The 1118993-nt window shown below is 43.2% G+C and overlaps 4 protein-coding genes, 4 long non-coding RNA genes and 2 other non-coding genes across 17 annotated transcripts; 7 read left to right on the top strand and 3 right to left on the bottom strand.

Moving 5' to 3' along the window:
• Window positions 1–90327: 90327 nt before the first annotated feature.
• LOC102400408 (protein HP-25 homolog 1) lies at window positions 90328–93413 on the top strand. Its single transcript, XM_006073634.3, has 3 exons — window positions 90328–90484; window positions 91428–91565; window positions 92763–93413. The coding sequence occupies exons 1-3, from the start codon at window positions 90442–90444 to the stop codon at window positions 93218–93220; spliced, it is 639 nt and encodes a 212-aa protein (XP_006073696.1). The 5' UTR covers window positions 90328–90441; the 3' UTR covers window positions 93221–93413.
• A 4443-nt stretch (window positions 93414–97856) lies between these two features.
• On the top strand, window positions 97857–103496 carry LOC102400081 (protein HP-25 homolog 2). Its single transcript, XM_006073633.3, has 3 exons — window positions 97857–98013; window positions 100970–101107; window positions 102614–103496. Exons 1-3 carry the CDS (start codon window positions 97971–97973, stop codon window positions 103078–103080), a joined length of 648 nt encoding a protein of 215 aa, XP_006073695.3. The 5' UTR covers window positions 97857–97970; the 3' UTR covers window positions 103081–103496.
• Window positions 103497–118610: 15114 nt separating this feature from the next.
• On the bottom strand, window positions 118611–123304 carry LOC102399749 (protein HP-20 homolog). Of its 2 annotated transcripts, none has more exons than XM_006073632.3 (3): window positions 123151–123304; window positions 120676–120804; window positions 118611–119132 (listed from the first exon to the last, which is right to left on the bottom strand). In XM_006073632.3, exons 1-3 carry the CDS (start codon window positions 123155–123157, stop codon window positions 118693–118695), a joined length of 576 nt encoding a protein of 191 aa, XP_006073694.2. In that variant the 5' UTR covers window positions 123158–123304; the 3' UTR covers window positions 118611–118692. The 2 variants fall into 2 exon arrangements, with proteins under 2 accessions (XP_006073694.2, XP_025139350.1); XM_025283565.2 differs by lacking the exon at window positions 123151–123304 and adding an exon at window positions 123070–123115.
• A 4934-nt stretch (window positions 123305–128238) lies between these two features.
• On the bottom strand, window positions 128239–128936 carry LOC123333073. The gene is made up of 2 exons (XR_006550246.1): window positions 128886–128936; window positions 128239–128507 (listed from the first exon to the last, which is right to left on the bottom strand). It is a non-coding gene; the product is annotated as an uncharacterized LOC123333073 (long non-coding RNA).
• Window positions 128937–135397: 6461 nt separating this feature from the next.
• LOC123333072 lies at window positions 135398–138847 on the top strand. The gene is made up of 2 exons (XR_006550245.1): window positions 135398–135823; window positions 138451–138847. It is a non-coding gene; the product is annotated as an uncharacterized LOC123333072 (long non-coding RNA).
• Window positions 138848–140409: 1562 nt separating this feature from the next.
• On the top strand, window positions 140410–178408 carry LOC123333228. The gene is made up of 3 exons (XR_006550440.1): window positions 140410–141007; window positions 174826–175048; window positions 178271–178408. It is a non-coding gene; the product is annotated as an uncharacterized LOC123333228 (long non-coding RNA).
• On the top strand, window positions 162202–162308 carry LOC112584861. Its single transcript, XR_003109246.1, has one exon. It is a non-coding gene; the product is annotated as a U6 spliceosomal RNA (small nuclear RNA).
• Window positions 178409–190529: 12121 nt separating the features above from the next.
• Window positions 190530–813484, bottom strand: LARGE1 (LARGE xylosyl- and glucuronyltransferase 1). Of its 7 annotated transcripts, none has more exons than XM_044941376.2 (15): window positions 813368–813480; window positions 649684–649871; window positions 525090–525391; window positions 510342–510424; window positions 491238–491361; window positions 447123–447294; window positions 329009–329113; window positions 286517–286629; window positions 284563–284688; window positions 254249–254404; window positions 235791–235954; window positions 225356–225634; window positions 198602–198748; window positions 193056–193251; window positions 190530–192109 (listed from the first exon to the last, which is right to left on the bottom strand). In XM_044941376.2, the coding sequence occupies exons 2-15, from the start codon at window positions 649787–649789 to the stop codon at window positions 191912–191914; spliced, it is 2271 nt and encodes a 756-aa protein (XP_044797311.1). In that variant the 5' UTR covers window positions 649790–649871; window positions 813368–813480; the 3' UTR covers window positions 190530–191911. The 7 variants fall into 7 exon arrangements, with proteins under 7 accessions (XP_044797311.1, XP_006073691.1, XP_044797312.1 ...); XM_006073629.4 differs by lacking the exon at window positions 813368–813480 and adding an exon at window positions 810800–810922; XM_044941377.2 differs by lacking the exon at window positions 813368–813480 and adding an exon at window positions 650691–650714.
• TRNAG-CCC lies at window positions 540568–540640 on the top strand. Its single transcript has one exon. It is a non-coding gene; the product is annotated as a tRNA-Gly (tRNA).
• A 28117-nt stretch (window positions 813485–841601) lies between the features above and the next one.
• On the top strand, window positions 841602–858675 carry LOC102398773. The gene is made up of 3 exons (XR_328866.3): window positions 841602–841730; window positions 856273–856373; window positions 858012–858675. It is a non-coding gene; the product is annotated as an uncharacterized LOC102398773 (long non-coding RNA).
• Window positions 858676–1118993: the final 260318 nt, after the last annotated feature.

The raw sequence follows: 1118993 nt of genomic DNA, 5'->3' as shown, positions 1-1118993 counted from the left end.
TCCCTGGAAACCAGCTTTGAGAAAGTCACCTGACCCTCCCTGGCCTTCGGGAGACTCCAGAAATCCCACAGCAGATGTCTCAGGCCCTGTGCTAGGCACTTAGAGCCAGGCGTGCATCGGGGGAACCACACAAAGTTTGTCGCCCTCACGGATTTTGCACGAGGTGGGGGTCGGGGCAGGCAGGCTATAAGCAGATAAACAAATAAAAAGGTAATGCCAGATTGTTGTGAGCATTATCGGTGGGGTGATTTAAATAAGAAAGGGGGCCGAGGACGCTATAAAAGGGACGGTCTTGAAGGCCACTTTGAACAAGGAGATGAAGGATAAAAGCCGTTCCAGGGCTGGAGGGGCAGCATTGCTGACAGGGAACAGCAGATATACCTTGGTTCTGAGGCTGGAGGTGTAGTCTAGGATGGCCCAGTGCAGTGAGCAAGGGGAGAGAGGGTTAAGTCACCCAGAGCTCACAGAAGTGTGAGGCAGGGTTAGGGGCTCCAGCTTTGCTGTAAGCACGGAAATAAACGAGAGAAGGGTTTTGAGTGGGACTGCTGCTGCTGCTAAGTCGCTTCAGTCGTGTCCGACTCTGTGCGACCCCAGAGACAGCAGCCCACCCGGCTCCGCCTTCTCCGGGACTCTCCAGGCAAGAACACCAGAGTGGGTTGCCATTTCCTTCTCCAATGCATGAAAGCAAAAAATGAAAATGAAGTCGCTCAGTCGTGTCCGACTCCTAGCGACCCCATGGACCGCAGCCCACCAGGCTCCTCTGTCCATGGGATTTTCCAGGCAAGAGGACTGGAGTGGGGTGCCATATGACCCCTTTTAAAAGACCACTCTGGCTTTTTGTGTGGAGAATGGATTTTCGAAGGGAAAGAATGGAAGCAGGAGACCAAGGAGATGTCTTAGTCTTACCCTGCTTGTGCTGTTGTAACAGTATACTGTAGACTGGGTGGCTTAAACAAAGGAATTTATTTTCTCAGTTCTGGAAGCTAGAGGTCCAAGATCAAGGTGCTCTCAGGATGGGTTTCTGGTGAGAGTTCTCTTCCTGGCTTGTAGACTGTTGCCTTCTACCTGAGTCCTCACATGGTGGGGAAAGAGAGACCAAGCATGCTGATGTCTCTGCTTCTGAGGGCACTAATCTCCCATCATCTCATCTAAACCTAAAATCTGAAACACCTCATCGCCAAATACCATCACACTGTGGGTCAGGAACACCACATATGACTGACAGGGGTGGGGAGTACATAATTTGGTACATAATAGCAGAAGGTTGTTACAGAAATCAAGGCAAGAGATGATGGGGGCTTAGACCAAGGTGGTTACAACAGAGATGGGGAGAGTGAACTGACTGAAATATATTTTGAGAATATCATGGAAAGGCTTAATGATGGATTGGATTTAGGAGATGAGAAAAACGAATGAATGAAAAATGACTCCTGGATATTTATCTGGAACTACCCACGGGGTAATGGTGCCATTGCCAACGTGGGGAAGAATACGGAGGAACAGGTTGGAAGCAGAGGGAAATAAAGGAAGGCTCCATTGTTGGCATTTGAGCAACCTATTAGATAGCCTATAACAGTGCTGGGCTCTCTTCAAATTATTCCATATGTGTTAACAATTGTCTATATAATTCCCATGATAACCATACGGTAGAAAAGTACTCTCACTGTCCTCGTATTCCAGATGAGGAAATGAAGGCACTGCCCAAGGTGGGTGACTGGATACACAAGTCTAGAGCACAAGTAAGGGTCTGAGACTGGAAATGTGCATTGGAGGATGCCCTGACCTGGGCTGTATGAGACCACCAAGAGAGAGCGTGCAGTATGAGAAGAGAGGAGAGCCAAGGGCTGAGCCCTTGCAAGGTTCTCTTCCAACATCTTCCACTTATTGTGTGACCTCTACTAAGTGACCTTAGTCAATAAGAAGAAGTGACCCAACTTTAGTAACTAAGGGGAAATAAGATTTGCTCAGGGATTGTACACTCTGATATGAACATGGACAGGCAGTAACGTAGCAAGTGAAGCTGGCAGGGGGGATGAAACAGAGAAGGGTGGTTGGTGTGTCACACTTGGGTGTGCCCACCTGTCTAAGTGAGCAATCATTATTCCACACCAGCTGATTTTTGCCATATGGAACATGGACCCTGAGTTGCCAAATGATCTGACTTTTATTAAAGGGCTAGGAATTCAGATTATGTTAAATCTCCAGATTTATTAATTTGGCAATTAATTTTAATTTAGTCACTACTGTTGGGCAAAATCAAACTTATGTATGGACAGGATTTGCTTCTTTGGCTACTACTTTCCACTTCTGGATTAGATAATATCTCAGGTCCTTTCAAGAAACTTCCTGAATAGTTTCTGTCTGGACACCAGACACAGATGTTGGTAATAGTTGGACGTAAGAGGACCAAGGAAATCTCAACTCGGAAGCACAGCATAGTCTTTGATGACATTTGGCCAGTCTCTGCCTTGACCCACCTGACATTTCATTTCTAAGCCTCAGTTTCCCCACCTGTAAAATGAGGAGCTCAGAATAGTGCTCCTCCAAGACCCCTCCCAACTCTAACATTTAGAGTTATATCATAGCAATAATGGAAAAGATGTTCTTGTCTGGGTCTGTAAATTCAAAAGGTCTTACTAAGTATCAGTTTTAAACAAAGAAGAAAAGAGGAAACAGGGAGTAAGAGGATTAGATGAGAAGCCAGGCAAATTGTGGCATAGAAAATTATTTTTTATTGAGCTATGAATAAGAAAAAAAGGCAATTAGATCAGGAGTGCTTAATGGTTTCTACTAAAAATTCAATATATTGTAGCCAATTCTCTCTATATATCACCAACGGTTTTGCAGTAATGAGATTCTCCTGTCATGTATTGGAGGTCAGCTACACTCTAGAATTATTTATTCTTATGTGCTGAGCTTATGTAATGAAAAGAGCCTAAAAGCAGATAATTGCTCCCCATAGCATTAGTCCCTTCTGTCCCCACCTGAGATATGGTTTAAAACTGAGGAAACAGCTTATAATTTTATAAATCACTGGATCTTGTGTAGCAGAGTGAACATGAGGTTGAGAGCTGGGAGACCTGGCACACAGCCATTGAATAGCCTCTCTGAACCTTCTCCATCAGTAAAATGACTGGTGCACAAAGGTGGCTTTCCTAGAAGACATTTGTATTCAGGTCTCCACATTTCTTTGGAGGGAATTTTTCATTGTGTGGGGACCTGGTAATTCCCAGGGCCAGATCTTTCCACGATTCTCCACTTCTCAGTCTCCCAAAACTCTTCAGGCAGAGGTGTCATCTCAATTGGACCAATTAGATGCTCACTCCTGGGACTTTGTCTCTCCAGAAAGTGACAAAGATGGAGAGCTAGAGATTGACCATGAGACTGAATAGAGTGATGGTAGAGGCAGCAGCCATACCTTGAAGACCAGTGCTTGCTCCTTGGTCATGAATCTTGTTGGCCAATCTCCAGAATTCCCTTGATTTCTGTCAGTTTTGCAAGCCTATTCCTTCATGCCAGCCGTGTCCTCCATCCAGATTTATTTTGTGAATCTCCTATCTCTGCTAAATTCCCTTCTTGTGTTAGCAGTTCAAATTGTTTCTCTTGCTATTAACAAGAATCCTGATGGATCCAGGAAGGAAAGAAACATTGTATTATAAGACACAATTTGGACATGTCTGGATGCACACACACTGATAGGCATACACTGTTCTCCTATCACTCATTAAGAAATCTGGCTCCATGGTGGTGGTAGTGGTGGTTAAAAAGGATATTTGTTAAGAACCCAGATCTGCTCTGCTTAATAGATCTTAAAAAATGACCAAGTCCTTATAATAACAAAAACAACTGCAGAAATAAGCCTTCCCATATGTAAATGTTGGTTTGCAAAGTCCTTTCACATAAATTCCCTCATTTTATATGTGCTCCTGTATGGTAGGCAGATTAGATAGTATTCATGGCTCAGAGATTAAATTAATAATAGCTCTCATTTATTGAACACTTTTTGTGTGCCAGGCACTATGCTAAAAGCTTTATGTACCCATATATCAACCCTGATAAGGAGATATTATCCCCATATCACAAGTGATGAAACTGAGGCTTGTGCAAGGTCATATAAATGATGTGAGAACTCAAACTCAGTTCTGTCTTTTTTAATGTCTTTGGCGGTGCCTTGGGGCATATGGGATCTTGGTTCCTTGACCAGGAATCAAACCCATGCCTCCTGTATTGGGAGTGTACAGACTCTTAACCACTAAACCACCAGGGAGGTCCTGAACTGAGAGTTCTGTTCCAAACTCAAGAGTTCTGTCTTGATGACAAAGGCTGTGTGCTTGTAACATACACATAGCTTGGTGTCATGTAATACAGCCAGTGAGAGACATTGCTATCACTGGAATCCAGGTCCTGAATCAGGAACGTTTCCATTCTGTTTGGCTATGGCTTGTTCAAACTTGTCAACAAGGGCAGAGTTGATTCAGTAGCCCATCATGGAGACATAGATGTTTAAGGTCACAGAAAATTATTTTAATATTTCCCACTCTCTACCTGTCATGGTGCCTAAAATCCTTAGTCAAAGATGAATTGCTCTGTTTGAAGATTGATCAAGGGACACAAATACACATGTGCCTGTAAGGAGTAAGATGCTGTTTTATCAGCTGGGGGTGGGGTGGGGGGTGGGGGTGAAACAGCTTTGGAGCCTATCCAGAAAGGGTTAATGTAGTCACCATTTCACTGTGTATTTGCTTATCAAATACTCATGTGCTAACAGCCTCAGGTTCTTATCTATAAAATATGAAATGGGGATAGTAACAACAACAGAAACAATAATAATACCTTCTGGAGTTCTGGTAAGGACAAAAGCTATTGAAACAGAGAAAGTTCTTAGAGAATGCCTGGTGTATATCAAGTATTTTTCAGGTGTTAAAAATAAATTAACTAAAAACCAAAACAATTTGACTTCAAAAAAAGACATAAAAGTAGAAAAACTTCTCAATTTCACCTGTTTCCTCTTTGGATTTTTTTCTTAATAATAGTTATTTTATTTGTTTCCTCTTTAGATTCTTTAAAAGATATTTATTTATTTTATTCATTTATCTGGCTGCCCAGGTCTCAGTTGCAGCACACGGGATCTTTTACTTGCGGGCATGTGGAATCTCCTAGTTACAGAATGCAGGCTCTAGTTTCCTGATGAGGCATTGAACCCAGGCCCCCTGTGTTGGAAGCATGGAGTCTTAGCTACTGAACCACCACAGAAGTCCCTCCTCTTTCTATTTAAAAATTGTTTTAGAAAGACAAGGAGGTGGGGCATAGAATAAAAGAAAATCTGAAAATATTAATTTACTCCTCCACACGAAGCAATTCATTTCATCTCTGTGCTGTACTTACTACATCTCTGTGCTTAGTTGCTCAGTTGTGTCTGACTCTTTGTGACCCTTTGGGCTGTAGCCCACCAGGCTCCTCCGTCCATGGGACTTTTCAGGCAAGAATACTGAGAGTGGGTCACCATTCCCTCCTGCAGGGGATCTTCTCCACTCAGGAACCAAACCCACATCTCCTGCTTCTCCTGCTTGGTAGGTGGATTCTTTACCCACTGAACCATCAGGGAAGCCATGAGCCTTAGTAAAATGAGAGGAGTGTTTAACATGTCCTAAAATCTGTAATCGGAGAAGGCAATGGTACCCCACTCCAGTACTCTTGCCTGGAGAATCCCATGGATTGGAGGAGCCTGGTGGGCTGCAGTCCATGGGGTCGCTAAGAGTCAGACACGACTGAGCGACTTCACTTTCACTTCTCACTTTCATGCACTGGAGAAGGAAATGGCAACCCACTCCAGTGTTCTTGCCTGGAGAATCCCAGGGACGGGGGAGCCTGGTGGGCTACCGTCTATGGGGTTGCACAGAGTCGGACACGACTGAAGCGACTTAGCAGCAGCAGCAGCAGCAACATCTGTAATTCTTGTTTTCAACCCCAAAGCAAAGGCTCAAAAGTAAAGTAGCCTGGTCTGAAGCTGAAGCAGATTGTAAACTAAAGCCTTTGAGCAGATTTTGAGATAAGGATTTCATGCTTGCTTGTGTGTAGTGCAAAGCATTTTTTGCTGACATTGCAGAAGATTGTCATGGCAACCAGGAAGCTAAGTTTCCAAGTCTTTGGAATCCCCCTTCAAGGGAGGCAGATGTCAGTGGGCGTTCCTTTGTAATTAAGGGCGCTTGAAGGTTTTAGCTGATCAAGTCAGTTTCAAGGTAATGTTCTAATACATCTGCCACCACAATTCACTAAGGAGCAGCTGCAGCAAGGCAGAAAGACCACCAGCCTCCATCCAATGAGATAGGCAATGAAAATGCATAAGCCATGGTTCTCATCACTGGTTGCATGTTAGAATCACCTCTGGATATTCTAGTGTTTGGGCCTCTGATTCCCCAAATATGTCAGGTGACAAGGAATGGGGCCTGGGTATCAGCTGGCATTTTTGTCAGTCTTTTGGATGACATCATTGTGTCATCAAGGTTGAGAACCACTGAGCTGGAGTTTGAATCCCAGATCCACATCTTCCTGTACGGCTGTGTGGTCTTGGCCCAGCCTCTTCACTTCTCCACCTTGTGGATTTCTTCACCTATAAAATAGGATAATATAAATAGCTTTACAGAGCTGTTGTGAAGCTTAAACACAAAAGTGCTGGGGCTTTCCTGGCAGTCCAGGGGTTAAGACTCTGTGCTTCCAGTGCAGGGGTTAGGGCATGTCCAGCCCCTGGTCAGCAAACTAAGATCTCACATGGGAACTAAGATCCTACAAGCTGTGCAGCACAGCTGAAAAAAAGAAAAAAAAAAAAAAAGGAATCAATCAATAAATAAAATTTAAATATGAAAGTTCCTGGGAAATACCATTATATCAACGTTAGCTTCATGAGTTAGAACAAGCCTGGGATTGCGAAACCCAGAAACAAATGTGCAAACTAGTGTGCTATATGCAAACAAACAAATTTACATATAATGTGGTTTAAGTATTGGCTCAGAGAAAAAGGAACAGAATAGATGCATTTTAAGTTGCATAACTATAGAAAAATATTTGTCCTTTCAAAGGTATTTACATATTTTATTCTGTTTGACTTTACAAAACCCTCTGAAGTTATTGTTCAGGGAAGTGAACTTGTTTGCTCAAGTTGTTACACCTCTTTGTTGGGTAAACAATTGCTGATCAATTGCTAATGCTGTTCTAAGTTGCTTCAGTCATGTCTGACTTTGTGACCCCATGGACTGTAGCCCGCTGGGCTCCTCTGTCCATGGGATTTTCCAGGCAAGACTACTGGAGTGGGTTGCCATTTCCTTCTCCAGGGGATCTTCCTGACCCAGGGATTGAACCCACATCTCTTATGTCCATTGGCAGGCAGGTTCTTTACTACTAGCACCACCTGGGAAGTCCCCAAACTGATCAGTTAACCCCTATTAATGGCTTCATGTGTCATCCTTCTAATTTAAGATACTTATATTGTCACAAGAGCTTTCTGAAGACTTAATGCTTCTGCCCAAAGGAAGTCCATTCATGAGGGAACTCTGTGGCAGGCTATGCTTCAGTCTGGGACTTTGGGCGCCTTTCCATTAGGGCACCTTTTCCTTACACATCAGCTTATCCCTTCTGTGCATTCTCTATTTTCCAGACCCATCTGTTCTGTGCATGTGGTATTATTTAGTCAGAATATTTTATCTCACTTCCTATTTGATATGGAAGGAGTAATTTGGCAGGAATACCCCTCAGGGGACCCATGTGCATCAATAAGAAGGATTTGAGGCCACATCCAAATTAAAAATGCATATATTCCACAATCTAGCTATTTCACCTCTAGGACACTTTTCTAATGGCAGGCTCACTCATGCGCAGAAGGAGTCGTGTACAGTGCAAAGATGTCCATCAAGGCGTGATGAACCCCCTAACTGTTCATCAGGGTAATGTTAAGCATAAAATAGCTTGTCCATATATATGCAATGTTATAGAGTACTAAGAAGAATGAAGTAGATCCATATTAGCTAATATGTGCTAATCATGATCAAGGGAAAGTGCTTAGTAAATAAATAAAATGTTACAGTATATGAGTGTCTATATATAGAGAGAGATAATATATCTATAATTACTTATTTTATTTTATTTGTAAAGATACACGCACTAGCTTTGTATCTACACACACTATATACACACATATATGGGTACACACACACACGTATACTATAAGAGCACAAAAAAGTTGCTACCAATGGCTATCTTTAAGACTCGCAAGAAGACCACCTCATTATATGTTGTGTGGGTAGGTTTCAAAGGAGTTTTTAGCCTTGTCCATAATATTCAAATCTGTATAAGACTATATTTGCATTACACAAGGGCAGATGGCTCAGTGGTAAAGAATCCACCTGCCAAGCAGGAGATACAGGTTTGATCCCTGGGTTGGAAATATCCCCTGGAGAAGGAAATAGCAACCGGCTCCAGTATTCTTGCCTGGGAAATCCCATGAACAGAGGAGCCTGGAGGGCTACAGTCCATAGTGTTGCAAAGAATTAGACACAGCTTAGTAACTAAACAGCACAACAATATGTTTGCATTATTATTGATATAATCAAAACATAATTTAAAGACCCAAATCCTTTCTTTTTTTTTTAAATTCATTCAGTCCATAAGATATTTTTAAATGGGAGGGTTTGGAACAGAAACCTGGGGAAAGTTTCCATATTTAGTGCTTTGCAGAAGGAAGCACGGACTTCCCAGGTATGGCTAATGGTAAAGAACCTGCCTGCCAGTGCAGGAGATTTATAAGAGGCGCAGGTTTGATTAGTGGGTCAAACCTGGAGGAGGGGATGGAAACCTACTCCAGTATTCTTGCCTGGAGAATCCCATGGGCAGAGGGGCCTGTGGGGTGTAGTCCGTAGTGTCGCAGAGTCTGACATGACTGAAGCACACAGAAGAAAGAGCCCTCTACTGGGAGTCAGGCTATCCAGCTGTGTGACTTTGGGAGAGTTACTTTCCCTCTCTGAGTCTCTGTTTTTCCTTTGTTGCTTGAGGAGAAGTTTGGATCTGATTCATGGTTTTCTAACTGTGCTTCTCAGTGCCCTACTGTTTCCAGAGGTGGCTCAGGGGCCACTGCATACTGTGTGTATGTGAGGAGGAGGGGTGTGTGACAGGGCTTGGAGAAAGAGACCTCGAGAGAGAAGGGCAGGGAGGAGACAGAGAGCGAGAGAGGGAGAGAGGGAGAGAGAAGGAGGAGGATTTCTGTGATTCCATTCAGCTCAGCTGTTCTAAGCAGAAGCAAGTAACAACAGAAAGTAGATGATTGGATTTAAATCTTAGAGTGTGTGTGTGTGTGTGTGTGTGTGTGTGTGTGTGTGTTGGGGGAGGCAGGAAAGAGGCTCCTAGCTGGATATTTCTACCTTGTCATCAGAAAGAACAGATTCAGCCCAGACTCCAGCCAGCTGGCCATACAGTGGTCTCTTCATGCTGGACTTTGAGTCCTTTATGTTGGTCAGAGCAAACAGAAGAGAGAAAGATGAGTTGCGTGACCTGGGTGCAGAGTTCCATCCCCTCTGGTTGTCTCGGTACTCTGGGGGATTGGGCTCCCTCTCCTGGCTTTCTAGCCCTTGGGAGAAGAACAGAGTTTAACTTTCAGACAATTGCTTTTCCCGAAACTACCACCATTCATCAGAGACATACCACCAGACATCAGAGACGCCACCATCATATTAAGAGAGAGAGTGCATGTGAGAGCACTACTTGGTCTATAAAATGCTGAATGGAAGTTAGGTATCATTTTCATCACCATCGCACAATGGCACATAAATATTTGTTCAAAGAATACCTTCTTAATAGCTTTTCCTTTCAGAGGAGGTATGAAGTAATGGCAAAAATTTGCCTTGATACTAATAAGATCTGGGTTCAAATCTCAGCTGTATACTAACATGATGTGCATGACCCAAAGTAATAATAATAATAATAATTGTGCATTTATACACCAGCCTCTGCTGTCTTTAACCTCCCTTATCTTACTTTTTTCAGTGACACCGTGAGATTAGTGTTAATATCCCCATTTTAAAGATGGAGAAACTGAGACTCAAAGGAGCTAAGAAAGTTATTCAAAGTTGCACACTTTATAAGTAGCAGAGTCAGGAATTGAACCCACATCTACATTGTTTGAGAATCATTGTTCTTAACCTTTCTAAAGTTTTCCCTGTCTGCTGACTTCAGTTCTACCTATTTTGCAGGGTGATCATAGTGACAAAATACAGCAGAGCACAGCATGGGGATTGACTGAGCCAGTTTATATGACCTGTCCTTTTATTCATAACCTGGGATGTACATTTACAAGCAGGAAACAGTAGAGTTTTGTATATGAAAGAGAGGAGAAGGAGACCTTTTACTGCTGCTGCTGCTGCTAAGTCGCTTCAGTCGTGTCCGACTCTGTGCGACCCCAGAGATGGCAGCCCACCAGGCTCCCCTGTCCCTGGGGTTCTCCAGGCAAGAACACTGGAGTGAGTACTAGTGATACTAAAATGCACACTTGCGATTTTTGTGATAGGGTCACCTCCTGTGGGCAGGTAAGATTGTGAGTAAGGGACTGTGCATAGGGAAGTTTGTCACTTCCGGAATGCAAATTCTTCTTCTCTCTCCTCCCCAACCAAATATTCCCCATTAGACTTCTCTCGAAGCATGATGGGAAAAGCACATTCAGGACAGGTGGAATTACAAATTCTACAGTGCTCTGCTCTGGCTATGGCCACTGCTCCCAGCATGAATATCTCTGCTCATTCATTTATTGCTCCTCTGGGAACTGGCAGTCTCCATCACTGTGTTGCCAGGCAACCAAAACAGCACCAGCATCAGAAGATGAACAAACCAATCAGGGCAGTCAGAGGAGGAGCTTTACCTGGTTGGCCTCCAAGATAGAAAGAGGACTCTCTGGGTTGACTCAGGACTGTGGCTGCTGGAATCAGCATCAGAGTTGGAGGGAACTCGGGAAATCTGAATCTCTCATTTGGAGAGGCCAGGCTGGGTGGGAGTGAAGTCTTAAGGGTCACACAATAACTCTGAGGCAGAGTCAGGAGAACAAGTCAGATGTGAAAACCAGGCTAATGTTCCATCCTTATACTTCATTGCCATCATTTCCAAACTCATGATTGGGGCACAGCCCTTGTATCAGGCCCTCTGCTTGGTGAGAGGTGCAGAAAGCATTTAGACACTGTCCCTCAATCATCTTAGAGTTCCTTTATTACTCCTCCATATTCAAGGCAGTATAGCATGGTAGTTAAGGGCACAATATCAGTTCAAACACTTACCTCTTCTGGGAGAATGCAGATTACTTAACTTTTCTGTGCTTCAGTTTACAAATTTATACATTTCCCATATGTAAAATGCTGATAAGGATGAGAATAAAAGAAGCACAATAGAGTGAAAATGTCAGTTGCTCAGTCGTGTCTGACTCTTTGTGACCCTATCGATTGTAGCCTGCCAGGCTCCTCTGTCCATGGGATTTTTCAGGCAAGAATACTGGAGTGGGTTGCCATTCCCTTCTCCAGGGGATCTTCCTGACCCAAGGATCAAACCTGGGTCTCCTACATTGCAGACAGATCCTTTACAGTCTGAGCTACCAGGGAAGCCATGCCTAGCACAAAGCAAGATTCAATCAATGAAGGCTATACATGGGGCACCAGAGCTTGGACTGAGTGGCTTGGGTTCAGTTCTTGGCTCCACCTTGTATTCACTGAATGATCACTGTCAGTTCAGTTCAGTTCAGTCGCTCAGTGGTGTCTGACTCTTTGCGACCCCATGAATCGCAGCACGCCAGACCTCCCTGTCCATCATCAACTCCTGGAGTTCACTCAGACTCATGTCCATCGAGTCAGTGATGCCATCCAGCCATCTCATCCTCTGTCATCCCCTTCTCCTCCTGCCCCCAATCCCTCCCAGCATCAGAATCTTTTCCAATGAGTCAACTCTTCGCATGAGGTGGCCAAAGTACTGGAGTTCCAGCTTTAGCATCATTCCTTCCAAAGAAATCCCAGGGCTGATCTCCTTCAGAAGTTACCTACAATTTCTGTGACTTAGTTTGCTTACCTGTAGAATGAGCACGATAACAGAGCCTCCGAGGAGCTAAAGTTATTTAATATAAAGTGTGTAGAACAATTTCTGATGCATAGTAAGTACTCTATACATTTTCATTAATACAGTATATCAACAAATTATTTAGAGAGCACTTAATATGTAACAGGCACTGTCCTGTGAGCTGCAGATATAAAAATAAGCAAAATAGGCAAGTCTGTCTCAGTTTTCATGGAATTATGACTGTTGTTACATTCTTAATAATATCTCTTTACTTCTCAGTCCCTGAAACTAGATAAACATCTTGAAGGCAGGGACATGTGATTGCTCATAATTGTATTACTTATGCCTGACACAGAGTCTGAAGTAATACATGTTCAGCAAATATTTGTTTGATAAATACCTGGCATTATGCAAAATACAGGACACTGGTTCTCAATGGGGGATGAATTTGTTCCCCAAGGAATGTCAAACAATGAGAGGAGACATCTTTGGCTTTCACACCTTGGAGGACGGGGAGAGGTGATGCTGGTGCTATAGTGGACAGAGGCAAAGAATGCTGCTAAACATCCCACAGTACTTGGGACAGCCTCCCGCAGCAAAAACTTATCCAGCCCCAAATGTTAATAGTGCTGAGGCTGAGAAATTCTGGTGTCAGAGATCAGAGAGGAACAAAGGCTTATAAAGACTCCTCCCCTCCAATAGCTCTTGGTCCAGGGGGGCCATGATAACAAGACATGTGGAATGCTGTGTGCGAGACAGGGAGAGCACTATGCGGACAAAGCCAAGAGACCCTGGACAGAAGAGGCTCCTGGGGCAGCTAGTGGCTGAGCTGGTGCTTCAAGGGCACATATGGTCTTCGGGCAAATTCTGTATGTCCTGGGAGAAGTTAAGGGCTTGGAGAATGCGAGCGGAGGGCCAACAGCACGAGCAAAGGCTTGAAAGTGGGAAGGGCTACAGTTTTTGTTAAAGTACAAGAATGAAAGTGGGGAGCAGAGGCTGTGGCAGGAGATCCTGGGGGCCCCAGGGGAGGCATACTATGGGGCTTGGGCATGATGCAGTCAGCCAGAATTTCCCAAAATTGGTTCCCTGAGAACTAATCCTTTAAGATGTACCCAGAAAGAGCTGCAGGGAAAGAAGAATGAGAAAGTGCTTAATATCACTCCCTCCCCTTTCGGAGATTTGCCAGGCTTATTTGTATCGTATGTTTTCTGAGAATTCCTCCGCTAAAGAAACTTGAATTATTTTATTGAATTTATCTCAGAGTTTTCTGAAGTTACTTGACCATGAAAACTTCTTTCCCAGACACCTGTCTGCATGGAGTCTGCAGACCTCTGTTTGGAAAGAGGAACCAGAGGAAACTACTGGAGAAATACCATGGCTGGGTTTCGTGTTTCAGGATTATCTTCCTGGCTTCTGTGTGCAGTGTATTCAGAAGGTAAGCAATGTTTATACATGTTGTGTGAGCACTTGACCTCTGGGATGTGTGTCCCATCAGACCTGGTATAGGGAATGTGTTTATTAACCATTGTGTCCCTACTTCAGCCTGGTGTGCAGTCAGCACTCACTCCATTTTTGAATGAAAGGATGTTGTTTCCAGTCTTACATTAGACCCTGAGGCTGAAGAAGAGAGAGGCAAACCCTATTCTCCTGAAGTGAACAGACTGGCAGGTCCATAGCAGCATTATGGACTGATAGAATGGTTCGCATAAATAAGACGGAAGGTAGCAAGGATCAGAAATGGTGTGGGGCCTGGGAATCTGTATTTTAAACTAGTTCCTTGACTACTTCTGATGTCCAGGGGCTAACATTTGGAAAACCTTGTTTGCCAATCAGAGACGATCCCAAGTTTGATTATCTTACTAAGATCAAGGTCTCAAACTTCTTACACTGACTATTCTTGATCCCTATCCCTTGGGGGTCTCTAAGTCCCTGGACTCACTGCCCCTGAGCAGTGAGTGACCCCAAATTCTTGATCCTGCTTGGATCCTCTGATCGACCCTGGAGCAATACAGGTCCTTCATAGCCCATGAACCCTAAGGGGAGCATCTCACCTTGACATTGAGGGAGAGGTTTGTTTCTGATATCCACCTCTCTACACTCCCCCCAACACTCTTGGCTCCCTCCTAGCTGTAGCACTGCATTCCTGAGCCTGCATGATCTCTTGAAGACACCTATGAGACAAAGTACATTTATGTTTTCATGTAAGCTGTGTACGCATTAAAGCTGTTTGGTGTTTGATGTTAAATTTAAAAAAAGAGAGAAAGAGGACTATGTTTTCTTTTAGGAGAGGCTGTGAAACTTTCCTTCATTTTGTCCTGGAGAGAGTTTCCTGTGGAAATGAAAGGGGAAAAGTCTCTGATTGACTTGTTTGTGGCATGCCTGCATACTTAGTCATTTGTCGTGTCCAACTCTTTGCAACCTTATGGACTGTAGGCCACCAGACTCCTTTGTCCATGAGATTCTCCAGGCAAAAATACTCAAGGGGGTTGCCATGCCCTCTTCCAGGGGATCTTCCCAACCCAGGAATAGAACCCACATCTCCTGCATTGCAGGTGGATTCTTTACCCACTGAACCACCTTGGAAGCAGGAGTTTGTGGCAATTAGAATCATTTTCTTAATTGGTTGATTGGAAAGAGAACAGTTGTGACTGCCTTAACAGGTAGTTCTCAAATTCCAGCTTGTAGATAAGTTTCACCAGAATCATCTAAGAATCTTATGAAAGAGTTATGCCCAGGCCTCACATGAGATCTTGTGAATCAGGGTCTCCACAGGTAAGGTACAGGAACACCTATTTTCAAAAATATTCCCTGGAGATTCTCATATCTTAATCTCATTCTCAATCTCACAGTTCAGATTGGTAGGTATAGTGGGTGATGGACCATTTCTCAACCTAGCACAGTCTCATCCTTTCATTAAGCCAGCTCTGACTCTTTCTGTCCCAACTCTAAGTCACAGCCCAGCATCACCCACCACAGCCCACAGAGCATAGCCCCAAGATCCTTTCTCATCAGTTCTTGGACCAAGCCCCTACCAGCTAAGGTTGTTCAGTCCTGGCTGTTAGATGCTGGTCTATGAACCCCCAGGGCTGGCCCCCATTGCAGCTGCACCCCACCCCTGGTGAGTCCTCAGCACAGGCGTTTCTGGGCAAGGGAGAAAATCAATTTTTCCTGTAGCTGTCTCAAGGGATATACGTTTCCTATCATTGGAGTTGGTAATTTCCCTGATGATGGGAACATCATGTCAGCGCTCATCCAGTTTAAACAGGTCGTCTCCCGACTGGATCGTCTTCCCCATAGGGAATAGGGGCAGGATGGAAGTGCCTCCTATTTCTGCTCAAGAGAAGACTGAGGGGTTAGTTTTATTCCCTTTAAACTTTATTCCCAAAGTTTAAATAGATTTTGCTGACATTTTCTTATTGGACTTCACTACAGTTCCTTAGGATAGCAAAGGAATTTGCCTTTAATTGAGTCAAGAGGTTTGTATGTGCCAATCCATGTCTTTACTGAGTGGGGCTGAAGTTCAGAGTTCAGAGTACACATACATAACCTTGATTACTGAACCTTAAATCAGTCTCTAAATAAAGTCATATTTTACAAAGTGCAAACTAATGATCAAAAGGAATTTTAAACTATGCATGACTCAAGAACGAATAAAAGGAGCCTATCTTGTAACCTAGAACAACTTTTTTTTTAATTAAATTTTACTTTTAAAAAGAGTGTTTATTTTTGGCTACATCAGATCTTAGCTGCAGCACACAGCTTCTTCAGTTGTGGCACATGGGCTCAGTAGCCCTGTGACGTGTGGGATCTTATAGGGATCGAACCCCCATCCCCTGCATTCCAAGGCATATTCTTACTCATTGGACCACCAGGGGAATCCCCTAGAACAACTTTTTAAAATCCCTTTTAGTCTTTCTTTCTCCTCTTTCTCATCCCTTTTGTGCTCCTCAACTCATCCTCATGAAATCCTTCAGACTCTTAACACCCAACCCTGGCAGCTTTTATTTTTACTTCCTTTCTCTCTCTCTCCTTTTTTTTTTTTTTTTTTTTTTGGATCTCCAGGCCTGTCTCTTCATTCATATTCTTCATATTCTGAATTTTATCACAGAACCCTGATAACTGGACTAGCATGCCAAAACTCTACTAATTGCTGTTTATTATGAACATTTATTAGCACTTACTAACATTTTTAATCACCATAACATCCTCATAAGATGGTTATTGATATTATTCCCATTTTAATGGTGACTAAATGCAGGCTCAGAGAGATTAAGAAACTGGTCCAAAGACACTCAGTTTGTGAGTGATAGAATCAGACAACTTTTGAAAAACATTTTTCAAAGGTGAGTAGAGACTTTGGAGGCCAGGAACATAGGCACACTAATAACACAGATGGGGTTAATCTGTCCTGCAGATGACAGTCCTGTGAACAGCCACCAGGACAGATTCCTGTAACCCTCCCATGCACAGGAGGGCATTCAGACCTCCTGTCTCTTCTAACTAGGAGCTTCCTTCCTGGGTCTCACTCTCCTTCTCATCTTAAATTCCTCCAGGTCCATTATCAGCTTATTCTGGTGATTCATATTGTCTTTCTGTGCCCTGATGTCAACAGGAAAGGGGGTGACCTGGCTGAATCAGCAGAGGGCCAGCATTTGTAAATGTTAGGAGGAAAGAGCATAGCCTTGTTTCATGTCTTCTTCCTCACTCTTTAAAGCCTGGTCTCTTGCTTGTTTGCCAAGACACCCTTTCATCTGTCCTTTTCTTCCATAGAATTCCCTTATGCATCATTGTAACGTAGAGTAAATTATCTTTGATGTGTGTTTCCTCCTACGATCATGATTACAGTATGAGTCACTATCTGAGCAAGAAATGGCCTTAAGAAAAATAAATAAATGAAAAACAAGGTATGGTCTCATAATAAGCAGATATACAGAGGAGACAGAGTTCTCTGTCTTTAGTCCTCTGTCCAGAAAGTATACAAGGGACTACTGCTGCTGCTGCTAAGTCGCTTCAGTTGTGTTCGACTCTGTGTGACCCCATAGACGGCCTCCTACCAGGCTCCCCTGTCCCTGGGATTCTCCAGGCAAGAACACTGGAGTGGGTTGCCATTTCCTTCTCCAATGCATGAAAGGGAAAAGTGAAAGTGAAGTCGCTCAGTCGTGCCCGACTCTTCACGACCCCATGGACTGCAGCCCACCAGGCTCCTCCGTCCATGGGATTTTCCAGGCAAGAGTACTGGAGTGGGTTGCATACAAGGGACTGGGGGTACCTATTCCAAAGGCCTGGACTACTTTATATCTGGTCTGGCATGTTTTCCATATATCTGACATTTACTGAGTTTTTTTAATTAGGTGCCAGATACTGCTCTAAGTGCTTGACACCTATTAACATTTCTAATCAGCATGTCCTCATAATATGGTTATTGATATTGTTCCCATTTTAACAATTAAGGTTCAGAGAGATTAAGAAACTGGTCCAAAAACACTCCACTTGTGAGTGGTAGAATCAGAATTTAAACTCAAATCCTTGCTAGAGCCTTCACTGTTAACCGCTCTGCAACTCTGCTTCTCTACCTTTTTAATCCAAGTAGCTGGTTAGATTCTTTACTAAAAATATAGTGATAATCATATTCCAGTAAAAGAATTATATTTTTTTAGCCTGGAGAAGTAAAAGTTTGGGAGGTAGAAGGTAGGACAGCTAATATGTGATAAGGATGGCATTTGAGGTCAGTTGTTACTCCAAATCTCGGGGGTTTTTAACATTTCGGTAGTTGAAGAATTTCATTGACAGTGACAAGGAAAATCCTTACACCAATCTTTAGGAGATTTTGTTCATTATTTTTCTGAAAGGAAAAAAAAAAAGTATTTCCGTTCCTTTAGGTGCGTTAGCCAACTGGGCCTCATTTCTGCTGTTCTGCTTGCAACTCTTACACACCAGTGGAGGCAAATTTTCTCATTATTCCTCATAATGCCCCAGTGAGGAACCATAAGTAAAACAGCCCTCGTTATTCAGAAGAGCGGACTGAGGCTTAGAGAACTTTAGTAACTTTCCGTGATTATATAGCTCAGAGGTAGTAAAAGTTGAATAATTGTTGAAAAGGTCTTGGAGGAAAAACATTTATGATGATCCTTATTTATATCTATGGAGACTTCCTTGAAGAGCTTTGCATTATATGAGTGAAGTGACGTGAAGTGAAGTCGCTCAGTCGTGTCCGACTCTTTGTGACCCCATGGACTGTAGCCTACCAGGCTCCTCCCTCCATGGGATTCTCCAGGCAAGAGTACTGAAGTGGGTTGCCATTTCCTTCTCCAGGGGATTTTCCCGACCCAGGGATCGAACCCGGGTCTCCTGCATTCCAGGGAGACGCTTTAACCTCTGAGCCACCAGGGAAGCCCTTGCCTTATATAGTCGAGTGATTACATCTGTAATTCTATATTCCTTCACAAAATCACATTCTTTTTCCCTTTCAGCCTCTTGTAGCTGCTTTAATTGGATGCGATTAGAGAAGCACAGTAAATGGAAAGTTTTCCTTTCATGAGCTCTGGGCACCATCCACCTAAAATGTATCTTCCAGACAAGGTGATGTCATTCAGATTAGACATGTCTTTAGAGACTGATAACACGCTTCCTGTGAGTGAGTCACCTTCCTCTGGGTTGTCAGAATTAGGCAGCGTCAAATCTAATAAACATTGATAGGCCGGAAAAGAATTCTAATGTACGCCATGAGGTCAAAGAAATTCAGTGTCTGAGACAATAGTAACTTAGATCTGTTTCTCCTCTGATCAACCCTGGAACTTCTTTTCACCCATGCTTTCAAATATATAAGGAAATATACGGGGATATGAAATAATAAATACTAATATTTGGAAATAAACCTTTCCAACTGACTAAATAAAGAAACCTATGGAACTTAAATCAGAGTACCTGACTTCTTCCTTGATTCTTATTTAGGCAATTGCCACCATACACCACACCATCCCACTGAACATATACACAATCCTTCTTGATGGTGACAATGTACTTTAGATGGGATAAATTATAAATAGACTAGTTCTAGGAATTTAGTTAGTTCTTGGCTTCAGCTATGGCCTTGTGGATACAAATTTCCCTCTCTGTTCGAGAGACTTGTGTTTAGTAACTTTTAGGATTCTTCATCTTTTTAAATACCTGTGTGTATATGTGTGTATATGTGTGTGTGTATGCTAAAGTACCAGATCTTCAGGAATTTGAAAGAAAAGCTTCAGATATATTCCTAGTGCTGATCAAGTTTGTCTTCTGTCCCTGGTGCTGAATTGTATAAGCCATTAGGGTTCCAAATGTGGTTACTTTTAGCTGGCAAGGAAAAGGTAAAAGAAACAAAACCAAATGTTTAGACCTCATAAAAACCTATAGACATGGAAAATAGTGTTTATCAGTATGCCTGTGAGTGAAATGAATATTTGTTGTTGTTCAGTCGCTAAGTCGTGTCCAACTCTTTGCATCCCCATGGACTGCAGCACACCAGGCTCCTCTTCACTGTCTCCCAGCATTTGCTCAGATTCATGTCCATTGAGTCAGTGATGCCATCCAACCATCTCATCCTCTGCTGCCCCTTCTCCTTTTGCCGCCAATCTTTCCCAGCATCAGGTTCTTTTCCAATGAGTTGGTGCAGTGGAAATAAACATGGACAAACTTAAAAGGAATTTAATGTGCTACTCACTACTCATTAGCTGTATGACCCTGGACAAATTATTTCTCCTCTACCCTGTAGAACTATCACAAAGGGTTTTTATAAGAATCAAAGGGGTTAGTGTACAAAAAAATGCTGAAAGCTAAATCTTTAATATTGAAAGTGCTATGTACTAATAAGAAGTTATTATTACTCTTTCCATTTTGCTAAGGATATTTATGAATAACATATTCAAGACACAGAATAATAATCAAAATATATTGAGAGCTTATCTGTATGAGATGTACTAGTTCACTATTTGCTGAACAACAGACTGGTGCCAAATAGGAAAAGGAGTACGTCAAGGCTGTATATTGTCACCCTGCTTATTTAACTTAAATGCAGAGTACATCATGAGAAACGCTGGGCTGGAAGAAGCACAAGCTGGAATCAAGATTGCCGGGAGAAATATCAATAACCTCAGATATGCAGATGACACCACCCTTATGGCAGAAAGTGAAGAGGAACTCAAAAGCCTCTTGATGAAAGTGAAAGTGGAGAGTGAAAAAGTTGGCTTAAAGCTCAACATTCAGAAAATGAAGATCATGGCATTGGGTCCCATCACTTCATGGGAAATAGACGGGGAAACAGTGGAAACAGTGTCAGACTTTATTTTTTTGGGCTCCAAAATCACTGCAGATGGTGACTGCAACCATGAAATTAAAAGACGCTTGCTCCTTGGAAGGAAAGTTATGACCAACCTAGATAGCATATTGAAAAGCAGAGACATTACTTTGCCAACAAACGTTCGTCTAGTCAAGGCTATGGTTTTTCCTGTGGTCATATATGGATGTGAGAGTTGGACTGTGAAGAAGGCTGAGTGCCGAAGAATTGATGCTTTTGAACTGTGGTGTTGGAGAAGACTCTTGAGAGTCCCTTGGACTGCAAGGAGATCCAACCAGTCCATTCTGAAGGAGATCAGCCCTGGGATTTCTTTGGAAGAAATGATGCTAAAGCTGAAACTGCAGTACTTTGGCCACCTCATGAGAAGAGTTGACTCATTGGAAAAGATTCTGATGCTGGGAGGGATTGGGGGCACGAGGAGAAGGGGACGACAGAGGATGAGATAGCTGGATGGCATCACTGACTCGATGGACGTGAGTCTGAGTGAACTCCGGGAGTTGGTGATGGACAGGGAGGCCTGGTGTGCTGCGATTCATGCGGTCGCAAAGAGTTGGACACGAATGAACAACTGATCTGATCTGATCTGACCTGATTTCTTTTGTAAGAGAGGAACTTTATAGACAGAGAGCTTAAATAACTTTCCCAGGGCCACATAGCACTTTTATAACTAAGATTTGAAACTAGGTTATCTATATCCAAAATCTGGGCCCTTAAGCACAACACTGCTGCTTCTCAATACTTTTGATTTTCCACAATTGGTGACGTAGAGGACAGGCTGGATATGGAAGTAGTATTTTCTGTAGGTGAGACAGTGGTGGCTCAAAGAGAATTTTGGGTTAAAAATTTTCTTTCAGTATTGGAATGTAACAGCCTCACATACAGCAAGATAAATTTACAGAATTTTAATCTTTTTCCTTGAGGACATAGGAAGATAAGGGATTTTTCCCTTTCCTTTTCCGATTAGCACAGTTAGCATGTAGATCCTAAATATGTGCTATGTATATTTTATCATTAATATTAACGCAGAGATTAGAATATGTTATGCCTTTTGGTTTACTGTCCTCACCTCTGATCCAATGATTAAAATAATTTCAATAATCCATTTTGTTTATTGTGCCAATAGTCTAAACTTGAATACTGAATATCCTTCACTTGAAATCCCACTTGCAGTCTGAGTATAATAAACTGTAATTCATGTCCAATCTGGATGGATGTGCTTATACACCACTGTTTTGTTTTCAGTTCTTTTCAAAACTAGGCTTCTTTTCAGAGATACCTGAAGTGTATGTACTATTTTCAATTTGCAGTAGGAGACTGGCATATAAAAGAAATAATGAAAGCTGCATTATTATGTTCCCAGAAAATAACTGGTAATGGTGTAATCAATTTTCTCAGGGCTATTTCTTTTTCCCCTATTGACTGCTCAACCTCCATCCATCTGAATGGAAAAAAAATGTTAAGCATGTGTTGATTGCTGTTGGGCATGGACTAAATTACTTAAGTACAACAGCTTTACAGGTAAATTGGTTTATACCTCTCAGTCTGCCATGTTGTCATTATTTGGCCAAGGTCTTATAAGCTCTTTTCTCATTAGTCAGTGATAGGCATAGCTACAATTCATCTTCAGTGTGAAATGTACCAGGATGGTCAGGCAGGAGGAGCTAACATTTATTATTTACTATGTGTCATGACCCTGGCTACATTCTTTGCTACATCATTTCATTTAATCCTTGCAGTGACTCATTGAGATATGTGCTGTCTCCCCACTGTATAGATTAATAAACTGAGGCACAGAAAAATAAATCAACATGCCATGGTCATACCTGTTAGTTATAAAAATTGGTGGCTGGTATTTTAAGCCAAGCAGTCTGACTTCAGAGCCCAGGTTGTTTGTTTCTATGTTCTGCTGCTTTCTATCTACTCAAGGTTTTCAAATCCTTAGATATCAACTCAATAACATTGAATTAGCTTTTATTTGTGCCAGGGACTGTGTGAGACACCAAAGATGCTAAGATTATTCCCCTGAGGTCCTCATGGCTTAGTATGAAATTCATTGTAATAAAGGCAGAGAGGGTTACAGAAGAGAAAGAAGAAGACAAAGAGGAGTAAAAGAGGAGTGGTCAGGGAGATCTCCACAAGATATGACACTGGATCTAAGTTTTTAAAATTCAGGGGACTTCCCTGGTGATCCAGTGGTTAAGACTCTATGCTCCCAATGCAGGGGGCTCTGGGTTCAATCCCTGGTCAGGGAACTAGATCCCACATGCTTACAACAGAACTGGTGCAGCCAAATACATAAATAAGTAATTTTAAAAAGTGAAAATTCAGAGGAATCAGCATGTGCCAAGGCTTGGAAATGTGACACTGAATGTCACAAAACAGATGGGAGACACTACAGCACAGAGATTTGAAGCCAGGCTTCTTGGATTTGAATCCTAGTTGTACCTGGTGGTCAGTGGCAAGTTCCTTGCCTTCTTTGTGCTGTAGTTTCTCATCTCGACAATGATGCTTTTGAACTGTGGGGCTGGAGAAGACTCTAGAGAGTCCCTTGAACAACAAGGAGATCAAACCAGTCAATCCTAAAGGAAACCAATCCTGAATGTTCATTGGAAGGACTGATGCTGAAGCTCCAGTACTTTCACCACCTGATTCAAAGAGCCGACTCATTGGAAAAGACCCTGATGCTGGGAAGGACTGAGGGCAGGAGGAGAAGTGGGTGACAGAGGATGAGATGGTTGGATGGCATCATAGACTCAATGGACATGAGTTTGAGCAAACTGCGGGAGATAGTGAAGGACAGGGAAGCCTGGCGTGCTGCAGTCCATGGGGTCACAAAGAGTTGGACACGACTGAAAACTGAATAATAAGCAACAACAACAGCTATACAGTGAGGATGGTGATATTGTTAACTCCTTGGTTGTGCAGTAAGGATTAAATGTGAGGGCTAAGATATGCACATCACTCAGAGCAGGGCATATTTATTAAAAGCACTCCATAGCAGCTAGCTATTGCTCTTACCCACTATCTTTATTATTTTTATGCTTATTACTATCTCATTGTTCTATTAGACATCATACAGACTAGACTGGATCATACACTGTAATTTTCTTTCAAGCTTTGCCATGCTTTCCGGAGATATCAGTAGAGTTAACAAACCCAGCTTCCTCACAGAATGAACTAGCAAAAATATGGCCTTCTCTTCCCTTTAAAACTTGAACTGTTGGTCCATTCTGTTGAGAAGAGCCCAGCAATTTAGGGCTGCTTGGAAATTTCCCCTCAAGGCACAGTTTTACTCCAGACCCCAAGGAAAGAAGGAAGAAAAGCAAAGCAAGGATGCTCTGCTGAAGAAGAAACCTATGAAAGTGGACCACAGTCTTTCTCCCCAGACAATGAAATCATTGGCCAAAGTGACACTGTTCTTGCATGTGTTCAGGAGCTTGTTTCAGGAGCTGTCATCCCTCCCAGTGCTGGGTTTCATAGAGCTAGAGGCAGCAGGCTTGTGAGGGTGAGGCTTCTGCTTATCCTCTCCCCTCTTTCTCTCAGGTGTTCTTTTGCAGATTTTGAAATAACAAAATACGGTGGAAATTACATCATAATGATAGCCAGAAAACCTGGATTCTTGTCCCAGCTTTGACATTAACTGGGTAATGATAATTGCTGCCATTTATATAATGCCTGCTGCGTGCCAGACCCTGTTGTTTATGTGATACTTTAACTGATTTAGTCATCACAAAGGTTCAAGGATTTGGTGTATTAGTCAGGCTAAGCAAGGTCATACTATAATAACAAATCGCTACCAAGTCTCAGTGGTTTGCTTCTCACTCGTGCTGTGTGTTCATGGTAGGTCTCTGGGTACCCCGTTCCACACTGTCTTTACCCCAGGATCCAAGCTGTTCGAGAAGCCTCCATCTGAAATGTTTTAGATTTCATGTCAGGGAAAAGGAAGAGACAAATCACACATGGTCTCTTCAGTGCTTCCACATGGAAGTGACATAGTCACAGGGCTCCCATTTAATGGCTCTGCTTAGTTTCTAGTGGGCATGGAAGAGATATCTTATTATCTACCCGAAATAGGAGAACCAGAATATTGGTCAACAGCTACCATAATATACTGTTATTGTCAGCATTTTATAGAGGAGGAAGCTGAAAACAGAGAGGTTAAGTAAGTTGCCCAAAGTTACATAGTTTGGAAAGTGGAAAAGCTAGGATTTGAACTCAAGTGGTCAGCTGCAGAGACTGCTCTTGATTCCTGTGCATAAACCTTTTTCAAGGCACTGAACTTGTTCGAGTTTCAGTTTCCCCATGTGTAAAATTAGGGGAAAATCTCTTTCTTCCGTTCCTCACAAAGGTAAACATAGACATTATCCATCCAACCATTCATCCACTCTTGGTAGTGGATGAATAGGTAGTAATTGGCATACCTATTGTGTGCCAATTATTGTTCTAATTGTTTTGAATTAGTAGTGAATAAGCCTAAGTCTCTGTGCTTGTGTGGGGTATATTCTTCCATGCCCTAGGAGACCCTGGTCTAGTAACCTTAGATATGCAGATGACACCACCCTTATGGCAGAAAGCAAAGAAGAACTAAAGAGCCTCTTGATGAAAGTGAAAGAGGAGAGTGAAAAAGTTGGCTTTAAACTCAACATTCCGAAAACTAAGATTGTGGCATCTGGTCCCATTACTAAACGGCAAATAGAAGGAAAACAATGGAAAGAGTGAGAGACTTTATTTTCTTGGACTCCAAAATCACTGCAGATGGTGACTGCAGCCATGAAATTAAAAGATGTTTGCTCCTTGGAAGAAAAGCTATGACCAACTTAGACAGCAGATTAAAAGGCAGACATTATTTTGCCAACAAAGGTCCATCTAGTCAAAGCTATGGTGTTTCCACTAGTCATGTATGGATATGAGAGTTGGACTATTAAAAAAGCTGAGTGCCAAAGAATTGATGCTTTTGAACTGTGGTGTTGGAGAAGACTCTTGAGAAGTCCCTCGAACTGCAAGGAGATCCAACCAGTCAATCCTAAAGGAAATCAATCCTAAATATTCACTGGAGGGACTGATGCTGAAGCTGAAACTCCAATACTTTGGCCACCTGTTGCAAAGAACCGACTCATTTGAAAAGACCCTGATGCTGGGAAAGAGTGAAGGCAGGGGGAGAAGGGGACAACAGAGGATGAGATGGTTGGATGGCATCACCGACTGGATGGACATGAGTTTGGGCAGACTCCAGGAGTTGGTGATGGACAGGGAGGCCTGGCGTGCTTCAGTCTGTGGGGTCGCAAAGAGTCCAACAGGACTGAGCGACTGAACTGAACTGATGAGACCCTGGATATTAATAAAATAAATAAAGGAATAAATCAGTAAGCAGATAAGGATAAATGCTCTGAGGTCAGTAAAATGTGTGGCACTACTATGGTCTGGACTGTGTCCCCCTTTAATTCATCTATTGAATGCCTAACCCAAAATGTGATAGTATTTGGAGATTAGCCCTTTGAGAGATAATCGGGTTAGATGAGGTTATGAGGGTGGGGGCTTCATGATGGGATTAGTGGTTTTATAAGAGTAGGAAGAACAAGAGATCACTATTCCTCTACCAAGTAAGTGAAGTGAAGTTGCTCAGTCGTGTCAGACTCTTTGCAACCCCATGGACTGTAGCCTATCAGGCTCCTCCTTCCATGGGATTTTCAAAGGCAGTCACCAGCAAACCAAGATTTCTCACCAGAAACTAAATTGGCTGGCACCGTGATCTTGGACTTCTCAACATCCAAGACTGAGAAGTCCATGTCTGTTGTTTAAGCCACCCCATCTATGCAGAAATCTGTAATTCAGCCTGAGTAGACTAATTGCACATATGATAGAAAGTGACCAGGGAAGGCTCTTTAGATTGGGAGATCAGTGAAAGACCATATCAGGAAGTGACATTTGATCTAAGTTTATCATGTGAAGAGCTAAAGAGCAGAGAGAATGACAAGCGAAAAGCCTCAGAGGCAGGAAGAAGCTGTGGTGTGTTTGGGAACAGAGAGAATTAGATTAGCTGTAGTGCAATGAATGAGAAGGAATCTGGCAGTTAATGAAAGTATAGAGGGAGGCAGGAACCAGACCATGAAAGAAAGATACAGATCAGTGGTTTTTACAAGATTTTGCAGCAGTAGCCTTGTTTTGAGATTTAAAAACCCCTTTGGGAATCTGCAGAAAACCATAGACATGCTTATCAGTAAAGACCCTCATGTCCATACAGATTTCAGGTTGGTAACCTCTGAAAAATGTAAAGACATTTCAGATAGTAGGGAAAGAGAAGAGAGAAAATGACATTGTTTGCAAGCTTTCTCTGTGCCAGAGGCTTTGCCAGTTACAATAAATTATTTATTTAACATGTTTTTTATAATCCCATTTGATAAATGTTGAAACTGGATATCAGAAAGGCTGAGCAATATGCTTTAGGTTCAGTGGGTAATAAATGATAATGAATTTGAATTAAAGTTGGCTTCTCTCCAGAAATATTATTTTTATTTGATATAGAGTCTGATTTCATCCTGCCAATGGTATTTTTATTATTAGGTGAAGGGTCTGTATTTTCAAACAGCTGAAGCAGTATCCATTTCCTTTTCACTGGCTCTAGCTGAATAGCAGAGCAGCTCAGATTCTAAGTTTCCATTTCTTTACTGCCACAGTGATTATAATGTCAGCCTTTATTACTCCCAGCAGAGTGGTGAAATATAATCCCTACACCACTGCCAATTAAGGCAGCATCAACTCTATTCACATTTGCTCCCTCTTTGTGAATGCTAGAAGATCTGCTCCAAGACTTTTCCAGTGGTTTAGTATTCTGCTCAAAGGAGTCATTTGCTGAGCATCATCCTTCTTAATTAGGGACCTAATGTATTGCAGTCAGTCCTTTGAACAAGGGGAGGATGGAGACCTAAAAAGGAGGCGTGACCATTCATTTCAAGGTAATCAGCTTTGAAGCTGCTTGACAATGAATATTGATTTCCTCATGCCTGGAAAACCTCTGGAGGGAGGTTTCTGATCTGAGCAGTCTGGGCAATCCATGTGTTACCTTATTTGCTCAACATACGAGGCCAGAAAATGGATTATAATTCAATGAGCAAAGAAACTAACTTCTCTGAAAACACACACACTTGAGAATAATTGTAAGGCTCTTCCTTGATCAAAATGAGGAGGAAACGTTGGAAACAGACTAGCAAACCCCATTTCTTAACTTCTTCTAACCTTACGTTGAAACTAATCCTATATAGAACAAATTCTGATTCTGTTATTTCCAATTATTTTATTGCCCCATTTTAAGGATGAAGAAATTGAGGTTCAGAGAGGTGAGTTACTTTGCACAGAGTCACAGAGCAAGTAAAAACCTGAGTGGAGAATTGAATTGTATTTTGGTCTAAGTTGCTGTTGTTGAGTGGCTCAGCCATGTCCGACTCTTTGCGACCCCAAGGACTGCAGCACACTAGGATTCCCATTCTTCACCATTTCCTGGTGTTTGCTTAAGCTCATGTCCTTTGAGTCAGTGATGCTGTCCAACCATCTCGTCCTCTGTTGTCCCCTTCTTCTCCTACTTTCAAGTATCTTTTAATTTCATGACTGCAGTCACCATCCACAGTGATTTTAGAGCCCAAGAAAATAAAGTCTCTCAATGTTTCCATTGTTTCCCCATCTATTTGCAATGAAGTAATGAGACTGGATGCCATGATCTTAGTTTTTTGAATGTTGAGTTTTAAGTTAGCTTTTTCACTCTCCTCTTTCACCTTCATCAAGAGGCTCTTTAGTTCCTCTTCACTTTCGGCCATAAGGGTGCTGTCATCTGCATACTTGAGGTTGTTGATATTTCTCCCAGCAATCTTGATTCCAGCTTGTGCTTCATCCAACCGGGCATTTTGCATGATACACTCTGCATGTAAGTTAAATAAGCAGGGTGACAATATACAGCCTTGATGTGCTCCTTTCCCAATTTTAAAATTGTTGTTCCATGTCCGGTTGTAACTGTTGCTTTTTGACCTGCATACAGGTTTCTTAGGAGGCAGATAAGATGGTCTTGTATTCCCATCTTTTGAAGATTTTTTCCATAGTTTGTTGCGATCCACACAAAGGCTTTAGCGTAGTCAATGAAGCAGAATAAGATTTTTTTTCTGGAATTCTCTTGCTTTTTCTATAATCTAATGGATGTTGGCAATTTGATCTCTGATTCCTCTGCCTTTTCTAAACCCAGCTTGTAAATCCTAAAGTTCTCAGTTCACATACTGTTGAAGCCTAGCTTGAGAGATTATGAATTCTTTTATTTTTCCACTACATTAGGCTGCCTAATTTTAATATATATGCATTTTCCTCCCTTGACTTTCCATTTGCTTTAACTTTTTTGAACCAGTTAACTCAATGTGATTCAGAGATAATTATGCCATGTTGGTGGAATTTGTCTGCCATTGGTGACTTAGCCAGGGATCTACAGACGGCAGTAGAGCTAGGTAGCAATACTGCATGTTACCAGTAGGTGTCACCATCTTCTCTAATGTGTTACTAAAAAGTATTCACTGACCGTTATATCTACTACTGCGGGCAGGAATCCCTTAGAAGAAATGGAGTATGTGCGTGGATTTATCTCTGGGCTTTCTATTTTGTTCCATTGATCTATATTTCTGTCTTTGTGCCAGTACCATACTGTCTTGATAACTGTGGCTTTGTAGTAGAGCCTGAAGTCAGGTAGGTTGATTCCTCCAGTTCCATTCTTCTTTCTCAAGATCGCTTTGGCTATTCGAGGTTTTTTGTTTTTCCATACAAATTGTGAAATTATTTGTTCTAGCTCTGTGAAGAATGCTGTTGGTAGCTTGATAGGGATTGCATTGAATCTATAGATTGCTTTGGGTAGTATACTCATTTTCACTACATTGATTCTTCCAATCCATGAACATGGTATATTTCTCCATCTGTTAGTGTCCTCTTTGATTTCTTTCACCAGTGTTTTATAGTTTTCTATATATAGGTCTTTAGATTCTTTAGGTAGATATATTCCTAAGTATTTTATTCTTTCCGTTGCAATGGTGAATGGAATTGTTTCCTTAATTTCTCTTTCTGTTTTCTCATTATTAGTGTATAGGAATGCAAGGGATTTCTGTGTGTTGATTTTATATCCTGCAACTTTACTATAGTCATTGATTAGTTCTAGTAATTTTCTGGTGGAGTCTTTAGGGTTTTCTATGTAGAGGATCATGTCATCTGCAAACAGTGAGAGCTTTACTTCTTCTTTTCCAATTTGGATTCCTTTTATTTCTTTTTCTGTTCTGATTGCTGTGGCCAAAACTTCCAAAACTATGTTGAATAGTAATGGTGAAAGTGGGCACCCTTGTCTTGTTCCTGACTTTAGAGGAGATGCTTTCAATTTTTCACCATTGAGGATAATGTTTGCTGTGGGTTTGTCATATATAGCTTTGATTATGTTGAGGTATGTTCCTTCTATTCCTGCTTTCTGGAGAGTTTTGAGGGTGGGAAGATTTGGGAGAATGGCATTGAAACATGTAAAATATCATGTATGAAATGAGTTGCCAGTCCAGGTTCGATGCACGATACTGGATGCTTGGGGCTGGTGCACTGGGACGACCCAGAGGGATGGAATGGGGAGGGAGGAGGGAGGAGGGTTCAGGATGGGGAACACATGTATACCTGTGGAGGATTCATTTTGATATTTGGCAAATCTAATACAGTTATGTTAAGTTTAAAAATAAAATAAAATTAAAAAAAAAAAAAAAGAAGAAATGGAGTAGCCATCATGGTCAACAAAAGAGTCCGAAATGCAGTACTTGGCTGCAATCTCGAAAACGACAGAATGATCTCTGTTCGTTTCCAAGGCAAACCATTCAATATCACAGTAATCCAAGTCTATGCCCCAACCAGTAATGCTGAAGAAGCTGAAGTTGAACGGTTCTATGAAGACCTCCAAGACCTTTTCGAACTAACACCAAAAAAGATGTCCTTTTCATTATAGGGGACTGGAATGCAAAAGTAGGAAGTCAAGAAACACCTGGAGTAACAGGCAAATTTGGCCTTGGAATACGGAATGAAGCAGGGCAAAGACTAATAGAGTTTTGCCAAGAAAATGCACTGGTCATAGCAAACACCCTCTTCCAACAACACAAGAGAAGACTTTATACATGGACGTCACCAGATGGTCAACACCGAAATCAGATTGATTATATTCTTTGCAGCCAAAGGTGGAGAAGCTCTATACAGTCAACAAAGACAAGACCAGGAGCTGACTGTGACTCAGATCATGAACTCCTTATTGACAAATTCAGATGCAAATTGAAGAAAGTAGGGAAAACCACTTGACCATTCAGGTATGACCTAAATCAAATCCCTTATGATTATACAGTGGAAGTGAGAAATAGATTTAAGGACCTAGATCTGATAGATAGATTGCCTGATGAACTATGGACAGAGGTTCGTGACATTGTACAGGAGACAGAGATCAAGACCATCCCCATGGAAAAGAAATTCAAGAAAGCAAAATGGCTGTCTGAGGAGGCCTTACAAATAGCTGTGAAAAGAAGAGAAGTGAAAAGCAAAGGAGAAAAGGAAAAATGTAAGCATCTGAATGCAGAGTTCCAAAGAATAGCAAGCAGAGATAAGAAAGCCTTCTTCAGCGATCATTGCAAGGAAATAGAGGAAAACAACAGAATGGGAAAGACTAGAGATCTCTTCAAGAGAATTAGAGATACCAAGGGAACATTTCCTGCAAAGATGGGCTCGATAAAGGACAGAAATGGTATAGACCTAACAGAAGCAGAAGATATTAAGAAGAGGTGGCAAGAATACACAGAAGAACTGTACAAAAAAGATCTTCACAACCAAGATAATCATGATGGTATGATCACTCACCTAGAGCCAGACATCCTGGAATACGAAGTCAGTGGGCCTTAGAAAGCATCACTATGAACAAAGCTAGTGGAGGTGATGGAATTCCAGTGGAGCTATTCCAAATCCTGAAAGATGATGCTGTGAAAGTGCTGCACTCAGTATGCCAGCAAATTTGGAAGACTCAGCAGTGGCCACAGGACTGGAAAAGGTCAGTTTTCATTCCAATCCCAAAGAAAGGCAATGCCAAAGAATGCTCAAACTACCGCACAGTTGCACTCATCTCACACACTAGTAAAGTAATGCTCAAAATTCTCCAAGCCAGGCTTCAGCAATATGTGAACCGTGAAATTCCTGATGTTCAAGCTGGTTTTAGAAAAGGCAGAGGAACCAGAGATCAAATTGCCAACATCCGCTGGATCATTGAAAAAGCAAGAGAGTTCCAGAAAAACATCTATTTTTGCTTTATTGACTATGCCAAAGCCTTTGACTGTGTGGATCACAATAAACTGTGGAAAATTCTGAAAGAGACGGGAATACCAGACCACTTGACCTGCCTCTTGAGAAACCTATATACAGGTCAGGAAGCAACAGTTAGAACTGGACATGGAACAACAGACTGGTTCCAAATAGGAAAAGGAGTACGTCAAGGCTGTATATTGTCACCCTGCATATTTAACTTATATGCAGAGTACATCATGAGAAACGCTGGACTGGAAGAAACACAAGCTGGAATCAAGATTGCCGGGAGAAATATCAATAACCTGATATGCAGATGACACCACACTTATGGCAGAAAGTGAAGAGGAACTAAAAAGCCTCTTGATGAAAGTGAAAGTGGAGAGTGAAAAAGTTGGCTTAAAGCTCAACATTCAGAAAATGAAGATCATGGCATCTGGTCCCATCACTTCATGGCAAATCGATGGGGAAAGAGTGGAAACAGTGTCAGACTTTATTTTTTTGGGCTCCATAATCACTGCAGATGGTGACTGCAACCATGAAATTAAAAGACGCCTACTCCTTGGAAGAAAAGTTATGACCAACCTAGATAGCATATTCAAAAACAGAGACATTACTTTCCCAACAAAGGTCCGTCTAGTGAAGGCTATGGTTTTTCCTGTGGTCATGTATGGATGTGAGAGTTGGACTGTGAAGAAAGCTGAGCGCTGAAGAATTGATGCTTTTGAATTGTGGTGTTGGAGAAGACTCTTGAGAGTCCCTTGGACTGCAAGGAGATCCAACCAGTCCATTCTGAAGGAGATCAGCCCTGGGATTTCTTTGGAAGCAATGATGCTAAAGCTGAAACTGCAGTACTTTGGCCACCTCATGAGAAGAGTTGACTCATTGGAAAACACTCTGATGCTGGGAGGGATTGGGGGCAGGAGGAGAAGGGGACGACAGAGGATGAGATAGCTAGATGGCATCACTGACTCGATGGATGTAAGTCTGAGTGAACTCTGGGAGTTGGTGATGGACAGGGAGGCCTGGCGTGCTGCAATTCATCGGGTCGCAAAGAGTCGGACACGACTGAGCAACTGACATGAACTGAACTGAACTGAGCATGTACTTTTATGTTAGGGCTTTATTATAAGTGCTAGGGATACCGTTGTGAACAAGGCAGAATCTCTGCTTCATGAAAATTATATTCCAGTGGGAAAATCTGAGCCACAAATGAATATATAATATTATATAAGACAATAATCAGTGCAATCAATAAATGCTGAAATTTAAGACTTCAGGCTTAGAAATCATCTATGTTTGAAACATACTATGTGGGGAACACTTAAAACTAGTGACATGAAGCCAGCTGCCATACAACATCTCTTCATATCTCAAGAAAGGTACCTGTAACTAATTTTATTTATCCAACAGAATAAATAATCCACCAGAATAAATAATAAATAGTGAAAATAATCAGTGATCCCATTCCCCCATTGAAACAGATTAGGAAAGAAAAACTTCTTGGAACTAGAGTTTATTGCCTGAGTGTCCAACTTAATTTATTTACCACCACCTTCAAAATAAGTCCCAGTGGTAGCATAGTACACCAGGCCTATATGATTCAACTATCTCTCCAGCTGATCTCTGACCACACTCTCCTCACACTTTATACCCTGGTAAACCAGATCTGCTTTCATTCCCTACATGAGGATTCAATTTTACCTCTTCAGACATTTGCTGATAATAATACTGCATTGGAAAGCCATTTTTATTTTTTCTCATTTATTAATCCCTACTCCTCTTTTAAGGCCATATTCTATTATCACCTCCTCCAAGAAGTCTTCCTTGTTTTCTCCAGTCTGAGTAAGGTGCTCTGTTTTTCCCACATCTTTTGTATTCTACCACTTGACTTCCACACTGTGTTACAGTGGGATGTCTGTGCTTAGTTTTCTTCCTGAGGGAGGAATTAGGTTTTATTCACCTCTCTATCCTCTTTGCCCAACTCAGCATTGTATAGTAGAAATATAATGCAAGCTACATGTGTAATTTTAAAATTTCTAGTAGCCTATTTAAAGAATATGAAAAAAGGAAATTCATTTTCTTTATGTGTTTTACTTAAACCAATATATACATCGTCATTTCAGCACTTAATTGGTGTGGAAAATAATCAGTGATATTAGTTTACATTCTTTTTATCAAACCAAGTTTTGAAAATTTGATAGGTATTTTGTACTTACAGCACATCTCAGAAACTTTGGTTTCTCAATTCAGAAACCAAAGCTTCATCAGAAGTGCTTGATTTACATTTAGAGTTTACAAAATTTCTTCTCAAAAAAAGGATAGTCATATGCTCATACTCTTCTAAACATACTTAAAAGTTTTCTAAAATTGGAATTAAATACCAAAAATATCATTTTCCTTTACTATTTAAATCCATATAGACAAAACTGGTCCATCATGTTGAGAACAATTAATTTGGCCTTGAAGCTAAAGCATATCCATTGCAAAACTAAGTCTATCCATATAGATTCATTGACTCTTGTGTGAACTCAGTATTGGGCTTCCCAGGTGGCCCAGTGGTAAAGAACTCACCTGCCAATTCAGGAGACTCTGGAGACATAGGTTTGATCCCTGGGTCGGTGAGAACCCCTGGAGGAGGAATGGCTACCCACTCCAGTATTCTTGCCTGGAGAATCCCATGAACAGAGGAGCCTGGTGGGGTCCCAAAGAGTCCCAAAGAGTTGCACACAACTTAGCATGCATGCATGAACTCAGTATTAGCACTGGGTGCAAAATGGTGTTGGATAAATTGAAAAGCAGCTCTAAATTTACTCCAAAAAAAGTTTTTCAAATTTTTCTTGTCAGTTTTGCAGCCAGAGTACCTACTTCTTTCAATTTCAGTAACAATGTTCTGCATATTGATTCTCACTAGAAAAATAAGCATTATTATCAACCTGTGTAATGGAATCTTTTAATTTCAGCAAATTCTTATACCAATTTTGTTGGGTCACAAGTAAGTTTCCTTTCCATGAACCCTCAAGTCTGGCTCATTCATATGTAGTGGCTCCTTCTTATGTAGTGGCTCATTCACATGGCTGCTGCTCCTGCTAAGTCGCTTTAGTCGTGTCCGACTCTGTGTGACCACATAGACGGCAGCCTACCAGGCTCTGCTGTCCCTGGGATTCTCCAGGTAAGAACACTGGAGTGGGTTGCTATTTCCTTCTCCAATGCATGAAAGTGAAAAGTGAAGGTGAAGTCGCTCAGTCGTGTCTGACTAGTAGTGACCCCATGGACTGCAGCCTACCAGGCTCCTCCGTAAGTGGGATCTTCTAGGCAAGAGTACTGGAGTGGCTTGCCATTGCCTTCTCCGATGGCTAGAAAGGTAAATTACAGTGACATGTTTCATCTTTGACTTAGGGAATTTTGTTTCAAGAAAACCTGGGAGTTAGCAATACAGTAAATTTTTACAAAACAACTTGACTGATAAGTACCGGTAAAAAAAAACAAAAAAAAAACCCCAAAGATCATTGACTTCATTGCCTTTGGTTTTGTTTAATAGGTCTGTAAACTGACAATGATTCACAGGGTTTATGTGTACATACTAAAGAATTTTAACAACTGCAAACATGACACCTTTCATAAAGAATGCTTTGGATACTTAGTCCAAATATTTTCAATATATATCATACAGTGAAATGAAACAATAGATGCCTGTTTAAAAATTTTTTTAAATCGGTTAAAAAAATTTAACATGGCTAGAGCATCATGTGTTATGACTGAAACTTGTTTTTTTCTACATGTAAGGAAATTCCTCTTTTATAAGTGCAAAAGATTAAAAATTATCTATGCCACAAGTAGTATACTTTAGGCCAGGGGTTGACAATATTTTTGAAATTTGAGAAACATGTACCCAAATATTAATTGAGGAGCATCTCTTAGATTTCCTAACTCATTAGAAGCTGAAAACAGTCCTCACAATTTTTAAAATTTTGTGTTAATTTATCTTTGATGTTAAAAAGGTCTTATAATCTATGAGCAACTGCTTACTGCCTTAGTTGAAAATCTTCTACTTTTGTAAAATATCACTTTTAGTACTTTCCTCATAATTTTCTTAATAATTTTAAAATAATTTTCATAAGTGAAATAGTAATTCATTCCATTATTTATCAAAAAATGGTTCTGTATATGTATATATGTGTAAGAATCTGGGTCATTTCATAGCTGGCCAAAATTACAAGCTCAGAGTCTCTTAAAAATCTTTAAAATTTATTGACCAATTTAGTAAATTATTTTTTGACTATTGAGAAGGAACTTTGTATCAAATTCATCATATTTGCTATAAATGTCTCTAATATTTGTCTATTATCTTTTTTTATGAGACAGAAATCTTCTTTGTCTTATTCTACAGCAAACTACAATTGCCATTCATTGTAAAGTTTAAAATATTTTTCTTCCAGTCTCTTCTTTTCTTTTCTATTCTGATCACAGCAGTAGCTTTGCCTTCACCACTCAATTCTGCATCAGTAGTGTGCTTTTGTTTTACCTTTTTAAAAATTTTTTCATACTTATTTTTATACTAAAAATTTTCACTATATTCTAATTAAAATATTAGCAAGTATTTCAATTTAATTATCAATGAAGATTTACATAGTTGATGCAGTAACTGGAGCTGTCAGAATACAGTATTCCAAGAAAACCCAGTACAATGTGTCATGTATAGAAAAAAATCATTCAAACTGAATCAATCCATCAATTCCAACTACATCAGTTATGTGTTTATGTGTATTAGTGGAAACAACAGCATGCACATACGTGCATTACTATATAGTCATGCTGTCTTATACAACACAAAAGCTAAGGTGAAATGTACTTCTACCAAAACAGTAAAGCTCTGTTAAATGACCCTATATGCTGCTGCTGCTGCTGCTAAGTCACTTCAGTCATGTCTGACTCTGTGCGACCCCATAGACGGCAGCCCACCAGACTACCCTGACCCTGGGATTCTCCAGGCAAGAACGCTGGAATGGGCTGCCATTTCCTTCACCAGGGCATAAAAGTGAAAAGTCAAAGTGAAGTTGCTCAGTCGTGTCTGACTCGTAGCGACCCCATGGACTGCAGCCTACCACGCTCCTCCATCCATGGGATTTTTCAGGCAAGAGAACTGGAGTGGGTTGCCATTGCCGTCTCCAAAATGACCCTATATGTGAGACAGCAAAAGAGACACAGATATAAAGAACAGACTTTTGGACTCTGTGGGAGGAGCGGGTGGGATGGTTTGCGAGAATAGCCTTGAAACACGTATATTATCATATTTGAAACAGATCACCAGTCCAAGTTTGATGTATGAAACAGGGCGCTCAAAGCCAGTGCACTGGGAGAACCCTGAGGGATGGGATGGGGAGGGAGGTGGGAAGGGGTTCAGGATGGGGGACACATGTGCACTCATGGCTGATTCATGTCAATGTATGGCAGAAACCACCACAATATTGTAAAGTAACTAGCCTCCAATTAAAATTAATTAATTAATTAAAAATATTTTACATGGTTTCCATTTTTAACTTTAAATATAAAGCAATAAAAAGTAATATAAAAAATTCAGTTCCTCAGTGACACTAGTTCTAAATCCACTGCTCAAAAACCACATGTGGGGGTGGGATGGGGTGGGAGATGGAAGAGACTTTCAAGGGAGGAGGGGACATATGTATACCTATGGCTGATTCATGTTGATGCGTGGCAGAAACCAACACAGTATTGTAAAGCAATTATCCTTCAACTTAAATACATTAACCTTGAAAGAAAAACCCACATGTGACTGGTGGCTACTGCATTGGACAGCACAGGTCTAACACACTGTATGCTGTCATCAAATATTCTTTGAATAAATAGACCCAGATAAACATCTTTTACCAACTTTACACTTGAGCCCTGGGAATTAAGACCTAAGCTTAGTTGCATCATACTTGAAGTGAAGTGAAATAGCTCAGTTGTGTCCGACTCTTTGCGACCCCATGGACTGTAGCCTACTAGGTTCCTCCCTCCATGGGATTCTCCAGGCAAGAATACTGGAGTGGGTTGCCATTTCCTTCTCCAGGGGATCTTCCTGACCCAGGAATCAAACCTGGGTCTCCCGCATTGCAGGCAGACGCTTTAACCTCTGAGCACCAGGGAAGTGGCTGTGCATCATACTTCAGTTCAGTTCAGTCGCTCAGTCGTGTCCGACTCTTTGCGACCCCATGAATCGCAGCACGGCAGGCCTCCCTGTTCATCACCAACTCCCGGAGTTCACTGAGACTCACGTCCATCAAGTCAGTGATGCCATCCAGCCATCTCATCCTCTGTCATTCCCTTCTCCTCCTGCCCCCAATCCCTCACAGCATCAGAGTCTTTTCCAATGAGTCAAGTCTTCACATGAGGTGGCCAAAGTACTGCAGTTTCAGCTTTAGCATCATTCCTTCCAAAGAAATCCCAGGGCTGATCTCCTTCAGAATGGACTGGCTGGATCTCCTTGCAGTCCAAGGGACCCTCAAGAGTCATCTCCAACACCACAATTCAAAAGCATCAATTCTTCAGCGCTCAGCCTTCTTCACAGTTCAACTCTCACATCCATACAGGACCACAGGAAAAACCATAGCCTTGACTAGACGGACCTTTGTTGGGAAAGTAATGTCTCTGTTTTTGAATATGCTATCTAGGTTGGTCATAACTTTCCTTCCAAGGAGTAGGCGTCTTTTAATTTCATGGCTGCAATCACCATCTGCAGTGATTTGGGAGCCCAAAAATATAAAGTCTGACACTGTTTCCACTCTTTCCCCATCGATTTGCCATGAAGTGATGGGACCAGATGCCATGATCTTTGTTTTCTGAATGTTGAACTTTAAGCCAACTTTTTCACTCTCCACTTTCACTTTCATCAAGAGGCTTTTTAGTTCCTCTTCACTTTCTGCCATAAGTGTGGTGTCATCTGCATATCTGAGGTTATTGATATTTCTCCCAGCAATCTTGATTCCAGCTTGTGTTTCTTCCAGTCCAGCGTTTCTCATGATGTACTCTACATATAAGTTAAATAAGCAGGGTGATAATGTACAGCCTTGACGTACTCCTTTTCCTATTTGGCACAAGTCTGTTGTTCCATGTCCAGTTCTAACTGTTGCGTCCTGTCCTGCATACAGATTTCTCAAGAGGCAGGTCAGGTGGTCTGGTATTCCCATCTCTTTCAGAATTTTCCAGTTTATTGTGATCTACACAGTCAAAGGCTTTGGCATAGTCAATAAAGCAGAAATAGATGTTTTTCTGGAACTCTCTTGCTTTTTCCATGATCCAGCAGATGTTGGCAATTATAGGGGACTGGAATGCAAAAGTAGGAAGTCAAGAAACACCTGGAGTAACAGGCAAATTTGGCCTTGGAATACGGAATGAAGCAGGGCAAAGACTAATAGAGTTTTGCCAAGAAAATGCACTGGTCATAGCAAACACCCTCTTCCAACAACACAAGAGAAGACTCTACACATGGACATCACCAGATGGTCAACACCAAAATCAGATTGATTATATTCTTTGCAGCCAAAGATGGAGAAGCTCTATACAGTCAGCAAAACCAAGACCAGGAGCTGACTGTGGCTCAGATCATGAACTCCTTATTGCCAAATTCAGACTTAAATTGAAGAAAGTAGGGAAAACCACTAGACCATTCAGGTATGACCTAAATCAAATCCCTTATGATTATACAGTGGAAGTGAGAAATAGATTTAAGGACCTAGATCTGATAGATAGAGTGCCAGAACTATGGACTGAGGTTCGTGACATTGTACAGGAGACAGAGATCAAGACCATCCCCATGGAAAAGAAATTCAAGAAAGCAAAATGGCTGTCTAAGGAGGCCTTACAAATAGCTGTGAAAAGAAGAGAAGCAAAAAGCAAAGGAGAAAAGGAAAGATATAAGCATCTGAATGCAGAGTTCCAAAGAATAGCAAGGAGAGATAAGGAAGCCTTCCTCAGCGATCAATGCAAAGAATAGAGGAAAACAACAGAATGGGAAAGACTAGAGATCTCTTCAAGAAAATTAGAGATACCAAGGGAACTTTTCATGCATCATACTTAGCTCCTCTCTAATCTAATATTGGTGATACATAGACAGTATCTAATGTTTAATAGTCTAGTGGGGATTCTAGAGGTTGGAGTGGTGTAGACATCCGTGTGTGGTGAAGGCAGCATGGTTGTAACGGGGAAAAGCATGGGACATTAAACCCAATGACTATGCTTGCTGTCTCTACTCCATTGCTTATTAGCTGTGTGTTAAATGTCTCTTCTTTAAAAGAGATTGCTTATAACACTTCACATGTTTGCTGTGTGGATCAAATTAAAATATTTCTATTTATAAGTTTTAAAACACTGTCCAAATGTTCGTGTTTTTGTCTCATCTGTGCCAGTGAGAAATCTGTCTCAGGCTGAATGTGACTCCATTCAGAAAGTACCCATGTCATAGAAAGCAGGACGACTTTGTTAAGTAGCCAGGGAAGCCCGTGTTGCTGGTAGGCTGTGTATAGGTACAGTTGATAGCAGAAAGATGTCTTCCTCTCAGCCAATCACAGTAACACACAAATTCAGAGATCGGAGCTTAATTGTTTATTTTTTCAGGGAGTGAATCTTAATATAGTTAAAGGGTACAGGCTCCTGAACCAGACTGCCAGGCTCTGAATCCCCAGCTGCTAGGGGATTTAAGATTTGGGATTGAGCAACTGTTTGAATATGGGCACATCAATTAATTTACCATGCTTCATTTTCTCATCTAAAAATGGGGATAATAATAGGGCCTATCTCATAGGGTTCATTCGGAGAAGGCAATGGCACCCCACTCCAGTACTCTTGCCTGGAAAATGCCATGGACGGAGGAGCCTGGTGGGCTGCAGTCCATGGGGTCGCTTAAAGTCGGACACAAATGAGCGACTTCACTTTCGCTTTTCACTTTCATGCACTGGAGAAGGAAATGGCAACCCACTCCAGTGTTCTTGCCTGGAGAATCCCAGGGACGGGGGAGCCTGGTGGGCTGCTGTCTATGGGGTCACACAGAGTCGGATACGACTGAAGTGACTTAGTGGCAGCAGCAGCATAGGGTTCATTAAGAGAGAGATAGCCATTATACAGTAAAGTGTTTCAAGGAGTGCCTGCCATATTTGAAGTTCTCAGTAAATGGGCAATGCCTTTTATCATCCATGCTGAGTGCACCATGGGTGAGCATCTAGGAATTTCCTCCTTTTCTTATTTGTCTCCATCTACTTCCTCACTAATCCTCAGTCCTCCATATAGTACCCTAGTTCCAATTTAAGAAATCACAAGTCCTTAAGACTCAGGTCATCTTTGGAAAAGACAATAAGTCTTCCTTTTTCTGCAGAATGGAATATCTGTTAAAACAACTCTTCCCGCTGACTTTGACCCCATTTCACAGTTGAATGTAGATGTGCTATCATGCTGAGCAGTTTTTGCCTCTTCACTGAGGTTTACCAAAGGTACTCCCCCGAGGCAGAAGAATGAAAATGAAAGGAAATCTCATTCATTTATTCAGTATTTCCAGAAATAGTTATTGAGTACTTATCTTGTTTCCCTGGTAGCTCAGTTGGTAAAGAACCTGCCTGCAAAGCAGGAGACCCCGGTTTGATTCCTAGGTCTGGAAGTTCCCCTGGAGAAGGGATAGGCTACCCACTCCAGTATTCTTGGGCTTCCCTGGTGGGTCAGACAGTAAAGAATCTGCCTGCAACGCTGGAGACCTTGGTTCTATCCCTGGGTTGGGAAGAGGCCCTGGAGGAGGGCATGGCAACCCACTCCAGTATTCTTGCCTGGAGAATCCCCATGGATAGAGGTGCCTGGCGGGCTACAGTCCATGTGATCGCAAAGAGTCAGACACAATTGAGTGATTAAGCACACACACCTTGTTTCAGACACTGTTTGTGTGCTTGGGAGTCAACTGTGAATAAAATGGTAAAAACAAACAAACAAAGAAAACTCCTGCCCTGGTGGAATTGCATCTTAGTGGAGAAGCAGGGCAGAGATGGGTGTTAAATAATAACATATTAAATGGGCAAATTATTCAATGTGCTAGAAAATTATAAACACTATGAAGAAATCTGAGCACACTGAAGGGGAATTGGAAGGATGGGATGTAGGGGTGGGAAATACTTAAACAATTCTTAGGAAGGCTTAGGAATACAGCACTTGGGAAACTGTAAAAGAAGAGCCAGGGAAATAATCACAGGGTTATTTGGGTGAAGAGTGTGCTTAGAGGGAACAGCCACTCAAAAAGTCCTACAGGAAGAGTGCATCTGGCCTGTTCAGAGCGTGGCAAGGAGAGACTGCTGTGTCTGGAGTAGAATATAGGGCCTTGTGGAACCCTGTAAAGACTATAGCTTTACTTCCAGTGAAGTTAATAACTCCTAAGAAATCTGTATGCAGTCAGGAAGCAACAGTTAGAACTGGACGTGGAACAACAGACTGGTTGCAAATAGGGAAAGGAGTACATCAAGGCTGTATATTGTCACCCTGCTTATTTAACTTATATGCAGAGTACATCATGAGAAACCTTGGGCTGGATGAGCACAAGCTGGAATCAAGATTGCCGGGAGAAATATCAATAACCTCAGATATGCAGATGATACCACCCTATGGCAGAAAGTGAAGAACTAAAGAGCCTCTTGATGAAAGTGAAAGAGAAGAGGGAAAAAGTTGGCTTAAAACTCAACATTCAGAAAACTAAAATCATGGCATCTGGTCCCATCACTTCATGGCTAATAGATGGGGAAACAGTGGAAACAGTGACAGACTTTATTTTTGGAGGCTCCAAAATCGCTGCAGATGGTGACTGCAGCCATGAAATTAAAAGATACTTGCTCCTTGGAAAAAAGTTATGACCAACCTACACAGCACATTTAAAAGCAGAGACATTACTTTGCCAACAAAGGTCCATCTAGTCAATGCTATGGTGTTTCCACTAGTCTTGTATGGATGTGAGAGTTGGACTATAAAGAAAGCTGAGTGCCGAAGAATTGATGCTTTTGAATTGTGGTGTTGGAGAAGACTCTTGAGAGTCCCTTGGACTGCAAGGAGATCTAACCAGTCCATCCTAAAGTAAGTCAGACCTGAATATTCATTGGAAGGTCTGATGCTGAAGCTGAAACTCCAATACTTTGACCATCTGATGCGAAGAACTGACTCACTTGAAAAGACCCTGACCTGATGCTGGGAAAGATTGAAGGCAGGAGAAGAAGGGCACGATAGAGGATGAGATGGTTGGATGGCATCACCGACTCAATGGACATGAGTTTGAGTCAACTCCAGGCGTTAGTGATGGATGGGGAGGCCTGGTGTGCTGCAGTCCATGGGGTCGCAAAGAGTCAGACACGACTGAGCGACTGAACTGAACTGAACTGAACTGAAGTTATTAAAGTGCACAGAATATAACCATGGGGCTTGAGTTACTAAGTGCATAGTTATTTCTAGTCGTGTTTGGTCACCGAGAGTATAAATAGACCACAACACTGGATTCTCAGAGCCATCAGAATCCTCTAAGAGAATTGAGTCCTTTTATTCATCAGTCCTTGGATTTCTTCCTCAGCCCTGACACCAGAGTCACCTGCCTATTCTTGGATACCCTGGTGACAGGGAGCTTTCATCTTCCCATCTTCCTAGTTCTGCCTGGTGGAAGTCTCTCATTCATTGAGCTGACATCTGACTGCCTGTCATCACCATCCATCATCTTTATTTCTACACCCTGGAGGCCTTTCAGAACAAGTCTAATCTTTCTTCCTCATGACAGCCCTTCAAATATTTGAAGACGGCTGCCACATCCCCAGAGTGCTCTCTTCCCCATTCCTCATATGACAAATAGCTCCAGCATCTCCTTTCTCTCCTCTGACTCTGCTCCAGGTCTTCTTCTTAGATGCCCAGAAGGGAGCCCAGATGTGCCTGGATGGAGAAGACCAGGCCAGAGCCATCCCATCCTTGGCCTGGGCTGGGTGCTAAGCTAGAATGGGGGAAAAGAAAGACTTTGCACCCGATAGGCCTGGATTCAAGTTCCAGCCCTGCCCCTTCAGGTGCTGTGTGACTCTGGAGAGTGGTTTAGTGTCTCTGAACCTTTGTTTCTGTGTCCCTGAAGTGAAGATAGTAGTATTGACCTTGGAGATATGTTTTAAAAATTTAGTGGTTTGATGAGTTTTTAGTTGCCTGGGACCACCTAAAGGTTCAAAGTTGATTCTTTGAAAAAATATTTATTTGGCTGAACTGGGTCTCAGTTGTGGCACAAAGGAGAGTCTGTCTTGGTCTCAGCATGTAGGATATTGTAGCTGCAGCACGTGAACTCTTAGTTGCAACTTGTGGGATCTAGTTCCCCGAGCAGGGATCAAACCTGGGCCCCCTACGCTGGGAGCACAGAGTCTTAGCCGTTAGACCACCAGGATATTACCCCCAGAGCTGATATTTTAATCTCTGATATTCCTTTGATGTTTTCCTCCCTACCATCCCATTACTATCCATTTCAGCATTTTATTCCGAGAGCCAGATCTCAGAAAATCCAGTCTCCCAAATTCCCAGCAGAAATACTTCTTATGCTCTCCTTCTAATTCTGTAAGAAAAGAGTTGTAGAGTAAGCAGTGTTTTATCTTTTCTCTTTTCTTCAATAAATAAGTAAATACAACAAAGCAGTTTCACTGGCCCAAGATCCAGCTTCTCAGGGGCTGTCGAAGTAGTTTTGGGAATCATTCCAGTGTGTCCTGAGCAAGTACTGTGGGGAAGAGTGGATGCAGGGATCCACAGACATTCTGGCTGCCTATCTCTGTAACAAATAAAGTGAGCGTTTATTCTAAATCCAGGAGATTGGGCTCTTGCGTTGTAGTATGGCATGAAGATATAACTAGAACTTTTTTTTAAGGCGAATTATACACTGCTGCTGCTGCTGCTAAGTCACTTAAATCGTGTCCAACTCTGTGCGACCCCATAGTTGGCAGCCCACCAGGCTCCCCCGTCCCTGGGATTCTCCACTATTTATTTGTTTTTGGCTGTGCTGGGTCTTCGTTGCTGTGTGCAGGCTTTCTCTAGTTGCAGCAAGCAGGAGCCACTGTTCCTTGTGGCCTGTGGGCTTCTCATTGTGGTGGCTTCTCATGTTGCAGAGCATGGGCTCTAGAGTGTGCAGGCTTCAGTAGTTGTGTGCATGGGCTTAGTTTCTCCGTGTGGCCTGTGGGATCTTCCCGGACCAGGGATCAAACCCGTGTCCCTTGTGTTGGCAGGCAGATTCTTAATCACTGGATCACTAGAGAAGTCCTAACTGAACTTTCTATCTCAGAGCATCTTCAATATAGCTCTTCAATAAAAGTGACTCTCACAGCTCATCTGAAGCTGAGGGATCAGAAAAGATGCTGTCCCTGAATAGCTGTAGCTGTTATGATGTGGGAGATGGAGAATTAGGGAGAAGGCTGCGGCTTGTCCAAATCATTATCAGACTGGCTCTTTGGTCAAATTGAGCCTTTCTCTCCACTGTCCTGGTGGTTAAACTGATTGGTGTCATTTCAGGGGGGCTCTGAAGAACTCCAGTACTGCAGTCCTTTATGTCAGCGCAGAGAAGAATTCAGTGAGCGCAAAGTGGTAGATAAGAAGTGATTTATTAGAATAGGATGCTTGTGAGATTTACCAGTGGGTGGCCTAGAAATGCCATGCCCCAAGAACTTAGTGGGCTACAGTTTTATAATCAAAGGAAAAGCGGAGAGGGGGAGAAGACCTTCTTTGTCTTTCTTGAGTAGGCGTCCTGGTTTCATCATCAGCTCCTCCTCCAAGTTGAGCAGGAGAATTTTCTTGTCCCTGTGTGGTCAAGTTAGGTCCACAAATTCCTAGGGATTGTTAACTTATTGAGCTCACTGGGCAGGATGTGAGTCTCGTGCCACAATTGATTTATTGTTTTGGAGCCTGCTTCTGTTGCACAGCTTTATTGCTAAGCAAGCCTGCTTGGTTTTGTGATTAAGTAAACTTGCTTTCCCGAGTAATCATTAACTAACAGGGGCCTCCCATATTTCTCTACTTACAATCTCCTAATGGGATTAACTATCTAATGACCTATTTTGTCCCTTCACCCTGTCTCTGTCAGTGGAGAGGCTTCTCCTGTATTGTTTGGACCCTGGCACTTGGCAGTTTCTCCTAACCAGGGTCCTGCCTCCAGTCTCCACTCCAGTTCTGTCTGATGATGCTGCTCCTCCCTGGCAGGGAGCCGGGCTGCAACAGACTTCACACTCCAATCGCAGTGAAATTCCCCACCTCACATCCAGCCCACACTTATCTTGAGTCTTTCCAAATTATTTGCCATTTCCTCCAAACACCCATGAGGCTTCCCTGGTGGCTCAGTGGTAAAGAATCTGCCTGCAAGGCAGGAGATGCAGTTTTGATCCTGGGTCAGGAAGATCCCTTGGAGAAGGAAATGGCAACCCACTCCAGTATCTTGCCTGACAGAGGAGCCTGGCGGGCTACAGTCCTTGGGATCCCAAAAGAGTCAGACATGAATGAGCGACTAAACAACAGGCAAACACCATTTGAGTCCTAGCCTCCAGTCCTTTGCATGTGCTGTCAACTCTGCCTGAAATGCTTTTGTCCACAATTTTTGATTAATGAGCTCTCATCCATTCTTCAAAATCCACTCAGATATCACTTTATGAGGACTTCCCTGTTTTTTCCAGAGAATTTATCACTCCTTCCCCTGTGCTGGGCAGCACTCTGCACATACCTCCATTGTATTATAATTGGCGTTTTGTATTACAATGATCTTTTAATGCATCTGTCTCCTTCAACTGAGGAGAAAGACTCAGAGAATTACTAGGGCTGCCGTAATAAAGTACCGCAAACTGGCCTAAAACAATAGACTTTATTCTCTAACACTCCTGGAGGCTAGAAGTCTGAAGTTAAGATATCTGTAGGGCCATGTTCCCTCTGAGGGTCCTGGAGAAGAATACTTCCTGGCTCTTCCTAGCTCCTGGTGACTGCTGGCAAGTGCATCACTGTGATCTCTTTCTGTCATCACATGGCCTTCTCCTCTGTATCTCTGTGTCCAAACCTCTCCTTTCTCATAAAGACCGGTCCTGAGATTAGCACCCAACTTACTACAATATGACCTCATTTAAGCTTGATTACATCCACAAAGACCTTATTTCCAAATTAGGTCACATTAGGTCACATGTTGGGAAAGGGTTAAAGAAAGTGTTATCTGCTCAGTCTTGTCTGACTCTTTGCAATCCCATGGGTTGTATGTAGCCCGCCAGGCTCCTCTGTCCATGGGATTCTCCAAGCAAGAATACGGGAGTGGGTGGCCATTCTCTTCACCAGGGGATCTTCCTGACCAAGGGATCGAACCCTGGTTTCCCTCATTACTGACAGATTCCTTACTGAAGAGGAAAAGTTAAAATTTTACCTCCTTCTGCCTCTGTAACTCACCTTGCCCCTGTAAAGTCTGGATCACGTAGGTCACGTAGTCTCAGAAAGTGGGGACTTGCAATACTAGGAACTGGAATTTATCTCATTCACCCTTGTCCTGCTCTTTGCAGTCACTCAGCCCCTGCAAACCTACTTAATCATGCCTGTCCAGGTCAGGCATCCCCCTCCCCATCTTGACCACTGTTACCGTGCACGCAAAACACTATAGTTTAAACCAGCCTATTAACAGCTGGTATTGCCCACTACAGTCTGTCTGTAAAAACTCTGTAATCCCTTTGTTCGGGGCTCAGAGCTTGGAGTGTTAACTCCTCTGGGCCCACCGGTGTAATAAACCTGAGTTCTCCAACTCTCTGAGTGTGGTACTTGGTTTCTCAAGTACTGCTTTCTGCAACACTTCCATCTGAGCCACCAGGGAAGCCAGAGGGAGGGTTAAGACTTCAACATGTCATACTGGGGGGCACAATTCCACCCACAACACTAGGTTTTATATATTTGTGTAGTGTCACTGCCTGGCGTCTAATGATAGCGGCTCAGCCGTGTCGGACTCTTTGTGACCCCGTGGACTGTAGCCTGCCAGACTCCTCTGGCCATGGAATTCTCCAGGCAAGAATACTGGAGTGGGCTGCCATTTTCTTCTCCAGCCTGGCATCTAAGTGATACCTCAAAATGCTCGTTCAGTGATGAAAGCACTAACAGTGAGTGAAAGGAAGAATGCGTTATCCCAGTTCACACTCATTCACCGTGTGCCTCCATTTATGCTCCTCCCTTCGTGAGATTACAGAGGAAAGCAAAATGTGGCTTCAACCATTGTTGGCTCTCCCACGAAGTGCCTGGCTTCCCAGCCGTGTTCTTTTGCAGTCCTCAGCTCACCCTGCATTCGTTAGCTTTAAATAGACCTACCGATGTGTCTGATGCCAGAGTGTTCATGACTAATTCAGGACCTTCCTGGCAGTGAGTTCAGGGGCGTGGGAGTCCAGCTGGGACCCTCCCCCCCAATCCCCTGAAGATCACTGGGGCCTGTTCCCTCTCAGCAACTGTGGGAGTTTTACTCTCTGCAAGGAGACACAAAATAAACCTGTAGGCTCTTCTGGATTGAGTCCCCACTTCTTCACTCCTGTTCTGCTCTGAGTCTTATTTCCTCCCTTGTAAAATGGGGATAGTACCCAATTTCTCAAGGTTATTGACATAATGGACATAGAAGTAAGCTTGTTGTTGTTCAGTCACTGAGTTATGTCTGACTTCTTACGACCCCATGGATTGCAGCATGCCAGGCCTTCCTGTCTGTTACCATCGCCTGGAGTTTGCCCAAGTTGAAGTTAGTTAGTGTTAGTCGCTCAGTCGTGCCCAACTCTTTGTGACCCCATGGACTGCAGTCCACCAGGCTCCTCTGTCCATGAGATTTTCCAGGCAAGGATACTGGAGTGGGTTGCCATTTCCTTCTCCAGGGGATCTTCCCAACCCAGGGATCAAACCCGGGTCTCCTGCACTGCAGGCAGATTCTTTCTGAAGTAAGTTATGACACTATTAATTAGTTATATAGTAATATTATTAGATAATTAGTTATATAGTATTCAAAATGTATTCAAACACACATTCTTTCTATCCCTATATTTTCACCCCTTTGCAACACAACCTTGCAGCTCCCCCACCAAAATCTAGAGGCAGTTCTCTTACTCCTTGGCTATAACCTTGACCATGTGATTCACATTGACCAATGAGAGAGTAGTAAATACGATGCAAATGCAGGTTGAAAAGCATCTGGATGTTGGCACTTACTCTCTGGCTCTTGGTAGTCTTTTTAAAAAACTCTTCGGGCCTCTGGAAAATGCTGGAGCTCACTTCCTTTCTACATAATCTCCAGAGTTGAAACATGCTCTTGGAGTCCAGTAACCTCAGATACTCTGAACCTCATCATTAGTGTCATATTCGTTTAATAATGGGTCTTAGTCTTAATTTTTCAGACTGTGTGATAAATAAAAACCTGACCACAGCTTCTGGGAACATGCAGTCTTAGACCAGGGACATGGCATAGGAAGTGTCCAAAGACAGACTGAAACAGTGCTGAATATGTACATTAATTTTACATATATCAGAATAAGTGTCATGTTTATATTATTGATGCCAATTTAGAAAGGGATTTTAAAACCATATTTCAACTGACCTTCGGGCAGTCCTTTAATCCAGGATAGAGATGCTATCCCCTTCTAGTTACAAGGACTCTGATGCCTAGAGAGGTAACATGACTTCCTTAAGGTCACATAGCTGATCAGTTAATGTTTGCTGCATAACAACCATTTCAATATTTAGTGATTAAAAAAAATCATTTATTAGCTCATGTGGATTGCCAGTGTGACTTGAGATCCCTTGGGTAGTTCTTTTCCTGGTCTTGCTTAGGCTCATTCATGCAGCTGCAGTCAGCTGACCGGTCAGCTCATAATGGTTTTACTCACATGTCCCGTAGTTGATGCTAGCTGTTAGCTGGGGTGATGGAGTTTTGGGGGCCATGTGTCTCCAGTAGACTGTTGTTATTGTTGTTCAGTCACTGAGTCATGTCTGACTCTTTGCAGTCCCATGAACTGCAGCACACCACGCTTCTCTGTCCATCCATCACTATCTTCCTGAGTTTCCTCAAACTTATGTCCATTGAGTCAGTGATGCCATCCAACCACCTCATCCTCTGTCGCCCCTTTCTCCTCTTGCCTTCAATGTTTCCCAGCATCAGGGTCTTTTCAAATAAGTCAGCTCTTCACATCAAGTGGCCAAAGGATTAGAGCTTCAGCATCAGCATCAGTCCTTCCAATGAATATTCAGGGTTGATTTCCTTTAGGATTGACTGGTTTGATCTCCTTGCTGTCCAAGGGACTCTCAAGAGTCTTCTCCAGCACCATAGTTTAAAAGCTTCAATTCTTGGGCACTCAGCCTACTTCACTGTTCAGCTCTCACATCTGTGCATGACTACTGGAAAAACCATAGCTTTGACTATACGGACCTTTGTCAGCAAAGTGATGTCTCTGCTTTTTAAAACATTGTCTAGGCTTAATACAGCTTTTCTTCTAAGGAGCAAATGACTTTTAATTTCATGGCTGCAGTCACAGTCTGCATTGATTTGGGAGCCCAAGAAAATGAAATCTGACACCGTTTCCACATTTTCCCCATCTATTTGCCAATAAACTAACCTGGGCTTATTCAAATGAAAGTTGTCACAGAATTTCCAAGAGCCACAAAGTCAAATACTAATGTTCAAGTACTTTTCAATCTGCATCTTCTGCGCTGTTTTTACTGCTCTTGTTTGTCAATGCAAATCACATGATCAAGGTTAGATTCAAGGAGTATGGGAATTGTCACCCCCTTTTGATGAGAGGAGCTGCAAGGTCACACTGAAAGGGGCAAGAATATAGGGATAGGAAGATTCTTGTCTGTTTTTACAGTCTACTACAGCTATATGTGTTTGTATATGAGCTCGCTCCTGTTGAGCTCAGTTGGGTCCAATTCTTTGTGACCCTTTGGACTTTAGCCCAACAGGGTCCTCTGCCCATGGAGTTTTCCAAGCAAGAATACTGGAGTGGATTGTCATTTCCTCCTCCAGGGGATCTTCCTGACCTAGGGATTGAACCCATGTCTCTTGTGTCTGCTACATTGTAGGCAAATTCTTTACCCCCTGACCCATTGGGAAATCCTATATATATATATATGTGTGTGTGTGTGTGTGTGTGTGTGTGTGTGTGTGTATGTATGTATATAGGAGCACAGAGGGTTGGGGTGGGGAGCAGTGGCCAGAGATGGAGACCAGAAAAGTTATATGGTTTTGAATGCCACAATAAAAGATTTGAAATTCATCTTGAGAGTCATGGGGTGACACAGAAACTTTTGAAGTGGCAAGTGGGATAGAGAGACATAACTTTATAACTGTAATGTAGGATGATTGCAGATTACATTTGGTAAAGAAAAATCAGAGTGGGAGACTAAATTAGAAGGCTATCACCAAGTAAAAGGTGATGGTGGACTGAGTCAAAGAATTACAAATCCTCTCCTTGGAGAGGAGAGAATGAATTCTGAAACTATTTGGGAGAAGGCTTTAATGAATCATTGGGTCTGAGAGATGATAAAGAGGGACAGAGACCCAAGTTTCCTGGTTAGGACAACTGGGTCTGCACAAGTTGGGACAATGAAGATTGACAAGTTGTTCATGGGGAGTAATGATAGAACAGGGTAAATGATAGGGGAGGATGGATGGCAGATTCAGTTCAGTTCAGTTGCTCAGTTGTGTCCGACTCTTTGCGACCCCATGGACCATGGCACGCCAGGTCTACCTGTCCATCACCAACTCCCGGAGTCTACCCAAACTCATACCCATTGAGTCAGTGATGCCACCCAACCATCTCTTCCTCTGTCTTCCCCTTCTCCTCCTGCCTTCAATCTTTCCCAGCATCAGGGTCTTTTCAAATGGTTCAGCTCTTTGCATCAGGTGGCCAAAGTATTGGACTTTCAGCTTCAACATCAGTCCTTCCAATGAACACTCAGGACTGATCTCCTTTAGGATGGACTGTTTGGATCTCCTTGCAGTCCAAGGGACTCTCAAGAGTCTTCTCCAACACCACAGTTCAAAAGCATCAATTCTTCAGCACTCAGCTTTCTTTATAGTCCAACTCTCACATCTATACAGGACTACTGGAAAAACCATAGCCTTGACTAGATGGACCTTTGTTGGCAAAGTATGTCTCTGCTTTTTAATATGCTATCTAGGTTGGTCATAACTTTCCTTCCAAGGAGTAAGCATCTTTTAATTTCATGGCTGCAAGTCACCATCTGCAGTGATTTTGGAGCCCCCCAAAATAAAGTCAGCCACTATTTCCACTGTTTGCCCATCTATTTGCCATGAAGTGATGGGACCAGATGCCATGATCTTAGTTTTCTGAAAGTTGAGTTTTAAGCCAACTTTTCCACTCTCTTTCACTTTCATCAAGAGGCTCTTTAGTTCTTAACTGGGGCCATATTCAGTTGAGGGACCTGTGAGGATCTCCAGAGAAATAGCTCATTGAGTATCTGAGTCAGAAGCTCAGGAAAGACATCTGGGTGGATGTCAAACTGCAAGGCATCTAAGTTTAGGTGGCGAAATTTGGTAGAATTCATTTAGTGCTAATTGATGGAAAGTCTAATTCAAGCTAACTTAAAGCACAGCAGTAAAAGTGGGGTTTTTAAAAATTCTATTAACACCAGTGTTTTATAGTTTTCTATATATAGGTCTTTAGTTTCTTTAGGTAGATATATTCCTAAGTATTTTATTCTTTCCGTTGCAATGGTGAATGGAATTGTTTCCTTAATTTCTCTTTCTGTTTTCTCATTATTAGTGTATAGGAATGCAAGGGATTTCTGTGTGTTGATTTTATATCCTGCAACTTTACTGTAGTCATTGATTAGTTCTAGTAATTTTCTGGTGGAGTCTTTAGGGTTTTCTATGTAGAGGATCATGTCATCTGCAAACAGTGAGAGCTTTACTTCTTCTTTTCCAATTTGGATTCCTTTTATTTCTTTTTCTGCTCTGATTGCTGTGGCCAAAACTTCCAAAACTATGTTGAATAGTAATGGTGAAAGTGGGCACCCTTGTCTTGTTCCTGACTTTAGAGGAAATGCTTTCAATTTTTCACCATTGAGGATAATGTTTGCTGTGGGTTTGTCATATATAGCTTTGATTATGTTGAGGTATGTTCCTTCTATTCCTGCTTTCTGGAGAGTTTTTATCATAAATGGATGTTGAATTTTGTCAAAGGCTTTCTCTGCATCTATTGAGATAATCATATGGTTTTTATTTTTCAATTTGTTAATGTGGTGTATTACATTGATTGATTTGCGGATATTGAAGAATCCTTGCATCCCTGGGATAAAGCCCACTTGGTCATGGTGTATGATCTTTTTAATGTGTTGTTGGATTCTGATTGCTAGAATTTTGTTAAGGATTTTTGCATCTATGTTCATCAGTGATATTGGCCTGTAGTTTTCTTTTTTTGTGGGATCTTTGTCAGGTTTTGGTATTAGGGTGATGGTGGCCTCATAGAATGAGTTTGGAAGTTTACCATCCTCTGCAATTTTCTGGAAGAGTTTGAGCAGGATAGGTGTTAGCTCTTCTCTAAATTTTTGGTAGAATTCAGCTGTGAAGCCGTCTGGACCTGGGCTTTTGTTTGCTGGAAGATTTTTTATTACAGTTTCAATTTCCGTGCTTGTGATGGGTCTGTTAAGATTTTCTATTTCTTCCTGATCGAGTTTTGGAAAGTTGTACTTTTCTAAGAATTTGTCCATTTCTTCCTCGTTGTCCATTTTATTGGCATATAATTGTTGATAGTAGTCTCTTATGATCCTTTGTATTTCTGTGTTGTCTGTTGTGATCTCTCCATTTTCATTTCTAATTTTATTGATTTGATTTTTCTCCCTTTAAACACTGGTGAAAGAAATCAAAGAGGACACTAACAGATGGAGAAATATACCATGTTCATGGATTGGAAGAATCAATGTAGTGAAAATGAGTATACTACCCAAAGCAATCTATAGATTCAATGCAATCCCTATCAAGCTACCAACAGCATTCTTCACAGAGCTAGAACAAATAATTTCACAATTTGTATGGAAAAACAAAAAACCTCGAATAGCCAAAGCGATCTTGAGAAAGAAGAATGGAACGGGAGGAATCAACCTACCTGACTTCAGGCTCTACTACAAAGCCACAGTTATCAAGACAGTATGGTACTGGCACAAAGACAGAAATATAGATCAATGGAACAAAATAGAAAGCCCAGAGATAAATCCACGCACATATGGACACCTTATCTTTGACAAAGGAGGCAAGAATATACAATGGATTAAAGACAATCTCTTTAACAAGTGGTGCTGGGAACTCTGGTCAACCACTTGTAAAAGAATGAAACTAGAACACTTTCTAACACCATACACAAAAATAAACTCAAAATGGATTAAAGATCTAAACGTAAGACCAGAAACTATAAAACTCCTAGAGGAGAACATAGGCAAAACACTCTCTGACATACATCACAGCAGGATCCTCTATGACCCACCTCCCAGAATATTGGAAATAAAAGCAAAAATAAACAAATGGGACCTAATTAACCTTAAAAGCTTCTGCACATCAAAGGAAACTATTAGCAAGGTGAAAAGACAGCCTTCAGAATGGGAGAAGATAATAGCAAATGAAGCAACTGACAAACAACTAATCTCGAGAATATACAAGCAACTCCTACAGCTCAACTCCAGAAAAATAAATGACCCAATCAAAAAATGGGCCAAAGAACTAAATAGACATTTCTCCAAAGAAGACATACAGATGGCTAACAAACACATGAAAAGATGCTCAGCATCACTCATTATCAGAGAAATGCAAATCAAAACCACTATGAGGTACCATTTCACGCCAGTCAGAATGGCTGCAATCCAAAAGTCTACAAGTAATAAATGCTGGAGAGGGTGTGGAGAAAAGGGAACCCTCTTACACTGTTGGTGGGAATGCAAACTAGTACAGCCACTATGGAGAACAGTGTGGAGATTCCTTAAAAAACTGGAAATAGACATGCCTTATGATCCAGCAATCCCACTGCTGGGCATACACACTGAGAAAACCAGAAGGGAAAGAGACACGAGTACCCCAATGTTCATCGCAGCACTGTTTATAATAGCCAGGACATGGAAGCAACCTAGATGTCCATCAGCAGATGAATGGATAAGAAAGCTGTGGTACATATACACAATGGAGTATTATTCAGCCATTAAAAAGAATACATTTGAATCAGTTCTAATGAGGTGGATGAAACTGGAGCCTATTATACAGAGTGAAGTAAGCCAGAAAGAAAAACACCAATACAGTATACTAACGCATATATATGGAATTTAGAAAGATGGTAACAATAACCCTGTGTACGAGACAGCAAAAGAGACACTGATGTATAGAACAGTCTTATGGACTCTGTGGGAGAGGGAGAGGGTGGGAAGATTTGGGAGAATGGCATTGAAACATGTAAAATATCATGTATGAAATGAGTTGCCAGTCCAGGTTCGATGCACGATACTGGATGCTTGGGGCTGGTGCACTGGGACGACCCAGAGGGATGGAATGGGGAGGGAGGAGGGAGGAGGGTTCAGGATGGGGAACACATGTAAACCTGTGGCGGATTCATTTTGATATTTGGCAAATCTAATACAGTTATGTAAAGTTTAAAAAAAAAAAAAAAAAAAAAATTCTATTAACAATATCATTGGGAAGTCCTAGAACAAAGTCTTGCTTGAAGCATGGCTAGATCCAAGGGTCCCAGTGATGTGATCAAGTCTTTAGCTTCTGTCTTTGCTCTACTTCCCTCTGTGTTCTAGGCAAGTTTCCCCACCACGCCCTCCCCTCAGATGGTAGCAGCTTGTTCTCAATCACTTACTTGTGATAGTTTATCAGTCCACTCGGGCTCAGAGGACATCATTTCAGGACTTGTGCTGAGTTTTGAAAGCATCTGGGTCCATGATATGCGTGCGTGCATGCGGAGTCACTTCAGTTGTGTCTGACTCTTTATGACCCCGTGGACTGTAGCCCACCAGGCTCCTCGGTCCATGGGATTCTCCAGGCAAGAATACTGGAGTGGGTTGGATATTTCCTTCTCCAGGGATCTTCCTGACCCAGGAATTGAACCCATGTCTTGAGTCTCCTGCACTGGCAAGCAGATTCTTTACCACTGTGCCATCTGGAAAGACCAAACAAGATTAGAGGATCCTCAAAACTCTCCTGAAGCTAATGGTACTAGAATTCCAGGATTGCCAACAAAAACAGAAAAAAATTGGGAGTATATTTTTTAATATCAGTCCTGAGTGTCCTGTATTCTTTAGACCCCTCACATGGGCCCCCTTACTTTGCCTTCTGGGACACTGGATGGATGAGATGGTCCACTGAGGGAATACAACATTAGTGGAAGGGACAGCTAAAGATAAACCTGGGGAACATCTACCTTTAAGAGGTCAGCAAAGAAATAAATAACAGTAAGAAAATGAAAGAGGTCGGCAAGTTTGGAGGAGAACCAGGAGAAAGCGACCTCATTTATCCCCCTCTGGAAGAACACCAGAATTGTCAGACATCCTATCTCTTGCTCTTCTGTTCTCTGGAGTCCTCTACACCAGACAACTAATTTCTTTAGAATGTTAAGTACTTCACAAGTTGCTGTAAACAGCCCCAAGGTGCACATCCAACACCTATCATGCAGATTAAACTATTAATATTGAGGAAGGAGCAGCAGAAGAGATAATCAAGCTTAATGTGATTTTTTTTTTTTTCCCCAAGAAAAGCATAAGTCAGTAAGGAGTGCTCTATCTAAATAGCCTCTTTGGGCACCTCTATCCAAGAGAATTAGCTCATTTTTTCTGGATCTTAGCACTAGGCTCTCCAGTACCTCCTACAAGGACATCTTTTGTTATCCCAATTATTTCTAATATGACTCTAGCTAACTCAAGAATTAAGAGTTTAGGTCAAGTAAGAGGAAGGTGAGTGCATTTATTCTGATGGTCATTTTCTTCATCATTTTAAAATAGCGAGTATGATACTATGCTCTCTTGGGGTTACTGTAAAAATTAAATGACATGATGTCTGTCAAGTGCTTCAAATAGTCCTGGCATAGTGACAAACTTAATTATATGGTAGCTATTATTAGATAGCTGGATTTATGAAACCCTTGGAATGTATTTTTCATTCTTCTATTCCTTGCACTTAACATTTGCCTTCATAAAGCTTTGATTGAAGTGAGACCATACACAAATAAGTTAAATATATAGCACGTATAGAAGATCAAAGTATCCCACTAAAAAAAATGTCACTTTGACATACATATTATTTTGTGCTGGAGGCAAATAAGAATCAATAGCTGCAAAAAGACTCCTTCCAGGAGCTTGCCTTATCTGACTAAAAGCCGAGACTTCTGAGAAATGAGGACCACCATAAATCCCCTCTCCCGGGAAAGGTTCAGTCATGAGGAAGACAGGAAGCCAGCAATGAGATGCACCTGCACAAAGAAAACCTCCTCCATTAGTTCCCCCTAGTACTTCTCTTCACAAGTTGTGCTGCCCTTGGAAACCTAAACCTTTTTCTTTGCTTTATCACTTCTCTGCACATTTATTGTTCTTTGCTAAGATGCTTTTTAAGCCCAAATTCTAGCCACTCCTTTGAGTTACTCATCAGTGGCTTTCTCCCACATGCATGCATGCTGCATGTGTTAATAAAATGTTTCTTTTTCTCTTGTTAATCTGTCTCTTGTCAGTTTCATCTGCAAGGTCTCAGCACTGGCCTCCTAGAGAACCTAGGCCTGTACAGAAAAAGGTTTTTTTCCCTTCCCTGTGTGTGTTGAATGAGAATAAATAGTATGGAGAAAAATAAGAAGCATGGAGCAGGAGGGAGGTGATTTAAAATAAGGTTGGCAATGGGTGTTTCATTGAATAGTTACTGATAACTATTTTTCTGTTACTGATAGTGAAGGCATGCTGATGGCTATAGAAGTTGCCTAATGTTTAGGCTTGGTTATTGTCTTTAGAGAGCTTGCATTTAGTGATGAATACAGTTGAGTAAACAGAAGATACTACACCTATCACAGTACAAGCGTGCACAGGCTGTTGAAGAAGTACCTGGGCACATCAGGCAGGCAGCAAGATCAGCCAGACCACAGGATGCCTTTGGTGCTACGATTCCTTGTCTTCTCTAATGCTCTAACCAAAGCAGAAAAGAGACACAAAGCCCTCCCCTGAGTTCCCTGACATGGCTGTTTTAAGACAAGACTCTCTTGTCTTGGATCATGGGGAAATAAACACAGGGGAACAATAAGTTTAGAATCTGTGCTGTCCAATAAAATAACCACTAGCCAAATGTAGCTATTTAAATCTAAATAGATCAAAATTAAGTAAAATAAAAATTCTCTTCTTCAATCATACTAACCACATGTGCTTAATCACAAGTGGCTACTCTATTGAACAGTGCAGATATAAAACATTTCTATCATTGCAGAAAGCTTTATTGGACTATGCTGGCCTAGATAATATGACTCAGGCTACCCAAATTCCAATTGTGCATATGAATCACTTAGGGATCTTGTTACAAGCAGATTCTGATTCATTAGTTCTGGAAGTGGTGACTCAGATTCTGTATTCCTAACGAGCTCCCTGGTGGTGTCAAGGCTGTTGGTTCATGAACCACTGTTCAATAACAAGGACTCAGAGCTCAGGGCATGTTCTCCAGTGCTTGTAGAAAATAGATGGTGCCCAGGGAGCTTCTACATAACCCCTTCCACACCCATCCTGAGTCTTACTTCTTTCTTCAAGGAAGAAGACATATATCAATCCCATGTCCCTTACTGAAGTTTCATAGTTTATGGACAAGCCTATAGGCTAGAGACTCAGAATGCCTATGTTAAATTATAGTATAGAAGATACTATAATAGCTGTGTAAACTTGAACAAGTCACTTAACCTCTCTGTGCCTCATTTTCTATCATCAAAACAGGAAATAAAGCAATATCTTACCTTTGAAATTTTGTGTTTTATAAATGCTAGCTATGTGTATGCCTGGTCCCTCAATTGTGTCTGACTCTTGGCAGCCCCATGGACTGTAGCCCACCAGGCTCCTCTGTCCATGGAATTTTCCAGGCAAGAATACTGGAGTGGTTGCCACTTCCTACTCCAAGGGATCTTCCTGCCAAAGATAGAGCCTGTGTCTCTTGCGTTCCCTACATCAGCAGGCAGATTCTTTACCACTGAGTCACCTGGGAAGCCCCGAAACATTAGCTAATATATTTATTAATCAAATAGGTTTAATTGCAAAGTCTATTTTCTCATATATCTACTGTGTACTAGGGACTAGAAAATATGATATGATCAAGACAATACCTGACCTTGAAGGGCTCCTAGGTAACACTGGAGATTTCTGGCATTGGTATAGGTCTTTGGGTTTGAGACGTTATTTAGTTTGATTAAAAAAATATGTCTCATGATGTTAGATGGTACATTTCTATGAAAATATATGCTTCTCCTTTACCTTGCTGCTCAATATTTCTGCTGACATTTTAGGGCAACCCTGCTTACTACTTAACTAGTTATATAAGGTCCTTTCATATGCAACAGAAAGATACGTCACCGAGTCTGCACAGAGTCGTATCCAAGGAAAGACAGTCCAATAACTAACATTAGTAAAAGCAAATTTATGTTTTTACTGGCTTCCCTTGAAGAGTGTCCCAGAGGATGCAATTTACAGCTCAAAGCAGAGCTTCTTAAAATCTTTTTTCCTTATTCCTCTCAACTCCCTTTCTCATTCTCACCTTCCTACCAAATCTTTACCTGAAACCAAGCTTGTGGAACTTCCTTGGTGGCCCAATGGGTAAGACTCCACGCTGCCAAGGCAGGGGGCCTGGAGTTGATTCCTGGTCAGCAAGCTAGACCCTACATACTGCAACTAAGACCTGACACAGTCAATATATAAATAAATAAATATCTAAAAAATAAAATCAAGCTTGTGATTTTTCCTGCCTCTTCTCCCAGTAGGCCTAAGCTTTGCATCTCTCATCTGCCCATCCCTCCACACATAAACTGTTTCCTGTGACTTCCTCTTCCTCCAGTCTTGATGACCACAGGGCCACTTCCTTCCAGAAAGCTCATGCTCCTGGCCTGCCCCACATCTTGCCACATACTGGGAGAGGGGTTGTAGCCCTAACTCTCTTTGCTTTGGGGTACGAATCTGTCCAGTTCTCAGATTACAAAGGAGGATTCACAAACTGATCCTGAATACAAATATTCTGTCTTAATAGAGAGAAGCTTGGAGGGTGTGGTAGACAGGATTCTAAGATGTCCCCTAGGATCCTTGCTCCTGGGGTACATGCCCTGCATAATACCTGGGACTGTGAGCATGCTGAATTTCACTCCTGTGATCAGATTATGTTACATGCGTGTTGACTTTAACAAAGGGAGATCGTTCCAGAGAAGCTTGACCTAGTCAAGTGAGCATTTTTAAAGCAGAAAGTTTTCACAAATATGGCATTGGCATAGCTATAGATTGACTTATTTACTAGTCGGTGGAATAGAATGTAGAATCCAAAAGTAGATCCTGGTATATTTGATAATTTCATATTTGACTGAAGTTGTGATTTTTCCAAATGTAAAAGAGTGAGCGATTTAATACATGATGGTGACACTACTAGCTATCCAAATGAGAAGCAAAGCCCTGCCTTACACCATTGAACGAAACCTGGACCCATTACACAGGTGAGCGTGCAAAGCCCTGCCTTACACCATTGAACGAAACCTGGACCCATTACACAGGTGAGCGTGCAAAGCCCTGCCTTACACCATTGAACGAAACCTGGACCCATTACACAGGTGAGCGTGCAAAGCCCTGCCTTACACCATTGAACGAAACCTGGACCCATTACACAGGTGAGCGTGCAAAGCCCTGCCTTACACCATTGAACGAAACCTGGACCCATTACACAGGTGAGTGTGCAAAGCCCTGCCTTACACCATTGAACGAAACCTGGACCCATTACACAGGTGAGTGTGCAAAGCCCTGCCTTACACCATTGAACGAAACCTGGACCCATTACACAGGTGAGTGTGATGCTGAGCATGTTTCATAGTATAATCTCAGAGACTCTGAGTACCATATCAAGGAGGGGAGATCGTAACCAAGGTTGGAAACCCAGAAGTTATTAAAAACATGTAATTATATTTGAGCCTTTAAAATCAAAACCTCATGGAAATAAAACTAAAGATAAGTTTTTTAAAAATGGTCATATAATGATACTTCTTTACAACGAAAAGTGAACTCTAAAAAGTGGACTAGAAAGATAAACAACCCAGAGGAAAATGAGTAAACGATATGAATAGACGAATGACCAAGAAACATGTGAAAATGGTAGATTTCACAGAAGTATGGAAATGCATATTAAAATAATAATACAATCACTTTTTTCCAGACTGGAAAAAATTTTAAAGCCCTCATCTTTAATTGTTAGTTTGAATATGGGGAGAAGCAGTCTCTCAAACATTGCTGATGGTAACAGGAATTGCTTAAAGTTTTTAGAAACATCATCAAATAACTATTAAAATTAAGTTATGTATAATTTCTAATTTTTAAATTGTAATCAATATAAATGTATAATATGCATTTGTTTCTATTTATAATGTGCATTATTTTAAAAAAATAAACCACATGGCAAAGCAAACAAAACAGACCACAGCAGAGGGTTTTCTCTTGGTGGTCACTAAGGAAGAGGTGAGAGAGATGTGCTCCTGGTGGCCTGGAAGAAGCAGCAAGAAGTCATGAGCCATCTGTGGGGGCCACGTGGCTAGGAATGTGGGTGACCTCTAGGAGCTCAGAGAAGCCCTTGACAAGGAAACTGTGAGCTCAGTCCCGCAACCACAGGAACTGATTCTGACCAACAACTTCAAGGAGTTTAGAAGTGGATTATTTCCTCAGAGCACCCAGAAAAGGGACACAACGTGGCTGACACCTTGATCTCAGCCTCTTGAGACCTTGACAAGAGATCCCAGCCACGCTGTGGCTGAATATCTGACCTGGAGTATCATGAGCTAGTACGTGGGTGCTGTCTTAAACCTCTAAGTTTGCGGTAAATTGTGAGTGTGCATGCTTAGTCGCTCCAGTCGTGTCTGACTCTTTGCGATGCTATGTACTATAGCTGACCAGGCCCTTCTGTCCATAGGGTTCTCCAGGGAAGAATACTGGAGTGGGTTGCCTTAGCCCCGGTCCTCCAGGGGATCTTCCCTACCCAGATATCTAACATGCGTCTCTTATGTCTCCTGCATTGGCAGGCAGGTTCTTCATCACTATCACCACCTGGGAAGCCCAAATAAATTGTTACCTGCAACTAATACAGAAAACTAACACAGAGGGAGCATGAGAACAGGTGTGATGGGAAAGCTCATAGATGAATCTTTTTTATTTTTTTACTCTTTTTTGTCCATGCCACTCAGCATATGGGATCTTAGTTCCCCAACCAGGATCAAACCCACGTCCTTTGCATAGAAAGGTAGATTCTTAGCCACTGGACCACCAGGGAAGTCCCTGTAGATGAATTGTGTTGCTATTCTAGATGAAAAACATTACTTATTACACAGTGCCAAGGCTAAAGGCTGAGTGGAGCACTGAAGGAAAGTGGTGCCAGAGGCCAGTTGAGGGGACCTGTGGCCTGGGACAGCGAGAGGTGGACCACGTGAGAGGGATGGATGATAGGGTTGGAGAGCTGGAGAGAACAGGGAAAGACTTCAGGTAAGGGGATTGGTCTAAGGAAAAGTGTGTGGACAGGAGTATGCCAGATGTGAGGTGAGGACACTGCTGGGGACCCCGCTGGCTTCCCCTTCCTTTTCTGCAGTCGTTTCGGATGACTCCCCACACTTCCATACCTCCAGAAACTGGCGCATTCCCCTTCCTCTCTCTCTAACACCCTTTCCCTTTTCCTCACTTGTCTTTCAAGACCTAGCCCCAAACTGTTCCCCCGAAGACCCCCTAGTTCCCCAATCTCAGTAAGGTTCATCCCAGACCCAAGGTTTTATAGCTTAATAACAGAAGCTGGGAATCCAACAGCTTTACTTGCTCTACTCTTCCCCGTTAACTGAAGAAAAGGAAAGAAACTCTTTGCTGGGTCAGTAATCAACTTCAAAATTTAGTCCTTTTGCCTAATTCTCACTTCTGGTGGTGGTGGTGGGGGGGGTGCGGTTCTTAAAGCCAGGCACCCTATAACTGGGTCAGACTGGCAACCCTAATTCAATAGAAGGAATTGGCTGTGAGATTCTAAAGAAGCTGGAGCTGTGAGGCACTGCCTGAGGCCCCCAATGAGAAATCCAAAGCCCCAGGCTCTTCCCACAGGATCCTTGATCTTGTTCTCATTTCCTCCTCCAGAAACGTGGGGCTAAAATAAGCCCAGAGGCTGAGGCAGGGGTGAGTCAGCTCTTCGAGTGGAGCAATCACTGCATGGCAGTTCCTTGTAAGAAACATCCCCCTTGAGTCCGAGTTGTTTATGCCAAGAGCTGCAAGCCTGAAAAATGAGTTCTCCTAAGATAGGTTGGCTCCCTCTTGGCTCAAATGGTAAAGAAAATGCCTGCAATGCAGGAGACTCAGGTTCAATCCCTGGGTTGGGAAGATCCCCTGGAAAAGGAAATGGCAACCCACTCCAGTATTCTTGCCTGGAGAATCCCATGGACAGAGGAGACTGGCAGGCTACAGTTCATGGGGTCGCTGGGAGTTGGACACAACTGAGTGGCTAACACTTTCACTCTTAATACAGGTTGGGAGCAGGCTTCCCTTCGTACAGATGGCATGGAGCTTCATAGCCTGGAAACTTTCTGTGCCAGCATTAAAAGAAGGGTACCCATCCCTCTGGACAGGCAAAGCCTGGTGACAAAGGAGGAGGTGCTGGAAGCCAGGTGATGTGAGGTTTAGTCCCAGCTTCACTGTTTACCAGGTGTGTCAGATCAGGTAACACCCTCCACCACTGTGGGTGTCCTTTCTCTCAGTTACAAAATGAAAACGTAAACCCAGATGATTTTCACATTTCTCTCTGGCTTGGGCATGCTTTTGGATTATCTGAGCAGCTCCCCAAATGCCAGGTCTCCAAGCTTACTCTTAGGCCCCAGCTCTCAGGTATGGGAAGTTGGGACGACCCAGAGGGATGGAATGGGGAGGAAGGAGGGAGGAGGGTTCAGGATGGGGAACACATGTATACCTGTGGCGGATTCATTTTGATATTTGGCAAAACTAATACAGTTATGTAAAGTTTAAAAATAAAAAAATAAAAAAATAAAAAAAAAAAAAAAAGTGGAGAAAGAAATTCTGATGTGGCCTTGGCAGTTGTTGCTCAGTTGAACCAGGCTCCATCAGCACCTCCTGGTTGGGCGCCTCTACTGTGCTGCTGCTGCTGCTAAGTCGCTTCAGTCGTGTCCGACTCTGTGCGACCCCATAGACGGCAGCCCACTAGGCTCCTCCGTTCCTGGGATTCTCCAGGCAAGAATACTGGAGTGGGTTGCCATTTCCTTCTCCAATGCATGAATGTAAAAAGTGAAAGTGAAGTCACTCAGTCGTGCCTGACTCTTAGGGACCCCATGGACTGCAGCCTACCAGGCTCCTCCATTGCTGGGATTTTCCAGGCAAGAGTACTGGAGTGGGTTGCCATGCATCTCAGAAACAGCTGGGGATACAGAAGAGAGAGAAAGAGACAGTCCCTTTAAGAACTCGTTTCTAGTAGATGAGGATGTGGACAACAGGATGACCAGCGGTATGAACTCTTACTAAGCCCCGATTGAATGATACATGCAAGGAGCTTAGAATGAGGAAGAGACTACAACATTCCCAATGGGCTTCAGTAGGAATTCAGTTCTGTTACTAGACTCTTCCCATCTCAGTCAGAAGATGCATGCACCCTAATGTTCATTGCAGTGCTTTTTACAGCAGCCAAGACATGGAAGCAACCCAAATGTCCATGCACAGGTGAATGGATAAAGATGATGTGGGACATACGTACAGTGGACTATTACTCAGCCATTAAAAAGAATGAATAATGCCATTTTCAGCAACATGGATGGACCTGGAAATTATCATATTGAGTGAAGTAAGTCAGAGAAAGACAAATATGATATCACTCATATGTGGAACCTAATTTTTTAAAACCTGATACAAAAGATAATTATTTATAAAATAGAAACAGACGTACAGATATCAAAAACCAACTTATGGTTACCAAAGGGGAAATGTGGGCAGGGAGGGGATAAATCAGGAGCTTGGGGTGAACATACACACTCTACTATATATAAGATAGCTAACCAACAAGGACCTACTGTATAGCTCAAAGAACTCTAACTCAAATATTCTGTGGTAACCAATATGAGAAAAGAATCTAAAAAATGAATATATGTATATGTATAACTGAATCACTTTGCTGCACACTTGAAACCCAATATTGTAAATCAACCATGCTCCAGCCAAATTAAAAAACAAAACAAAACAAAACTTCACTGAGAAAAAGATCAGTATGAAATGACCAGAGAAGTTAAAATTCGTTTTCTTCCAATGATTTAACATTTAAATGTCCTTGCAGTTTTCTCCAGACCTCAAGAATAGTTCAGGGCTATTTATTGTCCTGTGGAGTGGAGTGGAGTCGAGTCACTCAGTCGTCTCCAAGTCTTTGCGACCCCATGGACTGCAGCCTACCAGGCTCCTCCGTCCATGGGATTTTCCAGGCAATAGTACTGGAGTGGGCTGCCATTTCCTTCTCCATATTGTCCTGTAGTCTCTCCATAATTGAAAGAAAAATAATTCACACACAATGATGGAGGCCACTCAGCTGAGAAACTACTTCCAATACCAAGAGTAAGAAACTGAATAATTCCTAAGAGTGACAGTTCTATTCCTGTTATGCTCATCATCTGATATATTTACTGTAGTCAGCATTCCCAAAATGTCTTTCAACCATTAAAAAATATTTATTGATGGCATTGCATTTTGAACCACTTTTAAGGCAAATATTAAAATTTAATTACATATTTTAATATTCTCAGCTACCATGAGGCTTCATTCAGTTTTATGACTTTCTCCTTAATGAGGTATTTTGCCTTCAGGCTTTTGTTTTGAAGCTTTAAAAATAAAATAAGTGAAAATGAAGATCTCACATATAAAGAAGATGAATAAAACATATATATGCAGAAGACTGAAGAAAATATATATAATATATAATATTAAAATTCCCATAAAATAATACTGTGTGAGCACCAATCAGGTTATGTGGTCAGACAGAGTCTTCTCTTTTTCCATATAAGATTATCTAAACTGCACATCTGTCATTTGTAACCACAGCTGAAATATAGCACAAAAAGCACCTAGGGTGATACCTAGTACCAAGTCAGTGCTCAGTAGGTACTCATCCTAATTGTGATACAGTGATTCATTCAACAAACATCTATTGAATTTGTATCCTGCTGTATCAAGCACTGGAGGAAAGAAGATGGCTGGGAGATGATGTCCCATCCCAGGACTGAGGGGGAGACAGACATTAAACTGATGAAGCTGAAAATTTATTACAATCTACACCAAAGGAGAGCTTGACCCAGCGGCTCCTGGATGCAAAGGAAGGAGTGATTCGCTGGGCGGGGTGGGGGGGTGGGGAAAGGGCACTGTTCAGTCAGCATGGTGGGAAGATAGTGGATTGTGCCATCACAGGGAACAGCTGAGCAGAGAATGGAGGCTTATGTCAGCAGGCTTGGCACTCTGCCCTGTGGGGAGGGTGGGATGAGCCACAGGGGAGAATCGAAGAAGGAACTGTACTTTCTCCTTGGGAGATGAGAGAACCAATAGTCATGTATGCCCTTATGGGCATCAAATCAAGACTGCTCTCATAGTGGAAGTTTTGAGCTAATGTAAAAATATCTTTCATCACCACGTGTGACTAATAATAATAATAATATTTATAGAGCTTACTGAGCACCATGCATGCATTATATCATTTAATCATCACAAAAATCCTGTGAGGTATATACTGTTATAATGATAGAAGTCAATTATTATGAAAGCATACTTTCAACCTATTAGTGTTAAATATCCTTGTTCCACACTTACTGAATATAAAGTTTTAGGCAAGAACTTAGCCTTTCCAGGCAGTGGTGTGATGAAAGTGCCAAGATGAGGGGGTTGTGGAGAGGTACACTGATTAGAATGACGCCTGTGTGATGCTAGTATTTAAGAGGTGTTGCTTCTTATGGACCCATCATCTCATGGAGGCAGAAGAGGCCTGGGGAGGAAAGGCCATGATTTCACAGGCACACAGCCAGTAAGTTGTGGATTCAAAACTCAGGAAGTCTAACCACAGAGCCCATGCTTTTCATCATTAACCCAGCCAGGTTTGGTTGCTCAAGCGTGGGTAGATTTTTGACCTTAACTCTGTTTCAAGGACTTTCTGAAGTTATGTACCCTGAAATGTCCAGCCAGCAGGGAGTGACGAAATGATCCTCTATTTGGTCATCACCACCTTCAGGAAGCTGCTAAGTTAATGGATTCATCAAACATTATTAACCTGCTGAGCCCCTCCTAAGCGTCAGACACGATGTTTTGCCATTTCTCATGAATTATCTCAGGTCCTCTCCACCACAAAATGTATATGACTATTCCCATTGTATCAGTGAGAGAGTTGATGCTCAGAGGAGTGGCTAACTTTTCCAATACCACACAATTACTATCGACTTCCCAACATGCAGTCCACAACAGCTGCAAGGGCAGGACTTGATAAGCAGAACAGACCTCGGAAGTCAGATCCCTGTTTCCAGTGGGAGAACCCAGGCCTAAGCCAATCAGTGCAGAGCATTCTGTTGGCTATGGGATTAGTTCAGAAATGAACATCCATTTAAATCAAAAAAGTGCGAGGGAAAATTTTCTCTTCTGTAAATATCATCTTCACTCTTTAAAGCAGGGCTTGGCAGGAGATGATATCATCCTCTGACATTGTTGTGTATGATTTTGGGGTCTGGGTTCCACAGCCACCTCACCATCAGCCTGAGTGTGACTTGTGCAGGGGGTGGGCATGACCAGGAGAATCAGACCATTGGATTAAGTCAGTCCTGAAGCTTTCAGTTCCCTGGGCCAATGACTGTCCTTATTGTTCCTAGCAGTTTGAGCAGAGATTTCTGCACAGCCAGCAAGGCAGGGAGCTGGGCTCCAAGTCCAAGATCAAATCGTGGGCTCCCCAATCCACGCTTTCCTACAGGGCCTGGCTGCAGACATGGTTCTCCTACTCAGGTTGTTTACCATCTGGCAGGAGGCTTTTGGCATTCTGCTGTAGCGGCAGATTTGATCATCAGTCACAATGCCAAGGGTATGGTGGTTTGAGTCATTGTTTATCTGTTGGTCTCATTCTTTCATAATAAATATGCATTGCTTAGATAATAAAACAACAAAAGGGAAAATTCCATGTGAGGCAGAGATAAAAAAGCTCTGCTTAAAAAAGAAGGCTTATATAAAGGTAAAACTGTGTGATGTGTGTTTGGCATGTTTTTTAAAAGCTAAACAGGATCAAGCCAAAGACAGGAGCAAGGCATCAAACCTTTTATCACAGGCTAGATGCCAGTTCCCTTTGAGATCTGATTATTCAATTGGAGGAGCTGATTGTAGCTATTGTCAAACTTTCCTGATTTCCCCCCACCATAGAGGATCTTACATAGAAATACCTTAATCATGACAGCTTCTGAAGGCATGGGCCCAGCTAAGAGAGCTCCTGGAACTTAGAGGTCCTACAGATTCATGTAATTCTCAAGCCAGAGAAAGCCCCCAAAAATCTACTGTCCATTGGAAAGCTGGCTTAAAGCTGTGTTTTTATGTGGATTTGTTCACTTCCCTGCTTCACAGGGAGAATCTCAAGGACATAGACAGCTCTCTCTCCTTGAAAAAGAGAGCCCCTAATGATCAGGGGTAGTGAGGTTGTACCACAGAGACAGAGAATGATAGGGGAATGATGGAATCACAGAGAGGACAGCTTTCTGAGGATGTAGAGGGCCCAGCTTGGTTGTTAGCACCAGTGGCACAGAGGGGTGGAGTCCTTTTGGGAAAAGGAAAACTATGAGTGAAGGTGTGTCAAGAAGCAGATGGAATTTGTCTGTTGTGCTAGTACAGGTTGTTTTAAGGCCATCTTTAGCTTTATGCATTCTGACTTTGGTTCCTCACACAAACATATTAGAATGTCCCACATCCCGTGATAAATGGAATTTATACATGACAAATTATAAAGTTATAAGTTGTAAAAATAAAGTTATGAAAGTTTTTATGATGCATTTTGTAGACATACTGGATGAGACACATATTAATTTAGATTTTATTGCTTTCATATTTCAGGGTCAAAGATTTCATATTTGAAATCTCAAAGATTTCCCTAGGTCCTTAGAAAGCTTGTAGGTCTTAGATACTGTTACCATGCAGCCTAATAGCTAAAACAGCCCTAGTGGATGAGAAGGTCAGTTGTCCATCTGCTGGGCTGTGGGCAAGGAGCAGATGCTTTGGTCTCTGCTTTTCTCAATGTCTGGCAAATAGCAGGGAACTCAGTGACAATGAGCAGACTGATGCTTAGGTAGGACAGGAGACTGAACTCAGATAAGGGTTGGTCTTTCAGGAAATCAGGTGGGGGGTTAGGCCAAAAGCTGTAGGCAAGACTTGGGTCGTTCTACACTGGAATCTCATGCATTTTCTTAATTTCATTTTTCTAAGTATAGGGCAGTGACGACATAGATAACTGAAGAAAACCTCTCTGGGTCAGGCAACTGTGTGCGTCCCTGTTACATATCATGGTTTCAATGAAATCACAAACAAACCTGTGCAGTAGGTAGTACTTTCATTACACTTTACAAATGATGAAACTAAAGCTGGGTGGGTGAAAGGACATGGAGAAAGTCGCACAGCAGAGCAGGAACTCAGAGTCTTTTGTCAGAGATGAGGAACACGCCCTTCCCTAGAGCTTTCAAGGTAGTAGGTGAGTGCTGGGCAGAGAAGGGGTGAGGGAGAGATGTTGAGAGCTGTCTGGAGAGCATTTCTGAAAACCTGGTTTCTTGGGATCCTTGTCTCTTTGGCAGATTTCCTCTCTGTTCACCTGCACGTGTCCTGCTGAGCCTCTGGCTCTGTAGACCAGACTTCATCTGCCTCTTCATTGCTAAGGACAGATCATCTTGCTGGGCTTTGCCAAGGGCCTTAATAAAACAGATCCTGTGGTTGTAGCACACAAAGGGAGGCAAAAACATGACTCTGATTCAAAAAAACATAAAACCACTCTCGAGCTAGAGCCCAATGCCTGACCTTCCTACCCCCAAGGGCATAGGCTAAGATTCCTTTTCTCCCCATTCACTTGATTTATTTCAGCCTCTAGAGAATCCCAACCCCCAGCCATATTTGCCTACTGTTGTTTTTAACCTTGAACAACATCATAGCAACAGAACTCAGAGGAAAGATCACAGTGTCTGAAGTCAGACAGACATGCGTTCACATCCCAACTCAGCCTCTTGCTAAAACTCGGATTTTGAGTGGTTAACTTCAGTTCGGTTTCCTCTCCTACGAAGGGTTGGGGGTGAATTAAATGATGTAATAGAAACTTACAAATGTATTGAATTACCTGGATATTCATATTTTTTTTTGAAGGAAGTACAGGGCAGAGAAGCAAGAGAGATGCCTTTACTTTCTTTCAGGGCAGAGGGTAGATGACAAGGAACAGTTTTTTAAGCTGAGAGAACAGACAGTGCAAGGCCTCAGGACAGATGAAGTCCAATAGAGCTGGACTTCCAATAAACTATGGGGAAGGGATTGAGGGCAAGTAAGTTGAGGTTGGAAATCTCAGGCAAATCCAGATAGTTGAAAGCTGCATAAGGACTTAGCACATGATCGTAAAAGAAATGAGGAGCCACCCAAAGGTTTTAAGCAAAGAAGTACCATGACTTTATTTATGTTTTTATAGCTTCATTTCCCCTGGGTCACAAAAAGATTGGTAGAGAGTCAAGGCTGGAGACAAGCTGCCCAGCTGGGAGGCTGGTGACCCAGTCTAGGTGATGGAGTGGCAGCCTTAATGGGGAGATGGAGGTGGGTGTAGAGAAAAGTGGGCGATGGTTCCATGTGCTCATCCTGTGGCTTTGGATAACCTTGCTGAGCCTCAGCTTGTTTTTCAGTTGTTTATGGAGGATAATAACAGCATCCTTGTCCCCGAGTTGTTAAGGGATTAGATGAGATCATGCATGCAGCGAACGGAGCATGGCGTCTGCCGCACACTGAGCGCTGGCAGGAAGGAATTGAGTGTCCTTGTTGCTGGTGGCGGCAGCAGCGGTGCTGGAGACGGTGCAGGACGCGCTCAGGGCACGCTACAGCAGCAAAGGAAACAAACCGCATGGGCAGAGTACTAGAACAAGCCCGCCTCAAAAATGAAATCCTGGTTAAAAGGGACAAATGGTCCTGGTAAGGAAAGAAGGAGAGAGGGGAGGAGGGAAGTTGTCTGAAGAGGTTAGTGTGCCTGCTTTTGTGAGCTGAATTAATGAGAAGGTGTCCTAAAGGTGGCAAGTGGGGCGGGCGGATGGGAAAGCCTTTGAAGAGGGTGGGGAAAGAAAGCTTAAAAATCTCTAGGCGGATGGAAAGGCTATTTTTTAGTTTGGTACAAGAAGCCCACTGAAGATATACAGCCTGTATCCTGAGTGTTCCTATCCTCCATCCTGCCTGCCAGGAAAATTAATCACCGAGTCAGGAGAGTGGAAACTGAAGTTGGTTGGAGGGAATAAAGAAATAAAAATCCAAGAGAGAAGAAAAGGCAGTCTTGCTCTGTTAAATACATTCAAGTCGCGTGGCTCAGACAAATGGCATGTGAAGTTTCATTTCAAAATGGGAATGTTTTTATTGTTTTTGTGGATTTTAAAAGAATGTGTGCTCAATATAAACTTCTCAGACTGTTGAGAGGGACTATTTTGAGCACTAACTTTGTGGCAGGAACTTGGCATAGAGCTTTATATGCATTTATGCCATTTAATTATCACCCACACTTACTGTGTAGGTAACATTAACCATTTTACAGCTGAAGAAACTGAGATTGAGGAGGATAAGTGACTTGCCCGGAATCACACAACTATTTCTACAAGCTGCTAGTTTGGAAAAGTTACTTCATGTCCCTGAACCTTGTTCTGTTTCGTCAGCCACAAATTGGCACTTGCCATCTACCTCTACAAGGATTAAATCATGTGCCACTGCAGCCGCTGACCTTCTACACCCCTGAAGGAGTTCAGTGTGGGGAGCAGAAACGAGGTACTCTGTGCTCCAGGAAAACTGACTGGACAGGTCTTCAGATAGTTAGATATTCTCAGGAGCTGATTTTATGAGCCCAATTCTTATACCGCCTCATACCCAGAAAAGCACTAAACTCCTTCATGGTGACAATTGTTTCTTGTGACTAGATAAGGATACCAAGAAGATGGCACGTGAGAACTTGGAAGATACAACAGTGGTTACAAAGAAGCATCAAAGTGTTACCAAGGACAAGTCCTACTCACCTTCTTTGTTGGTTTGTTTATACATGATCTGTTGGGAGGATGACTAGAGACATGGACATGTGGATTTTAGTGTGGCATTTTCCAAAATCTCATTATGCCTTTGTGAACAAATGACCAAATATTGATGGCGTTACTGCTGAGTGGAATTGTCACTGAATAACTGTGTCCTGAGATTGCTGACTAATTGATTAATGACAACCTGGGACAAAGGTCTCTTCTGAGGAGTTCTGGCTTTGGTCTTGTCCAGTTCAACATTTTTATCAATGTTTCATGTGAGAGCATTGATAGTTCTCTAATCAAATCTGAGAATGTATCAAGGCTGAGAGGAAGAACAAATGGATTGTATTATAGAATCAGGATTCAGAAAACTGTCAATAGGCTGGCATGAAGGGAAGAAAAGAGCAAGTTGAATTATGCTAGCAGTAAATCTAAAACATAGCCTCGAAACTTTCAAACACTAGAATGAGGGTAGGTGAGTCATTGTTGTCGTTTAGGTGCTAAGTCGTATCTGACTCTGCTACACCATGGACTACAGCATGGCAGGCTCCTCTCCTCCACAATCTCCTGAAGTTTGCTCAGTTTCGTGTCCATTGAGTAGCTGATACTATCTATCGCATCCTCTGTCACCTCCTTCTCCTTTGGCCTTCAGTCTGTCCCAGCATCAGGGTCTTTTTCCAGTGAATCTCCTCTTTGCATCAGGTGGCCAAAGTATTGGAGCTTCAGCATCAGTCGTTACAATGAATATTCAAGGTGGATTTCCTTTAGGATTGACTGATTTGATCTCTTTGCAGTCCAAGGGACTCTCAAGAGTCTTCTCCAACACCATAGTTTAAAAGCATCAATTATTTGGTGCTCAGCCTTCTTTATGGCCCAATTCTCACATCCATACATGACTACTGAAAAAATCATAGCTTTGATTATATGGACCTTTGCTGGAAAGTATTGTCTCTGCTTTTTAATACAGTGTCAAGGTTTGTCATAAAGTGGTAAAGGGTAAGTGAGAGAGTTGGCTTAATAACAGACTCTGAAAAAAAGATTAAAGTCTTGACTTTATGGTAAACAACCTTAGACTGTTGGAACATATCAAATTGTCAAAATCATAAAATGACACTTTGGGTTACAATTTTGGAATCTCTTTGGACAGAATAATGCCGGGCACCTAATATATGCTCAGCAGATACTGTTTAAAATAACACATGATTTAATGATTTTCCTGGAACACTGTGTTGAGTTATGTGTGCAGTCACTCAATAAATTTTTTTTTTTTTTAGGACTAGAGCCAAGCTGCAGTTAAGTGATGGGTACATATCAGTAAACAAAATATATGTAGAAAACGGAAACATTTTTTGAACATCCTATATGTACCAGACACTGTTAAGGTTGTAAAGATGAATATAGTTCCTGCCTTCAAATCCTTGTTAAAGAAATGAAAGTATAAATCACAACCCAGAAATGTTACATGCCATTAAGTCTTTAGAAAGAGGAGGTCCTGAGAAGTGTATGATTAACTCATAAGAGGTGTCTGGAAAAGAGTTGCAGTGGGTGGGACATACATGAGGTTTTTGGTATGTGACAAATAGATATTTGCTCATTCTTGGTTCCCATCTGTGTGAATGTGTCCAGAATAAGACAAAGGGAATTGTGGATAAACCTGAAACTTGCAATATATAAGGTAATAGAGAAGAAACTTGGATTTTTGTAAAACCTGGAGAAATTCTAGGGATAGGGCCAGCTTAATGAGCATGTAAATGTGAGATATTGTTATATAAAGTAAAGAATGGTCTTGTCCTGTGTGGACTCAAACAATGCCTTTAAGATACAGCGCAAGTTTCAGGACAACAGATTTGGGTTCACACAAGGAAAATCTGACAGTAGTTTATCAGTGGAAGGATGTGTTTGCAAAGTAGGGGACTCCTTCTCATTTGAGCCATTCATCCTTCTCATTTGAGCCATTCATGAAGAAACTGCAGTGGACACTTCAACATATGATGAAGATTGACTCACATTGATTTGTGCTATGGCCTGAATGGCCTCTGAGGTCAGATTTAGCCCTGAAATTCTGTTTTATAAACTTCCATATATTGTATTTAACTATTTGTATCATGCATTGCTATTTTGCAATATGTGTGTAAATCATTGCACCTTAAGTCAATTTTGGAGAAGGCAATGGCAGTACAACTCCAGTACTCTTGCCTGGAAAATCCCATGGACAGAGGAGCCTGGTGGGCTGCAGTCCACGGGGTCACTAAGAGTTGGACACGACTGAGCGATTTCACTTTCACTTTTAACTTTCATGCATTGGAGAAGGAAATAGCAACCCACTCCAGTGTTCTTGCCTGGAGAATCCCAGGGACGGGGGAGCCTGGTGGGCAGCCATCCACGGGGTTGCACAGAGTCAGACATGACTGAAGTGACTTAGCAGCAGCAGCAGCAAGTCAATTTTGGACTTTCTGAGAGCCTGAAAAAAGGTCTGAATGATGTATGGGAGGAAACATGAATTTGAAATTTGTTACAATACCAATACACTATGTTCCTTTTGGTCAAGCTGTTCATCTTCTCTGCAACTCAATTTCCACATCTATGAAACAAATGCAATAAAATGTATCTTATTGTGTTGCTGCTAGGTTAAGCTATAGTGTGTGGGTAAAGCATTGTGAACAAAGTAACACACAAAATGGATGTACATATAATGGTAGTTATATTTATGCTATATATATATATGTATATATATTATTCATAGTATATATAATATTATTCCACAGAGGAATGCATCAGTTCACTTCAGTCACTCAGTCATGTCCAACTCTTTGCGACCCCATGAATTGCAGCACGCCAGGCCTCCTGTCCATCACCAACTCCCGGAGTTTACTCAAACTCACGTGCATCGAGTCAGTGATGCCATCCAGCCATCTCATCCTCTGTCGTCCCCTTCTCCTCTTGCCCCCAATCTCTCCCAGCATCAGAGTCTTTTCCAATGAGTCAACTTTTCGCATAAGGTGGCCAAAGTACTGGAGTTTCAGCTTTAGCATCATTCCTTCCAAAGAACACCCAGGACTGATCTCCTTTAGAATGGACTGGTTGGATCTCCTTGCAGTCCAAGGGACTCTCAAGAGTCTTCTCCAACACCACAGTCCAAAAGCATCAATTCTTCGGCACTCAGCTTTCTTCGCAGTCTAACTCTCACATCCATACATGACTACTGGAAAAACCATAGCCTTAACTAGACGGACCTTTGTTGGCAAAGTAATGTCTCTGCTTTTGAATATGCTATCTAGATTGGTCATAACTTTCCTTCCAAGGAGTAAGAGTCTTTTAATTTCATGGCATAGATTAGTTCTATCTCTCAGGATACCTGTTCAGTTCAGTTCAGTCACTCAGTTGTGTCCGACTCTTTGCGACCCCATGAACTGCAGCATGCCAGGCTTCCCTGTCCATCACCAACTCCTGGAGCTTGCTCAAATTCATGTCCATTGAGTCAGTGATGCCATCCAACCATCTCATCCTCTGTCATCCTTCTCTTGCTGCCTTTAATTGTTCCCAGCATCAGGGTTTTTTGCAGTGAATCGGCTCTTTGCATCAGGTGGCCAAAGTATTGGAACTTCAGCTTCAGCATCAGTCCTTTCAATGAATATTCAGGACTGATTTCCTTTAGGATTGACTGGTTTGATCTCCTTGCAGTCCAAGGGACTCTAAAGAGTCTTCTCTTCAAGTCTACCTGTTGGGCGAATGCTAAATGCTGAGTGATATGTTGGGGCCCAGCAAGCCAGAACTTCAGTAGTCACTGATTCTTTCCCCAAGGAGAAAAGGATTTTGCTCTATTCATTTTAGCTCTTTGCTCCTTCTTTGCATTATTCTTTCTCTGGCTCCTCAGTGTTCTTCACTGTAGGTTTGGAAGCTGCTTGCGTGTAGACTGGTGGATTCAGAGCACCCTCTAGAGACATGTATTGATGTGAGAGTTGGACTATGAAGAAGGTTGAGCACTGAAGAATTGATGTTTTCAAACTGTGGTTCTGGAGAAGACTCTTGAGAGTCCCTTGGACAGCAAGGAGATCAAACCAGTCAATCCTAAAGGAAATCAACCCTGCATATTCTTTGGAAGGACTGATGCTGAAGCTGAAGCTCCATTACTTTGGCTACCTGATTAGAAGAGCTGACTCACTGGACAAGACCCTGATGCTGGGAAAGATTGGAGGCAGGAGGAGAAGGGGGTGGCCGAGGATGAGATGGTTTGATGGCATCGTTGAGACAATGGATGTGAGTTTGAGCTCACGTTGGGAGATAGAACTCAGGAGATAGTGAAGGACAGGGAAACCTGGCATGTCTATGGGGTCACAAAGAGTCGGAAACGACTTAGTGACTGAACAACAGCTAGAGACAACAGCGGGATTTGTTTCACTTGAGAGAAGTAGACTTTTCTTATCATTCGGTTGCTGGTGCAAGTGAAATGTGCCAGGAGTGAGTGAGATGCAGAAGCAGGGAGCAAGGGAGGGAGGGTCCACCTTTTTTTCACTCACCCCTCCCTATCAATGCACTTCTCTGGCTGCTTATATACTCGGCCTCCAGATAGATCTGAAGACAACGAGCCACACAGGATTTCTCTTCCTGAGCATGGGGAGTCAACTGGAAAAATTTCCAATGGGACTGTAACTGAATCTAGTGACTCCCAAATAGGTCAATGACTCAGGGCTAAGGAACTCACTAAACATGGTGCGTGAATTATCTTCTTGGGCATCTAGGTAACATATCCTGTTCAGTTGTCAGAAGAAGGAAGAGAAGAGCTTATTCAAGCACAGTGAACCACAGAATGAAATTTTATTTTTATTTTTCAAATACTTATTATTTATTTTGACTGCACTGGGTCTTAGTTGCGGTATACAGGATCTAGTTCCCTCACCAGGAATTGAACCTGGGCCCCCTGCACTGGAAGCACAGAGTCTTACCCACTGAGACCACCAGGGTAGTCCCTGCAATTTTAATTATAAAATTTATCCTCAAATATTTAATCTCCAGTTCTTTCTCATACTCAGTTCTTTTAAAGTTCCACATCACTCCTGTCACTAAAGAAACCTGAAGAACAACACATTTCCTGAATGTAGAGGGGAAGAATGTGAGGGGCAAGAGGAGAGGGGAAGGGGGCAGGGGTACTATGGTGAATAATGATGAGGAGAGTGTGATAAGACCCAATTCAGGACCCAATTTTGCCTTGAATAATTAGCAAGAGTTATCAACTTACCAAAAATCAGAACACATATCTGTTTCTACTCTTTTTTCAAATGTGGACCATTTTTAAAATCTTTATTGAATTTGTTACAGCATTGCTTATGTTTTATGTTTGTTTGTTTGTTTTTTTTAACTCTGAGGCATGTGGGATCCTAGGTCCCCAACCAGGAATTACATTTGTGAGGTAAAGTCTTAACCACTGGACCACTGGGGAGTTTCCGAAAGAAAATGATGAAATAAATTTCTTAGAGTGAGAATGTTAAAACTGTTAAGTTTATCAAACAGAAAACATGAAGGAGTTTATTTCTAATTTAAGTTAGGCAACTGCTCTAAGCAGGACACAAACCGACTAACTTTAAAAGAAGGTAATTGAGACTTTCAATCTGTTCAAGATATACCATGAACAGAGTACGTAGGTAATCCAGAGAATTAGAATAGAAATTTAAAATTCATAGTGAAGTGAAAGTCACTCAGTTGTGTCTGACTCTTTGTGACCCCATGGACTATACAGTCCATATAATTCTCCAGGCCAGAATACTGGAGTGGGTATCCTTTCCCTTCTCCAGGGGATCTTCCAAACCCAGGGATTGAACCCAGGTCTCCCACATTGCAGGCGAATTCTTTACCAGCTGAGTCGCAAGGGGAGCCCGTAAAATTCATATGTATCTGATAAAACATGTAAGATTTCTTGCAATTAATAAAAAAAGATAACCCAGCTAAGAGTCGGACATGACTGAGCGACTTCCCTTTCACTTTTCACTTTCATGCATTGGAGAAGGAAACAGCAACCCACTCCAGTGTTCTTGCCTGGAGAATCCTAGGGACGGGGGAGTCTGATGGGCTGCCGTCTATGGGGTTGCACAGAGTCAGACACAACTGAAGTGACTTAGCAGCAGCAGCAGCAGTTTAAAAATGGACAAACAGCTCATTCTCAAAGGAAGGTATCCATGTGGCCAGGAAGCATAGTTAAAAATGTGCTCAAGTAATTACTCTTCAGACAAATGCAAAGTAAAATGACAATGATGTATCACTTCACACTTAACAAAATTGATACGTTTTAAAATATTAATGCCAAGCGATGGTGGCCATGTCGGACAACCTGGGATTCTTAACCCTTGCTGGTAGCAGTATAGAATAGTATGACCTCTTTGGAAACCAGCTTAGCAATTTCTATTGCAGCTGAATATACCCACCTTATGACCCAGTAATTCCACTCTTGGGTGTATTATACCCAGGAAAGATGAGTGCATACGAGATGAGTGCCTAGGAGCACTAATGAAAATATAAAATATGTACTTAGTAACTTTATTTACAAATAAAGAAAGTAATTAACAAAAATTTGGGGGCTCCCTCATAGCTCAATGCAGGAGACCCAGGTTCGATTTCTGGGTTGGGAAGATCCTCTGGAGAAGGAAATGGCAACCCACTCCAGTATTCTCACCTGGAGAATACTATAGACAGGCTACAGTCCATGGGATCTCAAGAGTTGGGCACTACTTGTGACTAAACCACCAACAACAACACAAATTTTAGGATAGTAGTTATTTGGATAAAGGGAAAGCAGGAGGGGATTCTAAGGGGCTTTTGGTGTATGGCAACACTACATTCGTTTGGCTTGGGTGGTGAACACATGACTCTTCACTTAATTATTACTGTAATTGCACTGATACTTTATGATTTTATGTGTAATTAATTTAAAGTATTTTTGCATTTAAAAAAGATGAATTGCAGGACTTCCCTGGCAGTCCAGTGGTTAAGACTCTATGCCTCCACTACAGTGGGCATGGGTTAAGGTTGAGGATCTAAGATCCCACATGCTGGGTGGTGTGACTAAAAAAGCTAAAAATAAAAAAGATAAATCGTTTTAAAAACTGCTACCCAAATGTGGGAACTCACTTCCTTTTCAAGCCTCAGCCTTTCCATCTATAAACTTATTGGGATGGAGTGTAATATTCAAGGTGTCTTTCTGTTCTTACACACTATTGCCCTGGAACCACTGGGAAGCTAGGCATCATGAAGATGGAAAATAGCCCTAATCAGGAAATTATGAAAGATCCATGATCATCAGTATAAGTGGTCACTAATTAGCAGAGTTGGATATCTAGGCTTGCACCCTGATACAGAAGCAAAGCCTTCTAACTTGCATGTATCATTTTGGGAGAGACTAGATGTCTGACTTCTAGTCAGTCTTGTCTGACTCTGTGACCCCATGGACTGTAGCCCGCCAGGCTTCTCCATCTATGGGATTCTCCAGCCAAGAGTACTGGAGTGGGTTGCCATGCCCTTCTTCAGGGGATCTTTACTACCAAGGGAGTGAACCCATGTCTCCTGCATTGCAGATGGATTCTTTTCTGACTGAGCCATCAGAGAAGCCTAGAAGAGACTAGACTAGCAAATAGTAATGGAAATTGGTTAATAATACGTCTCACCAAAACCTTGAAAAACAAACGAGTGAGACAAAACAGGGCATTTGAGGAATCACTCACCAGAAGAGCTTCCTTCTCAAGTTGGTTTCCTTGAGGAAGATGGAAGACCTCTTTGTATGTGAATTGCATATAAATGCTCTTGTTAATGGAAACATCTAGCCCAGATCCTCAGAAAACCCAGGCTGAGGAAGAACCTTTATGTGCAGAATATTTACTGGAGGGTGCACTCTTAGGGCACCAGTTGCATATAAAATTGGAAGTAAGGCAAAAAAAGAGAGCAAGTAGTCGTACGTTCCCATGCCCATCAAAGATTTACAGTGGATACTGCCAATGTTAGATTACACATGAGCACAAAGGAGCCTTGAAAGTACTGCAGCTCAGAACCACCCACTGGACTGTGATGTGAGGGAAAATCTATGTTCCTGATTTCCCCCTCTTTTCTCTTTCTTTTGATTAAAATCTGTAGGAGACGTAGATAGGCTGACTAATGCCCTCAACAACCTAATCATTGGTGGTTGTTGTTGTTTAGTTGCTAAGTCATGTCTGACTCTTTGTGACCCCGTGGACTGTAGCCCACTCGGCTCCTCTGTCCATAAGATTTCCCAGGTGAGAATACTGGTGGGCCACCATTTCCTTCTCCAGGCGATATTCCTGAACCAGGGATTGAACCCGCATCTCCTACATTGCCAGGCAGATTCTTTACCACTCAGTCACCAGGGAATCACTGGACACATGACAGTTTGTCATCCTGATATAACCAAAAAATGCCTCTTCAAAAAACTTGCTCTGAAGATTGCACAGGAAAATGTTCATGAAGGATTCTGCAACTTTAAAGTTCCTGTGGCAGTTCACTATCATTGAGTGGTGTTGCTGCTTAGGAAAAAAATCTGGAAAATATTAAAATAGAATAAATGATCTCCACTATCTTACCTGCTATATTCATAAAGGGCTCAAAAGTTATGGCAAAGTGATTCTTTTCCTCTTTAAATATTTCTTGCCTTTTTATGGTTCCAAAAAATATATTTATTTATACATAAATATGGAGTTTGAGTGAACTCCGGGAGTTGGTGATGGACAGGGAGGCCTGGCGTGCTGCGATTCATGGGGTCGCAAAGAGTCAGACACGACTGAGCGACTGAACTGAACTGAACTGAACAGATTGTGTTGGAGTAGGCAATGGCAACCCATTCTGGTATTCGTGCCAGGAAAATTCCATGGACAGAGGAGCCTGGCAGGCTATGGTCCATGGGGTGGCAAAGAGTCGGAAACAACCGAGAAACCGAGCATGCAGGTTGTGTAGATTTTAGACTTTTCTCATAAAGCAATTTTAAGTGTGAAAGGGACACTAGTCACAATTGCAGTGGTACAATATGAAACTGCATTGGCACACATACATAAACTGTCACATGCACAGTTGTGCAACACATAAGAGGTGGTGCAGCTGAACACCAGTGGTCAGATTAAATTGGTCTTGTTGGTTTACAGGGCTTCCTTGAAAATAATGGGCTGGAAGGGCTTTGGGAGGGGTTCACTCAACTTCATGAAAAAGGCAGATTTTGGTGGCGACAGGCACTTCTCAGAAACTCCAGGTGGCCTTCTTTGTCCCATTTTTCCTGGATGACCTTGAGGACCTATCCTCAAGATACATAGATAAAAGAGGAAATAAGTCTGAACTCATGCATTTTATGATCAGCATATTTCTGTCGCCCTCCCTCCCATCCTTTTTTAGTTATGATCTTACAGGTTCTCTTCAGGTATCTCTCTCTAGTCTATGGGAATGGCATCCAGTGCTTACTTTTGTCATAGTTTTTACCACACTGAATTATAACCCCTTCCTAAGTACTTGTGTCCTTGACTATACCTGAAGTGTCCAGATTGTAGTCAGAAGTCAAAGTATATTTTCTGAATGTATAAGTGCATGAATTGTTTGTCTTAGCACATAGGCAGAATCATATGTTTTCTTTATTATAAACCTTCTATCTAAGGACCACTTTCTGTAGGAATCAATGCAGAAAATTCCAGAAATCTTATTGTACTATATAGCTAAAAGACACAGGTCAGTGATACTGAAAGCCACATAAGCATTACAGTTGCCCATGGAGCTCAAAAGGCTCTCTGATACCCTGTCTGCACTCTCTTCTAAATCTGAGTCCCTGGTTGTGGAGCTGAGGTTAATGATGTACACTGGTCAATCTGATGGAACTCACTGTTCTAAGGTATCCAAGTGACAGAGCAGATGTTCAGAGCTGAATGGAGATTTCCTAATCCCCAGCCTATTGGTATCTTTCCATGATACCACCTTGCCCCTGACTTCGTGAGAATTGCCACTGCTTCAGTGTGAAATATGTGCTGCCACACTGCATGGAAATAACAATGATATTTGCAAAAGTACTAGCTTTTTTCAAACAATTGTCTATCAATTTTTATTATCAATTTTTCAAACAATTGTACTATCAAACAATAGTACAAGCTATTTTTTCAAACTAATTATCCTTACTGATAACCAAGCATATGGACACTATCGATGTCTTTTTTAGAATATAAAACTAACTTATTCCCTCATATACATGACCACACTTAAAAATTAACGAACGATCTGAGTATTCATGCATGTCTTGTATGGTATGCTCTCTAAATTCACCAGGTTCAGCCATTTTCTCTAATCTAGCAAAAAAAGACTTGTCTCTAAATGTTTTACAAGTGGGTTATTTTTCACATTGTGTTTGCATGTGTGTGGGTGTGTGCATGTGTTCACGTGCATGTGTTAACTGAGTGGTCTTTCTTACCACGTGAATCAAAATGTATCTCAATTTACTTACTACATTTTCCCAATTCTAGAGAAGGAACTAAACTAGTGGGAAAACACCAGGTCTCTAGCCAAGAGCTGCAGTACTGGTGGGTGAATTCTTAGTGAGCTTCCGGCCAAACATCAATATTCCATTTAGGGAGCACTTCTTGTTATGTAGTTGACTATGTGTCACCTGTCCCATTGCCAATTTATGTATATTAGATTGAAATGTTTGCAGTGTCAGTACTTCCCTGATTTTGCCCCACAAAACAGCAATTTTGAATGGTTTAGCTTACTATAAATAACAATATGCAGATGGAATCCCTTTTTTGGAGATCTTTTCGAAGTACAAACCAACTGCCTCAAACGCAGTTCACTCCTCAACAAGATGGTGAGGGGATGAGAATGAATTTGTGCTACTGATACTTTTACCCATAACAGTTCTCCCACATTTCTTTATAGATACACTAAATGAACCTAATGCATGTTTTTGTCCTTTCCACACACCATGAATAGCAACTAGAGTTACAGCCTTGGGTCTCTAGCGGTACATCAAATATCCTGAGAGCTTTCTAAACATATAGGTAATTTGCATCTATTCCCAAGTTCCTGATTCAGGATGAAATTTTGACATTCTGATGCCTAATCAGAATTAATTAATTAAGTTGACATTCTGATGCATAATCAGAATTAAAACAATTCGTAGGCACTGAAAAGAAGAAATGCCTTGCTTTAGTAATCTTATCAAGCGCATTTGGGAGTTTAACTGGGTCTGTGAACATTACAACCAGAGAAAGGAAAGACCAGTAAAAGCAAAACAAAACTATCTCTCGCCATCTTCACCAGGTATTCCCAAAGGACCTGGAGGGCCTGGGGGGCCTCAGGGTCCCAAAGGTTCACAGGTTCAGAATTTCCTTCAGCCTTGAGATCAGCTAGGGCTGATATGATGGACAGAGCCCAAATCCAGAAACCTAGAGCAGAAGAGTAACAGAAAAAGTTCTCACAGACTGGAAACTAGTGCTGCTGCTCAAAGGATCGTATTCCCGCCCCATCAAAGGGATGCAAACCCTCACAATCCCAAGAAGTATCTGTTACTACAGGTGTCCACATCAATGCTGGGACTAGGGTCAGAGAAGGTTAGGAAGGTTCCCAGGGCATTATCCCAAATGCCCTCTAGATGGGACATGGAGAAGGCAGAAGGGACCTGCTGATCTTTCCTATTGTAATCCAGTGTCACTTCTTCCAACTTATGCTTCAGCTGGCCTGAAGCCTCTGGCAGCCACACCTGCTACTTGGTCTTAGTTGTGATGGTTTGGCATCTGAAGTCCACTCATTTAAGCATTGGGGCTTCTTCCATGGAGAAATTGCCTAGTTTCATTTCTTCTTGGTTTTTCCACCTATACATGAAGGGGTAATTACGCCTATCTAAGAGGGTAGCATAGGGTTTGGGGATAATATAATGAAGTATTTAGCACAATGAAGGCACAAGGCTGACATTCTATGTAAGATTATCCTGACCATTGCTCTTCTTGTCAATATATCCAGGTGGTAGAAATTTTCCTTGATTGACATCCTTTTATTCCCATTAACAAAGCAAAGCCTGAACATGGACTTAAATTTAACAAAATAGGTCAACAATAAATATAAATTCTAGAGGAAATTGTCCCTAGTTGTCCTAATGACTGAAAGCTCTGTCTGTGCTGATAAATCAACTATTGTACCAGAGTGGTCCTAACTGTTATTACAAGTCTAAGGTCTGTGTCTTCTTAATAATCTTAACACTTGCTTTAAAAGACAACTAAGCCACCAGTCATATCCTTGGTAATAAAAACTGGCTGTAATTTCTGATTCCATTGATGACTTACAAAATGTTAAGTCAAGTAATTATGAGTGTAAATCAAGACAATTATTTATCAAAATAATCTGAGAATTTGTTTGTCAAAGTCAGACACATTTTCACACATGCTAGCTTTGACACTTCCCAATTGTGCAACCTTGAAGAAAATAACTAAACTGTTTCTCAGCCTCAGCTATAGTGGTGCTATGAATTCTGACATAAGTCACAGAATTGCTTAGAAGCAAAAGAGAATGATGTAATAAATATGCCTGCCATGATGCATGGTACATCAAACAGTCCCATGTAGTAACTCCTGGCCCCTGGCCCCTATTCTCTGCCTTCTAATGAAAAGACTGTACATATTTGAGCATCTTTATGACCAGAAATTATTGATGGTTTCTCATATGAAAGCCTTGGAGCATCTTTCAATAATTTTAAGATGGTCGTGAGAAAAATCCCAAGTGTTCAGGCTTACATAGTCCTTATTTTATTTTTGTAATTTTCTAGACCTCTCTGTGAGGTTGAGAAAGTTTCAACATTACATTCCTCATTGGAGTGAGGAAAAAATTGAAGTCCAGGAAAGGGAAGTATTTTGACTTCTTTGAGACTGTTTTACAGGATGGAACTTTTGTTCTATAATATTGTTCTGTTTACTCTTCGGTGATTGTGCTGTTATTTAGTTATGGCAGAATCTCACATGACTGGAGATGAGTGGGGAATACCTTGTATGTTCAGTCTAAACTGTACCCTACACCCCCTGCCCCCAAATAAATATACACAGACATATACCTGCTTGCCGCTCGAACACAAAGTTTTCTCTCACACACACAGTTGTTCAATACAGGTTGCCTACCTTGTACAACAAAGAGTAAATTTAATAGTTTTTTGTTGGGTGCTATAGCACTGTCCTCAGAGATATTGTAATAGTACTTCTGCTGATTAGAAAATATAACCACCACTGGAAGGTGTTATTAAATAATCAGTTGACTTATTTCATACAATGCTCCTATATGAAATCTTTGGGAATAATTTTTTCCTATCCATATTGCAAATTCCCAAATAAAATGCATATTTCCCATTATGAACAATATGAATTATATAAGGGGACTTTTTTCTGTTTTGTTTTGCCTGCAGGAAACTCAGCTTCATATTTCCAACTAAAATTTTGAAACTGGGTAGGTGCACACATCTGCACTTTAATTGACCATTAGTATGGTTTTACTTTTTGTCTTTTGTCTACTTCTAATTTTCTCCACTTTGTACTATTAATTTATGTAAGATAACTCAGATAATATTTAATGCTAACATTATTTTAGAACAGACCAGTGAGATTTCATATTATGACTTGCTTTTGTGGATGACGAAAAAATGGACCCTTATAAATGTTAAGAAGCTTGACCAGGGATGAGATATGACCCGCACTGTTTCCTTTATAAGTCAAAACTCACACTCTTAACCAAGGTAGCATGTTGATCCCCACAGGAAGGCTAATGTGACATCGACATTCTGATTGATGCATAGCTTGCTCAGATGGAAGTGAAAGAAAATCTCAGGGGAGCAAGGATGAGATAGCTAGTGGGTAACAAGCTGGAATTCCAAGCTCTGAACAAGAGTCCCGAAATACAAAACTGAAACAGTTCTGAAGTGGTCGGTACTGGCCAAGTACAGAATAGCAGTCCCTGAGACTCTCCCAGGAAAGGGTAAGCATCTGGATCCGGGAACGCCAGGCAGAAACAGAGCTAGTGTTGCTTTCAGTGGAACGCTATATTCAGGACTCTGATAGCACAAGGGGAGCTAGAACAGAAGTTGAAACTCTGATATATTGGAATCTAGACAGAACAACCCAGAGAGCAGTGCATCGAAAAGTCAGTCTGTGAAATCACACCACCACAAGTGCATTCTGGAAGGTTTCAGGCTCCTCCAAGGAATTAGTTTCTCATAGACTGGTCTGTGTTCCTCCTAGAACCTATTGGATTGAGAGGTGAGCCAGGAATCCCAAGACTGGCAAGTCAAAATGTAAAATGCCCTTGTGGAGAAAGGTCAGTCCTCACAGTGAAGCTCAATGCAGGCCTTCCTCCACCCTCCACAATTGTCGTCTTTCCAGAAGGACTTAAAGGACGTACTTGTCACCCTGCTTCTTTAACTTATATGCAGAGTACATCTTGTGAAATGCTGGGCTGGATGAAGCAGAAGCTGAAATCAAGATTTCCGGGAGAAATATCAATAACTTCAGATATGTAGATGACACCACTCTTATGGCAGAAAGTGAAGAAGACCCAAAGAGCTTCTTGATGAAAGTGAAAGAGAAAAGTGAAAAATCTGGCTTAAAACTCAACATTCAAAAAGCTAAGATCATGGTATCTAGTCCATCACTTCATGGCAAAGAGATGGGGAAACAATGACAACAGTGACAGACTTTATTTTGGGGGGCTCCAAAATCACTGTAGGTAGTGACTGTACCATGAAATTAAAAGCTCCTTGGAAGAAAAGCTATGGCCAACCTAGACAGCATATTAAAAAGCAGAGACGTTACTTTGCCAACAAAGTCCATCTAGTCAAAACTATGGGTTTTCCAGTAGTCATGTTTGGATATGAGAGTTGGACCATAAAGAAAGCTGAGTGCTGAAGAATTGATGCTTCTGAATTGTAGTGTTGGAGAAGATTCCTGAGAGTCCCTTGGACTGCAAGGAGATCCAACCAGTCCATCCTAAAGGAAATGAGTCCTGAATATTCATTGGAAGGACTGATGCTGAAGCTCCAATACTTTGGCCACCTGATGCAAAGAACTGACTCCTTGGAAAAGACCCGGGTGCTGGGAAAGATTGAAAGAAGGAGGAAAAGGGGACAACAGAGAATGAGATGGTTGGATGCCATCACTGACTTGATAGATATGAGTTTGTGTATGCTCCGGGAGTTGGTGATGAACAGGGAAGCCTGGCATGCTACAGTCCACGCCAGGTTGCAAAGAGTCAGACACAACTGAGTGACTGAACTGAACTGAACCTACAGGAGTCCTGAAAATTACTATTTCAACTTTGATGTAGAGCTTTAATATTCCAAAGTGAAGGTTTAGCTAATGATGAACCAAACTCAAATTTTGGAAAAAACATCTGATGGCCAAAGAAGAGTATGATAATATTTTTGATGCTATAATTATGTTATTGGAAAAGGGGGATAAGGTGTGGCTAGAAGCATCTGACAGTGAGGAATAAAAGCAAGCAGAAGTCACTATTTCTCAGGTTTCCTTAATTCATCCCTGAAACTCTAAGCCTCATATGAGTCTGCAACCTGGAAGGGAATAAAGCCAGGTTTCACTTTCTAAAATCTTGGATTTATTCCTCTCCCTCTTCTGAGAAAAATGGTTGCATTTTTTAAAAAAGGCATTTCTACTCTCATTAAAACTGGGGCTTGAAAGATGTTATCAGAATCAGGAAATGAACTCAATCAACCCCATCCTTAAGACTAAGGATATTCTTGTTTACACCACCCCGACTAGAGTCCACTGGACCCCAATTCATCTGTCTTGGGAAGATGTGATGAATACATTCTCCCCACTTTCCCTATTCACATCCCATCTTTTTTCAGAGTTTTTTTGTGCCTGAAGATCTTATTCTCTGTGCGTTCTTCCGTGTAAATAGTTTTCTGTAATTCACCCCATTGGCTGTCTCGGGGGCTTCCTTGGTGGCTCAGCGGTAAAGATTCCACCTGCAGTGCAGGAGATGAGGGTTCAATCCCTGGGTCGGGAAGATTCCTTGGAGAAGGAAATGACAGCCCACTCCAGTGTTCTTGCTGGGGAAAATCCCATGGGCAGAGGAGCCGAGGGGGCTACAGTCCATAGTGTTGCAAAGAGTCAGACACAACTGAGCAACTGAGCATGAACACAAGGCTCCTATTTGTACTACTGAAGCCTATTTGTACTACTGAAGGGGCTGAGGTGAAAGTGGAACTTTCCCCTGCCAATAATAGAGGGCTAACAAATGGTGTGCTCATTCCTCCTCGTGAAACATGAGGATGAATTCAAATATTGTATTAGAAACAGTGACAGTGTCTGCCGTAGCATAGTCACCTAGCTCTCATAGCTGAACAAAGTGCTCACAGAAACTCTGCAGGGCTATTTCCGAAAAAAGAGTGCATCTCTTTTTAGTAGTAAAAGAACCAGAGTCCTTCCTTGTTGTGGATGGGGATCTTCTTCAGCATGTGCTTCCAGGTTCTGCACATTCAAAGTGGCAGAGGAGAAAATAAGATGGATGGGACTACATGGGAGAAATCTGTGGGGAAGTCTTCAAAGTGACTCCCATTACTAGTGCCAATACTGGAAGCCAGTTGCATGGTCCCTACTAACTGCAAGATGAAGAGGATTTCCAGATGAAACCAAGACGAAGGAGAAGCAGTTTGGGTGAACAGCTAGCCAGTCTCTGATATAGAGATATACATCTATCCATATGTCTATATATCTATATATTCTGTAAGTATATCTATATTTGCCTTAGTAGCATGTCAAAGCTAACATATGTTAAGAAAGACATAAGGCTGAGTTTAGAGGTAAGAGAAGTAAAAAGGGAAATTAAGACACAGGAGCTGCTTTTTCCCTACAGAAGTTATTTTCCAATATGTTCATATAGGAGCCGCCACTTAATTGCTTTATGAGACAATGAAGACAGAAGTAATGTCCCAGAACTATCCAAGATGGGGAGTCTTGTGAAAAACCCTCCAGTGACTGAGCTCCCCAATGATTAGATCAGGATAAGAAAGAAACAGAACTAAAATTTCCAACTTTTTCCAACTACCGAAGAGTGTAAAGAGAATATTGCCTTGGTGGATCTATCTTATTAAAGTCCTGGTTGGCTGTTCCATTCCCCCAACAATCTTTAAAATTTCTGGCTAGTCCATTGTTTGCTCTAACTATTATCAAGATGTCAGACTAGCTGTGATGTTGGCTTTCCCTGATCTTTGGATGCTCATAACACTATTTTGACAATGTCCTGGGTGTGGGCTTTTCCACCTACTGCTCAAAATAAAGTCATCCCCTCTCCTACCAGTCCTCCTAGCCCTCCCCACTCCAGCAGAACTTCAGGCCCAGAGTTAGGAGTTAGACGGCAGCAGTCTCCAATAAAGAAGCCATAGACTACCACTGTTCTTAATGAGGTTCATTGAACTTTTTAAATAAATATTTCTTAGTTTTTTTTGTACTTTGATCATTTCCCAAAGTTGCAATTTTTTTGTGTGGCAATTTTGCCCAGTTTTATTTTTGCTTTTTAAAGAGAAGATTGTCAGGCTCTTTCCTCAGCTATTTCCAAGGTCTCATTCTCAATTAATTATATTTTTATTAACTTAGGTTCACTTTGGCAAGCACAGAGTGCCTGGTTGGCACACACAAGGATGTCAGTAGATTGGTTATTATAGAAAAGCAAAACGTTCTCAGAAAATATAGATAGTAAGGGAGACAAGCAGAAGAAAAATCTCCAGGGCTCTAAAGTAGGAGAAAAGTGTTTATTATTCTATATTTAGCTCCAATTTTATCCACTAAATCACTTCCTCCCCTGGGCTAGTATCACAGTCTATAAAATTATGGATTTAGACTAGAGGAAATGGGATAATAGTCCATCTCTCATATTTCTGTTATCCTGGAAGTCAGAGATGGGTTCATCTCTAACAAACAAAGTTCATCAGCTTAATAGTCCCAGGCTTGGCCATCACAAGAAGAGATGACTTCCAAATATGGGTGGACAGAACTATTTCACTTTGAATGTCAATTTATGAGCTTTCCTGGCATATTTGAATGTTTGACTTATCTGGTTAAAAATTAACTTTGACTTCAGCTTCAGGAGACCAGAAAATCAAATACTGAGAAAAAACCAATCTATTAAGTCATCTACCATAAACTTTCAAAAACAAGCAGGTGATCAAGTTATAGGACAGGTGAGGAGGTGGTCAACGAAAGCACTTCAATGCCTGGGGGAAGGGGAAGAGCCGGGTCCATGAACATTACAGGTAAGTTTTCTTATTAATATCTACCATAATGAAATTAACCCATTGCACTGGTAGATAGCACTTTCTAAAGCACTTTAGTCTCCCAGCATGTGATTTATATTATTTTTTAAAAATTAGAACATCTCTGGAAGGCAGCTGCCTATAATGCTGGACAAAAATAGAGACACTTTCTCAAATTTGCCAATTGGCTATTGCAAAGGGAGTATAAGGAATAGAAGCTAATGGGGGACAGGGCAAGACCTTTGCTTTCATTATGAAATCAATATCAAATCATTCAAATTAAATCAAGGTCATTATGACATAAATCAGGGATCTCCAACCCCGGGGCCATGGATCAGGGGTAGAAGGTTCAATGTGTCATAAAGGGGACAATATAACAAGCGCATTAATAGGAGCAAGTATAATGCAAGCATATTGATCTTATCAGCTTGATACTTCAAAGTGGAATGAAGGCTACTGCACTAAGTAAAAGGTTTAGGGTAGTGGGAAGTAGTAGTTGGCTGATTCAGTCTTTGGTGTTTGTCGATTCATTTACCAAAAAACAGCTACTCCTTATATATCTTCTGGTGAGATTACTCTCACCAATTGTTTAAAGATCACTGCTAACCAGATGGCAGGAGGCTCTGAGTCCATGATGAGAGGTTTGCATAAGATTGAAAAGCAGCATTGATTTCATATAGCATAAATTAGAAGATTTTTTAAAAAATTTCATTGTGTTCAACGTGAAAGTATCTCAGTTGAAAGTGCTTCCTGATATTGTCTGGATAAATCACAGCATTGGTGCATGTAGTACTTCATGGAACTAAAGATCGAAATAATATCAGTTTCTTGGAATGGTAAAACCATCCAGCCAGTTGACAAAATTTGTAGCACAATATCTTTAAGAGAGTCTGATCCATCTCCCAACCTATCTGAAACTTCATTGATTTTTCTTCTGATCCAGGTTTCTGGATTTTTGCTCAGTTTGTCCTCTTACTTGTGGCCGATGTCAAGTCTTCAGCAGACTCTGAGCTGTGTGGACCTCGTGGAGCCCGAGGACCTCCGGGACTCAGTGGTCCTCCAGGGCCACCTGGTTATACAGGTAAAAAAAATTCAATGGCTCTCTTAGCCTCCGTAGTGTCTCTTTGGTTTCAGTGTTCATAGATTCAGTGAAATCTTCCTGGTGATCTGACGAGAATATTGATCATTGAGATAAGTCATTTTTTGGTCATGAATAACTCTGGCCTCTTTTTCTCAATTTTGTAGAGTACTAAGATTCATCTACTAAGACAGCCTCCAACTCCCAAGAAATCTGTATGCTCAAACAGCTGTTCAGACACACTGGGTGTGCAGTGCAAGTTGAGACATAGGAATACAGCCCCATTTCTAGAAGTGTAGAGCACTTATGTTGGCATTACACGGGGCAGGTGTAAGCTGAGATTCGTCCAGTGATACCACAAGCATATGAAACAGCAGATACTTTGACATCCTGTTCCCTTGTCATCTGCTGAGAAGTACATTTGGTTAAGCTCCCATGGAGATCCCATTCGCTTTGAAGACTTGTATTCAACTTCTAAAGCAATGGTTTTGAAATCTGGCTGAGCATCAGAATCACTCACAGACTTGTTAAACATGTAGGTTCCTAGTCTCCATCCTCAGAGAGTCCTCTAAAAGCCTGCAGTGTAGACTAGTCCTGAGTGACTGGGGGACTCTGGTTGGATGGCATTCCACAGCTGTTCTGATAAACAGGCATGTTTGGATACCCCTGTTCAGAATTTCCATTTACTCCTGCCATAGTGTGATCCTTAGATTTATCTGGGTAACTTCCAATAATGATCCTTAATACTCAGTCTTATAGTAAAGAAAATACATGGCAGAACATGTCTAAAGATCCATTCATATACTTATTCATTCAATTACTCACGTACTGAACATATTTTGAGTGCTAATTTTATAAATGATGCTGAGTATGACATTTAGGAAGAAACTTAAGTACGACTCTTGTTCCCAGTTTGAATGAGGCCGTCGCTTAAGGGAAGGATTATAATTCTTTGTGGTAATTCTTTATAACTATGGGAACAATGAATACCAGATGTGGTACAAAGAGACAGAACTTTTCCAAATCTAGAGGAGAGAGGTGAGCCTTCTGGAAGCAGTGATGCTTGAGCTAGGCTCTGACCAGTGAGAAGAAAGTAGTTGGAAGGGCAAGAAGCATAGAAAGGAGAAGTAATTCATTTACTATGCAAAATACAAAACCTTAAATGGTATCATTCTATTTTCTGTTTATTTTGGAATCTAGGACCCATAGGTATGCCAGGACTAACAGGGAGACCTGGGCTTCCTGGACTGGTTGAGAAGTGCCCACCCCTGCCTCAGTCTGCCTTTTCCGTCAAGCTGAGTGGGCCTTTCCCAGGACCCTCCCAGCCCATTGTCTTCCAGGAAGTTCTGTACAACCATCAGGGCCACTTCGACCCCGCCACTGGTGTGTTCACCTGCAGCATCCCTGGCGTGTACCACTTTGGCTTTGACATTGAGTTGTTTCAGAGCGCTGTCAAGGTGGGTCTCATGCGGAATGGCACCCAGATCCGGGACAAGCGAGCAGAAGCTGGGGATAGCCACGAGCAGGCTTCTGGAAGTTCCATCTTGGAACTGGAGAAAGGGGACAGGGTCTGGCTGGAGTCTAAGCTGGACAGAGAAGAATCTGAAAAAGGAACTACTCACGCTGTGTTTTATGGGTTTTTGCTCAATGGAAATTAAGACAGCTAGGGGTAACTGCACGATTCTCTCCCTCAAGTAACTCTGAAATTTAAGAAAAGAAGCTTCCTACATCCCAAATATTTCATCTAGAACTGTTAAATGATGAACAAATTACTAAAACAGTAATGGCCAACTTGGACAAAATGAATGTACTACCAATTGCTGAGACCAATAAAGATGCATGGTTCATCAATTTATCAATATTTTCTTGTGATTCCCAAATTTCAAGATCCTGGGTGGCACAAAGTGGGTGAAAAAACAAAGTGAGGTAGGAGGCTGCCCAGCCAGGTTGCTGTTAAACACACCAGGAAAACCCCCATTCAGCTCGTGGTTTGCTTGCCCCCACCCCTCCTCCCTGGTGGCTCAGTGGTAGGTAAAGAACCCCCCTGCCAAGGCAGGAACTGTGGGTTTGATCGTTTGATCCCTGGGTAAGGAAGATCCCCTGGAGAAGGAAATGGCAACCCACTCCAGTATTCTTGCCTGGGAAATCCCATGGACAGAAGAGCCTGATGGGCTACAGTGCTTGGGATCACAGAATTGGATCATGACTTCACAACTCAACAACACCCCACCTCACCCCCAGGGGATGAAAACCTCACTGAAACTCTCAAATCCATTTTGGGAATTAAGGATGTAAATATACAAGTAAATATCTCTGGCAGAGATCGCAAGTTTGCTTAAAATACCAAATGAAGATGCTTCCCATCAAATGATCGCCCTAAAGATAATTCGATGAGTGATAGTACATAAGGCAGAGGGTCAAAGATGGAAGTGAAGGAATTTCTGTGGCTTCATAGTTTTCAGATTAATAATTAATTTACTCGAAACTGCTACTTGCTTACTTACCCAATATCCCTTCTACCAGTTTCTATTTTAGCTAATTTTGTTCACATTGCCTTAATGAACCCAGTTTAAAAAAAAAAAAAAAAAAGTAATTTGACCAGCCACTATTACATTCAGGGTGGCCACAAAAAACACTATCCTTCCTGGTGAGATGTAAATGCATGGTACTTACAGGAGTCTTATTTAAAAGGAATTTGACTCAACTGGCTTATGTTTTTGGCCTTTGATCTCTGCCCTTTGCTTTCTCCTTTTCTTCTATAAGGAATGAAGATGCAGTTCTTACAGCTGCAACAACCATCTTGCAGGCATTGAATCAAAGCCACATAATCCATGGTTGAGTAGGAGGATAAAAGTAACAATGTTTTTTGTACACTGACTTAAGTCATCTTTATGCTACTGATGACTAAACTTTTAAAAGAATATTGGGGACTTTCCTGGTGGTCCAGTGGCTAAGACTCTGCTCTGCACTCCCAATAAAGGGGCACTGTATTCAAATCCTGTTCAGGAAACTAGATACCACACGCTGCAACTAACCATCTCGTATGCCACAACTAAGACCCAGTGCCAAATACATAAATTAGTATTTAAAAAAATTAAAGAATATTGGTGGGTTTCTTTTTATTATTGAAGTATAACTTAAATACAGTAAAACACAAATCTAAAGTAAACTGTTTAATTTTATATGCGTACAAGCATGGACCCATCATCCAGATTGATACATAGAACATTTCTGTCATCCCAGAAGTCTCCTTGGTGCCTTTCCCATCCACAATCACATCTGCATCATTGAATCTATTTTTCTGACTGTCGGCATCATTTATCAATTATCTTTGCCTGTGCTTATGCTCAGGAGTGCAGGAGGAGAAGGGGACAACAGAGGATGAGATGGTTGGATGGCATCCTGGAGTTTGAGCAAGCTCTGGGAGTTGGTAATGGACAGGGAGGCCTGGCGTGCTGCAGCCCATGGGGTTGCAAGGAGTTGCACACAACTAAGCAACTGAACTGAACTGATGCTCCCTCTCAGTTGCTCAGACGTGTCCAGCTCTTTGCGACCCCATTGACAGTAGACTTTGAAGCTCCTCTGTCCATGGGATTGTCCTGGTAAGAATACTGGAATGGATTGCCATTTCCTCCTCCAGGGGATCTTTTCAACCCAAGGATTGAACCCACATCTCCTGCATCTCCTGTATTGGCAGATGGATTCTTTATCACTGAACCACCTGGGAAGCTGTCATCTTTGCCTATACCTGTACTTTGTATAAATGATATAATCCAATATAAAATGTTTTGTGTCTAGTCTTTTTTCACTCATCATTATGTCTGTGAAATCCATCCAAAACATTTCATTGAATGGAAATGTAGTCTTCCATTACAAATATGCCACCATTTATCTATTTGTCTACTCTTTTATCTACTCTATTTATCTAATCTACACCATTTATCTACTCTTCTGCTGATGGATATTAGGGTGACTTTGTGATTGAGACTCAGTTTAATGAACATTCAGTTCAGTCACTCAGTCGTGTCCAACTCTTTGTGACCCCATGAATCGCAGCACGCCAGGCCTCCCTGTCCATCACCAGCTACCGGAGTTCACTCAGACTCATGTCCATCGAGTCAGTGATGCCATCCAGCCATCTCATCCTCTGTCGTCCCCTTCTCCTCTTTCCCCCAATCCCTCCCAGCATCAGAGTCTTTTCCAATGAGTCAACTCTTCGCATAAGGTGGCCAAAGTACTGGAGTTTCAGCTTTAGCATCATTCCTTCCAAAGAAATCCCAGGGCTGATCTCCTTCAGAATGGACTGGTTGGATCTCCTTAATGAACATAAGATCCATTTAATAGAAGAATCACAGATCCAAAATGGTATCACTTGTGCTAAAGCTCATGATACCAAACTTAGATTTAATACCTAACCTAATTGTAGTTTTGATCTTCCTTCAAAATGTAATCTTAATCAACCAGTTTGGAATTTTCTTGTCAGCACCAATGAGGTAATATGTCACATAGGTTCTTTCCATCCTGCAAAGGAATGAGTCAATCCATATGATGAAGTTTTCACCATTTCCTTCCCTCCAAAAGACATTGTTCCCTAATATTTTTTATATTATGTACCACAGCTTGTTCATCCATTCATGAACAGTGACTCATTGGTTTGGGGCTATAACAAATAAAACTATCTGAAATATTTATGCACAGGTTTTTACAGAAATATGCATTTTCATTTCTCCAGGATAAATACCCAGGAGTGGGATTGCTGGTTGTAGCTTTTAGCATACATATCCTGTACATGTCTTATTAGACTTTTACACAAGTATTTCATTTCTTCAGAGCTATAATATATGGTATTGTGTTTTTCATTTCTATTTGCAATCAGTTCACTGATAGTAAACAGAAATATGATCGATTTTTGCATGTGTGCTGACCTTGTCTCCTTTAATCTTGTGTAACTCACCTTTAACCTTGTGTTACCTTGTGTAACTCACTAATTAGTGCTAGGAGTTTCTCTTGTAGAGTCCTTGAAATTTTAACATAGACAATTGGGGCAGGTTTATTTCTTTTGTTTCCCGAATGGCATGCCTTTTATCTCCTGTAACTGTTTATTACAATGGCTACAACATCTAGTCCTATGTTGAAAAAGAGTGAAGGCAAATGTACCTACCTTTTCCTGATCTTTGGGAAATGAAATTTCATGGATACAAATCTGAGGAGTCAGCCTATGATAAGTTGAAAATATATATGCTAAATGTTACAAAAATCATACTAAAAAAAAACCCAATAAAACCAAAGGTATAGATAATAACCCAATAGTGGAGAGAAAGAAAATGTATGTGTATATATATATATATATAAATATATATATATATATATATAATTTGTATAAGGAATACTACCCAACCATAAAAGAGAGTGAAATTTTGTCATTTGCAGCAACATGGAGTGACTTGGAGGGCATTACAGAGAAAGACAAATGCTGTATGATATCACTTTTATGTGGAATCTAAAAAATACAACAAACTAGTGGATAAAAAAGCAAACTCACAGATACAGACAACAAACTAGTGGTTACCAGTGGAGAAAGGGAAGGGGGTTAAGAAAAAGGAAAGGGTTATTATGGGATTATATGAATTCATGTGTGTGAAACTTTTGAAAAATGTAAAGCACTATAGAATCTAGGCCTGGCATGCTGCGATTCATGGGGTCTCAAAGAGTCGGACACTACTGAGCGACTGATCTGACCTGATCTGATAGAATCTAGAGAATCTTTCATTCGATTAAAAATAAATAAAAGTTTAAAGAGCCACTATAACCAGTGTACATGCTCTTCGATAGGAAATAGTTATGTTAAGCATAGGCTCTCCATGGTGGTGGTGGTGGTTTAGTTGCTAAGTTGTGTCTGACTCTTGTGACCCCATAGGCTGTAGCCCACAAGGCTCCTTTGTCCATGGGATTCTCCAGGCAAGAATATTGGAGTGGGTTGCCCTTTCCTTCTCCAACAGGATATACATATGTATATGCAATACTACATACAAACAATAGAAACTTGAAAAAAAGCAAAAATAAATAGAAAAGTTATATGCATATGTGTATGGAAAAATACAAAAGGACTAACACCTAAATAAATAAATCAATAAAATGTTTTAAATTCTCAATTATTCCAGAAGTTCATAAAAGAAAAAAGAGGGTACAAATAACACATAGAGCTTCTGTCTGAACATCAGCTGGCACAACTTCACTCTGGTTAAAAGCCAACTGAGGTCATTGGCCTCAGACAGGCAAAAAATTAAATATTAAAGAATATTGATTTATTAGAACATCTTCCTCATACCTTTGAAAGGCAAACAAGTGAAAGAGGAACAGAGCAGCTGAAGACATACCCCTTAGAACAACTTCCATCTTTGCATCAGGATGCCTGGGAGAGGAGGACAATCTCTCTCCATGGTGTGTGTAGGTAAGTGTAATCACTAGAGAATTGGATTCCATATGTTGTTACAAAGAACTATGCGAAGGACTGTCTCCTGCCAACACTTGTGATTCGTTTTATGATCATAATACTTCTGAGATACAATTTTGCCACAACACAGGACAAAAGGATAGATTTCATATCAGCATTTCCAATCAGATACAGCAAATATAAGTGGAAACTTCCATTTCCACCCCCCTTAGATTTAGACCGAAGTTTATGTTATCAATTTGTAAATAGCCCTAATTAATAGCAAATTAGCACAAGGGACTTATGATATAAAGTAAACAGAAGGAGAGAGAATGCAAAAATTTCATGTATTTGACTGTGGAATGTGTGTTTCTGTTTCCCTTCTCTACATTGATGAATACAATATCAAGCTCTTCCCCATTTCACAAGTTGTCAAGAAAAGGGGATTAGAGACGTGAAAGACACATATGTAGACACCATAGACAATTTTTGTATGTCCATCGTAGAACTGCTTTGATGAATGTTCTGGGTTGTCATATTAGTGACCACCAACACTTTGAGGGGTAACCTTCCTTGTTGGGAAATCAGCATAGTATACTCAGAGGAAGGTCAGAAGAGTGGGAGGAACATATTCAAGAACCACACCTTAGCGTTCATATATGGTGCTAGACCCTTTTCATACCTCATTTCTTTAAGCCTCACAACCACTTAACAAGGAAGGTGCTATTTATTGCACCATTCTGAATATTAAGCAGAGGGAACAGAAGGTGACCTGGGACATATTCCACGAAAGGGATGTACTTAGGCGGCTAGGATTTGAATTCCCCTCTCTCTCTGAAGGGCTTCCCTGGTGGCTCAGAGGGTAAAGCGTCTGCCTGCAATGCAGGAAACCTGGGTTCGATCCGTGGGTCGGGAAGATCCCCTGGAGAAGGAAATAGTAACCCACTCCAGTACCCTTGCCTGGAAAATCCCATGGACGGAGAAGCTTGGTAGGCTATAGTCCATGGGGGTCCCAAAGAGTTGGACGTGCCTGAGCGACTTCACTTTCACTTTCTCTCTCTGAATGACTTTGGAAAACATGTTAAAAAATGAGTGTAATTGTTGTCTTCATTGACTTTTCTTCCTTTTTACTTGAAGCTTCAAAAAAATCATAAATGAAAGTCAGCTTTGCTGCAGAAAATTGATGATGGTTTGCTTGCCTTTGGAAGGAAGTAGAGTTGCCTAGAGCTAGAAGTAGAAATGGGGGAGTGATTGCAAGTAGGCACCTGAGGTCTTTTGAGGATGATGGGGATCTTCTAAAATTGGATGGTGGTGGTGGTTACACAACTGTGGGAATTTGTTTAAAATCATTAAATTTTGCACTTAAAATGAGAGTTTCAAAAAAAAAATGAGAGTTTCATGGTATACAAACTATATCTCAACAAAGAGCTGGGTTTTTTTTGTTTTGTTTTGTTTTTTTTAGTGTATTTTACCTGTTGAAATGTTACTTCATCAGTGTTTCATTGATGAGATGAATTTCAGTTTTCTAGGATAATTTTTCTTTGTACATATGCTAACCCATAAACAGAGGCACCTATCTTAACAGATTTTCTTCTCATGTCTACGCTGTAATACCACTGCTTAATTGAGGCAGGTAAAGGGGTGTCATTCAATGAAAGTCCTACATGTTTGTATATTTTCAGTTACTGGTTGAGCATTTTCTTTACAGCCAACAGTGCATTACATGCTTTATTTGTCACTGATTCTCACCACAACACTCATTATCTCTATGTCACAGTTTGGAAAGAGATTTTCAGAGAAACTAAATTTCTCAAGATCTGATTTTTATTTTGCTATGATATACTGTCTATTTACCAATTATTTTTGTCACTTAGGCCTGGAATATATTTTACATAACCATATATACCATTATAAAATAAAATGTGATACTTTTTTACTGATAAAAAAAAAACAAAACACCCAACAACATCATTTCCAATGACCATCTTGTGTTTCAATACTTCCGGATCAAGCTAAGGTCTTTGGAAATAATTGAAAATTATTCCACTGTTTGGCATAAATTTGTTCATCACCACCTGTTCACTTGACAGCTTCTCTTTCTGTGCATTTTAAAATACAACAATTAGTTGCCTTTGAGGAAATCATGGAGGATATCCCAAGATGAGTGAATTCTGAATTTTTTAAAAAATTTATTTATTTTTAATTGGAGGATAATTGCTTTACTGTATTTTGTTGTTTTCTGTCATACATCAACCTGAATCAGCCATAAGTATACATATGTCCTCCTGTCTTGAATCCTGTTTTTTAAGGATGAAAATAAGTTTACCATGCAGATACAAGGAAAACATTTAGTAAGCAGTGTAGAATCAATAAATGAAACCCCCAGTCGACTTGTTTTTGAGGAAACACCATGCTTAATTGTTAAGGGCTGCAGGTGCCTAGCTGTCATAAGGATAATACCACAAGACTATTTACTTAAAGAGACAAGAGAGGGAAAGACACTGGATGTTTGAGTGTCCTAGAGAAAACCTCTAGGTCATCAGAAGTTCACGTTTCAGTAAGAATATTAACAGCAAATACAAGGAAACTATAGATTATCTTTGGCCCTGATTGCACCCCATTAAGTTGGAAGGCGGGCGGTGGGGGAGGATTTCCTTGGCAGTCTAGTGGTTAAAACTTCTTCCAATGCAGGGGTTGTGGTTTCAATCCCTACTTGGGGAGCTAAGATCCCACATGCCTCTCAGCCGAAAAAACCAAGACATAAAACAGAAGCAATATTGTAAATTCAATAAAGACTTTAAAAAAAAAAAGAAGGAAAGTGGGGGGAAGTCTCTCTTTATGACCGAGTTCACAGTTATTTCTTAAGATTGGGAGACCTGGCTGCCTAGACAGTGTTGGGAACATAATCTTTCAAGAGAAGCAGCACCATCTTTCAACTTATGTGAATATTTATCCGTTTGACCCCCTGTTCTAGATGTCTGGATTTTAGCTTTGTCTGTTCTATCAGTCACGGCTGATGCCACTTCTATACCAGTTACCGAGTCCTGTGATCCTCAAGGACCTCCAGGTTTTCCAGGGCCTCCCGGTCCTCCTGGCCCTCCTGGCCCTCCAGGTGAGAAAACATTTTTCTTCACATTGCATTGGTCACTTTTTTCTGACTGAAATATCTATAAGCTCAAGGAAATATCCAGATGCTTCTGATGGTCAGTAACAATAGAGATAATGGTTTTTGGAGGGAAATCACCAAGGTCTCCCACTTCCCCGCCCATCTACACACCTAGAGTCTTAAAGCAGATGATGAGGTTTTTACCCCAGAAAAACTTCAGGGGTGGGTTCTGAAGAAGCCACCATGTGAACCTAAATGACAGTTCAGACATTATATTGGTGTACTCTTTAATATGGCATAGTTACTCTGTGCTGTGCTTACTTGCTCAGTCGTGTCCAACTCTTTGCAACCTCATGGACTATAGCCCACTAGGCTCTTCTGTACATGGGGATTCTCCAGGCAAGAATACTGGAGTGGGTTGCCATGCCTTCCTCCAGGGGATCTTCCCAACCCAGGGACCAAACCCAGGTCTCCCACATGGCAGGCAGCTTCTTTACCATCTGAGCCACCAGGGAAGCCCAAGTATACTAGAGTGGGTAGCCTATCCCTTCTCCAGGGGAACTTCCCAATCCAGGAATCGAACTGGGGTCTTCTGAATTACAGGCGGATTCTTTACCAGCTGCGCTACCAGGGAAGTCCATAATTACTCTGTGTTCACCCTTGATTCACACTGGAATACTGTTGAGTTTCCTGCAAACTCAAGAGCAAAATGGCATTGTAGAAAACAACTGAGAATAAGGCATTATGCTCTTGAGTCAATTCTGAGAACTTACTTTGCCATCTCAATCTCACTGGAAATTATTCACCAGAGTGATCCAGCATCATTGATTCCTTAACCTGACTGCCTTTAAATCATCTGTGGACATTGGTTAATATTCAGGTTCCAGGTTTTATCCCCTTGAAATTCCAATTCAGATGGTCACATATTATTAACTAAGACACTACCATTCACAGGTCCACAGCTGACTGTCATGCACAGTCCAGCCGGGGAATCGTTGCTCTAATGTCCCTTTTTATCTCTGGAATGCTACAATTCCTAGAGTTCCCTGTGTCAGTGTCTTCCCTGAGTACTCCTACTACTTAGCATTTGTGATAATAAAAACATCATACCTATGAAACGAATTGAAAGGGCAATTCAAGCAATTATTTATTCAATCACTGCTTCCAAAAATATACTATGCCTATCATCTGGACCTTGGATATCATATGATCGTGTTTTAGGAACAAAATTAGGTAGGGCACTGGCTCATCATCTATTTAAGGAAATAAAATAGGTACTTAATGGGAGAGATGACTCTTCAGTGTAAGCAAATGCTACCATCAAAGTAAACGCTGGATTCTGCCACTGTAATGACAGAGAGGAGACACTTTCTGGGAAAAGGATGTGTAAGGTGATCCTTGAAGGGAGAGTGTAAGTTAGTAGGAGGGGTGGTGTGGAAAGACATTTATGGACTGTGAAATGTATGAACTTCAAATCTCCTCTATCTTCCTTCTGTTTACTTTGGTGTTTAGGGCCCCCAGGCCCTCCAGGATCGCGAGGACCAACTGGGATTCCGGGAGACATTGAGAGTTGCTTGTCTCCCCCTAAATCTGCCTTTGCAGTGAAGATGAATGATCCCCTCCCAGCCCCCTCCCAGCCCATTGTCTTCAAGGAAGCCCTGCATAATGACCAGGACCACTTCAATCTTACCACGGGAGTGTTCACCTGCACCATCCCTGGCGTGTACCGCTTTGGCTTTGACATAGAGCTATTCCAGCATGCTGTGAAGCTAGGGCTCATGAAGAATGACACTCAAATCCTGGAGAAGGAGTCCAAGGCCAAGGACGATTATAGGCATCTTTCCGGAAATGTCGTCTTGCAGCTGACATTGGGAGACAGAGTCTGGCTGGAATCCAAGCTAGACACAACAGAGACTGAGAAAGGACCAATTCAAAGTATGTTCTTTGCGTATTTGCTCTATGGAAATTATCCTGGCTAAGGAGTAATGGCACACTTGAATTCCTCAAGTGGTCCTAAACCTCCCAGCAAACTTCCCTCCCTGCCCCAGTACTTTTCAGTGATCTTTGAATAAATTACATTAAGAACTTACAATTTACCCATGGGAATGTAACCCTTAAAAGCAGTTAAGATTAATTATTCATTAACTGGTCAACAATTTCTTATGGAAAGCCCATGAAATTTCAGGCATTCTGCTATATCCTAGGAACTCTGGGAAGAGGGTAGGTCAGGAAACAAGGGCTGGTTGAGGCTGGGGAACCAGGAAAGTCATCCTGCCTTTTGATTTTTTTCTGATAGTTTTTCACCAGAGGGAAAAACATAGTCTTGATCACAGCCCTTGACACCAGTTCAATTTCACAATTTATAGTATAGCTAGGAAAGCAAATATCCCAAAGAGATGAAGAAAATTTGCTTCAAGTCACACTACAATCTACCAAGTACATATTTTGCATTTGATGCATACTGGAGAAGGCAATGGCAACCCACTCCAGTACTCTTGCCTGGAAAATCCCATGGACTGAGGAGTCTGGTAGGCTGCAGTCCATGGGATCGCGAAGAATCGGACACGATGGAATGACTTCACTTTCACTTTTCACTTTCAAGCATTGGAGAAGGAAATGGCAACCCACTCCAGTGTTCTTGCCTGGAGAATCCCAGGGACGGGGGAGCCTGGTGGGCTGCCGTCTATGGGGTCGCACAGAGTCGGACATGACTGAAGTGACTTAGCAGCAGTATATTTTGAAGATGGTTTGAGCAAGGACCAATGGTACAGATTAAAGGAATTATTTTGTTGCTTAATACTCCTCAGACACTATGCAGTACCCATTCTATCACTTGTTAAATTTATTTCTTGTGAGCTCAAACTTTGGGTTGTCAATGAACCTAGTTAAGGGCGTGATCTTCACCCTCTTTGAAACCGTGGGTCACCTGTGACACCATCTGGAGAATGAAATATACTCAGGCGGGGCTTCCTGGATGATTCTTTCAAAGACAAATCCTCAAGTGACTTGTTTCTTTGGATTTTTATCCTTTGCCCTCTACTCTTCCCTTTTCACCCATCACCGCTCCCCCACTCCCACACCTAGGAAGATGCAATGCCTGTGGCAGAAGCAGCAGTTTTGCAAACCTGAGAACAAAAGACATGTATTGCTAAGCAGACTGAAGGAGTAGGAAACAGATCAGATAATGTCCTTGCACAGACACACCAGACTTACAGATGAGAATAACAATCCCTGATTTGAGTAAGCCAATGCAGACTGGTTTCTGTTAAATGTAACCAAATGCAGCCCTGATAAACCTGTTCTTTTCCTTTACAGACTTGCTCTCCCCTAGAGACTTCACCTACCATCCACTCTCCTTACTCTTCCCCCTTTCCTTTCCATCATCTCTTAAACATCTATACTGTGCTAAGAGACAATCTCTAACCTTAACGGTCCCACTCTAGTTCACACACAGACACGAGAATGAATTACATCTCTGTAATGTTTTACCAGAGGAGATCAGAGATCACTGATGCACACAGAGGCATTCTCTGGTAAAAGTTGATGTGTCCAAAACTGAGTTCATGACTGCTTCTTCCTCCAACACCTCCTGTATTTCCATTGTTTCCTTTCCCCATGAACATCACCATCCACTGATTAGTGCCACCTACCTCCCTTCATGTCACCTCCACAGTCCAATCTGTCACCAAGCTAAATCAATTTCCATCATGACATTCCTACAAGCAACACCATCATCTTCACCTGTCACTGTGCTAACTGGTGGGCCAGTCCTCCACTCGGTGCCTCTTTGATCGGATTTATCTCGTCCCAGCAGTGAATGCTCATTGCACAAAAGACAAGGTTATCATACTAATCTCTGATCAAAATCATTTCATGGCTTCTCATTTTTCTTAGGATAAAAATCAAATTGTAATTGTATATTTGAAAATTGCTAAGAAAGTAAATCTTAAAAGTTCTTGTCATAAGAAAACAAATTCTGTAGCTAGGTATGATAACAGATGTTATGTAGACTTACTATGGTGATCATTTCACAATATATATGCAAATATTGAATCATTTTGTTGTGCATCTGGAAATAACTTCATTTTGTCAATGATACCTCAATAAAAAAATAAATTATTAATATGATTTACTTTACACCTCTCCATATTTTCTTCCTACTACAGTTTTCCTTAGTGACTGGTTTCCAGCTACGCTGAAGTTTTAGTTAATGTATGGTCATTGGACCACACTGCCACAGGGCATTTGCACTGTTCAACCCTCTGCCTAGGTCACTTATCTCCATAACCACCAACATCTTTTGTGCTCAGTCAGAATTCAGAAATAGCTTCTTGAGAAAGGAACTGATAATAAACTAACTGGCCCCTTTTATGCATTCTTACATTATGATTTTTTTACTTTGTAATAACAGCCATCACTTTATTCTTACATTTAAAAAATTCTCAGACTAATGTGTCTCTCCTCTGCTAAACTGTGAGTTTCATGATATCAAAAACTAGCTTTTATTTTGGTCTTTATTGTAATTCAAAATCCCGCATGTGTCTAGCACATTTTAGGTGCTCAGTAGTTTTTGAAACAATGAGAGCAGAGAAACAGCACAGTTGTTAGCACACGGTAAGTTTAACTTGCTATAATCAGATTTCTTATTTTGTTGTTACTAAAAATTGACTTTGTTCCAATCATAACTTGTAGTGTGATTTAGTCTACACTCACTCAAACCATTCATGCATTTATTCAGTAGACAGATATTTACAGAGTGATAGGGAGAACGATGGGGGAGCCTGGTGGGCTGCCGTCTATGGAGTCACACAGAGTCGGACACGACTGAAGCGACTTAGCAGCAGCAACAGCAGCAAAGAGAACAAGAAGAAAATTTATATATACGTATATAAATGTATATAATTTTTTATAAAAATTTTATAATTATTTATAAAATTTATATATATTTATATATAAGAAAAATTATATATATTGAGTACTTACTATGCTCCAAGCCCTTCACTCTCAATAAAATAGATTTACCTGCTTGTGTCTTAATTTACCTGGTGCTCTATAATATCCAAGAATATTTTGAAAGAAGACATATTGTTTCACCTATATTTTTTAGTTATTTCTGAAAAATTGCAAGGAAGATGGAAACAGTGTATTTTCTTTCTTTCAAACGTTTTAGTTGTTTCTGGATATGAAATCTCTACTAATGGTAAAGAACATCAGTGAGGCACTTTATCCATCTAAAACCCTTTTAATATAAATTTTTCCACTCAATTTCTCACCATTTTTAGAAGGCATTTTTATATACCGATGAAAAAACATGTAAAGCACAAAAGTGACACTTGCCACTTCTGACTTCCAGTGAGTATGTGTGTGTGTGTGTGTGTGCGTGCACACATGTCCACATACACACACGCACATGTGTAGCCAAGGCCTGAAGGTGGGTATAACTTTTCCCATGAGTGGGAAAGAAACATTCACTACTAATTTCTACTTACTAATGTCGACTTTTGAACTGTGGTGTTGGAGAAGACTCTTGAGAGTCCCTTGGACTGCAAGGAGATCCAGCCAGTCCATTCTAAAGGAGATCAGTCCTGGTGTTCTTTGGAAGGAATGATGCTAAAGCTGAAACTCCAATACTTTGGCCACCTCATGCAAAGAGCTGATTCATTTGAAAAGACCCTGATGCTGGGAAAGATCGAGGGCAGGAGGATAAGCGGATGACAGAGGATGAGATGGCTGGATGGCATCACCGACTTGATGCACGTGAGTCTGAGTGAACTTCAGGAGTTGGTGATGGACAGGGAGGCCTGGCATGCTGCGATTCATGGGGTTGCAAAGAGTCAGACACGACTGAGCGAATGAACTGAACTGAACTGAACGTCAACTTAAAAGATACACAATGTGAGAGTTGCGAGCTAAATTTTATTTGGGGCAAAAATGAGGACTGCAGCCAGGAGACAGCACCTCAGCTCCATAGAGGCGGGGTCAGGGTCGGGGAGAAGGTCAGTATATATGTGATTCTGGTAAAGAGAGGCTACATGGAATCAAGCACATGTTTTTCCAGAAAGTTTCTGCTGGTCTCATGAAGCTTTTGCTGGTCACGAACAACAGTCATCACCATGAAGGATTTTAGTGCTTTCTAGAAATGAGAAGACACAAGAATTGGGCTCAAAAAATTGACTCTGGAAAATATCTAACTATCTGAAGACCTGTTCTGCCAGTTTTTCCCTGAGCACAGAGTATCTCATTTCTGTTTTCTACCCTGAACTCCTTTCAGGGGCTGTTGAAGGTCAGCAGCTGCAGCAGCACATGATTTAATCCTTATGGCAAGTGCCAGTTTGTAGTTGACACTAACAATGGTGGGAGGGAGAAGAAGGAAAGATTAAAACATCATAGCTTCTACTATCTGGAATGAATGACCTTTTGTTTAAACACTAACATGGTTCTAGAGTATGGAAATGTTGACCAGGCCATGCGTCTCTGCTAAATGTTTACTTTCAGTGTAATAGAAAGTATACACATCATTTGTCTCACAAGAAATACGGACATGATTTCAGTAGCATGACCACTTAGACTGTCTTTCTGTTCCCTGCGGCCGATGCTCTAAGTCCCTTTCGTCCCATTTGGATGAACCGCAGGTGAACTGAGCCGTGAGGAGTTCAGAGGTTTGTCCCTAAACATAATCCTAACCCCTACTTTTAGATATGTTGCCAAAAAATAGTCCAATTTTACCCTCAACTTCCTAGCACTTACTTTTATATCATTTGTAGTTATTTATGTATATTAGAGTTAGCACCTTATACTTTTAGATTTTAATAACACAGATACAAACTAACTTATTGCAACAATCATACAGGAACACATATATGATCCTAAAACATACAGAATGTGTGTGAATATATATGTATACAAAATTTTACGTATATATAATTATATATATAAACTGAATATATAATTATATATTAATATTTATAAGCTTTCCTCTTTAGAAATCAGTCTTGAGGGGCCCTCTAATTAATTTCCAAGGACACAGACTGTTTTAAAAAAATCCTTAGATCTGAAAAGATAGCCTTCTAGCCAAAAAGTAAGTGGGTGTGTATATAACAAAATAAGAGGAGCTGAATCAGTGTAAAACTGTGAAGGAAGAGAAAGGCCCTGAAATATGGCAACAACTTTGAAGAACATGGGAGGCTCAGATTTCATTCCACTTAGCTTGTTTTCACAGCTGTGATGTAAAGCTTTTCCATCTAACATCTTATGTCAGGTCTGCTCCCGTAAGTATATCACTTAATTGACTGTCAGGATAACAATCAAAGTAAAAGGCCTGACGTTTATGCCACGGGTACTATAATAACCTGATAAAATACTGAAACGACACTGAAAGCATACAAAATAAGACAGTAGATGGCAAAGTGTATATGCTTAAAAATGTTCCCCTAGAAGCGGTAGAATTTGCAGTGTGCCTTTCTGGCCTAGCACACTCCCCAACCCTTCACATCCCCTATAGCCAAAACCAACAGGAAGTCTGTAGCCTTACCACCCACCTAAGGTGCCAGAATGAGGAGTTCAGAGCTGGAAAAATCATCTGGAAATTTAAAGGAAGGAAGTGTTGGCAGCTGAAGAGTCTCTAGACCCAAGGTGTGAGTATGAACTCTAAGCAAGTACTGGCTGAGAATTACATGCATGAGACAACAGAGGGCCTCCTGAAAAAGCAGGAAGAGGCAGAAAGAAATCTGTTCTTGAAAGACACAGCAGCCCAGGACAAGACGGGATTTTCCGCCTTTTCAACTGAACGTCTCTCACAGTAATGCAGTTTGGACAGAAGAACACTGAGGCCTTGTGGCCTCAAGGTGGTAGAGGGTGCAGCCAGCCCTGTAGTGGGAAATTAGGTCATCCCCCCAAGCAGGATACCCACAGGGTGAGCCCGATCTCTCTAAATTCTACTTGTATGTTTGGCACCAAATCACACAGGCATCGGGGAAAACCCACAGAGGGCTGGTTAAAAATAAATAAATCAAGAGTTAGAAGCCCAAGAAAGAGAGCAGAAATATTAGCAGGGTAAATATTTGCAGCTAGAGTTCAGACATGTTAACTGCCTAATAGAACAATATAGAAAATAATATAGAAATATAATATATGGAAATATATATTATTTATATATTATAAATAAGTAGAAACAATATAGAAAATAACAATCCTCAGAACAGCTTAATAAAACCCAGAGTCTCAACAACGTATTATCTATGATAACTAGTTTTCAGGCAAAAAAATTACAAGAAACAGAAACATGAGAAACATGTGCCCATCTTCAGCGGAGAAAAAAGAACAGTTGATAGAAATTGACTTCAACCAGGCCCAGATGTTGAAATTAACAAAAACTTAAAGGTAACTATCATAAATATATATATTTCTAAATAAGGGAAGTGTGTTCAAAAATAAAGGAAATACATGTTTAGAGAGGGAATTGCAATAGCAAAATAAAAATTACATTCAAAAAGTAAATTTTGAGAGCTGGAAAATAAAATACTGAAATAAAAATTAACTAGATTACGTCAAAAGCAGATTGAAGCTGGCAGGGGGAAGGATCAGTAAACTAAAGATCAAGGGAATTACCCAATCTAAAAAACAGAATGAGAAAATATTGAAGGAAAAGAAATAAACTCTCAATGACCCTTGGACAAATGTTACATGATTCTGCATAATTCATCAAGCTACTAGAAGTTTGCTTTGAAATGTAAATGGTATAATGTTAATTCTTACAAAATATTTATAATATATATTTCAACAAGTTTTGAGTTTCTATCATTCTTTCTAGGATGTTTATTTTCTGAAAGCCCAATTTAGCAAAATATACAATCATTAAATAGTTCATTTTAAATATAAATGAATATATATGCTAAACAGGAACAGACTGACAAATGTAGACAAACTCACGGTTACCAAAGAAGAGAGGGAAGGTACAAATTAGGGGTAAGGAATTAACAGATAGAAACTCCTATGAATAAAGTAGATAAGTGACAAGGATATATTGTATAGCACAGGGAATTATAGCCACTATGTTGTAACAGCTTTTAACAGGATAATCTGTAAAAATACTGAATCACTATGCTGTACACCTGAAACGAATATTGTAATTCAATTATATGTCAATTAAAAATTATTTTTTAAATAAAGAAAGGATGAATAGTTAGTTGCTCTGACATTTGATCCTCACCTTTCTCAAGGAAGTTTGTAAATGTAACCAGTCAGACATTTTCTAAACCTTAGAGCTAATGCTCTTGAGTGGTTTATTTTAATAAATATGCAACTTACTCATGTCTTGATAAAATGTGGAAGCTAGTCATGTAACCCTTATGACCAGAAGGACCAGGTGACTCTCAAAGTACAAAGCACTGCATGCGTGTCTAGTTGCTTCAGTCGTGTTGGACTCTTTGCGACCACATAGACTATAGCCTGCCAGGCTCCTCTGGCCATGGAATTCCCCAGGCAAGAATACTGGAGTGGGTTGCTATTTCCTTCTCCAGGGGATCTTCCTGACCCAGGGATCGAACCCGTGTCTCGTGCAGCTCTGGCATTGCAGGTGGATTCTTTAACGCTGAGCTACCAGGGAAGGCATAAAACCCTAGAGATCCCTGAATGAAATGTCTCTCCTGCGCCATCTTGTCCTGATCACACAGTTAGCAGCCAGCACTCTGGAACTCGATCATTTTCTGGGATGAGAAAAGAGATCCCATAATCTCTGCTTGACATATTCAGAATCTCCCAAATGTCTCTGTAGTATTTGTGATGGCTTCTCTGTTGTGTTCTTTGCCCATTTTCAGTAAAGTGTATTTCCTGTAGAATTTCCTGCCTTCATGGGACTGTGCTGACCATTCAGCATTGTCTGATATCTCAGCTGGAGTTTGACGTCCAGGAGGTTGGTCTAGAAAGAGACATTTCTGAAACTGTCAGCATCTAGAAGCTATTTAAAAGCACAACATGGGATGAAATCACATGTGGGGTGAATGGATTCTTGTTATTAAAATCTTAGCTATTAAATTGTGTCCGATTCTTTGTGACCCCATGGACTCTACCCCACCAGGCTCCTCTGTCCATGGGATTCTCCAGGCAAGGATACTGGAGTGGATTACCACTTCCTTCTCCAGGGAATCTTCCTGACCCAGGGACTGAACCCATGTCTCTTGCATCTCCTGCACTGGCAGGCAGATTCTTCACCACTGAGCCCCCAGGAAAGCCCCCGGGGTGAAAGGAGGTAAGAAGTGAAAAGAACAAATCTAAAAAACAGGACATGCCAACATATAGGGGATTGAGAGAGAAACCTCTGGGGTTGGAGGAAAATCAGGCAAGTGTGGTGACACAGGCCTCAAGGGAGAAATGTAGCAACAAGTCAGGGATCAAGTGTGTCAAGTAAAAGGTTGACTGATCATCTGGATCCAATTTCCGGGTTTTTCGTGACATTGATAACAATACTATTGGTGGGACAGTACAGAAAGCTTGAGTGAAGTATGTTGAAAAGAAAGAGAAATTAGGAACTGAAGTACAGACAACTGTTTTAGGACCACAGAACTGGGTGACTGAGCTGACATTTCTTCTCTCATTGTTCTGGAGGCTGGATATTTGAGATCAAGGTGTTGGTAGGGCTGGCTTTCTCTGAGGCCTCTCTCCTTGACTTGTAGACGGCCACCTTCTTACTGAGTCTTCACATGTTTTTTCCCTCTGCACCTTCCTGTGTCCAAATTGCCAATCCATAATAGGATTGAATTGGCAGGATTACCCCTCATGACTCAAATCACCTCCTTAAAAGTCCTGTAATATTCTGAGGTGCTAGGGCTTGGGACTTCAGCATGATAATTTCATGGATATATAACTCAGCCCATAGAAACTTTCTTGAGAAGATTTTGTGTAAAGAGGATAAACCAGGCAGTAGTTGGAGAAGCCTTCGGAGTCAAGGGAGAATTTTCTCTTTGAAGATGTGGAAACCTGGTGTGCTTACATACAGTAGGAATGATCTAGTAGAGAACAAAACTAGGTGAGAGAGGGGAGAGTTCCTAAAACTATGTCTGCAAGTAGCTCAAGAAAACAGGACCGAGTGCACAAGTGGAATTCCTACATAGCAGAGTAGGTGTCAGTCTGAGGAACAAGACAGAAGGCAGGAAATTCAGCTGAGGGGCAGAACTGTGAGTCAGTGCGATGGAAGCACTTTGAAAAGTTTGCTTCTAATTACTTATTTTTCTAGGAAAAACAGAACACAGGGTAATCAGCTGAATGTTGGTGCTGGAGATCTTTAGAGAGAATGAGGGTGTGAAATTGTAAATGGGAGTGAAGGACACAGCATGGAGTTGCTAAGCAACGCAAAGGATCTAATTGTGACCAGTGGTCCTGAATTGAGAGTGAAATCACTGTGGCTGCATACTAACGATTTCCTAATTGTGAACAAAGCCTGAATACCGAAAAGTGCAAAGCATAAATGAGCAATATGATAAACTATAAAATAACTGCCTGGGCAGAATTCTTTTGAAAGACCCCATGCTCCTTTTAGGACTTGTTGCTAATTTTTCTTCATCTTAATACATACACATCAATCATTTAAAAATGTAGTTTAGGACTCCCCTGGTGGTCCAGTGGTCAAGACTCCGCCTGCCAATGCAGGGGGCATGGGTTCCATCCTTGGTTCAGGAAGATCCTACATGCTGTTGGGCACCTAAGCCCATGCATCACAACTACTGAGCCCACACTCTAGAGCCCGAGAGCTGGAAGTACTGAAGCTGCACACCTAGAGCCTGTGCCCAGGACAAAGAGGAGACCCTGCTCAAGGCAAGTAGAGAAAGCCCACACGAAGCGATGAAGACGCCACCCAGCCAAAAATATATAAATAAACTAATTTTAAAAAGTTTTAATGTAGTCTAGGTTTGCAAGTTTTTTTTAATGTTTATTAATTTTAGTACGTGCTTTTTTGTTGTTTTTGTTTCTGTTTTTTTTTTTATGGGATCTCAGTTCCCCCAATTGGGGATTAAACCCAGAATCCTAATCAGTAGGCCACCAGGGAGCTCCCGGCTTGCATGTTTTTTAAATTTATAAACATGGGATATTACTGTAAGAATCCTTTAAATCGATAGTGCTTTCGCTTCACAGTACGTGTAACATATGTGGGCAATGCTCATTTAATTTCATTGTATAGCACTCCATGCCCTGTGTGCTCCGGGAATCCTGTTTCTACGCTACTGTCAAGGTGCATCGGAGTTGTTACTATGCTACTGCCAACACGCTTAGCTGCTGTTCAATATGCCTGCCAGTTCTTTAAGGATACACTCTAGGCATATCTGTACAAAACACTCCCCCATAACATCTTTCTTTATCTGACTAGAAATCCATCGATGAATGCTATCAGCCAGTTTGGAGGAAAAATGCATGTATGTTAAGTCTTACAATCCCTGAACAGGGTTTCTCTCTATCTTATTTAAAATCTTTCAGTAAAAATGTGTACTATTCTCCATAATCGTTTCACAACTCTGTTAGGTCTCATCCTAGATACATTTGCTTTAAAAAATAAAAGATACAGTGCCCTCCGTTACTCTGAGCCTTCCTCCCAGCTGTCAGTACCCACAGGCCTGTCGGAGGCAGAGCAGAGATGGCTGTGGGAACCGCCAAACAATGGGAGATGCAGTTGAATCAACCCCTTCTTGCTCTTTTCTGCCGGCTCACTCGGTGAGCTTGGCTCCCTCTTCCCCAGCCCAGGTTACCTATATTTGCTATTTTTGTTGCTAGTTAAATTGCATGGTTTCATTTTATATTCTCATTAATTGATTCTGCTATAGAAAGCACGATTGATTTTTTTAGTTAAATTATATCCAAAATGTTTGTTAATTTTCATTAATTTAATTACACATAAGTGGTTTTTTTTCTTCTGCTTGAATTCATACACTGGTAATATAATAAACTTTGATTCTTTTCTAACTTTATATTTTTTCCTGCTTATGCCATGGGTGAAAATCTCTGGTACAGTACTGAGTAGAAGTGATTGTGGACATATTACTTTTAGGTCTCAGTCTGCAAGCTCACATTCCAGGGCTCTGTGTATAACTTTTCAGTAGTCACTATCAGATTAAGAGAATTCTCGAGTGGGATGGGGAGGTAGATGGGAGGAAGGTTCAAGAGGGAGGGGACAAATGTACCCCTATGGCTGATTCCTATTGATGTTTGGCAGAAACCAACACTATTCTGTAAAGCAATTATCCTTCAATTAAAAATAAATAAATTTAAAATTAAAAAAGAAAATTCTCTTTTATTCTTTTTTTATTTCCTAACAGATTTTTAAATTTTTAAGAAGTTCTGATTTTTTTAAACACCAAGTGCTTTTATTGTCCTTTTAAATGGCTATGTAATTTTCTCATTTAATTTGTAACTATGATAAAGGATTCTTCCAGGCAGTGATGTGGATTTAGGGACAAGAAGAAAGATGACCTGGGTAGCTATGAGAAGAGGGAGTTTTAAAAAATGTTTATTGGAGTGTACTTGCTTTACAATGTTGTATTACCTTCTGCTGTACAGCAAAGTGAGTCAGTCGTATGTATACATAATATGTCTCCTCTTTCTTAGATATCCTTTCCATTTAGGCCACCACAGAGCACTGAACACAGTTCCCTATGCTATAGAGCAGATTCACATTCAGAGATCAGATCAGATCAGATCAGTCGCTCAGTCGTGTCCGACTCTTTTCGACCCCATGAATCGCAGCACGCCAGGCCTCCCTGTCCATCACCAGCTCCCAGAGTTCACGCAGACTCACGTCCATCGAGTCAGTGATGCCATCCAGCCATCTCATCCTCTGTCGTCCCCTTCTCCTCCTGCCCCCAATCCCTCCCAGCATCAGAGTCTTTTCCAATGAGTCAAGTCTTCACATGAGGTGGCCAAAGTACTGGAGTTTCAGCTTTAGCATCATTCCTTTCAAAAACCCCAGGGCTGATCTCCTTCAGAATGGACTGGTTGGATCTCCTTGCAGTCCAAGGGACTCTCAAGAGTCTTCTCCAACATCACACTTCAAAAGCATTAATTCTTCAGCGCTCAGCCTTCTTCACAGTCCAGCTCTCACATCCATACAGGACCACAGGAAAAACCATAGCCTTTACTAGACGAACCTTTGTTGGCAAAGTAATGTCTCTGCTTTTCAATATGCTATCTAGGTTGGTCATAACTTTCCTTTCAAGGAGTAAGCGCCTTCTAATTTCATGGCTGCAGTCACCATCTGTAGTGATTTTGGAGCCCAGAAAAATAAAGTCTGACACTGTTTCCACTGTTTCCCCATCTATTTCCCATGAAGTGATGGGACCGGGTGCCATGATCTTCGTTTTCTGAATGTTGAGCTTTAAGCCAACTTTTTCACTCTCCACTTTCACTTTCATCAAGAGGCTTTTTAGTTCCTCTTCACGTTCTGCTATAAGGGTGGTGTCATCTGCATATCTGAGGTTAGTAGTATTTCTCCTGGCAATCTTGATTCCAGCTTGTGTTTCTTCCAGTCCAGCATTTCTCATGATGTACTCTGCATATAAGTTAAATACACAGGGTGACAATATACAGCCTTGACGTACTCCTTTTCCTATTTGGAACCAGTCTATTGTTCCATGTCCAGTTCTAACTGTTGCTTCCTGACCTGCATACAAATTTCTCAAGAGGCAGATCAGGTGGTCTGGTAGTCCCATCTCTTTCAGAATTTTCCACAGTTTCTTGTGATCCACACAGTCAAAGGCTTTGGCATAGTCAATAAAGCAGAAATAGATGCATTTCTGGAACTCTCTTGCATTTTCCATGATCCAGCAGATGTTGGCAATTTGATCTCTGGTTCCTCTGCCTTTTCTAAAACCAGCTTGAACATCAGGAAGTTCACAGTTCACATATTGCTGAAGCCTGTCTTGGAGGATTTGGAGCATTACTTTACTAGCGTGTGAGATGAGTGCAATTGTGCAGTAGTTTGAGCATTCTTTGGCATTGCCTTTCTTTGGGATTGGAATGAAAACTGACCTTTTCCAGTGCTGTGGCCACTGCTGAGTTTTCCCACCTTGCTGGCATATTGAGTGCAGCACTTTCACAGCATCATCTTTCAGGATTTGGAATAGCTCAATAGGAATTCCATCACCTCCACTAGCTTTGTTCATAGTGATGCTTTCTAAGGCCCACTTGACTTCACATTCCAGGAGGTCTGGCTCTAGGTGAGTGATCACACCATCGTGATTATCTGGGTCGTGAAGATCTTTTTTGTACAGTTCTTCTGTGTATTCTTGCCATCTCTTTTTAATATCTTCTGCTTCTGTTAGGTCCATACCATTTCTGTCCTTTATCGAGCCCATCTTTGCATGAAATGTTTCTTTGGTATCTCTGATTTTCTTGAAGAGATCCCTAGTCTTTCCCATTCTGTTGTTTTCCTCTATTTCTTTGCATTGATTGCTGAAGAAGGCTTTCTTGTCTCTTCTTGCTCTTCTTTGGAACTCTGCATTCAGATGCTTATATCTTTCCTTTTCTCCTTTGCTTTTCGCTTCTCTTCTTTTCACAGCTATTTGTAAGGCCTCCCCAGACAGCCATTTTGCTTTTTTGCATTTCTTTTCCATGGAGATGGTCTTGATCCCTGTCTCCTGTACAATGTCACGAACCTCATTCCATAGTTCATCAGGCATTCTATCTATCAGATCTAGGCCCTTAAATCTATTTCTCACTTCTTCTGTATAATCATTAGGGATTTGATTTAGGTCATACCTGAATGGTCTAGTGGTTTTCCCTACTTTCTTCAATTTCAGTCTGAATTTGGCAATAAGGAGTTCATGGTCTGAGCCACTGTCAGCTCCTGGTCTTGTTTTTGCTGACTGTATAGAGCTTCTCCATCTTTGGCTGCAAAGAACATAATCAATTTGATTTCAGTGTTGACCATCTGGTGATGTCCATGTATAGAGTCTTCTCTTGTGTTGTTGGAAGAGGGTGTTTGTTATGACCAGTGCATTTTCTTGGCAAAACTCTATTAGCCTTTGCCCTGCTTCATTCTGTATTCCAAGACCAAATTTGCCTGTTACTCCAGGTGTTTCTTGACTTCCTACTTTTGCATTCCAGTCCCCTATAATGAAAAGGACATCTTTTTTGGGTGTTAGTTCTAAAAGGTCTTGTAGGTCTTCATAGAACCGTTCAACTTCAGCTTCTTCAGCATTACTGGTTGGGGCATAGACTTGGATTACTGTGATATTGAATGGTTTGCCTTGGAAATGAACAGAGATCATTCTGTCGTTTTTGAGATTGCATCCAAGTACTGCATTTCGGACTCTTTTGTTGACCATGATGGCTACTCCATTTCTTCTGAGGGATTCCTGCCCGCAGTAGTAGATATAATGGTCATCTGAGTTAAATTCACCCATTCCAGTCCATTTCAGTTCGCTGATGCCTAGAATGTTGACATTCACTCTTGCCATCTCTTGTTTGACCACTTCCAATTTGCCTTGATTCATGGACCTGACATTCCAGGTTCCTATGCAATATTGCTCTTTATAGCATCGGACCTTGCTTCTATCACATAGTAATCTATATATGTGAGTCCCACTCTCCCAATTCATTCCACCCTCTCTTCCCCCACTTTATAAGTTTGTTTTCTACATCTGTGACTTTATGAGAAGAGTGATTTTTAAGTGTTTAGGATCTATTTACCAAAATTCCACACTTCTGAAGGAGGTAAAGTTAGGGATAATCAATGACTGAATTTTTGTCAATGGCATGCAAGCAAAACTTTTGTGACCCATCCCTTGGCATTCCCCAGTTAAAAAAACATCTCCCACAGGACTCTCCAGGATCTTTCCACTTTGATTTTCTTGATGTAAGAATAATGGAAGCTTGTAAGCCACATGTCAAAGATAGCAGAGCCATAAAGGACAGAAGGAGTCTGAATCCCAGAATCACTGTTCAGGAGAGATTCACCCTCCAGCCAGGAATACCAATATTGGAATTTTAATAAGTGAGAAATAAACTTCTATTGAGTTAAGTTCTTTTCCCCGTTTCATCAATTAGTGTTAGCTTAAATCATATAAATTTCCCCAAGTTTTTGTTGTTACAGAAGGAGACTAAATCTTATCATTATCATAAGAAGGATGATGGCAGTGTGTTTTTCTTCAACCTTCTTTAACCATAAAAATGACTTGACCAGATTCATGGTGTGAGTGACAGACAGGGAAGAATTAGAGAGATGAGGAGGCGCACGTGGTGAAACTTGTCACTTAGGTGGAGAAGTAGATTGGGGAATGGGAGGCACCGTGAGCCTATTTCTCTTGGATAAGAGGGTGTCCATCCAGTAATGGGGATCTGGGGACAGGGAGGCAGCTTGGCCCTGAAAGCTATCAGAAGAGTGATTTAAGTGAAATAATGTCATGATTTCTGAAGTAGAATTCTAAGGTCCAGTTCTACTGTGACCAAACCTACCAGTTCTCTCATATGAACAGAGAATCTATTCACCAAAATTCCAAAATGCTAAGGAAAGGAAAGCACAAGAGGCCAAGATATAGTGCATATTTATTTGTTTGCTTTTGACAGCAGAATCATAAGGGATTTGCTTTTGCTACAGAAAGAGGCCAGAACTATGTCAGGAAACCAGAGAAATAAATTGTAACTTGGGCTTGCTCTGGCTTCTCGGTTTCCACTTTTGCTTCCAGCCACACCTTCTCGCCTTCGTGCAGCAGCAGGGTCAACATGCCAGAGAGACTCCTGGGCTCTTTGGTGGAGACCTGATGCTTTTCTAAGACAGAACTTTTGTCCCTCATCAGCTGAACAGTCACCTTGCAGTGATGGAGATCCACATCGAAGAGGAAATGGTAATTTCCTGGCACCCTGCATGTGAAGACCCCAGTGTCCTCCTGTAAGTCTTTCTGGGCATTGTACAGGACCTCTGTGAAGGGCACAGGCTTCGAAGGGGAAGGCAGCTGGCCACTGAGCTTCACAGTGAAGGCGGACCTTCTGTGGCACGGACATTTTACACTTGGCCCTGGAATTCCCGGTGGACCTGGGAAACCTGGTATTCCTTGGACAAACGGACAAGACACAGTAAGAAGGTCATAGAATCCAATAAAAAGATGATACCCAGTCAATGTGTGAAACCACCACTTTTTTTTTTTTTAAATAATATCATGGTTAAGAGATTGATCTTTGCTGTATGATTAAATGGTTTCAAGTCACATCTCTGAAACTGACCAGCTGTGTAATCTTACTAAAGTTAATCAATCTTTCTGGGCTGTATTTCCTCATCTGAAAATATTATTATTGACATCTCATGTGATTATTGTGAAGTTGTAAAGAGACAATGCACGTAAGGTATTTACAGTACCTATGCGTGGTGCATACGTATTATTTCCTATATATTATTTCATCCCGATTTGGGTGGGACTAATTCTTGCTAGAGCTTCCCTGGTGGCTCAGTCAGTAAAGAACCTTTTCCTATATATTATTTCATCCTGATTTGGGTGGGACTAATTCTTGCTAAGAGCTTCACTGGTGGCTCAGACAGTAAAGAATCTACCTGCAATGCAGGAGACCCGGGTTTGATCATTAGCAAGAATTTTCCTTCTCCAGAGGATCTTCCCAGCAGAAATTTTCCTTCTGCAGGGGATCGTCCCAACCTTGGGAAGGAAAATTCTTGCTAATGATTCTAATCTTACTGAAGACGATAAAAAGGCCTGGGTGTCTAAGTCTGGGGACCAGACAGCCTTTCGATTACCAAATCTAACCTTTAAGACCCATGATAATGGCTCCGTAAGAGATGACACACAACTGTGGTCTTTCCTGAGAGCCCCTCTTGGTCTGGTCTCATTGGCTACAAAGAAGTCCTGGTAACCAGGACAGAATCTGGGAAGAATCTTGCTTTGTACTCAGGTGCTCCCTGGGCATCATCCTTTTCATAAGAACTAGGTTTGGGGCTCTCAGAGAAGGCAATGGCACCCCACTCCAATACTCTTGCCTGGAAAATCCCATGGATGGAGGAGCCTGGTAGGCTGCAGTCCATGGGGTCGCTAAGAGTCGGACACGACTGAGCGACTTCACTTTCACTTTTCACTTTCATGCATTGGAGAAGGAAATGGCAACCCACTCCAATGTCCTTGCCTGGAGAATCCCAGGGACGGTGGAGCCTGCTGGGCTACCGTCTATGGGGTTGCACAGAGTTGGACATGACTGAAGCGACTTAGCAGCAGGTTTGGGGCTCTAAGTGCTCAATGAAACCCAATGTTCTGACGATACATGATGCCCCGCTACACTTATTAAACCCTTTTTTTTGCTGCTTATCAGACAGTCTGATTCATGATACTGACTCTACTTAGCACATGTTCCCACCGTGACTAAACTGCATGGATCCCAGTACCCTGGTTCTAGAACTAGGCCAGTCTCTCTTGTTCCCTGTGATTTGGGCTCTGGTTCCCCTGCCCTGGAACCCAGCCTTACAGCTGACCATTTCCTCCACATTCTTTTAATCCTCAATGCCTTGTGCTCCTGAGTTTATGAGGATTATGACATTCCTACCAAAAACATGAAACAGAAGGTGCAAATAAAAAGCAGAAGAATGTATTTCTCACCTCTTATACCTGGAGGCCCTCTTATACCTGGAAGTCCTGGGTGTCCTGGCGGCCCTGGAGGTCCGGTACACCCTCCTTTCTCCAGGACAGCATTTGCCATTAGGATGATGCTGACCAATATCCGGAGATCTTGATTAAAGAAACAAAGAGAAAGGTTTTTTCTTTTTTTCTGCTCTTTATTTTGTTTTATTTATATATGAAGGGTAGATAGGTAGAGTTGCAACCTGGCCCAGGAAAGGTATCATGTCTAGAACTAAACACATGGACTCAAATAACAACTTTGCCCTTACTAGTAAACTGAGCAAGTTACTCCCTGAAATTTCCTTATCATTCATATACAGCAATAATTACTCAGCTAAAACTGTTTCTGAATCCTGAAAGGTCAACATTTTTTCTTCATCTGTCTTCGAACTGATAGAACACAGAAAGCACTCAAACACAATTCTTAAATACAAAATCCTTTATTCTTATGAGAACCTAATGCATCTCTCTCTCTCTCGCTCTCTCTAGTCGCTAAGTTGTTTCTGACTCTTACGACCCCCTGGATTGTAGCCTGCCAGGCTCCTCTGTCCATGGGATTCTCCAGGCAAGAATACTGGAGTGAGTTGCCATTTCCTTCTCCAGGGCATCTTTCTGACCCAGGTATTGAACCCAGGTCTCCTCCATTGCAGGCAGATTCTTTACCAACTAAGAGGGAAGCCCCAACCTACTACATATTGAATGCTTATTATGGAAAAGACATTGGGCTAGAAACATCATATCAGTAAGAAGTCATCACACGCCTGCTATTTTTGCCATAAGCATCTTTGCCCCAAGCATTGTCACCACAATCATTTTTGCTACATAATTAATTTGACCTAAGGCAATTTTGCCATAAAAGAAAAAATAACTGGCTGAGATTTCAGTTTCAACTGGCTGACTGTTGTTTGGTTTTATTTCTCCATGGATGCAGTACTCCCATTTTTATGTTACATAAATCTTAGTCCTCATAATGATCCTGATAGTGATGAGTAGGCGTGGTGATCTTAAAACAGTGGATGATAACCGCTACATATAAAGACATGATAGAAAATAAGTGGATAAAACTTACTACAAGTGTAAAATAAGATAGTACAAAGTCAGACTGCATATCATCCTAGAAAATAACAACATATCAGTTTGCAAATCCTTGGGTGATTTGAAGGCAAAAAGTTGAACCAATATTTCCCATGGAACTTTGGAACATCTGTCACTGGACATGTGACACAATGTTAAGAGAGCAACAATCCTGTAGAGGATTTCACAATGCAATACAAAGCTCAGTTACAAACATGCATCCTAGTATTTGAAAACTGAAGGAGGAAGTTTTAGCAAAAAAGTGCAATGTTGAATGAAGAGAGAACTCCATAAGCAAAAGAAAAAAAAAAAAGACAAGTGCTTAAGTACAATCTATAAAGTAAAATCAGTTATTTGCATGATATTGTCATGAATCTGCACATTTTTAATGTATTCAAATAATTGTATTTCACAATTAAGTTTTAAAATTTCATTATTCATTTCTTAAATGTTTTGTTATATCCTTCTAAGTGACCCTCTTTTATCTTTCATTATTTTTATCTTTTAGAGCAAAATTGCCTTATGGCCAGTTGGTTATGAGGTGACAATGTCTGTAGTGAAAATGCGTGCGACCACGATGTTTGTGGCAAAGAAGCTGGTGGTCTAGAACTGTACCTAGCTGTTCATTACACCCCTACAAGGGAAAGTTTATATTTCATTTTACAGATTAGTGGTTTGAGATTCAAAGAGGTGATTCTACTTATTTCCCACCAGATTGCTAGTCAGTTACAACCTGAGGGTGCGTGCTCGTGCGCCCAGTGGAATCCGACTCTTTGCAACCCCATGAACTGTAGCTCGCCAGGCTCCTCTGTCCATGGCATTTTCCAGGCAAGAATACTGAAGCCAGTTGCCATTTCCTCCTCCAGGGGATCTTCCTGATCTAGGGTTCGAACCCACGTCTCCTGCATTAGCAGGTGGATTCTTTACAACTGAGCCACCTGGGAAACCCCAGTTACAGTCTGAGGCAAGATTCTTATTCAAAGCATTCTGAATTAAGAATCAGCGTTCTCAGCTATGTACTTTTAATTAGTTAATTGTTAGCTGACGGCCCTGCCCTCTCGTTTCTCCAAACCCTCTGCTCCTGGCTTTCACCTTTCTCGTTCAGCTAAGTCTTATAGCACAGCAACCCCCAAGAAGCACCTTGATTTGGATATATTCACTCTATGTTTATGTCATGTTTCTGTCTTCCAGAGACAAGAAGCACCTTGATTTGGATATATTCACTCTATGTTTATGTCATGTTTCTGTCTTCCAGAGAAATAATTTCAGAAAACCCATTTTTGGCACTAGAATATTCACCTCTATTAACAAAATGATACACTCCATCCATCCGCTTACAAATACTTGACCCCCCTCCCACAACATCCGTCCGTCTCCTACCAGCCATTCTCAGGACAGAGCCTTTCCTCTGTGGGATGGGCGTCTCTCAGATTTCTTTCTGAAATGCCTAGCTGTGTGTCTGAGGCTTGGGCTCTGGTCACTGCTCACTCCGTCAAGGCCTTAGCTAAATGATATGAAGCTGCCTGTTCAAATATTTATCCCTGGTCCAAACTGAGACAACAAAATTAATATTTAATCAGACAGTGGATTTAGGCCACCCATTCTTTCTGAATTTGGATCTTGGGCCCAGTAGGATTGTCAACTAGAAGTCCGAAATCATTTTCAGATTTCCCTTCCAGCAGGTCTATTATGGAAGCAGCTGTCAATACATATAAGACCAGGATAAGGAGGCCATTTCTCCTATTCTGACTTCTTTCTGAAGACTTATTCCTTATGTTTAACCAGATCTGGAGTCATCACAGACCATTTTCTGAACAGAAGGCCAAATGTAGAGCAGGAAGTCTAGAACTGAGGGTAATTCCCAGTAAGAATAATGTACTAGTGGAACCAACATTGTGATACATAATTAAGTGGTCAAACAAATGTAAAGTATGCAGTGCTAATTAATATTAGATACTATTTTAACATGGGCTTCCCAGGTGATGCTAGTGGTAAATAACTCACCTGCCAATGCAGGAGATGTAAGACTCAGGTTTGATCCCTGGGTTGGGAAGATCCCCTGGAGAAGGGCATGGCAACCTACTTCAGTATTCTTGCCTGGAGAATCCCATGGACAGAGGAGCCTGGAGGGCTACAGTCCATAGGAGTGAAAAGAGCTGGACGTGACTGAAGTGACTTAGCATGCACGTGTTATTTTAACATGCGTGGCACTTGCCTTTTTTGATCCCAATGACAATCTTATAAGGAAAATATCTGTAATTTATTATATTTTATACAAATCAAACTATTTATAGAACACTTCATATTCTTATTACCCTTTTTTAATTCTTTCTCCCTGGAACCTTATGGCCCTGAACTTTGATGAACTCTAAAATTTGGGTCAAATGTCTCCTTTCGTATCTATATCAAATATATAAATGTATGGGAAGAAGACATTTTTATAAAGAGAATAAATTAGAAGTTAGTTCTGAGTTAGGGTAGGGGACAGCTCAGCACTGAACACAGTGAAGTGGGTGAACTATAACTCAAAAGTGAATAACTGCTTGTTATTTTCCTGTAAACCACTACTTGCCTAAAATGCAAGGCCAACTGGCATATCAATGCTTGTCAAAGGGAATAAACTCATCTGACCTAGCTGCTGCTGCTGCTGCTGCTAAGTTGCTTCAGTCGTGTCCGACTCTGTGCGACCCCACAGATGGCAGCCCACCAAGCTCCACCGTCCCTGGGATTCTCCAGGCAAGAACACTGGAGTGGGTTGCCATTTCCTTCTCCAATGCATGAAAGTGAAAAGTGAAAGTGAAGTCGCTCAGTCGTGTCTGACTCTTAGCGACCCCATGGACTGCAGCCTTCCAGGCTCCTCCGTCCATGGGATTTTCCAGGCAAGAGTACTGGAGTGGGGTGCCATTGCCTTCTCCGTCTGACCTAGCAGGGGACTGTAAATGCCCAGTAAGCAACCCAGAACATGTAGGTGAGTGAATCCTTTGACTTCGCTTCTAGAATATTTTTTGCAAGCAAAGGGTTGAACCATTGTCATTACTTTGCTTTTGTGTAATAAAATATTGATCCTTTTTTTTTTAGTCAATGTTGTACTGAGGATATATCTAATTGATGATAATAGAGATTTCCTTCATCAAGGAAAGGTTAGAACTTGACCGTACATAGAATAAGATGGGGAAACATTTTATCTTCTCATGTGTGCCCTAAATTCTGTTTGGAGAAAGTACTTCTTGTTGGGGAGAGTCCTTGCTAAGAATTTTGATGTGGCTGCAGCTGGAGCCAAAACCACAGGGAAGAGAATTAAAGGATCATGCATGTACCAGACATAATTTTCAGACCATAAATATGATGTCAACAGTAACTGTTTTGGAAGATGTTCTTTATCAAGTTGAGGAAGTTCCCCTTTATTCCGAGTTTGCTGGGAGTTTTTATTATGAATATGTATTGAATTTTGTCAAATTATTTTTCTGCATCAATTGATATAATCATATGATTTATGATCTGCTCAATTTTAAGATTTAGTATATAATGTTAGTGATCAAGACACTGTGGTATTGGCAGAGGGATATAAACACACATCAATGGAACATAAAGAAAAGTCTACATAAATTACACACAATCAGCCTATTTTTTACAAAGATGCAAAGCTAACTCAGCAGAGAAAAGATAGTTTTCAACAAGAGGGGATATATGTATACGTGCAGCTGACGCACTTTGCTGTGTGATAAAAACTAACACAACATTATAAAGCAATAGTACTCCAATAAAAAATTTAAAAATGATGTTGAAACAACTGGTGGTTGAAAAAATTAATATTAACCTAAACCTCACTTGTTGTTTGTTTGTTCAGTCACTAAACAGTCTGACAGTTCAGTCTGACGCTTTGCGACCCCATCGACTGCATGCAGCACCCCAGGCTTCCCTGTTCTTCACCATCTCTTCGAGTTTGCTCAAACTCATGTCCATTGAGTCAGTGATGCCATCCAACCATCTCATCCTCTGTCGCCCTCTTCTCCTCATGCCCTCAATCTTTCCCAGCATCAGTGTCATTTTCGATGAGTAGGCTCTTCACATCAGGTGGTCCAAGTATTGGAGCTTCAGCTTCAGCATCAGTCCTTCCAATGAAAACCTCATGCCTCATACAAATATTGACTCTAGATGGATGATAGATCTCAATGTAAAATGCAAAACTGTAGTACTTTTAGAAGAAAACATTGGAGAAAAATATTCCTAATCTTGGGCTAGGTAGAATTCTTGAACATGACATCAAAACTTAAATCACAAAAGACAAAATTCAATAAAGGGACTTCCTGGAAAAGAAAAATTTTGCTCTTAAACACTGCTCAGAGATGGAAAAGACAAGCCACAAACTGGAGAAAGTATTTGCAGTCTCTGACAAAGAACTTGTAAAGGGAGTACACAACGAATTCTCTAAACCTAAGCCTAAGAAAACAAACGATTCTTTTAGAAAATGGAAGGCTTGAACAGACATTTCATCAAAGAGGATATACAGATGGAAAATTTAAAAACATATATTGAAGTATGTTCCAAAACCATTAGTCATTAGGGAAACCCAAATTAAAGTCAACACAGGACGTGACTACATACTTACTAGGAAAATTAAAATTTTAAAAATACTAATAATACAAAGATGTAGAGCAGAAATTATCCTCCAATTAAAATAAATTAATTAATTTTAAAGAAAGATACAGAGTAACTGAAGCTCCCCCTCAGTGTTAGAAGGAATGGAAAATGGTACAGCTGCTGTGGAAAACAGTTTGGGAGTTTTATTAAACATACGAACTGTATGATTCAGCAACTCCAATCTTGGGTGTCCATCCTGAGAGAAATTAAAACATATAGTGGCTGAGAGAGTCACTCCCCCAGGATTTCATGCCCAGCCTCCTGTGGATGTGATTTCACTTCTGTGATTGTGTTTTGTCATACGTGCAACTTGTCACCTGAAAACTAGGCTTGCCTTTTGTTGGATGTGGAGCCAATAGACACAACCAAGCCAAAGACTGAGAGAAGAAAAGGTTTATTATTACTTGCAGCAAATAAGTAGGACACCAGGGATATTTCCCAAATTAGTGTCTCTCCAGCAGCAAAACTGAGTAAGTTTTGAGCTAAGGTACATGCATATTCATGAAGGCGCTCGAGCAGAGGAGAATTCAGCATATGATTGGGGCATAGTTGACAGAGTTCCAGCTTTAGTTGATTGAAGTCAGAAGGGTCAGCATAATCATTCCATCCCGCATGCTCTGCCTTAGTTCCTGCAGAACTCAGATATATTCTTATGTATAATCCTTGAGGAGGAATTATCAATGCAATGCGTGTGTGCATGCTAAGTCGCTTCAGTCTTCTCCGACTCTTTATGACCCCATGGACTGTAGCCTACCAGGGTCCTCTGTCCATGGGATCCTCCAGGCAAGAATACTGGAGTGGGTTGTTATGCCCTCCTCCAGGGAATCTTCCCAGTCGGGGATGGTCTGCACTCAGTCTCCTGCAGCAGGTTCTTTACCACTAGCACTACCTGGGAAGCCCCATCAATACAATAGGGTTGTTCATTTGCCTTTTCTCTGTTCCTGAATTCCTTTGTTCCCTTAAGATCATTGATGACTGAGACCTGTTCAAAGGCAAGCACTGCAGCAAGGCTTAGATCGCAAAATGGCTTCTCTTAAGTCAGGAAAGCCTGCCTGGTTCTCTTTCTCCAGAGACCCCTTACCTATCAGCTTACAGACTGATCTTAAAATAAGGAGATAATCCTCGATTGTCTGGGGCAGCCCTAATGTAATCACCTGAGCCCTCATAAGCAGAAAAGGAAGGCAAAAGAGAAAGGCAGACAAATGAACAGCTGAGGGCGAAGGGCAGCCTTCAGGAGCTAAGAATCGTCCTGAACTTGAAGCCAGAAGGGAAACAGGGACCTCAGACCTACATTCTCATGGAACAGATTCTCCCAACAGCCTGAATAAGCTTGGAAGCAGAGTTTTCCTTCTGATGCCTTCAGAAAGGAAGGCATCCCTATGGGCACATTGATCTTGGCCTCCTGGGACTCTCAACAGAGAAGTCCTCTTATCTATATTATGCCCATGATGCCGAAAGCTTGGCCTCTGTGCTCCTGTGCTGAATTGAATCTCAAAGACAGAGTTTGAGATGGTCCAGTGGCTATGACTCTGCACTCCCAATGCTTGGGGCCCGAGTTCTATCCCTGGTCAGCGGACTAGACCCTGCATACTGCAGTGAAGGTGGAAGATTCCCACATGCTGCAACTGAAACTGTGTGTGTGCTTAGTCGCTCAGTCGTGTCCCACTCTTTGTGACCTCACGGACTGTAGCCCTCCAGACTCCTCTGTCCATGGGGATTCTCCAGGCAAGAATACTAGAGTTGCCCTGCCCTCCTCCAGGGGATATTCCCAACCCAGGAATCGAGCCCAGGTCTCCCGCATTGCAGGCAGATTCTTTACCATCTGAGCCACCAGGGAAGCCCAAGTATGCTAGAGTGGATAGCCCATTCCTTCTCCAAGGGATCTTCCCGACCCAAGAATTCAATACTTCAGTGCACCATTGCTGACAAGGTTTAGGTGTGCATGGTCTGAGGTGGTTGTTTTCCTAATCTTGATTAGTTTCTCTGGTACCTTCAATCTTGCCTTGGGTGGTTTCTTGGCTGTTCCTCCCTTGATTAGTAACAGTTGGACTCCACCCTTTGGAATTCAGGGAAGGTCTTGGAGGCTGGAATCTTGCCTACAAGAAACAGGGGACAAAAAAAAGGCTTCTATGCCCAGGAACCCACATGGTGCTCCCCCACTCCCACAGTTTCACCCAGACTTCTGACTCATGGAAACTATGAGATAATAAATGGATGCTGTTTTAGCTCCTAAATCTGTGGCAATTTCATGTCAGCCATCAAGACGCACATAGGACATGTAGCTTTCATGCCTTTCCCGCTGGCATCCTTTAATTCCTTAGCTTCTGCCCTTGTGAATGCCAAGGACAAAATCCAAGCTCATAAACCCAGTCCTATCCTGTAGGGAGAAGGAAAAATAAGGCAGCAGCTGGGGTCATATTCTGGGGCTCTCATGCGGCTCAAAGAGGAATAGATCAAGGGTGGAGTCCACTTACTTCAATAATCAGATTCTGGTCTCCAGCAACTCACTGCCAGAGGGGTGTAGAGGGAAGGACTCCAGTGTGAATGTCAATCGCCCTAAATTTTCTCTGGTTAAAAATTAACCAGCCTATTAGCCTTAAGAGAGATAAGAAATCAAACATTTATTGAGATCAGTTCATTTAATCAGCCTACTTAAATCTATCTAAATGAAGCTCAGGAGATAAGAACAGAAAAACCAAGAGGCTCTATAGTTGTTCAAATTTCTTTCCACAAGTCAGGATGCCTGGGGAAGGAGGAGGAATTTTCTTCATGGGAATTACAGATAAGAGTTCCTTATAATCTTGTAGCCTCGTGTTCTGGGAAACAAACTCGCTCAGAAGGACAATGTAGATAGTGGATTGCAGGTTATTACACCGGTGGGCCCAAGGCAGAGTCTCCTCTTAGTCAAGGACCCCTACCAGTTTTTGTGAAAACCTTATACACCCTAAGCGTACTTGCCCAAAGCCACTTCCCCAAAATTCCCTGAAACTAGTCTGAACAAAGGAAAAAGAAAGATACAATCAAAGCTAACCTGCAATTCATAAGCTTTAAGCCTTAAGTAGTTAACAGTAAACAATTATCAATAGGCTTGTGGTCATATCCCAATAAGCATAATAGAATGTATGATTCTATTCAGATACACAGATAATTAGGGTATTCTTTTAGGTGATGGAGAGCCCTGGGGCTCTTCCTTGGCGGCGGAGTTGGGGGGGGCAGGGGGGTGGGCCTGGTTTTCCACTTGGTATATCGTTTCCATAGATACTGGCCATATAGCTCAAAGACCACAGTCCGGCCCAAGATGGAGCCCTGCTTTCAAGACAGAGCCTGTTCTGTTTCCTCCTTCAATAAAAGCAACAATATTAAAACTGCTTACTTTGTTTCAAGCCTGATTTTGAGTTTTTAATACGCTTTTAATTATTTCATTCCTATAATATGTAGAATAACTTACGCTAGACAAAAGAAAGAAACATACAGTACTCTAGAGCTGAAACTCCAGTACTTTGGCCACCTCATGTGAAGAGTTGACTCATTGGAAAAGACTCTGATGCTGGGAGGGATTGGGGGCAAGAGGAGAAGGGGACGACAGAGGATAAGATGGCTGGATGGCATCACTGACTCGATGGACGTGAGTCTGAGTGAACTCCAGGAGTTGGTGATGGACAGGGAGGCCTGGCGTGCTGCGATTCATGGGGTTGCAAAGAGTCGGACACGACTGAGCAACTGATCTGATCTGAGAGGTGATTATTCAGAAGTTTAAGACAAAAAATGTAAATATCTCTTCCTATTATATATAACTTCATAATTTGAGAAGTCTCAATTTATTGATTTAAAAACAATAATGAAATTAAAAGACACTTGCTCCTTGGAAGGAAAGCTATGACAAACTTAGAGAGCATATTAAAAAAGCAGAGACAACAGTTTGCCAACAAAGGTCCATATAACCAAAGCTATGGTTTTTCCGGTAATCATGTATGGATGTGAGAGTTGGACCATAAAGAAGGCTGAGTGCCAAAAAATTGATGCTTTTGAATTGTGGTGCTGGACAAGACTCTTGAGAATCCCTTGGACTGGAAGGACATCAAACCAGTCAATCCTAAAGGAAATTAACCCTGAATATTCATTGGAAGGATGGATGCTGAAGCTGAAGCTCTAGTACTTTGGCTACCTGATGGGAAGAGCTGACTCATTGGAAAAGACCCTGATGCTTGGAAAGATTGAAGGCAGAAGGAGAAGGGGATGACAGAGGATGAGATTGTTGGATGCATCACTGACTCAATGGACTTGAATTTGAGCAAACTCTAGGAGACAGTGAAGGACAGGGAAGCCTGGTGTGCTGCAGTTCATGGGGTCAAAAAGTCAGACAGACTTAGCGACTGAACAACAACAACAAAACTAATAGCTAACACTGTGAATTTCTTACGTAGCAGGCTTTGCATGTTTATTTTACCTAATATGCAACGAGCTCATAATATTCGTTATATTATTATCTTCAATTTATAGAAAATGAAACGGAAGCAAAGCAATTGTTTGTAAACTTGTCCAGAATCCACCTTTGAAACAGGGACTTTGACCCTAGGGGCCACAGGTTTTAACCACTCTGCTCTATTGACCTGTTTCTATAAACCCAATAAGTGCCATGTACTCTGTTCTGTTTAATGCATTCATTGTGAAAACAGAGGCACATTTAGTGAAATGTCTGTCTAAATCTACAACTTGTAAATCTATAAATTCTTATGAATTTAAGTTAAAAATTCAATACAGACAACTCCAACTAGGCTGACAATATAACATCTGAGTCAGGCTATCTCTGCCCTAGGTTCTCTTTCCTGTTCTAACTCCCAGCCAGGTACATCCCAGCACGTTCCTTCCAGGAACTGTCCTCGTGCTCTAACAAGCCAGACCAATTTCCTAATCCTAATCCATGAACACTCTGCCAGCTCCAGGACTGTGCATATTGACAGGACCCACAATTCCAACTTCGGGGGCAGTGATGGAATTCAAGAGTGCAGTAGTTGACTTGCCTCTGTCTGAAGAACTGTCACTTCGACACTTCTGCCTAAAATTTGGTAAACCATGGGTCCCCAACCTCCAGGATGTGATAATGCCTGACGATCTGAGGTGGACCTGATGTAATAACAATAGAAATAAAGCGCATGGTAAGTGTAATGCACTTGAAGCAACCCGAAACCATTCCCCTCCCCATCCCCCGGTCCACGAAAAATTGTCTTCCTGTGGTTCCTGGTGCCAAAAAGGTTGGGGGCCACTGCTCGAAATCTAGGAGCAGCAGCTTGAGTTTTGTAGCAGTTCTGCTCATGGACCACACAGATAGGCAATAACACGTGGACTCTGTTATTGTAGAAACCAACAAACTTCACAGTATAGTCTCTTGTATTCTCCCTCCACTTTAATTATGAGGAACTAACCACGGTACCCTGACTCCATTCAGGAACATTTTGCTTCACAGAAGTAAATCTTTTGTGAACACTGACATATAATTCTTTGATAACATCAGAAAATGGAATTCCACAATATATTAAAAAGTATCTCTTGCCACAGGAAATAGTTACTTATTTGTAGATGTCCCCAGGCTTGACTAGTTGTTAATTACAACTAAGATAATGCTGCATTTAATATTCAACTTGTTGGCATTTGTTTCTCAAGGAAATCCTTTTCTTCTCCGCCTATGGAAGCCAAGTTCTGTTTTATGTACTTAGAGGTCCCCAGGGACCCTAGCTCCCTCAAATAAATCATACATGATTATATTTACATCCTCATTGAAGCAGGAATATTTGAGGTCAGAACTGTGTTAAGAGTTAACTTGCCTTCCCTGCCTAGATGGGTAAAAATTTGCTGAAACCCAGTCAGTTCTTAGAGCCAACAACAGTTAATTTATCTAATGCCCTAACTCCCACCTCTGTGACTCCTTTTGGTATAAAGAATGAAGTTCTTTTTCTCACAGTATGTATGTCTCAAATACATTTGACTACTGAAAAGGCAGGAGGTAGAGTGGGGTAAGAGCCATTGACAGTGGAAATGACTCACAAGCACCTCATTCCACCCTGTTGACCTTGGAGTTGAGGACCCTGTGGGATTCCAGGACCAAGAGGGCTGGAAGGGTTACCTGGGGATATTGTTTTGGGTTAGGCAGAATTACTCAACAGGATACTAAACCTTGAGTTCATTAAACTACTGTTTTGGCCATCTCTCACATGCCCAGAAAGGTGCCAGTCTTTATGCACATGTTTGTGTGGTAGAAAGAGAGCGGTGCTTAATTGCAATGATTCTAAAACATCCAAGTGTTCACTAATTCCCCTCCATCACTTAATTTCGGCATCTAAACACCACCCACCCCGCCCCCCTGCCCTTTCCTGTAAAAGGAAAGACCTGGGGGCAGAGTCTTTCCTTTTACAACTAAAGATAACGCTGCTGATGTAAATGTCTCTGTGCAGGGTGAACAACTGCTTAAATTACAATAAAAATAAAACGTGCTGATGACTCTTTCTCTGAGCCAACTTTGATAAGGGAATGAATGGAGAGGAGAGTAGGGCTCAGAAATATTTTCTGTTGAGTCTTTCTCCTTGCTCACGCTAAACACGTCAAGCCCTGGTAGCATATGGGAATCCACCAAATCAACATACCATGTTTACTGTTTTGTGGGTGGGAAGAACTTCTCTACTTTCCTGATGAATATTTTGCCTCTCTAAAACGCAGGTATGTCCTTCAGTATCCAACTAATAGGTTTATCTTCTAACTTGGCCATTAATAAGTTATGTGACTATGGGCACCTTGCCACATCCTTAACCATAAGAAGATCGCTTATAGGGCTTCCCTGGTGGTCCAGTGGTTAAAAATCTGCCTTGCAATGCAGGGGACATGGGTTTGATCCCTGGTCCAGTAAAAATGCATGCGCCACAACTTTTGAGCCCACGAGCCTCAGCTGCTAAACACTGTGCTCCCTAGAGCCCACACTCTGCAATAAGAGAAGCCACTGCAATTGAGTTAGGTGACAGATGGGCTCCAGGTTAGATATTTACAACTGGCTTCCTGTTTGCATTTCATGGGGAATGAAGAAGTGGGCTGGATACTCATAACTGTTGGCATTTCCTGAGACAAGAGATAGGTCGGCTCTAGTTGAGGAATTTACAGTGTCCTGTTTGCCCTCCAAATTGGAAGTAACAACAGAAACAGGGTAAATAGCCAGTGTTTGTCTCTTGTGAACAGCTTATGGTAATAGTCATGGCAAGGACAAAGAGGGGCAAAACCTCGCTTGAGTAAAGGATTAAGGGATCTCCATTCCCCCCTCTTTGGGGACAAGGGAGACACTACACATGCGCAGAAAAGCTCCTTGTGGGTCAAAAGTCAGGGGATAACGCCAGGTCATAGGAGTCTTCCTCCTCCCAGAATCCTTCACTTCGAAATCCATCTTGGCTGAGGGGTGCATGTGCATCCAGGTTAGGGTCCCAGGGTAGGTCAGGTGTGGAAAAAGAAACCAGATATTTGACCTGATGGAAGACAAAGACCCAGAAGAACTGCTTTATATAAATGACTTAACCACGTCTTTACTGGACTCCTCCTTACTAGGGGGGACACCCACACTCTTTCTTTCTCTCCGGGTGTGCATCTCTGCTTTGCTTCTGTCTCATCTAAACAAACCATTTTTCTGTGTGCTCTCCCACTTGTTGTGCTTTGCCTCTAACAATTTTGTACCTGCATTCATGGTTTTGCCTCTGTGATAAATGCATTTTTTACTAGAGGCAAAAAATCGGGGGAAAATAGCTTCTAGCCTCTAGTTCTCACTGATCTAGTGGCTAGGATTCCTGGTTTTCATCCAGGCTACCCAGGTTCCTGGGTAGGGAATTAAGATCTCGCTTCACACCACTGCTCACTTTTGCCTTGCCAAGATCACAATGAGAAGCCATAAATAAATAAATAAATAAATAAAATTTAAAAGGTGGATTATAGGAGATCCAGGCAGTGTATTTAGGAAAGAATGTTCCATTATTTGGCTGTCCTAGTGCACAGTCTGGGGGCTCTTTCTCTTTCCACTTTGGGTTATGTGGCTTGGAGCTGGCTCAGCAGAATTGATTTTGCTAATTGAAGAAACATGGGTTCTCTAATTGATAGCCACAGTGTTGGAATGGAAATTCTCCTAGCTAAGCCCTAGTCAGGTTAGTTCACCAGCCAGGTGAACTGTTTCCTCTTTCTTTCTGAAATTCCCTGTGATTTTGTACAATTATGGGAATGAGTCCTTCTATTGGAACTTTCCTTGGTGTTTCTAGGGTGGCCAAAGCTATTGACATACTTCTCAAGAGAACAAGAAGAGAAGGGGAACAGCACACCCAGCTGACCCATCTGTCTGAAGTAGTTCCACCAATAAAATTACTTTACATTTATGTTACATGACGTGTGTGTGTGTGTGTGTGTGTGCTCCTGATCCTAGCAAAACATGTTATCAACCAACCAGGGCTGGTATCATGGGTCTCAATTCTGCTTCCACTTCAAAATCAGTTTGAAAGCCAGGTTCCCTCTTTCTCTTCATCAGACATTTTTAGTTGTCCCAATTCAGAGCAGGCTGCCCAACTGCCTTACATATTCCTCAGGTGGGATGAATGGTCCTAACTCCCAAGAAAATGATTGCTGAAAATGGCTTCAAATTGTCTTTCCCGCTTAGTGGGTGGACACCGCCACCCAGTGTTCTAAGGGGGAACTGCTGAGCAATGATCTTCAAATGCCTTATTGCTCCATTTCTCCATCAATTCCCAGGTGTGCCAACAATATCTCTATTATTTGGCTATGGTTAGGAAGGCTTCCCGAAGAAGGCAATGGCATCCCACTCCAGTACTCTTGCTTGGAAAATCCCATGGATGGAGGAGCCTGGTAAGGCTGCAGTCCATGGGATCGCGAAGAGTCAGACACGACTGAACGACTTCATTTTCACTTTTCACTTTCATGCATTGGAGAAGGAAATGGCAACCCACTCCAGTGTTCTTGCCTGGAGAATCCCAGGGACGGGGGAGCCTGGTGGGCTGCCGTCTATGGGGTCGCACAGAATCGGACACGACTGAAGCGATATAGCAGCAGCAGCAGCAGGAAGGCTTCCACAGCTTTCCATGCTTTTAACTAGTGTATGGAAAGGTTGTTTATAGCCAGGGTAGAGTTTCATGAGATGAAGCTGGAAAGGCAAGCAGAAGTGATGACATGCATGCTAAGTTAAGATGCACACAGACCTGCTCATTTCTCCCCGCATCTCAAGCATTTTGGGTTTCTGTGACTCTGTCTATTCTGCTTTCTTTTCCCAGGATGCTTTCCCCACCCACTCTGCCTTGAGATGCCCACTCTTCCTGGGAGGTTCAGCTGGAACATCTATCACCTTCGCTATGAAACTCGGATCACCACCCCTTGCCTTTCCCTGGTAAAAATCAGTCATGCATTTCTTTCTGCTCCTTCATGCCCTCTTCCCTATACCATTTAAATGTGTGTTTCAATGTTTATATACTTGTTTTGCATGTAAACTCTAGGTCCTGAAATGAGACAGACCATCTTATTATTCTGTATGTCCCCAAGGTTTAACAGGGGTTTTTTGCATATTATAAGGTGCATGATTAAAATAAAGAACAAATGGGAAAATATACACATTGGTTCTGAGGAATCAGATTAAATGCTCTTAGAACAGAAAAATGAATATTATTAGGAGAGAGGGAAGAAACACTGGAAACATGAGGCTGGAAGAGCTAAGAGCTAACGGGACGTAATCATGAATTCTAAGAAAGTAACTCATTTCACTACCAGAGAAAGCACTATTTGTGTAATGCTAAAATTCATATAATGATAATCATTATCTTTATTATTTCAGAAGGACAAGAAAGCCACATAAAGGCTTATGCAGAAATTAAGGGGCTACAATTCAGAAGATCACTAAAACCATTAGAGAAGATTCTAACTTTGCATTTCACTGAAATGTCAGGTTTCTTGCTTGGAAATGTCTCTATTTATAGGCTCATCGTCCTCCCAAGGTAGAAACCATCAAGATATCTCTAATCCGCCACTATATCCCTAATTCCCAACACCCACCTAATCCAGGTCAAATGCTGTGACCCCGGAAATGTCTCATTGCTTGGCTCCTGTCGGGCTGCTAGTTAGTCTCTCATCGTTCCTCACTGAGATCATTCTGACAGTCCCCTCACCAGCTTAGCCCTAACTCCCCCCTTTCGAATCCATCATCCATCCCAAGGTCATTCTTCCTGAGCAACCTTTCTAAAACCCAGATGCTCTGCCCCTTCCCAGGTGAATATTCTCAGTCTGAAAGAGAAAGCCCAAACTCCTTGGTGTGGCGCAGCTTTCACGCTGCCTTTGTGTGCAGCCGATCTTAGACCCCACTGCTTTCTGCAGGGCTGGACCTTTGCCTCAGCTCAAGGGCCCCCAGAACCAGTCAAGCTCTTTTCAACCTTTAAACACTTTCACTTCATGCCTTTGAATGTGCTATTTCCCCTGCCAGTGAAAGGTTGTTGAATCACACGAAGACACCGGGATTCTTGGCCCCCGGAGGAGAAGAATTCAATCCAGGGCCAGAGACGAAGCTTGATTGCTCAGAGCTTTTGTGTGATAAAGTTTTATTAAAGTATAAAGGAGATAGAGAAAGCTTCTGATATAGGCATCAGAAGGGGGCAGAAAGAATACCCGCTTGCTAGTGTTAGCAATGAAGTTATATACTCTCCAATGAATCCAAAGAATGTCTGGAGGTTGTAAAGACCTCACCAGACCTACTCCCATAATTTACATTTTAAGATAACAGAATTAGCCAGAAGGTTTAATCCAGAGACTGTCCTCAGGCAGGATACATTATTGTTATATAATCCTAAGGAATGTAGAGGAAAAAAAAAAGTTTGTCCTTTCTTTCTCCTTGAGAATTCCAGACCCCTCTCTCCTTGGGGACCCCTAGACTCCTTATCAACCTGCCTAGGAAATGACTCTCTCACCAGGACTATCTTAAAATCCCTTTTCAAAGAAGGTTAAGGTAGCATTTTTCCTGGAGACCCAGCTCTGAGAAGAGACTTTCCCCACTTCACGAAGCAGAGGTGAACTCTTCTTAACTGTGTCCCCACTGTGCATTGTTGATGCCCTTATTCCTACATTTTTTAAACTTCTATTATAGAAGTTATTAAGTTCTTTTGGAAGTCTCTTGGTCTGCCCTCCACTGGCTGAAAGTAACTGAAGTGGGGTGTAAAGCTTTGGTATCTTTACGGTCTTTATTTCTAGCACAAGGATGGAAAATGGCAAGTACTGAAAGCACATTTGTGAAATGAGTGAATAAATAATTGAAAATGAATGAATGGGCAAGCATGAAGAAACTATAAATGTCCCTGCTACACACGCAGTCAATCCACACAGAAGATCTTGAGGGTGGGATTCATGCATAAAATTGTTTAAAGCTTTCCAGAAGTTTCTGGTATGCAGACAAAGTGAAGAGACACTATTGTAAAGTAATCCAGAGGAAGTGCTCCTTTCCCATTAGTCCATCAATTTCCTTTTTAAGTTGAAGTATAGTTGATTTAGGGCTTCCCAGTTGGCGCTAGTGGTAAAGAACTCACCTGCCAGTACAGGAGATGGAAGAGATGCAGGTTCTTCCCTGAGTCGGGAAGATCCTCTGGAGGAGGCCAGGGCAATCCACTCCAGTATTCTTGCCTGGAGAATCCCATGGACAGAGGAGCCTGGCGGGCTACAGTCCATGGGTCACAAAGAGTCGGACATGACTGAAGCGACTTAGCATGCACGCACCCATATAGTTGATTTACAATGTTGTGTTACTTTCAAGTGTCCATCAAAGTGATTCAGTTATATATATTTTTTCTTCAGATTGTTTTCTATTATAGGCTATTACAATATGTTGAATATAGTTCCCTGGGCTATACAGAAGGTCCTTGTTTTTTTTTTTTTAACCTATTTTGTATATAATAGTGTGCCACTTTCCTTTTAAATCCTTCTCAGCCTTGGTCCTTGATGAAGGGATCCCTGACTGCCTCTACTGTTAAACCTCCACAGGGAAGCAGTGACAGGATCATCTCTGTCCCTCTACTGAACTTGATGAAGAAGGAAGCCTGCTAGCACAAGGGTGACATCCAGTGGTGAAAAGGAATTTATTCTCCCATTGTCCCATTCCCTGAAAAATTACAAGTCCGTGGGAGAACCCAGTCTACACACCTCCTTGCACTGGTTCAGTGGTGGGTTTTTTTGTCCCAGGTAACTGATGCCACTCCAGGAAGATGCCTGGCCTGAACTGCACTCTTGGAAACTCAGCGGGGAGGTTTTGGTCTTTGTTGAACTTGGTCTTCGCCTTCCCCGTGCTCTGCCTGCCTGCTGACCACCCTCTGTGGCTCTGTTCCCAGCCCGGTGTCATTCACAGGCGTGGGTCCAGAGCCCCTGGCCTCCAGCCTCACACCACCCACGTGTCACCCACTGTTGCCACTGAGAAAGGGTCCGTGAGCTCTGTCCCCTGGCTGGGTCTCCCAGGTTGCAGGCAAGACGCATGGGAAGGGGTGCTTCTGATTCTCACTGGCTCGTAGGCTCCCCCCAGATTCTGTGCCTCCTTCTATACCTGGCACTGCTGCTGCTCCCCCAAATATGGAGGAAGCTGATGCTCATGGCATTGTTTCAGTTTGCTGGGGTAACAAACGAAGTACAAAGTACCACAGACTCTGGCTTAAAAAACGAAGATTCATTTTTTTTCTCACGTTCCTGGAGGCTGAAGTCCCAGATCAAGGTGCTACCAGCATGGTTTCTTCTGAGGCCTCTCTCCTTGGCTTGTGGGTGGCCACTTTCTCCCCATGTCTTCACCTGGTTGTCCCTCTGTCTGCGTGCTAATCTCCTTTTATAAAGACACTGATCGTATTGCAGAAGTGGGGGAAGGGGGTGATTACTGATTCAGTCTCCCTACCTGATATTGGTCTGTTCATATTTTCATGTCTTCAGTACTTAGTCTTGGTATGCTGTGTGTTTTCAGAAATGTATCCATTTTTATCTAGGCTATCCAATTTGTTGGCATACACATCTTCATAGTATTCTGTTATAATCCTTTTTATTTCTGTGGCATGGGTCATAAAGCTCACTCATTTCTGGTTTTATTATTTGAATCTTTTCTCTTTTTTTTTCTTAGTTTAGCTAAGGATTTGTCAGTTTTGTTAATCTTTTCAAAAGACCAATTCTTAGTTTGATTAAAAAAAATTTTTTTCTGTTCTCTATTTCACTGATCTCTGCTCTGATCTTTTTTATTTCCTTTTTCCTGCTAGATTTGGGTTTAGTTTGTTTGTTCTTTGTTTTCTAGTTCCTTGAAGTATAAAGTTAGGGCTTGGGTTTTTCTCTTTTTGGCTGCACTGGAGGGCTTGTGGGATCTTAGTTCCCTGACCAGGGATTGAACCTATGCCTTCAGCAGTGAAAGTACAGAGTCCTAACCCTTGGACCACCAGGGAATTCTCTAAGCAAGGTTGTTAAATTGAGGTAGTTCTTTTCTTGGCTGGCCCCTGTTCTGGTTGCCAGGCTCTGACTTGTGCAGAAGCTGCTTCTGGCTGCTGTTTTACAGGGCCTGGTCGTGAGGAGGCTGGTGTGGAATCCTAAGGGGCCCTGGGGCTCGTCCTGGCTGCCTGGTAAGTGGAGTCAGGGTCCCAAAGTCTCTGAGGCTGCTGCCCATCCACTCGCAGGTAAGGTCAGGTCCCATGGTTAGTGTAGGACTACTGGCAGGCAGAGCTGGTTCCTGGAGTCTGGCTGCAGGGCCCGGGGTCCCAAAGCTCTGTTCAGGTCATTTCAGGGGGTGGGGGAAGTGCAGTGGGTCTGGATGGAGGACTGGACAGGGACACCTACTCATACAGTCTGGTATGAGGTCTGGGGAAGCCCCAGTGGCTCAGCAGAAAAGAGCTCGCCTACAGTGCAGGAGACATAGTGGACTCAGGTTCCATCTCTGGACTGGGAAGATCCCCTAGAGGAAGGCATGGCACCGCACTCCAGTATTCTTGCCTGGAAAATTCCATGGACAGAGGAGCCAGGCAGGCTGCAGTCCATGGGGTCGCAAGGAGTCAGGTGGGCTTCAGTTCATGGGGTCACAAAGAGTGGGACACGACTGAGCACTCCAGACAGTCTGGAGTGTCCAGAAGTTTGCATTGCTCTCCTAGTGGCAGGGCCAGGGCTCAGCTGGTTCCAGAGTAGTGTCCGGCCTGTAATGCAGGATTACGGCTTTCTGCTTATAGTGTCTGCTCCTTTGGGGTTCAGAAGTTAATTAAAGCTTCTTAGAGGGAGCGGGCAGTGCAGGTGCAGGGGTGGGTAGAGCTGGGTCTCTGCCCTCAGGTGGGCTGGCCTTTCCTGGAGGCATGTCCAAAGGCAGCCGTGGCTCTTTAGTGGTTAGGCAGCCTGTGGGCTGATGGGAAGGCCTGTGTCCCATCCCAGCTAGTTGGCTTGTGGGTGTTGGCTGAAGCCAGGTCTCAGGGTTAGCGAGGCAAGATATCAGCCGTTGCAGGGCCCTGTGGCTGAACGCTCCCCAATATGTGTCTCCATCCCCATGGTGACCTGCAGCCACCCCTCGCTTCTCCAGGAGAGGCTCCAAGACCAGCAGGTAGGTCTGGCCCAGGCTTCTATCAAATTACTGCTTTTGCACTTGGACTCAGTGCGAGCAAGATTTAGTATGCCCCTTCTGAGTGAGACTCTTATTTCCCCTAGTTCTGTGGGGCTCGTCTTCCCCCACCCCTCTGCCCTCGACTGGGGAGCCTGATGTGGGGCTCGGAGCTCTCATGTCTGCAGGAGAACCTCTGTGATACTTTTCTCCTGTTTATGGGTCTCCCACCAGGGAGGATGGGATTTGATTGTATCTCGAGTCCACCCCTCCTTTTCATCTCCTTGTGTTTCCTTCTTTGTCTTTAATTGTAGAAGGCCTTTTCTGGTAGGTTCCAGTCTTTCTCATAGATGGTTGTCCCGAGGCAGTTATGATTTTGGTGTGCTCGAGAGAGAAGGTGCGCTCAGGGCCATCCTGCCGCCATCTTGACTATTCCCCTAGTCCTTTTTTTAATGTAAACATTTACAACTCTAAGTTTCCCTCTTAGCCCTGCTTTTGCATAGTTTTAAGTTATTCTGATTCTGATTAAAGGAATAATATAAAGATGTAAAGTTATCCGTAAGATCCAACGCCTACAGTTTTCATTACCGAAAGCCAGTGTCTCTCATAACGATGGCTGTCTCGTAACATTTTCTCTTCACAAGAATCACCTGAGGCTCTCCTAACATGTAGACATGGGCCCTCGCCCCAGGTTTTCTGAATTAAAATCTCTCTAGTACTTAACGACAACAATCAGCATTATTAACAACAACAATCAGCATTATTAACAACCTCCCCAGGAGAATTGAACTCATGCTGTGAGTGCGTGCTCAGTCCTGTCAGACTCTTTGGGACCTCATGGACTGTAGCCTGCCAGGCTTCTCTGTCTATGGGATTTCCCAGGCAAGAATACTGGAGTGGGTTGCCATTTCCTACTTCAGGGGATCTTCCAGACCCAGGGTTTGAACCCGTGTGTGTCTCTTACATCTCCTGCCTTGGTAGGCAGATTCTTTACCAGTGCACCACCTGGGAAGGCTCATGCTAAAAATTGAGCAACTCTTTTCCACTCTATGCTGTCTCCTTCTAATAGTTAGCATAGTGCTTGCACAGAGTAGAGACCCAGCAGCTTTGTAGACACGAGTGAACAAAAGTATGAGCCAGTAGGGCATTTATCTGGAAAGGAACCCCAGACCTTTCATGTCTTCCTGATTCCAAATCCAGTGCAGTTTCCCTAATCCCTATTGGATAACATCCTCAGGATCCCTTCTGAAGTCAGGAAGACATTAAACCATTGTCAGAAATGGCCCTCTGCTGGTTTTTGTTTTTTTTTTTTTTTGGTTTTGTTTTTTACTTTTGGTTTAATTTTTATTTTATATTAGATATAGTTGATTTACAATGTTTTAGTTTCAGGTGTACAGCAAAGTGATTCAGTTATACATATATATATCTCTCTCTCTCTCCATGCTTTTCCAGGTTTTTTTCCCCCCATATGGGCTATTACAGAATGTTGAGTAGAGTTTCCTGTGCTATGCACCAGGCCTTGTTGACTATTTGTATATAGTAGTGTCTATGGGGGAGAAGGCAATGGCACCCCACTCCAGAACTCCTGCCTGGAAAATCCCATGGACAGAGGAGCCTGGTAGGCTGCAGTCCATGGGGTCGCTAAGAGTCGGACACGACTCAGCGACTTCACTTTCACTTTTCACTTTCATGCATTGGAGGAGGAAATGGCAACCCACTCCAGTGTTCTTGCCTAGAGAATCCCAGGGACGGTGGGGCCTGGTGGGCTGCCGTCTATGGGGTCGCACAGAGTCGAACACGACTGAAGCGACTTAGCAGCAGTGTCTATGGGGTCGCACAGAGTCGGACACAACTGAAGTGACTTAGCAGCAACAGCAGTGTGTATGTTAATTCCTAATTCATTCTTTCCCACACCTTTCTCCTTTGATAACCATGAGTTTGTTTTTGAAGTCTGTGAGTCTATTTCTGTTTTATAAAAGGGTTCATTTGTATCATTTTTCAAGATTCCACATGTAAGTGGATATAAGTGATACCGTTTATTTGTCTCTCTTACTTCACTTAATATGATAATCTCTAGGCCCACCTATGTCCTGCAAAGGCATTGTTTCCTCCTTTTTATGGCTGAGTAGTATTCCATCATATATACGTCCATCTTCTTCATCCATTCCTCTGTCAATGACATTTAGCTGGCTTCCATGTTTTGGCTATTATCAATAGTGCTACAATGGGCCCTCTGCTGTTGATTCTGAAGGCTGTCTTTCAAGCTGTCACAACTCAGACGTCATGTCTGCCAGACTTACTGTCCAGCCTGCCCATGAAGCAGGTAACTTGTCTGAAGCTTGGAGCAGTGGTTAAACTCAGATTTCCCCCCACTGTCACCAGGGATAATTTATTCCCAATAGAATCTTTCATAAAGGATCCTCCCCCTCAAAAAGCCTTAGTCCTGAGGAGGAAAAAGAAATTTTGAGATTACTTTCTGATAAAAGTCCACTATAACCTTGGTGTTTGTTGTACTATTCTATAAGGACTGATAATGCTAGCCTCATCCAACTGATGGTGAATTTGATTCCATCTTGAATTCCACTACTGTGGACTGGGGGGAAACTGCTAATCTCTCTCATTGGAAGAGGACAAAGAAAGGCCATCTCTGGACTTGTGAGGTCACACACAGCTCAGGGAGCATGGAATTTATTGAGTTTGCTGCCAGCTCAAGCCATTTTCTAAAAATGGCTTTCTCTGGGGAGCGATATTATGCTAAATATTGTTACGAGCTCAGAGGATAGGTTATAAAATGATATGTGCCTGTTTTGTCAGCTTTATGTTTTGTTTTAATAGTTGTTTAAAATGTGGAAAAATCAAGGGGAAAAAAGCCCCACACCAAGTAAAAAGACTAAAGAAAGAACAGAGGGGAAGTGGAGAGTAAGCATAGAAAAAGAGAGCAAATAGATAAAAGAGCTTGCTATTCTGAAAAGGGGAAGAAATTTTAGGTCCTGCCTTCCTCCCTTTCATTTGAAGGGAGTGTGGCATAAGTTTTTCACTTTCTTGACGCCCCTACCCACCCAGACTGTCCATGACCCTGTTCTTTTTTTCCTCTTCAATTTCTCTTAGGTTTTGAAGGATAATCGTAGAAAGTTTTCAATTGCTTGAGCATGGCACTGAGGCTGTGCATAGACTCCTCTGAGTCAGATGCTGTTTAACAGAGGATACAGCTGCAGAAAGGAATCAATTTTTGCATCTTGTACATTTTAACAGCCCACACTGGCTGCCCTCCTTCCTCTCCCTCCATCTCCTGGAAACCCTTCAGCTGAATCCTGCAAGCTCGTTCTCTTAGGAAGACAGCTGCATGTAATCCCTTGCTATTTAGGGTATAGAAATTCTGCCTTGCTTGGGTAGAGCAAGACTTCTGGGCTCCAGTCTGCCTTTTTATCTCTCCTACTCCAACAAGAGAGAGACCATGAAAAATTGAAAGGGAAGGTTTCCATGGGGCCCTAGGTTTCCAGTCCCCACCACATCTTCCCCACTACACACACCAAAAGCAAAAGTATAGGATATCCTCCTACCATTAAGGAACTTATTAAATTATAAGGTATATCGCTTTTCTGCTCAATGTTTTGCACTTGTGAAAAAAGGGAGAGGGAAGAACAAAAGGGGAGCTTAGTGGTAAAGAATCCACCTGCCAATGCAGAAGGCACTTAGATCCCTGGGTCAGAAAGATTCCCTGGAGAAGGAAATGGCAACCCACCCCAGTACTCTTGCCTGGAAAATCCCACGGACAGAGGAGCCTGGTGGGTTACAGTCCATGGGGTTGCAAAGAGTCAGAGATGACTGAGCATGCATACACAAAGAACAAAAGAATTAATTTGACATACAATTCTGGTAACAAATATTATGTTGTTTACATCTCTAGCAAAGTCAACTATAAACATCCAGGGAAAGTGGCTGTGCCGTCTTTTCCTATACCCACCTCTCTCTCTCCCCTTCTCCCCCTCACCCCCTCTCCCTCCCCTCTGCTCACCTTGATACTCTTCTACAAGCGGCTACCTGCCAAATGAAGGCCAGGCCGTAGTCTTGAAGTCTGAATGTTGCTTCTGCTTTGTATTAAAAATACTAGTTATTGAAACTGAGTATAACTTGATGTAGTCCCACTTGTTTATTGTTGCTTTTGTTCCCCTGGCTTTCAGTGTCAAATCCAAAACTGCCGCACCAGTATCAAGAAGCTTATCCCTGTGTTTCTTCCAAAAGTTTTACAGTTTCCAGTTTTACATTCTATAATCCATTTTGAGTTGATTCTTGTGTGTAGTATAAGACAAGGTTCTAGTTTCATTCTTTTGTATGTGACTTTCCAGTTTCCCCAATACCGTTTATTGAAGAGACTATCTTTCCCCATTGTGTGTTCTTAGTGCATCTGTCATAAATTAATTGACCACATATGTATGCATGGGTGTATTTCTCAGCTCTCTATTCTGTTCCATTGATCATTGTGTCTGTTTTGACACCATACTGTTTTGATTATTACAGCTTTGTCATGTAGTTTGAAATCAGAACACGTAAAGACTCCAACTTTGCTTATTTCTCTGGAGATTCCTTTGGCTATTCAGGGTCTGTTGTGATTTCATACACATTTTAGGATTGTATTTTCTATTTTTGTGAAAAGAATGCCATTGGAATTTTGAAACAGATTGCATTGAACCTATAGATCATTTTGGATAGGAGGGACATTTGAGTAATCTTCCTGGCCTTTTTCTCCATAGGAAGCAAAATGACCTATTACAGAGTTTCCAGACCTTTCTATCTCCTCTCGTATGGGATCCGCTTACTTGCATGTCTTTTCGCACCTGCTCTCTGCCTTGTTGTAAAGAGCCTGCCTGCCCCTGTATGGGGAGCTCTGTGAGTGTGAGAAGTTGGGTCAGTATCAGGATGAATGAGAATGTCTTACTCAGTATTAAAATTAGCAAGACCACTTTACAAAAAATCTGATTTATTTCACTCCAGTCTTGTGTGTCATAAAGGTAACATTTTGATATCCATCTGCCTGACTTTTTTGACCATCTCTCAGGTGGAGAAGATAGGCTGTTACTTACTCCCTAAAATCTCAAAATGATCAATGCTAACGAGGCATTCCCATGAGGAGCAATTGAACTGGTTTTCTCCCTTATAGTTTATTATAAGATATTGACACAGTTCCCTGTGCTGTAGGGCCTTGTTGTTTACCTATTTTTTATCTAGTAATTTGTATCTGCTACTCCCAGACTCCACATTTATTCCTCCTCCATGCATTTCCCCTTTGGTAACCAAAAGTTTTCTATATCTGTGTGTCTGTTTCTGTTTTGTAAATAAGTTCATTTGTATCATAGTTTAGACTCCACGCATAAGTGATATCAAATGATATTTGTCTTTCTCTGACTTCACGTAGCATGCTAACTCTAGCTCTATCCATGTTGCTGCAAATAGCATTATTTCATTTTTATGGCTGAGTAATATGCCATTGTGTGTGTGTGTGTGTGTGTATGTATATATGTATACACATACCATGTCTTCTTTATACATTAATCTATTGACGGACATTTAGGTGGCTTTCATGCCTTGGCTATTGTAAATAGTGCTGCTATGAACGCTGGGGTATGTGTATCTTTTTCAAAGTAGAATTTTCTCTGGATAAAAAGTCAGTTTTCATTCCAGTCCCTAAGAAAGGCAATGCCAAAGAATGGGAATTACATTCCCACCAACAGTGTAGTGGGATTTTCTTTTCTCACACCCTCTCCAGCATTTATTATTTGTAGACTTCTTGAGGATGGCCATTCTGAATGGTGTGGGGTGATACTTTGTTGTAGATTTGATTTGCATTTCTCTAATAATTAGCAGTGTTGAGCAGCTTTTAATGTGTTGTTTACCATTTATATGTCTTCTTTGGAGAAATGACTATTTACATCTTCTGCTTGTTTTTTGACTGGGTTGTTTGTTTTTCTGTTATTGAGTTGAATGAGCTGTTTGTATATTTTGGAAATTAAGCCCTTGTTGGTTGTCTCATTTGCAAATATGTCTTCCTAGTCCATACATTTTGTTTTGTTTTGTTTATGGCTTCTTTTGCAGTGCAAAACTTATAAGTTTGATTAGGTCCTAATTATTTATTTTTGCTTTTATTTCTGTTGCCTTATGAGGCTGACCTAAGAAAACATTGCTATGATTTATGTCAGAGAATATTTTGCCTATGTTCTCTTCTAGAAATTTTAATATAAGTGTCTTATATTTAAGTCTTTAAGCCATTTTGAGTTTATGAGGGAGTGTTCTAACTTCACTGATTTACCTGTGGCTGTCCAGCTTTCCCGGTGCCACTTGCTGAAGGGACTGTCTTCTCCATTGTGCAGTTTTGCTTCTCTTGTTTAAGATTGATTGTAGGCATGTGGGTTTATTTCTGTGAGCCAAGAATATTGATGGTAGGCAAAATCAAGATTTAAAGGAACAAGATGCTCCTTGTGAATCACTTGGGAATTTGCCTACAGTGCACCTTCCGCAAAACATTTTGCTTCCATCTATGGGAAACTGGTTATAATGTGCTAATTTGGATGGAAGAAAACAGCTTACTATCATCTGCCCAGAAACTGCCACAATTCAAATGGTCTGTGCTTCAGATGGGAACGATGCCCTCCAGGGTTGCGTAGTACCCAATCTGTCCTATGGTCAATGAGTCAATGCTGTGTCCAACACCATATTAGGGGCAAAGTGGACAGACACCCATACACCAAATTCCTTCTTCCCTCATTCAGTAGAAACATCCTTCATGTAACTCAGTCCCTCAAAGGCCAACTCTCAAACTGGCCATGTGTGACTCATTTTGGACTCTTGGAACCATACTTGTTATACATAAATGAAGATATCCAAGTTCTTCATGGACCAGCCTCTAGCATTACCTGATTTTAGGTCTCTGGTGCCAGACCTTTTTCAGATCTACCAAGCTCCTGGGCCTGCAGCTTGCTGTTCTAAATGCCAGTCACCCAAGCCCAAAACAACTCACTGATGCTCATGTGGCCCAGTGTCTTTGTACAATTGCCACTCCAATTCTCACCGTCTCTGCAAAAGCCTAGCATAGTGGGTGCTCAAAAAGCTATTTAATGAATAAATAAATTAACACATTCCCCTTCTGTGAACACAGTACAGCTTCCTCCTGGTGTCAAATTTGCCTAAAATGTATTAATTTCTTTTAAAATTGAAAACATTTTATTTCTTATGAAAAAGATGAAAGTTGCATAATTTAGAAGTCTAATCACCAATAAAAGATTCATCTTAGACTGTGTATATAATTCCACAGGTCAGATAATGGATGAACTGTTTCAACAGATTTGTTGTTGTTATGAGGAGGAGAGTACTATAATCTAGGATTAATAATAGACACCAAATCAGTCACTGGTTGATTCTGCCAACTTTTTCAGCAGATGTTGCAAGGCATAGTATAACATATCATTACTTTAAAAAAATAATCGGGATATAATTGCTTTGCAGTATTGTGTTTCTGCTGTACAATGAAGTGACTCAGCTATATGTATACATATATCCCCTGCTTCTTGGATCTCCGTCCCACCCCCCTTCCAAATGTATTCATTCTTATTTTAACCTTTGTGACTTTTTCTATACCCACATTCTGCCCATACTAGTATATTTTTGATATTATTTAGATTGAATCACCTTTTTTCTCAAATGTTTGAGGAGTAGAAATCCTACTTTAAAGGGTACTTTAAATTCTAAATTGGGGCTTCTCTGATAGCTCAGTTGGTAAAGAATCCTCCTACAGTGCCGGAGACCCTGGTTCGATTCCTGGGTTGGGAAGATCCTCTGGAGAAGGGTTAGGCTACCCAATCCAGTATTCTTGGGCTTCCCTTGTAGCTCAGCTGGTAAAGAATCCTCCTGCAATGTGGGAGACCTGCGTTCGATCACTGGAGAAGGGAAGGACTACCACTCCAGTATTCTAGCCTGGAGAATTTCAAGAACTGTATAGTCCATGGGTTCACAAAGAGTTGGACACGATGGAGTGACTTTCACTTTCATATTCTAAATGATAAACAGCGTCGTATCACAGTAAACTGTTCCAACCTCACACGACCAAAAACTGTGTCCAGTGCGAACACTTCTGAGGTATCACACTTCAGAGAACACTGACCTAGGTTCTGGAGTCCACCATGTCTTGAATCGGGACCCAACAAGCTCCCTGGTGCCAGGTGAATGATGCATCTGATCCCTACCTGCAGGCCTCATCAAAGGTGGTTCAGATTATGACATGTGTCAGTAACAGGACAGGGAGAGCCAGTGTTTAGAAGAACCAGGAGAGATAGGCCACAGGCTCCCAGGCTGTCAACCCTTGTCAAAAGGAGACAGAGCAGGGCCTGAAAGCCCAAAGTAATGAATCAGAATAATTATTCAGAGTCATTTGTCTGAAGGAGAAGCAGAAAGAGACTGTCGTCTTTTGCAGGAAGTGCTTAGGTGACTGTGGACCCTGCTGGACAGACAAGCTCCTGCCAGAGACCTGGCTGGAAAGCCAGACAGTCCCATCCTCCACACTCCCCGATGAAGCCCCCTCCACGCTGGTTGTCAGGGATCTCAATGGCTCATTGAGAAAGTTTCTGCTCAGCATCTGACAGAAGACACTGCTTTTCTACGTCTGCTTGGCTGTAGATATAGGAAACAGGTGTTGCTGGGTGGTGTCAGGGACCAGCCAGGTCAGGCAGCCGAGAGTGACTTGCTGAGCAAAGCCCTGGAGGATGCTCTGAGCCAAGGAGCAGGGCTGGAGGAGCTGCCAACCTCTTGGTCTGAATGCTGGGGTGCCTTGGGAGTGCCTTAGTTCACGAAGGTTAAAAAAAAAATAAGGGGAAAAAAATGATCAACGTTTGAACATCCATAATGTGCTAGGGACCATGTTGGCTGCGCTAAAGATAGGTGCTGTATGTCTTTTACCAAACTTTAGAGTAAGTCTTTTATTCCTAAATAACTAATATCAGCATTCATCCTGCAGCTTGCTGGAAGGACAGAGCATCTCCCAAGAATTTCTGAGATTTCCCAGACTACTTTATGTTGCAAAAATCCATTTGTTGCTTGCCCACCACTCCCTTTAGGCTGCTTTATGAACTTAAGTCTTTTTGCATTGGCTGCCTCAAAATCATGTTTCCATGCTGTCACCAGCCTTGCTAGGGCCACTTTGCACATTGCCACATACTGCTCACCACCACACTGTAGGCAGGACCCTCTTTGACGTCCCAGTACACAGCTAATTCATGCTGGATGCTTCTGACCAGAGTTTAAGAATAAAACAAGGACACTGCACAGCACCTGGACATCCATAGGCACGGCTTCTAGGACACATCAGCCCTTCCCTTCTCACGAAGCTTGTCTTGTCACTGTGACCCACTCAGGCTCATTCATCTCTCCAGACAGGAATTCTCTAAGTCCTAACATTGCCATTCCAGCCCCCTTCTCTTTCCCCTCTTTCTCAGAGCCTCACAAGAGGAAAATTAAGAAGAAATAAGTAGGAACAATTCACTTGACTATACCACCCGTAATGTAGATAGCACTGTAATTATTAAACAAAAAAAGTAGCCATTCAAGTATATACACTTGAAACTTAGCATTTGCCTTTAGTTCTGAGTGACTAAGTTATAAATGAATGTAGGTAAGTAGGGTTTTTTTTTTTTTTTTTTGCCATGTGGCATGTGGGATCTTAGTGCCCCCCACCCCGATCTCCACCCTGCACCACGGCTTGAACCTGTGCCTCCTGCAGTGGGAGCACAGACTCTTAACCACTAGACCGCCAGGAGAGTCCCTGTCGGTATGTTTTTAGAAGACCTGCAGAACACTGCCTGAGTGCCAAATACTTAGCTCATGATAACAATCATATGAAGTAACATCCACTTTGATAGATGAGAGCACTGAGGCACAGAAAGCCTGAGTAATTTGCCTGATGTCACACAGCCAGCAAGTAACAGAGCAGGATTTAACCCAAGTCATTTGGCTGAGTAGCAGTGCTCTTAACTACTGGACTAGGCTTCCCTGCAGTGGTCCCCCTCTGCCCAGAGAGAGACCTAGTCCCAAAGACAATACCAAGCTTACGTGGCGGGGCCTTAGAAAAGAAGTGCTGTCAGTTGAGTCCCCTCTTTCTGCCATCAAAGTTTCAGAAATATTGTTGACTAGATCCTGGGACAGAGCCTGTAAAATATGTACTGTTTTGGAAATTTTCCTGGTGGTCCAGTGGTTAAGATTAATATTGCTTGCTTCACAATGAGGCTGTCAAGGTAAGGATGTACTACCTTGCAAATATTAGTAATATTAGTATTATCTAAGTTTCTCTTTATAACAACCCTGCTGGTTTATGTTCTCTGCATTTCACCTCTGGGAAAAAAGGAGGCGAGTAAGTAGTAGAGCTTGGATTTGACCCTACACCTGTCTGGACTTTAAAAAACATGCTCATTGCACGATACGGAGCACTGTATCTACATGGTGCTACCAAAGATAATTTTTGAATTTGCTTCATTTAAACCTTTTATCTACAGTTATAAGGCTTGAAGAGTTTAGAAGGAGAAAAGCCAGATTTCAAAGAAAAGCTGCCTGTAATGATCAGTTGCATAAGTAATGTGCTTGGGGCCATGGCGGAAGCAAAGAGCAATTTGCCACGGTTCTAAATGGAATGTAAACCTCTGGGCTGGACGCATGCCTGCATAGCTTCCTTGACACGCTTCTTACCTCCTGGTTCTCTCGCCCATCAGTCTTCCATTTGCTCACACTCAGGGAGGATCTCACTCAAATACATTCTTCTGCAAATACAATGGTGATGATAGTAGTGGTAAGGTCAGCATTTTCCTATTCATGCAATGGGTGTCTATGTAGGCACTCACTAGAGGTGCTCATCTATCGGAATGGCCCGATTGGAATACTGGTGCAGTTGCACACATGCTCAGTTGTGTCTGACACTTTGCGACCTTTGAGACCCCATGGACTGTAGCCTGCCAGGCTGCTCTGTCCATGGGAGTTCCCAGGCAAGTATACTAGAGTGGGTTCCCATGCCCTTCTCCAGCGGATCTTGCCTACCCAGGGATCAAACTCATGTCTCCTGCATTGCAGGCAGATCCTTTATTGCAGAGCCATGGGGGAAGCCCTTGAGTACTGGACCCACCACCTACTAGCTGTGTGACCATCAGCAAGTTATTTAGCTTCTCTGTACCTCAGTTCTTTGTGGTAAAGATAAAATAAAATTGTATGTGTGGAGTATGTAGAACAGTGCCTGGCACAAAAGTAGAAGCTCAATAAATGTTGTTATTTTTATCATTTGCCAACTGTAATGATAGATACCTGTGATACAAGATAAAAGATAAATGTAGTGTGACTGGAGATCAAGTTAAATCATTATAAATGAGATGGTAGTACATCCTTACCTTGACAGCCTCATTGTGAAGCAAGCATTATATGGGAGTAAATACTTACCCAGCACAATAGTTCTGTTCCTTAACTAGTTGCCTCAAAATCAGAGGGATGCTACAGAAGCAGCGTGGAAGAAAACCTTGTGTATGTTTTGAATGTTGGCTCTGTTTGAAAACTAAACACCTGTGATGCCGACTGAGGGCAACTTCTGACAGTATGTCAGACCTGATGTAGCAGGAATTCTTAGTGCTCCAAATACTAAGTTAAAACCAGAAAAAGTTTAATACAGAGCCTGTAAAATATGTACTGTTTTGGAAATTTTCCTGGTGGTCCAGTGGTTAAGATCACTTGCTTCTACTGCAGGGGGCACAGGTGCAATCCCTGGCCAGAGAACTAGGTTCCCACATGCTGGGAGGTGCGGCCAAATAAATAAATGCAGTTAAAGATTTTTTTTAATATACCTTGTCCCAAATATTGTATATTAATACATATATATGGAATCTAGAAAAACGGTACTGATGAACCTATTTGCAGGGCAGGAATAGAGAGGCAGACGTAGAGAACAGATGTGAGGGCACAATGAGGGAAGAAGAGGGTGAGACGAATTGAGAGAGTAGCATTGAAACATATACGTTACCATGTATGAAATAGACAGCTAGTGGGAAGTTACTGTATAATGCAGGGAGATCAATGAGTGCTCTGTGAGAGGTGGGATGAGATGGGAGGTGGAAGGGAGTTTCAAGAGGAAGGGGACATATACATACCTATGGCTGATTAATGTTGATGTATGACAGAAACCAACATGATATTGTAGACCAATTATTTTCCAATTAAAAATAAATAAAATAAAAAAGAAAATACACTTTTTCTGTTGTAGCAGCCATGTGCTTGCCCTTACGTTGAGCCCAAAAGGAAGAAAAAGAAATACGTAGCTGCTAGAAACAAAATAAGAAGTTGAGGAAAATATTAAGTAAGAAATGATGCTGCACAGGGTTAGTGGTCTTATAAATAGGTCATGTTAGCTATGGACTGGGATATTTATAGCCATATGAAGGCAAAGTGTCTTGGCTTTTGTAGCAAAGTAAGAGAGAGAAGGAGAGAGCTTTAACAAAGCTAGGAGCCTTGAAGTGCTGTTCCATCTGTTATAAGGAAATAAAACTTTGTTTTCCTGCTCAGGTAAGCTTTAATATAAATGGGTGAAAAAACAAAGTCACCATAAGAAATAGAAATATTGAGCCTGAAGCATCCTGGTAGGTAAGCTGAATAACATTACTACCATATTTCAGAAAACCCCAAATAGGAAATAAAGTCTTAATTTGTTGTGGAATTAGTGGGATCACAAGGATCTTAGCAGCTGGAAATTCAAAAGCACTCTGTAAGGATACCTATGAGACACATGGACCTCCCACTGGGGGAAAAAATCATATGAACATGAGTTTCCATATAAAATTATAAATGAAATAACAATTATCATGATAAAATTCAATAAGTAATAAAGAGAATTAGTACTCACAGATTGAGAAAAGAAAACAACCTGAGAAAATATTAAATGATATGTAAAATAAAGAGAAAAATTATTAAATAGAAGTAATAAAAGCAAGGAAAAACCACATATTAAAAATTATCAAAATATTGAAGAATAAAGAAATACAGTCATTAAAATTGAAAACAGTATGGTGGATTTAAATACAAGATTAGATATAGCTGGAAAAAGAATCAATAAACTGGAAGATAAACCCAAGGAAATAAATTATATTAAAGAGGAATAAAATTTATGAGATCATTTTAAATGATGACATAAGATGCAAGGAGACATCTAATAGAAATTTCAGAAAGAGAGAATATAAATACCTCTGAAGGAAGGAATAGAATAGGAAAGAGGCAATGTTTGAAGAGATATTAGTGGCAAAGTTTTCTAGAACAAAGATGGCTTGAAAAGGCACGCTGAATCTTGAGAATAATAAATAAAATCCAACCCATACGTTGACACATCATGGTGAAACTTAACATCGAAGACAAAAAAGAAAACCTTGAAAGCAACAAGAAAGGAAAAAAGACTGCCCTGTAGAAGAATTAGGATTAGATTAACAGTAGAGTTCTTATGAACAATAATGACCAGAGAACTGTAGAATAGTATCTTTGAAGTTCTTAAATACCTATTCTGGAATTAATGCCAACTCTTTCCTATTCAAGAGCCGTGGTGAAACCCTGCATTGATGAGCATCCTGGAACAATTAGTTCCAAACCTTGTCCTTGTAGAGCAATGAAAAGGCCCTTGGAAATCAGAGTGTATGCCAGTATTTATGGACCTAGAATTTCCTAAAAATAAAGCATCTTTTCCTTTCTAGAAAAAGGAAAGACACTCATGGCAGATAAGTTTGTGCTGATTTTAGGTTCTTAACTTACTCCAACCTCTGGGAGTAAATCCTTTCTCAGAGAAGGGCTGGGCAGGTAGTATGGGTAAGTGCTGTGTGCTGGTTGCTCAGTCATGTCCAGCTCTTTGCGACCCCATGGACAGCAGCCTGCGAGGATCCTCTGTTCTTTGGGATCCTCCAGGCAAGAATAATGGAGTGGGTTGCCATGCCCTCCTCCAGGGGACCTTCCCAACTCGGGGGTTGAACCCAGGTCTCCCACATTGCAGGTGGATTCTTTGCTGTCTGAGCCACCAGGGAAGTCTGTATATGGGTAGGTGGTTGAACTTACCTACTGGCCTGGGAGGTTCTAATGGAAGACACACACAGTTGTCTGGACTGACCAGGAGGACATTGAAATTGTCACAGATCTCAAAGAACTTACAAGACACTGAATGCAATTAGTTCATATTCATTATAAATAATGGGTGTGCTCTTAAGTAGAGAAATGGGATGTGGTGGCCACCCAGAGAGGAGGTGTCTGTCTCATTATGTAGTTCAGACTTAGCTTGACACCCTAGGCCTTTCACCATCAAGTCCTTTCAGATAATCTACTACTCCCCAGACTAACCCTTCCCTCAAAATGATTGGACTGCTCACCAACCCTTGAAAATGAGTCATATTTTATGATCTGTTTATTAAATAAATATCGATTGTTTATTGATTGATTAGTTGAATAGACAAAAGCAATTTATATATCTTTAAGTCTTGGCTTCTCGGCTGTACTAAACCACTCGATAGAGTGTAACACCAGATTGTACATAGAAAAAGAAATCTTCCATATGATAGAAGCCATGTGCCCTACCCTCCAAACTGTAACAACTTTCATTAATGCAGGATAGTATAGTAAACAGTTTAGACACAAGCTTTGGAGCCATGTTTCCTAGGATCTAATTCTGATTCTAGCATTAGCTCTGTGGCCTTGGGTAAGATGTTTAATTTCTTTATACCTCAACATGGAACTATAAGAATAAAAGAAGACGTAGCTCATAGAGTACTTTTAAGAATTTAATGAAGAAATATGCATAAAATTGAAATATTCTGGATACATGGCAATGCTCAATATAAGTTAGCATAAATTGCTATTATTTTTATTAACACTTAAATCACACAGAACGAGGAAGAAACATTTGCTGTTCAACTTCCATGTTATTGCAATTAGAGAAAGACATTTAAATGAAGATTTGGAGAGGACCGTAAAATCTTCCAATTTTCTAAAATTCTACACCGACTCACAAAATATTGAGGAGCTACCAAGACTTAGACATCAGGTCTCTTGATTCTTAACCTACCACTTATTCAATTATCTCTATCACTTGTACAACCTCAGTCTCCTGGCTCATGACCAGCAACTTCATCACTTTACTACTATTATTATAACTGCTATTACTAATACTTAATTTCAACTACTGCTATTATAGCTCCTATTACCACAACCATAACTAATAGTGCTGCTGTGAAATTCTGTCTTACTACCAGAAACCATGTATGTACCGATCTTACACTAGACATGTTTAAAATAAAAGCATTATCTTGAATCATTGCAGCATTTCTGCAAGGACTGTATTTACCTCTCCATTTTTACAGACAAGGAAAATGTCTAAAAAAAATTGCTCACCACTCAGACACAGTTAGCAGAAGTATCAGGATTCAAACCTAGATACCTCTGCATCCCCAAACCATGCCTCTTCCACTTCAACAATTTTCAACCTAAAATGTATTTGAACACAATGGAACAGATTTTTTTACCAGAGTTTTACAGCTGTTTTTCTCAGCCTGCAAAACAGATTGCTCCTGGTTGCTGAGCCTGACAATCGGTGCCAATTTGTCAAAATGCCAGTGACATATTAATTATTTAGAAAAAGCACACGCCGACAGCTTTCTCTACACCCAGCAGATGCCTGTGTTTTAAGAACTGTAACAGCACCAAAGTGTGGCACACCCACCGACTTGCAATGTTTCCTGCAAACGACAAGTCTGTGTACATCCTCTGGGGACCAAAGGCAAGGATGAATTCTGTCAAGCTCATCTGCAGGAAGAAAGAGAGAAAATAAACCAAGAGAAAACCACCATGGGGCCATGAATCTGGCAGTGGATGGCCTGAAGATTAAGTTCCATCTTCCTTCTGGCATTTGGAAAGCCTGAGCTTCTGCTTTCTCACTTAGGCTCCTCCCTTCCAGCTCTTGCCATGATTCTCTTGACAAAGCGCATCCTAGGTGATGGCCTTAGTGAGGTCTGTTTGACAGAAACACAAAGCAGTAAAGGGGAGAAGGAAGCTCTGTGGCATGGAAGCCACAGATAAATGGGGCTGATGGGTAAGGCAGGGTGAAGAATGGGAGAGCGATGGTAGCCATTTCACAAGGTACTTAACTTATGGACTCATAAGTCTTTCAGGACTTGGCAATCGTGCTTCAAAACAATGGAGAAAAGTGAGAAAGTGATTGCACACCAAATACAACTTAGCTTTCTGGGAGCAGAAAGCAGGATTTTACCCTCATGACTCATGAGGTATCTGAGTGCACCATTTATCATCTGGGCGGGGGAATTCATAGGCCTTGGAGACCTCTGCAGAGCTTCCAAGGTAGGCTGTGCTTTGAATTCTGTTATTACAACTTATTGAAGTTTTCATTTTTCCAAGGGTTGCTAACCATTATCAGGAACTGGTTTTCTAAGGCAGGTCCAGACACTGAGCATGCTCGGGAACGAGGAGGAATTCTGGGAGGCTCTTGGGAGAGAACACAATGAAGGTGGAGAAGTAGTGAACTTCCAGGTACAGGGAGTTGGCTAAGTTGGGTTGTTAGCAGCCTGTGTAGTGGTGGTGATGATGGAGCTGGTGGTGGTGGAGATGATGGCAGTACAATAGCAGCAGCGGCCACTTGCAGAGCACTTCTTCTATGCTGAACCTACGCTGAGAACCTCCGTATATAAAAGGTGTCATGTGTCTTCTCCTACTGTCTTCCCTCTGGCCTCCATCCTCCATCCTGTGTTTTTAGTCCCCTCCCCTCTTTACTCATTTGACCTCGGGATTGAAAGGTCTAGGTCATGGGGGACCTCAGACGATAAAGAAAGAATGCATGATCAGCTTTCCTTGGTTAGAAGTATGATTGCAGATGAGAAAAGACTTCCCAGGCTAGTGTGAAGGGACAGTATGAGAGATGACACAAAGCTTTGGTCTCTAAGAAAAAAGTCTCATAGCTGGACACCCCCAGAGATGGCTGTATTAGTTCTCTAGGGGCTGCCTTAACAAAACACCACAGAGTGGGTGGCTTCAACAACAGGAATTTATTTTCTTATGATTCTGAAGTTGAAAAGTTCAAGATCAAGATGGTAACAGTGTTGGTTTCTTCTGAGTCACCTCTCCTTGAGTTATGGGTAGTTGTCTTCCCTCCGCTGTCTTCACATGACCTTCTAAGTGACTCTGTGTCCTAATCTCCTCTTCATATAAGGACCCTAGTAATACTGGATTAGATGACCACTGCATGTGTGCTGAGTCACTTCAGTCATGTCCATCTCTTTGCGACCCCATGGACTGTAGCCTTGCAGGTTCTTCTGTCCATGGGATTCTCCAGGCAGAAATACTGGAGTGGGTTGCCATGCCCTCCTCCAGGGGATATTCCTGGTCCAAGGATTAAACCCGTGTCTCTTGTGTCTCTTGCATTGGCAGAACCACTGCCTGAACCACTGGGGAAACTCATTTGAACTCAGTTACCAGTTTAAAGAACTTATCTTCAAACACAGTCACACTCTGAGGTTCCAGGGGTTAAGACTTCAACATGGGAACTTTATAGGCACACAGTTCGGTCCATAATGATGGCCTAAGGGATCAGGAGCAGAAGGGGAAACTCAAAGGATTTGCTAGATCTTCTTTCGCAAATAAAACCCCAGATAGATAAATGCCTGTGCCACAGTGTTTGCTAAATATTCTGAATATTATTCCTGCTCTATGCCCTGGTATTAAACTGCCTCCCATGGACCAGGGTGTCCCCACCAATGCCTGCACTAGGGAACACATTGCTTCATTAAGGATAGACCGCAGTAACAGCCTCCACATCCAATGGACTCATCTACAAAATCTCACTCATGCTCCATGTCTAACGTGTCAGCAAGGGTCTCTGCTCATCATAGTTGCTCGGGGATCCAGTTCATGAAGCCTCTATCCTAATTTTTGCTTGTATAGTTACCAAGGTAGAATGAGACTATGGCATATGAGACACTCTTAATGCTTCTGCAGGAGGTGACATGTGTCTTGTCTGCCTACATTTCAGTGGGCAATGGGCATTATAAAGTCATGCCTATCCTCAAAGGGTCCAACCCTGCCACATATATCTGGAAGAAAGGAGAATTGTTTGGCCAGGTGTCCTGGTGATAGCACACATGCCCAGCACTTACAATACAAAGGAAACTGAGAAACCCAAATGTTCTGAGATTATACTTCAGACACAAGGGATTTACAAGAAAATCCAGTTTAAATAAAATTAAGTAACTGTATTTAAAGAAAAAGTGTTTCCCAGCTGAGATATGTACATGCTACAATGAATGATTTCATCAAATAACTACCAAAAATACTTTGAGATGAATAGTTTTATTCCTGTTTTATAGATGAAGAAACAGCTCAGGAAAATTAGGTAACTCACATAAGAACACTAATCAATGCTACAGCTAATATTTGAACCCCTAGACAGCTTGATTCAAGAAACTTCCAACTTTAAAACACAAGCTGTCATTTTTCCATTCATTCAACAGTTACCTATTGAGAGTCCCCTGTATGTCAGGCACTCTTGTGGACTTGGGAATAGAGCAGTAAACAAGACAGATCTCTTCAGCATGGAACTTATATTTTGGAGGAAGAAGAGGAGATCCAGAATAAAAGCCAAGTAAACAACTATGCAAGCAAGTAAATGCCAGCTAACAGCAATATTTAGGGGTTTTATGATAGAGTGGCTACTTTGAGAGGTGACATTTGAGCTCAAGCCTGAATGATAGAAAGGAGTCACCCATGTGAATGCTTGAAAGAAAAGTCATTTGGGGAGAAAAGTTCATTGCAAGACCTTAGTGTCAGGACAAACTTGGAACACTTAAGAAATGAAAGGGTCTCTCATACTGTTGTGCAACCCACTCCAGTATTCTTGCCTGGAGAATCCCATGGACAGAGGAACCTCGTGGGCTATAGTCCCTGGGGTCGCAAAGAGTTGGACATGACTGAGTGACTAAGCACACACAGAGAAAACTTCATTTTCATTCACCATCTCAGAATGTGACCTCATTTTATTGGGTCTTTGCTGATGTGATTAGTTAAGCTAAAATGAAGTCATACTGGATTAGGGTGAGCCCTACATCATGACTGGTATCCTTGTAAGAGGCGGGATACAGAGATACAGGGAAGAAACCCATGTGGTGATAGAAGCAGAGACTGGAGTGATGCAACTCTAATCCAAGGAGCACCAAGGATTTTCAGCAACTCCAGGAGCTGGAAAGAGGCAGGGACCATCCTCCTTCAGAGACCCCACAAGGAACCAACCCGGCTGACACCTTGATTTAGGATGTCTGACCTTCAGAACTCTGAGAAAATTAACTTCTGTTGTTTTAAGCCTCCCAAATTGTGGTAATTTGTTACAGCAGCCCTAGAAAACAAATGCATGAGTGAAAAAATGAACTCCACCACTTGATAAAAGTGTGTAAAGTCACATAGAAGAAGAGAAGAATAACGATAGGAGACAGTGTCAGGCCCAGGCTTCCCAGGTGGCACAGTGGTAAGGAATCCTTCTGCTAGTGCAGGAGACACAGGATATGCGGGTCCTGAGTTGAGAAGATCCCCTGCAGGAGGAAATCACAACCCACTCCAGTATTCTTGCCTGGAGAATCCCACAGACAGAGGAGCCTGGTGGACTAAGGGCCATGGAGTTGCAAAGATTCAGACACGACTGAGTGACTGACATACAAACACACATTGTCAGGCCCACCTTTGCAAAATACAATTTGCTGTTACTGTTCGTATCTCCAAACAGTAACAGCCGCAGTAAGTCAACTTGGCTTCCTCTCCCTTTAGTAATTCCTATGTTCTGTTTCTATGGGTGACCCATGATGTGTGATATGTGTGTGTATTCCTTGCTGTAAGTCTCAACATCTTCTTTGGAAAGTGTTGGGGTGTGAACACACCAACAATATTTTCCCCGGGGGTAGGTCTGTAGCTTACACGTCAACCTGTAAGTTTCACTGTTTTTTCTGCCAGACTGAATTTAAAACTTTTCTCAGCAGTATGTAGAGATTGAGCTAAAGCTTTGACAATTTCTGAGCTCCCATCTGGCTGAGATCAAGGAGCCATAATTAATCACCCAGGTGTTGTTGGAGGCTGTTGGCACTTCTCCCCATAAGGCACAAGGGCCAGTCCAGTTCAAAGCTAGGAGGCGACCACAGGAACTGGGCGTATGTGACCAGTATCCATAGATCTAGAAAGAATGGAGCATGTCCCAACCATACTTGTAGAAGAGAGAGACTTATATGAGACACCTGTGCCTCAGGAAGTCCAGCTGTTTACCAGAATCTGAGATTTACAGTTTGAGTAGGCTCCAGGAGTTGGTGATGGACAGGGAAGCCTGGCGGGCTGCAGTCCATGGGGTCACAAAGAGTCAGACACGACTGAGCGGCTTTCAGTCATGTAAGACTTAGAGATTGAACCTTAAAGACCATCAAGCTACTGACATCTCATTGTCAAGTGAGACAGTGGATATGGACTTGTTTTAAAAAATGTAACAAGTGTAAGACAGCAGAGATTACCATGGACGGTTAGACAGTGATGGTCTCTAGTCCAGTTCTTAACAAATCTTCCCACCACATTGACCACAAAATAGTCCTTAAATAAAACTTAGCAAATACCAAAGAATAAGTATTTTGCAGCGCCATAAAATTAGAAATCAGTAACAAAAATACAATCTGCTAAAACCATGCTTGGAACTGAAAATATACATCTGTATTATTCATGGTTTGAAAAAGAAATTGTAACAGTAATAATTAGAAAATATTAAGAACCATATGGAGAATTATTGGAGAAGGAAATGGCAAACCACTCCAGTTTTCTTGCCTGGAGAATCCCATGGACAGAGGAGCCTGGCAGGCTACAGTGCATGGTGTCAAAAAGAGTCAGAACACCACACTTAGCGACTAAACAGCAAACAAGAATCCTGTAACAATGAAACTAGTGCATTCAGACTTTGTGACATTGCTAAAGCAATGCCTTGTGGGAAATTTATAACTTTAAATTCATATATCGAGAAATAAGCAATACTGAAAATAATTTAGGAAGCTGTCACAATCAAGAAGATGAAAGAAAAAGAGCAGAATAATCTCCAAAGGGGAAAGAATGGAAGAGTAGGAGTCAAAATTAATGAGAGAGTGCTTGCTTTGGCAGCACATATACTAAAATTGGAACGATACAGAGAAGATTAGCATGTCCCCTGCGCAAGGATGACATGCAAATTCGTGAAGCGTTCCATATTTTTTACAATTATGTAAAGTTTAAAAATAAAATAAAATTAAAAAAAATTAATGAGAGAGAAAACAAAAGAATCAATGTTCCCTTTAAAAGACTAATAACTGAATAAAAGATCAATCAAAAAAAAAAAAAGCAAAAATTGACCTTATTAGGAATGGAAAAAGTGGGCAGAGCTATATTAAACTGTAAGTAACAAATATGACTTATTAGATAATTATGTTTGTTGCTCCTGGAAATTGATCTCCTTTTATTTAGGAACATCCCAGAAACCTATCTAAGTAGTAGGCAGAATCCAGCACTGTTAACAATTTGGTAGACTGCCTTTCATGAGTGAGTTGTATTTTCTACTTTGGAAGTCTCAACGTCATTTTTCTTGGTGATTTTAGAAACTTTTATTTTGATTCAGTGATTGATGGTGTATGGGAATAAAATTGTTATTGACAGGAAAGAAAGAGATCAATGTGTTGTACTGAAAATTCTTATTATTCTATTTATGCTGGAATTTTGGGGACGGGTATATACCTAGGAAAATTTCTGGGTCAAAGAGGATATTGTGTATTGTCAATGTATTTCCAAAATAATTATAATAATTCACATTTCTACCAGCAGTGGGTGATAGTGCTCACTTAGCCACAGGCTTGCTAACACTTAGTACCAACAGGTTGTTCTTTGGGGCTTTTTGTTACAACCATGTGAGACGGTGTATCATAGTGATTTTAATTTACACATCCTTGGTTGTCAGTAATGTAATGATATTTCTATATATTATCTTCTGTGAATTGCCCTTTCAAATTCTGTATTTTTACTATCATATTGTTTGCATTTTTCTCTTAGATTTGTAGAAACTTGTTGTAAATTCCAGACAATAATATTACGTCATTTAAATGCAGAACAAATTTCTTCTGTAGTGGAAGAAAATATATTTGCAAGTCATTTTGTGAACATACATTTTAATTTTTAGAGACTATATGCCTGAAAGTGGAAAGTCTGGATCATAATACAGAAATGCATTAAATTTTGTAAGAAACTGACAAACCATTCTCCAATATAGTTGAATCATTTTATGCTCCCAGCAGCAATGTATAAAAGTTCATGTTGCTCTGCATTCTCACCAGCATTTGATTTTGTCTGTCCTTTAAATTTTTGTCATTATAATGGGTGTGAAATATTCTTTCTTGTGGTTAGTTTTCAATGTTCTGAAGACTAGTAACATTTGCATACTGCCCATTCATAACTGTTTTTCAAGTGTCTTTAAGTCTTTGTCCATTTGGGGAAATGTTTGCCTTTGTATTATTGATTTCAAGGACTTCTTTATATTCTTTTATTTGGGGTATGAATTTTTTTTCTTTTTTCTTTTCTTTTGTGGCTGAATGGCATGCATTATCATAGTTCCCTGCTGCTGCTCCTGCTAAGTCGCTTCAGTCGTGTCCGACTCTGTGCGACCCCATAGACGGCAGCCCACTAAGCTCCTCTGTCCCTGGGATTCTCCAGGCAGGAACACTGGAGTGGGTTGCCATTTCCTTCTCCAATGCAGGAAAGTGAAAAAGTGAAAGTGAAGCCACTCAGTCGTGTCTGACTCTTCGCAACCCCATGGACTGTAGCCCACCAGGCTCCTCTGTCCATGGGATTTTCCAGGCAAAAGTACTGGAGTGGGTCGCCATTGCCTTCTCCAGTGGCCAACCTAGACAGCATATTAAAAAGCAGAGACATTACTTTGCCAACAAAGGTCCATCTAGTCAAAGCTATGGTTTTTCCAGTAGTCATGTATGGATGTGAGAGTCGGACTGTAAAGAAAGCTGAGCGTGGAAGAATTGATGCTTTTGAACTGTGGCATTGGAGAAGACGCTTGAGAGTCCCTTGGACAACAAGGATATCCAACCAGTCCATCCTAAAGGAAATCTTTCTTGAATATTCATTGGAAGGACTGATGCTGAAGCTGAAACTCCAGTGCTTTGTCCACCTGATGTGAAGAGCTGACTCATTGGAAAAGACCCTGATGCTGGGAAAGATTGAAGGTGGGAGGAGAAAGGGACAACAGAGGATGAGATGGTTGGATAGCATCACTGACTCAATGGACATGAACTTGAGCACGCTCTGGGAGTTGGTGGTGGACAGGGAAGTCTGGCATGCTGTAGTCCATGGGGTCACAAAGAGTTGGACATGACTGAGCAACTGAACTGAACTGATGGACCTAACATTCTAGGTTCCTATGCAGTATTGTTCTTTACAACATTGGACTTTACTTTCATCACCAGACAAATCCACAGCTGGGCATCGTTTCCTCTTTGGCTCAGCTTCTTCATTCCTTCTGGTGCTATTTGTCCACTCTTCTCCAGTAGCATATTGGACACCTATCAACCTGGGGGGTTCATCTTTCAGTGTCATATCTTTTTGACTTTTCATACTTTTCATGGGGTTCTCAAGGCAAGAATGCTGAAGTGGTTTGCCTTTGCCTTCTCCATGGACCACCATGGGGTTTTGTCAGAGCTCTCCACCATGACCCGTCCATCTTGGGTGGCCCTACACAGCATGGCTCATAATTTCATTGAGGCCAAACTACGCTAGGGTAATGGCGACTTCCTCTAAAAGGACTTATGCCAACACACCGTGCCTCCCAGGACTGCTGTAGTCAGTGCCCCTGACCCCACGCAGGCCACTGCCGACACATGCCTCTGCCAGAAACTCCCAAATACACACAGGCAAGTCTGACTCAGTCTCTTATGGGATCACTGCTCCTTTCTCCTGGGTCCTGGTGTGCACAAGGCTTTGTCTGTGCCCTCCAAGAGTCTCTGTGTACCCAGTCCTCTGGAAGTTCTGTAATCAAATCCCACTGACCTTCAAAGTTAGATTCCCTGGGGATTCTCAGTCCCTTTGTTGGATCCATCAGCTGGGAAGTCTGATGTAGGCCTAGAACTTTCGAAGCAGTGTGAGAACTTCTTTAGTAGAGTTGTTCTCCAGTTTATGGATCGCCTACCTGATGGCTTTAAGTGGGGCTAATGGCGACCTCCTCCAAGAGGGCTTAGCCACACACTGCACCTCCCAGTACTGCTGCTGCCAGAGGCCCTGTCCCCCATGGCAGGCCACTGCTGACCCATGCCTCTGCAGGGGACCCTCAAACACTCACAGGCAGGTCTGGTTCAGTCTGTTGTGAAGGTCACTGCTCCTTTCCCTGGGTACCGGTGCACACAGGTTTTTGTTTTTAAAATGTATTTATTTGGGGGCATGCTAGGCCTTTGTTCAGAGAAGGTGATGGCACCTCACTCCAGTACTCTTGCCTGGAAAATCCCGTGGATGGAGGAGCCTAGTAGGCTACAGTCCATGAGGTCGCTAAGAGTCAGACACGACTGAGCGACTTCACTTTCAGTTTTCACTTTCAGGCATTGGAGAAGGAAATGGCAACCCACTCCAGTGTTCTTGCCTGGAGAATCCCAGGGACGGGGGAGCCTGGTGGGCTGCCATCTATGGGGTCGCACAGAGTCGGACACGACTGAAGCAACTTAGCAGCAGCAGCAGCAGGCCTTTGTTGCTGCACATAGGCTTTCTCTAGTTGTGGGGAACAGGGGCTACTCTTCATTGGAGAGCATGGGCTTCAGTAGTTGTGGTGCATGGGCCTAGTTTCTCCTCTGCATGTGGGATCTTCCCCAATGAGGGATCGAACCCGTGTCCCCTGCCTTGGCAGCTGGATTCTTATCCAATGTGCCACCAGGGAAGTCCCTGCACAAGGTTTTGTTTACGCCCTACAAGTGTCTCTGGTGCGTATGAGGTTTGATTTTAAGTGTGATTGAGCCCCTCCTACCATCTTGTTGCAGCTTCTCCTTTGTGCTTGGACATGGGGTATGTTTTTTGGGTGGATTCCAACATTCTCCTGTCAATGACTGTTTAGCAGCTAGTTGTGATTTTGGTGTTCTCATGAAGAAGACGAACACATGTTCTCACAGAAGAAGATGAACACATGTTCATGAACACATGAACACCTGCCATCTCTTTTGGTGAACGCATACACTTTCTCTCAAATCTGGACTTTTGCACACCCTATTACTTCCACCTCAAACAATATGTTCCCCCAGATACACCCACTCCCCATCCTATTAGCTTAGAGATTGTTCCTGATTCCTCAAGGGTAGTTAAGATGTTCATCTATGAACTCTCATGACAGCGTCTTGCAATTCCTCATAGCAGCACTTAATGCTGTGTTCCTCAAAGGCAGGAGCTGGGTTTTTCTCACTGTTCAAGTTCCAGCTCTTAGTATAGTGCCTGGCACAGACAAGGCTCTCCACCAATATTTGTTAGAGGAAAGAATGAATAATAAGTAGATGGACTTCCCTGGTGGTCCAGTGGTTAAGACTCTGCACTTCCACTGCAGGGGGCATGAGTTTGATCCTGACTGGAGAACTAAGATCCCACAAGCCACTCAGTGTGGCCAAAAAAAAAAAAAAAAAAAAAAAGAAATCAATTTAAAAAAGTAATAGATACTGTCAATATGTTCATGGAACACTCTTAGGAGATGGGAACCCCGACTCACTAAAGACCTTATGGCGGTCATGTACCTGTGGTGGAGACAGGTGACCTGTTTTCCCCCAACACTTGTTAAAAAATATCCCTTGTCCAAAATCAATATATTTGCACCAACCAAGCTTCTAATCTCAATGCCCTTCCCAAGCAGATTTCTTAACTGGAATAGATATGTGTTGGCTGGGTAACACATAATAGTAGATAGATTCATGCTGTAAACAAGTGTTTTGGCCTCTACTTTTTAAAGCAGTTCTACATAATTTTGGTTGACATGGATACAATCTCAGAACTTCTTCTGGGAACCGAAAAAACTAAGTTTTTCTTCCTTTTTTTCATATATACATTCCCCAAGGAGAGCAGCTCTTATTTCTCATGTTTTTTCCCCTTATAGGATCTAAATTAATGTTGAAGATCTTGATGACATTTGATAAACATAAATTGAATTTAATGATTAACAAGGCTGAACAGCAAACTCAAGGGATGTGAATTAGTTTGCTAGGGCTGTTGTAACAAGGAACTGCAAGCTGGTCTTATAAACAGAAATGCATTTTCTCATAAGTCTATAGGCTAGAAGTCTGAGGTGGTGGCAGAATTGGTTCTTTCCATGGATTGTAAGGGAGAATCTGTCCCATGTCTCCTAGCTTCTGGTAGTGTACTGGCAGTCTTAGACAAGCATCATACTGATTTCTGCCTTTGTGTTTTTTTTTTCCTTTTTTTTTTTTTTACTACGCCAGGTCTTGTGGCATGCAGGATCTTTCCTTTTTAATACTTTATTTATGGTTGTGCTGGGTCCTCATTGCTCCATGGAATTCTCATTGTGGTGGCTTCTCCTGTTGCAAAGCACAGGCTCTAGGGTGTGTGGGCTTCAGTAGTTGCGGCTTGTAGGGCTCTGGAGCACAGGCTCAATAGTTGTGGTGTAAGGGCTTAGTTGCTCTGTGGCATGGGGGAATCTTCCCCGACTAGGGATCAAACCTGCATCTCCTTCATTGGCAGGTGGGTTCTTTACCACTGAACCACCAGGGAAGCCCCCAGTATCTTTTTTTTAGTTGCAGTATGCTAATTCTTAGTTGCAGCATGTGGGATTTAATTCCCTGACCAGGGATTGAACCCAGGCACCATGCATTGAGAGCATGGAGTCTTGGCCACTGGACCACCAGGGAAGTCCCTGCCTTCTTCTTCAGGGGATGCCCCCCTTGTGTGTATCTCTGTGTCAGAATTCCTCATTTTTATAAGGACGCTAGTCATTTTGGATTAAGGGCCATCCTACTCCAGCATGACCTGATCTAGATACATGTAATCACACCTACAATGACCCTATTTCCTAACATCACATTCTGAGGTACCTGGCATTAGGACTTCAGTATAAGTATGTAGCTCTAGACACCTCCCAGACTGAGATTTGTAGACTATGAGATTTTTAGCATCTCAAAAAACTCTGGACCCCAATTTTATTCATGCATTCATTTACCCAATCTTTACAATGCTCTATTTTTTTTTTTAAACTAATCACTGTCTAAGCTACGAAGGGTATAACATTGAACAAAACAGGCACAGTCACTACCCTCATAAAACATGTAATCCAATGAGGGAGTAAAGATAACAAAGCATCAACCAGAAATTAAGTGCCATGAGGTAGAAATTACAGAATTGAATAGGAGCATAGAACAAGATTATCTAGCCTTGTTTGGGGACTGGGGTAGAGAGTTGTGAAAACTTTCCCTGAGAAGTGACATTTACAGTAAGCCCTTAGGCTACAGCATCCAGGGGAGGAGAATGTAGAATCAAGCTTGTGGGGTTATCTGGAAGATTAAATTGGAAAAAGCCATTTATCTGAATGTTGTCTTCATGCTCCCGTTTACTTCTGTGAAGGCACCTCTCTTGGCCTTTACTGTCATTTATGGAGCTGCTTACTGTGTGTCTGGCTCTATGCTAGTTTCCTACATCTTCTCTAATTTCTCTCTAATTTCTTTTTTTTTTTTTCCTATTTTTTTTTTCTAATTTCTTAATGACAACCATGAAGACAACATTTAGAGTGCTGTCATATTTTAAAAAGTGATGACAAGAACTATTCTGCTTTGGGCTAAATTCTGCAAAGTGCAAAATACTACTGATTCAAAAGTACTTTTTTGAAACATAAAAATAATGAAAATAGTAATGGTATTACAAATGTAAATTGTGGAGAGATCTCCATACAATACATGGTGAAGAGGAGTTCAAAATAACATTATAAATATAAGTTAAGGAAAGGTCTCCATACAACACAGAGTGAATAATAAATCCTCAGCCAAAAAATATTAAATATAATAGTGAGTATCTGAAAGTGTATTTTATTGAGCTTGCATTCCATTTACTTCTGCTGCCTAGGGAACTGTCAGTTTTGAATCCTTGCAACTACTGATAGATAGCCATAGAAATGTACTATTTTGAAATAAAATAGTGACCTCTTTGGTAATCCAGTCACGTTTTCTCCCCTCAGTCCTTGCACCAAATAATGCTTAATAGTATGATATATAAGTGAATTGTATATACAAATGGAGAAAAGAGTTCCAAACTCCAGAGGCATTATTCAAACTTTATACCAATCATACCACTGCTGAAAATGTTATCAAACTAGTCAAAAAGTCAGTGAATTTTGGATTAAGGAAGGGCCAAAATAAACAAAAAAGTTGCAAAATTCTTTCACCATATAACATTTTTGGACCTTCAGTTCAGATCAGTTGCTCAGTCATGTCTGACTCTTTGTGACTCCATGGACTGCAGCATGCCAGGCCTCCCTGTCCATCACCAACTCCCGGAGTTTACTCAAACTCATTTCCATTGAGTTGGTGATGCCATCCAACCATCTTATCCTCTGTCGTCCCCTTCTCCTCCCACCTTCAGTCTTTCCCAGCATCAGGGTCTTTTCTAATGAGTCAGCTCTTCGCATCAGGTGGCTGAACTGTTGGAGTTTCAGCTTCAGCATCAGTCCTTCCAATGAATATTCAGGACCAACTTCCCTTAGGATGGACTGGTTGGATCTTGCAGTCCAAGAGATTCTCAAGAGTCATCTCCAACACCACAGTTCAAAAGCATCAATTCTTCGGTGCTCAGCTTTCTTTACAGTCTGACTCTCACATCATACATGACTACTGGAAAAACCATAGCTTTGACTAGATGGGTCTTTGTTGGCAAAGAAATGTCTCTGTGTTTTGTTTTTGTTTTTGTTTTTTTTTTTGACCTTACATCTTATCAACTGTAAAAAAAAAATGTGAAGAAGAATTACTAGGTGTACATTTCTAGTGTATGCTTTGCTTTACATGTAGCTCATCACACTCGGAGAAGGCAATGGCACCCCACTCCAGTACTCTTTCCTGGAAAATCCCCTGGACAGAGGAGCCTGGAAGGCTGCAGTCCATGGGGTCGCTGAGGGTCGGACACGACTGAGTGACCTCACTTTCACTTTTCACTTTCATTCATTGGAGAAGGAAATGGCAACCCACTCCAGTGTTCTTGCCAGGAGAATCCCAGGGATGGGGGAGCCTGGTGGGCTGCCATCTATGGGGTCGCACAGAGTCAGACACGACTGAAGTGACTTAGCAGCAGCAGCAGCAGCAGCATCACCACACTGGTTTGCAGAACATGAGTCAACTCCTTAAACATGTATAGTGCATGTGTTACCAAAACAAACTTGGGTCCACCTGCCTGCTCCTGGTAAAGCCAATCTACTGAGACCGGGTTGTGGGTGAAGGAACATGCAGTGTATTGCAAGGCTCCAAGAGAGGAGTCCAGGCAGATAGGGCTTAAAAGACCTAAACTCCTTGAATGGCTTCCAGGGGAAAGTTTATAAAGACTTGGTGAGAGAGGGAGATTTTGGCTCATCAGTTCGTGGACATTCTTCTGATTGGTTGCTGGTGAGGTAATCAGGAGTCAACATCATTAAACTGATTCCAGCGGGTTTGGGGTCTATGTGCTTGTGGGCAGTGTACAGTAAACTTCTTCCACTTGTTAGGGGTTTCAGTATCTGCAGAACAGCTCAAAATACATGGCTAAGGATGTTATCTATAGCTCTTGAGAAACTAAAGGTCCTTGAAATTATTTAATAGCTAAGCTATTATTATTTGTCTTTGTTTTTCTTTCTTTCTGAATTTTCTCACTTTTATGTTTAAGTTTATTCTTTGGAAATTGGGGAAGGCCTAGGAAGCTAACTAAGGTTTTTCTACATATAAAAGGCAGACAGAGGACATGGATGGGGATGAGAAGGGCCCATAGAGTTCTGCTCTTTTCCACATATATGACATAAAAGCATGCAGTAACCTCTGATCATTGAAAGCTTGTGTTGTAAGAAAACTTTTTTCATTTAAATTAAAGTGATTTTTTGAGCCATGAGAAGGACAGTACAGATGCAGAGGACCCATACCAATAGAGCACATATATTTTTTAGAATATTTTATTCCCAGAGGCTCATCAGTAGCCAACAATATGCCTCCCAATCTTGATCCAACGTTGAAAAAAAATGGAAATTTTTACCATGATGAATGAAAGCCTGTATGTGTGAATTTTCTGGTGCTATGTGTTGAAAAAATGGTTGATGTATACAAAACTCTATTGTTCTTTTCATGCTGATGCATAGGGGCTGATAAAAACAAAATGTTCTTTTTTTTTTAAAGTTAGGGATAAAAATGAAACATTTCTTTGTGACTTGATTACTTCAATTACTTGGAATGAATTGATATATTTCAAAATGGGAGTCAATATCTTGAATAAACTGAATCTATCATTTCAGAGATAAAAGATTATAATTTTTAATATTTAGGACAAGATAGCAGAATTTCTTAAGAAGACCAAACTGTAAAGAAATTCCAGTCATCATGATAATTATTTTCTCCCACTGTCAGATAAAGAAACTAATGATATATTATTGATAGTGTTTGAAAAATCACATCAAAATGCTGTCACAAACCATGTAGAAATATTTTCCAGAGATGCATTCAACCCGAGAATGAATTGGTATTCCTCTTTCAGGTTGAAAGATTAAAGTTAAAACTTTGCCTATGATGTGTTTTTGTCTAATGAACATGGAAAGCAATCTTGAGTGATAAATTTGTTCTTCCCGAGTCAGTGTTTTAATTGAATAGTCAGAATTCTCTAAACATCCTTACAATGATGAATTGGGATCTTCCAATTTAGAAGGTGTAAAGATTAAGGAATTTTCTACTGATTGTGGAAGCTGGACATGTGTCCAGCTGTTCATGATGGAACTGGCTATGGACAACCTAAAACTGGTGCCTTGTGTGCAACAAATACCCACGAAGTGTCTGCAAATGCTGAGAAATTGAGACGGTGCTAGAAATTCTGATTGGAGAAGGAAATGGCAACCCACTCCAGTGTTGTTGCCTGGAGAATCCCAGGGACGGGGGAGCCTGATGGGCTGCCGCCTATGGGGTCGCACAGAGTCGGACACGACTGAAGTGACTTAGCAGCAGCAGCTCCTCTAAAAGCCCCTACCTCTGGCGCAGAAAATCAGTTTGAATCACAGACCACTGATTTAGTTAACATCAATCCTCATTTTGGCCACATCTTTCCCCCGCAAGACTGGAAACCCCTCTTTGATTTTTTGACCCATGACTAAATCTGATTGCTCACTACTTGATATTTCCAGGTGGCGCTAGTGGTAAAGAACCCACCTGCCAATGAAGGAGACATAAGGGACATGGGTTCAATCCCTGGGTCAGGAAGATCCCCTGGAGAAGGAAATGGCAATCCACTGCAGTATTCTTGTCTGGAGAATACAACGGACGGAGGAGCCAGGCTGGCTTCAGCCCATGGGGTTGCAAAAAGTCAGAAACAACTGAAGTGACTTAGCATGCTTGTATGCTCACTTGGACCCTTGATATTGCACCCACTCAATTGAATGTCCTGGAGCCAAGTGCTTAAGTTTGGCGGTAAGAAGGATTACGGTGTTCCTTTGAATATGGACCACTTGTGTCCTCCTTCTGGAGCTTGTTGTTGAGAAAGACAGCTTTCTTCTTTACTCCTGATGGGTTCTTCCATGTGGAGGTAGCTCCACAAGTCAAACACACCAGGCCTTAAGTATCCTCTTTTTGTGGGATTTGTAATTAAAAAAAAAAATTATTTATTTTTGACTGTGCTGGATCTTCCTCTGTTTGTGGTGCACAGGCTTCTCACTGTGATGGCTTCTCTTGTTGCAGGGCATGGGCTCTAGGGTGCCTAGGCTTCAGGAGTCTCAGCACAGGGGCTCAGTAGTTGTGGTTCACGGGCTCCAGAGCATGGACTCAGTAGTTGTGGCATATGGGCTTATTTGCCTCGTGGCATGTGGAATCCTCCCAGACCAAGGATCGAACCCACATCTCCTGCATTGGCAGGCAGACTCTCCACCCTGGGCCACCAGGGAAGTCTGGGATTTGTGATTTTTGAAGAAGAAACTGGGCATGAGTAACCCAGAACTTTCCTCTCGTTTTCTCTCAGAACCATGTGAAACACAGAACAGGGCTGCCCTCACACAGGCAGTCTGGCCGACATCCCCCACGAGCTGCGACGAGGTAGACGAATCTCTCTATTTCAGGGCTTGACATTAGGGATTCAGCTGGCCTTTGTGGCACATTTACCAATATCACCTTTTCTTGGTAAACGAAATAGAACTTTTGTTCTCCCTTTACTTATATTTTCACCTCTCTCACCTAATTCAAAAGCTTAGAAGAGGGATGCTATTATTCAACTTTGTTAAAATTCCAAACCTGGCCTCTGTTGCCAGATCAGTTTCCTCCACTGATCTCTCACCTTGGTGCTGGGAATCAACACAGCCTTTCAGCTCACTCCTTGTCCCCATCAGCTGGGAAACAATATGCCTGGGCCTCAGAGAAGTTCACTGTGGTCAGACTGACAAGTTGTCAACGGCGTTTGTTTATGGTGATTTAACAAATACCAGTCAGTCCATATATCCTCATCTTATCTGTAAGCTATCCATTTCAAAGCCCATTTCAAAGGGCTTACTGGAATTTAAATGTAACCCTACCAAGCTAGTAAAAGTATCAAAAAATACAGTGAGGCTAGTTATGAATTTTTGCTAGGAAAATGCTACTAATTGCTCAACTGTGTCCAACTCTTTACAACCCCATGAACTACAGCAACCCAGGCCCCCTGTCCTTCGCTATATCCCTGAGTTTGCTCAAACTCATGTCCATTTAATCAGTGATGCCATCCAACCATCTTATCCTCTGTTGCCCCCTTCTCCTTGTGCCTTCAATTTTTCCCAGCATCAGGGTCTTTTCCAGTGAGTCAGCTCTTTGCATCAGGTGGCCAAAGTATTGGAGCTTGAGCTTCAGCATCAGACCTTCCAATGACAAGTCATGGTTGATTTCCTTTATGATTGACTGGTTTGATATCCTTGCAGTCCAAGGGACTCTCAAGAGTCTTCTCCAGCACCACATTTTGAAATCATCATATCTGTGTGTGTGTGTACACATACATATATATAATTAAATAATTAATTTATTTATTTGGCTAGGTCTTCTTTGCCATAGACGGGCTTTCTCTAGTTGCAGCAGGCTGGAGCTTCTCATTGCTATGGCTTCTCTTGTTGCAGAACATGGGCTCTAGAGCACTTGGGCTTCAATAGTTGTGGTAGGTGGGTTTAGTTCCCCCATGGCATGTGGAATCTTCCTGGATTAGAGATCAGACCAGTGTCCCCTGCATTGGCAGGTAGATCCTTAACCACTGGACCACCAGTTCAGTTCAGTCACACAGTCGTGTCCGACTCTTTGCGACCCCATGAACTGCAGCATGCCAGGCTTCCCTGTCCATCACCAACTCCCAGAGCTTGCTCAAACTCATGTCTATCGAGTCAGTGACACCATCCAACCATCTTATCCTCTGTCGTCCCCTTCTCCTCCTGCCTTCAATCTTTCCCAGCATCAGAATCTTTTCTAAGGAATCAGTTCTTCTCATCAGGTGGCCAAAGTATTGGAGCTTCAGCATAGTCCTTACAATGAATATTCAGGACTGATTTCCTTTAGGATTGACTGGACTGGACCACCAGGGAAGTCCAAGTTATATATTTTTATAACTTCTCTGTCTGGCACATGTGGATGAAGACTGACCCCTGCCATACCAGTAAACAAATGGTGTTGCAGCCATCAAGCCATCAGCCACTGCAGCAGCCTCTACTGTGCCCCTGAGGGGCTTCAGGATGGAGAAAAGCAGGATCCTGGCCCTATATAGTTAAGGAGCACATCAAAGGTAAGGCCCAGATTCTTGCATCTTCCTATATGTATAAAAGGATTAAATTCATTAACTTGAGGTGTCTAGTTTTCTTTAATTACCAGTACTCTTTGACTACCTGTTATTTTGTAAAAACTCCTATATATCCTGGCTCCTCCTTCACCTCTTCAGAGCTGTCCCACAGAGCTCTCTGAGAGGCTACCTTCTGGGCTTAAGTCCTCAGCGAGTTCACCAAATAAAACATAATTCTCAACTTTTAGGTTGTGTATTTTTTCAGTCAACACATGTATTATGTAGTCAATAGATGTTTGACAAATGAATAAATTAATCATGTTATTTTTTCTAGCTCCTAATAATCTTTTAAAGTTTTTAAATGCTTATAAACCATGTTTTTAATGATATTTCCTTCCGTTTTTTTTGTTCTAATTTCAAAAACATTAATAGTTATTTCTAAAAGTCCTCTTTTTTACCTTATTGGTAAAACAGAATGACCTTTACCTTCCCCCAGTCTTCCAGCCTAACTGTCCTTCTCCATCATTTCTTAAAGAGCAGAAATGTTGACTGCATCAACAAAGATACATTTTGTTAATACATTTTGTGCCCTGAGATGTAATTATTCTGGTCCTGGGAATTTAAAGTATGTTAAATGCTCTTTTATTATCATCTTTTATCTTCTAGGAAGTGTCCTTTTAAAGACAGTTTTTCTACCATTTATTGTTATAATTATTCCCCTTGGCAGTGAAGCAAAGTAGGACTTGAATCATTTACTTTCCTCTGTTTCATGTGATAACATTCTAATATCTGCCATAAAGAAGTGAGTCTATTCCTTTCTTTGTTTGCTTTGTTGTATTATTTACAATTATGTCAACCTCTGCTTTTCCTGGAAAAATTCTTTTGGGTTCAGTAATTTGTCATTGTTGTTTGGCTATGATTCCCTTTCTCTGGATTTTGTACAGATGCTTCTATTTAAGAAAACAGAACCTAGGCGATTCTTTCTGAGGTCACTCTCTCTGAGCCTACCACCAGATGTAGGGTTGATGTGAGGTCATCACCCCTCTTGACTGCAGGCTGGACAAAGGATGGACACCTAGGGAATCAAACTCTTTCTCCCAGCAATTTGGAGCTGAGAATGAGTTGGTCTTTTAGTCTGGGTTGACTGCTTGAATGGAAAGATTGGGACCTCAGAGGTTGTGCAATGCAGCATAATTGGACTGTACACAATGAATTGGTGAGAGAGGAAAATGGACAGATGTACAGAATGACATACAGACGGTGAACCAAGGAGATGAGCTCCTGATGACTTTCCAAGTCCTAGCAAATCATGGCTTCCCTGGTGGCTCAGATGGTACATAGTCTGCCTGCAATGCAGGGGACCCGGATTCAATCCCTGGGTCGGGAAGATCTCCTGGAGAAGGGAATGGCAACCCACTCCAGTATTTTGCCTGGAGAATTCAATGGACAGAGGAGCCTGGTGGACTACAGTCCATGGAGTCACAAAGAGTCGGACATGACTGAGCGAGTTTCACTTATATAGAGCAAATTATGGCAGGATTATTTTTTGAAACTTCAATTTGCATTTCTGTGTGTCCCTGCTCCCACTATGAGGTAGTTGCTGGATTACTGCTGTTCATATTATAGGGTAGAAAGCAAGAGCTGCCTAAAGATAACACAGAAGCAGTATAGGGTGGTGAATAATAGCAAATGTTCTCCAGCTGGGCCATCTGATTTGGAAGATATTGTATCACTTCCTGGCTGTGAACCTGGGCAAATAACTTAATCTACCTGTTGTCCCATCTGTAAGGTAGAGATAATGCTGCCTATCTCGTGGTGTTAGTGTGACAATTAAATTAAGTAAAAACATAACATTCTTAGAACAATCATTATCATGTCATAAAGGAACTAATAAGTGCAAGTTATTTTTATTATCATAGTTTTTTTTCCCCCTGAAGACCCAAACTAATTGAAGAACAGTACCCCAGAGGATGAGATGAGGGAGAGGAGCACCATGTAGGATACTGTGTGTGTTGGGAGGAGCAGACCATGTAGACAGTAGAGATTAGGGTGGCCTGGCAGAGCAGCAGTTTGTGCAATACTCTGAAGCGGTGTCTGAGGATGGGCCGAGCCTCAGAGGGGACCACTGCCTTCTTCATGAATCTGGGAAAACAGGACTCTGCTCCTGAGCTTCACTAGAAGTCCCTAGGCCCAGAGGACGGCAGGGATGTCAGACTGCTAGCAGCTTCCCAATCTCCAGTCTTTTTTTCTTATTCAGGAAAAGAATGCCAAATTTTAGCTGGTCATCCCTGTAAAAGTGACTGGATTTCCTTTTTTTTTTTTTTTTTTTTAATATGAGAGGGAAATAGACTTTTGGGGCAAGAGTATGGGAGTGGGTTATGTTTCCTTCTCCAGGGGATCTTCCTGACCCAGGAATCAAACCTGGGTCTCCTGCATCACAGGCGGATTCTTTACCTGCTGAGCCATCAGGGAAGCCCCTTAGACTTCTATCTTAATCCATTGCTATTTTGTTTTTAAGTTTTGTATATAGCCATATTGAATCTTATGTGATTCAGCAAGGAAGTAACAGAGTTTCAAGACCTGAAGTGCAGACTGGGATGATAGGAAAAAAATAGAACAACAGATGGAAACTGAGAACTGCTAACCAAAGACCAGAGAGACCTCCTCTCTTCTCTGGTGCTCCATGGACAAAGATGGGCAAGGATGTCCCCCAGATAACCAAGATTTTATACCCCTTCAGCCTGGCAAATGGGAGAACCACAACCAGATGTACATTGATGCAATATTTCTTGCATATCTGAGTTTACTGTTTGAAATCCAGAAGCACTAAAGGGACTTAGCTGCCTGTGGATTTTGTGATATTTCCCAGAATCCTTTTAACGTATTCTGCTTTCTTTGATTCTTCTAAAGTTTGTTCAAAGTGATTTGTTGTTTCTGCCCAAAAGGACCCTACCTAAGATATAGACCCCACCTAGGCAGCTGTATTAATTTCTTAAGATGTCTCTTTCTTTCATCTCTGACTAGGAATATTGTAAATTATATTGTCAGATTTCATTTTTAGGGTCTTCTATCTTAAATGTTTTGCTTTTTTGAAGAGTCAGTTTCTGGTATCATGTCCATTTTTTTGCCTTACTTTTGACATCTGCGTTATCAAAGTTTAGAGCCCCAGGAGGTGAGTGCTGGGGCTTCTTCCTTTTACCCCACGCTGATCTGTTTCTTTCATTTCAGTGTCATTGCCAGACAAGCAGCCAGTGTTTCCTTATTGATCTAAATCAAGTCCAGAATGGCAGTTCTTGCTGCTTCCTCTACCAGCTGAGCAGGGAACTGTCAGCAAGGCAAGCCAAGAATTTATCAGCTGTAATTCTCCCGCAGAACTAATCTACCGAGAGACATGTGGCTCCTTGAATTTTTCAAATGTGGTTTTTATACATCTGGAGGATATGAGAAGAGATTCTTAGGCATGGTGTGGATAACACCTGTGGGGACTGCCTTTATTATTTAAACCTTTCACAGATTCCAGCACTTTTGGAAATTGGTTGACTGTTCAAACAAGCTGAAGCCAAACACTGGAGAGAAGTAGCTGGAGAGAACACAGAAATGGGCACTGGAGTGTAAAGCTCAAAACCCCTGCTTCGCCATTTATTCATGCTGTGATCCCACAGAAGCCTCTCTAACTTGCTGGATTTTACTCTTTCCATCTATAAAATGGAGATGCTTTTCTCTCTTCTGGATAGCTCACAAAATTGTCTGGTACCAATGTTTAGGAACATAATTTATTTCTGGTCAAATGTATATTATTGTCATGATCTTTACACGCCCCAAGCCGCAGTCTGCCGTTCCCATATGGAGAATTGTTCAAGTCATGCAAAAAGGAGAGGAAAGGAAACTAGCATCTTCTGAGCACCAAGTATGACCCAAGTACTATTGGAAGGATACTACATGTGCACTTTTATTTAACTTTTCCATTAACCCAGTGAAGCATGTATTAAGGTCTATTTCTGTGTTCATTTTGTAGACAAGATTCCAGGAATTTAAGTGATGACTTAAGTTCAAAGTCTCATAGTTGATAACTTTCAAAGACAAAATTAAAGTCCTAGGTTTACTACAAAGCTGTTGTTTAAAATTGAAGTATGATTGCTTAATAATGTTTTGTAGTTTCTTCTGTACAATGAAGTGAATAAGCTATATGTATACATATATCCCCTCCCTCTTGTATCTCCCTCTCACCCTCTAGGTCATTACAGAGTACTGAGCTGAGCTCCCTGTGCTGTATAGCAGCTTCCCACTAGCTAGCTATTTAACACGTGGAAAATCCCATGGATGGAGGAGCCTGGAAGGCTGCAGTCCATGGGGTCGCTGAGGGTCGGACATGATTGAGCGACTTCACTTTCACTTTTCACTTTCATGCATTGGAGAAGGAAATGGCAACCCACTCCAGTGTTCTTGCCTGGAGAATCCCAGGGACGGGGGAGCCTGGTGGGCTGCTGTCTATGGGGTCACAAAAAGTCGGACACGACTGAAGTGACTTAGCAGCAGCAGTGTATATATGTCAATCCTGACCTCCCAGTTCATCCCATCCCCGCTTTCCACCCTGTGTCCACAAGTCTGTTCTTTATGTCTGTGTCTGTTTCTGCCCTGCAAATAGGTTCCTTTATACCATTTTTTTAGATTCCACATATATGCATTAATATATGATATTTACTTTTCTCTTTATGACTTCACTCTGTATGACAAACTCTAGATCCATCCAGTGCTTGTTTACACTATTGGAAAGAGAGGTGAAGGAATGAGTAGCTGGAATTCCAAGGGCACCTTTTTTAATGACATATATTGGTGTTTGTTTTCTTCAGTAATTGCAATATTTTTATGGCATGACATGAATTTATGGACATGGAACTCCAGGGAATTTGCACCTGTAGACAATATAAGCTCAATTTACAATAACTCATCTTTTCACCGTCATCCAGGAACCCAGTTAGGTCTTATGTTCGTGTCACTCCTCTGCTCAAAGCTCTCCAGTGGTTTCTCAGCCCACTCTGAGTGAAAGCCAGGCTCACAATGGCCCCACAGGCCTTGTGTGTTTGTCCTCTCCCACCCTTACTTCCTGGTCCTCCTTGCTTGTTACTCTTCCCTAGTCTGCCCTGCTCCCATGCTCCTTGCCATCTTGCCAGTCCTCTAGGCTGCCAAGGATTCTCCTGCCTCTGGGCGTTTGCATCTGCTATTGCCCAGATGTCCACACGTCTCACTCACACACTTCCTTCAAGTTTCTGAACATCTCAGTGAGACTTCCCCTGACCACCCTTCAACATTTTGAGTGCTGTCTCTCCCTACAGGCTTCCCACGTCTGAAAGAAGTCCCTTTCTCCTTACTAGGAGGAGGAAATAAAACTGCTCCTTCCAGGACACAGAAAGCCTTTCAACAGCCCTTCACAGCATCAGACCAGGAACAACTTTAGAAACCATTGCAATCAATTCTTTCATATTACAGATAAAGGAGGCCAGTAGCTGGGGGAATTACTTATTGAAGAATGAGGAGCTGTACAGGGATGGGTCTGGGAAGAGAATGCAAGATCATTCATGTGTTTACTCATCTAACAAGTATCTAGGACCTCCTGCCTGTTAGAATCTTGAATGAAAACAGTTTCAGTTCTTACCTACTTCAAGAGCCTACAGCCTCAGGTCAACCTTACTGAACAAATCATTGCATAAACAAGTGTGAAACTCAGCTGTGACAGATGTTGCAAGGGAGATGTTGGTGCTTTGAAAACATAGTTTGGGGGTTTGACTTGAGCAGGGAGCTCAATAAACACTTTGTTTTTCCTCTGTTAGTAGGATTTTTTTAATCCTTTTTTAAAATTGAAGTATAGTTGATTTACAATGTTGTGTTTCTGGTATAAGACAAAGTGATCCAGTTATATATATACATATATGTGTATTCTTTTTCATACTCTTTCCCATTATGCATTGAATGTAGTTCCCTGAGCTATACATCATGACTCTGTTTATATTTTACAAGTAGTAGTTATCTGTTAATTTCACACTCCCGACTCACCGCTCCCACAGCCTTCCCCATTGGTGAGCGCAGTCTGTTCTCTGTGTCTGTGAGCCTGTTTCTGTTTTGTAGATAAGTTCATTTGTGTCATATTCTAGTTTCCACATATATGGTATTTGTCTTTTTCTTTGTGACTTCTCAGTGAACCCTTTCTTGATGGAATAGTGCCAAAGCTGAGAATGAAAGGGTGCTAGGCAGCTGATGGAGGAGCAAGAGCATTTTAGGCAGTGGGGTAGAGTGTGGTGCGAGATGAGGTTAGAAATGGAGGTGGAGGTTGGAGCCTGCAGCACCCTATAAGCCATGAGAAACTCTTTATCCTAGAAATATTGCAAGGTTTATCTGATTCCTATTTCTATTCCTTACCTTTAATCCCACTGTCAAATAATGTTAAGGATAAGTAATAGAGGAGGCAGATTCACCTTCTATTTATATCCAGAAATCATCGAAAGGGCAAAAAATAAACTTAAAAGAACATTCCTTCAATCCCTTGCTTCATCCTACTTCCCTGCCTGCCTAGGCAATCAAATGCCCTCTCTTTATTTCCAATCTGGATTTGTGTGAACACTGTACACACACACACACACACACACACACACACACACGCTTCATATGCACTTCTTCATTTTAGCAAACAATGTCTTGACATTCCTGATAGAGATAACAGAGCTTATTTTGATTAATCTCATTTAATTACAATTAGTTTATCCTCTTGGGTCATTTGATCTGCAATCACTTGCTGTCAGAGTGCTGAAAATAATGCCCATCCTGCTTTCTCCAAATGATGGCAGTGCAACTGAGAGGTCTTTCCTGGTATTGTGAAGTTCCACTCTCTGGTTCCAGAATGAAGAGAAGACCCAGGAGCACCATTACTGGCTACTTTGAAGTTTTGTGGTGTAGCCTGTTTGCCTAGTTAAACATTGCTCTTCTGTAAGAACCATGCGTGTCCAACATCTGGGGCTTTGTTGACCCTGGAGAGATGGCCCCTCCCAGAGCTCATCTTCCATATGCAAGTCAGCCAATGCAAAGCTCACTTCTCCAGCCTCCTTTATCAAGCTCTGACACTGAGCCACTTCTCTGCACCAGTCACTGCAGGGTCAGGTACCAGACAAGAGGAGAAAGCCCTTCACCTAGAGCCTACTGAAATTTTAACTAGCCAACCCTAAGCCTGCTTAGTCTGTCTCACCTGTTCCTTCCCTGGAAACCACAGCAGGGCCTCTTTTCCACATTTTTCTCCTATTCCTTCTGCCTCTGGACCGGTCCTGCTACTTCCCCACATGGCCCTGTGTTGTGTGCCAGTCCCCCCGTCTTGGGAACTGTGAGTAACAAACTCTATTTTCAATGACAACCATCTCCTAATCTGTTGGCCTCATCATTCCTGAATAATAGCAAAACCTACATTTTAAAGGGCTTCCCAGGTGGCTCAGTGGTAAAGAATCCACCTGCCAGTGCAGGAGATGTGGGTTCAATCCCTGAGTTGGGAAGATGCCCTGGAGAAGGAAACGGCAATCCACTCCAGTATTCTTGCCTGGGAGAGCCTATGGACAGAGGAGCCTAGTGGGCTATGATCCATGGGGTTGCAAGAGTTGGACATGATTTAGTGACTGAAAGCAATATTTTAAAACCTCTTCCTCAGACTGGTTTCATTCATTCCCTTCTGCAAAATCCCATGTGACATCCCTCTGGTCTTGGGAAGTATGCTGGTGGAGTGGCAAGGATTCTGGAGCCTGGCACACCTGAGTTAATTTTTGTGATGCACCCCTTACCAGCTGCAAGACTGTGGGCTTTTGCTTCACCACCTTTTTTTTTTTTTTAATTTATTTATGTGGCTGCATTGGCTCTCAGTTGCCACACGTGGCATCTTCATTGTGGTGTAAGGGCTTCTGTCTCATTGTGGCATGTGGGCTCCTGGGTTCAGTACTTGTGATGAACTGGCTTAGGTGCCCCACAAGATGTGGGATCTTAGTTCCTTGACCAGGGATCGAACCCATGTCCCCTGCACTGGAAGGTGAATTCTCAACCAGGGAACCACCAGGAAAGTCCCCTTGCTTCCTCTCCATGACCCTTACTTCCCATGCACAGAAAAGAGGATCACAGCATCTGTGTCCCAGGGCTGGTTGAGGATGAAATGAGGTGATGAAGGTCCTGCAGCCAGCACAGGGCCAGGACATGGCGGCTGCTTACTGCCCGTGCGTTCTCTCCTCCTGTCTGTAACGCAGAGCTGCCTCTGCTGTCTGCTTTCTGCCTGCCCATTTTTGTTGTTTTTGTTCAGTCAACCAGGAATTTTGAAGAAAATCTGTGGATGACTTATTGTAAGCTCTTCAACCTTTGCTTCCTGTATTTGTTAACCTCCAGCCAACCAGAGCCTTTTATTTTCCCATTCATAAGCCCCCTGCCAACCCTGACAGGTTCTGAGAGTGGGTTTTTGATGAACTGCTTGGACCTAACATTTCCTCCAGCTGCTCCCCTCTTGATGATGGCTCATCAAAGAGTTATCTTAAAAGCAGAGGGCTTGGAGTCAGGCCTGAGTTCCAGTGCCGACTCTGTTTCTTATGTATGACCTGGGCACCCTGGTTAACCACTCTAAGCTTTAACTTCCTCATTTGCAAACTCAGGTTAAAAATGTACACACTGCCTATATCTCGGGGCTGTTTTGTGAGGCAGATGGGACAATGTATACAAGGTGTGTAGAGTGAAGGAACACTAGGAAGGACTGTAATTAAAAATACAAGAGGCGTTGGGGTTGGCCCTCTGTTTTTCCTCTTCTGTGTATCTTGTACTGCCCTCTCTACTTTCTGATATCCCCGAATCCTGCTCCCTCCCATCCCAGTCTCACTGCTCTACCCTTCTCTTCTCCCTCTCACCCCTATGCTCTTGATGGTTCTCAGAGTCCAAACTTAAAGACCTTTCTTTCCTGCAAGGATTTGTAGAGGAAACACCTGTGAAAGGGACAGGGAAACCACAGGGAAGATAAAAGGAAAAGAAAGGATCAACTCTGTGTACCTACTATGTCCCAGGTACTATTTCATATAAATTTCTTAGTCCTGGAAAGTAGGAATCCTTAGCATTGTCACTTTGCAAATGAGGACATGGAGGCTCAGAGAGGTGCAATAACTAGCTGGGAAGCAGCGAATCCTTGATTCAAAATGAGATCTGTTATTTCTTTTTGGCTGTGCTGAGTTTTCATTGCTTCATTTTCATTGCTTCATGGACTATTGTCCAGCAGCGGCAAGTGGGGGCTACCCTCTAGTTGCGGTGTGCCGGCTTCTCTTTGCAGTGGTTTCTCTTGTTACAGAGCATGGGCTCTAGGGCCTTTAGGCTTCAGTAGCTGTGACTCCTGGGCTCTAGAGCACAGGCTGAGTAGTTGTGGCACACGAGCTTAGTTGCTTTGAGGCATGTGGGATCTTCCGAGACCAGGGATCTAACCCATGTCTTCCTGCACTGGCAGGTAAATTCTGGAGCACTGAGCCACCAGGGAAGCCCCAGTTGCTGAATCTGTTAACATTGTTTTTAAGTTTAATGGTAGATTTGCTGTGTCATGTCAGGCAGGTAGGACAGGCAGGTCTCTGTAGACCAGTGGAAGTGTCTCGGTCCTCTCTGTCTTGCCCATTCCCAGGCCCTCAGACTGCTCCTTTCTCCTGCTGCCAGGAGGAAGACCATAAAGCAGTGTCCATCTCCTCTCTGTTTACTGGAGCTGCTCTTTTCCTGAGCTCATGGCCCCTCATATTCAGTGATTGGTGGAAATCATAAAGTTCCAAAAATAATATGTAGACAAAGCTCGTCTCTGAGCTTATTCCCATTACTTACCACATATGCAGGACCAACTATTAATACATAATCTGTGGTGAGTGTTGTTCAGTGGTGTTGTGTCTAACTCTTTGCAACCCCATGGACTGCAGTACACCAGGCTTCCCTGTCCTTTACTGTCTACTGGAGTTTGCTCAAACTCATGTCCATTGAGTCGATGGTGACATCAAACCATCTCATCCTCGGTTGCCCTCCTTTTCTGCCCTCAACCTTTTCCAAAATCAGGGTCTTTTCTAAGGAGTTGGCTCTTCACATCAGGTGGCCAAAGTATTGGAGCTTTGGCTTCAGCATCAGTCCTTCCAATGAATATTCAGGGTATATTTCTTTTAAGATTGACTGGTTTGTACTCCTTGCTGTCCAAGGGACACTGAGGAGTCTTCTCCAACACCACAGTTTGAAAGCATCAGTTCTTCAGCACTCAGCCTTTTTTATGGTCCAACTCTCACATCCATACATGACTACTGGAAAAACCATAGCCTTGACTAGACGGACCTTTGTTGGCAAAGTAATTTCTCTGCTTTTGAATATGCTATCTAGGTTGGTCATAACTTTCCTTCCAAGGAGTAAGCATCTTTTAATTTCATGGCTGCAATCACCATCTGCAGTGATTTTGGAGCCCCAAAAATAAAGTCTGACACTGTTTCCATTGTTTGCCCATCTATTTCCCATGAAGTGATGGGACCAGATGCCATGACCTTTGTTTTCTGAATGTTGAGCTTGAAGCCAACTTTTTCACTCGCGTCTTTCACTTTCATCAAGAGGCTTTTTAGTTCCTCTTCACTTTCTGCCATAAGGGTGGTGTCATCTGCATATCTGAGGTTATTGATATTTCTCCCAGCAATCTTGATTCCAGCTTGTGCTTCTTCCAGCCCAGTGTTTCTCATGATGTACTCTGCATATAAGTTAAATAAGCACTGTGACAATATACAGCCTTGATGTACTTTTTCCTATTTGGAACCAGTCTGTTGTTCCATGTCCAGTTCTAACTGTTGCTTCCTGACCTGCATATAGATTTCTCAAGTTCTACCTGAATGTTAAATAATCCTTGGGGAGAGTGGAAATATTAGTGGGATAGATAATGTGGGCTTATATATAATGAAGTCAGGGAAAGGCCTAGAATTGTTGTTTTACCTTTTTCTTGTAGATCTGGGAAGCTGAGAAAAATCCAAAAGGCTCACATTTATATCTGCATATAACATGCACTCATCAGAACACACACAATATTTCAATTAGTGGCTAAATCTTAGAAGTTGCTACAGAACTTTAAGCAGGTAGAACATGATCACTTCCATTGTCGGTGATAAGGCAGCAGAGTAGGGTGAAGGAAGTGTCCTGGGACAGTGTGCACTGCTCGAGGGTGCCACTCGTGACTGTCTCAGCAGTACACGTGTGTACACATTGGTGGGCAGCCTTCTGAGTTCCAGCTTCTTCAGCATCATCTGCCATAAATGTTTGTTACATCTTGTGCTATATAGTATGTTTGTTACATCTTGTGCTATATAGTATTAATGAACTCAAAAAATCACATATATATACACATCTATTTTCTGAATTTCCCTGTATATGTGTACCTACTTCTCATTCAAAACACTAAGCTAGCAAGACAACTGTCTGTGCTCTTCAAAAATGTCCTTGTCGTAAGGTGCAAAAAAAAAGAACCAGGAATTGTTTCTCATTAAAGACTATGGGCTACTAAAATGTAATATCTTGGACAGGGTCTTGGGATCAGGGGTGGAGGTAAGGGATGGACATTAAAAGTGTTACCGATATGAAACATTACTAGAACAACTGACAGACTTTAAATGTAGGCTGTGAGTTAGATGATAGTATTACATCAGTGTTAAATTGCTAAAGTTTGATCAGTGCACCGCAGTTACAGAAGGGAATGTCTTTATTTAAAAAATACATGCTAAAATATTGGGATGTAAGGGGCATGACATATGCAATTTACTCTGGAATGTTTCAGAAAAAATATTATAGACAGAGATATGAAGCATATGTGGCCAAATGTTAGCAATGGGTGAAACTAAATAGGGTATACGAAAGTCATTTGTATTATTTTTGCTACTCTTCTGCACTGTAAGTTTAAAAATAAGCTGTTTCCATGAATGTAATATGGTGAAACATCTTGGCACTGTCTGTTTACTTTTCAGTTAACTATATAATTCTACATGACACAAAAATAGATTGTGCCTGGCTTACTGTTGTATTCACATGCCCATCATGGAGCAGATACTCAGCTGTGTGCAATACAGAAGAAGTGATAAAGATGCTACCACAGCCTTGACTTCTTTCCTTTGGAACCACAGCAGCATTGCTCACCCAGGAATCTGTGAACGAGTGTCTTCTGAGCAAGCCGTCAATCATTTCAGGACAGTGTCCGGCCTCATTGACCAGAGATAGTCTTGGTACCTGAGAACCAAGTGAGAAACACTTCCCTACTGACTGACAGACACTCCTGCATTCCAGAAGATGCTATCTCTGAAGACTATTGAATGTGTTGTAATAAACCAATAATCAAATCCATCAAATATTCACAATAGAACCCCTACACCTTTGTGGTGCCCCACTGTCTCCTTTCAGATATCATCAATCATCCCTTGAAATTAGAGGACACTTACTAAGAACATTCTTGTTAAATGAATGAAAACAAAGACAGGTATATCTTTGATACTAGATTCTCAGTATCTGAAACGTCTTAGAATGCATTTGGTAGATAAGTGACTATCCTAAACTTTACTGACACTGGACTGAAAAATAAACCCTTGGGATTAAAAAAGCAAGAGGAAAAAAAAAGCATATAGTCATGAACTACATGAAGATAGAACTGTATAAGCCCATCAGCCAAGCTGATTTCAATATCTTAGGAGGAGATAGCAGCACAGAGCAGAACAACGTGGGTTTCAGATGTCAGCTAGATTTTGATTCAAATTCTAGCACCTCCTTAACAACCTCTGTGTGAATTAAGGTAAGTAACATAATTTCTTTCAGGACCAGTTCCATTAGCTAAATAATAGAGATAATAATACCTTCCTATATTATAATGTTGATGTGAAGACCTATCAGTGCCAACTCCCATAGAAGTCTTGGCTCTGTAAATGGCAGCTCTTATTATCTTCAGCAAGAGGGTGCAGGGGCCGCATCTGAGAGGGGATTTTAATCACGTTTCTTCCACTAACACAGAGCTCCCTAAAGGCCTGGTGACCACAAATGAAGCCTTAACTCAAAGACAGTAGAGTCTTTGAAAGGAATAGAATTAAAGTAGGGTCTGTCCTTTCATGATGGGGTACAAAGACGCTATTAGTCAATTCAGCAAATATGTCCTCTGTAAATCAGCTCAAGGCATTCGGAGAGATGAGTTTGAAGCGGCACGCAGATGAGGTCCAAAGGGGAGCTGAAAACTTAAGTGTTTCTACCTGGGCCACACCATCTAGGAAATAACCCAGGAGAAGTGTGCAGGGAATCAATTACTGCCCTCCTAGAGTTGATCTCAGCTGTCTATATATGGTTATAGATTTCCCAGACCTGTTTCAAATGAATTTTCAGAAAGCCCATGAGCATTGCAAGTTTTGGAGCATCTAAAGAAGGGTTGCTCTCTAGGGTGTGTGCATTATTGGAGGGATGGTGAGGGGTCAGGAATCTCATAGTACTCCATTGGTTCAAATCCTCTGTCAGTATTTAAGTATTTGTTTATGGCTGTGTCAGTAAGTTGTGGCCCATGGATTCTTCACTGTGGTGCGGGGGCTTCTCTCTAGTTGTGGCGTGTGGACTCTCTAGTTTGTGGCACTTGGACTTAGTTGCCCCATGGCATGTGGGATCTCAGTTCCCCAACCAGGGATTGAACCCACATCCCCTGCATTGGAAGGTAGATTCTTAACCCCTGGACCACCAGGGAAGGCCCTCTGGCAATATTTAGTATGTTTCTTTTTTTTTTATTGGGGAAGAGAGCATCATTGCAGGTTACATGGCTTTGGATTTAAACAGGTAGGCTTGGGTTTTAAATTTTGATTCTGCGATATACGGACTATGTGAATTTGGGAAAGTTACTTAATTTCCCAGAGCTCAAGGTCCCCATCAATAAACAGTAGTATCCACTTTGCTGTTTTGCTGCAAGGCTTCAGTGAGCTCATACATGCTAAAGGTCCTTGCACAGTGGTTACTCAATAAATCTCAGCTCTCTTGTACACTGAGTATTATGGGGGCTGAATGAGACAATCCTTTCCTTCCTCCCAGCTGAAAGCCAAGACGGTATTGGCTTATTTAAGCATGAAAACATCAGTATGCCCCATTCATAAGCTTGTTTTACCCTAGGAAACTGATATGAAGGAATCGACATCTGCAGCAATTGCTTCTGCCCAAGTGGCTGCAGCTCCCCACACAGGAGCTGGGGCTGGCAATGGCTGCTGCTCTCAACGTAAGTTCTGGGAATTCACGCCGTTGGCTCTACAGACTTCAGTCTCCACTGGGTTGGCAGTCTCTCTGTTGAACTTGGGCATCAGCCAACATCTGAGCTCTAGCCTTAAGTGAGATTGGCTTCAGAGTGTCAGGCACCTGTCTTGGGGGAAAACAGGATTTTTCTCTTATTGGTATGGAGTGTCAGATTCCGGCTTTAATAAATTCAGTGTATGTGAAGCAATACCATCCCCCAATTTATACCTACTGTGTCTAAGTAATTAGCACCTTCTTTCATTCTCAGAGGTGACCCACTTCGGATAACAAATTATGTAGACACAACCATACTCATAGAAATGCGAGTGAAAGCAAGGAATTAGAGCTACCAGCATATGAAAGTTTGAAAGAGACTGTGTGTGTGTGTGTGTGTGTGTGTGTGTGTGTGTGTGTGTATACACAGGGAAAGGAAAAGGTGGTGTGCCAGTGGATGTTTAACAACTGGCTCTCAGGGTGTTGGTGCCCTGATTTGTGGTGTTTCCTGATTTCCATGGTGTAAATACTATGATCACGGGTGATTTCATGCTACAAATGTGATGTTACTGAACACAGGAGTAAGAAAGAGATGTGCGCAGTAAGTTCTCATGAGCTGGTATGAGCTGGCTCCCACGCACTAATGGAAAATGGGGATTTAACATGAACTTTGAATACTTCTGTGATGTTTCACTTTTTACAATATTCATGTATAACTTAACAAATCCTGCATATATGTAGTATATGTACATGATATCTATATACATATACATACAAACACACACTCAGACATAAATACACACATGAACTTACATATTGGGTTGGCTAAAAAAATTTGGGTTTTTCTATAAGATCGTACCAAAAACCTGAACAATTTTTTTGGTCAACCCAACATATCTGTGTGAGAGTCTTAACAGTCTTCCTAAAGTTTTTAGTAAATTTGAGTAAATGCACTTGAGTGTGTAACACACTGAGGGGCTCTCATAAATCCGGCTGTCGCAGGGTTTCATAATTTCATAATTGTCATAAGCTGCCATGATTTGCCTTGCTAGCGCACATCTGGTACCTAAAATCCCTGGCTTCTATGTTGTGATGGAAGCTAAACGGACAGTGGGAAACTGCTCTGAGGTTGCGAGTGTGAAATGAGATCTAACCTCAGGTAGGGAGAAAAAGAAGTTCAAGTTCAAATGACGAGCGAACACACCGGGGGGACAGAAGTGTAAAGTTGCTGTTTATCGACTTTGCTTTCTACACTGAAGTGTTTCCAGCAGGTCCTTGAGAGAGTGGGAGGGGAGTGAGGAAGAAACAGTCTGTACTTGCATTTACTGATGCAGCGCCTGCTGGTCACACTGCAACTCGATACAAACAGCCCAGCAGAGAGTGGGGCCCTGACTCTTGTTCTCATCAATGTAAACACAACATTAATATTGAAGATTCAAGAAAATGGGTAAAAAGTCCAGTGTCCCCTCAGTCTGTGTGATGGTGAAGGTGCTGGCCTACCCTTGGATGGGTCCCCAAGGGAGCCTGCGGTTATGACCTTGGCCCAGCCGCAGCAGAGCAGACATGAACACAGAGGAGCCCCATATATTCTTCCCAAAGTTCTCCCAATGGGCTCATGAATCTTCAGGACTGAAAAAGTTCTTCTAAAGGCCTGAGAGGTTCATACCTTTCACGTGCACAGAAACCATCCATTTAAAGCCCTGTCCCCATGACTCAGTCACTGCCCAAAAAATACGTGACCAGCTGCACAACAGCTGGTCCTTGCACTTCCACAGTCCTCTGTAGCCCCTGGATTCTGAACAGTTGGAAATTTAAGGTCATGGGGCCTTGAGGACCATCCTGAAGAAGGCTACCCATGTTTAAATACTGGTTGAAGACTCTTATCTTCTTGGTTGAGCCACTGCTGATCAAGGGATGTTAGCTGAGGCAGCTGGTTTTCCTTCGGAGCCTTAAAAGATCAGGTTTTATATTTGGGATTCCCAGACTCAAAACAAACAAACAAAACCCCCCGGAACAAAACAAGAGTGACCTTGAGGATAGGAGCCAATCAATCCTACCTCCAGGACCTGTCAAGTACAATGTCAAGTACAATAGTTCGATCATTGGCGTGCCCTCCTTTTGGATACATGGTTAAACTGTAGGGCGAAGAAGAAAGTTTTCTCTGATAAAGAGACATTTTTGCTTTTATTTCCTGGGATGGATAACCCCCAGAACCCTGCCTTCCCTTAAAAAAAAAAAAAAAAAGGAAAAAGGAAAAAAAAAACAATGAAAACATCCCAAAGACCTGGCTGTGTGGCTTTGTGGAAGGATAATCCCTTTGCTCCCTCTCACCCTCCGTGTCCCATTCTTGGAGAGACTGTGTAGACGGGCAATTTCCCCTGCTTTGGGAATGACGGATCATTGGCCAGAGCGGGGTTGGCCGGATCCTTGCCCTGGCTCTCCATAATGAGGGCAGCTTAGTTGGGCCAAAGAGACAAATAAAAACAAACCAAAACAGTGATGCTCAATTTGAGTTTGAAGGCTGGGCCCCAAACAGCAAGTGGCTCTCCCCCCTCTGCAGAACGTCCGTCGTTTGTGGTGGGCTTCCTGGTGCTAGCTGTTGTTCTCGGCCGTGAGATATTTGAGGGCAGCAAAGCCGTAGCGGCGGGACATGTCCTGCTGAAACTCTTCCTTCAGGGTTTTGAGACAGATGCGGTATTGCTTGTTGGACCGGAACTTGGTGATGTCGAAGCTGGGGGCATGAGGCATGTGGATCATGTACGCATTGGGCAGCACGATGAATTCATACTCCTGGAAGCAGACAAGAGCAGACTGAGACCTGCAGAGTCCCCCAGTGATGTATAATGAGCACCCAAGCAAACAGCTACTTGACTAAACAAAGGAATGAAGTCGTGTATGACACCAGTACCAGGGCAGCACCACGGACAGCACCACCACGTGGATGAGGGCAGTTAGTTTAAGGTTGTCTCCATGGCCATGGGTACATTACCTGGCTTCTCTGAGCCTTAGTTTTCTCATCTATAAAGTGAAAGTAATTCTACTACCTTGAGACTACTACCACGGTCACACCTATAGTATACAGTCTATAACTGAACTACGAAGGCAGAATTGAGGAGCTCAAGAAGAAACTTACCAGCCCCACAAATCCCCCTAAATTTACTATCTGGTCCTTTGGAGAAAAGCTTTGCAGACCTCTGGTTTAATCTATTAGAATTCTGTAGTTTCTTTTGAGGCAGGTGCTCAATAAGTATTAGCTGAATGAATGAAAGGGTTTCATGATTAAACACAGCCTGAAAATCACTCCTTTAGTTACAGGATAGAATAGCTGCACCTTATCTGCATGTTTTGTGTCATTTATGTGGAATTCCTAGAATGCTTTGTGTCAGACAGGCTGAGTGATGAATGGTCATCATTTACTCATCTTCATCACTCGGTTGAATGAGGATGAGGGAGTGAACTGGTTTGTTCTAGGACACTCAGATGTGCTGGGGACCTGGCTGGGAACCCAACTCTCACCCAAGGGAGGAGAAAGAAAAATGGATTAGGAATCAACAGAGCTGAGAACAAGGTCTGTCACATTCTTACTCTAGGACCGTGAACACATATTGTTCCTTCTTGAGTCCCTGCCTTCTTATCTCCAAGGCCCTTTCAGCTCTGAGGTCCAGGCCTCCCCCACCCCCACCGCGCCCCCCCCCCCCCCCCCAGTACTGAGGCCATAACATTCTACTGTTTTCACCTGGGCATCTAATTCCATGATGTGAGCCACCTTGTTCCAGCCAAAGCCCACAAACCTCCGGTCGTACTCAGGGCAGTCCCGTCTCACAACAACATATGGCTCGAAATCAGCCTCCCACTCAACCCGGTAAGGCGTGGTGGCAGTCCGCCACTTGGCAAAGTTTGTGGGTGCGTGGCCTTTCGTCCAGACATGGTACCTGGGACACAAGCAGAAAAGCCATTGGTGGAGGGGAGGGAAGCAGAGGTTTCCAAATGCTGGTCTGGAGGATGAAGAGGTATATGCTGATATAGTCTTTGTTGTGGGTTGAATTTTTGTCCCCATTCCTCCCCTACCCCTCCACCCTGGCCCTGGCAAAAGCTGTGTTCAAGTCTTGACCCCTAGTATCCATGAATGCAACCTATTTGGAGAGAAGATCTTTGCAGATGTAATCAAGTTAAGAGGAGGTCACAGTGGTTTGTTGTGGTCTCTAATCCAAAGTCCTTATAAAATGAGGAAATTTTGGACACAGAGATATGCAGGAGGAGCTCTATGTGAAGACGTGGGCAGAGACGAAGTGAGACACCTCCAAGCCAAGGAATGCCAAGGATTGCTGGCAACCACCAGAAGCTAGAAAGAGGCAAGAAAGAAATCTGCCCTTGAGCCTTTGGAGGAAGCAAGCAACTACCACCAGCACCTTGATCTTGGACTTGTGGTTGCAGAGCGGTGAGGATAAGTTTCCGTCATTTTAAGCCACCCAGTTTGTGGTACTTTGCTCTGCCAACAAAAGTGAAAGTCGCTCCGTCGTGTCCGACTCTCTGCGACCCCATGGACTACACAGTCTATGGAATTCTCCAGGCCAGAATACTGGAGTGGGCAGCTGTTCCCTTCTCCAGGGATCTTCTCAACCCAGGGATTGAACCCAGGTCTCCTACACTGCAGGCAGATTCTTTACCAACTGAGCCACCAGGGAAGCACAAGAATACTGGAGTGGGTAGCCTATCCATTCTCCAGTGGATCTTCCTGACCCAGGAATCGAATCAGGGTCTCCTGCATCGCAGGCAGATTCTTTACCAGTTGAGCTACCAGGGAAGCCCTATAGCAACAGAGACAGCCTCTTACATTTTTTTTTTAGCATTAGAGTGGTTGAGCAGCTTGACCAAGACCAAGTAATTAATGTTGAAATTTATTTTTCCTGAATTCCTAGTTGTTTTTTTTGTTTTCTTCTACCCTTGTGCTCATGTGCTCAGTCGTGTCTGACTCTTTGAGATCCCATGGACTGTAGTCTGCCCGGCTCCCCATCCTTGGGATTTTCCAGGCAGGAATGGCGGAGTGGGTTGCTATTTCCTTTTCCAGCAAATATTCCTGACACAAGGATCAAACCTGTGTCTCCGGTGTCTCTTGCATTGCACACAGATTCTTTACTGCTGTGCCACTGGGGAAGCCCCTTGGGTTGGCCAAAAAGTGTGTTCAGGGCTTTCCATAACATCTTAAGGAAAACCCTGAATGAACTTTTTGACCAATCCAGTACATCCTTCACTAATGAAGAGGCTATCGCTATGAAAAGGTACATGACTTTCTGGATTGCTGTCTGTCATTTATATGGAACAGCAGGTTAGTCTGTAACAGGAAGTGGAAGGCAGAAGTCTGGGATGACTTTTGGTGACCCTGCCCTAGTATAATGTCCTTCCTCTTGAGGCAGGACCTATGAGCATGATATCACCCCTGCAGTTATGTTACATTATATGGCAAAAAGGATTTTTGTAGATGCAGTTATGGTTACTAATCAGTTGACTTGAGACTACTGGGGTAAGCCTGACCTAATCATATGAACCTTTAGATCTGGGTTTGGAAGAAAGCAAAAAGCCATGTGTGAGCTGCCTGTGGGGGTCATGTGGCAAAAAGCCTGTGGGTAAATGGTGACCTCAGTCCTCCAATCACAAGGAAAGGAATCCTGTCAGCAACCAGAGTGCCTGGAGGAGAACCACACCCTCTAGGGGCAACTGCAGCCTTGCCCACACTGATTTCAGCCAAATGAGAACCATAAGCAGAGAATCCAGTCATTGCATGCTTGGACCTCTGACGCTTAGAAAATGACTGTGAGATAATAAATTTGTATTGTTTTGGGCTTCTAAATTTGTGGTAATTTGTTATATAGCAATAGAAATGAATATAACTATGGGTGGTGCTAGTGGTAAAGAACCCACCTGCCAATGCAGGAGACATAAGAGATGCAGGTTCAGTCCCTAGGTCGGGAAGATCCCCTGGGGGAGGAAATGGCACCACACTCCAGTATTCTTGCCTAGAGAATCCCATGGACAGAGGAGCCTGGAAGCCTATGGTCCATAAGGTCACAAAGAGTTGGACATGGCTTAGCAACTGAACAACAATAATGATGATGATAAACTCTAGTAAGCACTTAACTCTAAACTGGTTATATTGTACTACCCTTAATTGTAAGTTCTCATGATATACCCAATATCAAGTACAAATAGCAATAGGTAGATCAGGGAGTCATACCTAGGCAGCCTGGTTCAAGGGATAGGACATTTAATCAGGTTAAGGTTTAAGTTAACTATGCTGATTACCTCTTTTTATATGTCACTGTCCCCACACTCTCTGGCCTGTATCTAGAACAAGTAGTCAATGGGGCCTATACACTAAGTTGAATGAATGAAAGAAATCTAAAAACCTGAGAGGCACCTAAGACAGAAGCCAGTTAGTGGGGCAGGAATATGTCTCTGGATGCTAAAAGAGATGGGGGCTGAGAGCTAGTGAAGCAGCAGATGGGGTTCAAGAAAAAGAAAATTCTAGAAAGAAAAGCTTCAGAAAATGCCCCAAGAAACCTATTGTCACACCAGTAGACAGTGGTCTCCAGAACCTGCTTTCCGAGAAAATCAACATTACCCTCCAAAAAACAAACAAACAAACAAACAAACAAAACAGTGATGAGAGACATTTCCTGGGTCCACCTTGTGGGATGCTGCTTAGAAGAAACTCGGGGCGCTCTGCGTTGTGCAGAGGTTCTCCAGCTGGCATGTGTATCAGAATCCCCTGGGGGACTACTTAACAGTCAGATTGCTGGATTCCACCCCCAGAGTTTCTGATCCAGTAGGGCCGGGGTGGGGCTTGAGACTTGGTGCTTCTAACAAGTTCCCGGGGGTGCTGATGCCTCTGGTCTAGGGACCACGCTCAGAACCGCTGCCCTGGAGGACGGGTAGACCTGAGCATGATTTATTAGTTCAGGTGCTGTTGGGAGTAGATTTCAGCTGCTAGGAGGTTTAAGAGCTCATCATTTGGAGGGAAGGTGACAAAGCAGTTTCTTGGAAGGAAGGTTTGTAATTCAGCACTTGGTGTGATGGCTTGCAAGCTCTTGGCCAGAGCAGCAATCTTGGACACAGCAGGCCAACCCCCAGCTCTCAAGCCCTTGGACTTGGCCTTGAAGTGAGTTCTTAAATAACCTGGGGATTTGGAAGGAAGGGTGCTTTGGAGACTTGCCAGGTGATCAGCCTTTGGGAAGATCACCTGGAGTAGGAAATGGCAACCTACTTCTGTACTCTTGCCTGAAAAATCCCATGGACAGAGGAACCTGGAGGACCACAGTCCATGGGTCTCAGAGTCAGGCACCACTGAGTGACTGAGTGCACACACAGCCAGTAGGCTACGGAGTCCAAAGTCTCCACTTTTGCCTGCATTTTCAGATGCTGGTAAGTAAATTCAGGACTTGACCAGTGGTCTCATGGTATTTTGGTTAAGAGCCTAGGCTCTGTGGTTTTTAGACCTAGGCTAAATCCAGGCTCTGTCATGTACTGGCTGTGTGGCTTGGGCTAGTTTTGTAGCCTCTTAGAACCTCAAGTTTCTTTATCTGTAAAATGGGGACAGCATATCTGCTTCATGGATTTGTTGTGAGGATTAAATGAGCTGATCCCAGTGCCCAGCTCATGGTTTGTTCAGCTGCTAAGTTGTGTCTGACTCTTTGTGACCCCCATAGACTGCAGCACACCAGGCTTCCCCATCCTTCACTCCACTCCTCAATTCCTTTATCTGTATGAGAGGTGAAAAGGGAGCACCTCTGAATTTTTGCATGAATAACCTATCTCATAAAGTTATCTTCACAAAATAATGTTTGCTTGAGAGAACCTTCTAGAAACTTCTAGTAACTTAACAGTGGTATAAAAACCTAAGTTATTATTAGGATCTTTTCAGCAAAATTCAGATTGCATAGAAATGTATGTTTTGGGGGGGGCTTCCCAGGTCATGCCAGTGGTAAAGAACCCACCTGCCAATGTGGGAGACATAAGAGGCGTGGGTTCGATCCCTGGGTTGGGAAGATCCCCTGGAGGAAAGCATGGCAAACTACTCCAGTATTTTTTTTTTCCCCACTCCAGTATTTTTTGCTGGAGAATTACCATGGACAGAGGAGCCTGGCAGGCTACAGTCCATATAGTCGCAAAGAGTCGGACACGACTGAAGTGACTGAGCACGCACGTGGGTTTTTTTTTTTGGTTCGTTTGTTTGTTTTTAGTTCAAAGGAAGTGTTTATACTGTTTAAAAGGGAGGCCTTTCTTTAAAATGGGAGCAGAAGGCGAGCACGGTTTTCTCTTACAATCAGGAGACCGAGCAGGATTCCTACTCACCCAGGGGTGCTCCCCTTAATGCTGCAGTCTGTCCCTGGGGACAGAAGCCATCTGCATCTGTGCCATCGTGCAGACTCCCTGGCCCTTTGGACAGGGGGATGGGTAGCTCCTCTGCTATGTTTCTGCAGGACTGAGGGGTCTGGGAAGTCAGGGAAATGAGGGATTTGTTCGAAATTGTCACTCGGGCAACAGGACAGACAGCTGCCACACTGCTGTATCCAATTTTGGAGTCACGTGGATGCCTTCAGCTGTTGAAGCTACTGCTGCCCATCCCAGGCCTGAGGACCTCAGAGAACAGACCGCTCAAGAAAAGAAAACGAGAGATGGACACCATGGCCCTAATGCGATGAAACCCACTGATCAAACAAGTGAATGGATGAGCAAACCAAAAGGAGAAGTCAGAGTCAGCAGACAGGGGCAGAACATCAACTGATTAAAGTGGAAAAGAAAGAAGCTGACCACCGTACCTAGCCTTCCCATCCTTTCCATCTGGGTACACAGGGCAAACTCTCTCTCTAACATTGCTAAGTTGTGTCCGACTCTTTCATGACCCTATGGACTGTAGTCTGCCAGGCTCCTCTGTCCATGGGATTTCCCAGGCAAGAATACTGGTGTGGGTTACCATTTCCTCCTCCAGGGCATCTTCCCACCCAGGGATCGAACCCGGGTCTCAGGCATTGGCAGGTGATTCTTTACCACTGAGCCACCAGGGAAGCCCTACAGGTCAGTCACACAAAAAGCACACGGCACGTGGGAAGACAAAGAATTATTCCAAGCACACAGTTTGGGCCAGCAGTGCTTCTATGGCCTTAAAATGGTCTAATGCCAATGACAACCGTCAGGGCCAGCAGCTCTTCTGGCTTCTGGTTTCCCAGGAGCGAGAAGGACTTTGGGCTCCCCCTCTCCCGGCGGGTGGCAGTGAGGGCCACTCACCTGAATGTGAAGAGGGTCCCCATGTCTAGCATCGAGAGCAGCTCTGCCTTCGACTTGGGGAAGGAGAGCCGGTAGCGCAGTGTCTCAAATGCAGGGACGATCATGGCCTTCTTGGTGTTGGTGAGGTCCAGCTGGATGACAGACTTCCTGGAGAGAGGGCAGGCAGAGAGACAGGGCCCCTGTAATGCCAGGTAGAGGCTGCCCCATGCGAGGGCGTGGAGCTGGCTGGCACAAGGAGGGGTCAGAGAGAAAGCCAGGGGAAGCCTCTCAGTTTAAACACAAGGGAATCCAAGACCTGAGGGAGACCTGGAAGCTTGTCCAGCAGCACTCAGGAGCCTGGCTGTCTCTGGGCCAGAAGGCAGAATCTTTCTGGAGAGGGAGTGGAGGGGTTGTACATTCACAATGTGTGCCCCTGTCAGAGCCAAGTGCAAAAGCCAAGAGGCCAGGATTCAAAGATGTGGAGACCAGCCTGCTTGCTGGGTCCCCTGGGCTGGCCGCACGCCTGATGCATCACTGGCCACAAGGAGAGCTGGACATAATGCTGATGAGATGATTGCCAACCTGGGCATCTGTGGTCCCATCTCTGGAACTCTTCACTCCTTGGACTCCTTCCGATGCTAAACCTTCAAACTTGCCTGACACACCCCACAGAGTCAGCACCCAACATGCCGGAGCTCTGGACCCCGCCATCCTTTCTCTCTCTCTTGCCTTCTGCATCTCCGAGACCCAGCTCCTGTCTTCTGGATTTGTCTGCCTGGGGCCAGCTCTGAGGCCATCATTTGAAAGAGAGAAAGGTCACGGCACATGAGGCTGGTAATGAACCACAGATAGGACTTAAAAAGATAGAACCACAGATAGGACTGGCTCTTCACTTTGGGTGTCTTGCTATATTTTACAAGTAATTCGGTTTCTCATGACCTCAGGTTCCTCCTCAAAATGGGGCAATAATATCTCCCTGCTGAGCTGCTGTGGAAACTGGACAAGGTACCTGAAATACTAATACTGCCAGACGTACCGGGCACATGGCAAACAGTCCCCATCATACTGCAGTGCCGGCCTATTCCCAGGCATCTCTTTGGCCATGGCTGTGATACTTCATGCTGGCTTCCTGCTCAGATTACTGACCCTCGGGTCTCAGGCCAGCCTGAGATGCTCGTTATCTCTGAGACAAAGAAAGAATTCTCCCTTGGAGTAACACATATTTTGCAAAAATGCTGTAAGGAGCAGTCATCCAGCACAATACAACTGCTTCTTACTTTAAAGTAACTTTACTCAATAGAACTCTGAGCCTGTGTGTGCAGGCCAGGTTGGTCTGCAAGGAGCAGTAACTTGTGCAAGGAAGTAACTTGTGAGCCCAGGCCAGCGTGGGACACGAACAGAGAAGCAATCCAAAACAGAATAGCAGCAGGGTTCGGTAGCCACAGATGAGGGGGAATCTGGACCAGGTCGAGATAAGGAGGGGTTTCTTGGAACCACTCTTGGTGAAGGGGTCTCACCAGCTTCCAGTGCAAGAGGGTGGTTGAGATGAACTGGAAGTTGACATGCGAGTTCTTCAGGTATCACTTGCAGTTCACTCTATAATTACGCTTCAGTTAAGTATATACCAAATGATATATGACCCTCACATCACTATTTCAAGACAGATTTGTAAAGGATGACACCAAGATAAGAGTCTGGGTGAGCTACCCTTGGCCGGTTGGAGGATCAGAGGTCTGAGTCAGCCTGTTCTGGCCTGCATTCCTTGTCTTTCTCTAAGCAATGCCTTTATACAAACACCTAAGGTTCCCTGGCCTATGGCCAGACATTCTCTTTCATATCAACCTTATGCTGGACATTGGCAGACCAGGGGCTTGTTACCTTTCCTCCAGGAAAGGTACGTTGTTGTTGTTGAATTGCTAAGTTGTGTCTGACTCTTTGTGACCCCATAGACTGCAGCACACCAGGCTCCTCTGTCCATGGGATTTCCCAAGCAAGAATACTGGAGTGGGTTGCCATTTCCTTCTCCAGGGGATCCTCCCTACCCAGGAATCGAATGCCCATCTCCTGCTTGGCAGATGGATTCTTTACCACTGAGCAACTAGGAGACCCAGGAAAGACATGCATCTTATTTATTGACATGGGTGTTAGGGATGGGACATATGGGTCTAAAGAATATCCCGGGATCAAAATAGCAAAGCCCCTGGAGAGAGGGAAGATATCCCAGCACTGATGGGTGGTCGTTATTCCTTCAACAGTCACCATGCATTTACTATGTGCCAGGCACTCTGCTTGGAAATACAGAACACCACTTCCAAAGTCTCTTCCTGCCTGATGCTGACATTCTTATCTAAAATGTTTCAGGATGCTAAAAGCCCAAGGGCAAGGACTGCTAAACTAGGACTCAAGATTGCATTTGCAGCTAATTATGTGAAGATATGATTGCTGTGGAAATGGAGTGGGAGGCTGGGAGGGCTGAACGACAAAGGGAATGGCGAAGTGTACGCACGTACACAACAGTTATAGAGATCTATGAATGTGGGTATCTCTACATAAACCTCAAATTGCTGTTACAATCAAGGTTATTATAGAAACCACTTCTTTAAAATTTTTTTAAAAACATTTTATTTATCTGACTGTGCTGGGTCTTAGTGGAGGCATGCAGGATCTTTGATCTTTGTTGCTGCATGTGAGATCTAGTTCCCTGACCAGGGATCGAACCCGGACTCTCAGCACTGGGAGCATGGAGCTTTAGCCACTGGGCCACCAGGGAAGTCTCTAGAAGCCACTTGTTGGAATAGAAGCTAATTCCCCTTCTCATGGTCCCTGTACACAGGGGCAGCCCTGAGCTGTGCTGCCCTACGTGAAGCCCTGACCAGGTGTTCAGGGAAGACACTAAGGCTTTAAATCAGTTTCTCACTTTTGGAAATCTGAACAGATGCAGAGGCTGGAGACCACAGAGCTCACCTGTGCTAACACCAGGCAGCACTCCAGAGGTTTCTGAATTTCTGCTGCACAGGGGCCCAGAGCTGCCACGGGTTACTTATGGTCTCAAGTACTAGTTTTCTGAATCCTACTTTGATTCCATAAGATAAACCACTCAGCAGTTATGCTTCCCCTTTGATTTCTTTTCATTTTAATTAAGTGTCCAGCATTGGTTTCTGTTGCTTGTGACCAAACCACCAGTACACTGCAAGGTCCAGAGTAAGCAGACCCAGTCAGCAGCATTGCGCCTAAAACTGAGTCCTAAGGAAACCTTTGGAGAAGGCAATGGCACCCCACTCCAGTACTCATGGAAAATCCCATGGACGGAGAAGCCTGGTAGGCTGCAGTCCCTGGGGTTGCTAAGAGTAGGACACAACTGAGCGACTTCACTTTCACTTTTCACTTTCATGCATTGGAGAAGGACATGGCAACTCACTCCAGTGTTCTTGCCTGGAGAATCCCAGGGACGGGGGAGCCTGGTGGGATGCCGTCTATGGGGTCGCACAGAGTTGGACACGACTGAAGCGACTTAGCAGCAGCAGCAGCAGCAACAGCAAGGAAACCTTATTTCCCTCTGCACAGAGAGCATGAGATTCTGGAGTGCTTTCTGTAAATTCCATTTAATCTTGCTGAGACACAAAGTGCCACGGAGACGGATTTGTCACTAGACAGGTTCGTTTCAACCTCAGTTCAAGGAGGCTTTGATATCGATGTCCTGAATGGTTCTTATTAAGAAGTTGTTTCAGCAACAAAGTGGTTTCAGGGCACTGACTCTGAGAACATCTGTTCCCTGAGCTGGAAACGGCAGCCTGGCCTTTCCTGCATTAGTGTGTCCAGCCAGCACCTCCCACCTTGGCTGGCCTGCTGACCACCTTGAGTGGCATGGTCTATGGCCACTTTTACTAGAAAGTGAGTCCAGGAGGGGACATAATGTCTCCAGTGCAGGTTCTTCCAGGAGCAGAGGGAGGATGGTGAAGTGGGAAGGCCGGCCCAGGGGCCAAGAGACCTGCACTCTGGAGCCAGCTCTGACAGGCTGAACAGCTCTGCAGCCTGTCATTCCTCTCTCTGAGACTAGTTAATCTAGAGTATTCACACTGAAGGTTTTTTAAAAACAATATTTTTACTTATTTGGCTTCACCGGGTCTTAGCTGTGGCACACACAAGCTCTGTGGTTTTCTTGTGGCATGTGGAATCTTTAGTTGCAGCATGTGGGATTTAGTTCCCTGACCAGGGATCAAACCTGGACCTTCTGTACTGGGAGCATGGAGTCTTAGCCACTGGACCACCGAGGGAAGCCCCTCAGCTGAAGATTTTGGAAGGCAGTCTGGTACAGTAGTAACTAGGCAACTTGGTTTCTGGCCCTGCCTCCATCAATCCTCTTGGGCAAGTCACCTGGACCCTTCTGAGTCTCAGGGTTCACGCACATGTAAAACATTCTGATGAGAAAAGCTACGCGTTGCATACAGAAATGCTTGGTGCAGTGCCTGGTATGCACTAGGCACTGACCACTTGATGGTGGCCGCTCCTGATGGTTTGTTTATGTGTCAGTTAGGCTGGGCTGTGGTGCCCAGCTGGTTGGTCAAATAATCTGCCAGATGTTGCTGTGAAGGTATCTCATGGACGTGATTAACATTTAGGATCAAGTAAAAACCCGTACCCTTGATAATGTGGGTGGGCCTCGTCCAATCAGTTGAAGGCCTTAAGAGCAAAAATTAAGCTTTACTGGGAAAGAAGGAATTCGACCCCCACACTGTACCACTGGAATCCTGCCTGTGTTTCCAGCCTGCTGGTCTGCTCTATGAATTTCAGACTTGCTACCATCACAGTTCCTTAAGGTCACTATCCAGCCATCTAATCATCCTGTGGTTCTGTTTCTCTGCAAAATCCTGACTGTCCCACTTGCCTTTGTCCACGACCCCTTCAAAAATATTCACAAGCCTACTAGAATGTTTCGGGCATGCAGAACTCTTAAAAGGCAGCTTAGTTATCTACAGCAGTAATTCAGAATCTTTGGTAACAGAGCGCCCGGCAAACACAGTGACTTGGAAGCAGCTGGCACCAGGTTCAGGTCTTCCTGTCACCCTCCTGTGACCTTGGGGACCTTGTAGTCACAGCCTTCCCGTCTGTAAAATGGACATGATCTTATCAATCGGAACTGCTATGAGGATGAAGTGAAACCATCGCTCTAGAGACATTCTAGAATAACTGAGTAACAAATGAGCTAGCTTTCTCTCTTCAGGTTCAGCTTCCTGGTGGGTCAGAGCAAGTGAGAGGGTGAGGGCAGAGGGCTCAGTAAAGGCCACCAACTGCTTAAACCAGGGTCATTTTCTGGCTTGCCAGCCTGCCTGTCTATGGAAACAGAGTTGATTTGATTTCGGTCTCGAGCCAGCTCCCTGAGCCCTCTTTCGCGTCACAAACAATTCAAGTGTTCCCGACAGGGTCCGATCACCCCATCCAGCCTGGCCCAGCTGACCTGCTAGGAGGCTGTGAGCCAGCACCGTCTTCTAAGCCCCGTCTCCTCACCTGTGCGTCTTTTCCCCTCAGCCTCTTGTGTTAGTTTACTCAGTATGCAAACTGTTCACAGACTGTTTTGCTCCCACTTGCTAAAACTGGTGACTCGTGGGGATGAGGAGGGAATGTGAGAGTAGCAAGGTTTCCTAAGCCAGTTGAGGGGGTGGAGGTGGGTAGAGAATGTAGGCTTTCATGGGGCTTAGCATTAAGTCAAATAATAGCACAAAAGGGTAGACTTTCTACTGTAGGTAGATGGGCTTCCTGGTGCTTAAAATGACCAAATTCCAAAACTGATCCTGGTGGTTGACTGCGTGTATATTCTGCCCCCCTGCCCCCCACCCCTCTGCTGCCACACCCACAGCCCTTCTCTTTATAACCCCATCCTCCATCCTAGAGGTAGGCCTCTGTCATCAGGAAACAGCTCAGGTTTCTGACACAAGGAGATGATGGGAAAGAGTCTCAGAGAAATAAAAAACAAGGATACATTGTGAGTTCTAATGCAGCAAAGATGAGGGCTCTGAGGCTGGGGGTTAGGTTTGCATCCCAGCTGATTACTTAACCTCTTTGTCCTGCGGTTTCTGTCTGTAAGATGGGGATGGTGATCCCAACGTTGATCTCAGAGGGTGCTGGTGAGGACTGAGCTGGTGAGCATCGAGTGCTCAGCCTGTGCCTGGCAGATGACAAGCTGTGGTGTGCACTGCTCATCAACATGGGCACCTGTCCCTCTTTTTATGCTGGCCCGCCCACAGCCTGGCACCCACCCTGGATCTTCCCATTTTGCTGTCATTGGTTCATTTACTGGCTCATTGCATCCTGTACCAGGCGCTGCTGAAACACTTGGACTACACTGGTAAACAGAACAGGCAGACATCCCTGCCCTCCAGGAGTTGACATTTTGTGGTCTGGGGACAGGTGAGAAGAACAAAGAGCAAACAGCATGGTATGTTGTAAAGTGAGAACTGCTGAGAGAGAAGGGCGCTGGGTGAGGCATGTTAGGAATGCCAGAGGTGGATAATGGGTTGTGACTTTAAATAAGGTGGTCCAGGCAGGCCTCACAGAGAAGGGGATATTTAAACAAAAGGCTGGAGTAGGTGAGGGAGCACGCCGCATGGTGATCTGGGGTAAGAGTTTTCTGGGTTAAGGAAACAGCCAGTGCAAAGGCCCACCTGACAAAAGCACAGTAAGGAGCAGAGAGAGGACCCAGAAAGGGGACTGGAGAGGCTCCTGCAGGTTATACAGGGTTCACAGATGAGGGTGTGGTGGGCAAATGAACCCCCTGCCCCCAAAGCCATCCACCTCCTAATCCCAGGAACCTGCAGATATGTGACCTTCCAGGGTAAAAGCAATGCTGCAAATGTGATTAAGGATACTGAGATAGGAAGGTTATCCTGGATTATTCAGGTGGGTTCATTGTAACAGTGAGGATCCTTGTAAGAGGGAGGTAAGAAAAGGAAATGGCAACCCACTCCAGTATTCTTGCCTGGAGAATCCCATGGACAGACAAGCCTGGCAGGCTACAGTCCATGGGGTCACAAAGAGTCAGACACAACTGAGCAAATAATGCACACACACACATGAGAGTCAGAAAAGGAGGCAGGATGATGGAAGCAGAGGCTGAAGTGATGCGGACACAAGTCAAAGAATGTGGGTATGCCTCCAGGGAGCAAGAAAACAGCTTTTCCTCTAGGGCCCCCAGAGAGTGTGCAGCCCTGCAGACACCCTGGCCCTTCTCAGAATCCTTACAGCAGCCATAGGAAACTAATACAAAGGTCTTGGGTTTTACTCAGTGAGATAAGCCACTGGGGAACTCTGAGCTGAGGGGTGAGAGGATCAGTTTTCTGTATTAAAAAAATCATTCTGCTGCGGAGAGTTGACTGTAGTGTCTCCCAGGAGATCAATCACAAAGCCCTTGACATAATATAGGTGGTGCCACATAGGATGGCCAGATATTCTGATGTTTCAAGAGGAGCCAACTAAAGTGATCTTCAATACATGTGAGGGCTGGGTGTCTCTCAGGGGATGCCAATTTGAAAAGAGACTTAGCAGTGAGAAAAAGCATCATCTTCTGTATCGGATGATGCAGATTCTATCTCAACATCACTAATTGTGTAATCACAGGCAATTTTATTAACTCTGGGCTTTTGTTTCCTTATCTTGATAATAATAATTACTTCACAGGCTGAGTTATTAAGAAAGCTAAGATAATATATTCATTAATTAGTATTTATGAAGCCAGGAAGAGAGAGAGAGTCCAGAACTGAGCCAACTGATGATAATCTCTGTCGTGACAGAGCCCAAAGAGCAGGGAGTGAGGGACACAGAAATGTAGGGTCTCTGGTGTGGAGTCTCTCATCACTGAGCTGGGTTCTTTTTTTTTCCTAGAGAGACAAAGTATCACTATATTAAAGATTATTAGGTACTTAAGGGAGAGGGAGTGGGGAGTTACTGTTTGGTTACAGAGTTTCAGTTCTGAAGGTACAAATAGTTCTGAAGGTACAAATAGTTCTGGAGATGGATAATGGTGATGGTTGCAGAACAATGAGACTGAATGCCACCAAACTCTACACTTAAAAGATGTACAGATGGGTTAGGATGATGCATTGTTAAAAATTGTAATTTTATTGGAGTATAGTTATTTTTTAATGTTTCAGGTGTATAGCAAAGTGATTCAATTATACATATGTTCAATATTCATTTTTTCTCACATAGAGTATCATGGAATATTGAGTTGGTTATCTGTTATTAATAATACATAGTAGTGTGTGTGTCTGTGTGTTCATTCCAAGCTCCTGATTTATCCCTCCCCACCACCTTTCCCCTTTGGTAATCACAGGTTTGTTTTCGATAATTTTAAGTCTATTTCTGTTCTGTAAGTTCATTTGTATCTCTTTTTGAAAACATTAGAGTCCACATATGACTGATAACATTTGTCTTTGACTGACTTCACTTAGTATGATAATCTCTAGGTCCATCCATGTTGCAGATGGCATTGCTGCATTCATTTTTAGAGCTGAGTACTCTTCCAATGTGTATATGCACCACATCTTAATCCAGTCATCTGCTATTGTGAATAGTGCTTCAGTGAACACTGGGGTGCACATATCTTTTTGAGTTATTGTTTTCTCAAGATATATGTCCCAGAGTGGGATTCCTGGATCATATGGTCACTCTATTTTAGATTTTAAAGGAATCTCTATACTGTTCTCTATAGTGGTTGTAACAATTTACCTTCCCACCAACAGTGTAGGAGGGTTCCCTTTTCTCCATACCCTCTCCAGCATTTATTGTTTGTAGACTTTCTGCTGATGGCCATTTTGGGTTTGAGGTGATACCTGATTGGTGTTTATAGATAATAAACTACATTTATTTCTCCAGTAATTAGTGAAGTTGAGTATCTTTTAATGTACCTGTTGGCCATCTGTATGTCTTCTTTGGAGAAATGTCGGTTTAGTTCTTCTTGTTTTTCAATTGGCTTTTTTTTTTTTTTTTTTTTGACACAGAGCTGCATGAGCTGTTTGTGTATTTTGGAGATTAATCCTTTGTAGGTTACTTTGTTTGCAAATATTTTCTGCCATTCTGTGGGTTGTCTTTTGGTTTTGTTTATGGTTTCCTTTGCTGTGCAGAAGCTTTTAAGTTTAATTAGGTCCCATTTATTTTCATTTTCATTTTTGTTACTCTAGAAAGTAGATTTAAAAAGATACTGCTAAAAGAGACAAAGATGGTCACTACATAATGATCAAAGGATCAATCCAAGAAGAAGATATAACAATTATAAATATATATGCACCCAACACGGGAGCACCGCAGTATGTAAGACAAATGCTAACAAGTATGAAAGAAGAAATTAACAATAACACAATAATAGTGGGAGACTTTAATACCCCACTCACACCTATGGATAGATCAACTAAACAGAAAATTAACAAGGAAACACAAACTTTAAATGATACAATAGACCAGTTAGACCTAATTGATATCTATAGGACATTTCATCCCAAAACAATGAATTTCACCTTCTTCTCAAGTGCACATGGAACCTTCTCCAGGATAGATCACATCCTGGGCCATAAAGCTAGCCTTGGTAAATTCAAAAAAATAGAAATCATTCCAAGCATCTTTTCTGACCACAATGCAGTAAGATTAGATCTCAATTACAGGAGAAAAACTATTAAAAAATCCAACATATGGAGGCTGAACAACACACTGCTGAATAACCAACAAATCACAGAAGAAATCAAAAAAGAAATCAAAATTTGCATAGAAACGAATGAAAATGAAAACACAACAACCCAAAACCTGTGGGACACGGTAAAAGCAGTCCTAAGGGGAAAGTTCATAGCAATACAGGCACACCTCAAGAAACAAGAAAAAAGTCAAATAAATAACCTAACTCTACACCTAAAGCAACTAGAAAAGGAAGAAATGAAGAACCCCAGGGTTAGTAGAAGGAAAGAAATCTTAAAAATTAGAGCAGAAATAAATGCAAAAGAAACAAAAGAGACCATAGCAAAAATCAACAAAACCAAAAGCTGGTTCTTTGAAAGGATAAATAAAATTGACAAACCATTAGCCAGACTCATCAAGAAACAAAGGGAGAAAAATCAAATCAATAAAATTAGAAATGAAAATGGAGAGATCACAACAGACAACACAGAAATACAAAGGATCATAAGAGACTACTATCAACAATTATATGCCAATAAAATGGACAACGAGGAAGAAATGGACAAATTCTTAGAAAAGTACAACTTTCCAAAACTCGATCAGGAAGAAATAGAAAATCTTAACAGACCCATCACAAGCACGGAAATTGAAACTGTAATCAAAAATCTTCCAGCAAACAAAAGCCCAGGTCCAGACGGCTTCACACCTGAATTCTACCAAAAATTTAGAGAAGAGCTAACACCTATCCTGCTCAAACTCTTCCAGAAAATTGCAGAGGATGGTAAACTTCCAAACTCATTCTATGAGGCCACCATCACCCTAATACCAAAACCTGACAAAGATCCCACAAAAAAAGAAAACTACAGGCCAATATCACTGATGAACATAGATGCAAAAATCCTTAACAAAATTCTAGCAATCAGAATCCAACAACACATTAAAAAGATCATACACCATGACCAAGTGGGCTTTATCCCAGGGATGCAAGGATTCTTCAATATCCGCAAATCAATCAATGTAATACACCACATCAACAAATTGAAAAATAAAAACCATATGATTATCTCAATAGATGCAGAGAAAGCCTTTGACAAAATTCAACATCCATTTATGATCAAAACTCTCCAGAAAGCAGGAATAGAAGGAACATACCTCAACATAATCAAAGCTATATATGACAAACCCACAGCAAACATTATCCTCAATGGTGAAAAATTGAAAGCATTTCCTCTAAAGTCAGGAACAAGACAAGGGTGCCCACTTTCACCATTACTATTCAACATAGTTTTGGAAGTTTTGGCCACAGCAATCAGAGCAGAAAAAGAAATAAAAGGGATCCAAATTGGAAAAGAAGAAGTAAAGCTCTCACTGTTTGCAGATGACATGATCCTCTACATAGAAAACCCTAAAGACTCCACCAGAAAATTACTAGAACTAATCAATGACTATAGTAAAGTTGCAGGATATAAAATCAACACACAGAAATCCCTTGCATTCCTATACACTAATAATGAGAAAACAGAAAGAGAAATTAAGGAAACAATTCCATTCACCATTGCAACGGAAAGAATAAAATACTTAGGAATATATCTACCTAAAGAATCTAAAGACCTATATATAGAAAACTATAAAACACTGGTGAAAGAAATCAAAGAGGACACTAACAGATGGAGAAATATACCATGTTCATGGATTGGAAGAATCAATATAGTGAAAATGAGTATACTACCCAAAGCAATCTATAGATTCAATGCAATCCCTATCAAGCTACCAACAGCATTCTTCACAGAGCTAGAACAAATAATTTCACAATTTGTATGGAAAAACAAAAAACCTCGAATAGCCAAAGCGATCTTGAGAAAGAAGAATGGAACTGGAGGAATCAACCTACCTGACTTCAGGCTCTACTACAAAGCCACAGTTATCAAGACAGTATGGTACTGGCACAAAGACAGAAATATAGATCAATGGAACAAAATAGAAAGCCCAGAGATAAATCCACGCACATATGGACACCTTATCTTCGACAAAGGAGGCAAGAATATACAATGGATTAAAGACAATCTCTTTAACAAGTGGTGCTGGGAACTCTGGTCAACCACTTGTAAAAGAATGAAACTAGAACACTTTCTAACACCATACACAAAAATACACCATACACAAAATGGATTAAAGATCTAAACGTAAGACCAGAAACTATAAAACTCCTAGAGGAGAACATAGGCAAAACACTCTCTGACATACATCACAGCAGGATCCTCTATGACCCACCTCCCAGAATATTGGAAATAAAAGCAAAAATAAACAAATGGGACCTAATTAACCTTAAAAGCTTCTGCACATCAAAGGAAACTATTAGCAAGGTGAAAAGACAGCCTTCAGAATGGGAGAAGATAATAGCAAATGAAGCAACTGACAAACAACTAATCTCGAGAATATACAAGCAACTCCTACAGCTCAACTCCAGAAAAATAAATGACCCAATCAAAAAATGGGCCAAAGAACTAAATAGACATTTCTCCAAAGAAGACATACAGATGGCTAACAAACACATGAAAAGATGCTCAACATCACTCATTATCAGAGAAATGCAAATCAAAACCACTATGAGGTACCATTTCACACCAGTCAGAATGGCTGCGATCCAAAAGTCTACAAGTAATAAATGCTGGAGAGGGTGTGGAGAAAAGGGAACCCTCTTACACTGTTGGTGGGAATGCAAACTAGTACAGCCACTATGGAGAACAGTGTGGAGATTCCTTAAAAAACTGGAAATAGACATGCCTTATGATCCAGCAATCCCACTGCTGGGCATACACACTGAGAAAACCAGAAGGGAAAGAGACACGAGTACCCCAATGTTCATCGCAGCAATGTTTATAATAGCCAGGACATGGAAGCAACCTAGATGTCCATCAGCAGATGAATGGATAAGAAAGCTGTGGTACATATACACAATGGAGTATTATTCAGCCATTAAAAAGAATACATTTGAATCAGTTCTAATGAGGTGGATGAAACTGGAGCCTATTATACAGAGTGAAGTAAGCCAGAAAGAAAAACACCAATACAGTATACTAACGCATATATATGGAATTTAGAAAGATGGTAACAATAACCCGGGTACGAGACAGCAAAAGAGACACTGATGTATAGAACAGTCTTATGGACTCTGTGGGAGAGGGAGAGGGTGGGAAGATTTGGGAGAATGGCATTGAAACATGTAAAATATCATGTATGAAATGAGATGCCAGTCCAGGTTCGATGCACGATACTGGATGCTTGGGGCTGGTGCACTGGGACGACCCAGAGGGATGGAATGGGGAGGGAGGAGGGAGGAGGGTTCAGGATGGGGAACACATGTATACCTGTGGCGGATTCATTTTGATATTTGGCAAATCTAATACAGTTATGTAAAGTTTAAAAATAAAATAAAATTAAAAAAAAAAAAAAAGATACTGCTGCAATTTATGTCAAAGTGTGTTCTGCCTATGTTTCATAGTGTCTGGCCTTACATTTAGGTCTTTGATTCATTTTGAGTTTATTTTTGTGCATGGTGTTAGAGAATGTTCTAATTTCATTCTTTTACAGGTGGCTGTCCAGTTTTCCCAGCATCACTTATTGGAGAGACTCTCTCTTCTTTATTGTGCATTCTTGCCTCCTTTGTTGCAGATTAATTGACCATAAGTGTGTGCATTTATTTCTGGGCTCTCTATCCTTTTCTTGATCTATATTTCTATTTTCTCGGTCTCTACCATACTGTCTTGATTACTGTAGCTTCATTGTATAGATTGAATCTGGGAGTCTGATTCCTCTAGCTTCATTTGTCTCTGTAAGGACTGCTTTGGCTATTTGGGGTCGTTTGTGTTTCCTTATAAATTTTAAGATATTTTTGTTCTAATTCTGTGAAAAATGCCATCAGAGAAAGCAATGGCATCCACCCCACTCCAGTACTCTTGCCTGGAAAATCCCATGGACAGAGGAGCCTAGTAGGCTGCAGTCCATGGGGTCGCTGAGAGTCAGATATGACTGAGCGACTTCACTTTCACTTTTCACTTTCATGCATTGGAGAAGGAAATGGCAACCCACTCCAGTGTTCTTGCCTGGAGAATCCCAGGGAAGGGGGAGCCTGGTGGGCTGCTGTCTATGGGGTCACACAGAGTCGGACACAACTAAAGTGACTTAGCAGCAGCAAGCTGTGTTCTAAGAAGCAGGAGTTAGCCAGTTAGGAGGATAAGGGGGTTCAAGGTATCTGCAAAGTTTGGAAATAAGGAAGGATAAAAGACCCAGGGGAACTGAATTTCTTATAATGCACCTGATATATTGTAGGTGGTGAATACACAGTAATCAGAATTACCTGTATTTCTTCAATGTATTCAGTATCAAGCCCCGTGCCAGGCACTTTATATAGACATTACTCCTTGAATCACTGCAACCTGTGACATATGTACTAGTGTTCCGAGTTTACCAAAGAGGACATTCAGTCTCAGAGAGGCTAAGTAATTTGCCTTAAAGCACAGCTAGTGGTCACCACCATCATTAACAAAGGATGAAGACACTGAAATCAGTACTGTATGAATCAAGGCTACACCAGTGTAGAAATAACCTGGAAAGATTAACAATCACAGGATCTGTATGGACCAGGTCTGTTAATGTGGTGACTTGGCAGCTAGAGCAATGAGCCTCATGGGAGTTCATGGATCAAGGCAGCTGGTGGGAGAGGTTAGGAAAGGGATGGAGGGAGATGGCAAGAGGCTGGAGCCTGCATGCTGATGCTCCTTACACAGCATCCCCACAGGGGGATCCCACCTTGTAGCAGCTAACTGAGCAGAGGCCAGGATGCAGGCAGCATTTGGAGATACAGAGGCATGCACAGACCTCCTGGCTTACTGAGCTTCCTACACTGGTGATTTTTCTTTTCTTTACCATCCATGAGTTTAACTACTACAGTCTGCTTTTGACTCCTTGGATCAGGCCAAGATCAGAAATGGCCCCTCACTGTCAAATCCAACAGATTTTGCTGTTCTCATTTTCTTGCCTTTCCTTTGCACTTGATGCTGAAGACCAATCCCTCTGCCCTTAGCTTGAGAACGCCATCTCCCACTCTCTCTCCCACTCTCGCTGCTTTGTGCATGAGCCCTCTTGATGCTCGTCATCTGGACAGCTCTTGCTGCCCCTGCTCCCTGGATAGGGGTGAAAATCCTCACTCTCTGGTCATGAAAGCTTCCATTCCATTAAAAGAAGTGGCTGTGCTGATTTCTTTGTGTTGGTGCAATGAATGGCTGAGGCTGATGCTGACAAGTGACAAACTGCTGGGAACCATGGGGCTGAAGGTATGGGGGCTGCTGTCAGGCTGCCAGGACAGAACGAGACATCAGCTCTCAGAGGTTGGATACCCACAGCATCAAATGTCAGAGAGCCTGCTTTTTAATGAAACCTGAGTTGTAAGGAATCTAAGCAATGCTTAGACAAGTTCCCAGGACTCACTCACAGGAAAGTTACATAGTAAAAGGAACAGGAGGCAGGAAAGAAATTTGTGCTGGAGTGTGCCTCTGCTTCCAAAACCAGAACAGCATCACTCTCTTAAGGCTTTGTGAGCAGCCAGTTAGAGGAACTTGCTTCCCTGTACCTCCCCTGACCACCTCTGTTGGTCTTGATGTGTCCTGCTTGATGGGGAGCTACATCTTCTATGGACTTGTTCATTCTGGACTTAAATTCATATTGCAGTATAGCTGATTTACAGTGTTGTTAGTGTCAGGTGTATGGCAGAGTGCTTCCATTATACACATATCCATTCTTTTTCAGATTCTTTTCCTATATAGATTTTCATAGAATACTGAGGTCCCTGTGCTATACTGTAGGTCCTTATGGATTATCTTATTTTCCTGCCAATGCAGAAGACTCTGGTGTGATCCCTGGGTTGGGAAGATCCCCTGGAGAAGGAAATGGCAACCCACTCCAGTATTCTTGCCTGGGAAATCCTAGGGACAGAGGAGCAATGTGGGCTATAGTCCATGGGGTCACACAAAGAGCTGGACACAATTTAGCAACTAAACAACAAGTGTGTATATGTTAATCCTAAACTCCTAATTTATCCCTCCCCACCTTTGGAATCATAAGTTTGTTTTTGAAGTCTGAGCCTATTTGTATATTGTAAATAAGTTCATTTGTAGCATTTTTAGTTTTCAGATATAAGTGATATCATATGACATTTGTCTTTGTACTTCACTTAGGATGATAAGCTCTAGGTCTATCCATGTTGCTGCAAATGGTAGTTCATTCCTTGTAATGGCTGAGTAGAATTCTACTGTATATTTGTACCACATCTTTATCCATTCCTCTGTTGGTGGACATTTAGGTTGCTTCCATGTCTTGGATATTGTAAATAGTGCCAACATGAACACTGGGGTACATGTACCTTCTCAAATTACGGTTTTCTCTGGATATATGCCCAGGACTGGGATTGAAGGATCATATGAGGATTCTATTTCTAGTTTTTCAAGGAACCCCCATACTGTTCTCCATAATGGTTGTACCAACTTACATTCCTACCAACAACTTAAGAGGGTTCCATTTTCTCTCCATCATTTCCAGCATTGTTTGTAGACTTCTGATGATGTCCATTTTGACTTGTGTGAGGTGATACCTCACTGTAGCTTTGATTTGCATTTTTCTAATAAGTAGCAATGTTGAGCATCATCCTGGACTTTTTTGCTCACCAGGGATGGTGAGTGGCGGCAGCGTTAGTCACACACAGGACTGCCTGCTCATGTACCCATCAGCTCTGCTACGTTTGAGGTCAGGGATGAGCCTTGCTCACGGTTATGTTTCTTGCTCCAGCACCGTGCCAGGCACACAGCAGGCATTAAATAAATATGCAGGGGTGAAGGAATCAATCTGCGGTTATCTAACGTGACAGAACAGATAGTAGTACTGTGAAGAAGACCCTTGGACAGGACAGGGCTGGATGGCAATTGTAGTTCTGCCACTTGGGGCTTTTGATCAAGTTTATCTTCTGCATTTAAAAAATGGTAATGTTTGTGATAAAAACAATCACATTTGTCAAGCACCTAGCACAACTCCTGGTGCATGGAGGGTGCTTGTATATCCTCCTGGGAGGCTCACGAGGAGTTGATGGGCACAGCTGGGGTGATCCCTACTTGAAGAGGAGGCTGAGACATGTGTCTGAAATGCCCCCATACTTCTCTGATTTCTGCTTATTCCTGGAACTGTGTGGGTACAGTGCAAACGAACTAGTGAGCAAGCTGGCAGATGGTGAGAAGCAGCAGGGTTAACATGGCCACAGAAAAGCGTGTGTGTAGCTCTGAGAAGCCCCCATGTCTCCAGCTGCCCCACACCCCTCACACTGCCTAGCTTCAAGAGGACCCGAAAGAAGCCTGGCCTCCACTAGAGCAACGAGAGATCATCTGAATAACACCTCTCAGGTAGGACTTAGCAGCCTACCTCTGGGCTGGGTGTGCTGCTCATCGGCGTGATAACTACGGAGGCCGACCTGGGCACAGCCCGCCCCAGGCCTTGCTTCACACCCCTGCTCGGGCAGCCAGGTAATATGGTTTTCCTCAGATTCTATTCCAGTTGCCTAGGAAATAAGTTCCCAGTAGACAGGCTTCCAGGAGGCATGTGGGGACAACAGCAAGGCCTTGCAAACGAGGGAGGCAAGACTGACTACAGGGAATGGAGCCGTAAGGCACATCAGGAACACAGGCAGAGATGGCAGAGCCCTCTGAAGGCTGGGATAGGGGGCAGCAAGACCGGGCGGTTTCTGAATTGGCAGTGTTAACATATCCAGGTGAAGTTATATCAGGGAGGGAGGGGCAGAAAAGAAAGAAAACCCAGATCTCTGCCAGGGACTCGAGTCAGCGTCTCATGTCTGGCTCAACATCCTTATTCATTCCTACCTGTTAGCAATTATGGCTGAAGGAACAAGGGTGCTTTCTGTGTGCCGTCCTGGGTTAGCTGTGAGCCAGAGGTCACTGGGGGGGCTGTCAAGAGCTTCAAAGTTTGGAGGGCAGCCTGTGCAGATTCAGGCCCTACGTGGACACTCACCTGCTCTTACTCTCCTTACATCTTTGTGCCACTGTTTTATCCTCTCTGAGCTGGGGCTAGTATCAGGACCTGGGCAGGGGAGTTCTCTACAGATTAAATGGATCATCTCATGTAGAAGCAGAGACATTTCTTCAATGCATAGAAGGCACTTGATAACTACAAGCTGGGAGGGTGATCATGGCTGTCACGATGATGGCAGAGATGGGCCCATCAGGCATTTGGACCCACAAACAGGTTAAGCACAACAGTAAAGGAAAGCAAAAGCAAAATGAAAAAACAACTATGGAGAGAAAGCATTTGTAAACAATACAACCTACAAGAGCTTAATTTCCAAAATATGCAAACAATCCAATCAAAAAGTGGACAGAAATACTCATCAGACATTTCTCCAAAGAAGACATACAGATGGCCAACAGGCACATGGAAAGATGCTCAATATTTCTAATTATTAGAGAAATGCAAATCAAAACTATAATGGGGTATCACTTCACACCAGTCAGAATGGCCATCATCAAAGTCTACAAACCATAAATGCTGGAGAAGGTGTGGAGAAAAGGGAACTCTCCTACACTGTTGGTGGGAATGTAAGTGGATGCAGCCATTATGGAAAAAGGTATAGAGGCTCCTCAAAAATACTAAAAATAGACTTGCCACATGATCTGACAATCCTACTCCTGGGCATATATCCAGACAAAACTCAAAAAGGGTACAGGCAACCCTATGTTAACTGCAGCCGAGACATGGAAACAACCTAAATGTGCACTGACAGATGAGTGGATGAAGAAGATGTGATATAGACAATGGATTAGCCATTAAAAAATGAAATAATGCCATTTACAGCAACATGGGTGGACCTAGAGATTATCATATTAAGTAAGCCAGCAAGAGAAAGACAAATACCATATGGTATCACTTACATTGGGCTTCCCTAGTGGCTCACACGGCAAGGGATCTGCCTGCAATGCAGGAGACCTGGGTTCGATCCCAGGGTCGGGAAGATTGCCCGGAGAATTCCATGCATTAGAGGAGTCTGGCAGGCTACAGTCCACGGGGTTGTAAAGAGTCAGACACGACTGAGCAGCTAACACTTTCATCACTTATATGTGGAATCTAAAATATGCCACAGATGAATTTATTGCAAGACAATCTCACAGACATAGAAAACAGAGTTGTGGTTGTCAAGGGGCTGGGGAGGGATGGAGTGGGAGTTTGGCATTAGCAGATGCAAATTATTATATTAACACACAGAATGGATAAACAACACGGTCCTATTGTAAGCACAGGGAGCTATATGCAATATCCTAAGATAAACCAAAACTGAAGAGGATACATATTGTATATATATGTATAGCCGAATCACTGCCATAGAGCAGAAATTAACACAACATTGTAAATAAACTATACTTCAATTAAAAAAAAAAAAAAAGCAGGTTAAGCACAAAATGCCTTTGGATTAACCCAGGCTAAGTGAGTTTTCTTCTTCGTAGTGCTGTGCCTGTGGGTGTGTGATTTCACCCAGGTGTCTTCATCTGTTAAATGAACTGTGATGAGGTTAAATGACCAAACACACGCAGAAGTGCTTGCCACGGTGCTTGGCCTATACTACGTGCTCAACAAATGTTCCCTGCTGCAGAAACAATGATGAACACAAGGAAATGCCACCTGGTCATGTCCCTCATCAAGTAGCCAGTTGGCCTTGTGTGGTACCACCTGTTCCTGGCCCTTGTTCACCTGTCTTCCCTCATTCAACCGGTGCTGACAGAGCAGCCATCACGGGCCAGGGGACTCGTGATGGGGGAGGATGGTGAGACACCACCCTGCAGAGGACACAATAAAAGTGGAATTTGTCACTCCTGTACAGCCAGGATATATAGTCTCGACCAATGGGGCAGGTCTGTCCCCTAGGGAGCAAGGCAACATTGGCAAAAAAGCACAGCAGAGAGGTTTAAAGCTACAAGCACTGAAAAAAGATGAGGATTCTGCAGGGTGAGGGAAAGAGGTGAGAAACCTGCCCCAGTCTTATGGACGTGGGACGTGCCAGCTGATAGAGCTGTCTGAGCTCCGGCCATTCTGCAACATTCCTCAAACATGCCAAGACATTCCATGCCTGTTTACCAACTAGTCCTTCATGCCTGAACTATTTTCAAGGCCGCCTTACCCACCCACACTGGGTCATCTTCTTGTGGGTCTCAGCGCCTGTATATATATCTCTGTACCTGTGTTGCTAGGAGTAGTGGCAGTGCCCACAGCTGGAGCGCCCTCTAGAGCGTAGCCCCTGTATGGATAGGAACCTGGCCTGTCCCATGCACTGCGACAGTCCGAGTGCCTAGAACAGGGCCTGGCCATGCGGATGCACCACCACACCTGTGCAGTATGAACATTTCAGCCATGTGCTTCCCAACTATTACTCCACTTAATCCTCCCAGAACCTTAAGTGTGAAGAAATCTTATGGTCCCCACTCACAGAAAGCTTGAGGGGTTAGGTACCTTTCGGAAGGTCCCGTGAATGTAGGGTAGAATGTGCTCAGTGTCGAAATGCAGGTCTGAGTGACTCCAGGGACAGCACAGCCACAGTGCTGCCTGCCGCCGAGTGTATAGTAGGTGCTCACTCAATAGTTTTAAGAGTGAATGGGTATGAGCACATAGTTTCTCATTTCTTAAAAAACAAGATCGTTACACTAAGTTGCCAGGCTGTACTGAAGGCAGCAGAGTTTGCAAGAGTGGGGGTTCTGGGTGGGGGCCTGGCAGAGACATTCAGTTCCGTGTGCTGAGAATGGGCCAAAACACAGACAATTAACTCCTGTTGAACGCCTACTAGAGCCCCCACAAAGCTATTATTAGCCCCTTTACTAACTGAGGAAACGGGATCGGGGAGATGAAACAAGCAGCCCCGAGGCACATCCTTGATGAGCACAGCAGAACCTGGGTTCCAAGGCAGGTCTGCGTGACTTTCACCATGCCTGCGGAATTTCACTTGACATTTCTGAAATCAGGAGTGAAAGCTACACATCTCCATGCTCGATTTTTAGAAGAAACAGGTGGAGGGGGTGGGAGAGAGATTTCAGTGAAACTCTGCAGCTATGTCTATGCATAGAGCCCATTTCATTATTTCCCAATTGATCTGTTTGTTTTTGCTGTAATGTTAGCTGGTTACTAAGCAACTGCTGGAGAGCTAGGATGCTGACCTTTTTTTGGTAATCAAATAACCCCCCTCCCCACCAAAAAAGGGGATATGGGTAAGTATTTGGGGGTCTGATCAAAAGACTGCCAATCAGACTGCTCTGGTATACTGAGTTTCAAGGGGGAATATAGCTGCTTCCATTTACCGAGCAGCCTAGTGTAGGGCTATCTACCTTTCTCCTTGGACAGTAAGAGTTAACCTCCCTGGGCATCATTTTGGTCACCTGTTATAACACTTACCTCATAAAGAAGTGTTGAAGAGTAGAGGAAATTTATACAAGGCAGCTGGCAGGGATGCTGGTAGCTGGTAAGGGTTCAGTAAGTGGCAACTATCATCATTTTTAGCAGTAATGCTTTAACAAGGCTTGGGTAGAGTATTTTGTTGGATATCCACGTTGAAGAAGTCAATCTTTGGGGGTGTTGTTGGGGCTCACAGCTGCCATGGCAAACTGTGCCCTGAACCTCATCCCAAACCAATGCTATATAATGCTGGTCACGAACATATCCACTTTTAGTGTTTGGATCAGGAACAAGTCTATCCCACTCACTGGAAAAAATTTTCCTTAAGCCTACGGCAAGTCAATATGGTTATCTTCACATGAAAAGGACTGCGTGCTGATTTGGGACTTATTCTGATACAATCATATTCCTTACCATTTCTCAAAATTTTAATTCCTAGGGATGATCAAGATCAGAGGTCACAGTGACAAGGGATTAATCACCAAAATTTACAAATAGCTCATGCAGCTCTATGTAAAAAACAAAACAAAAACCCAATGGAATAAAAAAAAAAATGGGTAGATCGAAAGACATTCTCCAAAGAAGACATAAGGATGGCCAAAAAAGAACAGGAAAAGATGCTCAACATCATTAATTACCAGAGAAATGCAAATCAAAACTACCATCAGGTATCACCTCACAATGGTCAGAACGGCCATCATCAAAAAATCTACAAACAATGAATGCTGGAGAGTGTGTGGAGAAAAGGGAGCCCTCCTACACTGCTGGTGGGAATGTAAATTGGTACAACTACTAATGGAGAACAGTATGGAGGCTCCTTAAAAACCTTAGAGTAGACTTACATATGATCCAGAATCCCACTCTGGGGCATACATCTGGAAAAAAACATAATCCTAAAGGATACATGCACCCCTATGCTCACAGCGGCACTATTAACAGCAGCCAAGATGTGGGAACAACCTAAGTGTCCATCAAGAGAGGAATGGATAAAGAAGGTGTGGTACACACATATATACAATGGAGTATTACTCAGCTATAAAAAGGATGAAATAATGCCATTTGCAGCAACATGGCTTGACCTAGAGATTACATAGTAAGTGAATCAAGTCAGAAAGAGAAAGACAAATATATATCAGTCATATGCGGAATCTAATTGTTAAAAAAGATACAGATAAACTTATTTACAAAACAGAAGCAGACTTATATTGAAAACAAACTTATGGTTACTGAAGGGGAGACATGGGTGGGGAGGTGTAAATCAGGAGCCTGGGTTGAACACATGTACACTACTATGTCTAAGATAGATGACCGGCACTCTGCCCAATATACTGTAATAACCTATATGAGAAAAGACTCTAAAAAAGAAATATAACTGAATCATTTTGCTGTATAGCAGAAACTAGCACAACAATGTAAATCAACTATGCTTCAATAAAAGTTTTTTTAAAAGGTCAGAGGTCAAAAACTGGTGGTCTTTGGGGGTAAGAAGGTTCTATTCATCCTGAAGACATGTTTGGTCTGACTCAACAGTGTTTCAGTTTTTTTTTTTTTTAAATTAGTTGTCAACGCTAGAAATTAAAACATGAAAATCCAGATTTCTCATTCCTCTTGCAAAATATAAAGACCTTATGCTTGACCTCTACCCTCACCAGTAAATTCCACATTGGAGTGCACAGATGGCAGCTGCCTGAGATGGGGACTCCTGTCTCCCTAGCAATGAATCATGCTCACCACCCTTGGTTCCTTTAGGCCAAGGTCCTGGCCCCAGAGGGCATCTGTATTTGCGACTCCTGATATGTCTGTTTCTTCATTTCACAGTGAGGAAACAGGCTGAAAAAAACTGAACTGTTGCAAGTCACATAGTTACTTATGGCACAGGGTGCAAGCTGGAGCCAGGGTCACCGCGCAGGCCTCATCCACTGTAACACTCAAATTCAATGACATCCTGCTCAGCCTAAGAAGGACATAGGCACAGCAGATCAAGAGGGGGCCAGTACGAGAAACAGGCCAAAGCAGGCAGGACTTCCAGGTACAGACTTTTGCAGAGGAAGTCTTGGGTGGCAACATTTGAAAGAGGTTCCCTGTCTTGCCTTCTAAAGCCCAGCCACCTTTGCAGACAGCTCTTGATTTCAGCTGCAGAATTGCTCTCTGGTCCATCTACCTGTCTCTGCTGCTACTTCCGATCCCTTTGCTGGCCTTCATCTCTCACCAGAATGAATGCAGTCGTCCCTTAACTTATCTTCTCTTGCCCTACTGTGATCCTTTCCTGATGCAATGAAAATGATCTTCCTTAAATGGACATCTAGTCATGCCATGCTCTCAGTGTTTTTCCATTGTCCCTCCACCCCTGCTCATAAACTCCTTAGCATATTTTCAGAAGTCCTGCAGGACCCACCCTGGCTTACATTTCTGGCCACATCAGCTCTTGCTGTTCTCCCCATCAGGGCTCTGGCCACCCTGCCTCTCCAGAATGGATCTCTCTCTCTCTCCACCTGGAACATCACCCCTCTCGTGGTGAACTCCAGCTCAGTCTTCAAGCCTTCATTTAGGTTGAACTCAGTAGGACATCCGTCCTATCCTGCCTCCACCCCAGGTCGCTGACAACCCTGGGACAGGACACACCCATCAGGGTACCTAAAGAGTCTGTCTTTAATCAACCGTCATTCCTGTTGGTCTAAAGCTATGGGATTCACAGATCCTATCTGTGTGGGTCACAAATATGGGGGCCCTAAGGTACCTTGTCATGGTTACTCACTAAATGAATGGAGACTCTGGATGGAGGAGAAGAAAAGTCAAGGAAGTCCCACTATCTTTTCACCCTAGATGGGAAGTCACTTCGCTTCTCTGGTCTCTCTTCACATGTGCATGAAAAGAGGCTGGACGAATTGACAGATGAACGGATAAAGAAGTTGTGGTACCTATATACAACAGAATATTACTCTGCCATAAAAAGGGACACATTTGAGTCAGTTCCAGTGAGGTGGATAAACCCAGAGCCTTTAGACAGAGTGAAGTAAGTCAGAAAGAGAAAAACAAATATCGTATATTAATACATATATATGGAATCTAGGAAAATGGTACTGATAAACCTATCTGCAAGGCAGGAATACAGATACAAACAGAGAACAGACATGCAGACACAGTGGGGGAAAAAGAGGGTGGGACGAATTGAGAAAGTAGCATTGAAATATATACATTATCATGTAAAACAGATAGCTGGTGGGAAGCTGCTGTATAACACAGGGAAATTAATGCTGTGCTCTGTGACAACCTAGAGTGGTGGGATGGGGTGGGGAGAAGGTTCAAGAGGGAGGAGACATGAATACTTAAGGCTGCTTCATGTTACTGTATGGCAGAAACCAACACAACATTGTAAAGCAATTATTCTCCAATTAAAAATAATTAAAAAAGCACTGGATAGGAGCAGTTATTCTCGGCTCAGGGTCTTGGCCTGTGAAGAAAGGAATGGGCTTTTAGGGGCAATCCGCAATATTTCAAAATGCACAAGGGAAACCACACATGTTCCTCTGATGTGTCTACAGGCCAACAGAAACTTCAGGTCACTCTGCAGTAAGAAAGTGCTAATTAATGGGCAATTCCAGTTATATCACATTGGGTAAGGTCATGATTAGCAATTATTGACATCTTTGATCAATAAAACACAGGTAGATAAAACACATTCTGAACAGTCTGTTCATGTGTAATGTTTTTCAAATCACGAGGACCATGAGGCAAAATAATAAAACAGTCTTTGGATGGGAGAGCAGAGATCAGACTTTTAAGATGGGGCCAGTTTACCTTTCAACTAGCTGGAAGGCAGTCTCCACAGGTGCTCCTGAACAAGAGCCTCAGAGGGTGCAGGGTGGGCTGTGGCCCAGTCCCAAAGCCTCTCTCTGGCAGGTGGAGCTCAGCTCTCCCCACCAGCACCTGTTCGCTTGCAAACCCTACCCAATGCACCCAGAGTCTGTCACCAACCTGCAAGCAGGTGAGGTCTCAGGATTCACAAGAATCAGGGGCTGAAAGCATGGTCTTGCCACGCGGGGGCGCCCTCACTCCACCCACAGAGATCCCAAGGCCCAGCGGGAACCGGAGGACAGCTCCATTCCTGAAGCCCCTGCAGGGTCGTGGGTTCATGGTGCTCAGTGCCACTGCCCACGTGTTCTGGGAAGACACCTCCCACCCTGCCTGACTGAGGGGTGTTGCCTTGAGGTCACTCATCTGTGATTCTTAACCAAGACAGGCTGGAAGGGACTCCACCTGCTCAGAGGGGAGAAACATCCCAAGATAAGCCTGGATGGAAACTCAATTCAGAAAGTGGACAGAGAACACCAGCTGCCTTACCCTGCTCTCGAGAGCAGGGTGGGGGTTGGGGGGTGGGGAACGGATGTGCTCACATCAAACACATACTCTGGCTTCAGGACCAAAGGTTTAAAGACTCTTGTGAGAGTTCTTTTAAGACTGTAAGACTGAGAGACAGACAGGTACACATGATGGAGGGAAGTAGAGAGGGCCAGAGTCCAGGCGAGAAAGAATTCTGATCCTGCTCCCTTAGGCACAGTCATAAGCCACAGAGCAGCCAGACAAGTATGAAGTGGGCAGGCTGTAGAGCTGGGGTCTGAAAGATGTTGGTTCAAATCCTGAAGCAGCCCACGTGTACCTGAGCAGGTTACCTTGACTTTCTGAGCCTCCCTGTTCACCACAATAACAGGGAGAGTGTAACCACATCTGCCTTTTAAACTTGATGTATGGATCTAGCAGGACAATATATGCAAACCACCCCTCATGGTACCTGGATCAGGAAGGCATTCAGGAACAGAGGTAACTCATGCTGACATGTGACAGGGATAAAGGGTTAAAACAAACTTTGACCAGTTATATGTTGTGACTTCAGTTTGCTTGCTTAGGGACTTTCAGGCTAGGTGGATTCTACAGTCCCTTCCACTTCAGATGGTTTGTTATTCCGTAACAAATGCCACTCCCCACACAGCCATCTATGCCTCTCACAAGCCGAGAGCTTTCTCCAGCTGCTGGACACCTGCCCTCCACGTTGGGAGGGCTGGAAGGGAGTCACAGCTACCAAGGCAGCAGCAATGATCAGTACATGACCCTGGGGTCAGGCCAGCTGCCCTCAGCTCCCACTTTCGTAGGTATGCAGCCCCACATACCATCTCAGTCCCTCAGTCTCCCACTGGGAAAACAAAGATTAATAATGGTACCTGTGGCAAGGATTGCAAGGGGAGGGAATGAAATCCCACTTGTCAGGCATTCAGAACTGTGCCAGGCACTCAGCGAGCACTTCAATACATGTTAGCCAACACTACCACTTTGATTTGTTTTACAGAATAGGCAGTGATCTTACTAGAATGCTTAGATGAAGGCTGTCTGATCCAAAATTAGAAGAGGGATGTTTTCATGAAAGCTATAGACAGAGCATTAGACTGGGAGACAAGAGATGCTTTCTAGACCAAGCTCTGCCTCGAACATTTCATGAGGTAACCTGGGATTTCAAGCCAATAGTCAGGCGGTCAGAGGCCGTATCCCTGGGGTGGATTTAGGTAGTTCCCATCCCCTTCTGTGTTCCAGCTGCCCCATTCAGAGGGGCGTTGGAGCCTGCACCCCACGCATCCTCACCTGAGGTACTCATAGAGTCCGTACATGGGCAGGAAGTCGATGTCGGACAGGAACATGTAGGGCGTGCCCACGTGCTTCATGGCCACGTTGCGCAGCAGGTTCACAGGGTAGAACTGGCCCTCCTTGTACACGATGTGGTAGGCCACGTTGTGGCGGCCCATGAGCACCTCGGAGCCCTGTGCGTAGCGGAGGAACTGCTGGGCCTCGGCGTCCGACAGGTAGAGTGCCAGGCTGACAGGCCCCTCCCAGTGCTTGCAGATGGCCTCCAGCATCTGGAGCCTGCGAGGAGAAAGGCCACCTGATGCACCTGTGCATGCGCAGGCCGCACCCGCGTAACCAACCATTATCTGTGCATCTGCGCATCTTCCGCCAGCCTGGGACTGGTGCCAAATCCAAACCCCTGCGCTAAGCCTTAATTAAACACTATGTGATGGGGGCCAATCACCAAATCTCAGTTCCTTTATCTATAAAATGGGCACAAAACACTCACCTTTTGCTTCTAGCCTTTGAATGTTTGCAATCAGACAGGTGACATGGAGTCACATTTCACTATAAGCCTTTTCAGGCTCCTCTTTTCAACAGTGGGTGGGGAAATGTACATGAAATGATGTAAAGATCCCTTTCCAGCTTAAAACTCCCCCACCTCCCCGTCTCGGTCAGGAAAGGTAGACAGCAGTGTTACTACTCTCCTGAAGCAGGGACCAGCATAGGAGGCTTAGCCAAAGGGAGGCCATGAGTTACAAGGAGCATGAAAACAAGCTGTAAAAATAAGAGTAATAATAACCACAATTATTGACTCATTACTATGCACCAGACACTTCCCAAACCCTGTGACCCCCATCTGTCATTTCCCCCATTTTCCTGATGAAGGGATTGAGGCTCCAGGCATCCAGTCAGCTTTAGTTCTTGAGCTTGGACTGTGTGGACAGGTATCTGGACAGGACTTTGAAGACAGTGAAAAGAAAACACTGGCAAAGGGAAGGAAAAAAAACAAAATACGTGAATGCTGGAAACAAAAGTGAGCCTGGGGTGATGCTGTCTTCATTTTTCAGAGCCCTTACAGCTCCAGGGCACCTTGCAATTTTGGAAGGCTACCTGGGAGACACTGGGCCATGCAGAGTGGTGGGGTGGGATGGTGGGGGGTGGGGGAATGGAGCACAGATAAAAAACAAAAGGTACTCCCAACCAAGAGGGCTCTGCAAAAATGTTTGGAGAGAGATCTAGAAAAAAAAATATTTTTTCCCCCAGAAGCATTAGAAGTGCCTACTACATAAAATCTATGGTTAAAAAAACAGCAAAAGACTATTTCAATTTTTTTTTTCCCCTACCCAGCAAGAGGTACAGAATCAGAATGCTCACTTTATTTGGACAATTACCAGGAAATAGATTCCATGCTTCTAAACAAAAGAAAATGGGCACACCTATCTTGTGTCAATGGTTTTCCTGATGGACTTTCAGTTTCCTCTCAGTAATTCTGTGAATTGGTATTGCCTGGATTTGCTTCCTCTTTCACTAAGGAGGATTAAGGTATTCATCGGGGTAAAATGCCCTCCATTTCTCATACTTTATAGCACTTGTTAATCAAATTGACCACAGCCAGTTTTGAAAGAGGCACTATATTCTCCACAATGCTTGATTTCACTGAAATTTGTGTTCGGCCTCTGCTACAAGGCCCCTGGTTTCTGCTGGGCTCTGAGAACCTGGGATTTTGAATGATCCCACTTGCATCTCAGTCTCTGTCTGCAAAATGGAAGGACTCAGCAATTGGATGAGAGAGCTGTTTATACAAAGCCTTTGAAATTTGGGGAGTAAAGAGCAAGGATAATTTCTGCATCCATGTGTATGTCAGAACTGCTAGAGGGGATGGGATGCAGGAGGCATGACTGAGTGTGAAGGGAGGACAGCTTTGGCTGTGGACTCTCCCACTGACAAGCTTTTGGACTCTGTGTCTGAGGAGTTTTCTAAGCAGGGAGCAAGCCCTGCCTAATCCAGCTCGTCTTCCCCCCTCAGCAAAGATTTTAGAGTGAGGACAGAGACACAAAATACTTAGGATTTTCGGGAGAAAGGTGCTGGTAATGTGACAAACGTCACATCCACGTGGACTCTACAGGAAACAGCGCCAGAGGTTCCAAAAAACCTCAGTGAGTGAAAACGAGTGATGCCACAACCACTTCCTGTCTCTCTGCCACCAGCTCCGATCTCTCTTGTCCCTTAAAACAAAGCTCTCTGCCAGGATCTGAGCAACAGGCAGACAGACAAACCGAGGTTCATCATAATGATAATAGAGAGAATGTGATCATGATACAATAAATCTCTACCACATACCTGTTGTTTATGGCATGCCAGCCACATTTGGGCTGGTAGCACTTTTAAGACTCACAGTAATGCTCTAAATACAGTGCAGATTCTCATCACTGTGTTACAGGGGAGGATGCTCCAGGAGGTGAAGTGACTTCTTTGAAGTCACAAGGTAGACAGGATGGATCCACACAGCCAGGTCTGACTCCAGTGCCCGGGATCCAGACCACTATTCAACATGAACTGGGTTTGGCTGAGAAAGATGTCCCCATCACCTGTCTCCCCAAACAGGAACCTGGTCTAAGCTTGGCATCAGCTTCCCTTTATTCCCTCCTCCTCCTCTTCCTCCTTGGTCTCTCTTGGGGTCAGAGGTCCCCCATCCTCTTCATTCTTCTCCTGGTTGTTTTCCCCCCAAACACACTTGTTCACTAAGGTCTATCCCTGTGTAGTTCTTGTTGAGACCGAGTTTTGTGCTGAGTCTTTCTCAGGTAGGAAGATAAGGATCTGGCATATCAAGGACCTGGACCAATGGAGAGGGTTTCGAGGGACAAAGATTAATTCTGCAGCTGCAGTATCATCCATTTAGAAAGAATCTCTGAGATTTTCAGTCTGATTACACCATCATGATGATGAAAGGGCTCAGCCTCAGGGAGGGTCTTAACTTGCTGAAGAGCACACAGTGTAGGAGAGGAAATGCTGACACCAGGAGCCATCCTGATGCTCTGTCCCCTGCTCTCCCCTCCCTGTCAGAGCCGGGAAGAGGAGGGCAAAGGCTCAGGAATGCCTAGAGATGTCTGGAAGGCCTTCCGCTTTCAGATGTCTGAAAGAGGCAGGGCTTCCCCAAGGGGGTCCTACTGAGGAAGGGAGCCCCAGATAGTCTGTGGAGGTGTCAGGGAGCAGGCAGGGAGATGGAAGAGTCCAAAATCTAGAAGACTGGGCTTGGAAGGAATTCTAGAATGTCAGTCATTCCAAGCAGCCAGGCAGGTGGCCACTCAGCCTCTGCTGGAATGGGGAACCCACTCCCTACAAGGCAGATGACTCCCATCTGGTGCCCTGAGCAAGGCAGGCTGAGGGGTCCAGGGGGTAACTGAGGGTTCTGGGCTCAGGCAGAACTAGGTCTGAACTCTGACCTGTGTCAGTATCTCTGGGCAAGTGACCATAGTTGTTCGTGCTTCCATTTCCGCACATGCATATAGGGGACAATAATACCTTAGTCAATGACAAATTGGCTGTCAACTCTTCCCCTCTATCTACATGCTTCACTATTACCCTCCCCCCTCACTGATTCTGGGCTGGGCATGGGACGTGCTTTGGTCAATGGGACATTAACAAATGACACAAACAGAGAACTTGAAAAGTGGTTGTTTGGTGGGGCTTGCCCAGAGCTGCTCCTGGAACCTTGTGCCCGCTGCCCTGTGAACAGCCTTAGTCATGACCATCAAGTGTCTGTCACAGAACTGGATATGCAGCAGGCACTCGGTACATGGGGGCTTCCCTGGTGGCTTAGTGGTAAAGAATTCGCCTGCAATGGGGGAGCTGCAGGAGATGTGGGTTCGATCCTTGGGTCGGGAAGATCTCCTGGAGGATGGCATGGCAACCCACTCCAGTCTTCTTGCCTGGAGAATTCCATGGACAGAGGAGCCTGTCGGGCTACAGTCTACAGGGTTGCCAAGAGTCGGACACGACTGAAGCCACAGCACACGTCCACACTCGGTACTTGACACCTGTGATTCCTGCCTTTCAAATACACACACCTCCAGCAAATATCTACTGAGCATCTACAACATGCAGGTATTGTGCTGGGCCCCAGAATGAATGAGAAAAACAAGGTTTTCAAATGCACTTCTGGAGAGAAGACACAATAAGCAGAGTGAACTGAGGGCTAGAGGGGCCACAGAAGAGGAAATGGGATGAAGAATAAGGGTGAGGGCAAGTGGAAAGGTCAGTGTGAGCCCTGGACAAGGAGAAAGACTGGTCTTGATCTTGAGAAAGCCTGGGAAAAAAGTTTTCCAAGAAGAGGGAGGAGCCCTTGGGATACAGAGTTTAATGTGTTCTCAAGTAAGAAGAAACAGGACCAGCATGGACGGCATATGGACAAGCAAGGGGCAGAAGGAGAGAGGTGTTCGGGGATGGTGAGGGATCAGGTCATACAGGGACATCAAGGTCTCGTGGGCAGCTCTAAGACTATTCTTAAGGCAATAAGAATGCATCAGAGAGTTCTAATGATGTGACCTACTGTATGTATAAAGATCGCCCTGGCTGTCACAAGGTGAAAGGAGTACTTTTCACTCTCTAGAATGATGCTTTCCAAGCTTCAGCAGGCTCAGGGTCACCTGGGAGGCTTATTACAACACAGATTCCTGGGCCCCACTGCAGAGATCCCTGTTGGGCAGATCTGCGGTGAGATCCATGTATCTGTGCTCTAACAAGGTCCCAAGAGATGCTGTGCTGCGATGGGACCTAAGAATGGGACCCTGTTAGCTCAGTTCATGTTCTCTTTCCCTCACTTGCAGAAAACAAAGAGCAGGCCCATCAGCCACATGAGTCCCTGGAACTGCAGATGGCACTTCAAAGGCTTCATTCAAGAAGCAGGGAACAGCAAGCGTCTCCTGGCCAGGTAGCAGGGATGCTGTAATCAGGATCCCTCCTGGCCAGCTGCCTCTGTCCTTTCGATCATCCTCCAGAGTGAGTGGCCAGGCAAGGAGCAGCCCTGCCGGGTCCACCACTGCAGCAGGCGACATTCATTCTTTCTGAATGGAATTCTAGAGGGAGCTGAGCACAGGAGCCCGCATGCCGGCTCCCCTAATTCATTGTGGCACTCACGTAGGGCCTACTTCTGACTCAAAGGTTTACAAACATACCCGAAATGTTTCTTCAATTAAAAATCAATCCAAGAGGCACCAGTCAGCCCGCTGCATCGTAATTGGATGCGTGGGATGGAGTGGAAGGAGGCATTTCCGCCGTCTTCATCAGCTTGTGTGCTACTGCTTTATAATTTCTGATTATGTCCCGCTAAGTGTCTCTTGCTTGGGTGTAGAATTCCTTGAGTTCTCTGAGGTATTGTCTGGATGGCAGTACTTGTCACAATGCGTTAGTGGGGATCACATGTCTGCCATGCTGGAGGATGCGTGTGCGTTGAAGGGAAGGCATCTGCGGTTGGTATTTGCAGCTGATGTGAGAGGTGCCTGGCCTGTCTTTAAAGGGGTGGTGAGGGTAGGTGCCAGGTCTCCTGCAGCCCAGGCCAGGAGGATGCTCAGGGCTAGCTGCAGAAGGAGGGGCTCTGTTCTGTCTGTATTTCATTGATAACAAGTATACACATAAGGATGGATTTGGGTTGTTAATAATTTAATTTTTTTCCTTTTTTTTTGGGGGGGGGCACTTAGATGTATGTAGGATCTTAGTTCCCCAACCAGGGATTGAACCAGTGCCCCCTGCAGTGGAAGTGCAGATTCTTCACCACTAGACCACCTCTGAAGTCCTTTCCTTCTAATTGTGAACCCCAGGTTGCAAATGCCATAGTCAGCATAAGGGTAAAAACCATTGAGAGAACTGTGCTAGTGTTTGTGGTACATTTGCTAATCACTGGGCACTTTCCAGTCTCTTACTTTATAAAGCATAGATGGTAACCTATGAGCTTGACGGTATTATTGTCACTTCATAGGTAAGTAGCTGCTGCTGCTGCTGCTAAGTCACTTCAGTCGTGTCTGACTCTGTGCGACCCTATAGACAGCAGCCCACCAGGCTCCCCCGTCCCTGGGATTCTCCAGGCAAGAACACTGGAGTCGGTTGCCATTTCCTTCTCCAATGCATGAAAGTGAAGTCGCTCAGTCGTGTCTGACTCTTAGTGACCCCATGGACTGCAGCCTACCAGGCTCCTCCGTCCATGGGATTTTGCAGGCAAGAGTACTGGAGTGGGGTATAGGTAAGTAGAGTGAGGCTCTAACAGCCTAAATAACTTGTCTAAATTCATATGGTTAGTTTGTAGTGCAACTTGACTTTGAACCCAAGTCTTCCTCTCCTTTATCGCCCTACTTCATTTTCCCTCTCCTAAATACCTACCCTGTGCAGATGCTGTGGTCAGAGTCTCTGGATCCAGCAAGCATTAACTGAACATCATTATGTCCCAGGGCTTTCCCAGAGAGTCTCACATTTTTCTCCTGAGTTCACAGGTGGCCACTGGCTACTGATCTTGATGGAGAATATCTTGGCGATAAACTGAATATACAAATAGAAGGTGTGAATGTGACCAAGGAAAATCAGGATGCTCTGAAAGATGGGAAACTGGAATTGCCTGGAACTCAGTCACCTGGGCAGATCATAGTATCCGAGCTTCATGTGCCTCCTCTGGGGGGACTGAGATATACTTATGCTGCCTGGAGAACAGAAAACCAAGCCTGACCATCGTTCAGCACAAGGATCAAGGATTAGGTTTTGTCTTCATTTTAAATGGCACAGAGAAGAAGGAAAAATAAAACACAAAGAGTGGACTGTTCTGGTGGGAGGCCTGCTGTTGTGCTTGGTGGGAGAGGGCGTGTGCACCCAGGCTGGTGAGGAAGGGTAGGGATGACTTGGGACATGGGTCTAGGTCAGTCCCTCATGCAGCCTCACTGGCAGCCTGGCAGGTTTGAGCTGGAAGGGCTGGCCACCTACCCTGGTTTCCCCAAGCCCTGCCTACCTGGCTGACATCATTTACTCTCTCCTTCCTCACCTTAGCATTTAAGCCCTAACTGTGCATCCCAGCAGGCCTGGTGTCCTCTCCTTCCTTGCAGGGGGCTCCTTCTCTCCCTACAAGCCTTCTATTGTCAGTCCACTCAGCCTCCAGCTCAATGTAGGCAGAACCCCTCTTGGGGGTATTCGCCATTTCTTCCATCCTCTGCCCCAGCCAGGACAGGGGCTCCTCCCATGGGTTCTCATAGCACCTGTCTGTTGTCAAACCTGTTCCCTGCCTGTGGCAGCCTGAATTCTCAGTTGGCCCCAAGACTCTTGCCCCAGCTCCTGGTGTATGGTCCTGGATCACCCCTCCCTTGAGTGTGAGCAGGACCTGGTACTATTCTATACGATAGACTAGTACGGCTGTGATTATGTCACATAACAGACTGGAGAGATTCTCCTACTGGCTTCAAAGAAGCAAGCTGCTCCACACAGCTAAGACCTAAGGGTGACCTCTAGGAGCCCAGAAGGATCCCAACTAACAGCCAGCAAGGAAATGGGGACCTTGGTCCTAGAGCTGAGTTCTGCCAAAATCTGAATGAGCTTAGAAGTGCACCCTGACTCCCAGGTAAGGCTACAGTCCAGTCAACACCTGGAGTTCAGGCCTGAGACCCCAAGCAGAGAACCTGCTAACATGTATCCAGACTTCTGATCCATGACAAGTCAGAAAAGAAAAAAAGTGTGTTTCTAAAGCTGCAAGATCTGTGGTGACTGATTAAACCACAACAGAAAACAAATACATGATCTGAGTCCTGAGTTCACTACATATTCTGTGAGGGCGGGATAGGGTCTCATATATTCCCAGCCCCACAAGAGTCGGCCACAACACAGTAATAGATGCTTACATAGTATCTGCTGAGAGGTCACGTGAATTTTGGGGATGAGAAAACTGGGGTCATGAGAAGGGAAAGACCTTTCCTGAGAGGACTCAGCAGGACAAGGACCTAGCTGGTGCCAGAACCTCTGTACTTGTCCTTTTCGTCCCATTTGGTCTTTGTTGTTACCTGTTATGAAATCACTGTGGACAGTGACAGCAACCATGAAATTAAAAGATGCCTGCTCCTTGGAAAGCCATGACAAACCCAGACAGCATACTAAAAAGCAGAGACATCACTTTGTCGACAAAGGTCTGTATAGTCAAAGCTATGATTTTTCCAGTAGTCATGTACAGATATGAGAGTTGGACCATAAAGAAGGCTGAGCACTGAAGAACTGATGCCTTCAAATTGTGGTGTTGGAGAAGACTCTTGCGAGTCCCTTGGACTGTAAGGAGATCAAACCAGTCAATCTTAAAGGAAATCAACCCTGAATATTCATTGGAAGGACTGATGCTGCAGCTCCAATACTTTGGCCACCTGATGCAAAGAGCCGATTCACTGGAAAAGACCCTGATGCTTGGAAAGACTGAAGTCAAAAGGAGAAAAAGGTGGCAGAGGGTGAAATGGTTAGAGAATACCCCCAACTCAATGGACGTGAGTTTAAGCAAACTGGGAGACAGGGAAGCCCGGTGTGCTGCAATCCATGGGATTGCAAAGAATCGGACACAACTTAGAAACTGAACGATGGCCAGCAAGTTCTGCACAGGTGTTCTGGAGTCTGTGAATCTCCAGGACGCTAGCCATGAAGCGATTTAATTCCATGAGCTGTCATTTGCTAAGAAGCAGTGGGACTCACCGCCTCCACAGCTACTGTCAACACGCATCATTCCCAGATACCTCCGGAGGCCAGGTCCCCCCTCATTCTCTGGGAATCTCAGGCTGCTTACTATCTGTGAACCATTTTGTGCCCCAGTGCTTGTTTCTTCATTTTGCTCATTCTCCAATAACTCGTGACTAATCACAAGTGACATTTATTGAACACTTACTAAGTGTGCCAGGTACTGTCCTCAGCACTTTAAAGGCATGAACTTATTTCCTCCTAAAACCACCCCATGAAATGAAATCCACAGGCATCTCCAAAGTGGCTCAAAGACAGAATGAGGCCATCAAACTCCCTTCCTAACTATGGGAGTCGAGAGGGAATGACATGGAGAAAGCTGGGGCCAGGGCAGCCACTTGCACACCATGTGTCAACTGGAGAGGAAGCTGGCTAGCAGAGGTGGGCAGGAAGCACTCAGGGTGGCCAGAAATAGAAAAACTGCATAACCCTGAAAGGCTTTGAATCCACTCACCTCCTGGCAGCCAGAGATGTTTTCAAAAACATAAACCAAAGCAAAACTCTGTGTAAATGTCTACAATAAATTCCCATCATGTTTAGAATAAAATGCAAATATTTTATGAGTTTCTAGTGTTTATAATCTTAACCTCATGTAGCTTCCATCTCAAGTCCCTCTCAAGTGATGCTTCAGCCACACAGGTCTTCTATCAGGGTATCTGAACGCACAAGGCTCTTCCAACCACAGGGCCTTTGCACTTGCTATTTTATCTGCCTGGAAAACTTTTTCTTTTTTTTGGCAACGCACATGCTTCCCTGGTGGCTCACACAGTAAAGAATCTGCCTGCAATGCAGGAAACCCAGGTTCTATCCCTGGGTTGGGAAGATATCCTGGAGAAGGGAATGGCTACCCACTTCAGTATCCTTGCCTGAAGAATTCCATGGACAGAGGAGCCTGGCAGGCTACAGTCCATGGGGTCACAAAGAGTCGGACACGACTCAGCAACTAATACTTTCACACTCCCCCACTATGCTTGACTCCTTTTCTTATCCTCAAGTCTCTGCAGAAATGTCCCCCTCTTTGAAAGACCTCCCGCTGATCATATCACCTAAAGAAGGTCCCTCACTTGACACTGTTAATATCGATCACTGTTCCTTCAAAGCACTTATCACAATGTTAGTTATTTGACTTAACTATTTACTAGCCCCATATTAGCAATACTGGATGCACATGGCAAACCTAAAATGATGCAAGGTCTTCACAAAGATGCTTACTGAACTAGTTTGCAATGGAGCCGGACCATGAATTTTCTTTTCTAAAGCTCCTTTGGTAATTTGATTTGTCCCCAGTTAAGGCTGAGAATCAGTGCAATAGACTGTAAGCCACATGAGGGTAGGGACCACATCAGTACTTCCTGATAAAGGCTCCAAGAATGATCCCTGCATCAACACATGTATAAGAAAAGAAATAGCAGTTGCTTTCCAACATCAACTGTGGGTCCAGTCCAGGTGTTTCCTTATGATACACCTCCCCTTTTCTTTGAGATAATTTGACTAGAGCTCTATTTTTTAGAATCAGTTCTTCCTCCATCCTCAAAAACAACCAGCATCATCAAAATACAGGAGCCCTTGGTTTTCAGTGCTGGAGAAGGGATAAGACTAGGCCCTATGTTAGCAGGCTTCCATGTTCCAAGCTGGTGGGGCCATTTCTGCCTTCTCCAGGTGAAGGGCAGCTGTGAGGAGACTGTGTGGGCGGCAGGGTCCATCTGCCTACCTGTCCATGGAGAGCTGAGCCACCAGGGTGACGTCTGTGTTGTCTGAAGCGGGCTCATACTCATAGTGCAGGAAGTACAGGTGGGTTCGGTGGACGGTGAACCGCTCTCTCCGGAACTCATAACACAAGTCATCCTCGTCCAGTTCTGAGAGCTGTTTCTGGAGCTGAAAGATAGGAAAGAAGGCATGGGAACAAGAAGGAAATCCCCAACGGGGTCAGCCTGTTGTGCCCTGTCCTTCCCTGAGTTTCTTATCCACTGGACCTTGTTGATCGGCCAGTCAGAGAAGGACAGGATCCTGTCTTCATTTTCTTTTGCAATATAATCTGATTTCAAAGAGGTGGTGATAGAGGGCAGCTGCCTCATCATCTGAGGAATGAGACCCTCTGAGCTGAGGATGATGCTGGCAGCACTGACAAATGGATAAGCAACCACAAACTCCTTATACAAAACAAAAAACATTTTCCGTGATGACCCAGCACAATTTCAAACAACAGGTGGTAACTGGCAAAGAACAGAGTAATGAAAACCAAATTGAACAGTACCTTTGTGTGACCTGATGCTTTTCTCTCCCTAGAGCTACAGACTTAAAACTCTATACCATGTACTGGAAAGGAAAAGCAATCCCATAAATAAAAAATCTCCTCTAATTTCATCCAAGTTCAATCAGTCTCAGTTCCTGCTCTTCTCTCTTTCTCCTATTCTGGTACTCTGAGATCCTTGACTTCATTAATCTGCCACTAGGACTCCTTCACTTAGCTCTTCTATCCTCCTTCCTAACCAACTAGTGAAAGAGTGAGCTGTCCCACTAACAGGAAAGGAGGAACTTAGCATCCAACATAAACACACGCAGATCTGCAGGTTTCCAGATCTGCTGATACACAGATGTTCGATACACAGTATCCTTCCCAGCAGAGGTGACTATACCTGTTCTACAGGTGAAGAATTGCAATGAAAAAGCTGGGGAGCTGGGGAGACTCCAGCTTTTTAATGAACTTCGATAGAAAAGTTCATATTCACTGGATATGAAAACTTCGATATCCACTAGAAATCAGACCAGTGGATATGCAGTAGCAGAATGAAAGGGCTGGGAAGAGACAGGAGAGAAGCTCTTTGGGTGATGGGGATGTTTTATGTTGCAATCAGGGTGATGGTTATATGGGAGCACACATTTGTGAAAATACATGTACACTTAGAATGGGGGGATTTAGCATATATGCAAATCGTATTTCAATAAAATTTATTGAAAGAAAACAATAATTTGCCAAAGGTCACATGGTTGCTTCCAATATTTTTTCTGTTACATGAGCCTTGTCCATTATATGATGATACATAGTTGAATATGGATGAAAGTTTACATGGCTAGAGTTATTAAGATTAATAGCTGAATACAATAGAACATTTTTCCAAGAAGGTGTATATATATAAATATTTTTTTTAAATCGCCAAACCAACAGTGTAGTAATCAATAAAAAAATACATTCACTCACTTCTCTATGACCTTCATATGACTTCTATGGCTTCATAGGACTTTCATATGAATTCTATCAGTTAAGACCATTGCCTTGATAGGTTAAACCAGGGGTCCTCAAGCCCTGGACTAGTATTGGTCTGTGGCCTGTTAGGAACCAGGCTGCACAGTGAGGGTAGAGCAGTTGGCAAGCAACCAAGATCAGATCAGTTCAGATCAGTTGCTCAGTCGTGTCCGACTCTTTGAGACCCCATGAATCGCAGCATGCCCAGGCCTCCCTGTCCATCACCAACTCCTGGAGTTCACTGAGACTCACTTCCATCGAGTCAGTGATGCCATCCAGCCATCTCATCCTCTGTCATCCCCTTCTCCTCTTGCCCCCAATCCCTACCAGCATCAGAGTCTTTTCCAATGAGTCAACTCTTTGCATGAGGTGGCCAAAGTACTGGAGTTTCAGCTTTAGCATCAGTCCTTAAAAGAAGTCCCAGGGCTGATCTCCGTCAGAATGGACTGGTTGGATCTCCTTGCAGTCCAAGGGACTCTCAAGAGTCTTCTCCAACACCACAGTTCAAAAGCATCAGTTCTTCGGTGCTCAGCCTTCTTCACAGTCCAACTCTCACATCCATACATGACCACTGGAAAAACCATAGCCTTGACTAGACGAACCTTTGTTGGCAAAGGAATGTCTCTGCTTTTGAATATGCTATCTAGGTTGGTCATAACTTTCCTTCCAAGGAGTAAGCGTCTTTTAATTTCATGGCTGCAATCACCATCTGCAGTGATTTTGGAGCCCATAAAAATAAAGTCTGACACTGTTTCCACTGTTTCCCCATCTATTTCCCATGAAGTGATGGGACCGGATGCCATGATCTTCGTTTTCTGAATGTTGAGCTTTAAGCCAACTTTTTCACTCTCCACTTTCACTTTCATCAATAGGCTTTTTAGTTCCTCTTCACTTTCTGCCATAAGGGTGGTGTCATCTGCATATCTGAGGTTATTGATATTTCTCCCGGCAATCTTAATTCCAGCTTGTGTTTATTCCAGTCCAGAGTTTCTCATGATGTACTCTGCATATAAGTTACATAAACAGGGTGACAATATACAGCCTTGACGAACTCCTTTTCCTATTTGGAACCAGTCTATTGTTCCGTGTCCAGTTCTAACTGTTGCTTCCTGCCCTGCGTACAAATTTCTCAAGAGGCAGATCAGGTGGTCTGGTATTCCCATCTCTTTCAGAATTTTCCACAGTTTATTGTGATCCACACAGTCAAAGGCTTTGGCATAGTCAATAAAGAAGAAGTAGATGTTTTTCTGGAACTCTCTTGCTTTTTCCATGATCCAGAGGATGTTGGCAATTTGATCTCTGGTTCCTCTGCCTTTTCTAAAACCAGCTGGAACATCAGGAAGTTCACGGTTCACATATTGCTGACGCCTGGCTTGGAGAATTTTGAGCATTACTTTACTAGCGTGTGAGATGAGTGCAATTGTGTGGTAGTTTGAGCATCCTTTGGCATTGCCTTTCTTTGGGATTGGAATGAAAACTGACCTTTGTCAGTCCTGTGGCCACTGCTGAGTTTTCCAAATTTGCTGGCATATTGAGTGTAGCACTTTCACAGCATCATCTTTCAGGATTTGGAATAGCTCCACTGGAATTCCATCACCTCCACTAGCTTTGTTTGTAGTGATGCTTTCTAAGGCCCACTTGACTTGACATTCCAGGATGTCTGGCTCTAGGTCAGTGATCACACCATCGTGATTATCTGGGTCGTGAAGATCTTTTTTGTACAGTTCTTCTGTGTATTCTTGCCATCTCTTTTTAATATCTTCTGCTTCTGTTAGGTCCATACCATTTCTGTCCTTTATCGAGCCCAACTTTGCATGAAATGTTCCTTTGGTATCTCTGATTTTCTTGAAGAGATCCCTAGTCTTTCCCATTCTGTTGTTTTCCTCTATTTCTTTGCTTTGATCGCTTTTCATTGATCGCTGAAGAAGGCTTTCTTATCTCTTCTTGCTATTCTTTGGAACTCTGCATTCAGATGTTTATATCTTTCCTTTGCTCCTTTGCTTTTCACTTCTCTTCTTTTCACAGCTATTTGTAAGGCCTCCCCAGACAGCCATTTTGCTTTTTTGCATTTCTTTTCCATGGGGATGGTCTTGATCCCTGTCTCCTGTACAATGTCATGAACCTCAGTCCATAGTTCATCAGGCACTCTATCTATCAGATCTAGGCCCTTAAATCTATTTCTCACTTCCACTGTATAATCATAAGGGATTTGATTTAGGTCATACCTGAATGGTCTAATGGTTTTCCCTACTTTCTTCAATTTAAGTCTGAATTTGGCAATAAGGAATTCATGGTCTGAGCCACAGTCAGCTCCTGGTCTTGGTTTTGCTGACTGTATAGAGCTTCTCCATCTTCGGCTGCAAAGAATATAATCAATCTGATTTCGGTGTTGACCATCTGGTGATGTCCATGTATAGAGTCTTCTCTTGTGTTGTTGGAAGAGGGTGTTTGTTATGACCAGTGCATTCTCTTGGCAAAACTCTATTAGTCTTTGCCCTGCTTCATTCCGTATTCCAAGGCCAAATTTGCCTGTTACTCCAGGTGTTTCTTGACTTCCTACTTTTGCATTCCAGTCCCCTATAATGAAAAGGACATCTTTTTTGGGTGTTAGTTCTAAAAGGTCTTTAGGTCTTCATAGAACCATTAAACTTCAGCTTCTTCAGCGTTACTGGTTGGGGCATAGACTTGGATTACTGTGATATTGAATGGTTTGCCTTGGAAACGAACAGAGATCATTCTGTCATTTTTGAGATTGCATCCAAGTACTGCATTTTGGACTCTTTTGTTGACCATGATGGCCACTCCATTTCTTCTGAGGGATTCCTGCCCGCAGTAGTAGATATAATGGTCATCTGAGTTAAATTCACCCATTCCAGTCCATTTCAGTTCACTGATTCCTAGAATGTCGACATTTACTCTTGCCATCTCTTGTTTGACCACTTCCAATTTGCCTTGATTCATGGACCTGGCATTCCAGGTTCCTATGCAATTTTGCTCTTTACAGCATCAGACCTTGCTTCTATCACCAGTCACATCCACAGCTGGGTATTCTTTTTGCTTTGGCTCCATCCCTTCATTCTTTCTGGAGTTATTTCTCCACTGATCATTAGTAGCATATTGGGCACCTACTGACCAAAGCTTCATTTATATTTACAGCGGCTCCCATCACTCTCCCATCACCTCCAAATGGGACTATCTAGTTGCAGGAAAACAAGCCCAAGGCTCCCACTGATGCTATGGTATGGTGAGCTGTGTAATTGTTTCATTATCTATCACAATATAATACTACTAGAAATAAAGTACACAGTGAATGTAATGTGTGAACCATCCTGAAACCATTGCCCCACCCCTGCTTGGTCCATGGGAAAATTGTCTTCCACAAAACCAGTCCCTGGTGCCAAAAAGGTTGGGAACCGCTGGGTTAAACTATGATATTATTTCTCAAGATGTGTACTCTGACAGCTGACTGCATTAAATGGTCCGATTTCTTCACTTCCCCTTCCCCATATCCTTGCCCATTGTCATGTGACTCTTGGTGCTGCCTACTACAGAGGCAAAGATTATTGCCCCAATCCTTGAACCTCCTTGGCTGGACTTGTGACTTGGTTTGGCAAACAGAATGGAGGGGAAGCAGTGATGTCCCAACCATGAGGGAACAGGTTCAAGAGGAAGTGCATGCTTCTTGGGAAAGTGCCTGGACTGGCCTGCTGGGAGGTGAGACAGATGGCACAGAGTGGAGTCTCCCCGGCTGCCCATCACGTGAGTGAGCCCGGCCAAGGTCAGCTGCCTCCACGAGCGCTTCTCACTGTTCATGCTTCTCTCTGTACACCACTGAGGTTTTACGGGTTTTGAGCACTAGGCAACAGATAGTGTCACTTTCATCACCTGAGTCTGTCCCACACAACACAGGGTTGCTAGCCTCCTGGGCCCCAGCCCAATATATGATCGTAGCATTCTCCAGATGACTGAGTATAACTCCAAATGCTCCCATACATTCCCAAAGGCCACTTGGGTAATCAGTTGTGATCCAATGATTTTTGAGATATGCTCAGCTATCTTGAACATTTTTAACCTTTAGAAAGGATGCAGTCAGGGATATTCCTCAGCTTCTCAAGACCAATTTGATGTCCTTGCCTATTTGAAAGTTCCCCCTATGCCAACAGGGTAGCTAACTGATATAAGGCTGGAAACTAGAATTCTCCCTCCGCCTAAGGCCCTAGGAGCCAGGTGACCCCTTCTGACTGTAGGATTAAGTTGAGTGTCTCCTGGCCTACAGGACTCCTCCCTGATCCTTGCATGCCCAGCAAGCCTCTAGTGGATCTACTCATAGCCACTCATAGCATGTTAAGAAAGGGAACAGTGGCCAATGAAAGTGCTTCTAGAGTCAGTTTCTAAGAGTGTCTACCAGCAGTCCTGGGGGATAAGTAGCCTCCATCTAGGAACTGCATGGAACCGATGTGGTTCAGTGGCAGCCGCTTCCCAAGGTCACCCCTAACCATCACAATGCTTAAAGGCTAGGATCTATAACATTGTTGTTTACCAGCCACACAACAGGCTGCGGAGAGACCAGCGGATATGACATCAGACATAGAGTCTGGGACTCTGTACCAACCAGTGCCTTCCCTGAGTTTTAATATTAATTATCAACACGGTGCTTTGCACCTCTGTCCTAACGTGGACTGAGCGCCTCCGGTGTGCCAGGTGCAGTGCTAAATCAGATGCACTGCTTTGTTTTCAGCACAGATCTCTGTTTTACAAAGGAGGAAACTGAAGCCCAGAAAGTGTCTGTCACCTGCCAATTACAGCTACAGAGCAGCAGTCTGGACTGTGAATCCAGCCCTCGGACCTTTCACACCAAGGACATCTCACGACACAATTACTTCTCTCCTGGGGGATGGATGTGAAGGTCAGATGTGCTGGTGGAAGATACCATGCAGTGTGAACAAAGCAGGCCACAAAAATGCATTTGCAGTATGATCACAACACAGCGAAGAGACAGACCAGGCGGAAACAGACCAAAGGGAATTCACTGCAATGTTAACCAAGCTCTTTTCTGAGTGGAGGATTCACAGATGAATTTTATTGGCCTTGTTATACTTTTTGTACTTAAGTAATTCCCTGCAATTTTCTCAAATGAGCTAATGCGTGTACAAGTGCTTTGTAAACTGTAGAGTGCTACACACACCTCAGAAATATTATGATTGCATTATGTTCCTTTTCAAATTCTAATCTAGAACTGCTCACTGCTGACTGCATGGCTGATGGGATTTCAGGCTGATCCCAAGGAGAAGACTCGAGCAGCTTGAAACCTGTCTCCTTCACATCCAGGTAATATCTCCAGGGAGATGCGGAGCTGGAGGGCAAGGGTGGTGTGGCTTTTGTTAACAGGGTTTGAATGCTACCCCCACTCCACACTCCAGTCATGCGGGGAGCAGGGGGTTTCCCAACCAGCAAGTTGCAGAAACAAAAGACAGATCCCTCCTGAGATAAAATGCATTTGCTAAATTGCTTCTTTGGGCAGCCAGCTGAGGCACAGGGAAATTTGGACTCAAAGGAAAATGGCCTTTAAGCCATTTGCATTTATTTCTTTCCATCCTTAAGGACAGTGGCCTAGACTGACCCCTGAGCTGCCAGAGATGATGGCTGCCATGCCTGCGGATTCTAGAGGGATAGGAACTGTGTCCTGGGGCTCTGGCCTCTGAACTTCTGCTCAAAGTCAGGACAAACTACAAGGAGAGATTATGGGGATCAGTGGGCAATGAGGCCTGACTTCTCTGACCCTCATTTGCTATGTGACCTGGAGCAAGTCACTTCTCTCGAGAGCAGGACAAAGACTTTGGGTTGCAAGGATCATGTGCTCACCAGGCCAGGTGAGTGCTGAGAGCGCTGCAGGCACTTGCTCATTAATACTCACATGGGTCAGAGACCACCAGCAGTCCTGTTTTACAGACGAAGATGATCATCATCTGAAAGGTTTGGCCACTTGGTCAAGGTCACAGTAAATGAACAGAGCAGCTGAGATTCACAACTAGCGGTATTTCCTCCAAGTTCTTGTACGTAATAAAGTCACTGCAACGCCTTGTTCATCAACCTCTGGGTCTAATGCTAGATGGTTCAGTGACTGTAGAGTTCTGAATCATGTGTCCCCCTTGGTGACAGAGATCTTTGGTGCTCAGGCTGAGAGAAGTGGCCAAGTTCAGGTCAGTAGAACGTGGGTAGATTCTGGCTACTACAGGCTCCATTTTTAAGACTGTCTCATGCAAAAGCAAGAGCGCCTAGTGGAAGATGTTCCATGGAGGGCAGAGCCACAGGATGGAAGTAGTCTGGACCCTGAACATGGAGAAGAGCCACCTGCCAATTAGGAACACCCACTTGGACTTCCTGTGAGTCATAAACTTCCAGCCTGCCAAGCCCATTTTATAAGTAGTTGTGTTCCCTTAACTGACATGCTTACTTGAACTCTTTGAATGAGGAAGTGATGAAGACCACAACAGACCAATTCAGAAGTCTCTCAGGCCACCCCTTCTTGTGACACGTGTCCTTCTGATGCCTTAGGCAATGGGGAGAAACATGGGGATAAAATAACACTCAGGAGTGTTGCTTTACACTTTCAGCACCTTTCGCTTTCAGCAGCCTTGATATCCATTTCTTCATCTGTCCCTCCCAGTAAGTGTATGAGACCAGGAGGGCTACCCTCTTGCCCCCAGTTGATGGATGAGGAAACTGAGGCACCAGGGATGTGCTCAGAAGAGCCGGGGCCCTAACACATCTCTTGGAACCTCATTCATGGTTCTTCCCTGTGGTTTCCATGAAGCAGTTAAATTTTATTAAACCACATGGACAGGCAGAAAAAGATTACCAGTTCACTGGTTGCCTGCTGTGTGTACTAATGATCAAAGTTCCAGGAACCCAAAACACTGTCTTCCAAGGAAACCAAACCATGGGCCACTTTCATTCTTTCATGGGAAGGGAGAGGCATGGGCTCAGGACCATTCAGTGAAGGTTCAGAGACGTCTGCCCAGCACTGATCGAGGCTCTGAGAAAATAAAGAAGAAAATGGCATGGTCTGCTACCTCCCAGGTATCAGTATTAATGTGAACATCCCACACAATTAATAGGCCCTGATTTTATGCCAAGCCCCACGCTAGGAATGCGGAATGAACCCAAGTGTCTGCATTTAAATTGTTTATACCGTCTGGTTGGGGGAATAAAGAAGCGAATTAGCAACTGTAAAAACTGTGTATTCATAATACAAATAAATGACGGGGAGCTGGGCAGGGAAGGGTGGTGGTGTGCTATGTGCTACACTGACCTAAGCTCCTGACTTATCTTTCTGTATTTAGCCCTCATCAAGCCTACCTGATTCCCATTTTACAGATAAGAAAACTGAGGCACAGAGTTTGAGTGGCCTGAAATCCCGTAGGGAGTATTCCTACCATTTTACATGAGGCAATGTTGCTTCAGAGCTTTCCTCTTATGTTTCCTGCAAAGAGCCAGTTAGGGCAAAAGTAAAAGTAGGCAGAGGACTGTGACAAAGATGTGGGAGAGTCAAGCACTTGGCAGGTTTGGACAGATGATGTTTGGATAGATCAGAGCCTAGGGGTGTGAAGGAGGGGTGTGTGCCCGTGGCCCTGTGAGTCTCTGGACCCTGAGCTCCTTCTTCATCCCCTCTCCTGGCCACCCAGGCAAACACTGGGATGCTTCAGCTCTGAGATTTAACATGCCAAGGAGGGTCACTGGAGGCCAGCCTTGAGCAACCTGTCATGGGACTCTGAGTGCCATCCACTCTGGGTTCCTCTGCCCACTGCGTGATGAAGGAGCTGGTGACACGCGGCTCGCATGTGAGAGCAATGATGCACTCCGGGGTTTCTCTGGGGTTTCTCGGGGATACAGCTGTTTCTACAGAGCCATCTGTTCCCTGGAACTGCCGTGCAGTGATGCTGTAAAGGGTTTGTAGGATCTGTTTATATGTGTCTTATTTTTAACTTCTCATTAAAACATGGTGTTGCCATTTTCTTTCCTTCTTAGTGAGCTCAGCATCTGGGTATGTGACCCTGCAGGCAGCCCATCACCCTTGTAGCACAAGGGCATTGAACTTGGAAGCCCTCATTTCAGCGATGAGGCAGAGATCTCAGAGCAGCTGGACGGGAAGGTGTCCAGAATGAGATTTCTGGTCAACACTAGTAACGAGACCTCCTGCACCCTGCAGCCCTACTCACACCTTACCCCCCTGAGCCCTCATCCCAGCCTGGGCTCGGTTTGTTTACTGACCATTTTATAAGTGAGAAAACTGAAGCTCATGGGAGGTAAGAGTTACATTTGAAGGTGCAGTTCTAGTCCTAGGGCCAGGTTTTCTCATTTTTAAGTACAGGGATCTTTCCAGAGCACCACAAATACTTTAAGACAAGGATTTGTAATAGTTAATTTGTTTGACAAAATTTATCGAGCACATACCAGGCAGTTTTTTACAGGCATAAAGATATACTGATGAATGAAAGATAAACAGCCCCACGATCCCCGAGCTTACATTCTAGTTGGAGAGATATAACCAAAAAAATAAATAAGTCCAGAATATAATCATTGATTGGTGATAAGAGCTGCAGAGAAAATGAGAAGCAAGAGCTCTGGGAGACGGGGAGCGGGGGTTGGGGAAGGTATGACAACTTTAGATTGGGGAGTGTTTTCAGTCGTTGAAAAATGACCACTCAGCTTGACACCAGTTCCAGAGCTGCTGCCAACCTATCCTCTGAATTCCATTCTCTGAGCCTCCTTTTCCTCCTCTAAAAAGTAATGCTAATAATAACCACCTTGCAGGCTCATAAAAGAGTAAGAAAAATGATACACACTAAAAGCCACTAGGAGAATCACTGAATGACTTGTAGTTCCTCTTATGTTAATTATGTATGTCTTTCTGGGGCTTCCCTGGAGGCTAGGTGGTAAAGAACCTGCCTGCCAAGCAGGAGTTGCAGGTTTGATCCCTGAGTCAGAAAGATCCCCTGGAGAAGGAAAGGGCAACCAGCCCACTACAGTATTCTTGCCTGGGAAATTTTATGAACAGAGGAGCCTGGCAGGCTACAGTCCACAGGGCTGCAAGAGTCTGATATGACTTCGTGACTAAACAACAACAATATATTTTTTTGGCCATGTCACGTGGCATGCGGAACTTCCCCAAACAGGGACTGAACCCATGTCTTCTGCAGTGGAAGCATGGAGTCTTAACCACTGGACCACCAGGGCAGTCCATCTTCTGTTAATTTTAAATAGGGATCTACATTCACTTGAGAAGCATGGCTTCAAAGTCAGGCAACCTGGTTTCCAATAATGGCCCCACCATGTAGGAGTTGCTTGACTTTGAGCACGTAACTCATCTCTGAGCTTTCTTATCTGTGAAATGTGACTTGTTAATGCCTCCCTCCCTTGATTGTGGTGAAGAAGAAAGTTGCATTTCCTCTTTACTTTCTCTGCAGGAAATCTCTAATTGTCAAAGGACAGAAGAAACAGAGAAAGCTCTTTGAGCAGCACAGAGAGCTCTTCCAAGGCAGGAGAGAACACAGTGACTAAGGCATAGGGCGTGGATGCCCCAGTAGGCTTCGGCATCTCGTGTCATCACTGGGAAACTTACTGGTTCACTGGCGTGCTGTCTTGGGGAGGATTCTGAGTCTGGGGCTGACCCCAGATGGCTGAGTGAGGTCATCAATTAGTGACGTCTGCTGTGGGCATGGGATAAGACAGTTCTAAGCTGGGGGCTTCCCTAGTGGTTCAGTAGTAAAGAATCTGCCTGCTAATGCAGGAGACACAGGTTTGATCCCCAGTCAGGGAAGATCCCACGTGCCATGGAGCAACTAAGCCTGTGTACAACTATTGAGCCCGTACTCTAGAGCCCGGGAGCCGAAACTACAGAGCCCATGTGCCACAACTACTGAAGCCCGCGTGGCCTAGAGCCTGAGCTCCACAACAAGAAAAGCCATTGCGATGGGAAGCCTGCACACCGCAACTAGAGAGTAGCCCCCGCTCAGGGCAACCAGAGGAAAGTCCAAGCAGCAGTGAACCCCCAGCAAAGCCAAAATAAAGACAGAAATGAAAGAAAACTCTGTTTGCTGCCACTGTCTATTGACTTACAATTACATATAAATGTGAAAACTCAGTGATGTCCGGTCTTGTTTTTTTCCCACGCCTTGGATGTTATGTTTCATAATTTAACTTCTAACATGACAGTGGATAATTATTTTACCATTGGACTTTGACCATTGGATTCCCGTTTTTTTTTTTTTTTGGCTGCTAGAGGAAGGATGCACAGGGTGGTGAGCCCAGAAAGGGCTATTCTGAAGCTGATGAACTGAAAGTGACAGCTGTCAGAATGAAATCTGCAGAATAAACAGCAAACAGTCCGAGGCCGTTTCCTGCCAGGATAAACAGCATCTTCCCTCCTCTGGCCAATTCCTGCCCCTTCAGCCCACTCAGTGCAACCTTAGTCACTGAAAATTGTAAATTGAGTTTGGTACACTTTGGTTACTGAGGAAGGGCATGTACTTCCCATCCAAATTGGAAAGTATAAAACATCTATAACAATATATATTTTAATGGCCTTGCATTTAAAAAGGTGAGTTTCTTTTATCTGGAAAAAAATCCCTGAGGTGGAGCAAGGCACTCTTGATGATAAAAGCAGCCTGCTATAAATACAGTGCCTGGGGGAGAGTTACATGTTTCTGGATAACACATTGTATGGAAGCGACACTATCTGCCCCGCTGTTGGGGACCACAGGGGGTGTCCTTATTTTTCACTGCTCCAAAGGACAGCACTCAGATTAATGGATTATTTCCAGAAGCGGGGATTTCAACTCAACATGAGGAAGAATGGGTTAGCATCTGGAGCCTTCTAACAGTGCAGTAAGCTGTTGGAGATGGTGGGCTCCCTGTCTTTGGGAAGATTCCAGCAGAAGCCAGATGCGAGCCTGTTAGGGATGCTGTAGAAGGATTTTTGCATGGATTAGGGGGTGGAGAATATCCATGATTATCCAGCTGTGTTCTGAGGAGTCCCAGGGTTTCTTGGCTATGCTTGAGGGGCTGGGTTGCTGAGGAAAGGGGAGAGAAATGCTAATATATAAAATTCTAGCCTCCATTGCAACTTCAGTCAAATTATAGTAACTAAGGCCAAGTGAATGCTTATTGCATTACACAGATTAATTTACTGGTTCCAGGAAGAGATGCCCAGACAAACTACGGGACAGGAGTGACTGTGTCCCATTAGCTACTGTCATTCTACACCACATGAGGAGCCCGAGCTCTTCCAAACAATATCATCTTGCTTTGTACCTCAGAGGCTGGAAGATGGGGTCTGCTGCTTACTGAAGGGTTGAATCCCCAACTTCCTGAATTTATGCTCCTTCCCTCCTACTTCTCCTTTTTCCTTTCTCTTTCCCTCTTTCTGGCACCGAGACCAACCAAATGGCCTCTTCCTTCCTACCCAAATTCTCTTAATTGCAGGGAAATCTACCTGGGATTGTTTGAACCAGAGCAAATGTGACAGTCCCCGCCCATGCTTTATACACAGAGATATAGGTTCAACTCTCTACTAGGTCTTCCTAGAAAAAAAAAATCTTAAAGATCCCAAACCCATTTGTATAACAACAGATTATGATCAGGCAGGTGGTTTGTAAAAAACCCCATCTCAATGAATATTGTGTTCTGGGTGCTAAGCCCTATTTTTGGTGATTTAACATAAATTATCTGTGAGACACTATGACAAAGGCATCACTGCCTGCAGTTACTTATCAGATGATGAACCCGAGGCTTAGAGCATCCATGTAACCTCTCCAAGGTTCCTGTGTCTATTGAATGAGCAGCCTGGAATGACCAGGAAGCTTATCATCATCACCTTCTCCATGAAGGAACAATAATGACACAAAATGAACTTGCGCAGTGCCCTGTGTGCTCATGCTGGCTTTGCTAGAGGCAGAATGCCATGCTCCTGTTCACCTCTGGTCCCTACTGACCATGCTGTTCCCTCCACACCTTCTCACTCCTCCTTATTCATCCCTTGAATCCCACCTCTTCCAGGAAGTCTTCCCTGACGCACCTTCTCTCCTCTTCTTGTGCGCTCTCAAAGCACCACACCGTCCAGGTACTTCTCACACTGATGACAACCTCCTGCCTGTCCGCACCCCTCAATAGACAAGCACTGTGAGAGTCGGGCTTCGATCTGCACTGCTGCCCCAGATCACTGGCCCTGTGGCTGGTGACTATTTGAATGACTATCTGCCGAGTGGATGAACGTGTCTTGAGACTTGATGCCTGCCACTGGAGCCCTTTCCCACCTGGGACCCGCAGTCCAATGGAGAGGTCCCTGACTTCCTCTCTTTAAGAGGACCATGATCAGTACGCTTCTCACGGCTCCAACGACCTCTTCCCAGAACTGAGAGCAGTCGGCTTTGGGCCAGATCCAAGGTCTTACCCTTTTCCTCTGGCAGTGTTTGCAGATAACACTGGGCAGGCGGCAAGGGACCAGGGGTGCAGAGATGTGTTTCCAGGCTGTATGTTACAGACTCCTGCTCTAGCCCCTCTCACTTTGGGCTGGCCGGGCCAGAGGCGGCTGACTGCAACAGGGCCCAGGGACCTGCCACCTCGGTTTATGGGTACTGGCTGCACTTGCTCCCCTGTTCTCGGTGCCCAGAAAACACTCCAGCTGTCTTTGTCCTTACTGCTGCTGCCTCTGCTCAGAGCCCCACCACCACCTTTTTTGCCTGGAATGCAGCAATGGCCTCTACCTAGGCTCCCTGCTTCTAGTCTAGACCCTTCCATTCTATTCTCCACCCAGAGAAACTTTTCTCAAATGTAAACCTGACCATGTTTGAAACCCTCTGGGGACTCTTCACGGCCAACAGGATTCAATTTAAATGCCCAAGCATAGCCAAGGCCCCGCAAGGGTCAGCTTCATTCTCTGCCCTTCTCCCGATTCGCCTCTGCTGCAGTAGAGAAACCACCAGCATGTCCTTTGTGAACTCTCTACTTGGCTCTTCAGGTCTGGTCCTTCATTCTGCTCTTTTTGTAAATATTTATTGAGTGTTCATTATGTGCTTGCTGCTCTGCTAGGGGTGAATGGTACAGGTAGAGTGTCTAACAGTCTTATACTTGGGGGAAAAATAGGGAAAAAATGACATGAATAAAGTAATTGTGGACAGCATGTATGTGCCGATGAAAAGAAAATAGGGCACCTCACAGAGAGTGAGGTAAAGGGTTACCTGAGGCTGGGACAGGCCGGGTGTGCCAGGAATTGAGAAGCAAGTGCAAAGGCCCTGAGGAGGGTGGGGGAGCCTGGGATGGTGGAAGGAACACAAAGGTGGTGGGTGTGGGCTCAGTGTCAAGGGGACAGTTTTGGGGGGGACAGGTGGGGTGAGCCTTAGAGAAAGCCGCTCTCCCCGCACCCGGGCAGACTGTCCTCTCGCCATCTCTGACACTGTCACACGGTGAGCTCCATCTCCAGGGCCTGGAGCAGCCTCTAATTTCAACCGTGGTGCCCTGCAGGCACCTGGCAGGTGGCCAGCTCTTGTAAGTGCTTATTCACCAAGTAAATGCAGCCACAGATTCCAAGAAGGACCATGGAAGATTTCTCCCCTCTGATGATCCACCAGGGGAGACTGGTGTAGGAAGGGCTGGTGAGTCACTGTTAAAGGCAGTTCCACTTCGTAAGGCATTGAGCAGCACACCACGGGAACTCACCCCTACAGAGATTAACGGATGACATCACCCTGCAAGGCTTTGTATTTGAGCTGCTTCCGTGGAGGAAAAAAAAAAGGGAGCAGGAGAACAGTTTATATTTAATGTTTGGGGGAAAAGTGCTGAATGGGCACTCAAATATTGATGATGATAACAAATTCTGACTTGAGTGAAAAGAACAGAAGGAAAACCCAGAATAACACAGTGTCTGTGGAGACCTCTAAGGGCGTCCCCGAGTCTGAGATGGAGGTCAAGAGCTTAATGGGTTTGTTTCCTCTCTGGTGAATGGAAAAGAAGGGCAGATGCTGAGGAAGGCACGGAGGGTGACTAGAGAAAGGCTGGAGATTGAGGGGATGATGCTGTGATCTGGGGGTAAGTGAGAGAGAGCAAGGGTGGCCGTGCTACTGGTCATCCTGATAAAGGGCCACGTAGGTGTATGTTGGCAGAGCTTCCCGCTCCGCCCCGCCCCCCGCCCCCACCCACACTAGAGCCTAAAAGAATCCTCCTGACATCCAAGAATACAAACAACACTTCCAGCATCCTTCCAGCCTGCCTCCTGCTTCCCTGCTGCTCGGCATCTCCTGCTCTCCACCTTTCCTATCAGCCCCTGGGCAAACGGTCCATCCTTCCGGTCCTCACAGCAAACCTGCCCAGCCTCAGGACATCTGTGCCAGCATCTTCATCCACCTGGAATACGCTTCCTTTGCTGTTCTTTTCCCCTTTCCAGCTTTACTGCAGTATGTGTATGTTTAGTCACTCAGTCATGTCCGACTCTTTGTGACCTTTGAACTATAGCCTGCCGGGCTCCTGTCCATGGGGTTTTCCAGGCAAGAATACTGAAGTGGGCTGCTCTTTCCTCATCCAGGGTATCTTTCTGACCCAGGGATCAAACCCACATCTCCTGTGTCTCCTGCATTGCAGGTGGATTCTTTACCCACTGAGCCATCAGGGAAGGCTTACTGCAGTATAGTTGGTATACAAAAAATGACACATAATTAAAACAATCTAGTGAGTTTGGCTATATTTATATACCCATGCTACTATGACCACGTTTAAGGTATTAAAGATAACCATCGTCTCCAAAACTTTCTTGGTTTTTCCTTTGTGTGTGTGTGTGGTAAGATCCCTTAACATGAAATCTACACTCTTAAATATATTTGTAGAGGGCATCTCTGGAACTAACTGCAGCTTTATAGCCCCTGAACATCAACTCCTCATGACTCCCTCTCCCCAGCTCCTGGTAGCCACCATTCTGTTGTCAGCATCAATACGTGGGGCTAGTTCAGAAGCCTCATATTGAGAACTTGTGCAGTATTTGTCCTTCTGTGACTGAGTCATTTCATTAGCGCAATGTCTTCCAGGTTCATCCATGTTGTCACAAATGATAAGACTGGCCTCATTTTTAAAGTGGAACAATATTCATTGTGTATGTACATCCTGCCTTTTCCTTATCCATTCACCTGTCAATGGATACTTAGGTTACTTCCATAGCTTGGTTATTAAGAATACTGCTACATTGAACATGGAAATGAAGATACTGCTCCAGGAACCTGATTTCAATTCACTTTAGGGCATATGCCCAGAAGTAGGACTGCTGGGTCGTACGACAGTTCTACTACTATTATTATTACTATTTTGTTTTGAGGACCCTCCATACTGTTTTCCATAGCAGCTACACCATTTTACATTCTACCGACAGTGGACAAGGTTTCAACCTCTCTGCGTCTTTGCCAACTCTTATTATCTTTTGTTACCAGCCTTCTTGACAGGTGTGAGGAGGTGCCGCCTCCTCGTGTGACTCTGACTTGTATTCCCCTGATCCTGTGCTCTTCCACAGCTGTCTCTTTCTTGAATTTGAGTCTCAGATAAAATGTCACCTCCTCAGAAGTCCTCCTTGACTTCATATGTCATTATGTAACATGTGCCACTGGCTGATAATTTTTCCTGATAGCTTATCTAGTCATTGTGTCTTCCCTACTAAAATATTAATATCAGCACTATGAGAGCAGGGATCATTGTCCTGTGAATGAATCCTCAGTGCTCAGAATAAGAAGGCCTTCAATAAATATTTGTTGACTGACTGAATGAACCAGTTACTCATGTGTTTAATACTAAGGGTCAAGCAAAGGACAGGGAGCAAATATTTATCAAGCATCTAACATAGGGCAAAGATTGAAGGCAGGAGGAGAAGGGGATGACAGAGGATGAGATGGTTGGATGGCATCAAGGACTCAATGGACATGAGTTTGAGCAAATTCCTGGAGATGGTGAAGGACAGGGAAGCCTGGCATGCTGCAGTCCATGGGGTCCAAAGAGTTGGGCACGACATAGCAACTCAACAACAACAACAGCAGCAACATAGTGCAGATGCTGACGGAGATGGATTACACATAGTCTCTCAGTCTCAGAATAGCCCTGTGACAGTTTTTCTTATCTCTATGTGACAGATGAGGAAACTGAAGCACAGAGAGATTGAGTAACTTGCCTGAGATCACAGAAGTGGAAATCAGAAGGGATTAAAGCCCAACCAGGCCAAGCTGACCCCACACACCCTGCCTTTTCCACTATAGTAAGCTGCTTCCCCACATCCTGCTCCTCAGAGCGTCAAATCAGTCTCAACTTTGCTTGTACGTGCTGTGGGACCATGAGCAAACTGTAAAACCTCTCTGTGTCTAAAATGTCTTCAACTCTAATTGGGGGAAAAAAAAAAGGTTTCTATGAGCATCAAATAAGATATACAAAGAAATTATAAACAGTGAAGAAACAGGATAATACAGTAGATGCCAGCTATGTCTGTGATCTAGCTATGAAGATATTTTGTGCCACCCCATGTACTGACCCTGAATCCTGGGTCTCCTATGTGGGTGTCTTGTCCACAAAGCCCTCAGAGTCCCCAGGTATGGAGAGACCCTTTGCTTGTTGTTTCACTGAGTTTTTTCTCACACTGATCCCTCTGCTTGGCAGCTCCCTTCTGACTTCACCTGGTCTGGGCACGCGTATCCCCTCTGCATCCACAGAGATAGCGTGGAAGTGACCTACTGATGTGTCCCCACCCCCGCTCCACCGCCCTGTTCCCCACTCCAAGGGGGGGATGGCGCCTGGTTCCTCCTGGGCGTGCCCTGAGCCTGGCACAGAGCCAAGCACTGGCAGTGCTTGGCAGACCAGCAGAGAGGCCACCCCTGCCTGTGTGGCCAAGCCCTGGGGCCACTCACGTTTTCACTGTTGACGTCAGCCTCACTGGGGCAGCCAAACAACTCCCGTCGCAGGAGGTTCCCATCATACTCCAGGAAGGTCAGGTAGAGGTTGCGGAAAAACTCCACGTGCTTGTTCTTCACCCGCAGCTTCTTGGGGGAGTTCCAGTGAATGACCTGGTGGGCAACAAAGATAGTCAGGCCAGGAGGACCTGTGCTTGTGGGAAGCATGGCTGGGCACTGGTCTAAGCACTATCTTGGGGCCTTCCCATCCATCCATCCACCCATCCATCCACCTGCCCATTCATTCATCCATCCATTCATCATTCAGCATTTATGGTCCAGGGGTTAAGAGCCAGGGTGTTGAAGCCAGACTGCCTGGAGTCAAATCCTGGCTCTGCTCTAGGTAGTGGTTTAATCTTGGGCAGATTGCTGAATCTCTCTGTGCCTCGGTTTCCTCATCTGTGAAACTGAATAGTGACAGCTCCAGCTGAGATCAGTCTTTTAAGCTTTTGCCTCTCAGCTCCAAACCTGTTCTGTGATGCTGAAGCCAGGGCTCTGCAAACCCTACTTCTGCTCTGCCAGCCACTTCCTATTCATGAGAGGGAGACAGTCAGGAGGGGGAGAAAGAAAGACTTGCCCGTTCCTTTTGCTTCCTGTCCCTATGTCCTTTCTCCATACCAGCTGTGGCACTTCCTTCCTTCAGCAGCAGCTAAACCCACTCTGCAGTTTTTCCAAAACTCAGACCCCGCTTCATGGTCCTTTGTCCCCGCCTGGTGCTGCTGGCTCAGGAGTTGCCTGCAGACCCCACCTCAGAGTGTGCCTTCCAGGCCCGAGCTGGACTAATTTCCACCTCTTCCCTCTGTTCCTTCAGCTCCAGGGGTGGGAACTGCTTTCTGCAATTTTCTATTTTTGCTTTTATAGTTACCAAGTGAACTCTTTACATCTAGTTATCATTTTTAAAGATTAAATTCTCTGTTCAAATAATTGGTATGGTTTTTGCCTCCAGCCAGGACTGACGGATGCACTGTCTCCCAGAGCTGCTGGGAAAAATCAACTCATTAATACATGTAAAGCATGGAAGTACTGCCTGGTGTAGGACGAGTGCTCGGTACATGCGGGCTCTGACTATTAGGTGCCTACAGTATACAGAGTTGGGAGATGGCAGAGGCCCCTGTTGGCAGTGCCCGTCTGTGGCCTGCTGGGGAGATGGGTCCCCAGACATCTAATAGGAGGCAATCATGGAGGGAGGATCAAGAAGAAATGGCATCTCTGGAAGCTCAGAGAAGCATCTCTTAGAAGGAGACTTAGCCCTTGCCACCAGCTGGGGCTTGAAGGGTGGAAGAGAGGAGACTCTTCTGAGATATGCCCAATCGGGGCAGGAGGTGGTCCCGGGCCAGACATTAAAATAATTGCATGCGAGCTGGTGACACTCACACCCAGTGGGGATCATGTCTTTGCTGTGAAAGATGCTGGTGCTTGCCAAGTGCTGAGCCAGCAGGAAGGCTGATGGATGTGCATCTGACTCAGGAAACCTGAGCTTCTTCATCAGGAAGAAACTTTAACTAAGGGGGAAGTCAGGGCCGGCCTGTGAGCCTCCCAACAAACAAATTGTAACTTCGCATTCACAAGCCTGCCGGAAACTCTGGAGACACCGTGTCCTTAAACGCTCTAAACGAGCCCATCTGAATCCCACTGTCTATTGTACAAAGATGGTACTTTGACCTGCCCATAGTTCACAGCAGTCAGGGTGCAGAGCTGAGACACAAACCCAGCTCTGAACCCCAGACCCCAGGTTCCTGAGTGCTATCGTGGTCTGTGTCAGTGGCTGAGAGTTCTACAGGTGTGGAGAGGGAAACCTGCAGAGGAGATGGTTCGCTCACAATCACGTGGTGAGTTTGGACCAGGCCAGGGCTGCGAAGAGGATACGGGCCTCCTGGTGCTCCCCCACTGCCTCCCATCCTCCACTTACTCCCATCCATCTCGCATCCCATTATGCCTCATTCTGCTATGTCTGCCCAGGGATCTAGATTTGTGTATCATCTGAGGCAAAATATGAGGTTATATAAAAAGCAGCAAAAGTTAAAGGGAGGTAGGGGGAGAAGATGGTGGGTCACTAGCAGGCCAAGGGGGTTTTATAAAACCCTAGGAACTTGGCTTCACTAGTGGCTCAGATGGTAAAGAATCCGCCTGCAGTGCAGGAGATCTGGGTTCAATCTCTGGGTCAGGAAGATCCCCTGGAGAAGGGAATGGCTACCCACTCCAGTATTCTTGCTTGGAGAATCCCATGGACAATGGAGCCTAGTGGGTTGTAGTCCATGGGGTCCCAAAGAGTTGGATGTGACTGAACGACTAAGCACGCATGAAGCAGGCTGCCCTGTGATAGGTAAGTGCACTCAAAGTCTATTAGTATATATTCAGATTTACCTTTGCCACCTAGGATTTAATCATCAGAACACAGAACACTCCATTCCCCTTTGCTAGGCTCTAGAGAAGTAAGTAAAATATCTATTGTTTACCTAACACTGATTATATGCTAGGCATAGGCCAGGGCTGCTGGTGTGTGTGTGTGTGTAAACTTTCACATTCAGTCCTCAAAACAACCTGGCAATTTTTTTCTGTTATCATTTGTATTTTACAGGCAATCATCCTGAGAGTCTCTCAGTAAGCAGCAAATCCTAATTCTAAATTGGGTCTTACTCCCAAATCTTTTTCTTTCTACCACATCATTCATTCATTCAAAAAAATATTAGAATGAGCAATAACTCTGTGTCAGGTACTGACAGGGTCTCTGACTGTAATGCGTGCATGCACTAAGTCGCTTCAGTCGTGTCTGACTCTTTGTGACCCCATGGACTGTGGCCCTCCGGACTCCATGGGATTCTCCAGGCAAGAATACTGGAGTGGGTTGACATGCCCTCCTCCAGGGGAATCTTCCCAACCCAGGGATAGAACTCATGTTTCTTAGGTCTCCTGCATTGGCTGCAGTGATGTACTCAAAAGATCCAAGTTCTATTTCTGGAATTTACAACTGAGGGGAAGAGGCAGATATTACATAACCATCCATTAAGTATGACGTGTGCTTTTTAAAGAGATGGTAAAGAGAGGCTGTTGGTGGTCATTTTTGGGCTGGGTCACTGCAAGTTTAGAGAAACTAAGACACAGAGGGAGAAAGGGACTTGCCCAGAGTCACAGCAGAGGGAGAAGCGGGGCCCAGCTCTGCCTCCCAGGCCGCTGCTCCTGCCACTAGTTATCAGCCTGCTTCTGAAACTCCGACTCAGGATGAGGATTTCTGATAATTCTGATCAGCACATGTCTGACTACTGAGAAATGTCATTTCCTGGTCCCTTGAGGGGCAGAATCACCTATCATTGCTGGCTCAGGGGCAGCAAGTTGGTGGTGTAGATGGTACACACCGACGAGCTTTCACCTATGATAGAAACTGACGCTGGGAATGTGCCCCAAAAACATTTTTACAAGAAGTCGGTCTGAAAACCGATCTTAACTTATTCTGCTTGCTGGGACACATTAGCACAGTAATAAAAATATTACTAATATTAGCAGCTAACATATATTGGATGCTTGCTATGTGCCAAGCACTGCTCTGGACACTTCACTTTTCATAGCTCATTGGTCCTTTACTTAATACTACAAGTGATATTCTCACGATCCCATCTTACAGGTAAGGGAAGTTCAGCAAATCTCCCCAAGCCACATAGCTAGAAAGTGGGAGATGCAGGATTCGAACCCAAAGAGGTAGAGACATTAAGAATCTCTCTATCTCTCTCTTATTTCTCCCATGCAATCATCAAATGACTGACTACAGCAATGAACATGAGATTTTCAGATTACAGGATGAGAAATGATACCTGCTCTCCCCTCCTGAATGTATAGACTGCACCCAAACCTGGAATACAAAGGCTGCAGGGTGACTTAGCGCTTCTCAGATACACAAGCTGAACCTCCAACTGAGAGGGAAGTTGAGGGGTGGCATCCACAATGCATGGCAGGTGGGCTGCAGAAGCTGCCAGGCATTGGAGGCCCCAGGGGTGTGATCTGATTGGATCTGAAAAGTCTGTAAAGGCTGAAAATATGTGCAGCCTTAGAATCAGCCTGAGATAAGCCTGAGAAGTTGATGGAAATTGACTACTGTCCAGGAAACTTAAACATTATCTGCGAAGACAGCGGAAGTCAACGTGATTAAAGGAGAAACAAACTGTCACCCATCAAGGGTGCAGGAAAAAGCATTTCAAAGACTGAAACAAGACCCTGGTACAAGGATAAGGCTACGGGAAGAGTGTAGCCAATACTTTGACTTCTGAAGTCCTTGGAACACACAAGTGAAAGAGTTAGTCACTCAGCTGTGTCTGACTCTGTGGTGCACGTGGACTACAGCCTGCCAGGCTCCTCTGTCCATGGGATTCTTCAGGCAATAATACTGGAGTGGGTTGCCATGCCCTCCTTTGAGGGATCTTCCTGACCGAGGGATCAAACCTGGGTCTCCTGCATTTCAGGTGGATCCTTTACCATCTGAGGCACCAGGGAAGCCCTCTGGAACCCACAGGGCTCATAAAAATAATAGATGGTACAAAACTGCTAAGAAATCAGAATCTGTGTCCAAATGCCAGGTAAATAAGAACACAGGGCTAATGTGTTCCAAATTACTGAGATAAAGAGTATTTGGAAAATGGGTCTCTGTCTCAAAACCTCCACTGACTTTCTTGGTTTACAGAATAACAACTATCCTCTTTAGATCGGCAGTGAAACCTGTTCCACTTAACAATTCCAACTCTAACTCCAGGAGAAAAGAACTTTCTGGTATTTCTTGAACATGTCTTCCATGACTCAGTGCCTTTGCATATGTTCCCCCTGCCCCCAGAATATCCTTATGTCTTCTCTACCATACACAAACCTGCTTATCCTTCATGGATGAGCTCATGTAATTCTCTCTTTGATGACTTTCTGTAATTCTCTCCTTGATGACTCATGTCAGAAGGTTGCCTCTGAGCAGGCTTTCTCTCTTCCCTATTTTTCATTCCTAACATTGATTTTGTTTGTAATTGCAATGTCCCTAGCCCCCGTGAGTGGCTCACAATTCATTCAAGATCCAGCTAATCATGATGATTCTACTCTGATTTCCCAGACTCCCTTGCTGCTAGGGGAGGCCATGTGGCCCAGGATTGCTCAAAATGATATGGCAAAGCATATATTTGATTTCTTAGTCATAAGGTTCAGATATCATTCTCCCACCTGCTCACCTTTCTGTTGTGAATAGAGATGTGAAGATTGGCACCATGACAGCCATTCTGTGACTGTGAGGTCAACACACTGCTAATCTACAAACCAGTTCTATAGGTGCTTACACCAGAACTCTCAGGCAAGAAATTCAAACCCCCTATTTTATTTTTAGCCACTACAAATTGGGTTTTCTGATTTTCATTGTGAGCATTCATAATATAACACCCAAGGCAGTTGTTGGGTCCTTCCTTAATGCTCTTATATTTAATTCTATTAGGGAACTCATTGCATGCTCTTGTAATTATTTATTTACATTCCTGCACCTGGCAGCATTGGCATAGGAATTTCTGAACCAGCAGGGACCATGACTTATTATTCTTTCTGAGTGCCATACAGCCTGCCAGGTAGTTAGTATTCAGTAGTTGCAATCTCATTCAAGAATGGAAATCATGATGATGACATTCTCAATAATCCTCATTTTCTGTCTGTCTAAAGCAAATCAGTTATAAAAGCCCTATTCATGTGGGCTTTAGGATGGAGAAACACAATCCCCTTTTCTTCGTCTAAGGACCAAACAGCTTGCTGTTTTCTCTTGAAGGAGTTTAAACTCCTCTGTTCTTCCCTTGTCTGGTATTTCAAGAAGGACAATGGTCTCACAAGTTCCTTTCCTTGTCATCTTGAGGATTATGATGCATGCTAGAAAAGAACAAGACACACACCTTATCCGAGTCCCAGCTCTAGCTCTTATCTGCAAGGTGGCTTGGACATGGCTGCCTAGTATCATGAAGATAGTCCCTCATCTATAAAAGGGACTAAGAGCAACTGCCTTTCAGTGTGTGGTCAAGACCAGGGCTGAGGGATTGATGGGCATGAAGGCATTTCACTTGTGTTTATTAAATTACAAAATAAACCTGGTTATAGACTTCATGAAACAGCCACCTTATCAACTAGGAAGGCTGGATGAAAACAGGAAAGCAAAGAGGAATCAGCAATAAGACTTGAGAGGATAAACTTCAGGTTGAGGGAGCCAGGGGGCAGAACGGTAGGATGCATGCAGACAACACAGCCCAGAGGAGGGTCCTCCTAGTAGAACCTCAAGAAAGGGTTACGCAGGAAGGCAGACACTCAGGTGGATTTAACTCCTTGGGCAGAGACTGGAGAGTGCTGAAAGGCAGGGGAGAGAGGCAAATGTTACCTTTGCTTTTCCCAACTCTGTCATCCAAACAACTTAACGTATCTGCACCTCTATTTTCCAATCTGTTAAAAGAATTATCAATAACAATACATGCTTCAGAGGACCAGTGAGACAAGAAATGGAAAGATGTCCGCTGTGGAGCCTGAAACAGACCGGCACTCAGTGTGCAGGAGTCTCAGGAATATATGTGATCTGTCCCCATGGGATTGTCTTTAAAGTGATGCTGACCCTCAGGCTGTACTTAAACCTAGACCGTTGGTTCTGTGAATGCGAGACCTGCGTTTGCCCGTCTCCACACACACAGTGACAGTGTTTGGTCAGTGTTTCCTGACTGCCATGGAATCCACTTCGATTTCCTGCTCCCCAACCATCAACTGCTAAAGATTCTATTCCAGTTCTCTCCCTTCTCTTTTCTCATTCCTGACAAGTGCCAGGTAGCTGCTATTAAATAAAAACGGTGTCCTTGATACTCAAGACTACAAGCCACAGATCCTCTGTGACTCTCCTCCTCCTTTTACAAAGGTTCCTGTTGCTTCTTGGTTTTCACAAGTCCCAGAAAAAAATTCTTCCCAGACAAAAATGCATCATTACTCAGGAAAGGGGAAGAAAGACCAAACTAGTGATTATTTAGCTCCCTCATCTGGAAAATGTAGACACTTAGGCCAGGGCATGCACCTGAGGCCTGTCTTACAGCTGATCATGTCTAGTCTGTCATCTGTAACATTTCTCATTTTTCCCTGCCTGAGGTGGTAGAGGTTGAGGAGAGGCTAAACAAACAAACAAAAAAAAAAACACCAAAAAAACCAGGAAAGCGGATAGCTTTGAAAATACTCAGGGCTGGGAGGCTTGTAACTCTAAGAAGATTCAGTTATGTTCTCTAACATTCATCATGTTCAATGTTTTGTTTTGTTTGCTATAAAAATGGGAATACCAATCAACTTGAACTGGATTCTGTCTGGTCTATCTGAAGAATTCCAGATGTACCTCTGAGAGCCAGAAGTGGGAAAGTGATGCACTCAGCACAAGGATCTTCTATGACGTTGCCTAACATGGCTTCTCTGCAGTGACTCATCCTGTGGATGGGGACCAGCCCTATGTGTTCCCTGCAGAGGGAATTAATTACTAAAACTTTACACTAAGTCCCCTATATCCAAACACATGAACGAGAGCATGTGCGTAAGTCCAACCAAGTTAGCCTAGGCACCCAACTAACACAACTGGCTATATAGTACTGAATAGGATTATAATACGTTCCACACAAATAATACATAAAAAACAAACACAAAAAATAAAACATTTTTCATCTTACAGTACCTTGAAAAGTATAGCAGTGCCAACGACATCACTGCTGCTGTTAATGCTTACTTCTGGACATCCTGGGCTTGAAATAAAGATACTAAACTATTGTACTCTACAGTGCTGTCAGTCAGTCAGTAGTCACTCAGTCGTGTCTGACTCTTTGCGACCCCATGAACCATAGCACGCCAGACCTCCCTGTCCATTACCAACTCCTGGAGCTCACCCAAACTCATGTCCATTGAGTTGCTGATGCCATCCAACCATTTCATCCTCTGTCGTCCCCTTCTCCTCCAGCCCTCAATCTTTCCCAGCATCAGGGTCTTTTCAGATGAGTCAGTTCTTCACATCAGGTGGCCAAAGTAATGGAGCTTCAGCTTCAACATCAGTCCTTCCAGTGAACACCTAGGACTGATCTCCTTTTGGATGGACTGGTTGGATCTCCTTGAAGTCCAAGGGACTCTCAAGAGTCTTCTCCAACATCACAGTTCAAAAGCATCAATTCTTCGGCACTCAGCTTTCCTTATAGTCCAACTCTCACATCCATACGTGACTATTGGAAAAACCATAGCCTTGACTAGACGGACCTTTGTTGACAAAGTAATGTCTCTTCTTTTTAATATGCTGTCTAGGTTGGTCATAACTTTCCTTCCAAGGAGTAAGCGTCTTTTAATTTCATGGCTGCAATCACCATCTGTAGTGATTTTGGAGCCCCCCAAAATAAAGTCAGCCACTGTTTCCACTGTTTCTCCATCTATTCGCCATGAAGTAATGGGACTGGATGCCGTGATCTTCGTTTTCTGAATGTTGAGCTTTTTAAGCCAACTTTTTCACTCTCCTCTTTCACTTTCATCAAGAGTCTTTTTAGTTCCTCTTCACTTTCTGCTATAAGGGTGGTGCCATCTGCATATCTGAGGTTATTGATATTTCTCCTGGCAATCTTGATTCCAGCTTGTGTTTCTTCCAGTCCAGCGTTTCTCATGATGTACTCTGCATAGAAGTTAAACAAGCAGGGTGATAATATACAGCCTTGACGTACTCCTTTTCCTATTTGGAACCAGTTTGTTGTTCCATGTCCAGTTCTAACTGTTGCTTCCTGACCTGCATACAGGTTTCTCAAGAGGCAGGTCAGGTGGTCTGGCATTCCCATCTCTTTCAGAATTTTCCACAGTTTATTGTGATCCACACAGTCAAAGGCTTTGGCATAGTCAATAAAGCAGAAATAGATGCTTTTCTGGAACTCTCTTGCATATTCAATGATCCAGCAGATGTTGGCAATTTGATCTCTGGTTCCTCTGCCTTTTCTAAAACCAGCTTGAACATCAGGAAGTTCACGGTTCACGTATTGCTGAAGCCTGGCTTGGAGAATTTTGAGCATTACATTACTAGCATGTGAGATGAGTGCAATTGTGCGGTAGTTTGAGCATTCTTTGGGATTGGAATGAAAACTGACCTTTTCTAGTCCTGTGGCCACTGCTGTGTTTTTCAGATTTGCTGACATATTGAGTGCAGCACTTTCAAAGCATCATCTTTTAGGATTTGAAATAGCTCAGCTGGAATGCGATCACCTCCACTAGCTTTGTGCGTAGTGATGCTTCCTAAGGCCCACTTGACTTCGTATTCCAGGATGTCTGGCTCTAGGTGAGTGATCACACCATCGTGATTATCTGGGTTGTGGAGATCTTTTTTGTACAGTTCTTCTGTGTATTGTTGCCACCTCTTCTTAATATCTTCTGCTGTACAGTACTGTATACAGTGTACTGCATACAGTGCTGTTCAGGACACAAAAGCACAGCCACTTGTAGAGGATGCACACATGTAACAATGTACACCAGACACATGAACTAACTTACAAGACTGGACATGCAAATGCATGTTCACATTGTTGAAAGTTTACAACTTGAAGGTTCGTATGTAGAGGACTTACTGTACTCACTTTCAAAGAATCCGCACAGGGCCCTCCAGGGTGTCTCTGTTGATTTGAGGACAGGAGGACAGAAGGAAGTAGGTTCCACCTCCAGAGAGAGGTATGAAGTCTTCAGGTGAGGGATGCTATCAAGGCTGGTTGAGAAGCCAGTTTGGTAGAATGTTAGTAACGCCCCCTGAGCCATTGGTTGGAGACTCCGAGAAGGCAGAGCTGGCTTCAGGATCCCAGTGGGCCTGGCTGTCGCTTTTCTGTGTGCTCTGAGCTTTCCTTCACAGAACCAGACCTTGCTTTCTTTTGATGATTATAACAGGGCTACTGGTCAGGCTTGACCTGCCAGAGCAAGGGCATGCAACTCAAAGGGCATAACCAATGAGACATTCCAGACCATTTGCGGGCATGATTCCCAGAAAGGGTCAACAGAGTTCCCCTGCAGGGGCACTGAGGGAGAGAGGGGTCTCTCTCTTCAATTTGAGATCCTGAGTACTAGTCATTTTTACATTCCCTTGCTTGGATTTCTTCACAGTGTTTTCCTGCCTGAAAGGACCAGTTTGATCATTTGTTTTCTTAGTTGATATCTGTATTCTGCACTGGAATATAAGCTTCGGAGAGCAGAGTCCCCACTGTCTGGTTAACCATGTATGATCAGTGCTCAGAACAGTGTCTGGCCCACAGCACGTGTGCGATCCGTATTTGTTGAATGACGAAGCTCTACATACTAACTGAGGAGGCTGCCGGAAGTCACCCTGCCAGGACAGAGGAGGCAGAGAGAGCAAGAAACAGAGAGAGGAGGAGAGGCAGGGAGGGCTCTGTCACTGGAGCGTCCATGTCTCACTGTGTCAATGCAGAGGGCAGGGTCCTGAACTCTCATGTTGAGATGTACTGGGGAACAAATATGCCTGGCTAAGTGTATTACCAATCATACTAATATCTCTTTCAGTGCATTTATGAATATTACTTGATAATAACAATAATATTTAGCTAAAATAACTGTCACAAAATGAACAAAGGACTTAAAAAGAGTCCTGCATTATAACCCAAAGTACAAAATAAATCTATATGAGCCCATGGGGATATGACTTCATGATCTAAGAAATAAGTATAAACGTGGGAAAGAGACAAAACTCCTTGGAGAAGAACCCCAATGATATACGTAGATTCCACCCCCTCCCCAGGAAGCGGAGATCAATTTTCTCACTTCCAGTATGGGGTAGGTATCATGACTCACTTCCAAAACAGGAAGAAGGAAAGGGAAACAGTAATTTACAGCACAGAAGCCTGGCAAGGTGGTCCAGTGGCTAAGACTGCAGGGGGCTTGGGTTCGATCCTTGGTCAAGGAACTAGATCCCATATGCTGCAATTAAAGATCTCGTATGCCACAACAAAGACCCAGCACAACAACAACAACAACAACAACAACAACAAAACCAAAACAAATAATAAAATAAAATATTCAAAAAAAAAAAAAAGGAAAAGGTGGTTATCAACCTTAGTGGTGCCACAGGTAGAGATGAGATTCCTCCAGACAGAATGTCATGAGGAGGGCATTTCACTTCTGAGACAGTCTTGCCAAAGACTTATATAACCTCAGTCTGATCACGAGAGAATACACCTTTGAGGGATATTTATAAACTACCTTATCAGTTCACACCTCCAAAGTATCAAGGTCAATCATGAAAGAAAAACAAAAAAAGACTGAGAAACTGTCCAAGACTAAAGGAGACTATGGACATAAACGGTAGAACTGGTGAAATGAAGCTAAAGCCTGATGTTTAGTAACAGCAATGCACCCATGTTGGTATGTCAGTTTTGACAAGTTGGCAGTTGTTACATAAGATGTTGGCATCCCCAGTGGCTCAGCAGGTAAAGAATCTGCCTGCAATGCAAGAGACACAGCAGATGCGGGTTCTTTCTCTGGTCAGGAAGATCCCCTGGAAAAGGAAATGGCAACCCACTCCAGTATTCTTGCCTGGGAAACTCCATGGACAGAGGAGCCTGGAGGGCTACAGCCTAAAGGTCAGCAGAGTCACACACACTGGAACACACACACACACACACACACACACACACACAAGATGTGAACATCAGGGAAAACTGGACTCTGCCTGCTACTTTCACATTTTTTCTTCAAGTCTAAAATTCTTCCAAATAAAAGTATATATTAAAAACAAAAAAAGAGCTCTACAAAGGGACGATAGATTGAGCATACTAAGAACACAAGCATGTGACCAGCAAGAAAACAGCTGAGCTGATACTTCTGTTCCCAACACAAGCTCTTTCTTAGCTACATCTTCAAGTACAGCAATGCCTATCTAATTAGATCTGACAAGAAATTGGTTAAAGAAAAATTAAATCCTCAAGACTACTTCAAAAACAATTTACAATCATGATCATTAAGGAAGAACTTCACCCCAAGTGTGTATTATGCCTTGAGATATTACTTAACATTAGTACAGAGATGCATGATTAGCAAGACATTTAAAAACAAAGCATCCAGAATATGAAGATGAGCCTCTATAAATTTTTGATGATGTTTTAAGTCTTCTGATAGCCAGTCTTGAACTTTGCAACGTTCACTAAAACTCCATGAAAAGGGTTCTGCAGTCTCTTTGGAGATTTCATACATCAAAATGAAAGATAATAAAATCCAATAAGGAAAACACTTGTTTTTCCTGCCTTGGCAAAAAGGGCTGGAAAAATACACTGAAGATAATCTGTTAACAAACGAAGTAAATTCTTTGGTCAGCAAATATTGTAGGAAGAGTCCTAGAAAACAGATGATGAAAGCGTGAAGAAACTAGTATTAGAACAAATTACATGGGAGATTCGCTATAGAGTTAAATCAAAGTACAGAGGAGTCCAATGTGCATCATCTTACGTTATTTGCAAGCTTCTGTTTAGAAAATGAAATACACAAAAAGCAACTCCCCAGTGAGTGCTACAGGAAAGATGTCCTGAGGACATTATTCTGTGCAGTGAATTCCTACTTCAATGACGATAATATTTTATGGAGAGTGCATGTGTGGAATCACCGAAGGTACAGTTGCTTTAACTGGAATAACAAAAGGAGTCTAAGAAAAGTTACAGATGGAGTGCCCCTTACTGAATTCCTATACCGCACCACTGATGGGCAAGTTTGTAACAAAACACTGGAAGCCCGTGTGCATCAGTACTTTGGTACTATTATTAATAGATGGCGTCGATTTGGGTAACTATAAAGGCTGAAGATATCACCGACTTTTTCCAATACATTCTAATGACATGTGAATGAGAATGAAACCCTCTGGCCAACATAGAGCTTCACTAGTTAACTCATGGCAAAGGAAGTATAATAGATGGCATATGTAAAGATGATTCATGCATTTCTGCTTTTATGAAAAAATGGTTGTTGGTGTTATGCTGTCTCATGCTTTTGGAAAAAAAAATACACCCCTGAATCTGACCTTCAATGTAAATGTGATGAATGTAAAAGTAACTCCTTTTATAAAGAATCTGTAACATAGATGAAGCTTTTAGAAATGAATATTTGAAATTGTTTCCCTCTTTATATAGGGATTTTTAGGTAAAAATGTTGTTCCCTATCAAACTCATCATTTCTCCATTCTTAAAAACTTCAGTGACTCATGTCCATAATTAACAAATACTGCTTAGTTGGTGCTCCACTCTCTCACAAATCCTTCTCCTTCTAAATAGAGCCCAGTGTATCTGGGGAAGTGTTTCTTATGGTGGGCTTCTCAGGAATCTGTCTGAAAGGCGTTCCACAGTCACAGTTCTGTGTGTTGACACAGAATATGTGGGGGAAAAGGGTGGGGGATCCATAAAATTGGTCAGATTTCCCTGGTGCAGGATTTTACAATATGTCATTCAGAACAGTACATAGTATACAGAAATCCCCCCTCCCCAGGTCTCCTCTGTCTTAAAGAAAACCCATTAATGGTTCTCAGAACCGTTTGGCCACATGCTCCACAAAGTGCTGTATAGCAAGGCAAACTCTCCAAGGGTCATCACCTGGCTTCTAGGGTTGATGTTTCCAGGAATAAATGCATCTGAACTTCATCAGCTTTGTGTAACCAAGCCAGCGATGGATAACTTAATAACAATCAAAGGAGTTAAGTTTTAAAAATTACCCAACGAGCCAAGAATGGGTGAGTATTGAGGAAAGACGAAAGACTAAGGCTAAAAGCACCTTAAGTCCTTTCCACTGAGTGAGCCATTCTCTAGCACAATGTCAAGACATCAGGTGATGGGCCACCCATTAGTGCTTAACCTGGGGTGAGCCTCTTCCCCTCTGTGGGTCCCTGATTCCAGTCTGTGAAATGTAAGCATTGGAATTGATGAGGAAGAAGACACCTAGTTTTGCCTACTAGTCTGACTGAATATTACCCCAAGAGAGAGTGCAAACAATACTCACAGGTTGTTAGTAATAAGAATCCTAGCTCAGCTCAGTGTTCTGTGATGACCCAGAGGGGTGGGATGGGGAAGGCATTGGGAAGGAGGCAATATATGTATACATATAGCTGATTCACAGTGTTGTACAACAGAAACTAACATGGCATTGTAAAGCAACTATACTCCAATTAAAAATAAACAAAAATTCAGATATCAAAAGAAAACTAAAACAAAGGACCTATCTTTAATGGACTGGAGTACAACTCATAATGGAAATACAACAGGCATGCACCTTTTCACGTCAAATAACAGTCCAGAAATAGACAAACAAAAAGACAAGAAAACAAAAGACCACAACTGAGATGTGCTATAGGAAAATATCTTTTTATGGGCTGGGGCTCCTTAGTGCTGCCACGTGAAAAACCATCCTTCTCTTTGAAAACAAATGGAATTAAGAAATTGGCAGTTTCTTTTTTTTAATTTTATTTTATTTTTAAACTTTACATAATTGTATTATTTTTGCCAAATATCAAAATGAATCTGCCACAGGTATACTAGGTATAAGAGATACATACTACTATATATAAAACAGATAAACAACAAGACCTACTATATAGCACAGGGAACTATATTCAGTGTCTTGTAATTACCTATAATGAAAAAGAATCTGAAAAAATACATATGTGTATATATACATAAACATATATATGTATATACGCACACATACATATATAAGTGAATCATTGTGCTATACACCTGAAACTAACACAACATTGTAAATCAACTATACTTCAATTTTAAAAAATACAAAAGGCAAAAAAGAAAGAATGCTAGGCTTACTACGTCTCATATCAATGCACCACTTCTTTTAATCTTTCCATCTCCTCTGTAGAATTATTACTTCCCTAATTTCTCAGATGAGGACAAGGTACAGCGAGGTTAAATAGCCCAATAACAGCCCTGGAGTCTGGCCCACAGTGGGTGCTCCCCAGTTTGCTGGGTGAATGGGTGATTCCCAGGTATGAGCCATGGGTGATGGTGCCAAAAGACAGGCTCCTTGGATAGGGGCCAGCTGCCTCATATTTAATCCTAGAACTCCTCGGGTTTACCAGCCACGGCAGTGCACGGAGACAATAAAACACTCGAGTCCTCGAACGTGGGTCATGCAATGAAATCAAACAGGCGCTGGCCTGAAGGAAAGAGCGGGCTGGATGGAAGGTGGTAATTCTAGATTTTAGATCTTCTCCCCCAACGCAACTGTTTTTTCTTCCTCGATCCATCCCAATCTTCCAAAATCAACCTCACCATTCATCATTCTTATTACCCTCTCTCAGGCTTCCCCTGCTTCATTTTTCACTGCAGTCTGCTTAGCTAAGGCAAGCTCAGGATGCTAATCCATGGCGGTCCCTTATCTTCCTCAAAAGATGTGAAATCTGACACCTCTCTAAGTATTATAAAATGTTTTAAAACTTGAGTTATGTGCTACTCCTCTTATGCAAATGCTACAGATTGCCTCTAGGAACATAGATCATTTCCCCATACGGATGGCATGTTTTCTCTTGGTTTTTCTTCTCTCCTTTAGGGTTTTTCTGTTTAAGTACATGCAGTTCCCAATTCAAAAATTCAGCATCTGTGCCTGCTGCTTCAAATTCAAATGTTCTTTCAAGGAGAGAATGTTATACTAAGGGTCTCTGTTCTAGGGTTAGCTCTCAAAAATCCACTTAATTTAAAAAGGGTTCACAAGAATTTGAGCTTCTCAGGTGACACTAGTGATAAATAACTTGCCTGCAGATGCAGGAGATGTTGAGAGATGTGGGTTTGATCCCTGGGTCGGGAAGATCCCCCTGGAGAAGGGAATGGCTACCCACTTCAGTATTCTCACCTGGAGAATCCCATGGACAGAGGAGCCTGGCAGGCTATGTGGGGTCGCAGAGAGTCAGACACGACTGAGTGACTAACGCTATCACTTCTTCCCTTTTCACAGCACTAAGCAGGCTGCACTGGGATTTTCTGTTTCCTTTCTGGTTAATCCTGGTCTGTGACCTTCCCAAGGGCAGGAATCATGGCTTACTCAACCTTGGGTTCTTTAGACCCGAGGACTAGACCCTCTGCTTGCCACTTCCTGGCTTTGCCCATTATTTCTGACTAGGGCTTCCTCACCTAATAAACAGTCTATTCAAGACTCAAAGACCAGACAGTTTCCTAGAATATCTTCCTATCTCCCTCCTTTAAGCCAGCCCATAGCTTCTTTGCTGGTCTCCTGAGTCTGCACTCCTGGTGAAGGAATAAAAAGTTGCTCCCCTGGGTCCTTCTCTTTTAAGACTCAGCCAGGGAAGGCTGAGTCATCAAGCTTTAGGATGGAAGAGATAAAAATGAAGGTCTTTGAAACACAAAAGGCTGAGGTAAAGTCAAGTGCATTTCAATGGAGCACTCAAGGGGCCTGGCTGAGAATGGGGCCGAGAATAATGGCCTCCAATTTATTGAGAATCTTGTAACTGAGCCTGAGAGGTGAAGTGACTTATTCAAGTCCTTCAGAGACAGAACTGGTAAGAGGCAGAACTGTCATTAGAATTTACAAGACTGCTTAGCTCCAAAACCCTATCTACTTCTGCCTCCTCAATGAAACCATTTCTCCCCTTAGACCTTCTCTTAACCAACCTATACTTAGCACAAAGTTGTCAGCTGACATCCGGGGCAGGCTAGATGCCAAGGCTGGTAAACCCTGCTCTAGCAGGAGGTGGGAGCCTGTCAGCTCCTACACTTGAGCTCCGTGCTACCAGGAGGAAGCCGCATTTGTTACCAAATGTGTTTCTATGCTACTTCTACTTCAAATGTGATTGGAAATGCAATTAACATTCTTTGAATTAAGTGAGAGTCACTATTTCCATGAAAGGCAAGTTAAACATTCTGGAACAACTCAATAAAAAGAAATGACAAAAAAAAAAAAAAAAAAAAAAAAAAGATGTCAGATGAGGTGTGGGTGAGATGAGCGTAAAAGAGTGGAGGGAATGCAAAAATCCAGGACTCTTCTTCAGTTGATTTGTGAAGGTCCTTAAGTTCTTGCTTAACTTGAAGGAACCATGAGAACCACAGAGGACCAGGAGGAGAGTCACGTGAGTGTCGTACTGCACAATCTGCCACAAAAAGACCCGGCCCTGGTTTGCCCTCAAGGACAGGCAGGTTAACATATTTTTATGATTCTTGCTTAAGCTGACATTTGCCATCAGCTGACCCTGCTCAGGAGCCTGTGGGTCCCGCAGGTGGGCTTCTCAGGTTGGCTACCCTTTTGGGGAACAGAGTGTGAGCTGATAGAGAGCAGAGCTCAGGGTACCCTGGATACTCCCCAGGAAGTGACATAATAATCAGCAAACAGGAGCTTCTTTATAGATGTTGAACACAATGAATGAATGAATGAAGAGGGTGGGAGGAAGAAGAAAGAAAACATCAAAGTTGCACCCTTAACTGGAATCTGAGACCCAGCTTGGCCTGGAAGGACCTACAGACATGCTGGGTTCTTGGACCAGCTCTTTAGGCTCCTCATCAATGTTCAAACTCTGATAAGACCCCGAAGGTGGGGCTCAGACCTTCCAATCTCTCTCCCTCATCCCTTAATTCTCTCCCCCTACTCGAGGGCAGTTCCTCTTCTTATATATGACCTGTATTTCAGGGTTCAGGAAAATCCCATGGATGGAGGAGCCTAGTGGGCTGTAGTCCATGGGGTTGCTAAGAGTCGGACACGATTGAGCGACTTCACTTTCACTTTTCCCTTTAATGCATTGGAGAAGGACATGGCAACCCACTCCAGTGTTCTTGCCTGGAGAATCCCAGGTACAGGGGAGCCTGGTGGGCTGCTGTCTATGGGGTTGCACAGAGTTGGACACGACTGAAGCGACTTAGCAGCAGCAGCAGCAGCAGCCTTTGTGAGATAAGCTATAAGTGGATAAAATGACTTCTTTTCTAGGTTTATCTAAAAAGATATGGATGAATAAACTTGGTTTAAATCCTTCTTGTGGTTTTGTCATATCATGGAAATTCCTCTACTTACATACAGAAGAGGCGGCCAAAGAGGGTTCACAAATCATTTGTCACTTTGAACCCATCAAATGAAATAATGAAGCAACCACTAAGCAAAATCAAATTTGCTGCATCATTGCCTAAGCTGGATGTGGCCAGTGGCTTTGTCTGCAGCATTATGAGGACCTGTAACAGTGCCTGGCGTATAGTACCACTCAGTAAAGACTGGAACATGAGCACACTGGTACATGCGTGGTGGGAAGACAGGAAACACACTTGGAGACCAAGCTTTGCTGGCATCTATAAAATGTCAAAACTGAAAGTTCACAACTGGCTGCCGATATAGAGCTATTCAGAAATCACGCCAAATATACTGGCTTAGGACTGGTTTCTTTAATGAAGCTCATACTAATCCTTCTAGGAACAACCAATTTCATAGGATACTTGCCAAGTTCCTTCCACCCCTATAATTTTTTTTTTTTACTGTGGTAAAATATACATAAAAGCTACCACTTTAAGTGTTTCTAAGTGGACAGTTCAGGGCCCTTCACGCATTCACATAGTGGTGCAACCACCAGCACTGTCCGTCTCCAGAACTTTCTCAGCATCCCAGACTCAAACGCTGCACCCATTAACTCCACATTCTCCCCTCATCCCAGCCCCTGGGAACCTTATTCTACTTTCTGTATCTGTGAATTTGACTATTCTAGGTATCTCACATAAGTGGACTCATACAATATTTGCCCTGTGTTTGGAGTATGTCACTGAGTACATCTTCAAAGGTCATCAATGCTAAAGCCTGTGTCATAATTTCCTTCTTTTTTAAGGTCTGCCAAGGTTTTTAGTTGCACCGATTTTAGTGGAAGTTTCATGTTTTTCTTTTTGATATGTAAATACGATTTGAGGGTTTAAGTCCACTACATCCTCTCCTACTCAAACAACGTCATTTACTATGAGGACACGGGACCTGACTTCCATCTGTCTCTGTTTCCCTTCTGCAGGAAGTCATCCACATCTCAATTTTTGACCAATTAAAGCCAAACCTTAGGTTGTAAAACAGCACAACTCCAATTTTACAAGATGGTGCCAAAGTGTTTATTCAATTGGATTGTATCCACTTACACTTCCATCAGACTTAAGCTGAAGAAAGTAGGGAAAACTACTAGACCATTCAGGTATGACCTAAGTCAAATCCCTTATGATTATACAGTGGAAGTCAGAAATAGATTTAAGGGACTAGATCTGATAGACAGAGTGCCTGAAGAACTATAGGTGGAGGTTCATGACCTTGTACAGGAGGCAGTGATCAAGACCATCACAAGAAAAAGAAATGCAAAAAGGCAAAATGGTTGTCTGAGGAGGCCTTACAAATAGCTGAAAAAGAAGAGAAGCCAAAGGCAAAGGGGAAAAGGAAAGATATACCCATCTGAATGCAGAGTTCCAAAGAAGAGCAAGGAGAGATGAGAAAGCCTTCCTCAGTGATCAATGCAAAGAAATAGAGGAAAACAATGGATGGGAAAGACTAGAGATCTCTTCAAGGAAAATTAGAGATACCAAGGGAACATTTCATGCAAAGATGGGCACAATTAAAGGACAGAAATGGTATGGATCTAACAGAAGCAGAAGATATTAAGAAGAGGTGGCAAGAATACACAGAAGAACTATACAAAAAAGATCTTCATGACCTAGATAAACATGATGGTGTGACCACTCACCTAGAGCCAGACATCCTGGAATGAGAAGTCAAGTGGGTCTTAGGGAAGCATCACCATAAACAAAGCTAGTGGAGGTGATGCAGTTCCAGCTGAGTTATTTCAAATCCTAAAAGATGCTGCTGTGAAAGTGCTGCCCTCAATATGCAAGCAAATTTGGGAAACTCAGCAGTGGCCACAGGACTGGAAAAGGTCAGTTTTCATTCCAATCCCAAAGAAAGGCAATGCCAAAGAATGTTCAAACTACTGCACAATTGCACTCATATCATACACTAGCAAAGTAATGCTCGAAGTTCTCCAAGCCAGGTTTCAACAGTACGTGAACCGTGAACTTCCAGATGTTCAAGCTGGATTTAGAAAAGGCAGAGGAACCAGAGATCAAATTGCCAACATCTGGATCATCAAAAGTTGGATCATCAAAAAAGCAAAAGAATTCCAGAAAAACATCTATTTCTGCTTTATTGACTATGCCAAAGCCTTTGACTGTGTGGATCACAAGAAACTGTGGAAAATTCTGAAAGAGTTCGGAATACCAGACCACCTGACCTGCCTCCTGAGAAACCTGTATGCAGGTCAGGAAGCAACAGTTAGAACTGGATATGGAAAACAGACTGGTTCCAAATAGGAAAAGGAGTATGTCAAGGCTGTATATTGTCACCCTGCTTATTTAACATATATGCAGAGGACATCATGTGAAATGCCAGGCTGGATAAAGCACAAGCTGGAATCAAGATTGCCAGGAGAAATATCAATAACCTCAGATATGCAGATGACACCACCCTTATGGCAGAAAGCAAAGAAGAGCTAAAGAGCCTCTTGATGAAAGTGAAAGAGGAGAATGAAAGAGTTGGCTTAAAACTCAACATTCAGACAACTAAGATCATGGCATCTGATCCAATCACTTCATGGCAAATAGATGGAGAAACAATGGAAACAGTGACAGACTTTATTTTTTGGGGCTCCAAAATCACTGCAGATGGTGGCTGTAGCCATGAAATTAAAAAACGCTTGCTCCTTGGAAGAAAAGCTATGTGAGCCTAGACAGTATATTTAAAAAGCAGAGACATTACTTTGTTAACAAAGGTCCATCTAGTCAAAGCTATGGTGTTTCCAGTAGTCATGTACGGATGTGAGAGTTGGACTAGAAAGAAAGCTGAGTGCCAAAGAATTGATGCTTTTGAATTGTGGTGTTGGAGAAGACTATTGAGAGTCCCTTGGACTGCAAGGAGATCTAATCAGTCCATCCTAAAGGAAATCAGTCTTGAATATTCATTGGAAGGACTGATGCTGAAGCTGAAACTCCAATACTTTGGCCACCTGATGTGAAGAATTGACCCACTAGAAAAGACCCTGATGCTGGGAAAGATTGAAGGTGGGAGGAGAAGGGGACGACAGAGGATGAGATGGTTGGATGGCATCACTGACTTGATGGACATGAGTTTGAGTACACTCCAGGAGTTGCTGATGGACAGGGAAGCCTGATGTGCCACAGTCCATGGGCTCGCAAAGAGTCAGACATGACTGAGTGACTGAACTTAACTGAACTGAAACTTGCATCAACACTATAGGAGAGGGACTTCCCTGGTGGTCCAGTGGTTAAGACTCCACCTTCCAATATAGACACCTGGGTTTGATCCCTGGTTGGGGAACTAAGGTCCCACGTGAAATAAATAAATAAATGTTTAAAAAAAAAAAAAGAGTACTTATTTCATTCTTCATCACCAGTGAAACTTAGGAACAGTCAAGGTAAACACTAGAAATAAGAAACTAAAATAACAAAAAATACAGTAAAGAAGTGTTCCTACTGATAAATGAGACTGTATTACTATCACTCTTCCAATTATCTGTGGTCTTAATTTCCACTTCCCTGATTAACAAAAAGGTTGTCCATCCTTCCATTTTCTTTGCAATTCTGTGAAATGATTCTATAGCTTTCACATGTTTTTCTTAAAAATTAAAACTTTTTCTATACTTTGTTTACTAGTCCTTTGTTTAATTTCTATGCAGAATACGTCATGAGAAATGCTGGGCTGGAAGAAACACAAGCTGGAATCAAGATTGCCGGGAGAAATATCAATAACCTCAGATATGCAGATGACACCACCCTTATGGCAGAAAGTGAAGAGGAACTCAAAAGCCTCTTGATGAAAGTGAAAGTGGAGAGTGAAAAAGTTGTCTTAAAACTCAACATTCAGAAAATGAAGATCATGGCATCTGGTCCCACCACTTCATGGGAAAAAGATGGGGAAACAGTGGAAACAGTGTCAGACTTTATTTTTTTTGGGTTTCAAAATCACTGCAGATGGTGACTGCAGCCATGAAATTAAAAGACGCTTACTCCTTGGAAGAAAAGTTATGACCAACCTAGATAGCATATTCAAAAGCGGAGACATTACTTTGCCAACAAAGGTCTGTCTAGTCAAGGCTATGGTTTTTTCCAGTGGTCATGTATGGATGTGAGAGTTGGACTGTGAAGAAGGCTGAGCACTGAAGAATTGATGCTTTTAAACTGTGGTGTTGGAGAAGACTCCTGAGAGTCCCTTGGACTGCAAGGAGGTCCACCCAGTCCATTCTAAAGGAGATCAACTCTGGGATTTCTTTGGAGGGAATGATGCTAAAGCTGAAGCTCCAGTACTTTGGCTACCTCATGCGAAGAGTTGACTCATTGGAAAGGACTCTGATGCTGGGAGGGATTCGGGGCAGGAGGAGAAAGGGACGACAGAGGATGAGATGGCTGGATGGTGTCACCGAATCAATGGACGTGAGTTTGAGTGAACTCCAGAAGTTGGTGATGGACAGGGAGGCCTGGCATGCTCCGTTGCAAAGAGTCGGACACGACTGAGCAACTGAATTGAACTGTTAGTGCTACATGTTGCAACTATTTGTTTTCTCTTTTTGATACCACTTGATGAGTTATTAATTTCAATGTGGTTGAACTCACTGATGTTTTCATTTTGATATATATGCTTCTGGTGTCTTGGGCTTTCTTGGTGGCTCAGACGGTAAGGAATCTGCCTGCAATGCAGGAGATCTGGATTTGATCTCTGGATTGGGAAGATCCCCTGGAGAAGGGAAAGGCTACTCACTCCAGTGGATAGTGCTAAAATATTCTCTTGCCTGGAGACTTCCATGGCAAGAGGAGCCTTGGCAGGCTACAGTTTATGGGGTCGCAGAGAGCTGGACACAACTGAGCAACTATCACTTTTGGTGTCTTACTGAGTAAATTCTTTCCTATTCTAAGGTTATAGGCTAGTTTCCTAGTTTTTTAAAAATAAATGTTTAATTTGGCCTTTCACTTTTTATTTGTTTGTTTGTGCTATTTGGCATGTGGGATCTTAGTCTCCTGGCCAGGGATTGAACCTGTGCCCCCTGCAGTGAAAGCGTGGAATCTTAACCACTGGACTGCCAGGGAAGCCCTCTGGCCTTTATCAGAATAAGTTCTGTGTATGGTGTGAGACAGGGACCGATTTTCATTTTTTCTTGATTCTCATACATAATCAAGTGTCTCAACACCATTTATGGAAGATTACACCTTCTCTCCAATGGCCAGCAGTGCCATCTCATATATCTGTCTCATATAATGTCATATATCAAATTTTCATAAACGTGTGGGTGTTTCTGGGCTTCCTATTGTTTTCTTTTCATTTTTTAGCACAGCTCTTTAGCAAAAGCTTGCTGTAGGTTTTCAGTAGATACAATTCATAAGAGGTTTTGTCACAAACAAATATTTAATTTTATCAAATAATTTTCCTGCATCTATTTAGATAACCAGACAGTGTTTCTCCTTTAACCTATTAACATGCTAAATGACTGCTGTGAATTTTTTCAGTGTTAGATCACTTTTGGATTTCCTGGAATAAACCCAACTTGGCCATGATGTATGATCTGTTTTATACATGGCTGGATATAGTCTGCTAATATTTTGCTTAAGATTTTTACATCAATATTCATGAATGAGATAGGCCTGCAATTTTCCTTTTTTTGTAATCTCCTTGACTGGTTTTGGTATCAAGGATAGCCTGGCCTCACTGGATGAATTAAAAAGTGTCCTCTTTTCCTATTCCCTGGAAAAGTTGACTTAAAACTGGAAATATCTTTTGATTAAAAAATTGGTAGAACACTTCTTTTCACTATCTAGGGCTGCTACTATCTTTGTAAGGAAGCTTAATGACTAAAAAATAATCCAGACTTTTTATTTTTCCTTAAGTCAGTTTTAGTAAATTATACATTTCTAGGAATATGTTCCTTTCACAATTTTCAAATTTATTGACATAATTTTGTTCACAGTATTCTCATATTATCCACTATAACTCTGCTTTATCTCCTAGACTGAAAGCCCCATAAGTGCGAGACTTTTGTATGCTTTAATCTTTGTTGTATTCCTAAAACTCAGAAGATTCACTGGGCTCAAAAACATTTGGAGAATGAATGAATTAATGAAATTGCATGTGTGCCTACTGATTGATTTATTGGTGAGTTCTCTAGTTTTTCCTCAATGAATCCTGCCATGGCTTTGTCTATTTTATTGGTGTCTTTCAAAGAACCAACTTTGAATTTGTTGAAGATTTTGTTGATCAATTTCTGGTCCTTTTTTAACTTGGAGTTTATCCTAATATTTTCCATATATCATCTTAAGTTGTATACTTGGCTTAATTTTCAGGCTTTTCTTTTATTATAAGCATTTAAGGCTATAAGTTTCCCTGTATGTCTATTTAATTCCACTGGTTTTGGCATGTACTATTTTTTATTTTCATTCAGTTCTAAGTACTTTTCAGTTTCAATTATGATTTCTGTTTAGAACGTATGATTTAGTATGATTCTTTGAAATGTGCTGAGATTTGTTTTATGGTCTAATATGTGGTTACTCTTTAATAAATGTCCTATGTAAGTTGGAGAAGAATATATGTCATTTTTTCATGTCTGATCTTTCAATTTGAAAAGGGTATGTTAAAATATTCTACTATGATAGCAGACTTGTCAGTTTCTCTCTGGAGTTCTATTCAGGTTTGCATACAGATATGCTACAGCATGACAGGCACACAAGTTTAGAATTCTTATATCTTCTTGATGTACTTTATGTTTTTATGTTGTGACAATCTCTGTACCTACCAATGTTTTGTCTGATGTCAAGATAGTTACCTAGTTTCCTTTGGGATAATTTCTGCTTGATAGTCTTTCCAAAATTTTTACTGTCAAACTTAATGAGTTGTTTTGTATTAGGCATATCTTTTGTAAATGGCATATGTTGGATATTGTTTCCTATTCAATATGACAACCTATCTTCTTACTGGCAAAATTAGTTTATTTGATTATCAATATATCTGGACTTATTTATATCATCTTGATTTTTTGTTTTCTACTTCTCCCTAGTTTTACTTTCACTTATTTTTTTTTTCCTTGCAATCTAATTTTTCTTTTAGATAATTGAGGTGTTTTGTTTGGTTGTTTGGTTTTTCTTATTCCTTACCATCTCACCTCCTTTTTCAATTCTATGAGAGCTTAATCTCGAAATGTTAGCATGCATAGGCTAGTGCTAAGTGCAAAGTGTGAAGTGAAAGTGCTAGTCGCTCAGTCGTGTCCAATTCTGCAACCCCGTGGACTGCAGTCTGCCAGGCTCCTCTGTCCATGGGATTCTCCAGTCAAGAATACTGGGGTGGGTAGCCATTTCCTTTTCCAGGTAGTCTTCCTGACCCAGGGATCAAACCGAGGTATCCTGCACTGCAGGCAGATTCCTTACCATCTGAGCCACCAGGGAAGCTCACACATACAGGTCTAACTTATCCCATACCCTCTTCAACAAAGCAATAATTTCAGAGTACTTTAATTCTCATCATTTCCCTCCTGATTACACACTGTCATTTTCTGATAATTTAGGTATAATGTTTTTAAACCAACATGCCATAGCATTATTATTACTATTATTGCTATCATTTAGAAACTCTATTTAGAGTTCTGATACATTTCTAACTTGCTTGTTCAACATTCCTTCTTGAATGTGGAACCATTTTCCAACAGACTCCAAAACATACCCTTTGGAAGTTGCTTTGCATATGTATGTTGATGGTAAATCCTCTTCGTTTTTACTCATCTGGATATTCCTCTCTCATGCTTGAAAGATTGTTTTCATGGGTATACAATCTGTTGTTATTGTCTCTCAGCACGTCGAAGGTATTCTTTTTACTCTTTTCGGACATCCATTGCTGTTGGAACTCTCATCCCACATGGAACTGCTGTGTAGAGAATCTGTCTTTTCACTCTGGCTATTGTTAAAACCACTTTTCTTTACCTTGGTGAAATTTCACTGTTGTAAGTCTAAACATGGCTTTCTCTTTATTTAAACTGTTTTGCAAACACAATCCTTTCTCTTTAAACTGTTAAGAAAACATATGGACACAATTTAACAGTTGAAAAATTCCTAGTCACCATCCCATCCAGTGGTGCCTCACTTCCAATTTTTCTCTTTATTTCTTTCCTATAATCTAATTAGACACATCCCAGTATCTTATCTTCCCTCTGTTCTTCTATCTTTTTTTCCCAGTGCGCTGTGTTGGGTAATTTCCTCAGATATTTCTTCCTGTTCATAAATCTCTCTTCAGCTGGCACTAATCTACTGCTTAACATATGCATTTAATTTATAATGTCAATATTTATATTTTTCACTTCTAAAAGTTCTAGTTGGTCTAAATAGGCCTATTCATCTTTGGTAACCTCTTGTTCTTCTAACCTACTTTCAATATTATTATTTTTTTTAATTTCTTATATCATACAAGGGAAAGCAAGGGAATTCTGGAAAAAACGTCTACTTCTGCTTCACTGACTACACTAAAGCCTTTGACTGTGTGGATCACAACAAACTGTGAAAAATTCTTAAAGAGATGGGAATACCAAACCACCTTACCAGCCTCCTAAGAAACCTGTATGCAGTTCAAGAAGCAACAGTTAGAACTGGACACAGAACAACAAAATTGGGAAAGGAGTATGGCAAGGCTGTGTATAGTTACCCTGCTTATTTAACTCATATGCAGACTACATCATGCAAATGCTGGGCTGGATGAATCACAAGCTGGAGTCAACTGTCAGGAAAAATATTAATAACCTCAGATATGCAGAGGATACCAGAAAGTGAAGAGGAACCAAAGAGCCTCTTGATGAAAGTGAAAGAGGACAGTGAAAAAGTTGGCTTAAAACTCAACATTCAGAAAACTAAGAGTATGGCATCCAGTCCAATCACTTCATGGCAAATAGATGGGGAAACAATGGAAACAGTCACAGACTTTATTATCTTGAGCTTCAAAATCACTGCAGATGGTGATTGCAACCATGAAATTAAAAGACGCTTGCTCCTTGGAAGAAAAGCTATGACAAACCTAGGTAACATATTAAAAAGCAGAGACATCACTGCCCACAAAGATCCGTATAGTCAAAGCTATGGTTTTCCAATAGTCATGTATGGATGTGAGAATTGGATCATAAGGAAGGCTGAGTGCTGAAGAATTGATGCTTTCAAACTGCAGTGCTGGAGAAGACTCTTGAGAGTCCAAGGGATCTCCAGCCAGGAGATCGAACCAGTCAATCCTAAAGGAAATCAGTTCTGAATATTCACTGGAAGGACTGATTCTGAAGCTAAAGCTCCAATACTTTGGCCACGTGATGCAAAGAGCCGACTCATTAGAAAAGACCCTGGTGCTGGGAGAGATTGAGGGCAAGGAAGAAGGGGCAACAGAGGATGAGATGGTTGGATGGCATCATCGACTCAATGGACATAAGTTTCAGCAAACTCTGGGAGATGGTGAAAGACAACTATTATTCCATGCAACTCATGATAGCATTCCCTTGTTTGAACAAATAATTATACAGTTATCTACCTTGACACCAGGCTCCCAGCCACCAAGAATCAGCAAATACCCAGCAAGTAGCACATGTAGCTGCTTTTTATCAGTCTGGAGTTACACGTTATCATTGTTTTCTGGACTCTGCTTACTTCATTTACCATATGAACTGATCAACTATGCCTTCAAAACATTAAAAAAATTTTATGCAGCATATTTAGGTGTTCTTTATAAGGCTGTTTTTACTTTCCTCCCCTTTGAACTTTTTGTTCATGATTTTCTTAGAAAATGTGCATTTCATCTGTTTTCCTTATGTCTATGAAGTACATGGCCTATTGAACGAATTGCATAAATGCTGATTGAAAGAATGAATAATGCAAGTACTTCTGTTTTAAATATTTTGCAATGAACTTCAACTGTGTTTAAAAAAACAGTTCTTTCTTTTTGACTCTGTGATCTTACTCCTGAGAAGGTATGAACTTTGAGCTGTTGATTTTAACATATTTATATTTGCGAAAATTTGGAAACAACTAAGGTATCAGTTATGGCGATGTAATGGAAAAGTATAAAATTCCATGTATATTGTGACCATAAATAAGACATAACATGCACACGATGCAGACATGGACTACACATAAAATGTAGACACGGGCCAAAAGTCAGTAAGAAAAGGCTGACTTATTAGAAAAGTAAGGTTTGGTCCCCTTTTCCTTTGGTAACTTGCAATTATTGTTACCACATTGTCACCTGGGTGATGGGTATAAATTTTTAATGAAATAAACTCTCTATGGATACACGTATCTTGTTCCTCTTTGTTACAGCCAGAGGGCAAACACACTTGGTGTCAGACAGGCCTAGGTTAAATCGTTAAGCAGTCATTTAATAGCTGAAATCAGCTCTTCACTCTTTCATTCTTTCACAATGATAGGTAAGGAATTCTTTTTTTAATATATAAATGTATTTATTTTAATTAGAGGCTAATTACTTTATAATATTGTATTGGTTTTGCCATACATCAGCATGAATCCACCACGGGTATACACGTGTTCCCCATCCTGAAGCCTCCTCCCACCTCCCTCCCCATACCATCCCTCTGGGTCATCCCAGTAAACCAGCCCCGAGCATCCTGTATCCTGCATCAAACCTGGACTGGTGATTTGTTTCACATATGATATTATACATGTTTCAATGCCATTCTCCCAAATCATCCCACCCTTTCCCTCTCCCACGGAGTCCAAAAGACTGTTCTATACATCTGGGTCTCTTTTGCTGTCTCGCATACAGGGTTATTGTTACCATCTTTCTAAATTCCATATATATGCGTTAGTATACTGTATTGGTGTTTTTCTTTCTGGCTTACTTCACTCTGTATAAAAGGCTCCAGTTTCATCCACCTCATTAGAACTGATTCAAATGTATTCTTTTTAATGGCTGAGTAATACTCCATTGTGTATATGTTCCACAGCAAGGAATTCTGACACACCGCTTAACTCTGGGCTCAGTCCCACAGTTCCTTTGGTACATAGGATGCCAGCAAAAAGGATTCAGGTTTCCTTATGTGCCCGAGGGCTTCCTTTTCTACCTCTGCTTTGCTGTGGGAACAAGCTAGACTGGCCAGGTGATGGAACACAGTAGGTACTAGAGAAGAAAGTTGCGCTAGCCGCCAAACTTCTGGTCTGAAGCTGACCACAGACATTTGGCTAAGCCACTGTCAGACAATCATCCAGCCAACTTTTAGACTGATCAACTAAATTGTCTACAATTAATGATTTAATTGATGATTAAATCAATGATTTAAGCCCTTATTAGAACAGCTTGTTATGCAGCATTATCTATGGCAGTAGGTAATTGATACATCCCTTCTTCTTTATCTAATGCTAGGCCCTACTGGGTGTGTTTGGAGACACTACAGTGAAGGCTTTTCTGTCACTGTTCCTTCTCCCTGGGATTGAATGAGAAATTTATGCTATCATAAATAGCTATCCATATATGTGTGTTAGTTGCTCAATCATGACCGCCTCTTTGCAACCCCATAGGGTATAGCCCACCAGGTCCCTCTGCCCATGGGATTTCCCAGGCAAGAATACTGTAGTGGGTTGTCATTTCCTTCTCCAAGACCCTTCTTCAGGGGATGTTCCTGACTCTGGGATCGAACCTGGGTCTCCTGCATTGCCGGCAGACTCTTTACCATCTGAGCTACCAGGGAAGCCCTAGCTATCCATATAACTATTCAACAGCTCACCTCATGGATAGCTATCATAGCATCTGTCAGTTTTTTTTTTTAACATTTATTTCTTTACTTGTTTCTCTGTTCCTCTCTGCCAAGACTGATTTGAAAGTAGAAAATAAATTGTTCATATCCATATCTACAGCATCTGGCTGTATAACATCTACAGAGTAGACCCTCCCTAAATGCTTTGTTTGAATTAAATGATTGGATTTGGGGAGCTGACATGAACCCAAACAGCCAGCAGCAGGTGGCAGGAAGCATAACCACACAAGCTGGTTCTTGTGCTGGGAGGCCTTATGCTTTCCAGAAAGCCCAAACAAGACGGGTGGGGAACCAAACAAAGAAGAAAAGCACATTCATTCTGCTCTCCTGCACCCTTCTCTCTTTCCCCACACTGCACACAGGCTCCGAGCCACTCATGCCCCATCCGGGTTCCCTCTGCCACTGCTGGGCACCTCACTTTACCCGGGGGGTGAGCTGATGCCCACCAGGGCTTTCCTTATCCTACCTTTAGATCAGACACGTCTCTGTAGCACTGCTCGGAGCGGGTGTGGTCTGACAGCTGCACATTCCAGAAGCAGGGCAGCTGATACACGAGGAAGGGGTTTTGTTTGATGACAGCGTTGAAAATGTCCTGGGGGATAAAAGCCAGAGACAACTGTCAGTCAAATGGGCTCAGCTTGTGATGCTGGCTCTCGAGGCATGACATCTCCTGTGCAATCTCTCATGAGCCTCCTGCTTGGAGGACAGGCTGGCTTGCCCTGCTGGGCATTTCCCGTGCCTTTTATCTCTAGAAACCAAGCAATCCTGTTTGGATAGATCCCCCTACACTGGGGGGAATGCCCCATGCTGACTTGATGTTCACGGGTCCTGCTGGTCTCAGTGATCCCCTTCCAGCAAAGGGACATGGGAGCAGACACAGAGCATCTTTTCTACTCGAGCTGGTATATAATAAATGAAGCCGCTTTTCTGGCCCGCTTCTTACCTCACAGAGGAACCCCATGTCATCCATCCTGAGCCTCCTGGAGAGGAAACTGGTTGATGACAAGTTGCTCCGCTGATTCAGGGGCTGAGACAAATGATACATCCTGCTTCAGCTGCATTTCCTGGGGCTCTGGGCAGACTTGATGATGGATGTGCCTGGGATTCCTATGGGCCAGGGTGCCTGTATCTGTGCTCCCCATCTCCAAATTCAACTCTGACTTTTCTATGGGGCTTTCCCTCTTTCCAGCTCTTCTCCAAGCTCCTGCACCACCAGGCCATGCTTATTAACTAGCTGCTGACAAGTGGAGCCGGAAGGTGAATTATGGGCCTTCACAGAAGGAGATGGCTGAATAAACTATCCTCTCTGGACATGGACATGCAATTGCTAGCTTTTGGGGACACACTCAAGTCATTGTGACCCGACTTGAAATATGATGATGGAGGACAATTTTCCCCTCAGGTTTAAAACAGCTACCTGGGTAATTTTTAACTCATTCATTATACCGTATCTCCTGTATGAAAAAGGAAATTAGTTTCTGGCTGCTTGGGAAATACTGAATAATAACAATGCTAAAAAAAAAAATAATAAAGTAACCCTACAGAGTTTCTTGTTTTCCTTCATACTAGAAAACTCTGCAAGAATTCAATGAATCAGGCAGCTGAATGATGAACAAAAACAAGGAGAGTGGGCTTGCTCTTTGGTTGAACAGGAAAGAATAACATGCAGCGAACTCAGAGATATCTTTACATTTTGAGATGGCCACATATAACATGGGGATCTCAGAATCAAGATGTGTGACCCTAGTAGATTCAAAGTCAAAGGCTCAGCAGAAATGAGAAATGGGGGTTTTAGGAATTTATGTTAGTTGCTTGCTGGAGTTCATGGACTTTTTCAGACTGCCTGGATTAAAAGCTGATTTCACCAGCCAAGGAGGTTTGTCCCTTCTATTTAAATCCATTCCCCTTGAGGATGGGGGTCACAGTACAGGAGCTAAGCAAAAGGCGTGGCTTTAAAAGTTTGATTCTATTTGCCAAAAAGACAAATGAAATCTTGTCCAGGAAATATGCCTTGGCATTTCAGAATCTCAGGGGGCAGGCACTGTGCATTCTGCATTGAGGTGAAGACCGTGACCTCCTCTTAACACACCAAACTATCACTTACTTGAGAGTCTACATCAATAAACTATGGACTTTCTGAGGCCAAGGATTCTGTCCTTTGTTTATCCCTGTAATCCTGTTTCTGAACATAGTTCCTGGCATGCACAGTGTGCAGGAAAAAGTGTGATAAACACGGATGAACAAGGGGAATGAACTAAGGAGAGGGCTGTGGTCTTCAGCTGGCAAGAATGAAGCAGATTTATCTAAGTGTGAAGTCATGCAAGAGCTGGAAAAATAATGTAGACCCAGCCCCATGCAAGTTTGAGAAGCAGCACATTAGGGGGCTGGGAATAACCGTACCTTCTAGGCTGGTGACTCACCTGGTCAGCTAAGGACGTAGAGAGCATGCCCATCAGCTCCCTCTCTGCGGTCAGCCTCCACATCTGCTCCCACTTCATCTTCCGCAGCTTATCTAGAAGCAGCAGGATCACCCCTGGACAACAGTATAGGATGAAACAGAGGAAAAAACCACAGATAAGAGAGCGAGCCAGGCACGCCTGACCATGTGTTTTGGAGACGAACATGCCTGGGTTCACCCCAGGCTCTGCCAGGTACTTGGTATGAGACGTTAAATAGCCTCTCTGAAATATCCGCACTGTATGGAGGATATTAACACAGATTTCAGAAGCCGCTGCAGGGACCAGGTGAGACGGGCAAAGGAGCCCAGCACGCCCTGGAGACAGATGGTGGTGATGGTCGTACAACACTGTGAATGTACCTAATGCCATTGAACTGTACACTTAAAGACGGTTAAAACGGCATTTTTATGTTTTGTATATTTTACCACCAGAAAAAAGAAAAAAAGAGCCTAGCACTGCACACCTGACACGTGGAACACACCCTGTAAACACAGATTCTCTCCTGTTTTTCCCCAGATAAATGACAACCTACCGAGGGTTAGCTGATAGATGGTGTTTGTACAACCTGTGTCATTTATCTTTACAGAAACAAAGCAGATCCTCTCCGACTTTATTATGGGTATGTCTTTGCCAATTTGCTTTATACCTCCTGACAAGCCATATGAGCTCATTGCAGTATTGCTGGTTTTAATAGCTTTCTTTGGCCCAATGCATTAGACACAGGTAGAAACTAAGGTGAAGGCTGTGCTGACGCTGGGTGTTCAGATGGGGCCCCAAGAGCCTTCAAGTTCATAAGAAACTAGTTGTCAGAGGTTGCTTCCTCCTCCTCCCTACACTCTTTTTAGTGTGGGGGGCGGTTTATGGGAGAGACTTGAGTGAATGGGGGATTGTATAGGAAGGGAAGGGATTTCCTGGTGGCTCAGTGGTAAAGAATCTACATGCCAGTGCAGGAGACACGGGTTTGATCCCTGGGTCAGAAAGATCCCCTGGAGAAGGAGATGGCAACCCACTCCAGTATTCTTGTCCAGGGGAAATCCCATGGACAGAGGAGCCTGGCAGGCTACAGTTCATGGGTTTGCAAAGAGTTGAACAGAGCACACTCTACCACACAGGAAGGGCAATTGTCATTTTATACACCTTTGTATTTTTAAAAATGTTAAAAACAACTAAATGTATTATTTGGGTAAAAATAAATTAGTAAAAGTCTAAAAAGAAAAGTACATTCTTGGCTTAGCTGGATAGCTTAGGAGCGAGTGTCTACTAACTGGTTGGTGAGCATATGCAGAGAACGCACACGGCACAGAACACAAACAGCGAAAAGGACGCCCCTGCAGGCTACTGCAGTTAATTTGGTGGATGGAACCGTGGCACCCATAGGCTCCCAAATCAATCCTCCTCAGGAAGCTTAGCTCAGCAGAACAGTCAGTGGAGAAAACTCCGGGCGGCTGAAAAATGATCTTACTTGATACCTAGTACATACATTTCTAAGATTGTTGGAAAGAAACTGATTCCCCAAATCACACATAAATGTCAGCACTGAGACTTTTTTAAAAAAACTTATTCCAGTGGAACATATTTGGAGAAAAAAGTATATTTACTATTTTGTGAAAGGTGTTTGGTCCATTGGGTAGGGTTGAAATTAAAAAAATACATATATATGGTTATGGCAAGAATGGGGTAATACACAGAGATCTGAACTTGTAAGTCAAAAGGGCAAATCATACCTATTGCACATCTCCCTGGTGCTTTGTTAGTTTTTTTTGGCACACGGATAACCTAGATATTGTCACCCTTATTTTGCAGGTGGGGAGGCTGAGTGGGGTGGACGCTGGGTCAGACACTTAAACAGTTTACTGTGTAAGAGCAGTTCTATGAGATCCAAAGTCAGATCTGCCTACTCCAAAGCCAGAGCTTCTTCAGCGACACCACACAGACCAGAGTCCCAGCAATGCCTCTGTGGAGTCCTGTGACTCAGACCAAGACTTGTTCTTTTTCTGACTTTTGGTTTCTACCTGGGTTGTTGTAGTTTAGTTGCTAAGTTGTGTCCAACTCTTTTTCAACCCCATGGACTGTAGCCTGTCAGGCTCCTCTGTCCATGGGATTTTCCAGGCTGGAGTGGGTTGCCATTTCCTTCTCCAGGGGACCTTCCTGACCCAGGGATTGAACTCTCATGTCTTCTGTATTGCAGGCTGATTCTTTACCATTGAGCCACCAGGGCTACTTGCCTTTGCAAACTCAGAAAACTGCCGCGTGCCCCTAGTGGTAGGCTGGTAAATTTTTAACCATGAGCATTCATTGCAAAAAATGCCAAGAAGGTTAAGTGCTTGTCTGAGGAGGTCTTACAAATAGCTGAGAAAAGGAGAGAAGGGAAAGGCAAAGGAGAAAGGGAAAGATATACCCAACAGAATGCTGCAGAGTTCCAGAAAACAGCGAGAGAGAAGAAAGCCTTCATAAGTAAACAATGCAAAGAAACAGAGGAAAACAACAGAATGGGAAAGACTAGAGATCTCTTCAGGAAAATTAGAGAACCAAGGGAAGATTTCATGCAAAGATCAGCACAATAAAGGACAGAAATCATATGGACCTAACAGAAGAGATTTAGAAAAAGTGGCAAGAATACACAGGAAAAGTATACAAAAAAGTCTTAATGACCTGGATATCCATGATGATGTGGTCACTCACCTAGAGCCAGACATCCTAGAATGTGAAGTCAAATGGGCCTTAGGAAACATTACTATGAAAAAAGCTAGAGGAGGTGATGGAATTCCAGCTGAGCTATTTCAAACCTCAAAAGATGATGCTGTGAAAGTGCTGCACTCAATATGCCAGCAAATTTGGAAAACTCAGCAGTGGCCACAGGACTGTGAAAGGTCAGTTTTTACTCCAATCCCAAAGAAGGGCAATGCCAAAGAATGTTCAAATTCCCATACAACTGTGTTCATTTCATATGCTAGCAAGGTAATGCTCAAAATCCTTCAAGCTAGGCTTCAGCAGTATGTGAACTGAGAACTTCCAGATGTACAAGTTGGGTTAGAAAAGGCATAGGAGCCAGAGATCAAATTGCCAACATCCGTTGGATCACAGCTAAAGCAAGAGAATTTCAGAAAACGACCTACTTCAGCTCCATTGACTATGCTAAAGCCTTTGACTGTGTGGATCACAACAAACTGTGGAAAATTCTTAAAGAGATGGGAATACCAGACTACCTGTCCTGCCTCCTGAGAAATCTGTATGAAGGTCAAGAAGCAACAGTTAGAACTCAGACATGGAACAACTGACTGGTTCTAAATTAGGAAAGGAGTACATCAAGACTGTATACTGTCACCCTGCTTACTTAACTTATATGCAGAGTACATCATGTGAAATGTTGGGCTGGATGAATCACAAGTGGGAATCAAGATTGCCAGGAGAAATATAAACAACCTCAGATATGTGAATGATACCACCCTAATGGCAGAAAGCGAAGAGGAACTAAAGTGCTTCTTGATGAGGGTTAAAGAGGAGGGTGAAAAAGCTGGCTTAAAACTCAACATTCAAAAAACTAAGATCATGGCATCCAGTCCCATCATTTCATGGCAAATAGATGGGAAAAAGTGGAAAAAGTGACATATTTTATTTTCTTGGGCTCCAAAATCACTGTGGATGGTGACTGCAGCCATGAAATTAAAAGACACTTGCTCTTTGGAAGAAAAGCTATGACAAACCTAGATCGAGTATTAAAAAGCAGAGGTATCACGTTGGTGACAGAAGTCCGTATAGTGAAAGCTATGGATTTTCCAGTAGTCATGTACAGATATGCGAGTTGGACCATAAAGAAGGCTGCAAGGCTGAGCACCAAATGATGCTTTCAAACTGTGGTGCTGGAGAAGACTCTCGAGAGTCTTCTGGACAAGGAGATCAAACCAGTCAATCCTATAGGAAATTTACTCTGAATATTCATGGGAAGGACTGACGCTGAAGCTCTAAAACTTTAAAAGTGTCTGGTATAAGCCATGATTTATGATTTCCTACCTTGAAATAAAGATTCCATGACATTAAAAAAGTTACTGAGTACAGTAGAAACTGTTCTCAATACTGCTGACTTGAGAAATATTGATAATAAATGTCTATATGCACTCATTTATTTATGAACCTAAATTATTTGGTCTTTCTAAAAATCCCCTTGTGCAGGTAGAATGCACTGGACACTTAAAAACTGTGAGATATTGCCAGGTCCATATTGCTTCTTAGTCTTTTGTCAATAGGTAGCTTAAGACTCTTGAGAGTCCCTTGGACTACAAGGAGGTCAAACCAGTCAATCCTAAAAGAAATCAGTCCTGAATATTCATTGGAAGGACTGATGCTGAAGTTGAAGCTCCAATACTTTGGCCACCTAATGCGAAGAACTGACTCATTGGAAAAGACCCTGATGCTGGGAGGGATTGGGGGCAGGAGGAGAATAGGATGACATGGTTGGATGGCATCGCTGACTCAATGGACATGAGTTTGAGCAAACTCCAGGAGATGGTGAAGGACAGGGAAGCCTGGTGTGCTGCAGTCCACAGGGTCACAAAGAGTCGGACTCGACTGACCTACTGAACAGTAACAGCTTAGGGGCTCATCACTTAAGCACTTTTGTGACTAGGATCTCCCTTCGGGATATTGCAAGCAGTTGCCAAGGCATACAATCCACAGAAAATGAAAAAAAGAAGATTGAAGGAAAGAAAATACACTCCAGGGCTTCGTGATGGCTCAGTGGTAAAGAATGCACCTGCCAATGCAGGAGACACGAGTTTGATTCCTGATCAGGAAAGATCCCACATGCTGCAGGGCAACTAAGCCAGTGCACCACGAGAGCCTGTGCTCTGGAGCCCGGAAGCCACAACTACAGAAGCCCGCGCACCCTAGAGCCGCAACAGAAGCCATCTCAACAATGAGCTCACATATCGCAGCTAGAGAGTAGATCCAACTTGCCACAACTAGAGAAAAGTCTGCTCAGCAGTGAAGACCCAGCGCAGTAAAAAAAACACAAAAATTAATGATTTAAGAAAAAGAAAATACACTCTAAGTATTTACAATCATGTACATAATTGTGTCTTCAAGCAGCTAAGGAGCCTGTTAGGCTGTTAAATATAATCACATGGGTATGTACTTGTAAGATAATCTTCCTGTCTTGTCAAAGGTGGGGAATTTGTACCTAGATTATACAAGAGCTGAAAAACAACATTTCCAAGGGAACCACAACTCTCAGTACTTATTGACCTCACTCCTACGGTACTGAGGCCTGATGAATGATTGTGAAGGCCTCTGGAAATATGAAGTGGTACATAAAAGCTTGTAAATAACAGTTACAGAAACTATACATTTCTTCATTAAGGTACCTAATTATCACTCATTGAACTTGCTTGATTCCCACTCGAATTAACGCAAATTAATGGGCATGCACGCAATGTGGGAGGAAGCTTTTTCAGTGAACCCTAGTTAAAAATGTTGAAAATGGCTCCTGCAATTGGACCCTTTCAAGCTGAAACAACACAGCTTTGGCTTTGGAATATGGGCCCCAGGACAGAGATTGACACTGCTTCCTGCTGTCAGGGGGACAGAGGTGCCAAAAAGCTTGACTCTGGCCTTTGCCTGGCATTTGCTGCTACGTGATCTGCCATTTCTATTCTTGCTGTTGGGGTCTGGGAGCGAAGAGCGAGCCCTTGGCCCCAGAGGCCAGAGCTCTGCACGGAGGCAGCATGCCTGGAATTTGAAAGGCCCTCCCAATGGAGCTGGCTGGTATGCGTGGGGCTTGCACAGCCTTACCTTCTGCTGCTGTGCTGGGAGCTTAAGAGACTAACACTAAATAAATAAATGAATAAATAAATGAAAAATCAAAGGCTTCTCCTGTGAACATCTGGTCCAGTGGTGGGGCGTTTCATCTCTGGATCAGAGGACAATGTTTCTTTTTCCCAAACTGAATATGTAGTAACAGCTTGGTAGCCAATATGGCAGGGAGAGGAGGCTGGATGTGAATGTGGAGACAGAATATAACGCTTTTAAAAAAAATGAGCCAGATACTGATTTTTTTTTTTTAACCACTGCAACTGCAAGAGGGAAGCAGAATAAAAATGGTGACAAGCTGATGAGTGTCACCTGTCATTTATTAAGCAACTGCTGTATCCGAAAGACAAGGTGCATGACCTAGATAACCTCTGACTCTTATGATGGGCCAGCTAGGTTCATGGAATTATTTCCATTTTTGAGACGAAGAAACTAAGGCTCTTGTCTAGCTGGTAGGTGACCAAATTCTTCTCACTCTTAGCCCTGTGGCCTTTTGAGCTCCACTAGACCACCCTGTGGTAGTGTGCGTCTGTGTACATGACCATAGTAAATTTGCTGAATCTGTGACCTGAAGCCAAAACAAGCCAGGGAGCTCCTAGAGGAACAGTTAGGGAATGTTTGGAGGATTCTGCGAAGACCACAGGCCAAAATCAGATTGCTTGTGTCAGAACCTGGAGGAAACCAAGCATACAAAGACAGGAGAGGCAGGGAGCCCTGTGTGACTGAGGCTGCTCATGTAGGTGGAGTCTGAACCTGTGTAAGGGACCAGGGGTTGCAGCCAATAATTTAAAAGTGTGCTGTTCTATAGCTAACATGTCAATTCCCCTCCCGCATGGCACAGAAATTCTCTTCTTTCTGTATCTGAGTCCACAACTAACCTCTTAGCCTGTGCTGTACCACCTCCTGCAGGTCAGGAGAATCCCTTAAAACCCTTCCAGCAAAGGGAAGACCTCAAGCTCGTATTAAAGAAAATCTGCTGTTTAAGAGGAGGTTCTGGGATTTTCCTGGTGTTTCACTGGTTAAGACTCCATGCTCCAAGGAGTCTGGGTTTGATCCTTAGCCAGGGAACTGGATCCCACATGCCACGGCTAAAGATTGCATACCACGGCTAAAAAGGTCACCGTGACTCAGTGCTAAAGAATCTTCCTGTAATGCAGGAGATGCAAGAGACACAGGTTCTATCTCTGGGTTGGGAAGACCCCCTGAAGGAGGAAATGGCAACTAACTCCAGTATTCTCATCTGGGAAATCTCAAGGACACAGGAGCCTGGCAGACTATAGTCCATAGGACCGAAAAGGGTTGGCCAACTGAGAATGCATGCTGCAACGAAGATCAAAGATCCTTTGTGCTACAACTAAGACCTGGCACAGTCAAATAAATACTTTTTTTTAAAAAAAGTAAAAAAATGAGGAGGTTTTGCCTCTGTTTTCTTTCTTTCTTTCCATCCATGCAGTCTGCTTTCACGCTTCAGCCAAGCTAAAGAATACGGCTGGGACAGACTAACTAAAGGTCAATTCCAATTACGTGCTTCCTTAAATCAGAAGAAGAAACTGAGGTACAAAGTGGCTACCTGATGCCTTCGACCAGTGGAGAACGAATTTCAGATTAAACCTTTTATTCCCAGAGGCAGTGTTTCCCACAGTATGTTCCATGGCCTGCTGCAGGATGCTAACAGACATTACGGGAAGCAGGGTCTGCTATGTTAAATAAGTTTAGGAGATAGGGGGTTAAATACAGTTAAACTGTGGTGGTTTTATCAATGTGCCTGGTGAATCTCAAAGGTGGTTACTGCATCTGACACTTTCTAGATTTATTTACCAGGACCTCTCCCCCAGGAAACTGGTAGAATATTGCTTTTTCCCTTTGCCTGAGTCCTCTCTGGCTTCTGTCTGCATTTTCTCAACTTTCTGCCTGCACTTCAAGGGCTGATATATGAAAATGGAAGTCTATCCCTTGGTCCTTCCTTTAGTCCTTCCTATAGCTTTGCTGGCTTCAATCAAAGAAACAAAACTTTAAGTGGAGATGGACTGGTTGTCTACGCAGGAGCCTCTGGGGAAGATGCAGGCTCTCATCCTAGAAATGTTTATGACAATGTCCCACATAATTCTGACTTTCCTCTCTTCTGCTTTGAAGCACTAGAGTTCTCTTCTTATGCATGATGACCCAATGGAAAGTGAATTTATTAAAATTCACTTAATTTAAAATCCCCTGCTGATTTTACCTAGGACTTACTTTTGATCATATAAATTAAAAGGTTCTGCTTTTCGCTTTTTAAGTGTTTTCCTTCTCAACAATTCTTTATCAGAGAGAGAGAATATGGAAATCCTTTCTCCTAAAGCGTTCCCTGACTTTGCTGGGGTTTCTGAAAGTGTGAATGGATGAAGTATAAAAAGCAGCTCAATCTTATAAAAGGCTGGTGGTCATTCACTCACTCACTTACTCATTCGTTCATTCAATAAATGTCTATCAAGTGACTTTTACATGCTAGGCACTAGGTATACAAAGATGAACAACACAGTAGTCCCCGCTCTCAAGAGCCTGGAGGTGTTTGGGGCACTGAAATAAGAAAGGTATGTTTAGGGCAAGCAAGGTTGGTTCAAAAAGAGGTGAGTTCAGATCTCACATCATAGGGAGTGGTCCTTTAAGAGCATACAATGTTACCATAATCTCTTCTCACTGAACAGAGCTGTGATAGGAGGAAGAACATAAAGGGTTTCAGTTCAGTTCAGTTCAGTCGCTCAGTGTGTCCGACTCTTTGCGACCCCATGAATCGCAGCACGCCAGGCCTCCCTGTCCATCACCAACTCCCGGAGTTCACTCAGACTCACGTCCATTGAGTCAGTGATGCCATCCAGCCATCTCATCCTCTGTCGTCCCCTTCTCCTCCTGCCCCCAATCCCTCCCAGCATCAGAGTCTTTTCCAATGAGTCAACTCTTCACATGAGGTGGCCAAAGTACTGGAGTTTCAGCTTTAGCATCATTCCTTCTAAAGAAATCCCAGGGCTGATCTCCTTCAGAATGGACTGGTTGGATTTCCTTGCAGTCCAAAGGACTTTCAAGAGTCTTCTCCAACATCACAGTTCAAAAGCATCAATTCTTTGGCACTCAGCCTTCTTCACAGTCCAACTCTCACATCCATACATGACCACAGGAAAAACCATAGCCTTGACTAGACGAACCTTTGTTGGCAAAGTAATGTCTCTGCTTTTGAATATGCTATCTAGGTTGGTCATTCCCATCTCTTTCAGAATTTTCCACAGTTTATTGTGATCCACACTGTCAAAGGCTTTGGCACAGTCAATAAAGCAGAAATAGATGTTTTTCTGGAACTCTCTTGCTTTTTCCATGATCCAGTGGATGTTGGCAATTTGATCTCTGGTTCCTCTGCCTTTTCTAAAACCAGCTTGAACATCAGGAAGTTCACGGTTCACGTATTGCTGAAGCCTGGCTTGGAGAATTTTGAGCATTACTTTACTAGCGTGTGAGATGAGTGCAATTGTGCAGTAGTTTGAGCATTCTTTGGCATTGCCTTTCTTTGGAATTGGAATGAAAACTGACCTTTTCCAGTCCTGTGGCCACTGCTGAGTTTTCCAAATTTGCTCACATACTGAGTGCAGCACTTACACGGCATCATCTTTCAGGATTTGAAATAGCTCAACTGGAATTCCATCAACTCCACTAGCTTTGTTCATAGTAATGCTTTCTAAGGCCCACTTGACTTGACATTCCAGGATGTCTGGCTCTAGGTCAGTGATCACATCATCGTAATTATCTGGGTTGTGAAGATCTTTTTTGTACAGTTCTTCTGTGCATTTTTGCCATCTCTTCTTAATATCTTCTGCTTCTGTTAGCTCCATACCATTTCTGTCCTTTAATTGTGCCCATCTTTGCATGAAATGTTCCCTTGGTATCTCTAATTTTCTTGAAGAGATCTCTAGTCTTTCCCATTCTGTTGTTTTCCTCTATTTCTTTGCATTGGTCACTGAGGAAGGCTTTCTTGTCTCTCCTTGCTATTCTTTGGAACTCTGCATTCAGATGCTTATATCTTTCCTTTTGTCCTTTGCTTTTCACTTCTTTTCTTTTCACAGCTATTTGTAAGGCTTCCCCAGACAGCCATTTTGCTTTTTTGCATTTCTTTTCCATGGGGATGGTGTGGCTGGCAAATACCTTTTAACCACTCCTTTTATAAGTGAACTTATATTGAAGTATTATTAATATATACACTCAAAAAAGTATATAGATCTTAAATACATAGTGTGATGAATTTTCACAAAGTGAAATTACTGTTTTAACTGGAACTTGGACTAAGAAACAGAACATCACAGACAGACCAGAATCTCTCTTACTGTGGGCTCAAAGTCACATACATACACACAGCCCTGCTGTGATCCTGAATTCTCACACGGTAGTTCAGTTTCATCAGGTTCTGCCAGCTAGCAGTGCATGCTCAGTCATGTCCAACTCTCTGCATCCCCATGGACTGAGCTCCCTCCAGACTCCTCTGTCTTTGGAATTTTCTAGGCCAGGAATACTGGGGCAGGTTGCCATTTCCTACTCCAGGGGATCTTCTGGACGCAGGGATTGAACCTGTGTTTCTTGTGTCTTCTGCATTGACAAGTGGATTCTTTACCAACTGTGCCACCTGGGATACCTCATCAGGTTCTGAATTATACATAAATTGAATCATACAGTATGGACTCCTTTTATGCCTGGCCTTTTGGCTCAATATTAAGGCTCAATATTACTTCTGTGAAACCCATTCATATTACTGCACATCATTGTAGTCTGTTCACTTAACGCTGCATTGTTACCTACACTATGAACATATCTCACCCTGCTTCTCCACTACATTGCTGACAGACATGTAGCTTGTTTTCAGTTCTGAAAGCTGATATAACATTCTGGAACGTGTCTCTGGGTGTCACAGGTATACATTTCTGTTGAGTGCAAACCTGCTGTACTTAAGGTAGTTATTAAAGACTTCAGCCTGTCTCTTTCAGTTTGAAGGAAGTGTTTTTTGGATTTGTATAGGGGAAAAATACAGAGTGTCCAAGATTTTGATCTTAAAATGACCACTGAACAAAACGGGACATGTTATGATGCTTAGAAAAGTCAGGTGTGGGTGCAAAAGCCGAGGACAGTGCCGAGCCTGCCTAGGGGTCCTAAGGCCCACAGACTTTCTATCAGGAACCGAAAAATAACTACTCTATGAAGAGAAGTCAGATCTGCTGCCCGGCTTGTCGGAATGCAGATTTTAATTTTTAACAAAGAATGAGCTTGCATCTCCCTACCAGTCTGGCTAGATGCTTCACTGCACAAGATGATGTCTCATTTGCTCACCAAGAAGGGCGATATGGCTCGGGAGGCCGAGCGGTGTGGACCAGCCAAACGTGCATGCGAGTCTGACTGAACACAGTGCTAATGGACAGCAGAAAGGCAAGGAGCATTTCTGCAACTTCCAACTTAAACAAAGTCAACCCACACGGAAGGGCACCCTATGTATCTTCATCGCTCACTTGCTCACACACTTGAAGGAAAAGTAGGCGCTGAAAGAACAGCTGGTGAAGAACGTAGAGCTCATGGCCTTCAGACGGAATCGCCTGGGATCCCTGGTGGCTGGTTTCCCACTGGAAACATTGCAACAGACCAGAGGGAGGGAGGCAGGAGGGGGCGGTCCTCTTGGCACACTCTTGGGTCTGGGCAGTGCTTCCAGCAGGGCCTGTCTCCCATCCCCTGCAGCTTCTGCCAGGCAGCTACCCTTCACAGCTCAAAGTCTCAACTGGTGTCTGACAACATCACCTCCTTCGCATCTTGTTATGGGCTGAACTATGTCCTCCCCCTAATTCATATGCTGGAGTCCTACCCCCCACCCAGGACCTCAGGATGTGATTATTTTCAGAGGGAGGGTCTTCAAACAAGTGTTAAAGTCATGAGTGCGGGCCCTAACCCAGAAGGAACAGTTATTCTTATGAGAGGAGGACATCTGGATAGACAGGCAGAGAGGGGACCACATGAACACACTAGGAGAAGACAGCCATCTTGTGAGTAAAGGCTGGAGGCCTCAGAGAGAACCAACCCCTGATCTTGGACTTTCAGCCTCCAGAACTGTAAGAAAATAAATTCTGCTAAGCCGCCCAGTCCGTGGTCCTTAGTTACAGTGGCCTCAGGAAACTAACACATATCTCTTGGCCCAGAGCTGGTAACAGTGACCACTTCTGCTGGTCTCCGGGGCCTCAGCCTGCTTGCTGACACATCAATGCTCTCTGTCCACTCCATAAACAGTTCTTTCATTAAAAGAACTGGAATTAATCTGATAAGATGATGGGCTCCTATTACACATATATTATTTTATTTAATTCCCTGGACTGCCCCCATGGAAACTGGAATGATCATGCATATTCTGGGCTTCCCTGGTGGTTCAGTGGTAAAGAATCTGCCTGCCAAAGCAGGAGATATGAGTTTGATCCCTGGGTCATGAAGATCCCCTGGAGAAGGAAATGGAAACTCAAGTATTCTTGCCTGGGAAAGCCCAGGGACAAAGGAGCCCGGCAGGCTACAACCCATGCAAAGAGTTTGCCATGGCTTACTGACTAAAGAACAACAACAATGCTTATTTTATGGATAAGGAAATTGAGGCTCAGAGAGGTCATACGGCTCATGAGTGGCAGAGCTGGTATTTCCACTGAGGTCTTCCTGACCCCAATGGCAGTGTGGCTGACTGGCTCTGCAGGCCTGCAGCATGCTGAACAAACAGGCATGAATCAAAGGCCAATAATGCTGTATTGTTACCCACGCTATGAATATATCTCACCCTAGTTATACATTACTTTGCTAATGGATATGTGGGTGGTTTCCAATTTTGAAAGCTGATATAATATTCTTGAACATGTCTTTTGGTGTCATAGGTATGCATTTTTGTTGAGTTCAAACCTACTGTAGTTAAGGTAGTTATTAAAGATTCTTCAGCCTGTCTCAGTTTGAATAAAGAAGTCCATCGAGTAGGAAGGACTCACAGACATCATCAAGGGCAATCTCTTAATTTGCCATAAATAGAGAAATCAAAACTCAGAGAAGTGAGCTCAATGTCCTAAAGCCAGGATGCTTACACAAGTGGCAGAATCAGGATTTGAGTGTAAGTCTTCTGACTCCAGTTTCAGTACTTTTTGTTGCTTTCCTGACTAGTTTGAGAAAGATGGCAAGAGGAGAGTCCCCTCTCAAGTCCCACATTTGGATCACCTGGGGGAATTGACACAAAGATTAGAGTAAGGTCCCAGCATCCATCCACATGTCAGCTCCCAGTTTACCAGCCTTATGATCTTGGATGTGAGCCTCAGTGAACTCCGGGAGTTGGTGATGGACAGGGAGGCCTGGCGTGCTGCGATTCATGGGGTCGCAAAGAGTCGGACACGACTGAGCGACTGATCTGATCTGATCTGATGTGCCCTAATTACTGCTCTATGTACTCCTCTGTAAAATAGGTATAAATAATGACTCATAGGACTGTGGCAAGGTTTAAATAAAACAGACCATTTAGCATAGTGACTAATACAAAGGCTTTGTGGTTGTTTAGTTGCTAAATCATGTTGGTCTCCTTTGCAATCCCATGGACTGTAGCTCACCAGGCTCCTGTGTCCATTGGATTTTCCAGGCAAGAATACTGGAGGGGGTTGCCATTTCCTTCTCCAGGGGATCTTACTGACCCAGGGACCAAACCCAGGTCTCCTGCATTGCAGGCAGATTCTTTGCCATCTAAGCCACCAGGGAAGCCCAATACAAAGGGTAGTCTCAATTAAATAAGAGCCACTGGTACTGCCTGGGGAAGATTTTTTTAAGACCCAAATTAAGCTCTTATTCACCTGTAGACTCCAAACGCATAGGAGTGTGGTAAGGATTAAAGAAGATAAAAGAGACCACTCAGCCCAGTGACTAATACAAAGGCTTTGTTGCTGTTCAGCTGCTAAATCATGTCCGAGTGTTTTTTGATCCCATGAACTGTGGCCCATTAGGTTCCTCTGTCCACAGGATTTCCCAAGGCAAGAATACTGGAGTGGGTTGCCATTTCCTTCTCCAGGGGATCTTTCCAACCCAGGTATTGAACCCTAGTCTTCTGCACTGGCAGGTGGATTGTTTATCACTGAGCCATCAGGGAAGCCCAACACAAAGGCTAGTCTCAATTAAATAAGAGCTATTGTTATTACCTGGGGCAGATTTTTAAAAAACTCAAAATAAGTTCCTATTCTCTTGTAGGCACCAAAGCCGCCACTCATAAGCTGACCAAAAATCAATGATGGCACTGACAGCTAACAAAGCTGGCAGCACACCACTGCTTGGTGCCCGCCAGGCCCCAGGCATCACCCCTCCTCCTCATAACCTCCCAGAAATACTCACTAAGTAAGAGGCTAATAAGGAAGAACCCAGATTCATACATCATTCCTCTGGCTCCCAAGCCCATGCATTTTCTAATACCACTCTTGATAAGATAAAATTAAAATGAAAGTGTTAGTCGCTCAATCGTGCCCAACTCTTTGCAACCCTGTGGGCTGTAGCCCACCAGGCTCATCAGTCCACGAAATTCTTCAGGCAAGAATACCAGAGTGGGTAACTATTCCCTTTTCCAGGGGTTCTTCCTGACCCAGGGATTGAACCTGGGTCTCCCACATTGTAGGCAGATTCTTTGCCATGTGAGCCACCAGGGAAGCCCATAAGATGAAGTAGGATGTGACTAGTATAGGAAACTAGAGGCAGAAAAGCACTATGTGACCAGTCTACGTGTGACATTAAAATGCACAGTGAGTGTAGATACATACAGGCAGTCATGCATCTCACTGACTTTGTACCCACAGCTTCCAACACTATCTACAGCACACAGTCAGTCTGCTTATTCAAGCGTAATGACCTGCACTGGTGTTGAATGGAACTGAATACTCTCCAGGGAGTTGGATCTCAAAAGGCAAGTGCCCAGAGCAGAGGAGGGGTTGAGATGGTTCTTCTATTAAGGTAAATCCCTAAAGCTGACTTCAATGGGACATTTCAATCGGTGAACAGGTAGTTCTGTCCCCTTGTTTCCCAGCACAACCACAGTTCTAGAGAAGGCTTTAGATTTGGCTGAATGCTGGCTCTGTAGTGTCAAAAAGACTTAAGAAGCCAGAGATGCAGGTTAATTCTGGATCCATCACTTGTTTTCCATAGAACCTGGGGACTGTGGGTGAATGTCTGTAAACTTCTCTTTGTTGTTGCTGATCAGTTGCTCAGTCGTGTCTGACTCTTGCGACTTCATGGACTGCAGCACGCCAGGCTTCCCTGTCCATCACCATCTCCTGGAGCTTGCTCAAACTCTTGTCTATTGAGTCGGTGATGCCATCCAACCATCTCGTCCTCTGTTGTCTCCTTCTCCTCCTGCCTTCAATCTTTCCCAGCATCAGGGTCTTTTTTAATGAGTCAGCTCTTTTCATTAGGTGGCCAAAGTACTGGAGTTTCAGCTTCAGCATCAGTCCTTCCAATGAATATTCAGGACTGATTTCCTTTCAGATGGACTGGTTGAATCTCCTTGCAGTCCAAGGGACTCTCGAGAGTCTTCTCCAACACCACAGTTCAAAAGCATCAATTCTTCAGTGCTCAGCTTTCCTTATAGTCCAGCTGTCACATCCACACATGACCACTGGGAAAACCATAGCTTTCACTATGCTGACCTTTGTTGGTAAAGCGATATCTCTGTTTTTCAATATGCTGTGTAGCTTTGTCATAGCTTTTCTTTCAAGGAGCAAGCCTCTTTTAATTTCATGACTATAGTCACCATCTGCAGTGATTTTGGAGCCCAGGAAAATAAAGTCTGTTACTGTTTCCATTGTTTCCCCATCTATTTGCCATGAACTAATGGGACCAGATGCCATGATTTTAGTTTTTTGAATGTTAGGTAAACTTCTCTTACCTAACCTGTAAAATGGTTATGGTGATACTGCATTTATTTTTTTTCACTCCATGGATACCTTCTGAGAGACTCAGATATATCGGAACCCATTCTTCAGATAGAAATACTTATCCTCATGGAGGCTTCAGGCAAATAGAGAACAGACATTAAACAAGGTAAGTAGGTTAAACATACAGGATGACATATGATAATGACAGAGTAGGGAAAGCCAAGGGGACTCAGGTGGGGGAACTATTGAGATTTTCAATGGGTGGTTGGCAAAGGCTTCTCTGAGAAGGGATATGATTCAAGCAAAGAACTGCAGGAGGCGAGGGAGCATGCCATACTGATACAAGGCAAGAACTCAGGCAGAATCAGTGACAAGTGCAAAGGCCCTGAGCGAACTGACTGACTGCAGCAACAACGAGGAGTGCCTGCCTCCCGGGTGCTGTGAAGGTTAAACAAGATAATAATCCATTTAAAATATCACATTCATAACAAGTGCTCAATAAATGTTAGCTAGGACTATTAATGTTACTCCTGTAGGCACATAAGGGCCCCAATTTACTGGAAAGTGACTCTGGTAGGTGAAGAGGCCATGGTCATCCTTTGGGGTCTGGACTTTCACTAATGAATGGGCTATGTGCTCTCTGCCAGCCTGATGTGGCAAACCCATGGGCTGTCCAGTTCCTGGGAGAGGATTTCCTGTAAACTGGATTAGCAGGGCATGCATTGAGTGCTGGGGAAAAAGAAGGAAGAACTAATAATAAACCCAGCTTTGTTGTGGTGTCGTGTGGTGTCAATGATTTTAAAGAATGTGCAAAATGATCCCTGGTTCAAGCTTTTGGGCAAGAGTGATCAATGTCCTTCCCTTGATAATTTTTCTAGCATTCAATAACACAGAAAGGAGGAAGAAGAGGTGGGAGATGGTGGAGCCAAGTCCTTCATCCTTTTAAGGAGCTCTTTAATGCAGGGTGAGATTTTTACCCTGAAAACTAATTTCTGCTTCTTTTAAATGGGGGAGGGGAAGCATGTGGTAAGAGCTGAACCAGTCAGCAATTGTTCAGGGGGATTCTCAGGAATGATGTAACCAAAGGGGATACCAGATGGATGAACTCTGTATTGGGAGGCTGGGGATCAGAAGATAAAGGCATTTGCTGGCCTCCTGATGTTTGCTTTTAAGGGCATGCAGTTATCCTAAGCTATGCTTACTTTCTACCCTCAACCCTCCCAGGTCTCTTATAATTGGTCTCTTCAAGAAAATGATGAATCGCTTTAAAATCACGGAACTATACTTTAAAAACCAACCAACTAACCTCATGGAAAACGAGATCATATTTGTGGTTAACAGAGGTGGCAGGTGTGGTGGGGTGAATTGGATTAAGGTGATCAGAAGGTACAAACTTCCTGTTTTAAGAAGAATAAGTACTAGTGATATAGTATGCAAGTACCACTAACACTGCTATATGTTACATGTGAACAAAATAAAATTAAACAAAATGTTAACAAAACAAATTCTAGGAATTCTCATCACAAGGAAAATGTTGTTTTTTCCTTTCTATTTTGTATCCATACGAGACAATGGATGTTCACTGAACTTACTGTGATCATTTCATGACATATGTAAGTCAAATAATTATGCTGTACACCTTAAAACTTATACAGGGCTGTATGTCAATTATATGTCAATAATACTGGAAGAAAAAACATCATGAAATTCTGAGCTCTTCTCCCTCTTGTCTTCCTTTTCCCGCTTCTCTCTCTGCTTCTTGCCCTTCCCAGCCTGCTCTTTGAATGCCTTCCTGGACCCTGCAGCACAGCTGGCTGCACACCTCTCTGCCCATAAGCTAGTCCCTTACGCTACTCACCTTACTTCTTGGGGTCCCCTATAGACGATGAGTTCTCTGAGGCAGGGAGAACCCGTCCCTATGGCAGACCCGGCAGACAGAGCCAGAGAACACTTACGACTGAGCTGATAAACAAATGAATGAGCTCAGAAATAAGATAGAGAACCTGCCCAGAGGTACCCAACAGAAGTTCAGTTAATATCTACTGAATGGTTAATGGTAAAGAGGGTTTCGAGACACGCAAATAAACTGGTTAAAGACAGAGATCTGAGAAGCCCTGTGGAGCATAGTAAGCGTGTCCTGGTAGGGTGGCCAGGACAAATCAGACCAAGAAGTCAGAAGACTGCTCCTGTATTAAATGACTGTCTATCTCTCAGTCATAGTGAAAGGTGTCACAACTTTGCATCAGAAAGCTCCTCAGGCCCTCTCCTTAGCCCACTTGCTAACTCTGGGCCAAAGCAGAGGGTTTTGGAAAGAGCTAGGGTTGGAAGTCAGACAGACCTGGGTCTGAACCTGGTCTCTGATGCTCCCTGGTTGTGTGACGCTGGGACAGTCACTTAACGTCTCTGTTCTCACCTGTGAAATGGGGACAGCAAATACAGCTCTTTTCTCCAGAGGTAAGATTCTCTCTGGGGATATTCTACCCTGTGAGCAGTTACTTCTGTGGCTCCGTCCTTCAAATACAATACTTATACTTCAGTTATACAAAGATTTTAACATACCTGTTGGTGATAATTCCAAAGAAGGGAGGCAACGGGGGAAGAGGATGGTAAGATAAAGCAGTAGAAGGTGCTGGAATGGCCATGCTCCACAGTCCAGAGCCATCTGGAGTACCTCACCTGAGTGCTGGAAGGAGCCACAGGAGGCCAGAGGTGGGGAGATGATGCAAATATCTGGCTAAGAAACACTGAAGGGCGAGTGAAGGCTACTGAGAGTGCCTTTCACCCCAGTCATTTAAGTCACAGCTGGGACCAAGAATTGGGAATGTCTCCCTCAATGTCCTACAATCGTATGAACATTTGGAGAGAGTACCAGATACGGTGGGCAAAGCAAAGCACACTGATAAACAGCTTACTGAGATGCAAGTGGGGGCATATCCTGTAAAATCAGCATTGAATGAGTAATGATAAATGGGAATTGATTTTACAATAGTCATTATTACTAATTACTAATGGACAAAAGATCACTGATGTTCTCAGCTAGAGGCTTCTTTATCACCGTGTTAGAGAATAAAATCCACACTCCAAAGCATCTCATCACAGCCCAGGAGGCTCTTGTGTGACTCCCAGCCTCACCTCCAGCTTCTCCTACCCCTCACCCTGCAGTCAATTCCAGAACAAGACAAGGGCGTACCTCCCATCAGGGCTGTCGTGCTCTTGTTTCCAGATTGGCCCATGGTCGGCTCCAGTGCTCCCTTCAGGTCTCAGCTCAAACACCATCCCCTCAAGAGAAGTCTGTCCTGATATCCTCACCCACAGAGTCCTGGTTCATTACTTCAGGGAGTAATCACAACCTATAACTCCTGTCTTTCTTCCCTCCCTCTGTCTCTTCCTTATAGGTGGGGAGTGAAGATTTCAACAGATCACATACATACATGAGTCCCATTCCTTTCCTCTTTATCTTTGGGGACATCTCTCTCCAGTCCTGAATATTCACTGGCAGGACTGATGCTGAAGCTGAAACTCCAATACTTTGGCCACCTGATGCAAAGAACTGACTCACTGGAAAAGACCCTGATGCTGGGAAAGATTGAAGGCAGGAGGAGAAGAGGGCGACAGAGGATAAGATGGTTGGATGGCATCACCAACTCAATAGACATCAGTTTGAGCAAGCTCTGAGAGTTGGTGATGGACAGGGAAGCCTGTGGTGTGCTGCAGTCCATGGGGTCGCAAAGAATTGGAAACCACTGAGTGACTGAACTGAACTGAACTCTCCAGTTAAGTGTAGGACTAAATCTCAAGCAATTCTGTCCTTCTTTCGGTGCCTAGAAATGAAATCATACCTGAACAACAATTAAGGTAGGAGGAGATAACCAATATTGATGGAGCATCTACACTAGTTATCACCTGCCTGCTAATGCAAGAGACTTGGTTCAATCCCTGGGTCAGAAAGATCTCCTGGAGAAGGGCATGGCAATCCACTTCACTATTCATGCCTGGAGAATCCCATGGACATGCCTGGTAGGCTACAACTCTTTCTTGGACATGACTGAAGCTACAAAGCAGGCATGTGTGCATGCGCGCGCGCGCGCACACACACACACACACACACACACACACACACACACACACACACTAGTTCTAGATCATTGGATTCTGTGCTATGTTTACAATGGCTTATTTAATCATCACAATAGCCTACTAAAGACATCTTCCTATTCCCATTTTCCTGATGTGGAAAACTGAGTGGCAGAGGTAACATCTTGATCCAAGCCTGAATTCCCTAAATTATGCTCTTTCTGCTAAGCTACAAGCTTTCCCTGGTCATCTTTTTCTTAAAGGGCCAGACTCTCTCTCTCTCTCTCTCTCTCTCTCTAAATATATATATATATATATATATATATTTGGCATTGTGAGCCAAAAAGTCTCTGCAGCAACAGCCCAACTTCTGCCATTTCAACCCCAAACAGCCACAGACAACACAAAAATGAACGGTGTGGCTGTGTTATCACTCAATCGTAATTACTGGACACAGAAATTTGAATTTTATGTATTTTTTTAATGTGCCACAAAACATAACTTGTCTTTTGATTTTTCCCTCAATTATTAAAAATGTGAAAACCATTCCTCGCTTGAGACAGACAAAAGCAGGTAAATCTGGCATGAACCAACCCCTGCTGTAAACAGTTAAGCATTCCTCAGGAAGATATTAAATTGACTCTGAGTAAGATTAAGAGTTACATGTTTCCTAGTATATTTGCCTGCTACTCCAACTTGATGTTAGGGTTTTTAAATTTTTTGAACCAAGAGCCATGTTTTCTACTTTTTTTCTTGTCTCCCTTGAACAAGCTTCCCTGATGGCTCACACAGTAAAGAATCTGCCTGCAATGCAGGACACCCAGGCTTGATCTCTCAGTCAGGAAGATTGCCTGGAGGAGGAAATGGAAACCCATTCCAGTATTTTTGCCTGGAGAAATCCAGAGGACAGAGGAGCCTGGCAGGCTATAGTCCATGGGGTCGAAAAGAGGTGGACATGACTGAGAGACTAACACTTTCACGTTGAACAGAGATGATAAGGAGCCTCTGCACCATGCTGGGTACACAGTCTAGCCTGAATGAACACATGTGGGTCTAGTCAGCAAAGCTTGCCTGGAAAGAGCAGCGTCAGGGGCCCAGAGATGGGCCATTTCTCTTGGATAATTGTTTGAGCTGAGATTCCCTTACTTGTGGCAGGTTCCACAAGGCTCCAGTAACCAATTCAGGATCAACCATGTCATTCTGATTCAAATACATCTGACCTGCTGGGGCAAAAAGTCACCTATGATCTAAACGGAGATTCAGTAACCGAGGGCTCGGGGGACAGGGCAGGGGTGGGGCAATGGGGATGCTCAAGTGTAAAGGTTGCTGAAAACGACCAGCAGGCTGCTCTCTCCCTTTCTACTGTCACTCACATTTTTTGCCAGGTTCCATCAGTCCCAGAGAAAGCACAGGATCGTAATCCAGACAAGAACCAGGTGCAGATCAACCCCTGGAAGGGGCATTCCTGCACCCCCTTTTCTCTACAAGTAGCCCAAGGGCTTTCTCCATCTGGGCATTTATGCATGATGATCTCTTGTAATTTCTAAGTCTTCCTTTGGTTTTCAATATTATTGAGGAATAACTGACCCATAGCTGTGTATGTTTAAAGTGTCCATCATGATGATATGGTATATACTGCAGAATGATCATCAAGATAATTAGCACATCCATCACCTCACACAGGTAACTCTCCAAAGGAACTGAAATCAGTATCTTGAAAAGATATCCACACACCATTTCACTGCAACATTATAGCCAAGATATGGAAAAACATACACGTCCCTCGAGGATGAATGGATAAAGAAAAAAAAAAACATATATGTGTGTGTGTGTGTGTGTGTGTGTGTATATATATATATATATATATATATATATATAAAGATTAAAAATGAAATGCTTCTTCAGTGTGGGTATAAACAATGTGTACACATGCACATACACACACACAAACACCGGAAAATTACTTGGCCTTAAAAAAAAAAAAAAAAGCAATCCTGCCATTTGTAATACCAGGGATGAATCCGAAGGGCATTTCATTGTCCTACATCCTTCCTGACAGTAGCCTTTCAAGGTCAGGATTCTGGTGTCACTTAAGCATCCCCATAGCCTAGTTGGGGGAATGGTATTATTCATAGCTAATACTCAAAATATCTCTCCTGAATGAATATACAGAAATTCAAACAGCTATGGAGTCCCAGGGTCTGGTGATGGTTAGGAAAACAGGACAAACAGAATAAAGAAGAGGGAAAGAAAGTTACAAAAAAATGGTACTAATGTGTTTTTCTAATGCAATATTTGCAAAGATAAGCAAGCATTTCTATCTAGTAGATAGGAATCACCTGCATGGTTTTACTTTTTTTGTTGAAGTATAATTGACTTAGAGTATTATATTAGTTATTGATGTATACCTGCATGGTTTTGGGTTTCCCACAGGCTCAGGGGTAAAGAATTCGCCTGCAATGCAGGAGATGTGGGTTTCATCCCTGGGTTGGGAAGATCCTCTAGAGAAGGAAATGGCAACCCACTCCAGTATTCTTGCCTGGAGAATCCCATGGACAGAGGAGCCTGGTGGGCTCAGCCCATGGACTCATGAAGAGTCAGATATGACTTAGAGATTAAACAACAACAACAAAAAACTGCATGGTTTTAGAAACTACTAATGGAGGGGTCCCATATCAGAGGTCCTGATGATTTAAGGAGAGCCTTGGATTCAGAGCTTTTTAAAATTTCCTCAGGTGATTTCCATGTATAGCCATGATTCTGAAGGATGTTCTAAAGAATGACTTTTGAATAAGCATGTAAACCTTGCAAAGAATATACTGAGAACTGAATGAAATAAAGCATGAAAAGCACTTAGCATAGACTTGGCACAAAGTCAATGCTCAGTGAATGTTAGTTGGTGATATGAATATGTGTGTGTGTGTATATATATATATGGGTTCTCAATTAAAGGATGGCACCAGGTTTACAAGATGGTTCTCAGCTGTCTAGTCCTATGTATTGAGGAAGGGTCTCTTCTGAGCAAATGCTCCACCAACCTGAAGTACTGAAGCACCAAGAAGACTGGAAGGTAGGCTGAGGCACTGGGCTCTGTGGTCTACTAGCTGCCAACTTGTGGAGTGGATTAGTCTCTCTGCAGCTCCCCTGGCTCCTCTGTAATGGGGATTACGTGAGCTAATGCACATGAATGTATGAGTCAAATCGAAGAGCTGGGGACTGTGAACTCAAGAGACCTCCAGGAAATCAGATGCCTTTTCTCATCATAAATATGCCTTCATGGAAACTGTGCACTGAATAAACACACAATTACTTTCTTTATGGCAGGAGGATTCAGGATCACATCTTCCCTTCTCTCCCTTGCACTGCAAACTGAATAACACAGCGTCAGGGTGGCTGGGTCACAGCTCCTGTTAGTGCTTACTATGCCAAGACCTGAGTGAGTGACACACAACCACTGACCTTGCATGGGTCAGCAGAGCAGGGCAGAAACACTTTCAGGAAATGGCAACTGTCTGTGTCCACTCACAGGCCAGAACAATTTACTGAAATACCAGAGCCAGGTAAAGTTATCCACAGCAAGGAAACATCCATCATTTATGGCTTCAAAAGCCTGGCTGACCCTTTTAGTTAAGAGACCATTGCCCATGTTGACAAAAGCTGAAATTAGGTTCTCTGTTGGGTGACTTGAGATGCTGCAGCAAAATACCATGGACTCTGTAGCTTATGCAACAGAATTTTCTCAGAGTTCTGGAGGCTGGAAGTCTCAGATCCAGGTGCTGGTACAATGAGGGTTCTCCTCATGGCTTGCAGAAGAGAACTGTTTCACTGTGTGATCAGACGACAGAGAAAGCAAGCTCTCTGGTCTCCTCTTAAAAGGGCACTAATTCCACCCTGACGGCCCCACCCTCTTGACTTTATCTGAACCTAATTACCTCCCAAAGACTCTATTTTCAAATAACTTACATTGGGGTTTAAGGCTTCAACACATAAATTTTGGGTGGGGGACACAATTCAGTCCAAAGCAGGTTCTTCTAAAGCAGCTACTCTGCAAAATACCAATTCTTCTACAACACACTGTATTCCCAGCACAGAAACCAAACAAGCAAAAGACAAACACACACACACACACACAGACACACATTTGTTTAATTTTAAAATGGTTTACTTACAAATATTACTTTTATTTTTACCTATCTGACCTCTGACACATTTGACATTTTACAAAGCATAAAGATTTAAAATATCTATACTACAGCAGTACCATTTCAGAGAATCCACTGTATCAGCAAACAAAGATGAATATAAAGGATGTTTGTGTGTGCTGCTGCTTATAACTGGGGGCATGGAGAATCTAGGAACTAAAATACCAATTAAGAGGAAATGAGATAAATTATGGTACATTCATCAAATGGAAAAACTATGCTGTTCTCAAAAAAAAAATACTTTAAGTATCAATTTAGAAAGATAACCAGCATTTTGTTTTTAAGTAAATTGAGCATTTAATTATTAAAAAGGAAATGCATATACAGAGAGAAATAGATAATTACACAAGTGGAAAGAGAAGAATATATTGCAAACTTCTAACAGTGTTTAATTCTAGAGAACATGAGGAGGAGAGGGGATTTCATATATTCATCTATTTCATTGGCAGTTGGTAAAGGTTTGACAAGAAGGGAGGAAGTGAGGAAGGAAGGGAGGGAAGGGAGGGAGGAGGGGAGGGAGGAAGAGAGGAAGGGAAGAGGAAAGGGAGGGAGGGAGGGGGGAGAGAGATAGAGAGACAGACAGACAGACAGAAAGAAAAGCCCTTATTTGTACTGTTTGCTCATTCCTATGGTGTAAATACTCCTGCCATGGCAGATTTCAGGCTACTAACCACAACTGGGAAGCTATGTGCAGTAGGACATGCAGTGTTTCTATTAATACCATATAGACAGAGCAGATGTAAATAACTTTAAGAGCCTGCTGCTAAGTCACTTCAGTCATGTCTGACTCTGTGTGACCCCATAGATAGCAGCCCACCAGGCTCCCCCGACCCTGGGATTCTCCAGGCAAGAACACTGGAGTGCGTTGCCATTTCCTTCTCCAATGCATGAAAGTGAAACGTGAAAGTGAAGTAGCTCAGTCGTGTCCGACGGTGGTGTCCAACTCTTTGCGACCCCATGGACTGCAGACTACCAGGCTCCTCCATCCATGGGATTTGCCAGGCAAGAGTACTGGAGTGGGGTGTCAGAGCCTAGGTAACAGTAAAATGATTAGAAAGTAAAGAGTTTTGAGCATTTGGACCATAAAGAAGGCTGAGTGCTGAATAATTGATGCTTTTGAATTACGGTGCTGGAGAAGACTCTTGAGTGTCCCTTGGACCGCAAGGAGATCAAACCAGTTAATCCTAAGGGAAATTAACCCTGAATATTCACTGGGAGGACTGATGCTGAAGCTCCAATACTTTGGCCACCTGATGCAAACAGCCGACTCATTGGAAAAGACCCTGATGGTGGGAAAGATTGAAGGCAGGAGGAGAAGGGGGCAACAGAGGATGAGGCATCATTTACTCAATGGACATGAGTTTGAGTGAACTCCAGGAGATGGTGAAGGACAGGGACGCCTGGTGTGCTGCTGTCCATGGGGTTGCAAAGAATCGAACAAGACTTAGCGAGTAAACAACAACAAAAGGTCATTGGGTTGGAGCCCTCAGGGATGGAATTAGTGCCCTTATGGAAGAGACCCCACAAAACTCCCTCACCCCTTCCACTAGGAAGGCAGCTGACTATGAACCAGGAAGTGAGCTCTCGCCAGTCACAGAATCTACCAGCTGCCTTGATTTTGGACCTCCAGGTCCCCAAAACCAGGAAGAATAAACATCTGTCATTTATAAGCCCCCAGCTTATGGTATTCTGCTACAGAAGCCTGAAAAGATTAAGAGAGCATCATTAGTCTCAATTCACAGAAGAGGACACTGGGGCTTGGAGACGCCTTAAGTTCAGAAGCATAAGCAGTAAGTTACAACCCCAGGAGGGAGCGCCCTATGTCCAGTTCTACAGCCTGACAGATGCAGCCCTTCTAGCTCATGTGGACAATGGCAGGTGAGGCCCAGTTTAGTGGAAAGGTTTTGGTTTCTTTTTGTTTTGTTTCTCATTATCCAGCATGCAGAAGCCTTGCGATTTACTTAGCAAAGAGGGAGGAAAACCATACCGTCAGAACCACTCAGGAAATAGAATCATTTATAAGGAAAATAGTTCAGGCGAAAAGGTTTGATAGAGGGAGAGGAGAAGTTGGGGCAGTCTTCTTGCACTTAAGGTCAGATTCTGGAAGCCTCAAATTAAATACACATTCTATCCCAGCCAAGAGGCTGTGCAGCCGGAAGTGGGAAGCAATGGCAGAGTAACTCTTCTATAACAGTGGCTTTGGCTCAGGAGGGTGGGTGATGGGAAATCTTCCCATCTTTCCAGCATGCAGCTGGGAGAACTCTTCAGCAGTTCAGCTTAATAAGAGGCCCCCCACCAAGCCCAATAAGGGTGGGGGGCGGCACTCCCACTTGGCTGCCTCCAGAGGGTACTTCAGAGGACCCAGCGCCACTGAAGGCGATGCAGTGGGTTAAGTGCCCGGGGCTTGCTGATGGGAACTTTTGCATAGTGTTTGAACAGGCTGAGCCCCTGGGTTAGGAGATGAAAACTCGGCTCAGGGATAATACATAAATGGAGACCATATAAAGAGAAGAGGATAGTGGGTGAGGGTGGTTTCTCCCTGGGGCCTGGAGTGAAACTGCGTTGTTTAACTGACGCCCTTCCTGCAGCCAGTGGATAAAGCTGAACTGCCTCTTTAGCATTCAGACCTTTGACCCACCCAGCTCCCAGTCTCCCTGCCTACCCTGCCTGCACTTCCCATCTAGCTCTATGGTGGGACTAGGAGTTTCAGTAATCCTGTTTAGAGTGCTTCCTCTTTGCTAGGTATTTCCATTCACTTCATCTTTCCCGTGGCACTTCCCTGGTGGTCCAGTGGTTTAGACTCTGTGTTTCCACTACAGGGGGCACAGGTTCAATCCCTGGTCAGGGAACTAAGATGCCAAATGCAGAGCAGTGTATTTAAATAAAACAAATAAAATAAAAATTTAAAAACACCTTTCCAGCAATCCTATGAGTCTGTACCGATACCCTTACTATACAGATGAGAAAAGTCTGACCAACAAACAAAACCCAAGACAAAAAAAGATGAAGGAATGTACCCAAGGTTGTTCTACTAATAAGGATGGAGACAGAGTTTGGGCACTTCAGCATATCCTGTGTACTGGGCAGATTACACAAGTGATTAAATAGACAAACTATGTGTTGTTCCCTAACCCTGCCAAGTATTTCCACACTTCCTCTTCTGTTGGCCTGGAACCTCTACTCCATCTTCTCCACCTACAGCCCTCCTGGCTCTGACACCCTTCTCAATGTAGTCAAGCCCACCTCCAACCTAGTTCTTTATACCATGGATGTGCTCCTCCATCACAGCACCCAACCACATGGCATTTAGCTGTCCTTAACCTGCTGACCTTTAATTATATGGTGGACCAACTGTAGGGGGCAGGGGGTCATGACGGTGCAAGCAGAGACTCTGTTATTGTTCAGTTGCTAAGTCGTATCTGACTTTGTGACTCTGCGGACTGCAGCATGCCAGGCTTCCCTGTCCTCCACTGTCTCCCAGAGTTTGCTCAATGTCATGTCCATTGAGTCGGTGATGTTATTTAACCATCTCATCCTCTGCTGCCCACTTATCCTTTTGCCTTCAATCTCTCCCAGCATCAGGGTCTTTCTCAATGAATAGGCTCTTTGCATTAGGTGACCAAAATATTAGAGCTTCAACTTCAATGTCAGTCCTTCTGATGAACATTCAGGGTTTATTTTCTTTAGGAGTGACTGGTTTGATCTTGCAGTCCAAAGGACTCCAAGAATCTTCTCTAGCACCACAATTCAAAAGCATCAATTCTTTGGCGCTCAGTCCTCTTTGTGAAGACTATTATCTTATTTCTAATTTCAACTCCTGGTGGAAGATCCAATGCCAGGTAGCCAGTACCTGCTGAGGGCTCTGCCTATTGAATGGGCAACATGGTAAGACCTGGGAATACAGAATGTTTCCCATCAATAGTTTTCCATGCTCTCTCCCATGACCAGAAAGCGATGAGTACAGAAAGCCAGAATTCGTTTCTTCATTCAACAAGTATTTATTGACAGCTTTTCATGTTCCAGATAGGGAAACAGGAGTAAACAAAACAAGATCCTTTCTCTCAAGGAACTTTCATTTTTACAAGCAAAGTCAGGGACATGAGTTTCCTCTTGCTGCCATGACAAAGAATCTTAGTGACTTCAAACATATCAGTTTGTTATTTCACAGTTGTATAGGTTAGAAATCTAGGGCCTGGGCTGGGTTCTTCCCTTGAACTCCCACAAAGTCACAATCAATGTGTTAGCCAGCTGAATCTTACCTGGAGGCTCTGGGAGAAAGTCTATTCCAAGCTAATCAGGTCGTTGGCAGAATTCAGTTTCTTATGGTTGTAGGACTGAGCTTCCCTATTGCTTGCTGACTGTGAGCTGGGACACTTTATTGGCTCCTAAAGGTTACTTATATTCCTTGTCACTTTGTCCCCTCTATCTTCAAACTAGTTAAGGCACAATGAGTCTTACTTGTGGTTCAAATCTGAATTCCCTTCTGCAACATCTGTTCTGCTTCCAGGTGGAGGAAGTTTTCTGCTTTTAAGGACTCCCATGATTAGACTGGGCCTCTCGGATAATCCAGGATAATCTCCCTATTTTAAGCTCCATAATTACAGCTGCAAAGTCTCTTTTGCCATGTAACATAACAACCACAGGTCCAGGGATTAGGGCATGGACATCTTTGGGTGGGTAGGCATTCTGCCTACCAAAGCGGCAGCAGGGGAATAATCAAAATGTTATTTGATTTTTGTAGTTGATATTTTTATTTGATTTATATATTTTATAATGTTGCTGGAAAGTGCAATGTAGAATAAATCTGAGTGAGGGCACTGGAGGTGCTATTGATACTTTGGATAAGACAGGGAGGCCCACCATGAGGAGATGACATCCAAGAGGACCGAAGGAAGTAATGGGGTGAGTGGGAGTGTGGGGGGCTGGTGGAACAACAGTCCAGGCAGAGGGCTGAGGCCTGGGATGGGAATGCATTTGGGCAACAATCAGAGGCCAGCAGAGCTCAACAGGAGTGCCCAGGGAAGAGCAGAGGCCATGTGTCTGGAGAGCTAGCCAAGACCAGCCCAGGAAGACCCTTGCCCAGATGCTGGGCTTTGACACAATTCACTCTGGGCTGCTGGTGTTCTTTACAAACTCTAAAGCTAAGGCAGGAAAACAGGATCAAATGCACAGCTCTAAAGCATATTAATCAATTCAGGGAGCTCAAAGAGCATGGACGGAAGAATTGACAGCATTCTCAGTCTGAGAACTTGCAGAATCTGATTCACTAGAGCATCACTAGAGTGTAGGCGAGGGGGACAGGAATGGCCTGGACATGGGCTACTCATCTGGAGCCTGGTGAAATCCTGCCTGCTTGATGTCTCTGACCAGGGGGTGTGAGGCATGATGATGTGAAAGAAACAGATACATCCAGGTCCACTTCCACTCAGAGGTCTCTGCCATCAAGAGAGGCCTCTGCCTAGAATATTACTATTCTAGATCTCTGCCAACTTCCCTTCCTCAGATCTTTAGCTCAAATATTACTCTCTCAGAGAACCCTTCTGTAAAAGAAGGTTCTTTCTAGAAGAATCCAATTCCTTCCCATGCTCCTAAGCCATCACACTATGTCAGGGTTTTCCAGACTCAGAACTATGACTTTTTAAGTTGGTTAACTCTTTATTGTAGGAGACCCTCCTGTTTACTGCAAGATGTGTGGCAGCCTCCTTGGCCTTTATCCACTAAACGTCATCAGCATCTCCCCAGTTGTGATAACTAGAAATGTCTCTGGACATTTTCAGTGTTCCCTAGGACATCAAATGTGCCATCAACATCCTCTGATGACCACTGTTATATGTTAAGTCTTCAAAACACCATCTTCCAAAATTATTTCATTCAACAACAAAAACTTACTCAATATGTAAGTAGTATATTATATGCCAGGTATAATTCTAGGGACAGGAGATAAAGTAGTGAAGTTAACAGACAAAATTACAACCCTTAGGAGCTTACATCCTCATAGAAAGAGACAGATAAATATGAAGAAAATTGACAAAATGATCACAGACCAGATGGCAATGAACACTATGGAGAAGAATGGGGCAGGCAAGGGTTAGAGTGAGGCTGCAGTCTGGAGGTGGATGGAGAGGCTCACAGGGTTAAATAGGGGTGTTCAAGGGACAGCAGGAAAGGCAGAAGGGCTGGAGTTGGGTGGGTGTGGGAGCCCAGGAGACGACAACATCAACGGACACCAGGGGAAGACTGCATCTCTCCCACGATGACAAGAGACCTCCTATGAATAGGGCTCCTGTTTGTCTCAGTCAGTGGCATCTCCAGGGCCTTGAAAGGTGCCTGATGAATGTTTCTAATGAATGGACACATGGATGGTCATCTCTGGGGAGGGAGAGCTAAGCCCCAGGTGTCTTCACTGGACAAAAGACAGAGCTAATATCAAAAGATACTGAAGAGTCACACTTGTATGTCCTGCCTGTGAATCTCAAATAGAAAAGGAAGGGGCAAGTAATACTAATATCTGACAATTTATTGATCCAAACATCATCCCAAGCACTTTTCAAATATGATCTCATTTCCTCCTCAAAGCAGCCTTGTTAGGTGGGAACTCTTCTTGTCCTGATATGATAACTAAAGAAAGAAACTGGTCATTGCCCCAAATTATGGAGGCAAAGACTAACTCAGGATAGTTCATCTCCAGGACATAAGCAATACTATCTTTTAATAGGAAAAATGAAATAGGAGCTCGAGAAGCATAGGGAGATCAACACGGTTAGAGGTCAGACATCCTGCAGTCTCTTTTTCTACCTTGTAACTGATGACAACATGCAACATACATTTACTGAGCCTTGACTTAATTAGCCCTGATAAGCCCATCTTGCCTTATCATCTTAAATGTACTCTGTGATCTCACTTGCCTACAACAATCCTCTGTGAGGTAGAAGGACCAGCCATGTGCATCTTACTCCGAATAAACTGGGGCTCAGAGAATCAGTACCTGCAGGGAACCAGGGGTGGTGAGTCCCCAGAAGAGGAGACTACGATGTGTTGTTCATCTTCTCTCCCCCAAATACTTATGGGGTCATCAGGTAGACGAGGGAACAGATTTATCCTGTGTGAATCCACAAGGCAGCACTAAGGCCAAAGGAGATTTTGGTTTAGGACATGCCTCAGGTAAAATCACCAAACCTTAGAAAAAAGTTAAGTGCAGAAAAGTAGCTTGGATGGAATATCTGCTGAGTAGATTTCTGGTGGATTGAACCCTCTCTGTGAGCACTCTTTTAAAAAATGTATTTTATTTAAGTATAGTTTATTTGCAATGTTGTGCTCATTTCTACTGTACAGCAAAATGATTCAGTTATACATGAAGTTAAGTTGCTCAGTCGTGTATGACTCTTTGTGACCCTATGGACTGTAGCCTACCAGGCTCCTCCGTCCATGGGATTTTCCAGGCAAGGGTACTGGAGTCGGTTGCCATTTCCTTCTCCAGGGGATCTTCCCAACCCAGGGATTTAACCCGGGTCTCCCGCATTGCAGGCTGATGCTTTACCATCTGAGCCACCAGGGAAGCCCAGTTATACATACATACTATACATATATATTCTTCATATTCTTTTCCATTATGGTTTATCACAGGATACTGAATATAGTCCCTTGTGCTGTAGAGTAGGACCTTGCTGTTCATTCATGCTGTTACCCATCTTGTTGTTGTTTAGTTGCTAAATCATGTCCAACTCTTTGTGTCCCCTTGGACTACAGCACATTGGGCTTCACTATCTCCCAGAGTTTGTTCAAACTCATGTTCATTGAGTCACTGATGCTATCCAACCATCTTATCCTCTGTCACCCCCATCTCCTCCTCAATCTTTCCCAGCATCAGGGTCCTTTCCAGTAAATTAGCGCCTGCTGCTGCCGCTAAGTCGCTTCAGTTGTGTCTGACTCTATGCGACCCCATAGACGGCAGCCCACCAGGCTCCCCTGTCCCTGGGATTCTCCAGGCAAGAACACTGGAGTGGGTTGCCATTGCCTTCTCCAAATTAGTGTCTACTAATCCCAAATTTCCAATTCATTCCCCACCACCACTCCAGGCAGGAGCTCTCTTACTCATTGACGTCAATGTCCAGGAGGATCTTGGGCGCATCACAGCTTCATGAACCAGCCTGTAAGATCTTGGATTCATGATCCTCAATGGTGACAGAGAACTCCTTTCCAAGACAGGCTGGCGCAATGAAGAGTATATCTGCATCCCACTTGGGCCCCACTGGACATTCATGTTACACTTGTGTATAATCGCTGTAACTATCTGAGCCTGAAACTGTTAATACTACTACTTACAAAACACAGTGTTTTTTTTTTTGGGGGGGGTGCGCATCATTTAATAGACACTGAACTTGGAATACAAATCAAGAAAATATGGTACTTCCTGCTCTCTGAAGAGTCATTTGATACTTTGGAAAACTTGTCACAAATGGCAAACCCCACTCAAGGAACCTGGATCACCAGTCTCCCATTAGAACCATCTTGCTTTGCAGTCATGCTGAAGACAACTCTATTCCAAATGTAGAAGCATTTAGTACTTCATTATGTACTTTGTAGCCAAGCCTGAACAATTACACGTTGCAGTCAATACTATTTTATAGTAAATTAATTTCCTTTTTGTCTTTATATCATAGCTCGGGCATTGTATTGATTTTATTGAAATTACACTTGTAGACAGTGTAATATAGGCAATCTTTGAATTTTATTCCAGGATTGTAAAAGAGGTGCTCAAAATATGTGTCACAAAAACAGGGCAAGACCATGGGCTGAATGAAAAGAAGCCATTTTCATTATTTTTTTGATGGACCCTAAGTTAAGAACTAAAATGAAGCCAAATAAAAAACACAAGGATTTAAGTTCTTATCAGTTTCTCCAGGTTAGGGCCTAAAAAGTGACACCTTAAACAGGCATGTTAAATGATTCAGAAAAGTGCGCGAAAGTGTACAGGTGGAGCTGTGAGCCTCCGATAGTCTGATAAGAGCCAGAACATGCCATCAGAATTAGAATGTCACCCTTAAGCAGAGAAATCGGGCTATGGAGAGGTGACCTACCAATCAAGATTAAAGCCCTCTCACACCCCATTCTTTCATATGGAAAGTGCTAGAGGGCTGTTGTCTGATGACTATTTCAGATATGCAACTGCACACATGTTGTTAAGAAGGTGCAATGTATACACTATTGATACTACATATAAAATAGATAACCAATGAGAACCTACTATACAGCTCAGGGAACTCTACTCAGTGTTGTGTGGTGATCTAAAAGGGGAAGCAAATTAAAAAAATAGGGGATATATGCATATGATTCACTTTGCTATGTAGTAGAAAACAGCACAACATTGTAAATCAACTATTCTTCAATAAAAATTCATAAGAAAAGGTGTAATAATGGTGTCTATGTCCTTACAGTAGGAAAATGAATGAGATCCTATAGTATGAAAGAGAATAGACATTTCTACTAAGTGTGGTATCAGATGAATGGTTCCTAGAACAGCAAGCATCTTTCATAGGGACTATTCTACACACTCCATTTAAATACTTGTATGCCAAGGACTTGGGATACAGAGCTCAAAAAGTGATAATCTCTGTCCTGAGTTCCTGTAAAGGTGGTTTTTCCCAAACCTGTTTCCATGTTTTTAGGATCAAGTAGGAGTGGGGAATGCTAGTGGGTTTAACAGCTTTACTTCTGGACTTCCCAGCATTTCTAATATGCCAGCATGTAATCTGAATGTCCAAGGGAGGGGTAGAATATGCGGATTTCTCAACCTCTCCGTCCACAGTTTCTGAGCACATATTACCGTCTCCTGCAATATCTCCCAGAATTAGTCTAGAAAATGCCAGTCCAGGGTTACTGCAGGGCTGATGTTCAAATCTGAATCTCAACCAGGCTACAGGCTCAAGTCACACTGAATTTATTTGTAGATATGCAAACTCTCTACTAGACAATCATTTTCTTGAAGGAAGGCTCTTGGTATCACATTTAAAAAATAAATTTCTGTCTCAAATAACAGGCATTCAGCATGTGCTGAATGAACAAGCTACATTTAAATCTGGTTTCTTTGGATGGAATTATTATAGACAGAAATCATCCAATCACAATATTGCTTTCCAGCATGAAGAGATCTTGGTTCCTGACCCAAGGAAGGCTCAGGGAAATGAAGACTTGCCTAGGGTTGTAGAATGCCCTGTATCAGAGGCCAGAGCAGAGGGTTGACCTACATCTCATACTGCCAGTCATCCCACTCAAAGTATCTCTTTCACGGTTATTTAGCAAGTTGTCAAATGTTGGTTTTCTTAATCACCACCATGAAATTTACCACGGTGTCCAACTTTGCCATCAATTACCTTTCCCTTACTTGTTCATGACCCAGTTTGATCCAAACTCAGAGGTGAGTCAGTCCTTGAATATCCCAATTTTGTTGTTCTGCAGATAAGGATTTCTAGAGAAATTCTTCCTCCCTCCCTAGAGAGCCAGGTCTCCATCTGCCTGTCTCTGGCCTAATTTGGAGACTGAAAGGAACAGGATGCAGTTTACTTTTAAATTGTTCCTTAAAGCACATCTTCTGGTTAATGTTATGCCCTTAATACAGAAGGACACGTCCTCTCTGTAAGCAATGTCTGGGATCCTGTGCAAACAAGCCTCCTATAAACTTGCCATCTTCTCTCAGCTGGCCTACCTTCCCCCACTCCTTCTCCAATCACCTGCTACTTTGAGTTGTCTTCCCCTTCTCTTTTTTGCTGGTGTTTGTTTTTAAGATACTTACTAACAGCATATGAACTGAAGTGGGTTGAATCTTTATGAGACTATCATCATCTTAGTTTTATTTGTTTTTAAAGTTCTGCAGACAGCTGAGTGCTGGGTGAATGACAGCTGCTTGCACAGAAGAGATGATGGATAGATAGAACAGTTGGGAGTGAAAACATCTCTGTGCAAGGATGTGGGAGTTCCCCTTTATTCCACCTGGGCAGCTGTGGCAAGGACCCTGTGCTGGTGTCTATCTAGTCATCCACAGCTGCTATGGTTTAGGGGCTCCCTTAATACAGAATTAACACATTATTGACTACAGACATTTGGTCATGACATATTGTCATCACCAGAGACATATTAATACATCTTTGTTACCTGAACGTTATTGACTGGAGACTTAGCAATACATTTTTAGAGAGTGATGCAATAAACATCACCATGGGAAGTTGTTAGAACTTAAAGTTGATCAAGAGTTCATTATACAGCTTAGGATTGTTATCATTCACATTTTGCTCCATTATGTTTTTGTTCCAATCTTGCATATATTATAAATGCAAAATTTTAAAAAATGGTCCATTGTGAAATTTCGAGTGAACAGGAAGTTTTAGGTGAATTTTATGCAGACATTTTCTCTTATTATCTGAGCAACACATATACTAGTGTCTCAGAAGATGATAGCTCTTCAGAATATAGTTCTGATTCAGAAGACGTGAATATTGGATCAACAATAAGACCAACAACTTTAGTGATTGATTCTGATACATTAAGTGAACATGAAACTCAGGGTGCTGGAGAATGCTTCTTAGCTTCTATAAAAGAGTGGGTTGAAGACATTTCACGAAAGTTAGAAGACTTTATAGGTATGTCAAGTGCAACTATTGACTATTATAACCCATTGTTGGTGAAATACCAGAATTAATTAGTTTTGGGGCAGCCAAAAGAAAAACTGCCAGCCATAGTCATTAGTGTCTACAAAAATCCCCTGGTCAGTAATGGGTTAAATCATAAATCGCTTCAATAATGAGGGAGGGGGCCAAATGGGAGAGGTAGGCAGAGCTTCCCTCCTATTTTAGGGGCCTGTGGGTTCTGTGCAGCTGACTGGGAAAGGGAAACAAAGAGGAAGGGGATCTGGCTGGCTCTTCGAAGGTGAATGTCTACCACAGAAGATAATTCTAGGAACTAACAAAGACAACACATGGTAATGGTGCTCTGTAGGATGCCTGGTGAACACAGCTGAATCTGATCAACATGGCTGAACCCTGAATTCCTTGAAAACAGGTACTCGGCTAGGCTACAGTCAAGAAGAGAAAGAAAAACAACCAAGTTTCAAAATCACTTGGATTTGCCAGCCCTGCCTGGAGCTATATCATCACCTCAGAGCCTCTCTGATGGCTCTGGGTAGGACTATCATTCTCAGATCACTGACAAGGAACTCAAGGCTTGGAGAGCCTGAAAGTGAAAGTGGAAGTCACTTAGTCCTGTCCGACTCTTTGCGACCCCATGGAATACTCCAGGCCAGAATACTGGAGTGGGTAGCCATTCCCTTCTCCAAGGGATCTTCCCAACCCAGGGATCGAACCTGAGCAGCTTTCCAAAGGCACAAAGCAACAAGGTCAAGTCTTGAAGGCCCATCTTCAAACTCTAACATTTCATGCATTTTCTGGGGATTTTCCAAGCAGAACACAGCTGATACATAAAAATTGTCATTTTCTTCTAAAATAATATGAAAAAGTTAACCTTTTCTAGGCAGTGGAGAGATTAAAACCTGCAAGGTGACTATGTCATACTTGGGGAAAGGCAAAAAAAGGACTTTTTCTGACCCAAGGGCTTAGGAGACCTTAGCAAACCCTAGGTAATCAGTTAATCCCCATTTTTAAAGCAAGTGGTGGCTTCCCTGGTGGTAAAGCAGTTAAGAATTCACCTGTTAATACAGGGGACATAGGTTTGACCATGGCATCAGGTCCCATCACTTCATGGGAAATAGATGGAGAAACAGTGGAAACAGTGTCAGACTTTATTTTTATGGGCTCCAAAATCACTGCAGATGGTGACTGCAGCCATGAAATTAAAAGACGCTTACTCCTTGGCAGGAAAGTTATGACCAACCTAGATAGCATATTCAAAAGCAGAGACATTACTCTGCCAACGAAGGTCCATCTAGTCAAGGTTATGGTTTTTCCTGTGGTCATGTATGGATGTGAGAGTTGAACTGTGAAGAAGGCTGAGCACCGAAGAATTGATGCTTTTGAACTGTGGTGTTGGAGAAGAGACTCTTGAGAGTCCCTTGGACTGCAAGGAGATCCAACCAGTCCATTCTGAAGGAGATCAGCCCTGGGATTTCTTTGGAAGGAATGATGCTAAAGCTGAAACTCCAGTACTTTGGCCACCTCATGCGAAGAGCTGACTCATTGGAAAAGACTCTGATGCTGGGAGGGATTGGGGGCAGGAGGAGAAGGGGACGACAGAGGATGAGATGGCTGGATGGCATCACTGACTCGATGGACGTGAGTCTGAGTGAACTCCGGGAGTTGGTGATGGACAGGGAGGCCTGGCGTGCTGCGGTTCATGGGGCCGCAAAGAGTCGGACACGACTGAGTGACTGAACTGAACTGGGAGGTTCCCACATGCCTCGAGGTAACTAAGCCCCCGTGCCACAACTACTGAGCCTGCACACCTCGAGCCTGTGCTTTGCAACAAGAGAAGCCACCACAGTGAGAAGCCTGCACATGGCAACTAGAAAGCAGCTCCTGTTTACCAAAACTACAGAAAGCTCACGTGCAGCAACAAACACCCAGTGCAGCCAAAAATAAGTAAATAAAATCTTTTAAAAAAAGATGTTAAAAAAAAAACAAAGCAGGTGGATCTCATTCTCTAATGGAATAAGTGGTAGAAAAATACAACAGGCCACAGACTAAAAGCTGATTAGACAACTAACTTCATTAATATTCACACACTAGGTACTGTTGTTATTTATCCTATTTTACCAGGGAGAGAACTAAGTAAACCTTAGTTTTAGGAGGCAACTTGGCTAAGTTTTAGGAGGCAACTTGGCTAAGCTCCCAGAGACTAAGCAGCTGAATTCCAGCCTAACCCGAACCTGCCTCAGTTTCCCAGCACCAAGCTGAAGGCTCAGCACGGGGCTTGGCTGAAGACACCCTGTCTGGCTGCCTGAGATGCACTTGGATTCAGGGAGACAGGTTCCCTCGAGTGGAGTCCTCACAGTTTCCAAGAGAATCTAAATGACTGGCCTGGATGACTCATCCACTGATGTGTGGCACAATCCTCAGTCTTAAAATAACAAATCCCCGTCATGAAAGTCAATGCATTTTGATGTCCCATAAATCCTTTTCTAATGATCACTTGATGTCACTGGCTGATTTAAATGGACACATCACTTCTAACAGGGTTTTTCCCCATCTGCTCTGCCCTTTCAAAAGCAGCAAGAAGGGAAGGAACTCACTGTCTTGGCATACCAAGTAGGAGCTGGAGAGGGTTTAGGTACCTGTCTGTCTCCGAGCCTCACAGGCAGAGATAGACCGGGAGGAGCAGGAGGGGACATGCCATTTTGGTCATAATAAATTCCCCAGTGTGCTACATTTTTCTTTCCCCTTGCAAACCCAGATTGATGACCGGTGGTTTTTGTTTGATGTGGATAATCACGGCCCTGATCCTGTGCCCTGGAGGCACTATAGTTTATCTCCATGTGACATTTTCTATTATTCCATGCTGTGGAAGGCAGGGACTAAACACACACCGGGGTTTACCTGCGATGCCCCTTCACCCTTCAGAGAAGCATGGGTGTCTCCAGCTTTAAGAAAGCCTGGAGTGAAGGTGTTGAAATCCAGGCACAGGAGATCAACATGAGGTGATCATTCTCTGAGCAAAAGAAGCAGGCGAAGCCCTCTCTCACTGGCCCACTGTGGGTCTCTAAAGGGTCCAGCCTCAAATGCACTGAGAAAATCGTCCCTTGGAGGGGAAGGGGAAACAAGGTATCATGTTTAATCAGCGCAGATCCTTGCACCTTCTGCTCCAGAAACATCTTGGAGACTTTGTATAAGGTAGAACCCTGGGCTCCTCCAGACCTTTCAAGGTACAGAGTCTAGATCCCACATTTTTTAAAAACAGTATTATTCTATTGTATTTTGTGATTTGTTGAATAAGATAACAAAAGCATCAAGAGTTCTTACATTATTGTTTGCCTAAAATATTGCAATGATTCCAAAGTCACAGAAAGAAGAAATTATTTTCATGCTTTCTCTTCTTGATCAGATCAAATTTCTCTCCATGCATTGCTAACTTTGTAGTTAAGGTAGAGAAATGATTTAAACAATTTTGCAGTTCTCTTTCCTCACTTTGTATAACCTGCATGGTCCAGAAATTTCACATAAAAAGGTGCTTTACAAAGACCAAAGTCACTTCGTTCAGAACTTTCTAGCAGCTAAAATGATCTAATATGCTCATAGATTTAAGTAGTCAAATCTCACCTGTCCCCAGATCTTTGACACAGAGCCAGGTGACCAGCGGACAGTCCCAACTGAAAGTGATTTACTGAGACAGGGTTACCTTTTAAAAAAGGATTCTTGATTCTGAGGCCACTAAAATTCAAGCTAGGAAGGTTAGTGGTTAACAACAGGCTCCTTACTTATCAGACTCCAACCTTTAACTCTCTAAGCTTGAGTTTCCTAGGTATAAAATAGAGATGAGAATAGTTCCTGCCCCATGAGGTTAGTGTGAGGATCAGATGAGAGTAACACCTAGAACACACTGGGCACAGCACTTGGCCAGTACTTAGCTGGGATGCAGAGACATCGCCTTGCCCATTACCATAACAGAAACACCTCCACACCAGCTAATCAGAGCTGCTGATTTGAGCCCATTTTGGGGCCCCCTCCCTGAACCTGAAGAATTGATGCTTTTGAACTATGGTGTTGGAAAAGACTCGTGAGAGTCCTTTAGACAGCAAGGAGATCAAACCAGTCAATTCTAAAAGAAATCAACCTTGAACATTCATTGGAAGGACTGATACTGAAGCTGAAGCTTCAATACTTTGGCCACCTGATGTGAAGCGCCAACTTACTAGAAAAAGACTCTGATGCTGGGAAGGATTAAAGACAGGAGGAGAAGAGGATGACAGAGGACAAGATGGCTGGATGGCATCACTGACTCAATGGACATGAGTTTGAGCAAGCTCCGGGAGATGGTGAAGGACAGGGAAGCCTGGAGTGCTGCAGTCCATGGGATTGCAAAGAGTCGGACACAACTGAGCGACCGAACAACAACCACCCTGAACCTGGCCTCTCTCGGGGATGGCCAGAATCCCCCACCATTCCGTGACTCAAGGGTTAATGCCCTGTACAGCAGGGAAGTGCTGGAGGTTAAAATTCTTCAACTGCAACCCCTGCAGGTTGTGATGCCTGGTAGGTGTTACAGAGGAAAACGACATCCTGTGAGGCACACCTGGATCTTCTGGCAAATGTCAGCTAAGGAATGTCTCCCCACTCAGGGCGGCCTTCAATACAGGCATCCCTGACCTCTGGCTGCCCAGGACATTCAGCCTGGACCTTTCTTTCCTTGTCTTATTCCAGCTTTGACCCCACTCTGACCTGATCTGTGAATGTGCACATCTGGATGCTCAACTCTCATCCTTCATCCTGTGGCCACTGGGGTCTCATATTTGCATTGACCCTCAGCACTCAAAGCTGACTGACTCTTCCCACTACAGACTCACCTGAGTCTCCAGGATCATCTACCACATATCACCTTCAGGGGGCACCACCCCCAGACCCCTGCCCTAACTCAGTAGAGCTGGTCTAGGTTCCGAGTCCCAGCCCTTCTTGGTCTGACCTATCCTACTGCTCTCCCTGAGCTCCAAGTTCTCATCCTGACCCACAACACAGGTCTTCACCCTTGAGAACTGGGTGTCAAAGCAAAGAGGATCTCCGGAGGCATTCTGAAGGTAGACAGTGGCAGGACCAGAGCCTAAAGAGGGGAGGTTACTCTAGTTTCCTTCTTAATAAGCTCCACAAGGTCATGGGCTATGTCTGGTACACTTGCACAGGGCCCAGCACACAGTAAGTGTTAGACAGACAGGAGGGGAACAAAGAATGAATGAATGAATGACACTACTAATAGAGACAAAGAAGAGACGAGACCCACGCGTGGGGTTAGCAGCAAGACAGAAAATGGATTTGATTTCTGACACAGGGTGTTTAGGGGCTATGCTCCTTTTAAGTACCAATTACCAAATATATCTGCCTTTTCTCCTTCCAGGCACACGGCTGTGTTACACTTGGCCACACCCATTGAAGGTGGGCACAACCACATGGCATCCTTTAGCCAATTTAATGTTGTTGGAAATGTCACTTCTTGGAAAAGACACATGCACCTCAGTGTTCACTGCAGCATTATTTACAATAGCCAAAACATGAAAGCAACGTGAAAGTTCCTTGTTAGATGAAAGGATAAAGAAGATGTGGTATATACACATGATGGAATATTACTCAGCCACAAAAGGATGAAATAATACCACTTGTAGCAACATGAATGCAACTAGAGATGATCATACTAAGTGAAGGAAGCCATTCAGAGAAAGACAAGCATCATATGCATCACTTATATGTGGAATCTGAAAGAAAAAGGTACAAATGAACTTATATACAAAGCAGAAATAGACACATAGACATAGAAAACAAACTGATGGTTACCAAGGTGGAAAGGGGGAGGGATAAATTAGGAGTTTGAGATTAGCATATACATACTACTATAGAAAAAAATATATAGCCAGCAAGGACCTACTGTATAGCACAGGGAACAATATTCAATATTTTGTAAAAACCTATAAGGGAAAAGAATCTGAAAAAAAAATGTATTATAGCTGAATCACTGCCATACATCTGAAACTAACACATTATAAATCAACTATATTTCGAGTTAAAAAAAATTGCAAAAAAAAATTACGTCACTTTTAATCAGAAACTTTAAGAGTCAGTAAGACATCAGGGGACTTCCCCAGGGGTACAGTGACTAAGACTCTACACTCCCAATGCAGGGTGCTTGTTTTTGATTCCTAGTCAGGGAATTAAGGCCTTCCCAGGTGGCGCTAGTGGTAAAGAACTCTCCTGCCAATTCAGGAGATGTAAGAGATGTGGGTTCGATCCCTGGGTTGGGAAGATCCCCTGGAGGAGGAAATGGCACCCCACTCCAGTATTCTTGCCTGGAAAATTCCATGGACAGAGGAGTCTGGTGGGCTACAGTCCATGGGGTTGCAAAGAGTCAGACGTGACTGAAGTGACTTAGAGCCCACACACACACAGGGAACTAGATCCTACATGCTGCAACTATGACATGGTGTAGCCAAAAAAAAAAAAAAAAAAAAAAAAAATCAGCTACTTTCATCCCCAAAGACAATGAATCCTACAGGTGACACTCATAAAGATGCCAGCTGGATCAGGGACTGGAGGTCAGGAGAGAATGCCACCGACTGCCACGGCCCAGGAGCGACACTGTCTGTGGCTGCAGCCCTAAGCAAGAACCAGAGGGCCAACTCGAGTGCAGTCCACTGCCGAACTCAGGCAACCAGGTGGCTTCTCCGTGCCTTGACTTACCTCCTCTTCCTGAGAAAGTCCTCACATCACATCGCACCCCACCCTCCAGTGCCCAGCATGCCACCCTCCTGAGTTTACCTGTGTTGTAGCCTCTTCCAAGGGCAGGCCAAGGACGGTGATTTTTCCACAGGTTTCCAAGGTACCAATCACTCTGGTTCTCTACCAGGCCCAGGACCTGCTGACCTGCAAAGTACAGAGAATGCAAAAGTCATAAAAGAAGCCGAGCCACGTGAGTACAGAACAGGGAACAGCAGCAAATCATTGTAATGCAGCTTTCGTTTATGAGGTACCGAGACCTGATGTAAGTGCTTAACTTCTATTAATGTATTTAATTCTCACACTTAGGCAGCCTAGCCATTTTCATCATCCCTATTTTATAGAAAAGAAATGGAGGTCACCCACAATAGCTAATTAACTTGCCCAAGGTCATTCATGGTTTCCCAGGTGCCACTAGCAGCAAAGAATTTGCCTGCCAATGCAGGAGATGTGGGTTTGCTCCCTGGGTCAGGAAGATCCCCTGCAGGAGTGCACAGCAACCCACTCCAGTATTCTTGCCTGGAGAATCCCATGGACAGAGGAGCCTGGCAGGGTACAGTCCATGGGGTCGAAAAGAGTCGGACAGGACTGAACTGACAGTATGCAAGGTCATTCAGTTAGTCTGTGATAAAGCCAGAATCCCCAATCATCCATCCATCCATCCATCCATCCATCCCTTAACTCATGCAACATGTATTATTTACTGCTATACTCTTCTTTAAATGTTCCAGTTCTTTCTCAAGGTATATTAATGTACTGGCTTTCAGGGCATGATTTTCTCACTCAGAAAGGAAGAAAGGACGCTTGGCTAATGAGAAAGGATATCCCAGAGAAGAGCCTCCCTCTCACAGCATTTTGACTATCACATCCAGTTTGTCTTGTGTCAGCAAGGCAGGAGTGTTTTCTAGAGGAACAACTGCTTCTCTGTCCCCAGAGCTTGGCTCTGATGTTGGCGTTGCTTGTGAGTATAATGAGAATCACATAGGATCAAAGGTGAGTCATGTCTCTCAGGCAATTTCTTAGCAGCTTTAGCACCTCAGGTGAGTCCGCCACTCACCCCAACTTCCTTGTGTGTTAATGTTTCTGGACTCAGGTCTTCTAGGTGGGGCAGGTAGGCATCAGAATCAACTGTCTTCTCTGAGACAACCCTATCCTGCCACGTGCAGAAGCCATTCCTCCATGCAACTATGATCAACAGCTTTTATAGACTAAGAAACTGTGGGCTCACATGGGATCATGATTTGCACAAGTAGCAGCGGAGCCAAGATATGCATCCATAGTCGTCTGACATCCGGATTCTTTCCACTGTCAGTGCATTCTCGCTTACCTTTAGGACAAATGTTTGAGGTAGAAATGATGAATCTACATTTTATAGGATGAGAAACTGAGACTCAGAAAGTTTAAATAACTTGCTAAAGGTCACAGGAGATGAACAGGCACTGTCTGTCACAGCTAACCAATGCCTTCTGGAGCTAAAATTCTTATATTGTTGGCCAGTCTGAGAAATAAAGCCGTTTCTGACCAAATGAAAGCCCAGCAGCATGTGAAGAAAACACAGTGGTTCTCTGAGAATACCATGCTGGGTGAAATAAAACCTCCTTGGTGTGATGACAGCTCCTTGAAATGATGGTGTGTGGGTTTGGTGTAATTTACTTGATCAATTTATCGAGCTCCCATCTAAATCATCACCCCAGCACAAATACATAAATTAGAGGCATAGGAAAAATACTACCACCCACTTTGTCATTGTATATGATCATATCCAATACGTGTAGAATCCCTCAGAAAAACAGATCACCGATTCAGCGAGTGCAAGAGCCAATCAATTTCACACGCAACAAGCTTGGGACGTTTGTGTAAAACAGAACTGAAAGGCGCGGTGCCCTCAGTTAAGCAAGCTGCGTGCCGAGTCCTGACGCTGTGACCTTGTTAGAGAGCCTACTAAATAACCTCGCTCTGAGGTCAGAATGCAAAGGGGATATGGGGTCCTTGGGGGAGCTTGTTCATCATTACTAATGACCCTAGTAGGCACCATCATGGCTTTTTTGGTACGATGAAGGAAGAGTGTCACCTGCTCAGAAATGACAAAAAGGGAATGAGGTTTCATTGAATCTAGGATGGCCATCTGAATTTCACAAAAGACAATCTTCAGCTATCTGAAAGTCCAAATTCCACTTTCTGGAATTCCATGAACTGTATTCTGCCTCAATCTACTTCTGCAGGTGAATTCTCTAATAGCCCACCTGCCAACCCCCAACAGTATTCCTTTCAGGCTCATCTCTAGCAAGAAGATGCCTGTGATGGGGGACATTTCTACCTAACACTTCTGGGTATTTCTGCCATCTGCTGACTTACGTCCTGCCAAGGACACAGTGGATGATATTCACATACACATCTCATCTGTAAATGTCCATCTCTCCATTTGACCAAGGGCAAGGACTGTGTAATAGCTAACACACTAACGCATTAATAAATGTCTGCTAAATAAATGATGTCTGATACATAAATCTCTCCTGATTGGAGACCACTTATGTTAGTATATTAGCGTCCCCACATTTCTGACACTGCAAAGCATTTCATCCTTTCTCCATTTGCCAAAATCAACACATTCTCCCACTCGGCTCTGGGAACCCTGGCGTTATCCTCAGCTGCGTGGAAAACTGCCAACATGGGGTGACAGCTCCTGAAGCATTTTTTATATGAGTTGCTCTACTGGAGTCTTCAACTGAAGGTCTTCATCTCCAGAGAAGGAGTAATTTGCATTGTTAACCTTAAAACATGTGATCTCAAAGAATAACATCCAAGTGCTCCTTCTATCGCTTTGCACCTGGGCTGCATTTCTTATCATGGTGGCATACAGCCCTTTCACGTTACGCCAGTCCTCTTCAAGGTGGAGAAAACAAAATCCTTAATTAGCAACATGATCGTTAGAATTTTAATATCCACTGGTTGGGAAGGCAAAATAATAAACAGCTACTAAGACTTCATTTTGCTTTTTTAGATGAATTCATTAGCTGCTCTGTCAATGAGTAAATTGATAGCTGGGCTTTGCCAGTGGGTTTGGGAACACCCTGGGCGGACTGCTTGGTGCCTTCACCCCTGCAGAAATCTGTGTCAGTGGATACGGAATCACCTGTAGCAGTGTAGCCAGAGGGCAAGACTGGAGCCAGGCATCCTGGTTCCAATTTCTAGCCCTGCCACGTTTCAGCTGTGCAGCTTGGAGAAAATTACTTAACCTCTCTCTGCCCTAATATCTAACTATTGTGACTTCACGGGTTTAAATGACTTCACATAGGTTAAGGGCTAACCACAGGGGCTGGGCCATGTGAAACACCATGTAAGTAATGTAACAGCTCTTTTGAAATACCATCATTCAAGCTCATCTGTCAGCTTCTGAAAGATAGCAAGCCCATCCACATGGTTTTCTTTTTGGAAGTCAGCTAGCACTTTGTCTCTAGAACAAAGTCTTTCAAGAATATTATTTTTTTAAGATTTTTTTTTTTTTGACATGGACCATTTTTCAAGTCTTTGTTGACTTTGTTACAATATTGCTTCTGTTGTTTATTTTTGACTTTTTGGCCATGAGGCATCCGGGATCTTAGCTCCCCAAAAAGGGACTGAACCCACACCCCCTGCATTGGAAGGCAAAGTCTTAGCCACTGGACTGCCAGGAAAGTCCCTAGAACTTTCTTTCTTTAAGTGTGGTCTGAGGACCAATTAGGGCTTCCCTGGTGGCTCAGATGGTAAAGAATCTGCCTGCAATGCAGGAGACCTGGGTTCAATCCCTGGGTTGGGAAGATCAAGAAACACCAGAGCTTCTTGTTAAAACAGATTTCTGGGCCTCAGCTGTGAAATTCATTGTGACTGGAAGGCTGCTTCCCATTTCTCATTAAGGGCATGTGGAAGGAATTACCTGCTCCCATGAGTTTCAGAGAGAACTGAGTTCAGGTAGCTCAGCCCCGCCCTCCCTCCTCCTAGCTCCCAGGAGCCAGCCTGCCAGCAGAGTGTAGCCTTGGATGAGTCTCACAGGGCAGGCCCCCTCTGAACCAGGCTGCAGTCGCCGCATGCTTCCTGTGACAAGCTGGGCCATTCCAGCTCTGGGGTTGGTATTCTGAATATCCACTGCTGTTGTCGTTCACTCACTCAGATATATCCGACTCTTTGTGACCCCATGGACTGCAGCACGCCAGGCTTCCCTGTCCTTCACTATCTCCCGGAGTTTGCTCAAATTCATGTCCACTGAGTTGATGATGCCATCCAACCCATCTCATCCTCTGATGGCCCTTCTGCCCTCAGTCTTTCCCAGCATCAGTGTCTTTTCCAATGAGTTGGCTCTTTGCATTAGGTGGCCAAAGTACTGGAGCTTCAACTTCAGCATTAGTCCTTCCAATGAATATTCAGGGTTGATTTCCTTTAGGAATGACTAATTTGATCTCTTTGCTGCCCAAGGGACTCTCAAGAGTCTTCTCCAGCACCACAGTTCAAAAGCATCAATTCTTTGGTTCTCAGTTTTCTTTATGGTCCAAATCTCACGTCCTTACATGACTACTGGAAAAACCATAACTTTGACTATATGGACGTTTATCTGCAAAGTGAATATCCACTGTAGATGCACATTAAGTTAAATCCTCCAAACTTACTGTTATCAGCAAAATCAGGTGACATTTTGTTCTCATTTTTCTATTTTATCTCTAAGGTCTGGGAATGTGGGTATAATATTACATATTAATTACCTTGTCACCGGACACTCATCTAAATAAGAATTCTGGCCATTGAGTCTGGTAATATGCATTCAAAAATTCCCCAGGTAATTTGGATATATATTAAAATTTGAGAATTATTCATCAAGGTCTGGGGGCTCTGTTTCTGCTTTAGTCAATGGCAAGGTTCCCCTGAAGGGCCGCTAGCATACAATCAACTCATGTGGTGCATAAATCCAGTTCATCGACCAGCAGAGTCCAGCGGCCTCCTCTAGTGCTGCACTTCCTGAGTGCAGTAAAGTGGTGATGAAAGTGAATGACAGAGCCAGACTGCCTGGGCTCCAATCCTGGCTCCTTGCCCAGCTGATAGCTGTGTGACCTTTGACAAGTTACTTAATCTCTCTGTGCCTGTTTTCTTTTTTCCCATTCATTTATAACACAGTGTGGACAAAAAGTACATACTTTAAACATTTTCTTTTCTCTAGGTACAAGTTAGGGCTTTCCAGGTGGCGCTAGTGGTAAAGAACCTGACTGCCAATGCAGCAGACTCGAGAGACGTGGGTTCGATCCCTGGGTAGGGAAGATCCCCTGGAGAAGGGAATGGCAACACGCTCCACTATTCTCATCTGGGAAATCTCATGGACAGAGGAGCCTGGTGGGCTACAGTCCTTGGGGTTGCAAAGAGTCAGACACGACTAAGTGCACACACACAGGCACAAGTTAATTTGTGAAAATGAAGCTGTGTTCTTTGCTTATTCACAGATCGCCAGTAAACAATGTCCAGAAAACAGTAAAATGTTCAGTAGGTATCTACACTTAACATTACACCCAGAGTCCCCCAGCCCTATACTCTTCCCCCTCTACCTGGATTCAGGCATCTGTGGTCTCAGCCATTTCCTCTCTTCCTTAGCTGACACCACCCTTACTCTGCCTAGGCTTTGGTTAAGTTTAATACTGACTGAGGGTTTGCTTTGTGTCAGATACCACACAAAGTACTAAGGAATCAAAGACAAATGAAATACAGTCTGCACCCTAGAGGCAGTTAGAAGGAGAAAGATAAACAATTATGACTTAGCGAGATGCTTGCAATGACAGAAATGCTGATAAGTCAGAGGAGTGGAGGGCAGGGAGTAGTGGATTCTATGGGCAGGGTGGGTGAAGTCTACTTCCCATCTCCCCTGGAGCATCTACCACAGCCCCTGCCGAACCGCAGCCATACTTGCCCCTTCCACCCAACCTCCAAGCTCCCGGGCTTCCCCCAAAGCTTTTTGGATGACATCGCTGTCCTGTCACACCCTCCTAGACATCAGGTCCCCCCAGGTCCCCAGTGACAGCACATGTGAGACAGATTATCTTTCACAGCTTCGCCAATCCCAGCCCACCAGCCAGGCGGCATCTGCAGTCAGGGTCTGGTCTCTGGAGGTCAAGGTCTAAAGCCTTAATCTTGATGATGCAAACACATCCTGGGCTTGCCATTCCATTAAGAGGAAAAATCCCAGGGAATCCTCTCGGGAAGATGACTCGGGTGGCTGGTATGCCGCCTCCCTCAGCATCCCACACCGCCTGTCTCCTCTCCTTAGGAGTTATTATCATAAAACACCATGGCAAACAGAAAAGGCTTTGTCATTGTTTTCTGTGCCGGCCCTGTGGTTATGATTAAGTGCACTGTTTCCCGTCTTCCTTACTCCAGGCACAAGTTAACTTATGAAAATGAAGCTGTCTTCTTTGCTTATTCATACATCACCATGAACAGCCGGACAAGAGCAAACAAGCTTGCTATTCTGGTGGGGCCCTGGTGTTGGTGTCGCCAGCCAGCAGACGAATGGCTCCAGACTGGGAACTCCCCTGGCTCCCTCCTTCCACAGCTTGTGGCTCCAGGCAAGGCTCCTGCCATTCAGGAGGTGAGGGCCCAAGGGAGCAGGGCACGGTGATGCTTCCAGGTGGCACACTGGATGTGGCAAGGACAGGTGGGGCATTCACCCACCAGACATAAATTAGAAAGACAAAGGGTTTTAGAACGAGGCAAAACAGAGTTCTAGTTCCAGTTCTCTATGGCCTGACTAAGGCATAATTTCTCTGAGCCTCAAGTTCCTTATCAGTAAAAGGACAAGAATAGAATTCCCCCACTTGCCTCCAAAAATAAATGTGCAGATAAATAATATGCAGAAATAAAGCACCCGGCCCTTGGCAGGTGCTCAACTAAAGGCATTTTTCGACTTCTCTTTTGTGATCGTCATTGTTCATGAAGTCTAGGTTTTCTGTTTGGAGCACTGACACTAGCTGCATAGGCAGGACTCTAGGAAATTTGGCCAACTGCTCCCCTACCTGCCGCCCTACTGGCCTCTTCCCTGCCCCACTGAAGCCTTTAACTTCTGTGACACTAGTCTCCGGGCTGTTTTCTTCCCTCTGAACACTCCTTCCCTGCCTCCTTCAGGGGCTCCCCTCCCTCTGCCTCCCCTTCAAAGCTGGGCTCCCCAACGCCCATCCTCGGCCCCTCTCTTTGCTCTACATTTTATCCCTGGGTGATGGAATCTACTCCAATGGCTTCAAATACTACCAAGAGGAAGATAGTTACCCATCTCCATCTCAGACTGCTTTCCAGAGTTTCTTACTCTTAAATCCAACTACCTGCTCATGGCTTCATTTGGCTCTTTCACAGAGACCTTCAACTCAAACTGATCAAAATCAGATCCATAATTTTCTCTTCATAAACAACAGCCTGACTCCTGCCTATTCTGTTGGTTGGTAGCATCAAGACCCAACTTGTCACCAAAGCCAGGACCTTTGAGTCAACCAAGACACCCTGCCCCCCTCACCTCTCACATCACTGCTATAACCAGCTCCTACAGGTTTTATCTTTTATTTTTCAAACTCATCCCCTTCCTGGCTCCATCCTCATCACCTCTGTTTCCCTGACACCTTAGCAGATTCATACTTGGTCGCCTTTCCCTCAGGGAAGCCCCTTGCTACTCTATTGGGTTGGCCAAAAAGTTTGTTCGGGTTTTAGTATGCTGTTATGGAAAAACTCAAACGAACTTTTGGGTCAACCAAATATTTTGCTTTACTTGGCCACAGAAATATTTAGAAGTCAAATTTAATGATTTTGCTTTCTTGACTGAAAAAGTTAATGCTCCTGGGGCCTAGTATAGTGTGGATGGACAGATGAATGGATAAATGAAAAGTAAATGCTATCTGTTACCCATAATCCTAGCCTGGAACTGGTGGGCTCTATGTGAATGGAATGGAATTAGGTGGGCACTAGTTAACCTCTCCAGGTAAACACCAGGAGCAGTAGCTCTCGTCCTGATCATGGATGCTTCCAGGGCTCTCTTTCCTCACCCCCTGGGAAGCTCCTGGGTACACAGAGGGAGTCTGCCAATCACTGCTGCACACCAAACCAGCTGTGCTTAAGGCAGCAGGTGAATATGAAAACTGTTCTGAGTATCAGCAGAGAAAGTTAACAATGCACTTCCAACCTCTTACGTATTCTACTAAGCTATTTTAAAAGAGAAAGGCTTTAATAGCACCATTCCATGCATGTCTGAGTGCAGGATGGCTGTAATAAGGAAAATACAAGAGTATCACATTGTCATTTATTAAATATCTGAAAGAATCCTTCACAGCCACAGGTGCACACCACCCCCCACCCCCCCACTACTAGAGGGTGCCGAACAATAAAACATCTCCTGAGAAGACACGACACAAAAGGGGATTTAAACAACCCTGAAAGGGTTGAAAGGACCGTTTCTGAACTTGCAGGTTTCACAGCTCCAACTTCTTCCGTTCAGCTTCAGCTAAATGCACTCTTAGATCACAGAGGTTCACAGGGGCTGAGGAGGGCTTAGTAATTCCCTTCGAATCGCCTGCTCTGACAGATGAAGCCCACAGAAAGGGAGGGAGATGTTAAGCCATCAACACAAGAGCTGGGACTCCACCACCAACTCTACACCACATGGTTTGTTTTTTCCCTATGTTTAAGCTTCTCCAACTTGGCCTCCTCTTCTTTCCTTGAATTATAATTCTCATCTGGTTCAAATTTCTAGCTCTTCTATGCCTGAATGGTAATCCTGGGCAAATTCTTAGCTTCTCAGGTTCTGCCTCTCTAAAATGGCAAAGGATTCTATTTCACGAGGGTGCACTGAGATCCTTAACCTATACCCCACGTTTATGTCCTTGAGATGGAGTCCACATGCTCTAATTAAAAAGGTCCCATCGTCCATCCTTTTGTTTCCTTTGGGCTGCTTGTTGAAGCACCCCTGGCTCCAGTTTATACTTTGGTTCAGCAAACCCTGATTTCATTTGGACAAAAATACTTCACCCTTACTGACCTCTATAGCTGAGGGATAATCCCTTCTAAGAGGAATTAGAATCAGTGTCACTCTAGAAGGTAGAATTAGGCTGCATGAGTTAAGATTGAAGGAAGATAGATTTTGCTTCTTATAGGCCAGACTGTAAGTACCACTGGAGTTCGCCCAAACAGAAGTGAGCTGCATTTTCAGGGAGAAGCTTCTGGGCACTGGGACAGTTCTAGATGAGGCTGCATGATTGAACACCTACCTTGCAGGTGTTCATCACATCCCTACTGTGCACCAGGGACCCTGCCAACTGCTGTAGACACAGTGGAACATAACCTGCTGGGTTATGTGATCTCTACAAAAAGCTTCTCAAGCCTTTTGGCTGTGGTCTGCCAGGCCCTGCCCAAATCTTACTGAAGCAGATTCTCCCAGGGTGAGGCCAAGGAGTTTCTCTGCAAAGGACAGCGGCATGAATTCTGATGCAAAGCGGGCCTGGGGACCTTTGGGAGTGGGAGGTCACCCAGCAGGCAGGAGGTGGGAGAGGGCTCACCTACATTAAGCAGAACACTAGATTTGAGGACCTCGAAGCTCCCTTCCAACCTGGCCGTGAGATCTCTTTATTCTAGGCAAGCAAAGCCTTTCTCCTCATGCTGGACTGTCCTCCGACACGTTCTTCCTGTGCGTGTATGCACAGCTGAAGGCTGTGTTCCCAGGGCAGTCCCTGCTCCATTAGCACTTCGCCCAGGCATCAGACAATGTGCTTGTCTTGCATCATTTCAGAGTGCCTTACAATAAGCCAGTGAGGTGAGCACAGAAGGGAAATTGAGACTGAGAGGGAAAGTCATGTGTCAAAGACGTGTTGACTAAGGACCAGAGAGCTGGGGCTTGTGTTCAGGTCTCCTTGTTGCAAAAAACCCATGTTTTATAGCTACACTCATGGTTGGGAACCAGCTGTAAGGTATTCCTCTTCCCAGGGGAAGGGCTGCAGCTGGCACAGCTGTGGGCAAAAAGCTCCAAAGGACCTAGAGAAGATGGGAGAAAAGGCTGGTCAAGGAATATGTGATAAGCCCACTGTTTCTGCCCATGGTACCTCCTGGGACTACAGGCAGAGGTTAGGGTTAGGGGACTCTAAAGAGTCCTTTGGTCCCCATCAGGGCACTCTGAGTCTAATCTCTTTTATCGGTAATCCCAGGGTGCTGAGCTAAGAGCACATCCTACCCAGGAGCATCTAGGGAGAATAAAAAAGGCAGGGCTGAGACACAGAGAAGAGCCTGCAATCCAATAAAGGTCCAGATGACGATTTCGTCTGCCAAGTTACAAGGACAAGTTCCCCTCCCTCGAGTCAGTCCCAAGTGAGCCCACTTTAACTTAATTTATGGTTTGAAAACTCCTGCTCGATCTCAAATAATGATCTCTCTCTTCTTCCTTCCGTGATCTCTGGTCTTTGGAAATGGGAAAAATGAAAAAGGGACGTGGAGCCAGCCACTGGGCTCTCTTCCAAGGCTGCTTTTATCACACCGACTCCCAGGACACTCGGCTGCTGTCACCTCTCAGACCGGGCCTCAGCTGGGGCACAGAGCTGGCCTGAGTCCAGCTACCACTTCCATCCGTGAACTCCTTGGGTCAGTCTCTCTTTAAAAACACAGTGGGTTGGCATCTTTCAGATCCTTCACTCACAGACACTCCTTGAATCACTAATAAAAGGGCCTAGGAGAAACCCTCTAACTTTCCCCACTGGGGTTCCATAAGAAGTACTTGCTTGCAGGATTCAAAGGGCAACATTTAAAGTTCTGGCTTTTCCAGTTACTTACTGTACACAACCTGGGCCCAAACGACTCCACTTTTGAGCTTTAATTTTTATCATTTTGTTATTATTTTCATTTTACAAAATGGATGATGATAAAATTCACCTTTATGCCTTCATAAGGTTGTTTTAAGGGTGAAATGAAAGGTTGTAAACTATAAAATACTGCTCAACTTTAAGTCTTATCATTATGACCAAGCCTTTCTGAATCTTATGTAGCTATTACCTGATTTTTTTTCCTCGATAGCAGTGTTTCTGAAATTATAACATTATTATTCACTGGTATTCTATTTCTGCAAAATACAGATACTGAGCAAACTTTATTCTTTGACACACAGCCTAGCAGGTGGGAGTTATCCAGAGAGGCCCCTGTGTGTCTGAGAAGCACTCAGGAAGCTTGAGCACAAAAATCTCTCTATATTCTTAAGGCTGGTCCTTGGGCAGATTATCAAGCTGTAGTTATGCTCCTTCTGTGAAGAAGGACAGGCAGGAAATTCAAAACAGAGAAACTGAAAGGATAAAGGAGCATTGCCCATGGACCACTCTGTACAGGGTTAATGGAATATCCATATTTCAAAGATCTCTGTCTTCACCTTGAGGTAAGTAATTCATACATTCACCAAACAGTTAATGAATACACATCAGAGTCAAGCTGAGTTGCGTGGATGCAAAGATGGGTGGACCCTGAGATGGTTCCTCCCCTTGGTGGAGCTTACATCCTTATAGTGTGTATTAGGCTGCTGTAACAAAGTACCAGAGACTGGGTAGCTTAAACAGTGGATAATTAAGGCTCAGATGGTAAAGAATCTGCCTGCAATGAGGAAGACCTGGGTTCGATCCCTGGGTCAGGAAGATCCCATGGAGAAGGGAATGGCTACCCACTTCAGTATTCTTGCCTGGAGAATACCATGAAATGAACAGCCCAGCTGGCTTCAGTCCATGGGGCCGCAAAGAGTTGGACAATACTGAGTGACTAACACCTTCACAGTTCTGGAGGCTAGAAGTTTGAGATTGAGGTTTTGACAAGTTGTTTCTTCTGAGGTCTCTCTCCTGGGCCCACAAAAGGGTCATCTTCTCCCTGGGTCCTCGTGTGGTCATTCCTCTGTGGGTCTATGTCCTCATCCCCTCTTATAAGAACACTAATCAGATTAGATCAGGACCCACCCTAATGACCTCATTTCACCTACTGACTTCTCTCAAAACCCTAAGTTCAAATACAGTCACATCCTGAGACACTGGGGGTTAGGGTTTAAACAAGTCAACTTTGAGGGACATAATTCAGCCATTCCATAGATCAACGTCCCTTAACATTCACAGCTACAAAGGCGGAACTGTGACCCTGAAAGGGATGTGAGGGAGCAGTCCAGAGTAATGTCTAGGGTCTGGAAGAGGGGATGCCAGTCAGGAAATCACCTGAAGAAATAAGGATTAAACTGAGATCTGAAGGAGGATGTTCAGAGTGTAAAGACAAGAGGAACAGTGTGCTCTAAGACCTTGCAGGAGGAAGCTTGGCCGGGATGAGGGCTGTGGTGCCCCAGAAAGATGTTTGGTGTTTGTCCTTGGCTCCTGGCACAGAGCTCCTACAATCCTTGGAATTTCCTGAGTGATAAGAACATCTTTTGTTCTAATGAAGAAACCCTCAGCAGCTTTGGAATGGGGGCTGCTTGCCAGAAAAGCCATGCCTTGATTAGAAGCTTAGAACATTCAGCTCCACTCTCCCATCTCTGGGTGAAAGGTAGGTAGGGTAGAGAATGAGTTAATCGCCAATGGCCAGGGACTTCCCCGCTGGTCCTGTGGCTCAGACTCTGCATTCCTAATGCAGGGGGCCCAGGTTCCATTCCTGCCCAGGGAACTAGATCCCCCTTGCCACAACTAAGACCAAGTGTAGCCAAATAAGTAAATTAATTAATTTTAAAAATCACTGATGGTCAATGATCATCACTCATGCTTGCTGGATAGAACCTTCATACATGCACCTAAATGACAGGCTGCAGAGAGCTTCTGAGTTGGTGATCACATGAAGGTTCTGAGAGGGTAGTGGGCCCACAGAGGGGATGCACCCTGCCCCCCATACCTTGCCTTGTGCGTGTCTTCCACGTGGCTATCTCTGAGTTGCATCCTTTATAGTTAACCAGTAACAGTAAATAATAGTAACATTGTTTCCCAGGTGCACTAGTGATAAAGAATCTGCCTGCCCAGGCAGGAGATGGGGGTTCGATCCCTGGGTCGGGAAGATCCCCTGGAGAAGGAAATGTCAACCCACTCCAGTATTCTTGTCTGAGAAATCCATGGACAGAGGAGTCTGCGGGCTATGGTCTATGGGGTCACAGAGAGTGAGATAACGGAGCACACAGGCCACAGTGTATATAAACTCTTTCCTGAGTTCTGTGAGTCATTCTAGAAAATTAGCAAACTTAACTGAGGAGAGGCAGCTTTGGACACCCCCTGACTTTGGAGCCAAATTTGACAGACATGGGGGTAACCCAGGGACTTGATACTTACGACTGGTATCTGAAGTATAGGCAGTCTTGTGGGTCTGAGCCCTAAACCCATGAGATCTGTTGCTCACACCACTACCAGAATTGAAATAAACTGTAGGACACCCACTTGAGTTTTCAGAGAACTGGAGAAAAGTTTTCAGGCAAGAACACTCAATCACGCATGCATCCTCAGGAGTCAGTGTGGGGATAGAAGTAGAATAATAATAAAATAAAATAATGTAATCAGCCATAAAAAGGAACAAAGTACTGATACATGCTGCATCTTGGACGAACCTCAGACACATTATGCTCAATGAAAGCAGCCAGACACAAAAGGCCATATAGTCTATGATTCCTCTTTTAGGATGTATCCAGAAGAGGCAGATCCATAAAGATAGCAGATCAGTGGTTAGCAGAGGACAGGGGAGAGGGGATGTGGAGTGATTATTTGATGAGTACACAGTGCTTATCTGGGGTGATGAAAAAGTCCTGAAACTAGACAGAGGAGATCACCTCATAATGCTGTAAGTAACTAAGCAACACTGAACGGCACATTTAAAAAATGGCTATTTATAGGAAATCTTGTGAATTTCAACTTAATAAAAAAAAATGAGGATGATAGAGCTAGCATGGCAGGAACAACTGCAGTAGGCCAATAGTACTTTTACACAGTTTATCCTGTTGAATCTTCACTACAAAGGCTGGTGTGCCTGGGACGCCCTCACTCCTGACCCCAACCCCCATCTCCCCAAGCTCTTCTCTTTTCCATTCCCGCCCTGCACCCTGGGTCATCTCCTCCAGGCCACTGCTTCAAATACCACCTATATGTCGATAACTTCAAAATTTATGTCTCTAGTCTGACCTCTATACTGAGTTCCAGAATCATAAATTCAACTGCCCACCTGATGCCTCTACTCTGGACAGCTAAAAGGCATCTCAGATTTAAAATCCCAAATTGAAATCTTGACTTTTCTCCTCTGCACTTGCTCTAACCAGTGTCACCCAGGTCAGGAAAGAGCTGCTCACTCTCTCCAGCTGCCCAGTTGCTTAGGCCAGAAACTATGGAGTCATTCTTTTCCCCTAAGCTTTACTGAAGTACAATAAAACTCAGTAAGTTCATCCATGTTAAGTAAGTGCAACTTTGACAAACGGTGGCAGTTGTGTACAGTTACATAACCATCATCACCATCAGGATACAGAACTATTCCAGCAGCCTAAGTTTTTTTTTATGGCCCTTTTGCAATTAATCCACTTCCCTGAAACTCAGCTCCAGGTAACCCCTGATCTCCTTCCTGTTACCACAGTTTAACCTTTCCTAGAATTGCACATAAAAAAGAATCACAAAATCACAGAGTGTGCAGTTTTGTGTGATTGACTCCCTGTACTCAGCATAATGTTTTTGAAATTCACCCAAGTTGTCACTTGTATTATTATCACATTCCTTTTCATTACTGAGTGGTCTTCCCAAGTATGGCGACAGACCATTTGGGTGGAATCAGGAGTTCTGTTTTTCCTAAGTTATGCCTGAGATCCAAACTGCAGATTTTGACCTTAAATGATATTTAAAAACATAAGCTCATGTATAGGAGAGGTTAGTGGAAAAGACGACCAAGGTGGAGGGCTACCCCTCCCCCCCAAAGCTTAGCTGCTGTTGAGCAAAAGAGGAAGAGAAGCCAGAAAAGAAGTCTTCCTAAAAGAGGTCATGCATGTCCCCCTCCTCCCCTAGTAAACAGCAGAAGGCCTCCACGCGGTGTTGTGTCAAGAGGAGCCAATGGGGATCTAAGGGTCAAGATTCTAGACAGCCCCTGTGTTAGATCTTTCTAGATCTGAAATCTGCCAACAAGCAGTCTTGACCCCAAAACTCATATTTACCACCATTTAATTATAGCTGCCCCCACCTTTCCTTCACAAGATGCTCTGTGAGATCCTGAGATCTGTAATAAGCATCAAGGTCTCTTTCTCTCTTCTGCTTCAGCTAGAAATACCTGGTACCCATGTGTCATGATGCACATTCTTCCAGGAGAGAAACCAGTGCTGGTCCTTCCCCCTAGAACAATGGGATGGCCAAGCCAGCCTACTTTTGAAGGAAAGCTGAGCCCCAAACCCATTTATCTTTGTCAACGACCTGAGGGCAGCTGCTCACGCAAGAAGTATGTGCCTCCCAAGTGCAGCGAGGCCTCTCTGTGTTGAGGGAAACTCCTGCATCCAAGAGGAGGTTTTTGTACTTTTGTTAAAACCTGATACAGCATCACAGGACAGGATATCAAAACTGCAAGGGCCTGGGGAATATTTTGATCCAAACTTTTCTTTTGAATGATGAGAACTAAAGCAGAAAGAGGGCCCGCGACCTGAGCAAGGCCACATGCTGAAGATGCTCCGCTCCTGCACCCTGTGCTGTCGCCTTTGCCATCAACATGAACTGAGCACCCGTTGTTTTCAGGACACTGGGCTATGAAAGGAGGAAACACTTCCATAGGTACCATGGTGTGCCCTGACTCTTAGCACCCTACAGTCCTTTTTCAGAAGTTAGTTCAGATGTTTCAAGACAGATAACAATAAAGGTGTCATAGATTAAGACGCCTAGAGAACAACTGCCAAGGGTTGGCTGGGAAAGCTGAGGGGAAAGGGTGTCTTGCACTAAACCCAGGAGGGAACAACTAAAATCACTGAGTACCTCTTAGGTACTGTGCTAGAGGCTACTTTGATCCTGCAACCAACCCTGCAAGGTTAGTATTATTATCCTCATTTACAATGAAGAAACCTGATGCTCAAAGACGCAAAGTAACCAGCACAGTTTCATGCAACTAGGTAGTCAATGATGGAGCTGGGGTCTGAGTGTGATCCCAAAGCCTTTGTGTTGTTTCACTGGGATGAAGTTGGAGGAGAAGGATTAGAAAGAAGTTTCCGTATCCGAGAGATGTCAGAGAGGGCATGCATGGGTGATAAGATTCTGAGAACCTATGCATGGATGATTTATGAATTCTGCACAAGTTACCTGTCTTTGGGGATGCTTCACTGCACATTTATAACTCAACCAATGAGTATGCAAATGCAGAAGGAAGAGGTGGGTTGTACTGTTCACTGAATGCACGAGTACTGGGGCACTGTGTCAGTCTCTGGGTGCCAAGTCTGTAGATAAGATGAGGTTCTCCCCCTTGAAAAGGCTGTGGGACAAAGCACACATGACCAGATAGACTGAACTATTAATATGTGTTATGGAGATATGCTAACAAAAGGCAGACTTTAAGAGGAAATTTGAAGACCATACAAATAGCAGATCTTAACATAATTAAAAACATTACACCTGGCAAAAACCTTAGTAATCATGTAGTCTAACTTTTTCCACAGTATACCAGATGAAATTGAGTTGTAGCCAGGGGAAATGATATTCTCAAGATCACACAGCTGAGTAGGGACCAGAACCCTTGTTTCTTAACAAAACTGAGCCTCTCAGCCACTCCATATCAACTTGGAAATGAAGGCTGCTGAAATGAACAGCTAGAACTGGGTGCATAGATGAAGCATAGCTTCCTTCAGGCCCTGACACAGACTATTCCCACCCAACATCCCTGAATGCTGAGCAGCAAGCATGCCACATGACCCCCTGGGGATTCAGCTAGAGAAGGGCCCCTCTATAAGCCTGCGCCTTGCTGCCCTTCTGGGAGAGAGTCCTCTTAGCAAGCCAAGGGCAACACGCCTAGAGGAGTGAGCTAATGGCCTTCCCCTGGAATGGCACCGAATCACCAACAATAACAAGGAGCAGAACCTTGCCCTTCATAGTTCTGAAATCCTTTCTGATAGAAACTAAGTGCAGGCTTCCAAGTTCAGGGTAGAACATTTTTGTCTGGTAAAGTCACAGCCATGGTTGGGCGGTGGCTGGGAGAGCAAGAGGGGAGGATGCCTGCGATGAGCACTAACAGTCACTTTGAATAAGGAGCCAGAGACTGCACTTCAATCCAAGTTCGCCTGCTCACCCACTCATCCATCCACCTATCCATCTGTCTGTCCACCCACCCATCCATCTGTCCATCCATCCATCCATCCATCCTCCATCCAAGTGCCAATTATGTGCCAGGCACTGTTCTGGGCTCTGAGTCATAAACAACAACAAAAACAAAGCCTGAACCCCAAGGTCTCTGTCTCTTGGGTATGTTCATTGCAGCAGGGAAGCTGGACAAATAGATATATGATACAACTCCGAGTGATGCTAAGAGATACTATGAAAGTAACATAGATGAAGGGATGGAGAGTGACGGGGGAGGGATATCTGCTAGAGAAGACAGAGGGCAGGGTTGAAAGCAGAGCTGAGCTGATATTTGAGGAGAAAGGACATGTTCCCTGCTCAGAGCATTGCCAGGGGAAGCAGAAAGAGCTGCAGGTGAACAGGGAGGCTCCAGTGCTGAGGCCTCCAGAAAAGGCACGCTGGGGGCAGCTCCCACGTGTCTGTCCCAGGTGAGTTGACTGCGTAAAAAGCTGTTGTCACAGGCTCGATTTGGAAAAGGTCACTGACTTCGTAGCAAGTGGCAGGTGAAAATAGGCCTGGGATGACATTTGTTCCTTATTTAGGACTCAGGAGTGTTTGACAATGAATAGGTCAGCAAGGGATCTGGCTGCATGGTGGATATGTCAGAATAACACTCCAGAGCCATCCAAGGAGGGGAAGATGCCCAACTTGGGTAAAGACTGAAAACTGCAGAAAAATGACACACTCCCTTCAGCCCACAGGTTTAGAAGTTCTAGTGTGACTCCCTTGCAGATGGTTGCAGTTTCCCCATCCTCTTTCCTAAGCCAAAATGAGGACTACTTCAATTAATTTACATTATAGTTTACAAAATGGTCTGTTTTTTTTTCTGTGCCAGAAATTAATACTGGATAATCTGCTATGTAGGTCTGCCAAAGGCCCGGCAGAGAGAAGACACAGTGGTTGACTCTCTGAAGGCCAGTAGTGGAATTGTAGAATCCTGCATGCCTGACCCACACTGCCAGGGTCTGCACAGAAGGCTAGTGCCCTTAGGGGAAAATGGGATGCTGGACACAGAACAGAAGGGCTTTATAAAACTTTCTGTTGCATTTATGGCAGGGATACTATTGAGGACACTGTCTACTATGATTCTAGGTCAGTATTCCTTTTGGGAAATCCAAGGTAAGAAATTCCTTTCAAAACTAAACAATGGGGTTAACTCAAATCCACGAAAACAAATGATATATATTCTTTTGGAGCAAGAATCCTCTAACTGACTGAGCAGACTGCCAAGAGGCTCAGAGTTCAACTTTCAAAATAGAGTCAGATATAGCCAGGTGGCGCTAGTGGTAAAGAACCCGCCTGTCTGTGCAGGAGATTTAGAGATGCGAGGTCAGTCCCTCAGTTGGAATGATCCCCTGGAGAAGGACATGGCAACCCACTCCATTATTCTTGTTTGGAGAATCCCACAGACAGAGGAGCCTGGTGGGCTACAGTCCCTAGGGTCGCAAAGAGTCAGACACAACTGAACCAACTTAGCACACACAATGATGCTTGTCCATAAATTCCTGTGTCTCTTCTTCCAAGTTGCCTAAAACCTTTTGTAAAAGAAAGCAGGCTATAAATGAGTAATAAATAAAACAGAACATTTGCACAAACACAGTGCCTGTTAGATTCCTGTTTGTTTAAACGTCTTCCATGGTCTCTGTGACTTGCTGTACGTGAGTTTTCAAAACCTGTTTCCCATTTTCCCAGTTTCTAATGGTGGGCCAGGGACGAGCTGACTTCATTGTCACCATATAAAAACTTAGGACTGTCTTAGAGCTAAGACTTTGAGATGCTGTCCTTTCGCTGGCTTCCAAACGTGGACAACTCCATACACGCAGTCTAGTATCCCACAGAGCAAGCCACTCGTCCCACCCGCAGTGGGTGGGGTTTACAAGCTACATCTTATGCACAGAGAGTCAGTTACAGTCAAGGAGAGAGAGGTTCACCCATGTCACCAAGGGACCTGGCCCTGAACACGAACCTTGACCTGGAGCACAGCCAACAGCTGCCTGGGGCCAGTTCCTCCTCATTCTGACTCCATCTGACTCTGTCTCCCTCCCTCTCCTGGATTCTGTTTTTCTTTTTTTAAAATAATTGGTTCTGGCTAAATTCACACAGTAGTAACTCTGCTCTGATCTCCAGTTCCTATGATTGTTTTACTTCCTGTGGTTTCCACTACTTGCCTGGGTTCTCTCAAAGTTTTCTCAGAAAGTGAAAAATGGGAAAACCCCTCATTTTATCCTTTACCCAGAACATTTTGAACATACATCAGAGGTGCTCTTCACTGAAGCACATTTAATCTACGTACTGGATGAAGCAACTGAAATGACATTGAGGGTCCGATCTACAATGGTCGGAGCTCCTTCCTAAAATCAAGTAATCCCGAGGCACGAGCCAGGCAGAGAGAAGCCAGGACGGCCAGTGTCCGCCCTGATTCCTCTCCTCACTGGCAAGTGCTCTGGCCCAGATGAAACATATGAATCTCTGAGCTGTGTTATGTATCCTGCCATCACTTACACCAAGGGAACATGTCAGCCATGAAACATCCCTATTTTATATTCCAACAGTTACACCGTTTATGTGCTATTGTCCATGGAGTCCTGTTCCATAAATCCACTGATTAGCTTTGTTTACCATACGCTACAGACTGAATGGGCTTCCCAGGTGGTGTCAGTGGTAAAGAATCCACCTGCCAATGCAGGAGACATGAGACGCAGGTTCAGTCCCTGGGTCGGGAAGATCCCCTGGAGGAGGGCATGGCAACCCACTCCAGTATTCTTGCCTGGAAAATTCCATAGACAGAGGAGTCTGGAGGGCTACAGTCCATGGGGTCACAAGAGTCAGACGCTACTGAGCACACATACAGACTATTTATGTACTCCAAAATTCACATGTCAAAATCTCACCCCCAATGTGCTCTGTGGAGGAAGGGCCTTTTGCAGATTATTATGTGATAAAGGTAAAGCTCTCCTAAAAGGGATAAGTTTTCTTAGAAAGGATCCCCAGAGAGATCCCCTGCCCCTTTCTCCACTTGAGGACACAGCGAGATGGCCATTTGTGAATCAGGATGGAGGTTCTCACCAGACTGTGGATCTGTTGGTGACTTGATCTTGAACTTCCCAGCCTCCAGAACCCTGAGGATGAATGTGTGTTGTTTCTAAGTCCTGTAGTCTATGGTATGCTGTTACCACAGTCCAAAGAGACTAACACACATATTAATCCTAGTACAGGCTGCTAGAAGAGACCCACAGATAAGAACTCCCTCCCAGCAACTTCCCTGGTGGCCCAGCAGCTAAGACTCCACACTCCCAATGTAGGGGGCCCAGGTTTGATCCCTGGTCAGGGAACTAGATCTGCCATGCTGCAACTAAGAGCTCATATGCTGCAGCTAGAGATTCTGTGTGCCACAAATAAGACCTGGTACAGCTACCAGAGAGGTAGAGAGATAGAGATAAAGAGACAGATAAAGAGATGATAGGTAAGAATTCCCACCCAATAAGTGCTACGAGTGAGTGATGGAAGTGCCATCATTGACATGCTGATACGTACCAAGTCACCTTTCTTTCTTTCTTTCCTAGGTCCATAAAGGGAGGGGTGGTGGTTTAATTGCCAAGTCATGTCCGATTCTTGTGACCCCATGGACTGTATGTAGCCCACCAGGCTCCTCTGTCCATGAGATTGCCCAGGCAAGAATATTGGAATGGGTTGCTATTGTCTTCTCCAATAAAGGGAGGGACTGGGTTGCAAAACACTGAGGGCCTGCTACCAGCCCTTTCCTTCTTTCCCAGGAGTATTTTTATGCGGATGGGAGCACACGGCACACAGAACAAAGCTCCCTGGGAGCAGCTCTCAGCACGTGGACCTGTCCCTGTCCCCACACCCATCGGGTTGTGTGTTTACCAACAGTGAGTTGTGGTTGTTCTCAAACCTGTTTATATCAGTTCTTATTGTTGCAATTAAGTATGCTAAGTAAATATTATGTAAATGGATTAATTACAAGTGTGAAAAGAGAGTTGTTTCTCTGAAAACTAAACTGAATTCTTGAAAAAGATTTGATAAGGATGAGTGCTTAAAAAAATACTATTGTACTAGACAACTCAGAAAGGTAGTAAGAATCTAGCTGGATTCTGGATTTCAGTGCTTGAAATATGCCTTTAAATATTAACTCTGCTTTAAATAACTGGAATTGGAAATAACATTACAGGTATAGGCTATGTAAGAAAAATGCCACAAAAGTCTAATAAATGGACTCTAACTCAAAGAAATATCTGTGGCTGTAAAATCAGCTTCACCTGGAGCAATTCTCCTATCACACGGTGATGATTTGTTTGTACATTTTCTTCCTATGTTCCCAGCTTTGTGATAGTCTGAGTCATTGCTACAGTTAGTATTAGAAAAAAGCAACAAGAGACCTTGAGTTCTAGGCCAGGCCCAACTGTTCTGAGACCTTGACCTCCACTTTTGTGAAAGATTTCCAAAAAATAACCCCAAAGGCTCTGCTGAGTTCTCATAGTCTAGGATGCTATGGCTGTCAATTATTCCATGGCTGTTTAAGATCTAGACCCAATCACTAGTCCATCTATACCAAAAAATCTCCCATATGATCTAAGAACCCCAACTTACATTATTTGCTGACTCAGTACTCCCCATTTTGGGTGTTTTGAATCTTAGAGAAAGGAAGATTTTGGAAATATCACTGTCTTAACAGTTTTCAAACAAAGTTTTCGGCTTGCCTGTGACTTTTGCATCTGTACCTAAATCAAAGTGTAGGCTAATCCTGAACGTCTTATAAAGTCCTTTTTGCCTTTGTGCTTAATGTTTTCCATTTCAATTAACTTTCCACTGAGATGTCATTGAATGAAAGACATCAGAGAAATGGAAGAACCTGTTATAAATGCAACCTCTTAGCCCTGGAGAGATTCTAATTCCACTCCATTTATGCAATTTTTGACTGATGCTGACCCAGGAACTCGGGTGTAAGGCTCGTCACGGTGAATCACTTTAGAGAGCCTGTACATGGTGGCAGCTGCAGCTCTGATCGGAGAGAACTGGACACGCTGTCCAGTCCCCTTCTGCAGGCTTGGAATACCATGCCAGGTGAGAACTGAGACGCCAAAGGGGGCCGGAGAGAAAGACGTGGACTGGGAACAGGAGATTCGATCCAGCCACCATTTCCACATCATAGGCGACTCAGGCAGAGGGAATTTCTTTTACTTGCACACTGAAGTTGGGAAATTTTGGCAGACTACAGTCAGCATGTGAAGACAGAAGGCTGGTCTCAACCTCTTTGGAGAGAAAAGTGCATATTCAATTTTCTAAATAGGAGAAGAACATGAAAATAATCCTTGTCCTATTTATCTCTCAGGGTTTTTAAGAATTGTAAGAGCAACAGCAAAAATAACAAACAGAAGCACCTAGTACCCACTATACGGGGTACTTAAGTTTTCTGACAACCTTATAAGACAGATATCATTATCTTCCATGTAACAGAAATGGAAAAAGTCTGAAGCTCAGAAAGATTGAAGTCCTCTGCCTCTGGTTATGCTGCTAGTAAGTTGTAGAGCCGGGTTTCAAAACTAGGTCTTCCTGACCCTAAATATGGAAGCCTCTTGAACTGTTCAGCATCTCCTTTCAAAGTGGATCTAGGGGTATGGTTCACTAGATCGACTAGGTGTGAAAGCCTTTACACGATAGTGAAGAGTAAGGTTAAACAAAGCTCTATTGACATCATAGGGTTTGGTACAGCTCAGGATCGTGTAAGAATGGAATCTGACCTTCTGCGAGTTGTCTTCTTGGCAGAATCCTCCTTGCCCAGGCAATATAGTTGAAATTCTTTGACTTTCATGCTCTACCTGTCAATTCAGAAAGCCCACTGCATACCCTCAGTTGGACCAGAGAGCAATGCCAGTGGGTTCCTGCTCTGTAAGCTGGACTCATGGTAGCTCTGAGCCCACGCAATGGGCAGACATGTGGATGGGCATTAGCAAGTGCTGGGAGCCTTATACCACAACGTAGATCAGGTCACGTGATCCTGATACACACACACACACACACACACACACACACAGTGAGAAGATAGCTGCCTGGGGACATCCCCCAGGGGTATTCAGATACATGGAGTGCTGCTGATGTGGGGGTGCTCACACACCATAAAGCTAACTGCAGCAGTTAAAGGATAAAAGAGAGTGTTTAGAAAAAAAGCAATTTCCTCCTCTATGAAACCTTCCCCAACTTTGTGGGCCAAATTTAGCTCTCCTGCTGCACTTCTGTTGCTTCTGGACCATGTCTTCACTAGAATAATTATCTCTTAGCAGTAGTGGGCATCAGGTTCCTCTGGGGAGACTTTTTAAAAAAATATATATGCACTTGGCTCCATCTCAGGAGATTCTAATTTGCTAAGTCTGGGTTGGGCCAGGGAATTTGTGTTTTTAAAGTGCTTTCTAGGTCCATGAGTATCCAATACCATGGAAGGCAATATATCCTGAAAAATAAAACCATGGTAGAGAACAATCTAAAAATGCTGAATCAATAAAATGTAATATATGTATGTATTAATGCACATGTGAATGTAAGAAAAAAAATGAATAGGCAAGAAAATAAGGTAATTCTTCAGATTCAGTAATGAAAATTATAAGAGAGAATAGTTCAGACAGGGAAGCGGGCTGAAGGCAGGATGTAAGCTGGAGAACCTGCCCATCCCTGACATCATGAAGCACTATTTTAAATGAGCCAAACATAGCTCTGTGTGAAAGCAGCCTGGAGAACAAGGTATAAACCCAGTCTCCCAAAAGTCAGACCCTCAGAGGGTGAAGTGGTAGAGAGCCAGCACCATGGAAGAAGAGGGGAAAAAACTTGTCTTAGTCTTGGATCTGGGTAAAAGGCAATGATAAAGGGGTCACTACTGAGAATGCTTAACTCTAGGCCCAGAGTTAGGTAGTTTGAGGGCCAGAACTCATAGCTATCTTTTTAGTCTCACGGCCATGGTGCAAACTATTGTTTGGGGGAAGTAAATATAGGTTCTCTCTAGAGGACTGTATTTTAAAACCTGGTCTCAATTTCCACAGATAAATATTCGAGGAAAATGAACTGACACACAAACACACACACAAAATCTATCAGGAAACAAACGCTGCAGACGTAACAGTGAATTTAACTCCAAAAGACTGATTGAAATTAATATATGTAGAAGACAAGGCAGATCTGTTTAGTATATTTAAAGAAGTAACAAGAAATAGGTGGTGGTTTTACAATGTATCGCCAGATTCTTTCATTCTTTTTGCATGAAAAGACAGAGCCTAAACCCCCTCCTTGGTCTTATAGAATTAAAAGATGTTTGCTCCTTGGAAGAAAAGCTATGACAAATCTAGACAGCATATTAAAAAGGAGAGACATTACCTTGCCAACAAAGTAGTTTTGAATAGTCAAAGCTATGTTTTCACCAGTAGTCGGGTATGGATGTGAGAGTTGGACCATACAGAAGGCTGAGTGCCGAAGAATGGATGCTTTTGAACTGTGGTGTTGGAAAAGACTCTTGAGAGTCCCTTGAACTGCAAGGAGATCAAATCAGTCAATCCTAAAGGAAATCAATCCTGAATATTCATTGGAAGCACTGATGCTGAAGTGCCAATACTTTGGCCACCTGATGTGAAGAACTAATTGGAAAAGACCCTGATGCTAGGAAAGATTGACGGTAGGAGGAAAAGGGGATGACAGAAGACTAGATTGGTTGGATGGCATCACTGACTCGATGGACTTGAGTTTGAGCAACCTCTGGGACATGGTGAAGGACAGGGAAACCTGGCCATAGGGTCACAAAGAGTCGGACACAACTGAGAGACTGAACAACAACAAAACCCCTTCCCATTAAATGCTTCATTTCAGTGACTCTTTTCTGATGAACAGAATGTGACAGATGTGATACTATATATGACTATATATGATACTATATATGACCCTTGAATTCAGGTGATGAAAAGGATACTGCCTCTGTTGCCTCACCCTCCTTATCTATCTGCCTGTTTATTCTTATTCTCTCTGTCCTTCTCTCTCTCGCCATTTACTCACTTTGAGAGAGGTCAGTCTCCATGTCATGGGATACTCAGGATGTACTGTGAAGAGGCTCCCAAGGAAGGAAAAGAAAGCCCCTGGCCTATAGCGGTCATCAATCTGCCAGCTATGTCAGTGTATCTTAAGTCAATTATCTAGCCTCTTCAATAAATGATATTGGAAAAGTTGGATAACCACATGTAGGAGAATGAAATTAGACCCTTATCTTATACCAGTCACAAAAATTAATTAAAAATAGATTACAAACTTAAAGATAAATGAAACTATAAAACATCTAGAAGAAAACAGCGAAAAAGCTCTTTGACACTGATCTTGACAAATATACTTTAGATATGACACAAAAAAACAGGACAACCTAGAGAGGTGGGAGGGAGGGAAATTCAAGAGGGAGGGGGCATATGTGTACTTATGGCTGATTCATGCTATTATACAGCAGAAACCAACGCAACATTGTAAAGCAATTCTTTTCCAATTAAATTAAAAGAAACGTAGGAATCAAAAGCAAAAATTAATCAGTGGGATTGTCAAGTAAAAGAGTTTCTGCACAGGGAAATAATCAACAAAATGAAAACAAAACCTATGAAATGGGAGAAATATTGCCAATAGTATATATGATAAGGGTTAATGTCCAAAAGAATTCTTAACAGTTCCATAGCAAAAAAGTCAAGCCTGATAAAAAAAAAAATGAGCAGAGGACTGAAAAGACATTTTTTCAAAGATATATAAGATACACAAAAAGTATCTTATCATCATGAATCATCAGGAAAATGCAAATGAAAACCACCCTGAGACATCACTTCCCGTCTAGTTAGAACGGGGTGGCAGTACTCCAATTTAAGAAAAAGAATGGCTATGATCAAAAAGATAAGCGATAATAAGCATCAGCAGGAATGCAGAGAAGCGGGAACACTCGTGCACTGTTAGTGGGAATGGAAATTGGTGCAGCCACTATGGAAAGCAGTATGGAGGCTCCTTAAAAACCAACAACAGACCATCACATGATCCAGTAATCCCGCCTCTTGGTGCATATCCAGAAGAACTGAAAACAGATCTCAAAGAGATCTCTGCACACTCACATTTATTGTAGCATTATTCACAATAGCCAAGAGATGAAAAGCCTCAGTGTATATCTATGGATAAATGGATAAGGAAAATGTCCCCTGCCAAAGGGTGTACTATTCAGCCATAAAAACACGGATATATTGTCATTTGGGTCAGTACAGATGGACCATGAGGGCATTATGCTAAATGAAATAAATCAGAAAAAGAAAAATATATGCTGTATGATCTCACTTATCAATGAAATATGAAAGTCAAACTCCTAGAAAACAGAGACGAAAAAGGTGGCTGCCAGTAGCTGGAAAGTGAGGGAATTTGGGAAATGTTGGTTAAAGGTATACATTTCCAGTTATGAGTTAAGTTCTGAGGAAATAATACAGAACATGGTGATTACAGTTAATAATAGCATATTATATACTTGAAAGTTGTTAAGAGACTAGATCTTAAATGTTCTTATCACCAAGAAAAGAAGTGGTAATATGACATAATGGAGATTATTACCTATCACTACGGTGGTAATCATTTTGCAGTGTTTAAGTGTATCAAATCAATGAAGTGTAGACTTTAATATATATACAATAAGCCAATCATATCTCAATAAAATCAAAAACAAAACAAACAAAGCCCAAAATACAAACACCATAACACAATATCATTTTTTAATTAAAAAAAGTCAATTATCCAGCCCAAGCTGACACATGACTATAACTGCAAGAGAGCTGCCAAAAGAGAGGCGCCTAGCTGAGACATTGCTGAATTTCTAACAGAAACCATACAACCTAATAAAGCAACTTGTTTGAACTTACTACGTTTTATTGTAACTTGTTATACATGAATAGACAACTATACAGACTATAAAAAGTACAAGAAAGAACAAGAAAACTGTCAAAAAATGACCCAGCATATTTGAAAATGAACCAAGTAAAAGATATAGAAATGAAAAATAACTGACAGCTGACTTATCAACAGCAACAATGTAAGCCCAGGAGAATGGAATAACATCTTTGGTGTGCCAAGAGGAATAACTGTCAACCAAGAATTATAGATCCAGTGAAAACATCCTTCAGGATGGCAAAATAAAGAGTTTTTTCTCAGAGAATCAAAAACAGATTTTACTCGTAGCAGACACTCACTACGGGAAATTTTAAAAGATATATTTCAGGAGGAAGAAAAATGATTCCAGAAGGAAGTCTAAAATGTGAGAAAGGAGAGTGAAAAAAGAAAACAGCCAAGTTATAGATAAAATTCTTAAAATGTACAAAGTGAAATGGCAACGCACTCCAGTATTCTTGTCTGGAGAATTCCATGGACAGAGGAGCCTGGTGGGCAACATTTTGTGGAGTTGCAAAGAGTTGGACAAAACTGAGTGAATGAGCATGCACTTAGGCACCAAGTGAAAATCAACAATACCATGTAATGAAAGAAATGGGAACAACCAGAAAATAAATAAGCATACTTTAAATAACAGGCATATAATTCAGGAGGAGGTAATTATAGACAAAGTATTCTAAAGTTCTCACATTGTTTAGAAAAGGGAAGATACTAATTTCAAACATTAAGTATTCATGTTAAGATCCCTGCTGTGTAACTTTCAACTAGTAGATGTTAAATTTTGAATGAGTAATAAAAATCCATAATCAGTTCTCAGAAGGTAAGAAAGGAGAAATGAAGAAATATGAGACAAACAGGAAGCAAAAAATCAAATGGCAGAAACAACAGCAACCATATTGGTAACAGCTACCTGGCTAAATAAACTAAACTTCCTGGGAGAAAGGTACTTACACAAAGTTTTTAAAACTGCAGCTTTATATCATTGAAAACAAAGAAACTGAACATAAAGAGATGAAAAAATATCCAAAAGGCAAATATGAAATATGGCTATTAATAATAAGACATTATTACAGGATGTGTTTACATTATAGAAAACTTGAACTCTGTTGATAAATTATTGGAATCAGCAAGAGAGTTTAGTAGGTTCTGAATAACACACATTAATTGCCTTTTCATATACTAGCAATAGGTAAAAAAATACACTAAAATATCACTGGCAATGTCAACAAACTATATTAGATATCCAGAAATACCACTACCAAGAGATGAGTGAAACTTGTATGGGGAACACTGTAAAATGTTATTGGAAGATATGAAAGAAGAACAAACCAAAAGAATAACAAATCAATTTTATAGACAGGAAGACTCATTACCATAAAGATAACAATTCTCAAAGTAATTTATGGATACAGAGTCAATAAAATTTCAATCAAAATTCCATTGTGTGTCTATATGTGTGTGTATGTATGTACATGCACAGAACTTGACACATCTATTCTAAAACATGTATATTTGAGATTAGCCAAGACTGTGATAATTCATTATGCTACATACTTATTAATATGTAAACAGTATTTTTGTTACAGTTCAATTTTTTAAAGTTTTTAAAAAGGAAGGAGAACAAGTGAGGGGACTAGAGCTACCAGATGTTAAGATTTATTATAAAGGTATAATTTATAAAGATAATATGATATTGACATAGGGATATGCAATGCAACAAAATAATGCATATGTAGGAACTTGATCTATGGCAGATAAATGAGGGAGAGGTTATCTGAAAAATTATCTTGGAACAAATGGTTACTACACAAAAAATAAACAAAAAACTTAATCCATACTTCAGATAGGAATCACTCCCACATGAATGAAAGAATTAAATGGAAAGCAAAACTCTAAGGAAAATATTTTCACAACCTCAGAATATCAGTTATTTTTTAAAACGAAATAGAAAAACATGCTATCCATAAAGGAAAACCTGATAAATTCAACTACACTACAATTAAGAACTTCAGTATATCAACTGAAATTGACCCCATAAAAAAGTGGAAAGACACACAGTAAACCCAGAGATGATAATTGCAGCGTATAAAATTGGCCAAAGGCTTGGCATCCAGAACGTATAAGGAATGGCCACAAATCAATAAGGGAAAGATGAGCAACTCAACTAAAAATGCGCAAAAGACATGGACAAATACTTCTAGAATAGAAAATTCAACCAGCCAATAAACATATTAAAAATGTACAACCTCATTAGTAATAAAAATGTGAACTAATATGCCATTAACAAATAATACTTCATCTACTAGGTTGGTAAAGATTAAAAAGGGAAAGTAATGAGCAAATACTGCTGAAGATGGGTAGCTGTGGGAACTGTTCATCACTAGGATGGGAATGTAAGTTGTAATTACCACTTTGCAAAACCATTGACAATTATGAACAAAGTTGAGCATATATACTTTATAACCCAAAGTTCCCAGGAAAACTCCAGCAGATTTTAAAATAACATTCATAGAAGTATTATTGTGAATAGTCTAAGTGATCTGTGACAAAAGAATTGATATACTGTGACTTATTCATACATGGCATGAAAATGAATGAGCTCGATTAACATGTTACAACAATGAGCCAAAAAAGGAAGTCATAGAAGTGTGTATGTAGAATGCTCCCATTTACATGCAGTTAAAACAGGCAAATACTGTTTGGGAACATGGGAATTTGACTACCAAGAAGATCATGGAATTGATAAATCCAAAATACAGAATAATGTTTAACTCTGAGTCATAGTGTACATAGGGCTTCAAAGGGTTTGATGAAGGTTGACTTGTTTGGCTTGGTGGTAGATATATGGATGTTGGAGTTCTTATTAAACAAAACGTAAACATATATTCCTATCCATGTAGAGTATGTATCATACATTTTATTTTTTGTTGAAACACTAATTGTTTTTATTCCAAAATCACAGGTTAGAAGGAAATTTTTTCCAGCTATATAGACTACAATGTCCTTATTCTTTAATCTTGAACATTTTAAGGTAATTAGCACTTTCTCACGTATTACAATGATGTTGATGTACTTATTTTTAGATGATAGTTTTTAGGCAACATTTAGGAAATGCACATAAAAACTGAAAATAAGCCCAAAGCTACAGTTACTTATATTTCCATCCTCTCCTTGGCTTCATTTTAATGCATGTAAAGCAGTCCACATGGCTCTACTGCTGCCTGGCACATTCACTGTAAACGCTGACCACCTAGGAGGAATTTTGAAACACAGCGTTTATTTCATTTTTACTGTTGCTCCTATCTGGAGGAATTTGAGTTGTTCCTAATTACTCATTATATTCATAGGCATTTGTTATAATTTTTTTTAACCTTTTTATTTTGTATTGGGGTACAGCTGATGGACAATGTTGTGATAGTTTCAGGTAAACAGTGAAGGGACTCAGCCATACCTATACATGTATCCATGCTCCCCCAATATATATTTTAAATATCTAAGCAAGACCAAAAATGACAACAATTGTTACTAAATAAATATAAACCGGAGTGGGGAGAACAAATGAACAGGGGGACTCTAACAAAACCTCCAGCTGCAAGTTTGTACCTACAGGTTCTATTACATTCTATTAAGTGTCTTTCTGTTTCAACTGTGAACCCAGAGAGGGCAGGGCCTGTAGTCCACTCGAGTCCATTTCCTTAGCCCTGGCTGGGGAGGTACAGAGCACGTTGTTAACGGGCCACCAGCATTTGTGGTGACCACATCCTCCTTCTGTTGCTTAAGCCAGAAAGCTGAAAGTCAACCCTGATTCCTCCCCCTCCCTCATCAACCACATCCTAGCATCCCAAAATAGCACATCTCAAATGCATGCAAGGTCCAATCTCCTCTCTGCAAATGCTGCTATGTACCGGTCAGCCTGCTTGCATGCTTATCTCCTCCAATTCATTATCCACTGCACACCAGCAGGGCTTTTGGAATGCAAATCACATATCACTATAGCTCTTAGCCCCCCACTACAAAACTCTATTTATAAACATAAAAAGCAAACTCACTATCATGGCCTCCGGGTCCCTTTAGGAACAAGCCCCTGTCCATCTCTGTCCCTCCCAACACTGCCTGCCACTCACTCGTCCAGCTACTGGGGACTTCCTGTTCCTCCAAGGCTATCAGCTCTTTCCTACCCCAGGCTCCACACAAGCTGGAATGCTCTCCTCCACTTTCTCCCCTCTTCAGTATCAGCAACTCTGAGGCCTTCCTTCACAACCCTATCTCCAAAGTAGCTCCTAGGCCCTTATTCTCTAATTCTCAATCTCTTACTTTCCTTCATAGCTCCCACTGATACATTTCTCTTGCCTCTCTTCCATACTTGAACGTGAGCCTCTTAGTAAAGGCTATGAGTTGTTGCTATTATATATAAATATCTAGAGCCTAGTAGGGTCTGGAATATAGTAAGTGCTCAATAATTTTTTTTTCTTAATTTTAATTTTTTGGCTGTGCTAGGTCTTCGTTGCTATGTGTGGGCTTTCTCTAGGTTTGGCAAGCAGGGCCTACTCTCTAGTTGCCGTGCAAGGGCTTCTTATTGTGGTGGCTTCTCTTGTTGCGGAGCATGGGCTTAGTTGCCCCACGGCATATGAAATCTTCCCAGAGCAGGGATGAACCCATGTCCCCCGCATTGGCAGGTGGATTCCTAACCACTGACTCACCAGGAAAGTCCACTATCTGTTGAAGGGGGAAAAAAAAGTGGTAGCCTGGATTAAAATTGAAGGTACTCCTTAGATGAGCCATTAACTGTGATCCCAGATGTTCTTCCTCTTTCCTGATCCCTCACTTAACACCTGCTTTCTTAAGGAAAGAACACTTCCTTGTAACAAAAAGGCAGCAGAACAACCAGCCCTTGCTTCACTTTTCCCTGATTTCCTGTTATCCCCACTCTGCCACATACACAGCTTAAGAGGTTGTTTTCCCACCTTAATCCTATCTTCTCATCACTTCTGAAGGAATGATATTATTGTTTCAATAGTCTCTTATACTCTCCAAGGGGCAGCGCCAACTCCAAAGAAAAGCCTAGAGAAACCCTCCCTTCCCTTGGTCATCCTTCTTTGCCCACTGACCCCATGGCTATCTCTGAATCTATACAAATCCTAATACTCAGTTCAGTGTGCTCAGTATTGAGATGATCCCTGGAAGGAAAGAACAATTCAAAAGGAAATAGTGTTCATGCACAGGGGACCTGGTGATTACCAGAAAAAGCCCTCTAATCTCATCAACCATTTTCCTAATTAACTAGTCCCTTTTTGCCTTAACTGATGAATATTCCATTTTTTTCATTATAGCTCATTCATAAAGAGGCAGAATCCAAAGAGAAGGACTTGTGAGTTTTGTTCAAAGGAGTCAAGTTTAAAAAGCAAATAAGGTGAAGGATTAACAGAAGGTTCAAGTTTCATTAAGTAGATGTGTTGATGTTTCCGGAAAGTAAAGTACAGTGGGCCAAGCCTTTCCATTCCCTGAACACAGCACCGCCCGTAATGAATTCTGCACAGCATTGCTTGCAACCCTGCAATATCTCATTCATTGATTTTATTGTCAAATGAGAAGGCTCTGGCTCCAAGTGGCATTTACTGAGACAGACGGGGAATGACCCAGACTTCATTACTTGGCACTTGCGTTCTGGATAATTTCAATGCTACACGGGAGGAAAGCAACAGAGCAGGGTGCTCTGATTCTAACATCTGGAGTGGCTTTGGTTGAGTCCCAAGCCACCTGAAGCCTTGCTCATTAGTTCACTCATCTGTGGGGATGGGCAGAGCTCAGCCTCTCCAGAATGCTACGAAGTTCCAGCTTGAGTTTCTCTCCTATCGTGATGGGGCTCTGAGGGGTGGCCCCATGAGGAATCTGACAGTAACATCTGAGAAGTATCCTGTTGAATGGAATTAAGCAGCCTGTTTTCTAAAACATGGTGATGCTACTGAACACAAAGACCCCAGTCTCTACTCTGATCCTGTCACCCTCTCAGCAGGAAGGACCTATTTGCTAAGGACTACCCACTCCAGTATTCTTGCCTGGAGAATTCTACGGAGAGAGAAGCCTGGTGGGCTACAGGCCAGGGGTCACAAAGCATTAGACATGACTGATGACTAACATTTTCACTTTTCATTCCACATCAACATTCCCAGAGCTACTCACTCTTATCAAATCTCTTCTGAGTTTCATGTCACCAACACCACACCAGACATCCACCTAGGCTCTCACTCAAATTCCATACATCAAAAACTCAAACTCCTACATTTTCTAACATGGTCAGTATTTTTTTAGGCAACACATCTGGGGCCTTGAACTCAACTGGTTATCAACTTCTGATCAATCATTCCTTTGGGAAAAAAAACAAAGACAAAAAGGCACAACATTTGTTGATTATTTCCTAGGCACAGGAACTTCACAAGTACTCTCTGCTTTATTTTTTCCCAGTAGCTTTCTGAGGCATGTATCTCATTTTTTATAGATGAGGAAACTGAGGTCGATGTCTGAAGCTTCCTGTCTGGGGCAGATGGTTAGACACTGGCAGAGCCAGGATTCAAACTCACGGTTGTGAGACCACAAAACTTTGTTCTTTCAATTACCCAGGCCTATCTCCTGGAGGGTCTCATAGCCTCTCAGCTCTTCCCATCTGGATTGCTCATGAGCCCAGACCTCTATCCGAATCTTCCTCCATTTCACACCACCAGATTACTCTTCCTATAACACCATGTCCACCATTAATCATTACCTGGGAGCTATGAGTTTCATTAGTAATTAGAAACCACAATATTATTAATGGACTGATAGGTTCTCTCTTGCTGGAGACAAGTTCTCTCTTGCTGACATCTTTAAGTCTAAACGCCTTGGTTGGGGACTTCCCTGGTGGTCCAGTGGTGAAGACTTCACCTTTCTATGTAGGCGGTGAAGATCTGATCCTTGCAGGGAACTAAGATCCCATGTGCCTTATGGTCAAAAACAAAACATAAAACAGAAGCAATATTGTAACATTTTAAATAAAGACTTCAAAAAACAGTCCACATTAAAAAATGGTATCGATGAACCTATTTGCAGGTAGCAATGGAGACGCAGACACAGAGAATGGACTTGTGGGCATGGTGGGTAAAGCCAAGGGTGGGGCGAATTGAGAGAATAGTATGAGAACATAAGCACTGCCATATGAAAGAGAGACAGAAAGTGGGCATTTGCTGTGTGACACAGGGAGTGCCACCCAGTGCTCTGTGACAACCCAGAGCCCTGGGAGGGGGAGGGAGTTGGGAGTGGGGTTCAGGAGGGAAGGGACGTATGTACACCTGTGACTGATTCATGTTGATGTGTGGTAGAAACCAATATAATATTGTAAAGCAGTTATCCTTCAATAAAAAAAATCAAATAAAAAAGTCTGTCCTAATATGTAAGAAATCTCAAAAACAAAACAAAACAAAAAAACCCCAAAAACTCCTTGGCTTGACTTCAACCTGCCCACACAACCTTCAAGTGCACATTTTTTAGGCACCTACTTCTGTTTCAGGCATCTATATTTCGTAGCCTGGGGAGATAAACATGAATAGGGAGACTTGGGCCTTAAAGACCTCAAAATCTGTTCCTTTTGTTCCACATTCCCCTCCCTATCAAAACACACACAAGCGCCTACTGGCCCAATAATCCTGGTTTCACTATGAAGCACTCTGGGCTCTCTTGCAGGCACGCCCCTCTCCCTCATCTCCCAGGAAGAGCCCCTCACTCCCTTCAGAAATCTTCCCCCCATTTCTAGACCTAGTTTGAATTTCAGTTCTTCCATTAGGGAGAGCAGGCCCTGCCATCCCTCTTGTATAGCCCACACATCTCATGCTTCATGTAAATTTGTTCCACAAACACCCATTGTGTAAAGACCAGTGTGGTGTTATGGAAACCACACCAGTGGATAGGAGCCAATTGCTTTCTGGTTGTGAGACCTTCGCCAAATCACCCATTCTCACTGAGCCTCAGGTTACACTTCTGTAAACTGGGGACAGGAAGTAGGTTCTCCTGAGCCCAGATGGCTTGCCTCTGTGGATTCAACCAATGTTGGATGGAAACTATTTGCAAAAAAATTCCAGAAAGTTCTGAAAAGCAAAATTGGAATTTTCCATGCCCAGGGAACTATTTACATAACATTTACATTGCATTTACAACTATTTACATGGCATTTATATTGTTTTAGGTATTATAAGTAATCTAGAGATGGTTTAAAGTATACAGAGGATGCGTAGGTTACATGCAAATACTGCATCATTTTATAGAAGGGAGGCGAGCATCTGCAGATTTTGGTATCTGCAGGGAGTCTTGGAACCAATCCCTATGGATACCAAGGGATGACTGTTTATATGATAATGTTTCTAAAAGTGACTTATAAATGCAGTGAGATTCAACATCTGAGTTGTTCTTCTAGCCCTGAATGTGGATTTTGGAAAAGTCCAAAAGAACCCCATGAAGTATGAAAACAATCATTATATTTTTATTGTTCTACTTATTATTGCTGTTATTACTGCTGCTTCTCTAGCAGTAGGAAACATCTGCTCACATTCTCAACGTGCTTCTCTAATTTCTTTCAGGTCTCTTTTCTCATTCATCTCTAATTTTGTATGTCTTATCCATCTTATTTCTCACCACTGAACCTCACCCCACTTGAAAAAATGCCAATATGTAATATGTTAAATAACTGGTTTAGAGCAAATACAAGACCATCCAGGATATTCTACTCTAGCAGGTATGTGTCATTGCTCCGTCCTTCCCTCCCACTGCCAAGCTAGGAGACAAAAAGAGGCTGGAGACACTGGGCTGATTTTATGATCCATAAGAGAGAAGTGGATCGGAAGTTGAAGCTCCAATACTTCAGCCACCTGATGTGAAGAGCCAACTCATTGGAATAGACCCTAATGCTGGGAAAGATTGAGGGCAAGAGGACAAGAGGGCTACAGAGGATACAATGGTTGGATGGCATCATCGACTCAATGGGCATGAATTTGAGCAAACTCTGGGAGATAGTGAAGGACAGGGAAGTCTGGCGTGCTGCAGTCCATGGGGTTGCAAAGAGTCAGATACAACTTAGCGACTGAAAACAAGAACAGAAGAGAAGTGGAGACTTGGATGAAAGTCAGGGAAGGGATGGAAAGCCCACCCTCCAGTCTACTAGCCGCAGTTGGAGGTGAGCAGATATCCCTGAGTTAGTGCTGTGCGTCATCTTACAGATGATCCAACTTTTGTTTGTTTTTATTTACTTATTTTTTTAAATGGAAATTTTGGGCTTCCCTGCTGGCTCAGACAGTAAAGAACCTGCCTGCAGTGCAGGAGACCTGGGTCGATCCCTGGGTTGGGAAGATGCCCTGGAGAAGGGCATGGCAACCCACTCCAGTATTCTTGCCTGGAGAATCCCCATGGACAGAGGAGCCTGGCGGGCTACAGTCCATGGGGTTGCAAAGAGTCAGACACAAGCACAGCACCAAGCACAGCAGAGTGCAGTTAATTTATGTCAGTTTCTGCTATATAGCAAAGTGATTCAGTTATACACATATTCTTTTCTGTTATAATTTATTATAAGATATTGAATATAGTTCCCTATGTTACACAGTAGGACCTTGCTGTTTATCTATTTTACATAGTTTGTATCTGTCTGCTAATCTCAAACTCCTAATTTATGCCTCCTCTTTCCCCTTTGGTAATGATAAATTTGTTTTCTATATGAGTCTGTTTCTGTTTTGTAAATACGTTCATCTATCATATTTTAGATCCCACATACAAGTGATATATGATAATTGCCTGTTTTACATACTTAGTATGATAATCTCTAGGTCAATCCATGGTGCTGCAAATGGCATTATTTCATACTTTTTATGATTGAGTAATCACTTCATGGGAAATAGATGGGGAAACAGTGGAAACAGTGTCAGACTTTATTTTTTTGGGCTCCAAAAATTACTGCAGATGGTGATTACAGCCATGAAATTAAAAGACACTTACTCCTTGGAAGGAAAGTTATGACCAACCTAGATAGCATATTCAAAAGCAGAGACATTACTTTGCCAACAAAGGTCCATCTAGTCAAGGCTATGGTTTTTCCAGTGGTCATGTATGGGTGTGAGAATTGGACTGTGAAGAAAGCTGAGTGCCGAAGAATTGATGCTTTTAAACTGTGGTGTTGGAGAAGACTCTTGAGAGTCCCTTGGACTGCAAGGAGATCCAACCAGTCTATTCTAAAGGAGATCAGTCCTGGGTGTTCTTTGGAAGGACTGATGCTAAAGCTGAAACTCCAGTACTTTGGCCACCTCATGCGAAGAGTTGACTCATTGGAAAAGACTCTGATGCTGGGAGGAATTGGGGGCAGGAGGAGAAGGGGACGACAGAGGATGAGATGGCTGGATGGCATCACCAACTTGATGGATGTGAGTCTGAATGAACTCCAGGAGTTGGTGATGGACAGGGAGGCCTGGTGTGTTGCAATTCATGGGGTTGCAAAGAGTCTGACACGACTGAGTGACTGAACTGAAGTGAATAGTCTCTTGTCTATAGATATCACGTCTTCTTTATTTATTCATCTGCTGATGGACATTCAGATTGCTTGTATGTCCAAGCATACTTTTAAGCCATTTGTGGACAAAGATGATACCTATCTGTAGACTTTCCAGGAAGCACTTTGCAAGATGTTGTACATAAAGAAAATTTGAACAGTTTATAGTTGATGAAGGAGGGGGAAAAAGAATAAAGAGAAAAGGACAGTTGAAGGATTCAGCTAATACTTTATCTTTTCTTAAATACTTATTTCTTCTCAAATATCTAGTAGAGTGGTTTCCAAGGAAAAAAGACTGCTGTTCAGCGGATATTTCGGAAGTCGAAGCATATGGTTTGTTGTTGCTTTGACTGAAGGATGCCATTGGCCAAATGGAGAAACAAAATCAAGGGATATCAATATTCTGCAATATATGGGACAATTCCACACAACAAAGAATTGTCCCTTGCTTCTCATGGCTTTCAAAAGATATTCATTTAAGTGAAAAAGATGTCAATAATCATCTGTGTATAAAATCTAAGTCATATTTTACACTCAAGCTTCGAGAGTTTTGTCATCGTTCAGTTACTAAGTCATGTCTGACTCTTTGTGACCCCATGGTTAGAGCATGCCTGGCTTCCCTGTCCTTCACTATTTCCTGGAGTTTGCTCAGATTCATGCCCATTGAGTTGTTGATGCTATCCCAGGGTTTATGCACCTGTTGATATATGCTGGATTTTCTAGCAATGTACAGCTGTGGAAATTGAGGGAAGCCTGACTCTGTTTTGTTTGGAATTTTACCAAGAGTTATTCATCTGTTTGTAAAATAATGGCAACAACAGCAGTGTTGGTTGGAGTCCCTGAGTCAGCAACACAGCCACCCTCGCACCTTCTGCATGTATGGCTGTCACATGCACAGGAATGCTACATGTCGATGCTTGCCTGTGACACCCCCAGCATTTCTTCTCGAGTGGTCACTCTGAGCGTTAGGGTGACTAATTGTCCTGATGGGGTTCCTGGATGTAGGACTTCTCATGCTAAATCAGGAAAGTTTCAGGCAAAGTGGGATGAGCTGGACAGCCTATTAACAGGAACATTTAAAAATACGCTGGGTGGTCCAGACTAACTGGGTGATTAAGACTCTGAACTGCCAACGCAGGGGTTGTGGGTTCAATCCCTGGTTCAGTTCAGTTCAGTCACTCAGTCGTGTCCGACTCTTCGTGACCCCATGAATCTCAGCACGAGAGGCCTACCTGTCCATCACCAACTCCTGGAGTTCACTCAGACTCACGTGCATCGAGTCAGTGATGCCATCCAGCCATCTCATCCTCTGTCATCCCCTTCTCCTCCTGCCCCCAATCCCTCCCAGCATCAGAGTCTTTTCCAATGAGCCAGCTCTTCACATGAGGTGGCCAAAGTACTGGAGTTTCAGCTTTAGCATCATTCCCTCCAAAGAAATCCCAGGACTGATCTCCTTCAAAATGGACTGGTTGGATCTCCTTGCAGTCCAAGGGACTCTCAAGACTCTTCTCCAACACCACAGTTCAAAAGCATCAATTCTTCGGTGCTCAGCTTTCTTCACAGTCCAACTCTCACATCCATACATGACCACAGGAAAAACCATAGCCTTGACTAGATGGACCTTTGTTGGCAAAGTAATGTCTCTGCTTTTGAATATGCTATCTAGGTTGGTCATCACTTTCCTCCCAAGGAGTAAGCGTCTTTTAATTTCATGGCTGCAGTCATCATCTGCAGTGATTTTGGAGCCCCCCAAAATAAAGTCTGACACTGTTCCCATTGTTTCCCCATCTATTTCCCATGAAGTGTTGGGACCGGATGCCATGATCTTCATTTTCTGAATGTTGAGCTTTAAGCTAACTTTTTCACTCTCCTCTTTCACTTTCATCAAGAGGCTTTTTAGTTCCTCTTTACGTTCTGCCATAAGGGTGGTGTCATCTGCATATCTGAGGTTATTGATATTTCTCCTGGCAATCTTGATTCCAGCTTATGTTTCTTCCAGTCCAGCATTTCTCATGATGTACTCTGCATATAAGTTAAATAAGCAGGGTGATAATATACAGCCTTGATGTACTCCTTTTCCTATTTGAAACCAGTCTGTTGTTCCATGTTCAGTTCTAACTGTTGCTTCCTGACCTGCATACAGATTTCTCAAGAGGCAGGTCAGGTGGTCTGGTATTCCCATCACTTTCAGAATTTCCCACAGTTTATTGTGATCCACACAGTCAAAGGCTTTGGCATAGTCAATAAAGCAGAAATAGATGTTTTTCTGGAACTCTATTGCTTTTTCCATGATCCAGAGGATGTTGGCAATTTGATCTCTGGTTCCTCTGCCTTTTCTAAAACCAGCTTGAACATCAGGAAGTTCACGGTTCACATATTGCTGAAGCCTGGCTTGGAGAATTTTGAGCATTACTTTACTAGCATGTGAGATGAGTGCAATTGTGCGGTGGTTTGAGCATTCTTTGGCATTGCTTTTCTTTGGGATTGGAATGAAAACTGCCCTTTTCCAGTCCTGTGGTCACTGCTGAGTTTTCCAAATTTGCTGGCATATTGAGTGCAGCACTTTCACGACATCATCTTTTAGGATTTGAAATAGCTCAACTGGAATTCCATCACCTCCACTAGCTTTGTTGGTAGTGATGTTTTCTAAGGCCTACTTGACTTCACATTCCAGGATGTCTGGCTCTAGGTCAGTGATCACACCATCGTGATTATCTGGGTCGTGAAGATCTTTTTTTGTACAGTTCTTCTGTGTATTCTTGCCACGTCTTAGTATCTTCTGCTTCTGTTAGGTCCATACCATTTCTGTCCTTTATCGAGCCCATCTTTGCATAAAATGTTCCTTTGGTATCTCTGATTTTCTTGAAGGGATCTCTAGTCTTTCCCATTCTGTTGTTTTCCTCTATTTCTTTGCATTGATTGCTGAAGAAGGCTTTCTTGTCTCTTCTTGCTCTTCTTTGGAACTCTGCATTCAGATGCTTATATCTTTCCTTTTCTCTTTTGCTTTTTGCTTCTCTTCTTTTCACAGCTATTTGTAAGGCCTCCCCAGACAGCCATTTTGCTTTTTTGCATTTCTTTTCCATGGAGATGGTCTTGATCCCTGTCTCCTGTACAGTGTCACGAACCTCATTCCATAGTTCATCAGGCACTCTATCTATCAGATCTAGGCCCTTAAATCTATTTCTCACTTCCACTGTATAATCATAAGGGATTTGATTTAGGTCATACCTGAATGGTCTAGTAGTTTTCCCTACTTTCTTCAATTTAAGTCTGAATTTGGCAATAAGGAGCTCATGATCTGAGCCACAGTCAGCTCCTGGTCTTTTTTTTTGTTGACTGTGTAGAGCTTTTCCATCTTTGGCTGCAAAGAATATAATCAATCTGATTTCGGTGTTGACCATCTGGTGATGTCCATGTGTAGAGTCTTCTCTTGTGTTGTTGGAAGAGGGTGTTTGCTATGACCAGTGCATTCTCTTGGCAAAACTCTATTAGTCTTTGCCCTGCTTCATTCCATGTTTCAAGGCCAAATTTGCCTGTTACTCCAGGTGTTTCTTGACTTCCTACTTTTGCATTCCAGTCCCCTATGAAGAAAAGGACATTTTTGGGGGGTGTTAGTTCTAAAAGGTCTTGTAGGTCTTCATAGAACCGTTCAACTTCAGCTTCTTCAGCATTACTGGTTGGGGCATAGACTTGGATTACTGTGATATTGAATAGTTTGCCTTGGAAACGAACAGAGATCATTCTGTCGTTTTTGAGATTGCATCCAAGTACTGCATTTTGGACTCTTTTGTTGACCATGATGGCTACTCCATTTCTTCTGAGGGATTCCTGCCCGCAGTAGTCGATATAATGGTCATCTGAGTTAAATTCACCCATTCTAGTCCATTTTAGTTTGCTGATTCCTAGAATGTTGACATTCACTCTTGCCATCTCTTGTTTGACCACTTCCAATTTGCCTTGATTCATGGAACTAAGAAGTCACATGCCATGTGATGTGGCCAAAGGGAAAAAAAAACCCACCAAAGAAAAACAAAGCCCCCCTCCCCCCAAAATACACTGTACTTTCAAAATCATATCACCTCTTTTCCTTTATACCCTCCATACATAGAGGATTTAACTAGATGGATCTTTGTTGGCAAAGTAATGTCTCTGCTTTTTAATATGCTGTCTAGGTTGGTCATAGCTTTTATTCCAAGGCACAAGCGTGTTTTAATTTCATGGCTGCAGTCACCATCAGCAGTGATTTTGGAGACCCCCCCCAAAAAAAAATTAAGTCTCTCTTACTGTTTCCATGTTTCCCCTAGTACCTGCACATGGAAAGTTCTGAAAAAATATTATTAAATGAATGGGAGATGAGAGAAAACAAAAAAAAAAAACAGAGAGAGGAGGGATTTTTTCAGTTACACAAATTTTACCCCCATTCATGCTCCTTTCTAGAAATGTGTGGCTTATATGAAGGCGCACCTTCTGACCACCCTGTAATGTGATGACATCTCATACACAGTCTTACAGCTGAATGCAAAGTTGCTCCCCAACACATTTTTTTCAGTGGCAAATAGGTTGACTCAACTTCCACAAAGAAATCTTATCATCACAGGATCATGGACTTTCACTAGAACCTCAAAATCATTCAAACGGAAGAATCTTTTTCACTCAAAGGGTCTCAGACATGTATTTGTGGCCCCTGTATTTAGCCTGCCCTTTAAGAGGCAATATAACTCGACAGGTGACACACTCAGTTATGATTCCTGAGACAGAATGCCTCCCAACCTGCATTTGGAAAGCTCTGTGCACTGACACGACCTCCCTTCTGCCTGCATACATATAGGTCTGAGTGCATGCTCTGTGACTTGGAAACACAAATACCTTCTATATTTTGGATATGTGATCTTGAGTCTCACCTTGAACATCTGCTTTGAGATAATGAGCATTAACTAAAAAACAGTTCTCTGTGAAATTAAGCTGTGGTCCCAAGAAGAAGCCGACCAAAGCTCTCAGGAAAATAAAGGCAGGCAGAACAGGAGCAGGGTGCTGTTGGTGGGCTGATGTCCCCAGAGGAAACTCAGCTGTCAGCAAAATGTGAAAGTGCCTATACCCAAAGCACAGCTGCTCATCTGCAATCTTGAAGCAATTTTGTTTAAGGGAGAATTGTTTGCAAAAGAAGACAGACGAATGGAAGTGAGAAGCCAAGAGCATCTGCTTCTGAAATGTCAGGATTTAACAAGACCTCATGGCTGTAGTCCATGGGGTCGCTAGGAGTCGGACATGACTGAGCAACTTCACTTTCACGCATTGGAGAAGGAAATGGCAACCCACTCCAGTGTTCTTGCCTGGAGAATCCCAGGGATGGGGGTGCCTGGTAGCCTGCCATCTCTGGGGTCGCACAGAGTTGGACATGACTGAAGCGACTTAGTAGCAGCAGCAGCATGGCCTCTTAATGGCAACCCACTCCAGTACTCTTGCCTGGAAAATCCCATGGATGGAGAAGCCTGGTGGGCTGCAGTCCATGGGGTTGCTAAGAGTCAGACACGACTGAGAGACTTCACTTTCATGCTTTGGAGAAGGAAATGGCAACCCACTCCAGTGTTCTTGCCTGGAGAATCCCAGGGACTCGGGAGCCTGGTAGGCTGCCATCTATGGGGTCGCACAGAGTCAGACACGACTGAAGTGACTTAGCAGCATGGCCTCTTAGATTGAGCCACACCTCTATACGCAACCATCTTTGGGAACCCTATAAGCAGTATGACAAGGTGCTGGGAGCCAGTGTGAGGAACTTCACCTGTGGCAAAGGTCATGAGGAAGGAGGCTCGGCATACGCAAAGGCAGGATCGAGGCTCAGGAGTCCCCCTGGAAGTTCTCGAGCATCTACCCCCAAAACCAGAGTCTGCCTACTTTCTGCTTTGTGCTCTCACCTACACCTCTGACTTTATGGGGGGCTGTCCCCCACCACCTCTCTCTGAAAAAGTGTTAACTTACAGCTCCAGTTGATAAAGTTCCTGGGTGTGACAAGAGTGTTTCAACCTACAAACTCCTTTGGAAGTCCTCTAGCTTGCCTGAATAGGTTCTTCCGGCCACACGTGATTGTTCAGAGCCTCCCAACTGTGAGAGGCATGAGATGTTCTAAACTGTCTAAATACAGATTCCTTTGAGCAGTTAAAAGATTGATTAGAAATTGTATTGGTGAAGGGTTTTTCACTTGTTGGGCCAATGTTTGCTGCTAAGTTTCCATATCCCTTACCTACTGTGTCCCTGGCAGTGTATTGATTAATATAATTGGTGTATAGGAATGTAAGTAGTAGCTTTAATGTTTGTAACCTTGGGCCCTTGAGTTAATTCTTTTCTTGTTATAGCCCACCACACCTTTGCCCTATAGGAATGCAACTTTATCTAATGCTTTTGGAGGGTGGTGCCTGACTTTAGAATAATCTCCTTTAGAGAAAAATAAGTTTTCTGAAGAAAGGATCTTAAAATGTTAACAGGCCTCTTGGCCAGAAGATGATGTAAATCACCTAAACTTTTGCATATAATAAGTTTGCAGGAAGAAAGCCTGGCTTACTGCTGACTCTACCCCTTCCCCATTATCCTCTATGCACAACTTAAGGTATAAAAACTACTTTGGAAAATAAAGTGCGGGCCTTGTTCACCGAAACTTGGTCTCCCCATGTCGTTCTTTCTCTCACCTTCTGGCTGAATTGGAGCATGGAGGCTCGTCAAGCCTACTAACTATGCCTGGGCTTCTAAGATCTGACTGGGGAGGCCTTAGTGTCTCCTCTCCTTCGGGAGAACGGGAGGACGCCTGCGGCCTATGTAGGTGATGCAAATTCCTTATTTTGGAATTTTATTAGCTTTTCACGTAAGCCAAGTTATTCAGCCTCTTTTCTCCACTGTATTTTCTCACTGAGCTATACTTATTTAACCACTCTTTTATCTTTAATTCTATCGTATCCTGATCGCCGAAGCCGTCTCCCCTTCGAATTACCTGGATCCACCGGGGCTGGACCCTGGCAACAAGGCACAGACAGAAGACCTGAATTTTGGAAAGGGGATAGGGAGTCAACTCACTGGCATAGAGCTTTGGGATGTAAAACAGTACATTTAGAATAAGTTTTTTTTTTTTTTTTTCCTCCAAAATCTTGCCTGATCCAAAATCGAATGTGGGTTCTGGAGTTGGACCACTAGGATTCAAATTCTGATTTAATCCTTTCCTTCTTCCATAACCCTATCAGTCAAAGCCAAGTTGACTAATAATGAATTGGCTGCCTTACTTGTTTGGTAAGGATGATTTGTTGTTGTTCAGTCACTCAGTCACGTCCAACTCTTTGTGACCCCATGGACTGTAGCATGCCAAGCTTCCCTGCCCTTCACTATCTCCCGGAGCTCGCTCAGACTCATGTCCATTGAGTCTGTGATGCCAACCAACCATCTTGTCCTTGGTTTTCCCCTTTTCCTCGTGCCCTCAATCTTTCCCAGCATTAGGGTCTTTTCTAATGAGTCAGCTCTTCGCATCAGGTGGCCAAAGTATTGGAGCTTCAGCATCAATCCTTCCAATGAATATTCAGGGTTGATTTCTTTAATAACAGAATTTACACCACAGAAGTTGTTCTGAAGAAAACTGAAGGAGAATATGCAGAGAAAATGTTCCGTCCAGTTCCTGCTTCATTCTGGATATTCAATATCAGTTATCCATTATTTATCTTTTATTTACAGTTTAAGATATAATTAATGCACGGAACAAGTAGGCATTCTTTTAAATCATATTACCACCACCAACACACTGGTCAGAAACCATAGCTTGAATAGGAACAATTAGAGAAGGCTGTCATTTAAACAAAGTAACATTTCATTCCTATTCTGTTCCATACCTACACCTCAGGGAATAACTGAGTATTCATTATGCAGGCCCTAAATGCATGGCAAGGTCACAAACAAAAAGGAGAAGAATCAAAGACCAGAATGGCTGCATTGGGGTGTGGATAACATAGGGTTTTTCTTTATTGATGCACAACAAAATTCAGTGACATGACAAGATATCTTGCTGTTAGGAACTGAAAGTTTACATCCTTCCAAGATTCTTTTAGTGAAGCCTGTAACTCAAAGAGATGGGATTTATAGAGGGGGACTTTGGGAGGTAATTCAGGTTAGAGGAGGTCATGATGGCAGGTCTGGGTCTGATGGGGTTAGTGCCCTTATAATAACTTTTTAAGAAGAGACATCAGAGAGCACATGCTTCCCGCCCCACACTCCACTGCTCCATGGACACAGAGAAGAGGCTGTGTGAACCCAGAGTGAGATGGCAGCCACCTATAACACCAAGGGAAGAGGCCTCCTAATGAAACCTACCTCGCTAGCACTTTGATCTTGGACTTACTAGCCTCTGTGCTTCCCAGGTAGCTCAGATTGGCAAGAATCTGCCTGCCAATGCAGAGTCCCAGGGGATACAAGAGACATAGATTCGATCCCTGGGTCAGGAAGATCCCAAAAGATCCCAGAGTAGGTAATGGCAACCCACCCCAGTATTCTTGCCTAGAGAATCCAATGGACAGAGGAGCCTGTGGGCTACAGTCCATGGGGTCGCAAAGAGTCAGACATGACTGAGCGACTGAGTATGAATGTATGTGCATTCCCAGCCTCTAGAACTCTGAGAAAATAAATGTCCAAGCCACTTGGTCTATGGTGTTGTGTGACGGCAGCCTGAGCAGATTAATACACTGGCTACTCCTCAGTCTAGCCTGCTTGAAATGAAGGGCAGTGGGGAGGCACAGCGTTGCCCAGGACACAAAGAAACTTCTTGTAGGAGGCTGCCTCACGAGCCTGTCACAAGCTCTCCTTTCTCAGGTCATGCAGAAATAACTTCCTTGGAAAAAGTTTTCAAAGAGATGAAGAAGAAGTGCTAAGAGCTTCGCTGTGACTTACAATTTTTAAAGTGCCACTGGTGACAAGCGGACTGTTAGGAATGCTCTTAGAAAAAGTCCCACCTGGGGCTGGAGAAATCCTGACACTTGAGTGTATAGATTCTCCCTTCTTATATGAATCGGGAGGAGCTCAGCAGACTGTCATTACAACACAAGCAAAAGGGAGGCATGACCAATGGGTCTCTTCTGAGAAAGAATTTACTTGTCAGTCCCTATGACTTTTTCCTAGAAGCCCACTTCTCAGTCTACAACTATTTCTATGACCTCCTTCAGGGTCAAGATCAAAGCCCATTTCACTCCTTTCCTCAGACACTAATTAAGTTCTAACCACAAGTCAGTGGGCACTGGTGAGAGGAACACAACACAGTCTCTGTTTATATTCAGAGGGAGGCAAGAGCATGGACCACAGGCCATTCTCAGAGCAGCAGCTCATCAGATGCTTGTTAAATGAACAATACTTCCCAAACTGGCTTCCACAGGACATCAGTGCCCTGAGGCACTGTTTGTTCATCTACTGCTACTGCTACTGCTAAGTCGCTTCAGTCGTGTCCGACTCTGTGCGACCCCATAGACGGCAGCCCACCAGGCTCCCCCGTCCCTGGGATTCTCCAGGCAAGAACACTGCAGTGAGTTGCCATTTCCTTCTCCAATGCATGAAAGTGAAAAGTGAAAGTGAAGTCACTCAGTCATGTCCGACTCTTCGAGACCCCATGGACTGCAGCCCACCAGGCTCCCCCGTCCATGGGATTCTCCAGGCAAGAGTCCTGGAGTGGGGTGCCATTGCCTTCTCCAGTGTTTGTCTACACCTACTGCAATTTCTCCTTGAGTTTAACAATACTTGGGGGTACACTGAAGGCATGCAAGAGTTCCCTCCTAAACTTATTTAACTCAGTATCTCCTCAATGTATTTAACCACAAACACATACTGGCATCTGGTCTTCTACAAAACAGTCTGGGACATAGCATTGCTTTAGAAAGTAGGATGAAATAATTGCTGGGAGAGAACTTCAAATAAAGTGCCAGAGGGTACACTGTCCTCCACATGGTTTTCCTAATTGCAGAAGGAGGGAGCGGTGCAACAGTTCTGTTTGGGAACTGAGTTTAGCAGTTAGATACCTGTGACCTTGGCCAAGTCAATTAACCTCTCTGAACTACTATTTCATCATCTGTGAAAACATAATGAACTGTTTGTCACAGGATTTCTGTGAAAATTGAATGAGATAGCACATGGAGGCATCCGATACAATGCCTGGGAGAAATCTAACAGGTGATGGATAGGACTTTGTTTCTTGTCCCTCTGGCTGTTCAGTAGTCAAGTCATGTCTGATTCTTTGCAACCGCATGGATTGCAGCATGCCAGGCTTCCCTGTCCTTCACTATCTCCCGGAGTTTGCTCAAACTCACGTCCATTGAGTCAGTGATATCATCCAACTACCTCATCCTCTGTTGCCCCCTTCTCCTCCTGCTCTCAGTCTTTCCCAGTATCAGAGTTTTTTCCTGAGTTGGCTCTTCACATCAGTGACTGAAAGTATTGGCGCTTCAGCATCAGTCCTTCCAGTGAATATTCAGGGTTGATTTCCTTTAGGATTGACTGGATTGATCTCCTTGCTGTCCAAAGGACTCTCAAGAGCCTCCTCTAGCACCACAATTTGAAAGTATCAATTCTTTGGCACTTGTTCCTCTTAGTTCATGGAATTCCTTTCCTAGGGACAGTCTGAGTCACTGACTTGGCATTTAAAGGTGTAGGTGAGTACTACGAGCTCTCTTCTCAGAATGCTCCTTGGGGATTAGACCTTGGGTCTCCCAAGACTTACACTTTCACTGAATCCCAAAATGCAGGAGGCAGCTCAATGCGTGGTTGACATCGAGGATTTTACCGGTTTCCTCAAGGAGCCTTATTATTTGCATTCTGTAATGCATGTGTCAGCAGCTACCTCCTCAAGAAGCTGTACTATCCACCAGTGTGATTTTGGAAAAATGGCAACATCTCTTGACTTCTTGATGCCCAGTTCCTGAGGCCCCCTCTTCTACCAGAACAGATGAACCACAGTGGCAGGAACTAGATCATGGCAGGTACCTCTGTGGTAGGAACCGAGGTGAGCTGCCACTGGTAGGGGGTGGGCCCATATGCCCACCTTGGCACCCTGGAGTTATGTCTGGCATAGGTCTTGTGGACGCTCCGGACCTCGTCTCATTTCCTCCATTAAACTCTATGACCTTCAGAATAAGGATGGGGTTTCGTTTACTGGTGTCCGCCAATGCCCAGCACAGCACCTGGCACCTGAAGAACACTCAATAAATGGTAGATGGACAAAAAGAAGGAAGGAGGATAGGAAAGAAAAGAAGGAGTAAAGAAAGGAACTAACCTCAATGCTCCTGGAATATAAACTCCCTAAAAACAACACCTTTGTCCCTTGTTAGCTCTCATGTATCCAATGGGACTAGGACATCGCCTGGCACTGGTAGAAACTATTTGTTGAATGAAGAGATGCATGACTGAAAAATAAGCCAAGCCACCACTGGGAAAACTGGCTCTGAAGGATACTTATTCACTGACAGATGAAACTGCTCTTAGATTGCTTTCTGGTCTGTTTATTCTCCCAAATTATTCAGGTATTTTAATCTTTATATAATCCAAAATGAGGGCCAGTAAGAAAAATGAGTGTCTCCTGTGCTCTAAGCCACAAACAAAATTCAGGGGATGCAAGAAGACAAGGTCACTGCCCTCCAAGAGCACGAAGATCCAGAACCCTGCCTGGACTGAACAGCAGTCCAGGGTGACAGCAGCTCAGGGAGAAGGAACACCACCCTCGGCTTCTAGGATTGCTGAGAAGGGACACCCATCCCAACTGGAGTGTGCTCTGATAGCAAGGCAGAGACTGACGGCATCAATTAATCCCTCTGTGATCCCAGTGTCAGAAATGTAAGCCTTTTATGATGCAGTAAAACAATTTTTATGGGTTTTTCCATCCGTTTCATGTCTTGACATATTTTTTAATCAAAAGGGATAAGAACAGGAAGTCAAGTGGGTATAAATCTCTTGCTCGTTTCTCTGGTTCTCTGTCCCTCCCCCCGCCCAGGGAGGAAAGGTGAGCCTCCAGTGCCCTAGAGCAGACTGTCCTGTCATCCCTGGGCATATTTTCCAGGAAGAAACCCTTATTCTAATTGTAGAGTCATGGGCTTCGCTTTCAACAATAAACACGTTCTCCAAAGGTGATTCCATAGATGGAATCCCAGTAAATCAAATCTCATGTTTCCAATAACTTTACATGTATATTACCTATATTTCTGAGGACAAAACCAAAAAGTGTTCCTTGCATGAAACGTGCAAAGCAGAAAAAGCATAGACACAAAAACAAAAACTACTTGCAATCTTACCACCTTGAGATAATATTAGACCGTAATAAGACTTTTATAACATGTTTGGATATACAGACACATGTCTTGACAAAAATAGGGTAACGGTAGAAATATTATGTAACCCACTTTTACAGCTTATCTATGAATGACTGGAAAGACTGAAGGTGGGAGAAGGGGACGGCAGGATGAGATGGTTGTATGGTATCACCAACTCAATGGACATGAGTTTGAGTAAACTCTGGGAGATAGTGAAGGACAGGGAGGTCTGGCATGCTGCAGTCCATAGGGTCTCAAAGAGTCAGAGAGGACTGAGTGGCTGAACAACAACAGCAGCAATATGTCAATTCTACATCTTATTTATTAGTTTCATGGTATTCTGTTATATGAACACACCAAAATTTAACAAGCCTTTGTTTTTAGAAGTTGGGTTCATCTGAAATTTTTTCTTATCATAAATAATGATAAGATCTCCCTGTTTTCTTCTGCTATGATTTTCTAGAAATTGAATGTGCTATGTCCTGATTCACTTTGCTGTACAGTAGAAACTATAACAATTATACTCCAAACAAATTTTTAAAAACTGCTATGTTACATACACACACACACACACATATAAATATATAAATATATATATATATATATATAGTGTTTTAAAAATTAGGTACATTTTGTCAAACTGTCCTACAAAAATGCTTTTGTAATTTATAGTATCTCCAGCAAGAAGGGTCTACATTTTTTAAATCTTTACTATCACTGAAACTGTGTATATAAATTACTGCCAGTGCTTAATCCCTGTTCTATCTTTCCTTTTTTGATTACTTGTGCCATAGAAATTTTCACATGTGTCAACTGACTTGTAGTCCATGACAGATTTAGAGGGCACCAAACTCTTCTTAGAAAAGATGGCATTTTTACTTTTAATCATTGAATTAATTATTATCAATATTAATATACTTATTTAGTATGTATTAATGGAAATGCTCTCCCATATGACCAGTAGTCCAGCAAAGTTTGGGGAGGAAAGGATGGATGGTAAGCAGGTAAGGACAGTGAAGAAGCAGGTTAGAAATTGTGAGATGGAAGCTCAGGGCACTTAAACTCAGAGGGGGGTAAGCAAGGGTGGGCAGAGGAGTAACTACAGGGAACTAAAGAGGAGGAGGCCACACCAGAATAATAGATGCTTATAACGATCGCTGATGCTCTTAATTATAACCAGAGGCACTGCGGATCCTGCCTTGTTAAGGAACAATTAAATTATCTTCAGCCAGTTAAACTGATGGAGGCAGGGCAGTGGGCCCCTGGCTTTTAGAATCCTCTTCAGAAACAGGGATGACACACCAGAGGGCTGGAGATCTCAAAGGGGTAACACACTTGGATGGGCAGGGGAGGTGCACCTGTTAGCAGGCACTTCCCATTCCTTGTGAATTTCAGTCTGCTGCCGGGCATCTCCTCATGATGGGTGCAGTCATCATGGTGGTTTGGCAAGGGGAGACCCATGCCAAGACAGTTGTGAAGTTTTTAGATTTTCTGTTAATCCTCAAGCACATCTGAGAAGACAGTTGACTGTAAGGAGCGGAAAGCAGTGATCTAGGCTGATGACCACTGCCTCCTCCCCACATATACACTTTTCTCTCCAAAGACACTCCTGAAGATGACCAAATTCTCAAAGACACTCTTCACTAAATAAACAAAGAAACTGGGATAACGGACAACTTGGGGGAGATTCTGATGTCCCTATGTTTAAAAAACTAGTTAGCTACACTTCCATGGTTCCTTTCACTTTCTCAAACACTCTTTTCAGATAAAATCAATAAATATTTATGGGGCTAGGTGCTACAGGTGATACAAAGAAAAATGAGCCACAGTCTCTAACCTTGAAGAGATTCAACTTAATGACTATCTAAGAGTCTCCCCCCCAACCAAAACTCAATGTCATCATGATTTAAATGCAGGAACAGGACTTAATAAATCTTATTATGAATCATACTTGGAAAGGGAATAATGCTTCTGGAAAACAAATGTTAAAGGATGATAAATTCCTCTTTCCCATCTTCTTGGAGTTTCTGCATCTGAAGGTGGGAGCAATGCTAATGAGCTTGAGGACTCTCATGTCTTAAATTGAGGAGGGACAGGCATGCAGGAAGGCTCTGGAGGAGCTTCAAACTGGAGAAACACAGATATTGGAGAGGCTGAGGAGGTATTCTCCTGCTGACTTTAAGGGTCAATCATAATGGCTGCTCTTTCTTTCCTTCTCCCAAATTCTTTTAGTTAAACCTGCCAACAGATGCTGAGCCAGAACTAAAGCCCTGCGCTCATCTGGTACTTCAGTTCAATCTCTCTCCCCCCCGTACCTCTCTCTCCCTCCCACACTGGCTTGCTGCCACCACACTACAGCAAAATCCCCGCATCCAACGTAATCAATGAGTCTTTGGGGGTTTTTTGTTTGCTTTTAAAATTACTTAAGGAATATGTATTCCTTGTAGAAAATTCAGAAAGTTAAAAAAAAAAAAAAAAAGACAAAACAAGGAATTCCTTGGCCATCCAGTGGTTGAGATGCCACGCTTCCAATGCGAGGGGCATGGGTTTGATCCCTGGTCAGGGAACTAAGATCCCACATACTATGTGGCAAACCCCACCCCCCCCCCCACAAATTCAAAATAATTGTAGTCCCATGAATTAGAGATTGGCACTGTGAACATTTTGGTGGATATTCAGTGACCTCATCAATTTTGCCTTAAAAAAAATCTTGAACTACTTTCTACCAAATTCTTACTTTGAATTTGGATTTTAACATGTTACTGACTAGGGGGGAGTGGTTTGAAGAAACTAATGTCTGCAGCCAACAACTTTTTATGTGAACGAATACTGAAACACCGAGGGACGGGGGAGCCTGGTGGGCTGACATCTATGGGGTCGCACAGAATTGGACATGACTGAAGTGACTTAGCAGCAGCAACAGAAGATGTACTAATATGTCTCTGGTCAATAAATTATGTTCAACCCCTGTCCAAATTCAACAATTAGTCTAAGTATCACGTTATCGGCAAGACCTTGCTGACCCACACCTGCCATTTACCACAGAGACCCCCTTTCCGGGAACCCTGGAGTTCCCAGTCCCCCTAACTCTGGCTTGCTTTACATCAAGGCAGATAATACTATCTAGTACATATATATTGACACAGTTTCCCAAGGGAGAGTATGAGCTCCATGAGGACATGGATTTTGTTTGTTTGTGGCCATATCCCCAGTGCTCAAGGGCAAAGGATGCTGAAGAATAAGCCCAGGTTATCCAGAAAACCAAGAATGCTTCTCTTTGCCAAGAGAAGCAAGAGCTGTTAGGAACAAACGATGGCCTTTGCAGGTTTGCTTGCTTCTTGGCACTTCTGCCAGCAGAGGGAAGAGAGGGAGAGACAGGAAGAGAACAGGAGACCTGTGGCCAGGGTGGGCTCCGTTGCTAATTTCTGGGTTGAATTTGAGCACATGGCTTGTCCACCCTGAGACCCAGTCTCCTGGCTAACGCAAATGAGAGGGCCTAATGCCTACAGGCTCTTCCATTGCCTTGCTCTTCAATACTATACAGACTCTTTGGAGAACAACATGAACCCAGAGAAAGCAGGGTGTGTGTCTAACCACGACCTCTCCATGCAGTCCACCTCCTTCCACTGGCACAGCAATGGACAGTTCTCTAAGTGATTTCATTTCAATTATCTCATTAATTTGTTGTTGTTTAGTTGCTAAGTCATGTCTGACTCTTTTGCAACCCCATGGACTATAGCCCACCAGGCTCCTCTGTCCATAGGATTTCCCAGGCAAGTTTACAGCAGTGGGTTGCCATTTCCTTCTCCAGGGGATCTTCCTGACCCATGGATCAAACCCATGTCTCCTGCACTGCAGGTGGATTCTTTACTGCTAAGCAACAGGGAAGCCCATCTCATGAATTCACCTACTGGCTAACCAGTTTGAGATTCTCAAACAGAAGCATGGAGGGCACCCAAGACACCCTGACTGAGCAGGACTAAACAGAAGAGACAGGGAGAGGCAGGTGAGAAAGATAGACAAACTCCATCCATCAGATTAAATGCTAACTTCAGAGAAAAGGAGAAGAAGAGCCCCCAAAAAGGCAGGGGAGCTAATTTTCACACAATACACCCAAATCTTATTTAAGTCCTCCTTATGCAATTGTCACACTGCACTAATTCCACGGGGATTACCCAAACAGGTGCCAGTCTGAACCTGGTGCCTCCTCCTCCATCCCTCAGAGGGGGAGCAGGAAACTAGGAAGGGTTGCGGCATCCTCCGAAAGCTGCTGCTAAATCTCCCATGACTCATTTAGGAGAATATATCCAGATTCCTATCAAATCTGTTTACTGCGTTATATAACTATCTTATTGTGATTCTGTGACTTTTATCAAAAGGCTAGATCTGAATTGCCGACACAAATATTCCTTTTCACATTCTCTCCAGATGAGTGATTGCAGTCCAAGTTTATTCTCCAGTCTTTCTGGATTGCTGTAAGCTTGCAAGAGCAAATACCATTTTTTTTTTTTTTTTTAAGGAAGAGTGCTTCAGGACAACAGCAAATTTATACTCATCAAGTGATTTATTTGTTCACCTATTCATCCATTCACCAAATAGTTATTGAACATCTCCTATCAACAAGTCACTGATCCAGGCAAGGGGGATAAAGAATGTCATTCAAACTTGGAGAAAAAGATACCAGTCACCAGAGCCAGCAGTTAGAAAGCAGTCTCCTGTCCTCATTGCAGGTCTGCTGAATCCCTGGACCCTGCTCCCACCTGGAGATGGAGACCTCCTGCTCTGACTTACATCAGTCTGGGGGTTTCTCTGTGGCAGCGTATGTTCTTCCTTTTTCCTTCCAAGTCCTTGTCCCCAGTACACACCTCCCTGGCAGCTTTTCTGGCTCGTGAGTTACCAGAGTCAGGACCTTTGGAAAGCACTTGGTTTTTAAAGGCCTTACCTAGCTGGGTACTCAGAGAAAGCACCTATCCATCCATCTCTCAAAGTCAGCATATGGACTGAATAAAGGAGACGGGCAAACGAGCTGCAAAAGACAGTGTATGTACTGGTGGTGTGCAGAGGTCACTGACCTCGTTTAGCAGAAGAAGGTGATAAAATGCACTGAAATCTGGAAAACAAGTTTGCTTTTTGGCCTGCTATCCAGGAAAGCACAAACAGACCTGGGTAAGGAATTTCTCTTCTGCTACTCACTGGCTTCAGGACCATCTCGGGTGCTGATTTAAAAAAGAGACGTGGATGGACCTGGAGCCTGTCATACCGAGTGAAGTATGTTAGAAAGAGAAGAACAAATATCATCTATTAACACATATTTGTGGAATCTGAAAAAAAATGGTACAGATGATCTTATTTGAAAAGCAGAAATAGAGACAGATGTAGAGAACAAACGTACGGACACCTAGGGGGAAAGAAGAGGGATGAGATGAATTGGGAGATTAGGACTGACATATACACACTAGTGACAGTGTGTATAAAATGGATAACTAATGAGAAACTACGGTATAGCACAGGGAACTCTCCTCAGTGCTCTGTGGTGACCTAAATGGGAAGGAGATCCAAAAGAGAGGAGCTGTATGTGCACATAGCTAATTCACTTTACTGTACAGTAGGAGCTAACACAACACTGTAAAACAACTATCAGTTCAGTTCAGTCGATCAGTCGTGTCTGACTCTTTGTGACCCCACAGACTGCAGCACGCCAGTCCTCCCTGTCCATCACCAACTCCTGGAATTTACTCAAACTCACGTCCATTGAGTTGGTGATGCCATCCAACCATCTCATCCTCTGACATCCCCTTCTCCTCCCACCTTCAATCTTTCCCAGCACCAGGGTCTTTTCAAATGAGTCAGTTCTTCGCATCAGGTGGCCAAAGTATTGGAATTTCAGCTTCAGCGTCGGCCCTTCCAATGAATATTCAGGACTGATCTCCTTTAGGATGGACTGGCTGGATCTCCTTGCAGTCCAAGGGACTCTCAGGAGTCTTCTCCAACACCACAGTTCAAAAGCATCAATTCTTCGGTGTTCAGCTTTCTTTATAGTCCAACTCTCACATCCATACATGACTATACCGTAATAAAAAAAATGTGTTTCAGTTTCCCTATTTGTAAAATGGAGATAAAGAGATCTCGTCTCAGGGTTACTGTGAGGATTAAGTTAATTCTACCTTTATTGAGCATTTACAATGAGTCAGGCAGCACGTGAAGCATTTTCACAAATAGAATCTTATTTAATCTCAGTTGTTCGAACTCATGCTAGCCTTGGTGAAGGATTTGCCATTTCTGTTTGCCAGGAAGAATGTTTTCCTGGAGCAACCAAGATAGTTTCAGGCTTAAATCAATGGTGCACACAAAATTTGGTGAAATCTCAGACAGAGTTGATCCAAACGTCTACAGCTGTACTGATATGATAGCTACCAGCCACATGTAGATACTCAATTTTACATTAATTGAAATTAGATCAAATTAAAATTTAACTCTCCTAGTTACAACTGCCACATCTCAAATGCTTAATGACCAATGTGGTTAGCAACTACCTTATTGAACAGTGCAGATATAAATCATTTCCATCATTGCAGAAGGTTCTGTTGGATAGACTTGGGAGATGGAAAATGAGTTATAACAGGAGAAACAGAAAAGTAAACAGGAGGGCCTGAGGGTCAATTCCACAGAGGCTCATGCAATTTTTATATGGTTTCAAACATTTGTGGGGACCAACAGTGTTCTCATTGGTGGACTGTCCTAAAAAAGTGCTTTCAGGATATTTAATGGCTTTATAGGGCTTTTCTTTACCACTACCCCCCACCCCCCGACCCCCCCAGTAAAGAATCCGCCTGCCAATGCAGGAGACACAGGAGATGCAGGTTTACCTTCTCCTGGGTCAGGAAGATCCCCTGGAAGAGGAAATGGCAACCCACTCTCAGTATTCTTGCCTGGAAAAGCCATGGACAGAGGAGCCTGGTGAGCTACAGTCCATGGGGTGGCAGAGTCGGACACGACTGAGCACGTTGGAGAAGGCAATGGAAACCCACTCCAGTGCTCTTGCCTGGAAAATCCCAGGGATGGAGGAGCCTGGTGGGCTGCTGTTTATGGGGTCGCACAGAGTCGGACACGACTGAAGCGACTTAGCAGCAGCAGAGCACGTAGAACAATGGCTCTATAAGGCAGCTTTAATAGCTATGGTTAGCAACAGTTCAGCATCATTCAAAGGTATTGCATTTTCAGATCTTTTACTAATTAGCAAAAATAAAGACATTTTTTAAAAAGGCATACAGAATCCACTCCTACCATTTGCCCTGACAATGTTAATTCTGACAATCTGTCCCTAAGGGGCCACTTCCCAAATACAAGGAGCGGTGGTAAGCCTAGTTTAACCTACCATGTACTAGTGCTCCTAGCCTGTCTCAGGTCACACCCAATGCTCCTTGTAAAATGCGAATGTGATCACATCACCCAGCTTCAAAATTCCCTTAAAGCACTCCACTTCCCAGAGTACCCATCAGAAGCCCTTGGGCTGTTACAGGATCCCCTTCACAAATGGACTATGCAATTTGTCACATCTCTCTCCATCACTCCTTCACCCCGCCCTTGCCCTCACTGCCTCTTCTCCACCCAACCCTCCAGCAGCTGCCTCATTCAGTCACTCATTCCTTCCACAATACTAATCCAGCACTGCTATGTGCCAGATACTACTCTAGGCACTAGAAATGTAGTAGTGGAGACAACAGAAAACAAGATTAGATTCCTACACTCATGGAGCTTCCATTGTAATAGGAGAGGACAGACAATAGAGAAATAAACATGTTTAAGATATATATTGATAGGATGCCAAATAGTGATGGTGCGACAGAGGCCAAAAAATTGGTGATGGTGGGGAAGTTTTTTATATTTAGACATTACATTATTTTCTTAAAGCCTTTGAAGCTGTATTTGTTCATTCATTCACTCAATGAGATTTTGCTGAACCCTTAGTATGTGCTGAGAGATGCTATGTGTGCTGGGATTAGACCAATGAACAGAAAAGACAAAAGCTCTGCCCTAAGGGAGCCTACCAGTCCTAAAGGAAATCAGTCCTGAATATTCATAGGAAGGACTGATGCTGAAGCTCCAATATGTTGGTCACCTGATGCCAAGAACTGACTCATGAGAACAGACCCTGATGCTGGGAAAGATTGAAGGCAGGAGGAGAAGGGGACAACAGAGGATGAGATGGTTGGATGGCATCACTGACTCCATGGACACGAGTTTGAGTAAACTCTGGGAGTTGGCGATGGACAGTGAACACTGGCTTGCTGCAGTCCATGGGGTGGCAACGAGTCAGATGCAACTGAGCGACTGAATTGAAGTCAACTGAGGGAGCTTACATTCTAGTGACAGGGAGAGACAGTAAACAGGATGATACTGTAAAAGCTCAGATGAAGGCAAGGCAGATAAAGCAGGTGAAGGAAGATGGGAGTACACAGATGGGGCTGGCGTAGATGGTGTTCCCACCCATAGAGAAGGTCACTACACCGGCACATGCAGATTACATACGTGCATGGCTTACAGTTGCTGGAATGTGCTTTCCCCACGGTGCACATGGGGCCACCTGCTCCTTCAAGCCCTGACTGCAATGGTGCTTCCTTGGAGCTTTTTGGATCCTCTCTCAACTGGGTCCTCCCTGTACATTGCAAATACCCTGATTTACATAGTATCACATGATATTACATTATGTTTTTGTGTTTAGGTTTCTGTTAGTTCTGCTGGGCTCAAACTCCTGAAGGACAAGGACTGTGTCTTATTCATCCTCACTTATTCACTCTAGAAACTTTCATGGAACACCCACGGCAAAGCCTGCCCAGCTTCCCTATTGTAGAGAATAAAAGAGGAAGCCCTGACATTTTGTCCCTGCTTGAAAGACTGCCTTTCTTTCTACTGCACTCATCTGTAACAAAGGACTCATGTGCTATTTAAATGATATAATAGATGGAAGGTGTCTACAACAGTACCAGAATGTGCAAACTGCTCAGGACTTATGGGCAATTTAGATTATTACTAACCTATATCAATTTTTGGAGATCCACTATAATAACATGTTCTGTTACCTAGTATACTATTGATACATTTCTGATTTTAGTCTCTGACCAGAGTAGCCCTGCAGTGGGTGCTACAGTTCCTGGGAATTCTGTACAGCTTGTCTGCTCACTAATGAGATGGTGCAATGTCTTCAAATATGAGCTGAGTCAGAGGTGACCTATGTCACTTTCAACACTCTCCATATTTAGACATGGTGGAAAGACTCTTTGTCTTCAAAGCCTACAGTGCTGACTCTTTGGTGGCCCTTTGCTCCCGAGCCTGAGCTGCAGAGCAGCCCTCGCTTCATAAACTTTCTCTACTGTTTGCCTCCTCCCACCACTGCTGCCAACTCCCAGGGGATTCTTCCCTCTTAGCCCCCTATTTCTCCTCTTTTATGTTGCCCATAGATCGTCCTTTAGAAGCCACAAACAACCTCAGCAGCTCACCCAGACAAAACTGAGTGTGGCACCTGCCTGTCCCACTTAAGTGTGTGAGACCAACTTGGGAAGATATGTCTCGGTCTCAGAATGTTCTTGTAAAGTGGGGACAACACTGGCTTTTTGTTTGCTTTTATTTTGGCTGAACTGGGTCTTAGTTGTAGCCTGTGAGATCTAGTTCCCCAACCAGGGATTAAACCCAGGCACCCTGCATTGGGAGCGCAGAGTCTTAGCCACTAAACTGCTAGGGAAGACCCAACACTGGCTTTTAAATAGTTGAATTGTTATTAGCGCCATGGCTGTTCTGTGCCTATTTCCAAGCTCAGGGACTTCCGAAAGCTTGAGGACACAAAAACATTCTCGCTGAATAGCTGGCCATCTACTTGATGTGGTTATGTAAGATGCAGCTCAAGAATTATTAATTAGGCTCAAGCAGGAACTATGTCTTTATATAGAGCTAGGAAGAGACTGAGGTCACTAGACCTGTGTCAGAGGCAGGTCAGACAGAAGTGCTGATAAAAGTAGTTAAGAAGATGAATGCATATTCTCCACTGTGCATCACAACCAGTCAGGACTCAGTAATTTAAAAGACAATGCCAGGCACTCATTTCAAGGTGAGAGGAAATTCTGAAGATGAAAGAATCTTCTCAAAACTTCCTTTTAATTAAAGTGTTGGTTGGCTGCATTTCCCCTGAGCTTATAGCTCTTTGTTTATGATGAAGAAGTCACAGAAGGCTCTGCCTAGACAATAAGCCACTTAATCTGAAGCTGGAACTCTATCACTGGCTTTACAACTCCATTCTGTGCCCAGCACTGGGTAGGTTTGAAAAGCTTTTGGATAGCATGGATCCGTCTGTCTTTTTGACTACTGCTGCCTACGTAGCTGAAACTAAGCAAAACTGTCCAACTGACACAGAAAAGAAGAGGAATCCAAGATGTAGCTGAACTACTATAAAATGCAGACACGGTCAGGGGTTAAAAAAAAAAAAAAAAAGCATTCCAGAGGCAGCCATAAAGCAAAGTTTTTGCTGAGATGGGGACCAACCCACTGAAGGGGCTGTGGGACTAGACAGATGACAAGAATTTCACCAAATATTAGAGAACCAGAAAGATGCAAAAGTTGCTGTGTTCTATCTGCACAGAGTGGGTGCCAGGAAAGTGCTGAAGTACTAATGGGGTGATGAGAGAAAAAAAGAAAAGTAGATGAATAGGTAACAGCAAGACTGATGGAGACTGGTTGTCCACTGGCAGGTACAGAGGAGACAATATGTCACCAAGGGAGATGTGAGAAAGGCATTGAGATGCTCTGGGCTCCAGATGAAGCTTCTGTAGTGGGGAGGAACAGAGGGCTAGCAGTTCGGGCTGCGGACTGTAAGGCCAGCAACAGAACCCACCTTGATTCCCCAAGGCCAAAGCGAAGCTGAAGGAGGGTGGGTGATGAACTGGGTGTCAGCCACCTGCTGGGCACTGCGCTCTATCTGGATGCGGGTCATCTCTTTTGATGCTGCCCCAAATCCACCCAAGTGGAAAGCAATATTATCTTAATTCTACAGCAGAGGAAACTGAAGCTCTGAGCAACACTGGTTGCACAGCAAGTGGGAAGCAAGTACAGACTCAGGCTGATCTGTCCAAAGGCACAGATTGTGCGCTCCCAGAGCTCTGCGTGTCCTATCACTAACATAATCCCTAAGAGTCCTTAGGGATGAATATATGCTCAAATGAGTCAGGAGGAGAAGGGGGCCACAGAGGATGAGATGGCTGGAGGGCATCACCGACTCAACAGACACGAGTTTAAACAAACTCCAGGAGACAGTGAAGGAGAGGGAAGCCTGGCATGCTGCAGTCCATGGGGTTGCAAAGAGTCAGATGTGACTGAGTGGCTGAACAATGACGACAACTATATGGAAGGGCCTATTGACCTTGTCCTGGGGTTTAGAACAGTATCAACCATGATAGTGAGTCCCCTTGGGAGGGCAATGCGGGATGATGAGCACTCTGTCTTGAAGGCAATGTATTCTACCATCCTGCCTGCTAACATTTCATTTCTAAGGCCAAATAGGAAACAGCAGCATACCCCATCAAAGTTATGTTTAATGGCTGGGTTGGTGAGGAGGGTAGTTGGGCTCAGGCAAGTAAAATGTGTGTACTCTCTTGAACTGAGAAAGAACCTATCTCTGCTACTTTCTTGGTAAAATTCATCTCTGTCCAAGTGGATGTCCCTACCAGCATGGTGTGCTTTTGTTGTTGTTTTTTTGTTTTTACATGCTTACCTCTATAAGCACCTTTTGTGGAAGTAATACAATTTTTCAGTCTAATGGAAATGACAGATTGACTCTGAGTGCTGGTCCAGTCTATTGGCCAAAGGGCTTTACATGAGATCTGCCCAATTACCTATTACATGAGATCTGCTCAACAACCCTATGAGGTGGGCAGCACAGTCATACACGTTTTGCAGATGAGAGAACTGAGGACACAGTGGTTGAGCCACTGCCCCAGGAGAGGACCCAAGCTAGGACATTCTGGGACTGGGATTCACAGCTGTGTAATTGGACTCAAGAGCATTCATTTTACCCAGTGGTCCCAGGCAGCTTATCTCCTTGGTCCACATATGCATCATACAAAGCCAGTATATATCAGCATCCATTCTCTTGACACAATTATGAAGCTCTGCTAACATATTTGTTGGATCCTCTGTCTTCTGACAGTAGCACTCATGAGGCACCTTCTTTTTGCAAAGCAGTCGTTCAATCCCTTCTATAGGTCCTCATCTCAAAGGTGTTACTTCAAGCATAGTGATGCCCATCCTAAGTTTAACATGGTACAAGGGTAAATGCCCAAGAGACATTTGCTTTTGAATCTCTTCAGCCAAAGAGCTGAGTCTGAGTATTAGGTAATTTGTAGATATCAGCAATGCTTTATGACCAACCTAGATAGCATATTCAAAAGCAGAGACATTACTTTGCCAACAAAGGTCTGTCTAGTCCAGGCTATGGTTTTTCCTGTGGTCATGTATGGATGTGAGAGTTGGACTGTGAAGAAAGCTGAGTGCCGAAGAAATGATGCTTTTGAACTGTGGTGTTGGAGAAGACCCCTGAGAGTCCCTTGGACTGCAAGGAGATCCAACCAGTCCATTCTGAAGATCAGCCCTGGGATTTCTTTGGAAGGAATGATGCTAAAGCTGAAACTCCAGTACTTTGGCCACCTCATGCGAAGAGTTGACTCATTGGAAAAGATTCTGTTGCTGGGAGGGATTGGGGGCAAGAGGAGAAGGGAACGACAGAGGATGAGATGGCTGGATGGCATCGCTGACTCGATGGACGTGAGTCTCAGTGAACTCTGGGAGTTGGTGATGGACAGGGAGGCCTGGTGTGCTGCGATTCATGGGGTCGCAAAGAGTCGGACATGACTGAGCGACTGATCTGATCTGATCTGATAGAAAACTTTGCTGAGAGGAGGCAGTACATTGTGGTCAGATGATCAGCTTTGGAGACAAACAGCCCTGAGTGTACATCTGGAATTTTTCCACTTACGGGCTGTGAGCTTCTGAGCACTGAATCTAACCAACATCTCTGTTTCCCCCACCTGTAAAATGCAGATAGCAATGCTCGTCTCTTGGTGCTCTTGTAAAAAGCGATGGAGATGAGCTTCCCTAGGTAAGTGCTACGTGATGGCTTATATAAATGACTGGAATGGCTGAGCTGCTGCTAAAATCCAACACAGATTACTGCCCATGAAAGTGTTCAGCACAGTGCCTACCACATAGTGAGCATTCAGTAAGTGGTAGCTGATGATGATAATAACTGCGTCAAAATATTAGACACTGTGTTGCCATTTATACTTTGAATTGGTCAGCTCAACATTAATGCCTTGTGAATTTGTATCTTTTCAACTGTCTCCAACTGCTTTCCCACTAGTTTTTCCAGTGGAGAATCACAACTCCCCTTGCAGGTAGGTAGCTCAACTAATATAATACTCATTTTGCAGATGAGAAATGTGAGATTAAAGAACTGACTTCAAGGTACTAGGTTAATGAATATCATGTGGCTAAGACCAGGAACTGGATTCTCCTTTTTAATCTGCCACTGCTTTTAGAAAAAACCTGCAGGTCCTGCAGAATCACAGCCAAGAGAGCTCATCGACTTCTCCAGGACCACATAGCAAGCCCATGAGAAGGCAGGAAACTGTCCTGAAGTCTCTGTCCTCTTCCTGTGCTGCCTTCAGGCAGATGGCTGCATCCTGCGGTTCAGAGCGAGAGCCAAACTCCATTCACAGATGCCATCCAAGCCCCAAGTCCAGGATGAGTTAAGGACTTCCTCTCTTCTCTCTGCCTCCTGCCTGCAGTTCATCAGGAAGTCCTTCAGGAACTAGTCTCTGACTCCTGCTCCTCCATTTGCTTCCCTTCAGTGACCCTGGTTTCCTTTCTCTTCATCAAACATCACAAACTCGCTCCTGCTTCTGCACACACTCTTGTCTGCATAGAACACTCCTCCTACTGCAGGTGATGGTATCTTCTCTCGGCTGAACCTTCTCATCTTTTGTGACTTAATTTTTTAAACTTATTGGCAGTGTTGCATGGCATGTGGGATCCTAGTTCCCCAACCAGGGATGGGACCCATGCCCCCTGTCTTGGAAGACTGGAGTCTTAACTACTGAACCGCCAGGGAAGTCCCTCATGTTTTGCGACTTTAAACAGTAGCCTCCTACAGCCTTCAACTCCCACTCCTCAATCTATTATGTTGCTCCTTCTTGCACTTCTCACAGCACTGACTCCCATCTGAGATAACTCCCTTCTTTACGGTCTGTTTCCCCTAACTAGAAATCTACAAGCCCGGTGCCTGCATTGTTCACTTCATGCAGGTCTTGGAATTTAGCAGGAAAAGAAAGATTCATGCCCTCACCAGTACCTGCCTGGGGGAGTTTGTATTTCAATAGACTGGCATCATGGCAAGCTCGGACTTGGTCCAATGTGATGTTTTCTCCTCTTTTCTAGTCAATGAACAACTTTGTGCAAACCTATGAATTTATTCCTTCCTATGCAGAACAGTCTTCAGACTCCATCTCCTAGCTGACCTTCCCCTTTTTGCACTTAAAAACTCTCAACTTTTCTCTCTTCCATCTATTCAGTAATTTTTCCCCATTGGTGTGTGTTCCCTGACCTGACAAGGAAGTAATATATTCAACTTTGTTTTGTTTCTTTTTATTGTTTGTATGTTTTTATATCTGTTGATTTTTGTTTTTTGCTTCTATCAACAAAAACTGGGCTCTTTCTTAGAGCATTCTGAGATACTTGGAGAAGGACCCAAATCCTAGGCTCAAGATCCAGACTGTCATGTTCAGACCCTATGTTTGCTATTTTTTTAATTAAGGGAATAAACAGTCTATGCTTCAGTATACTCAATAGACACTAAGGACCATAATAAAATGCCTGCCTCGTGGTGACTGGCCAAGAGGGCTATGTAAGTGCCAGCTATAGTCATTATTCTGCACAGTTTTAAAAAGAGTCCTGTACTTCAGTGGAGATGATTCATGGAAGATTATTGCCAGAAGCACAGGGCTATATTCATGTCACTTTCTCAATGTGATAAAACATACAGTGTCCAGAAACTATTGAATAAGTAAGAGCAACACTTCTAGTGCGAGGCATAAGCATCAATGTACTATATTATTAGTTACTTCTGACCTTTTTCCTAATACCCTGTTTCCATAGCATCTTATGTCATCAGGCCTTACAATAATTATTAGATATGTGAATGCAGAGTCAAAATTTTATATCATAAATATATTATGTATACATTAAAACACATATGTACATATGTATACATGAGATAATATGTAGCTCTGCTTATATGTTTCTCTTTTCTTCTTTGTGTAAGCTTCTCAAAGTAGAAAATGGGTTTAATTCACTTTTGAATCCCTGGTGCTTAGCACACAGTGAGGTGCTAAGTGGGAGAGGATTCTCTCAAAAGACCATCACATCTGTTAATGGGCATTTTGGTGGCTTTCATGTCCTGGCTATTGTAAATAGCGCTGTGATAACACTGGGGTGCATGTATCTTTTTCAATTATAGTTTTTTCAGGGTGTATGCCCAGTAGTGGGATGGCTGGATCATATGTTAGTTCTATTTTTAGTTTTTTAAGGAATCTCCATACTGTTCTTCATAGTGGCTATATCAATTTACATCCCCATCAACTGTGGTGTATATGTGTGTGTGTATATATATATATATATATATATATATATGTGTATATGTATATATATACACACACACACACACACATACACACACACACAGTGGAATATTGTTCAGTCACTAAGTCATGCTCGACTCTTTGAGACTCCATGAACTGCAGCATGCCAGGCTTATTGTAATGGAATATTACTCAGCCATAAAAAGGAATGCTACTGGGTCATTTATAGAGATGTGGATGGACGTAGAGTCTGTCATACAAAGTGAAGTAAGTCAGAAAGAGAAAAACAAATATCATACATTAAAGCATACATGTCGAATCTAGAAAAATGGTACAGAAGAACCTATCTGCAGGGCAAGAATACAGATGCAGATGTAGAGAATGGATGTGTGGATGGGAGTCGGGGAAGGGGTGGGTGGGACAAGCGGAGATTAGAATTGACATATACACTGCCATGTATAACACAGATAGCTAGTGGGAACCTGCCACATAGCACAGAGATTTCAGTTTACTGCTCTCTGATGACCTAGATGAGTGGGATGGGGGTGGGGGTAGGAGGGGCATCCAAGAGGGAGGGGATATATGTATACATATAGTTGATTCACTTCATTGTACAGCAGAAAGTAACACAACACTGTAAAGCAACTATATTCCAATTAAAAAAAAAATAAGACCATTACATTTAAGCTTTGGAACATCTTTAGGCAATGAAGGAATTAGCAAGATAGTTACTTCATCTCAATTTCCCCCAAATTCCTAATCTCACCTGTCCAATTATAGGAACAAATACCATTTGAAAACCATGATGTTGACAATTAACGCAAGGGAAAGTATTATTTAAAGTGCCGAATCTCCCAAGGGAGACTACTCAGATATACAAATTCTAGTGCGTTCTTTTTTTTTTTTTTCTTTTTCATTATTATTATTATTAATTTTACTTTACAATATTGTATTGGAAGAAAAACACGTCCCATCAACACCTTCTGGTTTATAAGGTATATTGTATTGGAAGAAAAACACCCATAAACACCTTCTGGTTTATAAGGTGCTTAGTGTATGTGCTTGCACCATTCTGTCCGATTCTAAGTGCAGAGCCTCTCTCTGTTGACTACTTAACCTCCCTAAATCTGTGTGTCCTCATCCATAAATGGTGCTTAAAAAAAAAAAAAAAAAAAGCACTTTTCTTTCGATGATTGTTGGGAGATTAAATAATGCAATATGTATGAAGCCATTAGTCTAATGATCAGCTTTATCAATAAATGGAATGTCTTATTATTACTGCTGGCATTACTAGTATTATCATTGTTATGACTTTAGTACTTGCTAACACAGAGGCCAGTCCAAGCAAATGACCTAATGGAGATTCACTGAGCAGTTAAAGGAAGAGTCGCCATCCCCAGAAGGACAGGAGGAGGATCACGCGCCCTCAGCTCAGATGTGAGTGCAGTGGAGAGGGGCAGACCTCCATCTCCGGACCAGTGAAAGGATGCAAGCTTCTGGAGGTCCTATGGGAGGCCCAGCCCAGGCCCCTCCATGGACAGGCTTGGAACATAAAGAGGAACCAAGAGAGTGACAGCGCAGTGCAGGAGGGTGGGGGGAGGTGTTGAGACACTTTAAAGGAGCTGCTGGGCTGAATGTGAGAAGTACGGGATTGGAAATGATACATTAAAGAGTTGGACTGAGAAGGCGAGTGGATTAGAGCCACTCTCCAAGTCAGGGATGGAGCTAATGAGGCTTTTCTTGTCACCATCTGTAAAAGTTTATTACTTACACTTCAAAGGCAGTGAGCAGCAGAGGGGCTGGGGAGAGGCACTGTTCCTCTGAAGAGGAGCAGGAAACAGAACATGCTGCCTTGGAGAGAGCGTGGGAGGTCGCCCCTGGGTCCCTGCTGCAAAAAGAGCCCAGCTCCAGGGGGCATGGGTCTGGATGCATGCACCTTTGGTGATCAGGAGCTGGCAGTGGTCACAGGGGTGGGGAGGACAGTGGATCAGAGGGACGATTAATGAACTTTATTGTGGGATGGGAGATGGGCTGGCTGCCCTGAAGTTGCCTTCTGACAGCCCTCAGTTCTGGTCTCATGTGCTCTGGGGTCCTTTCCTGGATCTGGTAGGAAGTGCTCCAAGTCTTTCTTAGTCTCAGCCTTGGTGAACACCTGGCTGTCCACCATCTCATGTTCTAAATAAACACAGTGGTCCAGATGGGGTGGCAGGCAGCTTGCACAACAAGGCGGCTTGTTCACTCACCCAGGCATGATGTGGATGCTGCTGCCTTCCAGCTTAAACCAAGTCACGCTGGACAGTGTGTAAAGACAGGGAGAGGAATGGGTATTCGTCCCCTCATTAGATGTTAGTTGAGCATTTACTACGGCGTGTCAGGTGCTGGGGATACATCGATGAACAATGGTAGCCCAGGTCCTGCACTCCTGGGGCTTACAGTCTAATGGGGGGACACGGACATTAATCAGCGAATCATGCAAACACAGATGAACATAAAATGACAGCCAAGATAAGTGCTACAGGGGGAAACACATGATGTTTATGTAGAGGTAAAATAGGAGGAACTGATCTGAACACAGGGAAGACAGCTCCACCATGAGGGAGTAACATGTGGAAAGACCCTGAGGAGGGAAGGAGTTTCACTCCAGAAACACAGAACACCAGTCTTTTTGGAGTCAGCTGGGAAGAGGGAGATGTGGACAGGCAGAGCTGAAAGCAGCCTGGTGTGGACTTTTGTCTGTGTTGTCCACTGCTTACCCCTCCAGCTCCTGCTATGTACTTTGATAGTGCATAGAAGGAGTTCAAGTAGAAATACCAAGTGAATGAAAGAGTACCTACTATGCGCTAGGCTCTGTGCCAAGCTTTTATATCCTGTTCCACACTGATTCTCATCAAATCAACTCATCTTACAGCGACTTGATAAACCCAGAGTTATGGAAGTGGTATATCCCAAGGGTGAGACCCCAATCCAGTATGCTTCAGAAAGTTTCCCGTTTTGTGCAGTGGAGTAAAAAATCACCAGGTGAGTTACTGAACTAGAATAATGAGGTGGGGAAAGTTTGCCCAGAATACCTTAGACACAATTCCTGCTCTCAGAAAAGCAGTCAACAACAGTGACTAGGAGATGGTGCAGTCACCATGGAAAGCGGGGTGGCAGTTGCTCAAAATGTTACATATGGACCTACTACATGACCCAGAAATTCTAAGTACACACCAAATGAAGACATACATCCATGCAAAAATCTGTACACAAATATTCATGGTAGCACTAGTCATAAAAATTAAACAGTGGAAATAACCTAAATGTCCATCAATTGATGAATGGATAAAAAAAATGTAGTATATTCATGCATCTATATTACATACAGAAACGTAACCCTGCTCCTTGCAGTAATATGAATGAATCTTGAAAACATTATGCTAAGCCAAAGAAGCCAGTCACAATAGGCCATATGTTGTATAAATCAATTGATATAAAATGTTCAGAACAGGCAAATCCATGGAGAGAGAACGTAGATTAGCAGTTACCTAGAGCTGAAAGGATGAAGGAATGAGGAATGATTGCTCATGGGGACAGGTTTCCTTTTGAAAAAGTTCTAAAATTAGATTGTGGTGATGGTCACACAACTCTGCAAGCACACTACAACCACTGAACTGTACTCTATAAACGGGTGGATTTTTACCTCTGAACTATGTCTTAAAAAAGAACAGTAAGTAAGAGTTCAAATACTAGAGTCTAATGGGATTTTGAGTCCCAGTTCTACTAATCGCTAAGCCATGTGAAATAGGGCAGGTGAATTCTTTTTCTCGCCAAGCTTTCGTTTCCACATCTGTGCAAGATGCATAAATCAACTCATGGGGCTGCTGCCGCTCCGAAATGAAATATTTCACCTGAAGTCTAAGCACCCTATTTCCCATAAGACACCCGCATCTCAAAGGGAATAGAGCAGTTAACAAAATTAAATCCCATAGCTAGATGCTGTGATTACTGAAACAACAAATGGAATTCAGGAGCACAGTAAATCACATTTTCAGGCAAGTGCTGCGTTACTCATGTGTTCACTGTCCTAGTCTGGATGTGGAGACAGGACTCAGGTGGCCAGCCCAGGTCCGAAAGGAGGCAGTGGCTGAAGGCATCAGGGGTGAGCAGTTAATGAAGGGTTGACTGCCAGACTGGCAGAAAAAGCTGCTCCATTTCTAACAGCTCAATATTCAAAGTTGAAAACGCTCAGAACATAGGGTCTTCCTGAAGAGTCTCTGCTTGTCAGTCTGGCCAAAACCGAGCAGGCACATGACTTCAAGAGCCCATGTGTAACTTACAGGAGGAGATCTGGGACTCAAGAGGAAGAATTTTCAAAGGTCAAGAGCTCTTTGGAGCAGGTGTGGTGGGCTGCAGCTAGAGGTATTGAGTTCCCTGTCATTGGGGTGTGTTTGTGTGTGTGCGCACAGGCCGATGATGATTTAGGCAAGATACGCAGGCATCCCAGGCTTTCAGGATTCCTTGTCCTGCTGAGAGTGGGTCATTTTTGGTGTTATCTCTCACTTCCTGTCATTTGGAATCAATTTCCCTTGTCTTCCCTCACTTATCAATGCTTAAGAAAAAGAAGGATCTGACGACAACTGTTCTCCAGGGCAACCTGTCCTCTGCTCGACAAAGCCCGGGCCACTTCATACTGGATATAATGATGGTGCTGTGCTGCCAGCCTGGCCAGGGGCGCCTCTAGTCCCAGATGCTCTGGGGCCCTAAGGCACAGTCAGAGCTGAAAGTCCAAGTCAGAGTGGCAGCAGCATCCACTATGCTTTACAATTACAAAATATTCTCACTCAGTTTTAAGACTCACGGCAATGCATTCTCCCCGACACCTGCCTGACTCTTCTCTGAGGTTACATCTACCCTGAAGGGAGAATGCGTCTCCTTGCAAGCCTCTGGGCCTCACAAGATGCCTTGAACACGGTGCATGCTGCATGCTATGTCGCTTCAGTCGTGTCTGACTCTGCGGCCCTATGGACTGCTGCAGCCTGCCAGGCTCCTCTGTCCATGGGATTCTCCAAGCAAGAATACTGGAGTGGGTGGCCATGCCCTCTTCCAAGGCATCTTTCCAACCCAGGGATCAAACCTACATCCCTCATGTCTCCTGCACTGGCAGGTGGGTTCCTTACCACTAGTACCACCTGGAAAACCCTTGAACATAGTATTGCTACATAAAATCTATATAATGTTTTAATCAGAGAAGGAGATATTCTTCTTACTCAGGGCTAGGGAGGCAGCTGCTACTTCTGGAACAATCTTCCATTTAAACCCAGCAGTAAGTGACAATTGTGGACCAGGCATAGAAACCACACAGCTCCAGGGGCCAGAAATTGACTCCCCTGGAGCAAGGATTCAACATGAGGGGTGTACGACTGCTGACGTGTCCTATGGGGAAGACTTCTTCTTTGCCTTGGCTGGACACCACTTGCATAATTCCACCCAGGAAGGAGGTGAGATGGTATAATAGAGCTAAAGAATCTGGTCCCGAATGGATCCCCTTCATTCGTAAAAATTCTAGTGAATTTTTGGGCTTTCTTGCTTAAGATTAGCAAGCTGCTCGGAATCATCTGAACAACGGAGGTTACGAGCACAGACTACAGGGCTTTGTGCCAGATATTTGGGAGACCTCAGGGCAAGAGTCTCTGCTTTCAGGGTCCTCACAGGCTGAAGGGACCAGGAGCGAAGCATCGTGAAGAGATAGGGAGCAATTATAATAGGGGCAGAGAATTGCCAATTATGAGAGTGTCACAGGTGTGAGCCATGTAAATAGAGGGATCTGAGTACCCAGCCCGTGGTGACACCTGAGAGAAGCCTTAAGGATGAGTTGGAACTTAGCAGGTTGATGAGATGAGCCTTGGAGCACAGATATGAGCTTTTGCTAAGGCACAAAGACCTGAGAGCTTGTGAGTCTAATGAACCACAAAGAGTTCAGTATGGCTGAAACAAAGGATCTGTGTGGACACCTGGGGCTGGAAGGGAAACCTAGAGAGGAACCCTGAACATATAGCTAAGGATGCCGATGGTCCTTAAGTACATGCCCAGAGAAATGAAACTGACACAGGCTACTGCATGGATGGACCCCGAAGGCTTTATGAAAAGAGCCAGTCACAGAAAGAACAAACACCCAATGATTCCATTCATAGGAGGTACTTAGAGCAGTCAAATTCATACAGATGAAAAGTACAACGGTAATTGCCAGGCAGGGGGATGGGAGGGATGAGAAGTCAGTGTTAAATGGATACAGAAGTTCAGTTTGGGAAGATTAGTGGATGGAGTGATGGCTGCCTGTAGTGTGAGTGTACTTAATGCCACTGTACACTTAAATGGTTAAAATGCTGATTTCTTTTATGTATATTTACCACCATAATTCTCTTTTTAAAAAAAGAATGCACCCAGGAAGGATTGTGTGCTGGTAAACACATGTTTAGGACCACCCTTGTCTAATCTGTAGAAATTCAGAAATCTCAGGCTGTTTTGCGCTGATGCAATATGGGAATCATATACTCGTGGGAACTGTCTCAGGCTCACTCTTTACAAATAATCGAGCAGTTTTAAGTAGCTGTCACCTCCTGAAAGAGGTGAAACTTCCAATCACACAAGTTTCCCCTCCTCCCCAAGTTTTTTTTTTTTTTTTTTTTAACAAATGCCCCTAATTTTATACCTTTGGGTTGAGGGAAGGAAGAAGACAGCTGAGACAGCCAGGCTTCCCTTTGATAACTTGCTCCTTCTTCTAATTAACAAGACCCTGCACAACTAAACATCTGCCAATTTCAAAAACTTTCACAGTGATGAGCTTTGATCACAGTAGAGCACACAGCATCTGCTCTGAACAGGAGAGTTTCACAAAGCCCAAATCAGACCATTCACTCCAACGCCACTTGACTTAATCCAACCTCCTGAAGACCGTTGGGAAAGTCAATCCCGGGTAAGGAACATACAGTCACTGCCAACTGGAAGGAGCACCATGGGTTCCAAGGTAGCCCTTCCCCTGTTCCAACATGCCCCATGTTCATGGACAAGTGGATTGGGGAATCACAATAATCCTATCCCTCACTATTTCTTGGAAGAATTTTCTAAAACCTGCATTTGGTAGCTCTATTTTTAGCTTCTTATAAAAATGGAGCCATCATATGATCCTGCAATCCCATTCCTGGGGTATATCTGAAGAAAACCATAAGTCAAAAAGACACATGCACCCCAATGTTTCAGTTCGGTTCAGTCGCTCAGTCGTGTCCGACTCTTTGCGACCCCATGAATTGCAGCACGCCAGGCCTCCCTGTCCATCACCAACTCCTGGAGTTTACCCAAACTCATGTCCGTTGAGTCGGTGATGCCATCCAGCCATCTCATCCTCTGTCATCCCCTTCTCCTCCTGCCCCCAATCCCTCTCAGCATCAGTCTTTTCCAGTGAGTCAACTCTTTGCATGAGGTGCCCAAAGTACTGGAGTTTCAGCTTTAGCATCATTCTTTCCAATGAATACCCAGGACTAATCTCCTTTAGAATGGACTGGTTGGATCTCCTTGCAGTCCAAGGGACTCTCAAGAGTCTTCTCCAACATCACAGTTCAAAAGCATCAATTCTTCGGTGCTCAGCTTTCTTCACAGTCCAACTCTCACATCCATACATGACCACTGGAAAAACCATAGCCTTGACTAGATGGACATTTGTTGGCAAAGTAATGTCTCTGCTTTTTAATATGCTGTCTAGGTTGGTCATAACTTTTCTTCCAAGGAGTAAGCGTCTTTTAATTTCATGGCTGCAGTCATCATCTGCAGTGATTTTGGAGCCCCCCCCCCAAAAAAAATAAAGTCTGACACTGTTTCCACTGTTTCCCCATCTATTTCCCATGAAGTGATGGGACCAGATGCCATGATCTTCATTTTCTGAATGTTGAGCTTTAAGCTAACTTTTTCACTCTCCTCTTTCACTCTCATCAAGAGGCTTTTTAGTTCCTCTTCACTTTCTGCCATAAGGGTGGTGTCATCTGCATATCTGAGATTATTGATATTTCTCCCAGCAATCTTGATTCCAGCTTGTGCTTCTTCCAGCCCAGCGTTTCTCATGATGTACTCTGCATATAAGTTAAATAAGCAGGGTGACAATATACAGCCTTGACGTACTTATTTTCCTATTTGGAACCAGTCTGTTGTTCCATGTTCAGTTCTAACTGTTGTTTCCTGACCTGCATATAGGTTTCTCAATGTTTACTGCAGCACTGTTTATAATAGCCAACATGGAAGCAATCTAAATATCCATTGATAGATGAATGGATAAAGAAGATGTGGTGTACATACACAACAGAATACTACTCAGCCATAAAAAGTTACAAAATAATGCAGTCTGAAGCAACATAGATGTAATAGAGATTATCATATTAAGTGAAGCAAGTTAGAAAGGGAAAGGCAAATATCATATATCACTTATATGTGGAATAAAAAAATATACAAATGAACTTAAAAAAAACCCCACAGACATAGAAAACAAACTTATGGTGTCCAAAGAGGAAAGTAGGGGAGATAATAAGCAAGGACCTACTGTATAGCACAGGGAACTATATTCAATATTCTACAATAACCTATAATGAAAAAGAAACTCAGAAAGAATATATATATGTATGTATATTCATAAAGAATCAGTTTTCTGTACACCTGAAACTAACACAACATTATAAATCAATGATGCATTAATTAAAAACCTGCATTTGGTAACTCTACACCAAAGTTCATATATTTGATTTCCTATTTGAAAATTATCCTTTCTTGGCTTCTCTTCCTTCCCTTTGGGTCTATTCTCACACAATTCAGAAAGAACTGTCATTTGGTGAGCTCATCCATCAACTTCTGTCATGCCGATAAATCACTTTTCGCTTCCTGGAGAAAGTTACAATGTATATCCTGACATCTCTATAGTTACTATGCAGGGTGCATCCCAAAGGTTGATTCACAACTTTGGAGCACACCCCAACTGAATCGGCTCATCCTGGCATTCATTAAAAAACACCACCATGTGTTACTGCTTCATGTGCTCTTGCCTCAAGAGAAGCATCCATCCTACTGAGATGGTGTTTGCATGTAAAAGACAAACATGGCAGGCGGATATTGAAGAAAACTCTGAGCGAATTCAAATGGTGGGGATGTCTTTGAACCACAACTGCTTTCCTCTCTAGAGTCATTAGTGCTAATTACTAACAACTACCCTGGTGACAAGTGCTGGCAGTTACTTAGCTGCTAATTGGCTTCAATTTACCGCTCTGATTGTGTGGTCACAGGTATATATTTGCTTGGGGAGTGAGGAAAAAGAACAGGTATACCAGGCCTTAGGCTGGTCTTATCAAAGGGATCACCTACCTGAAATGTTCAGCCTAACCCAGTGGCCCTCAAACTTTCCCATGTGGCAGAATCACCAGGAGGGTTATGAAAGCACAGACCACTGGGCCCCACCCCCCAGAAATTCTGATTCAGTAGGTCTGGGGTGGGAGACCAAGAATGTGAACATCTCAAATGTTCCCAAGTGGTGCTGATGCTGCCGGTCCCAGGCGGTCTGTTGAGAATCACTGGCCTCAGAGTATAAGCGTGGTCATTGTAACAACCAGTTATGAAGCCTGCTGTGTGCCCCAAGCAGTAGCAGGGTATGAGTCTCTGTCCCTGCAGCCCCCCTGAAAGAATGAGGCAGGACTGCTGATGCCAGGGAATGTGCACACAGTGCCTGCTGGGTCCCACACTCCCTCTGAGTGCTGTGCACGTATCTGCTTATTTATTTCAGCACCAGACAACTCTATGTGCTAGGAACTTCACAGATGAGGAAACTGAGCCACAGAGAAGTTAAGTCACTTGGCTAAAGCCATGCTGCTAATAAAAGGTGGAGGTAAAATGTGTGCCCACATTAACTGGCTCCAGAGGGTCCTACTGACTAAGGACTAAGCTGCTGGTGAGTGATGTTGCTCAGCTTTCAGTGGGTAAGAAAACTGCAACCTGCAAAGTTAGAAACTGACTTAGCTTTTGATTCTGAAGTCTGTGCTATATGCCCAGGGCTTTCTGATGACAGATACATAGTTCCTGTTCTTGAAAGTGGCAGGCTCATAAATGCACAGGTTTTAAGGTGGAGAGTGCCATGGTGGTGCTATAGTGTTAAGCCATCCATCACACACAAAGCGACTCTCTTCCTCTTCTACTGATGGGCTATTAAATGACTAATGACACCAATCTGGGGGAGCCAGATTTTGCTCCCATTTGGCCAGATGTTTCCACATGTGGCAGCTGCACTTGGGTATCTTCACACACAGCTTTTACTGCTGCCTCTTCCTCATGCTGCTGGTACCACCCACGTGAGTGGTACCTGTGTCTTCACTTCCTTATGCCTTTACGTGGAGAGATCTGGAAGCTAAATACTTTACGTGGTATTATTTGCGTCTCCTTTACACTGTTAAGGAGGCTTGAAGGCTTTGACACAGACAGCACGGGTGGTATTTTCCTGGCATTTAAGGAGGTTTTCTACATGTTATCCATGTTGCTACTACAGAGAGCAAAGCAGGAATCAGCTTTGCATCATAAACCCCAGAGCCTTTTCGGCTCTGTTATCATAAGTTCCCGAATATTCTAAGGATTTAGGTGAACTAAGCAGTTTCACCACTGAGATTAATCCCATAAAGACAGGATGACTCTGGACTAGAGAATGACGTTTGCAAGCCCCTATGGCAGGGATGGCATGCTTCAGGAGAACAAGAAGAAATATGTTTACACAGAGCGTGTCTTCTCACATCTAACTGCCTCCATGGCATCCTGTTTTTATCTCGAGGCCCTTTCTGCCTACTCCATCTTGGTGAGACAAATCTGAGTGATGTCAAAGTTGTTTTTTCCCCATGAAACCAAATGCCATTTTTCTACTTAGTGGCCAGCCTTTCTTCCTTCTACTCCACAGAAGAGATGCTTCTGTCTAACTGTCTACCTGTAATGGCCACCCCCAGGCAAGAAGGGACCAGGGTGTAACATCTCATCTGATCTCTTCATTTTACAGGGAGGAAAACTAAAGTCCAGAAAATGGAACAGTCTTTTTGTCAGATGGTGGGCATACAATTAAAATGATTTTTCTGAAAGCCACTAATCCCCTCCACCTTTTTTTTTTTTTAATCAAAACCATCCTCTTAAAGAAAAATCAAAGTCATGGGCATAACTGCATTAAACATTAAATTTTACCTCTGCTAGGGTTCTCTCTGACATCTTTTTTTTTTTTTTCACTATAAAGCAGCACATGCCTTTTAAGAAGAAAATCAACACTGTAGATTAAGAACCTTAGGAAAATTCAAGTCCTTTGACTCAGAAATCACATTCTGCTCATTTATACTCAGTGATGAACCGAAAGAACGAACGCTATACGCTAAAGAAATTCAACAGTCTTCATTAAATCTACAAAAATTCAGAAACATCCTAACTGGTCCCAAATAAGAGACTGTCTTAAAAGTAATAATGATGACAAGTCACTAGATGGAACATAACCCAGCCAGTGAAAGCGATTATGAAGATCAACAATGTTACGTGAAAATACAAAGCAGGAGCCAGAAGTGTGCACAGAAGGAAGACAACTATATTTAAAAATATGCAGAAAAAGAAATTGGAAGTAACTAAGCAAATAACGGCAATTTCTAGGTAGGCAATACATGATTTCTCTCTCCTCCCTCCTGATTTTCTCTAGTCTCCAACATATTCTGTGATGTAAATGCTTTATTCTATAACAAAGAAGCATATTCACTGTTATTTAGTTTTTATATCATTTTTTAAATGCCTGAGCCAGATGTGTTGCATCACTCAGACCAAAGTTTTTGCAAAAAGAAGTCCTTAGTACCCGAGGATCCCAGACGATGCAAACGCTGCATCCAGATGCCATTGTTGGCGAAACACAGGTAGAAACAGGCTGTCAGGATGTGCTCTGGTGTGACCATTAATCAAATGCTCAAATAAAAGTAAGTCATGCAAAAGAAAGGCACTGCAGGAGAGAAGGCTTTCTGCAGAAAAGGAACCATGTGCTGGCTAGGAAAAAAAAGATTTGTAACAAATGCAGCCGGTAAGTAAGATTAATGAAAGGAGAAACCATTTTGCATGGTGGTCAATCTTCAATAATTTAAGGGTAATCGAGACTAATTTCAAGGTAATAGGAAAAGCTACCCATGTCTAAATTTTGGCTGAGCCTCCTTTGTGTGCTAAATGGGCTAACTCTTGTGAAATCTGAATATTATTGAGCATGGATCCATTCAAGCACTTTTTGGTTCCAATTCCAGACTGTTATAAGGCTGGGGTCCTGAATCTTACAAATGGCAGATGGATGTGGACCAGCAGCAAGAACATGCTTCTGCCCCAGGAAATCTGAAAGTGGTAAGCAGGTTGATGGGTAGAGACCCAGGAGGGAGGAAGAGTTAACTTGCCAAAAAAAAAAAAAACAAAAAACAAGAAACAAAAAAACTAAGACATATGCAAAAGAGGAAGTGAGATCTCCCTGGATTACAAAGGAATGATAGAATTCTTGCGTTGGAAGGGTCAGGAATTCATTTTTCTGACCCTGGAGCCTACCTGCAAGTGCAAAAGCAGCAGGTCTCAGAGGCCAGAAGGCTGGTTGAAAGGTTGTGGTGCAGTGCAGAAAGCTTTGGAGGCTTGGAAACTGAGGTGTGTGTGCGTGCGCATGTGTGTGTGTGTGCGCGTGTGTATGTGCGTGCAAACACACACCAGTGATGACGCATACATACACATAGCACAGGTATATATATGCGGAGACTTTTGTACACATAGGAGAAGGAAATGGCAACCCAATCCAGTGATCTTGCCTATAGAATCCCAGGGATGGCGGAGCCTGGTGGGCTGCCGTCTATGGGGTCGCACAGAGTCGGACACGACTGAAGCGATTTAGCAGTAGCAGCAACATGTACACATATATATTTATACAGACACATTCAGTTTTATTGGACTTCACAGATACTGTGTTTTTTAAACTTTTTTTTTTTTTTTTTTTACAAAATGAAGGCTTGTGACAACTGTGTGTCTAGCAAGTCTATTAGTGTTATTTTTCCAAGACTATTTGCTCACTTCATGTCTCTGTGTCACATTTTAGTAATTCTCACAATATTTTGAACTTTCTCATTATTACTAAATTTGTTACGGTGATCTGCGATCTCTGATGTTACTACTGCAACTCAGTGAAAACTCTGATGATAGTTAGCATTTTTTACTAATATTTTTAATTAAGGCATGTACATTGGGTTTTTTGGACATAATTCTATTACACACTTAGTAGACCGCAGTGGAGCTGACTCACTGGAAAAGACCCTGATGCTGGGAAAGATTGAAGGCAGGAGTAGGGGACGACAGAGGATGAGATGGTTGGATGGCATCACTGACTCAAAGGAGATGAGTTTGAGCAAGCTCCAGGAGATGGTGAAGGATAGGGAAGCCCGATGTGCTACAGTCCATGGGTCACAAATAGTCAGACTCGACTGAGCAACTGAACAACAGCAGCAAAGCATAACTTGTACATGCACTGGGAGACCAAAAATCCAAGTGTCTTGCCTTTTTCAACCTTTACCTTACTTGCAGCGGTCTGGAACTCAACTGCCATATCTCCGAGGTATGCCTGAACCTACACAGAGATGAAGACGTCACACACAGCCACATTCCAGCCGACTGGCCTACGTGCGGAGGAGAGACAGTCATCCGAGTTCCAACACTACTCAAACTGAGTCTGAAATGCAGACTCACATGGAGCTCAGACACGCACTTCATCTTATAGGAGAAGACAGCAAGGTCAAAATAGGCTGACATGTCTAAGTATGCTGAGGGTGTGACAACAGAAAGGAACTGTGAACAGCATCACCACAGGACAGCAGGAACCAGGACCTGGACTCAGTGCCTCGTGGGCAGCGTCTCCAAGGTGATGGAAGGTGCTCCGACCCCATCCTCCAGAGGAAGACAAAAACAAACCCAAACTGATCCTCAGAAGTTATGAGCTCATGGTCTCAGCAAGCAGGAGAGCCAAGACAGGACCTGCATGGAGAGACTTGACAGCGCAAGCTCTTGATCTCAAAGTCACTCCTGATGGTGGCGAGGGCTAGACTTTAAGCTGGGTCTCTAGACTTGGGTCACAATGCTGTTTTCTTTACAGTGTGATGATGCATTTTGTCAATGCTGACTGATCCACTCAGACCTTGGCAGACAGCAAACCCTTCACCACCAGCCTGTGCATCCCGGACATCTGTGAAAACGAGCTCCAGAGGGCAGAGGTTTGGTGTGTTGATTTTCACTGCTATTTTTTGAAGGGCTAGAAGAATCCCTGGCATATGTTAAGCACTGAACACACTGTTGTTGAATAAATGAATTTTGACAGGGATCAGAGAAGCAGCAGCCAAGATTGTCTTTTCTAGAATGTTGGAGCTGGACAGGAACTCTGGGATCAACCAGAACATATTCAATAGTAAAATGCAGAAAAGTCTTCCTTTTACAGACTCAAGAACCCAGGAGAGGGGTGGTGGTGCTTTGACTTAATCTGACTAGAAGGTAGAGCTGAGGGTGGATGGGATTTAGTCTCCTGATGTGCAGGCCGCCACGCCACGGTGAATATATAACCATGTATACTTCATAGATTGGGCTCCCCCAGTGGCTCAGCGGTAAAGAATCCACCTGCAATGCAGAAGCCGCAGGAGATGCGGGTTTGATCCCTGGGTCAGGAATATCCCCTGGTGGAGGGCTTGGCAACCCACTCCAGTAGTCCTGCCTGGAGAATCCCATGATAGAGGAGTCTGGTGGGCTACAGTCCATAGGATCACAAAGAGTTGGACACGACTGAAGAGACTTAGCAGGTATGAATATACTTCAGAGATCACTGGTGCCCTGTGATGCTTGATGAATTATAGCTTCCTGTGGCCTAGTAAGTTGGTGAAAAGGAATGTGTATCAGTGAACAAAGGGCTCTGAGCATCCTGCAGTCAAGCATCAGGTGACCTTGTCTCATACTCCTTCAGAGCCCTCCTATACCACAGCCCTTAACACGCCTTGGAAAGGAGTATGTTTTAGCAGATTCTCAAAAATCAGTGACAAATTCGGCCTCTGTCACATCAAGGCAGTTTCTCTGTTTCATGGTCAGGGTCCTGAATCTTACAAATGGCACCCAGAGGGATGGAGATCAGGAGGAAGAAAGAGTTTCTACTTGAGAAGATCAGTGATAAGTGGGCCAAGAGTCAGAGGCAAACCTTCACCATTTCCTTGAACTCTTAACTCTTGGCTTGCCTTCATCAGCTGGCCCAAGCACCCCGACTTGTGCACTCCACACACACCTGTGTGCCCAGCACTGCACTAGCCCTAAAGATGATGTTGGGGAACAGTGCCAATCAAGCACCAGTCTTCCAGGAGCTCACACTTTGCTGGGGTAAGAGCACTGATAAATGATAAACAAGGAAATACATAATGAGTCATATCTTTATTGCAAAGGATGCAGGGAGACTATGAAGACAGGCTCAGGTGTCACCATTAAATGACATCTGAGCAGAAATCTAGAGGAACAGAACAGCAAGCATGAAGCTATGAGGCAGGCGTGTGATCGGCAGGATGAAGGCACAGCAGGGAGCAAGACTGACGGGCAGTGGGGCTAGGGAAGGAGCCCCACAGGCTAGCATCCCAGCCATGGCTGGTTTCGGGGTCCTGTGACCTGCACCGTCACACAGGGCCCTGTGCTGAGAAGGAGTCCGCTTGGTTTGAAGCTCTGCTGTGTCACCATTTTGGAATTTGTAACTATCACTCTAAAAGGGCCTCAAGTTTAATTTTGCACTGGACCCCACAGATTACAAAGTTGGTCCTGCTTCCTACCACTCCACTGGTGGAGGACTGACCAAGAGCACCCTAGAGAACAACGCCTGCATTAGCCAGGGTAAGCACCCCAATTTTCTCCTATTTAAGCACCTGTCTCTCATTTACTAGAGAGTGATGACAAGACTCCCACAGCAAAGCCCACAAGGACAGCATCATCATTTATATAAATGTTTACTAGAGCCTTAAAATAAATCAACAATAATGTAAACACTCTTGTGTTGGGTCCTTGGATTCCAAACTGCAGCCAACTCTTATCTACAACAATAAAGAGAGTGAGGAGTGTGAGTAATTCAGACGAGCTGATGAGAATGCCAGCTCCAGAAGGCAATTGTGCCTTTCTTTTCTGTATATACTCCTTAACTGTGAATAAGTCCTGGCTGATCATCTGGAGGCCCTACAACCTGAGCCATGGGAAAGCAAACCCTAGATGACTTCGAAAAGCAAGTGAAGAACTCCTCACTCAGCACAGTGGGGGAAAAAAAAAAAAAGAAAGTGAAAATGTTAGTTGCTCAGTCATGTCTGACTCTTTGCGACCCCATGAACTGTAGCCTGCCAGGCTCCTCTGTCCATGGGACTCTCCAGGCAAGAATACTAGAGTGGGTAGCTACTCCCTTCTCCAGGGGATCTTCCTGACCCAGGGATCAAACCTGGGTCTCCTGCATTGCAGGCAGATTCTTTACTGTCTCAGCCACCAGGGGATGCAGTGATCTCTGGAAAAACTCAAAGGCCCCTGAGCTGCCAATGTGGGGGAAGACAGAGACATCCCAGAGAGAGGTTTATCCCTTAGAAGATCTGCTAAGGCAAGGATTCCACCTCTCAGGAGAAGAAAGCTGCCAGTGGGCTCAGATTTGCACGTTATACTTTAAAACCCCATTTGCACCAGAAGGGGGCACTGTTACCTCTAAAACCCACCTTAAGATACAGGTCTTGAGGCTACTTACCTGAGCTGCTAATAATCAAGCAGACCCTTCAGAAACTGCCATTCAGGTCCCAGATCAGACACTAGGCTCCCCATCTCCTGCCCCTAAGCAGTTAATCTCCTAAATATTTTTTAAAAATTGATAGATTCCTTCTCAGATTTCATCTAAATCATTGCCCTTTCTACATCCTCTACTGAAGAAAGTCTGTTACTTAACAAAAGAAACAACTTAGTATTTTAAAAGGAGAGGGGAAAAAAAAAAAAGAAAGTAAAGGAAAGCCAATTGTTCAGAGATCTGATCTGGAGGACTACATCGCCAGCCTACAGTCTGTTTTTACATTGAGGCATAAAAGAGAAGATGACCAAGTCATGTTCTCAAGGAAAGGGGGATCAGTTATTCATTTGAGGAGCATTTTCTTCTCTTTGGGGTTAAAAAGTTTCTCCATCTGGCCTCCTCTGGTAGGCTAAGAGACTGTCGGTCTGTTCCTGTGGTTCTTAAGCTGCTGTGGGTCTGAGATACATGTGTGGGAGTTCATAAAATGTCCTTTCTTGGAGCCCACAGCTGGGCAGAAAGAACCCTCCAGGCTTCTGTTTCCAACAAGCATTGCAGGTAACAGACCTCTCTCTGCCAAACACAGAACAAGGTCCTCTGTAACACACATCTCTAGCACATGCCCTCACTACCCTTCTGGGAGTTAGGTCAGTTCTGAACCAAGGTCCGTTCCACCACTGCTTCCCAGGTCCACATCTGTATACGCAGTTCTGAGAAACCTTGTCGTGGAAGTAGGACATTGTATCAGTCAGCACTGCTGTGTAACAAATCACTCCAAATATAGTGGCTTATAGGTGCAGGTGGGCAATCTGGCCTGACTCAGTCGGGCTGGTCTGGATCTGACCCGGTATGGCTGATCTCTTGGCTGTTCTTGTTCAGCACCTGTGGACCAGGTGGCAAAGCTACTACATGCCAGTCCTGACAGCTCAGATGACCGGGGCTTCTCTCTGCATGGTCCTCCATCCTTTGACGGGCTGGCCCAGGCTTGTTCCTATCACAGCAGCAGTCTTCCAACAGCAGCAGGAGAGTGAGCTCCAATGCAAGCGCTTTCAGGTCTCTGCTCCTAGCACGTCTCTCACTGTTGCACTGGCAGTAAGCAATAAGGGCAGGCCAGATTCAGGAAGTTAAGACGGACTTCTCTTCCTGGGAGGGGCTGCCAAGTCATGACCCAGGCACAGGGAGGGGAAGAATTTTTGGCTACCTTTGCAAACAGGCACACACACATGCACAAGCATATGCACACGCTACTTTTCTACTCATATCCCACTGGAAAGAATGTGCAATGTGTCTGGGAGGGGAGCTGGAAAGTGCTTTCTATATCTGCCTAGCCACTTTCCAGTTGCATCTGTATTACTATGGAAGGGAAAAATGAATCTTGGTGAACACTTAGCCATTTCTGTTCCAGGAATTGAGTCAAGACTGCCAAGTAGGTGTCTGTAGGGGGCTGTATCCATCTGGGCTGCCACCAGTAAAGCCTGAGAGGGCCTCAGCATTACCAGCAGAATGTATTACCAAATTTTTAGATTTTTCAGTAAACTAGGAGTTTAAAAAGTGGCATCTTAGTATCTTTAAATTTGCTTTACTGTTTAAAAAATTTTTTTGATAGTGGTAAAGTTGAGTTTAAGAACCAGTCCTGGAAGACCACCAGGACTTCCCTGGTAGCCCAGTCGTTAGGACTCCATGCCTCTACTGCAGGGGTCGGAGGTTCAATCTCTGGTCAGGGAACTAAGATCCCACAAGGCTCACAGGATGACCAAAGAGATAAAAATAAAAAGTATAAAAAAATCTGTATTTCCTCCTCTATGAACTATATATTCATATTCTTTGACCATGGTTACTGGCCTTTTCCATATTCATTTCTAGAAGTTCTTTGTATGTAATTTTGAGATTAGCCCACTGTGTGTGACATGAGTCACAGGCATTTTGGGAAATCTTCATGACAGCCACTACATCAGTCACAGTGTGGCCATCTTTCTGTTTTAAATGTCACCATTTGTCAGAAGCCTAATAGAGGTCACACCTACCTAGAGGCTATGCCATTATTTTCACTGTCTATCATATCATTTACTTTTTTTGTTTGCATGACTATTTTCCTTTTTTTACCTCCAGGTTAAACATTTTTTTAAAATTTCTGAAATAATTATAAATGCACAGAAAGTTACAACACAGCGCAAAGAGGTCTCAAGTACCATCGCCTTAGACGGCTACAGCAACCAAACTGGGAAACTGACATTAGTATCATGTGTATATACCACTTTATCATAGCTGGAGATTCATTAAACCATCACAGCAGTCAAGACACAGAACTGTTTCATCACCACCAAGATCTCCCTAATTTAACCCTTTAAAAATCACAGCTATCCCCTTGCACTCTCCCCTCTCCCATCACCCCTAACTCCTGGCCACTGCTAATATTATTTCCTTTCTAATATATTGATTGTTTCTTCATACTCTCATCAACTTATAAAATCTTCTCTAGTGCTCCAGGTATAGGATTAGATATAAAACTTGTTCACTTGAGCGGAGCAGACTTCTGACTGGTCCTGGGGTCACATACCATCTCACTTGCTGTCATTTTCCTGAACTCTCCCATTCTCTATAACCACCCCTTTTCTAGAATTATCACAGGTACCAGACAACTGTCTCCCAGTCCGGAGATCTTAGGAGCAGCCCATCTCTCTTCTCATTCCAATGTGGGTGTGAGGAAAAGGGAATAAGGTGCACCTGGAGGTCTGAAAAGGCTCCTTCTCTTTTTCTGGCTAGCTCAAGTCACAGGCCTACCAAAATTCACAAGGTAGAGATTTTTAAAAAAAGATCCCTTGGTGGCACAGAGGTAAAGAATCCACCTGCCAATGCAGGAGACACGGGTTTGATCCCTGGGCTGGGGAGATCCCCCGGAGAAGAAAATGGCAATCCACTCCAGTATTCTTGCCTGGAGAATCCCATGGACAGAGGAGCCTGGTGGGCTACAGTCCATGAGTTGGACACGACTAAAGCGACTTAGCAGCAGCAGAGTGGGAGAAGGCACAGCACAGGAGCCTTTTCTTCCCCATGCATATCTACTAACTTTGTCTCAGGTTGGCACAGCAAGAAGGACTCCAGAGAATCTGCCTGAAATAGAGCAGGGTTGCTACCGCTGAGATGGATAAGCATTTATTAATTTAGTACAAAGCTCTTGTGGTTTAGGAAGCATTTACATGTTTAATTTTGGTTTTGGATCTTTCTGTCAGGCAGATATTGTCATAAACATGGAAGTTCCATCTCAGTTGAGATACATAATCAGGGCAGGGAGGATGGAGGACAAGGGTCAACCCTGACTCTGTTCAGAAAAGTCCCATTACATGCTCTGCTATCAGGATCAGAGGGATCCCTGGGCCATCTGGCAAGAATATGCTCAGCTCCATTCTTTCTCTTGGCCCAGAGAAAAGATGTCTTCAATGAAACCGTGTCCTGTGCAACTTCCACCAACATCCCAGGGCCACAATATGAGCACAATTTGCAGCTTAGAGTATGTAACCTCCAATTAGAGATTGGAGGGATTAAGAATCTTGATTGTGACTATTGTGCAAAGGAAAAAAGAGATCTAAGCAAGTGGAGAAGCTGCAAAAGAATAGATTTTCACATAATTTTGTTACATGTCACTGAAATTAAAGACAAACAAATGCAAGTGATACATGATATGTAAATAGGATATAGGCTCAGACATGGGAATCTATTAAATAGCATCATGCCTTTAGTTCATGGTTAAACAACTTCATCTGTTCCCTGGTGACCCCTATACCCAGGATCCTCTGTGTTTGAACCCAGTGCTCTGGACCGACTCATTGGGTTTGAACTAGTGCCCAGCATGGCTGCAGGGATGAGAAGATTCTGCAATTCTCCACTCTACATTCATCACCTGCTCTACCTGTCTGATTAGCTGGCGCGCAACAAAGATACAGAGCATTGGTATTCTTAGCACATGAACAGCTAAGTCCAAGATAGAGGTTTGCAAATGGTCTAGTTGTTTGGGCACAAACAATCTGGCAGTTCCTCAAAATATTAAACAGGAGTCACCTTGCTTAGGGATGACACTTAAGGGATTCCACTTCTAAGTCTATTCCCGAGAGAACTGAAAGTATATCCACACAAAAACTAAGTATGTGAATATTTATAGTGGCATTATTCATATTGGCCGAAAGTGGAAACAATGTCTATCAGTGAATGAATGCATGTAAAACCTGTGGTACATCCATACAATGGAATATGATTTGACCTTAAAAGATAAAGAAGCACAGTTACATGCTGCAACACGGATGGGCCTTGAAAACATGATACTAGGCGAAAGAAGCAAGTCACAAAAGATCACAAACGGTTTGAGACTATGTATATGAAACATCCAGAACAGGCAAATTCTAGAGACAGATTACTGGTTACCAGGGACTCGTAGAGGAAAGAATGATGGTGAATGACTGCTGACGGGAAAGAGGTATCTATTTCTGGGTGATTAAAATGTTCTGAATTAGAAAGCCGTGATGACTGCACAGCTCTTTGAATACTCAAATATACTAAAAAATTACCGAACCACATACTTTAAAAGGGTGAATTGTAAGAATTATATCTCAATAAAGCTGCTATTTAAAAAAGAAAGAATTGGGCTTACGCAATAAAATACTTGAAGACCCAGTAAATGAATGCCTGCTAAAAAATTAGTACTAGGGGAAAAAAAAATCAAAGCCAAGTTAACTAGTATCCTTATAACTTTGGAAGATGAGTTAAAGTAATTGGTCTCTATGCTACATGTTATAAAAGGATAATAAACAGCCTGTAGCCCACCTCTTAGCATCTTCCTCCATTCATAGCCTGATCCACTGCTTAATCATTCATTTTCTAAGATTCAAGAAAATCAGAAGCAGGGGGATGAAGTCAGCTAGTTCTGAAGAAGCATAACTAGCATCACTCAACCATTAACCATTAACCATGGTCACTCCATTAACCATTTATCCATTTCAGAAAGATTTATATGCCAACTATGTATACAGCACTGGCAGTTCTGACTTCAAGAGCTTCTAGTCTAATGATGGAGATACACATATGAACATATTCAATAACTACAATGCAAAGCTCTTAAACAGGTCTGTTCTAGAAACAGGCAGTGCTTATATAAAGCAGAGATGGACCTCGTCTGGCTTGGGGAGAGAAGAATCCACTTGAGAGAGGAGGTGATGCTCACACCAGACTGGGGCCTTGGGAGACAGTGATCAGGTGAATCCATCTAGTACAGGCATCTGTTTATATTTCAGTGACATTCTCTGACTGAGGGTCTGGCTTGAGATTATATTCTGCAGAGTACAAGATCCAGAGCCTGCAGTCTCACTGTATATGACTCAGGACAGCACCTGCATTGAGTGCAGCCCCGAGGAAAGCTCACAAGGAGAAGTCAAACACAAGTCCTTAAATCATAAAGGCCATTCTGGTCTTTCAGGGCAACTTTGATTAATTCTGTTTTGCTTTACTCTTAGGAAACTACAACTTTCCATTTCCTGGAATACCTTCTATTCTCTTTGTATCCTAATTAATCAAGTAACTCAATTAACTCACCATTCAATTAAAAACAATTACACCAGGCAAGGTGCTGGGAATGCAAAGACAGGGGCACAGAATTGCTCCCATGCAGCTCAAGCAGTTTTGCAAAGCATGGCCCAAAGACTGCAGTCCCACCACTGTGGGAGGGTTAAAAATACTTATCGCCAAGGATGAATCCTAGTGGGTCTGGGGAGCCAAACATGGAAATCTGCTTTCCCAAGGATGCCCCACACGCTTCTGGCCCGTGGTCCTGAGAACAACCTTGAGAAACACAGGTGCAGGGACAACGATACTGTCATGTAGCAGGGGCCCCAAAGGGCCAGGTGGGTGTGCAGTGGGTGCAAGAGCAAGGGCGGTGAGATTTATCCTCACAGTGGAGGTCAATCTTCACAAGACTCGTGGTTGGTGGTTCTGGAGTGGCGGTTCAGAAGCCCCCTCAAAAGTGAGTGCCAGTGTTAACCATCACTGACATTACAAATCAAATTCAGGGTTGATTTCCTTTAGGATTGACTGCTTTGATCTCCTTCCTGTCCAAGGGACTCTCAAGAGTCTTCTCTAGCAAACAGTTCGAAAGCATCAATTCTTTGGCACTCAGCCTTCTTTATGGTCCAACTTTCACATCCATACATGACTACTGGAAAAACCATAGCTTTGACTATCCGGACCTTTGTCAGCAAAGCAATGTCTCTGCTTTTTAACACACTGTCTAGGTTGGTCAGAGTTTTCCTTCCAAGGAGCAAGGATCTTTTAATTTCATGGCTGCAGTCATCATCTGCAGTGATTTTGGAGCTCCCCAAAATTAAGTCTCTCAGGTTCCATTGTTTCCCATCTATAATTTTGGAGCCCAATAAAATCAAATCTGCCATTGTTTCCACGTTTTCCCTTCTATTTGCCGTGAAGAGATGGGACCAGGTGCCATGATCTTAGTTTTTTTTGAATGTTGAGTTTTAAGTCAGCTTTTCCAATCTCCTCTTTCACTCTCATCAGATGAGCCACTCTGGGAGACTGGCCTGTCCTTATCATATTGCAGCTTCCTCACTGATGACCTGAGACCAGTAGCTCTGCACTTGTGGACAACTGGGACCCCCACTCCCAAGTACAACACTCGTCTGTAAAATTACATCAATTAACCTCCCATGACCCAGGGGCTGGACACCACTGTGACCTCCACTTCCTTTGAGGGGCCCTAATGCAGACTGACTGATTCACTACCTCAAAGTCACACAGCTGGAAAACGGCAGAGCGTAACAGGACACAGCTCCTACCCTGTGATTTTGCGCTGCTGTCCCAGCCAGGGGTCCTGTGAACTTGGGAGCCTTTTCCTAGGGTAATTCAGAGTATTTGGCTGGAGTAGAGAAACTCCCAGGCAGTGCGGAAACAGCCTTCAGTGACTAGAAGGACAGTCAGAAGAGGATTAACCAACCTTGGCCGTATGGTCTCAAGGACAGAACTCACACCAGAGAGAGGAAGTAACAGAGCCTTGGTTCGGGCTCATACCAAGTTTATTCCAGATGCCCAGAAACAGAGAAGACTGTCTTGCCAGATGAGCTTCCTTCCAAGGTATATATACGAGTGAGTGAGTGAGTGAAGTTGCTCAGTCGTGTCTGACTCTGCGACCCCATGGACTGTAGCCTACCAGGCTCCTCTGTCCGTGGGATTTTCCAGGCAATAGTCCTGGAGTGGATTGCCATTTCCTTCTCCAGGGGATCTTCCCAACCCAGGGATCAAACCCGGGTCTCCTGCATTGTAGACAGATGCTTTACCATCTGAGCCACTAGCTGCACACTTGCAAGGTAGGGTTTTATAAGCAAGGGCTTGACGCCTCAGGAGCACCAAGAAGATTCAGAAGCCTGTTTAAGCACAATTTTTAAATGAACTTAGATGCAATAATGGTACAACTCTATGTGTGACACATATTTGCTAAACAAGTGAACTGAATAGAACAGGGATGAAGAGGACCAGGTATTTCCCTTATTTTATCTCCATCATGTGCTAATGGTATTAAACTCTATAAATCCTTTTCTTGTACAATGAGAGCCATGGTCTTGTTAATCTTTCAATGTCCCATTTTTTCCCCCACCTATAACACCAGTAATGCTTGTTTCTGTTCCCACAGGGATGGAAGATGCGTCTGTGCCTGTAACAGGTGAATGCACAGATGTGCAAGTCCTAAAAAGAGGGAGATTATAGAGCACAGCAAGGAGATCAAGCCAGTCAATCCTAAGGGAAATCAACCCTGAATATTCATTAGAAGGACTGATGCTGAAGCTGCAATACTTTGGCCACCTGATGCGAAGAGCCAACTCATTGGAAAAGACCCTGATACTGGGAAAGATTGAGGGCAGGAGGAGAAGGGGGCGACAGAGGATGACGTGATTGGATGGCATCACTGACTCAAAGGACGTGAGTATGTGCAAGCTCCGGGAGATGGTGAAGGACAGGGAAGTCTGGCGTGCTGCAGTCCATGGAATCGCAGAGTAGGACATGACTTAGCGGCTGGACAACAGCAACGTCGAACACCTATTTATTGAGCCCTACTCCTGTGCAGGTGCCAATTTGTGCCTTTCATGTGGATTATCTCAAATAATTGAGATACTACCACTCTAATTTACAGATATAAAAACTGAAGCTAAGAGGGCATGACTGTCCTTGATTCAAGAGTAGACAACTAACAGGTGATCATAGCTCTTGTCTGCAAAGGATTGGCATCATCACCATTATTAATAGTTGCTTAAGTTATAGGCTACTTCCTCCTGGTATTTCTAAGACATAACATTCAGATTGTGCTGATGTACCAGGATGAAAGTATTCAGTCTTATGACCCCTTTCCTTTATATATACAAGTTTGTGTTCATTCCTCCCTGATTGCCAAACACAGTGTTTAAGCACAACTGGGCTGGCAATGGCTGCGAGATAATCTCCAGTTAGGATGGCATCACAGACTAGATGGACATGAGTTTGAGCACGCTCCGGGAGTTGGTGATGGACAGGGAAGCCTGGCATGCTGCAATCCATGGAGTTGCAAAGAGTCGGACACGACTGAGTGATGACGGAACTGAACTGATTCATGAGAAATGGCCACAGAGATGGTAAACTAAAGTACCAAATGCCAGCACAGAGCAAGACACATGGGAGGTATGCTTGTTGAATCTGAATTCTTGACTTCAAGGTCTTTCAGTGGGGGTCATTTAAAAGAAAAAAAGGTAAAAAATATTTAGAACAAAGAAACATCAAGCAGATGCACTTACTGTAAGGACCACTTTAGAGAAGGGGGTAAAAACCTGATGTATCAGTGAGCATCCTAGAAGGAGTGAGCCACTAAGGTTCAGCCACAAAGCGCAGATATCAGTCTTTCAGGAGCTAACAGATGTTCATTTTATGAGCAAAGGCAAGAGCTATTCGAACTCCTCAGGTATCTATACAAATTTGGATAATTTTAAGCTATTCCAATAGCTGCCTGACAATTTTATTAATGCTGTCAGCTGCCGGGTGGCCCCATCCATGCCTGAAAGAACAAGACTTCACTTGGGACTATTCCTATCAGCCGAGTCCTATTTGGAACACCTTCCTGTTTTTAAATTAACTAGACAACGAAGAGGCTGTCTGTCCATATGGCCCCTCAGAAACTTTGTGGCATGCTGTCTCTTCTCAGGCAGCTCCCCTTCTCAGAGGCACAGAGGATTTTTAACAGGAGCTGTGAATCAGGCAGTGATCTCTGAGCATCAATTTCTCAATGCAGCACAGGTAAAACTCTCAACTTTGTGGATTTTTCACCAGTAATCAATGGGATAATGAAAGGGAAGAAAAGTGAGCCCAGTGATCTGGCACTTGGTATTCAATAAATGTTAGTTTGTGTTTCTCTCATGTGCTTAAAGACATGTGAAAGAATCTTGAAGGTAAGGCTCCCCTGCTAAGCAGATATGAAGCTAAACAATCCTTATTATTTATTATTACTTATCAGTATTATTAAAATGTTTATGCAATATTGTGTCAAGAGCTTTGCTAGACCTCTGTATATTATGATATACACTCACAAGAGTTCTATGAGGGACTAAGTACTGTCATCCCCATTTTATTTACAAGAAAATAGAAGTCCAGAACTACTTAGTATCTTTCTTAAGACCAAAAGTTATTAAGTGTCAGGGTCAGAAATTCCTACCCAAGGATATGCCTTGATGTTTCTTAATTATTCACTGTGCTGAGCATTTGGTGAGCCCATTCAATCTGGAAATGCAGGCTTTAAAAAATATAAAATAAGCAACAAAGACCTATTGTATAGCACAGGGAACTATACTCTGTGTCTTGCAATAATCTATAATGGAGAATGTAAGAGAATGTAAAATACATATACACACACACACACATAACTGAACACCTGAAACTAACATAGCACTGTAAATCAACTATATTTCAATAAAAATTTAAAACAAGAAAAAAGTTTTCCTCATCTTCATCTCCTACTGATTAGATGTAGAAATCTCCCCCCACACAAATTGATCCTCTAATTATCTTCTATCTCCTCTTTTCTAGATCTGTCTCTTTGTGTTGTTTCAAGAACTGTTCAACCTTGTCTTCTAACTTTTAAACATTCTATAACTTATCAGCTCTCAGATTTCATTTTTTACAGTGACTGTGTTCTGAATAATCCTTTTTTTTGTTTGCTTAAGCATAGGATCTGCTCATATCTTATGACTGAAATAGCCGTTTTCTTCTCTCTGAGGGCACCGACCTTAGCTTTTCTTTGAAGTTTCCTGCTCCCCTCTGCCATATCTTTGTTTCTTACCTACTCCTTTTTTAATTTGTCAAAACAGACCCTTGACTTTTCCATTTCTTTTCCCTCCAGTATCTGCTGACTCTTCACAGTACAGATGGGTAAGGCCCTAGAGATGGCTTGGTAGCTTTGAGTCTGTGGGTAAGCTTCTTTCCTACCCTCAGCTTTGTTGCGATACCATCTTTGTTGCGATATGACACATACCATTCTGTAGGTTAAGGTGTACAACATACTGATTGAATACATTTACAAATTGCAAAATGATCACCACTGCAGTGTTAGGTAGCCCCTCAGTCCCATCACAGTTGCATTTCTTTTCAGTAGTAAGAACATGTACAATCTATTCTCTCCTTGTTGGTTAAGTATATAAGATGCAGCATTATTAGCCATCATCACCCTGCTGCACAGTGGGTCCCCAAATTGCTAATCTTGCAGGTGGAAGTTTGTACCTTTTGACATCTCATGGGGGTGGGCTTCTTGGTGGTTGGCCTTCACTAAAGGGTAATAAAGCAAACCATGGGCTTTTATTGGGTCCATCCATCAGGGTCCATTCAAGAAACAGGAAGCCCTCACAGAGAAATGTTAATAAAGACCTGCACACCAGGTACAATGGACCGTAAAAGCAAAAGGGGAATACAAAGACAGCCTATAAATAGCACCTAAAAGTGGCAGCTGCCATTCCTAGGGCTGGGTCAGTGACAGGAAGGAGTCAGGATTCCTAGGCTTTTGGAGCTTGGGAAGGGGACCACAGCACAAGGACGCAGCCTCGGAGAAGGGGGAATCTAAATGCAGGGCTGCAGACCAGAAGGAACTGCACAACCAGATGAGGAAGCCCCGCCGGGATGGTGCTCCCCAAGATATAAAGTGGACAAGCAGAAGCAGAACCCTTCATTCTCTCCAGCCTCAGTTTCCCTCTTTCCCCGAAGCCGACCTTCCTAGAAGCCCCTGGCAACACCGAAATATTAGCCGGGTCCCTGCCTAGAGCTCAGTCCAGAAGGCTGGGTTTGAAACTGAGACTAATAACTTAAAATTACCTTAAGTGAGCACAGTGGGGTGTGGGTATCCCAAACATTAGTACCAGATTCTTTGGCTGGGTTTTTTCCCAGAAGACATCACACAATTTCTTATCTGCAGAATACAGTACCAGCCTCTGACCTCTTAAGTTCTGAGTAGAGGAAGGGGCTAAGGGGTCTTTTCTTTCTGGATGCAGACTTTTACTCTAGCACCTTGTCCAGCTCTATCTGTGCATGGTGAGCTGTGTCCTGAGCCATGAGGGTGTGGTGTGTCCCAAGAGAAAAGCTCCAGCACCCTGGGGGACAGGGGTGAATGGCTGCCTGGCTGCATTGAGGAAGGCTGGAGTCCCAGCTGTCTTTGTACTCATTTCATGCTGCATCTAGGATACCTGCAGCCTCTCCTGGCTGAGCCTTGTCTGAGATCAGTGGAGCCAAGCACTCATCTGCTGTCCTGTGACCCAATCAGATAGATGCTCTGAGATGCCACACCCTGCCCTTCCATCTACATTCTGGCTCCCAGACTTGTCTGCTCTTCTCTTTTTCTATTATCTTTGCCCTTGTGAATTATGTCTGTTCTTTATTCTTTCTCTCCACTCTAGTGGACTTTGGGAAAGTATAACAATAAGCTTCTATGTTCAATCTGCCATCTTGTATAAACCACATTTTTTAAAAAGAATGTGTGGGTCACTTAAAACGCATGTGCAAGTCAGACTCCTCCTCTGGGACATTGCCAGGCACTGTAATACTATACCCTGCGTAAGGGAAAGCCAAAATAATTTGGGTCATTTTGCTTGGAAAGAGAAGGTGGAAGAACAAATTAACGGTATAGGAGAGACGGTTGGAGGACAGTTGGCAGCTCTTCTCTTGCTCTGAGAATGGAATGACAGGTCCTGAGCATGAAAGAGCAACAATAAAGGAATTTTAAACAGATATGAAGAAAAGGCATCTCTCCTCTGGATCCGTGTGCTGACCACACTTACCTGGGACCCCTCCCTCTATAAACAGCTTCTGTGCTGTTCATTTCTCTGCTCTGATTCAGGACCTTTAAATACAACGGTGCCTGTGTTCAGTCGTTCACCAGTTAACTGCAGAAGGTGAAACAGGCTGGGACCCGACTATATACTAGGAGACAGCGATGACTGGATAGGTGTGGTCCCTTCCCATCGTATTTCACCAGAAACAAAGACATGTCAACATGCACTCCCAATAAGATGTAAAGCCCATCTGTGATTGCTTCTCTTAGCTCATCTTTATCTGCTTCCTAGCCTTACTTGGTGCCAGATCCTCAGCCAAGCCTCACGTAAAGTTTACATATGCAATCCTCACTAGAACCCTATGAGGCTGTTCCTCCACTACGATTATTCTCATTTATCCCTGCGCTTAAGAAAAGAGGTCATTTTCAAAGGCTGTTTTGGCATCGTGTTAGTGTCTTCCTTGCTGTCACAAGATACCACAAACTCAGTGGCTTAAAATGACACACATTTATTATCTCATGGTTCTGGAGATCAATACAAACCCTATGAGGCTAGAGTCAAGGTGTCAGCAGGGCTGCGTCCCTCTGGAGGCTCTGAGGGAGACTGACTCCCGCGCCCTTTGCAGTTTCTGGTGCTGCCTGCATCTTCCGGCTCATGGTCCTTCCTCAGAGCACATCGCTCCAGCCACTGCTTTTGTTATCATGTGGCTTCTCCCTGAAGTCAAATCTCCCTCTCTCCCTTCTCTGAAGATACTCGGAACTGCTTTTACTCATAACACCTGGGACATCAAATGTATAGGCGTTTTCCTCACACCAGTCAATCCCCAACAATCTGGACACCACCTGGGTGTCTTTCAACCCAATTTATTTCTCATGCTTATAGAATTGGCACAGACCCTAGCAGTTGAAGGGCTCAGTCTTAAACGATGCCCTCACCTCAGATGCCAGGTGCCAGTGTTGGGTCTCCAGGGTACCCACACTTCTGTCCAACTTGGCTAGAAAGTCAGGTGTGCCCTCAACCCTTGCCTTTCAGGTTTGATAATTTGCTAGACTCAGAGAACTCAGGAAAGCACTTTACACGCTGTGACTCATTTACTATAAAAGATTCATTTTGGGAACATCCATATGGAAGAGATGCATGGGGCAGGTAAGGGGCGCAGAGCATCCAGGTTCTCTCTGGGTGGCCCACCCTCCTGGCTCCTCCTTGTATTCACCAACCTGGAAGGTCACTGAATCCCATCATTTAAGGGTTTCTATCAGAGGTTTCAGGCCATAGAAGGATTGATCAAATCACTGGCCAGTGGTGACTACTTCAATCTCCAGCTCCTCTCCTCTGCCTTGAGGTGGTGTGGCTAAAATTTCCTAACCTCTAATCATGCCCTGGTCTTTCCAGCAACCAGCCCCATCCTAAAGTTATTGAGGGACCAGGAGTGGCCTTAATAGAATAAAAGATGCTCCTATTTTCCTTTGGAAAATTCCAAAGAGTTTAGGAACTCTCGTGTGAGGAATCTGGGACAAAGACCAATTACATATTTTTTTATTATATCACGGACACATTTAGGGCCGACACTTACGGTCCAGGACGATCTTCCCACCTCGAGAACCTTAACTCAATCATACCTGCAAGGTCCCTTTTACCTTATATGTTAACTTTCATAGGTTCCAGCAATTCGGATGAAGATGTTCTTCTACAAGGCTTCCCTGGTGGCGCTAACGGTAAAGAATCTGCCTGCCATTGCAGGAGATGTGAGACTCGGGTTTGATCCCTGGGTCGGGAAGATCCCCTGGAGGAGAGCACAGCAACCCACTCCAGTATTCTTGCCTGGAGAATCCCATGGACAGAGGATCCTGGCAGGCTACAGTCCATGGGGTCGCACATAGTTGGACACAACTGAAGTGACTTATCACGCATGACCACAGAAAGAGGAAAGCCTGGCGTTCAGACCAGAATCTTGTGCCCAAAGACCAAATATTCAACTACCCTGCACACCCACTTCCCCCTTGAACCTTGAGCTTTAGCCACACCCATGATCACAGTGCCCCACACCTTTACAAGGCCATTCCTCCATGTCTTTTCCAAGGTGTTTCTTTTGCCTAAAAGTTCCCTTTACTTGGTGCCTCACAAACTCCTACTGAAACTTCAAGGCCCAGCTCAAGTGCTTCTCCTCAGTATCTTTTTCCTACCACTCCTGAGCAGGACTGGCTCTCCATCTTCAATGCCCCTGCAGAACTTTGGTAACTTGTCTGTACAAGCAACAGTCACATAACTTGGCAGTTATTTCTACCTTTTCTCTCCTTTTTCCTGTTTATACAGGAATCCCTTTCTACATGGATTGTTTAGTGTCTTCCATGCCCAACACTACCTGGCACCTAGCAGAGCATTCATTACATGTTCCTGAATTAAATTGAAACTAGTTTAAAAAAAAGAAAGGAACTGCATGATAAAAGGCAGACTGTGTAGCCTTCCCCAAAGACTAAGTAAAAGAGAATTGAGACTTTTTTTTTCATTTCCCCTCCGTCAATTTACTGAGCCCAGTGCTGTGCATTATACCAGCTGTTGGCAACACAGAGATGAATAAAACATGACACCTGCCTGGGAGGAAAGGAAAATGAGATACACTGAGTCCTCTGCTATGTGCCCGCCACTGTGCATGACACCCCCACACGTTAGCTCATTTAAAGGACCTCAGCGGAGGTCTGCCAGGGAAGAGGGAAGCAGCCCCAATGAGATCCCCGTGCCCCCTGCCAGCACATGGATTTTAGAAAATGAGTTCATGATCTCTTCCATGATTATAGGCGGCTCTGCTGAACTTCAGAATGCTTAACACGGAGTTAAAAGGCACCTTAAGAGACCTTCTGGTCCAATATTTTGCAACTAGAGTTTGCCACACGCTACAGGGATGTGAAAATAATTGAGTGGATTTGACAAGCATTTTAACAATTAAAACACCAAATAAGCTGAACATATAAACTTCATTGAACACAGTAAGATGAAGTATCGTTTTATGAAAGAAAAATTTAGGTTGTACATCTACATAATGTGTCTGTATATACATATGTGGGCTTCCCTGGTGGCTCAGACGGTAAACAATCTGCCTGCTAATGCAGGAGACCTGAATTTGATCCCTGGGTCGGGAAGATCCTCTGGGGAAGGGAATGGATACTCACTCCAGTCATCTTGCCTGGAGAATTCCATGGACAGAGGAGCCTGGTGGGCTACAGTCCATGGGATTGCAAAGAGTCAGACACGACTGAGTGACTGACACACACATATATGTATAGATGTGTATAACACACACACATGTATTTTTTGGATTGTGATGCGAAATGTATTTCCTACTGTGGGATACAATAAGTCAATAAGCTATGAGAAGTACAGATGGGCCAATATCTCCACCTGGTTACAAAGAAAAAGCAAAGCCTGGCAATGGACTCCACCAGCTCGTAATTTTTTTCCACCAGTAATGCATTTTATTGGGCATCTTTCCCACCAGCTCTTTTAATAAAAAGCAGGCAATCTCCCCAGGCCCACGGGTATCTGTATTTCACACCCCCTCTGTTGCCATCCCTGAGGATTGGGATGCTCTTTTATTAAAGGAGCCAGTGGCGTTCCCATCTGAGGCCCAAGGGGGAAAGGACCTGATCATTTTGTTCCATTATCTCCACTGGCTTTAAAAATGTACATGGAAAGTTCTTTTAAACAGCCTTCAATGGGATTTCCTTCTCATTGTCACAATCAAGATCTGATTATCTAGAAATGGCCTAATTAAATCCCCCTAACTATTATGATGTGTAGCCTTGAGGAGAAAAAATAAAAGGCAGGCTTTAAAGTTCTGCTGACCTGGGACAAAATCCCCATCTCTGCCACTTGGTGGCCACGTGACTGACTCGGGACCCTCAGCTGCACTGCGGGCACGGGCTGGGGTAAGGGAGAGGTCCTGTCAACCCCTGGGAAGGCAGGCACAGAATAGGAGCTCAGTAAACATTCATACCTCCGGCCTTCTGCTTCCCTTCTCTTTCTATGAATGTTTGCAGAGAAGTTACAAAATAACCACATGCCAACTTCACTAATGAGTCAAGAAGAACCACTGCTGAGAAAATGGCATTTCTCCTCCTTCAGTAAAAGCAACAGAGCCATGTGAATCCCCGTTCTTTGGCTGGGGGTGCTGTGTGCCTGGGTCTGGCTGAGTCCCCTTGCCCCCAGCTGAAAGTCTGGAGCTGACCCAGTGCCAGCCCCAGTGCGGCTGTGTGCGCCTGATCCCATAACCAGCCCAACCCTGACCTTTTATGGTATTTATGATGTCGGATCGGATTTTGATCACTGTTTGAGCTCTCGACACAAAGTAAACAGGTTGGCATACTTCCCTGGGAGGTACAAGTGCCAGGATTTTAATCCTGGTCTCCAAACACTTCTCCCAAATGCTACCCTGCCCCAGTGACAAAACGGCCAAGACACAATGTCTCTTTTGTTGAAGTCGACAGCAGATCCTGGGCCAGTAACTTTTGTGCAGTGAGCATGGACCCATCTGCACTTAAGCCTTAGACAAGGAGCCTGGAAAGTATGGCTGTTGAGGGTCCCAGACTAGACATTCTGGCTTGGTTGGCAAAGGGCAGACTTGGGCATCATTCTTCTTAAGGTGCAATCCCCACCCCCAGCCATGATTCTAACCTGCAGCCAGTGTGAAATATAACTGTGTTTAGGAGAAGTGAAGGGAACGGAGAGGTGGATGATCTGGTCCAGTACTCCGGCCAGCCTCTGTGAACTGGTGGTGAAAGTGCTCAGTTTCATACCAAGAATATACAGCAGAGAGAGGTTAACTGGCTTATCCCAAGATCACATAGCCACTTGGCACTTGGACGCAGGGCTGTCTGACTCTTTCTGTAGCCATGACTTTGCACTGTTGAGCTCAGAGCATCTATAGACATCTGTATGTGAGCAGCCTCAGGTTATAGTCTTCTAAAGTTCAAGAGAGGACTAGCATTTTGCTCTTTTTAGAAGACCCAAAGCAACTGGAAACAGACTGAGAATCCAAGGCTTGAACAGATATATAATAATCATGGAATACCAGGAAGCATAACAAATGACCTGATGCATAAGGTGGGGAAATGGTTATAATATGGAGGTAAAGAAAAAAATACTAGAATATAAACATTACTATAATATGATCCCAATTGATGTATTAGAAAAACAGAAAAGTGCCTGAAAGAAAATAACTAACAACTATGAAAGTGGAAGTTGCTCAGCTGTGTTGACTCTGCGACTCCATGAACTACACAGTTCATGGAATTCTCCAGGACAGAATACTGGAGTGGGTAGCTCTTCCCTTCTCCAGGGGATCTTACCAGCTCAGGGATAGAACCCAGGTCTCCTGCATTGCAGGTGGATTCTTTACCAGATGAGCCACAAGCGAAGCCCAAGAATACTGGAGTGGGTAGCCTATCCCTTCTCCAGTGGACCTTCCCAACCCAGGAATTGAACCGGGGTCTCCTGCATTGCAGGAGGATTCTTTACCAACTGAGCTATCAGGGAAGCCAACATAACTATAACAACACTTAAATAACAAGTAACTAACATTTTACCCTAAAACGTTAATGATACTTAACTCTAGGTAGTAGAAACACAGGAGGAATTGTATTTTCTTCATTGTGTGTTATGGAGAGGCACTGTTTTATTCATGACACACACATATCAAGGAGATCCACATACTGAACCTTAATGATGCCTGCGACAGAAGAGTCTACTTTTGAAAGGGTCCAGGAAATACTTGTTCCTGCCTCTGAAGTGAAGGCCGTTCAGTATTACCGTAATGCCTGGGGACACTTTATGCTGCAGTCAGCCTGTCCTGTCTGGAATTCTGATCTTATGGTTCTACAAAGAATACATATTTTCCTTGAAACTAATATGTATATATACACACACACATATGTGTACATATATGATATATATAATATGGACCTCCCTGGAGGTCAAGTGGTTAAGACTTCAAGCTTTCAAAGCAGGGGCATGGGTTTGATCCCTGGTCAGGGAACTAGGATACCATATGCCACATGGTATGACCAAAAAATAAGCAAAAACTATATATAATATATATTGTATAATAAATATACTCTCTCTCTCTCTCTCTCTCTCTCTATATATATATATATATATATATATGTGGGGCGAGGGGAGGGGGAGGTGATGTCATATGCCGTCAGTGCATCTCTAAAGTCCTAAGGGAAACAAGCATTTGGGGAAGAGCACCTACTTTATGCTGCTATGAACAGCTTCCAGGAGTATTCAAAACCCCACCTCCCACCATAGTGGCTTCCAAGACTGTCTCCAGAGATAGAGACTAGAACCTAGTATGGGTTTGGAAGCCAGATATCTGTTCTGAGATTCTCACTAGGCTGAGCCAACATGTCACCATTCACTCTTGGGAGATCTAACTTCTCTAGGAACTGTTTGGGGCCTGACATCATCACTCCCCTGTACTCTGTGTCTCTGTTTCTACCTTACATAGTGTTGTTGTTGTTTTTTTGCCAGTGTAGGAACTTGGTGGCGCAAGCCCCTAGGGTGACTCCAGGGCGTCTGTGGTTTGCCACTTCACAGGAGCAGAAAGGGAAAAAAAAGAATGTTGTAGAACCCAAAGAGCCACAGAAACTGAAAAGCTAATTTTTCTCATTCAAGACAGGGCTGTATATTGTCATCCTGCTTACTTAACTTATATGCAGAGTACATCATGCAGAATGCTGGGCTGGATGAATCACAAACTGGAATCAAGATGCTGGGAGAAATACCAACAACCTCAGATATGCAGATGATACTATACTAATGGCAGAAAGCAAAGAGGAGCTAAAGAGCCTCCTGAAAAGGGTGAAAGAGGAGAGTGAAAAAGTTGGCTTAAAACCCAACATTCAAAAAAAAATGAGATCATGGCATCTGGTCCCATCACTTCATGGCAAATAGAAGGGGAAAAAGTGGAAACAGTGGCAGATTTTATTTTCTTGGGCTCCAAAATCACTGTGGATGGTGACTGCAGCCATGAAATTAAAAGATTCTTGCTCCTTGAAGGGAAAGCTCTGACAAACCTAGACAGTGTATTAAAAAATCAGAGACTTGACTTTGCTGACAAAGGTCCAGATAGTCAAAGCTATGGTTTTTCCAGTAGTCATATATGGATGTGAGAGTTGGACCATAAAGAAGGCTGAGTGCCAAAGAATTGATGCTTTCAAACTGTGTGTGGTGCTAGAGAAGACTCTTGAGAGTCCCTTGGTCAGCAAGAAGATCAATGCAATCAGTCCTAAAGAAATCAATCCTGAATTTGATTTCTAATGTCTTTCATTGGAAGGACTGATGCTGAAGCTCCAATACTTTGGCTACCTGATGCAAAGAACAGACTTATTGGAAAAGACCCTGATGCTGGGAATGGTTGAGGGTAGGAGGAGAAAAGAGTAAAGAGGAAGAGATGGTTGGATGACATCATCAACTTAATGGACCTGAGTTTGAATGCACTCCAGGAGATACTGAAGGACAGGGAAGTCTGGCATGCTGCAGTCCATGGGACTTCAGAGTCAGATGCAACTTAGCGACTGAAAACAAGCCCACTAACGAGTCATTTAGTATTAATAGCTGCCTTGATTATTAGATGGGATGTTGAGGTATTGTGATGCTCATGTTCAAGGAATCCTTGTTTTACTTAACAATGGCCCAAAGCCAAGAGTACTGATGTTAACAACGTGGATACTCTCTTACTGTGCCTAATTTATAAATTAAACTTTATCCTAGGTAGGTACATATCAGTTCAGTTCAGTCACTCAGTTGTGTTTGACTCTTTGTGACCCCATGGACTGCAGCACACCAGGCTTCCCTGTCCATTAGCAACTCCTGGAGCTTGCTCAAACTCATGTCCATTGAGTTGGTGATGCCATCCAACCATTTCATGCCCTTCTCCTGCCTTCAACCTTTCCCAGCGTCAGGGTCTTTTCCAGTAAGTCAGTTCTTTGCATAAGGTGGCCGAAGTATTGGAGCTTCAGCTCTTCATCAGTCCTTCCAATGAATATTCAGGATTGATTTCCTTCAGGATTGACTGGTTGGATCTCCTTGCAGTCCAAGGTATGTATCAGTTCAGTTCAGTCACTCAGTCATGTCCGACTCTGCAACCCCATGGACCGCAGCACACCGGCCTCCCTGTCCATCACCAACTCCCAGAGTTTACCCAAACTCATGTCCATTGAGTTGGTGATGCCATCCAACCATCTCATCCTCTGTCATCCCCTTCTCCTCCTTTCCCAATCCCCCTCAATCTTTCCCAGCATCAGGGTCTTATCCAATGAGTCAGCTCTTCACATCAGGTGGCCAAAGTATTGGAGTTTCAACTTCATCATCAGTACTTCCAATGAACACTCAGGACTGATCTCCTTTAGGATGGACTGGCTGGATCTCCTTGCAGTCCAAGGGACTCTCAAGAGTCTTCTCCAACACCACAGTTCAAAAGCATCAATTCTTTGGCTCTCAGCTTTCTTTATAGTCCAACTCTCACATCCATACATGACTCCTGGAAAAACCACAGCCTTAACTAGATGGGCCTTTGTTGCCAAAGTAATATAGGAAAAGACATAGCCTATAAAACCTTTGGTCCTATCCAGTTTTAGGCATCCACTTGCAGATAAGGGAGGATTATAGGAACTAATTTTTTTAGCATCAGCCAGGCTCAGACTGGGACAGGCCTTGAAGGCTGAGCCAACAGATAAATGCAGAGCATGAGGGCAAGAAAGATATCAAAGGTACTCACACCTTATATGGTTCTGGCTCTGCTTCTGCCAGTGTGAATTTGTATAAGATTCACGGACCTGAAAGGAGCACTGAGATCCCAGTCAAACCTATTTTACAGACTCATTCATCTCTTTACCAGTCATTCAACAAATACTTATTGAACAGATATCCTTGGATCAGAAAGGGAGAGTGACTTGCCTGAGGCTAGTGACGGTAGAACACAGACCCACATCCAAGTTAAGTACTCTTGCAACTGCATCACACAAATGAAAGACCTTCTGGATCTTCCTTGCCTTTGCAACAAAAAGCGGTGCACTAGTTCCCAATCCCTAAGATTCCTTTCAATCCTGTTTTCTATTTGTGTACATGCCAGCAAAGCCACGCTACAACTTCCCTTGTTTCCTGTTGTTTCTGTACAAGACCGGAAAGAAAATTTATCTTTCAACATGTCACCTTTTCACTCTGACAAACACTGATTTATTTTGTAATTGATGTCCCAGGAAGGCACACACCTCATCTGCTTGAATGATGACACAATTAATTAGGCCAAACAAGGAAGAAAGCCCAGGACGGAGCCCCAGCTGCAGGTACTACTTACCATGAGCAGCGTACAATTTCTCAGAGCAGAGCAATTTGCAAAAGGGAAGATCAAGGAGATATTCAGGTATGTTAAACTTTCAGTTTAGGCCACATCTGTGGGCCAGTAGGTTCCAAAATCTACCTTCTCCATCTAGACATAACAGCACTCTAAAATGCTAAAGAAAAATCTCTTCATGTATCACAAATGTGCAAATGTCTATTACTTGTTATGGTCACTGAGGAGGACCCTATCTGTCTGAGACAGGAAGTGGTGATGGGGGTGTGTGGGAAGGGAATAAAAAAAGAACACTGTATGTAGAATGGGTTCTATTAGCCAGTGTGCTCCTTAAGGCTGCAAGTGACAGAAATTTAAACTGACTTTAAGAAATTAAAAAAAAGAAAGATATTTTGCTCCCGGCATGGCTGCAACTAGAGACTGCAACACAACATAACATGGAATTTGTCTCTCTTCTCAGGATATCAGAGCTGCTTTCACTCTCAGACCCAGTGGCTGTGCAGGAAAGAGGTTACACACCCAGCCTGAGGTGGCCATCCTTAGAAAGACCTGTTTGCAAAGCTGGCCCTTGGCTGGCATGTGTGAATGTGGGTTCCAGGAAGGTTGCTATTAATATTATTCCCTGGTAAGAATGGCCCAATGTGTTTAAAATTGCTTATGCAAATATTATAGTTTATGATGAACACCTGCTTTCCTTTTGGGAGTCTGGGATTTTGCTATGTGCTAGAGGATGCCTGGGGCTTCCCAGGTAGCTAGGTAATAAAGAATCTGCTTGCCAATGCAGGAGACATGGGTTCGATCCCCAGGTCAGGAAGATTCCCTAGAGGAGGAAATGGCAACCCACTCCAGTATTCTTGCCTAGGAAATCCCATGGACAGAGGAACCAGGCGGGCTACAAGAGAGTCAGAGAGACTTAATGACTAAACAACAACAAGAGAGGTGCCTACATGACCAGCCCCGAATAAAGGTCTTGGGTGCTGAGTTTCTAATGAGCTTCTCTGGTGGACCGCATTTCACAAACTGCCGGAGGAATCGAGTGTGTCCCATGTGACTCCATTGGGAGAAAATTCTGGAAGCCTCATCCTTGTTTCCCCTAGACTTCACCCCATGCACCTTTGTCTTTGCTGATTTTACTTTATGTCCTTTGCTGTAATAAGTCACAGCCATGAAATCCACTCATGTTGACTCCCATGAGTCCTCCTAACAGAACACCGAATCTAGGGGTGGTCTTGGGGATCCCTGACAAGTGGCAAAATGACCAACAAAAGTTCCGGTCTTATCTTTTCATAGTAACAGCAACTGTAATAGAAAATCTTTCCCAAAAGTTCCAATAAAAGTTCTTCGCTTATCCTCATTAGTTGCGATGGATTCAGCTTCAGGCATACCACCACTGTGGACCAGTCACCAGAGCCTGAGAGATGACTGTTGTCCCACTGCTAGGCAGGACGGGGTCATGCCCTTATCCCTGAAACCAGGGATAGGATCACCAACCGTTACACACACCAAAAACCAATCACGACAAGGAGAGACATCCTGCTGATGCTGGTGGAAGCGGGGCACGGATGCTGAGCAGCTAAGACAGAACTTTTACCACAGTGGAGCACAAATGGGGTGCATTATGAGGAAGCATTTGTTACATAAACATTCACCAGCAGCAGCAGCGCAGAATCACAGAGCCAAGAGAGCTGAACTTTCTTGCCCTAAATATATGCTTTCTCCTTGTTTCCCACCTAATCGTCTAAACGGGGAAAGTAGGGATGAATCTTTTCTCTCGTGTACCACATCTTACTGGGACACCCATCTTTAAATGATTATGTTGTTCCATCTTACCCCCACCTTAGCTCAGGCAATGATCACTGGTTTCTTGGATTACTGACACGGCCAACTGACTGGACTCTGCTTTTGGTTTTGCGCCATCCAGCCCATCCCACCCACTGTAGCCCAGTTACCTTTCTGTCCTGAGGACATACCGGCCTGATTAGGTCACTCTTTGCCTTAGAGACTGTCAATGGATTCTCACCATCTCCTAGAAAAACCCAAATTCCCTGGTGTGGCACGCCACGCCACACCTTCCGTGATCTAGCTCCCGCCTACTTGGCAATCTTCCCTCAGGTTCCCAATCCATCCGCCCATACTCAATTCTTTGCACAAAAAAAATTCCAGCAGTAGGAGTGCCCTGAAGTTCAGATAACATGCTGTCCTGTTTCACGTCATGATTTCGGTCCATTTTGTTCTCCTTGGTCCCACTTTCCCATGTGGAGATCTCCAGCCAACCCACAAGACCCATTTTTTCTTGTGTTGTGAGTGATGACTTTCCCAGCTACCAGAGTTAATCTCTCCTCCCATAATGGCCGCATTGTGCTTGGTACGTGCCTCTATCTCTCACTATAACCCTTTCTTAGTATTTATTTGCCCTTCTGAATTCTCAACTAGAGTTCACCTTCATGAAGGCTGGTGTATCATCTTACCCATCCTTACAGCTCAGCACTGACTTTGAGAAGGACAAGGAGCACTGCTTAAAAACCTAAGGACTAAATCCACAAATGAAAAAGACAGGCTGAGGGCTGAGGCTGTGGCTCTCCCACTTACCCGGCAGATGATTCGGGTGTGTTGTTTAACTTTTGTAATCATTAGCTCTCCCTCTTGTAAGACGCAGATTGGACTAGCCATCTGTCAGGACTGTTGTGAGGATGAAAGGACCTAATGTATATGGAACATCCAGGTGCATGCAGAATCTGGACTGCATCAGGCATCTCATCAAAGCAAGGTATCCCCCCAAATGTACCAAGCTCTTCAAGATATTAATAATAATAAGGGAAACTGGGTGCAAGGTATATGGGGACTCTGTACTAACGTCATATTTTTTTCTGTAAATAATAAACTGTTCCAAAGATTTTTAAAGTTCACTTAAATAAGAAAAAAGCAAGTTCCATCTCTGCCAACCAACCCTCCCCTCCCTCCCTTCTTTCCAAAAATCCTTCAAAGGATGCCTCTTTTTTTAAAATATTCTAGTATCACATCATTCTCCTCCCTGCCCCAGAAAATGGATTATTGGGTAGATTTGAGAAATTCTTTTTTAATCTTTTAAGCATTTTTGCCATCATGGGATATGATCTTTTGATATCTAAGCCATAAAGAAGAGAAGCCTCAAAATTGCCACACCTTCTCTGTCCTGAGACCCATCAAAAGGCAAACAAGAAAACAGAAACCCAAGCTTCCTGGTCAAATGGAGATGGTGGATAATGAAAAAAATGTCCTTCTGCTTCTCGGGAAGCTGGTGATTTCACTCCATCCTGTGCTGGCTGACAGTGTTCCCTTCAATGGCCCCTCCATCCATCTCAATAAGGACTCAGCACACACAACCCTGCCCACTACACTCTCCAGATGCGCAAGCCCAGTGCACCGCACGGAGAAGAGAACAGCCATTTGTCTTCCCTGACAGGCCACGTCCGTCCTTGTCACATATTAGATGCTGCTAATAATCTATGTGTACGTGTTTAGAAGAAAAAAAAAATGTGTCCTTGCGATAGTCACAGAATGACATGATTTCCTCTCTTCACAAGTATGGAGATGAGCAGCATGTTGGCTCTTCTTTTGATTTTGAGGGAAAAATCATAAACTCCAAAGGGTCCTACCCAAATTTATGGCTAAGAATGCATTTGAGTCAGGTCAATTCAATCATGCCTTCCCTTGGTATCGAGTTTCCTTCCAGGTACAAGGGAATGAAGGCATTATAAAGAAGGCTGAGCACTAAAGAATTGATGCTTTTGAACTGTGGGGCTGGAGAAGACTCTTGAGAGTCTCTTGGACAGCAAGGAGATCAAACCAGTCAATCCTAGAGAAAATCAATCCTGAATATTCACTGTAAGGACTGATGCTGAAACTCCAGTACTTCAGCCACCTGATGCAAAGCGCCAACTCATTGGAAAACATCCTGATGCTGGGAAGGATTGAAGGCAGAAGGAGAAGGGGGCAGGAGAGGACAAGACTGTTGGATAGCATCACCGATTCAATGGACATGAATTTGAGCAAACTCTGGGAGGCAGTGGAGAACAGAGGAGCCTGGTGTACTGCAGTTCATGGGGTCACAAAGAGTCAGATACGACTTAGCTACTTACAACAACAAATTCATCTTCTGAAGGACGAAATTCACTAGTGGCTATTCAACTATCTGTAGCCCTAAGAGAGGAAAAAATTCACAGATCAAGCATCTTGGAAGCTAGCATTGAGCATAAAAAAGGGGGACAGGAAGTCTGAAGTGCACACAGTAGAAGCTTGAGCATAGGGTTGACTCCGAAAGTCATTCATTAAGGGCACGTGGTAAGGGGGTCTCCAAGATGTGAACCAATAAACAAGCAGCAGAAAGTTCAGATTTCATTTCTTCTTTGCCACTGGCCATTATTAACCATGTAAAGCAGCACCACCAGCACTGGACATCCTATACCTTTTTCAAAAATCAGTAATGGAACCACTAAGGAAGTGGTTCACAACAGAGAAAGACTGTCCTTCAGGGGACACTTGCAGATGCCTGGAGATATGTTTGCTTGTCACAACTGGGGAAGGGGGTGCAACTGGCATCTAGTGAGTAGAGGCGAGGGATGACAGGACAGCCCCCCATAATGATGAATTACCCAACCCCAAATGTCAAGAGCACTGAGGTGGAGAAACCTTGCGTGAAAGCTGCTGCTGCTGCTGCTAAGGCGCTTCAGTCGTGTCCGACTCTGTGCAACCCCATAGATGGCAGCCCACCAGGCTCCCCCGTCCCTGGGATTCTCCAGGCAAGAACACTGGAGTGGGTTGCCATTTCCTTCTCCAATGCATGAAAGTGAAAAGTGAAAGTGAAGTCACTCAGTCGTGTCCAACTCTTCGCGACCCCATGGACTGCAGCCTACCAGGCTCCTCCATCAGTGGGATTTTCCAGGCAAGAGTACTGGAGTGGGGTGCCATCGCCTTCTCTGAATGCATGAAAGCAATGGTAGCCAAAGCATTGGTGCTGTCCAGACTGCTGGCAGGAGACGGGAGGGGCCTTGGAGTTGTACAGTTTGCAAAGACACCACAGGTAATTAATTCTGATACTGAAAGCCTCCACCCTGCAATTCAGAATTACTGATCAGAGAACACAATTGCAAATGACCATTAGCTGCTTGACTAGCATATGCCTGTTAATCTGATTTGGTATTTCACTAATATAGACTTGGAACAGAGCTAACCCTTAGGGAAGACCCCTTTGGCCCAGATACTTATAGAACAAAAAGAACAAAAAACCTTCTTTCCTGAGCACATGATTCTCAAGATGGATGTTGTCTCTAACTCCACAAATTTATTTTTTAAAGTTGTTTTTTTTTTTTTGATGTGGACCACTTTTAAAGTCTTTATTGAATGTTACAGTATTGCTTCTGTTCTTTGTTTGGATTATTTGGCTATGAGGCATGTGGGACCTGAGCTCCCTGACTAGGGATCAACTGGCACTCCCTGCGTTGGAAGGTGGAGTCCTAACCACTGGACTGCCAGGGAGGTCCCTTCATAAACCGATTCAGTAAGTATTTGCTTCTTGCCTCTTCCTGCTACTTGGTCTGCATCTGTCTCTCACAGTCACCCCCACTAAGTCTCTAGTACCTTTATTTGATCCTGCCCCACCTTCTCATCTCTTAATTCCCCCAGAATGACCTAGGACAGCCCACGCATCCAGGTACCCACAGGGGCTACATGCACGATCAAAATTTCCTTCACTCAAGGTAGCTGATATCAGAAAAATATTAGAAAAGCAACTGAAGTGAGTAATTCACATTAATGGCAGGTAACCCCAAAATGTTCCCCGTAAGTGTCTGATATTTTTCAAATAAGGATGAATTAGTCACATGAATTTCTACTGCATCAGGCCTTAGATTGCATAACTTGTGCAACCAGTACCAAGTAGGTGTTCAGTAAACATTTATCGAGTGTCTGAATGAGCAAGAAAATACCTTTGGGCAGAGGAACTCCCTAAAGTTTTAATCTTTAAACTTATCATTATTTCTCCCTGAAATTTAAAAAAAATCCCGTGGGCCTGTCAGGAGGTGGTAACCATTCTAACCGTGAGACTCAGGGTATTTACCAAAAATGGCAATAGCACAAGGTTCCAGGGCCCTATGGTCACACACTAAAAGGTCCTCAAGGGGACCCTAAGATCTGAGACCCTAAGATCCTTCTCTCTCACTGATTCTAATCAGCCTCCCAATTCAGTTCTTCCTTGTCTAGCCCAGAACTCAACCCACCCTCCATTTTCCCTCCAGCACTCTAAGATAAAAGGAAAACCTAGAGAAACAATACTGATAAAAATAGCAGCGGCATATTTTCTAGATTCTAAGGGGACACTGATATAGCAAAACATTTTATAGGAGAAAAAGATCAACAGTCAAGGGGCTTTGTTAAGTCACATCTCAGTTTCAGAAACTGTAAAATATGAAAAAATCTGCATCAAAACCTGAGATAATTTAACAGATCTCTGCAAAGGACTAGGTGAGTTACATATTTTGCTTCTGAAATATTATTCCTATTAAAACTGAAGTGTAAATTGCAGGGGAGAGCCAGGCCTCCACTCAGGTCCTCGAACCTCACACTCCATGGTCTCTGCTCTCCCCACTGAGACACACAGTTGGTGACTCCCATCAGGACAAAATCCTGATTCTTCTTCTTACATGACCTTCCTCCCAAGCTCCCATCCTCATTAAAAAAATTTTTTTTATCATTCAGCTTTTTAAAAAAAAAACACAACTTTTTATTTTGTATTGGAGTATAGCCGATTAACAATGTTGTGATAGTTTCAGGTGGACAGCAAGGGGACTCAGCCATTCATATACACGTACCCATTCTCCCCCAAACTCCCCTCTTACCCCGGCTGTCACATAACATTGAGCAGAGTTCCCTGTGCTCTACAGTATATCCTTGTTGGTTATCCGTTTTAAACACAGCAGTATGTGCAGACAACCAGAAGTTTGTTCTCTAAGTTTGTAAGTGTTTTTCTGTTTTCTAAGTTCAAGTGTATCATTTCATTTTAGATTTCACATATAAGGGATGTCAAACTTATTTTTGACATTCCTTCTCTGACTTACTTTCTCCTGCTCTGACTTATTTCACTCAGGATGACCATCTCTAGGTCTAACCATGTTGCTGCATATGGCATTATTTCCTTCTTTTTAATGGCTGAGCAATATTCCATTGTATAATTGTACCCCCCCCCCCCGCCCCATCCTCATCTTGATCGAGGATATCTGGGGAAATTTTCTTACTTGTAGAGGACTAACACCATCCCTCTAAGATGAAGAGTCTCCCATCTTGACTCTCTTAGGTAGGCAGACCGCTGTCTCACTGTGACGACAGTAAAATGACCCTCATATATTCGAAACAGCAGCAATGACACACTGCTGGTCCTTCCTCTGCCTCAGGCACCATTCTGCGACCTTTTTACGTCTCATTTCACATCACCCTCACCACGTCATCATCCCCACTCTGCCAGTAAGAAACAGAGGTCCAGAGACGTGAGTAGTGCCAAGGTTAGAACGACGGTGAGGGAATGGATGGGAGGCAGCCTTAGGAAAGGCCCTGGACATCTATGTCCAGCAACTCCGGGAGTGGACCCTTGAGCTGAACGAGGATGAGGTGGAAGACATACCTCACAGGACTCTAGAAACTTCTCTTTCCGTCTCTTCCCTAGGGGACTCATAGTGTCTCTCTAGCTCACTTCACAGAGAACCTGCATCCCTGTGCATGAAGGAAATTCACACAGCCGACAGAGGTCCCTTTGCCCCATCGGGGGACCCTGGGGAGCATGGGCGTGGTTGCCCTGTCCCATCCCATGAATCACGCAGACAGGGCAATCAGGACGTGGTTGGCTTGGTGACACAGTGGTAACTAGAGGCAGGAACTGACATTGCTCACTGGGTGTGAGCTGCACCGTCAGGGTCTCCTGACACAATCAGGGTGTACTCCATGACCTTTTCTCCCGAGAAGTCTGCTCCCTGTTCTTACTAATCCCAGCCTGCCAATCACACCTTGCCCAGCCTTTGGATGTGCTGACCCCTACCTGCCATCACCCAATGAACCTCCCATTGGATAAACAGCAGATCCAGCCAGCCACCCTCCCTTCAGGGCTGGGAACCACAGCATCGGCACCCCTGGATTCTATACCTGGAAATCAGAAAAGGAAACTATCATAGCCCAATGGGAACACTTTAATAAAATAGCTTTGTTTTCATTCCAAAAATGAATCACCTAAAGATACCTCCAGCCCAGACTCTTTTGTAAGATCCAGACCTATTCATTCCATCTGCACACGCCCAACACAGAACCCGTCACCTGGGGCCATCCACTCCATTCCTGCCTTCGTCTCTCTTCGACATCACCTGCTGCCCCCAAGGGCAACATCCTGTTGTAAGGCCACTGTCATATCTTGCTTGGGCCGCAGCAGTAGACAACCTCCCACCTGCTGCCAAAACTTTCTTTCAAGGCACTGGTTTCCTGGTTCATCTTATAGAACAACCCCACGCTGCAGCCAAAGGAGCCTTTTCAAATCTGAAAATCTTAGCATCCTTTTCTGTACCTAAAACTCTCAACTGGTTTTCAGTTACCTTTAGATAAAAACCAAAGCTGCACTTGACAAAACCTTTTGTGGTTCTCTTGCCTTATTTCCTACTCTGCAAACCTGGAATCACGTTTTATCTGTTCATTTATTTAAGGAGCACCTGCCAGGTATTGTTCTACGTGCTGGGAAAGTGTCAGGAAGAAGACAAAGACCCCTTCCCTCAAGGTACGTATGTATTAGCTGGAAAGACACACAATAATCAGGTAAAGCCAGCCAGGTCCTCAGTATCTGGGAGTCTGTGTGGCTGCCTGGATGGAGCAGAACAATCTTAATAAGCAATTATGGACTAGATTAGAAGATGATGGATGCAGTAAAAAATAGGAAAGAACAGTGTGAGAGGGATGGGATGGTATCCCCAGGTTGCAGGATTAAAGGGGCCAGTTGGCAGAAATCTTGAGAGAAGCTGAGCTTTGAGCAAAACCTTAAAGGGAGTTCTGGCAGCAAGACAGGGAGGGACCTGGGGGACTAGCATTCCCAGCACGGGGACATCAGAGCAAATGACCAAGGCAGGGCCCGCCTGGTCTGTTTGAGGAACAGACTGCAGTGTGTTTCAGTGTCTGCATGGCTCTCTCTCCGGACCTCTGGCCTCTGGATACTGCATCCCTTCTAAGTGGGGCCATCAGGCTAATGTTGCCATTGCTTCTTCCCTTTACAAGCCTTCCTGGCCAGGACTGCTGCTGCTGCTTTGTCGCTTCAGTCGTGTCTGACTCTTTGCGACCCTTTGGACTATAGCCCACCAGGCTCCTCTGTCCATGGAATTCTCCAGGCAAGAGTTACTGGAGTGGGTTGCCATTCCCTTCTCCAGGGGCCCTTCCTGACCCAGGGATCGAACCTGGGTCTCCTGCATTGCAGGCAGATTCTTTACTGTTTGAACCATCAGGGAAGCCCCTTGGCCAAGGCTGCTGCTGCTAAGTCACTTCAGTTGTGTCCGACTCTGTGCGACCCCATAGACGGCAGCCCACCAGGCTCCCCCATCCCTGGGATTCTCCAAGCAAGAACACTGGAGTGGATTGCCATTTCCTTCTCCAATGCATAAAAGTGAAAAGTGAAAGTGAAGTCATGTCTGACTCTTAGTGACCCCATGGATTGCAGCCCGCCAGGCTCCTCCATCCATGGGATTTTCCAGGCAAGAGTACTGGAGTGGGGTGCCATTGCCAAGGCTGCTTCCCCTCAAATGTGATTCTACTTCACCGTGAATTCTGCCTTTCAAGGTACTTTCCACACTTTAACGTAACTGTGAGTTCAGTTGGATCTAGAATCTAGTGGTTAAACACCTAGTAGGCTCTGAGGTCAGCCTGGGGTCGGCCTGGCTTCCATCCAGGCTCCACCACTGCCTCGTGCAGGCTGTAGGGTCTCAGGCAAGACACTTAGAGACTTTTGAGGGGTAAACAAGATAGTCTGGCTCCCGACACAGAAAAAAACAGCTGATAGGAATTAGCAACACGGGGGCAGGTCTGGGTCTGTGTGACTTACCCCCAGGGCCCAGGGACAGGTCCAAGGGCGCAAAAGATAATGAATTAATGAATGAGTGACCAAATAGATGTGGAAGGTGGGGTTGGAGGAACAGGGAAGCAGGGAAGAAGGGATGCGGGAAGGTCCCACACAAAGGTCCTAGAGAGTCCAAAAACCCCTTCAAGGTAAGTGATTAAAACTACAGAAGTTCTTAAACGTCTTTTTAAAAACAATACTTCCAAAGTTCTTCATATTTGGCCTTTTTACATTATTGTACACTTTACAGCTGCCCCATGGCTTTGTGGGCAAAGTTGCAAGGTAATGGAGCAGACACCCGTTAATGGTATCTGCTGTTACCCCACACCTGCTGGCAGGAGTCCTTAGAGAAAATGGAACATCGGAAGAATAATGCAAACTATCTGTGCATTTCCTGCAAGGACCCTGCTGGCATTGTTCTTGGCTCACTGAGGCCCAGAGGAGTCAAGTAGCCTGCCTGTGGCCACAGAGTCTCCAGAGGGGCTCCAGTTCTGGCTTATTCTACTGGACCGTGATGAATACATGCGGAGACTTCCTAGGGCTCACAACTACTTTAAAGAGGCTGTCCTGGAACTTCACAAGCTGGGCCAGTATTCTGCAGATGGAGGTTTTATTTCTCAAATCTGGGGAAAATCACACTTCCTTATGCCTTTGATTCTGCCCCCATGCCAGTTGGAGTAGACTTGATCAGGATGCAGAGACAGGCAAATGCCACAGAGGCGATGACCACAGCAGAGACTGAGGCTGGTCTACGTCCTTACTAAAAAGCTCTTTACTAGGTTCTCTATGTAATGAGTTTAGGCAAGGGGGATTTCACAGCATCCTTAAGGAGTCAAGTCTGTACGAGACTGAACACTAGAGTCACTCAGCCCAGATAAACCAGGTGTTCCAGACCAGAGAAAACCCAGCAAGGCCAAATGGCATCAGTGTCACCCAAAAGGTTTACAGTGAAACATACCAACTGCGATTACCGTTATGAGAGGGGAACCTTCCCTCCTGGATCAGAGTGTTCCACATTTATGGGTCTGTCCTAAGGGACTTCCTTCCTATTCCATGAACTGGCTTCTAATCATTCCGTTTAGAAAAAATAATCACACACACACCCCTATACTAAAGAGCGCCATATGGAAAAGAGAAGAGCTTGCTTACTTTCTTTTCATTTCCTTATTTCCCCAGAAAAGTTAGGGCGGGCATGGGAAAACCTCAGACGCTTGTTACACGACTTTGCTGGCGATAGGTAAACACAGACACAGTACCCCTTGTTTGTGAGCTCCTTGAAGGCAGGTGCCCTGTTCTAACAACAGCATCTAATAGATTCCTCTGCACTGTGGGGGCCTGACTAATGCTCGAAATGAACCAACGAGAGGATGAGCAAATAAAATGCAGCCCATTAATTGAACTCCTTGCAGTCAAACTTCCCCGGCCCGGACCTTGGCCCATATACTCTGCTCTGCCCCAGGAGCTGCCTTGAGTCTCTGAGCCCTCCAAATCCACGTCCTTGGGTCATCTCCAGGAGCACCAAGAGCCTTGGATGCCTTTCCATCCACAGGGATATGGGGGTGGGCGGGCTTAACACCAGATTATTACCGTGGTTGTGAGTGGTGACAGAACCCTACCAGCGCTGTGGCAGGTCCTTGCTGGGACAGAATAGATGTGATTTCCCAGTGACAGGTTACCTTTAGGGACCACCTGTCCCTAGGATCTTGCTGGGTTACACTCATCCAGGAGAGACTTGCAGCTCTGAATGCATATGGCAGGCTGAGTTTCTCGGGAAGTAGACGCGGGAATGGGAGTGAGCACGCTGGGGGTTAACTTAGGGAGAATTCTCAGGACAACATCTATGAAAGGGGCGGCGTGCCAGCAGGACTGGGCACAGGGAGAAATGGGGCTGCCAGGCAGATGCCAGTGGATCCTGCAAGATATCACATGCATTAGTCAGTCCATGGTGTGGGGTGTGGCCCCGGGCAAGGTGACTCTCTTCACCTGAGACCACTCCCCAAAGAGGGCTGAGAGCAGAGCCCACCTGCAGGCAGTCTTCCAGCAGCTGGAGGAATGAGCCTTTCCTCCCAAAGGGGAATGTGAGTGTCCACCACACACAGTCACTACTCTCATCCTGTAAGACAGACACGATCATCACCTCTACAGTCACATGGTCCCAGCTGGAGGTGGAGGTCCCTCCCTCCATGGGAGGTGGTGACTCTCTCTCCTCTTCACTTCTCATCATACAGCCAGGGCCCAGTGGATGACTCATTATAGCTGGTGACCCCCGGCGAGGATGCAACAAATGCCTGCTGCATAAATGCATCACTGAATACTGAAGGTCAGCACTAAAATAGGAGTAAAATGCCACATAACTATAGAAAAAAAAAAGTCCCTAATGAGTGCAGTGTAATCAGGAAAAAACAAAAACAAATACATGTGATGGGGGACTTGAAAAGAGATGCTCAGGGAAGACAACACACCCATGCACTGTGGTCTCAGCTCCAAGTGGAACCTTGCATCCCACCAAGCTTCTGTTCCTTTATTTGTGAACTACAACGACAGATCCAAACATTCTATGAAGAAGAGATCGGAAAGCTGAGACATGCTCTGTTTCAACAGTCTATTAGTGTCATTATTGACATGAATAAGGAAAGTTTTGATCCTGACAAGGAAAAGAGTCCAAGCCAAGGGTCAGAGTGTTTTGCCCCCATGGTGTGCTGAGGACTTTTTTCAATTATCCCAAAGCTGGGAGGCTCCCAGAAGGAAGCAGGCAGAGACTGGAGTGGGTGAGGAATTTACTCTTCTGTCAGTGAATGGAAACTAAAACCAACTGGAATAGCCTGTGATTCTTGAGAATGCTGTGATTTAAAATCACTAAGCAATATTTTACCTTCAGAGGATAAGGAGCTATAGAGAAGAGGCAGGAGGGATTTTAAACACAGAAGCCAGAGTGGAGAAGTCAGAAAAAAACAAAAACAAAAACAAAACTCACTGCTAGGCTTATCTCTCAATGTATTTGTCAAATATTGAGAATATAAAACTAATATCGTAATTTAAGGATGACACCTGGGAGAAGGGTATTAAAATAATAGTAGGGTTTGTGCCTGCCACTTCTCTCATGAATCCACACCAGTTATAAACACTGATTGTCCTCACAATTTCCCACCTGATACTCACACATACCTTGGGGCAGTGACAAGAGTTAACAATAAAAACTAAGAAGAAACTGACTAGAAAGAACCTCTTAGAAAGCCAAACTTACATACTTCTTTAAAATGATAAACCATCAACTTTTTAATGAAACAAAAAGTCATAAGAACATTTTCAAACACTCTATAATGAATACCCATCACCACCATCTCACAGGCTTTCTCAGCAATCAAAGTATCATTTGATAAAAAGGGAAAACCGATAAATGCGCGTCTCCACACAAAGAAGCCAACACTCAATTATGGGCACACAAAATACACACATTTGATATCTGTCTCTTACAAAGCAATTCAACAACCCTCAATTGGGTTCTTCCTATGAACACAGATCTTACTTTTTCAATTATTAAAGACATACAAGCCAATCCCTGTTTTCCTCTAACAAGTACCAAATGAGAGTAGAACTGATGCTCACCTCTATTTATAATTCCTTGTCTATTTAATTAGCATGACCTCATTAAGAGTTGCCCTCACATTAAAAAAAAATACAATTGCTATTCTTGTTATGTCATTTGACACCTTCAGATATCGGGGAGGGGTGGGGGAAGAGCTACAATTACCTTTGAACTTGTGGAACACAGCCCAGAGCTCGGCAATGTCTGTTGCAAAGGTGATGTCTGTGTCAAGGACGATGACCCTCTCCAGGTTGGCAGGAAGAGTCTTGGTAAGGACAAGCTTCATCAGACCATAAATCCCAGAGTAGTGTTTGTTGGGGATCCAGGAAACTTCAGACTAGACAGGGAAGTGAAGAGAAAGAGTAGGAGAAAGCAAAAAAAAAAAAAAAAATCACTACATTTAATTTTTTGTACAAGCATTATAAATAGTGCCTGGTACATAAAAAGGTTCCGATAAAAATTGTTGAGTAAATGAATGAATATTTTCTTAAAGATTTGTTCATGTAATTTACAGTTTGGCTTGTGAAGTTCTTTTGGAAGAAAATTTATCTGAATCAAGGGAGAAGGAGAGTAATGTTTTTGAAATAACTACCCCATGCAAATACTTCACTCAGATATTTTAAAATAAGATTTCTGTTATTATAGAAATTATATTATATAGGCTCACTGGAGAAAATTCACAAAAGAATAAAAGTTTCAAAAATTGAATCACTGTATATATTTTTGCAACCGATGTCTAATTGTTCCTGGATAGATATATTTCTTAAAGTCTTATTCCATTTCTGTGTCATTAAAAATGACTACTTAATGATATCATTAAGGCGTACACTTATCTATTTTTTTTAAAGCTACAATGGAGCAGGTCATTGTTGCTCCATTCTTTTTACTCTCAGATAAAGACACAGGAAGGACCTGGTAATGATTTATATGCCACTCTTCACTGGGTAGCAAGACAGGATGTACACACAGAAGGGTGACCCATGGAGGGCTACACTGAAATCCTCATCTGCTATTAAGGAATGACAGGTGGCTTAGTGGCAAAGAACCCGCCTGCCAGTGCAGGAGAGGCTGGTTCAATCCCTGGGTCAGGAATATCCCATGGAGTAGGAAAAGGCAACCCACTCCAGTATTCTTGCCTGGAAAATTCCATGGACAGAGGAGCCTGGCAAGCTACAGTCCATGGGGTCCCAAAGAGTCAGACATGACTGAGCAACTGAGAACATACAAGAGCAAACAAAGGAACCACCAATGTCCCTCAGGTGGTGGGAACATCAGTGAGTCACACACCTTAGTACCATTTGATGCTACTACTAATGATACTACTGGTACTATGACTAATGATAATGATAATGAAGGCTAACAATAATACTGAACACCAGTGTGATGAAAGCTTCCAGAAACACAGGTCATTTATGAAGACCTTATGGGCAGGGTCTCCTCTCAGCTGCCACGGGAATCTCCGTGGAAGTCAAAGTACAATTGTTTTCAAGAAATGAACATTTGGAATGGAACCCTTTAATGGAAAATGTGGTCACATCATAAAAATTCCAAAAAATATTCTTCCTTTTGGTCCTTATAATTCCATTTGAGGACACACTTTTTTTTTTAAGTCACACTTAAGAACGAGATCAAAGTTTTATTCCTGAAGTTCATCACCATGTCATAAAAGTAAATAAATAGCAACAATCCAAATGCCGAAAAATTAAACAGTTAATATAAACATAGTATTTAAAACATTTGATAAGGGACTTTCCCAGTGGTACAGTGGTTAAGACTCCACACTCCCAATGCAGGGGACCCCAGGTTCGATCCCTGGTCAGGGAACTAGAACCCATATACCCTAAGATCCCACATGCCATAGGTAAGAGCCGATATTTGTTGTTTAGTTGCTAAATCGTGTCCAACTCTTTGTGACCCCATGGACTGTAGCCCACAAGGTCCCTCTGTCCATGAGATTTTCCAGGCAAGATTACTGGAGTGGGTTGCCATTCCATTTCCTTCTCAACAAAGAGACCTCATGCTGCGGCTAAAGGAAAAAAAAAAAAAAAAAAAAAAAAAACCCTGCATGTCACAACTAAAAACTGATGCAGACAAAAAACATGGACAGCACACTGTGCAGTTGTTACAAACAATATAGACTAAGATGAAATGAAAAGAAACTGACATGTTAAAAGTAAAAAGAAAAAAGGAAGCCTAAAAATTGCTTTTGCTTATTAACCACTATATATAATCAAATAATACGAAAACATATCCACTCAGATTAATGCAGAGAAAAAAGAAATGGAAGCACAGCATCAAACCACTGGCATCAATCATTTGGGGGATGATAGGAGTACTGTCTCTCTCTATAGATACATATAGATATGAAAAAGTGTTAGTGCTCAGTCGTGTCTGACTCTTTGGGACCCCATGGACTGTAGCTTGCCAGGCTCCTCTGTCCACAGAATTCACCAGGCAAGAATACTGGAATGGGTAGCCATTCTCTTCTCCAGGGGATCTTCCCAATCCAGGGACTGAACCAGGGTCTCCTGCATTGTAGGCAGATTCTTTACTATCTGAGCCACCAGGGAAGCCCCAGATACAGATATACATACATTCATATATATATATATATATATATATTCAGGTTACATACACACATTTAATCTATACTTGCCAACTTTAAAAATTATCAACTACTAATGTTGTAAAGAAAAACTAAGCGTGACAGTCTTCATTTTAAACATATAAGGATCCAGTGATGGGAAACCGGAGTGTAGGAAGTCAGTTTAAGAAAGCTATCAGAAAGGACCTTCTCTGATAACCCATATGACCCATTCCATTTCTCACACCTTCTCCATGCTATGTTTTCATCTCCAATTTGTCTCAAAATACAATTTTAGCTATTCCTTATTCTCAGTTTTGCAATGGCTCTTTGCATTAAGTGAGTACAATTTTGAGCAGAAAAAAAGAAAACATAAACTGAACTCTTCACCATGTGTCAATTTCAAGAGAAAGAACCATTGACTGCCTGCAACCTGTCACCTTGTTTCTGGGTAGCATGGAGGAGGGAAAAAAGAAACAAAAGTTCAAATCTGGACTCTAGCCCCACAGGAAGGGTTGATCTCCCTAAGCCTTGGTTTCTTTATCTGTAAAAATGGAGCTGCTGCTACATCACAGTTCAGTTCAGTTGCTCAGCTGTGTTCGACTCTTTGCAATCCCATGAACGGCAGTATGCCAGGCCTCCCTGTCCATCACCAACTCCCGGAGTTCACCTAAACCCATGTCCATTGAGTCGGTGATGTCATCCAATCATCTCATCCTCTGTCGTCCCCTTCTCCTCCTGCCTTCAATCTTTCCCAGCATCAGGGTCTTTTCAAATGAGTCAGCTCTTCGCATCAGGTGGCCAAAGTATTGGAGTTTCAGCTTCAACATCAGTCCTACTAATGAATACCCAGGACTGATCTCTTTTAGGATGGACTGGTTGGATCTCCTTGCAGTCCAAGGGACTCTCAAGAGTCTTCTCCAACACCACAGTTCAAAAGCATCAATTCTTCAGCACTCAGCTTTCTTTATAATCCAACTCTCACATCCATACATGACCACTGGGAAAACCATAGCCTTGACTAGATGGACCTTTGTTGACAAAGTAATGTCTCTGCTTTTCAATATGCTGTCTAGGTTGGTCATAACTTTCCTTCCAAGGAGTAAGCATCTTTTAATTTCATGGCTGCAATCACCATCTGCAGTGATTTTGAAGGCCAGAAAAACAAAGTCAGTCACTGTTTCCAGTGTTTCCCCATCTATCTGCCTGGACATGTAACAACAGACTGGTTCCAAATAGGAAAAGGAGTACATCAAGGCTGTATATAGTCACCATGCTATTTAACTTATATAACTTATATGCAGAGTACATCATGAGAAATGCTGGGCTGGATGAAGCACAACCTGGAATCAAGATTTCTGGGAGAAATATCAATAACCTCAGATATGCAGATGACACCACCCTTATGGCAGAAAGCGAAGAAGAACTAAAGAGCCTCTTGATGAACGTGAAAGAGGACAGTGAATAAGCTTAAATTAAAGCTTAAAGCTCAACATTCAGAAAACTAAGATCATGGCATCCAGTCCCATCACTTAATAGCAAATAGATGGCTAATGTAAAAACTGAAGGAGTTTAAAGGACTCAACTGCTTGGTACACAAAAGATCCTCAGCAAATGTGGTCCCACCCTTCATCCTGATTCTCTCTCCCCATTTCCAGTATGTACATAGCTATGCTTGGGTTTGATCTCTGGGTGAGGAAGATCCCCTGGAGAAGGGAACAGCAACCCACTCCAGTATTCTTACCTGGAAAATTCCATGGACAGAGGAGTCCATGGGGTTGCAAAGACTTGGACGTGGCTGAACAACTAATGAAGAAATGATGCTTTTGAACCGTGGTGTTGGAGAATACTCTTGAGAGTCCCTTGGACTGCAAGGAGATCCAATCAGTCCATCCTAAAAGGAGATCAGTTCTGAGTGTTCATTGGAAGGACTGATGCTGAAGCTGAAACTCCAATACTTTGGCCACCTGACGAGAAGAACTGACTCATTTGAAAAGACTCTGATACTGGGAAAGACTGAAGGCAGGAGAAGAAGGGGATGACAGAGGATGAGATGGTTGGATGGCATCACCGACTCAATGGAGATGAGTTTGAGTAAACTCTGGGAGTTGGTTATGGACAGGGAGGCTTGGTGTGCTGCAGTCCATGGAGTCAGCGAAGAATCGGACACAACTGAGCGACTGAACTGAACTGAGCAACTAACACACACGCGCACGCATATGCCTCTTCAATACTTAATACTGAAGTCTGGGGCCATCTCTGGGATCTAGTACAGAACTGAACCTTGGGTCCTGGAGTCAGATACACCTGCGTTCATATTCTGACACTGTCAATTAATCACCACGTCAACTTGGCCAAATCTGCGAGGGGAGTCTCTGCCGTTTATAAAAGGGAGTCACTTCCAGTGTATCATTATCGGTCAGGGTGTGGATGAATGCAGAATTTAAGGGCAGAAACAAGGCACTGGGCAGACTTGGTGAGGGGAAGAGTTGGGGGCCGTTACCACTCAACGCATGAAGGGCCAATGCCAGCTGCTGCTAGTGTCCAAAGAAGGGAGTCAGATGAATAAGCCCCTTAGCAGGAGCAGTGACCTTCAGAAGAGAGACATGACCTTGCTGCAACAATCCCTCAGGATGGATCAGGGAGAGAGATCTCAGCTCCCCCTCTCGTCCTGCCCCTACAACTCCTGCCAGGGTAGCCCACTGGGCAAACCCAAACAGAATCCAGTGAGAAAGTAAGCTTGGGGATGCAGCCCTTAGGCATCAGCCCAAGGGGAAGAGTGAAGAAAGACGAGAAAGAATCCAGAGGGACAAACCTAACAGAATAGAATGGCCATTAATTTAAACAAATGATGGCAAGATCAAAGCACCAAGCCTCACACATCACAGACACAACACACATCTGCAGGATGGCTGGGGAGACGGAAGGCTGCATGGGAAGACAGATGGATAGATGGACGGACAGATGGATGGCACAGGAAGGTGACTGATTAGTCGCAAATCCTCACCAAGCAAGATGCAAAGCTATAGCCGGAATCTGTCAGGCGAAATGTTTGTGTTCCTTTCCCAAACCATAGTCTTCCTTTGAAGTCAGCTCCCAGGCCAGCCGTCACCTTAAGATCTGACGCCTGAGGACTCTGAATAATTCCCTCCCGTGGGTTTTATAAAACTCTTCCTCGTGTAAGCCTGGGCCTTTGGAACTCAGCTTGGTTTCCTCACTCCCCTGAGAATTTGCCTGAACTGAAGCTTGGCAGTCACGGGCCCATGCCGCAGAGTTGTGCTATTTAATCAGACCTTTGATTAACTTATTCATCTATTTTGGTTACCATCAAAGCAAGAGAGCTTGGCGGAGACGTTGGGTTAAGCCGTCTAATTCGACGGCTCCAACTCCCGGCTTTGTTTTTCACACGCAGGCGAGGCACTTGGATGCATCACAGAACAGTAGGACTACAGGAATAAATTAATCTCAACGTGAGCCCAGGCCTGAACGTCGCCCCAAGTCCCCGACTTAATACATAATCAATTAAGTTAGAGTGTTCAATTAGCGGTAGAGGAAGCATTCGAATGGGTTTGTATTCAGAAAGAAAATCCCAGAAAGAAAACTAAGGAATCTAGAGGGGGGAAGAACGTGTGGTGAGAAGCAGATGTATTTGTTACAAATGGCTCCTTCTCTCAGCAGCAGCATGGAACCTGTGCTCTCTGCCTCTGTCCAAATCTTGCTCTTCCTTCAAGTCCCAACTTAGAAGGCACCAGCCTCCGGCCCCCCTCCCTGCTGCCCAAGGCTGGGTGAGGGCTCCCAAATCGAGCTGTTTCCTTTCCTTCGGCACAGCAAGCCATCACACTGTCTAATTTTCCATGTCTCTTTCCAGCTCTGGACTAGAAATCCTTGAGGTAGGCATGATGTCATTCATATTATGGTAACAACACAGTCATTTGATCATGTGTATGACTTCAAACTTAACCAGGCCTCAGTTCAAATGCCACCTGTGATATTTTTGCCAATTAGGAGAAGAGGCATGTGTAATTGCTTGGGTCCAGATCGGTACCATACACTGAAAAAGGCACAGCCTGTTGAGCCCCAGAGCCTGATTTTTAGCACCAGTTCTAATAAGCTTATAAGCTATGTGACTCAAGGCAAGTCACTTAACCACCATAAGCCTCAGTTTTCTCATCTGTAAAATGGGAACTTCAAATGCTCACTTCACAGTATTGCTGTGAGGATTACAGAGCATCTATTTATTAAGAGAAGGGAAGTAAATGGGCTTCCCTGGTGGGTCTATGGTAAAGAAGCTGCCTGCCAAAGCAGGGGACATGGGTTTAATCCCTGGTCCGGGAAGATCCTCATGCCTTGGATAAACTAAGCCCGTGTGCCCCAACTACTGAGCCTGTGTTCTATTGAAACCACTAAAGCACATGTGCCCTAGAGTCTATGCTCAGCAACAAGAGAAACCAGAATGAGAGATCCAGGCACCACAACTAGAGAGTAGCCCCAACTCGCCGAAACTAGAGAAAAGCCCACACAGCAACCAAGACCCAGCACAGTCAAAATATACATATAAATAAATAAAATTATTTTTTTAAAAAAGAGGAGGGAAGTAAAGTCCATTTCCCTTCTCCAAATGAGTGTGTGTCAGCGCTACCCAGATTCAGATGATACATGATTTGGAGTTTGATAAAGACAAGACATTAAACCCAGGGACTGAACCCAGGTCTCCTGCATTGCAGGTGGATTCTTTACCAGCTGAGCCACAAGGGAAGCCCAAGAATACTGGAGTGGATAGCATATCCCTTCTTCAGCGGATCTTCCTGACCTAGGAACTGAACCAGGGTCTCCTGCTTTGCAGGTGGATCCTTTACCAACTGAGCTATCAGGAAAGCCCATGGTATTAATAACTTTGACAATAAAAAGGAAACAGGGAACAGAGATAGTTCTAACAGGGAAAATAAATCACCCATATCTTTTCCCTATATTTCTATATATAAGATTAATAAATCACAAACTGGGATCTATGGGGAAATGTGAAGCCCTCTCTAGTGAATCTCCAAATTGGACCATACTCCTGGGTTTTAGGGGCGGGGGTGGAAATGGGTGTGAGTGGTCGCCCATATAACCTTTAGGGGGAGTCTCCTTGTACAATCCACACTGCTACTGATCTCACTTCCAGCCTACATACAGTAAACTCCAGTCCAACTGAGGATATTAAATTCTTGGAATCAACAGAAAGAAAGTAAAAGTGTTAGTCGTCCGGTAGTGTCCAACTCTTTGCAACCCCATGGACTGCAGCCCGCCAGGCTCCTCTGTTCATGGAATTCTCCAGGCAAGAATACTAGAAATGGGTAGCCATTCCCTTCTCCAGGGGATTGTCCTGACCAGGAATCGAACCCAGGTATCCTGCATTGCAGCCAGATTCCTGACCATGTGAGCCACCAGGGAATCAATGTGGAGCAGACTATCTTCAGAGGCAAGTTACAGAGACCTGGAAGGTGTCATGCAGACCGACCCCCAGAGTACCCTGTAGAACCACCACCACCTAGCTGAGCAATATCCTAGCATGTTCTTCATCACTGAACACACCAAAGGGTTCATGTAATTAAAATAATAATAAGAATGAAAGCTAGGTTTATGTTAATGGACAGATTATTATCCTTGCAATGGCTGTTAATAATTCTAAGCAGACATGCTCTAAGATTTAATTAGCAAAAATGCAACTGAGCTTAAGAATACCACTGAATGCACTTACATAAAGGAGCATAAGCAATTCTTATGGGGGCACTGGGATGCCCCCATAATGATAATATTATCTAGCCTTTGCTGGGGCTTGAGCTGTTTACTAGCCATCAGGGAGCTCCCTGGGGGGCTTCCTAGGTAGCGCTAGTAGTAAAGAACCCACCTGCCAATGCAAGAGACAGATGCAACTTCGATCCCTGGATTGGGAAGATCCCCTGGAGAAGGAAATGGCAACCCATTCCAGTATTCTTGCCTGGAGAATCCCATGGACAGAGGAGCCTGGTGGGCTACAGTCCATAGGGTTGCAGAGAGTCAGACATGACTTAGTGACTGAGCACGCAAGCATGCAGGCACTGTGGGGAGAGCTTTCTATGTGCTATCTTATTTACATTACTTCCAACTAGACTAAAGGTCAGGTCTTAATATCCCAGTATATGAACTGTGCGGGGAGAGGACCGAGTCCTTTCCCCTTCCTCAAATTTCAGCCCCCCAGTCTTAGATACTCTACTCTGAAATGATGCAGTGTTTCTTTCTTCTTTACCCTTCCCATAGTTATTGGTCTATTCAGAGCTGTCCTCCACTCCTCAGGGCTAGTAACTGTAGGGTCGTAGCCACGTCCCTGCCTTCATCAGTAAAATCCATGTTCACCAAGAAGCAGCTTTTTTTAAGGCAATTAGATACAAAGGCGTTGGAGTTGGGTATTCCTGAATTGAATATCTCTGTGGAGATTAATTTTTTCATGTGAAAAAACAGGAGTAAGAGTAGTATATTTTGCTCCCTTCCTAGGGAATTGCTCTATTTCTGATCTGGAATCTTTCCTCATCATCCTAGAAATATTTTCTGCTCAAAATAAATTTCTTCAGCTAGGACATGGAAGCAAACTAAATGTCCGACAGAGAAATGGATAAAGAAGATATAGTACATATATACAATGGAAGACTCAGACAATCCTAAAGGAAATCGACCTGGAATATTCATTGGAAGGACTGATGCGGAATCGCCAATAATTTGGCCACCTGATGAGAAGAGCTGACTCACTAGAAAAGACCCTGATGCTGGGAAAGATTGAAGGCAGGAGGAGAAGAGGGTGACAGAGGATGAGATGGTTGGATGGCATCACTAAGTCAATGGACATGAGTTTGAGCAAATTCTGGGAGATAGTGAAGGACAGGGAAGCCTGGCATGCTGCAGTTCATGGGGTCACAAGGAGTCAGACACAACTTAGCAACAACAATAATTAAAAGGAATGAAATTGAGTTACTTATAGAGACATGGGTGGACTTGGAGACTGTCATACAGAGTGACCTAAGTCAAAAAGAGAAAAAAAAATATCGTCTATTAATGCATATATGTGGAATTTAGAAAAATGGTACAGATGAACCTATTTGCAAAGCAGAAACAGAGGCACAGATATAGAAAACAGATGTATGGACACCAAAGTGGGGAGGAAGGGCATCGGATGTACTGGGAGATTGGGATTGACATATATACACTATTGATACTGTGTATAAAATTGATAACTAACGGGAACCTACTGTATAGCACAGGGAACTCTACTCAGGGCTCTGTGGTGACCTAAATGGGAAGGACCTAAAAAAGAGGGGACATATGTGTACATATAGCTGATTCACTTTGCTGTACAGCAGAAACACAACACTGTAAAGCAGCTATATTCCAATACATTTTTTTTTCAAAAAGGAAAAAATAATACATTTCTTTTACCTATCCACTTTTTCCTGTGGATTACAAATCACCTTGACTCATTTTTAAAAGTTAAAGAAGAAACCATCCTGGCTGCAGAATGTCTGAAAAGTCATTTGCCTTTCATGTTGTTTCTGAGTGGTTGTCTTGGCAACCAACCTGTATGTTCAGAACATAATTGCTAAGAAATGGAGGATAAGAAACTCGGGTGGGTGGGTGGGTGGGGGACCCTGGGCCGTGCCGTGGAGGATTGTGAACTGAACATAAGCTCGGGAGTCTGAACGGCCAGATTCCCACTGGCGAGCTCACTGCTCTCATCCTCAATCTGCTCACCCATAAAAGAGGGGAAATAAATATGTATCTCATGAGGTTTGCAAAAGCAGTAAATGAGGCAAGAGAATGAAAGGGTCTGGTACAGTGTGTGCTATACTGCAAGCGCTCAACATAAGCTTTTCAATTGGCTAGCAGCTCGCACTCTGGAGTCTGACTGCCTGGCTTTGAATCCTGGATCCATCACTCACCAGGCTGGGTCACTTTGGCCAAGTAATTAAACACTGTTCCATGTACCTCTGTTTTCTCATCTGCAAAATGGGCATCCACACAGAACATACTCAACAGGCTTGTGAGAATTCTGATGCTGTATATAGGTATTGACTATTATTTTTAATTGTTAGTATTACCGATGATATTTAGAAGAATAGAAAAGATGAGATTCTTACCTACAAGATAAAGTCATCTCCATTTGTATTTACCCTTGCCAGCAAAAAAAATGCTCCAGTTTAGCTCAGTTGGAATCATTTAAATCAGCATTGACAGAACACTTAATATGGGTCAGGTACTGAGAAGGGGCTAGGGACTAGAGTCCACAATGAATAAAACATGGCTGATGCTTGAAGAGTTTATGGTCTAATGGATATTCATTATCCTTTGCTGCATAACAAGTTACCTCAAGACACAGAAGCTTAAAACCGCAATAATTGTTTATTATCTCACACAGTTTCTGTTAGGAATTTGGGAGCCCACTTTCTGGGTGGCTCTGGCTCAGGATTCCTCATAAGGTTGTAGTCAAGACCTTGGTTGACCTTATAGACATCTGAATGCAATGGGATCTGCTTCAAGACGGTTCACTCCTACTACATGCCTGGGAATTGACGCTTGCTGTTGGTTGTGTGTTAGTTGTTCAGTCGTGTCCGACTCTTTGTGACCCTATAGATTATAGCCCCACAGGCTCCTCTGTCCATGGAATTCTCCAGGCAAGAATACTGGAGTGGGACGTCACTTCCTTCTTCAGGGGATCTTCCCGATCCAGGGATGGACCCGGGTCTCCTGCATTACAGGCAGATTCTTTACCGTCTGCACCACCAGTGAAGCCCACCAGGGCTGTTGGTAGGAAACTTCAGTTCTTCACCAGATGGACCACCCCATAGGTCTGTCTGGATGCCTTTACAATGTAGCAGCTGGCTTCTCCCAGAGTAAGAGATCCAACAGAGAACAAGAAAGAAGCTAGGATGTCTTTTATGACTTGGACTCAGAAGTTGCATGGTGTCATTTTTGCAACATCTTATTGATTACACAGGTTAGCCTTGGCGACGTGGGAAGGGATCAGACGAAAGTGTGAGTACCAGGAGATGCCGTCATTGAGGGCTATTTTAGAAACTGGCTTCCACAATTCCAATACTAAGATGGTAATAAATGGAGTATGATAAACTCCAGGTGTATGCACAGCAGCAGCCTATAAGAAGGACAGTCAAAGGAGGGTGGCTGAAAAGAAGGGAGAATAATAGCAGATGTCTGGAAAAGATGAGCCTTCAATTTGATCTGGACAAAATGAGCTGAAAGTTGAGTTTTTCAAATATCGTGAGAAAAGCAGGTTGGGAGAGGTGTCTGCATCAGTGAGGCATGGAGTTATAAATAGTCATGTGTGTTTGTGTGTACAAAATAAGTATAATCTGATATATCTAGGTAAAGCTTGAAGCCGGAAGTGATGGAAAAGGCCTTGGGGAGGAGGAGACAGACAAATGTTGCTCTGGATACCACACTAAAGAATTCTGGATCATATCCTTGGGCCCAGCGGAAGAAACAAAAGGTTTTCACTAGCAAAGACACAAAATCTCAATTGTAATTTTGAAATATACTCTAGCAAACCATGGAAGAGAAAGAAAATGCAGATTGCCAGGATCATACTCAGAAGTGATGATTTATCAGGTCCAGAGTAGAGCCCAGAAATCTAAATTGTTAACCAGAGACCCATGAACCCTAAAGCAGGTGTTCCAGAATACACCTTAAGAAACACTAACTTGGAGAAATAGGAAGCATTTATTTCTTTAGGCGTTGTTGGTGGAGTCATTTACACTGGATCACCAGGTAGCTTACTGCTCAGAAACAAGATATAAGATAGCCCTGGGACTTCCCTGGTAGTAGAGTGGTTAAGACTTCACTTTCCAATGCAAAAGGTGCAGGTTTGATCCCTGGTTGGGAAACTAAGATTCCACATCCCTCCTGCCCAATAAAACAAAACATAAAGCAGAAGCAATATTGTAACACATTCAATAAAGACGGCCCACATTAAAAAAAAAAAGTCTTTAAAGATAGCCCTGAACTTGACAGGGTTGGATGTATAGGGAGAGAGGACCCTTTTCGAGGACTAACAAAAGAAAGTGTTGACGGAAGATCAGGGGTCCTTTAGATAACTCTATGTCACATGGCATGGAGGCTTCCCGGCTATTCTACTTCTAAACTCAGAAATCCCATTTCAATAAAAGCATCTCTAGGTCACCTCCTGTGAAATTCTAAGTGACTAGTACCAACAGGAGAGCTAAGTGAAACAGTTCCCATCTTCCCACAATGGGGTCTTGCAGGAAACCTTGTAAGAGCCCCCAAATTAGTCTTTATGGGTGACAGCGACCTTATGAGGTGTCAGTGAATATTTATTCAGAAAATATAACCCCAGCTCACTATGAGGCATCAATGAACATTTATTCAGAAAATATAACCCCAGCCCAAAATGAGTTATCTAGCTTTCACCTGAAATGCTCATTATTCAGAAATCGACTGAGCAGCCATCTTCCACAAGCATAATTAATTCGAGGATGATGACAAAGGCACAGTGAATCAAGAGGAATGTGATCACAGGTCTGTAAACACATTCCTCCCAGTAGCAGTGGCAACAAGACCCCTTCCTCGCTCATGCCTGGCAAGAAGCATCCTCTATTTAGCTCTGTGAAGCTTGGGGGGATTGGTCACTGGAGCATTCATGGATCGTCTGAACCTCTGAGTACTTTATGTTATGAAATGGAGTGTTTCAAAGCACTGGGAGTTCTGATTTGTGAACTGGACTGTTACAGTGGTTTAATTTCCTGAAATATTGCTGCCTTCTTAACTAATAGATTTTTCAATGCACTGAGGAGAAAATTGCATTAGCTCCTGCATAGCCTGGACTTAATATTTTTAGAAGCTGCAATTCTTCTTATTACAGTCCATGGTACATATTTATGTATGTCTACTTAGCACAGTGCCTGACACACAGAGGCAAATCAATGAATAGCTTTGAAAAACTGGAACAACACATGTAAACAAGCAATGCTTATTGAGAACCATTCCTTTGATGGGGATACATTGGTAAACCTGCTTCATTCATTCGTTCATCATTCTTTCCTTCAAAGATTAGATGAATGCTCGGAGATTACAGTACAGTTGAGGAGACACAAAAACAATTTCAAAAAGCGTTATTACAGCATTCAAATTAGAGGTTTATCTTGATTGGGGTTGGAGAAGGTAGGGTGATGGAATAGGAAGGCATCCAGGTATATCTGGTGATACTGTTCTAGTTCTAAGTTAGATAGAGTGGTGTTTTATTGGTATAGGTCATAATCTATTAGTCTGCAGTCTTCAACCATTTGTATATGCCTGTGTGTACAGAAAGACATCACAAAGGACCAAGGGGGAAGAATGTAACCTGGAGTGAACCTAGCAATTAAGGGGACCCATCTAAAAGTCACAAATGTGTACAAATATACTCATACATTCACATGCACATTCAGCTCCTGGTAAGAATGCGGACAATCACTTTGCTAGTAAATGTGAAGAAAAAAGAAAACTTCTTTCCTTACCATAAATTACTCTTTAGCATTCTTTCTTTAAAAATGCAAACATTTTGCTTCTTGCAAGAAAGCAAAAATTGCTTCTTGTGGGATGAAAAAATCTTGGATATTACTATGATATGTTATTAAAATCTACTGGGGGGGACAATTAAAAATATATTAAAAGGCTCCTGGGGAGGGGTGGGTGATAACACATTTTTCAAAAAAGTTGAAAAACTTTACTCTGTAGGATATGACACCAAACTAGCTACAAAACAGAAAAGTGTGTGAAAACAGAAAAGTAAACCCAAACCTGAATCCAGACACTTGCATGTGCTGAGCTGAGCGGTTCTTGCTGCCTTCCTGAGTTTAATCAGAAGGCAGTTTAATCACAAAACATGCCAGCGATCTGTTCTCAAGTTCACCTGGAGAGTGGAGGATACTTTATCCATTCTCATCCTCTCACCCCCATTCCTCCTCCTCCAGGCTCACCACCTCCCTCACAGGGAACCATCTAAAGGGCAGCCTCAGAGGCTGCAATTAATGAGGCCCCATGCTGCTCTGCATTAATGAGCAGCTTTTCCCCTTTCAGAGGGCTCTGTCATCCTTTGGAGGTAAAGCCTTTGCCTGTGACACTCTCTGTTCCCGGCTTCTGAGATCCGCCCTGCAGGTCAGCTTTACTCTAAACGCAGGGGAGGGCAATGCCAAGCAGGGAAGGAGGGTTAAGGAGGATGAACCAGAGGTGCCACTTAATTAATTTCTGGTTGGTTTGAAAACTGTTTTCTTTTAATGAAACATGGAAGGCAAAACTCTCCTGGTGTTGTAAAAAGATCCAAAGGAGAATCTCATCAATGACAGTCACAATGTCTCCTGGCTCACAGCCAGAGATGACCCTCTTCACTAGTCACCCCTGAAGAGATGATGCCTTTACTCAACTCTTATAATGCATCTAGGAAACATTAACCAAAGGTCTTATTATCATTTCAAATATTTTAACCTTGACCTTGAAAGCCTTGTTTCAAGATGACTTAGACCGGAGATATATTGGCATCCACCCCCCATAACGGGCCATTACTATTTATATGAAGGGTTGTCAAGGAAACCAGGTGTTGAGGATAGCTGCCTCACTTGTCTAGATTTACAATTTATCATATGTGAGAATGCAGAATGGAACAGAATGTCACCCTTAGAAAGTACTACAGATGATGGTGCATAGTACAAGATAATACCATTTAAGCCTTTGGTTCCACTTGGGGATTTGGTTACTGATCAAAGGAATTCCTAATGCGTTAAAACCCCCTTCAAAAAAAAAAATCACCTAATTCTGAAAATGACTCATTTATCTAAACATTCTTTGTGTGTGCCAGATTCTGTACTAGATGTTATGGGGAAAAAAAAAAACAAACACAAATGTGGAACATTCCGATTTCCTAGGAGATCACAGTTAAAGGAAAAGAGTATTATATTTATGATAATTACAATAACACATTTGTTGAATACTCACTTTGTAACAGACACTATAAGAAATTTACAAATATTATCTTTTACGTTACACAATAACCCTAATAAAGTAGACTTCAAGGAAGTCACATAATCCTAAAGAACTATAGGAGCTGGGGCAGAAAATCTGATTTGCTTCGTTCCAAAAGTCTTAATCATTGTGGAAACTGACTCAAAGAAGATATTCAAATGATCATTAGGCAGTGAAAGCTAAATATAAAGTCTTATTAGAATTCCTGAGATAGAGCACCAACTGCACCTGGAAGTAGGAAGTGAAATCAGAAAAGGAGAAGGTGACCACTATACTGAGCTTATACTTGCAACACAAACGAACCCTGCAACACAGAGACAGTCAACGCAACTAACAAAGAGTCACCAACCTTCTCAGCACAAATGTACAACCTCTGTAGCTTTCCAAGTGGCCAGTAACATTCTACTAGGCAATCTGTCAATAACATCAAATAAAAACGCAGAAAGAAAAGCTTGAAAAGTAAGTCTAGATTCCAAAAGCCTTGTTTCAAGATGACTTAGACTGGATATATATTGGCATTCACCCCCCATAACAGTCCCTGTGCTATACAGTAGGTCCTTGTTGGTTATCTGTTTATATATAGTAGTTGTTGTTCACTTACTCAGTCATGTCCAACTCTTCATAACCCTATGGACAGTGGCATGCCAGGCTTCCCTGTACCTCACAATCCCCCGGAGTTTGCTCAAGTTCATGTTCATTGAGTTGGTGATGCCATCAAACCATCTCATCTTCTGTCACCCACTTCTCCTCCTGCCCTCAATCTTTCCTAGCATCAGGGTCTTTTCCAATGAGTTGGCTCTTTGCATCATGTAGCCAAAGTATTGGAGCTTCAGCATCAGTCCAATGAATATTCAAGGTTGATTTCCTTTAGGCTTGATTGGTTTGATCTCCTGGCTTGCCAAGGGACTCTCAAGAGTCTTCTCCAGCACCACAGTTTGAAAGCATCAATTCTTTGGCGCTCAGCCTTCTTTATGATCCAACTGTCACATCCATTCATGACTACTAGAAAAACCTTAGCTTTGGTTATATGGACCTCTGTCGGCATGTCTCTGTGTATCTGTTAATCCTTAGCACCTCAAGAGGGAGCCAGAGAAAATCTTGGCCTCTGATGCTCAGCCTTTTATATGAGCAATGCTCATAGCAATGCTCAGAGGGCCCAGAGCAAAAGCCCTCTGGAGGCTGGGTGCCCTTCTCCAGAAAGTGGATGAAGATCAGCTGCAGTCACAACCCAGATGAGAATCACCTGGGCACACTCCCAGGCCTGTTCCAGAAAATCTAACTTGGGGTATCTAGTGATGGGGCCTGGCATCACTGCTTGTTTTGGTTTCATAAAGATCACACAGGAGTGATGCTAACATACAATTAATGGGAAGGGCTGGAATTGTTTTTTGGGTATTGTTTGGCATTAAAAAAGCTATCAAGTGATTCCTTTGTGCAATCAAGCCTTAGGTACCCAACAACTGGGGAAATGAACCAACCAATCCATGCTAACTTCCGGCTGGGACCATCAACACTCAGATTAACGGCACAGCTTTGTAAGTTCAGTGTGCCATTGTTACCTGCACAGATATCAGCAAGTCCCTAACTATAGATGTTTGTTTGTTTTTTACTCTCTGGTGTGGGAATACTTAAGCCTTCTTGATCTGAAAGCAACTTGGAATAATGAAAGGAGCCTGGACTCAGTTGGAAAGCACAAGCTGGAGTCTGGTCCATCCTTGGCTCTGTCTCTCAGATTCAACTTCTGAAAAACAGAGACAAAGCCATTGACATTGGTTCTGGGAGACTGAGGATGGGATGATGTACACAGAAGCAGCTAGCAGAGGGCCTGACAGGGTCTGCGTTCAGGAGCTGCTAGTTAATTCTGAATCCAGAATAAGGAATATTTCATTACTTGACAAGTAGAATAAAGGTCTGATCACAGGGAGGGAGTTCAGAATGCCAGTGCCTCACCACAGCTGCCAGCGCCCGTGATTCCCCTCGCTTCTTTATAATGGCTGGTTGTGGAGGGGAGGGCTTATGTATTATGTATATAAATGTAAAGGCAACAAGCACACTCAGGGACACAATGTACATTAAGTAATAGCAGCATATTAATAACAACAGGGGATGAGAAAGGGGAGTTTCAGCAGCACTATTATGCCTGTGAATAAGATGTTGATCACTGCTTGCTATTTTCTCTTCAAACATATTATTTAGCCAGTAGTGAGCATATTTAAAACCCACTGGGGTTCTTGAATTCAGCCTGACTGAGTGGTTAAATCCAATGAAAACATCCTAGTTAGATAAGTTTTTAGCCAAGGGAGTTGAGTATATAAAAGGATATTTAACAGGTCAGTTTCTAAAGATGTCCATCTTTCAAAAACAATAGGAATAATGATGGTATTCATGATAACAATCATGGATTCAGGGCATTGGCTAGGTTTGCAATGCAGTTTTATATCTCTTTCATTTGATTCTTGAAAACATTCTGTGAATTAAGCAAGGAAGGAATTTGTATGTCCATTTTACATACAGGAAACTGAAACTTCAAAACATCATCATCCACAAGGACCTACTAAACAGCACAGAGAACTCTGCTCAATGTTATGTGGCAGCCTAGACAGGAAGGGAGTTTAGGGGAGAATGGATTCATGTATGGGCTTCCCAGGTGGAACTAATGGTAAAAAACCCACCTGCCAATGCAGAAGACATGGGTTCGATCCCTGGATCAGAAACATACGCACTCCAGTATTCTTGCCTGGAGAATCCCATGGACAGAGAAGTCTGGTGGACCACAGTCCAAAGGGTCCCAAAGAGCAACCCGGTTGCACAAGACTGAAGCGACTCAGCACACACAGATCGATACATATATATGTATGGCTGAGTCACTCCTGCTATTCACCTGAAACTATCACAAAACTGTTCATCAGTTAGACTCCATATAAAATTAAAAACAAACAAAAGCATCATTGTTCAAAATCCCATAGTTAGTAAGGTTGAAATGGTAAGGTTGAAACCCGCTTCTTCTGACCTTCAGGAAAATCACTTTTACTAAGTCTAGGGCCTTCTGATGCCTCTATGTGATACTTTGATTTGATCATGGGGACCAGACAGAATTTACAGACTGTGAAGTCCTGTCTATTGTTCTTAAACAAAACTCACATTTTGGCACCTTTTGCCAAAATCCAGTTGGTGATATGGTACAACACGGTGTTAAAACTTGAAATGTTTCCAAGTTTCCTATTCAATGTTATCCTTGTTTTGCAATAATCCTGGAGTGCTTTACATATATCAATTAGGGACCAAAGAGGATCTGGCTCCTTGGCGTCCCAAATGAGGTCAGAATTATGGATGAATATCACCATGGGGTTCTCAGGTCAGGCGTCTAGTAACGAACATCTACTTACATTTGATGTGACTGGGAATAAAAAGACATAAATCCATCTGGCTGGTCTCTGACACAGGGACTTAATTTTCTATCCCATTGCCATCCGAAGTACCACAGGTTGGTCAGGGCTTGCCCAAACAGTGGAGTCACTCTTAATTTTTTCAGATTCTAATGCAGTGCTTCTCAACCAGGGGTAAATTCCCCCCCTAAAGGGCATTTGGCAATGCTTGGAGACATTTTGGCTGTTGCGACATGAGGGAAAGAATGCCATTGGTACCTAGTGGGTAGAAGCTAGAGAGACTGTCAAACAGCATCAGACAGGATGGCCCCCATGACAAAGACACATCAGGCCCAGAACATCCAGAGTTGAGGCCCCTTGATGGGAAGTTTTAGTGAAGACTCAGAAAAACGTGTGGATGAACAGCAGGTTCTTAATTTGGTCCTGGTACGAGAGTACATGTTTTGCTCAATTTTGACCTACTCGAAAATTCTACATTATCCAGAGTTAAGGAACTGCTTCTGAGAAAAGAGGTTAAGGCTTTAACCTCCTCAGCATCTTGAATTAAAGAAAAAGTGACGAGTCCACAGCCCTCCACAAGTAAGAAAGATAATTAAATGAGGCTTTACAAATGAAAGAATACAAACTTGAGACAAAGAAGAATGTCCAGGGGCAGATTCAAGAAAGAGACTTGAATTGGAGCAATGAACCCTCCACAAGAGGGATTCCATGTTTCCATGTGGCTGAATGTCTCCTCTGCCAACCAGGTAAGCCTCACCTTAAACTCAATGTCACACTGAACCAAGGATGCTGAAACTGAACCTCTAGTACTCTGGCCACCTGATGTGAAAAGCTGACTCACCGGAAAAGACCCTGAGGCTGGGGAAGATTGAGGACACGAGGAGAAGTGGGTGACGGAGGATGAGGTGGTTGGATGGTATCACTGAGTCAATGGACATGAGTTTGAGCAAGCTCTGGGAGACGGTGAAGGACAGAGGGAGCCTGGCATGTGGCAGTCCATGGGGTTGCAAAAGACATGACTTATCAACTGAACAATGTTGATAACCCTAACTCTAGCAGACAGAACCCCTGCTTCTCCCACTAAGGCCTGTCTCTTCCTCAGTTTTCCCAACCTTTGCTAATAGCACCGGGCACCCACCAGCTTGTTCCAGAATTCTAGGAGTTGAACTTGATCCCTCTCTCCCTACATCCAGCAGGTCCAAATCCTGTCACACCTGCTGTTAGCACCTACCTGCCTTTCAAGGCAGTCACCTGGAGAGGATGAAGGCAGCCTCCAGAGGCAGTTTTTAACAAAAACACTTATGAGCTTTCTTTTTGGGAAATATCATGGCATACAATGGTAGATCTGGAGCAGAGGAGTCAACTCTATTCTTTCCTGATGTTCTACTCATCTCCCATGACATCTGACCACATTGTCACCAGGTCTCTAGACCTGAGAACCTTAGGCTTGGTATCTTGGACTCACTGGTTCATTTTAGCAATGCTCCTAGGGCAAAGACCTGGCTTTCTGTTGCACATTATCTAATAAATAAGAGATAAAGAACTTCAGGCAGGAGTTTAACAATGCCTATCCCATCCAGCTGTCTCTTTTGCCCTCAAACCCACTGAACAGGTCAGGTTTTAAAATGAACTCTGAACGTAAAATGAAAGTTCAGTTCACCAGTGTAAGGCCAAATAGGTCCACGCTCATCTGCTTCTAAGCACGCTTCTCTCCACCTTATTTACTCCACAGGTAACACACGCCAGCATTCGTGTATCTATTAATTATCTCCCCATACAAGCATTCTTTTTATCCTTTGTGGAAGACTCACAATTTTTACCTTGGAAACTCCCTTAGTGCTTTCCAAGACATTTTGCAAATAAAGACATTCCATTTGTTTTTCGTTCAAATGTGGATACAATGACTACTTGGACAGTGAAGACCAGAGGTAAAATGATCCAATTTCCCCATCTACAGGCATCCTCAGCAGTGCTGGGAGATACTTTTTGTAATCTAGTTTATTAGGTGCTTCCTCTATGGAAAGTTGTAGCCTTCGTAAGTGAAAAATAGAAAGAAGTGCCAGGCACATAAAAGAAATGCATTTCTTTCTTTTCTGACAGAAAAAGTGCAATGATAAGGGTATTAAGTTTTATAGCTAAGCTCAGCAGATCATAAGCAGGCAGAGGAGTTCCGCTTGGGGAAAGCTACTCTCTTCTTCAGGCAATGAAAGCCTATCGTTAATTCATAGAGCAAGATAAAAAGCTCTCCACCTGTTCCTGGTAGTGATGCACCTAGCATGGGGAATGATTCTGTCCCTTCCAGATCTCACACTGCCCCCAGGCCCAGCTCCAAGTCCCATCTCTCCCGGAAGCCTTCCCTGACTATCCAGCCGCTAACAGAGTGGTATGGCTCTGTTTCCTATTTCTCTGTGCTGTGCTCAGTTGCTCAAGTCATGTCCAACTCCTTGTGACCCCATGGACTGTAGCCCACCATGCTCTTCCGACCATGGAATTTTCCAAGCAAGAATACTGCAGTGGGTTTCCATTTCCTACTCCAGAGGATCTTCTCGACCAGGGGTCGAACCTGTGTCTCTTGCGTCTCCTGCACTGGCAGGTGTATTCTTTACCGCTGTACCACCTGGAAAGTCCCTCCCTATTTCTCTGGTTTCCAATTAAATCCTTGGAAAAGACATTAACTTTCCTGCATCTGCATTCTCCACAGTGTACATTCAGCCCATCCTTATCTCCTGATTGATTGGCACCCAGGCACCGACCTGAGTTGTTTCCTCTTAATTAGGAGAGAATTCAGCTACCTATTAATTAGTCAGTATCAGCTTTCCCAAGCCAGCCAGCTGCCCTGCGTTGCTGAGAGAATGGCAACTGCTGGCAGTCCATTCACCTTGGTCTTACTGGGGGCGCGTGAGCACCTTCTCTTGTACAGACTAAGTGCCTCAGGAAATCCCACCAAAGCCAGACAACCCAAGCTCCAAACTAGTTAACTCAGAAGTCTCAGATGAGAGAGAGAAAGAGATGGGGATGGAAACACTTACAGTGATCATTCTTGCTTCCTAAGCACGCATTTTCTTCTCACAGTAAACCTATCGAGCATAGTGTGAGAGACTGTTTGCCCACCCTAAGCCACTCTGCTCATTCTCAACTGTAAAGACTGCAACCTTCCCCCTTCCCCCCCTCAACATACACACTTGCCCAGTCTCCTCTGTAGATATGAGTGGACAGAGGACACAATCATGGCCAATGCAGCTGAGGAGAAGTCAGTTGGGAGATTTGGGGAGAAACAGTCCTTCCTTGGTAGAGAGGAATTAAGGTTCTCTTTTTCCCTCCCCTGTCCTGCGAGGAGATGACTGCTGGATTTGCAATGACCACAGTGACCATGAGGAAGCCAAGAGAATCCCCAGGAAGACTACCAGTCTCATATAAAACTGCCAAACTTTGGGCTTCTTGCTATGTGAGAAAAAATAACTAAGTTGTTTAAGTCGTCTTTACTGGGGTCTTCCCCCACCTCCACTTGCACCAAAAGCAATCTATTTTATATAAGATCATCATGTTAAAGACTAGGAAGCAAAACACTTTTGTTTTAACTAAAACACTTTTGGAAATTCTCCTGAGAACTGTTGTAGTCCAAAATGGTTAAGTCTGGAATAGATGAACCAACAATATTCTGACCACACAGATAGAGCAGGCGTCTCTGGGGCTGACAAAAGGGTGTGAAGCAAATTCCTAATGCTCTCTGCCCACATTAGGCCCCGTTATCTATTCCACAAACACACCGCAGATATGATCTGAGTCAGGACTACCCAACTTTTTTGGCCCCAGGGATCGATTTCATAGAAAATACTATTTCCACTGACCAGGGCAGGGGGGATGGTTTCCAAATAATTCAAGTACACGACATTTGCTGTGCACTTTATTTTCTATTATTATTACATCAGCTCCACCTCAGATAATCAGGCATTAGATCCCAGAGGTTGTGGGACCCCTGATCTAAGTGAAAAGGATGGGCTCTCCAAAGGACAAAAAGCCCTGAGAAATTCTTAAGAGGCCCCTCCAGCCAGCTTCTCGCTAGCAAGCCCCTCATACATAAATAATCACACCCCTGACAGCCACGATGCGTATTCAGGCAGGTTGGACCCACAGCATGTGCAATCTGATACCCGTGAGCAAGCCGTGCTGCCCTCCACACTGGGAGAAAAGGCTCTTCTTTTGGTTACCTATATGTTTCATGTCACTATCTTCTCTTTCCTTTTCTCCCTCTTTTCCTCACTTCTTTCAGAAAGAAAATCATACTTCTTAAAAACTTTGGTACTATAGAAATTTTGTAAAATGGATCAACAAAGAGAACTAGATTTCTAGTACCCAGAGGGGACCTCCTATTCCTTTTGCAATAATTACTGAATCAATGACTTCAAGGTATAGGAGAAGTAGCACTGTCTTTTTATTAAACTTAGTATTACATTGCAAGTATTTTTCATTTATTCAAGTGACGCTCAACTTTATGTTATTAAATCCACATGTGTGTGTGTGTTAAGTCACTTCAGTCGTGTCTGACTCTCTGTGACCCCATGGACTGTAGGCCATTAGGCTCCTCTGTCCATGGGATTCTCCAGGCAAGAATACTGGAGTGGGTTGCCATGCCCTCCCTCCAGGAGATCTTCCTAACCCAGGGATTGAACTCATGTCTCCTAGGTCTCCTGTATTGGCAGTTGGGTTCTTTACCATTAAATCTTGTTAAAAAGAGCGATTTTTGAGAAGCTTCAGGTGTGTCATTGTAAGGATGTACTATAGTGTAGCTACCCTTTCACCACTGTAGAGCTGTAAACTGTGTCTAACGTTTGCTGCTGCTAAGCAAACAATACCACAATGAGACTCTGTTTGACCACACATTTTTGTATCATCTAGCTTGTATATCATTTTAAAGAATCTTGATAAGTACTTCCAAACTATTAAAAAGAAAGGTTACTCTGATATTCGTTTATAACAGACACTTTCATGAGAGTTAGTCCTGCTAGATATTCACCAATATTAGGTTATACACGCTTAAAGCTTTTGCCATTTATATTATTGTTTTTCAGTCGCTAAGTCATGCCTGACACTGTGACCCCGTGGACTGCAGCACACCAGGCTTCCCCTATACTCCCACAGTTTGCTCAGATTCATGTCCATTGAGTCATGATACTATCTAACCATCTCATCCTCTGCTGCCTTCTTATCCTTTTGCTTTAGATCTTTCCCAGCATCAGGGTCTTTTCCAGTGAGTTGACTCTTCACATCATGTGGCCACAGTACTGGAGTTTCAACTTCAGCATAGTCTTTCCAGTGAATATTCAGGGCTGATTTCCTTTAGGATTGACTGATTTGGTCTCCTTGCAGTCCAAGGGACTCTCAAGAGTCTTCTCCAGCACCACAGTTCGAAAGCATCAATTCTTCAGTGCTCAGCCTTCTTTATGGTCCAGCTCTCACCACCCATACATGACTACTGGAAAAACTATAGTTTTGACTATATGGACCTCTGATGGCAAAGTGATATCTCTGCTTTTTAATACACTGTCTAGTTTTGTCATAGTTTTGCTGGCAAGGAGCATCTTTTATTTTCATGACTGCAGTCATCACCTGCAGTGATTTTGGAGCCCAAGAAAATAAAACCTGTCACTGCTTCTACTTTTCCCCCTTTTATTTGCCATGAAGTGGTGGGACCAGATGCCATAATCGTAGTTTTCTGAATGGTGAGTTTAAGCCAGCTTTTTCACTCTCATCTTTCACCCTCAATCAAGAGGCTCTTTAGTTCCTATTCACTTTCTGCCATTAGAGTGGTATCATCTGCACATCTGAGCTTGTTGAAATTTCTCCCTGCATCTTGATTCCAGCTGGTGAGTCATCTAGCTTTGCATTTAGCATGATGTACTCTGCATATAAGATAAATAAGCAGGTTGACAATATACTCCTTCCCCAATTTTGAAATGGTCCATTGTTCTATGTAAGGTTCTAACTTCTTGATACATATACAGGTTCCCCAAGAGACAGGTAAGGTGGTCTGGTATTCCATCTCTTTAAGAATTTTCTACAGTTTGTTGTGATCCACACAAAGTCTTTTGTATAGTCAAGGAAGCAGAAGTAGATATTTTTCTGGAATTCCCTTGCTTTCTCTAGGATCCAACAAAAGGTAGCAATTGGATCTGCCATTTAGATATAAAAATCTTATTTCCTATTTCATTAAATAGTAATATTGTTATGTTTCTCTCTATATACGTATATTTTAAACCATTTGCTTATCTTATTGTGTGAATTCCTTTATTCTTATCCATTACTCATTTTTCACTGGTCTATTTATTTTTCCTATTGATTTGTAAAAGTCCTTTATATGTTATCTGCTATGTTTGTTTAAAGTATGATTTTTCCAATTTATCATTTGCCATTTAATTTGGTTCAGTTGCTGACTGACATTCAAAAATTTCCTTTTTTTTTCCATTTTAATTAATCACGTCTAAGAGACTTTTCTTTTGACAATTTTTTCTGTCTCCCTTGGCCATATGCAAATTTTACTTACCCTTGGATGAAAACGTTCGTATTTTTCTTCCAACTTTGTTTAATATGTTTAATGTTCATATTTTCTTCCAGCTATGTTTTAAACTTAACTCTTTAATCAACCCAAAATTTATCTTTTGCATCTGATGATTTTCTATTTGACTTTTTCCCCAAATCCTTAATCTTTATAATAATGCTTTTTGCTACATAATCCACTCTTTCTCTATAGGTTGCTAACTCTTCCTTAAGAAAGGGGTGTCAGATTCATGTCAATGTATGGCAAAAACACTACAATATTGTAAAGTAATTAGCCTCCAATTAAAATAAATAAATTTACATTAAAAAAAAAGAAAGGGGTGACAAATACCTAGAACATAAGGTATCTCTCTTGCTCTTTTTCATATTCACAGCTGAGAGAAATAACTGCTCCTGGGACTTTTCCTTGCTGAATGGAGGAAAAAACTTCAGCATCCTTACCAAGACTTCATTCAATTGTTTACTTAGAGTCAATTATGGGAAAGCAATATGCCAACAGGGATGGGGTGGTTAAGACCATCCAGTGGATTTTACTTTGTACTAGATGAGTCAGACTTATAACCAAGAACTTCAGACTTTGAAGATACTTAACAATTATACAAGGAAGATACTGAACAAATAATTATACAATGACAAGTGTATGACAAAGAAAGCACAGAGCGGCATGAGAATCCTTAAGAGGAGGACCCAAATAGCAATAGAATGGAGGGCCAAGAGCAGTGGCCTTGAGATTAACTGGAGGTCTAAAAAATAGATGCCTGCTTCAGGTAACATCATGAGCTAGATAACCCCAAACCACTCTCTCTGGGACATATATATATATTGTTGTTCAGTCACCCAGTCATGTCTGACTCTTTGCGACCTCGTGGACTGCAGCACGCCAGGCCTCCCTATCCCTCACCATATATACATATATATATATAATTTTATATGCATATATATTCACATATGATATATTCAATATAGGAATAATATATACATATTCTGTGCATATTATATACCTTATATATACACAGTAATATTGGACTGCTCAGATGGCTCAGTGGTAAAGAATCTGCCTGCCAATGAAGGGGATGCAGGAGATAATCAGTTTGATCCCTGGGTAAGGAAGATGCCCTGGAGGAGAAAATGGCAACCCATTCCAGTATTCTTGCCTGGAAAATCCCCTGGACAGAGGAGCCCGGTGGGCTACAGTCTTTTGCCCATTCTTTGGTGGGCCAAGAGTCAGGCACGACTGAGCACACATGCATACCATATATATTAAGATATATATTATATAATAGTTATGCATAAGTCATTATTATGTACATATAATTATATATATTTATACCATATATATTATATATATAAAACATAATTGGGAAAAACCACAAACATTAAGAGCAAAGCAAAGTTGGACAATTAGACTATAAGTAATTCCTGAAACCAAGTGTTGCCCTGAGGGAAGCAGCCCTTGAACTCTGCTTTCATTGCCGTGGCTGGGGTGCAGAAGAGAGACGGCAGGGATCATGGTCTGCCCTGATAAGGAGAGAGGGCACTGTATAAAGCTAGGACCCAAAAGACTACTCCTTGCATAAAGGTGATCTAGAAATAAACTCCACCATCTGGGAGAGAAAAGACAGGAAACACCTGGTCCTTAAACCTGGCGGGGGACTGTGGCTGGACGCAGGCAGGGAGCCTTGAGAATGAGCATCCATTCTGTAAGCTCTCCCATACTCAGGCTACCTGTTACTCCAATAAACATCAAATGGAGAATTTAATTCAAAGTAATCAGGACTGACAGTGCCTGAGGCAACTGGCAGCAATAAATGCAAACACTATTTCAGGCCAACAGAGGGTTACACCCCACTGATTTCACCAATCAGCAAGGGGTTTTACACAGTGCTATGTGTTGGTTAAAACCCAGACCGAGGGCGAGGCTGAGGGGCTTCCTTCCTGTTTCCACCCCTTTCTAACCCAGAGGTTCTGGCCAAATTGTCTCTTGTCTCAGTCTGTCATCTCAGGTTTCACATCTGCAAAATGGGATCATAATAGCACTGATTATAATGGGTTGTTGTGAGAAATAAATGAGATAATCTACATTAAATGCTTATGACTATATCTGGTATGTGATAAATACCAAATAAATTATTGGCTATTAATGTATTTGTTATCATTTTTTATGTGTATCATTGTATACTATCTTCTTTATTCTTTAGCTTAATAATTTCTCCATTGTTCATTATTAGATTGCCAGATGTCTGTCATTTTCTATACACAGAAGCAGCTTTGAAAATTTTAATAGTTTTCTGTTGTTTTTTTTTTTTTTAATTTTTCTTACTTCATGGACTTGTGCTGTTAACTTTATTTCCCTTCTGCTTTCCTCAGGTCCATACCACTGTTCTTATCTCAATTACCAATTGGAATGTGAGATTCATTGATCATCATCTTTGAGTAATGAAAGCATTGAAGGATATTAAAACATCTCCAGTGACAGCTTTGGGCACATGCCATAAACTTTATTGTGAAATGTTCTTTTGCTGTTTCCAGAATAGGCAATCATTTTAATTTTTATTTCCTTTTCGATTAAATAAGCATTTAGAAAAATTCTTCACCCTCTCCTAATTTCCAAAGTATTTTGAACCACCCATTTAAAAATTTGTTTTTCCTTTAAAATTTTTTTGAAACTGAAGTATAGTTGATTTATAAAGTTGTGCCAATCTCTGATGTATAGCAAAGTGACTCAGTTATACACATGGAGAAATACTTTTTTAATATTCTTTTCCACTATGGTTTATCAGAGGAGATTGAATATGGTTCCCTGTGCTACAGAGTAGGACCTTGTTTACCCATCCTATACATAACAGTTTACATCTGCTAATCCCCAATTCCCAGTTCTCCCCCCTCAACCCCCTCCCTTTGGCACAAATGAACCCATCTACAAACAGAAACAGACTCACAGACATAGAGATTAGACTTAAAAGTTTGTTTCTGACATGCAGTTTTACTACATTGTGGCCAAAAGTTTTTATGATTTGAATTTTAAGAAGGTTTTCTTTGGCCTTAAATTTATGTAATTTTTTCATGAACACTTGAAAATCCATTTTTATTCCATTTGAAAATCCATTTTCATTCCATGTTATGGATATGAAATTCGATACCTATTGATATGGAATAGTTTTAAAACTATGTTTTTAAGAATACAATTTGCATTCTCAGTGGCTGAAATTCTCCCAATACATCTTCTATTTCTATCAGCATTTGCTTTATATATTTGGAAGATTTCTACTTGGAAAACAGGTTGGCTATTATATCCCCTTGTGAAAACCACACTCCTTCAAATGTAATTAAATCAAGTTCATTTAATTGGATAAAATTAATAATTTTGAACGGATGAAATTATTCATTTTATCCAATTAAATATATTTAATTATATTTGTATTCATCTGCAATTAACATATCTGTGCTGTATTTGTCTTTGTAAGTCTGAAACATAATATATATTTTATTTTTAAACTTTATAATTTATATTAGGTGTACTTTCTAAGCATAGTAAGCACACAGCTAAGACACCACTATTTAATCAGGCACCAGAGTTTTGTCCAACAATAGAAGAGTTTAAAGCATTTATATTTATTAAAACAAATGTTGCTTTTATTTCTGGAATAGTACTTTTATGCTTTGAGTAAAAATTATTTTTGAGCTTTGAGAAAAAAATTTAAGTACATTACAAAGAACCCTTTAAAATGTACAATTCAATGAAAGCATAGTCTAAAACTGCCACTGCGAGCACTTTCTAGAACAATTCCATCAGGCCCCAAAGTTTCTTCATGCTCCTTTGAAGGCAATCCCTATCACACTGCCATTTGATCCCGAGTAACTTCCAACCTGCTTTCAGAAATTCCATATAAATGAAATGATGTAACAGTCAGTCTTTTGTGCCTGGCTTTTGTCACTTAGCCTACCACTTTGAGTCATTCATACTGTTACAGGCATCATATATTTCATTGCTGAGTAACATTCCACTGAATGGATATACCACAATTGTCTTCTCCAATGGAGAGACTCTAGAGTTCTATGAATAAAGTTATGTATATTCACACACAAATTTTTGTGTGCATGTACATTTTTATTTCTCTTGAATGAATAACCAGGAGTGGAATCATTGGGCCATATTGTGAGTACAGGTTTTCTTGTTTGTTTGTTTGTTTTTTTTTTGAGAAACTGAGGAATTGTTTTCCAAAGTGGCTGTACCACTTTATACTTCCACCAACAATGTACGAGAGTTCTGGCTGTTCCCCATTCCCACCAACACTCGTTACAGTCAGACTGTTTGACCTTAGTCATTGTAGTGAGTGTGAAGATGATAATCTTAATTTGCATTTCCCTGATGACTAACAATGTTGAACAGTTTTCAGGGATTTCATTTGTAGGCTATCTTTATGGCCTGTCCAGTGATACATCTCACAATATGATTGCCCATTTTCAAATTGAGTCATTTATGCTCTTGTTATAAGAGTTCTCTATACACATTCCAGATACAAATCTTTCATCAGATATATGCTTTGCAAGCATCGTCTTCCAGACTGTGGCTTGTCATTTTATTTTCTTAATGTCTTTGGAAAAACAAAATCCAGCAGTCTTAGGTGAAGTCCAATTTATCAATATCATTCTATTTTAATTTGTGTTTTTCATATCCTATTGACAAAATCTTTACCTAACTAAGATTTTCACCCCTGTTTTCTTCTACCAGTTTTACATTTGTGGCTCTTACATTGAGGTGTAAGATTCAGTTCAAGTTAATTTTTGTATATGCTATATGTGCTGTGGAGTGCTTAGTCACTCAGTCTTGCCTGACTCTTTGCAACTGTAGCCCACCAGGCTCCTCTGTTCACAGGGATTCTCCAGGCAAGAATACTGGAGTGGGTTGCTATGCCCTCCTCCGGGGGATCTTCCCAACTCAGGGACTGAACCCAGGTCTCCCTCATTGCAGGTGGATTCTTTACCATCTGAGCTCTTACACTGAGGTATAAGATTCATTTCAAGTTATTTTTTGCATATAGTATATAGTGAAGGTCAAATTCATTTTTTCTCATATGGCTATTTAATACTGCAGCATCATTATTTTTTTTCTCATTTTCTTTGCTTCCTACATATTTTATATAGTGTCTGTTTCCTTCGTAGTAATCATCTCCAATAATTTAGTTTTAAATCTATTAAACTGTGGTGCTGGAGAAGGCTCTTGAGAGTCCCTTGGATAGCAAGGAGATCAAACCAATCAATCCTAAAGGAAATCAACCCTGAATATTCTTTGGAAGGACTGATCCTTAAGCTCCAATACTTTGGCTACTTGATGCAAAGGGTTGACTCACTGAAAAAACACTTATGCTGGGAATGATTGAGGGCAAGAGGAGAAGGGGACGACAGAGGATGAGATTGTTGGATGGCATCACTGATTCAATGGACATGAGTTTGAGCAAACTCCGGGAAATAGTGAAGGACAGGGAAGCCTAGTGTGCTGCAGTCCATGCGGTTGCAAAGAGTCTGACATGACTTAGCGACTGAACAACAACATAACTTTACCAGTGGTCTCTTTTAAGCTATTCAGAAACATCTATTTTTTCCTGATAATCAGAATGAAGGGTTAAATACCATCTGAGCTACCCCACACAATGCCTGAAGCAAAGCAGGTTTCAAAGCCATAATTCCAAAGCTGCTTTAAAATGCCTGTGATCAGCTGGTTCCTTGTATGTTTACAAGAGCAACTTTTGACATCTGCATTCAGCTTAGAAACTGACTCAAAATAATTGTTTACAGATAATTCCATGTGTAACTTCTTCCAGTATATAATGCCTGTCCCTTTAAAACAAGACCTCTTCAATCATGAATATTCATTTTGATTGCTTTTTTGGTTGGCTGGCAAATAACTTTTGATACTTTCTTCAAGAACTATATACTAGCGCATATTCTGTCAGCACTTGCAGAGCATTTCTTTTTTTTTTTTCTGTTGTCTTTTACATAAGAGAACTTGACTGGTATTCTTGGGTCTCTGTCTTGCTCAAAACTCTATAGACATTGTAGTAGGGTGTTTATTATTATAGTGAAAAATTTGGTTCTTCAAACACAGGAGGGTTTTCTCCACTTGCCTTTGCCTTATGAGGTAGGCTTAGATAGCAAGCTCTACCCTTTGCCCATGGTCCCAACCATATGTGGCTACTAAGCCTGTGAAATGTAGCCTGTTGAAGTTGAGAAAATAAAATATATGCTGGACTTCAAAGACTTCATGTAGGAAAAAGGTATGCAAGATATCTCATTAGTAATTTAAAAAATACTGATCCCATGTTGACAGATGATATTTTAGATATACAGGATTAAATAAAATGTAGTATTAAAATTCACTTCAATTGTTTCAGTTTGTTGGACCATAAAGAAGGCTGACCACCGAAGAATTGATGCCTTTGAACTGTGGTGCTAGAAAAGACTCTTGATAGTCCCTTGGACTGCAAGGAGATCAAATCAGTCCATCCTAAAGGAAATCAACCCTGACTGTTCATTGGAGGGACTGATGCTGAAGCTCCAATACTTTGGCTACCTGATGCAAAGAGCCAACTCATTGGAAAAGACCCTGATGCTGGGACACAGTGAAGGCAAAAGGAGAAAGGGGGTGAAAGAGGATGAGATGGTTAGATAGCATCACCAACTCAATGGACATGAATTTGAGCAAACTCCAGGAGATAGTGGAGGACAGAGGAACGTGGTGTGCTGCAGTCCACGAGGTTGCAAAGAGTTGGACGTGACTTAGCAACTGAACAACAATGGTAACAAGGGAACTTTTGATTACGTGTGATTCACCATTACAGCTCTGCTGCTAAGTCACTTCAGTCGTGCCCGACTCTGTGCGACCCCATAGACAGCAGCCCACCAGGCTCCCCCGTCCCTGGGATTCTCCAGGCAAGAGCACTGGAGTGGGTTGCCATTTCCTTCTCCAATGCATGAAAGTGAAAAGTGAAAGTGAAGTCGAAGGCAATGTTCAAGAGACAGACTACTCAGACTCCTATTTTGGTTCCATAGTATTGAGTAATTTCCACAAGTCTCTTTTATAAGCTTCTATTCCCTCACCTGGAAATGGGTGAAAACAGTTATACTCACCTCAAGGATTATTAAGGAAATAAAATAAGATTATGCATGTGAAGCTATTAAGTTGGCACATAATCAATTTTTATTAATGAGAATTATTCTTTTTTTAATGAGAATTATTCTTAAAGGAAGAATTTTTTTCTTTATAATTTATTTTTCTAACAGACTGGGAGAAAATATTTACAAATGAGGCAACTAACAAGGGCTTTATTTCCAAACCATACAAATAGCTTATACAACTCAACAAGACAACAACAAACAACCCAAATGAAAAATGAGCAGGAAATCTAAATAGACATTTTCCCAAAGAAGACATATAGGAGGGCAGCAGGTAAATGAAAAGATGTTCAACATAGCTAATTATTACAGAAATGCAAACCAAAACTACAATGAGGTACTACCTCACACTGGTCAGAAGAGCCATCATTAAAAAGTCTACAAATAACATATGCTGGAGAGGGTGTAAAGAGAATCTTCCTACACTATCAGTGAGAAAGTAAGTTGGTATAACCACAATGGAGAATAGCATGGAGGTTCTTCAAAACATTAAAAATAGAGTAGTCATGTGATCCAACAATCCCATTCCTGGGCATGTATCCAGGCAAAACTATAATTCAAAGAGATACATGCACCCTAATGTTCACAGCAGAACTACTAATAATAGCCAAGACATGGATGCGATCTAAATGTCCATTACCAGATAAATGGGTAAAGAAGATGTGGTATATATACACAACGGAATACCTCTCAGCCACAAAAAAGAAGGAAATAATGCCCTTTGCAACAACATGGATGGATCTAGAGGTTGTCATACTGAGGGAAGCAAATCAGAAAGAGAAAGACAAATACCATATGCTATCCCTTATATGTAGAATCTAAAATATGACCCAGCTGAACTTATCTACAAAACAGAAAGAGACTCACAGGCACAGAGAACAGATTTTTGGTTGCTAATGGGGAGAGGGCATGGGGGAGGGATGAATTGGGAGTTTGGGATTAGCAGATGCAAGCTAGTATATATAGAGTGGATAAACAGCAAGGTCGTACTGTATATTCAATATCCTGTAATAAACCACATGGCAAATGAGATGAAAAAGAATTATATATACTGAATCTCTTTGTTATACAGTGAAAATTGATGCAACATTGTAAATCAACTATACTTCAATAAAATAAACTGAAAAATTTTGTTTTCAGGGTGTAGCCTGATGTAGGCAACTTACCACTGATTTAACCTAGATTGTAGGGGCCCCTTTTGATCTACCTGCATAGAATTGTTTTCTGCTCCTGAAAATTTTTCTTAGATTTCATCAAACTCTGGAAGAACCATCTAACACCTTGACTTTGAAGTGATGAGCCTACAGCCCTTAATTTTCATTAGCTTTTCACACTCAGTCACTCCATCCCAGGGTAACATGCCAAAAATGTACCTCCTCTGAAACACTGAAGCTCTAATGTTTCACTCCCCAAATCCAGCCTTTTATTCTTTCAAAGCATTTGGACAGAAACTCCTGTTCTCACTATAAAAATTTTCTAACCACATCATAATCCTGTTTGCTCTGGCTGTCACTTTTTACTATCCATGAAATAAATACCTTTGGTCTCTTTTTTGGTCTTTTTTATTTTGGGGGGTGCAGCTCATATTCCCAAAATCCTTCATTACAGCTACTCTCTTGAATCACTGAAGTTGTTTTTCAACTCAAATTCTGAGCAGGTAAGATCTGTGGTACAGGAGAACAACACTGTACTGAAGGCCAAGAGAACTAGATTCTAGCATCACTTAGACCTCTGATTAGCAGCATGATGCTAATTCCTTTGATGAATTTTTATTAACCACAGAAAACATATGATGTTTCTATAACATGGGATTCTTGAAAACACACAATGAAACCAGGTACAGGAAAGCATTTCCTTCTTTATCAAGAGGAATGGACAAGAAAACCACAGCAATGAAAATGCAAAGGGATCAGTGTTCCAGATGGGGAAAGGGTGAGTCAGGGGACGCTTAATTGCTTTAAAAATGAGTTTAAGTCTGCGCTCAGACCAATTACAGCTCCAGCTGGGGTATGTCACATACACACATCTGGAACAACTGCTGTATGCTGAAGAACCACAGAGAATGGCACACATGAAAGAGAGAGAAAAAAGTGAGCCCATTCATGGAAGATAAGAACTCAGAAACCACTTATCACGTTAACAGGTCAGAGGACACATTTAAGTGTTAACTAGGCTCCCTGCACTGCCATTCTGATCATGGGTGAGGGAACAGGGATGATGAACAGTGGACTCAGTAAATACAGTGGGTCCTCAACCCCCTGTCTGACTTACTCCAAGACAGAACTCATGCAATTTCTGGAAACCACCATAAGCCAGGTTTTATCCTAAACCCTGGGCCTAAAGATAAACGGTATAGGCCTTGTAGTCCAGCCTCTCCCAGTCTGGTGGGGAAGGCAGATGAGTGACCAGACAATGACAGATACACTGACATTTGGCCTTTCTTAATACTCAGGACCGATGTGGGGGAGGGGGGAGATAAAAAAGATGAAGATTTTAGCATAGCACAAGGTGAACATTTCTAATTGTGTTTCTAAATATGGAACAAGGTCCTCTGGGAGGTAATGATCTCTTATCTCTGGAAGGACTCAAAAAGAGAAGATTAATGACCATTTATATAGAATATTATAGAAGAAAATGGGAGGTTATGTCAGATGAATGCCAAGTTCCTGCCTAATTAAGATTCTGTGATTCTCAAAAGGGGACAGGGCCCATTCATTAAGACACTATGTTCCATAAAGAAACATCTGCCTGAGCATAAAGTGAATTGTACAACTGACACAGTTTCTTTTCCAACACAGATGAGTTTCTGTTGGTTGTCTACAAGGTTCCATGTTTCATATTTAAAAGCCAAAGATCAGTCTTCTGAATATAGAAGAGCATGTTACACATGTCACTTATCCACACTTGTTCTGTGACCTCATCCTCACTATCAGAAAAGCCTGACACAAAAGCCCGAGGTACATCGCAGGCCTTAAAGAACCAGCTCTCCCACTCACAAATCATGTGTATAATCTACGAACCATAAAACAATAAAGCAAGTGGGAAAATGCCACCTTTTCCAGACCTGGAAACCTCAGCCAGTCCTCCTGCATAATGTTTGACCTACAAGCAGAGGAAGAACAAGAGCCTACATTCATAAACTATTCTAGGAAAGCAAGCTAAAACACACACCCTCTAAGGAGCGGTCAGCGGTCACCTGTTTCTTCGATGTAGGGGAAGAGGTGTGCTGATGGGGTAGGTTTGGAAAAGAGAAGATTTAAGAGGTTAATCACAGCCATCTTCAAATGCACAAAAGAGGAAGGGAAGGAAACAATCTGCTGAAGGCCTTTGTTGTTGCTGTTCAGTCCCTAAGTCGTGTCTGAATCTTTGCAACTCCATGGTCCACAAGGAGAAGAGGGCGGCAGAGGATGAGATGAGATGGTTGAGGGCCTACTATGTGTCAAGCACCATGCTTTCCGTTGTAAGACCTCATTTGACTGCATTTCTTCACCAACAAAGGGGACCTAGAGCCACCAACTTTGAAAGATGATCATTCTCCTTGTTACCATATAATTAGTGATGCTGGACAAGGTAATTCTGAAGACCAAATATCGCTTGCTTCATCTCTCATTCTTGTGCAGGGCATCTCTGAACATATCTTACCCTCCATGAGAAAGACACGTCTGGGGGAGTTGGTCCTTCCTCTGCAGGTTAAGTCTAATCAGAACTGCTCCTGCCCATGGGGGTATTTTGTCACTGCACTGGAAGCTTGGCCACTGCCAAGTGTGTGGTCCCCCTGAGCTATAATCCAGGCCCCAAGATCATACAACCTGAATCCAATTTGAGGAAGAGGACTGATTGGAAAGAAGCCTATGTGAGATTCTGGTCAATCTGCTTAACCCTCCACCACGAGGCCTCATTTGTCAAAAATATAGCTACGAGTATTGAGCTTCTTTTTAACCCCGAGACTCTATGAGTTCATGTCATTATCAATCCCTGCCGAGTGAACATGCCCATCACTTAGGAGGCATAGCTTCCTAGGAAACAGATGAGGCAGGCAGTCGTGTCTCCACCTGCCCCAGGAAGAGGAACAATAGAAGTTTGTCTCCCAGAGCACAGCAGGTGATGAAAGACAGCGGTTATCTAAAGAGAACCTCTACAATACTCCATAGGGACCAGCACAAAGGCAATTGAATGTGAGTAGGAAGCTAATTTTTAGAGTCAACCATCAACACTTTCTGTAACCATGGTCTTGAATCCTACTTCATCATCTTTCTGATGCTGGTAACGAGCAGGCATCAGGTCTAAGAGAAAAGGAGATAAATGAGGGCTCCCAGTGAGACAGGGGCCTCATGAAACAGCCCCTGCCCCAGCCACTTCCCTTCCTGAGCTCTGGATTATCCCCCAGTGGGGGCCAGGGGTGACTTCCCGGGCCAACCAGGGGCAAGATCAAAGGCAGGGTATTCAGGGCCTCGTCTGAACACTGGCAAATATCTTGCTGATTTAAGGCAAACTGTCCAGAGTGAGGACTGCTTAGTTTAGTGATCCTTGGATGGCAGGGATGGGGCCGTCCCAGCTCTCAACAGCATCATTAGTAAGACACACTTTCGTCCACAGCAGGAAGGCCGCTCCCTGCAGGCCTTTAAATGGAGGAGTTAGGTTTAATACATTTGTTCTTCAGGAACAACCAGAAAAAGAACAGCACCAAGAGCTCAGAGGACCTTTGTCTAGACACAGTTGTGGTATCTTTGCTTAAAAATAGCCCACAGTGAAGGAACCAGAACAGAGGAGAGACAATATGGATTGTGGAGTCAGTTCTGGGTTTTATTCCTGGCTCTGCCATGTACTGGGCTTCCCAGGTGGCTCAGTGGTAAAGAATCCATCTGCCAGTGCAGGAGATGTGGGTTCTATCCCTGGGTTGGGAATATCAGCTAGAGGAGAAAATGGCAACCCACTCCAGTATTCTTGCCTCCGAAATCCCCTGGACCGAGCAGCCTGGTGGGCTACAGTCCATGGGGTCACAAAAGAGTTGGATATGACTCAGCAACTACACAACAACAACTGCCAAACGCTAGCTACGCATGTGATTGGGGGTTAGTTATTTTATCTCCTTAACCCTCAGTTTCCTCATCTGTAAAATGGGGATCATAATAGAATCAGTCCACAGAGTTATGGTGAGCATTCCATGTGAAAACCATGGAACATAAGAAAGAAATTGTTCCATATATAGCAGAGGTTTATACTGTAGCCTGGGCTTCCCTGGTGGCTCAGACAGTAAAGAATCTGCCTGCAATGCAGGAGAAGTGGGTTTAATCCCTGGGTTGAGAAGATCTCCTGGAGAAGAGAATGGCTACCTACCCACTCCAATATTCTTTCCTGGAGAATTCCATGGACAGAGAAACCTGGCAAGCTACAGTCTATGGGGTCGCAAAGCGTCGAACATCAATGAGTGACTAACACATACCATAGCATATGGGGTTCAAAGTCAATGAAAACGGAATTCTGAGTTCAAGTGCAAGTCAACAGTGGCAACCTCATCCCCCAGTCAGGTGGCAGCCCACATTCCCCTCCTTTTCTTCAGATTCATCCCACCTCCGTGTCTGCTGAGTTACATGACCCCAGATCTCACACCATTTCATTTGGAAAGGAAAAATCAAATAGCGGTCTTGGCATTTATTCACTGCCTAATCTCAGGGAAATATCCTTCACGTCTGGGCTTCAGTTTACAAATTGCCTGTGAGATGGAGGCAATGAAGCTCCTCTTTCTACTCCACAGGGCTGTCCCAAGGCGTGAGTAATGCATGCCACCACCTGCAAAGCTCCATGCAAAAAGAAGTCATGGTCCTCATCCTGCTGCTCCCTCCCCTGGTGACAGGGGCTTCGTGTCCTGAGTGGATGTGGAGGCACTCAGTCCTGGGAGCCTGTGAATCTGGGAACTAGAGAGCCGGAAATGAACCAACCACAAAAACATCAGAAAGACCAATGAGTGTTTCACAGGCCACGGGGACGAGCATGCTGAGCGATCACTGTTTGCAAATCCGCACTAACTGGTCATTACGGAGAGAAGCATACCAGTCCAGCGCAAATTTCTCACAGCTTGTTTTTAATCACACACTGATCCTTCATAATTTCCTTTCCCCTATTTGTCCATTCTCCAGCACTAAGAGACAGAATAAGGGCCCCACAGGAGTATTTCTGAAAAATGTCATTTCCAACAGCTATATAAAATGATTTCTCAGCCATATCGGGGGAGGCTGTCTTATGCGTCCGCTGTGGGTACCATCCAATATGTTTCCTGGATACAAGTGCAGAATCAGCACGATTCCACGACATCATCTGTCCCTCCTCTAACACCATCTGATAGATGGTGTTTCAATACATCCCCTTCCTGGTTTACTTGTCATGGAAAGATGTCTGCCCCATGGCTGCTCTTGGGATTAAGGTGGGTTGGTACAGATGGAGCTGTTTTCTCTACACTATTGCAGGGTCAAACAAACACCTGGCTGTCTGCCAGTGCCCTGACGTGCAATGGGCCTCAGGAATGTGGTAAAGTCCTGACGGTGCTCCAGAACTCTTTCCTCAATCTAATGTCCATTGACAGATGAATGGATAAAGATGGATAAAAATGTGGTACATATACACAATGGAATACTACCCAGCCATAAAGAGGGTGATGATTCCATTTGCAGCAACATCAAAGCAACTAGAGATTATCACACTACGTAAAGTTAGTCAGACAAATAGGCATCAAATATCACTTATATGTGGAATCTAAAATATGACACAAATGAACATATGTATGAAACAGAAATAGAATTACGGACATAGAGAACAGATTGGTTGCTAAGGGGGAATGGGTTGAGGGAGGGATGGATTGGGAGTTTGGGATCAGATACAAACTATTTTATGTATAGAGAATGGATAAATCACAGGATCCTACTGTAAACCACAGGGAACTATATTCAATATCCTATGATAAACCATAATGGAAAAGAATATAAAAAAGAATGCATATATATATTAATATATGCTCAGTTGCATCTGACTCTTTGCAAATCCAAGGTCTGTAGCCTGCCAGGCTCCTCTGTCCTGTAATTTTCCAGGCAAGAATACTGGAATGAGTTGCCATTTCCTACTTCAGTACACACACTCATACACACACACATACACACACACACATAATTGAATTACTTTGCTGTACAGCAGAAATTAACACAACATTCCAAATCAACTATACTCCAATTAAAAAACAAACAAACAAACTGAAATCCTTTCCTAATGACTTTGCGTCTGTCTCTTAGGCACCCAGCATTGAGTTTACTGTGTATCCATTTAGTAAATATTTTCATAGGCCAGGCATCATGCCAGGTGGTAGGGATAACAAGAGTAATAAAAAACAGAAGCCTAGCTCTTTTGGACCCTACACTTGAGGGAAGGTAGACATTTACCTGCTCATCACACAACGGCAGGAAAGTTTACACTCAGTGGTGAGTTTACAGAAGAAACGTATGTGATCCTCCAAGAAGATATAACAAAGAAACCCCTATGAGATGATGAAAGCAGAGAAGGCTTCCTCAAGTACATAAAGGTTCAGCAAAATAATAGGGAATTAATTAGCGATGGGGAAAGAACAGACTCCTAATACGACAGACAGAAGAAATACTTGTGCAAAGGCCCCCAGCAGAAGGGAAGGAGCAGAGTAGCCTGGAAAATTTAGCAGGTGAGCAGCGGTGCTAACAATACTAGAAGTTGGAAGGAGGCAGGAGCCAGGAACACAACTCAGTTAAGGAGTGTACTCTCCATCCTAAAAGCACCAGGAAACCATCAAAGGTCTTACACAGAGGACAGCGAGGGTGTGTTGGGCTTTCCTGTGGGAAAGTTGATTTATGTTACTGATGAAGAATAGATTCAGTAAAGGAGATATAGGCAGATAAGAAGGGAAGATACTTGTCTGGGGGAAAATCTCACGTGCTTAGACTATGATAGTGTCAGGGGAGATGGAGACAAGCTTGGACCTCGAATGGCCAGATACAGAGAGAGGGAAAGGGACCCGTTGAAGGCAGACTCTCAGTTCTGGATGAGCAGCTAAGTAGACGGTGGTGCTAGATGTGAGGAAGGCTCAGGTCGGGAGAGTGGGCAGATGATGATTTAGCTTCGTCAAGCAGAATTATGCATAAATTATTATGACCATTCTCATGAATTATGGAAAAATTACATTTTACAGAATGCCTCATACTCATTGTCCTTATCGGATTCTGACAACTTGCCTCATGGGATACAGGACTGTGGGTGATAGATGTTTAAGTGGTAGGGAAATGAAATGCAGGTGGGAGGGACTTTGCGTTGCAATCATCAGTAGAAGGCAGGGTCAAGGGCAGGACTCCGGAGACCATATCCTTCAGAATACATCACATGGCAATTTTCTTTTTCTTATTTTTTAAGCCATGCAGTCTTCAAATGGATAAAAATTCAGTGTGCAGGCTTCCCTAGTGGTCTAGTGGTTAAGAATCTGCCTCCCAATGTAGGGGACATGGGTTTGATCTCCAGGCCGGGAAGATTCCACATGCCAAGGAGCAGCTAAGCCCTTGTGCCACAACTATGGAGCCCACACTTTAGAGTCCATGCTCCATAACAAGAGAAGCCACCGCAATGAGAAGCCCACGCACCCCAACAAAGAGTCGCCCCTGCTCGCTGCAACTGGAGAAAGCAATGAAACAATGAAGACCCAGTGCGGCCAGAAGAAAAAAGTTATCCATTATTTTTACACACTTTTTTTTTCTTTTGGCCGCACTGGGTCTTCATTGTTTCATTGCTTTCTCCATTGCAGCGAGCAGGGGCGACTCTTTGTTGGGGTGCGTGGGCTTCTCATTGCGGTGGCTTCTCTTGTTATGGAGCATGGACTCTAAAGTGTGGGCTCCATAGTTGTGGCACAAGGGCTTAGCTGCTCCTTGGCATGTGGAATCTTCCAGTATCATGCATCGAACCTGGACTGGCAACTCGTTTCATACATGATATTATACATGTTTCAATGCCATTCTCCCAAATCTTCCCACCTTCTCCCTCTCCCACAGAGTCCATAAGACTGTTCTATACATCAGTGTCTCTTTTGCTGTCTCGTACACAGGGTTATTGTTACCATCTTTCTAAATTCCATATATATGCGTTAGTATACTGTATTGGTGTGGCGGATTCATTTTGATATCTGGCAAAACTAATGCCATTTTGTAAAGTTTAAAAATAAAATAAAATTAAAAAAAAATAATGGATACTTGGATTCATGTGGGCATGATGGAGTCAGAACTCCAGTCTTTCCCAATCTCACCTGTCTCCTTTCTTCCAGGACCCTAAGAAAGTCTTGGGGTTCCCAAGGGCAGGTTACAGGCCACAGTGCCTTACCTTTCAACCTCCCAAAGGCCCGGAGATTTCCCTGCAGGCCATACAATTAAGAGCATTTTAATCCTACATTGCCATGGCTACAAAGGGCAATAAGGGACTATCAAGAACCTGCTGCATCTCAGGCACGGCTGGGCCTTCTCGTGAGTTGTCTTATTTAATCCAGTATCTTCCTCTGTGTCTGGCAGTCTCCTACCCATTTGGCTCAGAGGTAAAGAATCTGCCCGTGATGTTGGAGACCAGGGTTTGATCCTTGGGTCAGCAAGATTCCTTGGATCAGGAAGGGAATGGCTGCCCACTCCAGTATTCTTGCCTGGAGAATTCCATGAACAGAGGAGCCTGGCAGGGTTATATTAGTCCACGGGGTTGCAAAGAGTCAGACACAACTGATTGACTAACACTTTTGCTTTTCACTTTCACGGCTCAAACCCAAGTCAGACAGCACTTTAGTGGCAAGATGGGATATGAAGTTGGGGTTTTTTCAACCACTCCTTGTTCTCTTAAAAAGCAGGGGGGTCCAGGCTTACACAGAGCACAGACCTGGAACCACACTAAGACAGAAGAAGCAGCCTTCTGTGCCAGACACAGCTCCTCCCCTCCCGTAGCTCTTCCCCATGGAATTGGTGCTCAGACCCTGGGAGACAGAGTGGCTTGCTTTCACCTTAATTAGTGCAGCAATTTGCTAAATTTTGTTTTTCCCTTTTTAAGAGTGTTAATCAATTTTAGCTCAGAATAGATTGGAATGGCACACAAATTGCCACGACAATCCCCAAATGCTAAATTCTCAACATCTCGATCAACCTCAGAGCCTGAAATATGGGAAAATCAGAAACTCTGGCCAGCATCTGAGTGATCTATTTAAAATGTTATGGCTCTGAAATGAAAAGATAATGGCTTTATGAGGTTTAGAACAAGCCATTTGCTAAAATCAGCCTCATGCCTAGGTGTTTAGTCCTTCCCAAGGTGACTGGAGATGGAGCAGCCACAATTTCTGCAAAGTTACGTGTTCCACTAATAACAGCAATTTGTAAAATCCACTAGCAGCACAGGGTAACAAGCAATGCACCAGAAACACAGAAAAGAACAAGATGTGTTCCCAGCCCTGTCCCCCATTAAGAAGGTTCTAAACTAAAGCAGTAGTTGGACAAGTGAACAGAAAAGATCTTCCTCTCCCCTGAGGGAGTCACAGAAAGATCTCAGAGGAGGTGGCCATGGAGCTCAGTCTTGAAGGACAAGTGGAGTGGTGCAAAAGTAGCTGGAAGGGCACGTCGGATAGAAGGAAAGGCTCAAACACAGGAAGGAGGGAAGAGAGCCCAGAGGTGGTTTCTTAAAGCTAAGTAATAAGTGAATTTGCAGCAACGGCCAGAGACGAGACTGGGAAGAAGAGTCTAGAGCCAGAATATGAAGGGCGTTTTAATCAGACTGTGAAACTCAAGCTTGACGCAGACCACGTGGTACCACGGCAGGATTTCAAGCAAGGTAATAATATGGCCAAATGATCTTCATTTGGTTGAAACCTTCTGGCCCAACATAATCCTTAATATTTATTCAGCCTAATCTTGTGGGGGTGATTTGGCCATGCCACACGGCATGAAGGATCTTAGTTCCTCAACAAGGAATCGAACCTGTGGCCCCTGCATTGGAAGTGCAGAGTCTGAACCAATGGACTGCTAAGGAAGTCTCTATTCAGCATTGTCTTTTAAAGTGCACTCAGATATATTCTCTCATTTGAGCCATTACTCCACGAGGTTGTTGTTATAATCACATTTCTACTCATGAAAAATCAGACCCAACAAAGGTATAACTTTGTGTCTTATGACCAGTAAATGACAATACACAAGTTCAAACCCAGTCCCATCACACTCTGAGTTCAGTGGTGACCTGACCAGGTAATCAAATTCTCCAGATATCAGCCACCATGGGCCTCCTTTAGATACGGACCAGGCCAGAGGCCTCCAGCCTCCACAGAAACGCTTGGTGGTCAGAATTTCATAGACCAACATGTATCCTGTGCTAAAGAGGTGGTTAACACTTCAGATAATCAAATCAATTTCAAGTGGCAAAAACCCTCAGATACACCTGGACATTTCCAGTTGGGAGTTGAGATTTCTGCCTTTGCTTCTGTCTACTAAACCATAAACAAGAAAAGCATGACCCCCTTCCCGCCAGTACCTTGAGCTCATCAGCGTTGTAGAAGTCTACACGCACCGCAGGTACCATCCAGGTCTGGAAGAGTGTTGCCAGGATCTGCTCGGCGATGGAGTCAGCGATGAGGTGGAAATGGAGGGGGTTCCGCCTGTGGGCAGTGAGAGGAGGAGTCAGGAGGGAGAACCAAGACCTTTGAATTCTAGCCACAAAACCCCATTCTTACCAACTGGTAATATTTGGGTTCCTCAGTCCTCAGTGGTAAAGAATCCTCCTGCAAAGCAGATGTGGGTTCGATCCCTGGGTTGGGAAGATCCCCTAGAGAAGGGAATGGCTACCCACTCCAGTATTCTTGCCTGGGAAATCCGGTGGACAGAGGAGCCCAGTGGGCTACAGCCCACAGGGTCATAAAGAGTTGGACACGACTGAAGCGACTGAGCACACACACACAACCAATTTGTAACAGCAACGGGGAAGGTCAACCAGGCACGTTGCCTAACCAGTGCCTGCTGGGGAGGATGTCAGAGGTGACAAGGAGAGAGGATATCTAATCCAACCTCAAGATTTCAGAGATGTGGCAACTCCAAGGACTGGAGAGGGTAAAATCATTGGTGACACTCTGCTGCTGCTGCTAAGTCACTTCAGTCGTGTCCGACTCTAGTGACCCCACGGACTGCAGCCTACCAGGCTCCTCCGTCCATGGGATTTTCCAGGCAGGAGTACTGGAGTGGGGTGCCACTGCCTTCTCCGTGGTGACACTCAATGCAAGCCAACCACCATACCTGCTATTACGGCATCTGTATCTCCAAAAATCATAGCATGTGTACAATTTGGTCAATGCTTTATCTTTACCACCTGGATGTACTGGCCTCAGTGAAGCACGTGGACAGAGGATAAGGTCTTTAGACTGGCTGTATGGAGCTGGAAAGTACTTCTCTCATAGCACAGCACTAAATCCTGTCTCCTGCTTGCTCCCCCCACCATGTCCATTCCCATCCCCCAGGGAGCCACAATGGCATCACCTGGGGCTCCCATTACTGAGTATCAGCTCACCCTCATATGTAATATTTCTAAAGTCTTTAGCATCCCATCTCAGTTGGCCGGCTGTCATACTGAGCCAGCACCCAAATTACAAACCAGCAGCACACAAGGGCAAAGCTTCTGATTCAAATGTAAATAGGTCCGAAGCCCAGACCTAGCATCTATGGAGGGGGCTTTGAACGGGTCACTTACACCTCCGCACTGCTTCTTCACTGTGCACAATGAAGAGTCCCCTCGGGGCTACTGGGTCAATTAGATGAGATAAGCAGTACAACGCTCGCTGCATCTCAACAGCAGAGGTGGGATAATAATAGACAGTGGAGATGCCTTCTTGAGGGACTGCCAGGAACAAAGCCGCAGTTGAACCCAGCAGAACTACTACCATAGATACCACAGCGCCAGTAATAATAAGAGCACGCATTGTAATGAAGGGGCACCGCTGAGAAATCTAAAGATGGGGAGGACCTCACCCCCTGCCCCAATCTCAAGGAGCTCTTACTATTTGAGGAGATAGTTAAATATAGACACAATTAAATATAAACAGAAGGTGGAATGTGGTAACAGCTACAACAGAATACAAGGCTCCAGAAGACTAAAGAAAACGAAAGGCGAATCTGGACTGGGTCAGAAGGATTGTAAGCATTGGGGATGCTTTATCCTTGGCACAGGAAGCAAAGGAAGAGGGGACATGATCCAGGGAGAATAATAAGAGACTGAATGGAGCCCAGCAGGCGTTGAGAGTGTGTTGGGACAGGAAGGTTAGCAGGGACTCGGGGGTTGGAACAGAGAAGGGGAGAGATGCAGGTACATAGTAAGCAGTGCAATGAACAGTCTGTACTTCATCAGCTCAGCAGGGGGAGTCACACGACCTGCCCCATAGCTCTCAACCCCTGTACAGTGGCTCCCCAGCACTGTTCTAAGTTCCAGACACATACATGTCTTTCAATTCTCCCTTCCCCCATGCACCCTTTCCACCTAGGCCTTTGCATATGTGGTTTACTGGGTAGGAAATCCTCATGCGTTTGCTTATTCTACACTTTCTGAACACCTGCTACCCACCAAGCGATGAGCAGGATGCTGGGGACATGGTGGTAACTCACCGTCCTTGCTCTCACGTATTCCAGTCCTGTCCTCTCCTTCCTCCTCCTCCCTCCCTTTCACAGTCGCCATTCAGCGTCTGGTTCTCTCTCACCCAGCCTTCACTTCTGAGGTCGGCCATTGGGTGCTCCTGGAATCCGTCCCTGACGACCTGTGACGAGGTCAGGGGCCCTTCCTAACACACAGTCCTCTCAGCATCTGTGCCATCCTCAGGCTGTAACTGTCTGCTTACTTGTCTGCATCCCTCCTTGACTGTGAGCTTAAAAAGACGAAGGGTAATGCCAATGATGCTGAAATGGAGAGTCCCAGGACGGAGCTCCATGCCTTGGATGCAGTAAGAGTTCGATTAAAAAAAAACGAATGTGAAATGAAAACCTGACTTCGCGTCTGGAGAAGAGCAACAAAGAACAAAGAAGTCAAATTTTGAGGGATTTCAGAAGAGATCACGGATATGAGGAAAGTAGCAGGGAAGAGGAATACAACGGGGTTTCCTGGGTTGGGGGTGATGCTTCTAGGACAGGGGATACGGGAAGAAAGGCACACTGGAGGAAGATGACGGGTTTGCTATTGGATGTAGCAAGTTGAAGGTGAGGGAAGCAAAGCCAAGTGGAGCTGGGAGGATGAGCCTAGACCTGAAGAAAGTTATTATCCAAGGTCAATCTGTCAAACACATAATAGGTGCTCAAGGGTGCTGAGCTGAATCAATGACAAAGAAGCCATCAGCACCACTGAACTTCTCCACGGTACCCACTGCCTGGACACTGCAAACTCTCTGATTAAGCCACGTATGCTCAGAAGCAAGTGGCGTGCCTGCCCTACAGCCTTCCTGGAAGCTCTATAAGAAGCTTCCCTATAAGAAGCTGCCAGCGGCCATTGCTTCCTGAGGTCCTAAGTGATGACCAGAGGCATGAGGGAGTGATGGTATGTTTGTTCACTGGCCAGTGACTTAACCTGGATGCTAAGCCAGGGGTAACTTGTCACTCCTGGGAAGACAGAGGGTCCCTTTAGCCCTCAGTATTGGCACAACCACCTCCCTCTCCCACGGGAACCACAAAGGAATCTTACGTATGAAGAACGGATAAATGTTAAGCTGTATAATTGTGAACTTGCATTTTTATCCACGGTGGAGGGATGGCATAATTTTAGACATGGGGATAACAATACCAAACAAACCAAGGTACACATATTTGCTCCCACACATCACATTTTCTACACATCTATATCTTTACCTGTGCTGTTCCTTCCCCACAGAATTCTTCCCAATGCCTGTGATTTCCTGTTCATCCCTTCCAACTGTCTGTCAGTGATCTCCTCCTCTGTGAGCGAATCCTCATCCTTCCCTTTTCCTCCTAACTGGATGCCTCCAATGAAAAGCTAATTGAGCACTCATAGCAAAGCACTGTGAGATCAAATTCAAACACCTGTATTCAAGGCACTATGGTACCAACACAAAAACAGAAATATAGACCAATGGAACAAGATAGAAAGCCCAGAAATAAACCCATGCACCTACAGGTACCTTATTTTTGACAAAGGAGGCAAGAATATACAATGGGGCAAAGACGCCTCTTCAATAAATGGTGCTGGGAAAACTGGACAGCTACATGTGAAAGAATGAAATTAGAACACTTCCTAACACCATACACAAAGATAAACTCAAAATGGATTAAAGACCTAAATGTAAGACCAGAAACTATAAAACTCTTAGAGGAAAACATGGACAGAACAAACAATGACATAAATCAAAGCAAGATCCTCTATGACCCACCTCCTAGAGTAATGGAAATAAAAACAAAAATAAACAAGTGGGACCTGATTAAACTTAAAAGCTTTTGCACATCAAAGGAAACTATAAGCAAGGTGAAAAGACAACCCTCAGAATGGGAGAAAATAATAGCAGATGAAACAACAGACAGAGGATTAATTTCCAAAATATACAAGCAGCTCATACAACTCAATACCTGAAAAACAACCTAATCAAAAAATGGGAAAAAGCCCTAAACAGACATTTCTCCAAAGAAGACATACTGATGACTAACAAACACATGGAAAGATGCTCAACATCGCTCATTATTAGAGAAATGAAAATCAAAAACTGCAATGAGATATCACCTCACACTGATCAGAATGGCCATCATCAAAAAGTCTGTAAACAATAAACGCTGGAGAGGGTGTGGAGAAAAGGGAATGCTCTTGCACTGTTGGTGGGAATGTAAATTGATACAGCCACTATGGAAGACGGCATGGAGATTCCTTAAAAAACTAGGAATAAAACCACCATATGACCCAGAAATCCCACTCCTAAGCATATACCCTGAGGAAATAAAAATTGAAAAAGAGTTCATTGCAGCACTATTTATGATAGCTAGAACATGGAAGCAACCCAGATGTCCATCGACAGACGAATGGATAAAGTTGTGGTACATATACACAATGGAATATTACTCATCCTTAAAAAGGAATGCATTTGAGTCAGTTTTAATGAAGTGGATGAACCTAGAACCTATTATACAGAGTGAAGTAAGTCAGAAAGAGAAAGATAAATATTGTATTCTAATGTATATATACAGAATCTAGAAAAATGGTACTAAAGAATTTATTTACAGGGCAGCAGTGGAGAAACAGACATAGAGACATGAGGACTTATGGACATGGGGAGAAAGGAAGAGAGCGTGAGATGTATGGAAAGAGTAACATGGAAACTTACATTACCATATGTAAAATAGATAGCCAATGGGAATTTGCTGTATGGCTCAGGAAACTCAAACAGGGGCTCTGTATCAACCTAGAGGGGTGGGGTGGGGAGAGAGATGGGAGGAGGTTTCAAAAGAGAGGGATCAGATGTATCAGACAGATCAGATCAGTCGCTCAGTCGTGTCCCACTCTTTGCGACCCCATGAATCACAGCATGCCAGGCCTCCCTGTCCATCACCAACTCCCAGAGTTCACCCAGACTCACGTCCCTCGAGTCAGTGATGCCATCCAGCCATCTCATCCTCTGTCGTCCCCTTCTCCTCCTTCCCCCAATCCCTCCCAGCATCAGAGTCTTTTCCAATGAATCAACTCTTCGCATGAGGTGGCCAGAGTACTGGAGTTTCAGCTTTAGCATCATTCCTTCCAAAGAAATCCCAGGGCTAATCTTCAGAATGGACTGGTTGGATCTCCTTGCAGTCCAAGGGACTCTCAAGAGTCTTCTCCAACACCACAGTTCAAAAGCATCAATTCTTCGGCGCTTAGCCTTCTTCACAGTCTAACTCTCACATCCATCCATACATGACCACAGGAAAAACCATAGCCTTGACTAGATGAACCTTTGTTGGCAAAGTAATGTCTCTGCTTTTGAATATGCTATCTAGGTTGGTCATAATTCTTTCCTTCTTATGGCTGATTCATGCAGAGGTTTTACAAAAAACAACAAATTCTGTAAAGCAATTATCCTTCAATAAAACAAACAAACAAAAAAAAATTCAAACACCTGGCTCCTTCCCTCCACCATGAGGCCTCCAAGGACAGCAGCCATCTTTTCATTTCCACCCCCAGCGCTGGGCAGAGAGGCTGGCAAGTAACGTGTGCTCAAGAAACACTCATACAACAGGAAAAGCAAGCCAGTGCTCTCTGCTTCCCCATCACTGTTCACATTCCCCATAAGAAGTAGAAGCAGCTGAAGACATGCTTACATCAATGGCTCAGGGCTGGCGTTTTGCTCCAGAACATTTGGGTCGGAACCCTGGCTGCATTAATGACTAAGTAAATACAAGCATGTGACTTCATCTCTAGGCCTCAATTTCATTTCAAATCAGGAATAATAATGGTAAGTAAGCAGTAGTATCAATATATTGGCTAATTGTGACATGTGATATATATAAAGTGCTTAGCAAAATGCCTGGCATGTGGGTAATATTTCGATACATGTTAATAATTGGTATGGTCTGAATGTTCATTGACTCCCACCCCAAATTCATTATGTTGAACCCTAACCCCTCGGGTGAGAGTACCAGGAGGTGGGGCCTTTGGGAGGTGAATAGGTCCCTGGGCAGAGTCCTCCTGAAAGGGGTTAGTGCCCTTACAAAAGAGGCTCCTTAGCTTTTTTAACACAAGACAACACAGAAGGAAGTCTGCAGTCTGTGATCAGGAAGCTGGCCCCCGCCAGAGCCAGGTCATGCTGGTGTCATGATCTTGGACTTCCTAGCCTCCAGAACTGAGAGGAAAAAATAAATTCCTGTTGTTTATGAGCCACCTGGTCTGCTATTTTGTTACAGCTGCCTGAATGGACCAGAACTGTTATCAACATGAACTTATGAAACCGTTATTTTCTCTACTGCTTTTACATCACTTTTCAAATAAAGTATTTTCAATTAGTTCTTCCACTCATAGACCAAAAAATGCATTGAATGGATAAACATCCAACAAAGAGCTATCAAGCATCAAATAAGGCAGAATAGGGATTTAGGCGATGAATGAGCTGAGTCCTCTCTTCAGGCAGGAATCAATGTAGCAGAGACAGAGAAAGAATACAAATAACCACATAAATGTCAGTACATAAGGGCTCTGTAACACTGGGCTGCACACACAGCTGCAAGTTTGGGAATAGCAGGCCCTCCCTGCTGCCCTGCAGCCATGTGAAGACACTGACCTGAATGGTGAGTAAAGGGATTCCTGGAGTTGGACGGTGAACAGCCTGAACAACCGTACAGAACGGCTATGCAAGGACAAACGCACATGTTCACGGAGAATAAGAACGAAAGAGACGGCTTCTCAGCAGTGGAGAATCTAGGAAGTTTCCACGGATAATGTGGCAAGTAAACCGGACCTTTGGATGAGAAAAGATGAAGGAGAGAGAAATGTATCCTGCAGTATGTAACAGAATTAGGAAAAGAACAGAGGTGGAGAAATTCATAGTATGTCTGTGAAAGAACTACAGTCTTATTAGAGCAGATCATACAATGTTTATTGAATGTCCACTGTATGCCAGGAATGGGGAGGAAAGAAAAGAAAAGAGAGAGAGTATTAACAACAGGATGGGCCAGGGTGTGTGAATTCTTAAAAACAGTATTCAATTCTCCAAGTGAAAGACAGCCAGATAAGGTTTATAGGGCTTGGCAGGCAGCAGACAGAAGCTGTAATTCAGAAGGTTAATCTGGTTACCAAGCAGAAGATGGACAGTGTGGGTAAGAAGAACAGGCTCTCAGAGGATGATGGTGCCAGCATTTCTATGGGGCTTTCCCCTCTTCTGCATTCTTCCTCAGGAATAAACCAAAGTCTCCTTCAGGAATACACTGAAATCTCACCTCCTCAAAGAGGCCCGCCATGACCACTCCATTCAAAGCCCCTCTCCCTATCCACCACGCCTCACCCGACTGCCACAACTGGTTTCTTTCCAGCAGTGACTAGCAGGGCTGTAAATCTTCCCATACATCTACAGATCTATGTCAACCCTCCAGTAGAACGCGAGCTGTCTAGGGTAAAGACTGTCTTATTTCACAAAGCACCTACTCTCTTGTCTACTCTCTCCACAACCCTGGTGCCTAGAAAGTGTCTGGCCGTGAGTCAGGTCAGGGCTTAGCCACACCTTCCCATAGGCTGTGCTGACACTGGAGTGGTGTCCACAGCTGCCTGCACGGGACCACATCTCCTGCTCCAGCCTCCGGATCTCAGTTCAGACACCACAGCTCCGAGGAAGACATTCCATGGTGTCAAGATGCCCTTTCTCAGAGGCTCCCACTGAATTCAGGGCTCAAAACTTACACTTTTGCAACTGTTCCCTGTTAGATGGAGTCTTGGCACTGGGAACTACATTTTGTAAATAATCTTTCACCCAGCTATCTCAAGAAAGAGGAGCTGAAGGAGACATGATTAAATGCAGTATCATATCCTGGATGGGATTCTGGAACAGAAAAAAGAACTTAGGCAAAAATTAAAGAAATCTGAAACAAAGGACAGGACTTCAGTTATAATAATATAATCAATGAGTAATGAGTTTTATGTGCTCAGTCATGTCCGACTCTTTGTGACCCCATGGTCTATAGCCTTCCAGGCTTCTTCCTCTATGGGATTTTCCCAGGCAAGAATACTGGAGTGGGTTGCCGTTCCCTTCCCCAGGGCATCTTCCCCACCCAGAGATCGGACCTGGGTCTCCGGCATTGCAGACAGATTCTTTACCATTTGAGCCACCAGGGAAAGGAAACTAAGTCTGTAAGTTAGCACTAATACAACTACTCAACCAGCATTGGTGGTCTGGATGCCTACCATTTATTATTATATAAGAAAGATACAATTGTTGCTGTTGTTCAGCAACTCTAACTCTTTTTAGGACCCATGGACTGTAGCCCACCAGGTTTCCCTGTCCAAGGAATTTTCCAGACAAGAATACTGGAGTGAGTTGCCACTTCCTTCTCCAGGGGATCACCCCAACCCAACGATCGAACTTGTGTCTCCTGCCTTGCAGGCAGATTATTTACCTGCTGAGCCACTAGGGACTGGCTCATTAATTATAACAAATATACCATGAGATGTCATAAGAGGGGAAATGGGCTGTAGGGTTTTGGAAAATCTGTGCTATTCCTTTTGTAATTTCTTTGTAAATCGAAAACTGTTCTATGAAATAAATTTTATTAAAAATAATCTTTTCCTCAGATTTTTAAAACAATTCCTTATAGATATACTCATCCAGTAATAATCTATCAAAACAAAAAAAAGAATAAAAGGACAAATGAATAATTACCAAAGAGATCCAAATTCCCTCATAGTGGACACAATTACTTGCCAAGTCTGGCGCAGAGGCCCTTAGAAGACAATGTGAGAGCGTTATCTTTTAATTTGGGGTTAGGTGATGGTTTCTGACATAACACATCTAAAGCTCAAAAGAAAAAGAAAAATACAAAAGATTAAAAACTTTTGTACTTCAAAAAGCACCATCAAGAAAGTGAAAAAGAGGGCCACCAAATGAGAGAAAATATCTGCAAGGCATAGATATGCCTGGTAAGGGACTTGTAACCATAGTATAAAAATATTTTACAGCTCAATACAAACACAAGTAAGCAGATTAGAAATGGAGCGAAGTATCTGAACAGTCATTTCTCAGAGAAGACATACAAAAGGCCAATGAGCAGAGGAAAAGATGCTCAACATCACTAGTCAGTAGGGAAATGCAAATCAGAACTGGGATACCACTCTGAAACCCACTAAAATGACTAAGGTAAAAATAACAGCCAATAACAAGTGTCATTAAGGATGTAGAGATACTGGAACCCTCAGCTGCTACTTGTGGGATTATACAATGACTGTAGCTGCTCTGGAACACAGTTTGGCGGCTTTTCAAAACATGAAGCATAAAGTTACCATTGCTGACTTACCCAGAAATCCCACTCCTAGCTATTGGGTTGGCCAAAAAGTTTACTGGGATTTTTCTGTAACATGTTTTGGAAACACCTAAACAATCTGTGGCCAATCCGATATCAACAAATAATATATGAAAATGTGTTCCCTCAAGAACTTTAACACAAACATCCACCCTGGCATTATTTATAACAGTCAAGAAGTGGAAACAACCCAAATGGTCACCAAGTGATGAATAAACAAAATGAGGTAAATCCATACAATGGAACATTATTAGGCAATGAAAAGGAATGAAGGACTGGCAGATGCTACAACATGGATGAACCTTGAAAAGATTATGCTACATAGGAGACACCAGTTACAAGAAGACAAAACAGCATATGGTCCCATTGATAGCAAATGTTCAGAATGAACAGTCCACATAAACAGAAAGATTAGTGGTTGCCAGGGGATGGAGGGAGAGGGAGTGGGGAGTGATTGTTCATGCGGACGGGTGTTTCTTTATGAGATGCTGAAAATGGGCCATTGATAATATTAGATGGTGGGGATAGTTGCGCAATTCTGAATGTTCCAAAAACCACTGAACTGTCCACTTATAAACAGTGAATTTCATAGTATGTGAATTACATCCCAATGCTTCTCCACTGGCCTGAGATGGAGAATGACAGTCTAACCTATGGGTCTGGGAGCAGGAATGAGGTCTGGTCTACTTAGCTGTCTTATAAGCTGTGTTGTACAAGAAAAGATCTGCCTAGGTAGGAAAAGCCAGCAATTGTCCAGGTTGGCTCAGACTATAAGTAACCCCAACTCATGAGGACAAAAAAGTGCCCTCAATTCAAAGAACATTCCACAATTCAGGACAAACAGCAATACTGGTGATAATTTCATTCCCAATGTGCAATCCCCAAGGCTGATTTTGCATTTGGTTCCTAACTCAGGATGGTAAAATCATTTTAATGCTAGAGGCTTGCAAATCCCCAAACCAGCCAAAGGCCGTGAGCCTCCATCCTATTCTCTGCTGTTTGGAGGGAGATTAGCAAGAGTTAGACAGATGTTAAGAACATATTTATGCCAAAATGAGTTTCATCAACTGAAGATAATAAGAACTCATTCAGAAGAATCACAAAAGGAATGATTTTCTTAATATGATTCAGTATCTATAAAACAACTAAAATAGCCTTTAATATCAGTCCACCAGTTACATATGCATTCTGGGAGCAATGCTTTAAGCCCATGGGAAAAGGCTTCTACCTGAATGGGCCAGCTTGAGTACACGTCTTCAAATACAATGGGTCCCACATAGCTTGATTGGGGTCGAGCAACCCAGACATTAGGTCTCTTCTAATTCAGACCAGATCATGCTTTCCTAACAAAGAAGGAAGCAAGTGCATGCTTCACCTTCAGCAGAGCCTGCAGATTTTGCTCATAATGAGCAATGCTCCTGCTGCCTCTGGTTTCCTTAACTGCTCCCCTGTTCAGGCTGGGATGCAATAAATATGGTAATACAAAGAGGCAAAGATGATTAAACTCCAGCTTTCTTCCTGCCTTTCCTTTCTTATTTCTGTCAGGAATGTGTCACAGTCCCTATAAGGCAACCCAAGGTCTGTTTTTTATTAAAATATACAAGGACAGCTGAGTTGAATAATCCTTAATTATTAAGTTTACAATGGAATTGCAATTTTAGAAAAAGAAAGAGCCTGTGACAGCAACTCGAATGCTCAGTGAATCTGTTACACTGAGAGATTTAATGGAACTCACTGCAGAAAAACACAGAAGCCCAAATGAGGGTTTTTTGGTGTGAGCTCTTGGTGTGGGGGAGGACAAGTGGCCTTGATAATGTGGAGAGAATCGAGGACACCTCAGTATCATGTCAGAAGAGCTCTCCAGCAGAGAAGAACAGAGCAAATCAAAGACCTCATGCTTTAGTAAAAGTAGCATGGACTCCAAGGTTGGCCAGAGCCAAGGGTAGAACCTCAGGAGCATCACTTATTTACTCGTGACCTTGAACACAGGATTTAACCTCTGGGCCTCAGTTTCCTCATCTATTTGTGGGTATGCACTTGTACATGGCTGGGATGAAAGTCAAATACAATGACCTATCCTTGGGACCTATAAACTATATTAACTAATTCTTTTTGGTTTTACATGCATGACTACATAGCATGCATCTTTTACCTGTTCAAAGATATTACATGTCCTTGCTATTTTCTTCCCCCAAACTTTACTGAGGTATAATTGATAAATAAAAATTTGTATATTGAAAGTGTATTATATACTTTGTTTTTCCAAAGTACATTAAATACTATGAAGCATTTAAGGTGATATTTTTATATATGTCTACATTGTGAAATTGTCATTGCAATCAAGCTAATTAATGTATCTCTTGCCTTATGAAGATTTTCTTTTCATTTCCCCATGCATTTTCTTAAGTCTTACTAGAACACTAATGTTCAGTCCAGGGACTTCCCCAGTGGTCTAGCGATTGACTCCATTTTCCAATGCAGGGTACGCAAGTTTGATCCCTTGTTGGGGAACTAACATCCCAAATGCTTCATGGGGCAGCCAAAAAAGAAACCCCACTATTTATACTTAATACCTCAAAAATACATAACCTGAAGTGAAGTCGCTCAGTCGTGTCCAAATCTTTGCGATCCCATGGACTGTAGCCTACCAGGCTCCTCTGTCCATGGAATTCTCCAGGCAAGAATACTGGAGTGGGTTGCCATTTCCATGGGGGATAAAGATGGAAATGGATCACAGGAATGGTAACAATGTCTACATGGTCACCCAAAATGATGAGTGAAAATAAGAACATCATACTCAAAACAGTAACTTTTTGAGAGTTTGGACTCTGAAGCTAGACTGTCTGGGTCCAAACCCAGCCCCGCCCTTCCTCTCTGTGACCCTGAGTCATGACTTCACATATGGATCCTCAGTTTCATCATCTGTAAAATGGGGATACCAGTAGACCCCCTCATGGAATTAGAAGAACATTCAGTGAGTTGGTATCTGAAAAACACTCAGAGCATAGCCTAACACAGAGTGAGAACTACCCTTCTATTTGTTAAATAAATAAAATACAGAAGCATTTTGCATTGACTACCTCTTTTGATATTCACAACAGGGCTCTATGAGAGACTAGGGAACAAAACAAAGCTCCAAGGAGGAGAGTGACCTCCCTGGGTCAGCACTCACAGATAGAAAGACCAGAATCAGAACCTACTTCTAGTTCTTTGTTTTATTCAATCCTAGGTTCCTCCCTGCAGAATCTGGAAACTGCTTCTATAACAAGTTTAAGCTTGAATAAGCAATAAGACAATTAGAGGCAAATACTGATCATGAAGATGCTGTTTTATCCTTTTTGCTCTTGAGGGGCACAGATTTAAAAACAAACACACAAAAAAGTTGCTTGATATGAAAAGCAAGGCAAACCACCCAGTCTCCTCCTGCCAACAGGGTGATGGAGTGAGCGAGTAAGTAGATCTTCCTAGCAAACAAATATTAACTTTTTACAAGCTGATCCACCTTTCTGACCAGGAGGTAAGCACTTAGTGACTAAGTAAGAATTTTTTCTCTGCTCACTAAAAGCTAAGTTTCCTTACAGAATAGCTATATCTCCCAGTTTATTTGCAATTAGAATTGGAGTTACAGGCATTCCCCCAATTTTTCTTTAAATAGTATCCCACCCAAGTGACAAAGACACAATACTGTCTTATTTTCAATGAGGTAAACCTTTGCTCACATATACCGTGTATTTATTTTTTCTCATCCACTTTTTTTCTTCATTACAAAGGGTGCAAAATGAGATGACCAAAAATGTATGTAAAGAGAAAACAAAACCAAGATCATTTGTACTTTTTCCATTCTGAACACAACATGCAAAAATTCCATTTTTCATGTATTTTTGGCTACTCTTTCACCCCCTGTATGTCAACTATGTAGATGTGTACGTGTATGCATGACACATATGTGTGCATGTATTTACATAGTGGAACGATGATAAGTGTGAGTTTCTGAACTGTCTTGTCACTTACTTTATATCATAAACTAACACTTAGCCATGTTATAATATACTTTTTATAACCAATTAAGAATATGGTTTACTATAAGAGGGATATTCCATTATTTAGACTTATTGTTTAAGTATTAAATTTAGACTTACTGTTTAAGTATTAATAGAATTTTTAGGATTATAAGCAGTATTTCACAAAAAATTTTCCTCTGTTGTTAGGATTATCCCTTTAAGGCAGAATTCCTTAATGTAGTCATATAGGGTAAACATCTTGGGCAACAATACTATGAACTTTCTAAAAGGTTATAGCAATTTTTAATGCCAGCATCAGTATATAAGAGAGCTCACAGGAACTTCCCTGGTGGTCTGTCCAGTGGTTAAAAATATGCCTTCCAATGCAGGGGACGGAGAAGGCAATGGCACCCCACTCTAGTACTCTTGCCTGGAAAATCCCATGGACGGAGGAGCCTGGTAGGCTGCAGTCCGTGGGGTCACTAGAGTCGGATACAACTGAGCGACTTCACTTTCACTTTTCACTTTCATGCATTGGAGAAGGAAATGGCAACTCACTCCAGTGTTCTTGCCTGGAGAATCCCAGGGACAGGGGAGCCTGGTGGGCTGCCGTCTATGGGGTCGCACAGAGTCGGACACGACTGAAGCCACTTAGCAGTAACTTAGCAGTAATGCAGGGGATACGGGTTCAATCCCTGGTCGGGGAACTAGATCCCACATGCTACAGGGCAACTAAGACGCAGGCTGCAACTGCTAAGCCTGTGCGCCACTAAGGATCCCATACGCCACAACAAAGACCTGATGCATCTAAATAAATATTAAAAAGAATTAAAAAAAAAAAAAAGAACTGTGCCCATAGCACTCCTTTCCTATCTTTTAAAATATAGTGTGTCCACTATCATTAGGCATGCTACAGAAAAATGGATTTGATGTAACAAAGCAAACCTTAAATGAAATTTTGCTAAAAATCTTGTCCGGAAAATAAATCTAATTACTGTAATTAACAGTGAAAGCCAAAAGAAGCATCCGGCACCACTATTATTATATTATTAACATTAGGAAGGTACTCCATTTGTCAAAGTATTTTATAATCATGTATTAGTTAATCCTTATAACATGCTTTGGAAGCAATGAAGCTATTTATAGCTGGACTTCCTGAATGGAATGTCTTTCAAAAGTCCTTTTGTCTTGATATCTCAAATCATTATGACCAGCATATCAATTCACAGAATCATTCTTATCCGTAGAATCCCAAGGATGGGAGGGACTTAATCGGCTGCTCAGTTCAGGGAGATAAAGCAGGCCCTGATGTGGGTGCAGAATTTTCACATCACATGTTGAGAATTTGCTTTCTTCTCAGATCTCCATGCCTCCATGAAAGTATGGCCTGCCACAGGCAGCTGATAATAAAACTACTGCTATTTCTAAATTGAACATCTTTGTGCTGCAGCTACTGTAGGAGGAAGAGTTTATACTCAATAGGATTTTTACAATTTCAACAACTGCTGGAATTATTTAGGTTTGTACATATACATGACTGTAGCTGGAATAGTACTTACACCCAATACTACCATAAGAACTTTTTATGATCTTAAAATGTGCCATAATTGAGAAAGAGCATAACTATCTGTAATCATACAATGTATATCTGCCATGCTAAGTAGTGTCCAACTCTTTGCGACCCCATGGACTAAAGCCTGCCAGGCTCCTCTATCCATGGAATTTTCCAGGCAAGAATACTGGAGCAAGTAGCCATTTCCTACTCCAGGGGATATTCCTGACCGAGGGACTGGACCCGCATCTCTTGTGTCTCCTGTACTGGCAGCTGAATTCTTTACACGGCACCACCTGGGAAGCCCAATTGTGCAAATACTCTTCTTTAGAGTGTTTTTTTTTTTTTTTTTTTTTCTCCCAACCATGAGTTCTTTAGTGCAGACAAGGAATAAATATTGAGTTGGCCAAAAAGTTTAAAAACCCAAATGAACTTTTTGGCCACCCCAATACATAAAGGCTGAAAATCACTTGTCTACTTCAATGCTTAGCCTACATGATGGCTGGTTTCAAGCAGCAGATCAAGGCTGCAGAACCACGAGTTCCCAAAACTGCACAGAAACCAGGGTTGTGGGAAAAGGCTCCTCTTTATTCCACATTCCCATTTTCTCCTTGGATGTACAACTGAAAGCACAGTGGCAACTGGACAGAGCTACCAGGAGGGCCCACGGCCCCAGCAGTAACTGACCCTGTAATGTATTTGTCATTAGTAGCTCCCACCTCCCTTCCCTGCTCCAGGAAGGCAGCCAATGCGATGTTTTGTTAACCTGCTGGCTGACTGCAGGAACAGGGCAGTCCATCAAGAACCAGCCGGGTGAGATCAGTACAAATAGCCGAGCTAGGAAATAAATGCTGTCTTTTACCAAGTAAGTTTTGGGGTGAACTGATTCCTAACTAACTGATAAAAGCTAACTGATTAAAAAAACTCCAGTCTAAAGAGTGAAATGGCCTGCTGAAAATCACTGAGCTGTATAGTGGCCTGAATGTGAAGTGAAATAAAATTAAGTCTGGGCTAATAGGTAACTGGTTGAATAAATATGTCTTTAGGTTATTTATTAACAAAGGCTCCTCAGTTCAGTTCTGTCGATCAGTTGTGTCTGACTCTCTGCAACCCCATGAACCACAGCATACCAGGCCTCCCTGTCCATCACCAACTGCCAGAGTCTACTCAAACCCATGTCCATTGAGTCAATGATGCCATCCAACCATCTCATCCTCTGCCGTCCCCTTCTCCTCCTGCCCTCAATCTCTCCCAGCATCAGGGTCTTTTCCAATGAGTCAGCTCTTCACATCAGGTGGCCAAAGTATTGGAGTTTCAGCGTCAACATCAGTCCTTCCAATGAACACCCAGGACTGATCTCCTTTAGGATGGACTGGTTGGATCTCTTTGCTGTCCATGGGACTCTCAAGAGTCTCCCAGGTTTAGTTATTAAACAAGGAAACATTTATGGAGCATATAAATAGTACTTTGCTGAGATACTGGGAAAACAGGAAAATCAAGGCATAGTGTCCTATCTCCAGAAGGCCCAGATTCTACTAGAAAATATAACATGTATAGATAAACAAAATATAATGTAATAAAGATAATAATAAATACATAGGACTTTATGGGCGGGTAGAAGGGGAGGCCTGACCCAGGCTGAGAGGTACAGGTGGGCTTCTGATTACTAGGCACATACCCTGAGAAAACCATAGTTCAAAAACATACACATGCCCCTTTGTTCACTGCAGCACTATCCACAATAGCCAGGACATGGAAACAATCTAAGTGTCCGTGGACAGGTGAATGGATAAAGATGTGATACATATATGCAATGGAGTATTACTCAGCCAGAAAAAGGAATGAAATTGTGTCATTTGTAGACATGGGAATGGACCTAGGGTCTGTCATATAGAGTGAAATAAGTCAGAAAGAGAAAAACAAATATAGTATATTAATGCATGTATGTGGAATCTAGAAGAATCGTACAGACAAACCTAGTTCGAGGGCAGGAACAGAGATGCAGATGCGGAGCATGGACATGTGGACATGGGGTATGGTAGGGGATGGGGAGCATGGGATGAATTGGGAGGGACATATATACACTACCATGAGTAAACGAGACAGCCAGTGGGAAGCTGCTATAAAGCACAGGAAGCTCAGCTCGGTGCTCTGAGATGGCCTGGGGGTGGGGTGGGGGGTTGGGAGGGAGGTCCAAGAAGGAGGGGATATATGTATACATGCAGTTGATCCACTTCATTGTATAGTAGAAACCAACATAACATTGCGAAGCAATTATGCGCCAAAAAAAAAAAAAGAAAAAAGTCAGGAAAAAAAAAATGATGCCTAGGCAAGGCTTAAAGAAGACAGGGAGTTTGCCAGCTTGGAGTGGAGGAGGATGGGAGAAAGGCACAGTAGAGCAGCAAGAGGAAACAAGAGGCAGGGTGCGCCTCGGACAGGGTGTGGAGTTGCCAGCAGGCGAGCGCTGCTGGAGACTGAGGAGCAGCATGGGAACACTGCTCAGAATGACATCAGGCCCTGCATGCTCCATGTGCCATGGCAAAAGCTTCAATGCTCTATCCTGGACAAGGAGAAGCTACTGAAAAGTTTTAGGAAATCAGATCAGCATCTCTGAAACATCAATATGGCATCACAGAGGATGGGTCAGGGAGACAGAAAGGACAGGTGAGAGTCCATGGAGACATGAACTATGCCAGTCACAGTGGGGATGAACAGGAAGAGGTGGAACTGAAAATTATTCAAGAGGGAGAAGCTGGAGGCATCGGTAATGGACAGGCTGGCTGGGGGACTGCAAGAGAGGGTAGACACAAGATGAACCCCAGTTTCCTGCAGGGTGGGTAGGTCTTGGGTGTCCACCATCTTTCCCAACTCTGTTTATGCTCTTGACAGTTAGATGTAGGTGTAAAACTTTGATCTCTGTTCAGTTAAACTCTGGGAGATTTTCATGCCTGTTCCTACTGGTAAGATCCTTCTGGATCCTGCATGGATATCCGATACATTTCCACACTGGTGGCTGTAGCTATGGATAAGCTTCATCCAAACCCTTGGTAAGAAGGTAGAGGCAGAATCAAGGACCTTAGCTGGAGTTGTAGACCCTATTCTGGATATACTCTGAATATAATTAGATACACATCAAAACAGTGAAGGGACAGAAGAAAAGTCCTATGAAAAAGGAAAAGTAAACGACAGGTGTTTAACTTGGAGAAGAGGTGACTCAGGAGAGGATGGTCACTTCCAGGTGGAAGAGGAATCCATCTTTCATAGGACTGTCTCCATGGCGATATACTAGTGCCAGAGAACATCATCACACCATCCACAGATTGGAAAAGTTCAGCTTGACATGAAGCACGACTGTCTAAGGGTCAGAGACACCTGGAGGTGGGGTGGGCCACATTGGCACAGAGTAAGCATCTGTATAAATTTGCTAGAGCTGCCCCAACAAAATGCCACAAGCTGGGTGCCTTAAATAACAGGAATTCATTTTGTCTAGTTCTGAAGGCTAGAAATTCAAAGTCGAAGTGTCAGCAGGGTTGGTTTCTTCTAAGGTTTCTCTCCTTGGCTTGCAAATGACTGTGCCTCCGTCCTGTCTCTTCTTATAAGGATCCCAGTCCCACTGGATGAGGGTCTACCCATAGGACCTCATTTTAATTGAATTACCTCTTCAAAGACCTTAACTCCAAATTCAGTTTGAGTTACTGGGGTTTAGGACTCCCAAGGATAGATTTTAAGGGATCACAATTCAGTCCACAACACAACCTGTCAACAGGGATGTGTAAACAGAGGTCTGATGACTGTCAACCAGAGGAAACCAATAAAGAAATTGAAGTAACAAATTCAGAGCGTCCTTGAAGGTCCCTTGAGGTCTCAGAGCTACGATTCTCAACGTTGCGAGAGGGCACCTCAACCCTGCTGTTAAACATTATTAACACAATAATCTCCGCAGGGCTTCAGACAATAATTACATTTTCATGGCAGCTTAAATGATGGATGAGAAATGTTGCTTTACTTTAACCCTTCTTGGAGGAAAGGCGCGGGCCTGTGGCTACACACGAGAACCTGCAGAGGACAACCCCACATTTACCTGTGAAACAGGACAGACTTCACCAAGGTGACTACGTCCCGGCTGGCGTTGTATCCGGCACAGACAATAGCAACGTGGATTGTCTGGGAAGAGAACAGAGGAGCAATTAGATGGAGGAGAAGGATTTTCCTGGTGCTTCTGACGGCATGAGAAAGTGCCCTATTTCTTGTTGGGATGGTCGGGACACAAGGAACATTGGCGACAGCTGTGAAGAATAACTCCAGACAGTTTTATTAAGGCCTTTTTAATCGGTTTATGGAGCTATCATCATTTAGAAACCATTAAGGCTCTTTTCAATTACATTTTGGGGACGAGAGAAATGGCAATTGGCTTGAATAGGCAAACAGTGCATCCCGTGCCCCCAAGCCTGGAGACAATGACAATCGGTAACAAGAGAGGAGAAAGAAATACGCCTGAATGTATGAACTGACAACCAGGATCTCAGTTGGAGACGTGGTGGCTCAGAGTTCAGGAAATGTTCTCATAGGACATCTCAGGTCAGGGGCAATCTGATAACAGGACAAAGGGAACCAAGAAACACCGAAGGGCCCAGCTGGGATACCATTCAGGGAGCTGAAGGCTGGCAGAATCAATAGGACATGGATGGATCATCTCACCAAAGCACTTGAGAGCATGGGCCCTGGCATGCCCATTAACCCCTGGTGACCCAGGAGAGCTTCAGCATCAGGGGGCTCACTGTAACATGATGGTCAGGACACACATCACGCAGGACGTCACGGAAGGGAACTATGTCAAGTACAGAGATGCGGCACACTGCAGTCTGATCACAGAAGAAAGGCCCTCGAGAACTGAGCTTTCGAAACGGGGGTGATTTGCCATCTTGGTGTGCCATGAATGAATTACAGGTGATGAAGATAACACATCTCTTCAAGTGAGAGTTCCAGGCTACCAGGCAGGGCTACCCCTCAGGCTTGGCTGCCCTCTGCTGCCTGCAATTTTTATGTTCCTCTGGGCACCCAATACTGAAATTCAAAGAAGGGGTCTTGATAGGCACTGCTTCATTTTCAGAACCATGCATGGCCCTTCCTCCTAGCGCATAGCTCCCAGACTCCCCGTTCTGCTCACCAGCCACTTCCAGCTGCAGGGCAGTTCTGATGTCCTGCTCACTTCCATACAGGCTTCCCCAGACCTATGTCAGCCCATGTCTCCTGACATCACCAAGGAAAGGGTAACCATATCCAGGATAAACCAACCGAGAGTCTAGGATGCACTTGCAAGACCTTTTCAATTCCAATGACCTTCACTCCACCCTGGCCACTCACTCTCAGTGCCAGCTACTGAACCTCAGCTTCCTCCAGATCATCACTTTTGAGAAATTATCGGTTCACCCACAGCTCTAGGATTCTCAGAGCCTCTCACCCCTGTAGCTGCCCCTCCCCCTCATGGAGACCCCTCACTTCGCCCTGTGTATCAAGCCCTACCTGGTTATCTGACCCATCTACCCTGCCCTTGGCTCCCTGAAATGTTCAGCCCCACATGCAATACACAAGCCAGCACCCACAGTCAGGGCAGCAGGATCCCTGCTCCACACTTATACAAGGGACCAAGAAGGAAGATGAGGGAAGACAGAAGAGAAGAATCACTACACTAAGAGCTAATATTTATTGAGCAAATTAGTACATACTGGGTACAGTATTTAGCACTTTATACAGATTGCCAGGTTTAAGCTGTATGAGACAAGTACAGGGTTACTGTTTCAGTATTAGAGATCAGGAAACAGGCTGAGAGAGATGGCATTTTAATTCTGCATAAGAGATTCTTCACCCTGCTGGTGGTGTGTCAGAAACACCCAAAAGATCTCAAAAATGTACCCTGTGCCCCAGCCCTGTCTCATACCAATTAACTCACACTCTCAGATGTCCAAGACCTTAACTACTCTACTAGAAGGCAGTGGTTCTCAATAGGGGGTAATCCACTCCCCTTTGCCTCCCCTATGACATGTGGTGATGTCTGAAGTCATTTTGGGTTGTCACTCCTGGGGATGCGAGGAGTGGCATTCTACGGATGGAGGCAGAGATGCTGCTCTGCATTCTACAATGCACAGGGTGGTCCCAAGAGAATCACCCTATGTGCAAAAGGTCAAGAGCACTGTCTCTAGGAAACCCTGTTTTAAGGAAGGAGAGGGGCAGTGAGAAAGGCTCAGATCCCACAGGACACCAAAGCCACCTTTTCAATCTCATTTCTGCACATCTCAACTTCCCCACCTGTAAAATGATGACAGCCCCGTTTATCTCTGGAAAATATCTCCCAAAGACTCAGAATCAAAGTCTGTAAGGCAGATGCAACTGTCACTGTTTGAATAGTGGAGGAGATGAATAGGAAAATGCCTGCCCATGGGAGGTATAACCAGGGTGGGAACAAGAATGGGTAAATGCATGCTGAATCAGGCTCTTTGGAATCGCAAATATTTAAATACCCGGCCTCCGAGATATCAAACTTTGTCTTGGCTTCAGGGTTCAGGGACTTTTTAAAATGGGCCCATTAAATGTAAGCACAAGCGCGCATGTTCTCAAACATTTTACATAATTTCCCAATCTCTTTAGCTTCATCCCGTACACCTGCCACCATGAATAAATTCATCATCTGCAGCCGCCACCGCAGAGCCCTGCTACCCAGGAAGGCAGAAAATTGGAGTGTCATGAACACATACCTGAAAGAGCTTGGGATGGTCCCAAGTTTTATGGGTGCAGAAGAGAATGGCAGGAGTGAGGCGAGGCTCAAGGCAGGAGTGGGGACAGTCTGGGTTCAGGGATGAAGGTTCCTTGAAGGACCAGGGGTGCATACATGGCCTCACTAAGAGAATTTTCCATTCTGAAGCTATGAAGTCCAGGTTTCAAGTTTCTCAATGTGGTGGCTTAAAGGTGGTCCCAGGTACCTGGATGTTCCTCCTCTCAAAAGAAAGGGTCTAGCATCAGATTCTGTGACCACTTGTCCATTCCTCCCCTATACTTGGCAGACATCATACTTGCCTCTATTGGTCAGAAAGTCTGAATATAGTGTGATCATGGACTCACTGCCATTTTCCAACTGGATTTGTGCCCCGAGAACCTTTTTTAGACCAAATTAATTGGGTTCTTGTCACCCTGTTTGTTTAACTTTTCTACAGAGTACACCATACAAAATGCTGGGCTAGATGAAGCACAAGCTGGAGTCAAGATTGTCAGGAGAAATATAAACAACCTCAGATATGCAGGTAACATCACCCTTATGGCAGAAAGCTAAGAGGAACTCTTGATGAGGGTGAAAGAGGAGAGTGAAAAATCTGGCTTAAAACTCAACATTCAAAAAACTAAGATCATGGAATCTCATCCCATCACTTCATGGTGAACAGAAGGGGGAAAAGTAGAAGCAGTGACAGATTTTATTTTTTTTGAGCTCCAAAATCACTGCAGATGGCAGCCATACAATAAAAAGATACTTGTTCCTTGGAAGGTAAGCTATGACAAACCTAGAAAGTGTATCAAAAAGCAGAGAAATCACTTTGCTGACAAAGGTCCATCTAGTCAAAACTATGGTTTTTCCAGTAGTCACATACTGATGTGAGAGTTGGATCATAAAGAATTGATGTTTTTGAACTGTGGTGTTGCAGAAGACTCTTGAGAGTCCCTTGGACTACAAGGAGATCTAACCAGTTGATCCTACAGGAAATAAGTCCTGAATATTCATTGGAAGGACTGATGCTGATGTTACAATACTTTGGCCACCTGATGCGAAGAGCTGACTCACTGGAAAAGACCCTGATGCTGGGAAAGACTGAAGGCAAAAAGAGAAGGGGACAACAGAGGATGAGATAGTTGGATGGCATCAGACTCAATGGACATGAGTTTGAGCAAAGTCTGGGAGATAGTGAAGGAAAGGGAAGCCTGGCTTGCTGTGGCCCATGGGGTGGAAAAGAGTCAGACACGACTCAGCGACTGAACAACAACAATAACAAACTGTGTTCCTCCTGCCTCTGGTTTCTGGCTGAGTTTGGTCAATGGGGGACTTCAGTGGGAGAACAAAGACCCTCTCCCTCTTTACCTCTAGTTCTGGTTCCACAAGTACTCCTCCTGCCCCCGCAGGCCCAGGGGTTGTGGTGACTCCCTCCTGCGAGCTTTACAACCCTCACTGGTTCCCCTGAACCCTGCCCATGCCTCTGGCCCTATGTTAAATCTTCTCCCCACCTTTTGTGAGTGTGCCCCCTGTTTCTTGCCAGGACCTAATTCTGGTAACTATTCCTCAGCACCCCATTTATCCTGGGGGCTAGAAGGGGACCTCTGATGACTTTGGAGCATTCATAGATGTATCACTGATCCCTAAGGCAAAGCAAGGCAGAAGGGCATCCAAATAAACCTGAGAACGGATAAATGGTAGGTATAAATTGGAAGGGACATTCTCTGGAGATCCAGTGATTAGGACGCGGTCTTTTTACTGCTGAGGGCTGGGTTCGATCCTTGGTTAGGGAACTAACATTCCACAAGCCATGCAGTGGGGCCAAAATAAAATTTTTTTTAATTAAAAAAAATATTCAAGCACTATACAAATTCTCAGACACAGGGACCACACGATTTATAAGGAAAGCGTCCTGCTTTCTCCCTATAGTCATCAATATGCTGCTGCAAGCTGCACCTGGAGACACAGGTAAGAGTGCCAGAGCTGTGAACTGGGCTTTGTTCCTGACACCACTGGGGTCAAGTAAGTGGCCTTCACTGCTGGGGCCTGCAGGAAGAATTCAGGCATGACATGAGTGCTTTTAGAGAGACTGATGTGCCAGGCGCTGTCCTGGGCTCAAAGGACAAAAAGGTCAATCGGCCTTTGTCCCCCAGGTCAAGGGAGAGGGAGAAATACAGTCAACCAGACAATCCCATCAGAGACTGAGGATGCTTCTATGTCCACAGGCTCAGTGTCCCTGCCCCCCAGAGCGGCCAGCAGCACTGAGACCAAGCGGATGCAGCATGAACTTCCAGCAGAAGACACGACAGTTACTAGACCAGGGCAACACTCACTCCAGTCTCCAGAGTCAGCACGGATTCATAGCTATGTCAGCCTCCTCATAACCTGAGAGAGAACTGCCCTTCAACAGGAGAGAGTCCAATAGGGCTGTTTGCTCATACGTGCATGCAGGAGAAGAACCGCTGTCCCAAATGAAATTTGGGCCAAACTAATAAGGGATGGCAGGCAAGCTGTGGCCCAGGAAGAAGTAAATACCACTCTGCTCACCCTGCTTCCACCACTGACACCATTAGCAGAGACCTAAAAGCTCAGGTGCTCCCCTCAGGGCATCCTGCCCGGGGGGCACAATGCAGCGAAAGCCTCTGCTCACTGGGAGCCTTTGGGAGTGGGAGTGAGAGGGAAACCTATTTAAATGCTGGCATGTGATGCAAGGGGAAAAGTCAAGGCTAGGTCTAGATCCTGGACTGCAGCTGCCGGGGACAGGGGTGGGGAGGCAGGACCTCCCAGAGGACAGATGCTGTCGCCGCAGCTGGGGAGAGGCACACAGCGGGCCACAGAGGCTGTTTCCCCAGTTAGTCGGAAAAACCCAACAAAGGTAGAAGAGACCTTGGTTTGAGCTGCAATGTCAACACAAGTCACTGTGTGATCTTGGAACAGCTGCTTTATATCCCTGGACCTCATTGACTCACCTGTAAAATGGAGATAAAAATGGATACCCCACTGGATAACTGAGGGGATCAGACACATAAGTGCATGACTGAATTGATGCTTGTTCATGTCACTGACTGCATACGCAGCACAAAGAGAAGCTGGGCATTGTCCCCTGGCTTTAACGTCCTCATCTGTAAAATGGGGACATGATTCTACTTACCCTCTAGGGGTTGTTGAGGATAAGTGGTCCTCAAACTCTAACATCCATCAGAAGCCCTGGAGAGTGTGTTAACACAGAGTGCGGGGTCCCTCCCCCCAAGTTCCTCATTCAGGAGGTTCTGCAGGAGCCCAAGGATTTCCAGCAACCAGGTGATGCTGATGCTGGCAGTCTAGGGACCCCACCTCAAGAACCACTCTAGCTAAAGCTCTCTGAGGAGTGTCTCTGGTTAAACACTCCACAGACGTCAGCTGTGATTCTGTTGGGAGAGGAGGGGTGTCCACAGAATCTGTTTCCGACTTTCTCTGAGGAGGACCACCCCCCTCACTTCTACAGAACAAGGAGAGGCAGAGCTCCGCCCACAGCTACCGCAGTCTCCCATGGCCTTGGTACTGATGCCTCCTCCAGGGTGAGGAAAAGGCAGAGGGAGGAGAACAGGGAACACAGGCTTATCCTGCACAAAAGTAAAGCCCTGGAAGTCAGAAGAGCCAGACGGTGGGCCTAGCTCTTCCTCTGGCCAGCTGGGTGATTTTGGACAAGTGACTTAACCTCTCTGGTCCTCAGTGACTCCTTTATAAAAAGAGGGATTCAGAGGCCCCCAGCCAGGCCAGTGTGCCAGCTTGGAAACAGATGCCCCAGCCCTGATCAAGCCTTCGGCTGAGGCAGCCCCAGCAGATGCTTGAACTGCAACCTCAGGAGAGACCTGAGCCATAACCCCCAGCTAAGCTGCTCCCAGATTCCCACTTTTCAGAAACTATGAGATAATAAAATGCATGTGTCATGAAACTGTTAAGTTTTGGGAATAAGTTGCCCTGAAGCAATAAATAAGATACTCAAGGGAGGCATCTGAAAGGCCACACTTAGAGCTTGCTGCTAAGTCACTTCAGTCGTGTCTGACTCTGTGCGACCCCATAGACGGCAGCCTACCAGGCTCCCCCGTCCCTGGGATTCTCCAGGCAAGAACACTGGAGTGCGTCACTTAGAGCTTGGGTCCCTGAAAATCACTACAGAAAAAAGTCCTACTAGGTCCATTCCAGTGGGCTTCCCAGGTGGTGCTAGTGATAAAGAACCTGCCTGCCAATGCAGGAGATCCACCAGACTCGGGTTCAATTCCTGAGTCAGGAAGATCCCCTAGAGGAGGAAATGGCAACCCATTCCAGTATTCTTGCCTGGTAAATCCTATGGATAGAGGAGCCTGGTGGGGTATAGTCCATGGAGTGGCAGAGATTGGGACGTGACTGAAGCGGCTTCGTATGGAGGTACCTTCTAGAACAAGTTCCCTAGTTCAAGGGTGCAACATTCAGGGGAAAATATTTTAGCAGATTTATGTCCTTGAAGGAGCCTCAAAGACAACATATGAAGCTGATGAAATGTGAATCCAAAGGCTGTACAAGTATCTTCCAATAGTGACACGGTGTATGAAAAGATGTCAGACAAACCCCTTCACTGTGGGGTAATTATAGAAAGACCCTGAAGATGAAGTAAAAACAAAAAGACAGATCAAAATTCTGTTGGGTTTGTTAGGGACCCAGAAAATGCAGGTAAGAGGTGTCAAGGTTTATAAACATAAAACCTAAAGCAAAATGCTCAACTCCTACTGAGCTGACAGATGCAATCACAATCTGGCAGGCACCGTAAAACAACCCAACTTCTTTTTAAAGAACGGTCAGGTCTTTGCTTAGACCACAGAGGAATGAGTACCCCCATAGGGCTGCGACAGCCCCCAAGCTGAAAGGTGACCCCCACATCATTCATGCCTGTCACCCAGAAGCCTTCTGAGATGAGGCACCTGCGAGGCAGAGAATAAGGACTGCAGCTCTGAGCTGATGGAGCACTGGTCCCAGCAGCTCTAACTCACAGGGTTCAGCACAGTGGTTCAAAGCACAGGCTCTAGGAAGCAAACTGCCTAGGTTTAAATGTGAGCTCCACCTCTTCCTGGCAGTATGACATTGCCATAATTATTTAACTTTTCTCAGTGGTAGCTTTCTACTCTATAAAAAGAAGAACGTATGTTATGCAGATTAAATGAGATACTTCATGTAATTTTAGCATGCTGTTTCCTACATTTGCAGGTCTCAATACATGTTCACTTTTGTTATTATTACATTGCTATTACAATTTTGAATACCATTCAAAGCATGGGATAGAAGGAAAGAGATACTTCCTCAAGGGGTGGTGTGACATCAGCCATTACCATTCACCTGACTTTCCATAATAATAATATCAATTGTTGCTGTTTCAGTTCTTTGACATTCCCTCCATTCAGAGATGGGGTGTATGACCTTCTCCCTTCAAAGTGGGTGGGATTTTGTAACTGTTTCAACCAACAGACTATACTATGGACAAAAGTGACACCATGTGACTTTTGAGATCAGGTCATTAAAGTGTTTCTGTTCTGCCTTGCTCACTGGAATACTTGTACTTAAAGCCATCAGCTGCCATGGAAGTAGCTGGCCATCCTGGAGCTGCCATGTTGGAGGAAGCTCCAACCAGCCATGGAGAGAGACCACATGGAAGGTCCCAAATCTATAACAGTGAAGAAAGACACCAGGCCAATGCCCACAGCTCCAACCCTCGCTGTTCCAGCTCCAGCCACTAATTAACTGCACGAGCCCTTCTACCCGCCAGGATCACTCAGCTAAGCCCTTCTCAAATCCCTCACCCACAGACACCATGAGAGCTAACAAAATGATTGGTGTTGTTTTAAGCCATTATGTTTTAGGTGATCTCTTAGGCAGCAATTGGCAACTGGAAGATTCATAATAAGCATATGTGACACCTATCCAGGGTTACTTTCCCACCTGCTATCTCATTTCATCCGCACAGGGAAGAATACATTATTATTCTCATTTCGTAATAATAAAATAGACTCCAAGAGAGTAACTGAACTGCCCCAGGTCACATGGCTGCTGCTGCTGCTGCTAAGTCGCTTCAGTCGCGTCAGATACTGTGCGATCCCATAGACGGCAGCCCACCAGGCTCCCCTGTCTCTGGGATTCTCAAGGCAAGAACACTGGAGTGGGTTGCCATTTCCTTCTCCAATGCATACGAGTGAAAAGTGAAAGTGAAGTCCCTCAGTCATGTCTGACTCTCAGTGACCCCATGGACTGCAGCCCACCAGGCTCTTCCATTCATGGGATTTTCCAGACAAGAGTACTGGAGTGGGGTGCCATTGCCTTCTCTGGGTCACATGGCTAGTGAGTGGCAAAGTAAAGATTTCTGGTTAGACATTCTGACTGCAGTTTACAGTTTTTGTGCTGAACCACGGCTGACTCCCAGAATGGACCAGAACTAGAAATGCAAGAAAAATGCACATATCTGTACAAACAGAGGCAGAACTGGAGATCAAAGAGGATCATTCTGTTCCAAGTCCAGAAGCACAGAGAAACCAGTCCCTCATGGAAGCAGAATTGCCCTGACAACAGAAATATGCAGGAAGAAAATGGGCAGCAGCGATTTGAAGGGGACATCATTAGGGAACGCTAAGAGGGCACAAGGCTTCGATTTCTGCCACCAGCGATCTCAGCTGACAGCCCAGGCGTCATTACAGAAGCGTTTTCAGAAATACTTGTCATAGCCCAGAGAAGTTCCAGTGCCACCAGAGATGATGACAACATCCCTAGTTATGAGGCCCTGAATGCTGACAGGGTGTCAGGACCAGCTTGAGCACTCGTAACCATAAGCGCTGCCAAAGGAGGAGGATTCTATTTTGACTCTGCTGACTGACATTTCTTGTTTGCCTCTATGGAATTTTCCCTAAAATCTTTAAAGATGCCAAGTGATGGAAACAGAGGAAGCATATTGCTAATAGGTCTAAAGCCAGCATCGCAGGGCATGTGTGCCCCTGGAGGAGACAACATTGAAATAAGATGCCAGCAGGCCAGAACTTGCTAATTCATCTATGGAACCTCTGAACAGAATCCAGGGTTCATCACAGGTGAATTCCACCAAAAAAAAAAAAAAAAATAAATAAAAAGAAGTAACATTATCAAGACACACACAGAGTATAATAAATGAACAAGGACTTCTCTAGCACTCCAATGGTTAAGACTCTGAGCAGGGATGGGTTCAGGTCGAGGAACTAAGGTCCCACATGCCATGGGGTGTACTCAATAAATAAATGTACAAAACCCTAATTCTCAGGTGCAAAAGACTAAAAAATGAGTTATGGTAGCAACAAGCCCAAGATCTTTATCTTTCAAAGAGCATAGAGATAAAGTGAACCCCACAATTTATTTTAGTTGTTCTTTAAAGCAGTAGTTTCCGAACAGTTTCTACTATCTCAGAATCATTTGGATACAAAATTTTAATACCTAAATTTTGGGCCCTATTCTCAGGGATTCTCAATCAGTAGGATGGATGGGTTCCATGAATATGGATGTTTGGTTATGTAATTCTAATGTACAACCCAGTTCGGTAACTACTCATTTGACAGAGAATGTTCACTGTAACCATAATATCGGTTCTCTAGTAGCCAAGGGCTTCCCCAATGGCTCAGACAGTAAAGAATCTGCCTGCAATGCAGGCAACCTGGATTTGTTACCTGGGTCTAGAAGATCCCATGGGGAAGGAAATGGCTACCCACTCCAGTATTCTTGTCCGGAGAATTCCATGGACAGAGGAGCCTGGCAGACTACAGTCCATGGGATCACACAGAGCTGGACATAACTGAGTGACTAACACTTTCACTTTCTAGTAGCCAAACTCCAAAATGTTAACAGAGAATGTGGCTTCCTTGAAGAAAAATCTGTTTTCTAGGCTCCCTTGCAGCCAGGTGGCAGCTAAAGGTACCAGCTAAATGAAGTTCTGCCAATGTGATCTAAAAGGGACTGACTGTGAAGTTTTTCTAAGACATGTTCTTAAAGCAAGCTGATACACTCACCCTTCCTGCTAGTTGGAATGTGACTGACAGAGCTGAAGCTCTGACAGTCATTAAAGACCATGCAATGACCTTGAGAATGCCAGTCAAGCCAGCTGGGTGACAAGATACAGGAAGCCTGCATTCCAGATATGAACATCCCTGCACCGACAGCCTCCAGACTTCTTACATGTAAACAGAAACAAGGCGCAAAGTAGCTGTTACTTGGAATTGTTTGATAAATCACAGTGAAATCAACTACTAACACAACTAATAATGCTAGGGTTTGCCTAAAGTTCTAGTACTGTTACATTGTTACCACTGAAACAGTTTGAGGCAAGAACTTGATTTTAATCCATAACATACAAATAAAGAAACCAACACTCAGAAGAGTGATGTAAAGTGCTCAGAGCCTCACCACCATCAAGGTAGGAAGGGAGCCAGATTTGGGCTCCTGTCTCCCACGTTGAAAGCCTTTTAAAAAAAAAAATGGGGGTATAACTGTTTTACAATATTGTGTTGGTTTCTGCTGTATGACAAAGTGAACCAGTTACATGTATACATATACCCCCTCCCTCTTGGATCTCCCTCCCATCCATCAAAAACTTGTGCACCCCAATGTTCATCACAGCACTGTTTATAACAGTCAGGATATGAAAGCAACCTGAATGTCCACTGACAGACAAATGGATAAAGAAGATGTGGTACATATATACATTACTGAAATATTATTCAGCCATATAAAGGAATGAAATTGGGTCATCTGTAGAGATGTGGTTGGACCTAGAGTCTGTCATACAGAGTGAAGTCAGAAAGAGAAAAACAAATATATATCAACACATGTATGTGGAATCTAGAAAGATGATACAGATGAACCTATTTGCAGGGCAGGAATAAAAAGCCAGTGGTCTTTTGCCCACACTGTTTTGTGGGACACTTGGGGCAGAAGCCCTCTTTAGAAATAGGATGTGTGTATCTCAGAAAGCTGAGCAGGAGAAGGAAGCCACTGGCCACACAGGCAACAGCAGGAAGAGGAATCCTCTGTTTTCGCCCTCTGTTACATTTGCACCCTCCCATTTTTTTTCCTTTTCCTTTTCTATTTTTCACCTCCTTAATCTTACCCAGTGGTTTAAGTCAGTCTGAGTCATAATAATGTAAACACACTCGAGGAAAAGCATTTCCTCCCCCGGGCCAGCCCACATTCTAAACTGATGTCATGACCATAACCAGAGAGTAGAGAAGCTGAAAGAAATCAAACCAGCCTTCACTCAGGCAGGGAAAGACCATTCCCAAGTTAGGGCCCAGCCCAGACCAACCTAGATCATGAGCATTTAACTGTTAAAGTTGCTAAATGCTCACTTTCAAAGATGTAAAACAGAGATCTTCCATAACAGAGGCCACTGGCAATGGTTGTGGACGATTAAATGAGACTGGGCCTGGCATACAGTCAGTACCTACTTATAGGAAGCAGATCACCAGGCAATTTAACATAATTCCTGTCTTATGCTCTCCTGAATGCATACCATGCCTTGCCTAACCCACTGATTCTTTTCCTAGATAGAAGGAAGAATGAAGAATTATGCAGTTAACAAATGACTAGCTGGCTCTCTACTCCCCAACAGCGCCCCCAAGCAACCTGGCAGGTGGACCATGCAGGCAAGATAACACTTGGAGGAGTCAGTCACACGATGGAGAAGGATGCAGAACCCAACTTCCTGCCTCGGTGACTCAATGAGACTCTCCCCTTCTCCCCTTTCCCCTTTCAAACCTGTAGGACTTCCCTGGTGGTCGAGTAGTGAAGAAACCACTTGTCAATACAGGGGACACGGGCTCTATCTCTGGTCCAGGAAGATTCCACAAACTGTGGGGCAACTAAGCCCATGTGCCACTGCTACTGAGCCCGCTCACTTAGAGCCCATGCTCCACCACAAGAGAAGCCACCACCACGAGAAGCCCATATAAACTGGAGAAGTAGTCCCTCTGGCCACAACTAGAGAAAACCTGCACGCAGCAATGAAGACCCAGCACAGCCAAAAATAAATACATAAATGAACAAATTTTCTTTTCAAAGTGAAACAAAAATGAAATTTATGAAGGAAAAAAACTATCATGGCAGAGCACAATCTTCAGAGTTTGTCTCGGATCCCAAGTCCGTCTTCTCCCCCGACTGCCAGATTTAGGATTAAAACATCTTTCCTTTCTATTAATACTTGCCTCTCAAATTATTGATTTTTGAATGGTGAACAGACAAACCTGAGTTTGGGAAAAAATGTAATTTCTCTTTTCGTCCATCATCTCTTCCTGACTTCCCACCTCAGAAGGTAAGAACCAGAAGAAAGGGAATTTTGTCTCTTTTCCCATCACTACTATTTCCTAGCACAGAAACAGTGTGAGATCCACAACAGAGACTCAACAAATACTCGTTGGATGAATGATGACGATACCGCAGCCACTTCCCTGCCTGGGTTCTCTGGGCTCACCTGACCAACCATCTCACCATGCCCTAAATCCTCTCTTGCTTGACAGAGTCTTGCTTCACGTTTTCCCTACCCACACACACAGTCCTCATAGGACATCCCCCATCTACCTTTCTCCACCTCTCCACCAGCCCATACTTCAACCAGCGTGGAGAATCCACAAGAAATGTTCCAGTCCTCAGGGGCTCTCCCTGACCACTACAGTCTACAATCCCCTCCCTGACCTTGCACAGACCTGAGTCTACAGCACTTCATAACTAAGCCCTGTATCTGCTTATGACATACTACAGTGTCTCATTGACATCACTAAAAACCTTCTTCACGTGAATAGCATCTTATAGTTCGCAAATTCTTCTCTCTTCAGGGAGTTCGAAGTTTAAACATTATGAGAATGTGGTCAGGAAATGGAATAAACAAACACCAAGTAATATATGTCTGTATCTAACTAAAAATAACAAAAATGACCCACAATTGAAAACACAGTCTGTACCAGACAGTATTTGTGGCTTTCTCTGGCCATCCCACTTCCTTTTCACAATACTGCATGAAGCAGGTGTTATTTTCTAAAGTTTATTGAGGAGGCACATCTGAAGTTCAGAGAGGTTAGGTAACTTGTTCAAGCACTCACAGCTAAAGCCAACAGGGCTGGGCAGTGAACTCAGGCTTCTTTATCTCAAAAGGTCTTGCTCTTAACAAGGAGAGGCTTCTCTGGTGGTTCAGACGGTAAAGAATCGGCCTGCAATGCAGGAGACCCGGGTTCGATCCCTGGGTCGGGAAGATCCCCTGGAGAAGGGCATGGCAACTCACTCCAGTATTCTTGGCTGGAGAATCCCAGGGACAGAGAAGCCTGGAGGGCTACAGTCCATGGGGTCTCAAAGAGTCAGCCATGACTGGGTGACTAACACTTAACAGAGATGCTCTAATTTTCCTCCACTAGGACTAGAAGAAGTATAAAATGAGTGTGTGTGTCTGTCCTCATGCACATTCAGAGCACAGAAGAGCATAGATGTATGAAGGAGAGGGCTGAGGGGCAGCAAGGAGAGGCAGTGGGTAAGTTTTTCAAATGACCAAAGAGTTGCTAAGAAAGCCAGCATACCCTAAAAGGGGGGAAATGAAGGAAAGCTATCAAAGTTCAAACAACTGCTTTAGATGAGCAAGTCTCTGGTTCTGAATTACAGAAGCTGGGTGTAAAGTGAGAATGAGGTCCAGGGGAACTGCCCAGCTGGGCCACAGGCCAGGGACAGCACAGCCACTGGAGGCTAAGAAACAGGGCCCCCAGGATGACAGCTCGACATTCTCAGCATGCCAAAATGAGCCGCAAAGAAACAAGCAGCAGTTTCCATCAACTGGCTGCTCTTAATACCTCAGTGGTGCAGGCTTTCTTATCCCCACTTTTCAGATAAGGAAAACTGAGGCTGAGGCTTAAACAATCTGCCAGGCAAAGTGAGTAACCAGGCCAGATTCACGCCCAGGCCTGGGTCAAGGATGCCAGCTCTTTCCAGGCCCTTGGCCATGCTTCCAGGAGGCATTGGCCTGGGGCCAGGATGGGCAATGGGGGGCTGGGTCCTTGGAAGGTTCCCAGGGCTCTTTACCTCGCACTTCTCCACGACTGGCTGCTGCCCGCACTCGGAGCTGTTGCCCGCCACGATGCCGGCGCGAAGATTCTCACTGTCGCCGGTGCCCTCCTCCATGGAGTAGGTCTTAGAGTGGTTGCCACGCCGGTGGGATGGGCTGCGGCCCTGGGCCAAGCTGAGCTGGCGGCGGAGGGCACGGTTCTCCTCCTCCACCTCACGCACGCGCACTTCCAGGCTCTCACGCTCCCGCTGGCTGGAGGCCGTGTACCGGGGGCTGTGCGGCTGGGCCTCCAACGGGGACAGAGACACCGGCTTCCCATCTGTGGGCATGGAGAGATGGGAACAGTTAAGGTCGAGGAAAACAACGTGAGCCCCTCCACGTGCCCGGGACATCCAGATTCCTTTCACAGTCCCACTGAGAAGGGAAAGTAGGTGGAAAGTGAGTTACACATGTATGCATCCAGAGTGAACTGGGAACAGAATGACTTGCCATGAGGGTAAAAAACTAACATGCTGCTTAACTATTTACAATCGCCAAGACCAAGAGTCCATTGACAGGATAAAGCTGTGGTATATACCCTTGGGAACATTACTCAGCCATAGAAAGAAAGAAATAATGCCATTTGCAGCAACATGGATGGACCTGGATATTATCATACTAAGTCAAAAGCAAATATCATATGATATCTGCTATATGTGAAACCTAAAATATGATACAAACGAACTTATTTATGAAACACAAAGAGATTCAAGAGGCTTAGAAAACACACTCTGGTTATGAAAAGGGATATGGAGAGTAAATTAGGAGTTTGGGATTGGAACATTCAAACTACGATATATAAAATAAACAAGGTCTTACTGTATGGCATGGGGAGCTATATACAAAATCCTGTAATAAACCATAATGGAAAAGAATATGAAAAAGAATATGTATATATGTATAATTGATTCACTTTGTTGTACAGCAGAAACACAATATTGTAAATCAACTATACTTCAGTTAAAAAAAGAAAAACTAACAGGCTGTTTAGAGAAGACAATTGTAATTTTCCTAATTAAATCCACTGTCTTCTTTTCCCTACTGGGCACATTTCCAGGTAGATATTCTCGTTAGCAATAAAATATGAATATGAAGGAGGAGGCGGTGGGAGGGAAGGAGAAGAATGGGGGTGGGTAGGAGGAAGTGGAGAAGAGCAAAAGGAAGAGAAGAAATAAAAAGGAGAAATATTAACTACTAAGTTTATTTAGTTCTTCCTATGTAAACTCCTATTCATCCTTCAAAACCCAATTTCAGAAGCATCACCTCTCAAGGGAAGCCTTCTTCAGTTTTCAGATAAAATATCTATCAGCATATTTCAACACAGCACTAAGACAAATATGTATCTATCATACCGGATTTGGTAAATTGTTTTACTAAATGCTTCCTTTGAAGATTGAGACCTTAATAAGGATAAAAACTGGATCTTACTTATCTTTGTGGTAACATTATATCTGATAAATGCTGGCATGGTGGATGCATCTGTCCATGCCAAGAGTAAAATAGTTAAGCGCAAAAACAAAGAAGGAAGTAGGAGCATAATCATGTAACTGAATGCCAGAAACAGTCTATACACTGTCAGAAACCATGCACAGAGAGGGCAGCTACATCTCTCAAAGTCACACAAAGGGAACACAGGGTGATCAGAATTTGTACCCAGGTTACTCTTGTCTCAGAGCCTGTGCACTCTCCACTTAGATGCAATTTCATAAAAGGCCACGTAAAGAGCCATGGATTTAAAAATGAATACAAAAGCCCGTTCTCTAAGGATACTTAGCATAACTTCTTGTATACAGTAGGTGCTCAATGCAATCTTACTGTTGAGGAGCCGCAGGGACACAAGACACACCCCAAACTATCCCATGCTGCAGAAATCCTGGGATCCAACTACAACACAGCTGCCTCAGAGACAACCAAGCAAAAATCACGTCTCTAGAAAATTATCCTCTCTTAGCCGCCTGCTAAAAAAAAAAAAAAAAAAAAAATGCTCTCCCCCCGACCCCCCACTTGCAGTTTTTCTCCTTCATGCCCAGACTCCACTGAGCTTGCAGACTGTCCCAGGGAGACTGTGTGACTCACAAAACTTGAGGATCAAAGACTGTGATGAATTACACCCTATGAGTTTCACCTGTGTTGCCTTGCCGTGCCGGCCTCTGCCCAGGGCCTTTTGATGTGTCTGTGGGTTTGCACAAACACAACTCCTTTTTTCCCTCTTAATCACCTCAGGGTAAAACACCTGAGCTCCGGGTCCTCTGCTATCCACACAGCAAATATGACTTGCTGAATTCCACTGCTCGGGACCGCAGATCAAAGGCCGAGGCAGAATGTGTGGGGACATGAAATCACAGGTTGATTAGGACTGCATTGTTACCAAGCTCTCTGATTACAAGCTCGACCCAGGCTTTTGAAACCTGTCTCCTTGCTTGGTAAAACCAAATTAGTTTCACTGAAAACGAAGAAGAAAAGGTAGCAACAGCAATTGTGTTTTCTCAGCCAACATCGACCCTTCCAGCAGGGGTGAGGAAGATGACCACCTAGCTCCATCAGTGGGCAGGACAGTTAGGCTTTATACCTGCTATGGCTCTGTGTGGGGCTGGGTAGTTGACACTGGTAATGTCTTGGGTTATCACAGCACAAGCAGGTGGCAATTGGTGTCCCCATTACAGATGAGGGAACTGAGCCTCTAAAAGCTTAAGCCGTGTTCCCCTCGTGGTGACAGGAAACAAGGTCTCTGTGACTGCACGTGGCCGAGCTCCTGCATTTAGGCCCTGAATTGGAGGTATAGTTGTTCTGGTGTCTAAGGGGTCTTCTATTTTCTGAAAGCACCTTAGCATATTTGGGGAGGAACCCAGGAGGCTCTGGAAGCCCACCAGGATCCCAGAAGCTCTGGAAAAAAAATATAACAAATGGAAACTCTAATAAATTTGTTCTTTAGAGGGATTAAATGCTCTCAACTTTGATTTTCCGTTCTCTGAGAGTGGAAACGCTCACCCTGCAAGGGTGATAGGAAGTGTAAGACACTGAAATACCAACCATTTGGCCTCTCATTGGAAGGCATTTGGTGTCAATTAGTTCCCGCAACCCCTGTCCAAGGGGTGCACGTGATGTTATGGCCAAAATGAGCTGATGCTGTAAATTAGGGTGCTGAGGGCTCTCCATCTACTGAATACAGGCTGTTCTCTGAGTGGTCCTTGGGAGCAAGTGGCCAGCAAACTTTCACTTACTTTGATATGTGGCATCCCTGCACCTTCTTCCCTTCAGCCTTAGGCAGGTCAAATTTCATCCAGAGGCAAAAGAGAAAGGCAAACAGGGTTCCCATGGGAATGCGGTCACTTCCTCTAGCTCCTCTCCCCAAAGCTCCGCATTTTGCGTTATTTCTAATTCTTTGATTATGTGCTTGTAAAGACACAATTATGTAATCCCGAAGCAATTCTAAATCCAGGGTAGTGAGAATGCTTTCAGTAACCTGTGTCCATTTCCTGCTTTAAATCCCAGCTGGTTTTGACCAAACAAAGCTCTCAAAGACTTGCAGGTGTTTTCTCTACCATAAAATTCCATAAATTTGTCATTGATGAAGTCACATAAAAATAATAAAGTAATAAAAGCCAGGCCTCAAGGAGGGGGGAGCTGATGTTGGAGAAAGCATCAGGCTTGGCTGTGCCCAGTGCCTGGCACCTAAGAAGGGCTCAGTAAACAGCAGGGAGGGAGAAGGGAGGGAGATTCAAATGGGAGGGGATGTATGTATACCTATGGCTGATTACTTTGCCAACAAAGGTCCGTCTAGTCAAGGCTATGGTTTTTCCTGTGGTCATGTATGGATGTGAGAGTTGGACTGTGAAGAAGGCTGAGTGCAGAAGAATTGATGCTTTTGAACTGTGGTGTTGGAGAAGACTCTTGAGAGTCCCTTGGACTGCAAGGAGATCCAACCAGTCCATTCTGAAGGAGATCAGCCCTGGGATTTCTTTGGAAGGAATGATGCTAAAGCTGAAACTCCAGTCCTTTGGCCACCTCATGCGAAGGGTTGACTCATTGGAAAAGACTCTGATGCTGGGAGGGATTGGGGGCAGGAGGAGAAGGGGACGACAGAGGATGAGATGGCTGGATGGCATCACTGACTCGATGGATGTGAGTCTGGGTGAACTCCAGGAGTTGGTGATGGACAGGGAGGCCTGGCGTGCTGCGATTCATGGGGTTGCAAAGAGTTGGACACGACTAGAGACTGAACTGATCTGAACTGAACTGATGGCTGATTCATGTTGAAGTTTGACAGAAAACAAAATTCTGGAAAGCAATTATCTTTCAATTAAAAAATAAATTAAAAAAAAGGAATTGGAATTGCTGGTTTGTGTGTTTGTCTGAACAGTGCACCACCTTGAGCAGGACCCTTCATCTTCCTCAGCTGGTTTTTCATTCTGACAGGGAGTGAGTGTCCCGGAGATGTGCTCCAATGCCCTTCTCGGCTCTAACTTCCCAGGAGCTCAAGTGCAGATGGACCCTCCGTCTCTAACCCGGGCGACCCATCCAGCACTGCATGGGCAGAAATCAAGACAGTGGGGCCCATTGCCCTGCCACTGCTCATTCCAGTTTTATTCAGCCTGACTCTGGCTTTTGTTCCTGGACTACTCTCCTCTCTGGCTCCTGCCCCTTTTGCTCCTGCTTCTCCTAGCCCTCTGGGGGTGGGGTGAGGAGAGAGTTAGGACAGTGCAAGCTCTGCTCTTTTAGAAGTGGTTTGAACATCTCTGTGATGCTTTCTGGGCCCTGGTCTCTCCCATCACATGGGACTTTTTGGCCTATGGACACTACTGTCCCCACAGCAATTATTTGTCATCCTGGCAGTGGTGAAGCTTTCCCCTCCAATCCAGCTTGGATAAAATTCCGGCCCAATACACATGCCGAGCACGTAGCCTGCCACACATGCAACTCATCACCTGAATTCAACCAAGCAGTCTATACACTAGTCACCAGGATAGGCCCACTGGTGCCTGTGGTTCCACACCTGCAGAGTCAACCAACTGAGATACATATTTGTTGAAAAAAATCTGCACGTTGAGAGTCAGTGCAGTTCAAACCTGCGTCATTCAAGGATCAACTGTATTTACAAAGTGACCTCATTATAATCTGAATTGCTGGGGGAAGTGGGAGAGATAGCCAAGACAAGCAAACAAATCACATCTATTCCTAAGAGCATAGGATTTGGAATAAGATAAGGCTGAGTCTGTATTATGGTACTGCCACCTGTTTATAATTGTGTGTTAGTCACTCAGTCATGTTTAACTCTGTGTGACGCCATGGACTGCAGTCCACCCAGCACCTCTGTCCATGGGATTTTGCCAGGCAAGAGTACTGGAGTGGGTTTCCCTTCAGGCAAAGTACTTACCTTCTGTGACTCCCTGTCCTCATATGTAAAATGGTGTGTGTGTGTGTGTGTGTGTGTGGTGTGTGTGGTGTGTGTGTGTGTGTCAAGCATATTACCCAGCATCAGGCCTATTCAGAGTAGACACTCAAGTTTCCTCTTTCCACCCACCCCACCAAATCTGGAGGCAGGACACAAAGACATGGTGAAGAGGACTCTTCATTTCTGAGCCCCCCTGACCTTTGCTTTTCTGTTACCTTTCCTTCCAGTTTTCTTTTTTTTTGATCTACACTCAATTTGCACACAGAGAGCATCTTTATCACATAATGCCTATACATTTTGCTCTACAGTTCAGCCCACTTTTAAAACGTCAAACAAGACATCATTTGAAATCTCAGTTGACAACATCTTCCTCCTCCCTCCCAAACTTCTTAAAAAACATGAATTTATCACTGGATTTGAATCTCTGAATCCACTTGAGATGAATGTTCTGAATTAAGAATCAAAACATCTAAGATTCAGAACAAAAAAGGTAAATTGAAAATCAACCTCCGTGCAGCGCGGTGACAGAGATTAGGGACTTGGCATCCAGAACCTCCTAAGTGATGATCTGAATCAATTTGTGTGTGCTGAAATCTCTCTGGAGTGCTGGCATTTCACACCGTGATATCCATCATTGAAAATGGATAGATAGAACTGGATGCTCATTAATGGAGGCAGGGCCCCCCTCAGCCCTGAGGCCATGCATGCTGGGGGCTCACACCAGCCCCTTCCAGAGGTGACACCCCTAGATCTTTTGAGGCAAGGACACCAGAGTCCCTGCACTCATCCTCAGATTTCATGAAGGCTGTCCCTGCTCACCCCACCCCCCCAACTACATCATCCTACCCATGATGAAGACACCGCATCCCTAACCTTTATACAGCAAAATCCCCCTACGTACAATCTGTTGCCAGGGCCTGCCAATTTTCTCTTCCTGATGTTTGAAGCACTTGTTTCTCATTCTATTTCAAACATTCCATCTCAAACCCAGCCTTTTAATGGTATCCTAAAACAGGGGTCAAACTTTTTCTATAAAGGCCCAGAGACTAAATATGTTTTATTCTGCAGGCCATGCAGTCTCGAATGCAAGGACTCAACTGGCATGGCAGCACAAAAGCAGACAGAGAAATTCCTAACTCATTCCTAATGAGTATGGCTGTGTTCCAACAAAACTTTATTTAAAACAACAAGTGCTGGGCCAGATTTGGCCTGCAAGCCCTAGCTTGTGGGCCATTGTTCTAGCACATTGGTCTCCTCAGTTTTTCTCCCCACTTCCAATCTCTCTCTGTTCCAGCCAGCCTTACTCACAGGTGCCAGGGATCATGTTCTTAATGAGAACTCTATTCCCATCACATTTCGCAGTTTGAAAAATGTACAGAAGCCACTCCGTCTGCTTCAACATCAAACAAACAAACACTTGGTCAGTTCCTATTGAGCACATGTCCAGTGCTTAGAGGCCATGTCATTTCATTTTAATTCATATAACACTTTAAATGAAGTAGGTGTTCTCACTGTGTTAGACAAATGGGAAAAAGAAGAAGAAACAGGCTCATGATTTAACTTGTTCGATGTCATCCCAGCAACAAACAGCAAAGGGAGCAATTTGAACCCAGGTTCATTGGCTCCAGATCAACTTCTCTATTTGCCCCAACCATAATGTTTCCTATTTGCCCCTCTCCAAACAAGTACAATCTAGTTTGTTGTTTCTTCTGCTTCATCTCTTGGTCCCTTAGGCAAGTGGTTCTCAGTCTTGGCTACCATTACAATCCCTTGAGAAACAACAACAAAAACTCCCATATTAATTAGCTCAGAATCTCTGGAGATTAAGGTCTAGATATCAGAATTTTAAGAAGCACCACTCTCCTGGTTCTCCTGTGTAGCTGAGATTGAGAAATGCTGGCTTAGGAATGTCCCCCAGTTCTCAGGCTGAGATACCACAAGCCCCAGCCACCACCGTCTGCTCCTTAAAGCAAATTTAGGAAACTGGCTTAGATACAAAGAGGTCTTTAGCAGAACTGCTGCACTTAATTCTGGTGCTGCTCTAACCCAGGGCCCAGATTCTTTGTTTGAGTCTCTACTATATTCTTAGAAGCTCCCATTATGTAACCCAGGGAAACTTAATTTCCTTTATACCCTAGGCTACCCGGTGTTCTAGCTCCTCCAAGCTTGGGGCTGTTGCTGCTATCAATCCCCCTTCCTTCCTGGATGAGAGCTCTTCCCAAAGCAGGGCCCTCTGACTGCAGCAGCCAGAACTTCCAGCTTCCCTGGTTCACCCAGACACCCATCTCTAAGACCAATAGGTCACTTCATTCCAATGACCTGTCCAACTCTTCACCTTCCACCTAAGGTTCTGCTCATTAGGGACGCATTTTGTAATTTTACAAAACACAATGCACTTCTTTCAATCAACATAAAAACTTCACGTGCGTGCATGCTAAGTCACTTCAGTTGTCTGACTCTTTGCAACCGCAAGGACTATAGCCCTCCAGGCTCCTCTGTCCATGAGATTCTCCAAGCAAGAATACTGGAGTGGGATGCCATGCCCTCCTCCAGGGGTACTTCCCAACTCAGGGATGGAATCTGCATCTCCTATGTCTTCCTAGATAGGCAGGTGGGTTCTTTACCACTAGGGTCACTTGGGAAGCTCAAAAACTTCACACTCTCCTTCAGTGCATTTGGAAATTGCAAAATAAATTAGACATTGTGGCCAAAGTCATTTTAGAAAAATTTAGAAATCTCAGTCCAACCTTGAAAGTTGCACGTTTTAGTGAAAGTCACTCAGTTGTGTCCGACTCTTTGTGACCCCACGGAATATACAGTCCATGGAATTCTCTGGGCCAGAATGCTGGAGTGGGTAGTTGTTTCCTTCTCCAGGGGATCTTCCCAACCCAGGGATAGAACCCAAGTCTCCCGCAGTGCAGGCAGATAAAACTGTTGTTAAATTTTAATCACTGGAGCCCCACATGACAGTTGATTCTACTGATATGTCCCCAAGTCCAGGTATCACTAATTCTTGGTAGTTGATAGTTTCAGAGAAAGACACAGGTCTGGGTGGAGCCATTTTCCCAAGTTCTGAAACTGTGGAATCCGACTCACCCAGAGAAGAAAAATGGGAGCAATGACATGAAAAGGCTGCTTACTTGTCAAGGGATAAATAGGGTATAGTTTTACCCCAAGATTCTCCAAAGTCATTTTCTGGAAGTCATGTTCAGCAACCAAAGCAAACTTGAGTTCCAGCAAAGACCCTGAAGATCATCTGGCAAAGATCAAACACAACAGTAAGGAAAGAGCACCCCACACGCTTCTAAAAAGAATCTGCTTGTATATTTTGGAGATTAATTAATTCTTTATCAATTGTTTCATTTGCTAATAATTTATCCTATTCTGAGGGCTGAGTTTTCACCTTGCTTATAGTTTCCTCCGTGTGCAAAAGCTTTTAAGTTTGATTAGGTCCCATTTGTTTATTTTTGTTTTTATTGCCATTATTCTAGGAAGTGGGTCATAGAGGATCTTGCCGTGGTGTATGTCAGAGAGTGTTCTGCCTATGTTTTCCTCTAAGAGTTTTATAGTTTCTGGTCTTATATTTAGGTCTTTAATCCATTTTGAGTTTATTTTTGTGTATGGTGTTAGGAGGTGTTCTAATTCCATTCTTTTACACATAGTTGGCCAGTTTTCCCATCTCCAAAATATACAAGAAGCTCATGTGGCTCAATACCAGCAAAACAAACAACCCGATCAAAAAGTGGGCAGAAGACCTAAACAGACATTTCTCCAAAGACGACAAAGAAGCCATTCTCCAAAGAAGATGGCTAATAAACACACGAAAAGATGCTCAACATTTCTCATTATTAGAGAAACGCAAATAAAAACTACAATGAGTTATCATCTCACACCAGTCAGAATGGCTATCATCAAAAAGTATACAGACAATAAATGCTAGAAAGGGTATGGAGAAAAGGGAACACTCTTAGATTGTTAGTGGAATGTAAATTGATACAGTCCCTATGGAGAGCAGTATGGAGATTTCTTAAAAACTAGGAACAAAGCTACTATATGACCTAGTCATTCCGTTACTAGGCATATACCCCAAGAAACCAGAACTGACAAAGACACATATACCCCAATGTTCACTGCAGCACTATTTACAGTAGCTAGGACATGGAAGCAACCTAGATGTTTATCGCTGGATGAATTGATAAGGAAGTTGTGGTACATATATACAATAGAACATTACTTAGCTACAAAAAGGAACACATTTGAATCAGTTTTAATGAGGTGGACGAACCTAGAGCCTGTTATTGTGAAGTAAGTCAAAAAATGCAAGACAAATATCATATTAATGTATATATATATGGAATTTAGAAAGATAGCACAGATGATTCTACTTGAAGGGCAGCCAAGGAAACACAGACATTTTGGACACATTGGGGAAGGAGAGGGTGGGATGATATGAGAGAACAGCATTGAAACATATACATTATTGTATGTAAAATAGACAGCCAGTGGGAGTTTGTTGTATGATACAAGGAACCCAAAGCCAGTGCTCTTTGACAACCTAGAGGGGTGGGATGGGGACGGATGCGGGATTGGGGTTCAAGAGGGAGGGGACATACATATAACAAATGCCAAATCATGTTGATGTACGGCAAAAACCATTACAATATTGTAAAGTAATTATCCTCTAATTAAAAAAAAAAATATATATATATATATATACTATAAAGAAAAAAAAAAAAAAAGGCAGAAAAGAACTGCAACCAGCAGGCCAGGAAAAGCGGCCTAGATGCATCTCATTGTAATCGATTTTTCCTTCATGAAATTGTTTTCCAGAACCTTGTCTTAAACAGCTTCATTAAGTCAAGAAAATGAAGACATTTTTAGCACCAATTTGCTGTCTCCCTAGCTGGGTTTTGGCTAGAAGTGCTTAAAGGTATCCTAATAAGCAACAGTGTCAGTGGTTTGCCCCTTGAAACTTCAGGATCAATGATTTCAAGGCTTCAAATTTTTCCCCCCCCAAACATCCTAAGTTCTGAAAGTCAGAGACAGTTGGTCTTTGAACCACTGTTCTTATAGAAGGGTAACTGAATCTTTCCGCTTCTAAATCTGGCCAATCTTATTTCTCTTTGATGTCCAAAGAATCTAAGTATTAACAGAAAGACTTTGTTGGTAGCATTGAAATCGTCACCAAACAAGACAAACTATAATGTATTTAGAGCTCTATTTTTTATATAATTGAATGACATGGGGAGCAGAGTTGAGTTCTTAGACCACTTAGGTAGTTTAGAAAACAACTATTGGAGGTTAACAATACGGTGCATCCCAGAAAATGTGGTCTTTATTCCAATCTCAAGAGTCAACCAGTGTGTGACAGCAAAATAAATTCACATTCCCTTCACATTTGATCACTCTCTGCCCCCATTTAGTTCATTAACTTCAATCATGTGTTTCTTGCGTAGCCTCAAAGACTCCTAGCTTTACTGGTGATCTTCAATGGCTGTTTCCTGTTCTATGGTCCCTTGAGACATAGTTCATATACTTGCAATAGTTGGAAAAAGTTCCCTTAATTAGGAGAGACTTCAAAACCAGAAGCAAAATGAGGACAATGATTTTATCCTTTGCAAAGTGTGAAATGGACATGCCACCCCAAGTTACCAACCAACATGGCCTTTGATGAAATAATCAGACTCAGAAATATTCTAGAATTCTTCCTTATAATTTCCTTCTTGGAAACACTCAAGATAAATGACTTCATATTTTTCCACTGATCTATTTTTTTTAACCTTAGCAATAAATGTGCTATTTTATATGAAATATTCATAGCCCTTATAAAATCCCACTAATATGTTCCAAGAGTAGCAAATCATATACATTGGAGAGGATCATATTTTATAGTAAACCATTCTTAATGAGGCTTACTTTTTTTTTTTTTTTGGTAACTAAAATCTTGTTCACATCAAGGAAGCTACATGGGATGAACTCTTCATCAAGGTTTTAAATTTTATATCCATCACACTAAGGATACTGAAAACTATTCTTTTCTAAAAATGTGAACTCATACTTGGCGTAAGCCTCACATTGTCATTCTTGGTGGCCATTTTTATTCATCAGAAAACATTGAAAAATAATTTTAATGAGGAGCATTGACAAGAATGTCTGGTTTGGATTATGGAGGGATAGAAGATTTCAGTGGCAGGCAGCAGCTGAGTCAGGACTCAAGACAAATCTGCAAAGCCCTCACTCATCCATGCTGCTCCCTTCTCTTCCTCAGGGCTCTTTGTTGCTGTTGATGTTTAGTTGCTAAGTCGTGTCCGACTCTTTTGCCACTCCATGGACCGTAGCCTGCCAGACTCTTCTGTCCATGGGATTTTCCAGGCAAGAATACTGGAGCAGGTTGTCATTTCCTTCTTCAGGGCTTTTTCCCCATCCAGGGATCAAACCCATGTTTCTTGCATTAGCCGGTGGATTCTTTACCACTGAGCCACCAGCGAAACCCCCCTACCCACAGGGCTCCTAGGTTATCTCATTTTAGAGGTGAAGTGTCCGAGAGGAATTCAGATCTAGGGAAAAGAGTCAAGGACTCTTGTAAAAAGGACTAAAAAGAATGATCGCCTTCTAGCATGCATGCATCTTTCACTGGACCGTGTCAGACTTGAAGGACGGTGCTCCACTCACCTAGGGAAGAAGGGGACAAACAAACAGCACAGCTAGACTTGGATATTCTCCTGCGTTTGGAGGCTGGCACATTCTCATGAATGTTCTGGGAGTGAAAAAGGAAAATTGAGTGCAAAACATGACTAGAAGTTGAGACAGTATTCTCCAAGCTCTACGTCAGTGACAGGGATCACTGTGCTTATCCGCCACGGCATCTGAAATGAGGCATATGCCAATCTGAGCAAAGGCTCTTTCTCTGGGCTGCATGTAAGTGAGGGGAAAAACCCCATCTCCCACCTCTGGTGTTTCAGGAGGTCTTGTGTCAGTGAGGACTGGCTTGATCTGCATCACGTTTTCTGGGCCCTCTGACCCACCTCATCTGCTCTACACTGAACTGGCTTTGAGACATAGCCACTGCTCTTCATGCAAACCTCATGCAGAAAGCACTGCCTCAGGAGAACCCAACTTGGCCTGCAGTGTTCATGATATAGTTAGACCTGATGAGATACCGAAAAAAAGGAGTTGGGAAGTAGATCAGCAGAAAGCTATCCAAGACAAGCAGGACTCTTGACATGCATGGTTAAAGTCTGAAATGGTTATGGAGCCCACCACCAGCACCAGTAGTTGCCATAAAGAATATTCCTACATCTCTCCAAAGAAGACATACAGATGACCAAGAGGCACATGAGAAGATGCTCAACATCACTAATTATTGCTATGCTATGCTATGCTAAGTCACTTCAGTCGTGTCCGACTCTGTGTGACCCCATAGATGGCAGCCACCAGGCTCCCCTGTCCCTGAGATTCTCCAGGCAAGAACACTGGAGTGGGTTGCCATTTCCTTCTCCAATGCATGAAATTGAAAAGTGAAAGTGAAGTCGCTCAGTCGTGTCTGACTCCTAGCGACCCCATGGACTGCGGCCCACCAGGCTCCTCCATCCATGGGACTCTCCAGGCAAGAGTACTGGAGTGAGGTGCCATTGCCTTCTCCACACTAATTATTAGAGAAATGCAAATCAAAACTGTTACTACAATTGAAGTATCACCCCCACACTGGTCAAAATGGCCATCATCAAAAAATCTATAAACAATAAATGCTGGAGAGGGTGTGGAGAAAAGGGAACCCTCTTGCACTGTTAGTGGGAATGTAAATTGATATAGCTACTATGGAGAACAACACAGAGGTTCCTTAAATAACTAAAATTAGAACTATCATAGGACCCAGGAATCCTACTTCTGGGTATATACCCTGAGAAAAACAGAATTCATAATGACACATTGTACCCCGATGTTCAGTGCAGCACTATTTACAATAGCCAGGACAAGGAAGCAACCCAAATGTCCATCAACCGATGAATGGATAAAGAAGATGCGATACATATACACAATGGAATATTAATCATAAAAAGGCACAAAACTGGCTCATTTGCAGAGTTGTGGATGGACCTAGAATCTGTCATGCAGAGTGAAGTCAGAAAGAGAAAAAAAAAAGAAAAACACAAATATTGTATATTAATATATGTGTGTGGAATTTATAAAAATGCTGCAGATGAACCTATTTCCAGGGCAGGAGTAGAGATGAAGACATAGAAAGTGGACATGTGGACATGGGGAAAGGGTGGGGCGGGATGAACTGGGAGGTTGGGGTTGACATATACACACAACCATGTGTAAAACAGCTGGTGGAAACCTGCTGTCTAGCACAGGGAGTTCAGCTTGGTATACTCTGATGACCTAGGTGGTTGGGATAGGGAGGCAGAGGGAGGCTCAAGACTGAGGGGATAGATATAAAACACACAGCTGATTCACTTCATTGTAGAGCAGAAACTGTAAAGCAATTATACTTCAATAATAAAAGAGACTATTTCTACACATTTCAAACACCAGAGGAAGCGAGTATTTTTGTGAATGCTGTTGATTCTTCCAACAGCATCCCCTTCCTGTAAACTGCCACGTCACCTAAATCAATGTTACCAGCCTCGGCTCAATTGTAAATTAAAAACAAGAGAAAGCAAGCAAAAGCCTGCCTGAGCATCCCTTTGCCTATAAATGACTGCTCTGCTTTTCCCTCTCTCCTTTTCCTTTCTTCACAGTCTCCAATGCCCTCCTTATCAGTTTGACTTAAAGTTATACTTCAATTGCCATGAGCATCTATTAATATATGGAGACAAAATTTTTAAAAAGAAGAAGAAAAACCCTTATCATCCTTTTTTCACCCTTTCCTGACAAATCCAATCTATCCCTTGGGAGGAAATAAGAAATGAAGCATGAGGTTTTATCAGCATAGATTGGGGGCAGGGATAGATAGAAGATTTTTATCAGGAGTTCAGTTTGACAGAAATAGTATTTTATCAGGATGGGCACTTGGCAAAGATAAGACATTACCAAGAGCAAGATTGATGCTTGGGTAAAATATCGTGCTAATACCTATTAAGAAAAAACTGCCATCTCTACTTTTGACAGATTGTTATTTTCTCCCAAGTCCTACTCCAGGGGTAATGGAGATTTTTCTCGAAGGTGCTTCCAACCTTATCACAGAGGCAAAAAGAAAACTCAGCTCCACTAGGAGGCAAGGCCAGGAGTTTCCTTGGCAAGTTCAAAGAAGCATGGGCTTGGGTGCAGGGAGCACCTAGAGAGGACCCAAGGGATACCTGGGTGGTGGTGCTCCAGGACCAGACTGTAATTCCTGGCCACAGATAGAAGATCCCCTGGCAGGCCAGAGGCCCACCTGAGGCTGACCTCAGAAGCCACGTCAAGATGGGATAGTTGGAGAGGATCTATCAAGAGGAAATCCTTAGTCATCGGGCTTTCTGGAACTGCTCTTGAAATCTCCTGCACTTTCTGACTCCATTTTCTGCCTGAAGTGTACCTCCAAGAACCAGGGATCTTCACTACCCAGTTATCTCCAAAGCCCTTACACGTACGTGGAAGCCCTGTGCTAAGACGCTGGCTGGCACCACTGGCAACTGGAATGAGCATTGTTTGTGCTGTTTCATATGCAGGTCTTGTCACCTGGTGAATTACCATTGCCTCTCCAGTACCTGGTTCAAAAGTCCCTTCGAGGCAGCCTTATCCAATCTGCCCAGAGTGGGCTGGCTGCTCTGTTCCTCTCCCAGTAACTAGATTTCCTGGAACCCCCTACCATGGATCTAAGGTGATGGGTCTTACTATATTTGTAGCAGCTGTCTGTGCAAACTGCTTGGCACTGGGACTCCCATCCCCTCAGCACCTGTTCAAGGCAGATGCTGTGCCAGGGAAGTCAGGGATGACATTGCGCCACTTTAGTTTCCTGAATGTCCAGCACCGTGTCTGTAAGTGATAGGCATTCTTACCTGCTCCCAACTTCGGAAAGATGACGACGACTGAGGAGTGCAGTGATGTCCCCTCATCCAAAGAGAGCCTTTCCTGGGACTTCCCTGGTGGTCCAGTGGTTAAGACTCTGTGTTCCCAATGCAGGGGGCCCAGGTTGGATCCCTGGTCAGGGAACTAGATCCTACATGCCACAACTAAAGGTCTCGTGTGCCATAACTAAGACCCGGTGCAGCCAAACGAAACAGCAAAACAGATTAGAGACCTTCCTAAATCTTCTGCCCCCGACTTCAGTCAACAGCATTACTGCTGTTCCCAGTGCAACAGGCCAAAAACCCAGGGCTCATCCCTGAATTTCTTCCCTCACTTTCCACACACACTGTGTGAGCAATGTGTCGGAATGTTGACTCTGCCTTCAAAGTACACCCCGAATCCACAATCTGACCACCACCACCACACAAGTCCCAGGCCCCACCATTTCCCACCTGGATTCATGCAACAGCCTCCTACCCGGCCACCCTGCTTCAGTCCACTCTCCACTTAGCAGCTGGAGGACACTTAGAAATGGTTCTCAGACCCTCTTAGCACCCTGCTCAAATCACCCTTCATATGGCTTCCCATCAAACCAGAGACAAAAGCCAAACACTTCACCGTGGGTTACACGGTCCCATGAAACCTTGACCGCAGTTATCTATCTGGCTTTAGAAAGTTCCTCCACTCCCTCTGCAGCCACCTCACTGGCCTTCTAGGCGTTTCCGAATGTACCAAACGCTGTCTCACCCTGGGGCTTCTGCACCCGCTGTTGGCTTTCACACTCTGAACTAGGCGGCCTGCTTCATTACCAATTCTTAGAGAAGAATCTGTGCGCCAGCTCCTGAAGCCCCACCCCTGCCCATCTGTCGGCCCCAGTCTCTCTCACTCCATCTCTAGCTCTTCTTCTCTACATATCACAGCATTCTCCCCACGTAGACATTTCTTTGTTTCCTTCTTGTTGGCTTGTCTCTACCCCTAGAATACAAGTTCAGTGGTAGAAGGGTCTTTTGTGGATCTGTCTCAGCCACTATTATACCTCCAGAGTCTATAGAACCAAGCACGTAATAGGCTTGCAATCAAGATCTTAAATGACCAAGGCAAGTAATACAAACAATTACTAGAACAGGTCAATGACAGTGATTGGGTTCCGAATGAGGATGACAATTCTGAGCACCCTTACTGACCACGCATGTTGGCTAAGTGAGTCTCAGACACTATCTTATTTAGGTCCTGAATCTCTGAAGAGGGTTTTGTTTCCATTTTAAAAAGGAAAAAGCAAGGGCTCGCTGAGCTGTAGTAACTTGCCAAGACTTTCTGCAAGCAGAGGGATGAGGTTGAATTGACACCACACCACCCTGCCACCCACCAAACCCCTGTTTTCATTCCACCTTCTGCCTCTAAATAGCTCTTTCCAGGAAATAAGGTTGCATTCCCATGTGACAAGTGGGGACACCCTGCATGGCGTATACTTAAAAGAGAGACAAGTAGCAGAACAGTTTCAATAGGGATCAAGAAAGTAAAGAACTTCCTGCAGAAAGATGGATATGAAGAAAATCCTCATAAAACCATTTCTAACAGCCCTCTGAACTCTGTTCAAACACAGCCAGAACACATGAGGCTGACAGAGCAACCCAACTACACTATCAGATGTCCTGAAGGACAAGCACATGCAGAAGAAAAAAAAGGGGAAGCAGAGAGGAAAATCCCTGGTATCTTGATCTCAGATATGCAGATGACACCACCCTTATGGCAGAAAGTGAAGAACTAAAGAACCTCTTGATGAAAGTGAAAGAGGAGAGTGAAAAGGTTGCCTTAAAACATTCAGAAAACTAAGATCATGGCATCTGGTCCCATCACTTCATGGCAAATAGATGGGGAAACAATGGAAACAGTGACAGACTTTATTTTCTTAGGCTCCAAAATCACTGCAGATGGTGACTGTAGCCATGAAATTAAAAGACGCTTGCTCCTTGGAAGAAATGCTATGACAACCTAGACAGCATATTAAAAAGCAGAGACATTACTTTGCCGACAAAGGTCCACCTAGTCAAATCTATGGTTTTTCCAGTAGTCATGTATGGATGTGAGAGTTGGACCATAAAGAAAGCTGAGCGTTGAAGAATTGATGCTTTTGAACTGTGGTGTTGAAGAAGACTCTTCAGGGTCCCTTGGCCTGCAAGGAGATCCAACTGTTAGGTAGTTAGAATAGAAGACAGGAGTCTAAAATGGCAGTGGCTAAAAGACAAGGAAGGGAAAAGCCCACGAAAATAGAACAAAGGAAGGTCAAAGGAAGGTCCGAGGACTGGAGTGAAGACCTCAGGAAGAACAAACAGCAATCCTGGCTAAGCCCAATTTACATAGGGCAGGCCCAGGGGAGGAAAAAACATAAGAGGAGGAGCCAAAGCGCTTTCTCTCTCCCCCCACCCCCCGGTGGCATGCTCCTCCACTCTCTTCTCTTCGTGTCTTTGGGTTGGCATGCCCTCACACTTCGAGGATGGATTCTCCTGCTATCTTCTAAATAAAATAGAGCTGTAACACTGATTTGTCTAAGAGCTATAACATGGTTTGTCCAAGACCCAAGAGCTATGATGCGCTGAGGGCTTTAATGTCTGTCGCTCCAAGAGAATACACTCGCCTGACACAACCATTCCATCCTAAAGGAAATCAGTCCTGAATATTCATTGGAAGGACTGATGCTGAAGCTGAAACTCCAATACTTTGGCCACCTGATGCAAAGAACTGACTCACTGGAAAAGACCCTGATGCTGGGAAAGACTGAAAGTAGGAGGAGAAGGGGAAGACAGAGGATGAGATGGTTGGATGGCATCACCGACTCAATGGACATGAGTTTTGGTAAACTCGGGAGTTGGTGATGTACAGGGAGGCCTGGTGTACTGCAGTCCATGGGGTCTCAGAGTCAGACATGACTGAGTAGCTGAACTGACTGACTGATCTTGATCTCAGCATCCTGGGTGCCCTCCTGTGAAGTCCTCTTGTGTTATTTCACCATCAAATTTTGTATTTTAAATTTAAGTACATTTGACCTTGGGGGCTTCCCTGGTGGCTCAGACAATAAACAATCTGCCTGCAATGCAGGAGACCCAGGTTTGATCCCTGGGTGGGGAAGATCCCACGGAGAAGGGAATGGTTACCCATTCCAGTATTCTTGCCTGGGAAGATAAGAGGAGGCAGGGGGGCTACAGTCCATGAGGTCACAAAGAGTCAGACATGACTGAGTGACTAACAGCTGACTTACAATGCTGTGTTAGTTTCTACTGTACAGCAAAGTGACTCACGTATACATGTATTTGCATTCTTTTATTTAAAAAAATAAACATTTATTTGACCACGCTGGATCTTAGTTGCAGCATGTGGGATCTAGTTCCCTGATCAGGGATCAAATCCAGGCCCCCTGCATTGGGAGCCTGGAGTCTTAGCCATTGGATCACCAGGGAAATTCCTCTTTTTAATGTTCTTTTCCATTATGGTTTATCCCAGGACATTGAATATAGTTCCCTGTGTTATTGAGTAGGACCTTGCTGTCCATCGGTTCTATACGTAATAGTTTGCATCTACTAACCTCAAACTCCCAGTTCATTCTTCCCAATCCCCTTCCCCATCTTGGGTCCTTTTGAAAGAATGCCAGCCTTTGGTCACCTAAGCTGGAGAGCTACTGTAGGAGTTAACATGAGACCATTATTTGTGAAGCTGTAAGCAATCCCAAGGCTGCAAATAGAGATGGACCTATTCTGCCTTCCGTAGTCTATGCAACAGAGAGGAGGTGGGGGCAGAGGAAAGATACACACACGATGATAAAAGGGGTCAGGAAGGCTCAGCTGCCAGACTCCCACCAGACAGGAGAAGGGAAGAATGGGGGGAAATCAGAAACTTTGTCTGCCATCAACAGAGTATTCAGAGGCTGGTTGGAAACAGCAGTCTCCAGGGGGACCTAGAAATGGTTAACTCACAGTTTCTCTCCTGATGAGTAGCTTCAGCTGCTCATCAATAGAATCTCCAGCTGATAATTATTAAGTGAAACTGGGGGCTTGCATTTGCATATGTAAAGCATACTTCCCTCTGAAGCCACAATGGGAGGGAGAAGCACTTCCTGATTGTGCAGCCCTGGGGAGGCTGAGGCCGGGCGGGGCTCCAGCCTGCTTTGTACGTGCTTCTCCTTACTCATCAAGCCAGATACTCAGCAGAAATAAACCCCACATCTCAAAATGCGCCTTTGTCAAAATCCCCAGCTCGGATAAGAGACCTCCCTCTCAGCTCTGGTGAGGAGGCAGTCTACTGTGATAGGTGTCTGTAAGGCCTGAGATTACCCAATCTGGTACATGTGGGCAGGCGCACACACACCTGGGTTACTGTACAGGATGATGGAGTGGTTATTAGTTTCTCCAAAAAGAAGATTTTTATCCTCCTCACGTATTTGACACTTTTCAATCTTGGCACCTGTCGATTAAGAAGCTTCAGCCCCAAAGAAGCAAGAAGGAAGCGCAAACAGTATCAAATTCCAAGTATCTGATGGCTCATCTCTGTTATGACATTTATCTTGGCTTGTGAGGAGGAAAGAAGTTACTGAGCTTGTCTCTCCTCCCACGGGAAAAGATGGCACACAGAAAAAAGTCTTCATTCCCAGGAGTATAGCGAGGACACTGTCCTTAGCATGGCTTGAAAAATCAGGGACTTCAAAAGACCAATGTCATTTGCTGGGACATGACTGTAATAAGGAAGCTGCCAGGATTGTCTAAATTGTGTAGGATATCTAAGATGATACCCATGACATTCTAAAGACAGGAATAGACAACAGGATGAAGAAACAATATAAATGATCAACTCTGGGTCTTTCCATCCTGAGCTAAAGTCCATGATCCTCTTGGCACCTCAGTTCCCCCATCTGGAAAATGGGAGTAAAGATTCTGCAGGAATTCTTATATGAGGCCAACCACATTTTAATGTAAGATCTATAAAATATATAAATATGCCTTCATTAGACAATGTTTTGATGTGAAGCTAAGACTTCTGTAAGAACATGCTCAGGTAGGAAATTCTATTAAAACATCGCCTTCCTGTTTCATGTGCTAAAACCACAAAGAAATTGCCAAATGTCTTTAAGATGTAGGGAAAATGTAAAAAGACATTTGTGAACTAATCAGAGTACAACATTCCTTTCTCATTTTTATCTTTCCCTCCATTTTTTTTTAGTTGTCTTGTTTATATTTAATTTTTATGGCAATCAAGGTTTTTCCAAAATATACAACTTAGTTGTTTATTGACATGCTTCTTCCTGTACTACGTCATTGTTATGTAATAATTAAATTCTGTTATTAATTAAATTATAATTTAGTTATATTAATTATATTATTTCATTATATGGTAAAGGTACACCCAAAAGTCTTGATGATATATTAAAATGACTTTAGCTAAGAACACAGTTCAAGCAGGGGGAATCAGCAGTGCCAAACAGCATTAGAAAACAGCCAAGAGCAAGAGACTCCACATGGCCTAGACAGTGAACAGTGCTTGAGAAGGGCCTGGAGGAATGCTAGGTTACTGGGTGTGTTCTTATGTAGAGTAAGAAATCTTCCACTGAGTATCTACCTGGTGGCACTGCTGGGATGAATACATAAGATAATGCACAAGAGGCATTTAGATTCCCATAATAGGTATGAAATCAAGACTTGGTAAAAATTTCTTAGTAGTAATTTATCTCATTACATCAGTCAAGCCACTTTTCCTGTCAACGATGGATGCTAGCGTTGAAATCACTTCCCATGTGCTTCTGATAAAAATAATACTCCTTCCCATTGGTGGAACACCCGGAGACCAATTTGGAGCATCTGTGGATGTGCTAGTCCATTGTTCCTTCACGTGAAGTGATGTAGGTGGAGAAGCGATAACTTCTCCATGAGTCAAGTGAGATCCAGGGACAACAGGCATTTGCCTAACGTCTCCGAGAATGTTAGGAGCAGGACCAGAAGGTGAAAGGAATTCTCTTCATGCTATTTCACATTTCCTGAAGTTGTTCTATTGCATATCATGCTGCTTCTTATACTCCTTCTAAAGTTATAAAGATGCTATTATTTAATGACATGAAAAGGGGAATAGAAACACATATTCCTCTGCAAAAACATCAGGAGTGAGTAGATGGAATCATCTCTGCAGACCCCTCAGCCCTCCATGGCCTCCCACATGAAACACTGGCCAGACCTTCAGTCCTGAAGCCTCAGTCTGTGTAACTAAAGTCTTCAAGGACTGCACAGTTGCAGTAGAAGGGAGCAAAATCTTTGCCTGCAGTGAGGGAGTCAACGCAGGGGAGAAAGCAGAGGGTTTCCCAGCTGTGCTGCCCTTGGGTGAGTCGCTGAACACCACTAAGCCTCAATGAACAAGGAACAAACTTTTCTGTCACTTTCCAGAGCCATTAGGAAACGTTTTTTTTTTTTTTTTTTAAAAGACAGCCTATGGAAAAGGCCTAGATTGGACAGGCAATCTTATGGGAATAGGACACAATGTTCTTCCTAAGTGAAGATACATAGGACTAAGTCCGTATTACTATTCAGATGAGCCTGTTGTTTAATTTACTAGTAAAAACAGCCCTCTGTGCTCATGAAAGCATTACCATCCTCATTTTATAAAGATAAGGCAAAACTGAAGACAATGTTCATAGAGCTCTGAAAAGCCATGTGAGTCATTCCAACCTGGTGGAGGGTACTCATCATGTCAGAAGGCTCCTGATGTTACATTAGTTCCAGGAACAGACATGAAAAATAAACAAGACAGTGAGCAGGCCCCTGACTGGCCACCATCTGCTAGTCGAGGCCTGGAGTGACCTTGCCCACCTGCTTTAGTGTAAAATTCAAGCCCTGCTCCCTCTGAGAGGAGCCGTGCCACAGTCCCCAAGTCGCCATCACCTCTCAGTTAAGTAGCTACAAGCACAGCTGTATTTTCTAGAATATTACAGGGGCCTGGGAATCCGAGCCATCAGGCAACTTAATATATTTCCTTCTCAAGGAAACAACAAACACATCTGGAACAGGTTATATCTACAGTTTCTGAGCCAAGAGATGTATGTATGGGTCAATGCCTCACAACAGGAATAAATGCAAAAGAATCAAACTGCCTTCCACTGTGGTCGGTATTATGATTTAGGAGGATGGTGTGCTTGTTCCCAGAGAGGTCTGTAGAAAGTGGCCAGAGAGAAAATGAGGCCATGGAGAGAAATAGATATGGCATGTCCTTAAGGTCAGGCCATTTCAAAAGACATCCTCATACAAATGAAAAGAGCCATGTACATGTCAACCTGTTGAGAACTATTTTATTTCCTGCAATATACAAGCTTATTCCAAACCAATAGGTTTTCACTCACTCATTCATTCATTCATTCAGTCTACACCTTTATAAAGCATATGCAATATGATAACATGAGGGCAGCTCCTCAAGGAACTGAAAACCCAGTGCAAGGAAAGAGAAGTCAAAATGACGGTGCGAAGAGATTCCGTATAGGACTAAGGACAGTGTGTGCTAGGGGAACATGTAGGAGCACCTCCAATCTTAGTCTGAGAGGTTCAGGGAACCTTCTAGGAGTCATCACATCCATGCTGAGAGCTAAAGCATGCGAGGAGACACGTTCAAGCAGAGTTAACAGCAAACACAAAGGCTCAGAACCATAGTTCCCATACTGTCTGCCCAGGTGCCCCAGCGTACCACAGTAAACCCCCAGGGGCACTGTGGACTTTGAAAAAGCTCCTGAGAAGTAAAGCAATTCTCAGTATCTCTGGGCACTTCCTGTGTGACTAGGTAGTTCGAGGTGTCCACAGTAGATTACACCACACCCTGTATTTTTTGCAAAGCTGGGTTTTCAGAATTTGCTGTGATAAAAAGCAGTAGGTGCATGAAAATTAATGTGCAATGGGTGTCCAGTCTGATGCTAAGGTCTGACAAGAAGGTCTGTGGATGTTTGCCCAACAGGTAAACAAAGAAGGGGATGACAGAGGATGAGATGATTGGATGGGATCACTGACTCAATGGACATGAGTTTGAGTAAGCTCCAGAAGCTGGTGATGGACAGGGAGGCCCGGCATGCTGCATACAGTCCATGGGGTCGCAAAGAGTCGGACACGACTGACTGACTGAACTGACTGACTAAAACATCCCACAAGTAAATGGTTGTGGTTATTTAAGAGGGAAATAAAAATGCTTTTTCCTTCAGTTTATGCATGTTCTCTTTTCAAACTACTACTAAACCGTTAGGACATAACCACTTAATGAATGGAATAGCTAAGTCTTTGATTTGGCCAATGAGTGGGGTGAAAAAATTACTGAAATTTTTACACCAAGGGTCCCAAGAAATGAGAAAATGTGGGAAACCTTTGGATTAGAGTCCAGAGAGACAATCCTTAGAGCAGATAGAAAATCCTTTCATCCAACTAAGACACCGAGGACAAGGTGAGGACTGGATTGTTGAAAGATGATGCTGGAAAGGTAGACAGGGCAGATCCCAGAAAGTCTTGCAAGCACATGTATGAACTTGGCCTTCACTCTGAGGCCAGGGGAAGCCACAAGAGAGTTTTAAACTTCATTGCTGCACAAAATACTACCCGACTTTTACTGGATTTTACTCAGTTCTTGGAAGGGCTGCATTTCAGCCATGTGGATACCGAACTGTGGAGTCCACTTGAAGAAAGATGGGTGAGAACAGGTGAGAACCAGACCAGTTCTGGCAGAAGCCCTTGTGAGGCTTCTGCAGAATGGCTTGCACCATCACCTAATTCACTGAACCTAAGAAATTTGTATGCAGGTCAGGAAGCAACAGTTAGAATTGGACATGGAACAACAGACTGGTTCCAAATAGGAAAAGGAGTATGCCAAGGCTGTATATTCTCACCCTGCTTATTTAACTTCTATGCAGAGTACATCATGAGAAACGCTGGGCTGGAGGCAGCACAAGTTGGAATCAAGATTGCCAGGAGAAATATCAATAACCTCAGATATGCAGATGACACCACCCTTATGGCAGAAAGTGAAGAGGAACTCAAAAGCCTCTTGATGAAGGTGAAAGAGGAGAGTGAAAAAGTTGGCTTAAAACTCAACATTCAGAAAACGAAGATCACGGCATCTGGTTCCATCACTTCATGGGAAATAGATGGGGAAACAGTGGAAACAGTGTCAAACTTTATTTTTTTGGGCTCCAAAACCACTGCAGATGGTGACTGCAGCCATGAAATTAAAAGATGCTTACTCCTTGGAAGAAAAGTTATGACCAATCTAGATAGAATATTGAAAAGCAGAGACATTACTGTGCCAACAAAGGTCCGTCTGATCAAGGCTATGGTTTTTCCTGTGGTCATATATGGATGTGAGAGTTGGACTATGAAGAAGGCTGAGTGCGGAAGAATTGATGCTTTTGAACTGTGGTGTTGGAGAAGACTCTTGCGAGTCCCTTGGACTGCAAGGAGATCCAACCAGTCCATTCTGAAGGAGATCAGTCCTGGGATTTCTTTGGAAGGAATGATGCTAAAGCTGAAACTCCAGTACTTTGGCCACCTCATGTGAAGAGTTGACTCATTGGAAAACACTCTGATGCTGGGAGGGATTGGGAGCAGGAGGAGAAGGGGACGACAGAGGGTGAGATGGCTGGATGACATCACCGACCCGATGGATGTGAGTCTGGGTGAACTCAGGGAGTTGGTGATGGACAGGGAGGCCTGGTGTGCTTCGATTCATGGGGTCGCAAAGAGTTGGACATGACTGAGCGACTGAACTTAACTGAACTGAAGGAAAAACAGTGTAAATTATAGAATGCTTTACAAACAAAAGTTATCACTAGCTAGCATTCCGATATGTGAGCTGCATATTCTAAAAGTAGCCAACCAACAGTGAATATCAGTCCTGCCTTGACCCCTTCTTTGGTGGGTTGCTAACATCTCCTTTCCTTACTCTGTATCACCACCAAAGCTCATGCATGGTTATTCCTCTAATCCTTAAAACAACTTTTGGAAAAACAACAAAGAGCTATATGGTGAACTCTGGACTGCTTAGCTTCAGGAGGCATTTGTTTTTATTGAAAGTGTTAGTCAGTTGTGTTTCAACAGGCTCCTCGGTCCATGGACTTCTCCAGGCAAGAATACTGGAGTGGGTAGTCATTCCCTTCTCCAGACTGCTTAACTTCAAGAGTCGTTTGTTTTTATTGAAGTATAGTTGATTTACAGCATTGTATTAGTTTCTGCTGTATAGCAAAGTGATTATATATATATATATTTATATATATATATATATTTTCTTTTTCTTTTCCACTATGGTTTATCACAGGATACTGACTATAGTTCCCTGTGCTGTGCAGTAGGACCTTATTCTTTATCCATCCTGTATGTAAGAATTTGCATCTGCTAGTCCCAAACTCCCACTCCATCCCTCCCCTAAACTCCTCCTCCTAGGCACCACAAGTTTGTTCTCTATGTCCGTGAATCTGTTTCTGTTTGGTAGATAAGTGCATTTGTGTCATATTTTAAATCCCACATATAAGTGATATCCTATGGAGATCCAACCAGTCCATCCTAAAGGAAATCAGTCCTGAATATTCATTGGAAGGACTGATGCTGAAGCTGAAACTCCAATACTTTGGCCACCTGATGCGAAGACTTGACTCATTGGAAAAGACCCTGATGCTGGGAAAGATTGAAGGCAGGAGGACAAAGTGAAAGGGAAAGTGAAGTCACTCAGTCGTGTCCGACTCTTGGCGAGCCCAGGGACTGTAGCCCACCAGGCTCCTCAGTCCATGGAATTTTCCAAGCAAGAGTACTGGAGTGGGTTGCCATTTCCTTCTCCAATGCAAAGAACTGACTCATTGGAAAAGACCCTGATGCTGGGAAAGACTGAAGGCAGGAGGACAAAGTGAAAGGGAAAGTGAAGTCACTCAGTCGTGTCCAACTCTTGGCGAGCCCAGGGACTGTAGCCCACCAGGCTCCTCAGTCCATGGAATTTTCCAAGCAAGAGTACTGGAGTGGGTTGCCATTTCCTTCTCCAATGCAAAGAACTGACTCATTGGAAAAGATCCTGATGCTGGGAAAGATTGAAGGCAGGAGGAGAAGGGGACAACAAAGGATGAGATGGTTGGATGGCATCACCAACTCGATGGACATGAGTTTGAGTAAGCTCCGGGAGTTGGTGAAGGACAGGGAAGCTTGGCATGCTGCAGTCCATGGGGTCACAAAGAGTCAGACATGACAGAGAGACTGAACTGAACTATGGTACTTGTCTTTCTCTTTCTGACTTACTTTGCTTAGTATGATAATCTCTAGGTCCAACCATGTAACCGCAAATGGCATTATTTCATTCTGTTTCATGGCTCAATAATAGCCCATTGTGAAGAAGCATTTGAAACAATGCATGTTGTCATTTCTCTCAAGTGTAATCTAAGAGTTTTAAGAATGCTGACTCTTCTTGTCTGCCTGTGTGATACGATTTACAATAAATACAGAAAACCCATCTCCTAAAACATTTTACATGAAGGTTTCTTTTATCCTTTAAAGTGTCATATTGAAGAAAAACTTCTTACCAGTCACAGAAAAGCTTTATCAGCCTAAAGCTAAACTGACTTTGTCACTCCCAAGTCCCTGGTATGTCCATAAGTTAGAAAAAAAACATTACAGTAAAAGGAAGACAAAAGTCTTCCTTGCCACCCTGGGTCTTTGAAAGATGGAAGGAGGGGATGTCTTAAAGGCTGACCAAGAGTGAGAGCCTAGCAGAGGAGCGAGGAACATGTGTGTATCACAAGCTCCTTCTCTTGTACAGGACAGAGAATGGTCAGGGGACAGAGATGTTGGCTATTCCCCAGATCTCCAGCAGAAAAACCTACTAGCTCTGAAAACTGCATCTAGAAAAGCTATCCTATGTTTACTAACCCTTCCACCTCACTGCTCAGGGTTCCAGGAAGAGTGAGCCCTGCAGAGCCACAAACAAGCTTGGGCTGTCCTCTCAGCTCTCACTCACCCCTCGCCAGGGAAGAGGAGCAACACAGCTCATCAGGAGTGTGTGTGAAGGATGTATTAGCTCTCACCTTGACCCTGCTTCTCTACTCTTTCAAGCTCCATATGCTTATAGGGAGCATGTGTCACGAGTCCCCAGGAAAAGGACCTGATGTGATTTGCTCTGCTGCTAAGATGGTCTGATTTGGGTGAGGAAATAAGTCTACCTTGTGGAGACACATTCATTCTGCAAATGATTTCATCAAAAACAGTGGTATCTTGATCTCCTTCTGCCTGGTCCTGTGTCTCTCTCAATGTGTTCTCATCTCAGATATGGAAGGGAGGGGTACTATGTACTGACCCTTAAAACCTTAACTCTATAAAGAAAGTAAAGAACCAAGTCAGCTGGTGGAAAGGTAGATTGGACAAATCACAAATCATCTGCATCTCAATGGCTCAGCAGTAAAAAATCTGCCTGTAATGCAGGAGACACAGGTTCAATGCCTGTGTCAGATAGATCCCCTGGAGAAGGGAATGGCTACCCACTCCAGTATTCTTGTCTGGAGAATTCCATGGGCAGAGGAACCTTGTGGGCTACAGTCCATGAGGTCGCAAAGAGTCGGACACGACTGAGCACAAATATAATATGGAGTCTCCATTGTATTCAAGACATTATTTAGATGATGGGGACACTTGGGGAAGAAGGCAGATATGGTTTTTCCTTGGGAGCTATTTTTAGTTCAATACGAGTATAATCAACGCCCCCACAGTTACTTATTTAGTCATATTTGTGGTAAGTGCAAAGTGCTGTGAGAGAGACCTCATCAAGAATCTCTGTCTTAGAGAAGAAATATATGACATTTCTTATATGAGGAATCTAAAAAGAAATGATACACACGAACTTACTTACAAAACAGAAAGAGAATCACAGACTTAGAGAACAAACTTATGGTTGCAGGAGGGAAGGAGAGGGGAAGTTAGGGAGTTTGGGATGGACATATACACAATGCTATATTTAAAATGGATAACCAACAAAGACCTATTGTATAGCACAGGGAACTCAGCTGAGTGTTATGTGGCAGCCTAGATGTCAGGGGGGTTTGGGGGAAAATGGATACATGTGTACATATGGCTGAATCCCTTCGCTGGTCCTGAAACTATCACAGCATCGTTAACCGGCTATACCCCAATACAAAATAAGAAGTTAAACAAAACAAAACAGAAAGAAATTCTCTATTGTGGTCAATGTCTCCACCACATGGGCAAGCCTAAGACTCAGGAACCACTCTCAACACCAACATTCCACCCTCTTTCCTGCTGCTGCTTCTAAGTCGCCTCAGTCCGATTCTGTGCGACCCCACAGACGGCAGCCCACCAGGCTCCGCTGTCCCTGGGATTCTCCAGGCAAGAAGGGTTGCCATTGCCTTCTCTGCACCGCCCCCCTTCCTGGACCAGAGCTAATCCATCATTCAATCCTAGCTACTTCATCTCCCCATCACCTTGCAGGCAAATCAGACTCTCTCCATCCCTACCAGAAACTCCACACATCAATTTCCCAGTTGGTCTCTTCCCCTGACTGCTGCAAATCATCTCCCAATTGATCTGCTTGGATCCATTGTTTTTTAAAGTTGTTTTTAATATGATAAAATAAACCTAGCATGAAATTTACCATCTTTAAATGTACAAGGAAGTGGCACTAAGCACATCCTTATTGTTCTGACGGTCACCACCATCCATTTCCAAAACCTATCAAACAAGAATTCTCCATACTACTTCCCCTCAGCTCCTGGCAAAACCATTCTACTTTCTGTCTCTCTGAATCTAACTACTCTAGGTACCTCCCATAAGAGGAATCACACAAGATCTGTCTTTGGACAGCTGGCTTCCCTCACCTAGCAGAATGTTCTTGGCTCACAAGTGCCTGATTTCCATTCTCTGCAGCACCCAGCATTAGGGAACAAATGAGCACAAGAGTAAAACCTGCCTTGCATGGGTTCAGGAAAGGCATATGCCTGAGAAAGGGAGATTTGATCCAAGAACTAAAAAATGATAAAAAATTAATTAGCAAACACAGGAGAGATAGTAGATCCAAAATAGAAGGGCAGGAAGTCAAAGTCCTCATGGGAGAAGGAGGTTGGTAGACTCGGGAAACTGGAAAACAAACTACATAACACAAAGCAAAAACCAGAGTTGGGGGAGAAGCATGAATAGGGAGGGGGTTCCAGGTGATGGACTGCCCCAAGCAACAGGACCTAAAGGCCTGAGCAAAGAGGTAATCAGACTTTCCCGATGGCTCAGGTGGCAGAGTCTGCCTGCAATGCAGGAGACTCAAGTTCAATCCCGAGGTCAGGAAGATCCTCTGGAATAGGGAATGGCTACCCACTCCAGTTTTCTTGCCTGCAGAATTCCAAGGACAGAGGAGCCTGGCGGGCTATAGTCCACAGGGCTGCTAAGAGTCAGACACAACTGAGAAACTGACGCTTTCACTTTTTCACTTTCAAATTGATCATCTCTGAAGACTTCCAATCCCAGCAAGTTCTAGTGTAAAAAGTACTATACTGTTGAGGGGCTTTTCAAAAGAACTGTCTCTAAGTAACTCTCCAAGACTACCCTTACCCCACACATAAGGATTGTAGGCAGGGCAATAACTCTAATTTCTTATATGCATTGTCTCAATTAATCCTCCCAACACCTTTTTGAAGTAAATAATCCTCTCCAATCTACAGGATAGTAAATTGAAGCAAAGACAAGTAACTAGCCCAAGGTCATTCTGCTGGTAAGTGAGAGTCTGAGATCTGGACAAGATTTGTCTTCAACATCCATGAAGTTTTCACCAAATCATGTCCTTTTGAAGCCTGGAGTTTTTTTTTTTTGTTTTTTTTTTTTTTTTTTTTTTTTTAATACTTATTTAAATTCTTCCAAAAGACAGTTCTATATTTTGAGGCATCACAGACAATACGGCAGTCTATGCAGGTTGTAGGTGATATTTTAGTAACAAAGGATATTAGGATTTTTTTTTTTTTGCAGAAAATATAAAAAAGTAGCTAATACAGATTCAGTGCTCACTGTACTTGCTGGGAGACTCATGTCACAGCTCTAAGTTTCCCCAAAGAAGCCAGGTTCTGGAAATGAAACCAGAGGAGCAAGAGCCAGTCAGTTACAGGCGGGAGAATCCTCCGAGCCATGTCAGTGGCCACGAGCGGTTCTTTGCATGTGACAGTGTGCCTGGTGGGTTCATCTGGAATATCACATGGTTACAGATACAAAGGGAAGAAAAAAACATTTGTTGTTGCCCAGTTGTGTCTGACTCTTTGCAACCCCATGGACTACAGCCCACCAGGCTCCTTGGTTAATGGGCTTTCCCAGGCAAGAATACTGGAGTGGGTTGCCACTTCCTTCTCTAGGGGATCTTCCCACAGTAGGGATGGAACATGTGTCTCCTGCATGCAGGTGGATTCTTTACCACCTATCTCAGAATGCTTTCTAAAGACAGTTAAACAAAACCAAGAATGGCATCAAGTATACTAGACAAATTTAAGTGAAAAGCCAAAATACATAAAGACCTATAGGGCTAAACAATAAAACGTGAAAGTTAAAGTCTAAGATAATATACAAAAGGAATAGTAGATGCTATTTTATTAATTCCCACGGAGACTCTGAGATCCTTGAAAAGGTGTTGGAAAACTTTTCCTATAAGGGTCCAGATACTAAATATTTTTGACTCAGCTGGGTCACCTGTAGCTCAAAGTAGCCACAGACAGTATATTTTAAAAAGCTGTGCTCCAAGAAAATGTTCTTTACAGAAACCTACGGTGAGCCTGATTTGACCTGCAGTCCATAATTTACCAACCCTCCCGCCTTCCACCCCCCCGCCACCCTCCCTATCTCTCCCTTTCTCTATCCTTCCCTTGTTCTCCCTCCCTACCTCTCCCTCAATCCCTCCCCTCCCTCACCTTCCCTTTCTCTCTCTTCTTCCCTCCCAACCTCCCTACCTTTCTGTCCAATGTCCCAGAGTCTCCCAGCGATGCTCTCCTTAGGTGTCCACAACATTCTCCCTGCTCTACCACCCAATGTTCTCTGCTAACTCTCGGGTGCCTGCCTTCACATCCCCAGCTGATGTGAGAATGGGTACACCTGCCAGAGTGGCACCAGTTCCCTGACGCCACCCTCTCCTTCTGCTCTGGACCCACAGCTTCCGCCCAGTGTCTCTCTGTCCAAATTTTTGGGATGGAGCATCCAACTGGTCACAAACTCAGGGATTAACCAGGCCTGGGTCACAGGCTCTTTCTTAGCCCAAACAGCCATGGTCAAGGATGGAGCAGACCTGTGATGCCAGACACATTTAGGGATGCCTGCTGGAGCCATGGGCAACAGCCAGTTCTTTGAGAGGGGCTGGCGTTCACCTCAAACATGCCTAACATCAGAAAGAGAGGAAGGGTAACTGGGATCTACAATCCAAGAGCAATAGCAGACAGGCTGGAGGAGCACAAAGCCAAGCTGGAATCAAAAAAGTACTTAAAAGAAGTGGGATGTGTTTACTCAGTTCGGGAAGAATCTGAAGATTCTTGGAGAGAGACCAAATGAGAGTGATAAAAATAGTCCTATGGATGAAAAAATCCAGTATGCAAAACTATAAAAATACAATTGTGGCGAAGGCTGCTCTTATCTTATGTAAAAAGGGGTACTACTGAACAGTTGCATACAGCTGCTTTTTAGCCCCATAAGGGGGAGAATACCAGAGAACAAGAACCCAGGCAGGGGCACCTATCTGACATGAAGAAGTTGATAGTAAATTCCAACAGAGGCTGTGAATGGGTACAACACAGTGTCTGAATCGACTTAAATAACTAGGTATAAGTTAACCTGAATGTGTACACAGAACATGGGAAGGGGGAGGTTAACTAGCATTGCAAACAATTCTTCACTTTGTACCAGAATTCAACATGGAGATGCTAGACTAGGAAAACTCATTAATTTCTTTGATTTCTCTGTCCAAATGGACCTTAGGCAATGAGAAAATAAATCTCTGCTCAAGTTCTGTTTTTAGCATAAGCACTGGAACCAGCTCTCTGCTTCTCCAAGCTGACCCAGATCTCTCAGCGTTCTTTAAACACATGCTGAGATCTGAGGACAGTGTGTGGTCACGAGGTGGCTGATCCTCCACAATTCTGAGCGGAGTTCCGCTACAGGACGGAACCCTTCATGACCACCATGAGGAAGAAGAGCATCTGAGGCAGTTTTGCATCTCGATGGCCAAGACATCATGGTGGGGGCACAAGTGACCCCTCCCCCCCAATTCTTTTTCTTGATGTTCTGCTAGTAAAAGAGTTGCACACTGAGGACATAGTCTCAGGGCTTTAGGCAGTGAATCTTACTGGCAGAATTATCTTTAGAGTTTTGTAATAAAAATATGTTGATATATGGCAAAACCAATACAATATTGTAAAGTTAAAAAATAAAATAAAATTAAAAAAAGGAAAAAAAAATTTGCCAGGTACCCACCCACAACACTCCAATTCAGCATGTTATCACATTATGTTTTTTAGTTTAATATGGATCTAGGAATTAATTATCCATCACCTGCCAATATGAGAGACTTAGATTCGATTTCTGGGTTAGGGAAGATCCCCTGAAGCAGGGCATGGCAACCCACTCCAGTATTCCTGCCTGGAGAATCACAAGGACAGAGGAGCCTGGTGGGCTATAGTCCATAGGGTCCCAAGGAATTGGACATGAGGAAGTGACTTAGCATATTAAAAAGCAGAGGTGTTACTTTGCCAACAAAGGTCCGTCTAGTCAAGGCTATGGTTTTTCCAGTAGTCATGTATGGATGTGAGAGTTGGACTGTGAAGAAAGCTGAACACCGAAGAACTGATGCTTTTGAACTGTAGTATTGGAGAAGACTCTTGAGAGTCCCTTGGACTGCAAGGAGATCCAATCAGTCCATCCTAAAGGAAATCAGTCCTGGGTGTTCATTGGAAAGACTGATGGTGAAGCTGAAACTCCAATACTTTGGCCACCTGATGCGAAGAGCTGACTCATTTGAAAAGACTGATGCTGGGAAAGATTGAAGGCGAGAGGAGAAGAGGACGACAGAGGATGAGATGGTTGGATGGCATCACCGACTCAATGTACATGAGTCTGAGTAAACTCTGGGAGTTGGTGATGGACAGAGAGGCCTGGTGTACTGCAGTTCATGGGGTCGCACAGAGTCGGACACGACTGAAGCAACTTAGCATAACATAAAGATCTCTATGGGCCAGCAAGTGAGGTCTGGAGCTGCTTGTGCAGGGGCTATGTACTGCAGCTGAGTTCACACTTAAGAGGTGGCTCAGGAGAGGGCTGAAGGCAGAGCCCCACTGGAGATGTCAGAAGAGGAGGCTCATCTCTGCACCAGGTGGGAGGAGGGGCTGAATGGATGTGGAGTTTCTCTGAAACTCCATGAATCCAAGATTCACACAAGGTAGGACACCCTGTGGCCTCTGGAATGGTTTTCCAGGCCAATGTTCAGATTCGATGTGACAGAAGATTCTGGGAGTTCTACCATGTATTAAACCTAAGTTGCTTTTCCCTTTTCCCCTTTCCCCTAACATGCTTACCCATTTCTTATTTATCAAAATTCACTCCCAAATACTCAAAAGGTGCTTTAAAAATAACCCCCTCACCCCAAAATACCTTCTTGAACTGACTCTACACACATATACTATTAATGAATGTACAATGAGCACTTGTCTCGAAGACACTCCTTCTCGAGATTTCTCCATGGCTTACTCCTGACTTCAGTGAAACTTGGTCCACATGTCTGCAGGTCCAAGACACCTGCCTTGAGCACTCCATCTCAAACAGCCTCCTATGCCAAGTGCCACTGGTTATCTGCCTTCCTATTTTTCCTTAGAACATACCACCATTTGCCATTATATTTTTAAAATTTAGTATTTGTCTTTCCCAGGACTTCCCCGGTGGTCGAGTTGCTGAGACTGTGCTCCCAATGCAAGGGTCCACGATTCCAGCCCTGGTCAGGGAACTAGACCCCACATGCCACAACTAAAGACCCTAAAAATAAATATATTGTTTTAGAAGTCTCTTTCCCATCATGAAGTAAACTTCCTGAGATCAAGAAGTCTGTTTCGCTGACTGGTTACCTCCAATGTCTAGACCAGCACCTGGCACAAATTTCTCAGGTCTTCACCGACTGAACAATGAATGTAGGAACCGATCCATGTACCAGCCACAGGCTGATTATAGGCTGTAATGGGTTGGCCCATGTTTCCCCCAAGTTTGTACTTTGACACACTAACCTTGGAAACAGGGTAGTTGCAGGTAACTAGCTAAGATGAGGTCACCCTGCAGCAGAGTGGGCCCCTATTCCAGTATGACTGGTGTTCTTAGAAAATGGGAAATCTGCAAAGAAGCATGCAGGCAAGAGAAGGCTGTAAAAGACCAGAGTGATGCAGCCACAAGCTGAGGAATGACCAGAGGGAGACACTAGACAGACCTTCACTAGCACCTTTGATGGAGCACGGACTTACTCATATCTGGATTTTGGACTTCTGGCCTCCAGAAATGTTAAGACAATAAATTTCGTTTGTTTGAGCCACTTGGTTTGTGGCACTTTATCATGGCAGCCCTAGCAGACTAATACACAGGGACTCCAAACCAAGGATATTCCATTCCAGCCTGGAGCTATTCACGGTTCCCAGCTGGGCCACCCAAAACCACATTCTCCAGGCCACTGTCAAAAAATGGGATTTCCATGGAGCCTCTGAACATTGAGTTTCTCTGGTGGCTCAGAAGGTAAATAATCTGCCTGCAATGCAGAAGGCTCAGGTTCAGTCCCTGGGTTGGGAAGATCCCCTGGAGAATGGAAGGGGTACCCACTCCAGTATTCTTGCCTGGAGAATTCCATGGACAGAGGAGCTCGCAGGCTATAGTCCATGGGGTCACAAAAAGTCAGACACAACTGTGCAACTAACACTTTCACAGAGCCTCTGAGCAATGATAAAGGGAAATAAGCATTGGGAGTAAGTGGACAGGTAAATGAGATAACCATTTCTGGGGCAAATACCCTCACATGAATTCAGAGGTACAGGCATGTTTACATCAAAATTAGTCAGGAGTCTCTTGTCTGAATCTTCCCAGCTTCAGAACTGAGAGGAAGTCCAAAGGAGATCTTTGATAAACAAACATGTATCCACCAGGCTTTACAGTAACGATTAGCTGGGAGCAGCTCTTGCCCCACCTGACAAGCTTTTGGGAGGCACATGAAAAACAATCTGAACAGCTGCGCCATCCTCCTGGGTCCCAAAGAACAGACTCTTGCCTTTTGGAAAGGGCGAAGCCCACCCATGAGGGTGGAAGATGCAGATTCTTCTCACATTTAGCAAAGAGAATCCTGACTTTCAGATGTCTCATTGAGACGCTACCCAGAAGGCAAGTCATTATTTCAACTCAGATGTCTTCCCAGAATACCCCCTTGTCATCTGCTTTCAAAAAAACTGAAAAGATGATGTTGTTGGAAATGTCATCTGCCTGTTACGCAGAAGCAAAATCAAAGTGCTCTTTGTGTTAAATGTGACTATCATCTCACTTGAAATCCAGAGCATAAATGTTACTAATACCCTCTGCAGTCACCCAGCCCGCTATCAGCTGGAGGAGGCTGCAAAGACAGATTCGGATTTTATAATTTTGCCACTTATTTTTTCTTGTTAATTTAAAAATAGCACAGTGTTTTAATTGCACTCAATTTAATGTATATACCTGCCAGTTCCAACACCCTTCATTATTTATATTGCTGGAAAAGCACTTGAAAATCAAATTGCATAATTTGTACTTGTACATCTTTAAGGTAGATTTATATCTGAAATTGTCAAATAGCGGTGGGCAGCATGGCTCTGAATATTAAGTTTTAACAAGTCATCAACCACTAAACACATTCAGAGAATGATGAAAACAGGTCATTAGTTATTTGGGTAGGTAGCTACTAAAAGACGAGTTGAAAGGTCAATTCATGTCTGTAATTTTTAGGCGCAAGGGATTTAGGGCCAGACTCTTGGGCAGAAGAGAGGAAAGCAAGGAAAAGCAAGCAATCACACGACACAGGGACATCCCAAATTCTGTTACCAAGCTCCCTTCCACACTCATGCTGGGAGACCAACACAGCATCACCTGATGTATTAACATCACGTTGATAATGTGAACTTCTTGTTGACTCTGCAGTTTTGTTAGAAATATTATATAAATCTGTGTATTGCGCTATCCCAATTAATTCAAACTGTCTCTTCACAGCAGTTGCAACAAAGTTGCACATGAAAGTAACACCATGAAAGTTACTTATGTCTGTGAAAATTGTGTTGCTTGGGAAGGGGACTGCAAGATACTCAAGTTGAAGAATTTAGCCTGAAGAGAGATAGATGAAAGGGTCTGTGACCTGGCCCTGGTGCGTACCCACTCCCACCCCTTATCCTTTACCAGAGCACCCCATGCTATATTCTCTATCACCCAGGCCTCTACTATTTCCTCCAAATGGAAAATTCTTAAACAACTCTCAAGTTTCCTAACACCCATCCATAGAACTCCCACAGGCAGAATTTAGTTCTTCTTCGATTGGTTCTGCCACTTTGCATGCAGTCTTCCACTTCAGTAACTATCTCTTTGTATGAAACCCTCTCTTGGTCACATCTGTGTTCTCAGAAAACAGAAGGCTGCTGCAAACCATAGAGCACGTGCCTCTGAATCACCGGATTTACCCCAACTAACGCACAATGTGCCATAGAGCAGAAGCTCGGTGAAAATCCACTTCTGAGTGCATAACCCACTGTGGGCCAGGCACTCTTCTGGGTGCTTGCCATTGTGTTATCTGAACCCAAGGGAACACCAGAGACATGTGGTTTGATTTCACTGGGACTTGGGAGGCCAATCCTTAGCCCAAAGTGACACCAAGAGCAGGAAGCGGAGCGAGAAGTTCATCCCAGGTTTCCTGGCTTCAACCTACCATGTAAGAGGAAACAGTAACGATGATGGAAATAGCAGTAGGTAACACGTTACAACCCTCCCATGTAACAAGTACTGTGCTAGGCACTTTGCATTTTAATTTTAGCCTTACAACACTGTAAGATGTATGCTGTTATTATTTCCATTTTTAGAGGAGAGGAAACTGAGGAAAAGAATGATTAGGCAAGGTACCACAAAGCCCACAGCAACTAAATGGCGGAAACGGCATTTGAACCACCTACCATACCTGCCTCTTCCCAGCAGGCTGACTGTACCCCACCAGGATACCGGGGAACCCTTTTGGCAGCCCTTGGTGGAAAGCTCAAGTGTGGGTCCAGAACTACCAGACTAGAACAGATGTCTTACTGGAGACAAATACCAACCCCCCACCCCCACCCTGACCCAGAGTCTAGGACACGCAGCATCTTCACATTACTAGCATTGGTTGTAATAGTAACAAGACAGCTCGAGCCTGAAAGCTGCCCTCTAACATGGAAGCCAGGAGGTGAGGGTGGTGTTGACACTAAATCATCCTGAGGTACTAACATAAGAGTTTTACAGTGAGAAGCTCTTTAATAAGATATGAAGCAAGATTTGGTACCAAATGTGTTTGCCCTTAAGTCAGCAGCACCAGAAATTATCTCGGGTGGTACCCACGGTGAGCACAGAATGTGGCTGGGGAAGGAGCTTCATAAGACCCTTCTCTCTGGAATCCCTTCTCTTTGGCATCTGTTCCCTTTCTCTACTCAAACACCCCACCAATGGCACCTAGACGACAACTTACAGGAAACATATGAGAGAACCGTGACACAGTGAGAGAGACCAGTAAGAGTGCAAAGACTGGCCACAGGCTATCCATGTGTTTTATAACTTCATGTCGCTGGTGCAACTAGGGTGCAATCTACCCTCAAGGAACAGGATTGATGCAAGAGACCCCTTGATGACGTTTTCCTTGAGGATTAATCTTGTGTTTCTTTGGCTTCCTAAGTAGTACTGCCTATTGGCAAGGGAGTGGCTCACTTAGGGACAGTCATGGCTGCAGAGAACTCTGTGCGGGACTGTGGAATTTCAGGACCTAATGCACTGGAGGTCACTGTGTATATCACAACATGTTTCTCATTAATCATGAGTCATGCACCCAGGGATGGAGAAAAATGTTGCCAAGCCTGCTAAAGTGTAGCTAAGAAGCAGAGAACCGGCTACAGAATGCTACCCTCTCCTCCCTGCAATCCCCTGCACATTTGGCCATGGTGGTTCTCCAGTCCCATTTGGCTTCTCACAGCCACTTCCCCTTTCTTCCCTCCAGGCCTCCTACTGTCCCAGCCGAGGTGTGAGCTTTTTACTTCCCTTCCTTAAGGTGCCCTGTGACTTCTGCTGAGGGTCCATATCATCTTGTGTCTTCATTTTGACGACTTCCTAGAGTGGAACCACCATGCTTCTCCAGACTCCTAACAGCAGAGATCTCCCTGGCAATGAGTATGTAACCAAGACAGAGTCCACTGAACTCTGTCTTTCAACTCTGCACCCAGGGAGGGGAGGAGACAGCATCTGGCTCAGGAAGGGGTGTGGGGACAGCTGTCACAGGTCCTGGAGATGGAAGAAGGACAAAAGCAGCATGATGAAGGCTGGGAAACCCTTGGTACTAGGTAAGTGCTGAGAAAACACAAGGGCATTGATACACAAAAGAAACCCAGAGTGACTCTGCCTGAAATGCTGAAAACAGATCCTCCTGGAAGCATCTATGAAGACGTGTGGAAATTCCTGAAAATATGAATATGAGGAACATGTGCTATTAAACTGCATTCAAAATTGCACTCCTAATAGCCAGACTATGGAATCGAAGCATACCTACTGGGACATCTCGGGGAGCAGAGGTTTTCTATGTTTGGCATGCTATAGAAACAATGGCATCAGAATCAACTGTAAGGTTTATCCAAATGCATGTTCTTGGGCCATAACCCCGTTCTGATCAAATCAGAATCCCAGGCAAGGATTTCAGGAATCTGCTTTTTTTTTTTTTTTTAAACAACGCCCCTCAGTGGTTTTTATTCCTACTAAAGACAGAGGACACAGCAATATAAATTTGGGGACTCAGAACTAGGTTCTAAGTCTGGTCCTGAGGATGAGGACATCTTTGGAAGATGTCCCTCATCTAAGCGATGTCCTTGCTGAGGGCTGAGTGTGGGACTGGTATTCACATGCCCACAACCCTGTAGAGAACAGAGAAATAATCCTGACATAAGTAAAGCAAAGAACATGCATGTCACGTTCTCATGGCACCTCGACTTTCTTGGATGTAAAATGTGGATGATCCCAGCTGGTTGTGCAAGACTCAGACAAGAGGAGGCAGACATGGAGAGCAATTAGCAGAGGGTCTGGCACAGCCTAAGTGCTCACAAGATGATATATTCTTCTATGACAGTATCTATCGATCCATCTATATGGTTGCATATAAATTTACCAAGTATACAAACAGATGCAGCAAAACATGGCAAATTGCCCTCCTTTTTGGACATCTGAACCTTTAACCCATCAGAGCTCAGGGATACAGCAGGCAACCTAGCCTACAGCTTACCAGGCTGAGAAACAATGCTTTCTTTTGTGAACCAGAGCTTAGGAACCAGCTTAAGACCGCCTGACTCCCTCTTTCCCTGGCATATCCAATCCATCACCAAGTCCCACAGGTATCACAATATTTGTTCTTATTGTTCAGTTCCTCAGTTGTGTCCAACTCTGCAACCCCATGACTGTAGCATGCCAGGCTTCCCTTTCCTTCACCATCTCCTAGAGCTGGCTCAAACCTATTGAGTCAGTGATGCCATCCAACCATCTCATCCTCTGTCATCCCCTTCTCCTCTTGTCCTCAATCTTTCCCAGCATCAAGGTCTTTTCCAATGAGCTGGCGCTTCAAGTCAGGTGGCCAAAGTATTGGAGCTTCAGCTTCAGCATCAGTCCTTCTAATGAATATTCAGGATTGATTTCCTTTAGGATGGACTGGTTTGATCTCCTTGCTGTCCAAGGAACTCTCAAGAGTCTTCTCAGCACCAAAGTTCGAAAGCATGTCCAACCCAAATACTTCTTAGCCCCTCCACATGGGACCACCATGGCTTGGACCAGCCCAAGCTTGTGGAAGACAATGCCTCCTTCTGGGTCCCCTGACTGCAAAATTGCTCCCAGCCGACACTCTCTCCAAACAGCAGGCCCCTGCTCCGAGCCCATCAATGCAGGGTTGCCAGCATTCAGCAAATAAAAATACAGAATGCCCAGTTATGTCCAAACTATACAATTAACCATGGTTTATCTGCAATTCAAATTTAACTGGCTGTCCTGTATTTTATCTGGCAACTTTTATCAATGGCTTTCTGCTGCACTTGGAATCAAAACCAATCTCTGGACTAGCATCTGCAAGCCTCACACCACTGGCATCGGCCTCACCCTCTGCTCTCACCTCCTGCTCTCATTGTTCCCTGAGCACATCTATCTTGCAGCCTCAGGATGGCTACACTTGTCATTCCCTCCATCTATGATGTTCTTCTCTCAGATCTTTGCTTGGTTCTAGCCCTGGCTCCATTCAGCCCTTAACAGTTAAGTATTCTACACATGAATGAGCTCTGCTCCAAGAGTGCGTTGGTAAGTCTGATTTGTTCATAAGTCAGTCCAACAAAATTAGCCTAGATACCCAACTAATACAATCAGCTGTAAAATACTACACTATAATAGGGTTTATAATACTTTTCACACAAAGAATAAACACAAAAATAAAAATTTTCTATTTATAAACTTATTTTTTGTTTTCAATAATTTTTGTTGATATATACTTATAAAATAAATTTGTATATGCATAACAATTTTGTATTCAAACACACACTATTCACTCAACAACAAATTTTTTTGAGGATCTGCTATGAAAACATTTTAAATCTTATAGTACAGTACCATGCAGCCATGGAATTAAGATGCTTGCTCCTTGGAAGAAAAGCTATGACAATCCTAGACAGTGTAATAAAAAATCGGAGACATCATTTTGCCAACAAAGTTCCACATAGTCAAAGCTATGGTTTCTCCAGTAGTCATGTAGGCATGTGAGAGTTGGACCAGAAAGAAGGCTGAACACCAAAGAACTGACACTTTTGAACTGTGGGGCTGGAGAAGACTCTTGAGAGTCCCTTGAACAGCAAGGAGATCAAACCAGTCAATCCTAAAGGAAATCAACTCTGAATATTCCTTGAAAGAACTGATGTTGAAGCTCCAATACTTTGGCAAAGAGTATACCTGATGTATACTCCAATATCTGATGCAAAGAGCCAGCTCATTGGAAAAGACTCTGATGCTGGGAAAGATTGAGGGCAGGAGGATAAGGGGGTGACAGAAAATGAGATTGTTGGATGGCATCACCCAGTCAATGGACATGTTATGCTATGCTATGCTAAGTCACTTCAGTCGTGTCTGACTCTGTGCAACCCCAGAGATGGCAGCCCACCAGGCGCCCCCGTCCCTGGGGTTCTCCAGGCAAGAACACTGGAGTGGGTTGCCATTTCCTTCTCCAATGCATGAAAGTGAAAAGTGAAAGTGAAGTCGCTCAGTCGACTCTTAGCGACCCCATGGACTGCAGCCTAACAGGCTCCCCCGTCCATGGGATTTTCCAGGCAAGAGTACTGGAGTGGGGTGCCATTGCCTTCTCCGAATGGACATGAGTTTCAGCCAACTCCAGGAGACAGTGAAGGAGAGGGAAGTGTGGCGTGCTGCAATCCATGGGGTTGCAAAGAGTCGGACACGACATAGCGACTGAAGCACCACCACACAGTAACATGAAAAGTACAGCAGTACAGGACAACAGCCGGCATACAGGGGCTGGCATCAAGTGAACAGTCAAGAAGAGTTACTGACTGGAGGAGGGAGAGGACGTGGGAGATGGCAGACCTGAAGGATCCTCAGCAATAGGAGATGGAAGGAAAGCTGCAATTTCATCACACCCAGCATTGATGGCACAGGTTCCTTGCAGGAACCAGATGCATGTTTGCATCTTTGAAACCATAACTTGAATGTTCCTATGCAGGGAATTTACTATAATCTAAGACGGCCTCTTCAAAGACATTCTCCCTCAGGGTCTAGCTCTTTATCTTATTATTTTATAATATTCCTTGCTGCTGCTGCCGCTAAGTTGCTTCAGTCGTGTTCGACTCTGTGCGACCCCATAGACGGCAGCCCACCAGGCTCTGCTGTCCCTGGGATTCTCCAGGCAAGAACACTGGAGTGGGTTGCCATTTCCTTCTCCAGTGCAGGAAAGTGAAAAGTGAAAGTGAAGTCGCTCAGTCGTGTCTAACTCTTTGCGACCCCATGGATTGCAGCCTACCAGGCTCCTCCGTCCATGCAATTTTCCAGGCAAGAGTACTGGAGTGGGGTGCCATTGCCTTCTCCAATATTCATTGCTAGTGGACAGAATTTCTTATCATTGCCCTTACTGGGAAGCAAGTTTTATGAGGACAAAGCCTCTCTTAGTTATGAATGTACTTCCAGAGCTGAGGAACATGGGTGGTGCATAGTGGGTACAAAATAAATAATCGTGGAGTGAAGGAATGTTGGAGAAGGCATTGCATTCCACTCCACTCATGAGAGCCCCACAGAAGCTGTGCGAGCCGGAAACACCTGGCAGGTGGGGGATGGGCAGGTGGCCGTTCAGGAGTGGACATGAACTCAGGTACAGTTCATGCTGAGAAAGTGTGGCAGGGCAGGAGGGGGCTGGGAGGCAGCAAGGGGACCTGTTTGTCAGGGAGGGCTGATGCCAACCGTGATGTCTACCTAAATAGCAAAGATACCTCAATGCCAATCCTTGGCCTATTCTTCCTCAAAAAGAGGGGCTCTCACATAGAAAAACTTAGGGTTACCAAAGTGGAAAGGCGTGGGGAGGGGTAAATGAGTTTGCGATTAACAGATACACACTACTATATATGAAAAAGATAATCAACAAATACCTACAATACAGCACAGGGAACTATATTCAGTATCTTGTAATAATCAACAAAAGAGAAGAATTTGAAGAAAATATATACATATGTATGTAAAACTGAATCACTTTGCCCTACACTTGAAACACAACATTATAAATTAACTATACCCCAATTTTTACAAAAAAAAAAAAAAAAGGGCCCTCAATCAGCTTCTCTACCTATGCATGGTAAACAATAAAACACCATGGCTGCAGAGAACTTCCATATGTTCGCTTTCCCCCGAGATTCCACACAACCACACGTGGTAGTTATGACTATTCTCATTTTATTGTTGTTGTTGTTCAGTAGCCAAGTTGTGTCTGACTCTGTGATCCCTGGACTGCAGCACTCCAGGCTTTCCTGTCCTTCACCATCTCCTGGAGTTTGCTCAAACTCACATCCATTGAGTTAGTGATGCCATCCAACCATCTCATCCTCTGTCACCCAGGCTCAGCAAGGTTAGGTAACATACGCAAGACCACAAAGAGAGGAAGTAACCAAGTCAGGATTTAAATGCAGTGAAACATAACATGTTCAACGTAAGAACTTGATAGCTGGGATGCGTAAGATGAAACCGAGGCCTAACACCCTCTCTACCATAACGTCCATCTATAAAGCAACTACAAGAAGAGTAGTACTTGCCTCTCAGAGACGCAACAAAAGTTAAGTGTGTGAGTCTTAACTGCTGAGAATAGCACCCAGCACACAGCAAGTAGAACCTAAGTGGTCAGCATCTCTTTAAGCTCAGGTGTTTGGAGTCCAAATTCCTCGTATTTTGCATTGTTTTGAACATATCCTCTGGGTACCCTCCTCCTTCTCCAGGCACATCACCCCTTTTCTCCGGACCTGGGTCTCATCTAAAAGTTGACAGAAGTGGCCGTGGCTGGTCATTAAGTGCCCAAGCTGATGAGCTGGGCTCTCTGGGATCTGTCTGCTTCTTCCCTCTGATTGATATAGGCACAGTACTTGGCCCCATTTCATCTTCCAAATTCTTCAACCACCACTCACTCCACAGCCTGAACCCCCTCCAGTGATTTCCCCCACAACACTGGTCTGAGTTTTGCAAGATTTTATGCCTTTCCTATCCAAATGTAAGAACACTACATTAAGCACCAGGCCCTGGTTTAGAGCCTCCAAGTCAGTAAATTAAAAATTACAGATCCCATAGTAACCATCTCTCTTCCTACTGTGTTCCTACTTAGAACCGTGTATTACTGTATGGGCTGACAACATATCTCCTTTATATATGTGAGTGCATGCACATGTGCCTGGTTAAGTTATGAGGAATGCAAAAATTCATTCTGGAACTTTTCTGACTTGGGGAGATGAAATCCTCAGCCACAGTCATGCGGCAGTGACCGCCGTCAGCATGTGGTCCATTTCCTCTAATGGGAGCAAATACAGAGTGAACCCAGATGACGCTCAAGCAGCCATGCTCCATCCTCTGCTCCTGTCCATCATGCCGTGGGAGGCCCCACAGATCCTGGGGCTCATGTCATGCTGTGCATCTGGAGGCTGACTTCAAACCCTGCTGGAATTTCAGGATTTGGTTTGGCAAATATCAAGACAGGAAAAAACCACTGAGATGAGACAGAGATGGGGGAAAGAAAGGAGAAAAAAAAAAAAAAAAAAAAAAAAACAGGCATGGAGCAGAGGGCTAGGAGGAGAGATTTAGGGAGACAAAAAGGAAGGGGAAATCTTTGGGGAAAAACAAACAAAAAGGGAAGGAGAAACATATTTGGGGGAGTCCAAAAAGTAGAAGAGACAAAGGAAAGAGGATGGAGGGCTGGACCAAGTCCCCAAGAGAAGGGATAAGCAGAAACATAAAGAGAGAGAGAGAGAGAGAAAAAAAAGGATAATTAAAATGGAGAGAAAATAAGAATAAATATTTTAAACGCATATAATGTACATCTTTCACAATGCATCTTAAAGAACTTTTGCCCATAGATGTTCAATAAATGTCACTGCCCCAAGCACTAGATGCTTCCAGGGTAATCCTGTCATGGTGTGAGGGGTGAAGCCAGGCAGGCTGGGACCAAACACAGCCTTCATCCTGTAATAGCTCTATGACTCTCAGCAAGTTGGCGGACCTCTCCAGCTCTGTTTCCTCATCTACATTGAGGATAACAGTTTTGCCCATGGGTGGTCCTGAGGATTGAATGCACACATGTAGAACCAGTAAGTGTCATATAATCATCAGAGCTACCCAAGTTTACACGACTGCTCTGATCACTTCATCCTCCCAACAACCCTAGATGGAGATACCCACATCCCCAGTTAACCCTTGAAGATGCTGGTACCCCAGTTAATACACCCAATAAGCAGCAGGAGATAGAACTCAAACACACTTCAAGCTCCTTAGACTACAGACCACAGGGGAGGGGAAGGAGGGAAGGAGAGCATGTAAAAGAGAAAAAACCAAAAACAGAGGTAGAAGCATCATTTTCTCTTTTGGTGAAATGGAAGACATTGAGAAGGCAAAGAAACCAGAGAAGAGGGAAGAGAACAAAGGGGTAGAGTGGGCAGAAAGAGCCCGACCTTGACAAAAGTAACCAAGTTGAGGGACCATCCCCATCCGGCCAACTGGGTCCCTGTAGCCAATGTGGCCAGCCCTGGGAAGGGGTCACACTGGGCTGGTCCTCCCATAGAGCATCCAACACTCTCCTGGACTCATCCAGCACCACAAAGCCACTGCTGCTGCACAGAACAGGGGCTCCCACAGACCCTGCCTCGGAACCTCTTCAAAGCATGAGGATCCCTTCCTAGTTCCAGAAGTTGCATTAGAGCTGATTAAGCATCAGGCCCCACAGCCCTCACCTGGGGAGCACCCAGCTCGACTGTGCAGCCTGGCAGTTGCACGCATCACTCTTTGGCTCGAGAGCAGAGTAAATTTGTTGTGGACGTTACCAAGAGAAAATAAATACTGAAACTCCACAAGGACTCCATGCAAAGGCTTTCCAAAGTCCAGCCACGTGCTGTAAGCAGATGTGGAGTCAGCCCTGACTGCAAAATCTGAATTCAATTGACATTTTCAGGGAGGAGGGGAGGAGATGAGGTTGCTGGTCAGGAAGAATGGTTTCATACCTTTCTAAAAGATGGGAGGAAGGGGGAATTAAAAATAGATTTGTTGTCGCTGTAACACTGCAAGCCACACACACGACATTGATCAGAGAGAATCCAAGTGGCTGAGTATTGGACATGGAGGTACCAGTGGACTCATTTCTCACCCACAAATATTGATTGTACAGTAAGAAAGCCTGCGAGTCCAAGACTGGATCATGGACCTTCATAGGCCATGAGTGGGCAAGTCAGCAAGCAAAATCCATGCCTCTCGGCTCACATCCACCCATCGCCCATACACACTCAGACACAAAAACTGAGCAAGCCCCCCAGTCACCTCTCCTAAGCTTCCCAGTGTGTCCTGGCCCACTCCTAACAAGCATGGGCAAAGGCCATGACTCCTCTCAACAGTAAGCCTGGCCCAACTCTCTGGGCCAGCCTCTTGATGGTTCTGATATGGACACAATGGGAGGCCTTTAAGGAACCAGGGAGAGAGAGGGTCTAGGAGGGACCCACCCTGTTCATCTCTAGGTAGCACCAAGAATTCTGAGGGAGCAGGCTTCTTCCTTCCTCTGCACCCACATCCCTTCTTCTGTGTCTTAAGTTTCTGTCACACATGTTTAAAGACAAGCATCTCCCTTATTCCAGTAATTCATTCCTTTAAATAAAATGTCCTGAGTCACAAAGCTAACAGGGAACCAATTTCCCATAATTTTCAATGGGAAAAGTTCTAATTAAAATTATAAATTTAGATTGTAATTGAAACTTAACAATGCATTCGATGTGACGCCAACTCTCCCCTCCCAATTTCCTAAAATGAAATAAAGACATCGTAAACATCAGACACCTGTGCAGAAGCGACAAATTCTCCTGTGAGGATGTAAAATGTTTACAACACTGCTTCCTGATCAGAACAGTCTCCGTGCTGCTGTCAACCTGCAGTTGCGCATGAGGCCGCCTGGCCATTTTCAGTGCCGGCAGCATGCACATCCCTGGCTTGTTCAGGCTTGGAGGTGTCTCAGAGTGTCTATTAGGATATGCATGCGTGCGTGCTCAGTTGTGGTCTGACTCTTGGTGACCCCATGGACTCTAGCCCACCAGGCTCCTCTGACCAGGGAATTTCCAGGCAAGAATACTGGAGAGTGTTGCCATTTCCTTCTCCAGGGGATCTTTCCAACCCAGGGATCAAATTCACATCTCCTGCGTTGGCAGGCAGATTCTTTACCACAGAGCCACCAGGGATGCTCCAGAGTGTCTGTAGACAATTCCAATTTTCTACCAACTGTATCTGGTCTAGGACTTATTTATTGTTTTATTTTATTTAAAATACATTGATTTTGCAAATAAAAATTATCTCTATATAAATATCATCCCCCAGATACACTGAGATATGTACTTTCCATTGTAAAGCAACTATTTAATGCAATAAAAATTAATTTAAAAAAAAGGAAGTGTAGACACATATTTTCATATCTAGCCACCAGGCTCATTTCTCATGTCAGTTTTTTAATAAAATTCCCTGAAGTTTAATCACCCAAATTAAAGGGTGAGAAAAACATTCATAAAAAATTTTTCCACACACACAAAAAAAGATACGTACTTTCTACAAAGTACTAAAAAAAAAAAAGAAGGGGAGCAATAATATTACCTGCAGTCCACAAAAGATAGAAGAATCCAAATATTTATCCAAAGATGAATGGATAAACTAAATGCAGTACATACATACAAGGGAGTATCACTCAGCCTTGAAAAGAAAGGAAATTCTGATATGTGCTACAATGTGGAGGAACCTTAATGATACTCTTCCAAGTAAAATAAGCCAGACTTGAAAGGACAAATAATGCATGATTTCACATATGTGAGGAACTTAGAATAGGCAAACTGATGGAACCAAAATAGAACTGAGGTTACCAGGGGCTGGGGGAGGGGAATGAGAAACTGCCGTGATGAAAGTTTTGGATATGAAACCTGGCGATGGTTACACAACACTGTGAATGTACTTAATGCCAGGGAGGTGCACACTTAATGACTGAACTGGTAAATTTTATGTTATGTATGTGTATATATATATATATATATGTTTTGGTTTTGCAACCCCAAGAGGCATGTAGGAGCTTAGTTCCCCAACCAGGGATGTAACTCATGCCCCCTGTAGTGGAAGCATGGAGTTTTAACCATTGGACTGCCAGGGAAGTCCCTATGTTTCATTTTATGACAATTAAATAAGAGGTACTCTACTTGGAAAACCTCAACCCAGAAGCATGCTATAGGTTGTATGTTATCAATATCTGTATCTAGTGAATTTGGAATGAAGTTTTCTTGGTGACAGAGCAGCTTGTTAAATGGCATTTGGACTGTTGGAAAAGAGGGCTCATTGGTGAGACAAGGTTTTCAAGAAATGTGAACTGGATAAAATATTTTAGAGGTTCTCTCCTTTTCATAAGCAGACTGAACATCTAGAGAGACTAGAGTGAGCAGTCTTAGTGAGGTCATCCCAGGGGTGATCGCTAAGCAGTCTTGTTTTCAGACTCTATTTGGAAAGACTTCTTTCTGTTTGCCTAACACGAGCTATTAATAATAATGTGAGAGTTATGGACCCTATAATAACGCCATGCCTGCCTCTTGTTAGCCTGTCTGTGAGGCGCTGGCTAGAGCATCTGAAATGATCTAAGGCAGAGAGGTTGCTAGAATCATCTGAGGACTCTTGACTAATGAATATAGTGAGGGTGTAGTGGGATGCTAACCCTCTTTCACCTCAAACCTTTTGGCCACTGGTGTTACCAAACAAAATCATTCAAGATTTTTGCATGACTGAATTGATTTAGGTAAATTCACACACACACACACACACACACACACACACAAAGAAATAGGGGGACTTCCCTGGTGGTCCAGTGGCTAAGACTCCACGCTCCCAAAGCAGGGGGCCTGGGCTGGATCCCTGGTAAGGGAACTAGATCCCATATGCTACAACTAAGATTTGGCATGCCAAAACAAAGATAGAAGATATTGTGAGCTGTAACTAAGACCCAGTAAAACAGAAATAGGATTAGGTAGTCCTTTGGTCTCTTCCAACTATAAAGTTAGTCACTCAGTCATGTCCAACTCTTTGTGACCACATAGAGGGTAGCCCACCAGGCTCCTCTATCCATGGGGTTCTCCAGCCAAGAATACTGGAGTTGGTAGCCATTCCTTTCTCCAGGAGACCTTTCCAACTCAGGTTCAGTCTCTGGGCTTACAATGCAGGGGCCCGGCCTTGCAGGCAGATTCTTTACCATCTGAGCTATTAACCTCATCTCTGAAATAGCTGGTTGTAGTCTTTGCATGGCTGGCCCTGACTCTAGGGTGCAGAGACTGGGATCAGGGGTGGGGGGGGGGGCAGAAATCAGAGTTTGGGATTATCATTCAAGAGTAAGAGAAGTAGTTAGCTTCTTACTGGCCATCATCTGTGGATGGATTTTCTATCCACGCTTGATCTTCAATTTCAACTATTTTAGTTACCTACATTTTTGAGAGTTTTTTCTTCCCCTCCGGTGGTCTCCATCCAGTTCAGTAAAAATCACTTTGTCCCATAAAGACACCACCCTTATGGCAGAAAGTGAAGAAGAACTAAAGAGCCTCTTGATGAAGGTGAAAGAAGAGAGTGAACAATCTTGTTTGAAACTAAACACTCAAAAAACTAAGATTATAGAGTCTGGTCCCATCACTTTATGGCAAATAGATGGGGAAACAATGGAAACAGTGACAGAATTTATTTTCTTGGGCTCCAAAATCCCTGCAGATGGTGACTGCAGCCATGAAATTAAAAGATGCTTGCTTCTTGGAAGAAAAGCTATGACGAACCTAGATAGCATATTCAAAAGCAGAGACATTACTTTGCCGACAAAGGTCTGTCTAGTCAAAGCTATGGTTTTTCCAGTAGTCATGTAGGGATGTGAGAGTTGGATTATAAAGAAAGTTAAGCACAGTAGAATTGATGCTTTTGAACTGTGGTATTGGAGAAGACTCTTGAGAGTCCCTTGGACTACAAGGAGATCAAACCAGTTGATCCTAAAAGAAATTAATTCTGAATATTCATTGGAAGGACTGATGCTGAAGCTGAAACTCCAATACTTTGGCCACCTGATGTAAACAGCCGAATCATTAGAAAGGACTCTGATGTTGGGAAAGATTGAAGGCAGGAGGAGAAGGAGATGACAGAGGACAAGATGGTCAGATGACATTGCCAACTTAATGGACATGAGTTTGAACAAGCTCTGGGAGATGATGAAGGACAGGGAAGCCTGGCGTGCTGCCGTCCATGGGGTCACAAAGAGTTGGACATGACTGAGAGACTGAACAACAGCTTGCCAGTTCAGCAAAAATCACTTCGTCCAATAAAGTAGTGTCAGAGAACTGGAGTGACCTTAACCAACTGCTACCTGAGGCAGGACAGGAAAGAACCAGTCATTCTGTGATTTTTTTTTTTCAGATTTTTTTCTCCTAACATTTTATGAAAGTTTTCAAACATACAGTAAAGATAAAAGAATTTTACAGTGGATATGAAAATCCCCACATGTATATTCTACCATTATTAACATCTTATCATACTTGCTATATCATACCTATCCATTCTTCTCACCATCCATCAACCTATTTTTAAAATGCATTTCAAAACAGTATGTTAGTCATCAGCTCAGTATTACTCTCTAGCCACTTTAGCATGTATTGCATTGACTAGGGTTTGATAAAATTACATACAACGAAATGCACAGGCCAACAACTGGGTGAGTTTCGACAAATGTCTATACCTATATAACCCAAGTCACTTTTAAGATACAGACCATATTGGGGTAATGATGTAATTCACTCAACCCACTTCCCACTTAGTCTCTGCCTACACTCCCCATATGCAACCATTTTTAAGTTTATTACCATTATAAATTGGTTTTTCCCATCCCAGAACTTCATTCATTAGGATTCAAAGTATATAATCTTTTGGGTATGCCTTTTTCAGAGTGTAACATTTATGCGATATAACCATGTTGTTGCATTTATTGGCTGTTTCTTTGTACTGCTCAATGAATGATACACCATTGTATTAACAAATCACTATCACTCTCTTATTGATGAGCACCTGGTCTGTTTGCAGTTCTGGCAATGATTACAATTCAAACTGAAGAGTCAGAAGGCAGGTGTCTGTTTAGTTTTATAAGAAACTGCCAGTTTTCAAAATAGATGATCCATTTTATACTCCTACCAATAAAGTATGAGAGTTACAGTTGTGCCACATCCTTACCAATATTTGATGTCAATCTTTTTAATTTTAGCCATTCCGGTGGGTTTGTGGAAGCATCTCATCACAGTTTTTCCTGCCTTTTTGTGGGGTCCTCAAACTTTTTCTTTGACTAGAATTCCATTGATTTGCTTATGGTGTTTCTCAATGTATCTCTTCATATGGCTTTTCAAGTCGTTGCTCTGAATATTGCATTATACCCACAAAACTTAGTAACACCTACTGGGGCAGACATTTTACCAGTTTGAGCAAAGTGCAGAAACCTTACCTCTCTTTGCATCCCTTTATTCTCTCCCATTTACAACTGAACTGTTTTAATATTTCCCCGACATACATCAAAAGCCACATCAGACATTTTCAAAATGCCTTTATATCTTGGACACCTACTGTGAAACTTAGTTTCCAACAAGCAGACACACCTGTGTGAGATTAGATGCAAAAATGAACAACAGGAGGTAGGGCAGCTCTTCCGTTGCCTTGAGTCTTTCCTGGCAAGGAAACCTGTTTGGTTTTTTCAGAGCCATCTGTAGTTAGATCCCCAAGTCCAGTCCTGAGCTTCACGAGAGCCAAAACACACTGCCTGAACTGCCCTCACAGATGTCTGCAAACAAGGTGCTCCTTATGGGAAGAGAGGTCCAGGGCTTAACCACAGTTTCCCCAGTGGTCTGGTTCTGGGTGGTTCCCAGAATTGCTGCTCGCAGCTCAGCTGAGAGTCAGTGCCTCCAGCCTCTCCTAGAATTCTGCAAGGCACCTAATAACGGCAGTAAATCCTTTTCTGCTTAAACTCATGCATTCTCTAGTCTGTAACTGAACTCTGATAGACAGAGTCCCATGACTAATTACTGGCAGAGCAGGGATCAAAACCTGATCTCTGTTCTTTCTTCTACTATGCGCTGCTGGAGTCTCTCTCTTGACAACGTTCTTCAAAGGAGAAAGAGTTGAAAGTCCCATACTCTATTTTGAGAACATGCGCTGGGAATAAAATGTTTGTATTACTATGCCATTTCCTTTGCCCACTTTCCCACACCCGCCGTCGTCATTAACCTGGGTTGGAACCAGACATTGTGGGTACTTCCAGATAGCACAATGGTGACAGCCACGGGGACATTTTTCTGCTGTGCCTTACTGGATCTGAATTAATCAAGACATTTGTTTCTTTGAAGATTAAACTCACTCTAGTAAACAGAGAAGGATGTAATCTAAAGTGGTTTCCCATACTCACCTGCATGTGGACAAACCCTGAACTTGGAACTCAAAGATCTGAAAATTGCAGTCCAGCTATGTCCCAACTTGGGTTACTGATCAAGCCTTTTTTTTTTTTCTGAGCTTCTACTGCTCCAGCCCCTTTGGCTTCCTTGGTGTGATAAACATACTTGGTCTCTGTGCCCAGTTCCTGACACACTGCATCTTAAACCTTTGGAGTTCTGGGATGATGAGGGTCTTACATATGCTAATGAGTTGACTGGTGGCTGGGTACCCCTAGGTAGCTTGAAGATTGGGTGTAGTCACCAAGGGGTGTGGAGAAAAAGGAACCCTCTTACACTGTTGGTGGGAATGCAAACTAGTACAGCCACTATAGAGAACAGTGTGGCGATTCCTTAAAAAACTGGAAATAGAACTGCCTTATGATCCAGCAATCCCACTGCTGGGCATACACACTGAGGAAACCAGAAGGGAAAGACACACGTGTACCCCAGTGTTCATCGCAGCACTGTTTATAATAGCCAGGACATGGAAGCAACCTAGATGTCCATCAGCAGATGAATGGATAAGAAAGCTGTGGTACATATACACAATGGAATATTACTCAGCCATTAAAAAGAATTCATTTGAATCGGTTCTAATGAGATGGATGAAATTGGAGCCTATTATACAGAATGAAGTAAGCCAGAAAGAAAAACACCAATACAGTATATTAACACATATATATGGAATTTAGAAAGATGGTAATGATAACCCTGTATATGAGACAGCAAAAGAGACGCTGATGTATAGAACAGTCTTATGGACTCTGTGGGAGAGGGAGAGGGTGGGAAGATTTGGGAGAAAGGCATTGAAGCATGTATACTATCATGTAAGAAACAAGTCGCCAGTCCAGGTTCGATGCATGATACTGGATGCTTGGGGCTGGTGCACTGGGACGACCCAGAGGGATGGTATGGGGAGGGAGGAGGGTTCAGGATGGGGAACACATGTATACCTGTGGCGGATCCATTTTGATATTTGGAAAAACCAATACAATATTGTAAAGTTTAAAAATAAAATAAAATTTAAAAAAATTAATATTCATTAAAAATCTAATAATGTGAATGTATGGTTGCATTTGAGTGCAAATTAAACAAATAAATAACCTTTAAGTTTCTTAAAAAAGAAAAAAAAAGAGTACGTTAAGATTAGAGAGTTGCAACTTTCAGCCCTATCAGGCCCCCAATGTCAGGAAGCATTGAGGGGCTAGAGGCTGAGTTAAGCACCAGGGGCCAATGATTTAATCAATCATTGCTGTACAATGAACCTCTATTATTGTATTGTATTGTTCAGTCGCTCAGTTGTCTATAACTCCCCTAAAGGACAGGGTTCAACACAGCTTCTGGGTTGACAGAGGAGGTCCTAAGAGAAGGATGCCTAGAGAGCATGTAAGAGTATGCACCCCCTGCCCCACCATACCATGTTCCTAAGTTGTATCCTTGAACAGTAAACTAGGATAGTAAGTAGAGCTCTTTCCTGAGTTCCAGGGGAGGGAGGTGTAGAAACCCCCTGAATTTATACCCAGTTGGTCAGAAGGACAGGTGCCAACCTGAGACATGTACTGAAGTGGGAACAGTCTTGTGGAATGAGGCCCTGCATCAGTAGTGCCAGAACACAGCCGGAGTGCAGGGAGTTGGAAAACTGGTGTGGGAAGTAACCCCCATGTATGTGATGTCAGAAGTGTAGATAAAAATTGTGTTGACTTGCTGTTCCTCCAATAAGACAAGCAGATTCCTGCCATGGGACCTTTGCACCTGCGATTTCCTCTAGTTGGCGCCTGCATCCTTGTGATCTGTATGGCATGTACGGCATTTCACTCTGGTGTTTACTCAAAAAGCCTTCCCTAATAACTGGCATGACTTCCCCAATGGCTCAGCAGATAGAGAATCTGCCTGCAATGCAGGTGATAGGAGATATGGCTTCCATCTTTGGGTCAGGAAGATCCCCTGGAGGAGTAAATGGCAACCCACTCCAGTATTCTTGCCTGGGAAATCCCATGGACAGAGGAGACTGGTGGGCTACAGTACAAAGGGTCACAAAGAGTTGGACACAACTGAGCATAACATAAATGAGAAAATGAATACCTGGCATATCCTGACTTACTGTTCTTCTTATAGCACATATGTGATTCAGTCTTATGACCAGTCTTCCTTTGGTATATATGGGGGATTGGTTCCAGGACTCCCCCCACACCATACCAGGAATATCAAAATGCTCAAGTCCCATATATAAAATGGTGTAGTATTTGCATATAACCTATACACATCCTTCTCTATACTTAAAATCACTTCTAGATTATATACCTTAGAATATATCACTTATTATATCTAATACAATGGAATTGCTAATTAGTTACTGGCCTATGGAAAATCCAAGTTCTAGATTTTTAGCATTTTCTGGAATTTTCTTCCCAGTATATCTTTGATCCAAGGTTGGTTGAATCCAGAGATGTGGAGTGCACAGTAACAGATGGCCAGATGTAGCTATTTTCTATGTCAGTATTCCCAGTGCTTAGAATGATGACTGGCACATAGTAGGAGCTCAATGAATCTGAGGAATGAACTCAAGCTGCCTGTCTGCATGTTTAAAGGGGACCCAAGGGTCTCACCTCTAAACCTGAGGTCACAATGCTGACTTTTAACAACCATCATAAATACTGAAATGGGTTATATGAAAAGCCATAACAGTGAAACATATGTGGCGGATAGTTTTGAAAATTTACTGATTCTAGAACAAACTGGTTTTAACATTTGAAAACACCTTTGATTTCAAGCAGCCAACAGCAATAACTGGAGACCACACAGCAGTGGTAACATAGCCACACAGCTTGCACATTCAGAAATAGGTGGACAACAGGTGTCAGGGGCCCCAGGAACATCTGGCAGTTGATGGCGAAGGGGGTTCTCTCTTGTAGCTCTGTGCACCAAATGCTTGTGGGAAGGGGCAGATGGAGGGTCAGATGTGTTTGCAACATTCCCGAAAGAGGAGCCAAGAGTAGGCTTGCTCGACTACAAAGTGGGGATAAGGGCCTTTTTTGTGGGATTCTTATAAGAAACATGATACTCACAATAATGCGGAGGACAGTATGATGCAGAAAACACAGATGGCAATGACACTAAGAAGAGGAGGAATTCCAAAGAGTGAGGCTCAACGTGAGGAAGCTGTAAGAATACGTGAACCAACATGTTTGCCCATATTTTCCTTCATACGTAGGCAGAGCAGTAAAATATGATAAAAACCCATCTGATTAGGTCTAAAAGGGCTCTTTCAATAAATATAAAAGATTCAAACAGATGAGAAAGCATTGTGTCACAGCTTAATTAAAAGCCTTTTAAAATTTCTTGGCTTAAGATAAAATGATGGTGCATGTTACAATTGGCAGTATATCTAAGATTAGGCGATATAGGAAATTTGTTTGAGAAAAAAATTGGCAACGAAATTCTAACGCACTCTTGACCCCAAGTATGTCTCTCCTGGTTTATCCATTGACTTAATTTTCTTGTATTTAATCCCTGTGTCTATTTTCAGGCCTGATTTATTTCCTCGGGGGGAAGGAGCAAATCTGAGTGTTTCTCAAGGATAATGATCTGTTGAAAGATTGTCCTAGGGCTAGCAAGATCAGTGTCGTCTGGCAATTTTTTAGAGATGCACACCCTTAGGTCCTCCCATGCACACGTGCTAAGTTGCTTCAGTCGTGTATGACTCTATGACCCCATGGACCATAGTCCACCAGGCTCCTCTGTCCATGGGGTTTCTCCAGGCAAGAATACTGGACTGGGTTGCCATGCTCTCCTCCAGGGGATCTTCCCAACCCAGGGATCGAATCCACGTCTCTTGTGTCTCCTGCATTGGCAGGTGGTTTCCTCACCACTAGCACCACCCGGGAAGCCCCAGGCCCTCCAAAGTCCTCCTAATTCAGAAATTGTCCGGAGGGGAGTTATTATAAACAGCTTTCCAGTTGATTTTGATGCAATTTAGAGATTAACAGGCCCTATTTCAGGAAAATCACCAAGCACCATATACCAGCAGCTTGATCACTCAAGTTCAACTACTCATTGACATTTAATTAGAACATTCTGAGAATGCATCCTATGCCAGGCACCATGTGAGGGCATGCAACTCAGAAGACCAAGTGGTCAGGAAGACCACTCGGAGGCAGTTTGCCTGCTGAGATGTGTGCCCATCCTCGCCTTCTCCCTGCTTCTTCTTGGCTGCTGGTCCGCAAGGACACTGATGCCCGTGAGCCACACTGGACACTGAGATGCCTCGGCTCAGAGCTGAGGATGGCCAAACTGCAAGACAGCATGCTGGGATCTGATGACACTATGGCACTACCATGCCACCCGACACTGCCAACACCCTGACTTGTTGGATGGGAGAGAGAAACCAGCTTCCCTCTGGTGAGACCACGGTTACAGGGGGCCTGCTGTCATATGCTATGGAGCCAAATTGTCACTGGTCTTTCTCTTTGTCACTGTCGCTCTCTTTCCATCGGCCTCTTTCTGGTCTGCAAAACTCCAGGTTCTTCTTGCTGAGTACCTCAGCTCCCACTTCCCATCTTCCCCTCCATCCACAGTTGTTCTTCTTGAGAACATTCTCATAGACCCACCCAACCCTTTAGGCTGACAACAAAATAAGGGCATCCCACAAACCCTGTAGCATTCCCCACTACACTGCTCAAAGTATGCCCCAGGGAGCAACTTCAACAGCATCACCTGGGAGTTCGCCGGAAAAACAGACTCTCAGGCTTACCCTAGGCTTATGACTCAGAGCCTGCATTTTGACAAAATCCCAGGAAATGCGTCTATGTCCATCACAGCTTGAGAGACGTCACTGTCACCATCATCTTCACCTACAGTTGCTCACCTCCGACCACAGACTGGGAGATGCAGGCTCTGGCTACACCCTCTCCCCTCCCCTGGGTCTCTCACTCTTCCTCAATCTTTGCCACAACCCTAAATGCCACCTAGACCACCCTGAATTGCTACTCACTCTTTCATGGACAAAATAATTACATGCCCTTCTTTTTTTCCCCCTAATTCCATCTGCCTGGGATCCCTCTGAAGCCTCTGAAAATCTGTGGATCCCCTCATTCACCTTTCAATGTGCTCTCAGTTCAGATGCCGCCTCCATGAGGGTTTTGGGGAGAGAGACCAAGTCTTCCACGTCAGCAAGGTGGTACAGCAGTGGGCTCTGGAGCCCATGCCACCTATTGGAATGTAACTTAAAACATTTGAGGCATTTTCTCTCTGCCTCAGTTTCTTTACCTGTAAGACTCGGACAACAGTGGGACTCTGTATCACGGGGTAGTTCTACGAATCCAAAGAGGTGAGAGAATTAAAGCATTTGGAACAATGTTTGATACCTAGCCAGTGTCAGTTGCTCAGTCATGTCTGCCCCTTTGCGACCCTGTGGACTGTAGCCCACCAGGCTCCTCCGTCCACAGAATTCTCCAAGCAAGAATACTGGAGTGGGTTGCCATTCCCTTTTCCAAAGGATCTTCCTGACCCAGGAATCGAACCTGGATCTCCTGCATTGCAGGCAGATTCTTTACCATAATAACCACTTAATAAATGCTAGACATTAATCCTGGACACCAAGCCCTAGCATGGAAGCAGACACACAGTGGGTTCTCAATAAACATTGACTGAATTGAACTTGCAATTTCTGCATTGACGTCTGTGCCTCAATTTTTCCTGGGCTCGTAAGTCTATCACACCAGCTCTTCTCCACAGCTGAGAAAAAAAGCCCAAATCCACCCCCTACAGGGACATTATTTAGATGAAAGAACATTTTCTGCAGCCATCCAGTCCTCAGAGCCTCGCCAAGAAATAGAAAAGCAAAGCAATATAAATGTTAATAGAAATTGTCTCTCTGCTCTAACTTAGGCTGCTCTCCCGCAGCCCAACAAAGAGGGAATCAAATGGCAGAAGGGACAGGAAAACATGGGACTTGGACGTACTGAAGCCCAAAGGACTTCAGGTCCTGGGAGGAAATGCAATTCCAGGCCAATGAGGAATAGAAATCAAGACAAGAGGCTTCTCCTTGGGAATGTCTTCAAGATGGGAGTCGTACACCTAACCCTGGTCCCCTGAACACGCATCAACCAGTGCCTAAGAAGTGCAGCTCTGAGTCTACATGGTAGGACTGAGAAAGCGATTACAGTGCAGTCCCTGTCTGCAAGGGTGACTGAGACAGACAAACTGACAACTATAGTACAGTATGAGATAATGATACTAAGAGTACAGGCGCAAGATGTTAGGTAAGCAAGTAGAGGCACACTACCCGACCAGTGAGACAGGAGAGGAAAGATGTTCAAGAAAGTCTTCTTACAAGACCGACCCTGAGGCTGGGTTCTGAAGGGTGAACAGGAGTTGGCCTGGCAAAGAAGGCAGGAAAATGCATTTGAGGCAGCAGAAAGATGAAGCACAAAGACTGGGGACACATTACGGTAGGCTGAGTCAGTCCCCAAAGATGCCCAAGTGCTAATGCCTGGAATTTGTAGATGTCAATTACATGGCAAGAGAGACTTTGTAGGTATGATTAAGATTGTGACAAGCAATTATCCCGGAGTATCTGGCTGGATCTGATATAGTCACAAAATCCTTGTACTGAGAGGCAGAAAGAGTCAGCATCAGAGAAAAAGTCACTGTACTAATGGAAGCAGGGATTGAAGAAATGTACTTCACAGATGAAGGATGGGGCCACAAGCCAAGAAATGCAGGCCATCACATGAAGCTAAGAAAGAGCGAGGCAATGGATTCTCCTCCAGAGCTTCCGTAAGAAACCAGCCCTATGGACACCTTGACATTATCCAGGAAAGACTGATGCTGGACTTCAAATCTCTAGAAGTATAAAAGAATAAATTTGTATTATTTTAAGTTGTTAAGTGTGTGGTCATTTGTTAGAGCAGCAAGAAATTAACATACATACATCGTTTAAGGTGCATCTTCACTAATGTTAAAGAAATATGTCAGAAAGATGAAACCAGCTGGGGACACAAGCCACGGGCCAAAGCATGAAAGGCTTTGTGTACCAGGCTGAATTATCTTCCACGTGAAGCTGCTGCTAACAGATATTAAGTAGGGGGATGAGAGAATAAGATTGCTAAAGCTCTGAATCCTCAAACTTGGAGACCTTACATCTTAGGAATTACCACATGTCTAATTCCCCACTTTATTGACTCGCATTTTTCTCATGGGCTGTAATGAATTTAGGAAAAGAAGGAATAACCAACTGGTGGGTGTAACTATTTCCAATCCCCTGATTCCATTCAAATGTTTCTGAAGACGCATGCATAGCTATATTTGTAGAGCTGCAGTCAAGGATGAGCGTGCATGAGCAGGCAGCTGGACTGCACCAGAATTGGGAGTTTTCCCCCAAATTCCAGCCAGATGATTACTGTATGTCTTAAAAGGCCATAAGGACTTTCCTGGTGGTCCAGTGGTTAAGAATCCACCTACCAATGCAGGGGACACAGATTTAACCCCTGGTCTCAGAAGGTCTCACATGCTGCAGAGCAACTAAGCCCGTGCATCACAACTACTGAGCCCAAGCACCCTAAAGCCCATGCTCTGCAACAAGAGAAGAACTCGAGAATGAGAAGCCATGTACCACAATGAAGAGTAGCGGCCACTTGCCGCAACAAGAGAAAGTCCGTGCAAAGCAACAAAGACTCAGTGCAGCCAAAGATAAATGAGTTAATAAATTAAAAAAATTAAAAAATAAAAAGGCCACACAAACAATCAACAGCCCCCTTCTCCACCTCTAGGAAGGGGGAAGGAACCTACATGCTGAGCGCTGACTCAGGCCCACAAGCATGTGAACACCACCTTGGTGGATTCTGAGGATGGGCGATTGTCACCCTTCTGGGCACACACCAGGTGCCAGGGGCTCTGCGAGTCTCGTGTGACTGAGCTCCATTCCCCGAGCATAAAGCCCACCAGAGAAACCAGGCACAGGAGACTATCCCTCCATCCTGTGCCCCCCAACCTCTGCCCAGGGTCTGCACACAGAACGGCCTGACACACACATGTGCAGCCACCACCAGGCTCCTTGCCCCCAAGACCCTCTCTGTGCATCACATCCTCCCCCAACACCCTCCTCTTCCAGCCATGCCCTTGGCCGAATGTCACTTGCTTCCAAATGCATTGCCAAGGTGGCATCAAAGCAGCCCTGGATCTGAACAAGTTGGCTTTGTTCTGGCATGACCACCCAACCCCTGAGGCCATGGCACAGGCCCAGTTCCAAGGCACTGCCCTGGCTATGGCCAAAGCAGGGGACCCAGGGGAGCGGCGTTCAACTAACTGAAGAACAAATTTCAAACATCACTAGCCCTCTTGGACCTCAATTAAAATAGTAAGTCACTGCCTTCAGAGCAGCGCTTGGCTCCTTCCCAAACGGATACCCCACAACATGAAGGCCACGTATGCTTCCCAGGCTCTGATGTTCCCCACAGCCCCAGAGGGCTCTGTGGTATTAAAACACCCAAGATGCCTGACACCTTTGAGCACACGTGGAGTCTCCTATTTGACCTGCTGTAAACAAAACTCACCTGCCAATGCAGGAGACATAAGAGATGTGGGTTGGATCCCTGGGTTGGGAAGATCCCCTGGAGGAGGATATGGCAATCCACTCCAGTATTCTGGCCTGGAGAATCCCATGGACAGAGGAGTCTGGCAGGCTATAGTCATAGGGTCGCAAAGAGTTGGACATGACTGAAGGGACTTAGCATGCACGCATGCAAAGAGCACTGCTACAAAAGCCCTCTGACAGGCTCTATGCTACCCAGCTCCAACTTTAAGAATCCATATGTGGAGACTACACTCTAAAAAGAGAATCACTGAGTTAAAGGGTAAGGACAATTTATAGTTCTTGGGATGAACCAGCAGTTTACTCTCTAGAAAGAACGATGCAGATGTGACCAGCAATCCAGACTGGACAACCGTCGATGGAGCCCTGGCTTTGTCACAAAACTGAGCTAAGCACCTCTCTTCTGTCTTCTTTTCAGTGGCCCACAAAGGTCAGTAATTGTTGTGTAGTCACTAAGTCGTGTTCTCATTCTTTAGTGACCCCGTGGACTATAGCCCACCAGGCTCCTCTGTCCATAGGACTCTCCAGGCAAGAATACTGGAGAGGGTTGCCATGCCCGCCTCCAGGGGATCTTCCCAATCCAGGGATCGAATGCTAGTCTCCTGTTTGGCAGGTAGATTCTTTACCACTGAGCCACCTGGCAACCACAAAGCTCAGTTAGCCCCATTCAGTTGATGTGGAAAGCGAGGTAATAAAATGATTGGCCCAGAGCAATACAGTTCTTTTGAGACAGGACTGGGAGATGAATCTAAGTCCCAGAATCCTCCAGTTGTGTTGTATCTGCTGAATGATTCGGATCTCTGAGCTTTTCCACACGATCATGACAACAGCTTTCATTTATTAATGATAACCATAGTCCAGGTTCTAGAATGGGTACTTTATTATGTACGCTCCCACATCCATCCAAGTCAATGAGGCAGTCATAACAATGATGTTGCCTCTGATAAGGCTGGCACCAACCGGCTCTGAATGCTAACATGTGTGAGGCATTGTGCAAAGCCCTTTACATTCATCGATTATTTTAACTCTCAACACCTATGAGCGAGTCTCTAACAGGACCGGTTTATAGATGAAAGAGTAAAGCTCAGAAAAGCAACTTCCCTCAAGAGCACCCACAGATTATAAATGGAAACCACATCCATTGATAAACGAATTTGAACACAAGGCTGTCTCCCAAACCTAATCATTTTGTTGCAATGCTAGACTGCCCCAACAGCCAACATCATCTCTGGTGGGTGGCGAGGAAGAGGGTTTCTAAAGAAGACGGTGAGAAAAATCAGCATTCCATTTTGGTTCCTCTTCCCCACGATGCACTCGCTGTGTGTGGTTTCATCCATGCAGCGTTTATTTCAACACCATCCGGCTGGCTGCATATAAACGCGTTCTCTCTCTTCTGAGAGCTGCTTCCCATTATAGCAAAGGAAAGCCACAAGGATTGGTACATATCCTGACACAAGCCTCCAAGGGCTAAGAGGGACCTTGTCACCAGAGCCTGGAAGAATACAGGAAGGCTCCCTCTCAGGGGCGCCCTCTGCAATGCAGAGGCAGGAGTAGAAAGCAGCTAACAGGTTTGTGTAAGGGAAACAGCATCAGGCTAGGAAAGAAGTCACAAGTTCAAGTTCCAGCCCTGCCCACAACCCAAAGTGTGACCTGGAGCAAGTCAGTCTTGGCTTCGTGGACACTAGCACAGTTATTAAACAACATGATGTAATTCTGAACTTCCCTCTGGAGGAACTGGGGCTGATTCTTAGTAAAGAATGACTTAAATTCTTAAAGAAAGGATTCAGCAAATCAAGACAAGATACCTGGGTCCTAGATCATTTGCACAAGTAACCTATCATCTTAGAAGTTCTCGTCCTCAAAATGCACAGGCAAAAACCCATGCATTGGACCCTTTCTGCCCTAAGGCAGCTACCATCACAGCATCTTCATGATCTTACACCAATTCACAGTGTAGTAATACTGCAGACTGAAAACAGTCTAAGAAATAAATCATTACCTCCATCAAATAAGAATTTGATCATCTCCAAGAGATCCAGAATCAGCACAAGGGACGCCAATGCCAGATGAATAATGCTATGACTAGTGAAGAAATAGGAGGGAGAAGGGGGAAACGTCACTCTACTTCCCTGCCTACTGCCCCAGTATGAGCAGAATGTGCCTTTATCCTTGTCATCCTCCCGCAACGGCTAAAGCCCTGCTGTCTGTCTCCAGCACCATAATGCTTTTCTTGTGTGTCTATCAGTCAAGTACACAGAATGCCCAGGTGAGAAGGAAAAGTATTCACGCCAACATAACAAAATTCATAAAGTCAAGTTTGGCTTGCCAGAGATGCTCTTTTCATCATAACTTCGGAAGTCTCCAGGTGTTAACAGCTGGAAATGGTTAGTGGGTTACTCTTGCTGGGGTTTACAGCCATATTCACAGTGTTCAACCGAGATTTTCTGAGCACACAAGACTCCGGGCATATATACATCAGCATCCCCAAACTCAATCTCTCTCCGATTGCTCTGGCTTCCCAGCCAAACTGACTCCCTGCTCCCAGTTCTTTGGAATCAAAGGAACTTGAAAAAAAAAATCAAGCTGCTTGGGGGAAAAAAGATGTCAATTTGTAAATTCCCTACTTGGCCCTGTCTACCTGTAAAAACACAGAAAAGTCCGGGGGAAGTAAAAGAAGAGGATTTTGTTTCTCTTTTTAGTTTCCAGATGGAGCTGCCTCCCACTGGCTACCCACACACCCAAGAGGCTGAAGGCACTGGTGTGATTTTAGTAGTACTGTGCAGGCCTTGGGCAAGTACCCCCATAAAAATCAACAGCAGCAAGCACATGTGAGCAAGCCAGAGAGATAAAAATGAGAGAACCAATGTGTCCTTGGCTCTGAAAATGTCTGCAGCATCGCCAAGCAGAGACCCATCAGAAGGACATTGTGCACACGTGTCAGCCAGACTGAGCCAAGGTCTTTCAGAGGTAGAAACACTCCACCAGGCCGACAAAGTCTGAGGGGCTGAGAATGATGTGGCCCCAAATGACACCTGACAGGACCCTTAGGAAAAAGGTCTTTGACCATTTCCCAGGATGGAGAGCTCAACTCATCAGCCACATGGCCTGGAGGAGAAAACATGCCTTCAACGGAGCCTGGCACTGCCATGCGACCAGCCTCCCCAGATTGAAGGGAAGCTGTTGACACGCAGAGGAGCTGCCAATAATACAGGAATCTAGTTAAAGGCTGGTACTGCCAGGCCCTGCGTCTGTCCACCAGAAGGGGCGCCACAGAAGGTGGCAGCAGTAGTGAACGTGTCCACAGAGAGGCCAGCCTGACCCTGTTTCACATGGCTTTGCCAGGATGCCTGCCATGTGCCATGCACCTTCGCCTAGACATCCGATGGCATGCCTTCTGAGTCACTGTATCTCTTCAGGTGACTCTCACAGTAGTAGGGCTGCCATAACCAAGGCCAAAAAGTGGCTTCAGTTTAGTTTAGTCACTAAGTCGTGTCCGACTCTTTGCGACCCCATGAATTGCAGCATTCCAGGCCTCCCTGTCCATCACCAACTCCCGGAGTTCACTCAGACTCACGTTCATCGAGTGACTGATGCCATCCAGCCATCTCATCCTCTGTTGTCCCCTTCTCCTGCTACCTCCAATCCCTCCCAGCATCAGAGTCTTTTCCAATGAGTCAACTCTTTGCATGAGGTGGCCAAAGGACTGGAGTTTCAGCTTTAGCATCATTCCTTCCAAAGAAATCCCAGGGCTGATCTCCTTCACAATGGACTGGTTGGATCTCCTTGCAGTCCAAGGGACTCTCAAGAGTCTTCTCCAACACCACAGTTCAAAAACATCAATTCTTCGGTGCTCAGCCTTCTTCACAGTCCAACTCTCACATCCATACATGACCACTGGAAAAACCATAGCCTTGACAAGACAGACCTTTGTTGGCAAAGTAATGTCTCTGCTTTTGAATATGCTATCTAGGTTGGTCATAACTTTTCTTCCAAGGAGTAAGCATCTTTTAATTTCATGGCTGCAGTCACCATCTGCAGTGATTTTGAAGCCCCCAAAAATAAAGTCTGACACTGTTTCCCCATCTATTTCCCAATGAAGTGATGGGACCACATGCCATGATCTTCGTTTTCTGAATGTTGAGCTTTAAGCCAACTTTTTCACTCTCCTCTTTCACCTTCATCAAGAGGCTTTTTAGTTCCTCTTCACTTTCTGCCATAAGGGTGGTGTCATCTGCATATCTGAGGTTATTGATATTTCTCCCGGCAATCTTGATTCCAGCTTGTGCTTCTTACAGACCAGCGTTCCTCATGATGTACTCTGCATATAAGTTAAATAAGCAGGGTGACAGTATACAGCCTTGACGTACTCCTTTTCCTATTTGGAATCAGTCTGTTGTTCCATGTCCAGTTCTAACTGTTGCTTCCTGACCTGCATACAAATTTCTCAAGAGGCAGGTCAGGTGGCTTAAATGGCAGAAATTCACTTTCTCATAGTTCTGGGAGTATGGAAGTCCTAGATCAAGGTGTCGGTAATGTTGGTTTCCTCCGTGGCCTCTCTCCTTGGCCTGCAGATGGCCGTGTTCTCACTGTTCCTTCACACGGTCCTTCTCTGTGTCCCAATCTCCTCTTCTTATAAAGACAACAGTCACACTGGATTAGGACAGCCACACTGTCAATACTGGACAACAGTCATCTAGACATGACCTCATTTGATCTTAATTACCTCTTTCAAGGTCCCAATTGCAAACACAGTCACGTTCTGAGATACTGAGGGTTAGGATTTGAACGTAAGAACGCTAAGGGGGACAAGTAAACCCATCAAAGTCATTACCATCTATACACCACTGAGGGACATGAGGCACACAGGAGGCAATTGACTTCTCAAAAGACACACCACGCCCACCTAAGATTCAAACCCATCTTTCCTATTCCCTAAAAACACAACACAATCCTTTTGCTCCAAAAGAGTTGCCTCCATGGACTTCCCTGGTAGTACAGTGGTTAAGAATCTGCCTGCCAATGCAGGGGACACAAGTTCTATCCCTGGGCTGGGAACTAGGATCCCACATGCCAGGGGGCAACTAAGCCCATGCACCACAACTACTGAGCCTGCACTCTAGAGCTCAGACTCTGCAACAAGAGAAGCCACCACGATGAGAAGCCTGTACACAGCAACTGGAGAAAGCCCATGCACAGCAACGAAGACCCAGTGCAGCCAAAAATAAATAAACTATTAAAAGCAAACTAATACAATTATGTAAAGTTTAAAAATAAAATAAAATTTAAAAAAAAGCAAACAAACAAACAAACAGAAGAGCTGCCTCCAACCAGTGCTCAAGAAGGTGAAGCAGCTTACCAGAGAGCCACGAATCTTAAAAGCGTGCCACTGGGACTTGCATCCAGGGTCTAGCTAATTTTATCCCCAGTAGTTAATTGCACAGAACATGCCAAGACTACTCAGATGAAAACTGCTCTTTGTTGAGCCAGTAACTGCCCATCATCCTGACTCATTCTCCTCTATTCAGGGTTGTCTAGACACCATGATATGCAGAGCTACACACTCTCCATAGCACAGCAAAAATGTTTAAAAAAAAACAAAAAAACCTTCATTGCAGGCCATTCAACTGTAGAATCATGACAACCCTCAGAAAGTCCCCATTTGATTGATGCTTGTTCTCTAAATTGGATTTCATGCTTCCTAAGAGCCTCGTGATGGTGCCCAGCAGAAAACCTTACATGTAGTAAACAGCTGATAAATATTTGCTGAATGGATGAATGTACGTAGGAATGGAAGGAGTAGTCAAGGCAACCAGTTTTAAATTCCACGATCTGATACAGGACGTGACACTTGATTGCTGCTTCATAGGTGAGGACTGTATCAGACCCAAACTAGTGCCTTTTCTTCCTACTGTGTATCTTCCTCCACCCAGTCAGCACGTCAGGGCAGCATCACCAATGGAAATGGAAGTGCCCTTGAGGATAACAGCCCTTACCCAGGTACAGCATGGAGAGTCCAGGGACCAATGAAACTTTTCCCTTAGAATTAATCCCAACACTAACTTGATGTTCTTTCTTCTCTTTCCAGACCCTTACTGAGTAGAAAGAAAGAAGGAAAATTTCACAGTCATTATCTGACTCCACTGTCCCTGTGATCTATGCTCCTTTATGGAAAATGCCATTGTCATTCAAGGAATGTGTTTGAGTAATTCTATAAGCAAAGAGTTACCATGAGCAGTTTCCAAAGAAAGCATTTACCAAAGAAGCAAAAGACGATATAACTCAAGGCATTTACAAGTAATTAAAGGAAATAAAAAATACAAGAATGCAGAATGATATAATGCAAATTATATTAACACATGTTTATTTTTTGAAGAATACTCAGTGACCAGTGGATAGCTAGGATTTTAGAGTCTTTTTGAAGAGAAGAGACCGTGAATCAGTAGATCAAAGAATTAAATGGGAAACTCAAACTGGAAACTTTGGCCTTGACCACAGGAAATAGCTAGGTCTGGGTCTGACGGATGACTGTGGGCATAGATTGACCAGGCTGGTAAACAAGTCAGAAAGAACAGCGGCTTAAATTAAAGGCCCAGAAGCTATAACACATGTCATGGGAAAAGGGACAAAAAGGAGGTGGGGTGGTCTGGAGAAGGAAGATGGAGCTGACAACCACAGGGTGTAGGAGGTTCCTGGGGGGCCATAAGTGATCCTTTCAACTGAGGCATTTAGACTGGACATAATGGGCATCAGAAAGCCATTCCATTATCCTGAGCAGAGGAACAAAATTATGTAGGAGGTTTCTGAGGTATTGACAGCATTCCAACTGCACTGCTTTGATTGGAGTCGAATGAATCAAAGAGGTGACCCTCAATGGCAGACAGGATGATTCGAGGGCAGTGAGGAGGACCCATGCATTAGAGAAAGAAAGAGCAAAGTTCCTGAAAACCAGGGACACGTTTCAACAGGAAGATATTCCTTCAATGATAGGGCACTAAAGTGGAATATAAGTGTTATATGACGTTTTTCTCAAAAGACCAGTTATAAATTTTAGAGATTTCCAAAGCAACAAATCACAGACTGGAAAAAGAGCTCTAAGAGCAAACTGTTCCAAACCCTTATTTTAGGGAGTCATTCATTCATCACTTATTGCACCCACACTGTGTATGAGGCACCATGCTAGGCACGGAGCAGGCATGAGTGTGCCAGGTATTACAAGAGCAGTAAGGGGATGAGAGGAGAAGGCAATGGCACCCCACTCCAGTACTTTTGCCTGGAAAATCCCATGGATGGAGGAGCCTGGTAGGCTGCAGTCCATGGGGTCGCTAAGAGTTGGACACGACTTCACTTTCACTTTCACTTTTCACTTTCATGCATTGGAGAAGGAAATGGCAACCCACTCCAGTGTTCTTGCCTGGAAAATCCCAGGGACGGGGGAGCCTGGGGGCTTCCGTCTATGGGGTCGCACAGAGTCAGACACGACTGAAGCGACTTAGCAGCAGCAGCAGCAAGGGGATGAGAAACACCTGAAGCAAAAAAGTCAGTGTTAGTCACTCAGTCCTGTCTGACTCTTTGCAACCCCATGGACTGTAGCCCACCAGGCCCCTCTGTCCATGCGATTTTTCAGGCAAGAATACTGGAGTAGGTAGCCATTCCCTTCTCCAAGGGATCTTTCTGACCTAGGGATCAAACCCAGGTCTCCTGCATTGCAGGCAGATTCTTTATTGTCCGAACCGCCAGGGAAGCCCGAGAAACACCCGACTCCAGCTTTATTCCTCAGAGATGTGGCAGTTTCACACGGTGAATAGTGGAACCAAGGCAGGAGAGAGAAAAGGGTCTGTGCTAAGGCAGAAGGACAAAGTGTGGCCTCAGGGCCAGCAAATTTGTCAACCGCTGGGGCCAAGGGACAGAGAGACAGAGGACGGAGAAACGAAGGACAGAGAGGAGGAGGGACGGAAGAACATAGCTTTTGCAAGAGAGGAGGAAACTGCGACTCCAAAAGCAGACTGCACTGAGCCCTGTCAAGCCTTCTAATTGTGACGTAAGACTCGGCTATACTCAGCCTCAATTCAAATTCTTCACACGTGCATTTAAATGTGTCCTAAAATACTACATGGAATAGAAGTCTGAGGAGTGCTCTGGAAACCAGGAAAAGGGTTGATGATCTCACTGTAGAGAAGGAAGGTAAGTTGCCCACAGTAGACTGATCCATATGGCACGTGCCATTCAGAAAAAAATATGCGTTGCCTCCAGCCAAACAATATGAGCAGAAATACCCGAGCCCAGACAGACAGAAAAGAGCACAGAGGTGGGGAAAGCGAGGAGAAATGTGGGGTTTAAATAAAAGTTGCTGATTCCAGATTTCACAAAATGAAGGTTAGAGTTCCTGCTAGCTGCATATTTAGTGCTGTGCCATTTTATAGATGAGGAAATTGAGACCCAGGGAAGTAGAGTAACCTGTCACAATCACCCAACCATTAGAAGCTAATGCCAAGACTCAAACCATATAGTTTGCCTCTGTTGCTGCTGCTGCTGCTAAGTCGCTTCAGTCGTGTCCGACTCTGTGCGACCCCATAGACGGCAGCCCACCAGGCTCCCCCGTCCCTGGGATTCTCCAGGCAAGAACACTGGAGTGGGTTGCCATTTCCTTCTCCAATGCATGAAAGTGAAAAGTGAAAGTGAAGTCGCTCAGTCATGTCCGACCCTCAGCGACCCCATGGACTGCAGCCTTCCAGGCTCCTCTGTCCATGGGATTTTCGAGGCCAGAGTACTGGAGTAGGGTGCCATTGCCTTCTCCGAGTTTGCCTCTAGAGAGCTTCAATCACTCCTGCTACCCAATGTAATCACCCTGTGGGGTGAAGAACAAGATGGTGGATGCCACCTTGGTAATTGGAACTACTTGGGAGGAAAGCCAGGAACTTGGATGCCAGGCCTTGTACCAGGAAGGATGTCAGTTTCAGTTGGAGAAATGGTCCTTTCCTGAGCATCTAAGCTGTCTCGAGGCAGGCAGGATCAGTTGGTTCATGGGACCTGAGGTCTTCAAGGGGAGTGTTCACTAAGGCCAGGGACTCACTGGCTATGAGACACAGCAGAATGAAAGCCCAACCACTGGACAACTAGGTAAGCCACACACTCCATTCCATCACTGATGGAAAAACATCAGGAAATCTCAATGGCTTCAGGGTAGTTAAGACACAGAAGGGAACAGTTAGAGAACTGGAGGAAGTGAAGAGGAGTTAGAGTCATAGCAACTGAGAAAGAGGACTGAGAGCTGGAAGGATGAAGGGAGAGGAGAATGGAGAGGCGAATGAAGAGATGGAGAAAGGGGAGGAGGGATGGAGACAGGGATGAAGGATGAAGGGAGAGACAATGAGTGTGTGTGTTGCATGTGTGTGCATACACATGTGGGTATCATGCATCCTAATGAGGGCAGCAACAAAACCTAGTAATATACTAGTTTTATTTTTTAAAAGGAAGTAGAGGCAACAACAGGGGGAAGAAGGACCAGTGACCTTGGCCCCCAACTTCCTTCAACAGCCTCAACCAGAATCAAGTTTAAATTATATTCCCATGGCACAGACTCTAGCGCCTTCAGGAATTTGCCATGCGTGGCAGTCCTCACAGAGGTGTGTTATAAATATTTGGCAATGGTGACAAGGACAGCTACTAATTTACAGCCACCTAAGCTGCCTATCTCCATGGCTTTGTTTTGTGTTTGTCCTCAAAAATCTCCCCTTTATGAACCTCTCCATCTTGAGAGCAAAATCACATATACTTAAGGGATCAGTGAATCTTGGAGCTTCAATCTCTTATAGTTAATCAGTTTTATTTAAAGAGGAGGAAGGCGATATATATATATATATCTACAGACCAAGGAAAATGGATACAATTTAGAGAACAATTATGCATGAGAGTCCCAGGAGGTTCTGCTGTTCAGATGATCATTAAAGAAATGGATGGAGTTGGTTTTAAAAAAAATTCCAGCTCCCCCGCCTCCCCTGAATTGGATAAAGAAAAAAGAAAGGGTTATCTCTACTTCCTTCTGGAACCACATTAAAATGTATCCCCAGACAGCCTTTTGCTAAGAACCTCCCACCTTGGCTACTCCTCAAGGATGTAAATTCAGGGCATCATCTCTGGCTTTCGGAAGCACATCAATTACAGTTCGGGGTTCACTCCTTATTGTAGTTACTGGTGGTTTATTTTTAAACACAACAGCTGGCACACACATGGCTGGACACAGAAAACCAGGTTTTGACACTCTATTTAATCTGACAGTTTCTTAATTATCTAGTTGGTGGTTTCATTTTAGGCTCCCCCAACCCCAGGTATAGATTTCTTAAGTTATAAACGATGAATCCCTGTATTTAGTCTTCTTCAATAGTCTGGGTTAAAAATCAGCCCCCACCAGTCAGTAAGGATAAACCAGGCCATCTAGCAGACTGGTCCAGGCAACTGGGGACTGCTTCCTGCCTTTCTGCTAAGTCGGCTAAGACAGCTGGAAGGATAGTGGTCACTACAGTGGTGTCATGATGTCACTGTGCTGACTGACAGGCCAGACGTGGACTTTCTACTCTGCCACTTGACCACGTAACTCCAGAGGAATGAAAAGGTTGATCTTTGCCTGGAAAGATTCAATTGTCTGCTCTGGGGTCAGATAAACCACTTTAAATCTTGACTTCTTTGTGCACTCTTGAGCACAGCACTTCCCTCATTAAGCCTGTGGCCTCACCTGTAAACCAGGGGAAGGAATTACACCTGCTTCATAGGATCAGATGGGCAAAGTCAAAATTGAGATGAAAGACACCACACTGAAGACGCAGACATAAAGAACAGACTGTGGACACAGTGGGGGAAGGAGGGTGGGACGAACTGAGAGAGCAGCATGGAAACATATACATTGCCATATGTAAAACAGATAGCCAGTGTGAACCTGCTGTATGAAGCAGGGAGCTCAACCCCACGCTCTGCAACAACCTGGGGTCGGGCGGGGTGGGGGGTGAGGTGGCAGAGAGGTTCAAGTGGGAGGGCATATATGTATACCTATGGCTGATTCATGCTGACGTATGGCAGAAACCAATACAATACTGTAAAGCAATTATCCTCCAATTAATTTTTTTTTTTAAAGACACCACATTGGAGATATAGACAGTAAGCACTGCTTTGATCATGTAAGTGCTCAATTGAGCATTGTAATACAAATGTACCTGAGTAACAAACCAATCACAAGAAAAACAAAAGGAATTAAAAAAAAAAAAAATCTGCAGTGTCCAGGTAAAATCTTGCCACCCATACTGCCTCACATGTACCCATCGCCGGCCCCTCTAAGACCAGCCAACCGAGCACAGCTCTCTGACCCATTTAAACCTCACGCTGCCAATGGGGCACCCTGAATTCCTATGTGAGCCACCTCAGGTTCTGGAAGGATTCAAGGTGGCCATCTCACGTGTCCTGAACATTGGGCTCTGAATATGCAGAGGTGATCCCAGGGAGATATCCTGAGATGATCCTATCAGAACAAGCAGAGGGGAGAAGGGGAGGGAGGGTGGAAGGGGATGGAGGGAGGGAATTAACCTCTCAATGCCTCACTCATCTCATCACCGTGCCCTGCTGAGTCTGGGCTCCTTAGCCCATTACTCAGATGGAAAAAGTGAGGCTCGATAGATTAATTTATTCATCCAACATCCTCTTGTCTGTTGCCCAGTTTAGTAAGATCAACTTAGCTCTGAAGTCCTCCAAGATCCCCCTGGCTCACCCCAGGCCATCCTCTGGAATTCAAGTACAAGCTGTCCCCAACTTACATCCTCAGGAGACACACTGCCAGAAGTGCTTGCATACAAGCAGTGGTGGGAGAAATGACGTCCACAGCACAGAGAGAAGGAGCCTGGACGGAAGCAGGGGGACCTGAAAGTCATGCTCAACTGGGGGGAACCCTTGCCTTCCACTCTCTTCGTGTTTCCCATAAGCTTGGAGCTTCCCTGGTGGCTCAGACAGTAAAGAATCTGCCTACAGTGAAGGAGACCTGGATTTGATCCCTGGGTCAGGAAGATCCCCTGGAGGAGGAAATGGCAACCCACTCTACTATTATTGCCTGGAGAGTGCCATGGACAGAGAAGCCTGGCAGTATACAGTCCATGGGGTCTCAAAGAGTCAGACACGACTGAGTGTTTAACACTTTCACTTTGGGCTAGAAAGAATTGGAAATGGGCTGTTCCTCTGAGATCCTCATTTTACACAGTCAGAAACTGGAGTCCAGGAAAAAGCAAGAACTGGGCAGCAAGTTCCTGGCCTGGTGAGGACTAGAACCCAGGGTACCTACCTATCACCCACATCTTTCCATCAACACGAGCCATTCCACCAACCACAGAGCCCTCCCCACTCCTCCTTCAGAAGTGCCACAGATCCTTTGCCATCTGTTTAAGTGAATGTTCACTTAAGGGGTATATCAATAATCACATAAAGGGTAATCAATATCAGGGAAATCACTTAAAGCATATATATCAATATCACAGTAACAGCTAGGCGATTACCTAGTCCACAAGTGGTCTCTCCAAGCCAGCTGTGTTCTGACCCCACACTGCAAGTGGCCCTTTGGTGGAATGCAAAGCTACCACTCTTCCATGGCTCCTCTACCAACTAGAGTGTAGCTCCCAAACTTCAGTGGACATCACAGTCACCTTGAGGTCTGGCTAAAATATAAGAATGCAGGGCCCCACACCACCAAGGCACCTGTTGCAGTAGGTCTGGAGTGGAGTCCAAGAATTTGCATTTCAAACAAGTTGTAGGTTCAGAAATTCCCTCTGCCAAATTCCCCCATCCGGTGACACGTGGCCAAGAATCGCAAATCAGAGCCCCCATCTGCGGCGCCAATGGCATCAGACACACCTGACTAAAGTTGTTCTGATTTCAGACACAGCTCAGACCTCTCCTGAGATCACAGACAAATGTCACTGAGCAAGGGACCCCGTACTGACATCCTATGGGTCCCAGCTGGCAGGAAACTTTCTTTTCACTGTTCTGAAACCAACACTAAAAAAAAAAAAAAAAAAAAAAAAAAAAACAAACTCTCTAAGGAGTTACAAACCATCCACAATTTATTTAATGTTGAGTTAATTCTCCATCACTAACTACTAATTCCAATTTCATGTTTCCCTCTAGATAAATTGTTCCAACCCTTTGCACAATCTGTGACCAAATTTCTACCTCATCCCATATGCTGAAGAATGATTCAGACAGGTAGCCCTCACTTTGCAAAATAGAGGTAAATCTTCAAATCTATTTCCATAAAGTCACTCCTATGCCCTTAGGTTGCCAGACTGAGAAGAAAAAAAACAGGATATCCAGTTAGACTTGAATTTCAGATGAACTATATAAGATTTAAAAAAAAATATAAGCATGTCCCATGAAACATCTGGGATGTACTTATAGTAAAAATTGTTAAACATTTATCTGAAATTCAGATTTAATAAAGATTCTTGTGCTCTGTGGGCTTCCCGGGTGGCTCCGTGGTAAAGAATCCACCTGCCAATGCAGGAGACACAGGTTTGATTCCTGGGTCGGCAAGATTCCCTGGAGAAAAAAATGTCAACCCACTCCAGTGTTCCTGCCTGGGAAATCCCATGGGCAGAGGAGCCTGGGCTACGGGGTCGCAGAGAGTCAGATACAGCTTGGTGACTGAACAGCAGCAGCAGCTTGTGCTCTGTGATAACACAGAAGGGTGTGACTGGGGGCAGAGGAGGGAATCTCAAGAAGGAGGGACAGATGTATACACAGAGCTAATTCACATTGTTGTACAGCAGGAACTAACACAACATTGTAAAGCAATTATACCCCAATTTAAAAAAAAATAAAGACCCTTGTATTTTAACTGAGACGGCTACTATACCTGTGCACTCATTCAAAAGATAAATATTAAACCTCTACTATGTGAAGCACAAGCTGGAATCAAGATTGCCGGGAGAAATATCAATAACCTCAGATATGCAGATGACACCACCCTTATGGCAGAAAGCAAAGAAGAACTAAAGAGCCTCTTGATGAAAGTGAAAGAGGAGAGTGAAAAAGTTGGCTTAAAGCTCAACATTCAGAAAACTAAGATCATGGCATCTGGTCCCATCACTTCATTGGGAGATAGATGGGGAAACAGTGGAAACTGTGTCCGACTTTATTTTGGGGGGCTCCAAAATCACTGCAGATGGTGACTGCAGCCATGAAATGACATTCCTTTGCCAACAAAGTCTGTCTAGTCAAGGCTATGGTTTTTCCAGTGGTCATGTATGGATGTGAGTTGGACTATGAAGAAAGCTGAGTGCTGAAGAATTGATGCTTTTGAACTGTGGTGTTGGAGAAGACTCTTAAGAGTCCCTTGGACTGCCAGGAGATCCAACCAATCCATTCTAAAGGAGATCAGCCCTGGGTGTTCTTTGGAAGGAATGATGCTAAAGCTGAAACTCCAGTACTTTGGCCACCTCATGCGAAGAGTTGACTCATTGGAAAATACCCTGATGCTGGGAGGGATTGGGGGCAGGAGGAGAAGGGGATGACAGAGGATGAGATGGCTGGATGGCATCACTGACTCGATGGACGTGAGTTTGAGTGAATTCCGGGAGTTGGTGATGGACAGGGAGACCTGGTGTGCTGTGATTGTTGAGGTTGAAGAGTTGAACATGACTGAGCGACTGAACTGAACTGATGTGTTACTTGCTACAAGACAAATAGGTAGGGGTGTAAGGTAAATGTTTAAAAAGTATTTGTTAGGGCGGGGATAATTTTCAGTATTTTCTGAGACTATTTCCTGCTACCAGCTTGCAAAAATATGAGGAGACCACAGGTCAGCGGAAAAGCCCACCCAGAGCAACAAGATCATTGAGCCATGCCACTGATGGCAACAACCACCTCTCTCATGATCTTATACAGCAAGACAAATACACTTCTTCTGGATAATGTACATTTTTTCCTTCATTTTTTAAAGAGGAGAGTGTGATGAACTGGGAGATTACGTTGGACATAAATGCACTGCCATGTGTAAAAGAAGTAGCTAGTGGGAACCTGCAGTGCAGCACAGGGAACTCAGCTCGGTGCTCCGTGATGACCTAGAAGCGTGGGACGGGAGTGGAGTGGGAGGGAGATATAAGAGGGAGGGATTTATGTATACAGATAGCTGATTCACTTCAGTTGTACAGCAGAAACCAACAATGCTGTAAAGCAATTACACTCCAATTAAAGAAAGAGACAAATATACCCTTACTTAAGACACTGTTAGTTGGGTTTTCTGCTACTAGTACCAAAATGATTCCCAATTGATACACAAAAGATACTCCTCTTTGCTATGTATGTTATCTTCTACCTCTCCAAGTGGACCAAAAATTGTTTCTGCTGAAGAGTCATATTGCTGGATCTCTTCTTTCCTTCCCTTTCATGACTCGTCCTCCTACCTGCCCGCCCATTACACACAGAGTGCTGTGCTGTGTCTAGTCCCTCAGTGGTGTAGTCGTGTCTGACTCTCTGTGACCCCATGGACTATACAGCCCGCCAGGCTCCTCCGTCCATGGAGATTCTCCAGGCAAGAATACTGGAGTGGGTTGCCATGCCCTCCTCCAGGGGATCTTCCCAACCCTGGGATCGAACCCAGGTCTCCTGCATTGTAGGTGGATTCTTTATCATCTGAGCCACCAGGGATACACAATGTGTATCACCCTGTCTTTTTATTCAGTTGTAACATCCAACAGAGCAATGCTCTAGGGCTGTGGGGAGACAGCCCAACAAGTGCCTCTAATGGACTCTGAGTCAATCACCAATGTTTACCATCAAAAGCCTCTCTAAAAGAGTACTTTGTAAATCTGCCCCCAGGGGCTGCCATAGAGTCCAGATTTTTTTCCTTCTAGTACAAAATTAGAGATACCAAGGGAACATTTCATGCAAAGATGGGCTTGATAAAGGACAGAAATGGTATGGGCCTAACAGAAGCAGAAGATATTAAGAAGAGGTGGCAAGAATACACAGAAGAACTGTACAAAAAAGATCTTCATGATCCAGATAATCACGATGGTGTGATCACTGACCTAGAGCCAGACCTTCTGGAATGTGAAGTCAAGTGGGCCTTAGAAAGCATCACTATGAACAAAGCTAGTGGAGGTGATGGAATTCCAGTTGAGCTATTCCAAATCCTGAAAGATGGTGGTGTGAGAGTGCTGCACTCAACTTGCCAGAAAATTTGGAAAACTCAGCAGTGGCCACAGGACTGGAAAAGGTCAGTTTTCATTCCAATCCCAAGGAAAAGCAATGCCAAAGAATGCTCAAACTACCGCACAATTGCACTCATCTCACATGCTAGTAAACTAATGCTCAAAATTCTCCAAGCCAAGCTTCAGCAATATGTGAACCATGAACTTCCTGATGTTCCAGCTGGTTTTAGAAAAGGCAGAGGAACCAGAGACCAAATTGCTAACATCTGCTGGATCATGGAAAAAAACAAGAGAGTTCCAGAAAAACATCTATTTCTGCTTTATTGACTAAGCCAAAGCCTTTGACTGTGTGGATCACAATAAACTGTGGAAAATTCTGAAAGAGATGGGAATACCAGACTACCTGACCTGCCTCTTGAGAAACCTGTATGCAGGTCAGGAAGCACCAGTTAGAACTGGACATGGAACAACAGACTGATTCCAAAGAGGAAAAGGAGTACATCAAGGCTGTATATTGTCACCCTGCTTATTTAACTTATATGCAGAGTACATCATGAGCAACGCTGGGCTGGAAGAAGCACAAGCTGGAATCAAGATTGCCGGGAGAAATATCAATAACTTCAGATATGCTGATGACACCACCCTTATGGCAGAAAGTGAAGAGGAACTCAAAAGCCTCTTGATGAAGGTGAAAGAGGAGAGTGAAAAAGTTGGCTTAAAGCTCAACATTCAGAAAACAAAGATCATGGCAACTGGTCCCATCACTTCATGGGAAATAGATGGGGAAACAGTGTCAGACTTTATTTTTTTGGGCTCCAAAATCACTGCAGATGGTGACTGCAGCCATGAAATTAAAAGATGCTTACTCCTTGGAAGAAACGTTATGACCAACCTAGGCAGCATATTGAAAAGCAGAGACATTACTTTGCCCACAAAGGTCCGTCTAGTCAAGGCTATGGTTTTTCCAGTGGTCATGTATGGAGGTGAGAGTTGGACTGTGAAGAAGGCTGAGTGCCGAAGAATTGATGCTTTTGAACTGTGGTGTTGGAGAAGACTCTTGAGAGTCCCTTGGACTGCAAGGAGATCCAACCAGTCCATTCTGAAGGAGATCAGCCCTGGGTGTTCTTTGGAAGGAATGATGCTAAAGCTGAAACTCCAGTCCTTTGGCCACCTCATGCAAAGAGTTGACTCATTGGAAAAGACTCTGATGCTGGGAGGGATTGGGGGCAAGAGGAGAAGGGGATGACAGAGGATGAGATGGCTGGATGGCATCACTGACTTGATGGATATGAGTTTGAGTGAACTCCGGGAGTTGGTGATGGACAGGGAGGCCTGGCATGCTGCGATTCATGGGGTCGCAAAGAGTCAGACACAACTGACTGACTGAACTGAACTGAACTGATTGATAATCCCTGGACTCTCTCCTCACCTACTCAGTATACTTCCTTAAGGTCAGATCACAACCCTGTAGATCCATTCCAGAACACTAATAAATCCACTCCAGGACATTCCCATACCCACAGTGGGGCAGGAGAGCTCCCAGCCACAGGTTATCTGAGAAGGCTGCTGACCCAACAGATTCTTCCTCTGTAAACAATCCCGAGCACTAATGATTGTGCTTAAGAAACCAACTGGCACTTATTTCTCTCCCTGGTGCAACAAATGGCAAAGGAAACTTCATGCATGAAGGATAAAGGTTACCACAACCATACATGAAACCACTTAGCCGACCACATCCTAAAATTTCATTTCAAATATACTCTTCTGAAGTTGCTTTGTCCCAAAGGGTCAGGCTGTCTGTCCTTGTTTCAGCCCTCCTGGGCTGGGCCTTCCCACTCGTTTCACCATTACTTTCCATCTCTGAGACATCCTTCTATTTGTCATCACTCTGCTTTTATTCCTTCCATCTCAGCTCTAAAGCTTCTGTCTTTCTAGCCTCTAGGTTCCTGTAATACTTTGAAATAAAAGCCACAAATAAAATTAAAAAATAAAATAAAAGCTCCATCACAATATTGCAGTGTAGACAACTATTTCTGTTGCACGGCTGACAACTTGAGGTACTGTCTTTACCTCTCTTTCAATCAAGCCAATGGGCTACTATTCTTTATCAGTTCACAGTTCAATCAAGCCAATGGGCTACTATTCTTTATCAGTTCACAGTCCCTTATTAGCACATTGACTGTGTCTACAGAGCAAATGTCCAAGGATGTCAATACCCTGAGGTATTGATCAAGAGGCAGACCATAACAAATCCCCACCTTTCTGCTTCAAGGATTCTAGGCTAAGTGTAGTCCATCAGAACCACAGCTGGCTCACCAAGACCATGCTGTGCAGAGCCAAACCAGATGCTGGGGGTAAATTGAAGACAGTGGATAATTTATGAAGGGAGCAAGGTGGAAAAATTGGAAGGCACAGAACGAGGCTAAGAAAACAGACAAGAGGCTCTCAAGAGGAAATCTGCTCACACTGAGGATAATTAATTAATGTGTTCCTGGGACTCCCCAAGGCAATCACGGAAGCTGCAGCCATGATTATTTTAATAGACTTAGGTTCCTATTGGATGGATGCAACGTAAGTCAATACAAGAGCTGCCTGGCCACATGGTCAATGGGCTGAGTTCTCTCCTTTCTGATCCATGATTATTCTACTGAGAAATAAAGTGGTCACCCTACCGACTCCAAGTTATCATCATTTTTAGCTTCAGACAGACTGGGATTGCACATTTAGAGGGAAACATCTTTACTTCTGAGAGGCCTGGGCAGGTCTGTCATGTTTGTGTGTCCCACCCCAACCCCACTCTCCCCTCTGCTGATCACACCAGCCAGGGATGCCCGATCCGAGATGGTGACCGGGCAGCGGGGAGGGCGGTTCAACCAGCAGTGCTGAGCCAAACATATTTATTATCATGGAAATTTTACAGAAGGCACAAAAACAAGTTCTCACGGATGCTAAGTGTCTCAGCTGACAGGCATTTACAGCTGGGGCTGGAAGACCATCCTGAGTCACGCAGAAGATGAAAGAACAGAGGGAGCTGGACAGGTGAAGGGGAAAAGAACGCAGCTGGTGGACAAAGAAACCAAGGAGAGCACATGGGGTGGAGGACTGAGAAAGAGAACAAGAGAATCAGAGGGAAAAGATGGAGAGACAGAGACAAGAGACAGAACTAGACAGTCCCTCCTACATCCTAGAAGAAAGAGCCTCGATTCCAAAATTTTCAGGTAAAAACTGAGCTGTACTTCCCGCTCCTGGGGGTTTGGGCTCATACCCAAGTGTCATAAATAAGACAGCCATCCCCCTCTTCGAGCAGATCAGTACGTCTTGCAACTAAAATATGGAAGATTAGAACTTGCATCCACACGAAATCCTCTTCCTGAACTAAGTACAAAGGTTACTGTCCTTTTAAAGTCAAAACGCGCCTCCATCGAACAAACATTTGATTGAGCATCTTTGTGTGTCTATGACCTTGTATGTAGCATTGGGTTAGAGAAATGAATCAACACACAGCTGGTACCCACCCACAGAGTGCGGAAAACAGAAGGGAGATGGCCAAGCACACACAATTATGAGCCAGTCTGGTGAGTGCTATTTATAACCGGTGTTAGCAAGGGGGCATGTAGAAACACAGAGCTTCTGCCAGGCAGGGGACAGGTGGGCGTTGGTTGAGAAAGTCACCCTGAAAGAAGCAATGTCTAAGAATCAACAAGGAGAAGAGAGAAGGGCATTCCAGGCAGCCTGGCTCCAGCTGGGTGCTAGAGCTGGCTCCTGACTGGTGGGAGAATTTACACTACAGAAATGGGCAAATGCCACCTATCAGAGCCTTTTAAAAATCCCTCTTTTCTGAGAATTGGTATACTAGTGCACATGTGAGGCCCAGGGCTGGAGAGGACAGTCTATGGTTATACAAGGTTGACATGTAAGATGTCACAGAAGGAAATGGCCAGAGACGCAAGGTGGGCAGGGGCTACTCTGAACAGATCCAGAAATTTACACTGTCTTATGCCACTGTGGGGCGGGGTGGTGGGAGATTAAGTCTGGCTGCAGAGTAGAAGATGGGTGCTAATAAAAACTGAAGTGACTGAAGCCAGAGGGCTGGCGGAAGCAGAGCTTGGTCCTCCAGGACTGCCATCCTCATGCAGAGCCCTGGCTCAGCTCTGGGAGGGCAATTTCTGGGTTCCTAGTGCCTATGGTATTCCTGAGGGCTTGGAAGGAAGCCACAAATTCAAAGCAGTAAAGGCAAGTCAGATTTTGACGATTTTGATGGAGAAACTTTCCTGGAGGTCTGGTGGTTAATACTCAGGGGGCATGAGTTTGGTCCCTGGTCAGGGAATCAAGATTTCACATGACACACAGTGTGGGCAAAAGAAAAAAAAAATTATGGAAAACAAAACCAAAGCCAGAGGCAGAAGGAAGTAGGATTCAGTGGTGCAGTGTCAACTAAACAACATAACTGGGGTTTATTATTTGCAACCACTTGCATGATTCAGATTTTTAAGTCAAACTGAGTTTGGAATCAGGTGTAGGGCAAAGAGTGCTGAACTTGGAGCACCGGCTCTAGATTGAAATCTTGGTTCTCCAGGTTTGTGGCCTTGGGCAAGCCACTGAACAACAACAAAATGTGTATTCCTTCTGAATTTCAGTTGTCTCATTCAGAGAATGTGGACAGAAATACCTGTCTTCTCAGCTTTGTTATGAAGACTACACGAGAATCTGAATAGGTGAGTCGCTTCTAAGCATTGAGTTAGCCAAAAAGTTGGTCGGGTTTCCTGTACCATCTTACACACACCCAAACAAACCTTTTGGCCAACCTAATACAATACTCGACAATTACGGGAGGTTGATCATAAACTTAGAAGTTCCTCACTTAAAGGTCCGGGTGAATTGAGACGAACAGTAAGAAAGGCTACAAAGGCATGAGCACAAAGAAGAAATGCACTCAAGCATTTTCATGAAGTGCCTTGAAGGGGCATCTTTTAAGTCAAATCTAGACTCCCAGTTGAAGGGCACTGTGAAAACTCAACAGATGAGACTAGGGCAGCCAGAGAATAAACATGAGCGGTGCCCCTGCTACACTGATTGGTCAACGCAGGCTAAGGCACGTAGTAAAACTACAAGTGGCTTAAGAACAAACATCTCTTCTCACAGAAGCCCTAGAATTCATACCGCCTCTGCACAAACAACCACTGACTTGGCCTGAGCACTTATTTTCCTTGTTGCTACCTGGGAACAGAAAAGCCTTGTGCACAACCCCAACTCCATTCCCCCCCCCTTTTTTTAAGTGATTCCAGTAGTTCAGACTGCGCTTCCACTGCAGGGGGCACAGGTTCGATTCCTGGTTGGGGAACTAACCACATGATGTGGCCAAAAAAATAAAAATTTTAAATAAAAAAATAAAAGGAGGCAGAAGGCAAGGTCAGATAAAAGGTCACAAAGGCTTATTCAAACAAGACAGTTTCTTGCTTTAGAAATGGAGTGACTCTGATATATCAGGTGAAGAAGGCTGTACATGCCAAGAGAAGAAGAGTCAAAGGAGGCTTACTGGAGAGAAAAGCGTGGACCAGGGTCAGGGTAGGGGCAGAGGGGAACAGGAGGGATAGTGAGCGAGAGCAACAGAGGGCGGCGAAGGGGACATGCACAAGGAAACAGGCTGGGGAAGCAGAGGTGTGCGGGTGATGGAGCCCACCAGGGTGATGGGCAAATTTGCACAGGATGCTGAGGGCAAGACAACCAGTTGGAGGAGTGACAACGACAAAATGCATGTTTTTATTTCCTCCTGAGAATTCCACATCCATTAGATGAAAAGGATGGCAATATCCTTCTTGCATGTTGCTGCTGCTGCTAAGTCGCTTCAGTCATGTCCGACTCTGTGCTACCCCATAGACGGCAGCCCACCAGGCTTCCCTGTCCCTGGGATTATCCAGGCAAGAACACTGGAGTGGGTTGCCATTTCCTTCTCCAATGCATCAAAGTGAAAAGTGAAAGTCAAGTCACTCAGTCATGTCCGACTCTTAGCGACCCCATGGACTGCAGCCCACCAGGCTCCTCGGTCCATGGGATTTTCCAGGCAAGAGTACTGGAGTGGGGTGCCGTTGCCTTCTCCGTCTTGCATGTTAGGGATGAGCAAAGCAGAGAACGCAGCAAAAGTCCAGGGACGAAGAACCCAAAATATGAAGACAAGACTGATGATACTGTGGGTCAGAGGTGAGACCCTGGGGCTGTCAGACACAGAGTTCTACAAGGGTTGCCCTTCATGCCCTCATCTGTACGCCCAGGTGGGCTCATTAACCAGGAGAAAATTATCTTGAGATAGAGAGGGAAGGATTGTCATAACATGGACTTGACCTTGTGAAAGTCAAACTCACTCAGTCATGTCCGACTCTTCATGACCCCTTGTACTATACAGTCCATGGAATTCTCCAGGCCACAATACTAGAGTGGGTAGTTTTTTCCTTCTCCAGGGGAATTTTCCCAAGCCAGGGATCGAACCCAGGTCTCCCACATTGCAGGCTGACTCTTAACCAGTTGAGCCACAGGGGAAGCCCAAGAATACTGGAGAGGATAGCCTATCCCTTCTCCAGTGGATCTCCCCGACCCAGGAATCCAACCAGGGTCTCCTGCACTGTAGCCAGATTCTTTACCAACTGAGCTATAAGGGAAGCCCTGGACTTGACCTTAGTGAGAGTTTTAAATAGGTACTGACTTCGCCAGCACCCAAGTCATGGTAGGAGAAGCCCATCCCTCCCAGGAAAGGGTGAACAAAGGTTCTGCACAATCTTGACAACTTTGTATTAACACAGAGTCTGTCTTTCTTTAAAGTGAAGTATAATTTACAATGTTGTGTTAGTTTCAAGTGTACAGTAAAATGATTCAGTCACACACATATACACATACACGCATGTATATATATATATATATATATATATTATTTTTCAGATTTTTTTCTATTATAGATTATCACAAGATATTGAGCATAGTTTTCTGGGCCATACAGTAGGTCCCTGCTGTTTATTTTATATATAGTAGTGTGTATCTGTTAATTCCAAACTCCTAATTTATCCCCCAACCCCACTATCCCCTCTGGTAACCCTAAGGCTGTTTACAATGTCTGTGAGTCTATTTGCTTTGTGAGTTCGCTTGTATCATCTTTTTAGATTCCACAGACAAGAGATATAATCTGATATTTGTCTTTCTTAACATAGAATCACCTTAACATCTCCTTTCTCAAGCGAGAACCCGTCCATCTGTCTGTCTATCCATCTGTTCATTCATTTATTATCCACTGGCTAATAAGATGGACAAATGGCCGGTCCTCAGGACATTCACCTTCTAGAGGAAGAAAACAGACACGCAACAGCCTCAACGATGGCAGGACACAGTGGCTGTGTTAGGTGGTGATCAGAGCTGCAAAGAACACAAGGCAAGGAGATACAGGCAGGGGGAGGAGGAGGCTTGCTATTTCATAAAGGGTCCTAAGGGAAGTGGGAGTTAAGGAATGAGCTCTGATGGATCTTGGTGGGGAGAACATTCCCAGACAGGCAGCCAGGAGAGCAACTGTGGTGGGAACAGGCGAACTGAACAGGCAGAAGGAGGAGCAGGGACAGGAGAGGAGTTGGTGGAAGTGAGTCAGGGGTGGGGGAGGAGCAGGGTGCAGCAGTTCCACAAGATTCCAGAAGGCCAGTGGTCAGGTTTGATGGAGACTGTGGAGCAGAGGTGCTGTGCAATGTGCTGTGGGTGGAAAGGACCCTTCTGCTGCTTTATGGGGTACAAACTGAGGAGGTGGCAGTGCTCTCCCCACCAGATCCTGGCAGGAATTCTGAAAGCATCAAAGAGCAGCCCCAATGGACAATGGCTGCCCTTTCAAAGAGCCACTGCTCTGGGTCAGGGTTAGCCCTTCCTAGGCCAGGTTTCATCAGGAACCAGGGGATCAACCCACAAGGGCGTTTCCTCTCCGCGTTGCCATGTTCACTGGAAATCAAAAGAGGGGATCCGTCCACCAGGAAGAAGCCTGAGAGCCAGTAAACTTGCCTCATCATCAACATTCTGCTGTAATCAAGTCAGGCCAACACACTTCAGGCAACATTGGAAGTTTCTCCTACCCCATAACCTGCTTGAGGTCAAGAACCACAGGCTGACATTATTTATTTGTCTCCATGAAAGTGGACAGTGAAAAAGCTGGCTTAAAACTCAACATTCAAAAAACCAAGATCATGGCATCTGGTCCCATCACTTCCTGGCAAATAGATGGGGAAAAAAGAAAACAGTGACAGATTTTATTTTCTTGGGCTCCAAAGTCACTGGAGTTAGTGACTGCAGCCATGAAATTAAAAGATGGTTGCTCCTGGGAAGAAAAGCTATGACAAGCCTAGACAGTGTATTAAAAAGCAGAGACATCACTTTGGCAACAAAGGTTCATATAGTCATGTATGGATGTGAGAGCTGGACCATAAAGAATGTTGAGTGCCAAAGAACTGACACTTTTGAACTGTGGTGCTGGAGAACTCTTGAGAGTCCCTCGGACTACAAGATCAAACCAGTCAATCCTAAAGGGAAATCAACCCTGAATATTCATTGGAAGGGCTGATGCTGAAGCTGAAGCTTCAATACTTTGGCCACCTGATGGGAAGAGCCAACTCCTTGGAAAAGACCCTGATTTGGGGAAGTCTGAGAACAGGAAAAGAGGGCAAACCCAACTCCTTGGAAAAGACCCTGATTTGGGGAAAGTCAGAGGATAGGAAAAGAGGGCAACGGAGGATGAGATAGTTTGATGGCATCATCGACTCAAGGGACATAAATCTGAGCAAATTCTGGGAGATAGTGAAGGACAGGGAAGCCTGGCATGCTGCAGTCTATAGGGCTGCAAAGAGTCAGACATGACTTGGCAAACTAAATAACATCAATTTATCTCTCTGAACTCATGCCATGCAATGTACTCAGTAAGCACTATATAAATACTTGGGAGATAAATTAAAGAACTACATCTCTATCACCATCATCATCATCAGAAGAATGGCGATGTTTTTAACAACACTTAATGAAGTCTTATTCTATGCCAGTACTTCTCAGCTGAGGGTACTGGACCCCTGCCTCCCACCCCGGGACATTTGGCAATGACTGGAGACATTTTTGATATCACAACTGGACATGCACGTGTCAGGAGCAGGGAGCCACTGGCATCTGGCAGGTAGAAGCTGGGTAAACTGCCAAACTTCATTCAAATACAAAGAATTTTCAGGTCCCAAATGTCTAAGTGCTGAGGCTGAGAAATTATTTAATCCCCCTAATACTCTTTGAGAAAGCTGAGCCACTGGGCCATTAACTTGCCCGAAGAGCGTGCAGCGAACACCATGCTGAACTACACAATGACAACAGTGAAAAGCAACAAACAGGCTGAACTCAACATTTCTGACATCAAATATATATGGGGTTTTTTTTCCCCTCGCACATCTGAGTGCCCTCGAATCCAATTCAATTCTGACATTACCTGGAGTCAACGCAAACATCACAAGTGAAAGGCTCAGCTCCCAAGAATGTGTCCCATTTTGGACACCAGCCACAAGTTAGGGCCTCCTGAACCAACCAGTTCTAAAGTCTGGAAGTTCCCAAGATCCCCTCCTCGGGTTCTATGATTTGCTGAACTGACTCATAAGACTCAGAAAAGCACTTTACCTACAACCACTAGTTTATTATAATGAATACAGCTCACAAAAAGTCAAATGAGGAAATAGGGGAGAGGGGCACAGCATACCCATGCCATTTGGATGCACCACCCTCCCAGCACCTCCAAGTGTTCACCCACCCGGAAGTGCTCCAAACCCTTTGCTTTCATTAAGTGGCCATGGTTGATTTTATCATAGGTGATTAAACACAATATATAAAGAACTCCAAGTGCAGATTTGGCAAGAGGAGATACGTGATGGGGTAGGGTGTTGGAAAGGAGATAATCACACACTGAGTCCCAGCAAAGGCAGTGACTACAACCAACCCTCCCATTGAAAGGGGCAGTCAGGGCAGGAAAGGCAGATGAGTTGAAGAAAGTCCTTCTCATGTGACCAGGGCAGGGGCAATAAACAATGTAATGGGGAAAGCACTAAAAGCCAGCTTTTGGGGGACATATACAAGCCTCAATGCATTGTATTAAGAGATAAGGAACCAAAGATATCCTTATTTGGACACATGAAAGAGCAATGTGCTAAGAACACAATGAATCAGAATGGAACCCTCCAGGCCCCCCACATCCACTGACTTCTGTCTCCCCCAGAGCAGCATCTTAAGAGGCGTTTCATTTACTCCAACTAAAAATCAGCGAAAAATGCCACCATCACCCCCAATGTGGCACTGCCCTTGTTTAGACATGCCTTCAGAGCTTACTCTCAAGCAACAGACAATGTTGAGAACAATGACGAAGGCCAATAGTCAGAATGCAGGATGGACACAACCCCGGCCCTGGCTCCTCCTACACATCAGATGTCAATTTCTCAGCTTCCTGCAGAAGGCTGTCAGGAGAAGCAGAAGAGACAGCTATGTGAGGACCTGCACACACGCGTGCATGCACACACACACACTGCCTACCCCTTGCATCCCTTTGGCATGTAATTACAGAGACCTATAACACGCCAGGCACAGTTCTCAGTGTTGGGGTACAACACCATTCCACAAAGAGAAAAATCCTTAGTCCCATGAAGTTTTTTTTTTTTTTTTAATTTATTTAATTGGAGGCTAATTACTTTACAATATTGTATTGGTTTTGCCATACACCAACATGAATCCACCACGGGTGCACATGTGTTCCCCATCGTGAATTCCCCTCCCACCTCCCTCCCCATCCCATCCCTCTGGGTCATCCCAGTGCACCAGCCCCAAGCTTCCTGTATCCTGCATCGAACCTGGACTGGCGATTCGTTTCACATTTGATAATATACATGTTTCAATGCCATTCTCCCAAATCATCCCACCCTCGTCCTCTCCCACAGAATCCAAAAGACTGTTCTATACATCTGTGTCTCTTTTGATGTCTCGCATACAGGGTTATCGTTACCGTCTTTCTAAATTCCATATATATGGGTTAGTATACTGTATTGGTGTTTTTCTTTCTGGGTTACTTCACTCTGTATAATAGGCTCCAGTATCATCCACCTCATTGGAACTGATCCAAATGTATTCTTTTTAATGGCTGAGTAATATTTCATTGTGTACATGTACCACAGCTTTCTTATCCATTCATCTGCTGATGGACATCTAGGGTGCTTCCATATCCTGGCTATTATAAATAGTGCTGCGATGAACATTGGGGTACACGTGTCTCTTTCAATTCTGGTTTCTTTGGTGTATATACCCAGCAGTGGGATTGCTGGGTCATATGGCAGTTCTATTTCCAGTTTTTTAAGGAATCTCCACACTGTTCTCCATAGTGGCTGTACTAGTTTGCATTCCCACCAACAGTGTAAGAGGGTTCCCTTTTCTCCACACCCTCTCCAGAACTTATTGCTTATAGAATTTTGGATAGCAGCCATTCTGATTGGCATGAAATGGTACCTCATTGTGGTTTTGATTTGCATTTCTCTGATAATGAGTGATGTTGAGCATCCCATGAAGGTTTTATTTGTGTGTATGTGTCCTGGGAAGATCCAAGTTAAACAAAACAAAACAAAACAAAACAAAAAACCACACACACACACCTTCTGCAACATACTAAAGAGTGAGAGCTTCCCTGGTAGTTCAGTCGGTAAGGAATCCACCTGCAATGTGGAAGACCTGGGTTCGATCCCTGAGCTGGGAAGATCCCCTGGAGGAGAGCATGGCAACCCACTCCAGTATTCTTGTCTGGAGAATCCCATGGACCAGAGGAGCCTGGCAGGCTACAGTCCATGGGGTCGCAAAGAGATGGACATGACTGAGCAAATAAGCACACAAAAAGTGACAAGTACTAAAGAGAAAAATCAAGTAGAAACTAGAAATAAGTCATGGGAGACAGGTTTGCATTTTTATTTGCTTTGGCCCAAAAGCTCGTTAGGGTTTTATCCTAATTAACTTTCGGCCAATCCAATAAATAGACTGAGTGATCAGAAGGAAATTATGGAGCAGGTGGTCTTTCAGCAAAAGCTGGGTATCTGGGGGGGGGGGGGGAACCCTGTATTTCAGGAAAGGGAATAGCTTGTCAAATTCCTGGCAGGAAGATGGCATACTCCAATCAGATAATGTGAGGAGACAGTAATAAAGGAGTGGAATTCAGGGAAATGATAGGCACATCAGCAGCCCAGGGTTAGTGAGAGGAGGGACCAGGCTGTCCCAAGGCCTGCAGTGGTCCTGGGAATGAGCCAGAAATGTTCAGTTCCTGCAGACAAAAGGTGTGTGCACAAGTGTACGCATTCTGCCAGTGGATGGACAGGTGAGTGGTGGGTAAGTGAAAAGTATGCAAATCATTTGCATATGAGAAAAACAATAATGTGACTGAATTTCTGAAAAGTACCCTGGAACCTCTGTACCCAAGCAACTGCAGTCACTTCCAAAGGATTCACAATCAGAGGCCACTTTCCTTACTCTCACGCTGCAGCCACTGCTGGCTGTCCCTGCAGGCCTTTCTCAGGGATCTGCCTGTGGGGCCTTGGACTGGCCACAGTGCCTTTGCATATGCTTTTCTGAGTCCAGAACACCACCCTCCCTGTTACCTGTGGCCAGGAAAATCACCTGTGACCAAGCCTTTCCTGACAACTACCTTTAGAGACTGAGTATCCTGTTCGATGCCCACAGCTCCCCTACCCTCACTGCCATCATATCACTTTTAACGAAATCAACCCTGAATATTCATTGGAAGGATTGATGCTGAAACTGAAGCTCCAATACCTTGGCCACCTGATGTGAACAGCTGACTCATTGGAAAAGATCCTGATGCTGGGAAAAATTGAGGGCAAGTGGAGAAGGGAGTGACAGAGGATGAGATGGTTGAATGGCATCACTGACTTAATGGACATGAGATTGAACAAACTCGGGGAGATAGTGATGGACAGAGAAGCCTGGCATGCTGCAGTCCATGGGATCACGAAGAGTCTGACATGACTTAGTGACTGAACAACAACAATAATTTCACTTCATTCATCTATCACACGCCATCCAGACTACAAGCCCCTAAAGGGGAACAGCTTACTGCTTTTATCTCTGTACCTCTGATATTTAGAGATCCTGGAAGAATGTTTGCATTTAAATTTTGGTTGAACACCTGAGTGGATGAACAAATAAAATCCACACAGCATTAAGCAGTAGACCTGCATTGTTTAATTCCTGGTCTAGGACTCTATAGTATGAAGCAACTCTATTTTTAATACACCCCATATTCCTGAAGATGACTCTACAGCAGAATCACAGAAATGCAGTGAATAGTTTACAACCTGCAACACACTCAGCAACTCAAATGACAACATTAATTTAATGAACTTAAACACTGGTGACCTCTTTAACACATCCAAAGTTATTTATGTTGGGATATGCATGCCCGAAGACTGCTTGCCAAAGAGAGACTCAAATAGAGGGGACACATCTATCTTTCAAATGTTAATTTGCATTTTTAGCTTTGATACAAAGAACTTAGCTCTTCTCTTTTGGAATCAAGAAAGATTAGCTGACTTTTTGATCCATCCATCCGTCCTTCCTGTATGACATATATACCATTAAGCCTTAGGAATTCAAACAGGTCATCCCTACCATCACAGTCTATTCAGAGGCACACACAGAATTAAATATAATGTAATGTGTTAAGTATAATAGCCAAATGATAAAGAGCTAGAAGTAGTGAATGGTTTGTTGGAGAAAACTATTCATGAAGATGGTACACATCCATTTCCTGGGGCCACTATAAGAAAGTGCCACAAACAGGATGGCACAGACAACAGAAATGCCTTCCCTCTCATTTCTGCAGGCTGGAAGTCCAAGATTAAGATGCCAGCAGGGTTGGTTCCTTTTGACCGCCCTGAGGGAGAATGGTCCCAGGCCTCTCTACTGGCTGCTGGTGGCCTCAGGCACTCCTTGGCTTGTGTCTAGGTCTCCTCGAGTCCTTGCTTTGTACATGTCTGCATCCACGTTTCCCCTTGTAAGGATGCCGGTCATGTTGGATTAGACCTCACCTAATGACTTCATCTTAACCTGACCCACCACAAAGGCTCTATTTCCAAGTAACGTCACATCTACAGGCACTGGGAATTGTAACTTCAATATTGTTTGTGGCAGGTGGCAGGGTAGGGAGAGTAGTCAACCCATAACATGGTGAAAAGCTGGATTTTAAAAGACAAACACAAGCTCACCGACAGGACAGAAGATCACAGGCATGGTCAAGGGAATGGAGGACCAGGAGAGAGTAGGACTGTCCAGCAAGCAGGCTGGTGACACAGGTCAGGGCATGGAAGATCAGATAAGGTCACTCAAGGCCTTGACAATGGCTCGCATCCTAATAGAATCAAGAAACCATGGAAGGGCTTGAAGCACAGAACTGCGACAACACTACAGTGCTCTGCAACATATTCGTGGCCATTTGCAACATACTTTTTACTTTGTCCCTTTGTCTGCCTTTGTCCCAAGAACTGGCAGGGGAGTCTCATTCAACCTTCACATTACAATGGGGGAGGGAAGTTGGGGTTCAAGTTTCTCTTTCCTAACAACCTTGCTTCCCCTCTGGCACAGAACTGACCTGTACTTCAAGTGCCAAGTCATCGCAGTGACCTCCTACTTCTATTTAGACTGGGAGGTTGGCGGGCACACCCCTTTCACAGCCAGGGAGTCAGAACCAAACGGAAAGGGAAACGTCTTAAGACTTCCCTGGTGGCCCAGGGGTTAAGAATCTGCCTTGCAATGCAGTGCACGTGGGTTGGATCCTTGGTCGGGAAATTAAGATCCCACATGCCATGGAGCAACTAAGTCCACACACAGCAGCTGCCAAAGCCTGAGTGCTCTAGAGCCTGCACACCACAATGGCAGAGGGTGGGCACCTCAATGAGAGATCCCGCATGATGCAAACAAGATCCTTAGTGCTGCGACTAAGACCCAAAGCAGCCGAATAAAGATAAATATTTTTTAAAAGAGAAAGGGAACCATCTCCACACCTCCTCTTGCTGCCCTGACATCCCTCACGTTAGTTTCCTAGAACCAGATGATACCCAAGCCAGAGGACACAGAGGCCCTCCAGATTCTGCCCCTTGCAAAGGTGATGGCATCTCGGGGAACACCTTGAAAGGTGAGGTCAAGACAATGAACAGCTGAGACAACCCAGGCCTCCTGGTCCTGCCTTACCCAAAACAGCTCCCTTTTTATCTATTGGTTTTCTTTTTTAAAATAACACCTTTATTGGGACATTATAATTCACAAATCATAAAATTTACCCCTTTAAAGTACATAATTCAGTGGTTTTTAGTATATCCCTAGAGTTATGCAACCATCACCACCATCCAATTCCAGAATGACTTCATGACCCAAAAAACAAACCCTCTACCCACTTCTTGTCATACCCCATTTTATCCTCCCCTGACTCTGGGAAACCCTTGCTGTCTCTATGCAATGGCTTATTTTGACATTTCATATGAATGGAATCAAAAGTACATCCTTTTGTGGCTGGCTTCTTTCACTTATATTTTCAAGGTTCAGCCATACTGTAGCAGGTATCAATACGTCATTCCTTTTTGCGGGCTGCGTGCTAAGTCGCTTCAGTTGTATCTGACTCTTTGTGACCCTGTGGACCATAGCCCGTCAGGCTCCTCTAAGGGATTCTCTAGGCAAGAATACTGGAGTGGGTTCTGAATAACATTCTGCTGTATGGCTATATCACATTTTTAAGAATCAATATATAGACATTTGGGTAGTTTCTTTTCTAATATTATGAATAAGTTGCTATGAACATTTGTGTATAAGTTTGAGTATCTGTTTTTAGTCCTCTTAGGCATTTACGTAGGAGTAGAATTGCTGGGTTGTAGACTATGTATAACCTTGAGGAACTGCCCAGCTGTTTTCCAAAGTGCCTGGGCCATTTCACGTTCCCTCCAGCAAGGTCCAAGGGTTCCGATTTTTCCACATCCTATCCAACACTTGCTCTTTTCTATCTTTTTGATAATCACCACCCTAGTGGGTGTGAAGTGGTACCCAACTGTGGGTCTGATTTGCATTCCCCAATGACTAATGATGCTGAGCATCTTTATCAAGTGCCTATTGGCTATTTGTAAATCTTCTTTGGAGAAATGTCTGTTCAAGTCCCTTGCCCTATTTAAAGTGGGTTATTTGTCTTTGTTGAACTACAAACGTTCTTCATCTATTCTGGATATGAGTCCCTTATCAGATATATGATTGCAAATATTTTCTTCTATGTTTTTGGCTGTCTTTTCACTTTCTTAATGGTATTCACACCATAGATTTAAATTCTGATGAAGTCCAATTTTTTTTTTTTTTTGGCTCATGCCTTTGGTGTCATATTTAAGTACAACTGCCTAATTCAAGGTCCCAAAGATTTACTCCTGTGTTTCCTTCCTTCCTTGCAGCTTTCATTATGTCTATGAGGTCTATGATCTATTTAGAGTTGACACTCATTTTTACCCTTTGAGGGGATGGTAATCCACATGAAATTTAACTCTCCCAACACCAAGCCACCTTATGGCAAAGCGTCTAGAAAGGAGGAGCATCTGGACACTAAAGAACAAACCTCCTGCAAGGCACCCACATCTCCAACAGTGTATGGGTCAGAAGGGTCCTCTCTCCCTCTCCACAGAGGTGGTGGCACCCCATGTAAACACATGGCACCCCATGTAAACACTACTTCAGCCCTGCAGTGACCTGAAATGACCCTGTGTGCCTGCAAGACATGCCATGTCTGTCATCTGCTTATCACAGAACCCTAATTAATCTCAGACCCTGTGTCCTGCTCTCTGCTACACACTGACCCCCAGGTATGTAGGGGGCTAAAGGATCTTTATCAAAAGGATTTTTCCCAAGTGGACTGTTACCTTGCAATAAGAATTAAATTTATTGAACACTTAGCAACACCTGTATTCAGCCCTGGGGATACAAAACTGAGCAAGATGATACAGCTCCTGCCCTGGAGGAGCTGTCACTTCAGTGAGGGGGACCTACACCAAGACCTGGCACTTTATCACCTTCCCAACGTTGAATAATCGGAGAGGCAATGGCACCCCACTCCAGTACTCTTGCCTGGAAAATCCCATGGATGGAGGAGCCTGGTAGGCTACATGGGGTTGCTAAGAGTTGGACAGGACTGAGTGACTTCATTTTCACTTCTTACTTTCATGCATTGGAGAAGGAAATGGCAACCCACTCCAGTGTTCTTGCCTGGAGAATCCCAGGGACGGGGGAACCTGGTGGGCTGCCGTCTCTGGGGTCGCGCAGAGTCGGACACGACTGACGCGACTTAGCAGCAGCAGCAACGTTGAACAACAACAACTGTATTTGTAATATTACTATATGCCTGGTTCTGTACTTTGTGCTCTACATGCATTCATAACTCTAACTTTATGACGTAGGGCTCAGTCTTCTGTTTACAGCGCATATGAAGCGCCAATCCTACACTAGGCACTCTAATAGAAGGGCGAGTAAGGACCAGGAGCACAACGTGGATGGGGACACAGCCCCATGTACAAGGGGACTTGGGGTTGCGCTCTGGTATGGGAATTTTTCTCCGGGAAGAAGAGAGAAGGGGCACAAATAAAGGCACACAAATATCTGTCAAGTTAGAGCAAAAGTGAGCAGAGGAAGGAGATGAGGCAAGCAAAGGGGAAGGGTGTGGCTTTTATCAGAATTCATACTCAGGGACCACTGCCTGGAGAGCCAGCGAGTTACATGGGGAAAAGCCACAGACAAACTCCCCTTGTGCTGGTATCACTGCAGCAGACTCTGCCTTTGAGACAATCTGCCTCGCTCCCCCAAAACACTGCCAACGAAAAGGAAAATGGTGTTAATGAAATACTGTGAGAGGATGAGATCGAGGCGTGGAGAGGCAGAGATGAGGTTGTTTGAGTCCTTACAATAAATACTTGTATTTCAGATAATCGAGTTTGGTTCTTAGCGCTAATGCCATTTTCTGTTAATTTAATGTCCCTGGAATCCCTCTGAGTAAGAAGATTGCTGGTGGAATGCAAATAGAGCCCATTCTGGGAAAAAGAATCATCTCCTCAACCCAGGTGTGCTCAAAGGCTGCAGAGAAGGCCAGTCCCTCCAGGTAGAGGGAGTTAAACAGATCCTCCAAGGTGATCTGGGCATGGAGGCTGCATGCTGAGCAGAAGGGGCAGTGGTTATTTGAGATGTTGTGGGATCAAACTCATCATGCCCTCTGGCATCAGGCATGTGGCAGGCCAGCGGGGCTCTCAGGGACCTCGGATGACTCCCGGTGAGAGGAGGGGACTGCAGAAGACAGGGGAGGGAAATGTGCATTATGCCATCTCTGCTTCCGAAAGGAGCATGAAAGCATCCCCTTGCCCCCAGGTATAGCAGAAGCGTCTTAGTTTACCCTGAGCCAATCCCCATTTAATGGACTTCCCCGATGGCTCAGTGGGTAGAGAATCCGCCTGTGAAGCAGGAGACACAGGAGACGCAGGTTCGATCCCTGGGTCTGGAAGATCCCCTGGAGGAGGGGATGGCTACCTACTGCAGTATTCTTGCCTGAAAAATCCCATGAACAGAGGAGCCTGGTGGGCTACAGTCCAAAGGGTCAGACACAACTGAGTGACTAGGCACCATCCCCATTTATGCCTGCTGTCCCAGCCTAATTATAGCATCCTTTAAAGCACTCCAGCTTGGACAATAAATTGTAACCACATTCCTAGGTCCAGTGGGCACAACATTAGTGATGAGCTGAGGGATGCTAGATGCCAGAAGGAAGGGCAGGAGGAAGGAAGACTTGAAGATCACTCAGAGAATCAGGATGCAAAGGAGCTTTCTCCCAAGGAGGAGTCAAGAAACCAAGGAGAGAATGTGGTTCCCTCTCTGCTCCCCATCTGAGCCACCAGGGAAGCCAACCACATAGCACTAGTGGTAAGGAACCGGCCTGCCAATTCAGGTTAGAGGTAAGAGACACAAGTTCAATCCCTGGGTCGGGAAGATCCCCTGGAGGAGGGCATGGCAACCCACTCCAGTATTCTTGCCTGGAGAATCCCATGGATAGAGGAGACTGGCGGGCTGCAGTCCATAGGGTCGCATACAGTCGGACATGAATAAAGGGACTTAGCATACACGCTGCTCCCCATGCCACCCCAACAGAGGTTCTGAAACTCCCAGTCTCAGTTTCTTCATCTGAAAAATGGAACAACAATACACATCTGGCAAGTCTGTGAGGATTCCACAAGACAATGTATGTAATTTCCTTGTGCCAGCACATAATAGAACCTCAAGGCATGAGAAGTTGTTATCGGCAGTAAGTTCAGATCAGAAGTGCTGGGAAACTGAGCTTTGGGGAAAAAATCCTTTCCATCCTAATTCTCTGAGTGATCCTCAAGCCTCCCTTCCTCCTGCCCTGCCCCCTGGCATCCAGTGTCCTCGGCTTACTGCTAATCACAGAAACAGAGCATAAAAAAAAGGCACCCAGGTGCCAGCATACTTCTCCAAGGGCTGAATAGGATTTCATAAACCAAAAAGAGCCTACAGCTTCCAGCTGTGGTACTGCCCTGCTCTAATTTCCCTAGCAGCAGCGGACAATGAAGCTGGGAGTTTCCATTTGAGGGAACATTTTTTCCCTTCCCTCCATCCTCCAACAGTGGTCTTCAATTACAGTGTGTGATGCTTGGATACAGGGAGGCTAAGGGAGGTGGGCAGGGAAGTGACCCCCTGAAAGGCATCTGCAGAAGCAGATTAGAGAGCTCCCCACAGACACTGGAGCAGTCTCTGAGCTCATGGAGGGAGCCCAGGGAGAGGAGGCAAGAGCAGGGGGGAAAAAAGGCAGCCCCTTCCTGGGCCTGATGAAGATTAATATCTCCTCCCTGATGAGATGAGGCGGGCTTAATCGCTTCTATTAATACGGAATCACTGAGGGCCAAGGATGGGGGCGTGGAGGGAAGTGGGGGAAGGGATGAGAATGCTTTGCTAATACTATACAAAAGCAGAAAGGGACACCCTGAATGCACAAAGACAGGATTTCCTCAAGGCTCAAAAGTTATAACAGAAACCTGCTGGCTGAGTCAGCACACGAGACCATACAGTATTAGGTGTACTTGGCGCTTTTCCTACTAAGACGACTGGATCAATTTGGTTAAACATGCTGATCTCAAAGACTGGATGGTCTCAGCAGAGACTGTCACCCCCTTGCAATCTTAAGGCCCCAGACAAGGTTATTAGCTCGGGTACGGCCTTCCAGCTCCACTCTCCATGGATGACTCCAAGCCATGTTCCAAAACAAAGCTCAAGAGGCACCTTCTTCATGAAGCTTTCCTGGACATCCATCCCCAGAGTTATGAGTCCTTCCTTCTGGACTCCCAGAGATAGGTATACATACTTCTATTACAGTAATTCCTGTGGATTGCAATTGGGAGCCATCCTCCAAAAGAGATTGCTACTCTTAGACTTGAATGTTTGCTTCCTATCATCCTGTAACTTTCCTTATCCACTAAACAATATCTCTATCACCTCATCTCCTGCTTTCCTCCAAGGATCCACTATCTTTGAGGAATAAGCACACAGAGAAAGGTCATTATCGCCCAAGACCACCAAGAGAACAATTTCTTTTTAAGGTCAAGGACTATGTCTCAAAGTTCTTTGTGTCTTTCTCAGACTGTAGTCCAGTACCAACCACACACTGGCTTTAATACTAATATTTGTCCCACCATCTAAATAACAGAACAGAGGAGTAGAAAATAGAGGCGTCAAAACTGAGAAGGATGCAGGTGAGGAAACCTCAGGATCACGATGAAATGTACAAATAATCAGGGGTAACGCAGCTCTTACCTGTTCAAAAGTATTAAGATACTCCTCAAAAGGTGGTCATTAAAAAACAAACAAACAACAGCAAAAAGGAGTATCTCCTCTACTTGTTCTTCAGTTGCTCAATCAAGTCTGACTCTTTGCGACCCCATGGCCTGTAGCATGCTTGGCCTCCCTGTCCCTCACCCTCTCCCAGAGTTTGCCCAAGTTCATGTCCATTGCATCAGTGATGTTATCCAACCATCTCATCCTCTGTCACCCTCTTCTCCTTCTGCCTTCAATCTCCTCCACACTCTTTACTAATCCGCACTCAAATGCTGGGTGAATTTTCATCTCAAATAAGCTCAGGATTCCCAGTTCCCCAAATCCCACCCCAGCGGACAACTGGTCTTAAGGACTTGGGACATGTGGGCTCAGAAGGGAAGAATCCCTGAAGGGCAGATCACCTGCAGAAGAAATTAACCTCTTATTTCAGAGTGAATTGGAATCATTGCATTAAGTGCATGAAACTTCAAATGTGAAGGGGGACTAGTCTGGGATTCACTCAAAAGGACAAGCCATCACCAAAATGTGCCTGACGAACATAGCATCTGTGTTAGGTATAGAATCATCAGCTCGTGGGAACACAAAGTACACGTGACACAGAATAAATGGGGCAGCCTGAGAAGTATGGAGGCTTCTCTGCCCCAGCTTTTCATCACAGGCATAGCCTGGAGATACCGGAGGTGGGGTTCCAGACACAACAAAGCAAATATCACAATAAGTGAGTCATATGAATTTTTTGGCTCGCCAGTGTTTACGAATGTTATGTTTATGTATACTTAGGTGTACAATAACATTACATCTAAGAAAATCATGTACATACTATAATTTAAAAACATTGATTTAAAATAATGCTTCATTGATTTAAAAATAATGCTTAAAAAATACTAACCACTATCTGAGCCTTCATGGAGTTGTAATCTTTTTGCTGATTGAGGGTCTTGCCTCAATGTGGATGGCTGTTGAGTGACTGATCAGGCTGGGGTGAAGGTTGGGATGACTTTGGCAATTTCTTAAAATAGGGCCACGGTGAAGTTTGCCACACTGATTGACTCTTCCTCTCATGGAGGATTTCTCTGTAGCATGCAATGCTGTTTTATAACATTTCACCCATGGTAGGGCCTCTTTTAAAGTCAGTCCTCTCAAAATCTTAGCTTTATCAAATAAATTTATTTAATATTCTGAATCCATTGTTGTCCTATCAACAACTGATTAATTTCTCCATCTTCAATGGGTGTGGTTAATGGTGTCCCAAAACAATTACAGTAATAACATCAAAGATCAATGATCACACAGAAATCCCATTCCTGGGCAAATATCCAGACAAAACTATAATTATAAAAGACACACGCACCCTTTGTTCATAGCAGCACTATTCACAATAGCCAAGACATGGAAACCTAAATGCCCATCAACAGAGGAATAAAGATGATGTGGTACACACACACACACACACTCACACACACACACACAGGAATACTACTCAGCCATAAAGAAGAACAAAATAATGCCATTCGTAGCAAAATGGATGCAACTAGAGATTATAATATTAAGTGAAATAAGTCAGAGAAAGACATAAATGATATCACTTACACATGAAATCTAAAATATGACACAAATAAACTTATCTACAAGATAGAAACAGACTCACAGACAGAAAACGTGGTTGCCAAGGCAGTTGGGGAGGGACAGAGCAGGAGTTTTGGATTAGCAGATGCAAACACAGAGTCTGGATAAACAACAAGGTCCTACTGTATAGCACAAGGAAGCATATTCATAGTATGCTGTGATAAACCATAATGGGAAAGAATATAAAAAAGAATGTGTGTGTATATATATATATAACTGAATCACTTTGCTGAACTGCACAAATTAACATTTTAAGTCAACTATACTTCAATTTAAAACAAGAGATCACTGATCGCAGGTCAACCTAAGAAGAATAATGAAAAAGTTCAAAATATTGCAAGAAGTACCAAAATGTGAGAGACAAAGTGAGAAACTGCTGTGAGAAAACAGTGCCAATAGATTTGACGTAGGGTTGTCACAAACCTGCAATTTGTTTTTTTTTAAAAAATGTACTCTGCAAAGCACAGTTAAAGCTAAGTGCAATAAAATGAGGTCTGCCTGTAGATTAGTCCTGACAACACTGTAGCTCACCAATACCAAAAACACAAACAAAACCAAAGTTTATACATCATGCAATGACATGGCTCTCTCAAGTAAGTTTAAAAAGAAATTTAAAAAGTGGTTGATACAGGACCTCCTCCACAACTGAATCAGTTCCAATGTGGACAACATACAGTTGTCACATCCACAGGGATTTGAAGAGCCCCAGAGCCAGTCTGCGGAGAAGGCAATGGAACCCCACTCCAGTACTCTTGCCTGGAAAATCCCACGGACTGAGGAGCCTGGTGGGCTGCAGTCCATGGGGTCGCTAAGAGTTGGGCACGACTGAGTGACTTCACTTTCACTTTTCATTTTCATGCATTGGAGAAGGAAATGGCAACCCACTCCAGTGTTCTTGCCTGGAGAATCCCAGGGACGGGGGAGCCTGGTGGGCTGCCGTCTATAGGGTCACACAGAGTGGGACATGACTGAAGCAACTTAGCAGCAGCAGCAGCAGCAGAGCTAGTCTGAACCTTCAAGGCATTTCCAGGCTGATAGGAATGTATGTATCCACAGAAAAGTCAGAAGCTGAAGATCAAATGTGATTCACCCAAGGTTGGCTATAAGCATTTCTAGGGGAATGGAGACTTTCCTAAATGTCCAAGTATGCCCGAGCCAAGCGCAGAAATGCTGAGCCAGCAATTACACCTGACCCAGCTGGGCTGTGAGTCCTCAGAGAGGCAGGATTATGGCTGAAGCACCAACAGGCCCCCAGCACTCAAGACTGTAATTTCTCACCAAGCCACAGGCAGGGGCGGGGGAGACCCAGTGGGAGGGGCTACAGGGCACCAGGATGCTGAGTGAGGCAGCTGAGTCAAGTGCCCCTGAAAGGAGAAAAGGGCAGCAGCACTGGGAAAACCTTGCAAAAAAATCCAGCCTTCCCAAGACCCAGGGCTGGAAGGAGAGAGCCAAGAGCATCTGAGCCTGGATCCATGCAGAACCTCCAGACAGAACTTCTGCTCAGGATCTAGAACTCCTGGACTCAGAGTCCCAGCAGAATCGGCTTCAGCTCTGAACATCCATCCACCAGTGAGAAATGTGCCAACTGCCACCGACCCGCTGAGTTTCTGTGTTTAATGTCTCAGTGGCTTGGTCTCCTCCCCTGTAAGATGGGGGTGACCACAGTTCCTCCCTACATGTAGAGATTGTACAGTTCAGCAATTTACAAGAATGGTCCCTGGGGGCCAGATGGCAGCCTCCCCAGTCTGAACCCAAGCTGAGTGACCTTGGACAGAATAATGTAACCTCTCTGGGCTTCGGGGTCCTTACCTGCAAGTGGGGATATAAATAGGACGACTTCAAAATGGTTGTAAGGATTGAATGAGTGAATCTACGTAAATTACACACCTGCATCCAGCAAGTGTGTTATAGTAAGTGTTCACTAAATTAGTGGTTATTATTATTACAGATGATAATTACATTCTTTCCCATCACTGCTCCCTTAAAGGAGGCGAACACTTGCAGAACAACCCCTATACACCTAGCACCACACATGCAAGGCTCACGTATTATTTCATTTAAATATCACAACCACTTCCCAAACAGTGATGAGGAGTGGGAGGGTCAGAAAGGTCAAAGGTGGTTCCTACCATGCAGCTAGCGAGTGGCAGAATCAGACTGTCCACCCTACGTGCTATCCCATGCACTACCCACCCTAACACACCTCTATCGCATGACCTGACAAAGTCACGGCTGGCACTCCAGTGCTACTTCAACCACACTTTTATGATAAAAACTGTAGTACAGTATATACATCATTTTGAAATTAAAAAAGGCATCCAAATCTTTTATTTTTTTTCCATCTTACCTTTTTTTTTTTTTTTTTCTAGGAAAGATGGTTGACCCTGGAGTCCTAGCTCACCTCCATGCTGGGCATCACCAGTTCAAGAGTCCCAACATCCAGGTGGGAGCAGGGTAGGGGTGCTGACTGTCAGATATTTATTCTGCTTTCTGTCCCAAACCAGCAAATGATCACCTGTCCCACCCCTGTTTTCCTGCCAGGCCTCTCCACCCGAAACCCACTTGCTCCCATCAAAACCTGGAGTCATCTTTGATTCATTCCATTTCTCACCTTCACAACCCAAACATCCCCCCCAGGATGCAGAGGCTTGGCCTCCAAACCCTGTCTCCTCATGTCCACTGCCACCATCCGAGTTCAGGTCACCTCACCGCTCACCTGGATGAGTATAGCAGTCAGCTGGCTGGAGGCCTGGCCTAAATTCTTATGCCCCTCAGTCATTCTCCACAGACACAAAACTGTTTGGAAACACACACCAGGCTTGTTTGGCTGGATATAACCACTAGGGTTGTCCACGTCCTAAGCTCTGAAGCTATGACTAGGTTGACTTACAGGATTTTGCAGGTGTGATTAAATTAAAGCACAGCCTGAGATGCAAAGATTACCCTAATTATCCAGGTGGGTATAACGTAATCATAAAAGTCCTTATAAGGAGGAGGCAGGAGGGTCCAAGTCAGAGAGATGGCATGATGCAAACAGGTTGGGATGATATGACTGCTGGCTCTGAAAGTGGAGGAAGGGACCAAGAGCCAAGGGATGCAGATCACCTCTATAAACTGGAAAAGGCAGGAAAGGAAACGGAGGCCCTCGAGGAAATCAACGCCGCAGACATAGTGATGTAACCCCAGTGAGACTGACTTGAGACGACTGATCTCCAAGCTCTAAGAATAAATCTGTTGTTTCAACAGAAAGAGAGTCTGGTTGTGACCATACGTTACAGCAGCCACAGAAAACTAATACACATAGCCTTGCCTTCAGCCTAGACTCAGGCAGACAACCTGTGGACTTTAAAAGTGTCCGAACTCCTCTCAGTGGCCTGTCCACAAGGTGTCTGCCGAAGTCCCCAACCTCATCTCTGACCCTGTATCCTTCTGCTCATCCAACAGACGTGGATACCTCCAGCAGGTTTTCCCATAAACATCCAGTCCCATCTAGCCTCTGAGAAACTATGGTTGCTCCCTTTGCTGGGGTGTTGTCCCCACACAGGTGGCTCGCAATCATACTTCAGGTATCAGTGCAAATCAGTTACTTCGTCCAAGTCCTTCCTCATCACAACATCCAAAATGGTGCATGCAGGTGTCGTTTTCTTGTCTATAAGTTAACTTATAAGCTCCATGGGAACTGGAGTATTTCCAAAGTACTCAAGTGTGCCTGAGTTACATTGAGCAGGTCCTCAGTGAATTTTTCTTGAGTGAATAAGTACATGAAGCTTATGAAATCAACACAAGACTGAAGACCCTGCTTCTCAGTGCCTGGAGGTGGATGGATAGCACAGGAAAGAGTGATCACTGGGGGTTGGGAAGAATAAGGCCTGCAGAAGAGCACTGGGAGGGCAGTGTGGCTTGAAGTTGGCCCTTGAAAGGTGGGCTGGAGCTGGGAAAGTGAAGGTGTGAGCTTAGGTTCCGAAGCTACTCTCCGAATGATGCAATGAGGCGTGTAATAATTTCAGAAATTCTCCTATGGCGCTAAATACCTCCACCATCTATCCCGCAGACCTCAGCTATATTCAGAGGGAGGAGGCATTTATCTTTCAACTTCTATCCTAGCTCCTCGTGTGGACCAAAAACAGTTTATTTCCAAATGCTTTCCCCATTTCTAGAAAATGAAAATGGACGCAATAGGGGAGCCCTGGGAAATTACAATCTGGCAATGAAATTCCACCTGTCCTGGGAACTCTGCTCAATGTCATGGGGCAGCCTGGATGGGAGGGGAGTTTGGGGGAGAATGGATCCATGTATACGTATGGCTGGGTCACTCAGCTGTCCACCTGAAACTATCACAACACTGTCAATTGGCTATAATCTTGTACAAAATAAAACGTTTAAATAAAAAATAAAAGAAGAAAAAAATTCTGCCCTGTGTCAGGCCAGCTCACCTTTGTATGTCATAGTTTCCTTCATGATATAGTCCATCTCATCTCCAGAACCACTCTTAGAGGAGGTCAGGGTGGACAGTATCACTCCCATCCTACAGATGAGGAAACCGAGTCCTTGTCGTGCCACATCGCCGTTTGGTGATGAAGTCCATTCTAGCAGTAATGACTTGAAAGCTTGGATGAGATGTATTCAGCTTTCCCAGATCCACATTTTCTCTAAGAGGAAGACAATGCTATCCTCGCTTGACCCAGAGCTGCTGCAGAACTAATGAGAAAGCCCTGACACTTACAAGCCGAGTGACCCAGAGCCGTCCACTTACCCACTCTGCTCTCATTTTGCTTTTTCCATTATGCGGCCATGAAACCAGTCCGACTGCATGCAGATGAACCCTCTGCTTAATATTTATTGGCCAACAACCATGTGCCAAGAGATTTTTCTTATGCTATATTTTATTTGCAATTACAGATCTGAAGTTCATCGATAAATGACCTCATCAAAAATAAATGCAATAAAAAAAAGGAGTAGGAATTTACGGAGAGTCCAATATACATCAGCTGCCTGCCTAAATCAATGATGAGACCTTCACATAAATCTGGATGGGAGATAGGGTGGTTTCCATCTGTATGTGAGAAAACGGAGGTTTAGAAAAGGGAAGAGATGCACCTGGGGTCACACAGCTGTTACATGTGTGGCACAGAAACCCAAAGCTTTCTGGCTGCAAAGCCAAGTCCTTCCCAATTCTGACCTGCTGTCCTCACTCCTGGGAGGTAATGTTCCTCTTTGACAGGCACTGGAGAAGCTCAGAACACTTGGGACACCTTTGAATTTCCCTTTCACCCAGGCTGTTTCACTCCTGTGTCTAAATCTCTAACTTCTGGTACCTAATGACTGGTATGGTGCTCAGAAGACAGAAGAACTCCATGCAGGCTACTGATCAGAACAGAAAGGAACGGGGACAAGGTGGCGGGGAGGGAAGCAGGAGGCTGAGCATCAGCAGTTAAGAGCAGGGCTCAGAGTCTGACAAGCTGGGTCTACATGAACTGGCTCTGTGACCAGGGGAGGTTCCTGCACGTGATCTACAAGAAGGGGATGATGGAGACAGGGGCTGAGAACAGTGCTCAGAGCAGACGCTGGCCAATGTTAAGATCCTCCAAAATCACTGCAGATGGTGACTGCAGCCATGAAATTAAAAGATGCTCACTCCTTGGAAGAAAAGCTATGACCAACCTAGACACCATATTAAAAAGCAGAGATGTTACTTTGCCAACAAAGGTCCATCCAGTCAAAGCTATGGTTTTTCCAGTAGTTATGTATGGACGTGAGAGTTGGACTATAAAGAAAGCTGAGCGGTGAAGAATTGATGCTTTTGAACTGTGGTGTTGGAGAAGACTCTTGAGAATCCCTTGGACAGCAAGGAGATCAAACCAGTCAATCCCAAAGGAAATCAGTCCTGAATATTCATTGGATGGACTGATGCTAAAGTTCCAATACTTTAGCCACCTGATGCAAAGAACTGACTCACTTAAAAAGACCCTGATGCTGGGAAAGATTGAAGGCAGGAGGAGAAGGGGACAACAGAGGATGAGATAGTTGGATGGCATCACCGACTTGATAGACATGAGTTTGAGCAAGCTCCAGGAGTTGGTGATGGACAGGGAAGCCTAGTGTGCTGCAGTCCATGGGGTCACAAACAGTTGGACACAACTGAGCAACTGAACTGAACAGTAAGGACAAGAGGGGAAGAACTGCCTCACAGCCAAGAAGAGACCAGCAACGTCACCTGGGAATGGAACTAGTGAGGAAATGGAGAAAATACACAAGTCCAAGGTCTCTTTCTGATTACTACATGTCCCTGAAGGATCTGGAAAGCAAGGCAGAGATTATTGGGGGCAGAGAAGTGGATCAAAGGGAAAAGCAGACTCTTTTCTGCTCAGACAGGCATCAGAGCAGGACTCTCTATGAAGAGAGACTGGTGAGAGAGAAACAGAAAAATTTCATGAATACTCACTCCCAGAGATGCTTACTGACCCGCCCCTTCTTGCCACTCACTCAGTGTTTACCTAAAACATGAGAGGAAGTCGTGCGTGAGATGCTCCTCTCTCTGCCGACCTGTATCCCTCACAGCCACCCTGGAACCAGCCCTGGGGCTGCCCTGCCTCTCCAGGCATGAAGGTGTCTGTGTTCATTTCTGGACTGCTGACTCCAGGAGTCCTGGAACCCTGATTGTCTCCAAGTCTCTCTGGAGCAAGCCAGGCAAGCATCTTGGGGACCACAAACCACAGGTACAGCTCCTAGGAAGGGAAGGCGAGGGCCCAGTTACCTTACTGCTCAGGACCGGCTGACCCTCACCTGTCCCCGAGGACTGCGTCTAACCAGCCACCCGGTCAGAGGCAAGCAAGGAAAAGGCATGCTTTGAGAAGTCAGAAAGGTGAACACAACTGAGCTCACTGAGCTTGCAGAAGTTTGAATCTAGTACCTTTTTCAAGTATATGTGAAGGTTATACTTGGAAATGACCAACTTTTCCCAATCTCCATGGAGAGCACAGCAAGAGGAAAGAATTTTACTTGGCAAAGAGGAAGATCAATAATGTCAATTTAAGGACTTCACTGGTGGACCAGTGGATAAGAATCTGCCTGCCATTTCAGGAGACACGGGTTTGATCCCTGGTCCTAGAAGATTCCACGTGCTAAGGGGCAACTAAGCCTGTGAGCCACAGCTACTAGAGACCAAGTGCTGCAAGTATGGAGCCTGCAGGCTGCAACTCCTGAAGCCCATGCACCTGGAGCCTGTGCTCTGCAACGAGAAACCTCCACAATGAGGAGCCCACGCACCACAACTGGACAGTGGCCCCTGCTTGCCACAACCAGAGAAAGCCCGCGCACAACAGTGAAGGCCAGTGCAGCCAAAAAAAAAAAAAAAAAAAAAACCCCTGTTTTTTTTTAAAAGTTATGTCAATTTATTTTTTATTTTTTTAATATTCAATCTCAACTTTTTATCAAAGAAAAGCAAGTTAAAACAATGATTCACCAATAATTAATAATAATAATGTCAGTAAGAGTGTAGTGAGATGGGTACTTTGTGAGAGGATGAAATTATTAAAGTTCTGAAAGGTAATTTGGTCATAGGGCTCACATTATGTGGTAGTTCAGTTCAGTTCAGTCACTCAGTTGTGTCCGACTCTTTGTGACCCCATGAATCACAGCACGCCAGGCCCCCCTTGTCCATCACCAACTCCTGGAGTTCACTCACACTCACGTTCATCAAGTTGGTGATGCCATCCAGCCATCTCATCCTCGGTAGTCCCCTTCTCCTCCTGCTCCCAATCCCTCCCAGCATCAGAGTCTTTTCCAATGAGTCAACTCTTCGCATGAGGTGGCCAAAGCAATCCATCCTAAAGGAGATCAGTCCTGAGTGTTCTTTGGAAGGACTGATGCTAAAACTGAAACTCCAAGTTATGTCAATTTAAGAGGTAAACAAAACCTTGGAGAGATCTCAGTGAACATGGCTGTGGGGTTAAATATTTTTCTTTTTTAATGCTTTTTTTCTATTGTGGTAAAAGTCACATAATATAAAACATACTTTTTCAACCATATTTTACTGTACAGTTCAGCGGCACTAAGTACATTCACATTGTTTGCAACTCTGACCATCATTGGATTTTTCACCTCCTAAACTGAAACTGTCCGCATTAAACACTAACTCCCCGTCCCTCTCCTCACCCTATCCCTGGGGACCCTGGCATGTACCAGTGTAATTTCTGACTCTATGAATTTGATTGTTCTAGGTATGCTCAGGTTAAATCTTATCACTTACTAGCTCTGGAAACTTGAGCTGATTATTGAACTTTCCTGTGCCTCATTTTCCTCATCTGCAAAATGGGACTAGCAGTATCTACCTTATGTAGGGCACTTCTGAAGGACACACGAGTTAATACAAGTCAAAGATTAAATGCTCCATAAAGAGCAGTTAATATTATCCTCATCTCTGGCACTTCAACGCCTATTAAGCATCTACTTTATTCCAGGTATTGTGCCAAAGACTAAGGATTCAGAGATGACTACAGAAAGGCGAGGCCTCGCCATCTGAAGGTGTAGAAATCAGAGGAAGTACTAATGACAATTTATCCAGAGTTCATTACGCACCAAGCACTTTCCTAAGTAATGCACACTATTAGGTCTATACGACCTAGGAGGTAAGTTATGTAAGTGAGGTGCAATTCAACACAAGGGATTAACAGAGGCACAAATGATAGATTGGCTGAGGATAATAATATCGTCCTCAGGAGCCTGGTGTGAGGACTAAGACTTAAATGTCGAAGGAGACAAAGCTGCTTTGTGAGACAACAGCAGGCCCTCCATCAGCGCTGTCATCTCCAGCCTGATTCCACCTTCTTAAGCCCAAGCCCTGGAGGCCGGGGCCTGAGGAGAGGAGAAAGATCACCCACCCAGGGGTTTCAGCTGATCCAGGTTAAACTTCCCAAATGGGCCAGAAGGTAAGGATCACCTGGGGTCCTTGCTAAAAATGCAGATACCGGGGCACCTCCCCTGCAGACTGGTTTAGCAGACCTAGCACAGGGCCCTGACGCTGTGTTTTTCCTAAGTACTGCCCCAGGGTGGGCTGAGTTGACTGCATGTTTGACAGATGCCTAGGTGATTCTTTAAATTTCTTTCTTTTTGGCTACGCCGGGTCTTGGCTGCTGCGTGGGCTTTCTCTATAAATGGTTGCAGCGAGCCGGGACAACTCTCCAGTTGTGGTGCTTGGGCTTCTCATCGCGGTGGCTTCTCTCGTGCAGCACGGGCTCAGTAGTTGCGGCACACGGGCTTAGTTTCCCCACGGCATGTGGGATCTTCCTGGACCAGGGTTTGAACCTGTATAACCTGCACTGGCAGGCGGATTCTTAGCCACTGCACCATCAGGAAAGTCCTGTCCAGGTGATTCTTATCTGGCAATTCTGGAACCAGAGAGCCAGGTGACCTCCTTCCAGGCTAGAGGAGGAAACACTCTCAGGTTCCTTCGAGGCAAGCAGCCAAAGGCAAGTCCAGATTGTACTGAATAAGCTTCCCAAGGAGGAGACAGGATGAGGAAAGAGAAGTCAGAACACAGGTCCTAAGACCCAGTCACAAAGCCTGTGAAGTGGGTCCTCCCACCTTTCCTGGCTTTGTCCACCCTGCCCCATCCTCTCCCTTCCCTCCAGCAACCCTGGTTGCTCCCTGCTTTTCTGCAAAGGCACCAAGCCCTCTACATATCCAGCTATCCCCTTCTGCCTGAAATGCTGTGCCTCTTTTTCTCTGCCTGCATGCATGAGTGCTAAGTCGATTGAGTCATGTTTGACTCCTATAGAACTGCAGTCCCCCAGGTTCCTTTGTCCATGAGATTCTTTTAGGAAAGAATACTGGAGTGGGTTGCCATGCCCTCCTCCAGGGTTCCCGACCCAGGGAACGAACCTGCATTTCTTACATCTCCTGCACTGGTAGGCGGGTTCTTTACCACTAGCACCTCCTGGGAAGCCCTCAATTTATGCTTGACTCTGCTTAAACATCACTTGAGAGCCCCTGTCCAGACCATCTTATCAAAAACACCTTCTTCACCAAAGCTCCCCTGCTTTCTGTGGTGCGGACCACCACTCAGCAGACTATGAATTTATGAATCATCTCTCTTTCTGCCCTAGATAGTGAGCTGCACGAGAAAAGGGGGCATACTTGTGTAATTCACAGCTCTGTACCTAACATCCTAATATAGTGTCTGATGGTGTTAGCTGAAGGAATGAACCACCTTGGAGGAGTCACCTAAGGGTTCTGAAGTTCAATCACCTCATCTCAGAAATGGAAGATCCCCATTCCCTGATGGGGTAATGGGAGGGTTATTTAAATGTATATGGGAGAGCTCTGGTTCAACACCACCCTGATCCCTACCCCAAATAGGTACTATTGGTTCAATGCAGCAACTTCCTTCTGAGGCATCAGTGCAAGCTTCAACCCCAGCACTGGCTCTGTATCAACAGGAGAATTCATGATGGACAGGAGACGGGGCACGGGGTGCCCTCTGCTGGGGCAAAAATGACAAATACCCACTGTCTGAACATCCCACTCTAGAAAGAAAAGGAATCTGGCATTGTCAGGGTTCTTCTAAATAGTGTAATCTTAACACTTAACTCTCTATTCCTTAAACAATTTGCTTCAGACACATAGTCAGCACATAGAACCTGGCTGAACACAAAGTGACTCTAAAAATCTATGCTAGGCACAACAGATTCCTTTTCATCTGCAGTAGCAGTGTTAGTCGCTCAGCCGTGTCCGACTCTTTGCAACCTCACAAACTGTAGCCCATCAGGCTTGTATCCATGAGATTTTCTAGGCAAGAATACTGGAGTAGATTTGCCGTTCCCTTCTCCAGAGGATCTTCCTGACCCAGGAATCAAACCCAGGTCTCCTGCATTGCAGATTCTTTGCCATCTGAGCTACAGGGAAGATCAGGATAGAAAACCCCTATTCAAAAGGAAGCAGTACTTCCCACTTTGGAGGAAACCATTTGAGTTCAGAGGGATTAAGTCACTCTATTAATGACACACAGCATTTAAGGGGAGGTTTGGAATTCAAAGTGTGATGATTCAGCTACAGCCCCCTCACAAAAATCTTCAGATAGAAAAGTGATTTCACTTTGCATCAGAGGATGGTCCTTTCCTCTTTGTGACTCTTTAAATGTGTGTGAAATAATTTTCTCCAAACATGGCTGCTGGGTCCACAGTGAGATGCTGGTGTTTATGACCATGGCTGAGCCTGGCAGGCTACAGTCCATAGGGTCGAAAAGAGACAGACACAACTGAAGCAACTGAGCACACACATATACTATGTCTCAAGAGTCTCCCTGTCCCCTCCCACCTAACCTGCTGCTTTCTAACTGCAAAATGCCTGGAAATATAGATGGATAGGACATAAATAAATGGACATTCACTCTTGCCTTCACTAAAAATGTTAATGAAGACATGGATATCAAGCAGTGAGATCAGGTCTTTTCATTTTATTAAGGAAAGCCAGAAATCATGATTTTTTATGAGTCATTTTCAAATTTTTTAAATGCTAATAACAAATTCCAAAATGATATAAAAGCAGTCAGCAGGCCAAATGCAACACACCTGAGTGGTGGTTCCAATTATACCACCGACCGAGGCTGTGAGTTTAGTTCATTAGATCACATGCTCTAGACCTCAGGTGCCTCAATGAGCCTTATTCATATCAGGTGGGTGATCTGCATCTTTCCCAGAATGACCTTGGGGCTTCCCAGGTGGTTCAGTGGTAAAGAATCCGCCTGCCAATGCAGGAGACACAGGTTTATCCCTGGGTCAGGAAGATCCCCTGGAGAAGGAAATGGCAACCCACTCTTGTATTCTTGCCTGGGAAATCGCACAGACAGGGGAGCCTGGAGGGCTACAGTCCATGAGGCTGCAAAGAGTTGGACAAGACTGAGCACCTGAGCATGCATGCACAATGACTTTCCAACATTCTAGGAAAATTCGAGAAGGGGAGAAAATACTCACTGCCATTCAATAGTATGTACTCAACTTAACCCTGTTAACACCTGTATGAGCTACATAGTACATTCCCCTTCTCATGGAGGAGAAACTGACCAGCAGTGATATTAAGCAACTTGTCATCACTGATTTAAGTGTCACCTGTCATTTATGGACACCTCCCCTCCACCATCAGCCCTTGCTCTAAAGTCCTTGGGCAGTTTTCAAAGGCTTGATCTGTTTGGGTTGTAAGCCTGACTAGATGATTCCTACTGTCCTTTTGTGCTCTTAATTGTATGAGCCTATGGCAGAGACAAAATGCAAATTGCACTGAAGGTCTGATTGAATTTTCTGTTTATTATTGGCTTATAATAATCTTGCCAGCCACAGAACATGGTCTGCCTTCTAGTCTAAGATGGCCCTGTTCCCTCGTCACAGGGTTTGTCTTGTCCTTGTCTAGAACTTGGGCATGTTGACTTTAAAATGTCATCTACCAGTTATTTCTGTATCTACAAGTTACTGGGAGAGCAGTGTGCAGGGCCTTTACAGGCACGGCCTGGGTTCCATTGCTGCCTCCATTACCTGCTGGCTAGGTGAACTTGGCCAAAGAACTAAACATCCCAAAGCCTGTTTCCTCATCTATAAAATGGGAAAGTGTTTGGAGAAATAAATGAGATTATGTATGTAAAATACCCAACACAGCACATGGCAGACAGTAAGCCCAAAGTCCAAAGTTAATATGAGCCAGATGCGGGTCAGTTAGTGACATTAGCAAAGACCAGGGGCTCTTTCTTCTCCGTTTGGCTCTGTGCATAGAACGACACAGGGACAACCAGGGAGGGCGGGGACCATGGCAAACTGAAGCATCGTGCACTGTGCAAAGGAGCAGCACTAAGCTCCGGTCAGCGGACGCTGTGCAATGTGGGTCCAATTTGCTAAGATCTTTCCACTTTATTACTTAAGCCAGAAATCATGATTTTTAAGTGCCATCTCCAAATTTAACTATTAGTAACAAATTCAAAAATGGTAAAAGCTCTCAGCAAGCCAAACCCAATATACCTGCAGGCCAGAGGCAGCCAATTTGTTTTAACAAGTGATAAACAGAAACAGTGTTCCTACATGGAGAATTCCATGGATAGAAGAGCTTGGCGGGCTACAGTCCATGGGGGTCACACAGAGTTGACACGACTGAGCAACTAACACACAAACAGAAACTATTGCTATTGCTTCCATTATAGTTATAGTTTAAATAGTACATAGCCTTTTCATGTTTTCTATCCCCTGTAACACAATAAAAGTCTTCTTTTCCAGGCACCAGGGCTTTATAAAGATGCATTTTTGTTGACTAAAGCAGATAGGACCATTTATCCAACGTGGTTTGGTGTCCTTGATATGAAATAATACCATTTTAATATTAATTGGAGCTATGTTATTGCCAGAATTCGGGTAGGAATAGTGGTCATGTTGCAAATGGATAAAAACACTTTCAGAATTAGGGTTTTATGAGCAAATTTCAGAACTTGAAGTTAGAGCTGTGATCAGACTCTCACAGGGAGAACATGTGTCCAAATGATGAGGTATAGCATGAAGGAAAAATGGAAATGTGGTTGCACAGAAATGTTAAACATCTATCCCCAAAGAAAAGTCCCATGCTTGAAAAGCGTTTGAATTTCAAAATTAAACAGTGATATAGATTTGTAAATCGCAAAAGTTAATAAAATCCCTCTCATCTGAAAAGAATGCAAGATCTACACCATCTCTTCAAATTCAGGTACTTATTTAACAAAGCCTGCATAGGTTTTTTATTAAAAAACACACAGGAAAATAAATCAATGAAAAATTGGATGAACTGTCAAAGTGAACACACCTGTATTATCGTATAATCAGAGGTTAAAAAGTAAATTCAATTATTGCCAGCACACAGTCTTTTAGTCCTGTCCCAGTCTCATCTCTACCCCTAAGTTGACTGTTTGTCCATATAATTGAAATCACACAGCATTTCTTCTTTTGTGTCTGGCTTCTTTTGCTCAACACCGTGAGTAGATTTTAATTGTTCTGCTATATTTCACAATATAAATATGCCACTATTGATGTGTTTATTTTTACTGTGGACAAGCATTTACACAAACCCATGTAAACCTCTTCCTACTCATCTTTTGTGCTGGTCTAGACACATCTCTCTTTGGTAGATGGCTGATTTAGGTAGGTGATAGGTTTAGGTGATGATACGAAGAGCAGCCCAAATAGTTACACAAGTGGCTGTCATTTACTCAAAATTGATGTGCTCAACCATCAACAGGTTGATGAAACCCCCCTCCTTTTGTTCAATTGGTATCTGAAACTAAAAAATAAATCATTCTCAGACAAGAATCCTCAAAGAGCAGAAGTTCTGGGCCTTTCATTTCAGAAAACCTTAACCTATCACTGGTTACTGATGAAGCACCTATTACAAACAAAGTATTAGGGTCAAAATAGAACAGGCAAACACGTCTAAATACAATGCCCTTTTTCATGAGTGCTAAGTCCTGCTAGACATTCATGTATCCAAATGACTGAAGTCAAAACTCCTGGAGCAGGATAAGATGTCTTTATGAGAAAGCAGATGGTACAACCCCCCTTTGCTTTGTCTCTAAAGATGATGATGATGGAGGGGATGCAGGAGTAGAGGACTGCACGGGACGGGTATGGAGGACCACATAATGGTTCCCCAGTTATGCGCACATCCTAATCCCCACAACCCGTGACTATGCTCTTGTACATGGCAACAAGGACTTGGTGGATGTGATTAGATTAAGGATTCTAAGATGGGACAATTTTCCTGGATTATCCAGATGGGCTCAACATAATCACAAGGGTCCTTCTAAGAGGGAGGCAGGGGGGTCACAATTAGAGAAAGAGATGTGACCATAGAAGCAGAGGTCACAGTCAGAAAGAATAATCTGAAGATGCTACCCCTCTGGCCTTGGAGACGGAGGAAGACACCACAAGCCAAAGAAAATGGCAGCCTCCGGAAGACGAATGAGGCCAGGAAACGGTTTCTCTCCGGGGGCCTCCAGAAAGAGCCAGCCCTGGCAACATCTTGGCTTCAGCCCAACGAAACTCATTTTGGATTTCTGACCTCTGAAACTTAAGACAGCAAATCTGTGTTTGAAGCCACTACATTTGTGGTAACACTACAGTAACCACAAAAAACCAATACGGGGTGCTGCTGGGGCTCGTGGAAACCAGGTTTCCTGACGCCTCACCCAAGGCTCTTGCTATGAGCTCTTCTAGGAGATGCAGCCAACTGACACGTCAGGGTCATTGCCTCCACCCCAGCAGGACCACTGATAGTGTTTTAAGGTTAAAAGCTGGGTGTAAGGAAAGTAGAGGTCGCCTTAGCAACCATCTCACAACCAGATAAAATCGTGGACCTCGATAGACTTGGGCTGCACTTTCAGATCCCAAGACCCTGAAGAGATGCTTTTTGGCCTAAGGTGAGAACCGCTGACACATACAGCCCCACTGTGCCCTGTGCCCAGGGCACCACGCGCAGCCTCTCACTTGCACATTCTCATCCTTTGCAGACTTTTGCTTAAGCTCAGCACTAATGCTATTAAGCCCTGGCTAGAAAAGCCCTTCATTTCTGATTTTTAAAAAATCAATAAAACTTTTATATCACACTTCCCATTTCATTTCACATTCAGCATCCTATGTTCTTATACCTCATAATATCCTTATTAAGTGATACATTGGGGCCATCGGCAGGAAGGCAAAATGGTTTGGCTGCCATCAAAGCTGCCACACAGCCCAGCCTTGGCGGCTAATGAAACCCTCAGCAAATTACCCACTAGCACCTTGTCTGAAATTCACAAACCTCCTGCATCAGGTCCAGGCTGAAGGATGGGGCAAGGGAATGTGGGGCTGGGCAAGCGGTTATGTTTGGACAAGCCCCCACCTCCCCTACCCCACTGTTCATGTGCCCCATGGTCCCCCATAACGAACAAACAAGGAAAACGCTTTAACTTACAACTCCTTGGTTCTCACTGCAACTCTTCAAAACGGCCACATGCAAGGACCTCATTTTCTCCTGTTGAAATTTACAGTAACGACTTGCAAACCATTCATTTCAAGAGGAGCTTGTGTTGATAAAGAGCGCATGAACAGTGAGGGGAGGCTTCAGGAATGACAAACGTGGGTGCCGGCTGAAATCAGCCAGGAATTAATATCCTGTGCCCGTTCATGGTACTGCTTTTAAATGTTCTAGATGCTACATCGCTGAAAGCATCTGCTTTTAAAGAACACCCGCAACCCTCACTGGCCCGCCTCCTGTTACCACAGGAAGTGCCTGTGCGGAGCTGGTAATAAATGCTCGGAGGGCACCATGTGTGAACCATTTTCTGAGTGGCTGAAAAGCACCCTTCTCCACCTGCTGATAACTCAATAGCAGCTGAACGCCATCTCCTTGATGGTCAGAGAAGAAAGAACCACTCCCATGCCCACGAGAAAAGGCAATTCTGGCAGAAAATAATAGGCAGGATCTAAATTCAAAGAGAGATCTGTTTAAGCAGAACCAGTCAAGTTCCAGAATTAACATCCGTACCAGAAGGCAGGTGAGGCATCCAGTGCCATATCCTGAGGTCTCAAAATCAGAGATGCTCAGAGCACCAGGAGAAGCCCTTGTCTTCACAGGCTCCTATGTGCGTGCGTACGTGCTAAGTTGATTCAGTCACGTCTGACTCTTTATGACCCTATGGACTGTAGCCTCCCAGGCTCATCTGTCCAGGGAATTTCTCCAGGCAAGAAAACTGGAGTGGGTTGCCATTTCCTTCTTGAGGGGATCTTCCCGACCCAGGGATCAAACCCATGCCTCATTATGTTTCCCGCACTGGAGGCAGGTTCTTCACCACTAGCACCAACTGGGAAGCCACATGGGCTCCTGCTGCCCTTAGTAGCAGAATCGTTTTCAGGCAACATTTACAAAGAACCGAGCAGAGTGATGCCCAGGCTTTGGGGATGTGATGATCAGTAAACAGTCTGTTGTCTCAAGAATCTCATACACAAGTGCCTAGAAAGACACCAAGCAAGCAAAATATCCCTTGATGAGTTTTGTCACAGAAGTATTAAGACAGGATCAGACATTAGGAGAAAGTGATGCTGAATATGGGCACTAAAGAGGGTTGTGGAAAAGAGAACTGTATCCTGGGCAGAAAGAACAAAGAGTGGAAATGAAGACGGGTTTTCTCAGGATGTTCAATGAGGCGTCCTCACCTGAGTGAAGACAGAAATTATAGACTGAGAGAGAAAGCCTGTGAAAGACCCCAGCGCCATGACAAGGAGTCTGCTGTTAATCAGGAGGCAACAAAGAGAGCTAGCAACACTCAAAGCCTGAAGACTGCACGTTCCTTCGCTCATTCATACATTCAGCAAACAGTTCTCCTGGCACACAGTAGGTGCTGGAGACGGAAGAATGAACAGGGTAAACCATTTGCCTCCTGATGCTTACAGTTAGTAGTTGCTGTTCAGTTGCCCAGTCGTGTCTGACTCTTTGCGACCTCATGGGCCGCAGCACGCCAGACCTCCCAGGCCCACACCATCTCCCGGAGTCTGGCCAACTTCATGTTCATTGCATCGGTGATGCCATCAACTATCTCCTTCTCTGACGCCCTCTTCTCCTTCTGCCTTCAATCTTTCCCAGCATCAGGGACTTTTTCAATGAGTAGTCTGTTCACATTAGATGACTAAAATAAATCAAAAATGTCATCAGATGACAAAATACAGTCGATAGAGAAATACAGTCAGTAGAGAAGACAGCAATTCCAAACACAAGAAAAACGAAGTGTCCTGAGTATGAGGGAGGGAAAAGGACAAGGAGTTAGGGGTGGGGGCTGGAGCAGAGGAAGCCAGAGTTAAGGTTGAGCACCCTAGTTAAGGGTGAGGAGCTCTCATGTTTACGCTGAGACAGGAGATTCTAAGTTGGCCAAGCAAAGACGGGAGGGGAAGGAACAGCATATCCAAAACCCAGAGGACACAGAGCATGGAGGGAAGTATAGCTTGGCTGGACAAGAACGCAAGGAGGGTGTGAGGACATGGGGCTGCAGGGCAGACAAGGAGCAGAGAGGTGCTGTGACTGAGGGTGGAGGAGACGGGTAGGAGAGCCAGCTGCTGCATCAGACCTGACCCCAAAGGATGAACGTGGACAGCAGAGCCAGTGCATCAGAGGTGGTGAAAGCGGGGGAAACAAAAGACACAGCTGCACGAGGCCAAGATCAGATGTGACAGGATACGGCAACCAGGGGAATGACAAAGGAAGAGAACAAAGGCTCCAAAGCTTAGAGCCTGCAGCATGGGTAGCTGGGGATGTTAACCGAGATGGTAGAGGAACACAAGGTGTGGGAAGACATGGAGTCAGTAGTGTTTAGGAATTTGGGGATTGAAGCATCAGCAGAAACATCCCCTGATGGGCATTCTTAACCAATGGTCACCTGGCTTTTGACAAATAGCTCCAGGAAGGAAGATTTCAATGCTTTCCTAAATGGTGAATTCTAACACCTGGCAAAGGAGTTAGAAGAGGTATTCTTTCTTACATTAAGAAAATGCCTGCTTCCCCATAACTTTTATGCACTGATCCTGGATCCACATGTGTGTGTGTGCTAAGTTGCTTTGGTTGTGTCTGACTCTTTGTCACCCTATGCACAGTCGTTTGCCGGGCTCCTCTGTCCACGGGATTCTCCAGGCAAGAATACTGGAGTGGGTTGCCTTGCCCTCCTCCAGGGGATCATCCCAACTCAGGAATCAAACCATGTCTCTAGATCTCTTCCACTGGCAGGCAGGTTCTGTACCACTAGCGCCACCACACTCCAGAGCAAATCACAGTAAGACTTTTTCCTCCTCCTGTCCTATTTCCCATTAACTGGAGAAGATTCTGGTCATTTCCAACTCATTCACTCACATCTGATGCTTAGAATCATAGACATGTAAAATGTTGTGCCCCAATAGGGGAGCTTCACTTTTATAACATCATTTCAAGCAGAAGGAGAAGAGTAGCATGATTATGCCCCAAATTACCAGCTACTCTGAGTTGACTTTATAGTCTGAGACCCTGACTCCCTCCCTTGCTCTCTCAATATATCATGATGTTGTGTGTGATCTGACTCCAAAATCATATTCTATCTAAAAGCATCCACATCTCAGGAAGAGTTCTAGGCTCTGCTCTCAGGAGATCATCCATCGAAATTAGACAGGGTTGAGAAATAAATAAACCCACATAAACTCCAAATTCAGGCAGCAACTCTGTCCCTTATTTATGGTTCCACTTGCCTCGAGACAGAAAACTCAAGGGTGTCAATAAATGGATTGCAAAGTTGTTATGTTTAACTACAGAGAAAAGAATGTCTCTGCAGGCCCTTTTGGAAGTTACTGATGCCTGCAGCAACTGGCAGGAACTCCAAGGAGGAAATTTTTGTTTCTGAATAAACATTCAGGCTTTTCTAGAGTCTCAGGATCTCTGGGTTAGGGCCAGGCAGGTAGTTACCTCTGTGCAACTGCCCTGATGATCACCCTTCTGTCTGCACACCTCTCATCCCTCCCTCCCAGGGCTCCCTCCCTCTCATCCCAGCACTGGACAGAATGACCCTTATTTTGATGATCTTGATATCTGGCTCCCTGCCACATCCCTCCATAGATTCAGGGGCTGTCAGAGTAAGCCCAATCTCTATTTCAGATGGTGGCCATTTGATTGTTTGCTGAAGCTGGTCATGTACACCTGGAGCCTCTGTTTCTCCAGGGTAAACAGCCCCATTCTTTCCACTATTTCGTACAAAATAAAGTTTAAAATGGCACTGTCATTCACCTAGAGTCTTCTAAATGTGCTGACTTATCTAGATTGCTCTCCAAGTGTAGCATCCAGAAATAAATGCAGTGGCCCGGCTATGGACTAACTGATACCTGGTAAAAGAAATGTGTCACCTTCAGTCTCCTAGCTAGAAAGCGAAAGTGTCAGTCGTTCAATCATGTCCGACTCTTTGCGACCCCATGAACTATAACCCGCCAGGCTCCTCTGTCCATTGAATTCTCTAGGCAAGAGTACTGGAGTGGATTGCCATTCCCTTCTCCAGGGGATATTCCCGACTCAGGGATCAAACCTAGGTCTTGCTTCTGTTAATGTATCTGGATCAGTCAGTTCAGTTGCTCAGTCATGTCCAACTCTTTGTGACCCCATGGACTGCAGCATGCCAGGCCTCCCTGTCCATCACCAACTCCCAGAGCCTACTCAAACTCATGTCCATTGAGTTGGTGATGCCATCCAACCATCTCATCCTGTGTTTTCCCCTTTTTCTCCTGCCTTCAATATTTCCCAGCATCAGGGTCTTTTCAAATGAGTCAGCTCTTCGCATCAGGTGGCCAAAGTATTGGAGTTTCAGCTTCAGCATCAGTCCTTCCAATGAATATTCAGGCCTGATTTCCTTCAGGATGTATTGGTTGGATCTCCTTGCAGTCCAAGGGACTCTCAAGAGTCTTCTCCAACACCACAGTTCAAAAGCATCAATTCTTCAGTGCTCAGCTTTCTTTATGGTCCAAATCTCACGTCCATACATGATGACTGGAAAAATCATAGCCTTGACTAGACGGACCTTTGCTGGCAAAGTAATGTCTCTGCTTTTTAATATGCTGTCTAGGTTGGTCATAACTTTCCTTCCAAGGAGTAAGCATCTTTTAATTTCATGGCTGCAGTCACCATCTGCAGTGATTTTGGGGCCCCCTCAAATAAAGTCTGACACTGTTTCCATTGTTTCCCCATCTATTTGCCATGAAGTGATGGGACCAGATGTCATGATCTTAGTTTTCTGAATGTTGAGTTTTAAGCCAGCTTTTTCACTCTCTTCTTTCACTTTCATCAAGAGGCTCTTTTATTCTTCTTCACTTTCTGCCATAAGGGTGGTATCATCTGCATATCTGAGGTTATTGATATTTCTCCCGGCAATCTTGATTCCAGCTTGTGCTTCATCCAGCCCAGTGTTTCTCATGATGTACTCTGCATATAAGTTAAATAAGCACGGTGACAATATACAGCCTTGATGTACTCCTTTTTCAATTTGAAACCAGTCTGTTGTTCCATGTCCAGTTCTAACTGTTGCTTCCTGACCTGTATACAGGTTTCTCAAGAGGCAGGTCAGGTGGTCTGGTATTCCCATCTCTTTCAGAATTTTCCACAGTTTGTTATGATCCACACAGTCAAAGGCTTTGGCATAATCAATAAAGAAGAAGTAGATGTTTTTATGGAACTCTCTTGCTTTTTTGATGATCCAGCAGATGCTGGCAATTTGATCTCTGGTTCCTCTGCCTTTTCTAAAACCAGCTTGAACATCTGGAAGTTCATGGTTCATGTATTGTTGAAGCCTGGCTTGGAGAATTTTGAGCATTACTTTACTAGCGTGTGAGATGAGTGCAATTGTGTGATAGTTTGAGCATTCTTTGGCATTGCCTTTCTTTGGGATTGGAATGAAAACTGCCCTTTTCCAGTCCTGTGGCCACTGCTGAGTTTTCCAAATTTGCTGGCATATTGAATGCAAGACTTTCACAGCATCATCTTTTAGGATTTGAAATAGTTCAACTGGAAGTCCATCATTTCCACTAGCTTTGTTTGTAGTAATGCTTTCTAAGGCCCACTTGACTTCACATTCCAGGAGGTCTGGCTCTAGGTGAGTGATCACACCATTGTGATTATCTGGGTCATGAAGATCTTTTTTGTATCTGGATCATCCAACCCCTATTTAATGCAATCTATCTGCCAGTCTAATAAAAGTCCATGGGCACAGTCACTCCATCAGCCAGAGCTGGACTAGAGAGCATGATGCTGGAAAGAGACCTTCAAGTTGATATCAACCCACCACTAAGCACAGCTAGATCTGAGTTCTCCACAACCCAGATCAACTTCTAGTTTCCCCTCTTTGGGGAACTGCACCATGTACCTTTAGGGACCACCTTTCCCCAGTCTCACTTCACATGCTTCAAGGAACTCTGGTCTGGAAATAGCCACAGAGCTCAGAGATGCCCTCTTCCGCCTCCCCCAACCACAGTAATTGCTCTCCAGACCAAGAGGGACCAGTGGTAATCTAACCAGAGGTGATGCTGGAGAATTATGGGGGAGGAATCCCCCTCTTTCTACAAGGGACTGGTGAGAATAAATTGTTGGCCAAAGTTTTCACCGGAGAGGAAAAGCTATCCTGAAAAGAACTACAGCAGAGAAAAGTAGAGCAAAACAAAGTAGGGAGACAGAGCTACAAAAATATCATTGGAGCCCCTGGATCCAACCCTACCTGAAGCTGAATTTTTCCTTTGAACTTATTAGTTTCAGTAGTCACCAAATTCCCTCTTTGCCAAAATCATCTGGAGTTGGGTTTCTACCAATGAGCAGAAATCAAAATTGTACAGCTTCCCTCACACATCTAGAAAGGTCATGTGACACCTTGCAGGTTCCTGTTTTCCCACCTAAAGTCTCCCCTCACTGAAGCCCAGTCCACAACATGGAACTGCAGTTAAAACCTCCTGCTCTTAAGTCCAATCAGCCCAGGCCCCATCTTGACTGGCTTTGGGTCCCTGGGCATATCACCACAGCTGATCTTCCTAGACCTCCTCATTGGAACCCACCACACAGGATTATTGTGAAGGAGGAGTTAACATGCGTTAAATCCTCACAACAACGCCAGGTATGTAGAAATGCTCAGAATATTACAGTGTATGTTGTTGTCTTTATCATTATTGCTGCTACACCAGTGCTATGCTCTTATACCATCTAGTCATCCTGTCAAAGTCCACGTTTCAATGTGTTAAACCTGTACCGGCACTAACGCTCTTGGCTTTCTTTCACAGGGTTTCTGCCATCATCCCTGGAGAATGCTTCCTTCTTCTTTTTTCTACTGCCAATACCAACTCACCATCCTCCCTCTGATCTCTTTACCAAAACTTAACTATCCACGGCCATGGCATAATCTATCACCCACAGCCATGGCATAATCCACTCTATCTAGATGCTTAGGTGAAAGCTCTATCTGCCACTCCAAGGAGGTCTGGGGACAGGAAAGGGACAGGGGTGTGGTATTGGGCCCTTCCCTGACCTGAAGGGAAGAGTTTCAGCTCATTGATATTCAGCCAAGCAAATTCAGGGCAAATCTCAGAAAGTGAAGTCAACTCCTAATTAAAAGGTAGCCTTGAGCGGTCAATACAATTATGCATAAAGGAAATGTTTAAAAACACTGTAGTGACTTTCTGGAGACAGATTTTCACTGGAGGTGTGTGTGTGTGTGTGTGTGTGTGTGTATATATATATTTTAAGTCAAGTTTGGGGCTAAATATAAAGAAAGTAGGCTCTTCAATACTGCCATTCCTTCCCTCCCTGAAGCTTAGAAAAGCATCTCTGATACGCAGAGCATCGCACTACATTAGAAACTCCTGGCTAGAAGGATGGTGCGTGCATCTCTTCTATGGATTTCAGGAAAGTGGCAGGGAGGAGTGTTTGTTGTTTGCTCAGGAAGGGCGTCTCCTTTGCTGAACCCCTGTACTCAGCCCATCAGCATCACCACTCATCTTCTACAATCAGCCCACCTGATAGCTCTGACCACCCTATCTCCCAGCCCTGTGAGCTTGCCTCATCTTAAGGAGTTACCAGGTACAGCAATGTATAGCAATCAGGTGTTAACCTACCTCCTCCATGACACTCTGAAGGTTCAAATCTGTTATCACCAGATTCCCAGCACCTAGTTTAGCACAGATGTTGCAAATGCTGGCTGAACAGATAAGTGAATGAATAGATGGAAGAATGCATGAAACATTTGACTCCATAAACTGAAGTAATCCCTGCAGGACCCAACCTTTTTCCCATTATCAACACAGCGATCAGCCTACAAGGCTGGTATCTGACATTTGTGTAACCTCCACTATACTGCTGCATCCAGAGGCACCTTATTTTTATCTTTGTATTTACCTTTTTGTCCTCCCATCACTGACTCCCTCCAGTTTCCCGTGTATGTGCATGCTAAGCAGCTTTAGTCGTGTCTGACTCTTTGCAACCCTATGGACTGTAGCCCACCAGGCTCCTCTGTCCATGGGATTTTCCAGGCATGGATACTAGAGTGGGTTGCCATGCCCTCCTCCAGGGGATCTTCCTAACCCAGGAAAACGAAGCCATGTCTCTTATGTCTCCTGCATTGGCAGATGTGTTCTTTACCACTAGCACCACCTGGGAAGACCCAAACCTAGACAAATCTTTCCCTGTGATGGGGCATCAATATTCCATTGTTCTACAGAATGAGAAGTTGGGATTAGAAGACTTGGAGCTTGTTCCGAGGACTCCAGGGCAGCCAGTGTTCCTTCTTCCCTCCACCCCTCTCCCTGTGGAAAAGCTTCCTTCTTACCTTCAAAGCTCCCGGCAAACAGGTAAAGCCAGGTGATGGCTGGGATGCAGAGCAGAGTTAATGAAGCAGCCAGGAATTTCCGTCTCCCTCTGCAGACCCCCAGCATCCTCTCAGAAGTGGCAGTCCCTAATCCCAGCGCCGTGTCTCTGCCCCAAGCGTGGCGTCCTCAGCCTCCCTCATAATACTTTCTGGAAGGAAGAGCAAAGAGGAAGGGCTGAGTTCTTAGCATTGTCGATGGATGCAAATTGCAGAAGAGAAACATCCTGCAGATCCTGAGAGTGGTTCAGCTTATCTACAACTTCATCCCAAGAGATGATGCTGTAGTCTTGCAGTCTACCCAAACTGCAAGAGTTCTTTTTTTTTCTTGTTGTTTTTAATTAATTTATTTTTTAATTGAAGGATAATTGCTTTACAGAATTTTTTTGTTTTCTGTCAAACCTCAAAAAGAGTTCTTTACAAAATAAACAAATGCAGGATGAAATGAACTGTAACAGACACCCCCCCACTTTGTCTCTCTCTCTCTCTCTCTCATGCATATATACACAGACAAGTACACAGGTGAGTTTTGAAGCCTGGACTAACACTTATTAAAAAGAGTACCTAGTAAACATCTTGTAAGTACCAAGCACTAAACAAGGGCTGCGTTTTCAAAATTGACCAAAACAAGGGCTGGCTCTAAAAGCATAGTCTAACAAGAAAGACCAACATCAGGAACCCCAAGAATGTGATGACTGGGATTTTTTTTTTAATTTAAATTTATTTATTTTAATTAGAGGCTAATTACTTTACAATATTGTATTGGTTTTGCCATACATCAACATGAATCCGCCACAGGTGTACACATGTTCCCAATCCTGAGCCCCCCCTCCCACCTCCCTCCCCATACCATCCCTCTGGGTCATCCCAGTGCACCAGCCCCAAGCATCCTGTATCCTGCATCAAACCTGGACTGGCGATTTGTTTCTTATATGATATTATACATGTTTCAATGCCATTCTTTCACAAACCAGTGAAGCTGATCCATCCATGTTTGGTCAAGAAGGCAGAACAGTCCCCATGTTCCAGCAGAGAGAGATGCAGAAGGCCCATCAGGCTGATGAACAACACCCTCAAGGGAAAGGAGACTGGAGAGGCCCCAAGATCATGGTCGGGAGGCTGCACCTCAATCACTGTGGAAAACCTAAAAACATTGCACAGAGGCTGTCTTTACAGTTTTACCCCTTTCACAGGGAAGATGTCCAGAAAAGCATGAAACAATTCAAACAGGAACAGACTGGAGAGGAGAAGACAGACAACCTACAACCAGCCTGCAGAGGGACAATTGTAGACCACGCAGAAGGCCGGTAGAGAGAGGACCAAAGAAGAGGCAGAAGGTCAATTCAGATAGACTAGAGGGCCCAGGATCTTTCACCCAAGTACTTGACCAGGAAGGGACATGATTTATTAAAAAAAAATGTAAAAACCAGCAGGTCATACAGTCTCATCTCCTCCCAGGTCCTAACACGGACATCACATACTGGCTGAAAGTGAAAAGTCCACATGGACACAGGGCGGACAGGTACAAAAGCCTGCAGATTCCTAAAGAAGGGATGGCCACGGAAGAGCTGATTTGAATGTTCCCTTGGATGTATCCCTTAAACCCTACGGGACAAAGGTCCGGTTGAAGTGTCTCCTTCCCCACCACCCTTGGTGCTTTCAGAAGGCATGTGCCCCCTCTGACTCACCTCATATTCACTAAGACTTAGCCTACTGCCTGTCACCTGCAGGGCTTGCTGATTGTCTGTTGAACAAATAAAATGGGATCCTAACCAAAGGCGACCCTCTCAAGCTTCAGGAGTCTGTGTTAGGCAAGTTGTTGGCAATGAACGGCTGATGGAGTCAATCTCAGCTATTAAGGACAAGCTTTCTTCTGCAACCACTCTGATGGGATTTCCTGAATGGCTCTTTCTAGAAACAGATCAAAGACCACAGGGCTAGAGGGTGTGGATGAGGAAGTAAAGCCTGAAAAAGCAAAATCTCTTTAAACAAGGAGAATGTTGACTTGAGAAGTCCCTCTTAGGGAAGTTTTACATTCTGAAGCACAGGAAACAAACCCTATATACAGACTGCTAGTCACTAAGAAGGAGGATGGCAGATATGCTGAGGATCTCTCAGGGAGAGGGAGTGTTGGCAGAGGCTGTGCAGTTAGAAAGATCTGGATGCAAATCTGGATGCCACACCTGAAGAGCTGTGACCTTAGCAAGTCCCACTTCTCTGTGCATTGTGTGCTAAGTCACTTCAGTCATGTTCGACTCTTTCTGACCCTATGAACTTTAGCCATCAGGCTCCTCTGGCCATGGGATTGATTCTCCAGGCAAGAATACTGGAGTGGGTTGCCATGCCCTCCTCCAGGGGATCTTCCCGACCCAGGGATCAAACCTGTGTCTCTAATGTCTCCTGAATTAGCAGGCGGATTCTTCACCATTAGAGCCACGGGGGAAGAGGGGAAGCCCCTCTTCTCTGGGGACACTTCATTTTTTTCGTCTATAAGATAAGTGACGTCTTCTGTCGGGGAGGGTGGTTATGAGTCTTAAATGAGAGTGCTCTAGAATAAGTGACTAGCAAAGTGATCAAGCACCTGGCAGAGGTGACCCTAACCCCCTTCCAAAATGCCAAAGAGCAGCCTTACTTATATTATTATCCCTCCACTGGCCACTCTCCCCCACCCCCAAAGAGCTTAGTTAAAAAAAAATAGATCTCAATCAGTAGGTCTTGCCTGACATTCCACAGGGGTGTTTTTTTTTTTTTTTTTAAATTTTACAATTTTGTATTGGTTCTGCCATATATTGAAATGAATCCGCCACAGGGGTGTTTTAAACCTGAAAGACCTGCCTACTCAATTCTCCTTCAGGTGGGTGTCTTGTTTAGTTGCTCAGTCATGTCCGACTCTTTTGCGACCCCCTGGACTGCAGCCTGCCAGGCTCCTCTGTCCATGGGATTTCTCTGGCAAGAATACTGGAGTGGGTTGCCATTTCCTTCTCGAGGGGATCTTCCTGACCCAGGGATCGAACCCACGTCTCCTGCATCGGCAGGCGGATTCTTTACCACTGAGCCACCAGGAAAGTCCCCTTCAGGTGATACCATTATATTCAAATCACTTTTTTCTTTTTTTTACAGTTCACTTAACGGTAAAGAAAACCAACAGTAAATAGCACTTATTATCTGTCAAACACTTTCCTATGTTTTTTACCTGTTTAACTCTCAAAATAACCTGAGGTAGGTATTAATACTATTTTTCCTCCCCATTTTATGGATGAGAATACTAAAATCCAGAAAGATGAATTAACTCGCCAAAGGTTACACACATCTGGGGCAGAGACACCTCAAGCTTTGCTCTCCTTAAATACTTCATTCTATCAACTCTGCCGGGGGGGCATTTTCTTTCTGATCAAACCTAAACCCTTCATCTTGAATCTTATGATTATTTTCTTTCCCAGGGTCAAACATATCACCATTGTTTGCTCCCACTGCACACACACACAAAAAGGTTATATAGACAAAAATATAATTGGAAAGCCATAGAAAAGTTGATACTTAGGGAAAAGATGGAACATATATGGAGCGGAACTCAAGTGGCATTAATATTTAAATAACATTTTTTAAGACTCTTTATAACACTTATTTTCGTCCTCTCCTCTCTCCATCTGCAGAAGTTAATTTCAACTGGCACAATTTGTACAAAGTTTTAAAACCAAGTCTAGGGTGGTTTGCATTTTATGATAACACTGGCATCTGAAATTAAACCCAGCAGGTAAAAAATATTCCTTCATGAATTTGACTTTTAAATGACACCTCTGTGCGCTAAAAACACATTTTAAAGAAAAATCTCAATTTATATCAGAGGTTCCTCCAGGAATTTAATACTGGAATCAACACAAGAAGAAGAAAAGAAGGAAAAAACAGAGGTGGGCTGCAAATTACATCCCAAGCATATGCAAATGTTCATGTATTAACTATAAAACCAGTCTCTAAACTGTTCTTGCCTGGGGGAAGGGAGAAGGCCTCACTTATTAACCCAGGTGTCTAAGAGTCATCTTTAAATACCCCTCTCTCAAATCCAACATCCAATCCCTTGGCCAACACTCCTCCTAAGTATCTACTCCATTTGTCTTCTCCCATCTATCTTAACCAATTAAATTCAAATCTACAAAATACACTCTATGTGCCAGAAAAATGATCATGATCTGTTACACCACAAAAGTAGGATTCAAAGTTGAACATTAAATGTGATTGCAAGTATCCTTCATCCAATGTGATAAACTGTTTATAAATGTATAAATACTATCATAGCTATACATATGAAAAAGGTAGTGTTGAAAGTTATTTCTGGGTATAGCATATGGGTAATTTCAACAAATACAAATACATATTTTTCCTAAATAGTATATAAGGAGCATGCATTGCTTTTATCATTTAAAAATATTCAAAAACTTAACTCACCATGACTTCTTGTTGTATTGCTTGTGATTCAAAATACCTCTGTGCAGAGAGTGTAGTATATATGTGTTACTCTTTCTTTGTATGCTAGGGGCAGTCAGTTAACATCTGTAGGATGCCAATTGGGACTATATCCTCCATGGTTGGCTGGTTACCACTCAAAAGACCAGTCAGAGGCTTACATTCCAAACACTGCTGTGTTCAGCCATCTCCCATCGGCACCAGAGGCTGTCCTTTAATTAGCATCAGGATGTTAGAAATAATTCTTCACGGGTGTTCAAGATGTGCAGATTTTCCAGAAACACTGCACATGAAGAGGGAATAAAAATCTAAGTAACCTTCAAAAAAAAAAAAAAAATCTAAGGAATTCAATGGTCAAAATCCAAAGGAATCACTTAGGATCCAAAAACTGATCCTACAGACATGTAGCAGATAAGAGCCACTAATTTGCCTCACTAAAAGATTGACCAAATCCTGAGAGTCAAGCATTGTCACCCCATAGTAAGTAGGCAGAGAATTGTCTTTCAGTGAGCTTATAATACAGGTCCTATAGCAGAGAGGAAGCCAGGTGGCTCAGTGGTATAGAATATATCTGCCAATGCAGGAGATGCAGGTTCAATCTCTGGGTCGGAAAGACCCCCTGGAATAGGAAATGGCAACCCATTCCAGTATTCTTGCCTGGGAAATACCACAGACAGAGGGCTACAATCCATGGATTTGCAAAGAGTTGGATGTGACTGAGCACACATACACCGCCCCCCACCCCCCACACAGACAGCCGACTGATGTTAGCTTGGCTATTACCATTATTCATACTATTGCTGGTATGACACTCTCATCTCATGTCTATACCCAAGCCATCCTCTCATACACAGCCCCAGAACCTGCAATGTCCTTCCTCCTCTGCTGAACCTCAGGAGGAATTTCAAGTCATTGCTGTTCTCTGGAACCTCTCCAGCAAGTCCAGGCTTGATGGCATTCCTTCCCTTTTTTCCTAAATCCCAATAGGTGTCAAAAGCACATTTCCTGATCACATAATTGTTTTCTAGTCACTTCCTGTGCATTAATCTCTCTGCATCAGATCAAAACCCCAAGGGCAAAGAATCCCAGTCTTCTACCAGTAACTAAGACAGAAGTTTATACTTAGCCATCTCAACTCAAAGTGTGGTTCCTGAACCAGCAGTAACAGTAGAAATGCAGAATCTCAGGCCCTATCCCAGCCCTACTAAGTCAGAATCTGCATTTTAACAAGATCCCAGGTGATTCAAGCCCACCTTACTGTTTAAGATGCCTGTACTCAAGCACTTAGTAAATAACTAGTTAATACCCAAAGCTGGCCTCCCACTGAAACCAAGCAGGACTCTGTGGGGCTCCTGGGCACAGAAGCCTTTCCGTTTCTCCCATTTCTTGCTTGTAGGGAATAGATTCCAGTCTCCATGAGCTTCCCTGAGTTTCAAAGAGCAAATCTGAACAACTGCTAATCACAGAAGGGAGACAAGAAAGAAGCAGTCAAGAAATAAGACTGCAGCCTTGGGGCAGGGTCCTGGTTCCACCTCAAGGGATACACATAACTATATCTTTGAGTTCTTTACAGAACCAAAACTCCCCCAAAAAGGTCATCATACACGTATGCTCAATAGTGCCAGCTCTTTGTGACCCCATGGTCTGCAGCACACCAGGGTCCTCTGTCCATAGAATTGTCCAGGTAAGAATACTGAAGTGGATTGGCCTTTCCTTCTCCAGGGGATCTTCCCGACCCAGAGATCAAACCCACATTTCTTGCATGGGCAGGTGGATTCTTTACCACTGCGCCAATGGTAGGTATTGGCATTCTTCATCTGTGAACCAGAGACACTCATCAGGAGACCACGTGAGGCCAGATTAAAGGAGTGCAGGCCCTGTACACACTCTGCTCCTTATTAGCAACTCTGCCTTTGAACCACTGCTGTAGAACTCCTCACCAAATCCCTCTGGCTTGGGACACACTGTTTTGATATGCATGAGCCCGCTGTGTGTCATCCTTTGGCTGGCTAAAGCAATAAAGCTATTCTTTTCCATGGGACACCAAACTCTGTCTCTGAGATTCGATTCAGCACCAGTGCACAGAGGCCAGGTTTTCAGCATCACCACCTCGCCTAACCTAGAGAAGGCAAAATAGCAACCCACTCCAGTATTGTTGCCTAGAAAAATCTCATGGACAGAGGACCCTAGCAGGTTATAGTCCATGGAGTTGCAAAGAGTCTGATGCAACTGAGCATGTACATATCTCTCTCTTACCCCCAACCTTACTCTACAGGGACAAGCCAGTGCAGAAGAGAGCACCATTCACTTCCTGGACTTTGACTGCATATTTACTACAACAGTTCTCTGGCAGTTGGAAGCAGATTTCTAGAAGGAAAAGTGTCTAACTAAACAGAAGCATCTTAAGGACTAACGGTAGCTCTGATGACCCATCCTCTGTGTGTGTGTGTGAAGTCACTTTAATTGTGTCCAACTCCTTGTGATCTTATGGACTGTAGCCCACCAGGCTCCACTGCCCATGGTATTTTCCAGGCAAGAAAATTGGAGCGGGTTGCCATTTCCTTCTCCAGGGCATCTACCTGACCCAGGGATCGAACCTGCATCTCTTGAGTTGCCGGCATTGGCAGGTAGATTCTTTACCACTAATGCCACCAGGACCCATCCTGACCTTCCATCAAAACTCTTCTTACACATTTGAATAATGACTGAACAGTGCCGACATCACCCACAGAGGCATCACTTCAGCCATCTCACAGAAGGGGAAGACTAAGAGAGGCTAAGGGTGCTGAATTAGTTACTGGAAACCCTGGAACTCAAATTCTAGTATTTTCTGGAAAAACAGAAAATCAGTTCTTTGCTACAGGACACACCAGTGATGACCAATCTGTCCCTCCCCAGTCAGAGCAGATACCTCAAAGGGGCAAGCGCCTTGTCCACTTGGTCACTCCTGTTTTCTTTGTTGCCAGCACTGTATCTGGCATATAAAAAGGTGATCAATAAATATGTATTGAGTGGGTCAAGGCGTGAATATCTCAGGCACAGCCAGCAGCCTCCCTGGATGTTCATTATCATACAAACGACTCTTGTCACACAACCTCCAACCCACTCCTTCCTCCCCAATCCAACATGGAATCCTGCGGAATTCCTATTATGTGAGCAACAAATTCAGCTTTATCCTCAACTTCCCCTTGCTTCATTCTACCTTCAGCTCTTGAGTGAAGGCAACAGCTGTCCCCTAGACCACTGCTTTCCCAGAAGAAAAGCCTTTCCCCTACTCTTTCAAGGCAAATACACATCAACTAGGGAGAAAAAACAGAAGCACAACCTAAAAGTTAAGAATTATGTTTTATTTGGTGGACTTTCTGAATATTTCAGGCCCTGGAGGCAGTCTCTCAGATGGCTCTGAGGGACTGCTCTTGAAGAGGTAAGGGAGGAGCCAGGATGTATAGAAGTTTTGCAACAGCAACAACAACAAAAAAACCAGGTAATTGGAACATCAAAAGATTGCTGTTAATTAAAGAAAACCAGACATCTCAAGTTAATGAATATAGTGCTTTTCTATGTATGGGAAGATACAAGGGTTTGGGCTCACTGAAATCATTCCTTTGATAAGCATCTTAGCTATCTGAGGCCAGGATCTTGTTCCTGCCCATCCGAGTCCCCTCAGAGTACACAGCTGGGGGCGGCTGCAGTAGCTGAGGTAGCTGAGGGTTTGATGGCCCCAACATTCTAAGTTTACTGATATGGCAGGTGGCATTCTGAGTCCACATACTTAAGGGCTAGGAATTTGGTCTTGTGAAATGAAATATTTCCTGCCATATAGGTGGGCAAAAAAAGAAAAAAAAAAGGTCACAACTATCAGCAATTTCTGGTCTCCTAATGTGAATGAGGGCTCCCAAAAGAGAACACAATGCCTGAAATCCAGCAGATGCCCCCACCCCTTTCCCCATGGAGGTTGCTGAGGAGGTGGGGGTGGGTGGGGGTGAGAAGCAAGAAGCAGCCATCCACCACACCTGTCACCCCTTACAGAGACAGGAAACAGGATTTGGCCCCAGACAGCTGAGGTGCATATGAAAGGAATGAATTCAGTGAGCCCAGCGGCTTGCATTTTCCCATACATAGAACACTAAATTCCGTGGCTTGAATCTGGTTTTCCTCACTACTTAACAAAAATCTTTGATGTTCAGACTGCCTGCCCCCTTTATGGAAACTAGTATGTAGCTTGACTCCCTGTCCTGCCTCCTTGGAGCAGTTTTCTCAGAGCTACTGAGATACTGTCTCCCGGTCCTAAAGTCCTTAACATTCCCACCAAATAAAATAACTCTCTAATTTCAGGTTGTGACTAATTTTTAGTGCACAGTCTCCACCCTCCTGGTTTCCAGCTGTCACTACAGAATCTTATTGCCCCTCCCTTGAAGGAAGATCAATGTTCCTTGGTGAACCCCATGGTTCTCTCTGTCCTTGTCGTCATTTGGCAAGTCCTAGTCATGCTTCTCTCCGTACTCTTGCCTAGAAAATCCCATGGATGGAGGAGCCTGGTAGGCTGCAGTCCATGGGGTCGCTAGAGTCGGACATGACTGAGCAACTTCACTTTCACCTTTCACTTTCATGCATTGGAGAAGGCAATGGCAATCCACTCCAGTGTTCTTGCCTGGAGAATCCCAGGGATGGCGGAGCTTGATGGGCTGCCATCTATGGGGTCGCACAGAGTCAGACACAACTGAAGCGACTTAGCAGCAGCAGCAGCAGTCATGCTTCTCCTTGGAAGAAAAGCTATGACCAACCTAGACAGCACATTAAAAAGAAGAGACATTACTTTGCCAACAAAGGTCTGTCTAGTCAAAGCTACGGTTTTTCCAGTAGTCATGTATGGATGTGAGAGCTGGACCATAAAGAAAGCTGAGCACCAAAGAATTGATGCTTTTGAACTGTGGCATTGGAGAAAACTCTTGAGAGTCCCTTGGACTGCAAGGAGATCAAGCCAGTCAATCCTAAAGGAAATCAGTTCTGAATATTAATTGGAAGGACTGATGCTAAAGCTGAAGCTCCAATACTTTGGCCACCTGATGCAAAGAACTGACTCAATGGAAAAGACTGTGATGCTGGGAAAAATTGAAGGCAGGAGGAGAAGGGGACGACAGAGGATGAGATAGTTGGATGGCATCACTGACTCGATGGACATGCATTTAAGCAAGCTCCGGGAGTTGGTGATGGACAGGGAAGCCTGGCATGCTGAAGCCCATGGGGTAGTGAAGAGTTGGACAAGACTGAGTGACTGAACTGACTGATAGCCAATTAACAATGTTGTGATAGTTTCAGGTGAACAGCAAAGGGACTCATCCATACATACCATGTATACATTCTCCCCCAAACTTCCCTCCCATCCAGGCTATATCCAGAGTTCCAGGTGCTATACAATAGGTTCCTACTGGTTATCCATTAAAAAAAATAGTAGTATGTACATGTCCATCCCAGACTCCTTAACTATCCTATCCTTTGAGATAATTAATTTATACATTCCTTTTCTCCCCAGATGTCTTCTTTTCTGAACGGTAAATTCCAGGAGGTATTCCTTGAATGAATGGTCAAAGGTGCCAGGAGAGCCTCGGCGAGCACGCACCTTGCTGTCACTCTAGTATTGTTCCCAAATCCCTTTTAAACAAAAGCCTGCCAGTCAGTGGTCTGACCATATGCCATCTGTAATATGAGAAACAAAATTCTCACAGTATCTCAATTAGGTCCTTGCGGCCATGGTGTGCCCTTCAGAAATCCTTTGTGATGTCTGTGGCTGCTTGCAAACTTCACTTTGGCAACTTTCTCTCCTTTCTCTGCCCCCGGAGGAAGAGCACACAAGAGGCACTGGGCCTAGAGCATCCCCCTCCTGAAGGTTATCAGCAGTCATTTTCCTCCTCCATCTCCTTTCTGTGTATCAGGCCCCAAAGCCTCAGTCTCCTGTAGGTGACCCTTTGGCCTACCAAACTGGCACTCTTGATCTCTTTTTTCATTTAGAAAATGACATTTGGCCTGGGAGGCACTGTGTAAAGATTGGTCATGTGAACTGCAAGAGTAACAGCCACATGCAATATGCTTTGAAACAAACGCTGACAACGTGGAGTTCACTGTGATTTAAGGTCTCAAAGGGTCCATCCCCGCCAGCTTACTCTGTCTTGATCCTGCTGTGGAGTCAATTCTCCTGCTGTGGGAAAATAGGTTCTTCTGCCCTTGGAACCACTGCGATGGCCCAGATCAAGGGTGGAGCCCTTCCTAGGGTGATGACCTCAGTATTTAACCACCCATCTTTCCAAAACTCTGCAGTTAGGACATGCTACCTACAGCCTGAGAGTTTTGACCATTTTGCTTCTAATTATGTTAAAATACAACCCCCAGGCACAGCATGATTTCATACAGACCTCATGGCATTTACAGAGGAATGGGAGTCAGGACCTGGGTTCTTCCCATTGGCTGCAGGATCTCAGAAAGTCATTCAATACCTTGAGACCATCCATCTCTTTGTCTGAAAACCCATGGCAATATCAAGTATTAAGGGTTGATGCAAGGATCAAAGGAGAGCAAGTGAATTCCAAATACATTTACACAACAACATAAGATGCTATGTATTAATAGTAGTAATAATATTAAAATGAATTAGTTGACTTTTAGCTGCTTGATCAAATTCTAAAGATAGTGCAGAGAGTACCGCCTCCTTGCTGTGACATCCACAAAGTGTGCAGAAGGGTGTCTGAGTTCATCTGGGCTGCTACAGCAAAAATATCATACATTGGGTGACTTACACAGCAAGCATTTATTTCTCACAGTTCTGGGGACGCCCAAGATTAAGGTACGAGTAGGTTCAGTGTCTGGTGAGGATGGTGTCTGGTGCATCCTGGTTTGTAGGTAGCCACTTTCTCCTTGTGCCCTCAAATGCAAAAGGTGAGGGAGTTCTCTGGGATCTCTTTTATAAGAACACTGACCCCATTCATGGGAGTTCTACCCTCATGACCTAATCACCTCCCAAAGCCATCACACTGAGGCATTAGGATTCAACACACAGATTGTATGTGTATGTGTGTGCGCGCGCGCATGTGCATGCACGTGCTCAGTAACTCAGTTGCATCAGACTCTGCAATTCCATGCACTGTAGCCTACCAGGCTCCTCTGTTCATGGGATTTCCCAGCAAGAATACTGGAGTGGGTTGCCATTTCCTTCTCCAGGTAATCTTCCTGACCCAGGGGTCAAAACCTCATCTCTTGCATCTCCTGCATTGGCAGGCAGATTCTTTACCACTGCACCACCTACAGGTTTTAGGGGGACACAAACACTCAATCCATACAAAGGAGAGAGGATGAATAAACAAGACTGTGCCATGCTCTGCCTCAAGGTGGCACATATCAGAAGAGGGAGTACCATACAAGGGAAAGAACATCCTAACGTGTGTGTGTGCCAAGTCGCTTCAGTCATGTCTGACTCTCTGTGACCCCATGGACTGTAGCCCACCAGGCTCCTCTGTCCATGGGATTCTCCAGGCAAGAATACTGGAGTGGGTTGTTAAGCCCTCCTCCAGGGGATCTTCCCGACCTCGGGATCGAATCAGCATCTCTTACATCTCCTGTGTTGGCAGGTGAGTTCTTTATCACTAGCATCACCTGAGAAGCCCATCCTAACATCCACTAGGAGGGAAGAAAATAAACTGTGCTAAATAGCCACATTATTCAATACATCACTGCTGTTTATAAAGGGACTACTTCTGTACTTTAAAAAGGGACTACCTCATGAAACAAATTCTATTTCAGTACTTAGTACCTGGAAATGATTCTCCTATGAGGAACCAATATGCTTCCTCGGACAAGACAATAGCAGCTCTTATAAAACTCATCCTATTTTCCATAGCTACTTTTTGAAAGGCAGAAGTAAATAAGATAAGTTAAGGGACTTCCCTGGTAGGTCAGTTGTTAACACGTTGCCTTCTGGCACAGGAGGTGTGGGTTCAAGTCTTGCTTGGGGAGTTAAGACCCCACATTTGTTTGGACTCAGAGGCTCAATTGTGTCCAACTTTTTGAAAACTCATGGACTGTAGCCCACCATACTCCTCTGTCCATGGGATTTTTAAACCAAGAATACTGGAGCAGGTCGCATGTCCTCCTACAGGGGATATTCCCAGCCCAGGGATCGAACCCACATATCTTACATCTCCTGCATTGGCAGGAAAATTCTTTACCACTAGTGCTACCTGGGAACCCAAAGGGGCCAAAAAACTAAAACATAAAATGGAAGCAATATTTTAACAAATTCAATAAACACCTTAAAAATGGTCCACATTAAATAAATATTTTTAAAAAGGGAAGTTAGTTTTAATAATATATTTTGTTCAATTTAGCATGTCTAAGTGAAGTGAAGTGTTAGTCGCTCAGTCGTGTCCAACTCTTTGCAACCCCATGGACTGTAGTCCGCCAGGCTTCTCTGTCCACGGGATTTTCTGGGCATGAATACTGGAGTGGATTGCTCTTCTATTCTCCATTCAGTTCAGTTCAGTTGCTCAGTCGTGTCTGACTCTTTGTGACCCCATGAATCGCAGCATGCCAGGCCTCCCTGTCCATCACCAACTCCCAGAGTTCACTCAGACTCACGTCCATCGAGTCAGTGATGCCATCCATCCATCTCATCCTCTGTCATCCCCTTCTCCTCCTGCCCCCAATCCCTCCCAGCATCAGGGTCTTTTCCAATGAGTCAACTCTTCGCAAGAGGTGGCCAAAGTACTGGAGTTTCAGCTTTAGCATCGTTCCTTCCAAAGAACACCCAGGACTGATCTCCTTTGGGATGGACTGGTTGGAACTCCTTGCAGTCCAAGGGACTCTCAAGAGTCTTCTCCAACACCACAGTTCAAAAGCATCACTTCTTCGGTGTTCAGCTTTCTTCACAGTCCAACTCTCACATCCATACATGACTACTGGAAAAACCATAGCCTTGACTAGATGGACCTTTGTTGGCAAAGTAATGTCTCTACTTTTGAATATGCTATCTAGGTTGGTCATAACTTTCCTTCCAAGGAATAAGCATCTTTTAATTTCATTGCTGCAATCACCATCTGCAGTGATTTTGGAGCCCCAAAAAATAAAGTTTGACACTGTTTCCACTGTTTCCCCATCTGTTTCCCATGAAGTGATGGGACCAGATGCCATGATCTTCATTTTCTGAATGTTGAGCTTTAAGCCAACTTTTTCACTCTCTCCTTCAAGGGCTCCTTATATTAACAGCCTATCTCCATCTGAACTATCCACACTTCAGGTGCTAGAGAGTCATGATATTAGACAGTACAAAGTTTAAATATCTTCCAGGCCTTCACACCATCCTGTTTAGGAAAGTAAGTTTGGCTGTGGGCTTAAGAATGGACTTGAGGCAGACAGCCCAGGTGAATCTGTAGTAATACAGTTCGATTAACAGTAGTCTGAGCTGGTGGTGGCAGAATTAGAGAGAACTGGATTTAACTGAGGTGGGAGTGCTTGGGAAAGAAGACAATGTTCATTGCACAACTAGGATGCCAGGTATCCCACTGACACTCCCCCACAGCCTTGGTTCACTCAGGCTTCACAATCAATCTGTGAGAGTCCCCATTACAGATAAGGGCATCAGGGCTCAGAAGGTCCAGTAAAGCAGGTCACACAGCTGGGAAGAGGGGCACTGGGTTTGCCCCAAGACTTTTGACTTCAGATTCAATGTGTCTTCCTCAGGATGACTTTAAAGGCCTCTTAGGTCTGACTCCTGCCAACTAAGTCACTCCAGGTCCACCATAATCACACCTTCCAGGACAGTCCCACCAGGTAAATGAGGGGCACCATGTCCTTCATACTTCCCTGCCTTTCCACCAGCTGCCTCCTGTTCCTATTAGACTACCTCCTGCTTATCAACATGGTAAGCCTCTAAAACAAGTAGTTCCCTACTGGGGGTGATTTTGCTCTATACATAGGGACATTTAGCAATGTCTAAGGGACACTTTGTTCGTAGTGATGCTTTCTAAGGCCCACTTGACTTCACATTCCAGGATGTCTGGCTCTAGGTTGATCACACCATGGTGATTATCTTGGTTGTGAAGATCTTTTTTTGTACAGTTCTTCAGTGTATTCTTGCCATCTCTTCTTAATATCTTCTGCTTCTGTTAGGTCCATACCACTTCTGTCTTTAATCAAGCCCATCTTTGCATGAAATGTTCCCTCGGTATCTCTAATTTTCTTGAAGAGATCTCTAGTCTTTCCCATTCTGTTGTTTTCCTCTATTTCTTTGCATTGATCGCTGAGGAAGGCTTTCTTATCTCTTCTTGCTATTCTTTGGAACTCTGCATTCAGATATTTATATCTTTCCTTTTCTCCTTTGCTTTTTATTTCTCTTCTTTTCACAGCTATTTGTAAGGCCTCCCCAGACAGCCATTTTGCTTTTTGCATTTCTTTTCCATGGGGATGGTCTTGATCCCTGTCTCCTGTACAATGTCACAAACCTCCTTCCATAGTTCATCAGGCACTCTATCTATCAGATCTAGTCCCTTAAATCTATTTCTCACTTCCACTGTATAATCATAAGGGATTTGATTTACATCATACCTGAATGGTCTAGTGGTTTTTCCTACTTTCTTTGCCAACAAAGGTCCATCTAGTCAAGGCTATGTTTTTTCCAGTAGTCATGTATGGATCTGAGAGTTGGACTGTGAAGAAAGCTGAGTGCTGAAGAATTGATGCTTTTGAACTGTGGTGATGGAGAAGACTCTTGAGAGTCCCTTGGACTGCAAGGAGATCCAACCAGTCCATTCTGAAGGAGATAAGCCCTGGGTGTTCTTTGGAAGGAATGATGCTAAAGCTGAAACTCCAGTACTTTGGCCACCTCATGCAAAGAGTTGACTCATTGGAAAAAGACCCTGATGCTGGGAGGGATTGGGGGCAGGAGGAGAAGGGGACGACAGAGGATGAGATGGCTGGATGGCATCACTGACTCAATGGACGTGAGTTTGAGTGAACTCCGGGAGTTGGTGATGGACAAGGAGGCCTGGTGTGCTGCAATTCATGGGGTCACAAAGAGCCGGACACGACTGAGCAACTGAACTGAACTGAACTGAACTGAAGGGACACTTTTGATCAAGATAGGAGAGAATGGGGTACCAATCTTCCCAGTGAATTTGAGGTTCTTTTTTCATTAGGAAAGAATTTGAATTTGGAGATGAAGTGATAGGTAAGAAGTGGATCTGTTAGAGAGAAACATACTCCATAGACAGAGTGTGGGCCATCTCAGAAGGATAGAGAGAGCCTTGAAATATGGCCTGGTTAGTTTTTACTGGCTGGGTAATTTCATAGGCTACTGAGTGGGAGGATTATTCCAATTATTTGGGGGAAGGACAGGGATTTCCAGGAATTGGGCCACCCACATTTTTACATTTTATGGCTAGTCCCAGAACTATCTTGGCACTGGTGAGTTTGTCATTTAGATGCTGCTAATGTATAACATGAGCATATAATGAGGCTCAAGATCTACTGGAAGTGAAATTTTCCACCATCTTGGACCCATTGATTCTAACCAGTCTTTGTCATGTCCTATGGCTATGCGATTCTTTTAAAGGGTGTGTCCTGCCCCCTTCCCTCCTGTTTTAGTACCATTTAGTGGGTAGAGGTCAGGGATGCTAGTAAGCATCTTACAAAGCACAGGACAGCCCCCAAACAGTTATAAAGCCCAAAATAACAAAGGGCTGAAACCCTTTGTTGCCTTTGGGAAACCCAGGTCGAAGGCACCACCTCTTCAGGGGGGACCTGTCCATCCCATATTAAAGGGCTCAGTGCATGTTTCCAGGGGGCAGTTGCCAGGAAGAACTACAAATTCACAGTGGTCATCTTCTCCTCCAGTCACCTCCTGTGGCCTGGGAAAGCAAAATACATTGATCTCCATTCCAGGTACTTTTCCTAATTCTCTCCCCTTCTATTACAACATCCAACCTGGATTCTGCTTTTTAAGGACAGGAACTCAAGTTTAATAGAGACATCCACAGGCAGGCATTGTGAATATCACTTCTAACACAGAGCTCTCTCTGGGGTGACACAGGTGGAGAAGCAGAAAGGGGGAAAAGAATTGTGAAGCAATCAAAAATTTCCACTTACAATATTAACCTCCTTGAACAATGCATTGCCAAAGAGATCTTGAATGCAAATTGATCTTTCCTGAGGATATACACTTTTCCTGGGGTCAGACTCTAGCTCCATGAAGGCTGATTTTCATGTTTTTCTTCTGAATGTTAAATCAGCTCTTAATCACATCCACGAGGCTACCCGTCAAGCCACCCATCGGAGTGTTTTGGTCTTCGTTCCTTTGATTTCCATTCTGGAAAGGGATGACTTAGGCAGGCCTGCCTCACATTTTCATTCTGCTTAAGCAAACACTCACAAGCATTTAACAAGGGCCGATACTGCAAAATGCACTCTAGTCTTCCCGACTGTTGGAGGATTACGTGTCTAACTTGCCGAGTCTATTTTTTCCTCCGCGTGCAGAGACCGATGGAGATTTTATGCAAATAACTCTTGTGGCAAATGAAAATGAAGGCAGTGATTTCTTTACTTTTCCTCTACTCTCTGCCATTCATCCATTGCACACAGGCCATGTTTACTGGGCCCATGCTCTACTCTGGGCCTGGGGCTTGGGGCTAGGGATACAGAAGTGACTCTGACAGCCACCCCCCACCCCATCCCCACCTTGAGGATCCCCTGTGAGAATGCAGCATACAGACAGACACAGTTGCCATGAACATGAACACAGACAGGGCCAGGGGAGGCAGGATTCTCAGGAGAAAACATTTGACTGGAGCCAAAGAGGATGCCACACTGTCAAAAGGCTGGTGAGAAGACAGCAGTCATCCTAGAAGATGAGGGAACCACTAGGAAAAGTGAAAGGGCATGCCTGGGGTAGGGGATGGCAGCCAATCACTCCTTTGGGTGAGCAGAACACAGAGCCATCACATGACAAGGCTGATGGGCAGAGGGAGTAAGATTGAGATGGCCTTGACTTGCAAGTGAAGAAGACATCAACTTCATTCCATGTCTCCTGGAGAGATTCCTAAGTATCTGTGCTTGAGGAAGCCAACAACTCTGCAAGTAGTGTCAGGACAGGGTTTGTGCCGAAGAAAGTGCAACCCAGAGGCTAACCTGATGGCTGGGGACCAAGCCAAGAGCCATGTCCTTGATTTGGGGACATGCTCCACATGTGGGTACAATGAACTGAATGTATCCCCTGAGGTTTAATATATTGAAATTCTAATCAGTACTGGTCCACACGGCCTGCTAAGAATTGGGCTGCACAGTAAGAGGTGAGTGCCAGGCAAGCGAGTGAAGTTTCATCTACTGCTCCCCACTGCTCACATTACTTGCCTAGAAATCCAAGCTCTTGGTGTGAGTAGGGCATGCTCTCTCTGAAGACACTTAGGGGAAGACCCATTCCAGATCTCTCTCTGAGCTTCTGGTGGTTCCTCAGCTAGGGTAGCACAGGTCTGGCCTTTACATGGATGGGGGCCCACACTCATCGAGTATGATCTCATTCCAGCTACTGACAAATACATCAATGACATCTTAACATATATGGAGGTCCTGGGGGCTGAGACTCCTGCATATAAATTTTGCAGGGACACGATTTATTCCATAACAGTTACCTTCACCATCACACAAAGGTCAAGAAAAGAAAGCAACATGAGGAAGAGTCAGGAAGAGGTAGTTTGGTTCTATATGGTCAGGGATACCCAGTCCCCAGGGGCCACAGGTCAAAGAGGAGTGGGGCTGACTCAAGACAAGTGGAGGATGGACGAGATGGCCTGAAAACTACCACGGGTCTCAACACTCTGTTGTTTCTCAGTCACTAAGTCATATCAGCCCCATGGACTGCAGCACGACAGGCTTCCCTGTCCTCCACTATCTCCTGGAGTTCATGTTCTTTGAATCAGTGATGCTATCTAATCATCTCACTTCCTGTCAGCCCCTTCTCCTCTGGCCCTCAATCTTTCTCAGCATTAGGGTCTTTTCCAGTGAGTTGGCCCTTCGCATCAGGTGGTCAATACTTTAAATGGTGTCAAAAGAACAGCATGAAGGCAAGTTCTAGAACACTGAGTTCTAGCAACTGACTTCATGACCCAACTGGACCCTCACTTTCTTGAGGCCTCAGCATCCAATTACAATAATTACAGGTTCCATAACTGATCTCTGACACCCAAAACACAACATCTGCTTATCAGTTCCAAAATCCATGGGGAGATTTAAATCCCTTCTCTGCAGGACTGCAGAACTATTCATGGTTTTCTAACAATCTTTTCCTTTTCTAGCTGTAGGTAAGAACTTTCAGCGAACATTTCTGCCACTTTCAAATTAAATCAGATTAAATCGCAGGCATCCAGCCTTCTATAAAAAAATCAAATTGTTCCGATATATCTCACTCCCACAGCACATTAGACAGATGCAGCACATAAAGTAAACAGTCTAGTTAAGAAGTGCGAGTTCATTAGTTGTGGGGCTGTCAGGAGCACCCAAGAGCTGTGATAACACAACGCGGTTCCCATCTTAGAAGTCAAGCTAAGTGCTTTCCATTTTTATCACCCAATTCATAACCTTGCTGTCTGGCTTTAAGAATCAATAGCCTGGTGGTTTTGGTATCCAATAAATTTGTCTTCATTTGGACGTTTTTCATTTCCCATGCCACTTGAAGAGAGAGGGATAAGGTAAATTGTTCCTCTCATGACATTTGTTTTTTTTTTTTTTTTCAAATCTATAATTTCACACTGACACATTCCACAAACCAGTGAAGGCAAAGAGAGGGAAAGAGAGCAGATAGCAGAGGCCCCATCCTGAGACCAAAGAAGCTTCCAATTGGGATCATCTGGGACAATTAATTTAACAAGGGCACATGGGTAAAGGTCAACTGGTCTACCCAGGGTGACCCATTATTTACCTAGCAAAGAATTTTTATCTAGTACTTACCATGTGCCAAACCCTGTGCTAAGTAATTTACATGACTTGTCTCATTAGTTCTCAGAGGAGAGGGGCCTGAAAGAAAAAAAGCCACTGTTTAATGTACACCCATACACAAATGGGAATACATAGTATATTTACTTATTTTGTATTTATTAGAACACTGAAACTGAAATAAAGAAGGTAATTTCAGCTTTGTGGATAAGAAAAAGCAGAAAGAAACATTAACAAGCATATTTAAGGCAAATCAATATATATAGGTACAGATTTAAAAATCAACACGTTTAAATCTAAAAGAAAAGTTGCAGAGGGAGCATTTCTTGAATCCAATACAAATTATGTGAATAAGGAAACGGGGACTCAGACAAGGGAATGACGTGTCCAAAGTTATCTAGAGAGCATAAGACCAGAATTAAGTCTAGATTCTGAATTTTAGTTTTCTTGAGCTGCTGTTTCAGTTTTATCATCATCATCAAATCAACACATAACTGGTCAAACCACATCTCACTCGAACAGCTTCTAGCATCCTTTCTAATTGCAGGGGTCTCCAGCCTCTGAGATCTAATGCCTGATGTTCTGATGTGGAGCTAACATAACAACAGAAATATAGTGCACAATAAGTGTAATGTGCTTGAATCATCCTGAAACCATTTCCCCCACCCCTCCTAGAAAAATTATCTTCCAAAAAACCAGCCTCTGGGGCCAGAAAGTGTGTGGACCACTGTCTAATGCACCCTACTCATTAATTCTGGAAGGGCTGCTATATTCGGGATTCACCAGGCTGACAACACAATGGTAGTAGCTAAAATATGAAGAAATTCAGTGCTTTGTTTCTCTGTAAAGTTTAAAGACAAAAGAAACCTCTAAAACCCAGGCAATCCTGATCATAGGCCCAGTTTGTTGGGCGGTGGGGGGGGGTTGGAAATGACATATCCCAATTTGTTCTTGTTTACAAATACTTTTAAGCTGTTTGTCAAACAAAATGATTCTGTCTGCCAGATGAGATCCCAATTTCCTAAGCTCATTACCAGCTGATGAACAGAAAGGGTCACCCTGATGACTTAGTAATTTGGCCCTGCTGCTAAGTCACTTCAGTTGTGTCCGACCCTGTGTGACCCATAGACAGCAGCCCACCAGGCTCCCCCATCCCTGGGATTCTCCAGGCAAGAACACTGGAGTGGGTTGTCATTTCCTTCTCCAATGCATGAAAGTGAAAAGTGAAAATGAAGTCGCTCAGTCGTGTCTGACTCTTAGCGACCCCATGGACTGCAGCCTACCAGGCTCCTCCGTCCATGGGATTTTCCAGGCAAGAGTACTGGAGTGGGGTGCCATTTGGCACTGACTCTTGTCAAAGACACTTAAAAAAAAAAAGTCCAAGCTGTCAGGAGAGAAAGGAAATGCTGCTGCTAGGTCGCTTCAGTCATGTCTGACTCTGTGCAACCCCATAGACAGCCCACCAGGGTCCTCTGTCCCTGGGATTCTCCAGGCAAGAATACTGGAGTGGGTTGCCATTTCCTTCTCCAATGCATGCACGCACACACTAAGTCGCTTCAGTCGTGTCCGACTCTGTGCGACCCTATGGACAGCAGCCCACCAGGCTCCTCTGTTTCTGGGATTCTCCAGGCAAGAATACTTGAGTGGGTTGCCATTTCCTTCTCCAAAGGAAATGCTATTTAATCCATTTTGTGCACTATTTTCGTGCAAACAAAGAGTAGATATTTACAGGCATGAGATATTAAGTCTCCACAACCAGGGCAGGATGATGAAGAAACACAAGAAAGGAGAAAGACAGAGAATGTTTAAAATGCCCCGAGTTGGAAGCCATAGTCAGTTCAGTTCAGTTCAGTCACTCAGTTGTGTCTGACTCTTTTTGACCCTATGGACTGCAGCACACCAGGCCTCCCTGTCCATCACCAACACCTGGAATCTACTCAAATTCATGTCCATTGAGTTGGTGATGCCATCCAACCATCTCATCCTCTGTCACCTGCCGGGGTCCAGCCCCAGTGGATCCAGGGAATTCGAAGCAGGGATGGCATCGGTGAACTGGATACAATAGCTTTAATTAAATATTAATTAGAGACATAAAGAGTAATAGAATAAGGATAGCTCAGTAGGAAAATTCGGCAGAGAAAAGAGGCTGAATAACTTGGTTTATGTGGAAAGCCAATAAAATTCCAGATAAGGAATTTGCATCACCCATGAAGGCCGCAGGCGTCCTCCAGTTCTCCCCAAAGATAGGAGACACTAAGGCCTCCCTGGTCAGATCTTAGAAGCCCAGGCAAAATTAGTAGGCTTGACGAGCCTCCATGCTCTAGATGGGAATTCAGCCAGAAGGTGAGAGAAAGAACGACATGGGGAGACCAAGTTTCGGTGAACAAGGCCTGCACTTTATTTTCCAAAGTAGTTTTTATACCTTAAGTTATGCATAGAGGATAATGGGGGAAGGGGTAGAGTCAGTGGTAAGCCAGGCTTTCTTCCTTCAAACTTATCATATGCAAAAGTTTAGGTGATTTACATCATCTTCTGGCCCGGAGGCCTGTCAACATTTTAAGATCCTTTTTTCAGAAAACTTATTTTTCTCTAAAGGTGATTATTCTAAAGTCAGGCGCCACCCTCCAAAAGCATTAGATAAAGTTGCATTCCTATATGGCAAAGGTGTGGTGGGCTATAACAAGAAAAGAATTAACTCAAGGGTCCAAGGTTACAAACATTAAAGCTACCATTCCTATACACCAATTATATTAATCAATACACTCCCAGGGACACAGTAGGTAATGGATATGGAAACTTAGCAGCAAACATTGGCCCAACAAGTGAAAAACCCTTCACCAATACAATTTCTAATCAATCTTTTAACTGCTCAAAGAATCTGTATTTAGACAGTTTAGAACATCTCATGCCTCTCACAGTTGGGAGGCTCTGAACAATCACATGTGGCCGGAAGAACCTATTCAGGCAGGCTAGAGGACTTCCAAAGGAGTTTGCAGGTTGAAACACTCTTGTCATGCCCAGGAACTTTATTAACTGGAGCTGTAAGTTAACTCTTTTTCAGAGAGAGAGATGGTGGCGGGGGACAGCCCCCCGTAAAGTCAGAGGTGTAGGTGAGAGCACAAAGCAGTAAAGTAGGCAGATTCTGGTTTTGGGGGTAGATGCTCGAGAATTTCCAGGGGGACTCCTGAGGCTGGATCCCGCCTTTGCATATGCTGAGCCTCCTTCCTCATGACCTTTGCCATGGGCGGAGTTCCTCACACTGGCTCCCAGCAGTCACCCCCATCTCCTCTTTCTTTCAGTCTTTCCCAGCATCAGGGTCTTTTCAAATGAATCAGTTCTGCACATCAGGTAGCCAAAGTATTGGAGTTTCAGCTTCAGCATCAGTCCTTCCAATGAATATTCAGGACTGATTTCCTTTAGGATGGACCAGTTGGATCTCCTTGCTGTCCAAGGGACTCTCAAGAGTCTTCTCCAACACCACAGTTCAAAAGCATCAATTCTTTGGCACTCAAGCCATAGGCAGCTCTAAATCACCTGGAAGCCAACTCTGCCTGCCTATTTTTTTTTAATCCTGTAAGTAGCAAAAACATGGTTTCAAATTATAAAACTTGGAATCATGAGAAAATGAGGAATTCCTTAAGAAACTTGTAGTCTAGGGCATAAGTAAGTAGGGCACACTGCTTAGATGCTGGGAAGATGGAAAGATGGCTTTCCAAATTCTAATAAGGCCCTTGATAGAGGAAACTGATGTTTTAATATGACATGCATGTTGTAATGCAAAGGAACACCAAGGTTCTTATACAAGTGTATTAATCAGAATAAGCTGAAACTCCAATACTTTGGCCATCTGATGTGAAGAACTGACTCATTTGAAAAGACCCTGATGCTGGGAAAGATCAAAGGTGGGAGGAGAAGGGGATGACAGAGGATGAGATGGTTGGATGGCATCACCAACTCAATGGACATGAGTTTGAGTAAACTCTGGGAGTTGGTGATGGACAGGGAGGCCTAGTGTGCTACAGTCCATGAGGTCACAAAGAGTCGGACATGACTGAGTGAACTGAACTGACTGAATCAGAATAATAAAGCATCCCCAATATCTGTTTCCCAATTGTGCCATCATGAGCTGGCAAGGTAAGATTCAATGTTGCTATTCCATACCCTAGGGGCACTCCTCCTTTGAGGAATTAGTTACATTCAAAGGTTCATATAGTCAAAGCCATGGTTTTTCTAGTGCTGAGTGCTGAAGAATTGACGCTTTGGAATTGTGGTGCAGGAGAAGACTCTTGAGAGTCCCTTGGACAGCAAGGGGATCAAACCAGTCAATCCTAAAGGAAATTAACCCTGAATATTCATTGGAAGGACTGATGCTGAAGCTGAAGCTCCAATACTTTGGCCACCTGATGTGAAGAGCTGACTCACTGGAAAAGACCCTAATGATGGGAAAGACTGAAGGCAAAAGGAGAAGGGGGTGACAGAGGATGAGATGGTTGTATGGTATCATTGGCTCAAGTGACACGAACTTGAGCAAATTCTCAGAGATAGTGGAAGACAGGGAAGGCTGGCATGCTGCAGAGCACGTGTCACAGTTACATCCCTTGGAATTCCATTTCAGACTCTCCAGAGCTGGCAGAGGTTGCATAGGAGAAGACAGATTCTTTTTTTCCCATTAGTTGGGAAATGGTATGAAACATCCTGACCTTATATAAAGCCACCATGGAGGGAGGTCAGAGGCACAGTTCTCTCCCTACTCCCCAGACAGTTCTCTGCCCACTCTCTCCAGAGGGTCTCTGAGCATCTTTACCTTCCAGATCCTTTTCTCCTTTATCCCCTTAACATCCCACACAAGTCTCAGTTCTCACTTGCTCAGGGAATACCACTCCTTCTAAGCATGTACCATCTTTACAAAATACACTTATTTGCAAGGTTATTTTATTTCTTTACTTTCTTCCCCTCTAGAGTATAAGTTCCCTCAGGGCTTCTTTCTAAGTAAAATAAATACAAGTAAAATTGTTCATATTATTTTTCACCCAATTTTAAACAGGAACAACAGAAAATTTCTGAAGATCTTTGAAACACCCTGACTTACAGGTTAATCCAAACTTCTGAAAAATTGCTGGAGAGTAAAGTTTCATGGCCTGAGGACCAGGAGGCAGGCTAGTGACTTTAATCCAAGAGGTGATGTTTTCATCCTTAGCAGGAAGTAAAAGCAGGTGGGGACTGACCAGGACATTTCCCCCTATGATCTTATTAAAAATAAGTCTTCATGGTAAAGTCTCAACATTCTTCATTACAGGAGAAATGTCTTTTAATTTCCACAATTTCAGACTTCTATATTTTATACCAAATATAAGGGGGCAAAAGAAGATGAGCTGGTTGGATGGTGTCACTGACTCAATGGACATGAGTTTGAGCAAACTCTGGGAGATAGTGAAGGAAAAGGAAGCTTGGTGTGCTACAGTTCATGGGGTTGCAGACAGTTGGGCACAACTTATCAACTGAACAACCACAACAAATAAAATATATTTCAAAACCAATAAAATCAATTTTGATGACCATTCTTTTGAAATATGCTTATTCCCAGTTATCTGCCAGGTCAACTCCTAATTGTCTTTCCAGACCCCACCCAACCATCTCCTCTTCCATGAAGCCTTCCCCATCAGGCAGAGCTCATCTCCATCTGAGTGAGAAAATCACTCACTCAACTCCATTTTAAAAATCTTCCTATTTCAGTTTAAAAGGACTCAGTGAGAAGGTTTCTTCCTCCCTTTTCAACCCTCAATATGGCACTAGTATATCCTTACAGCCTCCAACACTTGACAAGGGGAATTGGGAATTCTTACCGCACAGCTTCTGGCTGACAATGGCACCTGGCCAGACTTGAACACAGGATGGTTCCTTTGGTTATCTGCTGCTTATGGAGAGATTTATTCTTATTACCGTAAAAGCATTCATATAAATAATAAGGTCTTAGAAGATGTGACCAAACGCTGCACAGGAAAATGGTAATGACAGAGTTGACAAGCCCCTGTGCCTGCTTGTGCTTAGTTGCTTCAGTTGTGTCTGACCAACTCCTTGTGACCTCACGGACGGTAGCCCACCAGGTTCCTCTGTCCGTGGGATTACCCCAGCAAGAATACTGGAATGGGTTGCTATGCCCTCCTCCAGGGGATCTTCCCCACCCAGGGATCGAACCCACATCGCCTGTGTCCTCCTGCACTGCAGGCAGATTCTATACTTCTGAGCCACCTGGGACGAAGCCCTGCCCCACTATAAACTCCATGGGGCCAGGGACAGAGTGTCCAGCTAGTTCTCAGCTGTGTCTGTGCACTTGGCATAGTACCTAGAATGAACTAGCCACTCAATAACTATTTGTGGAGGGAACCTGAAACTCAGGAATGCAGCTGAATCATGCAAGGACACAGCTGGAATTTCAACCACATCTTCTTACTCTAAGACTCTTCTTACTCTAAGACCCAAACGTTTTCAACTTTGGAACTCTATACCAAGCTGCTTCAAAAGCCAATAAATATTTGTTATTTATTAAATTAAAATAGTTCTTTTCCTTTAGGTATTTGTAACCCCAAAGAAATACTTGGAATTCATACCACCCAGTAATCTCCATCTATTCTTTTGCCTTCAAAGATATGATGAAAGGCCAACTGTCCATCCATGGAAGTTGATCCAAGTTTAGGTTTATCCTGAAAAACTCCACACCCAGAGGATCTACAAGTCTCACATGCCACCTTCCTAAATTCAGCAAGATATAAGAATTGACAGGTGTTTCCAAAAGCTGACTTGAATTTTTTTCCATAATAAATATCCAGAATATTTATTTAGATGACTTCTGGAGTTTCAATCCTTATTTTTTTTTTTTTTTCTTTTTTGCTTTAAATGCCCACAGGCACACATCCTTTCAAAGTGAACTTCAGGTAAAAATTCGACCAAAAACAGCTGCGGTAACTTTTCCTTCCATGCACCATAAACAAAATTTTCTTAAAAGAACATAAAGAGCTCTGCTTCATAACTTGTATTACTTATAAAGACAAGGCTTGAAATGAAGAAAGAATCCACTTTCCTAGAAGTAAATGAGAAAAGCCCATGAGTGATGAGATAAATCATTCAAATTAAAATGTCTATGAGCTCCATACTGAAAAAGCTGTAGCCACTTTCAAATTTTTACCAAGTAATTGAGAAATGGTGAGGATGGCCTGACAGCAGCGCTAAAGAAAGACGAACAATAAAAAGTGGTCACAAGAACTACAAAAGCAGGCTAGTTTGGGGCCATTGACTGTTGGGGCAAATGGTTCTTCACACCTGGGTAATTCCCCTGGATTACAGTACAGTACAAAGGCGAAATGAGTCACAAGAAGGAAGAGTTTTAAAAGATTCAGACTTGCCTTTTTGAGAAGGGAAAAAAATACAAGTTTAGAACATCTTCCAGGAAAGCATTATGCATTTTGGGGTTTGTTTTGGAAAATTTCACTGCCAAAAAAAGGCAAACTGCTCCTTCATCTGGAAATTCAAGTGTATGGAATACTTAATTACTAATAATGCCTTATCATTAGGCTTTGGGGCATTTCATGGATAAATTTCTGTAGGAATATTACTGCTCAGTTGCATTGTTAATAATATTATTGATGATTAATATTATGTTACATTATTATGTATTAATATATGAATAATACTATCAGCAGCATGTTATATTCAGTATAATAATACAGTGGATCATTATATAGAAATCCTTATGGACTTCACTATGGAAGCTAAGCCAAAGGTTTACTGCTACCATTGGGTTGGCCAAAAAGTTTGTTTGGGTTTTTCCATACCGTGTTATGGAAAATGTCTGTGTTTCCTATAGAGGGACAGTTTGTAGAAGCTTGTGCTTTTGGTGTGTGTGCTTTTTTAATAGTTGTGATGAGAGTGGAGTTGATTTGCAATGTTGTGTTAGTTCAGGTGTACGGCACAGTGCTTCAAGTTATGGACAAACCCAAACAAACTCTTTGGCCAACCAAATATTAATACTAGCACTAGTACCGCTACTATAGCTCTACCATCACTAATAACGACTACTGCCGTCTTTCTAGTAAAATACTGTAACTCTTATTCTGTCTAAGGGAAAAGGAAGCCTTCATACGTCTTATTTGTTAGGTGCCTGCTCCGAGCATGGAGAGCCCCTGGATCATATCATCTCACTCAATCCTCCACAACAGCCCTAAGGCGTAAAGGACACTCTTATCATCTGTCCCCTCTTCTATCTGAGGAACAGAATGTCAGAGAGACCGAGTGGACATCGAGGCGCCTGCCACCAGCACAGGGCCAATGTCCATGCTCAGACACACCAAGTTCAAGGCGAGTGTTACTGCCACTCTGTGCGACAGGACACACTCGGACTGCAGACTTGATGGGATGAAACAGATCAGGAGGAGAAGAACATGACCAGGAAAACCTGACATTAGGGATCTGCACAAAGAGGGCAGGATGTAGGGGACCGGCAAGGAATGAGAAGCATCTTTTACACCCTAAGGGTGGCATTACAAACTAGACTCATCATTCCGTCTTCGAAAATGAAAAGCAGAGCACACACACACCAAGAAACAGAGTAACAGATGTAGAAAATAAACTTACAGTTACCAGGAGATATGTGGGGGAAGATAAATTGGTAGACTGGGATCAACACATACAGTAGTGTGTATGTATGCATGTATGTATGTGTGTGTGTGTGTGTGTGTGTGTGTGTGTGTATATATATATATATATATATATATATATATATATATAAAACTGATGTGAAGAGCCAACTCATTGCAAAAGACCCTGATGCTGGGAAAGAATGAGGGCAGAAAGAGAAGGGGGCAACAGAGGACGAGATGGCTGGATGATATCCATCAACTCAATGGACACGAGTCTGAGCAAACTCTGGGAGATAGGGGAGGGCAGAGAAGTTTAGTATGCTGCAGTCCATGGGGTTGCAGAGTCAGACACAACTGAGCAACTGCTGCTAAGTTGCGTCAGTCGTGTCCGACTCTCTGGGACCCCATAGATGGCAGCCCACCAGGCTCCCCCGTCCCTGGGATTCTCCAGGCAAGAACACTGGAGTGGGTTGCCATTTCCTTCTCCAATGCATGAAAATGAAAAGTGAAAGTGAAGTTACTCAGTCATGTCTGACTCTTAGTGACCCCATGGACTGCAGCCTACCAGGCTCCTCCATCCATGGGATTTTCCAGGCAAGAGTACTGGAGTGGGTTGCCATTGCCTTCTCTGGAGCAACTGAACAACAACAAAAATAAGGACCTACTGTACAGCACAGGGAACTCTGCTCAGTCTGTGATGACTTACATGGGAACAGAATCGAAAAAACAGTGGGTATGAGTTTATGTATAACTGAATCAACTGTACTGTGTACAAATAGCACAATACTGCAAATCAACTATCCTCCAATAAAAATTATAAAAAGTACACACACCAAAAATACAGGCTTCCAGACTGTCCCTCCTTAGGAAGAGCCCCTGCCCCACTGTTCACACCAGTCTCCCTCACTCCCTTTGCTACCCAACGTGACTGACTCCCAGGGGAACACAGACTTCCCTTTCTGAGGGGCCCAAGAGTTTTCCCCAAACACCACCCCTGAAAAAAACAAAGAAAAGAAAAGGAGGGCAGGGGCCACACAGGGTGAGAGGCAGAAGGAACCATATTACTGACCATCTAGTACTATTTTATTCAACATCCACGAATGATTTTTCACAAAAACAACAAAGACCCCCATGTGCATTCAGAGAAGGGAGGTCCGTGACTAGCTGGGCCATCACACAACCATGCCTTCCTGATTTCGGAGATGCCCACTGCACTGCCAAGGCATCTCCAAGACAGGTTTTGCATGGGACATCATCACTCACATTAGTGATCTGAAAAAGAGTTGGAAACATGTCCCAGAAGTTTGAAATTTCACTCTCTCACCATTCTGGATTGCTCCAGGACTGCCAATTTCCAAAACTGCAACAGCTGGGGAAGAAAGTAAACAGCCAACTGCCCTGTGTCTGGTAGGGGACACTGGCCTTCTCCAATTTTAGAGGAGGAAGAACACCAGAGATCTCAGCTCCTGCCTGGCATCCCCACAACTGAGCAGAAAGGACCCTCCCAACCAGGGAACAGCTGCTCCCAACAGCTCTCCCATCTTTTTTTGAATTAGGACTTTGGTTTCATTTTATTACAATTTCACTGTAGGAAATGAAAGCCTCCACTGCCCAGTCCCCACCTGCAAACCTGAAACCCAGCACTGGTTGTGAGCAAGGAGAGAAGAATTCCCCTTCTCTCAGGAGCAAGACTTTCCTTCCAGAATATAAATGTAGTAGTAGTAGTGTTAGTCACTCAGTTGTGTCCGACTCTTTGCGACCCCATGGACTGCAGTCCGCCAGGATCCTCTGTCCATGGGATTCTTCAGGTAATACTGGAGTAGGTTGCCGTTTCCTTCTCCAGGGGATCTTCCCAACCCAGGGATCAAACCTGGATCTCCTATGTTGCAGGCAGATTCTCTACCATCTGAGCTACAAAGATATGGACAGCAGCTGTCAATTTCCGAGTGCCCCCTGCCACCCCTCAAGAACTCAGGGAAACTTCCTCCTACAGAGAATGTTCCCTAGCTCCTCTCCTAACCCACCTGGGAGGTTTGCCTTCCTTCCTCCTCCAGGCAGGCTTCTGCTTATTTAAATAAGGCCAGCCCCCTCTTTTCCTCAAAAATCTGTCTTTTTCTTGCCTCTCTGTTATAATCATAAAAAAAGGTGAAGGAATTTCTTGCTTTCATGCAAACAGATCTGAAAATAAAGAAAAACTAACAAAAACAGAACAGATAGAGGTAGCTTTTCTTTTGTTTTCTTCTGCATTTTGGGTTTGTTCTTTTTTTTTTTTTTTTTTTTGCAAAAGAATGTGTTTAATTTCCAAGTTTTCTGTAGGGGCTCTCTCTCCTCCAATTGCAAGGAAAATAAAGAATAACCTGGGTGTGGATACTGTAAGGCCAAAGGCACGAAGATAATAGGTCTATGCTTGACGAGATGCTCACTCTCCTAAACTCCCAAATCCACAATCTTCCCAAGACCTGCATTCAAGTCCGTGAAGTAGGTGGCAGGACCCCATGCATCTGTGCATATAATTTGTGGATAATTTGCAAATGCTGAAGGACACTGTGTTTTTTACCAGATAGTGGACCACAAAAGATGGTATCTGGTGGAAAGGAAGGAAGGAGGGAGGGAAAGGAGGGTGAAAGAGGGGAGGGGGACCGAAGCCGTGGCATTTCAGGCACCAGTAGTTCCAGGGGGCCTTGGAGACTCGGGCTAGAGCATGGGGCATCTGTCCACAGACCTAACTTTTCCAGCCAATACTGCTCTCAGGAGAAGCATGGAGGCAGCGGATCTCACAGGAACCAGTGGCTATGACAGCTGATCCTCTTGGCTCTTTGGGCAGATATTTCAAAGCCAACTTGCCCTTTCACTGCTATGTAGCCATGGGCAACTCGCACAAGTTCTCTAAACTCAAGTGTCCTCATCTGTGCAGCAGACAGACTCAATCACCCAAAGTGAGACCATCTCCAGAGTGAAAAGGAGCTCCATTCACAGAAACCAAATACCAGAAGGTGGTGGACATATGATGATGTTAGGAGTGGCTTCCTCATCTCTAGCATGGACTAGGACTCAGCGAGTGGTCTTCCTAGTCCCTAGCACAGAATAGGACTCCATGAGTGGTCTTCCTCATCTCTAAGCATGGACTAGGACTCAGTGAGTGGTCATCATTGCTGCGGGTCCTGTTTGAAGAGAACTGATCCCTAAAGAGATTCTGGTTCTATTTTTATCAACTGTGTCACCCAGCAGACATGACTGAATCTCTCAGCCTCACGTATCTTCATCTAAAAAGTGGGATGACACAATAGTAGCAACCTGTAAGACTACTGAAAGCTCAGCATGGAATAATTTAAGTAAAGCAACGAGCAGAATGCCTGGCGTACAGTATATATTTGGTGAACTCTTAGCGATAACAATCACTGCTACTTACTTATATTTCTGTTTACATAGATGTTACCAATTTGATTCTGACAGATTAATGGACATATGTAAATGGAGGTATACAAATATGTGTGTGTGTGTTCATGTGTGTGTGTGTGTTCATGTGTATGTGTGTGTGTTGTAAACACAGTAGACATAATGATTAAGAGTGTAGACTCTGTAGGCACACTGCCTAGGTTCAAATCCTGCCTCTGCCACCCACAGGGTGTGTGATTTTATGCAATTCAACTGGCATCTCTGGACCTGTTTCCTCATCTGTAAAATGTGATAAAAAAATTATACCTATCTCATAGGGATTTTGTGACGTTCAAGTATACATCATATATGAAAATAGCAAAATCCTTGAAGGAAGAGGAGAGGACGTTTCTACCTTAAAAGTGACATGATAAGACTTGGGTTCTTCTAAGAGCATTTCGAAAGGTGCTCATTAAAGTGAAACCCTACAAAAAACATGAGAAACAGATGGGTTATATTCAATGGAATACTACTCAGCCACAGAAAAGAATGAAATTTTGCCACATGCAGCAACATGGACAGACCTGGGGCTTCCCAGGTGGCACAGTGATAAAGAATCTACCTGGGAGGAGGAGCCAAGATGGCGGAGGAGTAGGACGGGGAGAACACTTTCTCCCCCACAAATTCATCAAAAGAGCATTTAAATGTCGAGTAAATTCCACAAAACAACTTCTGAATGCCGGCAGAGGACATCAGGCACCCAGAAAAGCAGCCCAACTCTTCGAAAGGAGGTAGGAAAAAATATAAAAGACAAAAAAAGAGACAAAAGAGGGAGGGACGGAGTTCCGTCCCGGGAAGGGAGTCTTAAAAAGAGAGAAGTTTCCAAACACCAGGAAACCCTCTCACTGCCGAATCTGTGCCGAGCTTTGGAAGCACAGAGGGCAACATAAAAGGGAGGGGAAAAAAAAAAAAAATAAACAATTAAAAATCGCGGATTGTGAGCCCTACGGGAACTCCCCCAGCGGAGAAGCAGCGCAGACGCCTGCACACGGCATTAGCAAGCGGGGGCTGGGCAGGGAAGTGCGGCGCGGGCTGTGTCCCTTAGAGTAAGAATCGGGCCGAATGTCCTGAGCGCTATCTGAGCGAAATAATTTGGGCTAGCAAACCAGACTGTGGGATATCTACCACGCGAAAAGCCAGCCCTAACCTAAGACACCGCCAGGCCCGCGCACAGAACAAAGGACTGAACAGAGATAGCCGGCTGCAGACCTTCCCCCTCCGGTGACAGGCAGCCAGAGCCGGAAGGGGGCAATCGCAGCCCCAGAGAGACACTATCTATAAAACTGTAAGCAGGCTTCTTTGCTAACTAAAACTTCTTGGGGGTCTGGACGGTCAATATCTGCCTGAGAAGGTGCGCCGGTTTTACACCCAGATAACCGAGTGGCGGGGAGGCGATAAGTCGCAGCATTGGCGCCCGCCAAACACCTCATCACCTGAGCTGCTCGACCTGGGAAGAACACAAAACGCAGGCCCAACCGAGTCTGCGCCTCTGAGGACTACCCGAGTGCCTGAACCTGAGCGGCTTGGACCTGGGAGCTCAGTCCAGGGCCGGCCTCTGATTGTTCCCGGCGGAACAACCTAGAGCCCAAGCAGTGTGGGCAGGGAGGTTACACGCGCCGTGAGCGGGGGCAGACCCAGTGTGGCCGAGGCACTTCGAGCGCACGCCAGTGTTATCTGTTTGCAGCATCCCTTCCTCCCTCCCCACAGCGCGGCTGAACAAGTGAGCCTAAATTAAAAAAAAAAAAAAAAAAAAAATAGGGTCCTCCACCGTCCCCTTTGTGTCAGGGCGGGAACCAGACACTGAAGAGACCAGCAAACAGAAGAAGCTATAACAGAGGGAAACGCCTTGGAAGCTACAGGCCATAGATTAAAACCCTGTGGTTACTACGGATTACATAGGAAGGGGCCTATAGATCTTGAGAAATATAAGTCAGACCAAGGAACTAGCCAAAAATGAACTGAACCCACAATACTCACAACAAAACTAGAGAAAGACCTAGATATATTTTTACTATTTTTACGATCAATCTTTCTTTCTTTCTTTTTTTTTTAATTAAAAAAAAAATTTTTTTAAGTCCTCTATTGTCCTTTAATTTTCACTTTTATAACTATTACTTTGCAAAAAAAAAAAAAAAAAGACCCTATTTTTTTTTTTTTCTTCTTCTTCAGCAAACTTCATATATATATTTTATAATTTTTTGACCGTGGTTTTTTTTTTTTTTCCTTCTTTTTCTTCTTTTCTTTAACATTGCATTTTTGAAATTCCAAACTCTACTCTAGATTTTTAATTTTAGCCTTTTGATATATGTTATCAATTTTGTACCTATAGTTTTTTTCATAATTGCTGTGACTTTTTTTTTCCTCTGTTTCTTTCTCTTCTTCTTTTATATAACATCGTATATCTGCAATTCCAAACTCTACTCAAGATTTTTAATTTATGCTTTTTGGTATTTGATATCAATTTTGTACCTGTATTTTCTTTATAATTTTTGCGACATTGTTTTTGTTGGTTTGTTTGTTTTCTCTCTTATTTTTCTTCTTCTTCTTCTTCTTTTTTTTTTTTTTAACGTTGTATTTTTGAAATTCCAAACTGTACTCTAGATTTTTAATTTTTGCTGTTTGGTATTAGTTATCAATTTTGTACCTGTAGTTTCTTTATTACTTTCACGACCTTGTTTGTTTTTCTTTGTTCATTTTTTCTCTCTTTCTTTTCCTTCTCCTTTTCATTAACATCGCATTTTTGAAATTCCAAACTCTACTCTAGATTTCTAATTTTTGTTTTTATGTATTTGTTACCAATTTTGTACCTTTAAGAACCCAATCTTCAGGACCCATTTTTCACTAGTGTACGAGATTACTGGCTTGACTGCTCTCTCTCCCTTTGGACTCTCCATTTTCTCCACCAGGTCACCTGTATCTCCTCCCTAACCCCTCTCTACTCTACCCAACTCTGTGAATTTCTGTGTGTTCCAGACGGTGGAGAACACTTAAGGAACTGATTACTGGCTGGATCTGTCTCCCGCCTTTTCATTTCCCCCTTTTATCCTTCTGGCCACCTCTGTCTCCTGCCTCCTTCTTCTCTTCCCTGTATAACTCCGTGAACATCTCTGAGTGGTCCAGTTGTGGAGTGCACATAAGGAAGTGACTACTGGCTAGCCCACTCTCTCCACTATTGATTCCACCTCATCTCATTTGGGTCACCTCTAACTCCCTCCTCCCTCTTCTCTTCTCCATGTAACGCTGTGAACCTCTCTGAGTGACCCTCACAGTAGAGAAACTTTTCATCTTTAACTTAGATGTTTTATCAGTGGTGCTGTATAGAAGGAGAAGTTTTGAAACTACTGTAAAATTAAGACCGATAACTGGAAGTAGGAGGCTTAAGTCCAATCCCTGACTCCAGGGAACTCCTGACTCCAAGGAACATTAATTGACAGGAGCTCATCAAACGCCTCCATACCGACACTGAAACCAAGCACCACACAAGGGCCAACAAGTTCCAGGGAAAGACATAACAAGCAAATTCTCCAGCAACAAAGGAACACAGCCCTGAGCTTCAAGATACAGGCTGCCCAAAGTCACCCCAAAACCATAGACATCTCATAACTCATTACTGGACATTTCATTACACTCCAGAGAGAAGAAATACAGCTCCATCAACCAGAACATCAACACAAGCTTCCCTAACCAGGAAACCTTGACAAGCCACCTGTACAAACCCACACACAGCGAGGAAACGCCACAATAAAGAGAACTCCACAAACTGCCAGAATACAGAAAGGACACCCCAAACTCAGCAATTTAAACAAGATGAAGAGACAGAGGAATAGCCAGCAGATAAAGGAACAGGATAAATGCCCACCAAACCAAACAAAAGAGGAAGAGATAGGGAATCTACCTGATAAAGAATTCCGAATAATGATAGTGAAATTGATCCAAAATCTTGAAATTAAAATGGAATCACAGATAAATAGCCTGGAGGCAAGGATTGAGAAGATGCAAGAAAGGTTTAACAAGGACTTAGAAGAAATAAAAAAGAGTCAATATATAATGAATAATGCAATAAGTGAAATTAAAAACACTCTGGAGGCAACAAATAGTAGAATAACAGAGGCAGAAGATAGGATTAGTGAATTAGAAGATAGAATGGTAGAAATAAATGAATCAGAGAGGATAAAAGAAAAACGAATTAAAAGAAATGAGGACAATCTCAGAGACCTCCAGGACAATATTAAACGCTACAACATTCGAATCATAGGGGTCCCAGAAGAAGAAGACAAAAAGAAAGACCATGAGAAAATACTTGAGGAGATAATAGTTGAAAACGTCCCTAAAATGGGGAAGGAAATAATCACCCAAGTCCAAGAAACCCAGAGAGTCCCAAACAGGATAAACCCAAGGCGAAACACCCCAAGACACATAGTAATCAAATTAACAAAGATCAAACACAAAGAACAAATATTAAAAGCAGCAAGGGAAAAACAACAAATAACACACAAGGGAATTCCCATAAGGATAACAGCTGATCTTTCAATAGAAACTCTTCAAGCCAGGAGGGAATGGCAAGACATACTTAAAATGATGAAAGAAAATAACCTACAGCCCAGATTATTGTACCCAGCAAGGATCTCATTCAAGTATGAAGGAGAAATCAAAAGCTTTTCAGACAAGCAAAAGCTGAGAGAATTCTGCACCACCAAACCAGCTCTCCAACAAATACTAAAGGATATTCTCTAGACAGGAAACACAAAAATGGTGTATAAATTCGAACCCAAAACAATAAAGTAAATGGCAACGGGGTCATACTTATCAGTAATTACCTTAAACGTAAATGGGTTGAATGCCCCAACCAAAAGACAAAGACTGGCTGAATGGATACAAAAACAAGACCCCTGCATATGTTGTCTACAAGAGACCCACCTCAAAACAGGGGACACATACAGACTGAAAGTGAAGGGCTGGAAAAAGATTTTCCATGCGAATAGGGACCAAAAGAAAGCAGGAGTAGCAATACTCATATCAGATAAAATAGACTTTAAAACAAAGACTGTGAAAAGAGACAAAGATGGTCACTACATAATGATCAAAGGATCAATCCAAGAAGAAGATATAACAATTATAAATATATATGCACCCAACACGGGAGCACCGCAGTATGTAAGACAAATGCTAACAAGTATGAAAGGAGAAATTAACAATAACACAATAATAGTGGGAGACTTTAATACCCCACTCACACCTATGGATAGATCAACTAAACAGAAAATTAACAAGGAAACACAAACTTTAAACGATACAATAGACCAGTTAGACCTAATTGATATCTATAGGACATTTCATCCCAAAACAATGAATTTCACCTTTTTCTAAAGTGCACATGGAACCTTCTCCAGGATAGATCACATCCTGGGCCATAAAGCTAGCCTTGGTAAATTCAAAAAAATAGAAATCATTCCAAGCATCTTTTCTGACCACAATGCAGTAAGATTAGATCTCAAGTACAGGAGAAAAACTATTAAAAAATCCAACATATGGAGGCTGAACAACACGCTGCTGAATAACCAACAAATCACAGAAGAAATCAAAAAAGAAATAAAAATTTGCATAGAAACGGATGAAAATGAAAACACAACAACCCAAAACCTGTGGGACACCGTAAAAGCAGTCCTAAGGGGAAAGTTCATAGCAATACAGGCACACCTCAAGAAACAAGAAAAAAGTCAAATAAATAACCTAACTCTACACCTAAAGCAACTAGAAAAGGAAGAAATGAAGAACCCCAGGGTTAGTAGAAGGAAAGAAATCTTAAAAATTAGAGCAGAAATAAATGCAAAAGAAACAAAAGAGACCATAGCAAAAATCAACAAAACCAAAAGCTGGTTCTTTGAAAGGATAAATAAAATTGACAAACCATTAGCCAGACTCATCAAGAAACAAAGGGAGAAAAATCAAATCAATAAAATTAGAAATGAAAATGGAGAGATCACAACAGACAACACAGAAATACAAAGGATCATAAGAGACTACTATCAACAATTATATGCCAATAAAATGGACAACGAGGAAGAAATGGACAAATTCTTAGAAAAGTACAACTTTCCAAAACTCGATCAGGAAGAAATAGAAAATCTTAACAGACCCATCACAAGCACGGAAATTGAAACTGTAATCAAAAATCTTCCAGCAAACAAAAGCCCAGGTCCAGATGGCTTCACAGCTGAATTCTACCAAAAATTTAGAGAAGAGCTAACACCTATCCTGCTCAAACTCTTCCAGAAAATTGCAGAGGATGGTAAACTTCCAAACTCATTCTATGAGGCCACCATCACCCTAATACCAAAACCTGACAAAGATGCCACAAAAAAAGAAAACTACAGGCCAATATCACTGATGAACATAGATGCAAAAATCCTTAACAAAATTCTAGCAAACAGAATCCAACAACACATTAAAAAGATCATACACCATGACCAAGTGGGCTTTATCCCAGGGATGCAAGGATTCTTCAATATCCGCAAATCAATCAATGTAATACACCACATTAACAAATTGAAAAATAAAAACCATATGATTATCTCAATAGATGCAGAGAAAGCCTTTGACAAAATTCAACATCCATTTATGATAAAAACTCTCCAGAAAGCAGGAATAGAAGGAACATACCTCAACATAATCAAAGCTATATATGACAAACCCACAGCAAACATTATCCTCAATGGTGAAAAATTGAAAGCATTTCCTCTAAAGTCAGGAACAAGACAAGGGTGCCCACTTTCACCATTACTATTCAACATAGTTTTGGAAGTTTTGGCCACAGCAATCAGAGCAGAAAAAGAAATAAAAGGAATCCAAATTGGAAAAGAAGAAGTAAAGCTCTCACTGTTTGCAGATGACATGATCCTCTACATAGAAAACCCTAAAGACTCCACCAGAAAATTACTAGAACTAATCAATGACTATAGTAAAGTTGCAGGATATAAAATCAACACACAGAAATCCCTTGCATTCCTATACACTAATAATGAGAAAACAGAAAGAGAAATTAAGGAAACAATTCCATTCACCATTGCAACGGAAAGAATAAAATACTTAGGAATATATCTACCTAAAGAAACTAAAGACCTATATATAGAAAACTATAAAACACTGGTGAAAGAAATCAAAGAGGACACTAACAGATGGAGAAATATACCATGTTCATGGATTGGAAGAATCAATGTAGTGAAAATGAGTATACTACCCAAAGCAATCTATAGATTCAATGCAATCCCTATCAAGCTACCAACAGCATTCTTCACAGAGCTAGAACAAATAATTTCACAATTTGTATGGAAAAACAAAAAACCTCGAATAGCCAAAGCGATCTTGAGAAAGAAGAATGGAACTGGAGGAATCAACCTACCTGACTTCAGGCTCTACTACAAAGCCACAGTTATCAAGACAGTATGGTACTGGCACAAAGACAGAAATATAGATCAATGGAACAAAATAGAAAGCCCAGAGATAAATCCACGCACATATGGACACCTTATCTTCGACAAAGGAGGCAAGAATATACAATGGATTAAAGACAATCTCTTTAACAAGTGGTGCTGGGAACTCTGGTCAACCACTTGTAAAAGAATGAAACTAGAACACTTTCTAACACCATACACAAAAATAAACTCAAAATGGATTAAAGATCTAAACGTAAGACCAGAAACTATAAAACTCCTAGAGGAGAACATAGGCAAAACACTCTCTGACATACATCACAGCAGGATCCTCTATGACCCACCTCCCAGAATATTGGAAATAAAAGCAAAAATAAACAAATGGGACCTAATTAACCTTAAAAGCTTCTGCACATCAAAGGAAACTATTAGCAAGGTGAAAAGACAGCCTTCAGAATGGGAGAAGATAATAGCAAATGAAGCAACTGACAAACAACTAATCTCGAGAATATACAAGCAACTCCTACAGCTCAACTTCAGAAAAATAAATGACCCAATCAAAAAATGGGCCAAAGAACTAAATAGACATTTCTCCAAAGAAGACATACAGATGGCTAACAAACACATGAAAAGATGCTCAGCATCACTCATTATCAGAGAAATGCAAATCAAAACCACTATGAGGTACCATTTCACGCCAGTCAGAATGGCTGCAATCCAAAAGTCTACAAGTAATAAATGCTGGAGAGGGTGTGGAGAAAAGGGAACCCTCTTACACTGTTGGTGGGAATGCAAACTAGTACAGCCACTATGGAGAACAGTGTGGAGATTCCTTAAAAAACTGGAAATAGACATGCCTTATGATCCAGCAATCCCACTGCTGGGCATACACACTGAGAAAACCAGAAGGGAAAGAGACACGAGTACCCCAATGTTCATCGCAGCACTGTTTATAATAGCCAGGACATGGAAGCAACCTAGATGTCCATCAGCAGATGAATGGATAAGAAAGCTGTGGTACATATACACAATGGAGTATTATTCAGCCATTAAAAAGAATACATTTGAATCAGTTCTAATGAGGTGGATGAAACTGGAGCCTATTATACAGAGTGAAGTAAGCCAGAAAGAGAAACACCAATACAGTATACTAACGCATATATATGGAATTTAGAAAGATGGTAACAATAACCCTGTGTACGAGACAGCAAAAGAGACACTGATGTATAGAACAGTCTTATGGACTCTGTGGGAGAGGGAGAGGGTGGGAAGATTTGGGAGAATGGCATTGAAACATGTAAAATATCATGTATGAAATGAGTTGCCAGTCCAGGTTCGATGCACGATACTGGATGCTTGGGGCTGGTGCACTGGGACGACCCAGAGGGATGGAATGGGGAGGGAGGAGGGAGGAGGGTTCAGGATGGGGAACACATGTAAACCTGTGGCGGATTCATTTTGATATTTTGCAAATCTAATACAGTTATGTAAAGTTTAAAAATAAAATAAAATTAAAAAAAAAAAAAAAAAAAAAAGAATCTACCTGCCAATGCAGGAGACATGGGTTCGACCCCCAGGTCGAGAAGATCCCCTGGAGAAGAAAATGGCAACCCAATCAGTATTCTTGCCTGGAAAATTCCATGGACAGAGGAGCCTGGTAGGTAAGCTACAGTCCATGGAGTCACAAAGAGTCAGACACGACTTAGTGACTGAGCATGGGGGTAAGCACAGGAGGATGGACTTGGAGGGCACTATGCTAAGTGAGACAAGTCAGACAGAGAAGGATAAATCCTATATGATACTGCTGATATGTGGCATCTAAATACAACAGACTAGTGATGATAACAAAGCAGCAGCAGACTCACAAATATGGAGAACAGACTAGCAGTTGCCAGTGGCAGGGAGGGGGCAATCTAGGGGTGGGGAGTGAGAGGTATAAACTCCTGGGTATACGACAGGCTCAAGGATGTACTGTACAACTGGGGGAATACAGCCAACACTGTGTAACAATCATAAATGGAAGTAACCTTTAAAAATTGCAGACAAAATAAAAAATAAATTTAAAGAATACATTTTTTAGAAAAAGAAACAGATGGGGTGGGTGGGTGCATAAGTGGGTGACTGGATTTCAAGTAAATGTGGAAGTAGGTGGATGAATGGGAGGGAAGGACACCCCTCGCATCCCGGCCATCCACCTTCCCAGCTGTGCCTTCAGTCCCTCAGCTACCATCACCTTCTCAGAAGGAGCCCTCATAGCCCCACCTTGCCTTGTGCAGGTGACCTGAGGCCTCTGAAACTTGTCATCTGCCCGCTTTACCTCCCAGGCATTTGCTCCTCTCCCCCGCTCCCAAAAGGTCCCCATGACCTAGCCCTTTGGGTTTGGAGGGGGGTTCATCACCTCAGGTCTTCTGGTTGGTTGCATTCAGTGTAATTAAAGCCCCCATGCCAGTGACTGACTCAGGGTCTGCATGGGGTCTGAGTTGCTCTGATGATTGTAGAACCCACAGTGGTTGAGGGAAGAGAACACAGCCTGGAAACATGCCTGAGACAGTCTGTGCCCTGGTCAATCTTGGCCTGAAGATCAGCCAGTCAGTCAGTAGCTTATCTTGTTTTACTGTTACTGTTTTTTATTTTGGCAATGCTGGGTCTTCATTGCAGCCCAAGGGCTTCTCTAGTTGCAGCATGTGGGATCTTAGTTCCCTGAGCAGGGATCAAACCCGGGTCCCCTGCATTGGGAGCATAGAGTCTTAACCACTGAACCACCAAGGAAGTCTCTCAATATCTTTTTTTCCTCTTAACAGACTCCTCTGCCAAAACAGCATTTTAAATTTTGGTTAATCCCAACATATCCTTTTCATTTGTTTATGAGTTGTGACTTGTGTGCCCCCTCCCCCTCTTTTTTAACCCAAGATTAGTAAAGACACTTGAGTCGATCCTTAACCCTCCTATGACTCAGTTTCCTCACATGTAAAATGGGGAGAGTAATTATAGCACCTACTTAATGAGTTATTTTAAGAATTCAGAGTTGAACTATATAAAGCACTTACACAGTACCCAACACACAGTGCTTGCTGTTATTATTAGTATTATTATTAGAAAATGTGTAATACCTTCGTTTGCTCAGACCACCTTGGGAAAATCCTGACAGCAAATGCCGGATAATTAACTATGAAAAAAATGCGGGTGAACAAACATCTGTGCAAAGGAAAGACCTGGTGGAGGCAGAGATGACTAAAGAATGCTCTGAATACAGAAATCGGGCCAAGTTTCTCAAACAAAAGGTAAATCGGAAACAAAAGGAATTGTGACCCAAGGCAAAGCCAAAATAAAATCTATAATTTGGCTTCTTCCACTCACAACTGCAGACTCCATTACCACTGTTTCCACTTCAAAGAGCTCAACATTGCAAAGGAGGCACAAGAAAGGGGGGCTTTGGACCCCCGAGCATTTAGAGAAAAGTTCTTAGGCCCTGCTGAATGTTCCAAACCACTCAGTTTGAGTGTGTCCTTTGATTCCCACTGGCAGGTGAGGAAGGGTAATCTCCATTTGCCTTAGGACACAGCTGTGCCCTTAGCTGTGTACTAATGGGTGGCTCTGTGCCAGCTTAATGCCAAATGAAAAGAGTATTTTAAATTAACCTTTGGGAAACTCCCACAAGAGGAGGCTGTCTTCCCTTTACTTTGCTTAAATGACCGTGAAGGTGGGGACAGAGAACAGCCCAGCGCTGGTGCCCTTGTTTGGATAATCTCCCAGGACACATGGTAGGATGTCTGTTAATTTCCACCTGGAAGTATTTGTTTCCACATCTCCCTACCCCAGGCCATACACAGGAGGGCGGGGACCCCAGTCAACTCATTCTCGTACCTCAGTGCCCAGGACATAATCAATGCTCAGTAATGGAACAAGTTGCCTGGCAACACTGGATGGCTGGGTGAACAGACAAGTGGATGGATAGGAAGATGGGTAGATGGATGGACAGACTGATGAAAACTGAAAGAAGAGTAAGGGATGCCAGGGAAAAGCAAAGTATTCTTTCTCCAAATCATCCAACTCTACTAATGCCCTACAGTCACTTCTGTATCTCCCTTGAGACAAGAATCATACGCCTCTCTTCAATAAAAGCTACTGTTACATCACAGAAGTGGCAGAGAACTTCATTTCCCCGAAGTTCAGGGAATTCTGCTTTTACAGAACTTAAATTTTCTCCCTCAAATTGAGATTGTATTTGTCTACATCTATCACTTCTATCACTTCTATAGTTTACACGGCTCACCATATGCAGAAATGGCTCGAGAACAAGTCACCCATGGAAGCATGTTAGGATGTGAGTCAGTTTCTAAAGTTAAATTCACCTGGAGAGCTGCCCATTTTATGATGTGTTATGCATACAGTGAGAACCCAGGAGATGCTAACGGCATTAAGTGGTCTATAACGTAATATGACTGATGGTTTAATGAGGCAAACAAAAAGGAAAGGGGGTGGGGGTGTCAGAGCCCTCAGGTTCCATGACTCTCCAGCCAGACTCACACACCCAGCACAAACCCACGCATACTCATGACTATGACTTCTTACAGCCAAAGGACACAAAGTAGAATCAGCAAAGGGTAAAGGAAAGTGGGGTTAAATCTGAGGAAACCAGGCATAAGCTTTGAGGGTCCCCTCCCAGTGGAGTCACCCAGGATGCACCTAATTCACCCAGCAATGAGCTGTGACCACACATATGACGTGGTCCACAGGGAAACTCCTTGGAGACTCAGCATCCAGTGTCTCCACTGGGGACTCACAGGTAAGCATCCTTTGCCTAACATGAAGGAAAGAAGTGTTCAGCATGAAGGATACTGTCTATACAAATGGTATAGGCACAGGAAGTCACTCTTCTGAGCTTTAGGAAAGGTGGGATCCCTCCTAGGGATCCCTTGATCCCTAGCCTCAAGCCAAGGGCTTTCTACAGATAGTGGTCAGGCTCATTAAGTCAACTTCTTCTCCAGAGGGGGTACACACAAATAAATTTTGGCCAGAGTAGTCTTATTGGGAAGTCATTCACTGATTCCAACAATGCTGCCTTTGTTCATAACAGTTTCGGATTTCTCTTTGGCAGTTGCCTAAGAGTCCTATGTGCAAAATTTTTGAAACTTCAACACATGAAGATAGACCTTATCTCCAATAACCAAGGTATAGACAAGCCTCTTTGGTTCAAACCACAAATTAACAATAAAATAATAAAACTGGATCCTTCTACCTTGGTCTCCAAGCACAGAGGGCAAAGGCCATCCCTCCATTCATTCTTCAAACATGTATTTGTGTGTGTGTTCAGTCGTGTCCAACTCTTTGCAGCCTCATGGACTCCTCTGCCTTCCAGGCTTCTCTGTCCATGGAAATTTCCAGGCAATAATACTGGAGTGGGTTGCCATTTCCTACTCTAGGGATCTTCCCAACCCAGGGATCAAACCCACGTCTTTTGGATCTCCCTCATTGCCAGGCAGATTCTTTACCAGTAGTGCCACCTTGGGAGCCCTAAACATGTGTTTGGCACCTCTGACTTCAGATGATTTGTTAGTTGCTAGGGACACACGAATGAGAAAGATGGCTGTAAGAACCCCCCCCCCCCCCCCACTGCTGTTCAGTACAATAAACACTTACCATGCACATACCTGGGCACTGCTTCCCAGGGAAAGCTCTGCAGAGAGCCAGCTGTATTTGTGTGGTTTTGATACCATGAACAACCTACTTTTATTTTCCCCTGGGAGTAAGGCTGTAACTCTTTGCTTTAAAAAGAAAGAAAGAAAGAAAGAAATCTGTTTTTAAAAATAACTAAACTGGTCCCCAGTGTTCCCAGTGCAGCCCAGATTTTATTTTTCCAGGACACGAAGAGAGAGCAGTCAAGTTCAGGCTCCCCTTCTTTGCTCACACTCATTCTCTTACCAATCTCAGCCAGGCTTATGGCCTGAAATGCCACCCAAATGCCGGCAACTCCCAAACTCTACCTCCCAGCCCAAGTTTGCTCTAGAACCCCAGGCTCGTAGCCAGCCACCTGCCAGCCCAGTGTCTTCATGCAGCTATCCGCCTGAAAAGCACTGCTAATTCCATAAGACTAAAACCAAACTACTAATATCCTCTTCCAAATTGGTTATCCCTATGATGTTTCCCATTACAGAAAATGGAAGTCTCCCCCATTCCTTCTATTAATTGCTGCTCAGTGAGAAACTAGATTCACCACTGAGTCCTTGCTTTCTGTTAGTTGGCACAGCCAAAGTATTGAACCAGCCTTGAAAGCACATCCAGATTCTGATTACTTCCCACCACTATTGCTACTGCAATTCTGGTCCAAGCCAGCAGAATTACTTGCCTGAATTACTGTCCCTGTTTCCTAACTATATCGCTTCCTTGACCCTTGGAACCAGAGAAGTTCTTTTGAAAAGCAAGCGGGTCATCTCTACCCTGCTGGGAGCCCTCCAGTGGTTCTCTTTACTCCATTTCACTTGGAGTAAACACCCTACATGTGATTTTCCCTGTCTGACCTCAGCTCTTAGCAGGGCCACCACGTGACACAAGCACACCGTGCCCTGAACAAGGGGAGCGGACAGGGCAGGTGAAACCCAACCCACCCCTCTCATAGCCCTGCCCTCAGGCTGCACCTCCAAGGAGTTGTCTTTCTCATTTCTACAAAGGCACTTGGGGGACAGAGGAAGTGCTGTCTCACCCTCCTCCTCACTCAGCCTGTTTCTAGACTACAATGGCTATAATAGGGAAGAACAAATATGACTCCATACTGGAGCTGTTTCTTTAACTTTGGTATACTATTGCATTTGCTATACAGTTAAGAATGCTGTCTATACCCCAAAATATACAAGACAGCCTGTTCTCTCGGCTCTGACCTTTAGAGGTATAACACTTTTCCATTCATACAGAGACAAACACTTGCAGAACAGAGAATAACATTTGTCTTGCTGGAGGTTTATATGAACATTGTGACCAGACCTAGGTGGACAGCTTCAAGAACAAAGAATTCTGGCACCCCTTCCCCTTTCTGTATAAAAGAAGCCTGAATTCTAATTCAGATGACAGTTCTTTGGGACACCAGTCCACCACCTTCTTGGTCAACAGACTTTCTGAATAAAGTTGCTATTTCTTGTCCAGCACTTCATCTCTTGATTCACTGGTGTACTGTACAGCCAGCAGTATGAGTTTGGACTCCGTAACATGGCCACGCTCTTTTTAGCCCTTTGCCTTGCTGTGCCCTCTGCCTGGGACGTTCTTTCCCCCACCTCCCTCAGGATCCCTCAACTGTCCCCTAATACATCCCTATGTAAAAATGACAGCCCATCACCCCCACCACATGATGTCCTATTTCCCTTCCCTTTCCTTTCTTATATGCTGAAACATTCACTATCACTGTGAGCCTTGTTTAATGTCCATCTTTCCTCCATAGAATTTTTTTTCACCATTTAAATAAATTTATCAAAGTGAAATGCAACATACCACAAAATTAACTATTTTAAAGTGAACTATCCATCCACCACCATTTAGTGCACTCACAGTGCTGTGCACCCAACATCTCTATTTTCAAAGCAGTTCCATCACTCCAAGTAAACCCCTCTACACTAGGCAGTTTCTCCCCATCTGCTCTCTGCTTGCTTCCCCAACAAACCTTGATCATGATCAACTTGGATTTTTGTCTCTAGAGATTAACTATTCTGGATGGTTCACATAAATGGAATCATACAATATGGGACCTTTCTAGTGTCTGACTTCTTTCACTGTCTCTCAGTAGAATTTAAGCTTATGACAACAGTCTTTGTGTTATTCACCACTTGAATTTCCTGTGCCAAGAAGTTGTGCCTGGTAAAAAAAACAAAAACAAAAACAAAACAAAACCAGTAGGTAAATTTTAAGTGTCTGTTAAGTGAATGAACGGATGGACAAGTAGAATGAATGAATGAATGAATGAATAAAGGGTCACATCATCCAGAAGAAGAAGAAATAAGCAAAAGCAGATTGAAGCAAGGCTCCCTGAAGGAGTTGAGAGGATCAGACGTAACTGTGAAACCAAATCCAGAGATGGCGGCAGCAAACCTGGCTATAAACACACGTTCGAATGGCCCAGAGGCTGAGTCTGGCTTTCAGGACAGTTTGGAGCTGTACAAATGAACCTGGTGTTTTCTAGATGCAGTGTTTACTGGACCTTCAGCAAAAACACCTCTTTACGTAATCACATATTGGATGAAAACAAATAGCTTCTTGAATACTTTCCAAGAACGTGGCTATGTCATTACATTGAAATTATCTGTAATATGACATCTCCCCAACTATAAACTCCTTGAAAATGGGAAGTGAGCTTATTTATCTTTACATTCTGGTCCCCAGAGCAGTACTCAGGCCCCTGAAACTTCTCAGGGATGCCAGCTGCCCTGCTCAAAGGGAGTCAATGAGACGCAGAGCTGACCTCAAATCTTCTCCTTTGCACTTTCAAACTGAGCAACTCCCAAAAACCCAGTGTGATCAGTAGTTGGGCACAGCAGGTGAAACCACAGAGAGTTATAAAGAGCAAAGCCTTGGAGAGAGCTTGTCTGGATAAAAATCCCAGCTCTGCCACTTCCAAGCGTGTGACCTTGGCTAACCTTCTCAACTTTTCTGTGCTCAGTTTCATCGTCTGCAAAACCAGGATGATAGCCATCTGCTTCACAGGACTGTTGGGAAGTGAGTAAGTTAACCCATAAGAAGTGTTTACTATAGGGACCAGTGCATAGTAAGTGCTTACTTAGTAAGCTTTTGTGTTTACAACCACGTATTAAATTTTTAAGTTCCTGCATCTTTAAGTTTCTCCATCTCCTTATCCGGAATAAGAAGGGTGAAGACTTGCCAGATAGCTGGGAGAGTCAGCAAGAGAACACACGCAACCCGTCCCCACCTGTCACAAAGGTGCTTGACACAAATAAGTGCGTGTGTGAGGGGGGTGGGAATCCAGATGACAAGCCTTCTTCAGTCACATATCAATTTAATCAACTATTATTTGCTGAGTGTTTACAAAACTTTGCACAACTCTGGGATCAAATGTAAATAAGACCCAGAAGTCTCCCCATCCCAAGGATGCTTAAGATCTGACACTAGAGACAGATGCAGTCCAAATGGTGATGTGTGCATGGGGATTGTATTTCTCTGAAGATGTGAGAACAGAAGTTTCACACACCACTATACTGTGCTACAGGGACCCTCAGGCTGTGCACAATACCATCGTCAGGCTCTGAGTACGTCAGGACAGAACTGCTCTGCCCAGGCATGGCTACATGACTTACTCTGGCCAATGAAATAAGAACACAAGTGATGAAGAGGAAGCTTTAAGAACCAGTTGTGTGCCTTCCTCTCTCTGCTAAGATGACCAGCAATAGTCTTGATGGGGTGGCCTCACCATCCTGGATCCCATGGTGAAAACAGCACGGAACGGAGCCCCAGGAGACTGAACTTGGATGGACACACAGTATGGGGAAAACTCTGATTATCATCTGCCTCTGAGATGTGCTGCCCAGCATCATGTACTCTCCTGACATGTGTGTGGTTAACTTTTGAGTGGAAGTTGGGTAACTTGGGCATTCAAAATAAGTGGGGAACTTGGAGCTCTTCCTTCCTCTAACTGCCAGAATCCTATGAGCTGTTCCTCCCTGAAGTCAGCCAAAGGGCTGTTCCATCACCAGCTGTGGTGGGACTGCTTTCATTCCTCCTGGTATTACTGTATTTCTCACAAATATCTCATTAAGGCAATTATCAGCCATTAGCACAGTAGCCCGAGCATCAGTACAATCACACACATTAATAAAACACAATTTAGCAGAGCGAGTAAAGGCAAGAACAAACCAGGCTCCCTTGTGCAGCGCTGCTGGCTTGAGCTGGAGAGAATTTCCACAAAAAGAAAGCCATGCTTTTCACAGAAGCCTGCCAGTCTCAGCACCTTCTGAGTCATCATTTGCCTGCAATTCAGTTCTACCAACAAAACCTGAAGTCTTGAAGGATAAGGAGGTGTCTGACAGGCAGAAAAAGTTAATATACTTTCCAAGAGGGAAAAAGAATCTCCAAATCTTGGAAACATGGGAGAATATGTCAGATCTAGAGAGTGGGGAAGTTGAGATCTGATGTATAGAGGTAGGGCCCAAGGCCAGGAAGGACCCCGCCTGGGAACAGATTTATACATCCTATTAAGCTGTTTGGACTTTTTCTAGAGGCAATGAGGAGTGACCAAGGAGGCTTAAGCAGGGGATGCATGAGCTGCTCTGAGCTTTAGAAAAACCACTGTGGCAGCAGGAGAATGATGGATTAGAAGACAAAGGGAGGAGGAGACCAGGCTAGTACAACACTCCAGGCCAGAGAGGATGGGAACCCTGCCCAAGGCTGTGACAGATGGAGGTGAAAAGACTTGCCAGCAACACCAGGAGGGAATGGACTACCTGGTCTAAAGCTCAACCTGATGACCTAAGCAAGACAGGGGCAAGAAGAGGGAAAACTGTAGAGAGAATATGTTTCTAAGGATGACTCCGAGATGTCAACCTTGGGGACATAATGATGTCACTAAAAGAGATTTGAAAAATTTGTTTTGATAGGTTTAATCTAGTGGACCAGTGCAGAAGACAATTAACACATGTAAATATAGACCTTAAAAACTCATTTCTTTTCTTCCTCAAGAGGATTTAATATCTGATGCTCCAGAAACAGAGGCCCCAGAGAACCTGTTCATGATATCACAGCCATGCTAATAAGCTCCAGCAAGCTCTGAAGGTACTGGGAATCATGCTTGCCCTACTCTGCCTTCCTAGGATTCCAAAAGAGTAACTCACCTGCCCATAACTTGTGACAGACAGTTTCGTTTTGGACAAGGCTCTTTTGGGCATGTATTGTCTTTCCCTTGTCATTACATCCCCCAGATGTTTGCCCAAGTGATGGCTCTCTGTAACACAATGTCATTTCCATCCACTCAAGTCCCCAAGGGAAACCAGGACTCAAACCAGAGCCTTCTATTGCACACATTCCAGCCAGGGTTGGTTGTCATTGCTAAGACCTCACTCAATCACATGTTCATCTTTGATCCACATGGCCAGGGCACAGATGGTCCATCCATCTAACAGATCCTCTGAGATATCCCCTTAGGATGCTGGTCCATTGCTGAGTTTCCCTTTGTGTAGAGTAATTCATTCCATAAACACAGTCAGACCTCAACAGCTGTCCAGGCCAAGAACACAACACGGATCAGGATGTTCCTTCACAGTTTGTTCACTCATCCACAAACACAAACTCGGCCCTGACAGCACACCAGACCCCAGACAATGAAACAGAAAGATGAAAAGAAAACCAGCTGTCCTTCAAGGAGTTCATGGCTTCCTCAAGGAGACAAAGAAAGAAGACAAAGTACAGGTATGTTTGTTGTGACTGGTTCTGGTGGCTTTCTGGTTTTTCTTCCCACTAGGTGGTACCAAGTTAGCATATAAATTCAGGCTATTAGTTTAGATTTGGTTTTAGTGGTTGTCCTAAGTCACTTCAGGCAGCTATGACAAAGTACCATACACTGACTGGCTAATAAAAAAAAGAACTTATTTCTCATAAGTCTAGAGGTTGGGGAGTCTGAAATCCGGGTGTGATATGGGTATATTTCCAGAAGCTTAACATCCTTATTGGGGATAGCTTATTGCTTCTTAGAATGGCACTTCTGAATGCAGGAGATGTTTGTAACAGCACCACTGAGTGTCTGTGTCACCCCCTCGACATGTACATGTGCTAAGTAGACTGCTTCCCTCATGTCCAACTCTTTGGAGTCAGTAGTGGTAGAGCAGGTGGTGGTGACTCTTATAAGGGCACTAATTCCATTCATGGGGGTTCCATCCTTATGCTCTCATTTAATCATAACTAACTTCAAAGGTCCCACCTCCTAATACCACCACTTTAGAGACTAGATTTCAACATATGAATGACTGGGGAGGGGAGATGACACAGACATCCAGTCTATTGCAGGGGTGCAATCAGAAACGTCTAGTGCGTTAAGAAGTGCCATTCTAAGGAGCTGTCCCAGATAAGGATGTCAAGCTTGTAGAAATGTAACCAGTATCACATAGATTGTTTTGTTCAGCCCCTGACAGTCGAGTATCCCAGGATCAGAAACAGAACAGGGTGCCCATGCTGTCCCTCACCCACACACATCTTGGTAGAAAAGGTGCATCTCACAGGTAGGACCCCTTTTGCCTAAGAGACCAGGGGACACTTGAAAAAGGATGGAGAAGAGTGAGCACTCATCTTCAGAGGCAGTGATGTGCTGCTGGTCCCATGTAAACACAATCATCAAGAAACAGTCCTCCACCTCTACCTATCTCAGCTCTCCACTCAGATGACAAAACACTGCTCAGAATACTCTATATCTTCGGCTCAAAGATGTTGTGTTTGTGTATGGGGTGAGGGAGGCTTCCCTAGTGGCCTAGTGGTTAAGAACTCAGCTGCCAATGAAGGGGACACTGGTTCAATCCCCAGTCCAGGCAGATCCCACATGCTGCAGAGCAACTAAGCCCACGCACTGTAACTACTGAGCCAGAGTTCCAGGGCCCACGAGCCTCAACTACTGGGCCCATGTGCCACAACTACGGAAGCCTGCCTGCTCTAAAACCTGTGCTCTACCACAAGTGAAGCCACCGCAGGAAGAAGCCCACGCACCACAGCAAAAAGTAGCCCCCGCTCATCGCTCGTATGCTCGTTGCATAGAGAATGCCTATGCAGCAACCAAGACCCAGCCCAGCCTGTCCAACAAACAAACAAAAAGCTCATGGGGAAATGCATTTTCGCTAAGAACACAGTAAGCCCAGGCACTGCTGAGCAACATACTCTTCCCCATTTTGATGGGTATTTCCAGTTTAATTCCCCTGTATTCTGTAACGCTCCCAATTTAAAAGCCCGTACAGGAAAATCTTAAGATTGAAACAAATATCCCATGAACACTGAACAGATACACAGAGGGAAACAAAAATTTACTGAGTATTCAAATCACATCAGATATACTCCACACTCTTGCAATGAGCTTAAAAGATAACATTTTTTTTCCCATTTTACAGAACAAATTAAAAAAACTATCATTAGGATTAAGTTACTGATCATAATGTGGGGTGGGAAAGAAGATGTCTTGAGGCCAAGATTCCACGTCAGCTCTGTCTGACCTCCAAAATTAATATCCTCTTGATGACATACGTTTAACTCTCACTCAATCATCTCCAATTCCAGGATGCTCTCCTTGAAAGGCTAGTATGATGGACTGCCACCCTCCTCTAAGCGCCTCAATCACTCAAGTCATCCTCCTCAACCCAACCTCATCCACCACAATCCGTCCCTGGAGCTAAGACACCAGGTGTGTGTCAGGCCAGAAGTGACAGTTTACCAATCACCTCCAATGGGGCCAAACACAGCACCTGGTTTCTGGCTCGCCCATGACAACGACGGTGACTGTGATGGTTCATTTGATGTCAATTTGGCCTAGAGTCCCCAGGTATTCACCAAACACTAGTCTCAGCGATCCTGCGAAGGTATTTTGTAGATAGACATGGGCAACATCTACAGTCAGATAGCTTTAAGTAAAAGAGAGGACCCTCCATGATGGGAGTGGGCCTCATTCAATCAGTCAAAGGCCTCTGGGGCAAAACTTGAGGTGGAGGTTTCCCAGAGAAGAAGAAATTCTACCTTCAGACTGCAGCATTCTCTCCTGCCTGAGGTCCCAGCCTGCTGGCTGCCCCATAAACTTCAGACTTGCCAGGCTCAATAGTCATGTGAGCCGATCCCTTACACCTAAGCCTCTGGGAATATGTATATCTGTATCTGCTTATATCTACAGCTCCCATCGGTTCTATTGCTCTGAACACTGAATGAAACAGCAACCACCATATGCATAACGTCATGTCATGTAAACCGTTCACTTCCATTAGACTGACTTTCCTATGGATGAGGAAACCGCAGCACCCTGCAGCCAAATTATGTATCCGAGGAATACACAGATGTTACTAACAGAGCCTTGATTTAGGCTCAGACCTTCATACTCAATATGGTAATACTGCTTTCCCTGACATGTGGTCCCCCAAAGTTACCACAGGTCCTAATACCAAGGGAAGGAGATTTAATAGTTCGCCACTGGCTACACTTTGAGCACAGCCCGAGGGGTCCCACAACCTAGCCAAACTGGCTCCTCTCCCTCTTGGCTGGGGCGGTGCAGTCTGGAGGTTGGAGTCTAAGAGGCTTAGTTTCTCCAGGACAGTAAGGAGACCAGGGCAGCACTGAGCAAGGGGAGACCAAGGCGAGGGTTTCTCTTGGTCCTGCTCCCCTTGGCTAAGCCCAGGCCCCCCTCATCTGCTCCCTTATCAGGCTATCCAGCTGCTCAACATGAATGCCAAACTCACTGTTCTTCATCCATTCACCGGAAGCCTTCATGTAAACCTCATTAACAGGCACAGTAATTGCTATGTGAATATTGCCCATTTTCCAATTATGTTCTTTCTTCATGCCGGGCAAATCTACCATCAGAGAAAAAGCACTGTGTGGCCTTCATTTGTCCTAAGACATGTGGGTGAGTGATCAGCTTTGGACAGTGGCTTCTACAACCACCAAACAGAACTCTTTGCATCCGAGGTACAATCTTGGAAACAGAGCAGAGTACAAAGTGCAGGCACCTGTCCATCAACCCAGCCCAGGGGCCCACACACTTGGGGCTGTGACTTCAGGGAAGAGACCGGCTGGCCGTGAAAAATGAAGCCTTGACACAGGATTACAGTGAAGATTTGAGCTCCTTCTCCACCCTTCCCAGAGGGGATGGTGCTGGAAGATGTGTGTGTTTCCATCTATACCATCACCCTGCGAGTTCAGCATCTGCAGAGAATGGGGAGGGTTCATCGTGAAGGGAAAACCTCCCGGAGGTGCTTCAAAAGGAAGGCATACAGCTGCTGAACCATGGACAGATCATCATAAGCACTTCTTATGAGACTATCAACTGCTCATCACCTCCCAAAAAACAGGCAACCCTCCTGAGTCCAATTATCTCCAAACTTTTCCTCTTTTGCATTCAATTTGCTCATTAAATGAGCACACAAAGGCATGGCCTGGCTTTTGGACACTTGCACAGTTTTCACAAATAGAAAGTGTCTAACACATAGAAACTCAAGGCTTGACTCAGACAACGCCCCACTGTGGTCTGCGTGGGAAAGAAATGAGGAGTGAAAAACTATCTCAGAGCAGAGCAGGACAGCACCTGGGTTCTCCTTCCTGACTTAATCCTCAAGAGGTAGTCTGGTTTTGAGAGAGAAGGAGAGAAAGAGAGAGAGAGAACATATATAAATATAAATAGAGAGATGGATGACTAATTGATAGGTAGATAGATAGACGATATATAGATAGATAAACCATACATAATAGAGAGATGGATGACTGATAGCTAGATGGATGGATGGATAGCTAGATAAGACATGCTGTGCTGGCTTAGTTGCTCAGTCATATTCAACTCTTTGCAACCCCATGGACTGTAGCCCACCAGGCTCCTCTGTCCCTGGGGGTTCTCTAGGCAAGAATACTGGACTGGGTTGCCATGCCCTCCTCCAGGGGATCTTCCCAATGCAGGAATTGAACCCAGGTCTCCTGTATTGCAGGAGGATTCTTTACCGTCTGAGCTACCAGGGAAGCCCAAGAATACTGGAGTGGGTAGCCTATCCCTTCTCCAGGGATTCCTGACCCAGGTATCGAACTGGAGTCTCCTGCATTGCAGGCAGATTCTTTACCAGCTGAAGATTTGAGCTTATCTAGGAAGCTTTAGAGACCAAATTGCCAACATCCGCTGGATCATTGAAAAAGCAAGAGAGTTCCAGAAAAACATCTATTTCTGCTTTATTGACTATGCCAAAGCCTTTGACTGTGTGGATCACAATAAACTGTGGAAAATTCTGAAAGAGATGGGAATACCAGACCCCCTGATCTGCCTTTTGAGAAATTTGTATGCAGTTCAGGAAGCAACAGTTAGAACTCGACATGGAACAACAGACTGGTTCCAAATAGGAAAAGGAGTACGTCAAGTCTGTATATTGTCACCCTGCTTCTTTAACTTATATGCAGAGTACATCATGAGAAATGCTGGGCTGGAAGAAGCACAAGCTGGAATCAAGACTGCCAGGAGAAATATCAATAACCTCAGATATGCAGATGAAACCACCCTTATGGCAGAAAGTGAAGAGGAACTAAAAAGCCTCTCGATGAAGGTGAAAGAGGAGAGTGAAAAAGCTGGCTTAAAACTCAACATTCAGAAAACTAAGATCATGACATCTGGTCCCATCACTTCATGGCAAATAGATGGGGAAACAATGGAAACAGTGTCAGACTTTATTTGGGGGGGGCACCAAAATCACTGCAGATGGTGACTGCAGCCATGAAATTAAAAGACGCTTGCTCCTTGGAAGGAAAGTTATGACCAACATAGATAGCATATTCAAAAGCAGCAGCATTACTTTGCCAACAAAGTTCCGTCTAGTCAAGTCTATGGTTTTTCCAGTGGTCATGCATGGATGTGAGAGTTGGACTGTGAAGAAGGCTGAGCACCGAAGAATTGATGCTTTTGTGGTGGTGGTGGTGGTGGAGAAGACTCTTGGGAGTCCCTTGGACTGCAAGGAGATCCAACCAGTCCATTCTGAAGGAGATCAGCCCTGGGATTTCTTTGGAAGGAATGATGCTAAAGCTGAAACTCCAGTAATTTGGCCACCTCATGCGAAGAGTTGACTCATTGGAAAAAACTCTGATGCTGGGAGGGATTGGGGGCAGGAGGAGAAGGGGACGACAGAGGATGAGATGGCTGGATGGCATCACTGACTTGATGGACATGAGTCTGAGTGAACTCTGGGAGTTGGTGATGGACAGGGAAGCCTGGTGTGCTGCTATTCATGGGGTCGCAAAGAGTCGGACATGACTCAGCAACTGAACTGAACTGAGGAAGCTTTCTTATCTAGGAAGCCCCCTAGATAAAATATGCTGCTGCTAAGTCACTTCAGTCGTGTCCAACTCTGTGCGACCCCATAGACAGCAGCCCACCAGGCTCCCCCATCCCTGGGGTTCTCCAGGCAAGAACACTGGAGTGGGTTGCCATTTCCTTCTCCAATGCATGAAAGTGAAAAGTGAAAGTCAAGACACTCAGTCGTGTCTGACTCTTAGTGACCCCATGGACTGCAGCCCACTGGGCTCCTTCGTCCATGGGATTTTCCAGGCAAGAGTACTGGAGTGAGGTGCCATTGCCTTCTCTAGATAATATATATATAGATATAAATAGAGAGATGGATGATTGATAAGTAGGTAGATAGACAGCTATAAAACACAGAGAGATATAAGTAAACAGAGAGATAGATGACTGGTAGATAGCTAGATAGATGGATAGAGGGGGGGAGAGAGATAGATAAAACATGCATAGTTATAAATATATGGAGTGATGGATGATTAATTGAGTGGTAGCTAGATAGATGGAGTAACAGATAGATAGATATGTTGGGGACCAAGATTCTAGGTCAAGTCTCTTTAGCCCCCCAAATTAATATCCCCTCCATAACTCTCACTCAATCATCTCCAATTCCAGAATACTCTCCTGGAAAGGCGATGACGATGGATTGTCATCCTTTTCTCAGGTCATCCTCCTCCACTTGACCTCACTCACCACAACCTGTCCCTAGAGTTAAGACACTGAGTGAGTGCCACAGGTGTGTATGTACCCACAAACACACACACACATACGCACACAATGTCAAATATATACACTCGGGCCTCAGTAGGTCCCTCTTTGCCTGTCACACAGGTGTCCTGACACCTGCCTCCAGCCCCAACTCCCACCCAGCCCTGAGTAAATACATTCTCACCACCAGCCCGTGCAGGTGCTGATGCCTCTGCTGGGAACACGCAGGTCCACACACACTCATGCTTAAACTACTCAGGTATCACCTACTGTTGTAAGCCTTCTGCATGTAAAAATTCATTTAGTGCTCAAGACAGCCCTACTGTCATGCTCTGATGACAGTCTCGCCACCTCCATATTACAGCCATAGAGAGAGAGTCAATTCCCTGGTGGCTCAGACAGTAAAGAATCGGCCTGCAATGCAAAAGACCTGGGTTTGATCCCTGGGTTGGGAAGATCCCCTGGAGAAGGAAATGGCTACCCACTCCAGTATTCTTGCGTCCAGAATTCCATGGACAGAGGAGCCTGGCAGGCTGCCGTCCACGGGGTTGCAAAGAGTTGAATATAACTGAGCAACTAAGCCAGCACAGCATGTCTTATCTAGCTATCCATCCATCCATCTAGCTGTCTATGGGTCGGACACAACTGAGCAACTAACATTTTCACAACACTTTCAAGGTCTCCCAGCCAGAAAGGGGCCGGTGGGCTCCAGGGTTTAAGCTCCTGACCCCTGCAAGGGCCCTTGGCTCAGACTCTGCCAGTGCCACTCCTTGTGGAAGGCCCCCCCTGACTGCCTCTTCCCTCTCCTTCACTCAGAGGTAAGGTGTTCCACAGCACTGTGTTCAGGGCCTTTCTCCAGCTTCACCATCCCTCGCTGCTCCTGGTCACTTACTCATCTGTGCCCTCCCTCTAGACCAGGAGACCCCTGGGGCAGACCCCACAGCTTTCATGGCTGGACACCCAACACAGCATCCCCAAACCCAACTTCCAAAGTAACAATGCTGTCGAGTGGTCGCGAGGTCCCCAAATCCACATATGGAGAGATCACAGAAGGTAACAAGCAAAAATATACAGGACGGAGCTGCTAGAGCCAGATGCAGCTTCCTAATTGAACTGAGGGCAGGAAAAATCCACTAGATAAATAGCTGCCTAATAAATCTGCCCTCCCATCACTGCCGGGCTCCTCCGTGAATTAGCAAGCAGCAGCACACCTTCTATTGGCAGAAGGCTTCCCTGTCATTTTTATTAGTTATGCCTTACAACTTCCTGCTAGGTCAATATTATTGAGGGGGTCAGCAGTAAGACAGGACAAAATCATTATCCACAGCTGACAGACCGGGAAGCTGAAGGATGGAGGGAGGAAGCAAGAACAGGGTGGGTGGTCAAAGGGCCTTCGCAGGTATAGACCCCAGCTCCCTAACTAACTTGACCTTGGACGGTTTACAACTATAAAAATGGGGATATTGCTATACCTACTCAAATGGCACAAATATTCAGATCTCCCTATGACACAAGGGCCAGTTCATAATTGCTGAATACGTGGCATTTCCCCTCCTACTCAAGGTGGGGCACAAGGGAATGGGGGGGGCTGAAGATTCCAATGTGGGGCTCCTGGGCTCAGTCAATGAACAGTGCAGAGTTAGAGTGCAGTTTATAAAATTTGTTCATGTGTATGTTTAACAGTCCTTCAACAGTCAGGGCATTTCTAATGCAAAAAGTAGGAGAAAATCTTTCATTAAAAAAAAATACAGGTGGTATATTTGAGTGCACACACTCATTCACAATATTTGCTATTGTCGTTGTTTAGTTGGTAAGTTGTGTCTGACTCTTTTGTGACCCTATGAACCGTAGCCGCCAGGTTCCTTTGTCCATGGAATTCTGGAGGCAAGAATACTGGAGGGGGTAGCCATTCCCTTCTTCAGGGGATCTTCTTGACCCACGGACTGAACCTGGATCTTCCGCATTGCAGGCAGATTCTTTACCATCTGAGCCACCAGGGAAGTCTGCTGTTAAATGGATGAGACACCCAAGGACCAGCCAACCCAGTAACTTGTCAAAGGCTCACAGAACTCAGTGGATGAGAATTCAGGTCATCCCAAAATCTAGGGCTTTGTTTTCTGTGATCCCTCAACCACTCCCCAGGAGGGCATCCTCTCTACAACTGGATTCCAGCCAAGGCTGCAGACTATTCCTCATTTCTGTTCCCCATTGTCATCCTAAGAATTGGTGCTGAAAATATTTGGGCATGTGGTACATGTTCAATAAATACATGTTGATGTACTGATTTATCCCCACGTTCAAAAGCAACTTCAAAGACCACCAGTTTGAAGAGAACTAGACTCATCGATTTCACCAGCAGCCTGATTCCAGATGGCAAGCAACTTGAAAGTTCACACAGGCCCCTGTGGTCTCTGTAATCCGAAGATATTGATCACAACAGCCAATTTCTGTCAGGCCCATCATCACATCACATTTTATCTCCTCCCTGTGGTACGTGAGCTCAAAGCTCACCATCAGTTTAATATTCTATAATATTCATGGCAGAGCTAAAAAACAGTGCACATATACAAATGCTCAAGATGACTTTTTTTTTGAAGTTTAGGCTTTCTGGCCACAAGCTCTGTATCCCTCTGCTGTCCTTTAGGAAATCTCAGCTCCTCCATTTTCAAAGTATACTGCCATCCAAGGCAACTCCAGCAGGACTGTGGCTACTCACCCACACCACTGGTTTACCAAGTCATTCATTTCCTTGATGCCAACAACCTGCACCACCGCGCCTCCTTGGTACCAGCTCCCGGCCCTCCACATCCTCTAGGAGCTGACTCAACAACCCTGACTTCCAATATCCTTCCTTTATTACTTGCTTACATACATACTTTATCAAGTACTTAATCCAACCAAATCCACTTCATTTAACCCACACAGCCTCCCTAAACATCCTCCACATGTTCCGTGGGGTGTTGATGGGGGGAGACAAACTTGAAAGTGAATCTTACCATCCCTGTAAATAATCAATGTGCCCTTAAAGAAGACTGTTAGTTTTTCAAAAATTCAGTTTCTTCATCTATAAATTGGGCCTATTCTGGAGAAGGGCAACTGTCCAGCAATTGGTCAGGGTGAGACAATTCCCCAGCCTCCATGCTGTGAGAGGTGCTGTTGTTCAGTCACTAAGTCGTGTCTGACTCTTTGCGACTCCATGGACTGTGGCACACACACCTCCTCTGCCCTCCACTCTCTCCTGGAGTTCACCTATTTGACAAAGTTCTAACCAGTGGGATGTGAGCCGCAAAGATGTGGTCCCACACTCACTGCTGGCGATCTTGCTCTCTGCTGTCCAGAGCTTAGAAATCACTTGTGGATGATAGGTTTCCTGTGGCATGAGTCACTGTGTGGAGCAGAGACATCCCCTCCTTTATTCTCCCAACATACTCATTCTGAGAATGAGAAATAAACATCTTGAGTCATTAGACATTCTTGGGTCTACTCAGCTGGCTTCTACCTAAGGCACCATTTTCCTAGCTTGACAGATGGTTATGATAATTAAACAGTGAAAATTTGCAAAACACAGTGTATAGGACCAGACACAGACCCTGGCAATATAACAGATACTTGATTAATAATTTTCCTCCTCTCCTCATTTTTTCCTATAGCTTTTTGCCACAACTCGTTAAAAGGAGAATACGGATATTATTACCAGATATTAACTTCTCCACTACAGTAAGTTTATCCACATTCATCATTAGTTATTCATTATTAATTATTAATAATTACCAACAGCCAGCATTTACATGTCAAACTTTAAGTGCTTTATGTGTATGATTTCATACCATCCTTACAATAACCTTACGAGGCAGGTATAATTGGTATTTCCACAGCATAAGAATCTAAGGCTCAGGGGTTAAGAATTCTGCCCAAGGTCAAAAAGCTAATACAGAACCAGGTGTGTGCATGCTGTGTATGTGCTCAGTCATAGCCAACTCTTTGCGATCCCATGGACTGTAGCCCGCCAGGTTCCTCTGTCCACAGGATTCTCTGGGAAAGAATACTGGAGTGGGTTGCCATTTCCTCCTCCAGGGGATCTCCCCTATCCAGGCATCAACCCCACGTTTCCTGCATCTCCTACACTGGCAGGAGGATTCTTTACCACTGAGCCACCAGACAAGTCCTTAATACAGAACCTGGGCTTTGGAGGTTCTCATCCCATAGGAGGATCTTTTTGGTCAAACCTGGGCTTCCTCCTTGTCCACTATCATCCACCTATTTGCACAAGCCAGGAATGTGCAGGTCTTCCCAGATTCTTCTTGCTCCTTTATTGCCAATGCTTAACATCTCCAGTGCCACCCCTTGTAACATCATCCCACTGCTACTGTCTGGATCCAGTCCCTTCTCATTCATACTCATTCAAGGTTTTGACTGGCCTTATTACCTCCGTATTTTCCCCCTCCAGTCCTTCTCCAGGCTGCTGCTCAAGAGGCACAATGTCTAAAACCCATACATCTACTGAAAACCTTCACAGGATGCACCCTCCTCTGCACTGAGGTCCACGATACCCCCACACTGACATGATAAATGTACTTGTCAGTTTCACTGCTCTGGACTATACACTCCTTGAAGGCAGGAGACCTCGATCATCACTGAATCTGTGTCAGGCTCTTACTTAGTCCCTGGAAACACAATGGTGAAGAGATCAAACAAAAATCTCTGCTATCCTGAGAGCCTACTCTGCTTTAGGGTTCTCTAACTGCTTTGTGTTGGCTGGCAGGCAGTGCAGTAAGAGCATTGACTGGATTTAAAAGAGTATTCTAGTTTTGTTTATAAATGCTGTCACTTACTACATAGGTATGACAATGTCAGTGGTCTTCTCTGAGTTTCAATCTCTTCATCACAAAGTAGAAAAAACAGAAGCTATTGGGGACTATTATAGGTTTACATGAGATGATGTATCCAGAATAGGCTTGGAACAGTGCCTGGCACACAGCAGGTGCCTACTAGTTTATGTCCCCATCCCTAAATTGTAAACTACCAGAGAGTGGGGGTGGGTCATACCTGACACTTCTCTTTTTTTTTCCCACACCATGCCTTGGGTGTAAAAACCATGTCTGATAAATGTCTGTTTGACTGATTGGGTAGTAAAGATCTCCAGGAAACTGAGCCAAAGGTATTTAAGAAGCTTTCTTTCCAACCACCTGCACAAAGGAAGACTAAGAGCATGTGAGGAAAATAGAGTAGAGATTAACAGGCAAGATTACTCCAAAACGATGCCATGTACCTTCTCTCACCCCAACCAGTGAGCTTCTGTTTGGTAAAGCCCACATATCTCCTAGCAGGCAGGTGTGTGTGTGTGTGTGTGTGTGTGTGTGTGTTTATGTGTGTACATGTGTATGTACACATATATGCTTATATCAAAGTGGCTCAATTTCAATACATTACTAGAAATGCTCAACAGTCATAAGCATGATGAACAAGAAAGAAAATAAGAAAAAGGGAGTGAAACAGAAGACTGTCCACATGATTCAGCACTTACAAACTGTACAGGAAGGAAATGCAAAACTACGAACAGCAATGCCCCAATTCCCCAGGTACCATTTAAGAGACTTTTTTTAGGTAACAAAAGTCTTACTGTTTATATTGCTAAAACATTTAGTTTTAACTAAGCGAAAAGATGCTTCCCTGATCTTATAATCAGTATAATAAATATATTCTAAATTTTTCTTAATGATCCCAGTTAATCATGTATCCCCTACCTTGGCATGGTGCCTGGCAAAGGAACTGTGTAGCACTAAATTTTACTTAAGCTTCAATGACATTAGGTGTGCCCTCGGGAGTTACAAAGAGTCCTACACAGTAGATCTACATGACCTTATAGCTTGTGGACACAGCTTTCCTGGTACTTTTCCGAGAGGTCAGACCCACTCGTCTCTCACGTTTATGACCAGCTTCTTGAGCTCCTCTTCCAAGGACACCATTATGTTATATTCTCTAGCTTAAGAATTCAAACCTGAAGCCAGTCGGTGTAGCGTAGGGGTCCTTCAGGCTGTCAGGAATCCAGTGGTTCCTCTTCTCACCGTCACAGGTAGACTCAATCTTCCCTAGCTCCTTGAAGTGAACAGTGCCTGGGTGACTAGCTCTGGCCAGTGAACTAGGAGAAAAGGCTTCAAGAGCCAGAACATGACTCCCCAGGTTCCAACTTCCTCTGGTCACTGTGAGCTCTGACATACCAGTACTGGGACCCGCCTGGGTCCCAGAATACAACATAGGGCAGGACCTCATCTTCCACATACACACATACCCACCACAGATGAAAGTGTTAATATGAGCAAGAAATGCATCTCTGTTATTTAAACCACAGAGATTTGGGGGTTGTTAATATAAAGAGCATAACCCTATCCATCCTGATAAATATAAATGGTATATTAAAAATAAAATAACAAGATCATGAGTCATCAGCCAAGAGGCCCTCCAATGAGAAAACTGCATAAGCTTATATTCAGACCATGACACACACCTTGGCTGCCCAAGGGGTGTGTGTGTGTGTGTGTGTGCGTGTAAATATATCCACAGAACCAGAGGGCACCTGTCACTGCTGCTTCCCTGCAGTGCAAGTCTACTAGGAGCTCTAAGCTGCCTAAAGACCCAAGGATAGAGACCATGTCTTTTCCGCCTGTCTTCCCAGAACCTAATACACGGCCTGGTACAGAGTAGAGGTCAATACATATTACATATTCATCTAAGTTAACCCTCTTGCTGGATATCAAGAAGGAGAAAATCTTTATGACAACTTGCCCAAGTTTACATGAAGCTTGTCACTAAAGAAGGAATTAGGCCCAGCCATCCTTCTACAAGGACAGAGCTCCACCCACCCACTCACTGATGGGTGAGGTCCGATGACATGGCGTGTCCCCTGTCCTTGCCTTCTATCTGAGGACAGAGCCAATGACTCATGCCTAGAGACACTGTGACCATGGACAGATGCGTCTGCCCAAAGCCAACAGCACCCTCTGTCCTCTTTGGCCTTGCCCTTAGACGGGGAGGAATTTTCTGGCCAGGTCCATTGGTGGGCAGAGTTTTTTCTGCAGCCCTTTGGGTCAAGATATCCTTGTTCAAACTGAGTCATCAGTACTTCATGCTCCCTGTCCTGATTAAAGGGCAGATCTTGGTATAAGACTTTACAGTTACCCCAGGGCACCCCACGACCCATGACAATGAATTCTTTATCTGCATTAAGTACATTACCTAACAGTGAGCAAAAACTGTAGCCAATTACTGAGTGTTCATTAATTTCAAAAATGCCATTATAGTGTGTGCTGGGCTAGGTACTTCACTTACACAATTACCCCATCTAATCCTTAGAACAGTCTTATAAGGTAGATATTATTACCCTTACTTCAAAGACTAGAAAACAACAGAACCAAAAGTTCATGTCACTTGTCCCCATGAGACACACAGTCCCCTGAATCTTGCTAGCATTTTATTGACTGATGTTTCTTAGTTACATCTATTTCTCTGAGTCCATGACTTACCTGTTCATCTCTATTCTTTCACCTATAAACATGAATCGAGAGCCCAAGGTGTTCCTGTCCCCATTTTTGTGCTTCTGGTGGTTGACCAGTAAATGGGTAACTTAATGACTAAGCATCCCAGGCAGCTCTGCAAGTGCACCTTGCAGAGAACACTGGCCTTTGTTACACAAAACTATGGAGGGGCCCTAAAGGAAAAGCATCCTAAAGGAACATTCCAGAGGCCAGTTTGCTCATTTCAGAATCGGGATATTTGTCTGGTCTTCAGACACTGGGTAGGGATAGAGACAGGAGAAAGCCCACCTGGATCTTCCCACCACCGGTCCATCCCAATTCCAAAAGGGACTGGATGTTGCTAAACTCCCCCGTGGCAATCAGTGAGCACAAAAGAGCGGGTGTGGATGTGGGGGAGCACCATGATGTGGAGGGAGCGGCTGGGAATGCGAGACAGGACTGCCACTCTTGAGGGAGAAGACAGAGCAGGAGGGTTAGGAAATTGTCAGAACAGAGCTGGGCTGAGGACACAAACCCCGCCTGTCCCACACCTTGATTCCAAGGACAGACAGACCTGCCATCTGGGACATCCTTTATACACAGACATAGCCATTTCTCTCTCTCTCTCTCTTTTTTTACAGCTTCTATTTACAGCCAGTACTCTTGCCTGGAAAATCCCATGGATGGAGGAGCCTGGTAGGCTGCAGTCCATGGGGTCGCTAAGAGTCGGACACGAGTGAGCAACTTCACTTTCACTTTTCACTTTTATGCATTGGAGAAGGAAATGGCAATCCACTCCAGTATTCTTGCCTGGAGAATCCCAGGGATGGGGGAGCCTGGTGGGCTGCTGTCTATGGGGTTGCACAGAGTTGGACACGACTGAAGTGACTTAGCAGCAGCAGCAAATCCTGGTTTAAAAAGAAAAAAAAAATCCCCTTGGGCTTCCCTGGTGGCTCATCTGCCAATGCAGGAGACTTGGGTTCAGTCCTAGGGTCGGGAAGATTCCCTGGAGGAGGAAATGGTAGTTCACTCCAGTACCCTTGCCTGGGAAATCCCATGGACAGGGAAGCCTGACTGGCCGTAGTCCAAAGGGTTGTAAAAGGGTCTGACGTGACTTAGTGAAAACACTGTAACTATGAAAATCCCCTATCTGCTGTAATACAAACTCAGCGGCTTAAAAGAACAGAAACTTACTCTCTCACAGCTTGAGAGGCCGGAAATGCAAACTCAAGGTGTCACAGGGCTGTGCTAGCTCCAGGGGAGAACCTGCTCCTCGCCTCTCCCAGCTCCTAGAGACTGCCAGCAGCCCACGTCTTGGTGCCTGCACGGCTCCAATCTCTGCCTCTGGTCACCTCGCCTTCTCCTCTTTGGTGTGTGAGTATTTCCCTCTGCCACCCTCTGATAAGGACACATGGGGTTGCACTTAGGGTCCACTCTACCCCCATCAGCCAGAATTATCTCCCATGGGCTTTTCCCTATTTTTCAAATAAGGTACCATTTACAGGTTCCAGGGACTAGGACCTGATGTATTTGGGGGACTTTTTTTTCATCCTGCTACAATTCTCATCTTATCTAATCTTAAGAAAACCATATAGGTAACCTTTCAAAACAAATGAGGAAGAAGCATAAAGCTAAAACATCCATGAGAATAGCCTTGGAAATCAGCAAACTCCTGTTTCCTCCAATGAAAAAGAAGAATCTGGAAGTGAAAGTGATTTGCTTTCACTTTCAGAAGATTCACCCTACTAGCACACAAGAGCTATTTCAATTCACAGCTTCTCCCAGGGCATTTAAAAGAGTTACTTGAAAATAGTAATCTATCACCCTCTCTCCCTCCCCACCCAGAAAAATACACTGTGCATAAAATTTGGAACCCATCTACTGTATAAAAAGAGCCACATCTCTACAAAGAGATTGTTGTTGCTGTTTAGTCACTCAGTCGTGTCCGACTCTTTCTGTGACCCCAGGGACTGCAGCCTGCCAGGCTCCTCTGTCCCTGGGATTTCCCAGGCAAGAATCCTGGAGTAGGTTGCCATTTCCTTCTCCAGGGGATCTTCCTGACCTAGGGATAGAACCTGAGTCTCCTGCACTGGCAGGCGGATTCTCTACCACTAAGCCATCAGGGAAGCCCCTACAAAGGAACGCACGTGTGCTTAAGTCGCTTTAGTTGTGTCCAACTCTATGTGATCCTGTGGACCACTCCTCTGTCCATGGGGTTCTCCAGGCAAGAACACTGGAGTGGGTTGTCATGCTCTTCTCCAGGGAATCTTCCCGACCCAGGGATGAAACCTCGCATCTCTTACATCACCTGCATTGGCGGGCAGGTTCTTTACCACTAGCGCCACCTGGGATATCATTTACCAAAAAAAGCAATCTCTGAGTTAGCTCAGCAGACTGGAGATAAAAAGTTCAAGTGTTCTGGCCTGGGTTCACATCTGGACCATGTGAACTCAGACACGGCGGCTGATAAGGGGACCACAAGAGATGGCTGATGAGAGGAGGGCTGAGATGGGGGCTGCTCTTGGAGAAGGCAAGCTGGCATCATGGTGCACCATTGCCTGGAGCAGCAAGCACTGAGCCATGGCCACCATGAAGGAAGCAGCATCTCCTTCCCCAGCTCTCAGATGTCAGGGAGCATCAGCCACTTGGACAGCTGTGTTGAAACAGATTACTGGGCCCCATCCCCAGAGTTTGCACTTCTGTAGATCTCAGGTAAGGCCCAGGAATCTGCATTTTTTTCTTAGTTGAAGAATGTGGGAACTTAGTTCCCCAACCAAGGACTGAACCTGAGCAGTAGAAGTACGGTGTCCTAACCATGGGACCACCACCAGGGGAGTCCCAAGAACGTGCATTTCTAACAAGTTCCCAGATGCTGGTGAAGCTGCTAGGGGCAGTGAGGGAGGAGAAAAGCAGTAGAAATGGAACCCAAGAGATGTATGTCAGAGACCGTCCTGGGAGAATCCCTAACATTCTGAGGGATGAGAAGACACAGGATGGCAGAAAGAGACAAAGGTAAGGCTCACCGATAGAGCAGAGGAGGGAAGATGAAGGACTCTGTAACTGACATGTTGAGTATAAAGCCACCAGTGGGACAGGTGGGAAAATACATCTGTACCCCAGGGGGGGTGAGTTCGTAGATGAGAAAAGGCCACAGAACCCAGAGACAGCCTGCCTTTGAAAGGCAAGAGGGGACCGGATGGGAGCTCTCAAGAGTAAGCTGGATCTCTAGCGAGTCCTCTTCCAAAATCACAAAGAGGTCTCTGCTGAAGGAGGTGTCAATGTGATGAGATCAGCAGGCAAGCTCAGGAAAGGTAAGGACAGCAGAGATATCATTTAGATGTGACAACCAGGCCGCCAGTGGTACACAGAGCAGCGTGTGGGATAGAAGCCAGACGCTGGTGGCCGAGATGAGAAAGTCAATGCCTTCTCTGCAGGCTCTTCTTTGGTGATGAAGGTGGATGCAGAAGGAAGCAGGGCTGAGAGACAGGGTTTTATATCTTTACAATGAGGAGCCATTCTCCACAGAGACAAAAGTCATATAAAGAGAGATGGAAGAGGTAAGCAAGAGAAGTGATATGGATGGCCTGAGTGCCAGGAATCAGTGAAACAAGTGAATGGAAACTCCGCAAGCGCTGAAATGCCAGCACCCAGCATCCCAGGGGGTTCCCCAAAGGATTATATGTGTTTCTAAATCCCCAGGTGCTGAAGCAGTACTTGGTACCGATGGCAGCCTTAGTAAAGGGTCACTGAATGAAGGTAAGAATGCTAGAATGAGAGGAAGCGAAGCATTCTTTGATCAGGTAAGGGGTGTGTAATCCTCCCCATCCTGCACTCAGTGCTAATGACACGCCACACTCAGAGCCCTGTCCTTGCCCTCTCCCTGGAATGCTCTTCCCCGCTCACCTAGGTGACTTCATTCAGTGTTGCAATCACTTGTTATCTTCTCTGAGAGGCTGCTAAGAATCTCTTTTTCTAAAACAAATCCTAGCCATCACTCATGGGCTGATCACCATTTGACCCCTTGTACCGTAACCAGCTATATCTTTCCTTCCCAGCCCCGCCCCTGCACTTGACTGACTCCACACTTGTTTCTTTGTTGACTAGAATATAAGATCCACTGGAGCAAGAGCTTGGCTTTGTTCATTCTTGTACCCTCAGTGCCTGATGTAGTTGCCGGCACATAGTAGGTGCTCAGTCAATATCTATTAAATGAATTGAATCCACTATCTTACCTCTCCGGAGTTCTCTCAGCCTTGGTAGCCACTTTAAGGGCTTCTGGAGGAATGTGCTTGAACAGTGGAAGTCAGGGGGAGTGCTGAGAAATAACTCCCCCCACCCTCACACCTGCACTGCAATCAGATGAAAACTGATGAGTAGCAGAAAAATCCAGCCACCATCTGGCTGTTCAAGGACCCCTCCTGGGTGCTGACAGCATTGTCATTCAAGATAATGAAGATGAAAACCAACAGTGATCCAGGGGGACAGGTTCCCAGGAGGCAGCCGGGCTGGACTTAACTCCTTCCAAGCCAGGAGTCACTGAGCTTCCAGGCATCCTGAGAAAAAAACCATCCTTCCCTGAGAATGAAGGCAGGAGACAGGCAGGGTCGCTACTTGGGAGATTACAGATGACTTGTTCCAGGAAAAGATGAGATGGAGAAACTCTGAGCTAAAGTGCTTAGGCAAGATAATGGCCGTGGGCCATGAGGAATGACGCCACCATGACACGTAGCACACCATTTGCCCATCAGTCAACGGAGGTCTTCCGGCTGGGAGCCAACGGTGCCTTCAGCTCATTTATTAAAGCAGTGTGCACACTCCCAGTCCTTACGCCTGAGACCCATGGCCACTTTGTCTTCAAGGGACCCTCCATCTTTGAAGTACAGAAAGAGGTTGTCCAGTTTCATCAATTGCTATGGGCAAGTACCGAGCCCATTCGATGAGAACATAAAACTTTAGGGAGCTCCAGAGAGAAGAGGAAACCAACGCCATGCAGATGCCCAGGTAGGAGGAGCTGGCAGCTGCTGTCCTTCCTTCCCTCTTCCCAGCTCAGGAATAAGGAACCATCAAGGACACATTTCCCATCCTCTGTAAGAGGAAGGAATGTGCACACTATGTCAGGTGGCTCGGTTTTGAATTTTACCTCTACTGCTTATCAACGATGCGATCATGGACAGCTCACTTAACATCTCTGTGCCTCCGTTTCCTCAAAGGTTACATGAGGATCCCAACAAGTAATGGCCACTCGGGGTTGTTACGTGACTTACATGAGTTCACATATATCAAGAGGGTCATGAAAGCATTCAAGAGGCTAGAGGTGATGAGATGATGATGATGATGGTATGATGAGAATGCTGGTGGTGATAGTGACGATGACGGTGGTACTGATGATGGTGATGATGGAGGAGGAGGAGGAAGGAGGAAGAGAAAGGAAAGAAGATGAAAATGGTGACGCTGGAGATAGTGCTGGTGGAAGGGCATAGTGATGGTGGTGACGTCACCATTCACGTCAGCAGAGATTCTGGGGTACGCAGGGAAAAGGGGTGACCAAAAATTTCATGAAGAGTTTTGTAAAAATGCTGTGTTTTAGCTGGTGTGTGGGTGCATATGAGCTCCATTTCTCTGCATCTGCTTTCCTAGTCTTCCAGTAACAAACCTGAAGACAAGGGGACAGGTCTGGAGAGCTCACAAGATGCCAAGAATTGGAAGACAGTTGCAGGAGGGTAGGCAGGCAGCTCCTCAGGATCTGCCACCTTCCCCTGGTTGCACTAGGACCCCATGCCCACCCCAGGCCTTGGACGGCCCTGGCCCACAGGAGCTCTCTCGGGGCACCTCAAAACTAGCTGTTGGAAGCTGCGGCCACAGACTTGCCCCTGGGGGTTGGCCAGCAAGGCTGAGCATCCCTGAGGATGGAACCAGTACAGCTCAGCAGCTGAGAGGAACACAGAGCCAGAAGCAGATGCCCTGGGTTCAAATCCAGACTCCAGCACATGCGGTATGAATCTGGGGGAAGCTTTCTGAAACTCTACACTTGGAGCTGGGTCCAGCATATGGTAAGTGCTGCTATTAGTCCACTGTTGTTGGACCAGACAGGGACTGGCAGGCACCCTGCACTGACTGAGGTGTAGCCCTGCGCACAGGTGGGTAAAGGCAGGCCACAGGGATTCCATAAGCCCCAGGGCATACAGGTATCTTCGACTGGAAGGTCCAGTCTGGAGAATGCCCCTCTGTCACACTAGGGAGGTACAATGAAGTCTTCTCCAGAAGCCCAAAAGCACCACACTCACCAAGGAGCTAAGAATTTATAAGCCTGGACAGCAAGTTGACTTTTATGTTGTTAATGATATCATCTCAATTAGATTTTAAACTCCTCAATAACACCTAAACCCCTGAAGAGCACCTTACCGATGACGAAGTATAATCAAATCAACAATCTGTGATATGGGCAGAACTGTGTCTTTCCCACCCTCCCTCCTCTCTGCATGCAAAATCATATGTTGAATTCCTAACTCCCAGGGCCTCAGAATGTGACTGCACTCGGACATGGGGCCTTTAAAGAAGTAATGGCAGGGCTTCCCTAGTGGCTCAGTGATAAAGAATCTGCCTGCCAGTGCAGAAGACATGGGTTCCGTCCTGGGTCTCGGAAGATCCCACATGCTATGGAGCGACTAAGACTGTGCACCCAACTGTTGAGCCTGTGCTCTAGAGCCCAGGAGCCACAACCATCGAAGCCCACATGCCTAGAGCCCATGCTGTACAGCAAGAGCGGCCGCCACAATGAGAAGCCCGTACACCACAACTAGAGAGTGGCCCCGTCTCGCTGCAGCTGGAGAAAAGCCTGCCCAGCAATGAAGACCCAGCACAGTCAAAAATAAGTAAGTAAATAAAATTATTAAAAAAGAAAAGTAATGGTGTGTGGATGACATCACTGGGGCAGTCCGATCTGACTGGTGTCCTTATAAGGAAAGAAGATTAGGACACAGACACACACAGAGGGATGACCACATAAAGACAGGAAGGAGATGCCATCTACAAGCCAAGGAGAGGGGCCTCAGGAGAAACTACCCTGCAGACGCTCTGATCTATTTCCAGAACTCTATTTCTGAAGCCACTCAGTCTATGGTGCTCTGTAACAGCAGCCCTAACTAACCAATATACCCTGTAATGCACCAGTCTTGATGTGTGATTACCGTCATTTTACCGTGAGAACACTGGAATCTCAGACTTGCCCGAGCCAGTCAGACACCAAGTGATAAAGTTGAGAATCAAGAGAATTAGCCATTTCCACTACTTTCTGAGGATCTGAAAGTTATTCAATATTTACTGAATATTTTCCATGTGCTAAGATTATTCCTAAAGGAAATCAATCCTGAATATTCATTGGAAGGACTGATGCTGAAGCTGAAACTCCAATACTCTGGCCACCTGATGCAAAGAGCCAACTCATTAGAAAAGACTGTGATGCTGGAAAAGACTGAAGGCAAAAGAAGAAGAGGGCAGCAGGGGATGAGATAGTTAGATAGCATCACTGACTCAATGGACAGGAATTTGAGCAAACTCAGGGAGATGGTGAAGGACAGGGAAGCCTGGCGTGCTGCCGTCCATGAGGTCATAGAGTCGGACACGACTCAGTGACTGCACGACAACAAGATCTATTTAAGGTGCTAAGGATACTGTAGTGACCAAGAAGTCCTTCTCTCATGGAGCTTATAACTAGAGAAGGAGGTAAATAACTATCATCATATAAATATAAAATATCTACCTTTAGAAATGGAGAAGGAAATGGCAACCCACACCAGTATTCTTGCCTGAAGAATTCCATGGACAGAGGAGCCTGTTGGCTATAGTCCATGGGGTCACAAAGAGTCAAACATGACTTAGCAATGAAACAACAGCAACCTTCAGAAATAAGTGAAGCATTTTGAGAATATAAGCAATTTTTTTTTCTCATTCTAGTCTAAATTTTGATTCCAAACATTTAATACAAACAACAGTTTCCTTTCTAAAAAGGAAAGCTAAACCATAAAAGTGAATATTCAAAGGGAAATTGGGGTGGGAGGGGGTCAGAGAGTATTGCTTATTTATTTCATTCTTCTTTAAGTCAATGAAAAACAAGAGACAGGATCAAGTTATCAGCTCTGAGTAAGTTTCTATCATGTTAATAAGACTCAGCCACAAAGCTGCGGTTTTAGAAGTGATACAGTTAAGCATTTCCTATGCAGGAAAAACGTTTCCCTCTAAAGTTTGAGGCCAAAGCTATTTCAAAGAATAACCATGCTCAGGGAAATGGATTTTGTTTTTCTTCGCCCAGATGAGAATTCACACAGTGGCTAGCTAGCACTTTCCGCAAGGGAAAATTCTTGCAAAACTGGATGGAGATGAATTTCACTTTATGGCTGGTGCTTAGGCATAAATTATTATTACCTGTTTATAAGGGTTTTATGTTGGCACAATATTTTACCTGTAGAAAAGCATTTATACAATATGTGGCATCTTTAACTGTTTTTTTTCCATTTACAAGTCTGCACTTTGGGGTCTGTAATGACAGGTGAGTCTGTGTAACCCCCTGTAATTGTCAGCCCCCGCAATGGCTCAGAGCAGTGTCGGTGGGGATCAATGGCACCAATGGCAATGGATGGGCTACGAGGACTTCTCATTTCTATACCCCTACTTGAGTGGGAGATGCCTCCAGAGTCACATTAAGTCTTGCATCAGATGGGATTCAAGACCAGAACCAGAAACTCAATAGCATCCCGCAGGCTGGGGGATCTGAGCTGCCTGACAGAGGCAGGTGAGAAATGACACCTGAGGACCTAGCGGCATCTCCAGGCATGCGCTCACTTACACTAAGCACACAGCGGCACGGACAGCAGCACCCAGCTATGTGGGGAGCCAGAACGCAAGCTACGTTAGAGTCCGCAATTCGGAGCCCACCTGGTATGGATAAATCCCTCCAGTTCTAACCTTCGCTCTGTCATCTTTAAAATAAAAAGTCACAATACCCACGTCACAGAATTAAACTGACGTGGAAATGAGATCAGGCATGTGAGCTCTTGAGCCTAGGTCTGACACATGCTAGGTGCTCCAGTGATGCTATTTAGATGAACAAGGTCAGTGCTTATTAGCCAGAAAGATCTGGACAAGGGCCAAGGTTAGGAATCACTCTTCCTTCTGACTTTTATAGCTCTGTGTCCAGCCTGACTTTGTAAGGTCAGAACACCTGACACCTCTGGGGTTCTGGGCCCCCAGAGGGATTCAGCAAAGCCCTTCAATCTGCATGCAGAATTCTGTGTGCGTGTGTGTGTGTGTGAGTGTGTGTGTGTGTGTGTGTGTATGTATGTGTGTTTGTGTACAGGTGCACAAGCAAACACTTTTGGAAAAGAGGCCAAATTACAACAGCCTCTCAAAAGGAATCACCACCAGAAAGAGCTGACAGTGAGCCGTGTAGAGCCCAGCTCTCTTCTGGTTCAGCCTGCTTCCTGCAGGCAGGAGAGAGGTAGTGTGATAGAAGGAAAACAAAGGAGTCAGATGGTTCAGAAGTTCAAATCCTGGCTCTGTGCCCTCCTCACTAGGTGACCTTGGCTGGGCTCTCCACCCCTCTGAGCATTGTGGCCACCTCAGTAACACAGGGTCAAGGCTATCTCCCCACAGGGCTGCTGGGAGGGTTAAATACAATAGCAAATATTTGGCATGCAGCAGTGCCAACTGAGTGTCCATCTCTCCATTCAGTGTCTGCTGGGAAAAAAGAAGGTTCTTTCTGGCCAATAAGAGCAACTGTCCTACCTTTCTGTCCATTGACTGCTTCTCTGCACCCCATGAATACCCCCACCTTCACTATGCCCGTATCTGGCCAGGCTCAACCTCACCTGTCTATGCCTCCCTACAGCTCAACATTCTTTCTACTGCTACCAAACTCCACCCCTTGCCTAGTCCCAGCTGTGTTTTTTGGTTTCAAGAAGCAACACAGCTTCAGAAATGAGCCACCGAGGTTCAAACATCAGCCTTCCCAGTTCCTAGCTGATGGCTGAAGACCAGTAACTCAATCTCTCTGTGACTCAGGTTCCTCACCTATAAAATGGGGATGATCCTATTATCTACTTCACTGGGAAAAAAATTAGGTAACCCATGCAAAGTGCGAGGGGCTTCTGGCTCAGATGGTAAAGGGTCTGCCTACAATGCAGGAGACCCAGGTTCAATCCCTGTGTTGGGGAGATTCTTGGAAAAGGGTATGGCTACCCACTCCAGTATTCTTGCCTGCAGAATCCCAGGGACAGAGTAGCTTGGCAGGCTATAGTCCATGGGGTTGCAAAGAGTTGGACACAACTGAGCAACTAACACACACACACAAAGTGTAAGGACAAGGCCCAGTGTATTAAAAGTCCTAGCTGTGATTAGTAACCGATTGCAAAACACAGAGACTCGATGACGCCAGCTCAGATAACGGTCGTTATTCCCGGTAACACTCAGAAAGCACATGGAAGACAGGCCCTCCCATGAACTTCACAACAGCAGCTATAGTGCAAGTAAGCCATGTAGAGCTGGAAGCTACAGCCCAGGCGACATGAGGGACCTAGCTGGGCAAGTATGAGTTCGGCCATAGGCTGATTCAGCTGCTCCTTGGTCATGTCTTTTCCAAACCCACATCTGCTGCTACCTCTCAGCCACAATGGCTTTTCTCTGTCCTTTAAGCAAGCAAAGTCTATTTGTATCTCAGGACCTTTAAACCTGCTATTCCCTCTGCCTGAAATTCTCTACTGTCCTGTCTTTGCATGGCAGCTTTATCACAGCCTTCAGCTGTCCCCTCCCCAAGTGCCCTCTCTAACCATCTAACTTTCCCATTTCACCAGCCACTCTCTAGCCATAACCTGGATTACTTCTCCATAGCACTGATCATTAATTTTTTTTTTCATATTTCCTTACCCTGGAACATAACATCCAAGAAGGCAAGGACTGTCTGTTTCCTCATGTCCCTAGAATGCCTCATCTGTCACCATTTATCCCAGTGTGCTGTGCAAACATTAGCACTTTCCACTAAGCTTCAGGTTGCCAGGAGTCAGGAAGTTGTACTTTAGTACAGGGATCTTCGAACATCTTATGTAAATAGTCAGACAGTCTATATTTTAGGCTTTGGAGGTCATATGGTCTCTGCTACAACTACTTAACTCTGCCACAGTAGCAGAAAGCAGCCAGAGACAAAGGTAAATGAATAGGTGTGGTTGCATGCCAGCAAACCTTATTTATGGACATTGACATTTAAATTTCATGTAATTTTCACACGCCACAGAATGGTATTCTCTATTTTTGTTTCTTTTGGACCACTGAAAAATGTAAATGGAAATGTCCTTCTTTGCGGGGCAGGGTCAGGGCACACTTTTTTGCCAACTCCTGCTATAAACATTCCCCATTGCTGTCTGTGATCACGTGGTCAGAATGTCAAGGTCTTTCTGACAGTCTTTGCTGGAATGGAGGCTGCTGGAATCTCCTTTATTCAGTGTTCAGTGACTCATAGAACTACTAGGACCTCAGATCATCTTTGTTAGAAATTATCCTTTGGTCCTGATGAGCTGCAGCAGGTCTCAGTTGCATCCTGCAAGGTCCCATCCTGCAGGCAGACAGCTCCAGGGCTGATAGTTCCACTGGGGGTGCCTCCCCCTCTCCCCGGAGCTCCTGGGTCTCCCCAGTGGCATCTGCAGAATCTAGCCAGTCCATTTTCCCCACTAGTGTTCTCCACATTTTTATTTTTATTATCTTATTTTTTATTAATATTTTTATTTATCTGCTGCAGGAGAGGAAGAAATGAAAGGAATGGACTACTTCCATGACAGAAAAATCTATCCCAAGAGAGGGTGCCTACATGGAATTTTTGGTAGAAAACTCCATTTTTATCTCAACATCAGCTTCAGAAATAGTTTAGTTCACAGACAAACCAGGAAGTCAAGAAATGACTTAGGAAAACAAAAAGATGTTCCCTCGAGGTGACCTGGCACATAATGAATTATGTATTTGTTGATTGGATGAATAAATGAACAAATAAACATCTTTTAGTATGCCTAATCAAAAAACATTCTCTCAAAACTAGTCCAGATCACAAAAACAGAACAACTCATGAGAATAAGATTTAGTAGCCTAAAGAGTTAAAAGATGAAAGCTATAGAGACCAATCGATTCTTAATAAAATTCTTAATTTCCCTAGAGCCAGGATGACTGCCTTAAAATATCTCATTTATATGAATAAATAAAAGGATAAGAAATGTGATTACTGACTATCTACTAGGTATGAGGCACTTTCACATGCATTGCCTCTTTCGATCTTTATAACAAACATACTATACAGAACTATGGTCCTTTGGTTTTCCAGATGAGGTCACCCAGACTCAGGGTGTTGCGGGCACCAGGGTTTCAAGCCCAGATCCACACAGCCTTAAAATCTAGGCCCTTTCTGCTGCATGTGACTTAAAACTGTTCATTCCAGTCAGTTGTGGATTATAAAATCATGAAATGACGCACTGGCCAAATCATTTGAGAACAAGCCTCTAAAATGCCTCTGAATTGCAAAAGGTAAAAGATTATGCAAACCTACAGAGGAAAATGTGCAATATGAAGAACACATATCCATACTGACCAGGTTAGGGATTCTTTCCTACTTCATACTTAACACAAAGTACTCAATTTAATGACATCATAAGCAAACCAGCTAGTACGGCACCAAATAGGTACCCCTCACAATGAACAGCCCCTACTTACAAATCTAGGACAATTCGTTTGGGGGAGAATGGATGCATGTATAGGTATGGCTGAGTCCATTCCCTGTCCAGCTGAAACTATCACAACATTGTAAATCAGCTCTGCTGCTGCTGCTGCTGCTGCTAAGTCGCTTCAATCGTGTCCGACTCTGCGACCCCATAGACGGCAGCACACCAGGCTCCTCCGTCTCTGGGATTCTCCAGGCAAGAACACAAAGTAAAAAGTTCAAAGAAAAAAAAAATCAAGGAAAATGAGTTGAGGCCACACATACTAGGGGCTTTCCTAGTGGCTCATCGGTAGAGAACCTGCCTGCCCATGCAGGAGACAGAAGAGATGCGGGTTTGATCCTGGATTGGGAAGCTCCCCTGGAGAAGGAAATGGCAACCCACTTCAGTATTCCTGCCTGGAGAATCCCCATGGACAGAAGAGTGTCGTAGGCTACAGTCCATAGGGTTGCAAAGAGTCGGACACAACTGAAGCAACTCAGCATGCACATATACTAAGAAAAGGATCTAATTCAGAAAAGTGAAAGTGGTCCTAAAAATAAATACAGAATCCTTTTGCAGTTTTACTCCCAGTCCTTTAGAACTGCTTTTACGTATATTCATTTAAGATTATTTTTGGAAGTCAACTCACTTTGGGAAAATACAGAGTTATGATATAGTCTAATCTCTTCTGCTAGCTTACATCTGTGAAGTTACTGCTCGCTAACGAAGACCAAGTCAAAATCCATTTTGAAAGGTTCTAGCTCATTTTCCCTTGCAGATATCTAATATTCAATTATGGTTTTACCACTTGGAAAATGCTTTTGAATATATATTTATTTCCTTTGTCATTACAACAACCCTAGGTCATAGATAAATACTCATTGTTTATTTCCTCTTAGAAATGTGTTTAAAAAAAAAAAAAAGGCTTTTCCAGTAGCAAGTGGTAAAAAAAAAAAAACTAGTTTAAACAAAACACAGAATTCAGTGGTTTATAATCTACAAAGCCCAAGGGTAGACCTGCCTTCAGGTAAGGTTCCACCTGGGTAGATGGGAGGACCTGATCTCTCTCCATTTCTCACCTCTGCTTTTATTCATGTTTGAAACAGGCTAGGACCTGGGATCTTCTGCTGCAGAGCTGCAATGCTTGCACCTGGACAAACCTCTCCTGGAACAACAAAATACTAAGAAACTATAAGGGACTAAAAATAACTGCATGCATGCAACTGGGGCAAATTCTGGACAAAAGATACAAAAAAAACAAAAACACAACAACCACTTCTGAAGAGCCAGGAGCAAAAGCAGTGTACTGCACATGCACCCTGTATTCCACCTAGGGGCAAGCCACCCACGCCCCACTCCAGCCTGACCCTTGGACACACCCTGTGTCACCCCATATAAGGAACAAGCTTGTCCCCGCTCAGGAAGGATCAAGCAAGGAGCCTGTTGCTTGTTCTTGCTCCCCACTGCTGCAGCAGGGGTTCCATGACCTTGCTTGGATGTCTTGTCTGGCCTCTAGTCAATTTCTATTGATCGGGGAAGGCCAAGAAGCCTGGGCAGTATCATACCGATGTCATTCCCAAATGTAGACAGACAGTTGTAGGTAGGATGTAACAAGGATGTGCACAGCCTCATCCTCTCAGGCTCAAGCCCAATGGAAAAGAACACATGTACCTCTCTCAACAGTCTCTACAAAAAATCCCCAGCACGTTTTATTGGCTCTGACAAGGTTATATGCCCACTCAAATTACTGTGGTCAGGGTAATTTGAATCATCTGTCTCACCCTAAAGTCTTGCAATATCATCTAGACCAATGCTCATGGGCTGAACGGTAGATTTCCAAAGAAAAACTGAGCAGGGTGAATAAGGTTGGACAACCAAGAGGAGCCAGCCATAGACTAGATGACTTGCCCAAAGTCTCGGATACAAGCAGACAAAAATCAGGAAGGACTCAAGTACCAATCTCTGAAACCAAGTGCTCCAAAAATAGTGGCAAATTGGTTTAAAACACAGAGAGTAAATCACAAGCAGTCTCCCAAATGGAATCTCTTAGTCACAAATAACATTCTAAAATATTGATCAACTGCCTACAGAACTTCAAAGAAAGACAAGTTCATTTTACAAAATATGAATTTTGTAAAATTAAACATGGTGAGCATTATCTAAATGAAAATCCCTTTACAGCTCTAAATGGTTCCTCACCATCTGCAAAGTCAGGACATTGTACTCAAAAGGAAAAAGGGAAAGCTTTTTGACCTAGTTTTGTCCCTACACTAATGTACAGCCCCGACTCCTATTTATTAAGTGGCATCAATGCATGCTATTGCATTGGCTATTTGCAACTCTAAACTGACACCTATTATTCAGCTGGAGATTAGAATCTCAAGAAAGAGGGCCTTTTTTAATAAAAAATAAAATTAAAAATAGATTTGCCATTGCCTTTCTAATGAAACTGCTAGCTCTGCCAGCTTAGAAAGGAAATGACATATTTCTTGGGATTTTTACATATTGATCTGAGCAGTGCATTCAAAAAAAGTTACCAATATTCATATCTTGAGAAATTGCTCAATGCTTCTCCTCTAACTGCACAAACCATTGCTCCACTCCTCCACAGCAGGCCGAGGCAGCCAACACATGTTCTTCCCCCAGAGCCACCACATCCTCTAAAACCCGACACACGCTCATGGCACAGAACACCAGGTGGAGCCTGCTGGGTATGAGCCAAATGAGAAAATGATTTAGCCCAGCACTGTCCAACAGAACTTCCTGTGATGATGCAAAACTTCTATATCTGTGCTGTCCAGTATGGTAGTCACTAGTTAAACATGAGCTACTGAGACTGAGAAATTTGAGGGTTTTTTTAAAAAACTTTATTCTAATTATTTTAAAGTAGCCACATGTGGCTAGTGGGAACTGAATTGGAGGGCAGTACAGATGGCACCCTTGAAAATTTCTCTGGCATGTCATCGATTGCTCTCTCCCACTTGCATTTTCTATCCCAACAGAAAGTCACCTGCTGTTCCCCAAATAGGGTATCTGTTGGTGCCTCTGAACTCCTACACATGCTGTTCCTTTCATCGGAATTTCCACTCCTAGCCTGCTTGGTCGGCTCCTCTTCAGCCCCTGGACCTAGTCCAAATGTCACCGCTTCTCTGAAGCCTTCCCTGCTGCTTCTTCTCTCTTGCCCACTCATAAGACTGGGTCACCTCTCCTTCTCCACTGCCTCTGTGCTTGCGTATTTCTGTGACTGGACTCACCATACTCTGATGAGTCTCAAGCCTGTCCCTTCCACAATGGAAGGGGTACGACACAGTACTATGAATGAGTGCTCCACAGACAGCTGCCAAGTGTCAAATCCCCAGCTCTAGCACTTATTAGTAGCTCTATAACATCAGGCAACTTATACCACCTCTCTGAGCTCAATGCCCCATCTGTAAAATCAAGTCATCAATGATAACTCCTTATGGTTAAATGACCAAATGCAGATAAAACATTACTAGGTTGCCTGGCAAGGAGCAAAGATTGAGCTCATATGCATTTTGCTCGTTGCTCAGTCATGTCCAACTTTTTGCGACACTATGGACCATAGCCCACCAGACTCCTCTGTCCATGGAATTTTCCAAGCAAGAATACTGGAGTGGGTAGCCATTCCCTTCTTCAGGGGATCTTCCTGACCCAGGGATCTAACTCGCTTCTCTTGCATCTTCTGCATTGGCAGGCAGATTTTTTACCACCAGTGCCACCTGGGAAGCCCTCATATACATTCAGTTCAGTTCAGTTCAGTCACTCAGTCGTGTGCGACTCTTTGCGACCCCATGAATCACAGCACGCCAGGCCTCCCTGTCCATCACCAACTCCCGGAGTTCGCTCAGACTCACGTCCATCAAGTCAGTGATGCCATCCAGCCATCTCATCCTCTGTCGTCCCCTTCTCCTCCTGCCCCCAATCCCTCCCAGCATCAGAGTCTTTTCCAATGAGTCAACTCTTCGCATGAGGTGGCCAAAATACTGGAGTTCCAGCTTTAGCATCATTCCTTCCAAAGAAATCCCAGGGCTGATCTCCTTCAGAATGGACTGGTTGGATCTCCTTGCAGTCCAAGGGACTCTCAAGAATCTTCTCCAACACCACAGTTCAAAAGCATCAATTCTTCAGCGCTCAGCCTTCTTCACAGTCCAACTCTCACATCCATACATGACCACAGGAAAAACCATAGCCTTGACTAGACGAACCTTTGTTGGCAAAGGAATGTCTCTGCTTTTGAATATGCTATCTAGGTTGGTCATAACTTTCCTTCCAAGGAGTAAGCGTCTTTTAATTTCATGGCTGCAGTCACCATCTACAGTGATTTTGGAGCCCACAAAAGTAAAGTCTGACACTGTTTCCACTGTTTCCCCATTCATTTCCCATGAAGTAATGGGACCGGATGCCATGATCTTTGTTTTCTGAATGTTGAGCTTTAAGCCAACTTTTTCACTCTCCACTTTCACTTTCCTCAAGAGGCTTTTAGTTCCTCTTCACTTTCTGCCATAAGGGTGGTGTCATCTGCATATCTGAGGTTATTGATATTTCTCACGGCAATCTTGATTCCAGCTTGTGCTTCTTCCAGTCCAGCGTTTCTCATGATGTACTCTGCATATAAGTTAAAGAAGCAGGGTGACAATATACAGCCTTGACGTACTCCTTTTCCTATTTGGAACCAGTCTGTTGTTCCATGTCCAGTCCTAACTGTTGCTTCCTGACCTGCATACAAATTTCTCAAGAGGCAGATCATTACTTGTCATCAAATTATTAGACTACACACCTTTGAGAAGGTACTAGGTCTTAGCCATCTCAATATGGACTCAGAGTACACAGTATACACTCATTAAAGATGATTAATCTTAAACTCAGTTCTGAATACCTTCCATAAGGCTAGACAACCTTGTTCTAAATGTGAAAGAGACTAAAAAAGAGATGTCAATCAGATGTGGGCAAGGGCAGAAGGGTGAGATCCCAGGGAGATTAAAGATTTTTATGCATTCTTAGTCAAAGTGCATCCAAACTGACTCCCCCCACCACCTCCCCAGATGTCCTACCGGACCCTCTCCAAATCCCCAAGACATGGTCAAAATGTTTCTGATGGAGATAAGATGTATCCTGCAGATTTTGGGGGGCAGTAATCAAAGCTTACGGGCCAGTAGTCTAACATTAACATAACAGATACCTGTAAGAAACACGAAGCTTCTAGTTTGCCTGTCCTCCTATTTTCCTAGGTGGATATCTGGATTGCGGGGGGGGGGGGGGGGTGGGGTGGGGTGGGGGGGTGGGAACCTTCAATTTACCGAAACATCCTACACACCTAGACTCTAACTGCGCTCCACCTATGCATCTAACTCTGAGGCCCTCTGAGGTTCTGAGGTGTCACTGAAGGTAAATGAAGATGAGTGGCAGGTGAAACAAGCATTAAAAAAAATGGTTAAGTGTTCACGCTATAGGCTTTCTAGCCCATGTAGAGTGTCAGGGGTACTGTGTGTGTGTGCTCAGTTGCTTAGAAGTGTCCCGATTCTTTGTGACCTGCCAGGCTCCTGTGTCCATGGAATTTTCCAGGCAAGAATACTGGAGTGCTTATTCCCAGATTCAATATCTTCCTCCTGCTACAAGACTCCCCGGCACCGGCACTCAGCCAGGAGTTTAGTAAGAGACAACATCAGGGTGTGCAGAATGCAAGGCAAGTGCATCTCTAACCGGGCTTTCTCTTTGGCTATTTGCACGCAGGGAATGAGGTCAGCCCAGCATCTACTTCACGGCAAAGCAGCACCAGAATTCAGAATGCAGGTGACCAATCTTCCCTGGTGACCCTGTGCAGGAGGTGTAAAGGGTAATCTGTAGCACGACTGAGTAGTGTAACCAACATCTAACAGGAAGTCTGGGCTCTGCGATTTGCCTGCTGTGTGAACTTGGACATATGACCCTCCCTGTCTGGGCTTCAGTTTCCTTGTCTATAAAATTGAGGGAGGGGAGAGGTTCCCAACCTTTTTTTTGTTGTAAGGGAAAAAAGTGCCTTTTGTCTAAAATGAAATCTCATGGGGAAACTTCAAAATATAAAACATACAGCAGAGCAGCTATGATCACAGTGCATTTATGAAGGGGATTTATGAAGCCCCATCTACTTAAGCCTCTCTCCCTTCCCCTAGAACACCCAGAATCCTGGAAACTCAGGGAATGTGTCAGCAAACCAGATCATTTTTCTAAGATCACATCAAATTGGAATATTTCAGGATGTTCCCTACAACGGACTTTACAACACCTCTCAATGTAGAATGGATAAAAAATAGGGCTAGACTGATGATCTTACTTAATTTTATCATGAAAAATATGTCAAAAATATTTGAAAAATATTCAAAGCATATACTCTTGGCCCTGGTTTCCCTGGTGGCTCAGCAGTAAAGAATCTGCCTGCAATGCAGGAGACAGAGGAGACTAGGGTACGATCCCTGGATTGGGAAGATCCCCTGGAGGAGGGCATGGCAACCCACTCCAGTATTCTTGCCTGGAGAATCCCATGGACAGAGGAGCCTTGTGGGCTGCAGTCCATGGGGTCACAAAGAGTCGGACACGACTGAAGCAACTGAGCATACATGCACACATATACTCATGGCCCAGCATCAACAATTATCATCTTGTTTTATCTCGACTCAGCCCATTTCCATATACTTGAGATTATTTTGAAGCAAATCTCCAATATATTATCCAACTACTTAAAAACATTTCAGTGTAGTAATCTAAAAGATAGAGATTTTGAAAAACTAGACCTTGGTTTCTACACCAAGAAAAATAAGAATATGAATTATTTAACATCATCTGACATCCAAGATCACTGCTGCACTATGCTCTTTCTCATAATTAATTTGAAGAAGAACTGAGTCATTTTTCTACATCTTCCCATTGCCTGAATTTCCCTGACTGCATCTCTGTTCATCATTTAACACGAACTTTCTAGTGATCCCAGTGTCAAATCCAGGGTCTTAACTACATTCGAGTTGCATCAGGAAGCACATAACATCCGGTTGGTTCTCTTTTTTTGTGTTGCTGACAGCCATAGACGACTATTTTCTATATTAGATTATTTTTCAGCTTCTGTCTCTTCTAAAATGTTCCATACATAAACACAAAGTTGTATTTTAAAATTTTTACCCACATTGTATTAAACTCCACTCCTGTTCTAAAACTTTTTACTTTACAATGTAAGTTTATTAATTAAAAAAAAATTAAAATTCAGTAAGATACACAACACATTAACAATTATAGTTTAAATTCTGGCATGTGTATGGAACAGTGCTTTATACATAGTAAGTGACTGACAAGGACGTCCCTGGTGGTCCAGTGGTTAAGCCTCTGCACTCCCAAGGCAGGGGGCACCAGTTAGATCCCTGGTCAAGGAACTAAGATTCCACATGCTAAATGGAGTGGCCAAAAAATAAAAGTGGCTGATAAATAGTTCCTGAATAAATAAGCAATACCAGTGAATCCAGTGGATTTCCTAGAAGTACTGCTACACTATCACTTAATTCACACAAGGGCTCTACCAGCTGTACTGTATGTTATACCAAGTCTTCTAAAAATTCCCACTGTCTTCTCAGATTATAAATTAAGCAAAGCCAAGCAAGTCGTGTTCTTCACCATATTACATTTTGTCCTTTTTTTTTTTTTTTAAACAACTGCCTAAAAACCCATATGACTCCATCTTTTACTGCCTTAACTCACCCATTCATCAGTTTTCTCCTCCCCCAAATAGCCTAAGCATAAATCATAGCCCCTGATCAATAATCAAACCAGTAATTCCTGCCGCCCCCACTAAAGCTAACTGGTGGTTACAAAATTAGCAGCCTGTTTCTGTGTAGCGGAGTCTCAAGGACCCAAAACGATCAATGTCACCGTTCCACTTCATGACTGGGAACTTACTGTGGCGAGAAGCAGCCACTCCCAACAGTCAATTAATCGTCCTACAAAAGCAGCCAGAGACATGAGCAATCAAAATTAAATCAGGCAAAATAGATTTTTAAGTCCTCTGTAGGCGTTCGTTTTTTATTTATTTTTTTTTTACACTACAAGGCTACTAATACTTGTATCTGCCATGAAAGCTCAGAGCATAAACAAGTGAGTGCTTATTAGGAAAAGTCTAATGAAAAATCTCCCACCTAGGACTTCCCTGGTGGTACAGTGAACAGTAATCCGCCTGCCAATGCAGGGGACACGCGTTCAATCCCTGGGCCGGGAAGATCCCACATGCCACAAAGCAACTAAGCCTGTACACCACAAATACTGAGCCTGTGCTCCAGAGCCTGTGCTCCACAACAAAAGAAGCCGCCACAATAAGAGGCCTCCGGACAACAAGGGAGACCCACACAATCAGAAGTAAATAAATAAATAAACAAAATTATTAAAAACAATCTTCCACCTAGTCTATCTCAGCTGCGGCAATATTTTTCATTACAAACCTATTTACATCTAAAGTATGGAGTGTATATGGAGGGTAACAAGATGGTGGTTAAGTGGGTTTTAAATCCAGTTCATAGGCCCAAGGAGGCCGCAAGATAAAAAAGGGCAGGCATTAAGAGTTTTCAGCCAGCAGCTCTCTTCTTCTTACTACTCCTCAAGAGCCACTGGATCCCTCAAAGTGTGAACCATTCCCTCCTGGGTTAATGAAGAGAAGGAAAGAGGCAGACTATAACCTGTCCCCACAGCCGGAGCCCACCCCCACCATGACCCAGGTTCCGCTTCTGCCAGACAAGGGAGGGGGCTATTCCTAATGCTCAGGAATGCCCAGCCCTCTTTACAGGCTACCAGACACTGGACCTTTATCTCAGTGGTCTCACCAAAGGCATACCTACCAACTACAGATACCTTATTTTTTTTTTAACTTTTTATTTTGTACTGGAGTATAGCCAATTAATTCTTTGCGACCCCATAGACTGTAGCCCACCAGGCTCCTCTGTCATGGGATTATACCAGCAAGAATACTGGAGTGTGTTGCCATCTCCTCCTCCAAGAGATCTTCCCAGCCCAGGAGTCGAAGCTGCATCTCCTGCATCTCTTGCATTGCAGGCAGATTCTTCACCACTGAGCCACCGATCCATCCCTAACTAGCCTGTACAAATACCTCATCTAAGAAACCTCTCTTCTCTCCAAGTCAAGTCGGGGGATCCTAAGGTTTCTGTAAAGGATTAAAAAGGTGAATTCCATGAGAAAGGCTAATTCCTTTCTTTTCCATCCTATCCCTTTTCATTCTCTCTGCTTCCCTTCCGTGTTCTTCATTTGCATACCCCATCTACTTTATCTGCACCTGACCACTGAGGACAGTTCCTGGACCATTCACTCAGCAAGCACCAGCTCTGCCACAGGGGCCGTGCAGAGAAAGATGAGCAGAATATAACCCAGAAGCCCTGTGCCATTCCTGGTCTAGGGGTGATGGTGTGTCATCAGCCTGAATCACCGGGCAATGCCTCGGCCTCCCTGAGTCACCAAAGCTGGGATGCTGCATCAAAATAAACCTGTCTCCTAAACACCAGGTACAGCGGACACATATGCAAGTCCACTCCTTAGACACCCCAACCACCAGGGTGACCATGGCCAACAAATATTTTTTCATGAACCAGAAACTCTGCCCCACCATCCAGCACCTCACCACTTTCACTGTATCTTCAACAATATCTATATTTCAGGAAGGTATGGTTTCGGGCAGGGGAAGAACAGGAACCTCAGCCAACTGGAACAGACTCCACTTAGGACTACAACTTCAAACAAGCACTTCATCACCAGACAGCACTCACAGACAGAAACGGCAACATACTCCAGTATTCTTGCCTGGGAAATCCCATGGACAGAGGAGCCTGCTGGGCTACAGTCCATATGGTCAAAAAGAATCAGACATGACTGGGTGGCTGAACAACAGAGTACTCACAGACAACTCCCTACCGACCAGCCACTGGGCTAAAAGTTGTAACTATATCAGTTCCACTAGTTCCTATCACAACCCTGGCATCTCAATTTTCCACATGCAGGAACGTACAGGTATAAAGAGATTCAATGACAAGGCCCAGGTCATATGGCTGATCAGGGCTAATACAAACAGGATTGGGGGCCCTGGCTCTGTAACTGTAACTCAAAGTGGGGTCTGGCTGTTTGTCGCTCAAAAGCCAATAAAGAGGCCAAGTTGGTGAAAAAGAAAGTTTGAGTTTGCTTTATTTTGGATGCTGGTAAGGGTGCAGGGGTGTGGATGCCTGTCCAAAGACTGACTCCCTCACCCCCAGCACTGACAACCAGTAGCCAAGAGTTTTTATAGATAAAGGGATGGGGCTACACGCAGAAACAGCACAGTCAGCTCTGACACTCATCTTGAAATTGTGGTCTGACTAGAATCATCTTGACTGTTTTAGGTACAGTTAATTTTCAGCTCCAGGGCTGGTTTGTTCCAGTTTCCTTGAGGTCAGTTCTTGGAATTGTGGCAGGCTATGACATGGCTACAGTCTGGTCATTATGTAGTTAACTCCTTCCACCTGGTGGAGGTTTCCGTCTCTACAAGACAGTTCACAGGATATGGCTCAGAATATTATCTCTAGCCCTTGAGAAGGAACTACAGGTCCCTAACTATGCTTAATGTCTAAACTATTATTATTTAGTCTTGTTGGACTGTTTTACTTTGTTTCTGTGTTTTCTCACTTCTCTGATTAAACTTGCTGCTGCTGCTAAGTCGCTTCAGTCATGTCCAACTCTATGTGACCCCATAGACGGCAGTCCACCAGCCTCCCCCATCCCTGATTCTCCAGGCAAGAACACGGGAGTGGGTTGCCATTTCCTTCTCCAATGCATGAAAGTGAAAAGTGAAAGTGAAGTCGCTCAGTTGTATCTGACTCTTTGTGACCCTATGGACTGCAGCCTACCAGGCTCCTCCACCCATGGGATTTTCCAGGCAAGAGTACTGGAGTGGGGTGCCATTGCTTTCTCCATTTGATTAAACTTATTCTTTGGCTAAAGCTGTTCCACAGACAAAAGGCAGGCGAGGACATGGCAGGGGCTGGGGGTGGGGTGGGAGAGCAAGGGCCAAAGGGTCCTGCTCCATTTCATAGCCTTAGGTCTTTCCCAATTGAAAAACAAAAGGCGCGTACTTCTGCCTGAGAAACCAGAGCAGCTACAAACACACATTAAATCCATCTGGAGAAAAGACATGTAAACTCCCTGGATCGATAAGGAGATCCAGGCTCAATCACAGTCCCTGACACCAGTAATGACACAGCCTTTCAATAGGGACCTCATGTCTTCTAACCTTTCTCCCCTCTTTAAAAGATGATGGTCCTAAACAATAGGTCTTATGTTATAGGATTATCTGTAAGGACAGAGTGAGCAGTCTTAAGGCTTTGGGACATGAGGTCTGAAGAACTTAGTTCAAATCTAGGCTATAAAACCTCGTGACTGTGGGTGGTAATTTAGCCTATGCCTCAGTTTCCTCGACTTCCCTGGTGGCTCAGATGGTAAAGCGTCTGCCTACAAAGTGGGAGACCCGGGTTCAATCCCTCGGTCAGGAAGATATCCTGGAAAAGGAAAAGGCAACCCACTCTGGTATTCTTGCCTGGAGAATCCCATGGACGGAGCCTGGTAGGGTTCCATGGGGTCGCAAAGAGTCGGACACGACTGAGTGACTTTACTTCCACTTCTTTCAGTTTCCTCAACTGTGAAAGGGCAGTGTTCAGTGAGGTTATGTGGGCACATGCTGAATACAGTGTCTGGTATCCACCGCCCAAAATGTGGGAGATGGCAGTATTATTGTCATCATCACCATCATTGTGATCTGAAAGTCCACAGAAGGAGCTCCTCCTTTCTTTAATACAGGTAAGACCTTCCAAGAACCTGATTCAGAAGGATAATCTGGCTAACACACTTTCCAGTTTAAATCCTTGAACCATTAAGACTGATTCAGAATGGAGGAGATAGGATGAATGCTCTAAAGGTGACTGATGGATCCTGGGCTCCTCCCTCAACTGGTGGGAGGGCAGGGCTTCTTTTGCTCCCCTCCTTCTTCTAATCCCTCCCCATCTCCAACATGCCCCTGCCATCGCACTCCAGCTCCCAAGACCCTACCTATAACCCAAAGGGTCTTTTAGGAAGTACTCCACCCTAACAAGTCCATATCTGCTGAATGATAATGACAAGGTTCCTATGGCAACCCTTGTTTCTAAAGTTGGGGCAGCGGAAGGCACATGGATCACTTAGCACCTGGCTTAGGTTGCGTGAAATGCCTTAAAACTGCATAAGAATTTTTTTTTTTCTCCACAATTGGAGCCAGGGCATTTATAAAGTGCTCTCACAGGTGTTACCTACTATGTGAGAGGACGTGGAGAGATGACTGACTCTATTTTTACAAATTAAGAACATAACAATTAGAGTTGTTAAGAGCTCCTGTGTAGAAGGGTCAAGAGAAGACCTTGGGTCTTTCAGCATCCAAATTGGTGCTTACTTGAGTTGGGGCACTGCTCTTAGAGTGTACCTCGTCCTCTATCAGTCCACTCCACTCCCTTTCACTCATCTTCATGGCTATTGGCCTGTACACCCCAACCCCTGAATTTTTGTTATCACAGACTGGTTTGTTTCAACTACCAGTAAGTGTATGTATGACTTCGTTCTGCAATTAAACTGTTCACCCTTTAAAGCAGGATTCATGTTAAATATGGTTTGACATCTCTTAAGTAGCAACCACCTTAGTTCACTAGGGTTGTGGTTAAGAGTTTGAGCCTAGAAATCACAACATGATATGGAACTTCATATGACAAAAACCTCAGTGTGAATCACAGATCTGACACTACTGAGCCGTGTGATCTTAGGAAAGTTATTTAACTGCTATATGACTTCATTCCCTCATGGGTTTAATGAGTACTACTGCTGACCTCTTAAGGTTATGGTGAGAATCAATGAGAGCTTGATTCAGGTAACAGAGTAAGCTTTTGGAAATTTTATGCTATTATTATCATTAATATTATTATTAACCAACATCATCACAATGCTACAATTTAAAAAATTTCAGGGTTCTGTATCTAGCCCAGGGTCACACAGCAAGTAAGCACTGCAGCCAAGCAGAGAATTCTAAGATGCCACCTCCTGCTTCTCTTCTTTTTATAGTCCTTACAATGTACAACATACAGTAAGTGCTTAGTAATACTCAGAAACTACAGAATGTGAAACCTGTAAGGAGAGTCATCTGGTCAACCCTCTCATGCTGTAGATTAGAATACTCAGGCTCAGCAGACAGCACACCTGTTCAATTTGCTCACCAACGAATACATTTATCCCTCGAAATCCACTGGGGATTGGTTCCAGCATCCTTGCTCTGCCCCCTACCCAGATACCAAAATCCATGGATATTTCAGTCCCTTATATAGAATGACACAGTAAGCCTTCATATTCACAGGTTCCATGTTCTCAGATTCAACCAACCATGGACAGAAGAATGAAATCGGTCCACACTTAGTTGTATCATGGATGTGGAACCCCTGGACATAGAACCCATGGACAGGGAAGCCAGCTGTAATAACTTACACAGTTGTAGAGCGATGCCTAGTTATGAAGTTTTATTTGCCATGAGACATGATGCTGAAGCCTCCAGCAGAAGACCACCTGGAACATAGGTGAAGTCAGACACAGTTGGGTTTGCCACCATGCCACAGAGAACCTTGGTATCTCAGTAGAGGATGTTAGGGGGTGCTCACTGTACAGATGTGGCTTGTTCAGTGATTTGGGGGAAGGTTCTAGGAAGCACAGTTTTGCTCTGCTGGGTGCAGTCATAAAGCAGAACTGCGATGCTCAGGTTTCCTTGTAAACATTCACCTAGAACACGGCAGGGACACAGGGCTCTGGCTGTAATTGGTAAAGACACAGCAGTCACTCATCTGCTCTGAGACAGGCAGATGTTTGGTCAGTTTTGTGGACTGCAGTGTTCTTGTTTTCATCTGTGCTCTGTCTTGACTATGGAGTGGTCTTGTTTTTGTCTTATTCTATCACCATTGTGGAGCAACCTTGTCACATGTCAGTATGCTGTGAAATTCTTCATGTCCAGAGGAGAATACCAGGGCCCAGTATCACAGCCCACCCAGCTCCGAGCTGACAGCAGTCAGAAGTTGCTGGTTTTGTTTTTTATTTTTCCTTTTCCCAGTAATTTGTTCAACTGTTTAGAGCACCTGCTTGTGTCAGGCATAAGGGGGTCTTGGTACAAAATAAGTAAAGATCCAAACCCTAAATGAGGTGACATTCCAAGGGGGGAATGAGATAATTAAAAATAAACATTAAAAGAAAAATTTACAGTTTGTTAAAAGGTTATAAGTGTTATGCGGGGGTGGGGGGAAGGAAAGAAAAAGCAGAGCAGAGTCAGAGGGACTAGGAGCGGTAGGCTAGGGTAGCAACATAAGCAGAGTAACCAAAGAAGTCCTCCTCCACAGGAAATTTAAACAGATGAAGGAAGTGAAGGAGATAAATGTGAAAATGAGCATCACCCTTGTTCCAGTTCAGAAATGAGGAAAGTGAGACTTAGAGGGGCCGGGGAATGTGTCTGAGACTGCCCAGCAATTATATGGGGAAGCCAGGGAGCACTCGGGGCTTCGAACGCTCTGCTGCAATCTGCCTAGTGCTCAGTCGTTCAGCAGTGTCTGACTTCTTACAAACGCAAGGACTGAAGCCTGCCAGGCTCCTCTGTCCATAGGACTCTCTAGGCAAGAATATTGGAGTGGGTTGCTATTTCCTTCTCCAGGGTATCTTCCCAACCCAGGGATCGAACCTGCATCTCCTGCATTGGCAGGCAAGTTCTTCCCAACAACAAACCAGATCTCAGACTCAGGACTGCAAGCCAGAGTGACTCCAGACTCCCAGGTGGAAGCATGAGGCCTGAAACCAGGAAGAGCCTCTGCTTTCTCACTCTCCCACGGGCTGCGGCTAGAACTGCAGATCCACACTGAAGAGAATCAGAATACACCCCCCACCAAACGATGCCTCTCTGGCATAGGGCAGAACAGATGCACCGAGGAAAAGCAGACACGGAATGAGTCTTCTGCCCTCTCCGTATCTACTGGAAAACAGGGCATCAATTCCCCTGTGAAGATGCCCCCATCTTCCAAAACCAGGAACAAAGAGAGAGCATCCTTGTTATCAGAGATGAAGATGACACCAAGGAGCAGCAACATAAACAAATTCTGTTAAATAACCTTTGTCTGCCATTACTGTCCTCCATATATTTGTTGTTGTTGTTGTTGTTCAGCCGCTCAGTTGTGTCTGACTCTGCGACCCCATGAACGGCAGCATGCCAGTCCCCTCTGTCCTTCACCATCTCCTGGAGTTTGCTCAAATTCATGTCCATTGAGTCAGTGATACCACCCAACCATCTCACACTCTGTCATCCCCTTCTTCTCTTGCCCTCAATCTTTCCCAGCATCAGGGTCTTTTCCAATGAGCCGGTTTTTCACCTCAAGTGCCCAGAGTATTAGAGCTTCAGCTTCAGCATCGGTCCAGCCAATGGATACTCAGAGTTGATTTCCTTTCAAATTAACTAGTTGGATCTCCTTGCAGTCCAAGGGACTCTCAAGAGTCTTCTCAAGCACCCCAGTTTAAAAGTATCAATTCTTCAGCACTCGGCCTTCTTTAGAGTCCAACTCTCACATCCATACATGACTACTGGAAAACACTTTCCATATATTTATATTCCCACAATTTACTGCCCCTAAAAAATCCAGAAACCCTTTCATTTGTCTTGTCTCTTCTCTACAAACCTATCATCCTTTGTCAGAATAGTAGACAAGCCTTCCAGCCTAGCTGCTTTCTGTTTTTTATTATTAATAGTTATTTAGCTGTGCCAGGTCTTAGTTGTGGCACACAGGATCTCTGATCTTCATTGCAGCATGCAGGATCTTTAGTTATGACATGCCAGCATGAACTCTTAGTTGGGGCATGTGAGATCTAGTTCCCTGATCAGAGACGGAACCCAGGCCCCCCTGCATTGGGAGCAGAGTCTTAGCCACTGGACCACCAGGGAAGTCCCCTAGCTGCTTTTTTGGGTTTTTTTTTTTTTTTCTTCTTTCTATAAAACCTCCTCCATTCCCCCACCCAACCTTGCCTTAAGCCCTGGCCAGGTAAAACTCTTAACATCCAATAAAATTCATACACTTTTCTCCTGTTAATCTATCTTTGTTGGTTTATTTCATAGGCCTGGCCACTGAGTCTAACAGGGCAGAGGAAAATCTTTATTTCCTTGTTAGGGTTCCAACCTACTAAGAGCTTATCCTGTGTAGTCAGGCTATCTGCTAAGCCCTTCATGTGTTATCTCAGTGACCCCAACATGTGGGTCCAACCATTAACCTCATTCAGCAAAGGACACAAGTCTATAAACGCTGAAGTTCAATACCACATAGCTGCTAAGAGGCAGAGTCTATCTTCAAATCAGACTTCATAATTCCATAGCTAGAAATGATTTGCAAAACACCACACACCAGTATAATGTTTACAGATGTGTGTGTATGCACTAACGATATTTACTGCACAGAGTTGTGATACTAAATAAGTAGGTCTAAGGCAGCAAGGACACCTCCCTTCCCGCATAAGCTCAGTTGGAAAGAGCTTAGTGCTGAAGAATGTTCACAGGGACAGGATTTGGGGTCGTATTCTGTTTCCTCAGAACATGTTTTGGGGTAGGAACTACATAGTCATTGGATGGATGGATGGTGAATGGGTGGATGGATTGTGGATAGATGGATATATGAATGGGCGGATGGATGGATGGAGGATGGATGACAGGTGGATGGATGGATGAATGTGAGTGCATGGATGGAGGATGGATGATGGATGGATGGATGGATGAATCAATGGATGGTAGATGGACGGAATGATGAATGGGTGGATGGATTTATGGAGGATGGATGATGGATGGATGGATGGGTAGATAGATGGATGGATGAAAGCATTTCCTTCTGCTCTTTGCTCTCAACACTCCAGGGCACCCATCCCTCCACCAAGAAGGCCTCATGATTCAGCCATGGACAAGAGAAAGCAAGTATGAAAGTGAAAGTGTTCTCAGCAAATCCCCAGCTAAGTCCTGATCAGGAAGGGTGAAAGGCATCTGGTACCCAGTCTGGCCTCACTGGACACTTCTTTTAGATCCTGAACAAGAAGATTAAGTCACTTTGTAAGGGCTAAGTAGCCTACCAAGGCACTCCAGAATTGACTCTGAAATCTATCTGTATCCAAAAAAATAAAAATCACACTCAAATAGCTAACATAATGTTATAGTTGATGAATGCAATTATTAATGTGCTTTAAAAAAAAAAAAAAGAAAAGGAAATTGCCCTGAACATAAAGGTCAAGCCATGAAGAATTGGTCAGGGAGCTTCGTCAAATATAAAGCAAATTCAAAACACAAAAGTGACTATGAATTGCTTTAGCAGTCGCCAGTCAGCCAAAAAAAAAAAAGTCTTGTCCTTGGAGCATCAGTTTCAGTTTCTCATGAAGGTCTCTTCATATCCCAAGGGCTGACCTTTCACCCATCTGCTCACATCAGCTCTCTCCATCATATTCTTTATTTTTTAAAAAACACAACATAAAACACAACATAAATCCCACAGGGCTCTAATCAAGCTCCCTTACTCATCTGAAGGATAACCTTCACAGAAAAGAGGCCACTTGATAAATTCCAGGAAAGTAAAAATAAAACATAATAGAAAAGATAGTCTAATCATCAAGGCTAATTGCAAAGGAAGAGTAAATCGCTTCCCACCCCCACCCCCCAACTGTCTCTGGTTTATTAAAAAAAAAAAAAAAAAAAGACTCATCTAACAAAGATGCCCTTTGTTACTAGTCTGAACAAGTACAGAAGGAATCTCCGAGGAGACAGCTGTGATTCACACACATAAAACCAAAGAAGTTAGCTTTTGAAATCGCCTTTCATAAAATTTACTGGTGACATATTTAAATATATACGATGTCCCAATTAGATCCAAGAGGCTAGGCTTCGAAGATGCTGCAAGGAGCACCATGTTGAATCAGGGAGACTTTGTCCTCAACTCGTCTATTGGCTGATAAAGAAGACACACCTCATAAAGACACACCTGATAAAGAAGATGCCCTCAAGTGATGGGGGCGCCACAGAAGCCAAGGAGGATGACCATGGGGCATCCAGCAGAGAGGAGTGATTTAAATCTGGAAACAGGAGAGTCTTCTGGAGGTGACGTTTAAGCTGGGTTTGAAGAATAGGTAGGAGGTGGAGGAGTGGCATGAGCATTGAGAAGACCCTGACGATGTGCTGGCCATTCCATTTGTCCCCAGCATCTCCAAACACGGAATCAGGAAAGAGACCTTGAAGGCCAGGGGGCCCCTCATCCTTAACCAGGGCTGCACAGGAGAATCACCTGGCAATCTTGTTTTCAGAATGCACGTGCCAAGCCCCACACATAATGAGCCAAAACTTCAGAAGCAGGGCTTGGTCATGTGCTTATGAGGCTGTGATACAGCACAGGAAGCTCAGCTAGGCTTTCTGTGATGCCCTAAAGGGTGGGACTGGGAGGTGCGGGGGTGGAAAGGAGGCTCAAAAGGAAGGAGACATATGTATACCTACAGCTGATTCATGTTGTTGTACAGCAGAAACTAACATAGCATTGTAAAGCAGTTATCCACCAATTTTAAAACAAATTATAAAATTTGTAAAAATTTTAAAAAGCCAAAAAAGGCCCCCAAAGAATTTCTGATGAGCAAACCCCTTAAGGACCACTAATCAACACTATTACCTTATTTTCCAAAGTGGGGCAAATGAGGCAGAATGAAAGGTTTCCATATTTCTTCAATCATTCAACGAATACGTATTGAATACCTCCCTGCGATTACATCACAGAATAAAACAAAAATACCTGCCCTCATTAAACATTGTTGCTCACTAAGTCCTTGCAGCAAAACCATGGGGGTATTATTCTCACCTGTCCTTTTTTTTTTTTTTTTTGAGATAAAGAAACTGAGAAATAGAAGGCTAAGTGAACATAAAGAATATATCATAGAGTCAGGGTTCAGCCTGAGCTTTCTGAGAAGCATCTTTTACCCCAGGGCTGCTAACTGAGGGGGCCTCCTGCGGATAGCCCCTGGGTGATAAGCATAAGGAATGGCCTCTGTTTTCAGAAGCGGGATCAGAGCAAGGTGGGGGAAGCCAAGGAAGAGAGTTCCATGCCAGGCTGAAGAGATTCTAGAATGCACCACAATCATGGCTGAATCCACTCTTGGGCGCCATGCTCCTCTGGAAATGTTCTCCATTCAGAAAGTCACACACCCTCCACAGAAGGACAGAAATCATTCCTGATGAAACAGCTGTGTGAAGGGTCTAAGTAGTTATTCCCCTCTCAGAGCCTCAGTGAAGACCAAACTAAGAGGCTAAAACAATGCCTCTGAGGTCTCTGCAGCTCCTAGGAATGATGAAGAAAGACACATACCAACCATTGGCAGAGAACAGACACAAGGAGAAATGGATAAAGAACATGTGGTGTTATGTATATATGGTATGTGTATACACACACACAGCCATATAATGGAATATTACTTGGCCGTAAGAACAGATGAAATTAGGCCATTTGCAGCAACATGGATGGACCTAGAGATTATCATACTACATGTAAGTCAGACAGAGAAAGACAAATATCATATATTGACTATATGTGTAATTTTTAAAAGGATACAAATGAACTTATTTACAAAAGAGAAACAGAATCACAGGCATAGAAAATAAACTTGTAGTTACTCCTTGGAAGGAAAGTTATGACCAACCTAGATAGCATATTAAAAAGTAGAGACATTACTTTGCCAACAAAGGTCCATCTAGTCAAGGCTATGGTTTTTCCAGTGGTCATGTATGGATGTGACAGTTGGACTGTGAAGAAAGCTGAGTGCCGAAGAATTGATGCTTTTGAACTGTGGTGCTGGAGAAGACTCTTGAGAGTCCCTTGGACTGCAAGGAGATCCAATCGGTCCATCCTAAAGGAGACCAGTCCTGGGTATTCATTTGAAGGACTGATGCTGAAACTGAAACTCCAATACTTTGGCCACCTGATGGGAAGAGCTGACTCATTGGAAAAGACCCTGAGGCTGGGAGGGATTGGGGGCAGGAGGAGAAGGGGATGACAGAGGATGAGATGGCTGGATGGTATCACCGACTCGATGCACACGTGTTTGGATGAACTCCAGGAGTTGGCGATGGACAGGGAGGCCTGGCGTGCTGAGATTCATGGGATCACGAAGAGTCGGACACGACTGAGTGACTGAACTGAACTGAAAGAGGGGAAGAGATAATAAAGAGTTTGGGATTAGCAGATACACACCACCATAAATAAAGTAGATAACCAATAGGGTCCTACTGTCTAGCACAGGAAATTATATTTCAGTTCAGTTCAGTTCAGTCACTTAGTCATGTCCAACTCTTTGCAACCCCATGAACCGCAGCATGCCAGGCCTCCCTGTCCATCACCAACTCCCAGAGTCCACCCAAACCCATGTTCATTGAGTCGGTGATGCCATCCAACCATCTCATCCTCTGTCCTCCCCTTCTCCTCCTGCCTTCAATCTTTCCCAGCATCAGGGTCTTTTCAAATGAGTCAGCTCTTCGCATCAGGTGGCTAAGGTATTGGAGTTTCAGCTTCAACATCAGTCCTTCCAATGAACACCCAGGACTGATCTCCTTTAGGATGGACTATCATATAATAACCTGTAATGGAAAAAAAATCTGAAAAAGTATATATATATATAACTGAATCACTTTGCTGTACACCAGAAGTACTGTAAATCAATTATACTTCAATTTTAAAAAATAAAAAAATGCAGAGAGAGATTCCCACTGGAGCTAGGACTTAGAACCACTTCTGGGTCAACATGAAGAAGCCATTACATCTTCTGTGATGGGAGAACAATAACAGAGCCCTGAACTCAGAGGCATTTCCATGGAGATTTAATAAAACTCTGAAAATGCTTCTCATCTTACCTGGCCCACAACAGGTGCTCCACAATGGGCTGATACCTCTGAATTTGTTTCTAAATGTAGTTTCTGAAAGAGTCTAAAATCCTGTAAGTTAGCTGTCTGATGAACCTGTCATTATCTTTTTCTTTTTCTTCCCATTTTTGTTTTGCCAAGAGCAAGCAGAAAAGGCAGAAATAGCATCTTAAGGTTGGTGGGGCAGACGGAGCTTGGTGACCTCTGGGAGCTCACCTTATTTCTCACACGCCTCCTTTGCTCTAAGCTGGAAGCTAAAGAAACAGGCTCTTCTCAAAGTCAGGAGAACATCCATGATGAGCTTCTGACACTCAAATAACAAGGAAAGCCCCAAATACTGGAGTTCAAGAGATGGGAGCAAGAAACATCCCCAGTGGACACACAATTGTAAGAAAAGGGGTCAGAGGAAGGTACAGCTAAACTAAGCATTCAAGGGTAGTTAGTTTCTTCGGGAACAACCTGAATGTTAACAATTGGTAATTAACACTCTCCTATTTAAACAAAGGGGCTTCCCAGGTGGTACAGTGGTAAAGAAGCCACCTGCCAACGCAGGAAACCCAGGTTTGATCCCTGAGTCGGGAAGATCCCCTGGAGAAGGGAAAGGCAACCCACTCCAGTATTCTTGCCTGGAAAATCTCATAAACAGAGGGACAACAACAACAAAATCTAAACAAAATGCTAAACTCTTGGCACATCCCATAGAAGGCCTGGCTTGTACCACCATAAGCCCCATGACTGTGCCATCTATTGATCAGGTCTGCAGTAAAAAACTCTTAAGACTCAAGGGAGCCACCCATGAAAACTCAAACCAATATAATGACAATAGTGTTATATTACTAAACTTGCTAATTTCAGAAGAACTACTCAAGATACTCAGTTTTTAGATACAAAAAGAAAGGCAAGAGCTTTACATGAATCCAGCAAACTGGGATACAGTCAAATACCTGGAGAAAGTACACCTTGGGAAAATTATGGGCACCGACAGAATACAAACAAAAGCCTTTACTTCTAGATTATGGGGTCTTCCCTGGTGGCTCAGATGGTAAAGAATCTGCCTGGGTCAGGAAGATCCCCTGGAGAATGGAATGGCTACCCTCTCCAGTATTCTTGCCTGGAGAATTCCATGGACAGAGGAGCTTGGTGGGCTATAGTCCCTGGGGTCACAAAGAGTCAGACAGGACTGAGCGACTAACACTTTCACTTTTTCACTGGTTTCCAGTGATATAAAGTGGGTCTCTATAAAGCTTCTGGGAGAAATACTCTGAGAAGTGATTCAAAAGGGTCCAAAGTCATTCTAGGTTTAATGAGAGCCTGGTCAACATACTTTGCTGGCCAAGCAGGGCCAGACTTCAAAGGCACATGAAAGCTCCAGGTACTGGACACCATGGAGAACTGCTCTCTTCAGATGACTTACTGAGCACAGAGCAGAGGAGGTGGGTGCAGACTCATGCCGGGAGACAGCGCCAGAGAAAGAAACCAGGCGCCTTCTGCTCTCGCTGTTCCACCTCCCGGGACTCCCCAGAATCCCTTGTGCAGGCACTGCAGAAGCCTGGGTGGAAAAGCAGCAACACACAGCAGCCAGGTTGCAGGAGGGGCTAGAAGACCCACAGACACCATTTCTAGAACTTTCCCCATTGGCTCCCTTATGGAAAACATCATTCTCTCATATAGCAAAAGTCTCAACTCCTTAGCTGTAAAAAGAAGTCAAAAGTCGAACATCAAACAGAGGCCTGGGTTTAAATGCAGCCGTATGTGACCTTGATCTCAACAGATTACTTAAATCAAGAAAATGGGCAAAAGGCAGAAACAAACCCAAGTGTCCATTGACAGATGCATGGAGAAATACAGTGTGGTTTATTCATGCAAGGGAGTATCGCTCAGCCTTACATAGGAAGGCCATTCTCACACATGCAACAGCGTGAATGAATCTTGAGGAGATTGTGAAATAATGTGAAATAAGCAAGTCACAAAAGGATAAACACAGTAAGATTCCACTTACACGAGGTATCTAAAGAGTAGTCAAATTCATAGAGACAGAGAGTAGAATGCTGGTCACCAGGGCTGGAAGGAGGGAGGAAGTGGACTTGTCTAATGGGTGTGGAGACTTGGTCTTTTTTTTTTTTTTTTTTTTTTTTTTCAGTTTTTATTGGAGCTTAGTTGTTTTACCACATTGTGTTAGTTTCTGCAACACAGCAAAAGGAATCAGTCCTATGTATACGTATCAGTTCAGTTCAGTTGCTCAGTCGTGTCCGACTCTTTGTGACCCCATGAACCACAGCACACCAGGCCTCCCTGTCCATTACCAACTCCTGGAGTCCACCCAAACCCATGTCCATCGAGTCGATGATGCCATCCAACCATCTCATCTTCTGTCGTCCCCTTCTCCTGCCCTCAATCTTTCCCAGCCTCAGGGTCTTTTCCAATGAGTCAGCTCTTCACATCAGGTGGCCAAAGTACTGGAGTTTCCGCTTCAACATCAGTCCTTCCAATACATATATCCCCACTTTTTTTAGATTTCCTTCCGATTTAGGTCACCACAGAGCACCGAGTAGAGTTCCCTGTGCTATACAGTAGGTTCTCGTTAGTTATCTATGGAGACTTGGTCTTGAAAGATGAAGAATTCCGGAGACTGGTTACACAACAATGTGGATATATTTAACGTGTCTAAACTGTACCTTTAAAAGTGGTTAAGATGGTTCATTGTATGTGCATTATACCACAATTAAAAACTTTTTAAATATGTCTTTTTAAAAAATCAACAGAGTGATACACAAGCCCAGGGCTTGAAACAAGATTTAGACAATATAATGTCCATAATCTAAATATAGGACCTGGCACACAAGAGGTGTTTAAATAAATATTTGTGACTGCCATTGCCTTTATTTTCAAAATAAGAAATCAAGCTGTATTTACAACACAGAAACAGATTCACTGACATAGGAAACAAATTTATCGCTATCAAAAGGAAAAGGGGGCAGGGGAGGGATAAATTAGGAGTATGGGATTAACAGGCTTCCCAGGTAGCAGAACCTGGGTAAAAGAACCCACCTGCAGGGTCAGGAAGATGCCCTGAGGAGGGCCTGGGCACACACTCCCATGTCCTTGCCTGGAGAATCCCACGGACAGAGGAGCCTGGTGGGCTACAGTGCCTGGGGTCACACCTAGCAGGGGTGGTACAGGATTAACAGGTGCACACTATTACATATAAAATAGATAAATGACAAGGATTTACTGTACAACAAAGAGAACAATATTCAATATCTTGTAATAACTTATAATGGAAGATAATCTGAAAAGAATACATACATATAACTGAATCGCCTTGCTGGACACCTGAAACTAACACAATATTGTACATCAACTATACTTCAATTAAAAGAAAGGAAAAAAAAGAGAAAGCTGTGACCCAGACAAGTTAAGTGCCTAGAAGAGAAACCACAGCAGTCAGAAACTCTGCAGTCATAATGCCCTGAGACAAACCTGGTTTCTCCACTTAGCCTCCAGTTTGGCCTGTGGATAGTCACCCAGCCTCCATGCAGGCAGCTGAAGAGCCCAGAGCTCAGAGACCATTCTGAGAATTAATGTGTGGACAGTGCCTAGGAAAGTGCCCAGAACACACTCTGCTGCTGCTGCTAAGTCGCTTCAGTCGTGTCCAACTCTGTGCGACCCCATAGACAGCAGCCCACCAGGCTCCCTCATCCCTGGGATTCTCCAGGCAAGAACACTGGAGTGGGTTGCCATTTCCTTCTCCAATGCATGAAAGTGAAAAGTGAAAGTGAAGTCGCTCACTCATGTGCAACTCTTAGTGACCCTATGGACTGCACAAGGCTCCTCCGTCCACTGGATTTTCCAGGCAAGAATACTGGAGTGGGTTGCCATTGCCTTCTCTGATGGGGGCCTAATAACCCAAAATACAAATTCTTATTCTAAGAGCTGTATCTTCATCATTTCAACAATTCTATTAAGATAGAAGGGGCAGTCCAGCAACACAGTTGTCAACATTGTTATGAAGAGTAAAAACTATCAAAACCATAATGATCATTAATGTTACTATTATAGTTTTTTAAATACTTATTCATTTATTTGACTGTGCCAGGTCTTAGTTGTGGCACGAGGGATGTTTGAGCTTCGTTGCAGCATGCAGGATCTTTTGTTAACAGCATGTGGAATCTAGCTCCCTGACCAGGGATCGAACCCAGGCCCCTTGCGATGGGAGCATGAAGTCTTAGCCACTGGACCATCAGGGAAATGCCACTATTACAACTTTTTATTTTAGAGCTAAACTGTGCTGAGTGCTTATGATGTGCACAATCTCACTTAATCCTTACTCATCTACAAGATAAGACTATTATGTTTAACCTATTTTATAGATGAGAACACAGGCACTGATGTCAGCTGAGTAACCCGAGATGGTGTGAATATGATCCAGAAAGGGCATTCCCTCCACAAGGGGCCTCAGCAGGGTGGCAGATGGAAACACCAGAGCCAACAGATTAGGTAGAGTTCAAGTCTCAGATCTGCTGCTCAACAGCTGTTTGACCTTGGGCATGTCATCTCTTTTAGTCTTTGGGTTTTTTCCTGGTATTTTTATTTTCTTTCTTTTTTTTTTTTTTTTGGCTTAAGACAAATTTATTATCTTACTTTTGAAGGTTATAAGTCCCAAATGGGTTTCACTGGGCTTACAGAGTTTCCTCATTTCTAAAGTGAAGAAATAACCCAGCCTTCCTGGGTAACTGAGACAATTAAAATGAAGCAACATGACTCAAATACTTGACACCAAGGAAACTCCTATAATGTCACTGTATTTTCTTTTAGCAGTTTGAAGATCTCTGCCCTCTGGGCTTGCTCCCAGCCTCCTGGACACCTCACAAGGCCTGGACAATGCCATTCCAACATGCATTTGGGCCAGGCCTTGGACTTGTTCTAGGCTCAGGTTTTTATTAGAACTAGAAGGGGAGTAGGCTCGCCTTTGGAGAAGGCAATGGCACCCCACTCCAGTACTCTTGTCTGGAAAATCCCATGGATGGAGGAGCCTGGTGGGCTACAGTCCATGGGGTCGCTAGGAGACAGACACGACTGAGCGACTTCACTTTCACTTTTCACTTTCATGCATTGGAGAAGGAAATGGCAACCCACTCCAGTGTTCTTGCCTGGAGAAGCCCAGGGACGGCAGAGCCTGGTGGGCTTCCGTCTATGGGGTCGCACAGAGTCGGACACGACTGAAGCGACTTAGCAGCAGCAGCAACAGACATGCCTTTGGGGCTTCCCTGGTGGCTCAGCAGTGAAGAATCCACCTGCAAGGCAGGAGCCTCAGGAGACGTGAGTTCAATCACTGAATCAGGAAGATCCCCTGGAGGAGGGCATGGCACCCTACTCCAGTATTGTTGCCTGGAAAATTCCATAGGAACCTGTCAAGCTACAGTCCATGCCTGAAGTGACTTGGCATGCATGCACACAGACATGCCTTTATTTGCAAAAGATCATAAATTGTGGTCCCCTACTTCGAGGATACCAATATAACCTGGATTTTCTTTTTTTTTTTTTTTTTGGTAGCCAAACAAACTGGTATGTTCACATCAGGTTTACCTAAATGCAAAGTAAATGTGTGAAATCCCACATTTGTTAATCTGGCAAACAAATCCCTCCCATACCTCCAGGGGACTGTGAAGTGGGAGGAGGTGTAATTTTCAGAGAGGGGTGAGCTTCCCTTTCTTCTTCCACTGACTGCAGTGGCTTATGATTTTATCTACCCAGATGGGCCTTATCTAAGAGGCGCAGAGAGGACAAGACTGAGAGTAACCTCTCAGATCACTGATGACTGTTTAGGTCCCTTCTAGGTTTAAGGGATCTGATTTATCTCAATAATCCCCAGCTGTGCCTACTACAATTGAACTGGGCCAGGGAGGACAAGGAGGCCCATATTTTAGAAGATCACCATAAAGATTCAATAAAGTGCTATACTGAGTATAAATTAAATACCTATCCCAAAGCACAATACACATAATAAGTACATGTATGATAAAGACGAGAGGGTAAGTAGAGAAACCAAGGCTGGCTTCATGTTATTAGGGAAAGCTACACCAGCAAGATGCAGTTAGCTTTGGGATATAGAGCATCAAAGACTTCCTTTACTTGCTTCAGAAACACAGATCTCTAGACAAGACTGTGAGCTCCTTGAGGGTAGGGATGGTACCTGTTCACCACACTATCCCCAGTACTGAGGAAAGAGATAAGACATGTTAAATGAATGGATGAATGGACTGGTGGATGGATGAATAGCTGGATGGATAGATGGCTGGATTGGTGGGTAGATGGACGGATGGATGAATGAATAGATGGTGGATGAATGAATGGACAGATGGATGGATGAATGGACAGATGAACAAAGAGATGAAAGAGATGGGGATGGTTTGGGAAGCTGCATGACTGTCTTGAGACAGCAACAGGAAAAACAATATGAATTTAACTGGTTAATCAAAGTCCTCAAAACAATGTTTTCCACAGAGGTCTATCGTCACATTTCTCCTTTTCTTTTTGATCAAAACCCAAAGCACTCCTGACCTGCATTCCCAGGTTTAAAACTACTGCCTACATGTGGACTGTGCTCCTGATGTGGTCTCATCCCTCAAGCCTCTCTCTCTGTCACTCTTTCCATGTGCGTCTCCCAATCACCTTTACCCCAATTCTGCTCCTAACCTCAATTCCTGGCCCTGCCTCAAGATCAGTTCAGCTTCGGGATGAACCACAGGCATGCATGACAGATCCAGCCCAGCACACAGAACACATTCAGATGAATTTTTATCCCAAGTACGGCTGATCTCTACCGTGGAACAAAATCCAGTGACCTCTGGTTCCTCCTCTGATGCCCAGCCCTTACACAGAGCCCACGCTCACCTGCCCATCCTCGAGAAGGGAGCAGTCAAGTCTGTTACTATGCCCACAGGCTGCAGGTACCTGTTTCGCCCAGTAAGACATGGAAAATTTCAGCTGCCCTTTCTCTCCTTTCCAGTCCCACCTCAAACTATTATCACCATTACACCAAGAAGTGGGTTTCATTTGGTTGGTTTGTTTACATTAATGAACATTCTGGTAAGGAATACTGGCCCCTTGTTTTGTGTGTGTGTGTGTGTGTGTGTGTGTGTGTGTGTGTGTGTTTATATGTGTTTTCAGAGTGACACTGACCCAATGCTATTTCAAGTATATGTTTTCAGCCTAAATGAGTCATTGGGTGGGAACAGTGAGTTTGCAAGTCTGCAAATGGAATGACCCCTTTATCAAGAAGTACAGTGGGCAACATTGTGTTTGGGGCTGAAAAACACTTCAGACAATGAAATCCTGTTTTTTATGGTGATACTCATGGAAAATAGGGAAAAAAGCAGGGAGAACTTATAAACTCAGGCAGAGTTCTCCCTGGGGTAGAATTCAGCTACATCAGTTTCTTGCTGTAAAATCTTGGAGATGGGAAGAGGTGCTTAACCTCCAGTCATCTGTGGTTGTGAGGACTGATTTAAATCACTTACTACAGGGAAAGCATGTAAAAAATTTCAGCATATAGAAAGCACTCAAATGTTACGATTACTATTATTTAGAGATAGCATCATAGGGAGCTGTAATGTCCAATATAGCAGTCACTAGCTGCAGGTGGCATTTGAGTTAATTAAAATTAAATTTAAAAGCCAGATGCTGAATCTCACTAACACATTTCAGGTGCTCGGTAATCACCTGTGGCTAGTGGACAGAGTAGACACAGGGGAGTTCCATCCTGCACTAAGTTCTCTTGGACTGCAACGGTATAGAGGTGAAGAAAAATGGCTTGACTCTAGAGGGTCTGTGTGACCTTAGGCAAGTTATTTAACCTCTCTGTGCCTCATTCCCTCATCTGTTGAATGGGGATAATAGTCACTGTATTATTCAGTCATGGTGAGGATCACCTGCCTGGCAAGTGCTTATAAATGCCACCAGCTGATACCCTACAGTGAGTGACAGACAGGTACACACAGAATGAATTGTTGGGAGAATTAGAAAGACTTTTATGTAAAGCCCATCCCATGGGGCCAAAGAGATACTCAGTTCACACACTCATTTTTTTCAACAAATGTTCATGAAGCGCTTACTATGTACTCAACATTCTTCTAGGCTCTAGAGACACAGAAGCAAATAAAGGCCCTGCCCTCATGAAGCTTACAGTCTCAATAAATGGGGTGATGATGTCAATGCAACAGAAATACCAACATTTCCATTTTTAACCACCTATTAAAGATCCCCAACAATCAAAAAGGAGTGCTGTCAAATACAAAGGCAGCTACAAAGAGGGTGCCTAATAAAAGTGAATGAACACATGGAAGGAAGGAGCTGAGAGGAGACCCAATAGATGCATAAGCAGGGAGCTGGGCCCTGGGTGATTCAGCTAACTACCCTTTGATGGGTGTGGCTAGCTCAGAGAGTTGTTGCCAAGCAACACTAATAAATGATTCCCAAGCAGTCCACAAGCTGGGTTCTGTATAAAGCTAATCATCTTTAACAAGAGAATCTTGAAACCCTAATAACTGGGATAGAGAAGCCTTCACATGCGTGCCCTCGGGCTTCTATTCTGGGCTGTGCTCTGACTCAACCTGTCAACAGGGCCAGCTCCCTCCCCTCTACAGTACCCAGGGGGGAACAGAACGAGCCAGGAAGCTGGCATCCACCTCTCCCGCTGGGCAAATAGCCCTGCACTGGCTCTGGACACACAGAGTCACCCGAGAGGGAGAGTGTGCCCTGAAAACTCCTACCCTCCCTCAGACTGGCCTGCTGGCCTGGGTTCTAGGACTTAGTGGGCAGAATTCTCCCAGGAAGAGGAAGATGGCACCACAGCTCTGAATGTGCTTCTATTTCCAAACCCTGAAGCTCATGTTGGTAGGTTTGCAGCTCCCTGACACAGCTAAAAGTCGCAGGAGGGGCTATATGGAATCATTGAATCTTTGTCTTACCAGCAAGGCAGGCCATAGCATGGCATTTCAAATCTTTCAGCCTCAGCCTTGTGGTGTAGTAAGGAGAAACACTGTTTGCTTCACAACATTGTTTGTGGCATTAAATGAGATAACTTATTACTCAGTAGGAACTAGTTTATATTCTACCTCATATGTCAAGATGGTCAGACAGGAGGAGATGTGGGTCAAGGCCCCAATCCTGTCACTACCTTATCAGGGCCATCTGGTCCACCTGTGTCTCACCCACCACCTTGTCACTCAAAGGAGAGGGGAGTGGGATCTGGCCGTGCTGCCCACCCTGCAATCTCTTGCACATGACCTTCCTAAGTTTATAACCACACTGCTTTTCATCCTGCTGAAAAGAATACAAGGCATATGGAAATTCAGTACCAGAATTCACCCCAACCACCTCTCCATCCATATGCTCACATCAGGACCAGGATATATGATTACAGGTCTCACACATAAAAATAAATCACCAAGAATTAACATAAAAATGCTTGTCTTGATTATCACACTTCAAAACACACAGATGTAGATGAAATCTAGTGTTCTTCCTATGTTTGATATGTGGGTGCATGTGTAGTCAACTAAGGCGTGTCCAGCTCTTTGCAATTCCATGGACTGTAGCCTGCCAGGCTCTTCTATCTGAGGGATTCTTCAGGCAAGAATACTGATGGGGGTTGTCATTTCCTCCTCCAGGGGCTTTTCTCAACCCAGGAACTGAACCCATGTCTTCTGTATCTTCTGCATTGGCAGGAGGATCCTTTACCACTGAGCCACCTGGGAAACCTTCCTATGTTTTATATTCTATGGTGATTTCTGCTAGGGGTTGACCTGGATGGAAGGATGGGGCTGACCCAAGGAAAGTGACGCTCTCTGTCTGCATTGCTGAAATGGTCTCTATGTATGTCATCCATCACCCACAGCACTCAATGCCCACCAGATATGGCCTTGTTTTGCTGTGGCCTTCCCCAACATGTCCTGAGCAGAATTACCCGGCAACTTCTATCTCCATCCAAGTGAATTCTTTCCACTGAAAGTGCTTCTGTACACTTTGTAACAGTCACATGCTTAATGCCCCTTTTCAGTAGCTGCCCAACCCCTGGCTGGTCACCCAGAAATCACCAGTCATGTCTATTTCTACCCGTTAAGTATTTTCTGCATGTCTTCTATATGGCAAGCTCAGCACACACACAGGACAATGGCCATGGCTGACCTCGAGGGCCTCAAAAACAAATGCGGGACAGCAACGACATAGAGTTACCTGAAAACTAAGTGGACTGCCGTAAGTGCTTCAAGAGAATTCTAAAAGATGTACAAATTCAGGGCAAGAGTGGAAACAGGGGTCTCAAACCAAGCTGAAGACAAGCTGAATTCAGATAGGGATGGGGAGGGCAAGGAGATACCTCAGTTCAAAGTGCTAATTTTTATACATGCCCATCCTTCCCTTCTCTTCAGATCCATTTTCTCCTTGAAGAAAACCCCAGCCCCTCGATGGACCACTTAGATTGCCACAGCATCTTGCTTGTCAGTTGGCTACTCTGCGCCCGTTCTGACCCTTTCCGCCTGCTCATCCTCCCCATTCCCTGGGCCCTGACCCAACACTGCACTCTCAGAGTTGGCATTAAGTGCAGCAAGGCTAAAATTAGGGCTGTTTCCATAGATATAGACTTCTCTGTAGCAAATCTGCTCAGCTCCCAAGTGGAGAAAAAAAAATTTTTTTTCTGTTCTGAATGCAAAGCAACTGGGGATCTGGAGGAATCCCAGGCTTCTCAGGTCTAGACATCTCTGAGCCTTCCTGACCCCATGAAAAGGGAGAGAAGAGGCTTCTTGGACAGCACAGTGGCACCCATAGGGGCCTGACCTCACTGAGGTATAAGGCACCAGCAGGAAATAAGCAGGGGCAAACACAGGAGACCCCGTACGTCTGAGCCACCAGTACACACTTGCCCTCACTCCAGGCTGCCCGGGGGGACCTTCCCGAAGGTGGGTCTACCTCCTTCTTATTTCGGAGATGAGACAATGCAGATCTGGGAAGATGAGTACCTCGGTCACCCTGCAATGGGCCACACTATTCACACTTAGTACATAGGAAACTGGGGTTCAAAGATGGCCAGAGAACCACCCAAAGCCATCCAGCCAAGGGCGGTCCTCATGACAATGAGGACAGGGTAACAGTTAAGAACAACCGTAGTTAACGTTTACTGACACCGTTTCATTCAACGTTCTGTGCTCAGTGCCCTACTGGTTCTCCCATTTCATCCCTATTATGGGCTAAATTGTCTGCTCAAAAAAGGTAGGATGGAGTCCTAACTCCTGGTGGTGGTGCTGTTTTTCAGTCACTAAGTCATGTCCAACTCTTTGCAACCCCATGGACTGCAGCACGCGAGGCTCCTCTGTCCTTCACTGTCTCCTGGAGTTTGCTCAGACTCATGTCCATTGAGTCAGTGGTGCTATCTTGCCATCTCATCCTCTGCTGCCCCTTCTCCTTTTGCCGTCAATCTCTCAACCTAATTTGGAAACAGTGACACTGCAGATGTAATGAAGATGAGATCATACTGAAGGAGAATGGGCCCTCAAACCACTACAACTGAGGTCCTTATAAAAAGACAGCCACGTGACGACAGACACAGAGAGAAAGGCATGTGATGACAGAGGATTAGAGTGATATATCTACAAGCCAAGGAACATCAGATTGTTAGCAAGTGACTGGACATTAGGAAGAAGCGAGAATGATTACCCTACAGGTTTTAGAGGGAGTTGGGGCCTGGTGACACACCTTGATTTTTAATTTTTAGCCTCCCAAAATGTCAGACAATACATTTCTCTTCTTTGGGGCTACCTAGTTCGTCCCCTATATACAAACCTTCAAGTTGCAAACTTTCAAAGATGCAAATGTACATTCCATCAACATCAGGCATGAGTGACACTGCAGCGTGCCCTCCACTTCCTACTACTGATGATCCTTTAGCTCCACCATCTCCCGCCTCCTCTCACTCCTCCAGTCAGTAACTATTCTTGCCTATTCAGGCAATGCCAGCCCCTGTATGCCAGCTATTGTACTTTATTACTGTGCTTTTCAAGATACTGTACTGTAAGATTAAAAGTATTTCATTTTTTTGGTTTTTATATATTATTTGCATGAAAAGTATTATAAACCTATTACAGTATAGCATACTGTGCTACTTGGGTACCTAGGCTAACTTTGTTGTGTGTGTGCTAAGTTGCTTCAGTCATGTCTGACTCTGTGTGACCCTATGGACTGCAGCCCATCAGGCTCCTCTGTCCAAGGGATTCTCCAGGCAAGAGTACTGGAATAGGTTGCCATGCTCTCCTCCAGGGGATCTTCCTGATCCAGGGATTGACCCTGCATCTCTTATGTCTCTTGCACTGGCAGGTGAGTTCTTTACCACCTGGGAAGCCCAACGTTGTTGGATTTACAAACAAATTGGACTTAGGAATGTACTCTGTGAACATTTGTATGTAGAGGACTTAGTATATTTTGTTACAACAGCCACAGGAAACTAATGCAATCCTCATCACACTTTGAAGAAGACTTAGGTACTAAAAAGTCAGGTTTTACACATGAGGGCATTGAAGCTTAATTAAAAGCAAATATTACCAATAACAAATACCAACATGGTGCAAAGTGCTTTACATAGAGTAGTAACTCATTTAATCCCCACAAAAATCCTAGCCCTACACCAACCCCATGAAGCTATCCCACTTTAGTGAAGAATAAAGAAAGTAAGGCAGAGAGAGGTTAGGTAATTTGCCTGAGGTCACACAGTGTTTAAGTGGTGAAGTCAGGATTCAAACTCAAACCCAGGATCTGTCCTCCTAACCACTATAACCACCAAAAACCAGAAGAGTATTGAATCTGGACCTGAACTCAGGTGGTCTGGTTTCAACGGATGTATCCTCTTTCTACTTTGTCATCCACCTGCCAAACAGAATGATCTGTACTGAGCTGCCCCTTAAAATGCTTATCCAGTGACACAAACAAATTAATCAAATGAGCAGTGGCTTGCATACATCCCATGAGTTCAAATTAAATTTAAATTAGCTCATTTTAGCAATTGAGACTGACCCAGGTCCATATGGACAACAGAAATCAGGAAACAAGTAACTAGGTTATTGGAGCCCTAAACAGGCCAAGTGACATGAAGCTTCTCCCTTACAAAGCTTTCAGGTACTAAGCCTTTTCAGTAAACATTTAATGAGCTCCTACTATGTGCCAGTACAGTGTCAGGCAATGGCAGCATAAACGACATGACCCCAGCCCAGGAGGGACATGCCCATGATCAAATTGCCATATATCCTGAAAAGTCTTAACTCTGAAGTCAGAACAGAGGTGCTGTTGGAAGACCTAGTTCATGGTTTCAGAGCAGGTCACATCTGAAATGCATCTTTAATTTCAAGCTTATTCTTATTTTAAGGCTAATCTAACCCTACCTCTTTCCAACACATACAAACACAGCCATCTTTCTCTCCCCCTTCCTTCCTCCTTTCTAGCCTTCTTTACGCAACTTTCCCCTTAAATACTAGATTTTTTTCACTGCATGAACCATGAGCATGCATGCCAAGCTGCTTCAGTCATGTCTGATTTCTTTATGACTCTACAGACTGTAGCCCACCAGGCTCTTCTGTTCATGGGGATTCTCCAGGCAAGAATACTGGAGTGGATTGCCATACCCTCCTCCAGGGGAATCTTCCTGACCCAGGGATCAAACCCACATCTCTTAGGTCACCTGCATTGCCAGGCAGATTCTTTACCACTAGCATCTCTGGGAAGCCCACAGGTGACCAACAGGATATTCAGCAATAATCATTGTTTGTGACTTCTCATCCATAATGAAAGTAACAGAAGTAATTGGTCATCTTCAGAAAAAATACTTTTAGGGCCAGAGCCTTGAATAACTGAAGTTAATAGATAACCAGTGATGGTTAGTGTTAATTTAGCTAAACTGTTGTTTAGCTGCTCAGTCGTGTTAAGATTCTTTTGCAAACCCATGGACTAAAGCCCTCCAGGCTTCTCAGTCCATGGGATCTCCCAGGAGAGAATACTGGAGTGAGTTGCCATTTCCTACTCCAGGGGATCTTTGTGACCCAGGGATCGAACCCAAGTTTCCTACATTGGCAGGTGGGTTCTTTACAACTGAGCCACCAGGGAAGTCCTCAGCTAAACTCTCTCTCCCTCGATTAACAGATGTAGAGATAATCTATTTCTACCAACAATGGAGAACACAGCCCTGGAAAAAGGGATGGGGACACAGGCGGTGGAAGGTATGCCAGGAAGCTGGGGACATGGGTTCCTGGGGGCCAAAGAAGAAAGATCTAGAATAAAGGTGTGCCCTGCCACCCATTTTCAGCCGGCCACTCACCCACCCGCAGGGTCACATCACACTCAGCAAGCTGGCACAGCCATCACTTGGCAGGTGGATGAGCAGAAAGACTGCGGGCTCTGACTTGACCCAGACCTCTGCTATCCGCACTGTAAATGGGACACAGAGAATCTGCCTGACAGGCGTTCCCAGCACCAGTGGGATGTTACAGAGCACAGACACGCAATCCACGTTAGCCACGACAGGGCTGAATGAACACAGTCTTCACCATCAGTGAACCTCACGATCCTATTCCTTTATCCTCACCATCATCATCACCATCACTGCCACCAAAGCTGCACACAAGCTTTGGACAAATCATTTACAGCCCTGGGCCTGAATTTCCGCATTGGTTAAGCGAGTTCTCATGGACCGTGAGGACAATACGTGACACTTGGGCCCAGTGAGGCCAGGTCCCGCTCACACCAGAAGCTGCCCAACTGGAGTGGTTCTGGGGCCACAGTACAGAGCCATGGCATTGGTCTCGCCAAGTAAACAAACAAGCCCCTTCCACTAAAATCGGATCCTTTGAACAGAAAACATGCCCACTCACCTCTGCCCTGCACTGGGGAAGCTGCCCCCCAGAAGGGCTCAGAGTCAACCGCCTCTGGCAGCCTCGTTGATCTCCTGGCCCTAAAGGACGTGCAACCTCGAGCCTGAAGCAGCTGGACTCTGTGCTTGGGTTTATTATTTCTGCACTGCTCACAAAAAGCCCTTGGATCTGCATGAGTATTTCTTTTTTTAACCCCTGGCATGAGCATCGCACGACAGAGGCACGCCTCCATCAGCTCGAGCTGTCCCCTGACTAACAAAGCACCGTGAGGTTCACTGGTGTGGTCTCTGCTGAAAGAGGTCAAACAGTGCCTGCTCCGGTCCCAGGGCCTGGCATCCCCAGGAAGCTCTGATGTGGGAAGGCAATGCTGCACACATCCCGACCGAACGACCCAGCAGACCCGGCTCAGCGAGCTCGTCGCCCTCTGGCCTGAGAGGTGACAAGGCTGAGGAGCACTAGGTCAGGATTAGGAAACACGTTAGCTTTGTGGCCAACAGTGGGCCTCTGCCAGCCAGTTACAAATGAAACTATCTATGAAACAGAAACAGAATCACAGACATAGGGGGACTTCCTTGGTGGTCCAGTGGTTAAGAGTCCCTGCTTCCACTGCTGGGAGCATGGATTCAATCCCTGGTGGGGGAACTAAGATCCTACATATGGCACAGCATGGCCAAAAAATAAACAAATAAAAATAAATTTAAGTAAGCATCTTTCAAAATTAAAAATAATAATCATGGACATAAAGAATATACTGGTGGTTACCAAGGGGAGGGGGCTGGGGGAAGAATGGAGTGGGAAATTGGGGTCAGCAGATGTAAGCTTTCATAGAGAGAATGGATAAACCACCAGGTCCTACCGTACAGCACAGAGTACCATATTCAATATCCTATTATATGGGACTTCCTGGTGGTGCAGTGGATAAGAATCCTCCTGCCAATGCAGGGGACACGGGTTCGATCCCTGTTCTGGGAAGATCCCACATGCCACAAAGAAACTGGGCCCGTGTGCCCCCACTACTGAGCCCAAGTGCGGCAACCACTGAAACCCATGCGCCTGGAGCCCCTGCTCTGCAACAAGAGAAGCCACCACAATGAGAAACCCAAGCATCGCACTGAAGATCCAGCACAGCCAAAAATAATAAATAAATAAAAACTTAATAAACTAAGAAAATCTCTAACAACAAAAAATTACTATGATCAACCACAATGGAAAAGAACATTAAACATAAGTATCTATGTGTATAATCGAATCACTTTGCTGTTAACAACAACCTTGTAAATCAACTATGGTTCAATTTTTTTTTTAATTAATTAAAAAAACAAACTTGTACAGCCTTTCTCCTATCGACTCACATTCTTCACCCTCCCACGGCTGCATCTCACATTCCTCTCCCCGCTCCCACCAGGCCGAACATCTGCCTCCTGCGAGGTCTCACCCCGTCCTGCTCATGTCACAAAAATCCAAGTTCAAATCACCCACTGCACCCGCCTCCTCCTCCAACTCCACTCCTGCCCCTGCCCTCCCCTCTCACTCTCCCACCCCGAGAGTTCGTCTCCACCCCCTATTCCATCCTGTATTTTTTCTCTCTCTCTCTCCCCTCTTATGCCTCTCCTCTGGTCCTCTGTGTTCCTACCTCTGCTCAGAGAACTTAAATGAGAAAATTTTTGTACATTATTTCCGCAGACTGCACTGTGCCATCCTACCTTTGTCAAACCCCAAACCTCATCTTTCCTCGATGATTTGGGCCTTTGTGAGAGCTGATACAGACACCATGGGCAGGCCACAAGAGGGACAGCCAGCTGGGGTGACAGGCATACTTCCCATGAAGGACATGCAGCATTGACACAGATGAAAGAGCAGGATCCCCGGCTCCAAAGATGCCACCACGAAGGTGCTCACACACCAAGGCACCTTGTCTTTCAGGAGCATGGCCGACAGCCTTGCTGAGAAAAGCAGCACCTCTAACTGGATCTGATCTCAAAACTTTTGCACAGAGGACATGGCCCAAACAATAAGGCGACAGAGATGTAGAGGCTGGAATGGGGCAATGCGCTCAATGGACATTGTTTGTGTTAGTAGGTCAGTTGTGTCCGTGCCCGATTCTTTGCAACCCCATGGACTGCGTCCCGCAAGTCTCCTCTGCCCATGGAATTCTCCAGGTAAGAACACCAGAGTGGATAGCCATTCCCTTTTCCAAGGGATCTTCCCCATTGAACCTGGGTCTCCCATATTACAGGCAGATTTTTTACCATCTGAGCCACCAGGGAAGCCCTCAACAGACATAGTTATGTTTATTATTTTAAAAGAGTCATAAAATAGAACTCATCCTGTTTATACTGGAACAATTTTGGTGAGGGAGGCTGTTCTGAAATACATTCACTCTTTAGGGGATAAATCCTAAATAAGCCAATCAAGACTTTGATCACCATTCATTGGAAAGCATGCCATCAGGCAGCTCTGGGTTCAAATCCCACTTCTGCTACAGGGCCAGGAACCCACCCTGTCTGTGCCTCAGTTTCTTAGTGGGTAAACTAAGAATACTAAGCCATCTCAGTTGTTTTTGACTCTCTGCGATCCCAGGGACTGCAGCCTGCCAGGCTCCTCTGGTCCATGGGATTCTCTAGGCAAGAATACTGGAGTGGGTTGCCATTTCCTCCTCTAGGGGATCTTGCTGACCCAGTGATTGAACCAGTGTCTCCTATATCTCCTGAACTGTCAGGTGGGTTCTTTACCACTGCACCACCTGGGAAGCCCACTAAACCACCCAGAATACCTGATATTGACCCTATACACATCTTCATCATTATTTGCTGTTGTTCAGTTGCTAAGTGTCTGACTCTTTGTGACCCCATGGACTGGAGCATGAGCCAGGCTTCCCTGTCCTTCATCATCTCCCAGAGTTTGCTCAAACTCATATCCATTGAGTCAGTGATGCCATCCAGCATTTCCCTCCTACCTTCAATCTTTCCCAGCATCAGGGTCTTTTCCAATGAGTCAGCTCCTCACATCAGGTAGCCAAAGTATTGGTGCTTCATCATTGTTATGTGAACATTTACTGAGATGACAACATGTCAGACAGTAAGTGTCTAACGTGAATTAATGCATTAACACAATAACCCCCACTGGGGACTGTTATGGTCCCATTTCACAGATGGACAGAGAAGTCGAGTAACTTGCCCAAGGTCACACAGCTGAGCTGAGGATGTAGACTCCACTTCTAGACAGTCTGGCTCCAGACCTACACTGTCCAATCTCCGACGTTAGGCTCAGTGGACAGCAAAGAGTAAGTTGTTCAACAGCTCAGTCGCTAGGATTATCATAATATACTGTCTTTATTTCTATAAACACCACTGCCTTCAGGGGGGTGATTTTTTATTTTGCCTTTTTGAATTAAATTTCCATCCTAGGGGCACAAAACCTAGTGTAATTGCTTATGTTTCTGCCTGCTATCCATTCCCATCCTGTTGGAAAGAAAACTGGGCTCAGGGAACTGCCTGCCTACGCACGGCTTCATGGGTCAGGCTGCACTCTCTGAGCTGGAGAGGCTGGGGGTATCTGCACTCTAGAATTGTTGGCAAATCTCTCCGTGGCCAGGGCCAACTGCAGAATGACAGCCACCACCTGTCACTCTTGACTGGGAAGCGGTGGGGGCAGAAGGCCACTCCACGCGGAGAGGAAAGCTCCCCAGCCTGACACAGATAGGCCCACCTCCGACCATTCCCAGGGGCCTGCAAGTTGGACGGGGACTGCCCTCCCCTGGCTCCATCCTGAGCAAGCGTTGACCAGTGTTGAAATCCATCATGCTCTGGGCAGCAGCCCCAGCTGTGCCCCTAGAACCGACCAGCGCCTTCAGCTTGAACTTGGCAGCACACAGTCCTTCCACTGCGGTGGGAGGGAGCTGTTTGTTTAATTGAAAGCTTCTCCCACCAGAGCCTGAGCACATTTGTCAGCAGCAAGGGGAGATGGGAAGCATGGGGCCACAAGGAACACCCCTCCCTGCTCCATATGCTGAGGCCCCCTGCAGTCCCACCCAGGATGGGCTCCACCAGCCAAGTCATTCTGGCAGGGGAGGTGGGGCCTTTTGTCCCCATGGGCCTGGAAGCATGCCTTCAGGACAAATCCAGTACAGCACCATGGTAGCCACACCTGGATACTGTGAAATCCAGCAATCTCAACATGAGCATCCCAACCTCCGGACTGTAGGCAAAACGTCGGAGAAGAAAACCCAGGGGGTGGTCAAGAGCATGGCCTTTGGCACACCACAGCTCTGAGTCTGAATCACTGACATATTCTCAAGCCATGAGACCCAGACAAGCTGCACAGCCTCTGAATCATTCCCATCTATGCAATGGACAGGACAACCAGCCTAGAACCCCAACCCTGGAGACCATGAACCCCATAACTACAATATTCAGAATTCACTCAAAGGCGTGGGCACAAAAAGATAGTCCATTAGGTCAGAAACCAGGAGGGCAAGCACCTTTGAGAGGGGCAAGGAGGCAGAGAGGAGGGCCAGGGCAGGGGGTAGGAGGGGCAGGTGCCCAGGGGTACTGGTAAAGTCCTACTTCTTGATCTGGGAGCCAGTTATAAAGGTGGACTCCCTTTGTAAAAATATGCCAAGCTTCACACTGCATGCTTCTTGTACTTTGCTGCTTGTAGAATAAACAATATTGTAGAATATGTTCAATTTTTAGAATTTATGAGAACAAACAAACAAAGCTTTGGGAGGGATGTATAAACCAGCCTTTGACCTAAGCTCAAAGAATGAACCTGGATCTGAACATGCCAGTTACCTTGCCACGTGGGCCCCTTCCCCCAGGGCTTATCACAAGTTCAGTTCAGTTCAGTCTCTCAGTCGTGTCCACCTCTTTGCAAACCCATGGACTGCAGCATGCCAGGCTTCCCTGTCCATCACCAACTCCTGGACCTTCCTCAAATTCATGTCCATCTAGTTGGTGATGCCATCCAACCATCTCATCCTCTGTTGTCCCCTTCTTCTCCTGCCTTCAATCTTTCCCAGCATCAGAGTCTTTTCCAAAGAGTCAGTTCTTTGCATCAGGTGGACAAAGTATTGGAGTTTCAGCTTCAGCATCAGTCCTTCCGATGAATATTCAGGACTGATTTCCTTTACAACTGACTGCTTTGATTTCCTTTAGGATTGACTGGTTGGATCTCCTGGCAGTCCAAGGGACTCTCAAGAGTCTTCTCCAACACCACAGGTCAAAAGCATCAATTCTTTGGTGCTCAGCTTTCTTTAGAGTCCAATTCTCACATCCATACATGACTACTGGAAAAACCATAGCTTTGACTAAATGGACCTTTGTTGGTAAAGTAATGTCTCTGCTTTTTAATATGTTGCCTAGGTTTGTCATAGCTTTTCTTCCAAGAAGCATCTTTTAATTTCATGGCAAATTATTCTTAAAGCCATTACATAATGACCCAGTGGCATCTGTAGACCACCCCCCCACCCCCCCGCAGTGGATTTAGGGCTGTCCTAGCCAGTGATGCCAACCCATCCTCACTGGCTTGTACAAATGTTCACTGAGCAGGCATGGACCTGGAGGAGAAGAAAACTAAGAATGCTCCTTCTTTCAAAAAGGCTTCCTTTCAGGTGTCTCCAGATGATTCCTGGGGCTTTCTCAACTGCAGCCCACCTCCCCTTCCCAGGCCATGCCTATTGGAAGCCAAGAGTCTCGTTATGATTTTTTTCCCTCCAAGGTTTTCTGAGGCATCTAGCACAGCAGAGCTCTGATGCACATGTGTCATCTCTAGGTTAAGCTCTTTAACCTCTCTAAGCCTCAGTGTTCTCTTTTTGAAAATGGGAGTAATGACTCCCCCTTAGGGTTCTGAGAGAATTATATATAAGATGAGGCAGTAAAATGTTTAGAGTTGCGCTTGGCATAGAGTAGGCACTTAATGCACTCTGGCTGTTTTCATTAATTTCTGCGAATTCCCAGTGAGCTGTGTCTTTTGCTACATCTGTCCATGAAATTTACCTCTGTCTTCTTTTCCCATGAAACCCTACCAACCTAGAGCATCCACAGGTCATTTACCTTCTCAGAAAGGGGACCCAGATAAGGGAGAGAGAGACAGAGAGGAGGGATGGGGATGGGGATAGAGGGAGGATGGAAATTCACTTTCTCTGTGGAACCACTTTACCTTTGGCTTTGGTTTCTACCAACGTGGACACTGTCCAATACAGTAGCCATAACTACATGTGGCTACTGAGCACCTGAATTGCACTATACATGTAGAACATATACTGGATTTCAAAGACTTTGTATGAAATGAAGAGTTAAAATATCTCAAGAATTTTTTAAAATATACTTTGGCTATATTGACATATTACTAAAATTAACTTCACCTATTTCTTTTTACTCTTTTTTTTTAATATGACTACTGGAAAATTTAAAATCTCATATGTGACCTGATACATATTTCTATTGTGCAGCGTTGTTTCAGCTTATCAGCATGTCTTCGTACACAAAGGCAGTGTTCTCTTTCAAAGGAATTTTCATCCCAGTTCTTAAGATAAATGTCTCCTCTTGATACAGAAATATATTTTAGACCAAGTTTCATGGATGTAGAAACTGAGCCTGGGAGAGATGAAGTGAGCTGCCTAAGGGCATGAGGCTGACCAATGGAAGAGCCAGAATTCGATTCCAGGTCCAGCGAGGTACTGAGCTGAGCTCTTGACTCTATTTTCACTCCTGTCTCCAAATCTCGAGATACTGATCTCCTTGAGATGGTGGTCTCTCCACACAGTCACCCCAGGACAGAATAAACTGTCTGTTACTTGTCACCAGGACCACCAGTGGGTGGCTGTGTTTTAAAGGTTAAGACTGTTTGGTACCTTGAGGGGGGCAAGGAGGAACGTGGCTTAACCAGGGTGTGAGTGAGCATTTGCAGAGGTAAGATTAGAATGTGAGATGTTCTCACACTTTTGATACCTGGCCGTAAATGACAAGTCCAGTCTTCGCTACTTCTTACTCGGAATCACTCAAGGAACTCGAGCTGCTGCAGGGCTCTAACTGCTACCAGAGGGGTCACCTTGGATCAGCTGTGCCTTACACGAACTAAGAATGAATCCTCTCTGTACCCCCTGAGACCTGGATTCTTTATGCCCATTTTACAGATGACCAAACAAACTCCCAGGAAGGCTCGGTGATCTGCCCAGTCACCCAGCTAGGAAGTGGCAGAGCTGGAATTCCATCCCAGTGCTCGTTAACAATGATGAATCCCCACTTCACACCTCCCAGTCTTTGCTCCCATGGTCCCCTGGGTTAGAATGCCCCGTCATCCTCAGCAAGGTCTGGCTCAAACCACATTTTCTGTAAAGTCAAAAATCTCTCTCCTCTTTCATAAACCCAATCACTCCTTTCTTTGATCACCCATGAACTTTAAACTTCATCTATCCCAGGTGTCTCAGTGGTAAAGAAACTGCCTGCCAATGAAGGGACCTGGGTTCCATCTGAGTCGGGAAGATTCCCCTGGAGAAGGAAATGGTAACCCGCTCCAGTATTCTTGCCTGGAAAATTCCATGGACAGAGAAGCCTGGTGGGCTACAGTTCCCAGGTTCACAAAAGAGTCAGACACGGCTTAGCGACTAAACAACAACAACAAATCTTGCACTTACCACTAAGTGTTAGAGTTCATTGCTTACATGTCTATTATCTTCACAACAGCCTGAGCCTCTTCAGAGAAGAAGCCTTACCTTGTCCATATGTACAGTTTCAATTCCTGGCACAGTATCAGGCACACAGGAATTACTCAATAAATAATCTGTTGATTGAATGAAATAATCAACCAACCTGTCTTGACACCCTGGTTTTTGTTCTTCGTCCCTCTTGCCAACCAGCTTCCCTTTTCTGCATTCCGATGTTCTTCCCCACGGGCGGCTTCTCCGCCAATCTGTTTGCATGGAGAAAGGCCAAGTGCAACGCTTTCAACTGTAACTCAGTAACACCAATTGTCACCTCTCCACTTTTATTAATTGCAGGATTAATCAAGCACTCCAAATTTTGCCCACCCACGCTAACATGAAAGCATTCTAGATGGCCAAGAAAACAAGGCATAAGCTGAAGTAAAAGGAGTGATATCACAGTCTTTTGGATCTTGTGTGACTGCCATGTTGTCCAGAACCTTTGGGTCTGAGTCAGATTAGATGGAAGAACGGTCTTAATCAAAATCTCAGCCATGCATAGCTTCCATACAGCAGGTAGGTACCTGAGTGAACTCTGATGTACTTGTTTATCTGAGTCCTTTCACCATCCTATGAGATTGCTGTTATTATGCCAGCATTCAGATAAGGAAACTGAGGCTCAATGGAGAAATATGCTACAGACTTGCCCAGGGTCATCCAGCCGGATGAAACAGAGCTAAGATCCAGACTCACTCATCATCACTGCAGGAGTCCTGCAGAGTCCCTGCCACCCAAGACTTGATGGTCACATTCCTGCAGCCTACTTGTGGCCTGGCTCACTCCCCCAGACCTGCCAGCCACCTGCCAGTCACTTCAGTGAAGCAGGCAGCCTCATGCAATCGACGTTTTCTCTCCTGTGCTGAAGGTTTATCCACCCTTCTAGTTGTCACACCTTAAGATGTTTTCATCTGAACCTCCCTCGAGATCTTGCTTTCCAACTCTAAAACATTTTTCATCAGAACATTTTTGGCCCGTCTTAGAACACAGGTGTTGGAGGCAGGTATTTTCCCTGTCCTTCACTCCTGCCTGCTGTGTCTCGTTTGGTGGGCAGGAAACACAGAAGCACAAGGACCAAAGGAAGAGGGAGGGATTTCCTATACACGAGAATGCACTTTTCAGGCTTCTGCTTGCAAAGGATGAATGTTACTCTTTCAAACTGTCCCCTTTCACTTTATAAGTAGTGCTTTTTTTTTTTTTTTTAACATTCAATAAAGATGCCACAGAGGCCGCTGGGCCAACTCCTGATGACAGGCCCTGACAGGCTCCCATATGGAGACGCTGACATTCCAGATGCCTCCGTGTACCAGGTTTCCAGAAGCATAGTTACCAGCCCCCTGGGACCAGAAAAGCAGTGCTGTACAGGAGACGTGCCACATGGCTTACAGTCCCGCTTAATGAGCGAGCCGCTCAAAGCCTGCAGCAGCCCGGGAGCCCCCGTGCTAAGTTGCCAGGTGAAGTCACTCTGGCGCTCTCTCGAATGAGCAGGTAGAGAATTGAAAGGCAAGATGAGCATCTGCGGGGGAAGGCTGACCTAAGCCTCACCGCCTAGAGAGGGATTTGAGAAATGGAAGGTCAAACAATTAGGATTATCAAATCTTCCAAACGTGGGTAATAAACTGACCCTTTTAAAGAAGAGCAGGAAGTTGGTAAAAAAGCACAGGTCTAGTTTTATGAGACTACATTTCCATTGCAAATGAGTTCAGCCAAGAATCACAGGGAGGTTTTGTTTCATTGTTTATCCTCAAAATATAAGCCCCTAATTTAAAAAGTGCTGTTGAAATACCATCTCCCTCTCCCAGAATATACAGATTTCAGAACCCATGGATCCCATTTGGAGAAGAACTCATCTACCAAGTCGATCTCATCCTGGTTGAACCTGGAGGGTTTAGGAAACAAGTTTCATCACATTGTTACAAGGGGTTAAAGGGCTGTGGATGAAATAGAGAGCTGAAGTCGAGGATCGCTCTCCTGTGGGTGGACAGGATGCTGACCTCTGGGGCCTGTTCTCCAGGACTGATGCTGCAAAAGCCCTCAGGGTTTAACAACCAGAATGGGCACATGACATGGAACAAAGTCGACCCCAACACATTCGGAGAGCAGGTGCAAACGCTCTTTCTGCACCAGCAAGACTGCCCCTGGGACTTCCCTGGTGGTCTAGTGGGTTAAGAGTTTGCCTACCAATGAAGGGGACATTGGTTCAATCCCTGGTCCAGGAAGATTCCACATGCTTCAGGGCAACTAAACCCATGCTCCACAACTATTGAGCCTGTGTGCCGCAACTGCTGAAGCCCAGGTACCCTGGAGCCTGTGTTCCGCAACAAGAGAAGCTACTGCAGTAAGCCTGTGTACTGTAAGAAGAGGAGACCCTGCTCACTGCAACTAAAGAAAGCCTGCACAAAGTAACAGAGACCCAGAGCCACCAAAAATAAAAATATATTTTTTAAAAAAGACCGCCTCTGTTCCTCCATACTCCTTGTCCATCTGCATCATGACGAAGGCCTATGACCTCATGCAAGTGAACCTGTATTTAAAGCTGGCCCAGCTTCTCTCCAGACTGGCCAGGCCACTAGCACCCCTGAAAGGGGTCAGGGGACTTCCCAACAGGAATCATGGTTAGAGTGTAGGAAAAACACCCAGGATGAATTCTGCAAGGAAAGCATGGGGTCTCCTGTTGAACAGCAGTGTTGATCTAGTCATATAAAGTAATTAACGAAGGGTAAATAAAGCACTTTTCAAATTCCAAGTTCCACACATTCTTCAGAGCAATCAAATGCACTTAACTACCCTACTCCAGCATCTGTAGGAAATTCCTGAGATTCAGTCTTGCACCAACAGGAGTGTATTCCCTGCTTACAAACCGGAACTCAAACTTTTATTTTCTTCCACCCCTCTCCTACTTTCTTTTCTAGGATTACCTTGAACTCCAGGAACCCAAAGTTACAGGGAGTTCAACAGACAGATAGAGCACTCTTTTTAATTTATCACTCCATAATCCAATTTTCTTCACACTGGACCACAAGTCACCGGCCTCTTCGCAAATCCACAAGGGCTGTGAGATGTGACATATGGCTGGACAAATTATGTGGAAAATGGGAAAACTCATCACTTTGGGCCCCAGTTTCTGAATCAATAACACAAGAAGGTCAGGTTAGAACTTTTCTAAAGGTCTCCCCGGCCGCCAACGCTGGAGGAGCCTGCGCGGCATGAAGTTTTCATGCTTCAGCAGCCTCAGCCACATAAGAGCCTTTCCCTGTGATGTGATGGAAGCAGTGACACATGAACCTCCAGCACCAGCGACGTAAGGGCAGGGCCCCTCCAGAGCCAGGCCAGTGCTTGGCTGATACCTTGTAACCACCCTGTGCAGCAGGGTTTCTCTTTTTAAATTTATTTTTAATTGGAGGGTAATTGCTTTACAATATTGTGTTGGTTTCTGCCATACATCAACATGCATCAACCATAGGTATACACATGTCCCCTCCCTCCTGACCCCCCCTCCCACCTCCTACCCCATCCCACCCCTCTAGGCTGTCACAGAGCACCTGGTGGGTTTGCGCTTCCTGCCTCTTAACAGCAAATTCCTACTGGCTATCTATTTTACATATGGTAATGTACGTTTCCATGCTCTCTTTCAATTCGTCCCACCCTCTCTTTCCCCTACTATGCACACAAGCCCTTTCTCTGTGGCTGTCTCCACTGCTGCCCTGCAAATAGGTTCTTCCTACCATCTTTCTAGATGTCATGTATATGCATTAATGTACAATATTTGTTTTTCTCTTTCTGACTAGGCAGGTTTTATTAACTCTGCTGCAGCATAGAGAAAACGGAAAGTCAATGACACTGAGTGGCCCACGCAGGAGAGCCGAGATGTAAGCCCGAGAGACCCAGAACCAGCATTTCTCAACGCCTTCTACCACTGTCACCCTCGCCGGGTCACCCTCGGTGCTGCCTGAATTGAAGCCCCTCCTACATGGCACCCCTCCTCATCTTTGCTCCTGATGGGTGACTTTCAACATAGGAGAGGCACCAGTGCCTGTGATGAGCAACTCATGCCATTGATCCACTGACCCGGGCCCTCAAGGGCTTACACCTGTTAGTCCTGCAGTTGTGTCTGACTCTACGATCCCATGGACTGTAGCCTGCTGGGCTCCTGTCCATGGGATTCTCTAGGCAAGAACACTGGAGTGGACAATCATGCCCTCCTCCAGGGGATCCTTCCCACCCAGGATCAAACCCAAATCTCCTGCACTGCAGGTGGATTCTTAACCATCTGAGCCACAGAGAAGTCCTGAACTGAGCCCTATTCCCCTGGGACCTCATCCTCCAGGACCTGTTCCCTCCCTTGCAGCCATGTGACAGCCTTGTAGTCTCTCAGTCAGCAACTGAGAAGTGGTCTCAGGGCCTTTGCACTTACCTCAGCCTTAGCTCTTCCCCCAGATGTCTCATCTCTTCACCTTCTCAGGTGTCTGCTCAAATCACCTTCTCTGAGAATCCCTTTGTGACCAACTTAAACCTGCAAACTCTAACCACCACCACCATAAACACACACGCGTGTGCACACACACACATCCCTCCCTCAACTAGAAGATGAGCTCCCTGAGGATAGGGCCCTCTACCACTCTGTTTATTAATAGATCCATTGTGCAAGAGCAGTGACTGACACATAGGATTCAATAAATATCTGTGCGAATGAATAAAAAAATATATATATAAGATTTGAATGAAGGACCAGTGAATCCTAAAGGAAATCAACTCTGGATATTCATTGGAAGGACTGATGCTGAAGCTGAAACTTCAGTACGTTGGCCACCTGATGTGAAGAGCTGACTCATTGGAAACGAGGGCAGGAGGAGAAGCAGATGACAGAGGATGAGATGGTTGGATGGCTTCACTGACTCAACGGTCATGAGTTAGAGCAAGCTCCAGGAGACAGTGAAGGACAGGGAAGACCAGCTTCCTGCGGAGTCGGACATGACTCAGCGACTGAACAACTGCCACAGGGTGGTCTCTGCTCATCGCACCACCTCTCTCCTTAACAGCCAGAGCTTAAGACCCATGAGGGCAGGAACTGAGCCCATAGAATGGGCCTTAGTCCACATGGGTTTCCTCCCATTGACTAGTCATCACTGAGCTGCTGTCCCTCCAGCCGGGGGAACACATCACTTTAAAGAAAGCATTTGTATATTTGCAAAAGACATAGGCCTGGGTCTCCATACACGTACCCGGGACCCCTTTCCTCTGCTGGCATTAAAGAGCATGCTCGTTACACACTACATTCAGGTGAGTTCATCCAGGAGAAGCTGCCCACACATCACCCTCTATGTCTCTTCTGAGGCCCCAGCACCGTGCCAGCCATACAGCGCCCCTGATGTGGGAAGGTCCATGTCACATCTGAGTGACTGTGAGTTTGGCTGGAGTGTTACAGCAATGCGAGGGATCAACCAGTGGGAGCTGGGCAGGGCCAGATGCGTGCGTGCCTGTATGCTAAGTCGCTTCAGTCATGTCTGACTCTTTGTGACCCCCACAGGGACTGTAGCCTGCCAGGATCCTCTGTTCATGGTATTCTCCAGGCATGAATACTGTAGTGGGCAGGTTTCCATGCCCTCTTCCAGGGGACCTTCCCCACTCAGGGATCGAACCCACATATCTTATGTCTGCTGCATCAGCAGGGGGGTTCTTCACCACTAGCACCACCTGGGAAGCCCAGGACCAGATGGGGCAGGACCTCAAAGCACAGACGCCACCACCCTGCAGAGCTACCAGATGCTCCAGGTTGCTACTTACACCACTGGGGGCCACACCACAGCCTCTGATCTGCCTGCCCAGGGAAGAGAGGCCCCTACTTCCCACACGTCACCATCTTGGTGGCACCCATGCACTGACATCAAAAGCCAAGCCTCATGTCTGAGAGACAGTGACAGGAGCACCTCCAGCTTTCCCAGTGACTCAAAAACACCTCCTTCCTGGCTCTGAAGCCCAAGCTCCCTGTGCTTCTAAGGTGCTTGCCCAGCATAGACGTGGTCACCTGAGTCCGTCATCATACCAACAGCACATGCGTTGGGGAGACTATTTATTTGGAAAAAAATTTTTTAAAAAAATAAAAGAACAGGACTTCTCTGGTAGTCTAGCAGTTAAGAATCTAACTGCCAATACACAGGGCATGGTTTGGATCCTTGGTATGGGGAGATCCCACATACGGAGGGGCAGCTAACTGCGCCACAACAATAAAACCCACGCACCCTAGAGCCAGGGCTCCACAACAAGAGAAGCCACCAAAATGAGAAGCCCACTCACTGCAACTAGAGAGTAGCCTCCACTCGCCACAATCAGAGAAAAGCCTGTGCACAGCAAGTAAGACCCACCCAGCATGGCCAAAAATAAACGAGTAAATAAATAAAACTTAAAAAAATTAAATAACAGGTAAGAATCTGGGGGGACTAGGAATATTAACAGGGCTTCCCAGGTGGCACCAGTGGTAAAGAACCTGTCTGCCAATGCAGGAGACATAAGAGACATGGGTTCAACCCCTGGGTTGGGAAGATCCCCTGGAGGAGGGCATGGCAACCCACTCCCGTATTCTTGCCTGGAAGATCCCATGGGCACAGAAGCCTGGAGGGTGCAACTATAGGGTTGCAAAGAGTCAGACACAACTGAATCGACTTAACAGGCAGGAATACTGTGTTTGAGGGATGAATGGGGACGTTTTCAGATGATAACTCCTTTCACCCCAATGTCCTGATGAAACACTACTACCCCCATTTCACCAACATGGAAGCTGAGTCTGCCAGGAAGAAGCAGAGCTTGCTTCAAACCCAATATTTATGGCACAGGATGTGTACCCATCCAGCAGTATTTGGCCATTTGTGGTCATGTGAAGAACCCAGAGAGTACTTGTATCGAGATGACATCAACATGTCAATTTAAGTCATGTTGTCGATGAAAAACAAAAAGGTGGGAATAGTAGTAAAGAATCCACCTGCCGATGCAGGAGACATGGGTTTGATCCCTGGGTCTGGAAGATCTCCTGGAGTAGGAAATGGCAACCCACTCCAGTATTCTTACCTGGAAAATTCAACGGACAGAGGAGCTTGGTGGGCTACAATCCATGGGATGACAAAGAGTCAGACACGACTTGGCACAGTTTTAAAAAGGGACTCCGAGAACACCTGCAAGCCCACACTGTTGGAGAAACAAATTCCTAGTAAGTCTTCTTCTCTTCAATTTTGTCAAAATCTTTGACAGCCTCTAAAAAGCCCCTCCCTGCTTCACTTTCAATTGCCTCTCCATGGTCCTTCCAATCCAGGAAATGCTGTGCATTTGGTGGATCAATGTAAGAAGGATGTTTCTGTATCATGGATGGGGGTAGGAAAGCGGCCAACATTGGAGCCCCTCCCACCTACAGAACACCTTCAAATATATGCTCACACAATCCTCAGAAGAGTTTTGACAAATACTTAATCCTTTTTAGAGGTGCAAAAATCGGTGGTGCTCAGCAGATTTAAGTCAGATGCACATGTAGTCAAGGGTATAATTTATTTTTCCTATTTTTCCTTAATTTTCAGAAATTAAGGTTGATTTACAATGTTGTTAGTTTTTATATGTGTGTGTATATTCTTTTTTCAGAATCTTTTCCCTTATAAATCATTATAAGATATTGAGTATTATTCCCTGTGCTATAAGTAGGTCCTTGTTTATTTATTTTTATATATAATAGTATATATCAGCTAATCCCAAATTCCTAATTTATCCCTCCCCCCACCTTTGCCCTCTGGTAACTGTAAATCTGTTTTCTCTGTGAGTCTATTTGCTTTGTAAATAAGTTCATTTGTGTCATTTTTATTAACAGATTTCACATATAAAGGATATCATATGGTATTTGTCCTTGTCTGGCTTACTTTACTTAATATGACAGTCTCTACATGCAACCATGTTGCTGCAAATGGCATTACTTTTTTCTGACTGAATAATATTCTATTGTATATATACATATTTATCCATTCATTTGTCTCTGGACACTTGAGTGACTTCCACATCTTGGCTATTATAAACAATGCTGCTATGGACACTGGGGTACACATATCTTTTCAAATTATAATTTTTTTTCTCTGGATATATGCAAGGACCTGATTTAAATTGAGGTCTGACCTGACCCTAAAACTTAAGTTTTGCACAGGACATCAATTCATTCCTCCAAAGAGAATCCTATCTTCTGAAGCAGAACTGACTGCAGTGAAATTTTTGGAGCCTCTAAAACTCTCCTCAAGCTCCTTTATGAAGTACCATGGTTCTCCTTTTAATTACAGAAGCCTTTCCTCAAGCCCCTTCATTCAATATAAATGAAAATGATTCTTATTCAATCTTCTCGTCTTCCGGTTTTAATTGTCAGGTTTGCAAGTGCAGCTCTCTGATGATTCTCATGGCAAAGGTCCAGGAAGACTACTCTCTCCCGGGCTAGGCAGCCTCTTGTACATCGACCACCACTCCCCAGCATCTGTGACAGCCTTCTCAATTGGAGAAAAGAAAATGCAAGTTTTGGAATCCATCCATTCCTAAGTTTGAGATTTTGAAGCTGGAATAATACATCTTTGGAAATTCTGCAGAAGGGCTTCCATAAATAAACTTTGTTTTCTTGGTCCCTTCTGAAATTCTAGCAGAGGCAGAGGTCAGACTTTTCAAATGGGGCCTCTGTTCAATCAACTTATGTCAACACCATTGATGGAGAACATTCAATGTGGGGAGGTGGGCTCTGGGGGTCCCCAGGGGCTTACCAGTGCGGAGGAAAGGAGACCCCAACACCCACAGACACACCGACATAAAATGCCAGCATCACAGACAGGTTCTAGCTGCTAGCTTCTCCAAGAGAAGGGATGGGATCATTTGAGCCAGACTTTGAGTGAAGAATGTTCTGGAGTAACCAGAAGATCAGGTGGGTGGTGGGGAGAGAAGTGAACAAAAGTATATTTTTTCCTTGAGTATTTACTGAGTGCTCAATGTGGAAAAGGGACTAAGCTTAGGACCAGAAATACAATGTGGTCCAGGAAACCAGACACAGCCCCTGCCCCAGTAACTGTGCAATCTCACAGGATAAACACATAGGCAAACAGTAAGATCAAAACAGTCAACCTGAAAAGAAATCAACCCTGAATATTCATCAGAAGGACTGATGCTAAAGCTGGAGCTCCAATAGTTTGGCCACCTGATGAGAAGAGCTGACTCATTGGAAAAGACCCTGATGCTGGGAAAGATTCAGGACAGGAGGAGAAGAGGGTGACAGAGGATGAGATGATTAGACAGTATCACTGACTCAATGGACACGAGTTTGTGCAAACTCCAGGAGATAGTGAAGGACAGGGAAGGGTGGTGTGCTGCAGTTCATGGGTTGCCAAGAGTCAGACACGACTTAGCAACTGAACAACAATCCCTACATATGAGCCTTCATGTTTTGACTTTCAAAGATGCAAGTGTGTTCACACGTCCAACCACGTAAGTTAGTTATGTGTCTGGTGCACACTGTCATATGTATGCATTCTCTACAAGTGGTTGTGCTTTCGGGTACTTTATAGCACAGTACAGAGTACCGAGTCTTTAAGCCCAGAATGTCCAGAAATAAAAGTAAAAGCAATGGGGATGTAGCTGGTAATAATTACTGTACTGTAAGATAAAAATGATTTTTTGTGCTTTTTATGTACTATTTATGTGAAAAGTATTATAAACCAATTACAGTACAGTACTATATAGCTGACTGTGTTAGATGGTACCTAGGCTAACGCTGCTGGACTTAGGAACCAACTGGACTGACTTCTGAACATGCTCTTGGAAGGGAACACATTCATATGTAGGGGACTTACTGTATCCACCATGCTTGTGCTGAGAGACGTCCCTAGCCCAGCAGACCCACTGGGTCCTCAGGCAGGGGGAGAACAATGGTGGTCAGTCCTGCAGAGATAAGGCAGTGGGGACAAGGGGCAATGGGTACCTGTTGTGTGCCAGGTACAGAATTAGTACAGTTTAGGTGTGAAGAGCATGAATCTGGGGGTTCAAATCTTAGTTGCTCCCTTAACTAGCCCTGTAATCTGGGCAAGTTATAAACTCCATGTTGTAAAGTGAAGGTCATCATAAGGTTTTCAGTAAGAACTTAAAATGTTAAACAGATCCATTCATACAGAGGTTTAAGAGAGGGCCTGGCACATAGTTGGTGCTTAAAAAAATAAAATTGTAGCTATTTTTTTAATTAACCTATACAACTCTAGGATTTTTTTTTTAATGAAGTATAGTTGGTTCCCTGGTGGCTCAGTGGTAAAGAAACCACCTGCCAATGCAGGAGCTGTGGGTTGGATCCCTGGGTGGGGAAGAAACCCTGGAGAAGGAAATGGCAACCCACTCCAGTATTCTTGCCTGGGAAATCCCATGGAGAGAGGCGCCCGGCAGGTTTTAGTCCATGGGATTGCAAAGAGACTGACACAGCCTAGCAACTAAACAACAAAATAATTGGTTTACAATGCTGTGCTGGTTTCAGGTACAGAACAAAGTGATTCATTTATACATACATATATCTTTTTCAGATTCTTTTCCATCATCGGTTATTTACTGTAAGAATTTGAATATAGTTCCCTGTGCTATACAGTAGGTCCTTGTTATTTATTTTATATATAGTAGCGTGTATCTGTTAATCCCAAATTCCTAATTTACTCCTTCCCCTCTTTCTCATTTGATAACCCTAACTATGTTGTCTATGTCTGTGAGTCTGTTTCTATTTTGTATATAAATTCATTGTATCACTTTTAGACTCACAGGTATCATGCATTTGTCTTTCTTATCTCTAGGTCCATCCACATTGCTGCAGATGGCATTATTTCATTCTTTTTTTTATGGCTGAGTAATATTTCTAGGATGTAGATTTTATCCCTATTTCACAGATGAAAAAACTGAGGCTCAGAAAGCTATTAAGGAACTTCACCAAAATCTCACAGGAAAATGCTGAAGCCAGGATTCAGATTTGGGTCAATTTGAGTCTTCAGTAAATAGTTTTAAAAACTTCAAGGTGAGGTTACCTTGTAGTAGGCTACTTCAGGTATATCTTATACCTGCACAATTCTGAGGACTATTCATCAAGATCATTATCTCAATTATAAGCTAGTCTTATTAGGCAACAATTCCTCAAGATCTTTAGGTCAAAGTAGGTTGTAATCCCTTTGTGCTGCCTCAGTTTCCCTAATGTGACAAGTATTGGGAAATTTGGAAAGAAAGAGGTAATGAGATGACTCAATCTTTGTAGCTTTATTGGTCAGAGCAGTTCAGAAGGTTCATGGCCAGTGTCTCCCTCAGATACCAGGTCAGAACAATAAACATTTATAACAGAGCAACTACTGTGTTCCAGAAGCTATAAACTGCAACCTCACGTCTCCTCTGAACGCAAGTCACCTACACCTCCCTTGTCTAATTCGGGCTCCTTATCTGAGACTCATTCCAGAGTTTACCATTTCCAGAAGGTGTTACCTTTCTAGGTTATACCAAAGGCAGCCCCTCTGTGCTCTTTCAAATATTGATCAATATTCCCTACCTCTCCACCACTGACCTTGCCTGTTTTATAAGAATCAGCCCAGGAATCTGTCTCTCTACCAGACGATGACTTCCATTTGGATGTAGATGAAGCCATGATTCCTTTTTAAGAGATTTATTCATATTTTCCTTGAACAAATATCTCCGAAGCACCTACTCTGTGCCAAGCCTCATGCTTTGTGCTGGTGATAGAGAAATTAATGGAAAGGAAGTCAATCAAACAGGAGAGTTAGGTACAGGGAGTCAGGAATGACACTTTGACATCACGGCGTGGCTTTAGCAAGTAACCTCCCCTCTCTGGCTTGGTTTATCTGGAAAGTGGAATTAATATTAGTATCTATTACTGTCTTTTAAGAAGATGAAGAGGGTTACATGATATCATGCCTATAAAATGCTGAGCAAGCAGATCCATGGCACTCAGTATGTAAGCCAAACCCATTCGGGATAATTCTTTGTGATGAGCATGGTCAATGTTGGCTATTATCAAGGCGGGTGGGGTGTCGCTTTCTGATACCATGGAAGCTTTAAGTCTTGAGTCTTGTTTTATTTTGGTAACAGTGAAAGCAAAGTTATTGGATATTTAATGGGAAATTGTCATAGTCTATCGGCTCAGATGAGAAATCAATTTTGAAACATCACATATTTTAAATTCAGAAGCCTAGTCAATGCCTTTCTACTCTAAACTTTGATACATCATCTAAAAACACCTTTTCAAAGCCCACACCCTCATGAGGCTTTCTTTGATCCTTCACCCAGAAGACTCCCCCTCCTTTTTCTTTTTTTAATTGAAATATAGTTGATTGACAATGTTGTGTTAGTTTCTGGTGTATACAAAGTGATCCAATTATACATAATATGCATATTCTTTTTCACTACAGACTATTCCAAGATATTGAATATGGTTAGTTCTCTGTGTTATAAGTAGGACCCTGTTGCTTATCTATTGGTATTTTATAAACAATAGTCTGCATCTGCTAATTCTAAACTCCTAATTTATCCCTCCCCACTCCCTTTCCCTTTTAGGAACTACAAGTTTGTTTTCTGTGTCTGTGAGTCTGTTTGCTCTGTAAGTAAATTTGCTTTGTACCATTTTTTTAGACTCCACATATAAATGATATATGATATTTGTCTTTCTCTGACTTCACTTAATATGGTTATCTATAGGTTCATCCATAGTGCTATGAATAGTATTATTTTATTCTTTTTTATGACTAATAGGCCACGCAGTGTGTGTTTATCACATCTTCTTTATCAACGTCTGTTGATGAACATTTGGGTTGCTTCCATGTCTTGCCTATTGTAAACAGTGCTGTTATGAACACGGGGGTACATGCATCTTTTCAAATTAACGGAAGACTCTCCCTCCTTAAAGTCCCCTCATATCGAGTCCTTTCTGAGGGCACTTAGCACTTTCTCTACCCTGGAAGAGTTATTGATCTTGTCCTGGCCCTCCCACCACCGTCACTAAACTTCTTCCTGCAAACAGGATCCACATCACACAAGGGTCATATCATAGAGGGCACTTAGCATTTTCTCTACCCTGGAAGAGTTACTGATCTTGTCCTGGCCCTCCCACCACCGTCACTAAACTTCTTCCTGCAAACAGGATCCACATCACACAGGGGTCATATCATATCTTACTGTTATCGGTCATCTGCTGTATAAGCACACCACCTAACACGCCACCCCAGGAAGCAGCATCTTGAGGCCACAAGCATTCATCTTCACTCATGCATCTGCAGGTCGGCTGGAACTCCGGTGACCTCAGGTGGGCTTGGGTTCTCACTGAAGACTCTAGGCTTGGCTGGGCAGCTCTGTCCCAGGTGTCGCTCATCCTGCTGCTCCCTGGACCAACCAGGCTACTAGGGCATGCTGTTCTCAAAGCAAAGGCAGAGAAGCCAGGGAGGGCGGAGGGGTGTGGAGAAAGGAGAAACACTCAGGGTCTTCTAAGGACTAGGCTCAGATCCAGCACACCCCATCACCTCTGCCTCGTCCTTCAAAATAAGCCACAGGGTTAAGCCCAAAGTCAAAAGTTGCAGAAAACAATAGCATCTTCAGGTAGGAATTCAGAAAGGTGTAAAAGAATTGGGTCATTCATACAAACAGCAAACCACATCCACCACCCAGGTGTCTCATATAAAATAATCTTCAGACACAGAATGAATGAATGAATACTGAGTAAATTTCAGCATCTTCAAGACACAAGACAATTTACCAGCAGTCATTATGAATCCTAAATCTGGTTCATCAGTACCACTCTCATTAATATTAGTTTATGATGGGTCCCTAGACACCACTGTACTTTAGCTGGAGAGGTGGAATTTCAAAAACTTGTATGTACATATGGTTATTTTTTCATGGCTCTCTGATTATAAAATGAATCAATATATCCATTCACACTTGGGAGTCCATGAGAACACACACATCAACCTGCTCAGTAAAAGAAGGAAAATGTGACACCGTTTTGCCTACATAGGGTGGGTGGAGGGGGATGAAGAGAGAGAAGGTGAAAAGTTGACTTTAAATCAAACCCATGGTGGTTAATTTCCATTTAACTACCTAGCTGAAACTAGAGGTTCCACAGAAACACATTAAAGTCCGAGAACTTATGAAATGATGCATCATTGAAGCCACAGCAGGGGAAGAGGCACTGTTTAGAGGACATTAAAGATTGAAAACCTGCAGAGGTGTCGTTTTTCGTTACAAGGTAATTGCTAAAAAAAAATATATATATATATATGTATACATTTTAATTGAGAAAGGAGACACCTGTTCCAAAAGAAGAGGCAAAATAAAATTAACCTTCAACTCCCCAGTCCTCCTGCCCCAGAAATGCCCACAGCTCCCTCCTGGAGCTCAAGCCAAGGAATGAGTCTTAGATGAGTCTATTTCTCCCTCTGGATCCCACTGACACCAGCTACAAGCCACCGTTTGCTCATTCACTCCACAAATATTTATTGAAAGGCTTCTGTGCAAGACAGAACAGGGCAGAAATTTCTGCAGTCATCAGCGTATACTCAAGAAAATGGCACATCGTATTAACAGTGATGCTATTGGGAAAAACGGAGCAGACGGAGGAAACCAGTGGGTCGAGTTAACAGAAAGCTGCACATTTAAAGACAAGCACAACCACCAGGTGTTTCATTTCCCTCAATAACCTTAGGTTCTTCGTGCTTTCACTTTGAAAAGCTTTTAAAATCAACCACCAAATGAAATTGCAAAAAACACCCAGGACAGGTGAATCATTGTGTCATTTGCTCTGGCAGACACAAAGGTGGGGTGCCCTAGCTACAAGGTGTTTGCAATCAAGAGGAACTCAAGTAACCCAGAAGAACCACAAGGCCCAGATTTAACCACTCACTCTGAGCAATGGCAAAAGGCAGCCCATGGAGATACCAACAGCTGACTTATTAAGGCCTTTTAGGTGCATGCCCCAGGTCCTCAATCCCTTTCACTGTGTGTTGAGTAAGGAGTGAGTTCATGGCGCTAACAATGGAGGGATCTATCAAATCCATAGGAAACCACAAGCCTGCCTCCCTGGGTCCCCAAACGGGTTCCTAGAGGCCAGTCTTGTGAGACGTGACTCTACAAGTCCAAGGCTAGAAGCACACAGGGTCTGCCTCTCAATGGGGTTGGGAACTGTGGTGGTGTCAGGACCATGCCCCATCCTTAGCCTCTGTCTTTTCTTTCTCCTGCCCAACTGCCCATCATACGAAGGCCCTCCTTCCACAGCTCTGAATTGGGGCATTATGATAACCTCCTGGGGAGTTTTGGATCCCAGCACTCAAGCTGCACCCTAAACCAGCTGGATCAATATTTCCAGGGATGAGCCCAGGCATCAGCAGACATTAAAGCTTCCCAGATGATCCTAATACACAGGGGAAACCTAGAACACTCTCTCCCCCTCACCAGGCTTGCACCTCCACCCCTGACCATCTGGGCTCCTTCACTATTTCAACTTAAGGTTTCAGCTATGCTCCTCAGCTCCACATTATCCCACTGTGGTCCACTAGGAAGGATTCATCAGAACCTTCCAGGTGGCCTGTGTGTAGCAACTCTGTTATCCAAGCAAAGCTGGGACACAGGATCTGGCAAAAATACCCCCGTACTCTTTTTGCAAGGCAAGTAAGTTAGAGCCCAGTTTGGCATTCAAATCCTGGTCTGGACACATACAAGCTCCATGTGACCTTGGCCAAGAAAATGAAGCCCACGGCATCTCAGTGTGCTCCTCTGTAAATCAGACACTGTGATACCAGCCTCTCTGGGGCTGATAAGAAGACACAATGAGAATCATTAATCAAGTGTCTGACATATAGCACATGCCTCCCTCCCTCACATATCAGGGGCTTTTACTAATTTATCATAAGAGAGCCAGTCTAATAAGCATTTATATACCAACACAGAATATGTGGGACAGCTGCAAAGTTTATGGGGACAATGAACGAGGCAGAATATTTGAAATTAGATCCACCTTAGAAAAATCTGATTACCTGCATTTTGTGTAATGAGCATTGTGACCAAGAGGTAAGACATGGGTTTATGCCTGAATGGATGGACAGAAGAGCTCGCCTGCACAAAGGTGGGTGGAGGTGGTATCCTGGGTCTCAGGACTCAGTCACTGCATTAAAACCCACTGTTCTCAAAATCTTTTAATATTGGAAAAAGAATCTGAAAAAAAAATACATATATAGACATAGATAAACTGTTTATAGCACAATGATCTAAACCTGAAATTGTGCTACAAACCTGAAACTAACACAACGCTGTGAATCAAATATACTTCAATAAAAACAGCAAACAACAAAACCTACTGTTCTTCCTTAAGGGACGGGACACACCCCTTAAGGCAGAAACCACAAGGGAGGAGGTAGGAACCAGAAGGATGAAGTGGCCCCAACAATGAATGTATTTGACATACGTAGAAAAGAGAAAAACAGGCTATCCACAGACTTCCATTGGACAATAAGGGATGCGAGAGGTCTGAGCTGTCTGGGGCAGAAAGTGAGGATGGAACAGATTCAGAAAAGCCTCTGGTGAGGCTGTGTATTAGTTAGCTATTGGTGTGTAACAAATTATCACAAAGTTGGTGGCTTGAAATAGCACTTTACCTCACAGTTTTTGTGGCTCACCAGTCTGGCCATGGCTTAGCTGGGTCTGCAGCAGAAGAGAGACTCACAAGGCTGCAATCAAGGTGTCCCCAGGTGGAGGCTCTGGATGGGTGGGGAGAATCCACTTGTAAGCGCGGGTGTTGGCGGAATTCACTTCCATGTATCCATAGGACTGAGGGGGTCTTACCTTCCTGCTGGCAGCTGACTAGGAGTCGCCCTCAGCTCCTAGAAGTCACCTACAGTTCCTGGCCATGTGGGTTTCTCCAACAGCATCAAGCCAGCAAGGAGAGCCGCTACAGCAAAGTCAGCCAGTAAATGCGTCATAGGAATCACATCCCATCACCTTTACTGTATCCCACTGGTGAGGCGAGTCATTGGTCCTGTCCACTCACACCCAAGTGGATGTGATTACCCAAGGGCATGAAAGTCATGCCCTTGGGGAGACAGTGGGGATACAGTTATCACACAAGGGCATGAACATCAGGACATGGGGATACAGGGAATCGGTTTCTTTTTTTCATTATGGTAAAAAAATATATATATATATATATAAAACCATATTCACCATTTTTAAGTGCATAGTTCAGTGGCATTAAGTACATTCACACTATCATGTAACCATCACCACCATCCATCTCCAGAGTTTTCATCTTCTCAAGGGGAAACTCTGTACCCAGAAACACTAATGGCCCAGGCCCTGGAAACCTCTACTCTACCTTCCTGTCTCTACGAATCTGACTACTTGAGGTATCTAAGTAGAATCATAATTATCTGTCCTTTGTGACTGGCTTATTTCACATAGCATGATACCTTCAAGGTTCATCCAGGATGGTTCATGTGTCAGAAAATCCTTCTTTTTAAGGCTGAATAATTGGTGGCTCAGTCGGTCAAGAATCTGCCTGCAGCGCAGGAGACCAGGTTCCACCCTGGGTTGGGAAGATCCTCTGGAGGAGGGCACAGCATTCCACTTCAGTTTTCTTGCCTGGGAAATCCCATGGACAGAGAAGCCTGGTGGGCTACAGTCCACAGGGTCGCGAGAGCGTCAGGCATGACTTAGGCACGTAACCATGAACCACAATCACCAACATTCAATGTATGGCTATAACTGCACTGTATTTTTCCATTCATCTATCAGTGGACATCTGGGTTGCTTTTGGCTACTGTGAGTAACACTAGTGTGAGCCTGGGTGTTCAAACATTCATTCAAGTCCCTACTTCTGATTCTCTGGGATATGTATCCAGAAGGGGAATTGCTGGATCACATCGTGCTATGAACACTGCTGAAGCTCCACGTACCTCTACTGGAACAGAGTGGCTTGGGAACCTAAGATTTATAGGAGCAGAGAGTGAGTTAAAAAAAAGTAGCCAAGAGCAGTGTAACACAGCCACATCACCTGTCCCCCTTTGACCTCCTGGTGCTGCTGCCTTGCGATGTTGTACAAACATAACAGTGTTTGCAGGGACCCACCTACAGAGGCCCAGGGACACTGCCCACCCCCAGTACCCACCCTTGCTCCTGACTTCTGCTATTATTCTGCACTTGAAACGAGTCTTTCTGGGTTCCGCTCTCTGAGTTTTCTGTAACTAGAAACTTACTTGCTCTCTCCTGGTCTTCAGACAAGCCACAGCGAAAGCAGTAGTCTTAGCAGCAGCAGCACTCCAGGGCCCGAGTGTGGATACAACACATCAGAGCCCCTTCCCTGTCCACCAGACCCGACAGCTGAATTCCAGCAGAGGTTCTCAAGGGAGCAAACAGGGATCAGAAAAGACTTGGAGTTTCTTTTCCTGCCATCTCCCTAGACTGCTGCATCGTGGAGTTCTCTGCCCACACCTTCGCAGGTTGTGGGCAGTTCTCCAGTCCTTTGACATGCTCCCTGGAGTCGTCCAGCTCCTGTCTCCCAAAACCCAGGAAGAAGCCAAAATGAAACCTTAGGCTGACTCAGTCACCGCTGCTGAAGGGGACACCCCCATTTCTGCAAAACAGCTGGCCACCACGACCCAACTAGCTACAGCCTTCAAATCAAGCTCATTCTTTTGAAAAACCTCCCACGTCTACTCCTCCATTCTTATTTTTGCTTAGCCCCAAAGCTGTAAGCAGTAAACTCTCACTGGTGGCTCAGGAAAACAAAGTCCCGGAGATCTATGATCACAGCAGAATAAGGGGTTCCTTCCTGCTGTCCCCAAGTAGCACCAGATGAGAGAGGGAGGCAGGGGGGTCTGGACAGCTGCCGAGCCAGTCTGGCTCTGGGGCAGGAGTTGGGATGGGTGGCCTGATGGGACAACGCCAAAGGCAGCAGAGAAGCCCTTATCTCCCTCTATCCCATCTCAGCCAGTGAAGGTGAAATCGGAGAGGGAATGCCAATGAGGCTGCCGGATCCCCAGACAGCCAAAATGTGGCGCTTTATTATGGAGTCTAAGTGACTACAAACAGGCCATTATCAAATCTCTTCAGTGACAAAGCTCTATGTTGAAGGGGACAAATAAAAATAAGTACATTAAGCACAATAAATCACAGGAACCTGTCACTGAGAACCATTATCCCTGGGGGATTACGGGACTGTTTCCATCCCTGCCTTTCGGCTCTTGGATCCTGGTTTCCCCATCATTGTTTTAATATTGCAGCCATTACTCTCTGTGCCACGAAGAGCCTGCTGTTTCTCTGTAGTTCTGGGTGGCAAGGGCATAATTTGTTTTATGGTTTGCTTGGAAGGGTAGCTGTTTTATATTCATCTTTAAAAGATACATTCGATAATTATAGCAATGAGACCCCAGCTTTAAAAAAGAAAAAAAACAAGACCCAGCCCTGACATTCCTTCTAACATCAATGTGGCCATGGCTGTGGCAACTCCAAAGATACCCAACTATTTCCAGGAGGGCTGTGCTGTTTCTGTGGGCACCCACCTGCCCCCCAAACAGCCTGAGTCATGTTTAAAGAGCTACCAAATCATGTGACAGGCAGCCTGGGCTGGAAGGATACTGTAAGAGGTTGGAACCCAGGGGGCCTGGGTTTTACCATTAAGTTGGTGTGACCTTGGGCAAGTCCTTTGACCTCCTGGATGGAAGTGTTCCATCTGTCCAAACAATACAGTTTGTCCACAAGCCTCTTTGGAGCTGGAAGGTTGAATTTCTCTAAGATGCAGAGAGAGTGCAAAGAGCTTTAAGCCAGATAAAAGCTTCTATTTCCACCTTTCTCTCAATAAGATCAGTACAAGATTCATCTTAAGATAAAACCAACACATACGCAACTGTCCTAGACATCCTCCCCTATGTAAAAACCTTCTTCCCTCCTGTTCCCTTACCCCTTGAGTTGCCTTTCAAGGCAGCACAACCTAAATACTGTAAACAAGTCCTCTAGCAGACTTATCCGTCAGGAAGTGGATGGAAGGCTGGATACCCAAGGACAGAATGTGCTGAGCCAGATGCCCAAAGAGGGAGACCAGCATGCACTCTTCCCCATCAGAAGCAAGCAGGACAGCAAATCCCTTAGGGTCTTCTGGAGGATGGCTGTGGACTCGCATGTGCAGCATAGAGACACTAATAGCCCTTTCTGGCGTCTCTGTCTCAATTGTGTTTAGTTGCTCAGTCGTATTTGACTCTTTGCAACTCCATGGACTGTAGCCTGCCAGGATCCTCTGTCCATGGGATTCTCCAGGCAAGAATACTGGACTGGGTTGTCATTCCCTTCTCCAGGAGATATTCCCCATCCAGGGATCAAACCTGGGTCTCCTGCATTGCAGCTGGATTCTCTACCATCTGAGCTACCAGGGAAGCCCCATGTCAATTACCACATGGAAATCATGCCATGAAAAGACCACTTCTCATGTTGTCATGCTTCCAACTGCCGTGCTGTGGGAGGCTGTCATATAACAAAATTGATCCCAGAACTTCATCACCCATCCGAGAGGCAGCAACATAAAACCCGCCTGATGGTGCCCAACTCTCAAAATACTCTATAAAGAGCTCAAAGGCAAAAAATAAGTTACAAGCTTCCATGTTAGATTTGGAGCTGGGTTTTACGGATCATCAAAGCCTACTGAGTAGCCTTTGGGGAGCAGAATAAAGAGGATTCCTTCTAACCAGGTGATGCCTCTGGCTTTGCAAAATTTGGTGTAACAACCCAATAAATACCAAGTGAAGTTAGATATGTAGTAGCTTTTAGCTGAGAATGCAGGGGGCAGGTGGCAGAGGAGGTAGGTTTGCCTGCAAAGAGGATGGAGATTTGGGAGATAAGCAAACCTGGTCACAATGAACCAGGCCACCCAGGGTGAGAGCTCCATTCACCCAGGGCCCTTGCTCTCCTCCCCACTGCAGAGCTCAGCTCAGCGCCTGGCACATACAGATGACCGAAGACAGTGTGTTCACTGAATGAGTGAGTGAAGAAGTGAAATGAAGCCAAGTGGCCCCCAGGACCTGTAGCCCCTTCTTAAAAAAACATGGATCCAGCTAGTGGGAAGAGAGCTAAAACTAACCAATAAAGTGAGATTTCTGTGCAACTTTGAGCATTTCAAAGAAAACACCTATATGTATAGATATCAGACAGCAATACATGCCTGTGCCTTATGTAAAAGGCAATTAGAGACACCAAATCCTTTAAATATCAGTGTGAGGGCTTTAAGGGTTGCTTTTGGCCTGGTTCTTGGGTCGCTTTTTCCTTATCACTGCAAGTTACTAGCAGCAGGCAAAAGAGAAATGTATTCTGAAAACACGCTTAGCCTCTGCCCCAGTGAACCTCTTATGAATACCAAAACACAACTCTTGAAAAGAAACCAATAAAACTACGACACATTCCCATGCTCTCCATGAAGGATTCAAGAGTTGGGACAGAAATCTCAGGATTTACAGATAAACAGTCCTACGAGGAAGCAGCGAGTGGACAAGTCAGGACGAAGCAGCCGACGCAACTGCCAGAAAGTCTACACTGGGCCACAGCTCGACCCTCAGGGTGGCACTTCCCCTGCAAGTCTTACCAGCTTACAAGTTGCTCCAAGTTTACACTGAGCACACAGCCCAGGTCAAACATTCACAGCACCCCCAGAAGACTTACCATAGAAAAACTGCACAGAACAGAAGTCACGAGTCTCAGATCCAAACACTCACTAGCTACCATACAGCAGTAATAAGAGACATCTAACATTCCATGGGCATTCTGCCATCACCCAGGGGTTGTATTTCCTAGGGTGCTTTCTCTTGTGACTGTGTTTGAACCTTAGGCTGAAGGTGTACCTCGTTTCCTAGAGGAGGAAAAATAAAGCTTGTGGAGTTATGAGTTGAACTGCGTTTCCCCAAGAAAGATATGATGAAGGTCTAACCTCCAGGGCCTCAGAGAGTGACCGTATTTGGAAAGAAGGTCTTTACAGAGGATTCAAGTTAAAATGAAGTCACTGAGCTGAGCCATAATCCAGAATGATTGCATGGGTGCTCAGTAGCTCAGTCATGTCTGAGTCCTTGTGACCCTGTGGACTATAGTCCGCCAGCCTCCTCTGTCCATGGGATTTTTCCAGGTAAGAATACTGGAGTGGATGGCCATTTCTTCCTCTAGGGGACCTTCCGGATCCAGGGATAGAACCTGCATCTCCTGTGTCTCCTGCATTGCAGGCAGATCTTTACTACTGAGCCACCAAGTCTAATCTGTGTCCTTTTAAAGGGGGAGATCTGAACACAGGGACTCACACAGAGGGAAAACGATGTGAAAACACACCGTGAGAACATGGTCATGTGACCTGAGTGATGCATCTCGAAGCCAAGGATTGTCAAGGACTGTCGGCAAACACCAGAAGTTAGGAGAGGCAAGAAAGGATTGTCCCCCAGAGCCAACACAGAAACCGTGGCCCTGCTGACACCTGGGGACAGCTTGATTTTGGATTCTAGCCTTCGGAACTGTGAAACCCTGCACTTGTGTTGTTCTAAGCCCCTGAGTTTGCGGTGCTTTGTTACAGCAGCCATATGTAGTCCATACAGTGTAGGAAGGTGCCTCATCCAAGATGAGCCGTCTAATAACATTGTGCTCAGTCAAAACTTCTTGCTCCCGGGTCCTGTTCTCTCACTGGGATTTACTCTTAATAAGTCAGTCTCCAAATCAGTTACCACCATCCACACTGGCATATGAAGGGGTGATGCTATGTGGATGGGTTTTTCAAAACCTCATCCTCCTCCCAGGTAACACATGTGCACTTCAAACACATCCTGTAGCAAACTGCTTTGCAAAGCATTGAAGCTTTGGAATTTCTGGATTGTAGGCAAGCTAAATTCAGGTGGGGGATTTTTTGGTTTCTGACATGAAAAGATTTCCATTTTGACAAGCTCCTACCTACTCTCCACATCCTTTTGGCTGTGATGTTCCATTACAAACATCGACAGACCAGACAATGAACACACAAGCCATATTAAAACAATAATTAATGCTGGGAAGAGAACAGTGACAACTGCTTAGCAGAAGAGAATAATGGGCTGGTTTGTCATCTGCGGCGTTTAAAGAGGCTGAGCCCTGGATGTGAATGGAAAGCGATTTCTGATGCAATAACGGTCCTTCAGAGACCTGGGTCAAAGTGACTCATTAAGCCCCTTATGTACAAACTTTGCTCCCTAAGACATAAAAAGTAGAATGACAAGATTCTCTCTAACACACACCAGCTCTGGTACAAGGAGAGCTCCCAGCAGATCAGGGAAGTTGTTACTACAATAACAGCGGCAGCACTGAGCTTAAGGATGGGCAAGGTCCAGATTCCTACTCTCTGATCCCAAGCAACTTTGACAAACTCACAACCAGGTGTCATCTCTACTCTGTCTTCTCTCTGATCCTATTCAAAGGAAACTATACTCAAATAACAAACCGTCAAATTTAAAATTGTTAGTTTGTGTTTGCACAGGTGAACCTGTTACTAATTTGGATTTTTAAAAAGGTGTATGCATTCATATTATTTTTCAAAATATAACCCATGCACAGAGTTAAAATAACAGGTATGTTTGGACTGAAAGGAATCCCCCACAAATTCACATGCTGAAATCTTAACACCCAGGACCTCAGAAAGTGACTGTATTTTGAGAAAAGGTTAAAGAGAGGATGATGGTTAAATGAGGTCATGGGCCCTAATCCAGTATGACTATCTCTCAGATATATACATAGGGAACGCCACGTGAAGACACAGGGAGAAGATGGCTGTCTCATAACCAAGGCGAGGGGCCTCGGGACAGACAACATGGCTGACATCTTGATCTGGGGACTTATAGCCTCTTAAGGTGTGAGAAAGCAAAATTCTTTTGTTTAAGCCACCCAGTCCCTGGTACTTTGCTATGGCAGCCCTAGTGAACTAACACAGATGGAGTTCCATGATTTTTAATTTCTTTTTTTTAATTGCATAACTAATGGCTTTAAAAAAAAAAATCACAAAATACATTAAGTCAGGGATTTTTGGCACTGCCTTAAAAGTCTTGAGATTACCAACGCGGGAACAGACGGTATCACTAATGTCATTTTGTCGATGGGCAGATGGGTGTCACAACAAGTACAAGTGTTGGCTGGTAATGCGTGGAAGCGAAGACGCATGCCCAGGAGAGTGAACGAGTTTTAGAGAAGACACCTGTAGTTCATCTGATCTTCAAGGTCTTCGGGTTAATATTCCTACTGAACATGTTGGGGTTTTCTGTTTGCTCAGCTTCTCCTTCAGAACCACCTTGTCTCCTCTCTCCAAGCAATTCAAATAGGATGGATCCCGTCTCTCCCGATCAGGTTCAAGGATGTGATCTTGGCCCTTCCAGTCGGCTCACAGCCAGGACTTCCATCACATCTGTTGGGAAAAGATGCTCTCTTCTGTGATGCTGAGATGGATAGGATGTACGCCTGGGGTTCCTGAGGACCATCCCTGCCACCCTATGGGGACATTCTGCCTGAGAAGAGAGCAGAGTCAAGAGACAGAGCAAGGGCTTCAGGATGAAGGTTGAGGACATGGATCCAGCACTACCTGAAGATGCCTTTTAGAATCTAGTTACTGAAGCAGATAAAGTCTATTTCTCTTTCTTTAACATCAGTATGAATAGGGTTTCTATCACTTAGGCCTGAAACAGTCCTTGCTGAGTCACTAAGCACTCTGGTATACAAGATCACACATCTAGTTACATACTTAAAAGTTTCATCAAAATTTAAAGTATGATTGCATTTTACTGAAATTCTGTACAATTTGAAGGGTGCTTAATCAGGATGAGATGGTTAGCATCACTGACTCAGTGGGCATAAATCTGAGCAAACTTCAGGAGATAGTAAAGGACATGGGAGTCTGGAGTGCTGCAGTCCATGGGGTCGCAAAGAGTCAGACATGACTGAGTGACTGAACAACAACAACAACATAATCAGGAGTACAGTGAAGGAGCCTTGAAGACACTGTGCACTGTGCTTAGTCACCCAGTCTTGTCTGACTCTTTGCAACCTCATGGACTACAGCCCGCCAGGTTCCTCTATCCATGGGGATTCTCCAGGCAAGAATACTGGAGTGGGTTGCCATGCCCACCTCCAGGGAATCTTTCCAACCCAAGTATCGAACTCAGGTCTCTCGCATTGCAGGCCGATTCTCTACCATCTGAGCCACCAGGGAAACCCAAGAATACTGGAGTGGGTAGCCTATCCCTTCTTCAGGGGATCTTTCTGACCCAGCAATCAAACCCCAGGGTCTCCTGCATTCTAGGCAATATTCTTTACCAGCTGAGCTACCTGGGAAGACATTGATGTTGCTAAAATTCTATGGGGAACAAAACAAAACAAAACATACGCTAGTGTATAAGGGTCTGTGGCAGAAAACAACTTTAGAACTGTCCCCTCTGAACTGCAGTATCTTAGGAAGAAGTATACTACAGTGATCTTCAAGCTTTTTTTGAATTCTGAGATTTGAAAACCTCATCTATTTTTAGGCTACTGTCTAATGTTTTCATTATAAATTGAGTACCTTCTAAGAACAGAATTTTGAGCATATGGTAAACACAAACATTTTAAAATAAAACTTTCACATCATATTTTTAAATGGAATCTAAATCTGATACCTATCATTCATTTTTAAAGATTTAAAAGCAAGTTATTTTTTAAGATCTGAAATTTTTATAGCATTCCTTAGTATAAGAAAGGGACCCCAATGGCTTGTTTTTAGCACCAAGTTTAAACAGGTAAAAAAAGGAGGAAGAGGCAGTCTTGCAGAAGTGCCTTGCTTATTTAGAAGGTTCCCACACACCAATTCAAACAGTTCCTTTGTTCAGTGCCCCTTAAGGATTTTGTACTCAGAGCAATGTACGTCAATAAGATTAGTGCTGGACAAGAGATGTGGCTTTATAAAATGGAGACAAAGGACTATGAAAGGGGAGGTGGAACTGGTCATGTCAGTCCAATCAATTTCAAGAAAGCGTCCACATATGAGGTCAAAATTCTGGATGTTGACTCCCCTTTAAAACTACCTGCACCTGCCATACTCCATGAAAGGCTTCATGTATGCCCAGGGGTCTGTATAATCCAGTGTCAAGATACCTGGGCTAGTGGATCACGGACCAGCGATTACAAGGAAACTATTCTAGAGCCAGAACTGAGTTCCCATCTCTGGCTTTATCACATGGACAAATAACCTCTGGGCACCTCAGTTTCCTATCTGTAACACGAACCTGTATGGCTCGGAGGGTTACAAGATCACAAGGTCCCATGCATGTCAAGCACATCTCAGAAGTGCATAAGAAGCATCTGATAAATGGGAGCTATCATGGTGATCACCTGTTATCATGTTACTGTTATTTTAAATACTGCTCATGACAACTTACTTAAGAGTGCCTTCCTATACTCTTTATTGGCTCTCATCCACTTTACCTGTTGGAGCCCAAATCCCCAGTGAGAGTCAGCAGCAAGATGGACCAAAAGCTGCTGAAAAAAATGGCCTCGAGTGATTACTGGGTAAGTGTTTGCCTTCACCTTCCAATTTCTGCAGATTTTCTGAGACCTCCGGACAGGGCTGAACAGAGAAAGTGGCCCCTCTCCTCACCCCTGGGAACTGTTTGTTTTCCTATTTCACCAAGCACAACTACCAGAAGGGGGAGAGATGGGGGAGACACAACGGAGAGATTCTAAATAAAAACAACAATTACAACAGCTAATGTGTATAGAGTGCCTTCTGTGTACCAGTTCCTGTCCTGAGCATTACACATGCATTAACAGATTTAATGAGCTCAAAAATGCCATTTCAACAGGCGTTATGGATAAATCCGAGCAGAAGGAAAAAGAAATTGGCACAAAGAACAAGACAGAGAAAGCATCCCTGGGTATGCGTTAAATCAGACCGCTGCCGGAAAAGCAGCAGGACTTCCCGAACCACGTAACCAGAGCCCACGCCGCATGCAGGTTCGTAAACTGTGGTGGCTGGATCACACGACCCGTCTGATAAGCCCAGGGTTCATCCATCACTCCTCCGTAATTCACTGAGCAAACCTATTCAGGCAGCACCAATGCCTGGCTTACAAGGGCAGTGTAATAAAAACCCAAATGGACCTCACAAATACTAGAGGCAATAATAAATATTCCAACATAAACACGTGCTTATCCAGTGAGGAGTCTTTGGGCGCTGGGCTTCTGCACAAATTCAGCCAACCCTACCCAGCCCCTCCCCTTCACTGATAATTTCTCAGTCAATTACAATTGCAATTCTGCAACTGGTTCTCTAGGAATGTGGAATGGTATTAAGCCTAGTAAACGGAAAATGTGATCCAAGCCTCCGTGAGCATCGAGGGACTGACACTGTGGCCAGAAAAAAGGAAACACTTGAGGGTAAGGCCTTCAATCAAACACTTGAAGAAAAGGTGTGTTTTGGATTGCCTGATGATGACTCCATCAGGGCTTAAAAAGCCTAAGAGGAGAGGAATGAGGAGGCTGAAGATCTGAGAAAATGGAAAAAGCAGAAAAATGTAGCAGGGAAATAGCAGGAAAAGCAGTAAGTAGAAGAGGGATGGGGATCAGAGTGGTAGCAACACAGTCGTGGAGATTACAGAGACCAAAGGCCTTCCAGCCCATCCCCTTGGTTACTGGTATAAAGGCTGGGGTGAAGACATGTCTAACCTGGAGAAATGGTAAGGCACCTCCACCCCCTTCCCCTCCACCTCCTTCAGTCCCATCTCCTCCTCCACCTCCACCACATTCCTTCAAGGCATCAAGGGACCCCAGGGATGACCCACCACCATCTGGTCACTGGCAAGAGAGTATACCTTCTTTAGGTTTGAGAATCCCCTTGCAGGACAGCAGAATACTCAAGGTTCAGCTAGAAAGTATTCCATTATGCCTGGATAGCAAATTCAATGAAATCCAAAATCACCACCACCACCATGCACCACTCATTGGGTAGAAAACATGGTCCAGGCACACGGTACAACCAGAGCTGTGAGAAGCTGTCTGTACTGAAGGGCTCCCACACTCGGGCGGGCCAGCCAGCTGGAGGCACAGGGAACATGGTGCAGAAAGCGCAGCAGAAGCCATGCAAAGACAGATGCAATTCAGCACCCAGTATCAAGAAAAGCTTGAAGGAAAGACTGCCTGAGCTGGGTTTGAAGGAAAAATAGAAGTACCCCAAGCAGATAAAGAGGGAAAGAGCTTATCAGGCAGAAGGAGAGGGAGATGCCCAGTTGGGTAGGTTTGAGGGCAAATAAGACAGTAAGGGCTTCGCAGGTGGCACTAGGGGTTAAGAACCCGTCTGCCAATGCAGGAGACATAAAGAGATGCAGGTTTGATTCCTGAGTCAGGAAGATCCCCTGGAGAAGGGCATGGCAAGCCACTCTAGTATTCATGCCTAGAGAATCCCATGGACAGTAGAGCCTGGTGGGCTACAGCCCATAGGGTCACAGAGTCGGACAAGACTGAAGCAACTAACACACACACACACACACCAAACAGTAAGGAAGAAAAATAATAAGCTAGGGATTGGGGTGGGGGGGTGGGCAGGGATAGATGAGACTGCAGAGAAAGGCAGGGGCCAGTTCACAGCAAGCTTTGTGCTTCCTGATAAGAAAGTTGGATGTTTTCCAGTGGCTGAGAGTGAGTCAGTGAGGATAAATACATAGGACATTCTAGAAAAGCCCTCATTATTCTTAAAGATTCAAAATAAAGACTCTCTATAAGGAACTGGACTATCCTATTTGAAAAATTCTGTTAACCATAATGGCCAATTGCACAATTCTGAAAAGTGTGTACTGTGATCTCTCACAGCAGGGCCCTCCTCAGGCAGACACACCACCAGTCACACGGAGCACGATCCAGCTTCACTTTCAAGGTGGATGTGGAGCCCAGATGTCAGAGATCCAATTATTTCACACTCATCCCTCCAGAGGTGCTTTAGGAACCGCTCACAAGGAAAAGAAAATTTTTCTACATTCCCCCTCTTATCAGGAGTCATCCAAGACTAGGAAAAGGGTTATTCTATCATCAAGGGCTCATTTGAACAAGCCCCCAATAAGACAGGGTCCAAGGGTTCATTTTTACCCCAAACCCATCCTCACGCCCAGCCCAGACAAGGGAGACAGTACCACTAAGAACTGCTGCTACTGCCACAAACAGACTTCATTCCAATGAGACTACTTTCCACTGGGCAATGAAAATCATCTCGGACTTCAGTGAGTGGGACCAGAGGAAAATTCTGACACATCCCTCTGTTTCCATCCACCTGGACTGGTTCTAACCCAGTGGCCTTTAGAACTTCATATCCGATAGTACAAGAGCCTACTCGGTGACCTCCCAGCTGCCATCTCTCCCCACTCCAGTCTGGCCTCAATATTGCCAGTAGGTTCAGCTTCCTAAAACAGAGCTTTGCGTACATACACCATCTTCCCAATCAAAAGCCTTCCAAAAGCCCATAGCCTCCGTCTAGCTTGCCAATTTCATCTCCAGTTCCTCACTAATGGAAACCCAAGCTGACTGACTTCACAACCCCAAAATGTCTATGTGTGCATTCATCAGCCTAAGCCGGCCCCTCTACCTCCATTTAATCCTTCCATTCAGATTTTAATTATCCTGTGTCCAAGGACCCAAGTCAAATCCTACCTCAGTTGAGTTGAAACAGCTAAAGTAAACTCTCACTTCTGATTTCCCATCAACTTTCGGCTCCAATAATCCACCGCGTTTCACTGCACTGCCACACTGTTGCTGCTGCTGCTGCTCTGAACCATTCATTTGAATCTTCTGTTAACTTCTCACACATTTTTTTTCCCCCCAATCACTCCAACTATGTTGCCTGAGGGCAAGGACAGAAGGCTCTCAATGTAATTTAATAAATGTTTCTTGAAGGATTCCTAAGTGCTAGGAGAGGAGCGGGAGGAGTATAAGCCAGTCTCAGTGCTTCAAGGCACTGACGCAGAAGGAAGAAAATAAGAAAAGCAGACAGATTTTGACAATGCCAAGGAGAAGAGGACAAGCACATTTTGGGGTGTTTTAGGTGATGCCCCCTCTCACTCTGTCCTTCCAGCTCCTAGTCACTAAGACCCAGATCGAAACTCTCTCCTTCTCTGACTCCCTCCAGCAAAATGCTACCCAAGACCCCATGCCCACTGCCCTCCATCCATGCCTTCATCCCATCGACCTCCCTCACCAAGACAAGGCTACTAGAGGATGCAAGGTGATCTCATTTCCATGTTCCTAACATCAAACAGAGACCACACAGAGCAGGAGTTTCCTGAATGGTGGCTGATGAATGAACACAGGCTAAGTAGATGTTGACCGATGACCTCAAGGAGATAGAAAGTGTAGAGGGCCTGTGGGCAGGAGGGAGAAATTCTGATTAGAAGCCAGGTCAGTACAGAGACAGCAGACAGAGGAGTTGGGACAGCTGTGAGTTGGATCCTGGCTCCATGCTCCGTGACTGTGTGATCTGGGCAAACCTCAGCTTCCACAACCGGAAAATGGGAGAGTAAGACCATACCTCATAGGGTTATCATTAAGGTTGAAGTGACATAAAATGAACAAATGGAAGAGTGGCTGGCACAAAAGCAGCACACAAGAAACATGGGCGCGGAAAAAACTGGAGCTGAGTGTGCTGGAGGAAAGAGCAGAGGGCAGACACTCAGAAGGTAGGGGATATGAAGAGGGAGAGCCTCGGGTTGCACGAGATGGTCAGGAAGCCAGGGTCCTCTCCTGCCTCCCCTCTGGACCATTCTCTTGACCTCCCCAGCCTTAGTTTCCCAACTGTGAAATGAAGGTCAAGTGGGCTCAAGGGTCAGCTGCAGCCCCAGCGGTGTCTCAACATCGCAGCTCAGATGTCCACCAAGAAGGAATCCGTGAGTACTTACAAGGTACTGCCAAGCCTGGGCAGGAAGGAATTATGCCAACAGAGAAGGGGTAGAAGATGCCAAGATGGCAAAGAAAGTCCTTCCTACTGGACGTTGAGCACCTGAGTCCCCCCTCTGTTTACTCAGGTCCATTTCATCCTCCAAATGCGGGAGCCCTGGCCACATCCACATCTAAGTCCCTCCACATTCATCAACAGAAAGGTCATCATCCACCATCCGTCCAAAGGTGTGCAGTATTTAAGACGCTTTTCAAGGCAACCTGACATGCACATGTGAATCAGCATCAGAGCCTGTCCACTCCTCCCAGGCCAGAGAAATCACAGTCCTTAGAAACTCAGAGGAGAGGAGACACACGCCGCATTCCAGGATCCTATTTCTCCTGCCTTTTTACAAAGTCATCAATGTCTGAACCACAACAATGAACCCCTAAGAGAATTCATTTCACTGATCTGAAATGTCCCTCACATTTTTAAGATGACAGCTTTCGGCAGAGACCTCAAGAAGCCCATGTCTGTGAGTCCACCAGTATCCACTCAGCTGTCTCTCCCCATCACTCCACTCTGAAGCTGGAAACACAACTCGGCCAGCAAATCACTCTGTGTGGACACAACTGTTTATTCACTGCAGACCCACTAAGTGACAGGCGCCGTGCCTGCAGGCGAGAGAAGCCCCACCCTGTGAATCACTCAGCCTGCGCCTGTCTTGGCTCCTCAAGCAGCCACGAAATACCATTCCCTTCCCAGAGGAGAGCTGGCATCAGTCAAGGAGGCTGGTACACAAATAGTGTTGGCAGATTAAAGATCTATGCAACTGTTCTGGAAACAAAAGCCAGGAGGGGATGGTTCCCAGTTAGCCACAAAAATGTTAACCTCAATAATAACAAACATGTGTCTAATGCACCAAGGCAGTCCCTAACCACAGAGTAACAATGAAGAGTCCATGATTCGCTACTGAATATAAAACAAAAAAAAGAAGAGTAAGAATGACATCCCCACATGACTATGTTTTGCTGTAAATCCCCCTAAATTCTCATGCTACCATTTAGCATGAGAAAGATCAGCGAAAGTCCTTTCTTCCCAACTGGCCTGGGGATGTCAAAATAAAGGGCTCTGTTAAGGGCAGGCCCCATCCAGTAGCCCAGGTTCCATCTCCATCTGCGTTTGCTGCCCATCCAAAGCATGGCCCCATAATGTGACACGAGAAGCTAAAATTATGGGTGAGACTGCACATCCCATTCTCACCCCAGCCTGTGATTATCTACCACTCCAGGTTGCCCAAAATTACCTCTGGAGCCTTAAACGCCTTCCATTTTCTTTCATTCCTAGAACCAATTCTTTTTTGGAAACTTTCACAAGAGATAAAGGAAAAAAAAACACCCAAAAGCCCTAGATATTTCAGGGCAGGGAAAAAGGAGCCAGCGAGTGAGCACGACTTTGATTTTTTTGTAAATGTCTCATGCATATCGCCTCGACTGTATACTTCAGTGGAACAAAATTAATTCCATGTCTCTCCAACTAGGAAAGCTCAGAAGCCTGGAGACTCTAACTCAATTTACTTTTTAAACCACTTCTGTTCCTGGTATGTCCTAAGACATAGAACATGAGGGTGGTTGAGGAACTCATGCAGATGGATAGTTATGAAGTTATGACTGAAATCACCAGGAGGAATGGTGGTTAAATTGACAAACTGGCCCCAGTAGGTAGGCAAGCAAAGTAACACTATGCAGTCAGTGGTTACAAAGTTCATGTAACTACTTCCTTTCTGTAACACAGTTCAATATTAGGCTCCTTGGCAGGAGAAGCTGGTATTATGTGTTAGAATACTGAAGTAGGTGTTTTGTTTTGTTTTGAGTTAACTATAATCACCAAAGGTTATACCTGCACAATGCTGAGAAGTAGGGAACAAAATACAATTATTGGAGGACACTTGCTCTACAATATTGTGTTGGCCTCTGCCACACATCAGCACGAGTCAGCCACAGGTATACGTATGTCCCCTCCCTCCTGAACCCCCTCCCCATCTCCCACCCCATCCCACCCCTCTAGGTTGTTATAGATATGAGTTGAGCTCCCTGCACTGTGCTTAGGCACTCGGTCATGTCCAACTCTTTGCGACACCATGGACTGTCACGGGTCGGGCTTCTCTGTACATGGGGATTTTCCAGGCAAGAATAGTGGAGTGGGATGACATGCCCTCCTCCAGGGGATCTTCCCAACCCAGGAATCGAACCCAGGTTTCCCACATTGCAGGTGGCTTCTTCACCATCTGAGCCACCACGGAAGCCCTGAGCTCCCTGTCATACAGCAAATTCCCACTTGCTATCTATTTTACATATGGTAATGTATATGTTACCATGCTATTCTCTCAATTCATCCCATTCTCTTCTTTCCCCACTGTGCCCACAAGTCTGTTCTCTATGTCTGCATCTCCATTGCTGCCCTGCAAATGGGTTCATCAGTACCATCTTTCTAGATTTCATATGCATGCATTAATATACAATATTTGTCTTTTTGTTTTACTTTACTTGTATAATAGGCTCTAGGTTCATGTACCTCATTAGGACTGACTTGAATATGTTTTTTATAGCTGAGTAATATTTCATTGTAAATGTGTACCACAATTTCTGTATCCATTCATCTGTTGATGGACATCTAGGTTGCTTCCATGTCCTAGCTATTGTAAAAAGTGCTACAATGAACACTGAGATACATGTATCTTTTTCAATTATGGTTTTCTCAAGGTATATGCCCAGTAGTGGGATTGCTGGGTGATATGATAGTTCTATTCCTTGAAAAGTTTATATTTGAAAAATCCTTGGTTTTCCTATAATAGGCAAGGCTCTCAAAAGTGTCCATCATGATTGTGTTACTCAAATAACTTGAAATACAATAAAGGAACTATTACAAAAAGGTTTGCTATGAATCATTTTTGTAAAATAAAAATACTTTTGTACCCTAATTACTTCCTTTGGATTATTTGCTTCTAAAAATCAGATTTATAAGCCAAATTCTCCTAAAATGGCATTCCTATGCTTAGCTACAATTACAAAATAAACAGTTAAAGATTGAAAAAAATTCTCCCAATTCTCCTAAAATAGGCCACTTAGCTTCAATATTGAAATAATAATGCCACAAACTTTATATTTACAATTGAACTTACTTCTAATCTCCTCTTTCTAATAAGCACAGCCCTTTCTACCCAGGAGAGCATCAGAGCCAGAGTGGTGAGGAAACTTCTTTCTAGCAACACAAATTTGAAGGCTTAAAGTTAAGTTGGTTTGCAATTTTCCTGACTTCTACTTCGACACAATTGCTTTTCTGCATCTGTTTTTCTTCCCAAAATTCCTCCCTTCACACTCACCCCACATCTCCCCTACAAGGTAACCTCCCAGGCGAAATAAGGTTCCCCTTTCCCTGTTAGAGTCCAGGCTTTGCAAAACGCCACAGGGTCAACTCAGCTTTTATCTACTTAATTTGGAAACAATTACAATTTTCAGCATCGCTTTTATCACAAAGTGCATCGTCCTCATGTAGTTCTCAAAGAATAAATAACACTTCCAAACCCACTGGTTTCCATAATACAGAACTTAGCAAGCAAGCCCAGATGCATATCAATGGCCTAACACATCAGAGAAATTCTATTGCAATCTACAATTCTATGGAATCTACAATCAACACAGAAAAGGTTTTGTGGTTCTTTTCTTCATCACCGTATGCTTGCAGTGGTTTGATAATTCAAGGTAGAGTACACCTTTGAACTGGTCAGGTCTCTTCCCATTTTAGAGCTAGAAGACTAGAAAACCTAACTACTCTGGGCTTTGCCACTAACTTAGACAAACCCTTCCTCTGGCCTCTGCATCCCTAGTTACAAGACAAAAAACTCACTGAAGTATGGAGACAGCGCCCGAAGCCACCCGGAGATGTCAATACACAGTCTAAGGTCACACAGTAAGTCAGCATCAGTTCAGTTCAGTCACTCAGTCGTGTCCGACTCTTTGCAACCCCATGGACTGCAGCACGCCAGGCTTCCCTGGTCCATCACCAACTCCCAGAGCTTGCTCAAATTCAAGTCCATCGAGTAAGTGATGCCATCCAACCATCTTATCCTCTGTCGACCCCCTCTCCTCCTGCCGTCAATCTTTCCCAGCATCAGGGTCTTTTCCAATGAGTCAGTTCTTCACATCATGTGACCAAAGTACTGAAGTTTCAACTTCAGCATCAGTCCTTCCAATGAATATTCAGGACTGATCTCCTTTAGGATGGACTGGTTGGATCTCCTTGCAGTCCAAGGGACTCTCAAGAGTCCTCTCCAACAGCACAGTTTAGAAGCATCAATTCTTCAGTGCTCAGCTTTCTTTATAGTCCAACTGTCACATCCATACATGACCACTGGAAAAACCATAGCTTTGACTAGACGGACCTTTGTCAGCAAAGTAATGTCTCTGCTTTTTGATATGCTGTCCAGGTTGGGCACAGCCTTTCTTCCAAGGAGCAAGCATCCTTTAATTTCATGACTTCCGTCACCATCTGCAGTGATTTTAGAGCCCACGAAAATAAAGTCTCTTACTGTTTCCATTGTTTTCCCATATATTTGCCAGAAAGTGCAAATCAGCATAAGTTGAAGCAAGATGCGAACCCAGATCTCCAGATTTTACCTAAACTATGCTGCCTCCCAGTCAACTCAGTTGAACTCAGGGAAGGATGACAGAGCCAACATATACACACACACACACACACACAGAGAGAGAGAGAGAGACATCTACTTTCACTTTCATCCTGGCTACTGTTTTGGGAAAACTAAATATATTTGACCCTGGGGATCACTGCTGCAACTGTGATTTTCCATTCTCTCTAATATCCTCTGGCCAGTGTGTATGTGTGTGCCAAGTCGCTTCAGTCACGTCCAACTCTTTGCGACCCCATGGACTGTAGCTAACCAGGCTCCTCTGTCCATGGGATTTTCCAGGCAAGAATCCAGGAGTGGGTTGCCATGTCCTTCTCCAGGGGATCTTCCCAACCCAGGGATCAAACCCACATTTCTTACGTCTCCTGCATTGGCAGGAGGGTTCTTTACCACTACTGCCATCAAGGAAGACGGATGCCTCTGTTCCTCGCTTCAAGTTTTCATCCCACAAAACAGTCACGGGCACACACACGCCCATCCTCAATACTACAAAACTCTTCCTTTTCCAACAACAAAGAAAGTTGAGGCCACAACTGAGACGATCCAAACACAAGAAGCTTTTTGAGGGTTGAATGCAGCCATAACTCTACCCAGAAGCAAATCTGACAAAATGGAATTTGCTCTCATAGGGAAGAATTTTCCCCCTCACTGTATCATTTGTCAAGTAACACTGTCATTTCTCCCACTGCTGCATAATCACCTAATGAAAGGTGCAGATGTAATTCATGTACACAGGAGGACAGACTTATGGTTGATAAGGGACCTTTTCTTTATTTGTATTGCTAATAGTTTATTAAAAAAAAAAAACAAACAGGCAAAATACTATATGTAGGATAAAGAACAAAAAAAGAAAATGTCCTTTTCTGCTTTTAATAACAATGTGGGATAATCAACTGGTACTCTTGGACCTTATCCAGCAATCATTCTTGCCACAGCTTGAATACACAGAGCATGAAACTAGGAATCCTGTTAAATTATTTCCCTGCTAAGTAACACCAAGCTTTCCTCTTCCAGAACATCCTATCTTCCAGCCACACTACTGACTGTTCTCCATTCACACTACATATTTTAAGGTTTCCATGCTGTTCTTTCTGCCTGGGATTCCCTCCCATTCTACTATCCTGGCAAACTCAAGCTCATTCTTTGAACAAACCTGTACTCTAGAATACCTCATTGTAATGGTTCAATGTCTGCCTGCCCCCAGAAGACTATAAACTAATCGTGGACCCTCAAGAGCCTCCACACAGAGCATGGCATCTGTCACATGACAGATGTTCTGTTATCATCTGCTGAGTTAAAAGAAGAAAAGCCTCCTGGAATACACTCAAGAAGATCCCCTGGAGAAAGGAATGGCTACCCACTCCAGTATTCTTGCCTGGGGAATTCCATGGATAGAGGAGCCTGGCAGGCTACAGCCCATGGGGTCGCAAGAAGTTGGACACAACTTAGTGACTTTCACTTCCAAGCCTTAGCTTTACTGGCTGCTGCCTCCTGCTCTCCAAATGTCAGTAGGGTCAGGAAGGAACAGAGGACCTGAGTGCCTCTCACTGTCAAATGCTCTGGAGCAGAGGTTCAAAGCCTCATCAACACTAGCAGATCTTGTGAGTTGGCTGAATCACCAAGGGTGTCAAGGGCTGGGGGTGAGGGGGTGACCTGGAGTTCTTAGTCCCCTGAGTCTTACATCCCTGACCCTGTGTGCACCCACTCTGAGAATCCCTGGCTGCAAACACACCTTCACCTTATTCTTGGACCCTAAAGGAGGCCCAAATCATGCGTCAATTTCTTACTCAACCTCTGCCACGTGGCTTCCTTGAAAGTCACAAGACTTAATTCATATCTTAAGATCACAGGACACATCTTCCCCAAGACCAGTTTTCACTAGCTGACATTCAACGGAAAATTTAAAAGTATTTTCCTGTTCTAATCTCTTACCCCCTGGCTATACTGTGCTTAGGAGAATCAATCTACAAAGCCTTTGATAGCAGAAATACAGTTTTATGCTGACCATTTCCCGTAGGTCCCACCAGTAGCTCTCCTCAAACTACTTAAATATGCACTATACATATGGGTAAAGGATCACAAATACAGCCTACTAGACTCCAAAATTCTGGGAAATGTAATGACTCCAGCAGCTTCACAGACCCAAAGGCTGAGTCTGATTCTTGATGCTGTGCTGGGTCTTTAAGACTCCAGTAACTCCTAAATCTTGGCAACATCTGCCTCTCTTTGTGCCAGTATTGCGAGCTGGGCAGTCTCTTCTTGGACTCTTTCTCCAACCTTTCCTTTCTGCCCATCTCTGGAGTCAGTTTTGATAAGACTTGGCCACGGTGGGTAAGCCTGGGCCAGGCAGCTTTGTTCTTCAGCTGAAATAGAATTATCTTCCATTTTTGCTGCATAACACCTAGACACTAATGATTTAATACTGTTAAAAGTGCACAGAGAGCACCTGAGATGAGCGCACAGACACACTGCCAATCGCTGTTACATCTGTATAAATACAGGCATGTACTTTTAAGGGAATGGCAGTGAGAAACTTTAAGCTTAATGAAGTCAATTTAGGCACCAACTAGAATGGAGGTGGCATGTTTTTATGAAGACAGCAGGAGATGTACAGCTCAAAAAACCAAAAGGGGGTATTAAGATTACAAACCCCCAGGGAAATGAGACCATCATCTAATGCCCAAGGAGAGAGTTTGCAGGAGGTTCTGTCTCCCCAAAACTTAGATAGCCCTCACGTACTTAGGTTATCACCGAGTCTTTTCAGAGTCTCACACAGTACTTTGTAGATCACCTGTCATTGCCCAAATGACACTTTAGATGTAAGCAGGCCTACTGCTTAAGCATTCAGAATCCACTCATTAGTGCAAGCATGTACTGGGTACCAAAAACTTGGATTCCTGAGCTTTCAAAATAAACCACAGCCTTTTGTAACACAGGTCCTGGTGTTTTCTTCATCGGTGATGGAATAGAAAACTAGTCCCCCCTAGTGTCCTGCCACTGTACGGAGGGGAAGGATGGAGGCACTCCTGCGTCAACTTTCAAGCACTCAACTTTCAAGCACAACTCAGGATCCCAGAACCACAGGAAACCTTCGCTTCCTTCCCAAGAGATGGAAGCACTCCTGGGACCTGCAATTATATGGAAAAACCTTGCATTTCATTATGGAGGCCCTTCTAAGCTATGTTTTAAAAAGGCAAAGGAATCTGCATTATCCCACGCCAAAAAGTTAACCCCCAACCCAGCACACTTCATTCAGTGTTAGCCATACTTGCTAGCAACATCCACTTATCCCAGAGCGATACCGTCTTTTCTTTTAAAACCTCTCTATCCCACTAGGGAGATTTATTTCCTTTCCCTACCATTCTCAAAAACCCACTAAGAGCTAAACCTTGACGATTTTGCCTCTCTGTTCCATTTAGTTTTCTTCCCGGGATGGAATTAACAGGGCCAGGCTCGATAAATGTGTGTTCTCCGCAAGCAATTTTCACTAAAGTGTAAAGTACTCTTGAAAAATAAAGGTACACTAAGAGACGTGTGAAACCTTCAAGCCAGTTTTGTTTTGTTTTTTTAGTCCTCAGCAAGGACTCTCCATGCCCGTGAGTAATTCATTCACGTCACCCATTTGTGAGGGATGAGAGAAGAAACCTCCACGTGTTCCTTTCCCAATTTAGAATCTTCCTTTATCTTAAGTCTATCAAAGCTGACTCCTGAGGTGGGAAGGAGGCAAGAGAGGTGAGGAGGAAAATTAACCTGAAGTGACTGCCGGCAGGGAGTGAATAAGCACTTTGGGTTTTCACCTGTGTCGAAGAGGGCTGGCACCTGCCTTTAGGGAAGATGAATGCCCACCTGGTGCCCCTTCCCCAGTCCCACTCCCACCCAGGAAGGAAGCTGGCACCAGAGCCCACTCTGGGGGCACTTACATAAGATCCTGGAAAACTTCCTGTGACATTCAAACAGAGTGTAAGCTGCTATCCTGCTCCCTCCGGGGTTCATTTTAATGACTGAGTGACAAAATTCACAGATTCAGAAATGGGCAAAAACCTGCTCAACTGAGGTACATCAGCTCAGGGACCAAAAAAAAAAAAATCCATCCCCATTAACAGGGTCACCCGGGGGGACATATTCAGGGCAGGAGAGACAATCTGCTCCCTCCTAGGTGACCCATTTAAAATCTGATCGTTCCAAGGAAAGCTCAAGGGTTCAGTAAATTTCAAACAGGCAAGGGTAGGCTTGCGGGGACTGAGGTTCCTTAAGAGGAAAATTTCAAAGAAGGTGCTAAGGCAGTAAGCAAAACAACTTAAGAATGCACAAACTTTGGAGTCATTCCACCCTTCAGAAACAACGACTTTCACAAGACTGGATCGCTACCTAGAGCCCACCCCTCACAAGCAGGTTTGTCTAATAGGGGTGATACGGATGGCGTTTCCTGCCTCCAGCTTCCACTGTCACCGAAATCGCACTGTCCAATCGAGGGACTCGCAATCTGTGGCTCTCACCCCAAATTGGCCTCGACTCTGCAACATGGAGCAAAGAAAAGTTCTTCACAGCGTCACGCCTGGAAAGGCTGGTGGGGACCGCCCAAAGGGACAGCTTCAAATACAGCAGGTTCCCCTAAAGCACAGATGCTCACAGCTAACAAGCAGCATGGAAAAGGCTGAGGGGATAACACCTCCTGGTGTTAACGGGAAATTCCTCCTTGCTTCCAGTTAGCAGCCCGAGAGCCTAGGAGGAGGGCAGGCCCGGGGACGAGTCCTGCAGGACTCCAGAAACTCGGCGACTTCTCACTCCAGCCTCTCCAGGGCTCTGGGCCCAGGCGGCAGAGGGTGTTCTCTCACTCCCTCCCTCTTCCCCGGCATCCTGAGTACAGGGAGTACCAGCCACAGGTCGGGAGAACTTGTCCGGCGCCGCTCACCAGGGAGCCCCCGCGCTGGCTCTCTCGCACTCCCGGGGTTCCTACCTTGGCCGTGACTGCCGCTGGGCAGAGGGAGACCGCGGAAGAGCCGGGTGGCGCGGCGGCGCCGCCGCCTACGAGGCGCAAGGGTTCCGGGTCGGGGTCCCAGCAGGCTCTGCCGGAGTCCGAGCGGCGGTGCCAAGCGCAGACTTCGGGGCAGCCCCCGCCTTGGAAGGCGGCGGGGAGGGTCCGGGCCGCTCGAGCTGAGCACCGTTTCTTCTTCCTCTCCCTTGGGCACTGCTGCCTGGAGCTGCTCCCTGCCCCCCCCGGACTCTTCCGAGCCGGGGGCGCCCCGCATGGGATGGGGCCTGGGTCTGCCTCGGACTAGGGTCCGGGGAGGTGGCGCTGGGGAGAGACGCGGGGCGGCCGCCGGGGCCGGCTCCACCTCCCGCGCTCCCCGGAGCCGCTTCGCCCCTTCAGGGCAGGGCCTGCCCGCTCCCAGCCCGGCCGGGCGAGCGCAACCGCGCCCCCAGCTTCGGGCGCCCGGGCTCTCGCGCGGCGGCGGAGCGGCGGCAGTCCGGCCGGGCCGGGCACCGAGAGCGCAGCGGCTAGGGGGCTGCAACCGGCCGCGGCGCCCCCTCCCCCCGGGCCTGCGCCGCCCGCCCGCGGCTCCGCGGTAAGGAGACGCTGGAGAGGGCCTCGCCCCGGCCTGGGGCGCGGGGCCGGGGGCGCGGGGCCGGGGGAGGCGCCCCGGGAAGGTCACCGGAGCGGAGGCGGGGCGCAGAGCAGTGGGTGCGGGGAGCCGAGGCGGGCGGCCCCGCTGCCTCCGGGAGCGCTCGCCGGCCTCGGCCGCCGCCGCCGCCTCCGAAACGCGCCGGCTTCCCCGAGCGCCCGGCACTCGGAGCTGGGCGGTCGCTGCAGCCGCCGCAGGCAGCCGGGCGCCGCTGGCCGGAGCCGGCGCGCGATCCCCGCCTCGCGCGCCGGACCAGGCGGGGGCCGCCGCGCGGGGCCCGGCGGGGGTGCGGACGGGCGAGCGTTGGGGTCCGGGGTCCGGGCTGGCCCCGCCGCCGCGTGCCCAGGGCGCTGGGCTCGCTCAGCAGCTGCAGTGACTGTGTGTCTGTGTCATGTCTGTGCAGCTGGGGGGGACCGCGAGCCCCGGCCGGGCTCCGAGCGGGGGCGGGGCCAGTGCCCGCCTCGGCGCCCGCCTCCACCCCGTGACGGCGGGACCGGCCAATTGCAGGCGCCTCAGCCTCACGGACCTAGCGGCCGACCCCCGCCTAGGCTCCGCCCCCGGGCGAGGCTCCTCCCTTCTACTTCTTCTGCTCTCTCGCACGCAGGCGGAAGCAACACCCGGAGCCGGGATTCTGGCCCGGGCCGAGATGAAAGGGTGCAAGCTGGGAGCTCCCCGCCCGCCCTTCTCCCTCCCCAGCCGGGCCGCTCCCGGCCGCCTCGGGCTTGGCGAGCCTCGCGGAAAGAGGGGGAAGGGAAGCGGGACGGGTCCGCAGCTGCTGCCGTAGACACTCTTGTTGCAAGCTCGCAAGGCCGTGCAGCCTGTCCACGCCTGCTTGTACAAAGCAGCCGTCGTGGAAAGTAGGAAGTTTCCCCGCCTCCACTTTTACTCGGGTCGCCGCTCCTCTCGAAGGTGGGCAGGATATGGGACAGGCTGAGGCTGCGAGAAGCCACGTTGAAGGGCTTTGACAGCATCATTTGGAGCTACGTATTCAAGTATCCGGTCCAAGGCTCCCTATTCTTTCGGGGAAACTGCATTTCTTTGCGCCCCCCTCCCCACCCCACCCCCCCACGCTACACACACACGCCCCCATGCAAGCACAACACGCCCCCTCCCTATTCTGATTTCATTCTTGCGCTTTCCCTCTCTCGGCATAAGAATCCCGAGCGCAGGATACCATTGAATGGACTTCCAGCCTCCCAATCCTAAAGACCAGCGTGGGTCGCCGAGACTTCTCTATAGGAAGCAAAGGGTGAAATCGGTTGGGCCGGGGGTTGGGGGGAGGCGGACGGTGAGGGTGGCTGGAACGTGGAGGCCCGGAGAGAAAACCCAGAGACGGAGAAAGCAGAGAGACAAGGAGAAGGATGGACAACTCTGGGAGCCCGGAGCTCCGGCGCGCGATCCAGCTCCTGGGTTTTTCCTCAGCTCGGTCCCAGAGCTTCTGGGGTCCCCTTCCACCCAGAGTCCCCACCTCTCCCCCGCCGGGTGGGCAGCCGGGTCTCTGCCTCGCCTCCGCGCGGGGCTCTCTTAGCCTGGGTTTCAGAGGAGGCAGCGGAAAGCCCACCCTAGTTCTTGGAAGAGGCAAGGAAAGGAGGCAAAAAGAGAAAGTACAAGGGTGGGGAAGGGAGTGGGTGCGTAAGGAAAGGACGCCGAGCTCGGGGTGCTGCGCTGACCACATTCCCCAGAGGTCAGGCTGGGGACCCAAGGGCTCCGGACGTTTGTCCCTCGCTCCGCTCGGGAGCTGACTCCTGCCTCAATAACCCGAGTCATCGCCAGGACCCTTCCCCCCACCCGCTCCCTTCTTTCCAGCCTCTTGTAGCAACGACTCCCCAACCCACCCACCCCAACTTACACCGCGAGCAACACCACCACCCGCTCTTGTCCAGCTTCGGAGCGCAGTTTACCTAATCTCTGTGGCACACCGAGCCGAGGAGAATGCGAAAAGAAGGTAGTGGTTGCACAGCAGCGGCCCCGGCGAAGGAGTAAAAAACGTTTGCATTGGAGCTTTGGGATAAGTTAACTGTGAGGCTGGGGTCCTGCTGTCTTATCTCCGCGGGGACGAGTCTGACCCTGCACATTTGCAGAGATAGGAGATCTCTGGTTTTGATGCCATTATTGTGTCGGAGAATATTAAATGATTAAATATTATCTAATATCCTTAGAGGCCATTTAGGTGTCAAAGTTTAATGCCAACCCTTTTAGCTCGAAAGCTGCTCCTCTCTTCCTGTGACGTGCAGCTCTGTTCTAGAACTCGCTGAAAACAAGGGGATCATTTTTATTTTTTGCGGCCGACTGTCCTTGCTTCCTCCTACTCCCCGCTAGTCCAACCCTCGCCTCAGATCCGGGTCAAGTTATGGCAAGAATTTGGGCTTTCTTTTTATTCATTGCTTTGCTTCAATTCATTAGTGGTGTAAAATACATTATTATATTAGCATATGAATAAGAGTAATGTGACTGACAAAGGAGAGATCTGAAATTTACAAGCAAAGGGGAAAATAACAGAATAACATCAGAAACTAAAAGATAAGCATGTGGGAAATAAACATCTCCATTATGATTACCCCAATATAGTGCATTCTTGAGATTTGATTTTAGAAAGAAAAATATGACCATGGTAGGGAAGGGAATAATAGTCACCTTGATCAGTAAGGTACATTCATTATTCAGGGGTTTCACAAAAATTACTTGCATCAGTCAGTAAGCACCTTAAACATGTAAAAGCTTTCCTCTGTCAATTCAGTTTTGCAGTGTTTTAAAGTCAGTGGAATATCTAATACTGTAAATGATAGGAATGTTGCCAGACTGAATTATTCCACAAACTGAACCCTTCTGTTAGTTAATATCACGTCAAACCCCACATTTGAAGAATTTCTTCACCCCACCAGTGGGAGATTTTATCTATACCTGTATCTATATCTTTATCTCCAAAAGTAGGATGTACTTGCCTACGAATTATAGCCCTTTGACACAAACCAGATAAAAATGTCTTCAAAGGATTTCAGCTATGATATAGTATGAGGAATGCAGAACAGAATAGGTAAGGTGATATATCTGTTATTTCTAAGGAATCTACACTGCTTTTGTTAAGAGCTGAGAACTGAAAAAAATATTGAGCCCTCTAAACCGACTGTTATCTATTTATCTCCATACTGTTATTGCACCTGTCATAGGAGAGATTCAAGACGACCCAGAGGGATGGAATGGGGAGGGAGGAGGGAGGAGGGTTCAGGATGGGGAACACATGTAAACCTGTGGCGGATTCATTTTGATATTTGGCAAATCTAATACAGTTATGTAAAGTTTAAAAATAAAATAAAATTAAAAAAAAAAAAAAATCAGGGTCAAGGAGATCTAATCATAAGAAACCTATTTCAAAACAGCCACTAGGGGGCCCTAAAAGCATCTCAAAGAGGAAGGAGAAAAACCTGCTCTCACCTCTGTTTTTCCAGGTCTTATTTTCTGGGTACTAATGAAACTGGAATCTAAAAACAAGTTTGGAGCATGGTGCAAAGTTTGGAGGAAAGTTGAGCATTACGTCTTAAAAGACCAGAGTCTCATTTTGACTGACGAGTGAAGAATATTTGCCCCACTCTGCTTGCTCCAAAAAATACAACAGTAAAAGGAATATTGGATTCATTGAAATGAAAGTGGCCAGTCTTACCCACTTTAAGTCAACTCAGTTATTTTTACTATTCCAAATAGAACCTTCCTTCTAAGATTGTAGGGCTGTTTTCTGAATGCTTTGAATGTTCAAGTGATAGGTAGCAAGATGATTGAATCCTCACAGGAATAAATCACACGGGTGGCACGAAAAAACTTTAAGCAACCTGTACAGCAGAACATCCACCAGCCAACTTATGGAAAGCCAGCTAGCCACAGGGGCACTAGCAATAACCAAAGTCCTAGAAGTGAGGCTTGAGATAGAAGGTCCCCAGGCTGAGCAGCTGAAAACTGCCCCCTGTGGACAGACACTCCAAGATAAAGTTGATGACAGGAGTGAGGAAGAGCTGAGTCCTGCTTGAATAAAAGATAAAGAAACCATGTATTTCTCATTCTCCAGGTCAAGGAGACTTCCTTGACTATTTATGCGCAGAAAGTCTCCTTAGGGGTCAAAAGGGAGGGGTGCCACCCCATAAGGGATGTTGTCAACCTTCCCATAGGCCTCTGCACTGGAATCCTTCTTGATTAAAAGATGTGCATGCATGCCAAGGAGGGACCTAGGACAAGTCAGATGTTGTGAAAGTAATGAGATAATTGGCCAAAGGGAAACACAGGCCCAGAAGAAGTGCTCTATGTAAGTAATGGTCACCTCTCTGGGGCAGTCCTCCCCATTAGGGATGATACCCACACCCTCTTCTCTCCAGATGTGCATCTCTGCCTTGCTTCTGTCTTCAATAAACTGTTTCTCTGTGCCCTCTCCAACTTATTAGGCTATGTCTCTAATAATAAACCTTTTACTTGTTTTTACAGTTTTTGCCTCCTTGAAACATTTTTACTTTCAAATGGAACAAAAGCCAGGGAAACTTTGCCTCTAGCCTCTAACCCTTCCTGGTCTAGTGGCTAGGATTTCTGTTTTTTTCACCAGGCTACCCAAGTTCATTGCCTGGGCAGGGAACTAAGATCTCACTCCAAGCCATTGCTGCTGCTGCTGCTGCTGCTAAGTCACTTCAGTCGTGTCCGACTCTGTGCGACCCCATAGACGGCAGCCCACCAGGCTCCCCCGTCCCTGGGATTCTCCAGGCAAGAACACTGGAGTGGGTTGCCATTTCTTTCTCCAATGCATGAAAGTGAAAAGTGAAAGTGAAGTTGCTCTGTCGTGCTGGACTCTTAGCAACCCCATGGACTGCAGCCTTCCAGGCTCCTCCGTCCACGGGATTTTCCAGGCAAGAGTACTGGAGTGGGGTGCCATTGCCTTTTCCGTCCAAGCCATTGCTCACTGCTATCTCCTCGAGATCAGAAGAACCTGGAAGGCCAGGTGTTAAATCTTTAGTGGATTTAATGGTAAAATTTTAGAGGTAGGAGGAAGGTGGAGATTCCTTGGGGGGAAAACAGTGGCTGCTGGGGTGGTGAGGCAGGATATAGCAGGAATGATGTGTGTGTGGCGGGGGAGCTTACCTCTGGAAACACTTAACAGCCCATGTGGAAGTATTTCAATATTTTAACAAATAATGTTTTACTTTTCAAAACAACTGAATATCAGCCTGACCATACATAAAGTTGCCCCAAATTTTTCCTAGACTTTAATATCTAGCAATCACATTTTTAGGGCTTCCAAATCCTTAGCTGTCATATAATGTATTTCCCACATCTTCCCAGTAAATAAGATTAAGATTTCTTTTATGAGGATCAAGAATCAAACAGCACTCAGATTGCACATATATGGAGAAGCCTGATTATCCTTTAATTAACCAGTACTGTATAAATAATCTGCTGATACAACAGATGTCCTTTCCAGATACGTTTAAGGTGTAAATTTAAGCACCGTTTGTGACACTCTTCTGTCACTGAAGCCAGTATTCAAAAGACATTCCTGAGCCAAACAAAATGCCTCCATCAGGGATAAGCAGGGAACAAGCTACTTGCTAGCTGAAGAATTAAAGAGCATTGCAAAAGCCACCAAATTAACACTAATGGAAGTGTGATTTGAACATAATTTCACAAAAAGCAAAGCAAGTCTAGAACTGAAACATGAGACAGGGAATGGGCATGAAGTCTTTCTTAGTGGAATGAAAAATAGTTTGCTTTTCCATCATCATGTTCATTAAGCAGGTAAGGTACAGGTATTCTCAAAATAGCATTATTAACATCCAGAAAACTTGCCACTGAAAGCCTCAGAGCCAGCTAATGAGAACAAATTTGGTTCTAGATGGAGAATCCTATTGTCTTTAGGAGAGAGAGTTTATTCACTCACTGACTGTGAAAATCCATTAGAGGAAAACCTTGCCAGGTATATAGCACCCTGATCACCTTATGACAAAATGCTCAACTGGGAACCTAAAGCCCCTCTGAAGACAGGAAGGAAACATCAGTGCTAAAGAGACGAATTTAAAGTACAAGAGTAACAAATGGTTCTTTACTTAGGTACTAATTCATTATCCTTGAATTGTTTTAAGATGGAACGGAAAACACCCCACACTATTACTGTGGGTCATTACAAATGTGCACTTGAAATAAGAGAATAAAAGAATAAATTTTGTGAAAAATCTTAATATGCTCCTTTATCCACTGAGTTTAGATTAAATCCAGAGGCAGTTATAAACAAGACCTTCCTCAGTATTAAAGTGTTTTTCCTGAGTTTTAGACTCTAGGGAGGTTCTGACTGAATCTAACTTTTTAAAAGAAGGAATTTTTTTTAATTTTTGGAAGGGAGAAGTATAGGAAAATTTATTATCGCTTGTAATACAGATGATGACAAAGTGAAATAAAATACCAGATATTTTTGTACAATTTGCATCTTAATAAAATATACTTGGGTTTAAAAAATAAATAAAACACAGAGTGAGTTTTTTGCCTGAGATCATGGCCCCCATAAAGATAAGGGGACCTCAAGCTAATGGATCACAAGACCCTCAAAAGAAGCAAAAAAATCAAACATTGGTAAAGAAATTGAAGTCCTGAAATAAAAGATGATGGCACATGCCTTTGGGGACTTTTAGTCAGAAAAACCTCTGTTTAAAAAGCTGTCATAGTTGTGTGGGTATATTTTATCAGGTCTTGCTTTTTTTCCCTCTCTCTGTCTAAGGGACTCATAGATTAGGACATCTCAAACCTCAACGTGCCTACAGATCACTTGGGAATTTTATTAAAAGGTTAACACTGATTCAGCAGGCCTAGAGTAGGGCCCAGCATTCTGCTTTGGCATCTAGTTCCTGTCCACGGACCAAACTTTAAGTAAAAAGACTGTAGAGGACTTTTGTTGGTAGTCAACCACATCCTATGTCCCCTTTCTTATCCCAAGGGTATTATGTTAGCAGTGCTCCCCACAAAGTAAACACTGAGACAAGGGTTTAGGGGCAAGAAACTTATTTGGAAGCTTCAATGAGAGTGAGGAAATGAAATAGGAAAGGGAGGAAGACCAATAAGGGGTGAATCAATAAATTGTCAATGGTGCTCTTCTGGTAAGGACCCCCTAAGAGATTGTGTAGAATGTTGCTGTTGTTGTTTAGTCGCTAAGTTGTATCTGACTCTTTTTGACCTCATGTAGCACACCAGCACCCCATGGACAGAGGGATTTCCCAGGCAAGAATACTGGGGTGGGTTACTGTTTCCTTCTCCAGGGGATCTTCCCTATCCAGGGATGGAACCCATGTCTCCTCCTTGGCAGGAAGATTCTTTACCCCTGAGCCACCTGAGAAGCCCCTGTGTAGAATGCCATTGTCCAAAAAAAAAAAAAGAAAGAAAGAAAGAAAAAAACTTATCTGTGATGAAAATGTTATATGTTTGCCCTGTCCAATATGGCAGCCACTAGCCATCTGTGAGTACTATGCACTTGAATTGAGAATAATGTGACTTAGACACTAAATCTTTTATTTTAATATTCATCAGTTTACATTTAAATAGCCACATGAGGTTACTGCCTACTGTGTTGAACAGAATAGGTATAGAAAATAACTTGGAATTATCCCATTAAGGACCAAGAAATCTAGAGGGGTATTTACCCTCCAAATCTCTTCCTTCTTGAGGGTTATTCCTGGAAATTGGTCAGTTCCTAGTAGTTCTACCATGCTCCCCTGGTCAGAGCATACCCACAGCAGAGAGTCACAGGTGCCTAAGTAGGAAACCTTCAGTGTATATGGAAATTGTCCATCACAGATGGAGGTGATCCCCAAGGAGATGGGTCTAGGAGAGATGAGCAAGGTACTAACAGCCTTTGCTAAAAGAATCCAAATTTTTATCTGTACCTGACCTGACCTCTCCTTCATTCCAGGAGTAGACCCTGAATAGCATAAGCTCTTCCATGCATTCCATACTCCTGATGACCATCTTGGTGCAAAGCCTAGTAGATTATCTAGGCTGGTTCAATCAAGGTGACTCTTGGGACTTTGGGATGCTGGACTACTGAGAAGATTCTGTCACCTCTGGACCACGTGATCCACAGATACAAAATTGCAGTGATTTTGCTGCCACAAAGGATATGACTGACATGGAGAACAGCAGAGCACACAGAGACAGAAAACCCAGTTTGTATCGGTTAGGATTGCTTTGAGCTGCCAGTGACAGAATACCCAGCTCATAGGACCTTAAGTCAGAGAAGGCAATGGCAACCCACTCCAGTACTCTTGCCTGGGAAATCCCATGGAAGAAGGAGCCTGGTAGGCTACAGTCCATGGGGTCGTGAAGAGTCGTACACGACTGAGCGACTTCGCTTTCACTTTTCACTTTCATTCATTGGAGAAGGAAATGGCAACCCACTCCAGTGTTCTTGCCTGGAGAATCCCAGGGACAGGGGAACCTTGTGGGCTGCCGTCTATGGGGTCACACAGAGTTGGACACGACTGACGTGACTTAGCAGCAGCAGCAGGACCTTAAGTAATGATCTCACATAATGAGAAGTCTCAAGGTAGGCAAGTCCAGATTTGGTGCAACAGCTCAAGGACATAAGATTATCTTTTTAAGATTGATTCATTTATCGGTACTGGGTTTTTGTTGCAATGTGCAGGTTTCCTCTAGATGTAGCAGGCAGGGGCTACTCTTCCTTATAGTGCACAGCCTTCTCAACGCAGTGCTTCTCTTGTTGTGGAGTATGGGCTCTTAGGCTCAGTTAGTTGTGGCACTGAGGCATGTGGGATTTTCCCCACACCAGGGACTGAGCCGTGTCCCCTGCATTGGCAGGCAGACTCCCAACCACTGGACCAACAGGGAAGCCCCATAGACCCAAGATTTTTATATCCAGTCTGCTGCTCTGCTATCAGCCACGTTGGCTTTATGGGTTGCCTCATGGTCACTAGATGGCTGCAGTAGCTCCAAACATCATGTTCTCAAACCAACATCCAAAGCAGAAAGAAAAAGACAGGCAGAAAGTATTTCCTCTTTTGCTATATTTCCCTCTTAGGATTGACTTATGCTAATCATGACCCACCTTCTAGAAATAGAACACTGTGGGATTTCATTAGCAAAGAAAGAGAGGACGTGGCTCTTGGGTACATACTAATAGTGTCTGACACTTGTTGACACCACTGAGCCACTGAATAGGACCAACCCTGAAACTCGCCCTCACTCTGAATTCCTCATTGACATGAGTCAATAAATCCACCTACTGTGTAAATTTTAATTGTTTCTCTCACTTGGATCCAAGAACATCCTAACCAATATAGATAAAAGATTTCCCGTCCAAAGACTTAGATACAGCAGATCTCATCCTTCTTATTCCTGGATGCAATGACGGCTGATCCTCAAAGGGTTCAAGGTGCTCCCCCTCTTCCCAAGAGTGAAATTTGGTTTGGAAATCATTTGCTATTTTATGCTTGGCATGAACAGAGACCTACATGCCTCATGAGCATTAACCTGCAATTCTCACACATCACCTAATGCCGGTCATCCATGCTTGGTCTCCTGAACCACAACTCCGCTTTGCCTGAGGATCTATTTAACACGCCAACCCCCCACTGAGTCTGACGCTGATCCTGAGACCCAGCCTGCTTGGTTGGTCCTTTAGCCATCGTCACCCCTGCCCCAAAGTTCCTTCCAGTATTTCTGTCATGGGGGCTGGATGCTGCCTCCAGAACCTTTGCTTTGACCTTTGCAGATCTACATTCTGGCAAGAATCTGACCTGAGAACTGCTGATGACTCAAAGTGCCCGTAACAACTCTTTTCTCTACCATGTCAGTTGACCTTTGGCTTTTATTTCTGTATGTTTGGACTTGAGGATGCTACGGTCACAGAACTAGGGAATTTAAATTGATGACCTATGTATAGATGGGTCAAGTCATTGCTGTCCCAGTTAAATTCCAAACCCAAGCCTCAAATTAGTCTCCTCTCTCTTGGGAGATTAGGGTATGCACAGAAGCTACGGAAGGGCCATTTCTGACAGTGTTTTACCCACTGACAAAGATTTCTAGAAAGTCAAATATTTATCATCTTAAATGATTTTTTAAATTGCTAACTTAAGAAATCAAAACATGTAACTTGAGTGTTTAGAATGGTGTAGCCTATGGCTTATAAGTAGTTACTATTCATACATTACTACCATTCTATGCATTCTATGGGATTGGGAGTGGTGGGGAAGGTGGATGTGAGTCCTGCAACTGAGAACCTCCAATTCTCAATTCAGGAGTCAAGCATTTACTTTGAAGAGTTAAACGACTTTGCAAACATTAAGTCAATATAAAGGGGTGTCATTGAGTGTTGTCAAAAGATGCAGTAAAGATAAGCAGTGCTGTGAATCTGGAAGAGAGAGAAGCACGGTTCATCTAGTCTTTGGAAAATGTCTAAAAGCAGGAGGTTCTTGTTGGGCTGAAGATCTGGCAAGAGTGGACCGTATGTAAAAGGAAGAAGTTTCAATCTTTGAGAAGCAACAAAGATGTTAAGCAGAAGGTGTGATTGGCTAACATGACACATTTATTTAAGGGATCAGAAACTGGAAATGCAAGTTGGGTCTAGAATTATTTGACAAAGAGTATCTGAATCCCTACCGTGTGTCAGTTATTATGTTGGCCATTGAGGATTTTAATAAAAATAAACAATTCTTGTTCTTTTATAGCATATGCCAAGTTACAGAGAGGAAATATTACTAATAAAAGATGATGGGTTAAATTTTTAACTTTTCTTTGACCCATCCACTGTTTTTCCTCAGTCCCCAATTCTTGTCCATCCTACCTTCAAAATATCCTTCAAATCCGTTCCCACTTCTTCATCCAAACTGTTACTGCCTTACCTCAGATTTTTATCTGTCACCTGAAATACTGCAAACCCCACTTACTAGCTTCAGCTTCCTAACACTGGCCTTTCCCCATAACCTACATATTAACCAATTTACTTCCACCGAGTATATCTGAGTGTATTGTTTACTAACTCATGGTTCCTGCTGCTGCTGCTAAGTCACTTCTGTCGTGTCCGACTCTGTGTGACCCCATAGATGGCAGCCCACCAGGCTCCCCTGTCCCTGGGATTCTCCAGGCAAGAGTACTGGAGTGGGTTGCCATTTTCTTCTCCAATGCATCAAAGTGAAAAGTGAAAGTGAAGTTGCTCAGTCGTGTCCGACTCTTTGCGACCCCATGGACTGCAGCCTACCAGGTTCCTCCATCCATGGGATTTTCCAGGCAAGACTACTGGAGTGGATTGCCATTGCCTTCTCCAAACTCATGGTTCCTATGTCTTATTTATTCCATTTACTTTGCAAAAAAAAAAAAAAAAAAAATGTTTATAATTTTAGTCTGACTTCCCTGTGTGGGGGTCTGGGATACCAACCCCAGACAGGTTTGGGGTGATCCCAGGGCACTAAGGGCTGCAGAGTGTAGAGCCAAGGGAAAGCCTAAAGCTCAGAACTTAATTTGAAACCCTCAAGTGAAGTGTCAACCCTGAAATACCAGTCAGGTTTGAGTAGAACAGAAGAAATCAGAGACAATGCAAAAGATGTGAATAATGATTTGCCATGGATTTGCAAACCAATAGGCACTATTCAGAGGGGTTTTCCAGTGATAAAGCTTTTCTAGTGATAAAGAACCTGTCTGCCACTGCAAGAGACATAAGAGATGCGGGTTCTATCCCTGGGTAGAGAAGATCCCCTGGAGGAGGGCATAGCAATCCACTCCAGTATTCTTGCCTGGAGAATCCCATGGACCGAGGAGCCTGAGGGGCTATAGTCCATAGAGATGCAGAGTTAGACATGACTAAAGTGACTTAACAGGCCCACAGGCACTGTTGAAAACACTTTCATACAGTCATTCATTTAATTATATTAAACTGGAATTGTTGTTGTTGCTGTTGTTTAGTCATCTAGCCATGTGCAACTCTTTGGTGACCCCATGGATTGTAGCCCACCAGACTCCTCTATCCATGGGATTTCCCAGGCAAGAACACTGGAGTGGGTTGCCTTTTCCTTCCCCAGGGAATCTTCTTGATGCAGGGATGAAACCTGTGTCTTCTGTCTTGCAAGTGGATTCTTTACCATTGAGGTACATGGGAAGCAAACTGGAATATTACCCAATTGTGGGGGGGAAAAAAAAGAATGAAATAATGCCATTTGCAGCAACATGAATGGAAGCAGGCATCATAGGGCAGACACACTGAAACTATACTCACAGAAAACTAGTCAGTCTAATCACACTAGGACCACAGCCTTGTCTAACTCAATGAAACTAAGCCATGCCCTATGGGGCCACCCAAGACGGGCGGGTCATGGTGGAGAGGTCTAACAGAATGTGGTCCACTGGAGAAGGGAATGACAAATCACTTCAGTATTCTTGCCTTGAGAACCCCATGAACGGTATGAAAAGACAAAATGATAGGATACTGAAAGAGGAACTCCCCGGGTCAGTAGGTGCCCAATATGCTACTGGAGATCAGTGGAGAAATAACTCCAGAAAGAATGAAGGGATGGAGCCAAAGCAAAAACAATACCCAGTTGTGGATGTGACTAGTGGTAGAAGCAAGGTACGATGCCATAAAGAGCAATATTGCATAGGAACCTGGATGTCAGGTCCATGAATCAAGGCAAATTGTAAGTGGTCAAACAGGGGATGGCAAGAGTGAACGTCAACATTCTAGGAGTCAGTGAACTAAAATGGACTGGAATGGGTGAATTTAACTCAGATGGCCATTATATCTACTACTGTGGGCAGGAATCCCTCAGAAGAAATGGAGTAGCCATCATGGTCAACAAAAGAGTCCAAAATGCAGTACTTGGATGCAATCTCAAAAACAACAGAATGATCTCTGTTCATTTCCAAGGCAAACCATTCAATATCACAGTAATCCAAGTCTATGCCTCAACCTTCAGTAACGCTGAAGAAGCTGAAGTTGAATGGTTCTATGAAGACCTACAAGACCTTTTAGAACTAGCACACACAAAATATGTCCTTTTTATTATAGGGGACTGGAATGCAAAAGGAGGAAGTCAAGAAACACCTGGAGTAACAGGCAAATTTAGCCTTGGAATACAGAATGAAGCAGGGCAAAGGCTAATAGAGTTTTGCCAAGAGAACGCACTAGTCATAGCAAACACCCTCTTCCAACAACACAAGAGAAGACTCTACACATGGACATCACCAGATGGTCAACACCAAAATCAGATTGATTATATTCTTTGCAGCCAAAGATGGAGAAACTCTATACAGTCAGCAAAAACAAGACCAGGAGCTGACTGTGGCTCAGATCATGAGCTCCTTATTGCCAAATTCAGACTTAAATTGAAGAAAGGAGGGAAAACCACTAGACCATTCAGGTATGACCTAAATCAAATCCCTTATGATTATACAGTGGAAGACAGAAATAGATTTAAGGAACTAGATCTGATAGATAGAGTGCCTGATGAACAATGGACTGAGGTTCATGACATTGTACAGGAGACAAGGATCAAGACCATCCCCATGGAAAAGATATGCAAAAAAGCAAAATGGCTGTCTGGAGAGGCCTTACAAATAGCTGTGAAAAGAAGAGAAGTGAAAAGCAAAGGAGAAAAGGAAAGATATAAGCATCTGAATGCAGAGTTCCAAAGAATAGCAAGAAGAGATAAGAAAGCCTTCCTCAGCAATCAGTGCAAAGAAATAGAGGAAAACAACAGAATGGTAAAGACTAGAGATCTCTTCAAGAAAATTAGAGATACCAAGGGAACATTTCATGCAAATATGGGCTTGATAAAGGACAGAAATGGTATGGACCTAACAGAAACAGAAGATATTAACAAGAGGTGGCAAGAATACACAGAACTGTACAAAAAAGATCTTCATGACCAAGATAATCACGATGGTATGATCACTCACCTAGAGCCAGATATCCTGGAATGTGAAGTCAAGTGGGCCTTAGAAAGCATCACTACAAACAAAGCTAGTGGAGGTGATGGAATTCCAAGGGAGCTATTTCAAATCCTGAAAGATGATGCTGTGAAAGTGTTGCACTCAATATGCCAGCAAACCTGGAAAACTCAGCAGTGGCCACAGGACTGGAAAAGGGCAGTTTTCATTCCAATCCCAAAGAAAGGCAATGCCAAAGAATGCTCAAACTACCACACAATTGCACTCATCTCACACGCTAGTAAAGTAATGCTCAAAATTCCCCAAGCCAGGCTTCAGCAATACGTGAACCATGAACTTCCTGATGTTCAAGCTGGTTTTAGAAAAGGCAGAGGAACCAGAGATCAAATTGCCAACATCCTCTGGATCATGGAAAAAGCAAGAGAGTTCCAGAAAAACATCTATTTCTGCTTTATTGACTATGCCAAAGCCTTTGACTGTGTGGATCACAATAAACTGTGGAAAATTCTGAAAGAGATGGGAATACCAGACCACCTGATCTGCCTCTTGAGAAACCTATATGCAGGTCAGGAGGCAACAGTTAGAACTGGACATGGAACAACAGACTGGTTCCAAATAGGAAAAGGAGTACATCAAGTCTGTATATTGTCACCCTGCTTATTTAACTTATATGCAGTGTACATCATGAGAAATGCTGGGCTGGAAGAAACACAAGCTGGAATCAAGATTGCCAGGAGAAATATCAATACCTCAGATATGCAGATGATACCACCCTTATGGCAGAAAGTGAAGAGGCTAAAAAGCCTCTTGATGAAAGTGAAAGAGGAGAGTGAAAAAGTTGGCTTAAAACTCAACATTCAGAAAACGAAGATCATGGCATCTGGTCCCATCACTTCATGGGAAATAGATGGGGAAACATTGGAAACAGTGTCAGACTTTATTTTTTTGGGCTCCAAAATCACTGCAGATGGTGACTGCAGCCATGAAATTAAAAGATACTTACTCCTTGGAAGGAAAGTTATGATCAACCTAGATGGCATATTCAAAAGCAGAGACATTACTTTGCCAACAAAGGTCCGTCTAGTCAAGGCTATGGTTTTTCCTGTGGTCATGTACAGATGTGAGAGTAGGACTGTGAAGGCTGAGCACTGAAAAATTGATGCTTTTGAACTGTGGTGTTGGAGAAGACTCTTGAGAGTCCCTTTGACTGCAAGGAGATCTAACCAGTCCATTCTAAAGGAGATCAGCCCTGGGTGTTCTTTGGAAGGACTGATGCTAAAGCTAAAACTCCAATACTTTGGCCACCTCATGTGAAGAGTTGACTCATTGGAAAAGACTCTGATGCTGGGAGGGATTGGGGGCAGGAGGAGAAGGAGACGACAGAGGATGAGATGGCTGGATGGCATCACCGACTTGATGAATGTGAGTTTGAGTGAACTCCGGGAGTTGGTGATGGACAGGGAGGCCTGGCGTGCTGCAATTCATGGGGGCACAAAGAGTCAGACATGACTGAGCGACTGAACTGAACTGAACTAACCATGGTGGTGAGTAGGGATAAATTAGGAGTTTGAGACTAACATATACAAATTGCTGTTGTTGCTGCTAAATAGTTTCAGTCACGTCTGACTCTGTCTGTCCCCACAGACAGCAGCCCACCAGGCTCCTCTGTCCACAGGATTCTCTAGGCAAGAATACTGGGGTGGGTTGCTCTTTTCTTCTCCAGAACATATACAAACTAGTATATAGTGAAAGTTGCTCAGTCGTGTCCAACTCTTTGCGACCCCATGGACTATACAGTCCATGAAATTCTTCAGGCCAGAATACTGGAGTGGGTACCCTTTCCCTTCTCCAGGGGATCTTCCCAACCTAGGGATCAAAACCAGTTCTCCCACACTGAGGCAAATTCTTTACCAGTGAGCCACAAGGGAAGCCCAGACTACTATATATAAACTATCAATAGATAATCAACAAGAACGTATTGTATAGCACAGGGAACACTACTCAATATCCTGTCATAAGCTATATGGGAAAATAATCTGAAAGAGAATGGATATATGTATATGTATAACTGAATCATTTTGCTGTACACCTGAAACTAACACAACATTGTAAATCAACTATACTCCAATATAAAATAAAAAAATAATTAAAAAAAAAGAAACCAGGGACAAAGCAAAAGATATGAATAATGACTTGGCATGGATTTTGCAATCCACTAGGCAATGTTCAAAACACTTTGATGCATTGGATCATTTAATCCTACTAAATCTTATGAGAATACTATATTATAACACATTTTCAAAGTTCACTTTACACCACCTCTCTTTTATGGAAGCCCTACATTAGTACCTGTTTTTGCTAACATAAAGAAATCTAAAGAGGATTTTTGTTTCTATGAAAAAGGGCAAAAAACAAAAACAGTGTTCCGCATTTATTTTGCAGGGAGCCTGGACCCCAAGCTGTGAGAGCAGCCCTGTGAGCTCCTTCCCAGGGAGATATATTCAACATCTCTGCTTCAAGCCATCATAGCTTTGAACCATGTCTGTGAGCATCTAGGCTTCATCTCCATCTATATGTGCATCTGTTAACAAGATGTGTCTTAAGGTCAGTTTATGAAAGGTGACATAGGAATGCTCTTCTTTCATACAGCAGGGCACGTCTCTACTATCATCATCATGACCAGTTTACAGATTAGATAAATAGGACATAAAGAGGTCATATAACTTACCAAAGGTTACACAATTAGTAATAATGAACTGGAATTCAAACACACATGATTTATTTCTAGAGTCTGGGCTTCCCAGGTGGCGCTAGTGGTAAAGAATCCACTTGTAATGCAGGAGACACAAGAGACACAGGCTCAATCCCAGGATTGGGAAGATCCCCTGGAGTAGGAAATGGCAACCTGCTCTAGTATTCTTGCCTGGAAAATTCCATGAACAGAAGAGCCTGGCAGGCCCCAGTCCACAGGGTGGAAAAGAGTTGGACACGACTGAGTGAGCACAAACACATGTGCTCTTAACCACTCTGCCATATTGCTTCTGTAAAATGCAATCAAAAACAAATTAAGATCGTAACAAGACTAAGGTATGAATTTGGAGGCACATCTCTGAGCCACCAAAACAGAGCTGCAGGAGCTTTTGAAAGGTTATTCACAACTTGAATAATGGCTGGGGAAGAGGTAGATAAAGATGCAGGCTAGTTCCCTATATTTTTGTCCATGTGTGTCATCTAATATAGATGCCATTCACCATCTCATTATTTTTAGCACCCTATCATTGACATATACCTTCAGAGAGGGCTACCCTGGTTCGTCCTCCCTTGCACTGATCCACATTTCCATATGTTCACTTCTGTTTTTTACTGCTTCATTGTAAATTTTAATTTTTTTGTTTGTATTTTCTTTTTGCTGTTGTTGTTCTCCTTACAATTCTTATTTATGTCATCTGTCTCTCCTTTAACTTCATTTTCTTTGCCTTGACATCTTGGCCTTTCTGCTCCAGTTTTATGGATGTCAGGCAGGTTCTAAAGTATTACTTTATTTCCAACAGTAAATCATTTTGAGAGAACTCCTCTTTCCTTGAATCTTTAAGGTGTTCTTCCCTTTCCCTTATTCTGTGGTGCTTTTCGATGGCTTTGAGTAGTTGTGGTTTTCTGCTTATTTATCCTCAAATAAGAACATATCCACCTACACGCAGTGTTCACCAGTACACTGATGATGGATTTCCCTTAGCTCAAGCCTCAAGAGTGGTAGCTTGGAATTGTTTTCCAGATCTACAGCTGGGCAGAGATTGGAAGGCATACTTAGCTCCTCACCCAATGTCCCCTCCTTGGCCGACTTGGGTCACATGTGGCTTGCCGAGGATTGAGAATGAATCTTCTCTTTCCCTGCCACCTGGCTCTCCAAAACTCTGAACTAATTGCTTTTGTTGTTTAGTTGCTAAGTCATGTTTGACTCTTTTGTGACCCCTTGGACTGTAGCCCGCCAGGCTTCTCTGTCCATGGGATTTCCCAAGCAAGAGTATTGGAGTGGGTTGCCATTTCCTCCTCCAGGGGATATTCCTGATCCAGGGATAAAACCCATCTCCTGCATTGCATTGCATTGCATTGCAGGTGGATTCTTTACCACTGAGCCACCAGGGAAGCCACATTCTGAATAAGAGAAGCAGGCAAATGTTCTTAGCTGTTCCCTTCACTGCTCATCCCTATACTGATTGATGTACCTGCAGGGACTATATCTTTCAGATTCTCATGAGTTGAGACCTAGACTTTCTCAAACAGAGGAAGGGTCTACCTATGAATTCAAGCTCCTGATGCTTCAATTGCCTCAATAAAGCTGACCCATGACTGTTTGCCTCTTCATCTCACCAACAGCTGTGTAGTTGGTAGAAATAATAACTCAACTGTGAGGCCCACTTTTCCATGTTATTTTGTTGTAAGAAGTCACAAAAGACAATTTGTGACCAATCAAAGCTATTCCATGCTCATGAGGGAGAGGACCACAGCTTATTATTTTCTTGTGCTTGGTTATGAGGCACTTTGTTTATGAGCATCACCTGCTGAAGGATTTGTTTGATGCTATAATTTAGTGAAAAGTATATATTCCAACTTCCCAGTGGAAACAGGTTGTGAGAATTCAAATATTGCATCTTCTCTCAGAACAATCATCCACTTCAAGGGAGCATAAGAAGAATACAAAAAGACCTATTTAGTGCTCGATTATCACAGCAAAGCCAGTTAGATTAGTCCAACAATTAGCCTGGTTGTTGCTTTGGATTCATCCTTCCATTGAGACAAATGTGGTAATGAATTAACTCTTTCCTGCCCAACCTAGTATGTGCTGATTGCTGGTGGATGGTTATCTCTGCTGAAGATATTTAACATGTGTTCAACCAGGACTTTCTGTGGGGCTCATGGAGAGTATGATCAGGTTGGAGAGACAAACATTAAGTAAAAAAAAAAAAAAAAAAAAATTGTTAATTAGGGAAATACTAGAAAGGAAACCAAATCGGTACAATGGGAAAAGGACCAAAGTTAGAGTTCAGGATGATCTCTCCAAGGAAGGGTGATTTAGGTTGCAGTAGAACTAATTCAGGCAATGATGAAGACAAGCTATTCCACGTTGAAGGAAGAGCATGTACAAAGCAATGAGGCAGGAGAACACGGCAGGTTTGAGGGACCGAAAGAAGGCCAGGGCAGTTGGAGGTTAGTGAGTAGGAGGGAGAGTCTTACAGAAAGGAATAGGACATAAACAGCTGTTGAGGGCATTTGGGGGAATCAACAAAAGATGAATAAGTGCATTGCCAAGGAGCAATGTGGTCCCTTGAACTTAACACAAATTAATGCTGATCCAAGTCAACACAGTTTTGGAATTTTCTCCAGCAAAATCCTATCACTCTGTCTGTCTTTCAGTTTTGCCTGTTAAGGAGACGTGGGGAAACCCAGCTTTACTCTTGGTGATGGTCTCCCTGCTCCCTTCCCTCTGCATTTCTCTCATTTGTGCTGGAAGACCTACTTAACCCCCTTAAATCATATGCTGGGAACACACTATCCTAAGCAGAGAGATTATTGGAAAGCTGTCAATATGTCTTTGACTCTGAACTGAGCTGGCTTTGATACTGAATCCCAGCTTAACAGACCAAAAAATCAAGAGAAGCATTGTGGGGGCAGGGAACAGCAACTTTGTTCGGAAAGCCAGCAGGCTGAGAAGATGGTGGACTAATGTCCCAAAGAACCATCTTGCCTGATTAGAATCCAGGCTTCTTTTATATTGAAGGAGGAAGGAGTAAAGTCAAACATTTCTTGGTTCTAGTCTGCATCTGGAGGGGATGTATTCATTTCTTCTTATTTTCAGTCATTCACAGGTGGACCTGGTCAGGATGTTTCCTGTGAGCTAAACAAAGGTATTTCAGCTTAATGCTCATTACCTGGGAGGCAGGGTTCCCAGAGATGGTCCATATGATATGTAATTTATACTTATAGGCAACCTATCTTTAGTGATTGTATGCATGCATGCATGTTAAATTGCTTCAGCTGTGTTTGACTCTTTGCGACCCTACAGACTGCAACCCACCAAGCTCCTCTGTCCATGGGATTATACTGGAGTGGGTTGCCATGCTCTCCTCCAGAGGGTCTTCCCAACCCAGGGATTGAACATACATCTCTTATGTCTCCAGCACTGTCAGGTGGGTTTTTTACCACTAGTGCCACCTGGGAAATTCATCTTTAGTGATTAACTTGTAGCAAAAGCAATAGAATACCCATGTTAAGGTAACAGATCTGGTATGGAGTCAGATTTATTCTTCCCTATCATAGTTTCTAAAAGTGTCCCTCATCCCATCCTCAGTCATCTCCTTCCCTGTGGGAATGGGATGACCTTTCAGTAATCTGGCTTTACTGGGACCACCTCCAATATATTGCTCAACTCTGAGTTTCCATTTTGAGAAACTCATGTCCCATCTCTGCTTACCTTTAGAATAAAAACCGTGATCTTATTTTTATAAACCTTTAAATTTTGTCCAATCTTTCACCTGGGCTCCTGGTACTAGAAAGCCCCTACGGTTATACAGAGAGCATTCTCATATGACAGTTTTAATCCTTTCAATAAAATCTCTTAGAGTTAATCTAATCTCTTCCACTTGCACTTGCAACTAATTTCCTATTGTTCAGACCTTGGTAGAAACCAGATGATTTGGTCACAACCTTCCCTGCGGAGTCAATATTCGTGTTACAAAAAAATAATTAAATCACCCCGTTCAACCTTCCTTTTGCTAGACTAATTTAAATCCCTTAAACTTTTTTTTTCCCTTTTTTGGTCACATACTTGGACCTTACGTATTTAAGGGCTTTCAAGGGCAAGTCTTCTTACCGTGGTAAAAGCTTTCCAAAAGTGATAACAGCCGCAAAGACAACAATACCTTGCAACTTGATGGTGCTTAACTCTTTGCCTAGTGCTTTTTTTGCACATACATTATCTTATTTTGTCTGCTTAATGACTCTGTGAATCAGGGAGGGTGGATGTTATTATCTCCCTGGGGAAAAAATAAAACAAAACTCAGCCTTAATTTGCTCCTGTAGAGAGAGATTCAGGATCAAGTTGGACCAACGTGAGGCTTCAGCCACATCACTACAGTTTCCCTCTGAGCCTTTTGCTGACTTGCTCCTTGTGCAATGCCTTCGCCTTTTAGCAAAGGTCACCCAAGGATAAGAATAGCCAACCTTTGTTGAGACTTTAATATTATGTCAGATATTGTGCTCCCTAAGTGCTTTAAAAGCATTATCTTTCAACTCTCATGACAAAGGGGATGGTTCTATTCTTATCCCTGTTGCTCAGAAGACTAATATGAAGCTCAGAGAGGTTAAGGAATGCATCCAGGATGCCACAGCTTCAGTGACACAGGCAGGGTTCAAAGGCCAGTGTGTGTGGTTCTCCACCTGCACTCTTAGGAATGGTATGCTGGGACTTCCCTGTGGTCCAGTGGTTAAGAATCTGCCTGCCAAAGCAGTGGACACAGATTTGATTCCTGGTCTGGGAAGATCCCACCTAGCTTGGGGGAACTAAGCCCTTGTGCCACCACTACTGAAGCCCGTGTGCCCTGAGCCCGTGCTCCACAAAAGAAGACACCGCAATGAGAAGCCCAAGCACTGGAGTTAGAGAGTGCCCCTCCTCACTGCAACTAGAGAAAAGCACGCACACAGCAACAAAGGCTCAGCACAGCCAAAATAAACTAATAAATAATTTTTAAAATATAAATTTATTTTAATTGGAGGTTAATTACTGTTTTTTTTGTTTTTTTTTTTTTTTAATGCTAGATATGATGCAGTGCTGCCTCAGGAACCCACAGAACCCCACGTGTTTGCTGTGAACCTCTTGGTAAGGACATTGCTGCTGCTGCTAAGTCGTTTCAGTCGTGTCCAACTCTGTGCGACCCCATAGGCGGCAGCCCACCAGGCTCTCCCGTCCCTGGGATTCTCCGGGCAAGAATACTGGAGTGAGTTGCCATTTCCTTCTCCAATGCATGCATGCATGCTAAGTCGCTTTAGTAGTGTCCAACTCTGTGCGACCCTGTGGACAGCAGCCCACCAGGCTCCTCTGTCCACAGGATTCTCCAGGCAAGAATACTGGAGTGGGTTGCCGTTTCCTTCTCCAAGGACATTGTCACCCTATGAAATCTTCCTAGCTAAGGACTCTGGAAAACTCTAGTAGTAAAATTTCCCTGAAGGGAAGGGGTTTTTATGGATGTTGACTTTTGTGTTTGGTGCTATTACTCTCTGTTAACAAAAAGAAATGTGTTTCATGTATTATCATGAAAAAATAGTAATGGGTGTCCCAGGTGGCGCCAGTGGTAAAGAATCCACTTACCAATGCAGGAGACACAAGAGACGTGGGTTCAATCCCTGGGTTGGGAAGATCCCCTGGAATAGGAAATGGCAACCCATTCCTATTTCCAGGGAAGTATCCTTGCCTGGAAAATTCCATGGACAGAGGATCTTGGCGGGCCCTGTCCATGGTGTGGCAGGGTCAGACACGACTGAGCACGCATGCACTACACCACACAAGAATTAGAAAGAACTGGCTTTGAATGCTTTCTGGGAATCAGAACTTGACGGGCTTAGGTGCAGCTCTGCTGACTTATGTGACTTCACTGGAGTTGCTTTATCTCTTTGAGCCTTGGTTTAATTTCTGAAATGAGTATACTAATAGCAAACTTTGGCTTCCCAGGTGGTTCAGTGGTAAGGAATCCTCCTGCCAATGCAGAAGACACAGGTTTGATCCCTGGGCTGGGAAGATACCCTGGAGAAGGAAATGGGAACCCAGTCCAGTACTCTTGACTGGGAAATCCCATGGTCAGAGGAGCCTGGCGGGCTACAGTCCATGTGGTTGCAAAAGAGTAGGACATGACTAAGCAGCTAAACAACAACAGCAACAAGAAATAGAAAATTTATTAGAGACCACTGAGAGAGTTTGAGATAATGTATATGAGAGTGTAGTCCTAGTAATAATACATCTTTTTTTATATTCTGCTTCCCAGGATCAGAATCCCACTCCTCTTTGGGGGAAATCCCTGTTATTTTGGTCTTGGTAGGAGGCAAGTTCCAGACTTCAGCTGTAGAAACTGGAGAGGGATACATCATCAGGCAGGGATCCTGATTGTGATCAACACAAAGTGGGATCATTTATAGATCATTGGGAGGGTGAAAGAAATGGGCAGATGACCATGCACTAAACTGTGCTGGAGAGCTGGTCCAGTAAGGAAACTTTGGAGCTACCGTTGAGTCTTAGATTCTAGAGCTTATGCCCCTGTTAGGAACTAGACTTGTTGCTACAGTTCAGATGCCACTTCTGCATGGTTCTTAACCTTCCACAAAGTGGAAGCTCCACATAGAACCCATTTCCTTGTGTTGTCCTCTGTCAGTGGGTGGAGCTGAGGTCACAGATCTGGGCCGAGACTTGGAAGGAATCCAGAAAAATTATTTTTCAGATTTCTACCTTGAGAAGATGGGACCTGTTGGGGAGGGTGTGGATTACTCAGAGATTATAAAGTTATCAAAAGGAACTGGGCAGCCAAAACTAGGACAAATATCCAAATACCTATCACAGGGCAGATATTCCCTCCCGGCACTCTCTGGGAACTAAGGCATGAGCAGGTGACTTAGGCTGAGCCGATCAAATGTCCCCATCAAAGACTTTGACATCTGAGAGAGTAAAGCAGACACCCAGGTCAGTTGGAGATGGTTCCAGTGACCACTGAAAAGCTGGTATGGCAGCAGTGTAGGCTCAGAAATTAGAGAAAGCTAACACGTTAGGATGACAGGACCCACAGTGGCCTCCTAATCACACTCTTTCTGAGGCATGGCCTTGATAATGGTTGTACCATTTTGTCATTGTTCAGTTGGTAAGTCGTGTCTGACTCTTTGGGACCCCATGGACTGCTGCACACCAGGCTTCCCTGTCCATCACCAACTCCTGAAGCTCACTCAAACTCATGTCCATTGAGTCAATGATGAGAGCCAACCATCTCATCTTCTGTTGCCCACTTCTCCTCCTGCCCTCAATCTTTCCCAGCATCAGGGTCTTTTCCAATGAGTCAGCTCTTCATGTCAGGTGACCAAAGTATTGGAGCTTCAGCTTCAGTATCAGTCCTTCCAATGAATATTCAGAGTTAATTTCCTTTAGGATGGACTGGTTTGATCTCCTTGCTGTCCAAGGGGCTCTCAAGAGTCTTCTTCAGCACCACAACTCAAAAGCATCAATTCTTTAGCACTCTGCCTTCTTTACGGTTCAACTTTCATACCCATACATGACTACTGGAAAAACCATAGCTTTCACTATACAGACCTTTGCTGGCAAAGTGATGTCTCTGCTTTGTAATACATTTATCTAGGTTTGTCATAGCTTTAAAGAAAACTAAATCAACGGTTTCTTGTAAAAGGATACAACTCCAGAACAGCCAGATGGAATAGATACATAGGACAGGTGTGGGGGGCAGGGTACAGAGCATCCAGGCTCTCCCAGCACCTCCAGGTGCCCACCAACCTGGAAGCTCTCTGAACCCCACACTTTGGGGTTTTATGGAGGCTTTTTTTTACACAAGCACAATTGAATAAGGCACTAGTCTTTGGCTACAGATTCAACCTCTAACCCGTCTCCCCTTCCTGGAGGTCAGGGGGCTACTGAGAGTTCCAACCCTCTAATAACCCAGTTGGTTTCCTGGTAATCAGCCTCCATCCTTAGGTGCAGTCCAAAGCCATCTCATTAACATAACAAAAGATACTTCAAATCATTCAGGAAATTCTGAGGGTTTTTGGAACTTTGTGCTCTAAAGGACAAAGACTAAATACAGATTGTTTTTTATAAATCACAATCTCACACTAAATTTGTAGTGTAACTGACTCTTTCCGCTAGGGAATCTTAAGGGAAGTTTGGAGTGTCCATTGTGCACAGAAAAATTTTGGTGCATTGCCAGAAATGCACATCTAGCAGGAAATAGCCTGAGGCAATATTTCCAAGTCTGTTCCCTTATCACCCAGAGCTCAGAAGAGCAGCTCATTGTTAAATATTTGTTTATAAAACACTCCTAGGCCACTCGCTGTGTACCCTTCCACTGAAAGCAATCCTGGGAGGCCTGATTATTCTCTGAAAAGCAACCAGTATGCAAACTGTCCACAGTAATTCTGCCATCCAGATGGAGTGCCCCGCCCACTGCCAAGGCCATTCTTCCTTCATCCTTACTGGCAAAGTCCCCAGCTCCAGGCCTGAGTGGTTTGGTTGCTAAGTCGTCTCCAACTCTTGCGACCCCGTGGACTATAGCCTGCCAGGTTCCTCTGTCCATGGGATTCTCCAGGCAAGAATACTGAAGTGGGTTGCCATTTCCCTCTCAAGGGGAATCTTCCCGACCTGGGAATTGAACCCAGGTCTCCTGCACTGTAAGCAGATTCTTTACCAGCTGACCTACTCAGGTTCAAACCCTGGGTTGGGAAGATCCCCTGGAGAAGGGAATGACTACCCACTCCAGTATTCTGGCCTGGAGAATTCTGTGGACTGTATAGTCCATGGGATTGCAAGGAGTTAGACACAACTGAGTGACTTTCACTTTTTCACTTTCAGGGAACTAGATCCCACATGCAGCAACTAAGGATCCCATGTGCCAAAACTAAGACCTGGTGCGGCCAAATAAATAAATATATATTTTTCTAAATGGCACTGTCAGAAAAGAGAAGAGAGATGGATCTTTAATATATGTCCTCTCTGAACCTTGATTTAATCAGTTCTGAAGCCATCTTCAGATGCTTGCAATCCTGCATCCTCAGGATGCTCAGATAGAAACAAGGGCAATAGACTTCACAGCTTCTTTAGAAGGGAATGGCCTCCTGCCATGGCCAGGCTTTATGGGAAAGATAAATGGTAGCTTATTGTAGAGAAGGACTGCTTGTCTAGCATTCCTTTTTCTAGAGCCCCTTTCTAATGCCCAGTGATCCAAAAGAATTGGGATAGGTATTTACCCAGAGCATCCAGAGGCAAAGTAGCTGGAAATGGCTTCTAAATATCAATGAAGGTCATAATAAGAAAGGAGAGAAAGAGGGACATGGTCCAAAATGGACCATGACCATCAACAGGAAAGAGTGATGGAAACTTGGGGATTGGAGCCAGGTTGCAATGCAGTGCGTGCACTGAGTGGGCCTTGAAAGAGGGTCAGAGCCAGGTAACTCTGGGCATTCTAGATCCAGGCTGATGAATCAGGGAGACAGGCTCTTGCAGGGCTGAAGGCCAGTGGCTGTTTACTACTAAAAATGTTCCCTCTTTACATCTTACAACACTGACAAGATGCATTGACAAGATAAAGCCAACCCAATATTACCCATGAACCTTTGCAGGTTTCACTTAACTACAAAACCAGTAGAGGAAGACAGTCTGCTACTTTCTCAGTTTTCACCAGCTATGTGTCCTGCTTGCCTTTGAATAAAAACAAATTTTGTCTGATAGCCACAGTGACATTTTGTCTTTGGGAGTTTATTTTCTGTTCTAAAGGACAAATATATCCTCAAACATATTTCAGCCAATGCTTCCAATTTCCTATATTTTGTGAACACTACAATAGCTATATAATGTCTAGTCATGGATATGGATATAGCAGTCTGAAATTTAGGGTAATAAAGTAGGACATCTAAAAATCAGGCATCTTCTGAATTAATAACCTATTTTTGGTGATTTTTTTTTAGGGTGACCTCTCTAAGCTAATATACTTTTTATATTAAAGCAGAGACTTTGGGGAAAGCTGAACATTCACATTTTGTACAGACTAGGACAGCCTTTGGCCTTAGAGTTACTCTTGTCCTAGGGTAAACACAAGAGACCCCATGATAACAATGAATCAGAAATTTATGGTGAGTTTAAGGGTACTATGTGGGGATGTAGCTAGGTGTGGCTTGTAACTTAGTAAGACCAGAAATGTGAGAGGAGGGTACCTGTGTGCTAAGTCACTTCAGTCACGTCTGACTCTTCGCAATCCTATGGACTGTAGCCCGCCAGGCTCCTCTGTACATGGGATTCTCCAGGCAGGAAAGCTGGAGTAGGTTGCCATGCCCTCCTCCAGGGGATCTTCCTGACTCAGGGATCGAACCCATGTATCTTTATGTCTCCTGCATTGGCAGGCAGGTTCTTTACCACTAGTGCCATCTGTGAAACCAAGAGGAGGGTAAAGAGAGCTAAATTAATACCATTTGGGGTGGGAGGGGGGAATGTAGTAGCTCCTAGTGTTGAAGGAAAAGTGAAAGTGAAAATGTTAGTTGCTCAGTCATGTCCAACTCTTTGCGACCCCATGGACTGTAGCCCTCCAGGCTCCTCTGTCCACGGGATTCTCCAGGCAAGAATACTGGAGTGGGTAGCCATTACTTTCTCCAGGGGATCTTTCCATCCAGGGATGAACCTAAGTCTCCTGCATTGAAGGCAGATTCTTTACCATCTGAGCTACCAGGGAATCCTAATATCCAAGCTCTCCAGTTGGCAGTGTCCATCCCAGTATTCAGCCTTCCCAAGAAATGAGTAGAGGACAGTTTCTGCAATTTTAGATGTGGCAATAAACCAAAAAGTCAAGAAGGTTATTGCTTTCTAAGTTCCACAAGCAGGTAGCCAGCCCTTGGCTCAAAGAGTAGGATATTTTGCTCTCGACAAGGATTGTGGGTTTTGTTTTGGCTGTTATGGGTCTTGCTGCATGTGGGCTTTCTTTAGTTGAGGCAAGCAGGGGCTATTCTCTAGTTGGAATGCTTGGGCTTCTCATTGGGGTAGCTTCTTTTTTCTTTTTTTTTTTTTTTTTTGCTTTTTAAACATTTTTATTTTTATTTATTTTTTGAAGATCCTTGTGGTTTTATTTTTTATTTATTTATTTTAAATATTTAAATTCTTTTTACTTTACAATATTGTATTGGTTCTGCCACACATCAACATGAATCCACCACAGTCGTACACGTGTTCCCCATCCTGAACCCCCCTCCCACCTCCCTCCCTGTACCATCCCTCTGAGTCATCCCAGTGCACCAGCCCCAAGCATCCTGTATCGAACCTGGACTGGTGATTCATTTCTTATTGATAATATACATGTCTTAGTGCCATTCCCCCAAATTGTCCCACCCTCTCCCTCCCCCATAGAGTCCAAAAGACTGTTCTATACATCTGTGTCTCTTTTGCTGTCTTGCATACAGGGTTATGGGTAGCTTCTATTGTTGCAGAGCATGGGCTCTTGGCTTGAGGGCTTCAGTAATTGCAGTTCATGAGTCTCTAGAGCTCGGGTTCAGTAGTTGTAGCACATGGGCGCAGTTGCCTTGAAGCACATGGGATCTTCCAGGACCAGAGATGTCTCTTGCATTGACAGCTGGATTCTTAACCACCGGACCACCAGGTAAGTCCCAAGTATTATGTTTCAATTAATCTCAGAGGCCCCAGGGAATATTTGTGAATGGACCAGTGGATGAATTGCAGGGGAAATGGTGCCCAGCAGTCCATGTCCATGTCCTCGGTTGGGAATGAGATCCTAGGCATAGTACTGGAATGGAAGCTGGTTCCAGGGGACAAAGAGTGTCTGTAGTATCTAAATAATGGGTCACTCCATGGGGACTCTTGCTTAAAAATAGAACTGGAGCCCAGATATACAACAGGCTCATCACACCTGATTCAGGTGTGTCACAAAGGACTTGATGCCAAGACCCAGACTAGAGCTCCCAGCATGCTCCTAATGACTGGCAGGGGGGCCTCCAGAGGCAGCAGCAAGAGGGAAGGGTCTCGGAGACTGGCCGGCTGGAGGAAGCATCACCTGGGCTGAGGAGTAAGCATTTGGTCTGTGCTGGGATGTATCTGCCTTTTTTATTTTTTTATTTTTTGGTCCCCTCTATTTCTCTCTACTCAATCAAAATTTCTCATCACTAAGACTGCTCTTAGATTTCATCTGGGTTTTATTTGGATTTAAAAAACCCCAAAGGCCCATGGGCTTAAGTCTTTCAGAGTCTATATGTAGGGTTGGTATCAGAAACACATCAGCACAGCCATGCAGATTGTTCACCTACTGAAATGTTCTCTGCTGGTTGGTAAACAGCTGCTGTGCTGAGACCCATGAGTGTTCCTGCAAATATTCTGCACCCCACTAGCTTTTGGACCTCCCGTGATCCAGCAACTAAAGGGATAATTCTTGGCATAGCAGGAATTGGATCTGTCCTGAGCTGGAGAGGAGAGTGAGAAAGTTGGCTTAAAGCTCAACATTCAGAAAACGAAGATCATGGCATCCGGTCCCATCACTTCATGGCAGATAGATGGGGAAACAGTGGAAACAGTGTCAGATTTTATTTTGAGGGGCTCCAAAATCACTGCAGATGGTGATTGCAGCCATGAAATTAAAAGACGCTTACTCCTTGGAAGAAAAGTTTTGACCAACCTAGACAGCACATTAAAAAGAAGAGACATTACTTTGCCAACAAAAGTCCGTCTAGTTAATTAAGGCTATGGTTTTTCCAGTAGTCATGTATGGTTGTGAGAGTTAGACTATAAAGAAAGCTGAGTGCCGAAGAATTGATGCTTTTGAACTGTGGTGTTGGAGAAGACTCTTGAGAGTCCCTTGGACTGCAAGGAGATCCAGCCAGTCCATCCTAAAGGAAATCAGTCCTGGGTGTTCATTGAAAGGACTGATGTTGAAGCTAAAACTCCAATACTTTGGCCACCTGATGCGAAGAGCTGACTCTTTTGAAAAGACCCTGATGTTGGGAAAGATTGAAGGCAGGAGGAGAAGGGGACGACAATGGATGAGATGGTTAGATGGCATCACCGACTCAATGGACATAAGTTTGAGTAAACTCTGGGAGTTGGTGATGGACAAGGAGGCCTGGCGTGCTGCTGTTCATCGGGTTGCAAAGAGTGAGACACGACTGAGCGACTGAACTGAACTGAGCTGGGCGGGTGGGGGGCGGGGGAGCCGGTAGTCTGAGCCATGCAGTTTACTGCAGGCTTGGAATAGCATCCTTGGATGTATTTACCCTCAAGGTGAAGTTAACCACAGGATCACCAGTGGATTGAGAGTGTGAGAGCGACTTTTGAGGGCATCTAATATATAGAGATGAAGCTACACAATCGTTTTTCTTCCTAAACTCTGAATATCCAGACCAGTGCAACAAGGAGCAGGCAGTGGTCACAGCACGATCTGAACAACTTCGTGTGCTGACTCCCACCTGTCTTTCTTTCCACAGATCTGCTTGTCACCCAAGAACTCAAAGGAAAACAGATCTGTGTCTTGGGCCAGAGCATGTGTTGGAACAGGAACTAAATTCTGGAAGCCTGAGAGTTCCTTGTGTGGAGTAACAAATCAATCAGAGGGTGTAAGCTATGTATTTTTTGCTTTTGTTCTTATTTTCCCTTCCTTTGGTTATAGACTCACTCACCCCTGTGGTTGGCCACATGGGTCTCTCAAGGTCAATCAGATCTTTTCTCAAAAGAATGGGGGTGTTCAAATCAATCCCATTCAGTCCCCCTAGGAGGAACTGTGTCCTTATTGCCAACATGCCGTCTGTTTGTCCTGTTCTATTTCTGAGTTGCTGAATGAACTCATTGTCTTTCTAAACAAAGCTCCCTTTCTTCCTTTCTTTTTTTTTTTTGGTTGCTTGCATCCTGGGGATCCTGACCAATAGACCCCAGGTAGTAAGGTAAAAGAAAATCACAGCAAAAAGAGGTGTGTGTACTCTCATTAAAAACCACATAGACAGTTATTTTACATGAATGTAGATGCATAGACCTGAAACCAGCAATAGTTTTCTTTGTTGGATTTGAACTTTGTAAACTATGAAGTAAGTGTTTTTTCTGCATCCAAAATACTGTCAGCTGAACATTCCTTAAATACAGTTACACTTAGAATTAGCCTGACTTCTATGCCGTGCCACCATTGTCTTTTTGTCACTTTGGCAGAATCTTAGGAAAAGAACAAAAAGGGGATATTATTGAAGGGCTGAACATTGATAGACAGAGCCACAATGAACCAGCCTATGTCTGACATCCTTTCAAGGGAACTCTGGCGATGTAGTAATTCATTTCCTGCAGGAACAATTTACTTCGAGCTTGTCTCTTATCCTCTGAAGAATCTAGGGGTGACAAGCACTTTCTGAGCGAACTCTAGGAGCTCAAATCAGGGGGAAAAAAGCCGTGGGAATGGCTGTGAGAGAAATTAGCAGGAATGAATAACTCGAGTTTACAAAACAGTACGTGGAGAAACCAGCGATTTAGGATGCTGATCATTTATTTTGACAGGTGTAGTTTATCTCTGCTCATTTATAATAATTATACATTGTGGAGGCTCATTATCTTGGCCCCCCTTCTGTTTCAGTGCTGAGAGCAGTTAAAAGTAAATTTGGCAAGTCTGTGGTTGGGGGGTGGGGAGTGAGATAATGGGTGTTAATGACCAAATGGGAAATATGTACTTGAGCCACTTACCGTGAGGGGGGCACACAGGTCATTGAAAGGGTGCAGTCAAGCTTTGCAATAACATTTCTAAACTCTTGATATTTTTTTTTCTCCCATGAAGATTTCGTTGGGATGAAATACATTCAAAGACACACTCTCCCATTTCTAGGTACTCCCTCCTCTCCTAAGAACACAGAATCTTTTGGATTTAGTGTTCAGAATGATATTGTTTTTTAGATGGAGGTCAATATAGATGTTTAGGAAAATCCTGGAATGTTTGTTATTTGGGCTGGGAAATTTGGAGAGAGGCAATGAAATCACTTGGACCTTGAAGGCAGAGATATTCCAAGCTCTACTATTTACTAAGTCATTAATTACAACTCCGTTTTCCTACCATGCTATTAACAGGTGGAGAATAATAGTACTTACCTGAAAGGTTTGTTCAGATGATTAAATTATCTAACATAAGCAAGAGTGCTTAGAACACTGAATGGAACATATTAGATACTATATGTTATTTATTATTGTTGTTATTATTATTTATAAAAGAAGTAATAACAATATCTACCTTACAGACTATGCTGCGAGGACTAAATAATATAATTCATATAGAACTCAATAAAAATTAGTTATTCTTAGTTCCATTCTGATTTTGTAAGATTTAAATTCTGAATTCAGAATTGTCTTAGAACTGAAGCTTCACATTACAGACAACGTGATGCTCAGTTCCATTCAACAAGCATATTCTGAGTATCCATGTTTGGTCAAATCCTGGGAATATAAGAGGAATAAGACTATGACCCTAACCCTCAGAAAGGGAAGGGAAACATAGAAGTGACTATCTTAACAGAGCTAGAACAGATGTTGAGAGATCCTTCACGCCATGTAGAATGGAAGACAAAATATCATGAATTGCTTTTTTTGAAAAGATTTGCTAAAAAAAAAAGTTGTTGAACACTGCGAAGTATTTAAATAGCCAGGTCTTTTTCTCCATCTTTCACCAGAATCTTCCCATAAATGAAGTCCATGTCCTTCCACTTTATACAGATGAAGAGTACTCTGTTGCCTCTTGGACACATGCTCTGGCTTTGTTTTCAAGTTTATCCACTCAGGACTGCCATTAGCCCATATGGTGCCTTCGTTCAGATTTGAAGATAGCACTCCTTGTTCTGGGTGCCCCTGTGTAGAACTTGCACAGCTGTATGTGAGACCCTAGACCGCTCTACTTTCTCACTTAGTTTGTTGACACCTCAACTCTGGATAGCTCTGCCAATGAAGACATTCTTTGAAATCTATCTGGTGAAGAGCCACGGCTGCTCCTGTTGTTCAGTTGCTAAGTTGTGTCCAACTCTTTGTGACCCCATGGACTTCAGCACACCCAGCTTCCCTGTCCTTCACCATCTACCAGAGTTTGCACAAACTCATGGCCATTGAGTCAGTGATGCCATCCAACCATCTCATCCTCTGTCACCCTCTTCTCCATTTGCCCTCAGTCTTGCCCAGCATCAGGGTTTTTTCCAATGAGTTGGCTCTTCACATCAGGTGGCCAAAGTATTGGAGCTTCAGTCCTTCCAATGAATATTCAGGGTTGATTTCCTTTAGGATTGACTGGTTTGATCTCCTTGCTGTCCAAAGGACTCTCAAGAGTCTTCTCCAACACCATAGTTCAAAAGCATCAGTTCTTCGACACTCAGCCTTCTTTATAGTCCAACTCTCACATTCATACATGACTACTGGAAAAACTGTAGTTTTGACTATATGGACCTTTGTCGGCAAAGTGTTGTCTCTGCTTTTTAATACACTGTCTACATTTGCCTTCCAAGGAGCAGGCTCCAGGGAATGCTTTCAAAAAACACAAATTTCAATTTTTTTTTTTTTTTGAAAGAGAGGCAGCAAGAAGTGAGTTATTTGGGAAAAGTTTTGCAAGGAGACTTGATTTTAGAACAGTTGCCTGTAACTTCTATGGCCTCTGGCCTCAGCCACCCATGATTACAGAATGGAGTCACTTCACACTTACGTTCAAGTCACAGTGACTAGGAAGCTCTCCACCCCTATCCTCCCATGCAAGGATGTAGGATATTTGGGGGGAATTCTTAAAAGGATCACCTTCTTCTCCTGCTGCAGCTCCCATCATTCATCTTGACCACTCTGGAATCTGCTTAAAGCATGTCTGGGGCAGTCACTGTTCTGCATGCTCATCACGATGCTTCCTTGGTCTACGAAGGGCAGAGTGACCCAGTCCTTCCCCAACTGCCAGGACTTGGAGTATGGGCTTCTGTGCAGATGTGAGGAGAGACATCTCATGGTGTAACCATCATAGGCCCCTAGAAATCTATACACACTTGATAGACCATTACAGTTGGCCCCCACAACTGACTATCCACTTGGTCAATCCCTAAGAGGAGTCTGTAATGAAAATTGGGAACTTAACTCCCCTTACAAGACCCTGATCCCATTATGCCTCCCATCCCTTGTTACCTCAGTCACCACCATATTCCCAAACCTCTCAATTTTTTATTTTTGTTTCACTTGGCCTCCTGGGAGCAATGGACACAGTAGATCATTCCCTTTTTCTCAAAACCTTTTTTCTTTTGGCTTTTGAGTCACCCTACTCCTCCTGTTTTCCTCTTACCCCGCTGGCTGCTCCTTCTCAACCTCCTTTGCTGGCCCTCCCTCTTCTTTTTGATTCTACCTGTTTTAGAAATTCCCAGTACATGGTTCTATTTATTCTCATATCCTTTGTGAACTCACCTACTGCCGTGGAGTTAAATACCACCTGTATTCTTGAGACCTTTTTTCTCTCCCTTCTTCCCTGAGCTCCAGCACTCTATATCCAGCCATGTATGTTGAATTCACCTAAAGAGGTGAATATCCAAATTGCAAAAACCGCTCTCTTGATTCAATTTCCCAATCCTCTTCTTCTCCATCAGTTAATGGCACATCATGCATCCAGTTTCTCAGGCTCCAAACTCTAGGATTTCTCCTTGAATTCTCATTTTCCCTTGGGTCCAGATCCAACCCAACAGAAATTCCAAAAGAGATCATGTTTTACCACCTCCTGTTACCATTCTAATCCAGGATGCTAGAATCCCTGGTGGCATAATAAAACTGTTTCCTGATTAATTTCCCCATTCCACTCTTGCCACTTACATTCACTTCTCCACTTAACAGCTGGAATTATCTTTTAAGATAATAGATCACTTCATGGTGCTCTTTTGCTGAAAACCTACTAATGATTCCCCATGGTCTCAGAACAAAATCTCAAACTTCTTAAAATATCCTCCAGGGCTTTATAGTCAGCCCCTGGATATCTCTTTAAACCCTTCTTCTACGATCTGGTGCCTGGAATATTTCCTCATGCTTTTGCATAGTTTGCTCCTTCCCTTCATCTATACCTTTATTCGAATATTATATCTTCAAAAAAGACTTCCTTGTCCACTCTGTTTGAAACAGTACTTCCTATTAGTATTATTTCTTTTAACTTGTCCATTTTTCTTTATAGCATTTATTCTACAACTTTTTTATATATCTGTGTTTAAAAATTTGATATAGTTGATAATATTAACATAATAATTAAGAAAAACCATATAAATATTTCAGTAGATGTAAAGACACACTTGACAAAAGTCAATAGTGAGTCATAATAAAACACCTCTGCAAACTAGGAATAGAAGGGAACTTCCTTAATCTGTCAAAAGATATTTACTAAAAAAATTATAAATCAGAAAGAAAGAAGTAAAACTGTCTCTATTTGCAGATGTCATGATTATTTACATAGAAAAGTCTAAGGAATCTATAAAACAACTACAAGAAATAGTAAGTGAATTTAGCAAGGTCACACGGTTCATGGTTGTTATAAACCTATAAACTGTGTTGTACATGTTGCTAGGAAAAAATTGGAAAGTGAAATTTTTAAAAATCCTATTTACAGTCAAATTGAAAACATGAAATACTTATAACTAAATATACCAAAGGCCAAGATCTGTACACTAAAAATTATTAAACATTGTTGAGAGAAGTGAAATAAATAAGTAAATTGAAACATATGTTCAAGGATTAGAAAGCTAAAATGTTTTTATTTTTGTTTATGTTTATTGTCTGCATCTTCCACCAGAATGTAAGCTCTTTGAGAGCAGGAATCTTCTCCTGTTTCATTCCCTGATGTTTCTTTCGTGTCTATTAACAGCATATGGCACACAGTAGTTTCTCATTAAATATTTGCTGAATGAATGCCTGTATAAGGCGCCAGGCACCAAAGAAGTTTGGACTTTGCTCAGAGTCTCATAAAGTTTCTTAATAAAACAATCCTGTCTTACTTTTTTAGCAATAGGGACCAAAACTGATTCTAGCAGCCTGCCAGATGGGGAATATTTTCCTCATAGTCTTTGTCTTCTCTTCAATCCTCAGCCCTCAACCAGAACTCTAGTCTCTGCTATTAGATCTGAACATATGCTCCCAGAGTAAATGGAGTACAGAGATTCTTTGTAGGCCAAAATAACTTACTAGAGCAGGAACTGTCTTTCAAAAGTAGAGAGGAATAGATTCAGGCCTTGCAGATGCATTGGGTAGTGCTGAGTATTTACCTTGAAACAACATGGAGCCAGAAATATGGCCCCCAAAGAGAAGGTGAATTCTTTATTGGCTCCCAAGGGGATGGTGTAGATTAGCGTTGAGAGGCAAGACCAAAGAAAAAGTCAGAAGCCAGATGGACTCTGTAGGGAAGGAGAACATAGGACAATTGTTAAGATCATGCTTGTCCCTTTTCTGAAGGGCAGAGGATGGCACATTGATAAAGGATTAGACATCTTAACCGATTTAAAGTCAGATATCTCAGATGGTAAAGCATCTGCCTGCAATGCAGGAGACCTGGGTTTGATCCCTGGGTTGGGAAGATACCCTGGAGAAGGCAATAGAAACCCACTCCAGTATTCTTACCCATAGAATTCAATGGACAGAGGAGCCTGGTGGGCTACAGTCCATGAGGTTGCAAAGAGTCGAACACAACTGAGCGACTAAGACACACACACAGGTTTAAAACCCAGTAGTATGCATGGAGAAATCTTTTGCTTTCCCTGAGGCTTATTTTATTTCCCTATAAAATAGAAATTTTAATACCTGCCATGCTAGTAAATTAATGCTCAAAATTCTCCAAGCCAGGCTTCAGCAATATGTGAACTGTGAACTTCCAGATGTTCAAGCTGGTTTTAGAAAAGGCAGAGGAACCAGAGATCAAATTGCCAACATCTGATGGATCACTGAAAAAGCAAGAGAGTTCCAGAAAAACATCTATTTCTGCTTTATTAACTGTGCCAAAGCCTTTGACTGTGTGGATCACAATAAACTGTGGAAAATTCTGAAAGAGATGGGAATACCAGACCACCTGACCTGCCTCTTGAGAAACCTGTATGCAGGTCGGGAAGCAACAGTTAGAACTGGTCATGGAACAACAGACTGGTTCCAAATAAGAAAAGGAGTACGCCAAGGCTGTATATTGTCACCCTGCTTATTTAAACTTATATGCAGAGTACATCATGAGAACACTGGACTGGAAGAAGCACAAGATGGAATCAAGATTGCCAGGAGAAACATCAATAACCTCAGATATGCAGATGACACCACCCTTATGGCAGAAAGCAAAGAAGAACTAAAGAGCCTCTTGATGAAAGTGAAAGAGAAGAGTGAAAAAGTTGGCTTAAAGCTCAACATTCAGAAAACTAAGATGGCATCCGGTCCCATCACTTCATGGGAAATAGATGGGGAAACAGTGGAAACAGGGGCTGACTTTATTTTTCTGGGCTCCAAAATCACTGCAGACAGTGACTACAGCCATGAAATTAAAAGACGCTCACTCCTTGGAAGGAAAGTTATGACCAACCTAGACAGCATATTAAAAAGCTGAGACATTACTTTGTCAACAAAGGCCCATCTAGTCAAGGCTATGGTTTTTCCAGTGGTCACATATGGATGTGAGAGTTGGACTATAAAGAAAGCTGAGTGCAGAAGAATTAATGCTTTTGAGCTGTGGTGTTGGAGAAGACTCTTGAGGGTCCCTTGGACTGCAAGGAGATCCAACCAAAGGAGATCAGTCCTGGGTGTTCATTGGAAGGACTGATGTTGAAGCTGAAACTCCAATATTTTGGCCACCTAATGCGAAGAGCTGACTCATTTGAAAAGACCCTGATGCTGGGAAAGATTGAGGGCAGGAGAAGGGGAGGACAGAGGATGAGATGGTTGGATGGCATCACTGACTCAATGGACATGGGTTTGGGTGGACTCTGGGAGTTGGTGATGGACAGGGAGGCCTGGCGTGCTGCAATTCATGGGGTCGCAAAGAGTCGGACACGACTGAGTGACTGAACTGAACTGATGCCTACCTTATGGGATCACTATGGTGATCAAATGAGATAAGATAAGTGCCATGGGGAGAATATTATTACTTATTAGTCAAGACTTATCACTATTGAAGTTCTGAAGGATAAATTCAAGCTCATTCAACCACGTTTAAGTCTTCATGGTTCATTATTTAATTTGAAGTGAATTCCCATAATATAAGTTCTCTCAATATTCAAATATAAATATGAAATCCATTTTGCTGTCAAATATATGATGATATGGAAAGCAATTCATGCCTTTGGTTACCTTCAATGGTGTGCAGAATTGCTAGTGACTGTCATAGTCTCCTTTAGTTGAAAAACATCTCTTCCACACTCGGTCTTGTTTTTTGGCTACATAATCCCTTTCAGAGGCTTTTAAAAATAAATTATCCAGCAAGAAATGCATCTAATAAATACAAGATTCCAACAAAGAAGAATCTAATACCTGGAATAAAGACAGAGTTAATTCAGAATAATTGCATAATTCTCCCATTTAAAATCTTCAGCATCAGGTTTGCATTTAGCCACAATATTAAGTAGTCGGACCATGTTCAACTTGTTTTTGTAGTGAAATCTCCTTGGTAAATTCAATTTTTTCTAAGAGGTCCTCCTTGTTCACATGATACAAAGCACAAATATATTCAAAATGGATAACCAACAAGGACTTACTATATAGCACAGGGAACTCTGCTTAGTGTTTTGTGGCCACCTGGATGGGAGGGGAGTTTGGGGGACAATGCGTGCATGCAAAGTTGCTCCAGTGGAGTCCAACTCTTTGCAGTCCCATAGACTGTAGCCTACCAGGCTCCTCTGTCTATGGGCTTCTCCAGGCAAAAATACTGGAGTTGACATGCCTTCCACCAGTGGATCTTTCCGACCTTGCGATCGAACCCACGTCTCTTATATCTCCCTCATTGTCAGGCAGTTTCTTAAGCACTAGCACCACCTGTTTCTTGCCCATGGGGGAGACAAGTGTGAAAGTGGAAGTGTTAGCTGCTCAGCCATGTCTGACCCTTTGCAGCCCCAGGGACTGTAGTCTGTCAGGCTCCTCTGTCCATGGGAGAATGGATACATGTATATGTATGACTGAGTCCCTTTGCTGTCCACCTGAAACTATCATAGCACTATTAATCGGCTATACATCAATATAAAATAAAAAGTTAAAACAAACAAAAGAAAAAAGCACAAAATAACTAGAGGCCATTATTAAAATTAACTGTACATTGTGCAGAATTAGAATATTTAGTAGTGTTGATTCCTTTGCCATTTGTTACATGGAAGAGCAATAAGTAGGTCAAGCCAATGACAAGAAACGCCACATCAGTTCAGAGCTTCTCAAACAGGCATGTGTATTTCTCAGCATCTCTTTATCTCCTGCCTTGAACATTGCCTGTTATCATTATTTTTTCTTAGTGAATTTATCCGACTTTAGGTCAGTCTGTGCCTTTGCCTATAATTAAAAAAGACAGTTTACCAATATGATTTCCCAGGAACTGGTAAATTCTAAACCATTGTTTCTGGGGAGCTGCTAGGTAGAAAAGTGAGACTAAGACAGATGACTGAAAGAAGAACATATTTCTGACTTGTCTAGATTCTAAATGATCCTGAAACATGAGCCATATGGCTGAGGCCTCAAAGCTAGGAAGTGGTCAAACTGGGATTTTTAGCGCAAGTCTGACTCTAAACATTGTTCTTTTCTACAGAAACAGTACTGTCTCTTGTGGGGGAAAAAAAAATCACATAATGCTTATAAAGGATTCAGATGGAAAGGAGTGACAACCAGTAATGTTACCAAAAAAAAAGCCATTTCATACAATGGTTTGAAATATTCTGGCTCCATTTGATACAGGGATTTGTATGGTCTTCATGACCTATCGTGTCAGTGATAAAAATAACCATTGGCCCAATTGCTTAGAGCTTGAAATATATCAGAGAAAGGCAATCAATCAGTCAAATATTTTTCAAGTGTCTTCTGTTTGCTCAACACTATACTCGACTCTGTGGGACATGACAGCTCACACATCAAAGTTCTTTGGCAAGCAAGAAGTGAATGTGAAATAGTATTATTAGAGAAAAACTACATGCAGTTGTCCAACTTCAAAGAACTTAAAATCTTAATGTGGAAGAGGATGTTTGCATGTAGCAATAGATCTTCATCATCATAAACAGCACAGAAAATGTATTCAGTTGGTGATTAGAACAGGGATGGGCCAACTTTTTTCTGCAAAGTGTGAGACAGAAAATATTTTAGGCTTTGTGGGACATCTGGTCTCTGTTGTAGCAACTCAACTTGGTCATTGTAGTGTAAAAGCAGCCATAGATGATAAAGTAAGTGAATGAGCTTGGCTGCATTTCAATAAAACTTTATTTACAAGCACAGGTAGCCTGCTGTTTTTGATCCACTGGTTGTGCTTTGCTAACTCTGTTTAGACTGAATGTGAGAGAGGGTTGCAGAAGAATCGATCACTGTGGAACAATCAGGGAAGCTTTAGTTATAACTACTCTTTATTCAGGGTTGACCCTTCCGCCTGGCACTCTATGAATAACAGTTCATTGAATTTTGAGATTCCCAATGTAATTTGCCCAACATCACACAATTTAGTAAAAAGCTTAAATCCAGGACTGTGTGTGCTGTGTGCTCAGTAGATTCAGTCGTGTCTGACTCTTTGTGAGTCCATGAATGGTAGCCCGCCAGGCTCCTCTGTCCATTGGATTCTCCAGGCATGAATACTGGAGTGGGTTGCCCTCTTCCAGGAGATCTTCCTGACCCAGGGATTGAACACATGTCTCCTGCATCTCCTGCTTTGCAGGTGGATTCTTTACCCACTGAGCCACGTGGGAACCTGACCTCATTTCTCTACTCTCTTACCACCATAAATTATTACCATAGGCAGACCTGCCATTTTCCTCTCTCAGCAATGGTGATGAAAGAATCAGAAATCTCTTCTTGATTAGGTCAAACTTTTGTACTTCTTGAACTTTCTTTATTTCTTTCCTGGCTCTGCTTGTATTTATATACATGTTGAAAATTCTAGGCTGTCTTTTGCTAATGGAAAGCACTTCTCTCATATTTCATTATTACAGCTAACATTTCTTGAACACCTATCATCCTGTAAGGATATATGTGTGTGGTGTCACAATTCTGAGAATCATGTTTATTGTGTGTATTCCTGGTTTGCACGTAGTTAACTTTGGCCATCTCATGCGAAGAGTTGACTCATTGGAAAAGACTCTGATGCTGGGAGGGATTGGGGGCAGGATGAAAAGGGGACGACAGAGGATGAGATGGCTGGATGGCATCACCGACTCGATGCAAGTGAGTTTGAGTGAACTCTGGGAGTTGGTGATGGGCAGGGAGGCCTGGCGTGCTGCAATTCATGGGGTCGCAAAGAGTTGGACACAACTGAGCAACTGAACTGAACTGAAACATTTTTAAGGCTTTGCTGGTGGCTCAGTGGTAAAGAACCTGCCTGCCAATGCAGGAGATGTGGGTTTGATCCCTGGGTCAGGAAGATCCCTGGAGAAGGAAGTGGCAACCCATTCCAGTGTTCTTGCCTGGGAAATTTCATGGACAGAAGAGCCTTGTGGGCTACAGCCTGGGGTTGAAAAAGATTTTGACACAACTTAGAGAATAAACAACAAACAGTTTCAGTGAGTTGCCCAATATTTCTTGGTGAGTAAGGGTAAAGGTAGGGTCTAGATCCTGATCTGCTTTATTCCATCATCTGAGGGCTTAACCACTAAAAATTACTGTCTGGGTCACTTCAATGAATCTTGGCCATCTATTGGAATCATAAATGAGTAAATAAGAGAAAAACCTTTTATTTGCACCAGACCATTAATTAAGGAGGAAAAATGTTTCTCTGGGAATAATGTCAAGATGACAATGACTAATATTGAAAAAAACAAAACAAAACCCAGAATGTAAGAATGTCTTTGACTGGCAACCTCTTGCTCACTTGGAAGGTTTTGTCCCAGAATTTTTATCTATTCAAGTCCTCAATGAGCGTTTTGGATTAAGTAGCAAGACTGTTTCATTCAAGGCAGCACCTTGAAAAATGTACGAAATCAGCAGAGAAGACAGATGAATACTTTCCAGGCTTAACTGCCACTATTCCGGTGAGAAATTCCTTTTTCCCCCTAACTTTATCCAGCCATCCAAGACAGAATAAAAAGTTTTTTTCTTTTTAGAATTTAGAGCACTTCACTTCTACCCAGAGCATATGATCCTCATCATGGCTATTTAAAATTGCTATTATTATTTTTGACTTCTCAGCCTTCCTCAATCCACTGTAATCTCATTATGAGCAGATGTCATACTATATTAAGCTATATTTTCACCAGTTCATCTTCAATCTAGCGTGGGACCAGGCGCAGAACAGGTGGTCAATTAAAGTTTTCTGGGACTTCCTGCTGGTCCAGGAATTAAGGCTCTAAGTTTCTGATGTAGGGGACATGGGCTCGATCCCTGGTTGAGGAACTGAGATCCCACATGCCATGTGGCACAGCCAAAAAAAATAAATTAATTAAAAATAAATAAAATAAAAATTTAAAGTTTTCTCTCTTCCAGAGCCTATGCTCAGAACATTAGTAATAATAGCTTGAGTGTCAACTATGTGCCAGGCATTGTGATATGCACTTTCATCCTCACAACTTTCTGATATTCTGTTATAAACACCATTATTCTCATGAGGGTGTTTGCTGGTCTGGTGCCCAGTTGTCCTTTTCTGGAATAGCTCATCATGCATGGTCTGGCGGAGGGACCATCACAGTCCTGTGATGGAGGTTAAAGAGGTCTCTTGGCTCCTGCAGAGCCAGCAGCAGCATGTGAATCATGTGGCAGTCCCAAGCAAGGACTTTGAATCTTAAGCCAGTGACCTAAAGGCAGGGAGTCAATTGGAGGTCGCATTTATGCTGGTAATATTGATGGCCTCTAACAGACTACTGTGTAGCCTTTCTGTGGTTCTCTCCACCTAGTTGTCTGAGAACTTCCCAAACCTTAACCAGTTTTCCAAATTGGTCTTCCAGTCTCTCGACTCTGTAAGTGTTTCAAGTACTTTTCATGAATTGCATGTTTCGTTAAATTTGCTGAGTCCGTTTATGTTGATTGCAACCATAAGCCCTGACAGACGTACCTGTTTTGAAGATGAGATCTGTTGTTTATCCCTGGTCATACAACTAATATGGAAAAACAGAATTTGAACCTAAATCTATCTGATTCTAAACCCATGGTCTCTCCATCTGTTCCTCTGTTTTGCACAAAAAGGATGCTCAGAATATGTTTGCTGTCTATGATGTCAACCATGATATTCCAGAGTTAAAGGGTTTTTTTTCTTCCAATTAAAGCCATTTAACTCTTTATGGCTCTTGTATTTTCAAGTGTATAAATGCTTTAATCTGGTCCCTGACACTCAGAGGTACTTACATATAAGAAAGTGATTCCCACCCCCCTCCTTTTTTTTTTTCATTTATTTCTAACCTCTGTTAAATGCTTATCATGTGACCAGCATTGTGCTAGGCGTTTGACCTGTGTTACCTGATTTAGGCATCCCCAACAACCCTATGAAATACAATCTATTTTCATTCCTCCCACCTAACAAACCAATACATAGAGTCTCAAAAGATTATGTATCCTTTCTAAAGGTCATGCACTGATACACGTTGGAGTCAGGATTCAGCTGTGGACTAACTCCCTGATGGATGCTTTAACCTTTATACTTTCTTGAATTACTAAATTTAATCCAGTGAACATTCCAAAAAGAGTCAGTTTATGATATTTCCAGATTAAAAGGAAACTTAGAAGTCATGACTGTTGCAAACATTTAGCTCATGCTCATTTGTTTTTTTAATTTTTATTGGAGTATAGTTGCTATATGTTAGTTTCTAAGCTGCTACTGCTAAGTCACTTCAGTCGTGTCCGACTCTGTGAGACCCCAGAGACGGCAGCCCACCAGGCTCCCCTGTCCCTGGGATTCTCCAGGCAAGAACACTGGAGTGGGTTGCCATTTCCTTCTCCAATGCATGAAAGTGAAAAGGGAAGGTGAAGTCGCTCAGTCGTGTCCGACTCTTAGCGACCCCATGGACTGCAGCCTACCAGGCTCCTCCGTCCATGGGATTTTCTAGGCAAGAGTACTGGAGTGGGGTGCCATTGCCTTCTCCGATGTTAGTTTCTACTGTACAGCAAAATGAATCATCTGTATGCTTACATATATTCCTCCTCCTCCCTTTTTGGATTTCCTTCCCATTAAGTCACCACAGAACATTGAGCAGAGTTCCCTGTGCTGTACAGTAGGTTCTCATTAGCTATTCATTTTATACATAGTACTGTACATATGTCAATCCCAATCTTGTAATTCATCCCAACCACCCCCCAACCCTCTTTCCCCCTTGGTGTCCATACGTTCTCTATGTTTGTGTCTCTATTTCTGCTTTGCAAATAAGATCATCCATACCATTTTTCTAGATTCCACATATGTGTGTTAATATATGGTATTTGTCTTTCTCTTTCTGACTTACTTCACTGTGTGTGACAGTCTCTAGTCCATCCGCGTCTCTGCAAATGACCCAGTTTTGTTACTTTCAAAGCTCATGCCCATTTGTAACTCATCCAATGGACAAGACTGAGCCTGATAACTCTAACTTCATTTCAAAGGTTGGAAGAAGTTTCTTTGGGGACAAGTAAAGCCTTGAGTAAGTGGCTCTTTCCCCTCCTGAGTGAATCAATGAAGGGAGAGGAGAACTCTGCAATCATATTTTACATGTCATTTTATCTATGGATTAGCTTCTTGATGGTGTTTTAAATTATTTAAACATATTGAGAAAAAGTACAGAAGGGCAAGTGTTTTCTTTCTCTTGCTGGTTTCTGACTGCTTTGGGCTGTCCATTAAAGTCACTTGGGGTTGGTTACCTAGGAAATGCCTGGCTGTCTGGGGCTTATAGATTGATCACCAGATTTATGACAGGAAGGTAAGTCACATGATGTGAATTTAGTTGCTTCTAAGTGGAAAAGTTGCTGCACATTAAAAAAAGAATCACTGGAACTTTCCCCCTCTACTCCTTCATTTTAAAGATGAAACAAATTATCTCCTTTCAGGAAATCATAGAGATCTAAATTTATCCCCAGAGGAAGAAAAGTCTAATGACTCCATGACCGTATAGAACTTCGTGGTTATAAGGAGACAGCATACTCAAGGGGTAAGAGTGTGTGTGTGTGTGTGTGTGTCTCCATGATAAAAGGAAACTCAGCTAGCTCTTAATGAAAAATGATGTTTTCTATTTTCATCAAGATGAGGATTAATATCTGTGCAGTTTCTGAGTTCCTTCAAGAAGCACCATTGCTTTATCCACACAGCGTATAGTTTTAGAGAATCTCTGGGATAGAATAGAGTGAGTACACAAAACCAGGTTTGTGGCTAAAACAGTTACCTGCATGATAAACAGAGGAACTGACATGTATCAGGATGAAAAGAACTGATCAAATTTGGAGTTTCTTAATAAAAAATGCCAAGCACTAAAAAAAATCATGTGTGGATAAAGAAAACGATCATTTGCCAGCTAGCATCTGTGAGTTAGATACTTTCACTCTATATCTCATTTAATCCTAAAAAAGAAACAGGTAAATAGTATTAAAAATTTAGAATTCTGCTTTGCAAATATTTATTGAACACTTAATACATGTTTGCACCAAGGTTCAGAGAAGATAAGTAACTAATCTGGGATTAGAATCCATTTTTGTCCTACTCCAAAGGCCATGCTATTCCTGATTCACTGTATTCTTTTTCTCTAGGGTATTTTTATATCAGAAACGAGTGAAAATTAAGCAACCAATCTGGAAGTTATATTGTAAGACGTTATCTACTTTGCAAAACTCAGATGTGAATGCATGCTCACAGGCAATTTCCCTTTTTCCTAAGACTTTCTCTGGCAGGTCCAAATCACTTTGAAAACAAAACTGCCTTCTGCCTTGTGTCTGGCTACAGTGATACAGGAATGGTTTATTGATAAAAGTAGCAAACTTGGATTAACTATTTATGTGTGCTAGGCACTATACCTAATGCATTGTCTCCTTCAGTCCCAACTCAATCCTATGTGGAAGAAACTATAGCCATTCTACTTTACAAATAATAGAATTAAGCATTAGAACAGTGACTCACCCAAGGTTACACAGCAGTAAATAGCTAATTTTTGTTCATTTTTCAAACTTTGGTCTAACTCTAGAGCCCATTTGAATAACTGCTTTAATATTTTCGTCTCCTTCAAGCTAGAATTGGTTTTCCTAACCAGCAAGTGGTGCTGAATGTCGAGGTTTAAAAAATTATGGGAGGAAAATTGAAAACCCTCTTCATTAACATATTCCTCTTGCAAATGAAGAAATGACCATTATTCAATTTTTACCAGCAGAACACCTTGATTCAGAATACAGAATATAAGTGTTTCAGTGTAATATTTGAAAACCTCTGGGCTAGATGGGCTCACATTTAGTGTAGCATTCTCAGGCAGACTCATCTCCCCAGGGGACAGATTCCTTTATGTTCTCAAATATGGTGTCAGGGAAGGTACCACTCATGATGAGGTGGGAGCATAATGCATGCACAGTGCCTGGAATTACGTTCAGCACAAAATTTGAATCAACAGGTGGTAACACTCCATGTGAAATAATCACTGTGTCTAATTTGTATCATAGAACTCATTTATATCATAAGGATATACAGATGCAGTTACATCTTCAAGACTTAGGATAACCCGTCTCTGTCATCTTCTAAAATAAATAAATAAATAAATAACCACGGGCTCTAAAATTCCACCATCAAAGCTTTATTCCTTTTCCTTTAGGCTTTGATGCTGTCTAAAATACAACCACTGCTGGGGAGTTGTCAGTCATGTGTACCTCAGAGAACCTGAAGGATTTCAGACTGGGCTTTAATGGAAGAGGAGGGAGAGAAGATCACAGGAGCAGAACGTTAGAACTGAGAGAGCCTTTGGGAGCCCCATCTCACCTCCCCATCACCTGCAGGTGGGGAAACTGGGCCATGGAGAGAGTTAGTGAGTCGGTCTCTCTTTTGTAACATTTGCTCCACTTCCCACTATGGGCGAGCATGCACGAGTGTGTGTGTGCTTGTGCTTACTTGTTATCTGCACTGGGGAGTGTCCCAGTCACTGATGCCACATGACAAAACAGTCCGAACTCAGCAGGGTGAGATGGTGGCGTGTTGTCCAGCTCACAGATTGTGCGGATCAGGAATGCAGGGAGCAACGAGGACGGCTTGTCTCTGCTCCACAATGCGTGGGGCTTCACTTGGGGAGACTCAAATGACTGGTGGGGACTTAGACACCCGGGAGCTACGATCATCTGGAGGTCCGGGCTGGTCTGGTACCCGGGCTGGGGTGACTCATCCGGAGTGCACAGGTGTGCACAGCCCTCTCACTGCATAGTGCCTGGTTTCACAAAAACCAGGTGGGAGCTGCCTGGACTCTCTGACCTAGTCCTAGAAATGTCAGAGTCACTTTTTTTTTTTTTAATTAATTAATTAAAAAATTTAAAGAAAAATTATATTGGAGCTTCCCAGGTGGTGCTAGTGGTAAAGAACCCATCTGCCAATGCAGGAAACATAAGAGATGCATGTTCAGTCCCTGGGTCAGGAAAATTCCCTGGAAGAGGCAATGCCAACCCACTCCAGCATTCTTGCCTGGAAAATCCCATGGACAGAGGAGCCTGGTGGGCTACAGTTCATAGAGCTGCAAGCATCGGACACGACTGAAGGGACTTAGCACGCAAATTACTTATAGTTGATTAACAATGTGTTAGCTTCAGGTGTACAGTGGAGTGACTCAGTTATACACATACATGTATCTATGCCTTTTTTGATGCATTTTACTGGTTACAAGCAAGTCAGGAGATGAGTTCAAATTTCAAGGGAAGGAAATTAGATACCATGTGTCAATGGAGGAGAGTCAAGGTCACATTGCAGATGAGTGTGTGAGATGGGAGAGGTCGTTGCAGCCATTTTTGGCAAGCACAGTCTCACCCTGGGGAGGAGAGCAGCAATTTGCTGCTCCTCCACCAAACCTTTAAAGTATCTTTCTTTCCATTCCCAAGGCCACTCACTCCCTCTTTCGATTCCTTCAGGTCCATTTTATAGACAAGGAATCTAGGGTTCAGAGAGAGTCAGTAATGTGTTCAAGTTCAAGGCCAAGATCTATGTCCAGATCTGTTTGATTTCTACATTTGTGCTCTGTATTCCTCTGCCACTGATGCCAACTCCATTTCCAATAACACTCACTTTGGATGAACAGTAAGATAAGTTTTGGGTCCAGCTGTCCTGACCTGAGGCAGCCATCTAGGAATAAAACTCGTGCAAGGAAGTTGCTGAGCAAATCTGACATCTCCTACGCATGCTGAAAATGCAGTGTATTTGAAAGGACTGGTCCATGCTTGCTGCTCAGTCCTGTCCGACTCTATGTGACCCCACGGACAGTAGCCAGCTAGGCTCCTCTGTCCGTGGGATTTTACAGGCAAGAATACTGGAAGGGGTTGCCATGCCCTCCTTCAGGGGATCTTTCCAGCTCAGGGATCAAACCTATTTCTCTTGTATCTCCTTCATTGGCAGGCAGATTCTTTACCACTACACCACTTATTTGTCTAACATTTATACTTCCCCTTAGTTACTTTCTTGCTAGAAATAAATGGTGGTATTCTCAGGTACTGAAAGAAATGTTTTTACAATGGAAATATCAATTTATTTCCATGATGGAAAATTGACTATGTTATTGATCAATGTGTCCCATCTGCCTAAGTCTTCCTAATTATAAATTTGAAAGGTCCACCCAGTAGCATAGTAACTGTCAAATAATTATTGATGGGAAGCTGTTGTTATATGTCTTGATATGGGTTCCTCTAAAGACGGCCTAACACAGAATGAGATAGCAAATTAAATATGTTTCATTTACTAAGTAAAATGTTTTTTTTTTTTTTTGTCTGATTCTATCTCTTAAGAGCTGATTAACAAAATAATCCTGTGAATTGTTGACTTCTCAAGAGACACTGGAGGTCACCCAGGACGATTCCTGAACCATGTTTACAAAATTGATATCTCACAGCCCAGATTAATGCTCTTTTAATTTAAAGAATTGATTGGTTTATGGAGCTCTTTTTTTTGTTATCTGGTCAGAGATTCTTATAATCCCCAGTCCATTTCACTTTATGAACAATAGTTGTCTCACTTAAACATGTTAACATCTGCAATAAATACATTCCAATATTATCCAAACAGATTGTTACATGAGGTTGTTGTTGTTTTTAGCATTTTGCACACTTTATATGCAATAAAGGATCCCAGAGATTATTCCTCATCTTGATTTCCCTTCTAATTTGGCAAGGATGAAAGCTTTAGCCCATCACAGGCCAAGACTGTGTCAAATGGGGTGAACTTCTGATGAATATACACTACTGAGACTAATAAACTTAATTACACCACAGGCCTCTTCTGAAACGGACACTTCCAATTCCATACGCCACAAATATTGGCCCCAAATCAAGGATGAGGTCTGTGCCGATGTTTTTATTGAATTTCAGATAACAGAGGAGAAGTTGCATTGAAGAGAAAGGAGAACACCTCCAGATAGGCATGTGCCTAATATAAATGTCAGGGCTGAGGGTGAGGAACCGATTGCCTCTGAGAAATCTCATGAGCAAAGGAGCCAAATTTATAACATCAAAATATTGTCTTTCCCATCAAACACTCAGCATTTTAATGCCCATGGAGTCTGAAGTCTTGTGTCTTTCATAAACTCTGGAAATGTCTTCTCATTCATTTTTACTTTTATTTATTTATTTGCCACCAGGCATGTGGGATCTTAGTTCCCCAACCAGGGATCCAACACATGCCCCAGTCCCCACCCTGCCTTGGAAACATGAACCACTGGACCGTGAGAAAAGTCCTTCATTCATTTTTCAACTCCCTATGTTTCCTCTGTCGTCTTTTTCTAGAATTCCTGTTTGAAGATGTTGAGTCTTTTCAAATTATTTTCTATATCTGAACCTTCTTTCTTATTTTCTACCTTTTTATTCTTTTGCACAGCATTTTGGGAGAATTCCCAGGCTCCATCTACCACATTGTTGGCCCCCCCGCCCTCTGCCATGTGTGTACACCCTGTGCCTTATACTATCAAATCTGTTTTGTTTTAGGATGTTATCCGTGGTAGCTAATTGGTCTTATCTCTTAAGAGCCTATTTCTATTTTGTGGATATCTTCCCTTGTCGTTGAAAATGTTTACTTCTTATTCTTTGAAAATATTTTTCCTTTTTTTTTCGTCCTCTTATATTTCCTTGGGCATCAGTTCTTTCATTTTTTGAGGTTGCTGTTTCTGTCTTGCATTGGTTTTCTAGGGCTCCTGTAACAAATGGCCACAAAACAACAGTGATGTGCTCTTCCACAGTTCTGGAGATTGTTATTGTTGTTCAGTCGTGTCCAACTCTTTGTGACCCCATGAACTGCAGCACGCCAGGTTTCCCTGTCCTTCACTATCTCCCAGAGTTTGCTCAAACTCATGTCCATTGAGTCAATAATGTCATTCAACCATCTCATTCTGTCACTTCCTTCTCCTCCTGCCCTCAATCTCTTCCAGCATCAGGGTCTTTTTCAAGTTGGGTAGCTGTAATCAAGGCTTTGGCAGGACCATTCTCCTTCTGAAGGCTCTAGAGAAGAATAAATCCTTTTTTTTCTGTCTCCCTCCCTTCTCTCTCTCCCTCCCTCCTTCCCTCTTTGTCTCTCTCTCCCTTTCTGCTCCTCTCTCCCTCTCTTTCCATTGTGGTGAAACAAACAAACAAAAAAGCAACAAACATAACTTGAAATCTACCCTCTAAACAAAATTTTAGGTGTACAGCACAGTGTCATTAACTATATGTGCATTAAGCTACAGCAGATCTCGAGAACTTTTTCACCTTGCATGATGGAAACTATATGCATTGAACCATTTTCCTTTCCTCCAGCTCCTGTAAACCATCATTCTACTTTCTGCTTCTACAGGTTTGACTGTTTTAGATACCTCCTATAAGGGGAATCATGCAGTATTTGTCCTTCTGTGATTGGCTTATTTTACTTATGATAATAATGTCCTCCAGTTTCATCCGTGTTGTAGCATATGACAACATTTCCTTCTCTTCTAAGGCTGGTGGTACATACATCTCTCTGGATGTTGCTTTTCCTCAGGTTATCAGTGATTTTAGGTTTTATGCCCCTCTTTGTTTTGGAGAGGGGCTTCCCTCAGAGTTCAGTTGGTAAAGAATCCACCTGCAATGCAGGAGACCCCGGTTCGATTCTTGGGTGGGGAAGATCCGCTAGAGAAGGGATAAGATACCCAATCTAGTATTATTGGGCTTCCCATGTGGCTCAGCTGGTAAAGAATCCGCCCGCAATGTGGGAGACCTGGGTTAAATACCTGGGTTGTGAAGATCTCCTGGAGAAGGGAAAGGCTATCCACTCCAGTGTTCTGGCCTGGAGAATTCCATAGACTGTATAGTCCGTGGAGTCGCAAAAAGTTGGACATGACTGAGTGACTTTCACTCACTTGTTTTGGAGATGCCCCGCCTTCCTTCTGTGGCTTCTCTTTTTATTACCTTCTATCTCTAACAGCTATATTTGGCAAAACTAATACAATTATGTAAAGTTTAAAAATAAAATAAAATTAAAGAAAAAAAAAAAAAAGAAACGATAGGACATAATCCAAGGATGGTGTCTCAGTAATTTTTCCCTTAATATATGGGGACTCCTCAAGATCGCATCACTGCCTCAATGGACATGAATTTGAGCAAACTTTGAGAGATAGTGAAGGACAGAGGAGCCTGGCGTGCTGCAGTCCATGGGGTTGCAAAGAGTCGAACATGACTTAACGACTGAACATTCTTCCTCGGTGGTACTATTTGGGCACCCCTTAGGTTCTTTAGCCCAAACACCTACTCTCATAACTCTGTTCTGGATGGGGGAGTGGGACAGGAACCTCCCTGCCCATTGCTTGGCATAAGAAGATGTAAGACACAGAAGGGGCTCAATGCCTTGATGCTTAAAGTATAGGCTCCCTGACCAATCACCTTGATGTCTGCTTCAGAGCCCTCTCCTGCGATGCAAGGCAGGCATTGTCTCTCATCTTCGAGCATCCCCAGAATCTGGGAAGCCCCTGCTGGTGTTTTAGGTCATGTTTTCCCTCCATCAGTGGTCTGATCCAATTTGCCTTCAGCCTCTCAGATATTCCTCTGATCCACTTGTCCTTTATTGATTTTCATCCTTGCTGTAGATGTAGTCTTTCAAATATGTTCTACTAGTTACAGGATTTGGGGATGAGAGCTGGATGTAGGGCCATGTAGTTGATCTTTGCTCTTGTTCCAATTTTTTAAAACACTACCGAAATGTAAAAGCAAAGTGCCTGGTAGGCAGGCAGAAAGGGTAATGGGGAATCAAAAAAGAGTAACAGCTTCCTTGTCAGTCTCTTCCCCAGACTCTCCTCTCTGCAGGCTACACCCAGTCCTTTAATTTGAGGAGTTGGAGAGTATAGTAATTAAGAACAAGAACATGGAATCAAACGGAATGGAGTTCAAACTCAAGTTCTACTCCTTAATGATCTTGAGCAACTTACTGAAACTCTCTGGCCCTTATTTTATATTTTAAATTTCAAAATGCAGAGAATAAGAGTGCTTGCTTCTCATAATACTGTAAATGTTGAATGAGATCACCTGTGCAACTCTCTCATGCACACAGTTATGTATTTGCTCAACTGGAACATTACCTTGTACAGTTTGGCCAACCATCAGTCGTCCCTTTGACTGTATAGGTTGGCTTTGCTCTGGCTTTGAGTCAACCTTCCCATAAAATGGACCCTTCATCGATTCCTATATTGGATTCAACTGTATCGTGATTTTTGCAGATGTTGTAAATTTTTTTGTGAGGAGGGTATAAGAGTCACAGAAAACAACTTAGGAAATCTCCCACAGACTTGCCTAGGATGTATGCTGACCAGGGGTGAGCTCACAAACTGAGGGATTACAAGCACAGATGTTCATGACTACCCAGAAGCTGTGCCCCTGGTACACATGGGTTCTTGCCATTTATTTCTTGTTCATCCATCCCCTGGGGTTGGAGGTGAGTCTTGCTTGTCCTCTGCTGATAAAGGACTTTCTATGATCATATGATATGATCACATAATCACAGCATTGATTTTGAACGCCATCCCTCACTCACTGGACTGGGCCTTCTCAGCTACTGAAGTTGCTTTAATCACCCTATGGGACTGATAGATTCCTCAACATTGTGTACTGTGCTGTCCAGCTGCTTTTTAAGGGCCTCTGTTTCTCCACCTATAAAATAGGTATAATTACAGTAGCTATCCATCCGATGGGCCTGTTGAATATAAATGAAATAACATGAACTAGATTGAAAGCTCCATCCAGGCAGGGACTTCTGAGACCAGAGAAGATAAGTGGCTTGCTCAAGGTCATAACAAGTATGTAACTGAGGCAGAAAGTCTATCTGGCTTTTCCAAAGCCCAGGATTTTGGTACCAATGATCCTAAGTGCCTCTAACCCTAAACTAGGGAATGAGTCTCTGTTCCTGACTCACCAGTAAGGAAAATGAAGCTAATGAAAAAACAGCATTGTCCTAGGATCCAGAGATAACAATAAGCAGAAAGGAGACTGGAATCCAGACTCCATCGGAATCAAAGTCATTCAGAAATATTTGTGAATCACCTACCATGTTCCAGCCACTGTTTCAGATGTTTGGCAAGATTAGCAAACAGAAACAAAGATCCCTACCCTTGAGGTGTTTACCATCTGAAGAGGGATCCACAGACAGTAAACAACCTGGAGTGGGTTGGGGGTTGTATGCACTCAAATGTTTGTTGCAGTATCACTCATGATAACCAAGACATGAAAACTTCCCAAGTTTCCTTGGACAGCTGAATGGATAAAAAAAGATGTAGCACATGGCGCGCACGCACGCGCACACACACACACACACACACACACCCCCCACAGTGGGATATTATTTAGTCTTAACAAAGAAGGAAATCCTGCCATTTGCAACATCATGGATGAACATTCAAGTGTATTTCGGTGGTACTGATTTGATCCTGAAATTAGATCTGAGACTGTAACTCAAAGTCAAATGGGCCACAGTTAACTCACCCTGGGTCTAGGAACTTGGACAGGCAACAGCTCTCTGAGAGTTCATTTTCTTATCTATAAAATGAAGAGTTGGTCTAAAGGATCTCTATGCCCCCGCCAGCTTTGTCATTTTAGGACTGAAATAGATTCATAATGAGGGGGACTCAAGGTTTTCCGAACCTGGCTGTGTATCATGAACAGCTGAGGAGTTTGTTACAAATACAGATTTTCTGATCCTACTCTGGAGATTCTGATACTGTTGGTGTAAGTTAGGGCCTAGAAATATGTATTTGCAATAGACTTAGGGGATTCTGCAAAGCCCATCATCAGCCTGCCTAGTGCTTGAGAACTACTTGAAGACCTAAGGGCCCTTTGCAGCCAGCTCGGATCGGGTCATTCTTGTTTTTCCTAAAAGGTCTCATTGGAGAGCACTAACCTCTCCCTGGCACCCCTCACACCCATCTTGGATTCTGGGTCTTGAAACTAGTCCATATCTGTAGAAATCTTCCAGACTAGTTATATAAACTCATTTGGGGAGCCAGGGAGAAATCCTTGCATTTTGTATTTTCTGATTCCCTTAGAGTTAGAACATGGGTCCTTCCAGGTAGTAAAGAGTCTGCCTGCCAGTATAAGAGATACAAGAGACATGGGTTCAATCTTTGGGTGGGGAAGAGCCCCTGGAGTAGAAAATGGCAACCCACTTCAGTATTCTTGCCTGGAAACTTCCATGGACAGAGAAGCCTGGCAGGCTACAGTCCATGGAGCTGTAAAGCGTCAGACACGATTGAGCTACTGAGCACACAGAGTTAAAACATAATTAGACCCTCTTACCGGGTTAGTTTGAGCATTCTTTGGCATTGCCTTTATTTGGGATTGGAATGAAAACTGACCTTTTCCAGTCCTGTGGCCACTGCTGAGTTTTCCAAATTTACTGGCATATTGAGTGCAGCACTTTCACGGCATCATCTTTCAGGATTTGGAATAGCTCAACTGGAATTCCATCACCTCCACTAGCTTTGTTTGTAGTGATGCTTTCTAAAGCCTACTTGACTTCACATTCCAGGATGTTGGAGAAGACTCTTGAGAGTCCCTTGGACTGCAAGGAGATCCAACCAGTCCATTCTGAAGGAGATCAGCCCTGGGATTTCTTTGGAAGGAATGATGCTAAAGCTGAAACTCCAGTACTTTGGCCACCTCATGCGAAGAGTTGACTCATTGGAAAAGACTCTGATGCTGGGAGGGATTGGGGGCAGGATGAAAAGGGGATGACAGAGGATGAGATGGCTGGATGGCATCACTGACTCGATGGATGTGAGTCTGAGTGAACTCTGGGAGTTGGTGATGGACAGGGAGGCCTGGCATGCTGCGATTCATGGGGTCACAAAGAGTCGGACAGGACTGAGCAACTGATCTGATCTGATCTGACCGGGTTAGTAGGGGCTTCCCTGGTGGCTCAGATGGTAAAGAATCTGTCTGCAATCCAGGAGACCTCAGTTCGATCTCTGGGTCAGTAAGATCCCCTGGAGAAGGGAATGGCAACCCACTCCAGTACTTTTGCCTAGAGAGTCCCATGGACAGACCATGGGGTCGCAAAGAGTCGGATACGACTGAGTGACTAACACAATGCAAGGTGCTTGGAAAAGGGGCACCTTTTGAAGCTGTAGTGTTTGGATTCAGCACTGATAGGGAGCCTGCAGTGCTGTGTGTGCTGGAAAGAACACAGAACTAGAGATGATCTGATTTGATCCCAGAGGGCTGGAATGTCTGAATACAGAATCCAGGTGGGAACAGCCCTGGCGAGGAACAGGCATCTTCCCAAAACTTGAAGCATGGGACAGAGGTCCCGAGCTCAGGGTGGGGAGGGAAAGGAGCTTTTGGAGGTTTGAGGAAGGAGGGAAAGGAGAAAGTGAGAGTAACTGACAGGGAAAACACGGTAGGAAGGTCATGCAGGATTGAAGGTCCATTCGACCTTCATGGACATGAATTCCAGGAGAGTGCTGTCAGCTGGGTGTGTGTTTTTGCAGATTCCATCCAACTTTCTGGGGGAGGAGCTGACAGGCTGAGTGTTGGAGTAGACCAGGATTTGAGTTTTGCCAGGCAAGTTCAATGGAGAAAGGATAGGCAAGAGACTTGACAGGCTAGGCATGGGGGTGACCACGGGGTACCCTATAGGGAAAGACTAGCCCCTTTATAGCACACATCATGGGAAAGCAGAGTGAAATGTCTTTTCCCCAAGGAGGTGGAAGAGAAAGGGGCTAGGTCACCAACTTATGAAGTGATTAATTCACTCTCCCTTTCCCAGGAAGGATAGAGGTTGGACATATTACCAAAATAGAGAGTCCTTTACTCAAAGTAAGGTTGTGGGGAAGGGGTATCCCCATTAAAATCAACAGAGCCCCTGGAAGGCAGTGATCCAGGGCCAAAGGGATGATGTCATCTGAGTTTGTGAAAATTTGAGTGCACCCTTCATTCAGGACCATGACCATGTTTGCTTATAAACTGTATATATGTCTGTACTGGTACTCATCAACCAAAGGCATCACAGAATATACACAAATATCAGGCATTAAAATGGGAGCTTAAATATAAATAGAAGCTCTAATAATTTCTTCTTGTACCCCAGGAGATCATTGTTCTAATTCCTGTGTAATACTACTTCATGTGGAAACTAATCTTCCAGCCCAGGTTTCCATGAGAATCACTTGTGGATCTTAAATTGCATATTTTGTGTGTGTGTGTGTGTCTGCGTTGGGTCTTAGTTGCTGCACATGGGATCTTTGTCATGGCTCACAGGGTTCTCTCTAGTTGTGGTGTGCAGGCTCAGTAGTTGTGGCATGTGGGCTTAGCTGGGTCACAGCATGTGGGATCTTAGATCCTGCACCAGGGATCGAATGCGCATCCTCTACACTGGAAGGCAGATCCTTAACCACTGGACCACCAGCGTGTATGCCTGCTCAATTTCTCAGTCATGTCTGACTCTTTGTGACCCCATTGAGGAGCCTTCTAGGCTCCTCTGTGGGATTTTCCAGGCACGAATACTGGAGTGGGTCGCTGTTTTCTCCTCCAGGGGATCTTCCTGACCCAGGGCTCAAAACCCAAATCATCTACATTGGCAGGCAGATTCTTTACCACTGAGTCACCAAGGAAGTCCCTGGACCACCAGGAAAGTCCCCAGATGCATAATTCTGATTCAGTGGATCTTGGAGGTAGGAATACAAGAATCCAACAAGTTTCCCAAGGATACGAGCGCTTATGGTCCAGGAACATCCTTAGGGCAGAAAGACTCCAGTTCATCACTTGTGACAGGTGAAACAAGGATGCCTTTTTGAGGGGCAGAGAATAGCAGTGAAAAAGAAGCAGGGAAAAGGACCCTGTTTTGGCACCAATAGCTATATAACTGTCCTGAGCCATCTGTTTAACATAAAATATCTTAGTTCAATCTGATGATAATAATTATTATACCCATTTTACAGATGTAAACCTTGAACTTCAATGAGTTTAAGGCATTTACCTGCTTCATATGGCAGATAAGTGCAAAATAACAAATATGAACCGAGGTCTGTTTTCACACTAAAACAAACAAACAAACAAAAAAACCCCGCATGTTTACTGTAGAAAAAAGCTTCCCAGGTGGTGCAGTGGTAAAGAATCTGCCTGCCGATGTAGGAAATGCAAGAGACGTGGGTTTGAAAGATCTGGGTCTGAAAGATCCCCTGGAGAAGGAAATGGCAACCCACTCCAGTATTCTTGCCTGGAAAATTCCATGAACAGAGGAGCCTGGGAGGCTACAGTCCATAGTGTTCTAAAGAATTGGACATGATGGAGCACACACACAGGCACGCAAACATTGTAGAAAATTTAGAAAGGTATATAGGCAACAATTAAACTTCTTTGTATTCCCACTACCCTAAGATCGGCCACCAATATCTTGCTTTTATTTTATTTCGTTTTTACAAAATGTTGGATTTTTTTTCTTGGGTGGTCTATAGGTCTGAGAATGAATCTTGGCTGCATCCCTGAAGATCACCAATCTTTCTGGAAAGGTTGGTGCCTCAGTTTCCCCATCTGTAAAATGGAGAACAACACTAGGACCGAGATAGAGTTTTTTGGTAGCGATAAAACAAGTTCAGGTGAGGTGCCTAGATCACTCCCTGGCAGATAGAAAGTGCTCAGGAAACATTATCAATTATTATTTTTATTGGCACTAATAACACAAAGGAGGAAGACACATCTACTGCAAAACCCATACAGGTTAGATACAGAAAGATTGCAGCAATTCTCAGATTAGCTGTAGCAATTCACTGTGGGGGAGAGGAGGGGGTGGAGCTTGTTATATATGCAACTTTCAAGCTTCCCAACCACCAACCCCCACCACCCCCCCAATCTGAGTTCTTCGTAGCAAGTTTTGGTGGAGGTGGGAGTGGTGGTGGTGGAGGGATGTCAGGAATCTTCATTTTTACGTTATTTTATTTTAATTTTTCCATTTTTTTATTGAGTGAAAGTCTTAATTCTATAGTGTTTTACAATTTTCAGAAGTTCCACACACATGATTTCATATAATCCCATAATAACCCCTTTTTCCCCTACCCCAATGTTGCCCCTACCCCGTTCTCTCACTCTCACTCCACTGGTAACCATTATTTTGGTCTCTGTATCTGTGAGTCTCCTTCTTTTTCATTTAATTCACTAGTTTGTAGTATTTTTTAGATTCCACATATAAGTGATGGCCTATGATATTTGTCATTCTCTGTCTGGCTTATTTCACTTTTAGCACAATACCCTCCAAGTCCATCCATGTTGCTGCAAATGGCAGAAGTTTGTTCTTTTTTATGGTTGAGCGGTATTCTGGTGTATATATATACCACCTCTTCTTTATCCATTTGTCTGTCAAAGAACCCTTATGTTGTTTCTATGCCTCGGCTGTTGTAAATAGTGCTGCTATGAACATTGGAAGCTGAAACTCCAATACTTTGGCCACCTGATGCGAAGAACTGACTCATTGGAAAAGACTCTGATGCTGGGAAAGACTGAAGGGAGGAGGAGAAGGGGATGACAGAGGATGAAATGGTTGGATGGCATCACTGACTCGATGGACATGATTTTGAGCTAGCTCGGGGAGATGGTGATGGACAGGGAAGCCTGGCATGCTGCAGTCCATGGGGTTGCAAAAAGTCGGACATGACTGAGTGACTGAACTGAACTGATGAACACTGGGTTGCGTGTGTCTTTTCAAATTAGTGTTTTTGTTTTTAGATCAAACCAGTCAAACCTAAAGGAAACCAACCCTGAATATTCATTGCAAGGATGGACACTGAAGCTGAAGCTCCAATATTTTGGCCATCTGATGCAAAGAGCTGACTCATTTGAAAAGACCCTCATGCTGGGAAACATTGAAGGCAGGAGGAGAAGGGGATGACAGAAAATGAGATGGTAGAATGGCAACACTGACTCAATGGACATGAGTTTGAGCAAGTTCTGGGAGATGGTGAAAGACAGGGAAGCCTGGCATGCTGCAGTCCTTGGAGTCTCAAAGAGTTGGACACAACTGAGCGACTGATACCAAAATACCCAGGAGTGGAATTGCTGGGTCATATGGTGCATCTATTTTTAGTTTTCCTGACAAGCCTCCATAGTGCTTTCCACAGTGGCTGCATCGATCTACATTCCCACCAACAGAGTAGGAGGGAGGAATCTGCATTTTAAATAAGCTCCCCATGTAGTTTTGTGGCCAGTGGCCTGGGAACCACATTTAAAGAAATCCTGCTTGTTTGAGTCACAGTGTTTCCATCTAAGGGGATATGTGTGGCCTTTCCATTGTTTTAACCTTCTCCCTACACACCTGCACAGTTGATAAGAGGTCTCGATGTGTGTTAGTCACTTAGTCTTGTCTGACTCTTTGTGACCCCATGGTCTGTAGCCCTCCAGGCTCCTCTATCCATGGGATTCTCCAGGCAAGAATCCTGGAGTGGGTTGGCATTCCTTTCTCCAGGGGACCTTCCTGAACCAAAGATCAAACCTGGGGTCTGTTGCATTTCCAGCAGATTCTTTACTATCTGAGCCACAGGGAAGCCCCAAAGGTCTACATGCCAGGGTTTAAATGTCACATTATTCTTATCTTGCTATTTGTCTTATGCAGGTGTTCAGAACCTGGCCTGAGCCTCTTGCAGTGTAGAGCAGCCAAACTCTGACAGCTAAGCCTGGCCCCTGGAGCCAATCCCTCCCGGCTCCTCTTCAGCCTCTACTTGCCCAGAATGAGCAGGGAAATGTCTGCTCCTGCTGCTTCTAAAAAACTTGCCCTGTGGGCCAGCCAGGAAGGCCAGTGCGCCCAGCTCAGAGAGGTCAGCCTAGCGCTTTTTCCAGGTGGGATCCCTAGCATCTCACACATGGCTGGGAACACAGTGGAAACTCATTAAATGATTGCTGAATAAAAGAAATTGAACTGCATTAAATAACCCATGCGAAACGACTTTCTTTTCATAAAACAACTAAAGTGTGTTGAACAAAATTAACCTACCACCCATATTTTGTGTTAGAATATGGGTCAGAAACCACTGCCCTATATTTTCCAGAAGCCCAAAGACATTAGTATAGGCTTTTTGACTTGGCAAGGAGGCATATTCAGCTGAGAGGGCACAGGAGGGGAAGATCTCAGGGCTGACACCACAGGGGCTCAATCAAATGCTGGTTCCTGTTTTTTTTCTCGTCCACCCAAAGATTCAGTAGATCAGGAATCCAAGTGGTGGCGATCTCCCTGAGACAGAGGTTTCTTGACAGATGAGGAAACCAAGGCCCAGAGAGGTTAAGCTCCATGCCCAAAGTCACTCAGCAAATCAATGACCTAGTAAGGGTTTGAATCAGAGTAGATATTGCTTTCTGATTCTGCAGTTATTTCTCTTTTCATTTAATCAGAGTTTCCTGAAGTTGACTTCCTAGCCATCTGCATCAAAATCATACCTATAATTTGCAAAATGCAGAGTCAAAAATACCACCCTATTGAATCAGACTTTCCTGGAATGGGGGCTAAGATTCTGTATTTTCAGTAAAGCAAGCAGGCAAATCAAATACATGAAAGGTCAAGAGCCACAGCAAGTCAACCTTCTTTAATTAACTTAGAGGATCCCTATGCTGGGAGGGACTGCAGGCAGGAGGAAAAGGGGACAACAGAGGATGAGATGGCTGGATGGCATCACCGACTCAATGGACGTGAGTCTGAGTGAACTCCGGGAGATGGTGATGGACAGGGAGGCCTGGTGTGCTGCGATTCATGGGGTCGCAAAGAGTCGGACATGACTGAGCGACTGAACAGAACTGAACTGAACTGAAGTTCATCTCAGTAAGGATCAGATTCTGAACCCCACCCATTTGTTATTTAAAATTGTTTTCCTTTTTTTTTTTTAACTTTTAATTTTCTATTGGGGTATAGCTGATTAACAGTGTTGTGATAGTTTCAGGAGAACAACGAAGGAGCTCAGCCATACATATACATATATCCAATCTCCCCCAAACACCTCTCCCATCCAGGTTGTTACATAGCATTGAGCAGAGTTCCATGTGTCATAGAACTTGCCGGTTATCCATTTTAAATATAGCAATGTGTACATGACATCCATGGACCTGGCAACCATAAATTTTTTTTTTTTCTTTTTAAAGTTGGTGGCAGCACATGCCTCATTGAAACCCACCAGGAGTTGCTGGTAGCTCAGGAAATGCACTCTTGTCTAAAGCCTCCCCTTGGTCCAAATGTCACCATCTGGATGGCAGGCCGGCTTTCCTCTCCCTCTTACTCAAGAGCAAGGGGGTGACTTTTAAAAGGCAGCAGAAATAATAAGAATCAGCTCTTGCCAGGCCCCAGAGAGCTCTGCCAAATTTTTTAAACTCAGACCCCAGAGTTATTTGCCATCAGGACGACTTCTGGGAGGGAGCCAGGGATAGGGATTAAAGCATGCAATCTCTAAGAGGGTAAACTGGAAGCTGGAGTCCCCGGTGAGTTAACATTGGGAAGGAAGATGTGTAGCAGAGATGCTGTAGACAAGGCTCTGCTCAGGATAACAGAGGCAAGGACACGGTGCTTCCCAGGCTGCCCAGCAATATGCCTTCACCTGCAGTTCAGCTAACAGCATGTCTCTGGGGCTTCTATTGCTATCAAATTTATGCCTTATGAAATGTCAAAAGGGAAGTGTTGCTTTTCCAAGACGGCAAGAAATTTCTTTCTTTCTTTTTTCTTTTCTCTATTTTTTTCCCATGTAATGCCCTCCTGGAGGATTTTTGCAACCCTGGATAAATATTTCTCTGTCAACTCAAATGGAAAAGAGCTGATAATGTCTTAGGAAGGGCACTGTTGCCTCTTTATGAGGTTTTTCTGCAAAGCAGACAAGTTGGGCATCCTGGTACATGCCCGACACTGAGCATTTGCACCAACAGCCAAATCACAGATGCTTTCCCCATAGTCATTTACCTGGAGAAGAGAGAGAATACATTTTATTATTATTAAGCAGTAATTAAATGTATTTTGTCACCTTGCTTATTTAACTTATATGCAGAGTAAATCATGGGAAATACTGGGCTGGATGAAGCATGAGCTGGAATCAAGATTGCCTGGGGAAATATCAACAACCTTAGACATGCAGATGATACCACTCTAATGGCAGAAAGTGAAGAGGGACTAAAAAACCTCTTGATGAGGGTGAAACAGGAAGAATGAAACGCTGGCTTAAAACTCAACATTAAAAAAACAAAGATCATGGCATTTAGTCCCATTATTTCAAAGCAAATTGAAGGGGAAAATGTGGAAACAGTGACAGACTTTATTTTCTTGGGCTCCAAAATCACTGCAGATGGTGACTGCAGCCATGAAATTAAAAGATGCTTGGTATGACCAACCTACACAGCATATTAAAAAGCAGAGACATCACTTTGCCAACAAAGGTCTGTATAGTCAAAGTTACGGTTTTTCCAGTAGTCATGTATGGGTATGAAAGTTGAACCATAAAGAAGGCTGAGTGCCGAAGAGTTGATTCTTCTGAATTGTGGTGTTGGAGAAGACTCTTGAGAGTCCCTTGGAAAGCAAGGAGATCAAACCAGTCAATCCTAAAGGAAGTCAGTCCTGAATATTAATTGGAAGGACTGATGCTGAAGCTGAAGCTCCAACACTTTGGCCCCCTGATGCAAAGAGCTGACTCATTGGAAAAGACCCTGATGCTGGGAAAGATCGAAGGCAAAAGGAGAAGGAGGCAGTAGAAGATGAGATGGCTGGATAGCATCACTGACTCAGTGGACATTAATTTGGGCAAACTAGGAAATACTGAAGGACAGAGAAGCCGGGTGTGCTGCAGTCCATGTAGCTGCAAAGATTCAGACAAACTGAGCAGTTCAAATGCACACATCTTAAGGGATATCTTACCAGGTTTGCTAGCCATCACCTACTTTTCTTGCCTTAGGGAGGTATATTTGGTGTGGTTACCAAAGCATTAAAGAGCTTCATCTTTTCCAATACAGGAAGCAAAACCTTTGGGAGAGGGACAAAGGCGTAACAAAACTCTCTCTTTTTCTCTCTCTCTCCATCTTTCCATTTGCTCTCTCCCTGTTTTTCTCTTTCCATTTTTTTCTTTGGAGGGCAAAAAGGTCCTTGAGTGAAGATTGGAGGAGCATTTATTGTGAACCTGTGCTGCGAAATTCAAATACATTATCTCTTTCAAGCAGTGGAGCAGACCTGCTAGCTAGCTTGGAGTCCCTGTGTTACACATGATGGGGATGGAAGTCCATAGAAGTAATGATAAAGCTGAGCTTAGCTCTACGCAATGGCATAAGGATTTTGACTTCTCTTTTATTCCAGTGCCTGAGTTTTAACTACTCAGTGATTTTGGAAGAGTTTTTAATTATGTATTTCAATGCTGTGAAAGAAGAGGGTTTTGTTTGTGGGAATGTTAGGATTAAGTGATATAAATCATGTTGGCCCTTTAAGAAAGTATAGGAGCTGGACATATCAAAGAGATTCCACTCTGTCCCGGTCTAGTTTGTAGATTGAGATTGAGCTGAAAGGGTCAATCTGCTGAAAGGGTCTTCAGAAATCACCTACACCAAGGGTTGACAAACTATAGCTTGCAGGCCAAATCTAGCCTACCACCTGTTTTTGAAAATAAAATTTTGTTGGAACACAGCCATGCTCATTTATGTGCATACAGCTTTCATGCTATAAGAGCAGAGCTGAGTAGTTTTGACAAAGACCATATGGTCTCCAGAGCCCAAAATACTTTACTATTTGGTTTTCTACAGGAAAAGTTTACTGACCACATCAAGTCCAGAGGACTTCAAGCTATTTTGATCATGGACTCCTCTTAGTTAAAAAACCCATATCTTTTGACCTACATATGTATATTTGTTTACTTATGAAGTAGTATTTAAATGTCCTACCACGCCATTAATATGTTTTTTAACCATAAAGCATTTATGCAAAATGGACATTTAAAAATGAGTTGAAAATAAAGATCAATTCAAGTATTATTTCCAAAACCCCAAAGGGTCATTTTGAGCTTTCTTTGTTCTAGAGATTTGAAGACTGATCTAGAGGATGACTTTCAAACTTCATGCATACAGAGGAGCAATAAGGGATTCCATAAATAATGAAAGAATTATGTCTAAGAATATGATTTAAATTCAGAGGCACTCCAAATTTTTCACACTTACCCCTCTGCTCTATTGTGACCCTATGACAGGTTTCATTCAAAAAGAGAATTTTGTGGCTAAAAATAGCTTGAAAAGGGACAAGATTCCTGTTCCTAGTCAGGATGGAATAACTGGGACCAGATTTGCACTCTCCACTATAAACCAGTAAAAAACAGGATAAAGTATATGAAACTGTCTTCAGTCATTGGCTAGCAGGCAGAGTAGGACAATGACTGCTGAGAGAAGTGGAACGAGAGTGTAATTCCTGCCAGTGTCCTGGCTTTTGGCTTGGAGGCACTGTCCTAACCATGTTGCATGGTGATCTGGCTGAGATGAAGACATAGGGCTTGGCAGTCAGGGAGGTTGTGGTGGCTGGCACTTATGGGGCATAGAGTAAGAGAGGATGGGTTTCCCAGGTGGCTCAGTGGATAAAGAATCTACTGCAATGCAGAAGATGCAAAGGGCACAGGTTCATTCCCTGGGTCAGGAAGATCCCCTGGAGGAGGTCATGCCAGCCTGCTCCGGTATTCTTGCCTGGAGAATCCCATGGAAAGAGGTGCCTGGTGGGCTACAGCCCATAGGGTCCCAAAGACTCGGATACAACTGAAGCAACTGAGCATACACACAGAGAGAGTAAGAGAGGATACAGAGAGAGAGAGGGAAGTTGAAAGAGAAAACTCCAGAAATCTCCATAGGAATTCATCCAAGTCTTGCTGAGTGCTAAGCTGTGTGTGTAGGGTGAAACTCCATGAGGCTGGGCAAAGTGACTGGTAAGCTATAAGCTGAGGAATTCCCAGAGTTTACACAGGGCTGAAGACATCTGAGTTGTGACTATCCAGGGTGGAAGGGCTCTTTGAATACCCAGGGCAATTTGTGGAGGCCCAGAAGGATCATGCCTTAGTAGTGAGGCTAGACTAGACCCAGAGGGAAGGCCTGGGTCTAAAAGCAACACTAAAAAGAATGAACTCCGAATAACACATTGCTTGCCTGAAAATACCCAACATTTTTTGAAGGGAAGACAAAAATTTAATCTAATAAAAAATTTCACATACAAAGAAACAAATGTGACCAGGCAATCTAAACAGATATAGGAATAGCAGGAACAATGGTATAATCAGCCAAGGACATGAAAAAAGCTATTTTAAATATATGTATATGTGTGCTTGTTCAGTTACTCAGTAGTGTCTGACTCTTTGTGATCCTATGGTTTGTAGCCCTCCAGGCTCCTTTGTCCATGGGATTCTCCCAAGCAAGAATATCCAATCAGGTTGTTATTTCCTCCTCCAGGGGATCTTCTTGACCCAGGAACCAAACCCTTGTCTACTGAGTCTCCTGCAGACAGGCAGGCAGATTCTTTACCACTCATATCACTTGGGGAGATACCAGGATTTAAAAGAAAATATGAACATATTAAGTAGAGTAAGATATTAAAAATGAACCAAATGAAACTTTTGGAAATGAAAAATGTAACATCTGAAATGAAAAATTTGCTGGATGACTAGGGACTTCAAAAATCAAATGAAGTTGAAGATGTAGCAATAGAAATCTAATCATCTAAGCTGAATCAAAAGAAATTTTAAAATAAGAGAAGAAATGAACAAAGTTTTGGTAACGTGTCACTTTTGACGTTGTAAGATAATATCAAGTGATATAATATGGGTGTAATTGGAGTTCTAGGTAGACAGGAGCAGGGACAGAGAAGACATTTGAAGAAATAATTGAAAACTTTCCAATTTGCTGAACACTATAAATTCACAGGTCTAAAAAACTCCACAAACCTGAAAAAGGACATAGGATGTACTGGGGAGTCAAGACAAGAATGACTATAGACTTCATGACAGAAATAGAGCAAACTAGAAGACAATAAACTAAAATTAATATCACCACTGTTATGCACTGAATGAATGTGTCCCCCCTCAACCCCCAAATCTGTATTTTGAAGCCTTAACCCTTAGTACGGCAGTATTTTGAGTAAGGAAGTAGTTAAGATTAAATGTGTCATAAGGGTGGGGTTCTGATCCAACAGAATTAGTGTCCTTATAAGAAAAGACAGTAGACTCTATCTCTCTCTCCCCTTTGTGAGAACACAGCAACGAGTGTGTTGGTGCAACAAGAAGAGAGCCTTGGTGCAAACCAAGAAGAGAGCCCTCATCAGAGACTGACCTTACTAGACCTTGATCTGGAACTTCTAGCCTCCAGGACAGTGGGAAAAGAAATTTCTTTTGTTTAGGCCTCTCAGTCTATGATTTTTTTAAAATGGGATCCCAAGTAGATTAATATACTGACCAAAACTCAAATCTGTCAATATAGAATTCTGTACTTGGTTAAACTATCATTCAAATATGAAAACAAAATAGACATTTATTCTATGTGGAAGTGTACCTATTGGGAAAAAATTACTTATGGAAGAGGACTACAGAATAGACCAGCTTAATGTTTAGAATCTAATGACTATTACCTTTCTCTTGAGGGAGACACTAAAAGAGCAGGATTTGTGAAGTCTTAGGCTTTAAGTACTTTCACAATTGCTCTTCACAATAGCATCTCCAAGGATGCAAATAACCCCCAGCTTTTCAAGTTAATAATGTGTCAGGACAAAGGGTATCTGCAGGGCAGTCATGGGCATCCAGCTGAGAGAGCATTAAGTGTGATGCTCACATGAGACTGTCTCATTTGATTCTAGAAGGAAACCAACCCATGCAGCATGCAACAAAAGGGAGAATGGGTTCCTCACTTTTACTTATGACTTAGAGCTGGACCTTGAACTCTGAGAACCATTGCATGTAGAGATAAGGTTGATGTGTTTCAGAAGACAGGAAGGCCAGTGCAGTGCCTAGGTTCATTAAGGCTGGTATTGGAAGCAATATAGAAAGCATCATCTGGGTCTGGAGAAAATACTCTGTCTACTCCCAGTGCACATTTCAGGCACTGAACTGCTATAAGGAAGGAAAATGATATCAAATTACTCATCAAATGACCTGGGTTCCAGGTCACTGTGACTACAAAGGCATGAATCTCAACACCTCCTCCCTCTTATCCACATGGCTCTCTGGGTAGCTGGGCTCAGGGCTCTCTTGAGGAATCAGAGGGCCTTGGAATCAGGAGTTCTCTCTGTCTTTCTATCTGTCTGTCTTGCTGCATGCCTGTTTGAGCATGTTCACCCTCAGTGTCAGAAGGTGGAGGGATGCCTAGACCCAAGATCTGAGCCACATGCTCAGCATCGTACCTGAACTCCACAATGATGAGTTCAGCTAATGGGAAACTGGCTGAAGTGAAGTCTTGACAACCATTCTGTAATTGTCCCCTGTGTAAGCAGATGCCATGGTGGCCAAGTGAGTCTCGGAGCAATCTTGTGTGTGCCGTGTTTTACTGCTGAGAAGTATGATTAACAGGTTGAGTAGAGACCTACACTACCAGAAGAGACTAGAGCTAGAATGACATTTTGGAATCAGGAAGAAAGGAATTAAACTCCACCTAGTCTTTGAGTTACTTAGCCCGAATCTCCTTTTCTGTTTAATGGGAGTGATATGACTTGTCCTGAAGGGCAATTGTGATGTGATTGCGTGATTTTCTATATACAAACTCAGTTATAGAGTGAAGCAATGTACACCCATGCAGTGAAAAAACCATAAGAGTAACCATAACAAGGGCATCATTATTATCAAACTTTATGGTATTAACCAAAGAAGATGCGCGCATCTCCCTGGATACCCCTCTCACATATAGACACTAGCTGTGATGCACCACGATGTAGCGCATGGTGACACTTGGTATGCAACAATGTCATTAAAGAGCACTGGCAGTGGCGCTAGATTTAGAACTGCAAAGTCTGAATTGAAGTTTCAACCAGCTCTGCCGCATAACCCTGGGCAAGCAAGCTATGTCTTAAAATTCCTACATGCAAATAAAAACATTGAATATAATTCTCAAGTAAAAGCTTATAAATAAACACCTTAATACTACCACCCAGACCATCACCAACACCCATGGAGGCCCTGGGGAGTTCATCTTTCATCTCATAGTCTTCTTTCTCTGTATTCTGTGCCACGCCACCCCCTCTTACCTCCAGAATTTTATTTTATTTGTTTTTTGGTGATTTATATTTTTTATTTTGCTTCTTATTTTAGTTTTTGGCCATGCCCCGCAGCTTGTGGGATCTTAATTCCCTGACCAGGGATAGAGTCGAGCCGCTTACAGTGGAAGCACCGAGTCTTAACCACTGGATGGCCAGGAAAAGCCCCCTCCAGAATTTTCGATGGATCATTTCTTGAAACAGATTTTTAAATTTCTCATACATTTGTTAAGAAGATTGAATTAATCTTGTTTGTGGACAGTGCGATGTAAATGCTCATTATTACAATTACCTTGTTTTAAAATCTGCAATCAGTATGTGTGGCTACGGACTGGAGATTAGACACCCACTGGCTGCTTTTTGGCTGCGAGATGCCCCGGTTTCGACAGTCAAGTGCATTTTGTTTTCCTGCTCTGCGCTCATTGTCAGGGTGGCAACTTCCATAAATTCCAACTAATCTGTTCTGGATGAGGAGACCTGAGAAGTCGTATTTCTTAAAACTGTGAACTGTCTCAGTTCTGTCAAGGTGTCTTGCCTTGGAGTAGAGTGCATGAACTTCACTGCTTGCCTTTAAAGGTATTTCCTTCCACGTTTCAGAGGACTTTTCTTTATTCCTCACATTTGGGCTGTGCGCTGAGGAACAGTAGCTTCCTATGTTGAGTCATTCTTACATTTTACTCTATTTGCTCATGCAGTAAACCTTTATCGTCTGCCAAATATATTCCAGTTGGAAATAGAGAGTTTTGAAGTACATTTTTTTTTCTGTTTTTTTTTTTTTGTTTTTTTTTGTTTTTTTTTTTTTTTTTTGTGGGGCAAGGGAGTATACATGCATGTCATAGAACACTCTGTGCTGTAAGAGTGGTGCCCAAATGCTCAGGGACAAGAGGAAGTTCAAGAACAAGAAGAATGAGTAGTCAAGGGTTGCTTCTCAGAAGAGGTGGCATTGAGCTGGGTTCTGAAGGTAGAATAGGAACTGGCTCGGTAAGGATGGCTGGGAAGAGTATTTCAGACAGAGGAAATAGTAATAGAAAGGTGTAGTCCTGAAAGAGAACAGGTGGGCTTCTTGCTTATCCTTCCTCACCTTAGCATCATTTGATGCTTTCATCCAGGATGTGGAAGACCTCAAGGTCCTTCTTGGCACGGATGTTTCTTTCATGCTCTCATCAACTCACTTCAAGTCCAGTTACTCCAGCATCTGAGTTGCTCTCAGGTCTTCTTCTTTTCAAATCTATGGCAACCATTCTTCCCTGACTGGTCTCCTACCTGGGCTTTTGGAATCCTCTCCTCACTGTTCTGTTCAAGCCCATTCTTGCCCCCAGAGGATCTGTTTTCCATCAGCCAGATTGAACTTTCTAACACAGCAAATCTGAGCACCATCCTGCTTAAACCCTTCAAGGGCTTCCTAGAGTCGTACTCTGGCCTATGAGACCTTACTCAGTCAACCTCTCTCTACCCCTCTACATGTACCTCCTGTGTCTCTCCCCTTGATCACTCACAGCAGCCACACTGGCTATTTTCTCTGGCTCTTTTCAAGATTTTCTCTTGATCTTCGGTTTCCTATCCTGTGGTGGTTTCCAGGTCCTCAAATCCTTCCAGCTCCTTTTCTTGGGGCCTTAGCAAATACTATTTTCTCTGCTCTCATTTGCTGTCTGGCCAATTCACATGTATCTTTTGGGTCTTAGCTTTAATTTCAATTTCCTCAAAGAAGATTCTTCAGATTCTCCAGTATTTAAAAATTTCTTCTCTTTGTGAAATCTTGTTTTTTCCTTGTTTCGAAGATACCATAGTTTATAAATTAAGCATCTACATGGTGTTTGTTTGTGCCTTTCACCACACTCAAGGCTTCAAGAAGGTAAGTAGTATATTTCATTTACCACCATCTACTCATTGTTTATCAAAGGAAATGGCAACCCAATACAGTATTCTTGCCTGAAAAATTTTATGGACAGAGAAGCCTGGTGGGCTATAGTCTATGGGGTCACAAAGAGTCATACACAACTGAGCATGCGTGAATGCACTCATTGTCTATCACAGTGTGTAGCAGGTAGTAAGTCTTAATATGTGTAGGTTGGATGAATGGATAAAGGGGATGGGCACACCCAGGGGAAACACACATATCTGGGTTAGAATAGTCAGGGAAGACTTGTGCTTTTTTTTTTTTTTTTTCGATGTATAACAAATGGATACACATATAGCACCTTAAAAAAACATACATCTATTATCTCACAGTTCTGTGGGTCAGGAATTCAGGCACAGCTCAGATGAAACCTCTGCTCAGGCTCCATCAAGCTGTAATCAAGTGTTGACCATACTGTGGTTCTCAGTTGCAGCCTGGGATCCTCTTCCAAGCTCCTTTTGGATTTTGGCAGAATTCAGTTACTTGTGGTTATGGGACTGAGTCCCTCAGTTACTAAATACTGCCCTTCTCCAGTGCCTGGAGAATCCCAGGGACGGGGGAGCCTGATGGGCTGCCGTCTATGGGGCCGCACAGAGTCGGACACGACTGAAGCGACACAGCAGCAGCAGCAGCAGCAGCAGCAGCGGCAGCCCTTCTCCAGAGGCAGCTGTGTTTGCTTTCTTCCTTGGCACCAGCAGGATCATCTGAGCTTCATTTTCTTTTCCCTTTCCATTTAGAACAGATTCAGATTTATGAAAAAGTCACAAGATAACACAGATAATTCCCCATCTATCCCACACCTCTTTTCTCCTGTCATTAACATCTTACTTTTAGCATCATTGATGAACCAATATTGATACATTATCATGAACTGAAATCCATATTTTATTCAAATTTCCTCATGTTTTCTTCTAATATCCTCTTTTGTTTTGGGTTCCCATTCAGGATATCACATTCCATTTATTATCTGCAACACACCTTAACATATAATCTAAGTCTGGTTTCAAATAATACTACACCACTTCATAGGTCCTGCAGGTATCTCATAATAGAGTATTCCCAATTTCTCATTCTCATCCATTGTGATATTACTGTTATTTATTTCAACTATCCATATGATATAATTATGCAATACTTTGTTATCATTGTTGCTTTACAATGTTATATTTTAAATTGATTAAAAATTAGAAAAGTAAAAGATTTTATTTTACTTTCATTTGTTCCTCCTCCAATATTCTTCATTTTTAAAATGCATATCCAAGTTTTTGATCCATATAATTTTCCTTCTGCCTAAACAACTTCTTTTAATATTTATTGTAGGGCAGGTCTTTTGGGCAATGAAATTCCTCCAATTCTGTGCAAGAAGTCTTTATTTCTTCTTCACTTTTGGAGAATAATTTTGCTGGATATAAATTTCTAGGCTGATGGTATTTTTTTATTTCAACATTTAAAGATTTCACTACACTATCTTCTCTCTTGTATGGTTTCTGATGCAATGTCCCTTGTGATTCATTGTTGTTCTCCTATAGGTAAGGTGTACTTTTCTTTTGGCTTCTTTTAAGATTTTTTTTCTTTGTCTTTTTGAGGTTTGCATATGAATGCCTTAATGTTTTTCTTTTCATTTATCCTCACTGGTTTTCTCTGGACATGTGGTTTGGTGTTGTTATTAATTTTGAAAAGTTCTCAAACATTATTGCTTCACATATTTCTTTGTTTCACTCTCTCTTTCTTCTTACAGTATTTCTGTCATGTGTATGTTACACCTTTTGATGTTGTTCCACAATTCTTGGATGTTCTATTATTTTTCTTTCTTTTTTTACCTTTGTATGCATTTTATTTTAAGATGTTTCTTTTAATTGTTTTCAAGCTCACTGATTCTTTCCTTGGTTGTGTTGAGTCTACTGATGAACCCTTGGAAGAAATTTTTAATTTCTATTTCTGTGTTTGATTTTTAGCATGATTTGATTGTTTCTTAGAGTTTCTACCTGTTTATGTTAGTCTTCTATTTTTTTAATGTTGTCTACTTTTCCCATTAGATCCCTTAATATATTAACCATAGCTATTTAAAAATTCTCTGACCGATAATTCTGACATTTGTGTCATATCTGAGTTAGTTCTGATGATTGCTTTGTCTCCTTAGACATTTTTTTTCTTGCCTTTTGACCTACTTTAAAATTATTATTGAAAGCCAGATGTGTTGTATTAGGCAATAGGAGCCAGCTCCCCAGGGTAAGTAGACCTTTAGTGTAAGGGTTTATGTTAATCTGGGAAGAAGTCGGACTCTGTTTAATGGTTACTTAGCTGTGGGTGCCAGTGGCTTCAAATTCATTACTGTCATTTATGTCTCTCTTCTTGACTTGGATCCTCCTTAAGTGTTCCTTCTCAGAGTCCGTGTCTTGCAGCTCTTTCAACTGTGACCTGCTAAGTTATATTTTTTTTACCTTTTATTTTATATATTTTTTTTAGTTTTTGCTTTTTTATTTTTTATTTATTTTTAATTTTTAAAAATTTATTTATTTTAATTGGAGGCTAATTACTTTACAATATTGTATTGGTTTTGCCATACATCAACAATCCTGTTGATGCAGTGGTAAGATATGAAGAAGGAGGAACATTCTATAACCTTCCCATTAAATCTCAATCTTTTGTTGTGCTTGTGTTTTGAGGCTGTGATCCTCATAAATATTTCTCCAGGAATAGAGTTATTTGTTTGTTTTATCCTCTTTTCTCTGGCTATGGTGTTTCCTATCTATTTCCTTGAATCCCTTGTTGACTATCTGTTTCCTCCCCTTCGGTGAGATAGAAATATTGAAGGGTGTTAAAGTGAAAGAATTTGCTTCCCTCATGCTGGATGGCTCTGGCAAAGTTCTTCTGTAGACTAGCCCTTTGTAATGGAGAAAGCATTGGTATATTTCCAAGTGATTACTCTTCCCCTTACTCCTTGGAAGGAAAGTTATGACCAACCTAGATAGCATATTCAAAAGCAGAGACATTACTTTGCCAACAAAAGTCCATCTAGTCAAGGCTATGGTTTTTCCAGTGGTCATGTATGGATGTGAGAGTTGGACTGTGAAGAAAGCTGAACACTGAAGAATTGATGCTTTTGAACTGTGGTGTTGGAGAAGACTCTTGAGAGTCCCTTGGACTGCAAGGAGATCCAACCAGTCCATCCCAAAGGAGATCAGTCCTGGGTGTTCATTGGAAGGACTGATGCTGAAGCTGAAACTCCAATACTTTGGCCACCTCATGCAAAGAGTTGACTCATTGGAAAAGACTCTGATGCTGGGAGGGATTGGGGGCAGGAGGAGAAGGGGACAACAGAGGAAGAGAGGGCATCACCAACTCGATGGACATGAGTTTGGGTAAACTCCAGGAGATGGTGATGGACAGGGAGGCCTGGTGTGAGGTGATTCATGGGGTCACAAAGAGTCAGACGCGACTGACCGACTAAACTGAACTGAACTCTTCCCCTCATGCTGCTGAGCCAGGAAAGCATATTTCTTGAACCTTCACCACGTAAACCTAGTAGAATTCCTGGGGGTAAAGTTCATAAGTGTGGGAGTCTTCCTAAGCCTGCTGTCCTCAGGGGTTTCTCACTCACATGCTAGAACATGCTGAGCCCCTAGAAATTCATCAAAATTGCCCTTTGATTTTTCCTATCAGTTTATGACCCCAGATGTTTCTGCTCCAGGTAAGATGATCTCAGCTATTTCTCTTTGGACAAGACTTCTTCTTCATCTTCAGTTATCTCAAGGGTCCAAAAAATTTACTGATTTTTCAGATTGTTCAATTTTTTTGTTGGTGTGAGAATAGGTGTGATAATTTTTAAGCTCTTCATATGTCCAAGTTGAAATAGATAGCCCCATATTAACTTTTTTTGATACCTGATTAAGTCAGGCCCACTGTGGATAAATTTCTTGGTTATTGTAATTCCAGGAGATAAATTCCATCATATTCATACATGCCACCCACGACCAAGGGGAGATAACACAGGCTGTGTATACCAGAGGATGGGAGTCTTGGGGATAATCTTAAAATTCTGCCTGCTCTAGCTGGAATTTAGTTCCAAAAGACAGTGAAGTGAACTGACCTAAAAGGTGGGATGAGCAGGCAACGCAGAAGGAAAAGCACGTGCAAAGAGGAGAGAGCAAAGAAGATAGAGAAAAGGAGCGGATGCTCTTGGATCTCAAGATCCAAATGCTAGTCCAAACTCATTAAGTTGTATACATTAAATATGTGCATTTTTTGTGTATGAATTATACCTTAATAAAGCTTTAAAAATAGGCTTCTCTGGGAGCTCAGATGGTAAAGAGTCTGCCTGTAATGCAGGAGCCCTGGGTTCAATCCCTGGGTCGCAAGTTCCTCTGGAGAAGGGAATGGCTACCCATTCTAGTATTTTTGCCTGGAGAATTCCATGGACAGAGGAGCCTGGAGGGCTACAGTCTATGGGGTTTTGCAAAGAGCAGGACACAAATGAACAACTAACACATACAAAGCTTAAAAAAACCTAGACTCTGATTTCCTTCACTTTGGGATAGAATCTTAGAGTTTTGATGGGAGAGATTTTCTTAGGAACTCACTCTGAAGACACAAGTAGCTAGCTGCTGCTGCTACGTCGCTTCAGTCGTGTCCAACTCTGTGTGACCCCATAGACGGCAGCCCACCAGGCTCCCCCATCCCTGGGATTCTCCAGGCAAGAACACTGGAGTGGGTTGCCATTTCCTTCTCCAATGCATGAAAGTGAAAATTGAAAATAAAGTTGTTCAGTCGTGTCTGACTCTTCGCGACCCCATGGACCGCAGCCTCCTGGGCTCCTCCGTCCATGGGATTTTCCAGGCAAGAACACTGGAGTGGGTTGCCATTGCCTTCTCTGAGTAGCTAGCTAGCAAGAACAAAAAATAAAAAACTCTTTCTATTGACCAGGAAAATCTTGAATTATTGGTTTTGAATGTCCAGATGTCTAGATCACCTGAGGCATGCTCCCGATGAGCACTTGCCTTGCATTTGGGGTGGTTGGGCTGATGGATATGTTCCTTCTAGAAATTCTGCCACCTCAACTTCAACGAACTAAAGCTTTAATGAACAAGATCTTTTCATGGAAGTGTTGTGTCTCTTCAATTTAGTTTTGTTAAGCAAACCTTTTCTGGATTCCCCCTGCCCCCCTAAAACAAGTTAAAACACAACAGTAACAAGATCCTTCCCCTGCTTTTTTAATTTGGGGAAAGAAGTTGGTGTATTTATAGATTGTTTCCTTTTTGTAATTATATAGATCTCATCCTTTTCTTGGACTGTCATTTTAGTGGACATTTTTATCGAAGATGTTTACGTTCCTGCAACACATTGGGAACAAATGAAGCAGCCGTTCTGCAGGGAAATGGCATTGACGGTTGCCATGGGAACTGTGTGAAGTCACAGAAAGTAGATTATCTCATAATACATTATGCAGTGTCAGAAAAAGGCAGCCCGACTAGAGAACAAACTACCAATTAATGAGGGACAATGCCAGGCCAGAGACTAGGAACAAAATAGAAGGCCACTTCAGAAAGGTCTTGTCCAAGTTAATTTATTGCTTACTTTGCTCGACTCAAACCAATTATTCTGATTGCTTTCCACCCATATACATCCATTTTAACTAGTTCAAACTTCTACATGAGGAAAATCCAGAAAAATGGAATTTGACATTTTGGAAAAATGTTTAAGATTAAAAAAAAGAAAACCAACAACTTTTGCTCAGTTGGCCAGGTTTTTAAATTAAATGTTTTGATCGTTTTAGTCTGAACATCTTTGGAAGGCAATAGGCTTAACAATTAAGGGTATAGGTCCTAGCATCAAACTGCCTGGGTGTAAATTCTGGCTTTGCCTCATTAGATTTTTGGCCTCACAGGAATGACTTTGCTTCTCCAAGACTCAATTTCCTCATCTATAAAATGGGAATAATAATATATTCTGTACCTGCAATAGACATTTCTACCTCATGGGTTTGCTTTGAGGATTAAGTGAAGTAATCCATGCTAAAAAGCTCAGCACAGTGCCTGCTCATATTAAGTCTCCACTATGTGGTTAGCAGTGTTTGATGAAAATTCCTAGATTTTCTGGCAAAGAAATTCAAAAAAGTTTATCCTGTGAGAAAAAAAAATAAAAAGAAAATCAGTGCTTTTTGCAAAGTCTAACTTGAACTAGCATCAAAATCACCTGTAAATCTTCATCAAACTGTAGATTTTAGGGCCCTCCCCTGGATCTACTGAGTCAGTATCTCCTCTTATTAAGCCCAGACATGTACATTTTATATTTATTTTTTGGCTATGCAGTGCAGCATGTGGGATCTTAGTTCCCCAACCAGAGATTGAACCCATGCCCCTGCATTGGAAGAGCACTGTCTTAACCATTGGATAGAAAGGGAAGTCCTCGACATGTATATTTTAAGTGACCTTCCTAAGTGAGTCTGATTCATTTCATCAAGACTAAGAATCACTTTTGCCCATTGGAATGTATTTTTCTAAACCCCAGTTTCTGAGTTTGATTAGCACATGTGTGGGGGTGATGCAATGGAGATGGCAATGTTAACAGGCATCTCAGGAGGTTCTGATGCAGGTGGTAGAACAACCACACTTGGACAAACTCTGCCCTTCAGAGTTTCTCCAGGTCTCTCTCCAGCTCTAACCTTACCTCCCCACTTGGAAGGAGGAGCTCTTATAAAGTTGCCAATTGTCTATGAGGATGGAGTGGAGTTTTCCATGGAAGAAACAAAGAGTTTCATGCAAGACCTGCTTTCTCATGGCAAGCTGCTGTTTTCTTTGTCTCTCCTGTAACCCAACTGCTTCCTTTTGGGGGGCTCTTCTTCCCTTACATCTGGATACCTCAGAAACCAGACTAGGGTCCTGGGCTGGAAGCCTCCCACATGTGTCTTAGGCCACTTCTGCTCTGGATGAGGAAATAAAGATTGCTTTTCCATCTGTTTCCCACATTTCTCTGAGAATTTATAGGATTTAGGGAATTAGGAAGCGGTGTGATGGTTTAGGGCTTCCCAGGTAGTGCTAGTGGTAAAGAACACACCTGCCAATGCAAGTAGATACAAAGAGATGCAGGTTTGATCCCTGGGTCGGGAAGACCCCCTAGAGGAGGGCACGGCAACCTACTCCAGTATTCTTGCCTGGAGAAGCCCCATGCACAGAGGAGCCTGGTGTGTTACTGTCTATAGGGTTGCAAAGTGTCATACATGACTGAAGTGACTTAGCATGCATGCCACATACTCGACAACCATAGATTTTTACTCTAAAACTCCATCCATACATCGGTTGTTTAGAAGATGTTTTAAGTGGTTTTAGGAAAACCCACAAAGACATATTAAGTTCATGTGTAATTTCAGCTAAATTACGAGTTCCAGAGGTTCTCTCCAATCACAAGTTTCTGTGCATGCTGAGTTCTCAGGGTAGTACTTAGCTGAGTCATGAAGCTAGGATTGGATAACACGGGTGAAAACCCAAACTGCAGTAGCCAGAGAGGTTATCAATAAACTGGTTATTTCTATAAAAGCATGCTAATAAACTAGGCATTGCCTTCATGTAAGCGTCAAACTTCTTTCTGGGTCTACTTTAAAGCAGATCCTTCAATTCCCCCTCTTTGTTCAGTCACCCACCAGGTGATTGGATCCTGGAGAAGTAAAGGAGTTTTGGAGAGATGGAATAGAGAAAGGAGGGAATAGAAAAACATATGAAAGATGTGTGTATGTGTGTGTGTACCTGCATTATCAAACATTAAGGAAAGAATTTTTAATTATTTTTTGTGGGTTTTTTTTTGTATTTATTTTATTTTATTACTTTACAATATTGTATTGGATTTGCCATATATCAAAATGAATCCGCCACAGGTATACATGTGTTCCCCATCCTGAACCCTCCTTCCTCCTCCCTCTCCATATCAATCCTTTGGGTCATCCCAGTGCACCAGCCCCAAGCATCCAGTATCCTGCATCAAACCTGGACTGGCGACTCATTTCATATATGATATTATACATGCTTCAATGCCATTCTCCCAAATCATCCCACCCTCTCCCTCTTCCACAGAGTCCAAAAGACTGTTCTATACATCAGTGTCTCTTTTGCTGTCTCGTATACAGGGTTATTGTTTACCATCTTTCTAAATTCCATATATATGTGTTAGTATACTGTATTGGTGTTTTTCTTTCTGGCTTACTTCACTCTGTATAATAGGCTCAAGTTTCATCCACCTCATTAGAACTGTATCAAATGTATTCTTTTTAATGGCTGAGTAATACTCCATTGTGTATATGTACCACAGCTTTCTTATCCATTCATCTGCTGACTTCAAAGCTTCTGCACAACAAAGGAAACTATAAGCAAGGTAAAAAGACAGCCTTCAGAATGGGAGAAAATAATAGCAAATGAAGCAACTGACAAACAACTAATCTCAAAAATATACAAGCAACTCCTACAGCTCAATTCCAGAAAAATAAATGACCCAATCAAAAAATGGGCCAAAGAACTAAATAGACATTTCTCCAAAGAAGACATACAGATGGCTAACAAACACATGAAAAGATGCTCAACATCACTCATTATCAGAGAAATGCAAATCAAAACCACTATGAGGTACCATTTCACGCCAGTCAGAATGGCTACGATCCAAAAGTCTACAAGCAATAAATGCCGGAGAGGGTGTGGAGAAAAGGGAACCCTCTTACACTGTTGGTGGGAATGCAAACTAGTACAGCCACTATGGAGAACAGTGTGGAGATTCAATGGCACCCCACTCCAGTACTCCTGCCTGGAAAATCCCATGGACAGAGGAGCCTGGTGGGCTGCAGTCCATGGGGTCGCTAGGAGTCGGACACGACTGTGCGACTTCACTTTCACTTTTCACTTTCATGCATTGGAGAGGGAAATGGCAACCCACTCCAGTGGTCTTGCCTGGAGAATCCCAGGGATGGGGGAGCCTGGTGGGCTGCCGTCTATGGGGTCGCACAGAGTCGGACACGACTGAAGTGACTCAGCAGCAGCATGATCTAGCAATCCCACTGCTGGGCATACACACTGGAGAAACCAGAATTGAAAGAGACCCCAATGTTCATCGCAGCACTGTTTATAATAGCCAGGACATGGAAGCAACCTAGAATTTTTAATTTATTTTTATCTCCTCCATGTACAGATATAAAATGTGGTGGATGATGGAATCTTGTCTTACATCTCTTCCTTCTAATACCTCATGAAAAAGAGCAAATTTTAGGGTCACTTGGTCCCTGTCTAGGGATTTTTCAACTGTGTGCATGCATGCATTTAGATGCTTTGAGTATATAATTCAGGAAGACCTATGGCTCTACTCTAAAGCCTTTATTTATTTATTTGCACATGACATGTTTAATTCCAAGGTGCTTAAGGCATTTGCAAATATTAAATCAAGTGTTAATTCTCTCCATGTCTCTATAAAGCAGTGAAAAAAGTCTTTTATTATAAAACATTATGAACTAGATCTTAAAAATATACGTAACAGGAATAGGAATAGTCAAGAGGGATGAGAAAACAAAGAAGATGCAATAGGAAGAAGAGACCTCAATGAAAAATCTTCTGTAGTTCCAAACCAAGAAGGGCAGCCTGTGTCAAATTTCCCCTGCAGTTGGATCCCAAGTCAACTGTCCAGCATTCCATAAGGTGATTCTGTTTGTTGCTGCTACTGCTACTGCTACTGCTAAGTCACTTCAGTCGTGTCCGACTCTGTACAACCCCAGAGACGACAGCCCACCAGGCTCCCCCGTCCCTGGGATTCTCCAGGCAAGAACACTGGAGTGGGTTGCCATTTCCTTCTCCAATGCATGAAAGTGAAAAGTGAAAGTGAAGTCGCTCGGTCGTGTCCAACTCTTAGTGACCCCATGGACTGCAGCCTACCAGGCTCCTCCGTCCATGGGATTTTCCAGGCAAGAGTACTGGAGTGGGGTGCCATTGGGTCTAGTCGAGACCTAATAACCTCAATGTATAGAACTCACCTGGAAAAACACTGAATAAATTTCTCAGGACCAATTTTTTTTTTTAAGGCTATATCTCTGAAAGTCACAATGGAGATCTGTAGGAAAATATACACATTTTAATTGTACACAAAGCCTTTTAAGAAATTACTTCATGTAAAGCACAAACAAGATGTATTTTACTAGTTTTGTTATTTATCATCTTAGTAGATATAAAATTTTGAGTAAGGCACTTCCTTGCTTGAAAACTACGTTTCCTTATCTGTAAAATGGGGATCACAGCAGCATTTACCTAAGATATTTATGGAGGAGAACCCCTGTGATGTGTGATCTTTATAATCATCATCATTATCAACATTTTCATTATCATCAGCATCATCATTATCATCATCTGTAATCATTAAACAAATCTCTCTCTTGGTCACTGCTGGTAAGAGGGGATTTTGCCTCAGCCAAAGCTGTGTGTGGAAATTTCCCATGGTAGATTCATTGCAGAAATGCCCCCAGTTTTCTACCCCTCCCTATTCTGTGTCCCTAACAGTGTGACTTGTCAGCTCCTCCCATCTCTCTTTCCTTTCCTCGTGAATTTGGACTGGTTGTACAACTTGCTTTGGCTAACTGGGTACAGAAGAAATGATATTGTTCCACTTTTGAACTCAGACCTCATGTGGCCTCCCATGCTTCTGTTTACTCTCTTGGAAACTTGCCTTGTTACCATGAGAACCCAACCTAGCATGCTAGATGAGGACACATGGTCCAGGAGTCCTCATTGCCCAGCTGACAATTGTCCTCTCTTGGTCAGTCCTCAGCAGCTTGCCAGATGACTACAGACACATGAATGAGGTGATGCCTGGCTCAGGTCAGCAGAACCACCCATCTCACCTGTAAATTTGTGAGCAGCAAATCATCATTGTGGTTAAGTTAGTATGTTTTTAAGTTAGTATGTTTTCAGAATGGTGTGTTATATAGCAACAGGTAACTGCTACAGCTCCCTTTTCAGGTTTACCCTTTGTTGATTTTGCCCAAGTGTTTCTTTTCTAACTTGTAAGGATTAATCCATTTTGTGAATTTATTTATTAACGGCTAACTCTGACTCCAGTCAATGAGGAGAAATAAATCAATCAAAGTTCTAGTCACCAAAGGCAACAATCCAGTTGAGTAGGTAAGCCTATAATGAATGGTGAAAATTGCCAAGACTATAAGAGAATTATCAATAAAAATGGCATTCTGAGAAGAAAGAGGCAAATTCTAGTCTGAGGTTGGAGCAGAATGGGAGAATTGGGGGAAGTCACATAAAGAAATTCCTCCAGTATCTCTTCAGTCATATCTGTCCTTCCATCTGAATTCTGGACAAGTTGCAATAGGTTTCTGATTTATTTTCTTTTTTTCTAGTCTTGCCCCCACTTCAATCCATTCTTCCGTCAGATGATTTTCCCTGAAATGCAAATCTGGCTATATTATTCCCCTACTTTAAATCTTTTGGTGGACATATATATGTCATCTGGAGAGGACTCTAAGAAGGAGGAAGAAAATGGGCTGAAGTCACTGTTGGAAGAGCAGATTGGGGTGAGATGCTGACGACTCCGGAGTGAGCTGGAACCTGCATGCTAGCGCCTTCAGCATCTATTCCTGGCCAGATTATCTAAACATTGATAAGTGTCTCCACGCTGATCCTGCCAAGACCTGGGCCTTCCGGCATGGAATTTGTCAGAGGAAAGAGAAAGGGAGCAGCATACAGACGTCCTAATGGAGATTTCCTAGGGCTATGATTTAAATTGGCTTTTGTTCCCTCAGCAAACTCTGAAGGACAGAGAGGCAAGAGTGGCCAATAGTTACTGGTTGGGAAATAAGGAACGGATTTGCATGGGATAGGCCACACCCAATTAGTTGAGAGTAGGGAGCAACCAGAGCTTAAGTGCAAAAAATTTTAAATCCTATGTAAGCTGGCTTTGTAAGCTTGCTAATAGAACTTGTGCAATGCCCGAGACAGAGGGTCAGTGAAGAAAAGGAGACATGTCAAGATAATTTTTTCAACAGTTTTTTTTTTTTTTTTTTTAATCCCCCTACCTTCTTTACCTTTCTAAACACTAAACTGAGTTTTCAACCAGCCTGATTTGGGTAACAGAATAAACAGTGTTTATGGTAGAAGGGATTTAGGGGTTAAAAATACAAATTTATTTAGATATTATATGTACCCGGATTTAAGTAATTGATTCACTATTTGCTTTCCATATAACCTCAGGCAAGTTACTTAATTTCCATGACGGCTCAACCCCATCTAGTCCTTGTGGACGGCAACCATGGGGCAGGCAAAGCATAGACCTCCTGGCTGTACACGTTGCCTGGACTTTTCATCCTCTCATCTGAAAACGGGGACTATACTTTCCTCCTGGGGATCTTGGGAGAGTTAAGTAGGTTACTGTGCATAAATTGCTTAGCTTGGAAGCTGACACAAAATAGGCATGCAATAACAATTGGTTATTAATATGGCTATGTGCCAGGGATTTTAGAGGATTATTGAGTTTAAATCCCCATAACCATCCGATGAGTCAGAACTTTCCCAAGTTACCATAGCTAGTAACTAAAACATTTTACACTTAATTTAGGCAGTTTAACTCTATAGCCTGTGCTTTTAACTAGTATACTTTAAATTACATGTGCATTTTTATTCTTCTCTCTCTCCTTCACTGTCTATTATCTAGCTATCTATCTATCATCTATTTATCTATCTTCATCACCACCTTCATCATATCCATTATTTATCTGTCTACCATTCTCTGTCAATCATCTTTCTACTGTCTACATACTCTATATACATATTTGTGTACATATAGTTAGCCCAGTAATACAGAGAAGAAAACAAAAGCCTCAGAAAACTTAGCAGACCCCAGATGACAGAGCTGACTTTCTAGTCTAAACTACCTGACTCCAAAACTTGTGCTGTTTTTTTAAAAACTAATTAAGATTATGAATAAAGTAGCCAGCAAGTCTTTTTCAGTACAGTCATTTAAAATTTTCCTGTGAAGAAAGAAAAAATACAGAAGTGTCAACTATCTCCCTCAACTATTTGTGCTCCTAGCAAATAAGAAAGCAGATTTCAATAAGAGGTATTGGAGTTGACATTTTGGGGATAGAGAATATGTAGTTTTAGGAATCAGGATGGTACACTTAACACTCACACACTATCAAAGGCTTTGTAGCTGTATCAAGCGGTAGCGGTATCTGGCTGTATTGTTTGTCCAAGCACAGCCACAAGTACTTCTGTTTTCAAGGCAACAAGCTAGCATAGAGACAAGCGGCTCCCAGGAAAAGTGTGGCTTGCTCTGCACATTTGTATATAGAGACACCCTATACCATGAATACAGTTATCTCCAATAGTAGAGGAGAGTTGGCAGTGTACAGGGTCCAAAACAGCAGGCAATTCTCAAATAATAATGCTTGAGCTTGGGAATGCATGGAATTCACTGGGATAATTTTGCATCTGATTAACTTCCTAATTAGTCTTTCCACAAACCAGCACGGTTTAGCTGGTTGTTAGCACCTATGATCTTTAGCATCCATCCCAGACTATATAAATCCATTTCCAGTTATATCCAATAAATTGGAGAGATGACTGCTGGTTGGCACCCTTTCCCACCTTCATGTCAGTTGGTCCAATTCATTGCCTCCTGAAAGTCCCCTGCTTCAGTGCTACTCTCAGCAGATGACCTTATTCCAACCCCACTAAGAAAAATGGAGATGTGTTGCCCTGATGTTTCTCAGCTTCCCTCACACTCATCTCTAAAAAAGAATAACTGAGCAAACTCATGTCAGAGTTTTCCTGGAAGCTCCCCATTTCAATTATTCTGTTTTGTTTTTTTCCAGTAAACTTTAGAAATACCTGGAAATGGCAATATATTTGAATCCAAAGTAAATCTCCCTGGACCATCTCTCTTTGATCTCAAGTGACCCAAATTGCTCTGTGTTCAGATATTTGGTTAAAAAATATGAGCCCTTCTCTTTAATGGAAGAGTTTGAGTAGGATAGGTGTTGCTAAGTCACTTCAGTCGTGTCCGACTCTGTGCGACCCCATAGATGGCAGCCCACCAGGCTTCCCCATCCCTGGGATTCTCCAGGCAAGAACACTGGAGTGGGTTGCCATTTCCTTCTCCAATGCATGAAAGTGAAAAGTGAAAGTGAAGTCGCTTAGTCTTGTCCGACTCTAGCGACTCCATGGACTGCAGCCTACCAGGCTCCTCCATCCATGGGATTTTCTAGGCAAAAGTACTGGAGTGGGGTGCCATTGCCTTCTCCGAAGATAGGTGTTAGCTCTTCTCTAAATTTTTGGTAGAATTCAGCTGTGAAGCAGTCTGGACCTGGGCTTGGTGCACTGGAATGACCCAGAGGGATGGTACAGGGAGGGAGGAGGGAGGAGGGTTCAGGATGGGGAACACGTGTATACCTGTGGCGGATTCATGTTGATATATGGCAAAACCAACACAATATTGTAAAGTTAAAAAATAAAATAAAATAAATTAAAAAAAATTAAAAAAGACAGTAGCTTGCCACACATACACACACACACACAATATGAGCCCTTGCCCAAGTTTACCCCTATCCTTCCTGCATACAGAAAGACGTGCTCCTCTTTCCTTTCCAAATAAATCTTTGTCATGTGTCTTGGATCCAGTTCCCTTCTAGGAGGCAATGTTATTGCTTTCCCTGGCTCTTGACTTCCAAGCTCTTCTTTTCCATTGGCTTCTTCTGGTAACCTTCAAATGTACTTTGAGGTTTGTGCAAAATACATACAAAATTCAAACCAAAATAAAAGCCAAGACAAAACAAACTAAACATTTCCCAGAATTCAGCCTTCTCCTCAAGGTGCTCCCTGATTTATTTTTCTCTTCAATTACTATTATTATCTTTATCTTTCCCTCATTATCCATCTTGCAGCAGTCTTGTTCATGCTCTGACTCCCTTTCCATTGAAAGCACACTTTGTAAGCAGACCAAAAAACTCCATCAAAACACTTATTGTTATTTTTCGATGTCTCTCTTCTCCCACTGGCCTGTTCTTAGAAATCTAAGAGCCTTATCAATACTGTGCTCTAAAGAATTCCCTGGCTGTCCAGTGGTTAGGACTCCCCACTTCCACCATAGGGTGCCCAGGTTGGATCTCTGGTTAGAAAATTAAGATCGCACAAGCCATGTGGCAAGGCCGAAAAATAAAAAAAGATTAAAAAAATACTGTACTCTAGCATCCAACAGTGGAGAAGGAAATGGCAACCCACTCCAGTGTTCTTGCCTGGAGAATCCCAGGGATGGCGGAGCCTGGTGGGCTGCCACCTATGGGATCACACAGAGTCGGACACAACTGAAGTGACTTAGCAGCAGCAGCATCCAACAGAGGGCCTAGCACATTGTAACTTCTTAGCTAACATTTATAATAAACTGATAAGAAGAAAGACTACACTTGGTCTTAGCCAAAAGACAGAGAAGTGTCAACTAACTTGTCTATAGTGAATGAGCTCAGCTTAATCCAATGGACTGTTTCCACTGTCATTCTAAGAGTCTTCTCGGACGCCTTTGATGTTGCTGACTGGTCATCCTTCTTGAAATGCTCTCATACCTTGGATTCTAGAATGCATCTTTTCTTTTCCTAGTCTCACCTAAACCTGCTCCTGGAAGAAATGGTCAGGTGTTGTTCATTCTTGTATCCCAGTGTCTTACACAGTGTCATAGTAAACTGAACAGGCTAGAGTGGGTGACTCATACTATGTATGTAAGGATTTTCTGTACTCTGCTTTTATTTCAAGGAAGGCATTACCTAAATAGGTTTTTAATTCTCAGAAACCTCAGATCTCTCCCATATGTGATAGCTTAAACTCTGCCTTATTTATATCCATGGATCATAAGACATTTACTGCTAATAAGTATGGAATACTCTCTTTGTATTTAACCTTTAAATTTTTTTTTAATAGGTAGCATAAAGAAGTTTTAAATCTAATTTCAACCAAGAAATCTAATGGAAGGTCAAATGTGCCTGATCTCTTTGCAAGAAGAAGCAATAAATGTGGCCAACACTACCTGTAAGATGAGTGGTTAATATGAAATTAAAAGCTAGACTTATGGCTCCAAGACTATGAAATTGATTTATTATAAAAACTGCCTCAATTCTTTATTTCCTCCTATATGCTTGCCCTTTGCAGTATGATTTTTCAGGGACACCCCCCCACCCCCTTAAATCTTGACTGGATTTATGACCATCTTTATCCAATTGAATGTGGTGGCAGTGACTATACTGCAATTTCCAATTTCAGGCTAGGGCTCAAGAGGTCTGGCAAGCTTCCAGTATCCTCTTAGAACTCCACTATCTCCATGTGAACCAAACTGGGATACTCCACTGAAGAAGGACAGAGCAAGTAAGACAGACATGAATCACTACAGTGGACCACTTTAATCCACCACTCCCCAGTGACTGGCCAGCTGACTACAGACATGAGTCAGCCTAGCCAAGATCGGCCAAGTTAGGCTCAACCCAGTCCAGCATCACCACAAGGGACCCACAGGTCTACGAGCTAAATAAGTGATTGCCATTGTAAGATACTGTATTTTGGGATGGTTAGCATATCCAGACAAAGGAAAAGACTGAGTCAAAAATGTCTGATTGGTGTGTCTGACTGTCTTAATGATGCAGTGACTGCTATCTGACTAAGCTAATTGTTTATCTTAATTGATTTTTAAAAAATAGCTTTATTGAGATGTAATTTATATTCCATCTAACTCATCTAAATGTATAATTTAATTTTCTTTTTACCATATTCAGAGTTGTGTGCTGTGCTGTGCTTAGTCACTCAGTTGTGTCTGAGTGACTCTTTGCCACCCCATGGACTGTAGCCCACCAGGCTCCTTTGTCCATGGGGATTCTCCAGTTAAGAATGCTGGAGTGGGTTGCTATGCCCTCCTCCAGGGGATCTTCCTAACCTAGGGATCGATCTCAGGTCTCCCACATTGCAGGCAGATTCTTTACTGTCTGAGCCACCAGGGAAGCCCAAGAATATTGGAGTGGGTAGCCTATCCCCTCTCCAGGGGATCTTCCTGACCCAGGAATTGAACTGGAGTCTCCTATATTGCAGGAGGATTCTTTACCACCTGAGCTACCAGAGAAGCCCTCAAAGTTGTGTAATCATCACCAAATCAATTTTAGGATATTTGTATAGCCCCTTAAAGAAATCCTGTACCTACTAGCAGTCATTCTCAAATTCCCATCATTCCTTCCCTTGAGCCCTAAGCAACCATTAATCTACTTCTATTTGCATAAATTTGCCTATTATGGAAATATCATACAAATGAAACCTGCATTATGTGATCTTTGGATTCTTTCACTTAGTGTGTTTTCAAGGAAAACATGGAAAGACTTTTCCATGCTGTCAGGACTTCATTTCTTTTTATTATCAAATAATATTTCATATACGAATATACTACATTTTATTTATCCGTTCATCAGTTGATGGATATTTGGATTGTTTCTGCTATCATAATTAGTGCTGCTGTAACCATTTGCATATGAATTCTGTATGGACATATGCTTTCTTTCTTTCTTTTCTTTTTTTAGTATTTGTTTATTTAGCTGCTCTGGGTCCTAATTGCAGTGCATGGGGTCTTCAATCTTCACTGTAGCATGTGGGATCTTTAGCTGCGGCATGCGAATTTTTAGTTGTGGTATGTGGGATCTAGTTCCCTAACCAGGCATTGAACCCAGGCCCCTGCATTGGGAGCTTGAAATCTTAGCCACTGGACCACCAGAGAAGTCCCTGGATATATGCTTTCATTTCTTTCATGTATATAACTAGGAGTGGAGTTGTTTGGTCACATTTTGACCCGATGTTTAACCTTTTGAAGAACTGCCTGACTGTTTTCCACAGTAGCCGTGCCATTTTCCATCCCCACCAGTAGTGTATGAGGGCTCAAATTTCTCCGCATGTTGTCAACACTTGTTATTATCTACCTTCTTATTATAGCCATCCTAACGGGTATGAAGCGATATCTTATTGTGGTTTTAATTTGCAATTCCCTAATTGTTAATGGTGTTGAGACCTTTCCGTGTGTTTATTGTGTCTGTTTGAATACATACTCTGGAGAGATGTCTATTCAGATCCTTTGCCCACTTTCACTTGTGTTGGTCTTTTTACTATCGAGTTACACCTTAGTTAATATTTTCCAAGTGAAAAGATAAAATTCCAGTTGAAATTCAATTACCCAGCATCTTTCAGTATGCCTTGAATTAGTTTTGTGGTTCCCAGTATGACTGACCATCAGATACACTGGGGTATATTTCAAAATCAGAACATTTTGTGTCTTATCTTTGGAAATTCTAATCAAGGAGGAATAAGGAAAGTTTAAGAATTTGTATTTAAATCAAACTATGCAGGAGATACTACCAATTAGCCAAATTTAAATCATATAAAAGACATAAACATTGGTTTATGTATTCCTAGGAGAAGTAATGTTGAGAAATAAGGAGACTACTTAGATATTTCAGGTCAATATCAGGGGAAAATAAAGACTTCCATATCTCTCACTTGATATATTCTTTTCAACACATAGGAAGGCTTAATAAATGCTGTGTTTGGATAGAAACAATGGGCGAAGGGTGTACAAGGTTTAGCTGTAACATTTTATTAACTGCTTTTGAAAGGCATAGACTCTGTTTTCTGCAAAGTGTAACTCACAGGCCCCAGAAGATAAACAAGGACTCAAAGGAAAAACAAGGACTTACAGTCCCCTGCTATGTTCAATAGCAGTGGTCCAAATAGACCCCTAGCTGGGAGATGTGAAGGGGAGCAAAGGAAAGAAGGTATGGAGTAGTGTGCGGAGGAAACAGTAACACTAGATGGAAAGCAATGGAATGTTCCTGAGTATATAAAGTCAAGGCACCAACTAAACATCATCAGCTTCTACATTTCAGATTGAAATTCTGAGATGGAGGCTCTGTCAGAGTCCCTACAACCCTTGGTGGAGAGGAATTCCAACTTGTGGGCTGGGTACCATTACTTGCAAGCAATAAGCATGTTTATTATTTTCACTTTGCAAAACTTTTTTACAAAGATATTTGTAACAAAGTTAATTATGTAGCCATTTCCTTCAAAAGCAGGCTTTAAATTTGTATGTAAACTGTGGTTATAGTCTGCTTAAACAAAGTTAGAAAAAAAACAAGGAAGCCTAAAAGGAAGCAGACCAAAAGTTTAACATTCTGTACATTCTTATTTCCCTCAAATAAGAATACTTTTTTTTTAATGAGCAAATTTCTTTTTGCTTATTAAAGATAGGTAATACTTTTAGATTTAAGTGCACAGAATAAAAAACCAGGCTGCTGCTGCTGCTGCTAAGTCGCTTCAGTCGTGTTTGACTCTGTGCAACCTCATAGACGGCAGCCCACCAGGCTCCTCCATCCATGGGATTTTCCAGGCAAGAGTACTGGAGTGGGGTGCCATTGCCTTCTCCAAAAACCAGACTACCTGGGTTTAAAGTTTGACTCTGCTACTTACTATATGTGTGCAACTGGGAGAATTAGTACCTCAGAGAGGAAACCACACTGGCTGCGGAATCAGGAAAGACACTGAGCAGTTTTCATCTGATACCTAAGGACCCAAAAAAACAATATGAAAAGCAGAGGAAGGAGTTACCAGAAGAAAAGATGGCAGGTGCAAGATCCAGGGGTGAGGAGGGGCTTTTCATGACTGGCATTTTCTATGAGAAGAAGCTGCAGCGAATGGAGAAGAAGGAGCATGGGAGGGTAACAATAACTCTTTATGGGAGGCAGGTGGGCTGTAGGAAGGAGTTTGAATTTAGTCCAAGTAATCTTTTTTAAACTTTTTATTTTGTATTGGGGTATAACCAATTAACATAGTCTCCTAATCTTTAAGATAAACATAATAGAGGGACAGTCTTTGTAGAAAATGGCCTTGCTGGGAATGAATCAGAGTGGGATAAGGCTGGAAATAGAGGATTAGTTAGAAAGCCACAGTGGGGAACTGAGTGAGAGATGGTGGGATATGAGGCTGACAATGAGGATGGAGAAAATGAAAGAGTTTGGGACTCAAGGTTTTTATGAGGAACAAATTGGGGGTAAAGGAAAAAAAATTAAATGTCTCCTGGGACCTCCCTGATGGTCCAGTAGTTAGGGCTCCACACTTCCACTGCAGGGAGCACAGGTTCTATCCCTAGTTGGGGAATGGAAATCCTACAATCCCTGCTAAACACAGCCTGAGCAATATGATGGGTGCCAGGGCCACTGACTGAGATGAGGAAAGATAGTGAAAGGATGGAGAACTTCAGGGAAAATCCAGGCTTCAGTTCTGAATGTGTCAGGCATGAGATGCCTGTAGTTTTATGACATTGCATGTAAATATAATTTATCATTATTCTCCCAGGAACAGAGTCTTGATTAGAGGCACACTGGATTGAAAATTTCTTTCCATCTCTTACATTTACCCTTTTAACTAGGAGAAAGCGATTGTATTAAATAATATCAAATTATTAGACCCTAGTCAGGATTCCCAAATTCAATTAATAGAATGGGTTTTGGCAATGGAAAAGGTACTTTAGTATGGCAAATATTGGAAGAGATGTACTCTCTGGGTTGTGCCCTGAGAAAGGAAATAAAACAATGACACACACATCACAGTCCTACAGGAAAGCCCTTGGCCAAGCTCTGAACTGGGGGCTTGGTTTCTTGTTGGCTGGATACTGCTGGGTTGGGTTTCCTTACCTGTATAGTTGAGACAAGACACCATTGAGGGTTGTTATATGGATTACAGGATTTGATGTTCATCAAGTACACAGCTTGGCATATAAATGCTGGTTCCTTTTCCCCATTCTGGGCAGATTGCTTTGTTTAACAAAGCAATCTCTTGTACTTAAAAGCACTTCATATTTCCAAAGTGCTTACATGCACAGTCTTAGAGCCTAGTCTAATTTTCTCAGAAATCAGAATAAAATGAAAGCATTTTTTTCTCTTCAAAGTAAGAAGACTTGAGAAACACAGTTAATTAAATGATCTGAATTAATTTCATTTAGTACAGAATTAAGGTCTCTCAGCATGGGCTGATATTCTTGACCATCACATTAGCCTTCACTGTCTCAGAATCTGATGATTCCAATACTTCACCACCCAGGCATCTGAATGGCCTTTCTGAACTTTTGCAGTGAAATCTCCCTGTTTACATCATCATTAATTAGTGACTAATCTCCCACTGTGGGTAGAACTTGTGCAGAGGGTGTTAACATGCTCCTCACTCAGCCTGCATTTCATGGCAAGCTGGCTGCTGTCACCACCCCAAGACTCTGGCTCTATTTCACCCTCTGCTGGATCCTCTCTGCCCTTCCTCCTGAACCATCATGGCCAAAGTTGTTGGCCTCATCATTCATTCATTCACACCTTGTCTTACTCCTTAGTCCATGCTTGCTAAACTCTTCTTGCTCCAAAAACAGATTCCCCCCTTTGCCTCCTTCTCAGTCACTTGATTTTTACTTCTTAAAAAAATTATTTATTTATTTGGCTGTGCTGGGTCTTAGTTATGATGTGTGGGGGCTTCTCTCTATTTGTGGAGCATGGGCTTATTTGCCCTATGGCATGTGGGATCTTAGTTCCCTGACCAGGGATGGAACCTGTGTCCCTTGCATTGGACGGCAGATTCTTAACCACTGGGCCACCAGGGAAGCCCCAATTTTCCTCTTAATTTGAGTAACTGGAAGCCAATCTATGAGAGTTTCCTCAACCACCTGTTTCCCCATTATTTATTTATTGACTTACTATCCATTCAATCATTCATCTGGTCATTCACTTATTCTCAAATAATCATCCAGTTATTCATTAACTTGCATCACTCCCTTCATCCCTTTTTCCTGCTCATTCTCTTCCTTGATAAGGAGACCAGCAGAGTCTTTAGAGTTATGGTTATTGAAAGTGTCAGGCAGACTGTTTGTAGCTGGCATTCTGGGTTGAGTTCTGTCATGGACTGAATGTTTGTGTCCCCTCAAAAATTGTATGTTAAAACTCTGTCTCCACAGTGGGATAGTATTAGGAGGTAGAGACTTTGAGAGGTAAATAGGATTACATGAGGTTGAGGTCATGAGGGTGGAGTCCTTATGAATGCAATTGGTGCCCTTATAAGAATCACAAGAGAGTTTGTTTCTGCTCTCAGCTGTGTGAGGCTACAGCAATAAGTTGGCAGTCTGCAACCTGTAAGAGGGTTTTCACCAGAAGTCACTCATCCTGCCACCCTGATCTTGGACTTTCAACTTTCAGAGCTGTGAGAAGTAAACATTTTACTTACTAGCCAGTTGATGATCTTTGCTGTAGCAGCACAAGCTGACATAGCAACAAATCCCCAAGGGCTGAGGTTCACTCCTTCAGTGACTTCACTCCCTCCTCCCCCCACCCAACAAGTACAATCATTATGTGGAGTAGAGTTAATTAGGCCCCAATAATAGGGCCTCAGAAATCATCTTGTACACCCTGTCTCATCTCATAGATGAGAAGGTGGAGGGCAGCCCAGAAGGGTGAGCTGGCAGTGTGAGCCAGTGAAGGGTACCTAATTCATGGGGTCAGGTATACAGGTATTAAATCTTCCAGAGAAGGCAATGGCAACCCACTCCAGTACTCTTGCCTGGAAAATCCCATGGATGCAGGAGCCTGGTAGGCGTCAGTCCATGGGGTCGCTGAGTCGGACATGACTGAGTGACTTCACTTTCACTTTTCACTTTCATACATTGGAGAAGGAAATGGCAACCCACTCCAGTGTTCTTGCCTGGAGAATCCCAGGGACGGCGGACCCTGGTAGGCTGCCGTCTATGGGGTCGCACAGAGTCCGACACGACTGATGTGACTTAGCAGTAGCGTTAAATCTTCACTCTGCCAATTCCTAACTGTGTGTCCTTGGGCAAGTGATGTCTTCTCTCTGAGCCTCTTTTCTTATTTAGAAATGGGATTACAGTACTTACCTTGAAGAGTTTTTGTGAAGATTCAAAACAGTACACATGAAGAGTCTAGCTCATTCATTTACAAATAGTAGTCGCTCAATGAATGATGGCTATTATTAGCTGAGACCCAAACCCAGGAACCCCAGTTCTTAGTCCAGCCCTTTTCTATTATCCAGGGCTGACCCATCCTTCTTGTACCTCCCTTTTGGAGTTAATCTAACCTTTCTTTGTGACTCATGGAGTTTTCCTTTAGACCTATTTGGGGCAGTCCTTTCCTTCTGTCTTGTATTATAGGTATCTGTAATATATACCTATATTACAGATTATAATAGAGGTACCTTTCTATCTCCTCTCCTAGGTTGCATAGTGTAAGGGCAGAGCGGTGTCTAACGTATTTCTGTCTCTTTAGTTCAGTGATCTTCAAATTCTAAAGAGGGAGGATCACACATCACCAGGGAGTCTTGTCAAAAATGCAAATTATGCAGTCCAACCTCCAAAGGTTTGGTTTCAATCTAACTGGTCCATGAATATGGAGTTTTAACAAATAACCAATGTCGTTCTAATGCAGGTGGATCACAGTGCTCTGGGAATTATAGCTCATCAACCTATTTTAGTGTTTGCCAGGTAGTAGGTGCTCCAGAATCATTAAGTGAATTTGATGAAGATGCACCATATTAATTATCTGTTGCTACATGACAAACCACCACTAAACAGCAATGATTTGTTATTTTTTAAATCCTGTGGGTTGGCACTCTGGATTGTGCTGCTGGGCCCACCTGGGTCCCTCATGAGGCTGCATTCAGCTGGAGCATCAGCTGGGATTAAGCCAACTGGCCAGCTGGGCCTCTTTCTCCTTGGTGCTTTCCATCCTCAAAGAGGCTAAACCAAGCTTCCTCACATGGTGGCAGCAGCATTTCAAAAGAATCAGCCTCACTGCAGAAGCATTTATCAAGTCTCTGTCTGTGTTACGTTTGCTGACATATTATTGGCCAAAGCAAGTCACATGACCAGAGTCAATGTGGGAAGGGCATGCAAAGCTACGGCTGCTGGGAGCTACAATTTATTGGTAGGGTTGCCAAATGAAATACAGGACAATCAGTTGTATTTGGGTTTCAGTTAGGTAAAGAAATTATATATATATATATATATATATAGTATACATATATATATTACATATATATATATAGTATAAGTGGATTCCATGCAATATTTGGGGAACACACTAAAATTTTTTCTTTGAAATGGCAACGTACTCCAGTATTCTTGACTGGAAAATTCCATGGACAGAGCAGCCTGATGGGCTATATAGTCCATGGGATCAGAGAGTCGGACATGACTGAGTGAGCACATGTCCTATGCACTATTTGGGACATACTTATATTAAATGTTATTTTTTGTTTACCTAAAATTAAAGTGTAACCAGTCACCCAATATTTTTATTGGCCACATCTGGCATCTCTATACTGAAAACCATTAATGTAAGACTATATCACCTGGGCTATGGCTTAAAGCTCAACATTCAGAAAACGAAGATCATGGCATCTGGTCCCATCACTTCATGGGAAATAGATGGGGAAACAGTGGAATCAGTGTCAGACTTTATTTTTCTGGGCTCCAAAATCACTACAGATGGTGACTGCAGCCATGAAATTAAAAGACGCTTACTCCTTGGAAGGAAAGTTATGACCAACCTAGACAGCATATTCAAGAGCAGAGACATTACTTTGCCAACAAAGGTTCATCTAGTCAAGGCTATGGTTTTTCCTGTGGTCATGTATGGATGTGAGAGTTGGACTGTGAAGAAGGCTGAGCGCTGAAGAATTGATGCTTTTGAACTGTGATGTTGGAGAAGACTCTTGAGAGTCCCTTGGACTGCAAGGAGATCCAACCAGTCCATTCTGAAGGAGATCAGCCCTGGGATTTCTTTGGAAGGAATGATGCTAAAGCTGAAACTCCGGTACTTTGGCCACCTCATGCAAAGAGTTGACTCATTGGAAAAGACTCTGATGCTGGGAGGGATTGGGGGCAGGAGGAGAAGGGGACGACAGAGGATGAGATGGCTGGATGGCATCACTGACTCGATGGATGTGAGTCTGAGTGAACTCTGGGAGTTGGTGATGGACAGGGAGGCCTGGCATGCTGCGATTCATGGGGTCGCAAAGAGTTGGACACGACTGAGCGACTGATCTGATCTGATCTGATCTGATGGTCTTTTTTAACTTTTACGATAAAATTGCTGCTTTGGGTTTTTCTGCCTCAGATACTTCCAAAAGTGGGGGTTTATTTCTTTGCTGTTCCCAGGTACTAAGAGCTGCTTGATGTTTTTTGGATTTTCTGAGGAGCCGTTTCCACTTAGCTCTGTTCTTCTCATGTGTGGAATCTTCCCTGTTGAATACCTTCTCTTCTGGATCAGGTTTGTTTCTGGAGTCACCCATCTTCTCCATTTTTCCTGAAACAATTTTCCCCTGCTGGGCCCAGGCTTCCTTCTAGACACAGGTTCTTCATCTTTTTTGCATTGTGGATTCCTTGGTAGTCTGGTGAGGCTGATGGGCCCCCCTCAGAGTAATGCTTTTAAATGCAGAAAGTAAAACACGAGGGAGTACTAAGGAGTTACATTGAAATTCAGCTATCAAAATATTGATGAAACAAATAAGCATCATAATTTAATGATGTTATGTACTTCTTTATTAACACATTAAATTTTAAGACCTAGATGTCAGTTTCCTCCAATGTAGTAGGTGAACATCAATAATATTTCAAGATACCTGCAACAACTCTAATATGATAGAGAAATTCCTTGATTCTTTGGGTGACAGGTCAGTTCAGTTGCTCAGTCATGTCTGACTCTTTGCAACCCCATGAACTGCAGCATGCCAGGCCTCCCTGTCCATCAATTCCCAGAGTCCACCCAAACCCATGTCCATTGTGTCGGTGATGCCATCCAACCATCTTATCCTCTGTTGTCCCCTTCTCCTCCTGCCCTCAATCTTTCCCAGCATCAGGGTCTTTTCAAATGAGTCAGCTCTTCGCATGAGGTGGCCAAAGTATTGGAGTTTTAGCTTCAATATCAGTCTTTCCAATGAACATCCAGGACTGATCTCCTTTAGGATGGACTGGTTGGATCTCCTTGCAGTCCAAGGGACTCTCAAGAGTCTTCTCCAACACCACAGTTCAAAAGCATCAATTCTTTGGTGCTCAGCTGTCTTTATTGTCCAACTCTCACATCCATACATGACCACTGGAAAAACCATAACCTTGACTAGACAGACCTTTGTTGACAAAGTAATGTCTCTGCTTTTGAATATGCTATGTTGATCATAACTTTCCTTCCAAGGAGTAAGCGTCTTTTAATTTCATGGCTGCAATCACCATTTGCAGTGATTCTGGGGCCCAGAAAAACAAAGTCAGACACTGTTTCCCCATATAATTCCCATGAAGTGATGGGACCAGATGCCATGATCCTCGTTTTCTGAATGTTGAGCTTTAAGCCAACTTTTTCACTCTCCTCTTTTACTTTCATTAAGAGGTTCTTTAGTTCCTCTTCACTTTCTGCCATAAGGGTGGTGTCCTCTGCGTATCTGCAGTTATTGATATTTCTCCTGGCAATCTTGATTCCAGCTTGTGCTTCTTCCAGCCCAGTGTTTCTCATGACGTACTCTGCCTATAAGTTAAATAAGCAGAGTGACAGTATACAGCCTTGATGTACTCCTTTTCCTATTTGGAACCAGTCTGTTGTCCCATGTCCAGTTCTAACTGTTGCTTCCTGACCTTCATACAGGTTTCTCAAGAGGCAGGTCAGGTGGTCTGATATTCCCATATCTTTCAGTATTTTCCACAATTTATTGTGATCCACACAGTCAAAGGCTTTGGCATAGTCAATAAAGCAGAAATAGATGTTTTTCTGGAACTCTCTTGCTTTTTTCATGATCCAGTGGATGTTGGCAATTTGATATCTGGTTCCTCTGCCTTTTCTAAAACCAGCTTGAACATCAGGAAGTTCATGGTTCACATATTGCTGAAGCCTGGCTTGGAGAATTTTGAGCATCACTTTACTAGCGTGTGAGATGAGTGCAATTGTGTGGTAGTTTGAGCATTCTTTGGCATTGCCTTTCTTTGGGATTGGAATGAAAACTGACCTTTTCCAGTCCTGTGGCCACTGCTGAGTTTTCCAAATTTGCTGGCATATTGAGTGCAGCACTTTCACAGCATCATCTTTCAGGATTTGAAATAGCTCAACTGGAATTCCATCACCTCCACTAGCTTTGTTCGTAGTGATTCTTTCTTAAGCCCACTTGACTTCACATTCCAGGATACCTGGCTCTAAGTGAGTGATCACACCATCATGATTATCTGGGTTGTGAATATCTTTTTTGTACAGTTCTTCTGTGTATTCTTGCCACCTCTTTTTAATATCTTCTGCTTCTGTTAGGTTCCTACCATTTCTGTCCTTTATCAAGCCCATCTTTGCATGAAATGTTCTCTTGGTATCTCTAATTTTGTTGAAGAGATCTCTAGCCTTTCCCATTCTATTGTTTTCCTCTATTTCTTTGCATTGATCACTGAGGAAGACTTTCTTATCTCTCTTTGCTATTCTTTGGAACTCTGCATTCAAATGGGTATATCTTTCCTTTTCTCCTTTGCTGTTCACTTCCCTTCTTTTCACAGCTATTTGTAAGGCCTCCTCAGACGACCATTTTGCTTTTTTGCATTTCTTTTTCTTGGGGAGGGTCTTGATTCTTGTCTCCTGTACAATGGCATGAACCTCCATCCATAGTTCATCAGGCACTCTATCAGATCTAGTCCCTTAAATCTATTTCTCACTTCCACAGTATAGTCATAAGGGATTGATTTAGGTGACAAAGGCACTGAAAGAAGTGCCAAGTATCAGCGGTTAGTAAAAATAAAGATGAAAAATGTTGCCCCCTAGTTTTACAGACCCATGAGTTCTGTCCACAGCTCCTCAAGGGATCCCTGCTTCTAGAATAATTTGAAATCAATCCTCTTTTTTTCCCTGGTGCTCTTCTGTCTCCTGCAACTGATGCATCTCATTTCACTTTGAAGCTGCAAGTGATTAACTACAATTAAAAACACTGCAAAGCAATTGTAAGTTAAGCAAGTTAAATATTAAGACCTTTCTAAAAAATTAATGGCCACTATGGAGACATCATCTAAAGGATGGAGTGGAGTTTCTCATGATATTTCTTGTCTAGTTGGTCTCAACATATTCTTGGGACTGGGGTTTACCAGATTAAGCTCTCAAAATTAATTCAAACCATGATCTGTGATTTGGGCTTGTAATTACTGTTTGAACCAAATAGTTCTTCTCCCTGGTGATGGTTATTGATTATCATGTAGTTATTTACCCAACATCATTTCCTCAGTAAGTGCCTCACCTTTCTCTATGGAGATGATAGCCCTGATTGAATGTCCTTCCAGAAGGGGTGATTGATTTGGACTTTCCTAACCTCATCTACTAGAGAAGGAAATGGCAACCCACTCCAGTACTCTTGCCTGGAAAATTCCATGGATGGAGGAGCCTGGTAGGCTACAGTCCATAGGGTCGCAAAGAGTTGGACACGACTGAGCAACTTCATTTCACTCACTTCATACTTTATCACTGAAGTAGGAAATGGCAACCCACTCCAGTGTTCTTGCCTGGAGAATCCCATGGACAGGGGAGCCTGGCGGGCCATAGTCCATGGGGTCACAGAGAGTCAGACACAACTGAAGTGACTGAGCAAGAGCAAGAGCAAACCTCCTCTACTCAGGTGCTGGGCTTCTCTTGGCTTCAGGATACCACCCTCTCCTGCTTTCACTTCTACCTCACTAGCTTGGTCATTCTCCCCTGATGATTTGTTATCCTCTAAGGCCTGATGTGCTGCGTTTCATGGGGTTGCAAAGAGTAGGACATGACTGAGCGACTGAATTGAATTGCAAAAAAAAAAAAAAAAAAAAGTGCCCCTGGGCTCAGTCCAGGGTCCTTTTCTTGTGTGTGCATCTAGCCTAAGCCTTTATAATCTTTAAAAATATTTTTCCACTTGGTTTTGTTTCATTTATTTTTTAACTTTTTATTTTATACTGGAGTATAGCCAATTAACAATGTTGTAATAGTTTCAGGTGGACAGCAAAGGGAGTCAGCAATACATATATAGGAATCCATTCTCCTCTAAACTCCCCTCCCATCCAGGCTGCCCCGTAACATTCAGCAGAGTTCCCTGTACTATACAATAGGTCCTTGCGGGTTATCCATTCTAAATATAGCAATGTGTCCTATACATTCCAAACTCCTTAACTATCCCTTACTCTTGTCCTTCCTCCTGGCAACCCATAAATTCATTTTCTAAGTCTGTGAGTCTGTTTCTGTTTTGTGACTAAGTTCATTTGTATTATTTCTTTATAGATTCCACATATAAACAGTGTAAACCTTTATAAACCATGTATTTTGTGATAATGATAAAATTGTCTTCTCTGGACCTGACTTTCCTTGTCTTTACATCCCCATATCCATTATCCATTATTTCACACATCTAATTCAGCACTGTATGCACATCTCAACTGTGACTTGGGCCAAGTTTGACACTTTTAGTCTTCAACTCTTTCTTCTAGAACTTTCCATCTCAGTGATGTTGGCATGACTCACCCGCAAGCTCAAGGAAAACAACTAGAAGTCATTCTGTTTCTTTGTTCCCCTTAACCCCTTGCAATGGCAAGTCCTGTTGGCTAACTCTCCCCCTCCCCAATCTGACCACAGCTTAACCATCTCCCCTGCCGTTACCTCTGCAGAGGCTCCATCATCTTTCATGTCTCCTCCTACCTAGGTCTCAGCAATAGCTTCCTGATCGATTCGCCTCCTTCTCTCACCCCTTTATCTCCTCTTTCTGTAGCACTCAGAGTGATCTTTCAAGCTGGATTACACATGCCCATGCTTAAAACCCTCTGACTCCTCCCTATTGCTCTTAGAATAAAATCCCCTCCTTGAGTGGCCTGTTCAATTCTACGTCATCAATTCCTGCAGACATCTTGGGCCTTGACACATCCCACAGTTCACTCATTGAGTTCCAGCCACATTGACTGCCTCTCTGTCCCTGAATGTCTCAAGTTTGATCCCCTCTCAGAGTTTTTGCACTTGTTCCCCCATCTTTCTGGAACCTGATACTCTCATAATTTTGTCTCCTGATGCTTCTCACCATCGGGCACAGTTCAAGTTCATGGGCCACTTGCTTGGTGATGCCCTCTGTGGCCTGTGAGCAGCCTTCTTAGTCACTGGAATCAAGCATATTGTTTTAGTCCTTCAACCTTCCCTTGTCCTGTTTTGATTTCTTCATAGCACTTAACACTCACTAGTGTTTGTTGTTCATTTATGGGCTCAGTTCTCTATTCACTGTGTCCTCTCTAGAAGGCAAACTCAACAACAGCATAGCTTTTGTCAAATATGTTAACCTTTGAAACTCTACCACTGGGAACCATGCCTGGCTCCAAGTAATTGTCCAATAAATTTTTCTCGACCAGTCTGGAGAAATGGATGGGTTACTGCATTGGTACCATTCTCTGGATACTCCTAGTAACTGAGCATCAGGGTTGGTGTGGCATCTTCTCTGGCCAGGATGCACAGGAGTGTTATTTATACCATTTGTGAGTTGAATGCAAATTTACCAACCATCTGGCTGGTCCCTGAGTAACTATTGGATTTGTAATGGATGGATTAGGAGTTTACTGAGATCCCAGCCATTAAGCTGCTCTTGTAGGACAGATGGATTATGTCCTATAATTGGCCCCCAGCAGAGACCAGGTCCAGGGCAGGATGGGGTAGGAATGTATCAGAAGGAAGGGCGAAGTGGGAAAGAAAAAGAAGGGATCCCAGTGCAGGGGGCACAGCTGCTTCCATCAGGAGTGGGGAACAGGACAGCCTGGCAAGCATCCAGGGCACCTCCCTCACTTTAATTGCCCAAGTGTCGAGTGAATAAGCCCTTCTACCAGCTGGGCTTCCCCAGTGGCTCAGCAGTAAAGAATCTGCCTGCAGTGGAAGAGACACAGGTTTGATCCCTGGGTTGGGAAGATCCCCTGGAGGGCATGGCAACCCACTCCAGTATTCTTGCCTGGAGAATTCCATGGACAGAGGAGCCTGGCAGGCTATGGTCCATGGGGTTGCAAAGAGTTGGATCCGACTGAAGTGACTGAGCACACACGCACCAGTTGGGAAGTATACATTTGACAAAGAGACTCTGTCATGTAGGTGAGTCCTACCTGGGCATGGGAACAAGGAACTTTCATAGATTCTGTTGCTGAAAGAGGCTTTTGCCATTCACCCATGTAGACAAATCCCACTCAACTTGTTGGATAGGGAAAACACCAGGCTATGGGAGGAAAGAGGGTGGTCAAGCTCACAGAGCTGTTGAATAACAAGCTTAGACTCTGGTCTCCTTGGTGTAATTGAAAAATGTTTTTACTCTTCCTCTCTTGAAGCATGAATCACCAAGACAGTGGGAATAGGATTGGACATTAACTACATTCCAGAAATGGTTAGGATGTTTGATCTTGGCATGAGTCCTAGGCACACAGTGATGAATTTCTGGACCCTGCTCAGGTCTTTGTTCAAATCCCAGATCAGCCCAGAATCCCTATCTGAGTTGCAGTTGCATCTATTCTACTGCTTCATTATGATTTCTCTTTGGCTTTTTCATAATATATGGAATGTATATAGTGATTTGTCATGCAGAATTCATTCCAAACTCCTTCCAGAGTGACTTCCTATATTATTGAAGTTGGAAAGCTAGCAGTTACACTTCTTAGACTCGCTTGAAGTTTTGGATCAAAACCATCAACTCCATCAGTTATATGTACTTGTGTGAGATTTGAAAGGTGAGGTCATTGTTTTGCTGCAGTAGCTGGGATGTTGGATTTTTCTGCAGCAGAGTTCCAGGCTCTACTCACTGCTTTCCTGAATGTGGAAAGGCAGTTCTGCTGAAGGGATAGCTCAAGAGGCTTCTTGATCGTGGGATCATAAGACAGTGGTGTATTCTTGGAATCAGTGGTCCTGGGATAGACTTCCTGATGGTGGCAGAGGCATAAGCTCCCCTGGTGAGCAGACTCATTCTTAGAGGCTGAGCATGTTCTGCTATCATTTGAATGATTTGTTAAGTATTTATGGTAGATCGGTCACAAAAAATGGCCACAATTTCCCCTATTCCTTCTAAAATTCATGACTCTGCAATGAAACTTTGCAACCCATCCCTTGGAGAGAGTCTGTTTCCCCACTCCTAGAATTTGGGCTGCTTGTAACTTGCTTTAACCAAGAGAATGAGGCAAAGTAACATTGTGCCCATTGTCAGCCTGTGCCTTAAGAGGCAGTTTCCCTTTTGCAACTCTCTTGGCAGCTCTGTGAAAAGCTCAAGCTAGCCTGCTGAATGATCATAAATACATGGCCCCATTGTCTTCATCATGCTCAAGCAACAGATGCAGTGAGGCTTAGCTAATTTGCAACTGAGCACAGCAGAGAGTGACCCAGCCAAGACCAGAAGAATAACCCAGTTAAGCTCAACCCAAAGAACCCACAGGATCATGAGCTAAGTACATGGCTCTTGTTAGAAGCCAGAAAGTTTGGAGTGGTTTGTTACACAGCCAGAGATAGCAGAGAGAATACCTATCTGGGAAATAAATCCACTATTGCTTAAAATAGCTAGAGGGGGTTTTGTTGTCTGCAACTGAGCCTTGACTGATATATACCTAAATTCAACATTTTTAAGACCAAGTTCATCCCATCCTCTGACACATGCTGGTTCTCTTCTGGAGTTTCCACCTAGTCATGCAACTCTTTCTTCTCCTAACCATGGTATCAGCTCAATCACTGAGACTTGTTTCTATTTCCCCAAAACACTGTTGTGTCCATTGTCTACAGTCACCCAGTCCATGTCACCTTCCTTTCCAGTTTGGAGAACGATCGCCGTCCTGTTGTTTTTTCTGCTTTCACCCTGGTCCTCTTCCCTTCTCCTCTCAACAAAGCAGCTGGACTGAGAGCTCAAAAATGTGACCCTGATTGTGGGATAGGGACCCCTGCATGCTGTGCTTCTCCAGCCTGAGGATGCAGAGCTCTCTCTCACTCTCTCTCTCCAGGACATAGACTCTTTCCCTTTCCTTCAGTTTCTAGAATCCTCTTTTCACCTTTCCATCTCAGGACCTTTGCACATGTTGACCTTCATGCCTGCAACAGTTTGCCGGTATACTTGGTAATTTCCTACCCAACCTTCAGAGCTCAGTATGAGTGTTACATATAAATATATAAGGACTATGTGGTTCACTGGGCTGTTATATAATAGTGATTTATATAAATCATGTCATTGATATATAATAATTATTATATGTGTAATGATAAAGAATATATATAATTATATACAATATAATTAAATGTCATATAACATATTATTTATATACAATAATATAGTTTACATATAAATTTATTTATATGTAGATGTATTCATAAATATAAAAATACTTTTATAATACATTTATTTATATTGATACATAAATAAATAATATACTCATTATTGGAATCTTATATATAATATACAATTTTATGTGGCATAATTTGTAATATATAAATCATGTTATATATGCTGCATATTTAATTTATAGCTTATATAAATTATATCATTTATATATGTTATATGTATACACTGTTTCAATATACTGCATTTTCTTTATCCATTCATCCCATATAGTCTGATTTCCTAGGCCTGGGCTGAGATCTGGCCACTTTCAATTTTAGCAGAATTCCTGGGGAAATCTCCATAGACCACACTTGGGGAAAAGGTGTAAATGGAGGCTTTAAAGGTATGGAAAGAGTGTAGGCTTCAGTAAGTATCTACCACGCACTTGCTATGCCTCTGGGTGGATGTGTAATTCATGAACCCAGCCTCCAAGTACCTTATTTTAACTGGGGATTCATGCTTTTCCTGCATGAAGTATTTAAGTGGATGGTATATGACGAAATTTTCTAAGAGAGCCTTCTTTTACATATTAGGGACACCTGGGGGTGGAGAAGACAAAACTCTTAAGATGCTAATTTCTCACTTGAGACTTGGGAGAAAATTTAACTACTGGAGAGAGCAATGGGCTTAGAGTCTGTTTGATTTTGTACCCAATCTTTTCCTGAACTAACTGTATATATAATCTTAGGCAAGTTGTTTCACATTTTCTAAGCCTTAGTATCTTCCTTTATTAAAAAAGAGATGATGACGAAAAGAAAAGAATCCTTATCCTACTGTATCGTTATTAGAAACATTATAGGCAATGTATTTAGCCTGGAGCACGGGCTTCTAGTGGGTACTCAAATGGTGAACTGTATTACTTACATTGAACTGTCAAGCAGTACATAATTACGACTTCAGGCTTCAATGGGAGAGTTTCTGTGACCCAGGAAATGTGTCTTGGATTTAAAGGTTCACTTTACCCTTTATTAGCTGTATGACTTAGCACTTTCTCTATTTTCTGAATTCCAGTTTGTTTACCTTTAAATTGAGAGTAAGACTGTGTATCACCTGTTCTTATAACCTAAGGTAAATCAAAAAGCCTAGCTAAAAACCAAACATGATGTCTTGAATATATTTGGTGCTCAACAAATACTTAGTAGCTGGGATTAAAGAGTGAATACTCTTAAACTTAAGAAAGTACCCACCCACTGTTTAAGAATGAGGCTTAGAAATCAAAGGGACTAAGGAAAACTGTTAACTGCTGCTAAGTCACTTCAATCGTGTCCGACTCTGTGCGACCCCATCCCTAGGATTCTCCAGGCAAGAACACTGGAGTGGGTTGCCATTTCCTTTTCCAATGCATGAAAGTGAAAAGTGAAAGTGAAGTCGCTCAGTCATGTCCGACTCCTAGCGACCCCATGCAACACAAGCCCACAAGGCTCCTCCATCCATGGGATTTTCCAGGCGAGAGTACTGGAGTGGGGTGCCATTGCCTTCTCCAAGGAAAATTAATACTGACCAAATAGCATGTCCCTGTGAAATTCAGAGAGTTTTGGAACTTTGTCAGTTAAAACACAAGATTCTTTTGTTGCAAGTGATACCAAACTGAACTGAAACATGCTTGAGAAAAAAAAAATCAACAAAGAGTATTCTATACAGTGAACATCTGTGTAATTGCTAAATTCAGAGTAGGACCATCTTCAGGCATGGCTGTATCAAGTGGCCACCAGGATGAAGTCACACTGTCCCATCTCCTGTTTCTATCTGCTATCTTTCACTGTTGGCAGACTCCCTACCAGTGATGACAAAATGATTTCTAGCAGTTCCTAGCCTTTCTCCTGTTCTCTCCTCAATCCAGGCAGAAGAAACATTCCTTTTCTCTAAACTCTTGAGCATATGAATTTGAATTAATGATGATTGAATTGACCTGGGTCATTTGTCCATCTGGAGACCCATTTTCATGAACAGAAGATGGAACATCCTGATTGGCCCCAGGACTGGGCCATGTGCCTGCCCCTGAGTCTGGTATGGCTGAGTCTAGCCATAACACAAATTCCAAGGACTGAGAGTTAGGGTACAATGGATCTCCCCCAATATGTAAGTGTTATACATCAGTGTCTCTTTTGCTGTCTCGTACACAGGGTTATTGTTACCATCTTTCTAAATTCCATATATATGCGTTAGTATACATATGGAATTGTTTGCAGACAATTATATTTTCTCCACTTAATCATCCTTACAAATATCATTGTTATAAATCTCCTACGGTGTATTTTTTAGGTTCATGTTATTGTCTTAGGAGAGATGGCTATTTTTTCTTATTTTCTCAATTGCTCTCTTGAGCTGATGTACAGTATAAACCTGTTTCTCTAATGGACAATTTTTCTCTGAATGATGTGGTGATTATTCTCCAACAGTGTTTGTTAGGAGGTCCCTGTATACTTCTGTCCTCCAGTCTCCATGATCCACGGTCATGGAGCTGCTATGATGGGCACTGTAAGGCCTCCCTCACATATTCATTTAACCAGAGACTTTAGATATCAAGTAATGAGCATACTTTGATTTGAGCTTTTATATTTTTTCTATAATATTTAAAAAAAAATTTAATTAGTCATGCATTAATCTTGATTCCAATAAATTTAACACCAAGGTTACTTCATGCAGTAGTATTATGGTCATGGCACCGGTGACACCTGTGGATGGTGGAATTTGTGATCTTCTTGCCTTCCTCCCAGAAAACTCCCTAGGTCCTAAGGGATAGATCATCTGTGGAGGTCTGCTACACACACCTCCTGTTAGTGGTTCTTTTTCTCAATGAGTAGACCTTGAGTTCCTAGAGAACAGGAAACATATCTCCTTTGTCTATCACTGAATGCTCACTTTAGTGTAATATCCAGCACATGCTAATCTGTGCTTAGTCACTCAGTCATGTCTGACTTTTTGCAACTCCATGGACTGTGGCCCACCAGGCTCCTTTGTCCATGGGGAGTCTCCAGGCAAGAATACTACAGTGGGTTGCCATGCCCTCCTCCAGATAATATAATTGTCTGCAAACAGTGACCTGTTTAGCTAATGTATGGCAGATACCAACTATAGGATATTACACTACAGTTGAAATTCTCCTGCTCCAAATACCTTTATTACAGCCGAGTTGTAAGGAAAGCTTGTGTTGTCAACCTAATTTTCTAACTTGCACCAACCTTTTTTCTCTTCAGACTCCAAGGTTGCTTTTGTTGTTATTTGTTTGTTTTGTCTTATTTTTATTGTCAGTAGCATTTACCCATGCACTTTTCTTTTATCCGCTATGCCCAATATCTTTTTGTTCTAGAAGTCTCTAAATCCCTCTCGTACATATACACAATGGAGTATTACTCAGCCATTAAAAAGAATACATTTGAATCAGTTCTAATGAGGTGGATGAAACTGGAGCCTATTATACAGAGTGAAGTAAGCCAGAAAGAAAAACACCAATACAGTATACTAACGCATATATATGGAATTTAGAAAGATGGTAACAATAACCCTGTGTACGAGACAGCAAAAGAGACACTGATGTATAGAACAGTCTTATGGACTCTGTGGGAGAGGGAGAGGGTGGGAAGATTTGGGAGAATGGCATTGAAACATGTAGAATATCATGTATGAAAAGAGTTGCCAGTCCAGGTTCGATGCACGATACTGGATGCTTGCGGCTGGTGCACTGGGACGACCCAGAGGGATGGTATGGGGAGGGAGGAGGGAGGAGGGTTCAGGATGGGGAACACATGTATACCTGTGGCGGATTCATTTTGATATTTGGCAAAACTAATACAATATTGTAAAGTTTAAAAATAAAATAAAATTTTTAAAAAATGCCAGCAAAAAAAATAAATAAAAAATAAAAATCCACTTTTTTTTTCAGAAATGAAAAAAAAAAAACTAAAAAAGAAAATATGTAAGTGTTAAAATAGGAAGGGGAAATAGATGCTAGAAAAATTTTAAAACAACAGATTATACTATATTTGTTTCTCTCCTTTTTCTATTTATATGCATCCCTCTATTTCCTAGTCCTGACATCCAAGGAAGAAAAGACTGGAGGCTTGTTTTCCACAGTGAAATTTGGGAGCCAGGACTACATCCTGATTTGAAACTAGTCTTTGGTGGGAGACAAATCTGAGAAATAGAGATGGTAGGGAGGAGGGATAGGAAGCAGAATTCATCCCTGGAGGCTTTCAGAAGGGAAGAGGGACCCATGAGGAGTTGGTCTGGGAGAAATTTACTTACTTCAATAGGCTTGGTGCCTGGGTGCTGGCTGTGATGCCCCATATCTCCACTCCAAACCCCACTTTCATCAGAAGATGCAGCTTAAAGGTCATGGAAGCCTGTGTGACCTGAGTCCTTCCTCTTGGCTAATACCACGGTGCCCCATGGGTCATCTGCTGGAGGGCAAGCCTCCTTCTGGTGAGCAGAACTATAGCCATTGGATAGCACATTAAGCTGTGCCCCATGGGGTCCAGAGCTATTAAAATAGACTCCATCCCCAGGAACTGAGCAAAATACATTGACCAACCTTTACATCAAAGGCAACAGCAGTGGCCAGATTGCAGCAGTAACAGCCTCCCTGCACTCAGCATTTTCCTTGTAGAAAACAAGATCACTAAATGACTTTCCATATCCTTCCTTCATCCACGGACCCCAGAGATCACCGGCAGGCCTTGCCAGTAGGTGCATTTGCTCCATCTCTGTTCTCATTCATTTTTCTTGTTGTCATGGAGGGAGACTTAACAAAACACTCACATCAATAATTCTGATGCCCTGTAAATAGCCAAATCCCCAAGAGAGCCCCTTGGCCTCGCCATGCTCATTGCCTCCTCCTCCTGCCACTCTCATTGTCACACAACAGCATCTTTTTGCGGTGATGTCAGTCTGGACTGTGGTAATAACTTGTAGTGCTATACCTTCTGGCTTTCTTGTTATTAATTGTTCCCTACTGAAAACTCGAAAGTGATTTCTAACTTGGGACTTCTGTTTCCAAAACATGCTGATACTTCCTTTCAGGAGCCATCTCATCAACTTATTATGGAGCTGGCCCCAATGCCAAGGTCATCCTTAGGTACAACTACAATTAATCAGAAGTCCAGAGTGATTGTGGTCTTGTGCACAAACTTACTGTTATATTTTAAGCTTCAAGGGTAAATTCAAACCATGTAGCCCAGTGGTTCTCCCCGAGGAGGACATTTGGCAATATCTGGAGACACATTTTTGGCTTCCCAGGTGGCACAGTGGTGAAGAATCCACCTGCCAGTGCAGGAGACACAAGAGATGCGGGTTCGATCCCTGTATGAGAAAGATCCCCTGGAGGAGAAAATATCAACCCACTCCAGTATTCTTGCTTGGAAATTTCCATGGACAGAGGAGCTTGGTGGACACGGGAGTTCATGGGTCACAAAGAATTAGATACGATTGAGCACATACAAATCCCATGGATGGAGGAACCTGGTAGGCTTCAGTCCATGGGGTCGATAAGAGTCGGACACGACTGAGCGACTTCACTTTCACTTTTCACTTTCATGCATTGGAGAAGGAAATGGCAACCCACTCTAGTGTTCTTGCCTGGAGAGTCCCAGGGACGGGGGACCCTGCTGGGCTGCCGTCTATGGGGTTGCACAGAGTCGGACCCGACTGAAGCAACTTAGCAGCAGCAGCAGCAGAGCACATACACACAGAGACATTTTTAATTGTCAAAGTTTGGTAGTGGGTTGTTGCTACAGGTATCTGGTGTGTAGAGACCAGGGATGCTACTCAGCATCCTACAATACACAAGACAGACCCCCACAACAAAGGATTATCCAGCCCCAACTGTCAATGATGCTGGACATTTGAGATTGATGAGATCATTGAGTGATGAGAAACTCTGATGTAGAGTAAGGACAGTTAGGATTTATTCAATAGTCATTTGATTTATTCATTTAGCTGTTGACAGTGAAGCACCCAGGATGTGTCAGACATTATTCTATACATCAGGGATTTCATTGTGATCAAGACTGTCTGGGTACTTGTTTCCATGGAGCTGTTATTCTAGTGGGGCACTCTGACAAAAAGTACATAAACAAATAAGATAATTTAGAAGGTTATATATGCCATAAATAAAGGAATGAATTTGAGACAGTACTGTGGGGGTGGGGAGGCTGTTAGATATGGAGATTGTGGAATCAGCATTGGATCTGAGGCCTGAAAAGTGAAAGAAAGTCAGAGAGTCAAATCATGAAGGAAAGAGTTTCAGGCAGAGACAGTGGCAAGTGCACAGATCCTGAGTCAGGAAATCCAGGCTTGTTTGGGGAGAGAAGAAAGAATAAGGTGCCTGGAAAAGACTGAGCAGATGGAAGACAGAACATGTGAGAGAATGTGGCGCTGGACTAATCTCAAAGAGCCAGGGCAACATGTTTTATCTGTAAAGGGTTCGACAGCTAATATTTCAGCTTTGTGGCTCTAATACTTTCTGAAACAACTACTCAATTCTCGCGTCATAGTACAAAAGCAGTCATAGACGATATGCAAATGAGAGGGCATGGCCATGTCCCAGTAAAACTTTATTTACAGAGTTGGGTCATGGGCTGCAGTTAACTGGTCCCTAGTACAAGATGTTGCAGGACCTTGGGAGAGGTTTGAATTTTAAGTACACATGGACAATTTCAAGCAGGGCAATCATGATTACTTTAAAATGTGGTTCATGAGAATAGCCAAGTCACTGGCTTTGTGACTATATAGTCCTAACGCTTCACCTCTCATGGCCAGAATGTCCTTTGTAGGATGAAGTTGTCCAGGCTTCATCCTATACTGCTGTGAAGATGGAACAGCTTGGATGGGAGGAGGGAAGTGTAGATTGCAAATGAGAGTTGCTGTGGCTCTTAGGATTGTTTCCATCTGTGGCGGCCCCAAAGCCCTCACACGTATCTTTGCAGCCTTCTAGTATGAGGAATGGCTCCATTTCAGAGCTTAGAGGAGCTTCCTGAAACTCCAGGAGGCAAAATTACTCATTTGCCATCGCAGAAGGCAGAAGCAGTTGTGTTTGGGCTCCCGCCCGCCTGTCTGCATGTTTTCAGCTCAAATATAGACTTAGCGCTCAGTGCCTCGTGGGTGCTGCTTCTCCCCTAGGAAACCTATGAACTTTATTTTCTTTGCAGAGGAGTTACCTCTCTGTAAAAAAAAAAAAAAAGACTTCCTCTGCTTTGCTCACCCTTGGCAAATGCACCTTGCAGTCTGCCGACTCAGTGCCCAGGGGAGCTCAGAGCAAGTTAACAGATGGACTGGATCTGGGTCCTGGCAGCTGGACAGGTCTGCGAGGAAGAAGCTGACTCATGGGGAGTGGTGGGAGAAATTCTGCCTGCCTGGGAGGCTAGGCAGGGTCAGTGTCACTCTATTTCTTAGAATAGGACTTGATGTCCTCACCAGGACCTGTTGTAATTTGACCCCTTGCTATCTTTCTGCCTCACTTTGGTCATTTCTCCTCACCTTGTTTGCTTTGCTCTGGCCACACTGGCCTTCCTGATCATCTCCAAAACACCCAGCTTGTGCTCTGCTATGGACTTTTGCATGAGCTGCTCCCTCTGTCCAGGCTATCTTTCCTCCAGCTCTTTCTTTGTTGACTTGATCCTTTCACATAGGTCTCTGCATCCACACCACATCCTCAAAGCAGCCTTTCAGACCAATCTATTTAAAATTGCACTGATAGAAAACAACAAAATTCTGTAAAGCAATTCTGAAGCAATCCTTCAATTAAAAAAATAAATAAAAATAAAATTGCACCATATCCTGCTCATCACTTTCTATCCCTTTATTCTGCCTTATTTATTCTTTAAATAGCACATCACATTTTCCTACCTGATGTTATTATGTTTCTTTATGTGTCTATCTGTTTAGTTTCTATCTGCTCCATTAGAATATAATCTACCTGAAGGCAGGTCTTGATCACATCTATGACCACATCCCTGACTCCAGTCCAGTATACTACACATAGTAGGAGATTAATAACTCTGTGTTGAATGAATGAAAGACCTTCAGTCAGAATGGGAGAGGTCCCAGGTGCTGCCAGGTAGATGGTCTTTAGTGGGCTAGGCTGGTGGGAGTTGACTCTTTGACAGGTGGTGGGAACCTAACATTGTAAGATCTGGACACATATAAAATGCAGTCTGTATTAGAGTCACACTAGCTGCTGTAGCAAATGAACTTCCATATTTCAGTGACTTAAGACAATCTTTATTCTTGCTTGTATAACAATCCATTGTGGGTTTTCCTATTAATGGGAAATGGTGATTCAGGAACTTGAGACACTTCACTTTTGTGGTTCTGCAATCTCTGAGGACTATGAAATCCTTACTTCCAGTTGAAGATGGGGGAAAGAGTAGGGAAAGCACACCCACCGTGGCTTGAAGGCGACTTACCACTTCCACTCTACTCTGTTGGCTAAAACTGATTGATGTCCCCATCTGGATGCAAAGGAGGCTGGGAAAGGTTGCCTCTCAATGGTACCCGCTTTCCAAAAACAACTCTGTATTAAGAAATCCTCTGTACTCTATACACCAAATGTTGGTGGACATTTAACTATTGCTGTCATATGATCCTGGTTCTTTCATTTTCTTTGTTCTTTCCTTCACTGATAGCCTTGCCTGGCACAGTTTCCACAGAAGTCTTAGATATATTCTTGCTTCCCATCCTACCTGTGATTTCTCTTTACTCTAAACTCTCTCAAGCTACTGACATGGCCTCTTTCTCCCCTTCACTACTGCCAAACATCTTGGAAGGATTCTCTACTGATTTGACATTTCTTTCTTAGTTACTGAAACTGCTCCATCTTGATGTCTCCAATGATCTTATTTCTAAATCTGATATTCTCTTCTAAGCCTTAATCCTAGATGTCTTCTTTGCAAAATTTGACACCATGGAACATAGCTTCCTGCCTGGAGCTCATGCCTTTCTGATCCTCCACTCTCCCAGTTCTTATCTATCACCCAGGTTCTATCCCTGGGTCAGGAAAAATCCCTTGGAAGAGGGCACAGCACCTCACTGCAGTATTCTTGCCTGGAGAATCCCATGGACAGAGAAGTGTGGCAGGCTATGGTCCATTTGGTCTCAAAGAGTTGGACACAACTGAAGCAACTTAGCATGCATGCAGAGTAATCGAAATTTATCCTCTCAGAGTTCTGGAGGCCAAAAGTCCAAAATCAAGGTGTCATAGGTTTGGTTTTTCCAGGAAGCACTGAGGGAGCCTCTGTTTCATGCCTTTCTCCTAGGTTTTGGAGGCGCTAGCAATCTTTGGCTTGTAGATGTATCCATGTAATCTCTACCCCCATCATCAAATGTCTTTCCCTTCATGTCTCAAATCTCCTTTTCCTTTCTCTTATTTGGACAACAGTTACTGTGTTTCATTGTTGTTGTTGTTCAGTCATGAAGTCCTGTCCAATTCTTTGTATTTAGGCCCACTATAAATCCAGGATTATCTCATTTCAAGATCCTTAAATTAATTACATCCACCAAGACCCTACCTACAGATAAGTTCACATTCACTTTACCAGGGATTAAGACTTGGACATACCTTTTTGGGGAGGGATTCTATTCAAAGCACTACCCCCCACCCCACCCAAATTGGTACCTCCATCACCAGCTGCTCTCTGGGGTCCAGATCCACATTGCCAACTCCCTACCACACGTCTCCAACCCCAGGGTGCAGAAGAATCTCATAGGCACAGGTCCAAACTGACATTTATCATTTTTTCTTACTTCTAATCATTCTCAATTTTCTCTTGTGGTGGATGGCTCACCATCTGTCCAGTCTTACAAGCTAGAAGCATGAGGCTCATCTTAGATTCCTTCCTCTCTTACCTCCCACCTCCAATTAGGCTCCAAGCTGTGTTGATATGACTGGGAAATAGCCCCCAGAGCTTTCCATTTCCAGAATTTCCATCTTGCTGCAGCTGTCAGTGTTTATCACCACTGGTTTGCCCACAGCTCTTTCACCAGCTTCCTTCTCTCCTTCCTCCGGTTTATCATTAATGCTGCTGCCAAAGTTTTCCACCAAAAGATTATGAATCTGATGGTGCTAGAGATCCATAATCCTTTATCTTAAACTTGGAGTGCTGCAAAAGTCCAGAATCTTTCGGATGAAAGAAAATCAAGATGCAGGACACTGTGTAGGCCTTGTAGTGTACTCTGAGCCATCACTCTATCCTGAAACGCAAAAGAGCACTTACATGAAGAGGGACAAATAAAGATTACAAATAGCGTTCATGTAAGTTTAGTGTTCACTGACAAATGAGTTTGTGCCAAACTCATGAAAAAGTCTTCGATTGTTGGCTTTTAGAATTTTAAGATAAGGGTTAATGGATTGTGGAGTTGAACTCTTTTTCTAGAAACTTCCGTCAGCTTCTGACTCTCTTTTAGCAGCATTTGAAAACTGGTGCCTTGCAACTGGTTTATGACCTACAGACATGTTGTATTTGGCCATCATCATATTTTGGGGCATGCATTCATGCTCAGTCATGTCTGACTCTTTGTGACTCCTTGGACTGTAGCCGACAAGGCTTCTCTGTCCATGGAATTTCCCAGACAATAATATTGGGTGTGGGTTGCCATTTCCTACTCCAGGGTATCTTCCCAGCCCAGGGATCTAACGGGAATCTCTTGTGTCTTCGGCCTTGACAGGCAGATTCTTTCCCACTGTGCCACCTGGGAAGCCCCATCATATTTTTAAACATCGCTTACTGACAGCTTTCAGGAGAACATGCACCAATAGTTCATCAAGTTGTCCTGGTTTTCACCAGCACATATTGTCTTGACAACTTGCAACCTCACACATCCATAGTAGCCTGGTCTCTAAGTTAATAGTCAGCCACAGTGAAGCATGCAAGGGTCCCTGCAAATCAGATTCCCACGTTACTTCTCCAGGACCATCCCAACCCCTTCTCTTAAGTCTCCTCAGCCTCATCCTTGGCACATCACATTATCAGGTAAGTGGAAATCTTTAGACTACAGAGATAAGCCCCATGCCTCAGCGTATGCTCTTGCCTCTGTCTGAAATACTCTTTCACCACTAAATTTCTGAAATTCAAACCTCATTTATTCAACGAAAATCTATTAAACACCTACTCACCAGCCCCATAGGAGGGTTCCAGGAATATAACAGAGGATTAGCCAGACAAATCCCAACTTTCATCCAGCCTACATAATCTATGAAAGCCTGGCCCATTAATCTTACTATCACTGTACAGTTAAAGATAGTATTCATGACACATCACTTTCTCTGATCCCCAATGACTCTGTTCATGACCCTACCATGGAATTTGTTACACAGTGCATTGTGTTTCCTTGCTTACTCAGATGTGCTCTTCATAGAGCGTGAGCATCCAGAGCCAGAATTCATCTCTAGTGGTTCCTGTGAGCCCATGGTTATGCCCACAACTCTTGAGGAGCCATATTTCTTAGATTTACTGTGTTCCTACCGTCCCATGGCTTATTCTCTCTTGACTTAATTTTGGATATCCTGACTCACCCACTGTCCAACTTCTAGGTCAATGCAACGCATTTTAGATTTTTGCTATGACAGTCTCTTACTTCTAAGTATTCATTTCTGCGTTAGTCAGGATGGAGGAGCTCACCATGCTGGAATCATAACCACAAAGTCTTTGTGCTTTGACACAAGTTTATTTCTGCTGATATCTTATTTCCTCTTGGCAGATGCTCCCACAGTTGTGGTGACAGAGAGAGAGGTGGCAATTTGTACCTGGCTCTTAAAGCTTGTACTTGGATGTGACACATGCCCTGTCTGTTTACAGTTCATTGGCTAAAGCAAGTCACTGATTGCATAAAACTTTCAGGGAATGAGGAAGAACTTGGAAAAATTATGACTAGAATACTTGTGAATATTCCCAATAACTGTCTTAACAAGTCTTCACCTGTCAGCAGCTGGCACATAGGAATACCCTTCCTTCTAAGGGGTCAGAGGCAAGAATTCCTTAGGTTCAAGTTAATGAGGGCTTGGTTTGGAAAGATCTGGGATCTCAAGTTAGGTTATGGAGGCAGGGTTTAGGTACAGGTGGGCCCCTTATAGGAGTCAAGGCTAAACATAATTCAGGGAACTGAGGTTCTAGGTTCTAGGTGGGAGTTTGATCACAGGAGCAAAGTAAGATTCTAGAATTGGCACAAATGATGCACATAAAGCTAACAAAGATTGCTGTTGTTCAGTTGCTAAGTCATGTCCAAATCTTTATGACTGCATCGACTGCAGCAGGTCAGGCTTCCCTGTCCTTCAAATCTCCCAGAGTTTGCTCAAACTCATGTCTACTGAGTTGGTGATGCCATCCAACTATCTCATCCTCTGCCACTCCCTTCTCCTCCTACCCTCAGTATTTCAAAGATTATGGAATGTCATCTAATTATTTGAGTAGTAACCTTGGACTTGTGTTCAGGTCATGTCTGACTCTTTGAGACCCTATGGACTGTCACCCACCAGGCTCATCTGTCCATGGGACTTTCCAGGCAAGAATAGTGGAGTGGGTTGCCATTCCCTTCTCCAGGGGATCTTCTTGACCTAGGGATTGAACCTGGGTCTCCTGTATTGTAGGTGGATTCTTTACCATCTGAGCTACTGGGGAAGACTTGAGTAATAACCTATAGCTCCTTAAATTTCCTTTGCTAGAGCCATAATTAATTTATTGAAGACCTACTATGTGCCAGGTCTCAACGTGGACTATGAGGCCAATCACAGCCTGATCACTGTCAACCTATCATCTCTCTCCCTCCAACTTCCTGTTGCCCTAACACATGGGTGGGTGTTTCTGCTCCTGAAATAGACATGACTCAGGGCTTTGCACTTCTGTCTCCTTGTCTGGAATGTCTTCCCTTTTCATCTTTATGGGCTGGTTCTGTCTCTTTATTCAGACCTCAGCTTAAATGTCACCCTATTTCAGTCCACTCTATTCAATACTCCTCCCACCTTCCCTTAAAGAAGGGGTGGGTAAAATATAGTCCCTGGGCCTGCCACCTGTTTCTCAGAATAAAGTTTCATTCCTCATTTCTTTATATATGGTCCATGACTGCTTGCATCCTGCAACAGGTGAGCTGAGTAGTTGTGACAGAGACCCTACAGCCCACAAAGCCAAAAATATCTACTCTCTGGCTCTTGACATAAAACAGTTGCCAGGCCCAGCTCTGGAGTCACTCTATAGCAATAAGTTCTATTTTCCTTGTTACACTGTTCTGTGAAATCATCTCCTTTGTTATTTCAGTCTCTCCTTCCTCATTGGGATGTGAATTCCATGAGAGTGGGGACCTCTGCCTTGATTTTGGCTTTAACTCCGGAGTATTCAGAGGCGTTCAATGCTTGTATACTGTCTGACTGACTAAATGCTCTGAAAACCTGGGGAGGAGCTCAGCCTGACCAATGTACATCAATGAGGGGAGGAGAGAATGGGCCATCTGGAAGTAGGGTACCTTTTCAATTTCTGGATTTTTGTAGACCAACCACAGACACCCCCATTTGCTATTTAAACCATGAAAATAAAGTACAAGAAATCAATTTAATAGCCTGGCCTAGGATTCAATGGGGTCTGATCTATGACAGGCTCTTTTCTCAATGAACCTCTAAACCTCCTTAAAGAGCTCTGGCAACCATGAGCGAAAGAAGCCTGAGATCGGCTCAGGCCACTTCCCTCCATGACATGAAACCCCACAAGGAATCAGCACTTCATGAAATGTTACAGCCCCCCATCCCATCCCCACACTGTTGACTCATCCAGTGCCTTACCATGCTTGAGATGGCATGGCTTTCCATAGAAGCCATCAGCCCCCACGTAACTCTTTCCTGTGTACAAATGATGTTTAAAAAAAAGTAAACCAGCATCCCAAATTACATTTTGCTGGAGAAATCAATAGCAATGACTTGCAGGCTTAGGCCGTGCTTTTGAGAGGAAAAGATGCAGGAGGCAAGTGGAGAAGGGTTGGAAAATAGGAAGAAGGCAGCCCGGTGTGCTGGTAGATTTCATGCTCCAGCACCTTCCGCCAGATCCGTGGAGGGGCAAAACTGAGAGCGATCCTCTCTGGAAGCAAGGAATAATGGAAATGTATTAGTTTATAAATGTGTTTGTGCAAACAATCACTCCCCTCCACTCGTCTTTTTCTCACTCTTTGCACTGACTACACCAGCAAGGTCTGTAGGTCCCACCTCTGAAACATCTCCCGAATCTCACCTCTCCTCTACATCCCTACTATACATCTTGGACCAGCTGCCATCAGCTGACATTGGATTCATGCAGTGGTCTCCTAACTTGTTTTCCTGTGTTTCCTCCCGCTATAGCATCAAACCCATTCTCCTGAACCAGAGGAATTTCCCAACGACAAAAGGGAGATCAAGTCACCGTCCTTTTGCGTACCCTTTGATCCACTAGCCTGGATGATCTGATCCTTACATATGGTCTCCAAGCTCATCTCCTCCACCCTCTTCATTCCCACCTCACCAGATACCCAGATCCCTTCACTCTGCCTCCAACATGATAAACCTATTTTTCCTGAGGGCAGGTCCCTCAATGCTCACTTTGCCTGTTACAGCTTTGCTCACTCATCTTTCCCACCAGCTCCTGCTGGTTATTCAGGCCTCAGCTCCTCAGAGAGGCCATCCCGACCTCTTGTTTATAAGAAATCCCAGTGACTCTCTCTTACATCCTCCCACATGATTTCCCTCATAGCATCACGGCTATACAACTTAATCTTGTTTAATTCTCTACTTGCTTCTTATCTCTCTTACCCTGTACAACACTTTAGCTCCAGGGCATTGAACTGTCCCCAGCACAGAATAGGCACTTAAGAAATAGCTATGGAATGTCTGAATTCTATTGCCTTCTGAGAAATCTTCTATTAAAAAAACTGGACACATGCTGGTCATTCATTCACTCGTTCATTTATTCAACACATTTCCTGAGCGCCTGCTAGCTGCCAGCCTCTCTGCTGGATGCCAGAGGTAGAGACAGGAAGACTCAGTCCTTGCCCCCAGGTAATTCTTCTTATGAGGAGGAGGACATACATGACAAAGATTTCAGCCTGGCTGTTGTACGAGCAGGACTGCGAACAACAACCAAAGTTCTTTAGAATCTGGGGAGTGGGTGCTTATATTCCCTGATGGAGATGAGACGACTCTGCTGAGGAGGTACCACTTCAGTTGGGTTCTGAGTGATGACTAGAAGCTTGTTAGCTGTAGAGGGAGCATGAAAGATTTAAGACACTTAGTCAAAAGTCAATCTGCCAGAAGTAGAACTAGCATAGGAAAGTTGAGGATGAGAGATGGTTTTCAAGTTCTGTGATCTTCCTGGTAATGAAAAGACGGGAGGGAGAGAGAAAGAGAAGCCACAGGGATGGAAGGAGGAGGAGCAGATTGAATAGCCATCCCTCACCTTCATTCTCTTCCTCCAAGTGACATGTTCTGTGATGCTATTTTTCTTTCAGTTAGTCACTCAACAAAAAGGCTGGGGGCTGCTGCTTTAAGTACTTAAATGTGCCTGGCCTTAGTCACAAAGGGCTAATTCTGGTTTGAGGAAGAAAGGTGAAAACATGTCTCCTAGTTGAAGAGGTCTTTGGAGAAGGAAATAGGGCTCTTTGAGGAAGAAATTCTCCTTCCTGCCCTTTGTGGCATGCATCCAGGTTCCACTTCTGAGCACAAGGATGTGGAAACAAAAGAAGAGGTTCTTTCCTGTTGGACACACCTGGCTCTCATCTTGTGATTTACTCAAATTTCTGAGACAGTTGAACCAGCTTCAGCTTTTCTCCAGAGCTGGCATTAGTGTCTATACCAGGGTTAGGGTTAGGGATAGGGTTAGGGTTAGGAAGAGTATGGTGGGCAGATAAGAGGGAGGAGCTACAAACAGAGACCCTGAGAACAACAACTTCCTGCTCATCTTCCTAAGGCAGTGATTTCCAGCCAGTTTCTTCCTCCCAGACACCCAGTCTCCCTAACTTCTCCCAGAGTTTTCTCCTCTACTTATCTACTCATTTCCAGGCCTTGGGAGTATCTGAGAAGGGAAAACTGGAAAATATGCTGTCAAATTGGACAGTACAAGAAAGTGACAAGTGGATGAGAGCCAGGACCTTCCCAGATACCAGCCAGATGAACATAGTTATAAATAAGGCATTGAGGCCTCCGACTAAACACTCTGTCCTTGATTTTTGTACTCAGGCTCCATGTTCTTGGCAGCCAGCCAAAGGCAAGTCTACAGTTTTATTTCTTCACCTTGCCTGACATGAACTCTAGATCAGGGGTCCCCAACCTCCAGGATCTAATGCCTGATGATCTGAAACAGAGGTGATGTAATAATAACAGAAATAAAGTGCACAGTAGATGGAGTTCTTCTACAGACTTCTTTTGGGGATAGAGATGAGCTTTTAATGCAGTTTTCAAGAATGTGGATCCCAGAGATGGACTACCTAAATTAAAATTTGAGATTTCACATGTACTAGTTGTGTGTTCTTAGGAGACGTATGCAGCTTCTATATGCCTCAAGTATGTCCTTTGTAAAAGGGAGTTGAGAATAGTATCTATCTTTTAGGGTTGTAAATTGATGGCTTCATGACAAGTTTATTTAGCTTTCAATATATATATATTTTAAAATTTAGTTTCCAACATTTAAATTTTAGTATATTTTACATAAAGTTCTAGATGTTTTAGTTGTCTTTAAAAAGGACAAGCTCTAGAAACTTTGCATGGCCACAGCAAGCAAGAAGTGCCCTCTCTAGATGGCCTGTGTATATTGTTGTTTCTTCAGCATTCCCGCCACTCCCCACTCATTGCAACCTCTCACCCTCACTCATTTGTATCATCTACTGGTATTTGATTTTGGATCTTACTTCACAAATTTTTCACCTCTGTATATGTGTAATCTAGAAAAAAAATGGTAGAGATGAATTATTTGCAAAAGAGAAATGGAGACACAGATGTAGAGAACAAAATTATGGACAGACACCAACAGGGAAAGGAGGGATAGGATGAATTGAGAGATTGGGATCGACGTATATACCCTACTAGGTATAAGATAGATAACTAATGAGAATCTAGGTGTTTAGCACAGGAAACTACGCAATCCTCTGTGGTGAAGGAAATTCAAAAAAGAGGAGATATATGTTTACATATAGCTGATTCCCTTTGCTGTACAGCAGAAAATAATACACCGTTGTAAAACAACTATACTCCATAAAAAGTTTTTTTTAAAAGATTTTTCATCCCTGAGGCCTGTGTGAAAAGCTTTTGCAGCTACTTTCCCCCTAGAAATTGCTCTGGACTGTATCACCCCATCTTTAGCTGTTGGTTCTTCCTGGATTCTACGCATTGACTCTATGCAAGTCTCCAACTCTCACCTCTTTGAATTAAAGTTTGCTCACTTTTAAAAAGTCTCTCATGTCAAAACAAAATTAAGGTTTTTGGTGTGTGTGTAAGAGGATGAATGAATATGCTCACATTGTAAAGGATTCAAGAAATAAGTAATAATATAAAGTACTGAGAGTCAACCATCATCCCACCACCCACATAATCCTGTTAAATATTTGGATGTGCATGGTTGTTTGGGCACTTCCAACATGGTGGGCACTGATCTAAGTGCTCTACATGCCTTATTTCATTCAATCCTCCAAACAACCCTAAAAGATAGATACTATTCTCAACTCCCTTTTACAAAGGACATACTTGAGGCATATAGAAGCTGCATACGTCTCCTAAGAACACACAACTAGTACATGTGAAATCTCAAATTTTAATTTAGGTAGTCCATCTCTGGGATCCACATTCTTGAAAACTATATCGTACTATTAAGTATGTATGTACTAAGCTGCTTCAGTTGTGTCTGACTCTTTGACTCCCCATGGACTACAGTCTGCCAGGCTCCTCTGTCCGTGGGATTCTCCAGGCAAGAATACTGGAGTGGGTTGCTATGACCTGCTCCAGGGGATCTTTCTGACCCAGGGATCGAACCAGGGTCTCCTGTGGCTCCTGCATTGCAGGCAGATTCTTTACTGCTGAGCCACTGGGGAAGCCCATGTGCATGCATACATATTTTATAAATAGCTTGCTGGAGCTTGTATCACTCACCTCAGGAAACAGTACAATGGGAGTTCCCTTTATTGAGTTTTCAAAGAACTCACTAAAATGACCCTGAAAGTATTGGGGGAAGTCAATTCTATTACCCCATTTCAATTTCTAGCCCTTATTAGTCATCCTGGATAACCAGACTCCCTGAGTAACACTGGAGGGGTCAAGACATTGGCAAGGCATATATTTTCTAGCTTAGGTGCTTCTTATTAATAATATACAATTGATAACTTTTTATGAATATAGAAGATCATGAGAAAAAAGAAAAGGAAGCAATTTTTATTTCAGAACTCTTATGCATCTGGTACTTGACATATGATGTTTCACAATGTCCATGTAGACAAACAATTATTATTTCATTTTTTTTCAGGATTCACTTGTTCCAGGGCATACAGCTAGAGGTGTTGGACTGAAATCTGACCCATGTAAGTCCAACTTTAAAGCTGATTGTTACTCACTATTCTGCAACATGTTCTACCAGATAACATCACTAATTACAACTGAAAGGGGAACCATCACATCATTTTGCTGGAAGAATTATGAACTATCTGATGAGAAAGCTCTGTGCCCTTTCCTGTGGGCATCACTGTGAAATATATGTGTGTAATGTAAGTTGATTGATTTATGGGTACACTCATTTTACATCACAGAACTGCCCTTGAACAAGTGTAAGTTAAAGTTTTGAAAATGATAACTTTGAAATCTGTTTCAGGGGAACCAATACAAGGGATGGAGAAGGAAATGGCAACCTACTCCAGTATTCTTGCCTGGAGAATCCCATGGACAGAAGAGCCTAGCGGGCTACGGTCCATCCTGTCACAAAGAATCAGACACGACTGAAGTGGCTTAGAACACAATATAAGAAGGAACCCTACTGTATTCTTTGTAACACAAGTAGCATGGTGTTCTGTCAACTTCTCTTTTGTGAAATCAGGCTTTCTTAAAGGGGTTACCCTTACTGTGGTGATGACTGTACACAAATATAGGCCTATGATTGATGTGCTAATAATTTTTGATTGAAAAAATTCCCCCACCAAGTTCTTAGAGCACCATTATAGCGGCATTTACAGATTTTCTATTTTGTGATACTTAGTTTTAAAGGACTAAATACATGGCTTTTAAATTAGTGAATTCACCGAGTAAATACTATGTGACAGGAGTGGGCTGGGCCTGGGAAGATTCTGAGATGAATAAAAAAATCTAGTTCTTATGTTTAAGAATTTCAAGGTCTGAAGAGAAGACAAATATGTAAACAGACATAAACAATAGTGTGAGCAATGCAACCAAAAGATTTTTTTGGATTGTTTCTGTTGTCCGTTTATTCAAAAGTATTTAGTATTTAGCTCCTATTACGAGCCATGCTGTAAGCTCAGGGATGGATATACAGTGGAGGGGAAAAAAAGAGATATGAATCTTAGCTTCCTAGAGCTTATGGTTTTTCCAAATGTATTTGCATAGCAGGCAACATACTATAGTATCTAAGTGTACGAGTTCTAGCCCCATACTGCCTGGGATCAAATGCTTCCACTTGCTAGTTCATGACCTTGGGAAATTCTGTAGCATTTCTGTGCCTTAGCTCCTCTATCCTTTGGATTTAAACATAGTAGAGTATCTACTTCATAGAATTGTTCTCAAATGAATTTTTTATCAAATGAATTAATATTTGAAAACAATAAATGAGTGACCCTCTCATAGTAAGGACAAAATGGCATTCATCAATTAAGCAAATAGAATTGCAGACGATAAACTTGGCTTGTTTGAATATTTGCCAAACCCATATTCTACCTTTACTATTTTTTATCTTTAAACTGACACATATTTTAAACTTAAATGTTCATCCATGAACTACCGAAGAGCCCAAATAAGCCCACATTGTTGTCCGGGATGCGCTGGCATAGATGTAATGATTGTACAGATCATCTCCTTTGTGAAACTATGTTTGTTCCCTGGGCAAAATCAGCAGCTCCATCCTCTGTGCTCCCACAGCACTCTGTGCCAAAAATTCTATTAAGTGCTCATCAGAATGCCTAAAATTCAATCCTCATTCCTGGCTGGCTGGCCAATATGAGGCTGAGCTTTGGTTTGCACTGCCCCAAAAGCCCAGGCCTACAAAGACTGAGAGTAAAACATAATCTACTTGTTAAGACGCCAGACATACTCAGGAAAGCTCACAGCACAGACTGTCAAATATCATTATGTGTGCATCCAGGTACCTATAAGTTCATCAAGAGGATGGACACAGTTCTAACACTCACCAGGAAAGGAATGTGCCCACTTGAGCTTTGAGAGAGCTTTGGAATAAGCCTGGGCCAGAGCCAGGGAAGATGAGTGTCTGGGACGGACAAGGAGCAAAGGGTCATGTTCTGAAGCTGGTTCTGACTCTCCATTTTTTTAAAATTTTTAATAATGAAGTATAATTTATAATGTTGTGTTAGCTACAGATATACAGCAGTGATTCATATATATATAAACTTTGCCAGATCTTTTCCATTGTAAGTTATTATAAGACATTGGTTATATATTTATATACTAAAATTTTCAGATTCTTTCTCCATTACAAGTTATAAGACATTCAATCATTAAATATAGTTCCTTGTACTATACAGTAGGCCCCGTTGTATATGTATTTGATACACGACTGAAGCGACTTAGCAGCAGCAGCAGCATGTATTTATTTATTTTTTTTGGCTGTGTTGCATCTTTGTTGCTGCGAGTGGGCTTTCTCTAGTTGTGACAAGTGGGAGTTACTTTCTAGTTGCAGTGCTTGAGCTTCCCATTGTGGTGGTTTCTCTTGTTGCAGAGCACAGGCTCTAGGCACACAGGTTTCAGTAGTTGTGTTTTCTGGGCTCTAAAGACTGGGCTTAGTTGTTCCTCAGTATATGTGATCTTCCTGAATCAGGGATCGAACCTGTATCCCCTGCATTGGCAGGTGAATTCTTAACCACTGGACCACTAGGGAAGTCCCCAGCAGTGTATATATATATTAATCCCAATCTCCTAATTTATCCTCCCATCCCTTCCAGTAATCATGTTTATTTTCTATGTCTGTGAGTCTATTTCTGTGTTGTAAATAAATTAATTCATATCAGTTTTTTTAGATTCCACATATAAGTGATATATGGTATTTGTCTCTGTCTGAGTTACTTCACTTAGCATGATAATCTCTGGTCCATCCATGGTACTGCAAGTGGCATTATTTCATTCTTTTTTTTTTTTTTTTAAACTGCCATGATTCTCTATTTTTGTAAGGCAGGGAGGAGAGGGTCAGAAGCTCACCCCTACTCTCCAAGTAGCCAAGAGTAGGAACTGAACTTGTAGGTGTTGCTGCAGCAGAGAGAAAGTGAGTAAATTTATCCTGTGGATTCTGGAGGAAGTCATGTCTCTACTATTTCAAAGGATGTATACCGACAATCAACTAATCTCAAAAATACACAAGCAACTCCTACAGCTCAATTCCAGAAAAATATACGACCAAATAAAAAAATGGGCCAAAGAGCTAAACATACATTTCTCCAAAGAAGACATACAGATGGCTAACAAACACATGAAAAGATGCTCAACATCACTCATTATCAGAGAAATGCAAATCAAAACCACTATGAGGTACCATTTCATGCCAGTCAGAATGGCTACAATCCAAAAGTCTACAAGCAATAAATGCCAGAGAGGGTGTGGAGAAAAGGGAACCCTCTTACACTGTTGGTGGGGATGCGAACTAGTACAGCCACTATGGAGAACAGTGTGGAGATTCCTTAAAAAACTGGAAATAGAACTGCCTTATGACCCAGCAATCCCACTGCTGGGCATACACACTGAGGAAACCAGAAGGGAAAGAGACACGTGTACCCCAGTGTTCATTTCAACACTGTTAATAATAGCCAGGACATGGAAGCAACCTAGATGTCCATCAGCAGATGAATGGATAAGAAAGCTGTGGTACATATACACAATGGAGTATTACTCAGCCATTAAAAAGAATACATTTGATACAGTTCTAATGAGGTGGATGAAACTGGAGCCTATTATACAGAGTGAAGTAAGCCAGAAAGAAAAACACCAATACAGTATCAATTCAGTTCAGTTCAGTTCAGTCGCTCAGTCATGTCCGACTCTTTGTGGCCCCATGAATCGCAGCATGCCAGGCCTCCCTGTCCATCACCAACCCCCGGAGTTCACTCAGACTCACGTCCAACGAGTCAATGATGCCATCCAGCCATCTCATCCTCTGTCGTCCCCTTCTCCTCCTGCCCCCAATCCCTCCCAGCATCAGAATCTTTTCCAGTGAGTCAACTCTTTGCATGAGGTGGCCAAAGTACTGGAGTTTCAGCTTTAGCATCATTCCTTCCAAAGAAATCCCAGGGCTGATCTCCTTCAGAATGGACTGGTTGGATCTCCTTGCAGTCCAAGGGACTCTCAAGAGTCTTCTCCAACACCACAGTTCAAAAGCATCAATTCTTCGGCGCTCAGCTTTCTTCACAGTCCAACTCTCACAACCATACATGACCACTGGTAAAACCATAGCCTTGACTAGACAAACCTTTGTTGGCAGACTAATGTCTCTGCTCTTAAATATGCTATCTAGGTTGGTCATAACTTTTCTTCCAAAGAGTAAGCATCTTTTAATTTCATGGCTGCAGTCACCATCTGCAGTGATTTTGGAGCCCCCCAAAATAAAGTCTGACACTGTTTCCAATGTTTCCCCATCTATTTCCCATGAAGTGATGGGACCAGATGCCATGATCTTCGTTTTCTGAATATTGAGTTTTAAGCCAACTTTTTACTCTCCTCTTTCACCTTCATCAAGAGGCTTTTAAGATGGTAATGATAACCCTGTATGCGAGACAGCAAAAGAGATACAGATGTATAGAACAGTCTTTTGGACTCTATGGGAGAGGGAGAGGGTGGGACAATCTGGGGGAATGGCACTGAAACATGTATAATATCATATAAGAAACAAATCGCCAATCCAGGTTTGATACAGAATGCTTGGGGCTGGTGCACTGGGATGACTCAGAGGGATGGTACGGGGAGGGAGGTGGAAGGGGGGTTCAGGATGGGGAACACGTGTATGCCCGTGGCAGATTCATGTTGATGTGTGGCAAAACCAATACAATATTGTAAAGAAATTAGCCTCCAATTAAAATAAATAAATTTATATTTAAAAAAATTAAAAAAATAAAAGAAAGTGTTCACCAGGCAGATGGATGTGAAAGTTCTCTCTAGGCCAAGGGAACAGCACAAAAACAGAGACACCCAATAGCATGAATGTTTGTTTGATTACTGACATTTTGGCAGTATTTGAGTATAGTAGATAAACGGAAGACTTTCCAAAAACGAAATGAACCAATAGAGGTTATATCTACTACTGTGGGCAAGAATTCCTTGGAAGAAATGGACTAGCCACCATAGTCAACGAAAGAGGTCAAAATGCAGTACTTGGATGCAATCTCAAAACAACAGAATGACCTCTGTTTATTTCCAAGGCAAGCCATTCAATATCACAGTAATCCAAGTCTATGCCCCAACAAGTAATGCTTAAGAAGCTGAAGTTGAATGGTTCTATGAAGACCTAAAAGACCTTCTAGAGCTAATACCCCCCAAAAGATGTCCTTTTCATTATAGGATCCTGGAATGCAAAAGTAAGAAGTCAAGAAATACCTGGAGTAACAAGCAAATTTGATCTTGGAGTACAGAATGAAGCAGGGCAAGGCTAATAGAGTTTTGCCAAGAGAATGCACTGGTCATAGCAAACACCCTCTTCCAACAACACAAGAGAAGACTCTACACGTGAACATCACCTGATGGCCAACACCAAAATCAGATTGATTGTATTCTTTGCAGCCAAAGATGGGGAAGCTCTATACAGTCAGCAAAAACAGAACCAGGAGCTGACTGTGGCTCAGATCATGAACTCCTTATTGCCAAATTCAGACTTAAATTGAAGAAAGTAGGGAAAAAGCACTAAACCATTCAGGTATGACCTAAATCAAATCCCTTACAATTATACAGTGGAAGTGAGAAATAGATTCAAGGGATTAGATCTGATAGACAGAGTGCTTGAAGAACTAAGGATGGAGTTTGTTACATTGTACCAAAGGCAGGTATCAAGACCATCCCCAAGAAAAAGATGTGCAAAAAGGCAAAATGATTGTCTGAGGAGGCTTTACAAATAGCTGTGAAAAAAGAGAAGTGAAAGGCAAAGAAGAAAAGGAAAGATATATCCATTTGAACACAGAGTTCTAAGTAGCAAGGAGAGATTAGAAAGCCCTCCTCAGTGATCAATGCAAAGAAATAGAGGAAAACAATAGAAGGAGAAAGACTATAGATCTCTTCAAGAAAATTAGAGATACCAAGGAAACATTTCATGCAAAGATGGGCTCAATAAAGGACAGAAATGGTATGGACCTAACAGAAGCAGAAGATATTAAGAAGAGGTGGCAAGAGTACACAGAAAAACTGTACAAAAAAGATCTTCATGACCCAGACAATCACAATGGTGTGATCACTCACCTAGAGTCAAATATCCTAGAATGAGAATTCAAGTGGGCCTTAGGAAGCATCACTATGAACAAAGCTAGTGGAGGTGATAAAATTCCAGTGGAGCTATTTCAAAACCTAAAAGTGCTGTACTCACTATGCCACAAAATTTGGAAAACTCAGCAGTGGCCACAGGACTGGAAAAGTCAGTTTTCATTCCAATCCCTAAGAAAGGTAATGCCAAAGAATGCTCAAACTACCACACAATTGCACATATCTCACACGCTAGTAAAGTAATGCTCAAAATTCTCCAAGACAGGCTTCAACAATATGTGAACTGTGAACTTCCAGATGTTCAAGCTGGATTTAAAAAAGGCAGAGAAACCAGAGATCAAATTGCCAACATCTGTTGGATCATCGAAAAAGCAAGAGAGTTTCAGAAAAACATCTATTTCTGCTTTATTGACTATGTCAAAGCCTTTGACTGTGTGGATCACACAAACTCTGGAAAATTCTTCAAGAGATGGGAATACCAGACCACCTGACCTGCCTCCTGAGAAATCTGTATGCAGGTCAGGAAGCAAGAGTTAGAACTGGACATGGTACAACAGACTGGTTCCAAATAGGAAAAGGAGTATGTCAAGGCTGTATATTGTCACCCTGCTTATTTAACTTTTACGCAGAGTACATCATGTGAAATGCTGGGTTGGATGAAGCGCAAGCTGGAATCAAGATTGCCGGGAGAAATCAATAACCTCAGACATACAGATGACACCACCCTTATGGCAGAAATCGAAGAACTGAAGAGCCTCTTAATGAAAGTAAAAGAGGAGAGTGAAAAAGTTGGCCTAAAACTCAATATTCAGAAAACTACGATCATGGCATTCAGTCCCATCACTTCATGGCAAATAGATGGGGAAACAATGACAGACTTTATTTTCTTAGGCTCCAAAATCACTGCAGATGGTGACTGCAGCCATGAAATTAAAAGACACTTGCTCCTTGGAAGAAAGGCTATGACCAACCTAGACAGCATATTAAAAAGCAGAGACATTACTTTGCTAACAAAGTTTCACCTAGTCAAAGCTATGGTGTTTCTAGTAGTCATGGATAGATGTGGGAGTTGGACCATAAAGAAAGCTGAGTGCCAAAGAATTGATACTTTGAACTGTGGTATTGGAGAAGACTCTTGAAAGTCCCTTGGACTGCAAGGAGATCCAACCAGTCCATCCTAAAGGAAATGAATCCTGAATATTCATTGGAAGGACTGATGTTGAAGCTGAAACCCCAATCCTTTGGCCACCTGATGTGAAGAACTGACTCATTTGAAAAGGTCCTGATGCTGGGAAAGATTGAAGGCAGGAGGAGAAGGAGACGACAGAGTATGAGATAGTTGGATGGAATCCCAACTCAATGGACATGAGCTTGAGTAAACCTCGGGAGTTGATGATGGACAGGGAGGCCTGGTGTGCTGCAGTCCATGGAGTCACAAAGAGCTGGACACGACTTAGCAATGACTGAGCTGAACTGAACTGAACTGAACTATAGAGGTAGGGAGCTGGTCTTAAGGTCCTCAAAGGTCCCAACCACTCCTGGATAGGCTTCAAAGTTTGAGAAAGAATTAAAAAGTCCCCCATGCTGAACCACTGAGTGCATTCTGAAACAAATGTCTTCAAATAGAATTTTTTCCATACTTCTGCAATAACCAGTCTGAAGAAACTGGCATTTAAAGACACAAATGTTTCTGAAATACCCCATAAAAGTAAAGTATCTGAAAATGTTTCTTAATTGTTAGAAAAAATGATTTCTGTACATGCTTGGAATGAGTCTTTTTAAATACCACCCTTCAGACACACCATCTTTTCTGGCCCCAAGTGCCTGAGGATGGTAGTGCTAAATGGTTTAATAGAGCTGTGCGTGTCTCTTCGAGACACGAGACAGAATGAAAGAAGAATAAAGTTTATTAGAGTGGGAGATGCTGTTAGAACAGTGGACTGGCTCAAGGGGGAGCTGAACCTTTCGCAGGCTAGTAGCCAATTTTTATAGCCTCAAGACAGAGAAAATTCCTACTGGAATAGTGGAATTAAGTGATTGATTAGGAAACTATAGGGTGGGTGATGGGGGAGTACCTAATATGGGGTCAGGAAACTGGCCTGTTTAGATCCGAAGGCTCAAGGCAACAGTTGCTATGAGACTTGGTCAGTTCCTGAGGTTTTTATCCTGTGACCCTGGTACAGGGCTCCCTACCTGTGACCTTGGTATAGGGGTCCACAGTGGATGTACAACCCAGCCCATGAAATAGTATCAGAGGATACGATACATAGCACTGTCTCTGTGTAACCTGCCTGGCAAAGACTTTTGGGAATCCTTTGGCCAAAAGGTACTTTAATTTATCCAATTTGAAAGAACTCCATGTACATTTACCAAAGCCTCGCCTCTCTAATCTGCCTTAATCAAATAAAAAAACAAGCCCCTCAACAACTTCCGGGTGGAAAAAAAAAAAAAAAATCTGCAAAGGGGCTGAGAGGAGAAAGGAGGCCTTGCTCATATTACAATTGGATGTAGAATAGGGATGTACTGGATTCTATTTTGGGCTTGGGGCCAGCGCCTGCCCCCTCTGTGGCCACATCCCCTCCAAGCATCTTTCCTGCCCCGTGGCCCCTGCTCACCATTTACTGAACTTGCCCTTCCTTGGAAGGGTATATGCAAATTAGGTTGACTTGGGTATCTGTTGCCTTTCATTTCTAATTCTCATTGTCATTGTTACCTCCCTTGTAGCACCAGTAATACAGGAACTGTGAACTCTGGAATTGTTTATAGCTCCCCCAAAATGGCAGGAGTTCCTCTCTTTGGGGGGCTTCCCTGGTGGCTCAGACAATAAAGAATCCTCCTGCAATGCTGGAGACCCGGGTTTGATCCCTGAGTTGGGAAGATCCCCTGGAGGAGGGCATGGCAACCCACTCTGTATTCTTGCCTTGAGAATCCCCATGGACAGAGGAGCCTGGTGGGCTACAGCCCATGGAGTCACAAAAGAGTCAGACGCAACTGAGCGACTAAACCCAGCACATCTCTTTGGAGTCTACTTGTGCTGCTTAGAATACCATCTCTCCCTTTAAGTCTGTTTGAGTCTGCCTGGACTGGCATTAAAAAAAAAAAAAAAAAATTACCACAGACTGTGAGGCTCAAACAAAAGGCATTTACGTCTCACAATTGCGGAGGCTGAAAATCTAAGATTAAGGTGCCAGGTGAAAACCATCTTCCTGGTTTTCAGATGGAAACTGTTGACTGAAAAAAAATGCACAACCGAAAAGTTAAGAATTACATTTTGTTTGGAAGCCCGGAAGGCAGACTCTCAGATAGCTCTGAGGGACAGCTCTGAAGAGGAAAGGGAGGAGCCAGGGTGTATAGGAGGTTTTGCGACAAAGACCAGGTAGTCAGAACATCAAATGTTACTGTTAAAGAAAACCAGACATTTCCAGTTAATGAATTTAGTGCTTTTCTGTGTATGGAAGATGCAAGAGTCCAGGCATCTTGAAATCATCCCTTTGATATCTAGGGGTGGCCCAGTCTGTAAAGAATTTGCCTGCAATGTGGGAGACCTGGGTTAGATCCCTGAGTTGGGAAGATCCCCTGAAGAAAGGAATGGCTACCCACTCCAGTATTCTGGCCTGGAGAATTCCATGGACAGAGGAGCCTGGCAGGCTACCGTCCATGGGTCTTAAAGATTGGACATGACTGAGTGACTTTCACTTTCTTTCTTTCGGGGTCCTGTGCTTTCCTACCCTGAGCCCCTCAGGATACACCCTTGCAGGCAGCTGCAGTGGTTGAGGGCTTGGCGTGCAGCCCATCTGTCTCCCAGTTCCCTCAGGCTCACTGTTGAGAGCAGCTATAGTGGCTTGATGGCATGATGTCTGAAGCGTCCTTTATTTGCTGATAATGGCAGGCAACATTTTTCATCCACAGCAGCTTCTCCCTGTGTCCTCTCTGGGTGAGAGAGTGCTCTTTCTCCCTCTTTTTAAAAAGCCACTCATCCCACCATCATGATGGGACCCTTCTTCGTGACCCTATCTAACCCTAATTACCTCCTAAAGGCGCACTTATTCCATCATGTTAGGGATTAAGACTTCAAAACTGGGGGAGGGATACAATTAAGTTCATGACATTGTTTAGTCGCTAAGTCATGTCCAACTCTTTTGTGACCCCATGACTGTAGACTGTCAGGCTTCTCTGTCCATAGGATTTCCCAGGCAAGAGTACTGGAGTGGGTTGCTATTTCCTTTTCCAGGGCATCTTCCCAACCCAGGGATCGAAACCTTGTCTCCCGCATTGGCAGGTGGGTTCCTTATTGTCAAGCCCCCAGGGAAATCCCACAACAGCAAACAACATACAGTTAAGTTCATGACGTAGACCAAGTTTTTTTTCATCCTTCAACTCTTGGTTCAGATGTCAATTCCTCTTCCCTCTCTGCAAATACATCTCATCACAGTACCCATTAAATTGCACTATCACAGACCCTTTATTTGTCCTTCTTCCTCTTTAGACTGTGAATCATTTGAAGAGTAGGGTCTGGTCCTTCATTTCTATTCCCAGGGACCATAATATGTAGTAAGTGTTCAATGAATGATTTAGCAAAAGTACAAGACAAGCAATTACTTTTAAAATAAATGCACAATAGATGAGATTATTGTCCATTCCTTGGATGGGTGTTATGAATGTCAGTTTAACTCCAGACACCCTGGGAGCAGCCTTCATCAGAACAGAAACGCTTGCTAACCAACCTTTTATCAAGGGCGGGATAGGAAACTAACTCTCCTCTGTTTAATAGGACCTTGACTTTTCAGCCCATGGAGTCCTTGTTTAATCACTTGTTCTTTACAACTCACCAATTTAAATCAAAGTTTATTTTTGAACTTGGGAAGGCAGATCCTGGGGGCAAGAGCCTTAAAAAAAGTATATCCAGCAGAATGGGAGAAACTTTTATTCACAAATCTACAGCTCACAACTTTTTGTTCTTTTCATTCTTTCTCTGGCAATCTTAGCTCTTCAGGCACATAACATTTAATTATGCAGCATAACGACACAAATGAACTTATCTACAAACCAGAAACAGACTCACAGACACAGAGAACAGATTTGTGGTTGCCAGGGAGGAAGTGGGGAGTGGGGGAGGAAAGGACTGGGAGTTTGGGATTAACAGATGCAGACTATCATATATAGAATGGGTAAACAAAAATGTCCCACAGTATAACACAGGAAACTATATTCACTATTTTGTGATAAACCATATGAAAAGAATATGAAAAAAAAGAATATGAAAAATGATATATATAACTGAGTCACTTTGTTATAAAGCAGAAATTAACACAACATTGTAAATCAACTATATTTCAATAAAATTTTTTTTAAAAATTGTGCAGCATAAATGGAGCTTCTTTTTTTCCCCAAGATCATTCTTATCATTCAAATATCTCTGCCCCACTGGATGGGTCCAGGCAGTAATCAAAGTCTAGTGTTTTAAGCTCCCTTTTTATCTGTGATAATTCATTGATTTTTAGAGTGCCTTTCCTCCCCTGTGTCTCTGTAAGTTAGAATCTGAGTAAAAAGGGAGAGCATTTCTTAGATGATCTTAAAGAGGAGAGAAACAGGGCCTTTGAATTCAGATCAAATCTTTGAGACCCTTACTGGTCATTGCTCTAGAGAGGCTGGTCAGGGTTATCTCCACAGACGTGCAGAGCCCTGAAACACACATTGTCTGATGCCATCTGTTTTGTGTTTTTAATACACTTTTAATTTTAGTGTATTAAATAGTTTTTGATTTACAGAATCATTGCAAAGATAGTACAGGCAGTTCCCATAGACTGCACATCCAGTTTCCTCTGTTTTTAACATCTTACATTAGTATGGCATATTTGTCACAATTAAGAAGTCAATATTGATACATTATTATTAACTAAAGTCTGTACTTTATTCAGATTTCCTCAGTTTCCCCTAGCATCCTCTTTCTATTCCGAGACCCCAACCAGGACACCATGTTGCATTTAGGCATCGTGGCTCCTTAGGCATCTCTAGGTTGTGACATTTTCTCAGACTTGCCTTGCTTTTGATGGCCTTGACAGTTTGGAGAAGTATTGGGTAGGTATTTTGAAGGCTGTCCCTCAGTAGAAATTTGTCCAGTGTTTTTTTCGTGATTAGACAGGGGCTATGGGTTTTGGAGGGATTCCCTGGTGGTTCAGAGGTAAAGCATCCACCTGCAGTGAGGTTTGATCCCTGGGTCAGGAAGCTCCCCTGGAGAAGGAAAGGGCAACCCACTCCAGTATTCTTGCCTGGGAAATCCCATAGACAGAGGAGCCTGTGCAGGCTGTAGTCCATGAGGCTGAAAGAGTTGGACACACCTTATCGACTATCTCACCTATAGTCTTAAGGAGACCTAAGGGTTTTGGGGAGGAAGATCACAGAGGTAAAGGGTACACACCGTCAGCATGACTTGTCACTGTTGGTGTTGATCTTGGTCACCTTTCAAAGTCGCGTACATCCGGCTTCTCCACCGCAAAGTTATCCTGCCCACTTGCCACATTGTTTTCTTCGGAAGGAAGTCCCTCTGCACAGCTGGCACTTAAGGAGTGTGAAATGAAGCTCCACCTGCTTGAGGGTGGAGTTTTTCCAAATATTGTTTGAAATTTTTCTGCGTGGGAGATTTTTCTCTTTCCTCCCATTTATTTACTGACTCAATGATTTGCACAGACTCATGAATATTTTCTGGTTTGGGTTATAACCCAATAGTAATTTATTTTGTTGCTCACATTCTTCCAGCTTTTGTAATTGGGAGCTCTTTCAGCGGCTCCTGTTTTTATTTGACTTATTCATTATAGTGGGCTTTGTTGTTGTTGCCGTTGTTGTCATGTTTTTGGTGCCTTCTGTTTTTGTGTTGATATGTTATTGGTTATTTGCTTCTGTGGTAGCTTTGCTCCATCACTAGGCTGCTGCTCTGATGTTTCTGTTCTGCGTTGAAAAACAGCTTGCACATTAATGTCTTGTGAAGACTAGTATATTGGAATGAAGTTCATCTGCATTCAAATACGAGGTGGTGACTTTTTAGCTGTGTGATCTTAAGCACATTATTCATTCTTTCTGAGTTCTGGTTGCTTTTCAAGAACATGGACCTTTAATGCCTATGGTAAAGATTGGGATTAAGTTTTCCTACTTAGGGAAAAAAAACCCAGGTACCACTGACTTGAATACAATTAAGGAAAAGAGGCTGAGAAGTCTTCTCTTTGCTCCCTCTTCCCCAATAATCAGGGCCATGTCACTGAAGAAGGAAGGTAGAAAGGATATTGTGTGACAGTTGTCAGTGTCTGCCCTCTCCCTGGCAGGGTCCCCGAGGGTGAGAGAGAATATATGTCAAATGCCTGAGTACAGTAGATGCTTGATAAATAAGCAGTCTGTTCTTATTTTACAGTAACTTGTGAAGAGATATGAATTCCATATGGCTATAGGGAAGAAGTGGATTAGACCAGAGCCTCCTTAAGACTATAGGTGAGATAGAATATGAATTTTAATTTTTATTAATTGGCAATAATAGGAAGAGCATTTTAAAGTAGAATAAGGGTAAATAGGAAGATAATGATCATTTCCATTTGTTGAGGTTATATGCCAGACACTGTATTTAGTGTTTGACCTATTTTCTCTCTCAGTTCTCACAATCACCTTATGAGATAAATGGCTTTCTTTTACTCTACTTTACAAATGAAAAAAAAAAAAGAGAGAGAGAGAGAGAGAGAAAGACCTTGGACAGTTTGCAGTCAGGTAACTACTGATGGTTCAATCCAGGATTTACATGGAGGATGACAGACTTTGAAGCCTATGGTTCTAAGCGTTAGGCTGTATGAACAAACCATTCATCCATGCAGTGCATACTTGATGAACTCTTACTTCATTTCAGGCATTATTCTGGGGATATCACGGTGAACAACATAGACAAGGTATCTGTTTCAACAAATGGATAGCCAAGCTGAGGAAATAGAAAGTAAGTGAAACTATTAATGAACAAAATAATTGCAAGCAGAGACAAATCCCATGAAGGAAACAGCAAACAGAAGATGGCATTTTTGGGAAGGGGAGGTTCTTTAGACAGGATGGTCCAGGAAGGCTACTCTGAGCTGAGAACAGAATGGGAAGAAGGAGCCAAACAGAGAAGGATTTGGAGGAAAGAGATTCAGGGAGAGGGAGCAGCCTGTCCCAAGGGAATGCACCTGGACTGTTTGAGGAGAACCTGAACTTGGCTCGAGGACGATGACCGAAGGGTGAAGTTCCTCCAGCAGCATCCTGACCTTTAGGCACTACAGAGAAAAGATGGAAGAGTTACAGTCTGGTGGAAGGGAGGAGGGTGCTGAAAAAATGAATCCGGAGAGCTCGTTGAACAAGCAAGGGGCTGTGTGTTCTTGTGTTTAGGATTTTTCTCCATCAGCTGCAGTGTTGGGTCATTATCAACCCACGTGATGAGGAGATGAGGAGAGGCACGCTTGCGCTGGTCTCAGGTGGCCTAATTGGCTTTGTCTCATTAGTAAGAGAGACATAGGTATATTCTGGGTGTTCTTTTCCTTTTTCCAGGTTGAATAAGAGTCTGTGAATGCTGTGGAGCTTGAGAGGATGGGGGAGAGAGGTTAGCAGTCACCACTGACAGTTGGCCATGTCCTGAGTGCCTCACACAGCATGAAGGTGGAAGTGGTGGGGGAAGGCTCAGAACCCCAGCTTCCACAAAACCAGGTGAAGGCTGAAAACACCTGGCGATGCTGTGCAGGGAATAAAGCCATCCTGTGTTTGCTCCAGCATCAAATCCTCGAGCATTGGGCTAGGAAGTTCAGGAGCTATGTGGTCGAGTTTTTGCTTAGCATACTGGATTTAGACAGCTGAGTACACCCTGGGTTGGAAACCCGGGACCAGGGTGTGTGATGGGAGTGATGATGTGGCTCAGGAAAGAGCCCAGAACTGTCCTCAGAAGACCTGCATTCAGCCGGGCTCAGCTGTGTTTTGTGCAATCTTGGCACACAACAATGGAAAGGTTTGCAAGAGACAGTTGAGGATAAAAAGTGAGCAAGATTTAGGGATGTGGGAGGTATCAGTTCTAGAAGCTAGAGAGGGTGATGGGACAGAAGGAAACCAGTCAGGAAGGGCAACTGCTTTTAAAAAGGCTGAGTTATCAGCACTATTGAAGCACCAGGTAGCATTATGAGTTTGGGGAAAGAGTCAAGGGATATAGATGAAGCTTTGGGAATCTCATGGTGGGAATTTCAGGTCAACAATAAAGACTTTTGCAGCTTCAGAGGACAGTTAAATCAAGCCCCTGAGGTGATGGCTTACTAACCTACAACTCTGGTCAGCTCTGAAAAACTGAACAGGGTCAGTTCTGGTTCTGGCAGAAGGAGCTGCTGCTTTGGGGTCGGGGGAATACCAGGGCGCTGGGGGGAGGGGGCCGCTCAGCTCTCTGCAGCCATGCAGGAAAGTCACTGCTCCTCTTGGTGCCCCCACCCCCACTCAGGCGCTGACCCCTCAACCCTCTTGCAGCCCATTTTTCTTGAGTGCTAAAGGATGGAAGACAGACAATTAAGCCAGAGCCCAAGCACTTCATCTGCTGTTAGTTTCCTTAATTGTATTTCCTACACATTCTTTTATAAATAGATTTAAGCAAGACAGTATGTTCTTTAATGTGTGCATTTCTGTTGCTATGGAAACAGTCCCTTTTATCAACTCCCCCTCCCCAAGGCTTAGCCATAAAGTTGAAGCTAGCACCTGTTTTTTTTTTTTTTTTTTTTTTTTTTCTAGGCAGGTGAATTATTTGCTAATCCTTGTTTTCTAAGAAGGTTTCTATGAGTGGGTCGACATAACCTGCTGATGACATCTTCTTAAGAAAAGCATCAGCTGAGGGTCTGCGATTTCCAAAAGATACACCCATCCTTGCTAGCCCTTCAAGTGATAAGTGACTCATTCCGTAGATTCATAGGCTGTTGGAACTGGGGAGGGATCTCTAAAGAGATAATCCTCATAATAATGGTAATAATTAAAAACTACCTTGCTCTCTGCATTCAATGTGGTGTTTCTAAAGGACTCTTTTAATTAAATCATTTGTTCAAAAACATTTCCTGAACACTAGTATAGATCTGGGCTGATCAAATCTAGGACCCGGTTTCCTGAATTCCCTTCTGACAGCTTCCTCCCACATCATGCTGATGCTCACACAGGGCTCCTCAAGCTTCCATAACAGTCCCCTGGGGATTGTGTGAAAGTGCAGGTGCTTATCGAATAGGTCTGGGGTGGGATTCAAAAGACTGCATTTGTAACCATTGCCTGGGTGAAGCTGATGCTGGTCAGGCCATAATTTGATTGATAAAACTCCAAAACACTATTTTATTTTGTATTGAAGTATAGCTGAATTACAATGCTGTGTTAATTACTGCTTTACTGTAAAGTGATTCAGTTATACATATGTATTATTTTTTAAATTTTCTTTTCCATTATTATTTATCATAGGACATTGAATATCCTATACATATTGAATATAGTTCTCTGTGCTATACAGTAGGACCTTATTGTTTATCCATTCTCTGTAAAAAAGCTTACATCTGCTAATCCAGCCCCTCACTCCATCCCTCTCCCAACCCCCTCCCCCTGGGCAATCACTAGTCCGTTCTCTATGTCTGCGATTCCAGAACACTATTCTTAAACTTTGGAGATCCTAGATCCTTTTGAGATCTGATTACAGCTAAGGTTATTTGGTTGATAACAGAAGCTCTGACTATAGCACAACATAGCATAACACAATATGCAATCAATTATATAAAATATCATATCATGGCCTATATGACTTTATATATACATATACAGTTGACCCTGAACAATGCTGGAGTTATGGGAGCCAACCTTCCATGCAGTCAAAAATCAGTGAAAGGGATCTCCATGATCCAGCAATGCCCACCACCGTCTTTCTCAAGTTTGGCTTTTCAGAATGGGGCAATGCCACTGCATTTTCTATCTTTGGGCGAGAAACTTGCAATTACTGGAAAGTTATGGTAAAAACAATTGACACCCGTCCAGAGCACGGAATGGAATATGTTGAATACAATGTGCCTCAAATATCATTTGATAAATACGAGGGCAGAGCGAAATTTCAGTTTGGTTAAACATATTTACTGAGTATTCACTATGTCCCAGTCAGTCTTCCAGGTGCTAGGGGAATGGCAGCAAAAGAACACCAAAAGTTCTCACAGAATATTCGAGAAGGGCTAGGTAGACAATAAAATAAAACCTAGGTGTGCTAGTAAGACTATATAGAAGGTGAAAAGGAAATAATATCAGAGGAAATAATATCAGGGAAGAAGGATAGGCAGTACCACTGGTTACAGGAGTTATAAATAGGGTTTTCAGGGAAGAGCTCTCTATCAGAACAGAGTTGAAGGAAGTGGGGGTGGATACAAAGAGGTCTTGGGAAGTCTGTTCCAGGAAGCAAAAACAGGAAGTGCAAAGGCCCTGAGGCAAGAGTTTGGTTAGAGTGTTTGAGTCACAGGGTTGGAAGAACAATAGATGAGAAGGAAATGTCATCAGACTGGAAAATGTAGGGCCCCATGAACCTTTGGAAGGACCATGGCTTTGACTTTGAACAAGATAGAACTCTTTTAAATTCTGCAGGCAGAGGAGTGACCTGGTCCAACTTGTGTTTTCATAGGATCATACTGGCTGCTGGGTTGAGCGTAAACTCTAGGGTCAAGCAGGGAAAGAGTGGGACCATTAGGAAGATCAGTCATCATCATACAACAATCAAAACACATCTTTTCTTTCTCTCACTTGTCCTGGTGGATTTCACCGGCAGATAGTATCATGGGAACTGGGAAAGACTTCACTATTGTCAGTGAACACAGTTTGCCTGGGGAGAGAGAGGTCCTTCCCTCTAGCTGTGCCCCAAATTTCCCAAACAGAGGCGATCAAGATACGTGTTTGCTCCATTAAGACGGATGGTACCCCCAGAGAGCTGTCTTAGCTGGAAGATCTAGAAGAATCATCCATCTGGAAGTGTACAGCTGGCAAAGAGCTGAGTGATAGGAAAAAAGAAAAAGAAATGGTGTTTAAATCAGGAGCCATCCCACAAATTGAAATTAGTTAAATTCAGTCAATCGCTGACTGATTTTCTGTTATGGAATTCAAATGCTCTGAGGCTCAGTCAATTGAAACCCGGTTTCAGAATGAGCCAGTTATGGATGGAACTGGTGTTCTATTATTAAAACAAATGGATCTGTTCAGAGCATAACATACATAACACTAAGAGCCCACTTGGTGGATGGACACGCTTAACTTTTTTTTTTTTAATCCCTGAAGACTTGGAACCAAAATCTGGAGAAAAAGACATGCAGATTTTTTTTTTTTTGTAGGTAATTAAGAAGTGTTTAATGAAAATTGAAAATCTGCCTTATTTTTTGCTTCCAAATGTTTTCTGTTACATGAGGGTTAAAGTAAGGTAAGAGATTTGTAGATTTTTTTTTTAAAGACAAGTCATCTTAGAAATTGCATGGTTGCCTTATTTTAGTTAATCCAGAAACTGAGGCTCAACTAGGGGCAGTAAATGGCCCAAGGTAGTCTAACTACTGTAGTGAAGACTCCAAAGATTTTAGTGGCTTAATGCATTCAAGTTGTAATTCTCACTCACATCACATCCAGCGTGGGCGGGCAGGGCTCTCCTCCACACAGTCCCTCAGGAACCCATATTCTTTTTACCTTGTGGCTCTGCTACAAGTCATCAGAGACATATCTGTTTAGCTGGAGAAAGAGTGTGAGGATCAAGCCAAGAAGGCTTTTATCAGTTGGACATAGAAGTGACACACATCACTTTTGTTCAGATTTCATTGGCCAGAACTCAGTTCTTCTTCTTCTTCTTCTTCTTTTTTTTTTTTTAAAGAAATACATATTTTATTTTGGCCACAAGGCATGTGGGACCTTAGTTCCCTGACCAGGGATCGAACCCACACCCTCTTCATTGGAAATGTGGAGTCTTAACCATTGGACTGCCAAGGACGTCGTTTTCTGGTCTATTTTGCCCAGCACTTCTTATGCTCACAGAGTTAATATATGATTATTCAAAGTCTAACATGTAAATGTGTTAATATAAGGTGAAAAGTGTCTGACTCTTTGCAACACCATGGTCTGTAGCCTGCCAAGCTCCTCTGTCCATGGAATTTTCCAGGCAAGAGTACTGGAGTTGAATAGCCATTCCCTTCTGCAGGGGATCTTCCCAACCCAGGGATCGAACCCAGATCTCCTGGATTGCAGGTGGATGCTTTACCAGCTGATCCACAAGGGAAGCCCAAGAATACTGGAATGGGTAGCCTAACCCTTCTCCAGCGGATCTTCCTGATCCAGGAATAGAACCGGGGTGTCCTGCATTGCAGGCAGATTCTTTACCACCTGAGCTGTAAGGGAAGCCCTCATGCTGTGGAGAGAGGTCTCAGGAGATAAAAGGAGATATATATCATTATATCAGATATATATCATTTGGGAAGATGCAATATAAGGTGCATCTTCCCAAATGCTAAGCCAGTCTCCATTGAAAGACCTCTAGTGGAGAGAGTTTGAACTCTCCAAATCCAAATCCAGGTCTCTGGAACCATACTGAGAATGGAAGGGATGGACCCTTGAGGAGAGGACTCTTGGGGTGCCCCCCTGATGTGATTACCCAGGCAAAGTGACCTAAGCCATTTCTCTGCACTCCTCACAATCTTTTATGTGTCTGCAGCACTTTGTGATATGACCTCCAGGCTGCATGGATGGGAAGAAGTCACTCATTATTGAGCTGATTTTGCAGGGCTAGAGTTATGGAGGGCTGCTGGCTGGGAAATAAATTGGATTAAGGACAGTATCTCCTTTTATCAGCACACAAGGGAGCCATAGACCAGTGTAGGTTTTCTGCTTCTACTGTGTTAGGCCTTAATGTTCAATGTGGAGTGAGCAAGAGATGCTCTTGAGTGATCAGCAGAAAGTGGCCAAAGTTTACAGCTATTTTGGCTTCATTGAGAAAAATATGAAATACTGGGGGCTATGTTAGTTTTCTTGGGCTGCTATAACAGAACACCAGCCTGGGTGGTTTAAAAAATCAGAAACATATTTTCCCACAGTTGTGGAGGTGAGAAGTCCAAGATCAAGGTGTCAGCAGGATGAGTTTCTCCTGAGACCTCTCTCCACAGTGTGTAGATGGCTACCTTCTTGCCATGTCCTCACATGGCCTTTTCTCAGTGCACACACTCCTGGTGTTTCGCTCTCTTCTTATAAGGACACTCATCCTATTGGATCAGAGCCCCATCCTTATGAATTCATTTAACCTTAATTATTACCTCCTTAAAGGCCACCCCACCTCCAAATACATAGGGATTCTTGTTCAATATATGAGTTGTTGTTGTTCAGTTTCTCAGTCACGCCTGACTCTTTGTCACCCCAGGGACTGCAGCATACTAGGCTTCCCCATCTTTTACCATCTCCTGGAGTTTGCTCAGACTCACGTCAATTGAGTTGATGATGCCATCCAACCATCTCATCCTGTGTTGTCCCCTTTTTCTGCTTTCAATCTTTCCCAGCATCAGGGTCTTTTTGAATGAGTTGGCTCTTTGCATCAGGTGGCCAAAGTATTGGAGCTTCAGCATCAGTCTTTCCAAAGAATGTTCAGGGTTGATTGCCTTTATGATTGACCGATTTCATTTCCTTGCTGTCCAAGGGACTCTCAAGAGTCCTCCAGCACAATTCGAAAACATCAATTCTTCGGCACTCAGCCTTCTTTATGGTCCAACTCTCACATTTGTACTCTCAACATTTGAGTTGCGGAGAGTGGTGCAAAATTCAGTCCATAATGAAGATCATGCTTCTTGGTGGAAATACTCAAGGAGAAACATGTAACTTCTGGGAAAACATGCCTATTTGGAAAAACAACCACTGGATACAAACTTTGTTTTCCATGGAAACATATACTGTCTAATCAAAGTACCTACTGTGAAAAATACACATCAAGAAGAATTCTAACTAAAAATGCTCCCTAAGAAAAATGGTAATTATGAAAATGGTCACCAGGAACATATTCATTAGGAAAAGTATACACTGGAAAAAAATCATTGCAAAAAAACAGGGGTGAGGTGGGGATAACCTCTGGAGAAATAGTCTTTCTGGAAAAAATGCCTACAAGAAAAATTTTCACTAGGAGAAAAAAGTGCTCCAAAAATAGGCACAGATAAAAATATATTCTGGAAAAAAAAACACACTTAATATTTAAAATACCTACAAAAACGTATCCTGAATGGGACAAATACTTACGCACAAAATATGCATGAGAAAATTATATTCATCAGGAAAATGGTCATGACTAAACATACCCACTGTGACAAACAGGAAACTACTGTTTATTTTGTGTATATTATGGACCATGCATTCCTCTAACAGCTTCATGTCTGTTTGCTCACTTAATTCTCATGAAAGTTCTATCTTGTTGTTGTTTAGTTGCTAAGTCACTTCCAACTCTTTTGCAACCTCATGGGCTGTAGCCTACCAGGGTCCTCTGTCCATGGGATTTTCCAGGCAAGAATTTTGGAGTGGGTTGCCATTTTCTTCTCCAGGGGATCTTCCCGACCCGGGGATTGAATCCGAGCTTCCTGCATTGGCAAATGGGTTCTTTACCACTGAGTCACCAGGAAAGCCTGAAAGCTCTTTGAGGTGGGTACTATTTTATGCCTTATTTTATCTATGAGGACACTGAGGCACAGAGCGTGAAGTGCCTAGCACAAAGTCGCATAGGAGTGATCCCTTGATTCATTTATTGAGCACCTAGGCAATGGCACCCCACTCCTGTACTTCACTTTCACTTTTCACTTTCATGCATTGGAGAAGGAAATGGCAACCCACTCCAGTGTTCTTGCCTGGAGAATCCCAGGGACTGGGGAGCCTGGTGGGCTGCTGTCTACGGGGTCACACAGAGTCGGACACGACTGAAGTGACTTAGCAGCAGCAGCAGCAGTTAGGCAATGGAGTCTAGCACGTAATGAAACAGACCTCCATTTTAAGAAGTTAATATGGGAGATAGATTCATAAGCAGACAGTGAAATTATAGTGGAACAAGCCTTTATACATTTGTCTTCGTCTTGGAAATCAAAGTAAGTATTTCTCCAAGCCTGAAGTTCCTTTGTGAGCTTATGAAAGAAGGTACTCTCCTGGCCTTGCAGTAAACCACAGCTCCCTTGAGAAGAACAGCTGCGGGGAAAACATTAACACCCAGGAGAATACTCAGAGGTGCATAGGGAAAACACACTCCTAACGGGAAAGTCAATCAAATCATGTACTTCTGGGGGTACTTGTTTGGAACCTAGTCTGACCTCTCCTTTGTCCAGTCCAGGTCTTTGCTCTCAACCACATGAGCCTGGCTGAGATGATCGCGTCATGCCATGACCTGGCTAGTGATGCAAAATGGGCTGCTCCAGGAGCTTTGTTGCAATGGCAAAATTGAATGGATGCTGGTGGGAGTTCTGTGTTCTCTTGATTTTTAAAAACCTTTACTTGTATGTGGTCTAACTCCACCAATAAGTTAGCTCCATGAGTTCAGGTTCCTGCCTGTGTGGCTCATCTTAGCATCCTGGATGCTTAGAAGAGCCTATGATCAGTAAACAAATATTTCCAAAGGAAGAAATTGTTGACTGTAATGTAACAGCTTGTATGGCAAGCTGTTAACTGCATAGATGCTGGAGTCAGATGACTTTATTTCAATCCCAGCTTTGCTGTTTCCTGACTGTGCTGTCTTGGCTAAGTTACACGCTAACTGCGAGCCCCAATTTCCATCTGGGCAGTGGGGACAAGGATACATATCTCCTATGGTTTGTTAACCAAAACTTTAGAAATGAAGACCTGATTGAAGTCAAGAGGCATTTATTTGGGGGTTTTTTAGGACTGCAGACCGGGAAGCACAGATTCAAGAAGCACTTGAATTGTGTTTGTTCTGTGGCTGCTGCTGTATGTCACTAAGTCGTGTCTGACTCCTTGCAACCCCATGGACTGTAGCTTACCAGGCTCCTCTGTCCATGGAATTCTCCAGGCAAGAATACTAGAATTTCCTTCTCCAGGGGATCTTCCCCACCCAGGGATGGAACCCTCTTCTCTTGCATTGCAGGAGGATTCTTTACCACTGAGCCACCTGGGAAGCCCCTGTGTTTTTTTTCTGCTGGACCATAAAATGAAGGAGGCTTATAAAAGCAAAACTCACAAGGCCACAGTTAGGTACTTACATTGTTTTTCAAGTATTATGATTGGAGCTGGTAAGAAGGGTACTTGTTAAGCAAGGATTGGCTGGAGTCTGAATTGGTTGCCTAGTTGCAAGGAGAGATCCTTGAAACTACAAGGTGGCAGCTAGCAGATATTCTAAACAATGACTGGTGGTGTCTTTAGCTCTGGTACAGTCCAGAAAGTTCAGGTTCTCAGTGCTACAGGCATGCGTCTGGGATCAGATTCTCAGTGACTGCCTGACTCTGGTTTATATGCCTGAACTAAGATTACTCCACTATGATTTCAACCTGCCATCAGGTTACTAGGGAGAGCTGATGATATAACATCCATCGAGTTTGTGGAGTGGAATCCTAGCCCACACACATGAGGCTTTGCACCAAGGCCACGGACATGGAGAAATAAGGTCATCTCTGAAACTGAGCCCCACTGGAACCGTTGCCAGAAGTCCCCATGATCCTTCCCAGCCAGCCTCCTGACCCCTAAATTTGGGGCATTTAGGCAAAAATGCCCCAAATAACCACCTAATGCCACCCTTCCAGCAGGAATTTTATTTGTCTTGAGGCTAGAAAAATTGGCCACTAACCCATGAAGAGGGTCGACTCTCCCTGGCATATCAGAAGGCGTCGGCCTGCCATGCTCCCATTGTCCGCACTGTCTCTGCTCTTTGTTCTTAATAAACTCACTCCTTTGTGCAATACTCTGTGTCTGGAAATTCTTTTCCAACCTGCGTTTGGACCACCATGACAGAGTACTCAGTGTAATGACTGACATGGGGGAGATGGTCAGGAAATAATCGGATCCAGATCCTCCCTCTTGAAGTGTCTGGTCATGTGGCTCACCCTCCAGCCACCATTCTGCCTCCCAAAGCTCCGAATTGGAGTCAGGGGCCCAGAAAGGCTGATTACTGAAGCCCAGAATCTGCAACTCAGGTTTTCTTTCTCCTCTGTTGACTCTCTCGAGAACATGTGTGCTGTAGGGTTCCATCTGCTTCTGTAATAAAACATAAATTATTAAAACCATAAAATATTGATGAACTGTTTTATAAAACAGAGGGACTTTAATGTATTGATTATGAATTAAGAATGCCTTAATGAGCTTCAGAAGGAGAAATAATTGGGAAATAACAGGGAGTTGATTTCCTCCTGTGTCCCCAAATGATAAGCAGTTTTGAGGTGACGTTGCCCTCATCCCACTTGGCATTGCTGTCAGCTAGCATTTTTGCCATGGTGGCTTTAAAACCTACACTTTCCATAGACGTTAAATGCCACCCAAAGACAAAGAGAAGGAGGAGGGAATAAAACCTTCTTATTGAAAAGCAGTAAAGTATTCTGGTTGGAAATTTACTTGCTTTTGTTTATCTCCTTGGGTAGTTCCACAGAAGAAACTGGTCCACAGAGGAGAAGTATTTTGTTCAAGATCTCACAGTTAACTGGGGTCAGGAGTTGGCCTGGCACCCAGCTCCCCTGACTGTTGTACGAGTGATTCTGCTATACCCACATCCTTAGGGACTCTTGAATGGTGAGAACTGTTCAAATGCAGAATAGGCTTTTGGGGTCTGGCTTTGGTATATAGTGAAATCTCCATCACCAACATTATGGCAGAAAGTTTGGGTAACCTCTTGACCTCTTAGAAGGGGATTTGAAATTCTAGGGAGTGATGGGAAAGTGAAAGTGTTAGTAGCTTAGTCATGTCCAGCTCTTTGTGGCCCCATGGACCGTAGCCAGGCTCCTCTGTCCATGGAATTCTCCAGGCAAATATACTGGAATATGTAGCCATTCCCTTCTCCAAGGAATCTTTCTAACCCCGGGATTAAAAGGAGTGATTGTGTCATTTCTAAACCATCCACACTGGCCTGTTGATCTTCAAACCCTCCCAGCTAAGTCTCAGGCTGGCAACTTCAGACACGGCTGCACCTTGAAGATTTTCAGGAATACTGAGGTGAGAGAGGAGTCTGTTTTCAGTGATTGCTCAAGCCCTACAGCCGTGATATGAGACGGGAAGAAAGAGTCAAAACTGAGGAGGGACTGAGGCTCAGAGAAGTCAATGGAACTGCCCAGGTTCACACAGCCCATTGGGAACTCCAGGTGTTCAGTTCAGTTCAGTCGCTGAGTTGTGTCTGACTCTTTGAGACCCCATGGACTGTAGCATACCAGGCCTCACTGTCCATCACAAACTCCCAGAGTTTACTCAATTCATGTCCATTGAATCAGGATGCCATCCAGCCATCTCATCCTCTGTCATCCCCTTCTTCTCCCACCTTCAATCTTTCCCAGAATCAGGGCCTTTTCAAATGAGTCAATTCTTCACATCAGGTGGCCAAAGGATTGGAGTTTCAGCTTCAGCATCAGTCCTTCCAGTGAATATTCAGGACTGATTTCCTTTAGGATGGACTGGTTGGATCTCCTTGCAGTTCAAGGGACTCTCAAGAGTGTCCTCCAACCCCACAGTTCAAAAGCATCAATTCTTTGACACTCAGCTTTCTTTATGGTCCAACTCACATCCATCTATGACTACTGGAAAAGCCATAGCTTTGACTAGATGGACCTTTGTTGGCAAAGTAATGTCTCTGCTTTTTATTATGCTGTCTAGGTTGGTCATAGCTTTTCTTCCAAGGAGCAAGCATCTTTTAATTTCATGGCTGCAGTCACCATCTCCTGTGATTTTGGAGCCCAAGAAAATAAAGTCTATCACTGTTTCCATTGTTTCCTCATCTATTTGCCATAAAGTGATGGGACCGGGTGCCACGATCTTAGTTTTCTGAATGTTGAGCTTTAAGCCAACTTTTTCACTCTCTTCTTTCACTTTCATCAAGAGGCTCTTTAGTTCTTCTTCACTTTCTGCCATAAGGTTGGTGTCATCTGCATATCTGAGGTTATTGATATTTCTCCCGGAAATCTTGATCCCAGCTTGTGCTTCATCCAGCCCAGCATTTCACATGATATACTCTGCATATAAGCTAAATAAGCAGGGTGACAATATACAGCCTTGATGTACTCCTTTCCCCATTTGGAACCAGTCTGTTGTACCATGTCCAGTTTAACTGTTTCTTATTGACCTGCATGCAGATTTCTCAGGAGGCAGGTAAGGTGGTCTGGTATTCCCATCTCTTGAAGAATTTTCCACAGGTTGTGTGATCCACACAGTCAAAGGCTTTGGCATAGTCAATAAAGCAAAAGTAGATGTTTTTCTGGAGCTCTCTTGCTTTTTCTATGATCCAGTGGATGTTGGCAATTTGATCTTCGGTTCCTCTGTCTTTTTTCAATACAGCTTGAACATCTGGAAGTTCACGGTTCATGTACTGTTGAAGCCCGGCTTGGAGATTTTTGTGCATTACTTTGCTAGCGTGTGAGATGAGTACATTGCGCAGTAGTTGGAACATTCTTTGGCATTGCCCTTCTTTGGGACTGGAATGTAAACTGACCTTTTCTAGTCCTGTGGCCACTTCAGAGTTTTCCAGGTGGTTCAGTGGTAAATAATTCACTCGCCAATGCAGGAGATGCAGGTTTGATCTCGCAGTCAGAAAGAGGAGGAAACTACAACCTACTCAAGTATTCTGCCTTGGAAAATCTCGTGAACAGAGGAGCCTGGTGAGCTACAGTCCGTAGGGTTGAAAAGAGTCAGACTCAGAGGCAACTGAGCATTCAGGCACACAGCCAGTTGGAGGCAGAATCCAGGGCTATAACCATTATTTTTGGTGAGCTGGCCTACAGATCCTATATAAATATCGTGTTGCCTTTTAATTGTATGTGGAAGATAGGCTCATTTACATGGCACAGTCAGAAAACAAGGTCACACCCATACCTGGGTTTTCACTGTGCTCTCTGAGCATTTTCAGAGAAGGACTGAAGCTCTATTGATGTCAGAGTTTGCTGCGAGGGCAATCATGTGTTTACATTAAGACCAGCTAAGGTGGGGGTGGGGTTGGTTGTTCACTTCATTTTGCCTCCACATTGGAGAAGGCAATGGCACCCCACTCCAGTACTCTTGCCTGGAAAATCCCATGGACGGAGGAGCCTGGAAAGCTGCAGTCCATGGGGTCGCTAAGAGTCGGACACAACTGAGCGACTTCACTTTCACTTTTCACTTTCATGCATTGGAGAAGGAAATGGCAACCCACTCCAGTGTTCTTGCCTGGAGAATCCCAGGGACAGGGGAGCCTGGTGGGCTGCTGTCTATGGGGTCGCACAGAGTTGGACATGACTAAAGCGACTTAGCAGCAGCAGCAGCAGCATGTTATGTATAGTTCCTGCCAGGAAAGTCAGCAGGAAGAACACTGAAATATTAGTAGCTAATATTTATCCATGGACAGAGGAGCCTGGAGGGCTACAGTCCATGGGGTCACAAGCAGTCAGACACGACTGAGCACACACATACATACACAATATTTATCAAGTATTTTCTTTGTGCCCAGCAACTATTCCAAGTGTTTACTCCTGTTAGCTCATTCTTTTCTTTGACAGCAATCTTTGAAACAGGAACCATTATCAGCCCATTTTATAGATAAGGCACCAAGTAACTTCAGCACCAAGTTACTGAAGCCAGGATTTGAGCCCAGTGAGATGAACTTGACAGCCTATATTCCCTTAAAAAAAATTAAGGAATAACTGACATATAATATTGTATAAGGGGTGCATCGTATTGATTTGATGCATTTATATTGCAATATGGGGCTTTCCTGGAGGCTCAGATGATAAAGAATCTGCATGCAATCCAAGAGACCTGGGTTTCATTCCTGGCTCAGGAAGATCCCCTGGAGAAAGGAATGACAACTTGTCCCAGTATTCTTGCCTGGGAAATCCCATGGACATAGGAGCCTAGTGGGCTGTCCATGAAGTTGTAAAGAGTCAGACATGACTGAGCCACTAACACTTTCACTTTTCATTGCATAAGTTTTGCATTTATTTATTGTATAAGATGATGCATTTATATTGCAGTTATGTGATGGAGGTGTTAGCAAACACTCCAGTATTCTTGCCTGGAGAATCCCATGGACAGAAGAGCCTGGAAGGCTACAGTCTAGAGTATCACAAAGAGTCAGACACAACTGAAGTGACCTAGCACACACACAAGCACCTTAAACAGTATCTCTCCTATTTCCCCAACTCAGAGCTCCACCCTTTGTTTCTGTGAGTTCAATTCTTTTTAGACTCCAGGTAAAAGGGCTATTATACAGTATTTGTCTTTCTCTCATTTATCCCACTTAGCATCATGCCCTCAAAGTCCATCTGTGTTGTCACAAATGACTGGATTTCCTTTTTTTTCTCATGGCTGAACAGAATTCTATTATGTATGCATTCTACTGCTCTATCCGTTCGTCCACTGGCGGCCACATAGGTTGTTTCCATAGCTGCTATTGTGAATGTGTGTGTGTGTGCTTAGTCACTCAGTTGTGCCCGACTCTTTGTAACCCCATAGACTGTAGCTTGCCAGGCTCCTGTGTCCATGAGATTCTCCAGGCAAGGATACTGGAGGGGGTAGTCATCCCCTTCTCCAGGGGATCTTCCCATCCCAGGAATTGAACCTGGGTCCTCTGCATTGCAGGCAGATTCTTTATTGTCTGATCCACCAGGGAATCATGCTATAATAAACATGGGAGGGCAGATGGCTCTTCGATGACCTGTTTTCATTTCCTTTGGCTATATACCCAGAAGTGGGATTGATGGGTTGTACTTATAGTTCTATTTTCAATTTTTTGAGGAACTTTCATACTCTTCTTGATGGTGGTCAAACCACTTTACAATCCCAACAGTGAGTGCACAATGGTTCCCTTTTAGGGAGCCTGTACTCGTAAGTGGACAATAATTGTAGGCACCTTTCTTCTCATTTAGCATCACACTGCTTCTTTTGATGCTATTGACCTCTTGTTTTGTGTGTGTGTGTGTGTGTGTGTGTGTGTCTGTGTGTGTGAAGCTGTTGCTTCCCTTGCTCTCAGTTCTGATCACTTCTCAGCTGCCAGTCCTTTGTGGTTTCCCAGTGTTCTCCCATGGGTTCCGGGTTCTTCCATTAGATGTGTTCTTCTTGGATAATCTCAGCTAATTGCACGGATTTTGCACGTGCACTGCTATTTCCTACTACACTGTGCTGTTGTGCTGTGCTTAGTCTCTCAGTCATGTGACCCCATGACTCTTTGTGACCCCATGAATTGTACCTGCCAGGCTCCTTTGGAGGGGATTCTCCAGGCAAGAATCCTGGAGTGGGTTGCCATGCCTTCTTCAGGGGATCTTCCCAACCCAGGGATAGAACCCAGGTCTCCTGCATTGCAGGCAGATTCTTTACCATCTGAGTCACCAGAGAGGCCCAAGAATACTGGAGTGGGTGGCCTATCCCTTCTCCAGGGGAACTTTCTGGCCCAGAAATCGAACTGGGGTCTCCTGCATTGCAGGTGGACTCTTTACCAGGTGAGCTACCCGGAAAGCCTTGTTACACTATGACTCGCACTTCTGTACTGCCAGCTCTGAACTGTCCTTGGTATCACGGTAATGCTGGTCTCAAAATGAGTTGGGAAGTGTTTCCTCTACTTACATTTTCTTTAAGAGATTGTTTAGAATTGACGTTATTCATTCCTTAAATGTTCGGGAGAATTTGCACTCATACAGTTTGGGTAAAGACATTTCTCTTTTGGAAGACTTTAAAACTCTGGATTCAACTTGTTTAATAGGTATAAGTCCATTCAGTGTATCTGTTTCACTTGGATGAAATTGTGAAGTTTGTGTATTTTTCAGGAATTGGTCCATTTCTTCCAATTAGTGAAGTTTACCTTACCTTGTCAATTACCTTACCTTACCTTGTCAATTTGTTCATAACATTTTTTCAATCCTTTTAATATCTGTAGGTTCTATTACTAGTTCCTCTTTTCTTTCTTTCTTTCTTTTTTTTCTCTCTCCCCTTTTATTTCTGATGTTGGTAATTGGTGTCTTTTACAGTCAGTCTCAGAGATTTATCTTTTTTTTATTTGTCTTTTAAAATAGCAGTTCATTGATTTTCTCTTTTCATTTTTCTTTCTGTTCTTTTTTATTTTCTTCCTTCTGCTTAATTTTGGGTTATTTTGCTCATTTTTTTTCTAGTTTCTTAAGGTGTAAAATTAGATTGTTGATTTGAGACCTTTCTTCTTTTCTAACACAAGCATTTAATGTTATGAAATTTCCCTTATGCACTGCTTTACCTGCACCTGACAAATTTGGTGTTATATTTTTATTCAGTTCAACATGATTCCCTTGAGATTTTCTCTTCAGCTCATTGATTAATTAGAAGGATGTTTTTAATAAACAGCTGTGTTGGGATTTTCCAGACTTTGTTAATATATAATTCAGTTATAGTCAAAGAACATATTCTGGAGAATTTTGATTCTTTTAAGCTTGTTAAGGTGTGTCTTATGGCTAAGAATATGGTCTACCCTGGTAAGTATTCCACATGCACACGAATAAAATATGTATTTTGATGTTGTTGGGTAGAATGTTCTATAAAACTAATGAGGTCTGGTCGGTTGATGTTTTTGTTATTTCTTCTGTATCTTTGCTAATTTCTTGACTATTAGTTCTATCTATTACTGAAAGACGAGGGTTAAACATTTCATACCATAATTGTGGATTTATGTGGATTTTTTTTTTTTTTTTTTGGCTTGGGGTGTTTTGAAACTTGTTAGGTGGCATATGTTTTGATTTAGATTTATTGTTTTGTTTTTTGTTCTCTGTTCCCTTTGGTTTTGTTTCTTTATTTTCCCTATCCTGCTTTCTTATGGATTATTTTGAATGTGTTTTATTATTTTGTTTTAATGTTTCTATTTAGACTTTGACTATATTCCTTTTAATAATCCCAAAGTGCCAGATTGGGGAAGTCTTCAGCCTTTATTTCTTCAAATAGTTTTTCACTGTCACACTCTTTAACTTCCCCCTTTAGACTCAGATGACAATAATATTAAACCTTTTGTTATAATGCCACTGGCCTTTAATGGATTGCTTGTTTTTTTCAATCTTTTTTCTCTGTTCTTAAAATTGGATAATTTTTACTAATAAACCTTCAAGTTCACTAAATATTTCCTCTGTCATATCCAATCTGCAACTGAATTCATCCAGGGAGATTTTTTTTTTAATTTCATTTTTTTTAATTTTTAATTTCTATTTGATTCTTTGATGGATCTTTTATTTCTTTAATAAGACTTTTTATGTTTCTGCCTGTTTCAAGATTGTTGATGATTGCTTATTGGAGCATTTGTATATTGACTTTTATTTTTTATTTTTATTTTTTTGGTATCTAACATAAGTATTATTATACTTAGACTATACTTCTGTTCTTTTTTCTTAATAAAATTTTTGTATGTTGACTGTCTTTGTTAGATAATTCCAACATCTATGTCATCTTTTAACTGTTTTTCCCCACAGGAGTTAAAAGTTTTCTGATTATTGGTATGCTAAATAATTTTGGATTAGACTCTGGAATTTTGAATTGCCTGTTATGTAACTCTGGGACCTGGTGGAACATTTTTGTTCAGGTAGGAAATCAATCTGCTTAGACTGTGGTGGAAAGTTCCAACTTTCCTTGTGTGGCCTCTGATTTTAATATCAATTGTTTCCAAGACTCCATAATGCTATATGTCTGCCCATGTCTGCACCCTCAAGTGGTTATTCTAAGTATGTGAGTAGTGGTGTAGCTGCTGATCCAGGTCTCAGGGTTAAGAGAGATTCAGATCAGACCCGTTTGGGCACAGCTTGGATGTGAGCATAGGAATTCATCAACCACTTTATGCAATCACTTTCCTGAGCTCTCATGTCTCCCTCATGCCTCTGGCACCTTACATTTTTTTGGGGTCCCCTTTCCTCTCCTTTGGGTAGAAAGGTAGGGTGTTAAGTACATTTCTGCACCAACCACTTAAACTGTGCGTGTATTCAGGGCCCAGCTCACACTGTAAGATGTTAACTATAGGAGAAACTGCCTGTGGGGTAAATGGGAATTCTCTGTGCTCCCTTCCCAACTTCTCTATAAATCTAAAGCTATTTTAAAATAAAAATGCATGTTTTTAAAAGTCCCACCTTCTCCCACCTTCTTGGGATCACAGTTGCACGGATCAGAGCCAGATCGCCTAGCTCAGAATTTGGCCCTTGTGGCTTCCCATAGAACCCTCTGCCCCTTGAGATCATGGGATTGCTTGAGATCCGGATAAGTGAGAACAGAGAGAAGGAAAAGGTGAGTGTTTTCGTACTCTTTCTGAGTCTGGAGCCACAGCTAGAAGCTTGGAGCACAGCTCCTTGCTCTGTAATGACCTAGAGGGGCGGGATGGGTGTGAGGTGGGAGGGAGGTTCAAGAGGAAAGGGGTCCATACATACAGATTGCTGATTCACTTTGTTGTATAGCAGAAACGAATACAACATTGTAAAGCAATTATATTCCAATAAAAAAGAAAATAAAATTAGTAAAAAAAAACAACAACCCCAAAACCCCCCTCCCATTTGGTGGTTCAAATTCTCATCTTCCCTAGTTTACCTGATGCTATTATTTTTGAAAATTTTTGGCGGCACTCAGTGCCATAGGGACCTTAGTTCTCTGATTAGGGTTGGAACCCACATCCCCAGCCCTGGACCACCAGTGACATCCCCTGCTGTTTATTTTTTAGCATTCTGCATCCACTGGGAGAAAGATGGTAAGTCTGTTTCTTTACTTTTCTCTTTTAACTTTACTTTTTTAAAAAAGTTTTTGTTATGAAACAATATGCATAAGAAAAGAGCATAAGGGATATATATATAACTCTCTATACACATATATATAGTTAAATGAGTATCAATTTACATAACAAATTTGCATAAGAAAAGAGCATAAGATATATATATATAACTATATGCACATATATAGTTATATCCATATAGCTGAATGAGTATAAATTGATATAAGAAAAGAGCATAAATATATATATAACAATATATGCATATATATACACATATATATAGTTATATGAATATGAATTGACACAACCACTCAGGTTAAGAAATAAAACATTATTGATATCACTGATGACCCATTCCCCTCCTTGCTAGAAGTGACTGTTAACTACTGACTTTATAGGAACTATTTCCATACTTATATTTTATTTACCATCTGTACCACGGTATGACTTAATTATACCTTTTTCGGACTTTATTTAAATCAAATGTACTCTTTTATGTCTGATTTTCTTTCGTTTGACAGTGTTTGTGAGACTCATCCGTGTCATTGTGCATAGCTGTTGTTAATTTTCATTTCTGTGTACCATTGTATAAACAGACAGCAATATGTTATCCATTCAAATGTTGATGAGCTTTTGGGCTGTTTCAGGTTTGGGTGTTGTCAGGAACAATGCTGTGTAACGTTTTTAGACACTTCTCTTGGTGCACACGTGCGTGGGTTCTCTAAGATAGAGGTCCATGAGTGAAATGGCTGGGTCACAGGGTATATCTTCAGCATTGACAATAATGGCAAACTGTTTTCTCGAGTGTTAGTCCCATTTACACTCTCAGCAGCAAGATATGAGAATCCCTGTGGCTTCATGGGGCCGTCCTTAGTCGTGTTTGTTCCTTTCGTGCGTTGCACAAACGATGTTCAATATACATTCGTTAAGGCATGGAACTTGCAACTGGCTATGACTGCGTTTTGTGTGCCTGAGATGAAATCCTTTTGTTCAAATTTTGAAAAGCCTTGGGTTATGCTCCACTTTCATTAGAAAGGAATTGAGGACATGTCACAACAATTATCTCCAGTGGAAAATGTGCTAAAGGAGGCTAATGATGATTCAAGAAGGAGAGCGGAGACACTTAGTCCTTTGAAGACGAAAATGGCATATCAAAGGCCATCATCTCCTTATTTGAGGGTGTTAGAGTCGGTGGGAAGCTGGGGACCGGGAGATGGAAGGAATATAAAAGAGATTATTTCAAGAACCACAGGACACGAAAGAAAAGAATAACAGGAAATTCCACGGTTGAGGAAGAGTGTGTGAGTCATTTGTTGTTCTGTGTCAAGAATCACAATTCACTCTATCAAAGTGATGGTATTCAAGACAAGCTAGGAAGAATTTGAGCCATGCAGTGTTAAGCAGATGACACCACTCCATTTCTGGACTCCAATTTTTGGTCCCGACTTCCTCCCCAAAACTAGTTTAAACTGGCAAATTTGAAAAATCTTTAAAACCTGGCAGACAGTTTAATACAGAAGGATGATCTCAGGGTCTTAAAAGGGTAAATTACAAAATTCTTAAACTCCTTCTGAATCTGGTACAGATGAAAAAATTGCAATGAGAAATAAGGATATTCTGAATTAAATGAGAATTCCTGCACAAACCCCCTGAAGAGATCAGTCTTTGAATAACAAAGTAAAATCAGTGTACAACTGGACTAAACTTAATAATGAGAGTAAGCATTTTTTTATGATGACATTTATTTTATATGCCACATTCTGGATATGTATGATTTTCTCAGTCCTCCCCAAAATTTTATGAGGCAGAAAATATCTTCATTTTACAACACTGAGGCAAAGAGAGGTTAAGTGACTCACTGAAGGTCACACAGCCAGAGTTGCAGCTGAGAACCAAATAGATAAAATGATCCTAGAGCCTACCTTCTGGGTTTTATTTTGGTTTGTTTGCTCTTAATTTATATACAGTAAAACTCATTTGATTTTGTTGTTACAGTTCTGGGAGTTTTATTACATATATGTTTCTGTGACCCCCTTCACAGTCATGACAGCCCCAAGATTTAGAAAACCTCCTTTGTGCTGTTCCTCTGTAGTCTCACCATTCCCCATCTCTAGCATTTGCAACTGTTTGGTCTTTTCTAAAATATCATGCCGTATACTGTGCATAGGCTTCCCAGGTGGTGCAGCGGTAAAGAATCCACCTGCCAATTCAGGGGACGCAGGAGATGTGGGTTTGATCCCAGGGTTGGGAAGATACACACACCCACACGCGCACGTGCACACACACACACACACACTGTATAATCTTTTAAATTTGACTTCCTTCACTTAGCACAGTGCCTTTGAGATTCAGCCAAGCTGCTGTGAGTATCCGTAATTTGTTTCTTGTACTGATGAGTAGTATTCCATTGTGTAGATGTACCATCGTTTGTTTATCTACTCACCTTCTAAAGGACATATTGGTTATTTACAGTTTTTTTGGAGTGATTTTGAATAGAGCTGCTATAAACATTTACATATGGATTTTTGAGTAAATGTATCTCTTCATTCCTTTGGGAGAAGGAAATGGCAACCCACTCCAGTATTCTTGCCTGGAAAATCCCATGGATGGAGGAGCCTGGGAGGCTACAGCGCATGGGGTCTGCAAAGAGTCAGACATGACTGAGCGACTGAGCAACTTCACTTTCACTTCATTCCTTTAGTGTACATGTAAGGATTGTGATTTCTTAGCTATGTAATAAGTGTATGTTTACAATTTTATAAGAACTTGCCAAAATATTTTCCTGTATAATTTTACATTCTCAACAGCAAAGCACAAAAGATCCAGTGCTCTCTGAACTTATCAGGACTTGGTAATGTTGGATTTTTAAAAATTTTTTATTGTAGCCATTCTAACATGTATATCAAGATATCTCATGATTTTAATTTCATTTTCCTAATGACTTATGATGTTGAATATCTTTTTATTTTCTTATCTGCCATACAGATATCTTCTTTGAAGTATCTGTTCAAATCTTTTACCTATTTTAAAAATTAGATTGCTTTCTTATTGCTTAGTTTTTACTTTCTTTATATATACTGAATACAAAATTTGGGGGATTTGCAAATATTTTCTTTCAGTATCTGGCTCTCCCTTTCATCCTCTTAACATTTCTTTCTGCAAAGTAGAAGTTTGTTTTTTTTTTTTTCTAATGAAGTATAGTTTATAAATTTGTTATTTTGTGGATCATGCCTTTGCTTTCATGTCTAAGAACTTTTTGCCAAAGGTCACAATTTGTTTTTGGGTTTTTTTGCTGAGATTTTCTTCTAAGTTTTATAAGATTTTATTTTCCATTTATATATTTTACTGACATAGTAGACAAATATTGGTAAACAGTTCTGAGATGCATTCTAGAGGGTTCCTCTGAAGGTCTCAGGGGGCCATGTCCCAGGTGTTCACTGTGCGGGCCAACTTATACTTGCACAATATCATGCATCGTGCCTTACATGGGTTCCCCTTCTATGATTCACCATCCAGTCTCCCACTCCTGTTCCCTGGCTCATTTTCCAAAACAAAATACCTGCATATAAGGCCTTGACTCAGGCTCTGCTTTCCAGGAGGACCTCAGCCTAAGCCATTTACTGTGTTCATCCATCTCTCCCTCCAGCTCCATCATGAAATGACCTAATAAATGTTTGCCTGGCACTAAAAATGCAGAGTTCCCTAGACTCTGTGGTCAGGGACTGTGGAGTACTCTTTTTTTCTTTTAACCCACAGCACACATGCTAGTGACTGGCACATGTGGGTGTTCAGAAAGTTATGAATAAATAAATCAGTAGAAGCATTTTTACACTTACTAAATGAAAGTGGGTGGAAGGGATGGAGCAGGAGGAGAGAGCAGGTGGGAGAGGGAAGGTTAGCTCACACACAGTGACTGGAGCCCAGAGTGATCCTCCAGCTAAGAAAGGGCTGATTAGGGCTTGATGGTATGGCGAGCTCTGTTGGGATTCCGATTCTACCCTTTCCTGGCTGTGTGACCAGGAGTAGCTTTCCTGTTGAACGTCAATTTCCTCGTCTACAAAATGGGGGAATAATGATATCTACCTCACTAAATTTTATGGAGACAAAAGTGTAACAATGTACACCTGTCCACCAGAAGTGCGGTGGCAAGAGGATGGAATATTATACCTCTAAGATTTGCAGGAGATTGAGGCAGTAGCTATATATAGGTTATTAATATTTATAATGAAAATAAAAATGTTTATCAGTAGCAGCTAATAATATAGTGCATGTTCTATGCCAGGTACTGTTTCAAGAGTTTTACTTTTTTTTCTTTTTTTTGATGTATACCATTTAAAAAATCTTTATTGAGTTTATTACAATATTGTTTCTGTTTTATTTTTTTGGCTTCGAAGCATGTGGGTTCTTAGCTCCCTGCCCAGGGATAGGACCCATAGCTCCCTGTATTGGAAGATGAAGTCCTAACCACTGGACTGCCAGGGATGTCCCCCAAGAGTTTTTCTATATTGGCTCATTTGACTCTCAAGCCACTCCATGAGGTAATGGCATGATAGTCCCAAATTTACGAATGTTTAAACCAAGGCACAGAGAGGGTAAGTGACTTGAGAAAAATCACACAGTAATATGTTGAACTGGGATTTGAACCAAGGCCATCTTGCTTTTAACAACTGTGCTGTATTTCTGATTTGAAATAGTCTGTACTGGTCTGACTATGGAGCCCCTGGGTCTTGACTGCTGCGCCTCTCAGCACTCAGAGAGTATAGTACACTGTAATCATAATGGCTTGTACTGCAATTTCCCATGTATCATATACAGAACATTACAAGTGGAGAAGAGGAAGAATGTTACAGTTATCTCCATAGCAGGTGTGTCCACTCCGGCCTACCCTGCATGTGTGCTAAGTTGCTTCAGTCATGTCTGATTCTTTGTGACCCTACGTACTGTAGACTCCCAGGCTTCTCTGTTCATGGGATTCTCTGGGCAAGAATACTGGAGTGGATTGCCATGCCCTCCTCAAGGGATCTTCTTGACCCAGGGATCGAATCCGCATCTCTTTACGTCTCCTGCATTGGCAGGGTTCTTTACCATTAGTGCCACCTGGGAAGCCCCATCCAATCCTACTTCATGCTATTAAACGCCTCATGTTTAATGAGCCAGGTACAGGTGAGAAACATGCAGCCTCTACCTGTAGGAAGCTGCCTCTACCCTTAAGGAGGGTGGACCATGTGAGCAGAGAGACGCCATGTATAATTCAGTGTGTGGAAGGAGTAAAAAGGAGAGGTTATTGGTCATGCATGGGAGATTTGGGATGGGTTCCCAGATGAGGCCATCACCAGGCTACCACCTCCCATGTCACCCTTCTTCCTCCTCTGCTCTCTCTGTCACTGGAATTGCCTTCTGAGCCACTTTACCTTCTCCCAAAGGAGAAAGCTTTTTTTTTTTTTTTTTAAAAAAAAGATTACAGCTAGAAATGTCAATACATAAGAGGATAGAATGAGAATTATTGGTGTTTGCACAAAGCATTTGCTTCTTGTCCATCCCTGGCTGTTTATTTGAGAAGTTGCCCTGCAGAGTGTCAGCTTCTGTTAGGATCTGGAAGGAGGAAGATTGAGATGCTCGGGCATTGCTTGTCTCCTCTCGTATTATTTGCGTACATGGGAAATGCAGAAATCCAATGCAAAGTCTTTTGTTTTCAGTTGGTCTGTTTGATGTGCCTGAAATTGATGGATTGTGCTGCTGGCTTAATGTAGACAGAATCTCCTTCTCTACACTCCATTCACATAACTTAGTGTCACGGTTTCCTTTTTAGCAGGACCCAAGGGGCTGGTAGACAAGAGGGAGAGGAGGACTGAACCCTGTTGGAGGGAACCCCCTCTGACCCCTGCCCAGTTTCTTAATTGGGACTTCCCTTCCCCCATCCTGAATTGTCCAGTTGGTGACCCATCTGCATTTCTGTTTGGGTTAATGAAGCAAAGGGGACTGATATGGTCCCTTCCTCCTTTTTCTACACAACGTGTGGCGGGCAGTGGCCAGGGTAAACGTATCTACTCTGAAGATTCCAGCTTCCTATGGATGGGCTGGCCCTACTTGGAGATTGAGAGGTTTAAGACAGTTAAACCATTTAGCCATCCTACCTAAACCCAGATATCCCAACGTGGATTTTGTATTGTATGACTTTTATTTGCCCCTCCAGATCCATAGTCTGCTTTCTCTCTTCTCTGCTGCATCTTGAACTGCCTCCTGCATCGACAGACTATCTTGCCCTCTGGTTGAAGACGTGGAATGAGGGGTCTGGAGGGAAATCAAAAGGAGAGTGAGGGTTGGGTATTTATTTCCCTGGCTCTCTCTGCACTGACTGTTTTTGGTTGGCCGCTTTCTTTACTGCAGTCTGCCAGGCAACCACTCCTCTCCCTTATCCCTCAGGCTAAGATGTGGTAACAACTTCCACCATAATTAGGTCTGGGTCCTTTCCTAAACTTTTCCCACATCTGTGTGTATACTAAACCCTCCTCCACAGCTTAGCCTGACTGGTTACACCTATCGATGAGACCGATTGTATTTTCCAAAGATGACTGTGTCAATACATATCCTGTTTCACATGTGTTCTTATTAAAATGTGATGTTGATGCTCCTCCATCAAGAGGCGGGAATCTGTGTCCCCACCCCTACTTCTGGGTGGGACCATGGAAATGGCAGAAGTGATGCCAGGTGAATGCCAAGGCTAAGTCATAAAAGGCAATACAACTTCCGCCTGGTCCTCTGGGGAGGCTTTCTCACAGAATCCAACTGGTATATCGAGGGGACTCTTATCAGTGTCCCAGCCGTGGGTCCCAGCTGATGGCAGCATCAATTGCCAGTTGTGTGACTGAATCATCACATGATTCTAGCCCTTGACCTTCGAGTTGCCCCACCTGATTCTCAGTAGAGCAGAGACAAGCCGTCCCCATTTAGTTGTGTCCAAATGGCAGCTTTAGAGGCAAAATGAAGATTGTTTTTCAGTCACTAAATTTTAAGGTGGTTTGTTATGCAGATAATTAGTAATGGTTTTCCCAGATGGCTCAGCAAGTAAAGAATTTGCCTGCAGTGCAGGAGATACAGGAGACATGGGCTTAATTCCTGGGTCAGGAAGATCCCTGGAGGAGGACATGGCAACCCACTCCAGTATTCTTGCCTGAAAAATCCCACGGACCGAGGAGCCTGGTGGGCTACAGTCCAAAGGGTTGCAAAGAGTTGCACATGAGTAATAAAGTTAATATTGGACCTCCATCTTTACTCTTGTGTTTTTTAATTTTAATTTTTATTTTATATTGGAGTATAGTTGATTTACAATATTATATTAGTTTCAGATATACAGGAAAATGATTCAGTTATGCATATACATGGATCCATTCTTTTTCAGATTCTTTCCCCGTTTAGGTTATTACAGAACATTCTTATATTTTATTTCTCCCCTTGCTTAGAAATGTGGGCAAGGAGAAGACATAAACATTTTAGTCTTCCTCAGAGACTCCCAGCATTCAACTGCTATATTGCAGTCCCTTCAAAAGGCATTTCATAATGTCCCATGTAGTCCTCTCCACAAACCCAGGTGGAAGATATTATTGTTCACATTCTTCAGATGAAGAGGCTGGAGAAACAGGAGAAAGATGAAGTTGCCAATCAAGATCACTCAGAGACTCAATAGGAGAGAATCTCGGTTGGCCAAACTCCAGATCTCATGTTCCTAAAGTGGTGCCAGGCTGCTCTATCTTATGCTAATGTTGCCACAGAAAGTTATTCTCCATTGTCACTCAGATTACCAGTGTTGGGTCTGTGGACTCTACATCCTTCTTATTTTGAGGAGAAAAAGAATACCTTTCTCCATCCTGGTCATCCTATTTCAAATCCTGTTTCACCAGATCCCTGTGGTTCTCTGGGAGCGCACTGCCTCCCTGAGTGATGACCCCCAGGTCAAGTTGTTCATCATCCACGCTTGCTCTGCTGGAAGGTGAAGAGATACTTGAGCATGTTTTGTAAGGTCTTTCCCATGTGACCCTTGAAGCCTCCTGTCCTCTGTGTTCTTCGCTTGTATTGACTCTGCTCAGGGGGTCAGGAACTACAGCAGTGTGTTCATCTTTGTGTCCCCAGTGCTTACAAATAAGCACTTAATATGAATTTATTGAATGTCTGAGTAAATGCTTGTCTTCTTCAAGCAAAAGGCCTTTTCTGGGCATTTTCTGCCTCCTTCATTTCTCATTTTAAAGCCTCCCCATCTCTGTGTCTGACCTCTATGCAGACATGATTCCCCATCTTAGAACATGAATTTCGTTCTTGGACCAGAGAATGTACTCTGCCTTATTTGCAGGCTACAGTTTGCTGACACTGTGTTCTATTTGTCTGTCCTTCACCAGTTCTTTGATCCTCAAAGTCTCTTCCACCGTTTCAAGTTCTGCCTCCACTACCCCAAACTGCCATGGGAGAATTTTCTTTAAAAAAATGCAGTTTGATAACCTTATGGGTCTATTTCCCTGCCATTCACTCCATGGTTTTTACAGGACAAATGCCAAAACTTGTCATACATAAGACTTTTCATAATCTGGCCCAGTAAACCTCTCCATGCTGAGCTTTTTCTGCCCTCTCAATCCACGCTCTATCCACTAAAGGCACACTGGACTTTCCATCAGCCTGGGAAAAGCATGCCCATGTGATTTTATGACCCTGTACCTGTTTTCCCATTTCCTTGGTTTGACCTCAGCTCCCTTTTCTCAGCCTGGTGAGCTCCTGAGCTTTGATATTGTCTCCTCTGTGATTCTGTTCTCACTTGACCAGACAGACAAGCTTCTCTCTCCTTGATATATTCACAGCATTTCTCTGTGACTCTATTCCAGTGCTTAACACGGTGTTGAGTCATTTATGTGTTTGCATGTCTGACTCCCCCATCAGTCTGCAAGCTGTTTGGGGGCTAGGATGGTGGGTTATTTATTGATGAATCCAGATGTTCCTGCTTCTGCTGCTGACCATGATATTGTAGGAATTAAGACCTAAGATTTGAAATCAGATTATCATCTGAATTTAAAACCTGTTCTACCCTATACTTGCTGGCTTTGAGACCAGGAAAGTAAGTTACCTTCTTTAAGTCTAAATTTTCTGGGTTTTTTGGTTGTTTGTTTTGAGTTGTAAATGCTGTTTTTAAAATTTTATTTATTTTTTTAATTGAAGGATAATTGCTTTGCAGAATTTTGTTGTTTTCTGTCAAACCTCAACATGAATCAGTCATAGGTATACATATGTCCCCTCCCTCTCAGCCTCACTCCCATCTCCCTCCCCACCCCACCCCTCTAGGTTGATACAGAGCCCCTGTTTGAGTCCCCTGAGACATACAGCAATTTCCCATTGACTATCTGTTTTACATATGGTAATGTAAGTTTCCAGGCTACTCTCTCCATACATCTCACCCTCTCCTCCCCTCTACCCATATCCATAGGTCTGTCCTCTGTGTCTGCTTCTCCATTGCTGCCCGCAAATAAATTCTTTGGTACCATCTTTCTAGATTCCATATATATATGTTAGTGTACAATATTTATCTTTCTCTTTCTGACTTACTTCGCTCTGTATAATAGGCTCTGGGTTCATCCACCTCATTAGAAATGACTCAAATGTGTTCCTTTTTATGGCTGAGTAATATTCCATTGTGTATATGTACCACAACTTGCTTATCCATTCATCTGTCAGTGGACATCTAGGTTGCTTTCATCTTCTAGCTGTTGTAATAGTGCTGCAGTGAATAATGGGTTACATGTGTCTCTTTCAATTTTGGTTTCCTCAAGGTATATGCCTAGGAGTGGGATTGCTGGGTCATGTGGTGGTTTTATTCCTAGTTTTTTTTTTAAGGACTTTCCGTACTGTCTTCCATAGTGGCTGTACCAATTTACATTCCCACCAACAGTGCAAGAGGGTTCCCTTTTCTTCACACCTTCTCCAGCATTTATTGTCTATAGACTTTTTGATGATGGCCATTCTGATGAGTGTAAGGTGATATCTCATTCTAGTTTTGATTTGCCTTTCTCTAATAATGAGCAATGTTGACATCTTTTCATGTATTTGTTAGCCATCTATACGTCTTCTTTGGGGAATTGTCTGTTTAGGTCTTTTTACCACTTTTGAATTGGGTTGTTTGTTTTACTGGTATTGAGTTGTATGAACTGCTTGTATAATTTGGAAATTAATCCTTTGTCAGTTGTTTCATTTGGTATTATTTTCTCCCATTCTGAGGGTTGTCTTTTCACCTTGCTTATCGTTTCCTTTGCTGTGCAAAAGCCTTTAAGTTTAATTAGGTCCCACTTGTTTACTTTTGTTTTTATTTCCATTACTCTAGGAGGTGGGTCATAGAGGATTTTGTTTTGATTTGTGTCATCGAGTGTTCTGCCTCTGTTTTCCTCTTTTTTTTTTTTAAAGAATAAGAATGCTTATTTATAGGATTGTGTGTATTACATGAACTAATCTGTGTAATGTGTGTAAACCTGTATAAACTACTTAACAAGTAAAACCTGCAATTATTATATTATAGCATAATATATACAATAATAATATAATATTATATTATAATTCATACTGAACAGTTAGCATATACCAAGCATAAGTTCACTAAATCTTACAGAAATTATCTTGAGAAAACATTGTTATTCCCATTTTACAGGCAGGTAAATAGGCTCAGGGAGAAAAAGGCACTTTCCCAGGGGCATGTGGTTGGTATGTAATAAGCATCTAGGTGGGTATGCTTATTACTAGGGGTAATGAACAAGTTTGATGAATCTATTTGAGTATCCCTCTAGCTTTTGTCTCTCTGGTGGTCAATTCAAATCCCTTTGGTGGATTTCAAATTCCTTTGCCACTGGTGCCAGAGTTCAGCCCAAGAAAGGTCTGCCTGCTTTTCCCTCCCTCCCACCGTTCAGACTGAGTTGGGAGCCAGGCTGCCTGTGGGCTGGTTTGTTTGTTTTTGTCTTCACCAGAAAGATGTCTTCAGACCCATTCCCAGGTCAGTTCACAAACTCATTCCATCTGCCTTACAATTAAGATTCAGAAGCAGACAGCAAGAAAATTCCTCCCTCTGCACCAATTCCAATCAGCGATTATACTCTTAACGACCAGCTAATAATGAATTCACAAAAGCAAAACCACACCATTAAATATAGAATTGTACCGATGCCGACCTACTGGGAGCACTTTGTGTTCCTTTTCCAGAACAACGTCTGAGAACAAGAATATAATCCTCTTCCCTTGAACACTTTTTGCTCTTTTAGGCAGAGACATCTCTAAAATAAAGATCTGGAAGGAGTTATTCATTCCCCAGAAGCCAGGATGTTTTCAAAGTACAGTCCAGGGCCGCTTCATGTACCCTGTGAAGTGTTAGGATGTGACTGAGGCTCTGAGTTTGCCCGTCCGCAGACCAGCCTGAGTGGTGATTAAAATGCGGTCCTCTCAAATAAGTGCAAGTGGGCGCTGCACGTGGTAGCACGTGACAGGAAAATGGGAGAAGAGGCGTTTGAAAACGAAACCAAACCAAGCATTCTAACAGCCTGGTTGGTGAACACGATGACAGGCCAGCCTCCATCCTGAGAGCTTTACATGTAAGATCTCACTGGGACCTGAGAAGAGTCCTGGGAAGGAGCCCCTGTCATTGTTCCCATTTTACAGATGAGCAGAGTTTGGAGAGCTCGTGATGAGCTAGAGATGTGTGCCCTGGTATATCTGGTTTCCGACCCCTGTCTCTAAGTCATGCCTCAAAGAGAAAAGTCCTGAGTCTCCCAGTAGTGGTGATGGAAGATGCTATGTCTGTGTTTTGGCTGAATGGCTACCAAGCCTGGTTGTTAGTTCTCTCATATACGTAAGTCCATTTGAGCCTGACTAGCTCATTGTTAGGTAGGTCTTGCCCATTGTCCTCATTTTGTCGGGGAACTGGGGAATCTGATAAATTATGTCACTCAAGGGATCCAGTCCTTGGCATTTCAGACTAGATCCACCTGCTTCTCTGGTAGGGTGATTGGGGTCAGTAGTGGGGATAGGCAGAGGGAAGCTCCTGATCTTTTATGGGGTTGAGTGGGTAGCATCTTGCTTCACTGAGGCTGGATTCACTGTTTGGAAAAGGCCAGCTGAGACTGGAAAGACCCAGGTTCCCCCATTCCTGCCAGGCTCAATAGCCCTTTGCACAATATCTGGAATATAATGAAGTGCTAAATAAATTATAATATTTATAATTCTTATTTTATTATTACCACTGCTAGTAAGAGACTGCCCACAGAAAGCTCCCAAATAAAGATATATGGCTTAGATCTCTCATAGCTTGTTTTATTTTTGGCAAGGAAAGAGACTTCTGGAAAGAGGCCTTTTCAAGGTTGAAGCTCAGACAGACTCCAGGAATCCAGGAACACTACCTCCAATGCCAAATCTTGAAAGCTCTGATAAAAGTGATTATTGATTAATGCTCTGCGGTCTGCCCACCCCAGGGGTGGATGCTGCCTGCCTACTAAGAGGAAAACCTGCTGACGACTGGCCTTATCAGACACTGCTGGGGTCCTGGAGAAGTCAGGGAATTTGCCTTCCTTGGCAAAGGCGGAGAAGCAGGAACACCCCCATCTGTCAGGATTTTGCAGGCTTAGCCTGGCTGGACATGTACACAACCCTGGGAGGAGCCCCCTCTCATATCACTACCCTTTTGATACCTGCAGTCTGTGTTGAGATTCTGCTTTGCTTACTGAACAGCTAGACTGTACAAATTAACAGGGAAAAAACAAATCTGACTCCATATTAGATTTGTTTCTTTAATCTTTGTATTCTACTGTTTTTTCTTCCAGTTAATAATTTTACCTATAGCTGGAAATATACAAGATCATCCATTGTCAAGGTTGTGACTTTTTTAAAATTTTATTTTATTTTTAAACCTGAAACACTGTATTAGTTTTGCCAAACATCAAAACGAATCCGCCACAGGTATACATGTGCTCCCCATCCTGAACCCTCCTCCCTCCTCCCTCCCCACACCATCCCTCTGGGTCGTCCCAGTGCACCAGCCCCAAGCATCCAGTATCGTGCATTGAACCTGGACTGGCAACTCATTTCATACATGATATTACACATGTTTCAATGCCATTCTCCCAAATCTTACCACCCTCTCCCTCTCCAACAGAGTCCATAAGACACATTTGAATCAGTTCTAATGAGGTGGTTGAAACTGGAGCCTATTATACAGAGTGAAGTAAGCCAGAAAGAAAAACACCAATACAGTATACTAACGCATATATATGGAATTTAGAAAGATGGTAACAATAACCCTGTGTATGAGACAGCAGTAGAGATACTGATGTATAGAAGGTTGTGACTTTTAAGAGTTTGCTGCTGCTGCTGCTAAGTCGCTTCAGTCGTGTCCGACTCTGTGCGACCCTAGAGGCGGCAGCCCACCAGGCTCCCCCGTCCTTGGGATTCTCCAGGCAAGAAGACTGGAGTGGGTTGCCATTTCCTTCTCCAAAGCATGAAAGTGAAAAGTGAAAGCGAAGTCGTTCAGTCGTGTCCGGCTCTTCGCGACCCCATGGACTGCAGCCAACCAGGCTCCTCCATCCATGGGATTTTCCAGGCAAGAGTACTGGAGTGGGGTGCCATTGCCTTCTCCGTTTAAAAGTTTAACATGTTCCTATTCATAAGGAGAAGGAAATGGCAACCCACTCCAGTGATCTTCCCTGGAGAATCCCAGGGGCGGGGAGCCTGGTGGGCTGCCGTCTATGGGGTCGCACAGAGTCAGACACGAATGAAGCGACTTAGCAGCATTCATAAGGAGATAGAAAGTTGCAGAACAGAGAATAACATTTGTCCTGATGGAGGCTTACAGGAACATCATGAGCTGGCCTCTGTGGACAGCTACAAGAACAAAGGATTCCAACCCCAAGAAGTTTGCAAAAGCCAGTCATGCTCCCTCCTCTTTTAGTATAAAAGAAGCCTGAATTCTGACTTGGGTAAGATGATTTCCTAGGACATTAGTCTGCCATCTTCTTGGACTTTCAGCTTTCCAAGTCATTATTCCCTATCCCAGCATCTTTTATTGGTCTGTTGGGCGGCAAGCAGAACTTTTAATAAAAATAGAGTATAGTTTTAGTCTTGCTTGACCAAAGTCATTATCTTCCCCTTTCATAACAGCCTTCTCTTTGTCTCCCAGTGCTTTCTCAGTAATAGTAGCACCATGTACCCAGACATCCCTGGACAACTTCTTGAATCTTTCTCTCCCTGATGCCTTCTATTCATTTTTCTGGTCCTGTGGATGCTACTTCTATGATGTCTCTCAGCTCCATCACTTTCTACTGCCATTAGTTTATGTTTTCATCAACCCCTCTCTGGGGTGTTGTGAGCTTGGCTTTTACTATGCTTGCTCCTGCTAAAATAAAACAAAGCAAAACTCCCAGTAACTATCAGGTGATGCTATTCTTATCATATAGTTAAAAACAACTCTAAAATCTTGGTGGTGTTCAACACAGAGGTTTCTTTCTTGCATACTTTACATACTCATCACTGGCTGTCTGCATCTCTGTTCTACATTACTCGGGATCCATACGCTGAAATGCAGCAAACACTTTCTGGAATAATTAATGTTTGTCTTCCTGTCCCAGAGAAAGAGAGAGAACATGGTGAGTTCTCTTTCTCACTCTCTCTTTTTTTCCCCTGGTGATTTATTGCCTAACGATTTTCTAGAAGTGACACTGATGACTTCTCATCATATGTAATTGGCTAAGCAAGTCATATGACAAACCAAGTTTCAATATAATTATTAAAAATAAAATAGAAGTAAGGGCCTACATCTGATAGATAGAGTGCCTGATGAACTATGGAATGAGGTTCGTGACATTGTACAGGAGACAGGGATCAAGACCATCCCCGTGGAAAAGAAATGCAAAAAAGCAAAATGGCTGTCCCGGGAGGCCTTACAAATAGCTGTGAAAAGAAGAGAAGTGAAAAGCAAAGGAGAAAAGGAAAGATATAAGCATCGGAATGCAGAGTCCCAAAGAACAGCAAGAAGAGAGAAGAAAGCCTTCTTCAGCGATCAATGCAAAGAAATAGAGGAAAACAACAGAATGGGAAAGACTAGGGATCTCTTCAAGAAAATTAGAGATACCAAGGGAACATTTCATGCAAAGATGGGCTCGATAAAGGACAGAAATGGTATGGACCTAACAGAAGCAGAAGATATCAGGAAGAGATGGCAAGAATACACAGAAGAACTGTACAAAAAAGATCTTCACGACCCAGATAATCACGAAGGTGTGATCACTGACCTAGAGCCAGACATCCTGAAATGTGAAGTCAAGTGGGCCTTAGAAAGCATCACTACGAACAAAGCTAGTGGAGGTGATGGAATTCCAGTTGAGCTATTTCAAATCCTGAAAGGTGATGCTGTGAAAGTGCTGCACTCAATATGCCAGCAAGTTGGGAAAACTCAGCAGTGGCTACAGGACTGGAAAAGGGCAGTTTTCATTCCAATCCCAAAGAAAGGCAATGCTAAAGAATGCTCAAACTACCGCACAATTGCACTCATCTCACACGCTAGTAAAGTAATGCTCAAAATTCTCCAAGCCAGGCTTCAGCAATATGTGAACTGTGAACTTCCTGATGTTCAAGCTGGTTTTAGAAAAGGCAGAGGAACCAGAGATCAAATTGCCAACATCCACTGGATCATGGAAAAAGCAAGAGAGTTCCAGAAAAACATCTATTTCTGCTTTATTGACTATGCCAAAGCCTTTGACTGTGTGGATCACAATCAACTGTGGAAAATTCTTCAAGAGATGGGAATACCAGACCACCTGACCTGCCTCTTGAGAAATCTATATGCAGGTCAGGAAGCAACAGTTTGAACTGGACATGGAACAACAGACTGGTTCCAAATAGGAAAAGGAGTATGTCAAGGCTGTATATTGTCACCCTACTTATTTAACTTATATGCAGAGTACATCATGAGAAACGCTGGGCTGGAAGAAGCACAAGCTGGAATCAAGATTGCCAGGAGAAACATCAATAACCTCAGATATGCAGATGACACCACCCTTATGGCAGAAAGTGAAGAGGAACTGAAAAGCCTCTTGATGAAAGTGAAAGTGGAGAGTGAAAAAGTTGGCTTAAAGCTCAACATTCAGAAAACGAAGATCATGGCATCTGGTCCCATCACTTCATGGGAAATAGATGGGGAAACAGTGGAAACAGTGTCAGACTTTATTTTTGGGGGCTCCAAAATGACTGCAGATGGTGACTGCAGCCATGAAATTAAAAGACACTTACTCCTTGGAAGAAAAGTTATGACCAACCTAGATAGCATATTCAAAAACAGAGACATTACTTTGCCAACAAAGGTCCGTCTAGTCAAGGCTATGGTTTTTCCTGTGGTCATGTATGGATGTGAGAGTTGGACTGTGAAGAAGGCTGAGCACCGAAGAATTGATGCTTTTGAATTGTGGTGTTGGAGAAGACTTGAGAGTCCCTTGGACTGCAAGGAGATCCAACCAGTCCATTCTGAAGGAGATCAGCCCTGGGATTTCTTTGGAAGGAATGATGCTCAAGCTGAAACTCCAGTATTTTGGCCACCTCATGTGAAGAGTTGACTCATTGGAAAAGACTCTGATGCTGGGAGGGATTGGGGGCAGTAGGAGAAGGGGACGACAGAGGATGAGATGGCTGGATGGCATCACTGACTCAATGGACGTGAGTCTTGGTGAACTCCGGGAGTTAGTGATGGACAGGGAGGCCTGGCATGCTGTGATTCATGGGGTCGCAAACGGTCGGACATGACTGAGCGACTGCACTGAACTGAACTGAATCAAGTCATATGACGAACCAAGTTTCAATAAAATTATCCACCACCAAGGTGGGTAATCAAATGTTGGCAAGTAGTTTCATAGTCCACTGGGCTTCCCAGGTAGCACAGTATTAAAAAATCTTCCTGTTAATTCAGGAGACACAAGAGACGTGGGCTTGATCCCTAGGTCAGGAAGATCCCCTGGAGCAGAAAATGGCAACCCGCTCCAGTATTCTTACCCGGAAAATTCCATGGACAGAGGAGCCCGATGGGCTACAGTTCGTGGGGTTGCAAAGAGTCAGACACTACTGAGCATGCACACTTTCATCGTCTACTGTAGCTCTGTTATCCCAAGTCTTTATTTTGGCACAATTGATAACAATTGGACATTGGCATCTGCTCCTGGATTAAAACCTTCACCAGTATGATGTATTTTTCTATTTATATATGCTTTCATTCATTATTCCATTTTTCTATTAGTTCATTGAACCAGGAGCTTGACTGGTTGACATATTTTCAACCAAGTCCTATGCTAACAACTAGGGATATATGAGACACAAATACTGTCTTCAAAAGTTTCACAGATGGAGAGATATGAAAAATAAATTTACTAAAAACTGTGTCATAGAAAATTACAAACATATACAAATTTGAATTCAGTTCAGTTCAGTCGCTCAGTCATGTCCAACTCTTTGTGACCTCATGAATTGCAGCACACCAGGCCTCCCTGTCCATCATCAACTCCTGGAGTTCACTGAGACTCACGTCCATCGAGTCAGTGATGCCATCCAGCCATCTCATCCTCTGTCGTCCCCTTCTCCTACTGCCCCCAATCCCTCCCAGTATCAGAGTCTTTTCCAATGAGTCAACTCTTTGCATGAGGTGGCCAAAGTACTGGAGTTTCAGCTTGAGCATCATTCCTTCCAAAGAAATCCCAGGGCTGATCTCCTTCAGAATGGACTGGCTGGATCTCCTTGCAGTCCAAGGGACTCTCAAGAGTCTTCTCCAACACCACAGTTCAAAAGCATCAATTCTTCGGCACTCAGCCTTCTTCACAGTCCGACTCTCACATCCATACATGACCACAGGAAAAACCATGGCCTTGACTAGACGGACCTTTGTTGGCAAAGTAATGTCTCTGCTCTTGAATATGCTCTCTAGGTTGGTCATAACTTTCCTTCCAAGAAGTAAGTGTCTTTTAATTTCATGGCTGCAGTCACCATCTTCAGTGATTTTGGAGCCCCCCAAAATAAAGTCTGACATTGTTTCCACTGGTTCCCTATCTATTTGCCATGAAGTGATGGGACCAGATGCCATGATCTTCGTTTTCTGAATGTTGAGCTTTAAGATAGTATAATAAACTCCATTGAACTTAAAATTCAGCTTCAACAATTATAAATTAATCACCAACATTGCCATTCTTATTTTGTCTATGCTTCCACCAATATCCTCAAAATTATTATTTTTTAATTTGAATTTTTATTGAGATCATTGTAGATCACATGAAGCTGTAAGAAATGAAACAGATCTGTATGCCTTTCACCCAGTTTTCCCCCTTAAAGTAACATCCTGTGAAAACTGTAATACAGGAAATTCCCTGGCAGTCCAGTGGTTAAGACTCTTATTTCTAATGCAAGGGGTACAAGTTTGATCCCTGGTCAGGGAATTAATATCCCACATGCTGTACAGAAAATAAAAACAAACAAATGAAACAAAAACTGCCATACAATATCACAACTAGGATATTAACAGTGCTACAATCTTCTGATCTTATTCAGATTTCTCCCTGTTTCACCTGTGTATTTGTACTCATGTGTGTTTTGTCCATAATATTATACATTGAAGCAAATCTCAGACATTATATAATTGCTCCCAGAATTACTAGCTATATATTTTTACAAATCAAGGAATCTATAAACAACACAGAATATCATTATTATACTTTCAAAAGTTAACAATAATATTTCAGTAACAATAATACTTAAGTTCTTCAACACTATATTAAGGTGGTAGTCAAATTTCCATTTTTCATGTGTCACTTTTTAATAACTTTGTTTGAATAAGTCCATACCTTGTTTGACATGTATTTTAAGATCCTAAATCTAACATTCACTCCATCTCTTTTTTCCCCTTTGCAACTATGTCTTTTGTCTTTGCTGCTGCTGCTGCTAAGTCGCTTCAGTTGTGTCCGACTCTGCGACCCCGTAGACGGCAACCCACCAGGCTCCCCCGTCCCTGGGATTCTCCAGGCAAGAACACTGGAGTGGGTTGCCATTTCCTTCTCCAATGCATGAAAGTGAAAAGTGAAAGTGAAGTCGTGCAGTCATGTCTGACTCGTAGCGACCCCATAGCTTCCCTAATTCTGGATTTGAGTGATTGCCTCCAAATGTTACATTTAAAACATTTTCTCTGTCCTCTGTTTCTTATAAACTGGCAATTGGATCTAAAGTATTCAGGTTGATTATTTTTTCTTTGACAAGACTTTCCACCAGGAGGCACATGAAGTCTCTTTTTGTGATGTTGGTGACAATTGTCAATACCTGCATTTGTTTATTAAGCAGGGGTTACAAAATGGCAGCATTCTAATTCTATTGCTTCTTTTTGATTCATTGAATTATTGATTCAGTATAGAATTATTGATTTAGGAATTAAAATACTTTTCCCCTCTACTCTCTTGTTGCCTAGAGTAAGGAAGTCAAGGTTTCAAAAATAGTAAACCGAGTTCTCTATTATCTTTCAATAGTGACCAATTACTTTACATTTTAAAATCATCATTATGTTCTCATGAGTGCAAAAAAATTTGTTGTGTTTTAACCAATTGAAGTTATTTCCGCCTGATGGTCAAAATGTCCTGTTTTTGGCCAGTGAAAGTCTCTTTGATTTGGTTCCTGATTCTGACATTATGCTAGTGGTCATCTTGGAAAGTTTCATAGGAATCCAGTGTGGCAGTATTAATATTAATATATTAATTTATATTAATAATGTTTTAGGTTCACCTTGTGCATTTCCCGCTTCAGGTAGAGAATCAGTCTTTTCTGCTAGGAACCTGATTTCTTCTACTAGGAAATGAAATTTCAAGATTGCAGTCTGTTCTTTGGGAATGTTCATTGCTATCAGGTTTTCAATGTTTTAAGTCTTTTCAGTCAACAAAGCTAAGAAATATTTTCTAAGAGAATCTATATCTTGAATTTATACTGGTATTTCCAATTTAATGCCAGGATTATAGAGTTTTTCCTTAACCTTTTCTGTATTACATATTTATCTCCTTTCTTGGGAGATGCTTGATCTCATGAAAATTGGGAATAATAGAATTAGAGTATTATAGATACTTGCCTAATTATTGAACACACAGTGGGAGAATAATACCAACACCATCTCTTGCACTATAATTATGGAAAACAGTTTATTTTGATATTGTATCTTAAAAAAAAATCCTTGGTCTGTAGTCCACTAGGGATGTATGGGTAAAATTACTGTCCTTTAAAGTTATTTGGAATGATTCCTGTCTGTGTGGCTTTGCCACAAATCAGATGCATTTTTAGGGATTTTTGTTGTTATTAACTTGATTTATTTTTCATTTTTAGTACTTTTATTTTAGTTTACAATTACATAAAATAATTTATAATTCTAAATCAGACTTGTAAGACAAAATATAGTCAAATAAGACCACCTCCGATCTCTGCACCTTTCACCCTATTCCTTCTTTCCCTGATGTTGTCGCTGTTTAGTCTCTAAGTCATGTCTGACTCTTTCGTGACCCCTTGGACTATAGCCCACCAGGATTCTCTATCTGTGGGATTTCCCAGGTAAGAATACTGGAGTTGGTTACCATTTCCTCCTCCAAGGGATCTTCCCAACCCAGGGATCGAGCTCATCTCTCCTTCATTGACAGGCAGGGTATTTACCGCTAAGCCACCAGGGAAGCTAACTCTAACCTAATCCTTCACTTATAGATAACCATTAAAAATACTCGTGGTTTATCTTTTATTGTTTTTTAAGAACTGAAGTATATACATAATCTTTCTCAATAAATAGGAGCGTACCAAATGCATGTTTATATATATATATATATTATTTTTTAACTTTACAATATTGTATTGATATATTTTCTTATTTTCTCTTAAACATGTAATTTGGGACGTAACTGCATAGCAGTGTATAGATATTTCTTTCTTTCTTTTTTTTTCCATCTGTATACTAACACCTCAATCTCCATGTTTTTAGTTATGGTCTGTTGGTTTTCTGCTGTAAGCAATTGCAATTAATAAACAGATTCTTCCTCCTCTCATTCCCCACTAAGAAAGTAATATTTTTTTCTCATGATTTTAATTAACAGAACAGGCTCAGGACTTATCATTCATAATGCAATACATTTTCCTGCCCCTTGAAAACAAGAAAACTTCAAGAGTCACCACTTTTTAAAATTTTATTTATTTTTGAATTTATTTCTTATTTTGTTATTAGAGTTTGGTTGCTTTACAATTTGTGCTAGTTTCCGCTGTACAGAAAAGTGAATCAGCTATAAACATATATCTTCTCTTTGTCACCACAGAGCACTGAGTAGAGTTCTCTGCGCTATACAATAGATTCTTATTAGTCCTCTATTTTATACATGTGCTAAATTGCTTCAGTTATGTTGAACTCGCTGCGATCCCGTGGGCTATAGCCCACCAGGTTCGTCTATCCATGGGCTTCTCCAGGCAAAAATACTGATACTGGAGTGGGTTGCCATTTCCTTCACCAGGGGATCTTCCTGACCCAGGGATCGAACCCATGTCTCTTTTTTCTCCTGTGCTGGCATGCGAGTTCTTTACCTCTAGTGCCACCAGGGAAGCTGGTGCTTTATACACAGTAGTGTACATATGTGAATCCCAATCTTCCAATCCATCCCACTCCCCCCACCCCCCACCCCAGTGTCTAGACATTTTTCTCTGTGTCTGTGTCTATATTTCTGCTTTGCAAATAGGTTCATCTGTACTGTTTTTCTAGATTCTACATATATGCATTAATATATGACATTTGTGTTTCTCTTTTTGACTTACTTCCCTCTATATGACAGCCTCTTGTCTATACAGTTTGGAGGGGTCATTCTTTTATCATATGTAAGAACATTATTCTGCACTTCAGTAAAGTTCAGTCGCTCAGTCATGTCCGACTCTTTGTGACCCCATGGACTGCAGCACACCAGGCTTCCCTGTCCATCACCAACTCCCAGAGTTTACTCAAACTCATGTATGCCATCCAACCATCTCATCCTCTGTTGTCCCCTTCTCCTCCTGCTCTTACCTTGCTGTTTTCATAATCATTTTGTGTGGTATTTAAGTGTAGTCTTTTTCTCATGCTCAGTTTTATATGAAATTTCTTTTCCTGTAGTCTTTGGAGGGAGGGATGAGTCAGGATAGATTTTCTGGCTTTAGAACTCTGGAGTTCTCTTTTCTACTGTTTTTGCAGTTTTAAGAAGACAAGGCCTTATGAATTCTGAGAGCTCATGATTGCTTTTCCTCCTTCCACTTTTATCTAGATTTCTCTGACCTTTGCTTCTATTGTCTCTATCCTGATCAATATCAGCTCTCTTTCCAGAGGTTTTCCTCAGTGTGAAGCTTGGTCTTGAAAAGGTGTGGTAGGTCGACCAGTTAGTTTTGACTGTTTATAGGGCATGGACTGCTTCAGCTTTGTGAGAACCCTTGGCATTCACTCACAAACGACAGAGGAAGCTTCACCCTGTGTCAGGTCTTTCTTAGGTTGACTCACTGCACTTCCTAATGAACATATGAGGTTCTTTTAGAAGCTCTTCTGGCCTCAGGCTGCCAGATTCCTAACTACTTCCCTCTCCTACCTGACACACACGTGCTGATACTGTGCAGCACAGACAGCCATGGGTTGTCTTCACTGGGTCTTGTTATGCTGCTCTTGAGAATATCTCATCACCTGGTTGTGTTGGAAATATTCATTGTCTGTGGGATTTTAGTTTGCCATCCTAATTGCTCCATATGGTCTCATGGGAAGGGATCCAAAAACTACTGGACCATTGTAGCCATCTTTCCACGATTCCAAAATGTAGCTCTAAAAGTGCTAAAATAGGGACTTCCCTGGCGATCCAGTGGTTAAAACTCTGCCTTACAGTGCAGGAGGCACAAGTTCAATCCCACATGCCGCGTGGTGTGGCCCATTTTTTTTTTTTTTTTAAGTGCTAAATTAGCTGTAGGCAGGGGATACTCCTGAAGTGTGGAGGAAGACTGGGGCAAGAGTTGGAGGTCAGCTTGAGGAGGGAACTGCTGTCTGAACAAAGTCCCAGAGGAATGTGTTCCATTGGGTAAATACTGGAGAATAAGACATTCAGGTAAAGGGAACATTGTGTGTGAGTGGTCATGGATGAAATAATAGGTTGCATGTGGCAATCTGAGAGGCCCTGGCACTTGCTCTATGCAGGGTGGGTGTCCATGGGTGTGGGTGTGTTGGACTTCTCTTTTTTTTCCCACTTTTGTATTGGCCATAAGCCTCTGCTTTCCTGCCATGGCAGCCTTGTTTCCCAGGATGGATTGGTGTTTATGTATTGCTGGTTCTCACCTTTCTGATCCCTGTGTAATTTCTCATTATTCATTGCTATTTACAATCCTCTCAATTTAGAGCCATCTGTGAAGTTAATTTCAGTGCTGTTTACTCTTTTCTCCCAAATCATTAATGAAGATAACACATTCAATGAAATTGAATTTTGCAGGCATTTCTGGGAAATTCCCCTGAGGCTCCCTCTTGTTCCAGGAAATCACCTTTAATTCGAATATGTTATCACTCCTTTGGTCAGTTGCTCATAAGGATATGGGTTAAAGTTTGTGTTCATTTAAATCCAACTTTTCACAAAGACTCCATGGGGTAACCCAGCCCCAGTTCTCAACAAAACAATAAAGAAGTAATCAAAGATATGCAAATTAAGTCATTATTGAGAAGTTTGTGTTTTTCACTGATTAAATTTGTAAAAGTTTTAAAGCTTAGAACCCAGGGATGGTGAAATGTGCTGAAATTAGTATTTCTAAATGCTTTTATAAATCAATATGGCATTTAAGCGTTAGGAGGGTTTATCCTTTTCACCAGCAGTACTGTGAATTTATCCTCAGAAGAGGCTTCTACTGCTGCTGCTGACAAGTGCTCAGTTGTGTCTGTCTCTTTGTGACCCCAGGGGACTGTAGCCTGCCAGGCTCCTCTGTCCATTGGATTCTCCAGGCAAGAATACTGGAGTGGGTTGCCATTCCCTTCTCCAGGGGGATCTTCCCCACCCAGGGATCAACCCAGGTCTCTTGCCTCTGCTGAACTGGCAGGCTGATTCTTTACCATGAGCGCCACCTAGGAATTTATCCTGAGAAGATACTCTTAGGGGAAAGAATAAAAACTTTTCTGCATGAAAATGGTTTTTGAAGTATTAACCTTCATGTTACAAAATGGGAGTGATAGGGGAATTATTCACCAAATTAAGGTGCATCAACAGCATTAATGGGAAGTGATAAACACATAAGAGAATCTCAACAATTACTAGTACTGTTATTGTTATTAATATCTTTCCTTTGTTAAACTCTGACCCTAGAAACAAGTTGCTTTTTCCCTCGATGCTATGACAGGACTCCAGTTGACTAATGGGAACATATTTTTGTCTTCTAAAATAATTATCAAGAAAGTAAATTAAGACCAATAGTAACTTAGTCCTAGAATGTGGTTTACTATGAATAAAAACTTTGTAATGGTCAGAACTCTTCAAAGATGAGATAAGACAGGAATGTTTACAGCAGCCATGTTCATCAAAGCCCCAAATTGGGGTCAACCTAAATGTCTACCAGTTGATGATTGGATAAATAAAATGTGGTATATCCCTCCAGCGGAATACTATCATGGCAATAAAAGAAAGTACTGATGCATGCTGTAACACAGTTGAGCCTTTGAAACATTGTGCTAAATGAAAGAAACCAGGCAAAAAGTTCACATCATTTATATAAATGATGTCATTTATATAAAAATGTCTAGAATAGGCAAACCCATAGAGATAGAAAGTAGATTACTGATTGCTTAGGACTGGAGGGATAGGGTGCAATGGGAAGTGACTACTCAAGGGCATGGGGTTTCTTTTGGGGAGATAATGAAAAGGGGCCATAACTGACTAGAGCAGTGGTTGCCAACAGCTCTGCAAATATAAAAACCACTGGATTGTATACTTCAAATGGGTGAATTTAACGGTAGTAAATTATGTCACAATAAAGCTGATGCCAAAAAAGGATGAAATAAGCTGACTACACCAAACCTAATTATTTAACCAATCTCTCTAACAGGCAATAGTTCAACCTGTAGAAAGGCCTAAGAGAAATAGAGTGACTCGATATCCACGTCAATAATTCTTTCTTAACAAAATCCCAGCTCCTCATGAGTATGCCACAGTTTAGTGCAATTCTGATTTTTTAATGTCCTTCCATTTTTACAGTTTTTACAGACAACAAAGGCAATTTTAAGAAATTTAACACTGGCAAGTCACCTGAACCTTAAACCCAAGAGATTTTGAACCAGTAGGTCTCCTTGAAGATTTAGAAACCGTATCAGTTAAAATTAGATTTCAGAGAAAATAACAGAAACATTAAGGTAATAATAAATTAAACATTCATGGGGTCGCAAAGAGTCGGACATGATTGAGTGACTGAACTGAACTGAACTGAAATTAAACTGTATTGAAATTAATTCTTTCCCAGTAAATGTTCAGTTCAGTTCAGTCACTCAGTTGTGTCCTAGTCTTTGCACCCCCATGGACTGCCACATGCCAGGCTTCCCTGTCCACCACCAACCCCCAGAGCTTGTTCAAACTCATGTCCATCCAGTCGGTGATGCTATCCAAACATCTCATCCTCTGTCATCCCCTTCTTCTCCTGCCTTCAATCTTTCCCACCATCAGAGTCTTTTCTGATGAGTCAGTTCTTTGCATCAGGTGGCCAAAGGATTGGAGTTTCAGCTTTAGCATCAGTCCTTCCAATGAATATTCAGGACTGTTTTCCTTTAGGACTGACTAGTTTGATCTCCTTGCAGTCCAAGGGACTCTCAAGAGTTTTCTCCAACACCACAGTTCAAAAGCATTAATTCTTTGGTGCTCAGCTTTCGTTATAGTCGCACTTTCACATCCATACATGACTACTGGAAAAACCATAGCTTTGACTAGATGGACCTTTGTTGGCAGAGTAATGTCTCTGCTTTTTAATATGTTGTCTAGGTTAGTCATAGCTTTTCTTCCAAGGAGCAAGTGTTTTTTAATTTCATGGCTGCAGTTACCATCTGCAGTGATATTGGAGCCCCCCAAAATAAAGTCTGTCACTGTATCCATTGTTTCCCAATCTATTTGTCATGAAATGATGGGACTGAATGCCATGATCTTAGTTTTCTGAATGTTGAGTTTTAGGCCAACTTTTTCACTCTCCCCTTTTATTTTCATCAAGAGGCTCTTTAGTTCTTCTTTGCTTTCTGCCATAAGGATGGTGTCATCTGGGTAACCCAGGGGTCTCCTGCACTGCAGGTGGATTCTTTACCAACTGAGCTATCAGGGAAGCCCCCCCAGTACATGTGGGTAAATATAAATAATCTGTGGTGGACAAGACATTACCATGATCACTGGATCTTAGTTCTTTTCTAGCATCTAATCCACCATTTCAAAACAGCTTCACCTCATAGTCCATAACTACCCATGTCTTGCCAACACATCAACATTCCAGTTAGGAATCAGGAAGACAGAGAGAAAAGAAGAACATAGTTTTTCTGTGTATGACTTTATTCTAAAAATTGGAAATAACTTTCTGTATGTTTCTTTTTTTGCTGGAACTTAGTCACATGCCACAATTAGTGGCTGAGGTGCCTAAGAAATGTTGCTTTTATTTGAGTGACCACACACCCAGCTAAAATTTGACAGGGAGAATGAATTTTAGAGGACTAGCTTCCCCTGATACAAGTCTCCCTGTCCCTAATTTTTCATGTGCAGATGTAAGGAAATGTGTATTCAGAGTTCTTGGATGTGAATTCTATCTCTAATCTGGAAAATCATTTAACATCCATGAAACTATTTCCTTGCCTACTAAGTTAAAAATTTATTCCTACCTCATTCAATCATGGGAAGGGTTAAACATCTTAATATGTGATGAAAGAGTTTTTCAAACCTTAAAGCAATACAAGATGTACTTGAAAAAGAGGACACATAGGTAGAATATAATAGCTGGCTTTCAATATCAGAAGGAATTCCCGAGAAAGATTTTTTTTTTTAAACTTCTTGTCACTCCAGAGGGCAAAACTAGCCTCCAGTTGTGTATCAGATAGCCAGTGTCCTTCATCACAGAAATACTCCCTTGTTACCACTTTCTTGGAGATTGGCTTTCTCTTTCTTCTTCCTCCTTTCTTCCCTGCATCTGTGACAGACAGTTTACATGGTCTTCTGGTACACAGGATATCTAGATTGGAAAGCCAAGTATAGAAGGAAAAATTGGCATGTGTGTAAGTCAAACTTCTGATTTTCTTTTTGCAACACATACAGAAGAAAGAACATGGGCTTTGGTATAAGGCAGTAGGTTTCCTAAAAGCTCCTCAAAGGTAGATCTCACACTTTATTTGGGTCTATAACCCCAGAGTCTCACCTGGGCTGGGAGCAAAAGCCTGGTCTCATTGAAAATCTGTTGAACTGTTATTCAAGATGCACATTGTTTGAAATCTCAGCTCTCTTACTGACCAGCTATGAGACTACCATCACTTCACTTCTATGTGCTTCAATTTTCCCCTCGTGAAAAAATGAAAATACTGAAAGCTGAAAGGATTCAACAGGATAAGGATTCAATGTAAGCGTCTGTATCAGAGTCCTAAGGCTGCTATAACAAATTGTCACACACTTTGTGGCTTAAAACAACAGAAACATACTCTTTCACAGTTCTGGAGACCAGAAGTGCTGCATTTCCTTCGAAGGTTCTAAGGGAGACTCTTTCTTTGCCTCTTACAGCTTCTGGTGTCTGCTGGCATCCTTTTCTTTGTGGCCACATCACTCGTCTCTGCTTCCATCTTCACATCACATTCTCGTCTTTTTTGTGTATTTTCCTCTTTTGTCTCTTTTAAGGACATCTGTCATTGGATTTCAAGCCTACTAGGAAATCCAGGCAGAGAAGGCAATGGAACCCCACTCCAGTACTCTTGCCTGGAAAATCCCATGGATGGAGGAGCCTGGTAGGCTGCAGTCCATGGGGTCGCAAAGAGTCAGACATGACTTCACTTTGACTTTTCACTTTCACGCATTGGAGAAGGAAATGGCAACCCACTCCAGTGTTCTTGCCTGGAGAATCCCAGGGACGGGGGAGCCTGGTGGGCTGCCGTCTATGGGGTCGCACAGAGTCGGACACGACTGAAGCAACTTAGCAGCAGCAGCAGGAAATCCAGGATGATCTATCTCATCTCAAGATCCTTAATTATATCTTCAGAGACTCTTTCTTCCAAATAAGGACACATGCACAGGTTCTATGGGTTTGCACTTGGACTCATCTTTTAGGTAAGTCAGGGTTACCATTCAACCCATGCAGTACCTTTCATCAAGTTTCTCTTTCCAGCAGAAAAAGTCTAGCATCCTGTGGAATTCAAGGAGCTTTGTATGCAACTTTTCACCCTAGCAAACAAAAAATTTAAAGTATTGCTGTTATTCTTTCTTTCAACAATATTTCATTTCATTTTACTCCTCTGTGTCACCAGCTGTTTGTTCACTCCTGGGGATACAGAGATAAGGGACACCCAGGCTCTTAGAAGCTCAGTCCGGTGGAGTCAGTTCACTCATTTTGAATCTACCTTCTAGAAAATCTGTAGGAGGATAACATAAGTGTCCCTATGGAAACCTTAACAACCCATTTACTTATGCATTCTCCAAAATCTTATTGAATGCCTCCTATGTGTCAAGCTCCTTGCTAAGCCATAGGGGAGGCTTAAAGGTGACTAAAATACAATATCTACCTCCAAGAAGCTTATGATTAAAAAAAAGTAAATTTGAAACATACAAAAAGAAAGATCATTCATAGTAGAAAGATAAATAAAATGAGATTGGACTTTTGAACCTTTTGCGATGAAAAGAACATGCAAACATTGGAAACAAAGACTCCCTAAGCTTGGAATTTTTCAAACATTCATTGGAGGTCAAACATCCTCAGTTCAGAGACAGCCGAGGGAGGGTTTATTCTTGACAGCGCAGTTTTTCAGAATGTTCTGAGAAAGAGGGAATACTTTTAATGGAAAGGTTGAAGTTGAAGTGTATTTGAGGATTGAGGGAGGGGGAAGGGGTGGAAAGATACCAATTGTATTATTAATAAAATTGATTCAAGCTAGGCCAGTGGAAATAGAAGGAAGAATTACATCAATAAGATAAATGGTACCTCCTGTAACCTTGAACTCAGTATTGATAGAAGGGTGGATGGGGAGATTTGGGGAATCAATGAAGCTATCTCTAAAATCTTAAGGCAATTGATTGAAAGAGAGTGAAGAATACAAGTGGAAAAAAATTTCAGCCTTTCATCATTGCAAATGAGGCCATAGTGTTGATCACCTGCTCTTAAAATCAGACTCTTAATACAAGCTTTAGGAAGGAAAAAAAAAAAAAAAAAAAAAAGGCGTCACGTCACCTGAAAATAGGTTAGGCTGCTCTGCTATATTTATAGGAAGAGAATGATCTAGTTCATGCATTCAAAGTAGTTCAGCTTTTATGTCTGAAATCAAATCAGACCAGTTTAGGATGATGAAATCTTTACCTTTACTTTCTTAAATACCCATCCTTATAGTTCTTCTTGTGTAAAGAAGGAAGGGGGAAATATTCAGTCAACGTGTTCTGATGCTAAATTGAAATATGAAATGGTGTATTTCACTGGTACCTTGCAACCTCACTTACAGCAAGCAGCTCCTTCACAAACTTCTTGTTTACTTTTGAACTTCTGAACCAAAAGTCTAAATAGCCCAGAACGCAAGTCCCATATCTCAGTAGTTTTTCTTCTTGCTGTTGTTCAGTCGCTAAGTCATGTCCAACTCTTTGCGGACTGCAGCATGCCAGACTTCCCTGGACCCCATGGACTGCAGCATGCCAGGCTTCCCTGTCCTTCACTCTCTCCTGGAATTTGCTCAAACTCATGTCCATTGAGTCAGTGATGCCAACTAAGCATCTCATCCTCTGCCACCCTCTTCTCCTTTTGCCTTCAATCTTTCCCAGCATCAGGGTCTTTCTTGAACATATTTAATAAACCCAGTATTTTGGATGAGCCAGGAAAAGGCTGGTCTCTTATGTGTGTTGTTATTATGACAACTACATGTGGTTCCTCTTAGTTACTGGAAATTCAGAAAATGGGTTGATCTGCTAACCAGATACTTCTGTATAGGGATACATTGTGGCCAGTACTTGCCCACCATTCTTTTCCCCTTATTCCAGTTAAATCTTAGATGGTTACCCATCTTCCACTATCAGTTTATTCTTTTCTTCAACAAATATTTCTGGCTCCTACCACATGCCAGGTTCTGTAATAGATATGAGGGGCATAGAGGTGAGTCCGATGGATGAGTTTCCTGCCCTGGTAGAATCTGTATGCTAGCAGGGAAAATGGGAAATAAACAAATAAATGTTTAATTTATGGTGGAGAGAAATATTATCAGGAAAAATAAAGTAGGTAGAATGTACACTTTGGGGGAAATTGGAAAAGAAGAATATGTGATGGGGAAATATTTTTTTCTTTTTGTTTCAATTATACACACTCACACACACAGATACATTCTTTTTTGTATTCTTTTCTGTTACAGTTTATCACAGGGTATAGAATATAGTTCCCTGTGCTATATATAGTAAGATCCTGTTGTTTATCGTTCTATATACACTAGTTTGCATCTGCTGATCCCAAACCCTCAATTCATCCCTTCCCCACCCCACCGTGGCGAGTCTGTTCTCTGTGGCTGTGAGTCTGTTCTGTAGATGAGTTCATTTGTGTCATATTTTAGGTTCCACACATAAATGATACATATGGTATTTTCCTTTCTGTTTTTGATTTACTTCACTTAGTACGATAAGCTCTAGGTTCTCCCGTGTTGCTTCAAATGGCAACACAATTCTTTTTATGGCCAAGTAATATTCCATTGCATACATGCAGCACATCTTCATTCATCTGTTGATGGGCATGTGGGTTGTTTCCATGTTTGTGCTGTTATAAATAGTGCTGCTCTGAACACTGGGTGCAGGTATCTTTTTGACTTATAGTTTTGTCTGGGTATATGAGTGACAGGGAAATATTCTTGAAGGAAGTTCACTGTGGTAGATACTGAATAACATGAGGAAACAAGCCTCATGTTATTGATTGTTATATGGTAGTTCTGTGAGGCAAATCGTTCAGGCAGAGAGAAAAGCAGATTAAAAGTCCCTGTGGTGGTGACTAGCTTGGCATTTTACAGAAATAGCAAGATCAATGTGGCTGAAATAGAGTGAGAAAGGAGAGTAGAGTGAGACAAGAGTGAGAGGTGAAGGTATGGCTTGTATCAAGTAGGACCTTGTGGGTCACAGGAAAGAATTTGGATCTTATTCTGAGTGAATATGAGCCACTGGAGGGTTTTGTATAGGGGAGAGATTTATGTCTTTTAAAGGTGATTCAAGCTGCTATGTAGAGAATAAAATATACAAAGCAAAAGAGGAAGTGGAGAGTACGGTTGGAAGGACACTACAAACATGAGAAGTGGTTAGATGTAGGATGTATTTTTTGAAAGAAGAGCTAAAAGACTTTCTGGTGGACACAGAGTGTGTAAATAGCCAGAAATTAAGGATGATCATGAAGAGAAGGCAATGGCACCCCACTCCAGTACTGTTGCCTGAAAATCCCATGGACGGAGGAGCCTGGTAGGCTGCAGTCCATGAGGTCACTAAGAGTCAGACATGACTGAGTGACTTCACTTTGACTTTTCACTTTCATGCATTGGAGAAGGAAATGGCAACCCACTACAGTGTTCTTGCCTGGAGAATCCCAGGGATGGGGGAGCCTGGTGGGCTGCTGTCTATGGGGTCGCACAGAGTTGGACACGACTGAAGCGACTTAGCAGCAGCAGCAGCAGCAGCAAGGATGTTGTGGATGGTGGTGACCTTTAATGAAATGGAGAAGATTAGGAGAAGGGTAGGCTTGGGGTAGAGTATCAACAATTCTATTCTGAAAACTTAAAATTGAGTCCTGCCTCAAACTGACATGAGTAGAGCCAACCATGGGTAAGATATTAACATCTGTCCATCAAGAACTTTTTTTTTAAACAAAATGTCTAATCTTTATTTTAATTAAAAAAAGCTATTAATGTATTACTTACTTTTGTCTGCGCTGGGTCTTTGTTGCTGGTGGGCTTTTTCTAGTTGCAGCAAGCAGGGCCTACTCTAGGTGTGGTGTGTGGGCTTCTTATTGCGGTGGCTTCTCTTGTTATAGCACATGAACTTGGTTGCTCTGCGGCATGTGGGATCTTCCTGGCCCAGGGATCGAACCCGTGTCCCCTGCATTAACAAGCAGATGCTTTACCACTGAGCCACCAGGAAAGCCTGGTGTGTGCTCAGCACCACTACACAGAAAGAGCTCGGGATCATTCTGTTCAGACACGAGAATCCAGCTTTTCTGTCCGATGACTCGCTTGGTCTCGCCACCAGAGTTCTCTCCTCCTTTCATTGACAGATACTGCTCCCCATTCGCAACAAGATATCCTGGGGTCCATGTTTCAGTGGAATTGGTGAGCTTCTGAAGTCGCTCAGCCTGCAGCCTTTTACTTTACAGCACCCCCTGTGGTGCTCCATAATTGCCTGGAAATGCATGGTGTCTCCTATCTTGTTGCTTAATTAAAATTCAGTTCTGTTCTACAGAGTCACAATTCAGAGGTGCTTTTGTCTTTCTTTTTCCTACTATCTTTGAAGACCCTCGATTGTGAGGCTTCCTTGCTTCATCTGGAAATTGAACTATTTCCATGGGCAGTGTGTCATTGTAGCAACTCCTAGGGAAGAAAGGTACCATGTTCTGTGGAGAACATATTAAGTGCTGCTTTCTCTTAGTTACTTGATTTGATTTCCATTTGGCGGGTCATATTATCCCCATTAATGCTGAGAAGAAACTGAGGCTCAGAGAGGTTAGGTAGCTTGCCTAAGATTGCTTGTCAGGACATGAACAAGAATTAAAAACAGAATCATTTGTCTGTTTTATATACCTATAATTTTATTTATTTTTTGCTGTGCTGGGTGTTCATTGCTGTGCAGGCTTCTCTCTAGTTGCAGTGAGTGGGAGCTGCTCTCTAGTTGCAGTGTGCAGGCTTCTCCTTGCAGCGGCTTCTCCTGTGGAGCACAGGCTCTAGGGCGCGTGGGCTTCAGTAATTGTGGCTCCCAGGCTCTAGAGCACAGACTCAGTAATTGCAGCACACGGGGTTAGTTGCTCTAAGGCATCTGGGATGCTCCCGGATCAGGTATCGAAACTGTGTCTCCTGTATTGGCTGGGAGACTCTTTACCACTGACCCACCAGGAAAGCCCTCAGCTGTCTTTTAAAAACATTTATTTTTATTTGGCTGCATTGTGTCTTAGTTGCAGCATATGGAGTCTTCGTTGCATTATATGGGGTAGGGTGGGCTCCAGAGGATGTTGGCTCAGTAGCTGTAGCCCTAGAGCTTGGGAAATCTTAGTTCCCCAACCAGGGATCAAACCTGTGTCCTCTGCACTACAAGGCAGATTCTTAACCACTGGACCACCAGGGGAGGCCCCAGTAGGTTGTCTTTGCCATGTCTTGAGAAGGATATTAAAGGAGTGAAAGGTAGGATGATGAAATTGCCCTTATAAAGGACGAGACCTCAAATGTCTGAAGCAATTATTAATGCTTCAGTAAATGCTTTTGATTATCAGTTCATCAGGGGAATTAACAATAACAACTGGATGGGGGAAACCCCAAATCTGTGATACACAACCTCTTGAGTTTTGCGGAACTAATGAAAAAAAACTGGTGTGTCTTATTAATTTCACTACCCTCAACACCCAGAGTACATCGAACAGAGAGGTCTAAAAGTTCTGTGCCCTAAGCATCGACAGTTATCATGCTTGTTCAATTTAAAAAAATACTTTGCACATTGACTTAAAAATCAGTTTCTGTAGCTGCTCTTGAGAAAACTGAGTATCTCTGAAGCACTGGGCTTGACCCCATTTTTTCCTCAGTAGGACTGCATGGGAGCAGAACTCTGAGTTAGCATTCAAAAATTATAAAATTGTTTCCTTGAACAAGTCTCTCCTCGCCCTGTAATTCCAACGCTAAGCGAGGGCTGACCCTGCCTACCCCTCCCCACCCTCTTCCAGCTTAATTATCCCTCCAATTAAAGAGCAGCAGAGGGACAACAGAACTGGAGGTTCTGGTGAATTACTGCTAATCACACAGCGGAGGAATCCCACTTCGCTTTGATTTCTTATCGCCCTGTGCGCACAACCCTTCCTCTGTAAGGCCGGTTGCTCTCAGCATCGCTGTGTCTAATCAGACGTGTCACACCTCCGCTGAGGTAAATTGGGTTTATTGGAGAAGGGAAATTAAATTAAGTCTGTTTAGGAATTAATTGTGACTGTCTAGGCTTAATCTATCATATTATCCCATTGTGGTCTGTCAGGATCAAAATCTTCTGACCCGGTTTTTAGAAAATAGGCATAGTGTTTTGGACAGCAAAAGGAAAAGGAAAATTTAAGAGTTATAAGGCACAGGACCCACATGGTATCAGCTGATTCACTTTAGGAGGAAATGTGAAATCGATTTACAGAGATGACCAATAGTCCTGGGTTAGTTTGCTCTCAAATGAAGATCTGGCGGCTAATGTTAATATGTGCTCAGTAGATGGAAAAAGGAATGAATGGGTGAATTGCCATCATCTTTATTATCATGATCCTAAGGTCTTTATTGGGCTTCCCAGGTGGTGCAGTTGGTAAAGAATCTGCCTGCCAATGCAGGAGAAGTAAGAGACACAGATTCAATCCCTGGGTTGGGAAGATCCCCTGGAGTGGGAAATGACAACCCATGCCAGTATTCTTGCCTGGAAAATTCCATGGACAGAGGAGCCTGGTGGGCTACCGTCGATGGGGTCACAAAGAGTTGGACACAATTGAGCACCTACACAAGGTCTTTATTGGGTCATCAGTGAAGCAGGTTACATGGTAGTTACTGTCCATGTGCAAAACAAGTGTTTATTAGGCACTGATTCTATACTAGGAACTGTGCCAAGTGCTGGGGACACAAGGCCTGATTCCTGCCATCATCTAGCTTATCGTCTAGAAGGGAACACGATGACACAAGCAACCGTGACGGAGTAAACCTGTGTTCTGTGAGGAGTTTGGTGGAAGCATGTGGCGAGAGCCATAGTAAGAACTGAGTCGTAGCTCAGGCAGCTTCATCCTAAAGCCTCACGAGGCTTGGAAAACATGGACAGAGGTTAAGGGTGGAATACAAAGATGCTTAAGTAATTACTGATAGGGCTGTTGACTGAGATAGTCCTAGTTTGCACTTATTTCCTTGGTGTCATCAGGATAGTGCCCACTTTGACTTCCAAAAGTGCACTAATTTGGGATGATAAATTATAAAGTCACTCAAGTTATTGAAAATTTCTGTGAGCTGCTGATGCATTCAAGAGAATGGCAGTTGGTAGGAAGCAGCTAAAGGTTTTATCTGGTAGAGCATGGAGAGTCACTGCTGGACCAGTGTGCTCTGCTTGAGAAATCATGTGGTAGATAAACTTGAGGCTTTAAGAAAGGTAGGTTCAAAAGTGAAACTCTGCTTCTTCATCTTGAGTATGGTGCTCCTCTAAGAAATCTTTATTTGGTGATATTCTTTATACTGTATGGTGTGGGTTTTGTTCTTGATTTCTTAATAGGGTGAGAGGAGATGGGGGGAGCAGATTGTAGGTATTATTAGGTCAATGGTCAGTAGAGATCAGTAGTCTGGCTTAGGTAAGCATTCATTGGCTACCTGCAGGTGAGTATGCCTACAAAACAAAAGTAATTAGAAAGCTCCCTGTAATGCATCACTCAGCTGGAAACAAATGAGTGATGGGGACCTAAGGAAGGAGAGAGCCTAATTAGACTAAGTGGGAATTCCTTCTGGCATGGGAAAATGTCAAGAATCACCTAAAAAAAAGTCAGTATTTCTTTTGTAAAAAGGGAAGAGACTCATCTCTAACACAGAGACACATATAATAGTTTAGCAATATTCAAGGAGTAAGAAGAATGAATATGGACAAAGACTGAGATCCTATAACTTAAGCTTTCAGATACGATGCAGGTACTAAGAAATTATCATTTCTTGGTGAATCGAACTAGGCTTCTCTTCCAAGATTTTCTCCCTGCTCCCCACAAAGAATTCTACTAAACCAAACTTGGGCCCACTTGCCTGCATGCAGTAAAGTCAAACTTTTATCATTGGGTTGTGGTGAAGGAAAGTGTTTACTTCAGAGCACTAGCAAGGAGTCTAGGCAGCTAGTGTTTATAAGACCCAAACTCAGGAATGGCTTTCAGGGAAAGGCTTTTAAAGATAAGGTGACGGAGGGGTGTTTGGGGTGTGTGATCAGTTTGTGTACAGTCTTCTGGTTGGTTGGTGGTGAGGTAATCGGGAGTCAACACCATCAGCCTTCTGATTCCAGCTGATTTGAGGTCTACGTGCTTGTGGACAGCATACAGTTAACTTCTTCCACTTGGTAGGGATTTTAGTATCTGCAAAACAGTTCAGATATGGCTAAGAATATTATCTATAGCCCCGGGGGAGGAGGGACTTCCCTGGTGGCTCAGTGATAAAGAATCTGCCTGCCAGTGCAGGAGATGCAGATTTGATCCCTGGGTTTGGGAAGATTCCCTGGAGAAAGAAATGGCAACCCACTCCAGTATTCTTGCCTGGAGAACCCCATGAACAGAGGAACCCGGTGGGCTTCAGCCCATGGGGTCTCAAAGAGACACAATTTAGCAACTGAGCATAAGCACTTGAGGAACTATAGGTCCTTGACTTTGTATAATGGCTAAACTATTATTATTTAATTTATTATTTAGTATCTTATTGTCATTATTATTTTATCTTGCTTGACTTTTCCTTTCTGCATTTTCTTACTTCTCTGGTTAAATTTATCCTTCAGGACTTGGGGAAGGCCTGGGACCTTCCCTGGTGGCTCAGATGGTAAGATGTCTGCCTGCAATGCGGGAGACCCGGGTTCAATTCCTGGGTTGGGAAGATCCCCTGGAGAAGGAAATGGCAATCCACTCCAGCACTCTTGCCTGGAAAATCCTATGGATGGAGGAGCCTGATAGGCTACAGTCCATGGGGTCGCAAAGAGTTGGACACGACTGAGCAACTTCACTTTCTTTCTTTCACTTAGGAGGGTAAAGTTTTTCTCAAGACAAGAGGCATGCAGAAGATGTGGAGAGGGGAAAGGTATTATAATAATAAATTATTTACTTTTTGCTTTAAAAATTATTAAATCATTACTATCTGTACTGTGAATTTTTACTCCAAAGACAAATCAACCACAATTCCTGCCTTCAAGGAGCTCATATTCTTTCTGGGGAGACTGATATTTCTATTGATATATAAAATTTACTTTGTATTGAAGACCTGAAATTAGATGTTAAGGAAACCATGAAAAGAAACAATAATTCCACATGATCAGGAAGAGGTAGGTAGCTGAGTATGGTTTCACTGAGAAGATGGTCAGATGGGAAGAAAAGGGGTAGTAGACTATTCATACAAACCCATTTTGAATTTCAAGCTGATTTTGATTTCATCCTTTTAAAGATACACTGTAACTTTCTTTGGGTAAATTTGCTAAAGAACAGGAGTGATACTTGTAAAAGGTAGATACTTTATATTTTTCATTCATTGTTTTCAACACAAATTTATATGGTGTCTGGCACATTTTCAGATGGCAAAATTTAGAGATGAGTAGGATGTTGTTCTTATCCTCAAGGTGCTCCTGTCTGGAAGAGTAGAGAAACAGTATATTTATTATAGCAAAATATGATAAATGTCATGATATGCAGAGTTGGGGGGGGTGTGGGGTGGAGGAGGCTAAAGAATTAGCCAGGCAGACAGCTATGTATCAGCCACTGGGGATGAAGGATTAAAGGTAGAACAGAGCACACCATGCAGGGGAAACTCAGCTGTGTTGGTGTTAGTACATATGAAGTAGGGATCGAAGTCTCTTAGAACATTTTCAGGAATTTGAATTTACTATGTATAAAATAGATAACAAATGAAAACCTATTGTACAGCTCAGGAAACCCTACTCAGTTCTCTGCTGCTGCTGCTGCTGCTAAGTCACGTCAGTTGTGTCCGACTCTGTGTGACCCCATAGACGGTACCCAACAGGCTCCTCTGTCCCTGGGATTCTCCAGGCAAGAACACTGGAGTGGGTTGCCATTTCCTTCTCCAGTGCATGAAAGTGAAAAATGAAAGTGAAGTCACTCAGTCATGTCTGACTCTTAGCGACCCCATGGCCTGCAGCCTACCATGCTCTTCCATCCATGGGATTCTCCAGGCAAGAGTACTGGAGTGGGTTGCCATTGCCTTCTCCTACTCAGTTCTCTATGGTGACCTAAATGGGAAGGAAATCCAAAAAAGATGGGATATGTGTATACGTATGAGTGATTCACTTCGCTGCACAGCAGAAAGTAACACAATGTTGTGAAGCAACTATACTCCAATAAAAATTAATTTAAAATAAAAATAAACTTATACACACATGAGTCATTAAGGGGTTTTAAGTAGGAGTAGTGTGGTCAAGTATAAATTTTGAAGAGATCAGTCTGGCTACAATGTTGAGGATGGACCAACAGGTCAAGAGAAGAGATAAAAGACCTTAGGAGGAATCTGGGTGAAACTGGATGAGGACATACCTAGAGAATAGTGGGAAAGTCAGAAAGAAAGAAACAGATTTCTGAAATATTCAGGATCTAAAATCGATCTCTAGACTCCCAAGTCCAGAGCATCTCATAACAGACTGCCTGTGCTGTAAGGTCATTAGGAGGGCAAGACCACCCAGTGGCATCCTTGTATTTAGACCCTAAGCTAGACAGTTCTGTTTCCCAAGATCACCACTCTCTGAACACCATGGGTCTGAACTCCTTGCCAACCACCCCATCCCTTCACAGATTTCAGTTCCTGGAGGACCGATCACCTGTACTGTAAAACACAAATCACTAAACTCCAGCTTTCAGATGTTTCTGAGCACATGCTGTGGTTATTTCATTTTCACAGCTTAAGCTTCCATATTTCTTATTGAGTGAGCAGGGTGCATGGGCTGAAGCCTTGGTGCCTGTGTTCTTTTGGAAAGTACAAGTAAAGCAAAGGGTCTTAAATAATTTAGAAGTGTCCTAAATTTTTCCAGCTGTCTCCCTTTTTCCATCTCTCCAAGGGATGCAAAAAAGCAGCCTCTAGCACTCTAAAATGTTCATATTTCTAGAAGCTCTAGGAGAAACGAAAACCCACAAATGTTCCCTCTTTAAATATTCCTTCAATCCTATTTTTTTTTCCTCAGACTCAACGATGGCAGTTAATAGTTATAATTTTAGAAGAAAACAGTGGTCTAGTGAAAAGACTGCATTTTTGCCATGGTTGCATCGAATCATAGCATGTTAGCGCCAAAGTTAGAATTTAGAAACAATCCACTTCAGAGCTGGAGAACACTTGGCGTGTGTGCTGCGGCTCTCGTCACCCGCATCCATGGCAGACATTGCTAATCCATCACTGCGGTCTTTTTCTATGAACCCAGGTGTATCCTCCAAGCCTTGTCAATACAGTGTGTAAGTGACTGCTGACTGATTGGAGTTGGCACACTAAATGGTACTCATTTGTCACCACTGTTCCACTCCCAGTCGCACAGAGGGGAACCTGAGCGGGGGAAATGACCCAACACCTGCAGCAGGACCTATGAATAGGGTTTTCCGCTAAGACCTGTCTGTAGTGGAAGAAAAGCTCGTCTGTTCCTGACTTTGGATCTCTCTCATGTTTCTACGTCTTTGCATCCACCAGAATCTGTGTCTTTCTTTTCCTTGGAATCTGTGAACATCTGCCTGCTTTCTGGTTGTCTTTGGGCTAGTCTTTCTCACTGGCCACACCTGTGTCTTACTGTCTCTCAGCTTCTCCACTGAGTAGATTTGGACCCTAGGAATTCTCTTGATCTCTTCATCTGTAAATTAGGAATGGTAGCTCTTGCTCCACATCTGAGGATTTTTACTAACAATGGTGAGGGAGAGTAGAAGACACATATCATAAGGGGAGATAAAGCTGTAGTTCAAAGTGTGATCATGGGGGAGAAAGATTTTTCAGGACAGTAGAAATGTTGAAAAATGCTTGTGCGTAAATAATCACCATTTAATTAGGTTCAGGAGAAACCTAATTTAGTTCTACCATTGTGGAGGTGGTGGAAAGAAAAACCAAAGGAGAAAAGGATGAAATGGGAGTTCGCTGTGCTTAGAGGCAGGAAGAGATCCTTCAGCATATCTGCTCTTTTTATTCTGGTTTGTTTCCTGGCAGTAGTGGGGGATATTGTTTTATGAGTCCCCAGCCTCTAGAAAATCAGAAGGATGTGACAAGAGTTCAGAGTTTGGGAAGTGCTTATAGCATCATCATGCTCGTTAAGAGGGTCCCTGGATCCGAGGGAGGGTATGGGGAGGGAGGAGGGAGGAGGGTTCAGGATGGGGAACACAGGTATACCTGTGGCGGATTCATTTCGATATTTGGCAAAACTAATACAATATTGTAAAGTTTAAAAATAAAATTAAAAAAAAAAAAGAACATAAGCTCCATCTCCTAACAGTGACTTGGTTTCTAAGCCAAGGACCCGCCTCAGTATTTTACCCGTGCCCTTTTCTCCAATGAGCTGACTTTTTCAGTGTATGAGTTTACCCAAAGATAGAACTATCTCAACATCGGTCACCTAAGCCAGTGGAGGTGCCTTACTTTTAAATCAAAGAACGTCCTGGAGTTGAGGCAGGCAGTGTAGAAGCCATCTCAGCATGGTCTGACTGCTCCTGCCAGGTCTCCAAGCTCTTCCTGAGTCCTACCTTTCTTCTCTCTCTCCTGGAACCTTCCTGCATCTCTGAGTGCAAGGTTTCTTTTGCAAGACAGAAAGTCAGAGGTGTGATTCTACAGCACTAGTGCTCAAACCTGACTGCATGTCAGAGTCACCTGAGAGGTTGTATCAAAAACACCAATGTCTCGATCCCACCCACCTGAGATTTTGATTTACTTGGTATTGAGTGTGACCTGAAGCATGATGGTTTTAAAAATCTCTCTGGTGATTCTTATATGTGGTTTCAAAACTGGTGCTCTATGGTTCCTAACCCAGATATGTTACCCACCCCCTTCCCACCAGTTTCTTTGGATTACTTTTATGATTTCTGCCAAAGTGGGAGCTCAAAGTGTCCCACGACCACTGTATCATCTGTCAGTGTGAGCATGGGATGCAATTGTCCCTGCAATTGCTAACAAGCAAGAAGCAGGTGGTGAAGGCAATTACTGGTCATATTTCATGCATTAGAAACATTTGTGTTTATCGCTACAGTTGCTGCATTGGGGGGCATTCCAATGGTAGGAAATATGTCACTCTCAGGGAGCTGAGGTTATATCAAAAGAACAGGAAACATACCAAGTGGAAAAAATACACCCATATATTTACCAATATCTCTTTTTCATGGAGAACTAGATTATTACCCAGATATAAAGCTCACCTGCCAGAAAAAAAACAGAGCCTGGGTGACAGCTGAGTCACTTCAGATGGCAGATGTCAAGCTGGTATTGTGTGTGCACCTGTACTCAGCCTTGAATCACACCCTGACGACTGCTACAAATTTATTTAACTTCTCTGATCCTACATCCTATCTCAAGATGAGTTTAATCAAACCTGCCTAACAAAATTGGTCTTCCCTGGTGACTCAGCCATTAAGAATCTGCTTGTAATGCAGGAGACATGGGTTCACTCCCTGGGTTGGGAAGATTCCCCTGGAGTAGGAAATGGCAACCCACTCCAGTATTCTTGCTTGGAAAATCCCATGGACAGAGGAGCCCGGCAGGCTACAGTCCATGAGGTCATGGAAGAGTCAGATACGACTGAGCGACTAAACAACAACAACCTAACAAAATTATTTTGAGGATTAAAGTAAATTATTAATTGAAAGTTTATTGCACATATTAGTCCTAGAGCTTTTATAATTATGCAGGGAAATATGAAACCTCAATTTAAAAATTAGCAAGAACATGAACAAGCAATTTATTGAAGAAAAATGTATGTGGCCAGTAAACAGAAGAAAATATTGCATCACTAGTAATCAAACATTTCAATTAAGATGAGAATGCTATTCTTTTATCTTAATAAAATGCCTTTGATTTACATTGTGGTGAGAGAGGTTCTCTTATATCATGCTAATGGAAGTTTAAATAGATTTAGTCTTTCTAGAAAGCAATTTGGCAATATCAAAAACCTTCAAAAAGTTTTTTTTGAACCAGAAATTTTACCTCTCTGATCTAGTTGAGGAAACTAAAAAGAGTTGTTTGTAGATGTTGCTTTCAATGTTGTGTACAATAGTGAAAATGAAATTAAACCTAATTAGCCCAAAATAGTTAAGTAAATTATGATGTAAAAATAATCTCTCTATAGAATTAAATTTATAAAGTTTATCTACCAACATAGGAAAATTCTCTTGGTAAGTGAAAAAGCAAGGTAAATTTTATTTTCAATATGGTAATTTTGCTTTAAAATATATTTTTTATTTGTTGAAATGCATTTGTTTTGCTGGTATCAGACATTGACTCAAACTGGCTTAAATGATAAAGTAAATATAGTAAGTTCATATAATAGGAAAAAAAAAAAAAAACCCAGAGCATGTGAGGCTTCCAAATTGGTTGGTTTAGCAGCTCAGCATGTTTTATCAACAATCCAGTTTCTTTCTAAATCTCTCCTCTGCTATTCTGCGTGATGTCTTCATCCTTAGGGTCGAAGTGTTATATCCAGACCCAGTAATGTCCATAAAAGAAAAAAGATTGCATCTCTCTCTCCTCTTTGTCTTCTTTGCCCTTTCCTGCCTCCTTCTGCCGTTGGGTGAGGACGTTTTTCTCACTAGCCCACCTGCAGAATCCCGCTCATATTATGGTTCTGAATTGGGTACCATTCAGTCCTGCACCAACCCCTGGCCAGGGAAATAAAACTATGTTTAGACCAATCAGGATCTATTCCTGAACTCAGGGAGTGGGGATGGGTTTCCTGAGACCCATGGCTTGTGGAAGAGGAAGAGGGAGAAATGGATAAATGGATGCTGAGTGGGCAGCCAGCTATGGCCACTATGGATACGCATCCATCCACTAAGATACATGCCTTCCAGTTGATGTGATCAGCAGGTAGAAGTTGGGTGGAAAAATACATGGAGGAAGTTTTTGAGTCATATACCTGGTGTCAAGATTTTGTCTGAAGTCTGATTCCATATGGAGCCCTTTCAGAGCTCATAGGGAGAAACATCAAATCAGAAAGTAAACCAGTTAGGCTGTGACCTAACTGGTAATGACAAGTCTTCTGAGATGAAGACAGAGGCTACACTGCCTGGCTGGTTCTCCTTGTCTCTCTAGATGACATTCCTGCTGCTTGTCCTGGGATATATCTTATTATGGTGATGGAAGTTAGGTTGAAACTGTAAGAGAGCTAGGAGGCATTCGAAAAGGAGCAGAGTTCTTGGTTGTGTGTGTGCCTTATATAAGCCTCAGTTAAAATTCACCTAGTAAACGAGGCTGAAGATAATTCGTGGTTTTGTTTCCATGATGTCATAAAAAGGATGAATTCATAAAATCTCCCATGATTCTGAAACCCAGACTGCCGTCTCTCTAGGCTCCCAAAGGGCTCCAGAAACCCAAAGACGATGTCTGAAAGGCATGAAATCCTTCTTGTCTTCAAGAAGCCTTTTAGCCACATAATAATGATAACCAATTGTATTTTCTTCTAGTTGCCGTAACAAGGTACCACAGATGGAGTGGCTTAGAAAACAAAATGTATTGTCTCGTGTTTCCAAAATCCAGGTATTGGCAGGGCCATCCTCTTTCTTTATGTAGGCTCTAAGGGAGGCTCCTTCCTTGTCTCTTTCTAGCTTCTGCCCTTTGCCAACACTCTTTGACAGTCCTTGGCTTGCGGATGCATTACTGCAGTCTGTCCTTCTGTCTTAGTGTTATGTCCTCCATGTGTCTATCCTGACTGATGCATGAAGAGGAAGAATGAAGGGGTCAGTGCAGAGGAGACCAACGAATGCAGAGCAACCACTATAGGTGAACACATGCATTATCTCATTTAAACGCCTGCATCACCCCTGGAATTTAGCTATTGTTGCTCCTGTTTTACAGATTAGAATACTGAGTTGTCTTAGAGACTATGTGCCCTGACCAAGGTCATTGACCACTAACCAGCGATCAGGTATCAGAACCAGTGCCTCCAGATCATAGGCCCCTTTCTATGGCCCCAAGCTTTCTGTGAAAGCACAGACAGCCTGCATGCTGTTGAAATCACAACCAGTAGGAGAGGGTGACTCTGACTTTCCCCTGCTGTGTTCAAAGTCAGGCTGGCTGTCCACAAACCTGAGCTCCCACTGTTCCCAGCTGCTGAGGGGTGAGGCCAGTGCCAGAGCCAACAGTCCCTGAAAATAAGAGGGGGTCTGAGGTGCTGAAGAAAAGAGAAGTAGGTCATCCTTTCGACTGAACCTCTAGACCTACTTTGAAGATAACTGTGCTTATAGGTTACCACATTTCTATGTCCGGTGCAGAGAACTGTCTGCAGTGGCAAGAACTCAAATTTGGGAGTGGAGATTTTGGGGAAATCTATGCAGGAGTCTAGAATTGTGGACAAGGGGTTGATGGAGATAAATCATGTAAGATGAGTGAAGTTATGGCTTCCCAGGCATTGGGAAAAAGAAGGAAAGTCCAGGCAAAGAGGATAGTTATCAACAAAGGCATGAAAGCAGGGGCATGCCCAAGAATAACTCAGCCAGATTTGTGGAGGCAAGTGATGGTTATCAGGGGAAATTGAGACAAGTGAGGGCTCCGGTCAGTTTATAGGCTGAACAATCCTGTGGATCAGAGAGCCCAGAATTTCCCTTTTAGATATTCAGGAGTAAGGGACCATCAGTAACTTTGGCCAATGTGGGGAAAGTTGATTCATGATCCACACAGGCAAAATGAAGCAGCCAGTAAGGTGGCAGCCCCTTAAGAATAGGGGATGTTATGTGTATCCTCAGCCAGGCTGGCAACAACATTAACCATCTGGACATGCAGTGGTGAGGGGTACAGAGTAACCAGGCTTCTGAAAACAACAACAACAAAAAAGGGATTAAGAAACCAACTTTACTTGCTCAGAAGAGGCCAAAGCCCTTCTCTGTTTAGAAGGAAATGTAGTTGAAGAACAATAAATTTAAAAGGCAGAAGAAATACAATGGGATTCAGAGTTAGGCTGTGAGTGCGCATGCTCAGTCATGTCTGACTCTTTGCAACCCCATGAAGTGTAGCCCTCCAGGCTCCTCTGTCCATGGTGACTCTCCAGGCAAGAATCCTGGAGCAGGTTGCTATTTCCTCCTCCAGGGAATCTTCCCTACCCAGGGATCAAACAAGTGTCTCCTGCATTGCAGGTATATTCTTTACCATTGTGCCATCTGGAAAGCCCTTAGATCGTGAGGTATGTATGTGCTCGGTCGCTCAGTCACGTTTGACTCTTTGTGATCCTGTAGAATTTCCAGGCAAGAATACTGGAGCGGGTAGCCGTTTCCTGCTGCAGTTAGATTGTGAGGCTAAGTCCCAAATCCATCATTTGCCGTCTGGGTGACTTTAGGCACATCACTTCACCTTTTATGGGTCTCGGTGTCTTTCAGAGAAAGAATGAAATAAAGAATAAAATGAAGTTTAATAATATCTAGGGCTGTTGTGATAAGCAAATATGATAGCATGTGATATTCAGTAAGAGAGGTATTTGTGGGAGAGGACTGGAGTTTGAGGGAATCCACACTAATAACAGCCAATGCATCAATAAACTGAACTCAAGAGGAGGCAAGAGAAAGTTGGACCAAAGTTCGGTATTTTTGCTCATCATCTGCTCCAATGTTCTTCTTATATGCTTTTCTAAACTAGACAGGTTGGGAGTCTAAAAATAACATGCTCCATTGAAAGTGTAGTTTTTGATGTAAAAATCCTGCCAATCAGACACATGTGAGACTCGGATTCAGAACTGAGGTGAGTGGAAGGGGACAACACATGAAGTGTTATGTTGCCAGTGTCTGCACCACTCTGGCTCAAGAGGGGTTATCATGCTGATGGTGGCTTCCCTGACCCCACATGATTCTTTTTTTAAATTTTGTTTTATTAATTGGAGGATAATTGCTTTACAGTATTGTGATGGTTTCTGCCATATATCAACATGAATCAGCCATAGATATACATATGTCTCCTCCCTCTTGAACCTCCCCTACCATCCCACCCCTCCAGGTTGTCACAGAGTACTGGGTTTGGGTTCCTTGTGTCGTACAGCAAATGCCCACTGGCTATCTATTACATATGGTAATGTATACTCACATGACTCTTAAGGTGCATTGTTCCTAGATCCAGCATTTGTGGCACTGGGCCTGGATTGTGGAAGCAGTAGCTAGAACACTGGCTTTCTGATTCCCTAATAACCTTTTTGTTGCAGAGTTCCCTTGATGAGTCAGTTCTGGGGCACTCTTCTGGAGTCATGACTGGTCAATTCCCTACCTAGAACTTGCTTCTGTAGGTCTTGTATTGATTTGATTCCCTTAAATATCTTTTAAAAAATTTAAAAAGCATAGTTTTGTTATTTACAACTGAGCCCTGACTGGCTCACTGGAGTGAGTGCATCATTTAAGGTTCTGTTTTGCTGAATCCTTTGGTAACCTCTTTGGACTCTAACTTCCAACAGCCTCCTGGACACCTCTCTTTGGACCATCTGCTATTACCAAGTTGTATAAATCTGCCCTTTTGTTTTCTACTCCCAGTTCAACCTAATTACTATAGTCAAGATTTATCTTCTTAAAAACAAATTACTAATCACATATCATGTGATTTCCACTTTCTTTTTTTTATTTCATTTTATTTTTAAACTTTACATAATTGTATTAGTTTTGCCAAATATCAAAATGAATCTGCCACAGGTATACATGTGTTCCCCATCCTGAACCCTCCTCCCTCCTCCCTCCCCATACCCTCCCTCTGGGTCGTCCCAGTGCACCAGCCCCAAGCATCCAGTATCGTGCATCGAACCTGGACTGGCAACTCGTTTCATACATGATATTTTACATGTTTCAATGCCATTCTCCCAAATCTTCCCACCCTCTCCCTCTCTCACAGAGTCCATAAGACTGTTCTACTTTCATACGGTAGAGAGAGAGATCGTTTCTTCTTTCTCCTCTTGGAGTTCACCCTCAAAGCAGCAAAGATTGTGTGGAAAGAAATGAAATCTCCATCTCTAGGGATGCCAGGAGACATCGGTAACTCTGAACCACAGTTTATAGAGAGGAGCTGCTGATAGAGTGAAGATCAAATGAAGGGAGGCAAAGTACAGACAGAGTATGTTCACACTACAGATCCTCAGGAGAAAATGGTCAAACACATTCTCCAAAGTCCATGGTACAGCCAGAAGGCAAACCCAGTGAGCCCTTATTAGAACACCAGGGACTGGTATATAAATTCATGGCAGTAGTTTCCGTGGACCCAGTTTGACCTGATGGAGAAGCAGAGAAGAGAGGACTGAATGGGAAATTCACACAGACAAACCACAAACCCAAGAAGCAGTCTGCAGGTGGGGCAGGGTAGGCAAAACAGTCCACTGTGTTTTGAAGGATAGAGAGACGTTTATCAGGATGTGTAAGGGCGAAGGGGCTACTCTGATAGCTCAGTTGGTAAAGAACCTGCCTGTAATGCAGGAGACCTGGATTCAATCCCTGGGTTAAGAAGACCCTCTAGAGAAGGGAATGGCAACCCACTTCAGTATTCTTGCCTTGAGAATTCCATGGAGAGAGGAGTCTGGTGGGCTACAGTCCATGGAGTTGCAAGAGTTGGTCATGGCTGAGTGACTAACAACACAACAACACAAAGCTGATAAATCAAGTAGTAGAAGTATATTTAAAAATAGAAGAATCAACTAGAGCAACCTAAATGTCCATCAACAGATGAATGGAGAAAGAAAATGTAGTACATATATACAATGGAATATTATTCAGCCATAAAAAAGAAGTAAATAATGCCGTTTGTAGCAACATGGATGGACCTAGAGATTATCACACTAAGTGAAGTAAGACAGAGAAAGACAAACACCATATGATATCATTTATATGTGGATTCAAAAAAATGATACAAATAAACTTGTTTATGAAATAGAAACAGACTCACAGACATAGAAAACAAATTTACAGTGACTAAAGGGTAAGCAGGGTGAGGGATAAATTGGGAGTTTGGGATTAGTAGATACCAGATACATACAAATATAGGAGAAGGAAGTGGCAACCCACTCCAGTACTCTTGCCTGGTAAATCCCATGGATGGAGGAGCCTGGTAGGCTACAGTCCATGGGGTTGCAAGGAGTCGGACACAACTGAGCGACTTCACTTCACTCATTTCATACTTTATCACTGGAGAAGGAAATGGCAACCCACTTCGGTGTTCTTGCCTAGAGAATCCCATGGACAGAGGAGCCTGGCAGGACACAGCTGAAGTGACTGAGCACGCACATACAAATATATGTAAAATAGATAAAAGACCCTACTGTATAGCACAGGGAACTATAGTCAATACTTTGTTGTTGTTGTTCAGTTGCTAAATCGTGTCTGACTTTGCAGACCTACAGACTGCAGTATGCCAGGCTACCCTGTCCTTAACTATCTCCCAGAGTTTGCTCAAACTCATGTCCATTGAGTCAGTAATACCACCCAAGTATCTCATCCTCTGGTGCCCCCTTCTCCTCCTGCCCTCAACCTTTCCCAGCATCAGGGTCTTTTCCAGTGAGTCAGCTCTTCGCATTAGGTGGCCAAAATATTGAAACTTCAGCTTCAGCATCAGTCCTTCCAAAGAATATTCAGGGTTGATTTCCTTCCGGTTTGACTGATTTGAGCTCCTTGCTGTCCAAGCTACTCTCAAGAGTCTTCTCTACCACCATAGTTTGAAAGCATCTGTTCTTCACCACTCAGCCTTCTTTATGGTCCAGCTCTCACATCTGTAAATGACTGCTGGAAAAACCATAGCTTTGACTATACAGATCTTTGTCAGTAAAGTGATGTCTCTGCTTTTTAATATGCTGTCTATGTTTATCATACCTTTTAACCTATAATGAAAAATAATCCAAAAAAATCTAAAAATGTGTATAACTCAATCACTTTGCTGTGTACCTGAAGCTAACAAAACATTGTTAAGTCAACATACTTAAATGAAAATTGAGTACTAACAAAAAGAAAGAAGATATGTGAGGAAGAGAAAATATATTGTTGTCATAGTTCATATTAGAGAGTTGACAGACATCAGCTGAAGAATAGAGAATTAAGTATCACACAGAGTTATAAAGACAGCCACTTGGAACAAACAAAGCCCCCAAATTTCCAAAATATCAGCAGCAAAACATGCCCACACAGTTTAAAAATAAAGAAAATCAGGCTTTTTAATGAATGATTTAAAAAAATGATAATGACAAAGAATAATAGTATACATGATTATTTGAGGATGAACGGTGCTTTTTCTATTCTTATTGTTTTTTTCCCATGTAGCAAGATAGTTCTGCTACTCCTGAGCTCTCTCTGCCTCTTCAGATGCTCTGCCGGAGGGGAGGAAAAATGATTTATCTATTTGGTAAATTTAGAAAAAGTAAACGGGTCACATTCATCTCAGCTCTTCCTGGTTCTTCTGTGGGATAAGCTGCCCTTAGGGTATATGAATTCTAAGCTGTTCCTGCAGGCAGTGGCTCTCATCTCTGCTTAGGGCTTTAGGCCTAGCCTGGCAGGTTCGCCTATGTCTGAGAGTGTTAGTCACTCAGTCGTGTCCAACTCCTGCTACCCCATGGACTGTAGCCCACTAGCCTTCTCTGTCCATAGGATTCTCTAGGCAAGAGTACTGGAGTGGGTTGCCATTGAGGGTATGTCTTAAACTCTGGGGTTCAGTTTTAGAAAATGTACAAATAGAACTCATGTAATCCAACCTAGTCTTAATAATAAAAACAATACTACTTGGTTTGAAAATAATAAAAACATACTACTGCTATGGGGCTTCCATCATAGCTCAGTTGGTAAAGAATCTGCCTGCAGTGCAGGAGACCCTAGTTTGATTCCTGGGTCAGAAAGATCTGCTGGAGAAGGGATAGGCTACCCACTCCAGTATTCTTGGGCTTCCCTCCTACGTCAGCTGGTAAAGAATCCACTTGTAATGTGGGAGACCTGGGTTTGATCCTTAGGTTGGGAAGATAGCCTGGAGAAGGGAAAGGCTACCCACTCCAGTATTCTGGCCTGGAGAATTCCATGGACTGTATAGTCCATGGGGTTGCAAAGAGTTGGACCCAACTGAGTGACTTGCAGTTGCACTTGGCTTGATATTCTTGTCTCTCAAATTATTCCATACACCATGTGGGAGGGGATGGCACTTATCAGACCCTCACAAAAAACCCTCACAATAATAACTTTGAAGGGCTCACCTCAACCTGTAAGTATTTGTAGAGTGCTTAGAACAGTGTTCTGGCAGATGCTTCATAATACGTGCATGCTTTCTAGTTGTGTCTGACTCTTTGCGAGTCCATGGACTGTAGCCCACTAGGCTCCTCTGCCAATAGGCTTTTCCAGGCAAGAATACTGGAGTGAGTTGCCATTTCTTCCTCCAGGGGATCTTCCCAACCCAGGAATTGAACCTGCATCTCCTGCCTCTCCTGCATTGGCAGGTGGACTCTTTACCACTGAGTCACCTGTCATAAGTGCAGTTAAGTGAGTATGTGGCTGAATTTTACAACTTCAGAGGAAAACAACAGCTAGTTAACCTCTGGTGTGGCAGAAAGTAAGGATGTAGAAATGCAGAAACTGTAGACTAGTCATCCTTCCATCCGGGCACAGAGTGAAGAGACAGCTATTCTGCACAAGATGAATGACTCTGGTAACATTGAGACCAGCAAAGAGGAGAGACCTTGGGGACACTGAGGAAATTGACTTGTGATCATCTTGTTCCCTGTGGGCTTCCCAATTCCTGGTTCCAGACCCTTGTAGGGACCAGTGACATTCTGCTCCCTTGGGTTCTGTAAGTCACATGTGTGTCCTCCAAATACATCCTCCTACCTCTCCCCCTTTTCTTTTTTTTTTTTTTTAATATTTATTTCTATTTATTTATTAGATGTCCCAGATCTTAGTTGTGGCCTGTTGAATCTAGTTCCCCAGCCAGGGATCGAACCTGAGCCAGCTGTATTGGGAGCACAGAGTCTTCACCCCTGGACCACCAGGCATGTCCCTCTCCACTTTTTTTTTTTTTGCTGCTTAAGTTCATTTGGAGTGGGTTGCTTTTACCCTCAAAAGATTTGATGAACACATGAACTGCTGTGATCCAGAACTGCTGGAAGATGCTTTCTAAGTTTGCAAAATTTTTGAGAATTTTGAATCTGGGCAAATAGCCAAACTATAGGAAGAGCAAGGGCAATTTCATGGCAAGGAAACCACCGCTGGATTTTCCTCAGCTGGCTGTGGTGGGTGGGTCTGAAGTCAGGCTATCACAGGGCCCATCACTTGGAGAGACGCCATGGGCAGTCAGGAATATTAAACAAAACAAAACACTGCAAAGATCCATATGTAACAGTTAAAATCCCAAACTTACCACCTCATGAGTCATCAGCAAAGTGTAGCACTCTGAATGCTAACCAGTTGGGTACTGCATTAACGCCACTCTGTAATTCTCTCAATTCTACTCCTCAGGTGGAGGCCAAAAACAAAATAACAGCCTGCTCTGCTCAGATTCAGGACCTCATTTGCCTGTGCCCTGCTTCCCTGAGAGCCCAGAATGACTGATCGCAGACCCTGGACTTCTGCAGGTTTAAACTAACAGGTATGACAAGTGTCTATTCTGGGCTAAAGATAACCAGGAAGTGGGCGACAGGATGGAAGGAATATTCATTATACAAGCTGGGACCAAGATGAGATTCTACACTGGGTGTTTGGTGGTGGGGTGGGGTGGTAAATAACTGCAGTTAATAATCACATCCAATCCCTGGATGAATAGAGTGTGGTTGTCACTTACCCACAAGTGTCTGGCACACAGCAGGGGTTCAACAAATATTTGTTGAATATTGAATAAAGTCTGTTGAATCTCTCTTATTTGTTCTCATATTACATGTTTCTCTTTTTGGAAGCATTTAGCACAGTAATGTTTTCATTTACTTGAGTGTTCATTCGATCACTGTTCATCTTCCCAACTAGAGAAGCCACGGTGAGAAGACCACATTCATATTTGCTCACTATTGTTCCCCAAGTGCAGAGCATAATGTTTGTATATTCTGTATGCTTAATAAATATTTGGTGGATAAACAAGCAGTGTCTTTATGAAGTATATGCTTGGCAAATATTGGACTCAGAAGCCTGACTGTTTCATTTGAATGGAGGTCAATGACCTTGCCTATGGCCATTTGAATGATCTCTTGATGAGGCCATGAGTTTTCCTTCTTCTCTCCTGCTCAGATGGTCAGAGACTGGCACGTTAGTATTTGGCCTCTTTTTTCTCTTCTCCTGGAATGAAAGAGTCAAGCTTTATCAAATCAAGATCTGTCAACACTAAAGGTAGCGATCCCAGCTGTCTGCCGCTTCAACAAGAGAAGACCTATTATGCAGAAGCAAAGGGGAACATTTTACAGTGAAAATAATGCACAAATCTTCTCCAGGTAATGCCTTCTGGAGTGTTCTCTTCCTTCTGGGGGCCTTTCCCTTTGCTGTCACTCTTGTATGGTCAACTAGGTCTTCTCTAGGGCTTCTGCTGTGAAGCTGGAGAAGGGAATGAAAGGCTGGGGTCCTGTTGCTCAGGAAATCTACAGCATCCAGCTCAAGCACTAGGGCCTGTCTCTCCTGAGGTTCTGTTGACATTTTTGCTGCAACAGGATGGGGTTCTCTGTCTTCTTCACCTTTTTTGTCCCTCTCATTCATCACTACTAAATTGCATCAAATGACACATTGAATTTATGCTCTGAAAGGTGATCAACATCAACATGCAAGGCTTTGTATCTTGTTGATTCTTGCTCTGCATCTTGGTGGGGCTTGATAATGCAGATCCAGGGTGTGCAGATGAGATGTCTGGCCTGAATGCAAAGGACCACATCAGAATGAAATAGGGATACCTGAAGAAAGTGGTAGAAAAGCAAGGAGGGAAATGGAGAGATCATGGACTTTCTGCTGTTCATGGAGCTATGAATTGGTGCTGATTGGAAGACAGCTTGTATTCACCAGAATGCCTTCATTGGCAGATGGCAAAACCTAATTCAAAAAAATTAAGGAAAGAAAAAAAGATTATTTTATTGAGCCAGATTACCAGAAAGTCCCAGTGGCAAAGAAAGAATTTAGACGTGACAGGATGCAGACATTTGGAAAATATCACCAGGAATCAGTCATTTTATCTTGGCTCTGTTTTCTTTTCAAAAGTTTCATTCTCAAGCATGCTTTCTCCATGGGGTGGACAACCTGGCTGCTGGTGGTTTGAGGCTGACATCATAGAATTGCCAGATTTACAAATAAAAATATAGAAGGCTCAGTTAGACTTGAATCTCAGACAGCTAGTACATATTTTAGTATAAGTATTTCCCATGCAATATTTGAGATACGCGTCCATGTATACTCTGTCACTTCAGTGGTATCCAACTCTTTGTGACCCTGTGGACTATAGCCCACCAGGCTCCTCTGTCCATGGGGCTCTCCAAAGAAGAATATTCGACTGGGTTGCCATGCCCTTTTCCAGGGGATCTTCCCAACCCAGGGATTGAACCTGCATCTCTTATGTCTTCTGCATTGGCAGGCAGCTACTTTACCACTAGCGCCACCTGGGAAGCCCATTTGGTTTACACTTATATTAAAACATGTATTAGTTATTCAGTTCTTTATCTGGCAACCCCACAGTATCATTCATCATCTGCACAGCCAGTAACTTCGAAGAAAGATCATGGTTTCCCCCTTTTACACAGTCTTATCTCCTTAAAATGGTTCTGATTGGCCAGCCCAGGTCATATACTCATCCCTGTGGTTGCAGAGGTTGGCTCAGGTGATTAAAGATCCCAGTGGAGAGAGGGATTTCAGTCATCAATATGTGATAAACATCACTTTGTGCCAGGCCCCGTTCTAGGTGCTGGAGATTTAGCTGTGAAGAAGATAGAGAGACACCCTGGCTGGAAGGATTCTCAATTTTCTAGTTGACTGTAGGAGTAGGCAACAATGAATATGCTTATCAGTCAATAGGATAGTATCATGTACTGATAAGTGCTATGAAGGTGATAAAACAAGATACTGTGGTGCAGTCATCAAGACAGTGTGGTACTGGCACAAAGACAGAAATATAGATCAATGGAACAAAATAGAAGCCCAGAGATAAATCCACACACATATGGACACCTTATCTTTGACAAAGGAGGCAAGAATATACAATGGATTAAAGAAAATCTCTATAACAAGTGGTGCTGGGAAAACTGGTCAACCACTTGTAAAAGAATGAAACTAGAACACTTTCTAACACCATACACAAAAATAAACTCAAAATGGATTAAAGATCTCAATGTAAGACCAGAAACTATAAAACTCCTAGAGGAGAACATAGGCAAAACACTCTCTGACATACATCACAGCAGGATCCTCTATGACCCACCTCCCAGAATATTGGAAATAAAAGCAAAAATAAACAAATGGGACCTAATTAAACTTAAAAGCTTCTGCACAACAAAGGAAACTATAAGCAAGGTGAAAAGACAGCCTTCAGAATGGGAGAAAATAATAACAAATGAAGCAACTGACAAACAACTAATCTCAAAAATATACAAGCAACTCCTACAGCTCAATTCCAGAAAAATAAATGACCCAATCAAAAAATGGGCCAAAGAACTAAATAGACATTTCTCCAAAGAAGACATAAAGATGGCTAACAAACACATGAAAAGATGCTCAACATCACTCATTATCAGAGAAATGCAAATCAAAACCACTACGAGGTACCATTTCACACCAGTCAGAATGGCTGCGATCCAAAAGTCTACAAGTAATAAATGCTGGAGAGGATGTGGAGAAAAGGGAACCCTCTTACACTGTTGGTGGGAATGCAAACTAGTACAGCCACTATGGAGAACAGTGTGGAGATTCCTTAAAAAACTGGAAATAGAACTGCCTTATGATCCAGCAATCCCACTGCTGGGCATACACACTGAGGAAACCAGAAGGGAAAGAGACACGTGTACCCCAATGTTCATCGCAGCACTGTTTATAATAGCCAGGACATGGAAGCAACCTAGATGTCCATCAGCAGATGAATGGATAAGAAAGCTATGGTACATATACACAATGGAGTATTACTCAGCCATTGAAAAGAATACATTTGAATCAGTTCTAATGAGGTGGATGAAGCTGGAGCCTATTATACAGAGTGAAGTAAGCCAGAAAGAAAAACACCAATACAGTATACTAATGCATATATATGGAATTTAGAAAGATGGTAACAATAACCCTGTGTACGAGACAGCAAAAGAGACACTGATGTATAGAACAGTCTTTTGGACTCTGTGGGAGAGGGAGAGGGTGAGATGATTTGGGAGAATGGCATTGAAATATGTATAATATTATATATGAAACGAGTCACCAGTCCAGGTTCGATGCACGATACTGGATGCTTGGGGCTGGTGCACTGGGATGACCCAGAGGGATGGTATGGGGAGGAAGGAGGGAGGAGGATTCAGGATGGGGAACATGCGTATGCCTGTGGCGGATTCATTTCGATATATGGCAGAACCAATACAATATTGTAAAGTTTAAAAAAAATAAAATAAAATAAAACTAGTGAAAAAAAAAAAAGATACTGTGGTGGAAGTCTCTGGGGCTTTTGTGGGTTGATATGTGTCTCCCACAAACAGATATATTGAAGTCCTAATCCCCAGTACTTATGAATGTGATGTTATTTGGAAATAGGATATTTGCAGATGTACTCAAATTGAGCTGAGTTCATGTGTGTCAAGGTGGTCCCTAGTCCAGTGAGTGGTGTCCTTCTGAAAACATGGACGCAGACACAGAGAGGACAATGCCATGGGATGATGGAGACAGAGCCTGGAGTGAAGCATTGACAAGCCAAGGAATGCCAACGGTTGCTGGTAACCACCAGAAACCAAGAGAGAGGTATGGAGCAGGTTCTCCCCTAGAGAGACAGGGTCCTGCTGACACTTTGATTTCAGACCTTTGGGCTCCAGAGCCATGAGAGAATAGATTCCTGTTGTTTTCAGCTATCCAGCTGTGGCCATTGATTTTGGCAGCCTTAGGAAACAAATTCAGGGATAGAGGATAGGCTGAGTGGTCAGAGAAGAGATTTCTGGAGGAAGCAGCATTTGAGACTAAGAGGATGAGGAGTGGGCAGCTGTGGGAACCTCTGGGGCAGAATACTTAAAGGAGAACAAACAGAAAGGGCAGAGTCCTGGGATCAGACATGGTGGCATTTGGGGTTGTGTGCTTCCCTGGTGGCTCAGTGATAAAGAATCTGCCTGCCAATTCAGGAAACTCAGGTTTGATCCCTGGGTCAGGAAGATCCCCTGGAGAAGAAATGGCAAGCCATTCCAGTATTCTTGCCTGGAGAATCCCATGGACAAAGGAGCCTGGTGTGCTAGTGGCTAGTGTTGGACACGACTTAGCAATTAAACAACAACAATGGCTGGAGCACAGAGGAAAAGGAATTGAGAATTGGAGGGGTGCACTCAGAAGACCAGGCAGCTTCCTGAGGGCAGGGAGGCTGGAGGCAGCAAAAGCTGGTTTTGCATTCTAGCTCTACCACTTCCTCATTGTGTGATCTTGTTTCTTTACTTCTTAGAATATGCATTTGAGTTTCCAAATATAAAATGTCCACAGAAATGCTTTGGTATCCAAGAGCTAGTTCCCAAGCCTTCTTTGTTATTCTTATGACCTTGGATGTTCTAAGAAGGACATGGCAATCCACACCAGTATTCTTGACTGGAGAATCCCATGGACAGAGGAGCCTGGCGGGCTACAGTCCATGGAGTCACGAAGAATCAGACATGACTGAGCCACTTTCACTTCACTGGATGTCCTGTGAAATTTTATTCCCATTCTAAACCCACATGGACTTGCGTTGTCTTTTGGAATCATTTTCAATCTGTCTTGGCTATACTTCTGGAAATGCTTTTGCCTTATAGACTGGTATTCTGCCCAGGTTCTTTTGGCTTCTGACCACATCCTTGTCCATTCCTAGATTTGCTTTTACTGCCTGCTTCTGAGTGCTGATAGCGCATGGCCCAGGCCTGGCTCCTCAAATGAGCCAGGGCTGTGCAATAATCATTTAGAGCTGCAAGTTAGCCTTGAGCAGGGGACAGATGAGCACTGAAGCATCCATTGTTTCTCTTAGGACTAAATAGCCTACAATTGCACAAAGGCTAAAATTAGAGATCAGCATATAAGTGAGAAATATCTCCGACCTGCATCCATGAGGTTAATCCCGTGACCTTGTCCTTATCAACATCACATTGCATCAGCTGGCCCAGATTCATGGAGGAAACTCTTCTCTGATATTGAATAAGAATGATTTTTTTCTTAAGCCAATGATTCTCACATTTGAGCAAACAGCAGAGTTATCTGGAGGGCTTGTTGTAGCACACATTCCTGTTGTTCACTCTCAGAATCTGTGATTCAGTAGGTGATGGTTGGTACCTGAGAATGTGCATCTCTAACAAGTTCCCAGGTGGTGCTGAAGCTGTAGGTCTGGGGACCACACTTCCCACTGCCCTGAACTGACACAGAAAGAAGTTGAAGACCAAGAAAACTATCAAATTGATGGGGAGTAAGAGTGAAAACTTCTGGGAGGATGAGGCTCAATCAGAAAGCATGAAATTAATATATGCAAGTCCTTGAGAATGTTCTACTTTGGAAGACAGAATGGAGAGAAGAACTAAGAAGGGCTTTGTGGAGGAGATAGTATTTGGATTGAAGATGTGTAGGTGGAAGAAGATAAGGAAAGACATTTCAAGTGCTGGGCTCAGAGTGGGTAAAGGCATGGAGGCAGAGATGTGTGAGGGAACCACTGGAGGGTCCTTCAGTTTGGCTGGAAGAGTGGGTTTCACACATTTTGACCTCAAGTGCCAATAAGACACTCTTACACTGTGCGCTCAAGGTGACACATTTCTGTTATTCTTGTGTATATATATATTTACATTCATCTGCAACAGACCTTCATAAAACAGTTACCCTTATGGAAGCAGTGCACCTGGATTTTCTCTTCTATTCCATATAGTTCTATAGCATAGGAGGCCATACTGCATGGTGGTTAGGGATATGGCCTCTGCCCTCAGGCTGCCCGGGGTCAAGTTTGTCTTAACCACCTTAGGCAACTTATTTAAACTCATGGGGTCCTAGTGTCCTCATCTGTGAGTCTAATGTAAAGGATTTAGCACAGAGCCTGCTTTAAGGAAAAAGTGAAAGTGTTAGTCGCTCTGTTGTGTCCAACTCTATGACCCCATGGACTGTAGCCTGCCAGGTTGCTCTGTCCATGGGATTTCTCAGGCAAGAATACTGGAGTGGGTAGCCATTCCCTTTTCCAGGGGATGAAGCCAAATATTAATGCATATTTGCCATTTTGCTGTACACCTCATTAAAAATACTAATCACAATACACTTAATTGATTTTTAGGACCTCCTTTTTTTAAATGTTGATACCCCCCCTTTCTTAAAATATTTATTTACTTGGCTATGCTGGCCTTAGTTGTGACATGTGGGATCTAGTTCCCTGACCAAGGATTGAACCCAGGCCCCCTGCATTGGGAGTTCAAAGGGTTAGCCACTGGGCCACCAGGGACATCCTGTAGAGCCTTCTTAATAAGCCGTTGCCAGCACCTTGAAGAACCTGGTATAAAAGTGTCAGTGAGGGTAAGGCAGAAGGGTAGACATGGTGGTTTGGATCCATAGCAGGGACTCTGGATTTTGGTCCCTGAACAACCAGGAGCCACTAAAGGTTTGTTTGAACACAGTAATACGATTAAAACTGTTTTGAAGACCATGAAGCTGGCTGTAGCAGAAAAGTTATGTAGGAGTGAAGACAGATGGGAGTGGAATGAAGATAGATGTGGTCCAGGCACGAGGCATATGGAACCTGTTGATTAAAAAAATACACACAACCTACAAGTTTAGAGTTAGGTTTTATTCAGTGTGAATATTAGGACTCAAGCCTGGGATATAACATCTCAGGTGACCCTGAGAAAGCAGACTCTGAGAAGGCAGAGAAGGAGCCAGTGAAAGAACTAGGCTATATACAAGTTTGCAACAAGGGGCAGATAATCCAAATACTAAAAGATTACTGTTTGTTAAGAGAAAACTGAATCTCTCACATGAAGAGATTTAGCGATCTTCTATGTATAGGAAGATGCAAGTGTCTGGGCTTGCTGAAATAATTTCTTTCATATGCATCTAGCTATCTGGGCCAATCTTGCTTTCTTTATTTTTTCACATACTAATTCCTTGTTTACTGTAAGAATGGTGAATGTGGCAGGTCACCACCTATCACATTCGCCCAGCTCCTCAGCCCTTACTGGGGAGGAAGTTCAGTTCAGTTCAGTCACTCAGTCATGTCCGACTCTTTACGGCTCCATGGATTGCAGCACCCCGGGCTTCCCTGTCCATCACTAACTCCAGACCTTGCTCAAAGTCATGTCCATCGAGTCGGTGATGCCATCCAACCATCTTATCCTCTATCGTCCCCTTTTCCTCCTGCCTTCAATCTTTCCCAGCATCAGGGTCTTTTAGGTCTTTTCTAGTGAGTCCATTCTTCACCTCAGGTGGCCAAAGTCCTGGAGTTTCAGCTTCAGCATCAGTCCTTCTAATGAATATTCAGGACTGATTTCCTTTAGGATGGACTGGTTGGATCTCCTTGCAGTCCAAGAGACTCTCAAGAATCTTCTCCAACACCACAGTTCAAAAGCATCAGTTCTTCTGCACTCAGCTTTCTATAGTCCAACTCTCACATCCATACATGACAACTGGAAAACCATAGCTTTGACTAGACAGACCTTTGTTAGGAAAGTAATGTCTTTGCTTTATAATATGCTTTGTAAGTTGGTCATAACTTTTCTTCCAAGGAGCAATCATCTTTTAATTTCATTGCTGCAGTCACCATCTGCAGTGATTTTGGAGCCCCCCAAAATAAAGTTTGTCACTGTTTCTATTGTTTCACCATCTATTTGCCATGAAGTGAGAGGACCAGATGCCATGATCTTCGTTTTCTGAATGTTGAGTTTTAAGCCAACTTTTTCACTCTCCTTTTTCACTTTCATCAAGAGGCTCTTTAGTTCTTCTCTGCCTTCTGCCATAAGTGTGATGTCATCTGCATATCTGAGGTCATTGATATTTCACCCCAAAATCTTGATTCCAGCTTGTGCTTCATCCAGTCCAGTATTTCTCATGATATACTCTGCATATAAGTTAAATAACAGGGTGACAATATACAGCCTTGACATACTCCTTTCCCGATTTGGAACCAGTCTGTTGTTCCATGTCCAGTTGTAACTGCTGCTTCATGACCTGCGTACAGATTTCTCAGGAAGCAGGTCAGGTGGTCTGGTAGTCCCATCTCTTTCAGAATTTTCCACAGTTTATTGTGATCCACACTGTCAAAGGCTCTGGCATAGTCAATAAAACAGAAATAGATGTTTATCTGGAACTCTCTCATTTTTTCGATGATCCAACATGTTGGCAAATTGATTTCTGGTTTCTCTGCCTTTTCTAAATCCACCTTGAACATCTGGAGGTTCATGGTTCACATACTGTTGAAGCCTGGCTTGAAGAATTTTGAGCATTACTTTGCTAGCATGTAAGATGAGTACAATTGTGTAGTAGTTTGAGCATTCTTTGGCATTGCCTTTCTTTGGGATTGGAATAAAAACTGACCTTTTCCAGTCCTATGGCCACTGCTGAGTTTTCCAAATTTGCTGGTATATTGAGCACAGCACTTTCAAGGCATCATCTTTTAGGATCTGAAATAGCTCAAGCGTAATTGCATCACCTCCACTAGCTTTGTTCATAGTGATGCTTCCTAAGGCCCACTTGACTTCACATTCCAGGATGTTGATGTCTGGCTCTAGGTGAGTAATTGTGACACCATTGTGATTATCTGGGTCGTGAAGATCTTTTTTGTATAGTGCTTCTGTGTATTCTTGCCACCTCTTCTTGATATCTTCTGCTTCTGTTATGTCCATACCATTTCTGTCCTTTATCGAGCCCATCTTTGCATGAAATGTTCCCTTGGTGTCTATAGTTTTCTTGAAGAAATCTCTAGTCTTTCCCATTCTATTGTTTTCCTCTGTTTCTTTGAACTGATCACTGAGGAAGACTTTCTTATCTCTCCTTGCTATTCTTTGGAACTCTGTATTCAAATGGGCATATCCTTCCTTTTCTCCTTTGCCTTTCACTTCTCTACTTTTTACAGCTGTTTGTAAGGCCTCCTCAGACAACCATTTTGCATTTCTTTTTCTTAGGGATAGTCTTGATCCCTGCCTCCTGTACAATGTCATGAACCTCTGTCCATAGTTCTTGAGACAGTCTATCAGATCTAATCCCTTGAATCTATTTGTCACTTCCACTGTATAATCATAAGGGATTTGACGTAGTTCATACCTGAATGGTCTAGTGGTTTTCCCTACTTTCTTTGATTTAAGTCTGAATCTGGCAATGAGGAGTTCATGATCTGAGCCACAGTCAGCTCCTGGTCTTGTTTTTGTTGACTGTATGGAGCTTCTCCACCTTTGGCTGCAAAGAATATAATCTGTCTGATTTCGGTGTTGACCATCTGGTGATGTCCATGTGTAGAGTCTTCTCTTGTGTTGTTGGAAGAGGGTGTTTGCTATGACCAGTGCCTTCTCTTGGCAAAACTCTATTAGCCTTTGCCCTGCTTCATTCTTTTATCCAAGGCCAAATTTGCCTGTTACTCCAGGTATTTCTTGACTTCCTACTTTTGCATTCTAGCCCCCTATAATGAAAATGACATCTTTTTTTGTGTGTTAGTTCTAGAAGGTCTTGTAGGTCTTCATAGAAGTGTTCAACTTCAACTTCTTCAGAATTACTGGTCGGGGCATAGACTTGGATTATTGTGATATTGAATGGTTTGCCTTGGAAACGAACAGAGATCATTCTGTCATTTTTGAGATTGTATCCAAGTACTGCATTTTGGACTCTTTTGTTGACTATGATGGTTACTCCATTTCTTATAAGGGATTCTTGTCCACAGTAGTAGATATAATGGTCATCTGAGTTAAATTCACTGATTCCAGTCCATTTTAGTTTGCTGATTCCTGAAGTGTTGATGTTCAGTCTTGTCATCTCCTGTTTGACCACTCCCAATTTGCCTTGATTCACAGACCTAACATTTCAGGTTCCTATGAATTATTGCTCTTTACAGCATCAGGCTTTACTTCCATCACCAGTCACATCCACAACTGGGTGTTGTTCTTGCTTTGGCTCTGTCTCTTCATTCTTTCTGGAGTTATTTCTCCAGTGATCTCCAGTAGTATATTGGGCACCTACCGACCTGGGGAGTTCATCTCTCAGTGTCTTATCTTTTTGCCTTTTCATACTGTTCTTGGGGTTCTCAAGGCAAGAATACTGAAGTGGTTGCCATTCTCTTCTCCAGTGGGGAGTATGTAGCTGGGAAGGAAGTAGCTGGGGAAGAAGTAGCTGATGGCTTCCAAATAGCTGACTTTGTTTCACTTGGGATTGGAAGCTTGCATTTGGAAAAGGCTTGTTTACTGGTAAACATAGAGCAGAAAACATTTCATTTCATAACCCCTGTGAGGATGGAACAGTGGGAATGAGGGGAGGGAAGGAATGTCAGCTCCAGAGACCACACTGGGGGTCTTGACCATCAAAGCTCTTTAGAGTTGGCAAGCAAACCAGTGCTTTCTTGTATCTTCCCCAACATGAAGCCAGCGTTTGAAGACTTACATTCTCCTTGTCATCCCAACCAAGAACTTGAGTTAGGGGAGTGAGCTTCCTCTGAAGATGAAAACAGAATGGGAAGGAAGTCTAATGCTAGAGAGAGAGCTCTTTTAAGCACTCTCAGGGCTAATCTTGGGTCCACTTCTCAGCAGGTCTTCAGAAGCTGGCAGCAGTATTCAAATGGGATAAAATTCCTCAAAGGCCCTGCAAAATAACTGATGTATCTCTGGATGCTGAGGAATAATCCTCAGAGATTAAAGCAGCACCTGTGACCAAACCTTCACAAAAGATCTTAAGTCTGAATTCAAGTTGCTAATTAGATCCTTGTTTATAATGCTAGATTCTTTCAGAGGCTTAGTCGGGGGTAGGGAATGTGAGCAGAGGAGGAGGGTTAATACATAAGAAAGTCAGTAATTAATCTTCTCTAAGGCTTAATCACACCCTGACAATTTATATGTTGATATGAGTTTCAAGTTGGTCTTTTCAGGAGCCTGTAATGGGGTGAATGGAGTCAACCCTGAATTTAGGCAGTGGAACATAATGCATTTATTCCAGGGAGCTGTTCTGTGCTCTGTGCATTTGGCAGTGGATTGTATCAGATGTTTCTGGAAACTTTACAGAGGTAAGGCTTGGGGGATTTAGAGATTAAGGACTTTTCCAAAGTTGCCTGGCTGGCCAGTGGATACAAATATCTTCATCTTCCTGGCTGGCAAGTCAGATGCTCATATTACAAACTTCTCTCTGAAAGGAACATGGATCTAAATATAGAAGAACATGGAACTAAATCGTGCAGAATTTTGAGTATGGAGTGCGTTATCCAGGTGCAGTGTTGCTTCCTGCCATGAATGTTAGGATCTGTCATCCACATTCTGTTTTCTGCCTGATGATGTCTTTCCCGTTTTATAATCCTATCGCACACATTGCAGGGCACCACACTGCATCACAGCTCTTTCTATTTCATTCCTTTCTATAACATAGCATCTCTGCCCATCCCATTGCATTCAGTTTCATTCCATTCCAGACCATTATAACCCATCTCATCCTATCCTACCTCATCCAATCCCATTCCTTCCCATCCCATCTTATTCCTCTTTCTTGCATCCGTTTCCACCCTGTACCTCCCCATTTATTCTCACCTCATTCCATTCCAGACAACGCGACTGAATTAGGAAGCATCATGATGAATGGAAAGATTATAGGGCTGATAGCCAGGAAAGAGCCTTCCAGTCTCTGTCATCCCATTTAATTATGTAAGACCTTAACAAGTTCACTTCTCTTCTCCACATTTCTCAATTCTGCCTCTGAAATGTGAGCGATTTTGGTTTAATCTGTGGTTTCAATCCTGGCAGCATTTTAGAATCACTTGAAGAATTTTAAAGAACTATAGAACCTCTGCCTTCCTCAACTTTCCCCCCAATCCCATGTATTTGAATTTAGTCAGTCCCTTGAACTGCAAGGAGATCAAACCAGTCCATCCTAAAGGAAATCAACCCTGATATTCTTTGGAAGGACTGATGCTGAAGCTGAAGCTCCAATACTTTGGCCACCTGATGCGAAGAGCCGACTCATTGGAAAAGACCCCAACGCTGGGAAAGATTGAAGGCAGGAGGAAAATGGGACGACAAAGGATGAGATGGTTGGATGGCATCACTGACTCGATGAATATGAGTTTGAGCAAGCTTCAGGAATTGGTGATGGACAGGGAAGCCTGGCATGCTGCAGTCCATGGGGTTGCAAGGAGTCGGACATGACTGAGCAACTGAACTGAACTGACTCAATGGAACTTGAGCAAAATCCAGGAGATAGTGGAGGACAGCGGAGCCTGGTGTGCTGCAGTCCCTTGGGTCACAAAGAGTCAGACATGACTAAATAAAAACAATAAATAAAACAAATAAATAAATCAAAGACAGACTGAATAAAAACAATAATCCAAGGTAAGTCAGTGATTGTTTTCAGTTTTTAATTTTTAACTTAAATTTTTTTTTCTTATAATTCGAGTCCTTTTTTTTTTTTTTTTTTTTAAATCCAGACATCCTTGGTTTTTCCCTAATGTGCTTTTTCTGTTCCAAGATCCCAGCCAGGATTCCGTGTGACATTCAGTTGTCATGTCCCCTCAGATTCCTCTTGGTTGTGACAGTTGCTTACATTTTATGACCTTAACACTCTGGGGGAGAAGGCAATGGCACCCCACTCCAGTACTCTTGCCTGGAGAATGCCATGGGCGGAGAAGCCTGGTAGGGTGCAGTCCGTGGGGTTGCTAACAGTCAGACACGACTGAGCGATTTCAGTTTCACTTTTCACTTTAATGCATTGGAGAAGGAAATGACAACCCACTCCAGTACTCTTGCCTGGAGAATCCCATGGACGCAGGAACCTGGTGGGCTGCCGTCTATGGGGTCGCACAGAGTCGGACACGACTGAAGCGACTTAGCAGCAGCAGCAGCAACACTCTGAGGAGTACTTGTTGGGTAGTCTGTAGAGTGTCCTTCATTTCATGTGTAACTGAGGATTTTTCATGATTAGAGTGGAGTTGCAAGTTTTTCTTTTTCTTTTTTAAATTTTATTGGAGTATAATTGATTTACAATGTTGTATTGGTTTCAGCTGTATAGCAAAATGAATCAGTTATACATAATACATGTATCCACATTTTTGGGGGGGACTGAGATTTTTAAATAAGCCTTCCAAGATAAATCTAATCTATAGCCATGATTGAGAACCACTGGTTGAGATGACCACTAAGGTTTCATGACTATCTACTCAACAAACACTTATTATACATTAACCTCATAACTGGTATTATCCTAGAATTGGGGTAAATTCAAAACGAAATCTACAAAGATCTTGTTCACAAAATTTTTTTGTCTAGTGGACAAAGATGGAAATACTCTGTGGAAAATCACAAGTTATAAAAGTGACTCTTCTAAGATGTGCAATTAAGAGGATGTAAGATGTGCAATTTTCAGGTCTATAGTCTTGTTCTAAGTGTCTTTGAGCCAGTCATTTAATCTCTGGGCTTTTCTCACCTTCAAAATGGAAAAGGGACTTGTTCTTCCCAGGAGACCTTGGGTTAGCTAGGATGATAAGCAAAGGGCCCCCACACCGATGTGGAGGATTTGAAGTTTAATCCATGACTGGGTGGTATTGACAGTCTTTCAAAACACCATAAAGAAGTCACACAAGTTATTTAAGACATCTCTCTGCTGTTTCCTCAGATGCTGTCCTAGTCTGGGCACTTAATCTCATGTACCTTACTGGCATCTTGCTGTGGGCAGGGTTTCTGTGGTTGATCCATTTCATTTGCGCTGAAGATAGATGCTTTTGGCTCTGCTGGACCATCTTATTATGGCTAACATGAGAGACTTGTTGTCCAGCTCATGGATAAGCTCCATTATTTCAAGGTAATAAGAACAACTTATTACACTCCTCAACTACTTGTCCAGATGGACCAGTTGAAATAAATGCTTTTAACACTCATACTCAAGACTGAAGTGTATTTATTAGAGGAGTCACAAATAGCTAATTTCCCCTCATCTCCAATTCTTGGATCCAAGGCATGATATTCACATGCATTAGGATGTCTCTCCAGGTATGATTGCAGCTCTCATGTGACTGTAGTGAGTTTTCTCCAGACAGTGACTTGTGTAGAAAAAATAACAGAGTCAAGTCAGGTACACCTCATTTTAGAAACAAGTAATGTACACCTCATGAGTCCCATCCGTGACCATATTCAACCACCTGTCCTCTTCCTGCCTCTGTCGAATGCAGTGGGAACTTGCTTCTCAGGTGCCCATCTACCCCAAATCTATACACTCAGAGGTACTTCATTTATTTATTTTGTTTATTTTAAACTTCTTATTTTGAAAGAGTTTCACACTGACATAAAAATTGCAGGAAGAGTAAAAAGAAATGTTTTATAACCTCTACTCAGATTGCCCAACTGTCAGCAGGCTTTATTATTTTATACCTATGCCTATATCTCTATGTCTACTTTTGTATACCATTGGTTTTATCTTTCTGTATGTGTGTGTGTGTGTGTGTGTGTGTGTGTGTGTGTGTGTAGGCCTCTCTCTTTCCCTCTCCATTGTTCCTTTGCTCTCTCTCTCTCTCTCTGAATAATTTCATTTGAGAGCTTGATGCCTTTTTACCCCCAAATACTTCAGTGTGTGTTTTGTTAAAAACAAAATCATTCTTTGATACAACCAGAATACAATGAGGTTGTAAATGAGAAAGTGGTTTGTAAACTGTAATGAATAGAAAGATCTGAGGGGCATTTTAGGTGGTGACCAGGAGGGAGCCACCACCAAGTATTGCCTGGAGCTTTGCATCTCAGGGGAAAATTCCATTTCATTTTCCTTTTCCAGGTTCATCGCTCACCTTTCCCTTGTCTGTGATCCTGGAAGCTCTAGTTCTTCCAGGAAGAGTTCTCAGAATTTTGCCTTTGCTTCATCTCCTCCAACCCTGGGAGCTTGGCTGAATCAGCAAAATTTTCAACCTTGCTACTTGCACTCATGTCTGGGTTGTTAATATATATACCTGCCCTCTGTGCTTCTGGCCTCTGAGAGCCAGAGGGCATGAAAATATCAGCTTCTGTTCATGCAGAGAATTTCCTATTAACTCCAATGGTTCATTTTTTTAAAAATTCATTTCACAGAAACCTGATGAGATTTTTAGCTTTTCCAGCTTATCAACCTGATTCAAATATTTTAGTGGTTATTTTAGCTTTTCTCACCCTGTATATCCAGGATTGTTAAAAAAAATAAAATTTCCCTTGATTAGGAAGAAATCATTCTCATGGCAGAAAATTGGAAAGATCAGAAAAATATAAAGAGGAAAAAGAATTCCTTACATTTTAATTCCCTGAAGCATTTATTCTCAACCTTTGGGATATATGATTCCAGTTTGTCTGTTTTTCTTTTTTTCTTTTTCTACATTTCTAATAAACTATTCAGTATTTATAATTTTGAATGTTTTTCCCCCCACAATTAGCTAATTATGCCTCGCCTTCAAAATCCCATTCAGTTCTCTGCCCATCATTGAAATTACCTGCTGATCCCAAGACTATGGAAGATAAACACCAACCTTACCCCCACATCAAATGGAGCAGGGACTTGCTTGCTATGTCGGTTGATTTGTAAATGACACAACAGAAGGCAGAATTCCAGGGAGTAGGCACTTAGAGATGAGATGTATTCTAAATAAGAGTCCCTGCAACTTTATTTACTAGTTTTGTGATGCTGGGGGAAAGTTTTCTCAAGGTACTGAGTCTCAGTTTATTTTATTATGAAATAGGGATAATGCTACCTATCTCTCAAAGTGGTTGTGGGGATGAACAGACACAAGGCATGTAGCTCTCTTAGCACATAGTATGCTGTTAGTGGTAGTTCAATAACCTTCCTTGTCTGTTGAAGAAATCTGATTTTTTTCCTACCAGGGATCCATACCCTTTCTCCTTATGACTGTCCTGATACTCCTCTGGGAAAGCTCTCCTAGCTTAGTCTATGTGGTTCAGGTAGAGCTGACTTCACCCCTTGCCCCAGGGAAGGGTACGTAGCCCTTGTGAGCTTGGCTATTCACAGCATGGCTTCTTCCCTTTCAGCACAGCAGTTGGTTCACAATGGGTATTAAGAACTGAAGGTATGTGTCCTCCAGCCCCATCTCAAATTCATATGCTGGAGCTCTAACCTCCAATGTATTGGAATTTGTAGATGGGGACTTTGAGAGGTCATTAGGGTTAGATGAGGTCATGCTAATGGGATCCCCATAATAAGATTAGTGTCCTTATAATAAGAGAAACAGAAAGTGAAGCCCTCTCTCTTTGCCATATGAGGACACAATGAGACAGTGGCCATCTGCAAGTCAGGAAGAGGGCTCTTACAAGAACATGGCCATACCAGCATCTTGACCTTGAACTCCCAGCCTCCAGAATCATGAGAAGTAAGTGACTGTTGTTTAAGCTTCCCAATCTATGGTACTTTGTTACCGCAGTCTGAGTAGACCAAATCAGGGGGCATGTGACCCAGTCTGGGCATCAATAAGATGCAATTATAGAGTTTTGTTGGGACTCCTGGAAAGAAGAACCTTTCTTTCCTCTTGCCTTGAGGCTGAGATCATGCAAACATGAAGCTTGCAAGAGCTTCTGCCATTTATCCCCGCTCCTCCATCCAGTATGGAGAAGCAGTGGCTGAAAATGAAGCCAATACAATGGAAAGAAGAGTTAAAGGACAGGGAGATTGATTTCTGTTGATACTGTCTGACTAACTGAATCCAGTCTTGCTTAAAGCTAGAATACCCAACTCTGCCTTTGAATGAGCCACCAACAGCTACCCCTCCATTCTTTCAAAGCAGAGTTGAGTTCTGTCATTTGCAGTCGAAAGAGATTTGACCAAGATATGCTTCTAGTCTCTGCTTTTCAAAAAGTGAAGGTCCTGCTACTGCTTTCCTCAGATCAAGTTTACTTGTGTATCAGGAGTGGTCCATTCAGAAGACTCCTAAGGTCAGATGGTTACTATTCACACGGGGCACCTTTCAGCCTGGATCTGAACGCACAGCTTCAGCAAATGGGGGACAAACATACAGAATGCTTGATAAACCACAGTGCAAGTTAACTTCTGATGGCTAGGGGTAACAAAAGTTAAAGAAGATCAATGTGGAGTGTGACATCTTATTCTTAGTTATTCCTAATTAATACTTAAGCAATCCTTTTATTTATTGAATAGCACCCCCCCCCCCTTATTTTTATTCTGTCTTGCTCAAGAAATCCAGTGACTGGTGCACATCTCTTCTGTTTCATTTTAAAAACTTATCCTTTTATAATTAGAGCAGACATGCTCAGAAAAATAATGATAATGTAACTTTGCTTGTTCTGATAAAACCCTGTGATGATATGTATATTTCTAATCAGAACCATGTTTCAGAGTCATTCAGTCCCTTCTTATATGAGGTTGACTAGTTATGTAGAAGTTACTTTTCAGTTACAGTACTATTTATATGTTATTCTTATGAACTCATATCATCTTCCAAACTTTATTTTGTATCTTAATATATAACCGATACAATTTTATCAAAAAGGATTTTAAATCTAGATATGTAGTAGTTTAGGAATAAGACTATTTGAGGGTGGCTATAATTAATAGCATAAAACCTAAGTGATGGTTAAATAACACCCACCTTTACCCCATTAAGGAGTTTGTTGTTGTTACTGGTTCAGCTGCTGAAAAATGTTGTCAAAGACTATGCATTTTTCTGTCCTTCTGCTTCACTGTCCTTAGTACATTGGCTTTTCCTAATCATAATTATATAATATAATTATAACAATATATAATTATAATACAATGATAATAATTGTTATTACCTAATAAATGCAAGATGATTGCTGCTGTGCCAGATACCACATCCATATCCAAGGAGAAAGAAGGAGAGAAGGAGAAGGAGCAGCTTCAGCGGTCTCTTTAATCAGAAAAGCAAAACCTTTCTGAAAAGTTCCTGGCACACTTTCCTTTTTACCCCTTGGGAAGAAACAGACGGGTAGCAAGGAAAAAAAGGCTAAGAGCAATCACAATTCATCAGTTGGAGATGGGCATGATTTTGCCCGGAATAAAGTCAGGTTCTGTTAGAAAGGAAGAAGAAAGAAGGATGGCTGGTAGGTAAGCAACTAACAGTATCTGCCACAGGTCTCTATTCCTGAATAAATAAGTTCCACTTCTATTGGATAAAATGCATATGTTATATGTATTCTTTTATCTTCTTGTATATAAATATACAAATAAATATTTAGAAATTAATTAGCACACAGGTGAAGCATTTAAAGTAGTGCCTACTAATAGGTAACATATAAAGATTTGGTATGTTTTTTGTCATTTAGGTATCTATAGGTTTATATGTATATTCAGACAGTTTCTAGAAGTATTCTCTACTGCCTTCAGTAATTACCAGCATCTCTTTAACTCCTGGGATACCAATGGGCAACAGGGAGAAATAAACCATGCTGTAAGCCAGCTGTCAGAGAAGGCGATGGCACCCCACTCCAGTACGCTTGCCTAGAAAATCCCATGGACGGAGGAGCCTGGTGGGCTGCAGTCCATGGGGTCGCTAAGAGTCGGACACGACTGAGGGACTTCACTTTCACTTTTCGCTTTCATGCATTGGAGAAGGAAATGGCAACCCACTCCAGTGTTCTTGCCTGGAGAATCCCAGGGACGGGAGAGCCTGGTGGCTGCCGTCTATGGGGTCACACAGAGTCGGACACGACTGAAGCGACTTAGCAACAGTAGCAGCAGCAAGCCAGCTGCTTGTCCATCATTGATTGCCAGCAATGCCCTTTGTGTGGTGATAGACTGACTCTTCAGACACACGTGTGGGCCTTTGCGGTGGGGGGGCAGGGGGCTCTCTACTGTGTGTACTAGGATGTAATGCCTGTCTTCTGCTCATTTCCTATATTACAACTCTCATACTTTGGCTAAGAAAGTCTCCTCACTAGTGACCAGCTCTCTGCTCCCAGCTCATGGCTACATTCTGCAGTATCCACTAACCCACAGGAGGCCCTCCCTCCTTGCCACAGCTGTGAGAGTATAGTCTTCTCTGCTGCTTCTTCCTTTTAGCCCTGGCATTTCTTCCCCGCCATCTTCTCCTTCTGCTCAAACAGGCATGGAACAAAGGGAAATCAGAAATATGCTGTATACCCAACAACTCACCAAAGGTTGAAGTGTCCCCAGCCTTTACTGGGGGTGCCCTCATCATCTTCCTTTCGTGTCTTGGAAGAAGGGGCCATCTTCTCTTTCCCCTGCGAGAAGAGAGGGACAAAACCATACTGACGCCTATGAGGACTCTGCTGGTATCTGGAATCTCATCCTTCCCCTAGCGATCTGCTGATACAGAGGAGAGGTTTGCAGGTTCAGCCTCCCCTAGACACCCTGAGGGAGGGTCTTCTCAGTTCTCTTTAGCATATGGGCTACTCAACACCACCTTGCCATTTGCTAATTCTAGGTCAACAGTAAAAATTGCATTTGAGATCCTGCTACTCTTGCTACTTTAACCTAATTAGAAATTATATAAGTTGATAAAATGTGCATGTAAAAGGAAATAGAGCAGCGTGCCCATAAAAATAAAGTTAAATTAATTGGAAAAATCGGAAAAGGCAAGTCATTTAAAAAATGCTGTTCCATCAGGTGTACGTGAGGCAATAGTAAGTGGTTGGAAAATAGTAGTAAAAACGGAAAATTACTCTTCAGTCTGATTGCTTCACGTGGGTCTCTATACTCTCATTCCGTTTTAAAGGATTTGAAACTAAAAATTGAAACATAAAGGTGGTTTCTACAAGAAGACTGTGCGTGTGCTTGGTTATTCAGTTGTATCCTACCCTTTGTGAGTCCATGGATTGTAGCCCACCAGTCTCCTCTGTCCATGGGACTTTTTCAGGCAAGAATGCTAGAGTGGGTTGCCACTTCCCTCTCCAGGGGATCTTCCCCACCCAGGGATCAAACCCACATCTCCTGTGACTTGCATTGCAGGTGGATTCTTTCCCCACTGAGCCATTGGGGAAGCCACAAGAAGATTGTTGTGTTGTTGTTCAGTCGCCAAGTCATATCCTGCTCTTTGAGACCCTATTTGCTGCAGCATGCCAGGCCTCCCTGTCCCTCACCATCTCCCGGAGTTTGCCCAAGTTCGTGTGAATTGAATCGGTGATGCCATCCAACCATCTCATCCTCTGTCGCTCCCTTCTCCTTCTACCTTAAATCTTTCCCAGCATCAGGGTCTTTCCCAGTGAAGAAGACTGGAGGTATCCAATCTGCAGGATGATGTGGAAAAAAGATATGGGCCCTCTGGAAAAAGGCAAACACATGTTTATGAATATGTTTTAGGTGGAAACAAAATTTTTAAGATGTGCATCTTTCATTGTTAAAGATTTCTCTTCTTTAACCATCTTTTCAACTAGCTGGTTTTAATTGCTCTGGATTAGGGCTTTTGCAGCAGTTCCCCAGCTGCCTGTCTCCAGGAGCCCTTGCAGGCAATCTTCTAGCCTGTGAAGAATGTCAAGCAGCTTCCTACCTTTCTCAGAAAGGCCCCTCCACTCCTTTCCCAGACCATCATCCTTCTCTAGCAATTATCAAGTTTCCAGCCTCCTTCTGCATCTCAGGATTCTTGCATGTATTTCTATTGCTGGGTGAGGGTAGATAGAAAACCGTGGAGGTGAAGGGGGGTTAGGGAAAGACTTGAGAACCATTTGCTGTGGGTCCCTTATTGACTCTTTTATCCCCTTCTTTTCCTTCAGTAGTCTGGAGTAGTTTTCTTTTTTTTTTTTTTTTTAAATTAGATACCTTGTCCCTCAAGGGTTAATATTCTGCCAAAAGTCCTCCCTGAGGGCTATATATAAGATTCAGTTTTTCACAGTGCTTGTATGTCTTTCTTGCCCAATATAAACCTTTTTTTATTAACTTTGTATGTCAAGGCTGTATATTGTCACCCTGCTTATTTAACTTATATGCAGGGTACATCATGAGAAACGCTGGGCTAGAGGAAGCACAAGCTGGAATCAAGATTGCAGGAGAAATATCAATAACCTCAGATATGCAGATGACACCACCCTTATGGCAGAAAGTGAAGAAGAACTAAAGAGCCTCTTGATGAAAGTAAAAGCGGAGAGTGAAAAAGTTGGCTTAAAGCTCAACATTCAGAAAACTAAGATCATGGCATCTGGTCCCATCACTTCATGGGAAATAGATGGGGAAAGAGTGGCTGACTTTATTTTTCTGGGCTCCAAAATCACTGCAGATGGTGATTGCAGCCATGAAATTAAAAGAAGCTTACTCCTTGGAAGGAAAGCTTTGACCAACCTAGATAGCATATTAAAAAGCAGAGACATTACTTTGCCAACAAAGGTCCGTCTAGTCAAGGCTGTGGTTTTTCCAGTGATCATGTATGGATGTGAGAGTTGGACTGTGAAGAAAGCTGAGTGCCAAAGAATTGATGCTTTTGAACTGTGGTGTTGGAGAAGACTCTTGAGAGTCCCTTGGACTGCAAGGAGATGCAACCAATCCATCCTAAAGGAGATCAGTCCTGGGTGTTCATTGGAAGGACTGATGTTGAAGCTGAAACTCCAATACTTTGGCCACCTCATGGGAAGAGCTGACTCATTTGAAAAGACCCTGATGCTGGGAAAGATTGAAGGTGGGAGGAGAAGGGGACAACAGAGGATTAGATGGTTGGATGGCATCACCGACTCAATGGACATGGGTTTGGGTAGACTCCGGGAGTTGGTGATGGACAGGGAGGACTGACGTGCTGCGGTTCATAGGGTCACAAAGAGTCAGACACTACTGAGCAATTGAACTGAGCTGAATTAATTTTGGATGTCAGTTCAGTTCAGTCACTCAGTCGTGTCCAACTCTTTGCGACCCCATGAATCGCAGCACGCCAGGCTTCCCTGTCCATCACCAACTCCCAGAGTTCACTTAGACTCATGTCCATCAAGTCGGTGATGCCATCCAGCCATCTCATCCTCTGTCGTCCCCTTCTCCTCCTGCCCCCAATCCCTCCCAGCATCAGAGTCTTTTCCAATGAGTCAACTCTTCGCATGAGGTGGCCAAAGTATTGGAGTTTTAGCTTTAGCATCAGTCCTTCCAAAGAACACCCAGGACTGATCTCCTTTAGAATGGACTGGTTGGATCTCCTTGCAGTCCAAGAGACTCTCAAGAGTCTTCTCCAACACCACAGTTCAAAAGCATCAATTCTTTGGCACTCAGCTTTCTTCACAGTCCAACTTTAACATCTATACATGACCACTATTTTACCCAATTATGGCTTTGAAGTAATTAGATTTTAGCTACTAATCAGAGGGAACAGGAGACAGACAGTCCTGCTATATTTCTACCTACTTACCTAGATATCTAAATGTATGTAAGTGTGTATATTTGTCTACCAATCTTCTAGAAAACATTGTGCCTGGCACACAGTAAATGCCTGATAATGGCACACTGATTGTTAATGATCATTGATAGTGTTAGTTGAGTGATAACAAATCATCATGTTAACAATAATAACAATCATTGTAACTAATGTTGATAACAGTGTTATCAACTGGTTGACATTTATTAACGTTCACACCTGATGTGTGTGTGTGTGTGTGTGTGTTAGTCACTCAGCCTTGTCCAGCTCTTTGTGACCCCATGGCTTGAGGAAAGAGTGATGTTTGTGTGTGTGTTCTCAGTTGCTCAGTTATATCTGACTCTTTGCCAGGCTCCTCTGTCCATGAGATTTCTGAGGCAAGAATACTGGATTAGTTTGCCATTTCCTTCTCTACAGGATCTTCCTAACCTGGGGTCAAACCCAGGTCTCCTGCCTTGTAGGCAGATTCTTTATCATTTGAGCCATCAGAGAAGCCCTCATACCTGATACTTTTGTCCAATCTGCTACTGGGATTTTGTGGGTTTTGTCTTCTGGCTGGCTTCAGTTTCTGATGTTTTATTGCCTTTTACTCTTTTCCTATCCTAGTCTCTAACTCCAGTCATTCTCTGGTCTCTGTGAATTCCTATTTATTCTGATCTTGGATCCTCTGAGAAAGCTCTATTTCTCTGTTTTTCCCTGAATCTGGATAAAAAAAATAACAAACACAACTGCCGTGTCTGCCCCATTCCTCCATTGTTCTACCCTTTAGTAAGAAGCTTTTGAGACAAACTAAAGTTTCAAAACTTCAAAAAGAGAGAGAGAGAGAGAAAAAAAAAGACAACCCATACATCTGTGTCAAGTATTAATGACAGGGTCCACCTGGAGAGGCTATTGGCCATGTTTGGATGTAGCGAGGGTATTTCTGACAGTAGAAAATTGAAGGCAGCTTTGCCCTATCACTCTGGCTTCTTCTTCAAGAGCTCAGGACACCCAGCTTCTGGTTCACAGAGGCTGTAAGCATTTTCTGTCTGCTTCTTTGCTGGACCCATTTTGCCTTTTCCAAACTGCTTCCTTGGTCAGAAGGTTTGTTGCTGTGGTGCAGTTGCTAAGTTGTGTCAGACTCTTTGAGACCCCATGGACTACATACAGCATGCCAGACTCCTCTGTCCTCTACCATCTCTCTGAGTTTGCTCTAATTCATGTCCACTGAGTCAGTAATGTTATTTAACCATATGCTCTGCCACCCTTTTCTCCTTTTGCCTTCAATCTTTCCCAGCATCACGGTCTTTTCCGATGAGTTGACTCTGCATCAGGTGACCAGAGCATTGCAGCTTCAGCTTCTGCATCAGCCTTCCAATGAATATTCAAGGTTGATTTCTTTTAGGATTGACTGGTTGATTTCCTTGCAGTACAAGGGACTCTCAAGAGTCTTTCCAGCAGCACAATTCAAAAGCATCACTTCTTCAACTCTTAGCCTTCTTTATGGTCCAACTCTTACATCCATACATGACTACTGGAAAAACTGTAGCTTTGACTCTGTGGACTTTTGTCGACAAAGTGCTGTCTCTGCTTTTGAATATACTGTCTAAGTTTTGTCAGAGCTTTCCTTCCAAGGAGCAAGTGTCTTTTAATTTTCTGGCTGCAGTCACCATCTGCAGTAATTTTGGAGCCCAAGATAATAAAATCTGTCACTGCTTCCACTTTTTCTCTTTCTATTTGCCATGAAGTAATGGGACCGGATATCATAATCTTAGTTTTTTGAATGTTGAGTGTCAAGCCAGCTTCTTCGCTTTCCTCTTTCACACTCATCAAGAGGCTCTTTAGTTGCCCCTCACTTTCTGACATTAGAGTGGTTTACAGGCTTCAAAGAGCAGAGATGGTGTGTGTTTTAAATTTTGATGGCAACACTGCAGCCAGAACCAGCCTGAACTAGGGTGTGAGTAGTGATGGGATCTCCCAATTCCCATGAGCACTAGGTGCCAGGTGTAAACTGAACACAGATGTGCCAGGTCATAAACCCCACATTATAAGGGATAAAAAGCAGTGAGAGTAGCACTTCTATCAGATGTGGTGCACGTGATCAACGGTTCCCGTTGCTTCACTGACTCTTGCTGTGGCCTCTGCCTGCTCTGCCAGCTTTCGCTCTCAACACTCCTTACACAAATACATCCCACCTCACTTCCTTGTCCACTGCATTACCCTCCAGAAACAATGAATTGCTTGCAAGTCCTACCACAAGCCTCACTGTGTCTTCCTTTTGCTTAGAAGACCTTCTTCTTTTCTGTCATGCCTTCTTGGCCTGAAACATCTACTTACACGTCAAGTCTCAATTTAAATATTTATCTTCCCAGAAACTCCTCTCTCTTTCCAGAAATTCCTCTCTATTCCACAAAGACTGATGAGATGCCCACCTAGGTGTCCTGCTTTGCTCAAAGGCATTTTCACCACCGAGTATTTAATTGTCTTTCCACTTACTGGTCTCTCCCTCTTAATAATTTCTAAGAAATTAATGGCCATGTTTATTATGATATCTCCACTGCAAATCGTAGGCACCCCATAAAAATTCATGGAAGGCATGATGGTGAATGAATAAGAAGCTATAGCCTATGCTAGGCTGATTCTTGTCCCTCCAAATTAGACTCAACCTGGTGGTGTGCACGCATGCTCAGTCATGTCTGACTCTTGTGACTCCATGGACTGTAACCCGCCAGGCTCCCTCTGTCCCTGGAATTTTCCAGGCAAGAATACTAGATTGGGTAGCCATTCCCTTCTCCAGGGGATCTTCCCAACCCAGAGATGGAACCAGAGTCTCCAGCTTGGCAGGAAGATTCATTACCACTGAGCCACCTGGGAAGCCCTCATCCCAGTGGGGCCAGAGCAATCTGCTGAGGAGGAGGACTGTCCAAATCAGTGCAATGGGTGCATGCTAAGTCGCTTTAGTTGTGTCCAACTCTTTGCGACCCTATGGGCTGTAGCCCGCCAGGCTCCTCTGTCCATGGGATTCTCCAGGTAAGAATACTGGAGTGGGTTGCTGTGCCCTCCCCCAGGGGATCTTCCCCACCCAGGGATTGAACCATCATCTCATGTCTCCTGCATTGGCAGGTGGGTTCTTTAATTCTGGCTCCACCTGGGAAGCCCAGTGCAGAGGGCACAGCAAAGCTGTTCACCCAGGAGAGGCTCCATCTGTGAGGCCAGCTTACCTGCTGGAGAAAGAGATCCCAAGTCAGAGAATCAGCCTCTTAGCCAGGGACAGGTGCCTGAAGTGAGCACAGGGAGAAGAGAGTGAGAGGAGCAGACCTTATCACTACAAGGGTATTAGGCTTTGAGACAGGAAATTTTAGAGAATTAAGAAATCTAATCAGCCTGGTGCACTAAGAAGGAAGCTGCAAACTCGCGGGTGTGGAAGAAAGCAGGAGTATCCTGAGGGAGATCCTAATTAAAGCACAGCCGATTACAATTCCTCTGAAAAAGAAAAATGAAAGGACTAAGAAACATCTGCTGTGGATTCATGAAGGACTGCTCAAGGATACAAAGTGTGAGAAAAAGAAATTCTTGACAGCCCTAAAGAGCACAGGGCATGTTTGTTTGTTCCCCATCAGGCAGAGCTGGTGGGGGAAGGGGCCCAGCAATGCAAAGATTTAGAATTGTTCTAGCCAGTGGGGCAGCGTAAAAGGGACGGGGGACAAGACTTCCAGGGCAGCCTAGAATGGCTGAATAACCTCTCCAGCTCTCTTCACGTTGCCTGGCAACCACTGAGAGGTGTCTGAGCCCTGCCCCTAGTGGGAAGGGCTATGCTTGACACCTGCTTCCCCAGGTCTCCAGGTGTTGGGCATCTGGTCATCCCCAAGGTGCCTCTCAGTATCTGGCACCCAGCCTCAGTCTGCCTGTGTACAAGTCCAGAATGTGTATTTCCCTTTGCAAGGTCATATTCATGATCACCTGTTACAAAGGGAGAGCAACAGGTGGGGTCCCTTCTCTTGAGTTCAGACTGACAGGTTGTCCAGCTGTGCCCAGACCCAAGTATCCATCATGGCAGGTGAAGAGATTACAGGGGACCCACAAACGTGTTGCCCTTCTTCCTGTGCATTCAGTGATCCCTGAGGGTTTGTTCCAGGCTTTATCCTTGCTATTTATATTGTTAAAGAGAAGTTTAGACCCAGCTAGAATAAGTGCTCAGCTATCCTAGATGTGACCTAGGAATTGCTGAGCTGGAAGAGAATTCAGAAGTCATACAGTCCAATCTCCCACAAATGTTGGAAAATAAAATGTGTTAATAAAAACCTAAGTAAGACTTAACAATTTTAGATAATAGCAGTGTAAGAATTTCCAGAGGGTGGACCAGGAAATAAGTACTAGTGATCTGTAGAGAAGGAAGTGTTGACCATGGCCTGAAGGAGCACAAAAAGGCCTTTCTTTGGGGTCTACAAGGCTTGGTCTAGATCCTGAAGGCAAGATTTTCAAAGGTCAGCATAAGCCAGGAGAGCCCTATGGAAAAGTGATAAATGGAACAGAAAAATTCTAAGACTGCTGGAGAAGACAGCTTCTCAAACACGTGCTACCCAGAGACATGGAAGGAGCTTACCTCCTTGATATAAACACATCTTCAAGGGTTCCAATAATCTGATGCTGTATAGCAAACCACCCCAAATTGTAGCAGCCCAAAACAACCACTTTTTTTAATTTTATAACTTGGTTGGTCAGGAATTCAGACAGGGCTCAGTTGGATGATTCTTCTGTTCCACATTGCACCTAGAACCATGGTATTCAAGCGATGGCTGGGCTGGGCTGTAGCGTCCAATATAACTTGTTTACACTGTTTCGTTGTCAGGGGTGACTAGAAGACCAGTCTCAGGTCACTGTCCTTTTTCATGTAGTCTCAGCATCTGCCATTCCAAACATTCTCTCCTGCAGAATAGTCTGACTTCTCACATAGGTACTCAGGGCTACGAGACAGTGTTTCAAGAAACCCAAGCAGAAGCAGTAAGATTTCTTATGTCAAAGTTTCAGAAACACCCCCCCCCCATCATTTTTGTCACATTCTATTAGTTAAGTAAATCCTAAGACCAGTGCAGATTCAAGCAGAGGGGTATTAAACCCCACCTCTCAAGCTTTCATTTCCACAGTCAGTATTTACAGAGCTCCTCTCCTGTGTCAAGGCTTGGCTAACTACTACTGGGGTTATGAAAGAGAATTATTCATATACCTAACCTGGAGAAGCTTATAGTCCAGTAATAGAGGCAGATGTGCATACTCATAATGTGCATATATTATGTTAGTGACTAGAAAAGGAAGGAACAAAAAGAAAAAAGAGCATAGAGAAAAGCAGCTTGCTTCAGAGGTTAGCAAATTATGCCCTATGTGCCAAATCCAGCCTGCTACCTGTTTGTATAAGTAAAATCTTATTGGAACACAGCCACACTCAATTATTTAAATAGAGCTTACTTTTGCACAGCAGTGGCCAAGTTGAGTAGTTACAGCAGAAACCATATGATCTACAAAACCTAAAATATTTACTTCCCAGTCTTTAACAGAAAAAGGTTGTTGATTTCTAAGCTATTTTAATGTGTGGCTGAATGCCAGGAACCATCAGTTCAAATCTGGGGCACCGTTCAGGTTCTTTTTTTGAGTGTGTTTGGACAGAAATCCTTCATTTTCTACTTCATTTTCAATATATTTTAGTTTTCTCATATTGTATATGTTTTATATTATACATACATAATTTTATTTATTCAGAATCCTCTCTGAGCAAACTTTGTGGTAGATCTTTCCTGTGAAGAACTTAGATAGTGGAAAATTCAAGTATAAAAATAACTATAATACAGGACCAAAAAAAAAAAAACAACAACAACAAGCAAGCATGTGGAAAATGAACAAGGTTGAGTTTAACCACATGCCAGTCTACGTATATTATTCATTTAAATACCATAATAGTCTTATGAGATAGCTATTAATAGACCATTTTATAAATATAGAAACAAAGGTTTAGAGAAATAAAATAATTTGCCTAACTGTGATTAATCAGTAGGTTATATAATTGAAATTCAATGAAAGATTTTCCATTCAATCTATTTACTGAAGTTTTATTTGTTTTCTATTGCTATATTTTTCACTTCTTGAGTTTCTTTTTATTCTTTTTCAAATCTGGTGGTAATTTTTTGTAGTTATTGTATTAGTGAATCTCTTCCTTCTTTTATCTCTTTGAATATTTTTATTTATTTATTTATTTATTTATTTTTGGATTTTACAAATATATTTTGGATTTTGGATTTTTGATACACTTAAATTTTTACATAATTATAGAACAAGTTCAACTTCAAAAAGTCATCCCTAAAATTGAAAATAAAGTGAAATAAAAACCTAAATGTGTTATAATGTTAGAGGCATAATCGTACAGAAAACTACTCCAAGTGACTTTAAAATACATAATTTAACTCCATATCCCTAGTGAAACTCCACCCTAAAAACAGAAAGAATGTGAAAATAACTTTAATCTGTTTTCAGTAGTTTTATTACTGGTGGTTGGGTTACTATTGCTATTATTCTAAAACTGCTGTATGTGTCAGTTCAGTTCAGTTACTCAGTCATATCCGACTCTTTGTGACCCCATGGATTGTATAGCACACCAGGCTTCCCTGTCCATCACCAAATCCTGGAACTTGCTCAAACTCACATCCATCAAGTCGGTGATGCCATCCAATCATCTCATCCTCTTGTGCCCCTTTCTCCTCCTATCTTCAATCTTTCCCAGAATCAGGGTCTTTTCAAATGAGTCAGCTCTTCGCAGCAGGTGGCCAAAGTATTGGAGTTTCAGCTTCAACATCAGTCCTTCCAATGAATATTCAGGACTGACTTCCTAAAGGATTGACTGGTTGGACCTCCTTGCAGTCCAAGGGACTCTTAAGAGTCTTTTCCAACATCACAGTTCAAAAGCATCAATTCTTTGGCACTCAGCTTTCTTTATACTCCAACTCCCACATCCATACATGACTACTGGAAAAACCATAGCTCTGACTTAAACATACTTAAGTTGGAAGCCTCATCCCCTACCTGGCCTTGGCTCCAAAATGTCAGAATGTTGAGTAGAAAGTAACATACTGAATACTAGAAAAACAGCTTAACTTCTCTAAAACTGAGTTCTGTGTTTATAAAATAGTACTGTTATTATTATTATTGTCTTTGTTGTTGTTATTATCATATACGGTTCTTGACACGTGACTCTAACACTTGTACTGACTCTCACTGACATTTATTCCTCATGTAGTTACTAATTTTTTTTTTTTTTTTTTTTTTACTACAAGCTCATTTTTAGTTGCAACTATTTTCCTTTGTGGAGCGCATATGTCTGACTTATGGAGATATCCAGTGAAGACAACTTCCTCCAGCTCAGGTGGTCAGGAAAGTTCATTGCTCCTTCTCCAAGGAAGGAAATAAAGATAATATGGAAAAAAGGAAGGAAGGGAATAAAGATAATATGGTTTACTTTTGTTTGTTTTTAATTTCTATGTTTCGATTTCATCTCCTTTTGCTTCATCTTGTGAATTGAGATCTTTCATTTTATAGTTTTCTTACTGTTAGTCTTAAAGTTAGCTATTTCTGTTCTTTTAGTAGCTAGATGTTTTAATATGTATGTTGTTGTTGTCATTTAGTCACTCAGTTGTGTATGACTCTTTGTGACCCCATGGACTGTAGCCCTCCACTCTCCTCCGTCCATGGGGATTTCCCAGGCAAGAATACTGGAGTGGATTGCCATGCCCTCCTTCAGAGGATCTTCCTGGCCCAGGGATCAAAGCCATGTCTCCTGCATTGCCAGGTGGGTTCTTTACCACTGAGCCACCAAGGAAGCCCTTTAAAATATGTATTTAACTTAAAATAATCTAAGTGAAAGTGTTAGTTGCTCAGTTATGTCTTACTCTCTTCAACCCCAGACTGTAGCCTGCCAAGCTCCTCTGTCCAAGCAGGAAAGCTGGAGTGGGTTGCCATTCCATTCTCCAGGGGATCTTTCTGACTCAGGGATTGAACCTGGGTCTCCTGCATTGCAGGCAGATTCTAAACCATTTGAGCCACCAGGGAAGCCCAATTATCTTCCTGACCAATAAAAGGACCAATTAATATTTTCCTGATGAATAAATATAAGACTTCCTTGGTGGCTCAGACAGTAAAGAATCTGCCTGAAATGCAGGAGACCTGGGTTTAATCCCTGGGTTGGGAAGATCCCCTGGAGGAGGGCATGGCAACCCATTCCAGTATTCTTGCCTGGAGAATCCCTATGAACAGAGGAGCCTGGCAGACTGCAGTCCATGGGGTCACAAAAAGTCAGACATGACTGAGCAACTAAGCATAGCATAGACCAATAAAAGGATTAGAGAATGCTTTTATATGTCTTGTTATTCAGTTGCTAAATCATGTCCAACTCGGCAACCCCATGGACTGTAGCACACCAGGCTCTTCTGTCCTCCACTATCACCTGAGGTTTGCTCAAATTCATGTCCATTGAGTTGGTTGCTATCTGTCCATCTCTTCCTCTGCCTTCCCCTTCTTCTCTTGCCTTCAATCTTTTCCAGCATCAGGGTCCTTTCCATTGTGTCAGCTCTTCACATCAGGTGGCCAAAATATTGGAGTTTCAGCTTCAGCATCAGTCCTTCCAATGAATATTCAGGGTTTATTTCCTTTAAAACTGACTGGTTTGATCTCTTTGCAGTCCAAGGGACTCTCACGAGTCTTCTCCAGCACCACAATTCAAAAGCATAAATTTTTTGGTGCTCAGTCTTCTTTATGGACCAACTCTCACACCCATACATGACTACCAGAAAAACCATAGTTTTAACCGTACAGATCTTGGTCAGCAAAGTGATGTCTTTGCTTTTTAATACTGTCAAGGTTTGTTACAGCTTTCCTTCTAAGGAGCAAGAGCCTTTTAATTTCCTAGCTGCAGTCACTGTCCACATGGATTTTGGAACACAAGAAAAGAAAATCTGTCAATGTTTCCACTTTTTCTCTTTCTATTTGCCATGAAGTGATGGGACTAGATACCATGATCTTAGTTTTTGAATGTTGTGTTTCAAGTCAGCTTTTCATTCTCATCTTTCACCTCATCAAGAGGCTCTTTAGTTGCTGTTCACTTCTTACCCTCCAGTAATAAAAATTGATGCATTTTTTTAAGTTCCTTTTTGGCTTGACAAACAAGACTTCATTTTATTGCTGTGTACATTTCTAAATTATTTAGGTTCACCCACATTTACTTTTCCCACATTTACTTTCTTCCCTTACCATTCCTCCTTGTATGTAACTCCTTTTTTGAGGCTCACTTTTTTTCCTTTTTAAATACATACTTTATGAAAGTTTCTTAGTAGTAAATATTATTTTTTGTGTGTGCCTGAAAATGTCTTTATTTCTATTAAAAGATGGTTTCTCTGACTATATATATTCTAGATTGACAATGATTTTCTTTCACTACTTTTGATATTATTCAATCATCTTCTGGCTTTCATTTTTGTGAACGAGAAATCATGTTTTAGTCTGTAACCCTTTTGACAGTAACATGCATTTTTGTCTTCTGGGACTTATTAGATTTCCTAAAACTATAGAATTATGCCTTTCAGTGATTCTGAAAATTTTTCAGTAGCAATCTAAATATGACCTTTGTCTCTCTAGTCTTTCTCCTGTCTCCTGTGGACACCAACTGTTGGGTTAGATCTTTTGCTGTATCTTCTATGATTCCTTTTCATATTTCCTGTCTTTTTGTCTTTCTTGATTGCAATATTGGTGATTAATTAAACCTATATTCCAGTTCACCAAGACTCTTCATCTCTACCTAATCTACTATGTAATCTATTCATAGTGTCTAATTAGTATTATTTATTCAGTTATTAAAGTTCCCATTTTGAAATTCTTTTTCAAAATTTCCCCATCAATTTTGATAGTTATTTTTTTAGGAGGGGAAGAGATGATCTTTTGTCATACTTTTACTACCCTATTTTATTTCTTTAAATATGTTATGAGGTATCAGTCCCTGTTCCTCAATGGATATTAGAACCCTAGTCATAGCTCCTAAATTCCACATTTTATTCCAGTACCAATTTGGATATTTACTTCTACCCCTGCTGACTTCTTTGCTTTAAACTCTTTCTTTGTGGCATCTGAGAATCATCTCTAAAAGTGCAACATACTTTTAATTTTTGTTGTCCTTACTTTTGTCCAAGAATTCCATATGAGAAGCAATGAAGCATAGTATTTATGATCCCAGTCTCTCGCATGTGACTGCTGGGGCTGATGAGGCCCCACCACTCTGCTATGCAAACTTGGACAAGATATTTAAACCCTCTGTGCCTTAGACCTCCTCATAGACATAACAACTGTGCTTAAGAGTTTCTATAGGGAGTCAATGAGCCCATCTATATAAACTACTCAGAACAGTCCCTGGCAAATGATCTCCGTTAAGTGTTAGCTAGTATCCATAGGTAATATTTAGACTAGGAGAGAACCTTCCTGCTTCAGCTCAGGTTTTCCTAAACAGATCTAACTCCTTCCAAAGTCCATGTTCTTTCCATTACACCATGAAGTCTACCCAGGGATAGAAAAGGTACTGCATAAGCCTGGCGAGATAAAAGAAACCTGCTCCCTAAGTGTGGGATATACAGTAGAAGCTTAGCTGTTAAATTATTAAGTAAAATGACACTTCATCTAATTAAGGAAATAAAAGCTAAAGCATGGGGCTGGGTAGATTTGGATGTCTTTTTGTAATGTACCCCTTACTTGAGTAATAAAAGTCTGTCACCACATTTGTGGCAGGATGGATCTATGGGTAGGTGTTAATTGGCCCATAAATTTAGGTTACAGGGAGGGCAGAACCTCAGCAGCTCAGCACATGTGTCCTTGTGTCCTTGGCAAAGACTTATACAGTGTCTCACACATCATAACAACTCACCAAGTACTTGCCAATCAAATTAAACACCATTTGAACATTGTCCTCTTTTCTGGGCACCAGGTGGATTTTTTTTTTTTTTTCTATACTCAGATTCTTGCGATTAACTGGAAGGGCATAGACACAGTTAGACAAATTGTCTTGTGACATTCACCTGGAGGTGGAAAAGAACTCTGTTACTAAGTTGCCTCAATACTTAGCACACAGGAAATCTAAGCTAAGAAGTGGTAAACAACAAGCTATCTCTTGTCGAATGACACCAGGGAGGCATGGGGTAATGCTGTATTTTAGATTTTTAATTAATTACTTAGAAGAGGGATTGGGGAGTGCTCTAGGGACTTGCAGGTGTATTCTACCAGGAGGGAAGGCAAATGCCACAGAGAGGAACAGAACAAAAAGGGCTGGAGCTGTGGGTGGGACTTAACAGCAAGCCAGGGAGGGGAGGGAAGCAGCTGCCTTCTACCACCTGTGGTCAACACAGAACCCTTAATGGCTGAGCTACTCAGTAAAGTGGAGCCTTGTTTCTTTAAGATGTCTGGCTTACTGGTAGGTCCCAGCTCTTCTAACAGACCTCCACCCTGTTTCCATGGAACCTGCCTGCATCACTTAAAGCAGCAGAATCCAGTGTTTAAGGGTGAGTTCTCTGGAGTCAGGCAGACAGTCAAATTCCAGGAGAATTCCAGGAGAACTTTTTGGAGAAGTTACAGCCTCTCGGATGGTCTCCTCTATACAGGGGTGGTGATCAGGCCAGATTGAGGCTAAGTTGAGTGAGGAGCCTAGAGTGCAAAATTTAAGGAGGCACCCACTCTCTAGGTCTTGTCAGTGCAGGGAAGCCACCGGCTCAGCCCTGAGAATAATCTCCTTAAAATTTTAGCCTTTGATACCCAATCTTTCACCCTAGTCCCCTGGCCCTGATGATGATCATAGCTCTTTCTCATAGGGTTGATATGAGATAGAGATATAGGCCTGCCTGAGTCTAAATAAAGTGATGCACAGAAAGTAATTAGAGGGATGTTGGGTACATGGGGACAGTGAACATTCACATACTGAGCTCCCGTCTCCAATGTGCCAATCTCAACAGGCTGTGGAAAGGTAACTCAAGGAATTTGTTAAAAATTTCAAGCCTTTCGAAAGGGAAAAAAGCATCTTGCTAGAATGAATAGAGCCTTGTCTTTCCGTGAGCAAAAATGAAAAGAGACTCACAGTGTGGGCCCTCTGGGTAGCTGACATTTGTAAACAATAATATACATTGTTGTGTATAGACATAGGGCATTTTATTATATATTCGTGTATAGTAGTAACTCAGGATGACAAACACAGATTGCTCCCGCTCAACAGCCATTTCCCTCTCTCTTCCTCCTTTTGGAAGAGACCACTTCTCACAACAGATGTTGAGAATGACAGGTGCTCACTACCTCAAACTCTCATGCAGCTATGGCAAGAGCATATGAACCTATTTTAAGAGTTTTCTTCTCCAATAAAGAGAGATACCTCAGTGTCACAGCTGGTAAGTGGCCCTGATCTACATTTGCTGAACACCCTGTCTGTTAATATCACAGCATCAATCTGTGGAAAATGGAGTTACAGAGTTGGAAGCTACCTTAAAAATTAAGCACCTGTCTCTAGAAAGCAAAATGGACCCAGAACTTCTTTTTCTTTATACTTTTGTGTTTGTTTTATTCTTCCCTTCATGTTTCTGAATTCTTCTTAGCAGAGAACTTTGTTCTATTGTAACTGATCAAGACAGAGAGGAGTTTTGATAGCTGTTGAGTGTCATGGCAATATCTACAGGAAATCAACCAGATCTGGAGACCCTAGGAGAGATAGAGGGGAAACCAGGATGCAAAGGGTTGGGTCAGCTGTGGGCCTGCCTCAGTCTGCTCCCTTTGAATGCGAGACTAGTGTTGTTTCTCCAGTCTGGCAGCTGGCAGCTGTGCTGTCAGAAAGCTTCAGAGGGCAGCCCTTGGCAACAACATTGAGCTAGCCCCAGGGAGTTTGTCTGCAGAAGCTCATGCTGGAAGCAATCGTGAGACACCTGCAGATTGACAACATGAGAGATGGTGAAAATTAACAGCACAGTGCCTTCATCTGAGGGTGCAAGAGGGACAATGAGAAAAAAATAATCAGCAAAGCCTGAACTGGGTGAAGTCGATTACAGAAGGTAATGTGGAAGAAGTGAGTCTGGAGCTGGGAATTCAGAAAATCAAGGGATGTATTTGAGTCAGGAAAGGACATTGGAGATCTTAACATTCAGAGTTTTCTAATTCACATTATATACAAGAGGTAAGCAAACCTCTTCTGTAAAAAAACCCAATAGCAAATATTTTTGACTTTGTGGGCCATCAGTCTCTGTTGAAACTACTGAACTCTGCCACTGCGGTATCAAAGTGGTCATAGACAATGAATAGTGAACAGGTGGAGCTGGATTCCAGTAGAACTTCATTAACAACAATAGGTGGTGGGCCGTGTTGGCTTGTGGACTGTGGTTTGCCAGCCCATGCTCTGGGGGCTCAGGAAGACAGAGTTATGACATCTCCTCTATGTCAGGAACTGTCTGCACTGTGGGAATACATAGAAGAAAAAGGGCACTGACCTTTTTTTTTTTTTTCCCTAGGATTTTACAGTTTCTTCTCTCCTTTTTTGACTTCTCTTTTATCTCAGTCACCACCACCACCATTGGCCCTCTTAATGGTGCATCTTCTCTGGGCCAGACCTATTCTAGGAGCTCTTTTTCCCTCTCTCTCCCACCGGGACCTTTTATATATATATATATATATATATATATATATATATATATATATATATGTATGTATGTATGTATACACACATACATACATATATATGGCTCAGTGGTAAAGAATCCACCTGCTATGCAGCAGGAGACATGGATTCGACCCTTGGGGTCAGGAAGATCCCCTGGAGAAGGAAGTGGTAACCCACTCCAGTATTCTAGCCTGGGAAATCCAGTGGACAGAGGAGCATGGCGGGCTACAGTCCATGGGGTTGCAAAGAGCTGGACATGACTGAGTGCACACACACACACACATTAGTTTTAAACTTCAAACAGTCCTGCAACATCAGTATTTTCATCTCCATTTTGATGACTAAGGAAATTAGAGATCCAACTTGCTCAAAACTCTGGAGCTCATAGTTGCCAGAGCTGGAATGTAAACCTAGATCTTTCTTATTTCAAAATATTTGCTTAATTCAAGAGCTGTTATGGAGTCAGAGGGGAAATCCTGGAGACACAGTGCCTGGGAATAAATTCTGCCTGTGTGACTGTGGGCAAGTTATCTAACTTCCCTGTGACTCTTATGTTCATCTCTGTAAAACAGAGACAATAAAAGTACTTACTTCATTGGGGAGGTGATGATAAACTAATGTAAGTAGCTCTCTTAAGGACAATGCTAGGCATTTAATGAGGGTTACAGAAGTATTTTCTGTTGCTGTTTTTGCTAAAGGGGTACTAGATATATGAAGAGGAAAATTACAGTATCCTAGGTAGAATATGAGAAAGCTTCTTATGATCAGTATGATGCAATACTACTCAACTGCCAGCAGTTTTGCTCCCAGGGGACATTGGAAAAATGTCTGGATCCAATTTGAATTGTCATGCTTGGGGAAAGGGGACAAGTACCAGCATCTAGTGGACAGAGATCCAGGATGCTCCTAAACATTCTACAATGTACAGGGCAGCCTCCAACCCACCCCAACAACAAAGAATTACCTGGCCCTACATGTTAGTACTGTAGAAATATTTTGAATCATAAAGAACAGGTGGACCATGGAATTTGCTCTCACAAAGAATTGTTTAGGGACAAAGATAGAATCAGAATCCCTATCTATGGAGTCCACTTCCTGAGTTCTTTTTCTTCCCCCACATTGCCACAGGGGCAACTGGGGAGTGAGTAGTGGCAATCCACTTGGTGGTAACTTCACGGGCAAAAGCTTAGAAGCAGGGAAATTGTGGGTCTGGGACACAGCATCCTGATTTACTTGATTCAGACGGTCTCAGGGTGGGGGAGTCATGAGAAGCAAGTGATGGAGGTGGGAAGGGGCCCCTGTGAAGAGCTCAGAGTTGGTGGCAGAGGAAATAGGGATCCATGCTGGACATTTGAGCAGAGGAATGGTGCCTATCTGTTAGGACCAGGGAGGATCCATGCAGGAAAAGTCTGGAATCTGGTGGGTCAGGTGGCTGGTGGCTGAGCCCTGAGGCTCCAGATGAGATGGACAAGAAGAAGTGATTCTCAGGAACCTGGGGGAAGTGTCTCTGTGGAGCTTGTACAGAGCACATGCTCTGCCTTTAATCAGAGACAAATGGGTGCTAATGACCTCTGGCCATGCATGCAAACCCCTCTCTGCACAGCCCCAAGTGATTTGATGCCTGCTAATGAGGTTTTCTGGAGGTCTGTTGAAGATCATTAAAAAACAGTTTTTCCAAACTCAATATTAGTTTTTAAGTAGTTAGCAAGGGTAAGCCCTTCCTGCTCAGTGTCAACCAAAGCGAGTGATGAGTTGCCATTTAGGAAGCAGAAGGGGGCAATGGTACGCCCTCAGGTCTCATGGATGGCAGGGGTGCCTCCAAATCAATTCTATCCCACTTATTTCCATTTGAGTCACAAAATGTTTTTTGAATACTCTATCGTTACTAGAACTGTGCTAATCATTAAGGAATTAATAATGATAGTAATAACAATAATAATTATAAAAATAGAAATTTATTAAGCATCTACTATAGATTAGGAACTGTGCTTTAAACAAGAACAAAATACTCACACTAATCCTGCAACTCAGCTGCAAAGTACTAGCAACCCCATTTATACATGAGGATTTTGAGACTGAAATAAAGCAAAATTGAGATCCTTTGACTCTCACAATCTAAGGGGACAAATGCTTAAACAAGTGAATGTCATATCATGTGATAAGACTTAGAAAGTAGCAAGAGTATAAATTACCAACACTGTCCTGTCCCATGAGTAGGACGCTCTTTGTTGTTCTTGTTTCGTTGCTAAGTCGTGTCTGACTCTTTTGTGACAACGTGAACTGCAGCCCGCCAGGCTCCTCGGTCCATGGGATTTCCCGAGCAAGAATACTGGAATGGGTTGCCATTGCCTTCTCCAGGGGATCTTCCCAACCCAGGGATCGAACCCACGTCTCCTGCATTGTAAGCGGATTCTTTGCCTCTGCAGCACCAGGGAAGCATGATAAGTCTGGAAACATACAACAATAATTTTAACATTTATGAAATATCCTGTCATTACTGTTACTACTTACTTTCCAGGAAAGAGCTCATTTATTTCTCACAAGGCTTTACGAGGGAGTGACTATAATCCCCATTTCTCAGGTAGGGAAAGTGAGGCACAGAGCTGTCAAAAGAAACTTGTATCAAAATCAGACAACTCATCAGAGGAAGAGCAAAATACCAACAAGCTCAGGTATCACATTAGTTCCCCTAACCAACACTCATTTTATTTACCTATAACAGACTCAAGAAAAATACTGATCCCACAGACTTGTTGCAAGGATGCAGTCATTTGATAGACATAAAATATTTAGCAGATTGCCTGGTATATATCCCAGTGGTGCCTCAGCTGAGTGTCCCAGCTCTCTTTAGGGCTTCCCTGGTGGCTTGGTGGTAATGAATCCACCTGCCAATGCAGAAGACACAGGTTCAGTCCTTGGGTCCGATAGATCCCCTGGGGAAGGAAATAGCAACCCACTCCAGTATTCTTGCCTGGGAAATCCCATGGATAGAGGAGCCTGTTGGGTTACAGTCCATGGGGTCGCAAGAGCCCTACATGATTTAGTGACTAAACAATTGATATATTGCATGCTCCTTAACAGCTTCATCTGGGTATTTTGTTCATGACTTTATTCTCAATGTCTAGAACTTTGCCAGGTACAAAAGAGGCAATCAATCAATATTTGTTGAATGTATATTAAAATGTCAGCTATCAATTGATCATTATTATTGTAATTGAGGAGAGATGAAGGGTAATTTTACATCACATGCCTGAAGGAGTTTGATATGGCAACAAAGAGTAAGGTGTGCTGGGAAAGATGGTTTGGAGAAACTTCTCTGACTTATATAGTCGTAGGATGGCTGAGATATTGCTGGTGCAAACCAGCATCTCAGGCATTGAATAGATGTCTGAAGATGTCTTGAGATGTCTGAAGGAAGAGCCATGCATGTAGAGATGTGCACATGGAGGAGATGGTTGCCATAGAAGCCAGCACATCACCACACCATGAAGGCAGGAACCTGGGGAAGATGAGATCTGTGCTAAGAACAAAGGCCCGGCTTCCTCTGCAGGTAGGGCTCCTCCCTATGAGCTTAGGAGAAAGGCAGCCAGTCAGAGGAGAGAAGAATGGGGAGTTAGTCTCAAACAATAAGGAGGTCATCTCAGAAGTCCATGATGAAGAGTTTAAAGAAGGAGGTCATCAACAATGTCAGGCACTGGGGAATTCTACTTTAGGACTCGGCTGGACAAGGGAAAACTAATAGGTCCAATATAAGCAAGTTATATGTCACAACAGGTCCAGTGTAAACAAACATACATGTTGCGTGAACTTGCTGAAGATCAGAGCCTAAGTGAACATCCAAGACTTGAACTCTGGTGTCTGACTCCCAAGTTGTAATTTTATGCTATCCTTATGTTACCTCTGAATGCTTCCCTTTGAATCTCCCAAGCTTCAAGTCACATGTCCCTTGAGCACAGCTGTGCTTATGCCCATAATTCTTCTTGGCATGCCCATCCTCCTTTACCTTTGTTGGCCAAAAATTTTATAATTGTTTAAAAGATCCAATATTCTTCCATCATGATATTATATCTGATTCTTCCCAGCTATGTCATCCCATATTTTTTCTTCATCTTCTCATCTGTAATTCTCTTTAACATTGATCTTATTGTGCCTTTTATTAATGACTAATTGTCTCATGCTTTTCTGACTCATTTGGGGCTCTTTAGGGCAAGATGGTTCTCATTATCTTAGTGCCTCCTGTACACTTATTTAGCACAGTGCTTTGGACATAGCACAGGATCAATAATATCCTTGAAGTTGAAATAAGACATAAAGAGTATATTTCTCACCATCTATTAAAGACCTTATTGTCTATAGAGTCAAGATTTCATAAAAATCTGCAGGAGAGCCTAAAATACTCTTGGGCAAAAAGAAAGGCATATGACAGAGTGGGAAAACCTAAATGCAGTTCATCAACAGGGCACTAACTGGATAAACTTTGGAATGTCCACAGGGCTATAACAAGGAGTATGTTTATAAATGGCAATGGAGTGATCTCAGAGTATATTCTGGGATAAAGCAAGTAAATCAAAAAAAGTGGAAAGAAGCATGTGTAATTTGAGAAAACAGGAGTAAGTTTATAAGTTATATGAGCCACCAAGGAAGCCCATGCGTATGTGTGTGTATATACACACACACACACATATGTATATATGAATATTTAGAATAATGCTGGAAGGATAACACAAATAAAAAGGTTACTCATACCTCTAAGGACAGTGAGGAAACAAGATGAGGGACATAGTGGGTGAAGTGAAATATCTCTGAATATACCTGGCTTTATAGACTCAACTCTGGAACCAGAAAGGCATTTTACATAATTACAAAGCAAAATCAAATTTAGAAGATAGCAATCTCTAAAGATTGAAAGCAAAGTGAAAAATGAATTTAGCTGTGTGTTCAATAACCAAATAGAGAAGAATTATTTTGAGTGACTTCCAAACACAATAATTTGACTACATCTCTAGTGGCATACATTCCATGGATAAAAATAGCTATAAAATACACTTAAACATCTGCAGTAATAATGTTGGTGTAGTGTTGCTATGGTTATTCTGAGACTTCTGTGTGTACATTGTGGGATAAATTAAATGAGTGCTTATATTGGTATCTTGAGAACTAAAATTATTAGTGTGGGGGGCAGTAGATATAAAGGTGTCAGATTGAAGAGAATAAGTAAAAACTTCTTAGTCTTGAATTTGATTTGGAAGTTTGCATATGACTCATAATGAAGCCCCTCAAATGAAAAAGAAAATAAAAATCTTAATTCCTAGATTAGCATACTGAGAAGTACAGGATTCGATGACCAGTCCTGTAGCAATGAGTATCCCTAGTATCACAGTAAGTAAGTAAGTAAGTAAGTGTTAGTCGCTCATTTGTACCCGACTCTTTTCGACCTCATGGACTGCAGCCCACTAGGCTCCTCTGTCCACGAGATTTTCCAGGCAAGGATACCGGAGTGGGTTGCCATTTCCTTCTCCAGGGGATCTTCCCAACCCAGGGATCGGACGTGGGTCTCCTGCACTGCAGGCAGATTCTTTACCGACTGAGCTACAAAGGAAGCAGAGTGGTCCCCAATCCCACTTCCAAATGGAAGAAACCAGGGCATCTGCAGAAATGTCTGATTCCAGATCCTGGACAGACAAAATAATAAGACAAGCCTGGACCGTCTTCATAGGACCCAGAAAGCTGTTGTAATTAACAAGAATCTGCCCAGGAGACCTGAAAGTCACCTTTATGAGACATCTATTGGTGAAAAGAGAATAATAACTCAAAACATACTTAAATCTGTGTTTATAATAGTACTTAAGCCCAAACAAGATTTTTATTTCTGGCTATGATAGAATAACTGAGATTAGTCTAACCTAGAGAATCAATGCAATAAAAAGAAAGCTTCAGACATCTGAACACGAGTTTTCTTGAGTCTGCTGATGACTACTAAGTCACTAATGCATGTGCTCAGTCACTCAGTTGTGTCCAACTCTTTATGACTCCCTGGAATGTAGCCCACCAGGCTCTTCTTTCCATGAAATTTTCCAGGCAAGAATACTGAAGTGGATTGCCAGTCCCTACGCCAGGGGATCTTCCTGACCCAGGGATGGAACCTGTGTCTCTGACCTTCTCCTGTGTTGGCAGGCAGATTCTTTACCACTAGCACCACCTGGGAGGACTCTAAATCACTAATACATTACATAAATGTACAGGGTATAACTGCAAGGTTGGACAAAGAATAGCCAGGAAGTTGTAAGTTAAATCATTTCCAGACCCCATACAGGGCTGAAGACATTAGAGCTGTGATCAGCTTCAGTAGAGAGTACTTGATGAATGATAGACATTCAGTAGAGACCCCAGTGGAGTCATGCTTTAGTACCAAGGATAAACTGGTTGCCATGCCCTGCTCCAGGAGATATTCCCAACACAAGGATCAAACACATGTGTCCCGCAATGCAGGTGGATTCTTTCCATCTGAGCCACCAGGGAAGCCCAAGGATAAACTAGCCTGGATTAAAGTCTGCTGTAAACACAATCTAGCAAAGTTTCAAAAGAAATCTCAGAATGAATAGGTGATCATCCAGTAACTTAAGTGCTTGCTAAAGCAAAGTTTAACACTCTTTGAAGGAAGGTTGCAGGTATCTGTAGAGGTCCAAGAGGTAATAATATATAGTTGATTCACTTCATTGTATGGCAGAAACTAACACAATATCGTAAAGCAACCATATCCCTACCCCCAAAGTGGGAAAAGTGGGGATGTGGCACAATTCTACCACTACAGGCACTTTGAAATGAAACCTTCTCTGGATATCTCTATCTAAAACTGCAACCCTTTCCCCAACATCCTCTGTTACTCTTGTCTTCCTTGTTTCCTTAACACCCACTGTTATTAAACATATCACATATGTTGCTCACTTTAAAAAAGATTTCTGAGGGAGAATGTGATACATGTAGATGTATGGCTGAGTCCCTTTGCTGTTCACCTGAAATTATTGCAACATTGTTAACCAGTTATAATTCAATACAAAATAAAAAAGTTAAAAAAAAATTCTACCTTCTTCCATTGGAATATGAGCTCCATGAAGGCAGGGGATTTCTTATCTTTTAGTTCACTGCTCTATCCCTCATTTCACTAGGCATTCAATAAATCTCTGTTGGATGAGCAAAAGAATGTTGTGGGAAGTTAGGTATTTTGGCACAAACCAGAGCTGAATGTTGACCAGACTTCTGGAGATTCATGTTGACCTAAGGACAACTGTTCCTCCATGAGAAACAGCTTTGGTATAAACCTCATAGTCCCCAGAAAGTCATCTTATTCTATTCTCTTCCTCCAACTCAGTGTGTTTGCTTCCTGGCTAGCTACCATTTTTATTCTCAATTCATCTTTCCCAAGATTTTTAATTATCATAGGGAATCCATAAGATCCATGTCATGAAAGCGACTGAGGCAAGGGGAAGAAAGGGATTTCTTTTTCTTTCTGAGCAATATTAGTTATCAACTCTCCCTGCAAAAAGAAAAAGCCCAATCTGATTCTCGTCTACCTTGATTTCCATTGTTGTTTTGTCCAGTCACTAAGTCGTGTGCAACTCTTTGCACACTCCATGGACTGTAGCATACCAGGCTTCTCTGTCCTCCACTATCTCCTGGAGTTTGCTTAAATTCATGTCCATTGAGTCAGTGATGTTATCTACCATCTCAGCCTCAGCTACCCTCTTCCCCTTTTGCCTTCGATCTTTCCCAGCATTGGGATATTTTCCAATGAGTCAGCTCTTCCCATCAGGTGGCCAAAGTATTGGAACTTCAGCTTCATCATCAGTCCTTCCAAAGAATGTTCAGAGTTGATTTCCTTTAGGATTGACTGGTTTGATCTCCTGGCAGTCCAAGGAACTCTCCCTTGGAGAGAGTCTCAATTTCCACTGTTACCACCAACCAGTTCATCCACACCAATGCTTTTTACAAACCATTAGTGGGTGGAAAAAACCAATTTACTTGAATGTGACTGGTTTCTTAAAAAAGTATACTGAAAAGATAGAAGAAATCCAAGTTGTGTCAGGAAGTTTTTGTAAGTATTATTTTCAGAAACTTTTGTTTTGGTTAAGTATGTATGTTTCTGGGTATTTCTGTCAGCTCTTGATGTAAAAAATATTCTGCACAGGCATTCACTCTGTCTTTAATGAAAGGAGAAATGTGTTAAGGATGGATATTTTATGCACTCTGTTTCCTCTCTATTGCAATCTCTTCATCGTGCTTCTCGTCATTATAGCACAAGTCAGCACCTGACCTACACATGAGTGGGCGCAAGGGGCATCTGGGAGATCATGAAGAGGAGTTTCCCAGGCCCCATCCACCCTAGAGACATGTACCTGATATGCCTGGGTTGAGCTCAGCATCAGAATTTTGAGTTGGCTCCCTGGAGATTCTGATGTAGAGTCAAGGATCATATTTTACAAATATCCATAATGCAAGGACAGATTAAATCAATGCAGGTGTTGATTGATAGCAACCAGCTATGCCTGACTTGTCCAGTGGACATTCTTACCGAGACCACAGTGGACTGAGGGATGACAAGCCTCATGCCTGAGGAGATGAAGATTCCTTGCATTGAGGCAGCTTCCTCTTTTCATGGAATTACCTATTCACCCTTCCTCCATCTATGGAGAATTCACCTGTGCTGACTCAGAGGACTCCTTTCCAGATTTTGTCTTGTGCAACAAAGTGTGACTTTGCCTTCAAAGACATTGTGCTGCTTGATTGTCCAGAGACCTGACAAAGGCCTTGTGAAAAGCAGAACTCACAGAACACAACAGTAGATCCCATCAAGAAGGTGAGATGTGAACACCTGGGGGCTGCCCTTGCTGGCCTCGGCCAGACTTGGAGGAGGTACCACAGGTGTTTTCTTGTTTTCACTGCACAGGAAGGGAGATTCTAATAATAAAACACAGCTTTAATGTGTAAAAAGTCATCTACCCATTTTTAGGCTTAGAACATAGCAGGGCATGTGGCAGAGCTGGTTGTGATAATGGTTGAGGAATACTCCCAGATTCTTAAAAGAAAAGTGCTGCGCAAATACCATATACTGACAACTTTATGAATATATTACATCTATTTCACTCCTTCCTAGTCTAATTAATCCCTGGAATTTCCCACATCTTTGATTAACCATTACTTTATTTATAGATGCGGACTTCCCTAGTGGCTTACTGGTAAAGAATCCACCTGCCAGTGAAGGAGATATGGGTTCAATCCCTGGGTCTGGAAGATCCACTGGAGAAGAGCAGCCCACTCCAGTGTTCTTGTCTGGGAAAATCTCATGGTCAGAGGAGCCTGGTAGGTTCCAGTCCATGGCATGCCAAAAGAGTTGGACTGACTTAGTGATGAAACAGCAAAAAATTTATAGATATGTACTACTAATCAAAGCATGAGGAAGTGAGGGGGATCTGGCATTGTCTAAGACTCATCTTGAACCTCAAATAATGGAAACACATAAAACTCACTATTAGAGAATGCCAGGCATTATTGTCAGCAGGTAACACATATTGATTCATGTAATTCTCCCACAGCCCTAGAGGTGAATACTGTTACTATACCTATTTTAGGGCTAAGAAAATTGAATGCAGTGAGGTCACATGGCTTACTCAAAGTCACAGAACTTGTAGTCATGAAGTTGAGACTTGAACTCACATAGTGTGACTCCAAAGTCTGTGAAGTTAACCACTATGCCACATTTTTTGGGGGGAGGGGTGGGTAGAGTTTACAGTATAGATAGGGACGAGGTGAGACTTTTCTCCTTAATAAATAAAGGAGGAAGCCTTGTTTTGAATGGATAAAAGGGAGCGGTAAGTACATGGTATAGTTGGAGCATCTTTAAAGTTTCCAAATTAGAATATGTAGGGACTTCCCTGGTGGTCCAGTGGTTAAGATTGCAAATTCCAGTGCAGGGGTTGTGGGTTCAATCCCTGGTTCTGGAGCTAAGATTCCACATGCCTAATGGCCATATAACCGAAACAAAAAACAGAAGCAATATTTTAACAACTTCAATAAAGACTTAAAAAAAAATGCTCCATGTCAAAAAAAAAACTTAAACAAAAAATTAGAATATGTATAAATTATTCCAGTCATTTTATGGTATCATTTTGATAAAGTGGTTAATTGTGCATGCTAAGTCACTTCAGTCATGTCTGATTCATGGTGCACCCATGGACTGTACCCCTCCAGGCTCCTATGTCCATGGAATTCTCCAGGCAAGAATACTGGAGTGGGTTGCCACACCCTCCTCCAGGGGATCTTCCCTACTCAGGGGATTGGACCGGCATCTTTTACATTGCCTGCGTTGGCAAGTGGGTTCTTTACCTATAGCTCCACCTGGGAAGCCCCAGTTAATAGTAGATCATAGGTATTTAGAGGTGTGCCAGTTTTCGCTCACATTTCTGATGTATGACTCTTCTAACAGGTGGGACTCTGTGAATCTCAGCAGAGCTTGCTCATAGGTTTGCATTCACTTTGTATCGTTTGGCCTCAGCAGGTTGGCTGGTCATAGATGGCATCACTCAAACTTCTGGTGGGTTACTGGCAAGGAGCATGTCTGCCACAGGTCTCTCGTCATCCAACAGGCTCAGTTCAGTCAGTTCAGTTCATTCGCTCAGTAGTGTCTGACTCTTTGAGACCCCATGAATTGCAGCACGCCAGGCCTCCCTGTCCATCCCCAACTCCTGGAGTTCACTCAGACTCACGGCTAGCTAAGGCTTTTTCATGTGTCAGGATTGCCGAGGCTTATTGGTGGCTCAGATGGTAAAGAATCTGCCAGCAATGCAGGTGGCCCAAGTTTGATCCCTGGGTCAGAAAGATCCCCTGGAGAAGGAAATGGCTTACCACTCTAGTATTCTTGCCTGAGAAAACCCATGGACAAAGAAGCCTGGCAGACTCCAGCCCTTAGGGTTGCAAAAACTTGGTCATGACTGAGTAACTAAGCACACATTTCAAGAGAAGCAAGAAAGTGAAAATATAGTGTACAAGCCTTTCTAAGAAGAGTCTTTGGCTCCCTATGCAATCTACCACAGTCTGCCCTCTGAAAAATCAATTAAGTTCCACCCACATGCAAAACATACTTGTTCCATCTCTGAATCCTCTGAAATATCATCCAGTTACAACAGTAGAATGTAAGTCTGGGATCTCCTAAACTTCTTCAAACCCAGATATGATGAGGCTCTGTGGCTGTGGTTCTTTGAATGTGGGTCTCTTTGATCTAGAGACCTTAGATTTTAGTTACAGCAGCTTCCAACTTTTAGGTGTCAATTCCTGTAGCAGTTAGCTTTTGTTGTATAATTTGTGTGTGTGTGTGCACATGTGAGCTCAGTTGCTAAGTTTGGTCTGACTCTTTGCGACCCCATGGCCTGTAGCCTGCCAGGCTCCTCTATGCATGGGATTTCCCAGGCAAGAATATTGGAATGGTTTGCCGTTTCTTACTCCTGGGGATATTCCTGACCCAGAATTGAACCCAAATCTCTTGCATCTCCTGCATTGGCATGCAGTCTTTACCACTGCACTACCTGGGAAGCCTTTGTATACAAAACTACTCTAGAACTCACTGGCGTAATACACTAACCACTTTTTTTTCAGCTTCTGATTCCATGGACCGACTCTTACTTTTGGTTTGGGCCAACCAAACTTGGATGATGTTGCTGGGTTCCCTCATGAGCCTCTTGTCACCTGGCAGAATGACCAGTGACTGAGTGAGTCATCTGTAACTGCACTCATACACCTGGAAGTTGAAAACCAATTGAAAGTTGAGGCAGCAGGGGTAACTGGCTATGTGTTTCCCATCATCAAACAAGCTAGGTCAGGCTTGCCCACATGATAGCTGAGCCTTAAGAACAGATAAAGCCCCAACACATAAACACTTTTCAAGTCTCTGCCTGCTTTGCAGTCTCTGTTGTTCCGTTGCTCAATCAAGTTATACGGTCAAGCCCAGAGTCAGCATGGGAAGAGGTTACCCAGGGGTGTGGTCACAAGGATGGTAACTATGGCAGCCAGTTTGGCAAACAGTTATCACAGGTATAAAATGAAGAGAAGGAAAGAGGGAAGGACGTGTTCAAAATCCTATCTGAAGAAAACTGTCACAGTCAGAGATTTTCTCTCTTAGAAGAAGCAACCAGCTCCAAAAGAGTGAATACTTTGACGTCTCGTCCCATACTAAGTGAAATAGAACAGAAAGAGAAAGAAAAATACTGTATGACACCACTTACATGTGGAATCTAAAATTTGGCACAAATAAACCTATCTAGGTCGGGGCGGCAGCTGGGAGGAGCTACCCCACACCCAAAGCCAGGGGTGGCTGCTGGGAGGAGCAGCCCCACATTCAAGGAGCCGTGGCTGCGTGGGCACCGGAGGGCCTAGAGGAGCTATTCCACGTTCAAGGTTGGGAGGGACAGCGGTGAGGAGATACCCCTCGTCCAAGGTAAGGAGTAGCGGCTGCGCTTTGCTGGAGCAGCCATGAAGAGATACCCCACGCCCAAGGTAAGAGAAACCCAAGTAAGACAGTAGGTGTTGCAAGAGGGTATCAGAGGGCAGACACACTGAAACCATAATCACAGAAAACTAGTCAATCTAATCACACTAGGACCACAGCCTTGTCTAAATCAATGAAACTAAACCATGCTCTGTGGGGCCACCCAAGGTGGGCAGGCATGGTGGAGAGGTCTGACAGAATGTGGTCCACTAGAGAAGGGAATGGCAAACCACTTCAGTATTCTTGCCTTGAGAATCCCATGAACATATGAAAAGGCAAAATGATAGGATACTGAAAGAGGAACTCCCCAGGTCAGTAGGTGCCCAATATGCTACTGGAGATCAGAAGAGAAATAACTCCAGAATGAAGGGATGGAACAAAGCAAAAACAATACCCAGTTGTGGATGTGACTGGTAATAGAAGCAAGGTCCGATGCTGTAAAGAGCAATATTGCATAGGAACCTGGAATGTCAGGTCCATGAATCAAGGCAAATTGGAAGTGGTCAATCAGGAGATGGCAAGAGTGAACATCGACATTCTAGGAATCAGAGAACTATAATGGACTAGAATGGGTGAATTTAACTCAGATGACCATTATATCTACTACTGCGGGCAGGAATGCCTTAGAAGAAATGGAGTAGCCATCATGGTCAACAAAAGAGTCTGAAATGCAGTACTTGGATGCAATCTCAAAAACGACAGAATGATCTCTGTTCTTTTCCAAGGCAAACCATTCAATATCACAGTAATCCAAGTCTATGCCCCAACCAGTAACACTGAAGAAGCTGAAGTTGAATGGTTCTATGAAGACCTACAAGACCTTTTAGAACTAACACCCAAAAAAAGATGTCCTTTTTATTATAGGGCACTGGAATGCAAAAGTAGGAAGTCAAGAATTACCTGGAGTAACAGGCAAATTTGGCCTTGGAATATGGAATGAAGCAGGGCAAAGGCTAATAGAGTTTTGCCAAGAGAACACACTGGTCATAGCAAACACCCTCTTCCACCAACACAAGAGAAGACTCTACACATGGACATCACTAGATGGTCAACACCGAAATCAGATTGATTATAATCTTTGCAGCCAAAGATGGAGAAACTCTATACAGTCAACAAAAACAAGACCAGGAGCTGACTGTGGCTCAGATCATGAACTCCTTATTGCCAATTTCAGACTTAAATTGAAGAAAGTAGGGAAAACCACTAGGCCATTCAGGTATGACCTAAATCAAATCCCTTATGATTATACAGTGAAAGTGAGAAATAGATTTAAGGGACTAGATCTGATAGATAGAGTGCCTGATGAACTATGGATGGAGGTTCATGACGTTGTCCAGGAGACAGGGATCAAGACCATCCCCGTGGAAAAGAAATGCAAAAAAGCAAAATGGCTGTCTGGAGAGGCCTTACAAATAGCTGTGAAAAGAAGAGAAGAAAAAAGCAAAGGAGAAGAGGAAAGATATAAGCATCTAAATGCAGAGTTCCAAAGAATAGCAAGAAGAGATAGGAAAGTCTTCCTCAGCAATCAATGCAAAGAAATACAGGAAAACAAGAGAATGGGAAAGACTAGAGATGTCTTCAAGAAAATTAGAGATACCAAGAGAACATTTCATGCAAAGATAGGCTTGATAAAGGACAGAAATGGTACGGACCTAACAGAAGCAGAAGATATTAAGAAGAGGTGGCAAGAATACACAGAAGAACTGTACAAAAAAAGTCTTCACGACCAAGATAATCACGATGGTGTGATCACTCACCTAGAGCCAGATATCCTGGAATGGGAAGTCAGGTGGGCCTTAGAAAGCATCACTATGAACAAAGCTAGTGGAGGCAATGGAATTCCAGTTGAACTATTTCAAATCCTGAAAGATGATGTTGTGAAAGTGCTGCACTCAATATGCCAGCAAATTTGGAAAACTCAGCAGTAGCCACAGGACTGGAAAAGGTCAGTTTTCATTCCAATCCCAAAGAAGAGCAACGCCAAAGAATGCTCAAACTACCGCACAATTGCACTCATCTCACACGCTAGTAAAGTGATGCTCAAAATTCTCCAAGCTAGGCTTCAGCAATACATGAACCATGAACTTCCTGATGTTCAAGCTGGTTTTAGAAAAGGCAGAGGAACCAGAGATCAAATTGCCAACATCCACTGGATCATCGAAAAATCAAGAGAGTTCCAGAAAAACACCTATTTCTGCTTTCTTGACTATGCCAAAGCCTTTGACTGTGTGGATCACAATAAACTGTGGAAAATTCTGAAAGAGATGGGAATACCAGACCACCTGACGTGCCTCTTGAGAAACCTATATGCAGGTCAGGAAGCAACAGTTCGAACTGGACATGGGACAACAGACTGGTTCCAAATAGGAAAAGGAGTACGTCAAGGCTGTATATTGTCACCCTGCTTATTTAACTTCTATGCAGAGTACATCATGAGAAACGCTGGGCTGGAAGCAGCACAAACTGGAATCAAGATTGCCAGGAGAAATATCAATAACCTCAGATATGCAGATGACACCACCGTTATGGCAGAGAGTGAAGAGGAACTAAAAAGCCTCTTGATGAAAGTGAAAGCGGAGAGTGAAAAAGTTGGCTTAAAGCTCAACATTCAGAAAACGAAGATCATGGCATCTGGTCCCATCACTTCATGGGAAATAGATGGGGAAACATTGGAAACAGTGTCAGACTTTATCTTTTTGGGCTCCAAAATCACTGCAGATGGTGACTGCAGCCATGAAATTAAAAGACGCTCACTTCTTGGAAGGAAAGTTATGACCAACCTAGACAGCCTATTAAAAAGCAGAGATATTACTTTGCCAACAAAGGTCCATATAGTCAAGGCTATGGTTTTTCCTGTGGTCATGTATGGATGTGAGAGTTGGACTGTGAAGAAGGCTGAGTGCTGAAGAATTGATGCTTTTGAACTGTGGTGTTGGAGAAGACTCTTGAGAGTCCCTTGGACTGCAAGGGGATCCAACCAGTCCATCCTGAAGGAGATCAGCCCTGGGATTTCTTTGGAAGGAATGATGCTACAGCTGAAACTCCAGTACTTTGGCCACCTCATGGGAAGAGTTGACTCATTGGAAAAGACTCTGATGCTGGGAGGGATTGGGGGCAGGAGGAGAAGAGGAAGACAGAGGATGAGATGGCTGGATGGCATCACTGACTCAATGGACTTGAGTCTGAGTGAACTCTGGGAGTTGGTGATGGACAGGGAGGCCTGGCGTGCTGCGATTCATGGGGTCGCAAAGAGTCGGACACGACTGAGCGACTGAACTGAACTGAAACCTATCTACAAAACAGAAGCCAACTGCAGAACAGACTTGTGGTGGCTAAGAAGGAAGTGTGGGAAGAGGAATGGACTGGGAGTTTGGGGTTAATTGATGTAAACTGTTACGTTTAGAATGCATAAACAGCAAAGTCCTGCTGTACAACACAGGGAACTATATACAATTTCCTGAGATAATCCATAATGGAAAAGAATATTAAAAAAGAATGTGCATATGTTTATAGCTGTACACACTTTGCTGTACAACAGAAATTAGTACAACGTTTTAAGTCAATTATCCAGTACTGTTGCCTGGAAGATCCCATGGATGGAGGAGCCTGGTAGGCTGCAGTCCATGTGGTCGCTAAGAGTCAGACACCACTGAGCGACTTCACCTTCACTTTTCACTTTCATGCATTGGAGAAGGAAATGGCAACCCACTCCAGTGTTCTTGCCTGGAGAATCCCAGGGACGGGGGAGCCTGGTGGGCTGCCGTCTCTGGGGTCACACAGAGTCGGACATGACTGACGAGACTTAGCAGCAGCAGCATACTTCAATTTAAAAAATAGAGAGAAAAAAAGATATCTTGTACCAGTGGCTTAGCAGTTGGTACAATTCACTGTAACTTGCTCTTAAAAGATAAGAAATATAAAGCAATGAAACTATGGTAACCTGGTGTATAACACTGACCTTTGTACATTCAGGACACACTGAGGAGTGAATGGCCTAGAGAGTTACTTTCTTTAATTGCATATACACAGAACTGATTTCAATGTACATAGATTGAGAGAGTGACCAGTCTGGGCTATCCAGCACGTTCTACTTGTGAAGGCCCAAAACAACAGGGACAGCAAAAAAAAAAAAAAAAAAAAAAAAAAGAATTCACATGTTTGCAGAGAAGGCAGGGAATGCAAACTCTTGCCATCCAGGGCTGAATTTAGGGTTGCATTTCCTTACCGAAGGGCTTACAGGTGGCTCAGTGTAAAGAATCTACCTGCCAAGGCAGGAGACAGGATACACTGGTTCGATTCCTGGGTTGGGAAGGTCTCCTGGGAGGAGACATGGCAACCCACTCCAGTATTCTTGCCTGGAAAACCCCATGGACAGAGGAGCCTGGTAGGCTACAGTCCATAGGGTCCCAAAGAGTTGGACATGACTGAGTGACTGAGCAGGCTTCCCTGATAGCTCAGTTGGTGAAGAATCTGCCTGCAATGCAGGAGAACCCGGTTTGATTCCTGGGTGGGGGAGATCCTCTGGCAAAGGGATAGGCTACCCACTCCAGTATTCTTGGGCTTCTCTTGTGGCTCAGCTGGTAAAGAATCCTCCTGCAATGCGGGAGACCTGAGTTTGATCCCTGGGTTGAGAAGATTCCCTGGAGAAGGGAAAGGCTACCCACTCCAGTATTCTGGCCTGGAGAATTCCATGGACTGTATTGCCAAGAACACACTTTCTTACTGATGCACAATCAGAAGTGGTGATACGTTGAAACGGAAAATCGAAGCCAGCACTCTCCTTCAAATATAATGGAAAGTTAATAGATGTTGCAGGGGGTGAAGCTGCTACTCTACAAATCTATAAATCATTATAAACATTGTTTCTGTAGATAAAAATGTTCTCTGTTCCAAACAAATAAATGACTTGGAAACTAACTTTTTAGGTAGAACAGCAGCCTAATTTGGTGAACGTGTGTCCTTAAATGTTCTCCCAAGGAAGGGATATTAAATTGTTCCTCTCCTAAACAATGGAATGCCTAATTATTTCTCTTCCAAATAGTTCCATGCTCAATTGTTCCTCTCTCAAGCAATGGAACATTCAATCAGTCCTCTCCTAAACAATGGAGCATACTCAATTGTTCCTCTCCCAACAGTTGAATACTCAATTGTTCCTCTCCCAAGCACTGAACCATTCAATTATTCAGGTGAATGCAGTTGAAAAGCTTCCACTTCTGGCAGTATTAAGCAATGCTGTGACCAGAGCAATGGTTTGGCTCAGGCTTGCTTTATTGGAGTCAGGCAAGTTCATGGTTGTTATCATGATCCTTTGGGATCATTTTGAAACTTTCTGAATAAGAGATTTTCAATAACTTATTGGATCTTCACCTTCTGCCAACCAAGCCAAGTAGACAAGGATGGTCTTCCCATTGTGGATACCGTTATTGATATGTCAAGTTCGTGCATGCGTGCTAAGTTCCTTCAGTTGTGTTCAACTCTTTGGGACCCTATGGACTGTAACCCCCCAGGCTCCTCTGTCCTTGGGATTCTCCAGGCAAGAATACTGGAGTGTGTTGCCATGCCCTCCTCCAGGAGATCTTCCTGACCTAGGGATTAAACCTGCATCTCTTATGTCTCCTGCATTGGCAGGAGGCTCTTTACCACTAGCGCCACCTGGATATGTCACAGCTGAGAGGAAGCTGAACAGAATACTTTAATATTTGATGTATAGTCAATGAGTTCTGGCTACAAAGCTGAGTGACTACCATCCTTGCCCTCAGGAAGCTCACATTCTCAGATTCTTTCTTGAATTATCTCCCTAGACATACATCAAGAGAGAATCATCTGGGTGGTTACCAACTGCCCTGGCAACTCAGAGGATGGGGAGCTCCACTCTGCCTGGAGAGTTGGGGATGGCTGTCCAGAGGTGACAATTCATGTGGGCCTTGAAAAATGGGAAGTAGAAAGGCAGAGGACAGGAAGAATACATCTAGGCAGAGAAGAGCACAAGCATATTGTGCATGTGCCCAGCAGAGGATGGTGGAAAGCTGTAGCTGGTATGTTTTAGATTTTGAACCCCTGGAGTAAAGTGATGAGACTTGAGGCCAAATTTGGAAGGACGTAAAGTGACATTCTCTGAAGTTTTGCTTCTGAAACCCTCCAACTACACAGAAGGCAAGAGAAGATGTGGTTGACAACAGAGAGCCCAGAGATAAGAACAGTCTCAGAGATGTCCAACTCAGCCCTGATTACATGGGACGTGGGGCAAGTTCCCTGATGTCTCTTTAACTGACAAAAAGTGGAACATAAACAGAAATGCCAACTTTGCCCATATCTGACAGGAGCCAACTTTCTTATCTGACTCCTGCTTCTAATTTACAGTCTCCATGTCTCTGTGGATTCTCAAAATTCTTCTGAAGACAGGATGTGAAACAAACGGGCCAAGAAATGTCCTTAGTACTGAGACCCTTGCTTTGTCTTGGATATATAGGTGAGGTGTCTGGGGGATATAAACAGTGCACAGTCTTCCCCTGTAAATGAGGAAGTGTTAGAACAGAGGATACAGACAAGCTCCCCTTAAGCACGTACAATCATCATTTAGGGGGGAAGCTAATAAAATAATACACATCCTTTGTCAAAACTGGGAAAATCAGAAACATGTCAAGACTCTTGATCACATTTCCATGCATAGATATTTGTTGTTGTTGCTGTTCAGTTGCTAAGTCATATCCGACTCTTTGTGACCCCATGGGCTTCAGCGTGCTAGGCTTCTCTGTCCACTATCTCCTGGAGTTTGCTCAGATTCGTGTCCATTGAGTTGGTGATGCTATCTAACAAGCTCATCCTCTTCCATCCCCTTCTCCTTTTGCCTTCAATCTTCCCCAGCATCAGGGTCTTTTCCAATGAGTCAACTTTTTGCATCAGATGGCCAAGCAGAGATATATGTAGATCTTAAAAAATATTTCAAGTAAAGCTGGAATTATACTGGTAATGCATAGTTTTGTATTCTGCATTTTAATTTTACCTTCTCTCATGAGTATTTTTATGTGTTAATGTACTTGGAAAATATGTGAGATCTGTATTTGTGAAACAAATATATTTATATCATGCTCAGTGTGCCTGTCATTTTATATATATTAATGCTTTTATTTCTCACAGAGACTCTATAAGGTAAGTAACTTTCCTTCATTTTTTTATTGTGGTAAAGTACACATAACATAATAACTTCAGTATTCTTGCCTTGAGAACCCCATGAACAGTATGAAAAGGCAAAATGATCGGATACTGAAAGAGGAACTCCCCAGGTCAGTAGGTGCCCAATATGCTACTTGAGATCAGTGGAGAAATAACTCCAGAAAGAATGAAGGGATGGAGCCAAAGCAAAAAGAATACCCAGTTGTGGATGTGACTAGTGATAGAAGCAAGGTCCGATGCTGTAAAGAGCAATATTGCATAGGAACCTGGAATGCCAGGTCCATGAATCAAGGCAAATTGGAAGTGGTTAAACAGGAGATGGCAAGAGTGAACATCGACATTCTAGGAATCAGCGAACTATAATGGACTGGAATGGGTGAATTTAACTCAGATGACCATTATATCTACTACTACAGGCAGGAATGCCTTAGAAGAAATGGAGTAGCCATCATGGTCAACAAAAGAGTCCAAAATTCAGTACTTGGATGCAATCTCAAAAACGACAGAATGATCTCTGTTTGTTTCCAAGGCAAACCATTCAATATCACAGTAATCCAAGTCTATGCCCCAACCAGTAACACTGAAGAAGCTGAAGTTAAACGGTTCTATGAAGACCTACAAGACCTTTTAGAACTAACACCCCAAAAAAGATGTCCTTTTCATTATAGGGGACTGGAATGCAAAAGTAGGAAGTCAAGAAATACCTGGAGTAACAGGCAAATTTGGCCTTGGAATATGGAATGAAGCAGGGCAAAGGCTAATAGAGTTTTGCCAAGAGAACACACTGGTCATAGCAAGCACCCTCTTCCACCAACACAAGAGAAGACTCTACACATGGACATCACCAGATGGTCAACACCGAAATCAGATTGATTATATTCTTTGCAGCCAAAGATGGAGAAGCTCTATACAGTCAACAAAAACAAGACCGGGAGCTGACTGTGGCTCAGATCATGAACTCCTTATTGCCAAATTCAAACTGAAATTGAAGAAAGTAGGGAAAACCACTAGACCATTCAGATATGACCTAAATCAAATCCCTTGTGATTATACAGTGGAAGTGAGAAATAGATTTAAGGGACTAGATCTGATAGGTAGAGTGCCTGATGAACTATGGACAGAGGTTCGTGACATTGTACAGGAGACAGGGATCAAGACCATCCCCATGGAAAAGAAATGCAAAAAAGCAAAATGACTGTCTGAGGTGGTCTTACAAATAGCTGTGAAAAGAAGAGAAGCGAAAAGCAAAGGAGAAGAGGATATAAGCATCTGAATGCAGAGTTTCAAAGAATAGCAAGGAGAGATAAGAAAGCCTTCCTCAAAGATCAATGCAAAGAAATAGAGGAAAACAACAGAGTGGGAAAGACTAGTGATCTCTTCAAGAAAATTAGAGACACCAAGGGAACATTTCATGCAAAGATGGGCTTGATAAAGGACAGAAATGGTATGGACCTAACAGAAGCAGTAGATATTAAGAAGAGGTGGCAGGAATACACAGAAGAACTGTACAAAAAAGATCTTCATGACCAAGATAATCACGATGGTGTGATCACTGACCTAGAGCCAGACATCCTGGAATGTGAAGTCAAGTGGGCCTTAGAAACCATCACTACTAACAAAGCTAGTGGAGGTGATGGAATTCCAGTTGAACTATTTCAAATCCTGAAAGATGATGCTGTAAAAGTGCTACACTCAATATGCCAGCACATTTGGAAAACTCAGCAGTGGCCACAGGACTGGAAAAGGTCAGTTTTCATTCCAATCCCAAAGAAAGGCAATGCCAAAGAATGCTCAAACTACTGCACATTTGCACTCATCTCACGTGCTAGTAAAGTGCTCAAAATTCTCCAAGCCAGGCTTCAGCAATACGTGAACCGTGAACTTCCAGATATTCAAGCTGGTTTTAGAAAAGACAGAGGAACCAGAGATCAAATTGCCAACATCTGCTGGATCATGGAAAAAGCAAGAGAGTTCCAGAAAAACATCTATTTCTGCTTTATTGACTGTGCCAAACCTTTGACTGTGTGGATCACAATAAACTGTGGAAAATTCTGAAAGAAATGGGAATACCAGACCACCTGATCTGCCTCTTGAGAAATTTGTATGCAGGTCAGGAAGCAACAGTTCGAACTGGACATGGAACAACAGACTGGTTCCAAATAGGAAAAGGAGTACGTCAAGGCTGTATATTGTCACCCTGCTTATTTAACTTCTATGCAGAGTACGTCATGAGAAACGCTGGGCTGGAAGAAGCACAAGCTGGAATCAAGATTGCTGGGAGAAATATCAATAACCTCAGATATGCAGATGCCACCACCCTTATGGCAGATAGTGAAGAGGAACTAAAAAGCCTCTTGATGAAAGTGAAAGTGGAGAGTGAAAAAGTTGTCTTAAAACTCAACATTCAGAAAATGAAGACCATGGCATCTGGTCCCATCACTTCATGGGAAATAGATGGGGAAACAATGGAAACGGTGTCAGACTTTTTTTTTTTTTGGCCTCCAAAATCACTGCAGATGGTGACTGCAGCCATGAAATTAAAAGACGCTTACTCCTTGGAAGAAAAGTTATGACCAATATAGATAGCATATTCAAAAGCAGAGACATAACTTTGCCAACAAAGGTCCGTCTAGTCAAGGCAATGGTTTTCCCAGTGGTCATGTATGGATGTGAGAGATGGACTGTGAAGAAGGCTGAGTGCCGGAGAATTGATGCTTTTGAAGTGTGGTGTTGGAGAAGACTCTTGAGAGTCCCTTGGACTGCAAGGAGATCCAACCAGTCCATCCTGAAGGAGATCAGCCCTGGGATTTCTTTGGAAGGAATGATGCTACAGCTGAAACTCCAGTACTTTGGCCACCTCATGGGAAGAGTTGACTCATTGGAAAAGACTCTGATGCTGGGAGGGATTGGGGGCAGGAGGAGAAGGGGACGATAGAGGATGAGATGGCTGGATGGCATCACTGACTCAGTGGACGTGAGTCTGAGTGAACTCCGGGAGTTGGTGATGGACAGGGAGGCCTGGCGTGCTGCGATTCATGGGGTCGCAAAGAGTCGGCAACGACTGAGCTACTGAACGGAACTGACACATAACATTTACCAGTTTAACCATTTTTAAATGTATCATTCTGTGGCATAAAGTATATTCACAGGGCTGTGGAGCCATCCCCACCATCCATCTCTAGACTTTTCATCTTCCCAAAGTGATGCTGAACCTATTAAATACTAACTCTCCATTTCCTTTCCTTGCTGCCCTTGCTTACCAACATTTTGCTTTTTGTATTTATGAATTCAACTATTCTAGGTGCCTCATTCAAGTGGAATCATACAACATTTGTTCTTTTTTTGATTGGTTTATTTCACTTAGCACAATGTCTTCAAGGTTAATCCACCATGTAGCATATGTCAAAAACGTCCTTCCTATTTGAGCCTGAATAGGATTATTTTGCATTTATATAGACCACATTTTTTTAATTTTATTTTTTAACTTTACAATATTGTATTGGTTTTGCCATATATCAACATGAATCCGCCACAGGGAGGAGGGTTCAGGATGGGGAACACGTGTATACCTGTGACCACATTTTTTTTTTATCAATTCATAGGCCAAACGGGCACTTGAGTTGCTTCAACCTTTTGGCTATTGTGAGTAACGTTGCTCTGAGCATTGAGGCACAAATATCTTTTTGAGTCTCTGCCTTCAATTATTTTGGAAGAAATCTGGAAGTGGGATTCCTGGGTCAAACAGTAATTCTATTTTTAAGGTTTTGAGAAATCACTGTAGTGCCATTTTATGTTATCCAGAGTTCTCCAGAGAAATTCAACCGAGAGGATATATGTACATTACATATATTTTCTCTATTTTTCTATCTATCTATCATCTATGGCAATAGATCTATGTGAAGCCAGCCCCCATGAGGACGGAGATTGACAGATCCCAAGATCAGCAGTCAACAAGCTGAAGAACCATGAGAACTAATGTTTCAGTTGACTCTCAGGGCAGGGAAAACCCATTGTCTCAGATCACAGGCAGTCAGGTAGGAGGTTTTATCTCGGGAGGTTTCATCTGGAGAAGTGTCAGCCTTTTTTGTTTATTCATGCCTTCAATTGATTGGATGAGGCCCTTTTACTTACTTACTGAGGACAATTTACTTCAGTTCAGGTCAGTTCAGTTGCTCAGTTGTGTCTGACTCTTTGCGTCCCCATGAATCGCAGCACGCCAGGCCTCCCTGTCCATCACCAACTCCTGGAGTTCACTCAGACTCACATCCATCGAGTCAGTGATGCCATCCAGCCATTTCATCCTCTGTCGTCCCCTTCTCCTCCTGCCTGCCCCCAATCCCTCCCAGCATCAGAGTCTTTTCCAATGACAATTTACTTAAGTCAGTCTAAATTCCTCCCCAAAACACCCTCATACAATCACCTAGAATAATGTTTGACCAAATATCTGTGTACCCTGTGGCCCAGTCAAATTAACACATAAAATTAACCATCATACATTTGGAGGTAGGTGGTTGTTGTCTAGTCACTAAGTCATTTCCAGCTCTTCTGTGGCCTCATGGACTGTAGCCCACCAGGCTTCTCTATCCATGGGATTTCCCAGGCAAGAATACTGGAGTGGTTTGCCATTTCCTTCTCTGGGGATCTTCCCAACCAAGGATCTAACCTACATCTCCTGCATTGCAGGTGGATTCTTTACCACTGAGCCACTGGGGAAGCTTGTAGGTCATATTACTGTATCTATTTTACAGATGGGGAAACTAAGGCAGAGAGGTATTAAGTGATTTGCCCACAGTTATGGAGCCAGCAATTGGCACAGCTGGGATTTGAACTCTTCTAAATTAGAGCAAAAATTCCTGCTCTTGGCCTCTACCATATAATGCCTTAAAATATGCGTAACCCCTCTCCTTATCATGCTGAGGACTTAAGTTGCAATTAGCTTTCAACATGAAAAACAGCACTGCTTCAAATAACATTGTTTATGTGTGTACATCTGTATTTTATTAGGATTAAGTTAAAAATAGAATTAAGAGAAAGAAGAACAAACCTTTTTAAGGATCTTGATATAGACAATATTGCTACATTCTCAAAAATGGTTTTACCAATTAATATTCCATCAGCTGGGGACACTTAGTTCATGATGACCCCCTCAACTTTGAGCATTTGATATTTAAATACATCATTGACAATTTGATAAGATGATTTTAATTTTTATCCTTTAAATTATTAGTGAAGTTTAACATTTTCTGCCCAGTTATTGGACAAATGCAATGCTCCCACATGTCAATGACCTGATTTCCCTATTTTTCTAAGTGACTTCTGAGATTTTTGCAGGGACATGCATGCAGTGACATCTTTGTCAGTAAATGACAAAGTAAAAATAAAAGGTAACTTCCAGTGACAAGCCTCCTCAGGATGAGCCTTTATGCTTGGGGCACCTTCATAATGACATCCTGGCACTTAAAGGAGAGTGGGAGTGGTATTTAGTAGACAGGTGTGTTAGTATAGGCAGTTGTGGTTTGGCATTTTCTGGACCACTGCTCAAGTGTGGTGTACCACCTGAGAGCATGTTAGAAATGCAAATTATACTGAATGAGGATTTCTGAGGGGTGGATCCCACTGGTAGTTCTGAGTTTTAACAAACTCTCCAAACACCACTCAGCAAAAAGAAATGACTGCACTCTGATAAATGCTATATCATGGATAAACTTCAAAAACATGATGCTTGGTAAAAGTTCTAATGAGGTGGATGAAACTGGAGCCTATTATACAGAGTGAAGGAAGCCAGAAAGAAAAACACCAATACAGTATACTAACGCATATATATGGAATTTAGAAAGATGGTAACAATAACCCTGTGTATGAGACAGCAAAAGAGACACTGATGTATAGAACAGTCTTATGGACTCTGTGGGAGAGGGAGAGGGTGGGAAGATTTGGGAGAATGGCATTGAAACATGTAAAATATCATGTATGAAACTAAAAAAAAAAAAAAAAGGAAGCCAGACACCGAAGACCACTCATTTTATGATTCCATTTATAGGCAATGTTCAGAAAAGGCAAAATTTATAAAGACAGAAAGTAGATTAGTGGTTATCCAGGCTTGGGGGTAGTAACAGGAATTAATTGTTGGTGGGCTTGAGAGATCTTACTGGGAGAATGAAAATGTTCTAAAACTGATTTATGGTGCCGTTCAGTAAAGTTACTAAAAATCACTGAGTTGTGCATGTGAAATAGGTGAATTTTATGATATGTAAAATATATCTCAATAAAGTTGTTTAAAAAAAGCAAGCTTTCCAGGTGATTTTGATGCTCATTATAATTTTAGATGTGTAGACTCAGACACACTGACCTGGTGTTTCCCAAACCGATAAGCATCTCTCGGAGTGCTGAGTGAAAACAGAAGCAAAATAGATTCCTGGGCCCCATGTAAACTTACTGAATTATAGTCTCCATTGGATGGGTATGGAAGGGCACAGTAACTCTTGCTGTTCATTGGATATTGTTTGGGAAACAGAAGAGAACTTAATTATTAGAGAAATTGTGAATTTAGAGAAATGCAAATCAAAACTGCCATGAGGTATCACCTCACAAGAGTCAGAATGGCCATAATCAAAAATTCTACAAATAATAAAAGCTAGAGAGGGTATAGAGAGAAAGGAACCCTCCTATACTGTTGTGGGAATGTAAATTGGTGCAGACACTATAGAGAGCAGTATGGCGGTTCCTTAAAAAGTGAAACATAGACTTACCATATGATATAGCAATCCCACTCCTGGACTTCTGTCCAGAGAAAACTGTAATTTGAAAAGGTATATGGGATCACCCCAGCGTTCACTGCAGCACTATTTACAATAGCCAAGACATGGAAGCAACCTAAATGTTCATTGACAGAGGAATGGATAAATAAGATGTGGTGTATATGTATATATATAAAGGAATATTATTCAGCCAGGAAGAAGAATGAAACAATGCCATGTGCAGCAACCTGGATGGACCTAGGATCATTATATTAAGTGAAATAAGTCAGAAAGAGAGAAATATCATATGATATCACTTATGTGTGGAAGCTTTTAAAAATGATACAAATGAACTTATATATAAAGCAGAAATAGACCCACGAGCATAGAAATCAAATTTATGGCTACCAAAGTAGAAAGAGGAAAGAGGGATAGATTAGGAGTTTGGGATTAACATATACACAGTATAAATAAATAAATATTAGGTAGGTCAGTGGGGTAAAGACTCTGTCTGCCAAGCAGTAGACACAGGTTCAGTCCCTGGGTCAGGATGATCCCCTGGAGAAGGAAATGGCAAGCCACTCCAGTATTCTTGCCTGGGAAATCCCATGCAAGGCTATAGTGCACAGGTTCACAAAAGAGTCAGACATTGACTTAACAACTAAACAACAACAATGTATAAAACAGATAAACAAGAAGGACCTACTGTACAGCACAGTGAACTATACTCACTATTTTGTAATAACATATAAGAGAAAAGAATCTGAAAAAGAATATATATATATATACATATATATGTATATATGAATCACTTTGCTGTACACCTGAAACTAACAACATTGTAAATCAACTATACTTCAATAATAAATAAAATAAAAAGAAGAGAACTTCCCAACTTTGGCCAAATAATGTAACCTAAGGGGTATTTAAGAAATACAGATGCCCACAGAGGTTCTAATTTAAACATTTGAGATATTAAGAGTTTTAAATGCTGCTCAGGTAATTCTAATAGGCAGGCAAGTTACAGACCATTGATAATGGTCATTACTTCCCAATTTTTCCAACTCTTGGCACTGCAAACCTTAGGACAGACATGAGCTTTATGGCTAACCTCATGGTCTAGATGGCTGTTTGAATTTCAGCCATCACATCCATGTTTTGAAAAGTAAGATGGAGGAAAATGAGATTAAGGATGGGCATATCTTTTTACTTTCAAGGCAAGTTCCTGGAAATCCATTCTATACTCCTCTATCTCTTCATTGGACAGAACGAAGTCACACTACCACAACTTCCTACAAGGAAGGTTAGAAAATGCAGTTATTTAGGTGGGTACCTAAATGCTAAGCTACAAATCAGGGTTCTATTAGGGAAAAAAAGAGGATGGATACTTGGCCACAACTAACACACTCAGTGACACTAATGTGCTTGGCAGTTACTTTCACCTTATTTTCATCTTTTCAGACAAGAAAACTGAGGTAGAGTTGCTAGATAAAATATAGGCTGCCCAGGTAAATTTGAATTTCAAATGAACAACATTTTCTTAGTACAATTATGTCTCTGATATTGCCTAGGACATACTTATGCTCAAATTATTCACTGTGTATCTGAAATCAAATTTAATTCCACTTCTGCATTTTACCTGCTAAATCTAGCAGCTCTCAGTGGAGGTTTAGAGAGTCAGCATTCTCAAGACCACTTCTCAGTTAATGGAGATTGACTTGAACCCAGATCTGTTTGTCTCTGGAAACCCAGTAATCATTCATCCACCTTTAGTAGATGTCCAGCATTCAGTCTCCTGATCTCTTTGTTCTGAGAGCCACCCTCAGAGATAGAGGTCACTAGCCACCTTCTATAAATGAGAAACTGAGGTTCTGAGTACGTGGGATGATTCTGCTGCTGCTGCTGCTAAGTCACTTCAGTTGTGTCCGACTCTGTGTGACCCCATAGACGGCAGCCCACCAGGCTTCCCCGTCCCTGGGATTCTCCAGGCAAGAACACTGGAGTGGGTTCTAGCTCTATCGTTTACAAGCGAGTTGACTCTGGACAAACAATTTAATTCTTCATGTTGAACCTTTCTCACCTGAAAAAAAAATGGGCAAAATAATAATAGTTCTTATCTTACAAGATTACTGTGAAGAGTAAATTAGAAAGCAACTAAAGCTTTTAACACAAGGCTTGCCACTGAATTAGGCTTCAAAGAATATTTAGAAAATTGATTTGGTTTCTCATTGTCCTGTTGTTGTAGATGTTTAATTTGATCCAGATCTTCCCATTGTAAGCCCATCGTAGTGCTGAAATAGCTATGTAGCTGCACAAATGATTATAGATACCCTTAAGGTGAATGAGAATTCCATCACTGTTTAAATTGTTGGAGTGACATTTAACTCCTCTTCCAAACCTAGATTCTTAGGACAATCTGTTATATCATTTAGCAGATTTCTTCTAGTTTCTGTGTGCTGCTGTATGCAGTAGCACTCCCTCTTCATTTTCCCTTGATTTATTTTGCCAGACGTTTGATGTATTTATTAGTCTTTTAAAATAGCAAGTTTTTTTTATTACTCACCTTTATAGTTTTTTTTTCTATTTATTTAATTTCTGATATTTTCTATGTTGTTTCATCCTCTATTTCTCAGTTTTTTTACTGTAATTTCTAGAGCTTAACCTCAGTTTTTAAATTTTCAATGTTTTTCCTTTTATGTAAAAATTCTTTAAAAGATTTTGTACATTGTCCCCTACACACACACACACACAGAATTTTACAGTAATACATAAATGTAGTCATAAACCTGCTTTTCCTTAGTGTGACTTTTCCCCCCACATCCTTAATCTTTTTATCTTCTTGCTCTCCCTGTGTACTTGTATTAATAGACTATGATGAATTCTTCCATATTTCTATTGGTATCCATATAGTTCTGAGTTGTTGTTTCGTCTCTCAGTCATGTCTGAGTCTTTTGGGACCTCAAGGACTGTAACTCACCAGGCCCCTTTGTCCATGGGATTTCCCAGGCAAGAATACTGGAGTGGGTTGCCATTTTCTTCCCCAGGAGATCTTCCTGACCCAAGATGGAACCTACATCTCCTGCATTGGCAGGCAGATTCTTTACCACTGAGCTACCTGGAAAGCCCATAAGATTCTATATAGATATTTTGGCAACCCATTCCAGTATGCATGCTGGGAAAATCCCATGGATAGAGGAGCCTGGCAGGCTACAGTCCACAGGATAGCAAAGAGTCAGACATGGCTGAGTGACTGAGCACACATAATACACATACATATCAAATGTTTGATAGTATTGTTCAACCTACACAGATGGAGTCATAGTATATGATCTTTCAGGCATCTTACTTTTCTCACTCAACAGTTCCTTTTAGAAATGTTTCCAAATCCTCAGATAGTTTTAATTAATTTTCTATAAATGGACTACATACTATTGCATGTAAATATTCCATAGTTTACTCAGTCTTTTATCTATTAATGGGTATTCACTTGATTTCCAGTGTATTCTACTTAGAAAAATACTGAAATAAACACCCCAGAATTCATGCCTTTGTGTACTTATTCTTTCATTTCCATAGGTATATACTCTGAATTGAAATGGTTCATTGAAGGGACTATGTATTATTAATTTTAATAGATGTTGGAAAATTCGCTTTCTACAAATGCTGTGGCCTTCACATTTCCACCAGCAATATGTGGAAACACTTCTAAGTGTGTATCCCCCTTGGCAACACTATGTTAATTTGATTTTAGGAGCTTTGTAGTATAACCTGATACTTAGTGTTCTTTTTTTGTGACTATTCCTGGGCATTTATTCTTCCATACGGTATTGAAATGTATATAGAGATGGCAAACTTACTAATGTAATAGAATGGAGAATCCAGACATTGATCCCAAAATATTTGTGATGAAGAAAGATTATTTAAAATCTTTTGAGTTTGATTATATACCTCAAAGAAAATAAAAAATAGATTAACATAACAGATGGTTTTAGTCTCCTCTGGCTGTCATAACAAAATATCATTGACTGGTGGCTTAAACAACAGAAATATATTTTCTCACAGTTCTGGAGGCTACAAAGTCCAATATCAAGTTCTTGGTAGTGTTCAGTTTCTGATGGGGATTCTCTTTCTGACTTGAAGACAGTCATTTTCTCACTGTGTCTTCACATAATGAAGAGAGTGATCTGTCTCTCATGTCTTTTCTTACAAAGGTATTAATTCTATAGTGTCAAGAGTCCCACCCTAATGACCTCATCTAACCTCCTTTTAAGCCATATATTCAAATATAGTCATTAGGGGTTAGGGCTTCAATGTATAAATTTTGAGTGGACAGAACTCAACCCATAGAACACACGATGTACAAAAAATTCTATATAGATTGAAATATATATATAAGGAAAATGAATAAATATCTTACAATGTATTCAAGGAATAACATATACAATCTGGGACCTTGAGGACTGGCTAACCATAATTAGAGACCCAGAAGATTTAAAAGCAGAATATTTGTCTATATATAAAAAAAAAAAACTTAAACTCTGTGTGATGAAAGATGCCATAAACAAAGCAATGGACAGAATCAATAAATAATAGATCTGAAAAAATTTAATATTGCTGAAAGATCAAGACATGGTATCTGTAAACTAAAAATGTGCTTACAGCTTGACAAGAAAAAGATAATGTAACAGTAAAATGATTTGAAAGGGCAGTTCAATATTTTTCTTTTTTACATACAGTGAAAACTCAATAAGTGTTTGCAATGTGTATACAACTGTGTAGCTGCCATACTAGTCAAAATATAGAATACCACCAACACTTCAAAAGATTTCTTCCTGTCCTCTCCTGCTCAATATTACCACCCCAGAGGTAACTTCTGTTCTGATTTCTAGCACCATAGATAAATTGGGTCTGTTCAGGCATGTCTAACAAGATCATATAGTATGTGTTTGCAATAATCAGAGTCCAATCAGAAGGTGGAAACTGCTGGCTTCACTCGTGCTAATACCTGTGAGATTTATTCATGTTGCTCTGTGTTTGAGTGCTTTGTTCTTATTTGTTGCTGTGCGGTATTTCATACCTAATACAGAAAATTTTATCACTTTTTCTGTTGTTGGACATTTTGACCATTTCTAGGATTTGACTGTGATGAATAAATGAATATAAATTTCTGTACATGCCTCTGTACATATGCACTCATTTCTCCTGTACACATACATAGGAGTGCTCTTTGCAATTTTTACTACTATGTTCACAAGAGAGGTTGACATGCAATTTTTTAAAATGTCTCCTGTAATGTTTATTCTTCAGTGCATTACTGGAACAAAAAAAATAGCCACTGAATTAGATTTGCTAATATTTTGGTTTGACTTATTTCTTCTCTATTCAGGAAGGATATTAATCTCAAGTTTTTGTTTCTTACAATGTTCTTGTCAGGTTTTAGAACAAGATTATACTGAACTATGATAGAAATTAGCAAGTGTTCATTATTTTTCTGTTTTCTGGAAGAGTTTAAAAAAGATTGGTATTATTTGATCCTCTGCTATCTGACAATGAAGCCTTGTAGTTACAGGATTGTCCTCACTTTCAATTTCTCCCAGTAAAAGTTTTGGTAATTGTGTTTTTCAAGAAATTTATTCATTGCATGTATTTAGTAAATTTATTGGAATAAAATTTTTCATGATCTTTTATCCTTTAAATGTCAACAAACTCTGTAATAATGTAACTTTTAATTCCTGATATTCATAATTTGTGTTTGCTCTTTATTTTATTTCTTTGTCTCACTATTGTTTTATTTTATTGATCTTTTCAAGAATAAACTTTTAGCTGTATTAATTTCTCTATTTTATGTCTATATTCTCATAATTTTTTATGCTTCTATTTTTGTTTTTGTTAACATTTGGGGGGCTTAATTTGGTTATTCTTTTTCAAGTTTATTGAGTTAGAAGCTTAAATAATTGATTTTCAACTTTTCTTTTTTCCTAATATATGCACATAAATATATACTTTCCTCCCAGGTCCTACTTTAGCTTCATTTCACAAATTTAGATATTAGTATTTGAGATATTCAGTATTCAGATAAAAATACCTTCTAAATTCCATTTAGATTTCCATTTTACATGTGGGTTATTTAGAGCAATGTTAACTAAGTTTCAATCACTTGGAAATTTTCTAGTTATCTTTCTGTTATTGAATTTTAATTTAATCTCACATTCATCAGAGTACACATTGAATTATTTTCTTCTTTGGAGTTCTTTTAAAATAATTGTTGCTACTTCTTCCTTTTTAATAATTTTATTTATTTTTGGCTGTGCTGGGTCTTCACTGGTGCTTGGGCTTTTCTCTAGTTGCAGATAGCAGGGGCTACTCTCTAGCTGTGGTGCACAGGCTTCTCATTGGGGAGGCTTCTCTTGTGGAGCACGAGCTTCAGCAGTTGCCTCATGGGCTCAGTAGTTGCGGCTCCCAGGCTCTAGAGCACAGGCTCAGTAATTGTGGCACATGGGCTTAGTTGCTCTTTGACATGTGGGATCCTCCCAGATCAGGGATCAAACTCGTGTCTCCTGCATCGATTGGCAGGCAGATTCTTTACCACTGAGCCACCAGGAAAGCCCTGGAATTCTTTTAAGACTTGATTTGTAGCCTGCACTGCAGTCTGTTTTGATAAATGTTATAGGGAGGCCTGGCGTGCTGTGATTCATGGGGTTGCAAAGAGTCGGACACAACTGAGCGACTGAACTGAACTGATATATATTTTTCATCCTTTTACTTTCAACCTATCCCTTATATTTGAAATGTATTTCTTGTAATTAACACACATGCTGGTCTTGTTTTTTCTTGCTTCATTGGAAATCTTTTAATTGAAGTATTTATTGTAATTCAAGGAAGCTACTTATAAAATTGAGGTTAAGGTTATCAAATTTACCATGTTGGTATTTTTTGTATGTCCATCCTGTTCTTTGCTATTACTCCCTATTTACTATGTATGAGGTATTTATTATGTATTTTCACTAGTCCATTTTATCTCCTCCATTTTTTCCTTTCAATATCATCTTTTTGTGATTATCCCAGAAATTATGAAATGCATTCTAAACTTATTATAATCTACCTACAATTAATATTTTATCACACGAAGAACACTGCTTCATCTTTACTGTAGTTTAACTCCACTTATCTCTTTTCTGTTTTTTTTTTTATCATATATTTCTCTCAACATATGTTGTACTTTTCACAAGGCATTGCTATTATAATGTTGCTTTAAACCATCCATATATTTCTTAAAGTGAACCCATATATTTACCCTCTTCAGATCAGATCAGATCAGATCAGACTCTTTGCGACCCCATGAATCGCAGCATGCCAGGCCTCCCTGTCCATCACCAACTCCCAGAGTTCACTCAGACTCATGTCCATCGAGTCAGTGATGCCATCCAGCCATCTCATCCTCTGTCATCCCCTTCTCCTCCTGCCCCCAATCCCTCCCAGCATCAGAGTCTTTTCCAATGAGTCAACTCTTCCCATGAGGTGGCCAAAGTACTGGAGTTTCAGCTGTTGCATCATTCCTTCCAAAGAAATCCCAGGGCTGATCTCCTTCAGAATGGACTGGTTGGATCTCCTTGCAGTCCAAGGGACTCTCAAGAGTCTTCTCCAACACCACAGTTCAAAAGCATCAATTCTTCAGCGCTCAGCCTTCTTCACAGTCCAACTCTCACATCCATACATGACCACAGGAAAAACCATAACCTTGACTAGACGAACCTTTGTTGGCAAAGTAATGTCTCTTCTTTTGAATATGCTCTCTAGGTTGGTCATAACTTTCCTTCCAAGGAGTAAGCGTCTTTTAATTTCATGGCTGCAGTCACCATCTGCAGTGATTTTGGAGCCCACAAAAATAAAGTCTGACACTGTTTCCACTGTTTCCCCATCTATTTCCCATGAACTGATGGGACCGGATGCCATGATCTTCGTTTTCTGAATGTTGAGCTTTAAGCCAACTTTTCCCCTCTCCACTTTCACTTTCATCAAGAGGCTTTTGAGTTCCTCTTCACTATCTGCCATAAGGGTGGTGTCATCTGCATATCTGAGGTTATTGATATTTCTTCCAGCAATCTTGACTCCAGCTTGTGCCTCTTCCAGTCCAGCGTTTCTCATGATGTTCTCTGCATATAAGTTAAATAAGCAGGGTGACAATATACAGCCTTGACGTACTCCTTTTTCTATTTGGAACCAGTCTGTAGTTCCATGTCCAGTTCTAATTGTTACTTCCTGACCTGCATACAAATTTCTCAAGAGGCAGATCAGGTGGTCTGGTATTCCCATCTCTTTCAGAATTTTCCATAGTTAATTGTGATCCACACAGTGAAAGGCTTTGGCATAGTCAATAAAGCAGAAATAGATGTTTTTCTGGAACTCTCTTGCTTTTTCGATGATCCAGCAGATGTTGGCAATTGATCTCTGGTTCCTCTGCCTTTTCTAAAACCAGCTTGAACATCAGGAAGTTCACGGTTCACGTATTGCTGAAGCCTGGCTTGGAGAATTTTGAGCATTACTTTACTAGCATGTGAGATGAGTGCAATTGTGCGGTAGTTTGAGCACTCTTTGGCATTGCCTTTCTTTGGGATTGGAATGAAAACTGCCCTTTTCCAGTCCTGTGGCCACTGCTGAGTTTTCCAAATTTGCTGGCATATTGAGTGCAGCACATTCACAGCATCATCTTTCAGGATTTGGAATAGCTCAACTGGAATTCCACCACCTCCACTAGCTTTGTTTGTAGTGATGCTTTCTAATAAGGCCCACTTGACTTCACATTCCAGGATGTCTGGCTCTAGGTCAGTGATCACACCATCGTGATTATCTGGGTCGTGAAGATCTTTTTTGTACAGTTCTTCTGTGTATTCTTGCCATCTCTTCTTGATATCTTCTGCTTCTGTTAGGTCCATACCATTTCTGTCCTTTATCGAGCCCATCTTTGCATGAAATGTTCCTTTGGTATCTCTGATTTTCTTGAAGAGATCTCTAGTCTTTCCCATTCTGTTGTTTTCCTCTATCTCTTTGCATTGATCGCTGAGGAAGGCTTTCTTATCTCTTCTTGCTATTCTTTGGAACTCTGCATTCAGATGTTTATATCTTTCCTTCTCTCCTTTGCTTTTCACTTCTCTTCTTTCCACAGCTATTTGTAAGGCCTCCCCAGACAGCCATTTTGCTTTTTTGCATTTCTTTTCCACGGGGATGGTCTTGATCCCTGTTTACTGTACAATGTCACGAACGTCCGTCCATAGTTCATCAGGTACTCTATCTATCAGATCTAGGCCCTTCAGTGCTGGTCATTCCTTCCTGAACTGTTGTACAATCATCTGGAGTAAATTTTCTTCATTCCAAAAGGTTTCATTTCTTGCAATGTGAATCTGTGGACCACAAATTCTCTCCTTTTGTGTTTTTCTGAAAATGTCTTTGTTTTGCCTTCATTTCTTAAGGATGGTTTTTCTGAGTAGAATTGTATACTGGCAATTGCTTTTTTCAGAGCTTTAAGAGGCCATTCCTTTTGTTTTCTGGCATTGCTGGTATCTGTTGATAAGTGTGTTATCTTTGTTTCTTTTGTTTCTCTGAAGGCAGTTTCTCCTTTTGATTTGGAATTTTTAGATTTTCATTTTGACATTGGTGCTCAGAGCAAAGTTTCTTAGGAGACTTGAGGTGAATCAGGAGGACCCTGGAGTAGCAATGTTGTTTCCTTGCCTGCTGTGCCATGACTGCCTCCCATCTCCCATCATGACTAATAGGACATGCCTCCCATTTCCCATCATGAGTAATGGGACGAGACCTAGATGGCCCTTCACACTCTTCGCAGTTCCAAGATCTATGTGTCTCTGGCTCAGCAGGATGGTGCCAGAACTGGACTGAGAGCCCAAGAACTTGAGTTGAAGTCTGAGCCCTTTCCTTACCTCCTATGACCTTGAGTAGCTCAGTTCCCTCTCTGAACACCAGTTGTCTTGTCTATAATAATAGAAAGGTGGCCTGTGGTTGCCAGTACCCCTTTAGAGTCATCAAATTGATGGGAGACTTCTGCAGCACTGGACAAGGAATCATGGATTCTGGCTTCTAATTCTATAGTTTAGTAACTAGAAGTGAATAATGATGATGACAATACTAAGTATTCACTGAACATGTAATGATGCTCTAGTCTCTGTGTTGTGTACTTTGCCTGCACTATCTTACTTAATCCTCAAAATAAATCGCAGTTGAGTTCAGTCATTCCGTCATGTCTGATTCTTTGAGACCCCATGGACTGCAGCACACCAGGCTTCTCTGTCCATCGTCAACTCTGGAAGCTTGCTCAAACTCATGTTCATTGAGTCGGTGATGCCATCCAACCATCTCATCCTCTGTCATCCCCTTCTCCTCCCATCTTCAATCTTTCCCAGCATCAGGGTCTTTTCCAGTGAGTCAGTTCTTCACATCAGGTGGCCAAAGTATTGGAGTTGGAGTTTCAGCTTCAGCATCAGTCCTTCCAATGAATATTCAGGACTGACTTCCTTTAGGATTGACTGGTTGGATCTCCTTGCAGTCCAAGGGACTCTCAAGAGTCTTCTCCAACACCACAGTTCAAAAGCATCAATTCTTCGGTGCTCAGCTTTCTTTATAGTCCAACTCTCACATCCACATATGACTATGGTAAAAACCATAGCTTTGACAAGAGGGACCTTTGTTGGCAAAATTCTGTCTATGTTGACCATACCTTTCCTTCCAAGGAGTAAGCGTCTTTTAATTTCATAGCTGCAGTCACCATCTGCAGTGATTTTGGAGCCCCCCAAAATAAAGTCTCTCACTGTTTCCATTGTTTCCCCATCTATTTGCCATGAAGTGATGGGCCCAGATGTATGAAGAACTACAAGACCTTCTAGAACTAACACCCAAAAAAGATGTCATTTTCATTATAGGAGACTGGAATGCAAAAGTAGGAAGTCAAGAAATACCTGGAGTAACAGGCAAATTTGGCTTTGGAGTGCAAAATGAAGCAGGGCAAAGTCTAACAGAGTTTTACCAAGAGAACTCACTAGTCATAGCAAACACCCTCTTCCAAAACACAAGAGAAGACTCTACACATGGACATCACCAGATGGTCAATACTGAAATCAGATTGATTATATTCTTTGCAGCCAAAGATGGAGAAGCTCTATACAGTCAGCAGAAACAAGACTGGGAGCTGGCTGTCACTCAGATCATGAGATCCTTAGTGCAAAATTTAGATTTAAATTGAAGAAAGTAGGGAAAACCCCTAGACCATTCAGGTATGACCTAAATCAAATCCCTTATGATTATACAGTGGAAGTGACAAATAGATTCACAGGATTAGATCTGATAGACAGAGTACCTGAAGAACTATGAATGGAGGTTTGTGACATTGTACAGGAGGCAGTGATCAAGACCATCTCCAAGAAAAAGAAATGCAAAAAGGCAAAATGGCTGCCTAAGGAGGCCTTAGAAAGCTGAGAAAAGAAGAGAAGTGAGAGAAAAAGGAGAAAAGGAAAGATATACCCATTTGAATGCAGAGTTCCAAAGGATAGCACAGAGGGATAAGAAATAAACCTCAAAGTAGCTTTTATTCTTTTTCATTTTACAGATGCACCAATTGGTCCACAAAGAAGTTAAGTATCTTACCCCAGGCTACAGAGTGAGGGAAGAGGAGGAAAAAAAATTGGAACCTGGGGAGTTTGGCCCCAGGGCACATGCTGCCCTCCTGCCTTTGCCGACACTTCATAACTTCAGCATGAACTGCAGCTTCATAATTGAATCATTATAATGGATAAATGTTTGCAACACTTTAGAATTTATAAAACATTTTAAAATCATGTTCACCTAATCAAATCCTCTTAACATTGGTTTTATGGCCTCGATTTTGAAGCTGAGAGGACCAAAGATTGAAAAAGTTAAGTGACTTTGCACAAATTCACAAATTGGTTGGTAGCAGAGACATTACTTAGACGTGTGCTCCTGACTCAGAGTTCAGGGATTCTTTTCCTGCAGCATGGCAGCTAACTCTGTGAAAAGAGAAATAATCACCTCCCAACGGCCTACCTCACACGTGAGAATGTGAGAAAGTGTTTTGGAAGGTGTAAAATGTCCTACAAACACGTGTCCTCCTGGCTTTAAGTTCAAAAGCAAGTCCCCATCCTCCTTGTACACTATCCATCCACAGCACTTTCCAACGCACTCCTTAATGAGCTGGCCGTGGTGCTGAAGATGGGAACTGACACAGGAAGCCGGTCCTCTTTCCCTCAGGCATTTCATCTGCTGGTGTCTCTGACACCCCGCCGGTCCCCATAGTGAGGTGGACATGACAAGTTAATTCTGCAGCAGGCTGGGCTGGAGACAGCCTTGCAGCCATGTAATGAGAAGGGCCCTTGTCGCTGCCAGTAGGAAGGGGGAAAGTTAGAAATGACAAGCTGATTATCAGAGACAAATTGTATTATGAAGAAAGCAGAATGATATCTCTTGGTTCCCCTGGAAAATTGTTCTGTCCACCTGGAATGACTTGGTATCAGGAAGAGGCACTGATCAAGAAGGCATCAGGCAGGTTGGTAACTACTTTGCAGTAAGAAAAATTCAGGATGCCATTAGAAGTTGACAATTCCACAAAAAGCAACAGGAAAGATTGCTCCTGTTTTTTAGGGTTCACAGAATCACAGGACCCATAGGGGCTTTGCAGTAACTGACATTGAATCCTCAGTAGCTCTTGTCCACCCTGACCCTGATTCTTTAATGCAGCTCTCCTTACCCTCATCCCCATGACCCACACAAGCAATGACCAATAAGGTGGAGCTGAGAACATGCTAACTCCCTCAGTGACAACAGTGTCTAGAGGAGGCAGTCCAGTTCACCAAAGACCACATGGCCTGAGAGCAATCTCCCTAGAAGCTTTCTTCCTTTCTCCCCTACCCTAGTTCTGTTCTTATTTGTGCCTGAATTTTGACCTGGTTAATCACTTTTAGACTTGGTTAACTTCAGTTTGTTTGGGTTTGCTTTGAATTTGCCTGTTCATCTGTTTCCTCTCTCCTCTGATAAGCACCTCTCAGTCTGGCTGTCTGGCTGTCACCCCTTGTCACTCAGATCACAGCACACTCCACATGACTGATACCTGGCCAGATCTCCCCACCCAGCTCCCTCTTAGACCCAGGCTCTTTCCCAGACTTGGGGATTATTAAATACAAAGTTAATACTTATCCCCAGTGACTTACTCCAGACCACAGAGCAAGGGGGAAAAAATGAAGAATTGCCCCAGAATTAGAGCTGTGGGTAATAATACCAACTGGTAAAAGTACCATCAATACTGTTACCACAGTTTGCACCAACAGCTGTCAGTGTACAGTGAGCACTCATGTGCTGGTCTCAGCACATTCTTTGCAGTTCATCTATTATTATCCCATTTTGCTGATTAAAAAACCCTGAGGTTCTGAGGTTACATAATTTTCCAAAGGTCAAAAGGGTAGTCAGCACTCCATATGGAGTACAGAAGAGTGTGGGAATGTGCATGTACTTTCTGGGGCCCATGTTGATCCAAAGAGGAGCATAACAGTAAGACTCTCCATGTAGCAAGTCAAGAGAAAGCTCTGATATTTCAAATGATGAGAAGTTGACTCAAGGTGGCTTACAGGCAGTGATCCAGGAAGCCAGGAGAGCAGGTTTCAGAGTTTGTTGCATTTAGGGACATACCAGGGATATGGGGCTGCCGTTCCATTTCCCCCCAGGTGTCTTGGTTCTACTTCCTTGTAGTTTGGCTTTGATCTCAGGCTCAGTTCTCAGGTCAACACTATAGATGCTGACAGCTCCTGGGGCTACCTGGTCCCTCACTCACATCCAGAAGCAGAGAGATGACTTTTTACCTGCCAACCACTGAATGAAAGTCTTGAAGCTCATTCCCTTGTGACAACATCAGTCCTGTACCCACAGGAGAATGCCGTGTACTGGTTGGTGGACACCTGGGAGAGTGCATCCCTCTGGCTTGGGTACCTTGTGTCCCAGGGGCAAGGGCACATAGGATTGAGGTGAAGCAGTTTAGTTTGCAACTCTTGTATTTTGTGAGTTCATGAGCTCTTTCTTCCATCTCTGGCAGCATAAATATCTACCAAAAAAGGGTGAATTGTGCCAGGTAGACCTACTTCTTAGCCATCTTGTCATCTCCGCAGCTGTAATTCCTAGGAAATAACTATAATCCAACCACCTCCCACCGCTGGAGATGGGAAGAGGAATGCAGACAACTGGCAAGGGGGAGGAAATGAGCTGGAGGTCGCCAGTTGTTCTCTGTAGTCACCCACCCAGTCTTTGAAGGTAACTGAAGTCTCATCCCAATCCATTTCTTAGGGATGAGAGAAGTAGATAGAGAAGGTAAATAGAGCATACAGGCTACACCCAGAGTCACTTGTAGGTAGTAGGGGCTCAGTGTAAATAGGTCAATAACTTCAACATCCCAGAAAGAACATCAGAATCCTCCACCTATGTTCCGGACACCTGCTCCCTCTGGCCTTTGGGCCAACCCCAGATCACAGGGGTGGGGCCCCTTATCTTCTCTCTGTTGTGTGCTTCTGTTTCTGACAGATCTCCTGTTTCTCACCAGCAGGTTTGAATCCTGATTTTGACCCCAATGTTAACCTTTTTTTTTTTTTTTTTTTGCCCTTTACTTCCCTAGATTCAACTCCTTCAGGCTCATCTTTAATTTTTTAATTTTAGACCTCAGCCGTTTTCACTCCTTACAGCTACTCAGAGGGATAATCATGACAACAATTACCATCTATTGAGTTCCTATTCTGTGGTTTGAGTTTTACAGATATTTTCTAACAATATTGCAAGGTTGGTTATCATTATTTACATTTTACCTGTGAGACAACAGATGCTCAGAATGATTCAATCACTTGCCCCAAATCTCTCAGTTTACTAAATGTCAGTCTTGAGGATCAGAGTCCTTTCTGCCTACCTCCAATCTCCTTCTCCTTTTCACAATATTCCACCACATCTCACAGAACAAGTGAGAGCAGAGAATCAGGTTGGAAGACCATCTTCATGTAAGAGGGGACAGATGTGTACATGGCCCCCAACTCCATTCCCCAGGGTTTTACCCTCCATTTGGGTCTCTTCCTGGCTGTTTCCTGCTGTGGCACCATGCCAGGGCCCCAAGGGCCACAGTTACCCTTTCAAAAGTCCAACCCAAGCTTGACAAAACTCCTTTTTCTTCTATTTCTTTAACACAACTGAGACAGGCTGGTATTTTCAGAAAGAGTTTTACTAAACACTAAGAGAAACTGAAAGGAAATAATTGCAGTGAATACAGGCAGTATAAAAATAGCTAGTGCTCCAAATACATATTTTTGGCTCTAAGAATCACAGTGAGAACAGCAGAAAGCTTTTATGTGGTCCAAACCTAATGCTAAGGAAGTGGTCCCTCCCAAACTCTCACTCCCCACCATGCTATAAATGCTATAAAGTCCATTTTAGTGGTGCTCAGCCACACCTATACTTCTGACATGGGCTGGGAGTCAAGATCTGATGGGGGAAGGAAGAATGAGTAAAGCAAGACATGCCTGTGGGACCTACATCTCCCTGAGTAATCTCATCTAGTTCCATGATCTTGATCACCATCCATATGATGATGCCTCTAGCCAGGATTTCTCTCTTAAAGCCTACTAGAAACCTCTGCTTGGATGTGCTGTGGATAAACGAGAGTCCCTATACTTAAACTCATCACCTCTCTCCCTCCCAAATCCTATCACTCTACCAGTAAACAGAACCACCAATCACCCAGTAGAGCAAGAGAGATACCAGGAGAAAAGTCATTCCTGACTTTCCACCCAGGCACAATTGGCCATTAAGTTTTGCCAATTTCTTACCCTCCCCCTGCCCAAATCTCTTCATTTCCCCATCACCTCCACTGCTACCCACATTCAAGTCACCTTTATCTATTACCAAGAGTGCTGTCTCAGCCTGCCTCCTGACTAGTTTGACTACCTCTAGTTTTACTTCCTTGAGACTTCTCTAGACTTGGGGTAACACTTTTTAAACACAAATTGATTTATGCCATTTTTCTTCCCTGAAACTCTCTAGGAGGCCTCTGTTGCCCTAAGAACAAAACATGAAACATAATCTGATGCTGCTTATTTCTCCAGGCTTATGTCTCAGACACCCCTGTACTTATTATACTTGGTAACTTGTACCTGGCCCCTGCTCTTGCCATTCTGAACCACGCTGATCTCCTCTGATGTGCTACTTTGACATCAAGTCTTCAAGTATGCTCTTCTCTCTGAATGGAAGATCCTTGTCCCAAGCTCCCTTGCCTGCTTTCACTTGTTAGGTCTTAACTTAGATGTAACTAGCTCCCAAAAGTTCTCTATATCCCATAAAACAGAGGTTAAGTGCCTTTCCTATGGGTCCTAACTTAATCACTTATTAACATCTTCTAGCTCTTATGAATATCTGCCCAATTAAAGGGGTATGCTGGAAAAGTAATCATGTCATCTCAGTCACTGTTATGTCACCACTTATTATCATAGGGACAGGCACAGATGGGGTTACACTCAATAAATACCTGATAAATAGATGAACTGATAGATGAGTGAATGAAAATAGGGTAAGCAGAAACTTGGAGGAAGATAACGTGATTAAACATTGGTGTAGGAAACAAAAAATAATTCATTTAACAAAACATTTCCAAAATGTCTCCTCTGTATCAGGCCATGTGCTGGACAAAATGACCCAAGACATAAGGATCAGACTTCTTTCTAATGCACAAGTCTCTCATCTTGGACCATTCAACTCTTGTTATGCTTTCACGACTGTGAATTTCACCTTTTGGCAGGCCTAACTATGTATTTCAAGTAGGTTCTTGGGGACTTTGTCAGACCCAGTTTATAGCAGCAGAATTAAGCTTTAAAAGAAAAATTAGCTCCTTTCTCTTTTTTCTTCTCTCCTTTCCCTTTGTTTTCCTTTCCTTTTCTTATCTTTCTTTTCCTATTTAAGTGAAAACTTATGCCATGCCTGTCTCTCCCACTTTCATTTTCCCCTTTTAATTCATTTGTGATGCTCCAGATCTCACTTCTATTGTGATTTACTTAAAAATGTATTGGTGGGACCATAGCTAATGCATTTCTGAAGGTGGTGTGTGAGCATCTTAACTGATTACCCAGGATCCTCTGTGACTGACAGATCCCCAGTGGAGCATCCAGGCGGAAGAGAAGATTGGTGAATGAAGGCACTGCGGAGTTGGAAAGGGATTAGTGTTAATTCCTCCCAGACACCTCCTTGTGATGTTTCTCGGTCAATAAGAGCTTAGATAGGGGAGAAGGTTTAAACACAGTCCTGCCTGTTCTCATCACCTGCTAATCCCCTGCTCTTCATTCCCACCATAGGCCCTGGTGCAGGGGCCTTAGGCGTGGATTTGCCGAGGCACACAGAGCCCTTGAAGGCATTCTTTCCTGCTCCTGGACCTGTTAGGAGAGCCCTGAGTGGCAAAGACTTCCAGTGTTTTTTCTAGGCAGATGTGAGATGTGATCAGAAGCTGCTGTGTGGTCTACGAGGATGGTGGCAGGGCAAAGTAGGAAAAGAGTGGGTGATGGGCACAAGAGATAGAGAGAAAGTGAGGAAGCTGAGAAGGCCCTCATCAGCATCTTGTCACTACTCTGCTCTGCAGCCCCAGTGGTTGTGGCAGACAGACTCTAGGGTGGTTCCAATGATCCTCGACTCCAGGTGTTCACACCCCTGTGTAAGTTCTTTCCCCTCAGTGTGGATAGACCCTGCCACTCACTTCTAACCAATGGACATGTCAAGGGCGATAAGACATCCTGTGAGCAGGATATGTAAGGCTCATTTTGCTCACCAGTTCACTTGGGCTTTCCTTGTGGCTCAGCTGATAAAGAATCCACCTGCAATGTGGGAGACCTGAGTATGATCTCTGGGTTGGGAAGATCCCCTGGAGAAGGGAAAGGCTACCCATTCCAGTATTCTGGCCTGGAGAATTCCATGCACTGTATAGTCCACGGGGTCACAAAGAGTCAGACACGACTGAGTGACTTTCACTTCACTCTAAACAATCTTTCTCTCTTGTGTCTGACTTGAAGAAGTGAGCCACTAGGAATCTTACAACTAAGATTGGAACTGACTGCTGCAAGCAAACTAAATGAGCTTGGAAAAGGACCTCTAGTCTCAGATGAAGTCCAGGTCTGGTCGACACCTTGCCTGCAGCCTTGTGACCCCTGAACAGAGAACTATAAGCCATGCTGGAACTCCTGATGTACGGAGACTGTGAGATAATAAATGTGTAATATCTATAATAAACATGTAATGTCTGCAGTGGCAGAAACCAACAGTGATAAAAAATGAATGGAGTGGCTCCTTTTCCTTCCTGCCTTGAGCACTAGGGCCTGGATGTTATTTCTTCCATCATCACAAATGCCTCTTGGAAAAGGACAGTAAATCCATTCACACTTACATGAACTTAACTAGCTACTCTGCCAACAGAAGCTCTCATACACAGGGAGCCTTAAAAGCCGTGGTTACTTGTAAATGAAACTGTTGCATATTAACCCTTTATCAAATATATTAGGAATTCATACAACTCAGTAGCAAGAAAAAAAATCTGATTTAAAAATGATTAAAGAACTTGACAGACTTTATTTTTGGGGGCTCCAAAATCACTGCAGATGGTGACTGCAGCCATGAAATTAAAAGACGTTTACTCCTTGGAAGGAAAGTTATGACCAACCTAGAGAGCATATTCAAAAGCAGAGGTATTACTTTGCCAACAAAGGTCTGTCTAGTCAAGGCTATGGTTTTTCCAGTGGTCATGTATGGATGTGAGAGTTGGACTGTGAAGAAGGCTGAGCACCGAAGAATTGATGCCTTTGAACTGTGGTGTTGGAGAAGACTCTTGAGAGTCCCTTGGACTGCAAGGAGATCCAACCAGTCCATTCTGAAGGAGATCAGCCCTGGGATTTCTTTGGAAGGAATGATGCTACAGCTGAAACTCCAGTACTTTGGCCACCTCATGCGAAGAGCTGACTCATTGGAAAAGACTCTGATGCTGGGAGGGATTGGGGGCAGGAGAAGGGGATGACAGAGGATGAGATGGCTGGATGGCATCACTGACTCGATGGACGTGAGTTTGAGTGAACTCTGGGAGTTGGTGATGGACAGGGAGGCCTGGCATGCTGTGATTCATGGGGTCTCAAAGAGTCGGACATGCCTGAGCGACTGAACTGAGCTTAACTGAACTGAAAGAATGTGAATAGACATTTTCCCAAAGAAGACATGCAGATGTCCAACAGGTACATTAAAAGATGCTTACTATCACTAATCATTTGGGAAATGCAAATCAGAACCACAATAAGACATCACCTCATACCTTTTACGATGGCTATTATCAAAAAGACATGAGACCACAAATGCTGATAAAGACGGAGAGGAAAGGAAACCTTTATGCATTGTTAGTGGGAATGTAAACTGATGCAGCCAGGATAAAAAACATCATGAATATTCCTCCAGAAATTAAAAATAGAACCACCATATGATCCAACAGTCTCACTGGGGGTATATATTCAAAATGAAATCACTATCTTGCAGAGATACCTGCATTCCTGTGTTCACTGCAGCTTTGTTTATAATAACTAAGACATGGAAACAACCTGTGTCCACTGATGGATGAATGGATAAAGAAGTTGTGATGTATATCTATCTATGTGCGTGTGTGTGTGCACGCACATGTGTGCTAAGTCACCTCAGATTATGTCTGACTCTGTGACCATATAGCCTGTAGCCTGCCAGGCTCCTTTGTCCATGGGATTCTCCAGGCAAGAATACAGGACTGGGTTGCCATGCCCTCCTCCAGGGGATCTTCCCAACCCGGGAATCAAATCCATCAAACTTCTGTCTCTTACATCTCCTGCATTGACAGGAGGGTTCTTTACCACTAGTACCAGCTGGGAAGCCAAATATATATGCGTATATATGGTCTTATATGTTTTGCTGCTGCTAAATCACTTCAGTTGTGTCTGACTCTGTGCGACCCCATAGATGGCAGCCCATCTGTCCCCCCGTCCCTGGGATTCTCCAGGCAAGAACACTGGAGTGGGTTGCCATTTCCTTCTCCAATGCATGAAAGTGAAAAATGAAAGTGAAGTCGCTCAGTCGTGTCCAACCCTTAGCGACCCCGTGGACTGCAGCCTTCCAGGCTCCTCCATCCATGGGATTTTCCAGGCAAGAGTACTGGAGTGGTGTGCCATTGCCTTCTCCCTTATATGTTTTATTCATCCATAAAAAGGAAAGAAAATCCTGCCATTGTGACATGGATGAAACTTGAGGGCATTATGCTAAGTGAAAAATTCAGAGAAAGACAAATATGATCTAATTTATATGTGGTATCTAAAAAAGCCTAACTCATAGAAATAAACAGTAAAATAGTGGCTATGAAGGGCTGGGGGATGGGCTGGGGGAATGTTGGTCAAAGGGGGCGAACTTCCAGGTATAAGATGAATAAGTTCTGGGGATCTAATATACAGCATGGTGACTATAATTGACAATGCCATACAACATACTTGAGAATTGTTAAGAGCATAGATTTTTAACTGTTATCATCACCTACACACAAAAAAATGGTAATTATGTGAGAGGAAGGAAGTGCTAAATAACCTTCTTGTGATAATCATTTCACAAATATATATACATATCAAATTACTGCAATGAACACCTTAAACTGACACATGTTATATGTTAATAATGTTCTAATAAAGCTGGGAAAAAAAGGTTTTTGGTTGTTTGTGACTATTTAATTTAGATAATTCACTATGTCTTGAATTATGTCCCCCCTTTGGGGGAAGGAATGTGGATAGTGGTAGCACTATGAATTTTTCTCTCTTTTAAACTATTCTTTGCTTGACAGATTTTCATGATTTGCTATTTTTGCTCTATTGGGGAGAAAATTACTTTCATTGTCAATTTCAAAACCCCTTTCTCAAAGCAAATCCTCTTTAGGCCTGAGTGGGTTGCCCCAGGCCAGAGGCTCTAGACCCACTCAGATTCCCAGTTAAAAGACAGCACTATATCCCCTGTGCCTCTCGTGGGTGGAAGCAGCCTTCTGAGAGGGTGCAGGTATGAGCACGGGGTTTGGATATCCAGGTGAGAATAGCTTTTACTTTTTTCACGTAGATTGAATGAGCAGGAGCTCTAAAATCAGAAAGAATTAATTATTGCTTTCTGTAAGCTATTTACTGATGGTTAGCAAATTATTTAACTTGTCCTGGTACTCCTTTTTCTCTCTTTCTTTTCCTTTTCAAAAATGATGCAGAACTATTTATCTGGTTATTTATTTATTTATTATTTATTTTTTTATTTTTGCCATGCCAAGGGTCTGTGGGATCATAGTTCCCTGATCAGGATAGAACCTACATCCCCTGCATTGGAAGCACAGAGTCTTAACCACTGGACTTCCAGGGAAGTCCCCTTGTGTCCTTTTTAACATACAATTATTGCAAACATTGGATGAGATAAATGGTAAGGAGTCCTCAGCACCATATCTAGTCCATGGCTTCTCATTCAACATATGCTAATTTTTTCTCCTCTGTGTTTTAGAGCACGGCAGTGAGCAAGAACAAGGGCAAACTGAAATTTCTCAGGGATGATAAGCTATATATCAGAGCAGTGAGTTTCCTTCTTGTCCATCCTTTCCCCCTGATTTCTTCTCTTTTCTTTCCTTCTCTCTCCTGAGCAAATACATTCAAAGTGCTTAGAACAGGGCCTGGCCACAAATCCTAATTTTTCTGTTGTTGTTAGTCTTTCTGTTGTAACTGTCATCATCGTCATCATCACTGTTACCACGACCACCGCTATCATCTTCTTCATCATCATCATTACCACTGCCATCTTCATCATCACTGTCATCACCATCTTATCACCATCTTCATCATTATCACCACCATCATCATCTTCATCATCACTGTCATCACCATCTTATCACCATCTTCATCATTATCACCACCATCTTCCACACCACCATCATCATCATCACCACCATCATCATCTTCTTCATTCACCACCACTACCATCTTCATCATTACTGTCATCATCTTCATCATCATCACCACCATCTTCTTCATCACCAGCATCATCACCACCACCATCATCATCAATGCCATCATCGTCATCATCATCTCTTCCCTTCCAGTCCGTTTTCCTTTCTCCAGTAGAAGTGATACACCTGTACCTCTGTCTGTAATGCTGAGGCCAGGAGCCTGTGTAAATTACATTTCCTGAACTCACTTACCATCTGGCTTTTTGTTCAGTTTTGCCAATAAAAAGATACTGTCAGAGGGGGAAAAGCCTTATATTTACTTTCTCTTTTTCTGCTCTTTGCACTGTCTCCAGAAAAAGTTTTACCCTTTTGAGGTGATCCTAGCTTTAGCCACAGCAGCCTCCTTCTTGGTGATCACAGCATCATCAGGATGGTCCCTGTTAGTGCTTCCTATGGCAGCCCTCCACTGTGGTTTTAGTGCACACTTAGACATCTCTGGTTGGAAGATGAAGGGAAGGGGGAAGAAGCAGAGAAGGAAAAAAGGCAGGGTAATGGAGCAGAGTGGAGAAGAAAGTGGTGACAGCACAGCCTCTGACCCTGCTTTTCCCCAAAATATATTTGAATGAGTAGCCATTGGTTATCATTCCAAAGATCAGTTTAAAAAAAACACTGAAAATAGGAGTGCAGAAACATGAAAAAAAAACCTGAGTGCTTGATTCCTAACCCTGGAAGCTTCCTACATTTGGACCTTGCTTTCTTTTTTTTAATTTTATTTTATTTTTAAACTTTACAATATTGTATTGGTTTTGCCAAATATCGAAATGAATCCGCCACAGGTATACATGTGTTCCCCATCCTGAACCCTCCTCCCTCCTCCCTCCCTATACCATCCCTCTGGGTCGTCCCAGTGCACCAGCCCCAAGCATCCAGTATCATGCATCGGCCCTGGACTGGCGACTCATTTCATATATAATATTATACGTATACACAATAGAGTATTACTCAGCCATTAAATAGACCTTGCTTTCTTGACATAAACTTCTTTATTTTTATACTAGTTTAAATATGATTCTATTAATTTCAGAAATTATCATCCTATACAAAGAGAGAAACAGAAGAAATCTCCTTCTGTTTCTCCTCCTTCTCTCCTCTCCCCTGCCCTCCTCCTCCTCCTCCTGTTTTTCATTCTCTTGGAAAACAAGAAGATTTGCCCAGAGGCACTATGAAGCTAGCTTCCTCTTGTATCTCATTGGTTAAAATCAGAGCTCATGTCCACACCTTAGTAGGTCTGTAAAAGGGGATAGAATTATCACAGTTAGCCTAGACTGTGTGGTATAGGGCCTGACGTGGAGTCAACTGTCAAGAACTGTGACGACTGCTTCAGCTTCCTGGGTGCTGGTAGGAGACTGAAATTCCTGAGTTAGAGTCAAAGGACACAGATCGCTCACAGCACAGCAAGAAGCCTAAGCTTCAGATTTTCCTTGGTTTTCTTTGCCTCCCAAATCCCACAGGAGCAACACAGAAGGGCCCAGGAGAGTTTGCATCACCACTCAGGAAACCCAAGCTTAGAGAACTCAAATATTTCATAATAGGCTGCAGAGAAATCTGTTATGTTCTGTGCATGAATGTCAAACAATGTAGCACATGTGTTTAAAATTTCAGAAGCAGGTGGGAAACAGAAAAAGTATTTAAAGAAATAATAGCTAAAGAAAGCCCATATTTGATGAAAAGTATATACTCACAGAACCAAAGAGCTCAGTGAACCCTAAGTAAACTATTAAGAAAGTCAACAAAACAGAAACAGAGTCACAGATGTAGAAAACAGTCTTATAGTTTCACTGGGGGTAACAAGGAAGGGATAAATTGGGAGATTGGGATTGACATATACACACTACCATATAAAAATAGACATCTAATAAGACCTACTGTGTAGCACAGGGAGCTCTATTCAATACTCTGCCATGATCTATATGGGAAAAAACCTTAAAAAGGGTGGATATTGGTATGTGTATAACCGATTGACTTTGCTGTAGAGCAGTAAGAAACACAACATTGTAAATCAATTATACTCCAATAAAAATTGACAAAAAATTAAGAAAATTGCACAAATATATATCATAATTAAATTGCCAAAAGCTAGTAGTAATTAGAAAATTAGAAAAGTCAGAGCAAAAGAAAATCATATAGCATGTAGAGGAGCAAATTTAGTAAACACAGCAGACCTGTCATCAAAATTTATACAAGCAAGAAGACATCGGAGTGAGGTATTTGACAGGATCAGAAAAAGTGTTCATTCAGTGAAAATATTATTCAAAAGTAATTGAAAACTAAAAGCTGGGTCAGTTTATGAACAAACCACATTATGAACATTGTTAAGCTATGTAAGCAGAAGGAGAATGATATCAGACAGAAATTTCAGTATATGTAAAGAAATAAACACGACCAAAAGTGACTAGTGTTGAAATAAATATAAAGTGCTTTTTCTCATTTTGTCTTTTGGCCACACAGCTTGCAGGATCTTAGCTCCCCAACCAGAGATTGAACCCAGGGCCACAGCTGTGAAAGCACTGAATCTTAACCATTGGACAGCTAGGGAATTTCTTTTTTCTCATTTTTAATCACTTTAAAAGTTAATTGACTGTTTAAAGCAAAAATTTTAGCAATATGTTGTGAGGTTTATAACCTATAGAAAAAATTATAAGATAAGAATTACACAAGAAATAAGGAGGAGACAAGGAAGTGCAAGACTATAATATTCTTATGCTATCCATGAAGTATTATAATATTGTTTGAAGGTAGACTATGATTAATTAAAGTTATATAATGTAAACTCAAGAGCAACCACTAAGAAAATAAATGAAGAGGCATAGTCAAGAAGCCAATCATAGACACAAAATGAAATGCTAAAATATACTGAATTAATTCAAAAGAAGGCAGGAAAATAGGGAAAAGGGAACAAAGAACAGATGGAATAAAAAGAAAACAAATGTGCAATATGGTAGTTTAAAACACAATCACACTGATGATTACATTAAATCAAAATGGTATGATGCTCCAGAGATGCTCATATTGGATAAAAAATAAACACCAAGCTATATGTTACTTACAATAAACCACTTTAAATATAAAAACATAGGTCATAAGTAAAAGGCAGAGTGTACACACAGACACACACACATCATGCAAATACTTCTCAAAATTCTAGGCTGTTTTAGTGTTTTATTTGCATGCATTACCTCAATAAATTAAAAAAATTTTTTTTTACATGGACCATTTAAAAAAGTCCTTATGTTTTTTGGCCTCGAGGCATGTAGGCCTTAGTTCCCTGTACAGGCATCGAGAACCCACACGCCCTGCATTGGAAAATGAAGTCTTAACCACTGGACCACCAGGAAAGTCCCAACCTCAAAGAATATTTAAAACAATTTATGATGAATAAGTCATCATTTTGAAGATAAAGAAACCACAAAGTCTATGCTCTTGACACCAAAAGACTTTAGACTTCTGGAAGGTAGGAGTAAAACTGTATTTATGTTTTTATCTGGGCTTCCCTGATGGCTCAGTAGTGCAGAATCCACCTGCAATGCAGGAGACACAGGAGATGCAGCTTAAATCCCTGGGTCAGGAAGATCCCCTGGAGGAAGAAATGTCAACCCACTCCAGTATTCTTGCCAGGGCTGGCAGGCTATAGTCCATGGGGTCAAATCAGTCAATCTTAAAGGAAATCAACCCGGAATATTCACTGGAAGGGCTGATGCTAAAGGTGAAGCTCCAATACTTTGGCCACCTGATGCAAAGAGCCAACTCATTGGAAAAGACCCTGATGCTGGGAAAGACTGGGGGCCAACGGAAGATGAGATGGTTAGATAGCATCACCAGCTCAGTGGACATCAGTTTGAGCAAACTCCTGGAGATAGTAAGGACAGGGAAGACTGCATGCTGCTGTCCATGGGGTCACAAAGAGTTGGACACAACTTAGCAACTGAACAACAATGTTTATATCTATAGTGCCTGTATATCTACAACATGAGATCTGACTCATGAAAGGTGATTGATAATTAGACTTTTTGCTTTGTTTTGATGTTTATTTATTTTAATTGGAGGATAAATACTTTATAATATTGTGATGGCTTTTGCTATACATCAACATGAATCAGCCATAGGTATACATGGCTTCAGCAAAATGTGAACCATAAACTTCCAGATGTTCAAGCTGATTTTAGAAAAGGCAGAGGAACCAGAGATCAAATTGCCAACATCTGCTGGATCATGGAAAATGCAAGAGAGTTCCAGAAAAACATCTATTTCTGCTTTATTGACTATGCCAAAGCCTTTGACTGAGTGGATCACAATAAACTGTGGAAAATTCTGAAAGAGATGGGAATACCAGACCACCTGACCTGCCTCTTGAGAAACCTGTATGCAGGTCAGGAAGCAACAATTAGAACTGGACATGGAACAACAGACTTGTTCCAAATAGGAAAAGGAGTACATCAAGGCTGTATATTGTCACCCTGCTTATTTAACTTATATGCAGAGAACATCATGAGAAACGCTGGGCTGGAAGAAGCACAAGCTGGAATCAAGATTGCCAGGAGAAATGTCAATAACCTCAGATATGCAGATGACACCACCCTTATGGCAGAAAGTGAAGAAGAACTAAAGAGCCTCTTGATGAAAGTAAAAAAGGAGAGTGGAAAAGTTGGCTTAAAGCTCAACGTTCAGATAACTAAGATCATGGCATCTGGTCCCATCACTTCATGGAAAATAGATGGGGAAACAGCAGAAACAGTCGCTGACTTTATTTTTTGGGGGGCTCCAAAACCACTGCAGATGGTGATTGCAGCCATGAAATTAAAAGACGCTTACTCCTTGGAAGGAAAGTTATGACCAACCTAGACAGCATATTCAAAAGCAGAGACATTACTTTGCCAACAAAGGTCTGTCTAGTCGAGGCTATGGTTTTTCCAGTAGTCATGTATGGATGTGAGAGTTTGACTATAAAGAAAGCTGAGTGCAGAATTGATGCTTTTGAACTGTGGTGTTGGAGAAGACTCTTGAGAGTCCTTTGGACTTTCAAGGAGAGAGAGATACAAGCAGTCCATCCTAAGGGAAATTGGTCCTGGGTGTTCATTGGAAGGACTGATGTTAAAGCTGAAACTCCAGTATTTTGGCCACCTAATGCGAAGAGCTGACTCATTTGAAAAGACCCTAGTTTGGGAAAGATTGAAGGCAGGAGGAGAAGTGGACAACAGAGGATGAGAGGGTTAGGTGGCATCACCGACTCAATGAACGTGAGTTTGGGTGAACTCTGGGAGTTGGTGATGGACAGGAAGGCCTGGCATGCTGTGGTTCATGGGGCCGTAAAGAATTGGACATGACTGAGTGACTGGACTGAACTTAACTGATATGTTTTCCCCCCATCCAGAACCTCCCTCCCACCATAATGAATAATGAATGGATGATTGGCTGGCTGGCTGGATGAAGAAATGAATGTACCTGGAGATGCAACAATGCCTCACCAACCCACTGATAGACTGTGCCCTGGACAGACCTCAGTTTGAAAATGACAACAACCTTTTCCAGCAGCAGACAATGACATACACTGATAACCAAGGTAAGACTTCAGGGTCTTTGGGGTAGGGAGCATGCCTGAAGTTGGTTACTAAAACCAAGCAGTGAGCCTTTCTAGAACCTGGGGTTGAGATTAGGGTGGAATTGATAAATCCTTGACATAAAATCTCATTCTTCTAAGACTACTCCCTCCTTGACTCTGAGAACAAACATCCCACCTCCTGCCATCGCCTATATGGTATCCTGTCTAAAAGCAGTGTCTAGTCAGATGAGAATTTAGCGAGTCATTATATATTTAAATACTGCCAAAGAAACATTTCATTACATCTGTCTTGCAGTTTTAGAGCATAAGGATAATGTGTTTGCCAGAGTGGTTAGGATGATTAAACTCATCAAAACTATTCAGAATATAGCCAATGGATTAATGCCATTATACTTCTCACAGTATAGTGTATTTCTTTGTTTAAAAACTCCATTCTTATAATTCTTATAAACTTTATTAAAGTATAAATTGTAGATATCCACTGGAGGTTGCTAAACCAAAAAAAAAAAAAATCATGAGGGATTAGAGGACTTCATTATAAAAATACTTAAGTGTCTTACATCACTCAAGAGGAAGAAAGTAGCTGAGTCTCAGGAAAAAAAATTGGAACCAGGATCTGGAAACACATCAGGACAATCTCTTTAACTCACATGTTCACTTTTCTTTGAACAATTATGTCATATTCTTCTAAAGCTTTCTTTTATATTCCACATTACACATGCCAAGCTATCCTTGGCCACACAATAGAATCTTGAGTTACCATCTTTTTGCAAGTATAGGTCAGCCTGAACTAGAATATCTATAATCAAATTTTAACTTTCTTGGAGAAATATTCAAAATGGCCCATTTTTGATTCAGAGTAAAATTACCTAGAGGAATAATAAGTGTTATTTTGTTGAGTAATAGAAGTAATTAGAGAACCATTAAAAAAAAAATCCAGACAAACATTCCAAGGGTATAAACTTTAGACAGTAGCAACTCTCCTCTTCATGAATCTTGGCACAATACCTGACACATGATAAGCAGTTGTAAGGATTTTCAATCCTAAAGGGAATCAACCCTAAATATTAATTGGAAAGACTGATGTTGAAGCTGAAGCTCCAGTACTTTGGCTACCTGATGTGAAGAGATGACCCATTAGAAAAGACCCTGATGCTGGGAAAGATTGAAGGCACAATGAGAGGAGAGTGGCAGAGAATGAGATGGTTAGATAGCATGACCAACTCAATGGACATAATCGGAGCAAACTCTGGGAGATAGTGAAGGACAGAGAAATCTGGTGTGCTGCAGTCCATGAAACTGAAGAGTCAGATGGGACTTAGAGACAACAACAACAAAGATTTTAATTCCAGTCTGTCTAATTTCAAAGCCCTAAAGTAACTTCTACTTGTATCCTTCTTTTCCTCTATCTGTACAGAACTCATTTATTCTTCTCGTACTAGTCAGTGTAGGCTAAGTTATCCCACAGAACAATTGAACCCCCAAATTAGAGTGATTTAGAACAATGATTCTCAAGGTGTGATCCCTAGACAGGCAGCATCAATGGTAAAAATGCAGATCCAGACCTCCTGAACGAAAAACTTGGGATGGGGCCCATTTCTCTTGTTTTAACAAGACCTCTGGTTGCTTTTGGTGTACACTAAACTTTTAAAAACTTAAATAAGAAAAATTTGTTTTTCATTAAACTTACAAAAGCACTGGGGATTGTCTGTAGCTTTGTTCTATATCTTACTTTGCTAGCATATGGAGCACACCCTACTGAGACTGAAAAGAGAGACACAAACCAAGAGTTAGCTCTTAAAACTTCACTTCAGGGAATTTCCCTGGTGGTTCAGTGGTGGAGAATCTACCTTCCAATGCAGAGGACACAGGTTTGATCCCTTGTGGGAGAAGTTGGATCCCACACACTGCAGGGCTCCGTACGCTGCAACTAAGACCTGATGCAGCTAAATTAAAATATATATATATTAAAAAGAAAAACAATTTTGCTCTGAATTTACATTCCATTGTCCTCATCAAATCTCCCAGGAATGAGGCAGAAACATAATCCTGTCACAGAGAGGGGATACCTCAGAAGAGAAGCAGAACTATTGTATCTATTTTTAAATTTTCTCATTTCTGTATGGATTTACAAATGGTAGGCAGTGTGATGCTTTGACAAACATTTTCAAGGCCGTGGAACGATCATAATTGTTCCTGTTGCTAAGATTGCTTTGTTCTACTTGCATGGCCATTTTTCTGATCCCACACTCCTGTGCACAACAATGTCTGCATGTATTTGGAAGAGCAGTGATGTATCCTACCATGTGCCTTTTCCTGTCTCTACTCAAATGTACCTTCTCAGAGAAGGCTTCCCTAACTTGCCTTATTTCAGATGGTCCTGTTCCTCCTCCCTCTGTCACTCTGTCACATTATCCTATTTAATTTTTTCATAGCATTTACATCAAGCTGAAGCTATTCATTAGTTTAATTATTCTATAATTGACTACAACAATTCATCAGAACAGGGACTCTGTCTGTATTATTCGCAGCTCTATCCCAGGAATTTAGAGCAGAGCCTCATACAAAAATGTTCATTCAACATTTTGGGATATGAATGAGTTACTATCCCCTGAGATGGGCTAGCTAAATTCTCACTGCTGTTTCAAAATGGAGCTGGGGCCACTCCTGAGTGTGAGCCAGGAGCTGGGGATGGCAGATAAGAAGGCTTCCAATCTGATGCCCAGACACAGAGCCCAATATGGATTTGGGTCTGCTGGGTGAGGAACTCATTTAGAGAAGCCGTAAGCCTTCAGTTTATAATTCTACCCTGGAGTCTAGGTTCTTCCTTCCCAATTTTGAGTATACCCAGCATTTGGAATGGAGAAGGCAATGGCACCCCACTCCAGTACTCTTGCCTGGAAAATCCCATGGACAGAGGAGCCTGGTGGGCTGCAGTCCATGGGGTTGCTAAGAGTCAGACACGACTGAGCGACTTCACTTTCACTTTTCACTTTCATGCATTGGAGAAGGAAATGGCAACCCACTCCAGTGTTCTTGCCTGGAGAATCCCAGGGATGGGGGAGCCTGGTGGGCTTCCATCTCTGGGGTCGCACAGAGTCAGACACAACTGAAGCGACTAAGCAGCATTTGGAAGGAGGCTTCTTCTACCTCTTCTTAGTGAGAGAAATCAAATATCCTGGGAGAATACCTTATTCCCATCTCTAGGAAGGATATTATTTGAGTTATGTAATAATCCATTCATTTGAAAAATATTTATTGAGTTGCCAATATTTGCCAGGAAACAGTAAGGAAGAGGACATAAAAATCTTTACTCTAATGGAACTTATACTGGAAGAAGGAAGATAGGAATTAGTTTAAAAATTAATCCACAGCATGTCAAGTGGTGAGAAGTCATATGAAAAAAAAATTAAGCAGGGTAGAGCAGAAAGAGATGAGGTGCTATTTTATATAATGTGACCAGAGAAGACCTCTCTCATCAGGGGAACCTTGAGAAATGATTGAAAAGAAGTGAGAAAGAAGATATCTGGTGCAAGAGAATTTCAGGCAGAGGGCAAAGTCCTTCAGGCAATGGTTTGATTGGCATGTTGGAGAAATTAAACAGGAATCTGAATGATTGGAGCAGAGTGAGCTAGGGCTCAAACTTTTGGACCATGACCCACAGTGAGACATAAATTTTCTGCTGGAACCAAGATACACACACACTCACTCACTTGCACACACACACACAATTAACTCAAAATTTCACAAAGGAATGCTTGCCTTTATCCTGTGCAGTGCACCGTGATGTTGTCTATTCTATTTTATTCTATTTCATTATCTAATAAGGACCTACTGTATAGCATTAGGAACTCTACTCAATACTCTGTCATGGCATGGCCTATATGGGAAAAGAATCTAAAAAAGAATGGCTATATGAATATGTGTAACAGATTCACTTTGCTGTACACCTGAAACTAACACACACTGTGAATCAACTATACCTCAATTAAAAAAAAAAAAAGTCTGGTCATGATTATCTGTATAGATTACATTACCTATTAGTAGATCAGATCCCACAGTTACACTGAGATAGGTTGAGAGTGGTAGGAATTCAGATCAAAGAGGTAATGAGGGGCAGAGAATGTGCTTTTTCAGGTTCTGAAAGGGGACTGGGTAAGAAAGCTATTAAAACATTTGGAGTTAAAGAGTGATTTATATGTTTGAAACTTGACTCTGGGGTTTCCCTGGTGGTTCAGTGGTAAAGAATCCATCTGCCAATGCAGGGGACATGGGTTCAAACCCTGATCTGGGAAGATCCCACATGCCGAAGAGCAACTAAGCCCCTGCACCACAGCTACTGAGCCTGCGCTCTAGAGCCCAGGAGCTGCAACTCCTGAAGCCAGTGAACCCTAGAGCCTGTGCTCCTCAACAAGAGAAGCCACCACAATGAGAAACCCACTCACCACAACTAGAGAGTGGCCCCCACTTGCTGCATCTAGAGAAAAGCAAATGAAGCAAAGAAGACCCAGCCCAGCCAAAAATAAATAAATAAAACAAAAACATGACTCTGGTCGCTCTTTGGAGAATGTAATGTAATTGGCCAAGGGTGGAGGCGCAGAGAATAGACAGAGGCTACTGTGGCAGCCTACGTAAGAGGTGGTGGTGGTTTGAAGCGAAAACTAGAAGTGGTGAGAAGTGGTCTGATTATAGATCTATTTCAAAGAAAGACCCAGCACATTTTCTGATAAGTTGGATGTGGGGTGATAAATAAAGGTGAAAGACAAAGACAATTCTAAGACTTGAGTGACTGGAGAAATAGAGGTGTCATTTACTGAGAAGGGTCAAACTGAGGAAGAATTAAGTTTGGGAGAGAAAGTGAGATCAGAAATTCTGTTTGGGGTATGTTAACTTTGGATGTACCTAAGTGGAGCTCTTAAAAAGTCAGTTTTATATTTAGATCTGGAAGTTAGTGCTGGAAAGATACATTTTGACTGATGAGTTTACACATGGTGTTTAAAACCTTGCTGTGTTATGTTACCTAGGGATTGTGTATGGAATATAGGACAATGAGGTCTAACTCCTGAGCCTGGAGGCACACCAGCATTTGCAAGTTGGAAAAGATGGGGAGAAACCAGCAGAGGGACTGAAATATAGTGACCAGAAAGGGGGCCAAAGAGCGAGTGATGTCCTGAAGCAAAACAAGGCAATGTTTCACAAAGGAGAGAGTTGTCCTGTGTATCAAATGCTGCAAGTGGGCTACGTAAGATCAGGCCTGGGAACTGACTCTTGGATTGGACAATGTGAGGTCATTGGTGACCTTCAAAGAGGCAGTTTCGGTGGGCTTGGGGTGAAAAAATTGCCAGATTGGATTTGTTTCTAGAGAGAATGGCTGGAGATGAAGGAGAAAGAGAGGGCATGGAAAATGATTTTGAAGAGCTGCCCTATAAAGGGGGTCAGAGAAATGAGTCTGTGACACTTAGGTGGGAAGTAACCCTTACAGCTGAGGCAAGACCTTTCGACCACCAGGGAAAGGCCAGGAAGACTTCCAAAGTTTGACCAGCGTTTACATTGATGAAGTGCTGACTTTAATAGCAACTGTTTTTAGGCTCTAAGCTGCTCTGAAACAATCTATTACTTGCATTCAAATATATTCTAGTGGAAATGGTGCTAAATACATATTTTCTTCAGGCTCTTGGGTTCCTAGCAAATGCCGATGTATAATAGCTAGGGGTGTGGGCATTGGTATGAGTTCCTGACTGACCGCTGACCAGTTGGGCATTCTTGGGTAAGTTATTTAACATACATAGGCCTCAGTTTCTTCATCTAAACAATGGGTATATAATTGTTCTGAATCCATAGGGCTATTTAGACGGTTAAATGAAATAATCCTTAGAAAGCACTCCTGCAGTGCTTTGAAAACTAGAAATGTTTAACAAATATAAGGAAATACAATTTACTTTCTATAATCTTCACTTAACGGCTCTGGTTAAGGAAAATCCTTTGCACACGCCCAGCCTTTGGGAGACCTAGAAAAGCCCAACTATCCCTGGCTTCCCTGATAGGGCAGAGAGTTCTGAACAAAAATTACCTTAAATAAACTTCTAGACCAGGGATCAGGGCCCAAAGAGGGACTGTTGAGCTCTGAGTCCTGGACATTTTTCTGCGAAAACAATGGGGCAGCACAGTTCCCTTCACAGGGGTCTCCTTTCCTCCCCTGGCCTGCCTCCTCTTTGACAGAGTTATTCTGTTCATCATGCCACAATGGCCACCAGAATATCCCAGTTCTCTGCAAGCCTCCTAAGTGTATTTACTGCTGAGCAATGCTGCCTCAGAACAATTAAATCTTAAATGACAATTGTCAAAAGTCTTGGAGTTCTTTGGCCTGTGACTGCCAGACCCTACTTCCTTTGTAGCTTGGCACCTGGAATTCATAATAAACCTGCCTGGCTCCCTGCCCCCATATTTCTCCAATCCTCTGCAGCACAAGTGATTTAGTCCTCAAAGCAGGTCTGGCTTGCCTCAGGCTCTGAAACTAATCAGCCTCTTAATCAGAGGTAGGGGTGGGGGGCAGAAATCTTTGGCTACCTAGCCTATCTGAGGATCTCATGGTGACCTGTGCTCCAAACCCAGGGTGACCCTGGCTATTGTTTCTTCCAAGCAAGGAATTTAAGTTTTTGTCTTCATTCTTGGCTTGTCACCCTACTTTTGAAACCTCATCAGGCTTGCATCCTTCTTAGTTGCCATCTGACAAACCTAACCTCTACCTTCAGCTCATCCTTCCACCTAATCTGTAGGGTCTATTTTGATCTGACCTGGGAATAGCACCACCTCTATAGAATCCAGGTATTGCTGTAGAAACTTTATGTATTTTACTCCTTTTACTGCCTCTGTCAATCATCTGAAGAAGGTTGAGGCAGAAGGACCAATGACTGTCCCAAGGGCACACAAATAGTGAGCGGGAGGGGTGGGTTTTGAGGGAGGGTAGGATTTTAGGATGTGAGATGCACCCAAATCATGTGTCTTCCTTCCCCCTGCAATTTTACTCTCCTTTAACCCTTCACTCAGGAGTTCTTCATCCGATAGGTACATTTGAGAAGTCTGATTTGGCTCAATATCCCAGAGCAGTGGTCCCCAACCTTTTTGGCACTGAGGATCAATTTAATGAAAAACAATTTTCCATGGACCAGGGCGGGGGGATGGTTTTCGGATGATTCAAGTGCATTACATTTATTGTGCACTTTATTTCTGTTTTTCTTACATCATAAGTTCCACCTCAGATCATCAGCCATTAGATCCTGGAGGTTGGGGACCCCTGTCCTGGAGGGTGGGGTTGAGTATCCATACGAAGGCAGCACTGGGATGACAATAGCTTCTCTATCTATCTGTCTTCTCTCTGTGTCCTCTCTTTGTTCCTTGGACTTGAATGTTGTCATCAGGTAAACATAGGGTTTGGTCCCTTGGGGTTGGAGTAGATCCCTCTGCTCCAAGCTTCAGCTGAACCTCTTCATTCTCCAGTTAAATTTACCAGAAAGCTCTGCATGTGGCTTTAGGCACAAGCCCAACTAATAATAAAATTTTACCGAATTTTCCCACTTGTCCTTGTCCTTTGTGAGTGTCTCTCCCTTGGGATGAAGCCAGGGTGGCTGGATCTGAGTACTCTTTTGGGTTCCAAAGACCAAAACCTTATTACAATGAATTCCTGAAATCACGCCTGTCAGGCTTCAAATCCAGTGCTCTGAATGTACAAAACTTGGTATAACACAAGGCATTAAATGTAGCAATAAAGGCCTTTCCACCACCTAACAAAGCATGAGCTCTGATGGGATCTCCTCTGTATAATAAAATGCTAAGCATTTGCTCTAACACGCCTTTAATCTCAGACAGAAAATTCCATCTGCAAACTTCCTCTGGATATTCTACAATGGCTTCAAATTTCTTATGCTGGGCTGAATAAAATACCATCACTTCAATAATGGGAAATACAAAGGCTTTTCAAAGGAATGTGCTGTACAAGAAGTGTTCTTTTTATTTTATTATTTTTTTTTTAAACTCCAACAGTTGACTTTTAATATCTGATGTTTGACTTTGTCGTTAGGGATTTTTTTTTTTTTTTTAACCGTAGGCCCATACATTTCTGTGACAGGAGAGAGAAGAGAGACTTGGGTTTATTAAAAGAACAATTATACATCTTTGAGAAGTTGTTGGGTTGGTCGTCTGGAAGATGAGGAAGAGGCAGGTCTGAAAGAGGTTACCCTGCATGTCAAAGATAGCACCCTTTGTGAAACTGAGGACTTGCTCACCAGTGTGGAGATTTCCCTCCAATGTGGCTTAGTCACTGAGTTGTGTCCGACTCTTGTGACCCCATGGACTGTAGCCTGCCAGGCTTCTTTGTCCATGGGATTTTCCAGGCAAGAATACTGTAATGGGTTGCCATTTCCTTCTCCAGGGGATCTTCCCAACCCAGAAATCAAACCCTGGGTGTCCTACATTGCAGGCAGATTCTTTACCAACTGAGCAACAAGGGAAGCTTGTACAATATTCCCTCCAGTATTGGTCCTGAACTCATCCTCAACAACCTTCACAGTGATTCACTCAATCTACTGGCCTGGAGAATTCCATGGACTGTATAGTCCATGGGGTTGCAAAGAGTCAGACATGACTGAGCGACTTTCACTCACTCACTCACCTTTCCAGTTCACTCTGTGACCCCTTTTAGTACTTGCTTCCATCAAGCTCAGTTCCCTAAGGCTTTAGGATGAGCTGTATTCTGGCCAAATGCTCATCTAGATTGTGGGATGGAGATACTGGCCTGAGTCCAGGTCCGCTCCTTTCACATCTTGCAACAGGAAAGTATGGTGAAGAATATGGGTATTAAGGGAAAGGGCTTTAATCACATGTCAGCACACTCATTTCATGACTGTGGGTAGGATTATTATCTAGGGTGATAACTACGTGCTATGATGAATGACAAAGCCCCAGATGTAAGAGATATGTAATTGATGTTTATTTCTTGTTCACTTAAGAACTTGAACTTTGTGCTCCTTGTTATTGGGCAGCCTTCCATATGGTGATTCAGGAGCTTAGGCTCTGCCCATTTTGGGGGTGCTCCACCCTCTCAGAGGCCCTCAGAATCCTCTTCATCCAGTCTCCATACAGGGAAGTAGGGGATAGAAGAGGTGTAACCAATGCTTAGCCAACTCAGCCTGAAGGTAACACAATTCCATTGGCAAGATCTTTTCAAAAGACTCGATAAGATGACAGGTGAACTTGAAATATAACCTTTGGCTGGTCAACTACTTTGAAGCAATAACCTATACTATTGAAGAGATAACAACACTCTTTGGTGGGTGGTGAGCTATTTCTGGAGAAGGAAACGGCAACCCACTAAACCTCTCCAAGCCTCCAGTTCCTGACCTGAAAAATGGAGTTCCAAGAGATGTCAAATAAATTCTCTGAA

The sequence above is a fragment of the Bubalus bubalis genome, chromosome 4 (assembly GCF_019923935.1).
Source record: "Bubalus bubalis isolate 160015118507 breed Murrah chromosome 4, NDDB_SH_1, whole genome shotgun sequence".
Taxonomy (NCBI): Eukaryota; Metazoa; Chordata; class Mammalia; order Artiodactyla; family Bovidae; genus Bubalus; species Bubalus bubalis.
The sequence above is the reverse complement of the archived record's forward strand: the minus strand, read 5'-3'. Positions and strand labels throughout refer to the sequence as shown.

Coding starts and splice junctions, on each gene's coding strand:
- LOC102400408 (XM_006073634.3), top strand. CDS start 90,442: ATGCCTGGGGGAAGGGGAAGAGCCGGGTCCATGAACATTACAG. Junction 90,485..91,427: donor CGGGTCCATGAACATTACAG/GTAAGTTTTCTT, acceptor CTTCTGATCCAG/GTTTCTGGATTTTTGCTCAG. Junction 91,566..92,762: donor AGGGCCACCTGGTTATACAG/GTAAAAAAAATT, acceptor TTTGGAATCTAG/GACCCATAGGTATGCCAGGA.
- LOC102400081 (XM_006073633.3), top strand. CDS start 97,971: ATGCCTGGGAGAGGAGGACAATCTCTCTCCATGGTGTGTGTAG. Junction 98,014..100,969: donor TCTCTCCATGGTGTGTGTAG/GTAAGTGTAATC, acceptor CCCCTGTTCTAG/ATGTCTGGATTTTAGCTTTG. Junction 101,108..102,613: donor TGGCCCTCCTGGCCCTCCAG/GTGAGAAAACAT, acceptor TTTGGTGTTTAG/GGCCCCCAGGCCCTCCAGGA.
- LOC102399749 (XM_025283565.2), bottom strand. CDS start 123,100: ATGGATGGAGTGTATCATTTTGTTAATAGAG. Junction 120,805..123,069: donor GTATCATTTTGTTAATAGAG/GTGAATATTCTA, acceptor TCTTTAATCAAG/ATCTCCGGATATTGGTCAGC. Junction 119,133..120,675: donor AGGGCCTCCAGGTATAAGAG/GTGAGAAATACA, acceptor CGTTTGTCCAAG/GAATACCAGGTTTCCCAGGT.
- LARGE1 (XM_044941376.2), bottom strand. CDS start 649,789: ATGCTGGGGGTCTGCAGAGGGAGACGGAAATTCCTGGCTGCTTCATTA. Junction 329,114..447,122: donor TGTGTTCCACAAGTTCAAAG/GTAATTGTAGCT, acceptor TGTACTTTGCAG/GTCAGCAGGTCCTGGGCCTG. Junction 192,110..193,055: donor TCATGGAATTAGATGCCCAG/GTGAAAACAGTA, acceptor GTCTGCTTCCAG/GAGTATGAATTCATCGTGCT.